The sequence below is a fragment of the Periplaneta americana genome, chromosome 1, assembly GCF_040183065.1.
Source record: "Periplaneta americana isolate PAMFEO1 chromosome 1, P.americana_PAMFEO1_priV1, whole genome shotgun sequence".
NCBI classification, from domain to species: Eukaryota; Metazoa; Arthropoda; class Insecta; order Blattodea; family Blattidae; genus Periplaneta; species Periplaneta americana.
The window spans coordinates 97,286,532-98,439,964 of record NC_091117.1 but is presented as its reverse complement, the minus strand read 5'-3'; the positions used below and the strand labels follow the sequence as shown (position 1 = coordinate 98,439,964).

The 1,153,433-nt window shown below is 35.7% G+C and overlaps 4 protein-coding genes, 3 long non-coding RNA genes and 1 pseudogene across 21 annotated transcripts; 3 read left to right on the top strand and 5 right to left on the bottom strand.

Annotated features, from left to right (window-relative positions):
- Positions 1–172,751: 172,751 nt before the first annotated feature.
- LOC138703009 (tetratricopeptide repeat protein 7B-like) lies at positions 172,752–220,014 on the bottom strand (annotated as a pseudogene).
- Positions 220,015–226,982: 6,968 nt separating this feature from the next.
- Positions 226,983–255,242, top strand: LOC138698615 (uncharacterized). The gene is made up of 2 exons (XR_011331913.1): positions 226,983–228,569; positions 254,966–255,242. It is a non-coding gene; the product is annotated as an uncharacterized lncRNA (long non-coding RNA).
- LOC138698611 (uncharacterized) lies at positions 238,963–240,987 on the top strand. The gene is made up of 2 exons (XR_011331910.1): positions 238,963–239,539; positions 240,629–240,987. It is a non-coding gene; the product is annotated as an uncharacterized lncRNA (long non-coding RNA).
- Positions 241,972–251,898, bottom strand: LOC138698601 (uncharacterized). Of its 4 annotated transcripts, XR_011331906.1 has the most exons (5): positions 244,223–251,898; positions 243,969–244,027; positions 243,751–243,820; positions 242,953–243,014; positions 241,972–242,850 (listed from the first exon to the last, which is right to left on the bottom strand). It is a non-coding gene; the product is annotated as an uncharacterized lncRNA (long non-coding RNA). The 4 variants fall into 4 exon arrangements; XR_011331907.1 differs by having other exon boundaries at positions 241,972–242,381; positions 242,723–243,820; XR_011331908.1 differs by having other exon boundaries at positions 241,972–243,820; positions 244,223–244,403; positions 245,273–251,898.
- LOC138698568 (uncharacterized) lies at positions 252,381–354,874 on the bottom strand. 5 transcript variants are annotated; one of them, XM_069824604.1, is made up of 9 exons: positions 354,719–354,874; positions 353,775–354,014; positions 352,502–352,607; positions 333,722–333,822; positions 315,633–316,869; positions 309,023–309,286; positions 301,481–301,592; positions 299,536–299,638; positions 252,381–253,959 (listed from the first exon to the last, which is right to left on the bottom strand). In XM_069824604.1, exons 2-9 carry the CDS (start codon positions 353,983–353,985, stop codon positions 253,925–253,927), a joined length of 2,169 nt encoding a protein of 722 aa, XP_069680705.1. In that variant the 5' UTR covers positions 353,986–354,014; positions 354,719–354,874; the 3' UTR covers positions 252,381–253,924. The 5 variants fall into 5 exon arrangements, with proteins under 5 accessions (XP_069680705.1, XP_069680687.1, XP_069680696.1 ...); XM_069824586.1 differs by lacking the exon at positions 252,381–253,959 and adding an exon at positions 285,316–285,922; XM_069824595.1 differs by lacking the exons at positions 252,381–253,959; positions 354,719–354,874 and adding exons at positions 285,316–285,922; positions 354,565–354,711.
- On the top strand, positions 277,636–281,106 carry LOC138698596 (uncharacterized). Its single transcript, XM_069824631.1, has 2 exons — positions 277,636–277,842; positions 278,269–281,106. The coding sequence occupies exon 2, from the start codon at positions 279,202–279,204 to the stop codon at positions 280,264–280,266; it is 1,065 nt and encodes a 354-aa protein (XP_069680732.1). The 5' UTR covers positions 277,636–277,842; positions 278,269–279,201; the 3' UTR covers positions 280,267–281,106.
- A 2,147-nt stretch (positions 354,875–357,021) lies between the features above and the next one.
- On the bottom strand, positions 357,022–512,349 carry Cdk12 (Cyclin-dependent kinase 12). 7 transcript variants are annotated; one of them, XM_069824567.1, is made up of 14 exons: positions 512,047–512,349; positions 509,398–511,333; positions 449,355–450,715; positions 441,252–441,536; positions 440,971–441,134; positions 440,362–440,558; positions 437,606–437,810; positions 431,728–431,996; positions 423,257–423,436; positions 420,571–420,612; positions 407,268–407,721; positions 402,982–403,129; positions 397,861–398,082; positions 357,022–357,582 (listed from the first exon to the last, which is right to left on the bottom strand). In XM_069824567.1, exons 2-14 carry the CDS (start codon positions 511,323–511,325, stop codon positions 357,578–357,580), a joined length of 5,460 nt encoding a protein of 1,819 aa, XP_069680668.1. In that variant the 5' UTR covers positions 511,326–511,333; positions 512,047–512,349; the 3' UTR covers positions 357,022–357,577. The 7 variants fall into 7 exon arrangements, with proteins under 7 accessions (XP_069680668.1, XP_069680647.1, XP_069680630.1 ...); XM_069824546.1 differs by having other exon boundaries at positions 393,788–398,082; positions 509,398–511,330; XM_069824529.1 differs by having other exon boundaries at positions 393,788–398,082; positions 512,047–512,348.
- Positions 512,350–537,233: 24,884 nt separating this feature from the next.
- Positions 537,234–1,079,306, bottom strand: Frl (formin-like protein). Of its 2 annotated transcripts, none has more exons than XM_069824507.1 (19): positions 1,078,955–1,079,306; positions 823,245–823,328; positions 629,402–629,488; positions 614,817–614,896; positions 614,387–614,556; positions 610,119–610,291; positions 604,955–605,031; positions 604,317–604,488; positions 597,446–597,589; positions 595,999–596,115; positions 594,247–594,490; positions 590,532–590,806; positions 583,914–584,124; positions 579,429–579,556; positions 575,594–575,758; positions 563,578–563,857; positions 557,520–557,809; positions 556,670–556,786; positions 537,234–538,739 (listed from the first exon to the last, which is right to left on the bottom strand). In XM_069824507.1, exons 1-19 carry the CDS (start codon positions 1,079,123–1,079,125, stop codon positions 538,527–538,529), a joined length of 3,198 nt encoding a protein of 1,065 aa, XP_069680608.1. In that variant the 5' UTR covers positions 1,079,126–1,079,306; the 3' UTR covers positions 537,234–538,526. The 2 variants fall into 2 exon arrangements, with proteins under 2 accessions (XP_069680608.1, XP_069680617.1); XM_069824516.1 differs by lacking the exon at positions 537,234–538,739 and adding an exon at positions 544,362–544,469 and having other exon boundaries at positions 1,078,955–1,079,271.
- Between the last annotated feature and the right edge of the window lie 74,127 nt (positions 1,079,307–1,153,433).

Here is a 1,153,433-nt window from a genome sequence, read left to right as displayed (position 1 = left end):
TACTACTACTACTACTTACGTACCTACTACTTACCTGCTACTACTACTAATACTACTTACCTACTACTTACCTGCTAATACTACTACTTCTAATACTACTACTTACATGTTACTACTAATACTACTACTTCCTTACCTAATACTTACCTGCTGCTACTACTATTAATACTACTTACTTACCTACTACTTACCTGTTAGTACTACTACTACTACTTACTTCCCGACTACTTACCTGCTACTACTACTATTATTCACTTACCTACTACTTACCTGCTACTAATACTACTAATACTTATACTACTTACTTACCTACTACTTACCAGCTACTACTGCAACTACTACTACTTACTTACCCACTACTTACCTGCTACTACTACTACTACTTACTTACCTACTACTTACCTGCTACTACTACTTAACTACTACTTACCTGCTACTACTACTACTTCTACTTACTTACCTACTATTACACCTGCTGCTACTACTGCTACTACTACTACTACTACTACTACTACTACTTACTTACCTACTACTTACCTGCTGCTATTACTACTACTATTTAATTACCTACTTCTTACCTGCTGCTGCTACTACAACTACTACTACTACTACTTATTTACCTACTACTTAAATGCTGCTACTACTACTAATAATTACTTACCTACTACTTACCTGCTGCTACTATTACTACTACTACTACTACTACTTACTAACCTGCTACTTACCTACTGCTACTACTACTACTTACTTACCTGCTACTTACCTCCTGCTACTACTATGTCTACTACTACTTACTTACCTGCTACTTACCTGCTGCTGCTGCTACTACTACTACTTTCTTACCTGCTACTTACCTGCTGCTACCAATACTACTTACTTACCGGCTACTTACCTGCTGCTACTACTACTACTACTACTTACTCACCTGCTACTTACCTGCTGCTACTACTACTACTACTACTACTACTACTACTTACTCACCTGCTACTTACCTGCTACTACTACTACTACTACTTACTCACCTGCTACTTATATGCTGCTGCTACTACTACTACTACTTACTCTCCTGCTACTTACCTGCTGCTACTACTACTCCTACTACTTCCTCACCTGCTACTTACCTGCTGCTACTACTACTACTACATACCTACTACTACTACTTACCTACTTCTACTACTACTACATACCTACTACTACTACTTACCTACTTCTACTACTACTTACTTACCTACTACTACTACTACTTACCTACGACTACTACTACTTACTTACCTACTACTTAACTACTACTACTACTACTTACCTACTACTACTACTACTACTTACCTACTACTTACCTGCTACTACTACTACTATAGTACTACTACTAATACTAAATTACTACTTACTTGCTTCTACTACTACTTACTTACCTACTACTTACCTGCTACTACTACTACTACTACTACTACTTACCTACTACTTACCTGCTTCTAGTACTAGTACTACTACTACTACTACCTACTTACCTGCTACTACTACTACTACTACCACTACTTACTTACCAACTACTTACCTGCTACTACTACTACTACTACTACTTACTTACCTACTACATACCTGCTACTACTACTACTTACTTACCTACTACTTACTTGCTACTACTGCTACTACTACTACTTACTTACCTACTGCTTACCTCCTACTACTAATAATACTACTTACCTACTACTTACCTGCTAATACTACTACTACTACTACTTACCTGCTACTACTAATACTACTACTTACTTACCTACTACTTACCTGCTGCTGCTACTACAACTACTACTATTACTACTACTACTTACTTACCTACTACTTAACTGCTGCTACTACTACTACTACTAATACTTACTTACCTACTACTTACCTGCTGCTACTACTACTACTGCTTACTAACCTGCTACTTACCTGCTGCTACTACTACTACTACATACCTACTACTACTACTTACCTACTTCTACTACTACTTACTTACCTACTACTACTAGTTACCTACGACTACTACTACTTACTTACCTACTACTTAACTACTACTACTACAACTACTACTACTACTTACCTACTACTACTACTACTACTTTCCTATTACTTACCTGTTACTACTACTACTACTACTTACTTACCTACTACTTACCTGCTACTACTACTACTATTAGTCACTTACCAACTACTTACCTGCTACTACTACTAATATTTCTACTACATACTTACCTACTACTTACCAGCTACTACTGCAACTACTACTTACTTACCCAATACTTACCTTCTACTACTTCTACTACTACTTACTTACGTACTACTTACCTGCTACTTCTACTACTACTTACCTACTACAACTACTTACTTACATACTATTACACCTGCTGTTACTACTGCTACTACTACTATTACTACTACTACTACTACTACTACTTACTTACCTACTACTTACCTGCTGCTATTACTACTACTACTTAATTACATACTACTTACCTGCTGCTGCTACTACAACTACTACTATTACTACTACTACTTACTTACCTACTACTTAATTGCTGCTACTACAACTACTACTAATACTTACTTACCTACTACTTACCTGCTGCTACTACTACTTACCTACTACTACTACTTACCTATTTCTACTACTACATACTTACCTACTAATACTAATACTACTACTTACCTACGACTACTACTACTTGCCCACTACTACTACCTACTTACCTACTACTTAACTACTACTACTACTACTACTACTACTACTTACATACTACTACTACTACTACTTACCTACTACTTACCTGCTACCACTACTACTATAGTACTACTACTTATATTAACTTACTACTTACTTGCTACTACTACTACTTACCTACTACTTACCTGCTACTACTACTACTACTACTACTACTACTACTTACCTACTACTTACCCGCTACTACTACTACTACTACTACTACCTACTTACCTGATTCTACTACTACTACTACCACTACTTACTTACCTACTACTTACCTGCTACTACTACTACTACTACTACTACTACTACTACTTACTTTCCTACTACTTACCTGCTACTTCTGCTACTACTACTACTTACATACCTACTACTTACCTGCTACTACTAATAATACTACTTACCTACTACTTACCTGCTAATACTACTACTACTACTACTACTTACCTGCTACTACTAATACTAATACTTACTTACCTACTACTTACCTGCTGCTACTACTACTACTTACTTACCGACTACTTACCTGCTACTACTACTACTATAACTCACTTACCTACTACTTACCTGCTACTACTACTAATACTTCTACTACTTACTTACCTACTACTTACCAGCTACTACTGCAACTACTACTTACTTACCCACTACTTACCTGCTGCTATTACTACTACTACTTAATTACCTACTACTTACCTGCTGCTACTATAACTACTGCTACTACTACTTACTTACCTACTACTTAACTGCTGCTACTACTACTAATACTTACTTACCTACTACTTACCTGCTGCTACTACTACTACTACTACTTACTATTCTGCTACCTACCTGCTGCTACTACTACTACTTACTTACCTGCTTCTTACCTCCTGCTACTACTACAACTACTACTACTTACTTACCTGCTACTTAACTGCTGCTGCTACTACTACTACTTACTTACCTGCTGCTTACCTGCTGCTACCACTACTACTTACTTACCTGCTACTTACCTGCTGCTACTACTACTACTTACTCGCCTACTACTTACCTGCTCCCACTACTACTACTTACCCACATGCTACTTACCTGCTGCTGCTACTACTACTACTTACTCACCTGCTACTTACCTGCTGCTACTACTACTACTACTTACTCACCTGCTACTTACTTGCTGCTGCTGCTACTACTACTACTACTTACTAACCTGCTACTTACCTGCTGCTACTACTACTACTACTACTTCCTCACCTGCTACATACCTGGTGCTACTACTACTACTTACTCACCTGCTACTTACCTGCTGCTACTATTACTACGTACTCACCTGCTACTTATCTGCTACTACTACTTCCTCACCTGCTACTTACCTGCTGCTACTACTACTGCTTACTCTCCTGCTACTTACCTGCTGCTACTACTACTACGTACTCACCTGCTACTACTACTACTACTACTACTACTACTACTATTTACTCACCTGCTACTTACCTGCTGCTACTACTACTACTACTACTACTTACTCACCTGCTACTTACCTGCAGCTAATACTATTACAACTACTTACTCATCTGCTGATACTACTACAACTACTACTACTACTACTACTACTAATACTACTACTATTTACTCAGCTGCTACTTACTTGCTGCTGCTACTACTACTTACTCACCTGCTACTTACCTGCTGCTACTACTACTACTTACTCACCTGCTACTTACCTGCTGCTACTACTACTACTACTACTTACTTACTTACCTGCTACTTACCTGCTGCTACTACTACTGCTACTACTACTAATTACTTACCTGCTACATGCTTGCTGCTACTACTACTACTTACTTACCTACTACTTACCTACTACTACTTAATTACCTACTACTTACCTGCTACTACTACTACTTACTTACCTACTACTTACCTGCTACTACAACTACTTACCTGCTACTACTACTACTACTACTTACTTACCTACTACTTACCTGCTACTACTACAACTACTACTACTACTACTACTACTTACTTACCTAATACTTACCTGCTGCTACTACTACTACTACTACTACTTACTTACTTACTACTTACCTGCTACTACTACTACCTACTTACCTACTACTTACCTGCTACTACTACTACTACTATTACTACTTACCTGCTGCTACTACTACTACTACGTACTCTCCTGCTGCTTACCTGCTGCTGCTACTACTACAACTACTTACTCACCTACTACTTACATACTACTACTACTACCACTACTACTACTTACTCACCTGTTACTTGCCTGCTGCTACTACTACAACTACCTACTCACCTGCTACTTACATGCTGCTACTACTACTACTACTACTTACTCACCCGCTACTTACCTGCTGTTACTACTACTACTACTACTACTATTACTTACTTACCTACTACTTACCTCCTACTACTACTTACCTACTACTTACCTGCTACTACTACTACTACTACTACTTACCTACTATTACACCTGCTGCTACTACTGCTACTACTACTACTACTACTTACCTACTACTTACCTGCTACTACTACTACTACTACTACTTACTTACCTACTACATAACTGCTACTACAGCTACTACTACTAATATTACTTACTTACCTACTACTTACCTGCTACTACTACTACTACTACTACTTACGTACCTACTACTTACCTGCTACTACTACTAATACTACTTACCTGCTAATACTACTACTTCTAATACTACTACTTACATGTTACTACTAATACTACTACTTCCTTACCTAATACTTACCTGCTGCTACTACTATTAATACTAATTACTTACCTACTACTTACCTGTTAGTACTACTACTACTACTTACTTCCCGACTACTTACCTGCTACTACTACTATTACTCACTTACCTACTACTTACCTGCTACTACTACTAATACTTCTACTACTTACTTACCTACTACTTACCAGCTACTACTGCAACTACTATTTACTTACCCACTACTTACCTGCTACTACTACTACTACTTACTTACCTACTACTTACCTGCTACTACTACTTAACTACTACTTACCTGCTACTACTACTACTTCTAATTACTTACCTACTATTACACCTGCTGCTACTACTGCTACTACTACTACTACTACTTACTTACCTACTACTTACCTGCTGCTATTACTACTACTACTTAATTACCTACTACTTACCTGCTGCTGCTTCTACAACTACTACTACTACTACTTATTTACCTACTACTTAACTGCTGCTACTACTACTAATAATTACTTACCTACTACTTACCTGCTGCTACTATTACTACTACTGCTACTACTTACTAACCTGCTACTTACCTGCTCCTACTACTACTACTTACTTACCTGCTACTTACCTCCTGCTACTACTATATCTACTACTACTTACTTACCTGCTACTTACCTGCTGCTACTACTACTACTACTTACTCACCTGCTACTTACCTGCTGCTACTACTACTACTACTACTACTACTACTTACTCACCTGCTACTTACCTGCTGCTACTATTACTACTACTACTTACCCACCTGCTACTTACCTGCTGCTACTACTTCTACTAATACTACTACTTACTCACCTGCTACCTACCTGCTGCTACTACTACTACTACTTACTCACCTGCTACTTACCTGCTACTACTACTACTACTACTTACTCACCTGCTACTTACCTGCTGCTACTACTACTCCTACTACTTCCTCACCTGCTACTTACCTGCTGCTATTACTACTACTACTACTACTTACTAACCTGCTACTTACCTGCTACTACTACTACTTACCTACTACTACTACTTGCCTACTTATACTACTACTTACTTACCTACTACTACTACTTACCTACGACTACTACTACTTACCCACTACTACTACTTACTTACCTACTACTTAACTACTACTACTACTACTACTACTACTTACCTACTACTACTAGTACTACCTACTTACCTGCTACTACTACTACCACTACTTACTTACCTACTGCTTACCTGCTACTACTACAATTACTACTAGTACTACTTACTTACCTACTACATATCTGCTACTACTACTATTACTTACTTTCCTACTACTTACCTGCTACTAGTACTACTACTACTTACTTACCTGCTGCTACTTCTGCTACTACTTACTTCCCTGCTGCTACTACTGCTACTGCTACTACTACTTACTTACCTACTACTTAACTGCTACTACTACTAATACTACTTACCTACTACTTACCTGCTAATACTACTACTACTACTACTTACTTTCCTGCAACTACTAATACTACAACTTACTTACCTACTACTTACCTGCTGCTGCTACTACTACTACTATTTACTTACCTACTACTTACCTGTTACTACTACTACTACTTACTTACCTACTACTTACCTGCTACTACTACTACTCTTAGTCACTTACCTACTACTTACCTGCTACTACTACTAATACTTCTACTACTTACTTACCTACTACTTACCAGCTACTACTGCAACTACTACTTACTTACACACTACTTTACCTTCTACAACTACTACTACTACTACTACTACTACTACTACCTACTTACCTACTACTTACCTGCTACTTCTACTACTACTTACCTACTACAACTACTTACTTACCTACTATTACACCTGCTGCTACTACTGCTACTGCTACTATTACTAATACTACTACTACTTACTTACCTACTACTTACCTGCTGCTATTACTACTACTACTTATTTACCTACTACTTACCTGCTGCTGCTACTACAACTACTACTATTACTACTACTACTTACTTACCTACTACTTAACTGCTGCTATTACTACTACTACTAATACTTACTTACCTACTACTTACCTGCTGCTACTACTACTTCTACTACTACTACTTACTAACCTGTTACTTACCTGCTGCTACTACTACTACTTACCTACTACTACTACTTACCTACTTCTACTACTATTTAGTTACCTACTACTAATACTACTAGTACTTACCTACGACTACTACTACTTACCTACTACTTAACTACTACTACTACTACTTACATACCTACTACTACTACTACTACTTACCTACTACTTACCTGCTACTACTACTACTATAGTACTACTACTAATACTAACTTACTACTTACTTGCTACTACTACTACTTACTTACCTACTACTTACCTGCTACTACTACTACTACTACTTACCTACTACTTACCTGCTTCTACTACTACTACTACTACTACCTACTTACCTGCTACTACTACTACTGCCACTACTTACTTACCAGCTACTTACCTGCTACTACTACTACTACTTCTACTTACTAACCTGCTACTTACCTGCTGCTACTACTACTACTACATACCTACTACTACTACTTACCTACTTCTACTACTACTTACTTACCTACTACTACTACTACTACTACTACTACTACTACTTACCTACGACTACTACTACTTACTTACATACTACTTAACTACTACTACTACTAATACTACTTACCTACTACTACTACAACTACTACTACTTACCTACTACTTACCTGTTACTATTACTACTACTACTACTACTACTACTACTACTATTTACTTACCTACTACTTACCTGCTACTACTACTACTATTAGTCACTTACCTACTACTTACCTGCTACTACTACTAATATTTCTACTACTTTCTTACCTACTACTTACCAGCTACTACTGCAACTACTACTTACTTACCCACTACTTAACTTCTTCTACTACTACTACTACTTATTTACGTACTACTTACCTCCTACTTCTACTACTACTTACCTACTACAACTACTTACTTACCTACTATTACACCTGCTGCTACTACTGCTACTACTACTATTACTACTACTACTACTTACCTACTACTTACCTGCTGCTATTACTACAACTACTTAATTACCTACTACTTACCTGCTGCTGCTACTACAACTACTACTATTACTACTACTACTTACTTACCTACTACTTAACTGCTGCTACTACAACTACTACTAATACTTACTTACCTACTACTTACCTGCTGCTACTACTACTACTACTACTACTTACTAACCTGCTACTTAACTGCTGCTACTACTACTTACCTACTACTTACCTGTTACTACTACTACTACTACTACTACTACTACTACTACTACTACTACTTACTTACCTACTACTTACCTGCTACTACTACTACTATTAGTCACCTACTACTTACCTCCTACTACTACTAATATTGCTACTATTTTCTTACCTACTACTTACCAGCTACTACTGCAACTACTACTTACTTACCCACTACTTACCTTCTACTACTACTACTACTACTTAATTACGTACTACTTACCTGCTACTTCTACTACTACTTACGTGCTACAACTACTTACTTACCTACTATTACACCTGCTGCTACTACTACTACTATTACTACTACTACTACTACTACTACTTACTTACCTACTACTTACCTGCTGCTATTACTACTACTACTTAATTACCTACTACTTACCTGCTGCTGCTGCTACTACAACTACTACTATTACTACCACTAATTACTTACCTACTACTTACCTGCTACTACTACTACTACTTACTTAACTACTACATACCTGCTACTACTACTACTACTACTACTACTTACTTACCTACTACTTACCTGCTACTACTGCTACTACTACTACTTACATACCTACTACTTAACTACTACTTACCTGCTACTACTAATAATACTACTTACCTACTACTTACCTGCTAATACTACTACTACTACTACTACTACTACTTGCCTGCTACTACTAATACTACTACTTACTTACCTACTACTTACCTGCTGCTGCTACTACTTCTACTACTACTTACTTACCGACTACTTACCTGCTACTACTACTACTATTACTCACTTACCTACTACTTACCTGCTAATACTACTAATACTTCTACTACTTACTTACCTACTACTTACCAGCTACTACTGCAACTACTACTTACTTACCCACTACTTACCTGCTGCTATTACTACTACTACTTAATTAACTACCACTTACCTGCAGCTGCTACTACAACTACTACTACTACTACTTACTTACCTACTACTTAACTGCTGCTACTACTACTAATACTTACTTACCTACTACTTACCCGCTACTACTACTACTACTACTAATACTACTACTTACTATTCTGCTACTTACCTGCTGCTACTACTACTACTTACTTACCTGCTACTTACCTCCTGCTACTACTACAACTACTACTACTTACTTACCTGCTACTTAACTGCTGCTGCTACTACTACTACTTACTTACATGCTGCTACCACTACTACTTACTTACCTGCTACTTACCTGCTGCTACTACTACTACTTACTCGCCTGCTACTTACCTGCTGCTACTACTACTACTACTTACCCACCTGCTACTTACCTGCTGCTGCTACTACTACTACTTACTCACCTGCTACTTACCTGCTGCTACTACTACTACTACTTACTCACCTGCTACTTACCTGCTGCTGCTACTACTACTACTTACTAACCTGCTACTTACCTGCTGCTACTACTACTACTACTACTTCGTCACCTGCTACATACCTGGTGCTACTACTACTACTTACTCACCTGCTACTTACCTGCTGCTACTATTACTACGTACTCACCTGCTACTTATCTGCTACTACTACTACTTCCTCACCTGCTACTTACCTGCTGCTACTACTACTGCTTACTCTCCTGCTACTTACCTGCTGCTACTACTACTACGTACTCACCTGCTACTACTACTACTACTACTACTATTTACTCACCTGCTACTTACCTGCTGCTACTACTACTACTACTACTACTTACTCACCTGCTACTTACCTGCAGCTAATACTACTACTACTACTTACTCACCTGCTGATACTACTACAACTACTACTACTACTACTACTACTACTACTACTATTTACTCAGCTGCTACTTACTTGCTGCTGCTACTACAACTTACTCACCTGCTACTTACCTGCTGCTACTACTACTACTTACTCACCTGCTACTTACCTGCTGCTGCTACTACTACTACTACTACTACTTACTTACTTACCTGCTACTTACCTGCTGCTACTACTACTGCTACTACTACTACTTACTTACCTGCTACATGCTTGCTGCTACTACTACTACTTACCTACTACTTACCTACTACTACTTAATTACCTACTACTTACTTGCTACTACTACTACTTACTTACCTACTACTTACCTGCTACTACTACTACTACTACTTACTTACCTACTACTTACCTGCTACTACTACAACTACTACTACTACTTCTACTACTACTACTTACTTACCTAATACTTACCTGCTACTACTACTACTACTACTTACTTACTTACTACTTACCTGCTACTACTACTACTTACTTACCTACTACTTACCTGCTACTACTACTACTACTACTACTACTACTACTACTACTACTTACCTGCTGCTACTACTACTACTACGTACTCACCTGCTACTTACCTGCTGCTGCTACTACTACAACTACTTACTCACCTACTACTTACCTACTACTACTACTACCACTACTACTACTTACTCACCTGCTACTTGCCTGCTGCTACTACTACAACTACCTACTCATCTGCTACTTACATGCTGCTACTACTACTACTACTTACTCACCCGCTACTTACCTGCTGTTACTACTACTACTACTACTACTACTACTACTTACTAACCTACTACTTACTTCCTACTACTACTTACCTACTACTTACCTGCTACTACTACTACTACTTACTTACCTACTATTACACCTGCTGCTACTACTACTACTACTACTTACCTACTACTTACCTGCTACTACTACTACTACTTACTTACCTACTACATAACTGCTACTACAACTACTACTGCTACTACTACTTACTTACCTACTACTTACCTGCTACTACTACTACTACTACTACTAACGTACCTACTACTTACCTGCTACTACTACTAATACTACTTACCTACTACTTACCTGCTATTACTACTACTTCTAATACTACTACTTACATGTTACTATTAATACTACTACTTCCTTACCTAATACTTACCTGCTGCTACTACTATTAATACTACTTACTTACCTACTACTTACCTGTTAGTACTACTACTACTACTTACTTCCCGACTACTTACCTGCTACTACTACTATTACTCACTTACCTACTACTTACCTGCTACTACTTCTAATACTTCTACTACCTACTTACCTACTACTTACCACCTACTACTGCAACTACTACTTACTTACCCACTACTTACCTGCTACTACTACTACTACTTACTTACCTACTACTTACCTGCTACTACTACTTAACTACTACTTACCTGCTACTACTACTACTTCTACTTACTTACCTACTATTACACCTGCTGCTACTACTGCTACTACTACTACTACTACTACTACTACTACTTACCTACTACTTACCTGCTGCTATTACTACTACTACTTAATTACCTACTACTTACCTGCTGCTGCTACTACAACTACTAATACTACTACTTATTTACCTACTACTTAACTGCTGCTACTACTACTAATACTTACTTACCTACTACTTACCTGCTGCTACTATTACTACTACTACTACTACTACTTACTAACCTGCTACTTACCTGCTGCTACTACTAATACTTACTTACCTGCTACTTACCTCCTGCTACTACTATATCTACTACTAATTACTTACCTGCTACTTACCTGCTGCTGCTCCTACTACTACTTACTTACCTGCTACTTACCTGCTGCTACCACTACTACTTACTTACCGGCTACTTACCTGCTGCTACTACTACTACTACTACTTACTCACCTGCTACTTACCTGCTGCTACTACTACCACTACTACTACTGCTACTTACTCACCTGCTACTTACCTGCTGCTACTATTACTACTACTACTTACCCACCTGCTACTTACCTGCTGCTACTACTTCTACTACTACTACTACTTACTCACCTGCTACTTACCTGCTGCTACTACTACTACTACTTACTCACCTGCTACTTACCTGCTGCTGCTATTACTACTACTACTACTTACTCACCTGCTACATACCTGCTGCTACTACTACTCCTACTACTTCCTCACCTGCTACTTATCTGCTGCTATTACTACTACTACTACTACTACTTACTAACCTGCTACTTACCTGCTACTACTACTACTTACCTACTACTACTACTTACCTACTTATACTACTACTTACTTACCTACTACTACTACTTACCTACGACTACTACTACTTACCCACTACTACTACTTACTTACCTACTACTTAACTACTACTACTAATACTACTTACCTACTACTTACCTGCTACTACTACTACTACCTACTTACCTGCTACTACTACTACCACTACTTACTTACCTACTGCTTACCTGCTACTACTACTACTACTACTTACTTACCTACTACATATCTGCTACTTCTACTATTACTTACTTACCTACTACTTACCTCCTACTTGTACTACTACTACTTACTTACCTGCTGCTACTTCTGCTACTACTTGCTTACCTGCTGCTACTACTGCTACTACTACTACTTACTTACCTACTACTTAACTGCTACTACTGCTAATACTACTTACCTACTACTTACCTGCTAATACTACTACTACTACTACTACTACTATTTACTTTCCTGCTACTACTAATACTACTACTTACTTACCTACTACTTACCTGCTGCTGCTACTACTACTACTACTACTTACTTACCTACTACTTACCTGTTACTACTACTACTACTTACTTACCTACTACTTACCTGCTACTACTACTACTATTAGACACTTACCTACTACTTACCTGCTACTACTACTAATACTTCTACTACTTACTTACCTACTACTTACCAGCTACTACTGCAACTACTACTTACTTACCCACTACTTACCTTCTACTACTACTACTACTACTACTACTACTACTACTATTACCTACTTACCTACTACTTACCTGCTACTTCTACTACTACTTACCTACTATTACACCTGCTGCTACTACTGCTACTGCTACTATTACTACTACTACTTACTTACCTACTACTTACCAGCTGCTATTACTACTACTACTTAATTACCTACTACTTACCTGCTGCTGCTACTACTACTACTAATACTTACTTACCTACTACTTACCTGCTGCTTCTACTACTTCTACTACTACTACTACTTACTTACCTGCTACTTACCTGCTGCTACTACTACTACTACATACCTACTACTACTACTTACCTACTACTACTATTACTACTACTACTTACTTACCTACTACTTAACTGCTGCTACTACTACTACTACTAATACTTACTTACCTACTACTTACCTGCTGCTTCTACTACTTCTACTACTACTACTACTTACTTACCTGCTACTTACCTGCTGCTACTACTACTACTACATACCTACTACTACTACTTACCTACTACTACTATTACTTACTTACCTACTACTACTACTACTACTACTACTTACCTACGACTACTACTACTTACTTACCTACTACTTAACTACTACTACTACTTACCTACTACTACTACTACTTACCTACTACTTACCTGCTACTACTACTACTATAGTACTACTACTAATACTAACTTACTACTTACTTGCTACTACTACTACTTTCTTACCTACTACTTACCTGCTACTACTACTACTACTACTACTACTTACCTACTACTTACCTGCTTCTACTACTACTACTACTACTACTAACTACTTACCTGCTACTACTACTACTACCACTACTTACTTACCAACTACTTACCTGCTACTACTACTACTACTACTACTTACTTACCTACTACATACCTGCTACTACTACTACTACTTACTTACCTACTACTTACCTGCTACTACTGCTACTACTACTACTTACTTACCTACTATTTACCTACTACTTACCTCCTACTACTAATAACACTACTTACCTGCTAATACTACTACTACTACTACTACTTACCTGCTACTACTAATACTACTACTTACTTACCTACTACTTACCTGCTGCTACTACTAGTACTACTACTACTTACTTACTTACCTACTACTTACCTGTTACTACTACTACTACTACTTACTTCCCGACTACTTACCTGCTGCTACTACTACTATTACTCACTTACCTACTACTTACCTGCTACTACTACTAATACTTCTACTACTTACTTACCTACTACTTACCAGCTACTACTGCAACTACTACTTACTTACTTACTACTTACCTGCTACTACTTCTACTACTACTACTTACTTACCTACTACTTACCTGCTACTACTACTACTACTATTTACTTACTAACCTATTACTTACCTGTTACTACTACTACTACTACTTACTTACCGACTACTTACTTGCTACTACTACTACTATTACTCACTTACTACTTACCTGCTACTACTACTAATACTTCTACTACTTACTTACCTACTACTTACCAGCTACTACTGCAACTACTACTTACTTACCCACTACTTACCTGCTGCTATTACTACTACTACTTAATTACCTACTACTTACCTGCTGCTGCTACTACAACTACTACTACTACTACTTACTTACCTACTACTTAACTGCTGCTACTACTACTAATACTTACTTACCTACTACTTACCTGCTGCTACTACTACTACTACTACTACTACATACTATTCTGCTACTTACCTGCTGCTACTACTACTACTTACTTACCTGCTACTTACCTCCTTCTACTACTACAACTACTACTACTTACTTACCTGCTACTTACCTGCTTCTGCTACTACTACTACTTACTTACCTGCTACTTACATGCTGCTACCACTACTACTTACTTACCTGCTACTTACCTGCTGCTACTGCTACTACTACTTACTCGCCTGCTACTTACCTGCTGCTACTACTACTACTTACCCACCTGCTACTTACCTGCTGCTACTACTACTACTACTACTACTACTACTACTTACTCACCTGCTACTTACCTGCTGCTACTACTACTACTACTTACTCACCTGCTACTTACCTGCTGCTGCTGCTGCTACTACTACTACTACTACTACTACTACTTACTAACCTGCTACTTACCTGCTGCTTCTACTACTACTACTACTTCCTCACCTGCTACATACCTGGTGCTACTACTACTACTTACTCACCTGCTACTTACCTGCTGCTTTTACTACTACGTACTCACCTGCTACTTACCTGCTACTACTACTACTACTTCCTCACCTGCTACTTACCTGCTGCTACTACTACTACTTACTCTCCTGCTACTTACCTGCTGCTACTACTACTACGTACTCACCTGTTACTACTACTACTACTACTACTACTACTACTAATATTTACTCACCTGCTACTTACCTGCTGCTACTACTACTACTACTACTTACTCACCTGCTACTTACCTGCTGCTAATACTACTACTACTACTTACTCACCTGCTACTTACCTGCTGATACTACTACAACTACTACTACTACTACTACTACTACTACTACTACTACTACTACTTACTCAGCTGCTACTTACCTGCTGCTGCTACTACTACTTACTCACCTGCTACTTACCTGCTGCTACTACTACTACTTACTCATCTGCTACTTACCTGCTGCTGCTACTACTACTACTACTACTACTTACTTACTCACCTGCTACTTACCTGCTGCTACTACTACTACTACTTACTCACCTGTTACTTACCTGCTGCTGCTGCTACTACTACTACTACTACTACTACTACTTACTCACCTGCTACTTACCTGCAGCTAATACTACTACTACTACTTACTCATCTGCTGATACTACTACAACTACTACTACTACTGCTACTACTACTACTTATTTACCTACTACTTAACTGCTGCTACTACTACTAATAATTACTTACCTACTACTTACCTGCTGCTACTATTACTACTACTACTACTACTACTTACTAACCTGCTACTTACCTACTGCTACTAGTACTACATACTTACCTACTACATAACTGCTACTACAGCTACTACTACTACTACTACTTACTTACCTACTACTTACCTGCTACTACTACTACTACTACTACTACTTACGTACCTACTACTTACCTGCTACTACTACTAATACTACTTACCTACTACTTACCTGCTAATACTACTACTTCTAATACTACTACTTACATGTTACTACTAATACTACTACTTCCTTACCTAATACTTACCTGCTGCTACTACTATTAATACTACTTACTTACCTACTACTTACCTGTTAGTACTACTACTACTACTTACTTCCCGACTACTTACCTGCTACTACTACTATTACTCACTTACCTACTACTTACCTGCTACTACTACTACTAATACTTCTACTACTTACTTACCTACTATTTACCAGCTACTACTGCAACTACTACTTACTTACCCACTACTTACATGCTACTACTACTACTACTTACTTACCTACTACTTACCTGCTACTACTACTTAACTACTACTTACCTGCTACTACTACTACTTCTACTTACTTACCTACTATTACACCTGCTGCTACTACTGCTACTACTACTACTACTACTACTTACTTACCTACTACTTACCTGCTGCTATTACTACTACTATTTAATTACCTACTTCTTACCTGCTGCTGCTACTACAACTACTACTACTACTACTACTTATTTACCTACTACTTAACTGCTGCTACTACTACTAATAATTACTTACCTACTTCTTACCTGCTGCTACTATTACTACTACTACTACTACTACTACTACTACTTACTAACCTGCTACTTATCTACTGCTACTACTACTACTTACTTACCTGCTACTTACCTCCTGCTACTACTATATCTACTACTACTTACTTACCTGCTACTTACCTGCTGCTGCTACTACTACTACTTACTTACCTGCTACTTACCTGCTGCTACCACTACTACTTACTTACCGGCTACTTACCTGCTGCTACTACTACTACTACTACTTACTCACCTGCTACTTACCAGCTGCTACTACTACTACTACTACTACTACTACTTACTCACCTGCTACTTACCTGCTGCTACTATTACTACTACTACTTACCCACCTGCTACGTACCTGCTGCTACTACTACTCCTACTACTTCCTCACCTGCTACTTACCTGCTGCTATTACTACTAATACTACTACTTACTAACCTGCTACTTACCTGCTACTACTACTACTTACCTACTACTACTACTTACCTACTTATACTACTACTTACTTACCTACTACTACTACTTACCTACGACTACTACTACTTACCCACTACTACTACTTACTTACCTACTACTTAACTACTACTACTTACCTACTACATACCTGCTACTACTACTACTACAACCTACTTACCTGCTACTACTACTACCACTACTTACTTACCTACTGCTTACCTGCTACTACTACTATTACTACTACTACTACTTACTTACCTACTACATATCTGCTACTACTACTATTACTTACTTACCTACTACTTACCTGCTACTAGTACTACTACTACTTACTTACCTTCTGCTACTTCTGCTACTACTTACTTACCTGCTGCTACTACTGCTACTACTACTACTACTTACTTACATACTACTTAACTGCTACTACTACTAACACTACTTACCTACTACTTACCTGCTAATACTACTACTACTACTACTACTTACTTTCCTGCTACTACTAATACTACTACTTACTTACCTACTACTTACCTGCTGCTGCTACTACTACTACTACTTACTTACCTACTACTTACCTGTTACTACTACTAATACTTACTTACCTACTACTTACCTGCTACTACTACTACTATTAGTCACTTACCTACTACTTACCTGCTACTACTACTAATACTTCTACTACTTACTTACCTACTACTTACCAGCTACTACTGCAACTACTACTTACTTACACACTACTTTACCTTCTACTACTACTACTACTACTACTACTACTACTACCTACTACTTACCTGCTACTTCTACTACTACTTACCTACTACAACTACTTACTTACCTACTATTACACCTGCTGCTACTACTGCTACTGCTACTATTACTACTACTACTACTACTACTTACTTACCTACTACTTACCTGCTGCTATTACTACTACTACTTATTTACCTACTACTTACCTGCTGCTGCTACTACAACTACTACTATTACTACTACTACTTACTTACCTACTACTTAACTGCTGCTACTACTACTACTACTAATACTTACTTACCTACTACTTACCTGCTGCTACTACTACTTCTACTACTACTACTTACTAACCTGCTACTTACCTGCTGCTACTACTACTACTACATACCTACTACTACTACTTACCTACTTCTACTACTACTTCCTTACCTACTACTACTACTAATACTACTACTTACCTACGACTACTACTACATACCTACTACTTAACTACTACTACTACTAATTACCTACTACTACTACTACTACTTACCTACTACTTACCTGCTACTACTACTACTATAGTACTACTACTAATACTAACTTACTACTTACTTGCTACTACTACTACTTACTTACCTACTACATACCTGCTACTACTACTACTACTACTACTACTTACCTGCTTCTACTACTACTACTACTACTACCTACTTACCTGCTACTACTACTACTACCACTACTTACTTACCAACTACTTACCTGCTACTACTACTTACTAACCTGCTACTTACCTGCTGCTACTACTACTACTACATACCTACTACTACTACTTACCTACTTCTACTACTACTTACTTACCTACTACTACTACTACTACTTACCTACGACTACTACTACTTACTTACCTACTACTTAACTACTACTACTACTACTACTTACCTACTACTACTACTACTACTTACCTACTACTTACCTGTTACTACTACTACTACTACAACTACTACTTACTTACCTACTACTTACCTGCTACTACTACCACTATTAGACACTTACCTACTACTTACCTGCTACTACTACTAATATTTCTACTACTTTCTTACCTACTACTTACCAGCTACTACTGCAACTACTACTTACTTACGTACTACTTACCTGCTACTTCTACTACTACTTACCTACTACAACTACTTACTTACCTACTATTACACCTGCTGCTACTACTGCTACTACTACTATTACTACTACTACTACTACTGCTACTTACTTACCTACTACTTACCTGCTGCTATTACTACTACTACTTAATTACCTACTACTTACCTGCTGCTGCTACTACAACTACTACTATTACTACTACTACTTACTTACCTACTACTTAACTGCTGCTACTACAACTACTACTAATGCTTACTTACCTACAACTTACCTGCTGCTACTACTACTACTACTACTACATACTAACCTGCTACTTAACTGCTGCTACTACTACTTACCTACTACTACTACTTACCTACTTCTACTACTACATACTTACCTACTACTACTAATACTACTACTTACCTACGACGACTACTACTACTTACCCACTACTACTACCTACTTACCTACTACTTAACTACTACTACTACTACTACTTACCTACTACTACCACTACTACTACTTACCTACTACTTACCTGCTACTACTACTACTATAGTACTACTACTTATACTAACTTACTACTTACTTGCTACTACTACTACTTACTTACCTACTACCTACCTGCTACTACTACTACTACTTACCTACTACTTACCCGCTACTACTACTACTACTACCTACTTACCTGCTACTACTACTACTACTACCACTACTTACTTACCTACTACTTACCTGCTACTACTACTACTACTTACTTACCTACTACATACCTGCTACTATTACTACTACTACTACTACTACTACTACTTACTTACCTACTACTTACCTGCTACTACTGCTACTACTACTAATTACATACCTACTACTTACCTACTACTTACCTGCTACTACTAATAATACTACTTACCTACTACTTACCTGCTAATAATACTACTACTACTACTACTTACCTGCTACTACTAATACTACTACTTACTTACCTACTACTTACCTGCTGCTACTACTACTACTTACTTACCGACTACTTACCTGCTACTACTACTACTATTACTCACTTACCTGCTACTACTACTAATACTTCTACTACTTACTTACCTACTACTTACCAGCTACTAATGCAACTACTACTTACTTACCCACTACTTACCTGCTGCTATTACTACTACTATTTAATTTCCTACCACTTACCTGCAGCTGCTACTACAACTACTACTAGTTACTTACCTACTACTTAACTATTGCTACTACTACTAATACTTACTTACCTACTACTTACCTGCTACTACTACTACTACTACTTACTATTCTGCTACTTACCTGCTGCTACTACTACTACTTACTTACCTGCTACTTACCTCCTGCTACTACTACAACTACTACTACTTACTTACCTGCTACTTAACTGCTGCTGCTACTACTACTACTTACTTACCTGCTGCTTACCTGCTGCGACCACTACTACTTACTTACCAGCTACTTACCTGCTGCTACTACTACTACTTACTCGCCTGCTACTTACCTGCTGCTACTACTACTACTTACCCACCTGCTACTTACCTGCTGCTGCTACTACTACTACTACTTACTCACCTGCTACTTACCTGCTGCTACTACTACTACTACTTACTCTCCTGCTACTTACCTGCTGCTGCTACTACTACTACTACTTACTAACCTGCTACTTACCTGCTGCTACTACTACTACTACTACTACTACTACTTCCTCACCTGCTACATACCTGGTGCTACTACTACTACTTACTCACCTGCTACTTACCTGCTGCTACTATTACTACGTACTCACCTGCTACTTATCTGCTACTACTACTACTTCCTCACCTGCTACTTACCTGCTGCTACTACTACTGCTTACTCTCCTGCTACTTACCTGCTGCTACTACTACTACGTACTCACCTGCTACTACTACTACTACTACTACTACTACTATTTACTCACCTGCTACTTACCTGCTGCTACTATTACTACTACTACTATTTACTCACCTGCTACTTACCTGCAGCTAATACTTACTCACCTGCTGATACTACTACAACTACTACTACTACTACTACTACTACTATTTACTCAGCTGCTACTTACTTGCTGCTGCTACTACTACTTACTCACCTGCTACTTACCTGCTGCTACTACTACTACTTACTCACCTGCTACTTACCTGCTGCTGCTACTACTACTACTACTACTTACTTACTTACCTGCTACTTACCTGCTGCTACTACTACTGCTACTACTACTACTTACTTACCTGCTACATGCTTGCTGCTACTACTACTACTTACTTACCGACTACTTACCTACTACTACTTAATTACCTACTACTTACCTGCTACTACTACTACTTACTTACCTACTACATACCTGCTACTACTACTACTTACCTGCTACTACTACTACTACTACTTACTTTCCTACTACTTACCTGCTACTACTACAACTACTACTACTACTACTACTACTACTTACTTACCTAATACATACCTGCTACTACTACTACTACTACTACTTACTTACTTACTACTTACCTGCTACTACTACTACTTACTTACCTACTACTTACCTGCTACTACTACTACTACTACTACTTACCTGCTGCTACTACTACTACTACGTACTCACCTGCTACTTACCTGCTGCTGCTACTACTACAACTACTTACTCACCTACTACTTACCTACTACTACTACTACCACTACTACCACTTACTCACCTGCTACTTGCCTGCTGCTACTACTACAACTACCTACTCACCTGCTACTTACATGCTGCTACTACTACTACTACTACTACTACTTACTCACCCGCTACTTACCTGCTGTTACTACTACTACTACTAATACTACTGCTTACTTACCTACTACTTACCTCCTACTACTACTTACCTACTACTTACCTGCTACTACTACTACTACTTACATACCTACTATTACACCTGCTGCTCCTACTGCTACTACTACTGCTACTACTACTACTACTACTACTACTACTTACCTGCTACTACTACTACTACTACTTACCTACTACTTACCTGCTACTACTACTAATACTACTAACCTACTACTTACCTGCTAATACTACTACTTCTAATACTACTACTTACATGTTACTACTAATACTACTACTTCCTTACCTAATACTTACCTGCTGCTACTACTACTGCTTACTCTCCTGCTACTTACCTGCTGCTACTACTACTACGTACTCACATGCTACTACTACTACTAATACTATTTACTCACCTGCTACTTACCTGCTGCTACTACTACTACTACTACTACTTACTCACCTGCTACTTACCTGCAGCTAATACTACTACTACTACTTACTCATCTGCTGATACTACTACAACTACTACTACTACTACTACTACTACTACTATTTACTCAGCTGCTACTTACTTGCTGCTGCTACTACTACTTACTCACCTGCTACTAACCTGCTGCTACTACTACTACTTACTCACCTGCTACTTACCTGCTGCTGCTACTACTACTACTACTACTTACTTACTTACCTGCTACTTACCTGCTGCTACTACTACTGCTACTACTACTAATTACTTACCTGCTACATGCTTGCTGCTACTACTACTACTTTCTTACCTACTACTTACCTACTACTACTTAATTACCTACTACTTACCTGCTACTACTACTACTTACTTACCTACTACTTACCTGCTACTACTACTACTTACCTGCTACTACTACAACTACTACTACTACTACTACTACTACTTACTTACCTAATACTTACCTGCTGCTACTAGTACTACTACTACTACTTACTTACTTACTACTTATCTGCTACTACTACTACTTACTTACCTACTACTTACCTGCTACTACTACTACTACTACTATTACTACTTACCTGCTGCTACTACTACTACTACGTACTCACCTGCTACTTACCTGCTGCTGCTACTACTACAACTACTTACTCACCTACTACTTATCTACTACTACTACTACCACTACTACTACTTACTCACCTGTTACTTGCCTGCTGCTACTACTACAACTACCTACTCACCTGCTACTTACATGCTGCTACTACTACTACTACTACTACTTACTCACCCGCTACTTACCTGCTCTTACTACTACTACTACTACTACTACTACTACTTCTTACTTACCTACTACTTACCTCCTACTACTACTTACCTACTACTTACCTGCTACTACTACTACTACTAATACTTACCTACTATTACACCTGCTGCTACTACTGCTACTACTACTACTACTTACCTACTACTTACCTGCTACTACTACTACTACTACTACTACTACTACTACTACTTACATACCTACTACATAACTGCTACTACAGCTACTACTACTACTACTACTTACTTACCTACTACTTACCTGCTACTACTACTACTACTACAACTACTTACGTACCTACTACTTTACTGCTACTACTACTAATACTACTTACCTACTACTTACCTGCTAATACTACTACTTCTAATACTACTACTTACATGTTACTACTAATACTACTACTTCCTTACCTAATACTTACCTGCTGCTACTACTATTAATACTACTTACTTACCTACTACTTACCAGTTAGTACTACTACTACTACTTACTTCCCGACTACTTACCTGCTACTACTACTATTACTCACTTACCTACTCCTTACCTGCTACTACTACTAATACTTCTACTACTTACTTACCTACTACTTACCAGCTACTACTGCAACTACTACTTACTTACCCACTACTTACCTGCTACTACTACTACTACTTACTTACCTACTACTTACCTGCTACTACTACTTAACTACTACTTACCTGCTACTACTACTACTTCTAATTACTTACCTACTATTACACCTGCTGCTACTACTGCTACTACTACTACTACTACTTACTTACCTACTACTTACCTGCTGCTATTACTACTACTACTTAATTACCTACTACTTACCTGCTGCTGCTACTACAACTACTACTACTACTACTACTTATTTACCTACTACTTAACTGCTGCTACTACTACTAATAATTACTTACCTACTACTTACCTGCTGCTACTATTACTACTACTACTACTTACTAACCTGCTACTTACCTGCTGCTACTACTACTACTTACTTACCTGCTACTTACTTCCTGCTACTACTATATCCACTACTACTTACTTACCTGCTACTTACCTGCTGCTGCTACTACTACTACTTAATTACCTGCTACTTACCTGCTGCTACTACTACTACCACTACTACTACTTACTCACCTGCTACTTACCTGCTGCTACTATTACTACTACTACTTACCCACCTGCTACTTACCTGCTGCTACTACTTCTACTACTACTACTACTTACTCACCTGCTACTTACCTGCTGCTACTACTACTACTACTTACTCACCTGCTACTTACCTGCTGCTGCTACTACTACTACTACTACTTACTCAACTGTTACTTACCTGCTGCTACTACTACTCCTACTACTTCCTCACCTGCTACTTACCTGCTGCTATTACTACTACTACTACTACTTACTAACCTGCTACTTACCTGCTACTACTACTACTTACCTACTACTACTACTTGCCTACTTATACTACTACTTACTTACCTACTACTACTACTTACCTACGACTACTACTACTTACCTACGACTACTACTACTTACCCACTACTACTACTTACTTACCTACTACTTAACTACTACTACTACTACTACTTACCTACTACTTACCTGCTACTACTAGTACTACCTACTTACCTGCTACTACTACTACCACTACTTACTTACCTACTGCTTACCTGCTACTACTACAATTACTACTAGTACTACTTACTTACCTACTACATATCTGCTACTACTACTATTACTTACTTTCCTACTACTTACCTGCTACTAGTACTACTACTACTTACTTACCTGCTGCTACTTCTGCTACTACTTACTTACCTGCTGCTACTACTGCTACTACTACTACTACTTACTTACCTACTACTTAACTGCTACTACTACTAATACTACTTACCTTCTACTTACCTGCTAAAACTACTACTACTACTACTACTTACATTCCCGCTGCTACTAATACTACTACTTACTTACCTACTACTTACCTGCTGCTGCTACTACTACTACTACTTACTTACCTACTACTTACCTGTTACTACTACTACTACTTACCTACTACTTACATGCTACTACTACTACTATTAGTCACTTACCTACTACTTACCTGCTACTACTACTAATACTTCTACTACTTACTTACCTACTACTTACCAGCTACTGCTGCAACTACTACTTACTTACACACTACTTTACCTTCTACTACTACTACTACTACTACTACTACTACCTACTTACCTACTACTTACCTGCTACTTCTACTACTACTTACCTACTACAACTACTTACTTACCTACTATTACACCTGCTGCTACTACTGCTACTGCTACTATTACTACTACTACTACTACTACTTACTTACCTACTACTTACCTGCTGCTATTACCACTACTACTTATTTACCTACTACTTACCTGCTGCTACTACAACTACTACTATTACTACTACTACTTACTTACCTACTACTTAACTGCTGCTATTACTACTACTACTAATACTTACTTTCCTACTACTTACTTGCTGCTACTACTACTTCTACTACTACTACTTACTAACCTGCTACTTACCTGCTGCTACTACTACTACTACATACCTACTACTACTACTTACCTACTTCTAATACTACTTACTTACCTACTACTACTACTACTACTTACCTACGACTACTACTACTTACCTACTACTTAACTACAACTACTACTACTTACCTACCTACTACTACTACTACTACTTACCTAATACTTACCTGCTACTACTACTACTATAGTACTACTACTAATACTAACTTACTACTTACTTGCTACTACTACTACTTACTTACCTACTACTTACGTGCTACTACTACTACTACTACTACTACTTACCTACTACTTACCTGCTTCTACTACTACTACTACTACTACTACTACTACTACTACTACTACTACTACTACTACCTACTTACCTGCTACTACTACTACTGCCACTACTTACTTACCAACTACTTACCTGCTACTACTACTACTACTACTACTTACTAACCTGCTACTTACCTGCTGCTACCACTACTACTACATACCTACTACTACTACTTACCTACTTCTACTACTACTTACTTACCTACTACTACTACTACTACTACTACTACTTACCTACGACTACTACTACTACTTACTTACCTACTACTTAACTACTACTACTACTAATACTACTTACCTACTACTACTACTACTACTACTACTACTTACCTACTACTTACCTGTTACTACTACTACTACTACTACTACTTACTTACCTACTACTTACCTGCTACTACTACTACTATTAGTCACTTACCTACTACTTACCTGCTACTACTACTAATATTTCTACTACTTTCTTACCTACTACTTACCAGCTACTACTGCAACTACTACTTACTAACCCACTATTTAACTTCTACTACTACTACTACTACTACTACTTACTTACGTACTACTTACCTGCTACTTCTACTACTACTTACCTACTACAACTACTTACTTAACTACTATTACACCTGCTGCTACTACTGCTACTACTACTATTACTACTACTACTACTACTTACCTACTACTTACCTGCTGCTATTACTACAACTACTTAATTACCTACTACTTACCTGCTGCTGCTACTACAACTACTACTATTACTACTACTACTTACTTACCTACTACTTAACTGCTACTACAACTACTACTAATACTTACTTACCTACTACTTACCTGCTGCTACTACTACTACTACTACTACTTACTAACCTGCTACTTAACTGCTGCTACTACTACTTACCTACTACTACTACTTACCTACTACTTACCTGTTACTACTACTACTACTACTACTTACTTACCTACTACTGACCTGCTACTACTACTACTATTAGTCACATACCTACTACTTACCTGCTACTACTACTAATATTGCTACTACTTTCTTACCTACTACTTACCAGCTACTACTGCAACTACTACTTACTTACCCACTACTTACCTTCTACTACTACTACTACTACTTACTTACGTACTACTTACCTGCTACTTCTACTACTACTTACCTACTACAACTACTTACTTACCTACTATTACACCTGCTGCTACTACTACTACTATTACTACTACTACTACTACTACTTACTTACCTACTACTTACCTGCTGCTATTACTACTACTACTTAATTACCTACTACTTACCTGCTGCTGCTACTACAACTACTACTATTACTACTACTATTTACTTACCTACTACTTAACTGCTGCTACTACAACTACTACTAATACTTACTTACCTACTACTTACCTGCTGCTACTACTACTACTACTACTACTTACTAACCTGCTACTTAACTGCTGCTACTACTACTTACCTCCTACTACTACTTACCTACTTCTACTACTACATACTTACCTACTACTACTAATACTACTACTTACCTACGACTAATACTACTTACCCACTACTACTACCTACTTACCTACTACTTAACTACTACTACTACTACTACTACTTACCTACTACTACTACTACTACTACTTACCTACTTCTTACCTGCTACTACTACTACTACTACTACAGTACTACCACTTATACTAACTTACTACTTACTTGCTACTACTACTATTTACTTACCTACTACTTACCTGCTACTACTACTACTACTACTACTACTACTACTACTTACCTACTACTTACCCGCTACTACTACTACTACTACTACTACTACCTACTTACCTGCTACTACTACTACTACTACCACTAATTACTTACCTACTACTTACCTGCTACTACTACTACTACTACTTACTTACCTACTACATACCTGCTACTACTACTACTACTACTACTACTATTTACTTACCTACTACTTACCTGCTACTACTGCTACTACTACTACTTACATACCTACTACTTAACTACTACTTACCTGCTACTACTAATAATACTACTTACCTACTACTTACCTGCTAATACTACTACTACTACTACTACTTACCTGCTACTACTAATACTACTACTTAATTACCTACTACTTACCTGCTGCTACTACTACTACTTACTTACCGACTACTTACCTGCTACTACTACTACTATTACTCACTTACCTACTACTTACCTGCTACTACTACTAATACTTCTACTACTTACTTACCTACTACTTACCAGCTACTACTGCAACTACTACTTACTTTCCCACTACTTACCTGCTGCTATTACTACTACTACTTAATTACCTACCACTTACCTGCAGCTGCTACTACAACTACTACTACTACTACTTACTTACCTACTACTTAACTGCTGCTACTACTACTAATACTTACTTACCTACTACTTACCTGCTACTACTACTACTACTACTACTAATACTACTACTTACTATTCTGCTACTTACCTGCTGCTACTACTACTACTTACTTACCTGCTACTTACCTCCTGCTGCTACTACAACTACTACTACTTACTTACCTGCTACTTAACTGCTGCTGCTACTACTACTACTACTTACTTACCTGCTGCTTACCTGCTGCTACCACTACTACTTACTTACCTGCTACTTACCTGCTGCTACTACTACTACTTACTCGCCTGCTACTTAACTGCTGCTACCACTACTACTTACCCACCTGCTACTTACCTGCTGCTGCTACTACTACTACTACTTACTCACCTGCTACTTACCAGCTGCTACTACTACTTACTAACCTGCTACTTACATGCTGCTGCTACTACTACTACTACTTACTAACCTGCTACTTACCTGCTACTACTACTACTACTACTTCCTCACCTGCTACATACCTGGTGCTACTACTACTACTTACTCACCTGCTACTTACCTGCTGCTACTATTACTACGTACTCACCTGCTACTTATCTGCTACTACTACTACTTCCTCACCTGCTACTTACCTGCTGCTACTACTACTGCTTACTCTCCTGCTACTTACCTGCTGCTACTACTACTACGTACTCACCTGCTACTACTACTACTAATACTACTACTATTTACTCACCTGCTACTTACCTGCTGCTACTACTACTACTACTACTACTTACTCACCTGCTACTTACCTGCAGCTAATACTACTACTACTACTTACTCACCTGCTGATACTACTACAACTACTACTACTACTACTACTTCTACTACTACTACTATTTACTCAGCTGCTACTTACTTGCTGCTGCTACTACTACTTACTCACCTGCTACTTACCTGCTGCTACTACTACTACTCACTCACCTGCTACACACCTGCTGCTGCTACTACTACTACTACTACTTACTTACTTACCTGCTACTTACCTGCTGCTACTACTACTGCTACTACTACTACTTACTTACCTGCTACATGCTTGCTGCTACTACTACTACTTACCTACTACTTACCTACTACTACTTAATTACCTACTACTTACCTGCTACTACTACTACTTACTTACCTACTACTTACCTGCTACTACTACTACTTACCTGCTACTGCTACTACTACTTACTTACCTACTACTTACCTGCTACTACTACAACAACTACTACTACTACTACTACTACTTACTTACCTAATACTTACCTGCTACTACTACTACTACTACTTACTTACTTACTACTTACCTGCTACTACTACTACTTACTTACCTACTACTTAAATGCTACAACTACTAATACTACTACTACTACTACTACTACTTACCTGCTACTACTACTACTACTACGTACTCACCTGCTACTTACCTGCTGCTGCTACTACTACAACTACTTACTCACCTACTACTTACCTACTACTACTACTACTACCACTACTACTACTTACTCACCTGCTACTTGCCTGCTGCTACTACTACAACTACCTACTCACCTGCTACTTACATGCTGCTACTACTACTACTACTACTTACTCACCCGCTACTTACCTGCTGTTACTACTACTACTACTACTACTACTACTACTACTACTACTACTTACGTACCTACTACTTACCTCCTACTACTACTTACCTACTACTTACCTGCTACTACTACTACTACTTACTTACTTACTATTACACCTGCTGCTACTACTGCTACTACTACTACTACTACTACTTACCTACTACTTACCTGCTACTACTACTACTACTACTTACTTACCTACTACATAACTGCTACTACAACTACTACTGCTACTACTACTTACTTACCTACTACTTACCTGCTACTACTACTACTACTACTACTTACGTACCTACTACTTACCTGCTACTACTACTAATACTACTTACCTACTACTTACCTGCTATTACTACTACTTCTAATACTACTACTTACATGTTACTACTAATACTACTACTTCCTTACCTAATACTTACCTGCTGCTACTGCTATTAATACTACTTACTTACCTACTACTTACCTGTTAGTACTACTACTACTACTTACTTCCCGACTACTTACCTGCTACTACTACTATTACTCACTTACCTACTACTTACCTGCTACTACTACTAATACTTCTACTACCTACTTACCTACTACTTACCACCTACTACTGTAACTACTACTTACTTACCCACTACTTACCTGCTACTACTACTTAACTACTACTAACCTGCTACTACTACTACTTCTACTTACTTACCTACTATTACACCTGCTGCTACTACTGCTACTGCTACTACTACTACTACTACTACTACTACTTACCTACTACTTACCTCCTGCTATTACTACTACTACTTAATTACCTACTACTTACCTGCTGCTGCTACTACAACTACTACTACTACTACTTATTTACCTACTACTTAACTGCTGCTACTACTACTAATACTTACTTACCTACTACTTACCTGCTGCTACTATTACTACTACTACTACTACTACTACTACTACTTACTAACCTGCTACTTACCTGCTGCTACTACTACTACTTACTTACCTGCTACTTACCTCCTGCTACTACTATATCTACTACTACTTACTTACCTGCTACTTACCTGCTGCTGCTACTACTACTACTACTACTACTACTTCTTACTTACCTACTACTTACCTCCTACTACTACTTACCTACTACTTACCTGCTACTACTACTACTACTAATACTTACCTACTATTACACCTGCTGCTACTACTGCTACTACTACTACTACTACTACTTACCTACTACTTACCTGCTACTACTACTACTACTACTACTACTACTTACATACCTACTACATAACTGCTACTACAGCTACTACTACTACTACTACTTACTTACCTACTACTTACCTGCTACTACTACTACTACTACAACTACTTACGTACCTACTACTTTACTGCTACTACTACTAATACTACTTACCTACTACTTACCTGCTAATACTACTACTTCTAATACTACTACTTACATGTTACTACTAATACTACTACTTCCTTACCTAATACTTACCTGCTGCTACTACTATTAATACTACTTACTTACCTACTACTTACCTGTTAGTACTACTACTACTACTTACTTCCCGACTACTTACCTGCTACTACTACTATTACTCACTGACCTACTCCTTACCTGCTACTACTACTAATACTTCTACTACTTACTTACCTACTACTTACCAGCTACTACTGCAACTACTACTTACTTACCCACTACTTACCTGCTACTACTACTACTACTTACTTACCTACTACTTACCTGCTACTACTACTTAACTACTACTTACCTGCTACTACTACTACTTCTAATTACTTACCTACTATTACACCTGCTGCTACTACTGCTACTACTACTACTACTACTACTACTTACTTACCTACTACTTACCTGCTGCTATTACTACTACTACTTAATTACCTACTACTTACCTGCTGCTGCTACTACAACTACTACTACTACTACTTATTTACCTACTACTTAACTGCTGCTACTACTACTAATAATTACTTACCTACTACTTACCTGCTGCTACTATTACTACTACTACTACTACTTACTAACCTGCTACTTACCTGCTGCTACTACTACTACTTACTTACCTGCTACTTACTTCCTGCTACTACTATATCCACTACTACTTACTTACCTGCTACTTACCTGCTGCTGCTACTACTACTACTTAATTACCTGCTACTTACCTGCTGCTACTACTACTACCACTACTACTACTTACTCACCTGCTACTTACCTGCTGCTACTATTACTACTACTACTTACCCACCTGCTACTTACCTGCTGCTACTACTTCTACTACTACTACTACTTACTCACCTGCTACTTACCTGCTGCTACTACTACTACTACTTACTCACCTGCTACTTACCTGCTGCTGCTACTACTACTACTACTACTTACTCAACTGTTACTTACCTGCTGCTACTACTACTCCTACTACTTCCTCACCTGCTACTTACCTGCTGCTATTACTACTACTACTACTACTTACTAACCTGCTACTTACCTGCTACTACTACTACTTACCTACTACTACTACTTGCCTACTTATACTACTACTTACTTACCTACTACTACTACTTACCTACGACTACTACTACTTACCCACTACTACTACTTACTTACCTACTACTTAACTACTACTACTACTACTACTTACCTACTACTTACCTGCTACTACTAGTACTACCTACTTACCTGCTACTACTACTACCACTACTTACTTACCTACTGCTTACCTGCTACTACTACAATTACTACTAGTACTACTTACTTACCTACTACATATCTGCTACTACTACTATTACTTACTTTCCTACTACTTACCTGCTACTAGTACTACTACTACTTACTTACCTGCTGCTACTTCTGCTACTACTTACTTACCTGCTGCTACTACTGCTACTACTACTACTACTTACTTACCTACTACTTAACTGCTACTACTACTAATACTACTTACCTTCTACTTACCTGCTAAAACTACTACTACTACTACAACTTACATTCCCGCTGCTACTAATACTACTACTTACTTACCTACTACTTACCTGCTGCTGCTACTACTACTACTACTTACTTAGCTACTACTTACCTGTTACTACTACTACTACTTACTTACCTACTACTTACATGCTACTACTACTACTATTAGTCACTTACCTACTACTTACCTGCTACTACTACTAATACTTCTACTACTTACTTACCTACTACTTACCAGCTACTGCTGCAACTACTACTTACTTACACACTACTTTACCTTCTACTACTACTACTACTACTACTACTACTACCTACTTACCTACTACTTACCTGCTACTTCTACTACTACTTACCTACTACAACTACTTACTTACCTACTATTACACCTGCTGCTACTATTGCTACTGCTACTATGACTACTACTACTACTACTACTACTTACTTACCTACTACTTACCTGCTGCTATTACCACTACTACTTATTTACCTACTACTTACCTGCTGCTACTACAACTACTACTATTACTACTACTACTTACTTACCTACTACTTAACTGCTGCTATTACTACTACTACTAATACTTACTTTCCTACTACTTACTTGCTGCTACTACTACTTCTACTACTACTACTTACTAACCTGCTACTTACCTGCTGCTACTACTACTACTACATACCTACTACTACTACTTACCTACTTCTAATACTACTTACTTACCTACTACTACTACTACTACTTACCTACGACTACTACTACTTACCTACTACTTAACTACAACTACTACTACTTACCTACCTACTACTACTACTACTACTTACCTAATACTTACCTGCTACTACTACTACTATAGTACTACTACTAATACTAACTTACTACTTACTTGCTACTACTACTACTTACTTACCTACTACTTACGTGCTACTACTACTACTACTACTACTTACCTACTACTTACCTGCTTCTACTACTACTACTACTACTACTACTACTACTACTACCTACTTACCTGCTACTACTACTACTGCCACTACTTACTTACCAACTACTTACCTGCTACTACTACTACTACTACTACTACTACTACTTACTAACCTGCTACTTACCTGCTGCTACCACTACTACTACATACCTACTACTACTACTTACCTACTTCTACTACTACTTACTTACCTACTACTACTACTACTACTACTACTACTTACCTACGACTACTACTACTACTTACTTACCTACTACTTAACTACTACTACTACTAATACTACTTACCTACTACTACTACTACTACTACTACTTACCTACTACTTACCTGTTACTACTACTACTACTACTACTACTTACTTACCTACTACTTACCTGCTACTACTACTACTATTAGTCACTTACCTACTACTTACCTGCTACTACTACTAATATTTCTACTACTTTCTTACCTACTACTTACCAGCTACTACTGCAACTACTACTTACTAACCCACTATTTAACTTCTACTACTACTACTACTACTACTTACTTACGTACTACTTACCTGCTACTTCTACTACTACTTACCTACTACAACTACTTACTTAACTACTATTACACCTGCTGCTACTACTGCTACTACTACTATTACTACTACTACTACTACTTACCTACTACTTACCTGCTGCTATTACTACAACTACTTAATTACCTACTACTTACCTGCTGCTGCTACTACAACTACTACTATTACTACTACTACTTACTTACCTACTACTTAACTGCTACTACAACTACTACTAATACTTACTTACCTACTACTTACCTGCTGCTACTACTACTACTACTACTACTTACTAACCTGCTACTTAACTGCTGCTACTACTACTTACCTACTACTACTACTTACCTACTACTTACCTGTTACTACTACTACTACTACTACTTACTTACCTACTACTGACCTGCTACTACTACTACTATTAGTCACATACCTACTACTTACCTGCTACTACTACTAATATTGCTACTACTTTCTTACCTACTACTTACCAGCTACTACTGCAACTACTACTTACTTACCCACTACTTACCTTCTACTACTACTACTACTACTTACTTACGTACTACTTACCTGCTACTTCTACTACTACTTACCTACTACAACTACTTACTTACCTACTATTACACCTGCTGCTACTACTACTACTATTACTACTACTACTACTACTACTTACTTACCTACTACTTACCTGCTGCTATTACTACTACTACTTAATTACCTACTACTTACCTGCTGCTGCTACTACAACTACTACTATTACTACTACTATTTACTTACCTACTACTTAACTGCTGCTACTACAACTACTAATACTTACTTACCTACTACTTACCTGCTGCTACTACTACTACTACTACTACTTACTAACCTGCTACTTAACTGCTGCTACTACTACTTACCTCCTACTACTACTTACCTACTTCTACTACTACATACTTACCTACTACTACTAATACTACTACTTACCTACGACTAATACTACTTACCCACTACTACTACCTACTTACCTACTACTTAACTACTACTACTACTACTACTACTTACCTACTACTACTACTACTACTACTACTACTACTACTTACCTACTTCTTACCTGCTACTACTACTACTACTACTACAGTACTACCACTTATACTAACTTACTACTTACTTGCTACTACTACTATTTACTTACCTACTACTTACCTGCTACTACTACTACTACTACTACTACTACTTACCTACTACTTACCCGCTACTACTACTACTACTACTACTACCTACTTACCTGCTACTACTACTACTACTACCACTAATTACTTACCTACTACTTACCTGCTACTACTACTACTACTACTTACTTACCTACTACATACCTGCTACTACTACTACTACTACTACTACTATTTACTTACCTACTACTTACCTGCTACTACTGCTACTACTACTACTTACATACCTACTACTTAACTACTACTTACCTGCTACTACTAATAATACTACTTACCTACTACTTACCTGCTAATACTACTACTACTACTACTACTTACCTGCTACTACTAATACTACTACTTAATTACCTACTACTTACCTGCTGCTACTACTACTACTTACTTACCGACTACTTACCTGCTACTACTACTACTATTACTCACTTACCTACTACTTACCTGCTACTACTACTAATACTTCTACTACTTACTTACCTACTACTTACCAGCTACTACTGCAACTACTACTTACTTTCCCACTACTTACCTGCTGCTATTACTACTACTACTTAATTACCTACCACTTACCTGCAGCTGCTACTACAACTACTACTACTACTACTTACTTACCTACTACTTAACTGCTGCTACTACTACTAATACTTACTTACCTACTACTTACCTGCTACTACTACTACTACTACTACTAATACTACTACTTACTATTCTGCTACTTACCTGCTGCTACTACTACTACTTACTTACCTGCTACTTACCTCCTGCTGCTACTACAACTACTACTACTTACTTACCTGCTACTTAACTGCTGCTGCTACTACTACTACTACTTACTTACCTGCTGCTTACCTGCTGCTACCACTACTACTTACTTACCTGCTACTTACCTGCTGCTACTACTACTACTTACTCGCCTGCTACTTAACTGCTGCTACCACTACTACTTACCCACCTGCTACTTACCTGCTGCTGCTACTACTACTACTACTTACTCACCTGCTACTTACCTGCTGCTACTACTACTTACTAACCTGCTACTTACATGCTGCTGCTACTACTACTACTACTTACTAACCTGCTACTTACCTGCTACTACTACTACTACTACTACTTCCTCACCTGCTACATACCTGGTGCTACTACTACTACTTACTCACCTGCTACTTACCTGCTGCTACTATTACTACGTACTCACCTGCTACTTATCTGCTACTACTACTACTTCCTCACCTGCTACTTACCTGCTGCTACTACTACTGCTTACTCTCCTGCTACTTACCTGCTGCTACTACTACTACGTACTCACCTGCTACTACTACTACTAATACTACTACTATTTACTCACCTGCTACTTACCTGCTGCTACTACTACTACTACTACTACTTACTCACCTGCTACTTACCTGCAGCTAATACTACTACTACTACTTACTCACCTGCTGATACTACTACAACTACTACTACTACTACTACTTCTACTACTACTACTATTTACTCAGCTGCTACTTACTTGCTGCTGCTACTACTACTTACTCACCTGCTACTTACCTGCTGCTACTACTACTACTCACTCACCTGCTACACACCTGCTGCTGCTACTACTACTACTACTACTTACTTACTTACCTGCTACTTACCTGCTGCTACTACTACTGCTACTACTACTACTTACTTACCTGCTACATGCTTGCTGCTACTACTACTACTTACCTACTACTTACCTACTACTACTTAATTACCTACTACTTACCTGCTACTACTACTACTTACTTACCTACTACTTACCTGCTACTACTACTACTTACCTGCTACTGCTACTACTACTTACTTACCTACTACTTACCTGCTACTACTACAACAACTACTACTACTACTACTACTACTTACTTACCTAATACTTACCTGCTACTACTACTACTACTACTTACTTACTTACTACTTACCTGCTACTACTACTACTTACTTACCTACTACTTAAATGCTACAACTACTAATACTACTACTACTACTACTACTTACCTGCTGCTACTACTACTACTACGTACTCACCTGCTACTTACCTGCTGCTGCTACTACTACAACTACTTACTCACCTACTACTTACCCACTACTACTACTACTACCACTACTACTACTTACTCACCTGCTACTTGCCTGCTGCTACTACTACAACTACCTACTCACCTGCTACTTACATGCTGCTACTACTACTACTACTACTTACTCACCCGCTACTTACCTGCTGTTACTACTACTACTACTACTACTACTACTACTACTTACTTACCTACTACTTACCTCCTACTATTACTTACCTACTACTTACCTGCTACTACTACTACTACTTACTTACTTACTATTACACCTGCTGCTACTACTGCTACTACTACTACTACTACTACTTACCTACTACTTACCTGCTACTACTACTACTACTACTTACTTACCTACTACATAACTGCTACTACAACTACTACTGCTACTACTACTTACTTACCTACTACTTACCTGCTACTACTACTACTACTACTACTTACGTACCTACTACTTACCTGCTACTACTACTAATACTACTTACCTACTACTTACCTGCTATTACTACTACTTCTAATACTACTACTTACATGTTACTACTAATACTACTACTTCCTTACCTAATACTTACCTGCTGCTACTGCTATTAATACTACTTACTTACCTACTACTTACCTGTTAGTACTACTACTACTACTTACTTCCCGACTACTTACCTGCTACTACTACTATTACTCACTTACCTACTACTTACCTGCTACTACTACTAATACTTCTACTACCTACTTACCTACTACTTACCACCTACTACTGTAACTACTACTTACTTACCCACTACTTACCTGCTACTACTACTTAACTACTACTTACCTGCTACTACTACTACTTCTACTTACTTACCTACTATTACACCTGCTGCTACTACTGCTACTGCTACTACTACTACTACTACTACTACTACTACTTACCTACTACTTACCTCCTGCTATTACTACTACTACTTAATTACCTACTACTTACCTGCTGCTGCTACTACAACTACTACTACTACTACTTATTTACCTACTACTTAACTGCTGCTACTACTACTAATACTTACTTACCTACTACTTACCTGCTGCTACTATTACTACTACTACTACTACTACTACTACTTACTAACCTGCTACTTACCTGCTGCTACTACTACTACTTACTTACCTGCTACTTACCTCCTGCTACTACTATATCTACTACTACTTACTTACCTGCTACTTACCTGCTGCTGCTACTACTACTACTTACTTACCTGCTACTTACCTGCTGCTACCACTACTACTTACTTACCGGCTACTTACCTGCTGCTACTACTACTACTACTTACTCACCTGCTACTTACCTGCTGCTACTACTACCACTACTACTACTACTACTTACTCACCTGCTACTTACCTGCTGCTACTATTACTACTACTACTTACCCACCTGCTACTTACCTGCTGCTACTACTTCTACTACTACTACTTACTCACCTGCTATTTACCTGCTGCTACTACTACTACTACTTATTCACCTGCTACTTACCTGCTGCTGCTATTACTACTACTACTACTACTTACTCACCTGCTACTTACCTGCTGCTACTACTACTCCTACTACTTCCTCACCTGCTACTTACCTGCTGCTATTACTACTACTACTACTACTTACTAACCTGCTACTTACATGCTACTACCACTACTTACCTACTACTACTACTTACCTACTTATACTACTACTTACTTACCTACTACTACTACTTACCTACCACTACTACTACTTACCCACTACTACTACTTACTTACCTACTACTTAACTAATACTACTAATACTACTTACCTACTACTTACCTGCTACTACTACTACCTACTTACCTGCTACTACTACTACCACTACTTACTTACCTACTGCTTACCTGCTACTACTACTACTACTACTTACTTACCTACTACATATCTGCTACTACTACTATTACTTACTTACCTACTACTTACCTGCTACTAGTACTACTACTACTTACTTACCTGCTGCTACTTCTGCTACTACTTACTTACCTGCTGCTACTACTGCTACTACTACTACTTACTTACCTACTACTTAACTGCGACTACTACTAATACTACTTACCTACTACTTACCTGCTAATACTACTACTACTACTACTACTACTACTACTTACTTTCCTGCTACTACTAATACTACTACTTACTTACCTACTACTTACCTGCTGCTGCTACTACTACTACTACTACTTACTTACCTACTACTTACCTGTTACTACTACTACTACTTACTTACCTACTACTTACCTGCTACTACTACTACTATTAGTCACTTACCTACTACTTACCTGCTACTACTACTAATACTTCTACTACTTACTTACCTACTACTTACCAGCTACTACTGCAACTACTACTTACTTACCCACTACTTACCTTCTACTACTACTACTACTACTACTACTACTACTATTACCTACTTACCTACTACTTACCTGCTACTTCTACTACTACTTACCTACTACAACTATTTACTTACCTACTATTACACCTGCTGCTACTACTGCTACTGCTACTATTACTACTACTACTACTACTACTTACTTACCTACTACTTACCTGCTGCTATTACTACTACTACTTAATTACCTACTACTTACCTGCTGCTGCTACTACAACTACTACTATTACTACTACTACTTACTTACCTACTACTTAACTGCTGCTACTACTACTACTACTAATACTTACTTACCTAGTACTTACCTGCTGCTACTACTACTTCTACTACTACTATTACTTACTAACCTGCTACTTACCTGCTGCTACTACTACTACTACATACCTACTACTACTACTTACCTACTACTACTATTACTTACTTACCTACTACTACTACTACTACTACTACTTACCTACGACTACTACTACTTACTTACCTACTACTTAACTACTACTACTACTTACCTACTACTACTACTACTACATACCTACTACTTACCTGCTACTACTACTACTATAGTACTACTACTAATACTAACTTACTACTTACTTGCTACTACTACTACTTTCTTACCTACTACTTACCTGCTACTACTGCTACTACTACTACTACTTACCTACTACTTACCTGCTTCTACTACTACTACTACTACTACTACCTACTTACCTGCTACTACTACTACTACCACTACTTACTTACCAACTACTTACCTGCTACTACTACTACTACTACTACTACTTACTTACCTACTACATACCTGCTACTACTACTACTACTTACTTACCTACTACTTACCTGCTACTACTGCTACTACTACTACTTACTTACCTACTACTTACCTACTACTTACCTCCTACTACTAATAACACTACTTACCTACTACTTACCTGCTAATACTACTACTACTACTACTACTTACCTGCTACTACTAATACTACTACTTACTTACCTACTACTTACCTGCTGCTACTGCTAGTACTACTACTACTTACTTACTTACCTACTACTTACCTGTTACTACTACTACTACTACTTACTTACCGACTACTTACCTGCTGCTACTACTACTATTACTCACTTACCTACTACTTACCTGCTACTACTACTAATACTTCTACTACTTACTTACCTACTACTTACCAGCTACTACTGCAACTACTACTTACTTACTACTTACCTGCTACTACTTCTACTACTACTACTTACTTACCTACTACTTACCTGCTACTACTACTACTACTATTTACTTACTTACCTATTACTTACCTGTTACTACTACTACTACTTACTTACCGACTACTTACTTGCTACTACTACTACTATTACTCACTTACTACTTACCTGCTACTACTACTAATACTTCTACTACTTACTTACCTACTACTTACCAGCTACTACTGCAACTACTACTTACTTACCCACTACTTACCTGCTGCTATTACTACTACTACTTAATTACCTACTACTTACCTGCTGCTGCTACTACAACTACTACTACTACTACTTACTTACCTACTACTTAACTGCTGCTACTACTACTAATACTTACTTACCTACTACTTACCTGCTGCTACTACTACTACTACTACTACTACTACTACTACTACATACTATTCTCCTACTTACCTGCTGCTACTACTACTACTTACTTACCTGCTACTTACCTCCTGCTACTACTACAACTACTACTACTTACTTACCTGCTACTTACCTGCTGCTGCTACTACTACTACTTACTTACCTGCTACTTACCTGCTGCTACCACTACTACTTACTTACCTGCTACTTACCTGCTGCTACTGCTACTACTACTTACTCGCCTGCTACTTACCTGCTGCTACTACTACTACTTACCCACCTGCTACTTACCTGCTGCTACTACTACTACTACTACTACTACTACTACTTACTCACCTGCTACTTACCTGCTGCTACTACTACTACTACTTACTCACCTGCTACTTACCTGCTGCTGCTGCTGCTACTACTACTACTACTACTACTACTTACTAACCTGCTACTTACCTGCTGCTACTACTACTACTACTACTTCCTCACCTGCTACATACCTGGTGCTACTACTACTACTTACTCACCTGCTACTTACCTGCTGCTTTTACTACAACGTACTCACCTGCTACTTACCTGCTACTACTACTACTACTTCCTCACCTGCTACTTACCTGCTGCTACTACTACTACTTACTCTCCTGCTACTTACCTTCTGCTACTACTACTACGTACTCACCTGCTACTACTACTACTACTACAACTACTACTACTAATATTTACTCACCTGCTACTTACCTGCTGCTACTACTACTACTACTACTACTTACTCACCTGCTACTTACCTGCTGCTAATACTACTACTACTACTTACTCACCTGCTACTTACCTGCTGATACTACTACAACTACTACTACTACTACTACTACTACTTACTCAGCTGCTACTTACCTGCTGCTGCTACTACTACTTACTCACCTGCTACTTACCTGCTGCTACTACTACTACTTACTCATCTGCTACTTACCTGCTGCTGCTACTACTACTACTACTTACTTACTCACCTGCTACTTACCTGCTGCTACTACGACTACTACTTACTCAGCTGTTACTTACCTGCTGCTGCTGCTGCTACTACTACTACTACTACTTACTCACCTGCTACTTACCTGCAGCTAATACTACTACTACTACTTACTCATCTGCTGATACTACTACAACTACTACTACTACTGCTTCTACTACTACTTATTTACCTACTACTTAACTGCTGCTACTACTACTAATAATTACTTACCTACTACTTACCTGCTGCTACTATTACTACTACTACTACTACTATTTACTAACCTGCTACTTACCTACTGCTACTACTACTACTTACTTACCTACTACATAACTGCTACTACAGCTACTACTACTACTACTACTTACTTACCTACTACTTACCTGCTACTACTACTACTACTACTACTTACGTACCTACTACTTACCTGCTACTACTACTAATACTACTTACCTACTACTTACCTGCTAATACTACTACTTCTAATACTACTACTTACATGTTACTACTAATACTACTACTTCCTTACCTAATACTTACCTGCTGCTACTACTATTAATACTACTTACTTACCTACTACTTACCTGTTAGTACTACTACTACTACTTACTTCCCGACTACTTACCTGCTACTACTACTATTACTCACTTACCTACTACTTACCTGCTACTACTACTACTACTAATACTTCTACTACTTACTTACCTACTACTTACCAGCTACTACTGCAACTACTACTTACTTACCCACTACTTACCTGCTACTACTACTACTACTTACTTACCTACTACTTACCTGCTACTACTACTTAACTACTACTTACCTGCTACTACTACTACTTCTACTTACTTACCTACTATTACACCTGCTGCTACTACTGCTACTACTACTACTACTACTACTACTACTTACTTACCTACTACTTACCTGCTGCTATTACTACTACTATTTAATTACCTACTTCTTACCTGCTGCTGCTACTACAACTACTACTACTACTTATTTACCTACTACTTAACTGCTGCTACTACTACTAATAATTACTTACCTACTACTTACCTGCTGCTACTATTACTACTACTACTACTACTACTTACTAACCTGCTACTTACCTACTGCTACTACTAAAACTTACTTACCTGCTACTTACCTCCTGCTACTACTATATCTACTACTACTTACTTACCTGCTACTTACCTGCTGCTGCTACTACTACTACTTACTTACCTGCTACTTACCTGCTGCTACCACTACTACTTACTTACCGGCTACTTACCTGCTGCTACTACTACTACTACTTACTCACCTGCTACTTACCTGCTGCTACTACTACCACTACTACTACTACTACTTACTCACCTGCTACTTACCTGCTGCTTATATTACTACTACTACTTACCCACCTGCTACTTACCTGCTGCTACTACTTCTACTACTACTACTACTTACTCACCTGCTACTTACCTGCTGCTACTACTACTACTACTTACTCACCTGCTACTTACCTGCTGCTGCTATTACTACTACTACTACTACTTACTCACATGCTACTTACCTGCTGTTACCACTACTCATACTACTTCCTCACCTGCTACTTACCTGCTGCTATTACTACTAATTCTACTACTTACTAACCTGCTACTTACCTGCTACTACTACTACTAACCTACTACTACTACTTACCTACTTATACTACTACTTACTTACCTACTACTACTACTTACCTACGACTACTACTACTTACCCACTACTACTACTTACTTACCTACTACTTAACTACTACTACTACTTACCTACTACTTACCTGCTACTACTACTACTACCTACTTACCTGCTACTACTACTACCACTACTTACTTACCTACTGCTTACCTGCTACTACTACTATTACTACTACTACTACTTACTTACCTACTACATATCTGCTACTACTACTATTACTTACTTACCTACTACTTACCTGCTACTAGTACTACTACTACTTACTTACCTGCTGCTACTTCTGCTACTACTTACTTACCTGTTGCTACTACTGCTACTACTACTACTACTTACTTACATACTACTTAACTGCTACTACTACTAATACTACTTACCTACTACTTACCTGCTAATACTACTACTACTACTACTTACTTTCCTGCTACTACTAATACTACTACTTACTTACCTACTACTTACCTGCTGCTGCTACTACTACTACTACTTACTTACCTACTACTTACCTGTTATTACTACTACTACTTACTTACCTACTACTTACCTGCTACTACTACTACTATTAGTCACTTACCTACTACTTACCTGCTACTACTACTAATACTTCTACTACTTACTTACCTACTACTTACCAGCTACTACTGCAACTACTACTTACTTACACACTACTTTACCTTCTACTACTACTACTACTACTACTACTACTACTACCTACTTACCTACTACTTACCTGCTACTTCTACTACTACTTACCTACTACAACTACTTACTTACCTACTATTACACCTGCTGCTACTACTGCTACTGCTACTATTACTACTACTACTACTACTTACTTACCTACTACTTACCTGCTGCTATTACTACTACTACTTATTTACCTACTACTTACCTGCTGCTGCTACTACAACTACTACTATTACTACTACTACTTACTTACCTACTACTTAACTGCTGCTACTACTACTACTACTAATACTTACTTACCTACTACTTACCAGCTGCTACTACTACTTCTACTACTACTACTTACTAACCTGCTACTTACCTACTGCTACTACTACTACTACATACCTACTACTACTACTTACCTACTTCTACTACTACTTCCTTACCTACTACTACTACTACTACTACTTACCTACGACTACTACTACTTACCTACTAATTAACTACTACTACTACTACTTACCTACTACTACTACTACTACTTACCTGCTACTACTACTACTATAGTACTACTACTAATACTAACTTACTACTTACTTGCTACTACTACTACTTACTTACCTACTACTTACCTGCTACTACTACTACTACTACTACTACTACTACTACTACTTACCTACTACTTACCTGCTTCTACTACTACTACTACTACCTACTTACCTGCTACTACTACTACTACCACTACTTACTTACCAACTACTTACCTGCTACTAATACTACTACTTACTAACCTGCTACTTACCTGCTGCTACTACTACTACTACATACCTACTACTACTACTTACCTACTTCTACTACTACTTACTTACCTACTACTACTACTACTACTTACCTACGACTACTACTACTTACTTACCTACTACTTAACTACTACTACTACTACTTACCTACTACTACTACTACTACTACTACTTACCTACTACTTACCTGTTACTACTACTACTACTACTACAACTACTACTTACTTACCTACTACTTACCTGCTACTACTACTACTATTAGTCACTTACCTACTACTTACCTGCTACTACTACTAATATTTCTACTACTTTCTTACCTACTACTTACCAGCTACTACTGCAACTACTACTTACTTACGTACTACTTACCTGCTACTTCTACTACTACTTACCTACTACAACTACTTACTTACCTACTATTACACCTGCTGCTACTACTGCTACTACTACTATTACTACTACTACTACTACTACTGCTACTTACTTACCTTCTACTTACCTGCTGCTATTACTACTACTACTTAATTACCTACTACTTACCTGCTGCTGCTACTACAACTACTACTATTACTACTACTACTTACTTACCTACTACTTAACAGCTGCTACTACAACTACTACTAATGCTTACTTACCTACAACTTACCTGCTGCTACTACTACTACTACTACATACTAACCTGCTACTTAACTGCTGCTACTACTACTTACCTACTACTACTACTTACCTACTTCTACTACTACATACTTACCTACTACTACTAATACTACTACTTACCTACGACGACTACTACTACTTACCCACTACTTCTACCTACTTACCTACTACTTAACTACTACTACTACTACTACTTACCTACTACTACCACTACTACTACTTACCTACTACTTACCTGCTACTACTAATACTATAGTACTACTACTTATACTAACTTACTACTTACTTGCTACTACTACTACTTACTTACCTACTACTTACCTGCTACTACTACTACTACTACTACTACTACTTACCTACTACTTACCCGCTACTACTACTACTACCTACTTACCTGCTACTACTACTACTACTACCACTACTTACTTACCTACTACTTACCTGCTACTACTACTACTACTACTTACTTACCTACTACATACCTGCTACTACTACTACTACTACTACTACTACTACTACTACTACTACTACTACTACTACTTACTTACCTACTACTTACCTGCTACTACTGCTACTACTACTAATTACATACCTACTACTTACCTACTACTTACCTGCTACAACTAATAATACTACTTACCTACTACTTACCTGCTAATACTACTACTACTACTACTACTTACCTGCTACTACTAATACTACTACTTACTTACCTACTACTTACCTGCTGCTACTACTACTACTTACTTACCGACTACTTACCTGCTACTACTACTACTATTACTCACTTACCTACTACTTACCAGCTACTACTACTAATACTTCTACTACTTACTTACCTACTACTTACCAGCTACTACTGCAACTACTACTTACTTACCCACTACTTACCTGCTGCTATTACTACTACTACTTAATTACCTACCACTTACCTGCAGCTGCTACTACAACTACTACTACTACTACTTACTTACCTACTACTTAACTGCTGCTACTACTACTAATACTTACTTACCTACTACTTACCTGCTACTACTACTACTACTACTTACTATTCTGCTACTTACCTGCTGCTACTACTACTACTTACTTACCTGCTACTTACCTCCTGCTACTACTACAACTACTACTACTTATTTACCTGCTACTTAACTGCTGCTGCTACTACTACTACTTACCTGCTGCTACCACTACTACTTACTTACCTGCTACTTACCTGCTGCTACTACTACTACTTACTCGCCTGCTACTTACCTGCTGCTACTACTACTACTTACCCACCTGCTACTTACCTGCTGCTGCTACTACTACTACTACTTACTCACCTGCTACTTACCTGCTGCTACTACTACTACTACTTACTCACCTGCTACTTACCTGCTGCTGCTACTACTACTACTACTTACTAACCTGCTACTTACCTGCTGCTACTAGTACTACTACTACTTCCTCACCTGCTACATACCTGGTGCTACTACTACTACTTACTCACCTGCTACTTACCTGCTGCTACTATTACTACGTACTCACCAGCTACTTATCTGCTACTACTACTACTACTTCCTCACCTGCTACTTACCTGCTGCTACTACTACTGCTTACTCTCCTGCTACTTACCTGCTGCTACTACTACTACGTACTCACCTGCTACTACTACTACTACTACTACTATTTACTCACCTGCTACTTACCTGCTGCTACTACTACTACTACTACTTACTCACCTGCTACTTACCTGCAGCTAATACTACTACTACTACTTACTCACCTGCTGATACTACTACAACTACTACTACTACTACTACTACTATTTACTCAGCTGCTACTTACTTGCTGCTGCTACTACTACTTACTCACCTGCTACTTACCTGCTGCTACTACTACTACTTACTCACCTGCTACTTACCTGCTGCTGCTACTACTACTACTACTACTTACTTACTTACCTGCTACTTACCTGCTGCTACTACTACTGCTACTACTACTACTTACTTACCTGCTACATGCTTGCTGCTACTACTACTACTTACCTACTACTTACCTACTACTACTTAATTACCTACTACTTACCTGCTACTACTACTACTTACTTACCTACTACTTACCTGCTACTACTACTACTTACCTGCTACTACTACTACTACTACTTACTTACCTACTACTTACCTGCTACTACTACAACTATTACTACTACTACTACTACTACTACTACTACTACTACTTACTTACCTAATACTTACCTGCTACTACTACTACTACTACTACTACTTACTTACTTACTACTTACCTGCTACTACTACTACTTACTTACCTACTACTTACTGCTACTACTACTACTTACCTGCTGCTACTACTACTACTACGTACTCACCTGCTACTTACCTACTACTACTACTACCACTACTACTACTTACTCACCTACTACTTGCCTGCTGCTACTACTACAACTACCTACTCACCTGCTACTTACATGCTGCTACTACTACTACTACTACTACTACTTACTCACCCGCTACTTACCTGCTGTTACTACTACTACTACTACTACTACTTACTTACCTACTACTTACCTCCTACTACTACTTACCTACTACTTACCTGCTACTACTACTACTACTTACTTACCTACTATTACACCTGCTGCTACTACTGCTACTACTACTACTACTACTACTACTTACCTGCTACTACTACTACTACTACTACTTACTTACCTACTACATAACTGCTACTACAACTACTACTGCTACTACTACTTACTTACCTACTACTTACCTGCTACTACTACTACTACTACTACTTACGTACCTACTACTTACCTGCTACTACTACTAATACTACTTACCTACTACTTACCTGCTATTACTACTACTTCTAATACTACTACTTACATGTTACTACTAATACTACTACTTCCTTACCTAATACTTACCTGCTGCTACTACTATTAATACTACTTACTTACCTACACTTACCTGTTAGTACTACTACTACTACTTACTTCCCGACTACTTACCTGCTACTACTACTATTACTCACTTACCTACTACTTACCTGCTACTACTACTAATACTTCTACTACCTACTTACCTACTTCTTACCACCTACTACTGCAACTACTACTTACTTACCCACTACTTACCTGCTACTACTACTACTACTTACTTACCTACTACTTACCTGCTACTACTACTTAACTACTACTTACCTGCTACTACTACTACTTCTACTTACTTACCTACTATTACACCTGCTGCTACTACTGCTACTACTACTACTACTACTATTACTACTACTACTACTTACCTACTACTTACCTGCTGCTATTGCTACTACTACTTAATTACCTACTACTTACCTGCTGCTGCTGCTACAACTACTAATACTACTACTTATTTACCTACTACTTAACTGCTGCTACTACTACTAATACTTACTTACCTACTACTTACCTGCTGCTACTATTACTACTACTACTACTACTTACTAACCTGCTACTTACCTGCTGCTACTACTACTACTTACTTACCTGCTACTTACCTCCTGCTACTACTATATCTACTACTACTTACTTACCTGCTACTTACCTGCTGCTGCTACTACTACTACTTACTTACCTGCTACTTACCTGCTGCTACCACTAGTACTTACTTACCGGCTACTTACCTGCTGCTACTACTACTACTACTTACTCACCTGCTACTTACCTGCTGCTACTACTACCACTACTACTACTACTACTTACTCACCTGCTACTTACCTGCTGCTACTATTACTACTACTACTTACCCACCTGCTACTTACCTGCTGCTACTACTTCTACTACTACTACTTACTCACCTGCTACTTACCTGCTGCTACTACTACTACTACTTACTCACCTTCTACTTACCTGCTGCTGCTATTACTACTACTACTACTTACTCACCTGCTACTTACCTGCTGCTACTACTACTCCTACTACTTCCTCACCTGCTACTTACCTGCTGCTATTACTACTACTACTACAACTACTTACTAACCTGCTACTTACCTGCTACTACTACTACTTACCTACTACTACTTACCTACTTATACTACTACTTACTTACCTACTACTACTACTTACCTACGACTACTACTACTTACCCACTACTACTACTTACTTACCTACTACTTAACTACTACTACTAATACTACTTACCTACTACTTACCTGCTACTACTACTACTACCTACTTACCTGCTACTACTACTACCACTAATTACTTACCTACTGCTTACCTGCTACTACTACTACTACTACTTACTTACCTACTACATATCTGCTACTACTACTATTACTTACTTACCTACTACTTACCTGCTACTAGTACTACTACTACTTACTTACCTGCTACTTACCTGCTGCTACTACTACTACTACTACTTCCTCACCTGCTACATACCTGGTGCTACTACTACTACTTACTCACCTGCTACTTACCTGCTGCTACTATTACTACGTACTCACCTGCTACTTATCTGCTACTACTACTACTACTTCCTCACCTGCTACTTACCTGCTGCTACTACTACTGCTTACTCTCCTGCTACTTACCTGCTGCTACTACTACTACGTACTCACCTGCTACTACTACTACTACTACTACTATTTACTCACCTGCTACTTACCTGCTGCTACTACTACTACTACTACTTACTCACCTGCTACTTACCTGCAGCTAATACTACTACTACTACTTACTCACCTGCTGATACTACTACAACTACTACTACTACTACTACTACTACTATTTACTCAGCTGCTACTTACTTGCTGCTGCTACTACTACTTACTCACCTGCTACTTACCTGCTGCTACTACTACTACTTACTCACCTGCTACTTACCTGCTGCTGCTACTACTACTACTACTACTTACTTACTTACCTGCTACTTACCTGCTGCTACTACTACTGCTACTACTACTACTTACTTACCTGCTACATGCTTGCTGCTACTACTACTACTTACCTACTACTTACCTACTACTACTTAATTACCTACTACTTACCTGCTACTACTACTACTTACTTACCTACTACTTACCTGCTACTACTACTACTTACCTGCTACTACTACTACTACTACTTACTTACCTACTACTTACCTGCTACTACTACAACTATTACTACTACTACTACTACTACTACTACTACTTACTTACCTAATACTTACCTGCTACTACTACTACTACTACTACTTACTTACTTACTACTTACCTGCTACTACTACTACTTACTTACCTACTACTTACTGCTACTACTACTACTTACCTGCTGCTACTACTACTACTACGTACTCACCTGCTACTTACCTACTACTACTACTACCACTACTACTACTTACTCACCTACTACTTGCCTGCTGCTACTACTACAACTACCTACTCACCTGCTACTTACATGCTGCTACTACTACTACTACTACTACTACTTACTCACCCGCTACTTACCTGCTGTTACTACTACTACTACTACTACTACTTACTTACCTACTACTTACCTCCTACTACTACTTACCTACTACTTACCTGCTACTACTACTACTACTTACTTACCTACTATTACACCTGCTGCTACTACTGCTACTACTACTACTACTACTACTTACCTGCTACTACTACTACTACTACTACTACTTACTTACCTACTACATAACTGCTACTACAACTACTACTGCTACTACTACTCACTTACCTACTACATAACTGCTACTACAACTACTACTGCTACTACTACTTACTTACCTACTACTTACCTGCTACTACTACTACTAATACTACTTACGTACCTACTACTTACCTGCTACTACTACTAATACTACTTACCTACTACTTACCTGCTATTACTACTACTTCTAATACTACTACTTACATGTTACTACTAATACTACTACTTCCTTACCTAATACTTACCTGCTGCTACTACTATTAATACTACTTACTTACCTACACTTACCTGTTAGTACTACTACTACTACTTACTTCCCGACTACTTACCTGCTACTACTACTATTACTCACTTACCTACTACTTACCTGCTACTACTACTAATACTTCTACTACCTACTTACCTACTTCTTACCACCTACTACTGCAACTACTACTTACTTACCCACTACTTACCTGCTACTACTACTACTACTTACTTACCTACTACTTATCTGCTACTACTACTTAACTACTACTTACCTGCTACTACTACTACTTCTACTTACTTACCTACTATTACACCTGCTGCTACTACTGCTACTACTACTACTACTATTACTACTACTACTACTTACCTACTACTTACCTGCTGCTATTGCTACTACTACTTAATTACCTACTACTTACCTGCTGCTGCTGCTACAACTACTAATACTACTACTTATTTACCTACTACTTAACTGCTGCTACTACTACTAATACTTACTTACCTACTACTTACCTGCTGCTACTATTACTACTACTACTACTACTTACTAACCTGCTACTTACCTGCTGCTACTACTACTACTTACTTACCTGCTACTTACCTCCTGCTACTACTATATCTACTACTACTTACTTACCTGCTACTTACCTGCTGCTGCTACTACTACTACTTACTTACCTGCTACTTACCTGCTGCTACCACTAGTACTTACTTACCGGCTACTTACCTGCTGCTACTACTACTACTACTTACTCACCTGCTACTTACCTGCTGCTACTACTACCACTACTACTACTACTACTTACTCACCTGCTACTTACCTGCTGCTACTATTACTACTACTACTTACCCACCTGCTACTTACCTGCTGCTACTACTTCTACTACTACTACTTACTCACCTGCTACTTACCTGCTGCTACTACTACTACTACTTACTCACCTGCTACTTACCTGCTGCTGCTATTACTACTACTACTACTTACTCACCTGCTACTTACCTGCTGCTACTACTACTCCTACTACTTCCTCACCTGCTACTTACCTGCTGCTATTACTACTACTACTACAACTACTTACTAACCTGCTACTTACCTGCTACTACTACTACTTACCTACTACTACTTACCTACTTATACTACTACTTACTTACCTACTACTACTACTTACCTACGACTACTACTACTTACCCACTACTACTACTTACTTACCTACTACTTAACTACTACTACTAATACTACTTACCTACTACTTACCTGCTACTACTACTACTACCTACTTACCTGCTACTACTACTACCACTAATTACTTACCTACTGCTTACCTGCTACTACTACTACTACTACTTACTTACCTACTACATATCTGCTACTACTACTATTACTTACTTACCTACTACTTACCTGCTACTAGTACTACTACTACTTACTTACCTGCTGCTACTTCTGCTACTACTTACTTACCTGCTGCTACTACTGCTACTACTACTACTTACTTACCTACTACTTAACTGCTACTACTACTAATACTACTTACCTACTACTTACCTGCTAATACTACTACTACAACTACTACTTACTTTCCTGCTACTACTAATACTACTACTTACTTACCTACTACTTACCTGCTGCTGCTACTACTACTACTTACTTACCTACTACTTACCTGTTACTACTACTACTACTTTCTTACCTACTACTTACCTGCTACTACTACTACTACTACTCTTAGTCACTTACCTACTACTTACCTGCTACTACTACTAATACTTCTACTACTTACTTACCTACTACTTACCAGCTACTACTGCAACTACTACTTACTTACCCACTACTTACCTTCTACTACTACTACTACTACTACTACTACTATTACCTACTACTTACCTGCTACTTCTACTACTACTTACCTACTACAACTACTTACTTACCTACTATTACACCTGCTGCTACTACTGCTACTGCTACTATTACTACTACTACTACTACTTACTTACCTACTACTTACCTGCTGCTATTACTACTACTACTTAATTACCTACTACTTACCTGCTGCTGCTACTACAACTACTACTATTACTACTACTACTTACTTACCTACTACTTAACTGCTGCTACTACTACTACTAATACTTACTTACCTACTACATACCTGCTGCTACTACTACTTCTACTACTACTACTTACTAACCTGCTACATACCTGCTGCTACTACTACTACTACATACCTACTACTACTACTTACCTACTTCTACTATTACTTACTTACCTACTACTACTACTACTACTACTACTTACCTACGACTACTACTACTTACTTACCTACTACTTAACTACTACTACTACTTACTTACCTACTACTACTACTACTACTACTTACCTACTACTTACCTGCTACTACTACTACTATAGTACTACTACTAATACTAACTTACTACTTACTTGCTACTACTACTAATTTCTTACCTACTACTTACCTGCTACTACTACTACTACTACTACTACTTACCTACTACTTACCTGCTTCTACTACTACTACTACTACTACCTACTTACCTGCTACTACTACTACTACCACTACTTACTTACCAACTACTTACCTGCTACTACTACTACTACTACTACTACTTACTTACCTACTACATACCTGCTACTACTACTACTACTTACTTACCTACTACTTACCTGCTACTACTGCTACTACTACTACTTACTTACCTACTACTTACCTACTACTTACCTCCTACTACTAATAATACTACTTACCTGCTAATACTACTACTACTACTTACCTGCTACTACTAATACTATTACTTACTTACCTACTACTTACCTGCTGCTGCTACTAGTACTACTACTACTTACTTACTTACCTACTACTTACCTGTTACTACTACTACTACTACTTACTTACCGACTACTTACCTGCTGCTACTACTACTATTACTCACTTACCTACTACTTACCTGCTACTACTACTAATACTTCTACTATTTACTTACCTACTACTTACCAGCTACTACTGCAACTACTACTTACTTACTTACTACTTACCTGCTACTACTTCTACTACTACTACTTACTTACCTACTACTTACATGCTACTACTACTACTACTATTTACTTACTTACCTATTACTTACCTGTTACTACTACTACTACTTACTTACCGACTACTTACTTGCTACTACTACTACTATTACTCACTTACTACTTACCTGCTACTACTACTAATACTTCTACTACTTACTTACCTACTACTTACCAGCTACTACTGCAACTACTACTTACTTACCCACTACTTACCTGCTGCTATTACTACTACTACTTAATTACCTACTACTTACCTGCTGCTGCTACTACAACTACTACTACTACTACTTAATTACCTACTACTTAACTGCTGCTACTACTACTAATACTTACTTACCTACTACTTACCTGCTGCTACTACTACTACTACTACTACTACTACTACTACTACTACATACTATTCTGCTACTTACCTGCTGCTACTACTACTACTTACTTACCTGCTACTTACCTCCTGCTACTACTGCAACTACTACTACTTACTTACCTGCTACTTACCTGCTGCTGCTACTACTACTACTTACTTACCTGCTACTTACCTGCTGCTACCACGACTACTTACTTACCTGCTACTTACCTGCTGCTACTGCTACTACTACTTACTCGCCTGCTACTTACCTGCTGCTACTACTACTACTTACTCACCTGCTACTTACCTGCTGCTACTACTACTACTACTACTACTTACTCACCTGCTACTTACCTGCTGCTACTACTACTACTACTTACTCACCTGCTACTTACCTGCTGCTGCTGCTGCTACTACTACTACTACTACTACTACTACTACTTACTAACCTGCTACTTACCTGCTGCTACTACTACTACTACTACTTCCTCACCTGCTACATACCTGGTGCTACTACTACTACTTACTCACCAGCTACTTACCTGCTGCTTTTACTACTACGTACTCACCTGCTACTTACCTCCTACTACTACTACTACTTCCTCACCTGCTACTTACCTGCTGCTACTACTACTACTTACTCTCCTGCTACTTACCTGCTGCTACTACTACTACGTACTCACCTGCTACTACTACTACTACTACTACTACTAATATTTACTCACCTGCTACTTACCTGCTGCTACTACTACTACTACTACTTACTCACCTGCTACTTACCTGCTGCTAATACTACTACTACTACTTACTCACCTGCTACTTACCTGCTGATACTACTACAACTACTACTACTACTACTACTACTACTACTACTCACTCAGCTGCTACTTACCTGCTGCTGCTACTACTACTTACTCACCTGCTACTTACCTGCTGCTACTACTACTACTTACTCATCTGCTACTTACCTGCTGCTGCTACTACTACTACTACTACTACTACTACTAACTTACTCACCTGCTACTTACCTGCTGCTACTACTACTACTACTTACTCACCTGCTACTTACCTGCTGCTGCTGCTGCTACTACTACTACTACTACTACTACTACTTACTCACCTGCTACTTACCTGCAGCTAATACTACTACTACTACTTACTCATCTGCTGATACTACTACAACTACTACTACTGCTACTACTACTACTTATTTACCTACTACTTAACTGCTGCTACTACTACTAATAATTACTTACCTACTACTTACCTCCTGCTACTATTACTACTACTACTACTACTACTTACTAACCTGCTACTTACCTACTGCTACTACTACTACTTACTTACCTACTACGTAACTGCTACTACAGCTACTACTACTACTACTACTTACTTACCTACTACTTACCTGCTACTACTACTACTACTACTACTACTTACGTACCTACTACTTACCTGCTACTACTACTAATACTACTTACCTACTACTTACCTGCTAATACTACTACTTCTAATACTACTACTTACATGTTACTACTAATACTACTACTTCCTTACCTAATACTTACCTGCTGCTACTACTATTAATACTACTTACTTACCTACTACTTACCTGTTAGTACTACTACTACTACTTACTTCCCGACTACTTACCTGCTACTACTAATATTTCTCACTTACCTACTACTTACCTGCTACTACTACTACTAATACGTCTACTACTTACTTACCTACTACTTACCAGCTACTACTGCAACTACTACTTACTTACCCACTACTTACCTGCTACTACTACTACTTACTTACCTACTACTTACCTGCTACTACTACTTAACTACTACTTACCTGCTACTACTACTACTTCTACTTACTTACCTACTATTACACCTACTGCTACTACTGCTACTACTACTACTACTACTACTACTTACTTACCTACTACTTACCTGCTGCTATTACTACTACTATTTAATTACCTACTTCTTACCTGCTGCTGCTACTACAACTACTACTACTACTACTTATTTACCTACTACTTAACTGCTGCTACTACTACTAATAATTAATTACCTACTACTTACCTGCTGCTACTATTACTACTACTACTACTACTGCTTACTAACCTGCTACTTACCTACTGCTACTACTACTACTTACTTACCTGCTACTTACCTCCTGCTACTACTATATCTACTACTACTTACTTACCTGCTACTTACCTGCTGCTGCTACTACTACTACTTACTTACCTGCTGCTACCACTACTACTTACTTACCGGCTACTTACCTGCTGCTACTACTACTACTACTACTTACTCACCTGCTACTTACCTGCTGCTACTACTACTACTAATACTTACTCACCTGCTACTTACCTGCTGCTACTATTACTACTACTACTTACCCACCTGCTACGTACCTGCTGCTACTACTTCTACTACTACTACTACTTACTCACCTGCTACTTACCTGCTACTACTACTACTACTACTTACTCACCTGCTACTTACCTGCTGCTGCTACTACTACTACTACTACTACTTACTCACCTGCTACTTACCTGCTGTTACTACTACTCCTACTACTTCCTCACGTGCTACTTACCTGCTGCTATTACTACTAATACTACTACTTACTAACCTGCTACTTACCTGCTACTACTACTACTTACCTACTACTACTACTTACCTACTTATACTACTACTTACTTACCTACTACTAATACTTACCTACGACTACTACTACTTACCCACTACTACTACTTACTTACCTACTACTTAACTACTACTACTACTACTACTTACCTACTACTTACCTGCTACTACTACTACTTCCTACTTACCTACTACTTACCTGCTACTACTACTACTACCTACTTACCTGCTACTACTACTACCACTACTTACTTACCTACTACTTACCTGCTACTACTACTATTACTACTACTACTACTTACTTACCTACTACATATCTGCTACTACTATTCCTTACTTACCTACTACTTACCTGCTACTAGTACTACTACTACTTACTTACTTGCTGCTACTTCTGCTACTATTTACTTACCTGCTGCTACTACTGCTACTACTAATACTACTTACTTACATACTACTTAACTGCTGCTACTACTAATACTACTTACCTACTACTTACCTGCTAATACTACTACTACTACTACTTACTTTCCTGCTACTACTAATACTACTACTTACTTACCTACTACTTACCTGCTGCTGCTACTACTACTACTACTTACTTACCTACTACTTACCTGTTACTACTACTACTACTTACTTACCTACTACTTACCTGCTACTACTACTACTATTAGTCACTTACCTACTACTTACCTGCTACTACTACTAATACTTCTACTACTTACTTACCTACTACTTACCAGCTACTACTGCAACTACTACTTACTTACACACTACTTTACCTTCTACTACTACTACTACTACTACTACTACCTACTTACCTACTACTTACCTGCTACTTCTACTACTACTTACCTACTACAACTACTTACTTACCTACTTATACACCTGCTGCTACTACTGCTACTGCTACTATTACTACTACTACTAATTACTTACCTACTACTTACCTGCTGCTATTACTACTACTACTTATTTACCTACTACTTACCTGCTGCTGCTACTACAACTACTACTATTACTACTACTACTTACCTACTACTTAACTGCTGCTACTACCACTACTACTAATACTTACTTACCTACTACTTACCTGCTGCTACTACTACTTCTACTACTACTACTTACTAACCTCCTTCTTACCAGCTGTTACTACTACTACTACATACCTACTACTACTACTTACCTACTTCTACTACTACTTCCTTACCTACTACTACTACTACTACTACTTACCTGCGACTACTACTACTTACCTACTACTTAACTACTACTACTACTACTTAACTACTACTACTACTACTACTTACCTACTACTTAACTGCTACTACTACTACTATAGTACTACTACTAATACTAACATACTACTTACTTGCTACTACTACTACTTACTTACCTACTACTTACCTGCTACTACTACTACTACTTACCTACTACTTACCTGCTTCTACTACTACTACTACCTACTTACCTGCACTACTACTACTACCACTACTTACTTACCAACTACTTACCTGCTACTACTACTACTACTTACTAACCTGCTACTTACCTGCTGCTACTACTACTACTACATACCTACTACTACTACTTACCTACTTCTACTACTACTTACTTACCTACTACTACTACTACTACTTACCTACGACTACTACTACTTACTTACCTACTACTTAACTACTACTACTACTACTACTTACCTACTACTACTACTACTACTTACCTACTACTTACCTGTTACTACTACTACTACTACTACTACTACTACTACTACTACTTACTTACCTACTACTTACCTGCTACTACTACTACTATTAGTCACTTACCTACTACTTACCTGCTACTACTACTAATATTTCTACTACTTTCTTACCTACTACTTACCAGCTACTACTGCAACTACTCCTTACTTACGTACTACTTACCTGCTACTTCTACTACTACTTACCTACTACAACTACTTACTTATCTACTATTACACCTGCTGCTACTACTGCTACTACTACTATTACTACTACTACTACTACTGCTACTTACTTACCTACTACTTACCTGCTGCTATTACTACTACTACTTAATTACCTACAATTTACCTGCTGCTGCTACTACAACTACTACTATTACTACTACTACTTACTTACCTACTACTTAACTGCTGCTACTACAACTACTACTAATACTTACTTACCTACTACTTACCTACTGCTACTACTACTACTACTACTTACTAACCTGCTACTTAACTGCTGCTACTACTACTTACCTACTACTACTACTTACCTACTTCTACTACTACATACTTACCTACTACTACTAATACTACTACTTACCTACGACGACTACTACTACTTACCCACTACTACTACCTACTTACCTACTACTTAACTACTACTACTACTACTACTTACCTACTACTACCACTACTACTACTTACCTACTACTTACCTGCTACTACTACTACTATAGTACTACTACTTATACTAACTTACTACTTACTTGCTACTACTACTACTTACTTACCTACTACTTACCTGCTACTACTACTACTACTACTACTACTACTACTACTTACCTACTACTTACCCGCTACTACTACTACTACTACTACCTACTTACCTGCTACTACTACTACTACTACCACTACTTACTTACCTACTACTTACCTGCTACTACTACTACTACTACTTACTTACCTACTACATACCTGCTACTACTACTACTACTACTACTACTACTACTACTACTACTTACTTACCTACTACTTACCTGCTACTACTGCTACTACTACTAATTACATACCTACTACTTACCTACTACTTACCTGCTACTACTAATAATACTACTTACCTACTACTTACCTGCTAATACTACTACTACTACTACTTACCAGCTACTACTAATACTACTACTTACTTACCTACTACTTACCTGCTGCTACTACTACTAATTACTTATCGACTACTTACCTGCTACTACTACTACTATTACTCACTTACATACTACTTACCTGCTACTACTACTAATACTTCTACTACTTACTTACCTACTACTTACCAGCTACTACTGCAACTACTACTTACTTACCCACTACTTACCTGCTGCTATTACTACTACTATTTATTTACCTACCACTTACCTGCAGCTGCTACTACAACTACTACTACTTACTTACCTACTACTTAACTGCTGCTACTACTACTAATACTTACTTACCTACTACTTACCTGCTACTACTACTACTACTACTACTTACTTACCTGCTACTTACCTCCTGCTACTACTACAACTACTACTACTTACTTACCTGCTACTTAACTGCTGCTGCTGCTACTACTACTACTTACTTACCTGCTGCTTACCTGCTGCTACCACTACTACTTACTTACCTGCAACTTACCTGCTGCTACTACTACTACTTACTCGCCTGCTACTTACCTGCTGCTACTACTACTACTTACCCACCTGCTACTTACCTGCTGCTGCTACTACTACTACTAATTACTCACCTGCTACTTACCTGCTGCTACTACTACTACTACTTACTCACCTGCTACTTACCTGCTGCTGCTACTACTACTACTACTTACTAACCTGCTACTTACCTGCTGCTACTACTACTACTACTACTTCCTCACCTGCTACATACCTGGTGCTACTACTACAACTTACTCACCTGCTACTTACCTGCTGCTACTATTACTACGTACTCACCTGCTACTTATCTGCTACTACTACTACTTCCTCACCTGCTACTTACCTGCTCCTACTACTACTGCTTACTCTCCTGCTACTTACCTGCTGCTACTACTATTACGTACTCACCTGCTACTACTACTACTACTACTACTACTATTTACTCACCTGCTACTTACCTGCTGCTACTACTACTACTACTACTACTACTACTATTTACTCACCTGCTACTTACCTGCAGCTAATACTACTACTACTACTTACTCACCTGCTGATACTACTACAACTACTACTACTACTACTACTACTACTACTATTTACTAAGCTGCTACTTACTTGCTGCTGCTACTACTACTTACTCACCTGCTACTTACCTGCTGCTACTACTACTACTTACTCACCTGCTACTTACCTGCTGCTGCTACTACTACTACTACTACTACTACTGCTTACTTACTTACCTGCTACTTACCTGCTGCTACTACTACTGCTACTACTACTACTTACTTACCTGCTACATGCTTGCTGCTACTACTACTACTTACTTACCTACTACTTACCTACTACTACTTAATTACCTACTACTTACCTGCTACTACTACTACTTACTTACCTACTACTTACCTGCTACAACTACTACATACCTGCTACTACTACTACTACTACTTACTTACCTACTACTTACCTGCTACTACTACAACTACCACTACTACTACTACTACTACTTACCTAATACTTACCTGCTACTACTACTACTACTGCTACTACTACTTACTTACTTACTACTTACCTGCTACTACTACTACTTACTTACCTACTACTTACCTGCTACTACTACTACTACTACCACTACTTACCTGCTGCTACTACTACTACTACGTACTCACCGGCTACTTACCTGCTGCTGCTACTACTACAACTACTTACTCACCTACTACTCACCTACTACTACTACTACCACTACTACTACTTACTCACCTGCTACTTGCCTGCTGCTACTACTACAACTACCTACTCACCTGCTACTTACATGCTGCTACTACTACTACTACTACTTACTCACCCGCTACTTACCTGCTGTTACTACTACTACTACTACTACTACTACTTACTTACCTACTACTTACCTCGTACTACTACTTACCTACTACTTACCTGCTACTACTACTACTACTTACATACCTACTATTACACCTGCTGCTACTACTGCTACTACTACTACTACTACTACTTACCTACTACTTACCTGCTACTACTACTACTACTACTTTCTTACCTACTACATAACTGCTACTACAACTACTACTACTACTACTACTACTTACTTACCTACTACTTACCTGCTACTACTACTACTACTACTACTACTTACGTACCTACTACTTACCTGCTACTACTACTAATACTACTTACCTACTACTTACCTGCTAATACTACTACTTCTAATACTACTACTTACATGTTACTACTAATACTACTACTTCCTTACCTAATACTTACCTGCTGCTACTACTATTAATACTACTTACTTACCTACTACTTACCTGTTAGTACTACTACTACTACTTACTTCCCGACTACTTACCTGCTACTACTACTATTACTAACTTACCTACTACTTACCTGCTACTACTACTAATACTTCTACTACTTACTTACCTACTACTTACCAGCTACTACTGCAACTACTACTTACTTACCCACTACTTACCTGCTACTACTACTACTACTTACTTACTTACCTACTACTTACCTGCTACTACTACTTAACTACTACTTACCTGCTACTACTACTACCTCTACTTACTTACCTACTATTACACCTGCTGCTACTACTGCTACTACTACTACTACTACTACTACTACTACTACTACTACTACTACTACTACCTTACCTACTACTTACCTGCTGCTATTACTACTACTACGTAATTACCTACTACTTACCTGCTGCTGCTACTACAACTGCTACTACTACTACTTATTTACCTACTACTTAACTGCCGCTAATACTACTAATACTTACTTACCTACTACTTACCTGCTGCTACTATTACTACTACTACTATTACTACTTACTAACCTGCTACTTACCTGCTGCTACTACTACTACTTACTTACCTGCTACTTACCTCCTGCTACTACTATATCTACTACTACTTACTTACCTGCTACTTACCTGCTGCTGCTACTACTACTACTTACTTACCTGCTACTTACCTGCTGCTACCACTACTACTTACTTACCGGCTACTTACCTGCTGCTACTACTACTACTACTACTTACTCACCTGCTACTTACCTGCTGCTACTACTACTACTACTACTACTACTACTACTTACTCACCTGCTACTTACCAGCTGCTACTATTACTACTACTACTTACCCACCTGCTACTTACCTGCTGCTACTACTTCTACTACTACTACTACTTACTCACCTGCTACTTACCTGCTGCTACTACTACTACTACTTACTCACCTGCTACTTACCTGCTGCTGCTATTACTACTACTACTACTTACTCACCTGCTACTTACCTGCTGCTACTACTACTCCTACTACTTCCTCACCTGCTACTTACCTGCTGCTATTACTACTACTACTACTACTTACTAACCTGCTACTTACCTGCTACTACTACTACTTACCTACTACTACTACTTACCTACTTATACTACTACTTACTTACCTACTACTACTACTTACCTACGACTACTACTACTTACCCACTACTACTACTTACTTACCTACTACTTAACTACTACTACTAATACTACTTACCTACTACATACCTGCTACTACTACTACTACCTACTTACCTGCTACTACTACTACCACTACTTACTTACCTACTGCTTACCTGCTACTACTACTACTACTACTACTTACTTACCTACTACATATCTGCTACTACTACTATTACTTACCTACTACTTACCTGCTACTATTACTACTACTACTTCCTTACCTGCTGCTACTTCTGCTACTACTTACTTACCTACTGCTACTACTACTACTTACTTACCTACTACTTAACTGCTACTACTACTAATACTACTTACCTACTACTTACCTGCTAATACTACTACCACTACTACTTACTTTCCTGCTACTACTAATACTACTACTTACTTACCTACTACTTACCTTCTGCTGCTACTACTACTACTACTACTTACTTACCTACTACTTACCTGTTACTACTACTACTTACCTACTACTTACCTGCTACTACTACTACTATTAGTCACTTACCTACTACTTACCTGCTACTACTACTAATACTTCTACTACTTACTTACCTACTACTTACCAGCTACTACTGCAACTACTACTTACTTACCCACTACTTACCTTCTACTACTACTACTACTACTACTACTACCTACTTACCTACTACTTACCTACTACAACTACTTACTTACCTACTATTACACCTGCTGCTACTACTGCTACTGCTACTATTACTACTACTACTACTACTTACTTACCTACTACTTACCTGCTGCTATTACTACTACTACTTAATTACCTACTACTTACCTGCTACTGCTACTACAACTACTACTATTACTAGTACTACTTACTTACCTACTACTTATCTGCTGCTACTACTACTACTACTAATACTTACTTACCTACTACTTACCTGCTGCTACTACTACTTCTACTACTACTACTTACTAACCTGCTACTTACCTGCTGCTACTACTACTACATACCTACTACTACTACTTACCTACTTCTACTACTACTTACTTACCTACTACTACTACTACTACTTATCTACGACTACTACTACTTACTTACCTACTACTTAACTACTACTACTACTACTACTACTACTACTACTACTACTACTACTACTACTTACCTACTACTTACCTGCTACTACTACTACTATAGTACTACTACTAATACTAACTTACTACTTACTTGCTACTACTACTACTTACTTACCTACTACTTACCTGCTACTACTACTACTACTACTACTACTTACCTACTACTTACCTGCTTCTAGTACTAGTACTACTACTACTACTACCTACTTACCTGCTACTACTACTACTACCACTACTTACTTACCAACTACTTACCTGCTACTACTACTACTACTACTACTGCTTACTTACCTACTACATACCTGCTACTACTACTACTACTTACTTACCTACTACTTAGCTGCTACTACTGCTACTACTACTACTTACTTACCTACTACTTACCTACTACTTACCTCCTACTACTAATAATACTACTTACCTACTACTTACCTGCTAATACTACTACTACTACTACTACTACTTACCTGCTACTACTAATACTACTACTTACTTACCTACTACTTACCTGCTGCTACTACTAGTACTACTACTACTTACTTACCTACTACTTACCTGTTACTACTACTACTACTACTTACTTACCGACTACTTACCTGCTACTACTACTACTATTACTCACTTACCTACTACTTACCTGCTACTACTACTAATACTTCTACTACTTACTTACCTACTACTTTCCAGCTACTACTGCAACTACTACTTACTTACCCACTACTTACCTGCTACTACTACTACTACTACTACTTACTTACCTACTACTTGCCTGCTACTACTATTACTACTATTTACTTACTTACCTATTACTTACCTGTTACTACTACTACTACTTACTTACCGACTACTTACTTGCTACTACTACTACTATTACTCACTTACTTACTACTTACCTGCTACTACTACTAATACTTCTACTACTTACTTACCTACTACTTACCAGCTACTACTGCAACTACTACTTACTTACCCACTACTTACCTGCTGCTATTACTACTACTTAATTACCTACTACTTACCTGCTGCTGCTACTACAACTACTACTACTACTACTACTTACTTACCTACTACTTAACTGCTGCTACTACTACTAATACTTACTTACCTACTACTTACCTGCAGCTACTACTACTACTACTACATACTATTCTGCTACTTACCTGCTGCTACTACTACTACTTACTTACCTGCTACTTACCTCCTGCTACTACTACAACTACTACTACTTACTTACCTGCTACTTACCTGCTGCTGATACTACTACTACTTACTTACCTGCTACTTACCTGCTGCTACCACTACTACTTACTTACCTGCTACTTACCTGCTGCTACTGCTACTACTACTTACTCACCTGCTACTTACCTGCTGCTACTACTACTACTTACCCACCTGCTACTTACCTGCTGCTACTACTACTACTACTACTTACTCACCTGCTACTTACCTGCTGCTACTACTACTACTACTTACTCACCTGCTACTTACCTGCTGCTGCTGCTGCTACTACTACTACTACTTACTGACCTGCTACTTAGCTGCTGCTACTACTACTACTACTACTTCCTCACCTGCTACATACCTGGTGCTACTACTACTACTTACTCACCTGCTACTTACCTGCTGCTTTTACTACTACGTACTCACCTGCTACTTACCTGCTACTACTACTACTACTTCCTCACCTGCTACTTACCTGCTGCTACTACTACTACTTACTCTCCTGCTACTTACCTGCTGCTACTACTACTACGTACTCACCTGCTACTACTACTACTACTACTACTATTTACTCACCTGCTACTTACCTGCTGCTACTACTACTACTACTACTACTACTACTTACTCACCTGTTACTTACCTGCTGCTAATACTACTACTACTACTTACTCACCTGCTACTTACCTGCTGATACTACTACAACAACTACTACTACTACTACTACTACTACTTACTCAGCTGCTACTTACATGCTGCTGCTACTACTACTTACTCACCTGCTACTTACCTGCTGCTACTACTACTACTTACTCATCTGCTACTTACCTGCTGCTGCTACTACTACTACTACTACTACTTACTTACTTACTTACCTGCTACTTACTTGCTGCTACTACTACTGCTACTACTACTACTTACTTACCTGCTACATACTTGCTGCTACTACTACTACTTACTTACCTACTACTTACCTACTACTACTTACTTACCTACTACTTACCTGCTACTACTACTACTTACTTACCTACTACTTACCTGCTACTACTACTACTTACCTGCTGCTACTACTACTACTACTACTACTTACATACCTACTACTTACCTGCTACTACTACAACTACTACTACTACTACTACTACTTACTTACCTAATACTTACCTGCTACTACTACTACTACTACTACTTACTTACTTACTACTTACCTGCTTCTACTACTACTACTTACTTACCTACTACTTATCTGCTACTACTACTACTACTTCTACTTACCTGCTGCTACTACTACTACTACGTACTCTCCTGCTACTTACCTGCTGCTGCTACTACTACAACTACTTACTCACCTACTTCTTACCTGCTACTACTACTACCACTACTACTACTTACTCACCTGCTACTTGCCTGCTGCTACTACTACTACTACCTACTCACCTGCTACTTACTTGCTGCTACTACTACTACTACTACTTACTCACCCGCTACTTACCTGCTGTTACTACTACTACTACTACTACTACTACTACTTACTCACCTGCTACTTACCAGCTGCTGCTACTACTACTACTACTACTACTACTTACTCACATGATACTTACCTGCAGCTATTACTACTACTACTTACTCACCTGCTGCTGCTACTACTACTACTACTTACTCACCGGCTACTTACCTGCTACTACTACTGCTGCTACTACTTACTCACCTGGTACTTACCTGCTGCTACTACTACTACTACTACTACTACTACTATTACTACTTACTCACCTGCTACTTACCTGCTGCTACTACTACTACTACTACTTACTCACCTCTACTTACCTTCTGCTACTACTACTTACTCACCTGCTGCTACTACTACTACTATTACTACTACTTACACACCTGCTACTTACCTGCTGCTACTACTACTAGTACTACTTACTCACCTGCTACTTACCTGCTGCTACTACTACTACTTACCTGCTACTTACCTGCTGCTACTACTACTACTGCTACTGCTACTACTACTAATACTACTACTTAGTCACCTGCTACTTACCTGCTGCTGCTGCTACTACTACTACTACTACTACTACTTACTCACTTGCTACTTACCTGCTGCTACTACTACTACTACTACTACTACTACTACTACTACTACTACTTACTTACCTGCTACTACTACTGCTACTGATACTACTACTTACTCACCTGCTACTAACCTGCTGCTGCTACTACTACTACTTACTTACCTGCTACTTACCTGCTTCTACTACTACTACTACTACTACTACTACTACTTACCTGCTACTTACCTGCTGCTACTACTACTTACTTACCTGCTGTTGCTGCTACTACTACTACTACTACTACTACTACTACTAGTACTACTACTACTGTTGTTACTGCTGCCACTGTACCACTACTACAAATTGTTGCTGTTTTGTATTGGCTTTTACAATGAAACGATTTAGGAGCTATAATAATGAGATAGTTCACTATTTTCTATTTCTCAAAATAAAATAATTTTTATTAAAATAATACATTTTCCTGTACTCATCTTAAATTTTAAGTGTGGTGTGATTTCCGAAAAAGTCTGCACAGCTACTCACCAATTTATATCTACCTACGCCTAAAAAGACGACGAAGCCCACTAAATGCATGTCTTAAAAAGGACCAGCAGCCAATGTTCTTTCCTCTTTCTTCATCTTCTTCTGCTGGTAGGTGCTCCAATGATGGTGCTGGCATGTGAGCTGGCATGGGAGCTGGTATGGGACCAGGCATGTGACCTGGCATGTGATCTTGCATGTGATCTGGCATGTAACCTTGCATGTGATCTTGCATGTGATATGCCATGTGACCTGTCATGTTACCTTGCATGTGAACTGGCATGTGACCTTTCATATGATGTGGCATGTGAACATGCATGTGACCTTGCATGTGATCTGGCATGTGACCTTGCATGTGATGCCATGTGACCTGGCATGTGATCTGGCATGTGAACTGGCATGTGACCTTGCATATGATCTGGCATGTGAACATGCATGTGACCTGGCATGTGATCTGGCATGTGACCTTGCATGTGATATGCCATGTGACCTTGCATTTGACCTTGCATGTGATCTGGCATGTAAACGTGCATGTGACCTGGCATATGACCTTGCATGTGATCTGGCATGTGATCTTGCATGTGAGCTGGGATGGTACCTTGCATGTGAACTAGCATTGGATCTGGCATGCGAACTGTCATGTGACCTGCCCTATGAGCTATGTGAACTAGAATGTGAGCTAGAATGTTAACTGGCATGTGATCTGCTATGTGAAGTAGAATGTCAGCTGGCATTCGAGATAGTATTGATCTAGTATGTGATCTGGCATGTGACCTGGAATGGCATCTGGCTTATGAGCTAGCATGTGATGTAGCATGTGAGCTTGAATGTGACCTGGCATGGTATCCACGTAATCTTCAAAGACCTCATCTATGGCATGCGTGAAATCTGCAAGAAGCAAAACAAACTTGATCGTTAAGCATGTGTCATTGCATTCACTGGCTTTCAGTGAATGGTATATTAATAGGGCGAGGATTCGTATCCAACTGTATATTTTTACTCTCCATTGCAAGCCATACAAAATAATTTTGTATGTTTTGAGCGACTGTAATGACGAATATTCAAAATTAATTGTACATATTTTTGCATATTTCAGGCGTTCTTGTATATATAGACTATTGAACATGCAATGTAACCTACCTATTTTTTAGTATTTTGTGGAATAAAGTCTAAAATTAGTATATTTTGTAAAAGCAATAATATTTGGAATTGTTTGTCAACACATAATATTTCTCCCGTAACTGTACTCGATGGCGGGAAATTCTTTGCATATACAGTGTGGGTGTGGTAAAACCAAAACAACCACACTATGCTTTTGTTCCATTATGTAACTGCACAACAAGAAGCATTCCCAAACACCTCTACCTACCTGACTTCATCATCATCATCATCCATACAAGTAGTCTATTAGGTCATGTGGCCTATTACGATCTCCTAATAAAGAGGAATTTTCACTCCAGCACTTTCTGGGACGTTCCAGATATCTCTTCCCATGACATTGAAAGTGAAGTATAGCTTTTGATATTCTGTGGGATCTCATACATCGCAAATAGCTCATCCAGTTGTTCTGATATTTCTGTATGAAATTTAATACTGATTCCAGACCGAGTTCTTCTATTACTTCGTCGTTGTGTTTATGGTCCCATTTTGCATATCATGCTGTTCTTCACATAAATCTCATTTCATTACTGTTATTCTGCTTTCATTCACACGCCTCAATGTCCATGCCTCACTACCATAACAGAGTACAAGGTTTGTTAAAGACGTACTCTAGTGCTTTTCTGTACCAAGGAAGGTTTCATTACCCTGTTCATTATTCCCATAGTTTTGGAGTATTTTACAATTTTGCTCAAATCCAAATCATTATTAAATACTAATTTGTAGGCAAGCTATGTAAAATCAAAAACTCATTCTAAAATTTTGCCATCTAAACATATTTTACGATTAACATTTTATTTCCATTTAATTTTAAGCAATAATATTTAAATTATAACTGAGTATTGTAAATAATTTTCTGTGGGTGCTATTAAACTAGGTTATCTGTAAAACCAATGAACCTATTTTTAAATTTCTGTTTTTCTGCAACTGACTATGTCGCACTTGTCTCTATTCCTGAAGAATTTCATTCTTGTGCCTTATAAACAGAAGAAGGGAGAGCCCGCAATCCTATTTTAATCCTGTGTTAATTTCGAGCCATTCTAAGGTCCTATTACTAATTTTAACTGAAATTAAATTTGTCCTACGTAACTTAAAAATCTCATAACCAACTTTCTCTGTTTTGCTTATTCTCAGTTGGAGATTTTTTTGTGAAGTTTATTTATACACATTTAACATCTGAGGTCATATTACGTGTGTAGGATCTTTGGATATATTAGTAGGTCGTGGACTTTTGTTCTGACTCTGTTTTTATTGTTGTGTCTTATAGATGGCTTATGTTCATGTAACTGATTTAGATTTTGTTTTAATGTTTATGATATTGGTGATTAAGGTGGTCATGAATCATGGTATGTAAATTTCCAATTCGGATGTATCTTCATGACTGAGGGAAACCATGAAAAACCTCAATCAGATTGGCTGACCAAGTGGTTTGAACCCGAGACCTTCCAAATACGATTCTCAAACACTACCGTTTGAGCCAAATCACTCGGTTTTCTTTATTGCTTATCAATTTCTTGTAATTTTATTGTTTGATAGTTGCAATTATAATTATAAATGTTACACTTTATAACAATAAACTTTACACTACAGTAGACTACTAAGACATGCTGTGTTGTGCAGTGTTGTTCAATTGTGCAATTAAAAGTTCTTCGGAGAAAATTTTATCACTAACCCTTTCATCCAGTATTCACACGGTGTAAACCATGCGAAAATTTCGGGGTAATGTACTGGAATGTGACGCTTTTTAGATTGTAATAATAATAATAATGAGGGTCTGTAAAGGTGTCGCCTTTAAATGCAATGAAAGTGTTTGGGGGCCAAAGAAGTAGAACTCTATGCCCGAGTTACCTCCCATACCTAGCGGGAAAAAAGTAACTAGGATATTGCAAATAGACATAATAATTAAATAACATTATTTCATGATATGAATACGTCACTTGAGGTTGTTCCACGTTAATTTATCTACATAGGCTTATTTCTAAATAATGTCAGCCCTTCTCTCTTCCTGCATTGCATTGTGGCCTGATTGTATAAAATTCCTGATAATAAATATCTATTATGATAACTTGAAATTACAATATTAAAACTTTCGCTTATGGACATGCTTGTTCAGCAGCTTCGTAGTTAACGTTGAAATCTCTGGTCGTAAGCTTAAGACATCGCAACTCCAGTAATCGCACATGCAGATCCGTTGATATATCCAGTAGTGTCATTCAAATTTTTTAACAACCTGTTCTCTCCGCTAATGACAGCAAATTTAAAAATATTAAATGATGTAATAATAAGCAGCTACAAATAAAGAAAATTGGAATTCAACAGCTGGAATAAAGACAGCTCTTTTTGCAGATGACATGGACATCTTCCCCACAAATAGTCAAATCCAAAACTTCAATGGAAAAGGCTCTGATCCTATTAGAAAAGTGGACTGACAACAATTTGATGGCCATAAATACTGATAAAACAATGTTTCAAATATTTAGCTTGAAGAAAAAAATCCCAAAACTAAATCTACAGTTCAAGAAAACAAATCTGAGACAAACATATGAAACGAAATATTTAGGGACAATTTTTGATTCAAAATTATCTTAGAGAAATCATATTGAAGCAGTAGTAAACAAATCTACAAAAAGACTTCCAATTTTAAAGAGATTAGCTGGAGCAAAGTAGGGTAGTAATCGACAGACTTTGAACATCACGTACAAAACATTCATCAAGCCAATACTTCTCTACAATGCGGAGGTATTAATTACAGCAAATAATTTCAACCTGAATCGACTAGAAGTATGCCAAAATCAGGCCCTGCGACTAATAACTGGTGCAGCAAAATCAACCCCAATCACGGCAATGCAAGCCCTAACCCAGAACCCTCCAATATATCTCACTCTAGAGGAGCAGGCACTAACACATCATGAAAAAATGCTACGGTTAACAACAACAAAATGGGAAAAAAAGACTGTTACAACCAAGTTGAAAACACAAACAAGTTTCCTGTCCAAAGTCACGGAAATAAAAACAGAATTGAATCTCCCTAAATCTAAAGAAAACATTTTAAGCAGAGAAAACCCTCTAACCTTCGAACCAATTAACATTCAACTAGATTTAGAAGAACCAGTTACAAAATCTGAAACTTCCAAACCTGTACTAAAAGCACTAGCATTGGAAGCTGTGAACAATAGATACCCACCAGAAGAATGGTTACACATCTACACAGATGGGTCTACTATCGATAACAACTCCGGATCAGGAATTACGTGTGCGTTATTCTCATTTTATCAACCAGCAGGATATCATGCAACAAATTTTGATGCGGAAATAATGGCTATTCATATCTCACTCCAACATCTACTGTACAGAATACATAAATTTCAAAATGCTGTCATTCTCTCTGATTCTAAAGCAGCATTATATGCAATAAATTCATATAAAATGATGTCAATCCAAATTAAAGAATGTCACAAAATGATCCAACAACTTCAAAAACTACAGAAAAGAATTCAATTGCAATGGATACCTGCACATTGCGAAATTGCTGGAAATGAAACTGCTGACTTTCTTACCAAAAAAGGATCAAATTTAATTCAGAATACAAATGGACCGTTTTTGCAAAAGTCGATAGATGCAGAAATCAAGATTTTATAGAAATTACATTTTTTAATTTAAACATACAAATATTTGTTTTATAATAACAATTTTCACAGGAAGCATTCTTTGTTCTGAGACAATGAATGTAGGTTTGAAAAATAGCACTTTTTTTATTACTTGTCAGTTTTAGGCGCAAAAAAATAAGAATTTTTGCAAAAGTCGATAGATGCTATCTATCTTCCTATGAATCTCATTAAAAAACAATAAAATTGAAGAAAATTATTGGTGTCAACACAAAATTACAATTTTATCACAGAAGTCTGTTGGGACACATCTCCTAGAACTGTTGTGTACAAGTTCTTTGCCTCACCTGTTACTTAGAAATACTGCATGAGTTTCTTAACGTCATTCTTTTTTACTTTTGACACCATGTTGACTTCTGGAAGAGCACGGGAGTTTAACACGCTACCGGATGTTTTATTTTTTGATTTAGCAACCACACTGTCACACGCTGTATATATGTGTTCTTCACTGTAACAGAAACATCGCGATGTTTTCCCAAAGTTTTACTGTAAGTGATCACTCGCTGCGGAGCCATCTTAAATGTCAGTGTCAATCTTAACACCTTTTGAGCACTCGATTTTAAGGCCATGATTTTCCAGTCCTTGTTGATATTCTTGACTGTGCCATGATTTTATAGCATCTTGTGGTAGTCATTGGGGTCAATATGTCTTCCATTCTCCTATAGTCTTTTTCTATTCTTCCGAAAACACGATCTGGAGCCATATAGCTATGACGGTGTATCAGAAAGAAAGAAGAATGCAAGTAAAAATATTGTTTTGCTCAAAAAAGCCATGAGAGTTGCCATCACAATGCTATTCTTGTTCTGACTGGCACAAGAATAAGAAAACAGAAGGTGGAAGGGACATTAGTTGCGGATTTTTTTCTAGATTAAATAAAAATTCTAGCAATGCAGATGCTACTTAGTTACATCCCCTTGATGACTGGGTCTCCAACCAAGAGTATAGAATGAACAATCCTTAATTTCTTGTGTTTTTGAATCTACCACAACACAGAGGTTGTAGAGTCATACTTGTCTTACGTAGAACACTTCGCCCATCGATAATTTCGGCAAAGGTTGATTTTGTTGCAAGTCGAAACATATCTTTATTACTTCTGGATTATCATAAATTTCATAAATTTGTGAAACTTGTCTCCACGGAGTTTTTGTAGTCTATATTGGGTCCTGATTTCATTTTTTTACCAAATCTGTCTCTGCCTTTATTTTGGAATAGGCCTATCTTGCAGGTTGAGCAGGAATCAGTACGGGGAGTTTTAAATGACAGGTTGAAATAACTGTAAAATATATGTTTATATTTCGAGAGTGAGTAAGTCTCAAGTAGTCCGAAGTTTTTTTCTTTTTTTTTTCACAGAAATTTGTCCACGTTTTTTAATAGAGAGATCTGGAGGCAGATATCTCCTACTAGATTTTCCCCCAGTATAGTGGCCCTCTCTGCATTTATACATCTTTATGTCATTTTAACTGTTATTGTAAGATTCTCATGCTACTTACTTGCAGTACTTCCTCCTCTATTTTCCCTTGGTGACTGTCCTGTAGAGTAGAATCTATTTTGCCAGAAGAGACAATCGGTCCTTTGAGAAACTAGTTATGCCTTGGAAGCTTGACGCACAACAGAGATTATCTGTCCTTCTGTTTTCCTGAAAATGTATTTAATTGATACACTTTGTTTTCTTTTCGAAGACTCGGTATTCACAACCCAATGCTTTGGTGATATAATGGTCATGAACTTAATAAGTAATTTGTCTTGATTTATTTTGCATAAAATCTTAAATTTATCGTGAAATACACTAATGTCATCAAAGATTAACTCTGTCACTTTACACTGCATACTTCCTTTAGTTTCTGGATTGGAGGAAGAATTTGTAAGTCCATGAGAGCATTTTATATTCGGTTCGTGCTCCTTTGTTTTACGCTTCCCTGTACGAGGATTATTTAGTTCTGGATTTCCTACCACCCACTACTTTTTTAATCATAATCATTTCATCTCCTGGATCCATTATTCACACACAGAAACTATCTAGAATATCACAACATTGGAAAACGCTCTTACTTAAAACTTGTCTGAAGTCACTCGTGAATGAATACTGTTTTGAAAAGTATTTCACTTCATATTCGCCACGTTACTGTCAAGGTGAGTGGGAGAAAGAGATAGATAGTTTTCGCCTCAGTAATTTACAGTTATGCGAGTAATCCTAAACAGTGAAGCAGGGAAAGGATTTATATGTAAATACATATTTACTTATAAAGCTAATATAATTTATATTTTGCATTATCTTTATGTTTCACAATGTGTAGGGTTGAAAAATCCTACTTTTATTTTCCATATTTTTCCATATTTTAGAGTTTAGTACATATTTTCGTTAATTTCCATATATTTTCCATATTTCATATAAAACAGTCCATATTATATTAGGTTTAACAATAAAACAAAACAAAATTCCATTAACTTTTAAAAATACATTTCAACAATAGAGATTTAAACACATGTTCAGTAATCCCTTTAACATCAGAGTTATTTGAAAATTAGCAGTCCTATCAACAATGGGAAAGTAAGTTACAAAACTGTATTAATTTAATTTAAAATTTTTAACAGACTTCAGTTGTGCAGCTCAACAGTTAAATGCCAGTCAGAGTACACATAGGTTCAGTTTTGTAAATCATACTATAAAGACGGTAAATATGCCAAAAGTACGTCATTCAGTCAATTTAAAATCAAAACTAACAAGTTACATTTCAGAATTTAAAGAAGATGGTTTATCAACTGACAATAAAATATTATTTTGTAATTTGTGTCAGTGTGCAGTATCATCTACACAAAAGTTCCTGGTGCAACAACACATTACAACTAGTAAACATCAGGCCAACAAACAACTAAATTCCAAGCAGAGACAATTGTTTTTAACACAACCAACAACATCGAATGTAAGATCTGAGTTTAACATCGACCTGTGCCGTTCTCTCATCTCTGCTGATATTCCTCTCTACAAACTAAAGAATAAGGTCTTCAGGGAATTCCTTGAAAAATATACTCAACATACAATCCCGGATGAGTCAACACTTAGGAAGACGTATGCTCCATCCATCTACGATGAGACAATACAGAAGATAAGAGATGAAATTAAAGATAGTTCAATTTGGGTTTCCATTGATGAGACTCCCGACAAAGAAGGTAGACTTGTTGGTAATGTAGTTATCGGTTTGTTAAGTGAACAATATTCTGAACGAATTCTTTTACATTGTGATGTTCTAGAAAAGTGCAATAACAAAACTATAGTTAAACTGTTCAACGAAGCTATGGGTATCCTGTGGCCAAAGGGTATTATGTACGATAATGTGTTATTCTTTATTAGCGATGCTGCCCCTTATATGGTCAAAGCTGGACAAGCATTATCTGTTGTATATCCTAAATTGACTCATTTTACTTGTGTGGCGCATGCATTTCATCGTGTGGCAGAAGTGGTCAGAGACAATTTCCCTAAAGTAGATTTGTTGATTTCATCAGTGAAAAAAGTATTTCTCAAAGCTCCCAGTAGAGTTAACGTGTTGAAAGAACTGTACCCTGAAATTCCATTGCCACCAAAGCCAATTTTAACTAGATGGGGTACATGGCTAGAAGCAGTTGAATATTATGCCGAACATATAGACTCTATTAACAATGTTCTCCTTGCATTGGACTCTGAAGATGCAGTCTCAATTGATACTGCGAAAACAGTTACCTGTGACATAAGTGTGAAGAATGACTTAGCTCACATTCAGCATACATTTTCATGCATCATAAAAACGCTCAAAAGTCTCCAAAATAGGCACCTTTCACTATCTGAAAGTTTTGAAATTATAAATAGTACTGTGGAACAACTGAATCGTGGTAGAGGTAAAGTTGCAGATGCAGTAAGAGCTAAGGTGGACACTGTACTTTCAAAAAACCCTGGATATGAAGAACTACAAAAGGTTGTTGCTGTGATGAGTGGTGAATCAACAGTGAAGATTAACTTGGACTTATCCCCAGCAGACATTGTGAAATTGAATTATGTACCAGTTACTTCTTGTGACGTCGAACGCTCTTTTAGTCAGTATAAATCTATCCTCAGAGACAATAGAAGAAGATTCACTTTTCAGCACTTGAAAGAAATGTTTGTAACCTATTGTTATGGTAACAGACAATAAAAATTGTGTTTTGTTGAAACTACATTGGAAGATAAGGTACGTCCATTATATTTTTTGTTTAGTTTGATTAAAATGTACCAATATTTAACGTACATAGTCATTTTTTTATAATTTTAAGTCCATATTTAATTCCATATTTTGGTAAAAATCCATATTTAATTCCATATTTTGGTAAAAATAACTACATATATATTTACATATTTCATATATTTTTAGTCCATATAAATCCGTTCCCTGCAGTGAAGCTTTAACTTGGGGAGGAAGGGAGATCAAATAGTTTCCGTCTCAGCGATTTACCGCTAGGCAACAAAATAACATTCCAATTTTGCCGGCAAACCTAATAAAATTAAATTGTCTGAAATAGTATGCTGAAAACTATTTTATTTAACCTTGCACATATTTCAATTAAGGACTCGAGCATCTATTAAGTTTTGCTTTAACTAAGTGACAGCATCTATCGAGTTTTGAAAAAACCTGGAAGGTTTGGTAGTCTCTACACACGGTATGAATCAAGTTTTGCTAAATCTGAGTTCATAGGTCGATTCTGGAGCTAGAAAACATACGATATCCATATATAACTCATTTTCGAAAATTTCTGCATCTATCGACTTTTGCAAAAACGCTCCTCAAATACAAACCTACCTTTTACATCCATCAAAAGACTAATTAAAAATAAATATAAAATCAAGCAAAACCAAGCACTATGTACCAAAGCCAAAGATAAAAAATGGAGCATTTTAATTAAAAAAACAGAAATTATTCCAGAAATCCCACGTAAATCTGCAGTAGCAAAATTCAGACTGCTTACAGAACACGATTATTTGGCCAAACACTTGAATAAAATAGGAATTTACACAAATCCAAATTGCCCTCTATGCAACAAAGAAGAAGAAATGACTGAAGATCATCTACAAACCTGTGAAGTTCTACCTGATGGATCCACCACAGAGAAATATTGGAGAGCAAGAACGCTAATGGCTTCGTTGCCAAAGCCCGGCATTAGATAACAACAACAACAACAACATGTTCTTTCATAACAAAATTATATGCATAATTTAAAATGCAGACTCGTGTCACGAAGAAGAGAAGTAGATTTCTGACATTTCATCTGTTTGCTCAGCGGCGGGGGTTGCCTCACTATAGAAACATGATATCACATACGGTATCTTACCTATATCAGTAACGGCTGGTGACCGAAATCCTCGGCGAGGGCTGTAGTAAGTAGTTTAAGCAGGCTACTTTCCATACAAAATGTTTATTATTGATGATACTTTATTATGATCGACATTATTACTATATTATTATTATTATTATTATTATCATCATCATCATCATCATTAATGAAAAATAATAATATGTCAATCTTCATCTTCAAATAAGTTGCTGTGCTATGAGTTGATTTCAGTAGGCTTAACTATTTAATTTTTATAAAGTAACGAATATTATGCCCAACTAAAGAAGCATTTGTTGAAATTCCCCTGGAAATATTTTTCAGATCGCTGAAGTTTCAGTAGACACACTGGTCTCTCTCTCTCTCTCTCTCTCTCTTTTTTTTTTACGGCAACAAGCACGACCAACAGAAAAGTTTATTTCGCACCACATTACCAAAGACTCATTTATGTAACTCAAACCAGGATGTATTGAAAGCTCGCGTTTTAAGATTATCTTCCTGAAAAAATGTCAGTGATGGCGTAGGTCTGTCTTAATTTAAAACTTTCCTTTTTTCAATATTATTTCTTATCGATAACGATACTCTAACAATGAATTTATTACAATTATCATCATTATTTCTCGCATTTCTTTCGATTTATATTTTCCCGAAACACATAACCACACTGGACCACACGACGATTCACCATTGGTAAGGCCTCCCCACACCAACGCAAATTAAGTTTCATGCTGCTCTGAAACATTCAATTAACACATTCTAATTTGAAACTTACAGCATATATAAAATATGATTTGAACCTGGATTAAGTTGAACGATCCTTTGATTTTTCACAGTAATATAAAGCTTCAAAATGCAGGTTTCTCAAAACTTTAAATTTTGTGTTGTTTCCCTTTCAAGCTGGGCCATCTATATTGCAGGGTATTCCTGTTCTGACTGCCTGCACACAACGATTTAATATGATATGATTTTGTTTACTGTAATATTAAAAAGCTGGAGAATTTCGTGTTAAAATGTTAAATTAATGTTCTTCCTTTCTGTCAAGAACCTAATTTGTTTTAACTTCAAACATTTAAGAACAGGTTCTATGAATTGCGACAAATCCAACAAGTGAATCGGGCGACTGGTGTGAACTGGCTGAATGACACCACTGGATAAATGCTCTATTCGCTACCAATAAGAATTCAAGTCTCCTGAACTTGTTCACAGAGTCCTTGGCAGTGGCAGCTCGTGAACTTGTGAATTGGGGGAGCTGCAGTAGATTTTGGTACATACAAATTTTACTTCTTGATATCATTACTAATAAGTATAGGACAAAAATAAATGCACTACATATCGAAAAATCAAAACTTCCTGACTTAGTTGGGAGATGTCTGTGGCATCATTTGCCATAATCGCTAAAAAAAAAAACTAATACCATCGATTTCAGTCTGAATTTCAGATCGGCAGACACTCAGCATGCAATCTACCAGTTCATTCTGAATTGTTTTAGAACTACCTTAAACAGTGGCATGTTCCAAATGATTTTTGAGAGGCTCGTTTAGATTACTAACGAACTGCAGCAACCCACGAAATACACCAGGGTTCTTCGAATTGTTTTTTCATCATGTCCCCTTAGGGGAAGTTCATATTGGCCACAAAATCAATATTTTTAAAATAATTTCACGATTTTTTCTCATTTCTTGATTATGTTTGAGAATGTTTGTTCTGTTCGCTTCACTTAGTTGCTCAGCAATGTTAGTTTTGCGTAACACTGCCAATGAAACAACATTTTTCAGGTGAGACAGCGAAGATTCGTGCTTTTTAATTTGTAGGGGCAAATGTCCTAAATCTGTCACACCACTCCTAGTCTATGCAGTATCACCACCGAAAAGGAGGCAAGGAAAACAAAATACAGAATTTTTTTGTTCACATCCACGTAACCACAAATGCTTAGCGCAAATTTCATTGTTATACTTCCTTGCATAGTGTATATGCACTATTTCGGGTGGATGAAGCTTGAGTAAGATTTAAGTCTGGTAACGAACGACCATTTAATTTTACTTCATTACATCAATCTTCTCCGCAAGGGAAAGTTGAGAAAAATAAAATTAATATTCTGTAATTCACACACACTCATGCTTGCACATTTGCACTGGTTAAGTTACAATACTAAGACGTCACACCAAAGCAATGTTCTAAAAGTGGAAAAGAAGTCTCTTTCGTATTTTACGTGCTATATTAAAAGGATTCTACTCGTGCAATCATTTTGAATTAAGGCAAATATTAGGTTCTGCTGGAGGCTGGATATATACGTAATAATAAGGCAAAAGAGAATAGTAATTTCGTTATATTAACTCGATAAGATGCTACAACAGTAAGTATGTGAAGAGAAAATAAAAATTTTGTCATTAAGTTTCAAGGGAATAGGAGAATCCATTTGACGTAGCATTACAATAGCGGTGTGGGAGTGGTGGAAAGATCTCCCCTTGTGGCCTGGCTCTGCAAGCCACTGCAGTGAAATATGGGTTTTAAACAGTTTCCCTCTGCTTCCCTTCATCTCTCTATCCCCTGACCATGCAAGACACACTCTCTATGAGCTGCCCACCCTGCAGATCCCAGGACGACTTTGAATGCAGTGTCAATTCCAATACAGTCGACGTGCAAAAAGATTATGCATAAGATAATAGTACATATTCTCGGCCAGATGAAATATAAAGCCATTTACCAATAAAAGCTGTAACAATTCTTCTACAAATTAAAATAAATATTATTTTTATTTTCCTGTCAAAGCAGGGAGTGCTGCAGCTCTTATGGACGGGCCGCCCCTGGTCCTTGGATATCCAGAGTACCGGAATCCTTTGCGCTGGAAATGCCGACAAATCAGCCATTTTTATTACAGCGCACGCTATTTGCCATATACATTTGTATAGGAAATTAATGTAGCCTAAATCAGAATCAAATATTTTTAATTTTAACAGCCATGGACATTGGCCTAAATTGAGTTTTACTTTTAATATTCCAATCCCAAGCATGTTGAAATAACAATGGCGGTCGATTAGCTGATTGTGCTACTCTGGGATTCTGTTTGTGCATAGCTGAAAGCACCTCTACTTTAAGATGTAAACAGTTACTTACCTTCGTAGGTAGAGTATTGGAAGAAAAAAAGATAATTCTCCAGTATCTGCAGAATCTGCCTCCCCTCCTCGCAGACCTTCTTCTCCCACTCGGGTACTGGCTACTGGGTTCAAAGAAGTAGTCGCTGCTCGAGGTCTGAGTGGCAGCGTGTACCTTCATCGGCTTTCTCGGTTTGCCAGTTGTATCATGTCGACCTAAAAGGTAGTGTAATTCTGTATTAAAATCTTTATAATACACTGATTGCTGACTATGAAGAGGATAATTGGTGCTGTCCAGCCAAATGGTGAATACTAATTGAAAATGTTTTGTTTTAAAACAATATGCAATCGTAATATTCTTCGCTTTAGGGTGCCGTGCAGTTATTAAGTAATATAGATATTTTGTATAGACATTTATTTGCTAAATGATTTACATAATATTTAATGTATACTGTAATATTTGTTAGATAGGCTTTACATAAGTTACAATGAACTTTAATCACGTTTTAAAATCTTGTCAAATCTTTAGCAATTTGAAATAGTTAAAAAAAATATTTATTTTTCAATTTTGGTCAATCATTAACACGTTTTCTTGTAGAGTGTTGAATTAGAAGAAACATTTGATCACCACAAGCAGCTTAAGTCTTATTATTTATTGTTTTAAACCATGAATTTAAATACAGAAATTGCTCATTTTTCCTTCTTTTCCTGCACTCATATTATATTATATTATATTATATTATATTATATTATATTATATTATATTATATTATATTATATTATATTATATTATATTATATCATATTATATATTATTTTATTTATATTATGTTACATTACATTATATTATATATTATATTATATGAGCCGTTCAAAGCAGAAGTGGTGTAAGCCAAAAATGGGTAATGAGGATTAAAGTAAACATTTTGTAAAATACAGCGCCAAGTAGCAATTAATATTCAATTTATTTAAACTATTAGTAGTCAGTGGATAGCACGAAGTATATATTAATTGCTACTTCGAGCTGTATTGTACAGAATTTTTACTTTAAACCTCGTCACTCAATTTTGACTTACACCACTTCTGCTTTGAACGGCTCATAGGCTAAGTTATAATATAATATAATATTATATAATATTATATTATATTATATTATATTATATTATATTATATTATATTATATTATATTATATTATATTATTTTATATTATATTATATTATATTATATTATATTATATAAACTAGTCCACTCCTGAATGACTAAGACTCGTGCTCAGGAGGGGATTTGAATACAAACAAAATAAAACTGACAGTGAATAAATTATAAATAAAAAAGTGTTAAATATCTTCACTTACTTACGGCTTTTGAGGAACCCAGAGGTTCATTGTCACCCTGACATAAGCCCGTCATCAGTCCCTATGCTGTGCAAGATTAACTCAGTTCCTACCATCAAATCCATTTTAATATTATCCTCCCATCTATGTCTCGGCTCATATTAACTTGTATTCATTTGTAATTTACTAACATTAAAATACATAAATAAATTTAATTGACTTACAAATTAGTGCATTGTGGCGGACGGTATATATTTTTTTTAATTATTTATAATTAGGGCCCGGAAGTTGATGACCTAAAAATCACAGGAAAATGGCTTATAAAATGGCCTGAAATTTGTGAAAATAGAACATCAAAATTTAGGAAAGTGACGAATATTTTAATAACAACAATAATAATAATGATAATCATAATGATTCGTAGAATCTCATGTTTGAAGGATCGCCGGTTGTCTTGAAAGACATTTCTGTATATTGAAACATTCTTTTCTACTTCAACTGACGTCATGGGCACATACTTGAAGTGATCAAAGTGTTTTCTCCTTGCAGAGCTTTCTCGACTTAAGACATTGACTGGTACCCAATGTTGTTTCCCAGTACGTTCTTTCATTTTGTCTCTAACTTGTTTTCCAATTTTTCCTACTCACTGTTGCAAAGCTTCTTCGAAGTTTGTAATCTTTTTGACACCGAATGAATGCTCTTATCTCTTTTCTCTAGCCATGTTATTGTTGTTGCTAAAACTGAAAAGTTGCCATTGATAAATGACAAAAATCCCTAACTTCCCTTAATTTGAGGATTAGTCAGCAAGCTTTGAGAAACTGCTATAGAACAACACCTTCTCTATCAATACTGTCTTCACTTGTAAGATACAATATGCTGACTGCGAGCACTGCGTCTGTAGTATTTATACTGTTGCATTGAATGGGGGCAATCACGTTACACAGACCTGTAGTTAAGGTTGTTGCAATCATAAGGCAAAATTCCTGCATGATGCAATTTGCTGTAGGCTCTGGAATGTATAATATGATTACACCTAGAAAAAGTCCGTTAAAAAAAGAAATGGGCAATAAATTTGCGAACCTTGACAAAATTTTTGAGTAAGCTGGGCTGAAAACATGGTTTGGAAGTAGTGATCTAGGCCGTGCTTTACATCACTAAAAGGTAAACGAAACGCGAGAACGCTCCTGTTTTTAATTAAGTAAATTCTAAATTGATCTTGTCCCTTCATCGAAAATGTTTGGGAAAGCTCAGCTTACCGTGCCTACCCTGAAGCTTCGCCATTGAATGCAACAAAAAGTAGAACATTTCCTAAAAAAAAAAAATGACCAGTAAACAATAAAAGACCAAAAAATGCAAATAAACGCAAGTAAATGTAGAGTATATTGGTTCGTGTTGACGTGAAACGAGTTTATTTTGTATGCTACATTGTCTGTGATGTCTAAGAATAAAATATATTTCATAACTCCGAGCCCTATTCATCACTCATCAATTCACTACTATTTTCCCACCTCACTCTTGATATTCCCATCACATCTGATTCCTCTCATTGTTTCCTTCAAGTTTTCCAACTTACCTGGTACAGGTGGAGTCTTCACATACCACGTTGCAGTCGGTCTTCTTGTCGATCTTCTTGTCCATCTTCTTTTCTTCTCTCCGTTGGATTTCGACATGACATGTCCTTCCCCAGTATCCCCCACCCGGACATCCGATTGGGGGGATAGTTTATGTCCGGAATTTTTTACCAGGGAAAGACTCATCATGGCATTTTTATCATATCATAAATTATCTTCTTGGGATATATATATGCGGTAGCCTCCCACCGCTTTCCGCACATCACTCTCTCTTTCGCATCTTAAGAGATCCCAGGGGGCCCCAGCGTGGAGGTGAGGAGAGTGGATTTGACTAATTAGGCCCTCCGGACTTCACCGAAATTCACCACAAGGGATAAATATCAGTTCCATCAGGGTTTTTGACCCGATCAGAGACCAGGAAATCCCAATTAGCCTTTGCCCCCCTTATTGAGTTTAAAGCGTTATAAACATCATCCATGTGAAAGGATAAACTAAGATACTTATCGAACATGACATCAAGAAAGTTAATCTTCCAGGATTTAAGATTAAAGTTACGTCACTGAAATACTAGATATGTAAAATTAACATTATTACAAGAAATAAATATTAAATCTCAAATCTCTCCGCAGTGCATATGAAGAGAAGGCATATGTCACTGTTGTTAGGGATTCGTCTGTCGGATAGGGGCGTTAAGCTTGACGGCCCACTTAGTGTTATTCGACAGGAGTAAGCTACGTGCCAGCACCGGGATTCTCCTTCTCTCTTTCTCATCTTCATCATCATCACTCATTCCATATATTATACTTACACATACACTCACCCTAGTACAAGACATAACTCTCCACAGATACACATCATGTACAGCGTGACCCGCCGAAGTGGTGTGCAACTAGAAAAGGGGCACAGTTCTGCCATCTATCCGCAATATGCGAAACCCGAATCACGTAAAGTGAAGTGGGTAGACATTAAATACATACATACTAAGAAATAAACGTGAAGTTCTGTCTACATTAATAAATAAGATTACTATAATGGTCGACCTGCGTGGCGCAGACGGTATAGCGCTGGCCTTCTGTGCCCGAGGTTGCGGGTTCGATCCTGGCCCAGGTCGATGGCATTTAAGTGTGCTTAAATGCGACAGGCTCATGTCAGTAAATTTACTGGCATGTAAAAGAACTCCTGCGGGGCATAATTCCGGCACACCGGCGATGCTGATATAACCTCTGCAGGTGCGAGCGTCATTAAATAAAACATAATTTATTTGTTATTAGAACGACACCATTTTTAAGTTCACAAATACTATTAATTAATTTTTAGTTTGCTCATTACCTAGATGCGAAGCAGATATAAGATGAAGTCAAATTTCTATCAAGATTAAGCAAAGTAACACTTCAATATTATTCATTTATGCAGTGATAAGAGAAGTTATGAAACAAATACAAAGGAAAAATCGTGAACTGAATATAATTGATCAAAGTAATAACTATAGGATTGATATAATTCTGAAAAAAAAAAGTTTTAACTTCAATTATTATATTCGTGTGGAGTGAGGGGCACACAGGTATGCATGAGATAATTTTTATTGTGCTATCTAAACCCCTTGAGTCTTGGTGTTGCCTAAACCCCAAAAGACACAAAACCCTATAAGGAAGAACATACTGTTTTATCGTCGTTGAAATCGACATGTTTTCACACATTTGAACATAGAAGCTATCAAAAAATCTCTACAAACTAATTTCAAGAATTAAGAAGAATTGCCCGTTCAACACGTTATGAACATGCAATAATTTAACGTGTATATTTCTCAAAGCAAAAGCCTTACATTTCTAGAGGTAAATAATCTTAAACCCTCAGTTTCCTGCTACTGCAATGCGGACCAGGAATATTTCTTGAGTAATAGTTCATGCTAATTCAATCATTTGACCTAATAAAGAAGATGAAAGTCGCAAGGCCTTACCTTGTTGGCGAAACGTTTAGTCCACCATCATTAATTCCATTGTCTGTTATCCTGATGTTCGACAGGGTTAGTTAAAGGGTCTCACGCCATGGGCTGCATGTCATTGTCGGCCTTCCCACAGCATGGGCTCCTGTTGTTCCTAGAAAATTTCAGAAATGTGAATAATAAATGGTAAAATTTTAATCGACGATGGTAAAGTTTTAAAAGCTATAAATGCCGTAATTTGTCTCACTTTAGAACAAAAATAAAGTGATGTGTCCCATGATTTAGATTGGCGCAATTACATTAGTCTTATTCCCAAATGAGAGGATTCTATGAAAGATTTAGAGTTCACTTTGTCTGAAAATGTTCTCTGTCGCAAGCAGATCTCTCTGTAAACCTACAATACTGCAAGTAACTTCGATAATAATCGAATCAGTGAATTACTTGAAAATTCCTGGAATTGTTTCGAAAGTTCTGAAAGACTTGTAAAAGCTGCCTAAAATTTTTAATTTAATTTAATACAGCTAGTGACAACCAGTATAGATGGACTAGGGAAAGAGACTCATGTGCTGGGATGTGATTTGATTACACTCTGGCTGATTGATTATAATTATGTGCTTAGCCTATATTTTATTTCCACGCTCTCGGAGGGTGTGCCGAAAATGCAGTACAGACAGTGCAACTTTCCGCATTCGAACGTGGAAAGATAAAATGTATCCACTTTTTTTTTCTTTCCGGCAGCTTGTAAGTCTGTTATTTAACGAGGTCACTCAGCGTCGACTGAATTGTTGGAATGGAGGTGATATTAAGGCAAAATGAATCCATGGTGAGCTACGGGATTATGTAACCCAAACAATTGATCAGACCAAGTGGGCTGGAAGTAGTTATGAGATTCAATATATTTCAATTTCTGTCAATGTTGAGACCGCTTCGATAATAAAAGCGCCAAAAAGGAAAGATGAGTTCATGTCAATTTAGCCGTTATTAATTGAGGGATCTATGATTAGTTCGTGGCCACCTGTAAGACCTCTGATATTGTGAGTTCGTAACGTTGGTTAAAAATTATAGACATTTCGAAGCAATTGTTCATTCGTACAATATATTTCTATTAAATTAGAGACAGATGAAGATTTTCGTAACAGGGTCATTCCATGTCAAAGGACCCTGAATGCAAAAAAATTAAAATATTTCAAAGTAATTGTAATATTCATATTTCTAGAGTAGATGAACCTTTATACCAGATAAACAGTTAATTTCATGAAAATATTAAATTATTTAATGTCTATGCATATTTGACTTTAGTATTAATAGTACTACTGACAAAAGGAAAAATACACCTCATATGTTTCCTGCTTTGATCATCTTTGCTTGTCTTCTGATTTGTTGTTGCGTGAGAAACTTGCTGTGTAGATGTTCCACAATCTACTGTGAAATTTTGAAGCAAATCAGATGAGTTTTTCAAGTACATGGGACTAAATCAAAATACAGTATTAAGATCATATGTCACACCCGCAACACAAAACATGATTTTATTTATGCCCATAAGAAAGTAATTAACTTAGCAAAGTGAAACTTTCAGAAAGTGAGGTTATCCACAAGATCTAAATTTTAACATATAACAACTTTTTTTGTAGCATACTATTTTGCTCTCAAAATTGCGTTGCGTGTGTGACATTAGCCTCATATTATCAAATGTCACACCCGCAACGCAAAACATGAAAAAACAGGGAAAGATAAAAACAAGCTCTTCAAACTGATAAAATAAGTTAAAGCTAAAGCGCAAGCAAGATAGAATAAGACAGAGGCGGCATAGAGAAAAACTAAAGTGAGTACCTGAGATAAGTAGCCTAATGCATCTCCAACAAGGGGTTCATATAGGAGCAACAGATCACTAGGGAAAGCAGTTTCTGAAGTGAACAGAAGTTTACCAAACAGCCTAAGGAAAAGGAAAGCAGTGGTATCGAAATTTATATTTGAGGAATTGCCGAAATTTGGAAAAAGACAATCTGCTACAAAAATTAAAAAAAGAAGATACCGTAAAAGATTGAATGATGAAACAAAAGATAACATGGTGCAGTTTTATCTCCGTGATGACATAAGCAGGACTGAGCTAGGTAAAAAAGACAAAGTCACCATCAAGAATGTTCAAACCGACAAGAAAGAAGTGGTACAGAAACGAACTATGATGATGACCATTGCTGAAGCCTATAAAGAGTTTGTGAAGGAATATCCTGATTGTGTGATAAAGAAATTCAATTTTTTCGAGCTTCGCCCACCATTTGTATTTCCCGTTTCCTCTATGGCCCATAACATTACCATGGGAACATGCAGTTTTTGGTGGAAAGTGTAGGAAAGAAACTGATGTAGCTATTTCCACGTACTAAACAAGATTTATTAGCCATCCTTGTATGTGACATTGAACACTTTGAATGATGTCAGATACATGTGAGAAATGCAAGTCGGCCTGCAATTCTGTTCAAAATATCATTAGTGATGAAGAAACAGTTAATAATGAAATGAAATGGCCTCAGTGCAAAGACGTGGAAGGACAACCTCAAATTGTCCTGGAAACTGGAACTGTATCTATGTGAAGCAAAAACAAATGCAGTTGAACAGCATTCAAGCTCCATAGTTACGTGAAAAGAAAACAGTCCAAACACTCTGGAGAGGTGAAGAAAAAATTTCTAATGCATGATGCAGTCATCCAAATTGATTTTGCAGAAAACTACATATCTTTGAGCCAAGATGAAATTCAAAGTGCTGACTGGAGTCAGTGACAAACCACTATTTTCACGGCTGCTGTTTGGTTGAAATGTGGGAAGAATTATAATTATGTCATTATAAGTGATGACTTGTCACACAGCAAATATTCTATTTGGGTATTCCTTAAAACCCTTCTCTAAGACTTGAAACTCAAAAACAAGTTCCGAATATTCAACATGTGAAGATATTCTCTGGTGGCTGTGCTGCACAGTTCAAGAATTGCTTCGCAGTGTTGAACCTCACACATATTCAGTCTGACTTCAATATTTCTGCAGACTGGAATTTTTTTGCCACTTCCCATGGCAAAGGAGCAGTTGATAATGTTGGGAGAACTTTGAAAAGAACTGTTTGGCAAATGGTGAAATCACGCCAAGTGATTATAAATTCGCCTTATGAATTCTATGAATGTACCAAACATAGTGTAAAAGATGTAACAACACTATTTACTCTGCAGAAGAAGTGAATTCATTATCATCATTCCTGGATAATCATTGGAAAAATTTGTAGCCAATTCGAAGCCTGCATAAAGTTTACTTTGTGTCTCCTATTAAAGAAGGTGTGGTGAAGGTTTCTGTAAGCTCTCAACAAACAGAATTAGCAACAGTCTAATTATTACATCTTGAAGAGGAAGAAGAAGAAGAAGAAGTCTAGATCTTCATGCAACAACAAGGACAATACCAAAATTGAGCCAGGGGACTTTGTACTTGTATTTTTAAATGCAACAGGAAAGTCTAACAGGAAACAAGACATCGTCTTTGCTATTTTTTAAGTTGGCTGTTTAATGACGCTGTATCAACTACTAGGTTATTTAGCGTCGATGAGATTGGTGATAGCGAGATGATATTTGGCGAGAAGAAGCCGAGGATTTGCCATAGATTACCTTGTATTCACATTACGATTGGGGAAAACCTCGGAAAAAACCCAACCAGGTAATCAGCCCAAGTGGGGATCGAACCCGCGCCCGAACGCAACTTCAGACCGTAGGCAGGCGCCTTAACCGACTGAGCCATGCTGGTAGCCTTTCTTTGCTATTGTGATAGAGTATGAGGACGAGACTAATCAAATTTTGTTCAAGTATATGCATCCCAGTGGAAAGTGTTGGTTGAAGCCAGTAAATGAGGACAAATCTTGGGAGGACTTCTCAGTGATCCTGAAGAAAGTGAAACCTCCTAATTTGCTTAATAACAGGGGTCAATTTGCCTTTATGTGACTATGCTTGCATTTTAGCCTACATGAATGTTTGTAAAAAATTTGAAATTTGTATGTTTTTTTTTTAATTAATTTCAATAGCAGTGGTATTTTTTTTGTTTCCTTTGTAAATAAAAAATATCTATGTTACATTGCCGCTGGTAAAAATATGGAAACTTAATATGTCTTCAAGTATCACACACGCAACGGTCACACACGCAACATTTTCAAACTAGAATTTACGTGGAATGTTAATGTTCCTCAGCAACTTCTATTATACCATCTCAAAAGTATACATTTTATTTATATCACCAACAAGTTACAATCATATTCATAATCCAAGAGAACAGAATTGTAATAAAATCTTCAATTGCATGAGAAGGAGTTGTATCATTTTGTCACACACGCGACAAAGATTGATATTTTATTTTTGTTAAGTGTATTCTTCTTAACCAACTCAAAACTTCATAACTGAATTAAGTAATTGATGGTTAATATAATATATAAAAATAAAAATGTTAGCTCTTAAAACATTTTGTGCGAGATCGTGCATATTTGCTTGGTTTCCGCACAAAACCAATCCGCGGAAAGTGTAAAATTCCACATTCAGTATTCCCAACCTAACACACATAACAATTTCCCTCTTCTTACCCCTTAAGTGACATATTGATTTTACTGCTTTAGGCTTTTAACATATTATTTTTAGAGACATTCAATATACTAATAATTATAAATTGGAAACTTACCACTGCAATTTCACCTAAATTGCACTGTTAATTATTGTTCTTAAATATTTGCAAAAATTAAGTAAACTCTAAATCATTACATAACCTTACCGTTTGTTTTAAGTTCGCATTTATAGACTGGGGGAAAGAAAAAGACAGACGTATATCACGGCCTGCTGGAGTATAGTAAATACAGAAAACATTTTAAAGCAACAATGTTGAAGATAGATATTTTTGTTTTTCAAATTTGCCGTCATTGAACAGAAACCAAGATGGAGATTTCATTGCAACTAATTAGAAATGCCTCTTTCAGATATGTAATAAACGATCTTCGCACAAAATAATGTACGATACACGAGCGGTATGTTTTCTTTCAATTCTCGGAAATTAAAAAAGCTCAACTACGTTTCGCTTTTTCAAACTTTTCCTCGAACATGAAAACTTCAACATACTGCTCTTGTAACGCATATTACTATAATCTACAGTGTCTTTTGTAAGTGAATCTGCTGTTAAAATGTCACACACGCAACCATGGAATGACCCAACAGTTACTTGAATTTGAATTAGATTTAATAACAAGTACGAGTATGAACATATTGTAATACATTATGCCAGTCTTTCTCAAACTTTTTTCCATTTCGGATCACTTTTAACGTATTGTACAAACTTGGAATTCTTGTAGTCCATTTTTATTATTATTATTATTATTATTATTATTATTATTATTATTATTATTATTATTATTATTATTATTATTATTATTATTGTAGCACGTATGGGCGAATCCAGAAATGCATATAGAGTGTTAGTTGGGAGGCCAGAGGGGAAAAGACCTTTGGGGAGGCCGAGACGTAGATGGGAAGATAATATTAAAATGGATTTGAGGGAGGTGGGATATGATGATAGAGACTGGATTAATCTTGCTCAGGATAGGGACCAATGACGGGCTTATGTGAGGGCGGCAATGAACCTCTGGGTTCCTTAAAAGTCAGTAAGTAAGTATTATTATTATTATTATTATTATTATTTTTATTATTATTATTATTATTATTATTATTATTCATTTAATGAAGTGGGTGTAACTGTAGAATTGAAACTATGTTAATAATGCACATACACTCTCAAAAACTTGCATTTTCAAGTCGGTTTAAAGTGCACGTTCGCTATAATCAGTAGGCCTACTATGAACTTGTATAAGATCTTTAAAAGAGTAAAGAAATAATAACTTAATAAAAAATAATCGTTAGTATACAAATGTTAATATATTTTAATAGTATTTAACAATAATTCACACACGTAATTATATAAAATCTAGTACTTAATTATTGTTCTGTTGAGTGGAATGAATATGTTACTTTTTAAAGGCATAATTATCTGGTTTTAGGGCGGAAAGCTGTAGACTATTTCTGTGATTTGTTTTCATGGATAAATACACAGAGAATTCAGATACGAAGTGATAAATATTACATTTCTTTTTAGATGTTCAATAGTAATAATTATGAAATATAATAATGATTAACATTTTGGGGTTGGGCGCAGAAATTTGTTACCACTATTTTACACTAAACCTTGTTTTTAAATTAAAACTAGTACTGTCTGACATGTTTTTATTGATTCGTATTTTCGTGACTTCATATACCTACATTTTGCAGTTATCTCCAAATCTTAAATACTATTTAAATAGTCTACAATCACAGAATTCCAAACTTTCAGAAATGCTGCATTATACGATTTATTTTGTTTATGTTTATTGATAAGAAAGGATGGTCATAAAGTAAAGTAATGTATTAAAACCATAAAACTTCCTTGTCCTCAGTATTTTTTAAATTTGTGTCGTGCGATCGGTAGTGTTTTTAAATGTGCTGTCCAGTCGAGGCTTAATTATCAGCCCCCAATATATACATTTATTCTTAGAATCGCTATTGACACTATGAAACGTAAATGTTTCTATTCCCTACTTATTGTTGCAGTTTTCAAGCAAGAATCATAATAAAACTTGGAAATCTTACCTCAGTGGGAAAGATTCATCCTGGTTATCCCATGGGACTCGAACTGAGCTCCTCAATACACATACTGTACATAAAACGCTATCTTTGCTTGTTTTAATTGAAATAAAGAATCATAATGGCGGTCCAATATGTCATTTGCTTTGTTGAAGATGGCATTGTTACGTGTTGAGCAATGAATTCCATACAGAATGAAAAAATGGAACTAGAATCGATAAGTAGAAGCACTGCCTGCTGGAACGTATCTCATGGCACATCTTACGATGAGATCTAGCAGACAGTAGCAGAAGCTTTACAAAAGAAAATTGATAATATACTACTTGGTTTGAGAACTTTCGACTTGATTTTAAATGTAGTCGACTGGCCACAAGGGAATTTAAATATTGTCGTTTTTATCTTTTATATTTAAAACGATTATTTTGAAGTTTTTGAAGAAATTGATATAACGTACATTTTATGATGCAGTTATGTTATTCCTGTTAGTTGATTTTTATCAACAGTAATCTCACTAGACGTTTTGATTTATCTAGAGAAAATCAAAACTCGAGTGGGATTTAATTGACTATTACACGATTAGAAGAAAGTATATAAAGATTAGAAGTAACGAAGTACTCCAATACAATAAAATATTAATTGACTTACGAAAATACAACTGTCTTCAAATGTATTATTGTACCATCTCAACATTACAAATATTACGCTAGATGCATGCTAGATGGCAGTAGTGAGCAATGCCTTCTCGTCGAAAAGTTCTCTATTATACACGATGGCAATGTTACTACTTACTAGTCAAGAAGGCTTTGTTGATTCAGTTTCATGTTTATTAAAATGCAACATTCCACGTCAATTATCCGAACCCCAGTAATCAACGTCACTTGACAGATGATTTTCAATAAATCTTAATATTAAACAATCTCTGATACGTGACTATCCATAATATCATATAGCAGAAGCTATAACATAACCTAACTAATATACACAAGTGTTAAAAAAGTTTTAATTAACGACGATGACATAAAAAATAAACGTGAATAATTTTAAAAGGTATAATTATTGAATGTACAATTTTCAAATTTGAATGTGGTTGGTGGTTCAATTGATGTTATATTGGACGTGTGCGTAATAGAAGTGGAACTCGTTGATTTAGGCCTACATGGTGTATTCAACTTATTCAGGATTTCCGAATGAATAATTTTGAAAGGAATAATTATTGAATGTACAATTTTCAAATTTGAATGTGGTTGGTGGTTCAATTGATGTTATATTGGACGTGTGCGTAATAGAAGTGGAACTCGTTGATTTAGGCCCACATGGTGTATTCAACTTATTCAGGATTTCCGAATGGTGCTCTTCATTTATTTGTAAATCGGATTTCAGAAGATGCATAGGTATGATCAGTGATTTTGATTAATTCTTGTTCTTGAATGCCAATGCGAGTCATATTTGAAACTGCTGTGCATCGACTGGAGTGGTTTGTAATTATATATATATATATATATTTTTTTTTTTTTTTTTTGACGTCCAGACCAGCGCAGTTTCAAATGTTGGCAAACAAAGAAACAAATGCTAGGGACGCGATAAAATTAAACAAATGCTGGGGACGCGATAAAATTGTGCGATAAGCAGCCATGATTGGTTGAAATACGTCCTTTCGTACCGTTTTATTGGTCAAAAGTAGTATGACGTAGTAAGAGTGTAATAGTCAGTATAAAAACCATGCATTATATTCCGAGAATATTAATTTCAAACCTCTTTTTCTTAGAGATCTTTTCCTCTTCTTTTATTAATTTTGTAGCTGAAACTTTATACTATGTAGGCTGAGTTTTCAGAATAGTTAGGAGATGAACCTTAATGTTACGACTGTGCATTTAAGAAAATATAATTCTTCTCATGTGTTCATTTGTGTATTTGGTTTTTAAAAAGCACATTTCTTCCATTTTCTCTGGAACAAGTGAAAGCAGACAGTTGAAATTTCACAGTTTTTTTATAATAGCCTACTACATTATGTTAATCATGTGGTAATTAACGTACTAATTGAAAATGTAGACTAGAAACTTCTGCAAGAATCAAAACTTTTTCAAGTAATAATAATACAATAGAAATAGGTTAATTCGACATTGGATAATTAGAATAAACTATTTCCCTAGTAATTACTTTTAAAACTAATGTTGATAATTAATATTGCATTCCAATTTTCGAAGCTTAATTTTAGAAAATTTGTTAATTTAAACGAAAATAGTGTCCATTCTGGAATCCTACAGGATGTTGATGAAATGCCATTATTTTTTTCTATCTATCTATAAGACGTTCTAGTTTATTACAGTAATTCATTTCATTTTATAATAAAACAAAATAATGTAATTTTTATGTTATAGTAACTAAAAGCACCCAACTTTGCTCGAATTATCCTTTCTGCTTCTATTTTTAATTAAACTGGTTGTTAGACTTTTCAGAAATTTCGGAAACTCGACTATAGACAACCAAAACGAATTTTTTTACTAAGCTTTTCTCGTCCATAAAGATGAATCTTTACATAGCGTCATTTAGGTACATTAACTAATAAACTTCTTAGCCAAATGTCTGCCAGGATTAACTCAATTTAAAACAGTTGTAGATCATGCACCGAAAAGAAAACATTTCATTGTGTTCCTTACGTTCATTTACTTACCTACTTACCTACCTATTTACCTACCTACCTATCTATTTACTACATTGGCAACATGATTACACAGATAGAATTTCGCAATAACACATTTTTAGGCATGAACAACAATATTTTGAGAGACATACATTTTAGAATTAATGCAGTGTTATTTTCAGTGGCTTATGTATGTTCACATACTACATTAGAAGCATGACAAAAGTATCATTGAATTGCTTTTCGATGTTCGTTAAATTCTTTGTTTTCCCCTCTATTGTATAAATATATACATATAAAAGTTTAGGTGTGCTCACTCGAAAGCAATTACTGAATTGGTCTTTTTGAGAAACCCCTTAAGTTACGAAATATAAGCAAGGTTTATTTTTAACAAAATAATCTGTCTTCAATGAAGGTGACCATAAAGATCCAGAATAAAAGCATTACAAGAATTATTAAAAAGACAAATACAGGAATTGTTAAGTAAAAAAAAAAAATCCAGAGAAATGCAAAACCAATAGAACCATTAATGGCCAAAATATAAATGGTAATGTAATATTTGAATTGAATCCTTAAGAATATTCAATAAAATGTTTTTCGCCCTTTAAAATTGTCCCTCTTCGGTCGTGCTCGAACCTGCGAGTCTGGGATCCAATGGCTACAGTATAACGACCTTGCGAACTTGTGTCCACGAAGTGGTGGGCTACATAGCAGCAAATACTCTCTAACATGTTAGACAGTATTTGATAGCAGTATACTCGGCTGTCTGATCTGGAACTGTGATTCAGCGGCAAGAATGTAGTCTAGTGCCGGACCGAAGACGAGGACAAGGAGTCCTCCACCTCTAGCAGTTTAGTGGACAGCACGAACAATTTCATGCCACGATGCGACGCCATTCTTGAAAAACACGTCTCTTGATCCGTTAGAATTCCTAAGTCGTTCCGGATGGCACGTTCCGTGGAAAATCTCTGCAGGGAGTGGAGCATGACAGTCCATTTCGCAAGACGAATAGCTTATCTGTTCACAAACAATAGTCGTAAGCGCCGATCAACATGGACAGGCCTACTGTTTGAATCTTAGTTTATGATGTATAACTACAACGTCTTTGGTTTATTGCTGTATGACGAACTCATCTTTCCGACGACTTGGGAAGTCGATGTCAGTCATTTGCTTAACACGAGTCTTTAGTCAAGTGTGAACTTCCATCACATTAGAATTCTTCTACCATGATTCAATTGACAGTATGTTCACTAAAGTCTAGCAGACAGGGGTTCAATCCTCATCAGGGAGTGGCTCTATTTGTGAATGTTTAATGTAAGTTTAAAATTATTATTATTATTATTATTATTATTATTATTATTATTATTATTATTATTATTATTATTAGCGGGCGGATGTTGATGAAAAGTCATCTTATTTTCACATTAGGACGATGCCTATTAATAGAGAAATCCTTACTATGTTAATATCAACGTAAAAAAGTAATTTCTTATATTACTTTTTTTTTTTACTTTTTTTAACTAACAGGTCATTTTTATATTTTTTCGGCATTTTTTGGTCATTTTTAATACTTTGAAGAACTTTGAGATAATTTGGAATGCATTTTACTTTCTTCTTTACCAATAGGTCTGTTATATCATTTTCTAATCAAATAGATCAGTAGCAATTACCTACTGAATAAGTGAACAACAATGGAGTTTGAGTTTTATAGTTTGGAACAGACTCTAAAGTCCATCCCTCATTCCAATGAAGGCTTCACCTCACACAACGGAAGTAATATCAAATGCTTGATAGCAGCTTAGTTTAAGTGAGGACTTTGACCGCTACTGTTCTTTTGTCGAGGGTGTCTTAGAATTTATGTTTGGAACAGGGGAAACTTTCACCATGTCCTGAACAAGACGTTGTGTCCTCAACATGGTTTGGAAGGGATGTCTACTGTAGTAGACGGTATTTTTAAAACAAAGATTGCAAGAATGCACGCTGCGCCATAATTTGTTTCGTCATTCACACTCCCTCATCTGGAATATCTGGTAACAAAAGTGAAGTGCGGAAGGAGGAGACAGAATGAAGGCACTGACATGGACCACCCCTGATTGAAACACAGTGTAAACCCTCATTAAAATCTATAGTTTTCCCTTGAAACCTTCATTTTGTTGCATGTTCTTTTCCTTTATCTTAGCCAAATTGCAGGAAGTTGCCTCCTCTCTCCGAGATTTTCAGGACAGTCATTGAAACAAGGTGACTAATTTTTAAGAAGTTGTGGTGCGAGTACGGTGAATAATATTTAAATGTCATTTTCTTTTAATTTTATGTCATTTTTCCATTAGTTGAAGGCAGTGGCGGCTCGTACCTGAAAATAATAGCGTACTAAAAATATTTTTAGACTCTCCTAATTTTTGAAGGTGAAATCCATCCGTCGACATTTTGAATCGACTTAGAATTGCCTCTAAACACTATGTTATTTTCAATGTATTCTCTCACTACACACTCCACGCTGCTTATCAGATTAGTAAGACCTATGAACACACCGGGATTATCTGACCTTTCCGTCTCATCGTGGCCACGTAACGCTAGTTCAAATTTCCCACAAAATTTAATACAATCAATTATTTTCGATAAAATATATCGATTTTTTCGACTTTCTCATGTCTCTGTGCTGATTCTTCATAAGCTCAATATTTGCGGTGCCAATCGTACAAAGATCAAACGAGTTTATGTTTCCCACTGTGTGAATGTTTCTTTATATATTCATTCAGAGACCAAGATCTTTGATACCTGTCGTAGACATGAATCACCGCTATTAAATAGGAGGCAAGGGAAGCAGAACAGAGCATTTTCGTATTTCGCATCCACATATCCAGTCACTGTTGTCATAAATTGTTCTGTTACATTTCCTAGTGTACACATCCTTCAAGGTACGGTCACACATCGCTACTTTTGCAGCGCTACTTTTATACTGCAGCTGCAAAAGTTGCGTGTCGTGTTCACACGTAAGCCAAAAGTAGCGTGCCCCTCTTGCCCTGTTCACACGTCGCTACTTTTAAGTTGCGCGCAGCATGGAAAAGTAGCGGGCAGCAGGGTCGGCAGTCGCTACTTTTCGGGTTGCACCATTGTTCACACGTCGCAGTACAAGAGTTGCGCAGTTTTTTGTACTGCAGCACTGCAAAAGTAGCGACGTGTGACCGTACCTTTACTTTCTGCACAATATTGGTGTTGGCCGCCTAGATTTTTTATTCTAATTTAATCTTCTATGGCTGCTTGGAGAAAGCAGTTTTGAGTAATGAATTGAATGAGTTCATCGTGATATAACTACAGTATATTTTTGAAACTGTTTATAATTCCAATACTAAAACCTGTCTCTGGATTAACATACACATTAAACTTACATTATATATTTGAATTACACTAGGCACAAAATATAGACAGACGCACAGCAGAATATACATTTAAAATGACCACAGTCAGAGCCTTCCTTAGTTACAAGCCGGAGCCATACGTCGGCAATACTGTAATTAACTGTCACCCGGCGGCTGACCGTACAGTACACGTGTTTGTGCTAATGCCGATTTTCAATGTAAATTAATGTTACAATATAAGTGTGTGTCGATGGAATTATGTTTGCGGTCGTACCAAACGTTAATTGTTGATGTATTATAAACTATATGCGTGTTGGTGATAAAAACAAGACAATAAATGAAAATAAAATGGTTGCAGTCTTTGGGAATTTTTACGGTTATGGATGACAGAGTAATTGACTATTCTATTAAATATTGTATAACCACATTTTTATATTCTTATTTGTGGTTTGTGTGTATCAGAATTCTAGTCAAATTGTTGGGTCTCGCCTGCTAAATCAATAAAGTTACGCCGTTGGTTTTCAAAGTCATTGTAAACAGCTGTTTTGTGATCCCATAAATGTTTGAAGTTTTGTTGAAGATTCGGAATGCCTGCTATACGTCAGAACTATCTATAATTTGTAGATCCATATAATCACTTTGTTGGTTTGGTCAATGTTACTTATGTCCCGCCCACAATAGAGACATAGGCCAATTTTACACATATTTAGTATAACTTGTTGCTTCTTTGACAGGTTAGGTTTGGTTAGTTTAGGTTTTTGTTATAGCCTACCATGCATATACGATTATAGCGCAACATTGGCAGTGATAAAAGTGAAATATCGTTCAGTGGACGTTGGATACTCTACATTCACCCACTTGGTATTTACAGGATTTAAAGTCCACTGAGTTTACGCTAATTGATACATACATGTACTTAATAGATAATGTTGCGTTTTGTTACGTATTATGTTGAAGGGATGTGTTTTCATTTTTTCATAGATTGTTTTACTTGGCTTAACTGTATTTACATCCTCATACTTTTATTATAATAGGAATGTCAATAGTTTCCTCTGTTTACATTTTATTTTAGGCCTATTTGCATAATTCACATTCTTAGCTTGTTTTCTGTAGTTATATTTATTTAAAATTATATTTTAAAAAGTTTATAACAAATAATTTAGAATAACAGTATTGTTATGGTGACCGGCCAGGTTCAAACTAAAACTGGCTTCCTGGATATCTGAAATATTTATAGAAAAGCACGACATAATCACATGAAATTAAAATGCATATGATATCGTACACCTTTCGTGTCAGAGGTGAAACAACATTAAGCGGCAAAACATTGTCAATTTACTAGCCACATAATGGTTAATTGATTGTAATAGGGTATTGCGAAAGTACGTCATTATTTTATTTATTTTTGGTACAAGTAACATTTCTTTAAGTATTTATTTATTTTCCCTTGTACCATCAATAAAAAAAACTATGTTTTTATTTTTTTTTTTTTTAATTATAAGTGTAGTTGCTACGACACATAGGCACACAGCACTTTCTAGGCATCTGAAATATTTGTAGAAAAACACGATAGATAATCGCATAAGATAATATTAAATATATATCCTAAACCTTTCACAGATGAAACACCATTAAGTCGCAAAACATTGTCAATTTGCTAGCCACAAATTTGTTAACTGAATGGAACTTAAGAATACTGCGTAGGAACTTACGTCTTTATTGCATTATTGATTTTATTATTTTCGGTGCAAGGAATATCTTTTTTATTTATTTATTTACCTTCGTACTATCAATAAAAACATGTTTTTTGTAATTATTTTAAGTGGCAGCCTTTGTATGTAAGTACCCTACTTACGCCGTATTCTGAAGTATAGCTAATTGATTGCAATAAAACACTATTTTCGAACCCGTAATAATTTACATCACTACTCTGAGTCTTGATCTTACCTTTGTGCATGAAGTAATATTGAAAAAATACGCGTTACGTATTACGAAAGCAATGAGCAAACACAATATCACTCTAAAATCTCCCGCCTCCACTCTGCGTTGCCAAACCTACCCATGCCCCGGCTTGTAACTAAAGAAGGCTCTGCCACAGTACAAAAGATAATGAATCCCATAAACCTGCACACATTGTTTTGAAAGTGGAAAATAATCCCTATTTTCACGGACTCCCGCGAAAAGGCATGCCAACATAGACCCATAACACGTAGATAATAAACTCAAAACTATCTGCTGATATTATATAAAAGTAAACGTGTTTACACGAATGTTCAAAAATGTATTTCAATATGATTATATTTATGAAAAACACAAAAAGCAAAAATAAGCTACATATATAAAACGTATTGCCCTTTATTTCAAAGTTAAATCTTTAGCGGTGTCTAGGCAGCACTGTTCCGTCGACTGCAACGAACCAAAGAATATAGAAGGGAAGAAAGAAAGTTTCACCACAACAAAGTGAAGAAGAGCGTACCGCGCTGCACAATACTGGGTGTTCATTTCAAAGTGTGTTATGACGTCACTGTTGTGAGTCAGCAATTTGAAGCGAGTTACAGCTTATATGTCAGAGAAGCTGCCTATTAATCAAGGCGTTCAATCTGAACTTCAGAACGTGTACGGTATAACTTGAATGTCGTAGCAACAGATGGCGGTCTGTAAAGTCTGTGTGCTACCATAACCTCTTTCGAACTGTGTTTTGCGCGGGCAAGTCGTACGCAGGGTATTTGTTATCATCGATTGCGTACGGCAACATTCCACAACACAAATCAAATGCTCCGTGTCCATGTTGACCGTCCAAGTTAATGTCAACAAATACGTAAGTAATCGTCTTAACCCTCTCCCCATATCCCGACAGTAAGAAAAAAAACTCACTTCAATACGTGTTTCCAAACAGTTCACATTCTTGCCACTACTGGCGTTACCGTACGTATCGGTAAGTAATCTTCAGAATGAACGCCGTACTTGCTAGGCAACTTCTCTCGCATTTAGGTAATACGCCTTTGCGGAAGTGTAGGAAGATTGAATTCTCTAGGCTCATCGGATAGCCACATGACGACATACAGCGAGCCATGACACATTTTGAACTGAACACCCAGTAGTGAGCGCGGTGTGTGAAAAAGCTATAGACTTACTAATTAACCGCTAGACCGCTCACTGGCGCTAGTGTAATGTTCCCAAATTGAACAGTCTACGAACGGCCATTTGTTTGGTAGAGCTGAATAAGTATGGTTCTTTCGTGTGCTGCTTTTTATTGCACCAATGCACACGGATGTAATGATACAGAAGGAAGGAATATTATATTTCACTGGTTAGTTAATCCTTAATTTCTACGACGATTTTTTCTCTATATTATGCTACAGAAGACTAACTATTGTACTTGCCATGTGACTCTTTATGATTCAAGTTTCCTCTGAGTAAAGATTCCCTTAACCGAAAGTGGATAGGTGCAATCCGCAGAGAGAATTTCTACCCTACATTGAATCATTCAGTGTGTTCAACTTATTTCGAAGATAGTAATTACCTTTCAAACTACGTTGTTATACACTGTTATTGTCCTTCATTCACTCCATATCATTCATTTTCTTCAAAAAGCTGTTGTTTCAGTGCATACATGAATAATAAAATTATTCACCGAACATAAACATACAGAAACTGCATAAATTATAAAAATATATATTTTTAATAGGCCTATAACTGATTCAAAGTAATTCCTGTCTTAGTTACGGATTAATGAAACATTTTCTTATGCTATTGCTGCTACTGCTATTACTACTACTACTACTACTACTACTACTACTACTACTACTACTACTACTACTACTACTACTACTATTCCTGCTACTGTTGCTACTACTTTTTTCACTTCTTACAGCAGTTTAACCTACAGATTGAATTAAAAAGTTGACATATTAATTCTTTTATTAACCGTGGTGATGAATGTTCACATTCAGAGTTCCTATGAAAATGATGCAAGTCTGAACACAGTACCTATATCTGACAGTCAGGGTTGTCGGATATCCCAATTTAGGCGGGATTTAGTGAACTATGTTTAAACATGGATTCATCGTCAGATAGTGAAACTGTTGCAGTACCGGTTCCAAAATTAATTTATTAGCAAATTGTTCAAACATAGGCTATTCGCGGTTAGTAAAAGAAAAAATTATTGTAGTGTTCACTGTACTGTGTGTCCTTCGTATTTTAGTGTTTCTCACGGAGGCGAATAGGCCTATTACAATAAATAGCACGTGAACACTGTCTTAGGTTAACTTCTGATATCCCAACTTCCCTCGCAGAAAACCTAGCAACTCTGCTGACAGTAGAGACAGGGTATTAAAGGTATCGCAAAGGAAGTATTGTTCCTTTAAACAAAAACTTTCAGCTTTCGGATACGCAATACAACACGTATTCAAATAGTGATTTCGAAATCCCGCGCACTTTCTACCTAACAAATGGCGGCTTTCTGCTGCTTCAATTTGGGAACATATTTCTCACTTCTCCGCTACGGCGTAGTAGGGGCTCGGAAAAAGCAGAACAAAATATCAAGGAGGGGCGAGGTGATGTTCTGTTCTGCGCATGAGCAGACACTGCTAGCCGGGCTAAATTGCGAATTAGCACGAGAGTAAGGATGGATTCCATTGAGTCTATAGCACCAAATTATCGAAAATACTGAACTATTGTAAGTAGAATTTGTATTAAAAGGTAAAAGGTAAAGGTATCCCCGTAATATGCCATGAAGGCACTTGGGGGGCATGGAGGTAGAGCCCCATGCTTTCCATGACCTCGGCACTAGAATGAGGTGGTGTGGTCGGCACCACGCTCTGACCGCCTTTTACCCCCGGGAAGGACCCGGTACTCAATTTATAGGAGGCTGAGTGAACCTGGGAGCCTTTCTGAAAGTTTGGCAACGAGAAAAAATCCTGTTACCACCTGGGATCGAACTCCGGACCTTCCAGTCCGTAGCCAGCTGCTCTACCAACTTAGCTACCCGGCCGCCAGAATTTGTATTATGTGCGTTTTTTTAACAATATTATTTCGACGATAATTTTATGGCGTGCTACAGCACGTTAGCACGTAGGGAGCAGCCGCCACTGGTTGAAGGGCATTTTAATTATCATTTTATGTAAATTTTGAGGTCATCAACATCCGCTCCCTAATTATTATTATTATTATTATTATTATTATTATTATTATTATTATTACGCCGAGCAACGTCCTTTCGTTGCTTTGAATGCGGGACTAATGAAAATTTGAAGAAAACAATAATAAAGTAATTCTTAAACAAGCACTTGTGGCTTAAAGAATCCTTCTGCAGTTTTCGCTTTTAAGTGACAAAGCTATTCAGTACGTTCTAGTTTTTCAAGTGGATCCGAACGATATGAACCGCGCTGATAGTAGATTCAACAATATTTTGACGAGAAAATCTCACAATACAAGTAACCTAAAAAAACAGGTTTTAATTCAATTCTAATGCTGTTTGTAGTTCTTTAATCCCCCCCAACTTTTAAAGTTCAATCGAGTTTTGTATATGGAAGCTCTAAAATATCTGTGGAACATGAGAGAATATTTTCGAAGATCATAAAATTCAGTATTTATATCGAGAAACAATGCAGTTAAATTTACAAACAACCGCATCATCAAAGAGATGTCATAAAATGTCGCTGCACAAACAGTATAGGCTTTCCAATTCTGTTAGGCCAGTGGTCGTCAGCACTCGCTGAAATGAGTAGAGTGCATGGAGGGTAAGGAACTCTGCTCCGTCGTGCACAGGGGATAGAGAGACAGCATACCCGCCAGCAGCCACGAATGCACGCTAGGGCAGTGTCTGTCAGCGGGTAAGAGACGCTAGCCCGAGAGTGCAGTGTTTTGATGATCGCTGTGTTAGGCTATGCGCTATGGCTATAGGTTGACGCATTAACGTAATTTAATCAAGTAATTGTCTTGGAAGAGGGCAACTCAATGCAGATATTGCAAATCTCATATTATGTGGGGTTGGAGCAGTGCTAATCTGATATTGTAAGAAAGTAATGCAACTTGACATAACTGGATTACAAAATCATATTAACAATGTGTGAAAGAACAACCTTCCTGATTCGTTTTCTTTATATCGTCTGTTTAGAAGCAAAACACATTAAGTCAATAATATAACTTCTGAGAAAAAGGCATATACAGAGCGATTTATATAGAACTGACACATTTCTTTCTTTAATTATTCCGTTGGAAATTCATTCAATGACCCAATTTTAGCACCAAATTAAGCAGAATGTTCTGGAGTTTCGATTCCTTGTCACTAGATGCGCAGATGTTTATGTTTTATTCCTATTGTTGGCAGCTGTTTTCGACATTTTGTGTCAACGTGAAAATGCAGTACATATTAAATCAACGACTATTCCTTGTGAAGCAATACTGGATTACGAATTCAATTACAGCTTCTCAAAGGGCATACCAGAGAGAATTTGGTGTTCGCAATCCTCCCAAAAGAAACACAATACTGGGACTGGTAAACAAATTGGAAACAACTGGATCTCTGGTGAGTGAAAAGGGCTAATTTTTTTAACCAGACTGTGAAAACTGCAGAGTACCGGCTGATGTAGACGATGTAGAGATGAGTCAAGGATATTTTCAGCAAGATGGCGCTACATGCCATACATCAAATGAATCCATGGAACTAGTTGCAAGTTTCTTTGACGACCGAATAATTTCCAGGAACCTGTGGCCACCGAGATCTCCGGATTTGACAACGCCGGACTTCTTTCTATGGGGTTACTTAAAAGACAGGGTTTACGCCACACGTCCCCAGACACTGGACGATCTGAAGCACAACATCACACAGGAGATTCAAGCTATTGACAACAGAGTCCTCCTACGAGTGGCCAGTAACATGGAACGACGTGTTGAGTTGTGCCTTATGCAGGATGGAGGACATTTTCAACATTTGCTATAGAGGTAAATAATCTCCCAAAATTCCTCTACATTTTAGGTATAATAAGTTGTCGCTAGCACAATTCGTTTTGAAACAATTAATGAAAGAAATGTGTCAGTTCTATATAAATCACTCTGTATAATGTACATAATGCAGTCTATGTGTATAAACTTAGAATTGAACAATCATATACACATAAAGAGAACAACTTACTAAAAATAATATTTTGAGAACTCAGTTTTTCCAAGAATATTCAAACGCCGTTTCTCAAAATTAATTAATATTTTTTACTTAAATTGTTTTGCTTGTAAACCGACATTATCAAAGATTTATCCTAAATTACCATAGATTAAAAGAAATGCATGAATATTAAACAAGAGAATCATTTCATATTAGTTTCACACTTACCGGTATTTGCATGATGTCAAATTACAAAATACTTTCAATGAATTGAGGCAACATAGCCTTATTGATCCTAAATCTTTAGGTTTAAACCCTGATATATATATATATAATAAGTGTTTTAGATTATTGGAAACTGTTTTTTTTTTCTCTGAAAAATGCTGCAAACCATCAGGTGTTCCCGAATCTGAAGACTGTTTTCTGTCTGCCATCGTCAAATGCATCAGTAGAGAGTTTTTAGCCAGCTAAAGCTAATAAAACTCGTCACAGAAATCAGCTAAAAACAGACACGATTAATGAAATTATGCGTACCAAAAATGGTATTCGAGACTGTGTTGAATTTGAACCCTCAAAAAATTGTTGGCGCTTATCCCATCAGATTCCGGCCACTTAGTCACTCGTAATGAATGCACCTCTGTACATAGTGCGTTGGACATTATGCCAATGTCACATATTCTGTGACACAGTACTTGAGGGTAGACCACCAAAGGGAAACTGAGAGGTAAAACTTAACTGAGATGGATTCGATCAGGCATCGGAACTAGAATCCGGTGTGACTTAGTAGATAAAGCTTCAGCATGTAGAACTGAAAACGCAGATTCGAGTCCCGGTGCCGGAGAGAATTTTTCTCTGTTCTATCCATCCTTTATCATATGGTAACGCAGAATTTCTGCACAGAAATATCATACGTACTTCGGTACATCAAAATAATATTCTTTATGACGCTTTAACATTCACAGTATCTATTTCCATTAAAGATTTCTTTGCATTAGATGTAAACTCAAAATAACATTATTACGAATACATATCCTATAACTCAATCTTCATTCAAATTATTATCTTTGAAGGAATTAAAAATAAATTAATTTAGAAAAGAAATTAAGTTTACAGTGTTCTTAAATAATGTGTTAAGTATTACGATAGTACAGTAATTTGATCGAAACCTATGTGATGAGACGTTTTTGTTTACATTCTCCTCTCGCAAGTGTTGGAGTTACACTCATCCCCACTGCGGAGCAATGACCTCAAGGAGCGTTGAAACACGTTATGTTTCGTACTCCCAAAACTACTGAAGTATCAAGAAAATTATCTGTCAAAACTGGTTGGCATGACTTGATCTATTATCTCTGTGAATATTGTAATAGGTTGCCTACGTATCTAGTTCCTTCTCATACATAGCACACAATTATTCTCCTTCTAAGGAGAGCATGTAGAAATTATCATGAAACATTAATTTACCAAAATTTTATTTAAAGAGCTTTTAGTTACTTAGTCAAATAAATCGCTTATTTAAGAAAGGCCCTTTGTCCACAAAATAGGCATTTTCATTTTATTGTATGAATGAAGTCCTTATACCAAGGCGCTTCATATAGGCAAGAAAGACCACATGTCCAACTCATTGTGTGTGTAATATGGAGTTGTGTAATAAGTGTTTATTTACGAATGGCCCTATGTCCTGGAGTAAAGATCTTTCATAAATAAACTTGGGTTGATAATGGTTGGTGAACGGAAACTGAAAGCATGTAAGAAAGCAATCATGAGTCTGTTAGCTGTTGGTAAGGAGGTTACAAAAGCCCATTTATTGGATAAATCCCCAAAGGACAACAGAGGCAAACAACAGAACCAGAAGACTATTCCAATCACTACAGTGATGCAAGTAAAAAATCACATTGCAAGTTTGCCCTTGAAAACAAGTCATTATTCTTCCAAGAAAGTATACTACCTTGATGCACAGTTACACATTTAAAAAATGTATACTCATTTTAAGGAGAAATATCCAGATTGTTCTTTTTTTAGTAGGTTATTTCACGACGCTTTATCAACTTCTGAGGTTATCTAGCGTCTGAATGAGATGAAGGTGAGAATGCCAGTGAAATGAGTCCGGGATTCAGCACCTAAAGTTACACAGCATTTGCTCATATTTGGGTTGAGGGAAAACCCCGGAAAAATCTCAACCAGGTAACTTGCACCAACCGGGAATCGAACCCGGGTCACCTGGTTTCGCGGCCAGACGCACTAACCGTTAGTCCACAGGTGTGGACTCCAGATTGTTCTGTAAAATATAGTTTTTACTATATCATTTTTAAAGAGCATTTTGACTACAGGTTTGGTAGACCGCAGATAGATAGATACATGCTGTGAATGCGAGAAGCTTCAGGTCCGTGTTAAAAATCCTACTCTTAATGAAACTGCTAAGAGAGAGGCAGAAACTCAACTAATTGTTCACAAAAGGAGGAGCAATAAATTTTATTCATCACTGAAGCAAATGCAGGAATACTGCAAAGATAAAGACAATGTTTTATGTTTAACTCTTGATTAAATGAAGAATATATATCGGCCTCATATTCCAATCCAGCAGGTGTTTTACTTAAGGCCGCCGACACTGAATGTATTTTCTATTCACAATATTAAGTCTGATGAGGCCTACTTTTTGTATATCATGAAGGGATTGCAAGGAACTGGAGTAGTGGTATGTGCTCTTTCTTGCTCACATATAAGAGGGAGAGGTGTCAAGCAACATCGATGAATTGTATATTTACAGTGATAACGCAGCAGGGCAAAACAAAAATCATTTCATTATTTGCTTCTTGATGGCACTTGTGGATACGGGTCACTTTTCAAGAGTTGTGTACAGACTACCAATACGTGGACATTCATACCTGCCAAATAACAGGGATTTTGGCACGGTGAAGCGCAGCCTAAACAAAGTGGATATACATTATACAGGCAGAGATGTGATAGAAATTTTTGCAAGTGCAAGTCACAAATTTCGTGTTAGGCTTGTTAGAACTGAAGACATCTTGGACTTCCAACCTCGTACTCCACTATGTTTAAGAAATCTCCTGTATCAGAAGAAAGCCAAGTTCACAGATTGAAGAATTCTAAGAAAGGAAAGAGAAAAGTCTTTGCAATATCAACATACCACGAGTTCATCTGGACAAAGAAAGAAATAGATACATAGAGACATTACCTTACATTGGAGAATTACAAACCAAGTACTTTCTATTTGCATTTGGAGCAGAAATAGCTTTGCCAAACCAAAAGGCGTACACTGATTGTCAACCAATTACAGAGGACAAAGTTCGTGACCTGAAATCGCATTTACCCGACATTCCCGAAGACAAAAGTGAACTGTTCCGCACTCTCACATCTTCATGGCAAAAAAAAAAAAAAAAAAAAAAAAAAGCAAAGTTAGAGGCAAGTGCAAGCAACACAGAAGGGAAAGAGTAAAAAAATAAGGAAACACAGGCCTACATCTCATGTTTACTGCTTATTTTTGTAATAAATGTTTCATTGAAGAATGGAAAAAATGTGTTTATTTAAGAAAGGCCCTTTGTCCAGCCTTTTCAAAAAGCTGTATGCTTGACAATTTTAATGATAGTAACTGAAAATTTTCTTAACATGTTCCCTTTATTTTGTAGTATAATATATCATGTTTTGAGATTTTTTAAATATTTAGTATTTACAATAAACAGTTTTTTTTAATTTCCCTCAAAAATATGTTTTTGGACAACAGGCCTTTCATAAATAAGCGATTCATAATATTTAAAAAGAAAGTACGTACTATTTCACACATTCTTATTTATTTAACCGCAATTTTCTGCCAAAAGCAATGTTTGTAGGAAAGCCTGTAGCATTTCCCACGTATCAGGCCAATTAACTCTGAGCACCAAATAGAGGCATCAGCACTGCTACTATCCGTGTGAAAGTCTCTTGTCCGTACCACGAAACTTTGAGGAAATGCATTAGGTTTCATGAACATCACATTCGTGTATATTTCATAACGTGAAAACTAGGAAACTTGGGAAGTTTACATACAATTGCCAACGGAGGGACTGTGAGCGTCTCCTGTACAACAACTCAGTGGAGCGCACGGTGAATGAAATAACGAAACAGGTTTTTGATTCATTCATAAAACATCAGAGTGGACGCAAAACTGAACGGCACGCAGCATGCAGTTTGATAACCACAACAAATCTGTCACTCGGTAAATAATTTGTATATATTAAAGTAAAAGCTGCTGCCAAGAAGTCAAAAGGGGATAGCAATGGCCAAGGAAGCTTTTAATAGAAAAAAGAGCATCTTCTGCGGACCTCTGGAAAACGAACTAAGGAAGAGACCAGTGAAATGCTTTGTGTGTAGTGTAGCATTGTATGAGCACAGAAACATAGACGTTACGACGACGTGAAGAGAAGGGAATAGAAGCATTTGAAATGTAGGTATGGAAAAGAATGGAACATTGAAGTGGGCAGACAGAATAAGAAATGAAGCTGTGTTGGAAAGAGTGGGTGAAGAAAGAATGATGCTGAAACTGATCAGGAAGAGGAAAAGCACTTGGTTGGGTCACTTGCTAAGAAGAAACTGACTACTGAAGGATGCACTGGAAGGAATGGTAAGCGGGAAAAGAGTTCGGAGCAAAAGAAGATATCAGATGATTAAGATATATGGACATATGTGGAAACAAAGAGAAGGCAGAAAATAGAAAAGGTTAGAGAAAGCTGAGTCTGCAGCGAAAGACCTGTCCTTGGACAGAACACTATGAATGAATGAATGAATGAATGAATGAATGAATGAATGAATGAATGAAAGTACAATTTGAATATCGTAATTTTGTGATAGGCTATATTGTTGTAGTCATATCTTGTCCCCAAGGTATTACATTTGCCATCTTCAAAATAGTGTAAAATCTTCAATGCTTTGTGTAACGTAACACAATGTAGACCTTACTGATGAGCCCTACACCTCTTAGCTGAGAAAAATAATTATCTCCACCTCGTACAAGTGCACTTAAATATTTACTGGATGTACCTGCTCTACAAACCCACATATTTAAATCAATTTTTTAAATTTTTAGTAGGTTATTTTACGACGTTTTATCGACCTTTTAGGTTATTTAACGTCTGAATGAGATGAAAGTGATGATGCCGGTGAAATGAGTTCGGGGTCCAGCACCGATAGTTACCCAGCATTTGCTGATATTGAGTTGAGGGAAAAAACCTCAACCAGGTAACTTGTCCCGACCGAGAATCGAACCCGGGCCACCTAGTTTCGCGGCCAGACGCGCTAACCGTTACTCCACAGGTGTGGACATATGGTCTTATATCGTTATATGGACACTAACACCGTTTATGAAAGAAATATCCTGTAAATTATGTTTTTACACGATAGTGTGTTTTTTCGTCGTTTCTGCAAACGGCCGCACTTTCTTTTTATGAGAAGTTTTTCATTATTTCTACCTAATTTTCTTCTAATTTCATTCAAAATTCCCCTTTTAGTCATCTATAATCTCTCCAACAAAACAACACTCTTTCTGAAAATGATTAATGTAACCAAAACCGCTTCCATTTTACCTACACTTTGAAAAGCTAAAAACCCAACAAAACAATTTTACAATTCTTGAACCAGGTGAAAACCACGTAGATAAAGTGCAATTGTTTTGTGTAGGATTTCTTTTCAAGTACCGAAAGTCAAGAGTTGGTTTGTTTCTTCTCCTCGAATATTGTTACACAGCATTCATCTCTTACACATCACGTGCCGCTTGAAGGTACATCTGCCTATCTGTCCGATAGGGCGGTGTAATGTAGACAAATATTCTTTTAGATATGTCAATTCTGCTTTATAGCACTAATATTATGTTAATTCAATATAGCATACTGTGCATCGGTTAGGCCAGTGTAAAACAAAAAGTACATTAGCATATTTAAAACATGATATCGTTCGTATACGGAGATTCCACTCAGATATAGAAAAATTGAACCAAGTTCAATTCTCAAAATTTCCCAATTCTATAACTTACAGAAAATCTTATTATAACCAAAATATAAACAGACTAAATTAGGATATTTTTAAACACACTTCCGTACAAATTTTTCTGTGTTTTATGAGAGGAATATTGGTATAAGATTTCTTACTGAAATGAAACAAATATAGGGCCTACAAAATATTTTAACTACTCATTGCATTATTTCTTTATTTAGGATCTTCATGAAAACTCTTCCTTAAAGGACACTAGGACTGAATTTTTGGCCAAAATAGTAAAAATAAACATTTTTTTTTCTTTTCATAAATAATTATCTTATACATTTGTTTATATCCTCTGATTGAAGTTCTGGCTGATGTGTATATCTACATATCAGGCAGTACATCTCACTTGACGATATGTGTCAGAGGAAAAATAATTGTTTGTATGCATCTGAAGTCTGACTAGTGTAATATGTAGCTAGTCGGCGATGTATGCAATGGAGGGGAAAAGTAACTGACCACCCTACCCCATTATCTCCTGGTCTAGTTGTCTCAGTGCCTTGCTGGTGTCACTTGTGAGGTTCAAATCTGTCTTCAAACAGTTGACTAAACAACAACAACATTTGTTTAACATTCTGTCCTATATTTAACCCCAACCTACAAATTTTAAAGCTCTGGCGACCATTTTTAAGATGCTACGCGCAACTCTCTTAAACCTACCACACCCAGTAAAAATTAAGTTTTCTCAAAACTACGGTTTTGGTCTACATGGAATGGCTATTATTTCAGGAGCTGCATTACTTAATGCGATCACTTATGTTGGAGGTTTCCATTTGCTCTGATTTACATGAAACTTTGCAAGAATACTCAGAATAGTCCAATACACAAAGCTGTGCATGGAATGAGTTCTTTACCGAAAACTTTTCATGACATGAATTTTTAACTTTTAAATGAATGAAATTTGTTTAAACAAAAGCCGCCCTAAATAAGGGTTCGATAGATCGGCCTACTAATCAATTCATAAAGAATAATAAGTAAACAAAACAATTTTGTGACATTTGGAAAGAAAAAGAAAAAACATTAACATAAGAAAACGTAGGAAATCATTTACAATAAAAATTTTGTTGGGTACAAATGATTACTAATTATAGCTAAGGATGATTTTAACACGTGAGATCCTATGGCATCAATCGTTGCATGAGAAATTTTATATTGTTTAAGTTGATTTAAAGTTTCACGTGGGATCGTGCCACGGGCACCGAACATGAGCCCAAAAACTGTCCAATGTGTAATGTGGTATTGTGCTCCAAGATGCTGACAACAAGGCTCATATATGACTTGTTTTTCACGACACACCTCTTGTGGCTGTTGCTCATGCATCTCAAAACGGATTGTGGGATCAAGAATGACACCCTTATCCTTCTGCCGATCAATTATGATGATATCAGCCCGTCTAGTAGAGCCATCAGAAGAGACGCAACCAACCTCCTCATAAACCTCATAGGAAGCATTCTGACGAATAGAAGCTGCGATGAGAGAACGAACCGTATTATGTCTGTTGATTCGGAGCAATTCTCCATGATGGCAGAAACCCAAGACGTGAGGAAGCGTTTCTTGCTCGTCGCATCTTCTGCAATGGGTTGAGTCAAGAGTTCTACCAGGGAGAGTACGTACAGGTATTGTATTACAGTTCATCTTAATGGCTTGCGTCCACTGACTGCTCGAAAGTCCCTTTTTGGTTGAGATCCACGAATTACCTTTCTTCCAGTGAGAATAGAAAACAACTCCCAAACCTTTACTTTTCAATTTGCTCCATTGATGAAAAGAATCTTCACGCAATGCTTTTCTTAGTTTTTGAGAAGAAATACGTTCAGAGCAATCGAAGGTAATTGGTAATTGTTTGATGCAATGTTCAATTTCGTTTGGAAGATTTCGAGTGGCTGCTACATGAGGGTTGTCAACATGTAAAAGTCTTTGACAAATATTTAAGTGCTGAAGGTAAGCTTCCCACTGGGCTTTATATACTCCTAAACCTCGCAATCTTCTTGGTGCATACAACCATAGACAAATAAATAGAAAGACCCCCAACTCAATGCATTACCTTCGACACGCTATTGACGCGACGTCGAGACACTTGGCGGCAAAACATCGGAACTACATAGCGGCAGAATGCGGAACTACATCCCTTGTTACAAGGCCCGATCGGTATTACAGGTATCCGTTATGCCAACATTAGAGCACGATCGGTACTGCAGATACCTATTATACCAACACATACTGGTATTTTTCATATCGCCAAAGGAGTGTATAATGGTTTATCAGTTTAAATAACATGTTTAACCACAATATTTATATCACATTTTTGTTTTAACATGTGAATATAAATATAATGGTTGAACATGAAACTGAAAACCATTAACACACACCGTCATTTAACCCTTTTATTAAATTAATTTATCAAATTTGACTAATAAAAGTTTTTGCATCTTCTAGATCAAATATGTAATTGAGATACAGGATGCGAATAGGATAGGATACTTCTCTCCAAAACACCTTAAGCACTATTTTTAAATAATGTTATGTATCATGTATTGGAAGATAAAAACAAAGATTGACTTTGGAATACTGATTTCGAAGTTATTATTGGTCAGTTATATAATTATAATTCGCTCTTAATTTTTTTATGTCAAACATTAGCTTGAAAATAGTCATAAGATGTTTTGCTGTGACATAGTACAACGCACGTTCATAAACATTTATAAAACACCACTTTATTTGTTTTACACCGTCAGAGCTGAACATCTATTTTTAAAAGTAACTGCCATTAGTTTAATATATGGATATTAAAAATCTAAGTAATCAATAATCACCACTGATAAATAATACAAAGAAAACTATTTGTCTACAACAGACATAAAATTAACTTAGACTTTTAATAAAAACACCATTAAGAAATACAAGTAAAAAAATTATTTTTCATTCTCTGATGTATAGTTGATTCAAAACACAGAACATATTAGAAAAAGTGCAATAAAATTTATTAGAGATAAGTCTATACTTCGCAACATTTCCTAATTTTGAGCTTTGATACTGAGTGTTTGATTTGATTGTGGCCCCATTGCTCAAAATATGTTGTTGTTGTATTCTAATGCCAGGGGTTTGACAAAGTCATTTGACCTCTTGCACTCCAATATTTTTCGAAGATATTATCATGGCCAGCCACTGAAGCACAGATTTTGAGGTGTTCCGAATCCATTTCTTGGTTTGAGTTGCACAGTGGGTAGTTAGGGGACTGATATATTCCAATTCTATGGAGGTGTTTGTTTGGCCAGACAGTCATGGCCTGTTGCCAATCTAAATGCAGCTACAGACGATTTTAGTGGTAAATCGGGAATTAACAGTGGATTATGATGCAGAGTGTTCCATTTTTTCCCTTGAGATTTGTGTTATCAAATTTTGTTTGTTGAAGTCTATGTATGTAGATTTAATAAATCTTTTCACAGAGTAATACGTAGATTTAGTAACAGGTTTGTAAGTAGCAGTGCTGCCCTTCTTTGCTAAAGCATCAGCATTCTCGTTTCCCAGGATTCCACAATGGGATGGTATCCACTGGAATACAATTCTTTTATTGAGTGATATTAATTGAGAGAGCATTTTAGTTATTTCTGCTGTTTGAGATGAAAGTATGTATTTAGAGACTATTGATAGATTAGCTGCTTTGGAGTCTGACAATATAACTGCATTCTTAAATTTATTGATGTGGCATAGAAGATTCCTGAGACTTTTACTTATTACAATGATTTCTCCGTCAAAACTTGTTGTTCCACATCCAAGAGGTCTATAAAGTGAGATGAGACAAAATATTGTACCATATTTACTCTCTTCTTAGCTGATGTTATACGACAAGCATTCCATTATAAAAAATTTAGTTGCTTCTGTACCATTAAAGTAGTCCCGCCCAGAAATCCGATTGGGGGACTATTTTGCTGCATAGAATTGGAATATATCAGTCTCCTAACTGTCCATTGTGCTACTCAAACCAAGAAATGGATTCGGAACACCTCAAAATCTGTGCTTCAGTGGCTGACCATGACAATAATTTTGAAAAATACTGGAGTGCAAGAGGTCAAATGACTTTATTGTCAAATGCCTGGCATTAGAAAACATCAACATATTTACTCTGGTCATGATAATATCTTTGAAAAATATTGGAGTGCAAGAGGTCAAATGACTTTATTGTCAAACGCCTGACATTAGAAAACAACAACATATTTACTCTCTAAAAATTCTAAATAATGCACCCAAATCTCACCAGTTGCAGAAGCTGCAGATTCGTATCGCTGCCACTGGACTCCCTCCTATGCCCTATAGATGACACAACTGAAATGCTCAATGTACTAGTAATTATTATTTGTATTTATATTACTATGTAATGTTAACTTAGGGTCTTAAAGATCGTTAGATTTATCATTGCCCTATATATTACAAAAATTATATTGCTCATAATGTAGAAGTCAAGTACTCTACTTTTTTTTTCAGATGAATGAATGAATTCCCCTTATTTTCCTTCAATTAACTGAATAAATCAACACATTAAACGAAATGTGATAACAATGATAATAATAATAATAATAATAATAATAATAATAATAATAATAATAATAATAATTCATTCTAGTACCGAGGTCATGGAAAGCATGGGGCTCTACCTCCATGCCCCCCAAATGCCTTCTTGGCATGTTACGGGGATACCTTTACCTTTTACCTTTAATAATAATAATAATAATAATAATAATAATAATAATAATAATAATAATAATAATAATAATAATAATAATAATAATGAATGAAGTCCATTACCATACACTTGTCAACAAAATTAAACACAATTTTGTTAAAAGATAAAGACAATGAATGAAGCAATTATGTTAGGTGGTGAAAAAGGTTAATGTAAGTAGGTTGGTGATGAAGTGGGTCGTAGTTCTTGAATGGGATACCAAGCATCCCTTGATGGAATGGCCCCTCTTAGTAAGTTATATCTGAAGTCACCGTTATACTGATTACTGCAAAAATGGCTTGCACATATATAGGCCCTTCTGTAAGGATGAGGATTTTCTGCCACAGCTGCCCACATGTGGTACCTGTTACAATCAGAGTTAGATACTATAGAGAGGCTGAAGACCAGAGTCCGTGGATATACAGAGTAGCGCAATCACCGAGTCGGCCGCCATTGTTAGTCCTTTTCAACACGCTAGGGATAGGAATATTTGAAGTAAAACTCAGATATTTTTAATTTGAAGGGCAAAAACGTCTAAAGGATCTTCTCACATTATAGAACATTATTGTCAGTCAACATACTAATGTATAAAAACTTCATTTGATAATTATAATAGTATAAATATACATTTAAGTGTTCAATACACTCCTTCATAAACGTCACAGTTGTAGGTATTACAGCAACAAGAACTTAATAAATTATAAGTAACAAATTAAAACAACAATGTTTCAAATAAAATAACAATAAATCTAAACATTTCCAACTACATTCCTCGTGCAAACTCTCCGGCTTCCGCATATAAGGGGACACTATACTGAAATTTCGCGAAGTTCATTAGATTTAAGAGTTCACAACAGTGAAATCCATAACTCCATACTTACGAAACTAGATTCATCAAACTTTTATCACTGATATATCTGCTTAATAGTGACAAGTGTACAAAATTGCATCCGCCTACGATACGTGGTTTGCATTTTATTAATTATTTTATTAAAATATTGAACCGCTTTATATAAAAAGTCGCTTGCACTACAATTGACATTATTCATAAGTGATTTTCACTTATATGGATCCTTACATACATGGAATCAAAGCTTACTATAAGGTTTGGCTGTAAAATTAATCAGTAAATTACTAGATTTTTTTTATTATAAAAAAATAAAAAAATTAAGAGCCATAAAATTTCCTAATAATTTACCCATTCGCTGTACAGAAAATTCCAATAGTAATGTTTGTTCCAATGTATATAAAGAATCATATAAGTGAATATCAATTAAAAATAATGTAAATTGTGACGCAAGGGACTTTTTGTATAAAGCAATACACTATATAATTGAGTTATTAATAAAGTGCAAACCACTTATCATAGAGAGAGACGAAAGTTTGTACATGTGTTATTATCAACCAGATATAGTACTGATAAACATTTTGTGAATTTAGCTTTAAAAATATGGAAATTAGTAATTTCAGTATAATGTCCCCAAGGATACACTGGCGTGAGGTCAAAAATCGTTTCTTTGTTTTTACCTTTAACAATTCATTTTTGGTCTAAAGATGCCCTCTGCCAATTTTCATGACCATACCACCGGTCTATCAGCTATTTAGGGTCACGTTTTTGAAAGGCTGCGAGCTCTGACTGTTAATTTAAATACTCCGTCCACGACCTCCACTCTGAATTCTGTGACCATTTTGGAAATTACGGTCTATTTCATACATTATTTATTATATTAGATTTCCGATTGAGCCAGTGTAGCTTCTCGACTTCTCGAAATATTTCTTCATAGAATCCAACAGGTGTTAGGCCTACTTCAAAGGCTGATTTTCTTTAAAAGATATTCAGTTGCAAAAGAGAGCACAACTCTTGTCTAAAGGAAAATTCCACTTGTTGCTAGTAGCCATAGCAACGTGTTTTCCATGCTTGGTTTTTGTTTGTGATACAAGAAATATTTACAAGTTTCTAACAGTTTTATTGTTAGTGTTATAATAGTGTCTACAGTCTATAGTGATTTGTAAATAATATTTATCTATTATAGTGTTTTCATAAGTTTACATAGTTTTTTTTAGTCACCTTTATTTACTAGTGTAGGTTAGGTGTGCACAGCATGGTAGTGTATATAAGGCTAAGTTCTGTATATAATATGCTAGGTCTATATGTTTCAAAATGCCTAGAAAATAAAAAGGACAGAGACCTGGTTCATTATTATCATCCAAAACTTTGAAGTGAATTGTCTCCACTTTAATTTACTGTAAATTTTGCATTACTAAAAATTCTACTCTTTCTACGGATTTTGTACTACGTGCATGATTTTTTGTAGAGTTTTTTTTTAAATTTGTTTATTTTATGTCGTTTTAGCTTAGGAAGTCATATCGCAAAAATACATAAACAAATCTTACAGTTTACATAGAGTTTACTGTATTACAATAATCATTAGAGGAGTTTTTGAATATGTTCTTAACAAAACTTACTATCAGGATTATACCTAACACTCATATTTTTTGTTGTTGCTGTTGCTTAGTCAAATGTCCGAAGACATGTTTGAATCTCATAAGTACCACCAATAAGGCATCATTCATGAGACAACTAGGCCAGGAGATAATGGGGTAGGGTGGCCAGTTCCTTTCTCCCTCTAATGCATACTTCACCGATTAGCTACATATTCTACTAATTAGACTTCATATGCATACAAACAATTGTTCTTCCTCTGACACATATCGTCAAGTGAGATGTACTGCCTGGTAATATATATATATATATATATGCATATCAGCCAGAATATCAATAAAAGGTATTTTAATACTATTTTTTTACGCTCGAGTTGAATTTTTTTTTCCGTTTTTATACTTTTAGTGCATTAAATATTTTTAATTATTTTTTAATACATTGAAAGGAAATTGTATAGTAAGTTTTGTTTCTGAAAGTCTGACAAGTATGTAGAAAAAATCTGGCCATAATAGCAGCAATTTTTGAAAACCTAAATTTACACAATTTAAAATTACAAATTAAAAGTACAAAATTTCAGAGATCTATCTAGAATAATTTAGAAAACTGAAATTTCACATCAGTCTGACTTTAATAGGGCTTCTAGTTTCTACGATCTCTGCATTTTCCAATCGAGCCAAACAATACAATCTTGTCTCAAGAATGAATTCAGAACTTCACATATATATTATGTCATTCTTGCAAATAGCAAATAGGATAAAATTCAGAAATGCTTGATTTGAAAGGGAGAAGACGGTAAAAATTGACACTCATCCTAATTGGTACGTGATTGTCATTTGTTTTATGTAGAAATATCATTGCTGAAAAAACTTAAATTCTAGATTAGTTTTATAAAAATATTTTGGGACCCAATTTTTGAAAAAATAAATATCAAAATACAGTCATTCATTAATCTCACAATGTATGCTCGCTTAGGTAGCGGATCGTTCCTTTTTATATTTATAGTCACTTCTTTCCTTTTTCCTTATTTCTTTCACCTTGTCACAGAGAAAACAAATGTGCGCTTTTTTCAGTTCTCTGTGAACAGTTCCGAACACAGCAGCATTGCATTTTTTCGCACTTAAATTACATTCTTTCCCTATGCAACTGTATACTGCATAGCGCGCTGGACTAACAATGGCGGATTTGTCGGCATTTGCCGGCTCAAACGATTGCGGTACTCTGGATATCCACGGACTCTGCTGAAGACCTCTGATAAGCGCTCCCTGCGGAGGCCAACAGTACTATGGATCGTTCCCTAAAAAACATGGCGGTCTATAGCACCGCCAGCCTCCGCAAGGAGTGCTTATCAAAGATACACTGCAACGAGTTTGTACATGTATTATATTCTTCAGATACATGAATATTTAACTTAAACATTTCGCTATAGGTTTTGTAAAAAGCTGATTTATAAATGAAAAAGTAATAATTAAGGCTTTAAAATTTCCAAAAATGTCTCATTCCCTCGGATTTAAATGAAATGTACCGTAAATCATAATATTCGTTGCTGGATAATTAAACCCTCTCAATACAGGTACCATTGCCGCAGAGAATTATAAGATAAGACGGACTGAGCATAAGCGAAATATCTGTATTAATAAGTTTGACCATCAAGAGTTTAGTATTTATTGTGTTTATAGGGCCTACTCCAATTTTCTTTTTATTAATGCGTAGGGCTCTTTTTGTTAACAAAGAGGAAAGTTAGCACTTGCATCACACACAATTTGTCATTATTGTTCAAAATAATGACAAATTGTGTGTGATGCAAAAGCCTCTGCCTAGTTGCGAGACACGTGTGAGAACAATGTGTGTTTCAAATTATATTAGACTACACAATGTCTCCATCACGCGACAATATATTTTTTTTTTTCAAATTATATTAGACTACATGATGTCTCCAGCACGCGAAAAGAAGTGTACCTAGCTGTGGCTCCTGTTGTTTCTGATAACAATGTTAATCGTAAGTATCTTATCGTTTTAATAAATGTGGTGAGTTATGATCATGAGCAACTTTCTATTATTGTCATTCTTTAATTATTATGTTGCATGCTAAGAGGTTATTTGTAGTTTTAATAATTGCAGTTTTCAAAAATTCTCTGTGTTAATTCCAATTTCAAATGAATTTTTCTCAATAACTTAATTACTGGATTTTTTTTTTTAATTTTCGCCACTACCTTTCCTCTATTTTACTCCTACTAGTTACATACGTCGTCTCTCTTGAAATCACCTGGTGAGCACTGAATTACATAATTTCATATTAGGCTAGAAGAGCTGTAAGGTAATTAAATTTGTGACGAAGTCAAAAAATTATTTATTTTTCTTCTGCCGATTAAATTCATCCGTCTTTAGGTGCTTTGCTTTGGTTGCATCGAGTATAGCTTGTCATTTAATATCTGGGCTATATTTAGTGAAACTAATAAAACATAGGTCTACAGCTGTCATAAAACGTAAAGTTTTGTGTGTATTTTACTTTTTACTTATTAACATAGTCTTAATATGTAGCTCAGTTCACAATAATACTAACTTCATCACAGTCATTTCCTACAACATCCGAGCCACGCCCCTTTGTTTTGACTAACCGAAACATGGCGGACCAATGTTCAATTGTCTTCAACTTTCTGAGGTCTTTGTCCTCTCTATAGTATCTAGCTCGTTGATTATACCCCTTTAACGTTGCGAATTATTTCTTGTTGCAGGAAAGCACTAGTAACTTCTCAATTAACTCGATCTGTTCAAATTTCTTCCTTAAGCAGCCATGTTCGTCCATTCCATAATTTATACAAGATTTAAACAGAATAGGAATGCCAACATCCAACAATTGATCAACTGAACAAATGAGGTTAATAGGTCATACACAGTACACTAATATGGCTACTTTGTCCTCGAATGAAAATGCAAAATAACTATATAGTAATAGTAATAATAATCCAAATATTATAAAACTGACACATTCTGTAAATAATGGATATTAATAATATCTGTTTAAAACTGTCATATTGGCAAAACTTATAACCAAAGAACTTTCGAAACCAAAGAGTTTTGTACTGCTAATTTTACAAACTCTGTGATCGAAATACAGCCAGCGCTGTCCTGACCACATGCGGCAAACTATGGAACATCTATGAGCAGCCAACATCTATCATTTGAGTTAAACCCCCCTGCATACAACATAGCATCCGGGGTGTCAGTAGGAATGTTAATTATTTCCTTAACAGCGCTGCGAATTAATTTGTCAATATCAGATAGAAAATTATTAAGCAAGAATTATTATTTGTAAGAAAATGTTTATTTTGTGAACCAATTCTCAAATTTAAAAATCCATACGCAGTTTTCTTTATCATGGATTGTAAGTCCCTCACAGAAAATGTTTAAAAGCAAAAACAATTCTGAAGCCGTCAGGTAGCCCTATATTTTGAATTTACGCATAATGTAATATTACTTACTTATTTACAAATGGCTTTTAAGGAACCCGCAGGTTCATTGCCGCCTCACTTAAGCCCGCCATCAGTCTCTATTCTGTGCAAGATTAATCCAGTCTCTATCTTCATATCTCACCTCCATCAAATCCATTTTTATATTATCCTTCCATCTACGTCTCGGCCTCCCCAAAAGTCTTATTCCCTCTGGCCTCCTAAATAACACTCTATTATGCATTTCTGGATTTGCTCATACGTGCTATATGCCCTGCCCATCTCAGACGTCTGGATTTAATACCCCTAATTATGCCAGGTAAAGAATACAATTCGTGCAATTCTATGTTGTGTAACTTTCCCCATTCTCCTGTAACTTCATCCCTCTTAGCCCCAAATATTTTCCTAAGAACCTTATTCTCAAAGACCCTTAATCTGTTCCTCTCTCAAAGTGAGAGTCCAAGTTTCACAACCACCGGTAATATAACTTTTATAAATTCTAACTTTCAGATTTTTTTAACAGCAGACTAGACAACAAAAATTTTTCTGAATGGAAAAACAAATTTTCCACTGAACTTAATGATAGCGAATTCAATTCATACGTACAAAATTTTTCGAGCTTCTTAAGAAATAGTATTAACTTTCTACCCGGGCCCAAACATCCGGCCACCAAATATTACGCTTCTAGACGGAGAAACCGTTTAGTGAAACAACAGAAAAATGACAAAAGTTCAAGTAATCCAGAGAGAGCCAATAAGAGAGATCGCGATAGGAAAAAAACGCAATACAATTATGAACCTACGCAGTATCTTTTCTACAATCAGAGGAGGAAAGCGATCAGAAGAGTACTTGAAACAAAAAATGAATCGTGTTCAATTAACAATAATGATATTCATACTTTTTTCACAAAGACTTTTTCTTCTCCTAATACTGCTGAAAGAGACGAGTACCCATCCAAAATTAGTGAAGCAGCTCGTCTTGAATTCGACGATACATTTTTAACTGAAATTTCTATAGATGAGATTATTCAAGCTACACATCGCATAGCTGTTGACACTAGTCCCGGACCAGATCGCGTCATTGTTAGAGCTATCAGAGATGACATGGTTAGTGAAGTGATCTCAATAATCGCAACACGAATGCTAAAAACGAGTTTTGTACCTGAATGCTTGAAGAAAGCACGGTCAATTTTATTGTTTAAAGGTGGCGAAAACAAGGATCTTTCCAACTGGCGTCCTATCACCATCTGTTCGGTTATCGAAGTCATCGAACGTGTTTTAGATTCACGACTTCGAATGTATGTTGAACTTAATGAAAATCAACGAGGATTCGTCAGTTTACCAGATACGCTAATAAACACCTCCATACTCAATTCCGCTCTAAGATCTGCTAAAACAAAAAAAGATGACGTAACAGTTGTACTATTAGACATAAGAAAAGCCTTTGACAACGTAGGTCATATTCACCTTAATAAAACCCTACGAGCTGAAGGAATTCCTTCTAGATTAACCGATTTAATCATGATTTTGCAATCCAGTAATATCACTCAAATTGAAACCCCTCATGGCAAGACGAAAGCAGTCTCATTTTTACGAGGCGTCATGCAGGGGTCACCGTTATTGCCAATATTATATAATATCGCAACTAACCATATCCTCGACGAATTAACTGAAGATAACATTTGTAAACATTATGGCAAAACACTGAGCCCAGACCTGCCACCTCTTACAGTTTTGGGTTATGCCGACGACACCGCAATCATTGGCAAAAGTAGAGAAGCAGCTATAGAATTAACACGCATAGCTATGCAGAAATTTAATGAGATAGGCCTCGAAGTAAACCCAAGAAAATGTGTTGGCATTCGTATTGAGAAAGGGGAACTTGTAGAAGAACCCTTGGATCTAGATGTTAATTGTCGGATAAGAGTATTGAAACACGGAGAATCAATTAAGTATCTCGGCGTCACGTTTAATGATTCCCTAAATTTTGACTCTAAAGGTACAATTCAGAATCTACACAAAAAACTCGATTTACTGGCTTCTACACCCTTATTGAAATGTGAACAAAAATTTCTGGTTTTAAACACATCTATTTGTACATCGTTGATTTATCCCTTCCAGACCGCCGAGCCGAACAAAATCCCAATTAAGTTTCTTCAAGACAGTGATAAACTTATCAGAAGTGCCCTCAAACAAATTCTACAGCTCCCAACGGACACGCCAGACCATATGATTTATTCAGATATGAAGTGTAAAGGTCTTGGTCTCTTCAAAGCAGAGTGGGAAGCCCATCTTCAGCACGCCAATACTTGTCGCGTCCTCGCACTGTCAGCCAATCCCTACGTCACAGCCACTCGAGATCTCTTTACTGAAAGCACCGAATGCGTCAAATCTTTGCAGTTAACCGAGACATCCGACGTAATTAAAGACCCAAGAACCAGTTTGCATGACGCTCGACGTATGAGGAAAAAACTGCGAGAAAAGGAATTAGAGGAGTGGGCTAAGCTACCTCAGAAAGGTCTTGGCGAGTTTACTCCGGCGAATTCCTGGATACGACATCGTGAAGGCCTAACCTCTAGCGAGTGGCGTGAAGCTATTAAAATGACTGCACACGTATCTTCCGTACGTTCCCTTCCGGGCAGGACTCGGAACAACATCCTCTGTCGGCGATGCCACAGAGAGCCAGAAACACTTGCACATGTCCTGGGCTCTTGTCCGCACGGTGAAGTACTCCGTAACTCACGACACCATAGAATTCGTTCGATGATCGCCGAACAGTTTAGATCAATAAATTTTCAAGTGTTCGAAGAAGTTCACGGACTGGCAGACAATGGCAGTACAAGAAGAATAGACATGATTGCCATCCCGCCAAATAACAACAATGGCTACATCATCGATCCCACCGTTAGATTTGAAAAACAAAAGAGCCAACCTGAAGATGTAAATAGGGAAAAAAACGACATCTATGTACGTACCGTTCCATATTTCATGGACAAATACGGTCTACAACAAATTGAAGTAATAGGCCTTATAGTTGGAGCGCGCGGAATTATTCCCGGTTTCCTCTTCCAGACCTGGCAATGTTTCGGCCTACAGAGGAAGGCAATTGATGACATCGTTCTTGCAGCTCTGAGAGGATCAATATTTATACTCCGCAATCATCTCTACGGTCAACAATGATCTTCAACTAATTAATTAGTAGCTACTTATTTATTCAGTCATTTCTTGTCATTGTTGTAAGACTCCCTTCAACTTAAACATATGTATATTATTTATACTTCCAACTGCCTATTGCTCAATATGCTCTGTCTCTGTGGCAGCCTGTTAATACAGGGAGCTGTTATCTTTTAGATAAATAAAAAAAACAGACATTTCCCATATTTATTCTGGGTTTTATTTCCTCCCGAGTATCATTTATATTTGTTACTGTTGCTCCAAGATATTTGAATTTTTCTACCCCCAATTTTTATATTTCCATTTCGTACATAATCATATACTTTGTTTTTTTTTCTGGATTTACTTACAAACCTATCTCTTTACTTTCTCAAGTAAAATTTCCGTGTTTTCCCTAATAGTTTCTGCATTTTCTCCTAACATATTCACGTCATCCGCATAGACAAGAAGCTGATGTATCCCGTTCAATTCCAAACCCTCTCTGTTATCCTGAACTTTTGTAATGGCATATTCTAGAGCGAAGTTGAAAAGTAAAGGTGAAAGTGCTTTAGCCCGCAGTGAATTGGAAATGCATCGGACAGAAGCTGGCCTATACGGACTCTGCCGTAAGTTTCACTGCGGCGCATTTTAATTAATCGAACTAGCTTCTTGGCAATACCAAATTCAATAAGAATATCATATAAAACTTCTCTCTTAACCGAGTCATATTTAATATTAATTCAATATTATTAAAATAAATTAAAATTAATGTCTATGGGCCATATTCATAGACATTCTTAGCGCGGACTTCCGGTGGATGATCAGCGAACTAACGTTTTTCGTATTCATAAACCAGTGTTAGCAATATGATATGATATGATATATGACATGATATGATATGATATGATATGATATGATATGATATGATATGATATGATATGATATGATATGATATGATATGATATGATATGATATGATATGATATGAATCCTGTACAAGTAATCAGTCGATAGTCGGGGCTAGTTTAGCACGTTCGTAGCGCGGGCTAGCGAAATGTCTATGCACAGCACCCTTAGTAACTAATGAATAAAACTTGATGAAATTTGGTACTGTTATTTAAATGTACAGACGCAACAAACCCACCAAATTTGAAATAAATTAATAAAAAACATTAAAGCTTCAAAATTCAGTCCCAGTGTCCCTCAAACCTCCGTAATACTGCAGTGCCTCTGAACAAAAACTCCAATTTTATTTTGACTGCATGAAATCATGTAAAATAGCGCAAGATTTTAACGTTGAGGCTGATAAATAGAAAACAGATTTTTGAATAGATATGTGTCATCCTAATATCGCATTGGCGCACAATTACACAGCCCCCCCCCCAAATAATCGATTCGTGGTGCGAGCAGCTGCAGTGCCGCGATAACTCGAGACTGCAGCACTGCAGCGGAATAAAGCCAGTCTTGTGCAGTCGTCGACCGCCCGCCTCCCCCTTTCCTTCGCCGCGTTGCGAAGTTGTAAGGAATGTCGACACAAATGTATTTTCCACCCGAGAGTGCACGTCGTTGCACTACCGTCAATGTAAAACAGCATTACACGGTTTAAATGTAAACTAGTGGCTTGTGCAGCAAATGCTGCTGCAAACTAAGTTCGTGAGACGTTCAAATAAAATTTTTTCAGATTTATTTTCAGTGAAGAATACTTGACATTTTGAAAGTTATTTGCTTCCGTAATAGTGAAACATTCTCCCTCTGAATGTTTTTTTATACCAAATACTTTTTCTTGAACTTATCCGTCTTCAGTTCTTGAGTTTCAATGCGAAATCGCAAGTAACAATGTCAGGACGATCAGAGAGTTTTTCATGTGGGAGTAATGAAGTAGCTAATTCAGGTCATTGCGGATTGTAGGTGAAACTTAAGAAAATGTAAGGTTTGTCATGCTTTGAACAAAAGACTTAGCATCTTGGTATAGTTGCTGCATGTTTCGTGAACTACCCTGAAATGTAGAGGGCAGAATCACTTTTTCCCACTAAGAGATCTTGCTGAGGTGATCAAGAGACTACAAAATCTTGTAGGCCTCTTATTTTATCAGTAAGTAATACCTCTTGGTCTTTTCTTAGGAATTGTAATTTTTGCGCTTCCTGATCTACCAAATACTGCTGGATTAATTTGTATAACAATGAATGTTATCCCGTATAGTTTCTGTAATATAGGCTGTTGTGAGGAATCTATTGCTGAAATGCAGAAAATGAGGCGAATGATATATCAGAATTGTAGAATCTTATATGCGCCCTAAATAAAATCGTCCATCGTAAATCGTTAGCAGTTTCAGTGTTTCATTCGTTGCTGGTTGCGGGAAATAAACTTACTCATCACAGTAGCAAGAAGTGAAATGGCATTCTATTTTCCCTGCAACAAAATATGCTTGGCAGCGGTCACAAATCTAATCTATTAAACCAAAGAAATATTAAATTAATTTTTATGCAGTTTAAAGATGCAGCTAAAATAGGAAGCATGACTCAATTACTACCAAGGAAAATTAGAGAATCAGACATCATAATTATACATATCTATACCATACTGCCATTAAATACTGTATATGAAAAAGACCCACACTACTTGATTAATAAATATAAAAGTATTTCATTTTTAATAATAATATAGTTACCTTACGTAAGTTTTATAGTTTTCAGTACCGTAATTTCACACAACTATGGTCCAATATCTCATCACTTTTTAGATTTCTCAATGTAATTTACAAAATAAAACTATTAGAAGAATTTTTTTTTTGTTGATATCAACTTTAGAAAGGTCAGGAATTAATATCAAACACTTTTGTTATTCGAAATGTAGTTGGTATATGGAACATCTTTTCATAAACTGTGGACTATAGTTGTGTTATGAAGTCACAACTATAGTCCATTGAATATATCCTAATATAAATCGCTCATGGACTACAGTTGAGAGGATGTTTTGCAATTGTGTCATACAGCAGTCAATAATTTTTAATATAAAATACAGATTTTGCAGAAGACAGTGAGAAAAATTATTTATTTCTTAATTTTAACATAACTGCTGTTTCTTTAAGAAAAATACAATGGAATATCCATCTTCACTTTCACGGTAGAACTCTCTACTGCCTTCCCCTTGCAATAACCTTTGTTTCTGCTTGAGCAAATTGCAATTTTGGAGGTAGATGGTAATGAAAAATTTTCAATATCTTCTGCTGAAATACTTTTACCTGACTCAACATCAAGTTTCTTCTTTCTCCTCTTTATGGATGATCCTTGTTCTATTGCTTGATTCGTTGTCATTTCTATATATTTTATGAATTGTCTGAAACAGCACTTCCTTCTGGGTTTCTCACGTTAGGATCAGAACATGATGGCACATTTTCTAGAACTTCAACTGCACAAAGAGGAAAGATTCCAACGTTCCTGAATCAAACTTGCAAATTTGCTTGCGATATCAGAATACAGTAACTTTATTCCAGAGCTTATTTAACAATGGAGGAAATACATTTTTGGAATCTGTTGGCATGCTTCTTCCATCTGGTGTCCCTTTTCATCAAGTATTTGCCGCCAATGGTATTTCAATTTCGAAAACCAGTTCTGTTTAGTGGTTGCATCAGATCGGTCACATTTGGAGACTGCAAAACCTGTGATAATTCATTCTTGTGACGTTCTGAAAAGCATTTTGCCCAACGTCTTCCAGGTAGATTCTTAGTGAATGCTGGTACTTTGCGGTCTTGGCTATCCAAGTACATTTTCACATTACACCTGAAGTAGAATAAAGTTATCAGAAATCCAAGATTGGACATGGATATAGCATGTTCGACGAATGCACGAATGCTTTTTTTTCTGAAGACAAGAAGAACCATTGTCAATCAGGTGATTTTAGTTTATTTTCATACAGTGCTCTCGATTTAGGTATTATAGAACTACAAGGTATTTTGTACTTTTCTGCGGCTTCCCGCTGCGTCAGTACCTTGTTGGTGATATCTTTTATACAAAGATCCATATTTCTGTCATCATATGGCTTATAGGAACTTCCTGCCAAATTTCTACGAAAAATTTTATTAGGTGGCACCACAAAAAGCTATAAAAACATTCTGTAATGTGAGAACCGAAACCAGAAGTCGGGACACAACTATGGTCCACAAAAATGATAGGACCATAGTTGAACTCCAAGTACTATTTTTTATTATTCTTCCAATAAATATGAAAATACATATGCAACTGTAAAAATATTCATTAAATGTATGTAAATACTAAATTACCTGTCATATAGACCATCAAGAACACAGAAATTCTTGTTGTGGTAACTGATGGCAGAGAAAGTTTCCAGTGGACGAGGTAACATGCAAAACCTAACTCCAATTGACAGTTGACTAGCGACGAAACATGGCAGACAGGATGAGTTTCATAACCCTCACAATATTACTATATCTATGCTCTATGCTTTAGTATTTAAATAATCACTAACTGTCACTAGGAACCGAGATATCACTGTTTTCGTGAGCGCGTGTGTTTGGACCATAGTTGTGGCTTAGGACCATAGTTGTGTGAAATTACGGTAACTGTATATACCCGTTACTCTGTAAATTATAAAAATGAAGATCTAATATAAAATATTCTCTCTGCGTCTACTTACTTAAAGCCCCAAAAGGTTTCACTTTCATATCATCAGTATATCATTATGTGTTGCATTAACTATAATATTTCATTTTAATGGTAATAATGTCATAAAACATTCTTAAGTTTTGTAGTTCTTAATATCCAATACACAGCTGTACTCAGAAAACTACAGACCAGAGAATCAGACCTGTAAATTATTTTTTATTGGTTATCAAAAAATTACACAAATGAAGATCGACATATTGAATTATGATGTGAAAGAATCTGAGCCATCTGAACTCTAACTATGTCAGCAATCCTGTAGGTCATGGCCTCCGTGTAATAGTCTATTGTTTATTGTAGTGTGTGTTTTGTTTTATTCTGATATGCAATTAATTAGTTCTCAAAACTGACGAAAGATGGATTTTGGAAAATAGGAAAATGATGTAGGAAAATTGAAATTTCACTGAAAACTACTATTTTTTCTGAAAAACTTTGGGTTCCAAGCTTCAAAATGAGGGGTCATTTATTAAAATCCGTTCAGCCGTTTTCCCGTAATTTTCATTACCAGTTAAAATTATAGGCCTATATACAGATATATCATCTCCCTGTGCCTGATTGTTATACTACAATTGAAATGTTCTTCCTCAATTCAATTTACCTTCCCAGTCAACATCCTGTAATCCTCTCGCTTCCATTACGCCAATAAACACTCTTTAGTCAAAGCTTGATTAACTTTGTGGTTCCGATAGCTTAAATAATTTTATGCTCGACCATGCCGAAATGTAGTAATTATACACCTGGTAGCAGACCTTTAATGCATGTCATTAAAGTACACCTACTCATTAAAGGTCAGGTCTTTCAGACAATGACGACTCAGGTTACAACTGTTCAGCCAATGACAGGTCAGCTTTCTACCATTATAAAACCGCAAGTATCGATTATTCTCGGATATGCAATCGAAAGAGAATTAGCGAAAAGTCACGGAGGCTGGAAATCCAATACCGTCGCAGAAGGTTATGTTCTGTTACTATAATAATTAGCGTTAATTGTAAATAATATTCAAATAAACTCAATTTGTCATCTCGTTTTTCAATGTCGAATTCAATAATCAAGGTTATAATATTATAATATTATCAAGTTTAACAGGATTACATAAAGGTCAATGACATTATTATTCCTTGGAAAAAATCAATACTTTCGCGTCTGCGCACATCTCACAATTCACGACCTAGAACAAGGTCACTTCCGATCTTGTCAGATACAAATAAAATGTATACATCTGAATACCGGTAATTTCAAGTTAGAAATATGGTCGAGCATAAAAAGTCGTATGAAACTCGCCTATAATGGTAATTAAGAAGCTCGTATGAAAATTATGAAACTCGCTTGCGCTCGTTACATAAATATCCATACTCGATTCTTAATTACTATCATTATAGGCTCGTTGCATAATGTACTATTACTTACAAGTTTTTATTTCCTTCATAACTTATGTTTAATACAAATTTATATTTGAACTAACGTTTTCACTGATGTGATTATTATCAGGTCCTAACAGGGACGTACGCAAAGAGTGGAGGGGGTTCGAACTCCCTTTAAACTAAAAAAAAAGACATATTTAGATTTGAGTATTTTTAAATCCATAATCGTTTTCCCTCTAATTTTTCATGTCAGAGTAACAAAAACTACATCGACATAAGGTATACTCCTCCTACCCCTCCTTCAATAAAATCCCTGTGCTTGATGTTGCGGCACGTTCAAATTATAACATTGCTATCTTTATTATACCACCTACTACCGACCTTGTAATAAAATGAATCTGACACAATATGAAATTTAACTTGTTAAACATACTGAAAAGATTGTTTTGACAGTTCTGCAGTGCAGATGTTAAATATTGTGCATTGTCGACTTTAAAATCATTTTCAGAGCAGTATTCATCCGTTCGTTACTTATTGTGAAAAGTTCGTTTAACATTTTGTGCATTTGACAGTTCATATTTTTAATATAAACTTCTTATCTAAGTATAATAATGACAAGTATTTTTTATTATACAACATTAAACAGAAGTTAAAATTTGTTAACAATTGAATGACTATGAAAAAATCACGTTACAGAGATTTTATACAGATATCCATGAATATGTTCTATTAGAACAGTACAATATTAATAAAAATACCGTAACATAACAATAATAATAATAATAATAATAATAACAATAACAATACACAAAATATAAAATACCGATGAAGAAAAATAAAAAAGGTAAACTTTCGAATTCTAAATGAGGCAGTACAGTAAGTGGACAGCTTCAAATACTTGGAGTGTACTATAAGCAGTAACATGAGCTGCTGCCACGAGGTCAAAAGAAGGATAATAATGGCTAAGGAAGCTTTTAATAGAAAAAGGAGCATCTTCTGCGGATCTCTGGAAAAATAACTAAGAAAGAGACTAGTGAAGTGCTTTATATGGAATATGGCATTGTACGAGGCAGAAACATGGATATTACGACGAAGTGAAGGGAAGTGAATAGAAGCATTTCAAATGTGGATATGGAGAAGAATGGAGCGTGTGAAATGAACAAACAGAATAAGAAATGAAGTTGTGTTGGAAAGAGTGGAGGAAGAAAGAATGATACTGAAACTGATCAGGAAGAGAAAAAGGAACTGGTTGGGTCACTGGCTGAGAACAAACTGTCTGCTGAAGGATGTACTGGAAGGAATAATGAACGGGAGAAGAGTTCGGGGCAGAAGAAGATATCAGATGATAGACGACATTAAGATATATGGACCATGCGGAGACTAAGAGTATGGCATAAAATAGGAAAGATTGGAGGAAGCTGGGTTTACAGTGAAAGATTTTCCCTTGGACAGAACAATGAATGAATGAATGAATGAATGAATGAATGGAGTCATAGTTTGATGACATTGTGGTTCCGATAACTTAAATAATCTTACTTACAAGTTTTTATTTCCGTCAATAACTCATGTTTAATGCAATTTTATATCATTTGAACTAACGTCTTCACTTATGTCGAGCATCATCAGGTCCTAACACGGCCGTACGTAAGAGGGGGTTACGGGATTTTAACCCCCCCCTTGAACTTAAAAAATTGCATATTTAGATTTGAGTATTTTTTGTATCCATAATCGTTTTCTTATGTCTAATTTTTCACTGCCAGAGTAACAAAATCTACATCGACATACGACATAGCCCTCCTAACCCTTGTTCAATATAATCCCTGTGCTTGATGCTGTGGCACGTACGAATTATAATAATGCTATCTTTATTATAAAAAGACCTACAGCCTAATAAAATAAAGCCAACACAATATGAAATCTAACTTCCTGTGAAACATATTGAAAAGCTTGTTTTGTCAGTTTTACAGTGCAGATGTTAAATATTGTGCATTGCCGATTTTAAATTAATCTTAAGAGTGGTATTCACCTGTTCGTTAGTTAGAGTTCTGACTTTATTGTGAAACATTCGTTTAACGTTTTGTGCATTTGACAGTTCATATCTTTAATATAAACTTTTTATGTAAGTGTAATAATAACACAAGTATTTTTTATTGTACAAAATTAAACAGAAGTTAAGATTTGTTAAAAATTAGATAACTGTGAAAAAATTACGATTCATGATTTTATAAGGATATTTAAGAATATGTTCTATTAAAATAATACAATATTAATAAATAAATACCTTACTTATGGCTTTTAAGGAACCCGGAGGTTCATTGCCGCCTTCACATAAGTCCGCCATCGATCCTTATCCTGAGCAAGATTAATCCAGTCTCTACCATCATATCCCACCTCCCTCAAATTCATCCCGTCTACGTCTCGGCCTCCCCAAAGGCCTTATTCCCTCCGGTTTCCCAACTAACACACTATATGCATTTCTGGATTCGGCCATAAGTGCTACATAATAAAAATAAATAATACTGTAACATAATAATAATAATAATAATAATAATAATAATAATAATAATAATAATAATAATAATACACAAAATTTAAAATAACGATAATGCAAATTATAAACAATTTTCATAATGACCGTTATAAACATCTGTTGGTGACAAATCGTTGCCTTGGAATAAGATAGTCACAACTCAAAAATCACCATTTTTTATTTTCCCATAATTTTAATTTTATGTGGAAAACCGTCACAAATTAAATTCTTTTACTTTCTGAAAAAATAAAATAATTACACTCTAATAAAATTAAAGCTTTGCCTTTAATTCACCTAAAATGATCTCCCAATTACTGGGGAAAGACCGTCATAATACGAGTATAAAAGGGTCTTATAAAAGAGATTTATTATTATCATAACACTCAGAGATTAAAGTCTAACGTAGCACATAGTATCTCCATTTTCCACATAAAACAGTTTTGTAGTAGGTTAATTTTCGGATTCGTATCAGGGTTTATGTAACGTCGAATTTTTTTAATGTTTCTCCTGAAAAGAATTTTAATAGTTTGTTACTAGATGTGAATTTAGTCAGTTTGTAAAATATTTTTGGTCCAGGAAAAATATACATATTTTTATGAATATGCAACAACGGCTGACTTAATGGCTTATGTAACGAGTACCGGGTATTAGGAAACTACCGAAATTAGTAATAAATATACATATTGTTATTTTAATTTCAATCCCATATCCCAAAGAAAACACAGCCACACAGTCAGTTCATTATTAAGCTTGCATATTCTTAATGTCCAGCTTACATAAGGAAGAATCAAGAGATGAGAAAATAAAAAGGGAGAATTTTTACATAGAAAATATTTTGAGCTTTTTAGTTATATATTTATATAGGCCTACATAATTTTAAAATCAATATTAGGCCTACATAAAAATCCGGACTCTACTCGTAAGTAATATTAATCTTTAAGTTTGTATTCAAACTGAAGGATTATGTTTCATTCTTTCACCAACTGGTATCTGCATTCAAAACAATAAGAGCCCTCCACTGCTACTGCAGTTAATATTAGTACGCAACAGCCCATCAGAACTTACACATTTCATTATAAAATGGACCTTTACCGATCGACAAACAAGAAAATACATTCAAATATGTTATAGGCCTATTATCACCTGTCCTACAACATACAATAGTCAAGTGTCTCGGTCCCAACGTATATTTTCTGCACAGTAACAAAAAATCCCCCTGCTATTTATCCTCTAACCTAGATAGGAAATTAATTAACGGCATCGTTAGTATTCTGCGTGTAAAACCCGGACCTACATCTCTGGAGATTGCCTGCCTGGTCATTCATCCCACAACAGTCTGTCTTATGTCTCATTCAGTGTTCGCTTAGCACTAGTATTCATCCCCTTTTCAAGCTCTTCTTTATTCTGTAAAAGGTGCAGTTAGTAAGTACCTTGTTCTTATTTTGTGTTTGCATTACTTACAGCAGCGGTGGCGAAAATGTAATCGTGCGCCGAGCCACTGTGTAACCTGCAACGTGGAGGGATGCGGACACCCGAAGGGGAAGTGAAGCAACTAACAATAAATGAACAATATCACAATCTAAAATTAACTGTCTTCAGAATGTCTCCGCGACAAAGTTTCAAAATGAGGAATTATGTCACTTACTGTCAGTCGTAGTTGATCACGAAGGTATTTGTCTGTCAGTCGTGATCTAAATTTGGTTTTTACTATTTTAATTGTTGAAAATAATTTTTCACAAACATAGTTGTAGCCAACATGGCTTCAACAGAGCAAGCGAAAGAACGAAGCTTCGGATATTTATTTTTTGGCAAAGATTTGAAAGTTCAACATTTGTCAAGTCCTTACATCTAGCTTTCATTTGACATCACATAGAAATCAGTGAGTTCAAATTGAAGAGCTAACCGCATTATTCGAACATCTGCTGAAAAAGGGTCGACGTACAGAGATGATGATGATGATGATGATGATGATGATGATGATGATGATGATGATAACAACAACAACAATAACACTTAACTTTTTAATGTTTCATCAGTAACATGTAGTATAATGCCGTTTTATGTTATACAACCGTTTTCCTCGTAATAATTGTGAACAAATCATACATTCTCATCATATTGACAGCAAAAAATGCGTCCTCCCATCCTACTTGGAACTTTCGTACATGGTTTCGAGAGAGACATATGCCACTCGCAGATCAGAGACAAATACAAACGGAACGGAGTTTGACTCCAGTGAGTGAGAGGGTGGGGGTTGGCGGAGGTTAGAAGCGAAATGCACAGCTATCACTGCGAGCCACAATGTCTCGCGAGTCACGTTCTCGCCACGGCTGATTTAGGCTACAGAATGTACGTAAAATTCCTGTAAGAAGGGAAGAGATACAGATATAGCGTATCTTTTCATGAATTTCAGTGTGACAAAAAGTTTGAAATATAAATGCTTGCAACCTATTTCCAAGCAAATTAAGTACAAAGAATTCAGCTTGGCTCCCAGCCGAGAATACGCTCATCAGACATGTTTCCACGGCCGGCGTAGATTGCGTCATTATCAATCCCTAACCTTCCGCTCATTTTAATTCATATGCCTATCACTTCGATTAATTATAGCATGCGCACAGTTACTGTATATTTTTATTTCATAACCTGTGTTACAGGAGTTGTATCCGTCTGCATTCACATATTCCCGACAACCTTCGATGAAATTGATATTCACACGCAAAATTTCTACGTACATGGGTCATTCGAAAATTAATGGCAACACTTGAATTAAAGTAAAAAAATATACATTTTCGAATAGTCACGCTGTTGCAGTGCTCAGAAGTAATCTTCTCCAACATCAAGAACCCACCGCCATACGCCAGGAAAACGACGGATGCTTAGAGCATTACTGATAACAAATTAAACTCATTACAAATATCTTACAAATATCTTAACAGATGCATTATAGGGGCCAATCTCCTTATTGGTTGAATGGTATGAATGCTACTATCGATAAGTATTGTTGTTATAATCGACATAAAATATGTTGCCAACTTCTAAATTAACAGTCAGTTTTATATTGTTGACTTGTAGCCTACGTCAAAATGGAAATAACGGCAGTAATAGTAAAATATATTTTCCCTGGACCAAAAATATAATACAAACTGACTAAAATCGCATCAGTAGTAACAAACTGTTAAAATTTTTATTTAATTTTTTAATTTGGTAGCATTTAATGCTTATCGAATATCGAATGCTAAAAACGCTAATCGAACCATTACTTACGCTGACCTTTTTTTTTTTGCGTATAATGTGTGATGGGTGGCCCCTATAATGCATCTGTTCCTATCTTATAAATGAGATTATTTTCTTCAAACTCACAGATAACACACATCAAATGCTCTCCTTTCTCATTGCTATCAGCTTACGTTATTTAGCGTTGATAGGGCCACAAACACATTATTGCCACTAATTATATCAGGAAGCGAAACTTAGTGCCCGATGGAAAAGAGGCGAGTGGTTTTAGGTTAGCTATGTTCTAAAGTCCCTCTACTGTGTACAAAGAAGGCGGCGTGGGTCGTGCCCCGTTGAACTACTGTGCCTTAGTTGTTCGCTATTTACTTGCTTTATGTTGCAGTCTACGAGTAACTTTTTTAAATTCGTTATTTTACGACGCTTTATCAATTGCGACGAGTAACTTACATCATAGGCTAGAGACCACAGAATTCCGTATTAATTTAGAAAAAAAATCGTGATAAAAATATTATATTTTGCGTTTTATTTCTAATTAGTTGTAAGATATAATCGCAATAATTTCGTATAAAGGGAAAGAGATTGCTTACGTGAAAAAATAACCCTTTATTACGCATTAGGCGTCAAAATAATGATAAAAAAAGGTTTCATACATCAATTGATTGAACAGATGCACAAGGAACCCAGACACGTTTCAACACAGCGATGTAAATTCAGAGTAATTCAACATGAGAGCTCGTAATGCCTCAATCACGTCAACTGTAACATTAGAAGTATTGGATGATTGTTTCAAAACTATTTCTTTCAAAGCAATCAGTACTTTTTATATCCTTGAAGTAACTCGTTGTTTTAACCCTTTCTGTGAGTGCATTAACATTATTAGCATTTATCTGTACAATATTTGCTGTGTTGAATAAGTCATTTAAATTTACAAACAAAAAAAATGAATAATGTAACTCATATTTTTCAATTTTCTGAAGCACATGTTTAAATAATTATTATATTTCAGTCTTTAAGTCCAAGCTGAAATGGTTAATTAATTTGTCTACCGACTCCCCTACATTATTAGAAATTACGATATTCAATCTACACTTCATGTCATTATGCAGAAATCTGTTGTCTCTGCCTATCCCTCTTCACAGCTGAACATGACTACTTTTACGCTCATGTAAACTAACCCGTATCTATAGTCAAGGAACAGTTAACCTGTTTCATCGGGCAACAAGTTTCGCTCCCTGATAATTATACTAACAAATTCAATTTTGATGTAGGACTGAAAAAAATATTCTGATTTTTGTTCATTAAATTATTACCAGACTTCGGTCCTGGGCACAGAAAAGCATGAAGTCAGAACACACGAACTATAGTGTTGTGTTGGTCGAGTGGCGTGGGTGATGGAGCGCGCCGTTACTTCGTGTCTCAACATGTAAACAGTCAGTCACATTACGGCACAAAATATATTTCACTCTGTACAGATGCAGTATATAGAGTAAATTCCTAGTATAGACAATAAATGTTTGCCATTAAAGTATTAACGTGAGTTGTAACCTTCAATCAGATGTCTCTCTAAGCCAAAGCCTGTTACAGGCACTGCAGCCAAGCAGCAATAGGCCTACACACAACGGTAATGCACATTACGGACCCACCTGTGCTGTTACAGTCGGGTGACTGCACTCGGGTCATGACGTCATTTATACTCCGTGTACTCTAAACCTCATACTGGTTACTCTGTGTACCTAGGCCGAAGCCTGATTATTACATTCGTTATAGTGTACTGTAGAGCGTTCACTTACATAATGTAGGTCGACAGGGCGGCGCGCGACTAGCACGAAGACCATACAACACGCGGCAATCCGTCTCCAGCACGATCGGCAGTTCAGTTCAGTCTTCCTGTAGGAGAGGTTGTATTGAGGTTAGATTGCGTATTATTATTCTTAGTTTTCCAACTGCTTCAAATATCATATTTTCTTCTCGTGTTTAGAAAAACAGCAAATTTTCCATTAGAACTTCGAAAATATGTAACAGGTGTGCTTCCAGACGGGGAACTAATTACACTGAACAACAAGAATTTTGCTCCGACTTAAAACAATATGTCCCTTATGGTTTGATGTGCGCTGAATCCGAAAATGCATGTCTTTTCTTCGTATCACGTAAGGATTTTAAGATATACTATGATTTCATTTTTCGATAAGCGTTCCCCCAGGAAACATCTAGCGCAGGTTGGGGTTGTAAACCGAAACAAAAGCAAATGCATTTTATGAGTTTATGACCTATTTACGATTTATTATGGTTTTTGGCGTGTTCTTTTGTACTTCTAATAAATAAACAGATATTGATCCCTTCTATTCAGTAAAATTCATAACACTTCTAAGTGTGGTGTACGCAATGAACACACATGGGTGTGGTTTTCAATATTTAAAAGAAATGTTTACCAGTTTGAGTGAAGGGAAATTAAAAGAGGGCATTTTCATCCGTCCACAAATTGACAAAATTATGGCTGACTGTTTGAGAAGAAACTTTCCGTTACAGAAAAAAAAATGGCATGACGCGCTTTCAAAGATGTTTGTTCAAATTTCCTTGGAAATTCTAGGGCAGACTATATCGAACTTGTGCAAACCATGCAAGTGCATATGACAAAACGGGGTGTAAGATTTCTCTCAAAATACACTGTTTACATTCTCATTTGGATTTCTTTCCTCCTAAACTTGGAACGGTAAACAATGAGCATAGGGAAAGATTTCACCAAGAAATATCTGAAAGGAAAAACATCATCCAGCATGCTTGCAGACTACTGTCGATTCCTTGTAAAAGACAGCCCGAATCTAGTTATAAACTGAAGTCATCCAGAAAATCCTTTTAAAACCTAAGTTCAAATTCTGAGATTTTTCTCATTGTACGTATAAATATTGTTGTGTTTTTTGTGTTTTAAACTATGTAACATCATTTTTGTATTCAGTACACATTTTTCAAATATTGTGAGGCATTTTGAATCCCTAGTGTGCTGTAGTTTTATCAGTAGCAGTGGGGGGGAAAAAAAAAAAAGATTTTTCATAAAAAATTCAGATTTAGGGCATAGATATTAAGTAATATTCACCTATTTTTATTTCGGAGCAAGACAAAAAGTAAAAATTTGTTGTTCAGTGTTATTAATGTCTTTAAAGAGGTTCTTTGTCCTGCTGTCCATAGGATCGGCTTCAGACACGTGCGGAGTCTCATATTATTAGCATGTATTGTAGTGCATGGCAAAGTCGTCCGAACAACAGGTGGCCTTGCCTCACGTTACAAGCGTGCAACAGTGTCCGGAAACTCCAATAATGCAACGTTTATACAAGAGACGCCGAAACATTCGCTACAGCTACTAAATACATAAAAAAAGTTAGGGAATTGCCCGTATTGGAAGCTCCAGGAATCGTGTAAGGTGCACAGTTACGGACAACAATAAAGCAGTGGTTTTATTGAGGTCTACAGTCGATTGTTTAACGACGCTGCTATCAATTACAAGGCTATCTACATAGAGACGGCGGAATTTGTGATAGTGGGAAAGTAGTGGGTTAGCCTATATCTTTTGACCATCACTTGAAAGACACATATTGCAGGCCTCTCTGGTCGTGTGGTCAACACGGTGCAGATCCATCTCAGGGCACTACATGACATGGGACAAACACCCAGTCCCGTGGCAGAAAATACATCTCTCCCATTGCCCATGCTGGAATGGAACCACGAACCGCTTGATTGGAAAGTGAATAAGCTAGCCATATAGCCACAGCGACGGACTGGGTCTAATTCACATCTATAAATTGAACAAAACAGCTGTCTAAGTCAGTGGCGGCTCCTACCCAAACAAGGAGGTGAAGGGCTAAATGGGGTTATTATAGCATGATAATAGAGTTTAAAAATACACTCCAATAAAAATTGGACATGCAAGACTCACCTATTTCTTGTATATTAAGTCAATCCTACGGTTCTTGAGAGCAGCAAACCTATCCGTGATGTCTTCATAAAATGGCTGCTCTTTCATCAGTTCACACAAAAGTTCTTTCTGAATAGGAATATTTGCCAATGCTGTGAGTCTTTCTTGTGAAATTGTATTCCTCCTAAAAGACTATTTAAACACGAAAAGCTTCTTTCCACAGATGCACTTGTAGATGGAATTGTTAAAACTAAGGCAAATAATTTGTATGATTCCTCAAATACATCCTTATTTTCTTGGCACAATTTGAAACACTCCGCGGTAGATAACGACCTATTCACCTCATCTGCATACAGTAGCCGCAGTTCGTTCTTCAAACGGTCAATTTTGTTGAATATCAATGGATAGCAGTGTTGTAAATTTTCAAGTGCTGTAGAAGGGAAATCTTTAGCATACTTATCAAATTTTGAAGTATCCACAAGGCCGAGAAATAGCAAATTATCACAGTCTTGAAACCTCACTTTCATTTCCATTGAAATAGTATCCAAAATCTCGAAAAACAAAATTCTGAAATTTCGAAAAATCTCATCCTCTGTCATGGTACTGTACTCTCTTCTCCGAGTTAGGCTGATCATTCCTTTAACTTTCTCAAATAATTCCGAGAAATATTGGTCATTTCTTTTATTGTTTATTACAGCACAAGTACTTTTTATCTTGGATATGCAGTATGTAATGTCCAGCGATTTTTTCTGTAGAACATCAAATAGAACATCGGTCAATGAAAAAATATCATTGAATACTACAGCCAGAAAAGTAAATTCAAAACTATTCATATCGCTCAGAAACCCCTTACTAAGTTGAATAGATTTCTTGTCAGACAGTTTGTCATTCATAATTAGCTCAAAAGCTTGTTTCAAGTTTTCCCAGTCCTCTACAATTACATTGAGTAATTTTGAATTAGAACACCAGCGAGTTTCTGCTAAGGTTGGTATACGTCTAGCTGAGAGTGAATCTATTGCGTGTGTTCTTTTTGATGAATGGTGGAAAAATGACGGAATCCCACTGATACTCGCAAAAAATATGCGACATTTAGAATTGCATTCTAAACTCTGTTGCAACACCAAGTTTAACCGATGGGCTAAACAATGCACGAAAACAGATTGAGGTGCTTTGTCCTTAACTTTCTTCTGGAGACCGTTCAAGTGACCCGCCATTACGCTTGCTCCGTCATAGCACTGTGCTACCAATTTGTTCTCATAACCAAATTCTGATAAAACCCCATCCAAAAGGCTGAACAATGCTTCAGAGGATCTATCAGCACTAACATTATGAAACCCCAGGAAACGTTCAACAATAATTCCTTCAGAATTTACATATCTTATTATCATAGAACACTGTGATGTCTGAGTAATGTCTGTGCTATCATCAACTTCAATAGCAAAAAAAGTTGTGTTATGAATCTCATTTTTCACATGGTCATTGATGTAGTCAGATATACAGTCTAGCATTTCATTTTGTATGGTCTTAGAATCACCGGTGAACACATTGCTAATTTTAGAGTAGTGGTTTTGAATTTCCAGCGGACTCCTAGATATTAATAATGCAAGTAGTTCCTTGAAATTGCCTCGATTTATTGAAGAAACACTTTCATCGTGACCCCTAAATCCAAGTTCTTGTTTGCTTAAATATAGCACTGAATCAATTATGAGTTGGAAAAAAATCCTATTGAAGCGAACATTTTCATTGAAATGGACAAGATGTAACCTTGCATTTTCCCGAATGACGTCAGCAATTGTATTCCTATTCTTCAGGAAAGTGTTGAGTTGCAATTTGCATTTCAGATGTTGGGCAGAATCTTTGTGTTTGTTTAGAGCCCGCGTTATGTTCTTAAAATCTGAAAATCCTTCTTTATTCCAAACATTGTGATTATTGCTAAAAAGCAAACAGGGCCAACAAAATAATTTCCCTAAATAGGGGCTACTGCATAGCCATGGAAATTCAGAAAACCAAGAATTTTTTAAGTTAACATTATAAGATTTACCGTTTTTTTCCTTTTTTACACTAATACTTAATGCTGTGGTAGGTCGTCCTGATGTCAAAATGTCTTTTTTGTCTTCGTCTTTCCATCTGGAAAACGGTGTCTCAAGTAACGCACATACAGTATCACTAACTGGATTCATTATCACAGACACACACTTAACAAACTTTCACTTAAAACTAACACCCGCACAAGGAAAAAGGCAGAGCCATACTGTGTGTGTGGGTGGAGGCGTCAAGGCGAGGAGCGAACAATATTGAGAGGGTGGCCTTTGCTAAAAACTGGTTCGGAAGTCCACAGCACTGATGCGGGGATGCTTAGTTGTTGAAAACATCCCTTCACACGGGTAGTAAAATCACAGTTTTCTGAGAGAACTTGACGTCACGTTGTCATGGTAACCAGCTGTTAGGGGAACGACGTGGTTTGGAGGACACGTTCTGTTCATGTCCACTGACAGGTATACTGCTAGAGAGAAAGAGCATGATGAACCCTCGCTCGCTCTTTGTCTTCTTCCCTTCACTCGGTAAGTCGAGTCTCGCTAAAGAGTGTCACAAAATACAGTTGACATACATTGCAACAGTATTATAAACAAGTATACTGAGACTTAGGAATGAAATATTACATTTGCGATTCGTTAATGTATCTTATAGCATTTAATTTTAAATTTTAGGTGAAGGGCCCCTTCACTCCCTTCACTCGGCGAGCCGCGCCTGGTCTAAGTTATACATTATCATTTTATAAACCAAGGCGTGTAACTTACTTTTCGTAGAAACCGGCAGAAGTTTCATGAGAAATTAAAGCAACAAATCTTTCTTTGACACTTTTACAGACTTAGGACTGATGGTATAAGTTCTGTAAACAACCACATCAGTACTGTGCGACCAAGCGTTCAACAGTATCGGTAAAATACTGAACTAAACGTCTTACGTCATTCTTGGCAATCAAAGAGCTCATATATCAGACCTGCCAACCTTCGAGACATGAAATGCTGGAGATGGGAATTTAGTGGGGTAGGCCTATAATAATAATAATAATAATAATAATAATAATAATAATAATAATAATAATAATAATAACAATAATAATAATCCGTGGTGCTACAGCCCGTGAAGGACCTAGACCGACCAGCCGGCTGCTGGCTTCACGCCCACATGACGAATCAGAGGTGGACGATCATCCAACAAGAATGGAGCTATCGTGTGGTTAGCACGATGATCCCCCCAGCCGTTATAGCTGGTATTCGCAACCGGATTTCGCTACCTATCTTAGCTCCCCAAGTGCATCACGATTCTGGGTGGGCACCGGTCCCATACACTGGCCGAAATTTCATGAGAAAATTTCTTCTCCCATGAGGACTCCAACCAGCGCGCATTCCGTAACGAGAGTCCTAGGCGGGATGCCTCAGAGTCCGTGGATAACCAGAGTACCGCAATCGTTTGAGCCGGCAAATGCCGACAAATCCGCCATTGTTAGTCCAGCGCGCGCTATGCAGTGTACAGTTGTATAGGGAAGGAATGTAATTTAAGTGCGAAAAATGCAGTGCTGCTGTGTTCAGAACTGTTCACAGAGAACTGAAAAAAGCGCACATTTGTTTTCTCTGTGACAAGGTGAAAGAAATAAGGAAAAAGGAAAAAAGTGACTATAAATATAAAAAGGAACGATCCGCTACCTAAGCGAGCATACATTGTGAGATTAATGAATGACTGTATTTATATATATATTTTTTTTTCAAAATTTGGGCCCCAAAATATTTTTATAAAACTAATCTACAATTTAAGTTGTTTCAGCATTGATATTTCTACATAAAACAAATGGAAATCACGTACCAATTAGGATGAGTGTCAAATTTTTACCATCTTCTCCCTTTCAAATCAAGCATTTCTGAATTTATTCCTATTTGCTATTTGCAAGAATGACATAATATATTTGTGAAGTTCTGAATTCATTCTTGAGACAAGATTGTATTGTTTGGCTCGATTGGAAGATACAAAGTCCGTAGAAACTAGAAACCCTATTAAGGTTAGACCGATATGAAATTTCAATTTTCTAAACTATTTTAGATAGATCTATGAAATTTTGTAGGTAGGCCGACTTTTAATTTGTAATTTTAAATTGTGTAAATTTAGGTTTTAAAAAATTGCTACTATTTTGGCCAGAATTTTTGTATACATACGTGTCAGATTTTCAGAAACGAAACTTACTATACAATTTTCCTCTTTATTTTACTAAAAAAATAATTAAAAATATTTCATGCACTAAAAGTGTAAAAACAGAAAAAATTCAACTCGTACGTAAAAAAACTAATATTAAAACATACCTCTTCTGGCTGATAAGCATAATAATCAGGCAGTACATCTCACTTGACGATATGTGTCAGAAGAAGGACAATTGTTTGTAAGCATCTGAAGTCTGATTAGTGGAATATGTAGCTAATCGGCGAAGTATACATTGGAGGGAGAAAGAAACTGGCCACCCTACCCCATTATCTCCTGGGATAGTTGTCTCATGAGTGATGCCTTATTGGTGGTACTTATGAGGTTCAAACCTGTCTTCGGAGAGTTGACTAAACAACAAAAAAAGAGCTTTAGGTATAATACTGATAGTAAGTTTTGGTAAGGACATATTCAAAAACCTCTACAAAAAATCATGCATGTAGTACAGAATCTGTAGAAAGAGTAGAATTTTTAGCATTGCAAAATTTACAGAAAATTAAAGTGGAGAAAATTGACTTCAAAGTTTGGGATAATAATAATGAACCAGGTCTGTCTTTTTTTATTTTCTAGGCATTTTGAAACATATAAAACAAGCATATTATATACAGAACTTATCCTTATATACACTACCATGCTGTTCACACCTAACCTACACTAGTAAATAAATATGACTAAAAATTATGTAATCTTATGAAAACACTATAATAGATAAATGTTATTTACAAATCACTATGGATTGTAGACACTGTTATAACACTAACAATAAAACTGTTAGAAACTTGCAAATATTTCTTGTATCACAAACAAAAACCAAGCATGGAAAACACGTTGTTATGGCTACTAGCAACAAGTGGAATTTTCCTTTAGACAAGAGTTGTGCTCTCCTTTATAACTGAATATCTTTTAAAGGAAAGCACCCTTTGAAGTAGGTCTAACATGTGTTGAATTCTATGAAGAAGAAGTCGAGAAGCTACACTGGCTCAATCGGAAATCTAATATAAATAATGTATGAAATATCGCGTAATTTCCAAAATGGTCGTAGAATTCAGAATGGAGGTCGTGGACGGAGAATTTAAATTAACAGTCAGAGCCCGCAGCCTTTTAAAAATGTGACCCTAAACAGCTGATAGATCAGTCATATGGTCATGAAAATTGGCAGAGGGCATCTTTAGACCATAAATGAATTTTTAAAGATAAAAACAAAGAAACTATTTTTTTTTATCAAAAATGACAATCTCACATCAGTGTATCCTTGGGGACATTATACTGAAATTACTAACTTCCATATTTTTAAAGCTAAACTCATAAAATGTTTATCACTAGTATATCTGGTTGATAATAACACATGTACAAAATTTCGTCTCTCTCTCTATGATAAGTGATTTGCATTTTATTAATAAATTATAAAGTGTATTGCTTAATGAAAAAAGTCCCTTGCTTCACAATTTACATTATTTTTAATTGATATTCACTTATATGATTCTTTATATACATTGGAACAAGCATTACTATTGGAATTTTCTGTACAGCGAATGGGTAAATTACTAGGAATTTTTATGGCCATTAATTTTTTTTTTATTTTTTTTTATAATAAAAAAATTCTAGTAATTTATTGATTAATTTTACAGTAAAACCTTATAGTAAGCTTTGATTCCATGTATGTAAGGAGCCATATAAGTGAAAATCACTTAAGAATAACGTCAATTGTAGTGCAAGCGACTTTTTATATAGCTAAAGAGGTTCAATATTTTAATAAAATAATTAATAAAATGCAAACCACGTATCATAGGCGGATGCAATTTTGTACACTTGTCACTATTAAGCAGATATATCAGTGATCATAATAATTTGGTGAATCTAGCTTCGCAAGTGTGGTAGTTATTGATTTCACTGTTGTGAACTCTTAGAACTAATGAACTTCGAGAAATTTCAGTATAATGTCCCCTTATATGCGGAAGTCGGAGAGTTTGCACGAGGAATGCAGTTGGAATTATTTTCTTTATTTGCAAGATTGTTGTTTTCATTTGTTACTTGTAATTTATTAAGTTCATGTTACTGTAATACCTATAACTGTGACGTTTATGAAGGAGTGTATTGAACACTTAAATGTATATTTATGCTGTAATAATTATTACCGGTAAATAAAGTTTTTATACATTAGTATGTTGACTAACAATAATGTTCTAAAATGTAAGAAGATCCTTTAGTAGTTTTTGCCCTTCAAATTAAAAATATCTGAGATTTACTTTAAATATTCCTATCCCACGCGTGCTGAAAAGGAATAACAATGGCGACCGACTCGGTGATTGCGCTACTCTGGTATATCCACGGACTCTGGGATGCCTTAGACCGCGACGCCACGGCGCGGGACGGGGTAGACCTATACTTAATAATAATAATTACAAATGACTTTTAAGAAAACCGCAGGTTCATTGCCGCCCTCACATAAGCCCGCCATCGGTCCCTAACCTGTGCAAGATTAATCCAGTCTCTATCATCATATCTCACCTCCCTCAAATCCATTTTAATATTATCTTCCATCTACGTCTCGACTTCCCCAAAGGTCTATTTCCCTCCGGCCTTCCAACTAACACTCTAATAATAATAATAATAATAATAATAATAATAATAATAATAATAATAATAATAATAATAATAATAATAATAATAATAATACTGAAACGAAAACATAACATTAAACAATTAAATACGGAAGTTATGCGATCGTTTTTAAATCTAGGAGATTATCGTGTCACTGCGGAAGAGAGGAAGTCGTGAGTTAATGGCGAGTGACTTCAAATTTTGCATGAAAATTGGTAGGTCTGCAATTTAATCACAAACTGATGACAAAAATCCTACAGCAGCAACCTGATTCCGATACGACTGGTCCCTTGGCCGCATTGTATATTGGCGTGGTTGAAAATTGTGTCGCCTTTGCTACTAACAACTCGTGAGGGATCAAGAGCCACTAGCTAACTGCTGGCTTCACATCCAATGCCTCAGCAGAGGTTAACGATCATCTAACCAGTACGAGGGTAGCGTGTGGTTGGCACGATCATCTCCCCTAGCTGTTACGTCTGGATTTCGCTACCGATCTTACTCCCCAAACTCATTACGATGCTGGATATTCATCGGTGACGTACTGGCAGAAATTTCAAGAGAAGATTTCTTCCCCTATGAGGACTCGAACCAGAGTCCTTTCTGTATCGCTAGCCCAAGGCATGACGCTTTGAACCACACACTTGTATTTGCTCTGAAGTTTAAAGTTGTATGTTATATTTTTAATTAATCTGAATCGTAACTTTAACAAACAGCTGTGTCTCCTTTATATACAGTATCTTGTCGTGGATGCGAATATTGTTCCACCGTCTCGTATTTTTTGGCTTGTTTTATGTGAAGCTAGCTTTACGAATTCATATGGGTTATTTAGTTAGTTTTGCACTGCTGCCATTTCGTAGGCTACATTGATTCTCCCGCCAGTTAGGGCATTTTTTCTTATCTTACTTGAAGATGTGCTGATACTTCTCATTTTTATATACTCATAAACTTGACATTCTGTTATAATTTAGATAAATTGGAAGATATGTGGATGGAAGTGATAAAAACTAGCACTGAATGTAGCATGGAAATCTTCATAGGTATTTGTCGTCCTCGGATCCATGTCCTCTTCAGTGGATGGGAAAGCTCTGTGTTCGTCGATGTAGCTATTAGTCCACTAACACTACGGTAAATAAGCACAGAACTCAATTCCAGTATGATTTGATTTAAGGAGTTAAGTACAGCTTAAAGGAGTAAAATTTTGGAAATATTCAACTTTTTTTTCCTCCATTAATGTATCTTGTACAATAATGAAAATTAGTATGTGTAAAACACTGTCCTTCTGCTATATGATAAACATGTTTTTACGATTTAAAAAAGCTATATATATATATATATATATATATATATATATATATATATATATATACATATATTTTTTTTTTCAAAAAGTATCCAACATTCTCTGATGAAATTTGTTGTGTGTATTTATGCATGTCATATCTACACTATGATGCGAAATAACTTCTCTCCCTTTGATAGATTGTCTGATAAAAATAAATTCATTTTAAAAAATAGTCAAATATCTAACACAAAATAAAAAAAAATATTGTTTATTAAGGAATGTAGTTGAAAGAGCATGGTATTGTAAACATGAGTTTCAGCAATAAAATAAAAAAGAGAGAATATGAAAAAGTTAACAAGTTTATGAGTTATGAGGGAAACGCTACATCACTGCACAGTGAACTTTGAATTTTGAAAAAGCATATAAATATTTGTTTTTTAATCGTAAAAATATTTTCTTCATATAGCAGAAGGGCAGTGTTTTACACATATCAATTTTCATTATTGTACAAGATACAGTAATGGAGGGGTGAATGTAGAGTATCCAACGCCCACTGAACGAATATTTCACTTTTATCACTGCCAATGTTGCGCTATAATCGTATATGCAAGGTAGGCTATAACAAAAACCTAAACTAACCAAACCTAACCTGTCAAAGAAGCAACAAGTTATACTAAATATGTGTAAAATTGACCTATGTCTCTATAGTGGGCGGACATAAGTAACATTGACCAGTGTTTGTTATATTCGTTATGCTCATGCTGAGATAGATCCTTAATTAGTGGTGTAGATTTCATTTGTTAATCTCTTTAAGTAGCCTACTGGTTCTATCCTTTCGACAAAAAAAAAAAAAAAAAAAACAATACAGAACCCCCCCGATTTTATCCTCAAAAATTAAAACACATAGGACAAATGAGCCGAAAGTTTTAAAATTTCGAAATAAGTTCGCAAATACAAAAAATTCACAAAAAAATTTAACGTTTTCCACTCATTTTTTCGAAATGTTTTAATTTTACGGCAAAAACCAGGAATTTTTTTTTTTTTTTTTTTTTTTTTTTTTTTTTTTTTTTTTTTTTTTTTTTTTTTTTTAAGGACAGAACCAGTAGGCCTACTTATAGCCATTTACCCAGATTTTCGATCTGTCTTTAAACTTGAGCCACAATTTTCACATACGTACCTATTTATCACACAATACACCGTTACGAAACAAAAACCCACGCAACTCTTCTTCATCCTTACATAAAAAGGTAAAAGGTAAAGGTATCCCGTAACATGCCATGAAGGCACTTGGGGGGCATGGAGGTAGAGCCCTATGCTTTCCATGACCTCGGCACTAGAATGAGGTGGTGTGGTCGGCACCACGCTCTGGCCGCCTTTTACCCCCGGGAAAGACCCGGTACTCAATTTTATAGGAGGCTGAGTGAACCTCGGGACCGTTCTGAAAGTTTGGCAACGAGAAAAAATCCTGTCGCCACCTGGGATCGAACTCCGGACCTTCCAGTCCGTAGCCAGCTGCTCTACCAACTGAGCTACCCGGCCGCCTCTTCATCCTTACATAACCATATAAATTCCGTAGCACGTATACTGCAATCTACACACAAATCACCATCACGAGATATATACTGTAAGTACACGCTCCTTCATACTGTCCTCCTTCAATCGCCAGAACTAATGTCAATGTGACAGAAACAAAAGGAAAACAACGAATATCGAATTAATGATATGTCATCAAATATCGACTTTATACACGTCTAGCTCGCGACAGAATCTTGCGCGGATTTGTTAATAAAAACCTGAACTAACCAAACCTAACTTTCGTATATGCAAGATGTGTACCGGTAACCACAGCACGAAGGAAACTGCTTGATTTGATCTGGAATGTAGGTACACGCGAAAATAAACTCACTTAATAAACATCACGCCACCCCGACACTCCATGACAGGTCAGCGCTTGCGCCACAATGAAACGGTTCCTGTCCTCTTATAAACATAAACAAAATGATGAAGGCTGGATAGAACAGAGAAAAATTCTCTTCGGCACCGGGACTCGAATCCGGGTTTTCAGCCCTACATGCTGACGCTTTATCCACTAAGCCACACCGGATTCCAGTTCCGATGCCGGATCGAATCCCCTTAGCTGAGAGGTAGAACTTAAACTGAGGGGATTCGATCCGACATCGGAACTGGAATCCGGTGTGGCTTAGTGGATAAAACTATGAATACTGCGGGCCAATTTAAAAAAAAATGTTCTTTTGGTGGGCCGCAAACATCCTCCAATAATAAATAATTTACATAATTGTCTTACTAATTAGTGATTGCTGTAATTTATAGTAAGTAATAATACAAGTCTGTTCAAAATATTCTTTTAAATTTTAAGTTTGAAACTTTACTATCGGGCCGCAGCAAACATAGTGGCGGGCCGCGGATTGTGCACCGTTGGGATAAAGCGTCAGCACGTAGAGTTGAAAACCTGGGTTCGAGTCCTGGTGCCGGTGAGAAGTTTTTCTCTGTTCTATCCATCCTTCATTATATAGTAACACAAAATTCCTGCACGGAAAATATCATATGTATTTCGGTACATCATAATATAAACAAAATGGCTGACCACCACTTCCAATCGGCCGATATCCGAAGTACGTAAATAGGCTATATTAAATCTAAACTACAATTGTTTTCCGCTCACTTTTTCTAAGCGTTTCCACATTGAAATAATAATAACAAACTTTTAAAACATTAAATTCATAAAAAACCAAAACCAGTACTTATAAATAATTACCATTATTTTTTTCTGAAATTTAGGTTTTTCTTCTAATCGTAAACATTTAGGGCCTACTTGAATTGTTAATATTCCTAATGATGTTTCTATTATAGGCCTACCTCATTAGGCATCAAAGTAAAATATAAAGTTCCAATATCCTTAATGGTTTGTTGAAAATATTCATCATTGTATAGTCTTATATATAGGCCTACAGATCTGGTATGTTTACTTATTTCATTAGCTATGACTTTAAGTATATCGATGGTGTTGAACAGCAACCTCGTACCTATGTCAAAAATATTAACGAAATAAGACTCACTTAATTCCAATCATAGAAATTTTATCGAATCTTCTGCAAACACATTTTAAATCAAGGCACAGATATAAACTTCACAAGGAGAGATTTAAATATCCATTTATGTCAGACAATTTTGTTAGTTTTAAAGATATTCAATTAATGTTGTTTCACTAGCCTGTAAAATTGAATTTTTTGATCAGCATTATCGATATGGAATACCTATTTGAAGAAATGTACTTACGTACTGATCAGCTGATTTATGCTGCGTCGTGTATGCTGCCTCAAAGTACACTGTCACCGGCTGTTTACAATTTTTCTTCAAATGATACTATATATCGTAATGGTGAACTGGTGGTGGTTTCTTTAATAAAACAGTCATATCTGCTCGTTCTCGAAATTAATAATATGAATTTAATATTTTTGTTTGTACAGAAAACACGCATAAATAATATGCAGTACTGAAAAAAACTGACAGCCGCTGCATAAACCGTTTCGATTTTATAAAAATGTATGCTATTTTTATATAGGGCCTACATGATGCTTCCGAAAACCAATGCCAAAGATTAATAGAATAACTACGCATCAATAACATTGCAATTAGAGCTGTGCATACAGCAACATTCAGCCTGGCTGACCTGCTTGGACTGGTGAACAGGCAAGAGCGTATTTAACCCAACAGCAGAAGCAAGTTTGTGTGTTGTGTTGTGAGTCGGGTTCCACGTGAGCTTGCTTCTAGGATGGCAGGCTCTTATCATGCCTCTTCTGTTTTGTTTTACGTGTAGTTAGCTTTTGCAGTCAGTACTGGATTCAATAAATACCTATAAAAGTTGTGTCTAAAATAACTATTAACTTTTTATTTTATTGTTAATTTCAAAGTTTATTTCTCGTAAAACTTCAATTATTGAAATAGGTCTAAATAAATGCTGTTTTAAGGAGAAAAAATCCAATAGGGCCTGTCCTAACTTTAAGAATCCTTGCCCTTCCACAGTAGAAAATGGTCTCAAGCCTTTCGCGCACATTTCCACACACCTTTCCACTAAAAAATCTTTATCAGTTTTCAAAATATTTTACCCATCTTGAACATTTCTTTCCACTTTACATGTGACGCGACATGCCTGAGGTACCCGTTTTCACTTTTAAAATCTTTCCATACGTAATTTATTTTGCAGCACTCTCTGGTATTAGCGTTTCTTTTTCATTTATGCAAGAGAATTTTTTCCAGGCTTCAGATCCATTCCTATTTCCATCAAGCAAAACATAGTCTCCGCACCTTAACTTGTCTTGGACTTGTTGAGAATCCATAGCGTACAGTTAAACTCACACAGGCTTCGTAACAACCCATTGGGCTCGCTTGGGTCATACTATGCTTGGTATGAGAAGGAGCGGGTACTGCCAGGCAAGCTTGCGCTCGGCCTGCTACTTACATGTCCAAGAGCGGAATATCTGACGTATTCTGAATGACACCGGGCAGGCAGGCTTGTAAGGGGAAACGTACAGCTCTATTTTTTTTTTATAATTGCGATCATCAGCATTGAGCTGTATACCTAGGCCTACACATGTAGTCTATACATTTGAAATTGACATTTTGAATTAGGCCTATACTTCGCTATTTTTAGAAAAAAAAAAAAAAAAGAAGAGTTTATAAATAACTAGTATTGTAAATAATGTTGGACATAAAATATTGATTATAGCCTATAGGAATATAGGATTCTATATTTCTAATTTTTAAGGTACCGTACCGGTAATATTTTAAATCTTAAACATTGGTTCAATGGCGGAATGTTAAGAAAGGCTGAATCCTCTATCTCAAAAAGCATATTTCAACAAGAACTTGGCTCACGAGGTAAAAACAAAGCTTCAATATATAAGGCTATCAAGTGCAAAACTCGCCTTATCCAAAATAAAAAAGAAAATGAGTTACATATGGGATGTTGTACTTCTTACAGCTCTCTATATACTGATATAGTCGGTTTGTGCAAATCTTGTGTAATTCCTCTTTCATAGAGCTCAGAAAACTATTATCAAATGCAAAACTGTCCATATCCATAACGGTTTTTCCTGTTTTCTGACAAATCACTTTACCTAGATAAGGTGAGTTTTGCATTTGATAGCCTCATATAGTAGTTACAATCATTATAGTAGACGACAATGATGATAATTATTATGGTGATGCTTTTGTACAGCACGTAATTATCATAGCAGAGAATGCACCATTCACACAATGTTGAATAAAATCTTATAATTTCTACGATTTCTTAGTCATGAAAGCGTAACAACATTAACAAAACCTGAATGAGTTTGTCGAAGTTTGATTTAAAATGTCAATTTCAATAACGTTTTATACTATAAAATTTGTAGAGTATTTTGAGTGTACGTATTACTTCTATATACTGTAGTTCTCAAATGTCGCCTGTTTTGTTATCTGAAGCTATTAATTATTTGGAAATAGGGGGGGGGGGGGGGGAACCACACAAATTTTACGAAATACGGGCTACTGAATACAAGAGTTGTCGTCTCGGAAAACAAATTGTCTATCATTTACATACATGAAATATTTTATTATTATTTTTATCATCATTCTCATAATCATCTTCAAGAGAGAGGATGAGCACATAGGAATAGAGAAAGGAATTGACTGGATCACTGGCTGAGAAGAAACTGCCTACTGAGAGATGCACTGGAAGGAATGGTGAACGGAAGTAAAATTCGGGACAGAAGATATAACATGATCGACAACATTAGGATATATGGATCATAAGAAGAAGGAAGAAAATATGAGATTGAAGAATGCTGGGTTTGCAGTGTAAAACCTGCCCTTCGGCAGAAAAGCATGAATGAATTAATGAACTCCATTATCGCTCGTTACGAAGATGTCGTGGCTAATAGACCTATTTCTCAGTTAAATGGGTCACATTGTATAAACACGCGAAAAAGTTTAAATAATATTATACAGTATGTTATTGCTTACCTAATGCTGAGTGCTGGATGTTTTTCTGTGTAGTTTCCAGCGATGCTGGGATGATTGAGGCTCATACCCAGGATGTGATGCATGTCGCAGTAATCCGCTACACTATACTCCTCACGATGAACTCACATTCATAACCACAAATGCTTTAATACTAGGCCTGTTACCAGTTTGGTAATGTTTTCAACACAAGCATATTCTTCATGTCTTGTTTCACTCCAGTAAAACACATACCGGTACTTCACTCTTTCCTTCCGCTATGCCGAGGCTTAAGTGTGCGGGCCACCGACTGTCTCCTTGTTTATGTAACTCCTATACATCACTGCCAACAACCTGAAATAAACTTTGCAGTGCAGCAGTATTTAGAATGATATTTAAACCGAAACTAGATTTAGATATGTCTTCTCTGACAGCCTACAGGCGAAATTGCGAGTTAAAGGCTGCTTCTTGGAAAGGCATTTTACACTTACTTGGTAAACTTATGTAGGTTTACCAATAAAACAATTTTATTAAATACATATCTTCTATGACCGATATTTCATTGTACGGTAACTATATTCTAATGAGCATATTACATTAAATGTGAATTTAAGCTGAGAGAGTACTTATAATGTTTTAGTCGCTGTAGCTACATTTCATAGCAGAATGTAGAGTGTGTTTGACATGTGATATTTTCATTAAATAATCAAAATAATTCTCCACACGATCATCTTTTGAGTTCCATAAGGAGAAGAAGCCACAAAATACTCACAAAACTTTTTTTTTACATAGAAGAATTTTTTTTAGTTGGTTATTTAACGATGCTAAAGGAGTATTTTTTGCGGACCTCTGGAAAAAGAACTAAGAGACTATGGAGTGCTTTGTGTGGAGTGTAGCATTGTATGGGGAAGAAACCTGGATATTACGACGAAGTGAAGAGAAGCACTTGTAATTTGGATATGGAGAAGAACGAACATATGAAATGAACAGAGAGAATAAGAAATGAAGCTGTGTTGGAAAAAATGGATGAAGAAAAATGATACTGAAACTGATCAGGAAGAGAAAAAGAAATTGGCTGGGTCACTGGCTGAGAAGAAACTGTCTACTGAAGGATGCGCTGGAAGCAATGGCGAATGGGAGAAGAGTTCGGGGCAAAAGAAGATATCAGATGATAGACGACATTAAGCTATATGTCCACACCTGTGGAGTAACAACTAGAGAGTCTGGCCGCGAAACCAAGTCGTCCGGGTTCGATTCCCGGTCGGGGCAAGTTACCTGGTTGAGGTTTATTCTGGGATTTTCCCTCAACCCCATATATTTGAGCAAATGCTGGGTAACTTTCGGTGCTGCACCCCGGACTCATTTCACTGGCATTATCACCTTTATCTCATTCAGACACTAAATAACCTAAGATGTTAATAAAGCGTCCTAAAAACCTACTAAAAAAATTCTTCCACTTCGTCCTCTGCTAATCCACTGTGACATATAAACTTGTACTAGCATTAAGTCCATTTTCTTCCCTTGTAGCCTCACCATTATCACCCGGTCATCTACATAATGCACTGGTATCACTTTACCTTTTATACGTGGTTACTCACCAACTCACCACTATTTTCCCACCTCACTTCTGATATTCCCATCACATCCACATTTTTCTTCTCATTTCTTCCTTCAAGTTTTCCAACTTACTTGCTTGCAGAAGAGTCCTTACATTCCATGTTCCAATCCTCAATCTTCTTTGTTCTCTCTGTTGAGTTGCTTCATAATGTATCCTTCTCCAGCATCCCCCTCCCGGACATCCGAATGGGGGGGTAGTTTACGTCTGGAATCTTTTACCATGGAAAGACTCATCGTGTCATGTTTGCAGTTTTTCTTGGGAAAGATAAATGCGGTAGCCTCCCATTGCTTTCCGCACACCACTCTCTCTTTCGCATCTTAAAAAGATCCCAGGGGGCCCCAGCGTGGAGGTGAGGAGAGTGGATTTGACTAATTTGGCCCTCCGGACTTCACCGATATTCGCCACAAGGGTTAAATATCAGTTCCATCAGGGTTTTTGACCCGATCAGAGACTGGGAAATCCCAATTAGCCTTTGCCCCCCAAAGAACATAGAAGTAAATTTAATGTTGAGCTAATCTTTCAACTTTGGTACCTAGAATTGAACCCGACTCCTTAATTCACTACATCATGCAAATATATTTTATAAGTAGAGAATGTTTATGGGCCAAAATTATGGAAAACAATTCTAGGGTTCCGCCATAATGAAGTATGAGCTTTAAGAGATCCGTGACACTCAAAGGCTGGGAATCACTGCTCTAGGGTAAGCAGTAATAATGTCCGAATGTTTTCATAACTTGCAGCATTTACATTGCTGTTCAGTTTTACAAGGGGACCAAGCCCATACCATGAGAAACAGCTCCATACTGTAACGCTACCTCTTCCAAATTTCACTGTTGGCACAATACAGACTGGCAGGCGTCATTCCCTTGGCATTATGCTAACTCGTCACTGAACATCATAGATTTCCAATGTTCCACTGTTCAATGACAGTGCTCTTTACACCACTTCAGGTGACGATTAGCATTCATGGGGGAAATGTTTGGTTTAGGGCAGCTGCTCAACCATGATAGCACTTTTTCTTCAACTCACAACGAATCGTCACAGTGCTAACTTCACTGCTGATAGCATGGTTGAATTCTTGGATGATTGTTTCAGCAGGAAACCGATTATTTTTATACATTGCTCTCTTCAAAGATCGACTATCCCTTTCTAACAATAATATGTGGCCTATCTAGTTGTCGCGAACGTTCTTACCAGAACTAGTTCCACATCCCCCTATGAATACTCAGCTTATAATAATAATAATAATAATAATAATAATAATAATAATAATAATAATACACAAAATGTTAAATACCGATAATGTAAATTGTAAACAACTTTGACAAAATTCTCCATACACCACTGTTAAAGGTTAACATTGGAGACTTGGTACTCTTAATACTGTTTTATAGGCCTATTCCGCGAATGTTGTTTTAATAAAAGTTGTTTGTTTTTTAAAGCTATTTGAAACAGTAAAAAAAAGTAAATCCATGGCGCTACAAGGGCCAAGACTGACCAGCCGGCTGCTGACCTCACGTCCACATGCCGAAGCAGATGTGGACGATCATCCAACCAGTATGGAGATATTGTGTGTTTAGCACGATGACCCCCCCCCAGCCATTATAGCTGGTTTGCGAAACCCAATTTTCGCTACCTATCGTAGCTCCCCAAGTGTATCACAATGCTGAGTGGACACCGGTCCCATACACTGTCCGAAATTTCATGAGAAAATTTCTTCCCCCCCCCCCCGGGGGACTCGAACCAGCACGCATTCCGTAACACGAGTCCTAGGCAGGATGTTTTAGACCACGATGTCAAGGCGCGGGACATTTGAAAGGGACGCTTTAATGAGCTCGTGTCCATCCTTATGCATCCTCTCGCTCTACACAAATATTGAAAGGGCAGATAAAAACTGTTCCATAACACTTCCGACCAGGGCTCGAAATGTACAGGAACAGCATTTTGGTTCATGAACCCTTGTTCCATCTCATAAGAAATGGCCATGATCTGTTCTGGTTCATTTTAATTAAATAGTATATTTAAATACATTTTTCTATTAAATATGAATTAAATTGTTACAAATACTGACAATGGCACAGTCGGTACTGTTTTACTGTGTTAAAGCATTTGTAATAAGCTTTCAATAATTTACAATAAATGGAGAAATCATTGCAATAAGTGAAAGTCTCAGGAATCTTCTATGCCACATCAATAAATTTCAGAATGCAGTTATTGATATTGATATTGATATTGATATTGATATATATTTCTCAAAAAAAATCAACGGTCCTGCTGGCCCTTCACATTTCGGAATGCAGTTATATTGTCAGACTCCAAAGCAGCTATTCTATCAATAGTCTCTAAACACACACCTTCATCTCAAACAGCAGAAATAACTAAAATGCTCTCTCAATTAATATCACTCAATAAAAGAATTGTATTCCAGTGGATTCCATCCCATTGTGAATCCTGGGAAACGAGAATGCGGATGCATTAGCAAAGAAGGGCAGCACTGCTACTTACCTGTTACTAACTCTACTGATTACTCTGTGAAAAGATTTATTAAATCTACATACTTAGACTTCAACAAACAAAATTTGATAACACAATCTCAAGAGAAAGAATGGAACTCTCTGCATCATAATCCACAGTTAATTCCGATTTACCACGAAAATCGTCTGTAGCTGCATTTAGATTGGCAACAGGTCATGATTGTTTGGCCAAACACCTGCATAGAATTGGAATATATCAGTCCCCTAACTGCCCATTGTGCAACTGAAACCAAGAAATGGATTTGGAACATCTCAAAATCTGTGCTTCAGTGGATGACCATTATAATATCTTTGAAAAATATTGGAGTGGAAGAGGTCAAATGACTTTATTGTCAAACGCCTGGCATTAGACAACAACAACATAATTTATAATACTCTAGCATGTCTTTAGTATGTTTGATTCTGCATTGAGTATCGTTGAGGTTCTGAACAATGGCATGGCATTAAGAACCAGAACTCAGCAACACTTTATCATTCCATATCGAGCTAATAATCAGATATCATGTGTCACTGCTAGGCAGGAAGTTCAGTTTCTAATTGTTTAAGGGGACCGAGAACCTTCCATTTCAACACATGTTAAATTAATGATATTTACTGTACCTTTTCTCTAAAACTGTTGGGAGTAGAACAATGAAACTTTTACAACTTATTTCTAACACGCTTATAAGTAATCTGATGGAAGGGGTTTCAAAAATAATAGTATTTTATAAATTTATTAATTTTTTTTCTGAATATGTATATTTTTACCTAATTTTTTATATGTTTTTCAAGAAAAAATCTGCTTTAAAAACCCCTGTGTCAATTTACGCTACAATACCAACTAAATACACACAGAAAATTTGAAATAAATCTAACCACTAGAAGCTGAGATATGGTACACTTTATAGAGAAAAATAATAACTTACAGAAAATGGCTACCAAAGTTGTCAGGATACCCCAGCTGCATAATCCTCATCTTAGATAAAAATGTTTTAAATATATTTCCATAATAATAATGTGCATAAATGATATACCGTTGGCAAGAGGATTTTTCAGAGAATATAAATCAATAAAAAAAATTGAAATTTTAAGGATATTACAGGAACCTGGTCCCCTTAAATTGTGACCTAAACACTCATTTCAAAGACTTTGCGGGAAAAAAAGGTTCCAGTTATAAGTGTTGGGCCAGAAATAATTTTATTCTCTTTCAATAGTAATAATTAATAATCAGAGAGTGGATTTTCGGTCCCGATACTGAATGTTAGGTGTACATCAGTTGCAGGGAGGTCATCAACTCATTGCTACACTCCCTCCAGTCCACACCTGTGGAGTAACGGTCAGTGCGTCTGGCTGCGGAACCAGGTGGCCCGGGTTCGAATCCCGGTCGGGGTAAGTTACCTGGTTGAGGTTTTTTCCGGGGTTTTCCCTCAACCCAATACGAGCAAATGCTGGGCAACTTTCGGTGCTGGACCCCAGACTCATTTCACCGGCATTATCACCTTCATATCATTCAGACGCTAAATAACCTAGATGATACAGCGTCATAAAATAACCCCAAAAAAAAAACACTTCCTCCATACGCCAAGTGACGTGACATCTTGTAGTTGTATAGGGATCCAAAATTCGCTGTCTGGTAATAATATACACGTCGAAGTAAATTCTCAAGGATGTGTGCGTTTTATTCGATTTTTTTTTTTTTCGACTGAATGAAGTGACCACCATTTGTGGCTTCCATCTGTGTAAATATGAAAATTTCCGCAGGCATGTGTCCGAAATTTTCATATTAATTGATGTGCATAGAAGTATTCGCGCAGGAGCACGAGTTGAAGATAGCCAACTCATTTTTCAGGAAATGCGCTCTATCCATGTGGACCCGGCAGGCTCAAAATGGGAAAATGAGAAACGAGATCGATTTCATCCTAAGGAACAGCCTCAGAGATATATGAGACATGCAGGTGGGGTCATATTAAATCAATTGTTTATGAAACACCCATCAACACAGCAGAAGAATTAGTTACTAGAATTATTATTGCTTTTGACGATCTTTGTAACCGACCACAGATATTTTTAAGGATTCGTCATTCAATCATATGGCGCTATATTTTGTGTGTCAACAATGGCGGTCGCAATTTTGAACAGTTCCTATAGTTTGTCAATACCACTTTCTTAATATCTGGTATTAGATTAAAAAAAGTTACTGTGCAACCATAGAAAGTAAATAAAGTTGAAATTCTTACATTTTTTTCCTTCATACCACTATCACTTGAAAACTAAGCATTTCCGGGCATTACTTTATTAAGAAAAAAACTGTTTAATTTCATGATCTCTATCATATCAGAAAATTAGGTATAGTTATTCAGTCGCATCCCGTATATTTCATGGTAATTCTCGGTGTCATCTCAGTGGTCATTAATCCCGTTGTTGTCATCAACACCACTATGTCCACGAAAAGAACAGGGCGTTCCAGTTCGTGAAAATTAACATTTAGAGCCCTGCTTCCAATCCAACTCATTACCACTTTAATTATTACATTTCATTCATAAAACCACCTAGATAAGAAATAAAAATAAAAAAGAAAAGCTAGAACTTAATGAAAATTTAAGTACACAATTATTTCGCGTTAAATAAAAACATAATTAAATTATTTTATTTTTAAATTAATCTGTGTATATTTCAAACCAAAACAATAGTTTTGCCTCAAATACAAATGTATATAAATTATTAAGTCTCTTAAATCTTTCTAGTACAATATTTTCTGATATTTATAAACATAAATACCATTTGAAAAAATAATCCAACTTTCTTTATGTAATGGGATGCGCAAGAGAAAGTAAAGCTGATGCTCGAATCAATATATTTATTATATGATAAATTATTAAACATAAACAGAGAAAGAATTCTCCGTTCATTTGTGCTAAAACTGCTCACAGTAAACCTTCACTCAACATTTTAAATATAAAGTTAGTACATAAATTGTCTTTTGAATGACCTGAATATGCCTTAAGCTTCTAACGTTAAAATATTTCTCAAACTTAAACAACGTCTAAACTGTCCACATGCCAACAGCAACTGGCATATTTCTCTTTCATCTTCATAAAAGTAAATGTAATGTACAGTATGGTATATACGAGTATGAAGACATCTTGTGCAAGTATCGGAATCAGATAAATCAGACTGATCTGTGAATATGCAACTCATATGTCAAGATGTTAGCATGTTAAGTGAAAGAAAGGTTTATACATTAAAAAAATACAATATACAGAATGGTTCACTTAAAATTGTGGTCAATGGTCTACTTTCCACATGGGTCAATATTGTAAGATACTGTTTCTAAACACATTTAAACATTAGAAGAGTCATGTAAAGTGACAACTTACGAACCTATAATTAACCGAGAAAACATTACGACAAAAAAAGACATATTTTAGATGAAACATACAAGTTTTTCTTCCAGATAAGTTTATAAATAAGAGAGAATGTTTGTAATAACATACCCGTATATTTCACTTTGTCAATCCAAAGTTCTAGAGATTATTTGTGGTGTTTTATGCAAACACAGCACCAATAAAAATACAACTACAACACTAAGGTTTCTACAATGTATTTTTTAAAGATTACGCAGTAACTGGTTGGCAATTCAAACATAAAATATGCACACATTTTTTTTTTAGTTTCATGGCAAACATAATTCAGAGGGTAAAAAAAATCTTTAGTTACTTAACCAGAAACACACAAATCTAAATAGAAATATGAACTATATAAATTTAAACCACTATTAATTATTACAATAATATTTTTAGAAAAAAAATATTCCTGTTATGTACATGTTCATATACATAAGCGTTAATATCTGCAAGTGAGTGGGTCCACACATTTTCAATTTTCCCTTGAAATTTTGTATGTTCCATATATACAGAGTGATTCAAAAGTCCGGCGACATAGACAATTTCCATTATTAGACTAGACGGCATTTCGGAAGGCGGTAGGCTACTATATGCACTGTAGCATTTCTAGTATGTGACTTCACAAGCTTGTACCATAGAACCAATCGAAATCAGTCTATAACAAGTACTCGAGTTTCTTTGTTCACATGTGAGCATTTCAATATATTGAATAAGTAAAACTAACAGAGAGAGAGAGAAAGAGAGAGAGAGAGAGAGTGTGTGTGTCTATGTCTGTGTGTGTGTTTTTTTTTTAACAGTATATATTTCAACATGCCCCATTACATAGGTAATATCACATGTTTTGACATTTCTAGATAATTACATTTTTAAGATTGCAAATTTGCCAGTTGCGTAATCAATAAATATCTGTGTGATAAGATTTACGATGAGAATAAATTATAGTTAAGTACCATTCCAAATTCTGAATTCTTGCACCTTCCTACTTACAAGCTGTGTGTGTGTGTGTGTGTGTGTGTGTGCGTTGGTGCGTGCGTGTGTGTGTGATAAATAAATGGAAGACGAGACTATAAAAGGACAAGGACTGCACAGACAGGCGCGGAAATAGTGTTTAAGGTGTATAATTATTTTAAAAACGTTAACAAGCAGAATGTTGCCAGCCATCTTGATGCAGATAGCGAAAATTGGAAAAAGGGGAAAGTTGTCGGAAATATGTAGTTTTGAATCTAACATGCTTGAATTTTCAATGTAGAATGCACCATTGAGATTGTACACTAGTACGAGCTTCAATGAGAACAGAAAATCCCCTGTTGCACATGCTTCGTTCTTAAAGTGGGCATTTATATTATCAGAATTACTATAGTGTACTGGGTAAACTACGAAATGTTGACAATAATTAACGGTGTTGCCAATACAAGTTCAGGGAAAACTGCCAGGCAAGAATGAAATTTCCCTGAATCCTTATGCTATCAATGTAAAAAAATATTTCTTTGCATTGTGAGAAGTTAAATAATGCCTAATCTCTGCATTTTTCTCCATTAAGTAATATGCATCTAAAATCCACTAAAACTAGCGGAAAAGCCACTAATTTGGCAGCATTGGCATTGGCGGGTGTGCCATGCTAGTGTACAGCCCCAACCGTTTATTCTATGTTGAAAATTCAATCACATTAGACTGAAAAGTACATAGTTCCAACTATTTTTTCATCTTTCATTTTGTGCTACCTCCACTAGCAACAAAATTTGTCTATGTCGCCAGATTTTTAATCACCCTGTATATATATGAAGAGTACACGGGAAAAAGTCACAATTCTCATAAAGGTGATATCATCATCTAATTCAGTATATTACTGCAAACTTCAGTGTTTTTTCCTCGTCAAAACTGGTAAAGGAGAATAAATTACCATGCATACAGTCATCCTTTCCTACTTTTTCATTAGGAACAGCAATAAATTTTGCTGTAATATATTGAATTAGAAGATGACATCATCCTTAAAAGAAATGTAATTTTGATTGCTTTCCCCCTATACTCTTCATAAATATATATACATATATTGTAAATATTTCCTCGGTTAGTTAAGAATTAATATGCCTCATTTGGTATACTTTAACTGGCCAAACACTAGTAAATAGTATTAATTCTATTAATCATTTTTGCCGAATCACATACTGGTATAACTCTTCTGATGACTAACATTCGCAAAATCTCAAGCATCCAGTTTGTGGCAAGGCCCGGTGTTTGGGGATTCACAGTAATTGATTATGAGCCTTCAATCACAACTGCCAGTGTAGTTCACTGACTGTTTCCAGCTAAGGTAGTGGTCTTATTTTGAGCAAAATGGCTCCAAGAAAGTGCTACAATTGTGAAAAAAGTAACGAGACCTAGAAGTTACTTCTTTAGAAATGTAATTATATACCGTTAGTGATTTTGAGACAAGTAGACGAATTGGGGATTTCCAGTGCACATAAAATTCCATGCATAATGATTACAAGAATCAATTAAGAAAATAATACAGAAATTGAATAAATCAGCAGTGCCTGGAACAATAAAATTATTGTACTATTGAAAGCTCGTGATGGCATTATGGCGATATTACTTTTAATTGGCTAAGTGAACAACAGGATTTAGCGGCAATCATATTCATTTTCTGAACAACTTTCCCTCATATGCATATGTGATATTCCTACAACTACATATTTTCCGAATTATTGCAAATAGAATGGCTACATCTGTTGATATAAGTGACTGTTCTCAATCATACTTATTCTATGTTAGTCTTTTTCTAGCAGTTGCTATAATGTAAACCTTTCATTTGGTTACCAGTACGAGCTTTGTTTCCATATGTGATTGCAACATTCTGCAGCATGTTATAAGCTCACTGCCCTTGTCATGTAGCCATCTAAAAACTTATCAGCTGTTAATTTCAGTGTCAAAGACAGTAAACAAACATGATATCCTATCGAAATACGCAATTCAGTATTTATTGAACTTTACAGCATTTATGTTGAACGAACAAATTAACTTAAATCAATGTGGTAGTGGTGGTATTTCCTGTATAGCCTACATAATTTTATTCAATGTTGTAACCTTAAGGTAAGCAAGCCCTCCCTATACCGCCTATGTTAAATTTTAAAATTTCAGGTGCACTTTATTCTGGATGTATCCGAGGTACAAACTCCAAATTTTCAGGGATTATTTAATATACATTTATCTTTAATAATACGAACTAGTTTTGATCAAATATTATTAGTTTTTTAATTATTCATTTTTTTTCTAAATGTTTACTTTTGTGTTTAAAATTTGTAATTCAAAATTTGAAAACTCAGGTTCTAAGTAATTTACAAAAATTTCCTTTCATATTATTATTAGTTATGGTCTTCCTAATGTCCAGTCCAAATTTCATGCATTTATCTTTAATGGTGTTGATGTAACGTGCACCAACAAAAAATGTACAATTGAGAAAAATGGAGTTAAAGTTTTGGCAAATATTCTCATACTTAAGTGCACTGCTAGGACATTCCAGCACCATAATCTGGATCTTCTGTGTCCTCATGGCTTCTCTTCTTATTCCTCTTCAATTTTCGTCCTTTTTTTTTGCCATTTCCTCCATTACCATTTCTGCTTTTTTGATGCGAAGAGAGTCTAATTCCTTCAAGATGTTAAGGTATTGAAGCCTGGTTCAATCCCCAACTTTTGTAAGACTTCCACTCTTCCAATATTTCCATCATTGGATGATATGATGGCATCTCTTAGTCCTAATCTAAGTGTATTGACACTACCAAAGACTGTTTTGGGGATCCTGCATCACAGAACACGGTTAAATGCTTCGTTTGTATTTTGAAACTTGCTGTGCAAACATTTTTTAGCAACTCTGAATGGTACAAGTCTCTATATATTGGTTTTATGGCAAGCATAACAGATTCTGGTAAACCATGGTGTTTATAATGAGGTACATTTCTATTATATTGGCACCACGAATTGTCACCTTTAGGACACAGGTCATGTTGGGGATGATCGTCAGTGGAGAGTTCGTGAAAATATGTAGCCCATACTGCACTCCTCATATCCTGTAGACTATACCCTGGTAGAGGGGTAGAGAAGGCCTAAGGGCCTTATCTCTACCAGGTTAAATAAATACTAATAAATATGCAAATTATTTCTTAGGGCTTGATCATAGTAATTTTGTAATTTATCTATCATCCCATCTGTAAGTCTCTTTGATCCCCCAACACCTTTGCCATCTGAAAGTTTCTTCCCCACTAAATCTTTCTTGAGTTTGCGAAGCCTGGAACCCATGCGCTTTTGTACATGTCCAATGCACTCCAGTTTCTCCACATTACAATCATCCCTAATTATATGGTTTACTTTCCACAACTTTTACAAAACCATTACTGTCTCCATCACCTAAGTACTCTTTTTTATTTTACACCATGAGTCTGGTTGGAACGTTGAAAAATACATACAGCTCCCTTTGCCTCCATACCACCACTGCTTCCATCAAAATTCTTTACACAACCTTCATGAGTCCCTAACTTTTTGCATGTATAACAATATTTTGATAGCAATTCTGAATCTAAAACTTTGCCTGTATCAACTAAAGTAGCTACCACAACTCATGGTTTGACGTGTGGCATCTCTTATGCCATGTCCCATCTATTGCAACTGGAATCTTATCATCACTGTCATTGCATTGCACTGCTTCCTTACATGCTTCTAACATACTATCTTTGAGACACTATCAGCTGATTCCTGAATATGTCCAATCACCTTATGAAATTTTGAATGAGACTTCGACATTCATCATGACACACAATCTACCAGCATAACCTTTTCCAATACAGCATGGCCCATATATGAATCTTGTATTCACTTCATATCCACTAGTGGTAACTTTTGATGTTTGAAAAGTGCCTTCCTTTCTGCACACTCCACACACTATTACTAATGGTTTGGCAAGTCCTTTTCGTTTCTTTATGTCTTCTTGAATTGACAGAAAGTCACATTCACAGTATTTACATTTTGTTTGTTGAGATAATGCTTTTGACATCACTTCCAAATCCACTAGTACACAAATAGATTTTAACATGTTATTTTCACAAATATTTGACTGTTGCATTTCACACATCTCATCAAATAGTTCTATGGAAGATGAAAGTTTCTTCTTCTATGAACTAGGAGGTGTAACACACTTACCAGCACTGGTAGTTGTTACATTTGCTTCACAGGGTGTTCGGTCAAACCTCTTCTGCACTAAATACATTACCGGTACTAACTTTTCCATTACTAATTAAATCACTAGTAACTTCCTTCTTTCTTGTATACGTGTTCCCAGTAAACTTTCTCTTTCCAAACTTCTTATTTCTTCCCATTATTTACCTTCACAAATACCAGTGGAGTATACTGGTTAAAGGGTTTGGGCTACCGCTGACCCTATTATTACACAAAATATATCTAACAATTACTTTAATTTTAATTACTATGGTAAAACTAATAATACAAAATTATTACATTATGTTATATTATAAACTTTTTCTTTTGTAATTTCCTTGGGCTACCGCCGGTAGCCCGCAAAATACGCCCCTGACAAATACAAAATAACAAATATTTACGTTTACCTCGCTTCCCGTTCCCTTGGAAACCAAACCATAGATGATGATGACCAAAGAGAAAGTTGACAGAGGCATCAACAGAAAATATGAAATTTCTCGCAAAAAACAAGAGTTAGTTCATAAAAATATCTTCAACGGTTTAGGAACTATATCGAAAAACATTCATGTCTGCAAAAGTGGGCGTGGTCAGAAAAGACATGCAATCAATTATATGCTCATTAAACATCCACTTTTGGTCCGAATAGATTATAAACCGCATATTCGCATTCAGAACACTTCAAACAACAATAAACACCAGAAATCCAAAAATCCATATTTTGAACCATAAACAAAGGCTTGCTTACCTTAAAGATATATGCTTAGTTTATAATATATATATAGTCTATATATATTATATGGTTAGGTTTTATTTTCGGAACAATTTGTCAATATAACAATGGTTTAATTGATTAGACTAATCTGCTTTTAATAAATGTTGCAGTTCTATGGATTGAATTAACAATAATAATCAAAGCTTCACTATATTGCCCAAAGAGGAAATATCTGAGTTCACAACATTAAGCCAACAACTCTTTGTACTTTATTTAATTAGAAATGTTTCCTTGCATACAACAAAATAAATACAGTATACCGTGGACTGTGTTCTGTGTCTGTCACCAGACTCAAAGCCAATGAGAGGTGCGAAACAGATCTGTAACAAAAGCTGTTTGATCACACATGTATAATAATCTATAGCACCTTTAGTTTCATTCAAGCACTTCAAGTTGGAATGCGGCTTTTGGGAAGTAGTTAAAAATGTTCACATATTTATAAACAAGCACAAAATAATTGGACATTAAAGTCTCTGAAGAAATCTGTTAATTTTCTTTCCCTTCTTTCAATGTTGCACGGAAATACTAAAAGATCAGTGCAAATGACAGAAATCCTGTTCTCAATAGGGCCACACATTTCAGATACAATTTATGCCTTCGGCAAAATTGCATGTGTAGTGATATAATATTGTGTCCCACATATCAGATTGAATCATAATTACTGTAACTTAAAATGGAGTTCATTTGATCGCAGTTTATACAAATTAAAATGGGAAAACAATTGTAATATTATATATATATATATATATATATAGTTTCAAAGTTAATTCTAAGTTAGATGTTCTTAAAGTGTACACTTCAGAAACAGTGTTCAATAACTTAACATCCTCATTTGTTATAAAACATCTAAAGTCAGAAAGTCATTATGGACGACTGTGAAACTACAGGGCAATCAGCTGGGATTGGGTCTGTGGCACAGCATTTTTGCTCTTGTTACACTGTGCTATTGTCTTCCACAATTCGAAAGACACCTGATACTATGAAGGCGGTTTGAACAACAATTTTCTGGTGTTGATGACCTAAGTCATGCAACTGTTCACTATTTAATAGACAAATTTCGGAGAAACTGAAAATTTTATAGAAAAAAAAAATCCATCCATAATATTGAGTGCTTACCGAGGAAACTCTGGATGACAATGCATTTTGATTAAAAGATCTCTTAGGTAGCTGGCTGAACATACAGGAATTTCCTACAGTTCAGTTCAAAAAGGAACAAAATTATTGAAACTAAAACTCTCTGAAGTTAAAGTGATCCAAGAATTAATACCAGGTGATCCTGTTTCTAAGCGCAGGTTTCGTGAGTGGATTTTGACCTATGTTTATGACGGAGAGAGAGATTCTTCCCCTATTTTCTTTTCAGACAAGTCTGGTTCCACCTGCGTGAATATATAAATTCACAAAACAACCACTATTGTAGCATAGAAAAACCACACCTACCCATTAACGGCCTCTTCACGACCAGAAAATCAGTGTCTGATGTGCTGTTAGTGGCAAATGAATTATAGGGCCAGTTTTTTCAAGCAAATGCTGATAGGTACGTTAGTTTGATTTTGTAACCCTCTTTTCCAATCAAATGACTAAAAGGAAGTGTAATTTCGCTTCTTTCAATAGGATTCTGCAACAGAACATGTCACTAATATTTCTTTACAAGCAATTCTTGATGTGAATAATTTCGAAGGAAAAATTGTTCCGGGGCCGGGTTTCGAACCCGGGACCTTTGGTTAAATGTACCAACACTCTACCAACTGACCTACCCGGGAACTCTACCCGACACCGATCCAATTTTTCCCTCTATATCCACAGCCCTCAAAGTAGGCTGACAACCGTCAAGCAACCAACATTGAGTGCACACTAACTCTGTGTGACTTAAATTGTGGTTTTCTGTTAACGAACAGTGACGTGTATTATGCAAATCAAGCTTTCAAGTATGTACAGTTGGTAGAGCGTTGGTACGTTTAACCAAAGGTCCCAGGTTCGATACCCAGCCCCAGAACAATTTTTCCTTCGAAATTATTCAAATCAACCTCAGTTGGTAGACCGTTGGTACGTTTAACCAAAGGTCCCGGGTTCGATACCCGGCCCCGGAACAATTTTTCCTTCGAAATTATTCAAATCAACTTTACAGGGAGTTATACTTGAAAGCTTGATTTGCAATTCTTGATGTGTTTGAAGACAGAGTGATTACCATTAATGTGTGGCCTTCACGATTCCCTAATCTTACACTCTGTGACTATTATCTCTGGGATACACTGAAGGAAAGAGTGTACAAAACAAACATATTTGCCTTAGACAAACTGGAGAATATTAGACAGGAAAGAGCCACCATATCACGATATGAACTCCAACGAGTGATGGATAAGTGAAGGGGTGTGAATGATATAGTCATAAACCACACAGACAAAATTTTACAGGACAGCATGTTAAAAGTTTAGAGTCCAATGTTATCAAATGCGATACCATAATTTCTTCGGCATATACTTACGTCATTTGTTCAGTAATTTTATAACATTTTACTAGTAGCTTCCGCATATGTGTAAGAAATGAACTCGCACAAAAAGCTATTTTTGTTAAAAGTGTGACTTTGGACTAACTCATTCTCACCCCTTCAATTTCTTAAGCAGATATCAAAAATATAAACAGAAAAGAAAGGAAGGAAATTTCAACATCTTCTTGGATAAATGAAGTGAGTAAAACACTTTTTCACTGTGAATAGCCATGATGGATGGCTAGTGGCATGAGTCCGCATGCCAAGAGCAAAAATGGCATGTTGTGGAACCTGCCCCAGCTGAACACCCAGTATGTGATATCCCCTGTATATTTTATTAGTTAATACATTCTTGCAAAACATGCACTGACCTCACTTCATCCTATTTCTTAAATTAAGGCTGTTTATATGGTATTTGAAAATTGCATATCTACAATGAATAACAAATATTTTATTTCTTACTAAAACAATATTGTAAACACAACAAAAATTATATGCATAATACAATAAACAGTGCTACTGACCATTACAACATGTACATAGTTTTATTCGCAATATCTACAATAGGGAACAGATGTTACTAGAAATGCCAGGCACAGACGTTATTTCTATTGTTCTTCAGCTTTGTTCACACTTTCCACTTTTAGGTTTGCTCTTTTTGTAGTACGAGTCACATAAGCCTAGTAAGATCATAACATTATCCCTAGAATTAAAAAAGCTAATGAACAATAAAAAATTCAAGACTTAGGCCTCTTCAACAAACTGTTATTGAAGTATTGTCTGGCAGTTGTCGCCCTATGTAATCAGTATACTACCGATTGTATAGGAATGAATGTTTTATTGCTGGAGACAATTGCAACATGTGAATGTAAGTCAATGTTAAATTCTAATCTATAGTATGTCTAACGACACTAATTTTCACAAATTCCTTGAAGAACTCCAAAAATGTTCAATGTTATAATTCAAAGGTGGTTAAAAAAAATAAGGGTAAATTTTTTCTTTTCTCAAGATGGGTAAATTCATCTGATGATAAAACGCAGAATGGGATTTATTTATACCATGAAGAAGATGACAGTGTTTGTCCTTTAAATCTATCTATCACTGACAGACTTTCCTTTCGATCCTGTAGTTCTTGTCATACTTCTGCAATTCCTTTTGACCTTCCTTGGCTTCACATTCTTTAACCACAACAGAATGTTGTTTCTCTTCATTTAATCTTCTAAGGATGAAACTATTACATTAACACTATTTTTCACAGACAGTGTATATTACCAATCTGTTGTACAGATGAATAAACACTGCATTCTGCGTTAGTTTCACTGTCTTTAAAGAAGGGACATTGTCCTTACTTTCTCGTTTAAGCCTCGTGTATCCTAATGAAACAACAGAAATGTTCCTATAAATAATTTTCAGACTGATAAGAAAAATGAAAAATTATGCTGTCGTTATTAAAAAGCCCTAATTTTTGGTGTAAAAATAATTATAAACTGGCGTAATTACACTTTAAAAACTTGACAATGAATTTAATACAAGTTGAAATGTGTCTGTAGTTAGTCACAGTGGAACTTAGTAACAGAAGAAGAAAAAGGAGGAAAAAAATTCACATTCATGATAAAGAACTTCGTGTTTGTCTTGTAAGGTTGCGGTAGATTACCACAGAATACAAAATGGCAGTGTAGAATAGACAGTTTTCCTAACAGCATTCATAGAATATAATGCTACTTTAGATTCACAAAGTTTCTGCTACTTGAATGCACAACAGGTGGTGTTATCTATCAATGCTATTAAAAATAACGATATAATAAGCAGATTCTATAACATATGGCTTCGTGGTCTAGTGATCAGCATTCTTGACTATAAATCATGAGGTTCAGGGTTCAATCCTCATCCTGAGCACGGAGATTCGTCCTTAAAGAGACTATTTAACACTTTCACTAGAAAAATAGTTTTCTGGAACTCTTAAAGTTCCAAAAGTTATGTGAGAGATTGTTCATTAAAAGCACATTAGTGCTCCCTTATTAGAAATAGCTGTAATTAGAAATGAGATAAAAACATTAAGGATTTAAAATTATAGAAACGAAGTTTTTATGTAATTTTTCTTGTTACAGTGGGTTTGGTTTATTTTCAGTCTCAGCCAAATCATTTGATTTAATGTTCACTATAATTTACTTATATTTTTTAAGTAATAACGTAAGTTTAACTTTCTTTTGTATGCTTACGTCATTCTGTCAAATTGATAATTACAGGTAGAAAAGTGTCTGTAATCTGCGATTATTTAAGAGAAGTAACAAATTCTTTTCACGCATCTGGAACAACTTCTAGCTAAATACCCATTTCATATCTTACACATGTCTCTAATTAGTATTCACACCAATTGAGGAGTTTATTTTCAAAACGATCCTTTTCCATTCCCATAACTTTGTGGGACTCTCCCTTTGAGAGAGGAAAAGAGATTAAGGGTGTTTGAGAATAAGGTTCTTAGGAAAATATTTGGGGCTTAGAGGGATGAAGTTACAGGAGAATGGAGAAAGTTACACAACGCAGAACTGCAAGCATTGTATTCTTCACCTGACATAATTAGGAACATTAAATCCACACATTTGTGATGGGCAGGGCATGTAGCACGTATGGGCGAATCCAGAAATGCATATAGAGTGTTAGTGGGAGGCCGGAGGGAAAAAAACCTTTGGGGAGGCCGAGACGTAGATGGGAGGATAATTTTAAAATGGATTTGAGGGAGGTGGGATATGATGGTAGAGACTGGATTATTCTTGCTCAGGATAGGGATCAATGGCGGGCTTATGTGAGGGCGGCAATGAACCTCCGGGTTCCTTAAAAGCCAGTAAGTAAGTAAGTATAACTTTATGGGAAATCACGAAAAACGTTTTTAGATCTAAAATTTCTTACTGGCTAGGAAAGAGACATTATAAACCATTTAGAATCAAATGGGAGCAGGAGACTTTTCGATTCCAAAACTGGAACTAATATTTTGTCGCAAATTCTGCTGTTAACAAGAGTCAGTTTGATTTCAATACCGGTACTCACTTTTAACACAAAATTTTTGTGTCCTGAAGTCAAATCACGACAATTGTACGTAATAGAGTTATAATTGAAGAATGCATGGACACAGGAAGCTCATTTTCGTTATCAGGTGGACAAGTGACGTTCTGAAAATGAGCACCTCAATTATAACACTCATAACCAGCTGAGTGCTCTATTTGAGTATTCAACAAAGGCATTTCGTTGGTTTTTATATAATGCTAGAAATTGGAGTGCCACGGCTGATGGTCATGACAAAGCAAACATTTTTCAGGTCAGATTCTCTGAGTTCTGCCCGAACAGGACAGTGATACAGAACATGTTTTGCTGTTTCGCTTTATAACTTATACCTACAGCAGTCCGCATTATCAGCTAAATCCATTCTGTGCAAGTGCTTCTTTAAGGTACAATGGTCCATAAAAACTCGTACAATAAGTTGTTAATTTTTATGCGATAAATGTAGGGAATATTTGGCTGTCCTTGGTGAGGTGTTATTACACTGGCCTTCCTTGTCAACAGCTGTACCCAACACAGTAATTTTTATGCAAGTAATGTTGGTTAGCATAATGTATATTGTCAGAGAGATAAAGACTGCAGGTTCTGGCCCCCAGAAAGTGTGTTCTGTGATCATTTTAGCAGTCTCATATGCTTTTTTCATTGCTCTTACATCATGTTCTTCAATCCATGTGAGATGACTTATCTCTTCGAGATTTATGTAACAGTGTTGTACAATTTCTGAGGTAATTTGAACAAGAGAAAATATTTACGTAGATAAGATATAGTGCATTATAATATTTATAATTTCATAAGAAATTGATTTCATTTCTAAAACAGATAATCTCCTGTTCTCTAACCTGTATTATTATCATTATGTATTAATAGGAACCTGAAAATTTCGCATTTGTGAAATCAGCGAATTTTTAAATTGTGGGATATAAAGTATTTTTCTTCGTCTGTCAGGTGATTTAATTTAGCATGATTTTCTATCTGAATTGAAAATGCGAATTTCCTATCAAATTGCGAAATCACGACAAAAATGCTATTTAAAATAGCAATTTATCATAAAAATGCTATTTAATAGCGATTTATCAGAAAAGTGCATTTTATAATATATACACTAACAGTCAAAAGTTTTCGAGCACCTATCACAACTATGGATTTGTGGTTAAAACAAGGATTTCCTATTGAATATTCTATCATATCATAATGCTAGAGAGAGAGAAAATATTTATTTTGTTGGTATATTTAGTTTTTCCGATGTGTTTGTACATTGAAATAAAGTATATAGTTGTTTTCATAGCTGATCGAAAACTTCTGACCGGTGAGCGACTTTAATTTATATATATTGATAATGAAGGACAGATGATTGATACACATATCGTAATATCGATTATCAAGTTCTATATTCGATACGGGCTTGGCTAAAATGCGTCGCGCCAGTTTACTCAGCCATTTGCTTTTGAGATCACAGCAGAGTTGGATAGTTATTCTAGTTATGTTGGCATAGTTGGTTGAATTTGTGAGACACGTGCTCCTTCGTAAAATGGGTGAACAACTATAACTGCTCATGAAAGAGTATTCCATTCAGGGACTCTATGCTTCAGACGCTAAAACATTTTTTGTAAATTCTCCAATAGCTATATTGGAAAATGAAGCATTTTCAGAATATCGTTTGCGAGTACTGTGGACACCAACAAACAATGTTGACAGTGAACGTGTTTTATCACAGTATGGTGCTGTTGTTTCAGACAGACAATGTAATTTGAAGGAGGAAAACGTTGAACTGTTCACAATGTTATCTTTTGAGAAATGAAAGGTAGAAAGCACAAAATTTCCTTCGGAAAGAAGTAGATGATAATTTTGAGAGAAATAGATGCTAATTTTGATGAAAATAGATGCTAAAAATTGAGGTCCCTATGTATTAAAATATGACATGTTTGCCAGAAATCAATGTCAGTTTCTTCTCACTCGAAGGGAAGTTTACATTGTTGTTGTTGTTGATGTTGTCTAGTGCCTTGCATTTGGCAATGAAGCCATTAGCAGTCGTGCTTTCCAATACTTTTGAACTGTAGTTTCTTCTGATCTTAATGCTTCACAGGTCTTCAAGTGGTCTTCATTCATTTCTGCTGGATCGTTACACAGGACACATACGGGTGAAGCTGAGATACCTATTCTGTAGAGATGACTTGCTAGACAGTCATGATTTGTCAATAGTCTGAAGGCTGCAACTGCTGTTTTCCTTGGTCTCTGGGGGATTATATCTGGGTTGGAAAGTAGTGTAATCCATTTTTTGTCTTTAGCATTTGATTCTATTTCTTGTAGGTATGAATGAGAAAATTTTGTAGTGATCAAGCGTTTTATTGAGGAATATGAGAAATTAAATTTAGACTTTTGTTTTATTGTTGTGCCTTTCTTGGCAAGTGTGTCTGCAGTTTCACTCCCCATGACTCCACAGTGTGCTGGAATCCATTGGAGATGGACAATCTTATTAACTTTTTGGAGTTGTGTTAACATTTTGTAGCATTCTCTTATTTTTGTTGACTTCTTTGTAGCATTTGAACATATTCCCTGAATTACAGCTTTAGAATCTGAAAGAATTACTGTCTTGTTATATTTATTTAAGGGAAGATTTAATAATAATTGTCGGAGAGCAATGTGTATAGCCTCTATTTCACCATCATAATTTGTTGTGTCTCTGCCAACAGAATGATAAAAGGAAAAATGGGTACATGTAACTCCAGCTCCAGTAAGGTTTTCTGTGGTTGATCCATCAGTATATATGTGTAGCCATTCTTCTGTAGGGTATCTAGTATTGATCGTTTCCAGTGCTAGAAGCTTTTGTATTTCTTTTGGTGTGTCTGATTTACTTATTTCCTCCATTAATTCTAAACTGAAGGTAGGTTGCAATAATTCCAATGGATTTTCTCTTATAAATAAATTTTCTCTGGTGTTAGGAATGTTCAATTTGGATTTAATCTGTGTTACCTTTTCTAGGAAACTACTATGAGTTTTAAGGATTGAAGAAGGGAAGTTCTCTTCTGTCCATCTAGAGTTTGGCAGTCGTAACATTTTCTCATGTTGGAGCAGTGCTTGTTCTTCTATTTTTGTTGTTATTGATGGGATCCATGTTAAGGCAAGCATGGCATCAACAGGTGTGGATTTAACTGCTCCAGTGATTAGGCGAAGAGCCTGATTTTGTATTTGTTCAAGTTTATTGATGTTAGCATGTGCTGCTGTTATTAAAGCTTCAGAACAGTACAAGAGGTTTGGTTTAATATACATTTTGTATGTTGTATTAAGGACTCCCCTTGACCAGCCCCATTTAGCACCAGCTAATCTTTTCAGGATTTGCAGTTTCTTGTCAACCTTTTCTGAGATGTTTGTTATATGTTTTTTCCAACTAAGTTTTCTGTCGAAAGTGATGCCCAAGTATTTGGCATCATCAACTGCTCTGAGTGGTTTATCATTATAATATATGTTAATATTCACTGGTTTATATTTTAGTGTAAATAATTCATAAGTTGTTTTTTCTACATTAATAGTCATGAGGTTTTTGGAGCTCCATTCATGTACTTTGTTTAGGGCTATTTCTATTCTGTCTTTAATTAATTTAGTTTTTTTTGGAGAGCCTGGAGTCAAAATGACTACGTCATCAGCAAATAAAGCAATTTTGGTTTCTGAAGTTTGTATTATTGATGGAAGGTCGTTTACATAAATATTAAAGAGCGTTGTGCTCAGAACAGCACCTTGTGGAAGTCCTCGGTGTGTTTGTTTATATTTGGAATTGTATGTATTATATTTTGTATTACTATTAAGTAGGTTGTAGTATTCTAGGAACCAGTTAAGTCTAGATGCTACCATTCTTTCCATCACTTTTGCAATAACGCTGGTTAAAGATATTGATCTGAAGCTATTAATATTGTTTGAAGGTTTATTTTTCTTTAAAATCGGGATGATAATGGCTTTTTTCCAGTCGGATGGTACAGTCATTTTCCAACATGTGTTATACAGTTTAAGTAGATTTCTTTTCCTTTCCTTCCAAGGTGTTTAATAAACTCTGGGTGGATCTTGTCAGGTCCTGGAGATTTTTTGTTCTGTAATTGATCTATTGCTAGATCCAGTTCTGTGTCGTTAAAATCTTGAATGAAAATATAATTTTGTATATCTTTTGGTTTATTAGTTTCTCTGATAGTTTTTTGGATAGTTTTATCGTCTTTCTTGTATGCTTGGGGTATTCTTTGAGACTGAGCATAAAATTTGTTAAGGGATTCTGCTATTTCCCTATCTGTAGTTAAGCTTTTGTTATTATATTGTAATGGTTCTGTTGTATTTTTTGATAATTTTGTTTTATTAAGAAATTTGTAGATTTTATTTCCAACTTTCCTATAGTCCATATGTTCTACAAAATTTGTGAAACTGGTCTTCTTTGCTGTAATTAATTCTTTCTTAAAAGCGGCTGCTTTTCTTCTCCAGTTTTGTACATCTTCTGGACACTTGGTTCTTTCGGCTTTGACTCTTGCTATATTTCTTTCGTGTTTTAACTTAGATAAAGACGGAGACCAAAAGTAGCTATATTTCTTTAACTTTCTTTTGGGAATATGTTTTTTGGCTGCTGTCAATAATATTTCACAAATTTTTTTTATTCATTTCATCTGTTGACTTGAACTCTGATTCTAGCAGTATATTACACCTCCCTTCTATCTCATTTTGGAAATTGGACCAATCTGCTTTTTTAAAATTCCAAGAAGTTTTTATTTTTGGTTTATTACTTACATTGTACAATGCAGAGATTTTGTTGCTTGTAAAAATTTTAACAGAACCAATGACACAGTTAATTTCATAATAATAAATAAACTACCTTACTTACAAATGGCTTTTAAGGAACCCGAAGGTTCATTGCCGCCCTCACATGAGCCCACCAGCGGTCCCTATCCTGTGCAAGATTAATCCAGTCTCTATCATCATACCCCACCTCCCTCAAATCCATTTTAATATTATCCTCCCATCTACGTCTCGGCCTCCCTAAAGGTCTTTTTCCCTCCGGTCTCCCAACTAACACTCTATATGCATTTCTGGATTCGCCCATACGTGCTACATGCCCTGCCCATCTCAAACGTCTGGATTTAATGTTCCTAATTATGTCAGGTGAAGAATACAATGCGTGCAGTTCTGTGTTGTGTAACTTTCTCCATTCTCCTGTAACTTCATCCCGCTTAGCCCCAAATATTTTCCTTAGCACCTTATTCTCAAACACCCTGAACCTATGTTCCTCTCTCAGAGTGAGAGTCCAAGTTTCACAACCATACAGAAGAACCGGTAATATAACTGTTTTATAAATTCTAACTTTCAGATTTTTGGACAGCAGACTGGATGATAAGAGCTTCTCAACCGAATAATAACACGCATTTCCCATATTTATTCTGCGTTTAATTTCCTCCCAAGTGTCATTTATATTTGTTACTGTTGCTCCAAGATATTTGAATTTTTCCACCTCTTCGAAGGATAAATCTCCAATTTTTATATTTCCATTTCGTACAATATTCTGGTCACGAGACATAATCATATACTTTGTCTTTTCGGGATTTACTTCCAAACCGATCGCTCTACTTGCTTCAAGTAAAATTTCCGTGTTTTCCCTAATCGTTTGTGTATTTTCTCCTAACATATTCACGTCATCCGCATAGACAAGAAGCTGATGTAACAAGTTCAATTCCAAACCCTGCCTGTTATCCTGAACTTTCCTAATGGCATATTCTAGAGCGAAGTTAAAAAGTAAAGGTGATAGTGCATCTCCCTGCTTTAGCCCGCAGTGAATTGGAAAATCATCAGATAGAAACTGACCTATACGGACTCTGCTGTATGTTTCACTGAGACACATTTTAATTAATCGAACTAGTTTCTTGGGAATACCAAATTCAATAAGAATATCATATAATACTTCCCTCTTAACGGAGTCATAAGCCTTTTTGAAATCTATGAATAACTGATGTACTGTACCCTTATACTCCCATTTTTTCTCCATTATCTGTCGAATACAAAAAATCTGATCAATAGTCGATCTATTACGCCGAAAACCGCACTGATGAAATAAGCTACCACGTAGGCAAAAATGTTATCAATTTAAAGATGTGAACAATGCAATATATTATAATCAATAAAAAAACATAAGACCAGACTCCAAAATTTAATGTTCATTCATAATGATTTTTCAGTAGAATTACATATGTGCTTTAATCAAAATATGTAGTTTTGTCTTCTTTTGCTGGTTGTGTAAATAAGTTTCCAAGTGTTTCACAAATATCAATTCTCATAGACTTCGTTCCAGTAATTATATTCTGGAGATACGAATTTTAGATCTATTGAAATTCAACATATCCGAGATACATTGACTTACATTCCAATAATGCAGATTGTGTACAAGATTGCAACCCCAGCTACGTATGTTACAACTATTTGCAAAATATAAAATATGTAATAAACCTAAACAAAATGTAACATTCTACTCAGTCGAAGGTCAAGGGAATAGAAGAAAATGGGAGTATAGGATTTGATATTTCTACTTCCAGTGCTGTTGCCATACAGTCACTTGCAGTGTCAAATTCACCTAAAGACTCCAATACCTTTCCTAAATTGTACCTGAAAAGAAAAAAAAGATTAGTTCAATTACAGATGCAATATTATCAAAAGAAGTTTTTTTTTTTTTTTCAATATGATTAAAGTAGTAAATTCAACAATATGGAACTTCACATCTTGTCTGAATACCAAAATTTGTTCCTGCAAGTGTACAAGTTTGCATAGTATTTTGTGTTACAAGTGTTATTTTAAATCTAAAGTTCACAATTTCTCTACATACTATTACTAATCCCACCATCAGCAATGCCTTGTTAGTCTCCATCTTATGATTCCATCACTGAAGACATTACAGCTAAACATGTACAAGAATCTCAACTGAGACTTAAGATAAAACTCGTAAGAGAATTACAGTACTGGTCCTGTATTCTAATGATCAGATTTTAATACAAGATAACGCAAATCAATTAATAAGACATTCAAGTAAAGTTAAAAAATAACTTCAATCAATATATGAAACGTGCATTTCCAAAACGTTGTAAGTGCCAATTTGTAAAGTTTACAGTAGGAACAAAAATAGTTTCATACAGTACATACAATGTTGTGACTTGCGCACCCTGAAAGTACACTACTTTATTACTTTGAGCAGCACTTTCTTCATAACCTTTTGTAATATTTTCAAACATGGCACCTACAACTGAGATATGTGAAAAAATAAATTTTTCCCAGTATCGGCACTTGCAACATTATGGAAATGCACACTTCATATGACATTAGAACAAGATCTCATGTAGAATATTATTTTAGGCAACGAAATAACATATCTGCAAGAGGAGACTATGAATATAAACTCAAAAACTGTAATAAAATCTGGTGTACATTGAGAAACACAAACAGTGTTTTATAAAACTTCACATTGAAGCCAAAAGGCTGTTAAACTTCTCAGCAACAAATATAAGATCGTCGTATTCCAAATAATTTCCTCATATCTAGTACAAATTGTATTAGCTAGATGAAAGAAATAGAACTTCTTCAGCCAACCAAAACGTTAGATATAACACACAAACATGCTTTTTTATGTTAAAACCAACCCAAACAAAATTTACAATACTACACTACTACAACAACAAATACAAGAGAAAACTGAGGAAAATATCTAATAAAGCTAGGAAAAATATGAAAACTAACCAAGAAATGAAGGCACAACATACTTCAGGTTATCTATATGGCACAATTGTCCTTCTGCCTACCTACTCAAAGCCTTTGTAAAGAACTTTGTAGTCTTATTAACAATCAACACAAAAATAAAGAAAAGCATACACATCCTTACACACACCCTAGTGATTCTCAACAGGGAGGCCATGGCCCCCTAGGGATTCGAAAAGTAGTTAATGGGGGGGGGGGCACAAACAAATGAATAATAACAATAATCTCTCCATTATAGGACTTTCTATAGTGCTGTAGTTATATCCTCAACCAAACAAAAAAATTATCATATTGTTCATTTAATTTTTTCTTCCATTGTTCCCTAACTAATGTATCTGGATCTTGCAGTCCTTTCAGTTGCATATTTCTAATAATAACAGTAATTTTTAAATGTTGTTCTATGGAAATTTAAACATCACACTTTGAGTTAAATAAAATAATAATAAAATAAATTGTTTTATTTTTAAATTGATACCAAATTTCATATTACGGTATTCTATATTCTACTCTACACCTTAGGCCAGAGGGGTCACACTAAGGTAATGTGACAAAAAGGGGGAGGGCCTAATCATCAAAGAGGCTGACAATTACTGCACTAATATATGTCTCATGTGTTTTTCCGTGAAACAGAATAACATATACTTTGCTTGTAAGCTCTTGCTTCACACTGCTATGCAATGATGCTGGGACTAGTCAGTGACGTACAAAAGACAAGCAGTACTCACCAAGTTTGATGGGAAGCAGGATCTATTCTAGCAGCATCTCGTAATGTTTTCTCTGCTAGTCTCTGACTGCCCAAGTAGTGATAAATTAGTCCCTGTGGACACAAAATAAGATGTTGGTTGTTAGTTGGTAATAATGTCTGATTCACTTGCATTCTTATGTGTGCCCAGCAGTGAGAAGAATTCTATTTCTGAAATAAGAACAAGTGAAGAACAGATTTTATACTTTAGAGTGACAGGATAACAAGAATAATGACCAACTAATGCTAGGTTTACACGGCGACAGTTTAGAGCGAGAGAAGATCTAAAGTACCAGGAGCGCTCTCTAAAGGAGTGTTTACACGGTGACAGAATATAGCTTCTCTAAACCCATTAGCGAGCTCTCATGAGATTTATATAACTCTCAACTCTAATGTTACTCTCCGGACCGTTTACATGGTGCAGACAGTTTAGAGTGGGAGAAAGTGTTACGAGCATATAGAAAAGAACAGGCTGGTCAGTGCGTTTACAACTATGGCAGAAACACAACGTTTTTCTGCCGCTGTAGTGTGCAGTTCTTCTGAATTGAAGAAGGCATAGGGGAAATAGATCTACGTGGGAAAAACCCTGGATATCTCGCCGGAACACGCATGGAGCTTACACATCGGACCTGTAATTGGCAAAAAAGACACAACTATGAGGATTGTCATTAATATAAAGGAAAGGCTGTTGGTCACATTACGCTTCCTAGCAACAGGTTTATACCCTAAACACATTATTTTATTGTTCTTAACAGAATAAATTATGAATAATAATAATGATAATAATAATAATAATAATAATAATAATAATAATAATAAATAAATAAACATATGAAAATGGTAGACTACATTGCTCATGTAAAATGTATTAAGTTTCTTTCATTATGTTCGAAAAGGTATGGTGTATGAACTGAACAACAGGAAGGTAGTGCCTGAGTTTATAATATGTAATATCTTTTCATATCAAAAATGACAACCATTTATTTTAATATAATTGATACATAGAAGTTTTGAACTTACGTCTACTGACCATAAAATATTGTACGAAGCATTTAGTACGCAACGATGAGTCCTTTAAATGCCACAAATGTCAATGTCAATAAGTGTTCTGCTACAAATATCTAGAACCGAACAGCGCTCTGAGCGGCGGAATTGCGTCTCTACATTTACACGGCGAGAGTTTAGAGAAGAGAGGGCTAGAGATTATAGCTAAGTATAGCTCGTACGGAACCTGGTGAAACTTGGAGGGAGAGAACAGTATTGTGGTGTGGGATCGACTACCGGCCAATGTTATGTGACGAGATGCAAGCGAGACTGAACAAGCGTTACCCCCTCCACTCTTAACCGACCGTAGAACTGGTTTCTCCATCAAGGTCAAGCTTCACCAGGTTTCGTTCAAGCTATATCACCGTGTAAACAGTTTTGAGAGTAAGTATCTCGTTGACTCTAATTAGATATTAGAGAGACTAAATAGAGCGGCCTTGAAAACTGCTCTCGCCATGTAAACACTCTGGGCAAAGACCTCGCATATGCTCTCAACTCTCATTATAGCTACTCTAAATTATTCAACTCAGTTGAACTTTTTCATAAACTCTCGCGACAGAAGCAGTATAAATGACGGCCAAAAACAATGGAGTGTCGAAGACACGAAGACTGATTGAAGCTTATGAATTGGAAAGTTGTTTGTGGAATGTGTTTAACAAGAATTACAAGAATAAGGACCTTGAGAAATCAGGCATTGTCAAAATTAGCTGAGACTGTTGAGGCGTCTGAATTTGGCTTTTAGTTTTGTTAATTTATTGTAATTTGGCCGTAATTTTACCAAGGCCCATTGTTTTAGTTGTTAATTTGTGGGTTTTATTCTTGCTTATTTATTTTCTGGAGGAGGTACAGTGAAAGGTCCATAACCTCCAGTAAGTGCGAACTGTAATAATAATAATAATAATAATAATAATAATAATAATAATAATAATAATAATAATAATAACAATAATAATATCACTAATTATTATTATTATTATTATTATTATTATTATTATTATTATCATCACTATTATGTTATTATTATCGCTATTGTTTATTATTATTATTATTATTATTACTGTGCAATTATCACCATTCACTTGATGTGGAATATTTTCTATATTCCTTTAATACTATTGATAATGCATTATATTAATAATAATAACGCTCACCTACTGTTCTCCAACTAGGAGATCAACCATGAAAGGAAAGTGCTTACTATTGCGTCATCTATCGGAGCGAAGTAGATAGATAATATTACCGTTATAACGTCAGTTTAAAAACCATGTGCTCTCCTGCATATGTCATTTCCTGTATGGAGAGATTAAAAGACAGGAGATTAACAGTGATCTAATTTTGTAACTAAGGTAGTATCAATATGTGTGTATCAATGTTATTGTTTGTGCTGTGAGAGCTAGCCAATACAGATATGAGTACCCACGTGTGTGACCTTATGACATCTTATGACATCAACATTCATTCATAGCATTACCCCGCTTCGTCTCAGTCCCCAAAGACTTTCTCGTGGTTGGAGTACAGTAGTACATTACAAAACAGGTACAGTGGGGTCTGTACCGGTATCTGTTAACAAGAATATAGTCATAATTTAACAAAACGAAATAGGCACAACTATTACACTGTATTAGTAGAACCATTATAAACACAATATAATGAAAGAAGATGAACAATGTTATCTGAAAAATTATTGTTTTTTTTTTTTTCTTTGAACACTCGGTCTCTTTTGAGGAGTTTAAACGCAATCAGGCATTTTCATCGCAAATTCTGCACACTTTTTTTTCAACATTGGAGGTAAATTGGACTTTGGCCCTTGTAGCAAGAATATTTTTTTTCCTCTTTAATTTTGGGGAGCACAAAGCATATCTTCTTCTTCTTTTTCTTCTTCTCAAGAACTACTTCTTCAGCTGCATCCGTTGCCTTTCTTTCATCAGGAAGCCTGAAAATTGTCTTTATACAGGGTTCCTACAAAAGACCTTTCAGGTTTCGAACACATGTAATTTACGTGCTATGAATCTGAGGTGCATGAAAATAGTACCAATGGAAAGAGAAACTCCAAACGTTTAGTTTCTTGACTTAAAGATGTTCAATGTGTCCCCCCTCCTTCGTAACACGGCACACATCAAGCCTATAGTCAAGTTCCACGTACAGTAGTACATTACAATCCACGAGGATTTTCCGATCTTCAGATTCTGAGGTTATGTCTGTTCACCTTACCAGAAAGTTGAAAAGTGACGTCGTCAGAAAACACCACGGAACGAATAAATTCATCATCGTTTTCAATTAAAGTCTACATACTTGTGCAAAAATTTCTTCGTAGCACTTTGTCCTCTGGTATTAGGGCTTGCAGCAACTGTAGTAGGTATGGATGGAGTCGCAACCCCTTGCGAAGAATCGTGCCTTTAAATCTGTGTACCATTTACGGATTTTAGGCCCACTGGGTGAATCTGCACCAAACTTTGTTCGGTAATACTTTTGCACATTAATAACTGACTGGTTCACATGAAAATTAAGCTCTTCTGTCGTCTATAGCAGCCATTTCGCCTCAACAATAAACAAATTTGTTTATATGCACTATTATGAGGCGTGTTATCAAGTAGGGAAACAATGTTAACACAACTAAACTTTTTGAGTTTCTCTTACCATTGGTACTATTTTCATGCATGTCTGATTCATAGAATGTAAATTACATGTGTGCCGACTTGAGCTATAATTTGCACATTTTTGATCAAGAGTATCAACTCCGTCCTTCGTGCAATTATAGTATAATATACGAATAAATAAATAATGACTCACCCAACAATATTAGTAACGCAAGTGCTATGCGCGGTCAGGTTACACAACTGCTGACACACTGCTCAGAAGTTAGATGGGTGATGATGTCATAAAAACGCACTGACCATAGGCTGGTCAGTGCGTTTTTATGACATCATCACCCATCTAACTTCTTCTCTAAATGCTCTCTCTCAACTCTTTCTCTCACTCTAAACTGTCTGCACCATGTAAACGGTCCGGAGAGTAACTTAGAGTTTAGAATTATATAAATCTCGTGAGAGCTCGCTAATGGGTTTAGAGAAGCTATATTCTGTCACCGTGTAAACACTCCATTAGAGAGCTTTCATGATTCTTCAGAACTTCGCTCTGAACTGTTGCCATGCAAACGTAGCATGATTATTACTTAGACCTGTATTTCAAGAGTTATGCGCAAGCTTGTATAATCTCGTACGCAACAGTCGCAAGAGTTAATGAAAAAGTTCAACTTAGCTGAATAATTTAGAGTAGCTATAATGAGAGCTGACAGTATATGCGAGTTCTCTGTTCAGGGTGTTTACATGGCGAGAGCAGTTTTCAAGGCCGCTCTATTTAGACTCTATTTAGATATTAGAGTCAACGAGATACCTACTCTCACAACCGTTTACACGGTGATACTCAGCTATAATCTCTAGCTCTCTTCTCTAAACTGTCGCCGTGTAAACGTAGCATTAGGTTAATTTTTATAGGGAAACAGCAGATATCAATTTTCTGTACTCCTTTTGTTTAGATATATAATTATTTCAATCAGTCTTCTTACCATATCCAGGAGGATGATGATAATGTAAAGTCCAATGTATTCCACTGTAGCCTTCAGTTAGGGTTTCTTCTCACAAATGAAATGTACTTTGATCAGATTCATTATAGATACCTGTTGCCACGAGGAACAAACTGTGTGTCGTATTCACACTCTTACTGCACGACTAACTTTTTTATACACTAGTCATACATTTTCTTTTAATTTAATGCTTATATGTTTTCCGATTTTTTTTATTGTGTACATTTTATTCAATTGTCGGTTTCTGGTTCAATTATGTGAATCATACTTTCTTGTAACTTAATACCAATATGTATTCCAATGTGTATACTTTTATTTTTATTGTGTACATTTTATTGAATTATTGGCTTCTGATTTTATTATGTGATTTGTATTTGATTCTAACAACATTAATATGTATTCCACTGTGTTTATTTTTATTTTATTAGGTAAATTTTTATTTAACTACTTTTTTTATTTCATTATGTAAATCGTATCTGTATGTAATTACCTAAATCCGATATAGTTGTATGTTCAACTTTGTAAGCAAGTTTTAATCCTGGTTGAGTGTAAGAGAAGGCACTACAGCATAAACTTTGCCAGGTTAAATAAAGCCATTATTATTATTATTATTATTATTATTATTATTATTATTATTATTACTATTATTATTACAGTACCTTGTTTAAAATTTAATAGGCCTATGTGAAACATTTAACATATTCACTTTTAACAGTTTCAGAGTGTGTTAATAGTCTTCTAAATTATGTGGAAAAATAGCATTTTAGTTACATGATATTGTTGCGCTTCATTTTGTACTTGTACTCATTGTACATACAACAGAGAGAGTGGTAAGTATAACACGGACTGATGTAATAGCTAAATTATTTTGAGAAGCATGCGCAAGAAATTACTACTGGAGTATCTCGTAAAAAATTCCCTGCAACATGTGCTTTTCAATCATAAATTCCATCATGACCGCGATGGGAATCGAACCCAAGTCACCTGGATGAAAGATCAATGCACTACAGCCAAGCCACAGATGTGGCATTGTTTGGCAAGAGCCTCGACTGATGTTGACAACATGTTGCTTCCAGTTTAATTGTTTCAAAGTTTGAAAACAAGTACATGCGTTCACATGACATCAAGAATTCAAAGGAAGAAAATCCATATATCTCTTATAGTTCAAATAAATTCAGATAAAGTTCAAGTTTCAGTTACACCAACGTAACATATGTATATCTAAACTCAGACTTTGTTTCTGATAGGCAGAAGTCTTATTTATAAATAGAACATATGGTTGGTTCCTCATGCTTGACGTAATTATTTTGTTCAGTAGTTTGTGGAGTGTCCTGAACAATAAGACCAGTGAATAAAACAGACTAAAATATATTATGTAACCAATCAAAATTCCAAGAGTGAATCTTCAACAATAATTCATGTTCATTTCAGTCTGTAATTCTCACTAATTATGAATGGTGCAACACTATTTGGAAGAGGAGTGTACGAGGTACAATATATATTACATACCAGATGTTGAAGGCTCTTTATATGTGTTGGATTAATAGCAACAGCATTCTGGAAACACAACTTTGTTTCTGTAAATTCTTGTTTGTATTCGTGGACTAACTCTCTTTATAAACAAAATAACAAAATGAGATTCATCAACTGTATACAAATAACTTGCAAAACAGAAATTCGACAACTTCCAGCAGAATAATAATATTTTAAAAACTTAATTTTTGACTTGCACTCACCATGTACAGTTTCCCTGGAAAAGGATGAGACGATTGAATATTCCTAAGTCTCAGATGTAAGACACTGCGCATGATCGGAGACCAGAGCACTGATACACAAGATAACGAATACTTAGTTACTTAAATTCAGGCTATTTGGTTTGTTATTAGCATCGTTCCGAAATTCACTTCAAAAACTGCAAAAAATATGATATTACGTAAATAAAAGATAAATATATGCATAAATCGTGTAGTTAAATCGACAATGGACCTTCATGACTAGATCGACACTCCGCACAGAAAGGAAAGCTTTCATGTCGTTTCAATAGCTCAGACGGTAAGACTTCCGCGTGTTGTGTAGAAGAGTGCGAGTTCGATTCTTAGTCTACACAACGATTTTTTTTGTCTAAATAACGTTGAAATAGCTAAGTAACGTTAAAATAGAGTTTTACAAAGTCCTGATATTAAGTGTTAATGATCGCAAACAATACAAAATTACAAGTTATAATATTATAAACGTTAATCTAATGAATGCATTTATACACACACTATACATTGTAAATGCATATATATTAAAAACTAACAATTAAAATGAAATTAAAAAATATATATATATATAATAATAGACAAACTTTTACAAAGGTTTAGAGTCCTTAGGCTATGTCATTTGTTGAGTAATTATTACAATATTTTATTAATAGCTTTCCCATATGTGTAAGAAATGCACTCGCACAAAACAATTTTTGTTAAAAGTATGGCTTTGGATTATTTCATTCTCACAGCTTCAGTTAATTTTAACTATTTTATCTACGTGTTTACAATAGTGTTTAATTTAATGTGCATTCAATTTTATTCATGTTATGATTGAATAAAAAAGCACTGTTGCAGGTATTGACTAATTACATAATATATTAATACTAATTATTAAATGCATCTGTTAAGTAACCAATTGCAGTATCTTTTGCAAAATCTTGAATGTTTAAGTTGTCAATAATATTTCTGTACTATATACTATAATACGTTAAAAGAATTTGCAATAGATTTGGGATCCTCTACTTTATAATCATTGGTTTTAATGAAAAAATATTTTCTTTCTTAGGATATCTACAAGTTTAAATTTAATAATATTCCGAATAGGTTTAATTGCATTATCTGAATTTTGTACTTTTCTATTCAAATATATTCTATTTCCCTCTTTCACAATTTTTGATAAATTACACTGTACTTCTTGCAGTATTTAAGAACATGAGGATCATTACATTGCAACTCATTACATATAGATTCTTCTTTTTAATACATGAGATTTTTAAGTCCCCGATAAATTACACTGTACTTCTTGCAGTATTTAAGAACATGAGGATCATTACATTGCAACTCATTACATATAGATTCTTCTTTTTAATACATGAGATTTTTAAGTCCCTGCGTTATCTACATGTTTTTACTTTTGAATTTTTTTCACAACATTGAGTGGAGAACATCAACTGAAGTGATTATGAAATTAAGTGAAAAATTCAATATATTTACTCTTAATATCAGTAGTACCAGTATCATAATATATGTTTTTCCAAGATTCATTTTGTAGACATAAATGTAAATAATCATTAGATACAGCATTTACGATCCTTTCTTAGTTTTTAAATTAATATTTTGAAATTGTTCAGTGACATTGGAAACACTTAGGATTTGTTTATCATGTTCAGACAAGCCATTGTTTATAGGTTCTGTCGAATAGGAATTCAGTCTAATTCTATGTACAAAACATTTATCAATGGCTATGCTACTTCAGCTTAGATTTAATTTGATTAGTTTCGCAACAATTGGACTTCCTGTTATATCCTGTTATTTAGATATTTAATTTAGGGTTGATTTATTAACTCTTACTATTCAAGATGCCTCTTATTTCAATAATTCTATATCACGTTAGTCATTGTCTACACTAAAGTATTATCGTCATCCCTCATTTCTCATCGTAATGGCGAACCGACGTGACATGAGACAGCGAGTTATAGCTCTAGTTGAGGCTGGATATGGGGCTAGATCTGCTGGCCGTTTGGTCGGTGTTCCTGGAAGTACAGCCGCGAGGTGGATTCATCATTACCAAAATTCGGGGGGGGGGGGGTCGAAAGTCGCCCTATTTCTGGGCGTCCGCGGGTTTCTTCATTGGAAGAGGATGCTCTCTTACTCGAGACAGTTCGACAGGACCCCTTTCTGACTGCTAACGAAATAAGAGCAGCATCTAACTTTCCCGGCTCTTCACAGACTGTGATCAGCAGGTTGAGGAACCGCGGTATTAGGAGCCGGAGGGCTGCGCAAATGGAAATATTGGGGGAAGCACAAGCTGTCGACCGTCTTGCCTTTGCTACCAATCGAGTGGATTTCGATTGGAGAAATGTAATTTTCTCCGACGAAACAACCATCTTGAGTGATTACGAAGGTCCTATCCGTGTCTATCGTGAGGATGGTCTCCGACATGACCAGCGCTATGTGTACCGACATGAAAGATCGGTGCGCTTTAGCATATCGTGTTGGGGGTGGATGTCTTACGATGGACCTGGCGTTATAGAACGCATCGATGGCCGGTTTAATGCGGGAACTTACGAGCACATTCTGGAAACTATATTCCTTCCCTCAGCCCGACAACGTTTTCCCGAAGGAACATTGCTGTTCCAGCAGGATAACCATCCCGTGCACTATGCTGCAAGCATTCAAAGATGGTTTCAAAGGAGACCCGAAATCGAAATCATTAATTGGCCTCCGAAGTCACCTGATTTGAATGTCATCGAAAATTTATGGGCGGAATTGAAAAAGAGAAAGATAGCCACCTATGCCCACCGACATACTCGAAATTGAGACGAATTGTGGGATCAAGTTGTTGACACCTGGGAAGATCTCGCCGGGGATCAGAACTTATTCCACAATCTCGTGACATCCATGCCGGATCGACTTAGAGCTGTAATAGAAGCTGATGGCATGTGGACAAGATTTTAAGTTAACAGGTCTCTTTTTGTTTCTTATGATTTTTGTTTGAGGAAGAATACTTTTAACTTCCAAGTAAGATTTATTTTTTTGACGAGGTTCAGCCCACTTGTAGGACCCAGAAATTGGACATAAATTATTCCATATTTTTCGACAAATTAGACAGTCGAGGAACTCTGAACAAATTAATTACACCTCAATAAAAAAAAGTTTTACCCGGAATCGAACACGAGACGTTTCGGTTATACAGTAGAACCGACACGCTACTATATGAGCTACCGAGACAAGACAGTGACAGCAGCAGTCCAGAATGTAGATCCCTTAGCAGGCATTTACCATTCGGTACAGTGAAGCAATGATATTTTGTGACTCGAGCTATGTTGTGAAATCCTGGCCTTAAATGGCTGTCTTCTTCGTGATCCTTATTCTGGTCCTTGTCCTTGTTGTGGTCCTTGTAACAATTCTTGTACTATTTGTCATGGTATGTATCGTTACGTCGATATCGAGTGAACCGCGCTGTAGAACTTTAACTTCCGACGACCAAGAATTGTCTCATTCTTTTTAAGGGTAACTGTACATTATACGATGTGAAAGTGGAAAAATAGAAGTGGCTTCTTGAATACAAGCTGCAGCAGCAGAGACCTGCTCCAAGGACAGATAGATCTCCGCCAAGAGCAGCCAGATTTGTAACTGAAGTAACCAGGCACATTGTGGACCAGGACGAGGGGTGAAGGAACTGAGTGACGACGCTACTTCCGACAATGCTTGTTCTACACGTGATGCTGCCAAGGAATGCGCGTGTAAGGAACCTAGACAATCACAAGTAAAAGTAGACTAAGAGGTAACATAATACGTTGTAATAAAATATATAACATAATTTAATGTAATGTGTGTGTGTGAGAGATAGACAGAGTATGTGTGTGTGTGTGTGAGAGAGAGAGAGAGAGAGAGAGAGAGAGACAGAGAGACAGGGGGAAGGAGAGGAGAGAGGGAGAGAATGTGTGTATGTGTGTGCACATATGTGTGTGTGCGTGTGTACATGTATGTCTCATTGGTAGAAATTCATGACAGATAATAACCTGCTGTATATCCTGAAACAATGAAGTAGCAGACATTTCACTAATCTATACGAATTAATTAATTTTGAACTGATGTAGCTGTAATAAAATTTTTTAAATTTATATATCTTCTCACCATTCGTGAGCTGCCACAAGGGACAAAGAGTACTTAACCATAGAAATTTTTACAAGTTCATGAAAAACCATTAATTTTGTTTTAACAATGAAATTCTTACAAGTACATAGCTGCAAATAATTTTTTTTGAGATTAGTGGAAATATACCTATTTTTAGAGAGATAAGTGTTACAAAAAAGTAAAGAATGCTACTGAACTTAGTTTGATTTCGAATATAGGTGATTCTTCAGGAGAGCAATTGATACTTTCAATGCAGCTAAGGTTACAATCGGAATAATAGATGTAGGTATTCCAAGCCTGTTAAACACATCTTTCATGAAGAGAGTAGCGGTACCTCTTGCTCCAACAAGAAGTTCGATTACTTCAAGCTCTTTTAGCTGGTATTTTTTGAGGTAATAGGGAATGGTAGGATTGTAGATATTCTTTTTTTCATTATCCACTCCTGCTGGCTGTTCCTCATCTGTTTCGAAACGCGCAGTGGGATCAATTATGTATCCAGATCTTGTAGATTCCTTGTAAGCTATTATATCTATACTCCGTGTACTGCCAGTGACGGAGAGACCATGTACTTCTTCAAAGGTGTTGTAATCGGCATCTTTAAGGGCAGTGGCTGTAATTGACGTACTTGATGGTGTCTAGCATTTCGCAGAGCTCTGCCGTGCGGACAGGATCCCAAGACGTGTGCAAGAGTTTCAATTTCGTTGTGGCAATGCCTACAATGGTTGTCCTGAGATCTTCCCGGCACAGCACATACTGCAGCAACATTTCCAACCATTTTAATGCCATCGCGCCATTCGCTGTTGGAGAGTCCTTCGTGTTTACAAATCCATTTGTTGGCACCAGGATATTGTTTAAATAAAACTACGCCTTTCCCTTTCTGTGGATGACTACATCAAATATCAAATTCTCTGTTCCTCAGAAGGTTACGAATCTTTGTAACATTTAAGAAATGTTCATTCTTATGAAATAAGGCATCTACTGGAACAATGTTCAGAGATTGGGCACATCTAATGCGCTCCTCATGAACCTGATGTGTTTGTATGATGTATGGGTTTTGAGATTTGTGTAAACATCGAAGGGCATTAATTTGTTGTAGCAGTGCTTCTCATTTTGTTCGAAAAATTCCTAGTCCTTTGTACTTCCTGGGACTATAAATCATTGCATCAGGAATGTCTGTAGGCAGATTCAGTACCTCTTTCAGTGCACTTTTTATTAATTTGTCGGCGTCATCCAAGAACTTTTTTGGTATAAGTTCAGAAGGGATGCTTTGAAATTGATACATTAAGGAAGGGCAGATGGAGGTATTTAGAACACAATATTTCTGGTCTGCATGAAGAAAAGGTGACGAGGTAAGAGTTTCAAGTTTATTATTTAGATCTTTCAATGTTGACTGGGGATTGAAATCTATTGAGTCAGAGAAGTTTACTCCCAGATAGCGAATAGAGTCATTTGTACCAATAGATTTAATTTCAAAATCAGGATATATATTGAGATTGTGTCCGACAAGCTTACCTTTGGAGATATTTATAATTACGAATTTATTAGGATTTAATTTTAGCCCAATGTCTGTAAATCTTTGATAAGCCATTCTTGTCAGTTCAATAGTGGAAACTTCGTCTTTACCAGTAATTACGGTATCATCGGCAAAGCCGAGAACAGTTAAAGGAGGCAGTCTTGGTACAAGTTCAAATCCAAAAGTTGATGTTATTGTCTGCTCGCATAACTCATTTAAAATATGATCTGTTGCTAAATTATATAAAGCTGGCGACAGAGGAGATCCTTGCATGACTCCTTTCTTTAGAACAATTGGTTTAGTTTTTGTGTGATCTAATTCAATTCGTGTTGTGTTTACCTCCTGTAGAGCTATCACAAGTTGGGTAAGTTGTGTTGGGGCAGGAGAACTTTCCAAAGTAGCTCTTATGTGGTCATGGCCAACACTATCAAAAGCTTTCGTGATGTCCAGAAAGACAATTGTTACGTCAGTCTTTTTTGTTTTAGCACCATGAAGAACTGATCGGAGAATTGAAGTATTTATTAGCGTCCCTGGTGTTTTAGAAAAACCAGTTTGGTAGTCATTAAATGATATGAAATTTCGCAATCTCTTGTCCAAAATGCGATCGATTACCCTACGAAGTACAGAAGTGATGGTTATTGGACGCCAGTTAGATATGTCTTGACTATCCCCTGTCTTGGGAACCAAAACTGTCCTTGCTTTTTGGAGGCTAGGGGGAACTATTCCTGACTGGAGCATTCGTGTTGCAATTAGGCTTATGACTTCATTTGCTAGAATATCTTTGATTGCTCGTACGAGAACATGGTCCGGTCCAGGGGAGGTATCAACTGCCATACCGCTAATGACTGAAGCAACTTCATTCGGAGTTACTAGTGGATCAAATGTTTCTTCATTCATAATCTTTTCCATTTCTGACGCATATGTCGGATAATCAGGTCGGACATTATTGTTGGGAAAGGAGAATATATTTGAAAAGTGGTCAGAAACGGTTGTAGGGTCAATATTACAGGATTTATTGTTATGTCCCAAGACAGACCTCACTGCTTTCCTTCGTTGGTTGTAATATTGATATTGTATCAATTTGTAATGATATTTACCTCGTCTCTTCTCCCTCTCCCTCCGAGTCAATCTCTCAAGATTAGTGGACGTTGCATAGCTTTTACTAATACCAGAATTTTTCTTTTGTCTCCTAGCCTCTACGTATTTCCGGGCAGGATGTTTTGGACCTGGCAGAAGTTCAATGGAATCTGCTAAGAATGATGTGAAATCACTTACTGCTTTGAAAAATTTCCCCTCCTCCAGCTCTTGTTTGAATTTTTCAGTCCAGGATTTCAATTCGGTTTTGTATTGGTTAACAGTGGACCCATTGACTGCATTTGGCTCATCATTTGAACTTAATTGTGTGTTCACTATTGGTTTATTATCCCTATTTCTGTTCACTATTAATTTCCTTTGTATATCAGGATGGGATCTGCTAATATGAATTCTAACTCCACGATCACCTGCAAATATTTTTCCACAGTATGGGCATACTGATTGTATAGGTTCGACAGTATTACAAATTAAAGAAATGTCAGTCATAATTTAACACCTTGAAGACTTTTTTTCTAAAATAGACACCCGTGAAATAATCTTCTGTTAAGTTGTTAAATTTTGTAGGAGTTAGATTCACTGTTTTGCTTGTACTTACTTGGCTTATGTATTAAAATTTGTCCAGTTATTGTTTACTGATGTTATGGCCTTAGAAACCAAGTAAATAACTCTTGTCATGCACTATATTTCAAACCAGAAAATATATTACTCGATATAGACATTAATCCACTTCACTAACACTTAGGCATGCGCATGTGGAAATTTAAAGCATTTTAAACCACAGTTAGACTTAGTATGATGATATTTTCCTTCACTTAATATTAATATATCAGCAGAGCAAATTTAGTTTGTTTGCAGCTGTTTCATGGCCTCCTATATTATATTATAGAAATTGTCGTAAGATTTCTTTTATAAATGAAATTGAAGTTCTTTTATCATACAACAATCAGCAAGACAATAATGCTGTTCCTTCACCAACTAGCATTTAGGGCAAATTTAACTAATATATTGGGTGTTTCAGTCTAACAAAGACAGTGTGAGGGATTTCCCAGTACCAGTTGGTTCCTAGCACTTGAAGGTCAAACTATAACACACACATGCAGATGTTCTCAGTCGTCAGTTTGAGTCATTCAGCTGTTGTAATATGGCGTGTGTTTTCAGAATACAGTATTCCTTTAAAAATGTTTAACATGCTAAGTTTAGGTTTTCTTTAGAACACAATGTGTTCATATGTGATTCTTACATGTCTGTTCATCAAGTTCAAAGACTAGCTGCAGAAATATTTCCTGATTGATGGTACCAGTTCGTGAAACAATCCATAAATTGGTACGTCAATTTTGAGAAACTAAGTATTACAGATAAAAAAATACAGAAAGGAAAAAAAGAGTTCTGATGGAAGAAACGTTGGATGACGATTACTGCTTGGAAAATTTCCCTAAAATATCCATTAGAAGCAAGAACTCCTCATTCTTCCGCGGATGTAACTTCAAAGTTGTTGAAAATCAAACCACACAAAATTATCTGTGTCACGACCTACAGCTAGGCAATCCTGTCAAATGGCGTACATTTTGTACATGGGTTGTGAATAATGCGCATTATGAAAAAATAAACATCTTATTTTTCTCTCCAAAGGCTTGGTTTGATCTCTATGGCTACATAAATCCATAAAATTATTGTTACTGGTCCACTGGAAAACCAGACATCATTGACGATGTTACCCTGTGTATGAGAAAGTTGGAGTATGAAGTGTCAAAAGGGGACAAATAATTATCACACTAATTTTGTTTTTCAAGAGACAGTTAATGCTGATAGGTGAATCTGATTTTAACCTGTTTTCTCAAGAGTTAACGAAGATGGAATGAAATTAAGCATTCTTTCAATGATTCCACCACTGCTCATAAAGTGTACATTTACCTACAAGAAATTAATCAAGTATTCCAGGACAGAATAATTTTTTAATTGTTTACTTTACGATGCTTCATCAACTGTGATGGTTATCTAGCATCCAAGTGAAATGAAGGTGATAATTTCAGCGAAATAAGTCCAGGATCCAGCACTGAAAGTTACCCAGCATTTACTCTTCATGAGTTGAGGGAAAATCCCGAAAAAATCTCAACTAGGTAACGATGAAAGAGTAATGGAATAGAGAAAAATTCTCTCCGGCACCGGGATTTGAACCTGGGTTTTCAGCTCTACGTGCTGATGCTTTATCCACTAAGCCATACTGGATACCCATCCCGGTGTCAGACAGAATCGTCTCAGTTTAAGTTCCAACTCTTGGGTTCCCTCTAGTGGCCGCCCTCTGCACTACGTCATAGATGTCTATGAACGTAGGACTGAAGTCCACACATGTGCTGAGGTGCACTCGTTATGAGACGATTCTGTCCGACACCAGGATGGGTATCCAGTGTGGCTTAGTGGATAAAGCATCAGCACATAGAGCTGAAAACCCGGGTTCAAATCCTGGTGCCGGTGAGAATTTTTCTCTGTTCCATTACTCTTTCATTGTATGATGAAGCAGAATATCTGCATGGAAATATCATATGTACTTCGGTACATTAAAATAATATATATAAACTAGGTAACTTGTCCCAATCAGGATTTGAATACGGTCCTGCTTGTTACATGGTTAGACATGCTAATCGTTACTCTACAGCAGTGGTCTATCATTAATATTAAACTGTGGCCCCCTCAATCCCCTGACCTGGGCCCCTGCAAATTTTATCTTTGAGGTTCAATGAAAGATATAGTGTACAGAACAAACCCACGCACCTCAGAAGATCTCAAGCATAACATCCATCAGAATATTGCCTCTTACTTCTCGGTGGGAACTTGAGCAAGTGATGAAGAATAAGACAGCAGGTGCCAAAAATGTATAGACAAGATTGGCAAGCAGTTTCAGCATGTTCTTCGTTAAAATGGTTGAGTGCATAGCATATTACCAGCTTTAACTCAGCACTCTACGTGGCCAATAGGTGTAAGCATACCAAACCTGCTGCATGGGCAGACCACATTAGACTGAGATGCACTGTATTTCACAAGTGTTTAGAATTTACACATGGATGTGCAATGTTATGGTACAGAAAAGGATTACAACCTCTACAAAGTTGAAGTGTGTTCAATATCTCCCTATAAAAAGGTCTGGAATCATGCATAATGAATACTGAGTTTACAACATATAAGCCATCCTTGCTTACATACATTTTCCCACAGAAATACCTAATACATTTGATTTCCTTATTCAGTCGGAACAATAAAACATACCAATACAAACTCTAAACAAATGTAAGCAAAATAAGTGTTATATACTCAAAGGATTTTGTCAGTGGTTGGGTGCCATAGTCATAGGTCTCAATCCCTACATACTTCTAGAGCATGGTATGATATCTTGTATTAATAATCAATGATGCCATATTACGAGGACTATCAATACGTGGCCACTTAAAAGTGTTCCAAGTTTCAAATGTCAACACTGCCTTGGTACTGGAAGGACTAGAGAAATAAGAAATAGATGGCTTATATACAAGTAAATTTGGTAATCACTTCAGTGGTTTTCAAACTATTTTAGTTAACCCTCACAATAATAAACAAATCCTGTATATTTTATGGTTGTTATATGACAAACAAGAATATTATGAGTCACTAAAAGGTATTAACATAATGTGTCAAAACAGAATTATAGCAAAAGTAATGATAGAAAAATTTTAATTTTTTTAATGAATGAAGCCCAAATGTTACCTTATACAGCATGAATGATTAAATGCACTCAATGATTTATATTATTTAACCCTTAAATACATTTTTTATTTCATTTCAAATCTATCTTCAGCTCAAGTCAATGATCAAATGTGAGGATCGATGGGATGGTGATGGAAACGCAAATATTCCTAGACAACCTTCCCAACACTTTCTTTGTCCACTAAAAACATCCCTGGAACTTGCTGGGATTTGAATCTGGAGCTCTGGTAGACAATGTTGACACTACCCATCTGTTAATAGTCTGCCTGTTTTACAGCATAAACAAAGTAAATTTTATACTGGGCTAAAATATGTACCGGTATGTAAAGATTTATAAATGGAAAACAGAAGACATGTAGAATACAACCAGGGGTATATTCAGGCCTGACGACAACAGAGTACTATTTTTCGAGGTAGAGTGGTGCCAGGGCACTTTTATGATTTTCATGTTATCGTAAAATTTTACATTTATAAAAATTCGTATTTTATTTACATTTACACAATTTTATAATGAGGTCTACTCCACAGACCCAACAACCTCTACATCTAGATTCGAACTCATGTATTTTCATCTGACATTCCATAAATATTCCTGCAGAAATAATAATAATAATAATAATAATGATGATGATGATGATGATGATGAAAACGATGGCAAAGATAACTACTACTGGTATTACTGAAATCCCAGAGCCAGGGCATTTTTTTTGTTCAGAAATACATCACTGAATACAGCCATTGTAAAGTGACTAGAGATATAATCATTCTGTTGTTGTACTTAAACAAAGGACATACTGTAAATGGCATACAATATTTCATATTCGCTATATACCAACTTAGGTAATTTGGACATTTTTACCATATCCATTCTAATCTAAAAAGTTATAAAAATATAACTAATTAAGCTATCCATTTCTACATACAATACACAGTTTTTTTCTAAACCATTATTAAAGACAAGATTTAGTGTCATTTGTGATAGCCAGAGGTTTGAAGTTTCGCAATTTTATTTTTGCTTAACAGACAATTTGATTGTCGTTTGTGTTGTTGGTAACTGCTTACAACATGTTTCATTTTGCTTATTTTTGCTCCTAGTCTTTTTCTTAAATTTTTATGTCTTAATTTGCCACTTTAAATTAAGTTTCTGTAAATGTATAAATAAATAAGCAGATAATATGACAAAAAATTAAATGTTAAATTACGAGAAATATTAGACAAATGAAACAATCATTAGGTCATTTGATAACATCTACAAATGACCAAGGAAAACAATTCTCCATCCTTACAGAATCCCAAGCTGCTAAATCCTTTAGGGCTGAAGTGCTCAGAGCTGAACTAACCCACATTACTTATATGCTATTCTCTTTTCTTAACTTCATTCCAAGAATTTCATAAAAACCATTTGTTATCGAACATAAGTACAGTATGTACCTTTCAACATCCTGCATTGCTTCAAAGTTTGAAAACCACTGACTAAGGAATATGAGGGAAATACTGTAAGTACAAAACTGTTGGATTTAATTAAGCCAAGGGTGAATTCCCAAGCAAACAAAGTCACTCTTTGTTGCACCATCACTGAAGCCACTAGTACCTGTTATTGCGTAGTTTTGTGCTTGATGGACACTCAAGGTTGATGAACACTTTCTAAGGTTACTGATGCTAGTACCTATTAATAAAAATGCGTAATAAAATATGTGACTACCACATTATGTACATGTCAATTCTATGTCTTCAACATAAGACTCTTTACTAAGAAAGATTTGAATGAACTGTTTTGTTGCTTGCTACATTGTTATTTTAAATGCAGTCTCTGCAGTCAAATTGGCTCTGTAGGTTGTTAAACTAGATTGGAAAAAGGTTAAACTACATCTGACGGCAGGATTTTTTCATCTCACTGTAACAGTTAGAGTGGCTAGCCCCTTATAAAACAGAAATACCGTCTTTCATAAGGGTAAATGGTGGTCACAGATGGGCATATACTGTAATTTCCCAGGTACAGAAAGCAGGCAATTTTATCTCTGTATCTTCTGTGTCAACCTTTACCCCCCGAAAAACTTTTCTTAAGTAGGGACTTATTTAAATTGCGGTATACCTTGCGTTTTTTTTAAAAAAACGTAAGTAGGTCAACTGACTGCAAAATGGTGGACAATGTAACCTTAAAATAACCGAACATGTTAAATAATTTCGACTTCCGTGATAATGACACAGAATTATTATTACTAGATGATTTTAACAATAATAAACAATGCAAAAGACCAAAACATACATTCTGCCATGATGGATCGTGCAGCAAACTCGTAAAACGATGTTTTGATTTGCTGCACGCTTGCTACAGTGCTGCTGCAGCGACGGTGAAGCAAATGTAATAAAAGAACGGTCTTGCTGCAGCACTTTACGTCTTGCTTTAAAAAAGAAAAACGCATGGATACTGAAATCCCAGCTTTACATGCCTTTATTTAAGCATCAAGCATTCAGAATTTTGGTCGGTTTCATAAAGATGTGGTAAATTTTACTTTAACATTAATTTCAGTAGCATTTTTATTGTACTGAATTAAGAAACAAATACATTTGATGCACAATTTTGTTATAACACTGGAATAGTATTGTACATGAACCTAGTTTTATTTATATTAGTACTGAAAGATAAGGTTAATCATAATTTACAAATTTAATAAAATGCACAAATTCGACATTCCATTATAAATAAACTCATGTAATATGAATTTGTAAAACGAAAGAAAAAGTTTATTTATGTTCCTATACAATTCGAACAAGCAAAAAACAGAACAGTGTGGAAGCATTTTGTGAAATCAACATGCTCCATAATGTCCTTTGATTGACTGACTGATTGACACAATTCCATGTTACAAATTAAGGTAAACATACAACTAAGTAATAAAATGAAAGAAGCTGTAAGTATAGTTTACAGCAGCAATCAAAGAAAGAGTTTTTCTAATAAGAGTTTAAAAACTATTTTATATGTATGTCGAGGAGTGACTGTACATTTTACCAGTAATGAATAAATCTTCATAATAAACCCCATATGGAGGTGTTTAAATATTCATCTTTAACATGGAGTTAATTTCACAAACCAGAATAAACAATTTACCAAATACCGTATTGGTCCGAATATAAGCCGCACTTTTTATTCAAATTTCAAACTCGAAAAGTTGGGGTGCGGCTTATTTGCGCGGCCGATAAATTTAAACTTGAAATGTAGCGCATGTTGCTACCGGTAATTTTATCATTTTGAAATGGAGCAACAATGCCACGCGCTCGTGTTTGAAATTGTCAGCAGTCGTATGGTATATGACGCAACAATGTACCAGTCTTCATATTACAGTGATCGTACTGTAATATGATTAAAACAGTTTGTACGTAGCTACGGGTTCAGCCATGAGCGGAAACGTAGAAAGAAAAGCTTCAACAAGCTTGGGAATTCGGCGCAGTTATGACGCTAGTTTCAAACTTGCAGTTATTCGTCATGCTAGGAGTACGTCTAATAGAAAAGCCGGCAAAAAGTTTAGTGTGGATGAGTCTAATGTGCGGCGCTGGATCGCCTCGGAGGATAAACTGAAAAATGCCAATAGAACCAGAAAATCTTTCAGAGGACCCAAGGCTGGGAAATACCCTGAACTAGAACGTAGGGTCCTTTCCTTTGTACAAGACAAAAGGAAAGAAGGGATGCCTATCTCTCGACAAGTAATCCAGGTAAAATCGTTGGAAATAGCGAAGACCCTAAACATTCCACAGATAGAATTCCATGGGAGTATAGGTTGGTGCCGCAGGTTTATGCGTAGAAGTGGCTTTGTTCTCCGACGAAGCACTTCATTAGCACAGAGACTGCCAGAGGATTTTACTGAGAAACTCATCAACTTCCAGAGGCACGTCATTGAATTGCGTCAGCGCCACTCTTACCCATTACACCAGATCGGCAATGCCGACGAGACGCCCGTATTTTGGGACATGCCAAGCAATATGACAGTTGACAATAAAGGGGCGAAAAGCATATCATTGAGAACAACTGGAAATGAAAAACAAAGAATCACTGTGATGCTGGCGGTTATGGCAGATGGAGGAAAACTGCCTCCGTACGTTATTCTGAAGCGTAAAACTATGCCCAAGGAGAATTTACCTAAGGGATTAGTGATTCGTTGCCAAGAGAAAGGATGGATGACAACCGAACTAATGGTGGACTGGCTAGCTACGGTTTGGAATCGCAGACCAGGTGCGCTGCTCTGTAAGAGGGCTATGTTAGTATTGGATGCCTTTAAAGGTCACCTCACACCCGAAGTAAAGAAGAAAATTACTGCATTGAAGACAGACCTAGTCGTCATACCAGGAGGTATGACATCAAAATTGCAGGTGCTTGATGTCGTCGTGAACAAGCCTTTTAAAGACCATCTCCGAAAACAGTATTCGGATTGGCTTCTAGAAGGGGGTCATGCATTCACTCCATCTGGGAAGATCAAGAAGCCATCTGTCAGCCTTATGTGTGAGTGGATTCTCTCTTCATGGCACACGATATCACCAGATTCAATCATCAAAGGCTTGAAGAAATGCTGCGTGTCTAATGCTCTGGATGGCAGTGAGGACGACGTACTTTGGGCGGAGAGTGATGAACAAAGTGACAGTGATGAAACAAATACCGGTACTGGTAGTAGTGAAGTCAGCAGTGACATTGGAGAAGACGGTGATTAGTTGTACCGGTATTTTTGGTGATTTACCCACATAATACTGTAATTGAAGAAAAAGTGTTTAAATAGTGTAAACAGTTTTGTAATTGGATAATGTGACAGGTAAATTTCACTGCACTCAATTTCCCTTTTTTTCTCATTCTGCACTCAAGTTTTCTTTTTTTTTTTCTCTCCTTTCCCCCTAAAATTAAGGGTGCGGCTTATACTCGGGTGCGGCTTACACTCGGGCCAATACGGTATATGCAAATCAAAATACACTGACTGGCAAAAAAAAAAAAACTGATCACTTGAAAAAAAATACTAAAAGTCAAGTTTAAATGTAAATTATGAAGTGATTCCAGAAATAACATAACTGTAATCGTACTCAATCTAAAGATTACACTTTTATGAACTTGTGACACGTAAATTCACACTTTTCACACCAATTTTGAGTCAATGATCGTCATATGTTCATAAATCTACACTTTTGTTGAAATTTTGTAAAATTGTTTACTTAACTTTCAGCTGAATATTTGTCCACTAAACTTCACTAAAGATGATGTTGATGCACAAAACTTAAATTCACACTAACAATAACTGAAACAAACACTCAGTATCTGGTGTGTCCCCCTCTGGCCCTAATTACAGCCACCATTCTCTCAGGCATGGTTTCGATTAAGGTTATGATGTCTCTCTGGTCGATATTGTTCCATTCCTCTTGGAGTGCCGCCTGCAAATCACCTAAGGTCTCCGGAACAGGATTACGATCTCGGATACGTCTACCCAACTTATCCCAGAGATGTTCTATAGGGTTTAGGTCAGGACTCCGAGCTGGCCAGTTGAGACGAACAATCTCCAGTGCATCATGATACTGTGATACGCAGCGCGCTGCATGTGGACGAGCATTGTCATGCATTAATATGAAATTATCTCCAATAAATGGAGCAAAGGGCACGACGTGATCGACGAGAATCTCGTTGATGTAGCGGTGAGCGTTGAGACTACCATTCTCGACAATCACCAATTCCGTTCGGGCCTCCATGGAGATGCCGCCCCACACCATCACAGAACCTCCACCGAATGGCGTCCTTGCAGACAATGTGCACTCTGCATACCACTCTCCAGTTCGTCTCCAGACTCTTTCTCTACCATTTGGGGATTTCAGGGAGAACCTGGACTCATCAGAGAACAGCACACTGCTCCACTGCTGCACAGTCCATTGGGCATGCTGACGAGCGAACTGAAGACGGTCGGCTCGGTGCTGTCTGGTCAGATCTGGTCCCGTAGCAGGTCATCGTGATAGAAGATTTTGTTCTCCAAAGCGTCGTCGAACAGTCCTCTCGCTCACATTAACACCTCGCACATGTTGTAGTCGATTCCGAGCTTCAACTGCTGTGGTATGGCGGTTTCTTAGAACCTGGCTGACGAGAAATCGGTAATCTTGGGCTGAAGTCTTCTTTTTTCTGCCAGATCCAGGTTTTCTGGAGTAACTCTGTGTTTCCAGGAATCGTTTCACAGCCTCTTGCACTGTGGTGTATGGTGCGCCTATGGTAGCAGCGGTGTAACGGAGGCTGCATCCGTCATCAATGAGAGCGACAGCTCTGGCAACGTCTTGGGGTGACAGAGGCATTGTCTGAACTAAACTTACTGACGAAATGGCAAACAAACCATTTTCGACAGTTGTTATTGATTTTCAGAAAGGAAAGGAAGCAATAAAGCAATAAAACCTCTTCAATTGTTTATGATGACCTACCTCACATGTTCAGCACAGAAACACACTCCTTCGTTGTTAGACAATAAACCGAAGATTATTTGGTGTGAAAGGCGTGAATTTACATGCTAAAAGTTCATAAAAGTGTATTTTTTAAATTTAGTACGATAACAATTATGTTATTTCTGAGATCACTTCATAATTTACATTTAAACTTGACTTTTAGTATTTTTTTCAAGTGATCAGTTTTTTTTTTGCCAGTCAGTGTAATCAGCTATTTTGTGAAAACATAAATAAACTATTTTAGTCTTTTATTTCAATCAAAATTTAATTAAGAAAACATAGTCATTACTACATTTAGGTTATGTTCTGGTTAAGTTTTACTATAAATAATGTGTTTTGTGTGAACAACATAACAGTTAACCTCAAACATAATTCAGAGTAACTGTCGAAAAAGGGATAAATTAATATATAGAGTGTTTAGGCTAAAGGGTATACAAAAATAACAGTGTATAATGCAAGGATTAAATTTTGTAAAGTAAAGCACAATCAATAGAAAACCTCTTTCAGATTTGTCAATCACATTTGCAAGATCATTGTTGCATCACCTGCCGTGCAAGTGCAGTAACAGAATGAGGATAAGTTATGAATCAGTCATTACCTTGTCAATGAAGATCTGGATGCCACAGTATAAAGTGCAGTGCATACTGATATTCATCAATATGGTGAATCATCTAAGCCCCAAAATCAGCTCTTTTGTGGCAATCGTATGGTTTAACATGATGAAGAAATTAGAGTTTGTAAGCACTCAAACGAAAATGTTTGTGAAGAATGTCACGAACTTCTTGAACGAGACACTTACAATTCCCTATGGATTCTACTGAATGACTAACACACCTATCCACAGTCTCTTGTAGAGTTCTCACTCATACATAGATTTGCGTGATCCACATTCCATTCCTTTCGTGCATGCCATATGTAACTGATTAAATTTTGCAAACAAGAGTAGACACTGCACTGTGCACTGTGGCATCCACATCTCAACTCACAAGGAAACGACTGATGCATAATTTGTTCTCATTCTGTTTCTATACTTGCGCAGCAGGTGATGTAACAATGACCTTACAAATGTGACAGAACAAATCTCGGAGAAATTTTTTATTGATTGCACTTTACGTTACAAAATTATAATGTATAATTTTCGCATTATACACTATTATTTTTGCATACCTTTAGCCTGGACAGTATGTACAATAACCTGGAACATAATGTAACGAACATACAACATGCAAAGCAAAAAAATCCCATTATATTATGTCCTGATCTTGCAATGAAAACAAATTGAGTTACTTGAATAAGAAACATACATTAAAAAGCTAATAATAATAATAATAATAATAATAATAATAATAATAATAATAATAATAATAATAATAATAATAATAATAATAATAATAACACCACGCTTGTTTAATCTTATTCATATAACATATCAAATAATACGTACTGGAGTCTTTGTCAGACATTTCGGAAGTGTATAGCTGAAATACACTTCTAGTGTCACTTCTTTTTTCAGACTGGTCTGGAAGCTCGATGTTTGTCTGATCCTCATACAAAGTCTTCCATAGAGCCAACATATGCTTTGCGGTAAATAGTGCTGACTGCAAAGAAAATTAAAACACAACATTACAATAATATTCTCAGCTAATTACGAGGCACATCCAGAAAGTAAGTTTCCCTAGTTTAAAAAAAAAAAGAACACACACTTTCAGGAAAACATTTATTGGCAACAGGTACAGCAATCTTTCAGCTATTTTTCAAAATAGCCACCATCAGAATTGAGACACTTGTCGTATCATGGGATCAACTTTTGTATCCCTCTGTCGTAGAACTCTGCCGCCTGTGAATGGAAGCAGCATGTGACAGACGTCTTCAGCTCTTCATTGTTGCCAAAACGCTCACCGGAGGACAAGAATTTCTTGAGGTGCAAGAAAACGTGAAAATCCCTTGGAGCAAGATCAGGACTGTAGGGTGGATGATCAAACAACTCCCAGCCAAATTCCGTCAAAACAGCTGCTGTGCGCCAAGCCGTATGTGGACGAGCATTGTCATGGAGGAGCACAACACCTGCAGTAAACATTCCACGCCTCTTGTTTTGAATGGCATGTCGCAATTTTCGCAATGTTTCACAGTAATGGTCAGCGTTCACTGTTTCTCCTGTTAGAAGGAAGTCAATGAGTAGAATGCCCATCCTGTCCCAGAACACCGTGCACATCACTTTCCATACCGACAGCGTCTGTTTGAATTTCGTCCTGACTGGAGATCCACTATGCCGCCAATGCATTGACTGCTGCTTGGTTTCCGGGGTGAAGTGCGAAATCCAAGTCTCATCGCCCATGACGATCCTGTCGAGGAACTCGTCGTCGTCATCGTGATACTGTTGCAGAAATGTCAGTGCTGCTCCTAAACGTTGCATTTTGTGTTCGGGTGTCAGGTTTTTCGGCACCCACCTGGCACACACTTTTTTGAACAGCAGGTGCTTAGTGACAATCTCATGCAACAAGTATCGCGATATCTGCGGAAAATGGCTGCTCAGCTCCGTAATCGTGAAGCGACGGTTCTCCATGATGCACTGCCGCACCAGCTCAACACGATCATCATTGATGAGGGACGGTCGCCCACTGCGCTCTTCATCATGGACACTTTGACGACCTTCGGAAAACTGCCTACACCAGCGACGCACCATCTACTCACTAATGATGTTCGGCCCATAGACCTGACAGAGCTGCCGATGAATTTCAATTGGCGCAATGCTTTGTGCATTAAAGAACTTTATCACCGACCGAACCTTGCAGGCGGCGGGAGAAGGAATAAGAGCTTCCATTTCGGACACTGCTGCCACACTACTGGCACCAGGCGGGACCAGTCCGGCTGGCATATGATTGGTATGTCATAGATCTGTTACGCATGCGCAATTGACACGGATAATTACGTTTACTTTCAAGGGGAAAAAATCGGGAAACTTACTTTCTGGATGCGCCTCGTATATGAATGCAATATCGTCCTAAGGATTAAAAATTGACGAATATCACACTGTTTATTTTTTACGAAGTCATCTGAACTCCACAAATACTTTTTTTTCTGGAGGTTTGCTGTTTTAATTTTAGTTACTGAAATTCTGTGACATATTTGTTCTCCACATACTTTTCAATTAAAATGGACCATTTAAAATGTTTATAGTGTCGAAAAATTTTCTTTGTGCAAGTGGAAATGAAAAAAAAAAAAGTATTATAAAAAAATCTAATTTTCCCAGTAGATGGTAAGTAATAGAGTACTCTGGATTTAAAATTTGAATACAGGACAAACGAATTAGTAAGAATCACCTACTCTCATATTGGGGCAAGACAAAAAAAAAAACAAAAACAAATTTGTTGTTCAATAATTATCTAAAGAAAGTAATTTTCATAACTGTACTATCAATGCAGTTAACACTTTAACAAAATGTCAGCTGTTCACAACTGTCATTGTCACCATCACCGTCATGCCACACCAGTCACCACCACTGTCCCCATTGTTGTCACTAACCATCACAAACACTATTATTATCATCTTCATCTCAGAGGGCGTGCCATTAGCTGAATAGCTAGAGCATTGGCTTTCCATGCTGATAACCTGCATTCAAACCATGGTGGGTCCAACTCGAATTTGTGGTGAACAAAGACAGTGTGTGGTGGTAGGTTTTCGCAGAGTACACCTTACCCCTATCAGCATTCCACCATTGCTCTATTAATCATCATAATCATCATAACAAGGGTAACATCTTTGTGGCAACTGAAAGAACTATAAGCTTCGGTGCATCGCCCAGTAGATGGGGATGCTTTGGTGAATGACGGAAGTCAAGTGCCCGCCGTTAAAAAAAATTTCATATCAGAGTCACTGCCTTGCAGCTTAATAAACGATCCTTTTAATAACTTCATCACAACCTACGTCACTGGTAACACCTTTAAGGACACTTGGTAGAGTTTGCCAGCTGTTCTGTATGCTTTACCTTATCTCAAAAGAAATGGAATTTTTTTCCAGAACTATAAGGGACTTCTATTGTTTAGTCAACTGTTCGAAGACAGGTTGGAACCTCATAAATGACAACAATAAGGCATCACTCATGAGGCAACTAAACTAGAGACAGAGAACAAAATTCTCACCAATCATAAAGAGAACTTGCTGACTTGATTGATATTCACAATAAGTAACTAGAGTTATTTTATTTCAGTTGACAATAATTAAACACTGGAGTGAAAATTTGTTTTTTTTTCTGATATCATTTTCTGGAACTATTTGTTAGAACTTAATGAAAATTTTTATTAACATTGCTTGTTTGTAGTTTAGCAATGGAGGTGAAAGCTTTTTGATATAAAGTCTTAATTATCTGTTATAATTTATTAACTAAAAACAATAATTAAGGCTTTATGTCAAAAAAGCTTGCACCTCCAATGTCAAATTATTAGTAAACAATGTGTGTAGTAGAATTTTCATTAAGTTCTGGCAAATAGTTTCTGAGAAAATAGTACCAGACGAAAAAAAAAGTTTTCACTCATTCCAGTGTTTAATTATTATAATAATTACTTAGTTACTTATTGTGGGTAACAATCAATTCAGAAGGGATTCTTTTCTGATTGGTCAAAATGTTGTTGGTCATCTGTTACAGTTCTAGAGAAAATTCAATTTTTTTTTGTAGTAAGGTAAAGTATACTGAACGATGGCAATCTCTACCGAGTGTCCTTAAGTTATTGAATTTACGAAAAAATGATGATAGTTCACACTTATCACAAACATACCAAACTGTTGTAAATTACCTCAGAAATATATACAGAGGAAATATCAACGGTAAAACACTCGGAACCAAACAAACGAATTATGGGATGAATGGCTATATTGAACTACATACTCTTAATACTCATCAGCTCATCACAAGAGAGTGAAAAATGACAGTAACCTCTCTGTTACTCATTGTGAACTGATTGTTTTTCCTACATCATGATCAAATACAAACCCTTTTTTGTATGAAGTTGTACAGTCACCTTCAAAATTCTTCAATAAAATTATTTAAAATGATGCATAGTGAGTACGGTATATTTTTTCATAAGCCCACTTACGTAACAGACGTAATCAGCATACATAGGGCACATGGACATATTTCTTAATACTGTGATGTTACCATCAGTTACTGGCCTACGGGAGAGATACATCTAAGGTACCTAATTCGATGCTTCCTTATTTTATGTTTACAGAAATCTCATCGGAGCAAGTAAGAGATTTTTAACAACACTAACCTCTCCACCTATGCTGTGCAACTCAAGATGAGCCTTTACATACAGCAAATTAAGATTGTCTGGGTATTATTCTAGTGCAGCTTCCACCAACTGTAGAGCTTCAGCATGTTTTTTCTGAGCCGAAAGGAGAAGAATCAAGAGGTGTAAAGATGGCACGTGTTCTGCTTGCAGATTGAGCGCCATTTTCACGTGACTCATAGCCTCTCCTACTTGACATCCATATTCAAACTGCAGAGCTAGATAATATTCTGCTAGGTGATCATTGGGATCGGTCTATTGAGCCCTATGAACAACAAGCTAGTATAAATCCAAAGCTTTACTCATGAAGAAAAGTACAAATTACTAGAAATGGGATATCAGAATTTTTCAATACCGGTACTTATAAAACAAACAGGGAAATAAAATGGAACTGATGGTGTGTTTAGCCTTTAGAGCATGTTAGTTCCCAAGGGCCCATTGTCATTTATATTATCAAAAACTTGCAAACTTGTAGAAAATATATTAGTAAACACTAATAACTAATAATATTAGTTTCAATTATGTAATAAGAGCTTGTAAAATTCACTAATAATATTAGTATCTTTACTAATAATTTATAAGTTTTCTTCTTAGTATTTTTAACTTGGTTATTTAACAACACTGTATCAATTACTAGGTTATTTAGCATAAGATGGGACTGGTGACAGCAAGAAGGTATTTGGCAAGATGAGGCCAAGGATTTGCCATAGATTACCTGACATTCGCCTTACGGTGGGGGAAACCTCGGAAAACACAAAACCAGATAATCAGCCCAAGCAGGGATCGAACTCGTACCTGAGCACAACTCCAGATCAACAGGCAAGCACCTTAGCCGACTGAGCTATGCCGGTAGCTTTCTTCTTAGTATTATGCAACAGAAATATTCTACAAATTACAAATCATAAGTAAATTTGCTAATATTATTAATTCGTAAATTATTATGCAACAGGGCCCTGGTTGAGGTTTTTTCCGGGGTTTTCCCTCAACCCATTAAGAGCAAATGCTGGGTAACTTTCGGTGCTGGACCCTAGATTCATTTCACTGGCATTATCACCTTCATATCATTCAGACATTAGATAACCATAGATGCTGATAAATCATCCTAAAATAAACAACACAAAAAAACTGACCGTCACTGATTAGTGCAGTGTGCTTTCAAGAGTCATGAACAAAGTGAGGGTATTGCCTAGTATTATGAACTCCGTACTGACCACATCATCAATTTATTTTGGTTAAAAGAGATTTTACTGTATATAAATGAAGGCATAGGATTCAACATACGAAACTAAAAAAAAGTTCTCTTCTCCAGGATAGTGGGAAGTGATAATAGTATAAACTACGTAAGAAAATGAAAACTTATTCCAAAATTGTAATAACACTCACCTTCCTGAGAAATGGACACAATCTAACAACACTACAGTATTTCAAGGAGGACACATTACAAAGAACATTCTCTTCCAGAAACCACCTTAAATGTCTCAAATGGGAACAGTTGTTAATTCCTCACATAATAAATACTCCACATCTTTACTTACTTGTGAAACGCATCAAACGCACTATTCATTAAATGCTGTTTCTCCTGTTTGAGGTGGTTTGCAGCTACTTGCAAATTGTAGCCAATCCCAAGATACAGATGACATCTTGATAACAAGCTTTGAGGGCTTGATATCTCTCGATTTGATGCCTTATTACTCCACTCAAGCCCCTCTGCAACCTGTTCAGAGCAAAACAAGTGTTGTTATAATTTGTGATTCCAAATAAAAGAGAAACTGAAGTACTGATATAGGCCTACTTATATTTATAGATTTCCGTAGTTATTTGCTCCATGGAATGGAGTTGGTTTCCTGAGTAAGATGCAGTAGTTCCCCATTGCTAGTGCACTGGTGACAAGTATAAATGTGAATTATAGAGAAAAGACGGAATTGTGGCATGGGAAGTAAAAGTGCTCTGAGAAAATTTTTTATTTATCACAAATTTCAATTATGCCACCTGCCAGAATCTTAACTCAAGTTTGCAGAGTAGAAAGCCAATGCAATTGCTGTTGGTCTAATTGTGTGTCTACTGCTGAGTTATTGAAAAAAGAAATCATTCGAAATCTGAATGAAGCCTTCGTAAACTGTGATAAAGTTCTTAATCATTACATCATATAGGACACAGAAATTTCTCAGTTCTGTCAAAATTAATTCCACTTTTAAGAACAACTAGATGACTCAAGGTGCATCACACATCGGCATTGACACTGTCCTTCATCACACAGTAAGTTCCTCAACACCATCCTAATAGCAGGAACCACACTGGTGTATGTAGCTTAAGCAGTAGTGCATTTGCCTGCTGATCCAGAGTTCCACTCGGGCATGGGTTCAATTCCTGCTTGGGCTGATTACTTCCTTGGGTTTTTTCCGAGGTTTTCCCCAATCATAAGCCAAATTTCAGGAAATCTATGGCGAATCCTGAGTCTCATCTCTCCAAATACCATCTCGTTATCACAAATTCCAACAATAATAAATGACCCAGTAGTTTATACATCATCGTTAAATAACGAAGTAAGAAGATCCCAATAGCAGGTATTGATTGTTCATTTCTGTGTCTGTAATAATCGATAGCAACAAACTATGGCATAACCTAATAAGTTGAGATTAGTGTATAATGGCAGTTACTGTGAAATGTCACTGTAGGACAAGACTAATCAGTATAGAACAGTAGTTCCTAAACTTTTTTAATCACATATCACTTGGCAACCAATTTTCATGTTGACAAAATGTTTACAGTTGCCGTTATTTCATATTTTTATGTTGTAACTGTAAATAAGCTGACCCATATTGGCATTAAAAAGCATCCTTAAATAGCACATACCCAAGATGGATGGAAACCAATGGTAGCAGATGACTACAGACATGTTTGGATTTATGCTTACACTAACTAAACTATCTATTAAAATGCAAGAAACTACACAGCGTATATACAGAATGTTTCTAGTTTAATATTTCAGGAGTGTACTCACTGATTATTTCAACATTATTATTATTATTATTATTATTATTATTAACAATCGGATTGACCAGATGTGCTGTAGGTTATATCGTCGTTGTTCCTGCAATAACTCCTATGTGCAAAATATAAAATTGTTCAGTAGGAAGAAAAACACATTTTATTCATTCTTTGGCAGCAGTACATAGGAGACTGTGAATTCTTAAATTTTCGAAAGAAAGAAATTATAATTACATATAAGAGATTTTATTATTTGCTGCATCACTATTTAAGTTATTTAATAAAGATAGCTACACATCAGTCAACAATAAATGCTGCCAGTCACTCAAATGGTTTTAGTCTGAAACAAAAATTGGAGGGAATATTTTATATTATATGGTGGTTACTTTAAAACGATTTCCTGAAAAAGGGCCCATAGACGTATAGGCCCATCTTCCAGAAAGCTCCTCAATTATAGGATTAACCCATTTTAACCTACTGTTGCCATATGATAATGCAGTGCAGGAAGCAATATAACTTGCTTCACACGTGTCCTTAAATTATAAAACTGGATTTTTTTTTTTTGTGAATCCAAGCTACGTGATTTGTTCTTTCTTATTACATTATGAAATCACAACTTTATTATACCAGTTGGGCAAGCGTAGCTGTGCGATTTAGATGTTGCTTTCTCAGCAGCAATTTTGAAGAGCAACAAGTAAGATAATTTATTTGTTACTTTGATTAACTTGATTGTAATGTTTGTTCTGGTATTTGACTTATTGTTCATTGAGTATTCGTGTACATCAAGCACACATTTACAACCCATAACATTGTTGTGGATATAATACTTTGTTTCTTACGTTACCATATGGTAACGCTAGGCTATTATGTTGTCACTCATTCTTTGTGCCCTCTTGCTACTAACAGTATGATGGAGGAGTTACAAGAAAGTATAAGTAACAAAATGAATGTTACAGATACTTGTGACTGTATAAATTTTTTATTAGTGTTCTTTAAATATTTTAAAGGCCTGATATGGCCTTAACTTCGCCAGAATAAATAAATAAATAAATTATTATTATTATTATTATTATTATTATTATTATTAAGTAGGCCTACACATTGTAAGTCTCCATGATGGTCAGCACAACACACAACAACTGCTCAGACAACACTTTCCATAGGCTATGGTTTGCAGAATTGCCCAGTATTAGTATTAATTAATCATATTGTAAATTTGTGTATGTTACACTATTTAACATGAATACTGGAATAATCTTACTCTCGCCTTTCTGTATGTGTTGTGCACACCAGAAAAAGCAGTTAAAATTACAGGACTGATCCATTAAAGTTACATGAAAATGCTAAGCAAACTGAACAGGTGCTACAAGAGTGAAGAGCCCGTCTCAACAAAATTGTAATAAAAAAGAAACACTACGCATTCTCATATGTACTTATTCTTCTCGAAATTCTTTCATGGAGCAAGTCTTGGTTGGAGTCCACCTGTATGTAGACAACAATTTCGTATGACTGTCCACAAGTAGCATATATACAGGAGCTCTTGTTACTGCACATGCACAGTGTGTTGTAAGCGGAACTTACACAATAAGAGAGCTCCAAATGTTTTTTCCGTATCTGTACATACTCATAGATCTGTGGTTGATATTTTTGTATGCGGCTTTTAACAACTGGTGTTGCCCAAACCCCAAAAGACACAAAACCCTATATGGAAGAACATACTGTTTTATCATCATTAAAAATAACTAATTAATTTTATTGTACAAATTGACTTTACACAAATTCACTCTTAATAATTCGAAGGGAAATTTCTTACACAACAAGCAATGCACCATTTGCTTTATATAAATACATATTTTCATTTTTAACCCATATAACTTAACAAATATTTTTTTTATTTTTCCAGTGACTTTCAAAAACATTTTCTTTTTATAATAGTTTTTGCAGTGTAATAGTGAACTTCTCTTTTAGTAGGGATTACATGATACACTTTTTTTTCGTCATCATTTCAGTTGCACACAATGCACACGCATTGTCTACCGATCTTCGTGTTCAGTCAACAGCATGAGTCTCCTCTACCAACGTCACAAGAAATAATCAATCCCACTCTCACTTCTCCGATCTTCACTTGTCATCGTACGTTTCCAGAGTGTTAGCCAAGTGCTCGTTGTCTCGCGGCTTCTTGAGCTGCTTCTTGCTCTGGTTCGGTTTCTTATGCTTGTGGAGTGTTGCCTTCTTGGGTCCATGATCTTCCATGGAGCGGATTCCCTGTTTCTCCAGATATTCCTCTATCTTCAGGTTATCCGTGCTCTCAACTACCACAGAACGCCAGAGTTTCTGGAACTCATCGTCCACAGGCAGAGCTGCTGTCTTGTTTGTGAAGAACACAATCTTCTTCTTGTCAATCTGTCGCGAGATGTATAATGATCTCATTCTACAGAGGCTTGAGGGTTTTATTACAATGTGGCAAAGATTCCTGAACGTCTTCCAACAGAATTCATTCGTCGTTAAAATCTACATATTTCCACACATTCGAGCATGCAAGCTACTATCAAAAAATCTGTACAAACTAATTTCAATAATTAAGGAGAATTACTTGTTCAAGACATTATGAAAATGTATTAATTTAACATGAATATTTCTCAAAGCAAAAGCCTTATATTTCTAGAGGTAAATAGTATTAAACCCTCAGTTTCTTGCTCCTGCATTGCGGACCAGTAATATTGCTGGAGTAAAAGTTCATCCTAATTCAATTATTTGACCTAATAAAGAAGATGAATGCTGGAGAAACATTTACATATAGCTTTTTATATAGGCCTACAGCCATAATAAAAAATAAATTGGCTCAATTCTATGAACATAAAATTACAGAAGAACAAAATGGCTTTCGATGAGGTCGCTCTTGTTGCGATTGTTACTTCACTATGAAAATTTTAATAGAAAAAGAACAGAGAATTCAATATTGAAACACACTTAGCATTCATTGATTTCATTAAAGCATTTGACAAAGTAAACAGAAACATTCTTATCGAAATTCTATGTTACAATAATATACCAAATCAAATTATCTCCAGTATCTACAACTTATATAACCAGAATGAAATTACCATACAAACTGAACATGAAACATCTAACTGGGTTCCAATAAATCAAGGTGTTAGACAAGGATGTGGACTCTCACCACTTTTGTTTCTCATATATATGAACCACATCCTCAAAATTTGGAGGCAAGGCCATCATGCCAGAATACAAATCAACCGAAACACTTGTCTCGACACTCTGCTGTTTGCTGACAATCAGGTTATCATTGTAACATCAGAAGATGAACTGCAACGAGCGAGCCATCCACAACTTACAAATAAATGCTTCAAAATTTAATATGGAAATATCAACGGAAAAAACCAAAAACATGGCCTTTATAGGAAAAGATCCATTTCCATCCAAAATCATTATAAATGGCACATTAATAGAACATGTGAATTCATTCAACTATTTATCTTATAATCTATCATACATCACTGATGATGATATAGACAACAAAATCTCAAAATTTTTAAAAATTGCTGGAACCATCAACAGTGTACTCAAACCTTCCCAAGTACAAAGACACAGAAGGCTGAAAATCTACAAAACTCTCGCACGACCAGTTTTGGTTTATGGCAGTGAAGCATGGTCACTAAGAAAATGCGAAGAAAGACGGCTAACAACTGTCAAAATGAGATTCATGCGAAAAACTGCTGGATACTCCCTTCTCAACCATTATCGGAACATAGATATTCTGAAGGAATTAAAAATTTACTCTATTGTCCATTATCTGCAGCAATACAGGCTTCAGTGGCAGACACTTGTCAAGAGGATGGATCCCTCTAGATGGCCCAGGCAGATTTATCGTATGGCCCAAGAGGTCGAAGAAATTTTGGAAGACCTAGAAAATGCTGGCAAGAGACCGTAACAGATCCACTGGGGTCTAACACTTGAAGGCTGATGATGATGATGATGAAAGCCACAAGGTCTTACCTTGTTGGCAAAACGTTTAGACAACCATCATTACTTCCACTGGGTAGGGGAGACTCGCCTTGGTTGTCACAGGAGTAGGTTGTCACAATGTTAGTTTTCGTGTCAACAGATGGCAGGAGATGTTCTTTACAGTGAACGATTGGTTGCAGTCATTGTGTTAGCTGTTTCCCTAGAGTTGCAGCGTTGTGAATGTTCGGATCTGTCTTCTGTGTTATATCATCCAAAACTTGCTGTGGTGAGTAAATTTGTATACCGCCATATGTTTTTTTCTGATGGTTAGTTATTGCTACTTATTATTTCGTTCTGTCCAAGGTAAATGGCAAGCCCTTGGGTATTTTTCACTATATTTGCGAAGACTCTTTTGTTACAAGTTACAGCCATGACTGCTTTCTTATGTCAATGGTCGACCGGGGTTGGTAGTCACAGAGGAGCGGGATTGGTTGTCACACAACCTACCCCAATGATGATTTTATTTTGTTTCCTTCTTTTCCTTAGATAATTGTACAAGTTCAGACATGAAAGACTGATAGGGGACAAAAGTCCACCGGATGTGATGCTCAAAGCAGTTAGAGCTATAAAAATAGAAAACTGTTCTATTCGACAAGCTGCTATAGATTTTGACGTAAATTACCGCACATTAACTCGGTAGTGCCAGAAAATTTCAGAAGGAGATTACTTGAATGTACGAAAAATTTAACCTTCAATTCCTGTAGGTTATAATAGAAACAGGCAGGTTTTGAATGACGCTCAGGAGGAGTTGGTGGAATATATTCTGCGAGCTTCAGACATTTACTTTGGTCTCTGTCCCAAAGGAATTATAAAATTAGCTTACAATTTAGCTTGTAGCAATGGAATTGAAATGCTCGAGTCAGAGACACAAATAAAATAGCAAGGGAGTATTGGTTCACTGCATTCATTAAACACCATAATCAATTCTCAATAAGGAAACCTGGCAACAAGTTTTAATAAAACAAACGTTGACTCTTTCTTTGATAATTTAGAAACAGTCACATCTCGTCACAACTTCATGCCCCATGAAATTTGGGAGATAGACAAAACAGGAGTTACAACTGTTCAAGTCCCTGATCGAGTCATTGCTAGAAAGGGCTACAAACGAGTGGGAAGCATTGTTTCAGCGGAATGTGGAAATCTGGTGACAATTGCATGCGCAGTTTCTGCCATAGGAAATCATGTGCCACCATTTTTTGTGTTTCCCCGTGTTCACTACAAGAGCTATTTCATCACATCAGCCCCTGCGGGTTCAGCTGAGACTGCTAATAGGTCAGGGTGGATGTAGGCAGAAGATTTCTTGCTGTTTCTGAAACATTTTCATAGCCATGTAAAAAGCACAATTGATAGCCCTATTTTATTATTGCTAGATAATCATGGGTCTCATCTATCTGTTGTTGGACTGGATTTCTGCAAAAAGAATGGCATAATAATGCTGTCTTTTCCACACAACTGTTCACACAAAGTTCAACCTTTCGACAGAACAATGTATGGTCCCTTCAAAAAATATGCAATTCTGCTTGTGATGCATGACTATTAAACCATCCTAATGACATCATGACCATTTATAATGTTCTGGAGGTTGTGGCCCCTTGCTTTCCCACAAACAATGATGCCACAGAATATTCGGGACAGTATATTTCTTTACAATGGAGATATATTCACTGAATTAGATTTTGTTCCATGCTTCATCACGGATAGGCCACCACCTGAAGAGGGATTAATTGATGAACCAACAGGTCCGAAAAATGAATTAATTTAAGGATCTTTCCCTGAAGAGGATAGGAGCACTGATAAAGAACCATCAGTGTCAGAAAATAAGCGTCATCAAAACCCTGAAAGTTCTCAAGTGCATGCTGCTGGTCCATCACATGCTTTCCAAGTTGTCAGCCCAGAAAATATCCGTCCTTTTCCAAAAGCAGGACCTCGAAAATCTGTTCGAAAAATCATCCGAAAACGTGAAACAGCCATTCTTACAGACACACCAGTGAAAAGGAAACTGGAATTAGAGAAGACAAGAAAAGAAGGAAAAAAGAAGAAACCAGCAATGAAAACTTGTAAAAAGAAGTTGTTTAGGGATAGTGGCGATGAAGAGACTTCTAATATCACTAACAATAAGAAAACCACGTCAGACGCACCGAAAAGAATGAAAAATAAAGCAGAACGTGAAAAGGAGCACAATGATGACAATGAATGCTTTTGTTTTGTCTGCTTGGAACCCTACTCGAACAGTATCCTCAGAGAGAAGTAGGTGCAGTGTATTGAATGTAAGGACTGGTCACATGCAGCCTGCACTTCTGGATCCTTATGTTATGTCTGCCATAATTGAATGGGAATATTGAGAAACCCCACACGTCCATAAAAGTAAAATTTTCAGGACCGACAAAAAACCACACATCTACTCTTACTTAATACTTTGAACCCGTAAAAAAATGTATGTGGTTAAGTACAATAAGTCTTAGGTTTTCAGTATATTTCATCCCTACGTGACATCTACTTTCCGAGAAAAAATATATAACAGCCGTTGGATCAGTGGCGGCTCGTGAGATTTGATGTTGGGGGTTCACATATTGAATATCGGTACTCATAAATAAGTTACGACATTAATTTATAGTATTACTGTTTTCGTGTACATGAACTCGTTCTCAGAAAAAATGAACATAAAAGCAAACTGTAAGAATCAAATACTCACCTAACCCAGTAATTCGGAAGAGGATGGTGTTGCTGTTGAACGTTTGTTGAAAATATATTGATCATTAAATTACATAAAAAGTGTTCATATAACTGTATTAAATCACTTCTATTGTATATAACTATATATTGATCACTCTCTCGTTGAAATCCACACATTCCGTAACCATGGATTTTTCAATGGATAGCATTGCTAAGGCCGTTAGACGTTCTTCCTCCATCGTATTTCGAAGAAACGTTTTCACCCGCTTTAATGTAGAAAAACATCTTTCTGCTTCCGACGTAGACATAGGCACGGTTGCTATTATTTTCAGGAGCTTCGACACTTCACTGAATGACGCTACCTCGTTATTTTCGATGAGGAATTGCAAAAGATCGACACCGGACACATTTCTGAAATCATTTCTCATGTAGATCACTTGCAACTCAGATTTCAGTTGTTATAATTTAAGAAATGGATATGTTTCTATTACAGGTTTCAGATTTACTCGGGGAACATTTTGTTATATATTTCGAGTCGAAAAGATATGCTGCCAACATGTGATTTGTAACGCAGATGTGAAATTGATTAAACCTCTAAAGATCCCCGGGTTTGATGATGATGTTTTTTCATCATGTCCTCACAGTGGTAATTCAAATTCACCACAAAAAATGAAACAATCGATAATTTTCGATAACACACACCGATTTTTTCTCACCACGTCATTATGTTTTTCACTATTTCTCCTGAACGCATTGTCGAGTTGTTCCCCAATATCCATTTTCCCAAGCATTGACAGATCCAATGTTGCATTCTTATGAACCACAGATTCTTCGTTTTTTTTTTCCGAGTCAGATGACTTAAATCCACACCCCTGTTTTAACCCAACTAGCATCACTTTCTTTAGCAAAGCGCAAACACGGGAAACAGAACAATTTGTTTGTGACATCACATCCACAGATCCAGTTATTTCTTTCATAAATTTGAGGCCTGAACACTCTACGAAATGATTTACCCCTTACATGATCGAGCCTGAGAAATTGATAAAAGTGGAAGTGGTCCTCCCAGAGCCTTTATTTCAAGTTTCTTTTCTAATAGAAGAGTTGAAAAGTTGGTTGTCTGGAGAACATTAACACTATTTTCCGCCATTACAAATCACAAGTTTAATTATAGGCCTAGTTAAAAACGTACAACGTCCTTAGGTGAAACGTATAACGCTATTTTCCACCATTACAAATCACATGTTTTATTATTGCTAGAAATACACTTTCTTACGTAAAACGTATTTACAATAATATTAGTTTCACTATTAGTATCGGTAGGTACTTATACAGAAGTCCGTGCCGCGGGAACACAATATGTTGTATAACTACTTCGCTAAAAACATTTCTTACAAATTCATGAGCTAGTCCTCCCCCACACTCATCCCTTCTAAGTGTTAACAGAAGAGAAACCTGTTCTATTTAGGCAACTTTGAAGCAAGCTGGATAGCCTCTTGCTTTAGAGAGAGAAGTGTGAATGACAGACGCAGTGGCGAAGCGTCCATAGACGCGCTGGAAGCGGCGCTTCCTCTTCTGCTCTGTAATACTGACGATTTTATTTCATTTATTTTTATTTTATGTTTTGTCCAATAACATAATTCTCTCATTGCGGAATTGCGTCTATTTCCGTTAAATATGAATTTCGTTCGCGGAATGGAATCTAGAGTGAGACCGGTAAGTTAGCCGAGTAGCCACTTTTAACCTAGCCCACACTCCACTGCCGGCGTCTCCCTGCATTTCCACTATTCGCCACTGCTAACCACCCTCACTTCTCCACTGCCCGCGTCTGACTGCTTGGAGACGCTACACAAAGCAGAGAGTCCCCATTCGCAGTGGCCAGTTCACGTGTTGGTGCTATGTAAAGTGTTATTTTTCATGGTTATTTAGATGTTTGCGTGTTGAAGTGAAGAACTTTGTATTAATATGATTTCACTAGTTCCATCCATATCGTAGTATTGACAGAAGTTCTTCTGAATTCATGTTGTGAGTGATCATAGTGTTGTTTGATATGGAGGCAGGAAGCTCAGATGTCTGCCGCGTGCTTCCAGCATGTAACAGTAACTCACTTCGCCTTCCACTCCCTGTTGTTCAGTTGACCATCTTATTGAGCAGAAGAGTTTCAGTTCATTATGTTACCAAAATAAAGTGAATATTATTCAAAGTGGTAGGCCCTTGGGTAATCTTAAGCTAGAAATTCAACAAAAAGGACGTAAAGTATTTACGCGCCACTTTAATATGAAAATGTACGATTCAACATCGTGGTTATGTGGTTGTAGTAAATTACAAAAGTTGTTTTGCTGGCCCTGTCTATTGTTTTCCAATGAGAAAAATGTTTGGTCTAATTGGTCTAAAGCAGGTTTCGATGACCTGACTAATTTTCATAAAGCTCAAAAAAGACATACGCTTTCTCAAAGTCATATACAAGCTCAAATCCAGTTAAAACAGTTCGGAAAAGTACGAATAGAATGTAGCTTGAATGAACACTTACGTTCGTCTATTGAGGCCCACAATGAAACTGTTAGAAAAAACAGGAGATTAGTTACTCATTTTATTAAAGTTGCGTGTTTCTTGGGGAAACAAGAACTAGCTTTTCGCGGCCACGATGAGTCAGCAAACTCTATAAATAGGGGAAATTATGTTGAATTATTACACGAAAGGGCAGAGATGGATCCAGAATTACAAGCTCATTTAAATAATTCAACAGTTTTTTCAGGATTGTCAAGTGATATTCAGAATGACATCATATCATCCATTTCAGAATACATGTATCGAGAAATTAAGAAAGATGTAAGTCAAGCCCCCTTTGTCGCTGTTATCTTGGATGAAACGACAGATATCAGTACAAAATCACAACTGTCGACCGTAATTCGGTATGTGAACATTGACGGTAGTATTGAGGAAAGATTTCTAGGTTTTAGGAACATAAGTGAGGACCGTTCCGCGAATGCCCTAGCTCAGCATGTTTTCAATACTTTGATTGTGAGAAAAAGTTAGTTGCTCAGACTTACGATGGAGCAGCCGTTATGGCAGGACAACACAGCGGGCTTCAAGTTCGGGTGCGCGAAAAATGTCCCCAAGCAATTTTTGTGCATTGCTACGCCCATAGATTGAACTTGGTTCTACCACAAGCTGTTAGTTACATCAAACAGTGTAAGATATTTTTCATCACTCTTACAGGTTTCGGGACATTCTTTTCCAAATCTACAAAGAGGACAGAAGCACTAGATACTGAAATAAGGAAACGATTTCCCAGTTTAGCTCCCACAAGATGGAACTATAACAGCAGGCTCCTAGAAACTGTGTATGAATACAAAATTGAATTACGCGATTTATTTATGTCCATAAATGAAAATTCCGACAAATGGGATTCTGATACAATTATTTTAGCTGCAGGCCTGCTTTCAAAATTGCAAGACTTTGATTTCAACTTCTTTCTTGTAGTATTCGCTTCAATTTTCCCCCACTCTGATGCACTCTTTCAAGTTCTTCAAAAAAAATTCTTGATATTAGTTTCTGCATAGAGAGCATTGATAACTTCATTGCTCATCTTACACGGCTCAGAGAAGATTTCGACTCTATATGGTGTAAAACTGAAATTGTCACCTCTCAGTTAGAAAGTGACTTGCTGCCCACAAACCGCACAAAGAGAGCTAGACTAGAAAATGTTTCAGGCGATGATAGGAAATCTTTATATAGAAGATTGTTTTTCGAAATAATTGATGTTATGAATGCTAACATTAACCACAGATTCAGTGACATTTCCAAGCTAAAGTTCCTCCCTCTTTTAGATGTCAGAAATTTTCACAATTTTGAAAAAAAGTTTCCCGAAGATGAACTTTCAAATCTAAAAGAGAGTTATGGTAACTTCTTTGACTTCCCTAAATTGAGAAGTGAGCTATCTGTACTATATAAAGAACCATATATGCACAAAGAGAGTATCGTTGAATTGTATAGGTACTTAATAAATTCTGATCTTACGGACGTACTCCCAGAAGTATACAGGCTTGCCAAACTCATTATAACCATCCCAGCATCTAGCGCTTCTGCTGAAAGTTCTTTTTCAACGCTGAAGCGCATAAAGACATATCTTCGAAACTCTCAAGGTCAAGATAGATTGTCGTCACTTGCTCTTCTTAGCATTGAGAAGGCTTTGCTTGCAAAACTACGGAGAATACCAACATTTAATGATGACGTCATAGATATCTTCGCCAACAAAAGTCGGAGGATTGAACTCAACTTCAAAAAATAAGGTAAGGATTTTTAGGTTTTATAAAAATGTTAACATAATTCAGAAAGCAATTAAATTTATATAATCTATGGCAAAAGTTGGAAAAGACCCTTCTATAGACGAGCTTCCCCTACTCTTGGACCTACGCCTCGCCACTGGACAGACGAGGGTACTGTGAGTGACAGAAGGACAATGTTGGAGCCACAGATTTCGTTGGCGACAACAGCGTTTTTTCTTAACACACTTTTCCTCTACTTCTTAGGGCCTGTACTACGACTCTCGGATAAAGTTCTAGAGATGGCCGATATTTCACAAACCGATATTTTGTCACAGGTATTTTTTTGTCACAGATAAACCTGTGACTGATGACGCGAAATATCTGTGACAAAATATCGCTATCGAAATCTGCTCCGTATTCAGTACTCTGTGACTGTTGCAACGTCTGCGACTGATATTTTCTCCTCTACGTCGTGGGTTTGCGCATGCGCATAATACAATAACAGCAATCGGGCGGTGGTATTTGATTATTTTTTCGTGATATTTTGTTCAATATTATTTTTTTCAAAGTGATGATGTGTTGCAAAGTTATTAGCGGCATTATAATAATATAATCATGAATCTGACATTTTGTTTTCATATTAAGTCTGAATATATGTTAATATTTTATATATTCCCCCGAGATCTTCACATTTTCATATTACTGTGAATATATATTAATGTATAAGATTTTCCACTCAATTTTTACGCAGTAACAATATTTTTTATAGTTATACTATTAATTACAAACAGAATAGTTACAGGAGCCTACATTATTTTAATAACTTTACATGTACTTCTCTCATTTATGTATGATCCAGTTTTAATGTATAGCTCTAACACGAACAGTGCAGGGTAGTATTAATTAAAATAATTAAACTTAAAATAAAATTATTTGTAATAAGTTCAGTACCGGTATGTTGTTTATGGTTATCAACTCTTAGGAAATCGCACAGTGCTTTCAAACATTGGTACTCGTGTGGGGTGTTATTTCACCCAATTAATAGGCCTAATCAATGTTCTAAACTTGATATTTAGTGATATTTATCTAGATATTGTTAAAATCATCAACTTGCAAGTAATTTTCAACTTTTAAATATAATAATATGGGGTAGTTAGCAAAAATTGTCAATTTTATAAGTTCCAAAAAGATCTGACATCTAGCAGACACTGCTCCAACAAATCGTTCTCATTGCCCTTGCACACTTTTAAAATATACCTACACTTACACATAAATGGGATAATTAATTACATTTGAAAATAAGGGGTATCAAACGTAAATCATGTTAGTTCACTCCGTGTCACTGAACATTATGCTCTTCCGAACTTTCGAAGCATTTCTCACAAGCCGACAACAGCACCTATAGAATTAAAACCGAACGAGATAAAACTTATTTAGCTAAACTAACCTTGAGGTAGTTTCCTTCGTATTCCCCTTATACACCTTGCATATACGAATATGTGACAGGTTAGGTTTGGTTAGTTTAGGCTTTGTTATGCCTTGGATATACAATCAACTGCATCTCCACAAACAATCAAATTCAACGATTTTCACTTCCCGACATCACCAAAACTACCTCAGCGCTAGTTTAACCTAAGGAACTGTCTCTCCACAAAAAAATTCCTTATAAATGATATAGTGATTACACGATTTAAATAATAATAATAATAATAATAATAATAATAATAATAATAATAATGATAATACCATTGGTTACCAATATTTTATCTTGTGTAAAATCCTGTCTGAACAACTGTCTTGTTCTGTAATTATTTTCTATTGTTTTTCCGAATATTTATGTTTCGTTAATTTTTATTCAGACTCAATATTATAATGTTAATGCACGACTTAAAATAATTTATCGATTATATTATATGCAATAAAAAGGATCAATTTTTAAAACGATTAGGATAATCACATTCCCTCAATTTCTCCGTACCCAACTACATTAAAAATTATCAACTGATTCCATATCTACAATCAACTACGATATAATCTCTTGGTATATAAGGTTAACTTTTTACATGTTACTGTTCAGTTAGATTAGTATTTATTTGTTAATGGTACATGTACATAATTTATTTGTTGGATTTTCCCATATAAACCACTGAAGTGTGGCGTGTATAGAGAAATCGTATTCACATTGCACTGCTCTTCAATATTTCCTGTTAATTTTTATCGGTGTGACAAAATATCGGTATAATTCATGCATATTGTGCTTACTTAGCGATATAAAATATCGGTGTGACAAAATCACAGATAAAAGTCACAGATATTTAATTGTCACAGTCACAGTTGTCACAGATACTTGAAAATATCGTTTAAGCTCAACTCTATTAAAAGTTCTAGTTTAAACTTATCCGGCAGATGGCATATTTATCCGGAAGTTGGGTTGTAATTGCGTACTACGACTTTTGGCCTAGATCATATATAAAACAGATTGATCAAGCTTATATTAAATTTAGACGCAACTGGAAAATAACGGACGCTATGCGTCGCTAGTGTCGAGAAATGAGCTTGCAATAACAAACACTAGATGGCAGAGTACCTGAACAGTACATAGAGTAATACGACTGTGGGATGACTTTTTTTACGTCATGCCACCTCCAAATTTCTTTCTCATTGTAATGTGAGGTTATGTTACAATAAGACTTTGATGTGTCGCTAAATTGTAGTATACAGAAGCTTGTTTTATCCAAATTCAACACACATAGATGACATTTTGGTACATGGCTGATATAATGTTGTTTGCGTTCAATATATAATCTGTCATCATTTGATGTACGAAATCTAATTGTTTTTAATTTTCAGTATACAATACCTCCCTAGCAACAATTATCACATAATACTAAAAAGATCAGATTTGTCTGCGTTTGTTGAATGCACATCATGATGCTCACGAAAAGGCACTAATTTATTTTGTGTGAACAAGATTACAATTTTTGAATATGAAGGAAAAGCAGGTATCCCTCTTCTGAAATTTATCCGAAAGGGGAAGAATTACAACTCCCTCCCCCCAAAATTGTTTCCTCTTTTTCTAGGCCTATATGTTTTCAATTTACAGGTGTATTATATGATGCGATATGGAAGCAGATAAATAAGAACTGTACGTTTCTCGTCCACATTAAATTCAACATGTTCATAACGTAGACCTGATATATTGCTTCATGTAGGCTACACAGCTGGCAGTGTTCTTTTTACGAATAAGCGGTCGTACTAATCATTTTCTTTTCATCTGAACTATTGCTAGAATATGCGTTTGTGTTTTTATTTGCTCTGTATGTTGTTAAATAACTACTGAACATCGTCTTTGGTTAACAAATTGTTCTAGTATTCGTTTTATATCAGTCTTACGGTACTGAATTATGTCCATAACGTGGGCGAGATATTATCAGGCTGGAAAATTCGCTCTGAATGCATTTTTTTACACAATTTTCTAATTTTCAGCAGATTTACGATACCCTGTGCGGTTTCTCTGCCAATGCAGAGTTAATTGCAATATACGGTAATTCTGTTATTTTCCTGACACTTTTATATCCGTTCTCAAACGTACTGATTTAGATTCTTTACCCTACTGTAGGTATTTTGCTCTCTACAAATCATCGTTAGTCAAATGAAATAGCCTATAATAGTTGTTTGCAACGAATTAGTAGACAACCTCAATCCCTCCTGACCGCCTCCCTTACGAATTTCTTTCTCACTTTAATTAAATTTACTTTATACTGGTCCTTAAATTACTGAAACTAGTGCCGAGGTAGTTACGGTGATTTCTGAAGTGAAAATCGTTCAATTTATAAGGGTGAAATCAAAAATAACTTTTGTAGCCTTTCCTTGTCCTTAATTGGAAATTTGAGTAACTTCATATGACGACAATATTTCTTCCTTCTTCTACAGTTAACATAATCGCAGATGGGCATTTCTAAATGAAGTTTGTTACACAGAAACCTTTGAGACAATATTGACACTTGAAGTTCTTTATGTAGTTCATCTATAAGAGTTAAATTAGCGCTGAGATAGTTTCCTTCATACTCAGCTTATTCACCTTACATACATGAGTCTGTAACAGGTTAGGTTTGGTCAGTGCTGTCATGGTAATTTTTTTCTTGGCCATACACCCCCACCCCTTGTTTTCTCCCTTGAAATATATTTTACTCTCCTCTCTCTATTTCTCCAATTGTCATTTAATTATTTTTTTTAATACTCATTCTAGTGCCGAGGTCATGGAAAGCATGGGGCTCTACCTCCATGTCCCCCAAGTGCCTTCATGGCATGTTACGGGGATACCTTTACCTTTTTAACTAAAGAAGAAGTAAAGAAATTGTTTTGCTTTACAATTTAATTGTACAAGTTTGATTTAAAGAATACACCATGTAGCACCACCATAGATGCACACTTATCTCGATGAATCTTGGAGTGTATATTTGCAGCACTTCTTGTTTTTCAACCATTATTTTATATAATTCTGGATTCCAGTGCTGAAGAGGTGGATAATTTTTGTTTATGAACATCAAACAAAATAGGCGGTAGGTACAGTAGGAACAGGAAGAGATGATCTAAGATCTGTATAGATCTCCACGTACAAAACTTAGGCACCCATATGCCGTATGGCTCCTTACAGACAAAATTTTCATTTCCCCATACGATTAATTAAAAAAAATTGTAGGTTCCATACGATATATAGCCTCGTGTGGCCTCCATGACAGCACTGGGGTCAGTTAGTTTAGGCATGTACACCTTGCATGTACAATCAAATGCATCTCCACAAAAAAATTCCTTATAAATTGAACGGTTTTCACTTCAGAAATCACAGGAACCGCTTCACCCAGGTAAGTAGTTAGCAGTTAATCATTTCAAAGCTCTTGTTATATTATGAAATAGCATCACACAATGCTGCCAAAATAAATGTTCCCAGTGTTAAAATTACAGAGTGTAAATTTCGCTTAGGACAGTTTTTGCTCTGGAAAATTAAAGGAAACAAACAGTATATCAAACCAGCAGCTGAGACACAAAGCACCTGAAATTCGAAAGTGGTTAAAAATTTTTATATTTCGTTCTTTCTTATTTACCAGCAACAGAAGTACCGATATCAGATTTTTTGCAGAGCTAATATCAGAGGCCCCTCCTATTAGAGAATGTTTTGAATATTATTATATTCTGGAAAACTACATTGACACATCAACCTCCCCTCCCCCCGCCTGAATTCTGGGCTGAAGCACGAATATTTCGAAATGTACAAACTACAGATGCGGCAGAATATTACCACAATGGTCTTCAGCAAGAATTTTGTAAGACATATCCAACTATCTTCATGGTCATTATATGTATTACAATAAAACATATACTACATGTGAAGTACCTACTAAAAAGGAGAGAAATAGAAATGGGAAGGACAATAAAAAAAGTGGAATGGACAAACACTAAGAAACTATTCATCTTGGATCAGTATGAACAATAGGACACTTTTTTTTGGTGTTAGTGGTATAGAATATGAAATTAAGTTGCATCAATAAGTTTTTCGAGTTTAGCATTACTTTAAGTATTTATTGTCCCCCTGTTGGAAAGATGGAATTACTTTGTTTGAAACTTGATGAAATTTTATTGTACCTTAACTCAATTTATTAAGGTACAATAAAATTCAAAATAATAACTGCAGGCCATTTTAGAATAAATCTGTTGGATGTAAATTATTTCTTAATTTATTAGGACCATAAAGGTATTGTTACAAGCGATAGATTGAATCATTTTTATCTTAATAATTTAATGTAGGATGATTATTTCGGGAATTGTTATGCTCTAAATTGTGAGGATATTTTAATACTTTTTTAAAATATAAATTTGGAATATGTTTCCAGTTAGTAAAGAGTAATTCAGAGAGACAGAGGTCTCAAGCATATTTATTGACACATGCCAGAATTATTAAATATGAAAAAAAGAATTCTTGCACTAACATACTGTTTATAAAGTAACCAAATCTTAAGAAATACAGTATATGTACTGGTATTCTATATAAAGGCATAGGAGTGAATATAAATCTGTTTTAAGGAATTCCTATTTAATATTCCTGCTATAGGAACATGATAAAATAAATACAACGCAGCATGGAAGCTAATTCAACTCTTATCGAGTATTGTTGATGAGATGTGTTATGAAGGTAGACCGAATCATTCAATATAAAAATATAAATAGGACGAATAATAATAGATTAATTTCAGTGTATGTAGTATCAAAACTGAAAGCGGTAACTAGTCTATGAATGATGTCTTAACAAGTATAAATAAAATGGACTCTTGACAAGAGACACACATTTGGCTTCAGTAATAACTAGGACTTCAAGGAATTTATGGTAGCTCATCTGTCAGGCAAAACTCTGAATAGTCAGCATTGTCGAACTATAGAAGCGCGATTAAAAAGTATTTTTTTCCCCACCCATTACATATGATTGCTTTTTTCAAGTCCCGGTAATAACATTATTAAATTAATTATCCCACATATTTGGGTGGTGCCTTTCTTTGTTTCTGACATAATTTATGAGAGTTTCTCTTTTACACTTCAATAGAGAAATACAACTTTCAGTGGACAATGAACGTGTAACTCTAATGGAACTCTAAGAACCACAGCATTAATGTTTTCTTCTTTCCTTTCATGCCCTTTAGTTTTTGTTGCAGATATTATCATGCTATTGGATAATTATACATGCACCTTTCTAATAAAATTGGCATATATTTCACTGGTCTCAGAAGTAAAATTAAATGTATAATAGCTTCTTGGTGCAAAATATTTACTGAAAATTATTGTAGGATTTGACTAGAAATGTCATTTCTCAGGCAAGGTTATTCGTGGATGACTGTATAATATACAGAAAAAATTAGTGATAAATCTTATATCACCGCCTTGCAAAACTAGCTTGACGTTATTGAAAACTGGACTACAACAAATAAAATTAAAATCAATGTGAGCAAAAGTAAATCAATATGTATCCTTCTGTAAAACACAAAATTATATTCGTCTCATATACCAATTAAATGGATCACCAGTGTCACAAGTAAACACTTAGGTACTGTATATATTTTAGTAACAAACTGGTTGAAATAAGTCACTAATATTACAAGGATAGCCTGGAAAACACTACATTTCTTTATGCGTATTCTTAAGAAAGCTAACCGAAAGTCAAAAGAATTAATGTACATAACCCATGTTCGGTCCACTGCTGTGGAGTAATGGTAGGCACATCTGACCGTGAAATGAGTGGGCCCGGGTTCAAATCCTGATTGGGGCAAGTTACCTGGTTGAGGTTTTTCCGAGGTTTTCCCCAATTGTAAGGCGAATGTCATGTAATCTATGGCGAATCCTCAACCTCATCTCGCCAAATATCATTTCACTATCATCAATTCCATCGAGGCTAAATAACCTAGTAGTTGATACAACATCGTTAAATAATCAATTTAAAAAAAGACGTCAGATAAGCAGAGGAAGTTACAAAAGCTTGTAGTGGCGAAGAATTTAAAGCGTCTGTGTTGTTAAAAAAAAAGGGAAGTACTACAAATGGCAGAAAAAGTGGATAGCTTATATTGATGTATTTGTTACGTGACATTACACAGGAGATAGCACCACATATAGTTGTAAACAACCGTGGATATTTTAAATCTGAAAGTGTACTTTAGTGTAATTTTTTTTTTATTGGGTTATTTTAAGACGCTGTATCAACATCTAAATTATTTAGCATCTGAATGATATGAATGTGAAATGAGTCCGGGGTCCAGCACCGAAAGTTATCCAGAATTTGCTCGTATTGGGTTGAGGGAAAACCCCGGAAAAAACCTCAACCAGGTAACTTGCCCCGACCGGGATTCGAACCCGGGCCACCTGGTTTCGCAGTCAGACGCGCTGACCGTTACTCCACAGGTGTGTAATCAAGTGTTGCTTTGTATAATAAGAACTGTAGACACAGTGTATACGGTAAATCTCTATATGCATTTGAAAAGATTAGTAATCAACTTGACAGAAATGTTCGTGTGTCACAATATAATTTGTAATATTTTATTTGTTAATGGCACTGTTATTTTTATTAAAGTATGCGATTTAGCAGTTACATGTACTTCACAAATGTCTCAATTGTTTAAAAAACAATTAAATGCATTTATGACATTTGGCACAATAATATGAACATTTTCCATTTTGGTAATAAATTAAGTGGCAAGAAAATGTTCATGTGTCACACCATATAATATTTAATATTTTTTACATTATTAATTATTCCTTTTCATTATGATTTTCTGTTTATATTTTGGAATGCTTACGTTAAAAAACAGTGATGTGTCTTTCATGAACTCCTAAGTATTTGATTAAGTATCCTGTGAAGATCATAGTTCGAAAATGTTACGTGTGTGGCTATGGAATGACCCATCAGTATTGTTAGTATTGTTACAAATTACAAAACCTGAAACTGTTAGAATGGGATCAGGAGTAGTGACAAAAAATGTAATGTTGTAGGCCTACATCAACATGACTATTTTAATCCAGTTTCTAATAGTTTTTAAGGTTTGAAGGCCTTTTGAGGTAAACAGTATTGAACATGTGAGGGAAGGGCTATTTCTTGGTAATGGATTAGGCCTGTATATTTTATAATATTATTAACTATATATTGTTAAAGTACCTAGTAAATATCGTAATATGTATATTATATAATACTGTAAACGAGACAATATCACAGGCTGCAAACTAGATTATTCTTGTTTTTGTATAATTATACGAACAAGTCTGAAATAAACAAGACTACATTGGTTAGGTTAGGGTAGGATTACTTATATATTGTAATCAGGCTATATGCACAAATTTTCCAATATACTACTATCATAACCGCTATACTGGAGAATTAGCACGGTCGCTTTGAACCGTGCCGTTACGTTTATCACCAAATTTAAGTAAATACACAATGTCACCAACATAAGAACATGACATTGGTGTGTGGCGTAGTTGGCGGGAGAAATTTTTTTCTCTCGCTGTCTACCTCCTTCGTTCTGAACATTATTGAGAGATAGCGCCACTGTTAGCGACAATGTGTATTTGCGTAAATATTGCGAGTAAATTATGACGAGTGCCTTAGAGGAGAGGCTCGGGACGTGATCCTTACTTGAATTTATTTTTGCGTGTACATTGCAGATTAAATGATTGAGATCCCTTCTTGCTCCGGTTACAGGCCTTGCATTTACGAAGGTTATGTTAGGTTAGATTAGCTTAGGTTAGCTTAGCTTAGGTTAGATTAGCTTTGGTTAGGTTAGGCTAGCTTTGGTTAGGTTAGGTTAGCTTTGGTTAGGTTAGGTTAGCTTTGGTTAGGTTAGCTTGATTTCATTCGTCCATGTAGTAGTTAAAATTATATAATATGACAGTTTTTGATTCGTAATATTGATAAAAAAAATAATAGGTCTATAATGAAAGGGGTGAATAATGTCATGGTCCCTAATTTTTTTTTTTTCGTAAAAGGCTAGGTATTTTTCTTTAGGCCAGAAATAAAACAGCAACGCCGTCATAATTACGTACTTTACGCTTTGGCGAACATTAACCGGAAATTTACTTTCCGTCATTTTAATGGTATTCCGTGAAACACACCTTTTTTCCTGTTAATTTCCTTGTGATAACCTAGTTTATGATCTTATTACATCTTCATTTTCTTTTAATGCATTCAAAAAACCGCCGTTGTACTACATAAAACCTTGAACTTGACTAATGGAGTGAATTATTTAAGAATATAGTCGCGAATTTGACTACCACCATTTCGATTATATTTTGTTTGATACGGCTCGGTACGGCCCGGTGACTAGTGGCCAGCGAGTAGGGTCGACTATCGATATTGGTCTGCCGTGCGTATTATCCAGTTGTTCCATCATAACTAAATAGGTAATGTTAACATTAATTTTCATAAGTTTTTGTGGTGCAAATTAAAATAATTCAAAGTAAAGTATAACTTAACTCCGACAACATTATAATTATGAACGTCAAATTCTCTTATTTTATTTATTTTTTAGTGTTTAGTCCCTTATTTCCCATTGTTCTTTGGATTTATCATTAGTGAAATATCAATTAACGGATAAATTATGTTATACACTCAGTTGATAATATAAATAATATTCACGACAAATATATAAAAACAGAAGAGATAACGAATCATAATTTAGCCCACCGATAACTTTATAACATGTTCTAAAAATTCTAGGTAGATTGGCTTTGCGCGAGACTCTGCATTGTATTCTATTCAATACAAAGGCGTACTTTATCTTATCTCTCCGCTTCGCCCACGTGACAACTATAATTAGAACTCCCTCATTCCGAACTTGCCTAGGTCATATAGGCCAATAATATTTATCCATGGTCATCAATTGTCGACAGTACATACCATTGCTTACGAGAATATCTCGTAAGCAAGAAATAATCGATTTAGATCGACCAGACCGGTTCAGAGTTCGTGTCTCGTGATGGTGTTGGTCATTGTGCCATCTGTTGACGATTATTGAACTACATCAAGCCGGCCTCGACTGCAAACCCTAAAGCCTATATAAAAGAGCTATCTGTTAGTATATATGATCTAGGCTTTTGGTTATGTGCAATCTGGAGCAAGAGGCCTTCATATATCAAGCCCTCTTGATCTGGAGGCTAAACTTCCAGATTAGCAATCCGGGAGGCAGAGTAGCAGATTGGCGTTATCCGAAGGTTGGAACTCGGTGTTGAAATCAAGATGGCTGCACGTCGTACAGCTGGTGATTTGAAGGATCAATTTAATTTTGATACTGATTCTGATGATAAGTTCTGGAGCAGATGCTTCGTTATATCAGAACAGCAAAACGAATTTGGCTGCGTCCAAATAATTTTGAAGAATGGGATGACGAGAAATTTTTTAGACAGTTTCGAATAACGAAACCTACTACATGAAATCAATTATCAACTGAAACAAGACAAATCTCGTAAGTACACAGTTAATAATAAGTTACACTATTTCTGTAGGTATTACATCAATATTTTGTATATAATAGCACTATAATAATTACTTTGAAGTACAGTAACCTGTAATACAGTAGAATTGAGGTTAGAATGTTGCTTCATGCAGGTGTTCTGTTGTCCTTACAAGGTATGAAGGTGGTTGATATAATAATATAGGGCAACCTACAATAATAACAGTTTCAAAATACTTTTATATAAAAATAATAACAGTATATAATATATCAAGGCTAAACTCCAGAACATGGATTGCACCCTTCCCCTCTCCCCCACCGCACGTACCATGCAACTAGCTACTTTCCTTGCAGACTCCTCCCTCTCTCGCGTTCTCACGCTTCATCTCGCTCCGTCCGAGACACGCGCCACCTCAAAACATCATGGCGGCCACTGACGATCTCCGTAAACATCGCGCCGATGATCCGACGTGTAGCACATGATGAAAAAAGCGGGGTATCGGGGCTGCAAGCCCCGATGATGTTCCGACGTCCCCTAGTGACTTGGGGAGGGGATGGAAGGTGCAATCCATGTTCTAAAATTTTCCCTATATCAAAATCCTTTATATGGTAAACGACCATTTCTTCACAATTGCGTTACCACTTTGCGATACAAATGTATTCACATATTTGGCTTCTAGTCAAGTCATATGTACCATAAACGAAAGAAAAATTGAGTGCCGACACCAATTTCCCAAATAAAGGTGGAAAGTTGCTGTGAAAGTGGAGTGCGGTGGAGAGGTACGGGTAGGCGGGATCGCTCTATCGAGATAGACGGGTAGGCGGCAGGGAAGGGCAACACATACATTTCATTACTATGTTTCCTTACTAATTAAAGGGAAAAGACAAGTTTTCGTAAGATCGAGTTAGTGACAGGTTAGTATGATTTGCATATATTTACAATTGTCTAAAAAAAAAAAAAAAAAAAAATGTCAAAACTACATCCAAACCTCTCTCTTACAGGCTATCCTGTAGGGAGTCCTTGCCTTCTTTTGGTAACGCTATTGTAAAGATTTACCGGTAAAGTTGTAACCAAATCTCATTGTTTATATATTTTTCCAGAAATAATGCCTTACCTCCAATGGACCAACTACTACTGGTATTGAGATTCTATGCCACTGGGAGAACATTGACAACAGTAGGAGATTTTTGTGGGGTCCACGAAGTTACAGCAGGAACTGTTGTCAATCGAGCTAGTGCTGCACTTGCTGCTTGGTTTAATTGAAGTGATGACTTTTAATGCTTCATTGGGAGTAGTTTTATTTGCTCCAGTAATTAAGTGCAAGGCTTATTTCCCCCCCTCTCCCCCAAGGGATTCTGTCTCTTTTTGATGCTGTTATGAATACTTCTGAATAGTATTTTAATACAGGTTTTATGTATATATTATAGGTCTTGATTAAAGTTTTCCTAGAACTGTTTCATTTTGTGTCTGCTAGTTGTTTAGTCAACTCTCCAAAGATAGATTGGAATACCAATAAGGCATCACTCATGAGACAACTGTCAGGAGATAATGTGGTAGGGTGGCAAGTTCCCTTCTCCTTCCTTGCATATATAGCTCACCAGTAGGAGTAGGCCTAACATATTTCACTAATCAGACTTAAGATATGCTTGCTATATACAGTATTATTATTTAACAAACTGTAACGGTTTATTGAATTTTAGACGTGACAGTTTTTCTTCATTTCCTGAAAGTTTTGGAATTGGCATTTATGTTTTGCAAGGGAGCTGTTTCATTCATGCTAGGCCTAGTGATTCATGTATGCAAACATATTCATATCGTTACTTTTTATAAATATTTTATTGCTTGGATCCCTCACAGTGATGTCTTAACAGGCTAAGATGATTCAAACACAAAGGTTTGAAAAATACATTTTAAAAATTATGACCAGGTACACTGTAGGCTATTTAAAACAATAAAAATGCACTGTATCTGCAATTCAAATTTATTTTACATAAGCAAAATATGGTAAAACAACATTTTTCAAGAGGCACATTAATTGAAGCGTCGGCTGGAACAACGTTATAAGTTATATTTGGTAAAATTTACAGGAGCTGCAAAAATGTGTATATGCGTACAACTTTGTTCTTATGAGGGTAGCAAACTTTTGAGTGGACAAATTTCACGTACTGCATTGATGGACAGTTGCAAGCCAAGGAGTATAGCAAGGTAACATGACATACAACATTATTACACGGAAACACACCGAATGAAAATTTTGTAACTTACAACTTTGTTCCAGCTGACACTTCAATTGTATTCAGGTACTCTGTGAATGCGTACTTAAAACAAGAGAGATGCACTATAGCTGCAATTAAATTTAAAATTTATTTATTTATTTTGTGTGAACAAAACACGACATTTTTAAGGAGACACAATAAGTATAATCATTTATTACATCCACTGTCTCATTATATATGCTATGGTACATGTCATATTTACAAATTAATAATATACAGGCTAATACATAAGAGTACATAGTAACTGTAATTAAACACAACACAAATACATATGCAAATACACAAAACTTGGAAAACTGTGGCAGAGCCAACTTCAGCTATAAGCCCCATTTGTTAGAGATCTGCACGGGCCATAATTCTTAGGCCCGGCCCATCTCGGCCTGATCTGAACCAGACCCGAACCCAACCAGAAACCTTAGATTAGCTAATAATTATCACCTGACTCGAACCTAATCCTGAAGACTAGCAGATAAAGCAGAGGCCAGAGACCACAGGGATCAAGAACAGCTGCAAGAGATTATCACTCCATTAGAAGGATGAGAAGAAGTAATCTCCCAGTCATCCGGGTCAAACAAATCTGGTCAACAAAATTAAACATATTTTTTGTTAAAACATAAAGAATGGGTGATTATTGTAGCATTTACTTTCTGCCACTAATTGAAGATGTCTTTGTAGATAGACCACCCATTAAAGAGGAGGAAAAAGTAATGTAAAAACTCCAAATCTTACTTTTGATATTCCAAACCCCATCTCTTTGCAAACATGAGGATATGACTTACTTTTATTTCAAATCATTCTATGTTATAATGTTAGCATCCAACTTTCAACTAATGTATTTTTTAAAGAAATCACTGTAATAGTACTGAAGTTCATGAATTTCTAACATCTCAAGTAAAATTAAGTCAACATTAAACTTACAGTTCACAGATGGAGAAAGATTTTTCAATGTGGCTAATGCATTCCTCAGAGGCTTGCTTTTTCTTTCTTTCTTTTTTTTTTTAAGCCTCCTTGGGGTGTAACTCGATCAGCTATTATCCCATTATCAGCTGAAATATTTAAGAGAGGGATATATGCTTATATTCAGATCTTTCTGAGTTTAGCCTACTCTACCTACACTGAATAAACCAGTAATTTCACTTAAAACTTACTTTCATTACACTGTGTAAATACCCGTACAGTGGAAGACCTTCATCTGCTGCACCAGCTGACTCTGTAATATTTTAAGAGTGGAATTAATTCTTAAGATATTTAATTCTGGAGAAAGATGATGTTTTATCATAAATGTGTGGACACTTCAAAGTCAGCAGCTGTAACAGTATTGTATTTTCTAACGTGCTATTAATCCAAACTCATTTTTAACAATAAGAAAGTGAAGCTGCAATAAAAAAGAGAGAGAGAAAACCAAGCAAATAGTTCTATTGTAAATAGAGTGTAGTCAGTTTCTGTTTTACCTCATGAAAAGATATTTTTCAATTTTTCTGTACACAAGAAATCATTCACAAGTTTCAAAGTGAGAATCCTCACGGTAAAATTGAAATACAACTTAACATAATGTGGCCTAATCTAATTACAAACCCATTACAGAGAAATCTCAAAATAAATTCTTCAGTTTAGTGTATTTTCTATTTTTAGGCCTACATTTATAAATTTCAAATTCCCACTCAAATCCCACATAATATTATAATACAATGATGTTTAGTTTTTATGACATCCATTTCTTGCGACCATTTCATCATTATGTACAATTTATATTTTAACATTTTTTTTTTAAACTTTTGCATCTAATTTATCTACTGCTTGCTGCAGATTTCATATAGTATGTGTGTTAGTTTTATTTTCAACATGTTGGCTGAAAATGTGTTTACATGTTACAGCTATTTCGGATTGGAAAAGTAAGCATCGTACGTAGAATGTGAAAGAACGTTTTGTAGTATAAATCAAATTACCTGGAGATATTGTTGGGATGTCCAGTTTCACTTCAAAAACTAAAGAATTGCACTGTGAACCTGAATGGTACTGTAAATAAAAAAGAAATAATAGTATTATAATGTAATACCGACATTAAATTAAATTTGTATAACAATTTTCAACAATCTAATATTTTTTTTTTTATCTCTAAAGCTCATCATCTCTTCTTCTGACTCTTAATTCCTTACACACTAACCTCATTCGTGTTATTAGCTGCACTGGTATCAGTGGAACTTGGTTTAGTTACTACTTCGGCTGTAACAAAAGTAAGTAAATAAATAAATGAGTGAATGAATAAATAAATAAAAAGAATTCAAACTTGTGTTATACAATTTCCTCTGCTTATTATGTAATAATTGTATAAATTAACATATAAGTGAACTTATGCATTGAATATGAATAAAAATCACTGAGAAATCACTCAATTGATAGGAGAATTAAATCACTTACCTTGGCTAAGTTTGGATTTGGTTTTGCTTCAGTTGGAGGGGCTCCAATTGTTTGTAGCCTGCATTGTCTCTCTGCAGCAGCAATTCTTTGTGTTCTTTTCCAAGAATTCAAATTTGCTTCTCAGCTGTTTTCAGGTCCTTGTATTTGTGCTGATGTTACTATATTCTTCCCATGCTTCATTCTATATTAGTAAAAAGGAAGTAAAACTAGGTTAATTCCATATGCAACCTACAACATTAGAAAATATACTGTATTTCTCTTTTTCCCTTATCTAAGTTTCTATACCTAAATAAGCAAGAGCTTTTACTGGACGATTGTCAGTACAATATCAAACATATGACTATACTGTACATACAAACTTTGGAAAAAACTTAATATCTTCTGTTTCTGTGTTATTTTACGAGGTGTTGAATGTGCATTACAGTGAGTGATTATAGTCGAACTGGTAGCAGCAACAGATATTGCATTTTAGTGGAAACGTCTCTCCACCTCATGCTGTTCTTTTAAAAAATAATGTTAGGCCCTATCTGTGATCGAATGGTATTATAGGCCTAATACAAAATATCCGCCCATTTACTAACAGTAAAATACGTAGGCCTAACATGCTGAAATATTGGTAATTTGCTAGGAACAGTGTACCTTGCTGTAATAATGTTGGTTAGAAATCCCAGGCCAAAAACATCATTCATTATTATCATTTATCAGTATCAGTGAACTTTTCTTTTTAAACGAGTTACTATGCCTTCGACCCATGATTTGGAGCCGTGAGTACATTATTTCTAAAAAAATTACCGAAATAGGCCCTATTCACTAATAATGTAGGCTATACAACAAACTGAAAGCACACTTAATATTAATTACAATACAAAAATAATTGCCACCTACACTTCTTGTGCAGTTACACATAAATAAAACAATGATTATGGAGAAAAACGCACTTTTGCTGGAACCCGCACCCGTCCTTTTTAGGCCTACTAATTAAAACCAAAATACTATCATATTGTAGGAATTATTACTATTCGAAAAGAAACATAACCTTTAAAATCTTACCTTTTGCTTCCATGTAAAGTTTCTTCATGCAGTATGTGTAATTTTCTGTTCTTCACTCTGTTATTTTCTTGGCTGGAGTTTCAGCATTATAGTAAATAATAACAATAATGCTTACAATAAAAACTCAAAATAAATAGTACCATATAAACACGGAACATAAACATGAAATACGCGGGGAAAGGTATACCAACGCAATAAATTTTACTACATTTTCAGTAACTTCATTGCCAACGTAATAAAAATGTTACTATATCTTCCGGATAACAATCCTGCAGTTAAAATCCGCTGGTAGTACAGAACAAAATATTTAACTTCCAGATTGCTAAACTGGAGTATACGAATCTGGAGCTTTAACAGGCGATCGTAGTACAGGCCCTTAGCGTGTTCCCACTGCCGCAGGCTGTTTTAAAAGGTCTAGCTGGTTCACGTCTGAGCATGAACCCCTAGATGCAACTATTTCGCCCGACTTTACTGGCTATAACTCACTTATGCTCTAACTAAAAGAAGCCGAACATCCAGCAGTTTCTTTCTATAGCTACTCTTAATTATGAAGAGAATGAGTGGCTTCAAGAGACAGGGGGTTCAGTGAACCTAAAGACGAGCCGCGCCTGCATTGGATATGTGTTGTTTCTCAATATTTTGAACATAAACTATATTAATTAGCAGAATACAATAAAATGTTACATCTTTATTCACAACAAATGGTTACTTTGCAAAACTGTCACAGATCATCAATATATCATTTTCATGTGTAGTATTACTGTAAACTTCAAAACAGAACAATAAAATTAAATTTTTATTCAGAAGAAATTGTTAGTTAGGATTGCAAATCTTTCACAGATCATCAATACAATAAAATATTAATTCATTTTCATGTGTAGTCAGACTTTAAGCTTCAGAATAGAACATTAAAATTATATTCTTATTCAGGAAAAAATAATTGTTACTTATTTCGAAACCTTCACAGATCATCAATATAATACAATATTAATTTATTTTTATGTATACTCAAACAATAAACGTCGGAATAGAACAATAACCAACCACCCCACACAACACAAACAAGCTGCATTCCGAACAATGGTACACAGACTACTCAACATACCAATGAACCAACAGGATTACAACGAAGAACTAAACACAATCAAATACAGTACTGTACATAGCACAAGAAAATGGATACAACCCTAACATAATAGACAACATAATACGTAAGACAAAACAAAACCACAAAAAACAGAAGAATACAACACAAACACAAGAACACAAAAAATACATCACACTAACATACGAAAACAAAAACACACATAAAAATGCTACCTCATTCAAGAAATTAAACTACAACATCGCATACAGAACAAATAACACTCTAGAAAAACATCTCAACACGCAAACAACACAAACAAACAAATACAACCACATAGACGTATACAAACTCAAATGTAACACCTGCAACAACTTCTACATAGGACAGACAGGCAGATCATTTCAAACACATTACAAAGAACACATCACAGCCTTAACAAAATTACAAAACACCTCCACATATGCAGAACACATCACAAATGCCAACCACACCTACAGAGACATCAACACAGACATGGAAATACTGCACATCCAACCAAAAAGCCAGAAACTCAACACACTAGAATAATATGAAATATACAGACCGAGCCCCTACCACGCCGTAGCAGAGAAGTGAGAAATATGTTCCCAAATTGAAGTAGCAGAAATCCGCCATTTGTTTGGTAGAAAACGCGCGAGATTTCGAAAGCGCTATTTAAATATGTGTATTGCGTATCCTAAAGCTAAATGTTTTTGTGTAAAGGAACATACTTCCTTTGCGAGATACCTTTAATACCGTGTTTCTGCTATCAGCAGAGTTGCTAGGTTTTCTGCGAGGAAAATCGAAATATAAGAAGCTAACTTAAGACATTAGTCTTATCAACATTTTACCATAAAATTTATAGCAGTTTTCTGCAAAGTAGTGTTTGTGTGCTTTTTAATGTAATAGGCCTATTCGCCTCCGTGATAAACACTAAAGTACAAAGGACACACAGTACAATGAACATTATAATTTTTTCTTTTATTAACCACGAATACATTTTAACCATTTGCTACTAAATTAACTTTGTAACCGTTACTGCAACAGTTTCACTATCTGACGATGAATCCATGTTTAAACATATTTTACTAAATTTTAAAACACAGCAATTGTTTACACGATATCAAAACGCTATCTTTTTTGCCACTCAACACACTCAAAGTACACAATATTTAATAATTGTGAGAGCAGCGACCAGGGACCAAAACGGATTAATCAACAATGTGGTAGAACTAGGAGAAATAGGTATTATTTTGCAAGTTTAGTTGCCTTAAGGCAATCAGCTGGGCTACCTCACAGAATTACTAAATATCCGTGGTAACTTCTATGTTTACAATGTTACCATTTGAATCAATATATAGGCCTAAATAAAAATATCGGATAATAGGAAATACCGACATAATTTGTTTAAATAATAATCTGTAAAATCGGGTTTTTTGTCAATCCCGACTCGCTTTAATCGGGACTCAACCAGGAAATTGGGAGAAACCCGCCTAAATTGGGATACCCGGAAAGCCTGGCTGTCAGACTTGTATCATTTTCGTAGGAACTCTGAATGTGAATATTCATAACCACGGTTAATAAAAGAATTAATGTCAACTTTTAAATTCAATTAATGTCAACTTTTAAATTCAATCTATAGGTTAAACTGCTGCATGAAGTCAAAAAGCATTATTATTATTATCATTATTATTATTATTAGTAGTAGTAGTAGTAGTAGTAGTAGTAGTAGTAGTAGTAGTAGTAGTAGTAGCAACAGCAGCAGCAGTAGTAGCATAAGATAATGTTTAATTAATTCGTAAATAAGATAAGAATTACTTTCAATCAGTTATATTAAAAAAATGTTATAACTTATACAGTTTCTGTAGCTTTAAATTCGGTCAAATTCATGTATGCACTGAAAAAAGAACTGTTTGAAGAAAATAAATGATATGGAGTAGATGGACACAATGTATATGGTAATAGCATAGTTTGAAAGGTAAAAACTATCTTCGAAATGAGTTGAAGACACTGAATGATTCATTGTAGGGTAGAAAATCTCTCTGCAGATTGCACCTATCCACTTTCGGTTAAGAGAATCGTTACTCAGAGGAAACTTGAAGCATAAAGAGTCACATGAAAAGTACAATAATTTGTCTTCTATAACATAATATGGAGAAAAAATCGTCTTGGAAATGAAGGATTAACTAATCAGTGAAATATAACATTCCTTCTTTACATCCGTGTGCATTACTGCAATTAAAAGCAGCGCACGAAAGAACTGTGCTTATTCAGCTCTAACAAACAAATGGCCGCCCGCCGGCTGTTCAATTTGGGAGCATAACACTAGCGCCAGTGAGCGGTCTAGTGGTTATTTAGAAAGTCTATGATACAGACACACGAAAACACACCCCAACGATATTCCCAACACACAACTCAATTTCAAAACACATACACTCTTTGACTCTACACTATGAACGCACCCACACTGGAAACAAGATGTGCCAAGACCAACAACGACCAGTTCCGAAGATGACCGAAAATAGGTCGAAATATGTTAACAAGGTACGTTAAAATTTAACACAAAGTTCTTATCATACATATTCCGAAGTGATAGTGTTAAAAGTTGTGTAATCAAGATGTATAATAAAATTAAAATTTTTATTCAGAACAAAGGGTAAAAGTAAAAAGTAAATCCGTGGTGCTACAGCCCATGAAGGGCCAAGACCGACCAGCCGGCTGCTGGTCTCGTTCACATGCTGAAGCAGAGGTAGACAATCATCCAACCAGAATGGAGGTATCGTGTGATTAGCATGATGATACTCCAGCCATTATAGCTGATTTGCGAAACTGGATTTTCGCTACCTATTGCAGCTCCCCAAGTGCATCACATGCTGGGTGGGCACCAGTCTCATACACTAGCTGAAATTTCATGAGAAAATTTCTTCCCCTATGAGGACTCGAACCAGCACGCATTCCACAGAATAAATCCTTCACAGATCATCGATATCATAATATTATAATATTCAATCATTTTCATATGTAGGCCTAATCATATTGTAAACTTCTTGCACCTCTTCGTTTTCTGGAAGGAATCTGTGGGACTTTTTCAGATCATCCGTCTTTTTCTTGTTGATTGGCAAACTTCCTCTATATGGTATGGTTTTAGGGCTCTGAGGACTCAATGAACGTTCTGATAATACAAAAGTATGTTCCATTATTTTGCCATTTATGTTTACTTTTGCTTTTACAACTCCGAGATTTTCAGTGGAGTAATGAAACTGACGGAATTCAGATATTGAAAATGGTTCTTACTGAGAACGTGGGGTTCTTCTCACTTGAGTTTCCAGAGACTAGGCTATGTAGGCCTATTCTTGCGATAATGGTGAGGCCACCATTCTTTAAAATCAATATTCCAGTTCTTTCTGGAACCGTAACTTCAAAAGTTATTTTTGAACTAGATTGTCCTTTTCAGTTACCTTTTTATAACGCCAAAATCATGGTAGCAGGGGAGGAAGGAATGGTCCCTTATGGGGAAGTAATGTGTGATTGTTTCAAACCTCCCCTGTGCTAGGGAAAATTGTATTTAATATACAATGTTACCAAACTATAAATAATAATTATTTTTAATTAATTTATGGTAAATCTTATGCATGTGCTGCCAATCTAAGAATCTAAAGTATTGAGAAACCCCGCAAGTCCTGAACATGTGTGATTCTTCTTCATACTGAAAATAAGTTGAACTGAATTCTGGCATAGGGTATGATGGAAGATGTAGTGTCTCTCTTCAGAATGATGCATCTTGGTGTGTAGAATACAAAATGGCATGTAACTCAATTTCGTAAAAAGTGGACATGTGGGGTTTCTCAATATTCCCATTCAATTGTGATTCAGCAGAAAGAGACATCAGTGAATAAAGCATGTGACTGAATGCAGTTTAGTAACTACAGTAATTTAATAATATTTTTTTGTTTATTTTTTCGTAATGAACATAAAAATTTTCAGTGTTAGTGGATATTGCTATTATTAATTAATATTTTTATAAAGCCACATTACAAGAACTGTTTTCTAAATTAGTTATAGCATAGGCTGCATCCTCTATTACTCATGCTCAAAGTTTATTGGTTTATTTTTTAATGCTGACAAATGTGCAAATAATTTTCTTTAAGTAGGTATAATGTTTTGTTCTTAAAAATAAATGTATGTTTGTCCAATAAAAATATAGGAAACATATGTGTTTTCCAGTGGCGGCTCGCAACCTCAAAAGTTGGTGAAGCTCTTTTATTAAGGGACATGATGTACGACTTACCTATTTTTTGTAGATTAAGTTGATTCGCCTGTCTCTACGGAATGAGAATTGTCACTGATGTCCTCATGAAATGGCTACTTCTCAATCAGATCATGTAGCAAGTCCTTGTGAATGGAGATACACGCCAATGATGCTAATCTCCCTTGTGCCATTGAATTGCGAAGATTTATCTTTACGCGGTTGAGTGCACAAAAAACACAAAACTTCGCTCCACTGCAATGCAAGAGCCTATAGGATTCTTCAATACTTCTTTATTTTCTCTTACAAGTTTTAGGTCTTGTATCAGGGGAAATGTTCTGGTACTCATGATCTGCATAGAGAAGCTCTAGTTCTGTTTTCAAACGACTTACTTTGAACATATGTGGGAAAGTCTTTTGTAGAGCGACAAGAGCATTAGAAGGAAAAATATTAGAATACTGAAGAAATTTTAAAGTATTGGCAAAAGAGCAAAACTGAAGCTGTTCAATATCTTGATATCTAGTGTTAACTTGCATAAATATGACGACAAGTAACTTATTTAAAAATAATTGTTTGTACTTCTGAAAAAGTTCACCTTCTGACAGCTTAACATATTTCCGCCCAGAAAATTCAGCCCTTTCTTTAGCCTTTTCAAAAAACTGACAAAAACTTAATCTGTTTTCACAAAATCCATCCGAGGACCATGCCGATTTTTTTATTCCAACGGAACAACTGGATAATACGCACGGCAGACCAACATCGATAGTCGACTCTACTCGCTGGCCACTAGTCACCGGGCCGTACCGAGCCGCATCAAACAAAATATAATCGAAATGGTGGTAGTCAAATTCGCGACTATATTCTTAAATAATTCACTCCATTAGTCAAGTTCAAGGTTTTATGTAGTACAACGGCGGTTTTTTGAATGCATTAAGAGAACATGAAGATGTAATAAGATAATAAACTAGGTTATCACAAGGAAATTAACAGGAAAAAAGGTGTGTTTCACAGAATACCATTAAAATGACGGAAAGTAAATTTCCGGTTAATGTTCGCCAAAGCGTAAAGTACGTAATTATGACAGCGTTGCTGTTTTATTTCTGGCCTATAGAAAAATACCTAGCCTTTTACGAAAAAAAATTTAGGGACCATGAAATTATTCACCGCTTACATTATAGGCCTATTATTTATTAACAATATTACGAATCAAAAACTGTCATATTATATAATTTTAACTACTACATGGACGAATGAAATCAAGCTAACCTAACCAAAGCTAACCTAACCTAACCAAAGCTAATCTAACCTAACCAAAGCTAACCTAACCTAAGCTAAGCTAACCTAACATAACATAACCTTCGTAAATGCAAGGCCTGTAACCGGAGCAAGAAGGGATCTCAATCATTTAATCTGCAAGTACACGCAAAAATAAATTCAAGTAAGGATCACGCTCCCACTGCAAGAGAGGTTCGCGCATGCGCTACAGCAAAACTGTTTCTGTCCCGAGCCTCTCATCTAAGGCACTCGTCATAATTTACTCGCAATATTTACGCAAATACACATTGTCGCTAACAGTGGTGCTATCTCTCAATGTTCAGAACGAAGGAGGTAGACAGAGAAAGAAAAAATTCCTCCCGCCAACTACGCCACACACCAACGTCATGTTCTTATGTTGGTGACATTGTGTATTTACTTAAATTTGGTGGTAAACGTAACGGCACGGTTCAAAGCGACCGTGCTAATTCTCCAGTATAGCGATTCCAACTAACAAACAGGACCAACAAAACAATTTTTCCAAATAAGAACTACCGCACAGCCACTGATCTTCACTGTACCACGCACTTTTAAAATGTTTGATGTAAGATCTTGCACCTTTCCTTTTCAACTTCTTTGCCGATATATTAGTAACAAGTGTTGGTTTCCCCGCTAACAATTTTTTTATTTTAGTCAGTTATTTAACGACGCTGTATCAACTGTGAGGTTATTTAGCGTCGATGAGATTGGTGATAACGAGATAGTATTTGGCGAGATGAGGCCGAGGATTCGCCACAGATTACCTGACTTTCACCTTACAGTTGGGGAAAACCTCGAAAAAACCTAACCAGGTAATCAGCCCAAGCAGGGATCGAACCCGCGCCTGAGCGCAACTTCAGACCGGCAGGCAAGCGTCTTAATCGGCTGAGCCACGCCGGTGGTTTCCCCGCTAACAATACATCTCTTCCATCACTTTCAGTCCATCGCGAAAATGGTGTCTGTAACACGCTACACACTATATCGTTTATAGGATACATTCCTCATTGTTAATAAAAATATTTGAGTCACCACTTTTAAAAATAATTATGAAACTATCACTAAAAATAAATAACTGCTTAGTTAACTTAATCTTCAAATATATCGTTTTAGCAACAAGACGTAACAGTCACTCTATGCCCGTGTCTCACAACCTGAAATGAAGAAGTGCAAAGAAGTGTGGACACTCATTGTATTCGCGTGCCGTTATTTTCCTTTCAAAAGAGCGAAGCCAGGAAGCGATAAGGGTGCTTGCAGCTACAAAGGAAATGTTTTGTCAGCGATTCACGTACCCTCGAAGACAGGCTCTATAGAAATCTTGTAAGGGTTCGTTGCCATGGTTACCCGTAAACAAATCCGCAAATTGTGAAGCTCTACCTCGGAAAGAGGGAAATAGCTGCAATCTTCACCTTTCCCCACTCTCCCTACGCCAACAGGTAGTGACAAGTTACTCTACAATAGGACTAGTGTTCCATAATGCAGAATACCTAAGTGCAGAACATATCACAACGCAGAACTTAAAAGACAAAAATTAAGCGAAATTAAATAAAATATTAAAGTATTTGTAAATAAGTGAAGTTGCACTTAGTAAACAGGTGAAGCGCCGCTTCACGAGCTTCACCCGAAAAACAGCCCCTAGTGTTTTCCTATTTCTCTTCATATAAAAACAATGGACAAGTTAACCCATAGTCTGTGACAACCAAGCCTGGACATGGGGTAGGTTGTCACATTTTCCCTACTTAATATAATTATGGCTCAGTAGCATTCCTTAAACATGATATATTCCAAATGCAATATTTGAATATTATACTTGAGGCGCAAGAGTACATATGTGTGCACAAAACATTTTGTATACATCGTTCATAAGTTCAAAAAAATTGAAATATGAAAATTGTGACAACCAAGGTGAGTCTCCCCTCTCTCATTCCATTGTCTGGTATCCTAATGTAGCCAGATGTCGACTGGGTTAGCTCCAGGATCCCACTCCATGGGCTGCATGTCATTCTCTGCGTCAATGCCTTCCCACTGCATGGGCTCCTCTTGTTCCTAGAAAATTAAAAAAAAAAATGTGCAATAATAAATTATAAAATTTTTATCGACAATGGTGAAGTTTTAATTTGGTTCACTTTAGAACAAAAATAAAGTAAGGTGTCCCATGATGTAGATTGACGCAATTACATAGTCTTATTCCTGAATGAGTGGAGTCTATGAAACAAAGGTGGAATCACACTTTTGCCACGGCATGTGTTCTCTGTGATATCATATAATTTGGAAGGCGCATGCTGTGTTGTGTGCACATCGTCATGCCATTTTACTTCACACTTACTATCAGTTCAGTCGCTATTTTATTCAGTAGCTTTTTTGTAGCAGTAATTCCAGCAGTTCTTCAGAATTTGAAGAAGACATGCGAAAATGTGACTTCGGCTATTATCATTCAGGAAAGAAAGTGCCGTAAGTGGGTGCATGACAAAAACTTGAAACAGAAGGAATATGGTGATTTATTTCATACCTTGTTTAAACAACTGGAACAGTGTTTTCATATGCATTATAAAATGAATAAAGAAGAATTTGAATTTATTCACAATAAATAATAGAGAAAATACAGAAACAGAGCACTCAATTTCGAATGGCAGTTAACACTGGAGAAAAATTAGAACAATAAGCAATTGTATAAAATCTGAAGTCTGATTAGTGTAATACAGTATGTAGCTAGTCAGTGATATATGTAATAGAGGGGGAAAGGAACTGGCACCCTATCTCATCTCCTGGCCTAGTTGCCTCGTGAGTGATGCCTTGTTGGTATCATTTGTGAGGTTCAGACCTGTCTTGGTACAGGTGATTAAACAACAACTCTTTATTTCAAATTTTAATGAAGTTTTATACTACCATACCTACGTGAAGTCGCATTCTTGAATAATGTCCATTGTTGTACAACTGAGCAAACCCTGATAATTAATAGGCAGTTTATGTTTAACGATAATGATCAATGTCTATTATTGACTCACACAATTTGTTAGTGTACCTGTACTTATGTCTTGTGCTGTTGATCTAGATCACCGGTCATCAGCACAGAGCACTCTCGGGTTAGCATCTCTTACCCGCAGATAAAACTTTGCACTGGCATGCATCTGTGGTTGCTGGCGGGTATGCTCTCTCCCTCTTCCTGCTGCACGATGGGGGATATTAAGAAGCACTGCCTACTCTTTACCCATTTCAGCGAGTGCTGACGACCACTGAATTGTAGATGATCCTGCAGTTCATAGACCGTTATCTTGTGGTGGAAATGTATAGCAATTTGATGACACAAATAAAGAACGCTATAATTGCAACTGCTGCTGTATGTTTCAATTGCCTTTTTCCTGCTTACTTACTGGCTTTTAAGGAACCCGGAGGTTCATTGCCGCCCTCACATAAGCCTGCCATTGGTCCCTATCCTGAGCAAGATTAATCCAGTCTCTACCATCATATCCCACCTCCCTCAAACCAATTTTTCCTGCACTGTCATTAAATGTTGATCATCGAGGTAGATCGCAAAATTATGATAAATGTTCAACAATACAGCTATTGTTATAGTCAATAATATTTATGGTTAATATGAATTTTTTTATGTGTGTGGTCACATCTATACTGATGTACTTACTATAATAATAATAATAATAATAATGGAAATAATGAGGTTAGTTCAGTAGATGACTTAGTTACTAATAAAGCAGAAATTGACATATAGTATTCACCGCTAATATTCAAATCTCTTGCTATCCCCCCCCCCCCCCATGTTTCGTTTCTAATGTTCAAGTCTCTGCAATTAGACTTAAAATTAAACAAGATTGTATGTTGCCTTACTTTTTCAATCATGTATTACTCCATAATGAACCTACATGTGCTCTCCACATCCACTGTTGTCCGGTGCAGCAGAAAATCTAAATGTGATGGCACGAGAGCTACACTGGAGAGGACATGGCGTGGGAACAGTGTGATTGTAAGCAATGTAATTCGATGAAGAAAATGAGAACCACAGATTGAATGCAGAAAATGACAGCTCAAGAAATCACATTCCGTGCCGTGCCATGTTAGTTGTGTTTCTACCTTAGAGTTCACTTTCTCTGACAATTTTCTCTGTCACAGGTAGATTTCTCTGTAAACCTACAATACTGCAAGAAACTTGGATAATCAAATCAGTGAATTACATGTACATTCCTGGAACTGTTTCGAAAGTTCTGATAGACTTGTAAAACCCGCTAAAATTTTCGGAACATTTGAAATTTAACTTAACACAACTAGTGATAACTAGCATAGATGGAGTAGGGAAAGGGACTCGTGTGCTGGGGATGTGAGTTTGATTACACTCCGGCTGATAGATTATATGTACATATATTTTTTCTTTCCATGCTTTTGGAGGCAGTGCCGAAAATGCAGTACTCACAGTGCAGCTTTTCACATTTGAACATGGAAAGATAAACTGTATGCACTTTTTTCTTTCTGGCAACTTGTCTGTTATTTAACGAGGTCACTCAGAGTCATCTGAATTGGTGCAATAGAAACCGAAACCGATCTAAACTCATTGTGGCTCTGAAAATATCTCTGCCGGTACCGTCAGCATTCCACAAACCTTTTGCATCCTCATTGCCCCTGATATATAAAAGCGTATTTTAAAAATATAACCCCCTCAAAGGGGCCCAGTTTAGGTTTTGATTGAACACTAAAAATTAGTATATAATACTGCAATTATTGCACTTTAAATTATATTTATATTTATACATATACAGTATATATATATATAAATTTCTACGATTTATAGACTCTTTAGTGTAACCATTTTCATAATACATTGCACCCTAATTTACGGAAAAAAGTAACTTTTAATAAATTACTAAAAATTGTGTCAGCCCGAAAAAATTAAACATGGGTTATTTAATTTAATCAATAGAATATATTAAAAAAAAATTGGAGCAAATACTAAGTTGTCATGTTCGTAGGTGTTCGATTTGACATGGAATGACTCATTTATAGATAAAAAGATTGAAAAAATTTTTATCTCAAAGAATGATGCAAGGAAAAATGTATTCAGAACTATTTGGGCATAAAACAGTATTTTTCCTTTTACCATTTCACAGGACAATGTTACTACTGTATAAACAAGTTAACAACAAAGTTAATGATGCAATATAACAATATTGACTATTCATTCCAAATAAATAACAGGTATTGAAGTAATAAATAACAGTTATATTATCTTTATTGTAAAGCTAAATCCGAATCCTAGTTTAGGTGGACTACAGAAAAGCCTAAAAAGGATAACAAAGTAAAAATAAATAGGGCTGAAAAATACTTACTGGTTTATATTATATTAATTGTACGAGGCGTGTTCTTGAAGTAAGTTCCAAAAGGGTGTAGTAAGTAAACGGGAAGATATTTACAAACCATTTTTAGTGCATTGTATTCCCCACACTTCAATTACTTCTCAACATAATCTCCACCATTATTGAGGCATTTATCAAGTCGTGGCACAAGTCTTTCTATACCCTCATTGTAGAATTCGCCCACCTGTGATGCAAACTACTCCCACACTGCTGTTTTCACTTCATCGTCGCCATCAAAACATTGACCACCGAGGAACTTATTGAGGTGCAGGAAGAGATGAAAGTCACTCGGAGCCAAATCCGGGCTGTAGGGGGATGGTCAATTTGTTTCCAGCCAAATTTCGAGATGAGATTTTGGGTGTCACGAGCTGTGTGTGGCCGAGCGTTGTCATGAAGCAACACATCTCTGTCAGTCAGCATCCTACGTCTCTTGTTCTGAATTGTGCGACGGAGCTTCTTCAAGGTCTGACAATAGGTTTCTCTATTAATGTTTTCACCCCGATGAGTAGGACTCCCTTTTCTGTTCCAAAAAACAGTGCACATGATCTTGCGTGTTGACATGGTTTGTTTGAATTTCTTTTTCCTTGGCGATGCAGTGTGCCTCCATTCCATGGACTGCTGCTTTGATTCAGGTGTCATGTGAGACACCCAAGTCTCGTCACCTGTCACGATATGGTCAAGAAACTCATCGCCTTGCTCACTGTAATGTGTGAGAAAGCTCAATGCACTGGAAGCTCATTTGGTTTTGTGTTCCTCGGTGAGCATCTTGGGTACCCATTGTTGGCACAGTTTTCGATATCATAATCGATCTGTCACAATTTTGTAGAGAACACTCCGCGACATTTGAAAATTCAAGGAAAGCGATGAAATTGTGAACCTCCTGTCCTCATGAATTTTTTCGACAGTATGCACCAAATCGTCATTGATCAAAGATGGCCGACCGGTACACTGCTCGTCATGCACAGAGACGCGGCCCTCGTTGAACTTCCTAACCCATCTCCTTACCATTCCATCACTAATGGCATCACCATACACCTCACAAAGTTGACGATGAATGTCAGCTGGTTTGATGTTTCTCGCATTCAAGAAATGGATAACAGACTGCATCTCACAGTCGGATGGGTGCTCGATCACGTTAAACATTTCAACTGATCACAACTAACCACACACACGGACTGAAGCTCTGAAACTGCATGCACAGCTTGCCTGAGGACTGAAGAAGAAAACACGCATGCGCAAAATAACGATTGCAGCAATACGACGGCTATAATTGAAAACAGATCTTACTTTAATAACACTCCTCGTATAAGCATAACGGAAGAGCAGCCATCCTCAAGGCGAAAGACAAGAAAGCAACCAGACAAGATGGAATTTGTAATGAAAATCTCAAGCACACAAAAGATCAACCTTTCTGAAACAATCTATTCAACACAGTCGATTTTAATATGTATAATAGCCTATGTCATTTTTGTGTTTTATGTTAGTTTTCCATGTATTGCAATGTGTTGTTTTTATCGTGATTGTTTTTTTATTGGGTATTTATTTATGGTTCTCACGTAAATTTATATAAAAAGTTCACAATTAATTTACTATCACACTTTGCTGGTGTCCCGATTTTGAGACCTGAAAATCTGGTCACCTTAATAAATGAAGTGAATTTAGGGAGGAGGAACTACAATCCAACACTGCGACCTTTCAAGATCTTCTGCACAAACCCTCAAATCAGGCACATTCCCAAACCCAAACAGGCTTGTTGCATACCCAGGTTTCGACCAGGCAACCCCACTTGTCCTTAGGCCAGCCGGTTTTCAGGGAATGCTATGAAATAACGAAATGTTGTAGATTTCTAATATGGAGAAACGGGAGAAAAACCCCAACTGCGACCTTGTCCATCACAATTACTGTCACTATGGACTTCCAGATTAAAAATCCTAGGCCTGACCAGGACTCAAACTCAGACTGCCTATGTAACAGGCTGAAGGTTCACTCAGTCACCACAGGGACCCACAAGCAATCATAGTTTCTATATATTTCTATATAGTTTCTCAGCCCACCTGAGTTGTGACATTGCAAATTACAGTACACATACAACATAATGGAAACAGAAAACACGATGTAAATAATCAGACGTTTCAGACTAAGCTGGAGAGGTGCTGCTAGCAGCGAAAAGTTGTATAATACATATATATGAAAAGTGAGTCACATGACGAGCTGGTGGCTACTAAAGTTGAACATGTGCTACTACACGAGCTGTTAGTCGAAGGTACACACTGCAGTGCTGAATGGCTGCTACTAGCAGCAGCTGGCAAATCAGCCTATAGGCCTATTGAAAATAATTACATCATGGAGAAAAACGTAGATAACTCTCTAATTATTAAATTATGGTTAAAAATGTTATACAGGGAAAATGTACATCTGGCAACCCTATGACTACCACCAAGATTGCTCTCAGTTTGAAACTGGAGCCAAGACTAAAACTGTAAACATTTAACAAGAGAACAAAAGAACATGTGTAGTTCTCATATTTTGTTATTACGGTACCGCTTTACAACCAACAAAGTGTTGAAGTTTATGCACAGTAACATTGGTCATTGTCAGAAAATGTAGGAATCAGTTTACAAACAAATTGTTTTCACTCGTGATTACAAATGGAAACAACACACTTATCTGTCTTGTGCATGTAAGCCAGCAATCTATGTATGTATATCAATTGGGAGGTGACGTTTTATTTTGATTAGTATTATATTGTATTTATTTATATTCTATGGTATTCATACATTGCTTCACAGCTAGAATAAAAAACATAAAAAAATCTTAATAGTACTATAAATCTTAATTGTAGTCACAGTCTAGTTGAAATATATGCAGAAGAGTTTTACAATATAGTCTATTAGTACAACACAAAGTTTTAGTATCAATATTTAATACAACACAGAAATATTCATGAAGCTTTGTTGAATGTCAAGAATTCACCTATAGAATAGAAGGCGTGAGAAATTAGGTACTTCTTTAATTTGGTCCTAAATAATCTTATGTTTTGAGTTTCATTTTTTATATCCAGGCCCAGGTATTTATGGAGATTGCAAAAATCACGACATAATAGATATACAATAGATTTTTACTAATCTTTACGAATTAAGTGATTCTGATTAGTAACATGCTGTTAAAACAATCATGACAAATTGCGAAATAAAGTTCTAATAGCAAAATATGAACATATTCGCGAATTATTAGTATTGCGTCGTTTTATAGCGAATTTCATATTCTTTTGTTCGGATTTTTTTTTTCACTTCAATTTGTTATATATCCAAGTTGGCTACATTACATATTCCATGTGTTCTGATTACGTTAGTGAACTCAAAAGACGGAGAATTTAACATTTTACTAATCATTTGAGAGTGTTAATTTGAGGGCTGCAAGTTTTTTTCGTTTTTAATGAATATGTGTTAAATATGTATTGTGGGTCCCTATCACCACGGCATGGCACGTCCTCAGGTTGCGCATAGAGGAGACGGCCTCCAGATATGGAGGGTAACTGCAAATATATTGAATAAGCAGTCGTGGACAGCCGATAAGGGGTGGTCCTCCAGCTTGGAGGTTGGGCGAAGGGCTAACAACCCATCACCATAAAAAACAGCTTGTTACGAATCCCTACAATAAGCCTCGGAATAGGACTGATTCTCTGGCACGACCACAGCAAAGGAATAAGGTTTTGAGATTTGGCACTTGGAACGTAACTAGTCTTTATAGACGAGGAGGGGTAACATTAGTAGCAAAAGAACTAGCTAGATATAGAATAGACTTCGTGGGAGTACAAGAGGTTAAGTTAGATGGGAATGGCATATCACAAATAGGAGATTACTTGTTGTACTATGGGGAAGGAAACAATAATCACCAATTAGAAACAGGATTCTTTGTTCATGAAAGAATAAAATCAGCAGTAAAAAAGGTCGAATTTATCAGTGACAGGTTATCATATTTAGTACTTAAGGGTAGATGGTGCGACATCATAGTTATAAATGCTCATGCCCCTACAGAAGAGAAAGACGACCATATAAAGGATAGCTTTGGAACATACTTTTGATCAGTTACCTAGATATCACATGAAAATTTTATTGAGGGATTTCAATGCTAAAGTAGGACAGGAGGATATTTTTAGACCAACTATTGGAAAAGAGAGCCTACACGCAACTAGTAGTGACAATGGAATTAGATTAGTCAACTCTGCCACATCGAAAAATTTAATTGTCAAAAGTACAACATTCCCCCATAACGATATACATAAATATACTTGGACTTCTCCAGATGGATTGACACACAACCAAATAGATCACATCTTGATAGATAAACGGAGACATACTAGTATAGTAGATATTCGAACTTTCAGGGGTGCAGACTGTAATTCTGACCATTATTTGGTGATTGGAGAATTAAGAGAAAGATTATCAGTAGCCAAGCGAGTAGAGCAACAAGTTAATATTACTAAATTCAATATTTTGAAATTAAAGGACGAGGAAGCTAAGCAAAATTATCAGGTCGAAATTTCGAATAGGTTTGCCACTTTAGAAAGTTCCGACGAAGTTGAGAAAGAATTAGATGTTAATAGCGTGTGGGAAAATATCAGAGATAGTATCAAAATTGCAGCTGAGCAGAGCATAGGTTATTATGAAACTAAGAAAAAGAAACCGTGGTTTGATGAAGATTGTTGCATGGTAGTAGAAAGAAGGAAACAGGCAAAATTGAAATTCTTACAGGATCCAGTTGAGGAGAAGAGAGATAATTATTTCAATGAAAGACAGGAAGCAAGTCGTACACTTAGGAATAAAAAGAGAGGTTACTTGAAGGAAAAACTGAATGAGGTAGAAACAAATAGTAAGAATAAAAACATTCGAGATTTATATAAGGGTATAAAGGAATTTAAGAACGGATATCAGCCAAGGGTAAACGTGATCAAGGATGAGAATGGTGACTTGCTTGCAGACTCTCAGTCAATCCTGAACAGATGGAAAAACTATTTTGCGCAATTACTAAATGTACATAGGCCAAATAGAAATGATCGGGACGAAATTGAAATACAAACTGCTGAGTCATTTATACCCGAACCCACGCTTTCAGAAGTCGAAATTGCGATAGAAAATCTGAAAAAGTACAAGTCTCCAGGTATCGATCAAATTCCAGCAGAATTAATACAAGAGGGTGGCAGTGCTTATCTAGCGAAATTTATAAGCTTGTACTTGCTATTTGGGAAAAGGAAATTGTACCAAAACAATGGAAGGAGTCCATAATTGTACCTATTTTTAAAAAGGGGGCCAAGACTAACTGTAGTAATTTTCGAGGAATATCACTTTTGTTGACGTCGTACAAAATTTTGTCCAATATCCTTTTGAGAAGATTAACTCCGTACTTAGATGAAATTATTGGGGATCATCAGTGCGGTTTTCGGTGTAATAGATCGACTATTGATCAGATTTTTTGTATTCGACAGATAATGGAGAAAAAATGGGAGTATAAGGGTACAGTACATCAGTTATTCATAGAGTTCAAAAAGGCATATGACTCGGTTAAAAGGGAAGTATTATATGATATTCTTATTGAATTTGGTATTCCCAAGAAACTAGTTCGATTAATTAAAATGTGTCTTAGTGAAACATACAGCAGAGTCCGTATAGGTCAGTTTCTATCTGATGCTTTTCCAATTCACTGCGGGCTAAAGCAGGGAGATGCACTATCACCTTTACTTTTTAACTTCGCTTTAGAATATGCCATTAGGAAAGTTCAGGATAACAGGCAGGGTTTGGAATTGAACGGGTTACATCAGCTTCTTGTCTATGCGGATGATGTGAATATTTAGGAGAAAATACACAAACGATTAGGGAAAACACGGAAATTTTACTTGAAGCAAGTAAAGCGATCGGTTTGGAAGTAAATCCTGAAAAGACAAAGTATATGATTATGTCTCGTGACCAGAATATTGTACGAAATGGAAATATAAAAATTGGAGATTTATTCTTCGAAGAGGTGGAAAAATTCAAATATCTTGGAGCAACAGTAACAAATATAAATGACACTCGGGAGGAAATTAAACGCAGAATAAATATGGGAAATGCGTGTTATTATTCGGTTGAGAAGCTCTTATCATCCAGTCTGCTGTCCAAAAATCTGAAAGTTAGAATTTATGAAACAGTTATATTACCGGTTGTTCTGTATGGTTGTGAAACTTGGACTCTCACTCTGAGAGAGGAACATAGGTTAAGGGTGTTTGAGAATAAGGTGCTTAGGAAAATATTTGGGGCTAAGCAGGATGAAGTTACAGGAGAATGGAGAAAGTTACACAATGCAGAACTGCACGCATTGTATTCTTCACGTGACATAATTAGGAACATTAAATCCAGACGTTTGAGATGGGCAGGGCATGTAGCACGTATGGGCGAATCCAGAAATGCATATAGAGTGTTAGTTGGGAGACCAGAGGGAAAAAGACCTTTAGGGAGGCCGAGACGTAGATGGGAGGATATTAAAATGGATTTGAGGGAGGTGGGATATGATGATAGAGACTGGATTAATCTTGCACAGGATAGGGACCGATGGCGGGCTTATGTGAGGGTAGCAATGAACCTTCGGGTTCCTTAAAAGCCATTTGTAAGTAATTAAGTAAGTATGTGTTAAATAGTCTCAATCCAACAAATATTGTCTATTGGCCATACCACATCTTTACCAGAATCCAACGAACTTTTAATGTTAATTATTGGAAAGTAATATTCATACTGCGTTAATACTTCAATTCCAAAAAATTGTATTTTCCAAAATGTCCATTAATCTCCACCAAGAGTACAAATCAATCTCCAACAATCTCCGCCAACACCAATATTAAAAACCACAAATGATAAAATTAATCTCCATAAATACCTGCCCCTGTTTATATCCATAGGGAGGTTATTAAAAATTTTTACTATCATACAACACAGTCCTTTTTAATAGCACAATAGACTTGCCGATGGAATAAGAAAGTCAATTTTTTGACATGTGTTGAATTAATTACAAAGTTTTCACGATTACATGTGAGGAAGATTATTAATGAAAAAATATAATGACAATTGTTTGCTATCACACTTTGCCATGAGTTACAAAATATCTGTAAATGTTAAACTTCGAAAATTTAATCAAAATTACCTTAATGATATATATGTAGAGATTCAAAGCATATTGTCTTGACATTATCACAGGTGTTCAACAAGAAATTACAGTACATCAAAGTGCAAAATCGAATTTTACGCACTACAATTCTTTCTCAATGAGAAAGTATTTTTTTTATTAATGTCCTCCTACTTACATCCTTCTTTTTCACAAAACCTGAATTACTGCGCCCAGTCAGTCAGTTCCAGTTAAGGATAGTGAGATAGAATTTTTACATCTTGATTACACAACTTTTAACACTGTATCACTTCGGAATATGTATTATATGACTTTCTTGTGTTAAATTCTATCGTACCTGGTTTACATGTTTCGACCTATTATTGTTCTTCTTCAGAACTGGTCCTTGCTGGTCTTGGCGCCTCTTGTTTTGTTTCCTGTGAGGTTGTGTTCGTGTATTTCAGAACACATACACTCTTTGACTCCACATTACACTACACAAACACACCCTCACAGGAAACAAAACAAGAGGTGCCAAGACCAGCAAGGACCAGTTCTGAAGAAGACCAATAATAGGTCGAAACACGTAAACCAGGTACGATAGAATTTATCACAAGAAAGTCATATAATACATATTCCGACAGAATTTTTATTGAAGGAATTTGTATGATTCCTACAGAAATAATTACTTCATTCTAAAAGTAAAAAAAGTTTAATGTCCATATCACTGAAAACTTCCAGTGTAACACAATCAAGAAGACATACAACACTCGAAACTGTACAGTTAAACATATTTATATTTAAGGCAAATTAACAATATAATAAGAATCACTAATGTTTACATGTAACAGCAAAACATTATGTAAGTAGATATGTTACTTTGATGAGGCAACTTGTAATACATTAAATCATTAAATTAAAATTGTTATAGCATGAAATCTAATGTGGAAAAATAAGGTGGCTAAAAATGCAATAAAACTTTCATTAACTTGGGCGCTAAGCACTATTTAAATCTGAAATGACTAAAAGAGGGAGAAAGTAATGATGAAATATGTACAGAAGAGGTGTAGAATGGAATTTTTCCATTGCTGCTGATGAGTAAAGGAATTCACATTTCAAATACAGGCTCTATCTTTGTCTGCAGGTGAAAAAATAAGCTGAAGAGAGTATTCAAGTGGATTTAGTTATTTGTAACAATTCCAATAAGTAGGATAACCTCCTCACACCATTTTCACCTGCAGATGAAGACAGAAATTCCGTCTATTCCTTTACTAATTACCAGAAAATGGGAAAAAATATTTATATTGCATTTATTGTACTGTACTGTATGTATTTGTTTTAAAACCACTCTTTAATGGCTTCATACTAAACAGATTGGTAGCTCAGCTAGAAGAGCAACTGGCTACATACTGGAAGATTCTCGGTTTAATTCCGGGTAGTGATGGGATTTTCTCGTTGCCAAACATTCCAGAACAGCCCTGAGAATCACTCAGCCTATCAAATTGACTACCAAGTCCTTCTCAGGGGTAAAAAGTGGTCGGAGCATGATGCCAACCACACCACCTCATTCTAGTGCCGACTTCAAGAAAGCAAGGAGCTCTACTTCCAGGTCCCTCCTCCCACCCCCAAGCATCATCATGGCGTATATAGGGTATACGTTTACCTGTCTTACTAAGCAAACTGAAAATTTTATGCAATTTTATAGTACGAAATTTTTTGTACTTGTAATTTTTTATACATTGTAGGTCTACCTATTAAATTCGAACTTACCTAATTTGGGGCACTGATAGCTCAGAATTAGCACAATTGGCGAACATGAACTCAAACTCATTGAATGTATTGTCCACTTGGAAGTGTTCTGAAATTTGCATTATATAATGCACCAGCAGTCTCTACACATCCTTATGAATGCAGCAATAATAAAAAATTGCTAGTTGTGGACACATTACTCAAATTTTGTTAGAATGGCAATGAAGAAAGATTTTACTATATTATTTAATTATGCTGTACCAACTGCACTGTTATCAAGAATTCGCCATGGGATCACCTGCCATTCACTTCATAGGTGGTCGTAAATCTCAGAATAAATAACCAGATAATCAGCCTAACAGGATTCGAATCATTGCACTTGCGCAGTCTCAGAGTAAAAGTGTAGCTTGCTACATCCGAAATATGCTGGTGACTGGGAGAAAGAAGAAAAAAGGGCCCAAAGTGGGGTTTTTTAATATGCTGAAAATATAATAAAATTATAACATGTAGATGCACTTTACTGGATGCAGTCCAGCATACCTGAGTTGTTGGCACAATTGCACCCAACTTAAAAAATGGCTGTATCTAAACCCATGTACTTTAGCTACTTGAATCTCCTAATTTATTTATACATTTTAATCCACAACGAGGTTTATTCTTGTGCAAATCACAACCATATATAATAATAATAATAATAATGGCTTTATTTAACCTGGCAGAGTTAAGGCCGTAAGGCCTTCTCTTACACTCATAGTGCTTTGTGTGTAAGCAGTACTTTGTTATGAAAAGTAGAGGTGGGGTGTGAAAACATTTTGCCATCACACTCCGGAAAAATCACTGATAAATAATAGTGATTTTGTCACTGGATGATTCTTGGCGATTGTGGGGCTCCGTTTTCTGTCTGTAGATTTCCAAATCGTCAAGAACTCAATTTCAATGCCATCTACTTATCTCTGAACAAAACACGAGGAATACCAATGTCTCAACTGGAGCCCACATATGTTTTTGTTATTCTGCAAATTGAGTTGATATAGGTGTGCCATGTTTTATATCAACAACAGTGATTAGCACAACAAGAATACTGAAAACAAAACACGCTCTGACCTCTGAGCTATGTGTGGGCGCGCATATTCGCCCAAGAATGTTTATGAATGATTAAGTGAATCATTTGCGGAAGAATATAGTGACTGCATTAGTTTCAGTATTGAAGAGTTGCCGACATTAGTTAACCTTTTGAGTAGGACGAAACTTAATTGGATCCCAGTTATGTTGTCCTTCAAGTTAATCTTCTGACATACAATTGCGTGGAGTCTGGACCTGTCACATATACATACATCAGTTGTCATCACTGTGAGTAACGTAGTGGGCAGAGATGACAATTTCTCGAAGCTGTGACTTTGGAATTGTAGTCACAGTCTAACCAGTAACAAACCTATTACAGTGGCAAAATTAAGGTCTTAAAATCATATCCCACCACTAATGGAAAGCACAAATAAAAAGATAAGATGAGACAAAATACCAAGTGGAACATACAAAATTTTATGGATAACAAAGAGCTTAGTTGGTAGTGCACTTATAAGTGAAAATGTCTGGCACGGAATTCATGTTGTGAAGTGTTTACATTTAGCAAGTAAAATAAATGTGATATACATAGTTTTCATAATCACTGAATATGATGGCACTAGATATCACAGGAACTGGTTCAAATTCATTTAGAAATATAATTATTAAAAAGTAATTATTGTACCTTGATACAGTATGTCAAAATAGTATTTACTATTAAAAAAAAACGCCTTATAAAAGTATTTTTTTAATAACACAATTTGGAAGATCATCTTGTTTTACATTGGATCATGAAATTACATCGCCAATATGTACAGTCAGTAACAAAATGAAATGATTTACAACAAGATGCCCCAAAACGAAAATACTCTTTTAGTACACAATAGGCTCAGTTCACAATGCTTAACATTTAGCATAAACTCAATGAAACTGAAGTATGTATAAATTTAACATATCTTGATCCACACATGTATAAATATTTCCAAACATCAAGATATTGCTGTGCTCTCTGTAACACTGTATGAAGATCGAACACTACCGTCTGTATTAAGATGTCCCGATTTTTTTTGTGGCAGCATCTGATCTTTGACATCATTGCAAGATCTTACGTTTTACTTCTTTACAGCAATGAGCAATTTGGTGCTTAAAATTACGAAACAGTCCAGCAAGTATGCAGAAGATTTTAGTTGCAATGCCAAAATTGTTAAATATATATAAATAATGATATACATGTATGGTGGACTTTTGTTTGTCAACAAATGGAATGCTGGGTGCTAATGCTTCACTGACAATACCATGTCAAATACAGATTCAAATGCATGAACACACATAAAAATAGCTTCAATTAACTGAAAACTTTTACACTTTGGCCTAGTTGGCCTGTAGATCAACAAAGCAATTGTTGAATGGTTATTTGTCTGTTCCTGTTCAATATCAACTTAAAGGAAGACATCTCTTTCACTAAGTATCATCTTGACTTTTTTCACTTATGCTAATTAATTTTAACTTATATGATACTTATGATTACTATATACATCAGGCACAAAACTGCCTGCAGAATTCTCAAATAAAGACTAGATGTAAGTTACACAAGTTTGTCTACATATGAAAGATAATTAATTACTTCATATTCAAGTAAATATACGAGACAAAAACTATGAACTTCACTTCTTTTTAAAAACTTCACCAAACCACAGCTTATTACAATAAAATTGTGTCAACACTGCATCAAATGTTTTTGTGTTAGTTGTATTGTTGACTTTGCATGTCCCATTTGCATAGCATAGCAGCCACTAAGATATATGTATATATACGAACAGGTTTTGAATGGAGGAAATAAATGTAATTAGTCTAGTCAATACAGGGCTTGAAATTCAGAAAAAGTTACCTCAATATCCACTAAAATAAAACTTACTTCGGTTAAGTTTAAAAGCAATTAAAAAGTATCTTCACGAAAAAAAAAAAAAAAAAATCAACAACCAAATCATTAACTAAGCGGAAAAAGAGAAATGTGTGAACCAAGACACAACCCTCCGATATAGAACTGTTTGAAAAGTATTAAGAAATATTTTGAGATCAGAGAATGTGTAAAAATTTTGCTTATGCTGACAAACAAAAACAAAGATGAATTTCTGCTTGCAAACGAATTTCCTCTTCATCCACAAACATGGCCATATGTTATTTTTTTTTTTATCTTTTATCAAACTTCTGTGACAAGGCATGTTCAGAGAACACATGACATTCAGAATATGAAAATATAGTGCTTTCAGAATAAGACAGCATATAGCCTAAGTCAATAGAGTGCAGACAGCAGGTACATGTGACAGGAAGAAAATGTCAATTGCTGCAGTGGGCAGCTCAACTAACTGACTGAAGACATTTTTATTTCAATTAAAAATTCAGTAGATCTTGGAGTCATTAACATCAGATACATAGAAATTTACTTCGTTAATGAGAAACAGTGTCTTGATTTTCCCAAAAAGTTTAATATTGTATTGAACTATCTGACACATGGAAATTCTTGCCTGAAAAACTATAAGCGAGAAGTTTACCAAATGTCTAGACTTCTTTATACAGCAATCCTCCTCAATCCATTAACACTTTGCATTCTGCGTTTGTACATGTACAATCTCATTATTATAGACCAAAATTATGCATTATTTGTCAATTATGTTGATATTTTTTAATTTTATTTAACATTAGACTTAATTTAAAATAACTTTAAAATTTTTTATATTGTAATGTTTGTTTTTCCAGAGGAAAGAGAAGATACAGTATGTTTATAAGGGCAGGCTATGAATGTGGCGATAATACAACTTAAGCATGTCTGTATAAACATAATTCAGTATTCATATTGAAATTGAAGATTATTTTCTTCTTCTCTGTTAAAATTACACTCCTCAATCTAATTTAATCCTGCAGTTCATACCTACCTACAGTTCCAGTTTTATATTCTATCACTGTGGTGGGTATAAGCCTTTCAGTGAAAGTTGTTGTACAGAAGTGAATATGAAAACCGCAATCGAATATTATTGTGTTAAAATATTGTAAGGTAAATACAGTCGAACTTCGATAGCGTGAAGTGCTTTGGGAAATGCCAGAGCCATCTACATAGAAAGCTGGAGCCTTGAGTTGGCAACACTGTAAGTAACTGTCAAGCACAGCTCTATGATACAAAAGCATGTGTTTGTGTTAATGTTGCTTTTCAATACAAATTAATGTTATAACATAACATAAGTGTGTATTGATGAAAATTATGTCCACAGTCGTAGCAAAACTTTAATTATTTATGTATTATAAACTAAGGGCGTATTGGCAATAAAAACAAGACAATGAATGAAAATAAAATGACTGCAGTCTTTGGCAATTTTTACAGTTAATGATGACAAAGTGATTGACTATCCTTCTAGATATTAAATATTTTATAAACTACATTTTTATAGTCTTACTTGTGGTTTGTCATAAATGTTGTTACAGGCAAATTGTGGGGTCTCGCCATCTATATATCAATAAAGTTACTCCCTTGATTTTCAAGTCATTGTAAACAGTTATTTTGTGATCCCATAAATGTTGCAGTTTTGTTGAAGATTCGGAATGTCTGCTATACATCAGAACCATCTATAATTTGTAGATGCACACACTCGCTCTGTTGGTTTTCAAGGTTTGTTTATTATTATTTTTTTGTATTAATTATAAACATGTTTCTTTTCACTTCATATTTACAGGATTTAACATTCACTGAATTTATGCTAATTGGCACATACTTAATAATTATGTATTTTGTTACATCTTATATTAAAGGTATGTTTCTGCATTGTTTCATGGATCTTCATACTTGGCCTACCTGTATTTACACTCTCATACTTTATTATAATATGTCCATAGTTTCCTTTGTTTATATATATACACACACACATTTTTTGCATAGTTTACATTCTTAACTTGTTTTCTGTAGTTATATTTATTTAGAAAGTTATTTTAAGTGGCACAGTCTTTGTATGTAAGTACTTATGTGGTATTCTGAAACTCAAAATACCATTTCGGATTCCGTAATAAATTACGTACATCAATACTCTGAATCTTGATCATATCCACTTACTTTTGTATAAATTAATGTCGAAAATGTACACGTGACAATGAAACCAAAGCACTATAATGTCAAACATCGTGTTGTATTTTGCCTCTGCTCAGTGTTGCCGAACATACGCATGCTCCGGCTTATAAATGAAGATGGTTCTGGAAATGCAAAATGCTTCAAGTTATCGGAATATGCCATAAAAGTCTCAGTTATCAAACTAATACAGTAGCCTAGTGAAATTAACTGCTGCTACATCCTATACCACCATTACTACTACTGTACAACTAACTACGAACTGAATTCAGTATGTAAAAGTCAGTACTTAATTTCGATTAATTTCATAATAATAAATTTAATGTTTTCGTCCAGAATAAATATGTCAGTCACCAATGGATTCCTGGTTATTGTGAACTCTGGCAATGAACAAACAGATGTCTTAGCTAAGAGGGGTGTCCTTATCAAACAGCCCCCATTGCAACCACTCATTTAAGCATTACATGAAAAATGCTCTTCAAAATAAATTCTATGAAAAACTAAACTTCTCAACACCATTGGGGAAACAAACTATTAAACACTTCCGATGGTCCTAGAAGATCAGCAGTCGCTATATTCCACTTTTCTACTGGACATGATATAATGGGCAAACACCTAAACCACATTGGGATAATTCAATCCCCAAACTGTAGGCTATGCTCTACATTCTTAACAAAGAGATGGGTCATCATCATCTGGGAAAGTGTCAAGCCCTCCACTCCTCCCCCGAAGTTAACCGTTACTGGGAAGCCAGGATGAAGATGTGTTATTTGAGTTATCTGTAAAATTTTCCTATTAATGTTTTTGTTGTTTGTAGTCAATTAATCATTAGTCATGTACTAGCTAGCCATTTGCAAAATAAATAAATGTTTTTGTGCACATTTTTATTTTCACTCCAAATGTACTGGACTAATCTAAAATGTTACGACTGTTTTCTTATTACTAGGGGGTGGATGTTGATGAAAAGTCATATTCTTATTTTTCACATTAGGATGATGGCTATTAATATAGAAATCCTTTCTATGTTAATATCAAGGAAAAATATTAATTTCTTACATTGCATTTTTTTTTACATTGTTGAACTGATCGGTCATTTTAAAATTTTTTCCACATTTTTTGGTCATTTTTAATACTTTCAAGAACTTTTAGATCATTTGGGATGCATTTTACTTTCTTCTTTAACAATAGCTCTGTTAAATCATTTTCTAACCAAATAGGTCAGTATTAATTACCTACTGAATAAGTGAATAACAGTGAAGTTTGAGTTTTATACTTTGGAACAAACTCTAAAGTCCATCCCTCATTCCAATGAAGGTTTCACCTCACACAGCAGAAGTAATATAAAATGCTTGACAACAGCTTAGTTTAAGTGAGGGCTTTGACCTCTATTGTTCCTTTGCCGGTATGAGGGTGTCTTTAGAATTTGTTTGGAAGGGAGGAAACTTTCACCATGTCCTGGACAGGATGTTGTGTCCTCAACATGGTTCGGAAGGCATGTCTACTGTAGTAGACAATATTTTTAACACAAAGATTTCAAGAATGCATGCTGCACCCACAATTTGTTTTGTCATTCACACTCCCTCATCTGGAAGCTCTGGTAACAGAAGTAAAGCGCGGAAGGAGGAGATGGAGAATGAAGGCACTGTCATGGACCACCCCTGATTGAAACACATTGTAAACCCTCATTCAAATCTATGGTTTTCCCTTAAAACCTTCATTTTTTTGCATGTTCTTTTTCTTTATCTTAGCCAAATTCCAGGAAGTTGCCTCCTCTCTCCGAGATTTGCAGGGCAGTCATTGAAACAAGAAGTTGTGATGAGAGTACGGTGAATAATATTTAAATGTCATTTTCTTTTAATTTCATGTCATTTTTCCATTAGTTTAAGGGCATTTTAATGATCATTCTAAGTAGATTTTTTAGGTCATCAATATCTGCCCCCTACTTATTACCATACTCACAGTACTACCATTGCAGGTACTAGCAACTAACCAATAGTAACCAATACTTCCCTTAAGGTTCGACAATGTACAGTAAAGCTTACATAGGTATACAGGTAAAAGCAATGAACTTGTGATCTGTTGTAGCCTATTTTTCGAAAAGTGGAACTTCAACTCTAATTTTCAAAGCAAATCATCCTAAAAGAATAATGTTCAGGCAGTGGCGGTTGCTCTTTATGTGCTGCAGCACACAGTTAATTTTCTGTCCCTAGCATAATCTTATTTATATTTTCTTTCTTTCATTTGTGTTATGCATTCCAATGCAGCAGAATCGGGAGCTGCTATTGTCTATAGCTTGTGTGTCGTCTGCAAGTCCCAGTCGGTAATGTGTGCTGACTTCCTTATCGCAGTGAACTGCAGTGAAATACAGCGAATATTACACATGCACAGAGAGCTTACATTCTCTTGTTGTATGACATAATCTATGGTTTCCCATTATAAACAGTGTGAACTGCAAGGGATAGTAGCGAATTGAAATGACTCATTCGCATTGGAATTTTATAAAATCTACAACCAATCAGGAGTGACTGTATAGATGAATTGCAATCTATAAATAACGCGGACGTCATGACATCTCTGAGAAGCAGTCGTGTACTATTTGCGAGTTTGTGTCTATTTTACAAGTCCTGATCACAGCATGTAGGGATGACTATTTTATTCTTATGCTAATTATTAAACTTTCCTGTAAAACTGAAATGTATCGTTTATAACATTTATTATTAGCTTATTTATATGTACTATATTTAATACAATTTAATTAAAAGATGCTGTACTCCTATTCTACTCCTTCAACCATCCGACAGATGGCTTGAATACACCGGAATGCTATTCGAATTAAAAATGTTGATTGCTGGTTGCTGACATGGAGGGGTTGAACTCCAAAGTAACTGACAGCAGTGTTCCCAACTGGACGGAAATTCCGTCAGTTCCATCAAAACTGACGGAATTGCAATGTACCAGACGGGAAAGGAATGGCTTTGACTGGTAACGGATTTTCTGGCAGAAATTACGATTTACATCATCTTTTGACTTTTTAAATTGTTGTCAATTTTAATTGTTTCATTTTTGAGGGAACGTACACCAACCCAGCACATAAACTGCAGAACTAGAGGCAGATGATGTGGATGAATTATTATTATTTTAATCAAGATGGTAAGAAAGTTGCGTTAATATTTGCTTTCATTTTTATATAGATATATTAACTGGGTCTTATTTTTTTTTAATTTTAACGGATTCTGACGGATTTCCAGGTGTTAAGACTGACAGGGATACAATTTATGTGTTGGGAACACTGACTGACAGATTCTGCAGTATGAACTTTATACTGTTCCACTAGTGAGTAGATCAACCAAATTTTAACAACTTTTTTTAAAGTAAATTTTTCATATTGTAGCACACTCTCATTTTCAGCCACGAGCCACCACTATGTTCAGGATATCTTAACATTCTTCTCCACTCACTGCAATGGTGGGATTCCATTATATTATCGTACTCCTACCTAATTTAATTGAAAAACAGAAGTACAGCCATTCCAAGATAAGTGAGCCTAAGTGGTAAAAATTAAATTGGTGATAATAACATTTATTTTCACAAAGAGAGTCTCTGAATAGTGTAAACTGCCAGATTCCAAAAATATATCTATTTATTTGTACTTTTACTCTCATTTCTTAAGGTCTAAAAAACATTGCAGTAATCTTGGTCTTGGAGATAAGTTTGTATCCCTATGTTATCACCACTGATATATCCAAATCAGTTTCCTTAAGGTGGTATGCTTGCTACTTCTTATTGATTAGGCACACGGTGGACACTGTGGTTTTACATTTTGTTATTTTCTGCAATTATTGTGACAATATATAAAGATAGCCATCTTCTTGTCCCGTACGTAACTACAAAAGATATAAAAGTTTGTTTTCTACGTTAATGAAAGAAGATAAGTGTACAATATTCTATAGAAGTTAGGTAAGTACTGCTCTCATAACCTCACTAATTTTAATTAGGTTTTTAATATGGTATTTTTAAAGGAAATAAGGTTCCGTATGGAACAGTTCTGTACAGGACAATTTCATACAGAACTTGAGGTTAAAGTATTGTTGATTTATTGGTATTTTATGTAGAACATTTTAATTTGTTACACAGAATATCACTTATGCCATAGAGAAAGATTCTTGGATGTTTAGTTACAGAGCTATTGTTTTGTTTTAATTTCAGAAAATGAATAATCAAAGTAAGAAGAAGAGATACTTTGAGAAGCTCAAAGCAGATCCAATACGACTAGAAGCATATCGTGAAAAGGAAAAGCGAAGACTAAAAAACATTAGAAGCAAAGAGAAAGAAGAACTTACAGGTAGACTAGATTTACAAGAAGAGAAAAGAAAACAAGAGACTTTGAGGAAAAGAGAGTATAGAAAGAAAAAGAAATTAATGGCAAGCAAAGCCACTAATTCTTTGAATGCTACTCCTGAACTTGGTACCTATAGGCGACCTCAAAGTTTGGGAAAAGCTGTAAGCAGAGTCAAAAAGTTGCTTCCTAACAGTCCCACAAAAAAAGCTTGCTGCAGTTAGGAAACTAATCCAGAATTTTCCAGAGTTGTCAGATCTTCCGAAGAAGACAAAAGAAAAAAGAAAACTTAAGCTTTCTGCTGAGGATAGGGAAAAGATTGTGGAGTTTTTTATAGGGATGATGTCAGCTACCAGGCCCCGGGACACAAAATCTGTAAGATTCTGTAAAAAAAAAAAAAAAAAAAAAAAAAAAAAAAAAAAAAAAAAGAGAGAGAACTGTATTTCAAAAAAGGTATCTTATTACGTATATCAAAGAGACTTACCAACAGTTTTTAGTGGAGACTGGTATGCACCAAGTCAAGAAAACTACATTTTATGATCTTTGTCCCAGACAAGTTTTGTTGGTTTCTGACATACCACATGTGGTTTGTGTGTGTAAATACCACTCCAATTTTGATTTCTTGCTACAAGCTCTGCAGAATAATGGAGTAACCAGAAATAACTTTTTTCCAAAGGGCAAGGACTTAATAGAACGTTCAGTTTGCAGTATTAAGAGTGAAAACTGCATGCTAGGCTCTTGTATTAAGTGCAAAGATGTTGACATCCAGTAGTTTTTGTTGGTTATGACCCTGATCAAAAAATACATTGGAAATAGTGGGTCGATGTTCAGAAACATCTGAAACAAGTTGTGTGTAGTGGACCAGTTTCGGAAGTAATTACTGAAATTAAAAAGCAACTACCCAAGTTTATGTTCCACTGTTATGTCAAGAACACACAATCAGAAGAATTTGAGTTGCAGAAAGAAAGAACACCTGAATCAGGAGTTCTGCAAATAGACTTTGCAGAGAATTACTCAATTGTATACCAGGACGAAATCCAGAGTGCTCACTGGTCACATGCACAGGTTACACTATTTACAGCATGTGCTTGGATTGGTGGAAACAAAATTTCATACACAATTGTTAGTGACGATCTTTTGCATGGAAAATTATCTGTTCGAGTTTTTTTGTATAGACCTATTACAGATTTGCTGAAGAAGTTTCCTGGCCTAAAGAAACTATCCATCTTCTCTGACGGGACCGCATCACAGTTTAAGAACAAGTTTTCCCTCTCCCTTTTGTGTTCAATGAAAACAGACTTTGAGATTGATGTGGAATGGTTATTCTTCGCAACATCACATGGCAAGGGGGCAGTTGACGTAATTGGTGGTGCATTAAAGCGCAGGGTGTGGAATGCAGTGAAATCAAGAAAACGGCAAGTCAGTAATGCATGTGAGTTTCATCAATGTGCTAAAGATGAAATCAAGGGGACAATACTTTTTTATATTCCCAAAGAAGAAGTTCTAGCATATGAAGAGCTCATGAACAAGCAATGGGAAAAAGTAGCAGCGATTCCCAAAATTCAGCGAAGTCACTATTTTTTACCTTGACTGTGAAAGCATTCTTGTTGCCACAACAGCCAGATCAGAAATGTCTAGACACAGCATCTTCAAAGAATCAACCACATTAACCACTCTAAGAAGCCTATATTACGAGGTTTACTCTGAGTCGTCACTTACAGGAAATGACTCAGAATCAGATGCTAGAGAGACAGATAAGTCTTCAGATGAATGTGAAAATATGTCTTCTCTAGAACAAAGCCAGCACAACATAAAACATCCTGTGAATCTGGAAGGTTTAAATCCTGGAAAATTCATTGAAGTTGAATTGACAAGTGATATGGGACTAAAGCACAAATATCATGCTATATGTAATGGCAAAGTTCAAAACGAAGATATTAAAGTAGGGTAAACTATATAGTCATTGGCACTCTGATAGTTACTGGCATCTTTTAATTAATTTCCTCTATAATAAGGTTTTTAAGACCAATAGAGCCATCTGAGAGCAACAGCTGCATTCAGTGATATCTCCTCTTTGAAGTAGTACCGAAATTTTCCACCAGATTTGGTTTGTTTTGTGTCATGGCTGCTTGATATCAGACGCTGTATACTGTATCAACAATTTTAGGCGTTTTCTTAAGGTAAGTGTTAAGGATTTTGTCTCTTAAAAAGCATTACTGTTTTTCTTAGGTTCATGCTGTTGTAATGAAACTTGTATAGATCCATTGCTGAAGGTTTCTTCTATTCAAATAGACGCAGTTTAAACATCCTAACCTAAACGATCACCAAATGGCAGGGTGCCAATGACTGTAAAGAAAACATGTCGGTTTCAATTATTGGCAACCTGTACCTAACTGATTCACGTTTTTATTGTGATATTTTAATGCCATGTTGTTTCTTACGTTGCTACATAACCTCAAAATAATTTCCATGTGTTTAAAATTATATTTACCAGTTATTGGCATGGGGTGCCAATATATTATGTATGTGACTATCACTACCACTGTTATAGTTATTGGCAGTGCCAAACTAATTGATTTACAGCATTATTTTCTCTCCTTTCGAAGATTCATCAGCATGAATGACGTAAAATTTGGAAGGATAAAGAAGAAGACTGGAAGTAAGAAATGTTACAATCCACAACATTTAGAGGCAGCTTTAGAGAAATTCGAGGTAGAATGCCCAAAAAACCCGCAGCAAAAAAATACAACATTCCAAGGTCTACATTACAATTTCGACTCAGTGCCAAATTTTCAAAATCTTCAATGGGACCTGCATCAGTACTCAGTGAAGATGAAGAAAGACTGTTAGTAAAGTGGATTGTTACCTGCGCCAGAAAAGGATTTCCTCAGAGGAAACTGGATGTCCAACTATCTGTTAAAGAGTTCCTAACCATGAACCAGAGAAAAACACCTTTTAAGGACAATATGCCTGGGGATGGGGGGGTTCGATCATTTCTTCGTCGCCATCGAGAGGTTTCCATCTGAACAAGTGAAAGTGTAACTTCATCCAGTGCCACCGTTTGTGAAGCAGATGTCAGAAAATGGTAAAGAATGGTTCGTCTATCTTTTAGCACATGATTAATCATTCATCATTTACCACTTGACTTATTAAATTTTCCATGTAACCTACTTACTATGTTTATCTTTTTGAAGTAGCTATGTCAGAGAAACAATATTACAACTACGTATTGACATCACTGTTCTCTCAATCCTTAAATGAATATGAGAAGTTGAGAGAAGGAAACTGTTGAAAGAGTCCGTGTATTTTATGAATTGTTTAATAATTTGTTTATTCTTTTTAATTCTAGGTTTAAGCAGGTTGAAGATATTTTGGAAGAAGGGAATTCTTTAGACATTCTTGAAGATTCAATAAGGATATTTAACGGCGATGAATCAGGGTTCCAATTATGTCCAGAAACAGGGAAAGTTTTAGCCTTCAAAGGGGACAGAAACGTATATGAAGTTGATAGAGGTCCTGCAAAACTGTCTATAACAACAATGTTCGCCATCTCTGCTTCCGGACAGATGTGTCCACCAATGATTATATGTCCTTATCAAAGAATTCCCAATGAAATCACAAAGAGAATCCCCGACGACTGGGAAGTGGAGCACAGTACATCTGGCTGGATGACAGCCGAAGTGTTTTATGAATATATAGGAAATATTTTTGCTCTTTATCTTCGCAAAAATAACACAAAAATGCCAGTAATTCTTCTTGTTGATGGCCACTGCACCCATCTAATGTTCCAACTTAGTGAGTTCTGCACTGACTTAGGTATAATTCTGATTGCTCTTTATCCCAATGCTACCAGACGTCTTCAAGACAAGGATTTTGTGCTTGTGGATTGTTTCCATGGAATCCGAACAATACTGATTACACAAAATGCCTTGGGAAAAACAGAGCCACAAACAGAGTCCAGAAACCATGGCAGTAACATATTGACATATGGTATGTTTGAAGAAATTGTAGTAAGTAAATTAATTGCAGAAATCAAAACAAAAGAAGGAGTTAATGAAGCAGAACTTGCTCTCAAAAGACTCACTGACTCTTTCCTGGGAACGGCACCACAAGATCCCACAGAAGAGATTAATGAAGAACGAACTGATACTCCAGTTACTCCTCCTAGGGTTACTGTGGAAGCTGTTCCTAGTACATGTGAAGCCATAGATGTCGACTGTGTAAATAACTCTTTTCTGGAATTAGCATCACAACATCCTGCAGATAAGATTACTGAAGAACGGACTGAGGGTGTGGCTGTTCCTCCTAAGGTTGCTGTGGAAGAAGTTCCTAGCACAAGTGTAGCCATTAATTTAGAATGTGCACCTGAGACAGTTAAGAAAATGTCTCCCCTCGGAAAAGTTTTGCAATGGTCAAATACGCCAAGAAGAAAGTTCAAGAGGAATACAGAAAGAATGCCATTTGTCATAACATGTAAAACATGGAAAGTACTTTTCGAGGAGAAGGAAAGTAAGAAAAAAGAAGAGGCACTTGCTAAAGAAGAAAGGAAAAAGATAAGAGAAGAAAGGGAATGTGCTTTAAGTGTACCAAGACTGTTAGACTGACTGACTTAGAGTGTTCACTATGTAAAAAACTTTTCATAGAAAATGTGTACCAGATGATCACAAAATACACATGTCATTACCAGAAGACGATGATTCCTATGTTTGCCACAAGTGTTTCCAGTATGCTCATAGTTCTCCTAATTGGATGGATGAGGGCTCTGAAGACACAGAATGAAAAACTTAATGAAATAAGTTAATAGATATGTTAAATGGTCTTTATATTTGCATCATGCTGTGTGTTAAAAATGTTTTTCTTTTAATAGTATCAAATGGATAGTTCCGAATATGACGCTCTTTTTGGGTGCCAATGACTGTAGAATTTGATGCCAATAGCTATATATTCAAGTGCCATTGACTGCGATTTTCAGAGTTTTCAAAACAATACATTTTTATTAATTGAATATGAATTCAATTAACTTTCAAATATGTATCACTGCATCCGTTAGACTTTCCTTTTTCCATTTCTATAATGACATTTGCCTATAAAGACATACAGATCAGTATAGTAGTGAAAGAATGATGGAAGATGTCTTAACGGTGCCAACCACTATGCAGTTCACCCTACTTTTTTTTAAACAGACAGCCAAAAATGACAAACTTTTAAAGTTAGATGAGGAGTCCTCTTCATTTGAAAGCATTATCAAAGTGTCTCAGATTAGAAGAATCCTAAATGATCCTGATATTGTTAGAAAAGGAACTGAGAGATTGTATTATAAATTTAAGTGAAGGTTCTTCTTAAATTGGAATAAACTTGCAGTTTAATGTACGGTATAATACATATCATTAACACAATTTTTTATGGTTAAGTTTAACAGAACAATTTGACTATTTTTTGACAAATTTTGCTCTAATTACATATTCTTGTTCCATAAAATGCATGTAAAATTGATAAAAATAAATATTTGTTATAGTGAGATTACATTATTACCTCCAAAAAACAAAAAACCTTTCAAAGAAGACTCCTAATTCACAAGTGTCCTGTACAGAACTACATGTCTGTCCCATACGGAACCAAGTATTTTTGGTTATTTCGTATCAGTGACATGTTTTTTTAACTAGTAACTATGTTTCTAAAATATTTCAGTGCCTACAAGTTTATGGAAAAAATTTCAGGTCCTCAGGGAGTCAGACATCACAGACTTTTGCCATCAAAGTGCTTGCTGACTCTTGAGGTGTCCAAAAAATGTCCCGTATGGAACCCCATTTTAATTAGGTATTTCTCACAAAATAAAGTTTAATAAACTATTCTGTTTACAGGGAGGGTGTCCTTCATATTTTAACAACATTATTCATTTATCACTGAGTATATTCTACCAAAGATATAAATTTTATAGACAATTATAGTTTCAAAGTTGCTGTCTAAAGTGTCCCGTACGGAATGGATAAGTAGTATTCCTGAAAAGGGGAGGCATTAAGTTCTATTCCCAGCTTACAATATAGGAGCAATGATACTGTTAACTTCTGGAGGACGTTTGTATTGAAAGGAAAGCAGTAGGGCTCATCCCTTTCGTTTTATTATACAGTATCGAACAATTTCACCATAACTTCCAGTTAGGAATAAATGTTTTACAGCTGGGGAATAAAATACTCTTCGAGATATCGAAAAATTCGAGTTGCGGAATCAATTTTACATACAAATTATATACGATGTTGCCAGGAAATTAAGATTACTCGAGATAACGAAAATTCGAGATACATAAGTTAGACTGTATTCTATGTTAGAAAAATGTGTACAGAGTGTTAAAGATACAGTGACACTGTTTTGTGTAGCCACGCAGTTTTCAGTTTCCCCATCACCAGAAGCTTATCTGCAGCCAAGCAGCCACCTGGTCTGCAGGTACTGAAACATTTAGTATAGTAATTTGTACTTACCTAACTCAAAGTAGGTGTTGAAAATGTCCCCCACCAACTGCTACACATTGCTGACACCTTCTTATGAAATTAATTACTTTAAGAAATTCTGCTTCACTGATTGACTCGATTCCAGCCATTATATAGTCTTTAAGCTCATTTATTGTATGCAGGTTTTTCGCACAAATCTTATTTTTAAGTGGCCCCCATAGATAGAAATTGCATGGTGTTAAATCTGGACTTCGTGGGGCCCCACAAATTTTTTCTCATTTAATCTCCTTCTGAAAATTCGACGCAATTCTCTCATGGATTCGACAGTATGAACAGTGGTGGGGCATCTTGGAAATATACTGAGGAATGTTCTCCATAAGTCAGTTCATCTAAAAATGGGTCAAGGATCTCATTCATGTAATGCTCGCTTGTAATTGTGATCTGAGTGAAAATAGGCCCAATATTTCTGTCACCGTTCATTGCACACGACACACCTATCTTTTCACCGTACAAAGTGTTTTGAGTACAAGACTGGGTTTCTTCTGATGTAATATCGATTATTTTGTGAGGATATGTGTTCAATTAAATGAAAATAGGTCTCATCAGAAAAAGAAATTAATGTTGGATCAATTTCCTCAGAATTTACTTTCTCTAAAACCCAACTACAAAAATGCAACGTCTTATTGGAATCTCTTTCATTTAATTTCTGAAATATCGAAATTCTGTATGGCTTTAATTTAAGCAAGTTTGTTGCTTGACAAGCGGACTCAAACTTACTTCTGTTTCCTGCGCCAAACATTTAAAGAGATTTTTGCAGGGTGTGCTTAGTCTCCATCCTATCTCGTCTAATTTTTCTCCTGTAAGAAAATGTCTCCTCCTTTGTATTTTACGATCATTTACTGAACCTGTCTCTTTGAATGTTTTGGCTAACCTTCTTATTGTAGTGGCATTAGGCATGGGTCTATTTAGAAATTTGTTACGGAAATTCTGTCATGGTCTTGCACAAGATTTTATGTACATAGTAAGCATATACACATATTCACATAATGAAAATCGCGTTGAAACAATGCCGAACACAAACACACGCAACATAACACTACTAATTCAACCTTCATGCACAAGTGCAGATGATAAACTATTAACTAACTTGCAACTGTCACTGTATGGCACGGTGTCCGTTAGCAGGAAACACACTAGCTGAGCAGGCAATACAGCAAATGAAAACACCACGGCACAACAAAACAGTATCACTAACTGAAAATTTTTAAAATACAATTAAATTTTGGAATTATACAACCTTCTCGTTTCTAGCATGCCAATATTTATTAGTGAAATGCAATTAAAGTGTTTTATCCTATAGAATTTTGTAGTGTTCTTAAAGAAATGTGTAGTTAACACTCATTATAATTTATAGAAAAGGGGCAAGAGTGTCAATGTTTACAATATCAACCAAATACTTCATAAGTTTTTGCGATATTTCTTCTTACACTCTGTATAATAATACATTGAAAAGTGAAAATAATACTATAACCTTTGCCTGTGAGCATAGAACTTTCCTTCTGGATTATATGTTGTGATGGAATTAATCACAATCTTATTGGAATAATAAATAATCCTAGTATGGTACTAATTCAGTTTAATGATAAATTCATTATACTTGTTGATGGATCAAATAGACGAAACACCATAGGCACATGAATCCTTCAAGAGACATTGTTACGGTAAGTATTATTGTTCAACATACAGAACACAACACAAAACGGTCCACGTCTAAATTTGAAAAGAAACTAAATTTATCTCTTCTTACAGAGACGGACTTCAGGGCTTATGTTATGTATTGGAGGCTGGACAATATCACTGCTCAGTCTTAAAGCAATGACAGGAAAGTCAGGTGATAAAAGAATTCCATTTTTATACACTCAACTTCTGATATTTTAGCTCTATTGAATAATGCAGGTTAAAATTCAACCCTGACTATAAATACAAGAAAGAAAGTAATACGAGATATATCACAGACTTTGCAACGACTTAACTAGACAACACTAGTTGATACAGATTAGCTTGAACTAGCTCCGCCTTCTTGTTCTAAAACTGCTTTAGTTTTATGTGCAATCAAGAAAGTTAGTTCCACAAGTGTTATGAATTATGAATTTTATAGCTCAACAAAGACTTGAAGTGAAGGATCTGCTGAAAGATGAAGAATACAAGAACATCATAAAGTTGACTTAGTATGCCAAGACAAATTGCAAGGGCCCTTCCTGAACATCTAAGTATGTGAAAGAAATTGCCCACCTACATCCAAGTACACAATATGCAATAAAATGCAATGCTTTTAAAAATGCATGGGTCTTATAATCTAACATCCATAAGCTTTATTTAAAAATCGTCCATAACTTATCATACATAAATTTATTTAATTATAAAAGATATATCACATAATAGGAAATTACAACTGTTCAACTGTCATTTCCTATTATGTGATATAATATCTTTTATAATTAAATAAATTTATGTATGATAATCTATGTATGATAAGTTATAGGAGAAGAACAGCATTAAGAGTATTCGAGAATAAGGTTCTTAAGAAAATATTTGGAGCTAAGAGGGATGAAGTTACAGGAGAAAGGGAAAAGTTACACAACACAGAACTGCATGCATTGTATTCTTCACCTAACATAATTAGGAACATTGAATCCAGATGTTTGAGATGGGCAGGGCATGTAGCACATATGGGTGAATCTAGGAACACAAAGTGTCAGTTGGAAGACCTAAGGGAAAAAGACCTTTGGGAAGGCCAATGCGAAGATGGAAGGATAATATTAAAATGGATTTGAGGGAGGTGGCAATGAACCTCTGGGTTTCTTAAAAGCCAATTGATGATAAGTTACAGACGGTTTTCAAATACACCTTGTGGATGTTATTCATTAACCTACCTGCATTATTACATTGGAAAGCCAGAGGGAAAATGATGCAAATCAACTGAACTCCAGTGGTGTTATGAATTAATGAATCATTGTATTTTTGCTATTTCATCAGAATTCTTCTGAAAGGGATGACACAACTGCTATCAATAAGACAGAAGAGACATGTAAGCTGTGAGTTTGCGAACTATATGTCAGAATTTATAAGTGCAGATATTTCATTTCATTTCATGGTCCTGTAAAACAGTCTTTATGTGACACAATCAATTATTCTTAGTCTCCTGGATAACGCCATAAAATATGTAATTAATATTGATGAAGAAAATTCATTTAAACCACTTTTAAGTGGGAACAGACTTATACAAAGTAACAACTTTCACTGTTTCGACAGTGAATCATTATTATTGTTTTCTTTTTTTCCTTGGATTAAATTTAAAAATAGTTCAACATAACACAATAGACTTTCGTTATTTCTGTTACAAAAGCTTTGTACTCCAAGATTGTACAAAGGTTCAATTATAGTACAATACATTTTTTTTTTCCCCCACTGTAACAATCTTGGCATACAATGTCATTATCTACTTCTTCACATTACCTTCAGCCCTTAATAACAATCTAAGTAAAATAATAATTCTCAAACAAATCAAGAAAAAGTGTCCTTAAACCTAAATGTTAGGTAAGTGGGAAGCTTCGACATTTATATCACATATTATGGAAATATTAATATATATAAAAATATTCTTTTGAAGCTTCACAATCAACATTGCTTTCATGAATCGTCCATTGATAAGTAATATTCTGCTTCTCCAAACAGCTACACAACTTCCAGGTTCATTATTATTTACTTCCTAATACAGACTTCTCTGTATTTGGGAAGTTCACATCCCAATAGCCTGTAACCAAACAACACAACGAAATTTTGAGAAACTTATAAAACCAATACTTACACATATCTTTCTACTCTAGTAGCCATGAAGTAAGTTAACATGTCTGAGCATGAAACGAGAGGGCCCAGAATCAAATCCTGATTGAGACAAGCCACCGGGTTAGGTTCTTTCCAGCGTTTTCCCTCAATCCTTTAAGAGCAAATGCTGGGTAATTTTCGGCACTGGACCCTGTACTCATTTCACTGGCTTTATCACCTTCATTTCACTCAGATGTTAGATAACCATCACAGTCGATAAAACATCGTAAAATAAACCAAGAAAGTTCGGGATCCCTCATTTCATACGTATTGGGACACTTTCTACTTTGTTAAGATGATAAAGATGGGGTTTATCAAAATTCAAGCTGGATTTAAAATAACTAATAAATATAAAATAACTGGTAAATATATAAATGAATAGAACAAAGTAGAATGAAACTAATACAAACTATTAACAGACTCTAAGATTAGAAAACAAAATATCTGAATTATCACAGGACAAAATAAATAATTCTGTACATTAGATCACATTTGATAGATAAACGAAGACATACTAGTATAGTAGACATTCGAACCTTCAGGGAGGCAGACTGTAATTCTGACCATTATTTGGTAATTGGAGAATTAAGAGAAAGACTATCAGTAGCAAGCGAGTAGAGCAACAAGTTAACATTAGGAGATTCATGGCCGGTTTGTCCAAGTATTGTTAGAACACTTAACGACTGTTAAACCTTCAACAGTTTGTTAAATACAGTTTTTCCATTTGTTCAACACCAGTTTGGCTTAACAGATTCTTAACCGTTTGTTAACTTTAAATGTAGGATTTCAGGCCGTTAACTCATTTAACAAACAGTTAAACATGGCGGATAACACCACAGCTATTCAGACAAAAGTTGTGAAAATAACATGTTATGTTTCTCTTTGAGGAATGTTTAGAGTAAGGGCCGGTTTCACCAAGCTTCAGTAAATCAGTCCAAATGAAACATTAGCTAGTACTGAACATTAAAATATTTACACGAGTACGTTTATATGTGCGCTGTCTCCGTAGACTTCAAGCCGATCAGCTATATGTGCCTCGTCGCGCTGGTTACGTCATGGCTCTTCGATGGAGTAGTCAGTAGCGAGTTGGCTTGCAATGTCAGGGGCCCGTGTTCGATTCTCGGGCGGTAGCTTTTTTTTTTTATTAACGTAACTAATTTTTATACCTTTCTTCATTTTTATAATTTTGTGTAGTGGAACGAATTATTTCGCAACTCTGGCTCCACTAGAATTTAAAAAAACTCTTGGGAGATCAATTTTCTTCCCGAAATAAAACAAAGATAAACAAACAAATTAAAGAAAAATAAAATAAATACACAGGTGGATCTAATACTTCATCCACATGCCACCGGCGTCTATCACTGCCTGGCATTTTCGGGGCACTGAGTCCACCAGATCGCGGAAATAGTTCTGGTCCTTAGCGAAATCTTTCCAGGTAGCCAGAACTTGATCCCAGAACTGATCTGGATTTTGAGGTGGGATATCTCGATATTTGTCAATCCTCCTCTTTTTCATGCTTTTCCGTGAACCGTCTTTGAACGTTTATGGCGGTGTGCGCAGGGTGATTATCCTGCTGGAAAATTAAATTTCCATCGGAAAGAAAACGATTATAAATTCCAAGAATCCAGCTCTTTCGCTTCTGTTTTAAAGCCAGAGCAAACATATCTTATCTCTAGCTATAATATAATTCTGATAAATGAAAGTTAATATACCAATTAAGTTTTGTTATGTTTGAATGCACATTATGAATTAATTTACTAATATTTCTTAGGTACCGGTATGTAGTTATAATAATCACTTTCATGTCTTAAAGTAAAACTCAGTTGTATGTTACCTAGTTGACTAGTTTCAGCTTTGTCTCAGCCGTTTTTATGATATTCTAACCTATGATCAGTTTCTTCTAAAATTTTGGGTACCGGTACCACGATCTTCGTGACGCGGTATCTTTTGTGAATTTTTGTGTCATTCAAATTTTCAAAATGATCGGTTTTTAAATGGTTAACATTATCTCCATTTGACTCTTAATTTTCGAGCAGTTCCAGATATAACAATTCTGCGTCGAAACGTTCTGCCATTTTATATTGCAACTAATGAATAATTAAAAATTTAAAGACGGAAATTTCTATCACTAAATTTAATGATAGTTTTACTGGTTTGTTAGGCTAAAGATGCTTGGTGAGATATAAAAATGATTTAATGAACCAGTAAATAAATTAATGAATCATTAAAACATTAATGAAGCTTTATGAAACCGGCCATAAGACTGGTAATATATAATTTAAAAGATATTTTGGAATATTAATATAGGGAAGATAATCTTTATAAGTCAACTGATTATCATACTGACGCTTATTTCGATGCTGAGCTATTATCCATTTAATATTGAGGAATTGTGCGATCTCAACGTGGCAAGAAATTGAAGTCAGATTTGAATATCCTACAAACAGAAATAGGCCACTTGTTCCAATTCACCAGCTACTATTAATTCTAGATTCTATGTTACTGGCTCTTCAACTATAGGCGATGTCAATAGTACTTCAAAATACGCAGTGAGTCAATAATAAGATGTTTCAGCAGCAATTGCTTCTTTAGGACGAAATTACATATAATTTATACATGGACCTGAATTAGAGAATTTTATATGATACGGAATTCTCCTTGGGGTTTTGTGTACAGTTGACTACACACACATTCGTGTAATTATTGTCACCTGGTGGTCATAATGCTGAGATTCGAATAATTAAAATTTGTTTGAAGAAACGTTTCGATTATCCAACTAAATTAATTTATTCTGAATTTAATGTATTTAATATTGAACAAATTTATAAGTATACGCTGTTAAAATTTTATCATAAAAATCGTAATAAGTTTGTATTACAGACACACAATTATGACAAAAGACGAAATATTAATTCAACATTAGTAGGACCTAAATGTCTCACATCTGCTGTCTAAAGCATAGCATAAATTTTGGCCCTCGGTTGTACAATGCTTTAACTAAATTACACCCAGAATTTCTAACATGTAACCCACTAACATATAACAAGAAAATTAGAAACGTATTAATATCTTCAATTTGATTAAATAAATTTATAGCCTATGTGTATGAATTAATCAACCTATATTATATTTATATTCTATAATTTTGAAATATATATTAGTCAGTGGCGGCTGGTGGTGAAAATTTATGGGTGTGCACTCTTATACAAGATTGTCTAACCTTGACATAAATACATGCATACATGTACCTCAGCATACAGATGGAGGTTCTTCGCCGCAATTATTTCCTTCCAAGTTCGTTAGTGATACTTTCAGTCCATTTAAAAATAGTTTATGAAATGTACAACTTAAGTCTATTAATTGACGTAAAACTACAATTAAAAACACAATTACAAAACGCTGAATAACATTTCAATCACATCACATTTGAATCAATTTCCTGTGAATAAAGTTCATTCTTCTGTCCTTCTGTTGTGAAAATTTATCAATTACTTTTTCGTTGAAGTTTGGGATTGATCAAACAAGTTGTTTTTAATCGACAACATCGCTAATGCAGTTAGTCTCTCTTGTGACATTGTGCTGCGGAGAAAGGTTTTAATCCTCTTTAGTGTCGAAAAACATCTCTCCGCTTCACTAGTGGTCATGGGTGTGGTAGTCAATACTTTGAGAACTTTCAGAGCTTCACTGAATATTTTCTGCAAATTATTCTGAATAATGAATTCTAGCAAATCAATAGCACAGGCTACATTCCGGAAGTCCTCACGCATGTACATGATTTCTAATTCTGTTCTCAGTTTGGAACTATCAACAAATGGATAGGCTTGACATGCTTGGAAGAGGCTTTCCTCTGGGAAATTTCTATTAAATGATACGAAATTTTCCGAAGAAAAGAGATTTGATGCCATAAGTTGGCCTGTGAAGGAGAAACGTTCTTTAGCTTGCACAGAAATAACATCACACACTTCTTTAGCTGCAACTCTTCTTGAAGCTAGAGTCTCTTGACGTTTCGTTTCGTTGAAGACGGTTCTTCTGAAATGTCGACCACTGTATTCCTAACAGATTCCACTGCAGATTTAAATTAAGAGATTGCACTGTTCACTGTAACAGTATCTATTATTCTCTTTTGGAGCTGTTGATATAAAATATCCACATGTGGCATTATGTGGTGAAAAAATTCAAGCCAGAATAAGAACACAGGCTGCTCCATTTTAAAACGCAGACCTCTTCCTTGTGTGATGGTGTTTACTTGTTTACTTGAATTTTCAATTATCTCAAGACATTCCATCAATGATTCTCTGTGTTCGTACACTGTTTCTACAGTTCTAGATTTGAAGTTCCATCTGATGTTTGAAGCTGAAGGAATTCTTCTGCCCACAACTTCATCTGAAACGTTAACTCTTTGAGGTGAGTTGGCAAAAAACTAAGGAATTTCAGTGAGATCTGCAAAAAATATACGAACTTGTGTATTTTGGCTGGTCGCTTGAGCCATTATCAGATTTAGTTTGTGACCATAACAATGTACGTAATGAGCATATGGATAAATTAGTTTCACGATCTCCTGTACACCCGAATGTGCTCCACTCATCATATTAGCTCCATCATAGCTCTGTGATATAACTTTCGTCTTGTCTGAAACCACTTCTTCTAAAGCATCTTTCACACAAGTAGCCAAAGCCTGTGCATAATGACCGCAAGGGTTTTTTAATGTCCAGAATCTTTCAACAGGCTTTCCGTTGGAGAGCAGGTAGCGAAACATTATGACCATTTGGTATTGGGACGAAACATCTGAAGTCTCATCGGATATTACGGAGAGGAAATCGGCTTGTTGTATTTCTGTTTTAATTTCATCTCGGCATAAGTCAAGCATACATTGTAAGAGGTCCTTCTGGATTTCTTTAGATGTTCCTTTAAACACTGTTGCCCTTTATATATGATCCTTTAATAGTGTATCCAATTCAGATGTGAAATCTATTAGTCCTCTGAAAATACCAGGGTTCACGGAATCTTCTGTCTCATTATGTCCTCTCAGGGCCAAGTCGAATATCCCACAAAACTTTATGCATTCAAAGATTTGTGATAGAACGTGTCGGTTCTTTGATACCTCAATGTTTTGTTGTTCTATGTTTCTCCTGAATGCACAATCAAGTTGTTGTCTGATTTCATATTTCCCTAATACCTAAAATTCTAATTCAGCATTCATATGCATTTTTGATTGCTCGTGTTTGTCCATTTTTTGTTTTAAGTGGCCTAGATCACAAAAGCCTGATTTCGTCATTAAGCACGGAAAACAATATATCCTATTGGTTAGTTGACAGCCACAAGCCCACCCATACTCGCTATACACATCCTTATGAAATTAACGGTTCCTAGCCTTTCCCTTACACATAGTCGTTTGCACTAAATTCAGATTTGGAACTGGTCTTCCTTTTTCTTTAATGGTCAATTTTTCTTCCAGCGTTAGCTGGGGAAAAATTAAGGTTTTTTAATTCTAGAACAGTATTCATTATGTTAACTTCTCAGATCTCTAACACTGATAATAACACGCACTCAAATCTATAGGCCTAACACTGATGATAATGTGCACTCAAATACCCCACAATTCTAAACAGAAACCGAGCCCCTACAGCCAAGGCTGCGCAGAAGTTTAGAGTAGGGACAAATTGAAGCTTGCGTCCGCCGCCATGCTTTGGGAGAAGCACCAGCTAGCAGACGGCTGCACTATACAATGCTGAATGTTTAATATATATGTTTGGTGTCTCGTATAAATCAATCTGAGTGGATAAATGAAAATTAACATTTAAAGCGACCGCGTTAAAGACATAATCAAGCTTAGTTACCGTTACTTTGACATGAAACGAAAGAAAACTGTAAACAATTTGATACCGTAACTAAAGATGTTGTATAGTTATTTGACAACAGAAATACAAATGCATATTGTAGTAATAATTCAGATGAAAAGAAAATTAACTATTATTAACAAAACACTGCCTCTGTAAGACATTACTTTGATGTGGACGAGAAATGAACAATTATTATTATTTATTCGCTTCCATATCACATAATAGGCCTATAGACCTACACCTGTAAAATAGAAACACGTATCTAATGTTTTAGTTTGAAATTTAAGTAGGCCTACCGTGCAATACCTTATTATCACAGCTGTAGTATGAAATAAACGTCACATGCATGAATTAGTCAATTAGTCATATATGGTAATAGAACTCAGGCCTAGTGTACAGAACATCTTGCCTATTGATTTATTATTATTATTATTATTATTGACTCCGTTAAATATTGTCTTACAACATTTTTATGTAAAGTCGTGTTGTACTGGTAACCTTAAGCTGTGTGCTAACATCTGATCTTTATGTAGTACTTTCTTTTATTTGGTTATTTAATGATGCTATATCAACTACTAGATTATTTAGCATCGATGGTATTGATGATAGCGAGATGAAATTTGGCGAGACGAGGCCAAGGATCCGCCACAGATTACCCGACATTCACCTTACGGTTGGGAATATAAGAAAAAACCCAACCAGGAAATCAGCGGGTATCGAATCCATGACTGAGCGCGACTCCAGACCGACAGTCCTTAGCCCACTGAGCTACGTCAATAGATATTGATGTACTTTTATGGTCAGTTTAACAAGTTTAAAATATGATTCTGGGGAGGAATCTGGGATCCATTTTCTAAAATATTTCCCTATAAGTGTAGAAAGATTGTACAAGTGTTCTACTTCTAGAGCATATTGTTTTCACATGATGTAAGAATGGCTGGTAATATGCCATTGAACTGTCAACATCTGTATAATCGCTCTTTCACTTAAGCGGCATATTTCTATAATCTCAGATGATGGTATGACAATACTCCCATTATTCTTTCGTTAAAAAAATAATATAGATTTTGTTTACTGCTGGTAGGCTACGTACCACAAATTGAGTATTTAGATTTATTACACCATATTTTTCTTAATGATTTAACAACTAAGCCAGCAATGAATACAATCACATTTTGACAATATTGTGTAATTGAGAATGATGTAAGAATAAGGGAATTGCAATCAATGTCTGCAGTAGAAGAGTCATATCGCCTCTGATTCTCAAAACACTGAGGATTATTATTACAGTGCGTTAGGTGTTTGGAAAATACCATTGGGTAAACATACATTTTTAACAAAAATCCCTCTCTTTGAATAATTTCAAGGGAAAAATTGTTCCGGGAACAGGAACAATTTTTCCCTTAAAATTATTCAAATCTGCTTTACAGGGAGCTTCACCTGAAAGACTAGATTTGCATCCCTCTCTTTGTAATATAATTTAAATAAATTATTTACGTATTTTCTAACGTATATAAAATAACATAAGTAAAAATATTCCATGTATTCGGTCATAGGAAATAGAAATAAACTAATAAGCCTATTTATGAGCAGTATAAGGCGTTTGTATTTAAAACAATGCTTAGTCACAATATTTAGATTTACCTCTGTAATTTTATATTATACGTTAGAAAATACGTAAATAAGTTTAGTTATAATACAGTGAAGGAGGAAATCCAGTAAGAAAACGCCTATATACTCAATTGTATTTTCTAAACTCCGAATGCTTTATAGAAACAATCATTCGTGCTCCCCAAACATGGCGTCGCGCGAACCTGCGCGAGAGGTTTCAAATTTGTACACGACACCAGCACCAATTGTGTGTCTAGATATATAACTACAATGTCTTTGACAGAAACACTCACAACCAAGATAACCAACGTCTCGTAAAAATATAAATATTTAATTTTATATTTTCTGTCATGCGTTATTCGTTTAGTACTCTAATATTAGGCAAATTTAAATTATAACCATACAGAAACTTAAAAATTGACAAACTATGAATCAATTTTAGAGTAATGAATTTGAATTTTTTTAGTATTAATGTAATATCTGTATAGTTGGCTGGACTGTGAATTTTAACTATGCTATGAAAGTCAATCTAGTTCCCGTTTTGATGAGGATAAATATTGTTGTTATATCAGCTCGGTCTTGAGTTTAAGACGGACCCTCCTCGATGTAATGTATTACTTGTATATTCACAACAATACATGTTAAATATTGCAAGCATAATCCTTCATGATATTACTCCATTATAATATGTTGTGAAGTTTTTCTAGCGACCATGACATACACATGTGAAACTCTGGACAGGCAATATTATCTAGGTGGCAGTGTTAAAAATTTCGTCTGCTAACTTGTGAGAGAGATGGCACACTAACCCGCATGCGCGCTACTATGAGCCAGGCAAAGAAGTATCTCCTATGTCGGCTATATTGGCTGTACTTTACAAATAACCTCTCTTTCCCCCCACTTCAGCCGTACAACCCATTCTCTGGCTACAGATTAGCAGCTGGCGAAAGACGAGGCCTGAGTCTCTACAGAGAGGAGAAACAAGCGCGGTACATTCAAATATGAAAACTGTGGGGTATATAGAGTATTTGCTGACGCTTTAGGATATTATAATGATGTTTTTTTATATTTTTATACAAATTAAATATTTCAACACGCTCTTGCACAAGAAAGGGTGTGCACTGTCTCCATGGCGAATACCCAGAAACCGCCACTGATATTAGTCCTACTTTTCACGTGCGATATTATTCTTCTCTAGTGTCAATATTATATTATATAATTCCATTGCCGCTGTAATTATATTTTAGTTCCTATTTTATTTTACTTATTTATATTATTATTATTTTTTATTTTAATATTATATTTGAACTGCGACCGAGCATGAGCACTGCTCATTCGGTCTCAAATTTTGTTAATACTACTGTATCTTCTTTTTTATATTGCTTGTATTATTTTATTTGTATTTCTCTTTGTTTGTTTTGTAATTATATTTCTTTATTCTGTATATTTGAATTTAAATAAATTAAATTAAATTAAATATTTAACATTATAAAATATAACCATACTTATAATAATAATTATTATTCAATAGTAGTCAATGCAACTTTCATTTATCAACTCTCTGTACTGTATGAATCATGGCTACTGTAACAGGTTACGATTTTACACATGTTTCATGACTTACTCTACAGTACAGAATTTAAATAATAATATCAGCCAATAAGAAGTTGTCTTATATATGCAAAATCATTACCAACTGCTGTTGAGTAGTTAGAATAGTATTAACGACAGTTAAAGTTAAGTGTTGGTTATTTAAAAAAAAATTATGTTGGAAAAATGGAAAACATCTTAACAAAACGTTTAAAATAAACCAGCTGTTAATTTAACATTTGTTAAGCCAAATTAAACATTACTTGGAAAAACTGGCCATCAGTATTTCGAAATTGAAGGACGAGGAAATTAAGCAACATTATCAGGCGAATTTTCAAATAGATTTCCCGCTTTAGGAAGTTCTGAAGAAGTTGAGAAAGAGTTAGATGTTAATAGCGTGTGGGGAAAATATTAGAGATAGTATCAAACTTGCAGCTGAGCAGAGAATAGGTTATTATGAAACTAAGAAAAAGAAACCGGGTTTGATGAAGGTTGTTCCATGGTAGTAGAAAGAAGGAAACAAGCAAAATTGAAATTCATATAGGATCCAGTTGAGGCGTATAGAGATAATTATTTCAATGAAAGACAGGAAGTAAGTCGTACACGTAAGAATAAAAAGAGAGATTACTCCAAGGAAAAACTGAATGAGATAGAAACAAATGGTAAGAATAAGAACATTAGAGATTTAGATAAGAGCATAAAGGAATTTAAGAATGGATATCAGGCAAGGGTAAACATGATCAAGGATGAGAATGGTGACTTGCTTGTAGACTCTCATTCAATTCTGAACAGATGGAAAAACTATTTTGGATAACTACTAAATGTACATAGCCCAAATAGAAATCAATCAATCTTCTTAATGTATTCAGCTGTTCCTGACAACATAAAGTCCACTATAGTCTACTGCAGTCTATTCAGTTTGTGTTTTCCATGCCAAATAGAAATGATCGGGATGAAATTCAGATACAAATGCTGAGCTGTTCATACCCAAACCCACACTCTCTGAAGTAGAAATTGCAATAGAAAATCTGAAAAAGTACAAGTCTCCAAGTATCAATCAAATTCCAGCAGAATTAATACAAGAGGGTGGAAGCACATTATCTAGCGAAATTTATAACCTTGTACTTACTATTTGGGGAAAAAGAAATTATACCAGAACAATGGAAGGAGTCCATAATTGTATCTATTTTTAAGAAAAGGGACAATAATAATTGTAGTAACTTTCGAGGAATATTACTATCGTTGATGTCGTAAAAATTTTTACCCAATATTCTTTTGACAAGATTAACTCCATATGTAGATGAAATTATTTAAGATCACCAGTTTCGTTATAGGCGTGTTAGATCGACTATTAATCAGATTTTTTGTATTTGACAGATACTCGAGAAAAAATGGGAGCATAACGGTATATATAGTACATCAGTTATTCATACATTTCAAAAAGGCATATGACTCTGTTAAGAGGAAAGTTTCATACAACATTCTTATAGAAGTTGGTATTCCCAAGAAACTAGTTCGATTAATTAAAATGTGTCTCAGTGAAACATACAGCAGAGTCCATATAGTCCATGGATGATTTTCCAATTCACTGCGGGCTAAAGCAAGAAGATGCACTATCACCTTTACTTTTTAACTCACTCTAGAATATGCCATTAGGAAAGTTCAGGATAATAGAGAGGGTTTGGAAATGAACGGGTTACATCAGCTTCTTCGAAGAGGTAGAAAAATTCAAATATCTTGGAGGAACAGTAACAATATAAATGACACTGGGGAGAAAACTGAACGCAGAATAAATATGAGAAATACGTGTTATTATTCAGTTGAGAAGTTTTTGTCATCTAGTCTGCTGTCAAAAAACTGAAAGTTAGAATTTGTAAAACAGTTATATTACCGATTGTCCTATATAGTTGTAAAACTTGGACTCTCACTTTGAGAGAGGAACAGGGATTAAGGGTGTTTGAGAATAAGGTTCTTAGGAAAATATTTAGGGCTAAGAGGGATGAAGTTGTCCAGCACCGTGGCGTCACGGTCTAAGGCATACCGCCTAGGACTCGCGTTACGGAATGCACGCTGGTTCGATTCCTCATGGGGGAAGAAATTTTCTCATGAAATTTCGGCCAGTGTATGGGACCGGTGTCCACCCAGCATCGTGATGCACTTGGGGAGCTACGATAGGTAGCAAAATCAGGTTGCGAATACCAGCTATAACGGCTGGGGGGATCATCGTGCTAACCACACGATACCTCCATTCTGGATGGATGATCGTCCACCTCTGCCTCGGCATGTGGGCGTGAAGCTAGCAGCCGGCTGGTCAGTCTAGGCCCTTCAAGGGCTGTAGCACCACAGATTATTATTAATATTATTATTATTATTATTAATATTATTATTATTATTATAGGGATGAAGTTACAGGATAATAGAGAAAGTTACACAACGCAGAACTGCACACATTGTATTCTTCACTTGACATAATTAGGAACATTAAATCCAGACGTTTGAGATGGGCAGGGCATGTAGCACATATGGGCGAATCCAGAAATGCATATAGAGTGTTAGTTGGGAGCTGGAGGGAAAAGAAACATTTGGGAAGGCAGAGACGTAGATGGGAGGATAATATTAAAATGGATTTGAGGGAGGTGGGATCTGATGATAAAGACTGGATTAATCTTGCACAGGATAGGGACCGATGGTGAGCTTATGTGAGGATGTGTTACTTGAAAGTCGAAAGTAAGTACATAAATCTCATTTAATTGGTGACTGACAGACAAGCAAGTGTGAGGAATATCTATAGTTTAATTCTTATTAGTCTGCTACTCAATTTCAATACATCACCTCTGACAAGATGTTAAGCTTAAAAACCAAATACGTATTATTAGAGATGAACAAACCTAACTGCCGCTCTCGCTCATTGCACTAATTGTCTTTCGAGTCTCATCTCTTAATTCTTGTGTGCTTCGAGCCTCGCTCATCATTTTCGAAATTGCATTTGGTCGACGTGGAAAGACTTCGTAACTTTGAATAGCATACATAATTGAAATAAATAACATTAGAGATGTTTAAATGATACAAAAAGACAAAAGAAAACAATATCACAGTTATCAAAATGTTCTGGTTGTATCAGAAATTATCTATGGTTATATAAATAAAACAAAATTCTCAAATAAATTTGAATTTCTAAGAAACATAAAACATAGCATTAAATAAAGCGTTTTTTTTTTTTTTTTTTTTTTTTTTTTTACTTGAGACTGTATACTAATCTCAAACACACGAAAAAAATTTCCTAATCTTTTAATAAGGGCCTACTAATTAAATGAAGATTGGAGAATGGAATACTACACTGAAAGGTAGAGATGATGTTTCAAATAGGCTACTTGGTTGTTTATACATATATAACAATTGCCAAAACAGATAAAAGTTCAGTCTGGCATAAACAACTGTGACGATTCTAGGCTGCATGAGAGTTGATCACTCCCAAAGTCCCAATGTTTTGAATGTCTGATTACAAGCAGTTAACAACAGGCAATACTGTTGTGTGGGTTTTAGGCTTTGTGGGCACTGTTAGTCTTGCATTCTCGCCCGTTGTTCATCTCTAGTGATTATAATTCAAATATGTCAGAGTTAAGCTAGCTACCCTGCTAGCTTCGACAAATTATACCAAGCGACCTTCCAGGCCAATGACTTATTTCTGATTCAGTTCCGAGCGAGCAACAGAACTGGTAAACCTTAATTTCCCCTCTATGATTACTTGTCTGATGGTGCTGCCGTCTAGTGATAAGGATGGGAAGGAGTCGCCCAGTGCAACAAGAATATTCAATCTGAAACATACCTCAACAATGAAAAAGACTAATATAATGAAAATGGCCTTTAGCTTACATGAACCAATTAAACTTTGTCACAGTTACTACATAATATGAATCACTTATTTCTACAGAATAACAGAACATAAATCATACCCATTATCGCTGCTGCCACATGGACAGATTTTATTTTGTAAGATAAATAAAATCATCATCTGTGGATAAGCCATACATTGTGCAGCAGCATAATGATCACGAAAAGCATTTAAGCACTACACAAAATGCATAAAAGAAACAGTCTCACTCTTAATTGGAAGAAGTATACCTTAAAGTAAGGGCACATTGATTGTTGAAAATGTTGGCAAAATAACGTCAAAGTGACCTATCTAATCTTCATTTTTAATTGATTATTTAATAACATTCGTCTCAAATGCGAGCTAATCTAGCTTCAGAGGATATTAGTGAGAGGAGACTAAGGATTCACTGAGAGATTGCCCAACATTCGCCTTATACTCGTAGTAAACCTTGAATGAAACCCAACCAGTTATCAGCCCAAGTGGACTTGAACCCATGCCTGAGTATAGTTTTGGATCACGAGTCCACTTTGCAATCCATAATCTGTACTGGTGGCTAAAAGCTAAATACATGTACTTGTTACAATGAAGACTAGGATATTAACATGAACAACTCCAATGTTTACTTACCTGGAGGTGTGCTGGATTGAACAGGATACTTGTCACGATGCTTTGAACACTGCTTGAGATGATGTTTCAAATCAGCAGAATCTTGGTCAGAAATAGCATAATACTGTAAGAAAATAAACAGATGATTCCTGAGTAACAGTTATGTTTGTGGTGGTGGCAGCAGTAGTAATGAATTTGGCAGTTCATAACACTATTATTTAACATCATGGGAAACATTCTCTGTTCCATGTTTAAAGTGGTTTGGCCTTGAGATGCTTCTTTGCATGCATCAATCAGTCAGGATTCTACAGTTCTGCGCAGCACTGACGTAATCAATGAAAGGATTAATTATCGTTGCACACTCAGATAAAATATTGAATTTTGGTACCGAACACCTTCATGCTATTTTTATTTCAGACAAATATTTCATGCATTTGATCAGCACACCTACAATTATTAATGTCGCTCCCTTTCTGAAAATATAACAAAAGTATAAATTAGTGCTGTTGATCGTTCAAAATATTTAATCGATTAACTATTTGAATTTAATCGATAAATCAATAGAGTAATCGAGTTTTGACTGAGTTGAAAAAATGTTTTAATATACTATAATACACAATTATTGTTAAATTTAACTCGTGTTCGTGATAAGCATAAGTATTAAATGTCGTACATCTGTATATATTGTATCATTATATTACAAAACAACTATTTTAATTACTTATTAACATATTTATTATGAGCCTTATAATTTATTGTGTCAATTTCTCCGGGAATTTTTGAGACAAACATAAATAAAAAGTATGAAGACTCACTTACTTAATACTGCTTCATCCATGATTTTAAACATGTGAGTGCATTCACATGCTCCGAATTAAGTGCCGCTCTGCGTTTAGTAACAATGTTTCTTGCATCAATAAACACGAAAAAACTTTGTTTCTGTCAAGCACTTCTCCACGATTGTTCAATTTAAATCCAAATGTTTCACCGAGTTTACCTCTCAAATTCTCATATGACAAATTCTCATACACTTTTCACAAACAACAGAAAACTGTTTTTTTTTTTCTTTATCAAACTAAACAGATAACCTTCATATACAATATACAAACTCAGTACATAAACTGCAACTGCAAAAGTACAGTGGTCGAACAGAAGACTGGCCCCTATTGTAATCGAATTACCAAATTTTAGAAAGAAAAGAAGGTAGTTACGCTCTCACTTGCACACAGTGTAAACATGGCTATTTTATAAGGAATGAGGGGAGAATCCCAGAAAAGTGTGTATTTCATATGCTAGGAAGATGAGCTGACAAGGTGGAAGTTTTCTTGGAAAAACCATAAAACTTAATAAGGGTTTCACATTGTGTTTCAACTTTCAATAGAGATAGACTAGGTCACTGTCCTCATATCTCCATCTCTTTCTGAAGTGTTTGTGCAAAGATTTTCCTTACGCTATCTGATTTACAGTTAGAAAATAACAGTACTATTGTGCATTTAAGTAAGCAATTTCCGAGAGAAAAATATTGTCGGAATTTTTGGTATGAGTCTGTATTAACAAAATAATAATTAATATCAACTACAACCGATTAATTTTAATCGACTCAGTTATTTGATTAAATATTTTTGATCGATTAATCTTACAACAGAAATTCATCGATTAATCAATTAAATCCCACAACACTAGTATAAATACATGTACAAAATAATAAGAAAAAGAAGAGTATCTTTAAGATTTGTCCTGTACTGATGTATAGATACACTCAGTGGTGTACGCAAAATTTTGTGAGAAACACATAAAGAAAGTTTTACTGTATCTAATAGAACTAATAATAATATCAGCAGTGAAACCAGTATAAAATTATTTTGGAATACCTAGTAACTGTAGCCATCTTGAGTAATGTACATTTTGTACAAAGCAGGAAGTCTATCAAGAAAACAAAACATAAATTCAGAGAAGAACAACTTACATTTTTACATTGTTCACAATCCCACCCATCAAGTTTGCGTCTTGCTTCTTTCTTTCGTAATGCATCACGTCTGTATCTATAATTTGGACTCGTTGGTATCTTCTCTGGAATTCTAAAAATGTAAATACAATATCTTTATTTTATTTTATGTTCATATGTTGTATAATTAATATGGGAAATTAATTAATACATTTTATGCTTGACCATGCCGAAATGTAGTAATTATACACCTGGTAGCAGTCCTTTAATGCATGTCATTAAAGTACACCTATTCATTAAAATTCAGGTTTTCGATTATTCTCGGATATGCAATTGAAAGGCAACTAGCAAAACGTCATGCAGGCTGGAAATCCAATACTGTCACAGAAGGTTATGTTCTGTTACTACAATAATTAGCGTTAATTGTAAATAATATTCAAATAAATTCAATTTGTCATCTCGTTTTTCAATGTCGAATTCAATTTCAAGGTTATATCAAGTTTACTCTCTAGGTTATATCAAGGTTGTCGACATTCGTTGCCCGGAAAAAATCAATACTTTCGCGTCTGCGCACATCTCACAATTTACGAGATGCACAAGGTCAGTTCGCTCCCCAGTCACATAAGAATAAAATGAATACTTATGAATAATTTCAAGTTAGAAATATGGTCGAGCATAAAAAGTCGTATGAAACTTGCCTATAATGGTAATTAAGACGCTCGTATGAAAATTATGAAACTCGCTTGCCCTCGTTTCATAAACATCCTCGCATCTTAATTACTATCATTATAGGCTCGTTGCATAATGTACTATAATATTACTTAAATATGGGAAATGCCTGTTATTATTCGGTTGAGAAGCTTTTATCATCCAGTCTGCTGTCAAAAAATCTGAAAGTTAGAATTTATAAAACAGTTATATTACCAGTTGTTCTTTATGGTTGTGAAACTTGGACTCTCACTTTGAGAGAGGAACTTAGGTTAAGGGTGTTTGAGAATAAGGTGCTTAGGAAAATATTTGGGGCTAAGAGGGATGAAGATACAGGAGAATGGAGAAAAGTTACACAACACAGAACTGCATGCATTGTATTCTTCACCTGACATAATTAGGAACATTAAATCCAGACATTTGAGATGGGCAGGGCATGTAGCACGTATGGGCGAATCCAGAAATGCATATAGAGTGTTAGTTGGAAGGCCGTAGGGAAAAAGACCTTTAGGGAGGCCGAGACCTAGATGGGAAGATATTAAAATGGATTTGAGGGAGGTGGGATATGATGATAGAGAATGGATTAATCTTGCTCAGGATAGGGACCAATGGCGGGCTTATGTGAGGGCGGCAATGAACCTCCGGGTTCCTTAAAAGCCAGTAAGTAAGTATGTTGTACAATTATAGAACAGAAATCTATATGTGACCATGCCTATGAAAAGAGATGTCAATTTGGAACTTGTAATTTACAGGAGAATGAAAAAACATGACCTTATTAGAAATATCACGTCTGGATCTTAGCATCCTCATTTAGATCATACTATCTTTGAGCTACATAACGATACAGCAATTGATGTGGTAGCGGTCTGCAATATAACGAAAATGTTATTTTTACGTTTAATATTACTTCATTTTAAAGTAATTTTCCCATAGAAGACCATTTTCATAATATCAACTTAAAATCGTAATAAAATGTTCAATTTTTTACTTACAACTTTTTATTTTATGTTCGAAATTTAATTCTGAAGTAGAACCAAACAAAAACAGAAAATTGATTTTTCCGACTTAAGAGTCAATTTCCTAGGCAGGGTCATATATTCCTTTCAATTATTTTTGTCATTTTGTTTATGATTATATCTGATTAATTGTACTTCATTATGAAAATGAAGGAAGGATATTACAAAATCTGACAGACGAACATGAACTTAAAACAAATGATCAATTACTGTGCTGTCTAACTACTGGACATTTATTACTGCTGCTTCTTCACAATCAAATTTTCGTCAAACTGAACACTTCACAAGATTTTTTAAGACCTGTCAATATTTTACGAGTTTTATTGTCAAATCACACACATTGCTTCAAAGGTCTTTGATTGTCTTTAAAGTAAATAAGAACATGTTCTAAGCAATCAAAGACTTGACAATTTTTTTAAGGAAGGATTAAAAAAATATTATGAGGCCAAGGACCATAAAAACATATGTTGCATCCTGGGCATGAAAAGTTGTTTGTGAATTATTCAATTATATGAATTAAACATATGCTTGTACACCATCAAGAAAAGTAAGGTATATGAGAAAATTGCAAGACATATCTCGAGTTACATATTGTATTTATTGAATGAAGAAAATCCTAACCTATAACCTAGGCAAATACTAATCGTAAATATTTCGTTTTAAAACAATATGCAATTATTGTTGTTATCCAATGCTCAGCTATCTTAGCAATGAGGCCATGAGCTGCCTTGCAACCCAATATTTTTCGTAGATATTACGAGTGTTAGAGAGAGACTTGTTAACCAAATGATTTCTGTCCATGGCTTCATCCCTTCCACACAATCTTATTCAGGTGTTTTGCCAGGCAGTCATGCCCGGCCAGGAGATGAAAAACTGCTACAGCAAAATTTCTTGGATTATCTGGTATGAGACTGAAGTTGAGTAAAAGTTGTTCCCACTGTATCTATAAACCTTAGTCTATACCGTGAATGCATATTTAATTTTACAGAAATGAATGGCTGGGTTGTAATATGGTACTGTAGTTGGGAACATTCTTTCTTAGCAAATTGATCTGCTGATTCATTGCCTTCAATTTCACAGTGAGCTGGAAACCATTGTAAAAACTATTTTCTTATTAAGATTATAGAGCTGTTTAATAGTGGAGCTACAATGATATCGGGGCGAATTCTCTGGGCTAGCTTCGCATGTACTGCATGTTTGAAGTTTGAATAATAAGATAATAAAAGAGAAAGTTTTGACTGCCAATATACCTATTTTATTTTAGAATAAAGATGCCAATAATCATTATACTAACATGTAAACACTATCACTAATAATTGCTGTAGTTTGAAAGCTAGCCAGTCAGTATGATGCTTGCAGAAATTCGATCATTTTCTCATGGGGATATTTGCAGCACCAAACATGTGCGCGCACATGACATCATTCTAACGCGTGCACGCACGCGCGCGCGCGCGCGCACGCACGCACGCACGCACGCACGCACACACACACACACACACACACACACACACACCCATATTGTGATCAAAACTTGCGGAACTGACTCAGCAAGCACCATGTACAGTGTGTAGCTTCGAAGTGTGTGTTGTAAGTCATGAATTGTGAAGTAAGTGCTTGATCATAAGAAGCAGGTTAATTGTGACAAGTGAAGAGTTTTGTATAATAAGTGACCTGTTACTGAAACAGTTTTCCAAGAAGAATAGGTTTAAAAAAAGTGAAGAAAGATAGACCAAGTCTCGATATATCAAATTTAACTTCCAAGTATAAAGACAAGAATGGAAAAATGTACGACATTTTAAAGTATCTCAATATGCAATATACCTTGGTTAACTGGACCTAAAAAATTAAACAAACTTTGGCCGTGTTTGTTATTTTCAACAGATAATGGAATGTGGTGTAAAAATGAGTTTGCAAATTTAAATTGTCTTGCTGTGACTAAATGTTTTGTCGCCCAGAACAGTTTTGGAAGGATAAGAATCGATCACTAGCTCAATGAGCATCAATGAATTAGTGATCAAATAAATAAAAATAAAATCCAGAAAAACAGTAATATTCTTAAACAGCTCATCGATGTGTCTTTCCTGGGAAAGTGAAATTGCCTTTTTGAGCCATAATAAGTCAGGTACTTCTCATACCAAAGAAACTACATAGAACTTCTGGAGTTAATTTATCTGTATGATAAGAGCTACTTAAAAGAATAGACACTTTTCTAGGACATCTCTTCTCTGATCCACAATGATTCGATCGCCTCCATTCTTCCACAAAATAAAGCAGAAGCTCGAGCAGACTGACTTTACAGTACTGATTTTGGAGGTAGCCTGTAGCAGATTTGATGGATACATCTCAGTGTGATATCTAGGGTGCTTCTCATTTTCAAGAGACAGGTTTGGTAACAGGAAGACCTGGCAGTGAATCAAATCCTAAGACTACTCCTCAACAGGACCATCATATCATTCAATCAAGAAGAGCCACATTTGCTACAGTCAGACATTTACAACAAGACCTTCAGAATGCCACTTGCCTTTTGGTATCAGATAAGACAATTAGAAACAGGCTCTGGAAAGACCTTCTACAGAAAATTAAGCCATCTAGCACTTACACCAACCCATTGCCGAGAAAGATTAGCATGGGTTAGACAGAGAATCGAAGAAGGTACTCTATGGGAAAATGTCCAGATACTGCTTCTTTAATGACAACAGATGTCAGAAAGTATACAGGTTTGGTGGTAATCGTATGTTGCAGCAATATGTGCAGCAAGTAGTTTCCTATGGAGGTAGAGGTGTTATGGTTTAGGGCAGGTGTGTCCTTAGGCTGGCAAACTGAACTTCATATAATCAATGCAGCAATGAGGTCAAAGGTATGCAGGGGAGATCATCAATGAATACATTTCAGACAGGCTTGATGCCATTGGTCAAGAGAATTTCGCATTTCGCATTTCTTGATAATAATGCACGTGCATAGCGAGTTGCAATACGAGTAGTCATGGAAGCTCTGGAAAATCTTTAGATCAACTCTCTTCCACTTCTATCTCGCTTCCTAGACTTAAATGCCATTGAAAAGTCTGGGATATGCTTCAAAGGCAACTTCACAACCATCTGGTTACCAGCAGAGAATATACAGAGATACTACCCATAGCATTCAATGAAATACCACAAGACGAAATTGAAAATTGCATCCAGAACATGCCAGGTAGGTGTTTAGGAAGTATTCTAGAGTGGCCATAAGTCATGTTACCCTCGCCCCCAATTTGTTATTTACAACTAACAACTAACGACTCGTATACATACACATATTTTGTTTATCCAGATGTGTGTGCACCGTCATTATCATGACATAACTGAATAAGACGCCATGTTTAACGAGAGATTTTGTGAAGAAATTGTTGTTATACAGGATGTTTCAAAAATACGGGGCATAATTTCAGGTATGTATTTCCCACATGTAGACAATCAAAATAGTTCATTACAACATGTGTCTGGAAATGCTTTATTTCCGAGTTATGGCTTTCACAACATTGAAATTCACCGGAACGTTTTTCTTTCCGCAGGTCGTTGCCGTCAAAGGAGACATTAAGAGGGCACTCTGACAGTTCATTCCGAGGCGAAGGTTGCATTTAGTGTTGTGTAGGCGTTAGACTGTGCGACATGTATTCAAATCAAGAGCTGGCAGAGATACACTTCATGTACGGTAAGGCGGACGGTAATGCTGCGCTGGCTCGTCGTTTGTACCAGGAGAGGTACCTACAGTGACAATGTCCAGATCGGAAGACATTTGTACGTCTCCATTACCATCTGTGCGAGTATGGAAAATTTAACTCTCCTGGTTTGGGAAGGGGACGACCAAGATCTACAACTCCAGAAGTACAGGAGGAGATTCTGGAGGCTGTGAACATGACACCTTCTATCAGCACATTTAAAATCATTGGTTTATTCGTTTCCAGTGCCTGATTTGGAATCCCTTCGGAATCGAATTGTGGCATGTTCTGAGGACATACGCAATACTCCTGGAGTTTGGGATCGTGTTCGCAGGTCAATGAGACATCGATGTGAGGTCTGTATTCAAGCAGGAGGTGGACATTTTGAACATCTTCTGTAATGACAACGACCTGCGGAAAGAAAAACGTTCCAGTGAATTTCAATGTTGTGAAGGCCATAACTCGGAAATGAAGCATTTCCGGACACATGTTGTAATGAACTATTTTGATTGTCTACATGTGGGAAATACATACCTGAAATTATGGCCCATATTTTTGAAACACCCTCTATTCTTCAATGCTTCTGCCACAGCAACCCGCAGTTAATTAATTGCAAAATATTAAAATATAGAAATATAAAAAAAAAAATGACTTATGGCCCTACCTGTAGACAAATTTAATAAATGAAAAAGGATGTTTTTTTTTTAATTTCAATATTTCTATTCATTTTTTATTATATACATATTATTATAAACAGAGCGATAGTGACTTAAGATAAGTTATGATATGTCTAGACTCGAATATTATGTGTCCATTTTTCTTATAATGAAACCATGTGCCACATAACGTGAGTTATGAAACTTCTTTTTCATAAATGTGTTAATAATCACATCTATCTCTTAAATTGTTTAGTCTTGTTAGTATTCATCCTTATCTTCAATCATGGTTTAAAAAAAATGCATTGTTGGTATTACACAAAAATCTATTTTGAAATCTGAAAATTTATAACGTGAGTGACGGTTCCGTGAGTTGAGCATATGTAACGTTAGTTACGATATTTAGATTAAATTTTCCTAAAATATTGCACTTAATGAGATATTATAATTCTTGAAATTAGAAAGCAAGAAACAAACTTACTTCCAATGTGTGTCAGCTGCAAAGTTTTTATGCTTGGCCTAACGTCTACCTTTATGTTTGATTGCTTTAATGTTTCGTGGCAGACACAATTTAAGTACAATGTTTAAAAGTGCTGCAACCATAAAAAAATAGGCCTAACATAAGTACATTGCATTAAGTCTACCATATTAGAAGGAAAAGCTGCTACCTTATTTTTAAGCAAGGAGGCCAGATATGATTATCAGACAGGTATCAGCTCTTCGACTTTAAAGTCTGTTTCTAAGTATTCTTTAGTGCATGGTGCATCAGCAGATACAGTTTATTTCAAGGAAGTGCGTGAATTAATGTCTACTGATAGTGAAGTATAAGCCTTTGTATCAGTCAAATACGACGACAGCATAACTGAAGTTTCAGATATGCTGTAAAGTTCTGTAGATGATGATGAAGTTAAAATAATGTCTCTCAAGAGTTCTGGCAGTTATGGATTACTTTTTAAAATCAATGAAGACATATAATGTGAAACAACCAGATTTTATGGAAGCTATCTACATCAGTTGTTGAAATGAAAGGGGACAGAACGTTTTACAAATTTGATAAGATACTTGATATCAAAGAAGTGTAACTGGGTTTATATTATATGTAACACCTCTGAATTTAATGGTCTTTCGTAATAAAGTGTTCATTTATCATTGTGTATGCAGTGAACATTTATAATGATAAGGGTGTCACACACTATGTGATAAAGTAATAAGAAAATCAAATTTTGTGACAATATTATAAAATTATGGAACTTCTCAAAATTCTCGTGAATTTCTCGTTTTTTTTTTTTTTTTTAATATAACGAACAAAAAGAAAAAGCAGAGTTGTATAAGTTTGATAAAAGAAGACTGCTGTGTTCAATTACGAGTAAACACACTGCAAAGTAGCACTCCTATATGAGTAGGAGTCACTTACCCACAAGATGTAATACCTCCTTACACTAAACAGTGAAAATCTATATCCCTTATATCTAAAAAATAATTATAATACCTGTCAAAGCTGCTGTCATTGTCTCTGACAAGTGTTCCTTCCCTTCCTTGTGTTTCTATAGGATGTTCCACCTCTTTCGAAAGTTGTTCACAGGACAATGCTTTTCCTGTTTCAAGTACTGATCTCTCTCTCATGCCATAATTACCATCTTGAAGAGTACTAGTAAACAGTGGAACGAACAATGTTTCATCTAAATCTTTCTTTCTAACAACAGGACAGATTTCCTTCTTCAGATTAGCATTCTTTGCTGCAATATCACGTTTCCTGTGGACAGTACAATCATCGAAACTGTTCAATTACTAAGTTAGTAAAAAAAAATTGTCAACATTACACTATCAGAGAGTTTGACTAAAACCAGAATAGTTTTAAAAAAATCTCTCTCTCTCTCTCTCTCTCTCAAAATCAGCTGAGGACTATGGCATGAGGCTTCAAAAACAATAAATAAAATAAAAGAGCAATTTTTCCTCTGTTCACATATGGAGCACCTGTATGGATAGATGCAATGGCACAATATAATCAAACAAAATACAAAAGGATACAAAGACTCATAAATATAAGAACAGCTAAAGCTTTTCGTACTACATCCACAGAAGCATTATGTACAATGACAGATTTAAGCCCAATAGTAGTAAAGATAGAAGCAGCTTCTCTATACAAGAAAAAAAAACAAAGAGAAATCGAAGGCTTACCACTTGACTTGCCCACAAGAAAACTGGCCCCACCCAGCGGACTTTTACTTCAATAAAGGAAGCAAAGAAATATACTGTTGAAGCATATACAGATGAAAGCAGAACAGAACAAGGGATAGGCTCTGGAATAGCAATATTCATCAACAATGAAATAGTACATCAGCGACAATATAAATTAGACAAACGTTGTTCTATCAGAGCAGCTGGCAATCCTGAAGGCACTGGAAAAAATCGAGACAATGGAACTAATATTGAACAGTCAGAAAAAAAGCAGCAATATATACAGACAGTAAAATCTCACTAGATTCACTAAGTAATACTAAAAACATAACCAATTAATGGAAGCAATTAGGGAGAAATTGAGAATACTAAGTACACAAAACTGGACAATAGATATAGGATGGGTTAAAGCTCATATAGGGATACAAGGGAACGAAATGGCCGACAAACTGGCAAAAAGGTCAACAGTACTGTCGATGACATAGCTCATCTGCCATGAACCTTGGAGAAGTTAGGGGCATTGTTTAGAGGAGTGTGAGGCTAACTTTGGAGCAAGCGGCTGGCTAACAATACTCTTGGTGTGAATACACTCTGCTTAATCCCCTTTCTATTTTCTTCAACAAAACATTTCTCTCTCTCCATTTGTACTTGGAAGACGGAGGTGAATGTTTGCTTAATAGAATTGCTGGAGTAAATATATATTCAAAGTTAAGATGTAGCAATATAACTTTCGTGTGTAGTGTTTCTGTGTGTATATCAGTGACGTGCGGTGGCCCAACAGATTACCCAAGCAGCCACATAATCAAGTTTTCTTTTCCTTCTTACTATTTATATTTGATTCAAATACTTATCTAATTATAAAAATACGTTGGTATTTGGTACCCATTTTTTTTTTACAAAATCTATAAGATTAGGCCTACTGCAACTACTGCCTAAAATTAAAAATATTATAAAAGACTATTCTAAGTACTGGTAAGTCATGACGAGCTATTCCATCTCGTTGGGGAAACATGTGGTAATAATCGTCAACCCAGAAATTCGTCAAGAAATTTTATGCGCTTTGATGATTTGGAGAAAAACGCTGCAAGCCCAGAAAGAGTAGCAAAAAATATACGACATTCAGGAATACTTGAAGCACTTTGGGACAGTGCTAAATTTAAACAGTGTGCATAACAGTGAACAAAGAGAGCTTGTGGAAAAGAGGCCTTAATATTAGCTTGAAACCATGTAATGAAGAGGCCATCACTGCACTTCCCTCTGTGCGACAAGTTTCTTACTGCAGTTTGAAAAGTCTTGAATATCTCTTAAAAATAAGATCAGAATGTGCTGCCACTGTTTTGTCCTCACATCACAGAGGGACACAAATCGCTCTACCACCCTTCCTTCAATCGTATATCGATAAACGAGAGAAAATTGTGATTTATTCGAGACGTCAGTTGTCTCATCAGCAAATATGGCAAAAAAAAAAAATCAGATTTCTGTAATTGCTGTTCAATTTCCTTATTAAGTGCACTGGCAACAAATTCAATTAAATAATTTTGAATATGATTTGATACATCTTTGAATACTGTAGATGTCTCCAAGTGATTTTTTAGAAGAGGGTCGTACTGGGCGGTGTAGTCCAAAAGTTCTAAATAATTACCGCAGTTGTTGAACATTTTCGACACACAGTTTCCTCTAAATGAAAGTTCCAGTTTTGCAAGTAAACAAACAGCGTTTATAAGCCTTTTCAGAATGTCTCTATTGCGTGTTACCTTTTCATTATGTAGAATAATACTTTGTTGTGTTTGGTCACTGCTGAGTTTCAATATGCACAGTTCCAAAAGTCGTGAGTGCATTAAAAGCACTAATATGTGCAATAGCAACATCATGATCCCATATTGCTTTAGTTAAATTGCTGTATTTAGCTTTTTTTGCTGAATTAAATTATTATTATTACCAGACATAATCAAAACTTTTTATTGCACTTATATACACGTACACAATGTAACTACAAAGTACCGGTCAAAACAAACGCGAAAGAAACAGTATGTTGTAGGCTGGTATTCATAGTCGACACTTTCGATTAAAGTGTCCTTTGGAAGACGCAAAGTATCACTTTTCCATTGCACAGTCGACACTTTGGTGCAAAGCAACACTTTGGATGAAAGTGTAGTTCCGACCACACTTTGAGCCGAAAGTGACACTTTGTAGAAAAATGGCGGACGTCTTGGAAGTTGTCGAATTATTAGAACGTGCGGAAGAGATGGCACAATTAGTGGACAATGTACAAATTAGAGATAGGCCTAAAGACAATCCTGTGGAATTTTATAATGATATAGAATTAAAAAAAAACAGTTCCGATTTGATAAAGAAACTTATTGAGATTGCTTATATTTTCGATGACTGGTTGACAAAAACGAATAATAGACGTTTGCCAGTGCCTCCAATAATACAGTTATTGACTGCATTAAAATTCTATGCTACAGATATGTATGTACCATACATTAATATATATAATATTATAGTTCAGGTATTTCTGTAGTATCATTCGTATATTTATAACCACAATTCGATAAAGTGATATGTAGGTAGATATGCCTATATAACCTATTTTTTATTACTGAAACGAATTTTTTAACTTAAATAATATTAAACTAACTTCAATCTAATGTAGGCATAACTATCTTAAATTAGCATTGGGAGACCTCACGTGCCTGCCCTTTTAAGCAGATTCCATAATTATATTGGGTTTAAAATGATTTTGATTTTTGTTGACTACCTGTATTTTGAGATAAGATTTATCTTGATGTTGATATAATCATTACTGTTTTGATACCGGTAATATATATTTTCACGCCGGTAAGCAATACATCTACTGTCTCTAGTTCATGTGCAGTCATAACCTCACCATGAAAAGAGATCTCATACTATTAGGCCTAGTTTGTTTTGCATTGTAGAAACATTTGGCATTCAAAATATTCCTGAAGAGCAGACAATAATGGAAACGAGAGAGAGAAAATAGTAGTAGTAGTAGTAGTAGTAGTAGTAGTAGTAGTAGTAATAATAATAATAACAGCAGTAGTAATGTTTATTTCATTCTTTTTTACTTCTATTCACTATTCACGAAAAAGACAAAAATGAAAATAACGGAAATAACACGATATATCAATGAAGCAGATACGTATAAAACCTAACCTAACGATATAAATTTAATTATATATATATATATAAACAAACACAAAACTTAACCTACTCAGTCCAACTTAACCTAACTATATAAGTCCAACTTAACCTAACTATATAAACTAATAGAAGATATGTAGGCTACAAAATCTAACCGAACTGTATAAATCAGTGGAACGGATACATACAAAATCTAACTTAGCGACATAAATCAATGAAAAAGATATGTACAGAACCTAATCTAACTATATAAATTAATGGATCAGTTATGTACTGTACAAAACCTAACCAAATTTCACCAGCAGTATCACTAACTATTCAATAAAATGTTATATATCTGAACTGATTGAAATAATCTAAACTATCGGCAACAAAAACTAGAAACTGAAATAAAATTACTTTAAATATATATTTTCTTTCTCGCACAATCAATTAGGCTCCCAATTCGAATCACAAGCATTGTAATATGTAGGTTATACGTCATTAATTTGTTATTGTTTGTTCACTTGTTTTGAAAGGCATTGTGGGACTTCTGTTACTAACCAAATTGAAACTCTACACTTTGCTGGCGTAAAGTGACACTTTGTGAAGTGCACTTCTTCAATCGTCTATGAATACCACTAATATGAAAGAGCCACTTTCGTCAAAAGTGTCACTTTGCAAAGTGGTGATATAAAGTGTCGACTATGAATACCAGCCTTACACTCATTCGACTTTGCGCACACAGCCAGCCCAGGCAGGCTACCGGTTGCTTGGGGGTATATGCATCTACTACAGTCTCGTGAGGCATCCCTCATTGGTTAGAAGTTATGATGACGTGGGTTGTCATGGCAACTTCCATGCTAACCTACATTCAGCACTGCTGGCACCGTGCCAGCAGTACAGCTCAGGAATGCAGTATGTGCATTGTATATGCCCCATCACGCGACTTACAATTAACACAACGTATTTAGAAATGTTTCAGGACTTTATGATTAAATAAACAGAAAGTTTAATCATGGATTTACGTAGATATCATGATTTTTATAATCAATCAGTGATGCCCAAGCCGTGCTTGGGTTGCTTGGGTGGACTGCACATCACTGGTATGTGTGTTTGTGTATGTGTGTGTGTGTGTGTGTGTATATATATATATATATATATATATATATAGTAACTTTCATAGAATAATTTCGTGCGTTTTTGTGTGTGTGTCTATATATATATAACTTTCATAGAATAATTTCGTGCATTTTTGTGTGTGTGTCTATATATATATATATATATATATATATACACACACACACACAGAAACGCACGAAATTATTCTATGAAAGTTACTATATATATATATATACACACACACACACACACACACAGAGAGAGAGAGAGAGAGACTAAGTGTTACTATATATATCTATATATATATATATATATATATATATATATATATATATACACAGAGAGAGAGAGAGAGAGAGAGAGAGAGAGAGAGACTAAGTGTATATAACTTTTTTTTTCTATGCTTTCCATAGACACTGATTACAGCACAATTGACTATCATAGGAGCTACGACATGATAAATCCTTAATAGAACAGGAAATATATAACAGAGTCTTATGTTAAAGGAACACATACACTGATCCCTTACAATTCTTTCCGAAGTTTTACTGATGTAAACATGTCACATATGTCATCAAATACGTCACTAATGACGTCAACATAGTGTTAGCAGTTTAGTGGATGAAGAGGGTGCAAAAACTCTCTAATACATCAGTAAGTCTGGATCAAAATCTATACCTAACTGAATCACGGAAAATTTAAAGAATCAACCAAGTTCAATGACAATAAAGATTACACATATAATATTTCTTTAGAACAAATAAATTACAAACATACTCGTTTTCACGTTTATGACGTGAAACATGCTAAAGGCTGGTCCACAATAAACCAGGAACAGAAATGACAATGAGAACGGAAATACTGTTAAAATACATGTATTTAAATATGAGCATTCACAATTGCCAGAGCTTGCCAGAGCCAGGAAACATGAAGGTTGGCCAAGTTTTAACTTTGCCATTCTCGTTTCCAATCACAGCCTACTAGATTCATTTTGTTGCCATCAAAAAGCTATTTGGTCGTCATATATTTTGTAGGAACTAGACCATGATATAATTTCTTCTTTATCCATTGCATGTAATTGACCCAGATATTCAGTAGAATCACTTTCAATATGTGCTATACATACGTATACTACATTATCACGTGAATTGAATTCTTAAATATTACTGGCTTTTAAGGAACCTGGAGGTTTACTGCCACACTCACATAAGCCATAAATTTTTAAGTTTGTTAACCTGTGTTCATGCTGGCTGGCTTGTACTCCCTGGTAAATTATATATAAATAATATCTGAATGCATAATATCGACTTTACATATCATTATAGGCATACATATTGATATGCATAACCATTTCCATTCTCGGTTAATGTGAATAAAAAATCTTCATGTTCACATCCTCCATTTCCCTTTCTCTTTCCCGGTTTATTAAGGACCAGTCTTACAGATCAAATTCATTAAAATGTTTTCTAATTTATCATTAATAATAAAAACACAGAACTCCGAAGAATACGAGAAAACTTAAATGTTTATTTACATATTGTATATTTTCATGATTGTAATTCATCAAAATGTTTCTACGAATTTGTAAATATATTATAAATAAGCAAGAATTGTAGAGATATATTATAAAATGTTATATGTATGTGATTGCTTACCTGGTCGCACGTGTTCTCATTCTGATGTAGCCTGAATTCCGCTGTGGTGAAGTTCTAGAATGATCATTTGGGCTTGTAAGTACAAAGTCATCATCATCATCATCATCATCACCAACAGACTCTAGTTTTAAATTCTCGTCTACAGTCTTTGCAACATGTGGCAAAAAAGAATTAACATTCTCTTTCTCCTGAATAGAATTCTGAATGGCTAACTGAAGAGACACATCTTCATCGAAGTCACAACTGATCTTGTCAGTTGAAGAGTCATCCTCGTGTACACTCTGTCTTACTCCTCCATTGAATTCTTTCAGTGTACAAAGATCTTGCTTTTTTACAAAACGAGCCAAAGATAGCGTTGTCTGCTTTAACTTGCGTTCTGACTCTCTGGAACTTGCACTTGGTGTAGGCTTCAGCTTCCAATAATCGGCCTGAACTTTTTTATTATCATCTTGCTTATCAAGAGTATGATATGAAATATTCTGCTCCTTTTTTTCATTTTCCTCTAAATTATTGTCATCCTCCACTACTCCTAGAGAATGTGACATTACTGACTGAATTTTCAACAATGACGGACTTCTAACATTCTCGCAAGCAAACATTGAACTATTGGATTTGCCACACACTACAGGAGCCTGATTTGATTTGAAACTGTCAGTTGGACTTCCTCCTGGCAATATGCTAGAGTTACAATATGTAGTCCTGTGTGGTACTTTTCTGCAACTGCCACCTAAGATAGGACTAGACATTTTAGTTCTGTTTACCTGAGAGACTTGTTTCTTTGGTGTAGATTCAGTATCATCTTTGTTTTCAATTTTAGTAGCTTTATTGCAGTCTAGCGCAATTTCTGTATTATAAAATTTAGCAGTATTCTGTGAGCATAATGTTTCAGGGATAATTTCTTTCTTTACATCTTTCTCATCTGTCAGTGCAGAATCTGGAACCAATGTTTCTCCATAGCATAAAATTTCAGCATCATTTTTTCTGTCTTTTGTCCTTAATGTCTCTGTGTTTGGTTTACTTCTCTTTCCACCAAGTGTCCTTATTTGTGGATAGTCACCTGACTCATGTCGCAGTCGTTTAGTACCATTCTTATCTTCTTGGTACTCATTTTCCGTAATAGAATTATTATCAAGTAACATCTGAGACACAAGATTATAGGCCTTAGCAACTGCTACATTTTGACCTGGTTGTGTATTTTTATCTGATTCTTGCGAGTTATTTATGTTCAATATAGACACTGAAAGAAAAAGATAACGTTAAATTTACAAAAATAAAACATTCTTTTTGAACATCCTACATTTCATGTCAAGTTAGAATATTAATTTCACTGAATTTATTTAAGGGGAGTGGGTAATGATACCTGTGCATTTAAAGAATTTCAGTACAAAAGTTTAGTTCAATATTTCTGGCAAGTGAAATAAAAATGTCCATGATTATACAATCAATCATTCTGAATTCAGTAGTATAAAAGATAAATAATTAGTTTCTATCCACGTGCAAAAGAAAGGCCTTAATTGAGAACCTATTTGCCTAATTTGCTAAATGTACCTCACTGTTTAGATGCATATTACTTGCTACAATCTTCACTCATATGCCTTGTATTTTTTTAAGTTATCAAGTAATGTATATTGTAAATTCTAAAGTAAAATTTAGTTAAATATTTTACCTTAGTTGAACAGAAACAATATTGAACTTTGGTTAACCATTTTTGTAACTTTTTCAATGCACACATATTTTTTTCCTCGTGTCATGTGTGTGTATGATATTCATAAACCCGTAGGTCTACTTTGTAGAAAACACTGTAAAATTTTCATGTAAATTGATTCAGTAGTTTCAGAGAAAAATGCACTTAAGTTTGAAAAATATCAACTTACGGAAATCTTCATAAAAAAAAAAAAAAGGCATGTATAAATTACATGTGCTGCCAAATTTAAAGAGACATTCAAAGGGCCATCTGCAGAGATACCCCCCACAACATATATATATATATATATATATCGTATTGTTTTAAAGAGGAAGTTTTGAACCTTTTTCTTCAACAAAATAAAAAATCGGATTTTTGACATCTAATCACTACCCGGTCCCCTTAAAATGTTTTAAAATATAATTAAATTTACAATTCCTTAACACATGAATTACAAAGTTTCAAACAAAATTATGTGTTTCTGACACACTCTTCCCTCACCTCTCTTCTTACTGTCTCAACCCCTTCAGACGAAATCCCTCACTCCTCTCTAACTTTTCTCCTCCGTATTTTCACCTTAATTTCATACAATTATGTTTATATCCAGCTACATGCAAGAACATTACAAAGTGCAAAATTAATTAACAAACTAATTAATTAACAAACTTATAGTTTCCTTTCTACACACATGCAAATCTCAGCTACCCAATGAGGACAAAAAGTTCTAAATATACCGAAAATTTAAAAAATGATTTAAAAAGTGATCAATTCATGATTAAGTGTAGTTACAACTTGAAGTGACCAAAAAACTTAAATAAACAAGATTCTGGAGAAAAAAACTGAAGTTGCATAACATGAAGCATTACATATGGACAGTATAAAAATAATGCAATAATTCACACGAATACGAATAAAGAGAAAGGAAAACTATAGTTCAATGCCATGTGTAACTATATCAGAAAAGAAACATTAGCACCCCCAGGCATCAGGCTACCTGAAGTTACAAAAAGATATTATGTTCTGAATCCTCAGCCTGTGCACTGTATCTTTGTGTGGAAGAGAATAGATATGGTTTGAAATTTGGTAACCAGTCAAGAGCACTTAGATGAGCACTCTAGCCAAGGAGAAAGAAATAGCTGGAGTGCTTGAAAGAAGAAAGAATATTTATTCCATCACTGTTTCCTGTAACAACTTGATGGTGAGTGTAGCCACAGGCTACCACAGCACACCTCACAGTATGGGTCAATATAGAAGATGAAGAGGGCAGTGCTGCTACCACAAACCTGAAAAATCAGTAACAGAAAATGACTTGTTCCTGATACCAGATACTTCAACTTAAAATAATAACTGACGTACATGTGATGAAATCTTTGAACAAAAGAATTTTGGAATCAATGCCGGTGTAACACAAACTTGGTTTCTTTTATCATTAAATATTTCAAATGGTGGAGGTGAAATGTCACTGAAAAATCGAATAGGGTGAGGAGTATGACAAGGATGACATTTATACCTGCCTTCTTCAACATCTACTAGGAGAATTTAGTGAAGAACTATTTTCAGAATATGGGAGGAGTAACAGGAGTAGGAAGAATAATAAAGTGCATAAGATTTCCTGATGTTATGGCATTATTAGCGCAAGAGAAGATGATATTACGAGATTTGCTACTGGAGCTAAATGACAGCTGTGAACAATATGGGATGAAGATAAATGCAAACAAGATGAAGACCATGGTTATCGGAAGAAAAATAAAAAAGATAAACGTGCAAATTAGAAATGAAGCAGGAGCAAGAGGACAGCTGCAAATACTTGGGGTGTACTATAAGTAGTAACATGAGCTGCTGTCATGAAGTCAAAAGGAGGATAGTAATTGCAAAGAAAGCTTTTGATAGAAAAATAAGTATCTTCTGCAGATCTCTGGAGAAAGAATTAAGGAAGAGACTAATGTAGTGCTTTGTGTGGAGTGTGGCACTGTATGGGGTAGAAACATTAGCATCACAGGTCTGCATCAGACATTTTAGCTCAAGTGCCAAGTTGTTGTTGTTTGTTGTTTTCTAATGCCAGGCGTTTGACAATAAAATCATTTGACCTCTTGCACTCCAATATTTTTCAAAGATATTATCATGGCCAGCCACTGAAGCACAGATTTTGAGGTGTTCCGAATCCATTTCTTGGTTTGAGTTGCACAACGGGCAGTTAGGGGACTGATATATTCCAATTCTATGCAGGTGTTTGGCCAAACAATCATGGCCTGTTGCCAATCTAAATGCAGCTACAGACGATTTTCGTGGTAAATCGAGAATTAACTGTGGATTATGATACAGAGAGTTCCATTTTTTCCCTTGGGATTGTGTTATCAAATTTTGTTTGTTGAAGTCTAAGTATGTAGATTTAATAAATCTTTTCACAGAGTAATATGTAGATTTAGTAACAGGTCTGTAAGTAGCAGTGCTGCCCTTCTTTGCTAAAGCATCCGCATTCTCGTTTCCCAGGATTCCACAATGGGATGGTATCCATTGGAATACAATTCTTTCATTGAGTGACATTAATTGAGAGAGCATTTTAGTTATTTCTGCTGTTTGAGATGAAGGTGTGTGTTTAGAGACTATTGATAGAATAGCTGCTTTGGAGTCTGACAATATAACTGCATTCTTAAATTTATTGATGTGGCATAGAAGATTCCTGAGACTTTCACTTATTGCAATGATTTCTCCATCAAAACTTGTTGTTCCATATCCAAGAGATCTATAAAGTGAGAAGAGACAGCATGTAACACCTGCACCGGCACCTTGTTCTCTGGAGATCAAGGATCCATCGGTGTATAAATGAAGCCAGTTTAGTGGAGGGTACCTAATATTAATTGCCTCTAAAGACAAATGTTTCATTATTTCAGTGTTTACTTCTGATTTCAGTATTTCTTCTGTTAAATTTAGATTATATTCTACATTTAATAGAGTTAAAGGGTTTGGTTTAATTTGTAAGTTTTCTTTTAAATTCGGGATATTGATTTTCTGTTTTTTTCTTGAACAATGGATATGAAACTTTTTTGAGTTTTCATTCTACAGAGAGGACTGTATGAATGCCAATTGTTTTCTGGTAATCTGATAAGTTTTTCATATTGAATCAATGCTTTTTCTTCTATTGTCATTTTGATTCTGTTAATATTAGTGAGGAATCTCTCTATTGTTGTTGTTTTGATTCCACCAGTAATGAGTCTGAGAGCTTGGTTTTGAACATATTCTATTTCGTTTATGAAAGGTGAAGTAATTAAAATTTCTCCGCAGTACATTGGAAAAATGATCATGGACCTCCTAAATACTACAACCGCAGAACTTGTCTACAGAAAAGAAGATCCCCCTACTTTCATTGCATTATTCTGGATCTGGTACAAATCCAGACTTATTACTAGTAACATCAGATATCCATCACGAAACCAAGAAAAAAAATTGAAGACCCTGGATCTGGCCATAGAGTCAAGCGTCAAGTAGTTCATAGCATAATCCGATAGGTAGTGCACATGCATGGTGGGTAAAAGCCTCGCGAATGATAAATCCTTGAACAGTATAAGTCGAGCGTTAGGCATTCATTCTTGTTACTGGCAAGTAGTACACTATCAAAAATGGAGCACGAGCTAAAAGATATGGTGAAGTTTTTATTTTGTTCATAGCGTAGAGAAGAAATTTAACATTTAAGTGTACAGTGATGAACTGTGTACTAATATCATAGATGTTTATGAAATCAAAACTTGTAGTGTTTAACTAATCTCTCCGTAGTACTACCACAACACTTGCTTTAAAATGTAATATAAATGTTATAGGTACATGTTCCCCCCCCCCCCCCCACAGGAATGATTTTGTTTTTGCCACATATGATAGATGTTATTGAATGTAAATGTAATTATTATAAATGGAGAACACAATCATCATAATGCAAAAACAGTATCAAGTTTTCTAGTAGTAATAATAATAATAATAATAATAATAATAATAATAATTACAATTAGTGTTTCAGTTGTACAGCATGATTATTCGTTTTATTATATTGTGGCGCCAGTCTGGAATGTTCTGGTTGCATTAGGAGTGTGCGCGCGCATCTAGTGAGAGGGAAGGCGAAAGGAAACGGAAACTCGAGCTTCGACAGGAGCTGTAGCGCGGTACGGAGTGAGGGGAGAAGGCTACGATGACAGAGCAGAGAGAACAAGGGAAACATCTAGATGCAGATTGTGCTCGAAAATCCACAAAACCACGCGAATCGAAGATTCCAGAATACGTGGTGTAGTAATAAAAGCGCGAGTTACCGACAGAGAGTGAGTCTTGAGTTTTGTCTTGGACAGCAGCGAGCGATGCTGCAAGGGAAACCTGAGTTCGACGTGCAGTGGACCGCATCTGGGGGGACCTGAGTTCGACGTGCAGTGGACTGCAACTGGGGAGACCTGAGTTCGACGTGCAGTGGACTGCAGCTGGGGAACCTGAGATCGACGTGCAGTGGACCGCAGCTGGAGGGACCTGAGTTCGATGTGCAGTGCACTTGAACACAGTGAGCTAGAAGAACTAGTTAAGGCAAGCGAACTGTGAACTGAGAACTGACAGTTTTGTTCTGCACATTGTGTATTGTGAACATTAATTGAAATTAGGAGTACATTGTTGATCTTCTCAATAATACACGTTGTGCATTGTCATTGTCGTCGTGTGGAGTGCAATAATGACTATTGTGTTGCTGTGTTGAGTGAAATACCCATTGTTGTTGGGTGAATTAGTAGAAATAAAAGTCGCATTGTTATCGGGTGCGTGATGGTTAAAGTAGAATAAAAGTCACAATATTTTGTGTTGTTATCTCTGTACTAATATTGCTATTAATCTACTGCTATATCAATAATATTTTGTAAAACATTTCTACATTGTTGCATTATATTGGCGGAACACTATGTATGGACCTATCATATATTTGTGGTAAATCAAATACTGAAAATTATTAATTAACAATAATAATTGTATATCTAAGTCTTTTTCATACTATTTTATTTATAACTCCATGTTACTGTTGTTTTGGTACATTCCATTAGACGTTCGTCATTTTTTTTTATTTTATTTTATTGGGTTATTTTACGACACTGTATCAACATCTCAGGTTATTTAGCATCTGAATGAAATGAAGGTGATGATGCCGGTGAAATGAGTCCGGGGTCCAGCACCGAAAGTTACCCAGCAACATTTGTCATAAACGCAGAAAATAAAGCTTATTTTTTACAGTGTCAGATGTCTGTGTGTCTTATCTGTCGCCTTCCATACAATATAAGACATGTCGATGCGATGACCTTGTACTATCCCTGTGTTTCCTACAAGTGTATCACAACACATGTTATCTCATTTGAGGCAGCGACATTCGACTGAGTTCAAGCAAGAGATTTAACTCCAATGCAGCACTCTGATGAGCATTACGACGAAGTGAAGAGAAATGACTGGAAGTATTTGAATTGAGGATATGGAGAAGAATGGGGTATGTGAAATGTACAGACAAAATAAGAAATTAAGCTGTGCTACAAAGAATGTGTGAAGAAAGAATAATGCTGAAACTGATCAGGAAGAGAAAAAGAAATTGGCTGGATCAATGGCTAATAAACTGCCTATTGAGGGATGCATTAGAAGGAATAGTGAACAGGAGAAAAGTTCAGGGCAGAAGAAGATATCAGATGACAGACAACATTGTAAGATATAGACTATGCGGACATTAAGAAGGAAACAGAAATTGGGAAAGATTGAAGAAAGCTGGATTTGCAGTGAAGGACCTGCTCTTGGATAGAAAACTATCAATGAATGAATGAATGATATAATATGTACTTACGTTCTCAAACATTACTGTTTAGCTGTTCAAGTATTACTATCCTTTATTGACCAAATATTTTGAGGGCTAGTTAGCATGAATAGTCTATTAATTTCGCTGAAGTTTAATTAAATTTTGTCATAAGATTTAATATTCTACCACATTATTATATTCAGTAACTAAATAAGCTTCTTTTCACGAATGGCTGAAGTCTATTGGTGTTGATATCTTTTGTCGTTCTCCATTGCTAACACTTTCAGGAAGCACCTAAAACGTTACCCACACCAAAGTTCACTAAGTGTGACATCATCACTTTTCCACTTCACTGATCAGAAGGCTTCGAGCTAATGATCCCTGCTTATGACAATAAGTTCAACTCTTCAAACTAGTGGAACCACATTTACATACATGCAAAACAGATCACCACAGCAATACTTACAACAATCATCATCCCACGTCGTAACAACCTATCCAAGGACACAATACAGGAAATTTTAGAATTTTAAATTAAGGAACATTAATTATATAGTGTCACTGAAATGTGTCCTAAAGTGTCAGTGAATTGAGTCGAAGTGCCACTACAGTGAGTGAGATGAGAGTAAAGTGAAAGACTATTGAAACTTATGTAGGGCCTATACATATGTAGGTTGTACTGTAAAATTAGGTACTTTATTTATGTGTTATTATTAATTGTAATTATTGTGTTAAATTGTATTGTGCATATAATTGTACTGTCTATTGTAAATTTTATTGTGTATTGTTTATGATTTTATTGTGTATTGTTTATCATTTTATTTTGTATTGTTTATATTGTGTATACCACTGCCACCAGGTGCTTGCCCACTTGCAGTGTAAATAAATACATACATACAATTATATTATGTAGGACCTCTATTATATATCCTATAGCCTGCATGTTATGAGAAAGAACCTCACAGTGAAGATCTTGTCGAAATTTTAACAGTTAAAACAATTTAATTTAAGGAGCATTTTTCACACAGAAAAGCTACAACCACAACTGCCATGCAGAGCTGCATTATAGTACACTACTTCAGAACTTACAGAAAAAGACAGGAAAGAAAAATGGATTTCTCTTCCATTAATGTAGTAATGACAATTAGATGCCAATGGGCTAATTTTCTGGTATGGCTTTCAGTACAAAATATATCAGAATAAGTACCATACCATGCAAATGTTGTTCTTTGCAATTATGCAATGGCTCATGTGATAGAGACCACATAAACTGTTACATTGATCCAGTTTTACTCCCGGGACTGAGATGTACACTTTAAGCTTTTTCTTCTCATCAAATATTCTCACATATATCCCTGTTATGTCAGTCTCGTCCTAGCATATAGCTGACTATCTCTAAATCATGTTACACACTCAAATAGTTCATGCCAAATCTCAACCGCCTTTTTTTTCTAAATAGAGTCATTGATATAATAAAACAAATATCTGGTAAAGTCTAGATATGTATAATGACTTCAGCTGTTATTGCACACAATCACCTGCAGGGCTTCTTTCAGGGTATTAACCCCTTGACTGAGTCAATTAACCCTTACCCAGAAAAAACCATTTACAATTTAAGTATTTTTATTTTAATTTTGCACCAATAAAAATGTAAATTTTCTTTTAACACAACAATAACAAGAATGAGTAACAATGGAAAATTACTCCTTTTAGACCAGCCCTTCCCAATAGGAGGCCAGATGGATACTTGTGCTGACCTGCCATCAAAACAGTAGAATAAAAAAACAATGAATATAATCAATAAAATACTCGTAATACCAGTTTTTCTTTCTTTTAAATTTGTCACTTTAATAAAAGTGTTGGTAGTTTGTGTCATGCCCACCAGGTGCAGTGTGATCGGTGCAATCAATCAATTCCTTGATGCATTCATAAATAGTCGTATTCTACTGATTTTCTTGTGCATCACTTATTTGTGGGACAGAGGAAGCAGAAACTATGTCATTGTTGTATGGTTGCATGTGTTGCATTGTATGAATGCTGATAATTTGTGGTTCTTTAATCTTGTTAATCAGTAGTGTAAGAGGGTGCTTTTGTCTGTCTATTCACTGAAGATGAACTGAACATTATGTCATCGAGTAAGAAGAGAAAAGTTCATGCAAAAAACCGTCAGTTCAAAGTAAAATGGACTGACGAATTTTGTTTTACTATAAAGTGTTCAAGTAAGCCCATGTGCTTAATTTGCAACGAAATAATACCAGTTATTAAGTCGTGCAACTTGAAAAGACATTATGAAACAAAACACAAAGATTTCCACAGTAAATTTCGACCTGGGTCTTCATTAAGGCAAAGTAAAATTGACACTATGCAATAGCGTACATCCAAGCAAGTTCAATGTTGCTCAAGAAAAGCTACATTTAAGCTTCTTTTAGAGTTTCTATACCAGAAGATGATGTCTTTCAGTCATGCTGTGTTTGTTAAAGACTGCATGATTGAAACAGTGAAGGTTATGGAAAGTGAAGGAATGGCAAACAAATACAACAAAATAGTGAAGAAATGGCAAACAAATACAACAAAATTACACTCTCCAATGACACTGCTGTCCATCAATGCCAAGAATTTTCAATAACGTTAGTGAAACTTGTCAGTGAACTTTCACATTCATTGTTTTTCTTTAACTGCTGATGAGTCAACTGATATAACAGATATGGCACAACTGCTAGATTTTTAATGGAAAGAGATTTGTGGAAGAATAATTGAGACTTGTATAGTTTCAAGGAACAACAGGGAAAATCAAGTTTAATAAGATTTCAGAACTTCTTAAGTCAACAGATCTTGGCACTGAAAATAATGTGTCACCTGTTACTGATGGAGCACCTGCTATGTCAAGTTTAGTTGGGAAAATTAAAAAAATTAACAATTGCATCATTCCTTATCATTGCATTATCCATAGCACTATAATAAGTGGAAAACTGAGTACGATCTTGCTTAATGAAATCACGAAGCTGGTCAACTTTCCTTTCTCAGATCAAGATTACCCTGACACATACAAACTTCAAACAATTTCTTAAAAAACTCAATCCTGAATTTTCTGATGTGACCCTTTATAATAATGTGAGAGGGGAAATTGCCTTATTTTTTCAGTTGCAGGATGCAGCTGAAATGAAGGACTACTTTTAAATATTTTACAAGATCCACAACTTTCAATGATTGCTTTCCTGATTGACATTTTGTCTTATCTCTATGAACTGAATCTCAACTTACAAGGAAAAGATAAAACATTGTGCGAACTATCAGAATCTATCCGAAGTTTTAAGAAACATATTGAATTTTTAATTCAGGATGGTAGTCTTGATTTTTTCGAAACACTTAAAGCTCTAATAGAAGCGGAGAAATTCACTTTCGACAGAAACTCAAATTACCTCAGAGGTGAGTTTCTCTCAAGGTTTAAGAAAATTAAAGAGAAAAAAATTAGTTTTTCAATTCGTTCAGAAGTCTTTGATTTCAGACATTTCTCTAGATCTCATGCATGAACTCAAAGATTGGTCTGTCATTGACGAAGTATAGTTCAAATTAGAAATGTGCGACTTCCTTGTTAGGTTGTCAATGAATTTTGTAAGTCCAGTGACTATAAAAACTTCTGGATTCTACATAGTAACACAAATGGGTTTCCAGTTATCCCGAAAATTGCAATAAAAATTCTCCCAATGTATGGATCAAGCTGCATCTGCAAGAGCATTTTCACTGTAATGACTTTCATCAAGTTCAAGAATAAAAGTTTTTTGAGGGATGATAACCTTGAAAACCTATTGCACATTTCTCTCACCAGTTACAAGCCTAAATATGAGGAGCTTATGAAGAAGAGGACCTGCCACTTTTCACACTAAGTCACTGTGTCAAGATTCTTTTAATTTCTTGTGTATCCATAAAATTTATTAATTTGATTTTATCATTAACCAAAGTTTTATTGTGTAATAAATATGGATATTGCATAATGAAATTAAGACTGATATTTCTAATCGTTATTGGGTTCAGAAAATTAGTTAGAGCACTTTCAGAATAAGAAGGCACATTAGGCGGAGCTAGTTCAGGCCGGTCTATGTCGACTAGGCAATGTTAGTGAGGCGGTGTTGCCCAGTTAAATCGTCGTGAAGTCTCGCTGAAGCGTCACGTATTAATTTCTTTCTTGCGCGCACAATATTTATACCCAGGATTGTATTTTAGGCTGTGTCATTTGATAGAGCTACGAAATCTGAATCTGACTGTACAAGAACGGAATTCGTACGTCACCTGGTTCGCATGCTATCGCTTAAACTGGATTGCATGTTATCGCTTTAAGACTAAACACTGATTATATCCACGTCATAACACCATATGCTGTGAAGTCTCTCGCTGTAAACAGAGATAGATTTGGTTTCTTTTCAAATTCAGACGTGGACTGTTTTCTGTGTGTACTGAATAGCCTTTATTGAACAATAATAATTACGTACAGTAGCAATGTCTCTTGAAAAGAGATCTAGTGATTCTACATTCACAGGCAAAGGTAGGCTATGGTAAGATATTCACTTTTCATTGTAATATTACACACCGCAAAAAGTATGAGGTAATTGGTTGATATTGTAAAGATCAACACCCTCCTCTCTTTTTCAATTATAATTATAAGAAAGAGAATTAACATGCCCCCTTAAGAACAACGGACCTTTTTAAGATGAAACAATAATTAATTACGTTTTCAGTGGCATAACAACGGGGGTGGTGAGAGGGTAAGATTTACCCCCAAGTCGACCTGGTTGGCGAGTTGGTATAGCGCTGGCCTTCTATGCCCAAGGTTGCGGGCTCGATCCCAGACCAGGTCGATGGCATTTAAGTGTGCTTAAATGCGACAGGCTCATGTCAGTAGATTTGCTGGCATGTAAAAGAACTCCTGCAGGACAAAATTCCGGAACATCTGGCGACACTGATATAACCTCTGCAGTTGCGAGAGTCGTTAAATAAAACATAACATTTTTTTACCCCCAAAAACTTAGAGGTGTAAATAGTATAATTTTTACACTCCTAAAATATTAGAGAGCTTTATAGTATAGTTTTTACCTTTTGAAGTTGATAATTTTAAATTTATTTTAATGACATAGAAGAACTTCAAAGTCATTTTACTATAGTAACAAAGATAACAAAATTCGAACTATTGCATTGAGACAATGACACAAAGTTAATGTTCTTTTTTGTCTGTTCAAAACATCACAACAATGAATTGGACGGAGTTACGCAATAAGTGACAGACACCTGTTTTCGAGATAATGACCATTGAAATAAATCTGGTTATTTATTAAACATTTTACACAAGAACTATTGTAACATTTATACTATTTAAAAAATAGCATAAATAATAATAAGAAAAGGCTAACCAATTTTTAATATCAGACGAGCAGTAGAGTTTTTATAGGTGCTAGGTTTTGATTTTTTTATTTATCGATCGAAGTATAATTAACATTAAGCTGTTGTTATGAAGAAGTCTGTTGCTAATTTATTTGAAGATCACAATTAAAAAAAAAAAAAGACAAATGGAAGAGAACGGTAAGAACATACAGTAATATATTTACTGTATATAGGCTATGTAATCTTCACTTTGTTCTTATCAGAAGTGGGCATTTTGTAATTGATTACATGATTTCAGTCACAATTACTAAAGCTATTATTTATCAGATGTGCGAAGGAAGTAAAAATATGAGTTTTAACATCATGTTTTAAATTTATTTTCTTTTATTGTTTACTATAAACTTTATACAAATATAGCACTGTTAATCCCCATCACAATGATGGTGAGAATTGTCATGAAAATTGCACATAACAAAATTCTTACCTCTCCCCCCAAACAAATTACGTTGTTGCGCCACTGCACATTTCACTTATAAAATATAGGCCTATATGTCATGCTAGGATCGAGGAGATTTTATAATTCCAAAATTCAATTTGCATTTTAAAAACTTTGAGTTACGGTACATCTACTATATTCTATACAGTGCACACTTTTACTTAATAGGCTATAGAATGTTTACCGTCAACATTTCCAATATGATATTATTGGGTTGCTGTTTTACATACACTTGTTTACATACTGTGTTATACTTTCACTTGTAGGCTTATAATGTCATAGACCACAGTGATAAAATATAGAACCCTGGACCTCTAGGTAGGTGTAAACTAAAAATTAAATTAAATTAAACTAGATAGGTATGCTTAATTTTAACAGAGACGAGGAAAAGAATAATCATTTTCAATACGAGTAATAAATTACGTATTTAAAGGTATGCTTAACATTGTACGATGCATAGTCCACCCTTACAAAAAATACGCTTGCTGTAACGTTCTGTTTCCTCCGGAGAAATGAAGAGTAATAAATTCATGATTGCTGTGCAAGGAAGTTTGCACATTTGAATGCACTTTCTCGCTTACAGTTTTTCAGGCGAGAATATCCACATGCCAGATAGTGCAATACAACCTTCAATTTTTTAAAATTGCGACTGAATAATGAAAATTGGGATAAAAATGACTTTAGTAAGAGTATTTAAACATAAGACACAATGATAGAAGCAAGATGCTCGCTGCGCTAGCGGATATTTTCCGTCCGTCACACATATCTGCTGACTCTGTCTTTCACGTCTCACACAACATGTGCCAACGCTGTACTGTATTGGCTTAGGCCATATGCCTTCTTATTCTGAAACCGCTTTAATCATAACAGTCATTAAACCTTGGCCTCTGTGAACCTCATGTAATTATAAAATTAATATAAGTGATTGTTTGGAAAATTTAGTTGAGAAGGGGTGCTCTAGACAGTTAAATTTATTCAGTTAAACACTGCACATTGATGTCAGTTTAAAAATACCAGTAGGCAGTTATAAGGTGACACTGCGATTATATCCATGTCTGATGACTATATTGTGGAATAATTAAAAATACTAGTAGGCAGTTGAGTGTGATTGTGTCTGTGTCTAGTGACTGCATTGTGGAACAATTACAAATATAAGTGATAAGCATAAGGGAGGAACATTATCATCTTATCTCATAAAAAAGCAAAACCTATATCATCTGATAACTCAAAAATGTGCCTGTCAGTATTCCTCCTGATTACCCTGGGAACTATGAAAATAAACTGTTGTAACTCTTCCCAACATGCCAAATACTTCCACAATATGACAGATGAAGACATTTTCATCATTCAGGCAACAGCAATCTTCTTGATTGAAAATTTCTTCCTCGTTACTCAGACAAGTGAGGTGTGTGAAAGAGAAAAGTACCCTTACCTGCACAAGACTGAAAGTAAGCTAGAAATTTCCAGTAAAATTTTATCAGCATCCAATAAAGTTTTATTGGCAACAATACGAAGCTGTCATCTTGAAAATCTTAACCCTCAAAAAGGGTCACTCTTCAGTAAGGCATAAAATGGCTGCTCTTTATTCAAATACAAAACTTTCTTGCCTCCGAAATGAAAACACTGCATGCTTGCTGTATATGAATTTAAGCAATAGAGTTTTTTCAGGGATGATACTCTTGTTGCTCCATACAGCTAAAACAGCAAACTCAGGATACATTTCTTTCTTCAATTCAAAACTCTTAATAAATTTTTTCTCCAATATCTGTCGAATACAAAAAAATCTGTAAGGTTTTGTAACAAGCTGTTTTTTACAGTGATGGGTTGTTAGTCCTTCGCCCAACCTCCAAGCTGGAGGACCATCCCTTATCAGCTGTCCATAATTGCTTATTCAATATATTCGCAGCTACCCTCCATATCTGGAGGCTGCCTCCTCTATCCGTAACCTGAGGACACGCCATGCTGTGGTTATAGAGACCCACAATACATGGAGATTGTTCTAATACAAACAATAATATGGGTGATGTAGTATTTTATACGTTTCTTAGTTTTGCTTTAATTTTTTAGCTGTTAATGATAAATTTATTAAACTTGTTGATGAATTTTAATTTATTTGGATCTGTTCGACCTTTAAAATCTTACATGATCTATTTATTGTTTTGTTTTTTTTAAGGATTTATTTTTATTCTTAAAGCACAGAAGTAAAACAAAGTAAACTGTCAATATGGCTTGTAAATCACATACAGTATAATTGCCAACTCTGATATTTCTAAGCAGTTATTGTTTAAATGAATGATATAAACTATTGTACTAAATGACTAAGATTTCAGTCCTCTATTCTTATAGGTGTGAAGCTTAATATGTCATTAATTATAATGTAAAATATATTTTATTGGTTCTATTCTCAATTGACTCCAATGGGAGCCAACTAAAAGTTCAAGGATATAAAATGTTCACTTTGTTGGAAGCAGATCTGGTCATCCCCAAAACCTTGCCTTTTAGTCCACAATATTTTCAGAAACTTAATAGTATTTAATTATGGATTGAAGAGATTTGTGGAAAGAAATTAACTTTACATTTTTACTAATTAATTAATTTCGAGATAATAAAATAATGCATTCACAAATATGTGATGTTCATGACAGTGAACTAATCTTCTGTGGCAACAAGAATGGAAATGATGCGTGTACACAAGCAAACATACCTGTAAGCGCTGGATGCCCCAATTAAATATGTTAAGAGCTGTGAAACTAATGACCTTTAACATAAGAGTAGGATTTTAGGGATATTCTTTTATTAGAGATAACACAGAGTTGCATGACTTCACCTCAATAACATCTGAGGTATTTAACTTACTTCTTCAGCTGTTACCAGAATCGAAGTGTCATGCAATGTCTAACGAAAATCGATTACTACTATTTGTAATAAATATGAAAATGGGTTTCTCCTATCCAGCTTCGAGAATACTCGGTATGCATCAAATTATGGTGTCCCGTATATTTGTAAAAACACTGACGAAACTAGTGTTAAGAACAAACAAAATTATATTCTGGTAAAGTAAACAAAATGTTCAAGAAACTATGCCAGCTGCTTTAAAAATAAATCCATACTGCAGAATCATAATTTTATTGACTGTACTAAGGTTAAAGTAGAACAGCCATCTAGAATATTGCAGATGAGGATGAAATTTTTAATCGCTGTCACTCAAAAGGTGGAATGATCAGTTTTAAATCCAATTTTATTGTTATGGTGGCAGAGCTAGTGATACATTCATAACAAATGATAGTGGTCTGCTGATGTTACTGAGCATGGAGATGAAGTTATGGCTGATAGATTTCCGGGAATAAAAACAAATCTTTCCAGCAGTGGTGTTGTGTAACATCTCATTCTTACATGAAGGAAAATTAACAGCTGATGAAATTGAAACAACAAACTGTGTAGAAAATTTAATAATTCATGAGTAAAGACGTGTTCAAAGGATGAAAATATATTATATTTTAAATAAATTACCAATTAAATTTCTTCACTATGTTGATGACATCATTCACAAGAGTTTTGTTTTAACAAACTTACAGCCTTCCATAATACAATGAAATACGTTGTAATAATGTGTTAGTAATAATACCACATCAGCTATCATAAAAATTGCGTATAAACATTCTTCCATATTATGCCCAAATTAACAAGGAAAATTACTTTCTTGTGAAAATTTCAATATTTATGTCTAACAATGTTTTGACACGTAATAATAAAAATGGAAGTTCGGTCAATGAGTATACAGTCTTAATTGCTGGTCCCTCCAATCCCGGCAGGAGACTGACATAGAAATATTTCGACCTCGATCAAAATAAATAAAATAAAACTGTCTTGGAATTCGGAATTTTTCAAGGTTTTCAATTTGCGGCCGTAATTGGTTTAATTACATTGTTTACTTCCATAAGAATACTACGTAAATGAAGATCACTGCAATGATAATGATACTAATTATTATAATAGTGATGATGATGATAATACTATTACTATCTATGTAAACGTCTGTCTAATTACTTCTGCCATAATTAAATATGTTCACATATTGTCCACTAACACAAAGATTATTCCCCCTTTCAAGTGAGCCTTTTTAATAAATTGCTATAGGCTCTATTTATTGACTGAAAGCTGCATTCAATGATAACATCGCACATTTCTTCAGTTTTAATTATCAAAACATATAAACACCAAATGAAACAAGCCGTAGTCTCCTATAAACACTTAAAAATATTGTCACTGCAAGGCGCCACTAGTAGTGCATGTATGGTGCTTACATCCTTAATAAGAGACACTGATGACAGGAATGTTGATAATAAAAATAGGAAAAGCTTATAATACAACGAAAATGATTGAAGTTTGGCATGGACTATATATATGCTTATTCTCTGGTACTGTACTTAACCAAAGCAATTACTTGTCATTTCAATTTTCTTATTTTTATAACATTTACAATTTCATCATCATGAGTTGAAGCCAAAACTCGAACGAAAACTATGTTTCATACACAAAATCAGTTACAATTAATATGTTGTCTTAGATCTTAGAATATAACAACATTTTATATGATATGGCGAATGTTTAATAAAATGCAATAGAAAATGTATCATAATTAACTACGATACAAATGGCTGCAACCAACTAAATATGTAATAATAAATTATATATTGATCTACACACTGCATATGCTCAAGTCTTTTGATGTAAAATAATCTTACCAATTGATTTAATTCGTTGCTCGTTATGTTCCAGCTTCTTCTTCTGGATTGTAAGTTCCTTTTCCAATTCTGGGCATCTTCTACAGGGAATTAGATTCTTACTGTAAATTAAAAATGAAACTTTAATTATACCTAGTCCTTAGTGACTGTCAAGTGTAATAAGTATAGTCAATTATATTATTTAGCTTTTATTGTGGACTCATCACTATAAAATAATGCCTCTATGTTTTAAATCACATTATATATATATATATATATATATATATATATACAGGGTGATTCACGAGAATTTACCATCCCTTACGGAGCTTATTTCTGAAGACATTCTGAGCAAAAAATGTCATATAAACATTTGTCCTACTCTCAATATTTTCAGAATTACACTAATTTGAAGTTTTTTTGTAAAATGCCATTATTCTTGAGTTTTAAGAGTAAAAGAATATTACAGATAAAGAATGAACTATTCATGAGTATCATTTCTTTAATTAGCTAGTATTCTGAAGCTAAAAATGTGTTGTGAATTAAATAGTTGCTTCGTTCAGATTTTTAATTACAAAATTACATTTTCTTACGCATTTATCACAACAATTGTTACAAATCACGTCACTCTTGTAAATTCTTTAAGAGTGTACATTAGGATGCATAATTAAACTGTAAAGAATCAAGTTCTTAAAGTCGTATGGTTTGTAACAATTTTTGTGGTGTGTAAGAATGATGTCATTTTTAGTTAAAAATTGAAAAAATTAAATCTGTACAAAGCAATTAACACATTTTTAGTCTCAGAATACTAGCCAATTAAAGAAATTATACTTCTGATTAGTTCAAGTTCATTCTCTATTTGTGATATTTTTTTACCCGTAAAACTAAAGAAAAAAGATATTTTACTAACAACTTCAAATTAATGTAATGTTGAAAATATTGTGATTAGGACAAATGTTTATATATGACTTCTTTGCTCAGAATGTCTTCGGAAATAAGCTCCGTAAGTGATGGTAAATCCTCGTGATTCACACTGTATATATATATATATATATATATATATATATATATATATATATATATATATATATTAGGATGCCATTCAAAAAATAAATGTTTTGTTCTCACCACCTTATTTTGTTCATTTTTGTGTAAAACTAATTATCATTGCCATATTTCAAAATTTACAAGTAGCTCAAGAGCCTTGCATTTCCCTCTATTACGGCTGTTATTTTGTTTCTATTTTTCAAGTAAACACGAAATCTCCACCACGTAAGGACAGTTTAAAGAAACATTGTGACATAGTTGGTAGGTGGAGCTAGTGAATCTATAATTGAAAACAAGTTACCCTCAAACCGTGAAGTTTTAATTTTTTTTTCTTACACCTCCACGAAGAGTGAAATACTCGAGATACTGCTACAAAGATTTCTTGAAAAGTTCAAACTTTCTGGGAGAAAGTGCGAATTCCAACCAGAAGAGAGTATCATGTCATAAATAAAATCAAAGACTTGCATTTCTCAGTAGACATGCTTGTAAAAGAATACTTTTAGGGGCGGGGTTATGTAACTTCTTGGTGTTCCGAAACTTTCAAATGGGACTGGAATATCACAAGCAAACATTGCATTTCAACCAATACAGGATTGGAATTTGGCTAAAAGAGTTCTGTTCATGTCATCTGACACTACAGCAAGTAATACAGGTTTGAAAGGTGGACCTTGTATTTTGCTCTAGCAGGAACTAAAATAAGCCATGTGGGTTTGGCTTCGCCACACTGATGAGAGATACAAGTGGGCCAAACATCCAGCTCTTTCAGAGATTTGCTCATTCTTGGTGTAAGTATGATATACATATATATAAGTCTGGTATAGTTGGTTAAGCTATTTCTACTCGATTAACATCAATTAAAAGGAATTTGATTTGTTTCATTCATAGTTGGCTTTCAAAACAGCATTCTAGGGATGACTATGAAGAACTATTGCAACTCTCACTGCTCTTTCTTGGAGAAAAACCTTCACCGAAAAAGTCTTATATCATGCAAGTGTTTTGCATAGAGATAGGTGGATGACAAAGCTGTTATACTGCTTGAAGATACATTTATTTCCATCATAGTTTCACATAACAGTTTGAAAACTATTCTAATTCGTGAGTTCAGTCTGTTTATGGTACAATTGTATGTACATGGACCACAACTTTGCGATTTTTGCGTGGTTGTGTTGTTGGTGGAACTGACCACTCACAGACTTCTTTTTTTGTGGTCGCTTGAAGTCCATATCGACCACACACAACCACACTAGAAGCTGTGTCGCACTGTGAGTTGCACTCGACCACCAACAGCAACAAGTCTGTGGTTGTTCTGTGGGTGATACTGATCACTCACGACCACAGATGTCGACAATGACTTCAGTCTGTGGTCCGTGTGAGTTACCATCATCTGTTTCCATACTATTTCCTGACCGCTCACAAGTGGATCACCGTTTTGTGGTTATGCTGTGGTCTGTGTGAGTTGAGTCTTACTTGACTGTTCCGTTCCATCTCATATCTACAATAGACTGATTTCGAGATAAACACATTATGTAGCTGTGAATGGTTCTCATTTTGAGCATCTGTGGTAAAGTTCGGTTAGTCATAGTGTTTTGTTTACTTTTATGGCCTACTCAACATGATTTTACATATTTATTTGCCTGACGTTTGAAGTTCACAAAACAAGTTTAATAAATAATTAAAAGACATGAAATGAGTAAATAGGTAAAATTTCTACACATTCATGCGTAAAATTTAATGGAGATTCTACACGTTCCTGGGTAAAATTTCATGGAGATTTGGAATCTGTAAATTTTAATATAGGGTTCTATTTTAAAAAAATAATGTTTACTGTTACATACTGTACGCCTGAATAACTCTTTTCGAACACTGGTATCATATTCCATGGTTGATCTCCAACAGCTTTTTTTATAAAACTTGATTTTATTTTATTTTATTTTTTTGTAAAATTAAAATTTAAGAAGTTATTAGCAATATTCCGTATTTATTGTTCATTTAGTATATATAAGCAAACAGGTTCGCAATACACGAGAATCTTCCTGTGTCCTAATTGTTCTTCTCCACACTTCTTTATTTTCTCAATCTCCTTCTTCGAACTAACCCTTTCTCTTACATATCTTTACTAATTTCATCCATCAATTGTAACCTGTAGGCCTAGTCTTCCCATCTTCCACCTTCCTGTAAGTACCTATTCCAATATATCTTGCTAGTCTGTTGTTTCCAATCCTTCAAACAATTTACCAATTTAATTGTTTCAGACCTGTCTTCGGACAGTTGACTAAACACAACAAAGTAGTTTAATTAACTACAAGACTCTGATAATCCATCCTCCTAATTTCATTTATTTTATCCAATTTTCAACGTCATGCAGACCTTCTGAGGTATCCACAATTCTGTCCATAAGCAATCACAGTCCTAACTAATGACATATACATTTACTTTTTGCTTTAGAAGTATGTTTATCCAAAGGGTAAGATTTCATTTAATCTTTTTATTATTGACCTTCCTTTCGCTAGCCTTTCTTTAATTTCTGTTTCAAGCAGACCATCTTTTGTAAATTTTTTATTCCTACATAGCTGTATTTCAATTCCTCACATCCTTGATTCAATTCTTCAGTTTCTTCTAAAATTAGGTAATTTAATTATCAATTCCCATGTAATTAGTTTTACTGTATTTATTTTTAGTTCTTAGTACTATGCTCTTCTTTCAATTTTCTCATCACCGTAATATGTTAAATCGCTATACCTATTACTAACTGATTGTCTGCTTAAAATAACTTATACAAAGCATTTTTCTAATCATCATACCCACAATGCTACACTTCCTCTTCCACATTTCCATACTTACTTACTTACAAATGGCTTTTAAGAAACCCGAAGGTTCATTGCCGCCCTCATATAAGCCCGCCACATTTTCATATCTTTCTTACTATAAATTTTGAATGAAGTTGGTGAAAATCAACCTTGATATAAGCCTTTAGCTCTTTAATGACGAGAAAGTCATCACTTAATCTCGTTCCTATTTTAATTTTAGCTGTAGAACTATGGTATAATTTCTGAAAATTTTTAACGATTTATTTACTGTAGTATTACCTAGAATTTGCCATTGTGGTGTGCAATAAATAATAAATATCATCATCATCATCATCATCATCATCATCATCATATGCACTACAGCCCTGTTCGGGCCTCGGCCTCCTTAAGGATTTTCCTCCACGACTCCCTATTCCTTGCCACCATCCACCAGCTCTTGACCTCAAGCTTCCTCACATCTTCAATTATTCCATCCATCCACCGTAATTTGGGTCTCCCAACACTTCTTCCTTCCGGTTTATACTCCATGACTCACTTAGGGATTTCACTATTATCCATTCTGTATACATGTCCAGCCCAACGCAATTGTGCGACTTTTATGGCTGTAACAATGTCTGGTTACCCATAAAGTTGGTACAACTCATGATTGTACCTACTTCTCTATTCTCCCCCTTCATTTATGGGTCCATATATTTTGCGCACTATCTTTCTTTCAAACGAGCCCAATTTAAATAATAAATGTGGAGTTTAATTTTGTGCAACTTTTGTCAATTACTGTATTTACCTAATCCAAAAATATTATCAATAGCTGACTTTCCAACACTGAATCCTGTCTCTTCTTCATTTTTAATATATTTGCGTTTTTCTTCCAGAGAATTTATGAATAATTTCCCAAATATCCTACTAAATGTATTAACAGTAATTCCTTGAATTTGAGATAAGACGCATCACACTTTTTAGATCTCGTATAACAGAACTGCGCAAAATAACATATAAATGATTCTAGGAGGCACCATATTTTTGGAGGGAAACAGTATTTTGTCAGGTGAGAGGTGTTATTAAGGGATCATCTATGCTGGGAACAGAAAAACAATGTAATGTACAATAGTGGCAAAAAAAAACCGGACCGACCCTTGTAGCTGATTTCAGAGCCTTGTTCACTCCACAGCATGATAGACTGGTAACTAAGACTTTCATGGTTCGAATCCTGCCTGGGAAGGAAACTTTTTTTGTTCCTTATTCAAATTTATTCCCAATACTTTTCGGTTGTAACGATATTTTACTACTTAATTAACTTATTATTCCCAGAACATGAATTTTACCAGCAATCGAAAAGTATTGGGAATAAATTTGAATAAGGGACAAAAAAAAAGTTTCCTTCCCAGGCAGGATTCGAACCACTAAAGTCTTAGTTACCAGTCTATTGTGCTCTGGAGTGAACAAGGCTCTGAAATCAGCTACAAGGGTCAGTCCAGTTTTTTTTTTGCCACTACTGTACATTACATGTTTTTCCAGGGAATGTCTCAATTTTCCCAAGTATGTAATGATTTGGGGGAGGACATTGATGAAAAGTCATCTTCTTATTTTTCACATTAGGACGATATCTATTAATATAGAAATCCTTTCTGTGTTAATATCAACGTAAAAAAGTAATTTCTTATATTGCATTTTTTGAACTAATAGGTCATTTTTATATTTTTTTTTTCGGCATTTTTGGTCATTTTTTAATACTCTGAAGATATTTTAGATCATTTGGAATGCATTTTACTTTCTTCTTTACCGATAGGTCTGTTAAATCATTTTCTAACCAAATAGGTCAGTAGTAATTACCTACCGAATAAGTGAATAACAGTGAAGTTTGAGTTTTATAGTTTGAAACAGACTCTAAAGTCCATCCCTCATTCCTTGATAGCAGCTCAGTTTAAGTGAGGACTTTGACCGCTACTGTTCTTTTGTTGGTACGAGGGTGTCTTTAGAATTTATGTTTGGAAGGGAGGAAACTTTCACCATGTCCTGGACAGGACGTTGTGTCCTCAACATGGTTCGGAAGGGATGTCTACTGTAGTAGACAGTATTTTTAACACAAAGATTGCAAGAATGCACGCTGCGCCCACACAATTTGTTTTGTCATTCACACTCCCTCATCTGGAAGATCTGGTAACAAAAGTGAAGAGCGGAAGCAGGAGAAGATGAAGAATGAAGGCACTAACATGGACCACCTCCGATTGAAACACATTGTAAACCCTCATTCAAATCTATAGTTTTCCCTCAAAATCTCCATTTTGTTGCATGTTCTTTTCCTTTATCTTAGCTAAATTCCACGAAGTTGTCTTCTCTCTCCGAGATTTGCAGGGCAGTCATTGAAACAAGGTGACTAATTTTTAAGAAGTTGTGGTGCGAGTACGGTGAATAATATTTAAATGTCATTTTCTTTTAATTTCATGTCATTTTTCCTTTAGTTCAAGGACATTTTAATGATCATTTTCAGTAGATTTTTAGGTCATCAACATCCGTCCCCTAGTAATGATATATCTGAATGTGTATGTTTTTTTTTTTATCATTACTTAATTTTCTTTTAATTCTTCGTGTTTCTTTACTTTTGTATTTCACAAATACAGATTTATATGGTATTACAAGCTTCTCCCCAATTTTTATTTATTTCCTGCAGTACTTTCCTGAATATTCTTGTATTTTATTTTATAACTTATATTTTCAATACTTAACCACTTAAACATTTTTAATATTTATCTCCCTCTACATATATGTGAATTTTCTACAACAGTTAGTCTCTCACATCTTAACTTCCACAGAGATCTATTTTCCCAGACCTCTCATTTGCATGGCTTTTCTCATTTTCTGTTTCCATTCTCCTCTTGGTAGGTCTATCTTTCTAAGTTGTTGGGCATCTACTTTTTTTCTGTAATCTCTTGTTGGACATTCTTCCCATATGTCTACACAATTTCAACCATTTTACTTCACTAAATCTATTTTCATCCTTCCTCTTTATTTTCTTATTTGACACCCTAACTAGTCTTGTAATGCTACATCATCTTATCTAATACTCTCAACTTGCATTGCTCTCATCATGTCTTTGCTTCTCTTATTCAACTCTCATACTTCAGCTTTGTAGGCACTTATTCTTTCAATGATGTTTGTTCCTATTATTTGCACTGTACTAATTTTTCTATTTGTTTATCCTAATGGAATAGCCTAATTTAATTTTCTCTAGAGAGATCTGAAACCAATTTCATTTCTCTTAATGCTTCTTTTGCTGCTTCATATAGACTTTCCATATTAAGTACTGTTCTTCTACAGCATTTAAATTGGTCTGGAATAATTGTTCAAGTCGTTTCTGATATAATAGTAAATTGTGTAGGCCAATTTTTATCTTGCAAGGATAGTAAATTATAACTGGGAATTTTTAATTCCGTTCCTTCTGAATTACCGAATTTTTCTACCAGTAAGTACCTTCAAAAAGGAAAAAAATTATTTTACTATTTACTTGATAATGATCACTTTCACAATCATATATTTTGCTAATTATAGTATATAATGCAATTTCAGATAATTCTACAAGACACTACAAAGTTAGAAAGTAAAGGTGATAGTGCATTTCCCTTACTTTAGCCCACAGTGATTTGGAAACGCATCTGACAGAAACTGACCTATACAAACTCTGCTGTAAGTTTCACTCAGACACATTTTAATTAACTGAACTAGTTTCTTAGGAATACCAAATTCAATAAGAATATATCATAAAACTTCTCTCTTAACCGAGTCATATGCCTTTTTGAAATCTATGAATAACTGATGCACTGTACCCTTAATACTCCCATTTTTTCTCCATTATCTGTCAAATACAAAATATCTGATCAATATTTGATCTATTACGCCTAAAACCACACTGATGATCCCTAATAATTTCATCTACATATGGAGTTAATCTTCTCAAAATAATATCGGATAAAATTTTGTACGACGTCAACAAAAGTGGTGTTTTAATACTGTAATAATTATATTGTCTTTGTATGTTAAATTTTTTAATTAATTACGACTGTCAAGGAGCGATATTATATATCGGATTTATAAAATAAAACTATCTGCTCTTCAATAAAGGTAACCACAAGGATCCAGAACTTGTGTGGGGTTGCTAGTCCCCCATTGAGCGCTCCCCAGGTGGCAGATAGGGGAATGCCTCCCAGATATGGGTGGTACCGGGGAAATGAAATACCCCGGGCAGACCAAAACTAGCAAGGAAGGAAGAGGATGCCCAATGGCTTCGGTGGCGGATGAAGAGTTTATCTCTCAACGGTGAAGAAGGCAGATGGGACAACCTCCAGTTAGGGAGCTGTTGCCTTGCAGGATGGGAGTTGGGTCTCCAAAGGCTAGGGGAAGAAAACCTCGAGTACAAATTACCTGGTCCTCCAGGATGGGGGTTGGACGAAGGGCCGACAACCCTTCCCTGTCAAACCATTATGTTGCGAATCCTCAACAAGTGAAAGCCGGATGGATATTTGGAAGATGGATAGGCAAAAGCAAAAAGGATTTATGAGTTGGCACGTGGAACATACTTAGTTTATATAGACCTGGCGCTATTAGAGTGTTGGAAAATCAACTAATGAATTACAAAACAGATATAGTGGCAGTACAAGAGATAAGATGGGTGTGGGAAGGAATAACAGAGAGAAAGGATTTTAATATATATTATAGCTGCCATCCCACAGATCATATTTTTGGAACTGGGTTCATAGTGAGTAAATGAATAAAAAATATGATTATAGATTTTAAAGCCGTAAACTATCGTTTGGCATATTTGAGAGTAAGAGGCAGGTTTAATAATATAAATATGATTTGTGCACATGCCCCTACTGGAGTTGCAAGTGAAGAGGAAAAAGAGGAGTTCTATGATCAGTTAGAACAAGATGAAGTGCCCGAAACATGATGTTAAAATAATTTTAGGGGACATGAATGCAAAGATTGGCAGGAAAAATATCTACAAACCAATAATTGGAGCATGTAGTCTACATGAGGAAACAAATAATAATGGACTAAGATTAATCCAATTAACAGCAGCGCAAAATATGGTTGTAGGTACAACACTTTTCCCAAAGAAAAACATACATAAAACAACATGGGTATCCCCTGATGGAAGAACATGCAATCAAATCGATCATATAATGATAGAGGCAAGGCACAAAACAAAACTAATTAATGCAAGAACATACTGTGGGGCAAATGTGGACTCGGATCACCATCTCGTAATTGCCATTATAAGAGCATGATATAACAGACCTAAAATTAACAAACAACAAGCCCAGCGAATTGGAAAATACAATATAGATCAACTAAAACAACGCCAAATAAATGAGTAATAAATGAGAGTAAGAGGCAGGTTTAATAATATAAATATGATTTGTGCACATGCCCCTACTGGAGTTGCAAGTGAAGAGGAAAAAGAGGAGTTCTATGATCAGTTAGAACAAGATGAAGTGCCCGAAACATGATGTTAAAATAATTTTAGGGGACATGAATGCAAAGATTGGCAGGAAAAATATCTACAAACCAATAATTGGAGCATGTAGTCTACATGAGGAAACAAATAATAATGGACTAAGATTAATCCAATTAACAGCAGCGCAAAATATGGTTGTAGGTACAACACTTTTCCCAAAGAAAAACATACATAAAACAACATGGGTATCCCCTGATGGAAGAACATGCAATCAAATCGATCATATAATGATAGAGGCAAGGCACAAAACAAAACTAATTAATGCAAGAACATACTGTGGGGCAAATGTGGACTCGGATCACCATCTCGTAATTGCCATTATAAGAGCATGATATAACAGACCTAAAATTAACAAACAACAAGCCCAGCGAATTGGAAAATACAATATAGATCAACTAAAACAACGCCAAATAAATGAGGATTTTCGAAAAGAACTAGAAAACAGAATGCAACAACTAGAACTTAATGGGAAAGAAGAGTGAGAGAGAAATAGTCAAGAATGTTGGGAGGAGATAGGAAGAAACATGAGAGAGACTGCAGAGAATATACTAGGGATCCAAAGGAATAATAAGCAAAACTCGGAGTGGTTTGATGAAGAGTGTAAGTAGGTCACAGACGAAAAAAATGAAGCGTATAAAATCATGATCCAAGGGCCGAGAACAAGGGGGAAGGAAAATGGATGTAAGGAAAAAAGGAGGATAGAGAAACAAACACACAAAAGAAAAAAAGGGAATGGATAATAAAGCAAACGAAAGAATTAATTGAGAATTCAGAGCAATTTAAGGTGAAAGAGTTTTATAGAAACATTTAAAGATCAAAAAAATGTCTTTAATCCAAAAGTAGTGAGTTGCAGAGATGATAAAGGTAATATAATCTCTAATACACAAGATATTTTGTCTTGCTGGACAAGACATTTTAAGACTATTTTATCAGAAAAGCAGGAAGAAGAAGGGAGGTTTGTGTTGGGGTTATAAGGGGGAGGAGGAACCCCCAGATATTATAGAAATAGAATTGGCTATTAACGAAATGAAAAACAACAGGGCAGCTGGGACCGATGGCTTACAGGTGGAACTCTTCAAATGTAGCGGGATAATATTCTTGCAAACGATGAAGGAGATGATGAGTATAATATAGAGAACCAAAAACAATACCAATGGCTTGGAGCGAGGGAGCGATATGCCCAGTATATAAGAAGGGTGATAGGCTTATGTGTGCTAATTACAGAGGTATAACTCTCTTAAATATTGCATACAAGATTTTTGCGAAAATTATAAACAATAGATTGAAGTCCTATGTTGAGGAAAACATTGGAATGTACCAGTGTGGGTTCATGTCTGGGAAATCAACAATAAGGCAGTTACTGGAAAAGTGTAAAGAGTATAACATAGGACTACACTTTTTGTTCCTGGACTTTAAAGCAGCTTATGATAGTATTAATAGAAACGAATTGTTTAAGGCATTGCTCGAATTTCAAGTTCCAGAGAAATTGATAAGATTAATAATAGCAACAATGGAGAGTAACAAATGTAGAGTCAAAGTAAATGCAGAATTGTCGGAAGCATTTGAAATAAGTAAGGGATTAAGGCAAGGAGATCCTTTAGCTTGCCCGTTGTTTAACACCACCCTAGAGAAGGTAATAAGGGTAGCTGGAGTACAAACAACGAACACTATTTTTTATAGAACATCCCAGACCTTGGCATTTGCTGACGAAGTAGTTATCATTATGAGAAACATCAAAAGCCTGAGTAACGAATGTGAGAGAGTGAATGAAAAAGCTGGACAAATGGGATTAGCTATCAATCAAGAGAAAACAAAACATGTTTAGTGGGTATTCTAGAATATCAATCCAAATGAGCTTAAGATACAGGAATTTACATTTACAAGTCTTTTAAATATTTGGGATCAGTAATAACAGAAAACAATACCATGGATAGTGAAATAGGAGCTAGATTAATAGCAGCCAATAAGAGCTATTTTGGATTAGCAAATACATTAAAAGCAAAGTATGTTCCTTGTACGATTAAAACTAAAATTTATAAAACAATGATAAGACTGGTGTTGATTTATGGAGCGGAGACTTGGACCCTGACAAAAAGAGAGGAAAATTCTCTGGGAACTTTCGAAAGAAAGATCTTAAGAAGAACATATGGAGCGATTAAAGAGGGAGGAATATGGAGAAGGTTTAACTGGGAATTATATCAGTTATATGAAGAACCAGCTATAGTGGCGATTATAAAAGCAGAAAGGATAAGATGGTTTGGTCATCTCATGAGAATGAGTGAAGACGAAATAGTAAAAATGCTGCTTTTTAATGAAACTGGAGGGATAAGGAAAAAGGGAGACCTAAGCTCAGATGGTTTGATAGCGTGACAGATGACTTGGTGGCATTGGGAGTGACAAATTGGAGGAGGAAGGCATAGGAAAGACAAACATGGAAGAGAATTGTTGAGGACGCCAAGGCCCATGTGTGGCTGTAGTGCGGAGATGATGATGACAAGGATCCAGAAAACAAATACATATATAAAAGTTTACAATGAAAATACATACAATAAATTTCAAAAGAAAATTAACATGAAAGTGAAATTATATTACTTGAAATACAGATGAAATTGCAAAATTTGAATTCAATCCTTTAGAATTTCCCTAAGGATTTTCTCAACATTGTAAAATGTGGATCCCTTTGATTTTAAAAGGTTGTAGGTATATCTGGAGATGGTACCACGAGCCCCAAACAGAAGTCCGTGTACTGACCAATGATAATTAGCCATGATGTTATACTGCTTGCTAAAATAAGGAATGCAAGGTTCATAGATCAGTCTCATTTCAACATCAGTAAGTTTTGGCTGTTGTGCATCTCTTTCAAACCTGATAGTCGGGTCTAGTATTGTTCTAGTTCTAGTATTGAGAAAGAACTTCATGCTTGCAATATTACAGTATAACAAAATTTCTCCCAAGAGCATAGCATTCTTTAACTACAACCAATGTAGAAATGTTGTCCAGTGAATACAGCAATAATGTATGTTTAGTCAGCAGTCTGAGACTGGTTGAAACCTCGTGACACCAATAAGGCATCATTCATGAGACAACTAAGCCAGAAGATAATGGGGCAGATTGACCAATTCCTTTCCTCCTCCATTGCATACATTGCTGATTAGTAACTTACTTCACTAATCACAGCAACATTACATTAAAATATTAAAACTTCTGAAAACGAAAATGGCACTGTATTGTTGGCGACTGGTAAATCCGGCCCTGTAACGAATTTCACCCACTCCACTTCTAACAGTCCGCACACTGTCAACAAACACGTGACAAACAGAGGTAGAGGGTAGAGAAGATACTGCCCTGCACTGCTACTATTGATAAAGAAAACATATTAGTCACCGGTGAATCATAATGATGTTGCTTCAATTATATTAGCCTCAGAAACTGTTTTAGCTGTATTTGATAACAGCCATCCCATTAACTGAACACATTAACCTGTTCAAATATTTTATTTACTATTACAGATTACTTGCTTATTTTCTGTTACGAAAAAAGGGCGCTGTTTAAAAAAAAACAGCACTATATGAATTGTTGGATACACTTAGATAAATCACACGAGAAATGCCAAAATTCAAACATTAACCAAAATGACATATTACAAGAAAGGAATGAATTCACATTGCATATTTCTGACAACAAAATCAGAAGAAAATAAGATTGAAAAGATTTCTAAGACCCTTGGTAAATTACTACGTACATTAGTTCACCGAAATTAACTATTTCATCAAACATTTGTGACGGATGGTAATTAAAACATTATTGGAAACTTAGGACTGCAGTGTCCTAAATGTAATATATCAAATAGCAAATACACATTAAAGTGATCTGAGGGTATTCTGAAAATGACTATAACTACATCTAAATAGTAAATAGTAGTTCGCTATATATAGTTTAATTAGTAATGGGAAAACGTTATGTCAATCCAGTCGCAGTCCTTTCAACAGCTGTAAATGAATTAACATATTTCTTTAATAAATTGCGAGTTAATCACACTCATCAGTAATTTCAAAATTGTTTCGATGAGCTAACTGCAAATTAAGAGAAAGTGCCAACCAGCACTTTGCTGTAAAAATAGAATAAACTAATACTTTTAAGAAGTCGCGTTGTGAAAGTAGCTAGCAATAAATTTTCACAAGAAAGAAGTGTAGGGTCTGCAGTTACGACAACGTGTGCTTCCCAACTAGGCAGTCCATGGTTCCATTCCTGATGTGGGGTGAAATTTATCTCTATGCCGCAGGACTCGGTAGGTCTTGCACTTGTCCTGTAACGTCTCCACGATGGTCCTGTATTATGAGAGATATGTCGTCCCCTACATCTCGTTGGCTTGTTGAGTTGGTAAAGGCGGAGATAAAACAAGACAAAGAAAGAAATTATGTACAAAGATCTCCCGAAGGATAGCGAGACTCCCTCAAATCATTAAGAAATGGACAAAGGGCTAAAGTAACGAAGAAGTTCATTATGCGTCATCATCAGTAATTATCAAATCAGGCTTGGCATTGAAATCAGGTCCCCGCTTTCAAACTAGGCAGAGGGAGTCGGATGTTAACACCGAATGAGTAAGTACAAGACAACATTTATTATAACTAAAAACTTCAAACAATTATAAAGAAGAACACACTAACTAAACTAAATTGTTGTAACAAAAACTAAAGAGCCAGTAATATATTACAGAACGCGAAAGCGAAAGATCACCAGACCAGACTTTTCATTACGTACAACACACAGGCACGCAAGACTGAGGACCTGACCACCTGACAACCATAAACTGACTGACAAACTCTTGCTACTGAAGCATGTGGTGGGTGGGGAGCAGTTTTCACCCCTAACTTCTTCAAATTCTAGGGTCGGATTTACCAGTCACTAACAGTAGGTACATAATCACAACAATTTTCAATGAAGCAATAGAAAGACTCTATACCCATGTATTACTTGTAAAACCTTCTTGTTCTTCATTCCCAGTTTACGAAGTAGACTATACTGTTATTCCAATTTCAGAGGTCACTCAACTTATATGTCATCTACCAAACTTCCATTTTCCTTTTGGTTTACAAGTTGAAATTTCTTTCGATAATTTTTCTGCATTCATACTTCATATTCTTTCTAGTTTTCTTTATCCTCATTGATTTTATTAACTAAAGAAAACTGTTACATTTAATATTTGATTCCATTTTTTATTTTAACTAGTTAATCATCGCAGTGGCTCAGTGTTAGAGTACTTACTGGGCTTATAAGCCAGATGATCCAATATGATTTTATAACTTGTGTTGGGTAAGCCTGTAACCCAGTCATCACAGGATTTTCTCCTGGCACACCTAGTCTGGTTCCCTCGTGACATCCCAACTTATTTTCAATTGTCATCATTCAGTACGAGTGTAATGTGGACCCACCATCTGTGATGCACTCTGGATAGTCTATGACGAACTAAATGGTCTACACTTTTTGGCATTAGTGACATCTATGAGTTTGCTCAAAGTTGGGACGAATTATTACAGGTTAAGGGTCCTGTCATTGGGGACGAGGGGAAATTATCTAGTTTGAAGCATCCTTTCACTGACCTAAGAAATTTCATTTTAGCTGTTTGAATCTTACAAATATTTTTTTCTATTTCAGTGCCCAGATTTCTGATCTGATATGCACATATAGATAAACTAGCCATACCTGTGCTAGAAATAAATATTGACTTAAATCTAAATATAGTTTTGTAGCTACTTGGTGAATAATAGCTTTTTGTATGTTGTAAGTTGTTTGCTCCTAAATCATTTTGAAAGTTGCATTTAAAACTATGAATTTAACTGTTATTATCATGTAATACTTTATGGAATTGTTCACTTAATTCTACTTTTAAGATTGATAATATATTAGATCTAATAGACAATTGTCAGCATCTGAAATGAATTATACTTAGGTTCTTATTCTCAGCTGGAAGAAAATTTCCAATTAAATGATAAGCCTATGCTTGAACTTTAAATGATTATGTAGAATTGATTTTATGTATTTCTTTTGCATCAAACGATGCCACTTGGAATAAGGTGTTGTAGTGTCTTATATTATTTAAAAAGTGTGTTGATAACGAATATACTACGATAAATAAGGTTTTAATTACTTCTGGAGGCTCTTCAATCTCAGGAGGAACAACTTTTACAACAGCACAACATAATCCGTTTGGTTCATTACCCTATTTTTTTGCATTGCAATTATTGCATAGTTTATTCATTTGATCTATTTTAACACAATTCAAATGAGCAGTTAATATTTGGATTATAAAATAATGGAATGCTAAGCTAACGTACTATTACTGCATACTAAATCAATACACTCTCGTTATTCGTTAATTCTCTGAGATGAAAATGAATGTGGTACATACTCTCATCTTTATGACAAAACTCTTAAAAATACTACAATGTTCTGTGGACAAAAAGAAACTAAGAAGTGTATAAAATTAGAGTATTTTATGTGGACCAAATAAAATTTAAATAATCAAGTAGGCCTAATATAATATTGCGACAGGATATCAAGTTTTCTGAGCGTAAGAATCTATTTTAAACTTACCTGTTCTCGATTCATTCAGGAGTTACCGTAATAGCATATAGCATTATGTCCATCTAAAGACCACACTTTCAAATGGTGAAATAATAATTATACAAATCAGTTAAGTAGCTTCTGAGATTACTTCACACAAACACACAAACATTCTCTGTATGTTAATATTGATAAACATTTATATATTCCCATCATACAATTATATCCCTATAAAACTGTGTTAAATGAATAGTTCTGTTTGTTGTTGTGCAAGGCCCCTTATTGACGAAGTCATTTGTTTTCATTTCATTATAGCCTATTAGTCTGAGATGGCGATGATAAAATGCATTGTTATTTTAAAACTCGTGTATCTCGTTAAATATCAGTCTTATCAAAATTTTGCATAGAATAAAACTTATCGAAAATCATTTTTAAAGAAACTTTTGTTATGTAATATTTTTCATAAAAATCAATAACATTGCATAACAAATTTAATTTTTTTTTTTGTGCTGGTCATGTGATATATGTTTTCTGTATAATTTGAGCCTCCTGAATACGAATATGACAATAAAAACAATTGTTGGTTACGGTTTTTGAGAAATTTTCGAATTTATATCTATTCAAGTACTGCTTTACTGTATATAATGACAATAAGTTTAAATATTCACTGTTCAAAAGATTACAGCTTTCTTTTTCAGGTACACCACGAGCTAAAGTCCAACAACAGTCTGCTAACATACTGGTATTCCACTGCCCTTGGTATCATCTTTTTCCCATAGTTCAAATTTCTTGCTGAAAGTGCTCACCATGCTCATCACTGAAATCGCCACAATTCTCGGGGAAAAAGTCAAGGTGGGAGTGCATTTTCAGGGACATGTTACAACCCATAGTCTCATATGCCAACAGTAAATTTTGCACTAGTTCTTCATAGTTCTCACTTCTATGGTTACTCAGAAAATTTAATACAACCTCCTTGAATGGAATCCAGGCGGCTCTCTCTTTTCCTTCCCACAAAGATTCGAAATGATTGTTCTTCATTATTTCTCTAATTTGTGGTCCACTGAAAACTTCCTATTTTATTTTTGAGTCACTAATAGCAGGAAATTTTTCCTGGATATGTTTAAATGTTTCAGTTTTATGATTCATACCCGTAACAAAATTCTTTGTTAAACCTAATTTAATGTGTAAAGGGGGTAAAATTACTTTACTTTGAGGTACAAGGGGTTGATGTATAATATTTTTCTTCCCTGGTTCCAGTGACTGTCATTTTATTCTATAATGCTTATCTCGAGTGCGAAAGTCCCATTTGCACAGAAAGCAACAACATTTTGTGTAGCCTAATTGCATTCCAAGAAGCAATGCTACACCTTCAAATCCGCACATATAAACCATTCGTACTTTGAATATTATCATTAAAGCACACTTCAAAGAAATACATGTCTTACACAAAATACTAACACCACGGAAATCTCCTGGTAAACTCAAATGATTTCATATGGCGAACCTGTTTCTCCTCCTCCAAATGGAACCAAAAAGGGCAATAAAACAATTTCCACTTCTAGAAGTCGTTTTGACAGAGTGGTTTACTGAAAAATATAAACTACAGTAATGTACGATGAAAGAGTAATGGAACAGAGAAAAATTCTCTCCGCCACCGGGATTTGAACCCAGGTTTTCAGCTCTACATGCTGATGCTTTATCCACTAAGCCACACTGATACCCATCCCGGTGTCGGACAGAATCATCTCAGTTTAAGTTCCAATTCTTGGGTTCCCTCTAGTGGCCGCCCTCTGCACTACGTCATAGATGTCTATGAACGTAGGACTCAAGTCCACACACACGTGCTGAGGTGCACTCGTTATGAGTGACTAGTTGGCCGGGATCCGACGGAATAAGCGCCATCTTAAATCACGAAGTGATTTAAGCATATCATATATATTATTTTAATGTACCGAAGTACATATGATATTTCCATGCAGATATTCTGCTTCATCATACGATGAAAGAGTAATGGAACGGAGAAAAATTCTCTCCGGCACCGGGATTTGAACCCGGGTTTTCAGCTCTACGTGCTGTGTGTGGTCTTGAGTCCTATGTTCATAGACATCTATGACGTAGTGCAGAGGGCGGCCACTAGAGGGAACCCAAGAGTTGGAACTTAAACTGAGACGATTCTGTCCGACACCAGGATGGGTATCCAGTGTGACTTAGTGGATAAAGCATCAGCACATAGAGCTGAAAACCCGGGTTCAAATCCCAGTGCCAGAGAGAATTTTTCTCCGTTCCATTACTCTTTCATCGTATGATGACGCAGAATATCTGCATGGAAATATCATATGTACTTCAGTATATTAATATAATATATATGATATGCGTAAATCACGTTAAGATGGCACTTATTCCGTCGGATCCCGGCCAACTAGTCACTCATAACGAGTGCACCTCAGCACATGTGTGTGGACTTGAGTCCTACGTTCATAGACATCTATGACGTAGTGCAGAGGGCGGCCACTAGAGGGAACTCAAGAGTTGGAACTTAACTGAGACGATTCTGTCTGACACCGGGATTGGTATCCGGTGTGGCTTAGTGGATAAAGCATCAGCACGTAGAGCTGAAAACCCGGGTTCAAATCCTGGTGCCGGAGAGAATTTTTCTCCGTTCCATTACTCTTTCATCGTATGATGACGCAGAATATCTGCATGGAAATATCATATGTACTTCGGTACATTAAAATAGGCTATATAGCCTATGTTGACACCAATTATTTTTGAAAAAGCGAAAATTACCAGAAAAATGTTGGTTACAGATTTATTATGTAGGCCTATAGATTGTAACTACTACAATTAACTAGTATCCAAATTGCTACTTACCTTCTAACGTCCTCTTTCATGCGACACAAATCTTCCTTAGTTGATTCCAAATCATGTTTCATCGTCTGATATGCTGATTCAGTTTCATTATGTTTTTTCTTAAGATCTGTTGAAACAAATTCGAAATTCCAAATTTAATTTGTCGTCAAATGTTATTTCATACATTCCACCCCCTCCCAAAAGAAAGGTCGCTCTCTCTAACCTACCACTTATTCTACACTCTTAATCACTTTTTTATTCCAGTCTTGTTTCTTCAGGTTACATGAAGGAATAGCGACCTTTCATTAGGAATTACCTTCTTATTTATCTTTGCAGAGACAATTAATTGTCAGAATTTAGAAACTACAATGCGTTATCATAATGCAAGTCTCCAGTCAGCATTAACAGATCTAGACTACAAAAAAAAACACGAGTTGTTTTTAAAGAAAGAAATAGAATGCCAAAAATAACTTTCAGTCTATGACCAGACAGTTCTACCATCCGAGGCAACAATGTATCATGGTCTAACCAAATTATTACAACTAACCAGAACTAACCTTTTTTGAGTTTTTATGTTTCATAGATGTCACTAGCATATCGGTAATTTGCGGTTAAGTTCATATTATATAGTTAAGAGAGGAAGAATGCTAGTTACTACTAATTTTTACAAAATAACTTGACCCAGGTTTTAGGAGACAGGGCCGCAATGTATTTCAATTAATCTATTAAATTTATAAATAGGTTATATTCAAACTGAACATAGGCCTACATTAATTTAACATCAATTATAGACCACTATGCAAATTACAAACGCTTATCTGATAGCTTGGAGGGAAGAGTGGGGGGTTTACCTCAGACTATTCGAATACAGCCTATTACACTTGCCCACAAATCATTCGACACATGTCTTGCTTGATATTACAGATAAAAAGAGTTCGGGGAACTCCAGTGTTCAGGCATGCCATAATGAATTTATTTTCGATCCAAGTACTTACAGTATGTACTATTCCACAAACAATGCTAACATCGTTACCAACCTCAGTGTCCAGTTATGTTGGTCTACTAATCCCTACACGAATACTAGGAGATGCATGGGTAGTAGATATTGTTCACTGATCATAATAATTCAATACACATTTCAAGAATCTAATTTTCGCTATTTCAATAAACTCTTCAGTTGGTGTAACTGAAACACAGTAGACAGGTCTGAAGCTAACTGGAGATTTCACAATAATGCATAACTCTGTTAAATATATACTGCGAAAAATAGATATACCAAAATCGTGATACTTACTTTTGAAGACATTAAATACAGTTTCTAGAAGCAATACAATTCCCTGTAGCTCCAAATCTTCATTTGATTTACTTAAAAGCTCGAGATTTAATACAAATGCCCAAAGGCCTCTTAATGTGTCATCGCTCCATTTAGGGAACTGGTATTCTTCATTTCTACTGGCAGACGTACAATGGATGTCACTATCCAAGGATATTAACGACACTGCCATAATAATAATTGCTGATGCATTCTATGTCCCTGCAAATTCATTAAGAGCATAATTTTACCAGTTTGGCGATATCACATTACCTTCTATTCTTTAATTTCAAAATTTCATGCGATGAAAATAACCCAGGAATGCAAGGTTTTCACGAAGTACAGATTGAGGTTATGTTTGCTACTTAGTAATTATATAAAACAATCTTCGAACTACAGAGGAGTCTGTAAGATGATATGATCACTGGAGTCATGATTGTATAATGACTTGAAATGAAAGTACCAGAGAAAAATAACCCCAAAGTAACGTTGCCTACCATTCTCACCAAAACTTACCGAAGAAAATCATGGGCTATTTTCTAAGTAACTATTTATTATATTCCCGAAGGAAGAGCGGGCTCTTTACGATAATACAATATCCTTGGGAATATAGTGGACCTACTTTTGAAACTTGCAATTTGTTAATTCAGAAACATTGAAAACATGAACGTGACTCTGTAATAACAGGTTGTAGGCCTATATCCTGAGTTATACAATTCCTCAAATTAAATTTTATAAAGATATGAGTTATTAATGGACCTAGAAAACTTACACAATATTTCTCTTCCTACATCAGCACAAAAAATTGAATAAATACACCACTTTTAGCCGAATGCATAATAGTAAATCCATTAAGGTGATGCAAAGAATACGAAAATTTCTAAGAATATGATATCAGAGTTTGGAATAAATTCTTAACAACTTACACTAAAACACTTATAAAGTAATTTTATGTTTTTTGAAATGGTAAAGCACAACAAAAGTTTGTGATCTGTAATAGCAATAATAATAAAGCTTCAAAATAAATATTCCCTCTATTTTTGTCAATACTGTTCTTAATCTCGTTATTTGCGAGATACCAACCTGGTGGTGGAGTTAATAACTATTAACGCACCAAATTTAAAATAAATATAGAAATATTCTAACGAAGAAAACAGAATTATATTTTCGAGTATTATGTACAGGTAAATATAATAATCTAGAATTTATATTAGTTTATCACTCATGAAAAATACATTCGTAAACTATTATCGTCTACGACTTCTGAAACGGAAACACATTTTTCAACGGTGTATTAAAATATCATCGATAATGTCCACGATTTTGCTAAACAATTTTTTCACAATCACATATTATGTTCACATCCGGTATTGTGCTGACTCCAAGTCCGTCTAATGTCGAAGTTAAAAAAATAAGCATAGCCTAGGTAAAATCCGAAAAGGATTTTCAAAACCATCGATGGGTCATACAATAACAAGCACATAATATACGCAACATGTTAGCTGTTAAACCAATAATCCCTTATGAATCATGAATAGACCATAACCATTTCTTCATTACACATTCGGGACAATGTCAATAACGTCAATTTTATACAGCAGACTCCCGATAATTCGAGGTAATTAATGCACGAACTTCCGCAAAATACCTATTGAAAATCGCGAATTATACCCGCAATATGTTTTTATTATTAATTAAAGTCTAGTAAAAATTACTCCAACAGGTTTAATTATTAAAATACACTTCAAAATCAACTGCTAAATGTGAAATACGTAGTGCAAAACGTTTTGAAACATATTATACAATAGCTACTGCAGTGAAATACAATCTTAACAAAATAATCCGTCTTCTTTATTTCTTAGAGGACTGTTAATTATTGTTTATAATTTTAGATTGCAAATTTCTGAAGAAAACAATATCTGTAAACGAAAAGTCATCACAGTTCTCCACATACGTGTGTCTGAAGCGATACTAACTTGGGTGTGTGCAACGTTCGCAAGTTCCTGGCTTCATCCTCGCACTCTTCATCTACGCCATCCTTTCAACTACTAGCGCTCAAATCTCCTATGTTATCGTCCTCTTGTCTGAATGCTTAATCTTCCTTATTAACTTCTAAACATTTGAGAAGAGGAAGAGAGCGTAAATCGAGTAAAAACGAAAATGACAACGTTAATTCGATCCCCTCCCAGAGAGAAGAGAAAGAGAATTACCCGCAAAGCGAACTAACTGCACGCGGATTATCGGGAATTGACTGCGGGTTCATATAATAATAATAATAATAATAATAATAATAATAATAATATACATAAAAACACCTCCTGTAAAATTACGAAACTAAAGGAAACCGAGTCATTAAGACTCGTTTCCCAGTAATCGCATAATGAATCAATAGTTTAGTTCTGGGTACACCCGGTTATGTAGGCACTAGAACTTTTATAAATTGTTACTATTAATTCTCACGTCTTGGAAAATTCAAAACAACGCCACGTTATAATGTAAGGACGGCGAAGACGATAATTTAAAACTTCCACATACTGCATATCAATTACCATTAAGTGCTGCTTTTACAGAGAATTCTTTCCAATTATTATATTGCACTAATTATTTTTGCTCTGCAGAACAAAGGGTCCAATACAAAACTCATCTTAATTACAGAATAAAATACGTCTACTTTCACGTTCTGGATGTATTAAAACTACCAAAACAGCCAGTACAGATGTATTACAGTGGCAGGAATAACAACAAGGGATTTGGAGTTTGGTTATGAATTTGTATATTTGATATGGTTTGCGATTTCTGAAGAAAGAAAGAAAGAAAGAAAGAAAGAAAAACAGAAAAAAGGAAACCCTTAAGCTAACAATGTCGGCTAGAAATGATCAACGGACGTTGGAGTTCATTTTCCTTCGTTTACCTACGTTACGGAGTTGACTCAAAATTCTATAGTGAGTTTATACGATCTTTACCAGCAGAAGCATCTTCCTGCACATACCTTTAACAATTTACATTAATATGTCCAACGGCCATAATGTGTTGTAGATACCAGAAATATTTATTACAGATCAATCTTTGCACTTTAATGAGTCCTTTACAATACCCTGTTTAAGTTAAGCCCTACTGTATAAACATGATATACTCGTATAAGATATGGATAGCAAGGAGACAGAATTCGGGGTAGGCTATACATGCACTTAGGAATAAATGTAATTCCTTAATAATATGAAGCCTACTATTTAAACTGTACCCACTGATTTTATTAACAACCACTGAGGGTGTCAAAATGACACACTACAGGTTGACTATAGAAATTTCTTAGAATAATGACAACCATATTCATATGCAAAAGAACAAATGCTTAAATGCGTTTGCAATGTCATAACATAATAAAAATAAGGTTCAAGCCTGAATTCTTTGTATATTTGGCTCCAAGGTAATTATTTAAAGAAAAAGTGGATGTAATTACGACATTCACAATTTCTTTGAAAGCAGTAGGATACACATGGCGCTTTTCTTTCCCACCATTCACACATCTTGCGCCTATACATTCTTGATTAACAATGTAACATATTAATCGTCATATTTTTTAGCATCTAATGTCAATTCAAACATAGAACTGAATTGCTAAATAATCTATACAAAAAAATTGATTTGAAAGCGAATTTAATTCTTGTACGTATGTTCGTACCCATTTGTGGTGTTTCCGCGAACATTTGCAGTTTGGTTGCTTCCAAAACTTTGGCAAGATTACTTGGGTTGTTTATTTTAAATCATACGTTGCACAAACATCTTCACCCTGAAAAAAAAGAGAAGATCAACGATATATCACAAACGTAAAGTGCACCACGTCACATAATACTGTATATAACAAGACTACAAGTGACTGACTGGTCTTAAGAATATATCTCACAGAAGGAAATACAATATCAGCATTTAAAATAAATTTATTTTTAAAATTAACATTTAGATACTGAAATATTTCATTATTTGTACAACTCAGTACTTCTTAATTATATTTTAAATGCAAATATAGGCTATTAAGTGTCTCACAACACACTAGACTGAATACCAAAGGATTTAAAAACTGTATTCCAAAAATTATCATGCAAAATTGAGTATGTACGAATATATTTGAACATTATGTAAACTTTCTTTCTCTAAATAAAATATAGAAATCATATGTTTCACGATTACAATAAAAGCAAACGGTAAATTTTACGTGATTGGAATTGCATCGACATTTGTAATTATTTACACTAAAAATTGTCATTAATATCTCCTAAGAATTTGAAAACTATGGGTTTGTCTTGTTTATCTGATCATGAACATTTAATTGTAAGGTTTATGTAAATAATTTTTTGGCCGATCGAGTTTTTAACCACTTTACCGATGTTCTTGATAGGCCTTGTAAGTGAAACTTACAGCACATGTGCGGTAATTACATAACAAATGAATAACACCTATCGACCGCTATCGACAAATACGTATAAAAACAAATGAATGACACCTATCGACGGTAACAAACTAAAATGATGAATAATGATGTATTTCTTTATTAAGATCGGCCAAAATAGTATGCAATACATGTGTTAAGTGTTACAGAAACTCGGAAATTGAAAAGAGACTTCGTCTCGTCTTTTCAAACTTTTCCTCGTTTCTGTAAATCTCACTTACCACACTTATATCGCAATATACTATAATTATTTACATATAAACCTTTTAATATGCGTTACTATTTTAGTCCGTTCTATGTACGCACAACCCTTGATGGCACTCACGTAAAGAAGAACTTTATGACTGTGAGAAAGAGCATTTCATAAGATAAAAGGGACAGAGATATGATACAACAGGATGGATACAGCTTTGAACAATCAAGAACGAAGCCGTTGGATTTTTTATATCTGCTACCAGAGTATCACAGCAATGTACGAGGTACAGTAATTCCAATCAACGCATCCTCGATCTCTGCGTTAAATCGAGATGAAAGCTCTTGTACCAAGGGCTGAACGTATCCATATCATTCATTTAAAATTTGAGTAGTAGCAAAGAAAACGAAATTTATTTCATAACTCATTGTCGCAATTACGTGATAAGATATGTACTTCATTCAAGACCCCGAGCAGCCATTCTGGCGAAATCCCGAAGCTATGTCTTGACTTGAGGTGGTCTAGACCAGTTGTCGGCATTTCGTGATTCGCGAATCAACCCCTTAATATACAAGTAGGTCGGAGGGTAAGGCATGGTCTCCCTCCTCTTAGCCATCACTTGCTCATTCAACGTTAAGCAGTCTTCCCTCCTACCTTCCCCTTTACTGTGTATTGTAGACTGCATTTTATATTACGTAATCTTTGGCGACCACTGGTCTAGATCTTTGGCCCATCACACAAGCGGTCCTGGTTCTCTCGGTTTCTCATATTAGGCATCAACATCATTCCGTCCAACGTCTGCTCGAAATCTCGACACTCTACAAACTTTAGTGTAGTCAGTTGATGTAGGCTAGGAATACTCAAAGATGTGCGTAGAAGTTCTCTTAGATGAAGCTGGGTTCATTTCCTTCTCTTTAAAATAAACAGAGTATCATTTGATATCTTTTTTTTTTTTTTTTTCAGGCGATCTTTCACTTTGCACACAACTGATTTTTGTGGAACTTAGAAGTTCCCTCAAAACATTAGGTATATGAAGCGCATAACGTTATCATATACATGCGAGCAGAAACGTATAATAAATACGTAACATTTAACAAGACATTCAGGGCTCTGGAAGGTAGACTGATACCATTTAAACCATTTTAAAAAATATTGAACGTGCGAGAACTTGGTTTGGACGGTTAAAAGTGACGTCAGGATCATTTATTTCTTTATTTACTTATTACGCTTTCAATAACTAGATTAAAAGTAAATACCGTATTTGCTCGCGTAATTTGCGCACTTTTTAATTAACTTTGGCCACTGAAAAATTGGGGTGCGTAAAATATGCGGATTTTTCAAATATGAGGTTCTGTTCTGAGTTATCTCAATTAGTAGTATATGTATAGGTAAGTACAGTACGGTAATTAAGAATACAGTAATTTTGTCATCTTTTATAATTTTATAGCATAACACTGTAGATAATCCTAAATTATACAAATAATAATCATACACTAATAATTCTATAAACAATAATTATTACCGGTATACAAATAAAACAATACAATTACTAATTTTCTATATCGGTAACTTGTCTCTACCACGGACAAGCATTGTTAAAGTAGCGGGACTATGGGGTTTCTTTCTGAAGCAGGTACTTCAGTTGCTGGTGAATGACCTACGATGGACTGTAGGGAAGGAAAATCCCTACTACACTGAAAAAAATATGTACGTAATCAATACTACATTGAAAAAAATATGTATGTAATCCCTACTACATTGAAAAAAAATATGTACGTAAAATGTGTGCGCAAAATACATGGAGCAAAAATAAAGTTCAAAATAATCCCTTAAAAATTAGGGTGCGCAAATTACGCGAGCAAATACGGTAAATAACATAAAATATAAGAATCGATAGTGGCCTTTTAAACGCAGAATAAATATGGGAAATGCCTGTTATTATTCTGTAGAGAAGCTTTTTATCTATCATCCAGTCTGCTCTCGAAAAAGCTGAAAATTATAATTTATAAAAGTTATATTATCGGTTCTGTATGGTTGTGAAACTTGGACTCTCACTTTGGGAGAGGAATAGAGGTTAAGGGTGTCCGAGAATAAGGTGCTTAGGAACATATTTGGGGCTACGAGAGATGAAGTTACAGGAGAATAGAGAAAGTTACACAACACAGAACTTCACGCATTGTATTTTTCACCTAACATATTTAGGAATATTAAATCCAGACGTTTGAAACGGACAGAGCATGTAGCACGTATGGGTGAATCTAGGTAAGGTGACATTACGGTGGTTTATCTATTGCCTTCCGCAATAAGGAAATGAAGGACATCATAGAACACCCAGTCCCGTGGACAAAATATATATTCCTCCATTTCCCACGCCGGGAATCGAACCACGGACTGCTGGGGCGGAAGTGCACACGCTATCCACAGAGCCACGACAGACGTTTCAAGTATAATGTGCTCTTTTTCCGATGGCAATATTATTTTGAAAAAGGAGATGAAAGGGAGGAAACGAACTTCCTGTCTTATAGTCTACCAGGTTATTCAATATATTCAATATAATGTATGTGGAATGGGAAATAAGATGCACAGGACTTCTGTTTAAGTTACAAAGTCATATTCTTTCCAGCGTCTTTTTCTTTCTGCAATGAACTATTACATAAATGCAGAATACATCTTACAAGCAAAAAATTGGCCTTTTGATAAACATTCTCTACTATGGTAAGCCCAGTTCATGCGATATTTGGAAGTAGTTACGCTTTGCCATAACAAAAACTTATTCCGTAAACTTATTTTGTTTAAACATGTTTCAGTTTACACTGCAGATGTCACGAATTTCTATATATTAGAATAAGTTTCTTAACATGGCTACTTCCGGAAGGAAAGTAATGCAGTGGGTCCTGTGCTGCAGGTCTGCGATAAGTAATATAACCCTGTCCCTGACAGAGGGCTTCAGGCAAAAATTGTAGGTCACTTCTCGCCCACGTGGAATTTCGACGTCAAATAACTTCTGCAGTTCAAAGCAGAGTTAAATAAATGCTACTACTGCTACTACTATTACTAAGTAGTCGACAATATTTGCAATTGAAAATAAGTTCCACAACATGGATTCAGTTATATCAAGAGTATATATGGCACTACAGTCCGACTAAAAACTTTGCCTTCCAAATTTTTTCTACTTATCCTACAGTCTGACTAAAAACTTTGCCTTCCAAATTTTGTTCTACTTATCCTATCATCTTATCGTTTCATAGAGTTAAAATCTGCAAAGTAGTGTCAAATAAATAGTGCAATTATGAGCTTTAAGAAATAACTATGATTTTATGGAAATTCAGCTAAAGAGGTGGTGGAAGTGATGCTTACTTATTATGAAGTAACTATTACTTCCAGAGCGTCTGCAAAAATATGCTAAAACCAACTTGACAGGACGAAAAAAAGTATTAAAACATATTTTTGAACGACAATCAATGTTTCTTTGTTCTAATAAAGATATATCGATCTTTTCAAACTCCAAGAGTACCATTAAGCATCCACTACAAGTCACTCTGCCGTTCAGGACTTACAACCAAAGAATAATATGTTGTGTTCATTATCTTAAAAGATAAAGTACATTTTTTATGTAAGCGATACCCCTATAATATAAAAATAAACTTAAGTTGAATTCAATTTTAATACAATGCTATAAAATGATTAATATAAATTTGTAATTCAGTGAAAGCCTGGGAACTTCACAGGAATAAAAGTAATCAATAAAATGTCAGACACGCAAGTATATTACAGAACTTCGTAGGCTATGAGACACTACTCAGAAATAATTATTCGTACCTAGTGGAAATGTATTTTCCGGTCTAAACACTTTTTACTCATAGTTCAACATAACGACCTTTAGGGAGGCCGAGACGTAGATGGGAGGATAATATTAAAATGGATTTGAGGGAGGTTGGGTATGATGATAGAGACTGGATTAATCTTGCACAGGATAGGGACCGCTGGCGGGCTTATGTGAGGGCGGCAATGAACCTTCGGGTTCCTTAAAAGCCATTTGTAAGTAAGTAAGTAAGTAAGTTCAACATAACGTTCCACCTAGAAGTGAAACAGACTTCACTACCTGATTAAACTACGGTCTTTAGTTTCAATAAGAATCCAAAATTAATCGCTCAATTAAAACACGCGGTTTAGTAACAACCACAATCGGTTACAGTGAGAGTTACAAAGGTCACTATTCAACAAGATGTAATCAACTGCTTTAAACGAATATTAGACTAAATAGTTTTTTTTATTTGCATCGATTGCTTTCTTACTAGCCCCGACTGAATATACACAAATACTAGTTGCCTAAAAACTGACGAACTGAACTTCGTACTTCGATCAAACATTGAAATACTTCACCACCCACTTCTTAAATAAAGAAAGGAAACTGGTTTTCACTGTAGCACAAAGCATTTTTATTGTGAAGCATTTAGTGAGAAAGAAATGTCAGAAGAAACTGAAGCGACGTTTTAATCGAGAGTATCCGGAAACACGAGTTCCTTCACAATCGTATGCTTATAAACTTCCTCGTAAGTATAGTTCTACGAAATGTGTAATTGAAAAAGGACTAGTAAACCCAACAAAAATTGGATCAGACAGTATTGGAGAGACAACCTCAAACTGCATGCGTGAATACGTTGCTGAAAGAATTGTTGTTAATGTAAACGTCTGCAGTGACAAGCAACATCTCTTCTTTCCTGATACCCTAAAAACCTGGTATATCTTAGCTGCGTTGGGACTCCTAGGTGTAGCCATCTTGTATGTATTAAGAGTAACCATCGTGCTCTTTCGTTCGCTACCCGTTACTCATATGTCAGCTTCCATTTGCACTATATATACCTTGACATTGTGAAATTTCTTGCTTCACTCGCGAATTTTATCCAGTTTAACTTTTCGAGTGCTGATTGTTGCTCAATTGAAATTGTAGTCTGATTCGTTAAGAATCGTTTGACATCATAACGAACGTTCTATCGCTTCGCATTCTCAAGTTACACGCCTCGGCGGCCGCCAATTCTACCGCCCCCTCTCGTGTGTCGCTAGATGACGTCACCTGCTCCAACTCGAGACCACGCTGGATACATTGCTCTTACTTCAATGGAATATTTCGAGTAATTTAGAAATAATAGGCGCGACAAAACTCGCCAATAAGTATGTCGGTCGACTTTCTGGGATGGCATCCTAGTACTGGAGCAAACTTACTTACAGACGTACTCACGTCAAAACTTAGAAACTGAAGTGTTAATGACATTCTAGTGCGCTTGGAATTGAGTCCCAAAATATTTAAGACATTTATCCCAAGAAACCAGTTCTGTTCAAAGGCCTAGCGTTATGCTTCATTTATTTAATTTAATACAATATTCTAAATTTATTTTATTTTATAGAATATTCTATATTTTATATGGAACGAGCAATGGCAAAACAGGACAGCTGACGGCGGACTTTACTTGTCGTTGTATCTTTCTGCAGGATCTACAAAAATAGATCATTCTAATCATTGTAAACAAACGAGAAGGCCTAGAGCTAATTCAGATAAAAGCGCCGCCCCCACATCACCATAATAATAATAATAATAATAATAATAATAATAATAATAATAATAATAATAATAATAATAATAATAATCTACCTTCAATATTGAATTCTCTGGTATTCGTGACAAATTTGAATCGCACTATAAACAGCGTGAATCTTTGGTTATATAGTTATACAATATGACCGATTAGGCCAACAAAGGCAATAAAAGGCACGAAGAATAAGCAGTTCCTTTGAAAGATACATTTTCATATATCTGTCGTGGATCAAACTTGGGTCCGCTTGTGCACTAAGGAGAATGCTAGTAAAATGGAATTTAGTAATACAACCTATTAGAACCTGAACATATTTGTCTCAAAATTACACTCAACGTTATTTATATTAATGATAACCGATAGTTGTTTAAATGAAATATTCAATAGATATTCAACCTCATATCGGCTTCGTAAACATTGCAACCATCTTATTAAATGTGCAAACGTAGTGTACATATGCTCAGTCCCGAGAACCGATAACTCTGTATGCAAGAGTGAATGAAATCGATCATGACCTGTTTCTAAGTGCCACATAATATTTTGTCGTGGTCTGAGGGAAGCCTTCCCGTCGAACCACGGAGTTCAGATTGCGAAACGTAATATTCAGTTCGCTCATACACTCGTGAATAAATCTCATTGCGATGCTCCGAGTTCAAAAGTTGAACATCACGCTGCTAATCTATATTAATTACACACTTAGATGAAAACATGTAAACGTCTTATAACAAATTTCTCATATTACATTGGAATGAAATTCGAGTATCTTTATCATACGTCGAAAGAACGTAGGCGCAGAAAGAAGTTTGTGAACGAAGTGCGCATTCATATTATCACACTGTAGATAAAGCACACAAACGCGAACTTATTACGACGACAACGTCATGTACGTCTTCAAATGACTGGCGGGATAACACGTTCCACAACACTGTAATGGATGCCGTTTCGTTATTATACAGTTGAAGATGTTGCGTAATTTAAGATACGCGGGTTTGTTGACTAGTACTGCCTAAGCTCCAGTAGATGCCACTGACTTTTCTCGCTTCATTCGATCAGTTAGCTCGTAACTCGCATATAACTCGATCCAACACATTACCGCCTTAAAACATGGCGTATAAATATTTGCACTAGGAGTTTCGAGTTTCAGTACTGGCATGTCACTATGCAACAGAAATGTTTGTAAATATACACATATATATTACACCCACTTCAGATCTTTTATTTCACGATTATGACAAATTATTATAATTTGCTAGTTGTGACAGTTCCTCTTTATTTTTTTCCTCACACCTAACAATAGCACATACTGTAACACTGAAAAAAAAAGTCTCGAGATTTGACGGAAATAAAATTAAAAAAAAATTGGATTCTTTTACAACGTCTATAGATTAAGACCATAGATTCTAAATATTTCGTAGTACTCCTTGCTTACTGTCGTGGACATTCCACCCATTTTAAATTCGATAAAATATAATGAAGATATGAAAGGTTGGCAGTGAGACTGAAAGGATAAAATACAGAGCCTATCACACCGTAATTATAACTTTTCCTTGTGTCTATTGCAAGGACCTGAGGAAATATGTGGGAGAAACAAAATTTACGCAAGCTTGCACTTCCCACAAGTTAATACCGATAGTGTCATTAGAATAAACAAATTCACTCTCTTATAAAATATTTGTCTTATAGAGCAGTATCCCAGAATACATTTCAAAATTCTGCATGTAGGTCAAAGTTACAGCACAAACGTGGACATTTTATTGTATTAAACAAAATTCCAACATTTTAAGTCTTGTGCATAAAATAATGACAACCTTGCTTATAAGTAAAACCTATGCTCTAAAAATTATTTTTTTTTCCTACTTAAAATATTGAACACACAATTCTTTGTCTGGAAGAATGAACCTTGCATTCTCCTTCACTGTAGCAAATTTCTGAAATAAAATTTTTTGACTTACGAAAAAAAAACCAGCTGTAGAAAATACTGTAGACTACATCATTCCATGACATATGCTTTCAATATTATTTACTTTATGAGGTTATGAAATGGTAGAATTAATATTATTTGTTCAAAAAGTGTTATGCATGAGAAAGTGATGGACATAATTATACATCATCAATTCTGAATTAGCCAAATGCCAACTCGTAAAATATTGGAGTCAACTGACCTTGGTATCTGAAGTATCTTTAATGAAATTTAATAAAGCCTGTACAACTGCTTTTCTAATTTTTAAACATTACAGAAATAATCAATTTAGTACATCGCATTTATAAATAATCATTGACGAATTTACAATTTTTTTTAATTCTTATTACGAATATAAATTTTAAAATAAATATTTGTGTTCCTTATGATTAGGGGGCAGATTTTAGCATATTTGCATGTTTTATTTCTTAGCTGTGAATCATATACTACCATTAAATAAATGTATTTCAAGTTATTTGCAATCAAAGATTAAGATTTTATTGTGCACAAGGAGTTAATACAAATTTCAACTTTTAGCGCATATAAAAGCATATCCGGTACTTGAACTAAGGGGAGGTGAACACAGGAAGGTCATGAATGAAAGCTTATGCTCTTTTTGCATAAACTGGCTTAAATTAATCCTTATGTCAAACACTATAAATGCTACAAATTTCAAATCAATATCTTTAAAAATGAGTAAAGTGCATCTACATGATTTAACTTTTCTTTCTATTTCAAGCATTCAAGCAATGCATGAAATGCATTCAATTGTGCATGCCTTTTTTCCACTAAAAATGATAGCGCATGTAGCAATTGAAAGCTACCCATTGCTGGTGGGCATCTTATGCATTATTTCGTTCAACAATAGCATGTAGTGAGCAGCTGACTGTTCTAGGTGGCCGTAGTAAACTGAAAATTGTTTTGTGATGGTGAACCTTCTAAGTTGAAAATGGCAGCAAGAACGATTCACTTTATTGAAGATTATCGCAAATACGAGTGCCTATGAAATGTTCAACCATAGTTTTGAGAATAAAGTAGGCATAAGTATTGAATTGATATATAATGTATGTGAAGATGACATTCAACACAGCACACCATGTAGACACAAAATCTCAATGCATCTTAATTGAACATGCGTTTTCAATTTGATTCTTTCAATATTCTCCCCAGATTGCATGCGTAACAGCATGGACAATTGAAACATGTAGATGCATCTTAATTTATATTTATTGACAACACTGCTGGTGATACTGACACTATTATTTACTTCAGGAAGTCATTGTTGGCTATGATCTTGCTTCTATATTCATATCAGTAACATTAGTACTTAATTTTAAGAGAATAAAGTACAATGGAAGAAGGTAATACAGTAATAAACTAATAATATTTTGAGGGTAAGAAAGGAAGAAAGAGAGCGAGGAAAGAGGAGCAGTCTAAATTAATAGTGAAAGGATGATGTTGACAGTTACAAGATTGATGTTTTATGTATTAAAATATTGCACAATGAATAGTATTTGATATTAAAATAGCAATATTATCTCTTTTCAAACAGTAAATTTTACAAAAACTAAAATAAAACAAAGACCCATATAGAAATGACACGACTTTTCTGCAAGAGCATAAGTAAAGGATTTTATTTCGTATTATTATTCAGCAAGAAATATAGATATTTCGGTTCTGTGAGTAAAGTTGTTAGGAAAAAATGATAAATTTCAACATTAAAATTATTTTTTATTATTATATAATATTCTTCTTACAAGTGACAATAACAAAACTCTAATAGCTTGTTTCTCTAAACCAGTGGTTCTCAAACTTTTTGAAGGTGCAACCTACTTCGGAACAAGACTTTCGTTTGTGATCTCCTCCTCCCCATTACCGCAGCTACTGGTTCTTAACTGAATCCAAAAAATACAAATCTCTCTAAAATCGCGAACAAATATCATTTTACTCAAATCATCTGAAGTACGATTTTAATCAACAGCATTTTGAGTATTTTCCAGAATAAACTCAAATAATTACAACAGTCACAGATGGATACTGAATCCGTTGCTTTAACCTACTGATGAAATGTTGAATTTTGACCTTTTTTTCGCAGATCATAGTTAACATTTGCAACCTCGTATTTATGCAAAATAAGTTTCTCGTCTGTGATTGTCATCAAAACAAACGCCAGAAATCTCCTTGAACTTGAAAATGATATCACTATGTGTGTATCAAATACTTAGTTTGAGAGACTACTTTTCGAAACCCTACCCCATTATCTCCTTGCTTAGTCGCCTCATAAGTAATGCCTTATTGGTATCACTTATGAAGTTGACACTGTCTTCGGACAGTTGACTAAACAGCAATTTTCTGAAAAAACAAGCAATAATAATTATTTTTTTAACTTTAGAACTACATACTGAAAAACATTCCCTTGGTCACAACCCCCACTTTGGGAACCACTGCTCTAAACCTACTTTTCTGTCTCAAGCTCTTTTTGCATTCACCTCATTAAAAATACGAAAAATCGGAAAAATGAAGTACAGATGAAATGCAGACATTGAAACACATGCAGTTATATTTTATTCACTGCAATCTGACAACATGCAGACAGTGTACTGTTATTGGCAAATCATTGTGGGAAATTCTTGATAATCAACAAAACACTCCATAATTAAATGCGTTGTTGATCCTGTGATGAAAAGAGCTTCACGTCATTTAAAAAGACTCTTGTAGACCAATGTTCTACAACCTTTTTCTACACATAGCACACCATAGACAGGCCTAGACTCAACATGGCACACTAAAATGTTAATCCCCTCAAAAACATATGATGTGACTCTCTTAATATAATTATGTAATATAATCAAATTTATTATTATTATTATTATTATTATTATATCATTATTACTATTATTATTATCATTATTATAAAACAGAAATCGATTCTTGTATTTATTATAATTTATGAACTTTAATTCACTGTAGAAAATACACATTTACATTACTAATATTAAAGTAAATAAATCTATCATATCTTCAATGTGATACTTGGGCCTGCTAGTTGCTGATCCGTGGCGGAATCATCGATAGTGCAAGCTTTATTTTTTCTTCGATAGATTTGAGTCTTTGCCTCTTTGACGTTTTAATTTCAGTTAATGTCGAGAAGCCCAGTTCACAATTATATGTAGTTGAAAATAGCAATAACATATTAACTGCCATCTCGGAGATAGCCGGGTATTCACTCCTTAATAACAACCAAAATGTTTCCAAAGGCACTCTGAGAAGTTTTAATTTCAATTTTCTGTCTTCTTTTAAATCTGTCAGTTCTTCTTGTATGCGTATATTATTCAGAAAATGTTTTGAATCCACAATGAATGGATCACGAACCCAGTCGAAATCTTGAACACACTCTCCAAAATAATTCTTGAATGTCTGCTGCAAGATTACTAAATGTTCTACCTTGCATTTTTTGTTAAACTCATTCAAATGTACGAAAATATTAGAATGATATGCCAAGGGTTAGATACCCATTCATCATCTGCAAATAAATCCGTGTACTCATGACCCTCAATAACTTAGTTAAAAATTCAAGTATCTCCTCTTTCAGTTCAAACATTTGTGCTAACACTTTACCTCACGATAACCATTGCACTTCTGTATGTAACAGGAGTGTAGTGTGCTCTGATCCCATTTCCTGACACAAAATGGAAAAATCCGTGTATTTATGGGCCGCGATTTGATGAAGTTCACGACTTTCACTATTTCATCCATCACAATTTTTAAAGGAGATGGTAAACACTTAGCAACAATAGCTTCGCAGTGAATGGGACAGTGGTTGCTCCGTATGTTAGGATTTACTTCACGTACTTCAGCCACAAATCCTTTCACTCGGCCTGTCATAGAAGCGGCTGCATCTGTACAAAACACTAATGCAATCCTCCCATCTGAATTCATTATGGACCATATATTCATTAGTTGTACAAAATATTTCTTCATCAGTTGCTCGCTCGGGCAGTTCTTTGCAAAAAAAAAAAAATAAATAAATAAATAAATTACTTGCAATTACATCCCCATCAATGTACCGAATGTGGGAAAGAAGTTATGGTGTGACCGCTAATATCAGTGGACTTGTCGATCTGAAGTGAGACTGCTCTTTATTTTCTACTTCATAATGTCTTCGGTGGCTGATTGTGTCAGGAGAGAGAGAAATTTTGAAATTTCACTAGCAGCTTTTGAACCCAGGATTATTTTTACAGTTTCTGTACAGGCAGGCATTAACAACATTTCAGTTATTGTGTGTGTTTTTTTGGCCTTTACGATATGTTCAGCTATCTTATAGCTTGCTTTCTGTACTTTTTGCAAAATATGTACTGACGTCATCATGAGCATCACTTGTTTTTTAATCGACGAAAGGAATGTTTTGTTAACGAATGTCGTTTCAATTTACTGAGAACCATGGCAGCATTACTGAGTTTTCACTACACAACACATTTGGGGATTGAGCATGTTTTGTCACCACACCAAGAAAACCCGTAAGATAAATAATTATCACTATATTTCCAGTCATTTGTTATCTTGTGAAAACAAATGCATTTGTAACTAGCTTGCCCAAGTCGAAGCGTAGCAAGAGAGGGAAGCTTCTCAGTCCAGTTTTTCCTTCCTCTCATGCGCAGGTAGGTTTCACGAGATACCGAATGGCCTATATGCAAAATATATATGAAAACAATTTTATTTCAATTTCAACTTAATTTTAATCAATTTTATTAATTTCTTACAATAATAGGTAAAAGTTCGCATCACACCTTTCACCTTGTGGAGGCACACTGGTTGCGGAACACTGTTGTAAACAATAGAAGAGACTTGTTGCCTGACAATTTAGAAAAATGTGTTTTATTCAATTTTAACAATGCATATTTTGTTAGTTTTAATACATATATCCTTTAAGTGCATTAGTGTATGCATATTTTTCCATTTTTAGTGCATATGAATCTGCCCCCTACTTATGACCAAGATAGAGATTTTATGTTAAATTAGATACTTTAAACCATGTCTCTAGCACAAATAATGAAAAATAAGAGGGGGATAGTGAAAAAATGCTGTAGAAAATTATGTTTAACATTTCCTGAATTTTATTTAATAAAAAGATTTGAAACATCCACAAACATTGTCGCTTACCAATTCTTTCTTTTATGTTCAATGATTTTCAACTCTCACTTATAGTAGTCCCCAGAAAATTCCAATTAGTACAATAACTAAACATGGCAATACAGTTACTTCTGTAAGTGTGCAATTCGTGGTGTCATTTTATAATCATCAATAACTTCAAGACATTAGTCTCAAAGTATGGCATGTTCCATCTCCAAGATTTTTTTGCCATTTTATTTACAGACAAATTACTATACATCACTTCTAACGAATTATTAACGCTAAAAAAAAGTGCTTAATTTAAATGCAATGTGTTCAAAGCAAAATACACTGCTCAAAACAATTAGAGAAACACTAAGATTTATTTAAATATTTTTTCACTGGATAAAGGTACAGACATGAAATTAATAAAGTATATTATTTATGGTTATTTATGGCCACATTTATCTCCATGTCAATAAAAACAAATGAATAATGTCAACAAACAACTTTTTAAAACATTGCACTATATAAGAAATTGAATCTCGTCCTTACTTATCAAACTTAAACACCCGTTATAAAGGTCTAGTATCATGTATGGCCTCTACAACATTCGATGACAGTTTGGCACCTTTGTGGCATGGTCCCTATGAGATTCTGTATTTCCTCTTGGGGAATATTCTCCCATTCCTTCTTTAGAGCATCTCCAAGTTCCTTCAGGGTTTGTCGAGCTTAATGTCGGTTCCTGACTTTCGTATCCAGAAGATTCCACAAGTGTTCAATAGAGTTGAGATCTGGTCTGATTGCTGGACACTCCATTACCTCAATTTCATTCTCCCTTAGGAAATCCCTGGTGACAGCCGCAGAATGTGCCCTGGCATTATCCTGAACAAACAGAAATCCAGGGCCTACTCCAATGGCAGCAGGTACTAGACACTCTTCTAGAACGTCCTCGATGTACCGGACAGTATTTAGTCGCTGGGGAACAATTACGATGTCCATGCGATTGTTGTACATAATTCTGGCCCATACCATTATGGAACTTCCACCGAATCTATCCGTTTCCTGTACAACTCTTACAGAAAATCTTTCTCCTGGCCGTCCCCACACCCTTAAACGACCATCACAACGTGTAAGACGATACCTGGAACCGTCCGAGAAGAGCACAGACTGCCACTGGTTCGGGTTCCAATCCGCATGGTTTTCAGCAAACGCAAGTCTTGTTGCCTGATGCTCATTTGTCAAATGCTGTTTTTAACAGGCCTTTATGGACGAATATTCTTTTTCCTTAATATGTTTCTTACCGTTTGGTCTGAAACCTGGATTCCGGAAACCATATAGAGGTCATTCTGCAGGTCTCTTGCAGTTTTTGTACTCTGTCGAAGAGCAGCTAGGACAATGTATCTGTCGTCCTGGGGGCTTGTTTTACATTTACAGTCCTGGCCAGGTCTTCTACAATACTGACCTGTCTCTCTGTGCCTATTGCGTAACTTGGACACTACGGAAGGAGAAACCTCAAGCTCTCTAGCCACTTGTCTCAGTGATTGTCCTTGTCGTAAAAGAAGTAGAGCATGATACACTTCCAACTCATTTAAATGCCTCATTTTGTCAGAGACTTTAATGAACAAGGCAGTAATCAGCATTCGTCACTATAGCAACATCAGAAAGCTTATCAATTAGAAGTTGTCGGTGCCTTCCGTAATCAAAGATTTCTCCATATTTGTTATTTTAGGTAATTACTCTGTATTTAGGCCATGGATTTTTAAAATTTGTATCCCTAGATTAAATTAATGTTCCAATTTACATATTGTCCAATTTTCAGCACCACAGCTTTAAAAAACATAACTTATTCAATTTATTACAAGTGTTTCTCTAATTGTTTTGAGCAGTGTATCAAACTGGTTTACATGCAAGCCATCTAAATCTGATAAAACAAACCTCAACTATCTTATTCAAAATCTAAATCACTTCTCGTACAGAAAGTTATGCTGTAATTTATTGTCTATACAGAACTTCTGCCAAATTTAAGAATAGGTTTTGAATTATTGCACATTGTACAATTAGTCCCCTGTTAGCATAGGCGGAGTTATGGGGGGCAGTCCCCCCCCCCCAAACTTGGCCGAACTCTTTTTTTTTTTTTTTCTATTAACATTATAAAATATTGAATTCAAAAGATTTTTCTTGCTTTTGTTTATGATTAAGTTTCTATGATTAAATTGACGAATTAATGTCTTCAGATCATGTGCGTGGACTATAATATTTATTTTAAATTTCTGAATGTTTAAGAATTTCTATACCTCATTTAAGGAATGGAAGCACTGTAATGTTTTTTTTTTTGTAACACCTGTACTAATGTGTTAGAACTCTGCAGGTGTTCAAGCAGCCACTTGGAGAAATATGAGTAACATACTGCACAACAATGCAGAAAAAAGAAAAGTGATCCTGGTATAATGTGTAAACTTAAAGACGAGAATAAGTAAAATAATAATTAGAATTTACATTTGATATGACATCTTGCTTTTTTAAATAAACAGATAAAGTAAATGTAAAATTGGTCCACCGCTGTGGCGTGATGGTTAGTACGTCTGGCCATGAAACGAGCGGGCCCAGGTTCAAATCCTCGTAGGGACAAGTTACTTGGTTGAAAGTTTTCCGAGGTTTTTCCTCAACAATTTGAAGCAGAATTGCTGGGTAATTTTCAGTTTGGACCTCGGACTCATTTCACCATCATTAGTTGACATATCATCCATACAATAGCCCGGGTTAAGTTCACAGTGCGGCATGCTGTATTTGCACCCAGTCATTCACAGAATAGGAGTGGTAAGCGCAATAAGTCTCAGGCTGCAGTGCAAGCCTTCGGGTCCTTCCTCCGTACAAAAGGGGGGGGGGGGGAAAGTAAAATTGTCTATATATTTTGTTACAGTTTTACTTTATTCTACAATACCTTTATTAAATTATCAATTCAGATATACTGTACCAAGGTTAAGCTATAATGGGGGAGGAGATAAATGATGTCCCCCATAATCTCATTATACTGGGATTCTATGGTTTTACTTTGCCTCCCCCAAGTTAACGGTTCTCTCTCCGCCTATGCCTGTTAGTTAAAAAATGTTGTGTTTTATTTAACGACACTTGCAACTGCCGAGGTTATATCAGCGTCACCGGATGCCGGAATTTTGTCCTACAGGAGTTCTTTTACATACCAGTAAATCTACTGACATGAGCCTGCAGCATTTAAGTACACTTAAATGTCGACCTGGCCCAGGATTGAACTGCAACCTCGGGTATAGATGGCCAGCGCTATACCAACTGTGCCAACCAGGCCAACTCTGTTGGTATACACTATACATGAAACAAGTATAATTTTCAATCTAAACTAACCAGTGAAAGTAATGAACAGTTTAATGTAAATTATTTCACAGTTAGTGAGTTACTTTGTTTTTAACTAAATATAAATTCAGTACAGTTAAAAAAATGGGCACCAATATTTTAATAGTTTTGCATCAATTCTTCATACGATAAACATCATCTACATGTGTACTGATATTGTCCTCTTCTCTCTCCCTGATTGTAATCCACAAATTTATATTTTAAAGACTATACATTATAAAAAAAAGTCTAAACTCTGTTAGCATGGTAATAAAATAAATGGAGAAAGCCTTGCAGTATATATTTTGGCCATATTTTTTAGTTTCCCTATGCAAAGTGAGCTAACAAAAGATGACTGCTGTGTCCTGTTTGCATAATTTAAATACCTAAATGCAATTACTATAAAGAAATTACAAATTGTTTATACTATTTATATGCAATAAATATATTTCAAGGAACTAATTATTGGCCTTTTCAACAATCAATTTAAAAAGTGATCACCATTTAGCTATTAAGAAGTTTATTCTCATATTTAGATGCAGCCTTATATGAAAATCAAGAAAGAAGAAATCAATTTGTGCAAAAAATGTGAAAACTAAAGCTCTGGTGAGCAAAGAAGCAACTTGGTAACAGTTCTGTACCGTATATTTTTGAACTCCCATCCACTCCCCAGATCCCTCACCCAATGGGAACTGGATGTCACTTGTCTTTCTGGTGCCACACAGAAAGTGGACACAATGTTGTTACATAGCTATATTCTCTAACTTTCCTTCTGCGCTTATCTGCCTGCTTATCCATCTACCTGCCATTCAGATGACTGTCTGCCATCAGGATGAGGCAAAGAGGAGTGCTGTTACCGTACTTGCAATATAGAATTCTGGCCCTGTATTTTCCATGTATTTTACTAAAGACGTCAAGTCGAATCTTTATACGCAACCACTGTAGCAATAGTCATTTTCACAGATGAAAGAGAGAAATAATGCAAGTTTCTAAAGATGGAGCATATATTCACAGTTTTTATCTTTCCTACCTACTGAGGCAAACATTTGGAAGAAGTGTAACTTTGTATGTAAAACAAAACTACCTTGAAATATGTGATTTAGGTGAGATATTTCAATAATTCGTAACTGTAAAGACGATAGGGCATCAAACAGTGGGTTGTTTCGACACCTGCAATCCAATCTGATATTTTGTCTCCCCAATATTAACTAAATAATAATTAACATTAATCACAAAATGCTCAATAAACTCTTATATTTTTCAATACACATTTCTACATGACATTATTAATTTACTCATACAAAATGAGATTGAATATGAAAATGTTTTGTACGAATAATGTGTTGTTTGCAGTTGAAGTATATTGTAATTTAATGCTTGCACTCCAATAAGATCAATTAAAGTATCAATATGCAAATTTTTTTACTTCAGTATTACATTCAATGCCATTGTTATTTTAAAAAAATAAATCAACATTAAATTGCTGCTCAACATAGCTATCATTTATTATGCTTGAGATACTAATAACAAGAGATTCAATGCATTACAAAACACATAGTAAAAAAAAAAAAATTCAAGTCCTAGTACAAAGCAGCATAGCATAATTAATAAATAGAAACTCACTACGAAGTTTTAAATATTCATTTCACGTAACTATGTGAGAAAGTCATTCAATAAAAACATAAGTACTGTACTTTTGTTTTCTTTCTAAAAATGAAAGTTAAGATGGTTTGGTCATATGAAGAAGATGATAAAAGACAAATTGTCGAACAACGTGTATGAATGAATTCCAACAGGGAAAAAGGAAGATGGAAAGACCAAAAGTGCCGTGGATACAAGGAATAACTGAATCACAATATTGAGGAACCCCACATGTCCATTTTTTTTTTTTTTTTTTTACGAAATTGAGATATATAATATGATTTCATATTTTAAACATGTAGACTCCTGATATTATGAAGAGAAACCCCACATATTCCCATCAACGTTCATTTTCGCTAAAGTGTTAGGAAAAAAATAATTTGAGCACAAATCTAGGACCTGAGATATTTTTTGTATCTCCTGAAAAGTTTCGTTTTCTAGACATGTGGGGTTTCTCAATATTCCGGTTCAATTAGAACAATTAGAGAAAGGGGAGTGGAAGATGGGGTATGTGATAATAGAGAAGAATTGAGAAAGGCTATAGAATCCTGAAAACGAGTATAGGAAGATGTCTTAGGACATTGTAAAACATTTTTTCTGCATTTCTTGGTAAAGTGTATCAACTGTTGACTTCTGAATCACACAGCAATAAAACTGTCATGTAGATTTTGCTATCTTGTCGCATCATCAGCTTCCTTAATGCTATAAGTATTGCAGACAAGCATATTGATCACACTTCCTACTCCTATTTGCTATGACATAATGCTGACGGCTACAATCTCTCTAAATGACATCCAAGTTCAAGGTAGCATTCGTATTGCTCAGCTATGCTGAATTTATTATAGTAAAGCAAGAATTGTTGCTAATGCGGATTTTTTTTCTGGGAAGTATTAATTAAAATTAACAAAATAATTCTAGAATAAAAATTCTGAGTGATATAACATATATGAAATAATTTTTATATGATTCTTTTATTTTTTCGTATCTTTTTTTAACCAATTATTTAACAACATGGTATTCGCCCCATGGTTACCTAGCATCAAGTACATCAGAGATAGGAAAATGGTATTTTGGCGACAGGAGTTTTGAGGATTCTCCATGGATTATTTTATTTTTTTCACATTATCTCATTTCAGATCAGTTAATTAATGACACCTGTATGGGCTGCGCGATTATCTAGCATCAATGGAACTGGTGATGGCAAGGTAGTATTTTAGCGACATGAGTGAGAATTTGCCATTGGGAAAAAACTAAGAAAAAAAACCTAATCAAGTAGGCCTAATACAGTACACCCAAACAGATTCGAACCTACATGTGACCAAAGCCTCTGAGAATGAGTCCAGCTCACAAGCTTCTAGACCATGCTGGTGGCCTTTTTATTAGTATCTGTGGCAGCAATATTAGCATGTTCAGCTATGTAATTACTGAATTGTGTTGAATATACTTTCGGACTTTTTACATTATTCATACTGTAATATTTTCAGTCGAAATTCAACACCCCATTTATTTCACTTTATTACACATATTAAATTACAAGTAATATCTATATAAAATACTGTAGCACATTTTTAATTGGTTATAAGTAGGGACCTGAATTTTTAGCATCTATTTCTCTTTTACTATTTTCTATTTTACTTGAAGCAAGTAAAGAAATAGGTTTGGAAGTAAATCCCGAAAAGACAAAGTATATGATTATGTCTCGTGACCAGAATATTGTACGAAATGGAAATATAAAAATTGGAAATTTATCCTTTGAAGAGGTGGAAAAATTCAAATACCTGGGAGCAACAGTAACAAATATAAATGATACTCGGGAAGAAATTAAACACAGAATAAGTATGGGAAACGCCTGTTATTATTCAGTTGAGAAGCTTTTATCATCCAGTCTGTTGTCAAAAAATCTGAAAGTTAGAATTTATAAAACAGTTATATTACCAGTTGTTCTTTATGGTTGTGAAACTTGGACTCTCACTTTGAGAGAGGAACATAGGTTAAGGGTGTTTGAGTATAAGGTGCTTAGGAAAATATTTGGAGCTAAGAGGGATGAAGTTACAGGAGAATGGAGAAAGTTACACAACACAGAACTGCACGCATTGTATTCTTCACCTGACATAATTAAGAACATTAAATCCAGACGTTTGAGATGGGCAGGGCATGTAGCATGTATGGGCAAATCCAGAAATGCATATAGAGTGTTAGTTGGGAGGCTGGAGGGAAAAAGACCTTTGGGGAGGCCGAGACGTCGATGGGAAGATATTATTAAAATGGATTTGAGGGAAGTGAGATATGATGGAGACTGGATTGATCTTGCTCAGGATAGGGACCAATGGCGGCCTTATGTGAGGGCAGCAATGAACCTTTGGGTTCCTTAAAAGCCAGTAAGTAAATAAGTAAGTATTACTCTGAAATTAGCATCTACTTATTTCCACAGGAAATTTTGTGCATTCTACCTTACATTTTCCAAAAGATAACATTGTGAACAGTTCAGCATTTTTCTCCTCCAAATTACAGCGTATGTCTGAAACAACAGCAACATATACTGTGATAAAACACGTTCATTGTCAACATTGTTTGTTGGTGTTCATAATATTCGCAAACAACATTTTGAAAATGCTTTATTCTTCAATGCGGCAATTGCAGAATTTACAAAAAACTGTCTTAGCGTCTGAAGCATAGTCCATGAATGGTATACTGCTGGGCTCTTTCATGAGCAGTTGTAGTTGTTCACCCCATTTTACAAAGAAGCACGTGTCTCACAAATTCAATGAACTCTACCAATATAACTAGAATAACTACCCAACTCTACTGTGATCTAAAAAGCAAATGGCCGAGTAAGCCGATGTGACGCATTTTAGCCAGCCCATATCGAATATAGGACTTTATAAATTAGGATATGTATATCAATCATCTGACCTTCATTATCAATATATGAAATTTATCGAATCAAGCGGACAATAATTAACAAATAATTAATTGACAGTTTTAAAAGGTGCCTTTAATTATTGTGTACATATATATAATACACTTTTTGCTTCAAAAAATAGCATTTTACTAATAAATCGTTATTAAATATAATTTTTCTCGTGATTTCGCGATTTGATAGGAAATTTGAATTTTTTTGTATTTTCAATTCTGATAGAAAATCATACTAAATCACCTTTCTACCTCACAATTTAAAAATTCACGGATTTCGCAAATGGGAAATTTTCAGGTTTCTAGTTATAAAACAACCAGAAGATCTGAATTAATGTATTTTTGTGACAGATGTAAGTTCACATATGCTGTATTATTTGATCATTGTGTATTAGAAAATTCTTAAAAGTTCCGAATTATTATGCATGTAAGTGCTTGGAGAGAAGTTGAATCAAGATTTTGTTCGTGTGTCCCACTTTTACACCTTCTTTTCAACATATGTATATGAATACAATTGTCAGAGAATTCAGAAATACACTACATGGTCAAATACCCATAAACCGAAATTTATCTTTAGTCATTTTAATTTTCTGAGATGATTTGGCATTATAAGCTATCTCAGAAAATTATTTACGAAAATCATTATATAATTTGAAATGAATAGCTGAGAAATATTCAATGAAAATATCATCTGAAAAAAAAAAAAAAAAAAAAAACTAAAATAATGGCTTTCTGTGAACCGAGGTATCAAGCAAAGTTTCTATAGATAATAAAATTTTAGAAAGAATAAATCAATTTAATTCAGATTATCATTTTTAACAAAATTAGATGTTTTAGACAAGATTGCAAACTTTAATAAATGTGGACATAATATACAGCATAATGAATCCTTCATTGGTTCAAAGAAATACTCCCACATTGGCACAACCTGTTCTCTGCTATGGGAGTAAAGCATGGACCCTATGAAAAAGTAATGAAAGCAGAATAACAAAAAGTGAGATGAGGTTTATGTGCCGAACAGTAGACTATACCAAGTGGGTCCACATAAGAAATGATAAAAACCTTAGAAAGCTGCAAATGGTGCCCATAATATATTACATCTATCAACATGTGAACAGCATGTCCAGATCCAGGAGCCCTATGGCAATTTTAAATTACCAACCAAACGATTATTGGGTCACTTTAGCGAAATGGCGCTGGGGAGGACACGTGGTATGAATGCATCCTACCAGATGGGCACACACGGCAACACTGTGGGATCCAAGAATTGGCTGGAGAAACCGGAGATGACCGAGAACCAGATGGGGGGATGAGTTCAAGTTGCAGCTAGGAGGACTGTGGACCAGAATAGGACGCCAAAGAACACGGTGGAAGGACTCAGTCAACCAACTTTGAGCGGGGGCAACAACCAGTGCTAGTGAAATTGTGGACAAAGAACTAGGAATGTAAATAGACCATCAGGTCGGCTCTTCTGATGGTCAAGACTTGAACCACCCCTGCCCAAGCAGGAGGCCTTGCCCCACTGGGGATTTACAGCTTTTATTATTATTATTATTATTATTATTATTATTATTATTATTATTATTAGAAATAGACGGATGGATAATTTTTTGCAGACTATAACAGTTCTTTCAGGACTATAAATCGGCCTGGGTAGCATAGTCAGTATACAACTGGCCTTTTGTGCTCGAGGTTGTAGGTATGATCCCGGCCCAGGTCGATGGCACTTAAGTGTGCTTAAATGCGACAGGCTCATGTCAGTAGATTTACTAGCATGTAAAAGAACTCCTATGGGACAAAATTCCGGCACACCGATGAAGCTGATATAACCTCGGGAGTTGCAAGCATCATTAAATAAACCGTAATTTAAAATTTTTCTGGACTACAACATGAAAGAAAGAAGATGATGATACATATAGATAAAGCAGTGTTTCTCAACCAGTGGTACGTGTAGTCCTGGGAATACTTGGAGAGGACTGAAGGAGTACATTTTTTTTCCTACGATATTGATAACATCTGGTTTTGCATTTTGAATGCTGAACCCGGAATGAGTGCTTGCACTTAGAGTAGGCTCATTGTGCACTCTGTATACTATATATGCAATAAATGTCCGTTCTACAGGTAGTCTGAGTGATATTCGACTATCTATTGCTGACAGTTGAGCAACCCCACCTCAACCCTCAAAGAGCCAAGTTTCATCCTCAGACAAGAACCTAATAAGCCCAAGCCTTTCCTGTAACAGCACCAGAAACCCATATTACTCTAAAACCTTACCTCAGCTTATTTTTAACTATTATTTATTATTTATTTATTTAACCTGGTAGAGATAAGGCCATCAGGCCTTCTCTTCCCCTCTACCATGGGATTACAACTGCAATATTAAGAATACAATTACAATTATAATTAAATTTACAAATATAATAATAATCAAAGTACTAAAAGATTAACTGATTAATAAAAGCTAGACAGGTTATAGTAAAAGTTAAGAAGAGAGGAACATTTTTTTTTATTAATTAAGTAAAAATTAAACCTACTCTATGCAGTAAGAAAATGCTTAATAAGTTTGCTTTTGAATGCTACTAAATTCCGATAGTCTCTGATGTCACTGGGTAGCGAGATTGTGTATGATGATGAAAACGATGATGTCTTATGTGTTGGTATGGCTACTATGCGGCTATTTTGCGTGCATGTGAAGAGATTATGATATAATGACAGGTAACTGAAACGGGAGGCAAGGTAAGTAGGTGTAGAGGTGTTAAGGATTGGAAAAGGAGAACAAGAGAATGAAAATTTCTACGTTTGTTAAGCCGTAGCCAGTTTAGAGTTTGGAAGGATGGGGTAATGTGGTCAGTGCAACGGACATCGCAGACGAAGTGAACACAAGAATTATGAACACGTAATTTTTGCGACTGGTTGACATTGAGGTCAGTCAGTAGAAAATCACAATAATCGAAGTGGGGCATTACTAGTGTTTCCACTAGCATTTTCTTGAATGATAGCAGGAGGAATTTTCGAATGCTGTTTAAGGAATGTAGTATGGAGAGCACTTTTTTGGTAATATGGGTTATTTGGTTATTCCAGTTTAAATGCATATCAAAGTAAACTCCAAGGTTTTTAACACAGGAAGCAAAAGGGGTTATTGTGTCGTTTAACTTGACTGGAAGAACAGGAGTAATGTTGCATAATAGACGTTGATGTCCCACTAGGATTGCTTGTGATTTTCTTGCATTGAGAGTCAAACCAAACTTTCTGGTCCATGCAAATATAGATTCAAGGTCCTCATTAAGATTATGTATTGCGTCATTGAATGAGTCAGGGGTTGTATGGATATAGATTTGTAAATCGTCTGTGTAAAGGTGATGCTTACAGGCTGTAGAGTCGGGGTGATGTCATTTACGTAAATAGTGAATAGTAGTGGTGATGGAACAGATCCTTGTGGGATTCCAGAATCAACGATTTGCCATGAGGAAGTTCGACTTCCAATGCAAACACACTGCTGACGTTCGCTGAGATAAGAGGAGAACCAAGAAACTATGCTTTCTGATAGTTGGAGTGATCGTAATTTTCTCGCCAGTAAGTCGATATTTACAGTGTCAAATGCTTTACTGAAGTCTAGTAGTGTCAGTATTGTAATTTTACGTTCATCCATAGCTTTTCGGATGTCTTCCGTTACTTCCAACAGTGCAGTCGCTGTACTGTGTCGAGTCCTGAAACCTGACTGATGTATATCCAAGAGTTCATATCTGTTTAGGTAGTCAATGAGTTGTCTGTGTACTATCCTCTCTAATGCCTTCGATAAGGTAGGTAGAATACTAATAGGTCGATAGTCATTTGGGGTAGTCGGCGTTTTAACTTTGGGTATAGGGCACACAAAGGCATTTTTCCAAGCTTTAGGAAAAATGGATGTCGTCAGCGAAGCGTTGAAAATGTGTGCCAGCGTTGGTAAGATTACGTCAATAAGTTTGTTTATCATTGCGATACTAATGTCGTCAGAACCTGTCGCTTTGGATTTGTTGCATTTAAGAGCTTTCTTCACGTCAATAGGTGTAATGTATCAAAAGTAAAATCTGTCTCTGAGTGGGTCAACTACCTGAGGTTCTCCCATTGTCTGTCGCTGTGTGTTATGGTCAGTATTGTTAATTGGCAGAGTAGTGAAGTGTTCACTGAGGCGTTCTAATAAGATGCTGATTTGTTGTGTCTGTCCTTTTGTATTTCCAAATCCCATTGAGTTCATATTTTTCCACATGTCCCTAGTGTTTACATTTGACTCAATTAATCCGTGCATATATTTCAGTTTGGTATTTCGTATTTCTTGATTCGTCATATTTCTCAGTCGTTTGTAATTTCGTAGGTTGTCATCAGTTTTAACCCGTCTATATTTTCTGTAAGCGGCATCCCTGTCAGTCATCAGGTCTTTTATCTTAATTGTCATCCATGGTGCTGGGCACCTTTTAACACGTTCAGTTTTCCATGGAGCGTGTTTGTCGTACAGTGACACAATAAGTCCATTAAGAATGTCCACTTTGTCATCCACTGAGCATGCAGTCCAGATCGTGTGCCAGGGTAGTTGTAGATGGTAGACAAATTGAGTGTCTTGGTAGAATAAAAGGAGGAAACAGGCATACCTTAAGAAAAGTCTCTGAAATGTCTGTTCTGCCCACCACAAATTCCATCACGATTTAACTGGAGATCGAATCTGGGCTGCCTAAAACCTCATCTCCACTGATAAACATTTAACAACAATGTTGGCATTTTCCAGCAGCAATGGAAAACACGTCAAGTCAATTCACTTGCTCATGCAACGTCGGTATAGTTTGGCAAAGTTCGTACAGTTTCCATAGCAACAACTAACTTCTAATTTTGTGGCACATATCTTGATCATTTTTATACGATCCTTGATCCTTGGTGTTGGCTGTATGTTGTTCAAAGTAATGGAGTGGACGAAAGAAAATGCGTCGGAATAAAACTGAATAATGCACTGATGCAAAGACCTTGTTAGTGGGATGTGTCTGCAAAAGAATATAAAGACAAAACAAAGAAGGCCGACAGTTTTAGAGAACTGGAATTATTATTTAACTGTTCTCGAGAATACAATAGAGAGTTTTTGCACCCTCGTACATTAAACATTAATGTTATGTTGACCTCAGTAATGGTCGTATTTGGTGACTTATGTTAACGTTTGTAAAACTTCGGAAAGAATATGATTTTACCTGCTCCTTTAACATTTATCATGTCATAGGTCCTATGACAGTCAGCCAATTGCGCTGTAATTTTTTTTTGAGATGAAATGGCTGCTCTTAATTGTAGATGAAATGGCTGCTCTTAATTGTGTCTTTCTTTGATATAACAGGAAGTATTTTTTGCAGCACTATATTAAAATCATGTTCTGACATTCTCGGAAAGTATTTGAATTCAAACCGATCTTCAACTTTAAGCTCGTTAAGAATGTCTTCTGCATTGTGTCTTTTACTAAGATATTGCCGCACCTACATTTTTATTTTCTTCAAGGTCTTGTAATAAGCAACAGAGGCAATTACAAAAGTCAAATCATCATCTGAGTCCATTGCCCAAGTTTGAAAATAAGACACTACCTATGTTAAAATCTCATAGACTGTTTATGGTGGACTATGCAAAGAAAGTCAAGTTTAACATGTTTAACAGTGTGGACAAAGTGTTAAATTAAATTAATATTAACATGTTCAATCAACATAGTGGGATGTTAACAGTTTAACATTTAACTTGTTAAATGTGTATCAGTGGAGACGACACTTTAGTGGAAGACCAATATGCTAGCACCAAGTCACAAACGTGGTCATATTGCTAATATAATATACTCATTAAGGATTAAGACTGTGTTGCTAATGCATCTTTACTCTATATGTTAAAATATTTTTGATAGTCCAGTTTTTCATATCTAATTGAAATGAAAAGTAAGACATGAAACAGTTTAAACACAGAAAATGATTTAGTTATTTCTGTAAGTACAGTTAAGAGTGGATCACATCACTTCAAGAATATTTTCTCTATTAAGTAAACTTTTTTTTTTTTACATAACTTTACGTTTTCTTAAGGTCTGACTCTGTACAGTCAGTGTTCTAGCAAGGTTCTAAATTTAATTTTATGTAGATTTTAAATAACAATAATTTATTAATGAAACACTTTTCCTGTATTTTTAATAACACAATCTGGTTTGCTGTACGCATCTATGAAGCTCTCTAGGGTAGTTCCACAGTGCTTTTCCACAACTGCATAAAACCAGCCATAGTTCATCATCTATTGGAGACATTTTCATGCAGTTTTTTCGAGCATATTGCAGAGTCTATTTTTTACTGCAATATGGTTCTATTATTTTTCACCTTTTCAAAAACAGAAATAAAAGAGTGACGTCATGTGAATGTCACCCTACTAGGGCATTTAAATACCGCTTCAGGGCTTACCACTGGGACTTTTAAATATCAGATTGAGAGGTTAATAAATAAAATAAATTTGTGAACTTCACGTTAATTAATGTGTTGGTATTCAATGAGTTTTGTATTACTAAAAAAAATAATACGATGTTGGTGATTATGAAATAGTAAGTTCCATAATAGTTGTTCATATTAAATTTAGTTTGTTATAATTATATATACTAGAGGGAATGTTACTTAAAATATTGAAAACCTATGGGGGGGGGGGGGGGGCACATCTACAGAAAATGTTGAGAAATACTGACATATAGCACCTGCACTATTCCACAAGTACAGAAAATAACTCTGTAATTAATTATAGATCTGTAAAAATTATAGTTATTTCTCAAACTAAACTGAAATAAGCAGTGACCTCTAAAACGACACATAATTCCTCATTATGCATTTTAAGCAGAAAGTGTTTTGTGTAATCATGCAAGTGAATACACCAATTTCGAAGGTAAATAAGGAGGCAGTTTTAAGTGAAGGTTATTTTGCATTTAAAATCATGTGTTCTTTGTTGAACTGTATCAGACAAGATTTCTGTAATGCAAGGGCTAACAGCAATGTATAAATTAACACTTTTCGTATAATCATTCTTTAAATTATCTGTTATGAATACTGTATATTAATAATTATTTATTGACATTTTAATAGTAATAATAGTTATTATTATAAACAGGTTTACAATGTAATATCACATCTTCCTGTGACCAATGTTTTACATTCTTATTTTTTCTCCAATTCTCTCTATATTCCCAATTTCGTTCTTGTAGTCCTTTTTCTGCCAACGCTTTATTTATGTCTTGCAACCAGGTGTTTTGCGGTCTATCTCTGCCTCTCCTTTCCTCTGGAATCCAATCTAAAACTCTTCTTGGTAGCCTTTCATCATCCATTCGCTTTACATGTCCATACCATTCTAACAGTCTATATTTTACGAATGCCTGGCCAATCGACGTAAAAGATCCATTTCTAAGGCTAATAATTTGACTGGAAATTTTTATTTAGCTTCCATGTTTCCGCTCCATATATTGTCAAACTTTGGACTATAGACAAATAAATAAATATTTTTGTTTCCTTAAAAATAGGCTTGTTCCATAATATTCCGTTTAACATTGCTGTTGCTGATCTTCCTTTATTTATCCTATGTTTAATATCATAATCCTGTGTAACATTTTTATTAATTTTGACTCTTAAATATTCAAATTCAATGCACCTTTTAATGATGCCTATGCCATCTTGAAAATCAAATCTCTTGTATTTTCACTGCATCCCATATAAAATATATTTTCAAAATTTATTTTTAATCCCCATTTGTCATACTCTTCAATCAATTTTTTAAACACATTCTGCATCATCATATTCTTGTGCTATTATTACTTGGTCATTCGCAAACAGGAGTGTGTATATGTTTTCTTCATCAATAGGACAATCCATTCCAGAACATTTTCTCTTCCAGATTTCTAGAGACTTTTGCAAATATATGTTTTGAATAACATGGGAGACACACTACATCCTTCCCACAGACCTTTTGTGTAGTAGTAGTAGTAGTAGTAGTAGTAATAGTAGTAGTAGTAGTAGTAGTAATAATAATAATAATAATAATAATAATAATAATAATAATATATCAAATAACATTGCTATTTTTCATGAAATGTGAGTATTGGCAGACAACAGCACATTAAAGAAATGAGAATACTGTATACCAACTTAATAAATTTTGTGAGCATGTATGTAATATCTCCTAAACGGCTTCAAACACTATGCTGCTTCTCAGTCTATCTTCTACACAGCAATGGTTGCATTGTCTTTTTATTAAATTACGTTGGTCATTTCAAATCTTAAAATTTTTGTTTAAACAAGTTTCTCATTGGAGGCATTACATAAACACAATCGTTTTTGGAAAATCGACAGTTTGTACTGTTTTCTCTGTCATTTTATTTTGTGGAGCACACAAAGGAAAAAATAAAACTGTCAGGAGTCGACTTTGTATAAATTATTTTGTGCCATTTCTTTAAAATGAAGACTTAATACGTTTTTAATAAAACTAATTACATTTAATGTGTACAATTTCCAGAATAAATGACACAAAGAAATCGAAAAAAAAAAAAAAAGAAGAAATTCACAAAAGAGTTCAAAAGAAATTGTTATACACAGACAGACAACTAACAGATGACATGCAAAAATATTTTTGTGAGGAATGCTGAGAACTTATTTGTGAGAAATCTCGAAATTAACCTTTGGAAGCATCATTTTTTCATTATACAAACTATAAGTAGGGAGGGGAGGGATGAAGAAGCTCTTAATCCATTAGTTTGTCTTTTCAACAAGTGTGACCAATTCTTTGTTTAAAATCATTATTACACTTCTCATAAAATAAGTAAATAATAAATAATTCAAATAAAATATTCTGAGATTTAAAAAAATTAAAACTAAATGAAGTCTTAAAGTAGGAGTTTACTTCTGTGAGAGAATTTTTTCATTTTGAATGTATTTCCATATCTTTAAGATTATTCACAATGCTGTAATATACTTCTCTAAAATTCATATAATTTGGATTTAGTAATGTTCTATAAAATATGTTCCAGATGTAAACGCATGACTTCAACACTTTTCTTGTTAATAATGAAATTATCATTAAGATATCCTTGCAATCTAAAACCTAAGAAAGTAACAAATAATTTTATATTCAATGTACATTTGTAAAAAAAAAAAAAAAAAAAAAAAAAAGTGGCCACACTCGTGAACAGCGAATATTTTCTAAGTCCACTTCGGGTCACGGCAATGTTACACGATGCATGTGCTTGTAGAAGCAGTTCCGGAACTATGGAAGGATTCCATATCTGCGTTTCGTAGACTAGTGGTAGAGTGTTTGCTTAATGATTCGAAGGTTGTGGCTTCGGACTTTCTTCAAGTTTTCATTTTATTTTTTAATCGTTCTTCAGCGATATAAATAATATTCAAATCAGTGGCGTATACTGGTTTCAGGGTCTGGGCTACCACTGACCCTATTATTACACAAAATATATTTTAAAATCCCTATAATAAAATTCCTTACCTATTTATATGTGAATTCCAGACGTCTTGATTGGGACGAAAATACTTTGATGACTTCGTCATTGAAATTACAGTTGGGCCGCTTGTGAAGTTTCTGTAGAAATGACTTTTCAATGGACATCAGTGCCAAGCCGGATAAACGTTCTTGTGTATGAGTTGATCTACAGTAGGATTTTATTCTCTTCAACCCAGAAAATGTTCTTTGTACCGATGCTGACGTAGCTGGTATTGTCACAATTAATGTTGCCAATTTAAGGACTTCAGGAATAACTTGGTTCAGCTGGTTTTCATATATGGCAGATAATATTTCATGGATAGGTTTGTTCGAAAAATCAAAGACTTCTGCTGAATATATTACACTTAATTCATTTTTCAAACGTACTTGATCAAAGTGACTGTTATAGGACTGAAATAATTTGTTTAGTGCCTCATTCGGGAAGTTTTCTCTATAAGCAGAAAATTTTTGAGAATCTAGAAGATGTGTGAACTGAAGCTTTCCATAATCAGAAAATCTGTCAGTAATTTCCATGTGCATACGATCTAGTATGCTGTAGTACAGCTGCCTATATTTCAATTCATCATCTCCTTTTCTTCGCTTTAATGGTGGTTCCATTGTATTGTCTGAAGAATTTTCATTTTCCATATTACTCCATATGGATGGAAACCCACTACGTCTGAACTCGGATATAGTATTTTTTAACTTTGATACCTCTTGCAAGCAGTATGCTATGTCTAGACTTTTTGTCTGAAGAATATTGTAGAGCACATCTGTATGTGCGAACACTCTAGCATAGACTTCAAGAAGAAATATATTCTGAAACTGTGTGAAAAAAATACAAATATCCTTGAGCCTGCACAATTACATCATCATCATCCCAGTTTTCTTCAGTCATTACAAATGATATTTTCAAAGAAAGCAGTCAGTTGTTCTCTGTATTCCTTTACTGTATTTACAAGCCGAGATGTAAAATTCCATCTAGTTGGTGCTACTTTTGGGAGTTTCTTTTTCATAAATTCCTTGAGTTTTTCTGATCTTTTAGGAGATGATGAGAAAAATGCAGCTAAACCAGACAGTGTTTTGAAAAAAATGCGGCATTCTGGAATGGTTGAAATAGTTTGTTGCAAAACTAAATTGAGAACATGGCTGTAACAATGGACAAATAGTGCTTGAGGATACTTTCCTTGAAATTTTGTTTTTAAGCCATTAATATTTCCCGCCATAACTGAAGCACCATCGTATGTCTGTGCAATTAACTTATTGCCGACATTGTATTCTGCTATAACACCTTCCACATGCTGAAACAAAGCAGCAGCAGTTTTGCCCGAACTGACATTTGTGAATCCTATAAACCGTTCTTGAACATTGGCAGTACTGTCGATGTATCTTAAAACAGTGGACAGTTGACTCTGATTAGAGCAGTCACTTGTTTCATCAACAACAATGGCCACAAAAGGTGCTTCTTCTATTTCAGATTTTATGTTCTTTATCATAACCCCACTTATAGCAAATATTAAGTCATTCTGAATTGCGGGAGAAGTACCACGGAATACTGTTGAACTCTCAAGATGATTGGCCAGTAAATGGTCAAATTCACTTAAGGAACTTAAATATTCAATATAATTTCCTCTATTGTCTGATTCCACACTCTCATTATGACCTCGAAAAGCCAATTCTTGTTTTCCTAGAAAGCAGACTGCGTTAATAAGACGCAGTAAAATCTCCCGATTTTTTTCATAAGAGCATTGTGTTGGTTGATGTGTAGAGCTTTTTGCTTATCAGCTGTAAATCAATTCTTGTCTTCCCAAAGTTTGCAAAGTTCGTGTTACTATAAATATGAGCTTTTGATTTGTCGTGTTTTAGGACTGCCGTTTGAAGGGAGTTCATATTAGAAAACCCCTCTTTTGACCACACATTAGTTTCGCGGCTAAATAACAAACATGGCCAGCAAAATAGTTTAGACAGTTTAGAACTACCACACAACCAATTCCACTTACCATATGATGTTGAAGTGAAATGGCGTGTGTACTCACGCTAAATAACAAACATGGCCAGCAAAATAGTTTAGACAGTTTAGAACTACCACACAACCAATTCCACTTACCATATGATGTTGAAGTGAAATGGCGTGTGTACTCACGCTGTTTTTCTTTTACGTCCATGGACAAATTTAACTCAGGAGTTGGTCTTTCCATTTTCACAATTTCAACTTTCTCGTTGTATGTATGACGGTTAAAAGGCACTTTTAATAAACCTTCTATTACACAGTCATTTTCAACACAAATCTCTCCAGAAACTTGTTCTGCCATATTTTTCACAATATCACTTAATTGGGAAATTAAAAACTTAATTCAAAATTAATATAACTCTTAGACACTCGAACAAATTAAAAATTTAAAATACTGCACTGCAAGAACACAATCACATTCATGAGCTAGCGTACTAAGCGTATTGTTGCTTCGCGCCTGCGAAAAAACCGATCACGAGAGCGGCAACTCACCCGGCCTACACCACACGATGGAAACAGAAAGGAGCGGGGGATGGGCAGTTGTGCGACAGGACAGCGTGAGCGGAACGGTCACAGGCTACCCCTCGTAGCAGCGGTTTCTCCAGTGATGCCGCCTTGACAACTTGTTTCTTTTCGAGAGCAGAGAGCGCATATAAATCTAACAATTACTTTAATTTTAATTACTGTGGTAAAACTAATATGGTAATATAAAATTATTACATTATGTTATATTATAAACTTTTTCTTTTGTAATTTCCTTGGGCTACTGCCGGTAGCCCCGGTAATCCGCAAAATACGCCCCTGATTCAAATTATCATTTATATTTTGTTATCGTTCCTTTAGCGATATAAATAATATTCAAGTTATAACTGTTTGTATTCTGTTATCGTTCTTTAGAGACATAAATAATATTCAAGCTATCATTTGTATTCTGTTATCGTTCTTTAACGATATGAATAATATTCACGTTTTTTTTATATTCTGTTATCTTTCTTTAGCGATATAAATAATATTCAAGTTATTTATATTCTGTTATTGTTCTATCACGATATAAATAATCTGTATTTTATGTAATTAATTATTGTAATACAAATAACCATTTTCATTTGTGAAATAGGTAATTTTATTTAAATAATTAAATATATATTATAATATAAAATCTTATATTAATTAAACAAACCGATATTTATCATTTACATTCTGTTATCGTTCTTCAGTGATACTGCATAAATAATATTCAAGTTATAATTTATATTCAATTATCGTTCTTTAGCGATATAAATAACATAAATTTAATATTAGGTTTGGAACAATACAGTTGCATAATACTGGTGTTAGTTTTTCTTTCTATATTATTACATTATACTATCTTGAACCAGAATAAAATGAAAAGGAGCGACAAGGAATTGAATCTGAGACGTTGACATCTAAATTCTGACGTTCTTCTGCTGAGCTACGAAGGCACAAGTGTGGAAACATTTTCGGAAAAATTGGCCCAATCCCCCGCCAAGATTTTTTGATGATTTGTAGAAGCTAGTCCAGGATAGGGAGGCAAAGGCTAATTGGGATTTCCCGGTCTCTTATCGGGTCAAACATCCTGACAGAACTAATATTTAACCCTTGAGGTTAATTTCGGTGAAGTCCGGAGGACCCAATTAGTCAAATCCACTCTCCTCATCTCCACGCTTGGGCCCCCTGCGATCTAATAAGATGCGAAAGAGACAGTGGTGTGCGGAAAGCAACGGGAAGTTACCGGATTTATCCTTCCCAAGAGAAACTGCAAACATGAGCAAAGGAAGCTTTTAATAGAAAAAGGAGCATCTTCTGCAGACTTTTGGAGAAAGAACTAAGGAAGAGACTAGTGAAGTGCTTTGTGTGGAGTGTGGCATTGTATGGCGAAGAAACATGGACATTACGACGAAATGAAGAGAAACGAATAGAAGCATTTGAAATGTGGATGTGGAGAAGAACAGAGCATGTGAAGTGGACAGACAGAATAAGAAATGAAGTTGTGTTGAAAAAAGTGGAGAAGAAAGAATGATGCTGAATGTGATTAGAAAGAGAAAAAGGAAATGGTTGGGTCTCTGGTTGAGAAGAATAATAGACGACATTATGATATGTTGGTCATATGCAGAGACTAAGAGGAAGGCAGAAAATAGAAAAGATTGAAGAATGTTGGGTTTGCAATGAAAGACCTGCCCATGGGCAGAACACTTATGTATGTATGTTTAGAATGCCTGGAATGTCGTGTCTAAGAACAGTAGGTATTCGCAAAGACTAGTCGATTTTATGCCCACTCGACTGCAAGATGTGATCGAGATAATGGGAAAATAGACTAAATATTGATTTGCACTTTTTGTTTTGTTTTTCGAATGCTTAATTGTCTGAATGTTCTAAGGAAGACGCTAGTAAGTTTGTTTTGTTTATGCCACGAAAGATATTTTTGTTGAGAATAAAATCTTTTTTCTTTCCATTTGCAGCCACGATGTCATAATGATAAAGTCATGGATAATACATTAATGAACTTGATGTTAATTACTAAAATAATCGTAAAAGAGAAAGGAGCAATTATGTATGTTTTGTCTCTCTCTCTTAAAAACAAAACAAAAAGAACATAAAAAGCACAGGGGTGTATTCGAATGCAGGACCTCATGAATAAGAGGCAGGAATGCTCCCATTACGCTATCAAGCAACACACAAAATACTTTAATTATAACTGTAGATATCAGGCAACGTGGTTCAACAACATGTAACATCGCCTGTCTCCGAATTGTAGCGAAGATACCCGAAGGGAACTTTGCTTCAAGAGAGCGGCCACTTTTTCTTTTGATAACTGTGCATAGTCCATTACTTACAAAGAGGAAGAGAGGACTGTGAAGAATATCAAACCTAGTTTCAGTAGACTTTATCTGGTTTATTGGGAGTATGTATGCTTACAATGAAATCCACAAATCAAACTCTAAAGAATTCTTTTTTCTGTCGAAATTCGCTACAAGAAGCAGGATATAATATATCTCTTAGAACTGGAAACCCCCCCCCACCCCCAACCCAAAGAAGTTTTACATCTAATTTAAATTACGCAAGCAATATGTGTAACCTCTAAATGTTCATAATTTTATTATCTTATGACCTTCAACCTGTAAATCAAAGTACAAGTTCTATCTCAGAAATAGCGAAGCATACTACCAACAATGCCATGAAGATCTATCAACAGTATGTTATTTATTTCTAATTATGTAAAGCTTTAAAAATATGTACTGTACCTCAGCTCTTGTTCCATTGCGCTGGAGAATGAAGTGAAGAGAGTCACATTATCAGTAACTTGCATAACACATTTTAAGGTAGCATGTATCCTATCTAATTGGATGCAATTCTCCCGGTTCCTTATAGTAAAAATATAATAAAATATCGAAAGCATTCATTTTAATGCATTGAAATGGAAATATTGTATATTTTAATTAGAAACAGAGAGTGAAAGAACATCCAAGAAGATAAATACTGTCTGGATGTTGGTGAATAATAATAATAAAAAAAATATTTTCACAATGTAACATAATAATCATTTTCAACTCCGATTAAGTGCTGCTTCATTTTATTTCAACCATATTCACTGTCAGTCAACATCCTAACCAGCAACATGATGAGTCATAACGACCATCCCACTTTCACACAGCACTGACCAGATAATTTCAATTGGACTTGTAGAGGAATGTGTTGTATCTTCTCATACCAATATCTATACCACCATTCACTTTCTTAAGTAAATTCATTTACATAATCACAAGATCATTTCACTGTCATGTCTACGAAACAGTCCCATCACCATCACTGCATATAACTCACAGAAAACATCAATTTTATTTTATGTCTGTTTCTGAAGATCATTAATTACAAAGCTTCAAGGCAAAATTATCATGCCTTGCACCATGTGAGAAAAAAATATGATTATGCATTAGATCCAAGTTGTGGATTTGTGGCACAAGGCACAATACTGTATTCAAATCATTCACTTTCTGAAAACATTTACCAGCAATTCCTGTCGATTTACTGTACCATTAGATAAATAGTAAAATTAATATTATAGCAACAGACCTTGGTATGAAAGAATGATCCCACTATGTACACTGAAAACAACACTGAGACTACAAAGTCCTATTCAAGATATAAAGAACTAAAAAGACAAATTCTGGAGAAAGTAACTGTGACAGTTCAGTCTCAATATAAGGCAATTTTATTAAGGTAATAAATACAAGCTTTTTAAATTATTGGTAATCAGCTTATATCTTTAGCTCTGCCACACTGGTCATTAATATACACAACCGACTAGTTTGAAAAAGTGGTGGTTTTATAAAAGTCATTTCAAGTGCAATAGTTTCTGAAGTTAATTTTAATAACTGAGAAAGTAGTTATTCAACTTCACTGCCTAACGTTTAAGGTAGTTGAAGGAGAAAAAGAGAAAGTTAGTCTATTTTTCACAGCTGCTCTCTCCATCCAAAACGTGTACACATTATTAAATGCATAATTTTCAAAACAAGAAGGGGCAATCCTTGTCAAATAAAATCTAGGAATTGATTTATTCAATTCATCTCAAATTATTTGCCATAAATCTGACAATGCCATTTCCTATTCACTTTTAAGAGCTGGAAGAGCAAAAACATCTATTAAATTAAGATTAAAGTATGCATGTTTAGAAAACAGTATAATGCTGGCAACATGAAGTATTACTATATTTATTTTTATATGTGTGTATGTATATATATTTTTTTACTAATGGTGAGTACTTGACTGTTAGTAAATTATTATATTTATTTGAACGCAAATTTTATTCCAAATTTCTGGATTTGAATAAATTTTAAATTTTTCCAGAGTAATAATTTAAAACAGAAATAAAGTGCAACACTTACTCTGTCATTAACATAGGAAATACAGGTACATTTTCCTTTAACCAATACAATAAACAATTTATTTGGAATACTGTGAAGGTGAAAGTTATGACGAGGCTAAGAAAACAATAATGACTTGTTGAATACCTTTCAACGCCTGTATTCAAATACTACAACACAATGATAAAATTTTTCATGGTTACGTTCTCTTCAATTTTATGACAAGAAAACTCCAGTCCTTTACAATTTCAAAAATTCACCTCAATCAAACATATACAATGCAATTATAGCAATTTGATAGAACAGAAGTTAGCAGGAGGTAAAAGAGTTATTTGCATTAAATCAATTTTGTGCTACTTCTTGCAATGGCCCTGTGTATTTCATGCTTATTTAGAATTCAAAGTTTGAGTAACATAACCTGTGGTTGTCATATCACTACAAAGTAAAATATACGCTCAGGAGCAACATAGGTTTGATTTGGCAGGTAATGGTGTGCATTCCTTACCTATCATCATTATGATTGTAAGGTCTGGCCGGATGTAGGTCACAGTGATAAGGCAATAGGAAGTGTAAGATTCCATTCAGTTTGAGCTTTCCACAAGGACTGTAGCACATATCAAAACATGTACATAAATAAGCAATAAAAATCCAGTACACAAAATACTGGACGAGAAACAGTTAAACTAATAATGCATGAACTTATATTAATTTATTTCAGAATGTAAGGTCATGTTACACTTACAAAATTAGTGACAGGTGGGATGTAAATTAAAAGTAATCAGCTTTTACTCTTCAAATACGTCTCTTTTCTGACATGTTAGAATTTGTAATATTCCAATATTTTCTCCAAAGAAACAGTAAGATAACTAAATTAGAAGTAAACATAGGAAACGTAATAAATACACACAAAGGTATTACAATAAATAAATGTCACAGAAAGAAGACTTAAGATTGTATATTTTGTACTTGTACATTGGTTCTAGAATTACTAGTCACATGCCACAAAAATAATCTTTGCAGAGACTGGTCTGAAAATCAGAATATTAAGAAAATTAGAATCAGTAAACAAACTAAATATAACTAAATGAACTTTAAGTTTGAGTTAATATATGATTTGAAACAGTATGACTTGCAATACACAAAAGGACATCCTGATTTCTCATATAATACTTGAAGATAGAAATTAATCTAGCAACAAATTTTGACATATGATAGAGTCCTTATGGTGCAAAACATACTTCATCACTTACAAACATACTGACAGTAATAATATTACATTAATTACCATGGTCCAATTAACAGAGGCATTCTAAGAATAAAAACAAATTCAGTTAGTATTTACCAGAGTTTACCATCTTTAAACTTGAGCTGAAATACGTTGCAACTTTCCAATCCAAAATTATCATCACATTTACACAAATGTGCATTCGTAAAATGTACAATTTGAACTGCAATTAATTATGAACATTATTATTATTATTATTATCCAACAACTATACACAATACCTTTTATTTCTTTTTTTTTCTGATCTTCTTGTATCAATCTTCATATGACGAGAATCAAATCAAAGTACTTGTACATATTAAAAAAAATATATATATATATATACGGGACTGACCACTGCTATTCCATTTTCGGAATGGATTTTGCTGATGACTATGTGGCCTGCTGGGTAATCCATTTACCACCATAAAACTGCTGGTAAAATGTATAGTTAAGGAGGGGGAAAAATCATATTTCTAAGATATGACACATTTAATGATACCCAACATTTTATCATCTGAAATAAATTGTTATCTATATACAATTCAATATTTGGTAATAATTAGGAATTTGTTTGTCCATATTTCACTGATATACACAAAACCTGAGGACACCATGTCTTCAACTGTTGTTTAACAAAAATTACATTGTTTCAGTCATAATAACTCATTTCATGTCCAATATGCTATTTCACCACTTCACTATCTATTTGTAGAATGTCCTTGAGCATTCCAAGGTTTGTACTTTCCACCCCCTCGTATCCCACCCCAAGGATTTGTTGGCCTATGCTGAATGGGAGGTGGAGGGCGTGTGAACATAGGAGGAACTGTCTCTACAATACGAGAAGGTAAGGCTGGAGGCATATTTGAATGAACATTATGTGGATTTGGAAGTAAAGGTTGTCTAGGTACTGGACTCCATCCTCTACCACGTCCTCGCGGAAATATTCCAGTCACTACAGCTGGTGGATAGGCACCCCTATCAACTGGTACAGGTGGACTATGTGAAACATTTTCACCAGGATTACTACCGTCCCCAACATCTACCTTAGGTTCCATTGTGTTGTAAGTTGTTGCAATGGGAAGTCCCTCAGGGACAGTATCTGCAGATTTGTTCTCACTTTTAACATCACCACTGTAACATGACTGAAGGAGAGGAGTGCGAGTTTGTGGAGGAGCTAGTACTGTACCTGAATCCTTGACTTGTGGCTTCATGAGTATGCCAGCAGCACCCGAGAGACCATGTCGAGAAAATAAAGCTGCTAAGGTTGATCGCACACCATCTGTTGCCAGAGGTGTTGATTCCTTGCTAACTCCAACTCCCTTATTGTTGCTTACTGCATTGTCACCTGCATATTCCATGTAAGGATCAAATGTGTCCAACTTGTGACCCCGACTCCATGAACTACCACCTGTTAAGATATATAAATGTATTATCTAATCATCACACATCATGGACAAAATAAAAACTGTATCACTAGTAACTTAAACAGCAGATCATATTCCATGTCATTGAGAACATGACAATAATGAAGCAGTGAAATAACAATAACATGTAACAGAGAAAAAACTGACTGAAAGCTGCTTTGTGTGTAATTTTCAAGACTAAATCAGACATAAAACAAGCTTCTTTGATATTTGCTACTGGACCCGAAGTTTTTGAATTCAAACCTGGTTACGACAATGGACTTTTAGAAGCGATAGAAATCTTTGCCATGACTTCCCTTGTGAAATCTAAGAGTCCCAAGTCATATATTTGCGACAACCTGTCCATGAGCAAGAAGGCTGCTCCAGGCAAAAGTCAGCAACCATTCCTTGTCCACTTCAGAACTCGATGTTGGGCTTAGCATAATGGACCCATATGGGATGCTTACATTCGTAAGTGTGTGTGGGTTACACCCAAATCCTTTTGTAAGAAGATGTCATTTAAAAAGATCTAGGGCAAAACAGTCAGACTGCAGTGCTAGTAAAATAAAATTTTACGGAACAATGACGAACGTAATGTGAGAAAATGGATTCTGAAAAGTACTTGCTATAAGTTTATAATACACAAGCAAATAAAATATGTTAAAGAAAATATGATAAATTCTTAATTAAGAATATAATGTTCAACAATATACATATAATAATGAAAAGCATCATATAATAACTTTTAAGATGGGAGCTTCTGTGCAATTTTAAACAGATACATTGTACTTTAACTGAATATTTCTGAATTAATTACAGACATGTAACATGTTAACATCCTTGCAAACTTAAACACGATCTACATATTCTTATAACATATGTTAAAACATCAACAATGCAGTATTCAATCCAACAGAAATGTTAAAAGTTTATTCTGAAAATAAAGAGTATAATACCGGATACACTGTTAAATTAGAAGCAGAGAGACCTTTCAAATCTAGTCAATTTACAAAATACTTCAGAATATCCTATAAAAATTAATTTGCATGATCAATGAATCCTCAACAAGTGTAATATTGTTATATTACTCTTAAATACCGAATTATAAGATTCTGCTACATTTATAGTAACTGTGCTTACAGACTTCGAGTTTCCAAGGACAGTATAGTCAGTCCTAGATTCGTAACTCCGACGAAATATAAATTTTAAGCCTGTCATTCTCCGGTTCCGACATTTCTCGTGACCAAGGAAGACAGTGTTCCCAATACGTACAGACTGAATGAAAACTGTCGCGCACTTGCTGGCCCATTTTGTGCAGCAGAATAAAAACTAATTCAAATGTGTAAGCACGCCTATAAATCATTTTAACATGACTTAGATCACATACTTCGTTAATGTACACAGCTATCATAGATCACAAAAAAAAAAAACTAATGTGAATGCATATGTAAATCATTTTGCACATATTTCATTAATGTACACAGCTAAATAATTATAAGAGAATAAAAACTAATGCAAACACGTATGTAAATCATATATACAGTATATTACCACAGACTATGGGAATAGCATTAACATTATAATAAAAGTGTATCAAATGAAACAGACTCAACTTTGCTTACATTCTGTTAATACTCAAGTGAAAAGATGGCACACTTCTCGTAAATGTCGATTTCTTTGGCCTCATCACTGAAATCATTAGAATCACTGGTGTTGTTATCCAAGGAAATAATTAACTGTTCCATAAATGTTTCCACTATACTGTCAGGTTCCTTTGCTTGCTACAGAACTTTCCAAGTATGAGCAACAACACTTTTCCACTTATTCACTGACATCTGTTCGATTCCTTGCTGCACTAGGTGTTCGACATCAGTGAGGCGAAAAGTTGTGTTATTTTCTTCAACATAACCTTTCACTTGTGCCCAAGTGAGTTCAATGGAATTGAAGGGCAGTGATAAGGTGGGAGTCTAATAACAGTGTGACTGTGAGCAGTAGCGATAGAGTCTATTTCATAAGTGCAGAATCGTGGTTTATACAATTTTACACTCTGCATCGGCTCTGCTTTCGTCATGTCTGAGATACCTTTGGTACATCATTTTCCACCAACCATTTCAGAATGATGTCTTTGTTTAATTTGCACAGAGTGGTAAGGAGTGCTGTCCATAACAATTACAGAATTGGCATTTATGTTCGGCAGCAGAGTACTTTTAAATCAGTTCCTGTAAGTCTTTCTATTCATTTCCTCGTGATAATCACTAGTGCTCTTTGATCTGGAAAGAACCATTGCCCTAGAACAAATCCATGCTCACCACCTGCATGAAGCAGAATAAATCTACTTTCCTTCCCAATGGACACTTTAAATGTCCCTGTTACAGTTTCGTCTGTCCAAGCCAGTGATTTTCTGTGACCGGCATTTACCCATGTTTCACCTAACCACACCACTTTTTCCCACTGATGTTCAGAATCTCCCTAAAAAATCTGCCATGCCATCACAGCTCGCTTCCCTGAAAATTTCTTATACCTAAAACCAAGTTGTTTTAGCACTACACTTAAGCTGGTTTTCAAATAAGCTCACTTCTTTCAAAGAAACGAGGAGCTTCTCATGAATGGGAAATTCCTTCCTCATATAATACTGGTGAATATCCTGCCTTAGTGCGTCCTTCTGAAATGTATCGAGTGATGTCTTGGAGCTGGATCATGGTCTTTGCTTTCCAGGAGTATGTAGCATTTCAGACAGCGTATTAAAATCCAATGAACACTTTTCTTTTGTCACACTTATAACGTTTGTTTTTTCCACCTTTAAAGCATCACAAACTCTATCTACCACTTTCGTAACAGGAGAAGAGACCCTCCATTGTCTTGCTCTTTTTCAAAATATTCACGCAACCTGTATATAAATTCACAACTTTTCAATTCTGATGAACCACTGGCCATATTACTGTATCAATAATAAGGCTTACAGACACCGTAAATCTCTCAAGCACTTCACCTGTACTAACACAAAGAACTGACGCCTCATTCGCCACTTGCTTCACATAAAGAAAGAAGTGACAGCATTGCACTAAATGCATCAGATGCTCATAGCTGGTTGGTTCTAGCAGACAACTTTAACCTCTGGTCCCCACCTCTCTCCCAGCATTGCAAACTGCGATTGAATTATTCTTTGCATATCAGAACTCAAGTCTTGTAGCAGCAAACTACAGTAGAATTAAAAACATTACATTAAATCGATCAGAGTGTTTTAAGATTAAAATTTAGCAGAATAGTTTCAATCACAGTAGAATTTCGAGGTTCTGTTCACAACTTCAAAATACCACAGGTTGGCAATGCTGGTCTATTTTTCTCTCTCGTTTTCACTTCTCTTTCCACGCAAAACATAAGAGTTGGAGATTGACTGGCTGTAGTTTAAGTACCGAATTTATACACCTATGAAGCATGCATATTTATATTACTATGGTCACAAAATTGAAGATATTCGATAAATAATCCTTAGAATTAACCGACACATCCAGATATCTTACATTCCAGAAGAATTCTGATAATGCTTCAGAGTATCATGACCACAAATACATGAGTCACAAATAAACAATGAGAAAATAAGCAAAAGCATTCATGGGACCTCAAAGATATGTCATATTTTGAAATCTGGTAATCATACTTCCCTAACTGATTATCACCACCTGTATATTACCATGTTGTCAATTGTAAAATTCTGCTGGTCTGGCAGAACTAAATTCCATTTTTGATATGGGGCATCTGCAAAGTAGAATTAATTATCTCTGAGGATAGGACGATACATGACAATGTCAGCTAGCAGAGGAATTTTCACACTTCGTAATTTTTATTCAGTATAGGGTACACTAGTGGAGTTAAGACAGTAAGTAGAAAAAAACTATATGAGAACGAAACAATGGATGTTGAGAATTACGTTTACAACCTTCATTGGACAATTATTACAAAATTCATTCACATGCAGCTTTACTACTTCTTTCACAAAGAAAACTGTACTTTTAACTTTTTAATCTGAAAAATCTATCGAAAGAAAACTGTACTTTTAATTTAATCTGAAAAATCATCACATTTGAACCAGCAGAACTCGAATCCAGAGGAAAACATGATAAAAACTAGTCCACCAACGATTTCTATACCACGTGGAGAAAGATAAAAGACGAACATCTCACTATGTGACAAATATTTTATGTCACCTAGATACCCATGCTACATTTATACATAAGAAGGTTCAGTACAGGTAGCCATTAATATCAAGGAAGGGAGGAGCTTCAATTCGCCTATTATCATTGTTGCCTTTCTTCTAATATGTGTACAAATCAAGATATATTTCCTTTGATCATCTTAGTTTTTATTTCTTACATTTTAGCATTAGATACTACCATAGCACTTAGATTCATTACATTACCTTAGATAATTCCTGTATCCAGTATTAGTAAGAGATCAATGAACATAGGTCCTTTCTTGTAAATAAAAATTAACTTATAAATTAAGGGTTTTACGCCAGATATGACTATCCCACAATATCACAAAAATTAAGTATAGTATATTATTTTAATCACATCTTATCTTAATCTAATTTGTGGTAAGCATGAATAATTGTTTCCTTAACTGCTGAAGGCTGCAAATGTGACATTACGTTTGACAGCATATGGATTTAATTATTTGCAGTTGAACTTAAACCTTGAATATCTTCGAAACTATTTAATGTGGATTAATCATGTCTGGTTTGAAACCATATATAAACTAAACAATTCATATTGTCCAGTTACTTCATTAACTCAAATTAGTTCGAATAAAGTACATGGATAAATAAGAAGGTACCATGATTACTCCTAAGAGAAATATACTGTATTTCAGATTCATAAATGTGACAAAAAGACACCACAACTTACCTTCTGGATTGAACACAAGCTGTTTGGGATCTAATTTCTGTTGGTATGATGTGCCTGAAGATGTACTGTTATATTTGTTAACTGCTGAAGCTGCTTGTCTTAATTCTGTATGCAAGCTTTCAATCAGCTGATGAGTATGAGGATCCGCCTATGGACAAACAGTCAATTTGTTACTTGTGCTAATATAGATCATTAAATAAGTATATAATAAATTTCAATCTTAAGACATATCAACTTGCAAATGTTTATTTGCTATTTAATAACAACACATGAACGTTTTCGCCGTTTAGGGCATCTTCAGATATAACAAAAAACATGTAATCTGGACCTATAATAGTAAATTATGCAAATGACAAGGAGTAGAGAACAATATATGTAATACATGAGATTCATGAGCTTTATGTAAAATATGACATAATACAGGATGAATATTGAGATGATCTTTGGATTTTAAAATTAAACTGGACGAACATTTTTACATATAGCTCATGTTACAATTAAATATACAATAATTAAATTTGTCAATGATGTTAAAATTTAAAATTTATAATGATGGTAATAAAATGTTTTAGAGTAGTCATAGCTGAGAATTGTCGTAAGTTACAAGATAGTTTGCGTAGCTGATGTTCGTGTGTTTTGTAATTGTTTCATCTGAAAATTGAGATGGAGAAATAATAATACAAAATATAAACGAGTTATTATATAGAGACGCAGATAATTATATTATAAAAGTACTTACTAAAAAACTTACTAACATAAACAACACTAGTTCATTAATGAACGTTTTTTAGTAAGTACTTTTATAATATAATTATCTGCGTCTCTATATAATAACTCGTTTATATTTTGTATTATTATTTCTCCATCTCAATTTTCAGATGAAACAATTACAAAACACACGAACATCAGCTACGCAAACTATCTTGTAACTTACGACAATTCTCAGCTATGACTACTCTAAAACATTTTATTACCATCATTATAAATTTTAAATTTTAACATCATTCACAAATTTAATTATTGTATATTTAATTGTAACATGAGCTATATGTAAAAATGTTCGTCCAGTTTAATTTTAAAATCCAAAGATCATCTCAATATTCATCCTGTATTATGTCATATTTTACATAAAGCTCATGAATCTCATGTATTACATATATTGTTCTCTACTCCTTGTCATTTGCATAATTTACTATTATAGGTCCAGATTACATGTTTTTTGTTATATCTGAAGATGCCCTAAACGGCGAAAACGTTCATATGTTGTTATTAAATAGCAAATAAACATTTGCAAGTTGATATGTCTTAAGATTGAAATTTATTATATACTTATTTAATAATTTACCAGGCATATTGATATATAAAATGAATTGTAAAAAAAAAATATTAATAAAGATCAACTTATGCAGTTTCTCTGGAATATCAAAAAAAATATAATAAATAAATAAATAAGAATATAACTCATTGTTCTACTAACCAACTTATATTAAATCCATTTAAATTAACCTTTTGATTCATAGCGTCAACTTTATTTGACAGTTAACTGTATCATTGAAAAAATTAAAAGTCGATTAAAAAATTAAAAAATTTAGTAGTTGCACATACACATCAAAATTGGATCTTACAGCATTTAAATCCAGTCAGCTACATACAGTATCACGCAGGTATTCAAATTCCGGTGCCAAGAAGTTAAGTGAGAAGTACGCAATTGGCTAAAAGTTTTAAATTGTATTTTATATAATATGATCTACTTCATAATTCAACAAAAAGATGTTTGTACATTTTCAAAAATATTATGATACATGCACCAATGACAGTACAAAGGGCATCAACTAGTAGCACATGAAAGTACTAATGACCTCTTGTGGTATTTAATTAAAACAACATTATTTCAGTTACATCGTACTTCAATTAAGTAAAAAACATGTTCACGGTGTTTTTTCGTCATACAGTATATACTTTATGAATAGTTTTATCAGTAAATTTTGGGCCGGAAGTGTCTGAGTTCAAACTGATAGCAGACGAGATTTCAGAGTCCATTTCAAAATATCCAGTATTTTTTCACAATCTTAACAGTGAGAACAGAAAGGGGCAGAAGATAAAAATCGTATTTTTTATTCAGCTACATGCACTCTTCGAAAGAAAACCAACACAACTATGAACAAAGGTCATCTACCAGAGAGATATGACTGCAATATTAACATATTTCGTTTAACATCTTCAAGTAGTGTAGTTTTTCAAGTAAAGCTCAACTCTTTTCATTTAGATTCCTCCTGAATAAATTGACTCCTAAATATTGAATGTGTACAAAAATCTTTTCAATAATTTAGAGAAAAATGGCTGTACACCCTTTTACATGGAAATTGGTCACTGTTCAGAAACAAAGTCCCACCTCAGAATAGTTCGGGAATCACCGTCTACTCTGTGTTCACACATATGCGTTTTGCATAGAGAGATTCGAACAGCAGACCAAAGTCCAAATGAAAAAAAAAATAGCTGTAATTCTAAGTCTAGCATTCATAGCGTATATGTCATTTTATGACACAAATATGTCGCAGCTACAACTTGACTTCATTCTCAATACTTAATTTTTTCCCCATGCGAATCACATATTAACCTGAATGACATTTAAGACAAATTCATACTACAGGAAAGTGACCATTTTCTGTGTCAAAGGGTGTACATAAACAATATTTCTTTAAACATCTTTAAACAGTTCATCGCCTGTATTATGTATAATGCAACAGTAAAGAAAATATTACATTAATATGTTACAACACTTATAACAATGTAATTAGGTAATAAAAATAAACTAACATATTTTCTGAAGACAAGAATTTGTTTTTTTTTCCTTCTCTTTTTAAAAGTAATATTAATAATAATGAAGAAAGCCAACACTACAAATAACCCTGTCATGAAAAAGATGTAGGGATACAGCATCCATGTTATCACTGAAAGGGCTGCTTCCACACTTAAATCATTCAAATACATAGAAATATGTATTTCTACACCAATATTATGTTGTGATTGTTATTGTTCAGTGCTGTTGTGAAATTGTAAGAAAAAAATATTCAATACTGAAGCATGTGAAATGTACAGACAAAATAAGGAATGAAGTTGTGCTAGAAAGAGTGGCTGAAGAAAGAATAATGCTGAAACTGATCAGGAAGAGAAAAAGAAATTGCCTGGGTCACTGGCTAAGATGAAACTACCTACTGAAGGATCCACTGGAAGGAATAGTGAATGGGTGGAAAGTTAGAGCAAAAGAAGAAATCAGATGACAGACAACATTAAGATACTGTTGTCGCACCATGAGATTTTAGAGAAATATTCTAGGAGAAGCAGAGGAAGCCATGGAATACTACGATTAACTATACTATGTGATGTGCCATGGCTCCCACCACCCCAGTCTAGAACACTTTTCTGTCATCTCGTGGCATGATAACTGTATATGGATTGTATGTGAAAACTAAGAGGAAGGTGGAAAATGGGGAAGATTGGAGAATGCTAATTTTTGCAGTAAAAGACCTGCTCTTAGGCAGAAAACTAGGAATGAATGAAAATTATTATTATTATTATTATTATTATTATTATTATTATTATTATTATTACTGTTGCTGTCCTTTTGAATGCAATTCCTCAAAAACCTGGACGTCACGCTAAGCAACTGACAAGATGAAGATAAAATGCAGATGATTTCACATTAATTCATTCCTGATAAATAATGTTAATGTTATGTTTTATTTAACGACGCTCGCAACTGCAGAGGTTATATCAGCATCGCCGGCTGTGCCGGAATTTTGTCCCACAGGAGTTCTTTTACATGCCAGTAAATCTACTGACATGAGCCTGTCGCATTTAAGCACACTTAAATGCCATCGACCTGGCCAGAGATCGAACCCGCAACCTTGGGCATAGAAGGCCAGCGCTATACCAACTCGTCAACCAGGTCGACTGATAAATAATATCAAGTTGTTGTTAATCTATCTGTTTACCCACCTATGTCTCATGTCTCTCATAAATGGATACTGCAGAGCTCTTAACAATTGACTGCAATTATGTTTCATCTGACAGTAAAGAAATGGCATTCAATCTGACTCAGAAAAATTTAAAGAAAAAAGTTTTCATACGGAATATTTCATCAACATAGAAATAACTACATATGCGACAATTCAACCTTCTCAATTTTCCCTGTTCTTTTTATTACCTTTATTAAAATGTTATTTTACTGTTATACAGTAGTAGTGTCATAAAAACTGTTAAAAATGGATTAATTTAAAACTTACCTCCTTCTCATTACGAAGCGCCAAGAGTTGTTCAGCTCTAATTGGCAAGTTATTTACAAGTGAATGAGACAGCACAGAAAGCTGTCTCTGTAAAGACATGGATTCTCCACCACCACCTGTCACCATCGAATCATCTGCTGATGGTGGTGTATGAGAACCATCTGCATGATTGGATGACGATGAGGTGTTCAATGTGTGTGCACCTCCACTAATTCGAGAAACTGGATTGCTAGGTGGAGTCAAAGATGATTCACATGTGCCAATTCTGGGAATTGGCCTTCCTACTAATCCTCCAGGAGGGGGAGAAGATGGCTGACCTCCAGGAGAAGGCCCCAGGATTCCACCACTTCCAGCAGCAGCAATTGCTGCTGCATAAATAGCTTGGTTGTAAGAATCTTCATTGGCACCACGAGAAGAAAATCCAGCTGCTTCTTTCTTAAGTGCCTTTGAAGAGCTGTAAGGAAACATTACTTATTAATACAGCTATACCCATAGTTTAAATAGTTACTCTGTCCGTATAGACACTACAGAATTTAACTACTATACCTTTTTGACAATAAATCTGTAGTTCGATTTTAACACGTTAATTCCAAAGTTATCTAACAACATCCTGAAAGTTTTTTTTTTTTTTAATTCTGCATGTAAGAAATCTTTTTGGAAAATGTTCAAAACTTGTAATGTTTTACTGCAATAGATGTCAACTGCATAGACGTCCTAAATTCCTTTTTGATAGATAAACAAAACAAAGTTAAACAAGTTCCGAGAAATGTCCTAATTAAATAATGACAACCATACTATTTTTGTAATTAATGTAAGATTAATGTTGATAGTCTGGTTATTTGAAAGATCAGATTTAAATGAAGCAACTTGTGACAGGTTTTCCAATTACATTTCAACAGAAAACACCCATGAGACATATTCTTTCCACAGAAATTTCAGTATCAAAATCAAATGTCAGATACCTTTAATACGCTTTGGTACAAATAACTTTCTTCCTTACATGTTTTAGTCTCGTTGAAGGCTTCTGTTTGAATTCCGAAAAACTTTCTGCAAGTTCATTGTGTTCAATCATGCACCCACATTGCCATTAATCTTTCCTCATTTAAGAAGGGCTATAAATAGCCATAGTGTTTTCTGTAAATAACTAAATGGATTCCTTTGCAGTATGGCATATAGGCCTATTAGTCATGTGGAGAATAAGATGTGATTTCAGAGATTCCATTATTACAATACACAGTATAACAATATATGTAATATCCAGTACATTTTTCCAGTTTATGGCAGACTGTTTGTCAGATCACTTCCACTCTGCACTGCCATCATCTCTTGGTGGGCGAGGACATGTGCTTGGCTGTTTTGATAAACACATAGGAGTAAATACCTTATTTCTAGTTCCACTGTGGTTGAGTGTAGTTAATTTTTATCGCTTATTGTGGAAATATTAAACAAATATATACATTTCTTGCATTGGAAGGGTATTTAACTTGCTGTTATTTACCCCGACTATGAGCATGCTCATAGATGTTGCTAGTGCCAAGAACAGTAGACCATTTAGCTCGACAGAGTCTATTCAGAATGCACCAAAGGTGGCAGATCTACATTAAACTTATAATGAAAAATGATGGAGAATTATTGGGATGCCACATAGTAACTGTAATATCTATATAAAACCCGTGTTGCTTGGCCCACAGGCTTGTTCAATACAAGTTATAAATTCAGAGTAGTTCGGGATTAGAACTCAGGTCCCTTGGCTTAAAAACCCAGTGCACTAGATTTGAGCCAGCATGGCAGTATAGTCAACAAATATTCATTGAGCAAATATATAAATGTGTACAATATGTACATGAAAAATATATGTGGCCAAACAAGATAAAAATTTAGACAAATTTCCTGACAGATCAATTCTATGTAGAAATACAATATTAAATTTAATTGGTAGATTTAATGAAACAGTTCTTTGAATGACTGAAAAATCACATAAAACTGCTCTGCGTTTACTATCAAAATTTGATGAAATTTGGAAAATTCTCGAAAGCCCCTGAGATGTGTTTCACAGGAAACGAATTTCTAACACATATACTAGTCAGGGAACAAAACTATTGACATTTTAAAGTTCTACAGAATTCCAGAAGTTTAGAAATTACAACCCCAAGATTACAATTTTTGTAATTTGAATGTCAAGAAAAGTAAATAACGAAGAATTTCAGCCCATATCCATTTTCTTTTCTGATAAGATTTGAATTCATCTGAATGGACACATAACAGATAGGCCTACTACTCAGCACAGGAGCCAACAACAATTGTGATTGAGACACCACTGTATGATGCAGAAATAGGGGTATCGTGTGCCATCAGTGCCTATAGAAATACTGGACTGCTCTTTCATGAAGAAACAATCAACTGTGTGCGGTACCAAAGACACATTTGGAATCCTTTTTAACTTCACAGCTCATAATGCTAATGTACTCATGAACAATTTGCGCCAGATATTTGGAAGCAGAATATTTAGTGTAAATTTGTAAGCTCCTCATTCCCCAGAACTCACATCTTGTTATTTGTATTACTGGGGAATGTTAAAAGCCATAGTATATACAAGGAATCTCCATATGCTTAAAGAAAATAAAATAAAAGAAATTAGGCCCATTAGTGCAGAGGAACAGTTTTGTGTGCAAGACAATTTCTTGAGAAGATGTGAGATATGGAGATATGTGCCATAAAAAATGGGCATCACTTTCAGCAGCTACTGGGAGGAAGGGTGAATACCTAATGTTCTTACATATACCCAAGTTTTAATTCAGTGAAAGATCGAAGAGATAGTGGCAGTACACAACAGTGAAGACTGAAGCAATGATTGGCAAGCAGCTGATGCACATCCAGTCATAGACTAGTGAAAGACACTGTTTAACAATAGTTATAACAATGTATGAACAAATATAAAAAATGTTACCATGGAAAATAATATTCAATGGAATAATTTGGTCGAGATAGAAACTGAGTCAATGCTTAACTACCTAACATTCGAATTATATGTATATAAAGTCTGTTCAATGAAAGAATAAAGTGTGTAAGCACATGCATGAAATCTTGAGATCTATGATTTGGCTCGTTTGTTGCCATGTGAACAGATCTATTGATACTGGTGTTCTATAGTTTACATCACTATTCTTGCGTGCACGCACACAAACATATGCGTGTAGAGATAACCCAATAATATTCATGAAGTACATATAAATAGTTCTGTTTGAGAACGACTTCAAACCAACCAAAATGAAAAAGATAATAATGGTTTTCTAACAAAACAAAACAAAACAAAACTGCAAATGTTGCTGCAGAATTTTATAATATATAGCCATTTAAGTAATGACTGAAGTAGATTGTCCTTATTATGTCGAACTGGGTAAAAATTACACTGTACTAGAGAAAAGAAAACGACTCAGAATACCGTGTAAACAGGTATGTTGTTATTGCTTTATTGAATTATTTTTGGTCCAGGGGACATATCTTTTTTATGTACTTATTTATCTACCCTTGTGGTATCAATAGAAAACATGTGTTTTAATTATTTTTAATTTGCACAGTCTTTGTACATAAGTATTTGTGTGGCATTCTGAAGTATAGCGAAGAGAAGGAGCATTTGGAGTAATGGTACTCTGAAAATTGTTAAAACTTGGAACCTATAACGTAATTTTCACATCACATTCTATTATGACACTAGTTTTTGTCACTTACATCAGTATTTACTAAGAATATATGCACATTAATTGAAGTGTGTTGCATAAAATGAAATTCATGCACTTTACTAACAAATAATGTGCTATATGCTATTATTAATTTAATAATAATCTTAGCATAAAACAAGTAAAACATGAAGGATCTTTAGATACATCTATTTCATGCCAAAACTCAATGTTAATATTAAAAATACGAGTATATCTTCGCCATGTGATACTGTGACATTTTTTAAATGTATTCGAATAATATTACCATATATTCTATTCACTGAAATTCCTCTTCAATTCTGTAGAATTTATATGTATATAAATTATACCAGAAAAGCTATCTAAAATGAAAATAATTTCCCTAAGTAAGATTAACAGATCAACATAGAAAAAGCATTCTATCAATACAAGTCAAAATAAGCCACCAGTATTGAAGACACAAACACAAAACCCCACTTCCAACATGACAAAACACAAACATATACAAAATCCCACATTATAAGTGAAATGCACATTCACATAATTTCCCTTTAAACTTTAAAATTAAGGAAACTCAAATATACACATGCAATTTATAAACATTTCTCCCATAAAATTTATAAGATCATTTGCTGATACTGATCGGAGAGAAAAAGAAATTGACTGGGCCACTGGCTAAGAAGAAACTGCCTACGAAGGATGTGCTGGAAGGAATGATGAATTGGAGAAAAGTTTGGGGCAGAAGAAGATATTAGATGACAGACAAGATTAAAATATAATGTAGATCATATGTGGAGATCACTTATTGGAATGAATTCATTCGGTGAATTCGGATTTTTATTCTTTGCACTATTTTAAATGGAGCATCGCCCACTTGACAGTACCACCTCTGTCCGCATGACCGGATTCCATCCAAATTCTGACCAGAAAATTCTAAATGGATTTCCGTGCGGGTCATAATGAAAATACACAAGGTCATGACAATTATATCAATTGCAAAGCCTCCAACTGTGGTAATACTGAAGAAATTAAATGGATTACGCAAAACTTATTTTGTTAGTCCTAGGGTATGAAGAATTTTACAATTTATAAAATTGGGATTACAGCAATGTAATATGCAAAAAGGACATACGGATGAGACTGGGAAAATAATGAATGAACCAGGTATGTTCTTTACAGTTTATTTAAGTTACAGAGCTCTTCATATTATTTCCAGGTTCAGTCCAAACATTACAATTAAATAATAAGCTCTAGAGGTAAATAACACTATTTGATTGTAAATTCGGAAATGCGGACAAGTAAGCGATACTACAATAAAAATCCAAATGCACTGAACAAATTTTTTCTGGTAAGTGCCTATCTTAAGAGGAAGACAGAAAATAGGGAAAACTGAAAAATGCTTGGTTTGCAGTGAAAGACCTGCTCTTGGACAGAAAACTATGAATGAATTTACAATTTACACATCTGCATGAGAGTAAATGGGACACAATAATAAAATAGACTAAATTAAACAAGACAAGCATGAAATGAAGAAATATCCTACTAACATAATAAAATACATAAATTTCCTAAAATTAGTACGAGTTTGTATTATCTAAATTACAAACCAAACAGCTGCAATCAAGACATTCCAATACTAAATGTTAACAAAGTGATAAACATTAAAATTAATTTACATACACAAATTGAGACAAACAATTACATACAGGACGAAAATGTCCTATACTATTAATTCAAAATTAATTTGATAATGGTGATATATTATAGATTGAAATTAGCAATAAACCCAGGAGCCAACTTGAGTATTGCAACATACATACTATAACGATTATTGAAATTAAATTAAGAACCCAAGTCAGCATACAGAAATTCCTTCCACTACTTTATCTAACATGTTGCATTAATGAGAATGTCACGTAACTCAACATTTTTATATTATGAAAAATCAGTTATCACACATGATGTAATTAAGGTCTATAATATATGAAGTTGGTGATGATAGCTGCTGTTTTAATAAGTAGACATTGAATAATGAAATTACTAAAAAACCCACTTAAAAAAATGTTTCAAACAAAAGTTGCCCAATTTGTTGAGGTGAACCATAATATCAACAAAAACGTCCATCATTCCATTCAAAATATCAGAGCTGTCTCCCCCCCCCCCCCTCCACCAGGACCATGAGTGGGGCCCAACAGAATGAACTCAATGACACAATCTGAAAGGTTCCATCCTCTAAAGAGATTTGGAAAAATCAGCATTTAGTCTTATTGATCCATTTAAGAGAAACTAACTTCTAACACTTCATGTGGGTCACCTTATATATAAACATTGCAATATAAACTTAAAATGATCTGTAACAGTTTAGTGTAATTATTTTAATATTTATTGTATATGTTATTTTCAACCATAAACCATTTATACAGCATGTTCACTTCGACTTCTGGCCAGGAACATGCATGCCTGCAAGGTCAGCGTAGACTGTGTCATTATCCATCCATAACCTCCCACATATTTTACTCATGGGTCACTCCATTGTTACGGATGTAACAAATATTTAGTTATATTAACTAAAACTTAAGAAATAGATGGAAGAAGAAGAAGAGGAAGAAGAAGAAGCTTTGAAAATCAACGGAATTAAAAGTAACAGTGCCTTTTTCTTTCTCCTGCAAAATCTTTGTAAAAACACATAGCAGATTTTGGAGGCACAGTGACGAAATGTTATTTGCACCCTAAAAATAGAGTATACAGGAATAATCCTTCACTCTATAGACGAAGTCAAGAGACAATACGGAGTATAAGAATAAAAATTGCAAGCAGTAAGAAAAACAGAACTTCTGCATGTGAATAACAATTTCATAAAAGATGTCCGAAATCTGTGAATGCAGATGAACAATTTCTATAACACAGGTTAGTATTCACTATGAAATAAAAATATGTGTGTATGCTATTATAAGTCAAAGTTATATGAGTAAAAAGTATACGTGATTATAGGTCACTAATGACACAGTACGCTGGCCATGTCTTGCTACACATGTTCCCAGCTGAAAGTCGAGCTGAATGCTATGTGCAAGTTATCTGATAGCGCATTTATTTATACTTGCATTATAACAAACCCAAAAGTTTCACAACTGACTTGTAAATGTAATGTCTTCTAATTTTTGTACATTCATTTAATTTGTTTCTGAATTTGTATATTCAAGGTTAGGAGGCTAGTAACAACTTGATCCTACCATGGACAGGAAGGTGTTTATACTGAATAAAGTCGATATTGCAGCAGCTTCTCAAAGTACCCATTATTCTGCTCTCAAATAACCAATTCTCAATTATCGTATTCTCATTAGATCATTTTCAGTGATCTAATGACTACTGCTGGACCCAAGATACACGGATTTGATCCCAGCCCAGAGTGATGTGTTTTTAAATGGATAAAGTTCCAAGAGTAATTTCTATCAGTTGATGAAGTGAAGTCATGAATACCACATAGCAGATTTACTAGATGTAAAGGATTTAACTGTTCATGTATATATACTATTGTTTGTGAAAAGTGCAACACCCAGAAAAAATGGCCCGAACGACTCCAAACTCAGGAGATGTGTAGAACAATGTACCACCAATAATTGATTACGTTTCCAGAGAGATTGTGTACACATAGGCCCAACAGTGACGTCTCTTGGTCACCAGCAAGGTCAGTATTACGCTTTGCTCAGACAGTGCAGAGCTTCCAAACGAAGTGGAAATGTGCAGGTATGCCTTGTCGACGTGGAAAGGTGCAATATCAGCACGTGAGTGAGTTCAAACGGGGCAGAATGGCTGATCTCAGGGAAGCAGGTTGTCATAGCTAGTGGATATAAGAGGGTCTTAAGCAGAGACAAGCGGGTACTGGACCACCTAATGTGACCACAGCACAAGATGACTGCCATCTTGTCCGCATGACCGTGAAGGACCGTACAGCTTCATCCAAAGTGTAGAGTCGATGTTGGGAGTACTGCAATGGGTGTGGACCTGTCTGTATCAACGGTTCATTGCCATCTTTTGAAGGCTGGACTAGTGGCTCACATGCCGTTGCATCGGCTTCCATTGTCCAGAAACCACCAATGCCTCACACTGCAATGGGCACGTGAACTGGCATGCTGAGTGGCAAAATGTAGTGTTTTTGAACGAGTACCACTTCAACTTGTCCTACAATGATGGCTGCATATGTGTTAGATGCTACCGTGGTGAACGCAATTGAGAGCCTGCACTGTTGAGCGGCATAGCGGACAAATGCCTAGTGTGATGGTTTGGGCACCATTGGATACAATATGCGATCTTGCCTCCTATGTATTCAGGGCAATCTCAACAGCAACTGCTACATCAGGAAGGTTGAGTCCGAGGTACTGCCCCTCCTTCAGGCAACTCCACATGCCATATTTCAGCAGGACGATGCCCGGTCACATGTGGCGAGGATTGTGCAAGCCTTCTTCGAAGAACAATGAGTATCACTGCTTCCCTGGCCTGCACATTCGACAGACATGTCACCCATCGAACATGTCTGGGATATGGTAGGTCAACAACTTGTTCGTCATGGTCCTCCAGCACCCACTCTTGACGCTTTGTGGACTCGCATACAAACTGCGTAGAGATTCCCCAGAAACATGTCCAGGCCCCTTTTGATTCCATGACAATGCTTAGAGGCTCTGATTGCAGTGCATGGAGGCTTCACACCATACTGAAATCTCACGGTCACAGATCAGGTACAGTTCTGTAATTTTAATCATTTGTGTACTGTTGTGTACCTAATCTGTGGTATCAATTTCATTTCAGTCACACGTATCCTTCTTGGTGTTGGAATTTCCACAAACATTAGTGTATATTCAGGCTGCCATTACTCCACTCTCCTACTCCTGACAACAGATGTAATTTGCTAATGATTAAGGAGACTTCTAGTGAAAGAGCGGAAACATCTCAATTCATAAGCTCACTGATCGAGAGCTATCTATTTATAATAACTATAGATATACCGACACAAGGTCTTAATTAAACCAAAAACAACTGAGAAGAGACAATGACTTAGTTGTAAAGTGCCTGACATATAAAATCAACCAACCATTACCTCAATAATCTACACAAGTACCCAGTTTTCCTGTACAATGTCATATGGATGGTTGGTTGCTAATACCACCAGTTATAAAACTAACGAAAATCTTCCTATACTTTCATTTTGTCTGACAGTTGGAATAAATTCCATTTCTGAAGTCAAGTCAAGACATCCGTGAAGCGAAATTATCTCCAATTACAGGACTAATAGGATGATAGGGGAGAAGGATTATAACTAGCAGAATTGAATTTTGATATTAACGAGAAATGGGCAGGAATCAAGTACTTGAAGCCTCTAAACTTGAAGCTCTAATTGTGATCACACAAAGCCTCCAAAGTTGAAACCATGTTCCACATGTAAAAAATGTGTGCTGAATTAAGATTTTTTTTTTTATCTTTTTTGCAAACCACTTCTACATTAATGTTTTGAAAACCTTGTTCCTTAAGTTCAGTAACAAGTTTCTGAAATAATACCCTTTTGTTTCTTTATTGGAGTATTTCTTGTGCAGAATATTCGGTTCTGTAGAAGTTCGTACCTCCATTGCACTTCTAAAAATTTTACAATATTTCTTTATTTATTATAGGAATTATAGAAAAGTACACCTTCTGAACATAAATATAAATGAACAATTTAACCTATAATTATTGATATTTACATGAGCAGTAGTTATAAAATAGGAATATAGGTCACAACTCACTAACAATAGAAATGTGGCCTATAATGAATCAGTATTGACAAAAAAAAGTTAGGAATTTAATAAATCGATAATAAATTGTAGAATCAAAACAAGGGAAAAATGGTTTAATTCAGGGAAAAATAAAACAATGTGCTACGATATGAGTTACATAATTTTTTTTTATATAAATTTGGCTTCTGAATAGCTTAGCGGAAAGTAAATCAGTTTCCACACTCTGTAAACTGAAGATGCATAACATTTTGATTTGTAATTCTCCCGAAAAGCTACACCAAAGAAGGCATAATTTTCTTTGTTACACTGGTTCCTGTGATATGCATATAGTGACAAACACGTGATTTTAGTTTGCAGCCACAAATGCTTTCAACATAAAATCCCCCCACTTGTTGTTACTTAACCAACATAACACGTGAGAGGTCCAGGACGAATTACTAGGAAAATTATCACTTTCCCTAGTATTGCATCTTGTACCTCTCGAGTGTTATATTAGTAACAAGTAGAGGGGGGAGCTACAAAAGTGCATTAGAATATACAGTTAAGTGTCAAACGATTTTTATGTTGAAAGTATTTGTGGCTGTGAACTAAAACAACGTGTTTGTCACTATATATCTCACAGAAGCTAATGAAACAAAAGAAAATTATACCTTCTTTAGTGTAGTTTTCTGAAAAAATATCTACATTTTAATTATGAGTTCATATGAAATATGTTTCACGATCTTGGAATATTAAAGAGAAAATTTCCTCTAGATTCGTGCCTGTCAAACTCGTGAACCGAAAGTGCGAAGAGTTGCTTGTGTACCTGTACGCAGAGGTGATGGCAGTTCGTACATCTTGCCATTAGTTACTTTGTGTTGTTTATCCTGGATGGCTGTCTTAACTGTGCAGTGACGTTTAGATATGATGGCATATAATGTGTATTTCAATCACGAGTGAGAAGACCAGTATTTCTGTGCATTACATAATGGAAAAGAGCAGTGTTTGATTTGCAACATGGAATTAGAGTGCGTAACATAATATTAAGCGACATTTTACTCATTCGCATGCAGAAGCCTACAGACTTGATAAATTATCAGGAACGTCCGAGAGAAAGCCAATGACGTATATAAGTCAAAATTTGAGAATAATCCTTCATCTTATGCTACAAAAGCCATGGTTCATGCGAGTTATAAGATATGTAAACTTATTGCATCTTCGTCTCAACCATTCACTAAGGGAGAATTTGTTAGAGATTGTATATTAGCAGCAGTGGAAGAAATCTGTTCTGAACTGATATCCACAGTCATATCTATAAAGTTGTCTCGCAACACTGTTGCACAACGAATACTTGAAATGGGCGACAATTTGGAATAACAAGTGTCAGGTAAAGTTAAGGATTTTATTTCCTATTCTTTAGTCCTACACGAGAATACTGATAGGAGAGCTACAGCACAACTAGCGATATTTATAATATAAGGGGTGTGGACATTTATTTTAATGTTTTTGATGGTCTCCTCAATATTGTTTCAAAGATTGCACATGTGGAGAAAATAATTTTTATGCTATAATGACAATAATGGCTAAATTTAATATTGGCATACTATTTTAATGTTTACTAAAACATTATTGTAAACTAATAAGTATATAAACCTACTTTGTAATTTCAATTGTGTTCCAAAGTGGCAGCATAGCAGTAATTTCTATTATATACAATTTACGGACCAATAAGCCTACTGAGAAAGACGAGGATGATAAAGTTGTTACAGTAATAAGTATATACCAAAACAGGACGGAAAGTATATGCACAGTACCAGCCGCCACTGTTACTAGTACAACAGCTCTGTTTATGTTCACACGCTCAGCCCTACCTTTTACCTACATCTACACTGAGTCTATGCAAGGGATATAAAGCAGTCAGGAGGCATGCATCATATCTAAACGAAACTGCACAGTTAACACAGCCGTTCAGGGTAAACAGCACAGAATAACTAATGCTGAGATGTACAAACTGCCTTCACCACTGCGCACAGGTACACAAGCAACTCTTCACACTTTCGGTGCATGAGTCTGACAGGCATGCTCTAGATATATTTGGAGGGCTATAAAATGGAATCAGTTTGAGTATTTTAGCAGAATCAATATTAATTGTTAATAATTTTCTTAGAAATAATATCGAATATGGTAAGTGATTCTTCTGTCATTGAGCATATGCAAAACCAAAATCGATCTCAATAATCTAGTTGGGAACTAGAATGGACAAGATATTTTGAATGTTTTATAATAATAGGAACCTAAGGATTTTATTCTGAATCAACTGAATTGAATAAACGTTTTTGCAGCGAGGATTTTAATTATTGCAACATATTCCAACTTGCTTCTAACCAGGTGATTATAAAGTAGATTTAACCTAAAAATAGATATATATTATTTTAATGTACCGAAGTACATATGATATTTCCATGCAGATATTCTGCGTCATCATACGATGAAAGAGTAATGGAACGGAGAAAAATTCTCTCCGGCGCCGGGATTTGAACCCGGGTTTTCAGCTCTACGTGCTGATGCTTTATCCACTAAGCCACACCAGATACCCATCCCGGCGTAGGACAGAATTGTCTCAGATTAAGTTCCAACTCTTGGGTTCCCTCTAGTGGCCCCCCTCTGCACAACGTCATAAATGTCTATGAACGCAGGACTGAAGTCCACACATGTGCTGAGGTGCACTCGTGAGTGACTAGTTGGCCGGGATCCGACGGAATAAGCACCGTCTTAAATCACGACATCTATGACATAGTGCAGAGGGCGGCCACTAGAGGGAAGCCAAGAGTTGGAACTTAATCTGAGACAATTCTGTCCGACGCGGGGTGGGTATCCGGTATGGCTTAGTGGATAAAGCATCAGCACGTAGAGCTGAAAACCTGGGTTCAAATCCCGGCGTCGGAGAGAATTTTTCTCCGTTCCATTACTCTTTCATCCTAAAAATAGATGGTTGCGTGAATAATTTCGAATTACAAATCCTAGTAGTGGATTCAAGTTGATGTGATGGGAAAGTGGACATAAAAGTTGATGAGTCAGCAACTCACATTCTGCTTGACTGTCAAGTCACAACTCGTCTGAATCAGGCTTTAAGGATCTAAATTTGCTTCCATTCCAAAAGAAGAAGCATGTTAATAGGTTTCATCGCCCTTAAAAATGCATTACCATCAATCAGATATTAATTTGTAAACCCAGAATCTAACAAGTATGGTAAATATTCTATCAATTCTATCACTGATAATGATTGAGCAGCACAACATATCCTCTGGCATGTAAAAGCGTCATATTTAACAAGTTACTTATGTTCAATACACATAGTTAAAACAGACAATAAATATAATCGTAAATATTTTGATAGTATGTGCTCACTTTTCACAACTAACTACACTACTAAAAAAATGTATCACTTTCAATAATAAAGCAGAGTATCACAAGTCTCACGGGTAAGTTACAAGTTACTGTTAGGTTGTAATAGTTACGTATATATGCCAGTACAAAAGTGGTAAGAAGTACTACAGGAAATGAGAAATTTAAACGAAACTAAGAGCTATTTGGAAAGTGATATAGACAAATTAAATTTAATATACTGTCTCTTTATAAAGTATTTTCTTTTCAAAAACCTGTATATGTAACATATGCCTACTACTATTTTACTTCGTACATTTACTGACGTAACAAACCAGTAGGCAAACCACCTGATAGGTAATAATGAAAAACCCACACATAATAGATTCAAAAAACCCTACACCACTTCCAAGGCAATGTCCCCAACGTCACAATTTTGCTATTGCTTTTTTAAATAAAGAATTCTGCAACAATTACCTTTCAGACAAGGCCTGCTTCTTAGGAGTGCAGTGGGGAGATCTGCAAGCAATTAGCCAACAGATTCTCAGTTTGTCAGTGACAAATAATTACAAAAACTAAAGAGAGAAAAATTAGAACTGAAAGAAATATTGTCCAAATAAAAGTTAACATTAAACTCAATGTGTCCACCAAGGAAAATGAAAGAGAGGAAAATCAGTCTCTACAAAAGTATTTCAGAGATGGTACAATTATAAACTAAATTAAACTGTATGAAATTGTAGTGATATGTTAATTACACTTGTCATTTCTATCATAAAATCATAACATATTGCTAAATGTTTTGGGATATAGTGTCGAAAAAATAATAAAAACATAAAATTGTATGTATATGTGCATATGCGTGTGTGTACCTGTATGTGTCTGAAATAGGTCACATATCGGTCAGCATAATATGTGAATGACGTATACATTACAGTAACTGTTATTCTTGCACAATATGACGCAAGTCAAGTGCCCACCATTAGTACAAAAAGGGGAGGGGGGAAACACATTCACACTTTATTATAACAATACATATATATTATTGCTCCAAAAATCCATATCGTGAATTGACACACAGAGGGGTAAGTATTTTACCATGGGAGAAAAACAATAATAGAGTAAGGTTGTGCAATCTATCAGACTCAAATAATAATGACTACATTCTATTTCCTTTCAGTTTCTAAACATATTGCAAATGTGTTTTCTTATTTACGAGAATCTATCTTCTATCAATACCCTATATATTTCGAACCTACACTTACAACATAGTGTACATTTCGTACATATGATGTTTAAGCTATTTTTGTAAAAACTTATTTGCTGACAAGAATTTTATTCCTGACATGTACAAAAACTTCTAAATATAAACAAGTTAATGACAATAAGTAGCCTAAGATATGAATGGAAGGGAGATGTTCATCACTTCTAACAAAAGTCAGTATGAACTTAAAGAATTTATGCTCTATTACAGCTTAATTGCATTTTTCCTACATCAGTAACATTTGTCTTCTGCAATTTCACTGAAGGTTTGGTTCACATTTTCTATGAATTAGGCATGTTCTAAATTTTCTCTCATCTCAGAAGCATAGACGACAATATTATTTAATCAATGATAATTTAGCCACATGGTTGTACTAGAATGCAGCAAACAACTGTTTCGAAGTGTATTAAACTCTTTCCTTTCCCACTTATGTACTTACTTATGGCTTTTAAGGAACCCGGAGGTTCAGTGCCACCTTCACATAAGCCCATCACCAGTCCCTATCCTGAGCAATATTAATCCAGTCTCTACCATCATATCCCACCTCCCTCAAATCCATTTTTATATTATCTTTCCATCTACATCTCGGCCTCCCCAAAGGTCTTATTCTCTCCAGCCTTCCAACTAACACTCTATATGCATTTCTGAATTCGCCCATACATGCTATATGCCCTGCCCATCTCAAACGTCTGGATTTAATATTGCTAATTATGTCAGGTGAAGAATACAATGTGTGCAGTTCTATGTTGTGTAACTTCCTCCATTCTCCTGTAACTTCATCTTAGCCCCAAATATTTTTCTAAGTATCTACCTTATTCTCGCACACACTTAACCTCTGTTCGTTTTCCAAAGTGAGAGTTCAAGTTTCACAACCATACAGAACAACCGGTAATACAACTGTTTTATAAATTCTAACTTTCAGGTTTTCTGAGAGCAGACTGGATGACAAAAGCTTCTCAACCAAATAATAACATGCATTTCCCATTATTCTGCATTTAATTTCCTCCTGAGTGTCATTTCTATTTGTTACTGTTGCTGTTGTTATCTGAACTTTTCCACCTTTTCAAACGATTTCTAATTTTTATATTTTTCATTTCGTACTATGTTCTGGTCACGAGACATAATCATATACTTTGTCTTTTCGGGATTTACTTTCACCTATCTCTTTACTTGCTTTAAGTAAAATTCCCGTGTTTTCCCTAATAGTTTGTGGATTTTCTTCTAACATATTAATCCCCTTTCACTTTTATAAATTATGGATACTTAATATTGTTTTATCATCAGTGAATCCAGCAACTTTTCCTGAACACAATTATTTAACATTATGTTTTGTGCCAAGAAATCTCTTATAAAAATGTTTGTCCTGATTTTCCTCTCTGTTCATTCTAGATTTCCTATGAAAGGAATAATTAATACTTAAATTACGTGAAAATCAACCACATAAACATATGTGTCTCCTCTATCCTTTATATTTATGCTTCACATGAGTTTGAAGTGCGAAAGAGGAAGACAATGTATCTCTACATAAATTGAACACAATTCCGTTTGCTCCCATCAATCTTACAATAGTTTTACCAATTACAATTTGAAATGAAAAAAAAAAAAAAAAAAAAAAAAAAACTGTAAATGTTTTCAAAAATGTATAATGGCTCTTAAAGCAATCGTACTATTAATATATTTGCCGACAATGGAATTATTTTAATTATTAAACATTGCAACACTGTATTCTGCACTGAACAATATTTGTAGAATTTGTTAACTTATACTAATTTCCCTAACAATGATTCTGCTATATTAAATTTGTATAATCACATTTTCGTCTTTTTAAGAACATATATCAATAATCAAGTGGATGATTAATTTGAAATGAAAATAAAGATATAAATTGATCACTGCACTCACCCTCCCATATCCATTCCTTCATCAAATGCTTTGTTCGAAGCTGATTTGTCTTTGAGCAATGTAGGTTTACCAGGAGGAAGGTTCTGAAGAGATTCTTGTTGTTCTTTTAACTGCCGACGGCGCTTCTTACTCCATAATTCATGACAATCTTGCCATGTTGGCAGTTCTGGTGGAGGCATTCTACAAAAAAAAAAATCATGGTCAAATAACAAAAGTGTCACGAAGTTATCCCACACTTTCTCATAACATGTTTCTTAAGAATTTAGTTCATCATGTGATGCTGTGAATTATATTACTGTTATAAATTATATCATTTCTAATAATAATAATAATAATAATAATAATAATAATAATAAGAAGAAGAATAAAGTCTAAAAGTAAAGATATTTTGAGCAAAAAATGTCATATAAACAAGGGTCCTATTCTCAATATTTTCAGAGTTGCACTAATTTGAAAAAAAAAAAAATAACTTTTTTCTTTAGTTTTAAGGGTAAAAGAATATTACAATTAGAGAATGAACTATTCAGAAGTATAACTTCTTTAATTGGTTAGTATTCTGAAGCTAAAAATGTATAGTTAATTCCATAGTAGCTTCATACATAAATTTCTTTCAATTTTTAACTACAAAATTACATTTTTTACGCACTTACCACAAGAATTGTTACAAATCACGTTATTCTTGCAAACTCTTGCAAAATTGAATTGTAAAGAATCAAGTTGCTAAAAGTCGTGTGAAAAGTTTCTGGAAGGATATTAAATATTACAAATAGTGAACTCAGTGATTTTGTATGTTAGTTTAAAATAGCAAACATACGTGTAAAAATATTGTAAATAGTATATTCACTGTTTGTGAAAATGTCAATTAAAATATTGTAAATAGTAAAGTCAGTGTTCATGGAAGTGCTAGTTAAAATATTGTAAATAGTAATCTCAGTGTTTGTGAAAGTGCTGGTGTTAGTAATACGTGGACAGTGTATAAAAGGACCAAAGAACAAAGTGATGAGACTATTAAAGTTAAACAGGGTTAATAACAGTTCCACAACAGTATCTACAACTTGCCTGGATTGGTTCACCAAGCGAGTACTCACAAACCACCCTGTAAAGCGGGTCCTATCCCCAGCACAGGAGGCCTTTGCCCAACATGGGATACCATGGCTATATCATTCATTTATTCATTCCGAGCTATTCATCACCGTCTGCTAGCTGGTCCATGACAACAGCAGTGTAATTCCAATATTTCACAATTGGGGTCGACAACGACCTGATGAAATTGTTGACAGGGAAGAAGAGATTTTAAATTTGGTCCAGGAAAGCCTGGGCTGGAGCAGTTGTTTGATTTTGCAATATGTAGCCTTTGTTTACATCTCACGCTGGATGAGTTCAATGACTCCATGTGGAATTTTGGGCACTGCGACGTTGCTAGAGAGTTTAAACTTTCGACACAATTATTCAATTAACATACACTTAATCTCAAGACGTGTAATAGATTTTTTTGTTTATTTTCATGTAATGTGTAGGGTTATATCACTTCCACCCTGTATGTATATCTTACAATCTAAGATAAATTTTGTTCTTGAATGATTATTCAAAATACATATATAAATGAATTAATTAATATACATTCAAATAAGGTGACCTTTTATTTTCTGGAATGCATCATAATGCGTGTGTTCGTTTCATTTGTAATGTCCACTACTACGATCACATTTCGCCTTCTTTCGATAAATTATTGTGGCTCAGGTTAAATGAGAGGAGAAAGTTACATTCCCTTTCTCTCTTATACCGAATTTTGCATACCTCTACTCCCTCTTACTTATCTGTCCAATTCCACAGTCTTTCTCAGTATCATAACTTAAATATTCAGTCACAATATGACAGCACGCTAGAAATACCACTGCACACATCATCTCTTTATTCTTCATCTTTCATTGTTGCTACTTCTCGTCACTGGAATTCTCTGCCGCCTGAAGTCAAGGGCTGCCGAACTTTAATTTCCTTTAAATGTAAATTAGAAAAGTATCTTATGATAAGTTGCCAGACCTAACGTGTTGCAAATGTGTTCCACTGTATTTAGGGCTATTATTATTATTTTTTTCTTATTTTTATTATCTAAATCGTGTTTATTTATCACTTAACGCCAATATGTATCCCACTGTGTTGTTTTTCTTTATTATTAATCTATTTTTTTTTTTGTGTACATTTTATTCAATTGTCGGCTTCTGATTTAATTATGTAAGTCCTACTTAATTGTAATCTAATATTAATATATATACTAATGTGTTTATTTTTATTTTTACTGTGTACATTTTTCTTTTTTATTGAATTATGGCTTCTGTTTTTATGTGATTCGCATTTGATTCTAACAAATTAATATGTATTTCACTATGTTTATTTTTATTTTATGAGGTAAATTTTATGTAACTACCTCTTTTGATCTCATTATGTAATCAGTATATAATTACTTAATTCTGATCAAGTTTTATGTTCAAATGTGTAAGCAAGTTTTAATCCTGGTTGAGTGTAAGAGAAGGCCTTAAGGCCTTAACTCTGCTAGGTTAAATAAAGCCATTATTATTATTATATGTAATTACTTAATTCTGATCAAGTTTTATGTTCAAATGTGTAAGCAAGTTTTAATCCTGGTTGAGTGTAAGAGAAGGCCTTAAGGCCTTAACTCTGCCAGGTTAAATAAAGCCATTATTATTATTATTATTATTATTATTATTATATATATATATATATATATATATATATATATATATATATATATATATATATAAAAGAGGCACAATATAATCTCAAAGGAACTCTCAAAGGAGTCTTGCACCGCAGATCTTACATTTTATTTATTATTGGAATTGTGACTTACATGCATGAGACTTGTTTTAGAGTAGGCCTATGAATCATTTAAATATTATATATATCTTAATAATTTATCTTCATGGTTCATTCTCAAGCTTCTGTTATGGATGCATTGAAGTTATTGTCACAATTTTTTAACAAATATAAATTATAATTGACTTCATTTATACATGTAACAGTTCAGTTCAAGTATATACATGTACAGTAAACTCTGGATTTAGTGAGCTCGGTTGTAATACACATTTGGCTACAGTGAACTTAAATTATTGGGTCCTGATCCACATACATTACAAATATACACTAAAATATTCGCTTTTAGTGAACTCTCAATCTCGGTTTTAATGAATCTAAGAAGTATAATCACCAAGAAAAAGTGTAATTGTAACATCACAAAAATACTTTCAAATAACACTATCCCCATAAGACTGGAGATACAAATTCTATATGTGAGTTACTTTAGAGTTGGGAGGAGTGTTGAGATGAGGGACAACAGGTAACTATCTGTATTGTACTTGTCAGTTTAATTAATAGATTTAAATTGCTAACATATAACTGCAGCTAGCCGATTAATTCAGTTGCTAATGGAAAATAAAATAAAATGATCTCTTTTACATTTATTTCTTATTAAAAGATTCTACAACTTCAATTCCATTTTAGATATTCTATTGTGTCTGTTACCACTATCCTCAATAATTCAGGTTAAGAGAATGCATTTTGGTTATAGTTTACTTAGCATACAGTGAACATTATGAGAAGCTCATTTCCAAAATGTACTGACTCCAAAAAATTCGAAAATGATATAACAGATGGCATCATTTCTCAGAACCACACTCTATAATGTGGTGAAAGAAAAAGTTGCTAAAAGTTACCATATTCACGTTAAATTATATCTTGAAATCTAGCCTTCATGGCATTAAGTATCCAATCCTAGCTGATTTCTCTGCCAAAAGATACCACATTTGTTCAGTCAATTATCTGCTTTTAAAGTCACATGATGTATGATAGCAGTTGGTGTAGGACAGGATAGCCATTTACAAAGCTAATTCTTCGACATGATGTTGTAAATGTAAAAAGTAGCAATAAATGGATTCGGATCTATCTGATGAATTCAGAAAATAGTAGATCAAGAAAGAAAGCATTTGAAGCCAAATAGGTGGAAGAGAAAATGTTACAAAAATGAAAAAATATAGTCAAAAATCCAATGTTCAACCAAATGAAACTTGCTTATATGACAATGCTTTTTGTAATGCCAGTAGTTTGACAGTGACTGCAAACAGCTATGATCTAATGCAGAACCAACAATTACCCAAAACAAGTACTAAACTGACATATTGCTCTATGCAGATATGGTATTATATTTTTGGAATAATGACTGTTAGGAATAGTAAAAAATATTTCCTCAAATATCACTCATTTTTATCGATGATCAGGCAACCAAGGCATAGAGGTCAGACTGAAATAAGTTAATGTCTTTGGGATTTTTTCTAAGATTTTGTAACCATTGTGTAATACCGTAATATTGATACAATTCATTATTCTCTGACAGCTATTCATCACAAAATAAGAACTACTGCAATCGTTTTATGTTCTGTACAAATGCATTGGTTTAAGAGTGGAATGATTCTTCCAGGTAAAAGGGAACTCATACATGCCAGCAGATAAGCCTTTTGCACAGTCAAGAAAAACTACCTATGGAAAAAAAAAATTGTCTTAACTGTTGATTTTCAGTGGGTAAATATAAATGATAATGAAATAATAGATGAGGATGTTACAATAGAGATGTAAACATAACTTGAGAATATAGTAGAACCTACGTATAATTCAGTTAATAACGGTTCAACTCGAAAAGCAGATATCATTATTATAAACCAAAAAAAAATCGTGGACTCATTCTCGATCCCACAGTCTGTTTTGAAAACAGCGAGGAACAACCTAGAGAAGTCTGCAAAGAAAAACAGGCAATTTATCTGCCATGCTGCAGCGATTTGGGGACCAAATATAACATCAAGACATGGGACGTTATAGGAATTATGATTGGGGCTAGAGGCACAATCCCACGGGAGTCCTTAGAAGTCTACCAAAAATTAAAAGTTCCTGACAGAACTCTGGACATGATATCCTCCACTGCACTGAAGTCATCGATTAGCATAATTAATCATCACTTATGTTCTTTATAAAATGTAATTTGTCTTGTAGCCTAAATCGTTTGTTGTATTTCCAATAAATGTCTCAATAATAGCCTCCCTAACTAGGGTTTCTATTAAAGAAAAAATTGAATTAAATATAAATATTCATTTAGAATTGATTAGGAGGCTGATTATTAAACCCTGGTTAGGACAGCTATCAACTATCTTATAATTTATTCAGACCATAATTCTTGGCAAAGACCCAGTAAAGTATTAAACAAGTCAGTTATATATTTGAGAGTAATCCTAGATGTCCAACTGATTTTTAAAATTCTCATAGACCATTGTACCAAAAATACAACTGCTGCCTTTTGGTTTGTGGACTAGTCTTTGGAAATACTTGGGGACCACAACCATATGTCCTTCATTGCATTTATTGTGTTGTTATATGCTCTATTATTATTATAATATAAAACAATTGTATGATTGTCCCACATCTTGATTTCTTAGGTAAAGACCTTATTGAATCATGTACGTGGCTTGTGTGTCTAGACATTATAACAGTCACGAGAACAAAACAGACCAGGGCACTCAAAGAGACGAGTTCGTAGATACAGTAGCGTGCAAATTAATCCGAAAATGACATATTTTTACATTTTCTGTCATTGTTGGCCTCACAGCTGCTCATACCGCTTTAATTGGCATCTGTAGTACGTGTAATTCCATTGTTGAAGGTCTGTCGTTATTTTTTTTATAATATGTGACATTTTGCCAGTGGCGTATACTGGTTAAAGGGTTTGGGCTACCGCTAACCCTATTATTACACAAAATATATCTAACAATTACTTTAATTTTAATTACTATGGTAAAACTAATAATACAAAATTATTACATTATGTTATATTATAAACTTTTTCTTTTGTAATTTCCTTGGGCTACCGCCGGTAGCCCGCAAAATTCGCCCCTGCATTTTGCCTGTCGTTTTGTACTTATAAGCATTTCAGTTGTGTTGAAGACTTAATACTGCAATCCTGTATACATTCTGTCGTCTTCACAAATGGATACAACTCCACGAAAACGGTCTAAAATTATAACATTAGCAGAGCATTCTTCTATGACACAGAGGCAAATTGTGCAGAATGTCACATCGGTTTGGCTACTGTTAATTCGATCATAAAACGATACAGGGAGACTGGATCCATCACACCCAGAAAAAAGGAAACTGTGGCCGGAAAAGGAAGACTTCACCTGCAGATGATCGTTTAATTGTCAGGAAAAGTAAATTAAATCCTAGACTAACTGCTGTCAACTTAACCCACGAGTTAATGGCTACCACTGGGGCGAATATTCACGTCACAACAGTGCGGCGTAGGCTTTTGGAAGCTGGACGAAGGGCTCGTAAGCCTATTAAGAAGCAACTACTAACCCCTGTTATGTGCAAAAAACGCTTAATATGGGAAAAATTACATCAACACTGGACAGTGAATAACTGGAAGACTGTACTTTTTTCCGATGAGTCTCATTTCGAAGTCCACGGCCACCGTGTTTCTTACGTACGGAAAGGATCCGAAAAAGTAACAGCAGCTCATCTCCAACAAGCACCCAAATGCCCCCCTAAAGTAATGATTTGGGGTTGTTTTACACATGAAGGGTCTGGAGCATTAATACCTATCAAGGGAATGATGAATTCTGACAAATATATTCACTTATTGGAAACCAGAATCGTACCCCAGCTGCAAAAATCATTTCCGGATGGCAGAGGTATGTTCCAACAAGACCTGGCACCATGCCATACATCTCGAAAAACTACTAAATTCTTCAACAAGAAGAATCTTCAGGTACTCCCCTGGCCAGGCAACTCACCCAACATCAACCCCATTGAGAACTTGTGGTCAATTTGCAAAAGAAGAATGCAAAAAATGGATTGTTCTACAAAGGAGATGATGATTTCTGCCCTCATTGGTGTATGGTTTCGCAATGAAGAAATGAAGAATATTTGTGGGAAATTAGTGGAATCCATGCCAAATCGTCTCAGAGCTGTTATTAGGAACAAGGGAGGCCACATAGACTACTGAGGTATGTCTTAGATCCTTTTTTATCCCATGAGTGTTTTTGCATAAGTAATTACATTGTTCGGATTAATTTGCACGCTACTGTACATAGTTTGAAATGATTCAAAATTGACAAATACAAGTAGAGTTGCCAGATTTGTTTTAGGAAGATTTTCACAAAAAGTATGGTAGACGTATGAGAACTTCCCAGGGATTTAGTATAATATAACACAATTGATTGTTTAAAGTATAAGGTCATTACTATTCTTAACAAGCCACTAGGTCTAGGTTTTTTTTTTTTTGCAACAATGTCTTTAAAAATTCAAACACATGTAGCATTATAAAAATAAATCTCTGCATAAAAGCCTAATAGACTTCATGTTGATAATAATTACATTACTGAGAAAAAATGTAGATAACCTCCAATTACAGGAAACGTATATTAAGGTAAAAAAAAAATAAATAAATAACATGGGGAAAAAGGTACGATCTGGCAACCTTAAATACGTGAAGAATCTCACACCTCTGCGTGAGAAACCAAATAAAAATAACCTGGCAGTAAAATTTACTATAATCAAGAGCTATAGCATTTCGTTAAGAACTGAGTACAGTACTTAACATGTCCTTCACAAGGTGTTAATTCAGTATTGTGAAAGATTGAAGATGTGATCAGTGAAAAACTTTCATGTACCATTAATTCATGGGGTATGAACACTTTCTTTCAGTGTTCAGATGCCATATACTAAGATACAACTATCTCAGGTGAAACTGGTGAAGATTATGTGATGGATATTAACCCTAAACCAATTTTTTACTGCATACAGTGTTAATTTTTTTCATTACAAAATAAATCAAGACAAATGAAGTCATCAAAGAGTGCCAAACCATCACGAAAACAGCGACAATCATCCATCAACAATACATATTTTACATTTACATCTAATAGTCAATTTCCTTTTCTACAAAAATCTATCCAAATTCGTTAATCACTATATTTTAAAGATAAACTCTTAGCTACCAATAATGCTTGTACTGATATGTGATTACATTTGTGTTAAAAATGTTCATATCTTAATTATTTTTTATAAACATAAACATAGGTTATCAAGTTTCGTTATTTAGTCTTTCAGTGTACAGTTATAGCAACAACTGAAGACCTCCCTCAAAGAAGGTTGTATATCAACGGCTTTTGCATATGATATACAACGTTCTTTGAGGGAGCTCTTCAACTGTCAAATTGCTGGTAATCAAGAGGTAGAAAAAATCCATACATACACACTTTTCAGAGCATGAATTCTTGAGCACAGTTGATTTCAGAGCACCTTCTGCAGTAATTCTCTTTTTGGAATATAATTCTAACATTTTGCCCAAAAAATAATGTTATTGTTACTATTTATTATTATTATTATTATTATTATTATTATACACTTACTTTTCTGGGCATATATTCTTGAGCCAAGCTGATTTCAGAGCATCTTCTGCAGTAATTCTTTTTTCTGGATCTAATTCCAACATTTTGTCCAACAAATCTAATGCAGTTGAAGGCATGAATGAAAATTCATCCCTCAGTCGTCGGCGATGAGGTTTCTTAGGCTTCAATGTGTGCCACAATGGCAACTTGATTACAGATGGCCATACTGCTGGTGTTGGTGTGCCACACAAATTTGAAATAATTTCCAACTGCATCAACTCAACATTGCCCTACAACAAAACACACAATGTTAAGCCATACTTTTCATTACTATAATATATTAGATTTAGGCATATTACATCCAGAACAAGGCTGAAGAGACCTAGTTTCAGCTACGATTTTGATATATTATTTAATGTAAGAATTTCCTGTAATTTGCATATGGGTAGTAATAACTTCCAATGTATCTGAATAATACTGGAAGTAATAAAAACATTTCTGTGCAGACAATTCAGAAAAATGCATTACAAATGTTATCAATACCCCACTAATTTCTAAGGATATTTAAGAAAAGACTAAATTATTTATCAATCTTACACATGAACAGCATTTTGATACATTAAAAAAGTACATAACTTCATATCTTCGTTTATTTTTCACAGAAATTACTGTCACTTGAGAGTGTTTTCCCCTTCCAATGCATAGTGGTACAAATCACGAATCTAGCTGGACAAAAATAATTTTGATCAACCTTGAAGATACAAGTAAAAATGATTCATATTACTCTAAACATATCGCCCTATCATGATTCAGTCTTTAAAAAAGAGTACTCTAAAATAATACTGTGTGGCAGAGCCTCAAAGTCAAATGTTTAAATGCTGACTTCACATCTGGGGTGAGACTGTTATTGTTATTGTAAGATTAATTAGTTGTTGCAAGGAAGTGTGAACAAGAGGAAGCTCCTAATCCTACTAGATTTTAAAGATAAAAGTACCTTATGTGTAACTTTTTGTATAATAATGCATATACTGAGAGCTGTGTGTCTGTGATACTAACTGGAATTTGTTAGTGGGAAAATTCAATTATTATATTTATTCTAGAACTTTAAACAGAGTTTAAAAAATATATATATATATCCGAACATATCGATAAAAATTTTGCACATTGTAGAAAAATGTATGAGCTATAAGAGGCCTTAAATCGCAAAGTGCGCCTCTTACACCTTTTTTAAGATATTTGTCATTTCTTCCAAAGCTATTAACAAAAGAAAAATCCTGCAACCAGGATTTGCCTTATTCGAAAAGAAAATCTCGGTATGCCAATTTAAAGACATTGAATAAATTAAACAATTGAACTTAATTTATAATAATTTTATCCGTCAATCTCACAGAATTAGTCTTGAAATAAAGTTAAATTTCTTACGTTAAATTTGTTTGCTTAACAAGATGGATTTGAATGTTTTCATAACAGATACTAAACAATTATTATTATTTACTATTATATAAAAAATTTAGTAAGGTCCTTCACTTTTTATTTTTATAGAAAACATGATGTCTCAAACAGGAGTCGAATTACTAATGGTGATTCATATGTAAGTCTTCCAGAAGAAAAGATTTACAGGAATTATTTATGTAAATATGTGAAGGATAAATTAGAATATTACAAAACTGTAATTACTGGCCAGTATATCTCACTTGACAATATGTCTTAGAGGAAAAACAATTGTTTGTATGCATCTGAAGTCTGATTGATGTAATATGTAGCTAATCGGCAATGTATGCAATGGAGGAGGAAAGGAACTGGCCACCCTACCCCATTATCTCATGGCCTAGTTGCCTCATGAGTGATGTCTTGTTGGTGTCATTTGTGAGGTCCAGTCCTGTCTTCGGACAGTTGACTAAACAACACAACAACAAACAGGACTGTAGTGATACTATTGCAAGAAAAACTACGAAAACAGAGATCTGAGTTTCAGATATTTTGGAACCAATGTGGTAAAAAATGTAACAGATTTGTGCTAAATACTGAAAATGTTTCAATTCAGAAATACATTTCCAGGAGATTATTACGTTCACATAGTACCGGTACCACACAGCATACTCCTATTGCATTATCTGTTTGAAGACCAAGAAAATAATTTTCGGAAGGCAGTTTAAAAACAAGGTGTAGATTAAGTACAGTCACTGGTGAAGGAGAGATCAAAACAAGTGCGCCTTGCAGGCCAGCTCTCATTAAGGAGTATAGGCATGCAGCATCTGTTAGAAAAAAACAGAAGAGATATCATTCCGAAAAGGGCCACAAAATATAAAAAAGCCCATTTTTCACCATGTTTGGCACCAATACCATATATCCCTGAAGTACTGTCATTTTCTTAGAATATAAACTTACTAAACAGCAATACATTAATATCTGAAAATCTGTTATATAGAAGCCAAGTTATTAACTTTGTCCAAATGTATCCCTCTGTAAAGGGACAGTTTCTCTTACACAAACGTAATAAAGGTTTTGTATACAAGACAGATATGCTACATGTAACTACAGTATGTACAAAGTTCCATGAAAATCTGTTACATAGGAGAAAAGTTATTAATTTTATCTAAATTCATCCCTTATAATGGGATAGTTTCTTTTACACAAATGTAATGAGAGTTTGTATACAAAACAAATGTGTTACCTGTAAGTACTTTATAAAGTTTTATGAAAAATCTGTTAAATAGGAGAAGTTATTAATTTTGTCCCCTAGACTTGCGTTATGGACCACTGTGCAATGGAAGGTACATGATTCGTCACCAAAGCACCCCCTCTAAGAGTGACGCACTGTAACTGTATATATCTCTCTTACTTATTTTAGTCTGAATGTAATACAAACTAAGTGATGAATCTGTACTGAATATTTACTTACTTTTGGCAAGTAAGGAAAACAACATTGATTTAACTAGACAAATTTTTGGCACTTATGGAAATATTTAAAGTAAATGTTCAATATTACTTCAGAATCAAAATACAAAATGAGTTCAAGTTATCCAAGTACCAGAACTATTTCAATTAAACAAGTCAAACATTAAAAAAATTTTTTGACAAAAATGTAGGAATAGGGAAACACACATTAAAAGTACAGATAATAAGAATTTCCTTTGTTTGAAGCTCATAAACCAAATTTTTTATGTTTGAAAGTGTGATCCTTCCAAATTAGACACATAAGAAATTTTAAGAGACTAAAAAGAGCATGAACTGGTGAATGTCCTCATCTCTCAGCAGAGCCCTAAATTAAATGAGCAGACATAGAATGAAGATTAGGATAGATTCAAATAATTTATCTGTCAATAAATAGTATGTATATTTTCTACAATTAGACATCATTATCATACAACATCTTGAAAATAAATTGTATGAGAATAAACGGAGCTGAAAATGCATGCACTCACAAATCAGCACGGGATTCTCAACTTGATCTTCCTGTGTGCATCAAGAAAATTTTCATTGAAAAGAAAATTCTCTCAAAATTCACAGGGTACATAATGTAACAGGTAACGTAATTTTAACGTAAACAGAAAGTGTACATTTTTTTTTTAGAAAATATACATCAGTTTCAGCATAAGTCAATTAATTGAAGGCTAAGAGGGGGAAAAACGCTACATGTCCACTTTCGGTGTAAAAGAAGCTGATGGTGACATCTAGTGGCTTAGTCTGAACACTATCACATGCCTAAAACACGAAACAGGTAAATGATCTGAGTTATATGAAAAGCCATTATGAAAGTTGGCTGCTACAGAGAAAATAATGCTTATGTCCATGTAAACTGGGGATTATCTCAGCACCAAAGACATGTTGACATGAATTGTTCTTCCTGCTTTGTCTTATGCCAAAACACAATTATGCAACTCTATTATAACGTAATGAAAAGGTAAAATACTCATTATTCATGTTCTTCATAATATTGATCTACATAACTGTTTTTTGAACCATTTTAATGCGACAGTCCCCATACTTTACCACGTGGCACTTACAAGGAGTGCTGAATAAGCACTTATCACCATCTATGTTTGCAAATGAACAGAGTTTCCATTGTTTCTGTGAGGATCAAAATTAGAATGGCTTAGAATTAGTTAATATTATTATTTGAATTTAAACAATGCCAGTAGAACCTCAGTACAGCAATTTTCTGGTGACTAGGAAAATTGTATTCTTATATCAGGGTTATTGTTTTAATGAGGGATTATGAAATTTTGCCCATATGTTCTGAAAGAGAATATAGCAGAAATAAGTAAAAAACTTTACACACTATGAAATAACATTTACTCACCATTTGATTAACCTACATGACATACAAATTCATTTAATATTCAGGCCTTTTTTTTTTACTTTGTATATTTCAGTTTTGAGATTTTGTTTAGCAACAAATGTGTTTCTTATTGTTTTGAGCACAGTCAGATGGTGAGGCAGTATATAGGGACATTAAACCATTTCAAGGTAGCAGTGTCAACATCATCTGCTGCCGCAGTTTTTAAACCACTTATGTTCAGAATTAATTTTACTATTTGCAACACTGTTCTCTATTTCTTTATGAGTGTTGCAGGTGTTGACTGTGCAAATCCATACTTTTTGGCCACTTCAATCTGCTTCAGTCTCCTACCTAAATCACTAAATGCAACTAAATTAGTCACCAAACTTATTTGTTTTCGTGTTACACCTGGCATCATTAACAAGTAACACTCGAATGTGAAACACCCCAGGCTGTCAAGAAAACAGTGGCAGTAACAATAAAGGAAATCCTAGTAAGGGTCACGCGTAGCAGGTACAGTTCTATTGCAACACTCTCCTTGCACCGAATGCCGAGATCTGTCAACAAAAGTATGAAAGGGGGTTGTCGAAAAAACGGGAAAAATCGTTAAGAGAATGATACCAAGATAAAAGTGAAAGACTGAACATGAAAACCAAGTAAATTAATAAATGATTATAATGTTTTATCATTGCATTGGGATTTCTACAGTGGACTATAGTGGACTTTATGTTGTCAGCAAAGAGCTGAATACATTAAAAAGATTGACTGATTGATAGGGATTTTTCCAGAATTTGACCATTGGTGTAATGATAGATAAAACATATTGAAAATATAGGAACTATGCCGGGATCAATCAAATTTATCATTGCAGCAGGGTTTATCATTATATCAGTTTTTGTTGTACAGAGGTTCGACTGTATACAATATGTAACTTAATATTCTGGACACAATTATTACAGGATGGATTCAGACTTATAAATAATAAAATTAATTCAAACACAAGTATGCAAGCTTTGTTTCCGAACTATTGTTCATTTTGTTGTATTCAATTAATTATTTTCACAAACCGAACAAGTCTAATTAATTCTATTCAACTGATCAATTTATGTGGGAACACAGTATTTCCACCATAATGTCATAGCAGAGGCATATAATACTGAGGTAATTTTAAAAAATCTGTGACAGAAGTTCGAAAAAAACTCAGTATTTGTAGGCTGCTATTGTAATTAAAATCTTAGAAGTAAAAAATACGTAATGGATCCTACTGTTTTCATTGTGCTTTTCACAATTTCTATTGTGCTTAAATTCTCCAAGAAACTGTTTAATATGTTGCAAGGACGAAAATCTGGAATATTTTATTTTAGAAAGTGAACAATGCAATTTCATTTATTGATTCACTTGTCATTCAGATACCTTTCACGAAGTTTATAAGAAAATGTATTTGTAAAGAATTAATTCTATCAACCATGCAAGTTTGTAATGCCAATATGTCAACTGCCTGCATGCACGCACGCACACACACAATATGCACATGCATCTGGATGATCACACACAAATGTAAAGCAATTAAAGCAATGAAAAGAATTAATAATACCTTGCAAATATGACAATACTAACCCGGAACAGTGGTTTCTTCCAAAAGAGTTCCCCAAGAATGCATCCACAACTCCAAACATCAATTGCTGGTCCATATCTCTCTTCACCAAGTAGTAGTTCAGGAGGTCGATACCATAACGTTATTACCTTATTTGTGTATGGCCGTTGACGATCTTCTGCACTATATAAACGGGCCAGGCCAAAATCTGCTAACTTAACCTCACCCCTAAAACAATACAGGATAAAAAATAACCTTCGTCAACATAATGGTGGCAATTTGACATTCATCAATTATTACACCAGAATATTGAAAAAGTATATTGCTTAAACAATAAAAGATCTTTCTCATTTCATTAACAAATAAAGTGTCTACCACTGTGGAGTAACAGTTAACATGAGTGGGCCCAGGTTCAAATCCTGGTTGGGACAAGTTACCTGATTGAGGTTTTTTTCCAGTGTTTTCCCTCATCCTATTAAGAGCAAATGCTGGGTACTTTCGGCACTGGACCCTGGACTCATTTCGCTGGCATTATCACCTTCATATTATCCAGCTGCTACATAACCACAGCAGTTGATAAAGCGTTGTAAAATAACCCACTAAAAATAACGTAGGCCTAAATCTTTTTTTTTTAATTGGTTATTTAGTGATGCTCTATAAACTGTACAGTTATCTAAGATCAGTGAAACTGACCATAGTAAGATGATATTTTGGCAACATGATTTCAAGGGTTCACCATGGGATTCCTAACATTTGCCATATAGTAGAGAAAAATCTTTAAAAACATCCCAACCAGATAATCAGTGCATGTCAGATTAAAACGCACATCCGAACTCAAGTTCTCTAGATCAGTGGTTCCCAAACTTTCTGAAGGCGTGACCCACTTTTCGCTGAATTATTTTTGCAATCTCTCACTATGGTACTGAAAAATACAAATCCCTGTAAAATCGAAAACAACTATAATACCAGTGTTTACCATCTAAAGAACAACCAAAACACAAGCACGTAGCACAACAATGACACGAAGTATTACGTAACATCATTCATACTACTGCCTCTCATCCCACATGCAAGTCCAGAAGTTGGCTTGGCGAGGTTCAAAGGTTTTCATATGACAAAAATACATCAGAGTCACTTTATATGTGAATCGATGTATAAATATTCTACTGACATTTTAAAACAATATGATATGACATCCCAAGATACTAAAAATATTTGTTTAAATATCTTAAAGAAATCCATAGGCATTTTACATAATCATTTATATAATGTTTAATCTTTTAAACTTTCTAAATTGCATATTGTACTATGATTGCTATTCATTGTATTGATTTTTCTCTCTATTCCATATATACATTTTTTAAATTGTTTTCCGGACCTATATGGTCACCTGTTATGACAGGCGGATTTTATTATTAGTTTTATTATTATTTATTAAAGATAAGTAAGAAACAAAGAATGATAGTGTAAATTATAAATAAATTTATTTCAACAATTAAATTGTTTTTCACTGTTTTTCCTTGTTTTTCCTGGGGGTTCTCTGACCCACTGAATGCATAGGATGCACTGCCACTGCTATACTACCATGTTCAATATGTGTTGTACATTGAAAACATGTGTTAAATCCAAATTCCCACATATACACCAGGGACAGAACATCTAGAACCTTGGAGACCGTTACTTTTAAGCGGTCCGACAACCCCCTCCTCCGCACTAGTAAGTACAGTACTATTCAGCTGCAAAACATTTTCTGAACAGAAGTTATTATATTGTGAGAGCGCAGCTGGATCAGTGAAAGTAAGTGGTCAACATTTTCAGTTTGTAGTGCAATGAACAATTCTGCTGTGTGAGGGTTCTTCTGTAGTGATGTCACTGAAGCCTCTAGTTGTTCTGTTCGCGGTGTAACAATTTCCTGCTTATAGCATGTTTTTCGTCGAGTCCTTAAAGGAGCATTATACTGATATTTTACTGTATATTTTATAAAAAAAATAGCATATGTTTCCCTATTTTTCCAGTCAGTATACTATTAAAAGGAAACTGATTTTATCTTAAATTGATGTCGTTATCAGAGACAATTCAAGAATAGTACCTTTGCCAAAGCTGAAAGTTAGAATTTATAAAACAATTATATTACCGGTTCTTCTGTATGGTTGTGAAACTTGGAGAGAGGAACAGAGGTTAAGGGTATTTGAGAATAAGGTGCTTAGGAAAATATTTGGAGCTAAGAGGGATGACGTTACAGGAGAATGGAGAAAGTTACATAACAAAGAACTGCATGCATTTTATTCTTCATCTGACATAATTAGAACCTTGAATCCATACCTTTGAGATGGGCATGGCATGTAGCAAGTATGGGCGAGTCCAGAAATCCATATAGTGTTAGTTGGGAGACCGAAGGGAATAAGATCTTTGGGGAGGCCGAGACGTAGATCGGAGGATAATATTAAAATGGATTTGAGGGAGGTGGGATATGTTGGATAGGACCATGACAGGCTTATGTGAGGACGGCAATGAACCTCCGGGTTCTTTAAAAGCCATAAGTAAGTACCTTTGTCACAATTATCAATCTGATACGGAGAATTTAACACGAGAACTTCCTTTACAATATCATTCTAAACATAGAAATTTGAAAAGTTTATAGAAGTTGCGATATTTTATATTATTTGACAAGTAATAATAAAGCATTTCAACAGCTGTGACTTCAATGTATTAAAAGAGACTTGCTAATGACATGGTTGACAGGTGGTGGTGACAGCAGTGACAGTGATAATGACAATACCTGTTATTCATAAGGATGTTACTGCATTTTATATCACGGTGAAGGAAGTTCTTCTTATGACAATAGTTAAGTCCATCAAGAAGCTGTCGCATTATTGATGCATTATGAGCTTCGTTGAAATCAACCATTCCAGATTCCAGAAGACCCATTAAATCGTGGTCCATATATTCAAACACCAAATAGAAAGAACCTTTGTCCTGAAACACAGATATGCAAAGATGCTATTTTTATGTACTATGAAGACACGAACAATTCACTGAATTTGAGTAAAACTGCAATTTCAGCATGAACATCAGATTCGAAGTATATAACATAATTTTAATGTGATTAGGTCTTTATCAATTATCTCAACATATACTGAACTACTATGATAGAAGTAAGACTGTATTTTAAAAGTAAATATGAAATGATTCTTCAAATTAAGAAAATTTCTCTTAGTAGCATTAATTCAACCAGATATATTTGCTTTCGGCATTACACTATATAGCTTGAGTAATCCTTTTTTTCAGACTGAAAGTATTTAAATATACATCACATAAAATAGCTTCTTAGAATTTAAGGAAAATTTCTTATGAACAAATTATTTAGTACAGGAGGACAAATCCTTACCTTTCGAAAATCTAAAGCGTCTTGTTTGTCTGTAACTATTTCTCTCAGATTAACAATATTCTTATGATTCAGTTGTCGTAAGATCTTTATCTCCCTTACTGCTGTAATAGGAAATCCCTCCTTTTCATTTTCCAGCCTTACTTTCTTTAATGCTACCAGTTCACCTGTTAAAGACAAAACGAAATCTTCTTAAAACACTTCTATGGAAATTTAGTATATCAATCTTATTACAATTAAATCAATTTTAATATGTAACTTTCAAATGTAAAGCATTACTCTACCTGATCTTTTATCCTTTGCTTTGTAAACTTGCCCATAGGTTCCTTCTCCAATCTGGGCGATAACCTCAAAGACCTCCACACACCTTTCACCCCAGTCTCGACCTCCTGTTGCTTGTATACTGTTCTTGGAACCACGGCGACGATGTAGAATCTTAGGCCTCTTGAGCTTTGGACGTGGCATAACTTTGTTGCTCGACTTTGGTGGTTTCTCAGGTACAACAACTGGCGGAGGTGGTGTCAGGATTGTGTCTTCATCTGCACTTAGTTCTTCAGAACCAGGAACAACTGAGTACACATTTTAACAAACCTTACACAACTATTTAAATAATCACTATTATTACAAAACCTTTTTTATGTCTAATGACAGTGCCCTTAACTTGTCATTATTCACCCCAACTCTATAAGTGGCTCATAGATGTCACTAAGTGTCAAGAAGCACAGACCACTTAGTTCGTCAGAATGCACCACAGGCAATGGGTCCACATTGCATTCATAATGAATGATAATGGTAGAGAAATGTTGGGATGTCACAGAGCCAGAGTACCAGAAAAAAAAAATCTGTGTTGCCTGGACCACGAGCTTGCTCAATGCAAGTTATAAATTCGGGGTAGAGAGGGATTTGAATTTGGGCCCCTTGGCTTATAAGCTTAGTGCTCTAACACTGTTCCACTGTGGTGATCATGCATGTATAGAATCCTACAATATTACTTTGCAGTGGGAAAGGAAATGACTATGAGAAAGAGGAGTGTAAAAAAGTAACACAAATTTATAGAGCTGTCGATTTAATCAAATAATCGAACCGATTAACCAATTAATTTTAAAATCCTATTAACCAATCAAATGTGTTTTAATCGATTAATCAAAGCGATTAAAGTCTTTCATTCGGTGAAAGAAACATAACTGCCTTGTAACGTCTGCATAGCACAAAGCCTGTATATCATTAGGTGCAGTAAAAGCATAAGCTATGACTGACAGGTAATTAGTGTAAACTGATGTTCTTGTCATCTTCCTTTAGAATCCTAGAAGCAATAATATTTTAAGTACAACTGATAGTTTTTTCTTTAAAAACCCGGCTTCGGCGAACATTTACTTTCACAAACTATGGAAAGGATGCGAGCCATATATTCTATTACAATGGGTTTATCACGTACGACACAAATTACAGTCTCTGTCATTGCTGAGAAAGCATTAGCTTGGCAGGGAGGCAGCACTCACCAATTGCATAGTTGGAGCCTCCTTTGTTTCTCGTAACAAGATTGGTATTGCAGAAGCCTCAGCTGTAAACAGTGAGCATTATTCAGCCTTGTTCAGTTTAGTCTGCTGTGTAATTGAGTACACATTTGTTCATTCTTATTGTGTGTAGTTTCGTTCACTATGTTATACACTAGGGAGCTATGAGTGTTTATTGTATTAAACTATGCAAGAACTGAATCGTATGTGGAATGTCGGCTTGCTTTCATACAGAAATTTCCCAATGTACGTGTTCCCAATAAATTGACGATATACAAATTACCAAAAAATTTAGAGACTGGATCTGTGTTAAACATGAAATATACTAGAACATCAAGCATTCTAACTGAGGAAAAATTAGACTAGATAGGAGTGGCCATAGAAAGAAGTGCGAGAAATCGTTGCCTCATTTAGCAATTCAGATTGGTGTGCCAGTAGCATCTGCTCACAGAGCTGTGCACAAACTCAAATTAAAGCCTTATAAAATAACTGTAGTGTACAGACTGACAAATTTGGATACTATTGCTCGACGTCGATATTACAACTGGCTACTGCAGTCTGTGCATGATGGGGAGGTTGATCCTGGAATGCTTTTTTTTTCCCAATGATGCTTGGCTCCATTTATCAGATTACGTGAATTCACAAAACAATAGATATTGGAGTTCCGAAAATCCGCATCAGTTACATAAACAGCCTCTCCATGATATGAAAACAAGAGTGTGGTGTGCAATTAGTGCAACGCGAATTATTGGACCATTTTTTTTTTTCCACGAAATCATAAATTCTGATAGGTATGTGAACAATATACTGCACCCTTTCTCCAGAGAACTAACACCTAGCAGAAGGACCCATAGTTATTTCATGCAAGACAATGCAATAGCACACACTGCCAATAAGTCTACAGAAGAATTGCGAGGTATTTTTGATGATAGGATACTTGACTGGCCTCCTCGCTCCCCAGATCTAAATCCATGTGATTTCTATATTTGAGGAATGTTAAAAGAAAAGGTGTACCCAAACAATCCCCATACACTCGAAGAATTAGAAGAAAGTATTCGGCTTGTGATTTTAACAATTTTGGCAGCCGAAATTCGTCAAGTCTTTAATAACATGTTCAAGAGGTATCAGGCTTCTCTAGAAGCAGAAGAACGTCATTTTGAGAACCTTCTGTAAGTAAAGGTAAGTTTAATTTAGTCACATTACTTCTTAGTTTACGCACAACTCAGGGGAGACAAGCCAATCCATGACGAGGCAACTGTACTAAGCGTATGCGATAGACATGCTGTGGGAGATGTGGGCAGGCGATTGCATCATACATGATAAACCCTGTACTTGCGGACATGTTGTCCTTTGTCAAAATAACCACCTGAAGATAGCTGTAAGTTTGGAACTGGAAGAGGATTAATGATCCAAATAATGGTATTTCTTGAAATTGAATACTTCTCTGTCATCTACATGTACCAGACTTTGTGCATAAATTGTTCATGAAAATGTTAAGGGGCTAGGTACAGCTTACAGTAGTAAAATTTTTGGAAATATTCAACATTTTTTTTTCCTCCATTACTGTATCTTGTACAATAATGGAAACTGGCATGTGTAAAACACTGTCCTTCTGCTATATGAAAAAAATATTTTTACGATTTAAAAAAAAATTATTTATACTATTTTTTTTAAATTCAAAATGGTGGCAGTTTACTCTGCAGTGATGAAGTGTTTCCCTCATAACTCATAAACTTGTTAACTTTTTCAAGTTCTCTCTTTTTTATTTTATTACTGAAACTCATGTTTCCAATATCATGCTCTTTGAACTACATTTCTTAATAAATAATATATATTTTTTTATTTTGTGTTAGAAGACAATACTGATATTTGACCATTTCCTAAAATGAATTTATTTTTTATCAGACAATCTATCAAAGGTAGAGAAGTGATCCTGCATCATATTGTAGCTATGACATGCATAAATATAAACAACAAATTTCATCACAGAATGTTAGATAACTTTTTAGTTATGTGGGAAATGCCTCATCACTGCACAGTGAACTAAATTAAAAAAAAAACGTAAATATTCTTTTTAATTGTAAAACTATTTTTTTTCGTATAGCAGAAGGGCAGTGTTTTACACATACAGTGAAACCTCCCCTTATGGTCACCCCCAAAATACGGACACTCCTCATATACGGACAGATTTTTATGTCCCAACTGAAATAATATATAAATTTAACTCTCGTTTATGGACACTCTCAGACACGGACATGGACAGCTGTTTCACAGTCCTAAAGCTTGCTTTACCTCCTGACTGCGGACAGAACTTGGTTTTCAAGACCTAATGTGTTACAAAAATGGAAAATTTAGTACAGAAATTCCTTAACATGAAAGAAGACAATAATGGTCTCGAAAGCTACCACTAGTCCAACTGGCTACCCCTTGTTAGTTGGAAGCGGGTAGATAACCAAAGTCATAAAATTTAACCTGTCTGATGGGTCCAAGGTTTCCGTGATCGTGAAATTGTATTCAACACATGATAGGGTTAGGATTATTCTCTTCACTTCAATCAGTTGTTCATAAGATCAGGTGCCATGGCACCTGAACGTAAAGGTTAAGTTGAAAACTGTAAATTACAGTACTGCAAAACTGTAGACCAAGAATAAAACTGAATGACACAGTACTGTATTTTCTTTTTTCGGTCTTATCTACTGTAGTTCAAAGTTGCAAATAATTTACTGCAGTATACTGTATTTAGAATTAAACTACAGTAATACATTTCATTTAAAGCGTCAAGGGATACATAATGCATATTATAAATTTACTGTTAGATTGGGGAGCCTTCCTCCCAATAAAGGACACCTCCCAGATACGGACAGATTGTTACGTCCCTTTGATGTCCGTAAATGAAAGGTTTCACTGTACTAATTTTCATTATTGTACAAGATACAGTAATGAAGGAAAAAAAATGTTGAATATTTCCAAAATTTTACTGCTGTAAGCTGTACCTAACCCGGTTAAGTTCAACTTTCGGTCACTCTAAATTATCAGTTTACTTTCAAAGACTGTAGGATATGTGACTATTGAATATTCAGAAGTCAGTATACTCAGTGTTTTTGTGAATTTAAGTTATGAATATGGCTTAACAGTTGCGTGGAAAACTTGGTGAAAATTTTGGATTTAAATTAAATGATCGTAGAAAAAATAGGCCTAATGGGGAAAAAAAAAAAAGGAATAAATACCTATCCAATGAGAGAGGTGTAAGAGGCAACCCTGTTTACAGGGGGTAAATTCGTAAGCAGGGTTGATAGAACTCTATAGCTATGGCAGGCAACCATCTAGAAGAAGAAACTCCAAAATAAAACTCTGATTCTCTCAGTTTAGAGGTTATGTGACTGGGCTGGTAAGTCATCCATGTAAGAAATTAATTATTCAGCAGTTTCAAATGTAGGAAGAACTAGAAAAAGATGGCAATGAAACCGTAACAGGCTGAGGAGCCTAATACTTCACAGGAGAATGATGATGATGACTAGAAAAGTGGTGGACAGAAAAGCAAGATTTTGTACAAAATGCGAAAAAATCGTTCAGTTACACTGGAACAAAAGTAGTCCCCAATATCTTTTTAAACATGTTTATCTTTTCAAACATGGATCTACTAACATTGCCACTTCCAGTTAATGAACCTTCGGGTTCCTTAAAAGCCATTTGTAAGTAAGTTTATGCTCAAACTCTCAAACACTGAAAATCTATTAAAATTTTATTACCTGGTCAGTGAATCAATTAAAGGCATTCAGTTAACTGATCAAAATTTTTAATCATTCAACAGCTCTACAAATTTATATTATAAATGGATATGCTCAAAGATAGTTCATTTTCTTTAATATGAGTAAAACTAGAAAGACTCGTTTCTTCTCAAAGATTTTGTACTCATATTACATCACTGGCGAAATGAGTAACAAAATTAGTCCTGTTAATTTAATTGCTTGAGCAAAGAGCCTCTTGAACACAAGAAGGAAACTCTGATGTAAACATCAAATATAATCCAAGTTCATAATCAATTACTGGTACTATATATGTTTTAAGATACAATACAAGGTACATAAATGTATGTCATATTTAACAACTTTGTCTGCAAAAATTGAAATTATAGTATTAAAAGTTTTGAATATTTTCATTTAATTTTTGAGTTTTGAACTAATCTTTACTTCACAAGAAAATATTGTCGCTATGCCTCCAAAATCTATGTGTTTTTAAAAAGATTTTCCAGGAGAAAGAGAAAAGCATTACCACTTTTAACTCCGTTGATTTTCAAAGCTACTTTCGGTATAATTTCAATCATTACAAGAGAAATATTTTCTTACCATTCAAACAAAATTTATATTACTCAAAATCTGCGACAATTTTGAGAAGTATTTTTATTCTACTTGGTGGAAATCCTCTAACTTCTAAGCAAATAAAATTATGATATATTAGTCTGGGCTTGTATTAATTTGTTACTGCAATTGATATTAATTAGTAACTGCAATGGCACAGAAGAGGCGGAGTTATTCATCCTTGTGACATAACGAGTAGTGAGGCACGCTGCATCAGCCATGTGTGAAACATTCTAGTTTAAATTTAGAAGTGCAAGTGGAGTGGATGGTGCAGCTTAGAACATCAGTTTTAGTGAAGAATTAAACAATATTTTTTATGCACTTCAGTAATCCGGCACCGTCGTTCATATGGCATTGGCACCACTCTATGCAAGCAATTACTGTGAATCTGAACTAACTCGCAATAACTGAATTAACAATAATTTGTCAGTACAACTCAGATGAGACGCAGATAATGAAAAAGGATATGAACCGTAAATTTATCATTAAATAGTCAGCTGAAAAGCACAGAAGTTTGGGAACCAAGTTCAGAATCAGACTTCAAGTTGAGAGTTCTGTCAATTTTTTTAATCTATCTTAAAAATGACAGATATAAAGAATTAAATACAAGAAAAATGTTTTTTCATACAATCAATAAGATAAAAACATTAGAAAAGGCACTCCACAGTAATGAAGGTTGGTACAGTAAACTACATTGTGGAAAGTTGTGTTGCTACATCAAGATCACTTTGGCAACTGTCGCCCATGTCACAGCCACAGATTATGCTTGCTATAAACTTCAGGTCTACATGAATTCTCATAGTAAGTATATATGAACATTGGAAAATACCACACACTCAAAAAAACACAAGTTACAACAAAAAATATGGGATGATAGTAATATTATTATTATTTTCCAATGGCGAGAATTGACGATATAGTCATTTTCTCTCTAGCTTTCCAGTACAAGATAACAAGGTCCTCAATCTGCTGTGCAGTTGGATTTAAGGCTGAATATTGTGAATGAGAAATACTAGCCTTTTGTTTTCACCACTACGGCTAATGCAGATGTGAGCAGGGTAGAAATATGGTTTCCTTTCATTGCTCAATTTAATGAAAGTGACAAAGGAACTGATGAGCTCATGTCGAAACCTCCACTCAAACTGTATACTGTTAGAGCTGTCACAAAGAAGTGACTTCTGATGTCTCCAGTGAAATACGCGGAAGTACAGGGCCAGAATGCAGTGTTGTAGCTGACATGCATTCCCTTTCCCTCTCCCAGAGGCAGACAGTAGGAGGGTACACTTATTAAGCAAGAAGTGTTTACATTAAAATGACAACTGAATTAAAGATCTAAGTGGCAACACCATGTTCACTTGTCTTGTGGCACTGGAAATGTGAGTGACGAATTCTGTTTCTACTGGCTGTTCTGTTGCAAGACAGTACTAGGTAGACAGGAATTCAAAAAGAGACACTGCACAACTTTCAGAAGTCGGCTCTTTGCTTGTGACAACTTTAGGTTTCCACAGCACATAGATGAATATAAAAAATTAGCTGCCCATATTAACATTAAGGTTGTAAAATTAAAGCTTGAACAAAAGATTATCGAAAAATTGACTAGCTCATTCAATTACCAAAACATGCGAAACAAGTAAGGTCATCTCACATGTTACATGAGCACTGTAGGCATTCATTCATGAAGAACAGCAACTCAACTGCTCTCTTCAAGCAAGCGCCATTCATTCCTAAAGCAACATTTAGAGTTGGTTTTCACATTCTTCCGGTTAGCCTCCTCCTCCTCCTAATGGCCTACACTGGAGGATGAATTCATCTGTTGCTTAGTAGTCCAATAAACTCTTTCAGTGAGTATGGGCAGATAATTTATTTATGTATTTGTTGCGATAATCTGTGTATGCAGTTTAAGGGACAGTTCTGCAATGATATTAACTGTTCATTTGTGAGAATCGAAAAGCATTCTTTCAACAGTGTGATGCCATTTCCTATGCATCTAACACAATTGTGATGTGTAATACAACTTAACATGAACTTTGTCTTTTACAATCCAACACCCTACCACTTCTTTTGAGATTCAAATGTTTGTCAACACAACCAAAAACAAATGTTAATCTAACAAATGCGACATAAACTTTACAAACTCGTGGTCCAGAGGAACTTAAATAACAACAGTTTGTCCAACAGTTTATTTTCTCAGTCCCTCATTCACTCCTTCTCTGACCTCGAAAGAAAGTGGTGCCAGCTAACTACCTTTTACTTCGTGGGAACCCTGCTTTTTAATCTGCTGCACTTGAATATTTTCAATGCATTACGGATATTAAAAATACAAATATCCATACAACATGTTACTGAAAAAAATACACTTTTCATCATTTAGTGAGAAGTTTAAACTTTCATCTCAAGAGGAAAGGTTTTCTAACGAAACTGTATTTGCATAATTTCTATATTTCAAATGACAGAGGGAAGAAATAAAAATAACTAGCTTAATAAATAAATATTGATACAAAAATGGTTCAATTACCTGGTGGCATCGGTAGATCTTTGATCCCTTTCCTTGGTGGAGTTTTGCGTTTGTTGATAACAGGCTCAGGACTGGGTGAGCGACTTGGTGGAGAATCAATACTTTCAAAGTCACTCTGTCGAATCCCAGGAGGCATTGGCAATTTTGTTAAGCTCTTAGGTTTCAATACTGGAGGTGCAGTTTCAACAGCTGATTTATTGACCCCAGCTTCAATGTTCACTGGTTTTGACACAACTGGAATGGTTTCACTTGGCAATGTTTTCACCACTGGAGGTTCAGGATCAATTTGTACCACCACTTCAGGAGCACTATTTGACAAGGAGGCTTCGTTTGAGTTTTCATGAACAGGAGAAATGTCCATACTGTTATCAGGTATGGTAATTATAGTTTTAGGTGAAGAAACTTTCAAATTTGTCTGTTGCTCTGGTCCAGTTGACATAGTTTCATTATCTGTATTTGGCAATGACGTTGCAGGGGTCTGATAATTGGTAGGTGGAGGTACTGTAACTTGAGCTGTCATAGCAGCAGAAGATCCTGGCAATGTGACTCCTGCAGTGGTTGGAGGAGCCTGTTGCAAACCAGGTGGAACTTGAGAGTTTGGCACCATTATTGTTGGAGGAGGGTAAAACATACTACTATCAGGTGTTGGCACTGATACATAAGCAGACTGTGGTGGTTGTATAGCATCACTGCAGGGTATTGGAATATTGTTCACTTCAGAAGGTGTTATATACGTCGTTTGGTCAATGTCTATTGATACAGTCTGTGAAGGTTCTACATTTATCACCTCTTTTACAGGAGTACTTTCTTCTGGTTCACTGTCTTTATTTTCTTTCTTCTTTTCTTTAATGGCAGCTAACCGCTTCATAGCCAATTCTCTCATGTTTTTGTCTTTTACTAATTCAGCAAACAAACTTGTCTCACTCATTTTAGCAAGTCCATAGTCTTTGACTTTCGGGGTATGTGAAGATGATGATGAAAAGGGGCTTCGTGGAGAATGAGGACTTCTAGCAGGACTCCTTGAACGTAATCTAGAATGTTTGTTGGGTGGAGTTCGTGGACTACGAGACCTTGGGGGCTTTGGCGTTCGTGAACGTTGCCTAGATGATGGACTGCGAGATCGAGGCCTAAGGAGAGGACTACGAGACCGAACACGTTTCGTGAGTTTGGGACGACTGTGACTACGACTTCTAATGCGTGATGACAGACCACGCATTATGGTATAGCTTGGTGACCGGCTCCAACGTCTACTATTGCGAGACATGTGTGGCGATCGCGAACGTGATCTAGATGGTCGACGCCAGCGCTGAGCACTACGACTTCGTGAACGGGTTACAGACCGTGGCTCTATGCGTCGTATTCTGAAACATTAATTTAAACATTTTTCTTTTGAATCATCATAAACACAATGATACAAAGCATTTAATATTAATGAAAATGACAGAACTCAATAAGATAGCACAGAGTATTTTCACCAGACAGCAGATTTTCGGTCCCAACACAGTGACAAGACTTCAAGTCCCTTGGTGTACTGAGAGGGGATAGCAATGAGTTCAATTACCTCCCAGCAACTGACGTACACATAATATTAAGTATTGGGACCGAAAATCCACTGTTTGATTATCACATAATTATGTTCACAGCTGCAATTAGCATACTCCTCAATTTCTAGTTAAGCTGAGTGGACGAATTGTGTACAGTATGTTTAAAGCTGTAAATATAAAGAAATAGCTAGGTAATATCATTGTCTGTATTTTATAGAGAGTTCAACAAAAAATGTATACACTCTTTGTGAGACTGTATCGGGATACTGATATTGTCAATTGATTTGAATTACGAGTATGACACAGTATGATATTTCGCTAAACAGATGTCGGTAGTTTCAACATGAAAGTGAGAAAACAAAATGGCTGGAGCATGCTTGACGTTCGAGCAGCGAAAATGCATTCTGAAGTGGTTTATGAGATTTGATAATGCCGTTGAAGTGTAGCATCAGTGGAGGCAGGAGTATGAAACAGAACCCCAAACTCCCCTAACAAACGCATTATTGACAAGTTTGAGGTGCATGGAACGATTTGTGATATTCACAAAGGAAGATCAGGAAGACTAATTACAGCTACAAGCCCTGCTTCATCGGCTCCCATGTTGGAAAGGTTTGTTACTTCTCCACAGAAGTCTGCTACGCAATGTGCACGTGAAGTGGCGATTAGCAGTACAAGTGTACGACGAATTCTGAAAGCTGCTGAGTGGAAAGTTTACATCCCACAATTACTGCACGCGATTAATGATGACGATCCTGATCGTCGAATCCAATTTGCAAATGATATCAGCAAATGGTAACTGAAGACGAACAATTTGTGACAAAGATAGTATGGTCTGATGAGGCCCAGTTTAAACTTAAATGGAACAATGAATCAGCATAACTGCATCTACTAGACACCAGAAAATCCGCATATTCATGTGGATAAGGCGGTCAATCTACCAGAGGTTCATGTGTGGTGTGGACTATCATCTAGGGGCTTAGTAGGACCCTTTTTCTTTGATGGTTCTGTCACTGGAGAAGTGTACCTCGAAATGTTATATACATCGATTTTATCAGATTTATGTGCGCTTTATGAAGCTGATGATGTCTTCTACCAACAGGACAGGGCACTACCACCTAGCCATAAAAGCTTTCCTGGATGACAATCTGCAGGGACATTGAATTAGACGAAGAGAACCCATTGAGTTCCCCCCACGATCGCCAGATCTAACCCCTATGGATTTTTACTTGTGGGGAACTGCGAAAGATCAAGTCTATCGACGTAAGCCACGCACACTGGAGGACCTTCGCCAGAAGATTACAGCGGCATGTGCAGCAATCTCAATTGAAACAATGACCGATGTAGCTGCAACTGTGTTGTGTGTCTGGCTGCCAACAGCGAACATTTTGAACATCTAAAGTAACCACGTGCTTAACTGAAGACAGTACTACATGTGTGATCAGTATTTAAATTTAAAACAAGCACATAATGAATAGCTTTCCTTCCTTAAAGAGTGTATAAATTTTTTTGGCGGACTCTGTATATTCTGTACATATAGAGTGAAACCGCTGTACAAGTATTTGGACACCTCTGTATGTTAGATACTTCATTATATTCGACATATTTTCTTGGAACAAGACAAATTTCTATGTTTTTGCATGTCCAATATATCCTCTATTTGAATACCTGCCAATCCTGGAAGCTGGATACTCCTTATAGTTCTATCTTCGACAATTCTCTTGATCTATTATGTATTTCTGCTACCTGTTTAGATTTGAGTTTCATTAAACCCTTGTGTTTTACAAGGACCACTAGCAGAGTGGAATAATAGGGGGTCTTCCTTGTACAGTAGAGCAACTGTGAACTTCTTTCTACATTCCTGGAATTACTCACTTTGTCCTTTTTTGTAACTGTACTGTGGTTAAATTTGAGTATGGAGTGAAGGGGCATTATTTTTCATAACAGTAAACTTTATTATGCGAAATTATTTTAGTAGGCCTGCAGTGTAGAATCATTCTTTGTTGAGGTGTTTACCTGTGAGAGTCAGTTTGTGCAATTTGTATAGTGCCTCAATATGAGTAAGTGTAAGTTGGTGGAATTAACCACTGAAAGGAAGACAGAAGTTAATCGTTTGCGTTATGGTGTTATTTGTAGGAAAATTGCAGAAGAGTTTGGAATTTCTAAATCAAGTGTTTCAATATTAGAACCAATAAATAGAACCTCAATATTAGGCCTACTGTAAATGCATGAGAACAAAATTGCAGTGGGGAAAGAAAAAGAGTCGCCATAACTATTAATGACGATTGGTTATTAATGGAGAAAAATTCGCTCAGGCACCAGGTATCACCCGGGTCCCCAGTTCTACACACTGGGTTCTCTAACCACTGAATTACACCAAGGCTCAATCTACAGTACCGGATCTGTAGGACCAAAAAATTAATCTTTATGTATTAATGATTAACTAAATGACAAAGTGTTTGAATACTGTAGTTCCTTAACATTATGCACAGTAATTTCCATTCCATTTTTTTTATTGAACCATATGTGTCCAGGATAGAGAGGTTCACTGTATATACTGTACATAAGGGGGAAAAGACTAACTGTAGTAACTTTTGAGGAACATCACTTTTATTGACATCATACAAAATTTTGTCCAATGCTCTTTTGAGAAGATTAACTCCTTATGTATATGAAATTAATTGGGGATCTTCAATGTTGTTTTAGACGTAATAGATCGACTACAGAGCAGATTTTTTGTATTCGACAGATATTGGAGAAAAAAATGGGAGTATAAGTGCACAGTACATCAATTATTCAGAGATTTAAAAAATACATATGACTTGGTTAAGAGAGAAGTTTTATATAATATTCTTATCGAATTTTCCAATTCACTGTGCACTAATCACCTTTACTTTTTAATTTTGCTCTAGAATATGTCATTAGGAAAAGAGAGAGAGGGTTTGCAATTCAAGGGGTTACAACAGCTGTTTGTTTATGTCGATGATGTGAACAAACGACTAAAGAAAACACGGGAATTTTACTTGAAGCAAGTAAGGAGGTAGGTTTGGAAGTAAACCCCGAAAAAATAAAGTATATGATTATGTCTCGTGGCCAGAACATAGTACGAAATGGAAATATAAGAATTGCAAACTTATTCTTTGAAAAGGTGGAACAATTCAAGTACCTTGGAGCAACAGTAACAAATGAAGAGTACAGGAGAAAAACCTGATAAACCACGTTTTACTGTTTTTACAAGAGAGCAGGGTAAAAGTAAAACACATTGTATTCTATTGTCTTTGGGTTATCACTCTTCAAATTTCTTTGGACTGATGAGGTTGTTATTCTGTACAGTTAAACTATACAAATCTACACTACGTGAGCTATTACATGACATCTGAAACAGAAAATACATAATTCTGAACTTAACAAGTTTTTCCCCCATGCTCTTCAAATATAAATGACACTCGAGAAGAAATTAAATCCAGAATAAATGTGGGCAATGCCTGTTATTATTCAGTTGAAAAGTTTTTGTCATCCAATCTGCTCTCGAAAAAGCTGAAAGTTAGCATTTATGGTTGTTCTGTATGGTTGTGAAACTTGGACTCTCACTTTGAGAGAGGAATAGAGGTTAAGAGCATTCGAGAATAAGGTTTTTAAAAAAATATTTGGGGCTAAAGCCTCGCTTTCCTCCAGTCTGAATGTAGAACTTAATTGGACTGAACATTTTTATGTCGAGGGCACGTGGTCATGAACGAGAATAAGGTTTTTAAAAAAATATTTGGGGCTAAAGCCTCGCTTTCCTCCAGTCTGAATGTAGAACTTAATTGGACTGAACATTTTTATGTCGAGGGCACGTGGTCATGAACAAGTCCATTACTTCTTATGACAGTGCTTTCCTCTAGACTAGAATTTAACTGAACTAAGGGAATCTGAACGTAACTTATACCTGAATCTATACTTTTTCAGTTTGTCACTAGAATTATAAGTTTTCCATCAGAAATCTAGGCGAGAAAAATTACCAAGGCAGTAGTTTTTTTTTCTGTTCAGTTCTCAATTTCAGTGTGATTGTTCCCATGTGGTAAGGTTATAAGACATAATAGTTTTTACAGAAGTTTTTTTTTTTCAACAATATGAGTGGAAAACGAACATTTTCGTGTACTGAATAAGAAAGAATAATCGATTTTGTATGCCAAAACAAACTTTTATATGATGTTGAAGACAAAGAATATAGAAATATGAAGAAGAAACGTTATTGGAAGGAGCTTGGTGAGAAATTAAAATGATCAGCTAAATAAGATTCACATTTTCAAAATTAACTTGATTTTAATAATTATGTTGACTCTCCCTGACAAAGAGTTGATTTTTGAACAAGTGCAATATGGTAGCTCGACCAAATGGCTGGTATAACTGTAGGCCTGCTGACTGAAGTCAACATAACCCTATCAGTGAAAAGTATTTTTATTATTGCTTGTTATCTTTTTAGGTATCATGTTATTGCTATACCACCAAACAAACCCTATCTCACGCGTGTTATAATTTAAAATAACAATAACTACATAAGCTTCTTCTGAACCACAATTAGCAAACATAGGATGTACTTCAGAATGACGTTCATGATCTGTATTATCTTGTCCATCAAAAAGAACGACAAAGTATCCAAGTCTAGCTCAATTTCTTCATTTTCATGCATCCTTGTCAAACACTATTCAGTCATCAGCACAAATATGAATTGTACAAATCAGTTTTAAGTTTTCTAGGAAAGCATAACTGAAAACTGAACTTGGAATACCTTAACACATCAGCTCAGTTTTAAGTTCTAGTTCAGTCTGATATTGGAGAAAGCGAAGCTTAAGAGGGATAAAGTTACAGGAGAATGGAGAAAGTTACACAATGCAGAACTGCACGCATTTTTTTTTTCACCTAACATAATTAGGAACATTAAATCCAAAGGTTTGAGATGGACATGGCAAATGTAGCACTTATGGGTGAATCCAGAAATGCATAGAGTGTTAGTTGTAAGACCTGAGGGGAAAGAGACCTTTGGGAGGCAGACACATAGATGGGAGGATAATAATATTAAAATGGATTTGAGGGAAGTAGGATATGATGCTAGAGACTGGATTAATCTTCCTCAGGATAGGGACCAATGGCAGGCTTATGTGAGGGTGGCAATGGACCTATGAACCTGCAGGTTTCTTACAACCATTTATATATATATATATATATATAAAAACCATTTATATATATATATATATATATATAAATGGTTGTAAGACACACACACACACACATACCTATAAGCATAAATATACACATAAGCAGATGCATATTACTATTTGGTGTAATATGGAATTCAATAAAGATAAGCATATACACATATGCTAGTTATGGAAGATACAGTATAAGGAGCTTTTTCTATTCTTCTTCTAAAATACACGCATGTCTACCGAAACAGCAAAATAAAACTTTTATTACTTTTTTATTACAACTTAATAATAATTACTAATACACACAATGAAAAAGACATTAATCACCTGATCCTCATTTTAACGGATGCATAGCCAACTTCTCTCCAAACCTTCTAGACCAGTGGTTCCCAAAGTGTGATCCGCGGGGATCCGCCAACACTTATCAGGGGATCTGCAGCGGTTGGCAATATGCATTTTAGAATAAATAACTTATCATACTAGGCCTACCATTTTTATCCAAGTGATTGTACAGCACTGTATACGACTGTTTTTGTGAAACGTAGCTTCTTGTTTTCAATATTTGTCCTCATATCACGAAATAGATACTCGCTCACAACACCATATCACACTCTCCATTCCTAAACACAGAACATCCTTCTACTCTTCATCTTTCACGGTCTCTGCAGCTCATCTCTGGAACTCTTTACCACAACATGTCAGAGACTGTCGGACATTGTCTAGTTTCAAAAATAAATTAAAATTGCACTTTTTCAATTCACATTCCTTTCAGTTAACAGCCCTTTTCTCTGCAATAGTTTTGTAAAAATGTAGGCTATATATTTCTTTCCTTTCTTTCCCCTTTTTTTCTCTTTATCAGCCGATGAATTTATTATCATAGCCTTTTTATTGTGAATTTTATTTAATATTCGTATTTCTTTTCTTTTTTATTATTATTTTATTACATTCCATTTTGTTATATTCTACCTTACATTTTCCATATTAACCATTTGTACTAAATTAGTTACTTTTACTATCTCCCAATGTATTTTACTTTCTTTTTTCTATTATATATTATTTTCATGTTATTTAGTGTCAATTTTATTATGCTATTATTATTATTATTATTATTATTATTATTATTATTATTATTATTATTATTATTATTATTATTATTTTGTAATATGTTAGTATTCTGTTCTTTAACTTTTTGTTAAATTTTAACTGCTTGTATACTTTGTGACCTGGTAGAGTGTAAGAGAAGGCCCTATGGCCTTAACTCTGCCAGTATAAATAAAGAATAATAATTATTATTATTATTATATCGGCAAAGGTAGACGATCAGATCTTACCCTTGCGTAAGCTGGCCTTAGAGGTGCATAAAAAGTGCAACTTTCTTTTTTCAATTAAGGTAGTCAATTCTATTGAAAATTTTTGTCTGATTGGCGAGGGTGGCGAGTTATTAGTTAGTTCTTATCTGCTTGGTGTGTGTGTGTGAATGTTTCAGTTTTTTCTCTCTGGATCAACAGTGTAAGAATAAATTTTTGTAAATGTGCTCAAAGACTTATGTCTTAATTGTCAAATAAATTTGACAGACAATGTTATCTAGTCAGCAACAAATTTTGACACGTAATTTTAAAAAGAAACGAATTTCGTCCATTGTGCATGCGTTCTGCTTCTGCTACTTTTATTGTGAAGTCCGTTTTTATTCATTCAGTGTGAGGTGTTCATGTTAAACTGCGTGTAAATAACCACATGTGTTTGATTCCGAACATAATATTAATTTAATATTATGAATAACTTTAATTTTCATATTATACAGTGTTGTCTCTGTGGATCGGTGGTTAATAAAGACAATAGAAATGACAGTTCTACAAATTCAGAAACCAGTCGATTACCTTGTCATGTTATCACACCCCAGTGCTGCTGATTTAAAAACAGGTGAATCAACCAAAAAACGAAAATATGATTGGATCTTGAATTTATGTGGACAGGCAATAAAATTGTTCTGGACGCCCTTTGTGTGCTAAGTAACAGTTTATTGCCTGCGAAACTCCATAGACATTTGGAAACAAACCACCCCGAATGTAAGAACAAGAACATACATTTTTTTCAACGTTAACTTGAAAGGTTAAAACAATGTCAGAATACATTGGTGAAAAGTGCGAAAACCGACAATGAGGTATCATACCGGGTGAGTTGTGAGGCGAGGAAAGAACACCATTCTTCACATTAGCAATTTGAAGGTATTTTTTTTATAATTATGCATGTAAATACAGAAAAAAATACACGCAGTTTATAAATACTACTGCATGTTTATGAACTCATGGTTATACATGGTAATTAATGTAGTTGTGGACATATTGTCGATGTTAAAACATACAGATTATAAATGGAGACATATTAAATTTATATCTATTTTAATCTAGCGATTAACTCAATTTAATTTAATATGAGAATCCGTGAATCTTTTTTCAAGCCGAAAGGGATCAGCAATAAAAAAAGTTTCAGAACCACTGTTCTAGACTATATTAGACTTGTATATGTGGGGATCAGAAGCAAAGGAGTACAAGTGATGTTAAAAAAAAAATGATTTAAATGCATCCAGGGAAAGCTAAAGCATAAACTTTTATTGGCAAAGGGCTATATTATCTTTTAAAGACATCACACATTAAAATTTAAAATTAAAACTTCACCGAATTTACGAAAGATTAAACATTTTCAATAATTTCTCAAAAGTAACTAAAGTGCACTTATATTCCCTTGCTTTTGACCCCCTCATATGTAATCGCTAACTACTGACGACCGCAGCTCAAGCAGCGGCACCAAGATTAAATAAGTGAAGTGGAATAATATGCGTAATTTTGTTATCCACTATCATCTAAGTGCTACTTTCGTTACCAGTGGACACACTATGTACAGTACACAAATCACAAGCCAACACTTGTAGGTCGTAATTGACATTAGTGAGGCTAGTGGAAGTTTATGCTAAGATTTACAATAAGCACTTTGAAAGAAAGCATGGCAATGATCAAGGACAGACATTGATAGTATAACATTCTGACTAAAAACATCAGTCAATTTGAATATATGTAATTTAGTCATCTTTATTGTTAATTCTTTGAGAGTTGTTTTCAAATAGGGTAGAAACTAGCAGTACCATGCCCCACTTTTCTAGTTCGGTTTTAAAAATACACATTCTTCCACCACTCAACTGGTGATTTGTGTATAGTATATATTTCTGAAATCTCTTAACAATTCTAATTTCCCATATTATACCCAGGGCACAAGAATAACAATGGGCCAAATACTTTGAATTAATTACTTTACTACTCCTCTTTCTGCAATCCTACAAGAGACTTTTGATTACACATTCGAATAAGGCTAATAAGAAATTTAAAAATGGAAATATATTTTCTACTTCCTCACATCCTACTTCCATCTGCGATATTTTTTTCTTTTTACTCTCAGTATTCTTAAAATAATTTCATAATTTGCATTTTATCATAATATAGACTTACTTATGAAGCTCAGTGTGTGTAACAGTAATTTCTAACGAACATTCAAGAGGATACAAAATTACCGGAAATATTAATTATTTTCAATATTTTGATCTACAATATTTCTTGTACTGATATTGTAGGGTTGGCAGATGCCCCACTATGGCAAGGACAGTGCTATTTTCTGGAAATTTTAGTGTCCCGCTCATGGGATGTAGAATGTCCCGCTTTTTAAGATGTTACCATTCCTAAGCAGAATTGAAATAAGAGCACCACGTGAAACAAATGCACCATGATGCACCGTGTTTAAACTTGAGGGGTGTGGAGACTTAAGAGAATACCCTCCTACCACTTTATGTTTGCATTTTGATATTGATAAGTTAAAGTTAATGTAAATGTTAATTAACAAAAATGTATTCTTTTTTTTACAAAACTGTCAAACTAAACGACACATATAAAAAGTGTAATGATAAATATTCATTAAAATGTTGAAGAAATAATTATTTAATTATCCTATACATATATAGGCTACATTGTATTAGTATTCATTTATTATTAAGAAGTCACTTGTAAGTCAACTGCAGTAAAATCCATCTTTGATATTTTTAAAATCTGGCAACCCAAGTCAAATGAGTGTGTGTATAAACATTCTTCTACTGAAAAAAAGGCAAATTCAAGATTTCAAAATAGTAAATTATACTTTAGTAAATCTAATAAGTGAGATGCAGCTACTATATGAACGAACATACTCGGATGACAAACAGATGGTATGTTGTTTTTATTGAAAGTGCTTTATAGTAATAAATTTGAATATTTTAAATGTAACAATGATGTAAGTCCAATTGGGTCAAGTATAAGCCAATATTTCCAGTTTAACATTATCAGAATTTTTGCTTTATAAATCTAAGAGATATGATTTATTACCCAGATCACTGTATGTGGTATCAATATTTTCCCAGTTATTGGGGAAAACTTATTGCAAAAATAAACACATTCATCATTTTGAAAAATGTATTGTGTCTTTTACGTGTTAAATTTTATGTTACCTTGTTAACATGTTTCAGCCTGCTATTGGCGCCTTTTGTTTTGTTTTCTGCGGGGGTGTGTTTGTGTAATGTAAGTGGAGTCAAAGAGTGTGTGTGTTCTGAAATTGAGTTGTGTGTTGAGAATTTCATTTGGATGTGTTTTTGTGTATATATTTCGTATTGTTCTAGTATGTTTAGTTTCTGTCTTTTTGGTTGGATGTGTAGAATTTCCATGTCTGTGTTGATGTCTCTGTATGTGTGGTTAGCATTTGTGACGTGTTCTGCATATGTGGAAATGTTTTGTAATTTTGTCATGACTGTGATGTGTTCTTTGTAACGTGTTTGAAATGATCTGTCTGTCTGTCCTATGTAGGAGTTGTTGCAGGTGTTACATTTGAGTTTGTATACGCCCGTGTGGTTGTTTTTGTTTGTTTGTGTTGTGTGTTCAGATGTTTTTGTTGAGTATTATTTGTTCTGTATGCGATGTTGTAATTTAATTTCTTGAATAAAGTTGCAATCTTGTGCGTGTTTTTGTTTTCGTATATTAGTGTGATGAATTTTTTGTGTTCTTGTGTGTGTGTTGTACACGACTCAATTTCAGAACACACACACTCTTTGACTCCACATTACACTACATAAACACATCCCCCACCCCATGAAACAAAACAAAAGGCGCCAAGACCAGCAACAACCAGTTCTGATGATGGCCAATAGCAAGCCAAACCATGTTAACAAGGTAACATAAAATTTAACACGTGAAAGACACATAATACGTTTTCCAAAGTGGTATAGTGTTAAAAGTTGTGTAATCAAGATGTACATTCATCATGTTAATATGTTTCTGTAGGAATTAAACAACTTTCAGTAATTTTGAAGATACAAACTTTTTCACAAAGGACACCATAGCATCTGAAAAATATAATGACTTTCATTTTTGTTTCTTTTTGCAAAGAGGCAATAATTGATAATGTGTTATTATGTAAAAGGGACTTTTATGCTGACAAATGGCACATTTATGTTCAGAAATGTTAGTTTTCACAGTCAGATAAAAAACCTCAAAATATAAAAAAAAAAAAAAAAAAAAAAAAAGTCAGTAACAGAAAGTGCACACAATTATTACACTAGTCAGAAGACCAGTAAGTTATATTAATTTTATTATGTGGAAAATGAAGTGTTGTGAAAAAGTCAAAATGATACAAATATGGACATAAAGACAAAACTGCAAAATCTGTCCCATTAAAAAATTCTTCTCCTCCTCCTTCCATATATTAGGCCTAATGGCCTGTTACAGACTCATTTCACCATCAGGTATCCCTAAGATTTTTTTCTTTATGAATAGTAATTAGCATTTGACACGGTAATCTTAAAAAAGTCGTTCTACAGATACAAGATTTCCATTTGGCTCTAAAACTCCGATTTTTTCTAAAGCTGGATCAATTGGATCACTGAAAAATTCATAGAATTGGACTCAATGAAATAAAGATGCCATTACAGGCTTTTAGAGTCTACAGCTTGAAGGAGAGAAAAGATAAATGGATCACACTTGCTACAGTTATTCAGGTTGCACCCCCTCCTCACCATGAAAAAATTGGAATAAGTGTATACCATTTAATTTCCCTATTTCGTGTGCTGCCAAAAATTATAGGGCACTGATTTTTTAAATTATAGTTCTTTGTGTCCTAAGAATCCAAAGTTTATGTGACAAACTTGAAAATATCCAAACATTAACATGTAGTAATAATGCACAGAATCACTATTTTTCAGTCATAGATAATAATTAGAAGTATGTGCTATATTTTCCCACTGATTACGATATTCCATCTGAATCTGAAACAACATTTTATATCAGATGTCACACTAACTCCAATGTCACACTTACTCCCCTCCCCTCACTTTACTTTTTATCTACAAGAGATTAATAAAGGAAACACAATTTATTACAGGATTATACCAAAGAAATATAAAAAATTACGAATAACATTAAGAAAAAAGTTATAGTCACTAATTATACTTTAGACATGCTGGATATGTTATCCAAAATTAGTTTACATTAAGATCTAACAGAACCCATCAGTACTTCCAAATAAAACAGTATGTATAAAAAATCATTTTGCAAACTAGTTCCTCCCAAAACACATTTCCCAAAGTATGAACTGTCATATATACTTTAAACATGCAGTCATTTTAACATTAATGTGTATTAACACGTTCACTTACATAGACTAAAAAATTAATAATTTCCATTGTCAGACCAGTAATTATTTGCTGGTAATTAAAAAGTCGTAACAGTTATATATCATTTAGTCGCTACACTATAACCATTCTTCACTTCAACTGAGCACAATTGCACAACATAATACAGTTAAACATTTATAATTGTATGCTTACTTTATTTTCCAATAATTGTATATCGAAGTTACATAGAAACAAATAGTTTTGACACATTCCTCTCCTGGACTCCCGTCATTAAATCTTCATTTCTCAAACATTTTTACAAGTTTAAGCATTTCATAATTCAAACTACGTTTTATAATAGAGTAACTGAATATTCAAACAGATTACATTGCTCTGTGCAAGAAAACAGTAATCCTATGAACTCTGTGAATTTAATTTTATTTAAATTTATTGTTTTTTCGGAACATCTTTATTTAGTTTTGAAATGCAGGTTGGGTTTCTTTACTTTTTGTTAAAGGATTGCAATTTCATCCCAGATACTTACGTAATAAGAAACACGGACCAATTATAATTGCATATTAGTCATCATTTACTCAGTTCCATCTTACCATTACAGCAGTACAGTAATTATTTTCCATATTGCAACATGGATAAATTATTACAAAAATGAAATGTAAAATCGACGAAGAAGTGAATATGGCAAGGTTTCTGTTCCAATGGGATGTTGGTACAAATAGTGTTAAACTATCTGTGAACAAGTCTAAACTCCCTAAAAGTGTGAAAGTGGGGACATGTGAAAAATAGGTATTACAATGAATCGTACATAAAATATGAATTGGTTTCAAATCTGTGTGATCCTATTCCTCTTTGCATGATTTGCAAGCAAACTCTTGAACAACTCTATGAAACTATCCCTGCTTCATTGACCAAATTTGTAAGGACAAGCAAGCTGAATTTTTCGAACACAAAGCAGAAAATTTAAGTAGAATTTTGAATGTAATACAGTAGAACCTCAATTATCCATCTCTTGATTAACCAATCATCAGATTACCCGACAGTCTTTCTACGTTTTCCTCCCTAATTAATCATGAAAACCCTGCTAAAATTTGATCTGTATGTAAAGCCATAAGTATAAAAATGACAATAGTGGAGGGGAAGAAGAGTGAGTGTCTTAACCACGTGTTATATCATAATATGCATTTGAATCAGTAGAGTTCCTCATCAAGCTTTTGGAGCAAGAAGAAGACACTTCATCCCTGGACGTTGTTTTACTTCTGAGAATTAGAATGAAGATCAGAAAAAAATTGCTGGTAGTAAAGGTCAGAAAAAAGTGACAGACTTCTTTAATCCTCCAGTAGTCATGTGCTCAAATGTAATGTTAGTGGTCACGTGGATCACAGTTGTGATCCTTATTCTAAGTTAGCCTATGTTTTTTACATATAATTATATAATTTCATTTTTTAACTTTTCTGATTACACATTAACAGAGTCTTAATTATACTCGTGTTTTCAAAACTCACAAAAAAATTGTTTCTCCAATTATATATATATATATATATATATATATATATATATTGTAACTAGGGCCTGGAAGTTCATACCCTAAAAAACTATAAAATATGAATGCAAATATGCTATTAAAAAGTTCAAAGTATGCCAATAAATATGCACTATTAAATTAAAAGAGTTAATGTCCCTTGGCAGTAGACAAGACGAGTTAGTATTAATAATAATAAACTTACATTATTCCTTAGAGGTTGAAGCAGAAGTGGTCCTGCTGCCAATGTTGACTGATGAATTGCAGTTCACAATCATCACTTTGCACAAATTTTCAACTGAAAAACTTCGTCTGTTGTCTCGCAAAACACTTTTGTAACGTGAAAAAGTCTCTCCACATCACAAGATGTTATTGGGGCATATTTAAATGATGTTAACTGCTCCACAGAGAGAGGCAAGTCTCTTGGTGTGACAGACGGTATTCCTTCGAGAATGTCTTGAATATCGCAGATCTGTTTATAACCAGGATTTTTTTTAATTACATAATTCACTTTCTCTTTCACTTTTTATCCTATACTACCAGGAACAGAACTTAGATTGCATTTTTTTTTTTCAAAAACAGTAAGTGATTCATTTAAGGTAGATCCCACAGCTTCCAGTTATGTTATGGCTGTTGATAAGAAAGAAAAATGGGCAGATATGAAAACAAGATTCTCTTCTAACCGAGTGCCTGACAGAACATTATGCACTGTTTCTATTGATGTAGCATCATTCCAGTCCAATGAATTAATAACCTTTTTGACTATTTCTATGTGCTGAGCACAATACAAAGCTGCATCCAGCCATGTTCCCCATTGAGTTAACACTGGCATGGAAGGAAGTGGGATATTAGGTGCTGTTGATCTAAACAACTTGACTCTTGAAAGAGATCTAACAAAAATTCTCTTTGTAGAGCCACAAATTTATCTACCAATTCGAAAGAATTACGTATTGTCTCAGCAATGCGTTGAAGAGCATGTGCCACACAAGTTATATGAATTAAGTTAGGAAAAATATACCTTTCAGTGTTTGTCCTGATTTTACCATATAAGTACCTGCATCAGTTACAAATAAAAGTAGCCGGTCGTATTTGAGTCCAGATGGATTACATTTATATTTATTATTGGATTATTATTTGAAATTTTATTATGAAAGTGGATTTAGATGACCATAATAATTTCAAGGAGTCCATCACACACTAGGTCACAGTTACATTGTTGGTGGCCAGCAATTCACACACATTAAGAAGATAAAGTATCGTCTTTTGTTCCTTATTAAAGGCAACATCACACGCAACGTTACTGCCAATATGATCCAGATGAAAAAAAAAAAATAAAACCATGAAACTCAGTAAAATATGCCATATAGGCACTAAAATATTGAAATATGATGCATTTATAAAAATCACGAAAATATGCAGTTATATGCACCATAAAATCATGTTCAAATAACTGAAAATTCTGTAATTCGTGCACATAATATATAAGCATACATTTTTAACCCCTAAGAAAAAAAATGCAAATCCATGAACTTCCGGGCCCTAATTATAACAAATGCTGTAAAAACATAAATTTAGAGACTGAGAACATTTGTGCGGAGCACAGTCGTGACCCAAGAACGCACCAAGAAAACACTTCCTTAACACTCATTAGTTACAGTGACTAGCTGAGAGGATAGACAAGTATACACACGAAAGATACCCAGATGACAGATACAATAAGTGCTGCCATCTCGGATCACCAATCATAAATAAAGTACTGGATCACTATTGTGATCCACACAACCACTGAGGATTAAAATAACATAAAAATAAGGTAAGAACAAGCTGAATGGATTATCTATCTTTTTCAATGAACAGTTCCTTCTCTACTCTTCGAGGTTCTTTCTTACTTACTTACTTATGGCTTTTAAAGAACCTGAAGGTTCATTGTCGCCCTCACATAAGCCCACCATCAGTCCCTATCCTGAGCAAGATTAATCCAGTCCCTACCATTATATCCCACCTTCCTCACATCCATTTTAATATTATCCTCTCATCTACATCTCGGCCTCCCCAAAGGTTTCTTTCCCCTCAGGTCTTCCAACTAACACTATATACACATTTCTGGATTCATCCATATGTGCTACATGCCCTGCCCATCTCAAATGTCTGGATTTAATATTCCTAATACAGTCAACTTCGGTTATAGTGAACCTCTGCGGACCAGCATATTTCGTTCATTATATCTGAGGTTCACTAAAACCGAAGTGTGTTTTTATACTACTAACGTTGCTATATATACAATATTAATGTCCATTTGGGACAGACCACGTTCAATATCAGTAATAATGTTCACTTTATCTTCCAACTTAAACACTTTATGCTTCGACATCCTGATATTCATAGTTCGATACTTGAATCTAATCTGACCATGAAGGTAGTAGGCACTGACCAATTTCACACCTCTTCCCACTAGTGGTATGCTACTGTGTATTCGGTCTTGGAATTTCCATGAGTTCACTTTTACAAAGATGCAGGAGGAAGGGTTGAGGATCATTATACTGTAATCCTTTTTGTATTTACCCTTTGGTCATCACTCTACTCCCTTTTACACTTTCTCTTCCTATTCTTCGAATAACCTCTTTTAAAGAAGTCAGAACTAATCCTTCCTTTCTCCCTCACTGCGTACACTATTCTCTTTAACATGTTTCAAGTTGTCTAGGAAGATGAACAAATCCTTTGTCTTTCAATGCACATAACGAGTAGAAGGTATGAGATTTTGTTCTCACCATATTCTTGGAAGTTTATAGGAGCAAGAGATTCCTAAATTACCATTTTGGCCATTTTAAAATTACATTTTCTTGGGGAAGTTCTAGTTTTAGTTTCACTATAAACGGAAAAATTAATGTACTTTATAATGTACGCGGGTCAGGACCAACGATTTAGGTTCACTAAAGCCGAATGTTCATTATAACCAAGTTGACTATATCCAGAGCTGACTGTATATTATGATAGGTGAAACATACAATGTGTTCAGTTCTGCACTGTGTAATTATTTTCAGTATCCTGTCACTTCATCTTTCTTAGCCCCAAACATGTTCCTAAGCACCTTATTCTCGAATACCCTTAAAGTTAGAATAAATTCAAGGGAAAAATTGTTCCGGGACCGGGTATCGATCCCGGGACCTTTGGCTTAGTGTACCAATGCTCTACCGACTGAGCTACCCAGGAACTTTACCCGACACCGTCTCAGTCTCTGTGCGACTTGAAATTGTGGTTTTCTGTTAACGTACCTACAGTAATGTATTATATTATGCAAATCTAGCAAATCAGGTAAAGCTCCCCGCGAAACAGACTGTGCACTTGATGTAGGTTTCTGGCATCTTGTCAGCCCACTCGAGTTATGTGGTTAAAAAGGGAAAGATTGAGACGGTGTAGGGTGAAGTTCCTGGGTAGCTCAGTTGGTAGAATGTTGATGTGCTAAGCCAAAGGTCCCGGGATTGATATGCGGCCCCGAAACAATTTTTCCCTCAAATTTATTCATCTGCTTCACAGGGAGCTTTATCTGAAAGCTAGATCTGCACCCTTAATCTTTGTTTCTCTCTCAAAGTGAGAGTCCAAGTTTCACAAGCATACAGAACAACTGGTAATATAATTGTTTTATAAATTCTAACTTTCAGTTTTTTTGAAAGCATACTAGATGATAAAAACTTATTAATCGAATAATAGCAGGCATTTCCAATATTTACTCTGTGTTTAATTTCCTCTCGAGTGTCACTTATATTTGTTACCGTTGCTTCAAGGTATTTGAATTTTTACCACCTTTTCAAAGGATAAATTTCCAATTTTTATATTTCCATTTCATAGTATGTTCTACTATGTATAATTTTACACTCATTATCAAAGGTGGCATTAGAGACATTGCATGCAATATTAACACTAGACGCAAAAAATGAATCATTTTATATTGCAATAGTCTCTCATCATGCCTGGTGCTTTGACTGAAGAACGTGAAATGTTAAACAAAATATTTGCAAAAGTGGTAAAAATGATTCCTAGTTACAAAACAGTTTAAGTCACAGAATTCATGACATGGCACACAATGATGTTAAGCAAACTGCAGAAAACATTAAAATGGACAAAAGATTTATAATTCAATCTGATGAATCAGTGGATGTTTCTGATGAAGCTAAGCTCCTTAAACATATTCGATGTTTATGTTAAGAAAGGCGCAATCACTGGTCAAATTTTCGAATGTAAACTATTACCAGAATATTCGAAAATACAGGATTTTTTTAATCTTTCACAATTTCATAAGATTAGAATTAAATTTTCAATGAGAACAATGTATTCACGGATGGAGCTGCTTCATTGACAGTCCAAAAAGTGATCTTACTGCTCGTATTCACGACATTAATCCCAATACCTTAAGGTAGAGGTTCCCAAGCAGTGTGTCGCGAAATTTTGGAACTGAAAAATAAATGTTATGCCATCCAGAAAGTCTCATTACAATGTATTTTGTATTTTTTTTTTTTTTTTTTTTTTTTTTTTTTTTTTTTTTTTACAACGAAGTCTTTGATATGGCACATTTTATTTTGAGACAGACTTTACCAATGAAACGTGAAACAGCTGCAACAATGCTCAGTTTCATTTTTCTTCCTGGTGATAATTGGAATGAAAGTAAACACCTGCAACAAAGCTTAGTAATTCGTTTACTCTCCTCACTTAGTAATAATCAGAGTCTAGAATCGTTAGAACAGATAGTGCGATTATTTTATCAAAAGTGCTTTATTTAGATTTTTATGGACAAATTTTTAATTTAGAAAAAACAATCTGAATTAAGTTCTGGGTTAGATAACAGCAGTGCTAATTCAAATAATGTGAGCGAAAGTTCCCTTCAGGGTTTGCAAAAACGTAGCCTACTGCGTTTCATAAATATTATCGTGATGCATACTTGCAATATGGTTTTACGTGGCGTGGAGATTAATATAAACAAAATCCCGAGTGTCTTACATGTGGAAATGTTTTGTCAATGCAGTCTATAGTGCCGAATGAACTAAAAATACATTTAGAACTGTCGTTTTCAAGTCATACTTCTGTGAATCAGCATTTTCTACCATGAAAATAGTGAACTTTAAACAAAGTAACAGACTGTTGCATCTTTAAGATGATTTACGTGTTGGCCTGTCAATCATTAAGGCCACGTATAGAGAAACTCTATGCAACCCACCAAGCGCAGACTTCACATTAATTTAAATAGGTGCATTTCCAAAAACGATAATAAAAATATTTTATCGGACATACAGCATAGACAGGTTGAGATTTTTGACACACACCTTTGTTTTTTTTTTCTAATACCACTAAAGTTGTTGCTTTTTTTTTTAAATAGAAATTTCGATTGCGTGTTAACATTAACCTATTTACAATACTGGATGTCCGACACTAGACAGAAATTGTTATAAGCGTTCTTTTCTAACGGAATGCTCTGGAACACCATTCTGGTACCTTTTTGTTACATTTTTCATCATGGAACCGAAATATCTGTCAATAGCTGTGTTTTTAATATTATTTTTCTTTGAATTCTGCTTAGACCTCGAAAGTCTTAGTTGGACGAAAAGGAGGTTGAAATTCCTGTGCAGTGAACAGTAACCATCTCCCCGTCCACTATAAAATATTCTACACAGAGTTCCACCACCTTTTTCTCCACAAGAAAAGCAATGGTTGTTGTTATTATTATATCACTATTTTTAATAAAAACAAATAAGTGTGTCGCAATATCATGTGTGTTCAGTAAAGTGTGTCGTCAGTCAAAAAAGGTTGGGAACCACTGCCTTATGGCAACACTACATCAAAAGCACACAAAGTTTGGTTGGGTAAAAATATGTTCTGATGTACATGAAATACTCTATTTTCTGTAAAGAAATGATTGTGTAATTGTCTTTGATTCTTCCGTGCTTAATCTTTTTTGTTGAAAATTATCCGGAAAAGAATGAACCAAAATGTTACTAAAGATCTAACAGAGTTCTTTCTCGTTTGGTATATCTAAATTCTGTTTCAGTTTTATGATATCTCAATAGAAACCACTTTCGGTTTTAAAATATGTATAGTCATGATACTTGTTCAATTTACAAGAATTGGGGAATGTGTTTGAAAACTCTGTTCTTCAAGATCTAAAATAATTACTGGTTTATTGGAGGTCATAATTTGCTAGACTAATGCTACTGGTGTAGACCCAATGTACACCCTTTGACATGGAAAATGGTCATTCTCCTGTAGCATAAACTTGTCTAAATGTCGTTCAGGTTGATGCGAAATTCACATGAGGAAATATTAAGCATTGAGGTCCAAGGATAAAGTCAAGTTGTAGCAGCAATATATCTGCATGTCACGAAATGATATATTAGGTGGCCATACATACACATTATTTCCTCTGTAAAATCGTGGCGCGTTGGAACAGCACAATTGGCATGCATAACAGAACAGAGTGTGGAAAAAAACTGCCTTTGCCCATACACAGTAAATAAGTCACCAAGGGATTTAGTATGTGATAGTGAGGCACATTCCATTTTATGAGTGTATGATCAAAAACTAGCATTTGATGTGTCATCTGGAATGGTACGTTGTCCTCTACAAATTTTCTACGTGATTTTGTCTTTCCTTCAATGACTCCAGTATTTTGTATCATTAGAGGCGAAGCCAGAATGTTGAAATGTAGCGATATGGATTGGAGAAAGGAAAAAAGGGTAATGCTAGTGCTGATATTGGAACTTTATTTATCTATTCGTCTATTCATTCATATATTTAATCTGGCAGAATTATGGCTATAGGGCCTTCTCTTCCATTCTATTAGATAACACATATGAAGGGTAAGGAGAAAAAAACAGGTAAGTCAATTTTTTTCGAAACAGAGTAGTAGTGTCATTCGAATCATGATGAAGAGAGGTTTCTATTAGAGGTATGAAATGGGGAAAGAAGCAGTTTGGTCAAGAGTTATTTGCTTCCAAAATGTTGATGTACTGGGGAAAAAACCAAGTAAGTCAGCTGATTTACTGCTATCATTAGACTGCACAAAATAATTTGTAGCACTCTGAGAAATCTTGTTATAATTACCTCATCAATTTCAGTTATTTGGGAGGAAATATTTCAATTCTCAAAGAAGTATCTTGCAATAGTGCCATTATTAGTGTTTCCAATCCCTTGTTTTGATTTATCTATCACGAAGTTCAGTTCATCTTTAGACTTCTTTTGCAAATCTTTTTTTTTTCCCCATTACAATATGTTTTTCTTCTTTCTTTTTTTCAGTGCAGCTTGTATGAGTATGCTAACTCAAGCAGGCACTCTACAAATTTAATCCACCCATATAAATGGAAAGCCTAAATATGATAAGGTGATGATAACATTACATCTCGCACTATTTTTTAAGTTTATACTTGACTGGAAGCATCCACATCTCCAATGACAAGGAAACAACCAATCATAACCTGTTCTCATTCTGTTCCTGCGCTTGCATGGCAGGTGACGCAACAATGATCTTGCAAGTATGACAGATTGACAGAGCAGAACTCAGATTTTTTATCGATTGCATTTTATGTCACAAAATTATAATGTATAATTCTTTGCATTATACACCGTTATTTATTTTATACTTTGTGTGGAGTGTGGCATTGTATGGGGCAGAAACATGGACATTACGACGAAGTGAAGAGAAACAAATAGAAACATTTGAAATGTGGATATGGAGAAGAATAGAGCATGCGAAATGGACAGACAGAATAAGAAATGAAGTTCTGTTGGAAAGAATGGGTGAGAAAGAATAATCTTGAAACTAATCAGAAAGAGAAAAAGGAATTGGTTGGGTCACTAGCTGAGAAGAAATTTCCTAATGAAGGATGCACTGGAAGGAATGGTGAATGGGAGAAGAGTTCGGAGCAGAAGAAGATATCAGATGATAGATGACATTAAGATAATATGTGGATCATATGTGGAGACTAAGAGGAAGGCATAAAATAGGAAAGATTGGAGAATGCTGGGTTTACAGTGAAAGACCTGCCCATGTGTAGAATATGTATGTATGTATGTATGTATCTATGTACAGTATGTATGTATTTATGTATACCTTTTGGCCGGACATTCTGTATACTAAGAGTTTATCATAAAAAATTAAAACGATGATTATAATTATTTTATTATAAATATAATTGTGATAAAATCTCCGTAAGAAGTTCTATTAGTTGACATAGTTTGGCTCTTGTCTCTTTCAAACGACTTACCTGGTTTTTTTCCTGTGGGTAGTCTTAACAGTTTTCTGGCTTTCCTTCAATGTTGATGAAGTTTCAGATCAGGCTTTATTTCATGTATTATATTTGAATCTTCATTTATTCAATGTATATTTTTTTTTCACTGTTAATTTACTTGTCAAGTATGGTTTTTAAAAAACATAATTTCGTTTTTCTCGATTGTGAAGAAAATTGACTTACGTGGTTTTTTCCCCTTGTCCTTCATATAAATACGACAAATACAAATAGTGGCATTAAATAATGCAAGTTACTTGAAAGTCCAATACAGGATCAATAGAGAATTAATACAAGAAAAAGAAGAGAGAGAAATGAGAAACAGCGGTAGTGATGATGATGATGATGATGATGATGATGATGATTATAAATACGTTACACCTTAAGAGTAAAACTGACAATATGTTTTAATATGATGGGTTAAGGCGAAGTTGTGCAACTCGACAAGCAAGCAAGTCTATGAAATAGAATGTAATTTTTTTATTTATAATATGTAGGTCACTTGATTTCCAAACGTTAAATTTTATTCAAATTCAAATGTATTCAAAATTATAATTTAAATAGTATGATTCAAACTACAGTTACCTGAAATGAGTATAAGCTCGTGCTTTGGTACAGTCCAGTATACTCCTAAATGTTTTACTGTTTTGCTGTATGTAACTGAGGTGTTACTGTATTTATTTTCGTGTTCGATTTAGTGGTCAGATCTATTTTATTTAACACTCGTCCTGTTATTTCAGCTTGAGATTTATCTAGATTTATCAAATTTTTGCACCCATTAAGCTATTGGTCCTAGATCTTCATTAATTCTGGTCACAGTAATAGAAAAAAATCGACGTTTATGGCAGAAGAATTGCTAGCTGAAAGAGATCAGTATTGTCACATGTCTCTATACTGGGAAAAATAAGAAGAAATAATCCGGAGGATTTTAAGAATTACTTAAAGATGAATGGCGAGGCCTTTGACAAACTTCTGAATTTAATGTAACCCCATCTTGCGAAACAAGATACTTCAATGAGACATTTCTACGGAAGAATGGCTTATGTTACTCTCAGTTTTCTCACCATTGGATGTAATTAGAAAAGATCTGAAGTTTTGGACAGGAATAAAATTTCTGTTCAGGCTCTGGGATGCATTGAAATCTACAAAGCTGTGTATAAAGTTTTAAAGGAGTATTTAAAGATAAGTAGACCCTAAATGTTTTCATTCCTTAAAGGAGTACCTTATCTGGAATCAATACAAAAGAGGAGAAAATGCCACTAAAAATCAATACTTCATAATTAAAATATAGCTAAGTGTAGCTAAATGAAAACAAGTTGATTAATTGATTGTTCATTTTGTTAATGCATTAATATTCAACACAACATAATCATTATACTAATAATGTTGAACTATGTAATCTTTCGATTTCAGCTTCCATAAAGCCGGGTAAGACCTACAATCTAAAAAAATCGAATCGAAAATGCTCTAATTAGCATGATGAATTTTGGCCATCACTTCTTCAACTTCATAAAACACAAACAACACTTCGCATGTGGTGTGGCGCGGCATGTGGATACTGATGTGCACAGTGCACATGCAACTCCAGAGAATAAAGTGTCAAAATATCCTCAGAGTTCTACCATGATGTGTGGTGATACAAACTAACAGACACTATGTATTTTCCGCATGATTCGAGGCACACCACGATTTTACGAAGGAAAGACCATCTATTCCCTATGAAGCCTTTATAGCTTAGCGATAGAGCTCTTTCTTTCTTCTTGTTACGAATACTGAACTTCAAATCTCTATATGTAAAACACACGAATGTAAACTCAGCGCACATGATGATTCTCGTACTATTCCAAGGTGGAACTTACAAGGGATGTGCATGACCTCGGACACTCAGAACCGCACAAAAATGTGCTTAGAATATAAATTGCTCATCCCAAAAACAGTGGTATGAGTCATTCTCATGCAAAACTGCACATCTTGAATGATCACCTATTCAAGGTCTAAGAGAGAAACTTCGCTAACGTGAAGAAACAAAATATCGAAATAATAGGACCAAAAACACACACATATTTCAATGTCGTGACTATATTGCTATATTTCCCCCTGCTTAAACTGAGCAACAAACTTTTTCTACTGACCTGATAGTATTGCACAGCTATTCAGTTTTCAAAGTGCAGGTGTGAGATTTCAATGAAATGGTCAAAGCAAAGCACATCTGACTACAGCCACTTTTTCACATTCAACATCACTTTTGCATTCAAGCAGTCCAATATCAAATGCCACACTAATTACATTTTCAAATGATGATATTGGTATATCAATGTTACAACCTGCCTTTTGCCAAGCATACTGTAACATAGGGTTGTACTTCAGTGCAGAAAGTTCATTGTATAGCACAGAGTGAAGTCTGATGATGAAATGATGAGCATGTAACTTTACTTGTGGTTTTTCACATTGTAGTCTTACAAAATCAATGATCCTTCTCATGCAGAGCTTATATTGCCTAAAGAAGTACACATCAAGAGGTTGGCAATATTTTGTCTTTCTTTGATGGCAATATCTTGAGCGTAACATCCTTGTTCGGGAAACTTTCATATAACAAAGTATGATCTTTATGGTCTGATCAGGAATCACACAGCAATAGGCTCTTCTCATCGTCATGTACATGCTCACCAAGGACTGTAGTTAGAAAACTTTTCAAATGTTTTTTCGTCATTTTTCCACTTTTGCTTGCCTCCACATGAATGTTTCGTGGACATGTTGCTTCAAGTTTCTTTGAATCATTTGGTCCAAAAGTGCCTTGTGTCTCTTGGAAACAGTTATAGAGCTTGTTAGCTAAGCTGCCACTCATTGATATAACCACATCAATTGTATAGCTGTGTGTAGAGCTATGCACAGACTGTAACACACCAGCTGTAGTTTTCTCTCCTCTGTGAAATACTGTTGACAATGAAGACATTTCATAACTAAATTGACTCTGATCACTGTTCCAAACATTTTCTTTGTCCACACTCCCGTGTGTTACATATTTATCCACTTCCTCCACAAATCCTTGTGCCTTCTGACAAATACTATGATCTTCTTGTATGTCCTTATGTGTGATGAAGATAATAATATGCCTGGAAGAATGCCATATTCAGCCTTAAGTTTGTTGATAAATGTAATTAAAACTGTAAAATTGTCCAGGCCAACCACTTTAGAAGCTTCTAGTGCCCACATTTGCAGATGCCAATAGTGAACTCCAGATCCATAAGCTCTTGACCTACCAAATTGTGACATTACATACTCTTTTAAAGTTTGTAATTGTGACAGCCTGTTTCCCTTGAAGTGAGCTCGACCTCGCCTTTTGCTAGTCACATAATCTAATATTAACTTGCAATTTGATTTACTTTGATGCACTTATAGCACTTCATAAGTTTGCTACAGGAGTTGAAGCCACGATTGTAATAGTCTTCAGAAATATTCTCCAGTATGTTGTCATCAATATCTTGTAATACACTGGGCCTCGACATTTTGGGTGGAGATGGTTCGTACTCTAACTTGAAGGTTCCTGTTGCTCTGGAGATGAAAGTCTTATATTGCTGAAAGAACCAATTTCTGGCATGGGCTCCTCCTGTCCTTCAAAATCACTATACCTATCCAGCATATCTTCATGCATTTGTGTGTCATTCCCATTGTATTTGTGTATTATTATGCGCTATATAACATATTCGGGAACTCCATATCCTCAACTCCAATTATGTTTCGATATTCAGCACGTGACTGTGCTAAATGTCTCAGAGACTTGTGTAGGCTACACTCTAAATACATCCAGTTTTTCCTCCATAAGAACATGGCGCTTTTGTCGTCTTTTTCTGTCATTTACAGAACCTGTTTTATTGAATCTATTAATATTATTTTTCTAGAGGGTACTGGCCTGTCAGAAAATTTACGTCTGAATTTTCGTCTCATTGAACCACACGATTTTCTATTCTTTATGTACGTGTTGTATATGTAAATGCATTTCCTTAATGAATCTCTCTTTACCATGACGAAATAATCTGTTCTCCATCTCAGCTAAGCGAATACTGCCAGAGGCCACGTTACAGATAAACTGTTTTATTTATAGACGTTGTAGTGTTGATATGAATGGGAATGGTCTTGACTAGCTGTGTCAGCATATATGTTATGTTAGTGGCAGAAGAGCAGCCTTCCACCAGGCACGCGGCAGGTCAATCATCACGGGCATGATGGTGAAGATGCACTATATTTTGCTATCTTGAGTTGATTAATCTTTTAACTGTTGAAAATGATTAAGACGGCATAGGATTTTTCAAATGTAAAACATGTTTTATACACAAAGCTGCCATTTGGGTATTGTAAAAATTAGGGAAATTCCCAATTTTTTTTAAAGAAAAATTCCAGAAAATGGCATTTTAGACATTTTTTAATTTATTGCGCTGTTTATTAAACTAAATAAGGTTATTCATAAAATTAATATCCTACTAACTGAAAAAAAAAATCATGAAACTTAAAACTGAGTTCATAAAAAATAAAACCTTCAAATTTACCTTAGATTGATTGCTCATATTTCTCTGAAGATCTAGCATCTATTAACCATGAGAAATCATTTTTACAAAATTATAAAAAATAGAGAGAGTCCAATTTTGAATTGGCACAAACTTTTAATTCTGATTTCATTAAAACAGTGGAGGATCTGTTCCTGCTGTTTGACCATTCATGGTACATTGTGTGTATCAGATGGATATTCCGTGTGTGGGCAAAAGACAATTATACACATCTTCCCATCTTTTTAAATGAACATGTGTTTTTTTTTTAATGGAGGATCCCTAAATGTTTAGACAACACAATTAAAACACCAATTACTTTGGATTTACTATTTATTACTTCGACCACACAACAGAAAACATGTCCAAAGAAATCTCTAATCGATTAATGAAAGCAAACAGAGCATATTTTGGCATGCTCTATCCAGGAAAGTAAAAATTATTCTTTACAAAACATTAGTGAGACCAGTTTTGACATATGCGGCAGAAACGTGGTCAATCTCCAAAAACAATGAAAAAAGACTGGAGATTTTCGAAAGAAAGATTCTGCAAAGGATCTATGGCCCAACATTTGAGGAAGGTCTCTGGAGGAGATGTAACTATGAATTATATAGACTTCTAGGAGAGCCAAATATAATCAATACAGTTAAAACAAGCAGACTGAGGTGGGCAGGACATGTGATACGCATTGACCTAAGTGAACCTTGTAAAAAAATTGTAATAACAAATCCGGGAGGTCAGAGAAGACGAGGTCGACAGCACTTGCGGTGGATTGATGGAGTGGAAGAGGATGCCAGAAAGTTGGAGCGCAAGAATTGGAAAGCTGCTACACAAGATAGAGACGGATGGTGAAAATTACTAAGGGAGGCCCAGGCCCACCAAGGGCTGTGGCGCTGATGATGATGATGACACAACAGAAACACAAAGACACATTTCCAATTAAAATGAATATCCAGATTTCTGCTTTCTTATGATGTCACCATCGAGTATCGATTAGTGAGTGAGTGAATGAGTGATCATGATCGAGAGATTACTTGTACAGAGCAATCTAAAAGTTGCGCACATCTTAATAATATGTTCAAATACAGAGTGATTCACGAGGAAAGGTAAAAAATTTAGGATGTGAATTCTGAAGTCATTCTGAGTCAAAAAGTTCATATGAATATAAGTCCATTTTCGAACGGTTACGGAGATATGGCTCTTCGATTTCACAAAAAGTTCTGAGATTCCATTGTACTAACTCGCATTTAGAGACATAACGGACAAATTTTAAGTACTTATGTATACATACCTAATATTCTAGACGTCGGGGTCGATGTTTTCGCACATTTTCAAAGGTACCTCCTTCTGCTTCAATGCACTGTTGCACTCGGGTGTGAATCGCGCTCATCGCTCGGGAGAGTTGCACGTAACTGTTCTTTATGCTGCATCCAAAGAATGGTCGATTAGCGTCTCTCATTTCCCCGTTCCTTTGCTATACCAAGTCTTTCATCCAACCCCATAGACAGTAAGTACTCTTCGATATGGTACCCTTCTGTTCGGAAAGCATCGTTCATATTCAGCGACGGCACACAAGGAACTTCAATCACACAAACCATAAACATACACAATATCGACGTATTCTGTAGTCGACAATTTATAAGGCACATCTTGAAAAACACAACACTCCTGATAACTGTACCTGTATAACTACTGTACTGTAGGTAGCTGACTGGACTGCTGTGAATTGATAGTGTAGGCTATTTGTGTTATCTGCGGGTTCTGTGTCATTACATCAGACAAGGGCAGGCGATTGGACATTTGTAATGCCCCACCACCCAGTTTCTTTCTCTTATCTACATCACTCACAATGCAGATTCCAATGTTACGTCATTCATTGCGATCTTGACCTTGTCTACGTCTTGTCTCACGTCAGCAGCATATGGTAACATCTGATTCACATTGGGGTGAGACTTTTACCAAAAAAATGCATCTAGCTCCACCATCATTCGAAAATGGACCTATGCTCATATGAACTTTTTCACTCAAAATGGCCTAAGATATCATATCCTAAATTTTTTTACCTTTCCTCGTGAATCACCCTGTATATTTATAAAGATGAATTTATTACGTTTACTTACATCAGTTTTCACATGAGTTACATCATTTTTCACAACATATGCTGAAAATGGCAGCTCCGTTCAGTAATGCACGTATGAACTCTTTTTACCATGTTTGCAGCCACTTTTTTGAGCATGTGTACACTGATGTTAATCCCTGTTGTTATGTTCCTCTTTAGTTCCTCCATACTGTGCGGCCTGTTTCTGTTTTGTCTATTCATGTAGCCACTAAGATGAAACCACGTCTCATCTGTGAAGAATATATGGTCAAGCTCTGCAATTCCATGGTTCTCAACCAATGACCACAACCATATACAGTACACTACGCACTTTTGTTTATCCAGTTCCTTCAATTCCTGAACACTGCGCACATAAGCATGAAAATGTAACCACTGCATCACTCTCTGAGCACTTCCATATGAAATCTGAGAGTGAGCTGAGAGTCTCCACAAGCTTTTTGAAGGCAAACACTTCATCACATTTCTCACCTCAGCCAGTTTAGAAGTTAAAACGGCTGGTCTTGTCTGTAACTGATCCACATTCCCTAAAACGGGCGATTAATCTCATTATGGTCGAATAGTTAGGCACTGTCACATCCAGATAATTCCTACGAAATTCGCCTACAACACGTGCATAAGAACGACTGCAAAAATAATGTTCAACAATGAAAACTCGTTGCTCTTAGAAAACCGACATCTTTCCCAAGCAATAAACAAAGGACTATTGCAAGCGTCAGTGAATACACACAAATCACAATGATGTCTAGGTTTGTTGCTGTTAATACCCATGATACTATCTAGCGGTAGCTGATAGCACTTTCTAACTGCATTACTCAATATAGATACTATAATTTTAATGTGCACGACTTTTGGATCGCTTTGTATCATAGAAAAGGCTGTCTAATTTGTATGTGTTTTTCGTGCACTCATCAATCAAAACATTTCATGTAATAGAAGAGGTGTTTGGTGGTTTAATGACTCCTTAGTAAAACAGAAAAATTGGCACCATGTGGTGTATTTTTCAACTTTCATTTTATAGCTCAGTTTTTCATTTTGAAATTTTAAGCTAAAATTATTTTCAGTGGATTTCTTACAAATTTAATGAAACATGCTTTAACCAATAGACCTATATGTAGATACCAGCATTCAAATTATTTGCTCTGTACTGCCTAAAAAATTCCTTATTAATAATAGCCTAATATTTGTTTGGAAAAAGTAAAAAAGTTTGGCTTCATAAAGTCAGGAGCATCACTGTAAATTCATACACTGCAAATTTTATAACGACCTGAATAGAAGACAAACATGATTTTATATTGTAACAATTACGATAAAATAAAACAACCAGGAAACAAGAGAAATAACTGGTATGAAATGTCTTAAAAAGAAACACATTTTAAACATATAGGCTATTCGTTTCAAACATTGTGTTTAAAACTTGTTTTAATCAACAGATATTCTTTCAACCAATTTTGAACATGTTGTTTAAAACTTTTGTCGTTTTAAATATACCAACCCTGACTGCAGGTAAAGAATCCACTGATTTATGTTCGCTGTGAGGCTACTAATCCTACACATCTGAAGTACAGACATTTCACAGGTTGACAACAATCTCTCTAAGACATTGTCAGATGTCGCCTAATGCGCAACCTTCTTTAATAGTTAGAGAGGAGAGAAAGCATTTCTTAGAGAGACCCGTCTGTGACCACTTCCCAAACCTTCCACTACATTATAGTATGTTGAACTGGACAAGTAAAGGAATCAACAATCTGTAATGAAGTGTAGGTGCTGTAGTTTCCTCAAAACGTACCAAATTAAACAATGAGTACAGATGTATATCATGTGTGACAAAAAAAAAACACTTCGGTTAACTAGGGTCTCTGTAGACCAAAGTTCGGATAAACGAGGTTCTACAGTATACTGGGACCACCAAGATTTGAGTTCTGTTTAAGATGAAAGAATAGAGGCTTCCAATTTTCTAAAATGAATTGACTTCTGTGAATTCTAAATGACTATGTCATATCATCAGTCAAAGAATGTTGTTCTTGTAAATCACTAATGTAGCATTAAATATGAGGATGATCCCAGAAATAATACACACTGTACATGCGCTCCTGTTTCCATGAAGACGCGTGGTTGTTATGTATTGTGTCACTAAAATGAGTCATCTAAACAAGTCTGTGCAAGTTCCACTCAATTGCTTATAAATTTCTTTATCTACAAGTTACTGAAATTGACGATGAAAATCGGTTATCACGTTACTATCTTAGATCAAAGTTCTTTCATTAAAATTGAAACTTTCCATGGATGTACACCAACAGAAATTCTGCTTAGAGAAGTGTGTTGTGACTCAACACTGAACCATAGCACCATTTCATGATCTCAACATTTTCGTGAAGGTCGTATTGCTATAGACGACAATCAACATCCCCGAAGACCAAGATCATCTTCGGACTTTACTGCAGAAGTCATTGTTGTTAATGTTCTGGAAAAAGACAGATGGATGACTTAAGAAGACAGCCCATTAATGTGGTATATCCAAATCACCGGTACATCAGATTTTAACAGAGCATTTGCAAGTGAAAAAAAGTCTCTGCTCGATGGTTTCCCCATAAGCTATCTGATGAACAAAAGGCAAGGAGAAAAGGAACTGCAAGTCTGTTACTCTAGCACTTTCAGCAAGAAGGAAAACAATTTTAAGATGCATTGTTGCTATAGATGAAACATGGATTCGTGGCTTCGAACCTGAATTAAAGTCACAATCAGCTCAATGGAAACATCAGTTTAATCGTTGGCAACAGTCAAAAGTCAAGCAAATGATCATTATGGCATATGTTACTGCTACTGATCATGTTCCTGTTGGCACATCAGTCACTGCAAATTACCACTCAGCCTTCTTACGTAAGAAATTACGTCCAAAAATTCGCCAGAATCAACCACAGCTATTGGAGTCTGGAGTCCTGCTTCTCCATAATGAAAGACCACATATCTGCGAGCCAGTGAGGCATGCAATGACCAATTACAATTGGAAAACACTCTGTCACCTACACTATAGTCCGGACATGAGTCCACCCGATTATGACCTTTTCCCCAAACTGAAAAATCCACTTCAGTATCAGTGTTTTGCAATGTTAAATGATATGAACACAGCTGAGACCAGATACATCTTAAGTTAGAATTAAATGGCATTCAACAGCTACCACAACATTTGGAAGCAATCATTAAACTGCAAAGGAATTATTTTGAACAATGTTGATGTAAGTAGATTGAAAAAATAAAATTATGGCAAATAAGTAACTCTTCTAGGATCATCTTTGTAATATGCTTAACTCAGTTCCCTGGATAGAATGTAACACATATAAAATCGTATGATTGAAGACTTCCATTTTCATGGGGAAAAATATTTGGGTTTTCTTACCAAATATAAAGCTTACAGACATAATGAAATTTAAGGTCCTCCACTCAGAAATTCTGTATCTTCATCACTTTTTTTATGCAGAACAGTTGCCAAATTACGACATTTCATTGTAGATACTCTCATATATAAACATATATATCAACACTAAGACGACAAACTATTTATCATTATAAGGGGAACATTCACTCAAATGACAATTACATTTTTTCTCAAACAGTAAAGGAACTCTAATGATGTAAAATACTAAACACAGTAAAACCAAATTACACGAGGGCTCAGTGAAAAAGTGGTATATGTGACAGTAGTACAATTCTTGGAAAACTGTGTAACTTGTACCATTTTGTTCTCTTCCCATGAAGTGAAGTTCTATTACAGGTGAACACATACCCACTAGATTTCACTGTTAGCATAAGATAACACCTGGACAATTTTTCCTCTAAAACAGTGGTCGTTAGCACTCGCTGAAATAGGTAATGGGTAACCAATGCGTCATAATATGCCCCATCATGCAGCAGGAAGAGGAAGTAGCATACCCGCCAGCAGCCACAGATGCACCATAGTGCAGTCTCTTATCCGCATGTAAGAGACGGCTAGCCTGAGGGTGCACTGTGCTGATGGCCACTGCTCTAAAAGATACCGATTTCAGATACGAGTTCCTGCACTTATTTCGTTTTTCTCAAAAAATCATTTGTACCACTTTTCCACTGAGCCCCTCTAATACTCTAAAAGTTACAGAGTCACTGGGAATGAAAGCTGTGGTCTATCTTTTTATTTAGTGCTTGCTTGCTTATCATAGTCCCGATAGGAAGCCTCAGTACCTCAGTGCATAAGTGAGGCTTGTAGTTTAGTTTATTTAGTTTTTTTTTTTTTCCTTCCTTTCTTGTCAGTATTCTCGGTTAATATTTATAAATTTTTGTATCAATGTTTCTCGTGTATTTAAAACAAAAGATGAAAAGAGGTATTCCTTCTTTCTTAAACGCAGTGCTTTAATGTGAGTGATAGATACCAATTCAACAATTTTTTACAATCAACCAACTAACTTTTACTGACTCCAGTAAATGGTAATCAGTTTTACGTGATGACACATCAATTTTCATTGACTACTGGTAAATGATAATCAATTTTACTTGATAACATCAGTTTTCAATTTCATGACAAACCAAACTCAGAAGTAGCAGTTCTTTTATAACATACCTACTTCTCTGAAAAGAGGAAACAATGAGTGCTGATTGGTTGGAATTTCAATAACATGTTTCTGCCCTACATAAGACAAACGTATATTTGAATGATAATGTTGAGGCGTATCTCTTAAAGTAAGGTACCTATTGCATTATAAAGAAAAGCACTGTTCCTGTATTACTTTATTACATAGAGAAACATGCCCATCATAATTATTATAATTTTGGAATAATGTGGCAAGTAAGTAAAAAATGCGAGCATAAACTTGACTGCCATTCAAGTTTGTGATACAAAAATGCATGTCCTCTCTTTGTAAGCTATTATTACACGCCTTGAGGAGAAAAACGTTGACAACTTTTATTCTCATTGCAAGTGAACTGGTTACAGATACTCAATATATATGCAAGTAACACAAGATTTTCTCTATTATCATGCCCACAAAATTCAGAGGAGGCCAGGTAGCTAGTTGGTAGAGCAACTGGTTACTGAATGGAAGGTCCAAGGTTCGATCCCAGGTGGCGACAGTATTTTCTCATTGCCAAAACTCAGAATGATCACGAGGGTCACTCAGCCGGTTCTCTATCTAAATGAGTATTGATTGGGTATTTCCCAGTGTAAAAGGTGGTCAGAGTATGGTGCCAACCATACCATCTAATTCTAGTGCTGCGGTCAAGAAAGCATGAAGCTCTACCTCCATGCCCTCAATATGCCTTCCTGGCATGTACAGGTTACCTTTATCTTTACCAGTGACGTGCAGTGGCCCAACAGATTACCCAAGCAGTCACGCAGTCAAGTTTTCTTTTCCTTCTTACTATTTATATTTGATTAAAATACTTATAATATTACTAATTCGAATCTCTACTTGATTACTTTAAAAATATATGGTTTCACAAAAACATCTCTTACATTAAAGAATTCCAACAACAACACAACAGATATTATTACTTATGATGAATTCCTTGAACTATATAAACATTTAAAAAACGGGAAAGCCCCAGGCGAAGATAATTTAAATTTCGAGCTTTTTAAATACGCTGGAGAAGAATTTACCTATAGATTTTTATATTTCTTATACAATATATGGGCAGGATCAAAACCCCCAGAAAGTTGGCAAAAAGCCATTGTAGTACCCATTTATAAGAAAGGAAACAAAAAACTATGTCAAAATTACAGGGGTATAAGTCTTCTCAATTCTGGATATAAGATCTATACAGCCATAATCAAAAATAAACTCTCACATCTTTACGAAGACAAAATCACTGAAGAACAGAATGGATTCTGAAAAGGAAGATCATGTTGTGACAGCTATTTCACCATGAAGATTTTAATTGAAAAGCACGGAGAATTTAATATTCCAACCCACTTAGCTGTTATTGATTTCATAAAAGCTTTTGATAGAGTTGATAGAAATAAACTTTTAGAGATTTTACGCTATGAAAATGTACCAAACCAAATCATTCTCTCCATTTATAATTTATATCAACAAAATGAAATTGCCATAAGAACTGAACGCGGCACTACTAGCTGGACTTCCATCAACCAAGGTGTTAGACAAGGGTGCGGTCTTTCCCCTCTGTTGTTTATTATATATATGAACCATATTTTATACATCTGGAGACAAAGTCATCATGCTGGAATTCAAATTAATCGAAACACAGTTCTCGATACACTAATGTTTGCTGACGATCAGGTTATTATCGCTAAAACAGAGGATGCTTTACAAAGAGCCATTTATAATTTGCAAATAATCGCCTCAGATTTCAATATGGAAATCTCAAAAGAGAAAACAAAAGTCATGGCATTTTCGGGAGAGAACCCAATTCCAAGTAAGATCATGATAAATAATACTTTAATTGAACATGTTAATTCATTTAACTATTTAGGTTATAACCTCTCTTACATCACTGATGAAGATATGTCAAACAAAATATCTAAATTTATAAAAATCGCTGGCGTAATTAACGCCGCCTTCAAATCCTCCCATGTTCAGAAACATACAAGGCTAAAGGTATATAAAACACTAGCTCGACCGGTCCTCACAGTAGCGAGGCATGGACAATCAGAAAAGCTGATGAGCAAAGGCTGACGACAGCTGAAATGAGGTTCATGAGACGAACAGCGGGATGCTCTTTGCTGGAACACCGTAAAAATGTGGACATATTGCAGGAACTAAAAATGGATCCTATAGTTAATTTTGTTCAACAATATCGACTTCAGTGGAAAAAACATGTCGAAAGGATGGATCGCACTAGATGGCCTAAACAGATTCTTACTTATGTACCAAGAGGAAAGAGGAAATTGGGAAGACCACGAAAGCGCTGGCATGAGACCGTAACAGATCCTGTAGGGTCTAATACGTGAAGGATATGATGATAATATTATTAATTATAAAAATACATTGGTATTTGGTACCAATTTTTTTTTTTTTACAAAATCTATAAGATTAGGCCTACTGAAACTACTGCGTAAAATTAAAAATACTATTATAAAAGATTACTCTAAGTATTAGTAAGTCGTGACGAGTTATTCCATCTTGTTGGGGAAACATGTGGTAATCGTCGACCCAGAAATTTATCAAGAAATTTTGTGCGCTTTGATGATTTGGAAAAAAAAAACGCTGCAAGCCCAGAAAGAGTAGTAAAAAATATACGGCATTCAGGAATACTTGAAGCACTTTGGGACAGTGCTAAATTTAAACAGTGTGCATAGCAGTGAACAAAGCTTGTGGGAAAGGCGCCTTAATATTAGCTTGACACCATGTGATGAAGAGGCCATCACTGCACTTCAATCGCAGCTGTGTGTGACAAGTTTCTTACTGCAGTTTGAAAAGTCTTGAATATCTCTTAAAAATAAGATCAAAATGTGCTGCCGCTGTTTTGTCCTCGCATCACGGAGGCACACAAACCGCTCTACCACCTTCCTTCAATCGTATATCGATAAATGAGAGAAAACTGTGATTTATTCGAGACGTCAATTGTCTCATCGGCAAAAAAAAAAAAAAAAAAAAAAAAAAAAAAAAAAAAAAAAAAAAAAAAAACAGATTTCTGTAATTGCTGTTTACTTTCCTTATTAAGTGCACTGGCAACAGATTCAATTAAATCATTTTGAAAATGATTTGATACATCTTTGAATACTGTAGATGTCTCCAAATGATTTTTTAGAAGAGGGTCGTACTGGGCGGTGTAGTTCAAAAGTTCTAAATAATTACTGCGGTTGTTGGACATTTTCGATTTACCGTTTCGTCTAAATGAAAGTTCCAGTTTTGCAAGTAAACAAATGGCGTTTATAAGCATTTTCAGAATGTCTCTATTGCGTGTTACCTTTCTATTATGTAGAAAAATACTTTGTTGTGTTTGTCACTTAGCTCAGTTTCAATATGCACAGTTCCAAAAGTCGCGAGTATGTTAGAAGCACGAATATGTGCAATAGCAACATCATGATCCCGTATTGCTTTAGTTAAATTACTGTATTTAGCTTTTGTTGTTGAATTAAATTATTATTGTCACCAGACATAATCAAAACTTTTTATTGCACTTATATACATGTACAGAATGTAACTACAAAGTACTGGTATAAACAAACGCGAGAGAAACAGTACGTTTTACACTTATTCGACTTCGTGCAGGCTACAGGCTGCTTGGGATATATACATTTACTGCAGTCTCATGAGGTGTCCCTCATTGGTTAAAAGTTATGATGACGTGGGTTGTCATGGCAACTTCCATGCTAACCTGCATTCAGCACTGCTGGCACCAAGAGGACCATAGCTCAGGACCGCAGTATGTGCATTGTATATGCCCCATCACCCGACTTACAATTAACAAAATGTATTTAGAAATGTTTAAGGACTTTATGATTAAATAAACAGAAAGTTTAAACATGGATTTACATAGATATCGTGATTCAAATAATCAATCAGTGCTGCCCAAGCCGTGCTTGGGTTGCTTGGGTGGACTGAACGTCACTGACCTTTACCTTCTACAAAATTCAGACATCTTGCAGAGCTTTTAAAACCAACTTTTAACCACTGAAATGCAAACACAGTGTTATTTAACTCTCAAATGCTAACCCAGCATTAAAAATTACAATGTCCACCAAGTTCGAATCTTTAGTTAACTATTATAGCGGGTCTGTGCTGACTCAATACTAATCAAAGTTACAGCATAAATGAAAGTCCCAACACCAAATCAAAATGACTTCGTTGGATTATTATCTGAGTTTTAATGATCACAAAATTTTCATCAGAAAGTCATCCAGACACAGAAAATCCAGGTGATTCTGGTAGCAATTATAAATAAAACGTCTAAATTGCTACTCAGGTGTCAAAAGACGTTGAATATAAATCTTCATCTAAAGACCAGTAAAACTTGCATATTTTACAGGTCATTCGGAAATTAAAGGATATGAGAGAGTAGACGCACTGGCAAGAAAATGAGCAGTATCCCCATTTGTTGGACTAGAATCAACCCTTGGAATATCCTTATGAACAGTAAAGTAGAAGATAATAAACAAACATCTAAGTCCACTGAAAAAATGTTACTGAATCACATCAGGCACAAAAATTAATTAAATTAAATGGCAGAATGTTAGATTGGGAAATAAGCTCGTATCTTTCAACATGAATCAGCCTTATTGCTGTTATTATGCTGGTTGTTGGATCTGGGGCTTGCAAGTTCTAATCAACCCAGATGGGGGTGCTAGCTTTTAAAGGGTACTAATTTCATTGTTTGGATAAATTTCAGAACCTTCCTTTCCTTCTTATTTCAAAATTCCAAACTTGCACACACAAAATAAATTTTTTGGCACTGAAAAGTTCCTTTTCGTAAGCATGATGATGCGCATTTGACAAACACAGACAAATCTGCTCTTTTAGTATTTTAAGATGATTGTTGTCAGTGAGGTATCCGTATACTGAAATTTTCCCCATTGTTCCTACTTCTGTGAAGAGGAAATGTCCTTTAGTAGCTTTGGGGATTTCAATAAATAGGTGTGAAATTCTTTACATGTAAAATGCTTCAAATATATTGTACTGTTACAATACCCTTACTGCTTCTACTGACTGTCTGTTCCTTTCATCTGACCATTGGGTATTGATTAGTGAAAATACCCTTTCAACATAGACATTATGTGCAATTATTGAAAAAAGAGTTGACATATATATAGAAAAGTTTGGAAACTACTTAACATTTACAGCCTATTCAAAAAATGTACTCCACTGAAAATCTATTGTTTCCAAGAAAAATCTTCATCTTGCTTTGAAACAAATTCTTTTAGAGCACAGAATTCATAACATCCATATTTTTCACATACCGACAGAAACACTTACTTCTGACCTCAGATTTTATCTTATATAAGCTCTACTGTATTTCAATATTTGGTACATTATGTTGTTGAAAGGCAAAGCCGGACATTTTGGCTTTATCGTAAAAAGCCAGCCAGACGCTCACGAAATACTAAAAAAGCAGGACATGTCCGGCAAAATCCGGATGTCTGGTCATCCTAGTCAAAGAGGACATGGAGACGCATAAATCTGTGTTGAGCAAATGGTGCACAGATCCAATGAATACATAATTTATTCATGTAAATAGTCCACTATACTATGATAAACTTTCACTTTATATATATATATATATATATATATATATATATATATATATATATATATATATATAGCCAAATATAACAAAGGGGTACGGAGACTTCGACTTCTCAGACAGTCTGTATATAGCCTAATGGTATTCTGCACAGGAATAATGAGATCACGCAATTTTTTGTAGAATGGGTCGAAAAAGGTTGTTTTTACAATTTGTACTTAAAGGAAATTGCCATGTGGTTGCATCTAGCAGGAGTTGTTATAATTTTTGTGTTGAGTCTAGCACAGCCGTAAATAAAGCTTGCCGTCGCTTGGGATGTTCATGTCGAGAGGCACACTCTCTCACAGAAGACCTATGCCAAGCTATTTAAAAGTAATAACAATGAAAATTGATACCAAAATAGGTATCATATCTTAATATAAAAATCATTCTTTCTTGATGTGTAGTGTACCTGAAATCGTATTATGCACAATTTTACTAAACATTTCATTTTTGTCATATATTTATTCGACAACAATGGATCTTTAATCAAATTTTCAATGCCAATAAGAAGTTTGAGTAGTAATGATCATCCGAACGAACTCTCTTTGCGGGAAGTTAATATGAGTTGTGTGGTATGATATTTTTCAAACTTTATTTGAACAGTCTATAATTTAATTCTGTTCGTATAGGGTACTTTTTTTTTTTGTGTTGTGATCAAGTTATTTTAAGTGAGACCGGTTAAAAAGTGTAGTTACCCCAAGATGAAACCATTTAAAGTACAAACATCTAACTGGTACACAAAAAAAAAAACAAAGAAGCGGGAGTTAGAAAAAGCAACAAACAAATTAGTGAAAATAAGTTTTTTTTTTCCTCCTAGTGCTAGCTCAACAGTTGCAGATGATACTCCCTCTGATATTATAGTGTCACAAGTGATTACACTTATGAAGTGAATAGTGATATTATATAAATTGATGTCGTAGTGACAGCAATTCTAAAAGCTAAAAAGAAGATTGTGATAAAATAACCACAAATATAACTAGGCCTGTCAATACTGGAGAGAGCAAAACTCGTCTTCAGGTAGGATGAAAGGGGTGTGAGATTGGAGATCGTTAACCGAAAGTATGGTGCCACACGAAACTAGTTACAGTTGAAAGCATGTGTTGTTTTTAACTTGTGCCACGAAGCCTTTCAGAGAATGACACAAATCACGTTGAAACTAGTCAGCCAGGTAATTTACCATAATATTAACACAGTAAAGCAGTTACTACTAGTTCAATAACGTTAATCAGGGATTTATTTTTAGTAAACATGTTAAAATATTAGTTGTTATTCAACATTGTTTTCCATAGATCATTAAAATGTACAGTTACCCTTAAAAGGAATGAGACGACTCTTGATCGTCGGAAGTTAAAGTTCTACAGCGCGGTTCACTTGATATCGACGTAACGATACGTACCATGACAAATAAAACAAGAATTGTTACAAAGACCACAACAAGGACAAGGACCAGAATAAGGATCATGAAGAAGACAGCCATTTAAGGCCACGATTTCACAACATAGCTTGGGTCACAAAATATCATTGCTTATCTGTACCGAATGGCAAATGCCTGCTATGGGATCTACATTCTAGACTGCTGCTGTCATGTCTTGTCTCGGTAGTTCATATAGTAGCGTGTCAGTTCCACTGCTTAACCGAAACCCGAAACGTTTCGTGTTCGATCCCAGGTAAAACTTTTTTTTTATTGAGGTGTAATTAATTTCTTCAAAGTTCTTCGACTGTCTAATTTGTCGAAAAATATAAATAATTTATGCCCAATTTCTGGATCTTACAAGTGGGCTGAACCTCGTCAAAAAAAATAAATCTTACTTGGAAGTTAAAAGTATTCTTCCTCAAACAAAAATTATAAGAAACAAAAAGAGACCTGTTAACTTAAAATCTTGTCCACATGCCATCAGCATTGAACAGATCTGTGCTTATGCATTGGACGACAAAACCAAACATCGAAAGTTCGAATCTTGCCGAGGAATGTAACTTCTTGCTTTTTATAATGTAAATCAGACTTCTAACTACAATCATTCATATTTCGTAATATTTATTAATATTTATAGCCAACATTGAATTTGTAAAGAAAAGACTTTAGAAATCTCATATGGAATTTGTGATCTGTAGTGACATAAACATAGATTATCTCTCGGAACTTCTCCGTAAAAGTAAATTAAATTCACTCCTTGAAACTAGAAACCTTAGTCGTAGGGTCATTTTCCTACCAGCATACAAGCTGAAGTAGGACAGCCATTGATAAAGGTTTTGTACACAGAATTAGACTGAATTCCTATTCGACAGAACCTATAATCAATGGCTTGTATGAACATGATAAACAAATCCTGTTTCCAATGTTACTGAACAATTTCAAAATATTAATTTAAAAACTAAAAAAGGGTCGTAAATGCTATATCTAGTGATTATTTACATTTATGTCTACAAAATGAATCTTGGAAAAATGTATATGTTACTGGTACTACTGATATTAAGAGTAAATGTATTGTATATTTTTCACTTAATTTCAGAATCACTTCAGTGGATGTTCTCCACTCAATGTTGTGAAAAAGTTCAAAAGTAAAAACATGTAGATATCGCAGGGACTTAAAAATCTCATGTATTAAAAAGAAGAATCTATATGACATTGTAATGAGTCACAATGTAATGATCCTCATGTTCTTAAATACTACAAGACATACACTGTAATATATAAAAAATTATGAAAGAGGGAAATAGAACACATTTGAATAGAAAAGTACAAAATTCAGATAATGCAATTAAAGCTATTTGGAATATTATTAAATTTAAACTTGTAGATATCCTAAGAAAGAAAATATTTTCTCATTAAAACCAGTGATTATAAAGTAGAGCATCCCAAATCTATTGCAAGTTCTTTTAACGTCTTATAGTATATAGTACAGAAGTATTATTGACAACTTAAGCATTCAAGATTTTGCAAAAGATACTGCAATTAGTTACTTAACAGATGCATTTAATAATTAGTATTAATATAAATGTAATTAGTCAATAACTGTAACAGTGCTTTTTCATTCAATCATAACATGAATGAAATTGAATGCACATTAAATTAAACACTATTGCAAACACGTAGATAAAATAGTTAAAATCAACTGAAGGGGTGAGAATGAAATAACCCAAAGCCACACTTTTAACAAAAATTGTTTTGTGCGAGTGCATTTATTACACATATGGGAAAGCTACTAATAAAATATTTTAATAATTACTCAACAAATGACATAGCCTAAGGACTCTAAACCTTTGTAAAAGTTTGTCTGTGTGGCTTAGGAATATTTTTTAATTTAATTTTAATTGTTAGTTTTTAATATATATGCATTTACATTGTGTGTGTGTGTGTGTGTGTGTGTGTGTGTGTGTGTGTGTGTGTGTGTGTGTATATATATATATATATATATATATATATATATACAGTGAAACCTGTCTAAAGCGGCCATCTGAAGTTACCTTGTAAAATGGCCGTTTTATCAGGTGGCCGCTTGATTAAGTTTGAGTTTTTTTAATGAAAATACTGAATTTCATTGACTTTTTAGTACTGTGCGCGTACAACAATCGTGCATATTAATGTCAGCCTCTTCCAATTCTTGCAACCAGCCCTTTCAAAACTCGCTTGCGGTACCTCAGTTTAAATGTCTGGATAATACCTTGATGAAGGGGCTGGAAGTGTGATGTATTTTTGGGAGGAAACACCAATTTTACGGATCACATTGCGATTTTGTCATTTAATCTTGGAATTGAAATCGCATAGCTAATTCTCAAACAATGATGATGTCATCCAAGCTTTAATGTTGGCAGTCAACTTCACCCCCAATATGCCAATGTCAACATTTTTCTAACATCTCAGTTTCAATATTTTCCTATCATTAAGAGTGCTTCTTTTTCTCCTGCAGCATTACAACAAAAGAGCAGGGTTATTCTGTCTTTTGCCAACTTCCCTTCTTTACACTCTTTTTCTTAAAACTTAAAGTTTTATTAGGGAGGGCCCTGAAAAAAAAGCCTGTTTCGTCAACATTGTAAATGTCTCTGAATTCAAATTCCGCAAGAATTGAAGGCAGTCTATTTTTTCCATTCTTCAATAACATTGGTTGCAATGTCACCTCCTTCACCAGACACAGAACGAAATGCAATGTTATGCAGTTTTCTAAAGCACTCTACTCTAACCTCCCATTACTAGCAATAAAATTGCTTATATTGAGTTCTTTGGCAATTTCAAGAGCTTTCTCTTGAATCATAGGCCCACTTCTGGCAATTTCTGTGCCCTCGCACACTTGAACCATTCATAAACGAAAACATTCACATTACTAAACACAGATTCTCTCTTCTTTTTTGGCATATTTTTCTCCAATTCTTTTAATATTTCATATTTATTCTTAATTATACCGTTTATTTGTGTCCTTCTACATTTGAATATTTCTGCAATTTTTCTCGCAGATGTTCCCTTCTCACTTTCGTCAATCATTTTTCGTCTCACCTCTAAACTTAACACCACTCTAAATTTATTGTTAGACATGATTTCTCTCTCAAACTAACTTCACAGATCTGAATCAACTGAATGAATAGAAGAAAAATTCGTAAAAGCTGGTCCAAATAGAGAAAGGTAGAAAGAGGAGAAAAAAATAAAAAAATTCGAATGGTTAACTACTGACCTAAAACATACCGTGACATTTTCGATAGAAAACATCCGTGTTTCAATCCTTTAAAAACGAGTAAGAATTTATATCTGTGCAGGGTCGGAGTGGAAAGTGACAAAAGAGTCATAAAAGAGTAAACAACTAATCCCAAGATGGAGGGTGTACTGTTGTACACTTAGGTAGTGTCCTCGTGATATTGCTTCCTGTCCTCTAACCATCGAAAAAATAGGTCAGACAGTTTCCGTGAAAAGATTTCTTGTTGGACAGTGGCTGTTATAGTCAGGTTCCAATCCAAATAGACCCCGGCCGCTGGCCGGTGTATGAGGTCGCCACTAAATAAAGAGAGAATTTGTATTGTTCTTATGGAAAATCCAATTGGTTCCAGTGAAAATTGGCCTTTTAGCCAGGTGGCCGTTTAAATGAAGTGACCGCAAAGGCAGGTTTCACTGTATATATATATATATATATAGGCTATAAATGCATTCATTAGATTAATGTTTATAATATTATAACTTGTAATTTTGTATTGTCTGTGATCATTAACAGTTAATCTGAGGACTTTGTAAAACTCTATTTCAACGTTATTTTGACAAAAAAAATCGTTGATGTAAACTAAGAATCGAACTCACTCTCTTCTACACAACACGCAGAAGTCTCAGCGTCTGAGCTATTGCAATGACACGAAAGCTTTTCTTTCTGTGCGGAGTGTCAATCTAGTCATGACGGTCCATTGTCGATTTAACTACACGATTTATGTATATATTTATCTTTTACTTACGCAATATTATCATATCGTTTGCAGTTTTTGAAGTGAATTTCGGAACGATGCTAGTAACAAACCAAATAGCCTGAATCTAAGTAACTAAATATTCGTTATCTTGTGTATCAGTGCTCTGGTCTCTGAAATTGTACATAAAATTAAGATATTACAGTATTAAAACATTTATGTAGTTAAAATTTGTGTTGTCTAGACATGTTTCAGGACATTGTCATCCTATCCTCAGTAGCTATAAAGCCTGGCTGATCTGGCTTTATAACTACTGAGGATAGGACAGCAATGTCCTGAAACATGTCTAGACAACGCGAATTTTAACTAGTCCTGAAACATGTCTAGAAAACACGAATTTTAACTAGTCCTGAAATATGTCTAGACAACACGAATTTTAACTACATAAGTGTTTTAATATTGCAATATCTTAATTTTATGTACATTTAAATTTATTTTTAGTTGGTTATTTAACGATGCCTTACCAATTACTTGATTATTTAGCACCAATGGATAAGTGGAAGCGAGATGGATTTTGTGAGATGATGCTGAGGATTCACCACAGATTGCCTGACAATCGTCTTATGGTTAGAGAAAACCTCGGGGAAAAAACTAATCAGCCCAATTGGGAATCGAATCTATGCCAGAGCGCAACCCCGAATAGGCAGGCAAGCGATCTAATTTTATTTAAGTCGTCCATTCCACTGAGTACAGTAGACATTTTCACATGAAAATCTCAGTAGTCATCACCCAGTAGTTTATGTGGTAGAGCATAATTGCTTTTATTTGAGTAACTCTCTCAAACATTGCAGTGCAATTATGTAATGGAGAACTGCTACTTTCAGACATGAACTCTGTTCAACTGTGCAAAGTTCTATGTAGCTATAGTACCAATTTCGGTCCCATACATACATACATACATACATACATACATACATACATACATATTGAACCTCAAATCATGCATATTTAGAAGTACGCATGAATTATGTAAACTAATTTCCTTTAATAACATACGTTTGACCAAAAGAAAAAGAAGGAAAGTTTCCATAACTTCTGAAGTGTTCTTCAAATTAAACCATTCCAATTAACAGAAGTTACTGGCACATAAATACATGCAAGCATGAGCATTCATGCACGCACTTAAAGTATCTATTGGAAAGGAGAAGTCACCAACTAGAAATGCAATACAGTTAAATGCAATATATACTGAATCACAGGATTTGTAGAGTAGATTCCAATATACCAAGAGGAAAGAGGAAATTGGGAAGACCACGCAAGCGCTGGCATGAGACCGTAACAGATCCTGTAGGGTCTAATACGTGAAGGATATGATGATGATGATTCCAATATACATAGGGTAAGGGTGGAAGTGATGTAACTGTGCAGATTGAAGGGAGCAACAGAATACATTAAAGTAAATTTTTAAAAATGTATGCGTTTTGTAATTAAGTGCATGGTTAACTAAAAAAAAAATTATTAGACTGAACATCTGCGTAATTTGGCAACAGTGTACCACTGGTTCACCTATGAAAACACATACACTTGGGCAGCATTCCATTCCTTAGTCATTGCAGACTTCCTAATGGCAGGAAATAATGATATTGTGTTAAACTTTTTACACGAGTTGAGATTTGTTAGGCTATCACTGAATTGCGTACACTTTCATTTAATAACTATTAAAATAATTCTATATTATACAGTGAAACCCTGATAAGATGCACTCATTTATTAAGCTATCCTCTGTAAAAGGCAATTTTTATCTGGTCCCTGGGCATCTCCTGTATAAAGCCTTTATAAAATACTCTGTTTATTGTGCTCAGATACCCACATAAGACACAATTGGCATTCTCAAACTTTCTAGTCATGCAAGCCCTCAAACCATAATAATAATAATAATAATAATAATAATAATAATAATAATAATAATAATATTTATTCAACAGTCACGAAGATTGATTGAACCTCAAAAGTGACACCAAGTGGTGCTTATGACGCACAAACTAAGCCAGGAGATAATGGGGTAGGGTGGACAATCCTTTCCCTCTTCATTGCATACATCACTGATTAGTAACATATTTCACTAATCAGAATTCAGATGTATACGAACAATTGTTCTTCCTCTGACACATTGTCAAGTGATATAGATAATAGATGTACATATCACTCAGAACCTCAATCAGAGGTAAATAATGGGAATAATAAATTAGTACTTTGCTACCTCTCTGCAAAATCTTAATAACAACAGCAATAAAAACTTACTTGAGTGCCTATTCCTAACTGTTTAGTTGCCTTGATAGTGACGTGTTGGCCATTTGTTGGAAAGCATGAAAATTCATTGAGCTGAAAATTCAGCGATTGCACTATTTCCCAGATAATAATTATTTCTAGAAGAGATGGGTACTCAATCCATTTTATGAAAAAGCTGTTGTAGCTGAAAAGTTACCAGAGGAGACCTACAATTAACTCATCGAACTATCAGCTGACGAAACATTATAACTACAATTTACACTCGAAAATTTAAGTTAAGTTCTGACATGGCTGTCAAACAAGTCGACTAAACAGAAGTTGTGTTTTTCTAATGTGGATCCACATGGATACGGACAAGCTTTTAAGTGAAAAAGAGAGACATACATTACATGTTTAAAAAAATTATATTTTCGACGTAGTTTTTAATAAATGTGTTTCTAATGTGTATACATTTTTCCTCATAAAATGTGTCTCACTCCCTTCTTTCCATTTCGCAACACCCTTGATATGGCACCAAGACCTCTCTAGGGTTGCGATCTCCAGTTTGTTAACTTTGAGCATTTCGTGTCAGTAAACAATAGAATAGTGACTTCAAAACATCATGCTGCAGTTAAGAAAGAAGGGGATGAAGAAAAGGAAACGGATGATGAACCAGTTTGCATATTAAAAGAAGCCCTCACAGCAACAAGGGTAATAAGACAACCAATGTGTCTTCTGTCCAAATTTCGCATTGTATAAATTTACACATGAATTTTGTAAAAAAAATGTGATTGTTAACATATGAGGAAAACATCCATGCATGACTTTTCGAAAGAAATAAGTGAACAACTATTAGTGGTACTATACAATGTATCATCTCTTTGAACTGCATGTATGTATCTACAATAGTTGACTATTTCAATACAAATGCTAACATATACGTGAAAATAAGGAACAGTGTCTCCCATCTGATATGCAATCCTGCAGAACACGCGGTTTTCATGTGGTCGCTTAGAGAAGATGTTTATCTTTAACAGGGTTTTACTGTATATTGTTTTAGGTTTCTTCCAGGTACTAATTCTGACACAGTACTTAGTAACAGTAATGTTGTTTCCCCAAAATACCAAATGATTGATTTTTTAAGCTAAACATTGTCTATCCCCCTGCATCTTCTCCTTAATGGAGTAAATGTGACAGTAAATTAAAGTAGTAAATAAAGAATGAGTTGTAACAAAACCGTATTGCTAGAGACAAAGTTTAACTCCATAATTCTCCCTAATTACTTTCACCGACAAAGTTAAAAACTCATTAAAAATACATGCTTCAGACATGAAAACTTTGTAGCAAAAATAAAAAAGCACTTTCAGAAATTTGAGTTACCATAGAACCAAGCATATCGAACTTTATAGATAAAATTTCTAAATATGTAAACAATATGGTAGGCCTATGCAGAGGGATCTTATTATTATATCAGAACAATGCACATCATTTAGAGGTTATATCTGTTATATCAGTCCATAACATAAGAGACATCCACTAATGTAGCTAATGAAACTAATCTAGTCTTGTTTTTTCTAATCAAGTTGCTTTATCTGGTAAAATTTTAATTGAAAACAGTTTTCCATGTGGAAATTTTTATAATCTATAAAAATGTTAAGACATATTGGTATGTTTCATGTCAAACATTATATGGAAAGTTCACAACAAAGTTCACATATCTTCCACTGAATGATACTGACCTATATTACTATGCCAATGTATACTTATTTGTAATAAATTGTTGCTTGGCTGTAAGGTCATGATTCCTTTTTGTATTATGTTCCAGGAAAGGACCTATATATGACATACAATGAAGTGGAATTTAGTGAGTTAACAACACTACATTGCTTCTGCATCGGCTGAGGCCAAAAGCACTTTAGATGAAGCACTGCATAGCAAGGTTTTGTATTCGAAAATCTTAGTTCAGTGTAATTTATTACTCCTTGTTTGTACACATGTACAAACCATTTTCTTTTGTTATAGTGCAAAATTTAAGATGTGCGAAAAATGGCAATTGTAATGATTAGAGCCGGGATGTTTTAGCAAAATGTCTTTTATTGATATACATATGTCGAAGTTACATAGTTTTAAGTACATTTCGAGGTATTTAGGAGTGACAGGGCCAATTTTTCTTTGCCTATTTAAGCTCTTGTTAGCTATTTAAGAATAAATACCTTTTCTTTCTTTCTTTCTTTCTTTTTTTTTTTTTTTTTTTTTTTTTTTTAATTTGCATTGAGAGTTTTTTCATTTATTTGCTATTTTAGTGCGAGTTCAATGCTGATTAATCCACAGTTCTAACTTTTACAGAACTTATTTTATTATACAAACTAAATTACCAGTACACTTAAAATCTTATCCCACCACTCAAATACCATTAACGAAAAGTGCAAACTATACTGTTTCTAAATACTTGCTTACACAGAATAAAACAAAATGCTAAATAATGAAAGGTAATGCTACAGTTGTAGATATAAGTCCACCTACACTAGCTTTATTCAGACATGCTTCAGTTACATCAGCTGATGTAGAACGAATTTTTTGTAATGAAAACTGTTCTACTGGCAGAACTTAACATCAGAAAATCTAAACATTTACCTTGTACTACAGTATGGTGCAACCAATAACAATGAGTGTTGCATGAATATCATACAAATCAAGTGACAAAATATATTATGCCTTTTCCTAAATTTAATGTTTTTAATTGCCTTTTTTCCTCTGCCTTTTTGTGACTATTCTAAATTTACAGTGTCTTTTTTCATGATTTTTAATTGTCATGCTTTGCCTGCCAAGTATTACAAATGCCTAAACATCCAGGCTCTAGTAATGATGGATATGAAATAAGGTGTCAATTTGTCCCTAATTTTCACTGGAAAATCCCCAAAATTAACTACAGACTGTTTCCAATTTGTTAAAAATAATTTAATTTAAAACTTGTATAGTCTATGTTTCAATATAGGCTAAGTACTAATTGTAAATAATTGGCAATAATGAACACGTTCAAAGACAGCTAGTTCTACAGAACTAACTTTCAATGGCCCGGGTTCGATTCCCGATCGGGGCAAGTTACCTGGTTGAGGTTTTTTCCGGGGTTTTCCCTCAACCCAATATGAGCAAATGCTGGGTAACTTTCGGTGGTGGACCCCGGACTGATTTCACCGGCATCATCACCTTCATCTCATTCAGACGCTAAATAACCTAGATGTTGATATAGCGTCGTAAAATAACCTACTTAAAAAAAAAAAAACTAACTTTCAATCAATGCTGTCGGTATGATTTGATTAATAACTCCTTGCACCACACTTCGACCCATGCAATTGGGTGATATAAATTTAAATTTCATTTTATTTATAAATGTTACATTAACGTCTAAAGAATAAATTACATTATAACCCCATTAATATGCTCATCAAGGGACTGTGGCCTTAAAGCGTTATACGTGGGACAATGCTATAGATGGGAAATGATTTATGAAATGGGGAAAACAATTTAGGCACCACTTCATAGGAAATATATTATATTGTTGTTTGCTGTGTGTTTGTACTGCTATTGTGAACAATAACATTTTCTACGTGGTTCAAGTAACTACAGATAATGTCACTTGATGCACCGCAAGGAGCAACACTAATGTAATTTTTCACTTATAAACAGAGATTTTTGCTTTGCCATTTTGCACTATCAAAGTTATTACATGCTCCTTAGAATTCAAAGGATGACTAAATTTTACATAAATGTATTGAGAGGGAGACTTTTGAGTTTTAAAATCTTTTCATCAAAGGAAAGTACTGGTAAATACAACTTGCAGCAGTGCTGCCTTTAAGTTTTTTCAGGTAAAAGGTGAAAGGTGAAATTTCTTTCTTGTACTCATGGAGCAATGATCTTCAGTACTGTCACAGCAACTTATTTCTTCACCATGCTTTTAAAACATAGGCCTCGCAATTTATACAGAATTTTTTACTCACCTCCAATCCGAAGAAAGTGTTACAGGCAGGATTTGGAAGCATTATAAGAGGGTAAAATTATACAGAATTATATATGAAATGCCCACGGTCCATATGAAAAGACTTAATGAACGGGATAGCGTTATAAGTAGGAGCATGTTAACGAGGTTTTACTTTATTTGATTTTCTGATTATGAGTCGGTGACAAATCTCATGTTCTATCAATATTGTACAATCAAAATTAATTTGGTCTCTCCATCACTGAAATATGTTTTTGAAAAAGCAAGAATAGTTTTGAAGAATCATAGCAAGTTAAAATTACATTACTGCACCTTGACTTACAAATTAACTTAGAGACATTGAATAAAAATGAGGGTATAAGGAACCTGGAGACGGTGTCTGTTAGAGAAAATTTTGAAAAAGCAAATTGATCTGGTATCCACAGAACACCTAATTTAAATGTCAATCTCAACGAAATTTGTTCATGAATGTACTTACTTACATAGTTATCTGCCACAAAAAGAAAGTGAATGGTTCAGTTCTAACTCTCCCACTAAGAAATAGTCTGAAGCTTATGTAAAAAGATAAAGGTAAAAAGGTATCCCCGTAACATGCCATGAAGGCACTTGGGGGGCATGGAGGTAGAGCCCCATGCTTTCTATGACCTCGGCACTAGAATGAGGTGGTGTGGTCGGCACCACGCTCTGACCGCCTTTTACCCCCAGGAAAGACCCGGTACTCAAATTTATAGGAGGCTGAGTGAACCTCGGGGCCGTTCTGAAAGTTTGGCAACGAGAAAAAATCCTGTCACCACCTGGGATCGAACCCCGGACCTTTCAGTCCGTAGCCAGCTGCTCTACCAACTGAGCTACCGGCCTTATGTAAATCTGAAAGAAAATAAATTGTCACATGACAACATGAAGAAGATTGTTGAATGTCTATTATGCTTATCTGGCAGCAATGCATCAATTGAAAGAATGGTTTCCCCATGAATTAAATACTGTTTGAAAAAAAGTATAAGTTTACTGTGGTAGCAACAGGCCTACAAGCCAAGTTAGCAGTAAAAGCAAATACTAACTTGTGAAGTACAATATTTTAGTGAACTTGCATCAAATCCTGGGGTACTGAAATAAATACCATCCTGTACCAATAACAATTATAAAGGCTACTGTAATATAAGGTATTTCTTATGTAATACCATTATGCTAATACTGGTATAAACAAATGCAAAAAGAATTTCAACATCCATCAAATTATGTTCTCCATTTTGTGTTAATAGTTCATTCTATATCATTTTAACTATTTACCATCATTTCTCACCAGAACTATTGTAACCAGTTGTCAATAAAACTACTGAGATACTGCTGATCCAAAGTACATGAAGGAAACATCAACTTTCTGTTAGGTAGGCATCTGGAAGTTCAGTACTTTACAATATATTTTGGGATTATTAAATCTGCCTTTGCACTCTACGTAATCTGGTGCATAATCTCACCATTTTGGTCCTGCTTAAACAATAGGTCTACCTACACAAAACTGAAAAATGTTACACCGTACACTGCCGACCAAAAGATTTCAGACACTTTGGTTTTTATTAATTCTAATTTATATTGTAAGAGAGTAATGAAATTGGAAGAAATAGCAAAATGTTCCTTGCAGAACCCTGTTCTAATCCAAAGCCTTCACTGTTCTACGGTACCATCCCATCTCAACCATAGTTTGCTCCAGGTGCAGTTAATCATGCTTATCAATTGGTGAGTTTCAAACCCACTTCATAACATTGATTAGAAGTTAATCCTTCAAGATTGAACTACAATCACCCACAAGCCGTCCATATATAGCCACAAGTGGACAACCAAGGCCTGGCCAGCTCCTTTGGTATTTGTTTTTACTCAGATGCTTCACAGACTGTAAACTTAGGCTACTTATAGGATCCTTGGGCAGTAAAAATTGCACAATTGGTGCATATTTGTCAATGTATATACAGCATTTTTCCGTTATAAAATAATTCAATTCATATTTTTCTCTTCGAAATGAGAGTTTTAAAATGTCTTTATCATATAACCAAATGTGACTCAGTAGTAATCCGAATATGACCAAGAACCCATAAAAGTGATTTGCTTTTGGACCATAGTGTTAAAGTTAAGCCATCTGGACGTTTGCCATCGGAACGATTTATGCCATTGGGTTCTAGAATGGTAGGAAAACCAGCGGAAATTAGGGCCTTTTTAATGATGTCGCTAATCATGACGTGTCTGGAAAATCGTCCAGAATTTTTTAGGCAACTTAATCCATGGAGGCCAGAAGAATCCGACATCTGCACCACAAAGACATTTGTGTGGAAAACAAATTTTAACACCAAGCCTTAAGGCAATAGCAATCTTAAAGGGTGTATTATCCATTAAGGTGTCGATGTTGAAAGCAGGTAAGGCTTGAAGCCAGCATCCTGATTCTTTTTCTCGTAAAGCAAGAAAACGGGCTGTCAAAATCTAAGGAGAAAGATGCAAAAAGGCTGTAAAAATTTTTGGAAACAAGAACAAGATCTCAGCATTTTTTTTTATAAATTATATGTTTTAAATAAATATCTGTAATTAATTTTGTAGAAATTTCCTTGACATAGCTATTTATATCCACACCTAATATTATGATATTTATGAAAATAGATAATTATAACTGAAAATGTATTGTGTAATTCAGAATAAGATTCTCACTAGGCCTAGGTTGTAAGTCCAGCAACAATCATAAGAAAAGCATTCGAGTGAAAATGTATCAACAATTCCTCTTGAACAAGTATCGATATTTATAACTGTGAAAAGCAGGTAATTCTTTATTACAAAGAGTGACTCATGCTCATCTTGCTTCGATTTTAAATGATTTGTGACAACAAACGAGGATCCCATCCTAAAACATTTGTTAAGTTCTACTTTTTCCCAATCTCTTGAATTTCAAATTAGGCCTAGTCTTGTTACAAGAACAATAGGAGTTTTGTCAGGATCCGTCTGTGCTTATTTATTTAACAAATATTAGTAGTTTACAATATTTGTCACATTTCAAACTTTCAAACTTGTTACAAGAGTTTTTAGGCTTTCAAGTGATTAGAATTAGGCTTTTAGGTAATCCACTGTGTCCTAGAACTTGACATTTCCAACATTTCGAAACTACATACAGGTTCCATCATCAGGATAAGACCAGAGAACAAGGGCGGCTTTCGAAGAGGGGCTGCGGAGCTGCAGCACCCCCAGACATTTGTGACTATTGTCTCATTTTATGTTGTGAAATACATTTATTACAAAGTCTCCATTTAGCGGCTCGAATTTTTTTAAATCTCGCTCCATTGACGTGCACGCAATCGTTAGTGAAGTCACTTCCTCCTCTGGTGCTGCCAGAGCGAAGCCAGAGACAAGGACTATGGGTGAAGCCACTTCCTCCCCTGGAGCTGCCAGTCTCTTCTCTGATGCTTTGCGCGTTAGTTTTACCCCTCCCCCTGCTGCCCCTGGCTGTGAATCCAGAGTCACCAGGCGCTGCAAAATTTGCAGCAGCTTGTCAGTAGCGCGCAGTTTTAAATACATTTTCTTTAATGTTGTGAGTGTAAGAAGTGTAACAATGTTTAATTCTGTACAATATTTACAGTCTGTTCACTTCAGAACCTTAACAGTTCAGGAGAAATGTGAAATTAAGTGCCAATCAGTTAATCTCATAACGGAAAGAGCCGCTAAACAAAATAGAAAGGTTGGCATATTTTTTGCTGATTTATCCAGTATCCCTGCTTTCTTCTCTTGATCTCCACTCAGTCTGTATTAGATTAATGTGTTTTAAAGACAATTCCATCAGCTGGGGCAACAAGATGGAGTTTTAAAATAAGAACAGTAAATGTTGTTCATGAGAAGAAGGAGCCATTGCTAGAATGTTTTCAAACCATAATGGAATCCGAAACATCTAACAACATCACAATAAATGAGGCAAGCGCCCTGGTGCGTGCTCTTGAAGATCCTGAATTCAATTTCTGGCTCAGATTTTTTTATTTATTGATGTATTATGTAGATATATTATAAAACCAACTACAACATCGCCAGTTAGATATTTTTAAGGTCCAAATCTGCATATAAAAAATTGAATTGTGGTTTATTTAACGACACTCGCAACTGCAGCGTCGCTGGTGTCCCGGAATCTTGTCTCGCAGGATTCTTTGAAATGTCAGTAAATCTACTGACATGAGCCTTTCTCATTTAAACACACTTAAATGCCATTGACCTGGGCCGGGATCGAACCCACAGCGACTATGCTACCGAGGCCAACTCCGCATATCAAGCTTTGCTAATGCCATACTGATAATACGGAACAGTGAACAGTTGAGCAGCGAGATCTGTGAAAATGAAAACTCTAAAAAGCGTCGTAAGGTCGAAGGGATTCAGACAAGGGTTGCGGCAACTAAGGAAGTGTGTGACCTCATTATCACACAAGCTAACACCCGATTCCAATTCATAGATCATCTGATATTATCTTCTCTTCTGTGTCAAGAAAAATTTGAATGCTACAAAAGCTCATTCCCTGAAAATGACCTAAATGTATGTGTGAAGCTTTTCTTAATGTTCGATAAAGACAAACTAAAAACGGAACTCACTGTGTTGTATCAGAGACAAGAATTCAGAAATATCAGTGGCGCAGTCATGCTCTTGCAGTTTCTTCTATCTGAGAACTTGCAGGCCTCATTTTCAGAAGTTGTGAAACTACTACGCATAGCTATCACCATACCAATGACAATTTCCGAACCAGAACGTTGCTTTTCGTGTTTGAAAAGAGTGAAATCCTATCTTAGAAATACGATGAGAGAAGAGAGACTGACCGCATTAGCTATGTTTTCCATTGTAAAGACTATGTTAAACGACATAGCGGATTTTAATAAGATGATTCAAAAGTCCGCAACCTACAAGACAAGGTGCATGGAACTAATCTTTAAATAAGATAATTTGCATGGTTTATTTTTATATGCAGCCCCCCTGAATTCAGTACCCACGAGCCGCCACTGCCAGAGAAGTAGTCTATTTTGTTGGCTCGTTACACCAGGCTAATCCAGATGACTGAGGTAATCTAACTTACATGCATATAATAATAATAATAATAATAATAATAATAATAATAATAATAATACAATTTACACTGAGATGGATAATCAAACTGCTGAAAGTGTTCATCATTATTCTTTATACATAGAGGTCACAAAGTGGACGTACCCCCCCCCCCCCCATGTATTATGAGACATTACAATGGTTATGGTTGATTGATTGATATGAACATGTATCTGATAGTTAAACTATCCAGGACATCGGTATGAAGACCTTCATTTTCATAGCACAGCTGAATTTTGAGCCATGTCCTGGGAGATGTTTTGCAGGGACAATCAAAGGTCACTTCATTGAAGGCATCTTCCACAGCTGCTCGTAATTGTGTCGTTGTGTTATAGTGGTGATTTCGCACTTTGTCCTTGATGAACACCCAGAGAGCATTATCAATGTGTTGTGAGATCAGGACTTCGTGGAGGCCTGGCAAAAGGAGCTTGATCATCTGCAAATCCTCTTCCAATCCACTGGTTGGGAAAGGCTGTATTCAGGTATCGGCGCACTTGCAATGCAAAGTGTTGCGAATACACATTTTTCCCACCCCAACACTGTTGCTTACATTGGCAGTTCCACACGAAAGCAGTCACGAAATTTCATCTTCACTGTTTTCACGGTGTCACCGGTATGCCATCTTTCATGAAGCCAAACTGTGTCACTAATCTTTGTTCGATGATAAACAGACTCTAGTCAGCCATGTTTGTTTATAACTGCACAGTTACTATGGCAGCATGGTACCAACATAAACAAGGGGGTAGCAACATTCACAAAGTAAGTGAAATAAGAATACATGGGGGTACACCCACTTTGTGACTTCACAGTACATTTTAAAAAATGTTTGGTCACCTGATTTGCATATTTGTGTACAACTAATCCATAGTGGACTGGATAGCTGTCCTGTTTCCAAATGAGTTGGTGTCTCAGGTTTTCAAAAACTGGATTATTGTTTCGATCAATAATCATGTCATGCAACATATACCTATAATTTTCAGCTTTCACAGTATTGTCAAAAAATACAGGCCAATCACATTAGCACTGCATATGCCTGCCAAGATTGAGAAACCAGGAACATTCAATTCAGCTTGAATTACTGCATGAGTATTCTGGACAGATCAGTACATGCAATTTTCCATTTATCCTTCCGCTTAACTTGAAAGTTGCCTGATCAGGCCATATAAAAGCATATTTTGCATAGCAGGGTAGCAACTTAAAGCTTAGAAATTTGTCAGCATATTAATTTGCATAGCGACTTATGCTGCACACTATTATTATTATTATTATTATTATGTTCTACATTATTACTACAGTGCAATGAATTACTGTTTTTATTTGGGTTATTTTATAATGCTTTAACAACTGCTATGGTTATTTAGCATTTGAGTGAAATGATGAAGGGATAGTGCCAGCGAAATGAGTCCAGAGTCCAGCACTGAAAGTTACCCACCAATTGCTCTCAATGAATTGAGGGAAAACACCGAAAAAAAACCTCAACCAGGTAACTTGTCCAACCAGTATTTGGGCCCAGGACTGCTTGTTGCACAGTCAGACATGCTAACCATTACTCCACAATGGTGGACTGCATTATTGTTACACTACATTTCACTAACCTATTATTTATACATTTAAAATGTTCTAGTTGGGGCATACTATATAGTTTGGACCAATAACTTTTTTCACAAAATGGAAACTTTATTCTCTCCCTCTCCAACTCTGTCCCTATAACCATCAGGCATTAATGCAATGAGATTCTGATGCATAATGAAACAGCAATTTGTTGTTTACCTACCTTTTTCCCAAATCTCTTTTACGATTTTCTGAGAAAACCCCTCAAAGTCATGGCTAGCATCATTGTTGGAAAGAATATGAATGACAATTTACCTAATTGGCCATCTCTCGATACAACAAAGGGGTTGTTTTTTTGTGGTATGAAGTTACAGGACAATGACTCACTGATCGACATTACCAGTAATTCTCAGAACAAACAATAATGATACGATGTACAAAAATATAATGGGTACAATGGACATAATAGCTGAGCAACTCGAGTATTTTCTAAGACAAAAAATGCCATACTGCGCATGCTCTGAGCAGGAAGTTTTGGTTCATGTAATGACGAGATATTCGCTTCGTTTTTCTGTTTAATTAAATATTACACAATTTATCTATGCTGGAAAGGAATTAAAATTATAGCCTCTTATAAACTGTGCTACAGATCTTGAAACATTTTCACCCACTCAAAATTATCTCTCTCACTGTACATAACTTTTTAATCTTTCTTCCGCATAATACAAGTAGTTTATGGTAAAGTCCTAGATAATTTTCCAAAACCACACTAAAGAAGACACTTCTCCCTTTCCCCTCTACCAAATACCAATATAACACATGAGAGGTCCAGAACGAATGCACCAAAGGAAGAGGCACATATCTCTCCCTCTCTCTCTCTCCCCCTCTCTCTTACCTCTTACTTGTTACCAGTACAACTTGCAAGAGGACCAGGATGCAATACTAGGGAAATGGACCTCTTGCGAGTTGTATTGGTAACAAACCTAGTATTGCATCCTGGTTCTCTTGTCAGTTGTACTGGTAACAAGTAAGGAGAGAGAGAGAGAGAGAGAGAGAGAGAGATGTGCCTCCTCCTTTGGTGCAGTTCTTCTCGAGAATTATCAAGTCCTAAACTACTGCTTTCTGAGCAGATTCTGCAATAGATATACAGAATAGACTATTTATACCAGTAACTTCATGCTTATTCTATTTGCTGGGATTAGATAATTTTTTCACATTGTCCAGATTCTGTCTTTATTCACGTACCGCCTTGCACAAGTTTTACTGTAGTTAAGCTATATAAAATGCAAAAGAAGATCATCGAAAATAAATTCCCGTAAGCGATGAAATCAATGTGCAGTTTCACAACACAAAACCATCTATCAGAAATCATGTGCAAAGTGATAGACATTTTAACGACAGATCTTTTTAAAAAATACAAAAGAAATGAAGGTAAAATCCCCCTCTGGTACAAATAATTATGGCTGTTGGCAAAACGCAAGTGTTTTTCCCTGGACCAATAATACAACACCAAAGCAGTTTGCCAGCAGCCATAACTATTTGTAGCCTGCTAAAGTACGATTTTACCTAAATGAGTTAGTTCACGTAGTTTAAAGATATAGACCAACTCCATTACACCTGTTTCCAAACAACATTCCTCCCAAATAAGTGCATTACTTACCTCACTGGAGAGCGGCTTCTTGAACGACTGCTCCTACGTATTCGACTGGATTTATGGCCTCTGTCACGTTCCCTCTCTCGTTCTCTCTCTCGTTCACGTTCCCTTTCTCTTTCTCGTTCACGTTCCCTCTCTCTTTCTCTCTCCCGTTCTCTGTCTCGTTCCTTATCTCTTCTGTGACTTCTCAATCTGTCCTTTTCACTTCTGCTGCTCTTCCTTCTTTTACGGGACGGTGAATTAGCACTGCGTCTAGATGATACGTGGACTGGAGATGGATGACGAGGAAGAGGAGATCTGGGACCTGGTGAAATAGGTGGAGGTTTCCACCGCAACATATCATCTTCCTCCAAAATGCCATGGGATCGCATTGGGATAGGGCTAAATGTTGGTGTTCGTCTTGGAGGTAAACTAGGAGATCTCCTATCTGTAGGGCTAGCAGAACACCTTCCACTATACCTCGCCTCCACAGCAGCCAGCTTCGATGAGTTCAACTTCTCGTATGCTTTTGGGGGTAATGGTGGAGTATGGGGAGATGACACTGGAGTACTACCACCCCTTGTCCTTGAAGACCTAATCGGAACAGGAACCAATGGAGTTCTTGCTCGGGGAGAAACACTTTCTTCTGGTTCAGAAGATTCAATATCCATATCACTTGTTTCACGCGGTGGCGTAACTCTTTCACTAATGAATGGCAAAGAGTCTGGAGAAGTCACTGTGTTATTTTTTATATTTTCACGAGGAGAAGCAGATTGTGGTGTGGTGGATGGTAACGCTATTTCATCAGGAGAAGTGGGACGATGCCATGCATCAAGATGACTACCATCCACCAGTTCTTCTCCTGATGCAACTAAACTCGCATCGTCTTCCTCAGATTGAGTTAAACCACCAGCATTGTCATCTCCCAAACCACCCGGAGAAGAACTTCTTGAATGATGTCTAGATTTCTTTTTTCTCCGTCTGCTACTACTTGGACTTCTACTTGACCTGTGAGGTGGTTTAATCTTTCTCTCTCGGTCACGTTTATGTTTCTTTTCCTTTTTCTTCATTGAGCTGGATCGGTGTCGACTGCCAGAAGTGTGGCCATCCTTCATTTTTCTATAAATGTCCAGAGCTACAGGTGAAATGCTTCTGTCACCATGATGTTTTTCGGGGGAAGGTGAACGATCATGATGTTTTCTATGCCTCAGTTCACTACCTCGCGAAGTAACCGATGAAATTGACGTTCTCCGTTCCTTACGTTTACCACTTTTTGGCACAGAAACTGGTGGAGTAGGCGATCGAATTATTAACGATGGAGACACAGCATGCCGTCCACTGTGACCCCGTCTGCTTTCACTGCTTCTTGGCGGAGGGGAAGACACGACACGAGAATGCGACGAAAGTGATTTCCTGTCACTATGATGTCTGTACCCTTTTCCTCTATCGACATCAGAGTCCACTAATTTACTACTAGCACCACTTTGTGACACTCTACCATGTTTATGTTGACTCCGACTGCTAGAGCCATGATGGAGTCCTGAATGGGGAGAAGCTGGGCTCACTTCACCTTCACTTAAACTAATTCGTGTACTCTCATCACTCTGAATCTCACCTGCTTCCGGACCAGAGAGATCCTCGGAACTCACATCAGAATATTCGACTAAAGGCTTTATCACTGACGATGCTACGGAAACAACTGGATTGTCTGCACCACTGGAACTGCATTCTCTCGACCTCCGCTTTTTCCTACTTTTTTTATTAATCCCTGATGTTCTGCCATGATTTCCACTATGGTGTCTACTATGTCTATTTCTACCAGATTCCAAATCCATACTTGACTGAACACCACCATCTAGGTCACTTCCTGATGCATCCGATCTCTGAGTGTTGCTTGATCGACGACGATGTTCACTGATCCTTCCATTACGCTCCACATCACGGCCACTTGGCATATCACCTACTGAAAAATATAGGTGCTGGGTTGTTTGGAAAAATAACTCCACAAAGTGAAAAACACAGTCATGCATCACTGCTAACAAACACATGTACAGATGAGTATAAAGTATATTACTGCATAGCTACCCGATTGCCTATCAATTCTATATTTAAATATACACAATAACTCCCTAAATACACCAAGTCACTACTAATTTTCCTTATTTGAAATACAACTTCTGTAGTACTGACTATTGAAAGAGAAGTCATTACCGGTACTTTATGCCAATGTGCTAACTGCAATCACCTTCGTTCACGAGTAAATTTTGACCCTTTACATGATAAATATAGAATAACTATATATATATATATATATATATATATATATATATGCATTTCATCTCCCAATGCACTTCTAAGTTACAACGCACATAAAAGCCATAACCTAACTTATGTTTCATAATAGTATTGTTACATTACCTTCAAACTATTACTTCACACTTAAATTACGCGTACTTATGGATTTCTTGAACAGTTTTCACTTCACTTTGAACGTACATACACAAACACAATAACATCACATACTTTCCAAATTATCACTGCCACTACCCGTCCGCCATTTTGCTTCCCTGCCGTTCGTTTATAGGCATAAAAAGCTATTTTAGAAATTGCGAACACTCACAGCACAAAATAATAATCCATGCAAATATAACATATGCTTTATCAAAATGTACTCACCAAAATGATGGGTACTTGTATTCAGCCAGAAAATAAATAATCGAACGTCCTTCGTGGAGGACTTCCGAAATATATGCTAGTCTTCATTCCAATCTAATAGTTGTATTCTGTATCAGGTTCTTTATTGTGTTTTAAAGAAATAAAAGCTGCTCGGGTATTGTAGAATGGTATTTTAATAGTTCTTTACTTCGATGTAAGAGATTTCATTGGATTTAAGCGGATATATTTCCGTTCATTTCTACAACATTACTAGTGGAAAATTAGGCTTCGACCATTTGGTGACGTCTCTAGTGTTGCCAATAGACATCGAATAAGCTTGGTCATTCCAGGTTTATACACGAGAACAAACAAACGTTAAAACAATAAGTCTTAAATATGATGTTTAAATTTTAATCTTTAGATTAAAAATAAATACTTTATAAGGAGTGCCCATGACATTCTTTGTGATAAATTAACTTTTCCATAAATCTGAAGTTGAACAACCTGTTTAACACATCATACCATAGATAATATTATTCCAGCGATGGTGAGAAATTGCACCTTTCATGAAGTTTGATTCATTTCCAAGATTCAATGAATTTGTCTGATGTTAGATTTCGCGGATCACGTCTACTTATCCTATTAAAGGCGTTATTTAAAATATAGTCATGTTATATCATCATAATTAATTCCAAAAAGTATCTCCTCTCGAGCTTACAAATTTTCTCACTTGATGATAGCTCTGAGCGGGTGATTCAAACTATTGCATTTCCTTCCAATTTCGCAATGCTTGTAAAATAAAAACATAACAGGACATTTGAGATCGCACCCCCAGAAGAAAACTGTCATAACGAATATTCTAAATACAGTAACTTCACTATTTTTCATCAAAATATTAGAGGATTAAATAAAAAAACATGAATTTCTTCTTTAGCATCTCAAAATTATAACCCTCAGATATTATGTAAACATCATATGAAACAACAGAAAATATTACAACTGTCTTTATATGGATATTTATTAGGTTCTCATCTCTATAGACATGTCTTCAAAAAGGGGGTGCGTGTATTTTTATCAGAGAGTATCTATTTAGTAAAATTGATATATTTGATTTTTATCTTGAACAAGATATTAAAATCTGTGGAATACAAGTTCGTCGTGAGATGTCAAATTTAATTATCTTATGTGTTTATAGAACGCCAATCGGAGATTATAAAAAAAATTATAACTAACTTAGATTCATTATTGAAAACGCTTCACTAACTGCCCACCGAATTTGTTATTTGTGGTGACATAAAAATAATTATCTATCAGAAAGTTTATGTAAAAGCAAACTGAATTGCTTTCTTGAAACTTATAATCTTAATTATACATCAAGTTTCCCAACCAGAATATAAACTGGAAGTAGTACAGTCATAATTATTTAAACAAAAAAACACGTCAATTTAGATGTTGAGGGGGAAGTCTGAAACCAAGCTTAATTCCATTTTAGATTTCACCTTCCATCCCCTAGCCAACCCCACTTTAAAATTTCAAGTGACACCCCTATATTTTTATACTTAAATATGAAAGAGCATTCAATTTGTTTATACACCTCATTCATTTATTTCACATTTTTTGCTTGACAACCTGACAAGTATTCATTTTGCATTAAATCAAATGTTCAAAATGTGCTCTATTGTTGGTTAAACAGTAATACGGTATATTTTGGAACTCCTCGTGAACATTTTGGTATGTGTCCTTACTAATCCGATTACATTCTTGGGTTATTCTATTGTTCAGGTCTTGAATATTCTCAGGCAGAGGAGTATGAGCAACTGATTTCAAATGACCCCATAGGAAGAAGTCAAGTGGGGTCAGGTCTGGAAATGTCGCCAGCCATTTTCTACAGCATCTCTTCTACGGGTACCAATCCATTTCCTAGGAAATCTTCTATCCAGCCATTGTCGCACAGGTACTGCAAACTGTGGGGGAGCTCCATCTTGTTGAAAATGCAAATTTTGTTCGTCCAACAACAGGTTATTACAAAAAAGGAATCTATATTTAACGAGTAGATGATTCTTAACTACTGTAAGAATTACTGTAAAATTTTGTCAAACGTTGTAAAAGATGAAAAGAGAATGTATCCGAATGAAAGAATACAAAATTCAGATAATAATATTAAAAGTATTTGGGATATTATTAAAAATGAAACTATTCGATATTCAAAGAATGGAAATATTACTTATATTAAAATCAATTATTGTAAATTAAAGAACCCAAAATCAATTGTGAATCATTTTAACGATTTCTATATAAATATTATTGAGAACTTAAACATTCAAGATTGTGCAGAATATGCTGCAATTCCCAATTGGTCACTTCACAGCTGCATTTAACACTGAATTTCTAGGTCTCAAATTTATTCCCACTATCACAGCAGAAATCATACCCTCTGGATATGATGAAATCCCAAGTAAAGTTCGGAAAGCATGTTCTGAAATGATATCCCTTCTGTTAAGCAGTTTATGCAATTTGTCAATGCAATGTGGCAATTTTTCAGAAATATTGAAATATTCAATGGGTAATTCCATGCAAAACAGTATGACGAAAAACATTCATATCTCCAAATTTGTTAAAAATTGTACATTCAACTATTTATGTCGTATATATTAATCATGTACAAAATTATGTTTGTGACAGCTACCGTTTAAGTAACGGGCAGTTAAAATATTTTTATTTGAGCACATAGCTCTGTTTTAAATTTGCTTTCTGACCATAAGAATAATTATAAAAAATTTCTTTAAGATAGCGTTAGATAGCTTACAAAATAGGTTATTAAGATACTATAGTTCAATGCAGCTCTGAAAACTGTGTTTGAAAAATTCAAAAACATATTTTAAAAAACGCCATTGCATAAAATCGAATATTTCAATTCGCATGAAAAAAATAAATGACAATTTACTGAGCATTTTCATTAGGTTGTCAAATTTTCATAATGGGATCTTCAAAAATAAGGAAGTAATAAATTAAAACAACTCGCCGTGTAAAGGGTGATCTATGCCGCTGCGCCATGTGCCATCACTACTGCTGGTCACTGCGAGAAGCGTTTCCGCATTGATGACCGGTGTGCGTCACACGTCTGATTTCAACTAGTTTTGGTACTTCTGATGAATCAGAATAGGGTTTTATTGTTAACTTTCCATTAACTGGAACCACACAGTGAACACTTCTTGTTCCAGGAACAGTCTTAAGGCCAGCAAATCTTTGAGGATTTAGATTTTGTAACTACTTCTTCAGGTTTTTCAATGGATGTGAAAGACACAATAATTCCCTGTATATTGCATTTTGACCAATCATACAGTCCTTTAGGAGATGAAATTAGAGTTCCTGGCTTTTGCAGCGATTCGCTTGATTGTACCCCTTACACTGTCACTGGGCCCTTTACCGTGACTAGTTCCAAAGAAATGCCACTCTGCAGGTATTTGAAAATCATGTTCATGATTGAGTAGATTAACGGATTTTTTTCGTTCTTGTATTCGCTAGCTGCTCCATCACTGAAATCATATATTTTAGGTATTTCGGTATGTGTTTGTTTCAGATGTTCTATCATTTTCCTTTAAAAAACATGAACTGTTGCACTATCGTGAAGTAAGCATTCCGAAATTACTGAAAAACAAAGGTTCTCTAAATTACCACCAACTGAATTTCTGTAATGTACTGTGAATGGGTGTATTGTTGCTTAAGAAGTACTCCACTGATGACCTTGTGTAGCATCCTGAATAATGAAACTGTAATTCTCTGAAAAATCACCAATGATAATGAACTCACCGGGCTTTATTTCATTTTTCAGCTACTTTAAATAATTTGCTTGGGACTTTGCAAAGAAGTTATATACAGTATCTTGAATTTTTTAAGCCAACCAATGAAGTTATTAATGAAATTTACACAATCACTTTTCACTAAAATCATATTGGCCCTGTCAGTTGTCGTCCATTCCTTGTATTAAATTTCTACTAAATTTCTCTGTAACAATGACGTGAATATTTCTGATAGATTTCTCATAGATACATTTATAGTTCCTTACGTTCAGGAGCGTATGCTTCTTCACTCGTTGAATTTCCCGCCTCTGTTTGTAAACATTCTTTTTCGTTTGTTGATTTGTTGACCTTACTTTCAGTCCCAGCAACTTCACTAATTATTTCAATTTTTGAAATCTTATGGAAAAATGCGTTCTCAAATAGCATCACCTACCACAAAATGCGGGATCTTTTTACACATGCTAATTGTCACTTTTCTTTTACAGACTTGTGATGAATGTTTTTAAAGTCCGAAAGTGTTGCAACACCACAGATGACGCCAACTTTTCGTCTTTAATTTAGGCATATTGAACACTTTCAACTTACAATGACAGAACAGATCAAAATCGCCATCTAAACTGAAGGGATAAAGTTATGTACAATAACAGAACAGAACAAAATCAGCCTCTAAACTGAAGGGGAAAAGTTGCGCTGAGATTTTAACAGAAAACAAAAAACAAACTCTCACGTGAAATCTATTAGCGTACAGTTGAGCGGATGTCGCAACATCTAGCATTTGCCATATCGATCGCTAAGCGCGCCTGTAGATGTCTGGTATGAGCACGTGACATAATACACTGCACGTGACTTTGATCCTTAATGGCAACATTTGCAATTCTAGTTTATTTAATATTTCCCAAAGTATTAGAGATCCCATCATAAAATTTTTGTAATAGATTAAGAAATTGTTTATCTCACTGTAAAAAATAGAGCATGGTAAAAAAAAATATTCGATTTTAAAATATTAACATTTCTTTCTTTTACTGTAAGTTTAAATACATGCTGGAAGTAAAAATCCATAATAACTCAGAAGTAAGTTTAAATATATAGAGTTATCATTGTATTGGCAAAATTTTTACGTTGATACAATGAAGCATGTCATTTTAATAATATTTTTAACAATAGTCTACATATCAACTCCCCGAATATTTCACTCTTCATTACTTTTCAACCATTGGTGAGATGAAGTTGATATTAGACCATTTAACTATTTATTATTATGACATTCATTTACTAGAATATTGAAAAATCCAGAACTTGACGTTACAAATTTTAAAATGTTGTATGGAATGACCCCAATAGTAAAACCAATATATAAAGGGGAGATAAATGTACTGTTGCTAATTATAGAACCATATCATTATTAACAACATTCTCAAAAGTGTTTGAGAAAGTTATGTATAGTAGATTATATCATCATTATCTGGAGTTCAACAATATATTAGTTTTAGAGCAGTTTGGATTTAGAAAACAAAAATCGACAGAGAATGCTGCTTTAGGTTGGTGGATGATGTACTAAATTCTTTAAATTTGAAATTATTGGTGGGATTTTTTTGTGACTTGGCTGAAGCATTTCATTGTGGTCAAAATATATTAGTAAAAAAATTAAAGTTTTATGGTACCGGTACTAAAGATGAGATGTTAGGTTGATTTACATCTTACTTATCAACCAGAAAACAAAAAGTAGAAATAAATATACTAAATAGTCACAAATTTATTTATTCAGAATTTAGAAATATTAAACATGGAGTTCCCCATGGGTAAATTTTAGGTCCATTGTTGTTTATAGTTTATAAATGATTTAGCCTTAACCATAAACAATTTATCCCATGTAATTTTATTTGCAGATGATACAAGTGTGATTATTTCAAGCAAATAATATGATAATTTTATAAACACTTCTAAGACAGTGTTGAATCTAATGAATGAATGATTCCATGCAAATAAACTAGCACTTAATGTTGATAAAACCAGTGTAATCAAAAATACACACAATACCTGCTCAGGTTTCCTACAGTATTGGATTAAATGGAACTCATCTCAAAGAATCTATAAGCACAAAGTTTCTTGATTTAGAGTTAGATAATCACTTGAACTTGAAAACACGCATATAATGTATTACTCTTAAATTGAGCTCTGCCTGTTATGCATTAAGATCCTTACCTTCTATTGGTGATATAAACATACTTTCATTCTGAAATGAAATATGGATTAATATTTTGGGGGCAACTCGTCTGAAGTTAAACACATTTTTGTTTTACAAAAGAAAGCTATAAGAATAATAGCTGATGTGCATAAAAGGACATCATGTAAAAGTATTGATCTTACCTTGTGAGTACATTCTTTCCCTAATTACGTTTTATATTAAAAAACCGAGATATATTTAGTACTAATCAAGACATTCAATAATTTTAATACAAAACATAAATCAGATCTTCATCTACACCCTATTAATCTAAGCTGTTATAAAAAAGGAGTTCACTATTCATGTATTACAGTCTTCAATGCACTACCTAATTTTCTTAAAAACAGTATTAACCAAATTTCTACATACTCATACCTTCTACTTAACTGATGAATTGTATATGCTTGTAAATTGAATTAATCTGTTTACTATGTATTGTATAATTTTGTATAGCGTAACTAATTAATTGTACAGACGTGGACAAATTATTAGCAAAATGTACGATTTTTGTGACATATTTTTATAAAATTTGACTTTTCAATTTAGACTACTGTTGACATTTTTATGATTATAATACTCACAAATATGTAAAAATGTCAACTGCAGTCAAAATTGAAAAGTCAAATTTTGTAAAATTATACAATAAAAATCGTCAGTTTTGCTAATAATTTGTCCATGTTTGTTTATTCTGTAAATTGAATAGTAGTCTGTATAATTCAACTGATGAATTGTATATATTGTAAATTGAATAGCAGTCTGTACAGATCAACTGATGATTTATAAATTGCTTATAAATTGAATTAATCTACTTGATAAATGAATTGTACAAATTTGAATAGATTAACGAAAGTATGCCTGTAAATTGAATTAACCTGTTTACTTTATATTGTATATTTTTGTATAGTCTGGCTGATGAATTGTATATGCTGTAAATGGAATTGATGAATTGTTTATGTTTATAAATTTAATTAATCTACTTGATATGCTTGTATATTCAATTAATTGTTTACTATGCATTGTATATTTTTGTGTAGTTTGCCTGATGAATTGTATATGCTGTAAATAGAATAATCTGTATAGCTCAACTGATGAATTGTTTATGCTTCTAATTTAAATAATTTGCATGATATGTATTATCAATTTTTGTATATCTCAACTGATTGAATTGTTTACGATTTTAAATTGAATTAACTTACTTGCTATGTATTATATTTTATAATAAAACTGATGAATAATTGTTTAGTTTTGTAAATTTAATAATCTGATTACTATGTACCAGTACTGTTTATTTTTTGTAGAGCCACCGATGTAGCTCAGTCAGGAGACTCACTGGCCTGCTGATCTGGAGCTGCGCTTGGGCATGGGTTTGGTCTCCGTTTGGTCTGATTGCCTGCCTGTTTTTTTTTTTCCCGAGGTTTTCCCCAAACATGGAGCAGATGCTGAATGGTCTATGGCTAGTCCTTGGTCTCACCTCACTTCATCTCACCAAAAAATTGTAATCTTGTAAAATTTTGACTTGTTCCACATCTTAAAGCTTCAATGCTAATGTAAGATCTATGAAATACAATAAATGAAATGAAATGAAAACGAAAAACTAAAAAATACCAACTTTTTAGGTGAGCGCTTTAAAGGTTTAAAAACTGCTTATCAAATCAGAGAATGTGATTTGATAATATTTTTTATCCCTTGCGAAAGAATATGAATTTCTTCATGACTTATAAGATTTTTACTAGAAATAATGTTTTAAAGTATTGAAAATTGCATTTTCTGAACTTATAACAGTTTCATACTGGAACAAAAAACAATAATTACCTAATTACCTAACAATTCAATACTTAACGACAGTTTTCTACTGAGTTCTAGTGAATTATTATATCTATATTACTTTTTTCTTGTTGGATTTATCGAAAAAACACCCAATGTTGTTAATATACAAAGACACTAAAGATGATAAATTATATAAATTTAAGAGGTTATTAATACAAGCAGGTTTATCACCAAAGAAAAGAAAGTATTCTTAACAAAGCACACTTTTTGACAAAATTAAATACACACACTCAAAGTGTCTACTGTATACGAAAAATTCCAACAGGCTTATCTTGAAGCAACAATGAAGCATCCTACTCCGAATCACAACCAGATGTGTGTGCATCATTTGCTTCTGGCACATTTTTATTTATTTATTTACTTACTTATTTGTTTGTTTATTTACCCTGGTAGAGATAAGGCCATTAGGCCTTCTCTTCCTCTCTATCAGATTACAACCACAATATGAAGAATACAATTAAAATTAATATTACGTTTATAATTATAATTACAATAAAAATTAAAGTACGAAAAGATTACCCGACTAATTTTAAAAGGCTAGACAATTTATTGTTGTCGCACTCCACCCTACTCACCAGATCTCGCACCCCCAGACTTCTTTCTTTTCCAAAGCTCAAAACTCACTTGGCTGCGAGGAAATTTTCGTCAAATGAAGAGGTTATCGCAGCAGCATTTCAGCACTGGTGGACCAAGTATGTGAATGTCAGGGGGGATTATGTTGAGAAATAAAGATTGTTTCAGAATAATCTTAGTTTAATTTCTGTGTCAGGCTATGAACTTTTCAAACAACCCTCGTACAATCTAAGATCCTTCGAGGATGAGAGTAGGCCTACATTTCAAACTACACAAGAGAGAGACGCAAGTTATTTTTAGATACATGCACAGCAAATGTGTATCCTTCAGAACATAATGAAAAAAATATTTAAAATGAAGCCATACAGTTGCAATATGAGTACTGTAGTGCATTCACTGTAAGTAAGCACAGACTCACATTGACAAATATCATGACAGATTTACTGACACTGTAAGTGTGAAACAAAATTAAATCACGTATTTAAGTCAGAAGCTCGATCATTAGGTTTAATTAAGGTATAATAAATAGAAAGTATTCTATAGTTGATACATATTTATTACAACTAGGATAAAAGGCAGTCTGTACAACATTACAAATTTAGGCAGGAGAATACAAATGGGATATCTCACTTCAATTTTTGCAAAAGTATCTAATTCAACATATGCATTTTACATATCCAGTTATTTTATAATAAAAATATATATTAACATTGTGATAAAAATGTGCTCAAGAGTTATGTACACTTTTTAACAAACTTTTAATTATAAGTGTTCTTACACATTGGCCTTGTCATAAGAAAACTAAAACTAGTAATTCCAAGAAATGATTGTAGTAATTTAATATACAATATGTACACACACAAAAAGAAAATACAACATTTAAAAAACTGGGATGTTCTTTGTATATCACAAACATGTACCACACATTAAAACACTAGCCTACTGCTACAGATAGGTTTCATGTGTGGAATAATTTTAAATGCAAATAATGTGTTTAAGAAAACTCTTCAAACATACTAAATCATATGTCTGTCTGTGAAAATGCATTAATATTTTATGAATACATGTCAGTGTTCAGCTCAAGGGAGACACTTCTGCTATTTCTCTTAAATACCATATTTACTTACAAAATTAACATTTACATAAATTCCTTTGTACCGGTATTTATTTTGAATCAATTAATTATTCCGACGGAACGTATTGTGTGTATGCATTTATGAAAAATTAGGCCTTGTAATATGTATTAGTATTTGAGCATTTATTATTATTATTATTATTATTATAGATAATGTTTTAAAAAAATATGGGACACACACACAGTTTTCCACTAATTACCTAATTCAGTTTAATGTCAGATGATCAGATAAAGAAAATGAAACTTGGTATAAAAGGGGATCATAAACGAGACACATTTTGTAGGGCCTATACATGTAACAATTTTGTAGTATATAATAATTATTGTAAAGTTGTGAACAAATAAGACTGTATCCGATAAACTTACTAGCAATAAGAGGTATAAATATTTTTTAATCTAATAATGCTAGAATAATGGTACTTTCGTTGTTTTGTCACAGACCTCTCCAACTTAATTACTGACATAACTGCTATGAACAGTACACACTGATGTGCGTATGTGTGGCACATGACTAAACATATGGACGGAAATGCTATCTTGGATAGATGATGCCAATGCTTTTATCAATCATGTTGTAATCTCTGATGAAGCTACTTTTTACACTTATTACAGACTTCTCCAAGTTTTACTAACCAGAAAATAATTGCTAAGTACAGTACATACTGGTGTGCACATGTAGCACATGACCTAACATATGGACGGAAATGCTATTTTGGATTGATGATGACAAAACATTTCTCAATCGTGATGCATTCTCTCATGAAGCTACTTTTCATACTTATTGTAAAGTGAACCCTACTAAAACATATCCATGCATCCGCTGGCTGCTTACACTGCCTGCTCATACGTCCATTCTATTCTGAAATAACGTATTTTCTAATTCTAACAGGAGGTGGCAGTACTCAATATACCCTGTTCATCTGTATGTCTGCTTCAAACTATACAGAGTGAACCGTAAGTAACGTCATTAATTTCAGAGGGTTATTCTTTGAGAAATTTCAAGCAAGAAAGTTTAATACAATTTTGCTTGTTTTTGCTTCCGTTTCGAGAGAGAAAAAATGTTTTATATGAAACATTTCAGGGTGTGTTTTGGGAAAGCCATCCAATATGCTCAGTCAATTTAAGAGAGCAGTGCATTATGATAATAGATAATTGAAAGAATTTTAGTTTTGTCAATTAAATGTGCAAAAATTTGATCTGAACAAATGTAACTTTTCGTTCTGTAAAGGAATTTTACTAAGTTCGGATCAAATTTCTGCATATTAAAGGATAAAACTAAAATTCTTTCAATCATTTATTATTAACTGAGCATACTGGGAATTAAATGCATAACTTTTCCAAAACACTGTATGAAATGTTTCATATAAAACTATTTTTATCTCGAAAAGGAAGCAAAAACAAGCAAAATGGTATTAAACTTTTTTGTTTGAAATATCTCAAAGAATAATGCCCTGAAATTAATGACATTACGTACAGTTCACCCTATATATTAGGAATTAAATGCATGACTTTCCCAAAACACGTATGAAATGTTTCATATAAAACTATTTTTATCTCGAAAAGAAAGCAAAAACAAGCAAAATAGTATTGAACTATTTTGTTTGAACTATCTCAAATAACGCCCTGAAATTAATAACATTACTTACAGTTCACACTATATATTGGGAATTAAATGCATGACTTTCCCAAAATACGTATGAAATGTTTCATATAAAACATTTTCTCTCCCTCGAAACGGAAGCAAAAACAAGCAAAATGGTATGAACTTTTTTGTTCGAAATATCTCAAAGAATAATGCCCTGAAATTAATGACATTACTTACAGTTCACCATACATCATATACATGACAATACATTTCTCAATCGTTTTGCATTCTCTGATGAAGCTACTTTTCACACTTGGCTGCAAAAGGGTATTTGTAGAATACGAGGGGGGGGGGGAGCCATTAATCCTTCCCATTGAAGGTTTTAAGGAACCAACCTGGACAAATACCCAATGTCCCATCCCTACCTTCCCGTGGTGCAGCTATTAGTAAGTATGATTTTACGAGCTGAACTAAAGGGAGGGGCTACTCATCAATTAGCACTGGTCAGCTTGATGTGTTAATGACCGAATTTGGTATAATTTTTCTCTATTTAATACCTAATTCCCTCTTTACCCTTTCCTATTCAGTCCTCTGACTGAACTCTTACTTTCTTCGACCCCGATGGTATTAGAGCATTCGAGGTCTAGGGGTTCATTTCACTTTCCTTCCTACCCTTTCTACTTTTCTGTTCCTAGTGCTGACCTGCTATGGCACTAAAATCGTCCTCCATTGGCTTAAGGAGGGAAAACTGGTGATCAACAAGATCTCACAACTAAATCTAGTAGACCCTTCGACCAACAGCAGGTGGGTCCTCCAGACATTCTGGGGTTTGTGTGTGGATGAAGTAACCACCAAAACATTAAAATATAGTGTTCACTTAAATCGGCTACAATTTGTCATTTCAGATTCGGAACACCTTAAATTCTGTGCTTCAGTGGCTGACCATGACAATATCTTTGAAAAATAATGGAGTGCAAGAGGTCAAATGACTTTATTGTCAAACCCCTGCATTAGAAAACAACAACAACACTTCTTGTAAAGTGAACCATCCACAGCCTGCTAAAACACATCCATGCATCTGCTAGCATGCATATATGTATAACATTATTCCACCTACTTTGTATTAGTGTGACATACTGAAATGTATTATGAATAATACTCATCAGAAACTTATGTCAGAAACTCTTCTGAATAAATTCGTGAAATCTCTATTTAATGTAGGAAAGTTCCACACAGAAAAAGTTTTCTGGTTTTTCTTATTCGGTGAAACCTCTTTCATGGCAAGTACTGAAGCTGTAAGTTCCTGGAGCACTAGTTCACTGGATGACACGCAAGACTATTTCCTTTTTCTATTGAATTGCTTAGCTGCTAAAATCTCTATCTGAAAAGTTCATATATATAATTTTTTTTTTTTTGTGAATCACCAAAAACTGGTAGCATATGAATAGATCATGGTCTTCTGAAGTTCTTTTAAGAACAAAAATAATTCATTAACCTTACAAGTTCCATTACATGTCCTACTAGTAGTTAATTTTCAATTTTAATTTGAAAACTGGCTTTAACTGTCACATAGGGGCTTTTTTAACTCAGCAACTCATTAGCTTTCATATTTTAAATTTTGTTCATCCACGTCTAGTTGTATTTCCCCTTGTTTCAAGAGCAAAGAATGTAATGGATTAACAAAGCTACCAAAGTCGCAAAACAAAGTAGTATCAAAGTCTAGTATATACAGTCACGAAGCTCAATATGTAGGGAATATGCATCCATAGATAGTTGCTAACTTCTAGGATTGCTACTATTGTCTCATCACTGACAATGCGAAATAGTACCGGCACAGTCTATTGTTCATAGTACCCTCAACAACTTAAGCTTCGTGTATATACTAGACCGTGGTAGTATTTTAATCACAAAATATATACATAAAGTATAAGACAAAAAAATCTACAAGCGACTTCAAGGGCCATTAGGAGCTGCCATCTAGCGGAAATTTTTTCCTATTCATGTTACATGTTTGATCATTGAATGAGCAGGCAGTATAAGCAGCTATCGGATGTGTTCAAGCAGTCAATGAAACCACAATAACTGTAGAATTTGGGGAAGTGAAAATCCACATTTGGTAATGAAACATGAGCGTGATAGCCAAAAACTGAATGTTTGGTGCGCGTTGACCTCAGAGTCCATGATCTGGCTGTTCTTCTTTGCAAAAATCACAGTCACAGGGGCATTGTACCTAAACATGCTTCAATCTCTCATATATCAGAAGGATACATTTTTTAATTAACATGGGGCCCTACCACATTACGCCAATCCAGGCAAAGCTTACCTAAATGAAGAGTCCAGAAAGGTGGATTGAGAGAGAGAGTACTGCCTTGATATTTGTTGGGTCACCTGTGAGTTCTATTGAAATTTAAGGGAATTATCCTAACAGAAAATCAAGAGCCTGTTATTCTAGCATTATTAAGTTAAGAAATATTTATAGTTATTATTGGTATTAACTCTATCGAACATAGTATATCCTATAAACTTACAAGTTATTGTACATTTTTAATATAGTCCTAACGTATATGACACAATATCAACATTACTGTACATTTCTTCCAGTTTTTAGTTCTTTCAAAATACACTCATCAAACTTAATAAACGAAGTGTTTTGAAAGTGTATCTTGACCACAATCATTGCCTTATCTCAGTGATAAACACAAGATTGTGTGAATGGAAAATTTTCTCCTGTAAGCCTGGTCTGTTCCTGAAATTACCATCACAAATTCAACCAATAGCCAGCAGTATGTTTTTGTAGCAGATGTCTTTTTTCTAGATGACATTAAAACATTTTATTAATTTCAGCAAACAATTAATATAAATCAATATATTTAATACTTTGCTATCAACATCACTGTTGATCTGCTTAACATTTCAGCCCATGGTAGCAAAACTTTCAACTTAATCAAGTAAAACACACTGACTGACTTGAAATGGAACCCAATTTGTTAAAGTACGGTATTATCATAGTGGTGTTTAAAAATTCTTTGCTATACAAGACACCATCATGTTTAGTTCTGAAATAATTTATGTGATGTTAACTTTTCATATTTATAATTATCTATAAATATAAACCCTGATTTTTCTGTAATTTCAGTAGTCTAAATATTTCTATTTTGCGTTTTTGGTATTGTGAGAATATTTACACTCAAAGCAAAATGCAGCCACACCAAGACCAAAGGAGTAATTAAAATTGAGCTTGTAGCATTAACACTTCACTAGGCAAGAAGAAGAAGAAGAAGAAGAAGAAGAAGAAGAAGAAGAAGAAGAAAGAAAGAAAGAAAGAAAAAATGGGGGGGGGGAGTGGAGACAACTCCATAAAAGATTGTAATTTATTGGTTGATGAATCAAATTCTGATAATGTAATTATTTATCTGTCACATGGCTATTTAAATATTCCAGCTTAACTTTTCTTCTATTCGATACTATTCAGTGGTGATATTCAGCCGGTTCGGATGAATCGGTTGTTAAATTATTTCTAGGTAATATTTGCTATTCCCATGTACTTATATCGTATATGTTTAACAAAGGTACACATGAGAGAACTGGTTGTGAAACTTCTTTAATATCACCACTGTTCAATTCGGTATCTAAAATTAAAAATGTATTACATGTAACAATAATTCAAATCTACATCTGTCTAACTATGAATCTTATGCATTATATTATAATTTAGGCCAAATGTATATCAATCGCGACTATAACTGTAAAACAGCATATATACATTATAAATACAAAGTTCGTAATGACTACTAAAGACTCATCTTTCGACTCATATTACTAATACTTTAGCAGCTGTACTCTTGGTTACATTATTAAATTAATATTTAAATTTTCTGTCGGAAATTCATGAGCTTTACACTGTTATATGCATATCTAAATTACTTTCATGAGAACTGAAACTCTACTATGTAAGAATTTATTTTTCATACGGAAAATGACGAAATATAAACGAAATTCACTTGAACTTAAGTTCCATGAGAAACTTGTCAGTGATTTTCTTCATGTCTCTAATGCTAATAGGATATCAAAATACATGCATAGCTTACATTTTTATTATTCATGACGTTTAAGTTCGAAAAATTTAAAGAAAATTTAATTCCTCACCCTGCATATGATTTCTGGTGAGTCAATCCATATGTTCAAAAACAATATGGTTAATTCTTTTAGTCAATGGCTGCGTTCAGCCAGGACAGCACTAATTCAGCTATTCATTTTTGCTGAGTTACAGCAGCTGTGAGTTGCTGAACGACCAGTTGCAAAATGTCCGCTGTGTTTACAAAGAAAGACGCCATTGTTCCGTCTACTTTGGAATATAAGACACCATTGGTTGTTGCCTACCCCCTCCACTTTCGCTGGCTTGCAGCAGACTTGCAGCGAAAAAAAATTTTCCTATGAAAAATGGCGTCCGCTATTTCAGCACTGTCGGTCAGCAAGGTGTTCAATGCTGTAGCTATTTCAGCACTGTCCTGACTGAATGCAGCCAATGCTGCTAAGTGGTTAGGAATTTCATGCATATGAATGCTGATTGCCAATTTATAATTGTCGAACAGTCTCTAAAAAAAATTAACCTTTGTTACAGTAGCGGTACCTATATGATTTTAATGTAGCTTTTATGTTATATAATGTTATTGATTATAATTTATGAATTCACCATTAAAAGCATCATTTATAAATTCTGAGATTCTATTCAGAACTGTTATATATTTTATTTAAAGATTCATTTGACAATAACAAATGTGTTATTCCTTCTGTGTTTTCCCAACTAAAGTGGGTATATTCTCTATGCACACCATATAGCAGAAGAAAGAAATGAAACCTACAACTGAAGATGATTATCTAAAAATCTGTGAAAAATAAATTTACACAAATACTATATTACAGTAAATGAACTAAATACTTTGAAGTATGAGTATCAGTTGATGGCTATAATGATAAAATATTACGATACCTTTCAAGAACAGAATATTTACATTTAACATCCCAAAATACTTTATATAAAAAAAAATTAGAGCCATTTGATGGATGGAAAAATAGTTTACATGAACACATCTGATATTATATTTATTTAAATGTTAATAAACGTGTTTTCCCTAATAGTGTTTGTAATAATAAAAATTATTCCCTGTAGGGTTTTATGTTCTTACAGATTCATATTATTCACAATCTAAAATCACATGTAAAGAATATTTATTGGAAATTACATGCTCTTCAGAGTCTCTGTTGTATTTCAAAACATACAAGAACTATATCAGCCTGAGCAGATAAGTTGTAAACATTTTGTGCGAGAGTATAGATATTAACTACAACATCCAAAGATGCTATGTATGCATGTTTTTTTGTGGACTTTAAAATTGAATACAATGGAATTAATTAATAATACCATTCCATTGATAAATATGAAGCCATATTTCCATAAAATATATACATACTTATACAAAATACACTATATTATGTTCTGAATGCTTCTTTGACTTAGTACACTTCAAATTTTATACAGTTATATTTACACACTCCTAATAGACTGTTCTTTTATGTAAAAAAGACTGTGGAAACTGTGTAAGTAAATATGGTACTAAATGTCTGTTCATACATCATATTTTTCCTTTGTAATATGGAGTATATGAAACGTAAGTGGGTCTATATTCATTTCAGAAATAGACTCACAGAAATTATATAACAAAACTATTAACAGTACTGAAAGACTGATTAATTTTTTTAATAAAAGTGTACTGGTAGTGTACGAATCTGGCTTTAATGAAATTGTTATATATTTATATGTGCACATGCAATAATGTACGATATTGTATATAATCAGAATGATGAATTAGATCTCATTCATATTTAATATTTTCGTCACCAATAAAAGATACAACAATGGGAATTGACAAGTAAAGATTGATATTCGTATAAAAAATAAATTCTCGTTGAAAAGTAGTAGTGTTGTAACTTTCCAATGGTGATGATTTTAGCTTAATGCCATTTTCATTCTGGCCTTCCAATAGAGTCACTGTATTTTCTTGATGATGTTTTGAGAATTGCTGGCAGTGCAGTAAGTGATCTTGGTTCATTGTTGAGGACAGGTTGTTGCACAGTTCACACTTTTCACTTTAGTTAAGAGTTATCTGGTGGAGATACAAGATGCATCTCATTGAAAAGAATTTTTTAATTTTTTTATTTAATGGCAGACACTTGACTTACGTCATTCAGCCAAGCGTCCCTTTCTAGTGGGCAAAGAGCCAAAGCTGTAGTTCTTCTAGCCGCCATTAGGCATTGCCCTTGATGTACTAAGGGAAGTGAACTACATAGTACAGTACAATGATGATTAATGGAGGAATGGTGGAATGCCATCAGAGAAAATCTACCACCAAGCACCATTTTTGTCTACCACAAATTCCAGTTGGACCCACCAGAATTCGAACTCGTGTTACCAGCATGGAAATCTGACACACTAGCTGTTGAGTTAACAGTGCACCCATTGAAAAGTAAAATAGTTAATTTAAATTTAAAAACACATTCTGAAACCAAGAATATTATTTCCGCTCTTTGTATTACAATGTGACATTACATTATACAGTATCTTAAGGTTAGTAAGTAATAACTTAGAAAAACATAATAAGCAGTCACTTCTCACAATCACTAAATTTTATGAAAAAATATTAACAATTTACGGAATAGTAATGTTTAAATATTATACAGTATATGAGTAGTGTACATTTTTTTTTTCTTAATATTGTTGAGTTCAAAAACATATTTTATTTGCTATCCACACGGAAAGGCAGAAGTCAGGTTACATAGAAAAATAGCCAAGTGGGAAGAGCAATTGTTTGTATGCACCTCAAGTCTGTAGCTAATCGGCGATGTATGCCATGGAGGGGGAAAGGAATTGGCCATCCTACCTCCTTATCTCTTGGTCTAGTTGCCTCATAAGTGGTGTCTTTTGGTATCACTTGTCAGATTGAGACCTGTCTTCGGACAGTTGACTAAATAACAACAGATATCTTTGAAAAATATTGGAGTGCAAGAGGTCAAATGACTTTATTGTCAAACGCCTGAGATTAGAAAACAACAACAATAACAATAGAGAGACAGAAGTCAGGTTACATAGAAAAATAGCCAAGTGGGTGACATGATTCAAGGAGACTGGTTCTGTGCACAAAAGACTGTGTTCTGAAGATCATGAAGAGTCACAGATGAAGGGGCACCAACCACGGTCCTAGTTGCATTCAGCAAGAGCTCTCAGAAAAAGCTCTGGCTGGAGTACATCAGACAAAGAAGTGTGCTCCGAATTTTGCACGCATATGGGGAACAACAGTCATTTGGCCTTTTTTCATCGAAGGTAATCTCTTTGCAGAAAGGTACAAGCAAATGTTTGAAGAGAATGTTTTCCCGAGCATCCTAAATGAACAAGGAATTTTCCTGACATGTTTCAACAAGATGGTGACCCACACCATTACGGTCACCAAGTTTGTTCATAGTTAGACGAACAGTTTCCCGGAAAGAAGATGGGTAATCGAGGTCCTATTGAATGGCCACCATGGTTGCTAGATCAACATAACACCCCTGGATTTTTACTTGTGGGGACACTTAAAGGCCATTGTCTATGTCGAAAAAATTTACAGCATGGACCATATCAAAGAAAAGATCACAAAAGCCACTTCACAGAACACTCCCATCACACAAGTTTTACGCAACTGACACCAGCAAATTGGGGCATGCAATCAAGCAGATGGTTCTTATATTGAACATGTGCTGTAACCGTTCCTATGTGACCTGACTTCTGTTTCAAGCTGTGCATTCCTAATGATCAATTCTTATGTACTTTGATTGTAGTACATTAATTCTCGTTAAATGTATGGTAATTTGTGCCAAACAATTATTTAACATTTTTTTAATAATCTGTACATGAAAAACTTAGAATCTATAGAAATGACAATGATATTACAGTAGAACCTCGATTATTCATCCCTCAATTAACCAATATACGGATTATCTGTTGCCAAAAAGAGTGCAATTTTTAAAGTGCTGTACAGTAATTACTACAGCTCTGCAGTATATATTGACTACATCCCAACTCTGGATACTAGCAACAGGCATGATCAAAATACCCCTCATTTCTCATGAAAAACAAGAACTGAAAAGACTACAGTGGACTTTATGTTGTCAATAAACAGCTGGATACATTAAGAAGATTGATTGATTGACTGATTAAATGTCACCAAAGTTATGTCTATTAAAATTGATAGTATGGATTATTAGTATTTTTATTAATCGTTAACTGAGGTTTTACTATACTATTATGGTGTAACTACTACAGTGCATACATTTTATCTTTCCACGCTTGCATATGGATAGCTAAGTTGTGCAGTGTCACTTCCGTGATAAAAATGTATGCACTATAGTTGAGGAATATTAAGCTCAGAGTGAAATTCCAACTTTGCGACAAAAAAAAAAATAAATAAAAAAAAAAAAGAATAAAATAATAATAATAATAATAATAATAATAATAATACTGAATAATATTGATTGATAAGATGATAACAGAAATTTCGTATGGAAAGGAGCATCTAATAGTATTAGTTTTACCATAAGTGATGCTACCATTTAAATGGTGTTTCCTCCTATATGGCAGGATCACTCACTTATACTAAACATTTCCACCAGCTTTTGAAGTTACTGCAAACTCAAGGGACAATAATAATGACTCTTAACAGGAAGTGTTTTATGTAGTTAAAGATGAACAGGCTATGTATATGTAAAATACCTATGAACCGACTACTTCTAACTGAAGTTGCAAAAAGAACATTAATACAATGAAATAAGAAATTGGTGAAAAGAACAAAAGAAAGCAAAAAGTAGATACTACAAAAAGAAGAAAAGAAAGATATTTTATTCAACAAAAGCAAACTGAAACAGATGAAATGAACTGGTACCAACATATCAATCATATGGGTACTGAACTAATATTCAATATAATAATACACTTCAAACCAACAAAATTATTTTGAGATGACAGATGCCTATGGAGGAAGAGGAGGAGAAAAAGAAGAAGACGAAGATGATGATGATGATGATGATGATGATGATGGAGGAGATGGATATGCTTGTTTTTTGTCCTTGTCCCCACTGCTACAAAATGAGTACGTCTAAATCAAATTATCATTCTATTCAATGTTGTCACAATATCAAAATCTGTATTTTTGTTTTGGGAAGGGGAAGAGAGATTAACCCATATTTCAATCATTTGCGTGTATCAGATAAGTTGATAAGTTTCAGTGTTAATGTAGAATACCAGAAATGTGACCTCTATTGAATGGTTTATTTTCTATGTTTTTATTTGTCATTATAAGTGGCTGAAATTTTGCACTTAAAGTTTGACTGCAGTTAAATTTACGTTTATGTTTAAGTTTGCAGTGTGTGAGTAGGTTACTCTATAACGAGTGCAAGGAATGAATGTATTTATTATTTATTCAACATCGTTCAAAGTTGAATTTCTTAAATGTAATTATATCAAAGTTATTTTTGACAAAAATAATAAAAACATTGGAAGGAGTCCACGAGGTTACTTTTATGCTTTGTGATTGTGGAAATATGGCTTTCTTGTGGTTAAAATAAAATTGCTGTTGCCCAATGTTCAGCTGTTTGGCAATAAACTATATGCTTTCTGGAACATCTTTATTGGTTGTTGGACATCACACACAGCCATTGATTTCCGTCCGTGATTTCATCCTTTTTACACAGAACACAACATGAAGAATGAAGACTGCCAATCTGAAGTAGTATTTTTCCCCAGTCAATCATGTCGAAATGCTAATATAGCTCAATTCCTTGTTCTTCTGGAAAGCACAGACCATTCTTAGTGAGTCGTGAGGCTGGTTTTTTTTTTTATGGGGAGCACATTGGGTTTTCCTGATTGTTATTTCCTCTGAGCCCAGCACAGGACACAATGCATGGATTTTCCTTGTTAACTGTACTCAACAAGACTTACAAATTCTGAAAAATGGAACCAATATGATAATTCTAAACACAAGTTAAAAACCCAGAAAAGTATTATACAAAAAGTCCTAAAATTGAAAGAAACTCTAGGTATAGCTAAATAAAAAGAGAATTTACTGCCTATTAAGAGCCGACTGATCACGCAGAAATAGAGTAAAACCTAAACTTAAACAAAATTTTCGACAAGAAAGATATTTCTCTCCAAGAAGCAAAACTCCTCGCATTAGGACTCTACATACAATATATCCATTAAGTAATTGGATCTTTATATACACAAATGGCTCTCTCATGGATCCTGAGGAAGGAACCAGAGCAGGTGATACTTGTGAATTCTTTTCCTTCCATAAGAAAGTGGGGAAAATTACCATTAATTTTGATGGAAAAGTTGAAGCTATTTAGGGCTGATATATCCCTTCAAAATGTATTTGTTTGGATTCATCACTGTAAGAACATAGTCATATTATGTGATTCTAGAGTCACAATACAATCAATGGTATCAACAAATCAACCTATAATGAAAAAAAAAAAATAAAAGAAATCCATTCCATGATTAAACAAATCCAAAGTTTAAATAAAATTGCAGTTATTCAGTGGATTCTTGCACATTGTGGTATAGTAAATAGAAGTGAGAGAGCCGACATTCTAGCAAAGAAAAGCACTAAAATTAAACAAGAACAAAATTATAATTTTTCATATTACATATTCCATAAAAAAGTTATTAAAAATAAAATTAAAATAATTACAATGTCCAAAATTTAAATGTTACAGAAAATTCTCATTGGAAAAATCTACTAGAAAATCCTCATTTCATTCCTGACCTACCATGTAAATCTACTGTGGCCCTGTTCAGGCTCCCTACTGGTCATGACTGTCTGGGTAGAATTCACATAGACTTGACATCCTGTCTACTCCAACCTGTTTATTGTGTTCTCAAGAAGAAATGGATAGGAACCACTTAACACACTACGAAGCACTTCAACAAAATGAAAGTCTTACATCTAAATACTGGGAAGCAAGAGAGAAAATAACTCTATTGTTAAATCAAGAGCGTTAGATACCTATCTACCTCGTTAATTGTTTGCACCAACACAATTCTGCTGTCACTTTGCACTGTCTATCTCCATTACTGAGTTGTCTGAACTGTACTGAGAAATATATATTTTCAACCATAGTGAGATACACAGTATAACAATGCATTATCCTCGTTGAAACATATCTACTGAAAAAGTCGTACTAATTGCGCTTCGAGCAATGTTTCTTACCGAGAATGGAGCCTGTTTCTCATCACTTATTTAACACATTATTTCAATGGTTGTACAGCCTCTGAAAAATGCCGCCTCTTACTTCTTTTTCAATAGATGTGTTTTAATAAGGAAAATGCGTTGTTGCACTGTTTATCTACGGTTGAAAATAAGTCTTTCTCAATACAGTTCAAACAACTTACTAGTGGAGACTGACAATGTAAAGTGCTAGCAAAGCTGTCTTCGTGCAAACAATTAACCAGAAAAACCCACCCAAACATTGTGTTCTGTGTCAGGAAACAACTAACTGGGAAAACCCAATGCACAAGCATCCTCGTGAATCTATTAAATTATAGTAACTTAGATTTGACTAGCTCTGTAGTTCAGATACTGACAAGATATTTCCGTAATTTTCTTTTTGTCCATTCTTCCATTCTATCCTTAAAATTTGTCCCCTGAACTGTGACTGATTCTTAACTTCGCACTTATGAAGAGGAAAAATAAAGTAATGTATCTGATTTGCAATGAAAGATACCTTTTTAAAGAAAGGAAAGTCATTTCAGTGAAATAAGTATATATACACTGCGGAGCAAAAAAAGCGTAACAGTTACAATATTTTAAATATGTTACAAAATTGTCATGATTAGATGTAACAGTAATTGTTATTTCGTTTTGGTCCTAGAACATGGTTAAAAACATTTTGGAATAAGAATATGATAAAATAGGGACCATTCCATATGGTTTTTCGTACTCCTAATCTCACAAACAACACGTTTTGCAGTTTTATGATGCTACCTCATTTAAGTGTTACAACCATCATACAGATGTTTCACAGATTTGGTAATTTTTGTACAGATTTTCCAAACTTCTTGTTCAGTATTTAAAAAAGTTCTGTGAAGGAAAGTTTAACTCAAGATGGCTTTGAGTCCAGAAGATGCTGCAAGAGCAGTTGCATTAACACTTACATGAAACCATTTTGCTTCAGAGACACTGTTTATATTTTTCAGTTCCCCCACTATGAACAGTCACAAAATCAATACTTAGTTTCATTCCATCACGTCCAATTTTTTATAAATATAAGTTCTTCAAAGTTCCTGAAAATGTCTACTTATTGAAATTATTTACTATATATCATTACATCATTAAATTATTATCATTATGTTAAAACCAGTAATTTATACATAACTGAATCATAAAAATGTTGTAAAAACATACAATTAACTTGTTATAAACAAAGTAACTCTCTCTATTCCCCCCCCCCCCCCCCCCTACACAATTTGTTAAGAAACGTGAAAAAAATAAACTTGTACTTCATTTCTGCATTTATTTGTATGGCTTTTCCTTGGAGCTGGTAGGTATAAATGTCAAATTTGTATTTCTTTTGTGAAAAGAAAGTTTCTTAAGAGGTACAATAATGTTACTTCATATTGAAGTGTACTGCCAAATAATATAATTCTAAAAATAGATAATAAATCCAAAATATAAAGAAATATGAACTTCATTACACTTTTTAAAAATTTTCATTTAAATTTTGAAATTTTACGTTTTTATTTAAAAAGTACAGAAAACCGGAAGTGATATAGAAAATCTGAGTACAGATTCTGATAGATTTAGGGCACTTCAATTAACTAAAACCAATCATATAGGCCTAAGTTAAAACGTCGTGTTAAAAAAAAAAAACAGAACTTCGCCAATTTTTACTTTTATTCTCCCCCCCCCCCCCCCTTAAAATATTTCAGAAAAAACCCAAGGTGATGCAGGAAATATGAATACAGATTCGGATTCAGGGCAGTTCAATTAACAAAGAATAGCCATTTTTTACTCATGAACTAGAAAACAAAATTTAAAATGCATACCAGTGTAATCGATGATGGATGCAGCTTCTGTTATGTTGTGAATGTGCAAGGAATGCCACCCACAAATGTTCTTCAAGCTGTAAGACATCAAGAAAATAACATCTTTCACAGGGGGTCAATCCAAGGTTAACATTGGTCAGAGATGACAGCTTTTTAATTCTGTAGGTGATGAGATACACCATGCTAGAGCAGTACAGAGGCAAGAAATTGCCTGAAACAGGTGCATAATGTCAATATCAGCGAGTGGACATCAAGAAAAAGATTTAAGGAAGCAGACCTGATGTCAAGAACTCTGAGTGGCCCACAGTTGACACACTGGCATCAGACAGTCTGTTCACAGTTTGCTCAACAATATATGAATTGGATGGGTTAAATGATCCCAAAAGTGGCCATTGGAAAACAATAACACATGAATTGGACTGTGGAGCAATGTTCTCTTCAATGATGAATCAGGTTCACAGCCTCAAGTTTCCAGACGGAAGGGAAAGAGTGTGGAGAAGTCCTGGGGAATGTTACGCCCCCTGTACCTTGCCAGAGCCTATGGAGGAGGTTCCATCACTATATGGGGGGCATCAGCTCTGAAACTCACATCGAGTTTGTGTTCAATGAAAATGAAGCACTGAATGTGCATCATTATATCGCAACTGTACTTCTTAAACATGTCATTCCTTTTGCCCCTCATGTCAGTGAGAACTTCGTTTTGATGCAAGACAACAACAGACCTCAGACTGTGTGTCACAGTTCCTACAAGAGACGTAATTCATCACTCTGGATTGGCCAGCATGAAGTCCTGACCATTATCGCATCGAGAATGTGTGGAACATGTTCAGACATCAAATCTCTTGATGAGTTCTTCACACCTGGCTGAGATTCAGGCAGCTCTTAATGAAGAATGGGATGCAATTTCACAAAATGACATCCACATCCTAATTGCCAGGATACTGAATAGGATGCGAACTGTTGTGGATTTTAAGGATGGTAATACATGTTACTGAGAGTCCAGAGTTATGTTAAGATGGTTCTGTGTTTATTTAGTGGTAAGGGGTATGTCAAGATAGTGTCGTAGAAAATGAATTCAAGTAGCATCAAAAATGCACGACTTCTATTCATTCAATTTTAGTATTAATTTTATTTGTTAAAATGGTGCTATTGTATAAATAAAGCTGTAGTAAGTAATGCTTTAAAATATTATGAGAATAAATTTCATGCACAACAGCGTTTCTGTTAATTAAACATGCATTTATAAAAAAATCTAAGTGTCACACTTTTTCAACTCGTCCATGTAGTGTAACATACTGGTAGCTATTCGTAAATTAAATTAGTACAATGATATGAATAGTATAACTTGGGAAATATATGTGAAATCTAGGTATTGTTCATCGAGATGTGCAACCAAATGTATATTCCTAACAAAATTTAGTACAGTATATAGAAATTGTACCCAAGTCAAAAAGAATGACAGCACCGTGTATCAAATTCATTCTTACATGCACATATCAATCTGTTTATTAAAACCAACTTACATACAAATGCTGGATAATTTGACTAGTTTACCTATAAAATTGTAATGTCACATTTAATAAGGAATCAGAACGCAATTAATAAAACTCCTTCCCTTCAAATAGAAAAATCACACATATTTACAACTGTTAACTTTGAAAAAATCATAAAAATTTAAAGGAATGATTATAAAATCACATTAATATCTCCATCCTACAAAGAATCAGTAGATATAAAAAGTAGAAATTACTCAGTCTGGGCAGATACTTACATGTAACAAGTCTGTTTTCAATTACACAGATAGTAATACAAATTTAATCAATATAGAATGTCTCCCTTTCGTCTCCAACTTGCATCGCACATTAATTTTGTGAAAAAAATAAACGAACTCACACATATTCAAGATATATAAAACATGAAGTCTTAATATTCATAATTTAGTACATTACCAATCACAATGCTGTTTCAAACAGCATCTGGTATGAAAAACTTTCATATCTAACACATCAAAGTCGCAAGAGCACCTTATGTAGCTTCACCACAGAGAAGCAGAAGTAAGAAGTAAAGAACATACATAATTAACATGGCAGGTATAAAAATGCAAGTGGAATGAGCACTAATGAACTTATCACTTTAAATAACGTTTATTCCTGCATCTTCAGATTGGAATGCTACCATATATATGTATAAAATCAGATCTGGCTTGTTTAGCCACAAACTTTCACTCAGAATTCTAATTCTTCCATTGTGCGGGAGAGGCGATTGTTGTCAATTCGGCGTCTCTGACTGCGACGAACAGCATCTGCTCGCCTATAGGGCTCACTTTTCAGACCCAATAGAATGTCCTCCAAAGCTCCGTTGTATACTTCATCCTGCTGCAAGAGTTTCTTTTCTTGCACTAACCGAGTTTTGCACTTCAGTTCATTGATCACTGCCTCCTGAAATTATAAGACAATTTAAAAGAAACCAATAATAAATGGCATATATCTCTCAAGAAAGAACTTAAGTCTCTATATAACTTTTTAGGTTTTCACAATAATTGTGATCAAAAATAGGTGTTTGGGCATTCCACCGTGTACTGGAACATGGCATTTCCAATGTTTCAGAACTACATATAGATTCCATCGTTAGAGCAGATAAGACCAGGGATGAGGAGGTGCTTACTCTGTTGGGCCCCTTATGCCAGGCTATTCCATGACTGAGCTCAGTTGTTGGAAATGTCAAGTTACAGGACATGGTGGAATACCCAAAAACCTAATTCTGAACTTATGTCTCGTTCTATTCTTAATTTCCTAAGTATAGCTCATAGAAAGAAGAGTAAAATATAATTTTTATGAGGTACAAAAATTTAACTAATTCTGAATTGTTAAGCAGAAAATATCACAGTACGGGAACGATCAAAACGAATTATTAAACTTCATAACTGCTTCTCTCCAAATTATAGTCTAGGTACTAACAAAAATGACTATAATGATACTGCATTCCATGTTACCACACTAATTACTCAAGTACTACAAATAAATTATTACACGCCACTATCATGACAAGAGCAAAAGTATTATATACCATACACAAATAACACAGAAAGACCTTCAACTCAATATATACTTTCGAAAGGCTATTGACGCGCTGTTAAATCTAAGCCAATTGTGGCAAAAATCGGAACTACATCTCATGTTACAGAGTCCAATCGGTATTACAGGTATAGAAAATAATATTATTACTAGTACTTTTCATATTACTTCCCCAAAGGAGAGTAATAGTTTATCAGTTTAAATTAAATGTTCAACCACAATATACATACCATATATGGTTTTTGGTTTGATATATGGCTATGGATATAATGGTTGAACATTAAATTGAAAGCCATTAACAACACATTTCCTCTTCTACCCAATCTGTTTACATCACGGATTATGTCTTTAATATTTAAATGTAAGGGATGTAACAGGTTTGCAACATCTATTCACTGATCAACTCAACAAAGACGATTTCATAATTGAATAATAATACTAAAATAAAAGAACTGACAAATCCTATAAATAATGTCTGTTTTAAATTGTCTGATTGGCAAAACTTATAACCAATTTCTTCCCATCATTCCCATCGAAACACAGCTACCACACTCTGACCCAATGCGGCAAACTAAGGAACTTCTATGAGGATCAACTTCTATCATGAGAGTTAAAACTCCCTTGGTATATAATTCATTTGAAAGGAAGGAAAATTCGATGATAAAAGCATGCTATCAAATGAGATTATGTTTAAGATATACACAGTAGCTATAATATTTCATAAAGACATATTAAACAACTGAAGTAATTTCAATTAATATACACAACTTCATCAGGCAGTACATCTCACTTGATGATATGTGTCAGAGGAAGAACAATTGTTGCAAATATCTCAAGTCTGATTAGTGAACTATGTTACTAGTCAGTGATGTATGCAATGGAGGGGAGAAGGAACTGACCACCCTATCCCATTATCTCCTGTATAGGAAAATTAGAATAGAAATAATGACAGAATTTCACTTTTAAAGGACAGACTAACTAGAATAGATTAAGATCCTTTAATGAGTGATTTAGGGGTGAAAATATACTTTTCCCAATTTCATAGATAAGTTAACATAATTTTAAATGAATATTGTCCATTAAATTTATCAAACACTTTAAGAAATAAGAATAAAAATTACTGCTACACACCACATCTTAAATCCTTAAAATCTAGTATTTAACGATATTTTACCATAAATATAAGAAAGCTAATAGATTAGAGGACAGGATAATTTATAATAACTTAATAAATTAATTACCGTAAAATGGAGTGAATAGGGATGCAGGGGATGAATAGGGACGAAGTTTTATTATTTTTTATTTCTTTGTGTCAAAGAGTAAATATAATAATAAAAGTTTTTATTTGTTCACTCATTGTCTTTATGAATGAAAACATAAACACTCTTATTATTATATTTAGAAAGGGTTAATGAATTCAATTATCTTGGTTTCAAGCTTTCCTTTCTACCTCATCTAGATATCTCACAAAAAATTTTTAAATTCAATAAATCTGCAGACATTATCAACAGTAAAATGAAACTTCTTTAGTCCAGAAACATACCCACACTCGTCTGTACAAGACCTTAGCAAGATCTGTCCTTTGTTACAGCAATGAAGCTTGGACCTTACGAAAAATGATGAAAACAGAATTACTGCCAGTGACATGAAGTTTATGCGCCGAACAGCAGGATACACTAAATGGAATCATAAAAGAAATGAAGATGTCCTACAAGAACTGGAAATGGAATGTGTACTGTAGTATATTCATCAATATCAAGACAACTGGCTTCACCATGTCAAGTGTATGCCTAGAACAAGGATTCCTCAAGCAATTTTGAACCACAGAACAACAGGGAAAGGATCACTGGGTCGCCCTGTGAAGAGATGGCGGGAAAACTTTTGTAGACCGGAACAGTCCTTCTAGGACTATCACCTGTTAGGAAGATGATGATGATGATGATGATGATGATGATATTAATCTTTGACATAAATAAATAAAAAAATAATAAAACTTCAATCCTAGTCACCCCATTTTACAGTATATAATACTGAGATTAAGAAAAAGAAATAACAGCTACAAATATATTGAAAAATGGTGAAAAACTGCAAAGCAGTATGGAAAATTATTAAAAGTGAACATAAAAATGAACACACCCCACCTCCAATCACAACCAATACATTTAAATATTATTTATTTTCATTAATATTTCGAACTTAAAGGTGGTGTTAAGGATTACAACTTACTTACAAATGGCTTTTAAGGAACCCAGAGGTTCATTGCCGCCCTCCCATAAGCCTGTCATTGGTCTCTATTCTGAACAAGATTAATCCAGTCCCTACCATCATATCGCACCTCCCTCAAATCTATTTAAATATTATTCTCCCATCTAGTCTTGGCCTCCCCAAAGGTCTTTTCCCCTCAGGTCTTCCAACTAACACTCTATATGCATTTCTAGATTCACCCATATGTGCTATATGCCCTGCCCATATCAAACTCTGGATTTAATCGTGTTAAGAATTTCCCAGGGGGAGGGGGGAAGCGACAAATTAATTAAGTGGAAATATGTCTCTTCTTTATGACTCAAAGACATTGTTAATGAACAACTCACATAGTGAATATTATTGTGGGTTCTCTAACTATGTATATTGTTAATGCAGTAATTAATCCTATTATTTAATGTCTGAGCAAGGAGTTTTCACTTACAACTAATAAAGACAATTCTAATACACAAAAGAGAAGATAAAGCTCTTGGTTCTAGTTACAGGTTCACAACACCATTTTTTTTTTTTCAAAATAGAAAAAGTCCAAAATGAGGTTCTTTGTGAATGTCTGCATGCATAGTGGGAACCACTTCCAAAATGTGTTGTGATAGTAGTTGTTGAACATGTATCACAGCCATCCCTTGATTATGTGCATCAAGTTTAGTACTAAAGTTTTTATGCAGACATTTTGCATGTTGAAGCATGTATATATTATTTGGGTTTTTCTGTATTTTGAATTCACACCAATTTACTGATGCTAGATTTGCATGAATATAAGTCGCATTTAAAAAGCACTATTGAATTCCTTAGAAGGTAGACACTGGAAAATTATATAAAAATATAACTAAAACATGCTTATATGCGACAGAATTTTCTGGGTACATAGGCTATTCAATAATGAATATTTTTTTCTTTACTCACACAGCTTTTAACTTAGAATTTAAATGTTGTATTGTGTCCCAACAAGAATGTTGGATTTAATAATATGAATAAATGCAACAAAACAGATAATACTGTCGTCAACCCAACAAACAATATATTGTTGGGGAATTGCGCCACTGTCTTGTTGAATTGGTGGCACTGTTATCTGCATTTATTCACATTATTAAATCTGGCATCCTTGTTGGTATATCCTATTACGTAATAATGATATCATTTAGTTTATTTACGATTTTAAACGGTGACAGAGTTGAGAAATGGTTTAGATTCGCCTATGGCACAATAGAGTTCAAGTGTGAAGAACAATATAGAGCTCTAAAATGTTGCCGTCTCTTAAAAAATCATGTGCTGAGACGTATGAAATGTTGTTGGGAACCTGTTCTACAATATAGTACTTCGTAGATGGTACAAAATGTTCAAAGATGTAAGGAAATTATCATCAGAAGATACTAGCACTGGGGCTGCAACCACATTGGGTCAGAGTGTGATAGCTGTGATGTAAACATTAACACTGCTGCTGCTGTGAGGGAAAGGAGACCAATAATATTAAGAAAGCTGTCAGAAACCCCGAACATTTTATTAGGTGTCCCATATACATGGGTAACAGAAAAACTACACAATGCACATGTTAGTGCAAGAGATTGCTTACTCCCAAACAATAGGACGTCTGCATACAAGTATGTGTTGCGCTTGAAGGAAGTTAGAGGAATAAGGTCAGGGTTTCTTTCGAATATCGTAACTTGAGATTAGACTTGGCTGCATCATGTTGACTCTGTGAGCAAGTTATAAAGCTCAGTGTGGAATTCTCCATCATCATTACGACCAAAGAAAGCCGAAGTGCATCTGTAGAAAAGGTCATAGGCAGTCATAGGCATCTTATTTTCTGACATTCAAGAAATGGTTTATCCACATGTATTAGCTCACGCAACTGTGACAGAACAACATTACAAAAGTACAATGAAGACCCTGAACAATCATGTGAAGTGAAAGTTATATCTCAATGCAATAGGGTGGATGCTGCAGCAAGATAATGCACAGCTACGCATTGCAAATGCAGCCATGTTGTATCTCACCAAAACAAACACAAAATGTGTCCCTGATACTCCCTTCAGTCCGAACTTAGCACCATGTTTGTTTATCCCAAAGTTGAAGAAACACCTTCGTGGAATGCATTTTTAGTCTTCAGAACAATTGGTGAAAATGCAGAGGTCATACTAAAGGACCTGTCGAAATATGGTTTCCATCAAGTCTTTAAAGACTGGCAAGATCACTGGGACAAGTGCATTGCAACCAATGAGGGCTACTTTGAGAAAGTGCATCAAAATTTGGTGGATAAATAAAAGATCTGATGTCACAAAAAAAATCATGGTCATTCATTAACGAACAGCCCTGACATAAAATGTGAAAAAGAAAACCAGGAACCTAAGCAAATACCTATTAAATGAAGAAAAATCTTTAATAATGAATGTAAGTTTGTAACAGAAGAAGCAAGAAGATTATACCTTACTTGCATTATATAGCCTAATACTAGGCTATTACAAATACATCCCAACCACCTAATGTGATAAAAATTAAAGTAAAAGAATTATTACTGTAAGCTGTCAGCAATGCCACAACAACATAACCACAGCAAAATTTAATAGCAAATACAGAAAAATGTTTTGGTGCAGCACAAAGCCTCAAAGTTCAATCAATTGTGTAATGGTGCACAAAACTAATTTATCAGTGAACACATGCTATCCGAGATAAATATTTTAAATGTGAGCCATCTTTCACCATTAAGTATGCTTTTTTCTGCAACTTAAACAACTTACTAGTTTTTCAATCAGCTTTCCAAGTCGGTTATGACAGTGCTGTTAACAGATTCTGCTTGTTGTTACGGCATTGACTATGCTGAATACGTTGATAGGACTTCACAAAAAAAAAAATCAGTAATATAAAAATAAAAACATCCCCATTAACAAACACAATAAAAAGCAAAGCTTTGTTAAAAGAAGTTTTGTAGAAATGGAACTATGCAGCCAAGTGAATTAAAAAGATGTTCAAGAATAATCACTTAGGGGTACTACATATAAATGCATAACTGAATTATTAAAAAACACTAGGTGAATCTGAATTTCAAGTATACCGTGTTTATCCAGAAATCTTAAAAATTAAAGAATTATGCAAAATTAATATCTTTATAAACAGTGTTTCAAGAGGAATGCATAATTACAATAAAAATTGAACGAGAGGATTTTGGATAAAATGTATGTACACAGCTTTCAAATTCTCCAGACAAATTAAATCCTGGAACTTCTCAGAGACCACATCAAATTGATAAAAATTGGAATCAATATTAAGGTACTGTACATTTCTCAGTATATCTTCTCCTTCCAAAATATGAGTCCAATAATCATGTTTGTATGTCACAAATAACACTAGGCTACTTTCTTTATGCAACATATAGATTAAACTTCAACATCTCTTGCAGATTTTGTCTATTTCATTAACAGTTGTGGTTGTAAACATAATCACCAAGATAATATCACGCTTCATCATGGAAGAAAATTAAAATGCTATTACCTAAATCACTTATAAAAATTCATTTTTCATTCACAAAGAACATTGATGAAAGTTTCTCAAAGAAAAATTCGTTGTTCCAGACCATAAATTATTTTCACAATAAAACTGACCCTATTAATCTTTGGTTTCATTTTGAATAACCACTGACCCTACCTGCACCTAAAGTTAGACCGCAGCTGATAACAGCAAAATGACAAAAGGAAAAGCTTAATTTGGATGCACATTTTTATAAGCCCAATGACAAGCTCAAAGTGACAGTAATTCAATACCATATTTTTGTAAATGAAATTTTTGCCAACATACAGGTTTACCGATATTTCTTGATAATTGCAGTATTAGAACTAATATACATAAAGAATAAAAATTAGTTACAACACAGAAACTACCTGTACTGAATGCATTATATTGTTGTTGTTGTTCTTTTCTAATGCCAGGCGTTTGACAATAAAGTCATTTGACCTCTTGCACTCCAATATTTTTCAAAGATATTATCATGGCCAGCCACTGAAGCACAGATTTTGAGGTGTTCCGAAACCATTTCTTGGTTTGAGTTGCACAATGGGCAGTTAGGGGACTGATATATTCCAATTCTATGCAGGTGTTTGGCCAAACAATCATGGCCTGTTGCCAATCTAAATGCAGCTACAGACGATTTTCGTGGTAAATCGGGAATTAACTGTGGATTTTGATGCAGAGAGTTCCATTTTTTCCCTTGGGATTGTGTTATCAAATTTTGTTTGTTGAAGTCTAAGTATGTAGATTTAATAAATCTTTTCACAAAGTAATACGTAGATTTAGTAACAGGTCTGTAAGTAGCAGTGCTGCCCTTCTTTGCTGAAGCATCCGCATTCTCCTTTCCCAGATTCCACAATGGGATGGTATCCATTGGAATACAATTCTTTTATTGAGTGATATTAATTGAGAGAGCATTTTAGTTATTTCTGCTGTTTGAGATGAAGGTGTGTGTTTAGAGACTATTGATAGAATAGCTGCTTTGGAGTCTGACGATATAACTGCATTTTTAAATTTATTGATGTGGCATAGAAGATTCCTGAGACTTTCACTTATTGCAATGATTTCTCCATCAAAACTTGTTGTTCCATATCCAAGAGATCTATAAAGTGAGAAGAGACAGCATGTAACACCTGTACCGGCACCTTGTTCTCTGGAGATCAAGGATCGTCAGTGTATAAATGAAGCCAGTTTTGTGGAGGGTACCTAATATTAATTGTCTCTAAAGACAATTGTTTTAGTATTCTAGTGTTTACTTCTGATTTTAGTATTTCTTCTGTTAAATTTAGATTATATTCTATATTTAATAGAGTTAAAGGGTTTGGTTTAATTTGTAGGTCTTCTTTTAAATTCGGGATATTGATTTTCTGTTTTAATTCTTGAACAACGGATATGAAATTTTTTTGAGTTTTCAATCTACAGAGAGGACTGTATGAATGCCAATTGTTTCCTGGTAATCTAATAAGTTTTTCATATTGAATCAGTGCTTTTTCTTCTATTGTCATTTTGATGCATTATATTATGGATTGTGGTGTAGGCATACACAAATTCATCAGATCCAATTGATATGAATTCCAGATTTTTCTTCCAATGTAAAGTTACAAAAAATTCTATCCTGTGTCTTAGTTTAACAGATATTTTAGAAGAGAGGCAATAGATAATATTTTAAGTTAAAAATACATAACTGAATACATTCAATTGACATTTATATTCCATATATATTTTCGCATCTACAACTTAATCTGAAAACAGTTTTACTGGTACATACTTGATTTATTCGCCACATAATATTAAACTTAAAAAAGTTTTTATCAGAAAAATTGTATGAAGGGCCTGAAAATAATTAAAATTTATTTCAAAATAATAGATTAATTCTCTCCTGTGATGTGATTCTACATACCAAAATTATTTTGCTTAAAAAATATAAAAATATATAACCAGATTCACCTAGTGTATGTTAACCACTACAACAAAATGCAATAAAAATAAAGAACCAGATTCACCTAGTGTATGTCAATCACTACAACAAAATGCATACATTTCAAGCATAATTCCATCCATCAGTAAATAATAAAAATCAAGTCATGCACACAGACTATAAGAATTATCTAAGAATAATATATTAAATCTCAGTACAATTCAAAAACATTATATAAATGCAAAAATAATGATTAGCTATATACAGATATATAGCTATATGTACAGAAGTATGTAAAAAGGATTTTTTAAATAAGAAATAATATAAGGAGAAGTAGAAAATATGATCACTACATGTTTTCTGTGCTTTTAGTTCTTAGAAATTAAAAACAACAAAGTGAAGATTGCTACATAATTTACAAATCAGCACCTAAACATTTAAAAAATGCAGAAAAAATACCACACTGTTAAAAATTAATGAATACTTTTTTAATACTCATGAAATAAACAGAACTATTTAAAATCTCAAACTGAGTCTTTGTTCATTAATAATGCTGTAACAACGTGTTGTTTTGTACAATAACATACAGGAAATCTGGATACAGGAGTGCACAGAGGCAAAATTATTTACATCCTAAAAATGGAAATATTTTAAAGTAAGTAATCTCTGAGGAATATATAGGCCTATCTTAGTGAAACATGGTGTATTTGTATGGCCTGTGTAATATTTTCCCTAATTCACCCAAATACTTTACATCAGAGAATAGAGATGATTTTCTACAAGAAATTTAGTGCTCATGATCATATTTGTGTAACTGAACAAAATGCCAAGGCTCGAACTCTTTTTAATAATACTGTAGCAAAAGATCATAAAAAAACCTGATTCACAATCTGGGTAGACTATGACATGAACTTGTTTCTACAAGAGCAAAAAGCACTTTGCAACTATGAATATTCAAAAATAATTATAAAGATACGTTAATGTTATATTTTTTTAGTACATGATCAGTAATAACTGAGAAAAGAATAATGGAATACACCACATATCAAAAAGATGGACCCAATTTCAAAGCAATCACGAGTCATCTGTGAATGGCATGCATATCACTTGAAATGGCACATCATAGAGTTTGTAATGACCAATGCTAGATGTCTCTCCCAACGCAACAATAGGTGAATAGTTGAATGCAACAATAGCCGCTAAATTTACAGAATGCAGTTATACAGGAATTTTCATTCAAGTGAGACTAAATGCTTTCAGTACGTAAAAGTAAACGTGTTCTGTGCTATTTCTGCAAGAAAGGTTTACGACCCTTTCTTTTTCGAGGAAAGCACAGTTAATGGGCAAACCTATCTCGAAATGCTGCAAAACTAGCTTTTCCCTCAACTACATGAAGACTCCAATGACTTCATTTTCCAGCAAGATGGTACACCACCACATTGGCACTGGCAGGTTCGACAGTTTCTAAATGACACACTGACTCAACGTTGGATAGGTCACATGGAGTCCGAAGACTTAACACTATACTCTTGGCCTCCAAGGTCCCTAGACATTACACCATGTGACTTCTTCTTGTGCGGTTATGTCAAAGACTGTGTCTTTTTGCCGTTATTACCAATTAATATGGATGATCTCAGAAACAGAATCATAGTGGCAGTGAATTTAGTGGAAGAAGACAATCTGAGAACAATTTGGGACAAATTCAGCTATCAGCTTGATGTTGTCTGTGCAGCAAGTGGAGGACACATAGAGTACTTATAACGTGGTGAGTAAAACTTGGTGATACACTGAACTATCTGCAATTTGTTGTGTAATTATAACATATTGCATTGTGAGATACAGGTTTTTGAAATTGGGTCCATCTTTTTGATACATGGTGTATTTTATTATGCAGACGTAATTATATTTTGCACAGCAAAAAACTTGTACCGTATATTACATAAAACACAAAAATATATTAAAAGAGTCAGTCATACCTCATTAAAAATTACAATGACTAAAGGCTTTTTTCTTACTTAGTAAAACAATTAATTACACTTTAAATTATATAAATATAACGTAGTTTTGCATTAAATATGAAAACGCAATATTTTATTTACATTACAGTATATAAAAAAAATTATCTTTATGTATCAATTGATTCCATAGAAAAACAAGTTTTATAAATATCTATGCACAGAATAGTGTTTGTAGTATCTTGGAAAGAAGGAATTTATTTCAGTAAAGAATTTCATGTACTTAGGCTGTTCAATAATGAATGATCACTTGCACAGTTTTGAATTTAAAATTTAAATTCTGTGTTCAATATTGCCAACATGATTCTTTAAAACCTATAAAGTACTGCAGAAGCTATTCAACTGTCACGAAAAAACCATCACATCTAGCAGAAGAACCGCTGACTTGATAACACTGTTTATATAACGCCTCATCTATTTGGTCTATTGCATAACTAACAATGATATCGTTCAGTTTATTTCTGGATTTAATCTGTGCATTAAAATCTCCCGAGGTTTTAATCTCTTTATACGAGGGGGGTGAAACTGGGAGAGGAGTTTCCAGTAGCAAGACTGTGCAGTCCATTGCTTTGTCTGCCATTTTTTTAAATTACTAGCCTAGGTGAACAATCACACTTTCTCCTTCTCTTTGCTATCGTATTATTAAGTGAACTGAAAGATCAGTATTTCATTGACATTTGGTCTCAACCTACTCATTTCTGCCTGCAATTTTAATGGTCAGTGCTGATTTATCAATGGGAAAGTACGAGGGTAAGCTGAAAAGTAATGCCTCCTATTTTTTTTTGTCGCTGTGAATATAGTTAAAAATATTAGTGATAATACATTGTATTCAGTGAACTTTCTGCTTTCAGTGACGCAAGTTTCGTATCTCTGCCAGTAGAGAGCTCTGAATTATAGCCTGAAACATGGTGACGTGTACCAGCACTATGTCGGTGTGTCTGAAGCAGCATGCTGTGATCGAATTTTCAACAGCAGAAAATGTGCCCCCGATAGATATTCATCAGAGATTAAAGGCTGTTTATCGTGATCAATGTGTCGACATCAGTACTAAGTGACATTGATCTGCTGGTGCTTGTAATGAACCACAGCCTCACTTCTGTCTGCACTGCATCATCAGAATCAAAGAGATGTCCTCTCAGGTGTTCTTTAAGTTCTGGGAACAGACGAAAATCTAATGGCGCCAGGTCGGGCTATACGGAGGATGATCAACAACAGCGAAACCAAGACGCTGAATGTATTCTACTGTCATTGCTCTGGTGTGCGGGTGAGTGTTGTCATGCTGTAGGAGGGGCTGCTCCATATCTGGACGAACCCTTTGAATTCGTGCTTTCAGTTTCTTTAGGGTTTCACAATACCTTACAGAATTAATGGCAGTGTCTTTAGGCATGAATTTCATATGCACCATACCTTGAATATCCCAAAATCTGTGAGCATGAGTTTGCCTGCAGATGGCACAGTCTTGACCTTTTTGGGTGCAGATGATCCTTTGTGGTGGAACAGCATTGATGACCTCTTGTTTTCGAGATCGAAGTGGTGTACCCAGCTTTCGTCATCTGTGACAATGTTCTTTAAGAATTCGCCTTCCCGTTCATAGCACAGAAGCAATTGTTGGCAAATGTCCAGTCTCTTCTGTTTCAAGTGAGAAAGGAGCATTCAAGGCACTCATTGTGCGCAAATTTTCCGGAATCGCAGTTCTGCAATTATCACCTGCACATGCTCCCTTGATATGCCACACTGGATTGATACGTGTTCCTGCATTATGCGATGATTTGCTGTAATGAGTTCATTGACACGATTCCGATGAGCATCATTAGTTGCAGTACGTGGTCTTCCACTGTGTCCTGTCACACAAGTTGAGAGTTGTACCAGGTTAATTACGAGCACGAGCAGACCAACGCTGCACAGTAATGATGTCGACACTTTAATCACAATAAACAGCCTTCAATCTCCGATGAATGTCTATCGGGGGCACATTTTCTGCTGTTAAAAACTCAACACAGCACGCTGCTTCAGATGCACCGACATAGTGCTGGTACACGCTGCCATGTTTCAGGCTATAACTCAGAGCTCTCTACTGGCAGAGATACGAAACTTAAGTCACTGAAAGCAGAAAGTTCACTGAGTACAATGTACTATCACTAATATTTTTAACTATATTCACAGCGGAAAAAAAAAAAAAAAGGGGCATTACTTTTTCAGCATGCTCTCGTATACTAATATCCCTGATGGAAGTAAGTTACTCTGAGCTGCGAATGCCTATACTTCTCCCTGACTAAACAGATCAGTCCTTGTCCTCTTCATGAGTGCTACATAGTCGTAAATATAGATTTACCATCAGTGTATGTTTCAGTGGTTTAGTAGCATTGGTGTTAGGTATTTAGAACACAGTACATAAAAAAAGAAATCATTTATAAAGGATGGGATTACAGTTAACGTGCATCAGCACATAATTCAGGCAGTTTGGAAGGGGGGGGGGAGAAAGTGTGACAAAATTTTTTAAAATAAAATGTATGGAATATAGGGCAAAAACTGAAAACGAAAAACGAACCTGGAAACAGATGAACACTTGGCAAAAATACTCGCAAGCAGCAATCAAAGATGTAATAACAATGTATAGACTCAACACACACCATGAAGAAGAACTGAAACTTAATAAATCATGGTAACCAACCTTAAGATATACACACATAAAACATCATCCACAACAACCTAATGCCACTTCCCCGAACGAGAACATTAGATCACCGAGCACACTGACAACAGTAAACAGTACCCATTCTATAAATTCAGTCGCAGAATCAGTTGCCCCTGGTATGCCAAGATCACATGTACCTTGCCACTGAAGATGTCTGCTGCAGCAGTAAACGAAACGTCTGGTAGTAACACGACATCTCAGCCAGAAAACTTCTTGTTCCAATCATGCTGGCCATGAAAGCCTACATATACATCGTGATTGTTTGGGAGCCCACCTCCACAAAATTAACATCAACAATTCATTCACATGCACCATCTGTAAATACACGACCTTCATCATGAACGCAGACCATCTACTTAAATGCAATGCAACAGAACAGAAGAAGAGAACTGAAACCAATTTACTGCAATCTACTGGGATAATAGAAAGAATGGCATCTGATAGATGGCATTGGAATACTTTTTTAACAGATGCAGCAAAGTAAATGGCGTATTTTAACTGAATAAAGGCTTGAAGATATTAGTAAAGTTGCTAATGCTGAGATAATATTAGGACTAATATTTTTTATGACACAATAAAACATTTGGGATAATCTTACTTTAATAAATTAGCAGATAACGAAATATTTTACAGTCATCTTCAACAGGGCAATGCAACTATACAGACTCCTGGATATCCCATGCAAGAATACGTGTTTTCTGAACGAATAATTCATAATTTGTGGTGGTCACTATAGTCCCCATTCTTAAGAGTTGTGTGATTTTTATCTTTGATGAGATCATGAAAACAAGATCTATGCACGAAATCCTTGCGTCCTGCACAATATAAGAAATGTATCTTACAAATAATGAAACTAACTACACGTGATGAGTTGAAACATGTCTCAGAGCTGATTCAAGAAATGTGAGGTAAGCATTCGACAATAGTATCGATTATTTTATTTAATTAAGCAGAGATTAGTCAGTGTTGAAATTCAATGTGGACAAGACATGGCCAACAAATTTTGCCTTGAGCCTTCTATCCATATACAACATGGGACTCTCGGCTTTACTTTCCAGCCAGAGGAAACCATGCTAAGAGTTTTATCGTCCTTGGGCAAGTATGAATCTACGAACTTCAGATCCTACAGTTAGCATAATTACTGCTATAAGATCGAGGATGACTCGATTCGACAAAATAGCAGAAATGTTTACTAATAATGGTGGGTTTGAAATAAAGAAGATTTCTCTGGCAATTGGAACCTTTCAACAACTTATTTTCTTATTAGAAGCTGAGCACTAACTTACCAGGATCATTAAAGAATCATACCCAATAATAGTGCAACAAATTGTCAATGGAATCATCGAATCAATACTATCTAACAAATTGTTGTCATTCAAGTTTCGGGTTGTAAGTAAAGCATTTATATCTTCTGTCCATAGCACTGGCCTTTTGTGCTTGAGGTTGCGGGTTCGATCCCGGCCCAAATAAATGACATTTAAGTGTGCTTAAATGCGACAGGCTCATGTTAGTAGATTTACTGGCATGTAAAAGAACTCCTGTGGGACAAAATTTTGACACACTGGCGACGCTGATATAACCTCTGCAGTTACGAGCGTCCTTAAATAAACCATAATTTAAATTTTTCTTCTGTCCAAGATTTATCTTTCTACATTATTTACAATATATCTTGTAACTTAACTGTTATACTTTTGCACAATATACCAGTAGGTATTATCCAACCTCTTCAACCCTCCCCCACCCCTCTGCTTTCAGAATATTAATACCGAACAAGTGAGACATTTATAATGTACAGCTAAACTCCCCAATACTGAAAATAAAAGTGTCAGAAGATATGGAGACCATACAAAACAACAGTAACATTTGAAAACTTTCCTAATTTCATGTTGTATGATTTATCCGATAAGCAAGTTGTAATACAATGTTAAAATTGAAATATTTTAATAGTGAAAATCTTAGTGTAAGGTTACAACATTTTCAAGTAAATGAATAACTGCATTTGACCACACAATACGTCAAGACAACCCCAGTGTTCCACAAATTGATGGATAATTGCAGCAGAAAAACAAATTTTAAATGTTAGTAATAAGTGTGTGTTTTTAATTTTTAATCATTAATTATCTACAAACAGATTGTTTTATATGTGACATGAAATCACCAGGGTACACATTATATGTTTCATTCACATAGTTCATGTGCACCTATTTGAACATGTAATTAGGCAAATTTTCATACATTTGAAAATGGCACATTAGTGCCGAAAACGTTTATGTTATAATTAATCATATAATACTAGATAAGTATAGACGGTATATTTCAATTTTAACATTGTATTTGAAAACTTGCTTAACATACATGCAAGAGAGATTGTACTATTGACACAGAGGTTATGCATTTGGCAAAAAAGAGAAGAAAAAAACAAAAAGAGAAGGAAGAAGAAGAAGAGCCCCCTCACATTACTAAATAAATAAACATGTTTTCTCATCTTAAATATAAACAACTAAACTTACGAGATTAAGTTATGGTTTAAAATTGTACACTGAAGACAAAACTTTTCACAATGAATTTAGTATATTCAAGAGGTTTTGATGTTAATGCAAAATGCATGGTAATTAAATACTGTTCTCCTGACCTTATACAGAATCGTCCACACCTGTGGAGTAACGGTCAGCGCATCTGGCCGCAAAACCAGGTGGCCCGGGTTCGAATCCCAGTCGGGGCAAGTTATCTGGTTGAGGTTTTTTCTGGGGTTTTCCCTCAACCCAATACGAGCAAATGCTGGGTAACTTTCGGTGCTGGACGTCGGACTCACTTCACCGGCATTATCATCTTCATATCATTCAGACGCTAAATAACTTAGATGTTGATACAGCGTCGTAAAATAACCCAATAAAAAAAATATACAGAATCTCATACGAGAAGGAAGGGGAAGTGGTTGATAAGTTTTCAGTGCATCACCGATGGCAATGAATTTCATAACCAACAGTAGAGTATTTTCAACGTTATTTCCTTAGGGCTGCAATATTTAAAAGTTGAAAATCTGGGACACTTGACTTTCATCATTGAAATGTGCAAAATGAAAAGGGGCAAAAATATATTAACTTCCTTGCATTAGATGGTGTAGTAAATACAGAATCCAAAACTTTAAGTCAATCAAAGTAGTTAATCAAAAAAGGGTTATAGGCTCACATTATTGAGGTGTTCCTGCTCTGTTTTCATTACCCTAGTCTGCACATGGAAGCATTTCCATTACTCATGAATTTGTCGAAGTAATTTTTTGTCTTTAAGTATTTTCTGGTGAAATTGTACACATGATAAATCGAGAAAAAAAAATGGGTTCCAAATAACACACAACCTCCAATGGTGTAAATGTCCAGTTCATTCCTTTGCAGGTCCACAATGAGTTCATAATTGAAAACACATGCTTCACTGAGGCATTGGTTTCTGGGATAGTAAAGGTGAATTCTACCACCAACAAAAATGTAGAAACGTCATTGAGTCTTTTGTTACTCACATACCAATATGGTCCTAGTTGAATCATGAACTTAAATCTAATATTGTGTATATTTATCACGTTTTCCATTTTAATTAACCATTTTTTGCTGCTGTATCCCTAAATTGAAGAGAAAAATTGTGTGAAAAGAAATGCCAATTTTCTTCTTCTTTTTCTTGTTCATTGAAAACCGGACATTTATATATTTCAAGAATTATTTTTGGGATGCCAGGATGCAGATCTCGACTGCAGTATGGTCCTGAAAAATCCAGGATGTATCGCAACAATATATTTTCCTATCTATTGTTGACAGAAATGTTCAAATATGTAGCTAGGCCTATATTCCTAAAGCACTGAATGTTTAACACACTGGCAAAGGTGGCAAAGGTAAAGTAAATTGTAAATTATGTTCTACATAACAATGCTCGCAACTGCCGAGGTTATATTAGCATCACCAGTGAGCTGGAATTTTGTTACGCAGGAGTTCTTTTACATGTCAATAAATCTACTGATATGAGCCGGAATCAAACCTGCAACCTCGGGAGCAGAAGGCCAGCACTCTACCGACTGCACCACCCAGCCAATGTAAAGGTATTTACCTTGAGATTGCCAGTGTTGTCAAAGAAATTACATAAGTTTTTTTTTTTTTTGGGGGGGGGGGGGAAGGGAGATGTGTTACTATGGATTAAACACGTGTTCACCACTTGGACCCTGAGACAAAAGATCATCAAAATATTGGAAGCATCCTTTTTCTCCTATACCAAAACAGTTTCGAGCTCAGAAATCAGCGAAGTTCTGGCTTCAGTTTTTTCTGATGTGAAAGGAATTATCATGGTTGTTTTCGTAGAATATGGTGTCACTATCAATACTGAATATCATTCTTATATTCTAAGATGGCTGTAGGAACAAATAAAACTACAGAGGCGAGGAAAGCTGAAAAGAGGAGTCATCCTTCAACAGAATGTTTGCAATGCATATGACATCGTGAAACTAGGTTTGAACTGATGTGTCATCCACCATATTCATCCAGTTTGGCTCCTTCACATACTTTTAAGTTTCAAACCTCAAACAAGAGTTAAAAGGAAGAAAAGTAAACAGCAATAACAATGTGAATGAGAATTTCAGTCAAGAACTTCGAAACTTTTTTTTAAGGGAATAAAAACCTTCTGAATCATGTCAATAAGAGTATTGAGTTAAAGGATCATTATGGTGAAAAATCATTAGGTTTCAATCAAATCCTATAATTTTTCCTGTAATAGACTAACAGTTTATCAAACCCACTTGTTGGAGGGAAGTGGGATATAAAGGGAGGGACACAAGCTATTCAATTCTGAAGAAGCAAGTTCTGCAGTTACTCATCTTGTGTGTCAAAGCAAAACCTCCATAAAGTTCTCTAAATTCATTCCCACTTACTTGTTGCTTCTTTTGATTCAGCTTATTGCGCTTCATCACCTCTTCATTAGGCTTATTAAGTGCTTCCAAAGCAGCCTGCTCCAGTCTTCTTCGCTGTTCATTTTCTTGATCTGAAAGCTGCACACAAATATTGTCTATCTAAGTAACACTAAGTAACAAGTATGTTATTTATGAAAGTTTGTTCCTAGTGAATAATTGGATGGTTGGTCAGGAAGAAGGTTGCAACTGGCAAATGTTTGCTTATTTCGTAAATCAAGATCAGTAGTTTAAGAAGAAATTATTTTGTTATTATTACTTAGCCTTAGTGGAATATAACACTAGGGTGAAGTAAGTGTAATAAAATCCTCTGGTGATAAAATATTGATGTCAATATGTAGAGGGGTTCACAAACAAACTTCTTCCATGCTCAACTCTACAAAACAAATTACGATCAGAACCTTGTTTTGGCCAATCATTCAATTATATTATTTATTTACCTATAAAATATGAAGGGCAAGGAGAAAAAACAAGGATTGTCCATGTTTAGCGATTTTATGGTGTATAGCTCATTCTATTGGCGGCAACCAGAACTACAGAACTGTCCAATCACAAAGGGTTTAAATGAGGAAATATCTGTATAAGCTAATGTTTAACATTTGGTACATTGGTTAAAAATCACGAATGTCACAGGTATTAAAACTTGATTTAATACTGCTCTGTGACATTCTCTGTTTTTTTCCTCCTTACCCTCAATATATTTTTAATTTTGGAATAGCAGTGCATTATGAACCACAATGAATATTGGTTTGGACAATGAAGGGAGGAAATTATATGAAATGTAGTCAGAATAATTATTTATAAAACTACTTACTTTAAAGGCACGGGTAAAGCGAACCAGCAGTGAGAAGAATGTATTGGCATCAGCAGTACGTGGGGACTCGCCAAAATATTCTACACATTCCCGGAAAGCATCTTGAGCACTACGACCATCAGCCTTTAATCTTCTCAATTTCTCTTCAGAATTCGCTAGAAAGTCTCTCAGTACGACACTCTGACCACTACCACGTTCCTTCCCAGTTCCTCTCAATTCTGCTTCTTTGCGCACTAAATCCATACCCTTCTCCAATTCATGGACATCTGTCACGATGTTCTCCAGTGATACTACAAACACAACACAAATTTCATTTTACTGGATCACCATGTGATACTACCAAGCAGTCAATATGGAATTTATTCCGAATTATAGTTTCAATTAAATACAACATGTACAGAGGATGGACAGGCCTAATGGCATGATACCCGAATAGTTTTTACACTACAAACCTGAAGAAAAAAGAAGTCTGGAATGAATATAAATGGGTCACTGAGACTGTAACAGACCATGAAATTAGAATAGCAAAAGAAATGTTAAGTACGCATAAAAAAATCCGATCCTCTCCACAGCTACTTTGTCCATTATAAAACCACAGGCTCTGCCAAAAATTGAATTCCAAGTATCTATGTCTGAACTGTTAATTGCAGCCATGTCAACGAGTGGCACAACTGAATCACTTCTACTTGGATTTTCAACTTACATCACTACCCCCTAAGTGGCAAGTACACAAGAAACTCACCCTTTCACACAGTTATTCCTCATTGCGACGAATTTGTATAGCTATGGCTGCTACTACAGCACAAAGACGTTTCCCTCCAGAATAGGGGGGAAAAAAAAAAAATTATTTCACCTAATGAAAAGCACGCTGATTAATGTCAGTGTTTATTGGGTTACATATCCCATTTTAATATTAAATATGTAAAATAGTATTTATTTAAACCAACGGCAGATACACTGATTAACAAAATCTTGTCCCATAAGGCTCATCATTTTAACTCAGGTTCCCAATATCTCTGCTCTTCTGTAGGGCTTTGCAGGGCTCAGCATGCCTGAAGGTAGTGTTTGTCCATGCACAACATGCAGGATGGTGATGGCACTATTCCAAAGCGGTAGAGGTGTTTCCCCAGGCAGTCATGCCTGGTGCTGAGGTGGAATGTTGATACTGTTGTTTTCCTTGGCCTATCTGGAATGTTATTGAGGGCGGTTTTCCAGTATTTCTGTTTAATTCTGTCTTCCAGTTCCTGATTTGTGGTATGTCTGATTGTGTGTTTGACTAGTAATTTTTAAGATCGATATGATTAAGCTTTCGTAGAAGTACATAGAGAGGCATCTTTCTTGGCTAGTTGGTCTGCCGTTTCATTTCCAATGATCTGACAATGACCTGAAATTCATTGTAGTGCTAGAGATTTTCCATGTGATGTTAGGTGCTGAATGGACTGTTGGCAGATGTAAATTTCTTTGGATGCAGAAAGGGTTGTTATTGTTTAGTCAACTGTCCAAAGACAGATACCAATAAGGCACCACTTATGAGGCAACTAAGGTAGGAGGTAATGGGGTAGGGTGGCCAGTTTCTTTGCCCCTCCATTGCTTACATCGCCGATTAGTTTCATGTTACACAACAATTGTTCTTTCTCTTACACATATCGTCAAGTGAGATGTACTGCCTAATAATAGATAGATATATCAGCCAGAACCTCAATCAGAGACAACAGGAAGGAATGCGTTGGCAATTGACTGGATTGCAGCCTTCGAGTCAGAGAGTATTATGACATTTTCAAATTTTTCTACGTGGAGGCTGAGTTGGGTTAAGGCTGTTTTGATCGCCTCAATCTCTCCACCATATCCTACAAGATGTTGTTCAACTGGCATGTAGAAAGAGAAGAGCGTGCAGTATATGACAGCTCCTACATTTATGTGATTTTCCATTTTAGATCCATCGGTATAGATGTGGAGCCATTTCTCTTCTGGGTACTGACTGTGAATAGCTTCCAGAGAAAGTTGTCTAAGGGCACTTGTATCTACCTGGTTTTGGTTATGGGGTTTTCAAGTTCCACAGAGTAGTTTATTTTAGTTGTATTCACTGGGTTTTCCTGTTGTAGAGGTTGGTGGTTGTTATTTAGAGAATATTGTGTTTTTAAGGTCCTGGCCATCTGGATGAAACCTTGTTGTGTTTTTAGATTTCTTTCTGTATCAGTGTATGTCGACCAGGAGCTGTTCATTGTTCTTATGAGTTTTCCTCAGAGTAAAATAGTTTTTTCTTCTATCAGTTTCTTAATCGGTTGGATTTCTGTGTAGGCAAGCATAGCATCGATTGGGGTTGTCTTGACACCCCTGTGATGAGATGGAGAGCTTTATTTTGTAGAGTTTCAAGTTTGAATAGCATGTTGTCTGAAGCACTTATTAGCAGTTCACAACAGTACAGGAGGTTCGGCATCATGTGTATTTTGAATGTAGGTGTTAATGTTTTAAGATTAGGCTTGGATGCTTGGGACATAATATTCTCTATCTGGGACCTGCAAGTAAGTATGTTATCAAGAAGTAAAATAGTATTGACAGTAGTTCTTTCCGGAATTTATAAAACATATTTAACATATTTTATATGATTATATACATATATATATATATATATATATATATATATATATATATATATATATATATTTGAATATACAGCATATTGTACTTTTATACTTTTTTATCATTATACACTTTTAGGCTTGCTACGAGTATGATGTTTAGAGAATTTAAAAAATAAATTTTTGTCAATGCAAGGACAAAATAAAATGTCATGGAGTTCCAAAGATTCATGTTGAATCTTTCGTAGATCAAAGATTGTCTTGATAATATAGTCTGGGCAAGATATCTTCTACCTATGAAAATAGAAAAATATTCTGGAATTTTTCTGAGAGTAACTTTGTTAAAGAATGCTTGGTAACAGCTGTTGAAGAAATTTGCCCTAATGACACCTTCAGACATACCACTTTGTCACGCAATACAGTGGTCAGCAGAATTACAGATTTAGTTAAAGATAATGAGAATCAACTGATGGAAATACTGGAAAAATTAAAGAGTTTTTCACTGGCTCTCAATATAAGTAATGATGCCAGAGATATGGCACAATTAGTAATTTTCATCAGAATTTATTCTGAATTCAACATTTTTTAAGAATTGTTGGGTTGGGTTCCAATGCATGGGACTACTTGTGGAAAATACGTTTTTTAAGCAGTTAAAAAAGCTGCAACAAAATTTAAATTAGCATGAAAGAACATTTTTTCTATGGAAATAGATGGAACCACAGCAATGAACTGGTTCCAAAAACGGTTTTGTTGGTTTTTTAAAACAGTTTCTTGTTATAAAAGTGCCAAATTTAGATTATATCCCACAGTACACAGTACCTAACAATGTTTGAATTCCATCAGTGGTACAAGGGCGAGTAGTCACTTGTTCTGTACTGAGTACCTGTACGTAATCTGACCTGCCACATAAGCAATGTGAGTGGCATGAGAGACAGAGCTTCCCTCCATTCACTTTCCTTCTTGACATAGCTCATTAACTGGATAATCATTTTCATTCATTCATTCATTCATAGTGTTCTGCCCAAGGGCAAGTCTTTCACTGCAAACCCAGCTTTCTCCAATTTTCCTATTTTCTGCCTTCCTCTTTGTCTCCTCATATGATCCATATATCTTAATGTCGTCTATCATCTGATATCTTATTCTGTCCCAAACTCTTCTCCCGTTCACCATTTCTTCCAGTGCATCCTTCAGGAGACAAGTTTCTTCTCAGCCAGTGATCCAACCAATTCCTTTTCCTCTTCCTGATCATTTGATCAGTTTCAGCATCATTCTTTCTTCACCCACTCTTTATAGGGCATTAAAAGGAAATAAAATCGATTAACACTACACTGATTACTGGTAATGTAGATTATTCAAACTGCCTTACCTGAAAAAGACATAGGATATGGCACTTTTTCACTCAAAACTCATTGTCATTCTCCACACATTAGTTACAGTTCTTACTTTAAAGTGCACAGATATACTATACCTAGGGGTGTGATTTTTTTGGTTATTAACGATATGCGCGAAGCGTGTTAGAAACTTAATTTTATGCATGGGAAATGCAAATCCCTTAATAAAAGTAAAAAAATTAAATGAAATACTCAATACTCACATATTCGCGAAATTGATAGAAATCCACGAAATTACTTCATAATCACGATATTTTCAACAAAAAACAGGTTTCATTGAGAATTTGTACAGAAAACGACTCTTTCTTCCAAATAAAAAGTAATCAATCAATCAATAAATCTTCTTAATGTATCCAGCTGTTTGCTGACAACATAAAATCTACTATTAGTCTACTCTTGTCTATTCAGTTGTTGTTTTTCATGAGAAATGAGGGGTATTTTGATCGGTGTTCATTATAGATGCCTGTTGCTAGTAGCCAGAGTTGGGGTGTAGTCAATATATGCTGCAGGACTGTGTCTTCTGCAACTGATACTGATGATTTTAATTTACTTCTTTTGTGGTTTAGGGATAGACAGTATAGAAGAATGTGTTCCAGATCTTCATCATGATTATTACACCGCAGACAAGTAGGATTATCAGAAATGTGAAGTCTGTGTGGGTACAATTGTGTGGCAGTGTGACCTGTTCTGGCTCTTGTTAAAAATGTTTGAACATGTCTGGGCAAGTTTTTGTACATTTTCAGGTCATTTGGTTTCTTTTGTACAGACTAAAATTTTTCCTTTGTCAGAAGAGAGCCAACTGTTGATCCATAGGTTTGTAAAATGAGACTTTACTGAAGCAAAAGCACTGGATAGAGATATCACTTGAAGAGGTCTTGGTTGCAAATATGTTGTCTGTTTTGCAATATTATCAACTTTCTCGTTTCCACATATACCTTAATGACTAGGTATCCATTGAAATGTTATTTCTTTTTGGAGTTTTTTTAGTTTACTTTGTTGTTTCTGAATTGGAATAATTCTAGGTGCATATAGGTTTGGTACATATTTAATTATATTAAATATAACCCCCTTGGAGTCGGTAAGTATGCAAACAGATTTTTCAGAAATTTGAGTAACACACTGAAGAGCAGCATCAATTCAGTGTCAAGACTAGAGGAGGATGAACATGGTATGAAATAACTTTGATATTTCGAAATATAATAAATAGTAATTATAATATAATAAAAGTAACATTTTCTTTGTTATAAAACATACATGAACATTTCTACTTATTTGATCATTCAGTATTACATGTGTACGGCATCTAGCAATAATGCATGCATAGTCTCAGGAACTACTTCCAGGAAGCAGTGCAAGCAACAGTCATTTCTCCTTCCCGCAATAACTGCCTTTGTGTAATCAAGAAAGCAGTGCCATCACCCCTTCAAAGTTGAATGAAATTGAATTATGAATTTAATTTTGTTAAAGATGCAAGCAATTTTTGTTAGTTTGAATGGGACTGTTTCAATAGTGATTTTAAAAAGTGTTATTCCATTATTTTTTAAGTTTTAGGGTGAGATATATGCACGAAATTGCTTGTTTTTTTATTAAATATTCACCGAAATCAAACCATTTTAATCACCGAAATCAGGGTAAAATAATCACCATAAAATCATACTCTTAACTATACCTAATTTAATTTATTGTCTTTTGAGGGAATGTACTTAATTTTGTGCTTCTTCTAGATAGTATTGGTATTACAATCCCTCTCAAGTAGACACTTGATAAATAATTCACAATTTTTTGCCAGTTTCAAAAGTATCATCCTCAGCAATAACAAAAAATTAACTGCAATTATGCTCATCTTATTTTCTGAAGAAAAAGAAATTAGAGATGCGAATATTAATCTGAAAAAGCCTATTGTATTCGAGTTCTGCTTTGGCAAAAACAGTATCTTAGGCCATTGACGAAACTCTCGTAATTTTAAGATGCATTTTAAAAGTAAGATGTGTATTTACGCATTGGAAAATAGTAGTGTAATGAACTGCTTACTATTAAATTTCAATGCATGAAACATGCAAGTATAAGACGCATGATGAAATCACTTACCTATTGCAGCTTTATCAATATACATGAGTTCAGAGTCAAAGTTTAGAAGGTCTGGAAATTTATGCCTCACAGTATCAACAATGTAGTGAAGAAGGCACATTCTTTTATCTGTGGATTTAGTGTCCAGCAATGTATCCAGACTCTGCAGCTTGAAACCATAAGCTGGCCCACGTTTACTGCTGTTCAGATAATTACCAAATGCTAGAATTATCTCAAGTACTCGACGGAGCTTTTTAGAACTCTTCACTGAGCTAGATGCAGATATGATTGCATGAATTTGCTGAAAATAAGGGAACAACAGTTTAGTTAAAGTAAGTGACAAAATACAGAAAGTATACATATTTCAAATAATGTTATTTATCATCATCATCATCATCATCATCACCACCACCACCACCATCGTCATTGTCATGGTCATCATCATTATCATCATCTTCAAATAGAACTGCACGCCAAAGATAACACCAGTTTGATTTTATAAGCACCTGTATTACGCTATTTCCTTCTTGCTGTATATATGCTACAAATTATACATTTTTAAACAAAATTAAAATCAATAAATCATCTACAAAACTAAAGATACATGCATGAAGGAAATTAAGTTACATAGATCATCTTCCTGATGATAAAGATGTCACAGATTTATGGGAATAAAGTTTAGGAAACCAAGCCACACAGTGCCATTCACAGAACCGAAAAATGTTCGAATTTCGAGCTGCCAATATATTGTGAGACTTCTTTCAACTCAACTTCATTGTTAACTGAGCGAGTTGGCTCACATGGTAACGTTTGAGACTCGCATTTGGGACGTTCTGGGTTCAAACCCGATGGCTGGCCAATCTGACTAGGATTTTTCATGGTTTCCCTCAGTCACAAAGGCAAATGTCAGATTGGAAATTTACATACCATGATTCATCACCACCTCAATCACCAATACCAGACGACAATAGAAACAGGAACACAACAATAGTAAAAACGACCTGGATGTACCCAATGATACTAAACATGCAATATGATCACAGATGTTAAAGCATGTATAAAAAACCTTCATTGTCTCTTCACTGCTAGTTAACATCATGAGGAACCTGCTTCTTATTACAATTGTTGGGCCTCCTTTGATCAACTTCAACAATGACAAGTATGTTAAATCTTGGTTGCTAAAAGGCTACAACAGACATCACAAGGAAAAAGTGTAACAGGAAAGGAGAAAATATCGAAGAAATTGCTTTGCTGTGAAAAATCTTTTAGTACTTTGGGAACCAGTGTATAATTTAGTAAATGCCTTTGTTCCAAACCAATTTATTATTTTGTTATCCCAAATTGAGTCACTTTATAACAGTGTCCGCATTACGAAACAGAATGACATCAGGGCAATCATTGACTATGTGGGCAGCAAGCTATCAGTAGGTATACTGGTGTAGCAGTGGGGATGTAATTGCAGTTGTGATTTGTTCCGTGGCGGCTCATGTGATGAAGTCCAATACTACTGTAGAAGAAGAATGGCAGAAGCAGCTACAACCAGTACAGACAGGCCATCAACACCAACGTTTTTTTTGCAAGTGTAGGAAGAACTATTTCTATGTACTGATTATGGTGGAATGACAAAGTGCTTAATTTGTTGTAAAGTGCTTCAGCAAGTAAAAAAGTATAATTTACAATGCCATTATTCAACATGCCATGCTAGTGATTACGACAGATATAAAGGAGAGGACCAAGTACAACTTGTAGTAGAACAATTAAAAAATAATTTAAGTGAAATGGACGAGCATTCTGTCAGTGAATCAGCGGTGCACTTGAGCTTCAATCTTTTTCTACAGATTGCAAACAAATTGCATCCATATGTAATATATATCTGATGTCAACATTTACATCCATGTAATGTGGACTTCAGAATTTTGTATCCAGTGCCACAATTACATTCATTACCTTTAGATTCATACCTCTTACTTATATTACCTCATTATTGTATCCTCCTCTTTCCCTTACACTCATTCACTATTTACTATAAACTCTTACCAAATCTAAAGTGATCAGTATTCCCACCTTTAAAACTTAATTTAATTTAGATAATTCAAAATTGACACTTTTACAACTCCTTTCTTGATTTCCAGTTCACTTATATCGCACACACTCTGCTTCTAATAATACTTGTTGCTAATCCTTACTACGTCATTATCCAATTGGATCGTTATTATGTCTATTTCTTAAGTGTATTACATTTTCTATCTCACTTATTTTTTACATGCTATACTTCACTATCCTGGGTAGCTTCCTCCACCATCCTCCTCGCCTAATTTAATTACCTCTATCTTCTCACTTTTCTTCCTACTTAACTTCTCAAATGTATTATCTAATCTGCTTACTATATCCTCAATCATCACGGGACCAGACACATTCACTCACCCAATTCTGTCATCTTCTCTTCACTTCTCTCCATTTCAGCACTTGCATTCACAGAAATACTTACACTTCTCTCGCCACTGACCTTCCTTGCCACTAAGCGAATTAAATCACTTCTCGAATCACTTGAATTTTTACTCGTGTCACTAAACATCATTGCACTTGTGGTACTTAAACTGCTCTTATCTGATTCTTCACATATGTTTCCTTTTTCTGTATTCTCGATCTCAGCATTTCCTGGTTCTGTCTTGCTTCCTCCGGCACAAAATGCTTATTTTGAAATTCAGCAAATTCTCCATCACCTATACGTACCTGGTCAATGATCTTGTTATGATTCACCACGACTGCTGATTGAACAGACTGTCCATCACCTGTCTCGTATATTTTGTCCCAGTTCGAATTTCGATCTTCTCTTATCCTCTGTTTAGTTGGGCTGGTTGGTATTAATCTATGCCAGTGATTTTCTTCATTTTCCATACTATCCAGTTTGTGCGATATCTGCAGTTGCTTCATTTTATTTCCCTGTTGACCATTCTTCTTCCTCAAGATTGTAATTTCATCAGTTTTTCCTTACAGTGTAGTACCTTGCGACCTCGTATACATTTCTTCAGATCTCCTTGGCTCTTTTTCATATTGATGTTCTCACTTCTTCATACTTAATCCAAATATTGGGTGATTTTCATTTGCCTTACAGAATTCTACGTCATAGTATTTTCCATTGACTTTTAATTTATCTTCATATAACTTTACAAAGTGTCTATTTGCTCTTGCCGCCTTCATGAAAGGAGTAGTAGCTTTCTTTTACATCTGATCTCGTAGTTCAGGTCTTTTTCCACCCTCATTCCCATTTCTCGCACTCAGCGTAAGTTCCTTAATATTTTTTTTCTGGTTATTATGTTTGAGACTCTTATCACAATAGGCCTGTTGCATCCTAATCCAATTCTACAAGTCTCTTCGATGCCTTCTGCTCTTATCTTCAATTTCAAGATCTTGTAGCATACTTTGCATACTGCCTCCCCAGTTTCTATTGCGAATTCACGTCCCTTTTCCTCTTCTCCGAAGAATAACAATGTCCTTTTTCTTAGACTTATTTCGTACTGCTTAATTTTCCTCTTCATTTGTTCTATTCTGCTCTTATCTTCAATTTCAAGATCTTGTAGCATACTTTGCATACTGCCTCCCCAGTTTCTATTGCGAATTCACGTCCCTTTTCCTCTTCTCCGAAGAATAACAATGTCCTTTTTCTTAGACTTATTTCGTACTGCTTAATTTTCCTCTTCATTTGTTCTATTTCTTGTCTCAGCAATTCAATCTTCTCACTGTGTCCCTGCATATTTATCTTAACTCTTTCAATATCCTGTCTATTGTCACTTGATTCATTATTATTTGTTCTTTTTTCATTATTTAGATCTCCTATATTCCGATCTACTAAATCTTTCGCTCCTGCTAATTTCCTGCTGTACACTCTTATACATTTTCACTTCCTTGGATTTAATCTCCTTCCGTAACTTTTCCTGAGGCAATGCCTCTCTACTTGCAACATCAGAGTCGCGCTCAACTCGCGTCCGTTCACTATCAAAGCTTATTGACAACTGAAATTGCGTCCATATAGTGACGGGCAATTTATCAAAGAGTGTTTAATTATAACAGCTGCAGAATGTGAGGCAGTCAGTTTGTCTCCAAGTACACTGCTAGAAATTACAGACTTACAGTGTGATAGTGAGCTGAAGGTAAAATATATCAGTAAGAAAAGTCTGTGTGATTTTTATCCACATTTTTCATAAGTCAGATTTTCCAAGCTTCATGAGCATGCTTTCCGTATATTGTGAATGTTCAGATCAATATACATATGCAAACAGTTATTTTCGTTAATGAAAATAACTAAATTTCATCACATGTAATTCATCTGACTAAAATCTACAAAGTTTCCCCAGTTCGTGCACTGCTCAGATCATAGTGTATAATATTGGGCAATTAGTACACAAGAAAGGGGCAGAAAAATCCCGTAAAAAGAGCAATACAGGAGATCAATAAATATTTTCACTAATGGTTAATTAATTCAATTGAGTCCATTTCATTCTAAGTACTATGTAAATATCATTTGATGGAAGACGGAGTACAATTCACTGTAACAGAGTTCAATAGTATCAGTAGAGAAATGGACCTTCAGTTCTAAGGTTTTGAAATGAAACACACGTGTATAAATACATTAACTGCAGTTAAGTTATATTTTATTTTATAACAACAAAATGAAAGAGAAAAGTAGAAATTTAAATGCAGTATCCATACTTATTCAGCTTTCATTTCATCCCTAACCTATCAATTAGTTTCATACACGTAAATACCAGTATTAGGCATTCACATTACTTTAAGTTTCTTTTAAACATGAGAAAGAATTATCATGAAAAGAAGCTGCCACTGCAAACTTCCGACAGTCTTTTTCGTCAGAGCTCTGCCCATTGAAGCAAAAAAAGAGGCAGGACAAGCTGAGGTGACATCACAGGGCATTGAGTTGATGATCACTGATTTATAACAACATGGATTAAATTTGTTTTTACTTTGAAAGGTGCATTAAGTTGTGAAAATGATTGAGGGTTCATTTTAAGTGATTTTTTCTGAATTCTGTTTAGGCCTTGAATTCCCAGTGCAATGGGCAGTGATCATCTTCCTATCCACTCCAATAAATTTTACAAGAGTTCCACAACTCCCCCCCCCCCCTCCAGATAAAATTATCTTTTGTGATTCTAACTTTTTTTTGAAAATAAGAACAGACAGCCATTATTTATTTTGCCCAATTCATATGCTGAAGCAGTCGTCTATTACTCTATTGTGTCTCTGTTGTGTATCAGTGGTGAAGCTCTTAAGAGGCTTTTGAGGCTTATCTTACCCAAAAACACTTGGTTTCACTCCGGTCCTTCCATATATTAAATACATTGTTGGCAGTAATTCCAGGATAGATATTTCAGTGCGAGAGACTTGTGGCAGAAGCTTCATAGCGATATGCGATAGCCTCGCTCACAGGCAGCGGCACTCGCAAGCTTGACGAAAGGCCAGAGAGAAGGGGCTATCGATTCACTACGACCCCAGATCACACATATAACAGATTGCTCATCCCTATGTTAAAATCGGTAGCACTTTGAAAAGAACAACCGCCACCCGTCTGCCATAAACGAACATGAAATGGCAGTATAGTCACTAATATAATTCAAATGGAAGTTATGACGTTACTCCTTATGTAACAACTAGACGGCAGCATAGTAAACCTGACAAAAGTTGTTACCATCAAAGCCTATAAGGCCGAGCAACCTGGGTATATATGATCTAGCTATGACTCAGTAGCAGGAAGCGTGGTTAGTCTCAATGATGGTGTTATGTGAAGTATGCTGCATTGTTGGATGTTAGTTTAATCAAAAGTGCATGCTTGTGTGTGTTACATACTAATTTTGTGTAAAATAGCCCATACTGAGAGAACATTGATGTAATTATTTACAGAATTGAAAGAGAAACACTTTTTTCCAAGTTGGGCGTATGAAACAAAATGTGCTTACAAAGATAGGAGATTGACACTACATTTACATATTAAAATAGCGGATGGAGGAAGACAAAATGTAAATTTTTAATTTTCAAGGTATAAGAAATATCCTTGACTAACAGGGTGCTCTGAGACAAATAAGTTATATTGTTATGCCTGTATTTTATTTGGGGGTGAAAATGAGTACTGGTAGTCATCTTTTTGTGGGGTCTGTGTCACAAACAATTTCGGATAGAGAAGCCAAAAAACATCTGCTCTATAAAAAGATATAAGGTAAGCAGATATTTTCAGCCTACCCAGTATTTAAAGAAGGTTACAAACACTGTATTTTACAAACAGGAATAGGCTACGAGCCAGCACTGGGTTTCCCCTTCTCCCTTCCTCATCATCATCACTCATTCCCGACCTATACTTAACACATACACTCACCCTAGTACATGACATAACTCTTCACATCACGTACAGCAGGACCCGCCGAAGTGGTGTACAGATAGAAAAATGGGTCACAATTCTGCCATCTATCTGCAGCATGCAGAACCCCAATCACCCAAGTGAAGTGGGGGGAAAAAAAAACACACACACACACACACACACACACACACACACACACACACACACACACACACACACACACACACACACACACACACACACACACACACACACACACACACACACACACACACACACACACACACACACACACACACACACACACACACACACACACACACACACACACACACACACACACACACACACACACACACACACACACACACACACACACACACACACACACACACACACACACACACACACACACACACACACACACACACACACACACACACACACACACACACACACACACACACACACACACACACACACACACACACACACACACACACACACACACACACACACACACACACACACACACACACACACACACACACACACACACACACACACACACACACACACACACACACACACACACACACACACACACACACACACACACACACACACACACACACACACACACACACACACACACACACACACACACACACACACACACACACACACACACACACACACACACACACACACACACACACACACACACACACACACACACACACACACACACACACACACACACACACACACACACACACACACACACACACACACACACACACACACACACACACACACACACACACACACACACACACACACACACACACACACACACACACACACACACACACACACACACACACACACACACACACACACACACACACACACACACACACACACACACACACACACACACACACACACACACACACACACACACACACACACACACACACACACACACACACACACACACACACACACACACACACACACACACACACACACACACACACACACACACACACACACACACACACACACACACACACACACACACACACACACACACACACACACACACACACACACACACACACACACACACACACACACACACACACACACACACACACACACACACACACACACACACACACACACACACACACACACACACACACACACACACACACACACACACACACACACACACACACACACACACACACACACACACACACACACACACACACACACACACACACACACACACACACACACACACACACACACACACACACACACACACACACACACACACACACACACACACACACACACACACACACACACACACACACACACACACACACACACACACACACACACACACACACACACACACACACACACACACACACACACACACACACACACACACACACACACACACACACACACACACACACACACACACACACACACACACACACACACACACACACACACACACACACACACACACACACACACACACACACACACACACACACACACACACACACACACACACACACACACACACACACACACACACACACACACACACACACACACACACACACACACACACACACACCCCCCCCCCCTTCTCTAACTATAATGCTTTTCACATGACTTAGTTCATACATCTCATCTTCTTCGTAGCTACAATATTTTGTCTTGGTGCATATAAATATTTAACAGGATCAAAATCGACGAAGGGCATGAATTTAAAAAAAAAAATTGCTGATTTATTTCCAATGACATTTTAAATTTAATATTCCAATATATCAGCATTCAACTCTTCCAGAAAAGGTCCTTTTTTAAAACAGTTTTGTAACTGTATGCAAGTCACACTTCAGTTACATATTCTTTTCTTTACCCTTTTCTCCTTTCGGCATTTTTCAAACTTTGAGTACACTCAATTTGAAAGCTATTCCAGATAGAAACTTAATTGTTGTACCACACATTACCATTGTGACGCCCTTTGCATTAAATGCAGAATTATGAGAATTGGAAAAATAAATCTGGCAGAAAAAAGTCTTAATTATAAAAAATGATGTAAAATGTTGGACATTTAGGGAAAAAAATCAGGGAGAAAGCATCAAGACAGTAAATGTTTTAATGGACAGAGAAATCATTGAACAACAATCTGCAAAAGTTTCAGCTCTGTATCTTCAATTGTTCAGGAGCTGAGTGTATTGAAACATTGAAAATTTAACATTGTCAAGATAGGGGGAATCCGGGCCCTTTAACTTACTTACTGGCTTTTAAGGAACCCGGAGGTTCATTGTCGCCCTCACATAAGCCCGCCATTGGTTTCTATCCTGAGCAAGATTAATCCACTCTCTATTATCATATCCCACCTCCCTCAAATCCATTTTAATATTATCTTCCCATCTATATCTCGGCCTCCCCAAAGGTCTTTTCTCCTCCGGCCTCCCAACCAACACTATATGCATTTTTGGATTTGCCCATACGTGCTACATGCCCTGCCCATCTCAAATGTCTGGAGTTAATGTTCCTAATTATGTCAGGTGAAGAATGCAATTAGTGCAGTTCTATATTGTGTAACTTTCTCCATTCTCCTTGTAACTTCATCCATCTTAGCCCCAAATATTTTCCTAAGCACCTTATTCTCAAACACTCTTAACCTATGTTCCTCTCTCAAAGTGAGAGTCCAAGTTTCACAACCATAAAGAACAACCGATAATATAACTGTTTTATAAATTCTAACTTTCAGATTTTTTGCCAGCAGACTGGATGATAAAAGCTTCTCAACCGAATAATAACAGGCATTTCCCAAATTGATCCTGTGTTTAATTTCCTCCCGAGTATCATTTATATTTGCTACTGTTGCCCCCAAGTATTTGAATTTTTCCACCTCTTCAAAGGATAAATTTCCAATTTTTATACTTCTATTTCGTACAATATTCTGGTCACGAGACTTAATCATATACTTTGTCTTTTCGGGATTTACTTCCAAACATATCTCTTTACTTGCTTCAAGTAAAATTCCCGTATTTTCCCTAATCATTTGTGGATTTTCTCCTAACATATTCACGTCATCCGCATAGACAAGTAGCTGATGTAACCCGTTCAATTCCAAACCCTCTCTGTTATCCTGGACTTTCCTAATGGCATATTCTAGAGCAAAGTTACGAAGTAATGGTGATAGTGCATCTCTCTGCTTTAGCCCACAGTTAATTGGAAACGTATGTGATAGAAACTGACCTACACGAACTCTGCTGTATGTTTCACTGAGGTACATTTTAATTAATCAAATTAGTTTCTTGGGAATACCAAATTCAATAAGAACATCATATAAAACTTCTCTCTTAACCGAGTCATATGCCTTTTTGAAATCTATGAATAACTGATGCACTGTACCCTTATATTCCCATTTTTTCTCCATTATCTGTCTAATAAAAAATATCTGATCAATAGTTGATCTATTACGCCTAAAACCACATTGATGATCCCCAATAATTTCATCTACATAATATGAAGTTAATCTTCTCAAAAGAATATTGGACAAAATTTTGTACGACGTCAACAAAAGTGATATTCCTCGAAAGTTACTATAGTTAGTCTTGTCCCCCTTCTTAAAGATAAGTACGATTATGGACTCCTTCCATTGTTCTGGTATAATTTCCTTTTCCCAAATAGCAAGTACAAGCTTATAAATTTCTTGTATTAATTCTGCTGGAATTTGATCGATACCTGGAAAGTTATAATTTTTCAGATTTTCTATCGCAATTTCGACTTCAGAAAGTGTGGGGTCGGGTATAAATGGCTCAACAGTTTGTATTTCAATTTCGTCCTGATCATTTCTATTTGGCCTATGCATATTTAGTAGTTGCCCAAAATAGTTTTTCCATCTGTTCAATATTGAATGAGAGTCTGCAAGCAAGTCACCATTCTCATCCTTGATCACGTTTACCCTTGCCTGATATCCATTCTTAAATTCCTTTATGCCCTTATATAAATCTTTAATTTGGTCCCTTTAACTTACCATATCTAACAGCATCTGAGTGATAACGTTACAGCTATGCAACATTGTTTAAGCATGAATGGTTCGTATTATTCTGAGTTGCTAAAATGCTGTGACCTCCATAAACTAAATCACATGGAAAGTGGTATAGTGCAAGTGTACAGTCATAAGCATTGTACTGACAAGTAAAGTCACAGAAAGAAAAATCCACACTCTAGCAATGAGCTGCCAGAGGACTGTGCTTTTAGATATAGTATATTTTAATAATGGATCAATAATGTATCATTGGTATAACCTATATATATTAAGATCACATAACACCACCTTATGTCCAAAAATAAATAAATCTGCCTTTTTTACTTCCTATTCGTGCAAATTGTTAAAATTAATATTTCAGGTTCTCCTTTTTGTAAGAAGTTTATATTCTATACTGTTTTTTTTTTACACGAAAATAATATTAAATTATTAATAATTTCAAATGAAAACGTAATACTTATGGTCCAATGTCATATATCATCTGTAAGAATTACAAGACATACAGAAGTGGAGTTATTTGCACCTAACAACAGAGAGTTCTTCTTCCTTAAGATTAATGCAGAAATTCTTTGTCTTAAATCTGTATATCTTCAATTGCACTCACTGTGCAAGCTTAAGATTTTTTTTATTATTATTTTCTCACTATGCTTCAGATTTCTTTTTATTATTTTCTCACTATGAAGATATAACTTTTTAATGCTAAAAAACAAAGATTTCGAGATTTTAACAGAGACATTTTTTTCAGCATTCTTGTTACTGGAAAAGAAGTTTGGAGCATGCAGTTTATAAACGCACACAGATTTCTTCCGAACTACTAGATGGATTTTGTTCACATTCAGAATTTACGAGCTGAATGACAAAACACTTCAAATATGCTCACTTTAACTGAAAAACTTTTAGCCTACGTATTTGTTTAGAAAAATAACACGAATTGGAGATTTACTAAAAATTGACTCTAATGACTTTTTTTTTCCTTTTGTTACGTAAATTAAAGTGCCACATGAAAGAGTATAAAATACAATTATCTTCAAAAAATGTCCATTTCAAGAAAATTTTATATTATTTGCCGAAAATTACTTGATTCAAACATTTTTGGGCTTAAAAATTTTACCGAATTACTTTGGAAAATTAACGTAATCTTAATAATTTCGATGATAAGGGCATTTATTCTCATGTCTGTAAATAATTTAAAGAGCAAGAAGTTCTACTTATGCCTTAAAAACCCTAATACTTGTGTCATTATTAGTTAAAAAGGATCTATAGGATATGACCCAGACATGGTGTTAATAACTCAAAGAAAATTTCTTCTGGTTGTTCTAACACACCACAACATTATTCCATTAGACCCAAAAAAATGTCAGTACCAAATCCACTCTTGGCAGCTGTAATGTAGTTTTAGTGATGGGATGATAGCATAGCTAAAATAAAAGAGCAGTGAAATTATAATGGCAGAGAAAAGAAATCTCCATCACAGTCAATTTGTCCATTATAAAAGTTAATAGTAAAATATTAGCCCTGACATCATGCAGTGAGTGAATTACATTTGTATGTTAAATTGCGATGATACTCACTGGTGTTATAAGATGAAGGTTATCAAAGAAATTGCCAATGTAGCTCATAATGCTAAGTTTAGCTGATATTCGTTCAACCTTTCCTAACTGCATCAGGAACTTGTCTTCTTCCGTCAATAAATTCACATTTTTCTTTGAAGCTACATATTCCCTGTAGGCCTTAGTCTGCAATGGAAAATTATACATTACCAAAGAATCTACTATTACAGGAAAGACAGGCAGAAAATTTTCTACCAACACTCCCCAATATGCCTATGTCTAATTTTAAAACAATACATCAGAAAGTAATTTATAAGAAGTTATATTGTATGTATTATAGGTCATGGGAACAATTTATTTTCTTACTTCTTAATTGAGAGAACATGCTTTTGGAGTCACCAATATTGATGGTACTATTTCCAGAGACACATTAATGCTGTAAAACATAGTATAGCAAAGCCAAATTATACAACATTCAAAGGTTACTGATTTAATGACAGCAAGAGTAGTGGTTTGCAGCCTCTTTAATTAATGTAATTACTTTGTTCCAGTTTCTGTAAACTAGTCGCAACAGGTCAGAGTCCAAGTAAGAGATTGGTAATGGAGAGGTTCCAAGATCAAGATCTGTTCAAGTTATCTTTATATAATGTTATTCTATGAATACAATTATCGCTGTACTTTATGTATGTTTAAAATAACAGAGCAATACAGGTATTACTTCTTTCGTTAATGGTGTCCCTTAATACATCATGTACTATTTCAACATTACTTGCTTATCAGAAATGACTGAACTTTCACAGACTCCTTGTAAATAGTCATCACAACTATGTGAAAATGATTACAAATCCATTTTTGTTTTTATGATAAGACTAACTGGAAAGTAATCACTATTTAATAACCATATTTCTATGAGCAGGGAAAATGCTTGACTTTTGATTGGTTGAAGGTTCCATACCACACTCCTTCCATTCATGACAGAAATGTATCTTTGAATAGTAACACATACAAGAATAATGTTGAGATAGTATCACATTAAGGGGTAGGTTGAAGACTGAAATGTCCAAAACTGATAGGTTATCATTTATATGTTTTTATCTTGAAAACTACTCAAACAATAATAACCATAATTTCGAAATATCTGTATATATGTGTCTTGCATATGCCACATGAATTTCATTCTGATTGGATGAATTGTTTAAATATATTGATGAGTTCTTTGAAATTATGTTTTATTTTTTTTTTTGTTAACTCAAACATTGGTTTTTAATGTACCTTTTCTCAAAAACCACCATAGGCAGAAATGTGAATATTTTTTTTTTACACATGTTAGGAGCCATATTTTACAATCTGAAGAATAGAGAATCTCATAGCTTCATTACGATCAAAGTAAAACAAGAATATTTGTAATGATCAACATTTTCAATAAAGAAAAAAAAAGCGTGTATGAACGAATTATGTGACTTATAAATACGACTGCTCGTTATTTGGTGTAATGCAGTATGAGCATCAGTGCAAGATTTGAACCAAATTGGACTTGTAGTTTCTGAGAAAAAGGCCACTGAAGATTGCAAAATGTCATTTTGAGAAAAACAGCGATACAGATAAATTTTATTATTAGTGCTATGTAGTTACGGCATAGTGCGTCCTCAGGTTCTGGATATGGAAGGTAGCTGCGAATATATTGAATAAGCAGTCACAGACAGCCGATGAGGGGTGGTCTTCCAGCTTGCGAGTTGGGCGAAGGGCTAATAACTCATTACCGTAAAAAAACAGCTTGTTACTAAACCTCAAAATAAGCCTCGGGATGGGACTGACTCTCTGACACAACCACAGCAAAGGAATAAGGTTACGAGATTTGGTACTTGGAATGTTACAAGCCTATACAGAACGGGGGGGGGGGGGGTAACATTAGTAGCAAAAGAACTAGCTAGATATAGAATAGACTTTGTGGGACTACAGGAGGTTAGGTTAGATGGGAAGAGCATATTACAAATAGGAGATTACTTGTTGTATTATGGGAAAGGAAACAATAATCATCAATTAGAAACAGGATTCTTTATCCATAAAAGAATAAAATCAGCAGTAAAAAAGGTCGAATTTATCAGTGACAGGTTATCGTATTTAATACTTAAGGGTAGATGGTGCAATATTGTAGTTATAAATGCTCATGTCCCCACAGAAGAAAAAGACGACAATATGAAGGATAGCTTCTATGAGGAATTGGAACACACTTTTGATCAGTTATCTAGATATCACATGAAAATTTTATTGGGGGATTTCAATATTAAAGTACGACAGGAGGATATTTTTAAACTGACTACTGGAAAAGAGAGCTTACACATAACTAGTAATGATAATGTAGTTAGGTTAGTCAGCTCTACCACATCAAAAAATTTAATTGTCAAAATTAAGGTTTGAAATTAAATGGGTTACATCAGTGCTTGTCTATGTGGATGACGTGAATATGTTAGGGAAAACATGGAAATTTTACTTGAAGCAAGTAAAGGGATAGGTTTGGAAGTAAATCCCGAAAAGACAAAGTATATGATTATATCTCGTGACCAGAATATTGTACGAAATGGAAACATAAAAATGGAGATTTATCCTTCAAAGAGGTTGAAAAATTCAAATCTCTTGGAGCAACAGTAACAAATATAAATGACACTCGGAAGGAAATTAAAAGCAGGATAAATATGGGAAATGCATGTTATTATTCGGTTGAGAAGCTTTAGTCATCCAGTCTGGTCTCAAAAAACATTGAAAGTTACCATTTATAAAACAGTTATAATACTGGTGGTTCTGTATGGTTGTGAAACTTGGACTCTCATTTTAAGAGAGGAACAGAGGTATGGGTGTTTGAGAAAAAGGTGCTTAGGAAAATATTTGGGGTTAAGACGGATAGTTACAGGAGAATGGAGAAAGTTACACAACATAGAACTGCACGCGTTGTATGCTTCACCTGACATAATTAGGAACATTAAATCCAGACTTTTAGATGGGCAGGTCATGTAGCATGTATGGGCGAATCCAGAAATGCATATAGAGTGTTAGTTGAGAGGCCAGAGGGAAAAAGACCTTTGGAGAGGCTGAGACGTAGATGGGAGGATAATATTAAAATGGATTTGCGAGATATGATGATAGAGACTGGATTAATCTTGTTCAGGATAGGACCAATGGCGGGCTTATGTGAGGGTGGCAATGAACCTCTGGGTTCCTTAAAAGCAGTAAGTAAGTAAAGTAAGTAAGTAAATAAGTGCTATGTAGTCTACCTTGCTTCGAAATATACCATGTAAAGGGTGAAAATGATAATTTTAATAAAAAATATCTCCCTCTCCCTATCTCTCTTCCCCCCCTCCCCCTCCTCCCCTCTCTCTCTCTCAGAAAAGTGGCAAATTTAATTGAATTGAAAGTGAAAAATGTCATTTTTCGTCATGTCAGTCTTCAAACTTCCCTTAAGAAGCAATACTTCTCTTTCTCTATTATTTTAAACATTTAAATCATAGTGCTAATAAATATAAAATAACATTGCACAAAAACAAAAGAAAGTAAAGGAAAAAAGGATGAACATAATGGTCTTGTTCGCGAGACACCTCTAACCCTTCACCATCAGTTTCGTGACTAGGCTCTGAGTTACCATGGCTAACTAGCAAAAGAAGAGAGAAGGTTAAGCACATTAACTAAAGAAGTGGCACATTGTGAATTTCACTGCCAGTAACTCAGCAACCATTGAGTGTTGTATAATATGATTTCATTAGACATACAATATACATAAATTAGTTCGTCAAAATCTTTCACTGAATAAAAAATAATAAAAAAAAATGGAAGAACAGTGTAAAATAGCAGTTCTGGGCTTTACCTCTTGGTCGGTAGGTACCATTCTTTGTAGAATTTCCACATTTTCCAGGGATAGCAGCTTCAGATCCAGTGAATTTATTGCAGCAATCACCTTCTCTGGAGGCATCTCCATTTTACGCCTTGATATTGCTGTATTTAAGATTTTGAAGTAAAGTACATTTATTTACTACAGGAGTTTTAAAACTAAAATACATACTAGCTCAAAAATTAAATAGGCAACTGCTTTCCAAAAAAACACAGATAAGTTAAGTTATATAGGTAATAGCTAAATGGCTTTGGCTTGGCAGTAGTGATTCTTGCATACGCCAAGTTACATAAATAAATAATGCATACCAAATCACATATTACTGGGATATCACTGTCACGTAAGTTATTTTAATTTATTCTAATAAGGAAACACAAACAATACAGAGTTGCTTTAATTATATGGGTGTCTCAGGAAGAATGTAAAGTACTTCAGGACAATGTAGTTTGGGTTAATCTACAATGATTTAACCTGATATACCTACGTCCTAAATGTAACGGTTGGGAAGTTGGACGAACTTTTAAATGGAGAGATGCATTATAAACATATTTCTACGTTTTGGAACATTGTGATACGATGCATTATTGAAATGCTGCATCTTGTGTTGTTCCAATAAGTTTATTTTACAATTAAAATAAAATAATTACACAAGACAAATTATTACTAAGTTGCCCTTCTTATGAATTCCATGAATTGTAAATTCATCTGCTACCAGTACCTGTTCTCTTTCCGACATGAATGAAACACTTGGTAGCTTGCCAGTTTCGGAAAGCACGGGAAAACACACAGTTAGATGGAACCCCTTGATTGGGAAAACGTCGCAATGTCTGTATACCTCAACATCAGCCAATGTATCGTCATCACAAAATTCATAAACAAAAAGCATGTCTGCATATTCACTATGCAAATACACGAATTAAATGTCAAGTGAAAATGTATTCAATTGCGTGTTTTGTGCTGGCATTGTGGTGCTCAGTGTGCAAAAGATCTGGTGTAACACATCAAGTATAGTACATGGAAACGCAAAACGTTCCAGTATTTCTCCCCTTAATTTCTTCCCAACTGTTAGATTCGGTCATAGGTTTATCAGGTTAAATTGATATAAGTTAACCCAAAACTACATTATCGGTATATGAAAGGAATATGGGAAAAATTGTTACGTTAAAATAATGTTCAGTCATATAAAAGAGAACTTGTACAATAATGTGATAAAGTAAAAGCTTCTTTAAGGTACTTCTACTCTCATATTCTTCACATTTACAGTAATGGAAAATAATTATGAGGCCTGGATACAGAAGAAAATTACATACTGGGTGCACACACTCACATGTGTGCACAGACACAGACACACAAACCTGCGTGCACACACACACATACTAAACAAAAACTGAATACTATTCTTCACAAAGATCAAAATATCACTGTACAGACATCTATCTATTACAGTATAGATATCCAGTCTCCAGGCTCTGATGTTTCGCGAGTAAGGAAAGTGTAAAGGAGAGAGACCAACCTGCCAACCTGTTGCATTGTTGAACTTGTGAACAGAATCTCGAAATTCAACTGTGAATGAAACTATTCTGCTACATTTTAACCTTAAGGGGATTATTCCTGTGTTCGTCCATGGTCTGGAATTTAGGTTAAGTTTAGATTTAAGACCTCTCCTGGCACTACATTATCATAATCATCCTATCACATCATCGGGGTAATGTAACTCTGCCTTCCAGGCGCCCCCAACCTCAGAAGTGGGTTACAATTAAGCCACAGCCAGGAGAGAAGACCAGAAATGTCGAAAAGACAACCTGGTGGCATTGGACAAAAAAACATTTTAACCTTAAAACATTCTGGTTCGGTTTCATATAATATTTTTAATTACTATAGTTTGCTGTTACAAGACTGAAGTTCTGGTATTCACAGAAGAATTCAGTCACAGTTTGCAATGCTGGGAGAAATGTGTATATCGGAGGTGAAAAATGTCTGCTAGAACCAACCACAGGTCCTGTCACAATGCATGTCTGCTGAATTTAGGGAGATGTTGCTACGCTGTCATTTCTCTTTTGCGTGATACACATGGCAGATATGGTGTTAGTTCTTTGTGTTAGTATAGGTGAAGTTGGTTTGTTGTTTTGTGCTTAAATGATTTACAATAATATGTGTAAGGCTTACTATTGCTATAGTAATATGGCCAGTTCATCAGAATCGAGAAAGAAAAAAATTGACTCTTACAAGAGCCAAAGCCGCGCATTTATATACAAGTTGTGTGAATATTTTGAGAAGGAGTGAGACAATGGAGGACCTTATCTCCTTGTTACAAAAGTCGTAGACAGAGTTCGTGATGCTTTGAACGTGGGAAGAACAACTGTTAAAAATATGACAAAAAAATTTTCAGTTGATCTGAATACACTGTCTGAAGTGCCACATATTCCTGGGAAGTAAAGACCATGACCAAGTAAATTAGTCTGTTTCATTTGATACACTTTCATTACAACATTAATGTTATTCCCATAGTCTGTGATAATGTACTCTTATACTGTATATACAACCTCTGATTGTGGTTCTGGCTGGTCACACTTGATGATGTGTATCAGAAAAAGAACTATTGTTTGTATACATCTGAAGTCTGATTAATGTAGCATGTTGCTAGTCAGCGATGTATGCAATGGAGGGGGGGGGAAAGGAACTGGCCATCCTACCCCATTATCTCCTGACTTAGTTGCCTGATTAGTAATACCTACTGGAGTTACTTATGAGGTTCAAATCTGTCTTTGGACAGTTAACTAAATAACTGCATATATACGTATTTAGGTGTGTACATTAACAAAGGATATGTATGATCTGCATATGTGTAAAATTATTTATATATTATGTGTTCACATTAGTTATCATTACACAACAAAGAATTGACCAGAGAGTGAGCAACAGTTTTTATTTCATTTCTAGTGTATCGGCAACACTGTCTCTCTCTGTCCTGAGGACCATCAGGACCGGAGACTGGATGGTTGTACTATAACTTCAGAAATTATGTAACATATGCCATGCACTAATTATAGCCATCATGATGGTAAATATGGAAAATATAGAGGTCATACAAGGGTGGATCCAAAAGTAACCGGAACCGAATTGTTGCACATGCATGCTTTGTAGTTATGAGTTGTGCTGTTAGGTGGTGTTAGTTTGGGGTCTCCCGAGCTGGTGTCAGTCTGAGTTAAGTGGTTTTTTTGTGGTGCTGTGTTGTTTGCATTCCTGTTTCAACCGTTTGGCGATTAGTGAGATGGCCGACCAAAAGGTACAAAGAGTGTGTGTGAAATTTTGTTTTCTGTTAGGGAAAACTGCAGCCGAGACCGTTGGGATCCTTCGGCAAGCCTTTAATGATGATACTTTGGGAAAATCACAGGTCTACAAGTGGTAACATGTCAACTGAAGACATGCCACGCCCCGGTCATCCTTCGACAGGAAGAAATGACGAAAACATTCCCAAAATCAAATGTGCAATTGATGAAGATCTTCGAAAGGCCATTGACGAAGTTTCTGAGGAAATGAACCTGTCATGGAGCACAGTCCAGTGACTTTAACCGAAGATTTGCACATGAGACGGGTGTCTGCAAAATTTCTTCCTCGCTTGCTTGCTTGCAGATGACCAAAGAGAAAACTGCGTGAGAGTTTGTCGCAACTTGAAGAGTGAAGTTTCAGAACGATCCAAATTTTCTTAAAAGAATTGTGACTGGGGATGAGTCTTGGTGCTATGGGTACGATCCAGAACCAAAGCAAGCATCAAGTCAGTGGAAAACTCCAAATTCACCACGACCCAAGAAAGCACGTCAAGTGCGATCCAATGTGAAAACAATGTTGATTTGTTTTTTTGATGTGAATGGCATTGTCCACGAAGAGTTTGTTCTACCAGGACAAACAGTGAACCAACATTTCTATTTGGATGTGTTACAAAGATTACGAGAGAGTATGCGACGAAAACGACCTGAAATGTGGAGAAATAGGAACTGGTTGCTTTACTACGACAATGCTCCAGCCCACACAGCTCTGACAGTCCGACAGTTTTGACAAACAACAACATGGTGCTTATGCCTCATCCACCCTACTCACCCGATCTGGCTCCGTTAGACTTTTTTTTTTGTTTCCACGGATGAAGAAATGTCTGAAAGGAAAGTGATTCAGTGATGTGGATGACGTCAAAGAAAACACGCTAACGGCTTTGAACAGTATCCTGCCTCAAGAGTTCCAGCACTGTTTTCAGCAGTGGCAAAAGTGTTGGGACAAGTGGATTAATGCACATGGACAATACTTTGAAGGGGACTAAAGTACTGTGAATGTAGAGTTCAATAAAAATGCAAAAACAAAAAAAACGTTCCGGTTATTTTTGGGTCCCTCCTCGTATACTTGCATTTATGTAATGACAGGACCAAGGAAATATATTTACATTATGTTTCATTAAGAAAAAATTCTTACCTATATTCCTGAGACGTGTATGTTCCAGTAAAGAAACATTTTCTGTACGTTTGAATCGTTTGCTGGGAAAACTGGATAAGCCATCAACATCTGTATCTCCGTTTGTTAAGGCTCCACCAACACCAATCTTGAATCTTTCTTCAAAGTCACTGAAGTCTATCACACTGTGCAGCTTATCATCATCCAGCTCATTGAATATTGTACCTCGTACCTAGTGGAGCAAATATTCATTAGTAAATAACAACAACAATAACAACAATTGTATTTATGTATTATGAAAATTAATGTGCTAGCCAACAGCAATTTACTGTTGTGCAAGTTGGAAGATTTAATATGTCTTGAGACAGGGGAAAGAGATTTATAATTTCTGTTGTAGAAAAGTTTGTTTGTTCTCATACCTCTCATATGAACATGAAAGCTAAGGTTGTAAGATTCACAGATTATATAACCTTTAAGGGCCTTTAATAAAAATAGGGAATCAATATCTTGACCTTTGGAATATAATATGTGACAACTGAAATAATCACAATTTTTGCTATAATTATCGTTATGTTCGAATGTATGAGGTGTGTTCTTAAAGTAAGTTCCGTTTTCAATCATAGCCATTGCATCACTGCAATCGTTATTTTGCGCATGCGTGTTTTCTTCTTCAGTCCTCAGGCAAGCAGTTTCAGAGCTTCAGTCCGTGTGTGTGGTTAGTTGTGATCAACTGAAATGTTAAAAAGTGATCGAGCACCCCGCCGACTGTGAGATGCAGTCTGTTATCCATTTCTTGAATGCGAGAAACATCAAACCAACTGACATTCATCGTCAACTTTGTGAGGTGTATGGTGATGATGCCATTAGTGATGGAATGGTCAGGAGATGGGTTAGGAAGTTCAACGAGGGCCGCGTCTCTGTGCATGATGAGCAGCATACTGGTCGGCCATCTTTGATCAATGACGATTTGGTGCGTGCTGTCGATGAAAAAATTCATGAGGACAGGAAGTTCACAATTTCTTCACTTCCCTTGAATTTTCCACAAATGTCGCGGAGTATTCTCTACAAAATTGTGACAGATCGATTACGATATCGAAAATTGTGCTTACGATGGGTACCCAAGATGCTCACCGAGGAACACAAAACCAAACAAGCTTCCAGTGCACTGAGCTTTCTCACACGTTACAGTGAGCAAGGCGATGAGTTTCTTGATCATATCGTGACAGGTGACGAGACTTGGGTGTCTCACATGACACCTGAATCAAAGCAGCAGTCCATGGAATGGAGGCACACTACATCGCCAAGGAAAAGGAAATTCAAACAAACCATGTCAACAAGCAAGATCATGTGCACTGTTTTTTGGGACAGAAAAGGAGTCCTACTCATCGAATTCTTGCCTCGGGTGAAAACATTAATAGAGAAACCTATTGTCAGACCTTGAAGAAGCTCCGTTGCGCAATTCAGAACAAGAGACGTGGGATGCTGACCAACGGAGTTGTGTTGCTTTATGACAATGCTCGGCCACACACAGTTCGTGACACCCAAAATCTCATCTCGAAATTTGGCTGGGAACAAATTGACCATCCCCCCTACAGCCCGGATTTGGCTCCGAGTGACTTTCATCTCTTCCTGCACCTCAAGAAGTTCCTTGGTGGTCAACGTTTTGATGGCGACGATGAAGTGAAAACAGCAATGCAGGAGTGGTTCGCATCATTGGCGGGTGAATTCTACAATGAGGGGATAGAAAGACTTGTGCCACGACTCGATAAATGCCTCAATAATGGTCGAGATCATGTTGAGAAGTAATTGAAAGTGTGGGGAATACAATGCTACAAAAATGGCTTGTAAATATCTTCCCGTTTACTTACTACACCCTTTTGGAACTTACTTTAAGAACACGCCAAACATAACAATATGAATTTTCGTTGTATACTTTGTGATTTAGCTGAATCAGTTGTAACAGATTTTCAAACTACAGAGGCACATTTAAGTTCCGATCTCACTAACGTAAAGTGCAGCAGCAGTGGTGGCTGCGGCAGTGGCAGCAGTAGTAATAATAATAATCACCTGATCATCTTCCATTTTAGGCCTCGTGGCCATTTTGATCTCAAATATAAGGTTTTTAATTATTTATTACTGAATCCATTTTCAGATGCTATTTCGAGGATTTTCTTACACTCAGTGTTATAATTTTTGAGGGTAAGAGGTGTATTTATGAGTCTGTCTATTAAATAATTGAACATACTAGTACTAAGATTTGTGAATATGGGTGGTTAGATGGTATGTGTAGGTTATGATTAGATGCTATTGGTTTTCCATAAATATTTCACTTCAAGTTTGTATTTCGCATTATTAAAGTGAGATAAAGAAAATTTATTGATCTGTTTTTTCCCCGTTTCATGTGTGAACCTCATGTTGTTATGTATCTTATTGAATCTGTCTTAATACACAAAAGAAAAAAGTAAAATGAAAACAATAGCCACTAACACATTAAAACCTTACACAGAAAATAGAAACAAAAAATCTTGACATACAATAACATATAAAAAAATAATTTCTAAGAAACTAAGCATTTAGAACCAATATCAAATTAAACATTATAATAAGCAATAGATTACAGAACATCGACAAACACTCTGACAGCAGCATTTATATGTTAAACTGTAAAACTTGTAATCATAAATATGTAGGCCAAACGAAATTTCAAAACTAGATTCAATGAACACAAAGCTGACTTTCGTAACAACAGACAAAAATCAAAATTTGCCACACATCTCATAAATAACCATGAGTTCACTGATATCACTACTACTAATTCCACAATTTGTGACATCTGGCTGATATCTACGGCTGACCACTAGGATCCAGAATACAAAGCAGAGGTTAAATTAAAAATAAGATACAATATAATTTGCGGAGAGAATACGGAACAATGAAAGTCTTAAAAGTTATTAACAATAGCACTAACATAAATGTGGCCGAGGAGTTTTACATAGCAAAAATGTATCACAGAGAAAAAACTTAATAAACAAACAGATTTATAACTTACGAAACCTGCTATTTAATAATAATAATAATAATAATAATAATAATAATAATGATAATAATAATAATAATAATAATAATAATAATAATAATAATGATGATAATCCATAATGCTACAGCCCGTGAAGGGCCTAGATCGACCAGCCGGCTGCTGGCCTCACACCCACATGCCGAAGCAGAGGTGGACGATCATCCAACCAGAATGGAGGTATCGTCTGGTTAGCACGATGATCCCCCAGCCGTTATAGTTGGCATTTGCAATCGGATTCCGCTACCTATTGTAGCTCTCCAAATGTATCATGATGCTGGGTTGGCACTGGTCCCATACACTGACCGAAATTTCATGAGAAAATTTCTTCCCCTATGAGGACTTGAACCAGTGTGCATTCAGTAATGCGAGTCCTAGGCAGGATGCCTTAGACCACGACGCCACAGCACGGGACACCTGCTATATAACTTACATAAAATATAGTCCCTCCCACATGTCAACATAACCTTCGAGGGTTTGTTGTAACATCATCATATTGTAAGTCATAATTGTTATGCTGTGTCTGACATGATAGTATCATGGGAAATACTACTGACTTGTAAGTACACCATTTTATTTCGATTTACTGAACCCTATAAATCAGCATAAATTCCAATATCTTAATTTCTTACATGAAACAATTAATTTATATTACAAAAAGATACCATTTTCCGAGATGCTCTTCATGACAGCCACCTGTAACAACTATGGCAGTCACTTCTGATGTACATGTTCAGCATAATTTAGTCAGTAACATTATGTAACTATCATTAATATTACGTAGCTAATCAGCAATGTACATAATGAAGGGCGGGGGGGGGGGGGAAGGAACTGACTACCGTGCCCCATTATCTCCTGGCCTAGTTGCCTCATAAGTGGTGCCATGTTGTAATTACTTGTGAGGTTCAGACCTGTCTTCGGACAATTGACTAAACAACAATAACAACAACAACATCATGTAATATTCCCGAACTTGGCATTTCAATTTATTGTTCAAATGACATAATTGTGATCAAGGTTTTCCAGGTTGTGATGTCATGGTCTACTGTTGTTGTTTCTATCAGACATTTTGTCTGTCCTTCATCACATATACACAGGCTGTGAAAGGTTACATGCTAAAATTGACATATAATTGTCTTCAATCTTGTTTTCACCAATGTACATTTGCCAAACAGTTAAAATGTGTGATTTAAGACACAACTTCACATGTGAAGTGTACAAAACCACATTTTAACATTCTTTGTCTTCAATTATTTAGCATCCTTTTAACATTTCCAGGTATAATTGATACATAATGTTTTGACAAACTTGTATTTTAACTTATGAACACCACATTACACAATCTAAGCTAAAGACATAAGGTGCAATTTTCGTGTCATGTATACAATCTAATCTCATGTCATCTGCCAGCATGTTCACCCAAACACAGGACCTGATTAATGCTCGACATCAAGAGAAAACATTTGTCGGAACCTAAAGTACAATAAAACCTTTATGACTGATAAGCTATTGGCGGATTTTCATTAAACAACAGATTATTTTTAAACGTCTGGAGGACAAAGCTTAATAAAGATGACATGTCCCCCCAAAAACCAGATGCCTGATCATCTGCTTGTTATTTGTTCTAAGTTGTAAATGGCATACTGGAGTTATCTTCTATTTTGGTAATAAGAATTTGGTCATCAGCAAGGCTTTTATATACCATAAATCATGATACAGAACCACTAGTTTTAATTCCCTTTCGAAGCCCTTATACTAAACATTTTTATTGCCATTAAAATAAATGTACACCACAAGGCCAAGTTTGTATTCTTCAATTTAAGATTATGAACCAGAATAGTGGATTCTCAACTCTACAAAGAACGATAATTTTCCAAACAAAGTGAACCCCATTTTCTTTTTCGAATAAAGATTGGCGACTTACTTTTATTTACTAGCACTCATGGAAGATAAACTATCAGTCGCTTTGTTTTCAGTGAAAGTGATCAAAGATCAAATTGTGAATGAAAAATGTGCATCACTGGTGTAACATCTTTAAAACTCTGTCCTATCTTTCTAAGATTAACCCAGTTAGTCATAAAGAGTTACTTTCTTAAAAATATCGACAGTGATATCTCTACTTCTTTTCTACTCTGCTAGCTCATCAACTTATACTTTATATACTGTCCTCCACTAGTGTTTTCTGTCTTGTACTGAAATAACAATTTCTTATTCCACTATTTCCTGGTTTGTCTTCTACTTCCACTAATACACGCCTATGCATCTTCTATGTAAGAATATATTTAACTATTCTAGCTTTCTTCTTGTATCATCATGTGTACTGCAATTCTCACTAAGTGACTTCTCAAAAAGAGAAACATTCAGCAAAGTTCATGATGACAAATTTCAGTTACTGGTTTCTAATTATTCTGAAGATGACACTAGTAAGAAGTTCGAAATATTCAAGATACAGTATCAATATTAGCAATATCAAACTAACAGTGAAATACAAGACTTTATGACATTTTAGGGTGCGGGTTTGCTGAATGGCTAATAGTACAGGTCACTGGCTGTGTATCATTTCTCCTTTGTGTACGGAGTTGTTGAAAAGAAACTGTATTGTGTTTATAGTGAGCAGAGGGTTAGGGTTAGAATCATGGTTACGTACACCACTGAGCAGACAGTCTTTATTGTAGAAACTTACCTGTTAGAGAAGAAGTTTTACAATAGATGTTTACGAAAATTTCGTATATGTTTTCCTGATGCTGTGAGGCTATCAAAGCTGCATGTGCTCGATTGGTTTAAAAAATGCCGTGAAATGGGTTCAGTCTTAAAATAAGAAGAAGCATTACGCAAAGAGAACCCTTACAGAAGAGGCACTTCAAGATATGCGAGCAAGAATAGAATTAAGTCCCGGTAAGTCTTCTCGCCATCTGGCTCCGGAATGTGGCATTTTGCAAAGCTCAGTAATAAGAGGGCTTAAAGTGCTCAATTTTTTTCCCTACAAAATCGTGGTGTAGCATAAGTTAAACGACACGAATCCTATTGGCCATCTTAATTTCTGTCGCTGGATGTTGCAATCCATACGTGATGGAGATGTGGACCCTTCTCTTCTAATCATTAGTCACGAAGCATGGATTTACCTGAGTGGATATGTGAATTCCCAAAATACATGTTACTGGGAAATTGACAATTCATGTGTAGTGCATGAAGTTCCTCTTCATGATCTGAAGCTGGGTGAGTGGTGTGGAATTAAAATATTTGGATCTATTTTTTTTTTATGAAACAGTAAATTCAGAATGGTATGTGAATAATATCTTGCATCCTTTCTTTAACATGCTAACTGAGGAAGAGAGAGAATTTGGTTATTTCCAGCAGGATGGTACAACAGCGCATACACAATCATATAAGACATACAGTTTCTCCAGATACTAGTCAAAGTTGAATTTTGCTAAGGTTGCTATATTTTATAGCATTCGTATTTGTATTCATATGATAGGAAACCTTCCTCTTGTCATAATGTACGTCTTTTTATATTGTATCTTACAAAAAGAAAAAAAATATATATAATTTATTCACTATCGCACCTGGTTGGGCTTCAGTGCTATCCAGTTGAGCGTGGGAAGCTTATATTTGGTCTGTACTTTCCTCTTGATGGTCATTGCCCCATCTGGAGCCTGCATCATACCAGCTGGAGGAGGTGGTGCAGGTGCTTGTATACCACGTGGTGAAGAGGAAGACGGGAGTGGTGGACAAGGTGGTGGAGGTGGTGGTGTAGGTGCTGGAGGTGGAATTGGTATCACTGGAGGAGGTGGAGGTATGGGAACAGAAGAATTTGTACTATCGCCACCAGAACCACTTCCTATGTGAAGAGAAAAAACGTGTGAAATATGTGTACATATTTAAATAACAATCCACATTTAAAGACACCAACAATATGGAAAACATGTGTAACTAACTTGCATAGATTTTCAGATAAGAAGTTCAAAATATGTGGCAATGATACCAAAAAATAATCTTCTGGGTCTTGATTTAAGGTGAATTCAGATTATGACAGGAAATGAAAAAACTAAACACTTTTTACGTGAATTACTTCTAAGACAACTTTTAATTCGAGAAATCATACAAACAGTTCATTTTACGAGGAATGCTTGTATTAAGGGCCAAGTGGCAGAAAAATTGTGTGCTGCACCTTGGTCACAATGTGTCCTCCTGTACAAAGTCCCGGGTTCCAACATATCTTGATTCAATTGAGTTTGAAGTTTGCTGTGGTGTACACGTATTTTGTGAGATGATGATGTATACTATTGAAGAACAAATTTATCTAGTGGAGTGTTACGTAAAGATAAATAATTATAGTAAATGCATTTGCAGATTGCGCAAATTTCCCACTTCAACTATTCCTACACAGTCTTGCATTTTGAAGTTAATAAAAAAGTGGTGTACAACAGGTTCAGTTTGTGACAAACTTAGTGAGTGTAAACAACATGTTTTAACTGCAGAAAACTTGGAGATATTAAAGTGGAACTAGAATTAAGTTTAAAGAAATCTCTTCGTCGCTTAGCTCAAGGAACAAACATATTCTGCGGATCAGCTCACAAAGCAACCAAGATAATTAAATTTCGACCATTTAAAGAAAGATTTGTGCAAGAAATTAACCAAACAGATTTTGTTCTGAAATTGGTTTCTTGAAAATATTTACAATGAACATCTTGATCCATAGCTAATGTTTATGACTGATGAGGCATTGTTTTAGCTCAATGACCATGTCAGTTCTCAATATGTGCGATACTGAAGTAATGAAAAGTTGCATATTGTACAGCAAGTCCCGTTGCACAGTGTTAAAGTAGAGGTTGGTGTGTGGTTAGTGCAAGATGAATAATCGAACCAATAGTTTATAACACAACTGTGAATACAGACGTGTATGTGAATACAATAGTGCCTCCATTTTTCAGCTAGATTATAAACGAAGAAAAACAATACAGTTATTTTCAACAGGACAATGCTACCCCACATACTGACGAATGTTCAATGGACACCATAAAGAAAGTTTTCGAAGACCGGATAATAAGCAGAAGTTTGTGACCCATAGATCCCCTGATCTCTGTTACTGTGATTTTTATCTTTGAGGAAACTTAAAGTGTAAAGTGTATAAAAATAAATCCTCATACTTTAGAACAAGTGAAGGACGCAATACGATAGGAAGTGACAAAAATTACTCAAACTGAACTGCAGGATGTGTCACATAATCTGTTTAAGAGATGTAGTACGTGTCTCACTGCAGAAGGAGGTCATTTTCAGCAGTATCTGAAATAATTGGCAAGTACGAAATATTTCGTATTTGAAATCTAGCAGCAGCAACACGTAGTGCCGCTAGGCTCAGCATTCCTCGTAAAATGAACTATCTATATGATATAAAAGAATTAATATTTTGGAAACTCTTTGAAGTAATGGTCAGCATGTCTACTCTTCATTCTTGATTACACTCATTTAATACTTATATCAGAACTGATGACCTTATCTCACCAGGTTAAATAATTAAATACTAAATAAATGTACCACGAAAGAATTGTTAAGTTATTTAAATAAACAATTACTGTGTTAATTCTAGAAGATAATGCACACCACATCGAAACATAGTTTAATATTAACACAGTGCAGTAGTTGTTTATTTAAATAACTTAACAGTTCTTTAGTGAGAAATTCATTTTATTATTATATCTATTGGAACTGTGATATGGGAGATTGATGGGCAGGAAAGCAGAATTTTCCAATTCATCTCACCCACTTTTTTTGGTTCAATCATGTCATTTGCCGAACAGCAAAATGACAGCAATGTTCACATGTTACTACAGTCCGTTCGTAACTCGGCTAGACCGTTCCGCGGCAGCCTTGGACTGGGTGAAGATTGGTGCGCCTGCTGCCAGAGTAGCGCTGTAGCTGCTGCTCACGTGCCAGTCAGTCGAGTTGGATCTGTCGTGAGGGAAAGACGTCTGTGCGCGTGTTGTGAGTAAAATTCTGTTGTCACGTGGTGATAAAGCATCTATTAATAATTGCTGAGTATACTTTAGAACAACGTATTTTTCTCTATGATGCGTATGAGAAATACTCTTCTGCAAGAAGGTGTCGAAGAGAATTTGAACATCGGTTTGCAGGTGTTCGAATTCCTAGCAGATCAACTATTCATGACCTTGTCAATAAAGTCAGACGTACAGGATTTTTTTTAAACAAGAAACGTGTTCAACAACGCCGTATACTAACAGAAGAGAAGCTTGATGAAGTAGGGGCCCGGTTAGAGCACTCACCCTGCAAATCACTGCGACATTTAGCACAAGAGGTTAAAATTTCCAAGACGTCAGCTTTTGTGGCAACGAAACTTCTGAAACTTAAGCCGTACAGGGTAGTTCATGCTTTACAACCACAAGATCCTGTAAGTAGGGTTAATTATTGCAATTGGTTTGTGCAGTCCGTTCATAATGGCGACATGGACCCACTTTTAACATTCTTCACTGATGAAGCGTGGTTTCATCTTCACGGTCACGTTTGTACTCAGAACAATAGATACTGGACTACTGAAAATCCCCATATTATTCATGAAGTTCCTCACCATGCTGCAAAGGTTGGGGTCTGGTGTGCAGTGAGTGCAAGTAGAATTATCGGTCCCATATTTTTCGACACAACAATTGATTCACACGTTTATGTACAGTAACTTCAATTTTAAATAATTTTTTTCCATAACTAACAAGAAATGAACGATTGAGTGGCTGGTTTCAGAAGGATTAAGCTGCAGCGCACACCACTGCGAATTCTATGCATGAATTGCGAAGTGTGTTTGGTGACAGAATAATCAGTCGAGGATTGTGGCCACCTCATCCCCTGACCTATCTCCATGCAATTTTTATTTATGGGAAACGTTAAAGAATAAATTGTATGCATCAAATCCGCACATGTTACAAGAATTGAAGGACAACATCACGAGAGAAATACAGGCAATCAGTCAACATGAACTTTTTTTGCGAGTGAACCAGAATTGTTTTCGGAGATATAGGAAATGTGTTCGAGTTGAAGGTCATCACTTTCAACATCTGTTGTGATGCAGGTAAGCCTATGTTAATAGAGTAATTAGTGTTCTGTACCCTGACTTGCCGGTTGTTTACATGTAACTCTGGTGGTAGGTGTGCCAAGCTTCATCCAGTCCAAGGCTGCCACGGAACGGTCCGGCCGAGCTACGAACGCACTGTATAACGAAAAGAACAGAACAGATGCCAAAAAATTATATGTGGCATTTACCCACAAACCTACCTCTCGGTAATGTCCGAGTGAGAGTCTCGAGTTCCATTATTTTGTTCTCCAGCATGGACTGCCGGTTTTGAGACTCCTGTTGCTGCTGCATCACTGCTCGCCGCAATGTGTTCACTTCCTCATCCACCTGTCTTCGGCATTCAAGCAATTCGTCTCTTTCTGCCCTCACTGCTCCCAGTTCTGTCTCTAATTCTGCTAACTTTGCTAATGATTCTCGTTCTAGTTCAGCTAATCGGTCATGAGCCTGCATCAAATTTTAATATTCATATTATGTCTTTCACACAAAATTAATATATATTATATTACTCCACAACTCAAAATACTATGACTTCCAGATCTCACCTGCACAAACTGTGGAAATTGCATAATGATCAGTTTTAATTATACTTTTTTAAATATGAATTGTAATTAGTACATAAATATATGACAAGTTTTACGAGAACCCAAATGAACTGTTGGACGTGACAAAACTTGACGATTCCTGTCATATTCAGAGAAGTCACGGTTCAAGATTTGTTTCTGACAGCTAATTTTTTTTTAAGTGTCTATCTCCTATGGAGATAATCTATGAATTCAGTATCAGTAGAGGTTACAACATGAATTTTAACAATTACATTGAATCTGGAATGAAGATGTCAGCTAAAAACCAAATTATTTACGGTATAACACTAAATACTAAGATACGAATGTTTGTGAGCTATTTGAAACTGAAAACACTCATACATATACCGGTAAGTACGGTCCGGAAGTTTATGGAAAATCATATTTATAATAATGCATTCTTTTACATGTTAATGTTAGAATGTGTAGAAGTCTTGATGAGTAGAGCACGAAACCAATGATTTCATTTTCAATATTGGTGTATATTTTCTTAATTTCGTCATAATGCATAATATTTTATTGATATTAGAATATTAATTCATTCTTTATTAATTTGCCACCATTTTGACAGTATATTTCTCCTCAAATTTTTAATATTATGCATATCTATGATTATTCTCTCATTTGAAGTATATTATGTAAATATTTTCAAAACCTTTTTACAGTGCGTATCTTTGTTTATTCAAATATTCAGAGGAAGATATTCATGACTACATAAAACAATATTAATTTACACAGTGGCGTATACTGGTTAAAGGGTTTGGGCTACCGCTGACCCTATTATTACACAAAATATATCTAACAATTACTTTAATTTTAATTACTATGGTAAAACTAATAATACAAAATTATTACATTATGTTATATTATAAACTTTTTCTTTTGTAATTTCCTTGGGCTACCGCCGGTAGCCCCGGTAGCCCGCAAAATACGCCCCTGAATTTACATTCATATAGCCAATCCTATTTAATAATGAATGGTCTTCTCTAACATTAGCTTCTCATGTTGGTTCATGCAGTACAACTGGCAACTTTCAGACGTGTCCTTGACTGGGTTTGACTGACCGTGGTCAGCGAATCACCCAATTGGTAACTAACTCACATTTAAGTTTCCAGTAACAAATTAATTCTTGTCGCAGGGTCCTTACGAAAAAAAATTGACACTGTGACAGCAAACTGAATGTGTTGGCGCTATGCCTCCAGTTAACGCAAGTTAAGTAGGTAAGAGGAAAAGTTAGAGTGGTTCTGAGGATGGTGTGTGAAGCACTGAAACAGCTGTAAGCCGGACAAATCTTACATAATTAACACTAGTAAGTCCACTAGTTAATCAATTAATTATATTTCTTCACCACAGACTATATTATTAACTCACATGTCCGAGCTCATCCTCCAGTTCAGCAACTTTCTCCAATGCAGCAGTCTTCGTCTCACTGTCTTCCATAAGAGCAGCAACATCAAACACATTGTCCAAGTATGCAGATATTTGCACCTGAATAACGCAAACACTATTTGTGAAAAATAATGTGATAGTCATTAACATAAAGGAAGTGAAAATTCAACTTGTACTTCTCTTGGTTGGAAAGACAGGAATATTTTTCTTTATTCTACAATGATTCTCCACAAATTAAAACAAATAAAACAAAATAATTAGGAGTCATTTTTAATAACAAATTTTGACTGAACAGTCACGTCAAAGATGTTGGTGAGAAAGCAACAAATACAATTCCCAAATTTGTTGCTAAATGGAGGGAAACTGATAAATTAAAAAAAGTGTTTAGAGAACAACATTTTAATATGCATTATAAAGCACTCAGTTGCTATATTAAGAAATCATTTATATTATATTCGAGATTCTTATGCGAAACTTGAGGAGAAATTTATTATGCATTTCATAATTTGTATTTATCAAAATCAAACTTCGTGAATTATTCCATGTCCCATATTTTTATATAAATTAAAAATTGTGAGTTATTCTGTGTCTTAATGGCAAGCTTGATTTTGACTAGATCAAACAAATATACAAATAAATAAAATTCTGAGCCACTGCCTTTGTAATGTATGTACCAGACAGCTTTGATAGAGCTCAATGATTTATATCACTGGTAGTTATTGTATGGTATATATCGACTGGAGATCTCAAAGTGATTATTTTCAATATTACTCGAATGTTAAAATGGCTTCAGATTACAGTTTAGAATGCCATAATTCTGCATGTTTTTTCTTACTTTTTTTTCCTCACATAAAATACGCACTCTGAATTCGGAGGAGAAGAATGAAAGAGGGGTAGGTATGGGACTACCCTTTGTAACGTCTGCTTTGTAAAACAGTAATTCCATCACTCCTAGGTTGGGGATTGAATTTGGCCCATCTCAATGGACGACAAGAGCCCTAGCTGGCCTAGTACTGAACCACAGAAGCAGCTAAAGTTTGTGTTACAAAGAGGCCTGGATCTTCTGAACAGAGTGGCTATATTGTATGGAGAAAGTCTTCTAACAGTTTCATTACAATTAATACTGTAATTCAGTATTAGTACCGGTAGTACAAAATTAGAAATATCTAATTGTCTTTTATTAGAGGTCCGGCAATTCATGGACACTAAAACTGCTCCAAAGATATCTGCATTTTATAATCGGGACAAGATAAACTCGTTCAATATACAAAAATAAGATGTTAGGAAAGAAGTTAATTTGGCAAGGATTTTAAGGGAAAGCGGTTTACAAAATTTAAATTATGCCTCTTATTGCCATCACTTTAGTTGTTTACAAATATTATTGTGTTATTTCAAAACTGCTCACTCTCTTTCTGCCTAGAAACATTACCTGAAGTTCTTCACTTTCTGTATGTCTCAGTTTCTCGAGATAGTCATCAAGTCCAAGCTTTGTGAATTCATACTGGAGATGAACACGAAAGTTCATATCTTCCACTGAATGCACCACAATGTTTACAAACTGCATACAAGCCACCTGCAGAAAAAATATTAGCATTTCATTCAATAATGTTCATGTTACGTAAATCTATTTAAACATTTGAAAATTTACAATTACACTCATCTACTAGAGAAATTAAAACAGAATGCAGTACGCCATTCTTTAGTACCTCTATGGAGACCATATATTAAAGCAAGTTGTTGTTGCTGTCTGTTCAACTTCTCAATCTTTAATGGCTATTATATTAACAATAAGCAGAATTATTGCAGTAATCTATGACCTTATATCAACAAGTGTAAGTGAAGACAGATACTAGGCATTTGTCACATAACCTATAAAACACAGCTTCAACAAAGTTAAAATTTACAGTACCACTTTTTCCAAGAGTGAATTTATTCAACAAGTTTATGTACAATAAGTACATCTCAAAATACACTACGAGAACACAGTTTCCTGCAATAATTTAATGATGCTAAATGTAATAAGATAATGCTGACCAAAAAACCGCTGTCAACAGGCGAATGAAAGTCAAAAATGAAGAAAACTACAGATTTTATAAGCTTCCGAAAATGTCGGCATTTCAGCAAGACAGCACACAACATTCTACGAAATTTTCATGAATTTTGTGTTCTTCATAAACTACACTGACCAAAAGATTTGTTCCGAAATTGAATCTCTATACATTTCGTCTCACAATTTTTCAACAACTATTTTGTAAGTAAACAATTACTTAAAAAATGTGTGATTAAATATTTAAACAGAAAAATCACGTATGTAAAAATTTGTATGCAATGATGCGATGTAAAAGCAGCTAATATTTTAAACAAATAGAACACACTGAGGCACACATTATAGTCCCCTAAGTAATAATATCCAACTTAGATTTATTACTGAAAAGACTGTGTGTTCTGCGGCGACATAAACATAAATTCTTTCTCAGAAACTTTTCGTAAAAGTAAATTAAACTACCTTCTTGAAACTTGTAATCTTAGACATATAGGAAGTTTCCCAACCAGAATACAAGTTAAAATAGTACAGCCATTGATATATTTTATATACAGAGTAAACTATAAGAATGTCATTAATTTCAGAGGGTTATGCTTTGAGATATTTTAAACAAGGGAGTTTCATACAATTTTGCTCGTTTTTGTTCCCTTTTCGAGATAAAAATTGTTTTATATGAAACATTTCATATTTTGGGAAAGTCATTGATTTAATTCCCAATATATTCAGTCAATTTAAGAGAGCAATGTATTATGACAACAAATGATTGAAAGAATTTTAGTTTTTTTTTTTTAATGTGCAGAACAAATGTAACTTTTCGTTCTCTAAAGGAACTTTAAATGTTAAATTTCTTCAGATCAAATTTTTGCACACTTGAAGGACAAAACTAAAATTCTTTCAATTATTTATTATCATAGAACACTGCTCTCATAAATTGATTGAGAATATTGTGAATTCAGTCAATGGCTTCTCCAAAACATGCTATGAAATGTTTAATATAAAAAATTTTTATCACGAAAAGGAAGCAAAATTGTATTAAACATTTTGTTTGAAATATCTCAAAGAATAACCTCAATAAATTAATGACATTACTTATGGTTCACTCTGTATATAAAAGTGGACTGAATTTTATTTGACACAACCTTTAATCAATGGTCTGTCTCATCATGATACACAAATCGTAAATGTCTTATAATGTTACTAAAAACATAAAAAGAATTAATTCAGAAACTTAGAAAAACTTGTAAACGATGAATATATCAATAATTTCAATTCAATTTCGCAAAAAGAATCATGGAAAACTGTATACAGTGCCACCTAATGTTAATAGTACATTGAATGTATTTTAGCAACATTTAGGAATTACTTCAATCAGGACGAATAGAAGAAAAAGTGTACGCACGTCTATGCTTTCCCATTGTCAGTGGCGGACCTGACAACCAGTGGCGCTTCAATCTCTAGGCTCCATCTGTTGTCTGAAGTCAGACACCTCGAAAATATATTTCTCGTACGTTTAATGATGAAAGTTGCTAGGGATTGTTAATATGCTTTGTTGTTGAGAGTTATGTAGATGTCTTCAATTTGTTGTGCTTTGAATTAACCAGTGACAAAAGAATATTGTGTGGTGGTTTACAAAATAATTACAAAAATTCCGTACTATTTTGTTCCGGGTTATAGATCAGAATACAGTAGAAATAGTGTAACAAGACATTTCTTTTCATCTCCCAAAGAAAAGATGTTTGGAAAGTGGGCCAGAGCGATTCTGCAGAAAGATAGGCAGCTTACGGTAAATAACCGATCAGACTGTTTTAATATAAAACGTCATATCATAAGACAGAAATACCGCGAGTGCGGTAGACATTGCTAGAAACTCTGAAACGAAAAGTGATGATGAACTACTCACATCGTTTATGAACCAAATTCGAACATTAGCGCGAAATGTGGAATTACTCAACAAGACAATTAAGAAGTCTGTAGAAACTTGTATAAAAGAAAAAAAATGTTATTCATGAAAAAATACATGGTCAATACTGGGAAAGTGCTGTGCTCAAGTTGGTGAATACCACACCTGCTGCGTTGATTGACAGATGTTTAGTGTATTATGTAGCTGGTTATGTCGTAAATCATTCCTTTAAATTTATGTGTGTACCCTCTGTGCCCTTAGACAGGAATGTAATAGGTCTAAACATTGTGCAGCTCTCACCCAAATCAAAGACTACGGATCAGGTAGGAATGTCAGTTTTTTAACTCATCCCTCCCAAGCTGTGTATGATGTACTTATTCAAATAGAATTGAAAATTAAAGAAAAGATCAGCTCAGCAATTGCAATGTGGGATGACATCTATCTTGACACTCTTTCGAGCCAGTCTTCGGGAGCAGGTTGTTGCAGAGAACACATCATCGATATTATTCCTAAATTAGTCTACCACTATTTAAAGTGCCGATTCTTCTTCAGGACAAAGTAAATCCGAAGATTTTTACAAGCTCGTAAATCCGTCAAGTCATCTCACAAACTCTCAAAGGTTGCAGGCAACTAATGGGTGAGTAATTTAATTCATTTATAGGCACGTAAAATATCATTCAACTCTTTATTTACTAGCATTTCGTAGGTATTTCTGTCCCTGAATTCGCAACTTGTTACGAAAAGATTATTTAAATATTGAACTTCTAATTGCTTTCACAATGTTTCAGATCCCATTGTATTTTCTGTTAAGAACGTTCATAATAGTAATACCTCATAGAAGACTATTAATTATGAATAAGGGACTATAAAGGTATTTCTTAAGTTACGAATAGTTACGAAGAAATTTGCTTTTAAAAAGTACTACATTCAGCATAACAAGTATTGTGAATTCCTTCCAAGTCGGTGCTTAGCAGTAAGAGCGCCGCGTTGCGGCAGATCCGTGTAAACTCATTGAGTGTGTACACTATTACTTCTATTCGTCCTGCTTCAATAGATATTTACCAACCAAAATTGTGAACAAATCCGAAAGTAATAACGTGAAATAACAGGATATTAAAAACTCGTGTACCGTATCTACAAAAAAGAATCTATATTTAATGGGTAAGAACAGTAATAATTCTCATATTGTAACTACTGTTAAGAACCACTGTAAAATTTTATGGAAAGTTATGAAAAAAAAGGCAAAAGGGATTCATTTGAAATACAAAATTCACATTAAACTCTATTTGGGATATTATTAAAAATGAAACTGGTAGATATCAAATGACTGAAAATATTTTTCATTTCATTTTATGTATTATATTTCAGCAAGATGTGGAAAAATTCAACAATAATTGTTATGCAGTTTTTTTGACGAGATGATGTGAGGCCGAGGATTCTCCATAAAATACCTGACATATGCCTTATGGTTGGGGAAAACCTCGGAAAAAAACCCCAACCAGGTAAAGCAAGTCTGCCGACTGAGTTACATCAGTGGCTCTACAAAAAATATACAACACATAGCAAGCAGATTAATTCAAACGACAAACATAAACAATTCATCAGCTGAGTAGAAGGTATGAGTATATAGAAACTGGTTAATTCTGTTCTGAACTTCTCTCTTTAAGAGAATTAGGCAGTGCATTGAAGTCTGTAATACATACAATAACAGCTTAGACTAACAGGGTGTAGATGGAGATCTTTTATTAAATCAATGATCATTAAGTAGGCGATCGACAACTTAAATATTAAAGATTGTGTAGAAGATGCTAGAGCAGGCACATTCAATACATAGTTCACTAGTCTCAAATTTATTCCTACTACAGAAGCAGAAATTACGTATTCGTAATAAAATATAAAAAAATCCTCTAGAATTACGAAATACCAAGTAAAGTTTGGAAAGGCTGTTCTGATACAACTTCTCGTCCTTTAAGCTGTCTGTGTAATTTGTCAATGCATTATAGTATTTTCCAAGGATAACTCAAATACTAAATAGTGAAACTAATGTACAAAAAAAGTGGATGAATCTACTATTGGTAACTGCAAATTGATATCACTATTAACAACATCTTAAAAGTGTTTGAGAAAGTTACACAGGGTGATGCGCGAAATTCTGCCCCGGTTTATGAAGGTGATTCCTGAGGTTATTAGGAACAAAAACTGTAAATAAATTAATGGAATCACATTCATAATTACGGAGTTATGGTAATTTGAAAACAGCAGAAAAGAACCTTCATTTCAGGATTTCACTAACAAAAATGCAAGAAATAATTAAAATACAAACAACTGATTGTTTGTGTATCAGTCTCTTTCATTTAGAGTGGATTTAAATCACATTTTCGAAAATGTTTTCCTGAATCTCAAGGCAACGGCCTGCACGATTGTGAACCACATGTGTAGCATTTCACATCTTCACACATTTGTTCTTTATTGTCACAACATCCAGAATTCGTTGAAGCAATTCTTCGCGTGTTTGTACCTTAACCTCATGCACGATGTTTTTCATCCACCTCCAGATGCAGTAATCTAAGTTAAGACAACAAACATGTCTAGTGCTCCATTCACTATGATGCATTTCGAAAATGTGTTTTGTTCCAAATAACTTCAGGAATCACCTTCATAAACCAGGGAAGAACTTGTGAGCCACTCTGTATATAATATATTACATTATTATTTGCAATCCAACAAAATATTAATTTTAGATCAATTTGGATTTAGAAAACAAAAATCAACAGAGACTGCAATTTTTAGGTTGGTGGATACCAGTAAGTACTGAATTCTTTAAATTTCAAATTACATATTAGAGGAATACTTTGTGATTTGGCTATAAACATTTGAATGTGTACACCACAGTATAATGATAAACAAAAGTTTTATAGTAGGTATTAAAAATGAATTCTTGGATTGATTTACATCTTACTTATAAAAAGGAAACAAAAAGTACAAATAAATATATCAAATAGAGTCCACACCTGTGGAGTAACGGTTAGCGCATCTAACTGTGAAACCAGGTGGCCTGGGTTCGATGCCTGGTCAGGGCAAGTTACCTGGTTGAGGTTTTTTCCGGGGTTTTCTCTCAACCCAATACGAGCAAATGCTGGGTAATTTTCGGTGTTGGATCCCAGACTCATTTCACTGGCATTATCAACATCTCATTCAGACGCTAAATAGCCTAAGCTGTTGATAAAGCGTCATAAAATAACCTACTAAAATAAATAAAAAAAACATATATCAAATAGACATATGCTACTCACTCAGAATTTACGAATATTGAACCTGGAGCTCTCCAAGAATCAATTATTTTAGATCCATTTTGGTTTATATTTTATATTAATGAATTAGCATCAATCATAAATAATTTATCTCGGGTAATTTTACTTGCAGTTATGATCATTAACTTCTACTGGCGATACAAAGACTCTACGCCATACTTTGCATACTTTAAGTCTATAATTCTCAGCTAACACATCTGAATCTGAACATATAATATATTACTCCTAAACTGAGTATTGCCTGTTGCTTGTTGTTGTTTAGTCAACTGTCCGAAGACAGCTTTGAACCTCACAAGTGACACAATAAGGCATCACTCATGAGGCAACTAAGCTAGGAGATAATGGGTTAGGGTGGCCAGATCCTTTTCCCCTTCATTGCATACGTCGCTGACTAGTGACATATTACACTAGTTATACTTCAGATTCTGGCTGTTATGCATTAATATCCTTATCTCATAATGGCGATATAAACACCCTTAAAATGGTATACTTTCATTCTATAATGAAACATGAATTAATATTCCGGATCTACTCAGCTCAATCTAAACGTATTTTTGCTTTACAAATACAAAAGACTGAATAATGACAGATGTGCATGAAAGAACATCATGTGAAAAGATTTACAAAATTTAGAAATAACCTTATCTTGATACTTTCTTTCCATGTTAAAAATCAGGATATTTTTAGTAGACCTACTAATCAGTACATTCTTAACTTTAATACGAGATTACAAATGAGATCTTCAGCCACCATCTGTTGGGCTAAGATATTATAGAAATGGAGTTTACTATTAACGCATTGCATAATTATCTTAGCTTTGAAGAACCAAGGGGAAAAGTTTAGAACAGAATCAACAAAATTTCTCCACATTCAGACCTTCCACTGAAATAATGAACTGTTTATGGTTGTAAATTGAATGAATCTACTTACTATGTGTTAAATGTATACTTTCTTACTTGTTTCACATTTAAAATAAATTAATGTAATGAAAATTAAACACTTATTTATTACAATGATGTTAAATTTTTATACAAAATATAATTACCATAAACTCTATATGGAAGACTTGATAATTGATGAAATATTCCATAAGGGTGTGGAAGCGACGGGTTTCATGACACACTTCCTTGAAGTTGTCAAAAGCTGATAGGATAATCTCATGACCGCCTTTGACTAGACAAATTGCTGCAAGAAGCTCCAGAACCAATGCTTTTGTTCTGCAAATAAATTACATTTTTTCTAGAATACGTTATGCTTAAAAAATAAATATCTTCCTGCATCCAACTCCAAGAAAGACAAAATTTCTAGAATACGTTATGCTTAAAAAATAAATATCTTCCTGCATCCAACTCCAAGAAAGACAAAACAATATTACAAATACATGCTTCAGACAAAATACGTTTATTGAAGGTGCTAATTTATTTATTAAGTGGAAATTGAAAATCTACATTTGTAATTGATTAGTTTCAGATTAATTTACTTCATAGTTTGATATTTATTATTGTGATAACTCAATATTTCCACATTCCAGTAAGGATAATGGCTTTAGACAATTTTAGTTGAAAGGAACTTTCTTTATAATTATAAGATTTTTATATAATAGCACTAGAATAAAAAATCACATCTCTATTTAATTAAGACCGAAAAGACATAAAGCTATTTTAAATTAAATACGACACATACCTTAAACTTTTGTGCATAAGACTTAAGGCAATGCAGTTTATTGCTTCTCTATGCTGAATTACCATATTGAAACCATACTGTAATCAGAAAGAAAAAACATTAAATTCGAAAAAGGTATTTGAGGAGCAGCAGCAGCGGGGGGAAGAAATGGAGTGAGGTTGTGGGAGTGGCGGTGAGGTTGTGGCAGTGGCAGTGGCACTGGTGGTGGTGGTGGTATGGATGGTACGATGTGGATTGTGAGTGGAACAAGGGCATGCACATTTAGACCACTCATATGGCACCACTGGTTTATCTTCAAACTGAGACATGGGAGAGAAATGAACGGTAAATTTTGCCTGAAGTCCTCTATTAAGGACAAGACTCCCAGCTTTACATCCTTTCCAAAGACCCTGCTATGAATTTTCATTGCCTTTAAGAATGCTTTGTCCTCAGCTGGGTTTGAATCCACAAATCTCGAATTCAGTGGCAAGAATGGTAACCATTTGACTACCGAGGATGACTGGTGGTGGCGGTGGTGGTGGTAGTCATAATTGAGGAGCGTTTTTCCAAAACTCAACAACTTCAAAATTTTGAAAAATGAGTTATATACAGTTTCGTATAGTTTAAATGTACACGAATCGATTGCGCTACACAGAATTAGTCAAATCTCAACATTTTACACATTAATAAGGCATTAAATGTTGAGGGTTTTTGCAAAACTCAACATCTTGTGACAGCGAGTTTTTTCAAAACTCAACTTTATTTTAAAACAGTGTTTCCACTGGTTACAATGAAAAAAAGTAGAAAAAGGATTTGTATTTCTTTTTCCTTGAAATTGTATTACGGTATTAAGTTTTAAAGATTGGTTACAATGCTCAGCTGAAATATCTCTCACTTGCCTTTATTATTTCCACTGTTGTCTCTGAACATTCTGGACTGCAATACTATTTGTCTGCTCATTTTAGTACAGAAGCAGTACTGCAAGATAGTAGTAGTGAGTATTTGTCTCCTATTCAAGAAATAGAACGTGGTCAAAAAGAAAAGGCGAAATGAGGGAAATAATTCAAGCAAGAATAAGAGTCTAAAATATACTCAGGAAGCAGCAGGTGAGCCAGATATAGACTGCGCAAATCAAGCTTTCAGGTATTACTCCCTGTAAAGTTTATTTGAATAATTTAAAAGGAAAAACTGTTCCGAAATTATTCAGATATAGATTGTTTTCATGGTTTAGTGAGAGCAGAAGGCATAAAGGAAGTAAATGAGAAGCAGCAAATCTAACCAGAAATGATATGCTGGAATTCCATTCAAAGCTGTATGATAATGGTAAGGGCAAAATAGCACAGAAATTGTTTTTGAAATTCATTCATGTAAACAACCCAGAGAAACAAAACTGATGATAAACAGGCTAAGTATGGCAGAGATATTTCACTAAGTTATTTTGTACCAAAGGAGAATGGGGAAGAAGTCCAAGTGTGTGCACTCACATTTAGATAAATTACAGGAATGTCAGGCGACATGTTGAGACGAATAGGTAAAAAGAATCTAAGAGGTAAAATGCTAAAAGAAAATAGACGTGGAAGGAGGATTAATGAGCGGGATGAAGAAATGACAAGTGCTATAACTATCGATGTAGAGAGAGCCATTATGATAGTATGAAATGCTCTAGATCATACTTGCCTCCATAACTATGTATGAAGGAACTTTGGGAGAAATTCTGTCAATGTCGTATGGAAAACGGGTTTCTAAGATGCTCTCTATCCAAATATAAGTCCATTTTTACAAGTGCTTCAATCTGGGTTTTGTAAATCTGCGCTCCGACACTTGTTGTAATTGTGCATGGCTTCTTGTTAAAATAAGAAATTTTTATGACCTAAATGAAAAAAATTACCTGAGAACTGACTACCAGATTACACAAAAAGATGGCTGAAAAATTTTTTGAAACTCTCAAGATCAAAGAAAATAACACTATCACCGTGTGCTTTGACTGTCAACAGAATTAGCCTCTACCGAAATTATCAGTGGGGGATATATTTTACTCCCGCCAAGTCTGGCTTTATAATTCTGTTATGGAAGTCAATGAAGGAGGTGATATCCACCATTACACATGGCTTGAAACATAAATGCCACGAGATGCTAATGAAGTTTCTTCTGCAGTTCTGGACTTTATTAAGAAACCAGAAGAGAAACTGGAAAAATGTAGTGTGAAATATACATTGAGGCTTTTTTCAGATCATGGGTATCACAAAACAAAAATTCAGTAATGATGAGTATGCTATTGAGATTTTGTGAGTCTTCCAAGGTATTCACTAAAATAAAACATTACTTTCCTGTTAGAGGGCACAGCTTCCTGCCACCCAATAGGGTACTTGGTATCATTGAGAAGAACAGAAGAAATCACAGTACCATCGGAGTACCATGAAGTATTGAATCAACAGGGACGGTGCATGGTTCTGAGTAAAGATTGGGAAGTTTATGATCAAAAATCCAAGTGCAAATAAAATTCTTAAACGGAAGCTGCCATTTAAGATGACAGAAGTGAAGCAAATCACATATGAGAAGAATGGGAGATGGAGGAGTCGACTGTAAAGTAAAGAATGTCTACTGTTGAAGTACTAAAAAGTGGCATCAGTAATTTCAAAGATATGGACAAATCTCTTCCAGTCAAACCTAAAAATCACGTGAATAAGAAGAATAGGGATGATGTGAAAAAACTAATGAAATATTTCGATACATCAACCGAAGAAGCAAAAACATTCTACTCACAGGTATTACAAGATTTCCTGGAATCGAACCAAGAAAACAATGAAGCAGAATACCCAGAAGAACCTTTTTATTAATGGGATGTCTTGTGTTCTCAATAAAACAGAAGAAAAATAATTTATTTAAAAAATTAGGTATATTTTTTCATAAAGTTGTATATTTCAATTTGAAGATTTCAGTTTTGATAAAAACTCACCAAATTCAATGCTATTTTCTGAGCTCTTGAACTAAGTAGTTAATATAGGATGTAATTGTCATAATTCAACTTGGAATATTTAAATCATGCGCATCTTTTAATTTTTGTTTAAATGTTAAGGAAAGAATATAAACAATAAAATGTGTTTCCGGAAAACGCTCCTTAGCAGTAGCAGTAGTAGTAGTAGTAGTAGTAGTCAAAGAATGATTGTTTTTTATTTACACATTTATTTTCATCAAACACCAGTAAATAATCAATGTACTTAAGTGAAAAATTCACATCATACTTGGAAGAAAAAATATACGTATTTATAGGTACAATATCATCAATCTCCAATATCATCAATCTCAAAGGTATAAAATATAAAACTGCTGGGCAGAATGTAATATTTTTTTTTTTAATTCATATAATAATTTTGCTATCATAAAACAACAGATAATGTGACAAATTATTAAATATAGTAAGCAAAATTCATTAATATGAAAATAATGTTTTAAAAGCATAAGCGACAGGAAAATGTATACATCAGGCATGTCAAAAATCAGACACTGAAAGTGCAGTGTATGTGTGCGGAACTCCGGTCTGTCCAGATTGCGTCATTCACGTGTTGCTCTTAGCGGGAGGGATGTATAAGAATCTATTCTGCGCTTCTAATGTTCAATTAAATTGACATTTGGACATTATAAACATACTTAGCAGAAAGACAATTATTGTCAGTGTCTATATTTGACAATAATTGTAACACAAGAAACAATAGACTTACTCAGTTACAATTCACAATGCAGTCGTTTGTAAAGAATAATTTCTTTACATGATTTGTATACAGTATTTGAAGAAAATATAAATATTGCAGTAATATCGAAACAACAAAAAACGAACACAATATTTCATTTTACATAGTAGGTACTGATTATTTCAATGTAATACTCTTTTATTGTTCCTCAAGCATTATTGGGACCATTGGTGCACAAATGCTAAGAAAGAAAATATTTTACTCCCAATTACATGCAGTAGGACATTGTGAGGCTTTTACACTGGAATCATTTCCTTGCTGTATATTAATATAAATTCACATTATTATTAATAAATTGGATAAATTAAGCTTGAATTTAAATTTATATATAGTTTATTTGGAAAACGTTGAGAGCAAGTATTAGCAAGTTGGGAGCATTACTGAAGTGAGTTAAAAGAGTACTTCACAAGCTGTGAAGAGAGGACATTTTCTTTATGTCAGGTTTAAAGATTTATTAACGTAAGTATATTAAGATAATATAGTAACGTGAGGTGGAAAATCCGACATTATGTATTATTTTTCCAGAAAATTTTTCCGCCTTACAAATAGTTGCTTTCTTCCTTCCCTTACAACCTCAAGATTCTCGCATGTATTCCTCACTATATTCTCAACACTTATCAGCTTATCAAATAAAAGTTGTAAGTCGTCTAACCATTCATGGCTGTGTTAGTACAGACTCCAAAACATCATTTTCATGTTTGTCTTGCCGTGAGAGTACTAATTAAGAAATAAGAGCAGGCGAATATCATATTTTGAGAACTTTACTAATATGATTTAAATTCTCACATCACTATTAGGTCCACATGATATGATGAAAGCATTTCATTTTAAAATAATTACTATTGGCTGAGGAAAACATCATAACAGTTATGTTATATGATTCGTGATTTCTCTTCTTCGTTATATCTGTGGACTCCTCACTTTATTTTCCATAAAGCATTCACAATCACAGCTCAATGAGCACCCGTACTGATCTATGTTACTGAAACAAAAGCTGATCTGCTACTATAGGTAATGTACAGCCCTGTCGTGTTCCCCTCCAAGCCGATTCGCTCCCTCTAGGTAAGGGAATAGGAACTGCACGTTGCACAGAGACCAGTGCACAATGTGCAGGGTTTTGACATGCCTGGTATACATTATGTAAATAAAACAATATTATTCAGAAACTCACAAACACCAATGTCAAATATTTTGAAGACCAAATTTTCCTGTTACCCTATTTTTTTTTATTATTAAATACAGTAATTTGTTACTGGTGTTAGTTAATTCCGCTGATCTCTGTATCATGTACATTACATTTTCGTAGCATTTTAAATTCCTTATACACACTCTCTCTCTCTCTCTTTCATAAAGAATTTAATAATATAATCATGCAAAACAAATTTTGAGTTAAATGAATTAAGTTAATAAAATTATTATTGGAGCATGGCAAATACCTTGTTATTCATAATGGCACGCAGGCACATGATGCAGACATGAATGTCATCCTTAGCTTCACCCATGTTGAGCTTGGCGACATGTCGTGAACGTCTCCTAACACCTGGACTGTCAAGCATGTCTAACGCTGGACGAAGGTAACCATTATTATGACCTGGACTGCTTATAGAAGCTGAAACATTTGTGAAGTGTTCTATTACTCCAAATAATATATTAAAATAGCATATTACAGCAAAACATAAATTCATCTAGAAAGATCTGATCAAGCATTTTAATTTAACAACTTCATAAATGAATGAATTTGAACTGAATCATTAGAACAATCATAACTACTACTGAATCCAAGAAAAGAAATCAGGAAAGAAGCAGCAAGACATAAATCAAAATCTGATTTATTTGTTTCCATAATAAAATTACTGTGATTTCATGTGGAATCAGATATTAACCTGATCATAAAGAAATATGTGCAAGTGCTATAAGGTTCAGTATTTATTTTTTACTCAATCCTTTCTTGCTTCTTGTGCATGCTACAGCATGTTCGCAACATGGAATCATTAATACTAACAATGATAAAAGCTTGGGTAATTTTAAAGATATGGTGGAAATTATGACACCATTAGCGACAAGCTATTATGTTGTAAATTGGTGTATTATCAATGAATTATCGATAGGTGGAATCATGTGGATCGTAGTAATTTTGACATTTGAAACTTTCCGACATTTGGAAGTTTGTTGGTTTAGAGTTGGACATAGCATGTGATTGACATTACTTGGTTCAGTTTAGCTCATAATTTGAGGAGTGTGGAGAGTATTTTACCTTTTGAGGGCTTTTAGTTTATGGTGCAAAATGTAAGGTGAAGATTGCAAATGATCTGAGAAAAGTAATTATTCCTACGGATTTATTTATTTATTTGGTAAGAGGACATCTAGTATGAAAAATGCATGCTTTGATTGTTGAATGTTTCCTGTTCAACAGAATATTGCATCAATTTATGCATAGGTGCATGGTTTAGATGTCCATCGGAAGTGCATGTTGATTAAAATATCAATATCATACAGTTTGTGATTATGTCTATCATTTTGAATTTTGCTCTGGCTCATAATTTTTCTTAATTTCTTGTGTCTGGCTCGTAATTTTTCTTAATTTCTTGTGTATCTTTTTAACTTTTGTTTTGTGTAAAATAGATGCTCGTGACTTCATTGTTGAAATCGTAAATATTTTTGTAGCCTATAAGGTGGTCATATTGAAGTTGCCATTTTCATAAGAAATTTTATGAAACCTACACGATCCTTTTGTGATGTATGATTTTTTATTTTGTGGTATATGATGTTTGGAAATTTTGTTGGTGTAGTAAATATTTGGTAACATTTTCTATTTTATATCCTGTGCATTTCATAAAATTTATTACGAAAATGGAGACTATATTTAATCCAATATAGCTGCCGTATTACATTTGTAACCTCATCAATGACATCACGGCCCATCCACTGTATCTTCAAAATTACCAAGACAGGAATCTAAATATTCCTAAATGGGTGATCCACAATTATGTCCCTATTTTTATTTCAATGCTGTTCTGTCAGTAATGATATAACATCAATAATTTTACTGTTATATTATACTCTGTTCTATGCCATTACACAATTGTTACATAATGTTTATCTGTTGTAGGTCTAACCACGAATTAAGTGAAGATGGCACTTAGACTAAACATTTCTGATCGTGCTTGGATTGCAGCTAGAATGGAAGTGTGGCAATCACCTGTAATGGTGCAGAGATGGTGGAGACAGGAGAGAGGGAGACACGCAACTCTGGATGTGAAAATAATAGAGAGACTGCATGTGAAATTAATGCATACAGGTTTGGTTACTCAACAGAAGGGTGCTGGACCCCCAAAAAGAGTTGTCACTGAAAGGCTAAAGCTAACACTGCTGTGGCATTTGCGCAAAGTCCCAAGAAGTTCCTCAGAGAATATCAAAAGGAATCTGGTTTGTCATATGGTTTGATCCAACAGAAAACTGACGACCTAGGAAACTACAAACTTTGTCCAAGCATTGTCACTGGAGGACTGTGACATTAGGATGGAGTTTGTTGAATCCATGGTAGCATGGATGGAAGAGGAACCAGGTATCTTGAGTAACATTCTGTGGTCAGACAAAGCCGTGTTCCATGTGGATGGGTTCGTAGATCGCCATAACTAACATTACTGAGCCCCTAGTACAGAGAATCCTAATGCTACAATCGAAAAATTGCAGTCTCGTCCTTCAGTGACTGTGTATTCGAGATGATACTCTTCTTGGTCCATACATTCTTCGTGAAACAATGAATTTGGTGAGGTACGTGCACATGCTAGAACATTTTGTTCATCCCATTGTCACAACCTGGGATAATGTGAACAATGTGCACTTTATGCAAGATGGCGCGCCTATCCATTATGCATTGATTTCACGAGAATGGCTTGGCAATGCTTTTCCAGGCCGCGTCATCAGACATCATGGAAATATTGAGTGACCATCAATAAACTCAGACTTAACCCAATTGGGTTTCTTCCTCTGGAGATCATTGAAAGAGAAAGTGTATGCCAGAAAACCGCGTGATTTGGACACTTCTGAAGCAGTGAGTATGGAGTAGTGTGTGCGTGTGCCAAGAGATATATTGCAACAAGTTGTCGGGGATATTGGCCATCAGCTGCAATGGTGTTACTAATGCTGGTGCCTAGATTGAAATATGAAATGCCAAGAATCATAGTACATTATACAACTGAAACCAACCGTGTAACTTCATTAATGACAGATGTATAGTGTAAAGAAAATAGGGACATAATTGTGGATCACTCTGTATTAACACTCATCTTGGATCAAAGCAACTGCTCAACATGCTACCCTTTCACACACTTAAGTATTCTCATTATTTTAAGAAGTTTCTATTTACCCTCCTCCTAAGCTCTTGCAATGAAATATTTGCAATACCTACCCTTGTATTATATTTTTAATTTCCCTGTTGTGTAAGAATTATGTGATTTTTTTAGGATACTCTCTAGTTTAGCACCAATGTCACTAAAATTTTCTTTGGCCAATGTCTTTTACCATGACGTATTTCTGTCCTATGTACTTCTATTTTCTCTAATTAAACAATTTTTTCAACTTCTTTAAAGGTTTCTCTATGAGGAGCACGATCACCTAGTTACTTTTCTTACTTCTCTTACAGATTCTGTGAATCATATAAATTCCCTCATGTCCAATACTATATTTCAGACTTGCCATCATTAATAAAAAATGAATACAAGTGTAAACAGGAGACTGCAACTTGTGAAAGTAGACAATGAAACAGAAGGTAGAGAGGATGACGAGAGCCACTAGAATAAATGCTAACTCTTTGCTAGCACTTTAAATAAACTCATTATGAGTGTGAATATGTGTAAGTGTATTTGTGTGTAAGTGCGAGCTTGTGTATGCATATGTGTGTTTTATAACCCTTTCAAGTTTTATCCTTAGCTATTTTATTAGGTTTTGGAGGTTTTTTTCAATCTGGTATTTGACGAACAGATGGCAGGACCACTGCATTAAATTTTGTATCCAGGAAATTTATTCCTCTGTATTATCCGCAAATGATTACCTTTTTATAGTAATACAAATAATATTTCTGAAGATTTGCTTATACATTTCTTCTTCTTCTTCTTCTTCTTCTTCTTGCCAGCAATATGAGGATGAGTCCATTTGTTGCCTAGCAGTCCAACAGAATGCGTTGATGTTTCCTGTTTCTTGTCTTTTTTTTTTTTTTACCAAGACCGGAACAGACTAGCAGATGGTTGTTGTCCATATTGCCACCTTTGTAGAGGTGAGCAGCTAGACATGTTCGGTGGCTGATCTGAAAGTAGCAGTAGCTTTTTTTCTTGGTTGGTTTTTGTATTTTTCCAACGTTCATTAATGGCTTTTTCACGATTTTCCTTGTGTTTGGTTTTGGAGATTCGTGTTGCACTGTGTGCAGCTGTTCTTTTAACTAAGTGCTGAATGGTTTTTTTTGTCAAGTTCTCTAATTTGCCGTTGTAGTTTGATTCCCTTCCTCGCAAGTAGATCAGCTGTTTCGTTTTCTACTATTCCTACATGTGATGATATCCACTGGAATATTGTATATCATATAATTAAGCACATCAATTCTGGCATGTTGGTGTTTTTCTCATTTTCAATTTAACATTAACTTTTATTACTTACATAAATGTATGACAATCTAACACATTCCATAGCAGCTAATATAATAATTATGTACCTGGCCCGGAGGAACCTCCTGCTGTTGTATTGCCAGCCAAGCGCTCTTCTGATGAGTTACGTGATTCTGATATCCTCTGTTCGTGCCTCATCATAACCAGTCGGAAGCTCAGGTATTCAATGAGGTGATCCAAACCCTGATTCTGATCATCCAGGAACTCACGCACCCACCTAAAAAAAGTAAGTGTCTATGAGTGAATACTCAATGTTCATGAAATTAATGGGTTCGATCATATGAAGTTTCTGGATGAAATAATTTCAAAAAGATGACATTAAGTACTTGTTAACAGTGAAACACATTAGTTTCACTTTAATTGGTTGTTTTCTTATTGTACTGAAAGGCAAAATGCTAATTCTTCAATCCAGGTTAGCAACAGAAAATGCATATATTACCACAAACGTAAAAAACATAATTATAAAATATAACTTACTCTATGTGGTTAGTTCTCAGCGAGATCTCTAAGTCTCTCAGGACTTGTGTAGATGTTGCATCACCAACCATTTTTCTTTTCTATAAAAAGAAACAACATTCAATTACCAATACTTACAATAGAAAACATTTTCAAAATTAAAGGGGGAAAGGAGAAATTACAATTAAAAAAATGTTAGTTATAACAGGGGCATTCCATGGTAAAGTAAACCTACAACGTCAAAAATAAATATCTCATCTGGTATATTTTTCTTTATACTCTAGCAAAAGAATGCATAACAGTTTATCCCTTTCGTTGTTTAAGAAGTGAATTTACAGTGTTACGAACTTTAGACTGATTTATATTTCAGTGTTGAGGAAAATCCGTTAGGGATGTGGCAAAGAAAATGTACGAAAGAAAAAACAAAAAAGAAATTTATTGAGAGGAAAACATCAGTAACACCTATTGGACGTCTTCATTGGGTAATATTACATTTATGGTTAGCAACCATGATCAATATGTTTGAAATGACTACTTCATGTGACACTGTTTACTAGTGTGATGTCACATCCTGAACATTTTAATTTTTCAAGTGAGTCTACTTCTTGTATTTGTATGGATAGAGTGTTGATGATTTATTTCCTCTGACTTCATTTGATGGTAACTATTTATATATAAAAAGTACTTGAATGTATACAGATATTATTCTTCTGTACAATTTTAATACATTTGTTGGGAATGTGAGAGTTTTGTTGGCGATGTGATAACAATTTATTATTACATTTAATATGAATGCTTATCACTTTAGTATGACATGCAATTTCAGAAATTTTAATGTGATTTATAATGCCCGCAACATCAGGAAAAAAAAAACATATGGCAAAAATGGAGGAAGAAGATTGAATAAAATCCAGATTTAAGAGAAGTGTTCTTAAACAAGGTGAAAATTAAAAAAAGAAAAGTAAGAAAAAAGAAAGCTGCAACTCGGAACACTCAGGACAAGAAAATTGTAAGAAAAGCATCTGCAGAAAGGAATAAAAAGCAAAGGGAAAGGTTTTATTTGTTTAGTGTGTCACAAGAAAAAAAAAAACTGTAAGAAATGCTGTTACATTTGCTGAATTTTCTTAAAATTATCAAAACTAACTAACAGGAACAGTGATAACAGAAATCACTGTCCATCTGGATGACAGATGAGAAAATATTTGGAGCATCCCAGAGATCGTTTAGTCCACCATGTGAAGCTAAAGAAATGTATTGCAGTTTCTGTAGCAGATCATTCACCATATTCTGGAGAACATGTTTAATTTACCAAGTTTAACCTTTCTCAGATTAAGTTATATTGAGGAAAAATGACATTTTTTACCATAATATATTGATTGGTTAATTGAAAGAGTTTCAAAGTAAAGTGTTTTTTATTATCTTTGGGAATTAAGTTAAATTATATTTGAATCACTATAAAGGCTTACATTTTGTTATGGAGCAACAGGACTTAATAAGAAGAATAAAGAAGTGTATGTAGTATTTGTGGACCTAGAAATGGCTTTTGACAGAGTGGATTGGAATAAACTGATGGGGATCCTGAAGAAAATAGGTGTGGATTGGAAAGAGAGAAGACTGTTCAGTAATCTTTATATGAAACGAGTCAAAATCAGGATAGGAGAAGAAATGTCAGAAGAAAGTGAAATAGGGAGAGGAGTACGTCAAGGATGCCCTTTATCACCTAACCTGTTCAACATCTACTTGGAGGATTTAGTAAAGAACTGTTTCAGGACATGGGAGGAGTGATAGTAGAAGGAAGAATAATAAAGTGCATAATATTTACTGATGATATGGCATTGTTAGCAGAAGAGGAGATGATACTGAGGGATATGCTACTGAAGCTAAATGACAGCTGTGAGCAGTGTGGGATGAAGATAAATGCAAATAAGACGAAGACCATGGAGATAGGAAGAAAAAATACAGAAGATAAATTTGCGAATTCTAAATGAGGCAATAGAGCAAGTGGACAGCTTCAAATACTTGGGGTGTACTATAAGCAATAATACGAGTTGCTGTCAGGAAGTCAAATGGAGGATAGCAATGACAAAGGAAACTTTTAATAGAAAAAAGAGCATCTTCTGCGGACTTCTGTAAAAAGACCTAAGAAAGAGACTAGTGAAATGCTTTGTATGGAGTGTGGCATTGTATGGGGCATTACAACGAAGTGAATAAAAGCATTTGAAATGTGGATATGGGGAAGGATGGAACGTGTGAAATGGACAGACAGAATAAGAAATGAAGATGTGTTGAATAGAATGGGTGAAGAAAGAATGATGCTGAAACTAACAAGAGGAAAAGGAATTGGTTGGGTTCATTGGGTGAGAAAAAACTGCCTACTGAAGGACGCACTGAAAGGAATGGTGAACGGGAGAGGAGTTCGGGCCAAAAAAGATATCAGATGATAGACGACATTAAGATATATGGATCAAATGAGGAGACAAAGAGGAAGGCAGAAAATAGGAAAGACTGGAGAAAGCTGGGTTTGCAGTGAAAGATCTGCCCTTGGGCAGAACACAATGAATGAATGAATGGTTAAGTGTAAAAGGTTCAAAGTTATACTTATAAACCCGTATATCTGGTATTCTGGCATAGTCAAATATATTCTTCTTTATAAACATATAGTATGCAACACACATATAATTAATTGGTTGTGATAAAAATGTAAAAAAAAACTATTAAGGACAAACAGTCACGTCCCTAACAGCAACATTTTAAGATTTGCCTGAATTCAGCAGCGCCACAGTACACAACAGTAGTTGGTATTGATATTTCACTATACAAATAAGCTTTTTCCCTTCATTACATTCAGAGGAATTCAAATGAATGTACAGTATAACATTCAAAGCAGTTTTTCTGAGTCACATCCGTAATACGTAGTATTTTTAGTTGTATACACAGTGGAATTAAGTGCAACCACAACCAATGTTGCCATTAAAAACTACATCACTTATACAAGGGACGTGAGTATAGATTGATTTTATGTCTGTTCAGTGCTTCGAAAAATAATGTTGAATATTCCAAATGTCACGTTCCTAACATATTGAATACCATGGAATCCCCAAACAGTAATATTGTCCTGTATTAGTTAAACTGATTTTGATTTTAACATGCAGAGTCAAACCACCTTTATCCTCCCTTCCCCCTATCTGCGGAAAACATTTTTCTGTCGTAAATATCTACGAATTGAACACTTACAAGAGCTAATGTGCCATCAGGAAAGAAAAAAAAAACATACTGCATCCGACTTTACGTCCGAGGTTCTACTTGACAGATTTGTGTCTAAATATTCATGGATCGAATTCAGAAAATTACAGACTGCCATCACATTTAATAGTGCAGACATCTGCTACCAAATTTACAGTTTTGAGTTTACTTTGTACTTCAAACTACGATTTCGACGGGTTCTATCAAAACCATATAATTGATGATTCACAACTCGTGTGAGACATGCTTGACAGTCGGCATATAGAATGTGTGGGTTTGGTAGTGGTAACTTCCAGAGACAAACTCAAAGATGCAACAGATGTAAGATATTATTATATAAGTAAAACAATTTTTTTTTTTCATTTATAGAAAGGGGAAAGAACTCGCTCGTCACATTTTGGAATTCCAGTCGAAATCATAGGTGCCGACTACGGGTATGCTCGGTCGCTCAAGCAAACCCCAAAATTTGGGTGGGTATGCACAGCATACCTCATTGAAAATTGTAGTATTATTTTTTCTTTACATTACTATTCTGTAAAAAGAATATATGCACGTTTTCATCGTACCCAACCAGAAGGTTTGCTTCTTGACCGTAATTAAAATCGATTCACTCATCGCATTGATGGGCGGCTGGTTTTTGTAATACACCGCTGTAAAAAGGTTATCTTAAAACAAACGGCTAATTGAATTCGTAGGAATTAAAATCCACGTTGACATATAAGTGAAGTGACCGTTTTCTAAATAGTCCGAATATTAAGGGAATGCCGCTTGTTAAGTCAATAATGTAACTGAAGGCGGTAACCTTTAATTATTGTATTAAATAACTAGAAATGAAGCCGGTTGGGTACGATACGATGAAAACGTTTATACTACGAATTTAATTAGCGGTTTCTTTTAGGATAACCTTTTGACACAACCGCATACGTTACCAGTGAGCCGACATACCTGCTGCGAAGAGTGCCCCATCCCTCCTAGCAAGGCTATCTCCAGATAGCCTTGCTCCTAGCTAAAACATTTAGTAAATGGACAGTACTCATAACAACTTGAAGTTCTTTGTACTGTAATATTGGCAGCTCTGCAACAATCACGAAACGCAACAGCCAGCGAGAGATTATTTCTTGTGAAATCATGTTGGATATAGTGTAACTTATACTGAATTTGAATTTCCAGACTTCAACGATTGAACGAAGTATGTCAGAAGTCAGAACGTGTAGACCGCTAGACGTTAGTTTGTGTCCTGCTTGACCTGTGTCACTTATGCTTGAAATTATATTATGTCTTGGTGTCAAAATGGTTAAAATGGATAAGTATATAGTGAAATACAAAAGGACTTCGACTAATAATCGTGATGGTGATAGTGATATCGAATCGACAGCGTGTAGCAGTAAAAGTGATCCATCTTTGGCAGCTTGTGACAATGAAATCCCTGTTACTATTTCTGGTAATTCCACGAAAAATGATACCGGTACTGAAAGTGGCAGCCGCAGAGGCAGGACTTTTCAAAAACATTGGGTAAAAACAGTAAATTCAGTATGACGAAAAATATGACAGAGTTTATTGTTTTTTGTGTAGGTCTATGTGTGAAAACAAGAGATTGCCTCCAAAAACTGTTACTGCGAACAAGGATTCCTGTGATGCATTCCTTAAATACGGCTTTAAGAACTGGTCCGTTGCTCTAAAACGATTCAAATCTCATGAAAAAATAATTTGCATATGTGTTCAGTTAATACAAATAATTCTATGAAAAAAGGAGTAAATATTCTGTCATTAATTAGTTATTCTAAAGCAAAAGAAATGCAGGCCGCTACTGTTTAAGGAAAATTTTTACTTCAATATTGTTCTTGGTTTGCCAAGGATTGGCCTTACGTAGTCATGTTGATGAGTCTTCTAATTTTGTCAATCTTCTGAAATTACATTCCGAGAATGTACCCGAACTGAAACTATGGCTTAATCAGACTAGTTACAGGTGGATGTCTCATGACATAATTAATGAAATTATAACATTGATAAGCATATCTGTTCAGAGAATTTTGATTCAACAAATAAAAGAATAAATATGATATATATGCATTAATGTTGGACGAGACATCCGATATATCAATTAGAGAGCAGATGTCTGTCTGTTTTCGTACTGTTGACCAAAATTGTGCAGCTCATGAGTTGTTTTGTGGGTTTTATGAGCTCCCATTAACTGATTCAGATACCCTGTTTAAATCTGTGAAGGATATATTATTAAGATATTCTATTTCTGTGAACACGTGGGCAATGCTATAACGGCGCAAAATACGTTAGCGGTTGTCTGCAAGGATTACAGTCACGGATAAAAGAAATTGAACCCAGGGCTATTTACATTCACTGCTTGGCTCATTCCCTAAATTTAGTTGTTCAAGACTCATTTAATAACATTCCAGTATTAAGAGATATTCTGTCAATTCTCAAAGATTTGATTTCATTTATTCGTGGTTCATCCAAGAGACTAGGAAAATTCGGAAATCTTAAACAATTGCTTTCAGATTCTCATGACATTGAAGCAAGTCAAGGTTTAAGACCGTTCTGTCCAACGAGATGGTGCATGCGTGTTGTGTCTCTGTTGTGCATAGATAATAATAAAATTATGAAGTTCTTTTGCAATTTCTTAATGATACGCAAGATGAAAGAAATGATGCTGGTGCAAAAGCTGAAGGATTTCTAAAATGTCTGCAAAAATTTGAAACTCTGTTTCATATCCAGATGCTAATTTTTGTATTCCAAAGAATATAAAAACTTAATGCAGTACTTCAAAAAGTTTCATTGAATTTCCGTCTTGCTCGTAATTCTGTAGATGCTGTTTTGTCTTCAATAGAAGGAGCCAAAAATACAGATACATGTTTTATCACTTTGGGAACATGCTAAAGAAAAGTGTGATGCATTGCAATTAAGTCTCACCACTGTTTCACGTCCTAGAAAATTGCCATTAAAATTAGGAGGTGGTGACAAGCATAATTCATCAGATATTCAAGAAAAGTTGCAAATTTTATATTTTGAGGTAGCGGATCAAACAGTAAGCATCTTTAAAAGCAGATTTTCGCCCGAAACAATGTCACACCTTGTCAAAATAGAACAGTTTTTATTAGGCAAAGAAGATAGTAGTTACGTTACTTCTTTTTACGGTGACAATTTCGATTGTGTAAGACTGACTCTTCATAGAGATATTTTGTTAGATGTGGTAAAACAACATAATGTTACTAGATAACTTTGAAAGTGTAGTGCAATACTTGAGTAGGGCAGAGGATGACAAGTGTGTAGCTCTGAAGAACATGATACCAGAATATATCAAATTATTGCAACTTCTTTTAACGATACCTATATCCACGTGTACTGCAGAACGTTCGTTTTCTGCACTTAGAAGGCTGAAAACTTACACCAGAGCCACCATGAACCAAGACCGGTTAAATCATGTAGCATTATTGAACATCCATTCCAATCTTGCAAGGGAACTGAACCTAGAACCTCTAATCAACGAATTCATCAGCAAAACAACTGTCAGGAGGAGCATGTTCCAGTCTCTTCCTATTTAGGTGAGTGATCATGTATTTTAAGTTAATTTTGTAGCATTTATATTTACTATAATTATATAGGGGGTAATTATGAGTTTTAAAGTGTAACATGATGAGCATACCCCAAGATTTCCAAAGTCGGCGCCTATGGTCGAAATAATGATGGCAAAGAAAGTTTAGAAAACAAGGCTACATAGTGATTTCAGGTAACATTTTTCCTTGTTTCCAACATAATGGAAATCACACGAGTACCGACAGAGAGGTATTATACATCGAAATGGTTCCGTTTAGTTAACGGAGAGGTTGTCATCTGCTGAATGATTGATAACTTCCTTAGAACTTCTTCCCTTACGTCAGTTTGCATAAAACAGATTGTTTCTTTACAGCACTCTGAAGAAACTTTGTCGCTGTATTATCCAAATCCCATTTCATTATCCTATATACAATATAACCTACACAGAAAGGGTAAATATAATAGCCAAGTGTTATTGTCAAGAGAAAATCTTACTACAGAAAGCATTGCGGGCTACAATCTTATAGACAGCAGCTCAGACAAAATCTCCAACTTTCGGAAGAGATTTCATCATGTTTACAGATTCAAGAAAACTACCCCAGAAATGTAGCCCTTTCATAAATAAATACTTACGTTATTATTGCAATATTGGTACTAAAATGCTACCAGTTTACAATATCTTAACTACATTCCAAACGCCAGATAAAACAGTATCAAATTTCAGACGCCCTTCGGAATAGATTACATGATGATATTATGGCAGAATACTAATTGACGAGGAATCCTAAACAATCCGAAGGAAACTAACCCAAAGCTGACATTTTGCATGTGTATAAAAGCCTACAAACATTATGCATGTTTCAGTTTTATTTTAATGGATGATGATGATGATGATGATGATGACGATGACTACGACAGCGGCGGCAGAGGTGATGATATCAGACAGTGAATGAAAGAGAAAAACTGGTGGAACTGTGACAGTAAAAACGGGCATGTCCTGAGAAAATCTTCCTTCACACTACCTTTGCACACCACAAATCCACTTGCACTGGCCGCGATATAAATCAGTCAGTGAAATGTCGATTTTCTAGCTGTTTCGGCTAGTTCACAATAAATCTCACAAAATCTATCGGAAATCAAACCAAAGTCCCCTTGGTGAGAGCCTATCAACCACGCTATGGTTGAGCGATCAGACAGAAATGAGGGTCGTATTAATTCACTGAAAATATATGGCTGCAAGAACTGGGAAAATATGAATAAAATGAATCAGTGTTTGTAAACGGAAAATAAATTATTTCATAATAAAAACCACTAAGGTCTTTGGGAGGAAGGTAACATTACAAATTAAACACTTGAACTACCCGACAATTGCTTGGAAGTGCTCGAGAAGACCCTTCTCCATTTGGAGAGAAAGATAATGAAGCATGGCACATCGTTATTGATGTCACATCTGTGACTTGTCTCTCAACTAGAATGTGGACCAAAGTCAACGACCCTACTGTAGCAATAAAAGGGGGACGAAACACGCAGACGATTCCGGCAGGGGTTGTAATAGCGCTGGACAACAAGAACTTTCGATGCACATGAAAAAATAAATGCTCCACACCATTTTGTCCCAGAAAATGAATTATCAACTGGGTGAAAAACAATAACGTGCATGTACATCTGCAAAAAACATGAAGACAAACAGCATCCCCCAAACTGTTTTTAGACAGGCACTATGATCAATTTCGAAGTTAAAGGACATGATACGTACTTAAAAACGTATTGGCACTTTGGCAGTACCTAATATTCAAATACAATAATACTGCATCTTGTTTTTAAACACAGCTTCTAGGCACAGTTATGAGACGTTTGAGACAATGCAGTGAAACAATATTGTAATAACAGTACAATAATTTTAAGTATATAATAACTGTCCAATAATTGTTCACAAACTGTATTATCAAGGTACATTTACTGTAGTTATTTAACAACTCTAATTTTTTCTTATTGTTTATTTTTAGTTGGTTATTTAACGACGCTGTATCAACTACGAGGTAATTTAGCGTCGATGAGATTGGTGATAGTGAGATGGTATTTGGCCGAGGATTCGCCATAGATTACCTGGCATTTACCTTACGGTTGGGGAAAACCTCGGAAAAAAACTCAACCAGGTAATCAGCCCGAGTGGGAATCGAACCCGCGCCCGAGAGCAACTTCAGAACGGCAGGCAAGCGCCTTAACCGACTGAGCCACGCCGGTGGCCATGTCTCTAAATGAAGGGTTTCAAACTAGACATGAGTATTCAAGGTATAATTTCAACTGCGTACATTTAAGTCCATATGCTGTCAAATTTAATCTCACAATTTCAGCCTTCAGCAGTTAAGGAAACAGTCACTGATGTTGACTACAAGCTAGAATAAGATAAGAAGGTGTGATTAAGGTAAGAAACTTAATTTTTGTGATATTGTGGGATAGTCTCGTCTGGGGCTTGGAACCCTTCAAATTACAGAGGTTGTTCATAGATGTCGAGATGCTATGAGGATAATGAAAAAACAACTGAATTAAAAATCGAAATACTCGCAGGAGTTCTGGTCCATACCTGACCTCCACATCTCACCTGATTTATCGGGGATGAGACCCCAGTCATAGGGTTGCCAGGTTATGTTTTTTCCGTATCTTACTCTTTTTCTTTCTTTTGCCTTAAAACCGTTTTCGTAATTTGAGAAATATTTGCGTTTTTTCCTCGCAATTTAATTATTTTCAACATGAAGTCTATTAGGCGTATATGCAGACATTTATTTTTAGAATGTTCTGTGTTGGCACTATTTAAAGAAATTGATTAAAGAAACTACACCTAATGGCTTGTCTCTGAAGTTGTTATATTGGAATCTAAGCAAGATTTCGAAATATCGCGAAGTTAACTGGCTTTCTGTTCAGTAGGCTATACCAGGCTCTATCTTTCTCTTTAATGAAGTTTAGGTGGTCAGATGTAAGAAACAAGTGATCTGTGGACTTGATAAAGAGTGAACTACAAGTATTTCTCAATTTCAGTTAGTCATGCAAAGAATTTATCTTGGCGAATAAAAATAATACAACATTACTTCAAGCTGGTAAATCATGTTAAATATGAATGATGTTAGCAATGCTTCTTGTTTTCTAAATATGAATAAGAAATGCAACTGTGTTGGAAAGGGTGGTTGAAGAAAGAATAATGCTGAAAGTAATCAGGAAGAGAAAAAGGAATTGGTTGGGTCACTGGCTGAGAAGAAACTGCCTACTGAAGGATGCACTGGAAGGAATGGTGAACGGGAGAAGAGTTCGGGGTAGAAGATATCAGATGATAGACGACATTCAGATATATGGATCACATGAGGAAACGAAGAGGAAGGCAGAAAATAGGAAAGATTGGAGAAAGCTGGGTTTGCAGTGAAAGATCTGCCCTTGGGTAGAACAATAGATGAATGAATGACACAAACAAACACACTCACACACGAGGGTCATTTCATAAGTCATGGCAACTATGTTATATCTTCCGAATAACCGAAAATGTGGCTAGTTCAGTATATAGGTCTACGTTAGAAAACCTGTTGTACACTGTACGGGATGCCACTGCCAGATTGCATCTGTGTGGATTGGTGGCTAGTTTACAGCACACGCAAAAGTTAGTATGCTAGATGCTGTGCTCCAAGATAAATGTAAGTAAAGTTGAACAGCGACCATACGTGAAAATTTCAATTCTTCGTGACAGAAATGCTCGTCAGTGTCATTCTGAGCTACGAGCCACACTATCAGTGGCCAATCCTACAGATCATTTCTGATGTATGTACCATCTGCGTCGCACATACAATTCAGAGGACACGTGGACAATGCCATAATCCTCCATGATAACCCAACAGTCCACACTGCAGCTCCTGTCAGAAATCTTTTGCAGCGGTGGGGCTGGGAGATTTTGGAACATCCTCCCTACTCGCCTTATCTCAGTCCTCGAGAATTTGATCTCATTACGCAGTTGAAAAAGCCGCTGCGTGAGACGCGGTTTGCAAACAGGGAGGATATCTTAAGAACGTTCAACGAGAGGTGGTACACATAGACGAATCACACATACCCGATGGTATTCAACCCTGCATCATAGTTGACAAAGATGTTGGGAAGCCTTGGGCGCTTTGGGGATTATTTTTAAGGGTGTTAGCTGTGAGTAATGTACTTTGTTTCCTTTTATGCATAATAAAACAATAATTTCTATTTACGCATCTTTCAATTTCCCTTACCCATTGCCTCCTGTACCCGGACCCAATTTGGTAATAGCACTGCGAAGCACATTCCAGTGACCTTCAATCGCATATAGTGAATTTCTATTCTGCAGCTTTATTGGCTGATATAATATAATTGCCACGACTTATGAAATGACTCTCGCCGAGTGTTGTCACGGACGCCATACTGGGCCATACGCCGTATGGGAACCTACAATCTTTTAATGAATCACATGGGAGGGGTGAATTTTGCTCATTTGGAGCCATACATCGTAGAGGTGCCTAAGTTTTGTACACGGTGGTCTATATTTTCTACATAGAAATCTGTACTGATCTTAGATCATATCTTGCTGTTCCTAATATATCCTTTTTGATGTTCATAAACATTAAATGGTCCACCCGTACAGCGCTGGGATCCAGAATCAAAATTATATAAAGAAATGGTAGAAAAAACTGAAGTGCTGCAGATACACGCTTCAGGATTCATCAAGACTACTGTGACAGCTTCATCAAATCTTTTTTAAGCAAAACTCTTTTTTTACTTCTTCTCTAATATTAAAAGAGACAATGAACGACAGTTGGAAAGATAGGAGAGTAAAATATATTTCAAGGGACAAAAATAAGGGGTTGGGAGTAAGGTCAAGAAAAAAATTACCACAACAGCACTGTGTAGGCCTAACATATAAGTTCTGTAAATGTATTTCATAATGTTAAATGTCTATCAATATAAGCTACTAAATACCTGAGAAGTTTACATGTATCTTCCTTATTTTTTGTTGAAATGTTCCGTTTTTTTCCTAAATCAAATCTGGCAACCATACCCAATCTCCTTAATAAGAAACCGATCCACCGCTGCTGAGTAACGGTTAGCATGTCTGACTGTGAAACGAGCGGGCCAGGGTTGAAATCCTAGTTGAACCAAGTTATCTGGTTGAGGTTTTTTCCGGGATTTTTCCCTCAACCCTTTAAGAGAAAATGTTGCTTAACTTTCGGCGTTGGACCCTGGACTCATTTCGCTGGCATACCCATCTTCATTTCACTCAGACGCTACATAATCATCGCAGTTAATAAAGCGTCGTAAAATAAGCCAATAAAAATAAAGAAACGGTGAGCTGAATGAGCTAGGTCTGAAGCACATTCGCATTCATAAGATCTGTCGCTAAGGAAGATACTAGTGAAATGCTTTGTATGGAGTGTGACATATGGGGCAGAAACATGGACATTATGACGAAGCGGATAGAAGCATGTGAAATGTGGACATAGAGAAGAATAGAACATGTGAAGTGGACAGACAGAATAAAAGAAATGAAGCTGTATATTGGAAAGAGTGGGTGAAGAAAGAATGATGCTGAAACTGATCAGGAAGAGGAAAATGAATTGGTTGGGTCGCTGGTTGAGAAGAAACTGCCTACTCAACGATGCACTGAAAGGAACGGTGAACGGGAAAACAGTTCGGGGTAGAAGAAGATATCTTATGATAGAGATATTAAGATATATGGCTCATATGAGGAGACAAAGGGGAAGACAGAAAATAGAAAAGATTGAAGAAAGCTGGGTTTGCAGTGGAAGACCTGCCCTTGGGCAGAACAATGAATGAATGAAGGAATACATGAATGAATGTCGCTAATGTGAAACTGGTGATCACAGCAATAAGGGCGTCATACAAGTATTTACATTTGAATCACTTTTATACTTTTATTAACGAACCTCGGTTCCATTTCCGATAGGGAAACGAATATTTTATCTGCATCCTTTACAGATTAGGTGTGTGTGTGTGTGTGTATATATTTCTTTATGCTTGTTCTGTGCTGTCGTGAAGCTCTCTGAACACTGCAAAAGAGACTTGTAATTTGTCATTTTTAAGTTTTAAGATTCTCCTCTTTCTCCCAAAAAGAAAGAAAGAAAGAAAAAAAAAACTCATATTCTGAGGAAAATTTGAGACAATACAAATCAGACTTTCCTTAACAAAATTTGACTTTATTAAAATTATTATTATTCAATTTGGTTTTAGAGTGTATTACAATATGGAAATAAAACGCGCAGAGGTAATTTAATATGAAATCAGAGCATCTATTCAGTATTTAGTTGAAATTTCTATAGCATAAATAACTTTACCTGAAAATTTGACTATTGACTGTGCAACAATTAAAATATATTTTAACTAATACTTCTGATATACCGGGTGTGTACTGTACAAGGATTAGTATCATTAGTATTATTTAATTAAGCTGTTGTTGAGTGTGAGTAGAATTACTGTTGTATGTTTCAGATAACATGATGGTGAAAAAATAAATAAATAAGTAAACAAATAAACAGATAAATAAGTAAATAAATAGTACTACTTCTTGCATTCAAAATAGGGCGTAACGTTTTACAAACTCTGTATAAAAAAAAGTAAAACGGTAAATTTTGTTGTGTGTGCGTGTAAACTTAAGAACTTAAATCACAAATATAGTAATAATAATTGTAACAGTAACGAGAAATGGACGATAAACTTTCTCGGGGCATTTTTTTTTTATTTTTATTTTAGCTTGCTATTTAACGACGCTGTATCAACTACTAGGTTATTTAGCGTCGATGAGATTGGTGATAGCGAGATGATATTTGGCGAGATGAGGCCGAGGATTCGCCATAGATTACCTTGCAATCACATTACGGCTTGGGAAAAGCTCGGAAAAAACCCAACCAGGTAATCAGCCCATGCGGGGATCGAACCCGCGTCCGAACGCAACTTCAGACCGGCAGGCTAGCGCCTTAACCGACTGAGCCACGCCGGTGGTTTTCTCGATGCAATAATAATAATAATAATAATAATAATAATAATAATAATAATAATAATAATAATAATAATAATCCTATATAAGGTAGGCGCTCACTTCGTTGCGTTCAGATTTTTATTATACTATCGCTCACTTGTCCGCATTTCCTAATTAGTTGTAATTTATCACTAGAGCGCACTGGAAATAAAATAGCTCTGTAATTTAAATAAATTATAAAGGACATACTTGGATAATTTTGCATTTTCCCAATCTCATCCCGTATGTTCTTTCTCCATATTACATTGCTATAATTCTAATTTCTTAAGTTATAAAGCTCTTCATACTGTTGAACTTAATAAAATAAGCTTCGCGTCATCCATTTCATTATACTTTCAATATTACCGCGATTGGAGGCCTTGCAATCGATATATTATTTGTCATGACATTTTTTATTTCGATCTTGGACCGTACGGAAATCCGTTTGGAATTCTCTGGCCAGAATTCTGAACGGAATCCGGTCATGCGAACAGAGGCGATACGACGAAATGGGCGATACTCCATTTAAAATAATGCAAAGACTACAACTCAAGACGCGCCGTACGGATCCGTTCCGGTAAGTGAGCGCCTACCTTAAGAATATTCAAGTAGTTAAAATAATATTTTCATTTTCATTACGACTTTCTATTTATTTCATTTCATTCGTGGAACAGTCTGAAAACGCAACTCGTGATTTTGTATTCCCTAAATAAATTCCTTCGCGACTGTTTCGTTCAGGAATCTAATTTCAAAATCACACGTTACGTTAATATAGATTACTCACCCTCGAACTTCTTGAGGCCTTCGGATCCAGGTAAGTCCTCAGCTTGGTGAGGTAATGTGCGGGAGGGTCTTTGGCATGGACTCGTTCCTGCAACAAAGATATAAACAGTGACAACATATACAATATGCAATATAATTTTAAATAAAAGAAATTCTGGTAGACGAATCGTAAACGGAAACAGTTACAAAAAAAAACCTGAAAATGAGACTAATGAAAAAATACTAACACTGGGACGGTTAGTTAAAGAATTCTATGAGTGCAGAAGTTAAAAATGTAATAATGCACTGTATTCAGTCGAATCACCAATATATAAATTACACTTTGAAATTATCTAGAAATTTAAAGGTGTGGTATTACATGTCGTAGATATACCTATTGTATCATAAAATTATTCATGATATAATTTTAATGAACACGTACAACAGGAAAACTGTCCCACGATCACTAACAGCAACAATTTATAACTTCGATTATGAGGGTCATACTGAAAGTCATGAGAACCCATTTTTATAAATCTTAATTTTTATTTTTTTGACAAACAAGGTAATCATCTTAATCTACAGATTTTTCTTTCCCGTCGTTCTGAAAGTTTGAAAATTCCCTTGCTGTAGAAGTCCGTTTCATCTTCCTGAAGACATTGACGCACTGCTTTCCGGATGTCCTCCAGCGTCTCGTAGCGTTGGCCTCGCAGCTGCTCCTTTAAAGAACCAAAAAGATGGTAGTCGGTGGGTTCCAAGTCGGGACTGTAGGGAGAATGCGGTAGAGTTTCCCACCCAAATGTTCTGATTTTCTCCACGGTGACACGCTCAGTGTGAGGCCACGCGTTATTGTGTTGCAGGATGATCTTTCCAGGGCGTTTCTCGCGCAATGCACAACGGAGCTTCAAAACTGTCTGAATGTAGCCTGTCCAGGTTCAATAAATTCAACCAAAATGCACCCCAGAACTCAACTCTTTCCTTGTTGCGTTCCGTGGAGGCAGGTCGAGATTGTTCTGAAAAGAAACCTTCCGTACCATAAGAAATACTCTGTATGATGAAAGTAATATTAAAACCCTTTGCTGAGGCACGTGAATGTGAGGTCAGCAGTTGGCTGGTCGGCCTTGGCCCTTTAAGGAATGTCGCGCCCACGATCATTAATAAAAAAAAAACTGCTTTTCTTTCTTTCTTTTTTTTTTTTTTTTTTTTTTTTTGCCGAATTAGGAAATGAAAATTTATTATGATAAGATAGTAGAAATCAATTGGTAACGTAATTTAGAAATACAAAAATAAATAAATAAAAGGGGTCTGAATATTTAAATGTCTTGGAACTGACATTAATAAAACTGGAATGATATATAGTGAAATAAATAACAGAATTAAAAAAAAAAAGCAAAATTGCAGTAAGGACGTTAAAACAGTGTATGGTGGGACAAAAGTTTAACCAAAAATACTAAAAGAAGATATACAAAGTCATTGTTGAAAATATTTTGTGCGATATCGTGCGTATTTGCTTGTTTTCCGCACAGAACCAATACGCGGTAAGTGTGAAATACCACTTCAGTATTCCCAACCTAACACACATAACAATTTCCCTCTTCTTACCGCTTAAGCGCGACATTCATTTTACTGCTTTAGGCTTTTAACATATTATTTTTAGAGACGTTTAACATAGTAATAATTATAAATTGGAAACTTACCACTGCAATTTCACCTAAATTGCAATGTTAATTATTGTTTTTAAATATTTGCAAAAATTAAGTAAAGTCTACTACTCCATGAAACTTATTGCATTCCTGATAAAAGTAACATTAAGGAAGCCATGAAAAAATCAACAAGATTCCAGATGCCGATGTTATTACTGCAATATGTTATATAAATAATATTGTTAAAATATTAAAATGAAAAATAAACCTTGCCGTTTGTTTTAAGTTCGCATTTATAGACTGGGGGAAAAAAAAGACAGACGTATATCACGGCCTGCTGGAGTATAGTAAACACAGAAAACATTTTATAGCAACAATGTTGAAGAAAGATATTTTGGTGTTCCGAAGTTGCCGTCATTAAACAGAAACCAACATGGAGATTTCATTGCAACTAATTAGAAATTCGTCTTTCAGGTATGTAATAAACGATCTTCGCACAAAATAATGTACGATACACGAGCGGTATGTTTGTCTTCATGTTCTCGGAGATTAAAAAAGCGAACGGAAATTAAAAAAGCTCAACTACGTTTCGCTTTTTTAATCTTTTCCTCGACCATGAAAACGTCAACCTACCGCTCTTGTAACGTATATTTCTATTAATTTATGGGAATGAGGTTTGGACAGTTACCGAAAAATTGGGAAAAAAGTTAGTTACAATGGATTGTATCAGGCGAAGTATGAGGAAAACTAGAGTAGGTAAGTTGAGGAATGAATTCATTAGAAATGAAATGGATGCTGTGGAGACTGTTATTGACAGAATTGAAGAAAGATCGCTTATATGGTATTGACACCTGAAAAAGAATGAGTGGAAAAAGGTGGCCTAAAATAATGTAAGAGTGGAAACTAGTTAAAAAAAAAGAAGAGGAGGAATAAGAAAAACGTAGCTACAACAAATAATGAATGGAATTGAAAATAGGCAGCTTAAGGATGTTGATTATGGAGATAGAGGCGAATGGCGAATGGGTATGAGGAGACGACGTCAGTCGTAAATACCTCAGAAGAACAAGAAATGAAAATCTCGCGTGATATAATAAGGTTATTTCGCGAACAGAAGAATATAATAGCGACGGTTCAGAGCAATACTATCGTCATAACCAGATAGCGGATTTTCGGTCCCGATTCTGGATGTTAGGCGTACGTCAGTTGCAGGGAGGTCATTGAACTCATTGCTACGCTCTCTCCGTACACCAAGGGACGTGACGTCTTGTTGCTGTGTAGGATCGGAAAATCCGCTGTTTGGTAATATAGTTACTACCCGACAAAGCGAACTTGCAACGCGGAAAATATACGCAAAACGCTGCGACGTCATCGTATCGTAACATAATTAGTCACCTCGTCGACTGCAGCGCCCTGACCTACAAGACCAAGTCGGAAGCTCGCCTAGTATTTCTCTTAGTTGTCGATATAGTTTGTACATTTTGACAGGAAATTTACGAAAATCCAAATGATTGCGTAAAATGTCTAAACTCGAATCAATAAAATGAAATATAACATGAAGGCCTACTTTCTTTAACACTATGTATTTTAGTTGATGTTCATGTTTATCCTAAATATATAGATATGTAAAGTACTGAAGACTATTGAATTATCGCATTATCGTGAAGTCTAAACAGTCACAAGATTTTTTTTTCTCGTGAATATATTCTAGAGATGTTGGTTGGGAAAGAAGTCATTAAACATATTCCATGAAGGGAACAGCGAAGTTACTTGTCAGATAAGCGGCGTTCACAACGTATATTGAAGAATAAACCGTACAAAATCACGGCGCGAAACAATTGGACTTTCACTACGTGAATATAAACAGTTTTTCTTTTTGAAAGAATGAAAGTAGAAAATATGCATCATCATGTAAACGTGCTGTGTTTTCCAATACAAAGCTAAATGCGGCGGTGTCAGTAAGATGCAGTGAATAGTACATACAAAACTCGGATTGACTTTTCAACTAATACTAGATTAAAACACAGTACACACTCAACGCACATACAAAACATATTCAAGCCGCTTTCCACTTAGTATGCGCCCAATGTCTTCTTTCATATGGACTTAAAATAAAGAAATATACAGTTTAATATATCAAGTTTAACACATACAAGAATATAAGAACAAAATAAAAATCTGTCTTAAAAATGTTGTAATCATCAATATTTTACTGCATTAACGAAAAAGTTGTGGTACTGTACGGTTAGTGTGACAGCTTCACTAATAATTTATTATAAAGCACCGATTTAGTAAATAAATCGTAATTCCGTTATCCATCTATAAATAGTAAGTCCAATTCATTTATACACAGGATGTTTCAGAATTTAACGTCAAATGAACAGGACAATATCCTTAAAGCTAAACAAACATAAGTGAACATATGAACATTCTCTTTTATTATTTTTTCATAAAGGAATTGGTTGGGTCATTGGCTGAGAAGAAACTGCCTACTGAATGATACACTGGAAGGAATGGTGAACGGGAGAAGAGTTCGGGGTAGAAGATATCAGATCATAGACGACATTAAGATATATGGATCATACGAGGAAACAAACAGGAAGGCAGAAAATAGGAAATATTAGAGAAAGCTGGGTTTGCAGTGAAAGATCTGCCCTTGAGCAGAACACTAAAATAATGAAATATTCGCAATTTGTGATTAGGTAGTATAGGAAGACGTTAATGTTCAGAGAAGTTGTTTAAAATGCCCACCTTAAACCTCGTAACAAAGCATTGTACGCTGATACATCGACTACCGCATACTCTAAAAAATCCCCTGTGTATGGCTAATATAGAACTGTATTTAATCCTAGTTTTAGGATTAGATAAACTTGGCGTTGTAATGATGTGTCATTACCGTCATCAATCGACTTACTGTGATATGTTAAATTTACAAAGCTCAATCGTGCGAGGACACCATTATATTGGAACCAAAACTCCTTCCGGATGTTGAAGGAGACAACCTTTAGTAGCCGAAGTAGATTTTCAATAAGAAATTGAGGATAATCATCCAGTTAACCGAGCGGTAAGAATAAATGTGGTTCACCACCACCCCCGGCGCGGTCACCACCACCACCATCGCCGTTGTCGTCTTTGGTAAAGCACAGCCTAATCACAAACATATGAACAGAAAAATAAGGATTGGCAACAATGCGCTCTCGGCATCACTGCGACTGGGTATTTCCCAACAAAGTGTACAGGGCGTGGATAGTCAGCTGCATTAATTTAACGCTTGGACTTGGATTAATAATAAATTCTAAGAAACGTAATCTGCTGTTCACACAATACACCCCATATAAGTGAATAGCTGGTGTGAAGAATATTTATTCTTGCATCGTGGCGGATGCTGAACGAAGGTTCATGAGATACAGCGTCTGACAGTACTCCAATTCTGGTAAAGTATTACGTTCCTTGGTCGTCCTCTAAAAGAGTTTGTAGTTCAAAGAAACGTATTCTTGGACAGTTCCCAACCGCCGGGGCGCGAACCAACTTTAGGGCCATAAAATCGTAATAAACGCTTAAAATTTTGCCTATTATATCAATATCACCACTACCATCATCATCATCATTATTATCAGAACAAGTATAAGGGCTACAGTCTGTTACGGTCTCAGTGAATCATTCACGATCCACTTTTTTTTTATAGACGGCCCAAACATCTCTTCCCTTGGAAACGGTATTGAAGCATGGCTTTTGGAAGTCTATTACGATTCATTCGTTAGACATGGTTTTTCCACTGCAGCTTGTTTATGAAGTATGAGAATGACTGTGATTGAAGTTCTTGCATGATATCCTCATTTCTTTTGCAGTCCAAGCGAGTACATCCTAGTGTAGGTCTCATAAATTTCATTCCACAGGCTGTTATTCTGCTAATATCAGTACTTCTCATTGTCCATGCTTTACTTCCGTAACATAGTACAGGTGTAGCTCAGATGTTATGCAAATGTATTCTTGTGTGTCGCTGTACTAGGGAAGGCTTCATAATTTGTTGACTGTCCCCATTGTTTGACTGTATTTGCGAATTTTAGAAGTTACATCTGTTTCATAAAAAATATTAAATCACGAGTGTAGCCAAGATATGTAAACTCTTTTACTCTTTCTATTTGTGTGTTGTTTAAGCAAATTTTGCTTGCGACCGGCTATTTCCCACGAAATGCCATTGACTTTCGTTTTTTCAGTATTGATTTCCATGTCGTATTTATATTTTGCGCTGAACATATTTAGATTTTACACTGAATATTGAAGCTCATCTTCATTATATGCAATGAGGGCTAAATCATCAGCAAAGAGTAGACTATCAATTTGTAAATTTCGATTGATAGAAATTAAATCATGACGCGTCTGTTTTTAATCTTTAATGATTCTGTTCACACAATAAAAGCCTATAATGAGAAGTAACGGAGAGAGGACACAGCCTTCACTTATTATTAAATGCATTTATTCCAAACCTGTGTTGTTCTCGACTATTATAACTACTACTACTGTACAGCAAACTTCATTGATTCAGAACAAAATAAAGACAGTAAATAAATTAATGTTAGGTCGAGTGGTATACCTATCATGCCGTTATGAGCAATATGCCAAACTGAGTGACATGCTAGATACCTGCTTCTTCCTTTACAACTTTTTTCGGCACTTCTCTTGAACGCTGGGGTAGAATCGTGTTCGATTTCCGCTGTCACTCCGATAGTGGCGCCAGAAAGAACGAGACTGTTAAGCACTACTGTAATATTTAATGGTGTTTTTTTTTTCATAAGAAAACATGAAAATGCGTGAATGCTATATAAAAGTATATACAGTTAGTTTTTATAATGCAAGATGTGGTATACTGATTGCTGTACTGACAACACGAAACAAAATAGCATGCGTGTTTCTGAATTTCCAAATCAAACACAAGTAATTAAGTTTTAACCAATAGATCCCTACCTTAAAAAGCAAAGACTAGACTGCAAACAATGTAAAGTTCTTTGCACTGACGAAGCCAATTGTATGGCTGGGAAGCATTCTAGTAAAACGAGAAGTAATACTGATATGGTGTCATTCATAGGGGACATTTGGCAGTCTAAGATGTTCTAACCCTGTCAACAAAAATGGTGAACTTTATTAAAACACCGCTATAAATACGAGAATGTTCTCAATTTCTTTTAAAGAAATAGGTCAGATTATAATACATAGTGACAGTAATACTAATCATAAATTTAAGGCTACGACATTCTTTTAATTTTTCTGAATTTCAAAGTACCTATGTCATATTAGTGTTTAATCAGCAGAGATGTTATTTATGTAATAGAAATATTTTAATTAAAGTTCAAAATTCACGAATAACTCGAAAACCTTAAGCAATAGGAATATTTTGAAAATAAAGTTCAAATCAGCGCGATGATTTCTATGAGAATTTGCAGTTCTAACGGACAAAAGTTTAAACTCCCGGCATATGGATGTCCTCCAGGTAAAAACGCTACTTTGTTTAACTCGCCGAAACTCGAAAACCAGTAAATATTTTGAGTTGCAGCCACTTTTAAAAGTAATTTCCATTCTTTTTAAACATTTCTCTCGCTTTGACCCTCCATCTAAAGCGAAAAATATTGTCGCTTACCAACTTTTGAGGATGTCAATGCTTGATTTTAATGGACCACTTGGAAGTTTGTATTTTTTCTCACTTTCCAAACAAAAAGATACTGATTTCGATTTCTTTCTATGCTTTCCTTAGATATTTATCTATGAATCTTAAAAATTACAGCGCGATTGATTGACTATCATAAGAGCTACGACGTGATAATGTTTAACGGTGCGGTAAAGATCGCTCTAGTCTGCTTGCTGAGAACGCCAACAAAGAATCAAAGTCTAGGAATTACGTCACGAGCTCCTTCTCCGTGATAGGTTGGCTTGGGGGCAGGCTATGTATAGTACAACATAATTACACCTGTACATACATAATCGTAGTACCTCATTTATCTATATTTTTGCTGTATTGTAGTTTGAAGTCAAGTCACTGCAGCTATCTACGAACGGTCTATGTTACTTCTACAATGTGCTTTGAATGGTTGTATCGTGGACCATAGTTGTGTTCCAGGAAAATAGTTACGAGAAATGACGGTACTCATATTGAAATTGAAGATTAATCTTTTCTTCTCTGTTAAAATGAAGCATATTTAATTATTTCATTTATTCCTCTACTTTATACCCACCTAGACGGCCAAGGTTCTATATTATATCACTGTGGTCTGTGACAATATAAGCCTATGAGTGAAAGTACAATGCAAATGAGTGAATATTCATTCGTTCATTTATTTTATTCCATAGATCTTACATGAGCAATGAAGCTTTAAGATGTGGAACAAGTCAAAATTTTACAACATTACAATTACAATTTTTACAAATTTTTATAGTTTTACAATTCAGTAATTTTCTACAATTTTTACAATGTTGTGCAATTTTTTACAATATTTTGGAGAGATGTAGTGAGATGAGGTGAGGTCCGAGGATTTGCCAAAATATTACCCGGCATTTGCCTTTTGGTTGGGGGAAAACCTCGGAAAAAACCCAACCAGGTAATCGAATCAAAGGGGTTGATACCAAGGACTCGCCATAGACCATCCGGCTTCAGTCCCACCTCGGAAGAAACCAAAGACCAAAGGGGGATCCAACCCAAGCCCGAACGCAGCTCCGGATCAGCAGCCCAGCGAGTCTGCCGACTGAGCTACATCGATGGCTCTACTAAAAGTATACAATACATAGCCAATCAGATTATTAAATTTACAAACGCAAACGATCATTCATCAGTTGAGCTATATGTATAATACAAAACAAGCAAGTTAATTAAATTTAAGGCATAAACAATTCAACCAGATGTGATATACAGAAATTGATAATACATATCATGCAAACTACTTGAAATTACAAACACAAACAATTTATCAATAGAGCTATATAGATTACTATTCAATTTAAAGCATATACAATTCATCGGCCAAAACTATACAAATATATACAATACAAAGTAGCATACTTTCATTAAGCTATACAAATTTGTGCAATTAATATCAAGTAGATTAATTCAATTTATAATCATAAACGATTCATCAGTTGAGCTATACAGACTACTATACAATTTACAGCATATACAATTCATCAATTGAGCTATACAGACTACCATTCAATTTACAGTAGGTCTATATACAATTCATCAGTAGAGCTACACAGACTAGTAATCATTTTAAAAGCATATACAATTCATCAGCCAAACTATACAAACATATACTGTACAATCAAATTAGTTCAATTTACAAACTTAATTTCGTTACAAAATTGTACAATTCATATGAAGTAGATTAATTCAATCTATAAGCTTAAACAATTCATCAGTTGACCTACAGTATACAGTACACTATTCAATTTATGTGAAGGTCCACCATAACTGTGAATTGTAAAGTTGAATGACAAATAAATATCAATATCAATATCAATATCAATAACACTATTCAATTTACAGCACATACAATTCATCAGTTATGCTAAACAAAAATATACAATGCATAGTAAACCGATTAAGTCAATATAAAAACATATTTTAGTTGAGCTATAAAATTGCACATGTCATTTAAGTAGAATAATTCAATTCACAAGCATAAACAATTCATCAGTTGTGTAGAAGGTATGAGTATGTAGAAATTTGGTTAATTCTTTTCTGAACATTTTCTGGTGGTTCTTCAAATCTTTAAGGTAATTAGGCAGTGCACTGAAGACTGTTATACATGAATAGCGAACTCCTTTTTTAAAACAGCTTAGACTAACAGAGGGTAGATGAAGATATGATTTATGTCTTGTATTAAAATTATGAATGTCTTGATTAGTACTGAATTTATCTTGGTTCTTAATATACAGCATCATTAGGGAAAGAATGTATTCACAAGGTAAAGTCAAGATTTCTAAGTTTCGGAAAATATTTTTACATGATGTCCTTTTATGCACACCGGCCATTATTCTTATATATATGAAAACCGAAACTCAATAATATCGTATTGCAACACTGAAGGTAAACATTGTATATTAGAAAAAAGCGAAAACTGTACAGAATGTTATATAACACAAAGTTTTTACCGAAATTATGTTGGAGAGCATGTAGGTCCGTGACCCATTTCTTTTAGGGCTCATTCCGACATTTGTCTTAGCGCTTTAGGAAAACCACAGGCAGGATGAGTTGTTTCGATTTTGAAGATTCGAACATAAATATGCCCCTGTCGACCCTGAGGACATAATATGAGAAAGGATTGTTATCGGCGAGTATTCTAACGAAGATTTTCTTTTATGTGGGCACTATCTTATCTTCTATAGAAAAACACAGTCTAAATTATTGTTTCCGCAATGTGATGGAGAGAATGAAGAAGGCATGTAATAGAATGCTATGAGGGAAAATTGTCCGGTGTATAATGAACGGCCACCGGCTTAGCTCAGGCAGTAGAAGATTTTTCCTGCTGATCTGAAGCTGCACTCGGGCGTGGGTTCGATTCTAGCTTGGGTTGATTATCTGGTTGGGTTTTCTCCAAGGTTTTTCTTCTATCTGTGAGGCGAATGTCAGGTAATTCATAACGAATCCTCGGCCTCAGCTCTATATCGCCAATTTCATCGACGTAGTAGTTGGCACTGTGTCGATAAATAACCGACTAGTAATTTTACTATCAACGTAGCAGGAAGAAGTAAATTTCAATACAATTTGTAGACCTATACAAACTTGAAGCTATAATGATGAGAGATTTTTTTAATCCGTTAGTAAGTCAGTTTAGGTCTTACAAGCAAACGTTCTGATGGGGGCAGATAAAAAAATTAAATTTTTTTCTTCACCATGTTAATAATGTCAAAAGAGGTGCTTATTCAAATTTTGGCCACTCGACCGCTATTACTAGGGCCGTAAAAAATAAGTTCGCCAGGGGCCGTTAAGAGAAAAAAAAACAAGTTCATTGGAAAAAAGTTATTGGAACAGACGCAGCAATTGTTGAGCTATTTTTCAACATACTTTCCATCGGAATTGAAACATTTCTCATTTCATGGGATCGACAGAGAGAGGAGCAGACACAGTAAAACGATGGTTCCGATCTGAGGAGGCTGACTTCTACGACACAAAAATTGATCCCATGGCGCGACAAATGTCTTAATTTCAGTGGAGGATATGTTGACAAATAGAGCAACAATTGCTGTATCTGTTTCAATAAATATTTCCATGCAATTGTGCTTTTTTCTATAAACGGCCCCAGAGAAAATCACTTTCTGGACGGCCTCGTAATTGCGGTCGAGTGGCCAAAATTTGTATAAGCATTTCTTTTGGCATTATTAACATGGTGGAAGAAAAAAATAACTTTTTTATCTGCCCCCATCAGAACGTTTGCTTGTTATTGGTACTTGACAAAAATAGTTAATCCAGAAGCAGTTTTAAATAATTTTGAAAATTGCTTTAATTATTTTTCACGGGGTCAATGTTAAGAAATGCTGTATTACTGGAGAATATATTTTATGAAATATGATGTGATTATTTAAAAGTGCAAAAATATGCATTTACATGCAGAACAAAATTCATTTAAAATACTATATAATACTAGAAAATGTGTGATTTACATAGACTTTTAAGCGCTTTCACGTATGAAATATGTGCATGAAAATTCATGAATTTCCTAACTCGAGCGATAAAACAATTACGTCTACCTATTCATTTTTTAAACACGACATTGACTCAATAATCAAGTAAAATTTTCTATAAAACGCTTCCTGTTAGATGTATAAAAACGATATCGCTGAAGCACACGAACATGACATATTGAGTAAAACTGAACAACAAATTCTTACGGTTTGAGCTTGGTCACGATTCACGTTATAGTGACAAAATGCAATGAATGGCGGCTAAATTACTAGGTGCACGACTGTCTACCTACCACGACCATAAAGTAATGTATAAGTTCGTACAGACACTAATAATATAGTTGGGGCAAGGTAGACGACCGAACCTATAGGTCTGTCACATGGTGGAGAGCAACTTGTAACCGTATAGACTGCATCGAAGAACTGCTTCACGTCTATGGAGGTCAACGGGCAATACACCCACAACGTGGGCATGACATCATCGCAACCACTGCACACCGACATATACATACAATGGAAACACCAGTGATGGGCAACTTCGGCTCCATGTTGACCGTATTTATTCCTATTAATATAGAATTATTTAACCTACACCTACATTGATATTGTGACGAAACAAATGTGACACATGAGCGTCTGTTTCAGTCTGTATCTAACAAAACCAGACAGTTTCAAAACCAAAGATTCCAGGTGAGCAAGTTATGTAGCACGCATAGTAAGGCACGAAAGTTTACCAAATAAGGGTCATTCATTTATGAAGTATTGGTAGCGATCTATGGTACCAAACCGTGAAGCCATGTTTGAGAAACTGTGGTTGGTGTGTAATGCCAGCGGTTATGAAATGGACTACGGACAGTATTAGACTGATCAGTGTAACTTTACTATGTATGCCCACAATTAAGTATTATGCGTAAATATAATTGAATCACTAAATATGAAATGGGAATAAGTGATAGTTTTGGCAAAAATGAGTTAAGACTGTAGTCATACTAATTTAGATATCCTCTTTCATTCGGCATGAAAAAGAAACAGGTCCCGCATCTTTTTTTTTTTTTTTTGACAACTGTACATGTGGCAACAAAAACCATGTTCTCGCTTTCTTAACAGATTATTTCTCATTCCCACTTCCGTAAAACGGTTCTGGTTATATGTTAGTAGCTAGTCTCTACCAACACGTGTGATGCTGTAATGTGCGCTAAAAATGCTGCGAGTTTGTGAATTTCTTTGTAATTGTTAATTTGTGCAATTATCCACCAATGAATGGAAGTGAAAACATATTTGGACAATTTAGGAACTCAGTTTACAAGAACAGATTATTGCTATACGAAAGAGAAGGCCAGCCCTAATACTACCTGGTGTTACATGTATGCATGTAGGCTAATTTGTAGCATGTTTCTCTCAAGAGGGTGTCATTTTGCGCTGTTAACTTCTTTCCTCCTCTTAAGAAATATGCAGGAGCCGCCACTGGGCTCATCAGTTGCTGTTCATTGCTTTTGTGCTTGGGAGTGAAAAGTTAAAGTATTAATTTATAATTCGTACTAGATTGAGGTATTATTAATAGTTACTTTGTTAAAATAATTAATGGCCATTAATTTTCAAACGCTTAATTCAACTAATATTTTCGGCCTGACCGCATGAGTGATAAACCTGGTTACTGGAATGCTCATCCGAGTGATGTTTACCATAATCAACATCCGCAGTCAAGGTCACATTGCTTCCGCTGGTCTTCTGAGTAAGTTTTTTTTTAATTGGTTATTTTACGACCATATATCAAGCTCGTTCCACGGTCAGGCATGCTAACCGTTATTCATCTGAGTAAATCCTTATTATCCTAGCGATGCCGTATGGCATCACCTACTGAAAGAGATAATAATGCTAAGCTGTCTGCCCCGTAATTTCTGCAATTTTAAGTGTGCAGCTTAATAGTCTGATTGTTGATTGTTGTAATACAACAGGTTTCCATAATATAGCACACTCGTATTTCAAGTGATACAATTCAATATTACATAATTGTGGAGTGATCTGTGCGACGCAAGAAATGGCTGTGCGATTTTCGTAAATAATTAACTATACAGCAATTAAATTTATTTTTATAATTTTATGATTTTTATAAGACTGTTAGCCTATAATGTTGCAATCAATATGCGACTAATGAAAACACTACTTCTTTTTATTTATGGAAGCAGCATTGAAGTAAATCTGCGTGATGCTGTTTGGCACCTCTAGGCTTAATGTTAGCACTTGGTGTTGTTCAAAATAGTAATCATATAAAGGGATAAAGCAGGCTCGTTTGCAAAGTTATAGCAATATTTCTATTTTTCTGTCGTTTGGCCCTAACTGGCGGCCCTTTATGTGTTTTAGGGGAATAACTCTTGAAGCTCTTCGTATTTTGATGAAAATGAAAGTGATATTCAACAAATATATGGAAATTCCAGGTGCAGCCGTTAAAACATATGAAGATTCAGCTGATGAGGATGAGGGTGGTTTACTTGATTGTAAGTAGAAAACATTATACTCATCCATATGCACTTTCCAAAATCAATCCAGATTCTCAAGCAAGTTATGAAGAAATGAGAGTATTCACTGGTGTACTAATCCCGAGTGGATATACTATTACCTGGGAAACGCAGATACTGGGATTTCTCTACAGACAACAGAAATTAAATGGTAGTAAAAAGTATAAAGACGAAATGTGGAAATTAAAAACTCTTAATGGATGTCATAAAACTCAAATTTTCAGGGAGAATTAAATGGTTGTAAACAGTATGAAGACAAAATGTGTAAATTGAAACTCCTAATGTATATAATGAAACTCAAGTTTCCAGAGAATTTCCGGGAAAAAAAAATGGTGATGACCATTGTTTTCTTGAAATATTGGTGCAGCAATCCGCATTGCATGGATTTTACTGAGGAATTCAAGCTTACAACTAAAACTGCTACAGTTTAGGAGAGATATCATTCAGACATATCTGGTCAGGTACGGAACTCAACCAAAAGATCTGGATGATCACCAGGGGCTCTCTGCACAGGAACAAACTTAAGGGTGTCATACAACATCAGATATGATAGGCTGGATCATTTTGTCGCCCCAACCAATTATAAGAAGAAGCGCCGTTGTGCATATGAAAGTTTCAAAAGCAAGACTAGGTTCCAATGCTAGAAATGTGATGATGGACTATATATTGAGTGCTTTGTCCAGTTCAATTCAAAATGAAAATAGTATTCATTTCATGTTTTGTTAATTTTTTCTTCAGTTACTTTATATTGAATTGTATTATTTTCATTTTCTAACAAAAACTACATGTAGGGATATAATGCTAACATAAGAACCTAGCGATGTCATTTTTTCAAAGTGTGCCATGTTTAGTCGAAATGGCATTTCTCATGTTATTAAGAACAAGTATAGTTGAATAAAGCAAAGATCTTAAAAATGTTTAATAAAAATTAATTCAGGCTTTGCAGGGTTAACAATATGTTAAGCCTACTCCTCTAAGTCCTTTGTCGCTATCCATAATAGGTAAAAAAAATGGTATTCTGCGCTGAGGAATGACAATCCTACATAGTGGATGCACAATATCGGTATACGTGAGTTTAAAAGACAGTCTGGTTTTAATCTACGACAGCGTTTTTTTAACAAATTCTAAAGACGCACAAAACTATCGAACTACGCCATACTCGAAAAAATACGAACATAGTATCTGTCATGCACGACGATAATGTACTTACTTACTGGCTTTTAAGGAACCCGGAGGTTCATTGCCGCCCTCACATAAGCTCGCCATCGGTCCCTATCCTGAGCAAAATCAATTCATTCTCTATCATGATATCCCACCTTCCCTTAAATCCATTTTAATATTATACGACGATAATGTATAGTATGAAAATTATTTATTTATTTAACTGGCTGGAAAGTATGTTATAATTACGTATAATATTATGAAAATGAAAACCTTTATTTAACATGTTGGATATTATTATTTTATTAACAGAGTGGATAGCATAAGTTGTACTCAGTGGCGTGTGGTGATAAATAATCCTGGTGGTGCACAAATATTTATTATGATTATGATTATCATATTATTATTATTATTATTATTATTATTATTGGTACAAAGTACTACATAACTATTAACATGTGTTACGTAGGTATAGATTTACATAATTTTGTTAGTCAAGAAATTGCAGTTAATCAGTTGCCTATGTAGGTCCATTAATAGCAAAGCAAAGTGTTCAATTTCTATTGCAGCACACCGTAAATAATATTGTAAGTTTTTATACTGAACAACAATATAATTTTATTATTTCAACAATTACTCTTCACTTTCTACAATTTATTTCTGCTCCCGTCAACAATGGGATTTGCTCTCCACACAGTAACACAGTATTCGTTATTGCACTCCACAGACGACAATGACAATTTACTTGGATTATTGAGAACAACAATGAACTGTTAATTTTACTAATGTTCACAAAGCACTATTTACAAATCGGAACTGTCAGTTCTCAGTTCACAATTCTTCTAGCTCAGTCACTCGAGTTCACAGTATCTCGAACCCCAGACCTTAGAAACAGTCCACTGAACTTCGAACTCAGGTCCCTCCAACTGCGGTCCACTGCACTTGAACTCAGGTCCCTCCAACTGCGGTCCACTGCACTCGAACTCAGGTCTTCGGATGCTCACACAGTTGCGGACACACACTCAAGTCGAACTCCGGTACACAAGACTGGCTTGCTGTCCACTCACTGTAACAACACTGACTTACTGACTGACTGACTGTTCAAGTTCATTCGCGTGCCGTAATTTATACCCACAGCGACGTAGACGAGAAAGTTCGAGTTCTGGATATTTCCACTTCGACGGACTTCTGGACGATTCTGTTCGGGAGGGTCCGTCCCCCCCTTCACTCCGCACGTAGCAGTTTGCTTCCTTATCTTCTCGGCAAGCAGCAGATGCGCGCGCAACCTCCCCTCGCCGCGTCGCCGTAGTACACCGCCCCTCTGCCCTCTCAGCATGCAAACGCTCCCCGTACGTTCGCTACACCTAAGCGACCAACGTTTCGTCTGCCGCGCGCCCTGTCGGACACGCGTTCGAACCCCGGTGCAGCTGTCACAATATTGTTTTCGCTATATTGCGTTTTATAACACAATTCACACGTTCACAAGCATTCGATACGTCTGTCGTGTCATCAGCCTTAACTGCTAAAAAGTCAGCAGCTTTCTTTATTTCTCTGAAATCTCGTCATGGCATACATCAAAATGGCTTGAAGGACTTCGTTCTGTATAGTGTTTGATGTGCTCTTAAACACTGTTCCTCTTTCCAAATGTTCCTTAAGAGTGAGTCTAATTCAGAACTGAAATTGATGAGGCCAAGAAAAATATTATCGTTTAAAGACGAGTTTCCGTCTTCGTGACCTCTTAAAGCCAACTCAAAAGCTCCACAAAACCGCACGCGCATATCTGTTCTTGGTAACTTTATTATTGTGAAGTGCAACAATCCAATTGAATCCAATTGTGTCTGTATGTTTGTTTGGCCCAACACTGCTAATTTAACATTATTGTTGATGTGTGCAGCTGAAGAATCGTGTTTTTTAATTTTTTTCATTCATGTGCTTCAAATCAATTATATCTGCAGAACGATAATCAAAATTATTTAGTTACTACGCACAGTCCTAAATTCAAACAGAAAAATAAATAAAATTCATAAAACGTACTTGTTTTTGTCAATAAATGTTCGCCGTCGAACAATAGGCCATTTAACATTTATGATGGAACGAGCTTGAGAACACATCTGAAAGTGCTCCTAACCCCTCCTACGCACACTGTACTGCCTCCCTACCATGCTCCAAAGCCTGCCAGTGAAGCAGTACTACTGCGCATGCTCGAATGGAACAGTGTGCCGCAAGTGTCGAGCGGTAAACGTAAGTCCCAGGCGTCAACAAGACCAGTACACGTGCAGCGTTATTTTTACATAGTATTATAATAAAGAATTATGTCGCTCACATAGTCTACTGCAGTTCATTGATATAAATTTAAAAACACGTGTTATTTGAAGAGGTGATGCACTGCTCCTGTGCTCCTTAAGATAAATCGCCACTGGTTGTAATTAGAGCTCTATATAGACAGAGTACCGCAACTGTCTTCCCTACCGCTTGCCGACAATGCGGCGCTCTGATTGGTTCACGTGACCTCGAGCGCTTCTCTGAACCCAAAGCCCGCTAGTAGCAGCATAAGAAAACCATTTAATTCGGTTAAATACCAATTTTCTTCTTAGTTTAAAGGCAGTAAAATGCCACAATGTTGTGCATATGGATGTTACACAAGGCAAGAGAAAGATGTACATCTTTATCGGATACCTCAAGGGCAGAGAGATAAGAAAAGAAGAAAAATTTGGGTGGCAAGGATAAACTGCGTGTCCATTTAGAAAGTAAATTATCATACTAAGTACGAATTATATAAGAAAAAGGTAATATAAAATGGACAGGCTTACATTGGAAATTTCGGCTTCCCCTTCAAAATTTTCTAGAGCTCCTTCAGGGGAGCAGCGTAACCCGGAGTGAGACTAGTGGCCAACAGGCTTGGAGCTAACATATTTAGTTTTGTACAGCCCCCAACCCCTTGCAAGGACGCGTTTTGCGTACCTTTTAAATTTTCCTCCCAATTCTCCTTCGATTTTTTCGATTTGGAGCTCTGTACTGCTGTATACTAATATTTCTATAATTTCAGCAATTGCATGCACAGCTATGAAAATACAGTAATACTTTATAATTTCTATCATGGAGGAAGTTGCTGTTACCTCGTCTGACAAATTTCTCTGAAGTTGGGGAAAATTGAACAAAGTTGAATTCTCTGTCTGGTGCAACATCCAGGCGATGACGGTATTCTGATTTTTTTCTTTGTCACCTATATTGTTTTTATTAGCCACCGATCCATAGAAATGGCACTGTACGAAAATTAATAAACTTAATATTTCGTAAGTTTATTATGCTAGAAACTGTAGCCACACAGTTTTTCACACACACGTTACACAGATTTTTAACACAAACACATGGATGAATATTAATAAATAATAATGACATTTTTGTCATTAAACCCTATGCGCTTTTCCCTACAAAAGGATCCACTTCCACTGTTCGAAAAACGTATACTTAACATTTCGCACTAACTAATGTAGAACAGTCGAGAGTGACTATCAGACTGAAGCTGTCAGACAAAAAAACTGACGTTTAAAGTCAAAGTAGTACTGGAGAAGGATATTAGAAAGCTGAAGGACAAAAAAATTCTATATTTTGAAAGGAAAATTGACACATGTAAGATTCTTGAAAATAGGCCTAAAACCTTACACGTGCACTTAGAATTGGGAGAGAAATAAAACCCATAAAAACGAGACATGACGGTCTCACAAGTTCAATGAAAAGAAGGAAAAATGGCAAACCTTGCCCTTCAACATTTCTGAAAAGTAGAGACTTTCATTCTATAAAAAAAAAAAGGAGTTACCCATTTTTAAAGTTATTGTTTTAGTAACGTGGTAAGTGGGTTGGGTGACACTTTCAATGTTTCGTTTTAGAAATTCGGTGTCCATCATTCTTCCACCGTGGCTGTTTGAGGATCACTAGAAGAAAAAAAAAAACATTATTTGAGCTCTAAAAATTAGTTTCCTTTTAACATCTCTCTTTAGTTACTGCTTACGGAAGGTCAATATTTTTCTTCCCCTTTTATGACTGTCTTTCCGAATACTGTATTCAATAAAACTCTTCCCCTTTTACGGTCATGTATGCTACATAGCGAAGAGGAGATTTTCAATGTAAAGTTACAACACATTATTGACCAGTATAACTAAAAACTATCCTCTAAATAAGTCTCCGAACATATTACAGATATTCCTAAATGAAATGAAACAAAATATTATTTTGTTATTAATTAAAGGGCATGTTAAATCGAGAAGTAGTGCAAAGTGTGGTAGTAGAAGTTTGGAATGAGAGAGGCAGTTCTAACTTTGAAGTAATTTAGATCCCATTATAAAGATTACAAGTTAAAATTGACAATATGGATGGAAGAACTCCCTAAGTCAGGTTACGTACTTATTTCAGATAATTACTGCAGAATATGATTCTCTGGTGCCTGTAGAATGTAACAATAGTTCGAACTACGTCATAAATCTTGATATTACACTATTTTATTAAAAACAAGCATCTGAAACTGGAATAAGGACGTAACTCAAGAAAATGAGAAACCATAGGCCTAATAATAAAATTAGGTTACTAAACCATCTTTCACTATTGCTACTTCTCGTCACAGGAATTCTCTGCCACCTGAAGCCAAGAGCTGCCGAACTTTATTTTCTTTTAAATGGAAATTAGAAAAATATCTTATGATGAGTTGCCAGACCTAACGCGTTGCAAATATTTAATGCAATGTATTCCACTGTATTTATTTTTATTTTTTTGTTTCTTATTTTTATTGTGTAATCATGTAAATCGTGTTTATTTATCACTTAACACCAATATGTATCCCACTGTGTTGTTTTATATTATTTATTATTATTAGTCTATTTTTATTGTGTACATTTTATTCAATAGTCGGTTTCTGCTTTAATTGTGTGAATCTTACTTACTTGTAATCTAATACTAATATGTATTTCAATGTGTTTATTTTTATTTTTACTGTGTACATTTTTTATTGAGTTCTGTTTTTGTGTGCTTAGTATTTGATTGTAACAACATTAATATGTATTCCACTATGTTTATTTTTATTTTATGAGGTAAATTTTTATGTAACTACCACTTTTGATTTCATTGTGTACCTAAATCGTATCAGTATGTAATTACTTAATTCCGATCCAGTTGTTGTTCAACTATGTAAGGAAGTTTCAATCCTGGTTGAGTGTAAGAGAAGGCCTTATGGCCTTAACTCTGCCAGGTAAAATAAAGCCATTATTATTATTATTATTATTATTATTATTATTAAACCATTAAAAAATTGAGTAAAGTGTAATTTCACCTACGAACTATTGTAAAGATTAATTTATGAAAGTATGAGAATTTTAACTAATTTTTTTATTGGTGCATTTTTTTACTAATTTTCTCATAACTGCATTTTTAGCTACATACTTCTTCCATCAGTCACGACAATTTAAGGTTGCCTTACAAACATATTTCAGGCAACGCATTTTACTGAGAGTGACCGAAAATGGCCATGATTATAATAATTTTATATTCGAGTATTTGCTTCAAATAATTTTATTTCAATGTTCTAATTTATTTATCTATAAGTTTGTGTTTGCTTTAAAAACAAATGCACTAAAATTACTAAAATATTGAACTTTTATTGCAAACAAATACGAAAGTAAAGAGTTCCACTGAAACTGAATAGGCCAGTCACCTTATTTCATGTATTCTGTTCGATATCGTATGTAAGTAACTGCCATCAAAATACATAATAAACTTCTTAAAATTCTACTTGTAAAACAAGAGTGTTATGGTCTGCCTGAGTTTCCTAGCTCAAAACATATCATGGAATAATACTTGCAGCACGCCTACATTATATATTTGCTCTCCCGTCTTGCCAGAGCTGATACATAAAATAATATGTATTTGCAACGCTTCTAATTGAGATATTACATTTAAAAGTTCATAGTGTCATGCGTGAGACATTTAGCTACATGTTAGTATATTTACAATTATTATCAGTGCCCTAGGATGGAATCTGCAGCATAAAAACAGAGAGAGCGCGTCAATTTCCCTATTCCAGTAATGTTAACAGAGCGAGCGCTTGGGTCCACCGTCGACCTTTGCGGTACTCTGTCTATATAGAGCTCTAGTTGTAATTACGTATGGTATGAAAATGAAATATTTCTTTTCTATTTATTAACAGTTAGTGTAGTGTAAGTTTATTATGTGTATTATAGAACTGAAATAACCATATTTATTCTCAGGTTGGATATTGCAAGCCACAACGAATTATGTGTAGTACGATAATGAAATCATATATTTTATTTATTAGCAGGTTGGATATTATAAGTTATAATATAAAGATGTGTAGTATGAAAATGACTTATGGACTTGCACAATTTCTTTTATGTTAAATGTTCATGTTATAACACTTTCATCATACATATAGCCACACATCTATTGTTACCGAGCAACTGTGATTTATTTGAATATTATGTCAAGAATGCAATTATAGCTACTTTCTGTAGGTAATTGATATAGTAAAAACTGTCATTTATTTTTAAAACAAAATGTGATTTACCTGTATGTACGTATATTTCCGGCGATGTTTAATGATAATTTTGTGATAAAAATTACCTCTCCTTACATTTTTATAGAACGCCACAAGATTTGTTCTAAAATCCTACGCAGCTAGAAACATGAAGCGATGGAAGGGGATGGTAGGAGACGCCAGCGAGCTTGAAGGGGCAGATTCGAGTGAGCTGGATAGATTTATAACACTTCAGATTTAAATGTTCACTAATGAACTCTGGCTTGCCCGATTGGCCTACCTGGCAAATATATTTTTTTCGTCTCAACCAGTTGAATGAGAGCTTCCAGGGTAAAATAATTACATTATTCTTGGTGCAGTACAAAATCACAGTTATAAAAAAACTAGGGTTCGTCATAAAAGAAATAGATTGGGTTCGTCATAAAAGAAATAGATTGTAGAAACACGAGCTCTTTACCATTGTTAGATACTTTCTTAAGGGAAAATAATTTTCTTCTTAATAGAAAACTGGCGGAGAATATAAAGAAGTACTGTCAGGCTCCTTAATCATAGATTCCAAGATACATTTTCTTGAAAATTTGACTTCAGAATTTTGGATTAGTGACCCAATTTCTATTGACGACACTTTGCCACAATCCGTAACCACTTCTGAAAAAGCTCTCTTGTGATGGGTGGCTGGGGCAAGTGATAAAGAGGATGGATTTAATATAGGCTACCTTTGGTTGACATGAGGAAATGAATATCCTCTCATCTCAGAAAAACGTGTACAGTCGGAAGCAGCGATTTTGGCAGGTGACCTCGATGACATTTCCAGTAGGCGAGCCAATATTGTTTATGTGAGCTGCATGAATGACTGGCGATAACGTTCAGAGTCTTTGTTTATATTTTTCATACCCGCAGCTTATATCATTATGAAACACACACGGTACAGTCCGATTCAAAGAATACCTTAAATACATGTAAATGACTTTCGTTCGCAATAATTTTACAACCTACGCCTCCTACATTTTCTAAATTAAAAGGAAAAAAAAAAGCATTGTGTGTATAAAATCCTACTTTTACCAGATCAATATACAAGATTTGTCCAGTAATAATGTAGGGATCTTCTACTGGTCGTGCGCCAATTCATGTTAGTAAAATTACGATTCTTCTTATTGATCAAATTATTAATTTGGTTAATTGGGTAAAATTACATGCCGCGGAAGTTATATTTATATAAAGGTATAATAAATAGGATTGCAATGGATATTGCAAGGGCGATAATTTCTTAACATACACATTGTGAATAAAACAGAGAAGAAAGCATTTTAAAATATTCAAAAATCATATAAAATATCGGACAAACCAATTTGCCCTCCACAAATTGCACCAATTGAAAAATATAATTACCATTCATATTAAATATTTTATGGATTCTAAAAAGTTGTTTGTTAATCTAGAGGTATTGGCTGATGACTATACTAAATTCCAACACAAAATTCATTCAGGATATGTAGAAATTACACTTCAGGATTTTACTAAGTGTATACTATCAAAATGTGCTACATTACACACTTAACCCTTAAATTGGCAAACTTCATTTCTCACACTAGTTTATTAAACCGTGTTGGACTGTAAAGAAAACAACTATCGCAATGTCCATGTTTTATATGTTGTGCAATATTATAGTACTGTGAAATTTTTATTTTCCTACCAATTTTTTTCTATTGTTCTATTAAAATTATAGCATATATCCTATTAACGTGTTGTATCTTATAGGATACATTGCCAATTTAAGGGTTAATACTGTACATGTGTTAACTGTGTTTATGTCTATCTGCGTTATCCGATTTTTATTTATTTTTTTAAATATAATTCATAGTACTGAAACTGCCATATTGAATTCGCACAAATTGTATTATTCGTAATTTTCGTCCCGAAAACTCCTAAGATATCTAATTTAATTTTTCACCCATTTTGTCCCACTCCACCACTTTAGGGACAAAGTCGGACCAAATAATACCTTATTCGTATTCTGTGATCGCAAAGATCCCCAGATATCGATTTTCGTCGAGATCGAATGACATGAGATTTCTCACTCCCTTCTGCCTTTTCACCAGTATTTTATGAGATGGTATTTAAAGAATCTAAGAATGTTTAACCAAAATTGTAAAGAGTAACCTTCATTTTAAATTTTACGTCTCTAGTGAAATATATTTTAGTGAATTTTTAAAACCGTCAACTTCTTTCTCTCTCCTCTCTGCTCCGTTAGGACGTGAAAAAAAAAAAAAAACTCAAAAGTTATTTGAAGGGACTATATGAAATTGAATTTTTTACTTTCCTTATACATTTTAGAAACAATTCTGAGAGATGAGATGAATAGTCTAACTCAATTTTATGAGCGAGTCTTAGTTTTAAATTTAAAGGCTGGTTAAAAAAAATAATCGGTGTAATTATTTTGATCATTACTGCCTCCCATTTTCCAACTTTTAATGTTCGTATTTCGTAAAATTCAGTCTTATCTATTAACTAAGGATTAACAAAAACCTACGTATAGAGTTTAAGGATATTTAAGTTGATGAATGAGTCAAGTCAGTCTGTTGATTACAGAATAGTGTTTTTTTTATTATATAGATTGTCTTTATACTTTATAGTGACGAGGAAAAGACTATGCAGCGGCAACTGGAATTATCTCGAAAAATGTGTGCCGGAAACTGGTCCCTTTTTATATACGTACATGCACACATAGACTAGTGTAGTTCTATAGTTTAGCTATATGTGCATAGTTTTTAGAAGTGACTGTCCATCTAAGTCCACTCGGATCTCGGGCCTCTATGTTTACTCTTAGGTCCTACCCATTCCAGGTTCAGTTTGCTTGCTGCAGAGATATCAGCCGACCTTGCATCGGTCAGATTAAAAAAAATTCATCTGACAAACTCGCTGGCTCCTACTATACCATTTTTATGGTGTTTACAACTATTTTAGGGAATATGGGGTTTCTTCTCTAATTTATTTACAAAATAAGTACAGAAATAAGTTCAATGTTGAACCTGATTTAAGACTCAAATTAACTCAATTGAAACCTGACATAAAAAAGTTGTGTTTGTTGAACATAGACAGCCTTCACACTGAAAATGTAAGCGTTTATTTATTTCAGTTACAGATTCTAGCATCAGCAGGAATTATTATGTATTTATGATGTAATTTTTTAGTGTCAGTATTTAATTATATTTACTATAATGTAACAAATAGGACTACACCTATATGCATTTTTTGTATATTTTATGGAACACTGCATTTAATAAATTCAAAGAGGAAATTTTTCTTAATTAAACACGCCTAAAGAAAGCAATTATTGGTAGTGGAGCATAGAAAAACTAATTATGACACATGACGTTTTCCCATATTGGTTAGTGGTATAGCTAATGATCTAAATTAAAAATAGTGGTACGTCCTTGAGAAAGGTTGAGAACCACTAAGTTATTATCGTCTCACTCAAACGGTTAACATCGGCAATCCTTTGTAACTCAAGTGATTACTTTACTTGTGTGTTTCTTACTCGCTGTTATACAAACCGTGTCTTCATCAGTGGAGGAAGAGGTCGAGGTCACCAATCAGGTCTTATCTTCATCTTAGAAGCGTGCCGCATAGGCCTATCGGGTGACATAAAATAAACAAAACAATCATCTTGTGTTGCAAGGCAGATCTGCAAGTGTTTGCGGTACAGCAAACATTTATAACTCTCTGACTTGCCGACGTTAATCATTTGAGTGAGACGATAATAGACATAATACACCCACAGTCTAGTATATGCCTTTCTTGCACTCCTTGGAAATGAAATCTGAGGTTGTTGGTTTCGTTATCTTAAGCACACACTCCGTTAACTAATAATAATTATTAAGAGCGGATTCCTATGTAATTAAATATTTTTCTTGCTTGTGGTAAAACACAATAATTAACAAAGTTAAAAATTCCGAATGTCAAGTTTCAAGTTTAAAACCAGAATTTTATTTCACATAAAACACATATTTTCACAAAAAAAATATGTAAATACATATTTTCAGAAAATCTATTATAAACACATAAATCTTGGAGTTTTTTTACTTAAATAATTTTTTACAAGCACTTTTAAATATTTTAAAACTAAATCAATTATATCACTCAGAAATACGTTATCTTTTTAAGAATTCTTGGTTGCTTCGTGTTTCTATGGGCTGTGTGGTGTATCCGTGATCCATTTTTGTAACAGTATCGCCTCAAGTTCTGAGAACTGCTAGGTACCATATCAGTGTATTATATGAGAATAAATTAACATGGACAAGAAGGAGAGACTTTGCAACACATAATTAGGATTATGTATGACTTGAAGCTTTCCCGGCGTTTGATATAGAATAATTCTTCTCGGGTTCTCAGCCAGGTGAGTTGGAGATTAGATTCCAAGCTTTCGACGGCTAGCTCTGCCATCTTCTTCAGGGAACTCACCTGGCTGAGAACCCGAGAAGAGTTTTTACATAATTAGGATTGTTTATTGTTGCTGAAGATGATTTAATTCCGCGCTTTGTTTGGGAAATACAACAGATAAGAGCTCGGGTATAAACATTATTTCATTTAAACAAATCTCTCGCCTCTCGTTCATGTCTATGAAGTGAGGAAATACATCTTGTTGTGATTCCCCGTTATCGGACCATAAGCATAACCTGCGTAGTGTAGACGTGGTGGTGTCGCTATAGGAAGCTTTTCTCCGACATTGTCAGTCAGTAGCTAGAAACATTTTTTTACGTTAAGACGTGTGTATATTAGCCTCTTAAGATGCCTAAAATCAAATCGAGTTTAAGATCGCGTCTACAGTAATATGTAGATGAATTTAAAAACATTTTTACTACCGACGAAAAAGTGTCATTTTGCCAACCATGTGGTAAATCAGTAAGTGCTGATCAGAGCTGTCAGGTAACCCAACATTTGTCTGGAAACAAGCGCATTGACGCTGCTTCACGTGTGCATTCACGGCAAAACAGTGTATATAAAAAAATGTGTAAAGTTGCTCAAGTATTGGAGGGTTTGCCTGTAGGTGAAATTGACGGTGTATGTGTGACATTCCTTTCTTTAAATATGCACGTCTCACGTCCTGTGATGTGGAAAGATCGTTTTCACAATATAAATCGTTGTTCAGGGATAATGGGCATGCATTTGTGATGGAGAATTTGGAAATGTCCTTTGTTGTTCACTGCAATTCTCGCACAACTACTAGCAACTGATACTCAAGTGTGATTGGTGAGTACCTAGTAACATTTTTTTTTTCAAGCTAAGTAAGGTGTTTTTGTCATATTAAAAAAAAATATATATTTTTTTTTTAGCAAATATTTTCGTACTTTTTAGCACATAAAAAATAAATATATTAAAATTTTTAGCACATAAAAATCCGCTCCCTAATAATTATATATCTAGAGTAGTTGATTACTGACAAAGACTTTTACATACGACATTAGCTATCTACAGTATATCATACTGATGGCGAGAGTTTCGTCAAACTGCTTGTACTACCTTGCTCTTTAAATTGCGAGTACTATTTCATGGTAACAATAATACAGCTGTCACCCCTAAGCGCTCAAACTCTGAACCCCTTAACGCAGGGGTTCCCAACCGTTGTGTCGCGCAGCCCCATGAAGTGTGTCGCGAAATTTTGAAATTGAAAAATAAATTTTATGCTATTCAGAAATCTCTTTACAACGCATTTTTTTATTTATAAAGAAGTCTTTGATAATATGGTATATTTTTTTTGAGACAGACTTTACCAATGAAACGTGAACACCTGCAACAATGCTCAGTTTAATTTTTCTGTCTGGCAATAATTCAAATGAAAGTGAACATTGCAACAATGCTTAGTAATTCGTTTACTCTTCCCACTTAGTAATTAAGGGTGCTATTCATAGACATTTCGCTAGCCCGGGCTACGAGCGTGCTAAACAGGATTCATATCATATCATATCGCTGACACTGGTTTATGAATACGAAAAACGTTAGTTCGCTGATCATCCACCGAAAGCCCACGCTAAGAATGTCTATGAATACGGCCCAAAAAGTTTAGAATCGTCAGAACATATTGGTCAGTTTCAGTACATACGTGTGAGCAGGTTATAATGCGACTTTTTTTTTTTTATAGAAGTGCTTTATTTAGATTTTATCATGGAGAAATTTTTAATTCGAAAAAGACAATCTGAATCAAGTTCTGCGGTAGATGACAGCAGTGCTAATTCAAATAATGTGAGCGAAAATTCCCTTTAGAGTTCACAAAAAACGTACTGACGTTTCGTAAATATAGGGATCAAAATTTGCAATATGGTTTTACATGGCGTGGCGATGAATATAAACAATATCCCGAGTGTCTTATATGCGAAAATGTTTTGTCAAATCAGTCGATGGTGCCGAATAAACTAAAAAAAATATTTATAACTGCCGTTTTCAACGTCATAATTGTGTGAATCAGCATTTTCTACCATGAAAATGGTGAAATCTAAACAAAGGAAGATTGCTGCATCTTGAAGATGATTTACGTGTTGGCCTGTCAACCAGCATAGATAGGTTGGGATTTTCGACACATACCTTTGTTTTTTCTAATGCCACTCAAGTTGCTGCTTGCTTTTTTAGAATTTGCGATTGTATGTTAACATCGACCTATCTACAACACTGGATGTCCGACACTACAAAGAAGTTATCAGTGCTTCTTCTCTGGTGGAACGCGCACGACAGTAATCATCTCCCCATCCGCTATAAAATATTCTACACAGAGTTCCACCACCTTTTTCTATAGAAAAGCACTGGTTGTTATTATATTATTATTAATAAAAATAAATAAGTGTGTCGCGATATAGTGAGCGTTCAGTAAAGTGTGTCGTCAGTCAAAAAAGGTTGGGAACCATTGCCTTAATGAATAAATTCTTCTCTTTGTGTTTTATACAGCGCAGCGTTCTGTCCACTTGACTTCTTGCTCGGTATGTCCAACCACGTTTCTCTGTCCACGCGCCGTTGTCGCTGTCGGTCGTTAATCAAGGGTTCACTTCGCACACATGCTGTCGGATACACGGAGACAAAACAGGAAGCTGAGATTGCATGTATGAGTTCGAGAATGAAACAAAGTTGCTTTAAACGGAACTTTAACCAGGGGAGGGGCGGGGGGTAGTACACTTTTCGCTAGTAGACTATAATTTTACTATATTTCAGCATTTCCCCCACCCCCACCAGAATCTATAGGTCCTCTGGAAACAAAAATTGGCATGCTTAATAATAAACACTATCTGTACATCAATAAATAATTTTAATGCTTTTGAAAACCCAATAACTTAGTTTTTTTAACTAATAAAAAAATTGATAATTTTGTTCAGCCGGGCAGCATTTGCATGATAAATTACTCAAATATTTTAATTTTCATGTAATTTTTCTTTTGATCTATTTTTAATAAACTTGCCTACAACATACAGTAAAATCTCCAACATCTTAGTTTTAAAAATAGTTTTAATTTTATTTTATTTTAAACTAATTTCTTTTCAAAAAGATTTGATTAATATTATTTAAAAAAAATAAATTATACATCGATGACCTAGATCTAATACCGCGTATGTGATTTTTTTTTTTTTTTCAAATTTCAGGAGACATATTATTGATTATTGTGCTTTTCAGTGGTTCAAATAGATAGGATGTATAAAAAACAAATAGTTTTATGTTTCTACTGAAATTAAAAAAAAAATCACATACGTGGTATTAGATCTAGGCCATCGACATGCTTTACATGCATGCAAAGTTTTATTAAGATATCTTAAGTAGGCTATTACCTTTTGGGTCATCATGTAAACACTGCTCAGCTGAAAAAAAAATCTCAAAATTTTTCATAATTAAAAATATAACTATTGGGTTTTCAAAAACATTAAAATTATTTATTGATGTATAGACAATGTAGGCCTATATTAAGCATGCCAATTTTTGTTTACAGAGGACCTATAAATTCTCCCTTTCTCCCCTCCCCCCATATGGTACGGAGGAGGGATGCGAAGGCTTACAATGCAGCCTAAGGCTTATTTTGCTTACCACTTCTATTCTGTAAATGACTGGGTAGCCGAACGGCCGCGCTCTTGTACAAATACAGTACGCCGCACCATGAACTTAACTCGGGCTACGGCATTGATGGTGATGGTGGTGATGATATGATGATGATGATGATGATATGTGAATTAATGACAGCGAAATGAGTCCGAAGTCCAATGTTACCCAGCAATTCTACTTTAATTGGTTGAGGAAAAACCCTGGAAAAAACAACACCAACCAGGTAACTTGTCCCAACCATGATTTGAACCCGGGCCCGCTCGTTTCACGGTCAGACATGCTAACCGTTACTCCAAGCGGTCGACTACCTGCCCCCTTAATTTTCTGTTGGCAAAATTGGCCATTTTTCGATTCAATTCGCCGATACTGCAAAAGTAATATTTCTTTTAGAACGCAGACTGCCCATGACGAAGATACGACGAGAACAGAACAATGACAGGATAAGAAAGACAGGGGATATCGAACTACTAAAAGGAAACCTAGCCCATAGTCGGTTTATACACCATATATCCCGTAGATATGCCGAAGATCGAATGCTTGCACACCCGAGTTCCATATCGAGGACATCATGCCAGAAGGACGTATAAAAATTGCATGTTTATATTATATCCATTTAAATATAGAATGATTTTTCCCATCCTCGTCTACATAACAAGGAGCTTTCTTTGATTCTTTCTCATGTCCACTATAATTCTCAAACGATCGTTTTGAAACATGAATAGGTTTCATTAACATATTTCAATAACCCATCATTTGTTTATACGCCCCTCTGGTATGATACCCTCGATATGTTACGTATGTACAAGCAGAGGGAGACAAATATTTCCATTAAATTATGCAATATTATCGAGATTATGGATTAATAAGCATAGATGAAACAAACAAACATGGATTTAACTCATCTCATGCCATGGGGAACATGCTTATGGGTTATCTTTATTCAATAAAATTTCATCTATATTGCAAATAATATTGTATTTTGGCTACGGATTAGAAGGTTCTGGGTTCAATCCCGGGGGATGACGGGGCTATAACGACCCTGAGATTCACTCAGCCTCCTTTCAAAGTAAGTAGCCTATTGGGTCTTTCCCGGGAATAAAAGGCAGTCAGAGCGTGGTGTCAGCCACACCACTTCATTCCAGTCCCGAGGTAAGTAAAGTTCTCTGTCTTCATGACATATATCGTTCCCTGCAAGGCAGATTATCGCAAGCTCCATTTTGCACCAACTTTATACGGCAGAGGCAGTTACGATACTTATCCAACAAGATGTTGAATACATTAGTCAAAGTTTAAACCAACTTATCAGAGGAAAACAATTGCGGAGGCTCACAGAACTTTTACGGTCAATGCACAGTGCTGAGCAATTTATTCTAAGGACCGTAACTCATTTTCGGTCAAAATGGCGCTTACGACACTTTGCCTTGCAGCGGACGAATTATAGGGATAATTTACTTTTATCTGTTTTTGGATGTTACTTTTATCATAGCACATCGGTATCTATGTACAGGCACGGTCACCTATTATGTATGCATTTCGAACTGGCGGATCAAGGTCACGTACAAAAGTGCAAACCATGCACGAGTCACTGAAGTGAAAACTGTAAACTGACGCACTGGTAATTCCGGCTGTTTCAGCTGACTTTAGTTGAGAGAATGGTCCAGGACTGGGGTAAGCATACTTGGCAAATGCAGTACATTGCTTGACCTTGAGCCGCCAGTTCGAAACGGACGGATAATTGTAGTTGGCCGTGGTCAGTGCTGAATTCAAAGGATGGTTCGGGGAAAATATCCCCCTTCCCCAGATTCCACGAGATTTCAGACCTTTTGAATTAAAATATAATTTACACAATATTATATTTCACTTTGGTATGACGTTTCAGTAACTAAAATAAATTCTGCTACTGGTATATAGATTTTCAAGTATTTTTTTCCTTGAAGGTGTTTTTTTTATATAGGGGATTTTAGGAGAGGCTAGTTGGCGACACAATTCGCATAGGTACTGGAAGTAGCTGCGTCTGCCAACCGATCTTGATTGGTTGAAATTTAAATCGTCTGAACTTTCAGTGTTACAGTTAAGAAGTGGCGTGTGCTATGTTTTTGTTGGAGTAGATCCTGCTATGTTTTTATTGACGAACATTCAGCGTTAGTTTTGTTTAGCAAATATAATAATTTTGTTTAATAAAATAGTTATAGTATATACAGTGATTAAAAATATTTCTGTGTATGATAGCAAAATAAGCACACATTTTCTTAAAAAGAAAATACTCATTGACGAGTTAAAGGAAAGTGCATTCGTTTAAAGAAGAAAATTCTCAATTTTATTGGCTTTAAGTGAAAGCGAAATCTGTGAATCGGTAATTCCAACTTTCATCTGGTGCAGTTAGTGGTGAGTCAATGAATAAAATGGTTGGACGCGAAATCAAATATAAAAAACGAGAGGAAACTAAGTATTTTTTTTGTATTTTCGATCGTCCTCAGGATGGTGCATTCTGTAAACCGTGTGAAATGGATTTAAAATGACCCTGAAGCTCTTAAAAAAAACAGATGGGTGGGGTATTCATATCAGTGCCCTTTAAACGTTTTAGAAAAGCTACTGGAAGACACATTTTTTTTCTAATTTAATCCGTAACTACTACTTGTACTAAATTACCTATTCACAGTCACCATGTTTTACATAGCAATATTAACATTTTAAATTAATGCCTATATTAACATTTAGCAGCATTTAAAACAAATATAAACAAATGAAAGTTCTATTTCTTTAACTGACCTCGTTTTTTATATGTTACCTTCTACACATTCTCTATTGTTAGGTTAAGACTCAATTAGGCTATAGTTTCTTTTGCTGAAGGTCATCTCACCTCCCCCGGTTAGTATAAATCCCCACCGGAGGAAAAGGTCTGAATTCAACACTGACTCACATTATGCTCGCTTTCTGGTTGCATTGTTAAGTCATGGCGAGAGTTCATTATAATGTTCGTAACTAATGCGACAGTTGAAAAATGATTCATGACGTAGCAATTCGATCATCACTACGTGTAAATTAATTAATAGTAATTACTTTCATAAAAGAGGATGCTTCCCGAGATGTTTAGCTTGGTACTATGTACTTATTTACAAATGTCTGCATTTTACAGACTTACCACAATCAGCTGCCACAGGTAGATCGAAGGGTATTGCGAGTTATATCAGTTAACGAGGTAATCTCAAAGATGTGATAAAAATAAGAAAATGTATTTGTAACTAAATTCTCGCGTACTTCTATGTGCAGGTGACGAAAGCGATACAAAGTAACTTACTGTATGTTTTTGTACACTGGAACAAAAATTACACAAGACTCCTTCGGGTGCAGATTTTCAGAAAGAACAGATGTCATAGTAAATTTATTCAAGGGATGAACAAAATGGACATAATCAAAATATGAAGAACCGGAAATATTCACTAAGTCTGACTCAAAAAAAATCTACTATAATAAATAATATCATACGTTGTACTGTCACACTAATTAAAAGGAATGTTTCATGTGATTAAATTTTTAGGTGTTACCACATTTTGTTTTCATTTCTATCAAGATATATAAACATTGCAGATCTCGATATATTATTCAGATATATCACATTGGAATCATTTTAGACGGAAAATAAATTCCATGCATACTTCGACATTATCAAGGTTATCAAATTATCGTTACAAACGAAAACTCTTTCTCTTCACCAGTTTTACCTCCCTTTGCAAGACCAATACTTTTTCTTCTCCTAGCATGTTGTGAAAGCGTGTTCGGTGTAAGGAGGTAAAAAATTCGCTTTCATTTACGTTTATACTCTTATTTCGAACTATGCTACGAGAGATTCGTGATCAAAATATAATAGTATGTCCCATAACGTGTACTACTTACTATTCGGTGTAAAATAAACTATGGTATGAAATGATAGAAATGGAAACTATAAAATTAATGCGTAGAGTTGTAAAATAATAAGCCTAACAGGACTTTGCTCTCAGGCTTCTCCCAGATCTTAGCACACAGTGAAATGTGACAGAACTCCGGTTCTATAGGGGGATAGGCTACAATGAATACAATATAACGTCCGTGAAAATGTTTCCAATGACAGGCACAGAGATAAATATACCTTCGCCTAAATACAACCATATTATTAGGTAAATAACTGTAATGGATATGACAATGAAAATGAACGAAGGAAACCAACAATTCAAAATACAAAAACCTGACGTTTGATATGCAAGCATACCTGCAGACTATAGACACATACCGGGCTTTCATTTCAGAACTTTCCAGTGTAAATAACTATTGATTTCAATTCAATTTAATTTAAAGAAAAAACACGCAAATTTAGGTATTGAGGGGACGTTTAAAAAAGTGTTAATTGCATTTTAGATTTCACCCCCTTAACTCCCCTTTGAAAATTCAAACGACAGCTCTGTACACTCTGATTGAGGTTCTGGCTGATATGTATGTACATCTATGTATTATCAGGCAGTACATCTATTTCACTTGACGATATGTAACTTATCAAAGGAAGAACAATCGGCGACGTATGCAGTGGAGGGGGAAAGAAACTGGCCATCTTATCCCATTATCTTCTGGTCTAGTTGCTTCATAAATGGTGCCTTGTTAGTATTACTTGTGAGGTTCAGACAGGTCTTCGGACAGTTGACTAAACAACAACCCCGATACAATTTGGAAAAGTACTCAATTATACAGCTCATTGGTTTCACATCTTTTGTCTTCTATCGTAGCCTGGCAACTGGATTGTTGTTACTGTAGATTAGAGCTGAAGAGAAATCTACAAATAATATTGTTGATTGCAACTTATTAATTGGATTGTTGTCATTGTTGATTAGAGCTGAAGAGATTAAATCTACAAAGACTATTGATTACAGGTTATTTCAGGTAGTAACACAAACTAATACTAAAGGAACGCACAGGTGAAATTACTAAATCTTACAGTTTTCATTTTTTTTCTCAAATACCAAGGACACTAGAATAAAATTATCTGACACGTTTCCTTATTAGCCTAAGATGAAATAAATGGCAGGAATTTTTTTCAACGTGATTTTCTTTAATTTTCGACGTGTGGAACCATTTATATATTAATTTAATTAATTTATATATAAATGGTTCCACACGTCGAAAATTAAAGAAAATCACGTTGAAAAAAATTCCTGCCCTTTATTGCATCTTAATAAGGAAACGTGTCACATAATTTTATTCTGGTGTCCTTGGTCTTTGAGAAAAAAAAATGAAAACTGTAAGATTTAGTAATTTCACCTGTGCGTTCCCTTAAGGATTGATATGGCTGTGTATTATAAACCTATTCTTATAAAATTCAGAACAGGATAAACAGAGGATTACTGTGGTTGAGGTTCTGGCTAATATGTACATCTATTATTATCAGACAGTACATCTCAATTAACGATATGCGTCAGAGGAAGAACAATTATTTGTATACATCTGAAGTCCGATAGTGTAATATGTTACTATAGTCAGCGATATATGCAATGGAGGGGGTAAGGAACTAGCCACTCTATCCCATTATCTCCTAGCTTAATTGCCTCATATGTGATACCTTGGTACCACTTGAGAGGTTCAGACCTGTCTTCGAACAGTTGACTAAACAAGCAATAGAGGATAATAAAAGCCGAAATTAGGATTTATGTTATTTATGTATGGTTTTGCTACCATGACAATGCTATTTAGAGGATTTCCGAAATAGGTTGTATTACTGTCAGCTAACAATGGAGTACATTTTGAATATCTAATTTTAGGAAACTATCCAAAACTGTGCTTCGATCCTACAATTGAGGCTAGGATTCAGGAGGAATGAAACTCAACTACTTTTGTTTCCTAATGTAATATAGGCAACTGATTTCTTTATATTCGTCTTTGCTGTAGAGATCTATGCGCGTAATTTGAGAACATTTCAACATGAGATCAAAAAGCTCCGTTGTAACAGTTATTGAAATACTAAGCATAAAACGGTTATTCTTTCAATAACAGGATAGGTAATCATGTTACATAATATATATTCAAAATACCGGAAATTCTTCTCGTTCAACAGGTGTGGGTGTGTGTGGGGGGGGACAGGATGCGTAGCTAAATTAATATTCTACTAACATTGCCCATCAAGTCAATATTCATCTCGTATCTCAGACACCCCTCTGGTCTCTTCTTCGACAATTACGACAGGCATATGGATATCAAAATACAATATAAAGTCGTTGTTAGAATCTCTGAAGTTACGACTGGCGCCGATATAAACGTTCGAAAAGCCATTCCTAATTAACAAGGCGCCGGTGGATCAGACAGAGCAATGCCTTTGGATGAAGGTACTTTACAACATTTATGCAATGCCATTATCGGCTTACCACCCCAGGGGCTATATTTAACTGCAACGCCTTACAGGTGAGAAGTACCTGAGCTACTGCATTATGAATATTTATGAACAATGCATCGATGTAGTTTCGCATCACGCAGAATATAACACGTTTACGTAATCAAAATCCAACGCCAGCAAGCAGAACAGCATTCCATGAAGGATTAATATGAAAATTCCATTTTTCTTTCTCTTTAACTCATTACAAACTAATTTAAACAGACTTCCATACATAGGAAATTTAATGCAGAACATATTTCATCCTTCCATTTGCCTTTAATTATTTCTCTCTGAAAAAAGCAACATAACACAAAACATATTCATGCTGGGAACCCTCTATATCCCTTTTCATGTACTAGAAGTGAATTGCTTAAGCATGGGTTGAAGGACACGCAACTTCAGTAACTGATGGTGTCTCAGTATTCTTATGTATAACAGAAAAACCATCAATAACAGTAAATAGGTATATCTTTTTCAATTTTAAGAGTGTATATTTTTATTTTTAGTGCATAATTCGTGATTTTAAGTGCATACCCTACGTGCATGCATATTTTGCAGTACTTTAGTGCATATGAATCCGGCCCCTACTGATAAGCATTCAAACCATCATTCAACATCACAATTATTATCGCGTCCACGCGGTTTCAAAACCATGGCTGAATGATCGGTTATTTAATTTGTAAAAACACAAATTCAGTTCAAAACACTTTCAGTCTGCACCCACGCATGCACGCACGCACACACACTAGAGTTGCCAACCCTCCAGTATTTCAGGATATCTCCCATATTTAGCTCTAATTTTTTAAGTCTCATGGCTCCCGTAATTTCTTTTCGAGCGTTTTCATCTCTAATTTCTGCATAATGTAAAACTATTCATTTCAGACATTTAATTTTGCCGTGAATGAAGATGATTTATAACTGATGAATTTTGTTGTTCCAGAGATGCATTAAAATGTGAAATCTCAATCGAAGATAGCCTAATGCTTGCCAGAAATGGGTGCTCACTAGTTTAAAATCGAACAATGATGTTACTAATTTGGAAAAACTGGCGAGTTTTGTTCTAAGAATACCAGATATTATAATGCTCAGACAGAGAGAGTATTTTTCCTCATGAACAGTAAGTAGACAGATGTTCAAAACAGGAGCACAGCACATCTAATCAAGTCAGAACTACAAGTTGCAGTCAACTACTTATGGAGGGAATTTTTACAATGTGTTAAAAAAAAAAAAAAAAAAAAAAAAACTATTACACGAGACAAAAATCTGTCTCAAAATACTCTTAATTTAAGCCAAACTGTAGAATAATAAAGCTTCTTTGTTCCTTTTAAGTAACTGAACTGAATTATTTGTCAATTTACTATATAAAATTTGACAGATTTCTGAGTCCCCCGTATTTTCTTTTCAAAAAAAGGGGGTAACTCCCCCACCCAAAAAAACACACAGAGGGAGGGAGGGAGGGTGGGAGAGAGACAGAGAGATTATTTATAGGTAACATTAATATAATTAAAAATTATGTAAGTATTTCAATCATAAATAGAACAAGTAGTAGCATGCTAATTTCTCAAATACAAGATGATTAAAAACTGATGGTGCAAAAATTAAATCTGATTTATTTATGACTGAGCGAACTTAAAACAACTGTAACATGAAAAGACGCCTTAACTTCCAAGTTTTACCTATGCACTACAAAAGCTCGATTTGGTAACAAGACTGATGTCGAGACGGTACTCCAGTTCTGCCCAGACTTATACCGCATGTCCTCGGATATTGACGCTATTGGTTCTGAGATGCGTCGTCGTCTCAGGTCGTTCAGGTTCTGTAGTATGGGGGTGACAGCATGAAATCTTTGGTACACCCCACAGAAAGAAGTCGCGGATTAAGTCTGGCGATCGCGGAGGCCAGAGTGACATTGGTGAGTCATATCCTGCATGGCCTATCCAACGTTCTTTGAGGGTATTATTACGCTTCTATAAGATAAGCCATACCGTGGATTAAGGCACCTGTAGTTCTCTGTTAGCCATCTTCTTGACTTACTACGACTACATTCGTACACGTCTCGTATCCTGTTTATTGTATCTTCCGAAGTCTGTAAACCGACCGGACATTTCCTAGAACATAAACAGCCACTAGTTTCGAATTACCTTACCCAGCACGCAATGCAGTTTCTATGTGGTGCATTCTTACGAAATTCAATCCTAAAGTTTCATTGTACTGTCACAACCAAGCCTCTACAGTCTCCGCTGCGCAGAACGAGGAAACCGGACAAATTGAACGCTGCGCTTGCCGCTATATTGTTGGAGAGCAGACGCGTATTAGCAGTACGTAAATCACGAAATTTAACGCCGTAATGAACAAAAATTGAGAGATTATGACCATTTTCGACGTTTAACGTAGAATTGGGACGAAGTAAACATATTCAAATTTTCATTGATGCGTCAGAGCATTAAAGGAAAGGAAATACGTACACAGCAAGTTATAGAAAACATTATACATCCATAAATAGGCCCACACAATACAAATTACAGAATGTACAATTTTATGATAATCAGCATATTGTTAGGTTTCAGAGATTCGAAAATTATATTAACATAGCCTACATTACTTATAGATCACAAGACAGAAATATATACGCCCTGATTACACAAGTTCTTATTATAATCAAATTCTTAAGTGAAATAAATATATGATAATCAGTATAGACCTGTTGTTAAGTTTTAGAGAATTGAAAATAATATTACCAGTACTTTTAGACCACAGAACAAAGTAATCTGGCAAAATAGAATGCGCAAACTAGTCAAATTAAATTGCATTTATAAGTCATTCTTCAATTAATTAATTAATAATAAACGAATAAAGGGAATACTATCAATTATAAAAAGTACCGGTACCTAATACATTGTAAATAATAGGTAACGTGAAGACCTAAAAATTAAACTTAATCACCTGATGCACAACAAAAAACATATTTTTTATGAGTGAATTTCTTTACACACTGCATTGTTATTTTATATATATATATATATATATATATATATATATATATATATATAATCATTGCTTGCGGAGTGATGGTACATAATTTTATGCACATAATATGTAATATCAATAAGATGGCAATCCTTACTTCTGATTTACATAATAAAAACAAAACGTTATCTTTCCACTAATTGTGTTTAACATCTGATGCGTAAGTCTAAATAATTCACTCAGTGGGATTTCTCTACAGTCTGATATACCTAAGGTATTACCTATACTAACAATGAAGCATTCTTTATTGTCGTAAACTACTGATTATTTTTTAATGATATTGATATTGTAACAACAGGGATAATATATCGTATCTTTTGCAAATGGCCTGGAAAATTAAACAGGTATGGTACAGCATCATCTTTCAAAATTCTATTGCCATTACTTTCCCAAAAATCTGTAGGCCTATCTTTAAAATGAGCCGAACACAATTTTACATAATGTGAAGGCTCAAACTTATCTCTTTTAATAGCAACAAATCACTAAAGGCCGTATTCATAGATATTTTTAGCGCGGGTTTCCGGTGGATGATCAGCGTTTTTCGTATTCATAAACCAGTGTTAACGATAGGATATGATTTGAATTCTGTACAAGTAACCAGTCGATATCCGGGGCTACCTTAGTACGCTCGTAGCGGATGCTGCGAAATGTCTATGAATAGCACCCTTAGAAAGTAGCTCGGGCTTGTTCAAAGGGAACCCATAAAGATAGATTACTGCCTAATTATATACTTTTTCAACTACGGTATCTAAGATATACACATGTTACAGTTTCAATGAAGCCTCCAGAATTCAATTTTATTATTTTAAAGCTTGTGTACTTACTTGTGAAAAGAAATTCCTGATCTTCTAAGCCATGCGTTATAGCAGTTAGGCCTATACGGCGCACAGGAAAGCACCATTTTACACTATTTACAAAGCACATCACTTCAGATCAATTATAATAATATTTACAAAACATAACAAATTTCATACTATTATCACATCAATTTACATCACTTTCACAGTGTTCACAAAAAAAAAAAACACTCGAGACAAAACAAAGCATAAACATGACACTATCGTGTTTACCGCTATTTCTACCAGTAATATGGCGGCGTAAACATGCGCAGACTGGTTTCAATTTTGGACAGAACATAAGCGCTCCGTGTGAGTCTAGTATACTATCATCTTTGGTCACAACATCCCCCCGTTCGTGCGAATTCCATGATGCAAAATTCCTCTTGCTTGCTTCGATGTCACTATCTTGTGTAGCAGTACATTACGTCTCTGGTGGTGACGGCATTAACTAGCAAATAAACACACAACTTGAGATTTGTCGCTTTCACTATTTTGAATAATTATTGGTCTTCTACAATTGTTCTCACTTTCGCTAGTGGTCTTTACTTTTACACCATTCTTTTTTAATCACGGTGTATATAACGTAAGAAGTAAAGCATAACCTCTACATAAGCAATTCAGCCACTTCACTGTTACAAACCATTTCATTCATCGAGTCGTGTACACCTGTGGAGTAACGGTCAGCGCGTCTGGCCGCGAAACCAGGTGGCCCGGGTTCGATTCCCGGTCGGGGCAAGTTACCTGGTTGAGGTTTTTCCGGGGTTTTCCCTCAACCCAATATGAGCAAATGCTGGGTAACTTTCGGTGCTGGACCCCGGACTCATTTCACCGGCATTATCGCATTCAGACGCTAAATAACTTAGATGTTGATAAAGCGTCGTAAAATAAAAAATAACCTTCATCGAGTCTAGAGATGCCTCGACACTATGTATTTAGATAAAAGTAGATTTCCCGTTATACAACTTGTAATACAGTAATTTAAAAATACCTCGTCTAGCTTCAATTATCACCATGAAAGTGGTGGTGCTCGGAACAATATGTGCAATGATAATTCCTGAAATAAAACGAGTACTAGCGTAATACAGGGCAATTCGAAATGAATGAAACAAATTTATGTATTTAGTGTGAAGTAACTATTTGATAGAAGAACGTGTTACGCATCAACAAGTCGAAGTTTACAGCTTTGCTTGATGTGCATGCGCTACTTTGCGTACGCTGCGGTCAGAGCGTACAAAATGTACGGCTTTTTTTTTTTTTCATTGAAGGTACCATATGTGAGATAACATATCTTGACATGCTGTAGCATGTTCTTAATTCTGCAATTGGGACTCCATCGAATACCTGTTCCAACAAGATGGTAAATTACCCCATTAACACAATGAAATCCCGTGTCTTATATCACAGAAATTTTCAATATACTAAATACGTAAATGTGTTTCATTCATTTAGAATTGCCCTACATATGAGTAGTAGGCCTATCCTTAACGACGTTTTAACTGTACAGAAGTTGACGTTCTATATGGGTGAGTACTGGCCGATAATTTACCTTGAGTTCTCTATCGGGGAAAGGGTTCTTTTATGTGGTGCAAATATCCTAGCTTCATTTTCCTTCCGGGGAAGGATTTTATCGCCCTCTGCCGGTTTGCAACCGCAAAAGTATTGTTGGAAAATAATTACATTTTTTTTTTATATTTATTGCAACAAATCAAAACAGCAATCCCAATAGCAATGGGCTAGAGTAGTCTTAAATTTACACCAATATTGGATCAATAAATAATTGGTGCCCATCATATTAAAATAATTTCAAAACTCCTCGCTATTATCACTGTCCATCCCAGAACTGTTGTTCTCTAAATTTAGAACTCTATACGGATAAAATGAAGCATAGTTTGTTCAGTATTTTCTAGTGCAGTTTCACAGAGAGGAATTTGCCGACTGACCTCTCTATCGTCTCCTAATAATCGCTGTCATAAATAAATATCCTCTTTACTGCGACAGAAATATTGTCTTCGCCTGTTAATGACCAATGACAATCCTCGTTTAGAAAAATTGACTCCTCTTTTCAACTCCACGTGGAAGGAGTGTTGCCACATCGTCTCCGAATTCCAAAAATCCCGTCAGTGTTCGAAGGTCGCTAGGAATGTGGCAACCCTGCAGATATCAACGGGGATTTTATTTGTTAACTGTGCGTTAAAGAGGTGTTCAAAGAATTCACCGAAGTGCACTTGAGAAAACTAAACTAACTGTAACACACGGGAGCGTTTGTCAATAACTGACATTCAGACGGAACGAGAGGAAGTTTCATGTACACGGGCCATTAAACTGTAGGGAAAGTCGTAGTGTGGGGTGTTCTGCACTACCAGAAATCTGCCTGTTCTTTCCAAAGGCGTTATATAGTAGGTTCTTTCAGCCCCTACTTGAAGTGATCATGTTGTTTATGATCATGAAGTACCGATAGAGAACTAGCTTAGACAACATAGAGGAAATAGTTCACTGATTAAACTATACGCGGGCGCACGCTTATACACATACATATGTAAACTAGGAATAATGCGTAGTATTTCAAGTTAGTGAAAAAAATTGTGACATATGTCTTCTAAGTGAAAATTCAAATTCATTTTCCGTTTGGTGATTTAAAACAGTTCTGTGGCTCTAAATTCATATCTCATATTTAAATACAAAACTTAATATATTGTTTATAATTTTGTCAATTAGAAAGAAGTTTATAGATTTGAAGTAGTCACAAATGCTTGCAAAGATGTATTTTACTAACGGTTTTACATTTTAAAACGAAGGAATTCGTGAGTTAAGACATTGCGCCATAAAATACAGGGTGTTTAAAAAATACGGGGCATAATTTCAGGTATGTATTTCCCACATGTAGACAATCAAAATAGTTCATTACAACATGTGTCCGGAAATGCTTCATTTCCGAGTTATGGCCTTCACAACATTGAAATTCACCGGAACGTTTTTCTTTCCGCAGGTCGTTGTCATTACAGAAGATGTCCAAAAGTCCACCTCCTGCTTGAATACAGACCTCACATCGATGTCTCATTGACCTGCGAACACGATCCCAAACTCCAGGAGTATTGCGTATGTCCTCAGAACATGCCACAATTCGATTCCGAAGGGATTCCAAATCAGGCACCGGAGACGAATAAACCAATGATTTTAAATGGCCCCACAAGTAGAAATCGAGAGGGTTCAGATCAGGTGAGCGTGGAGGCCAAGCAATTGGGCCACCTCTACCTATCCATCGATCAGGAAACCTTCGATCCAAGTACCGGCGAGCCGTAGGCCTACGACTGAAGTGTGCAGGAGCGCCATCATGCAAGAAGTGAATGTGTTGACGATTGATCAGTGGAGTGTCTTCTAAAACATGAGGTATGGTGTTTTCCAGGAAGTTTGTGTACGCCTGCCCCGTAAGTCTGTTTACAAGTACATGGGGTCCAACTAATCGATCACCAATGATACCGGCCCACATGTTGAGGGAGAACCGCACCTGGTGATGAGATGGAACAGTTGCACGTGGGTTTTCATACGCCCATACATGCTGATTGTGGAAATTTGTTATGCCATCTCGTGTGAACTGTGCTTCATCTGTAAATAATACTAAGGCAGGAAAGTTCGGATTTACACCACATTTCTGCAAGAACCACTGACAGAACCTAACTCGTGCAGAGTAATCTGCTGGTGACAGGGCCTGTACACGTTTCAAATGATAAGGATACAATTGATACTCTTTCAACAGTCTCCAGACAGTTGTATGAGGAACATTGACTTGCAACGCTACCCGGTTCGTGTGCTGATAGAAGGAGTCATGTTCACAGCCTCCAGAATCTCCTCCTGTACTTCTGGAGTTGTAGATCTTGGTCGTCCCCTTCCCAAACCAGGAGCGTTAAATTTTCCATACTCGCACAGACGGTAATGGATACGTACAAATGTGTTCCGATCTGGACATTGTCGCTGTGGGTACCTCTCCTGGTACAAACGACGAGCCAGCACAGCATTGCCGTCCGCCTTACCGTACATGAAGTGTATCTCTGCCAGCTCTTGATTTCAATACATGTCGCACAGTCTAACGCTTACACAACACTGAATGTAACCTTCGCCTCGGAATGAACAGCCAGAGTGCCCTCTTAATGTCTCCTTTGACGGCAACGACCTGCGGAAAGAAAAACGTTCCGGTGAATTTCAATGTTGTGAAGGCCATAACTCGGAAATAAAGCATTTCCGGACACATGTTGTAATGAACTATTTTGATTGTCTACATGTGGGAAATACATAGACCCTACCTGAAATTATGCCCCGTATTTTTAAACACCCTGTATACCTATTTAAGCCTATTATTAATTTTTTAGCTATCAAATCACAAACCAAGTACCGGTACTCATATTTGGATTAAATGATACATCATTCACAGCCACCCAAACGCATGTAGTTAACATTTGCATTAAGCTCTTTGAACATCTTTCTGACTGCGTATAAAACGCTTGTTTGTATGAAACCAAGAGAATCCGTTTTTAACATGTGCAGAGCATAAGGTCATCACACAGTGACGTCATGCAGTCTTGTTACTTTTTATGCACTTCGAAATAAAAATGAGGCAAAAAAGACCATACTTACAAAAGAACAAGCCCATCCTTTCAGCTTTGCAGATCTCTCTTGAAAGGAGTTGGCAGACGCAACCCAATAAGTGCCACTGGTGCTTTAAGAACAGCTGGATTCAAAGAGGGAAATTCTGAACATGAGGTCAGAGAGGCGTGCGTTAATACTTGAATATTGTGTATCTCACATTGAAATCATTACCTTAAATAAGCATTAACGTCCTAAAAAAGACAAGCGTTATAAATACTTACTTTAAACATGGGGGAATCGTAAAAAAATAGGATAAAATAAGACAATAAAGTATTAGCCTTTTCGGTAGCGATTTGTTTGGGGAAAAAAACTTATAATAATAATTAGTACAAAAATATTTCAAGAATTAAAACACTACAAAATAAATCTATACTAATAATAAATCTGTAAGCGAAATTTTTCTGGTAATTTTCGCTTTTCTAAAAATAATTGGTGTTAACATGTATAATTAATCATCCTGAAACCGAAAATCGCTTTTTTGAAATTTTTGTTTGTCTGTCTGTCTGTCTCGATGTTTGTTACTTTTTCACGCGATAATGGCTGAACCGATTTATATGAACATTGGAATATAAATTAAGTTCGTTGTAACTTATATTTTAGGCTACATGGCATTCAAAAATGTTATTTAAAAGGGAGTTATAAGGGGGCTTGAATTAAATACATCGAAATATCTTTCTTACTATTGATTTTCGTGAAAAATGTTACATAACAAAAGTTTCTTTAAAAATGATTTCCGATAAGTTTTATTCTAAGCAAAAGTTTGATAGGACTGACATTTAATGAGATAAATGAGTTTTAAAATTAAAATAACGATGCCACCTATTGGCCTGTAATGAAATGGAAACAAATGACTTCATCTATAAGGGGCCTTGGACAACAACAATCGAAAGCTATTAAACATAGCCTACAGAGAATGTTTCTGTGTTTGTATGAAGTAATATCGAAAGCTAATTATATACAAGACTTTTAAAATAACAATATAATACATTTTCACCGCCACCTCAGATTATAGCGTTGCTGTTCCTGCAATAACTCCTATGTGCAAAATATAAAATTTTTGAGTAGGAAGAAAAAACACATTTATTAATTCCATGGCAATGGTACATAGGAGATCCTGAACTCTTACATTTTCGAAAGAAAGAAATATAATTATATCATATCACTATTTAAGTTATTTGAAGGGTTCAGAACCATAGTGGGCCAAGCGCCATTTACTGAAGACGTAAAAAACAAGGGTGAAAATTAAGTTATTACCATAATTCAATGGAAACATATAGTAAGTAATATAAAGTATATACATTAAAACTAAATGATATGTCAATCTTCATTAAACTATGGTTGCATGTAATAACAATTAAGAAACATGTTAAAGGAATTGTCATTGCACCAAATAAATGGTCTCTGGATCAAAATGATCGCATTTTAATTTTTTAAATACAATTTAAATTAAGTAACATAGTAAACGATTTATCCTTCTATTAAACACGACTGCTCCCTGGATCAAATGTCCTGTTTTAATTTTAATTACTTCATATTTATTTCTAACGGGTGCAGCGGAGCGCACGGGTACGGCTAGTAAATAAATAAATACACGATTTGCTACAATATTATAATTGAAGACTGGACGTAAGTGCCAAAGAGACAAACCGTAGAAAACAGAACTTTCTTGTGAAGCTAATATTGTAATATCATACGTTTTGCACGTATATAGGAGATGCTAGGGCGTAAATAAAACTACAACGAGGCATTTTTTTGTGGATTGTGCCAGGGATACAGACTCTTAAAAAACTAATATTCAGCGATATAGGCACTTAAGCCTTTTTCATGGCCAGTTTTCAATTTACGAATTACTTAACACGTAAATAGAATGTCAAAGAACAGATTACCGAAGTCATTGAAAAACTACACTTCACAAGGCAAAACCGATCCGACAGATATTTAATAAGAGAGTTCAGTGCAGAGTTTCGTGTTTTTCCATCTTCACAGGAAGTTTTCTCGATTGGTATTTGCTTTGGGTCGAAATAAATCCAACAGCACTGAACTTTTAACATAGGACTGGATTATGACAGTAAAAGCGGCGATGACATCTTCTGTAAATTTAACATATCGTCTAACTGTACCTATATTTAAATTATAACATTTTAAGGGAATTTACATCAAACCACTTACACAAGTTGGTGGTACAAGCTAGCGTCGTGCATTACAGGCGCTATGTTCGGTTCAAGTTTGCTCGAGTATGGTGAATTTCGATATTCGCCTATGTTTGCTCTGCTGAATGCGGCCTGTCGTGTTTTTCGGCCTTGTTATGATATTATTCGCTATCCTCCACTTCCACCCCTTCATGTTTCAACAGCTGAAGAATTTTAGCACATATCTTGCGATCAGTTTTTCATGTGAAATAAAACGAATTTTGTAATGTCTTAATTGCCTCTCTCATGTTCGAATATTGCAGGACACTAGTACAGACGTCTGGAAAATTACTATCATTATAAAGTATTTTTTTGTAACATGCGGTACCTCTTTCCAGAAGATTTCAATCAACTTATATGCCTGTAAGGTGAGTCATCTTCACCTTTCTTGCTGAAAATAGACAATTCTGCATTTCATTAGGTCATTAAGACAGTTTCTCCGTTTTAAAAATGCTGTCGAAGGAAGCACCTGTAATCGGTCAATTTGTAATGGATCATTTTAATTATGTATTATGCTTTTTCCTTTAATTAAGTATATGCTACTGCTGAAAGTACAAGCACTTCACAATTCAATAGTACTCAAACTACTGGCCTAGTTGTGGCCTGTATTTTTAGACACTTCTCCAGCATATCGATGGCTAAGAAGTGATACCTCGTATCTGCAAAAATGATCATTTAGTATAACTACATTATTTTGAATAACTACGTTATTATCATGTTTACAAAATTGCACAGTTAAATAACTAATGTTTTGTCCTCGAATAGAAAATTTGTCAATGCAGAAACGTACATAAAAAGTTAGTCTATTTTGAGAGAAATTATTTTTTAAAACAGTCTTATGATTCATCTGCAAATTCACAGATACGAGGTATCACTTATTAGCCATTGATATTGCACCTTATAAAGCGTACAGTGTCGACCCCAATGGGATTGCAAGTTGCAGTAATTTGATCTTAAATACTGTACATCCGAAGCTTCTAGAATAGTGAAGAACGGCGTAGAACCAATAATGCAGAAATTTGTGGGAGAGTTTATGGTTCTGACATTAAAATATGCGCATTAATATAATACTCAGTCCCACAGTGCAGTCTTTCTCAATGATTTCTAAACAAACAGCCTGCATCGTTCCTCTTATAATGTCGAACTGGTTTCTATTTTTGAATATTCGGCCACTTCACAATTATTACGGCAGCTGATTTTATCTTTCACTGTCACACTTTACGTTCATAATACATGCTGCTCACTTTTATCCCCACTACTGTACATCCTGTAGATTATGACCTTGCAGCTCTTTTAGTTAAAAAAATTTTGTGCGGTAATTTCAATGCATGATGCGGATATATGCAAATGCGTTCGTGTAACATGTGTACTCCATATTATGACGAATAAACTACAGACGAAAATGCACGCAACAAACATAACGTATAACATTACGACTGTCAGAACATATGTAGTCAATTCGTATCACCTTTCAAAGTCTAAATAAAAAGGACATACGGCATTCGGATTTCGGATGGAAACAGTAAAACATTTGGTATACATTCCTTAATAAACTCACAGTATGGTACATATTTTATTGCAAACAAATAAAAAGTGTAACTATATAGAAAAAAAAAGAAGTCAGAGGATCTGTCCCTGATCAGTGCGAGAACGTTCACGAATCTTTAGATTCCAAATATAAAAGTTATTAAGTAATTAATTTATATTGCAACGGATTACATCGTCGAACATTGGTCCTCTTCGCTCTTTCCTCTCCTCTTTTTGCATGAGTGAAATCATGATACCTTATCATCACATCATGGTATTTTCTTCTCATTGATGTATTCAGACTGAGCACCATCTTCTAATAATAATAATAATAATAATAATAATAATAATAATAATAATAATAATAATAATAATAATAATAATAATAATAATAACATACACGATTTATCAATCTTCCTTGTCATTAGTCATACTTCATTACCCCCTTTAATTTCCTCCCTTCGGACTGTTCCTCTCCCACTGCAATAGGACATTTTTCTCAAAAATTACACATACCGGCTACACTAAAACATAATGTTTAAAGTCATCCTGGGTGGCACAGACGATATAGCGCTAGCAGTCACTAGATTTAGTGGCATGTAGAAAGAACTCCTGCGGGACCAAATTCCGGCACACCGGCGACGCTGATATAACCTCGGCAGTTGCGAGCGTCGTTACATAAAACATAATTATAAAATAATGTTTAAAGAATAAAAAGTGGAAGCAAGGACGAACAAACCTTATGCTCAAAAACTACACATACCGGCAACACTAAATCATAATGCTTAATGAATTTTAAGAGCGGAAGCAAGGAAGAACAAACCTTCCTATCTGTCACACCATGTGAACTGCGACCGAACACGAGCGCTGCTCATTCGGTCCTTAAATTTGTGTTAATATTATTGTATCCTCTTTTTATTGATTGTATTATTTTATTTCTATTTCTATTGTTGTAATTATATTCTTTATTCTGTATATTTAAATAAATTAAACAATAAAATAATAAATTAAATTAAATAATGTGAAACAAAAGTTATACAAATATTAACCTCAATGAGATACGTAAGGTACATATTATGCATGTAACCGCACAGGAACAGTTATCTTAAGTTTGACTGAGGGATTTACCTTTCTGATTGCAGATCCCAATATAACAACCATGGAATTAAGACTGGCAGGTAATAGCATATTAGGCTACTTGAACAAAGGTGTCATACTGCCACTTTTTTTCCCACAACAAACCTCTCACAATTTTCTGATCGTCGAACTCTCGTAAAAATGCCGAATTGTGATTGGATAGCGGTACACAAGAGTGAATGATGTTCCCACAGAAAGGAAGGTTGACGTAAGCCCTTAAGGAGAGCAGAGCGCATTCCAACTGCATACAATGTTATACTATCTGTGGTGTTATGACAGAAGCTGATGTATACAATTTTGGCAAAAATATTTTGTCTAGAAATGTTGAAAATAATGCTTATAACGTTATGGCAAAACATGGTATGTCTACTCTCATTAGTAGCTAATACTAATAAAAAATATTATTCTAATGCATCCCTGATATTTCCTGACAGAATCAATTTTAAAACTGCTCTCCTGTAAAATAAGGAAAATGTACATTCAGTTTATGCCATAACACAACAGATATTACTCTTCAGAGTGATTTTTTAAAAATTAATCTTAATTTCTTTCTAGCGTGTTCTCTTCCCAGAGATAATCATATCGTTACAATCTCAATCTACATTCATGCGTAGTAAATATATTAATCCAATTAACTAATTAATACGTTTGAAAAGCTTAAAATTCACCCTTAATAAATATGTAACCATCGACAGAGATGTGACATTTCTGAGCACGACAGGAAGCCCATGACAATAAAGACAGAATAATACAACTACTACTAATACTAATATAATCTAGGGAGCCCATGACAATAAAGACAGAATAATACGACTACCACTAACACTAATATAATCTTTTTTCTTCCTATCACAAGCCTAGTGGCTTGTTACGTTCTCACTCCATCGTTTCAGCGGACGGCCCGAAGGACGGTAATTTAATGCTTGGCATGGTATCCTTGTTCTAGGCATTCTGGTTTCCATTTCTGTCTTTCAAAATATTGAAATTTTTATTCTTGTCTAGTCTAGTATAACCATCACTAATATAATGATGATGATGATGATGATAATAATAATAATAATAATAATAATAATAATAATAATAATAATAATAATAATAATAACAAACTACACACAATCTCTTTCGCCTTAAAGTTCAAAAGACAACTACTATCCTTAAATTAGTTTGTACATTGCACTTCTGGCTATCCAGGGTTACAGAACATACCTTGAAAGAACTCGTGGTGTTCCTTCTTCCGTCATATTGACAAGGGAACTCTTAAAGAGCTTATGGAGAAACCTCCACTCAAACTGCGTACACAGATTTCCAAAGCAGATAAAAAAAATATAAAACTTTAGCTCCCATATTAGAGAACTGAAGCTGGAATAAAATGTCGATAAACTGACTAATCCGCAGCCTTAACTACTCACCTATCTTGTAGCTGTCGCAGCGTATTAGTCTACAACGTTCCTTCGCTTGTCACGTTATTCACGTAAGAAGTACAGCAAATTAATCTATCCAAGTATAAGCTGCTGTTTCTTTGCAATATTGCAAGTAAATTTTCATTCATAGTATGGACATATATATATATACACACACACACATTACACACACACACACTGCTTAAAACAATTAGAGGATCACAGTATCTTTCATATTTCATTTTCTCGCTGCTTTCTTTCCTTTATTTTATCTCTTAATTTTTCTTCTTCCTTTTTCTTTGCTACTACCTTCAGTGTATTAATTTTTATCTAATATTATTCATTGCATCGGTTCTTATATCTTCTGAATTTTTTACATGATCCCTTAATTTTTTGAGCAGTGTATTGTCTCTGTTATGGAGATGTGTATAAGCTGTTTAAGGGTAGGTTTCGAAATGAACTCATTAATAGCCTAGTATCTTTATGAGTGTAAATGTCCATAAAAGATTTTATTTAACTTAACCTTCAATTTCCACACTGTGAAATGGTAGGCATATCATAAAACCTTGAGCTGAATGCTACAACAAGCAGGGGAAACATTACTGAGAATGACGTCATCACCCACATCAGGCGGATGACCTATCGTACGGTATAAAACATCTGAGAGCGAATTTTAAATGTGTCATACTTTACGTACCCAGTTACCTTGAATTAATGAATGGGTTAACTAATTAGTAGCTTAAGTCACGTTCAAATGTTTCAGTTGGTCGTTTTACTCACCTCACACGATAGCTGTGTAGTAAATGCACGAAGTCTAAGTGAAATACAAAGGAAGTGCTATTATTTTCTCTCCATTAATACGGTGTTCCATATTGGGAATATCTATGGCATTACAATCTATATGTTTATTTATCATCATCATCATCATCATCATCATCATGACAGGTATTAGGCCTAGTGGCTTGTTACGGTTTTGTTTTCTGTTCATCTCTTTTGAAGTCTGACAAAGGATATTTTTGCTCTCGGTGGATAATTAAAATTACCTTTGGAAACCTGTTGTTGCTCATTCTGTTGATATGATTTCTTTTTTTCAGTTTTCTTGATATTACCAAATGTATTCTGTCACTGTATTCCATCTATGTGTTTATTTAGGAATGAAAATCAGAAACTGTAATTTTAAACAGAAAACTACATTAAGAAGTGTTTCTTTCTTCGTCAATTCTGATATTCGACACAAATTAGGACACGTGCGCCATTACCATATAAATTTTACTTAATTTATGTTACTTTTTCAAACACTCAAAACTTGTACACACACAAAAAAAAATCCTCATTATATCCACATATTCAATTTTACAAATGAATGAATACCGGTAACTGAATTGTAGAAATATAATTAACAGTTAAAAATTCTTAATCATCTTTCTGTGGCCAAATTTTTCTTCTCCATTCTGCTCTATCTTCTCAGTCTCCTCCTGTCATCCTTTACGTTGCATAGTTTTACGAATCTCCTCCATCCATGTAGTCCGTGGCCTTCTTCTCTTCCTCCCATGCCTGTAGGGATCGAATCCAACAGTCCTGGCAGTCAGTCCTCCTCCATCCTCCGAACATGGCCGTACCAGGTTAACTGTTTGTTAAGAATGTAGTCAACTACAGAATTTAGACATTCCATTTTCTCCTTATTTCTTCATTTAGTACTTTATCCAATTTTGAACATCGAGCAAAGCTTCTGAGAAAATCCATTTCTGTGGATTCTAATTTAGATTTAAATTTTGAATTTAATACCTACACTTCTGCTCCTTCGATTAAATCCACTATGTATTTTAATTATTCTCGGAATCAGGGGACAGAAGTTACACACTATGATCTTAAAGTTTGCTGTATAAGTATTTACTGACCCTCTTGGGATGGAGTCATGAAATGCAAATACTCCAGGTAGATTTGGAGCACCGGAGGGAGACACCAGATTCGGCTGACAAATCGGGACTCGCTTTAGAATTCCCCAACATCATTTATCAATCTATGGTTGTGATCATGTGGAGTAATATATCCCAGACATCACTATTAATCTACCATGTAAATAAGTTTATATAAAGTAGAACTGTGTTATCTAACTGTCCACAGCTACATGTGACCCTAAAAATCATCACGAAGGTTTGACCTTTGAGGTCATGTCAGTCTCAATTAACAAAGTTATTGTTTCACTGTTTATCGGAAATCCTGTCTGGACACGCACGTGCTCTAGCTTGATAATAAAGGCCAGCTTATCAGCGAGCTTTACTAGTAGAAGAGATACATCCCTTCTACTAGTAAAGCTCGCGCAAGGAACGATTACCGAAAAACAGTGGTGGCGTTACTGTCTGTTTTGACGTGTGTATGTAGGCACGCCGAGGGAGCGAGAGGTACGGGCAGATGGAAGTACTGCTTCTTCCAAGAAGATGAACAGATGGGATCATCGTCTGTGGAAATGAAGAGTGTAGCAAGAGAAAATTCGAAGCGAATTAAACGCGCAAGATTATGTTTACGAATAAAATAATGATACTCTGCGAGGGGAACGCTCCTGCTTACACGATAAATGCACTTGGAACAAGACATGTATTCACATGCAGTGGAACTAAAAATAAAACCTTAATGCAACTATCACAATGTAAGACTGATTCTATCGATGTCGTTTCTCTTCCGACTGTACTCTTGAATATCATTTCAAGTTATCTCGTGACCTTTCCGCTCTTCCTTATCGAATTGTTTCGTTCGCATTCCTATTGTCGGTAATCCCTGCTTGCGAGACCTTAGACTGTCTTCGTAATTGTTGTACTTTACAATTAATTATATTACTATTCATTAAATAAACTCAGTTTCGCTTTAACACACGGATAAACCCAGTGGCTGCCTGGGGCCTCGGGGTTATGAGGGAGCGATGATGATGATGATGATGATGATGATAATAATAATAATAATAATAATAATAATAATAATGCATATAGGATCAAATCAAGTATTAATTTTTGGAGTAAAACTTTATTCATTAAACAATACTGGTAATGTTTCTTGATGCCTCTCTGTACTCCCTGCTTCGATATTGTAGGCCTACTAGCATCTCAGCTCTCTCTCTCTCTCTCTCTCTCTCTGATTTTCTCACACTCATAATCAGTATTATTATTATTATTATCATTATTATTATTATTATTATTATTATTATTATTATTATTATTATTATATTCTCTATTCTCGTCTTACTTAAGGCACAGCCTGTTGGCAACCACTAGTTTAGATTAATGAGTGTGACGCGGGATTTTAAATTACACCCTCAGTGTTCCATATGTTTAAAAAGGTTGAAAAACAAACATTAGTTTACAGACTAATATTTAAGGAAAGGGTGTTAATAATTGTGTGACTGTGAGTGAGATTCGTCCCTTCGTTTAACATCAAAGAGGTGAGTTATTATTATTATTATTATTATTATTATTATTATTATTATTATTATTATTATTATTTTACTCAAGGAGCCCAGTTATTACGGCTCATACCATCTTGATTCGTCCCTGAATAAACAACTACTTTATCTTCAAGATTCTGCTCTTTGTACTTTCAAATCAAGGTGTGACAGCTTATACATTCTCGAACTTCAAAGAAGCATGACGATATAAAGTAAAGTGACTGACACTCGCTTACACGATAATCTTTATAGCCAGAAACATGTGCCTGAATGGCCATCTCCATATGATACAACCGAAAGTCGTACGCCATCTAGTGCGTTAGTACAGGACTCCTATGAATTTCCAACAATGCAATAAGGATTCTACAGGAATCGAACCTACGATACAGCGTTAAAGCTGTTCCCTAGCCTCTCGACTAAAATCACTAACGCGATTCAATTTTAAAAGAGTTTTCAAATAGATGCAAATACACCAATGATGCACACACAGCTATTCTGGACGCAATAAGCACATGTACAGTACATTTGCCTGTAATTCCGAAGCACCTCTTCTGCCCCAATACGGTTCCCTCTGTATCAAAAGGCAAGGGCAGAGTTTGTCACGAAATTCATTATCAAAGCAACAAGGCCTTCGTTATCCTCTCATTTGGAAAGTGAAGGGTGCGAAACTCTAGAAACAAACCAAGAAGAGAACACGTGCCTGGATGCCACACCTACTGTTATATTATCGCTTTTCCTACACATGCAAGCGACCACTCCCCTTTTCACATACACGTAACTCGATACTATTAATAGTGCAAAAGGAGCAGCGAGATGCACTCTGAATCCACTGTTGCGTAGTATATCGCAAGACGCATCAATGAAGACATAGCTATTGACATTTTAATTTTAGACCTGCCTTGTAAATTAACGAACTTTACAGAAGGTAGTCTGAATTTCGAGTTTCGAATAACAATTATTATTTTCGTCACTAAGTGCAATTCAGTGAATCGGCGTAGACCTACAGTAGGTATCAGTTGTAGCCTACTGTCATATTGTAATAATAACTTTTCATTAATATTTTCTCCACATTAAGCAATAATAAATCACAAAGTTTCTGAAAAAAAAAAAAAACAAACATTAAGCAATTACTTTATTTACTTATTTATAATTTTATTGTATTGATATAATTATCACCCATCTCTTATCTGATTGATCGAGGAACTAATTGCTGCTCAAATAGCTACATTTAGCTTACAGCACTGGTCTTGAGGACCACTTAATAGCACTGCGGATTTCCTTTCCATACGTCAGTATTTTCGCGGACCCCTTCAGAGTCGTCAACAGAATGATTGGTAGGTTAAATTTTGGAGTTAATATTAAGTGAATATGAGTAGTTATATCTGTTATATTTTCAAAAACTGAATCAATATTAACGATACATTTGAATTACAACGTAATTAATATAATATTGTCCTGAAAAAAAGTAGATGGCCTTCATTAATATGTTACAGCAGAGTTGATATTAAAAATATACCACAAAACAATTCTTTACTTTCAATACATTCTTTGTATAATGTTCTTGCATTGAAAAAGAAATTAATTATTTGCAAGTTTCCCTACTTCACTGAGAATTATGGAACTTTTTTGTGCTTAAATTACTTTATATTTAGGATCAATAACTCAACAAGCTCGTCTTCCTCCTCTTTGGTGAGAATGTGAGTATCCATTATGATAAAAGGGAATTTGAATCCACATATTGTTAGAATTAGGAACCGAAAAATGTCAGAGTTCATCTTCATCCGTATTCTGACGACGATTAAGTCAACGACCCATTATAGACAAAACTTATTTTGTTTGTGGTTATTGTGTTTTAACTCACAGTCTCACACTGTTTAATAACTTGAATAATACACAAAGGCTGTCAACAATAATTAATCGGACGAATTTATAAGTTGTACTGTACAGTCATAGAAAAAAGGTTTTGTCGCACAGATTCTAAGTCCCAGAAAGGAGGCAGTGCGCATGATCAAACATACAACAAAACAAAACTAATTTTATTACCTCAACTAGTCGTTCTCTTGTGAACCAGGTCGCTCGTTCTCTGAACATGAGCACTGCCTCCTTTGTGAGATTTATAAAGTATCTGTGCGACAAAACTTTTTTCTAAGACTGTATGTACAGAAAACGGCCAATGTCACACAAAAAAATCCTTCTTACAGTCTTACACTGTTTAATAACACACTAAGGCTGTCGACAACAAATTTTTATTGAACTAATTTATATTTTGTACCAACGAAGGCCAATGCACTTCTGACTTTATTGCCACATAAAAAATGAAAAACCTTCTGAAGAAAAAAATGTCCCTACCCGGAATATTTGCGGACTCCAAGAATGAGCTCCGAGGACCTCCTGTGGTCTGCGGACCCCAATTTGAGAACCACTGGCCTACACAATAATAATTTTTGCATTACACAATTATACGAAAACTATACACGCATAATTCAAAACGGACAAGGATTTAAAAATTAATTTCATGTGGAAATTAACTACATGAAACATTTTCACAGACAATCAGACCACATTCAATACAAAATAGAACTTCGAACTTGGTATGAGTATTCGTTGTAAAAATAAAATGAAGGGTCCACACAAATAACGAGGATGGGAAATCACAAACCACACATCATATTAATGTCCTCTTTAGACAACAAAAACTAATTATTTTAAACTGATACGCATACATCAGCCCTATGCGGAGCAAATAGTGTTGTAACAATTTTACATCAGTAGAGTCCTCAGAAAATTATATTCGTTCGCGCTTATTCTCTAATCAGTATTAATGCTACAGCAAAGCAAACGTGACAATGGCGTTGTTCCGAGTCAGTATTGATTGACACAGCTATCAAACGCTACAAAACTTGACTTCCTTTTGATAAGATGATGGTAATGAGAATATTGAATAAGCAATACATGTACAGCGGAATAGTTCCCTTCTTACATCACTAACTACCACCTACAATACTATTCTACTGTCTATCGAGATAATGATTATGCAATTAACTCAGGGCCGAAGGAAAGTTAATAGTTTAAAATTCTGAAGGTGTGAATTCGAATTTCATCTGCGCTGATTATTTGGTTGGGTTCCTATTGCTATTCAGAGGATCACAATAACAATTCAGAAATTTACAAATTAACATAATAAACTGTCCCACTGTTGGCAGGCACAACCACATGTTTAGTGTGTGTAATTTTCGACGATTATACAGAGTGAAACGGAAGTAATGTCATTAATTTAGGTTGTGTTATTGAAGTGAAATTGGGAGAGGAGTACGTCAAGGATGTCCTTTAGCACTACTCTCTTCAACATCTACTTGGAGGATTTAGTGAAGAACTGTTTTCAGAACATGGGAGGAGTGATAGTAGAAGGAAGAAGAATTAATTGCGTGAGATTTGTTGACGATATGACGTTGTTAACAGAAGGGGAGATGATACTAAACGATATGCTGTGAGAAGTATGGGATGAAGATAAATGCAAATAAGACAAATACCATGGTCATAGGAAGAAAAATAAAGAAGGTAAACTTGCGAATTCTAATGAGACAGCAGAGCAAGTGGACAGCTTCAAATACTTGGGATGTATATAAGCAGTAACATGAGCTGCAGCCAAGAAGTCAAAGGAGGATAGCAATGGCAAAGGGAGCTTTTAATAGAAAAATGAGAATCTTCTGCGGACCTCTGGAAAAAGAACTAAGGAAGAGACTAGTGAAGTGCTTGTATGGAGTGTGCCACTATATGGGGCAGAAATATGGACATTACGACGAAGTAAAGAGAAACGAATATAAGCATTTGAAATGTGGATATGGAGACGAATAGAACGTGTGAAGTGGACAGACAGAATAAGAAATGAAGCTGTGTTGGAAAGAGTGGGTGAAGAAAGGATGATGATGAAACTAATCAGGAAAAGGACTTGGTTTGGTCACTGGCTGAGAAGAAACTGCCTACTGAAGGATGCACTGGAAGGAATGGTGAACGGGAGAAAAGTTCGGGGCAGAAGAAGATATCAGATAGACGACATTAACATATATGGATCATATGAGTAGACCAAAAGGCAGAAAATAGGAAAGATTGGAGAAAGCTGGGTCTGTAGTGAAAGACCTGCTCTTGGGCAGAACACTGAATGAATGAATTCTTTCAGATATTTCAAAGAAACAGTTCAATATAATTTAGCTCGTTTCTGCTTCCTTCTCGAGATAAAATTCCTTTATATGAAACATTTCATAGCTTGTTTTGGGAAAGCTCAATTCCCAATATGGTCAGTCGATTTAAGAGAGCAGTGTATTATGGCAATAAATGATTGCAAGAATTTTGTTTTCTTCAAATGTGCAGAAATTTGATCGGAAAAAATGTAACTTCGTTCTGCAAAGGAATTTTACAGTGTTACATTTGTTCGGATCAAATTTCTGCACATTTAAAGGGTAAAACTAAAATTATTTCATAATTTATTATCATAATGCACTGCTCTCTCAAACTGACTGAGCATATTGGGAATTCAATCAATGGTTTTCCCGAAACACGCTATGAAATGTTTCATACAAAAGAATTTTTATCTCGAGAAGGAAGCAAAAACGAGCAAAATATTATACTTTTTTGTTTGAAATATCTTGAAGAATAACTCCGTGAACTTAATTAATTATTACTTACGGTTCATCCTGTATAAGTTAACCACGATTAAAATCGACTGCCACAGTGACTCTGTGGCTCAGCTTTGGGCATATAAGCCAGGGGGTCCAGATTCAAATCCCGCACCACCCTGAATTTATAACCTGTATTGAGCAAGCCCGCAGTCCAGGCAAACAAGAGTTTTCTTCAGATATTTTGGTTCCCAACAATTCTTCTCCATCACCACCATCCATTAAGAGTGTAATGTAGATCCACCGCCTGTGATGCACTCTGGATAGTCTCTAACGAACTAAGTGGTATACACTTCTCGGCACTAGCGACATCTATGAGCACACTCGTAGAGTCGGGGCGAATAAAGGCAAGTTAAGGACCCTGTCATTTGGAGGGGGGGATGAGCGATTAAAATCTCAATGGCTTAATAATTTCTGATACAAGTGACTATTTGTATACATTTCCAAACCAATAATGTCATTTCAATTTCAGATTTACATTCGTGTCAGTCAATTATCATTGTTACAAGATGTGTCAATACATTTCTGACAGCTGAGGGAGGAAGATGAAATGTGAGATACAGTAAGCCAGCGGTCGTCAGCACAGAGCACCCTGGGGCTAGCGTCGCTTACCCGCGGAGAACACAGTGCACCATGGTGCACTCGTAGCTACTAGCGGGTATGCTCTCTACCTCTTCCTGCTGCACGACCACTGCAGTAAGCCTAATGTATTTATTATACGTTTACATCTTGTCATAAATTGGCCTTGAAGGTACACATTAATAGAACGGGACAATATCGCTCAAAAACTAGAAAAAAAAAAAAAATACATCGTAAAAGGAGGAAGGTGGGCGGAACGCGATAGTGTAACCCGAAAGCAAAGTAGAACGAGAGATCTGAGAACCTTACAATCTTCTTAGTCTACAGACTTTACTCAAAATTTCCAATTCTCTTTTCTTCTTACTCCCATGTGAGCCGCTAAGAAAGCATTACCCTAGTAAGGCGCTCACTGCTCCGTCAATGCAGAGTAATCTAGTTACATTTGAAGAATGAACATTCTGAACTCCTCTTTCAAGTAGCCTACTGAATGTTCCCTTCAGACAATATGAACTCAATGAGGCAATTCAAGCTCTATTGTGAAAATTTTATACTATCAGGATCCACCCTTGCTCACTACTTTGAAAGGATAAAATGCACTAAGAGAGAATGTACAATATGAAGGTAGAAAAATAATTTAGCGATAGCATTATATTCTGTAATGCAGTCGTCGTCAGCATTCGCTGAAATGGGTAGAGTGCATGGAGGGTAAGGAACTGTGCTCCGTCGTGCACAACGGATAGAGAAACAGCATACCTGCCAGCGGCAACGACTGCACGCTAGGGCAGTGTCTTGTCCGCGAGTAAAAGACGCTAGCCCAAACGTGCAGTGTTTTGATGACCGCAGCTGTAATGCATTCAAAAGTTAAGATATGTTTTAGCGGCTGCGTTCGTGAAGTCGGGATCACTCAATCTAATTCGTTGGGACCAGTGGTTCTAAACCCGCTTAGGAAACGGATTCTGCCCAGTCAGTGTCAACATAAATTTCTGTACTGTGTTAACTAATGATCCGGCGTCTCGTTGATTATTGATCGGGGCGTTAATTCCGTATGTATTGTAAGTTCAAATCGTCCGAAAGAACGGACATCAATGTTTCGGAAAAAGAAATTGTAAACCTGTAATTATAAATTAAATAAAGATAATTGAAGTCATGACTAAACAAAAAAAAACTGCAAATATTATATAGGTTCATAACAGCGGATATCGTGATTACATCATGTAATCGCAGACATTCAAATGAGTAAGAAGAGTTTGCTGTACATAGCTGTCTTATTCACGTAATACTGACGGTACCATGTCGCTCTCCAAATCCTCTGTTCCTACAAACAGGAAGAGAAGGTTTCGTACAGATTGGGAAGAGGAATTTTTTCTGTTGTTCTCTTGAAGAAAAAGTAATATGTTTGCTTTGCTCAACGGTTCAATTAGGAGTTGGCTATATAGAAGCAACATCAAAAGGGTTTACAATTATCACGCTGAATACACAGGCGTAACAGGTATTATTATTATTATTATTATTATTATTATTATTATTATTATTATTATTATTATTATTATTAATCAATAAGCGTTATAATTATTCTGTATTTTTTTAGATTCCTTCCCATGAAGGATAAAGTTACTAACAAGGAAGGCTCACAAAGTGATGATTTTCATAATGATACGGTCCCCCATACGTTCCATTTGAAATAAGAAACCTTCCTATAAATTTCTACATCCCGAGAAAGCCTAGTTTTCGAGATATGATTCTCTCAAATTCTTCAATCCAGAGCTATAACAGCTAATGCAAACAGTGCTATGTGGTAGACATATCAGGCAATAAATCTCATCTAGCTACAATACTGAACTGTCGAAATCTCCTTAAATAATATAAGTTATGAAAATGACATACCAGGTACATAATATTAATGAAATTGACTAGAGCAGCGGTTCCCAAACTTTTTCAGCAACGGAGCCCTTTTTGAAGAAAAAGTTTCTCGTGGAGCCCCAAGAAATGTTTACTTTTTAGTTTTATCTGTCTACGTTCTATGAAGCATATTTCACACGATACATAAACGGAAGTATGAATATGTATGTATGTATGTATGTATGTATGTATGTATGTATGTATGTATGTATATATATATATATATATATATATATATATAAAGGAAACAATAGTAAAAAAGTACTGGATTTAATTTATTTAAATCTACAAAATGATATTAACAAGTAGTTAAGATATTTAAAAAATGTTACAATATTACATGTACAGCTGTCAAAAAAAAAAGTGGCCGCACTCGTGAACAGCGAATATTTTCAAAGTCCACTTCGGGTCGCCGATGTTACACGATGCATGTGCTTGTACAAGCAGTTCCGGAACTATGGAAGTGTTCCATATCTGCTCCTCGCAGACCAGCAGTAGAGTGCTTGTTTAATGATTCAAAGGTTGTGGGTTCGCGCCTTCTTCAAGTTTTCATTTTATTTTTTAATCGTTCTTTAGCGATGTAAATGATATTCAAATTATCATTTATATCCAGTTATCGTTCTTGATGGATATCACGTTATTTATATTTTGTTATCGTTCTTTAGGGATATGAATAAAATTCAAGTCATCATTTGTATTCTGTTATCGTTTTATAACGATATGAATAATAATAATAATAATAATAATAATAATAATAATAATAATAATTATTATTATTATTATTATTATTGTATCTCCAGTGGGGGTTAGCCCTATTTTACATATGTATGTTAGGGCTATAGTTTTATACACAAAACAGATAAGCATAAAGAGAAATGGAAAAGAAAATTAAATTAGCTTACGCGATGTAAACAAAACATAAACAATCCGTAAATTAGGCATTGCGATTGCAAAACAAATATCAGTTATCAATTTGAAACATACAAAAACATTAACAACACACATACGTAACACTTCTATAACACAAATATGCAGCTTTCCATACCATACATCATAAATTAATACACAATAGTCACACAAACACAATCAAACTATAATTACGACATTGCGACGACATCAAGCATCCCATAACTGACTCACATACATAACAAATCAAGCATCCGTTGCAACACATACACTTCAACATAGTAACCACACTTTTAAAAGTTACAAATTTGGCTCCAAGAAGAATAAATAGGACACTGTTACTAATTACTATTCTTCTACAATTTCTTAAATACATCTGTAATAAATCTGTGAAATTCCGATATGAATAATATTCACGTTTTTTATATTGTTATCGTTCTTTAGCGATATAAATAATATTCAAGTTATCATTTACCCTATATTCTGTTTTCCTTCATTAGCATTATAAAATAATATTCAAGTTATTTATATTGTTATTGTTCTTTCGCAATATAAATAATCTGTATTTTATGTAGGTAATTATTATAACACAAATAAACATCTTTCTTTGTAAAATAGGTTACTTTATTTAGATAATTAAACACGTATTATATAATATCTTATATTAATTAAACAAACCGATATTTATCATTTATATTGTGTTATCGTTCTTTAGTCATACTGTATAAATAATATTAAAGTTATTTATATTGTAACCGTTCTTTAGCGATATAAATAACATACATTTAATATTAGGTTTGGAAAAATCCAGTTGCATAATACTGCTATTAGTTTTTCTTTTTGTATTATTACATTATACTATCTTGAACCACAATAAAATGAAAAGGAGTAACGAGGAATTGAACCTGAGACGTTGACATCTAAATTCCGACGTTCGTCCGCTGAGCTACGAGGGCAAAAGTGTGGAAACATTTTCGGAAAAATTGGCTCAATCACACTCTAAGATTTTCTGACGATTCGTAGAAGCTAGTCCAGGATGCGGGGGCCAAAGGCTAATTGAGATTTCCCGATCTCTGATAGGGTCAAACATCCTGATAGAATTAATATTTAACCCTTGCCGTGACTGTCGGTGAAGTCCGGAGGGCCCAATTAGTCAAATCCACTCTCCTCATCTCCACGCTTGGGCCCCCTGGAATTTAATAAGATGCGAAAGAGATAGTGGTGTGCGGAAAGCAACGGGATGTTACCGCATTTAGGCCTATCCTTCCCAAGAAAAACTGCAAACATGAACAAAGGAAACTTTAAATAGAAGAAGAAGGAGGATCTTCTGCGGACCTCTGGAAAAAGAACTAAGGAAGAGACTAGTGAAGTGCTTTGTGTGGAGTGTGGCATTGTATGGGGAAGGAACATGGACATTACAACGAAATGAAGAGAAACGAATTGAAGCATTTGAAATGTGGATGTGGAGAAGATCGGTGCGTGTGAAGTGGACAGATAGAATAAGAAATAAAATTGTGTTTGAAAAAGTGAGTGAAGAAAGAATGATGCTGAAACTGATTAGAAAGATAAAAAGTAACTGGTTGGGTCTCTGGTTGAAAAGAATAATAAACGACATTAGGAAATGTGGATCATATGCGGAGACTAAGAGGAAGGCAGAAAATAGGAAAGATTGGAGATTGCTGGGTTTGCAATGAAAGACCTGCCCATGGGCAGAACACTATGTATGTATGTATGTATGTATGTATGTATGTATGTTCAGAATGCCTGGAATATCGTGTCTAAGAACAGTCGCTATTTGCAAAGACTAGTCGATTCCATGCCCACTCGACTGCAAGATGATCGAGATAAGAGGAAGATAGACTAAATATTGAATTGTGGCTTTTTGTTTTGTTTTTTGAACGCTTAATTGTTTGAATGTTTTAAGGCCGACGCCAATAAATTTGTTTTGTTTATGCCACGAAAGATATTTTTATTGAGAATAAAATCTTTTTTCTTTCCATTTGCAGCCACAATATCATAATGATAAAGTCATGGCATAATATATTAATGAACCTGATGTTAATTACTAAAATAATCGTAAAAGAAAAAGGAGCCATTATGTATAGTTTGTCTCTCTCAAAAACAGAACAAAAAAGAACATAAAAAGCACGTGGTTGTAGTCGAACGCAGGACCTCATGAATAAGAGGCCTGAACGCTACCATTATGCTATCGATAACACACAGAATACTTCAATTATAACTGTAGATATCAGGCAACGTGGTCCAACAACATGTAACATCGCCTGTCTCCGAATTGTAGCGAAGATACCCGAAGGGAACTTTGTTCCAGGAGAGCGGCCACTTTTTCTTTTGACAGCTGTACACCCTAAGTTAATGTGAAGAATGTGCCTGTTTCTTGCGACAGTGTTTGTCAATGTCAGGTGTCATAGAAGTCAGTTAAAGACGTATATCGTCTTCTGTGTCCAAACAAGTTCGATATTTTGTTTTTGTAGCCGTGTACCTCGAAAAGGTCGTTTCACTGAGGTACACAGTAGGCTACCAAAAGGCAGTGAGAGAAATTTAGCTTTTGAAGATAACATCAAAAGATCCTCCCCTAACTTAGCCCAAAATTTGGGAAATGGTTTAGTTTTAAATTATGCCTGACAGTGGCTGTTCGAAACCATGCTGCTGGTTTTGACATCACTGGAAATGGATCTACAATCCACTCATATTTCTTTAGAATCGATTCCTGAGTGTCCCTTGGAAAGTATGAATTCATATTTTAAAGCAAATTGTCAAGGTGTTCTTTCATTATTGCTATGAATGAGACATTCAATTGTTTATGTTTTTTTTTCTTCTATAAAGTTTGAAGTCAATTAGAAACGTAAGATCCTTATTGTCGACGCTTTCTATGTTGAACGTTATCTTTTTCTTCAGTGCGACAATTTCGTCATCAGCGTCTTCCGTTTACCTTGTATGTGTGTGCTGAATTCATTTTTGAAAAAGTCTGCCAAGTAACATAATTTGTACAACCATTCCGGATCATTCAAATAATCTGCTAGCAAACTGTTCTGGTAATTCAAAAGTGAAGAAACTTCCGTTCGAAGTTCATGTAATCGGGACAACGCTTTACCGCGCGACAACCATCGCACTTCTGGGTGTAATATTACTAACAATGACTTGTGTATGCTACCCATATCTTCGCACAGGATTTTAAGTAGTCTACACTGCGAAGGTTGTGCCTTAACAAAGTTGATAATTTTGACGGCGTTGTCTAGTACCTGCTTTAATAAGCTGGCATTTTTTCGTTGCGAGGGCGTGTTGGTGTAGTAGGTACACAGTGACTACTTGTTCAGTTCTTGATCCTTGCAACAGCGCCAGCAAGGCCATGGTAGGTCCTTACCATGGCCTTTGCGCCATTTGTGCACACGTCAATGCAATTGTCCCACGGTATCGAGTTTTCAATGAAGAAGAAAAACAATTCAGTACCGCTTGTAGAGGATGGCAATGGCTGCAGAACAAAATATTTCATGAAAGAACCTGAAAATTCATACCGCACGAACATCATTAACATAGCTAATCCGGCAAAGGCCGTGGATTTGTCAAGTTGTAACGAAAATTTCGTTTAACTGATACGGAAAATCATGATATTTTTTACGTCTTTTCATATATTCTGGATTCCATTATGCATAGTGTTATTTGATAAGGGTACACTGGAAATCAAGTTTGCAGTTTTCTCGTTCACCATGCACTTCACTACCTTCACTAATAGTGGTTTCATAAGAGTTTCAGCAAGGGTGAGGTTTACCAGCAAGAGCCTGGTCATGACTAACCAAGTACGACGTTTTCAGTGCTTTCTCGTTGTTTGTTTTTACACGAGGTAAAATTTCGTCTGAACTGCATGGAGTTCGTCACTTTTTCTTTCGAAGTAGTCTGCAGTTTTATTTGTGAATTTTTGAATTGAGAAATGCCGTCTAAGTTTGGCAGGGAACATAGAACTATTGGGAAAAACTTTGTTACATAATATCACACATGTGGACGTTCATCAGCAAACTCACTGAATCCTATGTCCAAATATAAATCACAATATTTTCGTTTGTTACTTTCAATACCTCTACACTAGGCATCGTAGACTCTGAGACAGGATCATGTTCAACATATTCGCACTATCTTCTTTGAAAGTAAAGTTATAGCTGTTGTTATCACCCTTTGACTGAGCACTGGTTGATGGCTAATGACTCTTAGGTCTTAGGGAGCCCGTCTTAAGCCACAGTTCCGGTTCACGAAAGTTTAGCTAATACATCTGCTATCAAATTAACATGTAGGTATACAGTATTTATATTTTTTGAGGTAACGTAACAGTCAATAGATTGTATATTCCACGTACCACGAATAACAAACGCTGCCTGCCCAGTATATAAAAAATAAAATAAATTTCGAGAATCACTAAGTACTTGGCAAGCAAAAAAGATCGAGATAGTTCCAGTGACGAGTAGATCTAATATTAATGCTTCCATGTAGCAAGAAGAACGCAAACTACTTTCTCAGAAAATATTTTTCGCTTGATGGAAGTAGTTTCCGTTTCCCCAGGTAGAGACTAGATGGAATTAGCAATTTTTGTCATCTTCATAATTTCCGAGGACGGAGCCCCTGAGAATCATTCGCGGAGCCCTAAGGGCTCCGCGGAGCACACTTTGGGAACCGCTGGACTAGAGAATAGTCTATGAAGAAACGATAAGGAAATGTAAGCATACCGGAAATTACTCACCGTACTGATCACTGTAGTGGAAATCGTTGTAAAAATTCTCAGAACACAGTGGAACTTTGCACAACGAACATTTCAGAAAAACAAGTTTCTCGCAGTCAGCTTTAGAGCGGTTCCATACATCAACATGAAAACAAAATTCTATAGAAGTGATGAGTTTATCAGGTTTGTTGTTAAGGTACCAGGCTTTACATCAAACATATTTAAACACATTCACATATCTAGGAAATGAAAACTGATTATGTGTCAAAGACTGCAATTTTATCACATTATCTCTCTGATGCAATATAATATTCGTGCCAAGTAACAAAACACTATCAGAGAACTTCCGAATGAAATTTTTTCCAAGGCCTAGAGCCATAACGTCAATACGCTGAACAAACGGAGCTTTGTGCTTTGGAATTGTTAACACTTCCACCATTTTATCTTCTGGAGTTATTCTTTCTATAGCCTATCTCTCTATCTGGTCCACGAGTCTACCAAAAGAATGCTATTATTAAGTTGAAACCGCTTGAAGAAGTAAGTTTTCATAAGCTTTACCGATTTTGAGGGCAATGCATAAACATTTTCTTCTTCACGATGGCAATGGAGATACGAAACCATATGAGTGCCAATCAATTATTTTGAAAAATCATATCTCGAAGACTAGGCTTTCTCTGGATATAAAAATTTATAGAAAGATTTCTTATTTCGCTTCCAGATTAAAATGTCCATTTCAAAAAGTCCACGTAAATAAAAGTCCACAACAAAAATGTCCATAAATAAAAGTCCACAACAGAAATACCCATAATTGAAATGTCCACATATAAAAGTCCACAACTGAAATGTCCATAAATAAAGATCCACAACATAAATGTCTACAACTAAAATGTCCATATAAAAGTCCATAATCTGAAATGTTAATGAGACACAAAGTGCGCATGCAGAAATGTCCACTGCAAATATTAGTTCAAAGTTGTTGCTTAGCAAGACATTTCAAAATCTACAAGTTGATATTTTAATAAGGCAAAGCTGTTACTTAGCAATCCATTAAAAGTTTTCAGTATGGCTGAAGTAATACTATCACAGTAAAAGAAAAATATATTAGTGAACAATAGTTATATATAGGCCTAACACTTCCATTCTAAACGCAAAAATGGGGAAAAACTGTATTGGAGGTATGCAGACAGGCAAATGTGCAAGGCAAGAGGCGTGACAAATACTGCTCTGGAACACATAGTTATTCTTCTTAAGGATGAAAATTCTCAGCACCTACATGAGGCATACTGAAGAAATAGAAGATCTGAAAATGCACAGGGAATTTGTTGAAGAACCACAAAACAGACAAATTTTAATAGAATGTAATTTTGTATATTTTCTGGACATTTAAATGATGGATATTAAATAATGGTGAACATTTATTTCATATGGAGATGATGGCAAAGTGGACATTATAGTTTATGGACTTTTTCGTTGTGGACATTTCATATAGACGTCATGACAATGTGAACATTATAGTTTATGGACTTTTGTGCTGTGGACATTTTGCAATGGACATTTTAACTGCTAACCCTTATTTCAAATGGAACGTGTGGGAGGAAAGATCGTTGTAAAAATCCATTATCACTTGATGAACCTTCCTTGTAAGATATCTCAATTTTAAGCTTTTCAGTCTTTAGATGGGAGTAACGATTATCAGTTATTTACTAGTTATTCATTCAATATTATAGAAAAACTGAATAAATATTATGTGTTATTGTAGTAATGGAACGAACTAGTAAACTCCAGGAACTGAAAAAAGCCTTAAATCTTCGCCACGAAGAGAAAGACTACATAAATAAATATAAGGCGGACAGTTATCTAGTAACGTGGGAAATAGCTCGTGTCTTAAGCCTTTTAATGGAATATAGATTTTATAAAAAGGATAATTACTAAAGTGAGTGATGCAATTTGTCCAAAAGAAGTTCTTAATTAAAAAAACTCCACTTCTTCATCAATTCAAGAAAAGAATTAGGGAGATTTCTGATATTATTCATGAGGAAGATTAAAAAAAAAACAAGAAAATTAGTAGGCTATATTATTCACTGGTTCTTGATGACAGTAGTGATATTACTGATACAACACAGCTTGCGATTTTTATCCGCGGAGTTGATGAAGAACTTAATGTTAGTGCATGAACCACCACTAGCCATAGTTTTCATGACAAGTCCGTCTCCTTACTTCATACGTTGTCCTTCGCATGTAACAATTGCCGTTCAAGTTTTGGTCACCGCTGACATACTATTAGAAACTTAAAAAGTCCCTCTCCTTTCTAGTTTCAATATCTAGCATGTTCAAGAGGTGTATATTTGGAAGTTGGGACAATGAACTATACATACACAACCTCGGGCAGTACAACTCTCCAGTCTGCAGACAGCAGCCTTGTCCTGCACACATCTGTACTTCCAGGCGATACAGCTCGATCTAATGCTCCAAACCACATCCGTCGTGTAAATCCATTTTATCGGCGAATTTGTTACCCACTCCTACTTCTATCCCCTGCGCATGTTGGGTAACAAACGATTGTGACTTCCTATTTTTTAAACACTGTAAAATATTTTTCGTCGCCGTAATTTTTAATGAACTCTAATCATTATTTTCATCGTCAGTCTTCTAGGAAAATGAATATACTAAACGTTCGACTTAATAAGATTGTTGACATGTGTTGAATGCAAAGTAAGGCTGCGGTTTAAGAAGAAGAAGAAGAAGAAGAAGATGATAATAATAATAATAATAATAATAATAACAATAACAGGGGCGGCTTTTGGGGTAGTGCCAGTGTGCCATGGCACCGCCAATGAAAGAAACAAAAAATAATATCCTAAAAAGCAGTTGTAATAGTTTATTTCTACACATTTTATTCGTATATTTCATCTGAACGAGCGCGCGCACAGATCGAGACGCACTCTTGCAGCGTTTTTCCGAACGTTGGAGCCACTTTGCTGAGGCACTACCTGTACAAAAGGAAAATCGAAAAATCGAAAGAGAATTGGGAGGACAAATTTAAAAGGTACGCAAAACGCGTCCTTGCAAGGGGTTGGGGGCTGTACAAAACTAAATATGTGAGCTCCAAGCCTGTTGGCCACTAGTCTCACTCCAGGTTATGTTGCTCCACTGAAGGAGCTCTAGAAAATTTCGAAGGGGATGCCGAAATTGGACGTAACCTCTTAGGTACCACATACGCGAGGGGGACGGAGATTTGATCAAGTGATCACGGGACGGGGCGAGGAGGAGTTGGCTGTTGTTTGCCGTTAGGATGGCAAGACGCTGTCATCTGTTGTTCGATGACAAGGCATGTGAAGGCCGTCGGAAGAGGCGCCGTGAATTCTAAATCTGCAATTTGAGAGGTCCCTGTCCTTTCAAATTGCGACTAATTGAGTGACCTCGTACATTTAATAGACAATTTAGAGGTTCTGAACTAGGGCATACGTCGTTTACAAGAAAAGGGGAATATACACGTATATGGGGATGGGCATATAGGTCCGTGGCCCATTTCTTATAGGGCTCATCCCGACATTTGTCTTACGCCTTAGGAAAACCACGGAATACTTTAGGCAGGATGAATTGTCTCAAATAAGAGACTAGCCAATTTGGCTATTATGTAGGAGGTGATTGTTGTCATGAGCCTTGTTGAATCGTCTCAATTTAGAGACCAGCCTTTTGGCTTTATGGTGGCTCAATTACGAAGAGAGGGGAGAGATGTAATTATTAATTATTTTAGAGTAATTAGGGAGATTCATGGGGAGATGAGTGCAGGTCCGTGGCCCATTTCTTTTAGGGCAGTTGTCTCAATTTCAGAGACTAGCCAGTTGGCTCTTAGGTAGGATGACTCTATGAATCGATGGATATATACTAGCCCATTGGCTCTATGATAGTTCCATCGATCAACAAATGTAGATATTGTTAGGGAGGGAATTTGTTTAGCCCAGTTAAGACAAGGTCATTTTAAAGCGGTTGCACTATCCAAGGAGTCTCATGGAGTTGAGTCGTGGCTACCAAAACCTGGGAGTAACGCCAACCTCCCTGTCCTCCTGTCTCAAGATTATAGCTAATGGACCTGTCTGGTGCCTACGCCGTAACCTAGGATCATACTGGCCGAGGCCAGATATGAGCGGGTTGGGGTTAGCACGAGCTTCCGCATACAGGTTCCTATTGTACAAAAGGCTACTGATTCTAGTTTATATACGTTTCTCATGGGCGACTTTGAGCCGAATTCAATTTGACTCATTAGTTAATATTCCGCCCGCTAGAGCACAGTAATGAAGAAATTTCGCTAGATGGCAGGGTTGTTGGAGATGTTAGGAAGGGAACCATCAACCGCTGACTTGCAAGAAAACACAAGTTAAAGTTCCGCGCCAAATGTTAATGTAATGTTGCCAATTCAAAACTAATGCACATAACTTGGATTTGAATGTGTAAAGTATTATCCATTTAACTATATTGAATGCAGAGATAGTCATGGTTCTTTTTAGGAAGATAAATATTTTTTTTCATATTATGTAACACTGTTTGTTAATGTTGTGTAATATTTGTTTTATTTTGCGGCAACTAAATATGACTACACTGTTGCTATAGTATTGATGCTTTTGTTAACGATACATGAGATCTATGCAGGACATGAACATCTGTTATTCAGGCCGCTGCCTTGGATTCATCGGCCTGTTAAATAAAGTGCAAATGTGTTCGTTTATTATCTATATCACTGTTTATCTAGTGTGTTTTTGCCAGTAATTTTATTAGTTATAAAATTTATTTGTATTTGACTAACAATACTGTGAAAGTTTTGCATTATCTGTAAATTTCGTTATTAGTTTCTGAAATGTTATTGTAACTGTTACTAGATGCATTATTAACTTACACCTGGTAAAATAGCTGGTTTAATTAATATGTTTTATTTAACATAATGTAAACGTGAGTTGCGATTATCATTTTCACTAGGGTAATTTGCGTAAAACCTTTTTTCATTTTTGGCACCATCACCAGAAAGCCTCACCGGCCGCCACTGAATAATAATAATAGTAGTAATAATAATAATAATAATAATAATAATAATAATCCGTGGCGCTACAGCCCTTTAAGGGCCCACACCGACCAGACGACTGCTGGCCTCAAGTCCACATGCCAAAGCACAGGCGGACGATCATCCGTGTGGTATCGTGTGGTTAGTACGGCAATTCCCCCAAATCGTTACAGTTTAAGATAACGTAGGACAAACACAAGAGAAGAAACATACATTCGATTCGTAAGTAAAGGAGAATGTCACCTGATTTATACATAGAATCGAACTCAGTTCGATAGCTTAGAAAGCAGAAAACACTATTACGTCTGCAACAGCAAAAACTACAACATGAAGAATGACGCACTGACAGAAATTCTAACAAATTTGTGATGCCAAAACAGAGGTGGACGGTCATCCAACCAGACCGGAGGTATCGTGTGGTTAGCACAGTAATCCCCCCAATCGTTACGGTTTAAGATAACGTAGGGCAAACACGGGAGAAGTGATATGCATTCGATTCGTATGGAAAAGAGAATGATATCACCTGATATATACACAGAATCGAACTCAGTCCGATAGCTTAGAAAGCAAAAAGCACCATTACGTCTGCCACAGCAAGAACTACAACGTGAAGAATGACGCATGGACAGAAATTCGAACAAATTTGTGACTGAAGAATTCTCTTAAATACAATACTTGTTAACATTACAATATCAAACAAAAGTTTATTCGGACGTAACAAAAATTAATCCATATTAAACGAGTAGTTACATTAACTGGCCTTATGTAACAGGCCCTGTGCGAATTCGCATGGCAACGGCTGATACTGCGACTTACAAACATAAAATTTCGAGATTTCAATCTTGAAACAGAGGAATAACCAGATACTAACTATATGAGAGTCGCTGTTTAAATTAAATATCCAACATACATACAAGTTAATATAAACAGCTTTACACTTTTGGTCACATATATTTCAAAAGCTAGAATAATGTCACAATCATTTATTTCAAAGTAACTAAATATATTTAGGTTGTTATTGTTTCAAATTGGTTTATTTTACTACACTTCATCAGCTGTGATGGTTGTCTACAGTCTAAGCGAAATAAAGGTGACCATTTCGTTTATATGACGTCATTCCATTTTCGACCAATGAAGTGTAATGCAATTTTGAATTTCAACCAATCACAGTCACACTTTGCGATAATTTTTGCAGCTAGATTTATGGCTATCAATTTATCGCATGGTCGTTCTTTTGTTTAGTCGTTGTCGCCAACTGTTTCCCCGTAGATTGATGATCATGAATATATTAAGATGCAACTACAAGGTTAAACGTTTCTTTCAACTTTTAAGCAAATAATGCTAGATTGATATTTAATATTAATTAATATATTTACGCAATGAAGACGACATTCAAAACGGCGCACCATGTAGACACAAAATCTTCATGCATCTTAATTGAACGTACCTTTTATACTTGATTCTTTCAATATTCTTCCCAGATTGCACGGATACGCGATTGGAATATTGAACTGTATAGATGCAGCTTACACACTACAGCGAAAATGCGTTTGTCGAGCTATAAAAAATGCTTTCCTGTAGCACGAATAACGGTCGAAATAAGGCACAGCTGACATTGGTCCTGCTCTCACAGGTAACTTAACCTATAATTGTAGCCTATAAAATTCGTATTTTGTGAATGAAATTAAACATATGTTCAAATTTATGTAAGATCATCGCATATCAAACACAAATACCTTGTACAGTAATATATACAAGGTCTTTGATCAAACTGTCTTCCGTATGGCATAATAAAATTCGTGTTTTAATTATTATCTATACAGATATGGCTTCACTGTGTAGCAACATGTCTCGCTGTAAATACATAGGCTTTATTAATCAGGTTACTGTAATTATATTATAAGATTTTAAATTATGTTATGATTTCAGCAGATAATGAAAATGTATTTATGTTATAATAATAGCCTAAGAGAAGATTGCTGTACATGTAATTAACATTGTAAAACCTGTATTTCGCTTTTCCCAATTAGCATTACTGAATAATAACATCAAATTTCTTTATTGCAGTACTCGATATTCATCTATTTCAACTTCGCAATGTCTGAATAGGTTAAGTATTCGTAAATATACAATTATTAACATTGTGTGATCGAATTTTAGGGATATATATTTACATTTTTATTTTATTCACGAAATAGTCCTAATAAATGTCACTCGAGGTCTGAGATTTATCTGGGAAATCTCAGACCTCTCAGATTTCCCAGATAAATCTCAGACCTTTCGTGACATTACTACAGATAATACCAGTGAAATGAGTCCAGGGCCCAGCGCCGAAAGTTACTCAGAATTTGCTCTTAATGGTTGCAGGAAAACCTCGGAAAAACTAGTGAACAGGTAACTTGTCTCAATTAGGAATTGAACCCGGATCGCTCGTTTCACATACTAACAGTTACTCAACAGCGATGGACTTAAGGTTGTTATTCTAAGGATGAAACTTTACATTATTAGGAAGTATAACACACAAGTATTTGTGGATAATATATCATAACGACTTCGAAGCTATAGACACCAGTAAATTGTTTCAGTTAGTTTTTCTTCAAATTGTATTATCAATCCTTATGATGAAATCATTGTATGTAGTATGTGTGTGGGAGGGAGTATTTGTGAGTGTGTGTATTTATGTATTCACGTATGCATGTCCAAAATGTATGCATGCATGTATACTTATGTGTTCCCTAAACGTATTCTTAAGTTGCATTTTTCGATTCACCATCAAAGGTTGAAGAAACGTCACTGCCTTAATCGCAATCTGGCCGCTGCTCTGAAGACGTTTATTTCGATACTTTTGAAATGTCAAATTACTTTTTTCTGTTTCTTACTTTCCTGTTCGTAATTTTACAATAACCCCACTGCATCATTAGGCCTATCTCTGAATGATACTTTGCAATTATTACAATACACCGTAAGGCAACTTACTTAAATGAAATTTCACCCTGGTAAATACATTTATTTTCAACTTAAATGATATAGAACTTGTACTACAGGAGAGATTTCATCAAGAATAAATAAATTTATTGTCACTTTTGCACATTATTGATTGACTACAATATATTGTGTAAGGTCAGTCTCCACATATGTAGAGCGATTGTCGTATTCGAAACGAATTTCAAAATACAAAGTGTTGTACTGCACCAATTGTGCTAAAATCGAATATTTTCTTGAAAATACAAACCAGCAGATCACCAACAAGTTTTGAAACTGTTGCCACAAGCTTCTGAGGATCCAAAATAAGCTGAGAAGTCCATCTATGAGTATTTTCTTTCACACCTGCAAAACTTAGGTACGCTCCTAGAAGAAAACAAAGCTCCACGAGGCAGGCAGGTGATACTGATATCCGTTCAATCGAGGTAAAGTGTGAGCTATACCAAGATGTAGTACCAGTACCTCAAGAACAGCCAAGTGGAGGTGACAAAACGTTCAAGAGAAAGAACGTCACTAAGCTTCACGAACCTAGTTTCTTAAAAAAAAAAAAAAAACCTCTTAATGACCGGTACTGACGATGACATTGATAAGCCATAAGATATGATGAAAGGAACGGAATTAAAAGCAAGGAGAAATGAAGGTACCGGTATGAACTACAACTTCAACAACATTACACTTAATCAAAAGGACTTCATAATATACAGGATGAATGGTAACCTCTGCATGAGGACAGATATGAAAAAATATCTAAATAAATTTTTTCTCTAACATGTACCGTTTTAAACGAAACACAAGTTTCTTCTATGAAGCATTTGGCAACATCACGGCTGTCGCAATAACTCTAAGAAAGCGCGGCCTGCACTCCTTACCTTCCCCTCCCCTATGCTGTACTCAGTTGGTAGTACGCGACGTGCGCTGCGTTGCAAAATTTACTTAAACGATTTTCACTACTATTCAATTTAAATTCATGGCTAAACGGTTTAATTCGCAAAAGAATATTCAAGACAAGACAAGATTATTTTTACCGATCTGCTTGTATAGCAATTAGCCATTTCTCTCGGGCTATTACCACAATAGAGCGCTGCAAACATTGGGCAAAGACTATTTTTTTCCTGCTTAATGGTGCTTTATCGAAGGAAAAGTGTAATAAAAGTTTTGTTATATTTAACATGTAGAATCATCTCTTAAATTTTGGTGCAGAGGTTACCATTACCCTTTATAGTCAAGTTTACCATTGACAATGATAACCGCATAAAACATTTATGTTGGTCAGATATTCAACGTCGTAAAGAAAGAATTATACGAAGTCAACTTTTTGGGGGAAGAAAGAAGCGAATGAAGGAATTTAATTTGCTTTGCCAGAGGTAAAGCTGTCAAAAAAAAAAAAAAAAAAAAAGTGGCCGCACTCGTGAATAGCGAATATTTTCTAAGTCCACTTCGGATCACGGTGATGTTACATGATGCAACGCACTTATAGAAACAGTTTCGGAACTATGGAGTTATTCGATATCTGCGTCTCATAAAGCAGCGGTAGAGAGCTCGCTTAAAGATTCGGAGATTGTGAGTTCGAATCTTGTTCAAGTTATCATTTTATTTTGTTGTCGTTCGTTAGCGATATAAATAATATTCAAGTTATAATTTGTGTTCTGTTATCGTTCTTTAGTGATATAAATAATATTCAAGTTAATAAAGTCATGGCATGATACATTCATGAACCTGATGTTAATTACTAAAATAGTCATATAAGAAACAGAAGCAATTATATTTTTTCTTTATTTTAAAAACAAAAAACATAAAAAGCACTAGGTTGTATTTAAACGTTACCATTACGCTACATTAGTCGTCATCGTCGTCTTTCTAACAAGTATTAGGCCGAGTGGCCTGTTACGGTCTCAAAATAGAATTTTCAGTCCATCTCTTCTTCGGACGACCTAGAGATCTTTTGCCATGCGGATGGTAATGAAACAGTGCTTTTGGAATTCTGCATCGATCCATTCGTTCGAGATGACCCTTCCACTGAAGTTGATATTTGCTGATGAACTGCATAATGGGTTCTATTTGAAGTTCTTGCAGTATGTCCTCATTTCGCTACAATAGTAAGACGGAGAATACTTTAATTGTAGATATCAGGCAACGTGGTCCAAAAACACGTAACATCGTCTGTCTCCGAATTGTAGCGGAGATACCCGAAGGGAACTTCGTTTCTAGAGAGCGGCCACTTTTTCTTTTGACAGTTGTATTAAATGGACAGTATTTAAAACATTACTACAACACACATAATGTATATACTGAACTGTATTATCGTTCGCAGAGGAAAGGACTATATTCAGAGACTTCCAATAGATTTTGTAAAAGTGTTTTGAAGTTTCAGTTGTACCAAATTCATTTCATTCAGAATGTTTATATTCTAAGTATTGTTTCCTTTTTAATTGTAGTTGCATAAACTTGTGATGTAATGTTTCTGTATTCTTAGACTTTTACTTCTATAAGAAAAATATGAGGCACATTTTATTCACAGATACATTTGTTCAAAATTCCTTAAATGTATGCTGTCCTTAGATTTTATATGTTTATAGTCATAGTTTCAGCTTGAAGCCAATAACACTGATTTTAAAGTTTTTTTTTTTTGGGGGGGGGGGCTCACATCACCCTACAAATAAGAGAAAGTCCGTTTACTGTACAAAGTTTGGATGTCCGACTTCACCCGGAATAGGTAGATGAAGTAGGACACCATATTTTAATACTACTTAAAAAAAAGTTTAAATTAAAGAATTTCCTACAGTAGAAGAATACCATGGAAGCGAAAGCTGAGATTGTTTATATCCTAAATTTTGAAGTTCTGAATCAAATTACATAACTATTTAAATAAAAACATGTAAAATTCTCCGCCTTCACCCAGAATTGCAGTACTATTTTTTTTCAACATACCTATGTAACTTATGCAACAACTACATAAACGTAAATTATTATGATAGGCACTTCTTGGATCTTTTTACAAGTTCACACACGATGTTCAGATTGAGTACATTTTACTGCACAAACACAATATTCTGAGGAGTGGCTTTCGTATAACCATACTAAGTAATTTTCAGTATAGAACATGTCGTGTGAGCAATACTTTAATGACTACAGTAGTGAGAAAAATAAACAAAAGACAAGAAATTACAGCTCTCTTCTTTAAAAATTATACACATTCCATTACCGAATATGCAAAAGGTCGATACAGAACAAGTTTCAACTTTTATATTTAAATATATACCAAATGTCGAATCTTCGCATTACAGAAAAACAACCGAACAGCGACACATTTCAGTTCATTAATGGAAGTTATTCTATTCTACGTCCCATGTTTATATTATTTATGTACTGAGGGAGGTAAGTAGTTTTTACTAGTCGAGTACGAATTTGCGTCCGAGCGATAGCGAGGGCTGCAATTAAGTACTCCGAGATTAGTAAAAACTACTTAAGTCACGAATTGCATATAATGTTTATTTCAATCCTACATTTTACGTATTAAAAACATATTTATTCATTTTACATTATTTACTACCAGAACTGTTCGGAGGAGCGCTGACGTTTGAGTATTATTTTGTTTGTTATTAAGCGATTGTTGAACGAAAATTATTTCCACTTACATTCCTAAAGAAGTAATGCGACTTACATCCCGTCCCCAATAGCAACCAACAATTTCACAGTGGGGGGCAAAGAATAATTGGGATTTCCCGGTCTCTGATCGGGTCAAAAACCCTGATAAAGCTGATATTTAACCCTTGCGGTGAATTTCGGTGAAGTCAGGACGGCCAAATTAGTCAAATCCAATCTCCTCACCACCACGCTGGGGCTCCTGGGATCTTTTAAGATGCGAAAGAGAGAGTGGTGTGTGGAAAGCAACGGGAAGCTATCGCATTACCTTTCCCAAGAAAAACTGCAAACATGGCATGAAGTGAGGATAGAAGAAGAAAGTTAAATAAAGGGAAGAGTACGTCAAGGATGCTTTTTATCACTTACACTGTTCAACATCTACTTGGAGGATTTAGTAAAGAACTGTTTTCAGAACATGGGGGGAGTAACAGCAGGAAGAAGAAGAAGAACAACAATAAGGTGCATAAGATTTGTTGATGATATGGAATTGTTTGCAGAAGAGGAGACGATACTAATAGATATACTACTGGAGGTAAATGACAGCTGTGAGCAGTATGGGTTGAAGATAAATGCAAACAAGACAAAGACCATGGTCCTAGGAAGAAAAATAAAGAAGATAAATTTGCGAATTCTAAATGAAGCAGTAGAGCAAGTGGACAGCTTCAAATAATTGGGGTGTACTATAAACAGTAACATAAGCTGCTGCCAGGAAGTCAAAAGGAGGATAGCAATGGCAAAGGATGCTTTTATCAGGGAAAGGAGCATCTTCTGCGGACCTCTGGAAAAAGAACTACGGAAGAGGCTAATGAAATGCTTCGTGTGGAGTATGACATTGTATAGGGCAGAAACATAAACATTGCGACGAAGTGAAGAGATATGAATAGAAGCATTTGAAATGTTGATATAGAGAAGAACGGAACGTGTGAAATGGACAGACAGAATAACAAATGAAACTTTGTTGAAAAGAGTGGGTGAAGAAAGAATGCTGAAATTGATCAGGAATAGAAAAATGAATTGGCTGGGTCACTGGCACTGGCTGAGAAGAAACTGCCTACTGAAGGATTCAATGGAAGGAATGGTGAATAGGAGTTCGGGGCAGAAGAAGTATGTCAGATGATAGACATTAAGATATATGGATCATGTGCGGAGACTAAGAGGAAATCAGAAAATAGGAAAGATTGAAGAATGCTGGATTTGCAGTGAAAGACCTGCCCTTGGACAGAACACTATGAACGAATGAATGAATGAATGATCACGGTAAAATCATTTACTTCCCGGGAGTGGAAAAAATAATTTATTTCAATATTACGTACCTTTCTATTTGGAATGTTATGTTTTATTTAACGACGCTCGCAACTGCAGAGGTTATAATATCAGCGTCGCCGAATGTGCCGGAATTTTGTCCCGCAGGAGTTCTTTTACATGCCAGTAAATCTACTGACATGACCCTGTCGCATATAAGCACACTTAAATGCCATCGACCTGGCCCGGGATCGAACCTGCAACCTTGGGCATAGAAGGCCAGCGCTATACCAACTCGCCAACCAGGTCGACTTCTATTTGGAAATAGCATTTCATTTGAAAGAGGTTTTTAAATAAAATTCTGCACGACTACGTTCTGCAATAGGGTAAAGGCTGGTAATATTATGATACAGATAATACAATATAATATTTGTTTTATTCAATCTTATGACAAATCAATTATTAAAACAATGACATATATTTCATAACATGTAGTCATTGAGTTTTATACAAAGTAAGTTACGAACGTTTTCGCCCATTCAGGCATCTTCAGGTTCAGTGTACAATATCTCATTATTAATCTGTATGATAATTACAATGATAGTCGATGAGATGGACTGTTTAAAATTGATCGTGGTATATAAAATGTACAAACATATGCATAATTAAAATGTAATCTTGTTACAAGGTCATAAAATTGTGAAAATTGTGAACACGTACTGTTTTACTTTTTAAACTTAATAATACTCAGTGTAGATCTTGTTTTGTAGATTCCATTAAAATGATGAATTGTATCTGAAATATATTTATTACAATTTTACTGAGCCAGAGAGGGACCAGTCTTGTGCAGAAACTTGTTCACGGACATTCCCTTAATACGTTGAGGGAAAAGCCCGATCTTTTTCTCTCTCTCTCTCAATAAAATTGTAACAAATTCTCTATAAGAATTATCACAATATTACCAACCTTTACCCTATATTTCATTCCAAGTGATTCTCTTAGCCTTTTATGTATATTGTATATAAAACTATAATCCGCGATAATTTTGAAGGGAAATATGAGTATTAGTATAGTATTATTTATGGTACGAGAATGTGAATGTTATTATCTGAGGGGTTATAAAGCACGGATCATCCATAGTGCTATTCCTCCAGCTAGGTGCATTCTTAATCCACAACAAATGACTGCACCAAGATTCACTCGTGCCCGAACCAGCTTCCTCTGCAATGCAATGGTAATGTTATGGAGATTTTTACGGAATGATGTAGATAACATGGTGAAACGGGAACAGTCCCAAATGGGAAATTGTCGGCCACAAGTGTCACTACTAATTTCTAGATTAAAAAAAAAAAAGAGATCTCACAAAGATTCGAACCCAGACCTCAGTCATATTAGAGCGAGTAATATACAGCAAATAAGAATGTTACGTTCAAAAATGAACACGAACATCAGTCCTTACAATCTCCTATAACAGTTTCCATCAGTGTACATACATAAAGACCCTCTTTCTATGCTTCGCTTTCCGTGATCTTTGAAAGAAGCTTGGCGGAACAGTTGTTTAATTTTAATTACGCTAATTGGTAGCTGTTAGAACTCCTCCTCTCATGTATACAATGACTTAGAACACACTAAAGCTTATCACAGCATTTTGCTTTCATTACTAAGAATTAAACAACTATTTTTATATCAAAAGAGAAATCTGCAAACATGCCTTTCAAGCTTATGAAGGTCAAATTACTAGATCATTTCATTAGTATTTTCCCACTAAGTCGGTCTGTAACGTATTAGTTTAACAACTATAATATGATGAACTGATGACAATTACAAATCTTTCAAAACTTCAACATATCAGAATACTGCATAATTATTTTGAATTGTTAATGCAGAAAGCAGTTAGGAACTGTTGTTTCGATAATTTCAGAGCAATATCTCATCAATTATTTCTATCACTGAAGTATACCTTAATTGTGAGGAAGTCAGATGAGATAGAGCCTGGATTTGATATGGTCATCAAAATCAGTACAACACTATTCTAAGGACAAAATATTTAATAAGTAGATTAAACGTTGCTTTCTGTACCGATGATGATGATGATGATGATGATGATGATGATGATGATGATGATGATGATGATGATGATGATGAATTAAGAATAAATTGGCCGAAAATAGCATACAGAACACAACAAATTTTCAAAGAAAAAATTGCATCAAAAGACGATAAGATTTGAGACCTGCAGTGACTAGCCTTTGGAAATACACAACGAGAAGAAACAAATTTATGAACCAACATCTGACTTCTTCAATAATTATCATCATCTGGAGACAATTGAAATTATGTACCTATTCATTGGAAGCCGGGGAACTACAGTATAACAAAATATATACATGGCTTTCATTTCAAAACTTCCCAGTCTAAATAATTAATTATTTAAACTGAATTAAATTTAAACAAAAAAGCAAAGGGCAAGTCTTAAACCAGGCTTAATTGCATTTTAGATTTCATCCCCCATCCCCAGCCACCCTACTCTGAAATTCCAAATGGCACCCCTATATGTTTATTCTTAAATATCAAGGAACATTCAATTGTTTATACACCTCATTAATTTGTTTTCGTATCTTTTGTTTTCTATCATTTCGTTTTTGTTCCCTTTCCGAGATAAAAATTGCTTTGTATGAAACATTTCATAGCGTGTTTTGGGAAAGCCATTGATTTATTTCCCAATATGCTCAGTCAATTTAAGAGAGCAGATTATCCGCTCCTCAACAAGAAATCATCTCTAAAGGTACAAAATTGCATACTACTTTACACATCTCTATTACGACCTCTACTGCTTTATGCCTGTCCTGTCTGGGGAGGAGCTGCAATAAGTGAAATTAAACACATCCAGTCATTTCAAAATAAAGTCCTACGAATTTCACTCAATTCTCCTTGGTTTGTCCGTAACAGCCAACTACACAGAAAAACTGGTATTGACACAATCAAACAGTTTATTCATTCACAAGCTAAGAAGTTCTATGACAACCTAGAAAATGTTCCAGGCGCCGTCCATTACTCTCTCGGAAAGAAGTCCACATTTCCCACCAGAATCAAGAGGCGACTTCCAATGGACCTCATATTATAATCAAAATTTATTTTATCATCACACCAACCTATGTAAACAATTATTTATTAACAATTATTTTTGTTCATTGAGGAGCCCAATCTAGGCTGCCCTCAATTCAGTGTCATATATTGTATTTATAATTTTTAGAAATGATCTGTATAGCGCTAAATGCGCTGATCGATCAATAAATTGTTTAAAAAAAAAAAAGAGAGAGAGCAGATTATTATGACAATAAACAATTGAAATAATTTTAGGTTTGTCCTTTAAATGTGCAGAAATTTGATCCAAACAAATGTTAACAATGTAAAATTCCTTTGCAAAACGGAAAGTTACATTTGTTCAGATCATATTTATGCACATTTGAAGAACAATACTAAAATTCTTTCAATCATTCATTATCATCATACAATGGTCTTTTAAATTGATTGAGCACATTGAAAATTCGATCAATGGCTTTCCTAAAACACGTTATGAAATGTTTCATATAAAAAATTTACCTTGGAAATGAAGCAAAAACGAGCAAAATGGTACGTAATAAACTTTTTTTTGTTTGAAACATACCTATCAAAGAATAACTCCCCCTGAAATCGAATCGTTTGTTTCAGAAACAACACTTCTCCACTGTTTGACGGTATATGAGTTGTTAGCACAATCGCAATTACCGACTGAAATGCTACAGTTTTGTGCAGAAACAACACTTCCATCACATAACTGCTGCTTGCAAACTTAGTCGAAAGTTTCCGTTTTGTGCAGTAACAACACTTATCCTGGAGAGGTGCTGTTTCTGTTCTCCACAAGGAGCGCTGCTAGTTTCCTCCAATAGTACTATTCCAACATGGCGTCTAGTAGTGATGAGGGAGCTGTTTTGTCCGTAGTGAAAAAACGAAAAAGAGAGGATTTAAAAGTGTTGAATACAAACGAGAACATGTGAAAAGAGGAAGAGTAAAGGGTTTAGAACATATCAACTATGCTTCTAAGGTGGTCGCAAAGAAGAAAATTGGAAATGATTGCAAGTGAGTATGCCACAGTATTAATGTTTACCTGTTCAATAGCGTTGCCGTTGTTATGAAAACCATACTTTGCAATGTAACATGATTCATAATATGTTAAATCCATATTTACTCCTGTTATACTTTTCGTCACATAACATAATCTCTCTTTCCTTCAGGTGTAAATTGAAGTGCTTTGGAAGATTATTGGAGGATCGAGAAGAAATATTTACAAACTTTTATGCCAAAGAAACTAAAGACGAACAGGATTCGCAAGCATTAGTGGAAGTAGTGCAAGTTAAAAGGAGACGTCCTCAGGGAGATGAACCAAAGAAGCCACGTTCGCGTAATTTCAAGTATTATGTGACATGTAGTTCTGGACGACAACAAGTGTGTGCCAAAGCATTTCTAAACTTGCATGGTGTGACAAAGGTTCGCATTCTCGTCTAACATCTTTGTTACTGCTTGAAAGATCTCCAAAGGATTTGAGGGGTAAAAACACTTCTGGAAATGCAACTTCTGGGGAAGTGTGTATATTAGTGGAAGATCACATACGCTCATATCCAACCAAAAAAATCTCACTACTCATCAAGAGAAATACAATATTTGAGCGAGAGGTTAAATATCACATTAATGCATGCCTCCTTTATGGAGAAGTATCCTGACCAACAGGTATCCTACTGGTTATACCGCAAAATTTTTAAGGAGCGATTCAGTCTATCATTTGGGAGGCCACAAATTGATACCTGCTGTACATGCGAACAACTATCGGTAAGGATGAAAAGTCCATCGCTGAATGATAACGCCAAACGTGTTGCAGGAGCAGAGTTTATTGTCCATAAAAGAAGAGCCAAAAAGTTCACCAAAAAAATGGAATATTGTTCTAATCTCTGCAAAGAAGACAATGAAACTGATTCAATATGTATAGATTATATGCAGAATTTGCATCTGCCAGAGATACCTGTGCAGGAAGCATTCTATCTCAGGCAACTTAATGTTAATGTATTTAATATACATAACTTGAGGGATAACACAGCAAAATTGTACATATATCACGAGGGACTGGCTAAAAAAGGTCCAGATGAAGTCTGTTCATTTATCTTAGATTACATAAGCAACGAGTTACCAAACACAACAAAGTACCTACACATCTTCTCTGATAGCTGCCCAGGTCAGAATAGGAATAACACAGTTGTTCGATTTCTCCAAACTCTTGTTACTACTGGCAGATTAAAAAAATATACCATTATTTTCCGATTCGTGGGCATTCCTTCATGCACTGTGATCGAGATTTTGGTGTTATAAAGAGGAAGATTCGCACATCAGACAGAATCTATTCAATAAAAGAATACATAGAGTTAATAGTTGCATCAAATAAGAACAACAGATTCTCTGTTCAAATGGTACAAACTGCAGACATTTTGAACTTTAACCATTGGTGGAAGGCCTATTTCAAGAAGTCTGTTCTCTCCATTGAGTCCATGGGAAGAGGAGTGAAAAGAGATCAGAAAGTAACGTTTCATGTGAATGACTTTATGGAGTTCCAATATGAAGTGGATCATATCTCAGAAAGGAACTTTATTGATGGACTGACCGTTCATACTTTCAAGTTGTTCCTTTCTAGAAGTGTGCTTCCTATGCTGCCCAGTGTTCCTGCTTATCCACATGGTTATGTGGCTTTAAATGAAAAGAAATTATCAGACATTAAGAAATTGGAACCATACATTCCAACAGAATATCATGATTTTTATAATAAACTATATACTTGGCCAACGACATCAACTGATGACTAATCATGGTGATGCAAGAAAACATGCCAAGGAAGAGTAATGTTGTGTGTATGCTTTGATGCTATCATGAATTTATTATTGACATAATTAAAAATGTCCTGTTTGACAGAAACTTAGTGAACTTCTCTTTCTTTGCAAGTAATATTTTCTGCATTTTAAGTTGTGATTATTAGGCAGGTTATGCTGTGAAGTTTGAATGAATGGGTTTAAAGCATGTTCTCTAACTTATATTAGCATTTCTATATTAATTTAAGATTATTAACATTAAGAATCTACTTGTTGTTCTTGTTATTCCTACTGTTTGTAGGAATCTCCTCCAAATTAAATAAATTCTGTAGATGTGGGTATTGAACTCATTCAAATAAGCAAGATGTCAGGATGTTTGTATTTAGTAAATGATCAAATGAAAAAAATACCACAAGTGTGAACAATAAAATATGCCTTGCAGAACGTTTTTTCAATTTCCTGAAAAATGTTACTGGAGGGAGAAGTGCTGTTTCTGAAACATTAATTACTTTACTTACGATTACCCTGTATATTTGCACTGTTTCTTCAGAAAATGTACAGAGCTTAACTCTATAACAATTTCATACACAAATTATCCCTTAATTCACATGAACGACGATATAACAATAATTACAGATGTTATTACTTAACGTTAAATTGTAGATCAATGGTAAGGAAGTTTTATCTCGTAATGAATATACGATACATGTAAATTATTTATTTATTCACGCTTTCATTCAATCGCGCAAATATGACGCCACATTCGAAATACTAAAGCGTCAGGGTAACTTCGGAGTTTTTCCCTGATGTCTTGCTTCATGCAGCATCCATCCCAGGAGTCCTTCGTAAGTTGTTCTCTTGGGAAACATGGTAAGGTGTAAGCGTTTGCCGCTACTACGCCGATAAGGACTATTTTAAATCATGGATAAATAATGGAATGATTGCAAGGGAAAAGGAGTACCCGAGAAAACGTGCATCAATACCGTCCTTATCGACCAAAAATTTAACTTGAATTCGTCGGAATTTGTACTTGGATTTCAGGCATGAAAATCCCTGATAATGTATTTCGACTAACAGTGTGAGCTTAGACAAAACTTTATTCACTATTATGTATGAAACATCGATACTGTAAAATGATCATACCAAAAAGTAATACCACGAACTATCTGCATTGCTGTAGGGCACTAGTGTAACAAAATGTACTGGAAAGAAGTGTGGAGCAAACGCTGAGTTGTTATCCAGAATAACGAATTAGTACTCTTTCGTGACAGAGATAAGTGAAGGTGTGTGCACTGTACTGCATCTAGGTTCATTTTATAGCGTTATAACTAGAGTCCTGCATTTGGTTACTATGAATACAACTTAAATGTACATCGATCATACTAGCTACGCTTGGTACCGAGAGCAAGTTGCGAGTCAACATTCTTCCCGCACTCTCCGGTACTGTGTTTTCACATCTGTTTATTCGTGTAACTTGTGTAAGTCCGTGAACAACAGGACTAGTACTTATGTACAAAACACTACTTGGATTTAATAACAAAAATAACGAAGTATTTATTTAAAGGCAACTTATATGCAATAAAAGATAATTTTTACTAGGGAACGACAAACCTAAAAAAAATTCATAAGCCACCACATTTTATTCAACATGCAATGACAAAACTATTCGAGCTAATATAGAAATAAATTCGCCGAAATATATTAAACATTATTAAATATCTATGCAATGCTAACACACGTTCTCAGAGACGCTCTGAAGCTATGTAGGACAATATCTTCAGATGCGCAACAAATGTAACGATATTAATTTAAAAAACACATTTGAATTTCTTCCTACAAGCGCTTTTAACATTATGTATTAGTCATAGTGACATATAATAAATCGAAGACTTACAAAATTGTAAACTCAATAAACAATTCTGGTGTCACATAAAATGTTGTAGTCGCCCTAGTTACCTAGAGCCCGGAATTTGTCTACTCCTGATTTTTACAATAAGTAAAACGCATCTAGATACCTTAGACCTAATTAAAGTTTGGAGTTAACAACTGAAAACATATAAATGTCGCACAAACTTAAAATAGGCTATAATAAATATTATGAGTGCGTGCTTTACGAGTCTTTACACATTACAATCAATGACTGCAAACATTTACAGTGTTTCAAATAAAACATTTTTCCTTCTAAGTCATAAAATATATTTTCTTCTTTCCTAATGGTGTGCTCACTATCAAATTCTATTGAAGCACTCATTTTCTACAGCCTAGCTTTGTTTTGTTTTCATATGTTCACTGAACAGCAGACCTGAACTAAGTAGCGTTGATTGCCGTCAAGCTATATTGCATGCATACCTACACTCTCGCGTGTTTCTTGGAGGCTTCAGGTAAACAAACTCTAATTATAACTTACATTACGGTATCTTAAGGTCCGACTTCAGAAAAATTTCTAAAATGGTATCATCATCATCTTCTTCTTCTTCTTCTTCTTCTTCATAATCACCATCCTTTCCAGTCTTCAGTTTGGTGGTCTGTTATGGTATGTCTCCTTTTTTTTTCTTTTGGTCTTCCAAGCGATCCTTTTCCTCTAGATGAGCACAGAGACACCGCAGAGAAATCACAGAATAATCACAAATAAATAATGGAAAACCATACAGTCCCGTAGACGGAATACACATTTCTTTCACTGTCTACGCAGGAATCGAACCACGGACCGCTTGAATGGGCAGCGCGCAAGCTATTTCATAACCACCGCGGCGGACGAATTATTTATTATTTTACAATGTCTAAATTTGTCTTCTGATTTAATAATGTGTAGTAGGTATTAGTGCAGTTGTCCCAAGAAAATATGGCTGGACTCTTGCTCGGGTCAAAATCAATGTTTTAGAGCGCGGTTCACTCATCGTTTCAAAGGAAAATGGGTATGCGATCTCCTATTCGATGATCGAGGGTGAACTGAATGTTCTCCCTTAGATCTTTTCCAAGCCGTCTGTGATCTATTGGATAGACCTCTGGTCTGATATGCTGGAGTAGTTGTTTAATCAACTGTCCGAAGACAGGTCTGAACCTCACAAGTGATACTAAGAAGCCACCACATATGAGTCACTAGGCTACGACATAATGGGGTAGGGTGGCCAGTTTCTTTCCCCCTCCATTGCATATATCGCCGATTAGCTACATATTACACTAATCAGACTTCAGATGCAAACAAACAATTGTTTTTCTCTGAGACGTATCGTCAAGTGAGATATACTACCTGATAATAATAGATGTACGTATCAGCAAGAACCTCAATCAGAGGTAATATGCTAAAGATTGGCGGTTTAATGCCGGCTGGAAAAGTTCTTTACTGTATAATTTTTCATTCCCTGTGATTCATCGCTCATAAGTATATATAGCACTTTCGTTATAAGGCACGCTATGGACACAATACAACTAAAAATGATACTTCTCTCAAAATCCTTTTAGAAAAGACTACGAAGATATTACACTTTCATGTTTAACCCATGATCACATATATCAGACTGACCTTTCCCTCGTTAGGCCTATAAAATGGCAACATATAAAAGAGAAAGGATCTCCACTGTCGAAAATGAACTTTTGGTAACGACCGCTAGATGAAGCATAGCTGCAAGCTCCATGGCGTAACATTGTACTTATTATACCATGTTAGCTATACGAATTACATTCTCATTGTATCGTAAGGAAAAACGATATTTGAGCGCGCCAACACTACATTCCCTTACTCAAATTACATAAAGAAAATTATTACATTATTATCGCATATAGCATTAGGGTTAAAAATATCGCATAACTCGATCATTTATCGCATGGTTGGCAGAGCTTCTGCCGTGTCCAGATCCAATGCCGTTCAGCCAGATCACGTCATATGTTGTCGGTCTGTGGAACTACTCATGTTGTAAAAAATCCTATATCGTGGCCAATCTGGGGTTTAGCTCACTGTCTTGATTCATCTCTCAAAAGGGCCCTATTTAGTATCCGTCCACTCTATATAGAATTTACGAAAACAACCAGCTGTCGCGTAAGCCTATTTATGAACGTGTTCTTTCCGCAATGTCTCACTTACCAACTATAACTTGCCTGTACCATTTGAAGTAATCAAGTCCTCAACTAAAATTTTACAGGAGAATGAAGAACTGTTTTTCGTCATCATTAATTGCGGGTTTACGTGGTATTGAAATTTTACTTTTGCGTGATTAATATTAGAACATTGTTTACGAGACTTTGCAGGTATATGCGCATCACTTAGATGAATTCAACGATACCAAAAACTCAATTTCGACAATTTTGAGACTTGCGAGTATTTGCACTTTAAGCGACGTTATGTTACTACGTACAGAACACTGCAAGTATCTGAAGGTGTCCAAATGTTCTATTGCCTAACTTTTAATTCGTACGTTTACCTTCTCCAGTTTCTTCCGATAACTATGGTCTTCGTCTTGTTTGCATTTAACTTCATCCCATACTGCTCACAGCTGTCACTTGGCTCTAGTAGCATATCCCGTACTATCATCTCTTCTTCTGCTAAGAACGCCATACCCTTGTATCCCTCTCCCTATTCCACTTCCCTGTGACATTTCCTCTCCTATCCTGACTTCGATTTTTAATCTGTAATTACGAGTCAAATAATCCTATCACTGGTCATCCACTCCATTTGTGGAGTATGTTCATAGTCTTCACGAGAGCGAAGATAGAAAGGGTCAAAGAGTCCAGGGTCAAGGACTCAATCCCTTATACTGTATTTCTACTTTCTATAGTGTATAGGTGTCGAGAATTTAATGCATTTAATAATTTAATTATTTCGACGTAGAATGAATTTTGCTACAATTCAATTTTCTAGTCTCATAAATTATCTTCAAAAGATTTCCTTCTGACGAGACTACAAACATGTCCGGGAAAAGTGCCACACCCATATGGGCGGTCTAAGTTAATCTTTTAATAAGCTGGCGGAAAACGAAGTCGGCAGGTATACGACTGCACAGGGAGGGAATGATCAGAAACTGATATCGTAATGACGCCAGGCGGTGTCGGGGATACGGAGAAGAGTTGCCAGAAACAATGCAGCACACCGCAGTAATATAGGGGAAAGGTCCCTATATTGAACCGTGCCTTAAATTGAAACACTCGATTCTTTCCCAAACTGTCCGACAGACTTCACCATAATCGGAGCAATGGTTTCAGCTGTAAGAAGTGTTGTGTGTTTATGGTGCTTCTGATATAATATTTGACTCTCCTAGCTAAGCTTGTACAACAAATTAGGTAAGATTGTAATAATCTTAATCTATTGCATGTTGTGACGTAGTTACATAGCAACAATATCCATGCGTAAACTCTTTCAAGCAACACGTTTCTGTGTTTCACGATTACTAAAGAATGTAAAATGGCATTGCCCGTAATTTGAACCACCGTTTGAACCCTATATTGAACTGGTCCAATTTAAGAAACCTTGTTATGTTTTAGGAGCTTCCAACTGTGAATATCTCGCGCAAATAGATATACCTTATAAGTGGTGAAAGAGGCACCAACAACCTATGTGTGTTGCATGAGTGCAACAGGAACGTATGTTCCTCCCATGTTGATCTTCAAAAGGCTGAGATTTAAGGATGAACTGAACAGCGGTGCACCACCGGGTGCAATATGCACATGTTCTGAAAGTGGATGGATTACTAGCGAGTTATTTCTTAAGTGGTTTCAACATTTCATCGCCATTGTGAAGAACAGCATTAATAATAAAGTGTTACTTATCCTTGATGGCCATTCCACTTAAACCAAAAATGTAGAAGCTATCATTCTTGCTCGGGAAAATGGTATTGTAATGCTTTATTTGCTCGCACATGCAACGTACAACCTTCAACCATGTGACGTGTCTTTCTTCAAGCTTCGAAGTAACCCGTCTCGAAATATAACTCAGTTTCAGGTGTCAGCTTTAATAGGAGAAGCTTATGGTAAAGCTGCTACAGTGGTAAATGCAACGAGTGGATTTGCGAAAACTGGAATTGGGCCTCTCGACAGAAACGTATTCCAGGACAGCGACTTCGCTCCTGCTGCCGTCAACCATACAATGACCTTAACACAAGTGTTCCAAACTCACCTTCACAAAATCCAATTCCCTCTTTTCAATCTAGTAGACCTAACACTTCTGAATACATTTCTGCGTTCAATTCTCACTGTCCAGAAAAATCTCCAAACATAACTAGGCGTAGGCCTAACACTGTTGTTGAATTTTCTCCTATTCCTGAACTTACCAGATCAAGGAAACAAAAAAGCCACGTCAGTTGCAATTGTCATAAGCAGTCCATACAGGAATGAGTTTCAGGAAAAGCAAAGCAAGAAAATAGCAGGTAGGCATACATCGACACCAAGAAATAAACCGTTAAAGAGAAAGGTCCAATATGGTCAACCAGAAAATGAAGACAAGAAAAATTGTGAATTGTCAGAAATGATGGATATGATCCAGTGCATGAAATGTAGGATATGGCTTCACCAAAAATGTTCAAACGTTAGTGCTAAACAGAAAGTATTTTACTGTGAAGACTGTGGATAATGGACTCTTTTATAAAACAATGAAAACCCTATATTTGTAATTCATGTTCTAAAAACAAGGTGTTTTTTATTATTATATAAAAACTCCAGTTTTCAAGGAAATTGACATAATAATCACAAACTTCTTTTGTACTTTTGTTGCTAATTAAATAATTGCTTTAAGTATAGGACAAAATATTTATATTTTCTGTTAATAAAAATATTTCTGAATTTAAAATGATGTGGTCCATTTTAAGATAAAGGTGGTCCAATTTAAAGACCATGTTCCTAATTTGGACCATTTCGCACCTTCCCAGTTTTAATTTTTTATTTAAATAATGACAATATTAATTAGCAATTGTGTTCAGGCTATGTATAGCCAAAGAGTCTGCAAATGTAATGCATATTTTCCTGATAAATTTGATTTGAGATTATTGCCACAATTTAGTGTTAAAGGCTAAGTGGTTCAATATAGGGGCCTTTCCCCTACCCAAGAGTTTCCTATTATAGCTACAGCGGAGAAAATGAAGTTGAAATAAATTGCACTTGAGCACGCAGGACGAACCTACATCCTCCTGATGAGAATGAAGTACAATCTAGATAGTTTTCTGAAAATTCTAAGAGTTTTCGAATGAAAACCGTGCACACAATTTATTTCCTTTTACTGAAATTAAAAGGGTAAGTGGGCGGGCGAGATGTTGGATATCATAGCTAACTTATTAAAAATCTTCTTCTTCTCCTCCTCCTCCTCTGCCAACAACTTTCACATATCTAGTTTTCAAGAGAGATTTTTTCATCTTACTTCGGTCCGCCGACAATTTTTAAGGTTACAAAATAGCTGTCTTGTTGTGGTCTGCCGTGAAAGAGAGAATATTTCTATTGACCACAATGTCTGTCTTTCTGCAGTCATGTATAGTATATATCAAGGATAGCTTCGTTGGATTGTTTTAATAGGATCATACCGGTATTAACTTCTAATTGAGTTTCAGTGACTCTCAATATCTTTGAATTCTTTAGGTTCACAAACATTCTTAGTCTGTCATCATTCACCAGTAATAATAATTTGTATTAATTTATTTTATTTCATAATATTTTCAAGATAACCATACATACACTCACTATATTGCACTCTATTACATAACACAGACACATACATAAATAAATCGCGGGTTCGATCCCGGGCCAGGTCGATGACATTTAAGTGTGCTTAAATGCGACAGGCTCATGTCCGTAGATTTACTGGCATGTAAAAGAACTCCTGCGGGACAAAATTCCGGCACACCGGCAACGCTGATATAACATCGGCAGTTGGAGCGTCGTTAAATAAAACAACATTTATTTACATACATACATACTTTCGGCTCCACAAGTAAAGAAACCTGGCCCACACCACTTCTACATAGATGACAGTGATTGACAGGCCAGTTAGGAGAAGTTGTCTTGCTAAAACTATCAGCTGTTGCCACATTTGCTCTTGGCTGTACTCTTTAAATGTATTTTGTTTTGCAACTGGTTGGATTCTTTTCGTTGTGCCGGTGCTCTCTATTTACGAACAAATTAAATCAGTTGCATAATAATAATATTATTATTATTATTATTATTACTACTAATACTACAACAGGTCATTACCGATCATCGAAAGGTTAGCATGCCTGCCATTAGATTAAGTAAAGTAAGCAATATCTGTTATTATGCCATAGTGCATTGAAATATTTATATTTAGTGTACTGTATATGCTAGGCCTAACTAATTTAGTAACCAAGATTAGGTTCTATTATAAGTTACTTGCTACACAAAAATAACACTGAAAACTGTGATAAGGTGCATTGTCACATACTATTACAGAGGGGTCCTGTAGCATTTTCAGGACACTATTTCGAGTCACTCTTCGAAAACTGCAGAGTTCTTTGTGTCATAATAATCTGCAGGTGCATCTGGCATTTTCTTGTGATTAACAGTTACAGCACCATCTATGAAACCGAAACGCCCTCTACAGTGCACAATAACAATTCTGTCATCCTTTGCACCTGATATCGGTACCACACAGTTTTCGGAGTCGTCTGTTCAGTTCATTATGACTGTCGTACCAGGTTTCGTCTAAATACAAATCATTGTAGCCTTGTAAACGCAACTCTTACCTGTTCGAGATACGAGTATCTCCAGGCAATGATGTTACTGGCTTCAGCTCTAGTGGGTTTTCTTTACACTGTCTTATGTAAAAACCCAATACTTCTGTGTAATCTACGAACAGTACTTTTCCCGTAAGGAAATTCGTAGTCAGTGCCACTAGTTTTCTCGCGCATAGCATGCGTTACGGACTCTACTGTCGATGACATTCCGCTCTTGTACGGTAGTACTCGTACACTGTTTGTCGCACAAGTTCTTGTGTAAAATCATCGATTTTTCAAAAGGATGGCTTCCCTTTCTTTCCTTTTTTTTCCGGAGTGTGATACATAGATGGATCTTCAACATTTTATATTCTCTTTATATTGCTTAAACCTATCGCCTCTTTCACCAATTGATTAATTTTCCTTCTTTTCATAACTACACCATTTTGAATTATTCTTATAATAAAGTTGGCTCTACTGCAGTATTTGTCCCGCTATGCTGTAACCAAAGAGTTTGTAATACTTACTAGAGACACATACCCGTGAGTGGCAGGCAAGAAAAATGTCACAAATTGAATCGACTAGCATCCGCCATTAAAGGGAGTGTTTGCGGCGCGAAATTCGAAAACAGTACCACAATACATTGATGTAGCCTGGTGATAGACACTGTTTTAAACATCTTTTACAAAGGATGAGTCGTGATGAAATAAACATGAATGGCAGAGGAGCGCTATATTTATTAAAGTATTATAATGATTCATCTTTGGCGATATTCTAAAAAATAAATTAAATCGCCATATACTGTACGCTCTGGATAAGTATGTGAAATATTGAATAATGGCAATGTCAACATTAATTTTCAATATTACTTTATTGTTTTAAGGACATAATAATGGATATTTACTGTAATATTTAAAATGATCTATATTTGTCCTTTCATGCAAAGGAAGAGGAAGGTATATGGTGCTTAGAAAATATTTAGTGGTGAAATGTGAGATCATAAAAATTCTGGAAACTGATTTAAAATATAATGAGAATAAATGTTACCATAAAACAATCTATTCATTGTGTAGTTGATGATTACCAAGTTAGAGGTCAGTACAGACTTTTTAATACAATTAGTAGCGGTAATAGTAGGCCTAGGAGTAGTGGTAATAGTAGGCCTAGTAGTAGTGGTAATAATAGGCCTAGTAGTAGTGGTAATAATAGACCTAGTAGTAGTGGTAATAATAGGACTTGTAGTAGTGGTAATAGGCCTAGTAGTAATGGTAATAGGGCTAGTTTTGGTAGTATTAGTAGGCCTAGTAGTAGTGATAATAGTAGGCCTGGTAGTAGTAGTGGTAATAGGCCTAGTAGTAATGGTAATAGAAGAGCTAATTTTGGTAGTATTAGTAGGCGTAGTAGTAGTGTTAATAGTAGGCCTAGTAGTAGTGGTAATAGTAGACCTAGTAGTAGTGATAATAATAGGTCTAGCAGTAGCAGTAATAATAGACCTAGTAGTGGTGGTAATAATAGGCCTAGTAGTAGTGGTAATAGTAGGCGTAGTAGTAATGGTAATAGTAGGCCTATAAGTAGTGGTAATAGTAGGCCTATTAGTAGTGGTAATAGTAGGCCTAGTAGTAGTGGTAATAGTAGGTCTTGTAGTAGTGGTGGTAGTAGTAGTAGGCCTAGTAGTAGTGGCAATAGTAGGCCTAGTAGTAGTGGTAATAGTAAACCTAGTAGTAGTGGTAATAATAGACCTAGTAGTAGTGGTAATAATAGACCTAGTAGTAGTGGTAATAGTAGGCCTAGTATTAGTGGTAGTAGTAGGCTTAATTTTTGTGGTAATAATAGGCCTAGTAGTAGTGGTAATAATAGGCCTAGTTGTAGTGGTAATAGTAGGCCTAGTTTTGGTGGTATTAGTAGGCCTAGTAGTAGTGAGACCTAGTCAGTGGGAATGGTAATAATAGAACTAGTAGTAGTGGTAATAGTAGGCCTAGTAGTAGCGGTAATAGTAGACCTAGTAGTAGTGGTAATAATAGGCCTAGTAGCAGTGGTAATAGTAGGCCTAGTATTAGTGGAAGTAGTAGGCTTAATTTTTGTGGTAATAGTAGGCCTAGTAGTAGTGGTAATAATAGGCCTAGTTGTAGTGGTAATAGTAGGCCTAGTTTTGGTGGTATTAGTAGGCCTAGTAGTAGTGAGACCTAGTCAGTGGGAGTGGTAATAATAGAACTAGTAGTAGTGGTAATAGTAGGCCTAGTAGTAGTGGTAATAGTAGACCGAGTAGCAGTGGTAATAATAGGCCTAGTAGTAGTGGTAATAGTAGACCTAGTAGCAGTGGTAATAATAGGCCTAGTAGTAGTGGTAATAATAGGCCTAGTTGTAGTGGTAATAGTAGGCCTAGTTTTGGTGGTATTAGTAGGCCTAGTAGTAGTGAGACCTAGTCAGTGGGAGTGGTAATAATAGAACTAGTAGTAGTGGTAATAGTAGACCGAGAAGCAGTGGTAATAATAGGCCTAGTAGTAGTGGTAATAATAGGCCTAGTTGTAGTGGTAATAGTAGGCCTAGTTTTGGTGGTATTAGCAGGCCTAGTAGTAGTGGTAATAGTAGACCTAGTAGCAGTGGTAATAATAGGCCTAGTAGTAGTGGTAATAATAGGCCTAGTTGTAGTGGTAATAGTAGGCCTAGTTTTGGTGGTATTAGTAGGCCTAGTAGTAGTGAGACCTAGTCAGTGGGAGTGGTAATAATAGAACTAGTAGTAGTGGTAATAGTAGACCGAGTAGCAGTGGTAATAATAGGCCTAGTAGTAGTGGTAATAGTAGACCTAATAGCAGTGGTAATAATAAGCCTAGTAGTAGTGGTAATAGTAGACCGAGTAGCAGTGGTAATAGTAGGCCTAGTAGTAGTGGTAATAATAGGCCTAGTTGTAGTGGTAATAGTAGGCCTAGTTTTGGTGGTATTAGTAGGCCTAGTAGTAGTGAGATCTAGTCAGTGGGAGTGGTAAGAATAGAACTAGTAGCAGTGGTAATAGTAGGCCTAGTAGTAGTGGTAATAATAGACCGAGTAGCAGTGGTAATAATAGGCCTAGTAGTAGTGGTAATAGTAGACCGAGTAGCAGTGGTAATAGTAGGCCTAGTAGTAGTGGTAATAGTAGACCGAGTAGCAGTGGTAATAATAGGCCTAGTAGTAGTGGTAATAGTAGACCGAGTAGCAGTGGTAATAATAGGCCTACTAGTAGTGGTAATAGTAGACCGAGTAGCAGTGGTAATAATAGGCCTAGTAGTAGTGGTAATAGTAGACCGAGTAGCAGTGGTAATAATAGGCCTAGTAGTAGTGGTAATAGTAGACCGAGTAGCAGTGGTAATAATAGGCCTAGTAGTAGTGGTAATAGTAGACCGAGTAGCAGTGGTAATAATAGGCCTAGTAGTAGTGGTAATAGTAGACCGAGTAGCAGTGGTAATAGTAGGCCTAGTAGTAGTGCTAATAGTAGACCTAGTAGTAGTGGTAATAATAGGCCTAGTAGTAGTGGTAATAGTAGACCGAGTAGCAGTGGTAATAATAGGCCTAGTAGTAGTGGTAATAATAGGCCTAGTTGTAGTGGTAATAGTAGGCCTAGTTTTGGTGGTATTAGTAGGCCTAGTAGTAGTGAGACCTAGTCAGTGGGAGTGGTAATAATAGAACTAGTAGTAGTGGTAATAGTAGGCCCAGTAGTAGTGATAATAATAGAACTAGTAGTAGTGGTAATAGTAGGCCTAGTAGTAGTGGTAATAGTAGACCGAGTAGCAGTGGTAATAATAGGCCTAGCTAGGCCATCAGCTATATTTTCACTAATTTCTTTGCATTTAATACAACCAGAAACTAGAAGTACATGCTGTACAAAACGGAAATTATATGATTAATTAATTTATTGTGAAACAAAACAGTTTTAGACAGATATAGTCTGCGGATTTTCTTATGCACTCTGCTATTATAATCCACTGTAATGTGATGGCACCTAACCCTTACATACATTGTTGAAATCAACCTTATAAACCTGATTAATGTGTTTCTGGAAAAACTTTATCCAAGAAATATTCCGACATTCTGTAAACACATTCAAAGAAGGAACTGCATTTGGAACATTCTTTCAAATATTAAGATATGCATGCTTTCCTGGGCATCCTACAATAGTAGCTATGTTCGAACAATTATTTGCGGCGCAATATTTCACCATTTTCTTATTATTTCCCTTCAAGTGTACTTATATTTATCCGTACTCCTCAATAAGCATGAACTGCTTGCACTCCCGCCGAAGCATCAACAAAGAGTTTGTAATATATAACTAGAGACACCAACGGCGCTAGTTTCGCGTACAAAATTGAACCGCTGTTCGGCCGCCATTAAAGGGAGTTGATGCTTCGGCGGGAGTGCAAGCAGTTCATGCTTATTGAGGAGTACGGATAAATATAAGTACACTTGAAGGGAAATAATAAGAAAATGGTGAAATATTGCGCCGCAAATGATTGTTCGAACATAGCTACTATTGTAGGATGCCCAGGAAAGCATGCATATCTTAATATTTGAAAGAATGTTCCAAATGCAGTTCCTCCTTTTAATATGTTTACAGAATGTCGGAATATTTCTTGGATAAAGTTTTTTCCAGAAACACATTAATCAGGTTTATAAGGTTGATTTCAACAATGTATGTAAGGGTTAGGTGCCATCACATTACAGTGGATTATAGTAGCAGAGTGCATAAGAAAATCCGCAGACTATATCTGTCTAAAACTGTTTTGTTTCACAATAAATGAATTAATCATGTAATTTCCGTTTTGTACAGCATGTACTTCTAGTTTTTGGTTGTATTAAATGCAAAGAAATTAGTGAAAATATAGCTGATGGCCTAGCTAGGCCTATTATTACCACTGCTACTAGGTCTACTATGACCACTAATATTAGGCCTACTATTACCACTACTACTAGGTCTATTATTACCACTGCCACTGACTAGGTCTCACTACTACTAGGCCTACTAATACCACCAAAACTAGGCCTACTATTACCACTACTACTAGGCCTACTATTACCACAAAAACTAAGCCTACTACTACCACCACTAATACTGGGCCTACTATTACCACTACTACTAGGCCTATTATTACCACCACTACTAGGTCTATTATTACCACTACTACTAGGCCTATTATTACCACAAAACTAGGCCTACTACCACTAATACTAGGCCTATTATTACCACTACTACTAGGCCTACTATTGCCACTACTACTAAGCCTACTATTGCCACAAAAACTAGACCTACTACTACCACTACTACTACACCTGCTATTACCACTACTACTAGGCCTACTATTACCATTACTAATAGGCCTACTATTACAACTACTACTAGGCCTATTAATACTACGAAAACTAGCCCTCCTATTATCATTACTACTAGGTCTATTACCACTACTACAAGGCCTATTATTACCACTACTACTAGGTCTATTATTACCACTACTACTAGGCCTACTATTACCACTACTACTACTAGGCCTACTATTACCACTACTACTACTAGACCTACTATTACCACTACTACTAGGCCTACTATTACCACAAAAACTAAGCCTACTACTACCACTAATACTGGGCCTACTATTACCACTACTACTAGGTATATTATTACCTCTACTACTAGGTCTATTATTACCACTACTACTAGGCCTATTATTACCACTACTACTAGGTCTATTATTACCACTACTACTAGGCCTATTATTACCACTACTACTAGGCCTATTATTACCACTACTACTAGGTCTATTATTACCGCTACTACTAGGCCTACTATTACCACTACTACTAGGTCTATTATTACCACTACTACTAGGCCTATTATTACCACTACTACTAGGCCTATTATTACCACTACTACTAGCTCTATTATTACCACTACTACTAGGCCTATTATTACCACTACTACTAGGTCTATTGTTACCACTACTACTAGGTCTATTGTTACCACTACTACTAGGTCTATTATTACCACTACTACTAGGCCTACTATTGCCACAAAAACTAAGCCTACTACTACCACTAATACTGGGCCTACTATTACCACTACTACTAGGCCTATTATTACCACTACTACTAGGTCTATTATTACCACTACTACTAGGCCTATTATTACCACAAAACTAGGCCTACTACCACTAATACTAGGCCTATTATTACCACTACTACTAGGTCTACTATTACCACTACTACTAGGCCTACTATTGCCACTACTACTAAGCCTACTATTGCAACAAAAATCTAGACCTACTACTACCACTACTACTACACCTGCTATTACCACTACTACTAGGCCTACTATTACCATTACTAATAGGCCTACTATTACCATTACTAATAGGCCTACTATTACAACTACTACTAGGCCTATTAATACTACCAAAACTAGCCCTCCTATTATCATTACTACTAGGTCTATTACCACTACTACAAGGCCTATTATTACCACTACTACTAGGTCTATTATTACCACTACTACTAGGCCTACTATTACCACTACTCCTAAGCTACTATTACCGCTACTAATTGTGTTAAAAAGTCTGTACTGACCTCTAACTTGGTGGTCATCAACTACACAACAAATAGATTGTTTTATGATAAAATTTATTCTCATTATATTTCAAATCAGTTTCCAGAATTTTTATGATCTCATATTTCACCACTAGATATTTTCTAAGCACCATATACCTTCCTCTTCCTTTGCATGAAAGGACTTAAATATAGATCATTTTAAATATTACAGTAAATATCCATTATTATGTCCTTAAAACAATACTAGTAATACTGAAAATTAATGTTGACATTGCCATTATTCAATATTTCACATACTTATCCCGAGTGTGTATGGTGAATTAATTTATTTTTTTAGAATATCGCCAAAAATGAATCATTATAATACTTTAATAAATATAGCGCTCCTCTGCCATTCATGTTTATTTCATCACGACTCATCCTTTGTAAAAGATGTTTAAAACAGTGTCTATCACCAGGCTACATCAATGTTTGTGGTACTGTTTTCGAATTTCGCACCGCAAACACTCCCTTTAATGGCGGATGCTAGCCGATTCAATTTGTGACATTTTTCTTGCCTGCCACTCACGGGTATGTGTCTCTAGTAAGTATTACAAACTCTTTGATTACAAACTCTTTGGCTGTAACATTTGAAGGAGTGCCAACATATTTCTAGCGCTTTATGCGCTACCAACCTTAACTCATCTGCCTCCACTGTAACGAAAATTGTTACTTATGCCAATCTTCCTCTCGATAAAAACCAAATGCAGGTCGAGCTGAGAGTACAAGACGCGCAAAGAGTGTAAAATACTGTTGTCTTATTACAAAGATTATGTTTGTAGTAGGTAGGAACGGTTCATCTATGGAACCGCCAACATAGGAACCAATTAAGGCCGAATTCGAGCCCCGAAAATATATAATTCATCATTATAGGTATTAAAAATTACAGGAAAAGTCCAAAAACATGTACACGCAATGCTCCACTTCCGCGAAATTACAGCCGGTAGTCTGGATTCAATGACGGCATTATATCCTGGGTTTGAGCTCCGAAAATTTATAATTCTGTATTAGAGACATAAAAAATTGCAAGAAAAATCTAAAAACTTGTATAGACAATGCACATCTTCCGCCAAATTACAGTCTCTTGTTTGGACAAAGTGACGGCAATATTTTCTGAGTTCGAATACCGAAAGTGTAGGCTATAATTGTTTATTAGAGGCATAAAAATTTCCAGGAAAAATCTACAAATTTGTATACACACTGCTCGACTTCCGCCAAATTACAGTCTGTAGTTTGGACACAGTGACGGCATTATTTCCTGGGTTTGAGCCCCGTAAACTTATAATTCTTCATTAAAGACATAAAAATTGCAGGAAAATTTTAAAACTTGTATACACAATGCACATCTTCCGCCAAATTACAGCCTGTAGTTTCAACCCAACGACGGTATTATTCTCTGAGTTCGAGCCTCGAAAATTTATAATTTTTTATTAAAGGAATAAAACATTTCAGGAAAAACTAAAAACTTGTATACACAATGCAAATCTTCCGCCACATTACAGTCTGTAGTTTTAACCCAATGACGGGTCCTGAGTTCGAGCCCTGAAAATGTATAATTGCTTATTGTAGGAATAAAGAATTGCAGGAAAAACCTAAACTTGTATACATAATGAACCCCCTCCGTTAAATATCGGACTGTAGTTTGAACCTAGTGAGCGTGTTATCTCCTTAGTTCGAGCCCCTTAAAATTAAAATTCATTAATGTGGGTATGAAGGATTTGCTGGAAAATCTAAATCTAAAAAAAACCTTACATATTGAACCCCTTCCACTAAATTTCAGTCATCACTGTCTTCTCAGTCATTGTTTTATTCTCAGTCTCCTCTTTCCTTAATGAACTGAACTTTGAGACGAGAGAGAGTGGATAGAGGGAAGGCAAAGGGCAGAGAAGGCACAAAAGTGACAGAGTGAACTGAATGTACAGAGAGTGGACTAAAATACAGAGAGTGGACTGTGAGTAGGCCTACAGAGAGTGGAATGAAAGGACAGGCAGTGGACTGAGAGGAGACTGAGAGAATAGATGGAGCACTGTGGGGATAGCGAGTGAACTAAAAGAATAGAGAGTGACCAGAGAGTGAATTGAGAGAAGAGAGAGCGGACAGAGAGGATAGTTGACTGAGAGAACAGAGAGTGTACTGAGAGCACAGAGTGTGGACTCAGAGGACAGAGTGAAGACAGAGAGTGGACTGAGAAGGCAAAGAGTGGACTGATAGGACAGAGAGTGACTGAGACAACAGGGAAGGGACAGAGAGTAGACTGAGGTGACAGAGAGGAGACACAGTGTGGATCGAGAGGACAGAGAGTACAGAATATGGACTCAGGTGACAGAGAGGACAGAGTGGGGTGAAAAACTGAGAGTGGATTGAGTGTACAGAGAGTGAACTGAGAGGATAGAGAGTGTACTGAGAGTGACCTGGGGAAACTGCGATTCAGAATTCTTTCCTCTCAGTTCTCTCTGTGCTCACTCACTGTAATTTCAGTACTCTCTCTTTGATATCGATCCACTCTGTTTCCTTTCCCTGTTCTACTACCTCAGTCCTCTCTCTCTCTCTCCTCTCAGTCCAATCTGCGTCTTCTCAGTTCACTCTTTTTCTCCTCAGCCCACTCCATCCTCTCAGTTTTCTTCGTATCACTTTTCGTCCTTTCAATCCACACAATGTACTCTCAATTCACTCTCTGTAATCTCTGCCCCTTCTCTGTCCTCTCAGTCCACTCTCTGTTCTCTCAATATACTCAACATTCTCTGTGTCCACTCTCTTTTCTCTCAGTTCACTCGCTGTTCTCTTAGCTCATTCCCACTCCTCTTGCTCATTCCCTATCCTCTCAGTCCACTCCCTATCCTCTCAGGCTACATACTGTTGTCTGAGTCCTCTCCCTGTCGTCTCAGTCCACTCTGTCCCTTCATTCCATTCTCTGCCCCTCAGTTTACTCTCTGTACTCTCAATTCACTCTCTGTAATCTCTGTCCACTTTCTGTCCTCTCAGTCCATTTCCTTTCCTCTCAGTCTACTCTCTGTTCCCTCCGTCCACTCTCTGGTCTCTCAGTCTACTCACCATCCTCGCTCTCCACCTTCTTGCCACTCAGTTCAGTATCTGTTCTCTTAGCTTACTCCATATCCCTCAGTGCTCTATCTATACTCCCAGGCTCCTCTCTGTCCTCTCAGTCCACTCTCTGTACTCTCAGTTCACTCTCTGTACTTTCAGTTCACTCTCTGTACTCTAATTCCAGTCTCTGTTCTCTCAGTCCTTGCAAAAGTTTCTACAGCTATAGGACATTTGTCACAGCGTTGTATCAACATGCCAACAACACCTAAAGGAACGGAAAGGGTTAAGCACGGAATTTATACGATTTCGCGTTTTCCTAACTATATAAGTGCAATTGACTGAACACATGTGAAAATACAATCACCAGTGGAGGAGATGCAGAAATCTTCAGAAATCGCAAGGAATTTTTTTCAATTAATGTGCAAATTGTCTGATTCTTCCTTGTTGATTCGAGACATTGTAGCTAGGTGGCCAGGCTCATCTGATGACTCACATATTTTTAATTCTTCAAGAATTAAGAGGTGATTTGAAGATGGAGAATTTGGTGCAGCCATTCTAGTTGGAGATAGTGGATATGCTGTACAAAATTCTCATTACACCACTGACAATTACACACACGCCAGAGAAACAACTTTTTCAGGAGGCCATCATAAGGACTAGAAGTCAAGTAGAGAGGAGCTATGGGGTATAGAAAAGATTTCCTGTTTTAGCTACTGGAATCAGACTAAAATTGGACAGAATTCAAAGTGTAATTGTGGCAACAGCTATTTTACACAATATAGCTTGCAATGAGAATGAAAATATACCTCCTGTTACTGATGACCAGCTGAATGCCATTAACGCTGTGCATAACTTCCCTCAAGCAGCTAACAATCACCCAAATGTAGCAGAAAATAATGTCAGGCGAAACCATCTTATCCATCAGTACTTCCATGATTTGTTGGTGAACCAGTGAACGAAGAGATTAAATTAACATAAAATAAGTTTCATTCACTGCAGTATATGTAACATTGTTTATTATTCATGTTAAACTTGCATATTTTCAAAAGTATTATAACTTTACTTCACTGGAAATTAAGCAGTACCCTGTACCAGTAACTTGCACCATAAATTATTAAGCCTAAAATTGTAATTTTTTTTTAAATCTGACATATTATCTTGTGTGGTGTAGCTTTAGATGCAACACAACCGCCATAATATAGAATCTAACGATGACATGACTTAACTGTAACTGTGTTGTATAAAATATTACTACTGATACACAAATATTTTAACACATTATAGTGTAGTCACAATTTATGTAAAAATCCCACTTTATTTTAATTACGCAGTGATGTTACAAGTTGAAATAAATCTGCATTTGTATCAAAATTATATTAATGTCGGATTTCAATGAAAGAAAGTAACTAATTACTTGAAATATGCAGTATGTTTATTTTATAACATATAAGAAATTAGCTGGAGGGAATATACTGTCACATTATGTTCATGTCTATTAAAATAATTAGAAATGAAACTAACAATTGATTTATGAACATTTTGATGTCATGTTATAATTAGGCCTAGCCTACTGTTTTTTTCTCATGTATTATTACTATATTATAAATAAGCCATATATAAATTATGTGATAGGTGATAACATGCAATAAATTTCGTTTTTCAATTGGAATTAAGTTAAACTACCTACTGATTAACTTGTTATTCAATTATTTAAGAAGCTACATAAATTTAAATATCTTCTGTTTTAAGTAGCATGATAACCTGATGTGATATGTTGAATATGGTATTATTAATACAGTGAATGATATAAACCGAATGACATTATGAAAATATCAAAATGACATCATAACATATTACAACCACTACAAAACTGAAGTTATCAGTATATAAGTTACCTAATGTGATTTAATATGTTAGATTAAATTTTTTAATTTAAATAAAAAAGAACATATAGACTTGAACAAAATAAACACCATAACTACTTCAAAATCTTGTGATTTCAGTTAGCTGTTTGTTTTAAGGTCCAATTCCCTATTCCTAACATCAAGTTCAAGAATTCTTCTTTTCATCTCATGATCAAACTCCTTATTTTTTTTATATGAAGTTCTGTGAGTTTCATCTTCACTCTATATTCTTCTTTCATATTTAAGTTACCGGTACTTTAAATTCATGCTCCATCCTTTGGAACTGAATTTGATCTTCTGTTGCTTGTTTTTGTAACTGCAGAACTTGTTTTTCTTGCCATAATGCCATAAGTTTCTTTCCTGTCAATGAACTGTCTAGTGATGGTCTTTTCTACTTTACTAGGAGTGGAGTGGAAGTAGATTTCCTCAGGTCCCGAATACTCAATTGACTGCTACATGGAATGGCTTCTACTTCATTAATTTGTATATTATCCTGAGATACTATTGGTATATATCTTCAATTACCTGATCAGTGGGATTTGAATCGTCACCTGCGACAAATGCTTGGGATTCAGAAGCTACAGACTTGTACAGATTCACAGATGAAAAGGGAATTACATTGGAATTTTGAATTGATTGGATTTGAGGAGGAAATTGTGCTTTTCCAATGTTTGCAGATGGATGCTCCACAGATGCGAGTAGTGATGACTGGCCAGGACAATCTGAGTCACATACAGATGGTAGCCCCTCAAGTTGTAATGTGCCAATAATCTCTTTTATTTTAATATAAGTTATTATTAAGTTCGGTTGATTCGGACCTCCACCTGCACCTGATGTGTATTTTTTTATCTTCGGAAAATCTCCTTTTACAGGTCTTTTTGAGGTTTTCATACTTCCCCCTTTAATCTCTTACCAGTACTACAGTTCCACTAATTTCATTGAAACTTCTGCTAGCTCTTGCCAAGCTTTTTCTTTGTCTTTTAAAGATACACTATCAGTTTTCTTACACTCTAATATATCTTTCTTTGTACTAAGTAAAGAGAGCAGTAAATCAATTTCTACTGGACTAAAATTCTTACTTTCTTCCCTGAATTCTCCATGTCTAAACACAGGACCTTACAGAGTACGTTAATCAGCTTATGATAATCTGATCAAAATTCATAATGGATGATGAAGCAATCATACAGTGCAACCAACCATTTACTGAAATAAAAATAATACAAGAGGATGACACCTATTATGAATATTTAGGCCCTGGGTTTAGGTCACTGCAAAACAGGACAGAGCAAATGTTGGCACCCTAACCTCTTTCTTTAACTTAATCCCTTCCATTACCAAACAAAAATTTGAAACAATAATTGTGCCAATTCACCAAACAAAAAGCTGTTTTTATTACATTATTTATAAATATTCATTTTTATTGAGCACGTATTTAACAATTATTTCAACATCCTACTTTAAAATACTTTCTCTTGCTCCCTTGCTCTGGGTATTTGCCCATTCTAGCCAATTATAAATTAGGGCCTGTGAATATTGCATAAATAGATAAGGTCACATACTACAATGTTAAAAATAAAAGCTATTTCCCTTAGAATTATCAAGATCCTGGGTACATCAGTTAGGCCTAATTTAGTGGGTTACCGAACACGTTGAAAAGCTGGAAGTTGTCTTCTTGAAATTAATTAAGATCGTGATTTTCGGAGGGAAAGGAATAAACTAAAGGAAATTAATTTTTATATTAAAATGGATCCACACATGCCACCAGATAATGCACATTAACACAAGACACAAATTATTGTACGATCTTGCCTATCAGAGAAAAGTGGAATCGAGAACGCTTTCCAATAAATTCAAGAAAACAGCTGATTAAATGATACACAACACTTCACATGGGTATAAATGTTTTATTTATTTGTGAAACTAGTAGATGCATTCCTTCTTTATCCGCGTTGATTTGATTATAGCATTAATTCTCTGTAAACAACTGACATCGTGATCTGTGGCTGACATATTGAAAATCTGACGCGCCATCAGTAATCTTGGCTCCGATTGGCTAGTTATTCAGTGTAGCCAACACATGAGAAGCCATGGGCATCTAGTGCCAACATTAATTTAAACGGGTGGGCTGTCAGATATTTATGGAGAAAATGGAAGCATGTTTAAACTGAATAGTAAAGTTGAACGGGTTTAATTTATCCCAAGTTTAACTATCTTTGGAGAAAACGGCCCTAAACGATGCAATATAACTGCCGCCATTTGTTATGTTGAGTCTCAGTTATTGTGAAATGTACCTGCTAAAACGGTTTAAGTACATGTTACTGTTGGAGCACCAGCTTTATATATGGTGTGGTAGCTCCTTTACTTGTCTGTGTCTTGCGCATCATTGGACTTTGAAAATTTTTTTGCGGGACACTAACTGCAGTTTCTCCTAAAGTTCTTAACATTTTGTAATGTAAGTACACTTTGTTTTCGTGACTTCATCTCCTTTCCTATTGACGATTTATTACAATTCTTACGCTTAGTCGGTGTCATTTCAGAAGACGGCCCTGGTTGTGGCTGTGGAGGCACTTCACTATTATTATAGTTTATCCACGGCCAAAAGAAATTAAACATTGTAAATTCACTATCATACTGCTGAGAACCACAACGCGCCGTTACTAAGACACAACTGAAACACCGTAATGCACTGGCAGGGATATTCTTTCAAAAATGGAAAATTCACAACACAGCATTCTCGGCGGTCTCCTAGCGGTTCTTTGTCCACGGTTTCACTAATTGGGGGAGCGTGTCAGTCAGATTTATGGCTTCCTGAACCCAACCCTGCAACGAAGGTTCTTTACTTGTGAAACCGAGAGTACATACATACATACATACATACATACATACATACATACATACATACATACATACATACATACATACAGTGGGTGGACAACAAAATAGGGATTTCTTATTCTAATCTTATTTTATAATTTTTCAAGAGCATTATACACCTATACCTGGTAATGTTTATCTTGTCTCAGTAGCAATAAAACCAAGTCCCTTCAAATGAGGGTGGAGATTATAGGAGGGTTGTAAGTTTTCAGAATTCCTTTCAAAATCTTGTTATTGTACAGGCTGCCGAAACTCAGTTTCTTGAAAGACAAGCTCAGTGACGGAACTACACAGTACGAAGAGAGATATTTTGTTATTTTATTTTGCGCTACAGAATGTATCAACTAGTCCCTTCCACCACTAGATGGATGGACGGCACCGCTCCACTCCCCGATCGCCATAACAACACAGACGAAGTAAGACATATCTCCTTTCTCTCTCTTTTCACAGTGAGACAAGATACATCACACAGGCTTTGGTGTATCTATTTATGTGAAAATGAATATAAAAACTCACTGTTAACTCTCTAGTATCTCTTAGCGCTTTCTGGTTGAGCTCACATGTGGCGTTGTCAACAATGTGACGTTGAAACAGTTCAGGTTTCCCCCCAGTGACAGTCTTGATATAATTGGATTTTATTTGAAGACCCGGAACACTCACAATCATATAAGTTTCCAGACTCCATCCACACACCCCGGAACTTTTCTTTCAAGGAAAATTCCCCAAGAGGCTATCCCTGGAATTGAACCCAGAACATCCAGAGCTTGCAGCCAGCATGCTGACCACCAGACCACAGAGGGAGTCATAAAATTAATATGAAACACCTCTTTTGACATGATTGTGATGGTAATTTAGTTATTTAGCACTAGAGAGATTTGAGGTTTGACGTATGAAAATACGAAAATACTAAATTATTCATTTAAATAAAGTCATTAAATCTAACATTTTTAAAAACTCCTAATTTGTCACACACACATTCTCTCTCTCTCTCTCTCTCTCTCCCTCACACACACACACACACACACAGACACACAGACACACACACACACACACGGACACGGACAGACACACACATATTTGAAAAGTATGGGCTGATCGAAATTGCTTCACGTATGCGTAGTCTATTTTAAGTAAATCATTAGAAGTCATCCGTCACTTTTTGTGCTTGTGTGATTGTCGTCGTTAAATACTCGTTGAAAATATGCAATAAAATGGAGAATCCCTCCAGCTTTGAAGCTCCGTGCTACGATTCTCGTCCTTCATGCAATATCATGCATGACTAATGACGCCAGCTATGTTGGGTTTCCGTGCGTAATGTAATGAGCCAGTTGCGGATTTTTAGGCACTAGAAGCAGTTGAAATAAGTAGGCTAAATAGGGATTCAAAATTCTAACATAGCCATTTAAAAAGGCACTAAAAGGTAAAGGTAAAGGTATCCCCGCAACATGCCATGAAGGCACTTGGGGGGCATGGAGGTAGAGCCCCATGCTTTCCATGACCTCGGCACTAGAATGAGGTGGTGTGGTCGGCACCACGCTCTGACCGCCTTTTACCCCCGGGAAGGACCCGGTACTCAATTTTATAGGAGGCTGAGTGAACCTCGGGGCCGTTCTGAAAGTTTGGCAACGAGAAAAAATCCTGTCACCACCTGGGATCGAACCCCGGACCTTCCAGTCCGTAGCCAGCTGCTCTACCAACTGAGCTACCCGGCCGCCATTTAAAAAGGCACTAACTATTTCTAATTCTTAATGGCTAACACGACCACAGCTTAGCATTATACACTAGTTTCTATAGGAATGTCATTATGGCAGTGAATAACTATATATTTCTTCAATGTTGTAATATGAACTGATGTCTGTAAGAATGTTCTTAAATTGGGAGAAACATGAAGTGATGAGGCAATACTTCGGGATCCAATGTCAGCTGGGGAAATTCACCGAACTAGGGGTATATTGCACTCAAATAATTTTTTCTTAATGTGGACTCGCTGAGGATAATCTCGTTGGTGTATTTGTGTAGAAAGTTCCTGAGGTACACATTATCTAGCTTCATCCATGGAATGTATGTTTCACAATAGTTCTGCACAAATCCTCATAGAATTCCCTTTTGTCACTGTTGGGCAATTCGGACAAGAAAGGCTGTACGCAGTGCTGATCTGTTTACTTTTCATTAAATAAATGTTGGCACCCTTGTGCTGGTCAATATGATATTTCTTCTCGCATTTAACCTAAACATAACATAGAACATTAATTAATTTAAATTGTCATGCATAACACAAACGAAGTGAAAATGTAACGAACACAGGAAAGATATACTGAGTTTTCTTACTTTTCTGCAGCATGCTTGGCACAAGTCCCCACACTGCCAGCTGCGCAGAAGATACGACTGGACCCAAATTGAAGCGATCGCTCGCCGCCATCTTGAGGCGGACGTAAAGCAATGCTGATAGAAAGCAATCGTATAATAAACTAAGATTTATTACTATACAACATAAAAACAACCAAACATGAGCCTAAGAGTAACAAGAATAAAGGCAAATATAAATAGTGAAACGTAATTACCTGCATTCTTGTGGTATAACATCAAATAATCACAGATATTAATCCTGCAACTGTCAGTCAATAATCTTCGTCGTCTTTGTGACTTGGGGGTATTTATATTTACATAATTAATCATATCCGTAGGATGGGCTTCCTGAAATATATTTCAATAACCGAGTGAGAACATTAACTTAATCTTGCACATCGTGTGCATCTTGCAGTCGTGAAAAATAGCGGACGAAAAGTAATGCTGATAGAACGCAACTGCAAAAGACACTAAGATTTATTACTACACTATAAAAAACAACCAAATATAAGCTAAAAGAGTACCAAGGATAAAAACAAATATAAACAGTGAAACGTAATCACCTGCATTCCTGTAGTAGTCTACAACAGCAAATAATGGAAGAAGCTGGAACTGTCAGTCAGTACCGGTAATCGTCAATAAATATTAAGCTGTTATGCTAAAATTGTCAATTAAAAATTCTTGCCTTCGTGATTAGGCCTATTCATATTTACACAATTCATCAAATCTGTACCGATGAAGTTCCTGAAATATTTAATTAATCGAGTTAGGACATTAACTTAATCTCGCACACTGTGTGCATTTTGCTTAGACCTAATAATAAATATTTCAATAAACAAGGAAATGCATCAACTGTTATTATTAAATCGAATATGTGCAAGAATGTTAAACTATTGTCACTAGGCCATATCTAGATAGTATGAAAATACTTAACCAGATTTATTTTGCACTCACTTATTGATTCATAAATAAAATTGTCTAGCTATCTTCTTGTGCAAAGCAATACTGGTGGTGAATTGATGGTATAAATTTATCGCGTTTTACAGCAGATAACCATTTACTGAGAAGCTCAGGCTTTTGCAATAGAAACCTAAAAAGAAAGTTTGCGCTTACTCCTATAAAACATTCTCTTCTATTAACACAATAAATATGTACTAATGTTCTCAGTCATTTTACAATATCCTAATACAATATATGTAACTAACTTACTTGTGAAAAGAAATTTCCGAATCCTTCTTACGTTGATTCGTACAGTTGTATGCAGCACAACTATACACCATGATTCCACTTGCGGAATTTATATAGGAGTACGATGAAAATAAATGATAAAAGAACACTCTTTGTACAGTTGTATGCAGCACAAGAGCAGACGATGGTTTCACTCATAACATGATTAAAATACTATATAAACACTATATGTATGGGCCTCAATATGTAGCAAAATATTAGGCCTACACTGTGATTTCACGTATATCACAGGAGAACGATTCATTTAAACTATATAAACACTATATACACACTATTGATTACATTAATACGCACTTATTCCTAACACATTCAATAATACTGAATAACCTTCTATGTTATTTCAAATTAAGCGGAATTGTGATGTAAACATATTGTAATCACATGGCTCTCTGCCCCAAGATGGCTATGCGCGAAAGTGTTCAATTTTTGGTCGAGGAACAGCGCTCGTAGTGAGTCTAGGTTAAACTATAAAATGTCTTTGGCTTGGCAAATATATAACTTTTCCATCTAATGAGAAGTTACGATTACTATCGATCTATTGTTTCAGAATATATGCTCTTGATGACTCTACTTTCGCATATCTCACGGTATATTTCGTGTATTACAGCAGAAAACTCAACTCCATACTAATCTCACAAAACGGATACATAGTTTAAAATAATTACCCTAGTAAACTACCACCAATGATTCACGCGGCTTTCGAAATACATTTTTTTTAATTAGTTGATTTTAAATTACTCGATTTCTCCGCGCTCTGGTGGTAGTAAAACGTAACACACAAAATTGTCGAATAGTTGTATGTTATCAGTGTCCTCCGCTGCATAAAAAAGAAACAAATTGCAGATTCAAAAATATCGATACAATGGTCAATAAATTCATGTATAATATAAAATACGGATATTTAGGCAACTTTTTGGCGTTTATAAGCGAATAGGTATTTACTAGTGAAATAGGCAATTATAGGAACTATAAAATTCGCATATAATACTCACAATGCCTAAAAATGGACATGTAACCTAAAAGCTTGCTTCTTCAGGTTAAGGACTAAAACAGGCATATACGCATAAATCCGCAGCTTACTAATGAGCGAAGGAAAGATCGAATGTGAGTGAACGGTAATTAACGAATGGTTAGCTTGTGAAACACGTGGGCACAAAAAATGGTGAAAACTGATGCATTGTAAACACATATTATACCAATTTCATATATAGGAAATAGCATTGTATGAAATTGTCACATATATCAGCACCATAAAATCTGTGCAAAATGGCTACTGAAGATATTGATGGACACTGAATTTAACATACATCAGAGCAAAGCTACAAATAATTTTTGTTCAGCGCCACGAAAATTCCTTAACACACAGTCAGTCACTGGCGACGAGATGTTAGATTACATACACAAATGAAGTTAAGTATCTTGCCGGATGATTTCTTGCGTCGAGAAATCACAAAGTATGCTGAAACTTTCTGAGTCATCCACAGAAAACTGCGGCGGCAGACAATCAAAGACAAAACTACTGTCATTCTCGTGCACTGTAAATACACGCCCTTACATAGCACAATGCACTCAGCTGCATCGACGTTTGATATGGAACATGTGCGACCAACTATCGAATAACTCCAAGTTATCCAGGTGATTACTACTTCTTCCTATACTTACACCTTTCACGAACAAGTTACAAAAATTCGTGAATGAAGGGGCTCTAACATCAATGGTACTCGTATAAACAATTGGAATCTTCATTGACGGCAAGTTTATTTGATGATTCAAAATTCATACCACACCACGACATATTATAACTAAATTTCATGATTACATTTGCCTAGACAAATCATGGTTGTAAGGCACAGATGTAACAAAACTTTTTGCCGCTTCTTACTATGATTAATGGCTTACTGACGGTCACTTTACAAAATCTCACGTCTATATAGCCTATACAATGTTATACCGGTACTTACATAATTCTACTGAGTAAAATATGTGTACATAGTCATATTCTCATTAACTACGGGAGCTAGTGTGATGAAGTTGTGATCGATTTTGCTAAAGCTTTCGATGTAGTGCCTCACGAAAAACTCTTAAAGAATTAAGCAGGCTTCCAATAGATAATCGACTAGTAAGATAGGTATATAAATTCTTAGAAAACAGGACCTAAAAGGTCAGACTAGGGAAAGAAATGTCGGAACTAAGAAATGTAACTTCAGGAGTTAATAATCGTTATTGTAATTTCAATTGTATTCTTGATATTGTAGTTTTAATCCCCTGATAGAGGGGAAGAGAAGGCCTGATGACCTCATCTCTACCAGATTAAATGGGAAATACATAAGGATGGAAAGAAAAAAGAAAGAAAGAAAAAATAAATAAAAAATTGCCGATAACTAAATATGTAACTGAGTAATAAATAAGTAAATCAATGAAGGAATAAATTAATATCGTATCAGTAGACCTACCCATTTTACAAACTGCCAGCGATGTTACTTCTGGTTACGCTACGCTTGAATGCGAGAGACTGTCAAACTTGCAACAGGTTTCCAGAGCCCGCCCACCAAGTGCGTGGGCAACCGTGCAAAATGCCCGCAGTAAGCACGTCTGATCTATATCTACGGAAGAACAAAACGTACTTTAGATCACATTAAAAACATCCACTCCTCTAGAAAACATTGGACAATTCTGCACTATGATTTTTCCCGGTTATTAAAAAATTAGGTGAAAAGGCATTATAACTTTAGTTATCTCTTCTCCCACATAATTTTCGTGAATAAACACTTCTCATGTTTTGCTAAGTATTAATCATGAAGAACAAGAATAGAAATCGGCTCAATGTTGATCCAAAATTATGACAAAAAGTAGAAAATATTGAATCGAACGTGAATTTGTGTGGGAAAAAAAGAGGCGTAATTTCTCCCATTAAATAATTTATTACACTCAATAGATGCTGAACATTTAATATTTTTTCACTTGTAATAAAAGTATTCTCATTTAAAGATTCGATTTCTCTTAATCAGGGCTACACCATATTTTCTATAAATAAACTACTCATAAACTACTATCATATAGCTATAATTACTTTAAAAAACGTGGTTTCTCGGCTTCAATTTTGAAAAAAAAAAAAAAAAAACGAGAGGTCCGCAGTCCTTAACTAATTGGAAAAAACTGGAATATACAATTTGCCCTACTCACTAACTGCCAAGCAATTGCATCTAAATATATGAAAAATAATAGAAAAATAATTAAAAAAAAGTTATATCGGTGGCATGTACATGCAATTATATTTCAATCAATTATGTAAAATAAAACAAAAAAATGTATACAGTACTTCACTTTAAAAAAATTCAAAATAACACATTTATTCGCAGACATGCAATTCTACGAATGCAGTACCACAGCTGATTCCGTCAATAGACTGAAATGAGCTGTGATGTTCGTCCGTTTCTCTAGGCTGGCCTGGCTTGGCTTTACGAGATCTGGACAGGGACGAGTCGCACACTTTGCCACGTGCGCCCTACATATGCGAACATTGTTCAATTCCGACAGATGGTCTGGATGGCATTCGTGAATTTGAAGTTAACAGGTTGCCATCCTACCTCAGCCCCTGAAAGAGGTCCCATTTAGCGGACGGGTAGCCTGATAAGCCCCAGGAGTACGCCCCAAGCCCTTCCTGTTCAGCCAACGTTGGTAATTGGGCCATGCAACCTCAGCCCCTGATGAAGCCAGGTCCCATCCACCTTGATGAACTCCAGAGATTGGGAGCATCAAGCCCTTCCTAAATCAACTTCGGAAACCCGTACTACCCCCCAAGACTTCACCACAGCTTATTTTTACTATTGCAGATGATAGTTGAAATAAGGTGGAGGTGGAAAGTGTTGGTGGAATGATTGAGGGAAATTAGAGTAGTACCCTGAGAAAAACTCTGGAAAGTCTGCTTTGTCCACCATAAATTCTATAACGACCTGGCCGGGGATCGACCTGGGCCGCCTGGATGGAAGACCAGCGAACTAACAATTTTTATGCTGAAACCAAAGTTTAATTCAGGGATGTAAGTGGGAGAGGCTATTTGTAGCGAAGTGATGAGCTGAACAGTAATGAATGGATTGGTTTTATTATGTCCATATTACCCAAATTCAATGAACACTACAGTATGTTTTAAATCTGAAACCCTGTGACATGACACTGGTAGTTCATACCAGTGGCGGTTCCTCCATGAAATAAAGGGAACAAGCTGTTCCCTTCCTTCCTCCCGCCTTTAAGCTGCGTCTACACGGTTGAATTTTCCATGCATATACGCATGCATCTGGGAAGAATATTGAAAGAATCAACTTTAAAACGAACGTTCAATTAAGATGCATGAAGGATTTGTGTCTATACGGTGAGCCGTTTTGAACGTCATCTTCACTACGTATAAATATTAATTAATATTAATTATCAATCTCGCACACATTGCTTGAATGCTTAAAACTGAAAGAAAAGTTGAACCGCGTAGATGCACCTTAACAGACATGTTCTAACCTTCAGAATCTAAGTTTGTAGTTTTCGAAAAACGAAAAAAAGCTCTAGCTAACAGGCTTACTGCAGTAAAATGAAAACGACTCGATCCCTTTTCGTCTCCTGTGCTTGAAGTGGTGAGTGGGAAGCGCAATAAAAGGGATGTTTCTTCCGAAGCAGGACCCATAGGACACGAACTTACCCGAGTATCGCTGGAAGCTGCAAATTACTTCTTCTCTTGAGTATTGAGAAGTGTGGAATATAGGATGAACAGTAAGTAATGTCATTTATTCTAGTAGATTATTCTTTTAGCAAAGAGTAACAAAAAATCAAATAGGTACAGATCTCGTATTTTATCTCTGCCTCTGTGCAATGACACATTTTCGGTGGGGAGGCAAACAGATGGGAGAAAGTTTTAATGCTTTTCAATACGCTGGCGCCCACGTTGTAAGATTTAAGCCACTTGAAATTTGACGTCAACTGACCGGCAGAGATATAATACGAGATCTGTACCATTTCGCTGTACTTTGAATAGTTTTCCAGAAAAATGTGCATTTTAAAAGGCATGAATTGTGCGATCGTACAACGCTGTTGATAGGAGGGAATGCACTGCAGGTTGTTGTGTTGCTCTGAACAACCCCCTCACCTGACTTGTTTTGAATAGGGGAGTGAGAGGTCGCTGTCATGTACTGTACATTGTTTTTAAAATCGTAAGAAGAAATACAGATGATATACTATTTAATGTTTGTATTTAAACCGTGTTAGAGAATGGAGAATATTCATTTCATGTTACTGAACAATTTAAAATTTACTGGGCTAGGTACTTAATTCTAATTAAATGTTCAGAAAACAGACAATAAGATACGACTATTGCAAATTAAATTTAAAAGATTAAGAAATATTTCCACTTCCATTTCAATCGAATGTTACAGAGAATGTAAACAATAATGATATTATTTAATGTTATAAAAACAAAATTTTAGAGCATTTGAAACTCCACAGGAAAAACAGAAAATACGATATACTTATTATACATTAAACGCACGAAATTAAAAATATTACCTTTAAACTCTTCGATTTAATTTTAATCAATCATTCAATGAACACAGGCAATAAGAAAAACTTATTTCACGTTATACATATCAACTCAAATTTAAGAAAACTTAGTTTGTTGTACGACTACGTCATACTGCAAACACTTTCTTCAACCAATAGGAAATGGTTCCCTCCCACTTTAATTTTTAAAATAGTAACTGGTAATTTTACACACAAAAATCAAGTTTCTTTAAACTCAATTATTTGCGTTATGTTTACATATACGGTTTACGTTTCTCGTTGCCTCCTTTACCCCTCTCACAAACGCATACACGAGCGTCAAGGTACTTAGGCTTAGTATCTGCCTCTCTCACAGGCAATAAATAACGTTTACAGCGTTGCACAGTGGGGTATTTGCATCAAAAAGTTGGCCAAAAGTCGATATTGTCAGTGTTGTCCTACCGCTGAAATTCTTGCCGCCTGAAAGAAGTAAATAGTGGGGGAGCAATAAAATAAAAGTTTGTGTTTCATCTACTTGATCATGTGGTCGTCAGCTCAGTCCAAAGTTGAGTGTTTGTGACACTACACATGTATCGTCTTGGCGCTCTGCGCAAGTTCACAAGTTCATTATTGTTTTTCTACGTTTCAAAGATACAATATGTCCTGTTACAAGATGGATCCTTCTCAGCAAGGTATATACTTCACTTTTGAGCGATTTTTATGCTTATATAAAGTATTTTTAAGACGTTATTGCGGTTAGAAAACCATCTATATTTCAGTATTTTTTTCACGAACGTAAATTTTCGTTTAATGATTTAGTCCACTTCAGGGTGAGTCCCGATGCTGCTTCTTGTATTATTACAAAGACTAGATCTCTGGGTATGTAATAGAAAATAAATTGACTGCGACTTCGTGCGAATTTTATATTTTTATACATTTTTGTTACGAACACTAATTTTCAATTTTTTAATCTGCTACAAATAAATATATTTTTTTTTCTTTTACTAGGGCCATCTACAATGAAATTTTGTTAAGGAAACAGTTATATGATATCATGCAAGCAAAAAAACTGTGATATCAAGGAAAAATTGGAATATCTAGAAAAAATCGTGTTAATGCAAGAGAATTGTTCAGAGGAACAAGTTAACGCTTTTAAATATACATTTTCGTATGTGAAAGTAGAGTTAAAAAATGAGATGGTTGAATGCACACAGAAAAGATTTATTCAGAAAAAAGAATGAAAGCTGACTTCAAGGGACCTTGGAGTTAGGTCTACCAAAAGCAAGACAACGGCTACGACGTGATCGAGACGGCCCACAAAATTCTTTCAGCGACTCTAGTGAACGAAGTAAAAGAAGGAAGACACAAGGACTTAGATAAATAGTAAGCCTCTGGAAAACCCCACGCACAAAAAGTTAAGGAAATTACTAAATCTCCTAAGTGAGCCACAAAATACAGTAAGGCGTACTCCAGCATTTCACAAGAAAAAAGAGGCCAGTTTTATCTCCACAAGCTCTTTCAATGTTTGTGGAAGCTGGTAATTTACTTTGTCACCTTCTATTTATGTGCCTTATTGTTCCTTCATTATCTGTTCTACTATTAAATAATACACATTAACTGTAATTTTAGAAGTTGTATCAAGTGGACATAAAGTTGATATTTAGAAATTCGCTGCTTACGCCACGGATATAGCAAATCTATATGTTAAGCTGTAATCGTGGCATCCAATGATTCCCACAATGCATAAGATTTCAATTCACGGCCCAGCTATAATTGAAAATGCTCATTTAAGAATTGGGCAACTGTCAGAGGAAGCAGCAGCTGAAGCTAGGAATAAGCACTTCCGTTCCTACCGCCAGAATTATGATAGAAAGTGACCTAAATATAATTAACAGGCTGCTGCTTAGCCTAGATCCTCTGCTCACTAGCATGATATTAACCTGAGGAAGAGAACGAAACCATTTTAAAATAAAACACAGAAATTCTACTACTTTGTGATTTCAGCTGCTCAAAATGAAGAAAGTAACTGCAAGTGAAGCTGAAGAGTCTTCTGATGAGAAATCATGGGAATAATCTCATTGGTACAGTATCTGATAAAATGAAAGTGAGCTAAATAACTTTAAAATATATATTCATGACATGAAAACTACCTACGTATTTTTATATTAATATCTTAAATACTTGCATAATTACATACATTATATAATCAGTGTTAACTTATTTGCAAATTATATTAGCATATTAATTATACAGGATGGGTCAGAAGGAAAAGTATATGGTGTGAGGGGTGATAATATTGGTGATTCTGAAAAAAGAGTTTCTACGAGCAATTGACCTGTTCTTAACATAATCTGACATAGCCTACAGTTGTTTGAAAATCACGGACGTCAGTCTCATGTCCTTCATTAGCACTCATATCCGGACCCAACAAAAACGACATTAGGTTGTAGTAAAGGTTGTAGTAAGACCAATGAAACGTATCCTGGACGTTGGATCGGTCACAGTAGAGTCATTTATTGACCACCGAGGTCACCCGACATTACTACATTGGGTTATTCTTTTTGTGATTGTGATCTGTTTGTATAGGGAATCACATTAGTCGGAATATAACCTCGACGTTTCTGCGACTTAAGTAATAAATAAAGAATTGGGATAAAACAACGAAATACATTTTGTATTTATCTACAAGTGCCATAATCCCCTTATTACATCATAATTTAATATATTATCCCAATGAAATGTGATTGGAACACTATAATAATTTTGGCCAACTTTTTAGTGCAAATACCCCACTGTGCGTTGTTAGAGTGCATTACAATGTAAAATTCCTTTACAGAACGAAAAATTACATTTGTTCGGATCAATTTTCTGCACATTTAAAGGACAAAACTAAAATTATTTCAATCATTTATTGTATCGTAATACATAGCTCTCTTAAAGTGACTGAACACATTGAAAATTAAATCAATAGCTTACCCAAAACACGCTATAAAATGTTTCATGTAAAATAATTTTTTATCTCGAAAAGGAAGCAAGAACGAGCAAAATTGTATGAAAATTTATTTGAAATATTTCAAAGAATAACTCTCTGAAATTCATTACGGTCTTCAACCTTTTTCAACCCGCGACCCACTTGAACAATGATTTTTTTTCTCTGCGACCCATCAAACCCATTTACAAACAAAAATTAAAATAAATTAAAAAATACATTCAAAGAAAGCCAATTATTTTAAATATATAGACATATCTTAAAAGTTAATTACACACCTGTGTTTGGCCTGGTCACAGAGAGATCTCACTTCGGTAGAAGCTGACGCAAACTCATGCGCAACTTCTCATCCACTTGAAGTCTATTCCTTGATTTTGTTCTTTGTTCAAAATATATTTTTTTTCCGCACAAGTACGTGGTTGGGAATATTAATAAACTTGAAATTACTTGATCTGAAAGTTTTGTAATCACTACTTCAATTTGATTTAGACCAAAATATTTCCAATGATGTTTCATGGAAAAATTATTTTAGTCCACTGTCTCATAAAAGCACGATCAATTGGTCTTCCAGTTCATTATTAAGGAACACATTACTCATATCTACAGAAAATAGATTTTCCAATTCACTCGCGACCATTTCTAGTGTTTGTTGGAAAATACGAGTGAAATGTTTTTTGTAATTGTTCCAAGTGATTTTCAGCTACATTTGTAATGTCTTCCAAATAAACTAATATCTTCTTCTAGAAATTCACTCTGTGAACCTAGTTGTTATAAGGCTAAGCTTTTTCTTAAATGATGCAATCTTTTTCACATGATCAAAAACAAAAAAGTCGTCACTTTGCATCGATAAATTTAACTAATTAAGTAATATAAATATACCAAATAACACAAATACGCTGAAGATATTTTCGCGTAGAAAGTCACCGAATTTTGGAATGCATTAGAAGCAAAGCTTTATGCAAGGGATTTAATGTACTGCCTTGATATAGGCCTAATTAACAACTTTAACAACTTAAGTAAAAACTTCATTAAGTTTTTTCAAGCCACTGCCTCACGATATAAAATGTAATTGTCCATATTATGTTTGGAATAACTTCCCTAAATAATCTAATCATTCTTCGAGATGTGACCTGCTATAAAATACATGAGAGAAAATAAGATAGTAAATGAGACAGCATGCAGATTTCTCATAATACATTAGCAACAGAAGCCTCCCTCCTAAAGCTATGATGCATCCCGGATGTTATATGTATCTCGTGTATTGTTTTCTATTTATAGTTCACGCATCACTATAGTATAACAAGTAATCGGGTAAGTCACGTCATCGACGATACTGTACTTATCATATTCACGAGAGTATAGATCGTTCGAGTAATAATCCACATCGATTTCTTTATAAACATTAGAATTAAATAAACTCCTGATGTATTGATAATAAATAAAAAAATACATAATAGTTAACTTTTTAATACTAAATTTATTCATGCGCCAATTATCAGCAATATTTTAGACTATGTTAGTTAATAATAAAGTACTTTAAGTTAGATCAGTTTGTAATTTCTGTCTCCCACTCACTTTCGCACTGAAGACAAGCACATTAACCTTAGCATAATCAAAGTTATAGTATGGATAATGATACGAAAATAATTTGCTAAAAATTCGCTTACGCATTTGTATAATTGAACGTTATTCATTACAATAGTATTTTCGATGCTGATTTCAAATTTTGCACCTGTACATATTTCTGGTCCTTCCACATACCTTATTTACTTACAAATGGCTTTTAAGGAACCCGAACGTTCATTGGCGCCCTCACAAAAAACCCGCCATCGGTCCCCATCCTGTGCAAGATTAATCCACTCTCTATCATCATATCCCACCTCCCTCAAATCCATTTTACTATTATTCTCCCATCTACGTCTCGGCCTCCCCAAAGGTTTATTTCCACACACCAGAATAAATAAATAAATAAATAAATAAATAAATAAATAAATAAATACTTTTCAAATAAGTTACGTTGATATGTTAAATTCTTCTATATTTTACTCATCGTCCCTTCTTTTGTAATTTTTCAGGGTAATGTATGCAGAATTCGCGGTCTAGTTTTTTATTTTTACCATTTTTTTCTCAATTACGAAACCTATTTTCGCGGACAAACACTACCTCCCTTTCCAACATTTCAGACGAGTCTTTCCGAACCAGTTTTAATAGAACTGTAGTACAACCTGATTAATTCGGACTTACGGGGGAAAAATCAAGTCTGAATTAATGAAATTTCGAACTATAGACAATTTAGTGAACAGGATTATTTCGACAATTGAAAAAATAATGATATTGTATATTTGTTTAATTACTAACTTAGTATTCAATCATTCTATTTTACAAATATATGGAACACAGAACATTAATAAAAAACCACGAGTTTGAAATTCTTTAGTCCAAGTCAATTAACTTACAGTAAAGAAGTAGGCCTACATATTATAACTAGCTTTTACAAACATACGGAGCGAAAAAAAAAAACATTAATTACAAAAAAGAATGAATTTGGAATTATTTAGTCCAAGTCAATTTTCAAATTGTGCTTTACAGAAATAAGCAAGTTTTTGCGTCTGTTTGTCCAGCTATTCTTTATGCACATTATGAAGCATTTATTTCAGGGCAAGATGGAATTCCTGATAGTTCGGATTACAATCCATAAATTTATTTAATGTACCTAAATGTACCTTTTTTTAATTTCGTCACCGCAGGCTTATTGTACCTAGACCCACAACTCTATTGAACACGCGCACACACTGCAGGACTCCCCCATTTACAGGGTCAGGGTACCCGGGGGCCGCACGCACGCACACGCACGCACGCACACGCACGCACGCGCACACACACACACACACTTGGACAATGGACAGACAACCAGTCCCCGTGAGGAGGTCAGAATTAAATCCCCCTGACTTCACGACCGGGAATCGAACCCGGGCCACCTTGATCAGGAGTCTAGCACGCTACCTCAAGACCAAGGAGGCGGATAATTTGAAATTTTCAATACATTTTTCACTCTTTTTATATTCACTTCTACCTTCAATGTGAGGAATATTAATTTCTTGAGTAAATAAAAGAGTTGTCTGAATTATCGCGGAATTAGCGAGGTGTTACTGTACTTAGATTTACTCAAATCTCGTCGAAATCTCGCATAATCAGAAATTGAACGGTATGACATTTTTTTGTTTTCAAAGCTCTAAAATTTACCTCAGAACTCTGTATGTATGTGTGCGTATGTATGTATGTATGTATGTATGTATGTATGTATGTATGTATGTATGTATGTATGTATGTATGTATGTGTGTATGTGTGTATGTGTGTATGTGTGTATGTGTGTATGTATGTATGTATGTATGTATGTATGTATGTACGAGTAATTCACTCGAACGAGTCTAATTTAAATGCGAAAGTACTGAATAGTTACGGTTTCGAAGAAAAAATTTCAATTGCCTTCATCCAAAATCAACCCATTTCTTTTTGTGAACGATTAAAAAAAAAAAAAAAAGGCAGCAAATGGTGGTGGAAATAAATTGGTCTAATTTAATATATTATGATTCAGTAAAATTGCAGTTTGAAAACGAGTGCAATAATTAGAGAAGGAACGTGAGTTTAAGAACAGTGGGTAAAGGAATTATGAACTAGCTTCTTAATATACAAGATAACAAATAAGATGGATTAATTAATTTGAAACGAATGCAAGTTTAAGAATAGTGAATTATGAACTGGCTGTTGGTAATGAAAGACAATAAATAAGAAACAAGCAGCTTGATGCACTGTCTTTTGTACGTAACAGCATTATGACTCATTCAGTATAAACGAAAGGGAAATCATTCCCAGTCTGGTAGGTCAGATGGAGAAAGTCGTCTTCACAGTCTGGTGACGGTAAATCGCAGATAGGCACGATCACGATGAGTAAGAATAGCGTCAGCGTTTTGTGAACTGCAAACGTGACTTTGGGTATAGAGTTTTTATACAAAACCAAAAGCTTATTTCTACTAGTCTATATTATATCATATAATTTCGACCCGGCTCAACTTGCATCATTGTGGAAGCTATGATTTCCTTTAAGGAATAACGTCAGACTTAATTGATTTCTCCGAGAAAATAATTAAGCTTCCCTTGAAGATAAACTGCTGCATCAAGAGTAGCAGAGAGAGGTTATGACTTAATATGTTCTAATCTGTAAGGATCCCAACATGCAGCACCATATTCCATTACTGAACGAACTAGTGACTTACATGCAATCCCTTTGGATTTATCAGAGCCTTTTCTTGGTACCCTCATCACAAAGTGTATCGCTCTCCATGCCTTTCCTGCTGTGTCAGTAAGTATTCCCCCCAGCCGAGATTGCTGCTAAAAGTTATTCCTAGGTATTTACATTTGTTAACTTCGGGCATGGTTTCATCCCCTAACATATACGATACGATTATTTTATTTATTTTTTCTTGTAAAACTGACGACTTTGCTCTTTAGAGAATTTATTTTCATTTTGTTGGTCATTGCCCAATCGTTTATTCTATTGAGGTCATTCTGAAGAAGAGTAGTATTTTCGTAACTTTTTATTTCCCTGTATACGATACAATCATCCGAGAATAAGCGAACCCTGGATAAAATGGTAACTGTCAGATCATTTACAAAAGCCAGGAATAGAAGGGGCCCCAAGACACTCCCTTGTGAGACTCCGGAAGTGATTTCTATTGGGCTCGATAATTCCTTCCTCACCCGTACTCTCTGAATGTAACAAGTTAAAAATTCCTTGATCCACTGCAATACTCTGAAGTCAATCCCCGTTGATTGTAGTTTAATCAACAATATGTCGTGTGGGACTACATCGAATGCGCGTAAAAAGTCAATACTCACTGCATCTACTTGGCTATTTGAATCTACTCCGTCTGCTAAATCCTGACATACAGTTACTAATTGACTCTCACATGAGTAGCCCCCCCCCCCAAATCCATGCTGACAATTATGTAACCAATTTGAATCATTCCCATGCTGCCTTAGATATGCTGAAATCAAATATTTCATCTGTTTGCAAACCATAGAAGTTAGGCTGACTGGTCTCTAATTTTTTGTCTCTGAGCGAGACTCTGACTTAGGCCTATAAATTGGTACCACTATTGCATCTTTCCAATCTCGCTGGACAATACCATCGTTTATCGATATTTCAAATATACGTACTAGATAATCCTCTGATTGAGGTTCTGGCTGATATGTACCTTTATTATCAGGCAGTACATCTCATTTGACGATATGTGTCGGAGGAAGAACAATTTGTTTGTATGCTTCTGAAATCTGATTAGTGTAACATGTAGCTAATCGGCGATGTATGCAATGGAGGGGGGAAAGGAACTGCACTTTCAGTCGATAGTCATCTATTTCGACATTGTTTAAACAGTTTCCGCTTATTTTTTCACAGTCGAAAACGCTGGGGGGGGGGGATTCCCCCAGTGTAGCATCTATGTCTGCTTTAATTTCTGTTGGACTCATTCCCTTTTTAAAGAAATATTTAATTACAGCACGAAGCTCGATATTTTATACTTTTGCCAATCTGTTCGGCGCACTAACTTAAAAATTAAACTTCGCAAAATGTAGTCAACAGAACATTATGATTTATCGTGCCTGAACTAATGTAAAATGGTTGCTAACAATGGCGGCATTGTTGACACGTTTTCAATGTCATGTATGAGTCAGGTCATGAACTATTCAAACGCACCTCGTATGTTCTCGCACACGTGAAAAAAAAATTAAATGTGCTAATATTTAAACTGCAAATGCAGAAAAAGTTGCAGCTCTAGTTTGATGTAAATTTTACAGCCTTGTAAAGGATTATTTAAGAATATTATAATATGCGAAACATAAAAAGAAACACAGATTGTCCTTTACTCATGGTTACATATTTTTTTAATTTGCATGTATGGGTACGAATGCACACATCTCAAAAACAAATTACGTTAAAAAGCTGACAGTCTGTTAAGACTTTTAGAACTCAAGTACGTTAAAAGTAGAATGTTTAATATATTTACGAAAGTATTTACAGGATTTTACAGAAATTAAAATCAATTTTAATTAGACATTTTAATAATTAAGTAACTCATATCCAGGGAACGGATTTATATGGACTAAAAATATATGAAATATGTAAATATATATGTAGTTATTTTTACCAAAATATGGAATTAAATATGGATTTTTACCAAAATATGGAATTAAATATGGACTTAAAATTATAAAAAAATGACTATGTACGTTAAATATTGGTACATTTTAATCAAACTAAACAAAAAATATAATGGACGTACCTTATCTTCCAATGTAGTTTCAACAAAACACAATTTTTATTGTCTGTTACCATAACAATAGGTTACAAACATTTCTTTCAAGTGCTGAAAAGTGAATCTTCTTCTATTGTCTCTGAGGATAGATTTATACTGACTAAAAGAGCGTTCGACGTCACAAGAAGTAACTGGTACATAATTCAATTTCACAATGTCTGCTGGGGATAAGTCCAAGTTAATCTTCACTGTTGATTCACCACTCATCACAGCAACAACCTTTTGTAGTTCTTCATATCCAGGGTTTTTTGAAAGTACAGTGTCCACCTTAGCTCTTACTGCATCTGCAACTTTACCTCTACCACGATTCAGTTGTTCCACAGTACTATTTATAATTTCAAAACTTTCAGATAGTGAAAGGTGCCTATTTTGGAGACTTTTGAGCGTTTTTATGATGCATGAAAATGTATGCTGAATGTGAGCTAAGTCATTCTTCACACTTATGTCACAGGTAACTGTTTTCGCAGTATCAATTGAGACTGCATCTTCAGAGTCCAATGCAAGGAGAACATTGTTAATAGAGTCTATATGTTCGGCATAATATTCAACTGCTTCTAGCCATGTACCCCATCTACTTAAAATTGGCTTTGGTGGCAATGGAATTTCAGGGTACATTTCTTTCAACACGTTAACTCTACTGGGAGCTTTGAGAAATACTTTTTTCACTGATGAAATCAACAAATCTACTTTAGGGAAATTGTCTCTGACCACTTCTGCCACACGATGAAATGCATGCGCCACACAAGTAAAATGAGTCAATTTAGGATATACAACAGATAATGCTTGTCCAGCTTTGACCATATAAGGGGCAGCATCGCTAATAAAGAATAACACATTATCGTACATAATACCCTTTGGCCACAGGATACCCATAGCTTCGTTGAACAGTTTAACTATAGTTTTGTTATTGCACTTTTCTAGAACATCACAATGTAAAAGAATTCGTTCAGAATATTGTTCACTTAACAAACCGATAACTACATTACCAACAAGTCTACCTTCTTTGTCGGGAGTCTCATCAATGGAAACCCAAATTGAACTATCTTTAATTTCATCTCTTATCTTCTGTATTGTCTCATCGTAGATGGATGGAGCATACGTCTTCCTAAGTGTTGACTCATCCGGGATTGTATGTTGAGTATATTTTTCAAGGAATTCCCTGAAGACCTTATTCTTTAGTTTGTAGAGAGGAATATCAGCAGAGATGAGAGAACGGCACAGGTCGATGTTAAACTCAGATCTTACATTCGATGTTGTTGGTTGTGTTAAAAACAATTGTCTCTGCTTGGAATTTAGTTGTTTGTTGGCCTGATGTTTACTAGTTGTAATGTGTTGTTGCACCAGGAACTTTTGTGTAGATGATACTGCACACTGACACAAATTACAAAATAATATTTTATTGTCAGTTGATAAACCATCTTCTTTAAATTCTGAAATGTAACTTGTTAGTTTTGATTTTAAATTGACTGAATGACGTACTTTTGGCATATTTACCGTCTTTATAGTATGATTTACAAAACTGAACCTATGTGTACTCTGACTGGCATTTAACTGTTGAGCTGCACAACTGAAGTCTGTTAAAAATTTTAAATTAAATTAATACAGTTTTGTAACTTACTTTCCCATTGTTGATAGGACTGCTAATTTTCAAATAACTCTGATGTTAAAGGGATTACTGAACATGTGTTTAAATCTCTATTGTTGAAATGTATTTTTAAAAGTTAATGGAATTTTGTTTTGTTTTATTGTTAAACCTAATATAATATGGACTGTTTTATATGAAATATGGAAAATATATGGAAATTAACGAAAATATGTACTAAACTCTAAAATATGGAAAAATATGGAAAATAAAAGTAGGATTTTTCAACCCTACACATTGTGAAACATAAAGATAATGCAAAATATAAATTATATTAGCTTTATAAGTAAATATGTATTTACATATAAATCCTTTCCCTGCTAACTAAACTGGTCTTTCCTTCGCCGTCTTAGTAACATAAACAATGACTTTATTCACAGCAGTGAACTAAAAGTTTTTAATTCACTTGTGAATTATTTTTATAATCACACTTTCCTTGACATGCAACAACAAAATTCATATATTCATTCATTTATAACTTCACAATGAACACATTACAAAGAAAAGGTGTACAATTTAAAATTACATTTAGATACCAATAATTAAATTTAGATACTAGTAACGGATAAAATATTACACAGCACACGAGAATAAACACACGGATAAAATATAATTTTACTGTCTTATACTATAAATTACTATTTCAAAATCACTGCTCAAAGGAAAAATAATATAATTATCTAGTTTACAAATTTCTCACCTGTGAAAAAAAAAAAATATCGAGCTACTAACAATAAGCACTCATAATAATAATAATAATAATAATAATAATAATAATAATAATAATAATAATAATAATATTATTATTATTATTATTATTATAGGCCTACAGACTGCAGAAAAAACTATACACGTATTTTTTTTTTATTTAGGAGATGACAGATGGGACCAAAAGAGGTATGTTGTGGTAGGAAACCTTTTAAGGACGTTTGATATTTGTAAGTAAAATCGAAGGTATGGAAGTTCATGAAAACTCAACACAATATTGTTCGAAATATGAAACCTTCACTTCACAGTGTAGACAATCCAACCGAATTTCCGAAAATAAAATGCATATCTTATTGGAGACGGTAGGTACTCGCTTACGAATAGGAATAATTAGGCCCTAAACGCCCACATTCGTCTTACTTCCGATAAATTCTAAGTGCAAAAAATTGCGGCGTATTTATCCTGCGACCCAGATAACGGATGGTTGTTATATGATAGCTTACTGATAAAGAATTATCGTTTCTGTGTGGCCAGCCTTATGTCAGTAAATGTATGCCTAATTGCCATGCACTTGGGAAAAGCTTCTGTTAAGGAAAAAATTACAGACGCGCGAGCAAGTACACACACACTATAACTATACTATAATCTGAGCAGAATTCTATTTTCTACGAGTCACTATAACACCTCAAACTTCGATGGCGTTTCTCAGAAAAGCTGCACATTCTATGAGATTTGTGGTGGATATAGTTTCCTCAGAGTTACTACGAGTAGTTCTCTATTATTCTCATTACATTCTAGCTTCTAGGCTAAACCTGCAGAACTGTAGCTCCCATCCAATTTATTTCTACTCGTAATTTCAATATTAAACCACATTTCAACAAAGTCCATATTAAGAATTATGGAATGCACAAACTTTCGGGTAAGTTCATTATTACGAACTGTATATTGATTATTTATTTATATACTGTTAAATTAAGGACGTCACTCGTTGTGTTCATTTTGAATTGAAATCAATAGTGACTCTCAAGGTTTATTACTTAAATGCTATAAATTTATGTTTTCGTAGGTGCTGATAGAGGAAAGTTTTCGAAAATCTAAAGCAGGTTAGATGCAAAGAAATCTCTAAGAAACTACCGACAGGAAATCTAGCATAATTGTAAACCTTGAAACGAGATAACGCATTATAAATACAATGAATTTATTACAATCCTTTTTGAAAATTACATTCCGAAACTGACGGACCTTTGCATGGTCAGAGAATGTAAACAACTCTACGCGGAAGTCGATCATCCCCAATAGAAGTGGAGTGAGGTTGACGTCATATTTCCCCTACTTACGGGTTCTGGAGGCCTATTCTAGGGGTATATCACTTTATCATGTTACTAGTTGTCAGTCTGTATTTTAAAAAGAACGTCAAGTAACTACGTATAAAGATAACTCAATATTATTTTTCCGGCTACGCAAATATCTGACACAAAAATGTGTTAGAATGAAATCAATGGTACAGTTACCAATCCACATTTCTGCAGTAAGATGTTTAAGAGCGAGGTAAATTGGGTATCGAAATACTGCGAAAACATCATGTTGGCTATGACTACTGTTCCATCAGAAACCTATGCCACGTGTCTAGAACAGACCGATAGCCGCATTAAACGAGTCTCACGCTTCATTTGAAAGAAAAATAGAAAATCTTCCTGGAAGCAATTGAGTTTTCACTGTATATGATTTAGGCCCTACGCCTACAGAATGAGACAATCTGAGAGAAACGGCAATCACTTAATGCATACTGGTACAGACCCAGAAACAAAACTCAGATGGCCCAGTCAACCGAAAGTCGTTAAAAATAAGTGACACCTTTACACAGGCATCTTTAGAGAGGGAGAACGGCAAGATATAAATCACATTATTTTCTTAAATTCTTACACAACAAGCGATATTTAAACGTTTATTAAGAATATTGAATATGAAATCCAGTCCAATAATATACTGTAGAAGGAACCAAGACATTACAAAATTCGTCTTATTCCATATGAAAAACTAATATCAAGATAGGTGTTAAAATCCTTAAGGGGACACTCCACTAAAAATGACAACTTTTACCTCTAAACATTTTTTTCAACCAAATTTTGAGAGCACGTTTACTATACGAAGGACTAACAAAATCCAAATTTTGAACTTCCAAATCTTGATGGCTTTTGGTGTTTTTTATTCTTTTATTAGATTTTTTAAATTTAAATTTAAATATACAGAAGAATATAATTACAAACAAACAAGAGAAATAGAAATAAAATAATACAAACAATATAAAAAAAGGAGATACAGTAGTATTAACAAAATTTGAGACCGAATGAGCAGCGCTCGTGTTCGGTCGCAGCTCAGATATAATATTAATAGGCCTATAAGAGAATATAAAATAAAATAAAATAGGAAATAGAATAAAAATTACAGTTACAGAAATTATATAATACAATATTAATATAAGAGAAATATAGAAAATAAAATATAATAATAATAATAATAATAATAATAAATAAGTAAAATAAATAAAATAGGAACTAAAATTTAAATTACAGCGGCAATAGAATTGTATAATATAATATAATATAATATAATATAATATTAACACTAGAGAAGAATAATATCGCACATGAAAATTAGAACTATATATATATATATATATATATATATTTCAAAATGCATTTTACATTACATTATAGACAGTGTAAAAACGGTTGAAACCGTACTATTAATTATTCTTTTATTCTTTTTAGAAGTATTTTCAAACCCAATATTTTAGTAAAAGATCACAATTTTTAAGCTGACCTTTTTATTATATTCACAAGATATAGAGAAACATTTCTATCCATTCATTTTATGAAATATCTCATTTATTCAGTTTCAATTTTTTTTTAAATTTTGAAAATGTTATTTTTTTCTATAATTCATGAAAAAGTATTAATAAAATAAACTAGCAGCATTTCTTACAAAAAATGCATAGCAACATGCAGCTACTTCATAAATACCTGCAGTAAAAATTTCACCCAGATTTATTAATACTTCCTATAAGAAAGTTGATATTTAATCAAGAAAAATAAACTTAAATGGATTTGAAAGTAAAATGAATATTTATGTAATACATACCTATTAAAATTCTCCTCCGCTACATTCATCTAATAACATCAGGGAGCCAACTTTAGAACAAAAAGTTACTAGACTTGTAATCAGAAAATTGTAAAAAAGAATCTTTGACGAAAAAATAATTTTGGCATCTTTTAAATGCGATGCCCCCTTACAGCCTTAATTTAAAAAAAAATTAAACATATTTGTAATCAGAATTGAACTAAGTCCATTTGGGGTACGATAATATATACTCTAAAGAAGTAAAATAGCCAATAAAATTTTTTTGGAAAATTTCCATGATTTCCCCTTAAGCTGTTAAAACATGAAGGGATGGGAGTGGAGGACAGTGATGGACAGTGATAACAAGGTGGAAAGAACACTACAGACATCTTTGCAGAGCGAACATCGGCGAATATCGAATCTCACCACTCGACAAACTTGAACAGAACATAGCGCATGTAATGCATGAAACTAATCTGAACCATAATGGAAACTCAGTTAACGACACCTTACACTGCCTATTCACAATACTCTTCCTATACTGAAATAATCTGGTTCAAATTATTACAGCTTATAAAAGTATATTTCGTGGTAGAAAGATGTATAGTATTAAATTTCACTCGTTGTAGTCTGATCTCCATTACCGTAATTTTTTATTTATTGTAATTCAGACGAGCAGATCACTTGGATTTGCCTACACGCGAGAAGAACTGACCTATCGCTCCCAAAAAAAGGTAAAATATATGCGACATATGTATTAGACTCCAACGTGTACATTATAATGATAGGGAATTGGATGTACAGTAGAGCGTCTCGTTTTGGCACAGTGAAAACGTAAACAAGGCGCAGGTAACGTGTGGGGGAGGTCGAGCCGTATGATGAACACGAGGGACGCACAAGGTTTTAGTTACAACATTTATGCAGGAGCATTAATTGAAATTATATTTTCCAAAAACACATAAAACCAAAGAACACAAACTGCGTAACGTCATCATATATACACTTTAACAAACAAGCAATTGTAACTTTGAAATAATTCAATATAACAAATCAAGTTTTGCTACTTGTATGATGTTGCTTTCAAGCAGTATTTTTTACGGACCTGAATTTCATTCTCTGTATGACTAACATAATATCACGGTCTACTGTGGCCGAATTACCAAAACTACAGTATATTGGTCTGAAGTGACAACACTATTTCTTAAACATAATTATCCCTTCTCAAAGATCAATTTATTCAGGTACAGTACCCTTCTCAAAGTTCAATTTATTCAGGTACCGTACCTGAATAAATTGGCCTTTGAGAAGGGATAATTATGTTTAGGAAATAATGTTTTCACTTCAGACATATATACTGTAGTTTCGTTAATTCGACCACAGAAGACGGTGATATAGTCATACAGACAATGAAATTCATGACCGTAAAAATGCTGCTTGAAACCAACATGATACAGGGTGCTAAAAAAAAGTATCCAATATTTTAGTAGATGTTAGTATGCATCAAAACAAGAAAAACATATCTAATAAACATGGGTCCTACAACACATACTTTCTGAGATCTCAACACTTGTTCATAGGAGGTGCTCAATGCGACGTCCATTCATGGCAATGCATTTCTCTGCCCTTCGACATAAGGAATCACGCACTCTTTGAAATTGACCTCGTTCTACTTGATAAAGTCTAGGGGATTTAGATTTGAGGAACGAGTAGGCCAAGGTGTGGGGCCTCCACAATCAATCCAGCGGTCATGAGATGTAAGCGTCAGGTATTCACACTTACTGCGGAAAAATGTGATTGTGTGCCTGTTGAGTAAGGGTACGTACACGTTGGAACGACGATAAACGATAAAAGAAGCACCGATGCTATATCAGAGAGAATTGAACCATGCATTGTCATTGAGGTGTGCATATTGGAGTAACGATAAAAGCGAAGATACACGATAAAAGCGACGAAAAAGAAAAGTACCATTTTCTTCGCTCTTGTCGTTCATATGATCTCTGATTAAGATAATATTACTCTGTATAATGACAGGTGGTTATCAATATATCCGAATATTTATCGACATTATTATTTCGGAATATTAAATTAATTATTGTAGATATTGGAAAATTGATCAGTTGTGTATTTATTCGTGATACATTATGTGGTCACAAGAACCAATCACAGCACAACGAATTTATACTACCTTTGGGATGAGAAACGGGTTCACTTTTGTACGTACTTAAGTTATATTAAACTTGAACCTAGCAGCTGATATTTCCTATATATCTTCTTTCATTAAGTGGATGTATAGAATATCTTCTAATGATAAATCAAAATGTTCGCTTTCCGCGTCCTCGTTGCTCCGATATGAACACTTGATTCTTTGATAATACCAAAGCGTCGCTAGGTCATTTCTTTCATCGTTTATCGTTGCTCCAACGTGAACCTACCCTTACTCGGTTCTATCGGTTTATGTGCTTGGCAGCGGAGCACCGAAGTTAAGGCTGGTTCACAATAAACCGGGAACAAAAACGACAACGAGAACGAGAACGGAAATATTGTTAAAATAAATGCATTTAAATGTATTCACAATTAACTACTGTGAATGCTCACATTCAAATACATTCAATTTAACTTTATTTCCGTTCTCGTTTTTGTTCTCGTTTCCGTTTCCGGTTTATTGTGAACCAGCCTTTACTCGGTTAACCGTAGCCGTTATCGGTCAGTTCAAACGTTCAAACAGAGTCCACGTGTTTTACTTAATTCTAGCAGACAACAACGTAGGTACTGTCGTATTTAAATATTTTCTGCTGCAGGACAAATTATTTCCTTATTCCCAAGGCGGAACTGAAAGGCCTGTAGTATTGAAGAGGAGTTCATCGTATTACATAACCTGTCAAGTGGGCCTAATGAACACTGACAGTATGAAAATAATAATAATAATAATAATAATAATAATAATAATAATAATAATAATAATAATAAAGTCTAGGATAACAGAGAAAGTATCGAATTGAACGGGTTACACCAGGTCCTTGTTTATGCGGATGACGTGACTATATTAGGAGAAAATCCACAAAAAATTAGGGAAAATACGGGAATTTTACTTGAAGCAAGTAAAGAGATAGGTGTGAAAGTAAATCCCGAAAAGAGAAAGTATATGATTATGTCTCGTCACCAGAATATTGTACGAAATGGAAATATAAAAGTTCGAAATTTACCCTTTGAGGAGCTGGAAAAATTCAATATCTTGGAGCAACAGTAACAAATATAAATGACACTCGGGAGGAAATTAAACACAGAATAAATATGGGAAATGCCTATTTTTATTCGGTTGAGAAGCTGTTATCATCCAGTCCGCTCTCAGAAAAGCTGAAAGTTAGAATTTATACAACAATTATACTCGTATTACCGGTTCTTCTATATGGTTGTGAAACTTGGACTCTCACTTTGAGAGAGGAACAGAGGTTAAGGGTGTTTGAGAATAAAATGCTTAGGGAAATATTTGGGGCTAAGAGGGATGAAGTTACAGGAGAATGGAGAAAGTTACATAACGCAGAACTGCATGCATTTTATTCTTCACCTGACATAATTAGGAACATTAAATCCAGACGTTTGAGATAGGCAGGGCATGTAGCACGTATGAACGAATTCAGAAATGCATATGGAGTGTTAGTTGAGAGGCCGGAGGAAATAAGACCTTTAGGAAGGCCGAGACGTAAATGGGAGGATAATATTGAAATGTATTTGAGGGAGATGGGATATGATTATAGAGACTGGATTAACCTTGCTCAGGATAGGGACTGATGGCAGGTTTATGCGAGGACGGCAATGAACTTCCGGGTTTCTTAAAAGCCATAAGGTTTAAGATTCCATGTTTTATTAGTTATTTTATCCACTTTCCGCAATAGTAAATAATTCTGTGTGTTATTTTTAAGTGTTTTAAGCAGCGCTTCATGGAGCCCGTTTCTTTCTACAGGGACATCATTTTATTTTTACTTCAATTTTTATTGTACCTGAGTTTTGAATGTACTTCACTCCCACCCCTTCTACTAATGAAGTTCCAGCTGTCCTCTACACACAGATCCAAGACTGCATATAGTAAACAGCACTGAGTTAGTGAGTATAGTACGTTCCAGAAATATGTTCGCGTTTTCCAGTGACAAAAGAGCTTTCAATATTGAATCATATATTCGCACAGGTACTGTCCGTTTGTCTACGTCGCATCCCGATTTCCTCCACCTGCTTCTGTTCGCCCCTCTGTAAAAGCAGGGCTGTCTTAGCTACTTTCTGAAAACATTAATTTCTGTTAGGAATTGGACGTTTACGTAATATTATACAACTGTTTAAAATAACTTAAATAAAAGGGCCTCGTTAAGTAATTAACTGTCACATAATTTCCCTCCTTTCTACGATCCTGGGGCATAACCACTTGGACGGACATTAGATACCATGTCTGAGTAATTTTATCTGTGCGGGTCGGGCAGAAGTGAAAATTGAATTTACAGTACGTAAGGTACTCTTTTATAGACTAGGTACAAAACTATTTCAACATGAGTTACTAGTACGAAGGACGAAACTGGCAATTGGAATTAGATGCAATAGTCTATAGTGCGATAATATGCACAAAAGAACTGAAGCCTGTATCGAAATGAACGGCCACCATTTTCAAAAATGTGTTTAAATACCCATATTATAATTATTTTTCAATTTAACTTCATTCTCTATATTGTACGCTGTGCTGATAGACAGTATAATCTACACTGCATAATGAATACGTTCGCATGGCTAACTCAGTTCGTGAGTAAAAACACTTATTCTTAATACAGTACTGTATTAAGATTAAACAAAATCCTAATGAAAATTATCGAACTCAAAATTGCGATATTTCCTAGTTTACGTAAATGGATGAACTACTTTTCTTCCCTCCTAAATCTAGTAGATTGATTTGTTTGTGTTTTACGCCAGTATCATCGAACTACAGTCGTGGAAGGGGGGTAGCAATCTGTGTTTCCGGTTCTCTAAAGGTATAGCCAGGTTAATATTAAAAATGTTAGTAAAAATAAAATGATGTCCCTGTATCTTCCTTTTTACTTAGCTGCAGCGTTTAACGTTTACCTCACATGTTAATTTATTAGCTGTTAGTATTATAAATTATTTTATCAATTTTATTTCGTCTGTCATATAATAACAACACTGAAAGTTAAATAGGCCTTTCATACAAAATAACTCCGCAAATAGTTGTAATCACGCAAATGAAATTTGCAACCGCCATTTTGCAATGATAAGAAGCACTTTTTTCTCGTCAATTGGCAAAGCAAAAGCGCTTTACTACAACGCTTTTAAAAGACGCTTGGTTTCACTTTCAAAGTACGTTCTAAAATCGACTCAATCTATCTAAATTTTAAATCTGCCGCTACAAATTTGTACTCTGTTCAACCGAGTAATGACGTTACAGTAACTGCTACGAACCGAACCGCTCCGTCCCCAGCCCTAATCTGTAGTCTTTACTGACATGGCACATACTCCAGCAAGGTAGGCAATACGTTAATAAGAAAGTCCTGATAACGAGCCCCAGTTAATCTCTGTGATAGCATGTAGTAGATTTTTTTAGTAGATTATACTGGTCAACAATGAAAATGTTTCTTGCTAAAAAAAATAGCTAATTCTGATGTATTTCCACCTGCTGAATTAAAAATCACCATAAAAATTACAGATTAGCTCTTCCTTTGGAGATAAAGTGACATTTCATTTTTTAGAGTCAACATTTTCAGTTTGGAGGAAATTTGGGGAAAATTTTGTTTTGGGAGTTGGCACATCTGTCAAATAACAAAACACAAATGTTCTTCAGCTGTTTGTAAGTTACAAACATATATATTGTTGCTGTCACTGTGAATTTCATATTGTTTCTGCTGTAAGTAATGCAGAATTTCTGGTTTGTAAGTGTTTTTAAAGCGTAAAATTTGTAAAAATGCCACGAAAATTGTGTGTTTGAAGTAGAAAATGAAGACAGTGTGGAACAAGAAGAAGAACCCAACAAGCCTTCCACATCCCAGGACTTTTATTTTGAGGAAAAAAGATGATAAACCGCACAGAATGAGTGAAGCGGAATTGAGTGATCTCATTAGAGACCTTGACCTGTCAAAGGAGAAGACAGAAATTCTAGGGTCTAGACTACAGCAATGGAATCTTCTCGAACGTGATGTCAGGATCTCACAGTACAGACAACGTCACAGGGATCTGCTTTTTTTTTTTTTTTTTTTTTTTTTTTTTTTTTTTTTTTTTGAAGAAAAACAATCTTGTTTTCTGCGACATTAATGGCTTAATGAAATGTTTGAATTTGAACCATGATCCAACTGAATAGAGACTATTCACAATTCACAGACTCCTCCAAGATTAGTTTGAAAGCTGTATTACTTCACAATGGCAACCGTCTTCCTTCTATTCCTGTTGGTCATGGAGTTCACATGAAGGAGACTTATGCAAATATGACAGTTCTCTTCGAATCAATCGAATATCATGAACACAAGTGGAAAATCTGTGGTGATCTAAACCTCATTGCTGTACTCTTAGGGATGCAACTGGGGTACACAAAATATTGCTGCTTTTTATGTATGTCGGACAGCAGGAATAGGAAATCACATTATATTCAAGCAGACTGGCCTGCAAGAAATCGTAACCCTAGCGAGAAAAATGTTGTTGCCGAGCCTATCGTGGAAAAAAAAGATGTTCTTCTTCCACCCCTGCATATTAAGCTGGGTTTGATAAAATATTTTGTCATAGGTATGAACCAAGAAGGACAGGCCTTTAAGTAAGTAAGAGAGAAATTTCCGAAATTAAGTGATGGCAAAGTCAAGGAAGGTATTTTTGTCGGGCCACAAATTCGAGAACTTTTAAAGGAGCCTGCATTTCACCAAGTTTTGGCGGGGAAAGGAAAAGAAGTTTGGGAAGCCTTCAAGGGAGTTATTCATGGATTTTTAGGCAACAAAAGAGATGATAACTACACTCAGTTGGTGACAGTGCTCCTGCAAAAATACCATCAACTCGGATGAAAAATGTCCCTTGAAATCCATTTTCTCCACTCCCACCTAGACGTTTTCCTCCTTTCAGTGATGAACACGGAGGAAGGTTCCATCACGATATTTCTGTTATGGAACAAAGATATCAGAGCCGCTGTAATGAAACAATGCTTGCGGATTACTGCTGTCTTTGCGTAGGGATGCTCCGGAACTCACTTAAAAGAGGCAAGCTAAAAGACGATCTAATGAAGCCAAACATGATTCTCTTCAGACCCAACCATCTGCCAGGTGTTCTTCCATAAATTTAGAACTCTTAGAATGTAACTGGCATTTAAAAAAATTAAATGCACTTTCAATGTTGTTGGCATATGTAATTAAAATGTATCGTTTTCTCTTAATCCGTTAAACTGAAATACTTCCACCTATTGTGTATCACAGAAACTTGAGCTAAGAAAAAATTTTCATTGTCATATTCGTTTTTCTCAACCCAAAATTAGTATGAATTGACTCATGAATTGCAAGAAACATTCAAAAAAATTTTTTTGTTGGCCAGTGTTATTTTACGACGCTGTATCAACATCTCAGGTTATTTAGCGTCTGAATGAAATGAAGGTGATAATGCCGGTGAAATGAGTCCGAGGTCCAGCACCGAAAGTTACCTAGCATTTGCTCATATTCGGTTGAGGGAAAACCCCAGAAAAAATCTCAACCAGGTAACTTGTCCCGACCGGGATTCGAACCCGGGCCACCTGGTTTCAAGGCTAGACGGGCTAACCATTACTCTACAGGTGCGGACGGTAGCACGTATGGCCCTTAATCTATCGCCAATAACGCCTGCCCGTAAGTTGATTCAGAATCTGTGCTGATGCCTTAATTCTTCAAGTGCATGGGAATTTTCATCAGCCCACACATCTGATTACGAAAATTTACAACACCATCTCTGCTGAACCCTGCTCATATCCGCAATCAAAATTTTCTTTCAGTATTCCTTGCGACATATCAGTATTCCATGCCAGGAGTGTCAACTACGATATGATTATCTGGTAGCCTGCTGTATTGGAGGACAGAAAAATGCATTGCCATAAATGGACGACACATTGAGCACGTCTTACGAACAAGTGTTCAGATTTCAGAAAGTATCTGTTGTAGGACCTATGTTTATCAGACTTTTTTTCTTGTTCTGATGCATATTATCATCTCCTAAAATATTGGATACCTTTTTTTAAAACTCTGTATAAGTAGCAAAATTTGATTTGTTATATTGAATTATTTCAACGTTACAATTCGTTTTTGAAAAATATAATTTCAATTAATACTCCGCCATAAATGTTGTAACTAAACACTTGTGCATCCCTCTTGTTTATCGTACGTCTCGTCCTCACGCCACACGTTACCTGCGCCTTGTTTACGTTTTCAATGTGCCTAAACGAGACGTTCGACTGTACTAAACTGTAATAGATGTGGCTTGTGTTCAGATAATTAATGACAAAATTTTACTGTTATTATGTTTAAAGCAGAGCAATGTACAATATAGATAAAAAAATCAAGAAGAAATAGGCGAAATAGGTAATACAGTCTTTGCGTTTTGAAGATTGGCTCATGAATATCTTGAGTTTATTGCATATCTCGCAAATATGAAGCAACTTTCTGTGGATACTGTCCTGAACAGACTATTAAAAACTTCTTTACGAACTGACCAAAGTTGCCTATGTAATTTGCCTTCACCTGAAAGCCAATTTTATGTACTTTTTTGGATCAATAAAAGGAGACGCTTTTACTGTACACTGAGAATAACAACGCTGCGTTATATACGAGTATATCGCTGAGTTAATTTAAAAATATTCCGCTAGCGGTTTACTAAAACGAGACTCTAATTAAACTCCACTTAATAACAGGCGGAGGACAGAAGCCGGGAGAAACCGTAATCAAATTCCCTTAGGGTTTTAAACACAAGATGCCACTGGATGACCAACTCATCCTCATAGAAGTTCTTCAAATAAACTACCATATTTTTAGATGGTCCTGTAATGTTTATTTAATACATGTAGGTACATATTATGGTATTTGCATATAGAAGTGCATATCATAACGTGTATGAAAGCCACAAAGGTGCAGCTTGCAACAGTTTCAAACATTAGTGACCTCAATAGCACACACGAAGTCGTTAATCACAACCTGCTCCTAGAAGCTATGACATATCTGTTGAATGAATCATGGTTTGCCCCAGGCTCTTTTGTAGTTTCTACCTACTATTTAATAGCAGAAGCCAATTCGTGCTGATTCACACGCAAAATATCCGCATACGGTAGACAGCAATACACTATGACGTAAAACAATAGTTCAGAATTTACAATAAACCCATAAGTTGCAAGCCTAAGACAAATTATGTTCTCTCTGTTATTAACAGCGAAGAAATTTTTTTTAGTAACATCTGTCTGTGAGTTTATCAACAATTGTAGAGCATAGTCATCGCTCTAATACCTTATTTCCCCCACGATATAAACAAAGACCAATCAATAAATTAATCAATCACAATTTGTATTTGATTTGTTTTCATACGAATCATATAATAATAGTTGATATTTAAGATGGCGTAAGATTTGGCTAATTCAATATCCATTAACAAAACACACCTTTACAAATGAAACTACGCGGGATACATTAGAACTTCGAGTTCCGATCACTATACAGGGTGTTTAAAAAATACGGGGCATAATTTCAGGTATGTATTTCCCACATGTAGACAATCAAAATAGTTCATTACAACATGTGTCCGGAAATGCTTCATTTCCGAGTTATGGCCTTCACAACATTGAAATTCACCGGAACGTTTTTCTTTCCGCAGGTCGTTGTCATTACAGAAGATGTTCAAAATGTCCACTTCTGCTTGAATACAGACCTCACATCGATGTCTCATTGACCTGCGAACACGATCCCAAACTCCAGGAGTATTGCGTATGTCCTCAGAACATGCCACAATTCGATTCCGAAGGGATTCCAAATCAGGCACCGGAGACGAATAAACCAATGATTTTAAATGGCCCCACAAGTAGAAATCGAGAGGGTTCAGATCAGGTGAGCGTGGAGGCCAAGCAATTGGGCCACCTCTACCTATCCGTCGATCAGGAAACCTTCGATCCAAGTACCGGCAAGCCGTACGACTGAAGTGTGCAGGAGCGCCATCATGCAAGAAGTGAATGTGTTGATGATTGATCAGTGGAGTGTCTTCCAAAACATGAGGTATGGTGTTTTCCAGGAAGTTTGTGTACGTCTGCCCCGTAAGTCTGATTTGAATACATGTCGCACAGTCTAACGCCTACACAACACTGAAAGTAACCTTCGCCTCGGAATGAACTGTCAGAGTGCCCTCTTAATGTCTCCTTTGACGGCAACGACCTGCGGAAAGAAAAACGTTCCGGTGAATTTCAATGTTGTGAAGGCCATAACTCGGAAATAAAGCATTTCCGGACACATGTTGTAATGAACTATTTTGATTGTCTACATGTGGGAAATACATACCTGAAATTATGCCCCGTATTTTTTAAACACCCTATATTGCGAAGACGATTTAAGCGCAACACACTGGATACACCTAATGATAGATGTCTGCCTAACAACGAGGATGGAAAAGTAGTGTGTTCTGTATTGTAGCTGATAGAGCATTTGATTTGTCTAAACATATATTACATCCATTTGCTAAAGATAAAAATATATCTCTTAATTATCATAAAATAATTTCAATTACAGTTAGACGAAAGCACGTCGAATGATGGAATGCTGGCCTACATTTTTTAAACTTTATAAGCACCAAAAGCAAATTTTAGATCGAGCTCTTGTAAACATCTACTGTCGGTGACTCAGGAGAAGACGAGAGCGGACTGAGGAGGAAGGGATGTGAACAGATAACGCACGACAACACGTGCAATATTTGTACTGCAGTAAGCGGAAACATTAGGTCTCCTTCTGTTCAACTTAGCTTTAATTTCTATACGCATTGTTATTCATGTTTCCTCCACGAGTAATAACCTGGCTACTGGGATACTTATCTGAGCGATGTTTACAATAATCAACAGCGATAATCAAGAAGGTTTCTTTCCGCTCGTCTTCTCCTGAGTAACGGACAGTAGTATCGGTATTGTGACAAAACTGTTATGATATGTTCTGTACTGCCCGTACGTCGTAAACATGGTACAACACATTCAAGCACTGGTTACGAGTTCAACTCGAAAGTGTATAGCGCAGAACTATTATTCTTGCAAATGTCAGTAACTATTTGGAACTTACCTTACATCATCTCAAGAATATTTTTCGTGACAATATGACTAATTGTAGCTGTATATTTCAATATGATGTAGTTCATGTACAGCTGTCAAAAAAAAAAATGGCCGCACTCGTGAACAGCGAATATTTTCAAAGTCCACTTCGGGTCGCGGCGATGTTACACGATGCATGAGCTTGTACAAGTAGTTACGGAACTATGAAAGTGTTCCATATCTGAGCCTCGTAAACCAGCGGTAGAGTGCTTGTTTAATGATTCAAAGGTTGTTGGTTCGGGCCTTGTTCAAGTTTTCATTTTATTTTTTAATCGTTCTTTAGCGATGTAAATGATATTCAAATTATCATTTATATTCAGTTATCGTTCTTTATGGATATCACGTTATTTATATTTTGTTATCGTTCTTTAGAGATATGAATAAAATTCATTTGTATTCTGTTATCGTTTTATAACGATATTAATAATAATAATTATTATTGTATCTCCAATGGGGGTTAGTCCTATTTTACATACGTACTGTTAGGGCTATAGTTTTATACACAAAAAAGATAAGCATAAAGAGAAATGTAAAAGAAAATTAAATTAGCTTACGCAATGTAAATAAAACATAAACAATCCGTAAATTAGGCATTGCGATTGCAAAACAAATATCAGGTATCAATTTGAAACATAGAAAAACATTAACAACACACATACGTAACACTTCTATAACACAAATACGCAGATTTCCGTACCATACATCATAAATTAATACACAATAGTCATAAAAACACAATCAAACTATAATTACGACATTGCGACGACATCAAGTATCCCATAACTGACTCACATACATAGCAAATCAAGCATCCGTTACAACACATACACTTCAACATAGTAACCACACTTTTAAAAGTTGCAAATTTGGCTCCAAAAAGAATAAATAGGACACTGTTACCAATTACTATTCTTCTACAATTTGTTAAATACATCTGTAATAAATCTGTGAAATTCCGATATGAATAATATTCACGTTTTTTATATTCTGTTATCGTTCTTTAGCGATATAAATAATATTCAAGTTATCATTTACCCTATATTCTGTTTTCCTTCATTAGCATTATAAAATAATATTCAAGTTATTTATATTGTTATTGTTCTTTCGCAATATAAATAATCTGTATTTTATGTAAGTAATTATTATAACACAAATAACCAGCTTCCTTTGTAAAATAGGTTATTTTATTTAGATAATCGAATACGTATTATATAATATCTTATATTAATTAAACAAAACGATATTTATCATTTATATTCTGTTATCGTTCTTTAGTGATACTGTATAAATAATATTAAAGTTATTTTTATTGTAATCGTTCTTTAGCGATATAAATAACATAAATTTAATATTAGGTTTGGAAAAATCCAGTTGCATAATACTGCTATTAGTTTTTCTTTTTGTATTATTACATTATACTATCTTGAACCACAATAAAATGAAAAGGAGTAACGAGGAATTGAACCTGAGACGTTGACATCTAAATTCCGACGTTCGTCCGCTGAGCTATGAGGGCAAAAGTGTGGAAACATTTTCGGAAAAAATGGCCCAATCACACTCTAAGATTTTCTGATGATTCGTAGAAGCTAGTCCAGGATGCGGGGGGCAAAGGCTAATTGGGATTTCCCGGTCTCTGATCGGGTCAAACATCCTGATAGAACTAATATTTAACCCTTGCCGTGACTTTCGGTGAAGTCCGGAGGGCCCAATTAGTCAAATCCACTCTCCTCATCTCCACGCTTGGGCCCCCTGGAATCTAATAAGATGCGAAAGAGATAGTGGTGTGCGGAAAGCAACGGGATGTTACCGCTTTTAGGTCTATCCTTCCCAATAAAAACTGCAAACATGAACAAAGGAAGCTTTTAATAGACGAAGAAGGATCTTCTGCGGACCTCTGGAAAAAGAACTAAGGAAGAGACTAGTGAAGTGCTTTGTGTGGAGTGTGGCATTGTATGGGGAAGGAACATGGACATTACGACGAAATGAAGAGAAACGAATTGAAGCATTTGAAATGTGGATGTGGAGAAGAACGGTGCGTGTGAAGTGGACAGACAGAATAAGAAGTAAAATTGTGTTTGAAAAAGTGAGTGAAGAAAGAATGATGCTGAAACTGATTAGAAAGATAAAAAGTAACTGGTTGGGTCTCTGGTTGAAAAGAATAATAGACGACATTAGGAAATGTGGATCATATGCGGAGACTAAGAGGAAGGCAGAAAATAGGAAAGATTGGAGATTGCTGGGTTTGCAATGAAAGACCTGCCCATGGGCAGAACACTTATGTATGTATGTATGTATGTTCAGAATGCCTGGAATATCGTGTCTAAGAACAGTCGCTATTTGCAAAGACTAGTCGATTCCATGCCCACTCGACTGCAAGATGATCGAGATAAGAGGAAGATAGACTAAATATTGAATTGTGGCTTTTTGTTTTGTTTTTTGAACGCTTAATTGTTTGAATGTTTTAAGGCCGACGCCAGTAAATTTGTTTTGTTTATGCCACGAAAGATATTTTTATTGAGAATAAAATCTTTTTTCTTTCCATTTGCAGCCACAATATCATAATGATAAAGTCATGGCATAATATATTAATGAACCTGATGTTAATTACTAAAATAATCGTAAAAGAGAAAGGAGCCATTATGTATAGTTTGTCTCTCTCAAAAACAGAACAAAAAAGAACATAAAAAGCACGAGGTTGTAGTCGAACGCAGGACCTCAGGAATAAGAGACCGGAACGCTACCATTACGCTATCGAATAACACACAGAATACTTCAATTATAACTGTAGATATCAGGCAACGTGGTCTAACAACATGTAACATCGCCTGTCTCCGAATTGTAGCGAAGATACCCAAAGGGTACTTTGTTTCAGGAGAGCGGCCACTTTTTCTTTTGACAACTGTACATTTATGAAAACAGAAAATGACCGATCTGAATAATGAGATTGGTAGCTATGAAGTATGGTTATCACAAAAAAAAAAAAAACTTCATTTCTTCACGTTACCACAGTATTGCCCTGGACATTTTCTACTCGTTAAAACTCGCTTTTATGATAATAGTACGTCATAGCTATCTATATATCAATATTCAGTCAGACCATATACCAGAACTGTACACAGTGGCAAGCAAAGTATGTAAAATATGTAACCATGCAAGTATCTCAAAGGAATATTAATGACGTAATACCCGTTTGTGCTTTCTGTTTCTATATCAATCTTTCTTACAGTTGTTCAGACACTTCCTGCCAAAATCTTTTCTGCACAGTAATGTCACAGTACTTCTTCAACGCCTTTCTATACAGAGTGTAAGTGCCGTCCTTTTTACAGTCGCCGGGGACGGTCTACAGCAGTGGTCGTCAGCACTCGCTGAAATGGGTGAAGGGTAAGCGGAGCCGTCCCGGAAGAGATAGAGAGTATACCCGCTTGCAGCTACGAGTGAACCATAGTGCAGTGTGTTCCCCGCGGGTAAGAGACTGTAGTCCCAGGGTGCTCTGCGCTGATGACCGCTGGTCTACAAGATCAAAAAATGTTCATACAGAATAGAATCAAAACTTCATAGTTTTCCCAGAAAAAATTTCTTTCCTTATTTTATTTGCGTTATACTGCTTATATCGTTAGTAAAATTACGAAAACAATTACATCAGCAGGTATATCTAGCAAAGAGTTAATATTAATTCAAATAAATATTTGTGTCTTCTATTACGTTTTCGTGAAATTAAATAATAATACATGCTTAAATTTGTTAATATTCTGGCGTGAGAGACGTGGCAACATGTTCAGCAGGATTCAATCAGCTGACGTACAGCTCAGCTGAGTTCAAGCTCCCTGTCCATCTGGTCTCCTGCCGAGCGGATGGCAGTTCGATAAACAACTTACAATATCATTCACAGTTCAGGAATATCATATGTTAATCTATGGACAAAGTCGTCGTAATTCAAGTGCGGCAAGAAGGATGTACCGTCAACGTCTTCCTCAAAGAAGGTTACCTAATCGGCGAACTTTTGTAGCAGTTTCTCAACGATTATTAGGAACTGGGAGTCTCTTTCCCTGTTTCGAAAATCACACAACCAGAAATTTCTTTTAAAATGATACTGCTTTACGGAAGCGGGAGAGATTAAAATTTTGTATTAGAAAAAAGTTCGTGTGATGTTATGCAGTAAACCATTATTGTTTCTTTTTTAGACGTACAATTAAAAAATATTCTATTAATGAGATTGAAAGTGTGTATTTGCTGCTCGTTTTCTGTAAACAACAGTTGTCCTGGTCCGCCCCTGCATTAGAAGAGAGCATCTGTTTTGTACCAGTTTGTCTGTACCCGCTTGAGCTGTACTATGTACTTGTAAACCTCCTCCTCCCCATCCCCATTGTAAACTTTAATAATTAGTTAAATATTGCAATTAGAAAAAAATTGTAAGGACATTTTTTTCTTCCTTTTGACATGAATAATCATCAGTTAAAATAATGGCACTTATACCCCTTACACCCTGTATAATCGTGTCTTACTCTTAGTTGAAGATTGTCAATCAATAAATCCGTCTGCCAACATTCTTGTCCCAACTGTATACAGGCGATGATGGACACCTTTTGTAAACACAAGTTTACTCCTGCCGAAAAATGCGTTTTGACCAATGTCGGTGAATGTTTGTCATCTGTGTGCAAGCGTTCATAAGAGATAATAGGCACAGTGGCTGTAGTCTGTAAAGTTTTTCTAGCTATCTACTGTTGGAACTAAAAAGTCGCCTTGCTATCACGTCGCTATGTGCGCGCACTTCCGTGAAATCGCAAGGGACTTCGTAGTAGTGATTCGTATATTTCCATTTCGTCCTGCGGATTATTATGTAATCAACTTGGCCCACGGAAAAGTTTTGTAGCTGAAAAAGAATTCAACTCGTCCTCTCATTAAGGAACGTGGGTTGCTGATATTTACTATATATGTCGATACAAGGAACGTGATTTGATGATGTAGATGGCGTTTCCAAAACAAAATCAAATATTTTAGAATTAATTAAAGCTTTAAAGGAAGATGCTGACTATTATACAGTCTTTAAACACAGAGTTGATATGAGCATTTCATCCAAGAAAAGGCATAAGAGGTACCTTAATTTAGATTAGAGAATCGCACGTTGCGTTCAAAATAAATGAACAAAACTGTTCTGTTGCAGATTGCCTGCATCAACTAAAACATGTATCATAAAAAAAAATAAACTGAAACATGTTGCATCATTTTAGTAGCATACTCAATGTTAAATGCTTATTTCATTTTAATAATTTAAATAATTTTGACAATTCGGAAGTTTCGCTTTGTATATTTAATGGCAAAACAGCAATAACAATTTTTTAACAACACCAGTAGTTTTGAAGATCACTGCAGGCCTAAGTTTGAAAAAAATGGGAAGGAACTTTGTTTATATTGCTATTTTGTAAGTCAGTAATTACACTTCCTAATACTGGTCTGACGTCTACTGCTAAAATTTGTATGAACTGGACAAGTTGAGTACATACAGAGAGGGTAGTTTCTGTAGGTAGGATGAGTTGAGAGCATTTTCAGGTACAAATCCTCCGTGAGCGAGTTAAGACAGAAAGAAGTGGTAACAATCCTAGTGAGTCAACTGTTACGTGACAAAAAAAAAAAAAAAAAAACTCCAGTGCGTGAACCCTCCAACATACCATAACCGAAAAAAAGAATGTGCCAAAGATGAAATCCCGTCAGTGGTGACACATGCATGCATGCACAAGCAGTCCGTCAAGTGTGTAAACACCATAACGTTATTCTTTCTCCAAAACTGAATGAAAAATCCTCTTGCCAACATTTGGGTCCAAATCTTGCTTTTCCGAAAAGCTGACAATTAATTCTGAGAGATTAGAGCATGTGCGAAACTCACCTCAGGTGAATGTCTTCTGTGCGATTTCGAAAGAGAAGGTGTATGGACCATTTTTCTTTGTATAGCCCACCGTCACTGGGATGATTTACTTGGACATGTTACAAAATTGGCTGATGCCTCAGCTTAATGAAGACAGCAATGATTGCATCTTTCGGCAAGATGGATGTCCATGTCAATGTCACAGTAATGTGCGAGAGTATCTCAATCAAAATTGTCAACAGAGATGGATCGGATGCACAGGACGAGAAGATGACACGTTAATGAAGTTGCCACCACGATCATCGGATTTAACTCCGTGTGACTTTTTCTTGTGGGGATTTGTAAATGATATTGTCTATCTGCCTCCGCTAATCTCCAGGAACTAGGTCACCGGATTACAGCTGCCGTGGTTCTGGGCAACCGTGACATGCTGGAGCGTGTATGGGACGAGGTGGATTACTACATGGATGTATGCCGTATTAGCAAAGGTGGACACATTGAGCATCTGTGAAGTATGTAACAAAATTTGGAGAGTTTCTCTTTATTTTAGTGTAAAATAATTTGTTATCCAGTGTAATTTAGTAGTTACGAATATTTTAAATGTTTCACGGACTTATGAATTGCCCTGTATTTGCTTTCACTACTCTTCAAATAAAGCCAAATAACATAAGATACAAACTTATTAAATTATTTATTTCAAGGCTAAATAATATGAGAGAACTACTATTCTTTTGTAACAGAAAGATTAAAGCAATATTGCAATTTTATAGACAAGGAAGTAAATTTATACTACAATGATTCTATTTCAAGCAATTAGACGGGAGGAAATGTGATGACTTCGTGCTTGAAATCCCATGTCCGAACCTAAGGGTCGATATCTCGAGATAATTTGTAATTTAAATAATCTTATTTAGACAGCCACATTCCGGGACACACTAGAAGAGAACATGAACACTTCCACCTTTCCAGTTCATATCTTTTGATAAATTCATAATTCCACGGCTCAAAACTTTTTAGATAAATAAATGAAGTCTAGATGATAAATATTACATACTTCTATCGCTTTCTATCTAATCTTAAAATGCAGAAGCTTGTTACTGAATTTAACAAACTTATTGACATTCGTGTGCATAAATCGCAGACGTAACTGCTATAAAACTACGTATTAATATTCAGTGAAATTGATAAGAAATGTAACGCATTACATTAAGTAAAAAAAAATCCACACAAATCTATATACAAATAAATGTTATGGTGTAAAACCATTTACAGAAATAGCTGGAGATGTTACTGGCTAATGAAGCTACCAGTGCAAAACGCATCGCAGCTTTACAGCGTATTACTTTATATGCGAAACAATTTTATAGGCCTACTAGCATAATAAAACTTCTAAGAAGAGGGAAGGCTTTGTTCACAAATAATTTTAGCCGCAATAGCCTGGAAATATTTCTGCAAGATAACCACAATAGGGTTCCGTTGGCTTCACTGAGTTTACAATCATGTGCAGGCTTTGTCTTCTATGGCAGTGAACCCTTTTTCCTCAGAAAAGAAAGCTCTGCAAGGTCCGTGCGGTAGGCCTATCCAAATCACCTTCAATACAATTATATTGCAATATGAACTATTTCGCTTTAAAACTAAATGGTGTCACTTATGAGGTTCAAACCTGTCTTCGGACAGTTGACTGAACAACAACTAGTAGAAATAGGCGCGCCTAAATTCAATGAAATTATGTTTCACTGTAATAGCAGCTTCTATTTTATCTATGTTCAAACGCTTTTACTCTTTTGGCGGAAACGTACGAGTATATTATATGACAAAAGTTAAGTTCGAAACAGTTTATTATTACATTCTCCTTATCGCTATTAACGATTAAGTCATTTTACCAGTGTCGTATACACATACATCAGGACTTTCATTTAATGCGACACTTCCTGCAAGCTGAATTAGCAGCTTCTAACCAAGCTAAGAATTCGGTGATTTACAGCCCTCTTCAAAGATTTGCTGACCTAAATTGTTTGAATAGATTCGAACAATATACTTTCGATGATATTTTTAAACGTTCATTTATGATAATATCTGAGGAACTTTAAGAACATGCAAATTCTGTAACTCCGATGATCAGTCAACTTATTGATGATATCGTCATCCGAATTAAATACACGTGTTCTCACAGAATAGTGGTGTTTCATTGTGTAGAGCCATTATTTTTCGGTGAAAAAATGGAATGAAAACACAGATTCATCACTCATCTGTACAAGTTTATTTGTATGTCCAACTGGCTGCGCTGCCATCGTTGTTCCTCATTATTTGACGTGAAATTTGGAAATGACTACTAGGAAAAAACGTTTTGCGTTCTGAGATTTGAGGTTTTAAATCCACCACAATAGTGCAACGTAAATTCCGTTAACGTTTACAGAAGGATGCACCACATGAAAACAATATTTCAAGGTAGTATAGCCAGTTTATGAAAACGGAATGCCTGTGAGACTTTTCAACGGAGCCTTAAGAAGTTACTGGCCAGAGGTAGCAGAAATTTGGAGATACCAAAAATGACATTATGAAACCGTTCAAGTTACGATTGCTGCAAGCGAAAGACAGGACATGCAGAAGAAGATGGTTTTTCCTCGAAAGTCTCATTTTCAGCGACAACGCTACTTTCCATCTGAGTGGAAAATTAAGAGGCACAACGTCCATATCTAGAGAACAGAGCTTCCAGACGAAGCGATCGAGTATAAGTGTGACACCCCGAAGATCAACATCCTTTTGTGATGTCTTACACGGTTTCTCGCACCACGAGCCATTCTTCTTCTTTTTTTTCACGCACGCACGCACGCACGCACACACACATACACACACACTCACACACACACCACACAGAGTCCGCCAAGGAACGAAAATTATTTATTATGTGTTTGTTTTACATTTAAATACTGATCACACATGTAGTACTGTCTTCAGTTAAGCACATGTTCACTTTAGATGTTCAAAATGTTTGCCGTTGGCGGCCAGACACATAACGCAACGACGAGCGGTCGCCGCAGCTACGTTTGTCAATGTTTTAATGGAGATCGCTGCACATGCCACTGTAATCTCCTGGCGAAGGTCCTCCCTCCACCGTACACGGCTTACGTCGATAGACTTAATCTTTCACAGTTCCCCAAAAGTAAAAATCCATAGGGGTTAGATTTGGCACCGTGGGGGAACTCAATGGGCTTTCAGAATTCGTCGTAGTAATCCCCACTTCACGTGCACATTGCGTAGCAGACTTCTGTGAAGTAACAAACCTTTTCAACACGAGAGGCGACGAAGCAGGACTTGTAGCTGTACGCGGTCTTCCCTATCTTTCTTTGTGAATATCACAAATCATTCCATGCGCCTCAAACTTGTCAATAATGCGTTTAATTGTTAGGCGGGTTGGGGGTTCTGTTTCGTACTCTCGCCTCCACTGACGCTGCACTTCAACGGCATTATCAAACCTCATAAACCACTTCAGAATGCATTTTCGCTGCTCGAACGTCAAGCGCGCGCTAGGCATTTTGTTTTCTTACTATCGTAATGAAAGTACCGACATCTGTTGAGCGAAAGATCATACTACAATATACTCGTAATTCAAAACAACTGACAATATCAATATCCCGATACAGTCTGACAAGTAGTGTACACATTTTTTGGCGCACTCTGTGTGTGTGTGTGTGTGTGTGTATGTATGTATGTATGTATGTATGTATGTATGTATGTATGTATGTATGTATGTATGTATGTATGTATGTATGTATGTATACACAGTGACTTGTGCCATCTACTTGAATATGTTAGGGCAGCGTTTCTCAAACTTTTTTGAAATGGGACTACTTTTTAAAGCTAGAACAGTTCCGCGGACCACCTTACTCTTGTTCCCTTCGAAAGCAAATTTATCATTTTTGTAGCATATTTTAATACCAGTAGGCCTATATTTATATTTTGAAACAGAATTATGATTCGGTACTTTGGTCCTCTGTTATGAATTAGGATGATCCCTGGCTGGGTTACAGGCGCGGCACCAGATGTGCAGGGAAAAGATGACGGGAAATACCACGTTCATAGTGATTTAAATCCCTCTTTTGTTACTGAGAGTAGAGCGTGAAGTCGGTAGACGGGTAGCGTAATCAATTTCATAAAATATCAGTACTGGGAGAAGAGAAAAAGTTAAATTCGATTGCCATGTGTCATTTCCAAACTCTGAGATTATCTATATATATATATATATATATATATATATATATATATATATATATAATTTGAACTGGTAATGGAAATTACGGGAAAACGGCTGAACGGATTTTAATAAATGGCCCCTCATTTTGAAGCTTGGAACCTAAAGTTTTTCGGAAAAGTAGTAGTTTTCAGTGAAATGGTAATTTTCCTATTTTCCAAAATCCATCTGTTGTCAGTTTTGAGAACTAATTTTATTGAATCACGGCCGACTTGATTGAATTTCAGAACAAAACACACACTACAATAAACAATAGGCTATTACACGAAGGCCATGACCTACAGATTGCCGACATATTTAGAGCTCAATTCAATTTGTTATTAAAAACTGATTCTGCAGTGTATAATTTTCTGAGTACAGCTGTGTATTGGATATTCAAATCTACGAAACTTGAGGTGGTTTGATGACATTATTACCATTAGAAATTAAATATTATTATAGTTAATATCATGATGCATCTATTTTTCATTAATTGTACATAATATTGATGCTATATTGATGACATGAAAGTGAAACGTTTTGTGGTTATGTAAGTAAATGTAGAGAATATCTTAATTTAGATCTTCATTTCTATAATTTACTGAGTGGCTGCTATATATAACTACAAAACTTAAGTAAGATAATAATATTGTTATTAAAACTCAAATATTTTTATATTTATTAACCCAGTGGGGTTGGGTCTTTTTCATATACTTAATGGCGGTGTAGTGTAGATATTGATATGTGTCATTGTCTTCAGTATTGGTTCGAGAGAGCGCAAAAATTACAGTTCCTAAGGAAAGATCAAAAGATATTACTTACTGATAAAATAAGAGGCCTAGAAAATTTTGTAGTCTCCAGATCATTTCAGCAAGATCTCTTAGTAGGATAAAATGATTTTACGCTCTACATTTCAAGTTCTACATGCAGCAGCTATACGAAAATGCTATTGTTGGAAAGCTTAGCAAACCTGACATTTTTTTAACTTTCACCTACAATCCACAATGACCTGAAATAGCTACTACTATCGTCCTGACATTGATACTTGCGTTTTCGCGTTGAAACTCAAAAACTGAAGTTGGATAGGTTCAAGGAAAAGTATTTGGCCTAAAAAAATCCATTCAGAGGGAGTACGTTTCATTATTATGGAAGCAAATAACTATCAAAAAGACAAGTATTCTTCATTGAAAATAAATCTGAAAAATTTTTATTTGAACGTCTAACGAACTTAGTTTGCAGCAGTATTTGCTGCACAAGCCACTAGTGAGCTATAATGCGAAACGCAGTTCGTATGAATTTCATTTTTTCTTCTGTCTTTTTTGAAGGACCACAAGGGCAAACCTCGAGGACCACAGGTGGTCCGCGGAGCATAGTTTGAGAAACGCTGTGTTAGGGGAACGGTTATTTCCACAATTGAGTAGTTGATTATAACGACTAACGGCCATAGGAGTGCGATACTTTATACTTCACAAAACCACACAAAAATAAATCTAGTGGGATCATATTCGGCGATGGTGGCGAGGGCCGATCTTAGGAGATGCGGCGCCCAATTAGAAACATTATTTGGGAGCCCACGTTCACAGAGAAGATGTGCAGAGCCTATGCAGTAAATAAAATGTATTATAGAAAGATCTCTATTATATAATTAAAATAAAAAAACTACTTATTTAGAAAGTGTATGTGCTTTAATGACAAGTAAGCGCACAAATAAAAACAAAAAATAATATGTTGATTAATAGATAGTCTAAATAGTTAGGAAATCGCCTGTTTTAATGTCTGAGAAATGACTTAATTAAAATTTTGCATTTATTTATCATCAAAATATAGAAAAACTAAGAACAGCAGTATTAGGAAATAATTTACATTTTTATTTATAAGTATAAATTCTAAATATCACTTAAAATCAATATATAATAAAAAAGACATATTACTATCACTGACTTTAATGTGGAAAGTTGTCTTCCTGGCATTTTTCCCTGCTAAGTAATTTTTAGGATTATGTCATAAGTTTAAATTCATGCTAATTCCACATTCAATCAACATAATTACAAATTACGCAAATGTTTTTTCTACACTGGTCAGTTTAAGAATATAAAAACTCCTTTCCCTTAATGCCACAGTCGCTGGGAGTGTCAGGAAAATTCGAAGGCTAATAAATAAATTTGGAAATGCAATATATCTATTGTTGCAAACAAGAAACTCAAGCATTTTCATGGGGTTTTTAATCTCAGATGGCAGAATTGGTTTCTGTGCCCCAATTTCTTCACGAAGCGTGTAACCATCTGTATCAGCCACTTTTATCTTATTCACTTGTTATTTTTCCTGTTCTAGCTTGGTATCTATCAGTGTCACTTCACGATATGCTGCACATTTTCTTATAGTATTCTTAGATGTGGGGCCCCCTTAAACGCAGCGCCGGATTGGAATAAATCGGTTCAATCGGCTTAAAGCTGGCCCTGATGGTGGTGCGCCTCTCCCGATTCAACGGGCAGAAAACGTTTCATCAAGAAAGGAGCACACATGGATATATTTTTCTACGACTATACTGAAATGAAGTTATTATGCAATGATCATTTGTATCATTTCGATACAGATTCCTTATTTCAATAAATATCATTGATTTCGAGATGTTAAATGCTTTAATCAAACTGCAGAAGTGTAGTAAACTCAATTAAAATGGTAACTACAAAACTACACATTTCCTGCTTGAATCAGACATTATTCAATAATTTTTATATTTCAGTTAACGTTAAAACTTACAAAAAGGAGCTGTGATTTCATTTATTTTCGTACCTATAGGAACTCCAAATAAGAATAAAATTATTTTATCCATGACCATAACAAAAAACGTGCGTTTACTAAATACTTTTGCGTTTGTAAAGTAGGCTTTTATTCAACATTACTTTATTCCACTAATGAAATAAACTTTGTGCGAGATCGTGCGAATTTGCTTGGTTTCCGCACAAAACCAATCCGCGGAAAGTCTAAAATTCCACATTCAGTATTCCCAACCTAACACACATAACAATTTCCCTCTTCATACCGCTTAAGTGACAAATTGATTTTACTGCTTTAGGCTTTTAACATATTATTTTTAGAGACGTTCAATATAGTAATAATTATAAATTGGAAACTTACCACTGCAATTTCACCTAAATTGCACTGTTAATTATTGTTTTTAAATATTTGCAAAAATTAAGTAAACCCTACAACTCCACTAAAGTTACTGCATTCGTGATGCATGTAACATTAAGGAAGCCGTTTGTTTTAAGTTCGCATTTATAGACTGGGGGAAAAAAAAAAGACAGACGTAGGGGAGACCTGTCTATAGTGGTCCCCCGGGGTAAAGTGGTACCCTCTACTTATCTCTCCAGTTGGTGCTGCCATCTCCGTTTAGAGTTCCGTAGTACTTCCTTCTCCATCCAGCCATTACGTACGTGTCTGCTGAAGCGTTTGGACGTGTTAAACGATAAGATACAGAGAAAATTCCATTTTTTGAAGATATGATGTAAGGTAAGCTTCCTGTTTCATAGCACTGTACGTTCTGTCATTAGGAGAGTTACTATATAAAGTTATTGCTTAAGTAAGACCCAGTTTTATACTACATATTTCAATGTTTATCGAAACTATACAAGATGGTATCCGTCCGTAGCCATTACTTTGTTTAAAATAGAGCGGTCGGGGTAACGTGGTCCCCATTTTTTCTAGGGGACCATTTTGCCCCAGAAATTGTTAAATTCGTGACTATTTCTTTGTTGTTGCAGAATACAGATAAAATGTCTAGAAATCGACCCCGCAAAACTTCCCAATAGAGCTGGAGTCCAACATAAATGAGCGAGGCTATGAGGTGTGTTAGGAAGGGTGAAATGGGCTGCAAAAAAGCCAGCAAATTATTCGGAATTCCAAGAATGACTCTTAAGAGAAGAGTAATGAACTCGAACCAAGACACGGTTTTAGGTCAGTAAACTTTTGGAGAGGCTTATCTACGAGCAGCAACACCTACAAATGCAATAAATGGCTTCAAAAAATGAGGATTATATCCTCTTGATCAAGATGTTTTTGATGATACGTATTTCGCTCCATCGTTGCCTACTGACAGGCCTCTCAATCATGTAGAATCTTCTAACGATTCAGAAACCTTGCCTGTTGACTCAGTTCCATCCACATCATCAGATACGCCTAATGATGGTTCCATTATCATTCTTCCTGCAGCAATTTCTCCCCAGCCTAGTTCATCCTTCACAGTAAATCTGGAAGATATCAGTTCTCCACCCAAATCCACTATTGCCCGTTCCCAAAAGAGAAAAACAGGTTCAGCTGAAATCCTGACCAGTAGTCCGTATAAAAATCAATTGGCTCAAGAGAGAGAGGACAAAGAAGCCAAAGATAAAACTAAGAACAACAAACAGTCCACAATAAAGGGAGTGCGGAGAAATATTATGAAAAATAATCACATCGAAACTAAGAAACAGCAACAGAAAACAACGAAGGTCGTTCTTCGTGAAGAAACAAGCAGCGAGGAAGGAAGTGATAATGATGATGCGGAGTGCATTTTCTTTAAGGATACATAGGCTATCTCAGGTCAACCGGAGGTGAAGGATGGATACGTTGTTCATCATGCTTAGAATGGGCTCACGAGGAATGTGCTGTGTTTGAAGATGCTGGCAGCGACGATTTCAAATGTGATTTCTGTGTAAATAAACTTAAAAAATAAAAAAAACTATTATCTCGCACAAAGACTAGCTTGTGTTTAGAAATGTTTACAATAACTTCTTTATTATCCTAATTGTACTTTCAATGCTATGTTATTTTTTTTTAAACTAACACAGGTTTTGTGTATGAATGTTGACAGCGTTCCTTTTTCCATTGTGCTATGTTCTACTTTCACTACTATATTTTGTTTTTTTCTTTTTGCAATGTGAATTAATGGTGCACTATTCGATAAAAACGCTTAATATAGATTTTTTGTCGAAAAAATTCATAATATAACTGTAATCATTCATTTAGAAGTATCTTTATTTTTGGGGGACCACATTACCCAGGGCCTGGGGTAAAGTGGTCAATGTGCAGACAAACAAAAAATTCTTGATTGCATAAAAAATTGAATTAGTAAACAATTCGTAATGATTGCATTAAAAAGGGGAAGGAAACGTCTTTTTAGTAGCAAAGATTGTGAGAGGAAAACAAAGCTAATTTACGTTCTGTAGCTTATTTTCTCTTGCCCCAGTCTCCCCTACATCACGGCCTGCTGGAGTATAGTAAACACAGAAAACATTTTAAAGCAACAATGTTGAAGATAGATATTTTGCAAATTTGCCGTCATTGAACAGAAACCAAGATGGAGATTTCATTGCAACTAATTAGAAATTCCTCTTTCAGGTATGTAATAAACGATCTTCGCACAAAATAATGTACGATACACGAGCAGTATGTTTTCTTTCAATTCTCGGAAATTAAAAAAGCTCAACTACGTTTCGCTTTTTCAAACTTTTCCTCGAATGTGAAAACTTCAACATACCGCTCTTGTAACGCATATTACTATTACCTCACAGTTCATTAGTATTTTCCTAGTACCCGAGACCGCACATATATCTCTTTTCCATTCAACTATTACTGAAGAAGTTAATATATTAGTTACTAGATGTCACTACCTATACTTCTTTATTACCATTTATTTTATCTCCGTACACTCAATCTTCTCCTCCTTTATCCACTACTACTACTACTACGTGGTAATTTGTGCACTGCATTCATATCTAATATGTATTTTTTTATTTTGTAATAATTTACCTTTTGGGAAGCGAGGAGACTCGAACCAGCGAAGTTGGATTTATTGGATTTAATAACAACACGCCTTAGTCAACTGAACTAAGCAGACACGATGATTAATTACGTTTTAATATTCCTCTTAAGTTTACAAAAGGAAAATGTGAAATTATTTTAATCACATTAGTCCCGTGAACACTTCTAAATAATCCTTGAAACTTATAAAAGGTGAAAATATATGTTTAAAATGAAAAAAAAAATATATATATATATATATATATATTAAAATTATATAATTATAATTTGATATTTATCCAACGCCTCAGATATCATTTTTCACTATTCATGGCATCCTACTGACCGCCACGTTCCGCGCGGACCTACTCGAATCGACGGCATTTCGGATAGCGGTCGGCTGCTATATGCGCCGTAGCATTTCTGGTATGTAACGTCACAAGCTTGTACAGTAGAACCAATCGGAATCAATCTGTAACAAGTGCTTCCCGAGTTCGTTTGTTGACGTGTGAGTGTTTCAATACATTGAACAAGTAAAACTAACATTTACTGTGTGTGTAAGATACATAAATGGAAGGAGAGACTGTAAAAAGACAAGTATTGTATAGGCAGACGTGGAAAATCGGGGATACAATTTATTTGTTGGCAACACTGCTGTGAAGACCATTACACCGAACATGCTCGATCGGGTATGGCAAGAATTTGACTACTCCTTAGATGAGTGTCGGGTGATCCGAGATGCGCATATTGAGAGATTCTGAGTGATGTAGGCTACACCAAACTTTCAAAATTACACTTTTGATTGAGTCATCAATTTATAATTTTGAAAATACAGAAAATACACGACTTTGAAACTTCAACATTCTTTTGTGAACACCATGACTATACAAGATACAAAGTCATTCTTACATTTTACTTCAATTAAACGACACTTTTAAAATTGAACCGAAATCCGAATTTTTATCTGAATACAGCTATGTGAGAGAAGAAACCATTAATGCACATTTCATTTCTACGTTAGCTAATATCCTTAGTGATGCATTATTTATCTACATTCATTCATTTCCGCCTTTAAATCTGTTTACTTGAGTTACATGCCCTTCAACTTTGCACTGATCATAATTCTTACTACTATTTACGATATAAAGTTTCTATATTAATCACTTTTAATGGTTTAACGTTCTGTGATAAACATTCTGCCGGAAATTTTCTTCCAAATACAGATATGCTTTCTACATCAATTAGAAACAACGTTCGAGTCAAGGACATCGGCTCTACGATTGACACCAGGGGCCTATTCCACAAAGGTATGGTGTTGTACATTACGAGTACAAATTATTTATTAAAGATGTTGTAAAGTATGGATTTGTATCTTTCTGTTCCACGAAAGAATTTAAGTGTGTTGTACATTACCAATGAATCGCCACCAGTGACATATCAATAAACATACTACGTCTTAATATGAAGCAGCTGGTTATCTTCGTATTTCATCAATCGAATTAGGTTAAGCCTTGTTAGTTTTCCATATTAGCCAACAGATACCACTAATAATGATCTTCACCCCCAAACTTAATTGTTACGAAATTACAAACAAAGCAAAATTATTGAAATGGTGTCAAAGGAGATGAAATGTTTCTTTTGAAGGAAATAGAAGCAAGAAAAAAATATTCCACAGCACATATTTATCAAAATATATCTTAATATTATGAAATAAATATATTTAAATCGCATTAGTACATGTATGTATTAATTTCCTTTCAATGGTAGATAATACTTGACAATTGGCAAGTAACAAAGGAAACACAATCATGAAACTTCATTGGTAATTTGGAAGTATGGAGTGGTAAAGTACTACTGCAGATAAGTCTTTTGTGGAACAGAAACTCTAGTATTTTTATTATTTCCTAGAGAACTTACTTGTAATGTACAACACCATACCTTTGTGGAATAGGCCCCAGGTTCGACAATGAATATGATTTTTCTATACGTGTATAAGTTCCATCGAACTAGTCCACGCAATTGTTACCAAGTAAATTTTCTTGTAACACAAATATAAAAAAAATCATGTTCCAAGAAAGCTCCTTTACACTTGCGTTTTGTAGCTCCATGCCGATTAATTAACAGTTACGTTTGCGTTGTTCTGTTTGGCAAAAGTATCAGCATTGTACTTCAAGATTATACACATTTTCCTACAAACAGCAAAAGGACGATGATACTTTTAACTGTTGTTTCGTATTATATTTGGCCCAGTAAGCAGCAGACAAAAATAAAGGTGAAGTTAATGGGATTTGCTGCGTGTTCACGGAAAAAATCAACGTCTCTATTTTTTTAACGAATGATGCAATATCAAAGACTTTTCATAAAATCTTATATACAGATGTGTTAGAACACTATATATGCTATAAAAGCAAAGTATTTATGGCAAGACATCAATCATACAGACTACATCAAGCACACTGCTTAGTCGTCATATCAGAAACATCCACAAAACACGTATCTCGAATTGCTAAAACGTCACTTGCAACTACTGTCTAACAACAAATATTTTTTTCTACGATAGTGCGTGAAGTGCAATTTCACGTACTGTTAGCAGTGTCTCAAGTGAGCCTTTTCAACACCAGTGTGCGTGAAATGAGTTTCTGACATCTACACTACTACCCACTTCACGAACTTGTATCATAAAGAATTTCTGACCTCTAATCACTACCCAGTCTCCTTAAGGGGGTTGGTGCACATTCCACAAATATTTGTGTATGGATACATAATATATTACTTTTTACCCAGATTGTTGAAAAATTATTCCATAACTGTGAGAATAAAATTTAATGAAACTGAAAACACATATTACCGGTTGTTCTGTATGGTTGTGAAACTTGGACTCTCACTTTGAGAGAGGAACATAGATTAAGGGTGTTTGAGAATAAGGTTCTTAGGAAAATATTTGGGGCTAAGAGGAATGAAGTTACAGGAGAACGGAGAAAGTTACACAACGCAGAACTGCACGCACTGTATTCTTCACCTGACATAATTAGGAACATTAAATCCAGACGTTTGAGATGGGTAGGGCATGTAGCACGTATGGTCGAATCCAGAAATGCATATAGAGCGTTAGTTGGGAGGCCTGAGGGAAAAAGACCTTTGGGGAGGCCGAGACGTAGATGGGAGAATAATATTAAAATGGATTTGAGGGAGGTGGGATATGATGATAGAGATTGGAATCTTGCACAGCATAGGAACCGATGGCGGGCTTATGTGAGGGCAGCAATGAACATATGGGTTCCTTAAAAGCCATTTGTGAGTAAGAAACTGAAAACACAAATTCAAGTTTCAAGGCAATTCAATATTTTTACACCGAAACTGGCATTTCTTTGAGTGATGTGTATATTACAAATGCAGTGGAAATTTTAAAATGTGTCGCAAATCAGGGAACTATAGTTTATAAGCCATCAAGAACATGATATAATTTTCAATTAAACATTAAATTTTGCACTTTGTCATTTTAATAAAGCAAGTCATTTCATTCATTTTGTGGCTGAATGTGGGTTATTCCCTAAAATAACATTCCTTGTAGATTTGAAGTAATTTTTGCTTTAAGTAATTTTTTTATATTCATCATATTAATAAATTATTGTAATTTAAAACTTCGTCTTCGATGGCCGCCATGTTACCTTTTGTATTATAGTTTGAGATATTGTAGTTGGTTTTGAGATCTACAACATAACAGATTTTTTTTTTTTTTGAGGGGGGAGATTTGTTCGCTTGTTCCTTGGGTGAGATATAGAAGGGGCCGAGCTCATATTCAATAATTTGTATAATTTCATTCTGAATGCCATGGTTAAGAAACAAGTTTGTATGTACTATATATTCATGAATAACAAATATTACACACGTTTTCTTCTTCTCAAGAGGCAGGCAAGACATGTCATAAAAGCATCCCCAAGGACTAAAGCAATTAAAGGGGAGTGAATTATGTAAATCGAAGTACGAGTGAATTATGTAGAGCTCCATTATGCCTTTCCCTTTTATTACTCACTGGGACAGCTATTCATTAGTCAAAATACGAGTTCAAGAGGGAGAACAAGTTTAATTAATGTGCTAAATGAGGGTTGACACAGAGTAGTTTCAGTTCTCAACAACATTAGGCCTATAAGGACTGGCAGTTTAAAATTGTCACAAACAATAAGCTATATGTTATGTATTTTTAAAATAAATGCCATACCAACAGTAAAGAACAGAGCGGATAAAAACAACAGATTTCCAGATCAGCAATACAGTCTGCTTCATCTCTGAAGTTTTTCATCAGATTTCTCAACCGCGGTTCCGCAGAGAGATCATGATTGAATAAAAGGCAAATATCGTTCTTTTTTTACTTCGAGTCGACGCGCCGTTTGATAAAGAGCGCAGAGACAAGCAGTCTTCTGTAACTTTGTAAAAAGATAAAGGTATTCATTTCAGACGCCATAGAGTTAGAGTTCGATGTTTTCATAAATTCGGCACTAGAATGAGGTGGTGTTGTCTGCACCACATTCTAACTGCCTTTTATCCCCGGAATGATCTAGTTAGTAGTACCGGTATTCAATTAGACAGGATCCAGGGGCCCTTGTGGAAGATCTGACAATGAGAAAAATCCCGCCATCACTCGGGATTGAACCCGGGATTTTCCGCATTATAAAACTATATCATGTATTTTAATCCATACTACTTTGATTTAAGGTTTTTTCTCGTATCTCTACCATATAACATGCCAATCAATTCTCACGATATACATAGCATGACTGAAAATCAATTTACTAAGGGATATGCTACTAGAGCTACATGACAGCTCCGAGTAGTATGGGATAAAGATAAATGCAAACAAGATGAAGACCATGGTTATTGGAAGAAAAGTAGAGAAGGTAAACGTGCGAATTCGAAATTAAGCAGTAGAATAAGTGGACAGCTTCAAATACTTGGGCAGTACTACAAACAGTAACATGAGTTGCTGCCAGGAAGTCAAATGGAGGATAGTAATGACAAAGGAAACTTTTATTAGAAAAGGAGCGTCTTCTGCGGACCTCTGGACAAAAGAACTGAAGAGACTAGTGAAGTGCTTTGAGTGGAGTGTGACACTGTATCGGGCAGAAACATTGACATTACGATGAAGTAAAGAGAAGCGATTGGAAGCATTTTAAATGTGAATATGGAAAAGGATGGAGCGTGTGAAATGGACAGACAAAATAAGAAATGAAGCTGTGCTAGAAAGAGTCAAGAAAGAATAATGTTCAAAATAATCAGGAAGAGAAAACGAAATTGTCTGGGTCAATGGCCGAGAAGAAACTGCCTACTGAAGGATACACTGAAAGGAACGATGAACGGGAGAAAAGTTCGGGGCAGAAGAAGATATCACAGCGTCGTTAAAAAAAAAAGATCAAATGATAGATGACATTAAGATACGAATATATAGATCATATACGGAGACTAAGAGGAAGGAAGAAAAGAGGAAGACTGGAGTATGCTGGGTTTGTAGGAAGACCTGCTCTTGGACAGTGGGGACATAATGAACTATTAGCGTTTAGGAGCGTTATACGAAGTAAATAGTTCGTTACAATAATGGAATGACTTATTTCATCATATGAACATTTTAAACGAGGTAGACCTTCGTTCATTTAATCTGTTTGTAAATAAAATCAGTTCTCTTTTCCAATGCTGTAAAGTGATCTATGGCAATTTCATTTAATTTCGTTTGATCAAGAGCTGTTTTTCTATAGAACAACACTGCACAAACACAGTCGTTGTTTTATTCAATCAAAATTAGAGCAGTGCTATTCTGATTTTCCCTGTGTTTACCGAAATGGTCACTATGGTCTGCAAGAGTTTGATGGGCCCATTTCATCTTATTATTTTCATAAATACAATTTGGCGAAGTTGCATCTGATGCTTTTGAAAATTCTGCTAGGCTGTTACAACACACTCAGTTCATGGCGTAATTCCTAAAAGTTCAGTTTAAACATATCAACAACTGTTTTGTATTTCTTTCTTGATAAAAAAAATGAGCATTTGCCTGTTCTGTCTTCACAGTTGGTGAAGACAGCTCTTCATACGTCTGCGCATATTTCTTTTTTTTTTTTAATTCATAATGTTAGCTTTGTTATTGTTTTATTTTACATTCTATGAACATATTAAATCCAATCATTTCTATATTCTTGTATTTTAGCATTTAAATAAATGTTACGGGGATATCTTTACCTTTTACATTTAATTAATTTCTTATTTCTTCATTTATTATTGGACCTCTTTTCGTGTATTCCTTTTTCCTACGTTGAAAATTCATTCCCGTTTCGTAGCTATTTACTTTCAGAGAAAACAATGCCTACTGCAGAAATTCCCACAGTTGCAGTTGACAACGCTTTCAAAAGAAATTATTAAGGAAAGACATTATAAATATTCTATTATAATTTATATTGACCTTAATCTTTGCTTTTAAAGTATGGAATGAAATTTTAATTCCAAGATGCTCCAATGAAACTTCCGTCAGGCCTGTGTGTCACAAGAGAAGGTATTATATCATGGGTGTCCAAACGTCTATAGAACCAGGAGATATTGCACGTCAAGTATGCTCTGTTAAGGTCAATAACTTTTCATATAAAATAGGAAAAACGACCTTAAAGAATATGCGCTGCGGGATGCTTACGCCAGGGGTTAACTTTCCATATAAAATAGGAAAAGCGACCTTAAAGAATATGCGCTGCGGGATACTTACGCCAGGGATTATCTCGTACGAGTTACAATTGGACATCATTGTATTACATAGTAGGCCAAAGTTTAAAGTTATTTCCATGTTGTATGATATAATTTTATTTCCAGTAGCCACTTCCGAAAACAAAACGTTGTCTTCTTCTTCTTCTTCTTCTTCTTCTTCTTCTTCTTCTTCTTCTTCTCCTCATCCTCTTTCTATCTCTATTACGGAGGAGAGACCCTAACTCTAGCACTGCATCTTCTAGTGGGCTTATTGTACCTTATCGGTCCTATCGTACGAATAATGTTTAATGCTATCTTTTATGTAACGACGCTCGCAACTGTAGAGGTTATATCAGCGTCGCCGGATGTGCCGGAATTTTGTCCCGCCGGAGTTCTTTCACATGACAGTAAATCTACTGACATGAGCCTGAAGCATTTAAGCACACTTAAGTACCATCGACCTGGCCCGGAATCGAACCCTCAACCTTTGGCATAGAAGGCCAGCGCTATACCAACTCGCCAACCAGGTCGACTCGTACGAATATTTTTAAACACAAAACGGTTGCGGTCTTGCAGATACCGTGCCACTCTCCGGTGCAATTTGTCGATTGAGTCTGCACGTCTTTACGGTTCCGATGGAGTCTCACTGTAATGCCCTTCAACACCCTCAAAAGCGCCTCAGAGTAATTCCATCTCCATCCAGTCACAATATTATATTACGTTGATATCGTTTTTGTTAATGCTAGTGTAATCATGATGTTATGTTTTATTTAACGACGCTCACAACTGCAGAGGTTATATCAGCGTCGCCGGATGTGCCGGAATTTTGTCCCGCAGGAATGTAATCATGATGATGAATACTAAAATGCAGTGTGGAGATGGAAGAACCCCCTTTGATTTGATTACCAGGTTGGGTTTTTCCGAGGTTTCCCCCACCGAAAAGGCAAATGCCGGGTAATATTTTGGCGAATCCTCGGACCTCATTTCATCTCACTACATCTCGCCAAAATGTAAAAAAATTGTACAACATTGTAAAAATTGTAGAAAATTACTAAATTGTAAAACTATAAAAATTTGTAAAAATTGTAATTGTAATATTGTAAAATGTTGACATGTTCCACATCTTAAAGCTTCATTGCTCATGTAAGATCTATGGAATAAAATGAATGAATGAATGAATGAATGAATGAATGAATGAATGAATGAATGAATGAATGAATGGAGAAAAATCCTAATGAATCTTGGCTTTCATAATACGACTCCGCCATAACTAGTATTCAAATCAGAGTTCGCAGTCATCGCATGTCAGTTTATTTCTTAATAAATCTAGCATAGAAGAGGAAATGTATGCATTTTATTTTCGAAACTGGAAAATATGCATGAAAGCGTTTCCCATTAAAATTTTATATAATAATGAAACCAAATCAATGCAAGTAAAATTGTCGACCGGAGTATAATTTTCAAAGGATAACATTTCTGCACTAGTTTCAGAATGCTATTAGCAACATAAAATTCACATAAAAGTAACGAACCACAGTAAAAAAACAGTATTTTTTTAGGATTCTCTTTAAGGTAACATAATGTATATAGCCTACATATGTTTAATTACAAACAGCCATATATCGATATCACTCTCGACCGAGATTTGGGAGGGGAGCACAATTTACGAATAGGTATTATAAACAGCTAAGATACTTATAAATTCAATTACAGACAGGCGAATATGTCTTAAACCCCTAAAACAAATAACAAAACAAAGTCACCAGTTTAATGGACTTCTTTTTATATATGCATATAGCAGCAAGGCATGCGTTTCAAATACAAGGTCGTAGGGAACTTTCACTGCACACGCACATATAAAAAAAAACTCATTCCTTGTCATACTGCCTTGTCACGACGATGGATTGTATACAAGTGATTATCCTGTTATTCAAGTCGGACGTAATGTACAGGAAGAAACAACATATTCGTCTGGCATAAATGAGGCTAACTATGACTGGGTTAGTAATGACTTGACATGGATATGAACACGTCACGAGTAGTTACACTACATAGTATGTCTGCTGTATCATATTGTCTGGTTGTAAATATTTTTAATGTTAGAAGTTTATATAAATAGTCTGATATATGACAGAGATTGTGTATATTTGTCACTAGTGCAAGTTGTGCATAAAATAAACACACGTCTTCATGAATAGTGGATTTACTTTTTCATCTTGGTCCTAATGCTGAATATGACCGCTTCGTTGTTCAAGAAGCAACAAACTTTCTTCTGTATTATAGACAAGGTTCTCCAGAAATGTGGTGAACTGTTACTTGCGAAATTAAATCTGTGAACTCAACAGCAGTAGGAAGGTTAAATTACACCTATGTACGTACATACGTACCTACCTACCTACCTACATAGTGTCATGGCAAGGAAAAATTTGAACAATTGAAAGATAACTAAATCTCATTGTTTTACAAAAACAAATATATGTGGAATAAACTCAAATTATTAATAAAGTTACATGCCATTTCCTCCTATCTGAAAACAGACTCCATTTTATTCTGAAGATCTAAACGTTGGATCTAAATTTAAGTCAAATTTAAAAGATAGAAAACAATTTAGCAGTACAAACACAAGCTCTTCAAATGTGGTATGATTAATTCATTCAATGTGTTCTGCCCAAGGGTAGGTCTTTCACTGCAACCCAGCATTCTCCAGTCCTATTTTCTGCCTTCCTCTTAATTTCCGCATATGATCCATATATCTTAATGTCGTCTATCATCATCTTCTGCCCCGTACTCTTCTCCCGTTCCTTTTCCTCTTCCTGATTAGTTTCAGCATCATTCTTTCTTTACCCACTCTTTCCAACACAGCTTAGATTCTTATTTTGTCTGTTCATTTCACACGTTCCATTCTTCTCCATATTGTTGGTTCTTAAATAAACACGTAATAGCTACACAATAAATTTCAAACCCATTACGATTTGAAATCAGTCAAAATTAAAAGCTTTTTTTGTACTGGGACACAAGTATTCTTGCAATGAAAGCCCGAAGTAGCCATTATATGAATCTATTACACTAGTCTACAAATTTTAACTTTGAAAATTGTGCCGAAATGAAACATTGTTACTATCCACATATTTGCCATGCTGAATCCAAAAATGGAACCCATTTTTCAGCAGCAACCTCAGATTTCCAGTTATTACCCTTATTACACTTCTGAAAAGTTCGATACTAACTAAGCAGTTCCACATTTTTAATATCTAATGCAGAATGCACAAACATAGTCTTCCACTATTATAGTGGTGTTAGTACTAAAAATAAAGTATCCTTCATTTTATAATGATGTAAATAGCTATTTACATTTACGTAGTGGAAGGCAGGCATTGCTTTAAAACACTTTTTTGTGTATGTTGTAGTATTCTCTCTTTGTATGAACCAGCAGTAATCACTCATCATAGATTGATCCCATCTCCCTTTATAACGCTGTTCCATCTGTAAAATGTCTCGATGAAAGCGTTCCCTTTGTTTGTCACGCACTGCACCCAAGTTTTTAGGAAAGAAATCTAAATGAGAATGTAGGAAGTGAATTTGACAGACATCCTGTATCCAAAATTCTTATGATTTTGAAAAAAGATTCTGAACTAGTTCATGATTTTCTTCCTTCTTGTTGCCGAGGGACCCATTCACAACACTTTTAAATGACTCCCATGCTGCACGTTCGTTTGGAGTTAATTTTTTTCTAAAAAAATTGGTCACCCATCACTTTTTTAATCTGAGATCCAATGAATATTCCTTCTTTTAATTTTGTATCAGTCAAACTAGGGAATATTCTTCTTAGATATTTCAAACCTTCGCCTGTTGTGTCCATACCTTTCATAAAGTTCTTCATGAGCCCTAATTTAATATGTAAAGGATGGAGATATATTTTTTGTGGGTCACTGAAGGTTTATATTTTACATTATGTTTTCCAGGAGTGAAATCTTCTCTTCTTGGCCATTCCTTGACTCTATAGTGATGTTGAGTATCTCGGCTGTCCCAAAGGCACAGGAAAAAGGATATTTAGTGAATCCACTCTGCATTCCATGTAGAAGACTTTAAGATCCCGCAAATATGCCAACAATGGTTTTCATATTTTAATGGCTTCAAGAATACGACACATGTTTTTGTATGTTTCTTTCATTGCTGCGCTGTGTGCTACATTTATGGAGGGAAGTTTATTGCAATTGTGTAACAAAATGGCTTTCAGACTAATTTTAGAAGCATCTATAAATAAGCGCCGCTCTTCAGCATTATGTGTAATACCTAGTTTTAATCAGTCCATTTACATCGCTGCATGCACAAACTCCAGAACCTTTAACTATGAAAAATGGTAATAGATCCTTATTTATGTTTCTAAATACGAAACATTAGCATCTTTATCCAGCACCTTCCATTCCTGAAGACGAGATCCTAGAAGCTCAGTCAGCTGTTTAGTTAAGTACAAATCAAGTATACCAATCATTGAGTTCCACCTATGTTATTAAATGTGGCTTTTCTTCTCTCTATTCATCTGGGATGTAGACGTCATCTCTTTGTGTAGAGGGCTGCACATCATCAGATGATGTTATGTCAGATTCTGATTCTTCTTGGTATGTAGAAGGTGGAATGGGAACAGGTAAATTTTCTCCGTGAGGTATTGGTCTTATAGCTGACGGGAGATTACGATACTGAATGAGTCTCTTATTTTTTTTAAGAAAATCCAGTAACATTGATTAAGCAGAAATGACAATCATCTTAGTGGGTTTTTTGCTCACACCATACCATTGGTTCGGAAAGTTTTTAAAACTACGCCTTTGCTTCTTCATTTCATTTCACACAGAACAGCTCACACTACTAACAAAACCTCTACACTCGAACTAAACAAAGTACAGACTGTCTCTGTTTTCTTTACCAGGTACCCTATAAGTCTATCTTATCTTTCAAGTATCAACAAACCATGATTCAGATGTGTCAAGTGAAGAGGGACTTGGCATAATGGATAGAAACCAAAGAAGCGCTGCTACATATATACTAGGTATTGAAAAATGTGTATAAATTCTATATTTACAACATTAAATTATTGAAATTTATTTCATGTGTACCTTGTTAAATGGGAATACGTGTGCATATATCAAAATTAAACGTAAGCACCTGTGGCTTCCACCAATTTCCTCAAGCGGCCGGTAATGGAATCCACAGTCTTCTGGAGGAAGTTGCATGGGGCATTGGTGATAATGCCCCGAATCCGTGATTCCAATTCTTTATCGTCTCTGGACGGATTGTGGCATTCCTTCCTTTCTCCATATGGCACCATCTCGAACGAAAACAACGGAAATCCACACTTCATAGCGAGCAGCAATCTGCGCTCTCTCGCGAACACATAGGTGATCGACCATCTTTGCTATTGTTGCGCGAACTGCCCCTCACGGCCATCATCTATACTATGGACGAACAAAAGTTCAAATTCTATTTAATGATTTATATATACACACAATTTTCATTATGGTTCCATCGATATTAAAAATTCTAAAGCCAATTAATAATACCTAGTTACTTCCCGCCCGCATTGTATTTATGGCTATTCATTGTTGCAGTGCTCAGAAACCTGACGTGATGGGAAAAATCTGATTACATATTCGTAATCAGCGCATCAGACTTGGTAATAATCAGCATTCTGTTTGTCGGCACAAAAATGTTGTATACTAGTGTTATTATGTGACATTTGCATATGTACACCATCATACCAATCCATGTGAAATAGAATACGCTCTCTATGCATATTAGACTACCGAAAAGGTACCGATGCAATGGAGAAACGCGAGAGAGCTTTATGTTGTTTCGAATATAATTTCAATATGAAATAAACCATGTTTTTGTTGTTTGGTCAACTGTCCGAGGACAGGTTTGAACCTCACAAGTGATACCAACAAGGCATCATTTATGAGGCAACTAGGCCAGGAGATAATGGAGTAGGGTGGCCAGTTCCTTTCTCCGTCCATTGCATACATCCCCGATGAGCTACATATTACACTAATCAGACTTCAGATGCAAAGAAACAATTGTTTTTCTCTGACACATATCGTCAAGTGAGATTTACTGCCTGATAACAGTACCTATCAGCAAGAACCTCAATCGTAGGTAATATGCTAAAGATTGGCGGTTTAATGCCGGCTGGAAATATTCTTTATTGTATAATTTTTCATTCCCTGTGACATCGTTTATAAGCTTATATATCACTTTCGTCATATGGCACGCTATGGACACAATACAACTATAGTCAGATTTCAGATGCATGCATAAACCATGCTGGACTCAAAATTCCTTGGCAGTTCCTGAAGCTACTAAGAGTACGAACTTGGGTACCAGAGGGCGATGAGAGTTCATAATTTAATTGCAAATGGAAATAGTACAGAATTACAAGATTATTCATAAGTAATAGTAAATATTTTAGGGGATGGTAATATGGACTAAAAAAGTTCATGTAAATATGTGTCCAATTTTCAATAGGTGTGGAAGATAGTTGTTTGAATGTTACTCATAACAAACTTTACAAGTTGCAAGAAGGGAGGACAAATGACTTAATGATTATTTATTGCTATTTTTTACATAGTGTCAATACATTTCAACAGATGCATTTTTCCCCTCTGCTGACAATAGTAAGTGTTGTTCTTCTGAGGTCGTCTTGTTCTTTTACAGGGGCAGGGCTATTCATAATGCGAGCGACCAATTCGACCCTTGTGTTTGCTTTGTTTTTGTACACTTCGCTTTTCACCCATCCTAAAACGACTATCGACAGGAGTAACGTCTGGGGACTTTGGTGGCCAACGCAGTTGACCACTGCGGCCAATCCATCGTTCTGAGAATGTAAGATTTAGACGATGTGTTTACAGGGATTCCGCCATGCTGGAATAACACACACATCCTTATAGCAAGGGAACTACAAACAGCAAACGGCCGTTTCTCTACAATCATTATGAACAGTGAGTGCTGTCCTCAGACGATCTCAAAAGAGTGAAAAGTTACTAGTATTGTTTTGTACATAATCAATAGCATAGTTGCTGCTTACCATTTGTAAAGCACATTATGCGTAACACTCAAACAGCCGTATCTCCACATTCATTGAAAATTTGACATATGTTTATATTGACTTTTTTACCCAAAATAATCCATACTACCACCCCAAAAAATATTTACTATTCCTTCTGAATCACCCTGTATCTACAAGTAAACGTACATAACCCCTTCAATATTCTGAGGAATTGGTAATAACGATATGGTGTTTGGCGAGATGAGGGCGAGAATTCGCTATGTGGTTACTGACATTCGCCTTACAATTTGGGAAACCTCGGAAAAACCCAACTAAGTAATCAGCCCAAGCACGAATCGAACCTACATCCAAGACAGTCTCCAATACTCATATCTTAATGTAGGTATCGATAGTGGCCAAAATGGCACCGGTGGCGATCCAAGCATGATTAACACGTGGTTTTGTTATGATGTTTTCTTGTGTTAATTACGTCGTGAAATAAGCCGTTCGTGTTGTGTACCGGGTTGTAATTCTAATAGTGGATCTGTCTCTCATATTTCAGCGTTTAAGTTCCCGAAAAAAATATAAATTTACTAAGCGGCAAATGGTTTAGGTGCATAATCGTGACAATTTCCAAGTTAAGGAAATTATAGTTTGTTGTTGCTTAGTCAACTGTCCGAAGACAGGTCTGAACCTCACAAATGATACCAACAAGACACCACTTATGAGATAATGTGGTAGGGTGACCAGTTCCTATCCTCCTAAAATGTCAGTGTTACACATGAAACATTTTGAACCTAGATTAGTTATTAGGAAAAATATTTTTCCTATCGTTAATGGTGATGCTTTTCGTATTCCTCGGGAAATTTCAAATCTTACCAATGACGCCTAAAGAACCGTATTTCCTAACCAACATTCATACCATACTGTCAGTCATTCTAGCTGCCAGAAAGAATCCACATCAACGGAAAGGGGAACAGATGGAGAGAAGAATTTTTCACGGAATGGTGTAAATGGGACATTGTTAGCACTTTTGATCAGTTTCAAAGTGATGTTCAGGAAAGAAGTGTGGTTTCATTCATGACTGTTGTTTAAGGTGATTATGTTATTGCCTTGAATATGAAAGATAACAGTGTAGAAGAAATTCCATCATTAACAACTGTACAAAAGTGTTGAACGGAGGAAAAACATTCCAAACAAATTATCGAGAAAAGTGAAAAGAAGTCATGAAGAGTTAAGCTTAAGTCTAAAAGTGACAAAACATACAGACTTGAAATTCAGGACGAATTAGGCTAAGGACCCTAGGTTGTCAACATTAAAAATATAAAATATAAGCTGAAGTAGTAGTAGTGGTGGTCTAGGTGGTCGCGGTGGTGGTAGCAGTAGTGTAGTAGTGGTGGTGGTGGTGGTGGTGGTAGGTCTAATATTGGCTGACCTTGTTTAATTGTGTTCTCCTTTTGTATGCCCAACAGCTATTAGTGAACGTCTGCATTTACTGCAGTAACTTATACGGAGTTCAGGGTATGATATTCAACTTACTGAAAACTTTTTCAGGCTGAGTTTGCACTGTCAAGTTCATAACTTTATAGCAATCTGTTTCTACTCGTACCGTACTTATTTTGTTGTCTCGTCTTTGAAATTGAACCTCACATTGCTCATAAATTAACGCTGGACGTTTATTTAAGACACAATTTAGTAATTCAATTTAATAAATACGAGAAATATAACTATTTTGACATAAGGGTATCGCGGAATCGTCTATATATAAGGAAATGTTTGGACCGCAGAGGCGGCCATCTTTGTTTCTGTATTAAGATCCGAGTATTGGAGACGGTCTTGCTACTCCCAGCGCAGCTGTTTAACAGTAGGCAAACGCGACCAGCACCTCGCGCCGGTGGCTACAAAGTCAAAACCAATATTTTGACGCCGAGTTAATTAAAGCAAGGGAGTAAGTAAGCAACAATGAATTATTAATCTACTCTACGTGAACATAAGTACTTAGCTTGTTTAACTTCAGATTAATAAACTTTCAATTTTTTATAGGCGTAAGCCAGACCATTCCAACACAGCGTTTGAGGGCTAGGGGGCCCGGATGCTGCCCTATGTCTGCCCAGGGCGGACACCCCCTCCTCTCTGTGGCTGAAGCTGTTGGTGGTGTACGAATGCATGCGAACATCAACTCTTCTCGTCTGTTCGATGATAGTCTGCAGGCAATGCTGGATTATGCGTTCCATCAGGCATTCATTCATCCACATGGTGTACTACAGTTTGTGCTTAACTGTTTTGAATAAGAATGAAGACAAGTGCGACAACAGTCGGTTCAGGATTTAATCCCTCTTGGGAGGGCTTGTATCTCGTCTAATCTGACGACAACAATGTTCAATGTTTAATATGCCATATTAATGTAGAGCTGTCAAAAGAAAAAGTGGCCGCACTCGTGAACAGCGAATATTTTCTAAGTCCACTTCGGATAACGGTGATGTTACATGATGCTTGCGCTTATAGAAGCAGTTTCGGAACTAACATGTTTAAGTAGGAGGCATTCATATCTGCGTCTCGTAGAGCAGCGGTAATGTGTTCGCTTAATGATTCGTAGGTTGTGAGTTCGAGCCTTGTGCAAGTTATCATTTTATTTTGTTATCGTTCTTTAGCGATGTAAGTAATATTAAAGTTATCATTTATATTCTGTTATCGTGATACCAAGAAGGCACCACTTATGAGGCAACTAGGTCAGGAGATAATGGGGTCGGGTGGTCGTGTGACTTCAAAATTCCTCTTTCATTTCAGTTAATAAACTATCTAAGAGTGGTGTAATGTAAAAATTACAACAAATACATACTGAAACTTTACTATAAAATGAAAGATCAAAGTTATAATATAACTAACAGGCTTGATCAATTTCGTTCATCGTACGTATCATTTAGGCCTATACACTTTGTATGCTAGAGCCTAACTATTCAGATCGAAACATAAACCAAAGGATAAATATTGGAAAATGCGATTTTGAAGCCCTCCTCTAGCTACATCATTTCATTAATGTGAATACGAAATGTCCTGTTCTGGTAATCTGAATTACGAAATATCCTCTTCATTACGTCGAAACACATAATGCGCCCTCCCCTATTGTTGTCCACTGATTGGAATGGTCAGAGAATGAGGACATCCCCTCCAGGAAGCCTGTCCTATATTACCCAACATATGTATAATATGACCTGGCATTTGAAAGGACTATCTGTTTAATTAAACGAACTGTAATGGACATTTTCCACATAAAACTGTAGCAATGTATCACGTCTGCAAAAACATGTCAAGATTGAATACAACACAGACTTAGTAATAGTGGTCCACATATAGCCCACCGGCAGCTATTTTTGTGAGAACATTCTTTTGTTAATCTTCACTTTCTTTAAATCATAATGTTTTGTATCAGAATCAACGACATTTTACTACAGAAACCTTGATGACGTATTTTTTTATTGTTCTTCCTTAGTGCAGACAATGAACAAAGTCCAATTAAGCCGTTTGTGGCGCACAGCTGCCAAGTGCGTGAATGATTCATTTGAGGAAAACATTGGCCTAGTTGTGAGAACAGAGGATCTTCTCTCCGCTGCTTCCAACAGAATCATAAAAGCGGCAATTCTAATAGTAATTTCTTAAGTATTCGTATCACGACTACATAACCTTATCCTATTTCTTTACAGCCATTAAAATTTTCCACTATCACGCTATCTAAAATATTCAGAGATATACACAATCTTAAATGTATGATTTTAACGAAGTACCCATGTATTATCTTGATTTAAAAGAAGTGTTAAATTCGAATAGGAATTTACAGAGAATATAGACAAGGAGAAATGTTCTCTTTCCTTCACGAAGACGAATATTATACATTTTTTATAATTACAAGTTAGCCTATATTGTATTAAATTATAATATAATGTCAGGTTTCATTCCCAGTAAAGTTATTAGAAAGTACCAGGTTTGAAAGCTTCCGTCTACCTTCCGTTAAGGAGAGAAAAAGAAAAACCATCCTTAGAGTTGTTACAAATGTCTAAATACATTTCACAGAACGAAACCTGAGAGCAGAAAATCAGACTAAATAGAAAATCGTAATAAGACATTGAAGAATGATGTACGTACAGTAACATACAATCTTAGACCGGAAAAAAGAAATGCAAAATGATGTGAAATTCTACATCAAATAAAGATAAGATATGTCAATGGCACATAATTTCACACAATCCTTGTACCCTAGCTAATAAATTATTACTGTACGCAACCTTGTGTTGAATTGAGAGTCAACCACTGTAAGACACATTTTTTCTTTACAAATTCCTCATCATTTTAAAACACTTGCATGGAAACGATAATCTCTCTTTAAAGAAATAAACAGTGTAAGGGTTCTCTATTTATACTGGGTGTTCATTTCAAAGTGTGTCATGACGTCATTGTTGTGAGTCAGCGATTTGAAGCGAGTTTCAGCTTTTATGTCAGAGAAGTTGCCTATTAATCAAGGCGTTCAATCTGAACTTGAGAACGTGTACGGTATAACTTGAATGTCGTAGCAACAGATGGCGGTCTGTAAAGTCTGTGTGCTACCATAACCTCTTTCGAACTGTGTTTTGCGCGGGCAAGTCGTACGCAGGGTATTTGTTATCATCGATTGCGTACGGCAACATTCCACAACACAAATCAAATGCTCCGTGTCCATGTTGACCGTCCAAGTTAATGTCAACAAATACGTAAGTAATCGTCTTAACCCTCTCCACATATCCCGACAGTTAGAAAAAAAACTCACTTCAGTACGTGTTTCCAAACAGTTCACATTCTTGCCACTACTGGCGTTACCGTACGTATCGGTAAGTAATCTTCAGAATGAAAGCCGTACTTGCTAGGCAACTTATCTCGCATTTAGTTAATACGCCTCTGCGGAAGTGTAGGAAGATTGAATTCTCTAGGCTCATCGGATAGCCACATGACATACAGCGAGCCATGACACATTTTGAACTGAACACCCAGTATAACTACCCTGTGATGAGAACAGTATCTCGAACTTGATACTTACGGTACTAAAAATAACAGTAAATAAAAGAAGTCCGAAGTCTATTGTATCGAAAAGATAGTTACACAAATTATATTCTACTGTGTTACATTCTACATACAGAGTGAACCGTGAATAATGTCATTAATTTCAGGGGGTTATTCTTTGAGATATTTCAAACAAACAACTTTAATACAATTTCCCTAGTTTTTGCTTACATTCCGAGACAAGAATGAAACAGTTTTATATGAAACATTTCATAGCGTGTTTTGGGAAAGCCATTGCTTTAAATCCCAATATGCTCTGTCAATTTGAGAGCAGTGTATTACAATAATAAGCTTAAATGTTTGAAATAATTTTAGTTTTGTCCTTTATATATATATATATATATATATATATATATGCAGAAATTTGATCTAAACAAATGTAACATTTTAAAATTCCTTTTCAGAACGAAAAGTTACATTGTTAGCAGAAGAGGAGACAACACTAAGGGGTTTGCTACTGGAACTAAATGACAGCTGTTAGCTGTATCAAATGAAGATAAATGCAAACAAGACGAAGACCATGGTTATCGAAAGAAACCTTAAGAAGGTAAACTTGCGAATTCGAAATGAGACCGTGGAACAAGTGGACAGCTTCAAATACTTGGGATGTACTATAAGCAGTAACATGAGCTGCTGCCATGAAGTCAAAAGAAGTATACCAATGGCAAAGGAAGTTTTTAGAAAAAGGAGTGTGGCATTGTATGGGCCAGAAACGTGAGACATTACGACAAAGTGAAGAGAAACGACTAGAAGCATTTGAAATGTATGTATGTATGTATGTATGTATTTATTCACACTGCAATGGGTATATACCCGGTGGCAGTGGTAACTAATTACACTCAATAATGACAATAATAAACTTATTAATTAAAAATACAATTAATGATAATACTAATAATTAATACTAATAATAATAATAATAACAATAATAATAACAACAACAACAGGGAATATACTAAATTAAATGAAACGATCACTTAAAATAACATTTGAAATATTCTAATTTGTATCTTAAAACTAAGATCGAACTAAAACCCACGAGTATATGTTCATATCTGCACAAGTACCTTTCAACATTACACTCATTTCGCTGTCAACTCACTCACTGCACTGGAACTACGACACATTTCACTGATTCTATCCTGATTTCACTAACACTTCAAAAACATTTCACTGTTCAAATACTTTGCACTGCCACTATAACCTATACAGCTTCACTGACAGGAACACGTTTCACTTACACAGCACACTTCACTGACACGACATACTTCTTCACTGATACAACACACTTCACTGACACAACATAATTCTTCACTGATACAACACTTCAATAACAACATATCATTTACACCCTTTAAGTACTGTGTATAATTACCGTCTATTAGTAAGGTCCTTAAGCCTATTTTTAAATACATTTTTGGTTGTTGGTAAAGCCTTTAGTAAGTCTGCAGGTAAAGCATTCCAGTCCCTGATAGTACGATTGAGAAAAGAAAACTTTCCAGTGTCCGTCCTCTGCCTTCTTTCCCTCAATTTATATGAGTGGTCGTTCCTTGAAGAGTAATTTGGCGGCTGCAACCTATTTTTTATTTCTTTCCAGGCAGGCTCACCTCTGTATGTTTTGAACAGTGCGCATAATCGAATTCGCGTTCTCCTGTCCGTGAGTGTGTCCCATTTTAATGGTGAATTTTTCCAACAACACTTAAGAGCCCGTTTTTGAATCTTTTCCAGTGTCTTAATATGTTCTAATCTGTAAGGATCCCAACATGCAGCACCATATTCCATTACTGGACGTACTAGTGATTTATATGCAATCTCTTTGGATTTATCAGAACCTTTTCTTAGTACCCTCATCACAAAGTGTAACGCTCTCCATGCTTTTCCCGCTGTGTCTGTAACGTGTTCCCCCCAGCCGAGATCGCTGCTAAATGTTATTCCGAGGTATTTACATTTGTTAACTTCCGGAATGGTTTCACCCCCTAACGTATACGATGCGACTATTTTATTTCTTTTCCTTGTAAAGCTGATGGCTTTGCTCTTTAGAGAATTTATTTTCATTTTGTTGGCTATTGCCCAATCATTTATTCTATTGAGGTCATTCTGGAGAAGAGTAGTATCTTCATGACTTTTTATTTCCCTGTATATCATACAATCATCCGCGAATAAGCGAACCCTAGATAAGATATTAACTGGCAGATCATTTACAAAAGCCAAGAATAGAAGAGGCCCCAAGACACTCCCCTGCGGGACCCCGGAAGTAATTTCAATTGGGTTTGATAATTCCTCCCCTACCCGTACTCTCTGAGTGCGACAAGTTAAAAATTCCTTGATCCACTGGAGCACTCTGAAGTCAATCCCCGTTGATTGTAGTTTAACCAACAATATATCGTGTGGGACTACATCGAATGCACGTGAAAAGTCAATAATCACTGCATCTACTTGGCTATTGGAATCTATTCCGTCTTCTAAATCCTGACATACCGTTACTAATTGACTCTCACATGAATAGCCCCCCCGAAATCCATGCTGACAGTTATGTAACCAATTTGAGTCATCCCAATGCTGCCTTAGATAAGCTGAAATCAAGTGTTCCATCTGTTTGCAAACCACAGAGGTAAGGCTGACCGGTCTGTAATTTTTTGTATCAGAGCGAGACCCTGACTTATAAATTGGAACCACTATTGCATCTTTCCAATCTCGCGGGATAGTACCATTGTTAATTGATATTTCAAATATACGCACTAGATAGGGAATCATGGCTTCCCCTCCCAATTTTAGTACGTCTCCGGCGATACCATCAGGTCCTACTGATTTATGAGTTTTCAATTTAGAGATCCTTCTCCTTATGTCCCTAGGCTTGATAGAAAACTGACCCGTATTTTCCACAGAAGCTAAGTGTGGTACTATTGTCCTCATCCCAAAAACAGTGGCATAATAGGAATTTGATTTTTCTGCTTTTTCGCTGTCCTGTACGATAAATTGATTGCGGTCATTTTTTAGGGGGAGGCTCGAATAATTTTCCTTGCGTCGTCTCTTCACATATTTATAAAATTCCCCCCACCCGTTTTGTTCACCTTTGAAAAGTTTGTTTAGGTAATTTTCCTGCGCTATCTTCTTCGCATTAAGCAGTTCTTTCGATAGTTGTGTGAATTTTGTTTGTTTTGCAAGGCTTTCCTTGCGCTGTCTGTAGGATTTCCTTAGTTTTCTTTTCAGTTTCCGTATGTATTTATTATAATATTCCGGATCGGGATTGTTTGATAAGCGTTTAACCGGGATAAATTTCTGCATTCCTGTTAATATAATCTGCTTGAACTCCGCCCAGCATTCTTCTACACTACTGCCCTTTACTACCCATGATGAGTACTTTTCTCTAAGATAATTTTGGAAGCCTTCTCTGTCCGCTTTGTTATATTGCAAGATATTTTTGTTCTTTTTACCGCTTTGCTTGTACTTAGCATTCCATAATATTTCAAGAATTACCGCGTCGTGGTCACTAATACCTGGAATCACTTCAATACCTGCGACTATTTCTGAGGGTCTTAAAAGAAATATGTCTAGTAACGAATCTCCCCTTGTCGCCCTGTCTGTTACTTGAATTAAGTTATGTTTCCAGATGAGTGCGTTTACTAATGACTGGGCTTGACTCATCCCTCCCTCTATTGTACCCTGCCAGTTTACCTGAGGCAAGTTTAGGTCCCCTGCAACGATAACATACTGCCCGCGGATTTTTCTATTTTCCAACATATCTCTTATTTTATACAGTACGTTCAAGCCTTCTTTCGGGGCCCTGTATAAACCGATGATGTGTAATATGTTTCGCGAATAACCTCTATGTCTACACCCAACATTTCGAACTCCGAGTCCTTAAAATTTTCAGCGCTTTGCAGGCACTCTTTTACACATATAAAAACCCCTCCCCCTGTTCCTACACGGTCGCGTCTGTATGTTACATAGTCGTTTCTAAATACTTCTGAGTCTGCTACTTCGCTGGAAAGCCATGATTCCGTTCCTATTATGACGTCAGGATTATGCGAATCTACTAGGTTCCAGAATTCAATTGATTTATTATAAATACTTCTACAATTCACCTGCAGCACCACTAAAGACTTACCATTACATGACATAATATTGGTGATCCCTGTTGTTTCCGCTGTGGCCGCCGCTACCGCCTCCGTCTCTCCCATCGCCGTCGCCGTCGCCGCTTCCTCCGCCGTTGTAATAGTACTCGTACATACTATTTGCCGCCGTCATTCCCGGTCGTTGCTTCTCTCCGTTGACGCCGCCCTCGAGAACAGCGCTCCTAGTCCCGTCGCTCCTCGTCGATTTAGATGAACTCCATCACGTCCCAGGTCCCCGTCACCGATCCACGAATTTGGGTCCACGAATGTTGCTCCCGTTCTATCTGCCACCCAGTCGAATGCCTCATTGAGTCGCCCAATCCGAGTCCAGTGAAAATCTCGTCGCCGCACTATCCCGCTGATAATTATCTTCGCTTGGGGGTACAGCTCCTTCGTTCTTACCGCCAAGTCGTACATATCTCCCATAACGTACTCGAATCGTCGCCTCAGGTCATTGGTCCCCACATGTAATATTACAGTTTTTATGTCCCGTTTCTCCTGTTGCTCCAATTTGAGTTTCACTTCGTCGACTCGTATCCCCGGGTAGCACAGCACTTCGAGGTCCTTATTTTCCTGTCCCACATGTCGCACCATGGAATCTCCTATCACCAATATCTGCTTCTCCTCGCTCGCCTCCCCGTGTTGTTCCTCGCGTAGCCGCCTGTTCTCAGCTTCCATCTCTCTCAGTCGTTCTTCCGTCTGTTGCAGCTTTTCTTTCAGTTCCGCCACCTCTTTCTTCAGCGACTCAATTTCTGTGTCCGTGGTCTCAACAGCTATGTCCCTCATACATTCCCTACACCGCCAGTTCTCCTCAATATGCTGGTCCCTCTTGAGTTTTTGGCAGCTGAAGTGAAACCACGTCGAACAGGTGATGCACAGAAGGCCAGTCCTCAAATTGTTTTTGCAGACTCCGCACTTCACAGATTCCACAGGTCCTGGGTTCAGTTCCACTCCTCCAATCACCAACAGCATGGCTAGTATCAGGATCACAAAGCTGCTCAGGGTCGGTTCCGCACTCCTCTGGCCTGAAGCTGCCGGGATCCACTTCACCGCCCGCGCCGCCCAGGTACCAATCCTCGCCCGGTACGTTGCTAGTTCACAAGCCATTCTACCTGCTCTGTAAGACAACCTTTCTCGACGACTACCTGCTCACGAATGATGTGGATGTAGAGAACAATGAAGCGTGTGAAATGGAGAGTCAGAGTAAGAAATGAGCTGTGTTAAAAAGAATGGGTGAAGAACGAATGACGCTGAAAATTATCAGAAAGAGAAAAACAAAATTGGCTGGGTGATTGGCTAAGAAGAAACTGCCTACTGATGGATGCACTGGAAGAAATGGTGAACGGAAAAAAAGTTCGAGGCAGAAGAGAGATCAGATGATACAGAACATTAAGATAGGCATGGCTGGATCATATGCGGAGACTAAAAGAAAGGCAGAAAATATGTAAGAATGGAGAATGCTGGGTTTGCAGTGAAAGGCTTGCCCTTGGATAGAAAACACTGAATGAATGAATATATTATATATTATATTATCATTTCTTTTAGTGTCCTGCCTAAGGGCAGATCTTTCACTGTTAATCTAGCTTTCTCCAGTCCTTCATATTTTCTGCCTTCCAACTTGTTTCCTCGTAAGATCCCATATATCTTAATGTCGTCTATCATCTGATATCTTCTTCAAAACCGAACTCTTCTCTCGTTCACCAATGCTTCCAGTGCATCCTTCAGAAGGCAGTTCCTTCTCATTCAGTGACCTAAACAATTTTTTTTTTTCATCAGTTCCAGCATCATTCTTTCTTCATCCACTCTTTCCAACACAGATTCATTTCTTATTCTGTCTATCCACTTCACATATTCCATTCTTCTCCATATTCACATTTCAAATGTTTCTATTCACTTCACTTCGTCATAATGTCCATGTTTCTGCCCCATACAATGCCACACTCCATACAAAGCACTTCACTAGTCTCTTCCTTAGTTATTTTTCCAGAGGTCCGCAAAAGATGCTCCTTTTTCTATTAAAAGCTTCTTTGCCATTGCTATCCTCCTTTCGACTTCCTGGCAGCAACTCATGTTACTGCTTATAGTACATCACAAGTATTTGAAGTTGTACACTTGCTCTACTGCCTCATTTAGAATTCGCAAGTTTTATCTGCTGTATCGCTGAGTCGCATATCGTTCGGAGATGGTGATTTCTCGGAGCTGTGATATTGGAACTATAGTCACAGTCGGAACCAGCAACAAACCTGTCACAGCTACAAAATCACAGGTCTTGAAATCACACCCTACCACTAATCCAATGCAGTGTAGGGGAGGGTAGGCCTATATATTTGGACCGACACTGAGGACAAGCTCCCATTGCAGACTCCTCAGTCGTGCTGTCAGCTCGGCACAGGCCACCGCTCAGACAACACTGGACAGTACATACAAGTGACAAACACCCATCTTCTGCATGGAAGATAAGTCTCTTCCATTGTCCACACCGGGAATCGAACCACAGAAGCTAGTACGCTAACCACAGAGCCAAAGCGGCGGACAACGCTCTATTCTCTAACCAAAAACTTTTGTGGATAGTGTTCTAAGTTCGATGCTTGAAAGCAATTCTTAATCAACACATCAAACATTGAAGTCCAACAATGTGACTGTGAAAATGCAAATAAGTTGAATACACAGTATAGTTCAACATACAAATTTACCGTCATGTTAAGTATTTTGGCAATCAGTCATGAACACATCACAAAGATTCAACATCTACCTACGAACAGAACTTCTATTCCCGAATAATTCACATAATTTTAATTACTCTCATTTATACTTCGGTCCTGTCCAGGAACTTTTTTTACTTTCTCTTTCATGTTCTTCCAATGAACGTTGCAAAACCAAAATTAAATATAACCTTGATTCAGTAACACAAACAATGCTCAACAAAGAATGCAATCTGTCAAGGTCATCGTTGCGTAATTTTCTCACAGCATTCATTTCTTGTCCTCAAATTGTGAGTAATGGATACGACCTCTAGAAATAGACTGGCAAGGAAGGGACGTTGTTCGAGACTAATTTTTTTTTTTTTACCACGGAGCATTTTTCAGGAATGGAAAAGACGACAATGAAATAAATAATTAATAACACAAATAGGACAGAAATTGCTTTCATATTCCATTCACCTGCCTTCGGAAAAGAAAATTAACACAATTCGTACACATTTTCCACCACGAAGTCTGAATAGTTTTCCTCAGAATATGAATGACACGTCTGTTTCTAAAATCACATCCGTAACACAGTACGAGAAGATTTTAGCTTGCTATACTGTATATTACCGCTAGTACGTAACAGGTATGTACGAACACATACCGGTACCCACACATTAATTACACAGGCCTGCAAAATTAAGGGTCATAAAAACTTTTCTAAAAATATATGCTACATTATGGTTTCTTGGGATGCTGAATCCAAATCTGAACTCAGATTTTCTCTATCACGTACCATTTTTCTGCAACATGCATTGGCACCTTTAGCAATGTGAATGTAGCGTTACTGAATTTAATATGGAAAAGTGATGAAGTGAAACAAGTCCTGTGGCAAATATTAAAGGTATATTTTACAAAAACTATTAGATTGTCACATTGATAACTCACATTTAGTCAAATGCTTTATACTACCTTTTTCTCTGCATGGTGATTTTGCGTTTGTTGCTTTTCCCCTTGTGTGAGGTTCAAGAGTTATTATTTGTAGCCAGTGTTTTTGTTCCCATTGACTGCTTCTTGCTCTGCTGTCCCATTCACAGAGAAAATATGGAAACTTAATATACCCAGTCTGCTGACAAAGAAGCATGCACACTCTCTCAGGTCTCAACAGATCATCCAGTTATTATCTTTATATTTTATCTTTGTAAGTATCAGTTCAAGATTCTCGTAAGTTTCTTTACGGTGTACCGACTGACCAACAGATAACAAAGCATACTACTTTGTTGACATTATGCAAAAGCACTGGTCACTACTTTCAGACTTCTTTTGGAGGAATTGATTAAAGTCTCCATTGATCCACTTCGTACTGAACATTAAACTTCTGTATAAAACCAAGAATATCACTGCAGTAAACTAAGGCACCCTCTTATGAAGAGTAGGGCATAAATTCCTCTTCTCTATTCCTGTACCGATGACGAAATGTTCCTGGAGTCAGCAAATTTATTTATTTTAATCTGGAGTGTAAGAGCTCAGCTTTTTCCTTGGATCATCCTAAATCTCTTACTAAATCACTGAGTTCAAACTGGTAAATTCTTCAGGACTTCCACTCTCTACATTGCACAATCTTCTAGATTATGTTTCTGACCCTCAACTGGTTAGTACAAAATTTTACGTTAGAGCACTAGGTTATGGATGCAGAAAGTATATTAATAACATAGAACATAAAATATAGTTTTGTGTAAAAATGGTGCGTAATGTGTCATTTTCATGTCATTTCTGGCTTCAGCACATATATATATATATATATATATATATATATATATATATATATAGGAGAGGTAATTCCCTCCCCCCCCCCTCCATCGCAGGCCTGTGTTATTTAAGCAACTATTCAGATGAATTTTAAATAGTGCACATTCTGCTACACTGTTGTGAATTTTGGAATATACAAAGAATTCGAACTATGGAAGTAATGTCTACGATCTGTAAAGAAATGTACACAAATAGAGACAAAAAGGCTCCTACTCGAGAAGAGTTGGCCATATTTCTACATACAACAATAATTATTAACAGCCACAACTGGAAATATCACTTGAAAACAATGCATTCACTTTAAAACAACAATATCAATCTAACAGCAAAAACAGTCAAATGAGAAAATTATGCACATAAATACTAAGTTGAGAGGCATCAACCTTGAAATATAAGGCCGGGTGCACACAGAATCAGACGCGGAGCGGCGCGGCGCGACGTAACATTTTGTCTGATTTTTCATTGTGGATTATTTTGCGACGCTTTATCAAGTGGTTATCTACCGTCTGAATGATATGAAGGTGATAATGCCAGCGAAATTAGTCCAGGGTCCAGTTACTCAGCATTTGCTCTTAATGGGTTGTGGGAAAACTCCGGAAAAAAACATCAACCAGGTAACTTGTGCCAACCAGGATTTTAACCCGGACCCGCTCGTTTCACGGTCAGGCAGGATAACCGTTATTTCAAAGCGGTGGACTTTTGCCTGATGGTACTTGAGTCCCACTGATTTCTTATTATGGGATGCACACAGAATCAGACACGAGGGGACACGGGGAGACAACATTGGATGACTGCTTGAACTGGTCGCAAGCAGACGATCAGATGACTGCAGCGTACTGTACATGCGTGAGCAGCCACATCCACGATTGCACGCTTCCACAATCTACAGATACTATTGCTGTGTAGTGCACATTATTCATAATGGAGCCCGATGCGGATAAATTAGTTGTTTTAGTACAGGAGAGATACGTTCTGCATAATCTCATTTTGAAACAATACCACGACAATAATGCGGTTTCTAAAATATGGGAGGGAATTTCAATGAGATGAAAGAACAAGGTGAATAATAATAATAATAATAATAATAATAATAATAATAATAATAATAATAATAATAATAATAATAATTTGTAGGTCTGCTTTTCTGCTCTATACTAATCTCTCGTTGATTTAATATATTTTTCATTATTGTGGCTCGTGAAGTAGTCATAAACATACAAAATTACGTTTGTTCAGTAGTAGTAGCATTTAATTTTAAGACGCTTTCAATTGTATAGATTTTTGGACATAGAAAATAATAAACACATACAATAGAATTTCTGATATTGACAGTCCTGCACTGACGCCATTTTCTATACTAAGGCAGTTTTCTAAACCCACATAGCCAGCAGATCAGTTGTAGCGAGTAGACAGTGTTAAGCTGTCGCGAGACGTTGAGAGAGACAAGCAAAATGTTGCGTCGCGAAGAGTCGTGCCGCGCCACGTTTGATTCTGTGTGCACCCGGCATAAGAGATGAATTAGTAATTTCTTAAACTTGTAAACATTAATGAACACGTCTTATTCTATTTAACAATAATCTACATGAAACTAAAGTATAAAAAAAACATGTAGACCCTACTGCTAATATTACTTTCAATACGTATAACTGCATTTAAAGATCCTAATTACTGATTGACACAAATTCCTGACGCGTTAGCAAAGCAAGTTGGCATTTGAATTTGTAATTCATTATGCTTTGCGTCATTGAGTGAGCTCATACTATAATTGCTGCTATGCCAGCTGTTTTATATATCATGTGTACATAATTTAAAACACATGGTAACTCTTCTGGAGTAGCTACTTCAGAAAACATTTAATGAAATTGCATATTCACCCATTCAATCATACCCTTATAAATCCTTTCATGCTGTAACGGCACTCCAAATATTTTGAATTAGATTCTAGAAGTAAGTCATGTAAAATTCGATTTCTATATATATTTTTGTCCCTCTAGGTAAAATTATAGTAGTGACAAAAGAAGATACACTCATACAATTCCAAAATTATTTGACTCTCAAGTTCTTCACCGCCGCCGCCGCCGCCGCCACCGCCACCGCCACCGCCACCACCAAATCATGATCATAATAACGGTCTCGCAACCATCATATCTTATGGACTTTGAATAATTACTTATGAATTCGAATGCACTTTAAAAGAAAATAGATAATGGAATAATTTTAATTGTGGTGGTATTTTCATACACCGTTTGTTCATATTCAAAACTTCCCACTTTAGATCATTTAAGATGTGAAGAGGATACGATTTTAAGGAAAAACACGTCGATTCAGTTTCGAAGGTGAAGTTCAAAATCACTGCTGATTGAATTTTCTGTTACATCCTCTTACCCTCACCCCATTTTTGAATTTCAAATTGCATCCCTTATCTTCAGACACTTCATTTTAAAGGGGGTGATAAAACCTAGCCGTCAAAAACATATCATTTAATGAATTAAAGCAGGAATTTCCAACTGGATGCTCTGTGATTTCATAGCGAGCTTCTGTCGTTCTCCGTAGCAATCCAGGTAAATAATACGCCAGGCTCTATCGAAGCAGTGGCGTATGGCAAATCAGTTTTAGAGTTTACAGTACATAACAATATATTAGTATATTAGGAATGAGGTAGGTACATGCTTAAATAATTCTGGTATCTTTCCGACACTAAGTTCAGGTGGACTTATTTTTAGACTACATAAACCATAGTTCTGGGCGGCTGGCCTTTAATTAAAACCTCTTTGTATCAAGTCAAGGTAAATGCAGTTCATTTAGTAGGTAGGCACCTCTTTGTATCAAGTCAAGGTAAATGCAGTTCATTTAGTAGGTAGGCATCTTTTACTTATGTAGAAAGTCATCTGATATAACCTAGATAGTAGAACTACAAGTCTTTAAATCATTTTATGTCTTATTTTCTAGGTTGAAAATATTAAATGGAAATGCAAGTAGTTATACCAACTCTTAAATTTCCCCAAAGTGTTCCAAAATAACTATTTATGTTGGAAGTGAAGTTGATTTATCAGCTCACAATCCTAGGAAAGAAAAATTAAGGTGGAGTTCAAGGAAAAAAAAACATATACAAAGTAAAGTATCCTCATTATCATCTGTAGAGAAAATAGTCGTGATTTTCAGCTTCTGATAAGTTTTTAACTAACGCAAAGATTTAGCACATTGTGAAAATTCAAGTGGATTTATGGGATCTTAGCAAGAAAGGAATCTGATACCTAAAAGAAGTCCTAATGTTTGTAAGTTTGTATAGCCGCCTTGAAGGGTTTATTCGCCATCTTAAGGAACCATCTATGTCAAACTGTAACTTAATTAACAAGTCAGTGTATTTGAATGTTAAGAATGTTTTTTTCTACATTTTTATCTTTAATGTTTAATATGTCATTGCAATCGCTTGTTAAATTCAATATCATACTTCATATTATAATTGATCAGTATACTTTGTCTTACGGCAGATCATGGAATGCATGGTAAGTTTGTAAAAGGAAACAACAGTACTACAAATATTGTCTACAACAACGTGCTTAAGACAAATGACAGAAAATCGGCAGTACTCTCCTGGCCCAAATGAATTTATATTTTCCAGTCTAAAGTCAGAAATGAGCAATTTAAGTGAGAAAGGGAAATATTGTCTTAATTGCAGATGAAATGTCACTTTTTTACTCCATATCGATTGACGAAATAGTAGAATTACGTAATACAGGTACTGTACAATGAAGTGTGTAAATCTATGTTTACGTTTAATATCAGCTGGTATGTTTACATATTATTTGTTGTTCCTTCATAAATAAATGGGAATTTAAAAAATAAGACGAAAGGCATAGTTCATTTAAGTATGGTATTCCTTGAGTACCGTATATATGTAAATTATAATTAGTATCATTATTATTATTATTATTATTATTATTATTATTACTGTATTTTTCTGTTATGTATAATAGCCCAAGTCTAATTATGTACCTGATATTATTTCATTTTTGTATTTCTTTGTATTACTGGTATGTACAACAGACCTAATTAATTATATTGAATCTTGATTGATACTTATTTTTTTGTATTATCCTCACCCTTGTTTATACTTATGTGTGTTCGGTAAACACAAATACACTGTAATAGGTAGCCTATTTTATTATTTTTGTCTATTTATCTATTTTTACAATAGGAATTTCTTTTTTTTGCTAGTGTCTTGTTTTATTAGTCATAGTAGACACCAACCTCATGGAATTTAACGGGTACCGTAAGTTGCATTTGATGAATAAATTAATTTAAAATTATTCCAAAAAAAACTTTTTTTGCATAATACTTCCTTGACAGTGAACAGACTTCGATTCGTTTATTTGGTTTCAACACGATGGCCAGCGCTGCGTCTTGGCTTCATAATGATTAAAGAAACCGACATCTACTTTTGTGTTTGTATTACTTATTCTCTATACTGCACACACTATTATACATTATAAATTATGTATTTGAACTAGTAGCTGTGACAATGCACAATCCGCCACAGCTCCGAGCTCGGTTCCATTTCTCCGGGCCCCTTCTCCACGAGGAAAAGAGTGCTTCAACGTCATAACTTCGCCAGTTGGAAAGACTGAATTAAAGTTTAGTTGATATTAAACTGCACTATGAAGATACTGTGTTATTACTGTGTGTACTAGATAACAGAGATGATGTTAGCTTGGTATAACTGGAGTTCCTGTTGTGGAATTGTCTGGCGTTTTTTTTTTTTTTTTTTTTTTTTTTGCTAAATTCATTTATGCACGGTTTAACAAAAAAAAAATCTTAGATCATATCGTGTGCGTAGGATCTTTGGGTAGGCCTATTTATCAACATGCTGTGCACTATTGTTGTGATTCTGTTTCTATTGTCATTTATATAAATGGCCATACGGTACATTTATTTTCAACCCTTGTAATAGTATTATCAGAAACAGTATGTGTTCGATATAAGTGTACTGAAAATCAATTTTGAATGATCTAAATCAAGTTGTTAAGTTTTTAGAGGTGAGAATTTTTGAATCATCTAAATCAAGTTGTTAGGTTTTTTTTTTAAGATGGAAATAATGATCAATTTAAATGGGGTCTAAAGTCAATTTATAAGAGCGTCTATATAAGGTACATCTGTAATGAACGTAACTGTCGCACCGGATATAAAAATTGTGAGGTCCACATTACATGGATGTAAATGTTGGCAATCAAATACAATACAATACAACCCTTGTAATCGTATTATTGTTATTCATTAAAATATACGTTGGCAGACGCACAGGGTTTATTACCCCATTTAAATGTGTCCGAAGATAGAGGATGGAAGTCTAAATTCAAAAGTAGAGATGGGGGTGAAGTTGTGGAATAGAAAATTCTATCAACAGTGATTCTGAACTTCCTCCTCGAAAACTGAATCGGCATGTTTTTCCTCAAAATCGCGTCCCCTGAAAATCTAAAATTATTCAAGTTGTCAAGATTTGAAATAAATAGCCTATATATATATATATATATATATATATATATATATATATATATATATATAAAGACTAAAGAAAGTTAGTTTGCCTCTTCCTATCTGAAGTTGTACTTCTAATATTCTTTCATTCCAATATGTATAATTGTTTATTTTGTTTTTTATTGATGTATGAATCCAAATCATTACTCCGGCCTGTGCTCTTGTCTTCTTATTAACACCATTATATATGATACTGCTTGTTTGAGGCTTGAAAGTAATGTAATTTTCCCTAAGATAGGTTACTAGCCTTATCGTTAGGTAGTCCAGTAGTGGGGCTGCCACTTTTAGCCTCTGGACAGTATAAACCTAGAGGACATCGTCGACCAGGAAGACCTTTAAGAAGACTGCTAGATGGGGCCGAAACAGGTCTACAGAGGCCTAATTCGTGAAGGATGATGATGATGATATATATATATATATATATATATATATATATATATATATATGCATGCATGGTTGACCATTAGGTTAGATTTAAAATTTAACAATATGTTTTTAGTTGTTTTCACAATAAAATTTGCAAAACTGACTTCAATCATGCAGTAACATAACGTCAGTAAAATTATTAGGCCTAACTTCGAAACTTCTTCGTGACTGAAGACTTTCTGTTATACATGCACGCGCGCACACGCACACACACACATACACACATAAACACAATCACGTAATAATGTAATATGAGAATTGTTTCACAGAACATAAAAACATATTTACTGTCCTCATTCTTATTCTACTGTATAGGCTACCCGCTTCAACTTCGAGAAGAGATATTTCGGAAAGACTTCAATCTAATATCGAACTGAAGAAAGAAAAAAATAAGTTAAATATAGGTATTCATTGCAAGTCTCAATGCAGAGGCTTAAATTTTACCATGAGGCAATGCTATAACCACTTACTTGATCACAGATAATGTCCCACTTTTTCTCGTCATCGTATTGCTTAAGAAGTTTCGCTTTGTCTGGAGGAAGATCCATGGACGCCTGAAACAAACATTAAGAATTAAAATCACGATTCACATCCAGTATAATTATTATTGTAATTCAAGTATTTTTCCCAACAGAAATACTGTCATGACATCCATTCAGTTAAAAATTATTAATTTAATAATACGTGCTTAAATATCCACTCACTACCTTCATTTGAAAGTAAAGGCAGGCCTCCAAATCATATTAAAATGGTTAATTAAACACGATTTAATGTTACAATAATTTTCTTCTAACAAATGTCTCTTATCATGGCAGCAGAATGTTAAATCAGTAGAAATCACATTCTAGAAAGAGGGCAGGCCTGGCCATATTCCTGTTGCCAGCAACATGTCTAGTTTTTAAATTTGTTTTTACTAACTTTTATCATTCTAGAACGTCAATTATTACATGCAATAAAGCTGAAACTGTGCCACAAACACCGCTCTTGGACAATTATTCTATTATATTTAATACATAATAAGGTAACTTATGAAGAAATTCTCTGCATTAATTTGTCATTTCTAAGCATTAAATTGATTTGCATTGAGTGCGATAGATTTTATTCAAGGATGAAAACCCTCTCTTCAATACAGAAGTAAAGCATAATATCCTGTGCGGTAAATACGTACGCAAAAGAACCTAGTTCCAGAATGAGAAGATTCCAGGAAAATTTACTGAGTGCTTCGTTCGCGTTAAAATTAAATTCTGCCAGCTATCCTCCTCCACTACCACCTAAAATAATGAATTCAGCCTCGTATATGATATCCAACTTATAATTTAAATTCAACACTGCTATACTAGCAAAATCCAGGAGTACTTGATGATGACCATAGTTGATGGCTCTGGAAATTACTCCTAAATAAACAATCAAGCCTTAAAGCAATGAGGAAGTAATGTATTCAAATTGAAATGTGTATACAAACTGTCCCACAAATATTTTGTCCCTAATACAACTTTGGAACTCTGAACAGCTGTCCTCTGTCAACAAGAATTTCAATCAATGCATTATCTCTATTGAAGAATAAACATACAAGACCCCTATTAAGTTCATAGCCCTGAACAGCTTAAGTTCCAATGGAAAGGTTAAAAGCTTTTTTTTTTAAGGGCTACAAAGCAAATATAATAAACTATTTTCTAGCTAATTTTATCTATAGCCAGGCCTGCAGAACTCGCAAGTAGGGGAACTATGACGTCAGCCTCACGCCACTTCTATTGGGGATGATCGACTTCCGCCCCGAGAATGATGCAGCGGAGCGTAACTAGAACGGTTTGACCGCACAGGCAGAAAAGGTGGGTGGGGTAAGAAAGGGGAGGAAAGCAGTCGCTCTCAAGAGCTACAGTTCTGCAGGCCTATGTTCTATACGTTGCACCGCGGTGGTGAACTACGACAACCTTCATTATTTTCATTTTCTCACGGCACACCAGCAATTATTTAGTGTTCCGTGGCACATCGGTTGAAAATGGCAAGAGTTATATTGTTTTTTTTATCGATAGAGGGGCCAGACAATTAAAATGTATATATTTGACAATAATTGACGCGGTTTAAAATTTACGTCCTGACGAAAGTGTAGTGTTTCACTAAGCACTCCATGTTTCATGTTTTTTGTGTGTTCGTTGAAAGTTTACATAAACTCCATTTTTTCTGCAAGGCAGGTGCTTTTGATCCTCGATCTCAAGTGTCTTAAAGCGCCTAAACTGTAGATCATTTTTGCCATCTTCCATATTGCTCGCTGTGCACTGTAGGAAACTGATGTATGTGAAAACAGGACGGTGATAAATTATGAAATTTTGGCAGAAGAAATGGGGATACGCTACGAAAGTCTGAGTATAGTACATGTATTTATTCACAATTACGGGATTTGAATTTGAATCTGATAATTGAATAGCTGGCGCTCTAACCAGTCGGTTAACAACGTTAATAATTATAGCTTTGATCATTTACATATTATCAGATTGGCCACTTCCATGTTAAGATTTGGCAACATATAAAAGAAAAGAGCCACTAGGATTAACACTGTCAAAAATGATTTTTTTGGTAATGACCGCTAGATGGAAGTACTGCCGCAAGCCATTACTCCATGGAATTCCATCAGGATTATAACGTGACTTCTTTTGCAGTCGCTAGATGGCAACATAGTGAAATTGATCAAAATTGTCTTGAAAGTGCATTAGACTCATCAATCTGTTATATGTGATCAGGGATTACAGCTAGAAGACTGTACACTTGTTACGTAATATCGCATTCTTGATGCGTGTTTAATCCATCTCATGCCATACACAAGTAGGCCTACGGGAAGCTGAACAAGTGCATGTGATAAATCAAACTTATATTCTGCAATTTTTTTTCTGACAGTATCTTCATCATTCGACTTGGGGTAAATGAAGCACGACGAACAGGATTTTATTGGGGCTACGGAAGTTGTTTGCAGTAAATGTCCCATACTTTCTTCCGAGATAGAGGACATCCGGTTTTTTCGAGGCATAATACAGATCTGTATCGAACTTCATAAACATTTATTATTGTAGGTAATTTAACAGAGAGTTTTATCATATCCTCGTTAGTGATGGTTGTATGTTGTCATTAGATCTATCATCTATGTCAAGTGAGAAAGATACAGGACCATCTCATTTCTTTCTCTCGCTTTAAAACTGGGCATGTGTTCCTTGTTTTGTTTTCTTATGAACAGTGATCTCGCTTTATGTCAATCGCTTAACCTGAGAGAAAATGTCTACGTTCTGACATCAATCTAGCTTTCGCGCTGTCTTCAATTAAATATCCGAGAGTGCAGAGTATCTTTCTTAATGTAGTTATAATCGAAGTAAGTAAATTTGCTTACAAGAAGATTCTTCTATCTAGTGCTATTATTTCGGAAGTTAACAACAGAAACAAATCAAAATAGACATGATGGACAACACAATGGTTTTTAAAACATGAAACATTTTGTTACACAATTCTTGCCGTATGTCATGCCGTTTATAAGAAGACAGAATGCTGTAATGAGGAAAATAAGTCTTTATGAAAGACTATCAAACATTGAGGTTTTTGACAATTGGTAGAAGTTTTGAAAATACTATATGAAATCTTCATTGATGTTGCCTTAATTTCCCTCAATTTCTTTACTACAATGCATGGCGCGATCCGCATTTGGATGAACTTCTTTTAGAAATTGATTTTTATAGACTCCGTTTTTCTCATTCAGGTCACTATATTCTTTACCGTCTCAAATATCTTGCAATGTTCTATACAGTTTTAAGAATTCACTCATAAATTAAAATGTATAAATGCGTGAATCCTCAGAAGAATCATCCATTATCTATCTGCGGAGTGGTCTGTGTCGCCATATTCAAACTTGCACGGGTTTTTCTGCGTTCATTCGTCACCAGACTTCGTACAAACCAACACAGACAATACCCAATTTTTCCGTCGGGGATTCATTTACATACGACTACCTTCCAGTTTGTCTGTACACCGTCTGTGGAGATTTGGCTTGGATTTACAAGGAATGGACCTGGGACCAGTAGCGGCCGGTGATCGAAATCCTCGGTGAGGCCAGATGCAACTAGTTGAAGTGCCTGCGATAGAAAATGTTTATTTATGATATTAATTATTGTTATATTATTAATATCATGATTACTGTATTATTATTATTATTATTAGTATTATTATTATTATTAGTCTATTATTATTAGCCTACTATTGATGAAAAATAATGTCACTCACCAAATAAGCTGTTATGCTGTGAGTTTCAGTGATTGCTTCAGTGTAATGAAGCAACCCATATTATGTGTTGAAAATCCCCTCCTTTCTGTTCTTTTTATTTTTTTCCCTTGACAGCAACGAACAAGGCCAACACAGAAGTTTATTTTACACCACATTACCACTTAACCATTTATGTTGCCCATACCAGGATGCAATAGAAACTCGCGTTTTAAGATTATCTGTCAGAAAAATTGTTAGCGATGTCGTAGGTATCTCGGAAGACTCTCTCTTTATTTAAAACTTCCTTTCTTTCAATATTATTTCTTCTTGAAAAAAGGACACTCTAACAATGAATTAACTACACCAGCATTATTTCTCGCATTTATTTCTGTTTATATTTTCTCGAAATACATAACAACATTGGCCCAGATTCACTACTGTACTACGAAGTACAATAGTGCAACACCCTCGCTTAAGTCATAAACTGAGACATAAGGGGAGGGAATAGTGTAGGTCTCTGCCTGCCAAAGAGCTGGAATTTGTGTTATTTATGGCCTATTTAGAAAGACAAGTCACCACTGATATTCCCACCCCACTCTACCCTTGAGGCCGGCCCATGGATGGGAGATGTGAAACCTGACCAGGTCACGAGGCCAGACGAATTGTGCCTCGGCTACAACGTTTTAAGCGCAAGCTCAAACCCCGCGAAAATACAGGAAATTCAGAAGACAGACCCGGCACGAACGATTCTGGCCTCAGGAACAGATTTTACTGCAAAACAGGTCTATATACACCACAACCAGACCCGGCACGAGCGATTCTGGCCTCAGGAGTAAATTTTACTGCAAAACAGATCTATATACATCACAAAGTTTTAAAATTCTTCTACAGCGATGCTTCATTCAAATAACTAATACATTATATAAAAACAAAATTTGATTTCTGTTAAGCCAAGTGACTGAGGCCCTGCCTCACTTGCCTCAGTCAATCAGCCACCACTGCCTGGGACGAGTCCGTACACTGAGGCACGCTTTGGCCCTTGTGCGCCCTATATACCTATGCGATGACTGTCCGAAGTCCGACAGGTGGCCTGGGTGTCATTTGTGTACTCGACGCTGACAGGTGAGCCATCCTGCCTCAACTCCTGATAGAGCCAGGTCCCATTGGCAGACAAGTAACCTGGTAAGGCACAGAGACTCAGAGTCCCAAGTCCTTTCCACATCAACACCGGAAACCCGTAGGCCTAGTACCCCCAAGACTTCACTCCAGCCTATTTTTACCATTTCAGACGATACATGAATGGAGAGTGTTGGTGGAATGATAGAGGGAAACGAGAGTACTAAGGAACCCTCTACAACGTTTGTTTTGTCCACCACAAATTCCATCACGATCTGGTTGGGGATCGAATATAGACCGCCTGGATGGTAGACCAGCGCGCTAGCACTTGAGCCACAAAGCGGCCAAATCGGTGTATACATCAGGGCCATTCAATAAGTTTCCGGACTGCCATGAATGTAGGCAACACATAGGACATAGGGAACGGAGAAGTTATCTAAAACCAGGGAAACGCCTGGAACCTATTCTAAATGCATCACTTGAAAGACAGAGAAGAAGGTTAGCCATAAGGCGTAAATGGAGATATTCCAGGAATAATCGCTATAGGTCCTTGACATGTTTGCACAAAATCACGTGTAGAAGCTCAGGTCTAAAAGACAATCTGATGCTGTTCGATAGAATGACTCAACAGGCATGGAAGCAATGATGTTCAGTGACACGCGCATGTATGTTTAACGGTACAATAAACACTAGTGCAGTTCGGAAATATATTGATTGCATCTTGTGTATGTGCATGTAAAGACTTCTTAATCCTTACAAGAGTGAGGACGAACAATGTGCCTAAACTCTGATACAAATATTGATGAAAATACTTTCGTGTTAAACTTGTTAAAATATCAAAGTCCAAATAGAAAATACGTATATAATGTAAAAGCATTACTTTACGTCAACCCTCGTATTCTTCACAATTCATTCGTTATTCCCGCCCATACCTATTGCATTCCATTCGTGTATATATCAGGGGCTTTTTATACCCCTGTTGCGATTTACCATTAGTGCAAGCAGAGAGAATTAGATCTCGCATTTGAGGACATACGGCAGCATTCCTACGATACGATGCCAACACGACATCGGAACTTTCTTAAGACAATACGGGTCATGACATTGACAATGGGTAAACAGCAGCCCATGGTAGAATTTTATTCGAGTCTGCCGCCGTGACTTCAAGATTAAGACAATATTTTTATACAAATATCTAAATTCAACTTTTGTCAATATATCACAAGTTAGTCAAAGTGCTGCTATGTTACGTACAAGTTCAAGCATAAGAAGTCTGGACATAGTTCAGTTACAATGATAACGAACGCAGTGAACTACGTCCTATGTCCGTGCTCTGTTTAATTAACCATTCTAATAAACTCAGTACTTTAGTGATCGAAATATGAGATTATGAAGAGTCACAAGATCAATAGGTTGTTGTAAATATTTAACTAGGAAGGCTAAGAAAAATTACAATACGCCAAGAAAAATAGTAAAAGGAGAAATTCAGGGCAATTCTAAATGAATGAAGCAACTTCACATAGGCGTGTTTAGAAGAAACTAGATAGATGTAGATGAACGTACTAGGCATCGACGGATAGCAAAACTTTTTAAAGTTTACATCTGTAATTGATATCTTTGAGTATGTCCGAGATTCACTGAAGATTTAATGTCTTTCTCGCCATGTCACAGAACAAAATCTAAGGTCCATTTTTGTTCGTTGAAGGCACCCTATGTGGAACAACTTATCTTTACATGTTGCAGTAGCTCCTAATCCCGTAATTAGAGGAGGACTCCAACAAGATGATGCACCACCTCAATATCACAATAAATTTCGGCGTTATCTAAAAGAACATCAGCCATACGGCTCGATCGACCGTCCTGCTCCCAATGGTCTAAACACTTCGCAATTGGCCGCCCAGATCACCTGACGTTACTCTGTGATTTTCTTTTCTGTGAGGGATATGTGACGAATGCTGTTTATGTGCTATCTCTGCCACAAAAATCTGCCAAAATTATAGCACCGTATTCATATAATTAACAACATCTATTATGTGGGCATACTGGCCTGTGTATGGAGGAACTCGACTGTCGTCTGGATAAACGAGGATAAGTTTCTCTAGGGCCGTTTACAGAAAGGAAAAACATAATTTCATGAAAAAGTTTATTCAACAGATAGAATTGTTGACTATTTTTCAACATATTTCCCACCGAAATTGAGACATTTGTCATGCCGTGAGATCAAGTTTTGTATTCCTGTGTCGTAGAAGTCTGCCGCCTGGAAACGGAACTAGTGTGTGACGGTCATCTGCACCTCTCTGTTGATTACATGGTATGATAAATTCAATTCCTGTGGAGAATATGTTTAAAAATAACTTAAAAATTGCTGTATCTGTTCCAATAAATATTTCCATGAAATTGTGTTTACTTTCTGTAAAAGGTACCACAGAAACTTACTTTCTGGACGCGCCTCGCACATTTGCCGCGTGACATGTCTTTGCCACATTGAATGTTTGTGATGTAAGTAAAACTTTGAGACTTTTGCTATACATCGATATTTTCCACTTCTATTATAAATACTGTAGTTTCTTTATACTAAACACGTAAGATTGTTTTACTCACGTAGAATTGCCTTATCTAAAGGGCTGCCATAAGAAGACATTTTATTGGAGGACATGAAATCTACAATGAGATGACATTGCTGAAGAACACGATATTTTTTAGAAATTGACCTGCACAAAATTAAAGAAAAAAATGCCTCAAATTAGTTTTCTCACTAGTTGTTGGTTCAATATTACGTATCTCTACTTATCTCTGGAAACCACTCTGTGCAGAAGAGTTTGAAAAGATGCATTTCTGTGTAGTAACAAGTAACTGTATAACTGTTCACAGGACAAGTGCTTGAATTTATATTGCACCATGACGATACCTCCGACTGTCTCTGTTAATATGCAATTTCTCTCCAACTCTTTTTGGTTAACTGCCTAAAATTCTACATTTAAAGTTAACGAACAGTTAACAATCTGTTATGCTCAAATAGTGTTGAAGACGTGAAAAACTATATTCAACAAATTGTTTAGAGTTTAAAAGCCGTTTAATGTACCAAAAATACTTGGAGACACCTGTCATTAGAAAAACTATATCAACAAATAGTCTCATTCCTGTATAAAAAGAAAGGTCTTATGGTAGAATTACCTTCCACAATATTGCGACAAGTCAATCTTTGCAAGATTACTTTCTACTACACGTCCATTCTGTGCAATAGTACTCTGGAAGGAGACGAACGTAAGGAAGAAAAACTCGCAGATAAATCACATAACAATAGCTATCCAGCACACGGGTTATGAAAGGCCTTGAGGTGCTCTGTTAATGTTAGTAGTCGGCCCCTATACATCGCTCTGAAAGTAAGGCAAAGAGAAATCCTTGCCTCCGTCAAGGATCAAACCGAGACATTTTAATCAAGAACCAGTCCTTCTATCAACTGAGGTATCTCTCATCAGATCCCGCTGAGAGATTAAAAATTCGTACTTCCCCCCCCCACCTCCTACTCTTCTTCATCGCGTAAACTTAAGGGGGAGGTACACCATTGGCCTGCAAAAAGTTAGTGGAATTCAATTTTGTTTTATATCTCAGCTACTATAAAAACTAAATGAATAAACTTTTCATGCTTAATGTACATACATCCACTTTATAAACACACATTCAGAATATTACAATAGCTAATAATTACCTGTAAAAATGATAGGCCTATCAAAATTGGATATTTTTTACAACCATAAAACATTTACATAATAAAATATATAATTAATTAAATATCTACATAATTACTTTACTGGAATGTTTTAAAGACCTACATCAACAACATAGTCTGGGATCTTTTATCTCTACCTTCAGGAAATAATTTTTTTCATAATTGTTATCTTCAATGTTAAATTTTCTAAAATTTTTAATCAGTAAAAACATATTTCCTAAAGGAATACGTAAAAGATTTTAGACTATGTTGTTGATGTAGGTCTTTAAAACATTTCAGTAAAAGAATCATGCAAATATTTAATTAAATGTATATTTTATTATGCAAATGCTTTCCGGTTGTGAAAAAATATGCAAATTGATATTATTTTACAGGTAATTATCAGCTATTTTGATATTCTGAATAGTATTTCATAAAGTGTAATGTATGTGTATTAAGCATGAAAAATTTTTGTTCATTTAGCTTTTATAGTAGCTGAGATATTTAAAAAAATGAATTTCACTAAATTTTTGCAGGCCAATAGCGTACCTCCATCCTTAAACATGCAATTAAACGAAGTAATAAGGCCTATAGTTTTAAATAATTCTGTATCCAGTGTAGGCCCCATATCTCAAGCATACAAAGGTTGAGGGGCAGTTTTGATGCTATGTAAAGATCTTAGTGAATAAGAATTCCTTCCAAATTATGAACAATTTCTCGTTATCACCAAGCTCCATTATATATATCCGCCACAAAAAAAGAAAAAGTCCAGACATTGACGGATTTTAAATGCTTCAAATAGTGAAAAAGATTAAGTATCCACGAATGACTGAATTTCTACTAGATTTAAGAAGTATGTAAACATATTGCGATATACATAAAGGAAGTAGTTTTGACACCCCTGTCTGAGATAATCATAATTCCCCCCGCAGTGAGCTGTAGATTAAGACTGTTGGGAGGGATGTTGCTTGTCGCCCTGTCATGTGATATAATTAATCTGTGAAACCCACTGCTGGGTGAGATACACAAGTACTGTTCTATAGGTCTTGGAACTATGACTATGAATAGGGAAAGTTTTTTTTTTTTTTTTTTTTTTTTTTGGTAATAACGATACGCGAGAAAATTTCCACAAAAACTACATTCTTTGTTAAAGTTACCTTTCTAGATATCTAAAAATACCAAATATAAGCAAAACAAACTTGCAAAATAATGCGAAATTTGAATCATTGTGCGAAATAAATTATCAAATATGCACCAAAATTTTATTCAATATTGCTCTAAAACATGTTTGTGACTCTTCAGTTAATTTATTAATCGCCAATATTTCTGTACGGTTATTGTATACTTTCACCATCACTATGGCTATCGAAAAAATATCGATTTTTGTAGCAGACTGCAGTAAAAATTGAAGAATGTATGCTATTTTGATGTGAACAGGTTTTGGGGGAACTAGTAGAGAACCACAGTGAATTTGGTGTGAATTGTTTGCAGGCAGTGTGGTTCCTACGTCTGATGTGGACAGTCAGAAAGAGGCTTTTCTGCGTATACAAAATACTCGCCGACTCGCACAAATCTCGTACGGACAATGTAGAAACCATCGTTAGTTTGTATTTTGATGATACTGATACGCGTAATGAACAAACAAAAGAAAAAATAACAAAGTTTTATACCAAGCATAATATATTCAATTCACGACTTATTTCACGAAATACGGAATTGACCATTTTTTTTTCACGAAATACTCACCGAAATAGTGGGAAGTATAACCACGGGCGACTTGATGTTCCCTTCGCTTTTTTGTATACGGCCCTGACAATAGTAATATTTTCCTGAAATTGGATAATTTCTCAATTCCACCACGAGGCGCTGTCTGCCCAGCTCTGGTGTCCACAGAAGAAACACTCGATATGAATTAAAATAAATGATTAAAGAGTAATAATAACACTTAGGCCTATAAATAATAAATAAAAAAATAATAAGTATTATGTTTAGTTCTGTTAATTATGATAAAAGCGTAAGTTTAAAAGCAGGGAAGGTAACACACAGTAACCTGTTTAGTTTAAGTAACATGATGACAGAGGCGTAATTTTGTAGTTCATTCGCTGAGTAGCACCCCTAGACTAAACTGTGATGTTTCAAAGTAATCACTTGGGTAATTATTTACCATAACTTGTACCGAGTTTTATAATTTCACTCACTGCACTGATACATTCCACTTGATATTGCAGATTCAAGAATCATAGTTTCAAGATTTTGCGATTCAGTGGATTATAAGCCGCATTCTTCGAAGGAACAAGCTTTTCAGTTAAAGCTGCTGCAATGTTACCTAGAAGTGGCCTAACAAATTTCACAGTAACGATATTAGCAAGTAGATTTGCTGTCTTCATCACAAATTGGCATTGCAAGAGAGGGCATCTACACAGTAACGGCTCAATTTCTGAACACAAATTTTCTAATATAATCTTGTTTGGTATTCTCTTTCGATGATTAAGCAGCTGATCTAGAGTCAATTTTGCATTAATACTGCCATCATCGGCCTCTTTCCATACATTTTCCTGTTCTTTATGAAACGGATCTCTTTCAATTAGTTGGAGTTTTTCCGATTGTTTTCGTTATCTCATCTTGCTTCTATTGCAACATCTGATTAAGTTGTGTAATTTTCACATGCAATCTGTTAATTATTTCTTTTTAGCTCCACAAAGTTGACAACGTCTGTTTGCGTCGCTTTATGGTAATTTTCAACTGGCAAGAAGGGAATATCATTAACTGATTCTGAGCCACTCGGTACATCTTGTTCAAATAGTGAAAAATCAATATTACGAAAAAATTTGCGTTTCTTGGGTGGAGGGAAATCAGTTTTAGTAACTGTTCATCATGGTCTTCTGATATCTGTCACTTTATACCTAGGATAATGAGGGAATATTGTTGGTACAGCATTTGGTTTTAATAGTCTAAATTTCCCATAATTAGAATAATCTTCTTCCCTGAAATGTAAACTACAAACGACTGAAGATAAGGAGTTGCTTTAGGAACAAAGTCTCGGCGTGAAATCACTTTAAGCCATTTTCGCATCTTTCCCTTACTTACTTACTTACTTACGGCTTTTAAGGAACACGGAGGTTCATTGCCGCCCTCACTAAAGCCCACCATTGGTCCCTATCCTGTGTAAGATTAATCCAGTCCCTATCATCATATCCCACCTCCCTCAAATCCATTTTAATATTATCCTCCCATCTACGTCTCGGCCTCCCCAAAAGTCTTATTTCCTCTGGCCTCACAACTAACACTCTATATGCATATCTGAATTCGCCCATACATACTACATGCCCTGTCCATGTCAAACGTCTGGATTTAGTGTTCCTAATTATGTCAGGTAAAGAATACAATGCGTGCAGTTCTGCGTTATGTAACTTCCTCCATTCTCCTCTAATTCCATTGCTCTTAGCCCCAAATATTTTCCTAAGAACCCTATTCTCAAACACCCTTAACATAATCCCTTTTCCTCTCTCAAAATGAGAGTTCAAGTTTCACAACCATACAGAACAATCGGTAATATAACTATTTTCATAGATTCTAACTTTCCGATTTTTTTGACGGCAGACTAGATGACAAAAGCTTCTCAACCGAATAATAAGAGGCATTCCCATATTTATTCTGCGTTTAGTATTCTCCCGAGTGTCATTTATATTTGTCACTGTTGCTCCAAGATATTTGAATTTTTATCCACACCTGTGGAGTAACGGTTAGCGCGTCTAGCCGCGAAACCAGGTGGCCCGGGTTCGATTCCCGGTCGGGACAAGTTACGTGGTTGAGGTTTTGTTCCGGGGTTTTCCCTCAATCTAATATGAGCAAATGCTGGGTAATTTTCGGTGTTGGACCTTGGACTCACTTCACCGGCATTATCACCTTCATCTCATTCAGACGATAAATAGGCTACGATGTTGATAAAGCGTCGTAAAATAACCTACCAAAATAAAATAAAACATTTGAATTTTTCCACCTCTTCGAAGGGTACAACTCCAATTTTTATATATCCATTTCGTACAATATTATGGTTACGAAATATAATCATATTTCCCTGTCATTCGGAAATTCGTGGAATGATATTGCTCCTCCACTCTTTTTTTTCTATTCGAAGTACACAAGAGTACACAACAATACGTAATTTTGAATCAGTAGAAAGAAGCACAATATTACTAATTATAATCGTACAAGAAACCATACACACATTCCTCAGTGAACCTTGGGAGTCAGTGCCATCTGGCGGGAATTTCATATTTTCTCGATTACAGCTTTAACACAGGGATCAAAATGAATTGTCAAGGCCGGTAAAGGAGAAGCGAAGCGAGCATCAAGTCGGCCGTGGTATAACATCAAAATCATCTATTTTATTTCACCAAAACATAGATTCCTAAATATGAGTTCTTTACAACACGAGGAAAATAAGATTTCTTTCATATTACTTTTCTGAAAATACTTACACAATAAGGTCGTGTCTCTAAGCTCAAGTCCATACTACACACTAGTGGCTAGCAACTAGGTGACTTGTAAACTACACACTAGGGAGCTTTGGAAATGTATGCTTGAAACATGGCCTTCTTCATTATTTTTCTAAAAACCATGACATCACGGTGCAGCACTAAATTAAGAAAACAGTGTCCTAATGCAGTTTCATTACGAATTATGTAGAAAAGATAAGGGCTTAATATATTACAATAATGTTTAAAACATTGTACAGAAGGTACTAACAATGCCAGTGTTCAAAGTTAACGTGTTATTCTACATTATATTTACATTATTTCACTTCCAAAGCATTTTCAGATTTCATAACCCCCAATTGTTAATGAGGTATCCATGTTTGTTTAGTATACAAGTCAACAATCAAGCAAGCATTTTCGTTTACTAGCTACTACGGACTTGATTGCTATGCACTATGTAGCTTTGGATCATAACTTCTGACATCACATCCGGCTATTTAGTCAACAATCTAGTTCACTTTAGTTGAAAATGTAGCTTTGAGACACGGCCTTAGTGTCACGGAAGCATGCTAAAAGTGAGAGCTCTGTGAAAATGCACACAAAACCTCTACACAGAAAATGTTTCAATATCACATTTATATAATTATATCTAGGGATATAGACGTCAAATTAGCCAAACATTTCAACAACTTTTAGGTACAATAAAATCAACATTACTCAGGAAAGTCAGACCAGAGATAATTTTGAAATGTTATAAAACAATGGCAGTCCCAACTTTATTATATGGATCAGAAACATGGGCCTTAACATCAAATCATCTCCGAAGAATAGAAGCGGCTGAGATGAGACTGCTAAGACCCCTAACCGCTTTTTGATCATAAACGGAGTTTTGACATCAGAGAGAAATTACGCATCACAGCCATTACTGAAACCATAAAAGTTTACCGGGATAACTGGTATGGACACATTTCACGGATGTCCAATGATAGACTACCTCAAAGATTGTTTGCTTACAGACCTGACGGGAAGAAAGATCTTAGAAGGCCGAAAAAGCAATGGAAAGACCAGCTCACCTGAGGCTGAACAAGCCAGAAGGCCTAATCCTTGACATGATATGATGATGATATCTAGTATTATGTACTAGTCTATTGAGGTCGGCCTCTTGATGGCTCTTTGTTACATGCTTGGTAGAATATAATTTTTCCATCTTCGAAAAGTTCGAAAATTCTTGAAGCCTCTGCCTAATAAGGCTTGCTTTGGAACTCGCTACTTTTGGCATTGCCACCACTGCATTGACATGAAAACTGAACTAATTTTTTCATCCTTTCAGCCTAAAAACAATGTTACGTTTTGAAAATCAATATGTGGTGTCATCCGAGTCATTACAAATAACGAATAATACGCCATAGGAAAGTTTTCATACTGTGATGCCTTCGAAATAGGTTATAGCCTCACTATAGTTCATTAGGAAAAAATTAATAAACAACGATGATCGTTAAAAAAGAAACTTAGCTCTTCAATTGTAGATTGAAGAGTTTGATCCCAAAACGCGTTCAGTCCAATTTTATGGCTAGTTTTGGTGTATGTACTGAGCGAGTTTTCAAGTGACATGCATATTAACACAAACTTTTGAACAAGAATTAGCGTTGTTTTGGAAGAAAACAAGCTTCAGATATAACAGAGGTCTCAAACATAATCATATAATATACCGTATGTAAAAATAATTAAAAAAAATGGCCAGATAGATTCAGTGAGTTTTGGAATCACACTTTCCAATTAAAAACATGCAATCTCTAGATGCATATAGGCCCAATAGGCATAATAATAATAATAATAATAATAATAATAATAATAATAATAATAATAATAATAATGGCTTTATTTAACCTTGCAGAGTTAAGGATGTAAGGCCTTCTCTTACACTCAACCAGGATTAAAACTTGCTTACATAGTTGAACAAGTGGATCGGAATTATGTAATTACATACTGATACGATTTAGGTACATTCATTTTGTAACATTATATGCATATTCTTCTAAAATAATATTTATGCACTATACTGTTATTTGAGACAAAGAGGAAGGCAGAAAATAGGAAAGATTGGAGAGAAAACTAGGTTTGCAGTGAAAGACCTGCCCTTGGGCACAACATTAAATGATTGAATGAATGAATACTGTTATTTAACCCTCATTATTTCTTACGCAAGAATATTGTGACGACAGGCCGAATATCCTTTTCGTTCCTGGCCGCCTCGGGGAACTTCGTGCGCGTCCGGCAGAAGAGAGGGGGCGCGAGGACACGGCGCGGCACGTTGTGAAGGGTGAGGGGAAGAAAACCGACTGCGACGGACGTAAAGGAAGACAGGCCGGCGCGGCGCGAAGCAAGAGGAGGAAGCTGGAAGTTTCGAAAAGTTACGCGAGCCGGTTGTTGTAACGAAACGTCTAGAAATCGAAAAGACGAGAACGTGTAATTTAGTAATAAATACAGGAAGCGAGGAGAAGCGAGTTTAGTTTTTGGACCAGGGGGATGCAGCAAGGATTTGATGAGTTACAACTTGAAATTGAGAGACATCTACCGATGTTTGTAAGCAAAAAGTCCTCGTTCCTTCAATAATTCATCAATAGATGGCAAACAAATCGACAAATCGAATTCTGCGTCGATGTTTTGCGTATGTGTTTTCATTCCTATTTCAACGTGGTTTGGGTAATATTACTCAGAAGTTTTGTACTACACGTGTTTTCTTCTATTGAGGTAAGATGATATTTACGTACTTATTTTGCATATGGAAATGTATTATCTGAGATTATAAATGAAACATAATGAGCACTTATTTTGTTTTTTTTATGTATTTATGTATTCGTGTCTTTTGTTAACGTGTATTACATGTGTTCACCTATGCTATTCTGGGAAGGAGGTGATATTTATTTACTTATTATTTTACAAATGATGATTTAATTGCTGAAATTATAAATATAAGTGAATAATAATAATAATAATAATAATAATAATAATAATAATTATTATTATTATTATTATTATTATTGTGATGTAGTTTTAACACATTGTGATTGAAGTTACTGTGAAGTGACATGATTGATACCTTTCAAGCAAACAATGCAAGAATTAAATACATAATATGTTTAATTAATTGATTAACATAATATGTATTTATTATTTAATTACTTATTAGGGATGTAAGTAAAATCACTGTAGTGTTGTTTATCATTCCAGCATGTCCCAGAAAACCAGGGTAAAAACTTGCTGTGTGCCTGGTTGTCTGGGGTCAAATAGAAGGGATCCGGACTTATCATTTTTCCACTTCCCGAAAACTGTTGAGAGGTAAGTAATATTGTTTACTTAATCTATATTTGTACCTACAGAGAGTAATACAACAATGTTTTTTTTTAGGCGAGTCCTTTTTTGTATGCTAAAACCTAACCTAACATTTAAGCACGTGATTAGCTGTGCAATATTGCAATAGCCAAACATATTTTATGATAATAATAATAATAATAATATTAATAGTAGTTGCCCAGATCAGCTACACCAAATAAAGTGCAATCTTCTATTGCTTCACAGGTTTCTGTGAGATTTATACAGTATAATGTAAAACACGTGGTTTTAGTTTGCAGCCACAAATACTTTCAGCATAAAAATCGTTTAATGCTTACCTGTACGGTATATTCTAATACATTGTTATAGCCCGTCTCTCCACTTCTTACCAGTATAACACTAGAGAGTTTAAGGACGCAATACTAGAGAAATAGAGAATTTCCCTAGTAACATAATTAAGTCTGGCCTCTCACATGTTATGTTGGTAATACATTAGTAACATTGTAACAAATACGGGAGGAGCTACAACAATACATAAGTATAAAGAGATGTCATAGGATTTTTATTTTGAAATTATTTGTGAGTGGAAAGTAAAAACACATGTTTATGACTATATAAATCATACAGAATCCAGTGAAACAAGAGGAAACTGTGTCTCTTTTGGTGTAGCTTTTCAGGAAAAATACCATATTTAATATAAAAAAGGATCAAAAGAAAAGGTTCTTATTTAGTACTGTCACTAGACAACCCTACTTGAAATGAAAGTATCTGAGAATGCGCAACAGTCATTTTGCATTTGCATGTACAAACTTGGACTACTCCCGTTTCACAAATTGTTGTTGAAAACAAAGCCGGTATTGTCAAAAATGCCTAGAAATTCTACAAAGTAACTTCCTAATTGCATATTTTGCTAGTAACATAATCATAGACCTAGAAAGAAAGAGAGTCGATCTGTATGATACACGAACTTAGAGTTTCGAACAGTATCATAAAATTCGTAGTTCTTAAATGCCCCAGAATATATATATATATATATATATATATATATATATATATATATATATATAGACCCAAGGTTGTATGATACTAGAGTAGGCCTATTCTATTTACTGGTAATTCTAATTAATATTTCTACATTTTACAGGGCTGTACATTGGGCAGAAAGTATAGGTGTACCCTATACTGAACATACTGCTAGGACACTGTTCAACAGAGTAGTATGCAGTCGTCACTTTTCAGAGACTGATTTTAAAACAAAAGAGAGAAAAGGTCTCAACTGGTCGGCATTTCCATCTTTGGATGAATCAATCACAAGCACACATTCAGACTCACAACCGAATTACCCTTCATCCGTACAACTTTCTTATCCTTCATCCATTCTGTCAACTATACGACTTTTACCAGAAAATGAACCTACCCAATTGTCTCCTCAAAAAGACTTCAAATTCGTACAACCCTCAAAAACCTATCAAAGAAAATCCACAGGCCTGTGTCCCTCCTCCTTTGCCAAAGAACACATTCCAGTCCCACCAACAGCAGACAACACATTTTCAATGACAGAACACTCTTCTCCCATTGACTCTGTTAATGAAAATGCTTGTGGTGGAGAACATGAGAGCTTCAGCGTTCCATGCTCTACCCCAAAACGCAGAGTGAGACGCTCTCTTATAAAAGATATTAATTTGGCAAAGGTTAAAGATTTGACACCGAGGAAAAGAAAATTATATACTAAAATTCGGAACAGTGAGAGCGAGCTTTGCAGGTTGCGAAGGAAGTTGAAACAAACAAAGGTGAAAGAGGCTTCTGATCACTCCGATCTCTCTGATCTGAGTCGATTGGTGAAGTCTCTTTCATCTTTAACTCAGGATGCTAGGAGATTATTAGCCGGCATCATTCGCAACTCAAAATACAAAGCCATGGGCAGAAGATGGACTCGAGATGAGAAGGTGGTGTCTCTGTCCCTTTATGAAAGGAGTCCCAAGTCCTATGCCTTCCTTCGCTCCCTCTACCCTCTCCCATCCAAACGATCCTTGCAGTATGTCCTCAATGCTGTTCACTTTGGGACTGGTATTAATGCGAATGTGTTTAAAGCCCTCAAAGACACTGTGCAGAAAATGTCTGATGAAGATCGCGTATGTTCTCTCTTGTTTGACGAAATGTCAATCAGGGAGAACTTGCATTATAATCAGAAATTGGACCGCATCGATGGCTTTGAGGATCATGGATTCGGGGTAAGGACTAACTTGCGTGCTAACCATGCCCTTGTTTTCATGGTCCGGGGTCTACGAAAAAAGTGGAAGCAACCAGTAGCTTACTACTTGAATCGTGGAAGCACTAGCTCAGAGTTCCTTAGGAAATTCTTGTTCGAAGTTCTTGGTGCCTGTCAGGATGCTGGCCTGAAGGTTGTTGCTACTGTGTGTGACATGGGATCCAACAATATCAAGACAATGAGAATGCTGGGTGTTTCTGAAGAGAAACCATTCTTCATTTTCAACGAACAAGAAATTGCAGTATTGTACGACCCTCCCCACCTCCTAAAATGCACCCGAAACCTCTTCAGAAAGTACCATGTGAAGAATGTGTGCTGTGTTATTGATGACAATGGTGAAATGGGTGTTGGTACAGCTAAGTGGGATGACATAGTGAAGCTGTATGAACATGACAAAAGATGTGTATACCGCCTGCTTCCCCGAGTAACAGACAGCCATATGAACACTGCGGGGCAGAGTTCTATGAAGGTCAACTTGGCTGCTCAACTCATGAGCAGCTCTGTAGCAGCAGGCATTAATCTGCTTATGGTTGCTGGTAAGTAAAAGTATATATGTGTGGTTTGCATACTCTTATTCTGTACTACTATAATACTTGTTTACGGTTGTATTAGTATTAGGGGTGGATTATTTTGCTGCTCCTTTAACAAAAAGGCGAATACCATATTACTGTTTTCATTTAGCATGTCATTGTTTCAGTTTGTTTTCTAGTGAAATTACAGAAGTAAGTCATAAATAAACATTCTTCGACAAAAATATCTCATTACCTCACAATGAACATCGTACTTTGCTGAGAAAAATGCGTTTAAAAATAGTTTATAATCTTGAACACTTGCATAATATACGAATTTAAACTATTTTTACTTACAAATGGCTTTTAAGGAACCTGCTGGTTCATTGCCGCTCTCACGTAAGCCCAAGATTAATCCAGTCTCTATCATCATGCCCCACCTCCCTCAAATCCATTTTAATATTATCCTCCCATCCACATCCCGGCCTCCGCAAAGGTCTTTTTCCCTTCGACCTCCCAACTAACACTATATGCATTTCTGGATTCGCTCATACATGCTACATGCCCTGCCCATCTCAAACGTCTGGATTTAATGTTCCTAATTATGTCAGGTGAAGAATACAATGCGTGCAGGTCTGCGTTGTGTAACTTTCTCCATTCTCCTGTAACTTCATCCCTCTTAGCCCCAAATATTTTCCTAAGAACACAATTATTACGTTGCTAAATATTCACCAAAATTATTCTAGAATTTCATTTAGGTTTGAACCTATTTCATGAGTGATAAAATTTGGAAACATTGGTACCAGTAATGTTTCAGCAAGGCCTTGGAAAATTTATCGGTTTAAAAGAATTTCTAACACCAAACTAGTAATGTAAATGTAATGAAGTGCCATTAATTAGAATCCATAAGATTTTGACTTCACTTCAATATTATGGTAGTTAGTGATAAAAAATGTTAGTTGTAGATTCCACATGCTCATGACTGCCCTTAAACAGTGTGGAGAAATGTTGCAACTTGCTTTGTCTTTGATTTTGAACTATGGCTACCATATTAATAGTTTTCGTTGTTCTCTGTTATGACCAGTTGCCTAAAGTGTGGTTATATGAGAGTAAATTAATTTGAATAGAGAGAGAAGAAATTTGCTGCTTTAGGTTATGGCCCTTGTTGGCTATTTTTAGATCTACCCTTGATTGGCATATACTTACAGTATAACCCAACTTCACAATTTATGCTCTTCATGTTTAATGTTTCAGGACTCCTGGAAGATAGGTCGATATACACATCTGCTTTTGTCACTGAGGTTGATACCCTGTTCGATAGTTTCAATGGTGTCACAGTATATCCTCAACATGGTAAGGATCTGCGCTGTAGACTTAGCAGTACCAGCAAACATTTAGAATATTGGAAAAAGGCTGCTCCTATGGTCAGAAACTGGGAATTTTTCAACGAGGAAACCAAACGCCGCATCTCTCCACCACCTTCTCAAGATGGCTGGATCACTAGCATAAATGGTATCCAGCATGTTTGGAAGAGGGTGAGTGAGAAGGAGAAGTTTGAGTATCTCGAGACTCGAAGTCTGAATCAGGATCCTCTAGAAAAAACATTTGGGGCTATTCGCTTGCACTGCGGTGCCAATGATAACCCAACTGTGGGACAGTTTGTAAATGCCCTAAAGACTGTTATCATCAATGGACTTGCAATTAGAGGCCTTCATGGCAGTAATTGTGAGCAGGATGATGATAGCACTCTTTTGGACAATTTAAACTCCTTTCTGAGTGAACCTGATGCTTCAGTCCCTGATCCATATAGAAGTCAGGACATTGAGACAGCCACCTTCGAAATTCCTGATTATGTCATTCACAATATACAGCAGGAGGTAGATGCTTCTGTAGAGAATAATAATGTGGGAATTTTTCCGGTGTCGTATGTCAGTGGCTTCATTGCCAAGAAGCTCCTTGGTTGGGAATGTGATGCATGCAAGCATTGTCTTGTATCTGAGGAGTTGTTACCATGTCATACATCCATTTTTTTAAAGAACACAGAGCTGGACAACAGTCTCTCGTCTACCCTTCTGTTAAGCTGGTAAAGACTGTTGGATTTTGTGCAGTTCTTTTAAAGAATTGGATGAAAGATCATGCTTACTCAGATAGGATTGAAAGATGTATCACATCTGTTATCAGGGAGGCTACTGACTTTGAATGGATCAGGACCACTGGTTGTTCTCTTCACTACGAACAAATAGTCAATGGCATTGTGACAGGAGTCACAAAAATATCTATTCGTTGGTTGTGCAAGAAAACAAACCAGTCTATGGCTAAAGTAGGGCAGATGTCGAAGAAAAAAGTCCAGAATCTGCAGCATAGGTAGATATGAAAGTAATACCACTTCATTTGTCATGTCAGGAGTTGCCTAAACTTTAAATGAACAGCATGCCCATTAACCGTGTAATCAGCTGCAGGTCCTTAGTGCCAAAGCTAGGTTTCCTCAGGGTTGTTCGATTTCCTTGTCATCATTCCACTATTGCTTATCATCGTTAGTTAATTGGATGTAAGTGAATGTGAAGATTAGTTTGTGGATAAGTTCTGATTAACCTGTGCAGTTGAGTCTGTGAGAAACTAAAGTCAACAATGAATTGAGTCATAAGAGATGGCCATAAGTAATAGTTGTGAGTATAAACGCAAATGCTTGATGGCACCAGTGTTACAACAATCAACATAGGGCCTAGGAATCCGTTGTGGTGTGAATGAAGATTTACACTTACTTCGGCCCTAAGAGGCATGGTCACTGGTCCTGCACGAGTGAAGGTTCGTGCTAACTTCGGGCGCCAGGTGGCCTTTGGCCCAACATGGGAACCTTGCTGCCAATCTTTCTCTACCACTCCACACCAATATCTTTCGACTATGCTGTATGGCCATCCATATGACATCTTATACAATTGGGCAAAAAGAGCAGTGTTGCTTCTCTGAGAGAAGTCTTCAAAGATTGAATTTACAACTTTTGCTTTATAGTATCACGTCCACACCGTACTCCTTAGTTTGGCAAAACTTGAAAGTTTAGATAAGTGGTATTATTTTCGTACAGGCCTTCATTCCAGTTGAGATCAGTTCACACAGCTCTGAATTGTGTTAGAATTGAATAGTCGCCCAGAATTAGGTTGTAATCAGGACATATGAAATTCTTAAAAATATGAAGAAAACCCCATTGTACTGTACATACTTTTAATTTTTGAAAGCAAGGTTGACAATCAGACATGACATCTGTGCTGATTTTAATACGAGTACAAGCATTACACATAGCACATCATTAACAACCATTATTCACGAAAAAGTCAACTTATGAGAAATGAGGGTTACAACGTTATTCTGGGTGACTATTTAATTTACTGACATACTGTTAGCAGTATTTTTTGTATGAATCTTGGTATAGGACATTTACTTTCTGCCTGTAAGTTAAATAACTTACCTCAAAACTTATTTGTATGTTGAGAATCACATATATTTAACTTTATTAAAAACCCATTGAGTGATTAAATATGTAAATAGATTTGATACCTTTCTTTATATGTTTTAAAAAAATAGCGCACTAGATTTCACAATTTCATTAAACAGCACTTCTATGCTGTTACTGCTGTATATATAGTATCTGTGTTACTTCACTGCTTTTACTGTAGAACTTCTGTTATGTATAATTTTCATCATATTTCTATTTTTCTTCATTTAATCTACATATATTTTGTGAAGTAATAAGTATAACAGTATGTGTATGTATTTTGTCTTAATTGTACAACATGCCATATCATTTTCCTTAATATAAGGGTGGATTGGAAAGTAACTCACAATAATTAAAGAAAAAAGTTTAATAGGTAAACGAAAATAAAAAATGCACAAATGAACTCACATCTTTTAGCTACTTTTCTACATAAGCGCCAATTTTCTCAACATATTTCTCCCATCGTGGTACCAGTTTCAGTATACTCTGTTCATATAAGTCCATTATGTTGGAGTATAGCCATCTGCGGACAGTTAATTGCACTTCTGCATCGGTTGCAAAGCGATGCCCAGCCAGGAATTTCTTCATGGGACGAAACAGATGAAAGTCCAATGGTACAAAGCCTGAACTGTATGGTGGATGCTGGAGCATCTCCCAACCAAATATGTTGATTTTCTCAAGAACAGAAGCCACAACATGGGGGCAAGCATTGTCATGAAGTTTTACATCGTCAGCATTAATATTACAGCGTTTGCCATGAAGGGAATGACGCTACTTTACAGCATTTGTATGTAGCCAGCATTCACAGTGGTCCTGTGTTTAGCAACACCATGTATATCCCAGAACATTGTCACAAGCACTTTCTTAGCAGATTGCATACTTTGAATTTTTTCATTACTGGGGAAGCAGCATGTTTCCACTCCATAGAGGCCTGCTTTGTTTCAGGCGTATAATGGTATGCCCACCAGTGACAATTCCTTTCAGAAAGTCATGCCGTTCTGAAGCATAACACCTTACGTAGTCCAAGCATGTTATCATTCGCTGGCCCTTGTTCTTTGGCACCCAGCGGGCACTAACTTTATGAAATTTCAATGGTCATGCACAACATCATACACCGCACCACATGAAATGTTGAACTGCTGAGAAAAGGTTCGCAGTTGGATCTGCTGGTCATTCAAAATTGACGCCTCAATGCCTGTGACATTTCACTGGGTTGCAGCTGTTCCCGGCCACACAGAATGTGGCGAATCACACAGGTTCTCGCGGCCGTCTATGAAGAATAAGCACTACCTGGAGATGTTGCTAAGGTCCATACAGTCTTCCCTGTATATGCCACACATGTCCCTTTGAATTTCACTCCTTTTAGCCAATATAAATCGCACAACACTTTGCTGCTCTTCACAAGTTGACGACATGCGCGCCATCTTTGTTGCGTAGTTCATGCTTCTCTTGCTAGAACTGCACATGCAAAGAAATTGTGTCTGTAGCGAAAACTTCAAACAATATCTCGGTGAAATGTGAACATCCCAGCTGGAATACCAATGCAGAAAAAATTATTGTGCGTTGGTTTCCACTCTACCTCGTATATATAAATACCAATTCATACATAGGTAAATCAATTATCTAGCAATGTAATCCCTAATTGATCTGTGTAATCGACAATGTACTGCGTATTTCTGATATTAATAGAAGTATGTAAATGTAAAAGAATCACTACGGAGACTCACAGAGTGTGCCCCTGTTAGTGCATGAATAAAGTGGCTTTTAAAAGTCAGACGAATGCATAATAATAGTAATAATGATCACTGAGAGTTGTTCCTTATTATTTTGATAATTTAGTAATAATACCTGTACAATATATTTTGTGTTCTTTGTGCTTCTTCCACATTCTTTTATGTTACTTTACAAATAAATATTTCTGGAACACTATTGTGTCTATTGTATTCATTTGTAACTACGCTTGCTCTGCTCGATACATATTGTGCTGTAGAGGAGGAGGCGGTTGTGTGTAATATGAGGATAGTATGGATGTGTGGAGGGAGATGAGTGAAATTTTGGTTAGGTTTCGAGAAAACTGCAACTTGCAGAATTAAAATTATCCATGACTTTTCATTTTTATGTGGGGCAAGTTTATAACCATCATCTTTCTCAAAATTCATGGTTTAGTTTAGTTTCACAATTACAAACAGATTTTTGTGATGGTAGTCATTCCCGCATTTTACTTTTATTCCATTTCCTGATTCAAATAATATAAGCTTCAACAGATTTCATGCTAAAAAGTTGACATTTTTACAGCATATTCTGACAAGTATGGTTAACAAAACTGCTGAGACTTTTTTGGGTAAAGTAAATATTTTCAAAATTAATATGTGAAATATTTAGTCAGACACAAAAATTGAATTAAAGATTTTTAACTCTCTGCATTCGAAATTCAAATTATGGATCTGCTGTTAAATTATATGCATCATAGACATATGCATGTCCATTTTTTGTCAGACCAGTAACATATTTTGTGGGAATAGATATGTTTTAAAATAGGTGAAAATAAAATAATAATAAACTCTAAAGTTTTCACCTGGTACTGCTGGAACTTACGGACATTAATACTAATAACAAGAGGTTCCTGAATACAGAAATTAAGTCGCTAGCTTAAAAAATGTAGAAGGAAATTTAAATCCCTAAAAGTTCCCTTTCCATTCCTTCCCAAACTGAAATACCAAGCTGAGAACTATTGATTGTTGTTACAGGCAGGTGGGCTGGGAAAGGAGGATAAAATTATAATCAAAATGCAATATAAATAGTTCTGTACATTGTAGTGATTTTTTTTTTCAAATAGACCTCCGCCTTTTACAAGATATATATGCAATATTGTATATTATACAATAAAAAAAAAATAAAATTTGCATTCAAACATTTCCACCAAAAGTGAAATGTTTTAAAAGAAATAATTCATTCTGTACTATTAAATAGAATGGCTTGGTATAGTAGTGAACGTAGTTACCGACATAGCAGTAGAGGTGGGTGGTAAAAATGCTGTTACCGTTTTGTTTACAAAAGACTACAGATGGCTCTACGGTCGTCCTGGCAGCCTATGTTGGCATTGTTTTAGCATTGAGCTGCACATCTATCTGTTATTTGTCTATGTTTTGGACAGCAAGCCAGTCAGTCTTGTGTAGCAGCAGTGAAGCCAGCTTCGAGACCGGTGTTCGACTTGAGTGTGTCCGCAACTGTGGGAGCGTCCTGGCGAGTGCGGAGTATCGGGAGTCTTTGATTCGACGTGCAGTGGACCGCAGTTGGGGGACATGAGTTCGAAGTTCAGTGGACTGTCTCTGGAAGTCTTGGGTTCAATATACTGTGAACTTGAGTGAATGAGCTAGAAGAACTAGCCAAGGCAAACGAACTGTGAACTGAGAACTGACAGTTTTGTTTGTAAATAGTGCTTTGTCAACATTAGTTGAGATTAGGAGTACATTGTTGTTCTCAATAGTCCAAGTGAATTGCCATTGTCGTCTGTGGAGTGCAATAACGAATACTGTGTTGCTGTGTGGAGTGGAAATTCCATTGCTGACGGGAGTGTTTAAATTCAATTATAGAAAGTGATTATTCTTGTTGTAAATAAAAGTTACATTATTATTTGAATTAAAAGTCACAATATAAAGAAGACAAATAGTTGGTCAATTCCCGGAAATCATCATTCCACGTTACTTTTGCCCAAAAACTAAATAAAAATCGGCGTCCCTTTTAGAGAAACATAATTTCGGATTTATGGGTCACTTTGTATTATATACAAACAATTTCTCCTCTATACTGCCACTATTAAGCGGCATGGGGGGAGGGGGGGAGGAAGAAAGAATTGTATCAATAGAATCAGATTTGTCAAAATCTCGAAATCTGGTTTTGTAATCCATTTCCTTTACAGTGAGAAAATAATATCTGAATTTTCTAAGAGATCTACACAAAAACAGTTCTCAATAGACACGGAAAGTACAAATGCGATGGTTCTATGCAACTCTACAGCTTCAATAGTTGCCCTGCACTGAAACTCAAGATGTAGGCTATTAGCCCAGATCACATAATATATAACAGATTGGCCATCCCCATGTTAAAATCGGTAATATGTGGAAGAGAACAATCACCAGGATCGCCACAGTCGATTAAGACTGACCGCTAGATGGAAGTACCGTTGCTCCATGCAATTCAAATGAGAGTTATAACGTGACTACTTATGCAGTAGCTAGATGGCAGCATAGTGAAATTGATAAAAGTTGTTGCCGTCAAAGCCTATAAGGCTAAGCGATCTGTTAATATGTGATGTAGGCTATTAGTAAACACACAATATTCATTTGCATGACAGTTTCCGTTATCTGAAAATGTACTATCAATGCTCATGGGAAAGACGAGATGAAATTGATGGAAATCATTCTGCTTGGGCAGCTAAGACGAGAAAGGAAAACTGAAAATCTTGGGACAGAAATAGTCTAGTCTATAATATGTAACTAACTTAGTTAAGGGCATATACTCATACAATGGCAGTTAATTACATTTCCGAAAATGAGTACAGGATATACAAGGACGGTTAGTAGCGTTTGAGACCGTCAAAGGGCGGCTTCTTACTGTGAGAGTTCAGGCATAATCGCGGAGTGAAATAGACAAGAGAGGTGCTAAGTCACGCCAGTCAGTTCCGTCTAGAGTCTGTTAGTGAATTGACGTGTTACTCAGGTCTATGTTAAAATTGTTATCATTTTCCATGAGTTTCATTATTCATTGTTAGTTATGCCACGACATAGTCTAGATCTAGAACAAGAGTTTTTATGTACCCGTATTATACTTTGGACCTATGTAGCAACAAACTCGTGCAAAATAGTGGTAAGAAGATTGAAAAGACAGAAGCCTATCTTGGCAATCCTATTCCAAGTAGGTAAACTGTTCAACTCGTCAAAAAGTTACAACAAAGAGGAGCTCTCAACGACAAAAAAACTCTCTTTTAAGTTTATTTTCGACGCTTTATCAACTGTTATAGTAACCTAAATGAAATGAAAATGATAATGTCAACGAAATGAGTCCAGAATCCAGCGCCGAAGGTTACCCAGCATTTGCTCTTAATGCGTTGACGGAAAACCTAGGAGACATCCTCAACCATGTAACTTACCCCTCCAGGATCTGAATCCGGACTCGCTCGTTTCATGGTCAGACATGCTAACCGTTACTCCATAGCGGTGGACAAAAAGTCCTGTTGCCAGGTGGAAGAAAAATCAGATGAGTAGGTGAACAACTGGAACATACTCCCTCCCCCATCCAAAAAAAAAGCCTCTCTCCATCGGCTTGCTTAAATTAAAGTCCTATAAAAATTATAGTAGTCCACAAATTGCTAATGCGCCATCATGCGAGTTAAGTCAAATAACCCACGTAATGACTGTCTATTCTCTTTTTAAAAAAAGTTAGACTCACAAAATAATTTTTTTCTGCGAAAACCCTGACATTTACAGAAAAACATTGACTTTTTTTCTTCAGATATTTATACTATACCATCCGTTTTTTTTGGGCAGTTTATATCGTTGACATCCTGTAGCCTACATACAAATCCATAGAATAAATGGTATAATTTTATACATTAGAATCAAACCAAAAAGCACTCAAGTAATATGCAGTAAGTGGGATTTATAACAATATTATATGCATATGCATACAGCATGTAATATACATATGGTATCTATACGTACTTTAAACGTATAGATACCATATGTATATTACATGCTGTATGCATATAATACGTGCAAATATCAAGAGGGATATGAGTAAGTACATAACAATGTATGTGCCAAGTAAAGAAAATGTATAAGCTATATTTGATTTTATTTCCATAGTTCTGGCAACAACGCAAGCTCTAGAAAGTGGGAGCGAGGAGGCAAAAGAACGTGCCAAGAACCGTTCACATAAATCACGATGCAGTGTGATTGGCATGGTCGGGAATTGGATCATATCATGACTCCACTGGCACATGTAGACTATACAGCACGGCAGAGTTCGTTGGTACATAAAATACTGCGGATTTCCAGAGGAGAAAAAATCTCTTAATGCAAATGCAAACATTACTCTAATATTACTCTATATCGAAGGCGAACTGGAACAATGATGTACTGATAAACTAATTTGTTTGTCGGTTATTAAAATTTAACGATGTTGTATCAACTGCTAGGTTGTAGAAATTATTAATGATACCGACATGGTATTTGGCAAAATTAAGCAGAATATTCACTATGAGATTACCTGACATTCATCTTGCAGGTGGGGAGAATGTTGGAAAAAATTCTTCTATCAGGCAAACGTCCCAAGCGGGAATCGAACCCACTTAATGTAGTGGCATATAGCATATTTTAACAGTGGAATTCAGTGTACTTCTTTATTTTCATATAATAGGCAATCAACAAAAGGGGAGATGTGTGGAACTGTGTAAGTACAGTATTATTGAAGTTAAAAAGTAAATATCACCAAAAAGTATTTGATAATGCATTATATAACAATAAGCAATGATACTCTGAAATCCGTTTATACCCAATGATTCCAATGAATTATACATTTAACAGCTCTATAACTTTTCTCTGGGGAATGCTTACAATTTGAGGCTTATCAGTAGGTAAAAAAGAGCTATTTATGTATCAAGTACGCAAAATAAGGCTTTAGCGAACGAAATCAGTGTTTTTGGAATCCAAAATACGGGATGAATCCGCTAAAGGTTTTGCATACGTGGTACATACAATAGTTTTTAGTAAAAGCCCTCTAAATTAGAATAAAATAAAACATAGTAAAGGAATAAATATAAATGTGTATAGTGAGGGTCACATAGGAACAGTTCCTAAAGAGCAAATATTGCGTCTTGTCACTGTTGCCAACTGGTACCAGATATCACACGATCCTACGTACTAAATGACTTATTTACTCACCGTACTTTATATATTGGAAGGTTATTCTAAATAATTCAATAATTTGTAACATATTTTCGTAGGCAAACTATACGGGAATGGGATCAACATATCAAGTATTTTGTCTGGCAATACGAAACTCATTGGTTTGACTAAACAATTGACTCACGAGACCTAACCTAAAAATTTATTTTGTTTGACCACATGAAATTATTAGTACTAACGCCTAAAACTTACCTGACTATAGTCTTGAATTATAACCACAACGCGACACATGAAATAACTATTATGTATTAATATTAATACTGATATTAATTAATTATTAGTATGTTAAAATGTAATTAGCTTCCAGTAACAGGCTCAGAAATGTAGTACAATTTTAATTTCATGGAACTCCAGTACCAACAAAATATATTGCCGAAATTTGTTTCAGCTGCCAACATATCAGTTACAACATCACTAACATTTGTAGTATTTGTCAGTATCGAAATTCGAAACGAAGTTGACAAAAGAAAATTCAACCTGCAAACTAGAAAATCACCACAATCCACTAGCACTATGTAGTAATGGGGGAAAAATGGTTAGGTTTCACCCTTAGGGTTGACCCGGAGTATATAAGTATAAAAGGCATACTCTGTCAATTTGTCATATTCTCACCGCCGTCTGATAAACATAAGGAAACAATGCTGACACATTGAAACCCTGTTTTTAGTGCCCTACGCCGCTAAAGTTCAATTTTTCGGACTGATAACAGTCCGAAAAGTAACTACTTTAACGAGCATGTACTAAAGAAAATAGTTATATAAACTGTGAATTTTAGCAGAACTAAAAAAAGAATGACATCCGAGACAAACTACATAGAAATGTTAAAAGTCAAGTTTTCTAAACAGTGATTAATTATCGTCCTATTTTCTTCTGCATTGCAATATTCTGTAACTCTTTAATGAAATAATGAGTCTAGTATCAAAATCGGACATACGCCATTTTTATCGAAATTTAGTTATAGCATTTTTCGCGCTTTTTGCAAGTTTACGGTCAGTTTATTTCAGAATCTGTCATTTACTTTTTTTGTGAACCTTAAAGTTTGTTGTTACTTTCATAATCTAACACCTGCATACATAGTTTGTTTCAAATGCTGACATGATCATTTCAGCCAATTAGATTGCTGGAAATGACTTAAAACTGTCATGGCGACCAGATAATGTTTACATTCTGACATTTTTGACAAGTTTGGATATTTCAATGATTACGTCCCCTTTTACTTCGACATTTTATTGAAATAAGTTGGAGAGTACGCCTGAAGTGACTACAAACGTAAATTTAATCCTAAACAATGGAAACGTGCTAAATAAAAACTATCTGAAATAAAAATTTCACCAATATTAAAATAGGAGTCAAATTAAACACAGAGAAACCTCCGAAAGTTCAGAAGTTACTAAGTGAACTCTTCAGAAGTAAGTGGAAGGAAACCCCCTGTCTTCAGTTGTATAGTACTGTAATCCAGAGTTCTGATAAAAATGTAGACATTCCTTTTTAGTGGATTATTTTGCGACGCTTTACCAACTGCTGTGGTTATCTAGCGTCTGAATGATATGAAGGTGCTAATGCCGGCGAAATGAGTTCAGGGTCCAGCGCCGAAGCATTTGCTCTCAATAGGTTGAATGAAAACCCCGAAAAAACCTTAACTAGGTAACTTTTCCCAATCAGGATTTGAACCCGGGCCCACTCGTTCACGGTCAGGCACGCTGTTACTCTACAACGGTGGACCTGTAGACATTCATAATGAATGTGATTACCAAAGCTCGGAACTTGGGGACTTGTGTCTTTACACGTGGTTAAGCGACCGGACTCCAATATCAACAAACTCCCGCTTCCAGCACGGAGGTACTGTCAGGTCTGATGGAAGATCATATTGATAGTATTACGGTAGGTTGAAACACATAATTTTTAGCATATAATATATAATAAAAATAAACATGAGAAATATATCAACTTTACTGTTCTCCTCTGTACATTTTATTACAGTGTATTCGAATATTTCCGAACCCATAACTTCTTCATATGATATGAAACGAGAAAAATTTATTTCCACATCATATGAAGTGACGAGAGCAAACTTAAAACACTGAATGTTTTCACTGTCACTGTTTTCTGGTCGATTTTCAGCACTTGCTAGCTGATCTCGTATCTGAGAAAAATAAGTAGGCCTATATCCTAAATTTTTCTCGAAAATAATTTTCAATTTGTGTGTCACTATTAGGGCAGGCTCCTCTACGACTTGATCCATGGCTATGAACAGATTTTCCACTAATTTAAGGGACTGCAATGTCTTTCAATGAATGCCTCTAATTTATGTGTTGCACAACTTACAAAATATAAACTCTCCATTCGAAAACAAATAAGGTGTCTCCTCCGAATTCCTCGACGAATTCTGTACCTAAAGTTTAAAAAATGTATTTTTAAACATCTATAATACCCATTCGAGTAACACGTATTTTCTAATTCTTCAAACAGACCGTTTTCCTGTAATTCTCTGAATGTCATTGGCTTCGAAATGACACAGTTTCCCCATCCATCTTCCTGTTATTCGATGTGACCACTTTCTTATACACACGACTGTCCTTGAGCACTTGCAGCGTGAGTTTTGTGTACATCGTACCTTAACCTTACTCATGCACACGACACACAAGTCCCCAAGTTCCGAGCTTTGGTGATTACTTTGAAGACTTTTTAAATGAACCACAAGTTATCTGTGTATAATTGTAGTAAAATAAGAACTAAAAAGTGAAAGTAATATGATAATTAATAGAAATAACGTACTAATTTTAATTTTTCTCAATTTTACAGTTAAATATTAATTTTACAATAAAATCATAACTTCCACAGGACTTTCTCTCATTATCCTGACTCAGGGTTGTGTGTTTCAAAAACGGACACTTGTATCTTTGTTTGTTTGTAAAACGGACAGAAGTCAATCTTGGTATCGAAAGTGGACAATGTCATTTTAAGTATGATTTAAAGTGCTTTAAACTAATAATTGTAAGTGAAGGCCTGAATTATTTTGTTAATAATGAAGTTACCAATATGACATACGAAAATTTTCATACCTTAGAATAGAAGTTAACATAATTAAACAAAAATATGGCTCTAATGGCAAATAATAAAAATGGCTCATGTCCATCTTTAATAGTAGGCTCCTCTAAATATTCTGGAATTTTATCTTTGCGATCCTTGTACATATCAAATTGTAAAAAGTCGGTGATGCCAAAAATACATATTTTCCTCGTATCTTGTTTCCATTTTTGTGGCATAAAATTGTATATAATTCTAGAATAACGAAAGAAATAGAGGAAAATTAAGGATATAATAAAAATACAACAAAAATTTAAAATAAAGATACTAGATTCTCAATTATCGGGCCTGTACTTTTTATCACTTCTACTGTAATAGTTTTCTGAGAAACCTGCGCCAATGCCATGTGTTATACAGTTATACTGTATTGACTTATACACGTATACACGCATCCGTCATGTGTGGAACGTCATAGTTTCGGTTCACAATGCAAGTGGAGTGATTGGTTCATTACATTTAATAACTTTGTAACCACTCCCAGTAATCCGACACCCTCGCTAATCTGGCAACTTCTGTACAAGGAATGGCCGGATTAGCATGAATCTACTGTAATGCAGAAAGTATAAAGAAAGAAAATAGAAAATAAAGAAGACAGGAATATTTATTTATTTATTTATTTATTATTGTCTTCAACAACTATAATAGCTATGGTGTACTACCACATTTCTGTAGAAGAAAGGAATATAACATGTCCAAATAAAAAGATGAAGGTACGAAATCAACGTATCAGTTCAGTGCATATAGAAAATCAGCAGATTTTTCGTGTCACCATTCATTGTATATAACACTTAAGCGGTCCTAGATATTTTATCGAGTATGTATTGTATAATAGTGTTAGTTATTTTATGTATTGTTTCTCTAAACTCGTATGCTCACATAGGTTTATTTTATTTCACTGGCATGTATATACATACAAATTGCTACAATGTCTTCAACTAAAACCCTAATGTACCTTCGGGTGAAACAGGGTTTCCCATGTTCGATATACAATGATAATAAAGAGAGAAAAGGAAAGATAAGTTGCTGATAAGATTCTAAAGAAATACAAATACAAAATCAATGACAGACGAAAAAAGAATAATGAATAAAGACAAAGAAGAATAAAATGTAAAAATAAAGGGGCCAATAAAAAAACAGTCAGAAACGAAAGACTGGCTAATAAAAGAGATGCAGAAGGAAAATATAATGAATTTATTTATTGATTACTGCATTAAAAAATTGGAAGGAAATCGCCCTGGTGTTCTTCGCACACTTCGGGCAACCATAAATTGCGGGTAATGAACTCCAGGAAAGGAAATCGCTAACACACCATTATCTTTCCGCAGAGTCAACTGTGGTGTGATAGTCACGAGTGAGTCAGAGAATTCACACTTGCAAGAAGATAAAGCCCAACGAATTTATTCGCATATGAATTCAACGACACGTTCGCACGATCTCTCTGATGGCATGCCGACAGCTGAATTTCTGATAGGGATCGTAAAATTGTCATATCACTGTCTATATCCTGCGCATGACCGTAAGTAATAAAACTTTTATCCTTCAGACTACCGAGTAGCTAGCGGCCTTTAACGAAAGTAACAGTAAATCATAAGATGGGCAACCACTTTCCTTTAACTAACAAGATATTACTGTAATTTAACTGCAACAATGTCCATTATTTATCTAATTACTTGTTAACTTCTCTGAGACATCTGTGTAATAAATACTCTGTGAATGTAATATTTTCGTCGTTAACTGTTTTGTTAGATTGTTAAAGTCACATTTTGCTCTCGGCATTTTTTGTATTGTATGGCAATCTACAGTGGCAGAAAACTGTAAAAATGAAAACAAAAATAGTGTGTCTCATGTCAGAAGTTTCAATGGTCGAGGCATTTAAACGATTCATCTGCATATAATAGTTTATTTACTTACATACTTGTTGTGAAAAATAACTCTCGTGCAGGCGCAAAGAAAAAAAAAAACTCAAATTTGCGCTATACTAATGTACGAGAGTGATTCCAAATGCTCTCTAACAATAATACTGAAAAGCTTCCCCGTTTAGCATTGACTGTGCTGGTATCTAGCGGCTTGGATTGTTTATACACTCCTTGCGGCGTGATGGGTTATGTGATTAAAAACGGAGAGGTGTGCATTTGATGCTAATAAGAAAATGCAAATTAATAGTGTTATTTAGAGTCACAAGGTTCACAACATTTTAAATTAATAAAAAGTTACAAAGTTATTGGGATAGGAATGAAATGAAACAATTCCAGTATTTTAAAATGTAATTATGAAGTAGTTGTGCATGACTTCGAAACTTTCATGCATTGCGTATTTCGTTCCTTGGCTAATGGTTATCCATTTTATTTTTGATATAACAATTTATTAGCACATTGAAATATTTGTCAGTGAAGATACTGGCACAGTTGCTGCTTTAGGGATAAAGCCTGTATCTTGTATTTTATCTTTTACGTCAATCAGATGTGATTTTAAAATCTCTGCAGGCATTGTATCTTTGATATAAAATAACATACGTAGTTTGCTTTAAAATTTTGCACATTCCTCGCATAATGAAAACCATTGCTTGGTTTGCAAATGGTACTTCTGAAACTTTTACGTCATTTCATTTCCCCCCCCCCCGTTTCATTTATTATATTCCACAGATCTTACATTAGCACTGAAGCTTTAAGATGTGGAATAAGTCAAAATTTTAGAAGATTACAATTACAATTTTACATTTTTTTTTTTTACAATTTTACAATTTTTTGGCGAGATGTAGTGAGATGAGGTGAGGCCGAGGATTCGCCAAAAGATTACCTGACATTTGCATTATTGTTGGGGAAAACCTCGAAAAAAAAATCAACCAGGTAATCAGACCAAACGGGGGTGAAGTGAAGTGAGGCCGAGTGAGGAAGTTTGTTGATTAGGCCTGTCTATACCTAATTCAATGATTCCCTCAAAGTATCTGTTTTAGCATTATGAGTTATGTTTTCCTTCAAAGATATCTTATCTTCAACAATAATAGTTACAACCTTTTCATTCAATGTTACAATATTGGATTTTATTTTTAATAATTAATTGTGGAACGGTGCGATTTATACCGGGGCCTATATCAAATTCATGAAGTCAATTTTTGAGAGAGCTAACTTTTGGTAAACATAATTTTCTTCTTAGAAATCTTTAGTCTTCTTAGAAATGGAATGTTGCGGCAAAACTTCTATCGTAACTGGAATATCGTTTCCCCATTTCCTTCTTTTTAAGCACACATGTGACTAATGAATTCATCTTGAACTATTTTAATTAAATCGACATTTGAACTTGCTGTGTTCAGAGTTGTAATTTCCGCTTGAGCAAGTTTTTATCTTTTAGGATTCCTTGCATCGTAAAAAATGATCTTAATGTAGTGAAATATTAATAATGCCTTTAAAGCATAGGACTAGGCACATTATGTCCGAATAACTACCTCAATCACTTATTATGAAAAAACACGAGACCTTCACAAAATCAACAATTCACATTTTTATGTTACGCATCCCAAGACACACTATTTGGATAAAAAAGTAAAGACTTTCAATTTTTTACACGGAGAAACTCTAAAGAAATTGTGTTTTATATGAACAATGTAAAGTAGATTTTTGCAGTTCAGTAACTGTTTCAGTTAACGTAGGGAATGTCATTGCTAAGGCACTATCTAATTACACGATGGAGGAGTATCGTCTTTCGTTTCTAATATCAGATTTTAGGAGGTTATTTTACGACGCTTTATCATCTTAGGTTATTTAGCGTCTGAATGAGATGAAGGTGATAATGCCGGTGAAATGAGTCCGGGGTCCAGCACCGAGGGAAAACCCCGGAAAACACCTCAACCAAGTAATTTGTCCCGACCGGGAATCGAACCCGGGCCACCTGGTTCCGTGGCCAGACGCGCTAACCTGATATCAGAAAACTCGCAGCTTCCTTGATACAAGATCTTATACGTTTAATTGGGACCTTCGCGGTTATTTCATTGTGCTTTGATTTTGACTCATTTTTAGGAAGGAGCTGTTAAATTCAGTGAAGTGATAATTTTTATCTTCAGTCTGTTATTAAAAACAGAGTATTAAAAATTAACAGTCCTACGACTGATTTGAAACTTCGGTATAATTTTTCAATTTATTACACTCTAGTTTTACTTATTTCTAATGTTTCGAATTATGATTATTGAAGTCCGATAATCAAAAGTGATCTGAATATATTCTGTGATTTTCGTACAGATATTCTGTCCCACTAGTTTTAAACGTTTCGTCTAGAACTGTTGACAGCGTTTTTAGTTCATGCTCTCATTTTGCTTATGATATTATTTGTGTTTTGTTTTTAAAAGAATTTTAGGTAAGGACGCAAATAGCGATAGTAGCTGGCGCGCCCTATTAAACCTCACTAACTAACGTCTGCCTGCGTTTATTTACCTATTATGAGTATGACAGACCTAAAAGACAAAAAAAGGAAAAGCAAATAACTGTAGTACCGATAGTAGAAGCAGTAGTAATAATAAAATAATAATAATAATAATAATAATAATAATAATAAATCATTATCATCATCATCATCATCTTGTAACAGAAAAGTAATATTCTACTGGTGTTTACATGACTACTACCAATCTCTATCATTTGGAAATCTGAAGAAAGATCTCGCATATTTTGCTAGGCGTTGTTTTTACATTTTTCCACATTTAACTGACATTGTGTACAATTATAATGAGACTAATCCTTACGACATCATGTGTTTGTTGAAGAACAAAGCTCATATCACAATTCAACGAGCTATTCGTCACGTCATCCTCGCTGCCTACAATCCCTGACGCTAGATAGGACTGTTGAGTCATTCACCACTTTTACCGTTAACTTTCCGGTATTATCATTGTAGAGTATTTGGTGATTCAAAAGTAAGGTAACAAGAGCTCTCACAGGTGACATATTCCTCCTCAAATTTTCCGCCAGGGTCGCAACAGCAGACCACAGCGTCATCACGCAGCCATTAAATGTCGCATATGTTGCGTCAGACCTTCGCAACATCAGTTGTAACTGATGACTGGGCATACGGAAACATGGAAGTGCGTAGTGTGATCCGGTGTTTGCGTCTGAAGGGCATCTCACCAGCAAGAATTCGTAAACTTGTTGAGGTATACGGTGCGAAACGACGCTTCCGGTGGGAGGTACAAGACCACAATCCCTACAGCCACGACGCACAGGTGATTTTCATGTCTTCGGACCGTTGAAGAAGCACCTGAGCGGTAAGCGATTCAACACCGATATGGCCGTTCAACAAGCCGTCAGGATGTTCAGGGACTTCATGCAGATTTTTTTCTATGCGTTGGTCTTCCGTTAGAACAAGTGTTTGGACAAACATAGTGACTACCCAGTATTGCCATAAGTTCTGTCCAATCCTGAGAAGAGATATGTCTTAAAATAAAATGCACAAATATCTAACTTATACCGGGTGTTTCAGACCATCAGTATCATCCTTTTTTCTCGAAAACTATGTGATATTGGTTGTTCATAAAAAAATTTGATAACCAAAACCTATGTAAAGAATCGATTGGTGGTAGTACCATTTTCCGTAACAAACCGGAAGTACGGGTACCTGTGGTCAACTTCGAAATTTCAAATTAGAATATGAGTCACTGACGGTACCAATGGAAACTACTTTTAAAAATAAACAACTTTTACTGATTTTTTTAACTTTTATTGTTTACTCAAAAAGCACAAAATTGGTATCTTTTGAGAAATGCTGTATGTTGCTTATGTACGTACACTCTTCATAGTAAATGTACAAAATGTACGCCACCCTGTGCTAAACAATACGATCACCTAACATCCGTGATTGCACTTCAGCACAGTTGAGACCCCCCCCCCCCCCAGGCTTATCTAATTCTTTGTTTCATATCTTTTCTAGTTGTTGGACGCACCTGGTAGAACATGTCTTTAATTCTCACCCATAAGAAGGCTTGCCCGTGACTCAGGATTGGACCATAATACAGTGCTTAGAATTCTGAAAGACAACAAATTTCATTCATACTATACCATATTCATCTCCATCAGGAACTTGGGGGACATTACTTCCAGACTCGTGTTGATTTCTGCAACTGGTTTCTGAACACGGATCGTGATTTCGAGCTCAGAATTCTGTGGACTGATGAGGCAAATTTCAAAAGTAATATCAGAATCTACAATGTCCATTACTGGTCTCGGGTTAATCCACATTGGCTACGTGAAGTGGATTACCAGCACGTGTTGAGCCTCAACAGATGGTGTGGCCTCCCCGTACACGGTCATAGGACCATTTTTTTAGGAGAACTTGAATGCATTGAGAATGCATGAGAAATGCATTGCCATAAATGGACGTCACATTGAGCACCACCTATTAACAAGTGTTCAGATCACAGAAAGTAAGTGCTGTAGGATCCATGTTTATTAGACATTGCTTTCTTGTTTTGATGCATACTATCACCTCCTAAAATATTTGATACTTTTTAAACGCCCTGTATATTTATATGTGACTTTAAACGTTATTCAGCTGCTGTTTTAAATTATGCAGTTCTAGACATAGCATTTAGTCCACTTTCACCTACCCCCACTTTTACAGGAATAAACTGAAGACCTACCATCACAAGAAATCTTAATAACAATTTAGACATATACAATTATAAACTGTGTTGCACGTGCAGAGACTCGGTAAAAAAAAGGACAAGCAATTGATTGGTTTTCAAATTCAAAATAAAGTGAACCCCTACTATTGCTGTGACGTTACTGTGATGCAATGCGCTTATTGATATATACGTTAAGGTATTTATTTTACCCATACAATTTAATGGCATGGGAAGTGAATTAGATTTTTAATGTCATTACTATCGTTACTTTGATGTAATTGCTATAGCCTAAGTTTATGTATTGTGTGACATTAACCTTAGGCTTACGCCCAAAAAGTTACAATAATTACGACTTATCAAAAATTTCAAGTGTGCAGGTAGGAACGTTTATTCGACCGAGATGCTGAGATTGAACACATTCCACGGAGGAACAAAGAGGGAGAACTTCACAATAGGGGAATCCGTCGCAGCGATGGGGAGAATCTCAAAAATACGGATTGCTTGGTCATGCTTTGCACAAGAGAATCGATATTCTGGTTCGCGCAGAACGTGTGGATTTGTGAAAGAAGAAAAACCATAGGTTCTCAAATGGGAGTAACAATTTTCTTGTTTTATGTGATATCACAGTTAATAGCATATTCTGGTAAAATATATATATATATATATATATATATATATATATATATATATATATATTAGTGCTAATTCAATGTAGTCCACAACTGTAGAGTAACGGCTAGCGCGTCTGGCCACGAAACCAGGTGGCCCGTGTTCGATTTCCGGTCGGGGCAAGTTATCTGGTTGAGGTTTTTTTCCGGGGTTTTCCCTCAACCCAATATCAGCAAATGCTGGGTAACTATCGGTGCTGGACCCCGGACTCATTTCACCGGCATTACCACCATCATATTCAGACGCTAAATAACCTAAGACGTTGATAAAGCGTCGTAAAATAACCTAGTAAAATTTAAAAAAAAATCAATGTAGTAATATGTGCTTCAAATGTGTCGCATCTTGTAAGGTACGAAATCTTCATAGTTTCATGGAATCATGAGTCATCATTCAACACATAAGTAAATAAACGGAGTCACACTTTTTCCTTATACAGTTTACGCAATGACTGATAACGTGATAAGGGATATTTATGGAAACGTGTGAAAATGAACTGTGAGCGATCACCATCTGACATCTCTTTCTCTTCAAAAATTGTTGCCCACGATATAATTATTGTTATTACCATGCTATCCATTGAATTCGAGGTTCGTGTGTTGAAACGGATTAAAATCCATCAAGAAATGTTTTAATGGGCGATCAAATCTTGAAAGGAAAGCTGTGAGTCTCGGATCATAGATTTACGGTATGTAAATGAACCTGTCCCTAAGAGAACCCCAAACAAAATTTGTCGATCATTCTTTGCTCACGCCCAATTTCGATGCTGAATAACCTTCGCAGTTGAAGGCGTTGTTCAATAAACCAAATCTTGGCAAATTCGTAAGATCGTATCACTACGTACAATTACGCCAATAGAATCAATGAGGCTCAAAGACGGCTAAAAATCGTTTAGATAAGAGACAAGTCATCTGACCTTGACAGGATCTGAGCGTTCCCGACTAAATTCCCGAATTCTTTTTCCTCCGAACCCAAAATTTCGAAGGCCTATTTTGCGGAATAGACTTTTCCTCTAATCGATTATCGTTATCCTGAACATTCCTGAATCTGTTATCCCGATTCCAATTTATATCTTTTATTACAAAACAGGTGCCAGTATGTAAATTTCTGTAACAGTATAATACTCGTACATTAACAAGTCTTAATGTTGCTACATATTTCAGAAAATCAACATTTCAAAATCTACAAGTAAACGTGGCACGATACTAAAAGCTGAAATGGACAAAGGACCTAGAATTATAACGTACGGAAAAAGAATCACTCAGTTATTATTCAATGGTTCCATTTAATATAAAAGTACAAGGTGTCTCAAATAAACGGGCCTTTTTAATTTGCTAACAAAATTGTTTCTTTTGACGTTGCTAACAATTTTTGACCGTCATTTGTTTAGCAATTCTATGTCATTTGCAAAAACAAGGTTTACCTATCATGTGTTTAACAATACTACGCCAGAAACATGGATCGAGGGAATGAATCTCAACGAGCAATAGCTGTTAAATCTTTTTATAAAAATGATGATAGTGCGATCGCTACTCGAAGGGAATGTCGGCATTCAGCAAGAATTTCTATGCAAGCAGTGTGCCAAATTTTCCACAACCGCCTCATCTCCAAAAATGGTGACAGTGACTGGTCCCCCAGTTCCCTGACCTAACTGCGTGTGATTATTTCTCGTGGGGGCACCTGAAGCCGAAGTGTATGCAAGCCGGCCACACACTATTGAAGAGCTCAAGAATAACATCCGTGTGGAAATCGAATCCATCCCTAATGCGATGTTGGAACGTGTCATGATTGATCTCCATCTCAGGCTCTCTGAGTGTGAACATCGTCAAGGTCGTCACCTGCCGGATATAATTCTCAACTTGAATGTGGTGTTTTATACAAATAACAATATGTAATGTTACAATTCTTGTATTTTCTGGCTCATTATGCAATATATTTATTTTGTTGTATTGAGACAAGTCCGTTTATTTGAGACATCTTGTAGAAATTGTACAGCAGGAAAAACTTACTGGGATTGCAAGAAACTGTGACAAAGTGTAATGCAAGAGCCATTACGGTAAGCCAAGGTACAAGAGTAAGAGTTATTAAAGGGGATGTGAACTGTCCACATTCTCATGCACCCAACAGAGAAGAGACTGATGCCGAAAATGTATATGCAAAACAGAAACGCATGGCAGACGAATTTTGTGAACTAATCACTGGCCAAATTTTGAGAAATGATTGACACGAAATTCTGCTACCGAAATGTGAACATTGGGGGGGGGGGGAGGGAACTACAAGGACGCAAAGACGAAAACATCTACCAGTTATCCAGCATCTCTAACAAAATTCCAGGACATCTCAGAGATTTAAAAAACTTACAAGCCGATAGCTACCTTATATTTGATAGTCATGATGAAAGTGGAGAGACTGAAAATCGGATACCTAATCGTGTTCGGAAAACGTCAAAATTTAGAAATATGAGTAGGCCTATTATTCAAAAGTCACTTCTGGTTTCTCGATAGAACGTTCAAGGTGAGACTCATACAATTATTTACAATAATGAGCTTTTTTTCTGGTTTTTTGTTTCGGAAAATTTGGTTTCGGCCAAAGTCATTTGAGAAATTGAATTCCGGAGGGATCTTTCGGGGGAATAGGTATTTCGGAAAATGCATTCGGGAAAATATCCGGAATCGGGACTGAGCTTTAAAAGAAAATCTCCTACATTCAAAATGACCCCTTCGTGCTATTTCGACGATATGTCAAAAGCTTCTACACCTTAGATACAATATTATATAGGGTGAACTATAAGTAGTGTCATTAAGTTCAGAGGGTTATTCTTTGAGATATTTCAAACATAAAAGTTTAATGCAATTTTGCTCTTTCTTGTTTTCTTTCCGAGATAAAAATTGTTTTATGTGAAACATTTCATTGCGTGTTTTGGGAAAGTCATTGCATTAATTTCCAATATTATCGGTACATTTAACAGAGCAGTGCATTATGACATAAGAATAACCGATTGGAAGAAATTTAGTTTTGTCCTTTAAACGTGCAGAAACTTGATCCGAACAAATGTGACTTTTCATTATGCAAATAAATTTTAAAATATTACATTTGTTCGCGCAAATTTCTGTACATTTAAAGGACAGAACTAAAATTCTTACAATCATTTATTATCATACTACATTGTTCTCTTAAGGGGAGTCTGTACTGCCTATCCCAGCAATGTAAATTTCATCTAATTTAGGTGCACTTTTCTCAGGACTTGCATAAGATACATATTTGAAATTTTTTGGGGTTATTCTTCAAGTATTATTGTATGTAACAGGCTAAAATTACGGTCTTTATCTTTTATTACTCTGCTTTACATTGCTGGGATGGCAGTACAGACTCCCCTTAAATTGATTGAGTATAATGGGAATTAAGTCAATGGTTTTCCCAAAATATGCTATGAAAAGTTTCACATTAAACAATTTTTTACTCGAAAAGGAAACACAAACGAGATAAATTGTACTAAACATTTTTGTTTGAAATGTTTCAAGCAATAATTTCTTTAAATTAATGACCTTACTTATGGTTCAACCTGTATACATCATGGATATATATTTTTATTCTTGTCTACGATTCTTCTTCAGTTCTCATCATTTTCATCAATATACATGTATGCATTCATTACGTTCACAGATCTGTTGCGATTTTTTTTTTATTTTACTGCTGTCGTCACTTCTTCCTCAAGATGCCCAAGTTTTATTACAGTCCATAAAATGTATGTACTGTAATCATTGTTACCGTATTTAGCAATTTATAAATGTCCTCTTTTCCGGGGAAGGTGTCATCCTCTATGACAAGGATCAACCAGTAACAACAGAAAGTTTTCTTGAATCTTTGATCGATGCGGTAAAAGAGGGAAAATAAAACTAGAAAATACACGAGTGTACGTCCTTGACTTATTTTAACAATTATGTGGAGTTGTTTACCTAAAAGTCAGCTGTCTCACTTAAGGAACTTAGTTAATGTCACCAGAAGAATGGCCGAAAAATGATCGTAATAATAGTAAACGGAAGGATGGAAACAGCCAGTAAAGCACAGTAATCCACCACTGCACACACAGATATTATGCAATGTGTTAAGTATGGAATATTGCTATAAACTCTTTATATATTTTATGAAAAAATACCAAAAAAAAATGGCACCGTCAATCGCCATAACTGTCGGTATTGGTCTCCTCACAGCCCTCATTGGATGACAGAAGCACATACACAATATCCACAAAAAGTCAACATCTGGGCATGTTTAGTGGGAAGCAGCAAAATTAGTCCATTTTTCATAGACGGAAATTTGAACTTTGATAAGTATCAACAGCTTCTGCATGATATTATACCAGCTTTCAGACAGTTGTTTCCTGGTGTGTGTCAAGGGAACACGTCGAATGATCAGCTACATCACCTGATCTCAACCCATTGGATTTCTTCCTGTGGGGTTTCTTCAAGTCCAGGGTATATCATGATAGACCGAACAGTATTGAAGACCTGAAATTAAGGATTAGTAATGAAGTAATGAGATGGAACTGATCACTCCTGAAAATGTGAGAAAGTCAATGGACTGCTTTCGCGATAGACTGGGACATTGTTTGAGCTGTGAATGGTTCTCATTTTTAACATTTGTTATAATTTTAAACATTCTGAAACAGTTATGTTATTGTTTTGTTTGTTTCATTGCCTACTCTATTGTGAATACACACATTTGAAAGAACCAGAACATTTACAAGACAGTATTCATCATTTATGCCGAGTCAAACTTCTATTTGTATGTAAAATTGAATGGAGATTTCAAATATGTAAAATTTAATATAGCGTGCCATATAAAGTGTTATTCTTTTCCCACACCATATACCCTAATAAAGCAGCAGATGTGAAACATTTAGGTTCAACTAATTTAAGAATTTCATTTCGTCTTGTATTATGATCATGTGGCTGAGCTACAAATTTCATTCTATTTTTATGATAGAATTTCATTAAAGAGTATTTATAAATTTGGTCACATGAATCAGTACTTTTGTCAGACCACAGTCACAAGTTTTAGTTAGATATCTCCAACAACTTTTGTTTTTGGTATTTTTTCATAAAATGAATATATAACGAGTTATTAGCAATATCCCATACTTAACTAACGCACTGTACATCGCATCATTCCACAACAGCTGCTGTCCAGTCTTAAGAGCTAAGGAACGAAAGAAATATCGCCAAGCCCATTGTCAACCGAAGATGAGCCGAACCTAGAATTTAGAAATGCGAAATATATGCCTGTGGATAATAGGTGCGTGGCCCATTTCTTTTAGGGTTCATACCGATATAGGCCTATGCCTTAACGCCTTAGGAAAACCACGAGAAAACCATAGACAGGATGAGTGGTCCTAATTTAGGAGTCGAGTCAATTGGCTGATTTAGAGTGATTCTAATAAAATTCCCTTCAGCTGAGAGAGAACACTAATATTATTATGTCGGTGGGGAACTATCATCTTCCTCTTCATTTAAACCCTGCGGTGGCTGAGTATTCAGACTCTCAGCCTGTAACGCAGGCGGTCTAAGTTCGAGTATCGGCCCGGGGAGTCTGGGATTTAGTTTTCAAAATCATAACTTTACACCTTACCACATAGTATTCAGTTTCTATCAGAACGCTTTACAAGTTAACAGTCTTTTGTAGTAGACTGTATGTGTATACGTTCTCAGTGTGTTGTATATTCCCTTGTAAACTTCAACCTGTGTTTAATAACAATGGACATGCCTTAAAGTTCTAGGAAATATCAAAATACCTAGGTCATTTCCAGCTCTACTCTAAGAGTGACGACTCTAAACAAATGACCGAAAAAGAAGAAAAGACTACTCCCTGAAAGGTGGCTCGCGGGGCATCGGACCAGGCCTATTTATTGTTTCTTAACATTTTGGCTTTTGTGAAAAGATTTTTTATATCGAGTAGAAACCACAAACCTCGTGGTTCATAGGTTTTCAAGTGCTAGCAGCTTTTTAGTTCGTTATTTAACAATGATGTATCTACTACTAGGCCTAATAGATTATTCAGCGTCAATGGAATTTATGATAGCGAGATATTTGACGATATGAGACCGAGGATTCGTCATAGGATACCTAACATTCGTCTTACGGTTTGGTAAAATATCCTTGGAAAAAACTCAGGTAATCTGCCCAAGCGGGAATCAAACTCATGCCCGAGCGCGGCTCAGGCTATAGGCCATTCGTTATCTCGTGAAACCAAATGCATTCATGCGCCGTACTTCATAGTAAGAACTTGTGGAACTAGTTAGCTGCTAGTCGAAGAACAGCGAGGGAGGGAAGCTTCCCAGTTCACATTTTCCTTTCCCTCACGCGCAGGTAGGTTTCACGAGATACCGAATGTCCTATAGCAGTTTTAAAGAAGTGGAACCTGAAGGGGCATTAGCCTATATGGCAAAAAAAAACGGAATTTCCACCAATATTCGTGTGAATAAAAAAAATGTGTGATGAGTTAGAGAGGAAACTTTTTCAGCAGAAATCGGTTTTCACATCAAGTGATGCTGGATTAAGAATTGTGCGATGTGTAAACGATTTAAGTTTATAAGGATATATAAATTATTTAAGGACCATAAAATCTATCTTTCACAAGATTTTTGTGCTCATTCTTTCCGAAAAATGAATAATTTTTTCCTATTACTATTTTCTGTAAGTAATGGCAAATTTCCAGGCATTTAACCTTTATTTATTAAATTTTGTGTACTTATAAATTTTATTTTTCTTTTCGTAACGATAAAAGTAGATTTAAGGCATGATCTGGTCCTTGATAGAGTTCTCTATATTAAATTTGGCCCTTAGAGGTATTACGTTTTCCAACCCTGATCTACACCATTCCGTCAAAATTCCATAACATTTCCCGAACGTCGGCTGGTCAAGGGACGAGTGGGGTTGCCCGCTCGAAACCAGAGTACGCAGCGTAACTTAGCCCAGTAGATCCTCAGAAGTTCAAATTAGTGAGGATAAGAAAAGGAATGAGGATGGGAGAGATTTCTCGTTATAATCAAACTCTCGAGCATCGTAATCCAAGGCTTGTACCAAGATGGTTTCCTAAGTATGAGGATCACGCCATCCACATCTTCCTGCCGACTTGTCTCCTCTGTTGCCAACATCTCACTGACCGTGCTGCTGTATATTATACAACCTCCTGGATAATTTAGTGTTTGCATTCCTTCCCGAAGCCTGGTTGCCTTCACTATGACTGAAGTCTAGTTTTTAAAGTAATCGGGAACGGGATATCAACTAGCCCAAGTAACTTGTCTTCCTACTTTACATTTTCGTTAAAGCAGACGTTCAAATGCAAGTAGACACATACGGAAAATAAGGGGCGCTCAAATATATATTACCGACTATCAAAATGTATCACTGGAGGCGTGCTCAGTTTCTTGCGTGTGAAATAATTGTTTCCCATTGTAAAATATCAGTTCAAAACTAGTAATAAAATGGATAATCTCGCCAACTGAGAGGAACGTGCTGTAATTTCCTTCCTCTATGCAAAATAGAATATAAATGTCCACGATGAAGAAGGAAGCGATCAGCTGTCTGTCAATGATCATCATCTTGTGAGACGTGTAAACACAAACATTTGGAAAAATCGGCACTTTACAATTTCAGAATAGACAACAAAGTTTTAACAAATTGCACGTGCTGTAGTACCATAAAATTTGTACAAGTTGAATACCAAAGATAGTCTGTTAACATCTGGTAAAGTGGTCTTGCACCAGTGGCGGTTCCTCGGGAGAGGGAAGGGAGGAACGTTCTCCTCACATTTTTCGTCTTTTGAAAGTAAATACCAAATAAAATATGTGCCTTGAAATTCGAGGAAGATTCGATAATTTTTAAGTTCACAGCTATCAGAACACCTCGGTTGATCGAGTTTTAAATGACGCGCGCTCATGTGCTGCTAGAAAAATGTGAGAAAGATGCGAGCTTGTTTGTCTCAGTGTCCATGGATATCCAGAGCACCGCAATCGTTTGAGCCGGCAAATGCCGACAAATCCGCCATTGTTAGTCCAGCGCGCGCTATGCAGTATACAGTTGTATAGGGAAAGAATGTAATTTAAATGCGAAAAAATGCAGTGTTGCTGTGTTCAGAACTGTTCACAGAGCACTGAAAAAAGCATACATTTTTTCTCTATGACAAGGTGAAAGAAATAAGGGAAAAGGAAAGAAGTGACTATAAATATAAAAAGGAACGATCCGCTACCTAAGCGAGCATACAGTGTCAGATGAATGAATGACTGTATTTTGATATTTGTTTTTTTTTTTTGTTTTTTTTTTTTTTTCAAAATTTGGGCCCCAAAATATTTTTATAAAAATAATCTATAATTTAAGTTGCTTCAGCAATGATATTTCTATATAAAACAAATGAAAATCATGTACCAATTAGGATCAGTGTCACATTTTTACAATCTTCTTCCTTTCAAATCAAGAATTTCTGAATTTAATCCTATTTGTTATTTGCAAGAATGACAATATATTTGTGAAGTTCTGAATTCATTCTTGAGACAAGATTGTATTGTTTGGCTCGATTGGAAAATACAAAGACCGGAGAAACTAGAAACCCTATTAATGTTAGACTGATGTGAAATTTCAATTTTCTAAATTATTCTTAGGTAGATCTATGAAATTTTGTACCTTTAATTTGTAATTTTAAATTGTGTAAAATTAGGTTTTCAAAAATTGCTACTATTTTGGCCAGAATTTTTGTCTACATACGTGTCAGACCTTCAGAAACGAAACTTACTATACAATTTTCCTCTTTATTTTACTATATATATATATATATATATATATATATATATATATATATATATATATATATATATATATATTTAATGCACTAAAAGTATAAAAACAGTAAAATTCAACTCGAGCGTAAAAAATTAATATTAAAAAATACCTCTTCCGGTTGATATCCATATATATATATATAATCAGGCAGTACATCTCACTTGACGATATGTGTCAGAGGAAGGACAATAATTGTTTGTAAGCATCTGAAGTCTGATTAGTGGAATATGTAGCTAATCGGCGAAGTATGCATTGGAGGGGGAAAGAAACTTGCCACCCTACCCCATTATCTCCTGGCCTAGTTGTCTCATGAGTGATGCCTTATTGGTGGTACTTATGAGGTTCAAACCTGTCTTCGGACAGTTGACTAAACAAAAACAACAAAAAAAAAAGTGTTAGGTATAATACTGATAGTAAGTTTTGTTAAGAACATATTCAAAAACCTCTACAAAAAATCATACATGTAGTACAGGATCAGTAGAAAGAGTAGCATTTTTAGCAATGCGAAATTTACAAAATATTAAAGTGGAGAAAATTGACTTCAAAAGTTTGGGATAATAATAATGAACCAGGTCTCTGTAGTTTTTATTTTCTAGGCATTTTGAAACATATAGAACTAGCAATGTTATATACAGAACTTATCCTTATATAACTTACACTACCACGCTGTGCACACCTAACCTACACTAGTAAATAAAGATGACTAAAAAATTATGTAATCTTATGAAAACACTATAATAGATAAATATTATTTACAAATCACTATGGGCTGTAGACACTATTATAACACTAACAATAAAACTGTTAGAAACTTGCAAATATTTCTTATATCACAAACAAAAAACAAACATGGAAAACACGTTGTTATGGCTACTAGCAACAAGTGGAATTTTCCTTTAGATAAGAGTTGTGCTCTCCTTTGTAACTGAATATCTTTTAAAGGAAAGCAGCCTTTGAAGTAGGTCTAACACCTGTTGGATTCTATGAAGAAATATTTCGAGAAGTCGAGAAGCTACACTGGCTCAATCGGAAATCTAATATAATAAATAATGTATGAAATATAGCGTAATTTCCAAAATGGTCGCAGAATTCAGAGTGGAGGTCGTGGACGGAGAATTTAAATTAACAGTCAGAGCCCGCAGCCTTTTAAAAATGTGACCCTAAACAGCTGATATACCGGTCGTATGGTCATGAAAATTGGCAGAGGGCATCTTTAGAGCATAAATGAATTTTTAAAGATAAAAACAAAGAAACGATTTTTTTTACCAAAAATGACAAAATCTCACATCAGTGTGTCCTTGGGGACATTATATTGAAATTACTAACTTCCATATTTTTAAGCTAAACTCACAAAATGTTTATCACTAGTATATCTGATTGATAATAACACATGTACAAAATTTCGTCTCTCTCTATGATAAGTGGCTTGCATTTTATCAGTAACTTAATTATATATTGTACTGCTTAATGCAAAAAGTCCCTTGCGTCACAATTTACATTATTTTCCATTGATATTCACTTATAACATTCTTTATATACATGGAACAAACATTAGGCCTACTATTGGAATTTTCTGTTCTGCGAATGGGTAAATTACTAGGAATTTTTATGACTATTAACTTTTTTATTTTTTTAAATAAAAAATTCTAGTAATTTACTCATTAATTTTACAGCAAAACCTTATAGTAAGCTTTGATTCCATGTATGTAAGGAGCCATATAAGTGAAAATCACTTAATAATGTCAATTGTAGTGGAAGCGACTTTTTATATAAAGCGGTTCAATATTTTAATAAAATAATAAAATGCAAACCACATATCATAGGCGCATGCAATTTTGTACACTTGTCACTATTAAGCAGATATACCAGTGATCAAAATTTGGTGACTCTAGCTTCGTAAGTATGGCAGTTATTGATTTCACTGTTGTGAACTCTTAAAACTAATGAACGAGAAATTTCAGTATAGTGTCGCCTTATATGCGGAAGTACTGTAGGAGAGTTTGCACGAGGAATGCAGTTGTAAATGTTTAGATTTATTGTTATTTTATTTGCAACATTGTTTTTTCATTTGTTACTTGTAATTTATTAAGTTCATGCTGCTGTAATACCTATAACTGTGACGTTTATGAAGGAGTGTGTTGAACATTTAAATGTATATTTATGCTGTAATAATTATTAAATAAAGTTTTTATACATTAGTATGTTGACTGACAATAATGTTCTAAAATGTAAGAAGATCCTTTAGACGTTTTTGCCCTTCAAATTAAAAATATCTGAGTTTTACTTTAAATATTCCTATCCCTAGCGTGTTTAAAAGGAATAACAATGGCGGCCGACTGGGTGATTGCGCTACTCTGGTATATCCACGGACTCTGCAGCAAGCTTGTTACCGCTGCCATCTAACGATGTTGCATTCAGACTATAACACATCTAGGAGGAGTCACAATAAAAACAGTTTTAACGCAAAGCTATGAAAGACACCATATAAACTTTTTTAAGCTTATAAATCAAAATATATTTTTCATTGCACTTTGTATATACTATTCATGGTGTGAAAGTTTCGAGGATATCTGAAAGTTGAAGTTGGGTTTATATAAAACAAAGAGGAAGTAGTTCTACATTAGTATCGCAGATCTTTTTGGCCCCTGAAATTCACTTCCATTCACTTTCTACCAGACAGGCCAACAGCCAAGTTGTCAGTTCTGTACAAATATATTAGAAATTGAAAATATTTCAAACTACATTATTTTCAACATAAAAAAAATAATCGGCCACCGGCAGCTTTGAACAATAATGGTAGTATGATTTTATAAGAACTGATATTCTTCAAAAGCAAATGTACATGTGGCAACACAGATTACGTGGGTGGGTGCAGTGTTCTCGCTTTCCTAACAGATTATTTCCCATTCCTATTTCCGTAAAATGGTTCCGGTTATGTGTTAGTAGCTAGTCTCTTCCAACACGTGTAATGCTGCAGTGTGCGCGAAAAATGCTGCGAGGTTGTGAATTTCCTTGTAATTATTAATTCGTGCAATGATTCAACAATGATTGGAAGTGAAAACATATTATATTTTGGACAATTTAGGAAACTCAGTTTACAAAAACAAATTATTGATATACAAAAGGGAAGGCCAATCCCAACACTACCTGGTCTTACATACATACCGGTACATGTAGGCCAATTTTTTAGCATGTTTCATTCAAGAAGGTGTCATTTTAAGCTGTTAAATTCTTTCCTCCTCTTAAGAAATATGCAGGAGCCGCCACTGTCTTGCACGTTAATGCACATCCTCACGCCGCAAAACGCACTCTTGAGTTGCTTCGATATTTTAAGTAGAGCTTGTTGGACCACTCCAACGTACAAACTCGATTCGCTCCCAAAAATTACAACCGCTCTCAAGATCCAACAGCAAGCTCATAGCGTAGCTCATCATTAACGATTGGCCGCACGGTTTTTTGCTGAAGACATTCAAAAGGTGGTACACGCTATGACAAATATCTTGTCATGGTGATTACACAGAGAAGTAGGTCTAAATAATCGTTGTAACTAATGCTTAAATATTTATAATGAAACATTGTTTTTAACTTTGTTTAATGGTCTATTGGCCCTTGTTTTCGGAATGGCCATCATAACTTGATTAGTTGAGGAAAATAGTGCACAACTAGTCACATATTCTTAAATTCGTCCCCTTTCCAATTAATGTGACTCTTTGACCCTTTAACAAGTAGATACATCGAAGTTCCTCTTCCTTAAACTATGCAAAACAGTAACAGTTTCATAATGCATTAAAACTAATACATTAGGAAACAAATTAACTGAATTTTTAAAAATGTGAAAATTAGGGATCTCTTGCCTTGTAAGAACCGCAAAGACCATCCATAACGCAGGATATGAATCATCATCGTTTAGCTGTGGAAACCAGTTAATAACTCTCGCAGCATATTGCTGACAGAAGTGAGTGAAACTTGAGAGCAATAACCATTGGGAAGAGAGGAAAGCGTAAGGATGAAAGTGATTAATACGAGACACACCCACTCGATATCTATGCTACTTTGTGGGAACGTGCAATAGAGAATAACAGAGTAGAGTCTTTGAAGATAATTCCTTGAGCACATTCATGCTAACTCAAAATTTTTAATTGTTTAGTTATGACCATAGGTGTGAACAGTCTTTTAGTGCACCAGATAAAACACTGATGTATGTGTGTTCCAACTTTTATATCAAAATAAATAATAAAGTCTTTTTTTTTTTTTTTTGCCTATACTGTTCTTGCTTCAAACGTTTCTTCATTTTCTGAGAAATAACATTTTTGAGTTTCTGCACTGGACGAGCAAACTTAAGATCCAATAATATTAACAAGTGTGTATTTAACAAAGAATTAATTTATAATCATTTAAGAATAATAGCTTCAAATTCGTCACTATTATTATGGTAATATCATTCTTCTAACTAGTGATCGCTTTTAGACCACGCTTAAACAAACAATACAGCAACAAACTTATTTTTGGGTGAGTCCTCTATTTCATATGCATTAATGTTACTTTCATTGTAGTATGTACGTCCCTGTAATCGAAAATCCACGTTGCAGAGACAAAAGTATCCCCCATTTCAATATCAATGCATGTGATATATAGTGAAAACAAATTTTAACACGACTATAAATAATATAATTTCTTAGTCTCTGATGATCAAAATACGCAAAGCAGATTGCGTCAACACTATGCTGAAGTATGTCTATATATATAATTTATTTCAAGAAATAGTCTGCCCAGGCATCCTGGGTTGCCAAAAACACAGAATAACACACATATAAGAATAGTAATGATTACAGTAAGATAGATGAGCCGAATTTAAATGTGAACTAGGAGCTTAAGTTTAAGAAATAAGAAATTTGTACATATATTTGTAACAATCACACACTAACGAATAGAAAAGGGGGGGGGGGTATTATGATATTCCGTATAAATGATTTTTCAGAATTGCCACAGACCCTTTAATGGTTGAAGTAATTATTTTTGGAATGATGTCATGGATTCCAAATGTTTTGATAGTGTTTACAGTTGATCGTGGGATGGTGCCCCTCGCTCCGATCATTAAACCATGTACTTACCAGGTGCCTTCCATCTGATAGCGACCCTGATATAACCTCTGCAGTTGCGAGCGTCGTTAAATAAAACATAACATTTAACATTTTCCATCTGATATTTTTCTCGAAAATACGGAATAGTAGGCTCATAAATTTGTTGTTTTTCTTTGTTGACCTCGGATGGTTGGGTCTGGCTCATCTCAAATCTAACAGTTGGGTCCAGTATAAAGCCTTTACTATTAGTCTTGTCTAGAGCCACGATGTCCGCTCTTCTAATTCCGCCGCCTTCAGACGCAACGCAGTGCACCTCTTCATGGACCTCGAAGGATTTGTTTCTAAGGGCTTGTGCTATTAGTTTTCGGATGTTATGATGGCGTGAATTTCTCAGGAGTTCTCCATGCTGACAGGAACCTAGGACGTGTGCTAAGGTTTCAATCTCGTTGCAGTATCTGCAACGGAAACCGTCCAAGGATCTCCCATGAAGACTTCTCACTGGTGCTACGTTAGCATTCATCTTAATTGCGTCCCGCCATTCAGAGGAAGATAGACCCTCCTTAGAAAAAATCCATTTATTTCCGGGAGTATATTCTTGAAATAAAATAACACCTTTTCCTTTATGTGGAAGCGCACACCATTTGTCGTACTCTTGTTTCCTAAGATTTTGTCGTAGTTTATGGACATTGATGTTACTTATATCCAGATCTTCAGGTGGAATTTTTAACTTCCTGGAACATACTTTCTTTTCTGCTGCTATGTTCCTTGTAGAAACGACAAGAGGATTCGAGGTTGCAAATATTGAGATGCTGTAAATATGCTTCCCATTGAGCTTTGAAAAGGCTGAGACCCTTATATTTACGTTCGGTGTACAACATCGCGTCGGGCGTGTCTCCTGGCAAACATAAAATTTCCTTCACCGAACTTTTAATTAACTTATCCACATCTTCGAGAAACCGGTCAGAAAGCTGGTGAAGGGGAGCATTTTGAAGAGGATAAATAAGTATAGGCCAAATATACATATTTAAAACATTGAGTTTTTGTTCTGGTTTCAGAAGATAAGTAGATGTTAAAGCTTGGATCTTATTATTTAAATTATTGAATACTTTGGCAATGTCAAACTTAATTTCATCAGAAAAATTAATCCCAAGGTATTTGATTCGTTCATCTCCATCAATACTATTAACAATTGATCCTCCAAGATTCAATGTCGTACTACTTAATTTTCCTTTCTCGATAACGATGGTTTGAGTTTTAGATTCATTTAGACTTAATCCGATCTGCTGTAATGACCGTTTTGTCATGGTAAATATTTCAGATGCAGCAATTGTACTTTTAGCAACAAGTGCAATATCATCCGCAAATCCTAATGTTACTACATTATTTAGATCCGATACAAGGTCATATCCAAATTCTTCAGCCACACTAGGCTCGGATAATTCATCAAAAATGTGGTCTATGCTGAGATTAAAAAGCATTGGGGAAAGAGGAGCGCCTTGCATAACCCCTTGTTTAAACGGTATGGGTTTTGTTTTATGGATTCCAACCTCTATCTGGGTTTCATTTCCACACTGTAAATTTATAATTAAATCCTGTAATTTTTGGGGAAGGGCAGAATTGTGAATGACAGATTCCAAATGCCGATGTCCAACAGTATCATAAGCTTTATGCACATCAAGAAACAAGATGGTGACATCTTCTTTTTCGATTTTGGCCTTACGAAGAACTGAATTTAATATAGAGGCATTAATCTGTGCACCAGCAGTAGATACAAATCCTCGTTGGTTTTCATTAAATTCTACGTATTGTTGCATTCTTGAACAAAGACACCTCTCCAAAACTCTTCCAATTACTGAACAAATGGTTATAGGTCGATAATTATTTGGGTCCTTTTTTTCTCCACCTTTATATATAAGAACAGTTCTAGCTTTCCGAAAAAAATTAGGTACCCAATTGTGTGATAACATTTTAGTTCCTATTAATGCTAAAATTACTGCAACTTTTTCACATTTAATAGTTCGCATCAATATTTTATCTGGTCCTGCAGAAGTGTCAATCGAAATACCTTGCATAGCTTTAAGAATTTCTTCCTTACTAACAGTATCCAGAAATTTGTTGTTAATATCATCTTTGTCAACTTTAGTAATATGGTTCGGATAATTATCCAAGTGATGGTGGTTTACATTATTAAATTTATTATTAAACGTAGTTTCAATCTCATTTACCGGAATACTTAAAGGACATTTCTTTGGTTCAAATATTCGACGAACTGCTTTCTTTCTTTGGTTATAATATAGGAGTTGTGTCACCTGGTAATTGTATTTTTCTAGTCTGACTTGCTTTTCTCGTTTGGATTTCCTTTGCGGATTTGTGGTTTCAGTATAGTGTCTATTATTATTTTTGAAGTCACCACGTCTGCGTGCTAGATAATACCGCGTGGCGGGGTGTTTGGGGCCTGGGAGAAAATGATGAGCAGTACCAAGAAAATCTTTGAAATCTTCCGTATATTTTTGAAAGTTTTCCTCGTCCATATTACTCTGAAAAATTTGAATCCACTCATCCAAATTTTGTTGAAACCCATGAACATCATTTTTGTCTGAAACATTCTCACTCTCGAGATTAGGGAGTGGTATCTCCGGTATATCAAGGGAAACATTCTGATTATTAGAATTATAACTAGAACATAGATTAGTACGAAATTCTTCCGGATGAGCTTTAGCAATATGCTGCTTAACACCTTTGAAAAATTTATTACAATGAGGACAGATGTTAAGTGCAGTTGACCGTATACCATGAGCCACTTTCATGTGCTTATGAATACCCCTTTTATCATACAACTTTTTGCAATAAATACATCCAATTTTATTTTGTCGTAATGATGAATCATTATCATCAGGTTGATTAGTAGCACTAATATGTGTAGAAATATCGTAAGGATTTTCTGCTGCTGCTGGGGTAATATTCAGCGAAGAATCTTCTGATGTGTGACATCTCGAAATGTGGGTATTGATGCCTCGATGAGTAAAAGATTTATCACATAAAGTACAAGTGACAGAAGAAGTGTTAATAAAATCAAATGGAGTAGACAGAGGGATGTTGGTTGACATCACTGATAAATTAAACTAAAACGCGTAAATAAACTACACAAAAACGAAATAAAACGAATTAATGTTTGTAAGCACTGTTGCTATGTAAAATCAACAAGCCTATAAAGTCACTAGAAAACACACTGAATTTCTTGAAGATTCACATGATGAAAACTTTCCTAATATACACATGAACAAACGAAATAAGAAAGTCTTCGGATAATCAAGAATTAATCCAGTTAAGGATATTAATCACATAATAAACGTTTCAAATGAAAGAGCACACATTGATCAAACCATGGCCTTCCAAGTTACTTATTTATTATTGGGTTATTTTACGACGCTGTATCAATGAATGAAATGAGTGATAATGCCAGTGAAATGAGTCCAGGGTCCAGCACCGAAAGTTAACCAGCAGTTTCTCGTATTGGGTTGAGGGAAAACCCCAGAAAAACCTCAACCAGGTAACTTGTCCCGACCAGGATTCGAACCCGGGCCACCTGGTTTCGCGGCCAGACGCGCTGATCGTTACTCCACAGGTGTGGACTATGTATGTATGTATGTATGTATGTATGTATGTATGTATGTATGTATGTATGTATGTATGTATGTATGTATCGTGTGCATGTATGGAGACGGCGGAAGAACGTCTATCTGCATGTTAAGCGTAGAATCACCTCCATCACGCGTACAATCCCCACGAAGGAAAGAACAGTTGTCCTATGGGCGGCTTTTTTGCTCCGGAAACAAAGCAGACAGTTTCATAACAGTTACCACATACACACGGCTCCTCGTACACCAGGCTGCTACTCAGGCGGCTTCTGATCGTCTACGGATATTAGCGGGGAACCGCCCCAATATCAGAAATACCAATTTATTCGCCATCAGTTGTCGCCCATCTTACGTCTCCGTTCGGCCATAGACACTGTTGTGAACTATGCACTGAGAAAGTAACTGGATGGCCTCCTCCACTCGGTATCACCGAAGCTTGTATACCTTACCATGAAACTGTATTCTTTTATTAATTTAAATTATACGGAATGAAAAGCAGAGTGAACTGGAGTGTATCTGTGAATGAAACTTGTGCTATTAGAAATGGGATAATTCCGAGAATAAAACTTATCCTCAAACTTATCCACAAATATCACTCCACCCAAAAACGGAGATCTAATCCGAGGTCAGGGAATAAACTGGCTTTTGGAGAGTCGGTGTTCGTAATAGTAATATCTTTCCTTTATTATCATCATAATCATTATCAGGAATGATTGGACCTCATCATCAAGAACGAATGTACGGGCTATAATTAGAGCTAGGAAGTTCGTACCAAAACTGTTAAGTTGTGTGAGTTTGGACTATATCTCTACCGAGTGAAAAGTAATACATCTATCGGTGTCGGTGAACCAGAACGACAAACATACACAGCCGGGTGATAACCAAACATGTGCTTCAGTCATGAACAGCCTTAGAATAAGAAAATAATATAAAAAAACAATAATTATTTGTAATTATAAAGTTCGTAACTCCCAATCTAAATTAATTTACCCATACATATAAAAATAACATACAAAGTATACAATTATGGTTCTGGCCTCATTATAACAAATAACAACGAACATTTTCATTTTATCAAAAGAAATACTCCTTTTAGGTTCAGAAAAAAGAAAAACCAATATCTGCACTCTGAAAATATTCGTTCCACATCACAAGACGTTACTGAAGAAAATCTTAAATATGATACAGTATATCTTGCTACCATCAGGTGAACAACTACTTTGTGAATCTAATAGTGTATCTCGTATGTGGGACATGACATAATATTAAATCCATAATTGTTTTCAAGAAAATTTTTCGTTTCTATTGTAATTATAGCTAGGAAGTTCGTATCGTAATTCTGATGTTGAACTTGGATTGTAACGCAACTGAATGCATAGCAGCACGAGACGTCAACATTTAACGAACAATAATCCTGTTTGCATAATTATTTCATAACAGATGAGTTTACTGTTTTGGAATCATGCATAATAATATTATATTATGCATTACGTAAATAATACAATAGACTAATAACAGAATAGTTCACTTTGTTCATAATTTAAACTATTAATATGAATTAATATTCAAACTATTCACGAATGCCACTATGCGTTGTTTGTGAACATACTGTGCATCATCTGTAGCGAGCGACAGCAGAGCGAGGGTGATATACATACTTCTCGCTGTATTCAACTGAAATCTACTATTTGGTACTGTTTTGGCTATAATCTAATACAATTTATTCACGGTGCTCTACCCTCCACCACCAGAATTACAGTAAGTCTCAGCGAACGTTTTCCGGTATTTCTGCCGGCCGATCAGCGGCCAAGTTCCCCCTCCTCGTTACCGACACTGTATTAGCAACAATCTGGCGACATTAACCGTCTTTCGGTGACAATTTATTTTAACTTTTCTATTACTTAAGTAGGGATTTAGCGAATAATTCAGCATCCTTTGGCGACAAAAATAAAACTTCCTTTATTGATAATTAGAAATCTAGCGAGTTACAGGAGAATGGAGAAAGTTACACAACACAGAACTGCACGCATTGTATTCTCCACCTGACATAATTAGGAACATTAAATCCAGACGTTTGAGATGGGCAGAGCATGTAGCACGTATGGGCGAATCCAGAAATGCATATAGAGTGTTAGTTGGGAGGCCGGAGGGAAAAAGACCTTTAGGGAGGCCGAGACGTAGATGGGAAGATAATATTAAAATGGATTTGAGGGAGGTGGGATATGATGATAGAGACTGGATTAATCTTGCTCAGGATAGGGACCAATGGCGGGCTTATGTGAGGGCGGCAATGAACCTCCGGGTGCCTTAAAAGCCAGTAAGTAAGTAAGCGACTTTTGAACTTCTGTTTGTTGACTTTCCGTACACTTTGGTTGGCAACTCTGTATGGCAGACTGATCGCTCCACGTGTTAGCCGAGCAGTGCAGCGAGTCTGCGAAAAAATAAGTTCAGTTTACTCTCATAAGTTGTGTTGTGTTGTGTTCTGCAATGGTTACAAAGTCTATTAAGTGCACATTTTGAAAATGTACGGATACGGAAATAAAATTTGGAGCTCCCTTATTGTATGTTTGGCGGCCGGGTAGCTCAGTTGGTAGAGCAGCTGGCTACGGACTGGAAGGTCCGGGGTTCGATCCCAGGTGGTGACAGGATTTTTTCTCGTTACCAAACTTCCAGAACGGCCCCGAGGTTTACTCAGTCTCCTATAAAATTGAGTACCGGGTCTTTCCCGGGGGTAAAACGCGGTCAGAGCGTGGTGCCGACCACACCACCTCATTCTAGTGCCGAGGTCATGGAAAGCATGGGGCTCTACCTCCATGCCCCCCAAGTGCCTTCATGGCATGTTACGGGGATATCTTTACCTTTATTGTATGTTTCGCGTAGGTACAACACACTGCGCATATAAAGTAAACAAGACCCCTGTATGTACGCTACTTGTAGACAATCGTGTGAAATTGTTGCCTACATACAGGTGAACTCCCATCTAGACTCGCTCCAAATTTTAAATCCCTATAGACAATATATGGAGAAAAGCAATCGTGTAGCAGAACAAGGTAAAGCGTAGACGTAAATTTTTCTGCCGCTCACTTCCGTGCAGAAAAAGAATACTAAATTTAGCGAGTAGATTTACTGTAATGAAACAGGTTCTGTGAATGACCAGGAAAGTCAACGGTAGCTACGGATGAAGTAGGAGTTGATTTGGAACGTAGTCCTTAAGACGATGTGAATCACGTATCATAAAGATAGACAACATTTCCAGCTGCTACTGCAAGAAGACTGAGTAGGCCTACCGAATGTTCATTAATACAACATGGTACGTGAATTTTAATCCTGAAAAGTGCCGTGAATTCGCGGATGCAAACCGGCTGTAGCGTGGGGGACCTGACGCTGGTAGGCGACGGAAACACCGGGAACGTTCGCCGGGACTCACTGTACATATTCATGATATTGACGCTGATAGTTCCATATTCTCTCAACAAGATGAAACATTTCTATTCTGGTTCTTACCTCTGTGTTGGAAATTCTATCCCATATACGCTTTCCAGCTACAGCTCCAAAGAATCTTATCTCCGCTACTTCAACTCACTGTCAACGCGTTTTTTAATGGACGTTGTTTTAATGTTTATTACGAAGTATTTACTTTCAGCATTTGTCTATGCACTCATGATAAACAGCTGTGTTTACAGCTCCACTTAACATAAATATGTTGGTCTATAGCGGTCTCTATAGACAATCCTTACCGCGCGACTGGGCAAGGAGCTCCTGCGCGCATTTGACGTGTGCGAAATCGAGACTTGTTCGCATTCTTCTCTGCATTGAGAACCACATGCAAAAGAATACATGTATAAGCTCGTACAGTTCCGCAAAAGTGCTTGGCGAATGCAACATGTCTTTATGTGACTGGACTGCATTCAAATTAGTTGCAGTTCCAGCCATGCTGCGTGTGCAAAGTAATTATAGCTATTTTGTACTGTCATGTCGCTGCTGCTATTAAAATTAATGTTAACAGTAGCTAACAGTATAGTGAGAAAAAGTAATTCTTCGCACTATGGGAATGAACACAAACGTCACCACGGCCATATACCTTAAATTAGTAAGCCTACGTGAGAAATATCTACGTTATATGCATATCAAAGCTAATTTCGGACCCACGCAGTCTGATTTTTCACTACAAACTTGGGATTCTAATTGGGGGGGGGGGAATATAGATACAAGATGTTCCATTTATCTTGACCACCCTAAATAACTTTGTACGCAAGCATCAAATGAAAAACTTTTTCATACAAAAGGTATACAACTGAAAGGGTGAAATAATACTAATGGAGAAGCAACCTTGTAGTGCTATTTATTGAGATACGAGTACCAACTTTGTTTTTTTAAAAGGCACTATGTATTTATTATTCAGTATTCAATTAAGCTCAAGACATGTCAAACAGAGTCGTGCATAACCGGTTACGAAAGATAGAAAAGACATATTGCTACTGAACGCCTGGACTATAGACAGTATGAGAAGCTCTTGCGTCTCGCGGAGTGGTCCAATGTTCGGTTTAAGGAATGTCCGAGTCTCACTCGGGTGGACTGCTCTGGATCATGAAAGACAGATAGTCTAATATTGGGCCATCCAGGAGTTGGAAGAATCGTTGCAAGAACTCGATTATCATCGTGTACTTTTCAATTGATATTTCCTCCTCTCTCCCCATTCATTCATTCATTCATTCATTCATTCATTCATTCATTCATTCATTCATTCATTCATTCAGTAATCCAGTCGTCCTCAGTGCATTTACCGTGTATAAAATCACTAAAGGGATATATCAACACATACAAAGAATGTTGTGTTCATCTATTAATCTAATAGTTACACTAATGTCCCAAACATTATGTGAACCTACATCTCGCATAAACATTCCTCAATAGCTGAAAGTTTCACCATTGTCTCCATGAGCTACGCTCTATGATTAACTTGTATGCAATTTTTATACTACTGAAAATGGTATAAGGTACGTACATCTTTCAACTTGTAACATAATAAATAACGATGCTGATCAAAATCCTAATATAGTTCATGGCAGTAACAGTAACAGTAAAACAATATCTCCATGCCTTCACTGTGGAAAGCACTATATTAGAATTAAAATCCATATTAGCAAAGCACATCCACAAGCTCACAGACAAAATCTTGCAGACCGACAGCCGTTCACACAACTAACATTAGCACAGGGAAATCCATCAGCTTCCGATTCACACCAAACGGATGACAACAATGCTTCACAAAATACTTATCTTCAGAATCAAACGCATAGTCCCTTAGATACGTACACAGAAAGCCTAAATTTTTGGAATAAATACTTTCTTCAAGATTTAAGTGATGATTTTGATACAGCCGTAGAAAACTTTGCAAAGTCCTTATCTGAATCTATCTATCTGCTACCTGGTCTGAAGCACCCCGCCCGCAACCAAGTATTTTGAAGCTAGGAAAGCTAAAAGAAATGTTAAGGTACAGAGATCTAACCAGGAACGTTCTAATCCTCAGCGAGTGTATGTACGAAGAAATTCAGTTCCTATACTACAATCAACGAAGGAAGGCTATTCGTAAAATCTTAACCGATGACTCGATAGCTTGTAAATGCAACACAAAGGACGTCGATGTGCATTTCAGATCTGTCTTTTCAACTCCAAATGATTGTACACGTGAAAAATTTGAGTCTAAACTTACAGATGTCCAGCAATTAGAACAAAATTAAACATTCGAGGATCGTATAACTAAACAGGAAATCGTATAATGGAAGAGTATGCACAATCCAAGAACTTAAAACAATATCACGTTCAAATCAAAGTTACCCTTTTTTTAGCGAACTGAAAACTAGAGATACAATTAGTGATAACAGAATTGGTTTCACTTTTCTAAACCTCATACCTTCTGAAATAACTAAACTTTTAAAAGGCAGCAACGGACACACTTCGTGACGTTATGCTAAGAGTATAGTTCTGCACATACAGCAAGGATTGATTGCAATGTGTCTGTACTAAAAGCATGCATTAAACAAAACAACATCAGTACAGCACGTTTCACTTCTCGGTGTACTAGTGTCTCCTGATGAAGTCTGCTGTACGTCTTCAGTGTCAAAAGGTAAATACTGTAGTAAAATTTTGTTTACGGGCGAAGCATCCTCCACAAATCATGTTAATGTGAATTTGAGGAACATGCATTACTGGTTCGTGCAAAATCCCCATTGGTTTCGCCAGGTTGCTCATCAACGGCAGTGGAGTATCCATGTTTGGTGCCGTATCATTGGCAACCGTATTGTAGGCACCTATTTTTTTTTTTTACCAGAGATCATTAAACGAATAGCAATACTCATCATTTCTTCAAGACACTCTGAATAGCAATACTCATCATTTCTTCAAGACACTCTAAGACATTCTAATGGAAGACGTAGGATTGGAAACTGATATATCAATGTGGTTTCAGCATGGTGAGTGTCCCGCACACTTTGTACGTTAGAAGAGAAGTAGTAGATGCAAAGTTTCCAAATCGGTGGATAGGACGGAGTGGTCCTGTGAGATGGCCAGCTCGGTCTCGCAACTTGACGCCATTAGACTTCTTTTTCTGGGGCGCTGTGAAAGATAGAGTGTGTCAGTAAGTCTCAACGACACTAGAGAATAAGCAACAGCGTATTATTGATGCGTGTGCGGCAATATCTGCAGAAACACTACTATCTGTGCAACGCTCTCTTGTTCACTGTCTCCATTGATGCAAACGGTGGTAACTTTGAACATCTGCTAAAGTGACACAGTTTCATCAGAAAAGACATTGCTGATTATTTGTGAGTGCGTTTTCCGTGCTGGATGTAATTTAGAAACGTGAAGTTTCTTTGAGCTATAGGCCACTAGTATTTTGTTTAGGAAAGTAAAACCACTTCCGTTAACAGTAATTGTACCTATAGTTTTCAGTTCGATAGAAAAAACATACATGTTCCATTTAAAAAGATAACTTTGAGTTGAAAGTGATATTGTTTCAAGTTTTTGGATTGTGCATACTATCTCATTGTGTGAGAGGCTCACGTGGGTACATGCCTGCGCAAGTAGATTTTTCACATTTTGTTTCATTTCGAAAATATTTGAGGTCGCAGAGTTAGGTGAGACACCCTGTATATAGACGCGCTAACCGTTACTCCACAGGTGTGGAATATATATATATATATATATATATATATATATATATATATATATATATATACACACACAGCTATAGGCCCCGAAAACTGGATGAACTTCAGGAAAATATCAGGAGAGAATGTGCACAAATAACACCTGCAGTGTTACGTAATGTGCGGAGCAGTTACCTCAACCATGTATGGATGTGCCGTCAATAAAATGACCACCAATTTGAACACTTACTCCATTAGTGTGCATGTGGAACAATTACACAGGTCGTGAAAGTTCAAGTGCTAAAATGTTTCCGTTTGCCATTGTGACTCTCAACTTACTCACCTGTCTACACAAAAAACACAATTTATTAATTACAGCGGGCGACCCAAATCACATTTCTAATTTAAGTTTCGTACCCTCCAGAGATGTGGCACCTAAGTTTTCCTAACCAAACTGATACTTTACTTGAAACGCGAACATGTTTGTTGCAATTTCCTAAAAATGGCTTTTACGATTGTCTTTAAATTTAGCACATGAACTACACGTATCAATATCTAAAACATTTACTTGAAACTATTTTTTGTACTTCACTAATAACGGAGATGTCCTATGTCGCGCGTCATTTGAATCATCCTGTATATATAATGGAAGAGAAATTATTCTGCAGATTGAAAGGGACGATAGGGTACACTTAAATGAATAGAAAACCTATATTACGTTTTGTAAGTAAATACACGCTTAATTAGAAAATTAAGTTAAAAGTTTCAGCAGTCTGGCAACATCGCAGCTAACAACTCCTCTATCTTCTTGTAATACAGATGTAAGAGGTCAACGAACTCAAGTCCGTCTCCCTAGGTGAACTAATCCCACCTCCCTCTTTGGCTATGACATTTAAATCTGCTCGCATTGTTCCGAGGCATGAAATTAGTGGTTTTAAAATCAAATTTATACGAAAAAATCCACGCTATTGAAATACGCCAGAGGGACAAATGATTCATTAGATTTTTTATCCATATGGATGAAAATCACGATCCTACCCGCAATAGTTACCGATTAAGAGGATGTTAAACAGTTGGTAAAAAAAAGAACTTTTTTTTAGAAAACTATAAACTTTTTTGTTACACGCAACATGAGCTATTCGCTGTGAAAATCTGCAAAGTTATTCCACTTCCACTCTGTATAATTTATTGTACACGAGATGTGTCAAATTTATGTCCTTGATAGAGGGTTCCAGGCAAAATTTACCTGCCATTTTCGTCCACGTTGAATTCCGAGGCTGATTAACCTTTGCAATTGATACTACTTCCAAACAAACTTTCTTTTCCGAAACCATATCAAAACTTTTCTTTTTCTTATTTTTTGTACACATCATTTTAGAAATTGTGAACGAGTTGTGGTATGAAGTAGATGTTTAAATTTTGATAAACTCACGCAAGTTCTAATACAATTCCATTTCAAAACTATAAGAGTGACTTACAAACGCATTATTTAAAACTTTCGTGCATTCTAGACGACAAGAAGTCTGTTCTCCAATTCCAAGAAGTTGACGTATTCAATTACAACCGCAACTTGTGAAAAAGGATGTTGGCGCACCTAACCTGCCAGTTCCCATTCGGAAATAAAACCGCTACGAATCTGTCGAACTGTAAAAAGAAATGACATACTGAGGATCTGTTGCAAGTGACGATTTTCCGGTTGAATGATTCAGTGCTTGGAATACAAAGCCGATCTCCATTCCACAGAAAACACAAGGTGGAGTGCATTTCTAAAAGTGATTAACAATAGGGACAGTTCAAGTGAAAGCAATCTTATTTCTTACACATTATGACCGTAGACTCAAGGAATTCTAATTATACTTTACTTGCAGGGTAAAACGTGCAAACCATTAACTCCACTTTTCATGGAATTTTATTACACAAACGATGACATAAAGAGAGACTACACAGGTAGCTGAATGACGATTTCATGGTAAAATAAACACACGCAGTTTCAATAAAAATTAAATTAAAAAAATAAGTCTACCATTGATTAAAACCTCCAGTTTGCTAAACTCGACTAACCAGAATGATTGTTGATTCTTCATTGCATTACCTTGTAGTGGAAGAAAGTTCTTCCAAGAGCACATCCCAAACAAACAATGATATTTCAGATGGGATATTTCGACTTGGAAACCGAACCTCGAATGTCTTCAATAAGAGCTTGTGGCCCGTTCACACATTACACGGGATTTTCTCGAAAAGGGCACTTATTCGAATCGTTTTCGTGCGGACAGCAGGGTACACACGGGTCGATTGCATAATGAAATTTAAATTATGCACGGAAAAAAATCGAACCTTGTGTACATTGCGCCCGCAAAAAACCACGTCCGCTTTCGAAAAATTTCCGTACCGTGTGAACGGAGCCTAAGACGTTACCTCGGAGCAATGGAGTTAAACCGTTGTTTGAATGACTGACGTCCGAATCTACATTTTCTAACTATACTGTATGTTAAATATAAAATTCTGGAACATACAAAATTATATTCTTTAAAAATTATGTCGTAATGATTTTAAATTAGAATATGTAAGTTTTTATTTTATTTTATTGGGTTATTTTACGAAGCTGTATCAACATCTGAGGTTATTTAGCGTCTGAATGAAATGAAGGTGATAATGCCGGTGAAATGAGTCCAGGATCCAGCACCGAAAGTTACCCAGCATTTACTCGTATTGGGTTGAGGGAAAACCCCAGAAAAAACCTCAACCAGGTAACTTGCCCCGACCGGGATTCGAACCTGGGCCACCTGGTTTCCCGGCCAGACGCGCATACTCCACAGGTATGGACACAATATGTAAGTAAATGAATATATTTTGCCTATTTCTTTTCCCTCTTTCTATGAAAAAAATTATTAATTACATTTGCTCCCTATACGGGTCAGGTTTCATTGCATTAAAGTTATTATTTAGCGGCTGATTGAAGAAAAATCGCATAATTTCAACTTATGAAATTTGCCAACGGTATCTACGTTTGTGTAGCACCTGATCACATATCACAGATTAATCAGCCTAATACATTTTCAAGATAACTTTAATTTTCATATGCTTTCATCTAGCGACTGCAAAAGAAGTCGCGTTATAATCCTGATGGAATTGCATGGAGTAATAGCTTGCAGTTGTACTTCCAGCTAGCGGTAGTTACCAAAAAAAATTCATTTTCGGCAGTGGAGTTCCTAGTGGTTGTTCTTTTTTGCATGTTACCATTTTTTTAACATGGGAATGATCAATCTGAGTTATACGTAATCAGGGGTGTAACATAAGCGGTAAGATTATGTGTAGACCTAGTATAAAGAAGTAGCCTATAAAGAGCACTGTTACACAAGATGTTAGGAAAGTAAATTCAATACTTTGACAGGTGATGCATAAAATCAACACGAATTGAGTATTCCTGTGACACACTATTTTTTCTCTAATGGTTTGTCCAGCAATTAGCAGCAGTAGACTACATCCAGCTAACGTTTTTCTCGAATGAATAGATCTAAAACGGCTGCAAGATGAGACTGTCCGCAAAAGAGAATAGTACCTTCTGTCTCTGAAGATCTGCAACAGATCAGTCGTCCTCAGTACATTTACCACGTATAAAATCACTAACGGGATATACGAAAACATACAAAGAATTTTGTGTTCCTCTATTATTCTAATAGTTACACTAATTTCCCAAACATTATGTAAACCTACATCTCGTATAAACATTCCTCAATGGCTGAAAGTCTCACCATGGACTATCTTAAAACGACTTTCGTTCCATACTGCGAAAATGGAGTAGATAAAATTCAGTGCCGTGATGGATATTCATTACTAATATATAAAAAGTAATTTAAAATTTACATATTTAAGTAAATTTGATGCATATCATCATTCATATCTTACTTTGTGTTGCATAAAAAGCCGAATTCTAGTTTATGTATCACGAAAACGGTATGAAACATAGAAACTTAATTTTGATCATGGTGATAATTGTTAACACAATGCATGTCAGCTCTACTACGATTAGATTTTCCAAGAAAAATGAGATCATCAAATGAACGCTAATATCTGGCATAAAATGAAGTGGTCTGTTGCAATACGCTAATTGACTTGTTATTGACCTTTGTGAGTAATGACAAGCCTTTCTGGTTGAGGCTAGAAAGACAATGCTTATTTACTTTTAATTCATTGCTGCCAGCATAAGGGGGTAGTTTTTTTATCCTCTGAATATCACGCGTTCTTGCAATTCACACAAATATAATGAAACCCATTTATAATTTGAGAGTGCGGCATTCCAGATACTTGCGACGAAACTTACGAGTGCACTTCTGAACACGTATTACAAAGTTTTTATTCTGCAAATAAGTCTCCATTAGAAAAATTATCTACCTAATACAGTACTGAACCACTGCGTTCGAATGGCAGACATTACTGTGCTCTTTATAAACTTGTCCATCTGTATTATATCACCACATCTTCCCAGAACTAAGTATTTTCGATATAAAAAGGCAATACCAGAAGTAATGCACACTGCGCATGCGCTCCCATATCCGTGGATATGAGTGATTGTTATTCGTTGCGTTAATAGGAAGAATTCGGAACGATTCTGTGCAAGTTCAATTAAATTGCTTAAAAACTTTTTTGTGTATAAGTGATTGAAATGGACGACGAAAGTCAGTCAGATCACGTCACTGTCTCAGATCAAAGGTCATTAACTGAAATAGAAACTTTACGTGGATGTATGCCGCCAGAAATTTATGAACTGCTTCGAGAGAAGTGTGTGGTGACTCTACAGCAGACCGTAGTACCATTACCCCGATGATCTCCACGCGTCTGTTAAGGTCATAGTGTAACAGAAGACAACCAACGCACTGGAAGACAAAACCAACACCGGACTTCACTACAAAGGTAATTGTTGCCAATGTTTTGGAAGAAGACAGACGGATGTCATGTGCAGACATAACCCGCAGGAAGTTGGGCCCAAAAGTTCACCGGAACCGACTACAGCTATTGGAGTCTGGTGTTCTGCTTCTCTACAATAATGCAAGACCGCAAATCGCCGACCCAGTGAATGCCATATGACCGACTACAAAGTGGGAAACACTCCCTCAGCCAGTCTACAGTCCGGACATGAATCCACCTGACTATGATCTTTCTCAAAAAATGAAAAATCCACTTCGGGGTCAACTCTTTGCAATGTTAAATGACCTGGACACAGCTGTGACCCAACGCATACGAGACCTAAACTTCAAAGGAGAATTAAGTGGAATCCAAAAGCCACCACAACGTTGGGAAGCAATTATAATTCATAACATCATAACACTTCAAGAGCACTATTTTGAACGACCCTGATGCAAGTGGATTGAAAAAATATAATGCATGCCAATGAATTAAGTTGGTGCATTACTTCTGATATCACCCTCGTATTTCATTCGAAACCCCCAATCTCATTTCTTAGTTACAACACATGGCTCAATTAGCGGCTTCTGTAGTTGCCATCCGTTCAACAATATTACCAACTTGTTCTGTAGGCCTACATGTTATTGGTACTCGTCACTTAGTTCTTCTCTTAAAATTTGATTAGGCCTAAATAATGTTAATTATATTCGTCTTATCCTATCGTCCCTTATTCGTCAAAGATTCACAGCCAAACAATAACAAACGTTAATCCAAGCCAATGTACCGGTACTGAAATTTATGTTATAATATTACACAGAACACTGAAAGGTAAATTATTTTCCTTTCCTTATTGGGTAATTAACTAAGTTCCAATGCATATTAAATGTTCTAACATGAAAATCAACAAATACTGGATAATATGTGGCAACAAAAATAATAAGTCTAGGCAAAACTGTCAACTCCTTTCCATTAATAACGAGAAAGTGAAGATAAAGTGTTAATGACTATCAAAGATACTCGAACTCTATGGGAAACAAAATGAGAATATGCAACGAGTAACAGCAGACTTTAGTTTCAGAGAAGACAGCAAGGATATGCATATAAACATTAAGCTCAACAAGAAATGTTTCTTACAATGAGAAAGACACACTATGTAGAGGAATGAAGAGAATTTAGTTTGCAAACATTCCTTGTGCTTTTTTTTTTTCAGAGTATAAACAACATTTACTACCGTTTGTTTCGAGTGGGATTCACTGTATGATTACCTCCAGTGGAAAGCAACACAATATAATAAATAATAAAGTTCTTCATCCTTACTTGACGACAGATTTGTCTTAGCAAGCAAAATTTATGCAACAAAGCATCGACCACACACTTCCTGTTCTACATGACGGTACATTCCCTCCTAGAAATGATATACAAATCAGTCAGCTTGAAAGCGGTTATCCTGTTCCTAGCAGAATCCCGCAGACCCACCCAATGCTTGCTAAGGAAACAAACGCATAAGCATTACAAACAGACTCAGTCAAGACATAAATCAAACAGCCGCTACAGTATTATCAATCATAAAATCGTGTATCATCATCCTGCTACGCGCTTTTCTACGAAAATATGTGTCATAGGAAGAAACCACAAAACAAGGTACAGTTTACTACAACCAACAGCAAACTGAACATATCGCTGTCGACGTCGCTGACATTCTTAAAGCGAAATGTGAAAGTGATTTACAGTATTCCGCTCTGAAGATCTTTCTTGATCTATCAAATTCGTTCTTTCTGTATGAAATTTCGATCATATTTGACAACTTCATATTAGACAGGTCTACTGCATTCCACCCAATAAATTCTATAGAGTGCTAAAAATACAGCCGAAAGACTTAATGAGGTTTTACAAATGAAGAATGTAACAAACGTTTTGTTAGGCGCATATCCAGTACCGTTTTAATGCTCTCGACTATGTACTTCGGAATAATTCACGGAAGGCGTGATAAATCAATCACACTTGACTACTGACTGTAATCTTAGTTAAATTCACTGACAGCAATGAAAGTGCAATTTACACCTCTTTTGAATGTAGACTAACGATTACTTCAATGTCAGTTTGTTTGTTTGTGATGCTAGAGCGCTCGTCTTCCGTCCAGTGCCGGTTTCGATCCCGGTCACGTCAAGATGAAATTTATGGTAGGCAAAGCAGACATTACATATAATTCTTCTCGGAGTATTTCCAACAATACTCTCCATCTCCCATTTCATCAATCATCATCAATAGTTCAAAATAACTTTACCTAATGCTACGTTTACACGGCGACAGTTTAGAGAAGAGAGCTAGAGATTATAGCGGACTATCACCGTGTAAACGGTTGTGAGAGCAGGTATCTCGTTGACTCTAATATCTAAATAGAGAGTCTAAACAGAGCGGCCTTGAAAACTGCTCTCGCCGTGTAACACCCTGAACAGAGAACTCGCATATACTGTCAGCTCTCATTATAGCTACTCTAAATTAGTCAGCTAAGTTGAACTTTTTCATTAACTCTCGCGACTGTTGCGTACGAGATATACAAGCTTGCGCATAACTCTTGAAATACAGGTCTAAGTAATAATCATGCTACGTTTGCACGGCGACAGTTCAGAGCGGAGTTCTGAAGAATCATGAAAGCTCTCTAACGGAGTGTTTACACGGTGACAGAATATAGCTTCTCTAAACCCATTAGCGAGCTCTCATGAGATTTATATAATTCTAAACTCTAAGTTACTCTCCGGACCGTTTACATGGTGCAGACAGTTTAGAGTGAGAGAAAATGTTGAGAGAGAGCATTTAGAGAATAGGCTGGTCAGTGCGTTTTTATGACATCACCCATCTTACTTCTGAGCAGTGTGTCAGCAGTTGTGTAACCTGACCGCGCATAGCACTTGCGTTACTAATATTGTTGGGTGAGTCATTATTTATTTATTCGTATAGAATACTATAATTGCACGAAGGATAGTCTTGATCAAAAATGTGCAAATTATAGCTCAAGTCGGCACACATATAATTTACATTCTATGAATCAGAGATGCATGAAAATAGTACCAATGGTAAGAGAAACTCAAAAAGTTTAGTTGTGTTAACATTGTTTCCCTACTTGATAACACGCCTCATAATAGTGCATATAAACAAATTTGTTCATTGTTGAGGCGAAATGGCTGCTATAGACGACAGAAGAGCTTAATTTTCATGTGAACCAGTCGGTTATTAACGTGCAAAAGCATTACCGAACAAAGTTTGGTGCAGATCCACCCAGTGGGCCTAAAATCCGTAAATGGTACACAGATTTAAAGGCAAGATCCTTCGCAAGCGGTTGCGACTCCATCCATACCTACTACAGTTGCTGCAAGCTCTAATACCAGAGGACAAAGTGCTACGAAGAAATTTTTGCACAAGTATGTAGACTTTAATTGAAAACGATGATGAATTTATTTGTTCCGTAGTGTTTTCTGACGACGTCACTTTTCAACTTTCTGGTAAGGTTAACAGACATAACCTCGGAATCTGAAGGTCGGAAAATCCGCGTACCTACGTGGAACTTGACTATATGCTTGATGTGTGCCGTGTTACTAAGGGGGGGGGGGAGGCACATTGAACATCTTTAAGTCAAGAAACTAAACGTTTGGAGTTTCTCTTTCCATTGGTACTATTTTCATGCATCTCAGATTCATAGCACGTAAATTACATGTGTTCTAAACCGGAAAGGTCTTTTGTAGGAACCCAGTATAAAGACAATTTTCAGGTTTCCTGATGAAAGAAAGGCAACGGATGCAGCTGAAAAAGTAGTTCTTGAGAAGAAGAAAAAGAAGTGCTTTGTGCCCCCCAAAATTAAAGAGGAAAAAATATTCTTGCTACAAGGGCCAAAGTCCAAAATACCTCCAGTGTTAAAAAAAAGTGTGCAGAATTTGCGATGAAAATGACTGATTGCGTTTAAGCTCCTCAAAAGAGACCGAGTGTTCAAAGAAAGAAAAAAAAATGTACATAACATTGTTCATCTTCTTTCATTATATTGTGTTTATAATGGTTCTACTAATACAGTGTAATAGTTGTGCCTATTTCGTTTTGTTAAATTATTCTTGTTAACAGATACCGGTACAGACCCCACTGTACCAGTTATGTGATTTGTTTGTAATGTACTAGGTGAGCGTTATTATTATTAATATGATGCATTATCAGTAGTATTAAAGGAATATAGAAAATATTCCACATCAAGTGAATGGTGATAATTGCACAGTGATGATGATAATAATAATAATAATAATAATAATAATAATAATAATAATAATAATAATAATAATAATAATAAAACAATAGTGATAATAACATAATACTGATAACAATAATAATAACAATAATAATAATAATAATAATAATAAAATATTATTATTATAATTATTATTATTGTTCGCACTTACTGGAGGTTATGGACCTTTCGCTGTACCTCCTCCAGCAAATAAATAAGCAAGAATAAAACCCACAAATTAACAACTAAAACAATGGACCTTGCTAAAATTACGGCCAAATTACAATTAATTAACAAAACTAAAAGCCAAATTCAGACGCCTCAACAGTCTCAGCTAATTTTGACAATGCCTGATTTCTCAAGGTCCTTACTCTTGTAATTCTTGTTAAACACATTCCACAAACAACTTTCCAATTCATATGCTTCAATCAATCTTCGTATCTTCGACACTCTATTGTTTTTGGGCGTCATTTATACTGCTTCTGTCGCGAGAGTTTATGAAAAAGTTCAACTGAGTTGAATGATTTAGAGTAGCTATAATGAGAGTTGAGAGCATATGCGAGTTCTTTGTCCAGAGTGTTTACACGGCGAGAGCAGTTTTCAAGGCCGCTCTATTTAGTCTCTCTAATATCTAATTAGTGTCAACGAGATACCTACTCTCAAAACCGTTTACACGGTGTTATAGCTCGATAGGAACCTGGTGAAGCTTGACCTTGATGAAGAAACCAGTTCTACGGGCGGTTAAGAGTGGAGGGGGTAACGCTTGTTCAGTCTCGCTTGCATCTCGTCACATAACATCGATCGGTAGTCGATCCCACACCACAATACCGTTCTCTCCATCCAAGTTTCACCAGGTTCCGTACGAGGTATACTCATAATCTCTAGCCCTCTCTTCTCTAAACTCTCGCCGTGTAAATGTAGAGACGCAATTCCGCCGCTCAGAGCGCTGTTCGGTTCTAGATATTTGTAGCAGAACACTTATTGACATTGACATTTGGGGCATTTAAAGGACTCATTTTTGCGTATTAAATGCTTCGTACAATATTTTATGGTCAATAGACGTAAGTTCAAAACTTCTACGTATCAATTATATTAAAATAAATGGTTGTCATTTTTTATATGAAAATATATTACATATTATACACTCAGGCACTACCTTCCTGTTGTTCAATTCATACACCATATCTTTTCGAACATACTTACTTACTTACTTACTTACTGGTTTTTAAGGAACCCGGAGGTTCATTGCCGCCCTCACATAAGCCCGCCAATGGTCCCTATCCTGAGCAAGATTAATCCATTCTCTAACATCATAGCCCACCTCCCTCAAATCCACTTTAATATTATCTTCCCATCTACGCCTCGGCCTCCCTAAAGGTCTTTTTCCCTCCGGCCTCCCAACTAACATTTTATATGCATTTCTGTATTCGCCCATACGTGCTACATGCCCTGCCCATCTCAAACATCTGGATTTAATGTTCCTAATTATGTCAGGTGAAGAATACAATGCGTGCAGTTCTGTTTTGTGTAACTTTCTCCATTCTCGTGTAACTTCATCCCTCTTAGCCCCAAATACTTTCCTAAGCACCTTATTCTCGAACACCCTTAACCTATGTTCCTCTCTCAGAGTGAGAGTCCAAGATTCATAACCATACAGAACAACCGGTAATATAACTGTTTTATAAATTCTAACTTTCAGATTTTTCGACAGCAGACTGGATGATAAAAGTTTCTCAACCGAATAATAACAGGCATTTCCCATATTTATTCTGTGTTTAATTTCCTCCCGAGTATCATTTATATTTGTACTGTTGCTCCCAGATATTTGAACTTCTCCACCTCTTCAAAAGATAAATTTCCAATTTTTATATTTCCATTTCGTACAATATTCTGGTCACAAGACATAATCATATCCTTTGTCTTTTCGGGATTTACTTCCAAACCTATCTCTTTACTTGCTTCAAGTAAAATTTCCGTGTTTTCCCTAATCGTTTGTGGATTTTCTCCTAACATATTCAAGCCAAGCAGCTAATGTAACCCGTTCAATTCCAAACTCTCTCTGTTATCCTGGACTTTCCTAATGGCATACTCTAGACTTCTAGAGCAAAGTTAAAAAGTAAAGGTGATAGTGCATCTCCTTGCTTTAGCTCACAGTGAATTGGAAACGCTTCTGACAGAAACTGATCTATACGAACTCTGCTGTACGTTTCACTGAGACACATTGTAATTAATCGAACTAGTTCAGTACCAAATTCAATAAGAATATCATATAAAACTTCTCTCTTAACCGAGTCATATGCCTTTTTGAAATCTATGAATAACTGATGCACTGTACCCTTATACTCCCATTTTTTTCTCTATTATCTGTCGAATACAAAATATCTGGTCAATAGTTGATCTATTACGCCTAAAACCACATTGATGATCCCCAATAATTTCATCTACATGTGGAGTGAATCTTCTCAAAAGAATAATGGAAAAAATTTTGTACGACGTCAACAAAAGTGATATTCCTCGAAAGGTACTACAGCTCGAAAAAAAATCGAAAAATCGAAGGAGAATTGGGAGGAAAATTTTATAAGGTACGCAAAACGCGTCCTTGCAAGGGGTTGGGGGCTGTACAAAACTAAATATGTGAGCTCCAAGCCTGTTGGCCACTAGTCTCACTCCGGGTTAAGCTGCTCCTCTGAAGGAGCTCTAGAAAATTTTGAAGGGGAAGCCGAAATTGGACGTAACCTCTTAGGTACCACATACGCGAGGGAGGCTGAGATTGATCAAGTGATCACGGAACGGGGCGAGGAGGAGTTGGCTGGTGTTTGCCGTTAGAATGGCAAGACGCCGTCATCTGTTGTTCGATGACAAAGCATGTGAAGGCCGTCGGAAGAAGCGCCGAGTAATCTAATCTGCAATTTGAGAGGTCCCTGTCCTTTCAATTTGCGACTTATTGAGTGACCTCGTATATTTAATAGACTACTTATATTATCTGAACTAGGGCATACATCGTTTATAATAAGGGTGGAATATATATGGGGAAGGGCATATAGGTCCGTGGCCCATTTCTTATAGGGCTCATCCCGACATTTGTCTTACGCCTGAGGAAAACCACGGAATACCTTACGCAGGATGAGTTGTCTCATATAAGAGACTAGCCAATTTGGCTATTATGTAGGAGGTGATTGTTGTCCTGAGCCTTGTTGAATCGTCTCAATTTTGAGACAAGCCATTTGGCTATATGATGGCTCAATTACGAAGAGGGGGGAGAGATGTAATTAGTTAATTAATTTATGGTAATTAGGGAGATTAATGGGGATATGAGTGCAGGTCCGTGGCCCATTTCTTTTAGGGCTCATCCCGACATTTGTCTTAGCGCCTTAGGAAAACCACGGAAAAACCTTAGGCAGGATGAGTTGTCTCAATATCAGAGACTAGCCAGTTGGCTCTTAGGTTGAATGACTCTATGAATCGATGGATATATACTAGCCAATTGGCTCTATGATACTTCCATCGATCAACAAAAATAGATATTGTTAGGGAGGGATTTTATTAGCCCAGTTAAGACAAGGTCATTTTAAAGCGGTTGCACTATCCAAGGAGTCTCATGGAGTTGAGTCGTGGCTACCAAAACCTGGGAGTAACGCCCGCCTCCCTGTCCTCCTGTCTCAATAGTAGAGCTAATGGACCTGTCTGGTGTCTACGCCGTAACCTAGGATCATACTGGCCGAGGCCAGATATGAGCGGGTTGGGGTTAGCACGAGCTTCCGCATACAGGTTCCTAGCCAGTCGAGCAATGAACTCGTCTATGGTTGGCAACTCTAGTTCATCATGGAACTTTCTTCTCGAGGCGACTCGGGGGAGATGGGTAATGAGTCGAATCACCTGGTTTTGGACAACTTGGAGTTTACGGAGATGGGACACTGCCGCAAACCCCCATGCGGGTGCGGCATAGGTAATGACAGAGCGAATGAGGGCCTTATACATGGTAAGTCCTACCCTCAGGTTGTCAGGAGTTAAGGCCGCCAGAATGGGATAGTGTCTAACTATCAGCCCGTTGGCCTTACGAAGAAGGGGTTGGATGTGATCTCTGAAGTTGAGATGAGAGTCCATAATGATCCCTAAATATTTAATTTGGTTCATCCACGGCATTTCTCGTCCGAAAAGTGTGGGTGGTGGTGGTATGTCTTCGAGCCTCACTCTTAGTGAAAAGAGTATGGCCTGACATTTCTCTACATTGACCTTGATTCTCCAGTCGTGGAACCACGGCTGGAGATGATCTAAGATCGACTGCAATCTACGGGACGCTAATCTATAGGTTTTGCCCATCGCCAAGAGGGCAGTGTCGTCTGCATAGATATACAGATGACTACTTCTGCCGTGGATATAGCGAAACGGGAGGTCATTAATGAATATATTGAAAAGTATGGGCCCGATAATGGAACCCTGTGAGACTCCTGCGTGAATTTCACGGGGGGTGGAGAAACTAGTGCCTACACGTGTTTTGAATGTACGGCCTCGGAGGTAGTTAGAAATGAGGCGTATCATTCCATCTGGGACTCCCATGCCCAGTAACTTAACGAGGAGTCCCTCATGCCAAACCTTGTCGAATGCTCGCTCGATGTCCAGGTAAGCTGCAGCTACTACACGCTTCGTGCTCATAGCCCAGGTAATGTCCTCCGTCATGCGGAGTGCCTGGAGTGTAGTGGAACGACCAGGGTGGAAACCGAACTGCTCGTTCCTGATTTGGGGCAACACTACTTCAGTGAGGCGTCTATGTATGACCAGCTCCGCCAGTTTGCTGAGACAACTGAGGAGACTAATAGGCCTATAGTTGCTTGGATTCGTCTTATCCTTTCCGGGCTTTGGAAAGAGAACTACGTGAGCCTCTTTCCAGGGAATGGGATAGGTACCGGAAGCCAATATGTTATTAATTATCTCTGCTATGCGCTTCATAGCTGACCTTGGGAGATGCTGCAATATAATTCCTTGGATACCGTCGGCTCCTGCGGCCTTATGAGGGCCGAGGCGACGAATGAAATGGGCGACCTCGTGGGTGTTCGTAGGTCGTATCCCATTTTCCGGCTCCCTGCTAAGGAGGTCTCGAACCGATTCCTCAACAGCTCTGATATGGGGCAAGTTTAAATTTTGTTCCACGGGTTGAAAAGTGGTCTCTAGAACGTCTGCCAGTGCGGTAGCCTTCTCCTCAGGAGTAAAGGCCGTGACATCTGGACCGACTACTAATGGGTGAATAGATTGAGACGGATTGGACAGAGCTCGAGATACACGGCAGACATCTGACATGTTTCTGCTGTCCATCGTCTCAACCTTGGATTTCCAAGCATCCACGACCGTTTCGTGGACCGCCTCACTGATCCGCCTGCGCAAGCGGTTCATTTCTATTCTGTGTTGATCTAACCTAGTACGCTTCCACAATGTTCTTGCTCTATTGCGGGCGATCTTTAGGTCTCTAATATAGGCTGGGAGCTGCATCCGTCCCGGTTGTGAAGACCGTTTCGGTATTGCAGCAACCATTGCCTTCTTTATGCACTCCGTCAGGTCACTAACTGACCTATCTATCCCTGCCAGAGTGACTTCAGGGGGGAGTGGTGGAAGCGTAGCCGCTACTTGGTCTTGGAAGAACACCCAGTCTGCCGCCTTGTAGTTGAATTTCTCAGCGGTTGGGGAGAGTTCAACTGGGTGCATGATCTCCATTATCACCGGTAGGTGGTCGGACGGAAGATCATCCAGGGTTGTTAGTCTCGCTCTAGTTGTGAGACCATTCACCAGAGCGATGTCTAATATGTCAGGATGTTGATTTGCAGCAGCGTACGTGTGTGGGTTCCCTAGGGGCCATCACGACGTATCCGTTTCCTGTAGAATTAAGAAAAAGCCTATCGCCCTGCCGATTGGGGCGTTGACAGTTCCAGCTAGCGTGCTTCGCATTGAGGTCGCCGGCGACTACGAATCTATCGGATAGACTTGTCACTATATCTAAATCGCGTTCAATTAATGCGCCCGGAGGACTGTAGGCAGCCATAAGCAGAAAGGGGAGTCTGCCTATGTAGGCTCTAATAGCCACTGCCTCTAATGCCGCTAGCTGGGGAAGGAGATACTCACAGTGCGCGATCGAAGAACGAACGAACACCGCTACACCTCCGCCTCTTCTACCCGCTCTATCTTGTCTATAGACTTTAAACCCCGCGCATCTTAAATTTACTTGGGGTGTCAGGAACGTTTCTGTTATAAATGCTACGTCTATATTATTAGCGTCTAGGAAGGCCCTGAACTCATGTCTATCATGTCTAAGGCCCCTGGCGTTCCATATACACATCCTAGCAACTCCGTCACTTCGTCTGGCCATTGAGAGAAACGAGGGAGGTTAGGAGCTTAAATATCTCCGGGAGGGCAGACATAGGATTCTCCATAAGGAGAACTATCACTCTAGTTAATCCGTCTAGGATTGGGGCGAGCGGGAGGTTAGGGTTTGCTAATTGCAACGCCTCGGCAAAGTGCTGGACTTGGTCCAAGGTTGGCCTTTGGAGGTGCTTGCAATAGCTTCCTGCTGGGCCGGTGGGACAGGGGCGGAGATGGGCTCTACCGTGGTAGCCTTGGTGGCTTTTCTGCTGCCCCTGTTGCGCTTAGGGCGCTGAGAAAGGGGTCCTACTTTATTGGCAGCAGTTTGGGGGGCTGTCGCTGCCACGGTGGACCACAGAGGCGCGGGAACGGGCACATCCAGAAGCGAAGGGATGTCCGCCTGCTGCTGCTGCTGCGTTTGCTGCTGCTGTTGGCGGACCGGCCCGAGTTCCGTGCGTCGCTCCGCACGAGGCCCCTGCACAGGGGCGCGAGCCTGTGGCTGCGGCTGCTGTTCTCGGATCAGCTGCTGCTGCCTCGCAGCTCGCTCCACCCGCTGCTGCCGGAGCCACTCGTATTGGAGCGTTCGCTGTTCCTGGAGCTCTGCCCTCCTCCGTCGGGCAGCCCTGCTCGTTCCTTCCGTGGCATCTCTAACCTGTAGTGCTACGGGACAGCCTCCGTAATTGGCGGTGTGAGCGCCACTACAGAGTGCGCATGTAGCGGGGACATCGTGCGGCTTGCGACAATCTTTAGTCCTATGGGGGCGGGCGCAAGCTCGACACATAGGCTGCGCTTTGCAGCTAGCCTGCGTGTGGTAGTACCACTGGCAGTTGCTGCACTGAGGCGTGCGCTTGCTGGGGACGTAGTCCTCAACTGTAACCCTCATCAGGCAGCACTGCCGCAAGGCTTTCATCCTATCCCGGGTTTCGGGGGAATTCTCCACATCGACAATGACCATTGGGAGTTTGGCCTTTGTCCTTGATGAGTGCATCCTCGTCACTCGCCGGACGATTATGCTTTGGAATTCCAGGTCGCCCTGGATGTCCTCCTCATCTGTGTGAATATCTATTCCTCTTAGAACGAATCGCAGAGGCTTGTCGTTCTTGGGGCGCAGCAAGTTGTACGCTACTCCCCGTTCGGTCAGGAACCTGCAAAGATTTGCGTAGTCCCATTCGCAAACAGTTTTCACGGCCGTCCCGCCGCGCGCCCTGTACGAGCATAAGCCCAACGGCTCGTATTCGGCCTTGAACTCTAAGTTCAGTCGGCCCAGCGAGCCAGTGAAGGCTATCGTAATAATAACGGGTGGGATATCACCACGTCGCCTAGTGAGAGCAGTCTCAACATCATCTTCCTCGTCCTCACTCTCCGACACGTGAGTACGAGCTGGGGAAGGGTGGCGGGGAACATCCTAATCTACCTCAGGGGCCTCAGGTTCGGCTGGGGGGTGCTGCCTCCTCGGTCACGACTTCAAGAGTCGCCGCCTCTAATTGCTCCAAGGTAGAGAGAGCCGATCTCTCTTCCTTCGTGAGCTCACTAAAGGTAGAAATGCCGCCCTGCTCAGTCTTAGCTGAGCCCTTCTTCTTCTTTTTGGCCTTAATGACCTGAAGTGCGCCGGACCCAGATGGAATCGGCGGCACTTCATCAGCTAAGACTGTAACACCACGGCTATTCAGTCCGCTAGGACCTGGCAAGTCAATACGTGTCACCTCTGTGACCTTGGGAGCTACTTTGGGAGGGGTGGGCTTTCGTGGGAGTTCTGAAGGGACTGGGATGGTGGTAGGGGGACGAAGCTCAAGGATCTCCGCAACGGGGACCGGGAGAGGCGGCGTCCGTATAGGACCAGCCGATCGCAGGTTCCGACGCCTGGGCGGAGGAGTAATCTGCGCGGGACGCGACACGCGCAAGTAGGAGGTGGTGGGCCCTGTCTGGCTAGTGCAAACTAGCAACCGCTTTACGCCACCTGCAGTAGGTTGGCTCGTGGCCTTGTTGCTCTTAACTGGAGCCATTCGAATTAGATATTCGATCCTGTCAGGGGGGGGGACCTAAGCGGCACTCTGTCCGCAGTGCAAGAACCTGCTAGACCCCTTTCCCACTAAGGGTGGAAGCCCAGCAGTTACGCCCGACCGGTCGCCGAAGCCTAGCCCGGTTAGCCGATCGCAACAAGCGTTGCGGAGCCCGCCGGGGACCGTCGGTTTGGTTCGCTTATTTCGTTGGCCCTAATAAGGGCCGGACGAAAATTTGCGTAGCCCTCAGAAGGGCCGGGCAATAGTAGAAGAGTGGAGGGCGGAAAGCAAATTAGCCCGAAGGTCTTGCCTTTGGGCAGTCACTCCGGCACGAAGGCACAGAGTCTCTCCCTAGCAGGAAGCCTGCCTAGGGGCCGAGGACGGCTAGGGGTCTCCTCGAGAGAGGACCCAATCCCCGACCGGGATCCGCCTAGCCTAGGAAAGTTAGTGCGCACAGCCCTCCGTAGGCTGCGCGGCTTTCTTCGCGCTGAGCGCCGGTGCGGCAATGGAACCAATAGGCTGCTCTTTAAGAAGTGCCGATTACGTAGGTGTCCGCCGCCTGGCCGACAGAAGTACGATACTCGGCGCCTCAAGCCTCCCTGGCCGAGAGCTGCTTGGCTGCTGCGCTCGCTTGCTGCTGTAGCACTGAAGAATCTGGTTGGTTGTCCGCGGTAACTGCTTTCGCCGATGCGCCAACAGAAGGCCTCAGGACGTCTTGCTCCTTTCACGTCCAAGAAAGAAGTCCCTCCAACTACAGCTCGTCTTGTCCCTCTTCTTAAAGATAGGTACGATTATGGACTCCTTCCATTGTTTTGGTACAATTTCCTTTTCCCAAATAGCAAGTAGAAGCTCATAAATTTCGTTAGATAATGCGCTTCCACCCTCTTGTACTCTGCTGGAATTTGATCGATACCTGGAGTCTTATAATTTTTCAGATTATCTATCGCAATTTCGACTTCAGAAAGTGTGGGTTCGGGTATAAATGGCTCAGCAGTTTGTATTTCAATTTCGTCCCGATCATTTCTATTTGGCCTATGTATATTTAGTAGTTGTCCAAAATAGTTTTTCCATCTGTTCAGGATTGAATGAGCGTCTGCAAGCAAGTCACCATTCTCATCCTTGATCACGTTTACCCTTGCCTTATATCCATTCTTGCCCTTATATAAATCTCGAATGTTTTTATTCTTACTATTTGTTTCTACCTCATTCAGTTTTTCCTTCAAGTATTCTCTCTTTTTATTCCTAAGTGTACGATTTGCTTCCCGTCTTATATTGAAATAATTATGTCTATTCACCTGAACTGGATCCTGTAAGAATTTCAATTTTGCCTGTTTCCTCCTTTCTACTACCATGCAACAATCTTCAACAAACCACGGTTTCTTTTTCTTAGTTTCATAATAACCTATGCCCTGTTCAGATGCAATTTTGATATTATCTCGGATATTTTCTCACATGCTATTCACATCTAACTCTTCCTCAACATCGTCGGAACTTGCTAATATGGCAAACCTATTTGAAATTTCGACCTGATAATGTTGCTTAGTTTTCTCGTCCTTTAATTTCGGAATATTGAATCTTCTAATATTAACTTGTTGGTCTACTCGCTTGGCTACTGATAGTCTTTCTCTTAGTTCTCCAATTACCAAATAATGGTCAGAATTACAGTCTGCCCCCCTGAAAGTTCGAATGTCTACTATACTAGTATGTCTTGTTTTATCTATCAAGATGACGTGATCTATTTGGTTATGTGTCAATCCATCTGGAAAAGTCCAAGTATATTTATTATATCCTTATGGGGGAATGTTGTACTTTTAACAATTAAATTTTTTGATGTGGCAAAGGTGACTAACCTAACTCCATTGTCATTACTAGATATGTGTAGGCTCTCTTTTCCAATAGTCGGTTTAAAAATATCCTCCCGTCCTACTTTAGCATTGAAATCTCCCAATAAAATTTTCATGTGATATCTAGGTAACTGATCAAAAGTCTGTTCCAATTCCTCATAGAAGCTATCATTTATATGGTCGTCTTTCTCTTCTGTAGGGGCATGAGCATTTATAACTACGATATCGCACCATCTACCTTTAAGTACTAAATATGATAACCTATGACTGATAAATTCGACCTTTTTACTGCTGATTTTATTCTCTTATGAATAAAGTATCCTGTTCCTAATTGGTGATTATCGTTTCCTTCCCCATAATACAACAAATAATCTCCTATTTGTGTTATGCCATTCTCTTCTAACCTAACCTCCTGTACTCCCACAAAGTCTGTTCTATATCTAGCTAGTTCTACATTTTCGAACATAATGAAAGAATCTTAATACATTTTACATGAGCAATGTAGTCTACCATTTTCATATGTTTATATATTATTATTATTATTATTATTATTATTATTATTATTAATCATAATTTATTCTGTTAAGAACAATAAAATAATGTGTTTAGGGTATAAACCTGTTGCTAGGAAGCGTAATGTGACCAACAGCCTTTCCTTTATACTGTACTAATGGAAATCCTCATTTGTCTTTTTTGCCAATTACAGGTCCGATGTGTAAGCTCCATGCGTATTCCGGCGAGATATCCAGGGGTTTTCCCACGTAGATCTATTTCTCCTCTGCCTTCTTCAATTCAGAAGAATTGCACACTACAGCGGCCGAAAAACGTTGTGTTTCTGCCATAGTTGTAAACGCACTGACCAGCCTGTTCTTTTCTTTATGCTCGTAACACTTTCTCTCACTCTAAACTGTCTGCACCATGTAAACGGTCCGGAGAGTAACATTAGAGTTTAGAGTTATATAAATCTCATGAGAGCTCGCTAATGGGTATAGAGAAGCTATGTTCTGTCACCGTGTAAACACTCCCTTAGAGAGCTCTCCTGATACTTCAGATCTTCTCTCGCTCTAAACTGTCGCCGTGTAAACCTAGGATTAGTCCTGAAGCCTTATGAGTATTTTTTTCGTATCAATGAAGCTTGTGTTAACAGTAATGGCTGCATCTACAAGAATTATAGAATTTATTACCATAGTTAGGAAGTTCGTACCAAAACAGTAGAGTACAGAGAGGAGTAACAGATGTCATTCGCGCCTCGCCGTGGTCCCGCTTGCTACAGATAATACGCAGTTCACATGACCAACGCATAGTATCGTTCTGTGGTGCTTTGTTGAGTTGTGAATAGTTTGAAGAATATTGTTAATTTATATGAATATTTCAGGTTCTGAGCAAGTGAGCTATTCTGTTATTACTGTATTATTTACGTAATGTTAATACTATGCATGATTCCAAAAAAAAAGTAAACTCATCTGTTATGAAATAATTGTGCAAACAGAAGTGTGTAACAGGTTTATTTTTTTCTGGATTATTCTTCGTTAAATGTTGACGCCTCGTGCTGCTATGCATTCAGATGCGTTACAGTCCAAGTTCAATATCGGAATTACGATACGAACTTCCTAGCTGTCGTTACAATAGAAATGAAAAATTTTCTTGAAAAATTATTGATTTAACCCTTTGATGCACCATTTGGGAGGGAAATAAAAAACTGTGTTTGCAATGAAATTAATCTTTTATTTGTCTATTTTTGACACAGAAAATGGGTGGTTTCATGGTAAAACCACTATGCAATACTGCAGAACACAATGCCTTCAGACTTATTGTGAATGATACAAAAGGAAACAGTTTCTGGTCTCATTAAAGCAAAGTGCCACTCCACAAGTGTGGCAGGCCCATTTACTCCCGTGGGGTTGAACTTCAGTGCTACAATAAGCACAGCGTCTTGAAGATCGACACACAGGCATATGTGCCACCTTGTCGAATCTTTTCTCATATGGGACCGTTGGCTTGAGGTGGTGCACAGATTTTAGTACTGTCTTTCTCCTTCTAGGTTTTGGAATATTAGCTGGGACAGACCATCAACAACTGCCAACCTGAAATTCTTCAGAGTCAGTTCTCCACCTTCATCTCTCAATGAATATACCAAGAAGGCATTAGTCACAGTGACATCAAGAAAATACCAAAAAATACGGTGCCACTATCTTCTGCATTTTCTATCAATCTCGCACAAGGACTTCAACATATCAGCTTTGTCAACATAACCCATATGTTTGTTGTAGTCCTTCAGGAATTGTGGACTAGCAATTTCAGTGGTTGTTCCATTCTTCTCTTTCCTTGAAACAGTGGCGACAATAGATGGATCGTGGTAATTAGAATGGAAAAGAATGGATCTTCTATCCTTCCACTTGAGCTAGGACATTCCAGCATATGACGTACGGCTATCACTCTCACCATGTTTGAGGTCGCGATCTCTTCTTTCGTTGTGTGGTAAACCAATACTCCCATGTCTAACTGTACCACATGCATAAATATTTTGCTGCCTTAGAGATCATCAGATTCAAACTTGTGAAAAAATTGTCAAAAACACTTTGTGATTGTCACCAACCATCTCTTCCTTGTAGCCATGATGAATAAGCTGACACGAAAATGGAACATTTTGTTGGATATGGTAAGCATAACTACCCTGTTTGCATGGTGGTTACGTTTTGAAACCACCACATTATTTCTATATTGATGCCATGTGTCGAAGAAATTACAATCTTGTTGCTGAAATATGTTCTGAAAGACCAAAAGACAAATAATACTAAATAGAAACTTACGTAACTGTGACATTTTAGCTCATACAACTGAAATAAAAACACGTAGCGAGTCTTCCACACCTCAACTATACACAACAACATCGGCCATCTTAATGAACAGGCTCAGCAACCTAAATATAGGGAAAATAAAATTATTCTACGTACTTATTACGTACTGTAACCACTGTGCTTCAAAGGTTAATATTATGTGCCACATACGAGAGACACTATTAGACTTACAAAGTAGTTATTCACCTGATGCTAGTAAGAAATAATGTATCACATTTCAGATTTGCTCCAGTAACATCTTGTGACGTAGAACGAATATTTTCAGAATACAATTGTTTTTTTTTTTTCTTTCTGAAGATAAAAAGAGTATTTCTTTTGACACAATGAAAATGTTCGTTGTTATTTGTTATAATGAGGCTAGAATCATAATTGTAGGCACAAACTTTGTATGTTATTTTCATGTGTATGGGTAAATTGTATTAGATTGGGAGTTACGAAGTTTATAATTACAAATTATTGGTCTTTATTTAATTTGTTTATTATTTTCTTGTTTGGTTATCACCCGGCTGTACATGTTTGTCGTTCTGATTCACCAATATTGAGAGCTGTGCTACTACCTTTCATTCGGTAGAGATATAGTCCAAGCTCACACAACTTAATAGCTTTCGTACCAACTTCCTAGCTCTGTTTATTATTATTCCAAACTCGTTACTTCTTAAGGGACGTTTTATTTATTTCTTTTTAATATTAATAACTATGAAAGAACACATCTAAATAATATTTCTTTATCGCTTCACATTCGGAAATGTTTGCAAATATTAATTTACTAGTTCATTTGGGTGTAATTATCGGGCAAGATTTAACAGCACGATTCTGTGAGTCACAAATGGCTTTTAAGGAACCCGCAGGTTCATTGCCGCCCTCACATAAGCCCGCCATCGGTCCCTATCCTGTGCAAGATTAATCCACTCTCTATCATCATATCCTACCTCCCTCAAATCCATTTTAATATTATCCTCCCATCTACGTCTCGGCTTCCCAACTAACACTCTATATGCATTTCTGGATTCGCCCATACGTGCTACATGCCCTGACCATCTTAAACGTCTGGATTTAATTTTCTTAATTATGTCCGGAGAAGAAAACAATGCGTGCAGTTCTATGAGTCACACTGCTGTGAAATATAACACATTTATTTTATATTTCGTCGCTTAGGGTCGAATTCATAGTCGTCACTTATAAAATGAGGAAACACTTCAGTAATAAGCGTTTCCTTATCACTTATTTCAGATCGTATTGCAGAGACGCTACTCATTCATATGCCCTGAGCATTCCCTTGACAGCGAAAGAAATATGGCAACATGGCTAGACGTGAGCGCTTTCCTACATTCAATTCTTTTCCAGCGCCTTCAAATTGTTAGATCGGCATTATTGTCATCTCTATTTCAATTAATCAACTTATATTTGCCTTCACCAATTAACTATCTTTTTTATTTAATATATCACATCACATTATATTGTACATGTTTATTGTATTCAGGACCCTTGTGGTCACTCAAATTCTTTGAGCTGATGTCTATAAATTTAGAAATTTATTATTATTATTATTATTATTATTATTATTATTATTATTATTATTATAGAGCTAAAAATTATACAAGATGTCCAGAAAGCATTTTACAGAAAAGAAAGAAGTGAGCTAAGATAACTAGTTATGAAATATGGAGATATAGTATAAAAAAAATTGTTCTCTCCAGAAGAAGAAATTGACATGGAATAAAATTGCAGTTGGGTTTAATGCAAACTCCGGAAATATTCCTGTAAGTAAATCATTTTAATTTATTTTTCAGTTATTTTTATGCTAAACAAAGTGGAAATGATATAATTACGCAAATTTTAACAGCTTATTCCTTGGGTAGAATACAAACAAAAATGCAAATAACACTTTGTTGGGACGTGTATACTTTTCGAAAAAAAAAAATGCCGCTTAAATCTACCTGAAATGCTGCTGTATCATAAAATCTCAAAGCAACCAGTATTTTCAGCAGTGGCGAAATCGGTAAACCTCATGGTTGTATTGTGAATTGAAATGAGAGACACCAGAATATTCACAACAGTGTTCTTGTCGAAACGGTATCTCCTCTTAAACTGTTGATCATTACACATCTCTAAAGGGTTTTCCATATCTCTGATATATCTTTTGTTTTGCCGAAACATATTTTCATTTTTATTTTCATTATAGGACTCAATAAATTCATCAAAATCATAATCATCATCCATTGTATATCGAATCAGCTGATTATAATGCATATGAAGAAACACTTGAGTAAGCTGACAAGCTACCTTATTTGAATAAGTGTTCACTTAAGTGGGATTTATGAATTGGAAATGATTATAAGCAACTGCTTAAGGGTTTCCTTACGATGAGTGTTGACTATGAATTCGGCCCTTAGAGTGTAAACCTGCTAACCACCAAAAATAAAATTTTACAAAGTAACCAAAAAAGCACTTGTACCTGTACTTTGGATTTGATCCTAAAGTTTCAGAGTTAATTTAAACTTAGTTTTCTGCATCCCTTTTAAAATTTTCTTTTTGGCGGTTAGCAGGTTTACGCTCTAAGCCGACGATTTGTTTTATCAGTATTTTTTTCTGATCTGTATTGAAAAAAACTCGGCATAAAATTTACCTCATTAACATTGTGGTCGTCTTAAAACAAAATAGTCGTAAATACGGTGAACATAGACACTGGGATTGATTTCGTAAACATGCTGTCATTCATATTATAGCAGGTTTATTACCGTTCAATAACTTCAAAGTGATCATATTTTTTGTGGATATTATAATCGTTTCAATTAATTCGCAACGACGATATTATCTCCGAAACGGTTCACTACCAACATTAAATATTAAATGTATTATAAAAATAGTAAATTTAATACTTACAATGGCTAGATAGTAATATACACATTATTAAAATCGAGTGTTTTCGTATTCGTTTTTTTTTTTTTTTTTTTTTTTTTTTCAATTTAGCAAAACATTCAAGACCGGTGATTGAAGTGTTTGTATTATTAATTCGGACAGTTCTACTTCATAAACACTGCAACAAAAATGAATGTGTTGAGTAATTGCCACGATAAAATAAAAAATTTTTGGTCTGAAGTTTCTTAGCACTGGTTTCCAGATTACAGTCATGTAAAAATGTTTACATAAATTTGTTTCCTCACTAAACTTTCGGTAAAATTAGGTTTCCCTACTCCCTACTGTACTATACATCCTCACACTACCACAGCTTAAGTGAACGGATATTTCTGAGCTCTTCGCCAGATTTTCGCCATATGAAATTATAGCCGTTTTATCAGCAGTTTTCCCGAAATTCCAAATCCTTTTCTAAGTAATAATAATGATAATAATAATAATAATAATAATAATTATTATTATTATTATTATTACTTACTGGCTTTTAAGGAACCCGGAGGTTCACTGCCACCCTCACATAAGTCCGCCATTGGTCCCTATCCTCAGCAAGATTAATCCAGTCTCTATCATCATATTCCATCTCCATCAAATCTATTTTTATTATTATTATTATTATTATTATTATTATTATTGTTGTATTTCATTGCCAATATTAGAAATTTATGTAATAATGTTTGTTTCATATGAAACTGAATTTGATATTAATCATGAATTAAACAATTCCATAAAGGTTACTGGTGTCATTAACAAGTGTTTAAATCAAAACAAACTTTAAGTAAAATGCGGTTAAGACTCTACTCTTCCGACTCTACTCTATGGTTGTGAGAACTGGACAATCAAGGCAAATAATAAATCAAGAATAACTGCGACGGAAATTACATATTTGGGAAGAACAGCAAGTTATACATGGAACGACTACAAAACAAATAGACATTTTGGAAGAATGACATTAGCCTTTGAAGAAATTTTGAATAAGTCAAAATAGATACATGTCAACAGGATGCCCCGCAACAGACATCCTAGATTACTAAAAAAATTACACCCCTGCGAGTAGCTACAAGAAACACTGGAAGACCACAGAAGAAACTTCTCGACCTCTAATATAAGACCGGAACGGGTCAATCTGTGGCCTAACTCCTTGGAAGTTACATCATGATGATGATGATGATTATGATGATGATGATGAGGAGGAGGAGAAAGAGGAGAGTGATAATAATGACGATGATCAACATTCGCCATTGAATTGAAAGAATTCACCGCTATGGAGAAACGGTTAGCATACCTGAGCGTTAAACGAGCGGCCCGGGTTCAAATCCTGGTTGGGACAAGTTTCTAGTTGAGGTTTTTCCAGAGTTTTCTCTCAACCCATTAGGAGCAAATGCAGGGTAACTTTCGGCGCTGGACCTTGGATTTATTTCGCTGGCATAATCACCATCTCATTGACGCTAGATAACCGTAGTAGTTGATGAAGCGTCGTAAAATAACCAATTACAAAAAAATTCAAAGACTACTAACATGTAGGTACAATACTGCGCTGCATACCTCTCATTGTAGATGTATTTGCGAGACAACTATGTGGTATTGTTTGTATGATAGGCCTACATTATCCTAACACACTATCAGTGACACAGACCACAATAAGAAGAAATGAATGAGTCTGATTATAAGGAAAGCAATCTCCACCTCTAGCAGAGAGGAAACACCTTCACCTGTACTGTGTTTATAATTCAATGAATGCACTTTAGCACTGTACTGTATATGGTGTGTCTATAGAACAGGAAGTCTTTGCAGAGCTGAAATAGTCTCTAAACAGAGCTGAACTCACAATCTTACACGTTTCAACTTGACGTTTGCCTTGAGGCTTCCCGAAATACATCAACTGGAGAACGCTCCAGAATCAACAAAGAGCCAGTTTATAATATGTTCCTTCCAGGCCATGTATGAACATAGTGTCAGGGCATCAATTCATTCAGCTACTTCACTGGGCACACGCCATTTACGGTAGCGTTTTCAAATACTTGCTGTTGTTCTACTTGTTCCAAACTACTCCTCAACGAACCTCCCTAGTAATGCCAAGGTCGGCTTAGAGACGAAACATTTACAAATATGTATAATGCAGATCTGCATTTAGCCTACTTACAGTAGTTTTTAGTCATGAAGTAAACAAAATCCAAAACTAAAGTAAATGCAGCTTTAAACAAAAACAAATGGTGTTACTTATCGAACATGCACTCCTAGAACTTTCCTTATACTACAGTGTGAAATAATCCAAAGCCACACTTTTAACAAAAAGTGTTTTGTGCGAGTGCATTTCTTACACATATGGGAAAGCTACTAATAAAATATTGTAATAATTACTCAGCAAATGACATAGCCTAGGACTCTAAACCTTTGTAAAAGTTTGTCTGTGTGGCTTAGGAATACTTTTAAATTTCATTTTAATTGTTTGTTATTAATATATATGCATTTACATTGTATATGTGTGTATGTAAATGCATTCACTAGATTAACGTTTATAATATTATAACTTGTAATTTTGTATTGTCTGTGATCAGTTTTAGTTTCAGGACTTTGTAAAACTCTATTTTAACGTTACTTAACTATTTCAACATTATTTAGACAAAAAAAAATCGTTGACGTAGACTAAGAATCGAACTCGCTCTCTTCTACACAACAGGCGGAAGTCTTAGTGTCTGAGCTATTGAAACGACACGAAAGCTTTCCTTTCTGTGCGGAGTGTCGATCTAGTCATGAAGGTACATTGTCGATTTTACTACACGATTTACGTATATATTTATATTTTATTTACGTAATATTATCATATGTTTTGCAGTATTTGAAGTGAATTTCGGAACGATGGTAGTAACAAACCAAATAGCCTGCATTTAAGTAACTCAATATTCGTTATCTTGTGTATCAGTGCTCTGGTCTCCGATCATGCGCAGTGTCTTACATCTGAGACTTGGGAATATTCAATCGCCTCATCCTTTTCCAGGGAAACTGTACATTAATTCTTTTGACTTTCGGTTAGCTTTCTTAAGAATACGCATAAAGAAATGTAGTGCTTTCCAGGCTATCCTTGTAATATTAGTGACTTATTTCAACCAGTTTGTTACTAAAATATATACAGTACCTAAGTGTTTACTTGTGGCACTGGTGATCCATTTAATTGGTATGTGAGACCAATTTAATTTTGTGTTTTACAGAAGGATACATATTGATTTACTTTTGCTCACATTGATTTTAGTTTTATTTGTTGTAGTCCAGTTTTCAATAACGTCAAGCTAGTTTTGCAAGGTGGTGATATAAGATTTATCACTAATTTTTTCTATATATCATACAGTCATCCACGAATAACCTTGCCCGAGAAGTGGCATTTCTATTCAAATCCTACAATAATTTTCAGTAAATATTTTTCACCGAGAAGCTATTATACATTTAATTTTACTTCTGAGACCAGTGAAATATATGCCAATTTTATTAGAAAGGTGCATGTATAATTATCCAATAGCATGATGTTATCTGCAACAAAAACTAAAGGGCAAGAAAGAAAAGAAGAAAACATTAATGCTGTGGTTCTTAGAGTTCCATTAGAGTTACACGTTTATTGTCCACGGAAAGTTGTATTTCTCTATTGAAGTGTAAAAGAGAAACTCTCATAAATTATGTCAGAAACAAAGAAAGGCACCACCCAAATATGTGGGATAATTAATTTAATAATGTTATTACCGGGACTTGAAAAAAGCAATCATATGTAATGGGTGGGGAAAAAAATACTTTTTAATCGCGCTTCTATAGTTTGACAATGCTGACTATTCAGAGTTTTGCCTGACAGGTGAGCTACCATAAATTCCTTGAAGTCCTAGTTATTACTGAAGCCAAATGTGTGTCTCTTGTCAAGAGTCCATTTTATTTATACTTGTTAAGACATCATTCATAGACTAGTTACCGCTTTCAGTTTTGATACTAAATACATTGAAATTAATCTATTATTATTCGTCCTATTTATACATTTATATTGAATGATTCGGTCTACCTTCATAACACATCTCATCAACAATACTCGATAAAGAGTTGAATTAGCTTCCATGCTGCGTTGTATTTATTTTGTCATGTTCCTATAGCAGGAATATTAAATAGGAATTCCTTAAAACAGATTTATATTCACTCCTATGCCTTTATATAGAATGCCAGTATATATACTGTTTTTCTTAAGATTTGGTTACTTTATAAACAGTATGTTAGTGCAAGAACTCTTTTTTTCATATTTAATAATTCTGGCATGTGTCAATAAATATGCTTGAGACCTCTGTCTCTCTGAATTACTCTTTACTAACTGGAAACATATTCCAAATTTATATTTTAAGAAAGTATTAAAATATCCTCACAATTTAGAGCATAACAATTCCCGAAATAATCATCCTACATTAAATTATTACGATAAAAATGATTCAATCTATCGCTTGTAAAAATACCTTTATGGTCCTAATAAATTAAGAAATAATTTACATCCAACAGATTTATTTTAAAATGACCTGCAGTTATTATTTTGAATTTTATTGCACCTTAATAAATTGAGTTAAGGTACAATAAAATTTCATCAAGTTTCAAACAAAGTAATTCCATCTTTCCAACAGGGGGACAATAAATACTTAAAGTAATGCTAAACTCGAAAAACTTATTGATGCAACTTAATTTCATATTCTATACCACTGACACCAAAAAAAAAAGTGTCCTATTGTTCATACTGATTCAAGATGAATAGTTTCTTAGTGTTTGTCCATTCCACTTTTTTATTGTCCTTCCCATTTCTATTTCTCTCATTTTTAGTAGGTACTTCACATGTAGTATATGTTTTACTTTAATACATATAATGACCATGAAGATATTTGGATATGTCTTACAAAATTCTTGCTGAAGACCACTGTGGTAACATTCTGCCGCATCTGTAGTTTGTACATTTTGAAATTTTCGTGCTTCAGCTCAGAATTCAGGCGGGGGGAGGGGAGGTTGATGTGCCAATGTAGTTTTCCAGAATATAATAATATTCAAAACATTCTCTAATAGGAGGGGCCTCTGATATTAGCTCTGCAAAAAAACTGATACTGGTACTTCTGTTGCTGGTAAATAAGAAAGAACGAAATATAAACATTTTTAACCACTTTCGAATTTCAGGTGCTTTGTGTCTCAGCTGCTGGTTTGATATACTGTTTGTTTCCTTTAATTTTCCAGAGCAAAAACTGTCCTAAGCGAAATTTACACTCTGTAATTTTAACACTGGGAACATTTATTTTGGTAGCATTGTGTGATGCTATTTCATAATATAACAAGAGCTTTGAAATGATTAACTGCTAACTACTACCTGGGTGAAAATAGCACTGAAGCGGTTCCTGTGATTTCTGAAGAGAAAACCGTTCAATTTATAAGGAATTTTTTGTGGAGATGCAGTTGATTGTATATGCAAGGTGTAAAAGTGCCTAAACTAACTGACCCCAGTGCTGTCATGGAGGCCACACGAAGCCATATATCGTATGGAACCTACAATTTTTTTTAATTAATCGTATGGGGAAATGAAAATTTTGTCTGTAAGGAGCCATACGGCATATGGGTGCCTAAGTTTTGTACGTGGAGATCTATACAGATCTTAGATCATATCTTGCTGTTCCTACTGTACCTACCGGTATTTTGTTTGATGTTCATAAACAAAAAATTATCCACCTCTTTTCAGCACTGGAATCCAGAATTATATAAAATAATGGTTAAAAAACGAGAAGTGCTGCAAATATACACTCCAGGATTCATCGAGACAAGTGTGCATCAATGGTGGTGCTACATGGCGTATTCTTTAAATCAAACTTGTACAATTAAATTGTAAAGCAAAACAATTTTACTTCTTCTTTAATATTAAAAAAAAAAATAATTAAATGACAATTGGAGAGATAGAGAGAGGAGAGTAAAATATATTTCAAGGGAGAAAACAAGGGGTGGGGTGCATGGCCAAGAAAAAAAATTACCATGACAGCACTGACCAAACCTAACCTGTTACAGACTCATGTATGCAAGGTGAAGAAGCTGAGTATGAAGGAAACTACCTCAGCGCTAATCAAGATTTTCAGGTATAACTCCCTGCAAAGTTGATTTGAATAATTTCTAGGGAAAAATTGTTCCGGGGCCGGGCATCGAACCTGGGACCTTTGGTTTAACGTACCAACGCTCTACCAACTGAGCTACCCGGGAACTCTACCCGGCACCGATATATTTCAAGGGAGAAAACAAGGGGTGGGGTGCATGGCATGGTGCAGCGCTAGTTTAACTCTTATAGATGAACTATACATATATATATATATATATATATATATATATATATATATATATATATATATATATATATATATATATATATAAAGAACTTCAAGTGTCAATATTGTCTCAAAGGTTTCTGTGTAACAAACTTCATTTAGAAATGTCCATCTGCGATTATGTTAACTGCAGAAGAAGGAAGAAATATTGTCGTAATATGAAGTTACTCAAATTTTCAATTAAGGACAAGGAAAGGCTACAAAAATTATTTTTGATTTCACCCTTATAAATTGAACGATTTTCACTTCAGAAATCACCGTAACTACCTCAGCACTAGTTTATGTAATTTAAGGACTAGTATAAATGAAATTTGATTAAAGTGAGAAAGAAATTCGTAAGGGAGGCGATCAGGAGGGATTGAGGTTGTCTACTAATTCGTTACAAACAACTATTATAGACTATTTCATTTGACTAACGATGATTTGTAGAGAGCAAAATACCTACAGTAGGGTAAAGAATCTAAATCAGTACGTTTATGAGAACGGATATAAAAGTGTCAGGAAAATAACAGAATTACCGTATATTGCAATTAACTCTGCATTGGCAGAGAAACCGCACAGGGTATCGTAAATCTGCTGAAAATTAGAAAATTGTGTAAAAAAATGCATTCAGAGCGAATTTTCCAGCCTGATATCATCTCGCCCACGTTATGGACATAATTCAATACCGTAAGACTGATATGAAACGAATACTAGAACAATTTGTTAACCAAAGACGATGTTCAGTAGTTATTTAACAACATAGAGTAAATAAAAACACAAACGCATATTCTAGCAATAGTTCAGATGAAAAGAAAATGATTAGTACGACCGCTTATTCGTAAAAATAACACTGCCAGCTGTGTAGCCTACATGAAGCAATATATCAGGCCTACGTTATGAACACGTTGAATTTAATGTGGACGAGAAACGTACAGTTATTATTTATCTGCTTCCATATCGCATCATATAATACACCTGTAAAATGAAAACATGTAGGCCTAGCAAAGAGGAAACATGTTTGGGGGGGAGGGAGTTGTAATTCTTCCCCTATCGGATAAATTTCAGAAGAGGAATACCTGCTTTTCCTTCATATTAAAAAATTGTAATCTTGTGCACACAAAATAAATTAGTGCCTTTTCGTCAGCATTCATTCATTCATTCATTTATTTTATTCCATAAATCTTACATGAGCAATGAAGCTTTAAGATGTGGAACATGTCAACATTTTGCAATATTACAATTACAATTTTTACAAATTTTTATAGTTTTACAATTTAGTAATTTTCTACAATTTTTACAATTTTGTACAATTTTTTTACATTTTGGCGAGATGTAGTGAGATGAGATGAGGTCCGAGGATTCGCCAAAATATTACCCGGCATCATGATGTGCATTCAACAAACGCAGACAAATCTGCTCTTTTTAGTATTTTGTGTTAATTGTTGCTAGTGAGGTATTGTATACTGAAAATTAAAAACAATTAGATATCGTACATCAAATGATGACAGATTATATATTGAACGCAAACAACATTATATCAGCCATGTACCGAAATGTCATCTATGTGTGTTGATGAATTTGGGTAAAACAAGCTTCTGTATGCTACGATTTAGCAACACATCAAAGTAACATAACCTCACATTACAATGAAAAAGAAATTCGGAGGTGGCATGACGTAAAAAAGTCATCCCACAGTCGTATTACTCTATGTACTTTTCAGGTACTCTGCCATCTAGTATTGGTTATTGCAAGCTCATTTCTCGACACTAGCGACGCATAGTGTCCGTTATTTTCCAGTTGCGTCCAAATTTAATATAAGCTTGGCTGATCTGTTTTATATATGATCTAGGTTAATACTATCCAATCCAAAGTTAAATATTTGTAATCGTTCTATTACTAATTTCTTTATCAATGTCGAAAGTCGCTCGGAAATAAAATGAATTCTATATATTGTAGCAATAAAATTAACTAAGCATATAAAAATGATTTAGATTACAAATATACATACACTTGCTATATTTACATTTCAAAAGAAGTCTATGTGACCAAAAATACTACGGAAAAAACTTGTACAGTTACAATTTACCTGCGGTAAGAGTGGACCGCCTCTGTCACACTGACGCATAAATTGATCACAGTCACAGGCAACACAGACAAGAGGCTCTCATTAGGACCAACAGTTCAGCTGCTGTTAAGCAAACCGTGCCAGCGAGTCACGTGTCGGAATGTTTATATTGTTAAACTGTATCTATACCTTCTCCATGTCTCTGTCTCCCCAATACAGTGGACACAAACAATACGGCAACCAATGTAATCCAATGGCCAATGACTTCTGTCAACAACAGACATTTGAGCACGACCAAATTCCTTGACATTAAAAACACTCAAAACTACATTTCCTAATAAAGAGGTTCTTTGTTATACTGTATTTAACAGTCATTCATCTGCTCCGTCGATTTATGCTTATAATGTACACCAAAAAGTTTGCACACAAGTTTTCAATATAGCATTAGCCGTTCGTCGTATACGTAACTAGCTAAGAAACTCGCCTTTAACATTGTATTGTAGCACGAGTCGTGGATTTGGACGCCTGAAAGCATGACATCCTGTCCGCTCTAAATGTGATGTCCTGTGTCTCATGTGAAGGTTATGTTGTGCCAACCCCACGTCTCGGGAGTCAGATGAAAAAGTGAGCTTTAAAATAAATTCTACGAACGTGTGACTGGATGTGGTACTTATTTAATGACGCTTTGAACTCCAGAGGTTACTCAGCGTTGAAACTCAACGTAGGCGAGAAATGGCCAACAAATTTTGCCCGCAGTCTTTTATCGGGATACAATTACTTGACGTGCCGAAAATCCGCGACAAAAACTTTACATGTAGGTCTACTTCTCTCCCAGAATGCTAAGAATTGTATCGCTCTACACCGAGTTTGAACCAGAGAACCTCGCATCCAACGGCTACCAGGGGTTTAAGAATCCTCGAAGAAGAACTAACGATGAGTTTATAACAGTTGATTACTAGGTCTACATGTTCAAATAGGACGGAAATGGGGGAAAAAATAAGAAAATGTCTGCTGACGAGACACGAATTATTCTCACAGTTTACAACGAAGGAAAATCAATATTTCGATATTGCATAAATCGTTGGAAGAATTCGATCTACTGTACAAAACATAATACATATATTAAAAGGTAAATAACTGCTAAGAGCTAATAAATAACCAAAGAATTGGACCGCCAATGAAACTCTTTCAAAGAGAAGAAGTATCAGTATGTAATAAACATCATAATTAAGAAAAATTCTAAACAAATTCATTTGAAATAGTAGCTGAGCTAGAATATTTTAATAATCCAGTTTCTTCACTAACAATAAAACGAGTCCATTGTGTTCGGAATCGACCTAGTATGACAAAGAATACGCACTTAACGATTAAAATGTTGCAATTTGCAAAACAGTATGTAGAAGAACAGAAGATGATACTAAGGGATATGCTGCTGGAGCTGACAGCTGTGAGCAGTATGGGATGAAGATATGCAAGCAAGATCATGGTTATCGCAAGAAAATTAAAGAAGGCAAACGTTCGAATTGAAATGAGGCAGTAGAACGAGTGGACAACTTCAAATACTTAATAAGTACTATAGTCCGTAAGTACTGTAGTAACATAAGCTGCTGCCAAGAAATCAAAAGGACGATAGTAATGAAGCTTGTAACAAGAAAAGGAACATCTGCGGACGTCCGGAAAAATAACTAAGAAAGAGACCAGTGAAGTGCTTCGTGTGGAGTGTTGCATTGTATGGGGCAGAAACATGGACATTACCACTAAGTGAAGAGAAACGACTGGAAGCATTTGAAATGTGAATATGGAGAAGAATGAAGCATGAGAAATGGACAAACAGAATAAGAAATGAAGCTATGCTACAAAGAACTGGTAAAGACTGAATAATGCTGAAACTACAATCTCTAACAAACATTAATACCTTTCTTGATAAGGATCGCTTTCCCCGGAGAATAAAAATTTACACTTTCCTTAGTTCATTACGTTAAGTGTACGATGCCACATATTCTCGGAATTGTTGACGAAAGTCGTAAAAACTTTGAGGCATCCCGCACTGAAGTTGTCACAGCATACAACTAGAAGGCCATTTTGAAGATGGGATTGTATGGATCTCCAGTGTGGCTGGTTGCTAAGGCAACAGCTCTCGTGTGGGATGGTACCCGTATTTGAAAGCCTCATAATGAAGGAAGGGTGGATGTCGAGCAGAAAAGGGTAGAAACGTGTCTTGTGTGGAAGACAAGTCTAAGGTTATGGGATCACTGCGAGTTTCTGGCCTGAACAATCGGCAGCATTCAGTGGTCTGTTCTTGGTCGTTCTGCTCCCACTGGTATCATGATGATGATTGAGACAGACACTTTTTAAAAAGACATTCAATATTTTCACTACCACAATTCTTCGTTTCTTTCTATCAATAGGTAAATTCTCTCACTAAACATGTTTCAATTAAATACTTATTTAAGAATGGCACAAAATACCTATATTATCATACGCAGATTTCAGCATTACTGTATGCAACAAAATTCAGACGTATAATAGCCAATATAGAAAACTTGTACTTAATAGAAGTGATGTTATTAAAACAGTTACTCGTACACTTCACTATGTTCAAATCATCTTTCTATCAGCACTGTACAACAGTTTGCCTTATATGTTTTTATTTCAGGTAACTTCCCGGTAGCCACCAGCGTAGCTCAGTCGGCGCTCGGGTGTGGGTTCGATTCCCGCTGATTACCTTGTTGAGTTTTTCCGAGGTTTTCGTCAATCGTAAGGCGAATATCAGGTAATCTATGGCGAATTCTCGGCCTCATCTCATTAAATACCATGTCACTATCAACAATCCCATCGATGCTAAATAATTTCGAAGTTGATACAGCGTCGTTAAAAAAACAAGTAAAAAAACTTCCCGGTCCAACTACGTACTTGTCTCAATGTCACATTCATGCTTGACGAGTGTTGACACTTATATGGACTAAGAACCCTAAAACACAAATGCAAATATGCACTTAAAGTCTCGAAATATGTACTTATATAATTATATACTAAAAGCTGAAGAGCTTCAATCATCTTAATAACATGAAACATGTGATTACAAAGTTTTTTTTTTTAAGATAGGCCTATGCAGTTCCGATACAAATATGCAAATGCATACTTATTTTCAGTCATTCTTGAGTAATGTTGCTTTAACATTTCCTAAAAACATGGCATAAATATTTTGTTTCAAATCTGCGATTTACATTTTGTAATTTAACTTCTGATAAGAAAAACCAATAAAATTGTGAAAGGTATAAATATCACAATAAAGTGCTATTCAAGAACTCTTAACAACACTTTTTCAACCACAGGACAACGAATAATGAATAAACGTCAACAGCATGATGTCCAAACATTAAATCTCACGGGCCGATTTTTTCTTTTTTTAATTACGGCACAAACTGTTACGCTCAACTATGTAGCCTGCTATAATTTATACAAGGAACGCTTGTCAGAATACCCGACAATAGTGTCCATGTATGACAGGAATTCCTAACCGCACTTGTGTACTTGATATTCTGAAAGTAGCGTCCTCAGCATGTATAAACACAAAGTGATCATTAATAGAAATGAACTGTGCAGACAGCAGTAACAAGAACGGAGGTAGTCTTGCACAAGCGCCGACTTTTGAAATATTGAGAGGGAGGAAGGACTTTGCACAAAATTGTGAGAAAACTTTAATTGCTGTTTCTCAAAAATTGTCTTACATATTTTTCAGAAAACATCGTCTGAACCAATTTATCACTGTTTCCGTTTACCACAATTTTATTTTTGACAGTTTTATTTATTAAAAATTTATCCATTATCAACAGTTACATCGCAATCACTAAACACTTAATCCGTGACGACGGTTATCACAAAAACGATCACTGAAACTGAATATTTATAACGGTTACTTTTAAATTTCGTAAGAAAAACCAGGAAATATGCATGCAATTATGCAGTAAAAAATACATGAGGTTTACTTATGGCAATAATAATATGATATATGAAAATTATGTGAAATAATAAGTCAACAAGTCATCATTTTTATTAAATATATTTGTTTCTTTTTCTTTAAACATACCCTAGTAAGTACTAATTGTACATACATATTTGAATTCATACCATTTTAATTTTTTTTTTTTTTTTTACTTTCTTCACCTTTCTGCAGGAAATGTTTAACTTCATTTTTTTTTTCCTATAATAATATGTTGCAGGTTGCATTGGCGCTCTTCCACTAAGACGCAAGATGCACACTGAGAAGAAAAAATAATTGCAACGAAATTTTTTACCAAATAGGCGATCACTTAAAAGTTCCATGTTAAATAATGTAGGTAGGACATGCTTTCTTTTAATTAGGCAAAAAACGTTATGCTGTTTGCACACCAATAATATAAATAGGATATCGCGTAAATACTTGCCACTCCCAAAATTCCGTAATGAAACAGGTGGCAGTTCAACTTGTAAGCTGGTTCTTCGCTTGGTTGTGCAGTAAATTCGTCGGCAGTTATAAATAAATTTTCACTTGTTGAAATGAAAATTTACAATCCACGTGACTTCATTACAGCAGGTGTTTAAATACATTTAGTTTTTGTTCTTAGAAATATGAGTGCACTAGCAGTATCCATTTCCGCAGCAATTTCATTACCTCAACAATACGTGATTTCATTGTCACCAGAGTTTGAATACATTCGTTTTGGTTCTAAATCAGAACGGACTGTCGGGAAGTAGCCATTGTCGTCGCAGCCATTTCATGACCTCAATATTGGTTTTATATTTCTTGAAAATTATTCTTATTTTTATCACAGAGAAAACTGCGATATTAGATAATAAATCGGTCTATAACCACTTAAATGTGTAAAATAAAAATTTATATGCATTTAAAGGGAAACCCTTGGAAATATACATTTATGCAAAATAAAGCTGGCTTCATTTAAACATAAACACCGTGAGTAAAAATCATGATCGACAAATAATATCCACTTTTAATTTTCCAGCAAATCAAATCAGTAAAAACATGCAACTGCATGAAGTTGCGCGGTCTACTCATGACCATTACTGTTCGATCACAATAGTTGAACATTTTCAACTGAACTGAAAAAATGTGAATCACAGACAAAGAAGTGAAGTCACTGCTGCATCATGTGTGGGGGATTCTCCGATCTCAAATGCAGGAAAAATAAAAGGGAGGGGACATTGTGAGTTGCGTCACTTAAGATGTTCACTGCGACAGCTCGCCTCGCTATGGATTTGAAATAACCAATTTCGGCTTATGTTCATCCTTCAAACAAATTAATAATTTTTTTAGCATGAGAAATCTCTATTCGATTTGGGCCCTTCTATTAATTTTATAGGAAGAGTGACACTCCTGGCTCTGTAAGTTGAGGGGGCAGAATATGTTTTTCTCTCCTCCTCGAAGTCTGCGTCTATGTAGTCTCAATTTATAACGACACGAAGTAATCCATCACCACTATAACCTTCAAAATAATTATCTCATTGAATTTTATTATTTTTCTTCCTTACAATTTCTAATCGTTCTATTAAAAACAATAAAAATGCAACACCAAGTAACATCAAGAGGTAGACTACTTTTTACTTCTGAAGTCAATTATTGTCTACGATACCAGTGACTACCACGCGACGTGGCTACGTCATCTACACTAGTGTTCTGCAATGTTCGAACATGAGAGAGGCAATCAAGACATTACAAACTTCGTTTTACTTCATACGAAAAACTAATTGGAAGATGTGCTAAATCCTTAAGTGGTTAAAACATGAACAGCGAATATTTTTATCACAAGATGGAACAAACACGACAGGCTTCCTACTGCAGAGTGTATAACGAACTTTACCATACTCGACAAACTTGGACCGAGCAAAGCGCCTGTAATGCACGACGCTAATCCATACATACTATAGTTGTTCACTCTGTCGAGCTCCTCGACTCTGTTCCTCCATGTTCATGCATTCACACTCCTTGAGGTACTTACCAACACACACTTTTTATTTTTTCTTTGTTCTCTTTCTAACTGAATATAAAATCCGTATCAAGCAACCTACTTCATGAATTTTCTGTTTCCTTTCTCGAGCGCTTCCAAATTCACAAGTTCTGCTTGATCAAGGGCCTTTCTCGCCATTTTGTTTCAAGATATATGTACGTAGTTCCTTGAAGGAAGAGTAATGAGTTTCTTGTTTTCTCGAATTAAGGAAATGTCTTAGTACATTTTTTTTTAAGTTTAAAGACCATATTGTCAAGTTCCCACTTATTTCATCATAATGAAGAAATACGTCTACATATTGTGAAGTTTCTTTGTTTGTTATGAGAATATAAGCCGGTGAAACAAACTCTTTTCCTTAATGTTGACCTTCATAGTCGCTATAATATCGTCGCCTGAATGCAAGAACTAGGTAACTCGAAATTTGCGTTTTTTAGTTACCTCTTTTATAGCATAGCAAAAATCGCACAAAATGTAATCCAGGATCTAGGTAACTGATCGAACGATACCAGCGACATCTATTTTCCAATATAACAAATAGGTAAAAGAAAACGAGACATATTTCTTAGTGCAATAAATAAGTAAATAGGCGATGTCACAAAATATGAAAAATCAAGTTACCTAGTTCTTGCATTCAGGCGACGATATGGCGTGCTTCAATAATTTCAAGTGCCATTTTTACAAGTGTTAACGATAATGCACAAAGGAACCTTCTTCGTGATAATGGTAGATGAAGTGTGAGTTTTTACTTTCGTCAGACCTTCGCAAAAAGAACTAAGGAAGAGACTAGTGAAGTTATTTGTGTGGCGTGGGATTGTATGGGGCAGAAACGTGGACATTACGACGAAGTGAAAAGAAATGATTGGAAGCATTTTGAAATGTGGATATGGAGAAGAATGGAGAGTGTGAAATGGACAGACAGAATAAGAAATCAACCTGTGCTAGAAAGAGTGAGTGAAGAAAGAATAATGCTAAAATGATTAGGAAGAGAAAAAGAAACTGGATGGGTCACTGGCTGAGAAGAAACTGCCTACCGAAGAATTCACTGGAAGGAATTGTGAACGGAAGAAAAGTTCGAGGCAGAAGTATCAGATGAAAGAAAACTGTAAGAAATACAGTAGGCTATGGATCTATGTGGAGACTAAGAGGAAGGCGAAAAATAGGAAATACTGGAGAATGCTAGGTTTGCAGTGAAATACCTGCTCTTGGACGGAAAATGAATGAATGAATGAATGAATGAATGAATGAATGAATGAATGAATGAAAAGACTCGAGTTTCAGGAGAAAAGTTTAATCACATGAGGAGTGCTAAATAATAAAATATCTTCCAAATATGCAGTATTTCGTACGGCATCAACGGCATTCAGAAGTGAAAATGAAACAATTATAATTGCACCAGAAAAATTTACATCAGAGAGGAATTGCGGATTTTATCATATGAGACAAAACTAATGAATACCGGCCATAATGGCACACCTGAAACTAAAGAATATTGCCTGTCCCAAGAATAAAAACAAATTTTTTACAAGAATAACAACGGCTCTTGATAAGATTACGAAGTTTTTGTTTTTCTCTTCAGGAAGTGCAAGAAAGGGACGTACTGGTGAATAAATGTTGACACATCTGGCATTATAATTATCAGGGAACGGATTTATATGGACTAAAAATATATGAAATATGTAAATATATATGTAGTTATTTTTACCAAAATATGGAATTAAATATGGATTTTTACCAAAATATGGAATTAAATATGGACTTAAAATTATGAAAAAATGACTACGTACGTTAAATATTGGTACATTTTAATCAAACTAAACAAAAAATATAATGGACGTACCTTATCTTCCAATGTAGTTTCAACAAAACACAATTTTTATTGTCTGTTACCATAACAATAGGTTACAAACATTTCTTTCAAGTGCTGAAAAGTGAATCTTCTTCTATTGTCTCTGAGGATAGATTTATACTGACTAAAAGAGCGTTCGACGTCACAAGAAGTAACTGGTACATAATTCAATTTCACAATGTCTGCTGGGGATAAGTCCAAGTTAATCTTCACTGTTGATTCACCACTCATCACAGCAACAACCTTTTGTAGTTCTTCATATCCAGGGTTTTTTGAAAGTACAGTGTCCACCTTAGCTCTTACTGCATCTGCAACTTTACCTCTACCACGATTCAGTTGTTCCACAGTACTATTTATAATTTCAAAACTTTCAGATAGTGAAAGGTGCCTATTTTGGAGACTTTTGAGCGTTTTTATGATGCATGAAAATGTATGCTGAATGTGAGCTAAGTCATTCTTCACACTTATGTCACAGGTAACTGTTTTCGCAGTATCAATTGAGACTGCATCTTCAGAGTCCAATGCAAGGAGAACATTGTTAATAGAGTCTATATGTTCGGCATAATATTCAACTGCTTCTAGCCATGTACCCCATCTAGTTAAAATTGGCTTTGGTGGCAATGGAATTTCAGGGTACATTTCTTTCAACACGTTAACTCTACTGGGAGCTTTGAGAAATACTTTTTTCACTGATGAAATCAACAAATCTACTTTAGGGAAATTGTCTCTGACCACTTCTGCCACACGATGAAATGCATGCGCCACACAAGTAAAATGAGTCAATTTAGGATATACAACAGATAATGCTTGTCCAGCTTTGACCATATAAGGGGCAGCATCGCTAATAAAGAATAACACATTATCGTACATAATACCCTTTGGCCACAGGATACCCATAGCTTCGTTGAACAGTTTAACTATAGTTTTGTTATTGCACTTTTCTAGAACATCACAATGTAAAAGAATTCGTTCAGAATATTGTTCACTTAACAAACCGATAACTACATTACCAACAAGTCTACCTTCTTTGTCGGGAGTCTCATCAATGGAAACCCAAATTGAACTATCTTTAATTTCATCTCTTATCTTCTGTATTGTCTCATCGTAGATGGATGGAGCATACGTCTTCCTAAGTGTTGACTCATCCGGGATTGTATGTTGAGTATATTTTTCAAGGAATTCCCTGAAGACCTTATTCTTTAGTTTGTAGAGAGGAATATCAGCAGAGATGAGAGAACGGCACAGGTCGATGTTAAACTCAGATCTTACATTCGATGTTGTTGGTTGTGTTAAAAACAATTGTCTCTGCTTGGAATTTAGTTGTTTGTTGGCCTGATGTTTACTAGTTGTAATGTGTTGTTGCACCAGGAACTTTTGTGTAGATGATACTGCACACTGACACAAATTACAAAATAATATTTTATTGTCAGTTGATAAACCATCTTCTTTAAATTCTGAAATGTAACTTGTTAGTTTTGATTTTAAATTGACTGAATGACGTACTTTTGGCATATTTACCGTCTTTATAGTATGATTTACAAAACTGAACCTATGTGTACTCTGACTGGCATTTAACTGTTGAGCTGCACAACTGAAGTCTGTTAAAAATTTTAAATTAAATTAATACAGTTTTGTAACTTACTTTCCCATTGTTGATAGGACTGCTAATTTTCAAATAACTCTGATGTTAAAGGGATTACTGAACATGTGTTTAAATCTCTATTGTTGAAATGTATTTTTAAAAGTTAATGGAATTTTGTTTTGTTTTATTGTTAAACCTAATATAATATGGACTGTTTTATATGAAATATGGAAAATATATGGAAATTAACGAAAATATGTACTAAACTCTAAAATATGGAAAAATATGGAAAATAAAAGTAGGATTTTTCAACCCTACACATTGTGAAACATAAAGATAATGCAAAATATAAATTATATTAGCTTTATAAGTAAATATGTATTTACATATAAATCCTTTCCCTGATAATTATGTAGGTTATTTTATTCGTCTATAGACCTATCCCATTCTTCCTTCAAATCATATGCTTGCCACATAGGGTAAACACTATGAGTATAAGACCTTTGCACGTGCCTACCCAATTCTTGACGATATTAATAGCTAAACACCGATGTTATAATAAAGTTAGATTTGTTTACTCTGAACGAAGTTCCTTATTTCTGGCGCAGAGAAGAAGTTTTAACAGCATTTATAGCCTTTAAGAATTAAAGGCTATGAATATGCTGAAAGATAAGCCCATAGATTTGGTGACGATGAAATGGTCTGAGATCAACAATATTATTCCTTCAGATGATGATGACAATGTCGATAATTCCTGTACATAAAAAATATTATCTTCTACACTGGTCAAAAAAAGTTAAGCATAATTAGGCATATAACGGTTTTTATTAATTAAAATAAAATAGATAAATTATAATTGGGTTTCTTGGTTCCACAGAATAAACTTAAAAGTAGAAATACACTATTTGTTAACAATGGACTCAATATGAAATGAAAAAGTTGCATTGTTTGGAAACAACGGAAAAGTTAAGGGAAGTTGAAATTCGTACATCATCAAAGAAAAGGAAATGGTGCTTTCAGTGCCCTGTTTAATAACGTGTTGGTCCTCCACGAACCCTGAGGCACTCTTGTATGTGACGGGGCATACTCAGTACCAACGCATCTAAGCTCTCCTGAGGCAAATTGATCCATTCTTCCAAGGCAGCATTCCTGAGTTCTTGAATCGTTAATGGGTGATGTGGACGATTGGAAATGGCTCTCCTGAGAAAGCTCCATGCATGCTCTATGCAGTTCATATCCAGTGAGCATGCTGGCCAATCCATTCTTAGGATCCCATGCTCTACCAGATACCGCTGCACACTATGAGCACGATGAGGCCGAGCATTATCGTCCTGTAGAGTGAACCCTTCTCCTAAAGTCTCTGCAAAACCACTTACTATGGGTTGGAGGATGTTGTTCTCATACACGGCAGCAGTCATGTTTTCCTCTATTGAAACCAGTGGTGTGCGGTGGCCAAACATGACACCTGCCCAAAACAAGATTGAACCACCAAACTGTTGGTGACGTTCCACGGTCATTGAGGGATGATTTCGTTCCCCTGTTCGTCTCCATACGCGAATAGAGTTATTGTCAGGGTGTAGGCCCATTCTCACTTCGTCTGAGAATAAATTTCTGGTCCATGGTCTCGAGTCCAATCCTCATGTGCTCTAGCCCATCATGCACGAGCACCCCTGTGATGTGGACGGAGTGCTGGAGTCTTGAGTGGTCTTCGAACATACAACCCTATGTCATGAGGTCTATTGCGCACAGTTTGGCTACTTACAACAACACCAGTGGCTTCGCGCAGGTCATGGCGCAGAGTTGTAGCTGAGGCTATAGGGTTCATACGTGCAGATAACCTTACATACCGGTCCTGACCTGGTGTTGTTTTGCGTGGACGGCCCTCGCGAGGTCGATCTGCTATTGACTAGGTTTCCTGGAACTTTCTCCACAGTCTGGAGACAATACTCTGATTCACATGAAGGATGTTAGCAACATCAACTTGTCTCATGTTTTGTTCCATCAAAGTGATGATTTTGATGCGGTCTGCCATTGTAAGGGTGTTCCGAGCCATTGTACTGCACTATGAAGCACTATGAAGCAAAACGACACTGACTGAACTTCGCTCGAATTACAGACTGTGTTTACTGCACTATGAAGCACTATGAAGCAAAACGACACTGATTGAACTTTGCTCGAATTACAGGCTTTGTTTACTAGCCGTGATTTGGACGTTACCTAGTGATGCAGAATAAAACAAATGAAAGAATTTGAATTAGTAAACATAATACGTGCCACATAAAACCAAAAGAAACATAAATATCAGGTATTATAGGGTAAACTGGAAATATGCTTAACTTTTTTTGACCAGTGTATTATGTCTCACAGTCTGGAACTATAAACTTAAAACACAATTATATTTATTATGAAGTACCGGTATTTAAAGACGAATTTATTTATGTTACCACAATGTATCCATCATACAAAACAGAAACGATATATATAGGCTATCGGCTGTATCTTATATCTTGCCCCTAGTCGTCGGGTTGTAAGCAACACAGCATTTTATGGAGTGACAACAACGGAGTGTCTTTCATAATAGGGAGCGATTCCCTGCAAGCATAAATAGTAATAATCTGCATGAGACGACATAATTATGTATCTCGTGATCACGGAGAATAAAGCGCTATGTCCCTATCCGACCAGTTTGGGTTCCAATCCCACAGCAGGCGAATTATAATGCCAGGCTGAGGAATATAATAAAGAGTGATACTGACAAGACGTACTGTACAGTGCATAGCGTGTTTATAGTGTCAATAAAATTAACTATATCTCAAAACATTCCCTGAAAGAGGACTGTTGCCTATTTATGAAATTTTATGTTTCATACGTGTAGTCCGCCGAGTTAGCGCGTCTTCCAGACTACCCGGTCCGGGTTCGATTCCCGGCGGGGTTAGAAAGTTTCATGTAAAATTTCTACCTTGGGATTAGGAGAGATTGCGGTGCACAACTTCTAATCACTGAATTGTGCACCAATATAGCTGAGTTAAATCCCAAATCTCTCCGCATTGAGTATGAAGAGAAGGCATATGTCACTGTTGATAGTGATTCGTCCGTCGGATGGTGAAGTTGATGCTATTCGACAGGAGTAGGATACGTGCCGGCATCGGGTTTCCCCTTCTCCCTTCCTCACCATCATCCTCACCCATTCCCTACATTAAACCACAGTCTAGTATATACAGTCGCGAAGCTCAATAAGTTAGTAAATATGCAAACATTAGATAGTTGCTCACCACTAGGATCGCTAATATTGCCTCATTACAGGCAATGCAAAATAGAACCGTCACAGTCTCTGCCATCTATCCGCAGTATGCGGGACCCAAATCACGCAAGTGAAGTGGGTAGGCATTAGACACACACACACACAACACACGTTTCATACGTGTTGTACTCGCATTGAAGAGGATAGGGAATAAAGATGTTCGAGTTGTTTGAACTTGTTGATAAATACTTTTGTATTACACTTTATTTCATGCAATACTTGTGTTTGCAGTTTGTAAATTACATAATGTATATTGTACGGTAGGTAATTGTATCTTAATTTGTTTTTATTTCAAAAAAAATTTCTCTTACAACCATCTCTACTCGAATAAATTAAATTAATCTTACTCATATCTATTTGCATTATTATTTTAATCTGCTTCTGGGTATTATTCGCAATAGTTATTTCTGGTAATTTCTACTGTAAACAAATAAAGCGTCGCCTTTACGTATTACCCACATTCTGCTCGTAACACGCACGCTGACTCGAGAAGGACAAAATCGCATTTACGGCATTTCCTCTGAAAGTGTGGAACTACAGAATGAGTCAAAAGTCAGGAACTACTGAACTAATGTAAGTTTCAGGTGCTGAAATGGTGCTAACCAAAGACGAGAGTGTTAAAGTGATACTGCTGGCTGGCAGACGCAGTGCAAGAGATGTTAAAGAATTCAACAGTACATAGCCTACCCCGATAGACATCCAATCACGCATACCGCAGTCGTGAAGTTACACACGCACAGTGTCTAATTTGTGCGAATTAGTTGGACAAAAATCAATTTTCAACTTTCTGATTTCAGCACAAATGAGTATTAATTTGTAGTTCTGACCATACTGAGAATGTTGAGGTGTATCCCTTTTACAACTGTGTCAGCTATTTGTTATTTCTAGGTTATTTGTTGTTGTTTAGCCAACTGTCCGAAGACAGGTCTGAACCTCACAAGAGATACCAAGAAGGCACCACTTATGAGGCAACTAGGCCAGGAGATAATGGCCAGTTCCTTTCCCCCTCCAGTGCATACATCGTCAACTAGCTACATATTACACTAGTCAGACTTCAGATGCACACAAACAATTTATTGTTCTTCCTTGACACATACCGTCAAGTTATATGTGCTGTTTGATAATAGATGTACATATCAGCCCTGATCATTATATAAAAGACTGTTTAGCTTTATAGGCTTTGACGGCAACAACTTTTATCAAGTTTACTATACTGCCATCTAGCGGCAGTAGGAGAAGTCTCGTCATAACTCCCATATAAATTGCATGGAGCAACTGTACTTTCATCTAGCGTTCGCTTCCAGTCGACAGTGGCGATCCTGGTGGTTGTTCTCTTCCACATGCTACCGTTTTTAACATTGCGATGATCAATCTGTTACATACGTGATCAGGGATATCAGCCAGAACCTCAATCAGAGGATAACTTCTAGGTTAGTACGAGTATAAACCATGTCTTATCGCTACGACCCTCCGCTCAGCGTTGCCAACTGGACGGAGATGAAAAAATAATGGCTTTGACGGGTGACGGATTTTCTGGAGGAATTTACGATTTACAATGTCTTTTGACTTTTTTAGCTGCTGTCATTTTAATTGTTTAATTTTTAGGGGATTTTATTTTTTCTTTGAACAGCCCTGCCTGTGCCGTACCATGTTGAAGAATCCCCTGATTCAGATTTTCGCGTAATCAAGTCAAAGGTTGACGAATTATTATTTTAATAAAAATTGGTAAGTTGTGTTAAAATTTGCTTTTTATTTGTATATAGATACGCTGAGTGGACCCTTTTTTTATTTTGACGGATTCTGACGGATTTCCAGGTGTTACACCAGGGCTGGGCACCAAGAGCGTATTCTACTCTCTCACGGGAAGCCGTATGACTTTTATTCAACCCCTTTCCTCCCCGTCGAACACCGCGCAGCGTTAATTCCGTCACGGATGAATATTAAGCGTCCCCGTTTAGAGATTGGATTCGCTCCCGGTGCCCAGCCCTGTGTTAGACTGACGGGGATACAATTTGTGTGTTGTTAACACTGCTCCGCTACGAGTTCAGTCTTCGTGCAAAGCGCTGTCTGTAAAAACGTTTAAGTGGTGGTTATTGTGTAGTGTATTTGGTTCCCTGCGATGTAATCTGTTAATTCATATATGCTGTTTATGATAACATATTTCTTTCTTCCCTTAATTTTATTGTATATCACAAAAAGTTTTTATAACGACTGAAAATATACATTTTAAAATTAATTTTCAAGTCTTAACGAAGCTTATAGTATAGAGACTCACACGGACTCTCAATGAAACTTTAACCATTATATTCCATGTTATTTTCTGTAACGGAATCGGTTTTCTCTTTTTGCGAAAACGTATTAAAATGTTCTAAATTAATAATTTTTTTGTGCTTTGCACCGCGCTCAACTCCGCTGAGAATTTGGTTTTATTGTTGTGCGCTTTCTGTAATAATGTTTCTGTGGGTATTATTCCTTGCTATATATGGCTTATTGTCATGAAATTTATTAATCCAGGTACGTATTACATTATTTAGAATAAAACACAAATTTGTATTCTTTTTCATTTTTATCCTGTATCACAAGCGAATTTTGTTAACAATTACATACATGAATTTGCAATATAATTTTCAAGTTTTAACGAGAAATACGATAAATAAACTGACACAGACTCAATAACAGAATTTAAGTACTTTATTAAGTGTTTTTGTGATGATTTATTCCCTTACGCAAACATGCACAATTAACTTGAACTAATCATTTTCAGTCGCGCGATGCTCCGTGATCTGACAACTGTTCGGTGTTTTGTTGAGGAGTAAGAAAGAGACGCGCAATGTTGAAGTGTTTGTTTAATCATGCAATACTGTATTAGGTTTCGAAATTGTCCACATGAAATCGAACTCAAAATTAAATCTTGCATAGAAACTGTTCAATAGGATATCAGGCGCCACAGTATTAACTGTTTCAATTCTAGCTGAAAGAAAATCGATTTTCGGGATACAATTATCTCAGACGAAAGCTGAAGTTTTTAATAAAAACGATAAAGTATCACACCACCTTTCATATGACATCTGGGATCAATCTGTGGACCCAGCGGAAGTATAAAATTTGTTATACTTTATGATATGACATTGCGCTGCCAGTCAATTTTATTGTGTTTTAGATGAAACAGTGTAATGTATGGTTTAATAATATATGTTTAATATATTACACTTTCCTGAGGCTTAAATATTATTTAGAAATATAAGTTCTTCTTTTGGACTTAGCCTACAAAAAAAAAAAAAAATCTCAAATTTCCCTCTCTGAATTCTATAGGCTTATAGGCTATACCTACATATTTATAAATATATAAATATATATAATATATTTTATATTTTAGGTATATTCGAATTCTAACCCTATGAAAAATTCTGAAGTGCGGAAAAGTGCGGAACTTAGATTTTAATTTTTTTTTTTTTTTAATCCCGTCTTTCGGTTTAAACGTCTGGCGAAATGTTTCGAAATCAGATCACGTTATGGAGATGGTGTCATTTGAACTTTCTGCTTACGACTTGAAGTCTGTACACAAAAAATATATGCTACTTGTAACTCCTGTACGAAGCTGCATATAAAGTAAATCTGTTATATACGAGAGATGTTATTAATTTTCTTTAAAACCATCCTCTATAAAGGGGTAGTTCCTCTTACACAAAGGTAATCAGAGTTTGAGCACAAAAAATATGTTACCTGTAACTCTCGTACAGTAGTTGTAAAAAAAAAAACCGGACCGACCCTTGTAGCTGATACAAAAGAATCCTGTGCTGTGTATTGTGTCAAACTGTGGTAATATCAATATGGATAGTGAAGCCAGAGGTATATACTGCTATTTAATGTAAAAATACGCAGTTAACTTTGCCGAATGGAGGTAGAAATGTAATATTGATGCCACATGAAAATAAAACTCTCAAAGTTTTTTCGTCTGTAAGTTTGAGGCACTGAAGGAATCAAAAGACGGTAAGAATCGAACAAATGCAATAAATTTCATTGTTACAATTAATTATACAAGATGGATGTGTTTTGTGACTAGCAAAATTTGAATCTGTGACTCTGAAATCAGCTACAAGGGTGGGTCCGGTTTTTTTTTTTTTTGCCACTACTGTACAAAGTTTTATGAATATCTGTTAGACAAGGGAGAAGTTATAAATTTTGTCTAAAATCACCATCTATAAAGGGGTAGTTTCTCTTATACAGGGACATCATTTTATTTTTACTTAAATTTTTATTGTACCTGAGCTTTTGAATGTACTCCACTCCTACCCCCTCTACTAGTAAACTTACAACCGTCCTCCACACGTAACTAAGACAGCGTATACAGTGAAAGTCGCCTTACGGTCATAATAAACAATACTGAGTTAGTGAGTATAGTACGTTACAGAAAATATTTTCACGTTTTCCAGTGACGAAAGAGCTTTCAATATTGAATCATTTTCGCACAGGTACTGTCGTCCGTTTGCCTACGTCGCATCCCGGTTTTCCCCACTGTAAAGGCTAGTGGCCAGTGGGTGAGCTGTCTTAGCTCTTTTCTGAAAACATTAATTTCTGTTAGGAATTGGATGTGTATGTAATATTATACAACTGTTTAAAATAACTTAAATAAAAGGGCCTCGTTAAGTAATTGTCACGAGATTTCCCCAGTTTCTAAAACTCTGCGACAAAACCACTTAGACGGACACTAGATAGCATGTCTGAGTAATTTTATCTTTTCGGATCGGGCAGAAGTTTAGATTGAATTTACAGTATGTAAGGTACTGGTAATTGGAATTAGGCACAATAGTCTACTCATATAGTGCGATAATATGCACAAAAGAACTGAAGCCTGTATCGAAATGAACGGCCACCATTTTCAAAAACGTGTTTAAATATCCATATTATGATTACTTTTCAATTTAACTTCATCCTCCATATTATACTGTAGACAGTATAATATACATGCATAATGAAACGTCTGAATGGGTAGCTAAGTTCCTGAGTAAAAACACTTATTGACAATACTGTATTTTGATTAAACAAAAACCTAATGAAGATTATCAAACTCAAAATCGCGATATTTCCCAGTTTACGTAAGTGGATGAACTACTTTTCTTCCCTCCTATACCTAGTAAAGTGATCTGTTTGTATTTTACGCCATCGAACTCCAGTCGTGAAAGGGGATAGCAAACGGTGTTTCCGGCTCTCAACCGTTAATCCAAAAGTATAGCCAGGTTAATATTAAAAATGTTAGTAAAAATAAAATGATGTCCCTGTACATACATAAAGTTTGCACATGAAAAATATAAGCTACCTGTAACTCCTGTACAAAGTTTCATAAAAATACGTTGGACAGGAGAGAAGTTGTTAATTTTGTCCAGTTACGTAGATTAGCGTTTTTACAGATTGTGCAACGCTTCAAGGATACTGACAGTGTGCATGATCGACCTCGATCAGGCAGACACCGAACAGCAACCAACGAGGACATGTCAACTGCAATTTCGGATGCTGTCTCTAAAAATCCAATAACGATAGATCTATCTTTAGCAAGGTTTTCTCATTTGACTTCTTCCTCTAGGATTACAGAGAAGAGCCTTTTTGTAACCAGCTGACGTTCATCCTTACAAGATGTTCGTTCTACCTTTTTTGATAATGGTGTATTTTGTCCTCTATATTTTGTATCTTCAGTTCTTTACGTGTATTTACATTTTCATTTTGTTCATTATATTACATTCTTTAGCTCATCCAAATACAAAGAACTTAATTTCCGCAGCATGTACCCTACTTATTTCTTATGTTTCCAATATCCACGTAAGAGAATGGGTATCGCCAGTGTTTTACATAGTTTTAATTTAATTTTTTTGTTCTTTCTAGTGTTCCGATTATTTCACACAAAGTATGCACTTTTTATAATTTTATATTGCTATCCTTATCCTTTTCGTAACTTTGGCTACATCGCGTCCTAAGTACTGAAAATATGACTCTTGAATGGGTTATTTATGAAAGGGCCTAAGTCTTGAATACTAAACTGTTAGCAATTTAAGAAAAAAACTGCTTACAGGCCGAAATTTTTTAATTAAGGCTCAAATAAAAATTGTATCATAAATTCTACTAAGCATTAGAGTGTGAAACTTAGTCCTCTTCATATCTAAATCGATGTATCTAAGTTACACACAAAAAGCAGTTATTACATTACAAACTCATTTTCACAAAATTAGCGACTTCGGCCCTTTCATAAAGAACCGATTCACTTGTTCTATTTAGATTTAACGGGGAACTTTCCTCTCAATGTCATCACTTTTGTTTTCTGGAGCGATATTTTGTAATGGTATTTTTCAGAGTATATTATCAGAAAAATGAATACCGTTTGGTTAATATGAGTACCTCTAATTTCACAATTCAAACCGACGAATTTCCTGCAATTAGTTTCGGACTCAGTGGTAGTATAAGACCATTTGTCTACCTACACTATAAGCAGAAGTATAAATTCATTGTATCAAGATTCGATTGTCGAAAAGAGGCAGATTTATAATATTCCTCTCATAGACTGTTAGTGTCGTGAATTGTCTCGTATTGTTCTACGATTCCTCAAGGTAGCCTTGCACCATCATGACCACAGGATCAATCTCTAGTGTTGGTCCAAAATTTCTAAAGTGAGAACACAACGGGCCAAAGAGTAGTGTTGATAATGATGATGACGGTGATTAAGATTAATTATATATTGTAGTATCGGCAAAGCAGAGTTCAAAAACTCAGTTTCTTTAATTATGACGCGAATAATATTAATGTGTATAACCTAATTTCTTGAACTATCATTTAAAATATATAGGTCCACACAAATGAAGTCATTGTTGTAACTTACAGGTGTAAATGTGTACTTCTCTATTAAATTTGTATAAATCTTTATCACGCTCTTGTTATTAGTTTTCGATAAGGCTTATACGTGTAATATTAATTTTCTTTTATACTTCCTTACTTATGGTTTTTAAGGAACCCGGAGGTTCATTGCCGCCCTCACATAAGTCCGTTATCGGTCCCTATCCTGAGCAAGATTAATCCAGTCCCTACCGTCATATCCCACCTCTCTCAAATCCATTTTAATATTATCCTCCCATCTACGTCTCGGCTTCCCCAAAGGTCTTATTCTCTCCGTCCTCCCAACTAACACTCTATATGCATTTTTGGATTCGCCCATACGTGCTACATGCCCTCCCTATCTCAAACGTCTGGATTTTTTATAATCTCAAACGTCTGGATTTTTTTATACAATCACACAAATTGTTAAAGTAAGTATACTTTGTCCTCATGGCAATCCTCTAAGGAGAAAAGTTTCTAATAAAAATACATGCAAAGAGACACTTCCTTTCCTGAATTGCGTACAAAAAAAGACATTCTTTATAATCTTGAAAATATGTAAGCTACTTTTCTTCATTTATATATTGTACGGATAAAGTAATGGTATAAATTCTGCATAGTTTTACATAAACTATGCTAGACATACATTGTACTATGTTCAGCATTTATATCACAAAACCAAAATACATTAGTAGTTTATAATGCAATTTTAGACAAATTTCTTTCTTTTCCAATTCAGTAATACTGACATTCACTAATGTTTTCGTGGAAATTCATCAATGCAACTATTGCCCGGTAATCATTTAAGGAAGTATTACTTTAATAGTTTCCTACCAGAAGAGGGCAGAAGCTTAAGACTAAAATCGAAACAAAAATAGAAATAATTTTGTATGTAAGGATTAATTTATCTTGGGACATGGGTTTTTTCTTCATATGAGCTATTCTTAATATGAGCTACATCATTTAATTCGTTATTTTATTCTACATAATACAAAAAATTGGGGAAAAAATAATCCGACTGAATTTGGAGTGGATCGCCACTATGCTAAAAGCTGTAGACACAATGGCAACTGAGCATCTGAATGTTTAAGACCATGACAGCGTTAGGTCTAACCTACCAATCTATGTTTATTGCTGGATACAACCTTACTGAATTCCCATCACTATGATGCAATGTTTTTCATGTAATAAATTAAATTTAAAATGCTGAACAATTTTGCAAAACAAATTTAATGCAGTAAAAGCACGGCCGCAATAAACGAGAAAAATTTTCAGTTTCCATAACATATTGTACTTGCTGATCTCCGAAAGACATATACTGTATTACTTCCAGTAATTAAAAAATGCGTGTTGAAGAAACAGCAATTTCGCTAAGCTGTGTAAGAATTAAAAAAAAAAAAAAATAAGGTTACTGACTGGTCATAAAAAAGATAATATTGAAGTGCCTATAAATGGGTCGTACTAGATCATCTTGACCTTTTAACAGTCCAGATAAGAGTCAACTTATGAAGGAACAGTCAACGAAGTCAGATCAGTTTCGGATAGTTATAACATTGCAGTTTTAATTGCTAAGACGCCTCATGGCTCATACGAAGAAGTGATACAAATTTTCTGGATGTCATAACCAAAGCTCGGATCTTGGGGACTTGTGTGTCGTGTGCTTGAGTAAGGTTACAGGCATAACGTACACAAAGCTCACGCTGCAAGTGCTCAGGGACAGTCGTTTGTACTAAGAAAGTGGTCACATCGAATGGCAAGAAGACGAACGAATAAACTGTGTCACGTCGAAGCCAATGACATTAAGAGAATTACAGGTAAACGGTCTGTTTGAGGAATTAGAAAATACGTGTTATTCGAATGGGTGTTATGGAAGTTTGAAAATGCATTTCTTAAATTTTAGGTACAGAATTTCGTGGAGGAATTCTGAGGAGATACATTATTTTCTTCTAATGCAGAGTTTATATCTTGTAAGTTGTACCACACATAAACTAGAGCTGGAAACGGGCATTCATTGAAAGACATTGCAGTCCTTTAAATTGATGGAGAATTTGTCCATAGCCATGGATCAAGTCGTAGAGGGACCTTCCCTAGTAGTGATACACTAATTGAAAACTATTTGCGAGAAAAATTTAGGATATACTTATCTTTCTCAGATACGAGATCTGCTGAAAATCGAACAGGAAACAGTGACAGTGAAATATTCAGTATTTTATTTAGGCCCAAGACTTTATAATACAATTTCAAACCATTTTCCAAATTTGAAATTTTTTAAAATTGAAACTTTTAAAAAAGAATTTTGTAAAATTATCCATGATATGTAATAGTAACAAATGTACTCTTTTACCTTTTATTTCTATCGACTATATTCATGTTTTTATTGAATATCACTGGCTTCTGTCGGATTGTCAATTTATATTAAATGTGTATTTTTCTCTCGTTTTCCCTTTCTTCTTTATTCTTGCTCTTGTGTTGTACTTATTGGTTTGGATTAAGTTAATTACTGTATTTAGTAAACTGTCCTTGTAAATTTTATGTTATATTATTCACTAAGACCACACCGTACACGAGCCTGACTCTTACGGTAGTGGCTAGAAACATTTTTATTTTATAAATGCAATTTGTACTCACTAGGTAGCTAGTTAAAGTAAATAAAATAAAAAAATTAAAGTTTGCTCCCGTCACTTCATGTGACGTGGAAATAAGTTTCCTTCGTTTCAAATCATGTTTAACTAACAGACGAAGAATTTATGGGTTCGAAAATCTTCGAATGCATGTAGTCATACACTGTAATGAAATCTACACAGCAGAACTGTAAATTTGATATATTTTGCATGTTTATTTATATATATGCTATAAAATTAGATGTTTCAACCTATCATAATATTATCATTATGTTGTTCCAGCCAGGAACCACTTTTATAGCAGACCTGACAGTACCTCCGTGCTGGAAGCGGAAGTTTGTTGACATTGAAGTCCGGTCGCTTAGCCACGTTCAAAGACACAAGTCCCCAACTTCCGAGCTTTGGTCATAACAGTTAAAGAAAGAGTGCTGATCGTTTAGAGTCAACCGTGTAAAGTTTTGCACAGTTTTGTCCATAGCCATTTCTCGTAATAATTTATTTCCATACTCCATCTGGTTTTTAAATACCGTCTTCGTCCAGACACATCTCGTTTTCTTTTTCTTATACTATGATGTATACGCAAAAAAGCTGCCGCAGCAGCTGCGACTCGTGTCTGTGATGCCATTTTAGCTTCTGAGCAAATCGGACCCCATTTTCCTCGTGAAGCAGCCTCACGATGATTTGTCATAAGCCCGAGGCGGCTGCCGTGCGCGAAGCGAAAGGACCGAGTCTGCGGCGCGACGCTGCTCGAACCGGTCTGGACCCGCCTATTTAAGTGCTTATTACGTATCTCAATTTGCCAGTATAAATTGATAGAATGAGTTTTATAGAAGCATAATAATAATAATAATAATAATAATAATAATAATAATAATAATAATAATAATAATAATAATAGTAATAATAATAAACTTACTATTTACAGTATATCAGTTCATTTGTTAGGGTGAAATGAACATAATTATTTTCAAGCGGCCTTGCTGTTTGTAAAGTTCTTAGTGCGAACTGAACATATGCTTACCTTACAGTGATGAAAAGATGCTATTTTCATTATAGTAAGTCTTATTCTTTGCGCAAAGCATACAGGAAATTGAGTTAAAGATATGAGCAACCAATCCCAACTATAACAGTTCCCCAAGTAGAATAAACTTATCTTATCGTAATGCTATAATGTAATATTGAAAACTGTCAGAAAACCCTCATTACTTCGCACGTGAAATAATGGTATCTTAGTTGCCATTATTTCATCCTGTGAAGTAATTTGTTGATTAGAAACAAATATTTCATTTATACCCAATACTTAAATCAAAACTGTCATTAGAAAGAAGACTTCTTGTTTATAAAGTTATATACTGAAACCAAGCTGTCAGCATATACTCATTTCATTCATACCCAATACTTAAATCAAAACTGTCATTAGAAATACTTGTTTATAAAGTTATATTGAAACCAAGCATATACAGTAGAACTTGGTTATAGCGACCTCGTTTTGTGCAACACCTCGCCTATAACGTCAAATATTCTGTCGTCCCAACTAATTCTCCATAAGACATATGCTTTTCTACCTTGCTTAATACGACAAACGTATATGCGTCTACCTCGCATATAACTTCATTTTTGCTGAAATCTGGCAAATCCTTTACTGTTCCCTTCTATCATAGACCTCTGGAATGCAGGCAGATTCCCCATCCCATTGTAACCTGCCCGAATTCATGCGGTATTAATGGTACCTGCATGCGGTCAGTTTCGACAGGAAGTTTTCACTAAAGCCCGGTTCAGACGGTGCGTGTTTCTGTGATGGATTCCAAGGTGGCTGCGCGGATGGGTAGCCTGCGTGCTCACTTGCCGGAAGTAATGCGCTCTGGTGGCTCCGTGGATGGCTAGCTTGCTGGATTTCGAGGGTAGGTTCCTTGCAACGAGTTCTATCTCGTTGGTTCCTTGCTATTTTTCGTGATGGTTTGCAGGCTGGAACCAAAGATGATCATATAATATCACCTCTGAAACCATGTCGCCATGTTCGTTGTTTTCCAACTAAACCTGTTTTTTTCTATATTCTTTAGTTTCTAAGAAACAACAATTAAATATCGGACTTTAGCTGTTGTGCACTTATGGCTTAATTACTTTATTACGACATTTACTACTGTTAATGTAGGACTTTAGTTGTTTTCCACTCACGGTTTAGTTTCTTTTTGACCATGAGTGTTGGCAACAGACGAAACAGCAAATGATTTTCCAATTTGAACTGTGAAAAGAGCCAGGTCCGTGTGAACAACTACCATCGCCGTTGGCAACACGGGAGCCAGCAAGTGACCACGCAGGGCAGCCATCAGCGCAGCCACCTTGGAATCCATCACAGAAACTTGCACCGTCTGAACCAGGCTTAAGTGCACGCATTTTAACGCAGTATGGCCACTAAAAGAAGTGAGTGACACTTTAGAAGCCATTAGAATTATGAACATTTCTATGAAGCTAGAGGAGGGAGTATGAAGCTAGGAGAAGGAGCAGTGAAATTGCAACTGAAATAATGAACATAGAAATTAATTTAGAAAGTGTATATTGGGAAAGTAGGAGATAACAGAGTACGAGTAAAATGGCTGATTACTTCACTCCTCAGTAAATAAGTTTGGTGGGTAATGAACAAACTATTTTAATACAGAATACTGTATTTATAATTGTACATGTATTTTATTGTGTTCATGGCATGCTTAAAAGTGAATACATAAATCTAAAATAAGCCTAATTATGTTCATTATTTTTCATTTTCCACCTCACTAGACTGATAATATGAATCTCGGTTACTACGACACTCGTTTATAACAACATAATTTTCAAGGTCCCTTGGATGTCGTTATAACCAAGTTCTACTGTACTCGTATTTCATTTATATCCAATACCGGTACTTATTTTCTAATAACACTTTTGATTTAAACTTCTTGTTCATAAAATTATATTGAAATAAATCTGGTCATGGCATTCATCTATGGGGAACCGCTAGCAACTCAAATATTGAAATAGCCTATTGTGGAGGTACTCGTATCAATCTAAAACTTTCCGTTCCATTGTCACTGCTCCATGGTATGTCATTCATTATGACCTAAACACATTTCAACTGTGAAAGAAGAAATCTCTAAGTTCAGTACAGAATACCTTCACCAGTTAAATCAACATCCCAATCATTATACATTAAATCTGATGGGTAATAGTAAAAAAAAAAAATATATGAAAACTTAAAGAGGATCAATCCTCAATACCTTCCATTCATTTTCACCATATCTATTTGAAACAATGTTATTTTTCTTACGGAGTGTTGTTATGGGATAACATTTCCACTCACGTCATTATAGTCTTTCATCATTTACTTATTGTCTATTCTAGATAGATTGTAAATTTGGCATAAGTGTTAAATAAAACAAAATATATTCAATTGATATGTTAGCAACAAAGGAATTTTTACATCATGCAGGACTTCAAACAATTTCATTGTGACTATACTCCTTTTCTTGCGATTAAGTCCATGGAGGTTAAAAATCGCCCACAACACGAGCCATTCGCGCTTAAGCAACGTTGCTTAGTTGTAACTTCAAGAATCAGTCTCTGTTAGTTATGGTAAGTTAAATGTTACGTACATGCAAAGTAAATCCGTGGCGCTATAGTCCACGAAGGGACAAGACCGACCAGCCGGCTCCTGACCTCACATCCATATGTCGAAGCAGAGGTGGACGATCATCAAACCAAATGTTTCATGCGCCCAGACAAAATATTGTAGCCATGAAGAAAATGGAACGTATGAATTAAGTTGCGTGAAGAGCATTATAACTAATATTACGAGTACATATAAGAAGGAAAACGATTACAATAATTACAAGAATAAGATAAAACGTTGTATATTACAAGTGGCTAAAAGTTCATTATGTGTTCGTAAGAAATTATGACACTCATGCTATGCATTCTTGTCAAACATCTCAGTCACAAATAATGGGCAATTTTAGCCACTAATAATAATAATAATAATAATAATAATAATAATAATATTAATAATATCGTGTGGTTATCACGATAAGCCCTCCAGCCTCATAGCTGGGTTTCGTAATCGGATTTCGCTACCTATCGCAGCTCCCCAAGTGCATCACGATGCTGGGTGCGCACCAGTCCCATAAACTGGCCGAAATTTCACAAGAAAATTTCTTCCCCCATGAGGACTCGAACCAGCGCGTATTCCGTAACGCGAATCTTAGGCAGGATGCCTTAGGCCACGACGCCACGGCGCAGGACAATAAGATAAATAACAATTATTTATTAACGTAAACATAGAGCTAATGATGAAATTTAAATACTAAGAACTCAAACAAAGCCTGCTGGATAAGGTTGTGTGTGTGTGTGTGTGTGTGTGTGTGTGTGTGTGTGTGTGTGTGTGTGTGTGTGTGTGTGTGTGTTGGAAGAGATCTCTCTCTCTCTCTGTGAGGAGGGATTCAAAGGCTTTGCACCGCAGTCTGAGGCTTTATTGTGCTTACCCCATGGATAGGTAACTCGTACTCACAAAGTGCTAAAAAAAACTTGAAAGAGAGAAAGACAGACGGAGCCAGCCGCAGCAGTTACAAGTTGTTTGTAGTTTCGTTGCAAAAGCAGTTCACTGTTACGGTGCGCTCTGGCGGCTCATGCAGGTGGTCGTGATATCCACTCCACGATTTCAATTTCAGAATGACGCATGGTACAATAATTATGATAATTTTAGACAAACTGTACCTATACACATAACAAAATTATATTATTTCCTAGCTTTGTAAATTAGTTTAGTACTGGAAACGCAAACTGAATACAACCTTTTCAAGATATAACAAACATAGCTGCAACACTTATAATAATAATAATAATAATAATAATAATAATAATAATAATAATAATAATATTATTATTATTATTATTACACCATTTGTTAATATTTCTTATTTGAAACCTAGAACGCGAGAATTTACAAATCTTTATATAGGCCTATTAAAGAGTACCGGTATTCCTCTGTTTTCAGAAAGGTAATACAGTAGTCTGTTTTCGCAAACAATCACAAATTCAAGGAAGTAATTTTTACATGCAAATCAAGATTTCAAGTATAACTCCCTGTACATGGCACGGCAGATGAAATAAACTTACTTCTGAACTCTTTCTGTACATTGAGAGCTTTTACACTTCTTTCTTGTATTAAACTCTGCCTCAGGCACATACAGTATATATGTAAGCAAAGAGTATATTTGGAATTTCTAACTTAGGTAGCATTACGAACAGTTCGATTCCTGATTTCACTGGAATCTGAGTGGCGTGCTGTTACTTACCAGAGAATTCTGCTGTAGATCTTGAAGTAGGGGTCTTATATTTTATAACATTTTCTTGTCACTCTTCAAGATAGTTTACAGTCAAACAAAGTGAAGTTGTCTATGTTCTACATGATACTGCAACATTTCATATTTATCCATAAATGCTCTTAGTTTGCCGATCATAATGTCATGCAATTCTGTAACTCGCACGCACAACGTGATAGCGATATTTGATATCAGTCTCACCTTGTTAATATCCCATTTTTACCTTAAGCTGTTCTAAAGCAGATCTACACAGTATTGCTTTACTAAAACCTTCACTGTGTTTATTTGAAACATAAAAGTCATGCGTAAGGAAGTGTAATAGAACATAATACAAGCTTTATCTCCCTTCTTAATGAAAAGAAATCTCTCTCTTTCGACTCATCACTAAAGGGAAATGATCTGGGGATTATATTGTTTTTTCACTTAAAACGAGCCGCCACTGACTGTAGACGCAAGCTTGCTTGCGTCTTGTAAGAACCGCATACAGACACTACAGCTAGTACCGATTCCGTTCTACTTGCACTGAGGGTGTGTTGACACTCTGAGAGCACGAGTTGCCCACCCATGTGCTTCTCAGTCCTGTATTGTAAATGATATTTGTCGGCAAACTGTCAAGCTCTTGTATGTAGAAACAATAGCACGCTGCATCGTGAATTTAACCCAGACCATGGTAATGAATGATGGCAATGACACGTGAAGAAATGATTAAGAAATGAGTCCGATTTCCAAAGCCGAAATTTATCAAATTGATTCTCGGAAAACGACCCCAACTAGGTAACTTGTCCTAACCAGAATTTGAATCTGGGTCCTCGTTTCACAGTTAGACATGCTAACCGTTAATTGATAGCGGTCGACGCGAAGAGACGTTACTTTACATGACAATGTGTCTTTCCTAAAAAAAAACAAACACAATACGTATACGACGACAATCTTGACAACACCGTTAACATTCTTTGTGAAACATCTTACTAATGTGTGAATCGCACTTTCGATCACATAATATTCTTCATAATTTTCCTCAGAATATACAAGAAAATGACGAAATAAAGAATTAATATTACTACAGACATCAGCAGTTCTAATCACCACCACGAAACGCATCCTAACATCACACCAGCAATAATTATAAATATTAATTTATCTCATCGTTTGTGCACTTAAATGTGTATGTGTTTGAGAGAGAGAGAGAGAGAGAGAGAGAGAGAGAGAGAGAGAGAGAGAGAAACTTCATCCCTTTATCCATTGGACCAAATTCATGAGTGTTTTTCATGGATAGTGTAACGTTGTGTCTGCATCATTCATCAATTTATTACATGAGCACATCACAATAACACTACGATACAAGGTCTTCACAAATAGACGCAACACTTAAAACTACTATAATATACTACTACATTACATATTGCATCGATAATAAATTATTGTATTGCGCAACTTCTAAAGGCTACAAATTTCGAGTGTAACAATGGCTGCATCTAGGGTCATATTCATTAAACGAGGCGTTCTCAACCTGGTGCTCTTAATGACATTTGATGCTCTCTTCATGCGAAGAAAAAAGTGCTCGCGAGCACCAACGTTCCTGAGTTGTACTAGCCGGAACAAATCGTGTTCCTATCCATCCATTATAATAGTATGTTATAGACCTGATAGGTCTTCTCGTATTCCATAGTGTATAATCACTTTCAATTCAGTGTGAATTTGATAAGAAAAGTCAAGCTCATTCAAGAGAATAATATGGCTGCTCGTGCTGAAGTTCAGTTGATAGATTTCCAATCCTCTTGTGCACTGAAATATTTCTTTGAGGAGAAATTCATAGCATTTGGCGGGCAGAAGATACAAAAAGACTCACAATACTGATGAGTGTTTTTTTTTTTTTTCAAATGTCTGGCTATGTTCGGGACAACCTACCTAGGATAAAAAAAAAAGGCTCACTTATGAAATATCTCAAGAACAAAACATGATCACGATTAATGAAATATCTCAAGAACAAAACACGATCACGATTAACTAATGGATATCTGCAAGACTGTTTACATGTAGGTAAAGCGACCTTTCCTTGGCCATCACTGAAACTCTGGGAACATTCAAGTTCAAGGATATCATTATTCTTGTGTTTTAAAATTTATTTATTTGTGTATTCATATAGATTTATTAAACCAATTCGATTTCATAGTGCTCGCTTACTTAGTATTACATAAATATCGGCGGTGCTCACAATGTTGAAAAGGTTGAGAACCCCTGAATTAAACAGGACAACAAAAAATAAACATAATGGATTATACGATTCTGAACCCGTACGAAATCTGCATCCTCAAAGTGTCTTGTATGGTGCGCCATGTCTTCTGTCGGTATTATTGGACCTATCTTCTTCGATAACAGAGTGAAAACTGAACATTATCTTCAGAACCTGCAAGAAGATTTGGTTCCAACTCTTCAAGACAAAAAGCTAAACATGGATGAAGCATACTTCCAACAAGATGGTGCAAGATTGCACACAGCAAATGCAGTCCTTGATTGCCTGGATGAGCATTTCCATGGTAGAGTAATCTCTTATCGGTATCAAGAACGATTTCTTTGTCTTGGATGGACTTGGCCTCCCTATTCACCGGACTTAATTCCTTGTGATTTTCATTTATGGGGATTTCTAAATTTCCTAGTCAACCAGAGCAACACTCACAGGACTGAGAAATTGAAAGTTAACATTCGAACTGCTGTACAGGGAATTCGTGATGAAACTCTCGAAGAAATAGCGCGTTTTCATCAAGACGATTGAATAAGGTAATGACTTCAAGAGAGTCTCATAATGAAAATATTTTTACATAGCATCATATTTCCAGCTTTCAGGGATACTTTAATACCAAAATCACCGATGCATCTAATATAACAGTTCAAATATAACCATTTTAAAAAGTGTTACATATTTCTGTGAAGACCTATACGTTCATGTATTTCATTTAATGCATAATAGTGAATGGAGGAATTGATGGAATAATGGCACAAAACATGGAGTACTTACAGGAAACATGCTTCAGTATGGTATTTTGTCTACAAGGAATACCAACTGGACTCACCCAATTTTGACTCTACTCTCCAAAGTCGAAATTGGAAGCCTTTTTTTAACAGCCATATCTTTCATTAACGGTTTGGGCGCCACCAAATGGTACGAAGTCAATTTTTAGAACACCACCGTGATCAGGTACTTGCAGTAGTTATGCTGGATCCCGTAAGAAGTTTCAGAAAATCAGTTTACTTATAAGCCAGTGGCGGCTGATTGAGGCAAGTGAGGCCGGGCCTCAGTCACTTGGCTTAACTGAAATCAAATTTTGTTTTTATGTAATGTATTAGTTATTTGAATGAAGCACATATCGCTGTAGAAGCATTTGAAAACTTTGTGATGTATATAGACCTGTTTTGTAGTAAATTTTGTTCCTCAGGCCAGGATCGCTCGTGCCGGGTCTGGGTTGTGATGTATATAGACCTGTTTTGCAGTAAAATTTGTTCATGAGGCAAGGATCGCTCGTGCCGGGTCTGGCTTGTGATGTATATAGACCTGTTTTGCAGTAAAATTTATTCATGAGGCCAGGATCGCTCGTGCCGGGTCTGCTTCTGAATTTTCGTGTGTCTTCGCGGACTTTTGAGGTTGCGCTTAAAACATTGTAACTGAGGCACAATTCGTCTGGCCTGGTCAGGTTTCATTCCTCTCAACCATGGGCCGGCCTCAAGGGTAGAGTGGGGTGAGAATAGGGTGACTTGTCTTCCTAAATAGGCCATAAATAACAAACATTCCAGCTCTTTGGCAGGCAGAGACCCGCACTATTCTCTCCTCTTATATCTTAGTTTAGACTTAGGTGAGGATGTTGTGCTATTGTACTTCGTGTAGTGAATCTGGGCCAATGTTGTTATGTATTTCGGGAAAATATAAACAGAAGCAAATGCCAGAAATAATGCTGGTGTAGTTAATTCATTGTTAGAGTGTCCTTTTTCGAGAAGAAATAAAATTGAAAGAAAGGAAGTTTTAAATAAAGAGAGAGCCGACCGAGATACCTACGACATCGTTGACAATTTTTCTGACAGATAATCTTAAAACGCGAGTTTCTATTGCATCCTGGTATGAGCAACATAAATGGTTAAGTGGTAATGTGGTGCAAAATAAACTTCTTTGTTGGCCTTGTTTGTTGCTGACAAAGGAAAAAATAAAAAGAAAAGAAAGAAAGGGAAATTTCAACACATAATATGGGTTGCTTCATCACACTGAAACTCGCAGCATAACAGCTTATTTGGTGAGTGAAATTATTATTTTTATTACTAGTAATAGTAATAGACTAATATTAATAATAATAATACTACTACAGTAATAATTATATTAATAATATAATAATAATAATTAATATCATAAATAAACATTTTCTATCGGAGGCACTTAAACTAGTTGCATCTGGCCTCACCGGGGATTTCGATCACCGGCCGCTACTGTTATAAGCAGACTGCGATCTAGGGTCACCGATTCGAGAGATTGAAGTTTGGAACGCACGTCATGATCCATGGGGTAAGATGGCACTGTGAGAGTACAGTTGGTTGGTTTCGTAAGAAATTACATTAACGCCTTTCTCATTCTGTTTGGCGTGGGTCCTTGCAATCACCATACGTACTTGAAATCCTGCGAGTAAACAAGTATATTTTATTTATTTTCATTTATTTATTTATTTGATTATTTATACATGCATATTTATGTTAGTCTGAATTTCGCTATTTTATAATTCACACAATTGAGGAACATGCAGTGTAATAGTAAAAGATAAGATAAAGATAGCCTATTGTGTCCCATGAAGGGCAAAGGCCTCCTTAAATAAGGGAAAGCTCTACTTGCCTAACGTGGTACATGGAAAATATTTAATTCTACAGTCAAAACTACCCTTCAATATCAAAATCAGACATAGAACATCAAAAAGAATTTCATCGAGATTTGTGTATAATGTTGGTACATGTCAACAACCCTTTCAACAATATTTCAAAGCGTTTCTTGAAAGAAGTTATTCTGAGTGAAAGTAGGAGATACTTTTCTCTTGATACGTTGCGAATGTACTACCTTGTAATTCGATTAGTTGAACTGTGAAGAAATGTATTTCATGTATGTGCTGTATATTTTTTCTTTTCTTCTCACACACAAATTATTATTTTATATTGTTAAAACTTGTACAGTATAATGTAAATTTAACATGTAATGTTAGGCAATTATTTCTGTACTAGAGATGCACTGTATATATTATATTTGTAAACGTGAACATTTATTTTGTGTCGTACTGTGACAATGTTTACATGTTGAGCCACGGAGTAACTGCATTTTCAATCTCCCATTCCCCTCGATCTACACAATAGTGGTCCGTGCGTTCATTAACTTAATGCGTTTCGGTACCCTGGGCCGCAGTCTGCTTAGAAGTCTGTGTAAAGTATCCTAGTAACTACTGTTTGAGACTTGTAATGAGACTGCGGTCACGGGACAGATAGTTTTACAATTTTTGTTCCAACGTAAGTAAGAAACTGCAGAATTTTTGAATGGAACTGAGTGTGATTTAAGAAACATCGGTGTCAGAAGATGGAGGAAAGAAGCTCAGGGTGGGAAGACCTGGAATGACCCTGTAAGGCAGTGAAGATTCTACAAGAACTGTAGCCTACATTATAATGTTACGAAACAGAGTTCTTCTGAGACTCATTTGCCGCAACGCACACGCAGCTGTGAAGGTGAGACCTAGCATCCAGCATCCACTTTGTGAGTTCAACTTGCCGAGCTACACAATGGCACAGTCTGCTCCAATTCATGACCCATATGTTTACGCCAGGGGTAGTCAAACTGTCACTGTCTACAGACCATCAATATGCAGAGAGGTGTTATGTCGTGTATCCGCCAGTGTTCTTACACAGCCTTTTCCGAATCCTACATACATTACCTTCATACATATACTGTTCATACATTAGTACATAACATACACAGACGAAAGGATTGATTTTGAAATTGGTACACAAAATTAAATAACTACTTCCAGCATTTAATCCCTGCGGTGGCTGAGTATTTAGACCTTCAGACTGTCACGAAGGCGGTCTGGGTCCGAGTTTCGGTTAGGCCTGGAATTTTTCATTGAAAAATCCATAGTGACACATGTGGCGGAAAAGGTCGCAGTTGGAGTTTTCCTCGGGGTTCTCCCGTTTTCCCAAATGAGACGTCTACATTATTCCGTCAACATTTCTCCATTTCGTGATCATTGCCTAGCATTCCCCGAACGCCGGCTGGCGATGCACGGAGGGAGCTGGCCTAGGGACGTGGGGGAGTTGCCTAATGCAACAATCAAGCTTATGCTATGTTTGTTCGTTCCAATTAGGATCTATGTACTAATCAGCTGTTCTTTTGATGTAATAAAAAACTCATAATACTTCAATAAATTCATGAGGAATCTATACAAGTCTGATTTCTTTACTCGAAGTACAGCAGTTATTTAAGGCCACTACATTAAAAAGATAGAAAACTAACACGAATCTTCTCAATTTATGTAGCGATAATATAAGAATGACAGGAAAAAGCAAAGTACTGTAACACCTAATTCTTAGCCGCTAAGCAACTCATATTTTACTAATACCAAGCAAGACCGTCTCCAATGCACAACCATAATACAGAAACAAAGATGGCTGCCGCTGTGGTCCAACCATTTCCATATAATAGACTGTTCTGCCATATCCTTATGTTAAAATAGTTACATTTTTTTCGTATTTATTAAGTTCAATTACTAAATTGCGTCTTAAATACACGTCCAGCATTTATTTATGAGGAAAAAAACTTAAAATTGTGGTTTATTTAACGACGCTCGCAACTACAGAGGTTATGTCAGCGTCGCCGGTATGCCGGAATTTTGTCCCGCAGGAGTTCTTTTACATTAAACTTTTCTTAATGAAACAAGTGAATCTCAATTAAAAAAAAATATATATTGTGACTGTAAAATTTTATTAGTTGACAAAGTAAAGCTAAATAAAATGATAAAAAATTCTATTAAGTATACAATCTCAAATCTACGTAAGTATAATGCTACGTATTCAAACCCTACGTACAGTAGAGGACGCAAGACCTATCCTGTGATCTTACCATGCACTTGGGCTGTATCACAAATGGGTATGGAGGCGGAAGGTAAGTTTTAGTCTGAGAGAGATGAATTTTCATGTCTGTAGATTCGTATAATATTAACGATCATGAAATAAACTCTCTTTCCGATAGCTTATTCTTTCCCTTCTTGCACAGCTCACATGCCAGGTTTCACCTCCTCATCTATACAATCGAACAGAACCTACTTACAGTACTGCTCTATTCCAACGGCACACTTACTATCAAAGTAACTTATACTAAAGACTACATGACTGTAATATCTAATGCCTCACCTGTAAATAATAATAATAATAATAATAATAATAATAATAATAATAATAATAATAATAATAATAATAATAACTCACTGCATGTCAAAGATTCTACTACTAAGTCCCGAGCCTACGCACACTTAGCGGCAAAAATAATGGCCGACTCTTGGTCGATAGAAATGCTAAGTTCTATCGCGGTGGTTCACTCGTGTAAACGTAACCCACTGCAAGGCATTGCTGTGGTGTGTCTTCATTGAAAGTCGTCCGTCTATAATGCAGTAAACCTTACGAGCAGTGTGTGGCCTAGTGGTAAGAAGTCTGTCATCCCTACCAGAGGTTGTGAGTTCGCCTGCCGTTACGGTAATTTTTTTTTTATTTTAACTTTTACTTAATTTATTAATTTAAATCTGAAATGGCATTTGTTAACAAACTTCGTTATGCCTGCCTTGTAAAAATATTATTGCCCATCACCTTCGGGCTATTAATAGGTGAGACCTGGCCTGTATAAACAAAAATACTTGTTTCACATCCTAAAAAACCGGACGCATATCAAACACAAATAAATAAATTAACAAAAACAAACAATTTTTTAATATATTAACAAAACAAGGCCTGTGCTGGGGACTAGTATCTCGTTCACAAACCACCTGCGTCAAAAACTGCCCTCATTCTGCTCGGCATGGAGTCCACAAGATTATGGAACAGGTCTAAATTCTTGGCCATCTCCTCCCACGCATCTAGAACTCTGTCCCACAATTCCTCAGGTGTCCGAACGGGTGGTTGTTCTGCCCAATTAGAGCGTAGGATCCTTTTGACTGCAGCCCACAAATTTTTAATCGGATTCATATCTGGTGAATCTGGAGACCAGTCGACTGGGTCGACATCACGCCTCCTCGTAAACCATCTTTGAATCCGGTTGGCGGTGTGTATCGGATGATTATCCTGCTGGAAGAAAAGTGTTCCTTCTGGATATCGTTTTCGGGCGGAAGGAATCATCACATTTGCCAAAATGTGTTCGTAGACTTCTGGCGTAAACCGCTCGTGGATGCGTTCCAGAAGTCCTGGCTCATCGTATAACACGCGACCCCAACACGCAACCCGACTTGTTAATAATTCGTCTCACGAAGCGTTCATCGTATCGGTGGCCATTTTTACAATAAATTAGGGCAGTAATATCGTTTTTATTGGAGACAAATATTACCTCGTCAGAGAAAATGGCATTTCTCCAATCGAAGTCCTGTCGGAGAGTAGCATACGCAGAATAACCTATGCGAACCAGGGCAATGAGTTATTGTTTCTGTGCCATCTTCAAGCGTAGTGACGAGACAGAACGTTGTATTAACAGATAGCAGTATTGCTTGAAAGAGAGAGGAAGGTTTATTATTTATTAGAGTTTAGGCATATTCTAAGAGATATCACCACATAATTATAGCTTTGCGAGACACATATGATGGCAAATTTGTAATAAACAAAGAAGATTGGGGGAGATTCGAACCTTGAGCTACTACTACCAATTTGTTTAATAGACCAATGCCGTAACGACGTACGCTACTGTGACTGTTAATACCTTTTCGGCATAATACGTGGTTTTCCTGTTCATATTCGCTCCCGTTGATTTTGTATTTATCAATTTTATTATTATTTCACTCTTCAAGGGCCTGATGCATCTAGAATCAACCCGCCATTCGATTTTATTAGATATTTTACACTCTTAAACAAAATACAGCAAATTTAAATGGTTTAATTATGTGTTACCTGGTGAACTATGGCTTTGACGAGACGAGCATGCGCAATGTTATGTCTCTGGAAATTGTCGGCCGGCCCATTCTTTTTGCCGCTAAATGTACATTATGTAGGATCTACGTCAGTCGCGGTGTCTGTTTCCACAATCAGTGGACTGCACCATGACTATCGTGCAGGTAAGGGAGACAAGGATATTAAAACACTTGAATGTAACTTGCGACACATGTCTTCTACATATAGCTTATTCATATAATGTGTAATATATATATATATATATATATATATATATATATATACATAAACTCACTTCACTTCATTACAATGGCGACATCTGAAGTCATCACCATCGATAACATTAAAATACTTCACAGCGTACCAAACAAGCTTTCCTAGAAATTCGAAAAATATATATGGGCGTTCAGAAAGAATAATACCCATGAAAAAATGTTTAAAGATTTGATTGTATATGCATTGTTTTCATTTTCAAAACCCTCCTGTAAAACGCTTCCTATACAGCAAGCGAAAGGAAAATAATATTATTACCCAATCATTTTGTTTGAGGAACGGTAATCGCTTGTACTACACAGCGAGCCTCTATTACTGTCGGTGACTCAGGAGAAGACGAGAGCGGACTGAGGGGAAAGGGATGTGAACAGATAACGTACGACAACACGTCAATATTTGTAATGTAGTAAGCGGAAACATTAGATCTCCTTCTGTTCAACTTTGCTTTAATTTCTATACGCATTGTTACTCATGTTTCCTGCACGAGTAATAACCTGGATACTGGGATGCTTATCTGAGCGATATTTATAATACTCAACAGAGATAGTCAGGAAGGTCACATACTTGCCCCTCGTCTTCTCCTGAGTAACGGACAGTATAGTCGGAGGCACCGATTTTGGCAGATGACCTCGATGACATTTCCAGTAGGCGAGCGAATATTTTTTGTGTAAGCTGCGAGAATGAGATGCGATAACATTCAGAGTCGTTCATATTTTCATAACAGCAGCTCATATCAATTATCCTTATTATGAAACACACCACGGTACAGTCCTACTCAAAGAATACCTTTAATAAATGTAAATGACTTCCGTTCGCAATGATTTTACAATACGTCGCCTACATTTTCTAAATTAAATTAATTCTTAATTAAAAGGAAAATCCTACCCTTACCAGATCAATATACAAGATTTGTCCAGTAATAATCTAGGGATCGTCTACTGGTGGTGCGACAATTCAAGTTAATAAAATTACGATTCTTCTTAATAATCAAAATATAGTTTGGTTAATTGGGTAAAATTGCATGCTGCGGAAGTTAGATTTATATAAGAGTATAATAAATAGGATTGTAATGGATAATACAAGGGCAATAATTTCTTCACACGCACATTGTGAATAGAACAGAGAAGAAAGCATTTTAAAATATTCGAAATCGTACAAAATATCGGAGAAACCAATTTTCCCTGCACAAATTGCACCAGTTGAAAAATATAATTACCATTCACAATAAATACTGTATTTTATGGATTCTAAAAAGTTGTTTATTAATCTAGAGGTATTGGCTGATGACTATATTAAATTCCAGCACAACATTCATTCAGAATATGTAGAAATTACATTTTGGATTTTACTAAATGTATAGGCCTACTATCAAAAGGTATTACATACCCCCTTAAATACTGTACATGTGTTACCTGTGCGATATCCGATGTTTAATTTTTTAAAATATAATTCATAGTACTGAAACTGCCATATTGAATTCGCACAAATTGTATTATTCGTAATTTTTGTCTCGAAAACCCCTAAGATATCTAATTTAATTTTTCACCCATGTTTGTCCCACTCCACCACTTTAGAGACAAAGTCGGACTAAATAGTACCTTATTCGTATTCTGTGATCGCAAAGATCCCCAGATATCGACTTTCATCGAGATCGGATGACATGAGATTTCTCACTCCCTTCTGCCTTTTCATCAGTACCTTAGGATATGGTATTTAAAAAATCTAAGAATGTTTAACCAATATTGTAGAGAGTAACCTTCACTTTAAATTTTACGTCTCTAGTTAAATAAAGTTTAGTGAATTTTTAAAATCGTCGACTTCTTTCTCTCTCCTCTCTGCTCGGAAGTAAAAAAAAAAAAAAATTATTTCAAGGGAGTAGCCTACATGAAATTGAATTTTTTTTACTTTCCTTATACATTTTAGAAACACTTCTGAGAGATGAGATGAATAGTTTAACCCAATTTTATGAGTGAATCTTTGTTTTAAATTTAAAGGCTGCACGTCTGCTGGTTAAACAAAATAAATCGGTATAATTATTTTGATAATTACTGCCTCCCATTTTCCATCCCTTAATGTTCGTATTTCGTAAAACTCAGTCTTATCTATTGACTAAGGATTAACATATTTCCATATACATATATATTTCCATATACAGGGTGTTTCAAAAATACGGGGCATAATTTCAGGTATGTATTTCCCACATGTAGACAATCAAAATAGTTCATTACAACATGTGTCCGGAAATGCTTTATTTCCGAGTTATGGCCTTCACAACATTGAAATTCACCGGAACGTTTTTCTTTCCGCAGGTCGTTGCCGTCAAAGGAGACATTAAGAGGGCACTCTGACAGTTCATTCCGAGGCGAAGGTTACATTCAGTGTTGTGTAGGCGTTAGACTGTGCGACATGTATTGAAATCAAGAGCTGGCAGAGATACACTTCATGTACGGTAAGGCGGACGGCAATGCTGTGCTGGCTCGTCGTTTGTACCAGGAGAGGTACCCACAGCGACAATGTCCAGATCGGAACACATTTGTACGTCTCCATTACCGTCTGTGCGAGTATGGAAAATTTAACTCTCCTGGTTTGGGAAGGGGACGACCAAGATCTACAACTCCAGAAGTACAGGAGGAGATTCTGGAGGATGTGAACATGACTCCTTCTATCAGCACACGAAGGGTAGCGTTGCAAGTCAGTGTTCCTCATACGACTGTCTGGAGACTGTTGAAAGAGTATCAATTGTATCCTTACCATTTGCAACGTGTACAGGCCCTGTCACTAGCAGATTACCCTGCACGAGTTAGGTTCTGTCAGTGGTTCTTGCAGCAGTGTGGTGTAAAACCGAACTTTCCTGCCTTAGTATTATTTACAGATGAAGCACAGTTCACACGAGATGGCATAACAAATTTCCACAATCAGCATGTATGGGCGTATGAAAACCCACGTGCAACTGTTCCATCTCATCACCAGGTGCGGTTCTCCCTCAACATGTGGGCCGGTATCATTGGTGATCGATTAGTTGGACCCCATGTACTTGTAAACAGACTTACGGGGCAGGCGTACACAAACTTCCTGGAAAACACCATACCTCATGTTTTAGAAGACACTCCACTGATCAATCGTCAACACATTCACTTCTTGCATGATGGCGCTCCTGCACACTTCAGTCGTAGGCCTACGGCTCGCCGGTACTTGGATCGAAGGTTTCCTGATCGATGGATAGGTAGAGGTGGCCCAATTGCTTGGCCTCCACGCTCACCTGATCTGAACCCTCTCGATTTCTACTTGTGGGGCCATTTAAAATCATTGGTTTATTCGTCTCCGGTGCCTGATTTGGAATCCCTTCGGAATCGAATTGTGGCATGTTCTGAGGACATACGCAATACTCCTGGAGTTTGGGATCTTGTTCGCAGGTCAATGAGACATCGATGTGAGGTCTGTATTCAAGCAGGAGGTGGACATTTTGAACATCTTCTGTAATGACAACGACCTGCGGAAAGAAAAACGTTCCGGTGAATTTCAATGTTGTGAAGGCCATAACTCGGAAATGAAGCATTTCCGGACACATGTTGTAATGAACTATTTTGATTGTCTACATGTGGGAAATACATACCTGAAATTATGCCCCGTATTTTTTAAACACCCTGTATATAACAGATTATATTTCCATTTCGTACAATATTCTGGTCACGAGACATAATCATATACTTTGTCTTTTCGGAATTTACTACCAAACCTATCGCTTTATTTGCTTCAAGTAAAATTTCCGTGTTTTCCCTAATCGTTTGTGGAGTTTTTCCTAACATATTCACGTCAACCGCATAGACAAAAAGCTGATGTAATCTGTTCAATTCCAAACCCTCTCTGTTAACCTGAACTTTCCTAATGACATATTCTAGAGCGAAGTTAAAAAGTAAAGGTGATAGTGCATCTCCTTGCTTTAGCCCGCAGTGTATTGGAAAAGCATCAGATAGAAACTGGCCTATACGGACTCTGCTGTAAGTTTCATTGAGACACATTTTAATTAATCGAACAAGTTTCTTGGGAATACCAAAGACACATATAGACTACTGTAATATTTGTTTAGTTTTTGGAGGTGACTGTCCAGAGTGCACAAATACTCGGGCGTGCATGTTTACTCTTATGTCCTACCCATTCCACTGCGACAGAGATAACAGCCGATCTTGCAGCGGTGAGAACTCGCTCTCCAGTTCACATTAAGAAAATCCATCTGCCAAAATCCCTGGCGCGACTTATACCTCACTTGTGCAGTACGATAGCTCTCTTATTATAGCTGTAGACAATGTCTTTCTCTCTCGCACAGAATAACAACATAAGATCGCAACGTCGCCGTTTACATTCCACATAATTGCAAAAAGTTCACATAATAAGTATAATTTGTAAATGAAACAAAGTCAAGTAGGCCTATATACTGTATGTGGATATCAACAATTTTACTGTTTATTCTTGGAGAGTGTCCAGTCCACATATTGCTACGTTCTGTGTATGATACATGACTAAGGAGCGGATTCGTATGTAATTAAATATTATTTTTGCGTGTGATAAAACACAATTAACAAAGTAAAAAATTCCGAACATGAAGTTTCAAGTTTAAAACCTGAATTTTATTTCACAAAAAACACATATTTCCAAAAAAAAAATTATGTAAATAGATATTTTCAGGAAATCTATTATAAACACATAAATCTTGGAGTTTTTTTACTTAAATAATTTTTTTACAAGAACTTTTAAACATTTTAAAACTAAATCAATTATGTCACTCAGAAGTAGGTTATCTTTTTAAGAATTCTTGGTTGCTTCGTGTTTCTAACTGCTGTGTGGTGTATCCGTGATACATTTTTGTAATAGTTTCGTCTCAAGTTCTGAGAACTGCTAGGTAGCATATCAGTGTTATTATTAGAGAATAAATTAACATGGACAAGGAGGAGAGATCTTGCAAAACATAATTAGGAATGTTTATTGTTACCGAAGATGATTTCATTCCACGCTTTGTTTGTGAAACACAACAGATAAGAGCTCGGGTACGAACATTATTTAATTTAAACAAATCTCTCGCTCATGTCTATCAAGTAAAGCAATACGTATTGTTGTGATTCCCTGTTACCGGGCTTCGTCAGTCGATATCCTTCAAGATATACTGAAAGATGGTTGTTTAAAAAACGATTTGGCTTTCCTATTAGCAAATCTAAGCTTTCTGTGAGACACCATAAAAAAACTCGAAACATCCAAAAACCTGTTGTCTGAAACAAGGAGGTGCGTGCCGTGAAAATTAAACTAGACTCGCTACCAGGTTCAGAAGTACAAGTACTAAGGGACAAATTCCAGAATGTGTTTGAGAAAAACAGTGGATATAAAAAAATGTGTAAAGTTGCTCGAGTACTGGAGGGTGTGCCTGTAGGTGAAATTGACGGTGTTTGTGTTTGTGACATTCCTCTCTTTAAATATGCACATCTGACGTCCTGTGATGTGGAAAGATCGTTTTCACAGTATAAGTCGTCGTTCAGGGATAATCGGCATGCATTTGTGATGGAGAATTTGAAGATGACCTTCGTTGTTCACTGCAATTCTCGGCCAACTACTAGCACTCAAATGTGGTGGGTGAGTACCTAGTAACATTTTTTTTTTCCAAGCTAAGTAAGATATTTTTGTCATATTTAAAATAAATATATATTTTTTATTTTTAGCAAATATTTTCGTACTTTTTAGTACATAAAAATAAATATATTTAAAATTTTTAGCACATAAAAATCCGTTCCCTATACATGACTAACATCATCAGTATATCAACTGACAGGAAAATGTGTCCCGAAATCATTTGCAAGTCAATAAGAAGCTCGAATGCGGTATCCGTACATGTATTATGTACAGTATTTATTAACTATATACTTCTCAAGGTTTCAGTAGTATTGTGCGTTAAATAAATAGTGCTGCATTAGAAATCAGGCACCACACAAGATTACAAAACATCTAAATTCGCCGTTCTCAGACAAATGCTTCATTAAAATCATCAGCTGCCTGTATGCAAGATGTGGATTGATAAAACAAGTGTCCACATTCATTACTTCTAGGTTCCAATTAAAAAGGAAAGAAAAAAATTGAGTGCCTTCATTAAGCAAGTTCAAAACACTTGAAATGAACAATTTTAAATGGGATCAAAGTTCAACAACATTGTAAAAATCTTGGCACACACATATCCTCAAAACAAGCTTCTTGTTACAAAGATGATACAGGATACAAGCATGTAAATGGACACATCTCGGGCAATTTCTAAGAAGTTCACATATTGCTGAAGTCATTACAAGGGACATCGTAAACTTTTACAATACAGAACAAGTTTCTAAGAGCAGGATTACACTAGCAGTAGTCCTAAGTTGCTGGTATAATTGCATTCCTCTACGATGACCTATCGAAGGAAAGCCTTGAAGGATAATATCAGTGAACCGAATAATCAAAGCTAATATTGCGATCACTTTTAATGTCCTTCATTGAAAAAAAATGCGTTGTTATCTTAAGTAATTCCAGAGTCACTATGCCCACACTTATCTAATCATTTTATTTTTTGTATTTAGTTACTATGCAGATCACAGCCTGCGAAAAATCTTAGCGTTAAGTCTTTCACTGAACTTACACACTTAACAAGTTACATCATTTCACTTCGGTACATCACAATAATATCATTTTAGTTTATGGCCATTAAGTCCGTAGTTGCCGCACAACTTCCACACAACTTTAAAGTTGTGCGCGTTAAATGTTGTGCCGCTTGACAAAACTAACAAGCAAACATTCTAATGGGGGCAGATAAAAAAAATAATTTTTTTTCTTCCATCATGTTAATAATGTCAAAAGAAGTACGTATACAAATTTTGGCCACTCGACCGCAATTTTGAGGCCGTCCAGAAAGTGATTTTCCCTGGGACCGTTAACAGAAAAATTGCACAATTGCATGGGAAGATTTATTGAAACAGATGCAGCAATTGTTCCGCTATTTGTCAACATATTCCTCACTGGAATTGAGACATTTGTCAAACCATGGGGTCAATTTCTGTATCCTTGCGTCCTAGAATTCAGCCGCCTGGGATCGGAACCAGCGTTGACAGCCATCTGTAGGCTACCTCTCTGCCGATCCCATGATGTGACAAATATCTCAATTCCTGTATGGAATATGTTGAAATATGGCTCAACAATTGCTGAGTCTTTTCAATAATTTGTTTCAATGAAATATTGTTTTCTTTGTGTTAACGGCCCCTGACGAACTCATTTTTACGCCCCTCGTAATTGCGATAGAGTGGCCAAAAATTGTATATGCACTTCTTTTGACATTATTAACATGGTGAAAGAAAAAAAATTAACTTTTTTTTTTATCTGCCCCCATCAGAATGTTTGCTTGTAAGACGTAGGCCTACTCTAGTGGAATTAAAACAAATGACTTGTGACATGTGAAGGCGCCAACGGTTTCCATGGCAACATCTCTTCCCTCTCCCCTTCACCTACATCGCTAAAAATGTTATATTTAATTTGCACTATACCTTGAAGACATTAATTTCTGCTACGAGTAGTCAGAAACGACACTCACCTGAAAGAGTAAAAAGATCAATATTAGTGTGGTTTATTTTATAGCAACATAATAAAATATTGAAGTGAACACATAAACAGATATAACAAGTTGAAATACAAATCCTAACAATGCCCAAGACAATTATTATAGCTACAGTGCGCTGCATAGGAAACTTACAGGCATTATAACCGGCCGTAACGTGCGTTTAATGGGGAGATCCGAACATTCTCTCGTGCGGAGAAAAACGAAAAGTCATTGAATGGCGGTGATTAAAGCCTACAGTCCTGTAAAAATAACGCACCCGTAAATGGTAATAACAGTGGCGGTTCGTACCTAAAATGACAAGGGGTTCACTAATTTTATATTACATTATTTTCCAACAATTTAAACAATATTTAATTTCTAGAAAATTAAAAAAGACTACAGTTTTTTAAAGTAGATAATTGTTTTAAAATGAACCTGATAATGATGATCAATTATCTTTTAAAGAATATAGCGACTTTTCCTTACGTTATCATTCTGACTTTCAATATTTTGCCTGTAAGCTAAGCTAAGCTGTTGCCTAATTTCTGTTCTTCCAAGGACTGATAAATCTAGGCAAGCATTTTTATGAGCAATAGATTCCTCATGTTTCTTAATTTTCTGTGTCAAATGACTTAAACCTGACACACCAGTGCATGTCCAGCTTGCATCTTTAGCCGTAATAAATAGCAGGCACGGGAAACAAAATAATTTATTTGTAGATTCACAACCGCAAATCCAGCTGTTTCTTTCACATTTTTTTTTTACATTGAAAGCCATGCAAAATGTCTTACCTCGGCTTGTTTGTGCTTACTTTAAATCGAGTTGAGGTAACGGCCTTATCAAGCTTCTTTATTTTACACTTATCTTCCAAGATTAAAACTGAAAAATTTGTTTGTAAAAGATATTGAATACTCTTCAATTTCTTTGGAAACGAACACTGGTCACACCAACACAAGAATATATTAAGACTAAAAGACTAGGAAAGACTAAATGGACATTTAAAGGATTGTAAGAAACCACTAATAATACAACAATCAATAACACACGTACACGTGCTAAAAGCGTGATCTCAGCTATAGATGGAGCTAACTTCCGGTTTGCACCACGAAGTATCCCACGTATCAGCTCTCATGATCACGTGACTACAGCTGCGCTGGTCCAAACACCAGCGCAATCACACGTTTGCCATACAGCATTTCCCCTTGCCTCTCCCCCCTGCACGCAAGTCCAGAAGCTGGTTTGGCGAGGTTCAGAGGAGAAATTGAACCCCGAAAGCTTACAAGCATGTAGGTATTCGATCTCTGCGTTTCAAAGGTTTTCATACGACAAAAATACATCAGAGCCGCAAGTAGACTTTTTATTTAAAAATTAAATTGTTTTTCCTGGGGGTTCTTGAACCATTGGACGCAAAGGACGCACCGCCACTGATTGTGAGTAATAAGAAAACGTTGTATTGATCTTTCCCACTTTTTATCAAAGCATTCAAAGCATATGTTGCAAATGATGTCCAACTTTCTAGATGCAAGAACCACATCGGAGAAACTTGTACGAGTAAATATTCGGGCAAGAATACAGATAAGTCACGCCGATTACCACAAGAATGCGACATGTCACAAAGATCAGCATTTGGAGGATTGAAAATGCTGCACCTCTATCATTACAGAGTGGCAGTGGTTCATTGATTACATCTAAGGGACCCAACTACTCACATGATTTTTTGTGGATATTGCAATCTGTTCATGACGGTACTGTTGATCCATCTCAATTAATAATGACGGACGAAGCTTGGTTTCATTTAAGCGGTTATGTCCACTCTCAGAAGACAGGGCACTGGACACCGAAAATCCTAATTTAGTGCATGAAGTTTGTCTTCACGATCAGGAAGTGGGTTTTACTGCACGCAGGGTGAGCGACTACATTTTCTTTTACAATATAGTTAACCCATGGCCTTCTATGCCCAAGGTTGCGGGTTCGATCCCGGGCCAGGTCGATGGCATTTAAGTGTGCTTAAATGTGACAGGCTCATGTCAGTAGATTTACTGGCATGTAAAAGAACTCCTGCGGGACAAAATTCCGGCACATCCGGCGACGCTGATATAACCTCTGCAGTTGCGAGCGTCGTTAAATAAAACATAACATTTAGTTAACCCACAACGTTAAGTGCGACATAATATTGCTGCTTTTTTCCGTATTGACTGAAGATTAAAAACAATATGTTTACTTCCAGCTGGATAACTACACTGTACATACAGCAGCTATTATCGTTAGTAACATTAAAAAGTGATGATCGCTTAAATAGTTGCGGACGTTCGTTAGCTTGTTTCCCGGATTTAAATGTTTGTGATTTTGATCTGCGGGGGAAATGAAAAAGTGTATGTACACAATCCACACACTCTTGAAGAGCTGGAGAATGAAATCAGATTAGTGCTGAGTGAAATATTACAAACAGAGAGTTGCAGATGTTTCAGAATTTTCCACACCGATATGATTTTTGCATACAGAAAGGTGGACATTTTCAATATATGTTTTGATAAACGGTAAGATCAACATAAAGTTGTCTTATTACCTCTTACCAGCGCATTATTTGTACGGGCCTATAAGCCTATATCACCGCCGGTTCGTTTTCCTTCCGTGCGAGAGAGCGGTCGGATCTCACCACTAAACACGCACGATATGACCAGTTACAATGCCGGTAAGTTGTATAATAATATCCCGCGCACTGTATATACATAACACACACAGGAACACATATACTACTTATTACCATGAAAACTCTAAGGATATTGAGCAACACAAATTCGCTAAGATTTTTATTGTATTTCTAAGAATTATCAAGAGAGATGAGAATTATATGCAAATGCGTGCTTGTATGTTAACAGCATATCTTAATACAACTTTTTAATTCTATTACAAGTTTCATGTTTAATTCGACTGAGACATGGTGGTTGTTAGTGCATATAGCAGCCTATGTGCATATTTTGTACGTTGGTGTACATACGACGTTAAAGAGTGTAATTTCTTGTATATGTAATTTCTGTAGTGAATGCTTTCTACGCCTAATGGAGTTTTTAAAAGCATTTTGTGGCCACAGTGCGGGAGTAAGAAGGGATGACTACTTCCGACATTGACATAGTTCTTTATATTATTAATATCATCCTTTCAAGCACCATAAATAAGCTGAAGAAACAGAGCTTGGACCTGAGCGAAGGATAGAAGGCACTGGATGCTGGCATCAAATGTGTCCAGCGGCAATGTAGGAGATGTATAACAGAAAATGGCAAACGTCCTGGCAAAAAGTGAGAAATTACAGAAGCTAAGAGAACCTAGCGAAGTGCTAGAAGTGTATGATGGTGATGATGATGATGATGATGATGATGATGATGATGATGATATCGTGGGCATTAATTTCAGTATCTGTCTCTCCCGAACTTCAAGTGATATGGATAAAAGTTCATGAATGCGCAAATTAAGGGTTTAGGTACAGCTTACAGCAGTAAAATTTTTAGAAATATTAAACATTCTTTTCCTCCATTGCTGTATCTTGTACAATAATGAAAATGGGTACGTGCAAAACACTGTCCTTCTGCTATATGAAAAAAAAAAATTACAATTTAAAAAATTATTTATATTCTTTTTTCAAAATTCAAAATGACGGCAGTTTGCTGAGCAGTGATTAAGCGTTTTCCTCGTAACTTTTTCATGTTCTCCCTCTTTTATTTTATTGCTGAAACTCATGTTTACAATACCATCATGCTCTTTTAACTACATTCCTTAATAAATAATATTTTTTATTATTTTGTGTTAGGAGAAAATATTGATATTTGACCATTTTGAAATGAATTTATTTTTTATCAGACAATCTATCAAAGGTACAGAAGTGATCCTGCATTATATTGTAGATATGACATGCATAAATACATACAACAAATTTCATCACAGAATGTTGGATACTTTCTGAGTTATGTAGGAAACGCTTCATCATTGCACAGTGAACTATATTTTGAGGGGGAAAAAAAAGTAAGTAAGTTTTTTTAATCGTAAAAATATTTTTTTTTTCATATAGCACAAGGACAGTGTTTTATACATACTAATTTTCATTATTGTACAAGATACAGTAACGGAGGAAATTTTTTTTGAATATTTCCAAATTTTACTCCCGTAAGCTGTACCTAACCCCTTAAGTTTTTACTGGCAATATACGGAATGAATCGTAAGTAATGTCATTAATATCAATGACATATTCATTGAGATATTTCAAACAAAAAATGTTTAATGTAATTTTGCTCGCTTTTGCTTCCTTTTCGGAAAACCATTGATTTAATTCCCAATATGCTCAGTCAATTTCAGAGAACAGTGTATTATGATAAATTATAGAAAGAATTTTAGTTTTACCCTTTAAATGTTCAGAAATTTGATCTGAACGAATGCAAATTTTTTTTAGAACGAAAAGTTTTCGGATGAAATTTCTGCATATTATAAGGACGAAACTAAAATTCTTAATCGTTAAAGAAGTCAGGTATGACCAAGTCCAAGTCCATCTAGGAAATCAGATTTCAATATTTTTTCCCATTATCATACTTACAAGAAAACTATTAAGTAGAGCTCATGTTGAAACAGTTCCTCCAACAAATGCGGCATGATGTACAAAATATGTATCACTACATTATAAGTAATACCAATGTTCTACGTTTTTAATTCGTTATACTCATATCAAGGTCCTTCCACGATTTTTTCAAAGGATACAAGAGTCTTTTGTGTACATCAATGATGCCGGTTACCGAAAATATAGAGGTTGTCAAATAAAATTAATTTTTCTGCTAACAATTTCAACATAAGCTTACTTTAATATTACGTAACATGCAACAGTTCTGCGTAACGCACTGAAGTGTTATGTATATGTAATACATATAGATTCACGTAATGCAATTCTTTCGAGTGCACTTAAATTCACGGCCTCAGGATTCTCAAAAGCTCTCAGTGCAATACCGTATTTCCATTTCCTCATTAAGTGAGTAGAACTCGAGTTATAACCGCAAATTCAGTAATCCGTCCTTCAGGTAATATGGTTAAGATTACTTATCTGTTTACCTATGTTATCTATATCTCCAAGACCAGTGATTCTCAACCGGGGGCAGCGATCCTTTGGGGATCAGAGGTCACTTAATGGGGGCTGCGAACAGCAGCAGCATAATTTTTAAAGGTTAGGCTATACTATGAAAATTTAAACATCAAGATATATTACGTTAAATAAAAACACAATTACATTATTTTCTTTTTAAATTCATATTACGTATTTACATACAGTGATTCCCCTCCCCTATTGCACAACAAAGACGGTATGTTTCTGTTAAAGCAGAATGAAGGAGGGAATGAAAAATAATTTGCCTGATTTTTGTTCATTGTTGAAATAAAAATGTGAACAGCTGCAGCTAGAGAAGACATTGGTGGCAGATAAATCATAGTGACTGTAATAAATCACTCTCATTTTTGTCAGAGATAAGAAACTGTCATTTACATACCTGCGACTGAAGACGCGAAATATGTGACAAAATATCACTCTCGATCTCTACTTTAAGTGGTACCAAAGAGTACTGAATATTCAACACTCTTTAACTAAGTGAAATTTCTATTTCAAACAATATTGCGTGCGACTCGCGACAGGATCATCTTGGCTGTTCCTGGCGCGAGCCCTTCTACAATATTAAGCAGTATTCTTACGACTTTGACTTCACTATTTCACTTCCTCCTTCCTACCTACCTACCTACCTAATGTACAACTTACAATAAAAGGGATTAATTTTAACACCAAGGAAAGTAATCACATAACCTCAATTTCTCGATAACAAGCTCAATTTCATAATAATTATCAACTGATTCAGTACCTACAATATAAAGTCGTGGTATACAAGACCTCACCTTTGGGATCCCATACTTCAATTGCTAGGTAATTTATTGTTAAAGGTACGAATATAATTATTTATTTGCTAGACTTTTCAATATAAATCATCGACCTGTCGCATGTAGATACTATTTGAAAAGATTATAAATAAAAGTATTCATTATTTATCGTAGAGATTAGAGGAACCATAGTCACATTTCATTGTTCTTGGACATTTCATCTGTATTTTTTTATCGGTGTGACAAAATCACCGATGAACATCACATATGTTTATATGTCACAGTCACAGTTGTCACAGATACTTGAAAAATATCGTTTAAGCACATCTCTAGCTGCAGCGTTCCGTAGACAATACATACTAACGCTCGATTTTTTCTCTCAATGTTCGATTGTCGTTTAAGTTCATACTATATGGTTTGAAATGGATTAAAAGGAATAAGAGGTTTATGATCATCAGCCTAGGGGGGCCACACTAAAAGCAATGTGAAGAAAAAAAGGTGCTTCATCAATAAAATGGTTAAGAAACATTATGTATATCTAGTATTTTGTATCCTCCACTAGGCCCACCCGAGAGGCCTGCGTGCGTGGACAGTCCCAGTCCGTGTCCTCCTCCCCTGAAAGGGGACTATTAGATAGATCCTCCACTAGACATTGAGGAAAGGTCACTTCTTATGAATCACGTAATAACTTCTTGCACGTCAAGAAGAATTTATGCAAAAATATTAATCTTCCCGTCCTGGCTTATTATTCTGTCTTGTTACATCCCTAACGCAAAACTGCTAATACCATCGTATAAAGCAGCTTTACGACTCACGTCGGGATTTTGAAATCGATAAAGCATATTACAACTTCAAGCAACTAAAACAATAACAAAACGTAAGCCTGTGCTATAAATTTTACGCATAAATCAGGAAACACGGCACATAAAGTATTACCTTGAAAAAGAATCGACTCTCAGAAGAGCGTGAGGGGCTCGTTTCAAGTCACCATCATGCCTCAAAGCATATGAATGTGTTTCCATACGCAGTTGCAACTCTTCATTCTCAGTATAGGTGTGTCACTTTCAAAGAACTCTTCGAGACGAATAATTGCTATGATGTAAAAGCTAAACATTGTCATAATTTGTGTGACTAAAAATTTAACTTTCATTATGCACTACATAAGGTGTTAAATGACAACAAAAAAATTCAAACATTAAAACTGAACAGTTAAAGTCCGTCAAAATACATTGAATAATTTCACACAAGAATTAAATTTATACAGTGTTTTCCCAAAATGTCTGAGTCAAGCTTACTCAAAACAATTATGGTTTATTTAACGACGCTCGCAACTGCCGAGGTTATATCAACGTCGCCGGTGTGCCGGAATTTTGTCCCGCAGGAGTTCTTTTACATGCCTGTAAATCTACTGACATGAGCCTGTCGCATTTAAGCACATTTAAATACCTTACCTGGGCCGGAATCGAACCCGCAATCTCGAGCACAGAAGGCCAGCGCTATACAGACTACGCTACCCAGGCCGACAGCTTACTTAATTTATTTTTATTTTAGTAGGTTATTTTACGACGCTTTATCAACTTCTTAGGTTATTTAGCGTCTGAATGTGATGAAGGTGATAATGCCGGTGAAATGAGTCCGGGGTCCAGCACCGCAAGTTACCCAGCATTTGTTCATATTGGGTTGAAGGAAAGCCCCGGAAAAAACCTCAATCAGGTAACTTTCCCCGACCAGGAATCGAACCCGGGCCACCTGGTTTCACGACCAGACGCGCTAACCGTTACTCCACAGGTGTAGACTACTCAATTGAGGTTACGATACTTCCAACCGAAATTTTATATTCTACTTCGTAAGTTTTTGTTACTTATAATAAAAGAAACGTAACAATCGAAAACGTACGTCCTAATCTCTGCTATTATCAGGTAGGCTAAGTTAAATGTTAATGGACATTACCGGAGATCCAAGAATACGGCTCGGAAGGTCGTGACTCGTGACAAAATCTTAATTCGGTCAACAGTAGACCTGCTTAGTATTAATATTTAGTTACTAAGCTTAAGTTTTAATGTTATACTTAAATCTTCCTGTTATATAAATATAATTAATATTATTTATTTATTTGCAACTTAAGATATACTTATAATTACGGCTATAAATATCTCGTGGACTACAGTGAGCTAAATCGACGTTTCATTGATTATGCACAATGGATCTCATTTAAATTACAAATTTAATTATGGTAACTAAGCAATTACATAAATTTCAAGATGGAACAAAAAAAGGAAGAATTTAAAAAAAATCAATAATAACACCAACCATTTTAAAAACTAAATTATGTAGCATTTAAAGACTTAGGTAAGCTTAGTTATTAGGAGAACAGCGACATACGATTTGGTTACAATTCCAGATCACAAATGTAACAGATTGCTCTGCCTTATAGGCTTTGACGGCAACCACTTTTATCAATTTCACTATGCTGCCATTTAGCTACTGCACAAGAAGTCACGTTATAACTCTCATTTGGATTGTATGGAGCAACTGTACTTCCATATAGCGGTCGTTCTCAATCGACGGTGGCGATCCTGGTAGTTTTTAACATGGGGATGGTCAATCTGTTATATATTATGTGATCGAGGTACAGAAAGTCGTCCAACAATGAAAACTCTACCTTTGCCAAATGTTCTTTCTCTGGAACTCTCCACAATGATTATATTCAATAAAGTAAAAAAATGCGCATATTCAATAAAAATGTAAATCAGTAGTACTGTACGCATGTGAAACCTGAACTTTAAATGTGAGCCAGATCTCAATGGAATTGAAGTATGCATTAATCGCGGCTTAAGAAATACAGTATAATGCAAAGTCTACTGGCCAAATTTCATTACTAACAAGGAACTATATTTATTATCAGAACAGACACTGTTGTGAGTTTCAACCCATCCCGATACAGAATTTCCATTATATAATAATAATAATAATAATAATAATAATAATAATAATAATAATAATACCATAATTAATAATTATTGTTTCGGTTTCGCCGATTTCTTTGAAGGGTTTCCTCCACCATGTGTTCATAAATCTTCAGCCAAATTAAGACGTTTTGAAATTATTTGTCGTTGTATTATACGTGATAGGGTCATTATTAGGAATATTAGTAGTAGTTTGATAGTTTGGAAGCCCTGATGCTGTCGCTCGGAAGAAGGCAAAGTCTGTGTAGTGTCTGGCATATATGCCAAAGAAAAATTCGCATAAATGTAATCAAAACGTTCTGTTATTACTATTATTATTATTATTATTATTATTATTATTATTATTATTATTATTATTATCGTAACTTTCACGGATCCCTGATTTCACGTGCTTCAATAGATCTACCGTTGGTCAAGTTCAGTGTAACTTAGTATATTGATTACTCTCCTGGCTATAATGTTAAAGAGTCTTATGTTGTTTTGCTAAAAAGCATCTTCGAATAACGATGCATTATCACAAATGTGTTACTGACGTTCAGGCTTTTAAGTGCTTCCTGAAAAGTATGTGGAATTACACTTGTTGCTTATATGATTATTGGAAAGATTTACACACCAATTACCAACCGAGGTCATGCACACTTAATTTGAATTGCTACACGAGTAAGTTATACTTTGATTTTGTTCGTGTATGCAGACGGAAAATTTGCAGTTTGGCAATATTCAGAAGCATCTTTAGTTAGGGGAGAGTTGGGTAATATCGGACAGTGAGTTTTTTTCATCTACCACCAGGTGATAGTACCTGAATGACATGGTTTCGTTTCTGTGATGTCGCATACAGAAACGTAACCATGTCACTCAGGTACTATCATCTGGTGGTAGATGAAAGAAACTCACTCTCCGATACTACCCACTCTCCCCTAATTCTCTCCAGAACTACGTGTATCTAGTCTGTTACACCCAATAGTCCTCTATGCATATACTTACATTCCAGTATACATATGCGGAATGAATGTTCTGAATTGCATTATGATAATAAACATTTTTAGTTAACAGTAAACATTTTAGGGCGATATTCTAGTCCGAAATTTTCCCTACATTATTATGCCTCAATCAATTTTGGTCGGAGTATGATGTTCTGCATAAATCACTGTTTTCCATCTGCCATAACGTATTTCCTGCAACTTTTGGTTGGTAACACATGATCGAGAATAATAGAAATAAGATCTTCTGTCTCAGGAAACAGTCCACCGTTTGCTAACTACGCGTTCTATATGCATCGTGATCGACGAGTTTGCCATGAATGGCTTTTATGTGTTCCAAATTAAAGCTTAGTAACTTAATATTATTATAACATTCTCTAGTGTAGTTCTAACTCATTTTTCTTGAAGTGAAATAAATCGTAACGCATTTTTTGTTGTTTATTTTTATCTCTTCCTATCCTTGATAAAGCGAGTCTTTCGTACTGATTTTACATGAAAGATTTTTGTATTGGTGAGAGTATGTATTGCTTCAACTAATAATAAAAAAACCCAAAAAGAAGAAGAAGAAGTGCACGTGTTGAAGGCTTTCATTGTATCCTAAAATATAACCTTTTCATGATTAACTCCTCTTCGTTAAGTTCAATTTGTAACATACTTTGTACAATGAGCTGCAAAAGAAATGCCGATACGAAATTATATCGTTTTCCGAGGACTTTACCAAACATGGCGAGGTGGAAAGCTATTTTCCTGAGATTAGTTTCTTTACCGTAATGTTATTTAACTATTTTGTGGGTCTACCGCTTTGGATTAACAGTTCGTAAGTCTGGCCGTGAAACGAGCGGGCCCGGGTTCAAATCCTGATTGGGACAAGATAACTAGTTGGGGTTTTCCTTAAACAAGTGAAGCAGAATTGCTGGGTAACTTTCGGCGTTGGACCTCGGATTAATTTTTCCATCATTAATTTACATATCATCATCCATACCATAGTCCGGGTTAAGTTCACGGCTCGGCCGTTCTGCTACAAGTATCATTCACAGAACAGGAGTTGTAAGCACAATAAGCCTCAGGCTGCAGTGTAAACCTTCGAGTTTCTCCTCCATGACAAGACGAAGAAAAACTATTTTGTGGAACGCAAAATGCATTTAGAATCTGTATATATGCAAACAGATTATATCAATAAATAGGATATAAGGTGAAATTTATTTCGAAAATGCTTCCTTCACGATTATTATTTCAATATGCTGAAGTTTAACAAGGAATAAAACCGAAACGTTTAATGCAAATAAACAGAGAAATGATTTACGACATATATGAAGCATCAAATAAAGTTATGAATTCGGAACTGTTTACAATAACGCAAAAACAAAGCTCTGCCTCCTTGGTATAAATATGTTTCAACAAACTTTTAGTACATTTAAACAGCAATGAAAATGGGATTTTTTCCCCATTTGATAACCCTGAAATTTGGGCTTCGAACTTCGACGTAGGCCTATCATATCGTGGAAAGGAGGGGGAAGGTTAGCGTTCTTAAAGGTCAATTTGCTTGTCTTTAAAAAATGACACTGCAGAAGAGATCACCAGTTCGATAAATATCTGTAATTCCCTAATGCAAAATCCTTAGCCATAAAATGTATCTGAAGTCAAGTACGAACATACATGAAAGGTTTATACACAGAACGAAAGATTTCATAGACATAAATGGCTATGAAACGTAAGCACACCTCATAAATATCTACAATGAATATTCTACATACCTGAGACGGTAACGCAGTATGAACTACACCTTCGGGAATGCTTATACAGTATCATTCCGAGAGCCACCCCGACTTCGATTTAGTATTCAGACTGTAATAAGCTTAGTTTCTGTTTAGGCTGATTTTATTGCCACGTCTTCGAGTAAAGGTGAGAAAAGCCATCATAAAGGTATTTAGTTGTGCTGCTATGAAGTTAAACAATAAAGAATGCAAATACATTATACAAGCGTCTTTAACATTACAAGGACGAACGTTTTTCTTCTGTATGTTCAGTACTTTAACAACTGGAGTTATTTATAGTCTGAAAGACAGTACATGCATTGATATGTCTTGTCCATAGAAAGATACGGAATGATGCTGTAACTGTGTATTAAAATGGATTGGTACATATTTTTGACAGTTCTTTGACTTCTTTACATCAAAGACTCTGTTCACAATGCCAATATCAGAACAGAGGAAAAAACAGAAGTACGTCTATTCGTTACAAGTCTCTCTCTCATTGCCGGTTTATCTACTGTAAATACTGTAGAAATATAGAGATGAGCAACCTTAATATAAGAATCCAAATAAACAAAATATCAATTAAATGCGGTATGAAAATCGTCCATCCCTGCTTCGGCATGCGGGCGGGAGGCCAGCAGTCCGCTGCGCTGGTCGGTCTGGGTCCTTAAAGGGCTGTAGCGTCAAGAATTATTATTATTATTACTATTATAAAAACCTCTTCAAATTAAAATAATGAAGATTCTAGATCGTAATAGATGGATAAATAAACGAGCGAATGTGATACTTTTGGGAAACACATTTACAGATTAAACAAATTATAGCCTCCCGTTGTGTATTTCAAACATGTGCATCGTGTTATACATTTGGAAACAAACAAAAATCTCCATGAACTAAATGTATATACAGCCTAATTACAGAGATCTGACAGAGAGAAGGTATCAACCAATGGCGGCTGGTGCTTCAAAATTTTGTTCGTTTACTTTCTTACTACAAAATATATAGCCTATTATACTACAGTCGTAAAAATTTGCGAAAACTCACCTATTTATTTCCACAATGTTTTCCCAGAAGAATCTCTTCGTAGTGTCATTAAAGCGTATCCGTTCATAAATGAAAGGAATATTCGCACTGAACTTTCAGTTATTTATGGCATTGACGAGTTCAGAGATATTTCAGGCTGTGTGTCTCTAATGGAATTTTGCAGATACAACAATTTATGTTCAACTTTCGGCAAGTGTACAAAATTACTAGAAATTTTACTAACAATCCCTATGGCGATTTCAGAGGCTGAAAGGTGTTTTCCTACTCTCCTCCGAACAAAACACAAGGAAAACAGGACAAAGATTTTCTTATTTCACAGCCACATAACCACTGAAACTTCTCATATGCGTCAGAATTGAATTTTCTGTTAAACGACCTGGTTTTGACAATTAATATTTTGAGGAGAAAAATTCGCTCCGGCGCCGGGGATCGAACCCGGGTCCTTGGTTCTACGTACTAAGCGCTCTAACCACTGAGCTACGCCGAATTCAATCCACAGCACCGGACCGAACCCCTCCTCCTTCTTTGTTTCCCATTGTGGCCTGACTCCAAGTTAGGCATACATGTTGACGTATATGTCCAATGTCAATTGTCATTATACTAGGAGCGCACTCAGCTGAGTGACTTTTTTGGCCAGGATTCCGCAGTTACGTGCACAGTAATCTGTACAAATATATGCACTGCAGCTATGAGAATATTATAGATTTATTAATTTGTCCTACAGAATAATATCTGTAATATTGACAATTAATATTTGAGGAGAAAAATTTTTCTCCTCAAAATATTAATTGTCAATACCACTGATATTATTCTGTAGGACAAATTAATAAATCTATAATAGACTTGGTTTTGGTTTTCACGCACTGCGAAATTTCAAGGTTCTGAGTCGACCTACCAAGTAATCTCACACTTCTCTTCTAAGCTACACGATGAAAATGGATGTTCTATTAAAGATTGAATTGTATTAATCTTAACGAGGGTCTATTTAATATAGTAGAATAACACAAAGAACACAATTTATTAAACAGCTCCTTAAGCGCCACCACGTGCTCTCAACCAACTCGACTCAACTCTCAAGTACCTGCAGTGAAACGGAAAGCAAAAACACCAATAAAATACAAGCTCACCCTCTATTCTAAAAAAAACTTGTTTTCGCGCCTAACTGCAGTCGCAGGGTGGGCATGTTCAGTCCCCGACTCATTCATTGTCACTCATCAGTAGCTCTGCGAGCTACTGCCATCTGTTTCCATTTTCAAAGCTCGTTTACTTCCCTGTTCGTTTATCAACAACTTAAAATCCACGCTGGACAACGCCCCTCTCATCCCCTCGCCCCGAAGAGATACCCAAGATCAAGCCAGTCTCCATAAGAAGTACGGTCGTTCACTTTGGCAGTCAACGATGAGACTCCTACAAACGACTATAGTTGGATGAGAAACTTACTACAGATGATCATACCAATCGTGTACTTACTTGTTAGGCCACAATAATTTAACTTGTATTTTAAACCAAAATATTCGTAATTATTTTTAGGTGTAGCGCTAACTTGCTACAACCTTAAGGAGCCGCGCCTGGTATCAACGAAAGATGTTCCTAATCACGCAAACGTTTGTTTATTGTCGCAATCTGTTGCATCATAGTAGTGTTCAGAATGTCCACCATTACAATTGTAGCATAGGCATGCCCGTATCTACCATGAACTTTGATTCTGGAAGAAAAGAGAGTCACGAGTCCCAGCACATACCTCCACAATTTATTTCCCCAAGTGCTCTCGGGTGAGATGTCTTCCAGTATAGCCTACATCAAACTCTTTAAATGACCAGAGAGCCAAAAATCGTAAGTAATGAGATCGGGTGATCTTGCTGGCCACGGAAGAGATTCATTCCTCTCAATTCATCGTCCTGGAAATTTCATGTCTAAAATGTTTGGAATAATGTGCAGCGTACGTACGCACATGAATTCAATCATGCATTTCCGAAATAAGACTCATGTCAGTACGTTCCCCCATTAGAATTCTCGTCGTCTCCCATTGTGAAAAACTGTAGCTAAACCGTTTAGACCATTAATTCATATGACATTTTTTGTTTGTTTACGGGTGTATTAACATTACACACATATTTAAGGGACATAATAACAGGATATGCTGTATATAATTATGGATATACTGTACACAAAACGGCGAATAAATGAGACAGATTTCTTTTCCAAGTATGGTTTTAATTTTGACTGTTGAAAATATGAGAAATCTTCTCCCTCAACCCATTAAATACAAAATTACCAGTGACCTGCGTCGCATCTATTCTTTTATTTTAAACAAAAAACAGTAGCTGTTTACTGTTGTCATAAAACCAAAACGAAGCAATAAGCTAACATTACTTTCCGTGTAAAAATAGAAAACAATACTAATGCAACATGCTTGTTTCCACTGTAACGTACGATAGAAATTAAACATGAATGATTATTTGTTTTATTGTTGCAATGTTTCTCAAATACGTATTGATCTGACATTTAAAAATAATATAGATTATATTTATAGGCGTTTAAGTATGGTAAAAGAGCGGAATTTTTTATGCCAAGACGGGACTTCTTACACACTTCGGAGGGAATCTAGATTCAAAAGGTCTGACAACACTGATAGTGCAACCAAATCTTGACACAAAGAGAAATCGCAAGTTTGCGCACCCAATATCGTCTATTTTCATAAACCGAAATTGGACTTTTGCATTAACCATCGCTGCTGAGGACGACTGTACCACAGTCTGTCTTCTTACCCCTCACTCCTACCGGCTTGTTTTATGTCCCCATGGTTTTCTGAGCACAATGTACTGTATATCGCTCAGCTGTGCTATGGCCTGTCACTGTTCGTAGGGATGTACACATGTGGTCCAAGTATGGTGCCGGGCGAGCAGTATTCTACTGCTAAACACATGTTGTGATTGATACGTGCACCGAGAGAATTGTTCTACAGTTGTAAATACTGTGTAAAAATATGTGATTTTACTGCAGTCTAACAAGGGAAGAATAATTTAAATAAGTATAAACTCGGAGATTCATATACAAATTAAACAATATGAAAAACTACTATGGAGGTATAAACTTATGTTTTTTTTCGGTACCAACACAACATTCACTACACAGCTTAACATTGAATTCCATCCTACATACTGTACATCGTGTATATATTCTCTGTGGCACAAATTAAAAATCATCACGGTATTCATTTTTGACCTCCGTTCTTCCTTAATAAATAATTCAACCCAATTTTTTTATGATGGTGTACGAGGGGCAACGATCCCTCAATGTAACAATCATATTTGTAAGAATTTCCTTGCCGCACATCCATTTCAAAAATAGGCATTTTTTCACCAACTGATACCCAGTTTTATCAAAACTGAATTTTACATATTTTCTTTAAAAATTTGCAATACAGAATCGAATGAACTAAAGAAAGTGAGAAGGCAATGTTACATCATAATGAAGGATTTACATTCTCTCTTCATGCACACCGAAGTCCTGACTTTGTAATTTCGAAGTGAAATTACGCTTGCATAAGAAGGAAACCATTACTAGGAACAATACAACGCCACCAAATAAATTAATAGTGTAACACAATTTACAAGACAAAAGAACACGAAAATGATCATAATCATCCAATATCTCAAACCGTAGTTGACAATAATTCATGTCTGCAAACCCCATACATTATGGTTTATGCTCGGGAAAAGTTATGCTCTAATTCTATTTAATTATTATTGTCTCAGATTACGTGAAATTAATGCGCCACACCCGCAAACAGCTTACAAAATTATGTGTATTGAAGAGCCATGTGCTATGACATCACCTTCACTCGAAACATGCTAATAATAAACAATCATTTCAATTAGAAGAACGTATAACCAGGTGGGCTGGGGTTACGACCTTTGCGTTCATCCTCGGTAAGAAGACCATATTTGACACAATCGTATGTGAGCATCACACGTGTTATAAAAATACTCTACGAAAGACAAGACTTTAGACATGTTTAAAGATCTCACCTCACGTTCCTTCTTTAGTAACATGCCACGCACACAACAATATGTGAATGTGTGGGCGATGTTATGTATATCACACTCCCTAAATAACATAATATGAAGGTCTAGTTCCTTTCGGAATTTATAAATGCTAAAGCAACAAATTTTATATGCAACAAGTTAAACTGTGATAGTACCACCTGGGGGGGGGGGGGGGAACTGGCAATAAGAACTGGGAAATTATCTTTGTATGGATATCTGCAAGCCACATGTTATATTATAAAGTGCCACACAAGACGCGGATATCAGCCATTCTCCTTAACCTCAGCCACCTCCTCTTTATTTTATTTTCCGCGCAAATATATCAATAAAGATATTACTGTAATGAATAATCTAGCAATTTACGTATAATGATATCTCGTAAATGAATATGGCATGAATTTGGGTGTGTGCACATAAGTACATAACACACAAATGTACCCCTGTGGTGGTAGTCAGGCCATCCTGCCACGCAGGCGGACTGGATTCGAGTCCCGGTATACTTCTGCGTGTCAAAGAATCAAAATAGGTGTTGATATAAAATTGGGTCATTTCCTCCAGCTGAATCAAAGAAGGATGTATTTAGAATTCTATTAGTTAATAATAGTAATTGCTTCAGGCCTGGAATTTTTCATTGAAAAATCCATATTGATACTTGTGGTGGACAAGGTTGCAATTGGGGTTTCTCTCAAGGTTCTCTCATTTCCCCATAATATGCATCTACATCATTTCGTCAACATTCCATAGCATTTCCCCGATTGTCAGCTGGCGACAAACGAAGAGAGCTGGCCTAGGAACGGGGGGTTGCCTCTCGAAACCTGAGTAAGCAGTGAACCTTAGTGTAGTCAGCCGGTGTGGGTTTGGAAATGCGTCTGGCTTGAGAGTTATTAAAAGGTCGCAGTGCTGGGTCGTAGTCCCTCTCCCAAAATTCCATTCTATTATACATACATACATACAAACAAATATTTTACATTAGGCCTATATACAGGTACCTACATAAGATACATGCATTACACGTAGGCCTACACACAAACATTCATACATGTAGTTCTATCAAATATTCCTGAGCACTGGAGCTGCGCTGAATGGAAATTAATGAGGAGAACCAGTTGACATCATGCAGGAGTGCTAGACAAAAACACGTGGTGGCAGACTGACGCACACTGTATACAGCTGTAGTCAGAAAATGTTATATTTCCGTTCTTGCCATTGTGCATTCTGTGTACAGTGCACTTGTCCACACGCAGACGCGCACACAACGTAACGTAAGTGTATTAACAGAGCGTTCATTAACAACGCCGCAATATTTTACTGAATAACTGGGTTGAGAGATAGTGATTCCCGAACCGGGGTTCACGAAATCTTCCAAGGAGTCCGCCAAAATATTTTCCTAATGGCGGATTTTCATATTATTATTCATTCATTGTGTTTTACCCAAAGGCAGGTCTTTCACTGCAAACCCAGTATTTTCCAATCTACCCTCTTTTCTGCCTCCCTCTTAGTCTCCACATACCATCTCCGTATCTTAATGTTGTCTTACCATCCTAGAGTTCTGCCCCGAACTTTTCTCCTGTTCATCATTTCTTCCAGTGCATCCTTCAGTAGACAGTTTCTTCACAGTCAATTTCTTTTTCTCTTCCTGATCAGTTTCAGCACTATTCTTTCCTCATCCTTTCTTATTCTGTCTGTCCATTTTTCTCCATATTCAAATTTCAAATGCTTCTATTATCTGTGCAATTTCGAACTGGCGACTCAAGGTCAAGCAATGGACTGCACTTGCCACGTATGCTTACCCCAATCCTGGACCATTCTCCTCAACTGAAGTCAGCTGTGACAGCCGGAATTACTAGTGCTTCAGGTCACAGCTTCCAGTTCAGTGACTCGTGCGTAGTTTGTACTTTTGTACGTGATCTTGATCCGCCAGTTCGAAATGCACAGATAATAGTCGCTTCTCTTCACTTCTTCATAATGTCCATATTTCTGCCCCACGCAATGCCGCACACCACACAACGCATTTCACTAGTCTCTTCCTTAGTTATTTTCCAGAGGTCCGTAGAAGATGCTCCTTTTTCTATTAAATGCTTTCTTTGCTATTGCTATCCTCCTTTTGATTTCCTTTTTATTTCTTATAGCACATCCCAAATATTTGAAGATGTCCACTTGTTCCAATGCCTCCTTTCGAATTCGCACATTTACTTTCTTATTTTTCTTCCGATAACCATAGTATTCGTCTTGTTAGCAATTGAAGAGTCCACTGCAAGAATGATAGATGTCACTTTCTTGTCGAAAATGAACCAAGACTGTCAATGCATAGCTTAAGACATATAGAATGTACATAGAGAGTTATATGGCATTAACACTGATAGTCGTGTTCAGTAATGATCGGAAAATCACAGTTAAGCTTTGAGCGTTAAGCATTTCAAACTTTCAATTTCTTCTCCTGCAAAATGTATTCTAAATGACATCCATCATTCTTGCAGTGGACTCTTCATTTATCTTCATCCCATACAGCTCAAAGCTGCACCCGTCCTTACACTGGCCGAAATTGCATGAGAAAATTCCTCCCCCATGAGGATTCGAACCAGTGCTCCTTTCGTAACGCCAGTCAAGGCATGATGTCTTACACCACGTCGCTGCGGCGCGGGACACAGACTATGTTTAATATAGTAGTTGTTTAATATGGATATCAGTTGTGGTAAATGCATATTAGGGTGGCCCTTACTTTTCAACATTCGAAATGCTTTGCTCCCAACCTCTAACCTTGTTCCAATGTACAAAATAGAGTTCCTTGCAAAATTTCATCTCAAGCGAACTATTTTAACGCGATCCCCAAAGAGCTTGAAATTTCAAATTTCTCTGAAAAATTGAAATTTTTTATTTAAAACTTTTGCATAATTTTATTTTATTTTAATTTCTTTATTTACTAGATGACAAAATATTTAGCAAAATTCAATCATTATACATTAAATACAATCTAGGTCTCCTTGAATGAGATAAAATCTCGTGCTGAAGGGGGATTCTATACATAATATTGTTGAAGATAATATTAAAGTCTAAATATGGAGCAAAAATTGAAAGCAAAGAAAAACATAAAATTACATTAAAATAACCTAATGACACAAATTATAACAGTAAGAATAAAAATGTAACATAATGCAGATTTTAATCCTTCATTAGACCAGTTTTGGACATTTCTTTCGATGTTCATTAACAATCTGCAAAATGTATTGCTTTACTGTTTCACCCTTTGACAGAATGTTCTGCTATTCTTCAAATAAGCTTCACTCGTCTCTCAGCCACGTCGTTGACAACTACAATACTTTTCAATTTTTCCAACCCATGTTGGAAGTTGATATTATCTTTCCATGTTGATGGGCAGTCTTTTAGGAAACTTGTATTTATTGAAAATCGTGAGGAAAGCTTCTTCGATTCAGAGGAAATAAAATCATAGAAGTGCTTTTCTTTTACGGAATTCAGGTCTCCATTACTAAGTACGTATCTTTTTACTTGATTTTCTGTATCACTGTCTTCTGAAGTCATGATTTATTTACCATTTTTTCTTAATGTATACTAGAATTTCATCATAAAAAAATGCAAATGATGCACTTTCTGGAGATACGTGGTTTCTAAATGTTTGTACTGCAGCGCTAATAATTTCTGGATATACTTCTTCATACTGTATTAATTTCAGTAAAAAAAAAAAATTACAATCAAGATAAGGAGCTTTCACAGCCAGTGGTGCTAGGAACCAGGCTCGTAAATAGTCTGATGAGAAAAACGCATAATCTTCTGATAGAGTCTTTCTCTCTTCTTGTAAGTTTAAACTGATCTTGAAATAAATAAATTTTTAATGCATAAATATCCTTTGACATCCACCGGGCATGGCTCATAGCTTCAGAAACGCGAAATGACACCCCTTTAAGGGGAGTACCACCAAGAAAAATCATGGTCAATTCTAATAATTAGCGGTAATCATCTCTAACTTGTGTCTGACTTAACTGTACTTTAAGAAATTCTAGCATATTGTCACAGGGATCTTCAGGGATATCTTCTATTCTAGTCCGGTATTTCTTAATGTCCATCGTCGACCAAGTTTCTCGAAATCTTTTAAACAAGTTCATATCTGGGCCGGATGTTGGACCCATTACTGCATCAAAACCACTTCGTAAGACTAATTCTAAGATGTGATGTCGTCATGGAAGGTAAAGTAAATCACGATCAAACTTTTTCTCAATATTCGTACAGACACCACAGAGGGCCTGCACTTTTTCTTGTATGCTTGTATGTAACGGCAAACTGACGAAATAAGTGTAACATATAGCTAATTTCAGCACACATTTCTTAGCAGATTCAGTACACATTCCTCCTACAATAATACTAATAATAATAATAATAATAATAATAATAATAATAATAATAATTAGATAGTTACAAAAAATTGTACAGAAAATTAAAAAATCTGAAACTTTATAGCCTTTGCGGTCGTTTTAAAATTATGTGATTGAGATGAAATTTTGCAGATTAATTTTTAGTGAGTTGGAACAAATTTTGGGGTTGGGAGATGAAAGACAACTTCAGAAAATCATATACAACTAAGTGCATATTTAATTTAAAGTAATAAAAGTCGTGAACTATTTTTTAATATTTAGTGCGCCGACCAATACACTGTTGTTGCAAACATTTACATAATTATGTCCTGTATTTATACCAATTGCAAGAATGTGTCATTCATGAGGTCACGGTGGATACAAATGAAGAAAATAGTTTCTTAGATCATCATTGTGTGTGGGCTGACAAGTCTTGGGTGGGCTATATACCTGTGACCATAGTCACAGATTTTGAATTAACAAAGGTTGTTCAAAAGTTCGTGACCAAAAAAAGGACCATCGTATTCAAACCAGAATACATCTCTTCTGGGAACTGGTATTCGTATAAATAAAGTATAAGCTCACTTGAACAATAGAAACTATTTCTTGCACAATTTTCCAGTTTGGCAATTCACTGACTGAAATGACTAAACTATTTCCAACTAAAGATTGAAGTAGACGTAAACAAAACCGAAATGTATTACTCCGCAATCGCCAGCTAGCTACCAAAGCAGCCACCAGGGCGCATTATTTTCAGCAAGTGAGCACGCAGGGCAGCCACCGTCTGATATATTGCAGACAACATTTAAACACATTCATTGAACTAACCCGTAAAATGCTCACAGAGGGTTAATATTTATTATTTCTCTACTGGGAATAGTGGATTTTCTTTTTCTGTAGATTCGTGATTAAATGTTATTCTTTGAAGAGTGGAGAATTTCTTTAATTCTACAGAAATTTATTTGAGGTTGGCAACACTGAATCTCGCACTGTGTTATACCAGCTGTGCTGATGTGCTCTGTGAAGCTGCAAGTCACCTTGGGAGGGATTTAATGCCTATTACGCATGCGCGTTGTCATAATACACGTTACAATGATTTAACATGCAATGTCTGAAACTACTAATATAAACATGTCGTTTAAATCGTAAGAAAGTGTTCTTATAAGCATGTTTAATTCACTCGTATTCCATGTATATTATACATTTTATTATTTTAGAAGGAACTATTTTAATGTGAGGAAGATGACAAGCATAAGTTTGGAGGCGTTGTGCGTCCAATATCCAATGAGGAACCATTATGCCACGTGCATTTATTTACATTTACTTCAATCTTTAGCTGGAAGGAGAGTAGATGCGAAGTAGCGTATTGGCTTTCTTTTCCATAGCGGCACATTTTGCCGGAATTTTTAGTGCTTTATCCCCAGCCCAGGACAGATGTTGAGATAATTCTTAAAATAGACACGATTGAGTTCATTCAAGTCTCTTTCACCAATAGCTCAGGAAGATGGTAAACGTTAGTAAATGAAAAGTGAATTGATTTTATGGATATTTTCTGCTTTCTCCTGCATTTGTGCTCATTATGTATTGCGTTTACAGTGAGTGAGAAATAAGGTTGTAATTGGCAATGCGCGGACGAACTTATATTGCGTGGAAGCTCGGCGTTATCTTGCTCAATCGCGATTCACGACGTGACGTAAGGGGATCATAAATTTGTTATTGAGAAAGATAACGCCGAGTCTCCACACATGAGTTCGCCCACCTCAATGTCAATCACAACTTTATTTACCACAGTTGTATTGAAGGGTTCAGAGCCATAGTGGGCCAAGCGCCATTTTTTAAAAACGGAGAAAGCAAGGGCTAAAGTTAAGTGAATACAATAGTTTAATGAATATTGACATATAATTTAGCTTTAATGTATATACTTTATATTACTTGTTATACGTTTCCATAGAATTATGGTAATAACTTCACTTTAACCCTTGTTTTCTACGGTTTTAGTAAATGGCGCTTGCCCGCTATGGTTCTGAACCCTTCTATTGTGGTTTTACGGAATGTTTGTCAGTGTCAGGGGGATACACGGGAGCGGCGTTGTGTTACAAGCCTGAAAATCATGGGTTCGATTTCCGATGGAGTCATTGTGGTTTTTTTGTGCTATTGATGTAATTATTCTGGCAGGACCATGACTCAGAAGTTTGCTCTGCAAAAATTAGTGCCAGGAGTCCTCGAGGGTAAAGTTTGTAGCACTTAGGAGTGACACCCCCACTGCAACTATTGCTGATTATCTATACAATACAAGCCTTAACCTCCCTCTGCACTTCCATGATCTAAATTAGGGATACCTTTACTTTGATAGTCAGTAAAATTTAATTACAATTCGGGTTGATGTTCAAGGTTCTCCGTGCCGCAACTGAATACTGGATTTTAAACCTTTTCTGTCGGAGATAAATAAAACACGCATTACTTGCGGAAACAACGTTGTATTTTATACGGCGTGTGTCTTATTCTATGACAACTTAATTCATATCGAATGGTAACGTTTGACAATGAACTGCTAATGTCATGTCACTATTCCGTCGAATTATCTGGACACTAGAGGAAGAAATAACGAAGACCGAGTGTAGTTTTCGACAATTAAAGAAATGCATTGGTTCGTGTGCCACTTTCTGTACATAAACCATAAAGCAGTACATAAGCAGTAAACAGCTAATTACTGATAGACTCACAATATGCCATTCAGCTAATATCAAAGGCAGTTAAGACCTCTCCACATTCTTTCGCTAATTTTATTCAGTAGTTTAATATTCAAGAGTAGTTCTCTTCTCTTCCTCCCCCCCCTCTTAATTTCTGAGAGACATAAGCCTTTGCTTGCATAAAGAAACAAACCAGCTTCCGGACTTAATGTAAGTCAAGTTTACACTTAATTCTTTTTTTGTGTCTTCTAGACACTTTCTGATTTTTTATTCCTCTTAAACTTCACCTTATACTTCCCTTTTTTTTGTTTTCATTTTCATTCCACAGTCTTCCTGATTAAGGAATGCTTGTAATAAGAGTAATGTTTATCTTCAAGGTGTACACGAAGATTAGTTATGAGTCTGTGTTTAGAAAGTATTTCAAGTTCAAAGGAAATATATTTTTATTCAAGTTGTTGGGATTTCCTCTGTTTACTTTTTTACATTCTGTGCTGACGGTATTGTTTACTTCTGAAACAGATAGGAAATGTACACACCTCGCAGTATATCTTGAGCGCTGGGTGACGCCAATGGACGTTAGAAAATTAAGAATGGGCTTTCGTATACGGCGAACTACAAACATTCATCATATACCTCGTGATGGGATTATAGTAATGGTAAGACAAATGCCGGACGAGTTCTGTGCGGTTCTGCACATGACACCTTGATTCAAGCAGCATGCTAGGAAGCATTGGCAGATAGGCTTACACGATATTTCCCGGTCCCTTATTATATCATGTCGTAGCTTCTATGATAGTCAATCGCGCTGTAATTTTTTTTAATTGATAGCTCAATCTCTAAGTAAAGCATAGAAAAAATTCGAAATGAAAATATTATTTTGAAAAGCGAGATAAAAAAAAACTAACTCAGATGTGATCTGTTCAGAATAGACATTTACACCTTCAAAAGTTGGCAAGCGGGAAACATTCTTATTTTTCACTTTAGATGGGGGTCAAAGCAAAAAAACAAACATTCGAGAAAATGAAAATTACTTTTAAAAGTGATCGCTACTCAAAATATTTACTGGCTTCCCAGTCACGGCGTGTTAAACAATGTATATAACGCAGATAAATCTGGCTTCAATAAAAAAACATTCCGGCAGAACACTTGCTAGCCGTGGTAAGAGGATGGTTCGTGGTGTTGCCCAATCACAAAGTGCACAGGCATATTCGTTTACATTTTTATGCCGACTGTACCATGCACGGGACGTTTCCTTCCCTGTCTCTTTATAGTGCTGCAGGAATCAACGTCACCAAGCCAATGTGTCCAGCAGAGTGCGCTCAAAGCTGATAATTAAATTTTGCGATGGTCGAAATCTCGAAAAATGACAAGCTAACTTTTCAATGCATTTATTAAGTTGGCACTTTTGCCTCACATTGGTACCGCGAACTGCTTGTTACTCGATTCCTGGGGGCCTCACAGAGATAAGAATTTAGTACGTGAAATATTGTCATTTAATAATTTGGAACCTGAAAAATTAAGAGTGCATATAATTTCTGCAAAAGCAACCTGCGAACTGCAACCAAAATATTTTCAACGTATGTCACTGATCTACAATCAAGAATGTCCGCTGCGCTTCCGTTTGTCTCATAGATATGGATGAAAATTGGCAGATTTAACTAGTACGAACGAAACATTTGAAAATAGCACTGACCATTTTATTAGAAGTGCAAATGGTACATGTGAATTTCATATGAAAGAAAGTGAATGTCCTCAACTCTCTTTGGTAAAGTGTAGTTGGTGCAAGAAACTTTTGTTTCTCGAACATTTTTTTTTTTTGTTAACTATCATTATCATTCACAGAAGAATGAAGGTAAATAAGCAGGAACTGTGACATTATTGGTAAGTACGTGTTTGATTTTATGTTTGTTTCCAAAATTTCATACGCATTCATTGTAATGTGTTTAAAATTCCCGATCAATCGCCCACACGCTCACAATATAATAACAGTAGGCTATGTAAAATTAGCAGTTTAATACGTCCCAGAATTATATTTCCAAAAATCATGTATATATTGTTCAGACTTTTGCTTGAAGTAGACTTGTGTTTCCTTATTGTGTTTAATGTATGTAACCTGTCCTTGCTATGTTTAGGAAGTGCACTGCTTGCCGTCGCTGCTCGCTATCTACGCTGCATCAGACAACAAAACATACACATGTTAATAGAGATGGCCGATATTTCACAAACCGATATTTTGTCACAGGTATTTTTGTCACAGATAAACCTGTGACTGATGACGCGAAATATGTGACAAAATATCGCTATCGAAATCTGCTCCATATTCAGTACTTTGTGACTGATATTTTCTCCTCTACGTCGTGGGTTTGCGCATGCGCATGATACAATAACAGCAATCGGGCGGTGATATTTGATTATTTTTTCGTGATATTTTGTTCAATATTATTTTTTGCAAAGTGATGATTTGTTGCAAAGTTATTAGCGGCATTATAATAGGCCTAATAAAGGGTGGCACACGAAATGTCATACCATTTAATTATCACATTAAAATTTTAATATTGTAGTTTCGATGTTTCTAACTGCGCTAGTGGATGCCGAAATTCATGCAAAATCTGATAAGTAGCATCACAATTCGGATGTAACCATAGCTACGAGCACAAACTTCAATTTTTGAAATGGCGGACAACGGGTGAACACAAGGTGAAAGTTGTTCTGTGTTGTGAATAAACAAAACGTTCGATTCTGGGCGAGGGAACCTCCTTGCATTCTGCATGAAAAAGAAATGTTTGGGGCAAAAGTTTCTCTATGGGCCGCAATTTCGAGCCACGGAATCATCGGTCCAATTTTCTTCGATGAAACTGTCAACCAAGTTCGATACAAAACCATGTTGGAAAGCAGTTTTATCCCCCATCTCATGGCAAAAGGTCTCACTATGGAAACACAGTGGTTCATGCAGGATGGAGCCCGTCCACACACTACAAACACCGTTCTGGATTACCTGCACGAGATGTTTGATCTTCGTGTGATGTCACATCGGTTTCCTGAACGACATGGGTGCGGCAAAATATAGCCGCCTTATAGCCCGGACATTAATCCGTGACAGTTCTTTTTATGGGGATTCCAAAAAACAGAAAGTCTTCCAAAGGAGGCCAGAAAATGTGGTGCAGCTCAGAGCCCTTCTAGTGGAATTGTCCCGTGCGCTATCTGAAGACTTGCGTCGAAAAGTGGTGACGAATGTAAGGTTTCGTTTGAAAGAGGTTGTGAGGCAAAACGGCGGTCATATGGATTCTGTATAATTTTGTAAAGCTTTAATGCAAATCAATACGTGTTACGTACAAAATAAATGGTATGACATTTCGTGTGCCAACCTGGGTAAATCATGTTAATTCACTCTGTATCACTGAACGTTATGCTCTTCCGGACTTTCGAAGCATTTCTCACAACCCGACAACAGTAGGTATCTATAGTATTAAAACCGAACGAGGAAAAACTGGCTAATATGGTGGGCAACTTATTTGGCTAAACTAACCTTGAGGTAGTTTCCTTCATATTCCCATTATAAACCTTGCATATACGACTCTGTGACAGGTGAGGTTTAGTTAGTTTAAGTTTTTATTATGCCTAGACATACGAGTATACTATCAACGACTAAACTAGCGTTGAGGTAGTTCCCTTCGTACTCCGTGTAGGCACTTTGCATATACGAATTCTGTGACGGGTTAGGTTTGGTTAGTTTAGGCTTTGTTATGCCTTGCATATACGATCAACTGCATCTCCACAAAAAATCAAATTCAACGATTTTCACTTACGAAATCATCGAAACTACTTCAGCGCTAATTTAACCCGATCAACTGCATCTCCACAAAAAATTCCTTATAAATGCAACGATTTTCATGTCCGAAATCGCCGAAACTACTTCAGCGATAGTTTCACCATCTTATTAGCCTATAAATGATGTAGTGATTAAACGATTTAAAAAATAACATCATTGGTTACCAGTAATTTATCTTGTATAAAATCCTGTCTGAACAACTGTTTTGTTTTGTAATTATTTTCCAATGTTTTTCCGAATACTTATGTTTCGTTAATTTTTATTCTATGACTCAATATTATAATGTTAACGCAAGACTTAAAATAATTTATCTATTATATTATATACAATAAAAAGGATCAATTTTTAAAACGATTAGGATAATCACATAACCTCAATTTCTCCATACCCAACTACATTTAAAAATTATTAACTGATTCAATATCTACAATATAACCTCTTGGTACACGAGATTAACTTTTGACATGTTACTGTTCTGTTAGGTAAGTATTTATTTGTTAATGGTACATGTACATAATTCATTTGTTGAATTTTTCCATATAAATCACTAATGTGTGGCGTGTATAGAGAAATCGTATTCACATTTCACTGCTCTTCAATATTTCCTGTTAATTTTTATCGGTGTGTCAAAATATCGGTGTAATTCATGCATATTGTGCTTACTTATCGATATAAAATATCGGTGTGATAAAATCACCCATAAAAGTCACAGATATTTAATTGTCACAGATACTTGAAAATATCGTTTAAGTTCATCTCTAGATATGTATTCAATCCTCGCGCCTACCAGGTCAAACGTAATCCCAATGGATGGCGGAGACCCCCACCCCCGCCTAATTAACTCTCTCTAGCTGGTTCATATGTGCATCGCAGGATGTACTATTAGAGATTTCAACATATTTCAGGATGCTCTTTCGAACGGTGTATAAATTGTTTGGAAGTTTTTTCTTAACATTGATGTTCCCTTGTTAGTTTCCTTTACCTCCAAAAACTTTCATTCATTCATTCATTCATTCATTCATAGTGTTCTGCCCAAGGGCAGGTCTTTCACTCCAAACCCAGCTTTCTGCAATCTTTCCTTTTTTCTAGCGTCCTCTTTGTCTCCGCATACGATCCATATATCTTAATGTCGTCTATCATCTAATATCTTTTTCTGCCTTGAACTCTTCTCCCGTTCACCATTCCTTCCAGTGCATCATTCAGTAGGCAGTTTCTTCTCAACCAGTGATCCAGCCAATTCCTTTTGCTCTTTCTGATCAGTTTCAGCATCATTCTTCTTCACCCACTCTTTCCAACACAGCTTCATTTCTTATTCTGTCTGTCCACTTCACAAGTTCCATTCTTTTCCATATCCACATTTCAAATGCTTCTATTCTTTCCTCTTCACTTCGTCGTAATGTCCATGTTTCTGCCCCCATACAATGCTACACTCCACACAAAGCACTTCACTAGTCTCTTCCTTAGTTATTTCTCCAGAGGTCCGCAGAAGATGCTTCTTTTCCTATTAAAAGCTTCCTTTGCCATTGCTATTCTCCTTTTGACTTCCTGGCAGCAGCTCATATTACTGCTTATAGTACACCCCAAGTATTTGAAGCTGCCCACTTGCTCTACTGCCTCATTTAGAATACTTCATTCATGCTATTGTAATTTGTTAAGTACGACGTTCAAAGTAACGTTGATTTATTATTATTATTATTATTATTATTATTATTATTATATTTTTAGTTCATGTCCCAACTTTAATTTTAATAATTTTTCTCAACTTTCACTGCCGGAAGTACAGCATTATTAACTTTTTTAGTAAGTAAATGGATTTTACTGTGGCAACGTTGGTTGCTACTGACGACGGGACGTAAGTCACATTACTTTTCTAGAAAATAGGAAGTGAAAATATGTTTCGTTCAACAGTATCATAGCAACAATCGAAACAGCCTAATACTCAAAAGTCGATCGACCCCAACAGTTCTAATACTAAATTATGTAAAATGTAGAAATACTGTTTTATTGCGTAAAATGTGGGAGTAAAAAGAAACAGTATATTCAATTCGTGAGCTAAATAGAATTTACTAGTCTCGCACCACTTAATTGCAGTCCTCGCTATCGCTCGGGCGCAAAATCGTCCTCCGCTAGTAATAACTACTTACCTCCCTTGATACATAAAAAACTATTAATATATCAACGATGCTAATTACAAATATATTTTTATTTATTATTATAATCAGAGGCAGGTATTTATGGAGATTAATTTTATAATTTGTGTTTTTTAATATTGATGTCGGCGGAGATTGTTGAAGATTTATTTGTACTCTTGGCGGAGATTAATGGAAATTTTGGAAAATACAATTATTTTGAAACTGGAGTATTAACTCAGTATGAATATTACTTTCCAAACTATTAACATTAAAGGTTCGTTGGATTCTGGTAAAGGTACGGTATGGCAATATTTGTTGGATTGAGACTGTATTTAATACACATTGATTAAATCGAAAAAAAAAACTTGCAGCCCTCAAATTAACACTTTCAAATTATTAATGAAATGTTGAATTCTCAATCTTTTAGTTCACTAATGTAATCAGAACACTTGGAATACCATGTAATGTTGCCTACTTGGATATAGTATAACAAATTAAATTGAAAAAAAAAAAATAAATAAATCCGAAAAAAAAAACTCAGAATATGAAATTCGCTATAAAACGACGCAATACTAATAATTCACGAATGTGTTCATATTTCGCTATTAGAACTCTATTTCGCGATTTGTCACGATTGGTTTATCCGCATATAATCAGAATCATTTAATTCGTAAAGATTAGTAAAAATCGATTATATATCTATTATGTCGTGATTTTCGCTATCTCCTTAAATATCCGACCCTGATTATGATATATAATATAAAAAAACAAAGAAAAACAATAATCAAAATTATAAATTGTTTTATTTAACGACGTTCGCAACTGCCGAGGTTATATCAGCGTCGCCGGTGTGCCAGAATTTTGTCCCGCAGGAGTTCTTTTACATACTACTAAATCTAGTGATATGAGCCTGTCGAATTTAAGCACACTTAAATGCCATCACCTGGGCCGGGATCGAACCCTCAACCTCGAGCACAGAAGGTCAGCGCTATACCGACTGCGTCATCCAGCGTGACAATAATTAAAATGAAGTTGGAATGCAATCCAATCATATTTCGTACAATATTTCAAAGTCAATTAATTTTGATCCTGCAGCTCTCGAAATACGATATAAAATTTTACTGGAATTTTTATGAAGGATAGTGTATCCTATCAGATTTCTGGCATATCACGAATAAATTAATAGCCTATGATTATGGTAGGTATCACGCAATACTAAGAAAAAAATAAGAACAGCAACAATAATTGTTAACAAATGAGTTACGATTACAACACTAATGTCGTGGCGTGCAAGTCAAGATTAGTCAGTAAATTTTGAAATTTATGATAAATTATGATTTTGTAAATTATGTTGAACACGCTGTTGATGAGTTACTAGCAATCACATTTCTCTCGATCACTAGGAAATTGTGAAGTCATTCTAATACAAATTGTAAACCTATTTCCCTTTACTAATAATTTATGAGTAGATACCAAATTGTAAATACTTTCATGCCTTGTACAATAGACATTTTACGCTAGTTCATGCATTTAGACAAGAGTCATGTAAACAAATCTGCAGTAGCATGGGCGGGAATATAACATCAGTTAACATAAATTTAATATGTAGTGTCAACCAGTACCACATTACAACAGTCGTTACTATAAAGTCGTATGATATTTGAAAAGAAAACAAACAAACAAATTCCATAACACTGTAGTTAAATTTCATCACGAAATGAATGAAATCCTGTGGAACACTTTATGCCTCTGCACTCATAAATCCTTGCAGAAGTATCAGAGAAGAACTTCAATAGTGAGAATTTCACAAAGAGAAAGCCATACAGACTCCCTTCATGTGGGAAGATGGATACCCCTTATTAAGCTTGTAGAAATGTAGAGGGTTGGGCTCTCCCAGAGAAGTCTGTTGCTACTGCATGATAGGGGAGAGACGGGGATACATCATACAAAACCGAAGCATCGTGTCGCATCGTGTACTGCCTGGGCTCTCGATGGGTGATGACCGAGTTGTGCACGGTGATTACTCGCTTCATTCAAATCTCTCTCGTGTTAAATTACCTGAGCAAATCTCACTTAACAGCCACCCACATGCTTTTCCCACTTTCACTGAAACAAAACACCTAACTCAACAGATTAAACACACATAACAGAACGAGCCTAAACAAAGAAACTACACCAAGCTTCAACAGCTTAAGGAATAATATGATCAGTCCGCACAAAAATGTCATGTGGGCACTCCTAACAAAGCCCTATCTCGTAAAGAATAAATGTAGCCACGTCTGTGGCCCAAGCGCAAGCGCGCTGGTCTTCCATCCAGGCGGCTCAGGTGCGATGCCTGACCTGATTGTGGTGGACAAAGCAGACATTGGAGAGGGTTTTCTCGGGATAATCCCGTTCCCCTCTACCATTCCATCAACACTCCCCATCTTCATCTCATTTCATCTATCATGTGCGATTGTCAAAAATAGGCTGGAGTGAAGTACTGAGGGTAGTACGGGTTTACGATTCTGACACAGAAATGGGTTGGGACTCCAGACCCTTGGCGTTATCACTCAGGATGAGACCTGGCTGTCAGGGCTGAGGCAGGATGACACATCTGTCAGCATAGGATTCACGAATGTCAGCCAGGCCACGTGTCAGACTTGATCAATCATCACACATATATGGCCAAAGCAAGCCTAAGGTCAAGGACCCGGAAGCCAACAAGTGTGTTACCGCTTCAAATTACAAAGTCGTAGCCTTCCTTGTTTCCTTTTTCTAGGTTTATTGTTATCATAATTAATAATAATAATAATAATAATAATAATAATAATAATAATAATGTGAGGAGTAGTTTCAACGAATAGCGCGGAATGATCACTGATCACACCTGCAAGAACACACTGCTTAATTCGAAACCAACGGTTGACAGGGAACACTGACATTGCATGTGAATAGGGCTCGGAAAACGTAGCAGTAAAGAGGTAGGTAGTCCAGTCCCTTCTTTACTACCTAAATCATAGCACTCTCTATCCCCCAGCAGAAGAGCCAGTCTGATTAAAAGAACAGGAGAGATAAGATGAAAAAACTGAAAACTTACGTGCTAACCAGAGAGTTGTTTGAAATCAAGATGCCGAAACAGAAATCAAGTCTTCCATATGCATCCTAACGATATATTTCAGAATATGGTAAACACGTGCTTCCTAATATGGTAACGACCTTTTGTGTAAACTGTGCAACAAAGTTTTCTTCGCAAAATGTTAAGATACATGCGAAGAGAATCGTGCTGGTAAAACCAAAGATAAAAGTTGCAATAGGCGTCCCTTGGGCAATCTAGTGATTTTTCATTTTATGAATACATGTTATAAATAAATTAAGAGATCAGGAAATCTTAACTTCTGTAAATAAAAATAAGGATCCTGCTGGAATCACGTTACCTCCAATGTAATGGCAGGTGCAATTAATAGGGCTAAAATAAACCTATCTTGTAGCGTGTGAACCACTAGATTCTCTTAATTACACATTTCTGCAAACAAGGTCTTTCAAAGAGCTTAAAATACATTTTGGTCATCAGATGTACAACATCGTTGTTACCGACGCTAAAAACTTATTTTATAAAGCGCCAAACTACAGAGTGAACCGTAAGTAATGTCATTAGTTTCTGGAGGAAGGATTTTTTTTTCAAACAAAAAAGTTTAATATAATTTTACTCGTTTTTGCTTCTACGAGATAAAAATTGTTTTATATAAAACATTTCATGGCGTGTTTTGGGAAAACCATTGATTTAATTTTCAATATGCTCAGTCAATTTACGACAGCAGTGTATTATGATAATAAATAAATGAAAGAATTTTAGTTATCTTCTTTAAATGTGCAGAGATTTGATCAGAACAAATGTAACTTTTCGTACTGCAAAAGAATTTTACAATGTTACATTTGTTCGGTTCAAAGTTTTGCATATTTAAATTTAAATATTTAAACTAAAATTCTTTCAATAATTATTGATTATCATAATACACTGCTCTCTTAAATTGACTGAGCATATTGGGAATTAAACTAATGGCTTTCCCAAAACACGCTATGAAATATTTCATATTATAAAACAATTTTTAGTTCTTTTTTTCTTAATGATTATTTTATTTGTTATTTGTTCGCAGTAATAAGTTTTGTAAATTTATGAGAATTTGATTTGGTAATTTTGATTTATTATTAGTAAAATTTGTGCTCTCCTAGAGTAGGGATGTCGAACAGCACTCTCAAACTGTGAATATTGTTTGTTACCATAGCTGAGCTGAATCGACAGCCAGTAAGGTTAATCTGAGCTCGCTGTAGCAGTGTTCTCTGTACGCAGTGTTTATCAACTCTGGCGGCTGGTATGGATGTGGAACGACCATTCAATAGTGAGTGGATAGATAAACATTTCTTTATCTTAAAGGACGGAAAAGGCGCATTGCTTAATATGTAGAAAAGAACTTGGATACCTACGCCATTATAATATTAAAAGGCATTTGAATTCAACACATGCTGAAGCTTATGGACCAGAAAAGTTATCCGGTTCCGCTCGTGAAAAGGCTGTAGAGGAATTAAAATCAAGACTGAATTCAGAAAACCTTCCATCATCATCGGGTGTCAGTAGAACAAGGTTGGTTCGTGCCAGCTACAAAATTTGTGAAATTATTGCAATTATTCAAAGCTATTTACTGACGGAGAATTTGTGAAAGACTGTCTCATACCTGTTGCAAAAGAGATGTCCGGAATACGTTAATGATTATACATCTATAACTTTGTATCGTAATATTGTTGCAGAGCACATATCAGAAATGGGAGGTAACTTGGAGGGACAGCTGATAGCAAGAATGAAAACTTTTACTTGTTACTCACTAGCTCTTGATGAAAGTAGGCTACCGACCGCAAAGATACGGCGCAGCTAACTATATTCATAAGGAGTGTCGATTCAGATTTCAAGATCTTGTAATGTCATTTCACTAAGGGACTGAACTCGAGGAGAAGATATTTGTCGAATCTGTAACAAAAACTATGAACAAATTTCAAGTCACGCTAAAAGCAATTAATTTTATACATCAAAACAGTTTACGTTTCTGAACTTGAAGTTGCACTGCTACACAATATACGCACAAAGTTGATATTTTAAACATGTTATTAACAACATTATTATTATGATTTATTTCAGTCACTAACAAACAACATTCATGGAATGACCCAGTAGATAAAACGCTATTATTATTATTATTATTATTATTACTATTATTATTATTATTATTATTATTACTATTATTATTATCATCATCATCGTCCATCTTCATGTAGCCCTACATTCTTTGTTCATCAGAGTTCATCAAGTGCAAATCTAAAATGAGCTCCTAAATAATTAGTCAGATATACTGTACAGAAGTTATCAAAGTATCACCCGCCGTATTACTAGTTTCGCTTTTGTTTACGATCATTCGCCCAGTCTGCCTACTATCTGTGTTCCGCCTACTATCAACCGCTGCACGGTACAGCTCATGCATTTTGTCAAGACACTCGCGATGTGCAGTAAGGGAATGTTTCTGTAGAGAGGGTAGGAGTAGAAGGGAAGGTCGGGCGTGTGTCTACCGAGTTCAAGGCAAAAACTAACCCATTCCCCTATAATTCGTAAGTAGACTCATCCGATCTCGTGCGCAGCTCTGTAGGAAGAGTGGGGGATGTCTTGACAAAATGCATGAGCTGTAAGGGAGGAGTGAAGACTCTTCAGTTCACAGCTTGAGAGCGCTGTTCGACATCACTGTCCTAGATGAAGCAAAAACGAGCAAAATTGTATTAATTTTTTGTTTGTTTGAAATATCTCGAAGAATAACCCCCTGAAATTAATGACATTACTTACGGTTCACTCTATATTTTAAAATCATATTCCCAAAAGTAATACACATACAGATGTTGCGTTATACCTCTGCAAGTGACTGACCATTGAGTGGCTTATCTTGGTCGTAGACGTCAGAGTACTAACAAGCAAAACAAAATATATCTGGTTGCCTTCATTCCAATAATGCTCAGGGACCTGTTTCACAATGTTTACAATCTTTGTAAATTCTAAACTTTGCTTGTAGGCTAAATTGTAAACTTCTGTTTCACAATCTTTGTTTGTAATGTTGAACTTTACAAGCATTCTGTTTCACAATGAAGAGTAATTTTACAGACGTGTAAACTTTACTTGTAAAATTAGCACATTTTCTACAATACCTCTGAGATGTGTAAAGTTTGATATTGCAACAAATTATGAATAAATACAATAAAGAAATATTTATTAAATTAATTTTTGAGTAACTGGATAATATTAAGAATTAAACTAATGCAGGCTCAGACGAAGATACTGAATTTAGGCCTAATCAAACGAAGATGTAACGTAAAATTCTCCGGCCAACTATTAACAGGCCTAACACGTTCGTATCACTGTATGAATTTAATGAAAAATTTCGAATGAGTCCCGCGCTATATTTCAGAATACCGCGTATGTATTTATATACGAAGACTGTATTTAATAAATACTCTCACTTAAAAAATAAGTTCCCTGCACCAAAAATAAATAATTCAATAATGCAATAACGACACTACTTACGCGGTATTCTGAAGTCGTTTTGAGTCCCGTTTCGCTGGAATCTCTCCTACAAGATATGGGACAGCATATCCAACATCCAAAAGGGAAAAGTGATGCCCTAACCTCAAAGTGAGAACTGCACTGTTTTGCATTGGATGCGTACTAGCTGTCAGTTCCGTGCGTTACCAGATAACCACGGAATTTCTAAGATATCAGTGTGCAAAAGTGCCCAGAGGGTAGTTGATGTTATTAAAAGAGTTAAATTCGGGGCAGGTTTTTGATCATCGAAATGTTATTTACTATAGCACAGAATTTTTATGCTGATGCTGGGATCACTAATGCTTGGAAGGTTATGGATGCAACATTAATAAATACTGATGGATCAACACAAAAAATGAACCTGATTTTGTGGTTAGATATTGTAATTATTTTATCAATTGCATATTTGTACGTGGACAAAATCTGTTATTTACTTATTTGACTGAATTTGGTACTAACTTTGGTCATTTAAGTAATAGACGTATTGGTATACTCGACCAATCACATCACATGAAACTCCATTGTCGCCAATATATAAAAATCTAAATACTTTTAATTTTCTTTAACAATACTTTATATTTTCTGTTGGTAAAATATGAATCAGCAAACTTATAATAATCTGTTTTAGTACAAAATATAAACATATGTATCGATAAGAGTAAAAATACGACTTAGCTCTGCTCCTTAGCGATTTTTGTAAACTGTCGTTGGCGATATTGTGTAACCAATAATGCGTATTTGTAAATTTCTTTAGCTGATTTTGTAAAGTTCGTCAAACTTTACAAATTAATAAGATTGTGAAACACAATTTACACGCATTTCTAATCTTTTACTTGTTATTTGTAAATTAATTTGTAAGTTGTAAGGATTGTGAAACGGGCCCCTGGTCACTGCTTGCCTGAGTATAAGGAGAAAGTTTAGACATACTTTTCCTTACAGATTAGTACAACCTTACGTTATCTCTTTTTCCCTCTCACCGTTAATTATGACGTTGCACAGAGGCAGAGATATAATAAAAGACCATAACATGCCTCGTAAAAGCATGCCGCAGGTTGAACAAGTGAGGGCAGAATTTCCAGATAGTAATAGATTCATTTATTTTGTCTGGAAATTCTGCCCTTACTTGTTCAATCTATGACATGTTTGTTATGGTATTTTATTATAGCTCTGTCTCATTGCAAATCACACTCTGCGAAGATTCTCCTGCGAATAGTCAATAGGCGTTTATAGTCTACGGTGGAAAGACAGTTGGAAGAAGAGCAGTTTTTCTTCAGGAAGGAAAAAGGTACGAGAGATACAATTGGATTGCTATGAAGAATCGGCGAAAGATATCTAGAGAAGAATAAAGAAGTGTATGTAGTATTCGTAGACCCAAAAAAGGCTTTTGACAAAGTGGACTGGAATAAACTGATGAGAACCCTAAAGAAAATTGGTGTGGATTGGAAAGAGAGAAGGCTGTTCAGTAATATTTATATGAAACAAGTCGAAGTCAGGATTGGAGAAAAAATGTCAGAAGGAAGTAAAATAGGGACAGGAGTACGTCAAGGATGCCCTTTATTACCTACTCTATTCAACATCTACTTCCAGGATTTAATGAAGAACTGTTTTTAGAACATGGGAGGAGTGATAGTAGGAGGAAGAAGAATCAAGCGTATAAAATTTGCTGATGATATGGCGTTGTTAGCAGAAGAGGAGATGTTACTAAGGGATATGCTACTGGAGCTAAATGACAGCTGTGAGCTGTATGGGATGAAGATAAATGCAAACAAGACGAAGACCATGGTCAAAGGAAGAAAAATAAAAAGGTAACATTGCGAATTCTAAATGACGCAGTAGAAAAAGTAGACAGCTTCAAATACTTGGAGTGTACTAAAATCAGGGTTGGGCGAGTAAATTACCTGTACGTATTTTACGTGTAATTTACATGTAAAATACGTAATGTAGGAAACTGCTTTATACACGTAGTAATAAACCAACATTTATTGATTTTGGCAATCTAAACATCAATTACTTCATTCCTTTTAAGTCCTGATAACAAATATATGTTGCAGCAGAAAAAAAAAATATTTTTTTTTTTTTGTGATTTTATACTGTAGTTTTACATTATAACATTTGTTCATACTTACTTTCATTCACACTAATACTTAGAAAAATAGCAATGCTTTGCTTACTTTCGTTTGTTTGTTGGAAAACCCCACAACATCCCAATTTATATTTTGAGGGACTTTATATACAGGGTGTTTCCGGGCTAGTGTTACGAACTTTCAGGGATGATGGGGAAGGACACATGTATCAATTTGAGATAAGGAACCCTGGTCCGAAAATGATAGAGTCGAAAGTTATAAGCAAAACTAGTTGTGTGGAAATGGAATTGTAATTTCGCACCACGTGCCCTCCTTCCCTTAACTTCTGGAACAGTCGTGGAAAGATGGTATGGGTCGAATGTCTCCTACGTGGGTACTTGTAAGGATACAATGTGTGAGCTTGTCTACTGTTCCCATTGGCTCATCCGTATTCGAAAATCATGTCTGCATATTTCGCTCTCGTGTACTCCTCCATTTCACTAGGACTGATCGACTGGACACTGCAACTTGTACACATACACTGCTGTCTACAGACGTGCATATCAGGACCGACCATGTCCGTTACACATTACGCCATTTGCATTGCTCTAGTGCAGTTCCTGTCCCCACCCCTCAAGCAGCGCACTGAATGGAATACTGTAAGTAGACAACGCAAACAACGTCAGATGAATACAGTATGGGTAAGATGTAGGCCTACAGATAAATACACATAAATAAGTTGTACAGAGGAATAAAATTATTTCATTTCTACACAACTATTTTTGCTTGCAACTTTCGATTCAGTAATTTCCGGACCAGGGTTCCTTATCTCAAATTGATACATATGCCCTTCTCCATCATCCCTGGAAGTTTGTAACATTAGCCCGGAAAAACCCTACATATTATAAAACACAACTAATAGTGAATACACCTAACATTAGCAACTAATATCATTTGTTAAATACATTTTCACAATTGAAATAAAATTAATGAAACTAAACAGTTTTTATTGATTTCCCGAAAGTTTAGTTTTTGTTACTTGTGAGGTTTTGAAAAACCGATTCTAGAGATAAAGGACTTTGATATTATAACAGTTTAAGGTAAATATTGATTTGAACATAATAACTCATTAAATGTAATAATTTTCCAAATTTTATGTAGTAAATGACTAATCATCAAAGAGTTTGGAAGCATGGCTGAATATACATTTTGTATGTCAGAACATTAATGAACTTGGAGTCAGGCCACAAAGGGAAACACTGAAGGAGGAGGGTTTTGTTCGGTGCTGTGGATTAGGTTCGGCGTAGCTCAGTGGTCAGAGCGCTTGGTACGTAGAACCAAGGACCCGGGTTCGATCCCCGGCGCCGAATCGAATTTTTCTTCTCAAATATTAATTATTTTTTTCTATCTTCGCTTCCATTGGCATTACTATCTTCATTGGTCGTAGGCCATGTGTACAGTTCTGTGTAGAAACCTTTCACTTCATCCGGTATGAATTGCAAAATCTTCTTAAGGTCTCCATTTTTTTAACATTAATTGGTAGCCTCCAGTTATACGCTAGGTTTGTTGGCAGTCCAAACGGTAAATTTTCATCACAAATTGAACGAAGAAAGACTAAAAATAAAAGTTCTTGGAGGTTTTTTAAGTATTTTACATTTATTATGTTAATTACGCATTATTTACGCGTATTCTACTGTAATGTAAATAACCTTTTTTACGCGTAAAGTCCCAACCCCGAGTAAAATTAATAACATGAGCTGCTGCCATGAAATAAAGAGGATAGCAATGGAAAAGGAAGTTTTTAATAGAAAAAGGAGCATCTTCTGCGGACAGCTGAGACTAGTGAAATGCTTTATGTGGAGTGTGGCATTGTATGTAGGCAGAAACATGGACATTATGACGAAGTGAACAGAAGCAAATAAAAGCATCTGAAATATGGATATGGATAAGAATGGAACGTGTTAAGTGGGCAGACGGAATAAGAAATGAAACTGTGTTGGAAAGAGTGAGTGAAGATAGAATGATGTTGAAATTGATCAGGAAAAGGCAAACTAATTGGTTGGGCCACTGGCTGAGGGTACACTGCCTACTGAAGGATACACTGGAAGGAATTATGAACGGGAGAAGAGTTCGGGAGAGAAGAAGATACCACATGATAAACGACATTAAGATATATGGAGCATATGAGGATTCAAAGAGGAAGGCAGAAAATAGGAAAGATTGGAGAAAGCTGGGTTTGCAGTGAAAGACCTACCCTTGACAGAACACTATGAGTGAATGAATAGATTCATATCAAACGTGGGGGGAGGGAATATTAAAGCTTCTGTATACGTTTGTATAAATTTTGTAACTATATCCTACAATGCCAGTACATCATGTCCAGTAATCACTAGACGGGAATCTTGGTTATACTGTTATAAGCTTGTAAAATATAAAGGTTAAGTTTTATGCAAACTGCAACTGCAGAGGTTATATCAGCGTCGCCGGTGTGTCGAAATTTTGTTCCGCAGTGAATCTACTGATTTGAACCTGTCGCATTTAAACACACTTCAATGCCATCGACCTGAGCCGGGATCGAATCCGCAACCTCGAGCACAGAAGGCCAGCGCTATACCTACTACGCTACCCAGATCGACTAAGTTTTATGCATAAATATTTTCCATTTTTAGTTTAATTATAAATTTTTGAAACTAATCTAAATTCTGTTTAAACAGTAGGCCTACTGAATTATAAACTTTAGTGAGACTGCGGAGAAAGTAAAAGTTTTTTTTTTATTTACAACAGTTGTAAATTTTCCTATTTCATTACAATGAGATTATTACTCTTTATGAAAGTATTATTAACTTTAGCATGGGCAAAATTATTACATAGCTTTTTATTTACAAATGTCCATATTTTATTACCAACTTTTGGTGAAATTAAACAACTTGAGCTGGACAGAAGAGGACTAGATTAGGTTTTATTTATCGACGTATCCACTTCGATTTCATGATCGATTTCCAAATAATTTGAAATGATAATTTCCTATTCCGAACAAACCTGCTCCACAAATACAGTTTGGTATTAGGAAACATTTTTATTATGGCATAATGATTTACACAGCATACAGTGAAATATGTGGTCATTTAGCGTTCAAAATACCACTGTTACATAATAGTCGTACGTACATGTTCCGAAATATCACTGTGCACTTGTGTAGTATATACCCATAGCTATATGGTGCTGTTATTTCGGAACTGTTATTTGGAACCTAGTACTGTCAAGAAACTGGAACAGTTGGAATTGTTATGAGAAACTTTTCCCATCTCTAACATAGAGCCTTATTGTCGACAGTTACGTCACGAAAAGGGAGACGCCAATGCCATGTTTCAGAACTCAAAGAGCCGGAATGAATCATTTCGTCTACAAAGCGAGTAAGCACATTACGTAACCACCACCTTCTGCTCATGAGTCATTAGCCATTATACAATGAGGTGAATTCTTAAATTGAAATAATTTCATGATAAAATTTTTGTGTTAAAATTTTTACATAAAATCAAAGGTGTAATCATGATCTTAAATCGATCCATGATGTCATTCGCACTGCACAGTCATTTATTAGTGTATATGAAATTTAACGGAATATTTTGCACTTCTGAAGGGCATATTTGTATGCATATTTAGTATTTTTTGGACATGAACTTTCGGGCCCTAGTTATGAGCATCACGAAATCGCTGGAGGTGTGGCTTGTAGCGCTATCTTGCTGGAAGTAGCCCTCCATCATGTCAACTCGATGTCGTCAATATGTTCCGCGAATTCTGTGAAGAGCGACCGTAAACCTCAGTGTTCACAGTCTCATGGAAGAAAATGGTGCCAATGATTCTTAAGGCAGACACAGCACACCAGACCACCTTTTTAGAATGTAATGGTGTTAGGTGTTCGTCAGCCTAGTGTCTGCTGTTTTGAGAATTGACAGTCCGTCGGGTGAAATCATTCTTCATCCGAAAACCATATTATGGAGAGAATTTCGGAATTTGGCGTAAGAATAGCCTGGAATCATCGGCAATATCGCACTCTCTCTTCCTCGTTTGGTTCCTTCAATTCTTGCACTGTTATGACAGTAAGCCTGATTTCTTTATTGCCCTCTGGAATGGTCTATATAAGTAGCTAGTCTCCTGGCTTAATGGGCGTTAATGATTTCAGTGATGAAGGGATTAAATGTTGTCAAACATCACCTATACGATTTTGAGGCACTGCAGACCTGTTTACCACTGTCGCCGGGAATGATCCGGATTGTTTCCAGCTTTCTTACTAGCAACAGAGTTGTTTGCTTGTTTGGAACATCACGCACACCGAACTCTCATTCACATCTTTCCGACTCCCCACGAGTCGAATTTTCCAGCAGAAGCTGTAGTACGCAATTCTACTAATTCCCAAATAAACATTACCGGTAGTGGTTATCTATGGCCAAAAGGAAAATCATAATTATTTAAGTAGAAGTTATAATTAAGTTATTTAATTTTTTTCACTTATCTTTACACGATCCTGAACTTTTCTTATTAAATAATAAGCCTTGAGTTGTAATTTGCAATTCTTCTTATGGATAATTTTCAGAAAAGAAAGGTATGCTTTCGATTCCACACGAAAGCAAGATATTTCTTCCTTAACTACTAACTTCCTCGGCGCTTCAGAGACTCGCTTAACTCTATACAGTGCTCTCATTTTACGAGGAACCCCGGCTTACACTTTCCTACGTGTCGTGCTTGCACCCGCGGGGAGCGTATTCCATTATTATTATTATTATTATTATTATTATTATTATTATTATTAATTCGTGGCCCTACAGCCCGTGAAGGGCCCAGACCGACCAGCAGGCTGCTGGTCTCACGTCCACATGCCGAAGCAGAGGTGGACGATCGTCCAACCAGAATGGAGGTATCATGTGGTTAGCACGATGATCCCCCAAGGCGTTATAGCTAGCTTTCACAACCGGATTTCGCTACTTATTCGCAGCTCCCCAAGTGCTGTGTGCGCACCAGTCCCATACACGGACCGAAATTTCATGAGAAAATTTCTTCTCCCAAGAGGACTCGAACGAGCGCGCATTCCGTAACATGAGTCCTAGGCAGGATGCCTTAGACCACGACGCTACGGCGCGGGACAGCGTGTTCCGTTACTGCCGGCAAATCAATATATTTAGCAACTACAGAAAAACTGACTTTCCACGCTGCGGTCGGGAGAGCAGCAAGTCGGCCGGCGGTGGAATGATGTGAAGCTACCTCGTAAAATAAGTACCTGAGTTTTCTTCCGGGAGTAAATATGGCCGAGATGTCAATAACCATTCAGATCGTTCTCGCGTAGGGAAAACACTTCCTTGTTACCACGCGTCATCTTGCTATGTGCAGGTGCAACTTACTCATATCTTGAATATTGTATTCAAGCAGTAGCATTAATCGCTACAAATTCAGCGGACTCGGATGCGACCCTCATCCTGAAACTGAATAGGTGTTAGAGCAGACAGAGAATTCAGATATGACTTCGCAAAAAAAGGAGATTTGAAACGCGGTCATAACATAATCAAACGTCATTCTACACAAAAGCGTACCTTTCAGCAGATAATCATTTCAAATAAAAGTACTAACAAAAAATCTGAAATTAATTTTCTATTACTCCTCCTTTGAACTACAGAGTGAATCAAAAGTCTGGAATCATATAAATATCTTCCATAGGCGTACGTTTGATTTTCGATTATTATAGGTGTTACCAATATTTGTAAGACCAAATGCTCTACCAGTGACACATTCGATTTTAGTCCTCAGCTATCTCAAAAGCCGCCAATTTGGCTGCGATTTTAAAATTTAAATGGAAAGGGGGTCATGTAGGTATTCAAAATCATGTGATATTTTCTTAAAAAAAACCAATGATGCAATCTGTTTTAAGGTATCTCTAATCGTTTTCAAGTTATTTAAAGATAACTGTGATAATGACATAAACATTAGTTACTGCATCTACAGATATTTTGTAACATGGTACAGTACTAAGGAGGCTTTGGAAAAGGTTTGTTTATGCAATTCTGGTAATTAACTTTTCTGTTTTACTGTTTGGTTAACCTGCGACAGTTTCAATGCAGTAACAATGGTGCAATCTGTTTTGAAATATCTCTAATCGTTTTCAATTCATTAAATAACTGTTACAATGACACCAAAAAAAAATCTACAAAATGTGCTCAATATGTTGTCCATTTTCGACGATGCACATTTGTAGACGGATTTTTCAGTCAAAGAGAATATTTTGTAGCATTTCCGGGGTGACTCTAGGCACAGGCTTTAATGATACGGTTCTTTAAATGTTCCACATTCTCAATTTTCTCTTCATATACCAAGCTCTTTATGTAACCCAAAAGAAAAAATCAAGGGGTGTTAATCTGGAGACCATTCTACTTGTCGACCTGGTTGGCAAGTTGGTATAGCGCTGGCCTTCTATGCCCAAGGTTGTGTGTTCGATCCCGGGCCAGGTCGATGGCATTTAATGCCCACGTGCATCAACGTCGGTTAGTGTAACCACCACTTAAAATTGTCATCTAACCTCTGGTTACAGTGGATCGACCTCGGTTACGACTTAAATAGGAGGTTAACCACAGTAATCTATAACCGGCCATTTTCGAGCGGTTGAAGGAGATAACCAGTGATTAGTAGAGCAAGTAAAGCAAAATGGCGGCCAGAGCCACAGATGTTTACTTCGAAGACGATTATTATTGTACAGTACTTGAATTACTTGGATAGAGCGTGGGCGTGAAGTTTCTTTAGTGGAAAGAGAGAATCTTTACGAGGAATTAGGTGACAGAAAATTTCAGGAGGGATTTTGTTTATCAAAATCTACAAATGGCTCACTTGCAACAACTCAAAAACAGTCATATTTCTTCTGTTGATCAGCTCCTTATGTTAAGATTCTATGTAACTGTTATTTTCTGTATTTTAAGAGGGAATACTTGAATATCTCTTTCTCTGTCACTGGCTGAACAAAGAGAGGTTATGGATGGATCTTAGGATAATGAACAGTAACCTGGTGTAAATGGGATCTTGGGTCGTACACACATTTCTACTAATCCTCTGCATCCTTTTCCTTTATGGATATTCCTTCTTTATTATATAATATATTTAAATCTATTAAGTAAGTCTATCGATACTTAACCTCACATTGGGATATAATCATTTTTGCATTCAATTTTCTATTTTGTACGATTTTAACCTAACAGCAATGAAAAACAAAGAAATGCAACTCGCAAATATAACAGCGCCCAAAGGCAAACAAATGCAACGCGAAAATGTAGGACATGTTCACTTCGATGTAGAACGGAGTGAGCGCAGTCGTTTTTAGATGTTGACTATTATCTTTGCTGTGGTATGAATGCTTTCCTTTAGTCATTTTGTAGAAACAGTGTACCATCATAGACTTTGCTCTGGTTAAATGAAGTGTCAGCTAACTATGTTTAAGTAATCGGTGATTATGAATGGTGCACAGAAATTACATTTTAACCACGGTTACTGTTTAACCGTCGTTTCGTAATCTATGATTACTGCGTTTTTAACCGATGTTGATGCACTTCGCCATAAGTGTGCTTAAATGCGACAGGCTCATGTCAGTAGATTTACTGGCATGTAAAAGAACTCCTGAGGGACAAAATTCTGGCACATCCGGCGACGCTGATATAACCTCTGCAGTTGCGAGCGTCGTTAAATAAAACATAACATTTCAACCATTCTACTGGTCCACGTCGACCAATCCAATGTCCAGGGAACTGTTCGTCCAGATAGTTTCGAATAGCAAGACCACAGTGGTATGGAGTGCTATCTTGTTGAAAAATGTGAATTTACCTCCTTCGTTTAGTAAATCAGGAAAGATGTTTTCTTACAACATGTTCAAATAAGTAATGGCACTCAGGTTCTTAAAATACGGCCCAGTTATGTGGTTCCAGACTTTTGATTCGCCTTGTACAATATGAATGGTTGCATTGTTTCTTTATTATTTATAAAATAAATAATAAAATGTTTAGTGGTATGAACAGAAGATGCACAGACGTAACGGATTCATATATCAAAAATGAATTTACTGGTATCGATACTTTAAATGTAGGCCTGAACTCATTTAACATAACCAAAACAGAAGCCGAAATTGTAATTAAAAAAGGTAGGAGATTCAGTGAGCCAAAATTGCGATAGAGAATTTCAAAAAGTACAGGTCTCCAGGTATCGATTAAATTCCAACAGAATTAATACAAGAGGGTGGAAACGCATTACTTAGTAAAATTTGTACGTTTTTTAAGTGGGCTATTTTACGACGCTCTATCAACATCTCAGGTTATTTAGCGTCTGAATGAAATGAAGGTGATGATGCCGATGAAAGGAGTCCTGAGTTCAACACCGATAGTTACCCAACATTTGTTCATATTGGGTTGAGGGAATACCACGGAAGAAACCTCAAACAAGTAACTTGCCCAGACCGGGTATCGATTAAATTCCAACAGAATTAATACAAGAGGGTGGAAACGCATTACTTAGTGAAATTTGTACGTTTTTTAAGTGGGCTATTTTACGACGCTCTATCAACATCTCAGGTTATTTAGCGTCTGAATGAAATGAAGGTGATGATGCCGATGAAAGGAGTCCTGAGTTCAACACCGATAGTTACCCAACATTTGTTCATATTGGGTTGAGGGAATACCACGGAAGAAACCTCAAACAAGTAACTTGCCCAGACCGGGATTCCAACCCGGGCCACCTGGTTCACAGATATGAACTTATAAGCTTGTACGTGCTATTTGGGAAAAGAAAATTGTATCTGAACAATGGAAGCAGTCCATAATTGTACCTATCTTTAAGAAGGGGAAAAGACTAACTGTAGTAACTTGCGAGGAATAGACTATCACTTTTATTGAAGTCATATAAAATTTTGTCCATTATTCTTTTCAGAAAATTAACTCTATAAGCAAATGAAATTATTGGGGATCATTAACATGGTTTTAGGCATGATAGATTGACTATTGATCAGATTTTTTCGTTCCGGCAGATATTGGAGGAAAATGGGAGTATAATGGCACAATACATCAGTTATTCATAGATTTCAAAAAGGCATATGACTCGGTTAAGAGAGAGGTTTTATATAATATTCTTATTGAATTTGGTATTCCCAAGAAGCTAGTTTGATTATTAAAATGTGTCTGAGTGAAACGTACAGCACAGCCCGTGAAAGCCAGTTTCTGTCTGAAACTTTTCCAATTCACTGCGGGCTAAAGCAAGGAGATGGACTATCACCTTTACTTTTTAACTCTGCTCTAGAATAAGCCATTAAGAAAGCTCGGGAAAACAGGGAGGTTAGGAATTGAACGGGTTTCATCAGGTTATTGTTTACGCGGATGATGTGAATATGTTAAGAGAAAATTCAAATACGATTAGGGAAAACACGGGAATTTTACTTGAAGCAAGTAAGGATATATGTTTGGAAGTAAATTCCGAAAAATCGAAATATCTGGTTATGTCTCGTGACCAGAACATAGTACGAAATGAAAATATAATAACTGGAAACTTATTCTTTGAAACGGTACCTTGGAGTAACAGTAACAACTGAGGGGCTTAGAACAAAAAGCAAGTCAGTGACGGAAACCTAGTTTTGAGGAAATTACAGTTAAAGTTCTACATCAATGAAATATTATACACTAGTTTTTGTGAAATGATGCCCATATAGCAGCACTGCACAGTGTGATCACTTACCTGATTTTATCCCAAATAAACATCCTTTTGGGCTATCACAACACGCACTTCTCATTTTTTTTAATGATGACACTTGCCTGCTTTTTGTTCTAAGCTCCTCAAATATAAATGACACTCGAGGGGAAATTAAACTCAGAATAAACATGGGAAATGATTTTTATTATTCGGTTGCGAAGTTTTTGTCATCCAGTCTACCCTAAAAAAAGCTGAAATTATAACTTATAAAACACGTACTGTATATTACCGGTTGTTCAGTATGGTTGAGAAACTTGGATTCTCAATTTGAGGGAGGGACAGAGGTTAAGGGTATTCAAGAATAAAGTGCTTAGGAAAATATTTGAGACAAAGAGGGATGAAGTTACAGGAGAATGAATGGAGAAAGTTACACAACGCAGAACTGCACGCATTGTATTCTTCACCTAACACAATTAGGAACATTAAATTCAGACGTTTGACATGAGCAGAGCATGTAGCACGTATGGGTGAATCAGAAAGCATATAGTGTTGGGAGATCTGAGGGAAAAATACTTTTGGGGAGGTCGAGACATAGATGGGGGGTAATATTAAAATGGATTTGAGGGAGATTGGATATGATGGTTATGGTTGTTGTTGTTGTTGTTTATTCAACTGTCCGAAGACAGGTTTGAACCTCGTGACACCAATAAGGCATCATTCATGAGGCAATTCGGCCAGGAGATAATGGGGTAGGATGGCCAGTTCTTTTCCCCCTCCATTGCATACAATCGCCGATTAGTTACATATTCCACTAATCAGTCTTCAGAAGCATACAAACAATTGTTCTTCCTCGGACACATATCGTCAAATGAGATGTACTGCCTGATAATAGATTTAAGCCTTGGTTTTTCTGAACCGACGCATGCGACGTGCGAGATGCGAAGCCCGCCTCGCATCTCGCACGTCGCATGCGTCGGTTCACAAAAATCAAGGCTGTACATATGAGCCAGAACATCAATCAGAGATGAAATATGATGAGAGAGACTGGATTAAACTTGTTCAGGATAGAGAGCGATGGCGGGCTTATGTGAGGGCGGCAATGAACCTCCGGGTTCCTTAAAATTCATTTGTAAATAAGTAATGACATTCGGTGGTTAGTTACAGCATAAACTAGGCCTATATAAATAACTCTTCAGTGTGAGTAAAATGTTAATAATGATAGTAATTAAGAAGAGATATTCCACGATAAACATATTAAACTACTGTGGCCCATAATTTAAATTAAATATTTTTGCATCGTCCGTTCCCAATTGTATATATTCCGTAACAAAGCCAATGTAACGTAAGATACAAATTGTCCATATTTATTTTGAGGTTAGAGTATGGAAATCCATTAAATGTTTATGAACGTACTTTTACATTGGAATCAATAAGTCAATAAGCCTATGTATTGTGGGTTCCTAACACCACGGCATGGCGCGTTCTCAAGTTGCGGATCGAGGAGACTGCCTCCAGATATGGAGGGTAGCTGTGAATATATTGAATAAGCAGTCACGGACAGCCGATGAGGGGTGGTCCTCCAGCTTGGGGGTTGCGCGAAGGGTTAACAAACCATCACCGTAAAAAGCTTGTTACGAAACCTTCAAATAAGCCTCGGAATGGGACTGGTTCTCTGGCACGACCACAGCAAAGGAATAAGGCTCTGAGATTTGGTACTTGGAATGTTACAAGTCTATATAGAACAGGAGGGGTAAAATTAGTAGGAAAAGAACTAGCTAGATATAGAAGACTTTGTGGGAGTACAGGAGGTTAGGTTAGATAGGAACGGCATAACACAAATAGGAGATTACTTGTTGTATTATGGGGAAAGAAATGATAATCACCAATTAGGAGCAGGATTTTTTTATTCATAGAAGAATAAAATCAGCAGTAAAAAAGGTCGAATTTATCAGTGATAGGTTATCGTATTTAGCACTTAAGGGTAGATGGTGCTATATCGTAGTTATAAATGCTCACGCCCCTACAGAAGAGAAAGACGACCATATAAAGGAGAGCTTCTATGAGGAATTGGAACAGACTTTTGATCAGTTACCTAGATATCACATGAAAATTTTATTGGGAGATTTCAATGCTAAAGTAGGACGGGAGGATATTTTTAAACCGACTATTGGAAAAGAGATCCTACACGTAATCAGTAATGATAATGGAGTTAGGTTAGTCAACTTTGACACATCAAAAAATTTAATTGTTAAAAGTACAACAATCCCCCATAAGGATATACATAAATATACTTGGACTTCTCCAGATGGATTGACACACAACCAGAAAGATCACATCTTGATAGATAAAACAAGACATAATAGTATAGTAGACATTCGAACTTCAGGAGGAGAGACTGTAATTCTGACCATTATTTGATAATTGGAGAACTAAGAGAAGGACTATCAGTAGCCAAGCGAGTAGAGCAACAAGTTAATATTAGAAGATTCAATATTCCGTAATTAAAGGACGAGGAAACTAAGCAACATTATCAGGTCGAAATTTCAAATAGGTTTGCCGTATTAGCAAGTTCCGACGAAGTTGAGGAAGAATCAGATGTTAATAGCGTGTGGGAAAATATCCGAGATAATATCAAAATTGCAGCTGAGCAGAGCATAGGTTATCATAAAACTAAGAATAAGAAACCGTGGTTTGATGAAGATTGTTGCATGGCAGTAGAATGAAGGAAACAGGCATAATTGAAATTCTTACAGGATCCAGTTGAGGCGAATAGAGATAATTATTTCAATAAAAGACTGGAAGCAAATCGTACACTTAGGAATAGAAAGAGAGGTCACTTGAAGGAAAAACTGAATGAGGTAGAAACAAATAGTAAAAATAAAAACATTAAAGATTTATATTAGGGCATAAAGGAATTTAAAAATGGATATAAGGCAAGGGTAAAAGTGATTAAGGATGAGAATGGTGACTTGCTTGCAGACGCTCATTCAATCCTGAACAAATGGAAAAACTATTTTGGACAACTACTAAATATACATAGGCCAAATAGAAATGATCGGGACGAAATTTAAATACAAACTGCTGAGTCATTTATACCCGAACCCACACTTTCTGAAGTCGAAATTGCGATAGAAAATCTGAAAAAGTACAAGTCTCCAAGTATCGATCAAATTCCAGCAGAGTACAAGAGGGTGGAAGCGCATTATCTAACGAAATTTACAAGCTTGTACTTGCTATTTGGGAAAAGGAAATTGTACCAGACAATGGAAGGAGTCCATAATCGTACTTATCTTTAAGAAGGGGGACAAGTAACTTTCGAGGAATATCACTTATGTTGACGTCGTACAAAATTTTGTCCAACATTCTTTAGAGGAGATTAACTCCATATGTAGATTATGGCTGGGGACGGAGCGGTTCGGAGCAGTTACTGTGACGTCATTACTCGGTTGAACCGAGTACAGTACCGAGTACAAATTTGTTGCGGCAGATTTAAAATTTAGATAGATTGAGTCGATATCAGAACGTGCTTTGAAAGTGAAACCGAGCGTGTTTTAAAAGCGTTGTAGTAAAACGCTTTCGCTTTGCCAAATGACGAGAAAAAAGTGCTTCTCTTCATTGCAAAATGGCGGTTGCAAATTTCATTTGCGTAATTACAACTAATTATTTGCGGAGTTATTTTGTATGAAAGGCTATTTAACTTTCAGTGTTGTTATATATGACAGACGAAATAAAATTGATAAAATAATTTATAATACTAACAGCTAATAAATTAACATGTGATGTAAACGTTAAACGCTGCAGTTAATTAAAAAAAGAAGATAGAAATGGACTCCATGAAGCGCTGCCTAAAACACTTAAAAATAACACACAGAAAACGTGGAATCTTAAACTGTAGAACATGTTTATTTATTTTATAACATTACTAGCTTCAATACAACCATGTTCTCTTTGGTGAATAGTAATATTATTGATAAATTGAAGTAATTAGGTAACATAATTCGTAGAAATAAATACAAATAAAATTATGACTGATGAGGTAACACAAATCCAATAAACACAAATAGAAGAAAAATATAATGCACTTCTTTTTTTAACATATTTTAATATTAATCAAACACTAATATGATGATCATGATGATGATGATGATGATGATGATAATAATAATAATAATAATAATAATAATAATAATTATTATTATTATTATTATTATTATTATTATTATTATTATTATTATTATTATGTATAGTAATATGTTCAGACTGTCGATGTTCATTAGGTCCACTTGACAGAATAGGATGAACACCTCTTCAATATTAGAGGCCTTGGGGATAAGGAAATAATTTGTCCTGCAGCAGAAAATATTTAAATACAACAATATCTACGTTGTTGTCTGCTAGAATTAAGTAAAACACGCGAACTCTGTTTGGATGTTTGCACTGACCGGTAACTGCTACGGTTAACCGAGTAACTTCGGTGCTCCGCTGCCAAGCACATAAACCGATAAAACCAAGTAACTCAACAGTTCTACTCGCTCCGTCCCCAGTTCTAATGTAGATGATATTATTGGGGATCGCCAATGTGGTTTTAGGCGTAATCAACTATTGATCAGATATTTTGTATTCGACAGATAATGGAGAAAAAAATTGGAGTATAAGGGTACAGTGCATCAGTTATTCATAGATTTCAAAAAGGCATATGACTCTGTTAAGAGAAAAGTTTTATAATTATGATATTCTTATTGAATTTGATATTCCTAAGAAACTAGTTCGATTAATTAAAATGTGTCTCAGTGAAACGTACAGCAGAGTCCGTATAGGTCAGTTTCTGTCAGATACGTTTCCAATTCATTGTGGGCTAAAGGAAGGAGATGCACTATCACCTTTACTTTTTAATTTTGCTCTAGAGTATGCCATTAGGAAAGTCCAGGATAACCGAGAGAGTTTGGAATTGAACGGGTTACATCAGCTGCTTGGCTATGCGGATGACGTGAATATGTTAGGAGAAAATCCACAAACGATTAGAGAAAATACGGGAATATTACTTGAAGCAAGTAAAGAAATAGGTTTGGAAGTAAATGCCGAAAAGGCAAAGTATATGATTATGTCTCGTGACGAGAATATTGTGCGAAATGGAAATATAAAAATTGGAAATTTATCCTTTGAAGAGGTGGAAAAATTCAAATACCTGGGAGCAACAGTAACAAATATAAATGATAGTCGAGAGGAAATTAAACACAGAATAAATATGGGAAATGTCTGTTATTATTCGGTTGAGAAGCTTTTATCATCCACTATGTTGTTAAAAATCTGAAAGTTAGAATTTATAAAACAGTTATATTACCGGTTGTTCTTTATGGTTGTGAAACTTGGACTCTCACTTTGAGAGAGGAACATAGGTTAAGGATCTTTGAGAATAAGGTGCTTAGGAAAATATTTGGGGCTAAGAGGGATGAAGTTACAGGAGAAGGAGAAAGTTACACAAAACAGAACTGCATGCATTGTTTTCTTCACCTGACATAATTAGGAACATTAAATCCAGACGTTTGAGATGGGCAGGGCATGTAGCACGTATGGGCGAATCCAGAAATATATATAGAGTGTTAGTTGGGAGACCGGAGGGAAAAAGACCTTTGGGGAGGCCGAGACGCAGATGGGAAGATAATATTAAAATGGATTTGAGGGAGGTGGGATGTGATGATAAAGACTGGATTAATCTTGCTCAGGATAGGGACCAATGGCGGGCTTATGTGAGGGCGGCAATGAACCTCCGGGTTCCTTAAAAGCAAGTAAGTAAGTATGTAATTTTCAATCTTATTATTTATATTTGTGAGTTGAGAATGGTGGGTCATCTTAACAATCGAGAAGAAACAGATCAAGTAATTTTGTTTAAGCACACTATATTTCTCCAAGAACAAGGCTAAGGAAAACTTAATGACTTCTCTTACTGCTTCTTCAACTATTTATTCCACACCTTTGGAGTAACGGTTACCGCGTCTGGCCGCGAAACCAGGTGGCCCGGGTTGGAATCCCTGTCGGAGCAAGTTACCTGGTTGAAGTTTTTTCCGAGGTTTTCCCTAAACCCAATTTGAGCAAATGCTGGGTAACTTTCGGTGCTGGACTCCGGACTCATTTCACCGGCATTATCACCTTCAACTGATTCAGACGCTAAATAACCTAAGATGTTGATCCAGCGTCGTGAAATAACCTACTTCTCCTCCTCCCATATGTAGGGAAAGCTTTTGACATAGTTTTGAAACCAATTACTTATGTTTCAGTTAACTTGCATTACTAATTTTTATGTCAAACAGGAGCTTACCATTTAATACAAGAAATATGCTGTAATGTAAATGAATGATAAATATTTCCTTAAGTTGGAGCAATAATTAGCTAGGCTTCTGAGGAAACACATGTGACGTGTAAAGGAGGTATACATATATTGAGTGTTGGTTAAAAATTACGTAGAAATAAGATATGAAACTGCAAAGAATGCCAAAACGTGTCTTCCTTAGTTGGTATTACTACTTTGAACCAAAGGAGTGAAATAATTTTTATTGACTCCTTAAATAAATATTTACTATGTATTATAAGATAGACTTAATGATAATTATCATTAATCAATATAGTATTTTAATTATTTTAATAATTTGAAAAGGAAAGTACAATATTATCATTTAACAAAACATATGTTCAATACTTTTCTGAACAATAAATTTCACTGCATTCATAAAACAGACTTTGGCACATTTGCATGACGAAGTGAGCAGACAAGTCTCGCTTTTTTAAGTCTACAACTCTACGTCGTCTAAATTCTGCATGAAGTTCAAGTCGGCCTCTCACTTTACTGTTAAATGTTACATAAATTTCTTACTGAGTATGGTATGAACGATTACCCGCAACAAATTACGGAACGGTTTTATTTTATTGCGTCCTTAGGCTGTTCTAAACGAGGATTTCCTGCAGATAATCACGTTATGGAAGTATGCTATTTCCTCTAATTCAGAACACTGGAAATGGCTTGCCCAGTTACACCATCTGAATTATTGGGTGTAAAATTGTAATGGATGGTTCGTCCCTTGTTATCTGGTCCACACCCGACTGCTCTAGTGTAATTCTGTTAATGGAAAATCGTCCAGAACTTCCTGAGATACGGATATTAAGCAAGGAAACCTTGTTACATCGTTCAAGAAGATTCCCAACATAGACGTGACTAAATGAAACAAATTACCTTGGAAGTGATATGGATTTCGTTGTGTTGTCCTCAATGACACACGTGAATGCAAGCACACTTTTTATATACGGTGAAGTATTAAAACTAATAAAATATGTATTTTTATTAAATAGTGACAGAATATCAATGAACCACCACGGAAAATATGCTTTTAGATCTAGACAGTGTTGTATTTACAATAAGACATTTCGGTAGGTTGAGTAGGTGATTTGGTTGCTAACGCTTTAAAGGTAACGCGGTCATTTAGACACTATCGACTTGGCCATCGAATCCCAAAAGATTAGCATTAGCCCTAGACGAAATGTTTTATTTTATATTAATAGGTTATTTTACGACGCATTATCAACATCTTAGGTTATTTAGCGTCTTAATGAGATGGTGATAATGCCGGTGAAAGGAGTCCGGGGTATAGCACCGAAAGTTACCCAACATTTGCTCATTAGACGAAATGTCTATTGTACTGAGCCATTCTGGTCATTTTATTGTGATTTAACCTCTGCTATTTATAGAAATGAGACTTAATCCAATATTTTGTGCTTTTACAAGATAACGACAGAAGGAAAGTGACGTGGGATCAAAACGACGACAAACGTCCGATTAGAGACAACATGGAACACCACACAATCTACAGCAGACCCAACCTAAGCAAGATTATAATCCGAGTCCCACGCAAAATCATGATTACATTTCGTTAACAGCTCTGAGTAACATTTTCTTTTATAATATGGAATATATAGCTAGGCCTATACAGGAAATATATAAAGAACCACAGATTCCTACTGAAATGGTTTCCTGTTGAACTTCGAAGCCCAAACCCTCAGTTTGAGAACAAACTTCCTGTATGAACCCGCCCACGAAGCAACAGGAGGGTTATCCCACTGTGAGGTGTGGTGATATTGTCCTTCCGGTCATTCAACCGGATCTACCTACTCATCCATTATCAACTGTCACACACCTCGGATTTGCTGATCCGTATCCCCAACAGCGAATTCCCATCGAGTATCTCCCGCATGGAACGATATGAAAAGGCTCATACACAACAAATAAGAATTCAAATTCTTCATTTATATATTTGCTTTAAACTACAGAATTAGTTAAGAAAAAATTAAATGATGCTCATGCAATAATGAGGAATTGAAAATTGTAAAGGAAATCGAAATATTCTGACGAAAGCTGCTCCGAAACCGTTTATAACAAAAATCACAGAACCTATTACATTCTTAAGAGAACTGGGTAAAATATATATATATAGTATACCTACATACAGTATCTACAAAACAACTCTCATCGTATTTAAACAAAATCCTCTTTAACAGCTACTGTATATCCGTTATAAGGATCGTGAAACGCTGTTAAAGTTGCATCACTATGATAATTGAGACGTGTGCCTGGAGAGTAAAAGTATATAATACTAACCTATTCGTATTTTACGTGTTACGTAAAATGTCTCTGGGATCTACAGAAATAACATTTACGAGTGTAAAGGTATACTGATGTCACAAATTGGAAATTCCATCATTATTTCCATGTTGTTCAATGAAAGAAATAAAACTGCAACTGTTCTACCGTTCTTCCATTCACGTCCGCCTGGCGCAACTCCGTCTTAAGTTTCCCGGCTTCATACGTAAGATCCGCTGCTATATTCGGCATTTCCATCAGGAAACGTACACAATGCTTCCGCCGTCTGCCATCTTGAAACTATTAAACTTCGTAAGTAATTTGTAAGAAACAAAGAATACTGGTTATTGTCAGCCACAATAATCATTCCATTACAACTACGTACGAGAGAAATTTGTATAACAATGAAGCATCTGAAGTTGCAAACAAGAATTCGTGCACCAAAGTCTGAACTCTCTTCTATAAGGAAATCAGGATACACAAGAAGCAAACAAAATACACTCGTACGTAGATTGATACAGAAAACTAGTTAGAGAAAAATTATGCTCCCAGTTTCAAAGGACACAAAAGCACAGAACACTTCTGAGCAGAACAAATGTTATCGCAGTGTTGCCAGATCTGAAGAGGCAACATAATAGTAAAATTGTGCTTTGCTTCCCAAACTACAGTATTTATGCAAATGTTATGTTTTATTTAACGACGATAGCAACTGCAGAGGTTATATCAGCATCGCCGGATGTGCCGGAATTTTGTCCCGCAGGAGTTCTTTTACATGCCAGTAAATCTACTGACATGAGCCTGTCACATTTAAGCACACTTAAATGCAATCAACCTGGCCCGGGATCGAACCCGCAACCTTGGGCATAGAAGGCCAGCGCTATACCAACTCGCCAGCCAAGTCGACGTATTTATGCAAAACCTATTGCACATTTGAATACAATATAAATACTGTAAGCACACACATATACATAAATATGCTCACGTACGAGACCTTTAGGGGTCGTATTCATAGACATTTTTAGCGCGGGCTTCCGGTGGATGAGCAGTGTTTTTCGTATTCATAAACCAGTGTTAGCGATAGGATATGATTTGAATTCTGTACTAGTAACCAGTGGATAGCCGGGGCTAGCTTAGTACGCTCGTAGCGCGTGCTGCGAAATGTCTATGAATAGCACTCTTAGGATTTAGAATAACACATCCTTACATAATCACTTAGTCATAAACACCTGGGGAATTCAAACATATATTAAATGAAATTTTAAATCAGTTATTTTAAGAATTATCAAACATCTATTAACAAAACTCACCGAAGTATAATTAAGTACGAAAAAAACGGGGCCTCTAACTTGGCAATCTTGGTAGACACAAGTGACTCGGCAGCTAATTCAAACTGTAATGACAAGAATTCCGCTCCCCAGAAGTTGCGACAATCTTCTATTGTTACGCCATTTTTTTAATTTATTGGTAAAAAAAAATAAGACTTTGTTTTCGTTTAATGGACATATAGTACACAGGCTTACTACCTTGAAGTAATTATAATATATATTTTCTCCGTTATTAAATTGATTTACATAATTATCATTCTTTTAATTGAATAGTGGCACAAAGAAGTGTTTAGATTGAATAGTAACATTGTCATCCAAGTGTAACCTTAATATTTATACATGCAGTGGAGCTTAATACCTACTTATATGTAATTTATTAATCTAAGCCTGACCGTAATATCCATTGTTGCACACGTGTTTCTTTTCCCATTTCTAATATGAAGAAGTTTTTTATGCCATAATGCTGATTGTAAAAGTGAAATATTATATTATCTGTAATTTAGAAATATTCATTGCAGTCAAAACTATTGTATGTTTTGCATACCTACAATTGTGGTACATTGTACCAATGACAAAACTATCGTATGAATGCCACAACTATTATACGAGGGTTATATTGAAAGTCATGAGCAATCCATTATCATAAATCTTAATTTTTATTTTTTTGACAAACCAGGTACATCATCTTAATCTACAGACTTTTCTGTCACTTTTGAACATAGTCTCCATTTCTTTGCACACATTTTCCCCGCCATCCCTTGCTGTAGAAGTCCGTTTCCTCTTCCCGAAGACAATGACCACTGCTTTCTGAATGTCCTCCAGCGTCTCGTAGAGTTGGTCTCGCAGCTGCTCCTTTAGAGAACCGAAAAGATTGTAGTCGGAGGGTATCAAGTCGGGACTGTAGGGATATTGCGGAAGATTTTCCCATCCAAATGTTCTGATTTTTTCCACGGTGACACGATCAGTGTGAGGCCACTCGTTATCGTGTTGCAGGATGATCTTCTTTCCAGGGCGTTTCTCACGCAATGCACGATGGAGCTTCAAAACTGTCTGAATATAGCGGACAGCATTTATGGTCTGTCCAGGTTCAAGAAAATCAACCAAAATGCATCCCAGAACTCAACTCTTTCCTTGTTGGGTTTCGTGGAGGCAGTTCGAGGGCGACCGCTACGAGGCTCATCTTGGATGCTAGTGTTTCCATCTTCGAAATGTTTCACCCATCTCCTAACACTGCTAGCGCCCATGCACACATCTGCGTACGCACGCTGAAGTCTGAGGTGAATTTCAGCAACATATTTTTCTTCTTTAACAAGGAATTTAATGACAGCACGCTGTCGATACGAACAATCGTTGTCGACCATTTTGCAAACATTGCCTGTGGTCACATGATAGGGGTTAATGACGTCACACTATGTCAATACATAGTGTAAAATCTGTAGATTATGATCATATAATCGTTTTTGTTACATTGTTGAAATTGAAATTACAGCAATGTCTTGCTCATGACTTTCAGTACGACCCTCTGTAAGTCTTGGAACACTTCGGCCAATTGTCATGCACAGTTCTTTTAACTGTTATTTTTGGAATGCTTTCCACATGTTCCCTCCAACTATTTAATAGTAATTTATTGTCCACGTGATGTTCCACTTATAATTCTGACATCTTCATTTCTGTTCCAATCCATCAACTTGAAATCGGTTACAATTTTTAAATACCGAAAAGTGGGGAAACTACAGTGTTCAAAAAGTCATGGAACCATACAGAAGAGGAGCACATGTAAAGAACACTGAAAAGCCATGGGGTACACGTTACAGCAGTGTATATTCACTGGTCGCAGTGCATCCGTTCCAGCAATTATGCCCGGACGCAGAAAACCACCTCAGAAGAGTACGGATAATTGGATAGGCTCTTCAAATTTTGTACACTCAAAGGTCGCATTCATAACAAATTTTCTGCGAAAAAAAGATTCTAAATCGACCTGTAAGACAGTTAAATAGTATTTGGGATATTAGTAGTCGTTTGCTACTGTCTTCGCGCTACGAGTTGGCGCGTGGAGTGGATAGGCAGGACGGGGGAACTTTACGCTACACTCTGACCTGAAAACTTCGGTCTACTTGGCTATAAGGGAAGGAAGTCAGACATATAAGATCCCGCATCTTCAGTGTTGTTGTCGCTATTACTATCATCACATTTTTTTTTTTAAATTGTTGGACTATCATCTGTCCATGATAATCAACTGCTGCTCTTCCCGCCTTGTATATTAACTCGCATCTCTCGGCAAAGCAAAGAGCTCCATCCGGATGGACAACAATGAGTCTGTTGGACTCATTTACAGTAGTAAAAATTCCCGTAACATTTTTAACCTGTCAGTACTTGGCAAACGTTAAATTGGTGTCTATCCGTATCTCGTCCATGTACAAAATCGGTTTACCCTCTTCCCTAACCTTTTCTATTTTCTGTAGATATCTTCACCTCCAATTTACAGTGTTTTCCCCTTCAATTAAACATATTCTTCTCAATGTACACTTCTTCCACCCGAAACTCCTTTTCCTTCAGTATTCGTCTTAATGTTGCCTTCCATTTGAAATAAATTCTCTCTTGTAATACGGGAAAAAGTTTCTTGCAGCTTGGTACTACCCTCTTTTTACTTGACTGTTTAACGACACTATATAAACTGCTAGGTTATTTAGCGTCGATAGAATTGGTGATGGCGAGATGGTATTTGGCGAAAGAGGCCGAGGATTTGCCATTGATTATCTGACATTTGCCTTCCTGTTGGGAAAAACCTCGGAAAACCCCAACCAGCTAGTCAGCCGCAGCGGGAATCGAACCCACACCCGAGCGCAACTCTGGATCAGCAGGCAAATGCACTATCTCCTGAGCTGCGCCGGTGGCCATCTTTCTTGTTTATCAACCTCCGGTCAAAGTCATCTACATTTGCGTTTCGGTAATATGGACGTTTCTGTCCCCATCCCCCAAGTGTCGACAACGCACTTTCTTCTGAGCAGTCTTTCATTTCAGTGATACGCTGTATCGTTCTGGTGGCTAGATTACAGTACTTTTCTGCCTTTGCTGTTGAATTCTTTAGAGGAATGCAAAGGCATTGTTGTTCTTTCACAGAATTATTTTACATTTGCAATAATATTTCTTTCTTTGCTATAGATTGTCAATCCTTGTTTCCTCTTTGTCGACATATTTACCATTAATAAATCAAAAACTGCTAGCTATAAGCCTAAACTAAAAGTATACAATAACATAAATTCCATTAACTGTATTATTATCAAGATTATTAAGACTAAAAGCAAACGATAACTTAAGCAATGCAAAGACTTGCGGTATATTGAAAACAATCGTCCTGCTGAAACTAATATAACAACACAATAAATCCCACTATTATTCCACAAGTCGCAAACACTCTCAGACACGTGTAGTAGATGTTTGTGAAACAGGAATATTCTTGTGAACACCGCAGTGCGCATGCGCGTCGGTTTCCCCTCCGCCCCGTCTAAATACTTCAGGCGACTTCTCCTGACGTGACAACAGTAGTTTGGAAGCCCTGATGCTGTCGCTCGGAAGAAGGCAAAGTCTGTGTAGTACCTGTGTCGCGAGGCAATGACGGGTTAAGTACTGAGTCTAACATTGATTACAACAGTGTACTGTAGCTGTAGAGTTACAGGTTTAATTTGAGAGAAATTGAATACCATACTACTCTGTTCGCGTTATGGAATCTTTCACAATATACACAAGCAATTACTAACTTGAAAATTTGCGTTGTGCAGTACTTAAAATAATTTTGAGGTTTGAAGATAACTTCACATAGCTAAATGTACTGAAAACTACATTAGATTCTTTAAAGGTGTTTATTTTATTTATATCATTATTAAACTTATTTTACGTTGAGCAGAAGAGACATAATATGAAAAATATAACACACAGTAATTGTTGAATAATAGCATAATAAAATTGATGGTACTACAAATTTATCATGTAACATAATTTCTCCTGAATTTCATACTATCCTACAGTATGTTCTTAAGGGCAATAGTTCAAATCACTGATTCTGAACATAAAAAGTCAGTCCACTAAACATATTAAGGATTAAAAATATACTATGTACGGTATGTAAAATGCAGAAACAACAGTTTTATTTGCTGTGCGTGGTACAATAACAATTTGTGCTTTCATCACTGCATGAACTTCATAGTTTTTTTTCCGTTTATGTTCAGTAAGACTGTAGTGTATATAGACAACCAGAAGGGGTGGAAGGACAGAATAAGAGAAATAAAGAAGTGTTCTAAGAAAGACGAACCTGTGTCGGTGGGTTTTATATTATATTTGTGTAAAATATACTGTTATAGGTTTAATTTGTGAGACCATTAAACATACCTTACCAATTTAATGCAGATACTATGAGTTTGTTTAATTCCATGAAATCAATTCATATACTGTTCGTAATGATTGGCCCTTTATTTAACTCTACGTTTACAGACGTAGAGTTGCAGCCTTGTTTCTCTTTTGTCTCTGCCACACGCTACACTCAAAAGGCTCTGCAACTACTAGATTCACATAGATTCACTGGGATATTTGCAACATCGTTTTAGTATCATGCATATTATTTTCGCAACTTTTTTTGGCACATCAGTGTTCAAAACTGGAAGATCCTACGCAAACTGTCAGTGTTGAACATTCCCTTGTAAGAGAACCCAAGATTTTAAAAATTATCTACATCAATGGAATCGAATGTGCGCTTTTTCTTTTTAACGAGAAGGGTGAAATGTTAGAAAATATTTTCGCTTAAAAAGTTGTCGAAACTAAAGTTTGTACAACCCCAACCAATATCTATTTTCACACATTATTTTTGTCGTATCCATTTATTATTACGCATGATCAACACAAGGGTAAGTAATAAGCACATTAATTATATTTAGGCTACTATTTTGATTAAGGGAGTCTCTGAAATATACCAATTCAGCACCCCGTCTTTTATATTGCTCTTTCAACAGCCTCATTTATAATGGACTATAAAACCAGTCGTCCAATGCTATTTCCCCTTTCAAATTATAACTGTGAACATTTATTACGAGGTTAGTATAAAATTGCAGTTTCTATATCAAAATCGCTATGAAAATCAAATTGGGATTAAACGATTATAAATCTTTTCCGCCTGCATACGGGTTATTAGTTGTATTCACTAGACCCGAAATCAATTTCTCCCTATAAAGCGGTGGAATATAACGCTGTGGATATGAAAACAGACTCAACAGCCCAAGTTAACATTAGGCCTACCATCTGTGCTACATGGAAAGGGCACGCTGTCAACTTGAAAGCTTCCCTATCGGAATTTTTAAAAGATAATCCAGATAAAAAAAAAACATCGAAGCTTTTACCCAATTTTTATACACATATATATAATAAATTCTTAATTTTTCATCTAAATTCAAAGAAGAGGAAAGTGTAACTGAGAGGAAAAAAAGGAACACACTTCATAAGTATACTACAAAGAAAGCCAATTTCTACAGAGTCGAGGGAATTGCCAGAAGGGCGTATCAACAAAACTGCAAGTTTACTGTACAGCCAAATAAATATGAAATTATGTTTCCTGTCCTTCTCTACATAACAAGGTAAGTGCGTAAGAATAATGCAATTTTGTAGTTAAAAATTGAAACGAAAAAAGTCTGCACGAAGCAACCAAGGAATTCACAATACATTTTTAGCTTAAGAATATTAGCCAGTTACAGAAATGATACTTCTGAATACCGGTAGTTTATTCTCTATTTGTAATATTCTTTATTTTACAAACAATTTCATATTAGTGTAATTCTGAAAATATTGAAAATAAGACCCATGTTTATGTGACTTTTTTGCTCAAAATATCTTTTGAAATAAGCTCCATAAGTGGTGGTAAGTCCTCCTGAATCACCCTGCATATGAGCAAATAAAACATGGGTTATCATTTCGACATTTCCATTAAATATGAACATTTAATTAAAACGTTTTAAGACTTTTTTTAAATACGAGGCAATGACATTTTTCTTACCAGATAGCACCGTTATAATGTTTTTAACAGGGCTTCTCAAATTACCTGACGAAGTTAAGAAGCCTAAATCTCATTAATTAAAAAAATATATATTCATACTCAAATTATGGACACACAAGTTCCAATACATATAATAATAATAATAATAATAATAATAATAATAATAATAATAATAATAATAATTATTATTATTATTATAATAATAATAATATCATTATAAGTTGATTTTTAACTAATTTCGCTCTCCGCTTCGCGAGATAATGAGATCCTCGAGGTATTTACTGCTGTATTTTGTCTACGATTCTTAACGATACGAGTTTATCCTATTCAAGTAAATATGGCCATCATTTTACAGTAACAGTATCCTACAGTTTTATATTAGTGAAATGACTTCATTTTTCATCGAACTTGTCGGTGCTAAAATAATGACAGATAATAATCTACGCAAAATCCGAGTATTTAATGCTTAGTTGCCTCATAAGTGATGCATTACTGGTCAAGAGGTTTCAATCTGTCTTCGGACAGTTGACTAAACAACAATGCAGTTTTAAATATAGCTCATTATAATTTCGACCATAACGCTTGACAGAGAACAGTATACAAACAATGCGACGACGTGGTTTATGTCACGACTAAAGCCCAGCATTAACACTGCGAGGAAGCCAGTGTCAAATGTGCTTGTCCACATTATTAATTGATCGATTGACTGATTTTACGAGAGCTGGATCCGGAAAGGATCCTTGCACTTCGGCCGTTTGGGCCCTACATGCGAGGATGGGCCGGATAGCATTCGTGAATGCGACGCTGATGGATAGGCGAGCCATCCTTCCTGGGTCCTGCACCTAAGATTCCATCCAGGGTTGGCCGCGTATATTTTACGTTACATATAAAACTATATTTTACACGATTTTCTACGCGGCGTAAGAAATTATTTTCATGAAAGTAAATTAATAAGTTACATAGTACTCTTTCATACTATGTGCTTGAAAACACAGAGTTGTTGAGTTTTTAATTATCGATTCACAAAATATTTTCCACTTTTGTGAGAATTAAACCAAGTTCACCATATTTGCTATGCAAAGGTCTTCCTACTCACATCACGTCTTCTACTTTTGTTGTTAATATTTTTTTCTCTTGTACATAGTAATTTAATTTCTAGGCATATTTTAAGGAATAACATTTTAAGATAAAAAAATACATATTTACAAAATCACAGTTCAAAATATAATTACAACAGTCTGGAAGACTGGCAAATCAGTGAAAGAAATTATCACTCTAGTTCCTTTTAACAGATGATTAGAAGGCTGTGACTAAGCTTGTAATGCCCCACCACATGCCAAACAATGAAATTTGGCTACTACTGAAATAGAAGAAACAATTAAGGACACAATAGACATTGAAAGATTGATGCCACGATCATCTGGCAGAGGACAAATGGGTGGAAAAAAGTAAATAAAAAATGCACATGACAATGAAGCAAAAATACTTTACAATAAGAATGGTTAAATCGAAACGTCTGGAAAAAACGGTAAGCAAGAAACGAGACGCCAGTTATAAAAGTAAATAAAAAAAATGTATTATACAGTACGTACAAAATTTCTTTAATTTTCACAAACCAAACACTTCAACATGAATATTCTTAATTCCAATTAGGACTTCTTCACATTTCCTTCTAGTACTAAATCTCGAGAACATGCATAGTAGGTTATTTACATTGCGATGCTTGATTTTATGCAGATTTGTAAGCCACTTTTATTGCAACTCCATTACGAGTTTTCCAACCATTACTGTAAGGTAATTTGTAACCACATTCATGCTATTCTAAAAATAATATGATTAGGCAGCATAGTAAAACATAGCCATCTTAAGTGGAGACTGGGTACTTATGTCTGAAGCCACAGCGGAAGCTGAGACATACACAAACTCTTTTTACATCTTTCCCTTCTCAAGTCAGTCCTGGTTTCTCGTCGGAGGAACTTCTCTTAACATCCATAGCAAAAAGATCTTCCTTTTTTCCATAAGCTTAAGTCTCACAGACAAAACACTGCATTAATATATTTGCTCCCATGGAACATTTGATCTGGCTTTTCTAACGCAAGTGCTGATCACTACTGTCACTTTCTTTCTTTACTCGAGTTATCACCTTGTTTATATATATATATATATATATATATATATATATATATATATATTCCATCAGTCACACGCGAGAATAGACTATGTTTTATTAAAACAAAGAAAATTTAGTTCCGAAGAGTCGACAAATAGCAGGACTTCTTTCCTTATAGAGGTGCTATAATATGTGTATTTTCCGTTTTGACAAAAAAATAGCAGGAGTCTCGCATCAGCCCACAAAGGATCAACGTCGACCAGTCCACTGCTGGTCTCACGTCCAAATGCCTCAGCAGAGGTGAACGATTACCCAACCAGTACGCCATCAGCACGATTCCCCCCAGTCGTCACAGCTGGCTTTCAAAACCGATTTCGCTATGTATTCACTTGTATTCACTATGCTTCCCAAATTCACCACGATGCTGGGAGGACACCGGTCCCATAGACTGACCGAAATTTCATGAGAAAATTCCTTCCTTCATCATGATTCTAACCAGCTTTCATTCCGTTATGTCCCTAAGACATAAAGCTTCAGACCACGTGACTACGGTAAGGAGCGAAATAAAATACAGAAGAAAATATAAATTAGTTACAAATCGCTGCAATTAAAACATTAATAACATAAGAGAAAGTAAATCCTAACTCGAGAATTGCATTGCATTAATATCTATTGAATTAAGCCTAAATTCGTTCAAATTATTATTAGTATTATTATTATTATTATTATTATTACTATTATTATTATTATTATTATTATTATTATTATTCAAGCAGTACTGTTTCTAGTTACTGATCAAGGGACATGAGTTCATGTGTCAACAGAACTGGTTGGCGGAGTTGGTATAGCGCTGGCCTTCTATGCCTGAGGTTGCGGGTTCGATCCCGGGCCAGGTCGATGACATTTAAGTGTGCATGAATGCGACAGGCTCATGTCAGTAGATTTACTGGCATGTAAAACAACTCTTGCGGGACAAAATTCTGGCACACAGGCAACGCTGATATAACCTCGGCAGTTGCGAGCATTGTTAAATAAAACGTAACATTTAAACAGAAAAAGTGAATTTATCTATCGATCGCTTTATCAATTGCGAGTATCTAGCATCGATGGAATTGTTCATGGCAAAATAGTATGTAGCTAGATGCATCCGAAGGAATATCTAATAAGACTGCTGGTGAAGATCTCAAAAAAAGAAACAACAAATTAATTTAGTCCAAACAGGATGCGAGCCCACACCTGATCGTATTCTCATATTACGATACCAACTCGTTATCAACTGAATTTCGCCGGTGGCCAGAAAAGTTTAGATCTCCCCCATAGAGACTGCGTGTATGCCGCTTATCTTGTGTTTCTTTTGTGTTGTCTTCGGCTGTGAACTTGCGTCATGTTGACCACAAGCCGCTATACATGCTAGTTCAAAATACTCACAAGAGAGGTCGAAGCGAAACTAATGTCCAATCTGAGGAGGAGAGTAAGAAGGAGAAAGCGACTGTTATTTCAATTAAATATTCTCTTTATCGTTATGGTCTTCAGGGACAAGTAATTTTCATAATGTGGCCTATAGGCCAGCGATGAATATTCAAGCCCGGACGGGTTGAAGCATGCGACGGGCAGATCGCACTCGCCTGAGTAAACTTTCTTCCCCTACAAGAACGCACCGAAAGAAGAGTAGCTGTGCAAAGATTGTCCCAACGTCCATACATACGTAAAGTAGAGCAGCGATATATACAAGGAGACATACAGTCTTTAATATGTGGAAAACATTGCATTATTTAGAAATGAAGTATTCAGGGACACAAAATGGAAATGCTTCAACACAAATTAAAGCTTCTCTGTCGCCCCCATCTCGCAAATACTGGAAAGTTACACCTAAAATTAATTGATCTTTTACATACTGCACTGCTGAAATGTACACTCTTGTCAAATGTCATTACGGTTGCAAATAAATTTCCATCTCATATTTTTAAATTAAGCAGAGCAGCTCTCAAATTTTACACCTTTAGTTGGTTAATTTTAAATCCGAATTTTTTTATTGTACAATCTCTTTGTAACTGTTACATTTTAACTGACCTTGTCTATACATTTTGTTTAGACATGTAATTTAAACTATTAAAGTGGCCGCTCTCTAGTTACAGAATTCCCTTCGGGTCTCCGCTACAATTCGGAGACAGGCGATGTTTCATGTTGTTCAACCACGATGCCTGCTATATATATATATATATATATATATATATATATACAGTTATAATGAAAGCATGCTACGTGTTACACTTGTAGCGTAATGGCAGCTTTCTGCGCTGATATTCGTGAGGTCGTGCGTTCGAACACCACAGAGTGCTTTTTGTTTTTTAGAGAAAAAATATAATTGCTGCTGTCTCTTTTATGACTACTTTAGTAGGCCTAATTAACATCAGGTTCATGAATGTATTACGCCATGACTTCATCATTATTTATTATGACATTATGGCTGCAAATGGAAAGAAAAAATTGATACTCAACAAAAATATCGTTCGTGGCATAAATAAAACAAGCATACTGGCGTCTGCCTTAGAAAATTCAAACAATTAAAAGTTAAAAAACCAAACCAAAAGACACGATTCAATATTTAGTCCATCTTCCTCCATTCTCGATCACATTTCGCAGTCGAGTGGACAAGTCCTGGACGAGCTTCCACAAATCATCAGGAAGTCTTGGAAGAGGACTGAGCCAATTTTTCCCTATATTATTATGCTTCTTTACTTGTGCCCCTGTGGCTCAGTTGGAAGAACGTCTGAATTTAGATGTCAACGTCCTCAGACTCAAATCCTCATCGTTCCTTTTCATTTTATTGTGTTACAGGATAGTACAGGGACATCATTTTATTTTTACTTCAATTTTTATTGTATCTGAGTTTCTGAATGTACTTCACTCCCACCCCTTCTACTAATGAAGTTCAACCGTCATCCAAACAGATCCAAGACCGCATATATAGTCATGGTAGCCTTACGGACATAGTAAAGAGTACGTTCCAAAAATATGTTCGCATTTTCCAGTGACGAAAGAGCTTTCAATATTGAATCATTTTCACACAGGTTACTGTCGTCCATTTACCTACGTCGTATCCCGGTTTCCCCCACCAGCTTTTATTCGCCAGTTAGTGGCTGGGCTGTCTTAGCTCTTTTCTGAGAACATTAATTTCTGTTAGGAATTGGACGTCTACGTAATATTATACAACTGTTTAAAATAACTTAAATAAAATGGCTTCGTTAAGTAATTAACTGTCACGTGATTTCCTCCCTTTCTACGACCCTACGACATAATCACTTGGACGGACAGTAGATAGTATGTCTGAGTAATTTTATCTTTTCGGATAGGGCAGAAGTGAAGATTGAATTTATAGTACGTAAGGTACTCTTTTATAGAGTAGGTACAGAATTATTTCAACATGAGTTACTAGTACGAAGAATGAAACTGGTAATTGGGATTAGGTACAATAGTCTATAGTGCGATAATATGCACATTAAAAATGAACGGCCACCATTTTAAAAAAATGTTTTTAAATATCCATATTATGATTATTTTTCAATTTAACTTCATTCTCTATATTGTAAGCTAATGTGCTGTAGACAGTATAATATACACTGCATAATGAATACGTTCACATGGATAGCTCAGTTCGTGAGTAAAGACACTTATTGTTAATACTGTACTGTATTTTGATTAAACAAAAACCTAATGAAAACGATCAAATTCAAAAGCGCAATATTTCCTAGTTTACGTAAATGGATGAACTACTTTTCTTCCCTCCTATACCTAATAAAGTGATTTGTTTGTATATTACGCCAGTATCATCGAACTCCAGTCGTGGAAGGGGGTAGCAAACGGCATTGATCCAGAGGTATAGGCAAGTTGATATTAAAAATTTTAGTAAAAATAAAATGATATCCCTGTATAATGTAATAATATAAGAAGAAAAACCAACACTAGTATTATGCAACTGTATTTCTTCAAATCAAACATTAAATATACATTATTTATATCGTTAAAGAACATAACAGATATAGATGATAACTTGAATATCATTTATATCGCTAAAGAACGATAACAGAATATAAATGGTAACTTGAATATTATATATTTCGCTAAAGAACGATAACAGATATAAATGATAACTTTAATATTATTTATATCGCCAATAACGATAAGAGAATATAAAGGGTAACTTTAATATTATTTATATCGATAAAGAACGATAACAGAATGTAAATAGTACACTGAATATTATTTATATCGCTAAAGAACGATAGTAGAATACAAATGATAACTTGAATTTATTTATATCGCAAAAGAACAATAACGTAATACAACTGAATCAATATGAATTTAAAAATGACAAAAATAGTGATGAATCAGTAATAAACGTAGAAAGTGTTACTTCTATTAACAAACAATTAAGTATTAGGCCTATGTTTGAAAATTTTCCCTCCATTAATGATACAAAGAAATCTACCGACTTCATGTTAACGAAGTTTGACTCTTTATTAAGGGCAATAAATAATGTAACAAACCTCCTACACCTATATTAAATATTAAATTACATAACTCTGATTGTTGCCTTATACAATGTACATGTCCGATTATTAAGGAGTCCTTTGAAGTTAGATATTTAGGCATAATTTTCGACAATAATTTAAAATCGAACGAACACCCACTAATTACCTTTGTAATAAATTACGTAAAATAATATATTATTTTGTTTTATTGAGGAATTACTTGTCAATATGTTTACGCACAATATACATAACTTTATTTCAATCGCTAATTATACAGGGTGTTTCAAAAATACGGGGCATAATTTCAAGTATGTATTTCCCACATGTAGACAATCAAAATAGTTCATTACAACATGTGTCCGGAAATGCTTTATTTCCGAGTTATGGCCTTCACAACATTGAAATTCACCGGAACGTTTTTCTTTCCGCAGGTCGTTGCCGTCAAAGGAGACATTAAGAGGGCACTCTGACAGTTCATTCCGAGGCGAAGGTTACATTCAGTGTTGTGTAGGCGTTAGACTGTGCGACATGTATTCAAATCAAGAGCTGGCAGAGATACACTTCATGTATGGTAAGGCGGACGGCAATGCTGCGCTGGCTCGTCGTTTGTACCAGGAGAGGTACCCACAGCGACAATGTCCAGATCGGAACACATTTGTACGTATCCATTACCGTCTGTGCGAGTATGGAAAATTTAACTCTCCTGGTTTGGGAAGGGGACGACCAAGATCTACAACTCCAGAAGTACAGGAGATTCTGGAGGCTGTGAACAGGACTCCTTCTATCAGCACACGACGGTAGCGTTGCAAGTCAATGTTCCTCATACGACTGTCTGGAGACTGTTGAAAGAGTATCAATTGTATCCTTACCATTTGCAACGTGTACAGGCCCTGTCACTAGCAGATTACCCTGCACGAGTTAGGTTCTGTCAGTGGTTCTTGCAGCAGTGTGGTGTAAATCCGAACTTTCCTGCCTTAGTATTATTTACAGATGAAGCACAGTTCACACGAGATGGCATAACAAATTTCCACAATCAGCATGTATGGGCGTATGAAAACCCACGTGCAACTGTTCCATCTCATCACCAGGTGCGGTTCTCCCTCAACATGTGGGCTGGTATCATTGGTGATCGATTAGTTGGACCCCACGTACTTGTAAACAGACTTACGGTGCAGGCGTACACAAACTTCCTGGAAAACACCATACCTCATGTTTTAGAAGACACTCCACTGATCACTCGTCAACACATTGACTTCTTGCATGATGGAGCTCCTGCACACTTCAGTCGTAGGACTATGGCTCGCCGGTACTTGGATCGAAGGTTTCCTGATCGATGGATAGGTAGAGGTGGCCCAATTGCTTGGCCTCCACGCTCACCTGATCTGAACCCTCTCGATTTCTACTTGTGGGGCCATTTAAAATCATTGGTTTATTCGTCTCCGGTGCCTGATTTGGAATCCCTTCGGAATCGAATTGTGGCATGTTCTGAGGACATACGCAATACTCCTGGAGTTTGGGATCGTGTTCGCAGGTCAATGAGACATCGATGTGAGGTCTGTATTCAAGCAGGAGGTGGACATTTTGAACATCTTCTGTAATGACTACGACCTGCGGAAAGAAAAACGTTCCGGTGAATTTCAATGTTGTGAAGGCCATAACTCGGAAATGAAGCATTTCCGGACACATGTTGTAATGAACTATTTTGATTGTCTACATGTGGGAAATACATACCTGAAATTATGCCCCGTATTTTTTAAACACCCTGAATATGGAATTATAAGATGGCGTAACTTATTTAAATTAATTTTAATTCACTTTATTGATTACAGAAGAAAATAATTAAAATATTGCTTCATAAATCTACTGATTTTCCATCTCAAAAAACTATTTTTAAACTTTAATGTTCTTAAAATCAGACAAATTTATTATATTGTATAAATAAAATTCATCATAAAAATCGAAATAATGTTGTATTGTATTCTCATAGTTATGAAACAAAAGGTATGAATTCTTTAAGATTATTTGAACCAAAATACAACACTGTTACAGTATTTAATCACAGTAGTAATTTAGGACCCAGAATATATAACAAATTTATATTTGAATATCCTAATCTCGTCAATTCTAGTAGTTCTAGTATTAATGTAAAAAAGTTAGGTATGGATTTTATAAATAATGAACAATTGTAAATTTAAATTTATATATTCTTATTTTGTAGTAGACATAATACAAATTGTATTATATACTTCTTAATTTAAATTCAGGAATCCACCCCAGAGCATGAGTTTTATTCTTTCAGGGGTGAGTTAAAGTTTTATCTGTTTATATTATATTTTGTTACAATTATTATCAAAATAAATAAATAACTTGAATATTATTTATAACGCAAAAGAACTATAACAGAATATAAATGATAACTTGAATATTATTTATAACGCAAAAGAACTATAGCAGAATATAAATGATAACTTGAATATTATTAATATCGCTAAAGAACGATAGGAGAATCAAATGATAACTTTAATATTATTTATATCGCTAAAGAATGGTAACGAAATAGAATGACAACTTCAACAAGGCTCGAACTCACAACCTGCGAATCCTTGGGTGCACTCTATCACTACTCTACTCGAATGACTCTATAGTTCCGAAACTGCTTGTACAAGCTCGAGCATCGTGTAACATCACCGGGACTCGAAGTGAACTTAGAAAATATTCATGTTCACGAGTGCGGCCACTTTTTTTTTATAGCAGTACGTATAATGACAAGGACTTCTTTAGCTTTTACAATTCCTTAAACTATGAATTGTGTCGAAGGAATCGTAAATTTACAGCGAAAATGGGTATATTACGATTTTCACCAGCACATATGTACCGGTAGGTTTTCATGAACCTAACAGACCCAAGATTAAAGGTGAAGCTATTCGATCATATTGTTAGATTTGCTTCTTTAAAGAAAATTTTTCGAGACGTAATAAGGGTAGTGTGACGCAGAAATCAAAGAGAGTCTGGCGAAATGTTATTTTAAAAGGTTTATTTTCGCATAAGAGTTAACAGTCTCTGTGGCGTCGGGTTTATAATAATAATAATAATAATAATAATAATAATAATAATAATAGTAATAAATATATAGCCTATGTATATTGTTATAGTTACCATTATTATTTTTATATATAATTGTTACTGTTACTAATTTAATATCAAGTTCCTTTATTATATTTCTATTTATTGTTGTTCAATAATATTAATGAATGATAATTTATTTCTTATGTTATGAGGCAACCATAACTTTACCGCTTTCAGATTCCTGGTCCTGTCATATTTTGGAAGTGTTGACTATCGAAGAGGCCTAACAATAATATTATAATTTTTGATTTTGTATTGTCTGTGACCTTTAACACTAATCGTAAACAAGTCTCATTGTGTTCGCGATCGGCCACTTAATCCCAGAACTTTGTAAAACTCAGTTTTAAAGTTATTAAGGAAATAAAAAAACACACGATAGTGCTCGAGCCTACTCCCTTTCGCATGACACAAAGAATCTTTAGCTGACTGAGCTATTGAGACGCGCTAGGAGGTCTCTCTTTGCCGGGGCATGTCGATCTCACCATGAAGCCCAAATTTTGATGTTACTGCACGATTTTTATATTTATTTATTTTTATAAGACATTTACATTTTTATTTTTTGCAGTTTTGAAGTGAGTTTAGGAACTAGTTCCAACAACAAACCAAAATGACTGAATTTAAATAACTGAATTATCTTGTTATCTTGTGTATCTAAGCTCCGAGCTTCCGATCATGCGCAGTCTCTTGTATCTGGTACTCGAGAATATTCCATCGTCTCATTCCTTTTTTTGGGGAACTGTACTAAAATCAAATTTTGTATTTATGATATAAAGTAATGTCCATGGTGATAAGACGTCCTCAAAACCGCAGCATACCCAGGCCTACATAGTAATACAGTATTCAGAACGCTTCCACATCCAAGTGCCGTATTCATAGACATTCTTAGCGCGGGCTTTCGGTGGATGATCAGCGAACTAACGTTTTTCGTATTCATAAACCAGTGTCAGCGATATGATATGATATGAATCCTGTTTAGCACGCTCGTAGCCCGGGCTAGCGAAATGTCTATTAATAGCACCCTAAATGTTTAACTTCAATGTAATTCTCCCCCTCCCCCTTCCATCTCTCTTCAAAAATCTATTCCATGACAAGTTTTAATATCACGTTAAGGTTTAACGATCGACGAACTCTACCTTCAGCACCAGGTATCATGACAACTCAGTCATAAAAATGAGGCTGCTCATGAAAGTTTGCCTTGCTCATATAATATTTACGGGGGGAATCCGGTCAGCGCGTCTGGCCGCGATACCAGGTGGCCCGGGTTCGAATCCCGTTCGGGGTAAATTACCTGCTTGAGGTTTTTTCCGGGGTTTTCCCTCAACCCAATACGAGCAAATGCTGGATAACTTTCGGTGCTGGACCCCGGACTCATTTCACCGGCATTATCACCATTTCATTCAGACGCTAAATAACCTGAGATGTTGATACAGCGTCGTAAAATAACCCAATAAAATAAAACAAAAAACGGGGGAGTCGTTCTCGTCTCAAAGCTTTACAGCATGATATACTGCCATGAAAGGACACTGGCGCTAATGTTGTAATTGAGTTACTGCCAAGATTATTGCACGATAGTGTTTACATGTAAGAAAAAATAACAAAATACAGACCCATATTCACATATTAAATCATTTCAAACGCTATGTTCAGGTTATAAGTATTTGTATGAGACATATCCTTAAGTCTAATGGCCAAATATATGATTATTCTTACTACAGAGAGTTCACTTACATAATGTAGGTCGACAGAGCGGCGCGCGATCGGTACGAAGGTCATGCAACACGCGGCAAACCGTTTCTCGCACAGTCGGCAGTCCAGTTCAGTCTCTCTGTAGGAGTGGTTGTATATCTAGCTACATTACGTGTTATTCTTCTGATTGTGTTAGTGAAGTGTTTAGATTTAGAAGTGCTTGTGTTGAAGTTCGTTTGCGTGTTATTCTTCTGTGTTCGTAAAGTGTTATATTAGCTTGCTCACATAGCACCACAGATATTTACATTAGAGCAAAGGATTTTCATGGTAGAGACTTATCTGCTAAAGCGTGCTTGAGGAAAGGAAAGACGATTTAGTAAAAAAAATTTCCCAATGCTATCGTCCCATATAGCAACAGCACCAAAAGACCACTCTTAAATCTGAATCTAAACACTTCACTAACACAATCAGAACAATAACACGCAATATGTCAATATAACCACTCCTACAGAGAGACTGAACTGGACTGCCCAGCGTGCGGGAGACGGTTTGCCGCGTGTTCAATGGTCTTCGTGCCGGTCGCGCGCCGCTCGGTCGACCTACATTACCTTAGCGAAAGATTTGTAGGTAGGGAAACTGTTGCTTCTGACATCGACCATCAGAACGGCTGGCAGATGGCACTGGCATAATGACGTCACTTATTTCATTTCATGGAAGAAATAGTGATGGAATTAAGGCAGAATAAATTTAATATATTTATTTTATTCTGGTAGAGTTAAGGCCATGAGGCCTTCTGTTCCACACTACCAGAAGTAAAATATACAATGAAACAATAGCAAAAGTATGATATTAATGGTAATACTTACATATAAAAATCACTGCCATGCACATTAACGGTTACATACAGATTGTTTAAAAAAAGTGTCGCATATTTTTACAGAAGGTAGCATAGGTCGAAACTATAAAAAGTTCCTATAAACATGTGTCCGAAACAAATATCTGTTGAGATATGGACCATTCTATATTGCGGCCTATGATCGTCATTCGTTTAAAAACGCAAACCAATAATGCGTGTTTTAAGCGTGGATAGCATCCCTCAATAAAAGTAAACAGAGAATGTAGTATTAAACAAAGGTCCAGGATACTACGGAGTCTATCATTTTATTTGTGTTAATATGTACGTACAGTATTCAGTGGTGTATGCTGTCTCTCTGTTTATGTACGACGGGACACCACCCATTTTCTATGCCTCGTGCGACAATACCTAAACCGAAGGTTTAATAGGCGATGGATTAGTCGACGAGGTCCAATAGCATAGCCTCCCCGATCACCTGACCTACATCTTTTGGATTTCTGACTATGGGACATTTAAAGACATTGGTGTATGCCACACCCATCGACAATGTACAAACATTAAAGAAGCGTACATTCAATGCATGTACGCAAATCCGAAAACAGTCAGGTGTGGTCGCAAGAGTTCGTGATTCACTGAGAAAGACTGAAGCAATTGTAACAATGCGTGGTAACCACATAGAGCACCTTCTGTAGTGTCTACGTAATAGACAGTTGGATATCGTAGGTCGCAATACAGCATGGCCCATATTTCAACAGATATTTGTTTCCAGACACATGTTTATAGGAACTTTTTTCTACCTTCGACCAATGCTACCTCCTGTAAAAATATGCGAAACCTTTTAAACACCCTGAATAATGGAATGTTGACTAAACATGATAGATAATTAAGTAATATACCATTTATATCCTAATTCTACTTTATAATAGGCCTAAATCATGATTTAAACAAACATACAGAATAACCTATAAAATCATTTAACACTCACAAATCAATTTCATGTTAAAGTATGTAATTCTTAATTTAAATTGATTAACCGTTCTGCAGTACCTAACATAACAAGGTAAGGAGTTCCATAGGGGACAAATTGACACGGTGAAAGAGGATGTATAAAAAGAGGTACGGTGATGAGTGGATAATAAAACCTGATGATTCTGGAACTTGTAAGATATTCAAAGCGAGTTCGCTGATATTTTGGAGTAGAAATGAGTAATATTCTAAACAGAACAGATAAAGAATGTGGTGTTCTTCGTTCCTTCAAGCGAACTCATGAAAGAACTTCAAATGATAGCGTTATACTGTATGGTCAAATCTACGAGTATTACAGATGAAGTGGACACACACATTATGAACACGTTGTAGTCTTTCAGTTAAATTGACTCATATTTGTCAACAGAGAATCGCAATAATCAAAATGGGACATCATTAGCGATTGAACAATGTTTCTTTTCATGGAAAAGATGGAAACAATTTCGCAAATGATTTAGAGAGTGGAGCAATGAAAATACTTTCTTACAGATGTGACTTATTTGACTATTCCAATTTAGATCTCTGTCCATTAATAATAATTCAAGAGTTTTTACAGTGTCGCTATACTTAATAAACGACCCATTTATTGACAGTCTTGGTATGGTTTTGTAGTTTATTATACTGAGCAAGCGCTGTTCCATTACAACTATCTGCGATTTTCCTGGGTTTAATCTCAATCCAAACTTTCGAGCCCATAGATATATAGAGCTTAACTCTTCAGTCATTGTGGTCACTGCGTCAGTTAGTTCATCAGGACGAAAGTGTATATAGATATGTAAATCGTTCAGCAAACAAGTGGTATCTGTAATGTTGTATGATGTTTGTCACGTCGTTAATATAATTATATCATAAATAGTAGAGGACCTAGCACCGACCCTTGGGGAACTCCAGACTTCGTAATGCGCCATTCAGAAGACAGATCACCAACTACTTTACACTGCTAGCGGTTACGAAGGTATGATTGAAACCAAGCGACAGCATTATCAGATAGATTCAAGTTTTTCAATTTACATTAAAGGAGGTCAATATTAACAGTACCAAAGGCCTTTCTTAAGTCAAGTGGGCCTAAAGTCAATAAAGTCAGTTTACTTACTGTCATCCGTAGCTTCATGTATGCTGTATCTTCATTGACTCTTAATAGCTCAATTGTGGTGCTCTGGTCGGTCCTAAATCCTGATTGGTAATCGTTGAGTAAGGCGTTGTGGTTTCAGTATGTTGTCGGTTGTATACAATTATGTCTCAGTACTTTTGATAATGCCGGTAGGATGCTAATAGGTTTATTGTCATCCGGAGAAGATGGAGTTTTATTTTTGGGGAGAGGACGGATAAGGATTTTTTTTTTCCAGATACTTGGAAAATTTGCAGTAATAAGTGAAGCATCAGTGTTAATGTGTCAGTGTAGGCAGTATTATGTCAGATATCATACACAGTAATTTAATATTTATTTTATCTACTCCCTAAACTTGAGTAATTATAGATTTGAGTGCTCTTTCCACGTACAAGTCGCCCTGGATGGCAGAGTTGGTATAGCGCTGGCCTTCTGTACTCGAGGTTGCAGGTTCGATCCCGGCCCGGGTCGATGGCATTTAAGTGTGCTTAATCATGTCACTAGATTTGGTGGCATGTAAAAGAACTCCTGCAGGACAAAATTCCGGTACACCGGCGACGCTGATAAAACCTCTGCAGTTGCGAGCGTCGTTAAATAAACAATAATAAAATTTTTCCACGTACAATTCTGTGACTTATGAGAACTGAAACTTCTCATAAGTCAGTAGTGGGGTATTTCGTAGCTCTTAATAGTCACCTTTTTTCTGTTTCATCCAAATTATGTGTCTGTTCAGATGCAAATTGGTCATTGAGTATTTTAACGGGGATCCTATTGTTGTCTGCTTTACATATGGTGTTTCCTACACCTAGGTTGCGGATATTTTTCCACAGTCCGGTAAGGGAAGGTTATGAAAATATTTTACTTCTGCATTCCAAATGGTCCGAGTAGTCTTATTACGTAATAGTTTATATTGGTTATACAGAAGGTCGCTTTTGTCACGTGTATATGATCGGTAAGCCGCATCTCTCCTTGCCATCAGCTTACGTGTACATCATCCATCATCTAAGGCGCGGAAGGTTTCTTGGTGCGTTTCCTTATTAGTGGTGCGTGCTAGTCATATATTGTCTAAGAATGTATTCGTTAAGCTGGGCAATTTTTTCGTCAATAGATTACGATGTCCAAATATTATGGCAGGGAATTTGTACAATGTCGTTTGGTCAATTCGTTTCAAGTCCTGATACGATATAAATTTCGGCCTAGATTTTGAGCAATTAATAGCATAGGCTAGGTACAGGATTCATGGGATGATATACCAGAAGCCGAGCATTGCCCGTGAGCTCTTTCTCGATTGTTGGTAGTAATAATGTCAATCAGTGTTTCAGAATGCTGGGTATGATGGGGAGGTTGAAGGAGAAGGATTTGCACATCAATCGTCTGGAACATAGTCTTTAGTTGTTTTGTATGTACTGAGTCTATAAGCCTAATAAATAGGAATATCTACAGAAAAACTGCCACGCACTCGCGAAATGAACGCGGTGTCTGGCTTAGAAAGCCGACATTCGGCTAACGATGTGCCAAACAGGCAACAAGAGTATTTCGTAACGAGCAATGTATTAAGAGAATGTGGACAATATTATTAAAATCAATCACTTTATCTGATTACATGGACACAACTTTGAATAGATTATTTCGACCAATGATTCTATCACAATGATGAAAATGAAGATGGTAAAGAAAATATTCATTATTTCTTACATATACTGTATGTTCAACAAATAACATTCTGGTGCTGTTTTTACTGTACAGACCCAGAAACAAAAATTTGGGTTTGCAACAAAAGTCGTGAATAATTAATTTGTTCATTCTTATTAAGACGTGTAATACAAAAGGACGGCCCCAAAAGTTTTTCATTCTAAGGCTAAAGTAATATACACAGAAAGAAAGTCGGTGAATTCATTCATGGACCACGCTGAACAAGGGTTTGGCGTACAATCAAATACAAAATAAAAAAAACATGTAAATTACATTGTTTTTGACACGATTCTGAGAAATATCTGTTCAAATATGATTTCACATCTTGTGATTCTTGCACACTCGCTTACAAACTGACAGAATGTACCAAAGATTCGAAGCCTGCAACAAGAATAATTGACTGTTGTTATGTCTGTATATGTGAACCCTCGTTACAATAACCCGACCCTCTTCGAAATACGTCTACAGGCAATGATGGCTCCGTTATATTAAAGCGGATGCAGTAACTACAGAGAGTAATCATGAATACGTATAAGGGGGAGGGAGAACTTTGCCTTCAATGAGATCGTGTTGAAGCAATAAAGCCTGGCGAGTCGAACTGTATAATACAGCTCAACAGTGATATATAGTGCATCAAATCAATTTTGAATTATGTTCCCGATAGAACTTCTTAAAATTGCTTATCTTCTTTTAATGTTAACAATTACAGCTAGACTAAAATTATTGCATGTGCTCGAATCGCTGGGAAGAAAAATTAACGTTTTCCAAAAGGAGTTAAGCGCTGTATGTAACTGTTTGTTTATTTAGTCAACTATCCGAAGACAAGTCCGAACCTCACAAATGATATCAACATGGCGTCACTTATGAGGCAACACGTATAAAATTAACTGAAACAAAATTGTTTCCTACTCTCTAGCAATGTCCTACGAGTACATAGGCTATACCTACGAAAAATGTTGTATAATCTATTTAAAATGTATTTTCGTTCTATTTTGGCAGTAACTTCTTTATCACAAGAGCCTCCTGCCAATGTTACAATTCTCAAACTTAGAATAACATTATAACGGAATGTAATCTTCTTGCAAAGTGGTTCGTTATTCGGGGGAGGGTGGAATGCTTACATAACATGGCGACAGAACTACAAAGGTCGTTTACATACAAACTGCCTCAGTAATTTATACTCATCGATCGAAATCCAAAATTAGTCCAGGTTCAACATGTCCCATGTAAATGCAAAACAAACAGTTTGTATCTAAAAGTAAAAGATATTTAATACGCAAAACAGCATTTTTCATAAAAGTAATTTAACATGCATTAGATAGACAACTTTTGATAAAAGACAAAGTTTAGAGGAAAATTTTGTACAGCATTTTATACTCTAGGAACGTACAAGGACAACATTTTTTCCAGAAGATTCTACATTATTGTAAGCCTACATTAAAAAGAAAGCAATGGATTTAAATTATATAATCTCTCCAAACCCTATCTTTCACTCTCTTTCGTCTCTAAGAATTTTGAAGTTCTGTCGGTGCAGCCAGCATTCACCTTTTAATGTACTGAACCACTTATGCTATTACTGCACTAACGAAAATTGTGACAGGTCGAAACGACATTCCTTTCAAATTAATAGAGCGTTCATGACTTCGTGATCAAACAAGAGACTTCTGGTATAATTTCCTCTGTGTGGAAATGCACCAAAATATATCGTTTATCATCCACGTTCTGAAAAAGAATTTTAAAAATCTATCTTAACCTAGAAATGGAATGAAGATGAACTATACGAACTCCCCTCTGAATACGATAACAGAAACACGTGTTCTCCAATAACAAAGAATATTCTAATTTTAGCCTGTGTTCTTACAGACGCATTTCCTGTAATGTTTACAGTTAAATAAGGAACCATCAAGCTTGTATCTAACTGCTAAGTCAGAATCCTTTCTACAATAAAGAACAGCAGCAGATAAAAAAAAATTACAAGTTTTGGTTCATAATATGATTATGGCTTGATATATTTTACCGTGATTGAAACTTCTGAGTTTCTAAAGATAGATTAGTATATTTCGTATCATTTCTTTCAATTAGTGGATTATCAATTCTTAGTGCAGCCTCGATGTTACATGGAAACTATGGCCGGCGGCGACGTGTATGTTTTTTCATTCATTGGTAAAGTCATGCTTTGTCTTATAATGGATACCAAGCAAGGTGCTACCGGCATGTCACGCGAGTCTTACAAAGTGTCTCTCTAGCAGATAAAATTCAAATTTCCTGAAGAGGAAATAGTAAAAACCGTCTAGAATAAAATGTCCAAGAAAGAAAGCAAGCAAACACTCAATTCAGGAATGATGTCGGCCTAATGGCAATATAGTAAAGAGTGAATTAGGTTAATCCAAATCTAATAATTTCGAGAAAATTTAGTCCACGACCATTTCGTTTATTACATATCTTACAAGAAACGCGGATGGTCTCGATTTTCTTCCACAAGACAACTCTCAACTGAACTATGGCTGGGCTTCACTGTTGTCACTCAACAAAAATTCCACAGATATTATAGTATATATATATACATATATAGGGTGAACAATAAGAATGGAATATTGCTAATAACTTCTTTAAATTTTAATTTTACAAAAAAAAAGTTTTATACAAACGCTGTTGGAGATAAATCATACAATATACCAGTGTTCGAAGAAAGTTAGTTATTCAGGTATCCAGAATGCGACAGTAAACGTTATTTTTTAAAATGGCACCCTATATTAAAATTTACATCTTTCGAATCTCTGTTAAATTTTACGAATGAATATGTATAAATTTTACCCATTCACCCGTTTCTTGTCTTAACTATTTATTAAATTTGTTTCGTGGACTTTTTTAACACTGGTATGACTTAGCTCCAACAGTTTTTGTATAAAACATTTCACTAATAATAATCGTGCGCACGCATAATCTCTTGTCATAAAAATAGCAACAAGTTCCGCTCACTGACCCATATTCTATACACAGTAATTCCGTTGTTTAAAATTTATGTCAATCTGAAAGAAGTTTCCGCAGAAATCAATGGAAAGAAATTGCAAAATGGCATAATAAATTTCAGCAACAATTTACTACAGATAATTATGTTCAATGGTTTCACTAATAGCGATCACATAATAATAATAATAATAATAATAATAATAATAATAATAATAATAATAATAATAATAATAATAATAATAATAATAATATCAGAAGTAGCAGCATTAACAGAAAATGCTGAAATGGCTAGCTCATCAAGACCTAGTTGGGATACTTCATCAATACAATACACTCATTACGGCTCTCCATGATGGTGGTGATGACGACAATGATGATGAACATAAAATGATAGACTGCAAATGAATTGAAGTGATATGAAATCTGGCAACAATAGCAAAACAATAAAAATTTTCCGTTGAAATTATCCAAATCAGCTTCATAGGGAGCTATACCTGAAAGCTAGATTTGCATAATATACGTCACTGTTCGTTAACAGAAAATCACAACTCAAGTCACACCGAGTTCGTGTGCACTCAATGTTGGATGTTTGACTGTTTGTCAGCCCACTTTGATATATGTGGATATAAAGGAGAAAAATTGAGTCGGTGTCTGGTAGAGTTCCTGGATAGCTCAGTCCGTAGAGAATTGATGCGCTAGCCAAAGGTCCCGGCTTCGATACCCGGCCCCGGAACAATTTTTCCCTTGAAATTATTCAAATCAGCTTCACAGGGAGTTATGTCTGAAAGCTAGATTTGCAACGGAGAAAATCGTTCCGCAGCCCACCATTAACTCTAATTCAAGAGAGTAATTTTTATACAACCATTTTAAAGTATGCAGATTATTCGCAGTTGATAAATATATGAAATAATGATAATAAAGTAATGGCGAAATTACAATGTAAAGAGAAATCTAAGTACATACAATAGGTAAAAGTTATTCCCTCAACTGCTCTGTATGATCAAATCTTCCATATTTAATATAGAATCAAATAAAATTTGTTAACTGACTTAGCAGAATAAACTTCTGAGCTCATACTATAATATGAAAACTTACACAAAACAATTTTTGAGAGGAAATTAGCTATGTGAGAAATGACTGCATGTAAACCATCAATCATCTTTTGAATCAAATTCAAATTATGTTCCGCTGAGGTTTCCACAGCATCAAGCATAATCGTGTAGTACTGTAGGTTATTTTACGACGCTTTATCAACATTTTAGGTTATTTAGCGTCTGAATAAGGTGAAGGTGATAATGCCGATGAAATGAGTCCGGGGTCCAGCACTTAAAGTTACCCAGCATTTGCTCATAGGCCTATTGGGTTGAGGGAAAACCCCGGAAGAAACCTCAACCAGGTAACTTGTCCTGACCGGGAATCGAACCCGGGCCACCTGGTTTCGCGGCCAGATGCGCTAAACGTTATTCCATAGGTGTGGACCTGTATGAACGAAGAACCAAGAAGTGTTAATTCAGAACTATAAACTATTTTAATTCCTAGATCTGAAATCTTCAATAATTTTCTGGAAATCATCAAGTACTAAATTCGGTTCATCTCCTGAGTTCCATCATCTAAGTAGAAGAGATTAAGCGCACTCCTTAACCGAGAAATGATAGGACGTATTACAAGGCTAAAGAGCATAGGTCCAGTAGAGTCACCTTGTTTCGCTCCTTTCTGAGACGAGATTGTTTCGGAATTTGAAAAAAAAAAAAAAAAAAAAGATTTGATGGAGTTCTGTATACCCGTCAAACAAAAGCATGTAAGTTCGGAATCTTAAATAAAACGGGAAAGAATGTACCCACAAAATAAGGTCAAGCTTTCTAAATTTTGGATAATTATCCTTTTACATGACGTCCTTTTATGCACACCTGTCATCCTTACAGCTTTCTTTTGTAAAACGAAAATATGTTTATCCTCAAATAGTTAGTCCAGATTATTAATTCATGGGCCTATGTCAACTCATATAGAATGGAAGTATGCACAGTATTCCATTTAAAGGTGATAACAGAATATACAGAATGTTTCAAAAGTGATGGTCCATAATTTACAGATTTAAAGTAAAAACTAACCCAAACAAAAAAGCTCCAATACATATTGGTCCGAAAATTAACCGTTGTCGAGATAATGCACATTTTCTGTCTGTTGAGATTCCTCGGTGACTAAGAGCAGACTAACTGAATTTTACCTAGAGCGGGTGTTCAAAATGCTGTCCAGGCGTCTGAACACAACGTCGTGCTCTTCTCTGTAGTGAGCTGTGAATCCTTTCAGGCAGTCCTGGATCATTCCTTATTTGCTGAAATCCGAAACCGCAATTCCTGAAGTGTGTTGACCTCAGAAGCGCAAACCAGACTTTTTAATATGACCACAGACACAGGAATCTAGTCAGATTTAAATCCAGTGACCTATGAGACCACGGTAAAAGCTCTTCCGACTAAAGGGAATATCGTATGAACGGTTAATCTGCAGATCAATGTTTAATGGCGCTTTTTTGCTTCTTTCAGTTTGTACTTCTCATCTGTAAATTATTTACAAACACTTTTGAAACATGTTGTATTGTAGGCCTATGTGCATTCCAGAGAATTATAATTAATTTCAAACCAAAACACTTTGTGCTCATAGATTCTCTGAGATCAACTCAATACGAGTAATTTAATATTGTAGGAAAACTGGGCAATATTAAAATACTACATTTGATTACTGGTTGTATCAACATTAAAAGCTAGTTTATTTGTATCACGCCAGATCAACACATTAACAGCTAGTTTATTTGCATTAAGCCAATTATATATTTAACTTCAACGCAATTTTTATTCGGTTATTTAATGACGCTACATAAACTACTAAATTATTTGACGTCGATGGAATGGTGATAGCGAGTGATAATTAGCGAAATGAAACCGGAGTATTCACCATGGAATTACCTGTCATTCGCCTAACAGTTTCAGAAAACCTCGGAAAAACCAAACCAGGTAATTAGTCCAAGTGGCAATATAACCCACGCCCTAGCGTAGCTCTGGATCAGCAGGCGATCGTGCTACCACCTGAACTATATCGGTAGCCAACATTCTGTCGGAAGTGTTTATGAAATGATGATGTTAATGTTATGTTTTATTTAACGACGCTCGCAACTGCAGAGGTTATATCAGCGTCGTCGATGTGCCGGAATTTTGTCCCGCAGGAGTTCTTTTACATACCAGTAAATCTACTGACACGAGCCTGTCGCATGTAAGCACTTAAATGCCATCGACCTGGCCCGGGATCGAACCCGCAACCTTGGCCATAGAAGGCCAGCGCTATACCAACTCGCCAACCAGGTCGACTTATGAAACGATCACATCGTTTACTTTAGATAATCAGACTTGTATCACCTACAAATAAGATTACAGAAATAAATTATGTATGGTTGATGAATAACAAACTCCAAGATGCAGTCATTAATGGTATATGGAAATAAGATTATGGTTCCTTATTCTTAAATACTCCAGCCACTTTGTCCGAAATCGTGCCATGAGAAATTATCATTGCTCAATACGAACTGTAAGAGTAGCGTGTAGCTACCCCACTGTAGTAGAACTCTCCTGGATATCAGTAGCTAGTTATAAAAGAATCTTATTGGGGTAAAAATCTGGTCCAGTGACAATCCATTGAGTTCAAATTACATAAAAGAGAATGTCTCATTATTACAAGTCATACTTAGCACAGTTTTTGTTCATCATAATAAATAATTAAGTCACATATAAAAATAATGCGAGTCTTAGCCAGTAGCTATTAAAAGATGCAAATCCTTAAGTTACATTCGATCACATTTTCAAGAAGAAATTTTAAACCAGACCATATAAAAGTACAGAATCCTTGAAGCCTTCTCTCACGCTCATCAGACTTGAATCATCTGAGCTTTTTGGGAGGGAGGATTATTGGAAGACCACGGTCGGTCCATCAAATTGAACTTTTTTACATGTTCTTGAAGGCCTCATCCAAAAACTTGAACGCGTGAGCGATTAACATTTATGTCGAAATGAGTTGTGAAAACAGTTTCAAGCGCCCCTTCTAAGTAAGTAAATACTCATAAATAAAAACTAGGAAATTCGAAGGATTTATTTTATCATATAATACAGAAATATACGAGTAATTCCCTCTGCGATGCCAATTTCTTGGATACTCGTATTTGCAGCGAGCCGCGAAGAAAGGATCTTACGGTTCGATTGAACATAACAGGGGCGTTTATTCCGTGACCTCAAGGGAAGAGGAAAAGGAATTGGTTGGGTCACTGGCTGAGAAGAAACTGCCTTCTGTAGGATGCACAAGAAGGAATGGTGAACGGGAGGAGAGTTTGGGACAGAAGAAGATATCAGATGATAGACGACATTAAGATATATGGATCATATGCGCAGACAAAGAGGAAAGCAGAAAATAGGAAAGATTGAAGAAAGCTGGGTTTGCAGTGAAAGATCTGCCCTTGGGCAGAACAATGAATGAATGAATGAATGAATGAGCGAGCGAGGTGCAGACGGCACTGGTTCCGAACCCAGGCGGCAGATTTGTACGACACAGAGATAAAGTAGCCTCGTTTAATTATTAGGCAGCGGCATTCCTTTTAAGATTTGTAGGTCTTTATTGCATGCACAGATAATAAAATGAAAATGCGACGTTGTCACGTCTTGTTTGTTGCTGCTATATATTAATATAACATGGAACAAGACACACTGCTAAAATTTGCAACTCTGGTTTATATATACACTCCGCGTGGAGTATTAGAGCGGCCTTCAAAAGACTTGACGACAATGGTCAGCGCGACATAATTAAAATTATTGAAACTACAAAGCTTCCGTCCATACACTCCGCGTGGAGTATTAGAGCGGCCTTCAAAAGACTTGACGACAATGGACAGCGCGACATAATTAAAATTATTGAAACTACAAAGCTTCCGTCCTCTTTGACACCGCTAGCCTACTAATTGAACGTGGCTACTTTAGAAAAGTTGATCCCACAGTGTGACAAATGTCTCAATTCCGGTGGGGAATATATTGAAAAAGAGTCCAACAATAATGCTGCATCTATTTCAATAAATCTTTCCATGAAATAATAATGGTTTTAACTAACCTGGCAAACTTATAGCCGTAAGACCTTCTCTTACATTCAACCAGGAGTAAACCTTGTTTAGACTACATAGTTAAACATACAACTTAAACAACCAGCGATTTTTTTCTTGCGGAACGCGCCGGAACGGCGCACATACAGAGTTCCGCCACCTTTTTCTCAGAAGAAAAGCGCTGCATACAACTACATCCAATTTAAGAGATGGTAGAAGATAGATTTCCAATTGGAACCGAACGCACGTTGACTCAATTTGTAACTAAAGCAAATGTAAATGCAGTGTAGTAGAACATTCAAACTTGTTTTAACTCCTTATTGCGAAAAACATATTTCAATCACTTTATAAATTTAGAATTAAGAGATAAAAAAATCCAATGCAAAGGTTATACAACGTTGTAACAACTGAACGAACATCCGCCTCCATTATTACAAAATGCATCGTTGCACAACATGTCAGAAAAGACGAGTAATCCAGTTGTAACGCGTTTACTTTCAACTCTAATTACAGCAAACAACAATGGACGGAATCCTGAACTCACGGAATAATGCGCACTACAATTTACGGGGATGAGAGGGGGACAAGTAGTTTTTACTTTGTGTGAGTTCGTGACTAAATCGTATGCAATATCTCTTAGTATTTGGACAACTGTTTCCCAATAGAAGCAGAACAAGTTTACAGCTTAACATTTCCTGATTGTGGATACTATTCAATGCAACAATGTTTCGTAATTAGTGTCATCGGAATAACCACGTCAAAAACTTTCTCCTTATTTGTAATACTCAAATGTGTGGGTGCAAGGATTAGTGGTCGGTCTGCATGTAAGCATATACAATTTTTGTTAATGTTTGTTTGTTTGTTTCTCCGTCATTAACAAATAATAACCATAACAGAGAATTCTGTAGGACCAAAAAATTAATTGTAAAAGTAAACACGGTGGTGATGTAACTTATTGTAATGGTCATATAGTGAATGTATTTATAATGGTGGTATTGTGACTTGTAATGGTGATATGGTGATACTGCAATGTTGTTTTGCTGCACGATAACGCTCCGCCACACACTGCTCGGCGCACAACAAATCTTCTGCAGGAGTTCCGCAGAGAGGTGTTTCAACATCCACCCTGCAGCACGGATCTCGCTCGCTCTTTTCTTACACCTCAAGAAATAACTGTCCGGTCAGCATTTTCAGTGACACAGTTGGAGGAAGAGCAGTTTGGCTTCAGGAACGGAAAAAGGTACCATCGGAGACTCCATCATTCGACACGTAGGGAATCTACAACCGGAGCTGGCGACAGAGTGTTACCCTGGGATTAGAGTGAATGAAATGAAAAGCGTGATCGAAAATCAGGAACGAGGGGACCCGAAAAACATCGTCCTTCACGTAGGAACAAACGATTTGCGAAGAGGTGTTGATTATATCATGGCAGATGTATATGACTTGGTGATGGAAACGAAGAAGAAATATCCGGCAGCTGGGATTGTCATCAGTGGAATCGTCAGACGGAGGGATGTGAACTGGAGAAAAGTGGGTCGTGTGAATAAAGCTTTCGAGTGGGTAGCGGAGTGTCTTGGTGCGCGTTTCGTCGATCCAAATTCCTGGATAGACGACAGATGCTTCGGACGAGACGGAATCCACCTAAATCGGAGGGGAGCTGCAGACATGGGATCCCTCTTCGCGCGGGTAGTTACTACAACATGGCGCGGCGGGATCGAGGATCCATCAGCTGGCAGCGGCACCGAAGGACCATCAGCCGACGGCGGGGGCGTGGGACTACCGGCGGTCAGCGGGGGTGCGGTCGAAGACCTATCCGCGGGCGGCGTAGACCTGCAGTGACGGCGAGGTGCCACGGGGATTCAGAATGTTCAAGTAAGGACAGGCCTACTAAGACTACTGCAGGTTAATTGCCGAAGTATTAGAAATAAACTTATTCCGTTTTGGAACTTGGTCGATGTTTATAATCCAGATGTAATAATTGGGACGGAATCATGGCTTAGGGAAGACATAAATGACTCGGAAATTTTTAGATCGGATTATAGAGTCTTCAGAAAGGATAGAAGTGAAAAGGGAGGGGGAGTTTTCGTTTGTACTAAGATAGAAATAAGTAGCAATCTTCTGTGGATACATGAGGAAGTTGAAATATTGAATGTTCAGATAAGAAATGGGCTGGAAACCTTAGATGTAATAGCATGTTACAGACCACCCAGTGAATTAAACAATTTAACTTTGCACAAACTAAATGAATATCTTAATACAGTATCAGAAGACCGAAACGTAGTAATTGCTGGGGATCTAAACCTCCCGAAAATTAACTGGAACGGGATTTCAGGTACAAATTCAGATGCACAGACCCTTGTTAATGAATTGATCTGGCGTAAAGATTTCACGCAGGTAGTAAATGGTCCGACGCGTGACAATGCCCTCTTAGATGTTTACCTACTAAGACCTGTCTCTCTCTTTGTCAACTCTGAAAGTCTTCATAAAATAAGTGATCACAATAGCGTCTTATTAGAAATCTTATGGGAAAACACAGTAAATCCGAGGTCAAGTCCAGTGTCTGTCTGGAATTTTAACAAAACCGATGTCCATGAATTACAAACGTTTCTACGACAAAAGCATGATGACTTTCTAAGGACTGAAGGAAATATGGAAAATGTATGGCATAAATTTAAGTGTATAATTTTCGAGGCATTAGTAAAATGTGTACCTTCTAAAATAATTAAGAAAAATCCGGACCCAGAATATTACACTAATTATATTCGCTACTTAAAGAAAAAGACAAGGCGCGCATTTAGCAAACGTAAACGGAGCCATGAGCATTGGGAAAAATATGTTGAATTAATTAAGAAACTTGAGTGTGAAAAAAGGTTAGCTCAGGAAAATTTTCTAAAAACTATTTTAAAAGAAGATGAAAGTAACAATTGGAGACAGTTTTATAATTATGTACGCAGGAGAAAAGGGAAAAATGAAGGAGTAGTGCTTTTACGAAATCAGAACGGAGAAAGTATAACTGATGACAAAGAAAAGGCCGACTTATTAAATTCCTATTTCATTTCGGTTTTCAATAATAATAATAATAATAATAATAATAATAATAATAATAATAATAATAATAATAATCCCGCTGATAGGAGTGGTTGTGTCACAGAATGTGAACCAAATTCGACTTTCAAAATAACTTCCAAAGGGGTTAGAGAGAGAATAACGAAATTAAAAAATCGGAAGTCTCGAGGACCAGATAGTATTGCTACAGAGATTCTTAAATTAGGTTCCGAGGCCATAATTCCATACTTAATGCATATATTTCATGTTTCCATAAACAATGCAGCTATTCCATGTGACTGGAAATCAGCTATAGTGGTACCCATACATAAAGGTGGAAATAAATTAGATGTCGGAAACTACAGACCGATTAGCCTTACATCTGTCGTATGTAAAGTCATGGAGCATTTGATATCGGATTATATTCGTCATGTTCTAAATGCGAAAGACTGGTTTTACAACCGCCAGCATGGTTTTAGGGAAGGCTTCTCATGTGATAGTCAAATTACGTCGCTGGTTCAGGATCTAGCTGAAGAGGTAGATAGAGGCGGAAGAATCGATGCAGTTGTGATTGACTTTTCGAAAGCATTTGATTTGGTGCCACATGACATATTAATAGATAAGTTAAGTAGGCTAGGAATAGATAAAAGAGTGGTGCTATGGATCCAAGAATTCTTAAAAGGTAGAACCCAGAGAGTTAGAGTAGGTCATGAAATATCGGAAATTGGAAATATAAGTTCAGGGGTGCCACAGGGCAGCGTTCTGGGTCCATTACTCTTTATAATATACGTAAATGACCTATGCCAGGATATTACATCAAATGTGAGGCTATTTGCAGACGACTGCATTATCTATAGAAAGATTAGAAATAATTCAGATGTAGATGCTATTCAAACAGACTTGAATAAAATTTACAACTGGGCGTTAAAGCATAGGATGAAAATAAATGGTTCTAAAAGTAAATCTATAACATTTTGTAAAACCCGAGAGGAAACTACTCTTAATTACGAATTCAGTGGTGTTGTAATTCCGCAAGAACAATGTTGTAAATACCTAGGAGTGTATTTAAACTCCAAACTTTCTTGGGGAGAGCATGTTGATAATGTTACAGGCAAAGCATGGAGGGCACTTCACTTTATTATGAGAATCTTGAGAAAGGCTAGCCCCAAATCGAGGGAAATAGCATATCTAACATTAGTGCGACCGTTAATGGAATACGAAACTACATGTTGGGATCCCTATAGAATATATCAGATAAATTCCTTAGAAAGAATCCAGTATAGGGCAGCTAAATTTGTTAAAGGTAAAAGAGAAGATGGGAACGATACGATAAAAGAACTTAAATGGGAAACTTTGGAAAACAGACGTAGGAAAACTAGAATAACATCATTGTATAGAGCACATCTAGGTCAGAAAGCATGGGTAGACATAACGGCTCGGTTAGAAAAGCCAACGTACTATGGTAGGAACGATCATGATTTTAAAATCAAATGTAGGAAACAGAAAACGGATGTAGGTAAATTCTCATTTTTAAATAGAACTATAAATGATTGGAATGACCTACCTGCAGCGGTCTTTGAGGGCTGTCCTTCCTTAAGGAGATTCAAGAATAATTTAAAGAGTTGTGTATAAAGTGAAAATTAAAATTAAGGTGACATTCAACATTTAATTTTTTAAGGTGGCATGTATTTATCTAGCCTGACGAGTTTACTTCCTTGGTTTGAATTGTAAATTATTTAAAAATAGCGTGTAAGAGGGCCTTAGACTAGAAATGTTTAGTTTAAATGTAGTTCTGTTTATAAGTACAGTATGCATAAGAATGCAATTATTTGACTTATTTGAACTGTTGTATCAGTGAAGCGAGGTGAGTCAGTGAAGTTATGGTTTTACAGTGCAGTGAACAGTTCCGATCAGTGATAATTTATAGCGTCAATGAAATGTGTTCTATAGTGTCAGTGAAATGTGTTACAGAGTGTCAGTGAAATGTGTGCTAAAGTGTCAGTGAAATGCGTCATAGTGCCACTACAGGGAATGAGATGAGAGTAAAGTGAAAGACTATTGAAAATTATGTAGGACCTATACATAATCATGTAGGTTGTGTTGTAAAATTAGGTGTTTTATTTTATGTTTTATTATTATTGTGTTAAATTGTATTGTGTATTCTTATTGTATTGTGTATAAAATTGTATATGTGTTGTAAATTTTATTATGTATTGTAAATTTTATTGTGTATTGCTTATCATTTTAACTGTGTATTGTTAATATTGTATATACCACTGCCACCGGGTGCTTGCCCACTTGCAGTGTAAATAAATACATACATATGCAATTGGACTGCTACGAACGATCGGCGAAAGATGCCTAGAGAAGAATAAAGAAGTGTATATAGCATTTGTGGACCTAGCTGTGTGTAGCTTTTGACAGAGTGGTGGAATGAATTGATGAGGATTCTAAAGAAAATAAGTGTGGATTGGAAAGAGAGAAGGCTGTTCAGTAATATTTATAATATTTATATGAAACGAGTCAGTCAGGATAAGAAAAGAAATGTCAGAAGGAAGTGAAATTGGGAGATGTATGTCACGGATGGCCTTTATCACCTGCCCTGTTCAATATCTACTTGAAGGAATTATTGAAGAACTGTATTCAGAATATGGGAGGAGTGATAGTAGGAGAAAGAAGAATAAAGTGTATAGTACATAGTTAGCAGAAGAAGAGGTGATACCAAGGAGTATGGGATATGCTGCTGGAATTAAATGACAGCTGTGGGCAGTATGGAATGAAGATAAATGCAAATAAGACGAAGGCCCTGGTCATAGGGAGAAAAATAAAGACGGTAAACTTGCGAATTCTAAATGCGGCAGTAGAGCAAGTGAACAGCTTCAAATACTTACGGTGTATCTCCGTATCTACAGGGCCGAGGTTGATCCCTAGAGACATGAAAGATCATTTTTCATGGTAATAATTTTCAGAACTGCTTGCATTGTTTTCTTCACCTGACATAATTAGGAACATTAAATCCAGACGTATGAGATGGGCAGGGCATGTAGCACGTATGGGCGAATCCAGAAATGCATATAGAGTGTTAGTTGGGAGACCAGAGGGAAAAAAAAGACCTTTGGGGAGGTCGAGACGTAGATGGGAGGATAATATTAAAATGGATTTGAGGTAGTTAGATATGGTGATAGAGACTGGATTAATCTTGCACAAGATAGGGACCGATGGCGGACTTATGTGAGGACGGCAATGAACCTGCGAGTTCCTTAAAAGCCATTTGTAAGTAAGTAATAATTTTCAGAACGGCTTTTGCACATACTCAGCCTCCTGTGACATAGATCAGTAATTTCCATCTTTACAGGAGGTATAAAGAGTATGAAAAGGACCTCTTCTTCACTGTACCATTTGAGTCTTCATAGCCTACCACTTAGTTTTCATTTTAACACTTGAAAGTGTTATTATAGCTATATTCATAATAAATATGAAGAAATGAACATGAAAATAGAAGCTAAAATATCTCTTACTATTGGAAGCGAAATATTAAGTCTAAGATATGAGGCGATGAAGTCGATGTGTTGAATTGCTGTTATCCAGCAAGCTGATGGTTAAAGGTTTTGACGATTGTTTAATCGCTGTTGACAGGAGTTAATGTACGAAGAGATTTCTTCTCTAGTGTAAGTCTAGGTGTAACGTGAAGTTAGATACAAACTATGGTTGGCTAAACTGAGGATGGATTTTGATTCAAATATCAATGTTGGAGCTGCTGGCAGAGCCCCACAACTGCATTCCATACGTCCAAATTGGTCTGATGACTAATTTATATATTTGGATTTTATTTTCAAGAAAGAGTGGAGAGTGTTCAAAGGCCAATTAAGTTGCAATAATTTGAATTTGGCTTCCTATCTTTTAGTTATAATTATGTTGTTTCCAAGTCAGATAGTCATCTAAATGTAGTCTTAGGTACTTCACGAGTGTTTTATGGTAGTTCTTCATTTAACTTAACCTTACGGCATTTTTCGGTACGTAGCGTAAATATGTTGACATTTAAGACAGTTTACCTGAACACGCCATTTCTGTAGCCAATGTTGTAAATAGTCAAGATGAGGCTGTAATGAGGCAAGTATAGCAGTGTCATCAGCAAAAGTAGCAATAGTGGTGTTATCTATCACTGGCATATTATATGTAAAAAGTAGAAAGAGAACAGATACATTACCTTGAGAAACACCTGAGCTAATGTGATTAAGGGTTAAAGTTCATCTTTTATACTTCACTTGGAAGTAGCGGTCACTGAGATAAGATTTAAGTAGAAGACAAAAGAGATGATGAAGCAGCAATTTGATTTTACGAGTATATAGAGAACCATCATGCCAGACTTTATCAAAAACTTGTTTTACATCAATTAAAGCAGCTGAGCAATAGTGTCGTGATTCAAAGTCTTGTGAGATGATGTTGACTATATGATGAGTTTGTTCCATTGTTGAATGACCTTCACGGAAACCGAACTGAAGTCCGAAATTATTTCATTTACTATTGGCTTCAGGCGTTGCAGTAGCAATTTGATAGAACAGGTAAAAACAACTACTGGACGATAAAAAATGGATCAGTAAGTGACCTTCCTGGTTTAAATATGGTAATTAATTACGCTATTTTCCACTGACTTGGAAAACGACTACAATTCAGAATAGTATTAAAGATACAAGTAATAAATGCATACTCTTTTCTGGGTAGTTCTTGCAGCACTTTACCTGTGATTACGTTATACCCAGAACTTTTAATTTGGTTAGTATGATTCTTGATAGTAAGATGGTGATGAAGATTTGATAGGATATAAAAGTTGGAATGGAGTGTCCAAATACTGTATTATTTCTTCTTCAGTTGTACTTCTTTGTTCTATGGGCTTAAAGGCAGTAAATAAATATTCTGCAAAACTTTCGGATTTTTCTTTAGCACTTCTCTCTCATGTATCATCTCTTTTTCGAGTTGAGGAATGTGAGGATGAAGTCTTTTTAACCTCCTTGTTGCTTTCCGAAGACTTTCAGAAACAGAGGTTTTTTTTTCAACGTTTCCATCAACTTCGGATTCACAATTCCACTGGGTTACACCTAAAACAAACAGGTAGCTAAATCTCACTATAATCTACTGTACTTACATTTCTGGATCTCAAACATTGATATTACAGTATTTACGATAACTTATGATATAATGAGCTTGTTTAGTAAAATATTACAGAACATTATTAAACAAACATTATAGGTTGGAAAATAAGCAATAAGTTACCTTATAAAAGCTAATTTTATGACGAATGACTTAAGATGAAGTATCTGTGAATGTTATTAGAAAATTGTTCTTCAGAGAGCAGGAGTTAGTGAGGTTAAAGATACGTGTACATACATATACAAGACTATATTATGTACTCCGCACGTTCTTTGTGATCAGCGTTTTCTATAAAAGATTTCATAGAAAGTTTGGAAATTATGTGACTAGCACTGCATTGTTAATTTTAAACTTTCTAATATAGATTGGTGAGAATAAAGAACTTTACCCCTTTTTCATAGCAATTCTGTACTTCATTAATGTTTACGTAACTATGCAGGAGCTGCAGGACAAGGTAAATGCCGGCAAACTATTTGTTTACTGTCATGAATGGTAAATAGGCTTGTAAAGTGTCAACCAAATACTGTATGCGATTTAACAAAATTCTCTATAATCCTATGTTCAAATACTTATACATTTGGCTCCCAAAAATGCAACAAAAACTTTTATTCCAGATAATATGGAAACAGAGAATGCTGAAAAACTCGCACCGTCTTCAATCATACGCGTAAAAATGGCAGATCTCAACACTGCTAAGCATAGGCGAAGATACGGGACGAAGGAGAGAGGGAAATGCCCCTCAAGTCAAAGTGATATGAGTCATTCCACGTCAAATCGCACAGCAATAAAACACGACCTTCTCGTAAATGGTCGAATTTTTTTTCATGAATTCCAGACATCAAATAAGGAGAGCCGTATTCTTTTATTTTCACAATTATTAATTATTTGTGTAGTTATGACTATATGAAATTACGCAAATTATGCGCGCACTGTTACATAAACTCACTTGGAACTCTGTGTCTACAAATAATTGAGATTTGCGGCTTGGCGCATTTGAAAGACTAAATACAACACTTTTTATTACTTTAGGCTTATCACAAATAAATAAAAAATTTGGCCTAATTTTTTAATCATTTATTTTTCAAAGCAAAATCACTGTATTATATAGCCAAGTTAAAAATCTGAAAAAATATAGACTTATTCCCTAATGTATTATCTGTAAAGTACTGCATTTAGAAATGTGGCATCTGCACACATACATTTGTAACAATTTATTTTCCGGAGGCATGCACGCGCTCGCGATCCCCAGCTAATGAACTGCTTGTGGCCGTGGGCTAGAAGGCTGCCCACGGAAAGTTTTACGAAATCCCCCGTTGCATATATATAACTGATATCACCACACTACAAAAAATGCATTCATTCATCAAATGATTAATACTTTAAGGAACAGTAAATATCTTGTCTAAAGTGATTTTATTATTGTCAGCTCAGCTGAGAGGGGGAGCCCTTCACAATGCTGAATGTTTATACTGTAATATAGCCAAGTGTTCAGTCAGAATTTGAATTTCATGGAGTGATGTGACTTCTATACAATATTAGTGACAGCAAAGATGGCGTAATATATAACAAGTGCTTAAATCCATTTGACCTTCCTAATCACGCTTTTAAAAAGAAAAGTACACTAAGACGCGTAAGTCGCGATTTATTGATAAAGCTCAATTTAAAGGAGTCTTTGAATGTGCGAATATGTGATTCTTTTCGTAAAAAATCTATCAGCTTCCGGATAGGTCAGGTGAAATTATATGTGAAGCCGGTAGTTCTTGTGATATTAATAAACATGAATCAAATAAAAGTGCGGACAGAGAAAGTGATTATCCCAGTTCTTCTTCTAGCAGTTATATGGATACAGCGCTAGAAATCAGTAATATTGAGGAATTAAACAAGAGTTTGATGTCAATAGAATCCCTTATCAAGAAAAGAAAACTACAACAAAAACGATACCCCCGTGAAAAGTTTCAAAAAGTAAAAGGCTCCCTAGCAAGTAAAATTTTTCATGTAGAAGATGCATCGTCATCCCTTCAAAAGTCGGCCAAATTTTATTTTTGAAGGAATGCAAATAAAATGTACAACCTGAAAATTACATAGTTATTGCAGACTTTTCTGAAAATTATTAATTTGTAATACAAGATTCAGTACAAGGTGTGCATTGCAACAAATGCCAAGCCACAATACATCCTTTTGTAGTATATTTCAAAGAAGATACAGAAATTCGTCACAAAAGAATTGTTGTCATCTCAGAAAGCATGAAACATGACACCGATTCCTTTCACTTTTTTCAATCCGAAGCAATCAATTTCTTAAACCAGAATTCAACGATATGAAAAAAATAATCTACTTTTCCGATGGATCAAGTTCACAATACAAAAACAAAAAGAATTTTAAAAATAATTGCTTACATGAAGACGATTATGGAATTAGCGCCGAATGACACTTCTTTGTAACGTCGCATGGTAAAGGTCCATGTGATGGCATTGGAGGAACTGTTAAAGACTTGCCACGAAAGCCAACCTATACAAGATCCTATAACAACGCCAAAGAAAAAAAAAAACTGTTTGATTGGTCACAAAAAAACATTTCTAACGTGTAATTTATATTTTGTCCATTGAATAAGCACAAAAAACACACTGAAAATTTGCAGGCCATATTCCACAATCTAAAACCAATAACTGGTACATTAAAATTACATTCTTTTACTCCGTTGTCAGAAACTGAAGATTTAGTAAAACAGTTTTCTTTCGAGAAAGAAGGTAGGCGAATGAAAATTTAAAGTGTAGTGTGAATGAAAACAAACGTTTAAAAAGCATAAAGTACAAATATTTGAAGATATCATAACAAGTAAATTAGCAGTGTTTCCTCGAGTGACTTGATCCGTAATGGATGTAATGTTGCAACGTTCACTAGGTCATCCAGCGCCGATAAACCTCCCAGCGCGCTTCAACGCTTCCCGTCCACTGCTGCTGCACCGACCGTTACACATTGTTTCGTAAGTAATTAAATTTCCATTAAGCTATTGGAGATCCCATTGCGATTTTTTCTGGAATTAAGAATACTTCAGTGCACCTAGTATGCATTTTTTTTAGATTTTTAATGTGGCTATTTCACATTGATATCTAACTTTTAAAAATTGAATCATAAAAAAAATATTTGTAATAGTTATACTAAAATTAGTTAGTAAATATTTAACAAAAGACAGTACTTTAAGCTTTTAAATGCATTTAAAAAAAATTAACATCAATATTCTCATAAATATGACGCTTTAAATGTTGCACTGTGCGGCATTTTTAACGAATTTTAACATGCAATATTTTAAAAACATGTGGACTTAGGAGGAAATAAAAACACACTTGTTGGTTTATTAGACCCATAGAGTTGGTAAAAAAAAATATAAACGCAATCAGAAATATGAAGGTCAAAAATTTGTATAAATTTGTGCGATTTGACGTGGAATTACTCATATAGGCTACTGTCTCTCTCTCTAGAATTAGATATGAAGAAAAAGCGTAATCCTGAGGAATTACAGTATAATAGAATTATTTGCAAATTTTATTAATATACAAATTAACGTTTATATAGCTTCAATGCTCATTCATTCATTCAGAGTTATCTGTCAGAGGGCAGGTCTTTCACTGCAAACCAGCATTCCCCAATCTTTCCTATTTTCTGTCTTCCTCTTACTCACCGCATAAGATTCATATACGAGTATCTTAATGTTGTATATCATCTAATATCTTCTGCCCCGAACTTTTCTCTCGTTCACCATTCCTTCCAGTGCATCCTTCAGTACGCAGTTTCTTCTCGGCCACTAACCCAGTCGATTTCTTTTTCTTTCAGCATTATTCTTTCTTCACTCACTCTTTCTAATACAGCTTCAGTTCTTGTTCCGTCTGTCCATTTCACACGCACCATTCTTCCTCATATCCACATATAAAAAATGTTACGATTCTAAATACAGGCATTCATTACGCAATTTATCTTTTTATAGTATGAGTAAGAAAGAATTGGAACAAGCCTGGAACATTTTCTAGAGACAGTTTATTCAGTTCACTCCATGTGGAAATGAGTTCGCGAGATATCCGTTACCTTTTTAAAAGTGCAGAACAAATTGGAAGTAAACGTATTAATAATAATGAAGAAACTGCTAATACTACGGACATTAGTATCTGCTATTATTATGACCATACAAGTGCTGACAAATGATGCATCCTACAGAATCAATGATGGTACAACTCTCTAGTTCACACAAAGATCTTGGGATCTTCTTAACAAAATTCGAAAATATTTGCATAATTAAGAAGCTGGGTGCAATAACAGCGCGAAAATGTTAGGAACAAAATCTTTCCATTTGGCAATAATTAATCTTAAGTTAAGGGATTATATAGCGTGTAAGGGGTACAAGTGCCATTATTTTAAATGATGATTATTCATGTCATAAGGAAGAAAACATGTCCTTATATTTTTTTCTAATTGCAATATTTAATTAATTATTAAAAGTTTACAATATTAGACGTTTTTCAACGTTTCTAGATGGAGAGGAGGGGGTTTAGAAGTATACAGTACAGCTCAAGCGGGTAGGAGGGGGTTTAGAAGTACACAGTACAGTTCAAGCGGGTACAGATATACCGGTACAAAACATATGCTCTGTTCTAATGCAGGAGCGAACCATGACATTACTGTTGTTTACATAAAACGAGCAGCAAATACAAAATTTCAATCTCATTAATAGAACATTATGGTACATTTACATTTTATGTAACAATATTGCTTCATTTTTTAATTGTAGGTCTAAAAAATAAACAATAATGGTTTTCTGCACAAAATCACACGAACTTTTTTTTCTAATGCAACATTTTAATCTCTTCCGTTTCCGTAAAGCAGTATCATTTTTAAACAAATTTCTGGTTGTGTGATTTTCGAAACGGGGCAAGAGACTTCTAGTTTCTAATCGTCGTTGAGAAACTACTACAAAAGTTCCCCAATTAGGTAACCTTCTTTGAGGAAAACGTTGACGGAGTCCACACTTGTGGAGTAACGGCTAGCGCGTCTGGCCACGAAGCCAGATAGCTCGGGTTCGAATCCCGGTTGGGACAAGTTACCTGGTTGAGATTTTTTCCGGGGTTTTCCCTCAACCCAATATGAGCAAATGCTGGGTAACTATCAGTGCTGGTCCCCGGACTCATTTCACCGGCATTATCACCTTCACTTCATTCAGACGCTAAATAACCTGAGATGTTGGTACAGCGTCGTAAAATAACCCACTAAAAACACGTTGACGGTACATCTTTCTTGCCTCACTTGAATTACGACGACTTTCTCCATAAATTAATAATATATGATATTCTTAAACTGTAAGTGACATTTTCAGTTGTTTATCGAATACCCTGTACTGAACTGCCATTCGCTAGGCAGAAGAGCTATGGACAGTCAGCTTGAACTCTGTGTGGAGTACTGCCTGCTGAACGTTGCCATGTCTCTCATGCCAGAATATTAACAATTTATGTATGCATTTTCATTTAATTTCACGAAAACGTAATAGAACATACAAATACTTGTTTAAAATAATATTAATTCTTTGCTAGATATGTCTACTGATGTAACTGTTTTCGTAATTTTACTAACGATATAAGCAGTATAACGCAAATAAAATAAGAAAAGAAATATATTTTTTTTGGGAAAACTATCGAGTTTTGACCGTATGTTGTATGGCCATTTTTGATCCTGTAGACCGTCCCCGACGACTGTGAAAAGGACGGCACTTATACCTCTTACTCCCTGTATATTAATAAAATTCATGACTTCACAATATTTTGATATTGTAATAATAATACAGGGACATCATTTTATTTTTACTAACATTTTTAACATTAACCTGCTATACCTCTATTAACGATTGAAACAGGAAACACCGTTTGCTACCCCTTCCACGACTGGAGTTCGATGATACCGGCGTAAAATACAAATCACTTTACTAGGTATAGGAGGGAAGAAAAGTAGTTCATCCATTTATGTAAACTAGGAAATACCGCAATTTTGAGTTTGATAATTTTCATTAGGTTTTTGTTTAATCAAAATACAGTACTGTATTAACACTTAGTGTTTTTACTCACGAATTGAGCTATCCATTCGGACGTATTAATTATGCAGTGTATATTGTACTGTTACAGCATATTAGCGTACAATATAGAGAATGAAGTTAAATTGAAAAATAATCATAATATGGATATTTAAACACATTTTTGAAAATGGTGGCCATTCATTTCGATACAGGCTTCAGTTCTTTTGTGCATATTATCGCACTATAGATTATTGTACCTAATTCCAATTACCAGTTTCGTCCTTCGTACGAGTAACTCATGTTGAAATAATTCCGTACCTACTCTATAAAAGAATACCTTACGTACTGTAAATTCAATCTTCACTTCTGCCCGATCCGAAAAGATAAAAATTACTCAGAAATGCTATCTACTGTCCGTTCAAGTGGTTTTGTGGCAGGGTCGTAGAAAGGGGGGGGGAAATCACGTGACAGTTAATTACTTAACGAGGCCCTTTTATTTAAGTTATTTTAAACGCTTGTGTAATATTACGTAGCCGTCCAATTCCTAACAGAAATTAATGTTTTCAGAAAAGAGCTAAGATAGCCCAGCTACTAGACTTAACAGAGGGGCGAACAGAAGCAGATGGGGGAAACCGGGATGCGACGTAGGCAAACGGACGACAGTACCTGTACGAAAATATGATTCAATATTGAAAGCTCTTTCGTCACTGGAAAACGCTAACATATTTCTGGAACGTACTATATTCGCTAACTCAGTACTGCTTACGCGCCCTCGGCTCTGTGTCGTGAACGGTTGGAAGTTTACTAGTCGAAGGGGTGGGAGTGAAGTACATTCAAAAACTCAGATACAATAAAAATTGAAGTAAAAATAAAATGATGTCCCTGTATAAAAGAACGTATTACACATTAGTTTAAAAATTCTAATGCTGTTATTGCACAGAAATACAATGCACTAAAAATGGTGTCACCTTGCACTTCGAAGCAACAACAGCGTTATGCATACCAAGATTTACAGACGTGTCTTGCTTTCCATTTAGGGAAAATACAGAAAACTGATAATTCGGGACATAATAATACACACTTGAAGTAGACATATTTAAGATCAGCTATCTTAGCACTAACTATATCTTCTTTAAGAGCGTGGACAAATTCGTATGCTCATGATCAGATACCGTAGTTTCCCCTAACTATGGTCCATATTTGCCATATTTTTCTTTGTATATTCAGTACTATTCATCCAGATTAAGTGAAATTTTGGCTTGGACTCTTGTAAGTGTATATTAAATAAATATTGACATATGTGTTTGAAATTATTTAATTACAAGTGTTAAAAAAATAATAAACATTGGTACATAGTTGTATTCTGAGTTGCCCAACTATGGTCCACTCCTATATTCATGCTTGAAAGCATGAATGGACTATAGCTGGAGCTGTAATTATTCATAAATCAATATAATGAGTTTCTAATTTAAGGGTAGAAACATAATCTAGCACAGAAATATTAAAAATAAATGAAAAGTACATGGATTCTTTTTATTAGTACACATTACATAAACACTCAATAAACAAGTGAAATCTGAAAGTCATTTTTCTGCAATAATGAACAACTACTCACACCAGAAAAAAAAAAAAAAAAAAAAAAAACCCGAGCCAACTAAAGTTTCTCAATTTTTTATGAGGTGAGAATCAGAAAATCCTTTATGAAAAATGAAGAAAACATTGCTTCCCAGAAAAAAAAAAAAACATCATTTGCGCTATTATTTTCAATGCCAAACAATGGATATAATTAAAAGGTGTAAAAACTTACAAATTATATCAATTTTCTTCCAAATGTTCAACTGATTTTGTGGCCACCCAGATGTTGGTAATAGCGGGTATTACCTCCCCGTGACTGTATGACTGTTACCATTCGCCGATTCAACCCTTCGATCAGATTCTGGATGGCAGTCTGGTCGATTCTATTCCATGCTTCACTTAGAACATTTCGGAGCTGCTGTAAGTTGCTGTGAGGAGTTAGGCGACTTTTAACTTGCTTCCCTAGCATTCCCCACACATGTTCAATAGGGTTTATATCAGGACTTCTTGCTGGCCATGCCATCCTATTCAATCCAACGTCGTGAAGGAACTCATCCATGATTCTTGTAGTATGAGGGCGTGCATTGTGATGCATTAACAGGAACGTTTCACCAATAAGTGGGGCATATGGTACCATATGTTAAATTAGACCTTCTTCGATGTATATTGGAGCAGTCAAAGCACCTCCATTAATGAAAACAAGTTCTGTGTGAGCTTCGTACGAAATGCCACCCCACACCATTACTGATCCATCTTGGAAACTGACACGTGAACTGAAGGAACATGAAAAACGCTCTCCTTCTCTTCTCCACACTCTTTCACGTCCATCTGTAAACTAAATCTCGATTTATCTGTGAAGAGCATTCGTCGCCACTCCTCCAGGTTCCAATTAGCATGATTGTGAGCAAAACGTAATCGTTCAACATGATGTTGCTGGAGCAATTCTGGGCCTTTAGTTGGTCTTCTGGAATCAGCCCACATTCATCCAGACGTCCTCTTACACTTCTCTCACTCACGTTAACTTATCTTATTTTCTGGAAGGCTCTTCTGGTCTCAATAGCTGTGGAATGGCGATTTCTTAATGTGATTAGGACAATAAAATGGTAGTCACGAGCCGAAGTTACTCGTTTTCTCCCTGAACCGGGTCTCCTGGAATAACCTCCTGTCTCTCTAAAGCGATGGTACACTCATTGTACAGTCGATCGAGGAATAATCCCAAGAACTGCAGCCACATAACGCTGACTATTCCCACCTTCTATCAATGCAACCACTTCTGCTGAATCGGTAGGACTTAGTGACATTTGTATACAATGAAGTACTCCAATACTGCCTCAAAAGAGCTTACCAGTCTGTAGACATCTTCAGCTTAGCTCGAAATGAGTCCGAGAAGTTTACACACAATATTACAAGAAGAACGAATCTTCTTTTCAGATCATTGTTGGCTATTACGTATTCAGTATTACAGTATTACGTATCACAAAATAAATTAATAACTAGATGAACCTCAGCACACCTACAATTATTTTAAAAATCCTACAATTTTCAAAAAATTTTTAAGAAAATATAGTTGGCCCTTTTTTTTTTTTTTTTTTTTTTGCAGGTGAGTGTATATCAAAGAACAAAAGTACGGTATCAAAATAAACTAACACATTCCTAGCAAAATATTATGCAAATAAATTTACTGATAATGTTTACTTATCGTACTGAGAACTACACTCATTAGGCTTATTTCGATCCTTTGAATCTCCACTTCCATAATTCAACCAATTCAATTTCATCGCTCTCATAGTCACTCACAGGGACGGTTGTTTTCCTTCTACCCTGAAGTTTTCGTTTTACCGGACCATCATTCGTGCTAGTACCATTGATGCTGGAACAGCCTGTTTCTTTGTTTACTTGACTATAATGTTAAATGATGTTTTAGAATATACTGAGATACCATATTTGCGGAAGTAAATAATCACATTGATCACATTTTATTAAAACAAATATTTCAAAATGAAATAAAACTATGGTCCACGAAAAATTGTGGTACATAGTTGAGGACTGACTTCTAGCCTTGAGGTTAAACATTTTTTCACGCAGAGTCCTTAACCTCTGCCAGTGTAATTATTACGTGAAAGTAAACACTATATAGCCAGGTTTAATTGTACAGAGAATCATATATCTATAACATACCAGTTCTACAGAGGAGCTTAATAAAACAGACAATCACAAACTGAATGATTTCGTGTCTTCACATATTCAATAGAACGATGCATGCTGACCTTGTTAAGCACCCATATCATTGCCACGTGTAATGGTAGATAGAAGCATCTATGGGGAATATAATTCCATCACAGTGGCGCCTTAAATGGTAAACACCGAACTCTTGGGGGACTAAGTAATACATAATGCGTTTTGGACCATAGTTGGGTGCCTGGACCATAGTTATGGGAAATTACGGTACGTATTTATGAAGTACCTTATTAAATATCAACCTACTGTACCCCACCCACAAGGAAACAGTTTTATCTCCGCCTATGCTGCTAAGTGGTATGTCCTCTTCTTTCAGTAACAACTTTTGCCAGATACGTTTAACATAGGCTTAAGGAACTGCTTAATGTAAGTAATTCAACTCAAAAGTCTCTAACATAGTCTTCTTACTGGAAAGAGGAAGAAAAATTACAAATGTTTCACAGAAGAAGGGTAATAATTGTCTTCCTACCTTGCTTAACCGAGGCTACAATGTTTACGTTACGCAATACTAACATACTGACATAATAGTGTTTTCCCATTCCCAGGACATTAAGTTAGTATAATAACAACAAATGGAACCTCGCCATTCTTTTGTAAGGTAATGAATTAACATTTCTGTATGCTTTCTTACGTTTTTGTTCGTTTACAAGACTCGAAGTGACAGCACATCCGTCTAGAAATTCAGAAGACCCGGGTACGATTACCGGCAGAGACGCAGACTGCGTGTTTCTGTACTATATCGTTTTATAATCGGTGGCCATACACCATGCTGACCATATGATCGGGAAATCCCTTTTCTCGCAAAACTGAGTACGGAACTATAGAAGGGTCTCAATTCTTGTAGATTATTAATATTATTATTATTATTATTATTATTATTATTATTATTATTATTATTATTATTATTACTGTGCAAACATTTTGTAGGCCTATAACTTACCTTTGGTTCAGTGGTACACAAACACGAGTAATCAGTCTTACTTTTGTAGGTCTAATAAGAGCCAATGAATTAATGATGTTTAATGTCATGATTTCGTTTTGCTGTTGTATTAAAAAATGTATTGAATTAAATGTTGAAACAGTCTCCGTTGTAAATCATATTACATTTGGCGACGAGGATTAATTTGATATATTCTTATGACTGTAAATAGAAGGGACAAAAATAACCTTGGATTTATTGGTATCTTGAAGGAATTTTCTCCTAAGACTGATGATTGGAAAATATTGTATTTAAGGCACGTATATTAATTTTTTTCGAAGCTACATATTACACTAATCAAACTTCAGATGTATACAAACAATTGCTTTTCCTCTGATAAGTTACACATAGTCAAGTGAAATGTACTGATTGATAGATAGATCTACAGTACATATCAGCCAGAACCTCAATCAGAGGTAACAACATTACTAATGATGCTAAAATGAGAACATTAGTCTACTATTAAGTCCATTATCCAAGAAAGGTTACAGATTAATATCAAATTTAACAGTACCGGACAGTCCAGAATGTAAACCTTACGACGAACTTAATTATTACATTTTTTGACAAACATTTTACTCCAAGGGAATCAGTGTTTTCGGCTCGTTTTAAATTTCGGAATGCACTTAGGGGGGAAAAAGCAATCATAGTAGAAATGTTGGGTTCACTGCGATTTACAGTTTCTATTCCCGAATTAAATAAAATTTGAATTTGACATATCAATCAGTTAAGACAAAGAGTTTCCTCAGAGAATTCATGTTGAGAATAAAACTGTAACGGATTTATTTGTATGAAAATGTAAATACAATACTTTGTTTTATAAAAGGGGGAGATAATGTAATATATGTAGGAGGTAATGCAATGATGTTTAATGTCGTCATGGTTTCGTTTTGTTGTTGTATTCAAATGTACTGAATTAAATGGTTGAAACGGTCTCCGTTGTAAGTATATTACACTATAGTCATGAAAATTGAATTTATAGCGTACTTTTTTTTTTTTTTTTTTTTTTTTTTTTTTTTTTTTTTTTTTTTTAGAAAACCACACCTGATGCTATCGAACCACGGACCGCTTTCCACCTAGCCAAGGCGGCGGATATTTTATCTTAATACCTAAACAAATTAATGACGGTCGTTTACTAAGAGATGGCAAGCTAAAACAGGAAAGATTTCCAACTCCTGACGTAGGCCTAGTGGTGATGCTGATGGATGGAGGCAGGGAGAAAAAATAAAACTGAAGAGAGCAACAAAAGAAAAGTATGAAAATATTCCTACCGGCTTACTATAAAGATGGCCGTGATGCAAAATGTATTATTTAAATTCAAAATTGGGTATTCCTATTCTAGATTCAAATGACAAGCGCATCATATAAATACTCGTACTAACAACAATTTTGATTCCATTCGCAATTCCCACAAACTCGTGTTGTGCCTAATCGATATTCAACGTTTTCATAAGCAACACAATGCACTTTCAGAAATAATTAATAGTTCCTATAAAAACCGGAGAAACCAAATTTACACCAGTAATACTCAGCACACTCTGGGATCGATATGTTTACAGTCTGCTACATGTGCAACTCCATAAGAACGAAAAACATTCTGTGTAGGTCTACGTAGATCTGTACCAGAGATACTCAATCTTTTTGGTAAGGTGGGCAGGGATAATTTCGGTATAAAAACAGCTTTGTTTAAGTTTAGAGATCCATAGCCTGTTCCCATGATAAAATTTCCCAGTCCGTATTTTATATTAGCACTGTGACCTTCTAAAATGATTCTATTGCATTTTAAAGTATGTTGGCCTCTTCTTATAATAATACCAGGCAGGCAATACTGTTAAGTTTAACTATACCCAATTTACCCCATGCATTGGGAAAATTTGGGTATAGGCCTTATGTATATTATTGAAGTAAAACATGCTTTAATGTCCTTATAAAATAAATTTATCGCAACAATAGGTTAGTGTATGTATTCTAGAATACAATGTATAGATTACGTAGACATTTAAAACTTTTAATTAGGTCCAACATGGTAAAAAAAAAAGTTAACCAATACTTAAGTTGTTGATTAGACGTATTTTGTACATTTAAAATATCTCCCATTTAAGATCAGGGCAAGTAAAACACTTCCTACATTTATTTGTCTTACATCAATTCATAATTTGTGTATGTGGCATGATCTGGAATGAAAAACTAGGTTCTATGGTACTTCATATTAATTTCTCGATTTCTGACCTGACAGAAATCTGTGACATAAGCGAATTTTGTCATTAATTTCACCAACAAAAGTTATTGTTCTCATAGCAAGTTAAGAAAAACAAGAGATTCAGACAGCAGAGTCACAGTTCAATGTGTTTGAAGTAAGAACAAAGCTAGCATGCATATCAATGTATTTCAATGTTTAAGCATGTCACAGTAGCCTGTGAACAGTCGGTGACGATTGCAGAACAATGACGAAGTACTAAGAACAAAGAAAGAACTAGGCCTAATGCTAATTTTCTAGGGAAAAAAACTTATTTTATTTTCCTATTTAAATGATAGCCTATCTTTTTGTTTCCATTCTCTTGAGTTTGCAAATATACTGTAACTAGTTCTACAGCACCTTTGTCCAAGGCAATTTTCAGATAATCTTTCGGGAATCGAACCTATTAATGTTAGTTGTGCAGTAGCCTATGTATGAATATATTCTTGCTCTTCTTAGAGTAAATCTACACAATGTTAACCTTTGAAATAGGCTAATGCCATAAAAATTAACTTTTGCAGAATAAAATATCCGTATGTTATTATTTTAAAAAGTGAACGTCATGACAGGAAAAGTACAAAAAAAAAAAAAACGAATCGTGACCGTTTTTGCCCAATTCTTCAAATTCATGATAACTCTTAAACTATAAGAAACAAACTTCCCTGTTTTATATGTACCATGTAGGCCCTATTGTAAAACAAGTTTATTTCTATCCTAAGTATATTTTTCTATCTTATCTTTGTTACTATATCAACATGACCCGTACTAATTATACTACTACTAATAAGTTAATATTAATCCATCACCAATCTCAACATCGTCTCTTTTTTCAATCAGTTATTACTAGTACTATTATTACTATATTTTTACTATAACTATATACTATACTATAACTTTTTTACTACAACTTTATTATTATCATCTTTATGTGACCTTTTTTCTTAAATTTTTTGTCTACAAAATATGTATATTTATGTCTGTTTCTATCTACGCTTCTTAAGAATGTGATCTTAGTGCAATCATTTTAAATTTTATTTTAGAAACAGTAGAGATTTCTATTTTTGTGAATTACCGGTATGTATAATCTGTGTAATCAGAATCTTAAATTTTAATTCAGAAAAAAAAGGTGTATTTGTGAACAATGTAAAATTATTATATGTCATTTTCAAGTCTTTCTATCAAAACGGAACTGTCCCGGAACACGAGCTTTGCTCTTTTGGGGTACTTTCATGTAGTGCTTTTTATATATATGTTATAAATAAATAAATCTAAACATAGTACATACCGGTAGATCTGCATCTCCAACTTGCGAGTATGCCAGTAGAATTGTCGTTAAGTAATATTACAAAAATAAAAATCCACATACGTTGCATAAATGTCATTCATATATTACTGCCATAACAAAAGACGGATTTTATAAAAGAAAAAAATATATTCGCATCTCATAAAAATAAACATTCTACGATGACCGTAAGAACATCTTTCTCAGAGTCGAAGTTGGGACCAAATAGGTAACTACTATACGCAAGAACCCCCTCTCGGTAATGTTGCCGATCAGGTACAAATACTATTCCACACGCAGAACTGCTTCTTGCTTCCTCTATGATTCTGCACTTACGGGGGCATTAATAAAATTTAAGAGCCATGAAAACGCAAATTATTTTATGAGTTATGATTGTAATACTGATTCCACAATGTCATGTTTTACTATTAAATGCAAGACTGGCATACCTAACATGCTAGGAATTTTTACTAGCAACTCATTTTTGTAACTGGGTTTACTTGATGAAACGTGAGAAATACTGTTTCGTGAGATAGGCCTATGTATTCTTTTATGACGCCCATTTATAATCGTACGTCACTACACGAATTTTTTCACCACAACTTAACCTAACACTACCGTCCTAACTCTGCCAATACTCATAACTATTCACGAGTATTAAAAGTTAAACAATTTCATTTACAAATGTTATGTTTTATTTAACGACGCTCACAACTGCAGAGGTTATATCAGGGTCGCCGGATGTGCCGGAATTTTGTCCCGCAGGAGTTCTTTTACATGCCAGTAAATCTACTATCATGAACCTGGGCATAGAAGGCCTGCGCTATACCAACTCGCCAACCGGGTCGACTTCATTTACAATCTCAAATCATTGGTTATTTCATTTAATTTTGGAAAACTGGAACATCCAAGCGTCCCGGCCGAACCTGGTGGAACAGAGGGACGTGACTCTGAAAACCGGAACTGTCCCGGCCAAATCGGGACGTCTGGTCACCTTATCTTAGATAACAGGTCATGGATCGATTTTCAACATTTATAGTAGGTAATAGCATTATGTTCCTATGATGGCATATGATGATAGGGGCGCGCTTCTGTTCGGAAGCGCACCCTATAATTATGTTCCTTAATACCCAAATTCAAGTTCGGATAATTTAAATATGCACTTTTATTACCGGTATATCAATCGTTTTCAATCGCTGTTCTCGATAAGTTAATATACGAAAGGAAAACGCCAAAGCACCTTCATAAATACATCATACCAACAAGACAGGGGAATCCCAAGACGGTACCATATAACACAACCTATCATGAAGTAAACTTTGAAATGTCAAAACTAATAACAAGGATTATTTATTGGCTTCTATTTAATCTAGCGTAATAGTTCTCAAACTTCATTCAGAAATATGACAATGAAAATATAACAATATGCAAATAATTTTGTACAAGCCTGTCTTTTTCTCTATATCTGCATAAGTTTATAATTATGCCCCGAAATAGAGTTTAACGAAAGCGGTTCCATTTGACAACCGAAACTATATGTAACAAAACAAGTTCGAAGTGCCACTGCAACATGTCAAGTGTTAATTAAAATTAATCTAAATATTACAAACTCCAATAAATATTTTCTATAGCGATAGTGCAATTGTGATTACAGAGCTGACCCAATGGAGTGACGACAGAGATGAGATTTATAATGGTAACCTCAAAAGTAATCAACCACAACAATCAAGAGACAATGAGAATATATTCTTTGAACGGCGCTCTTTCAAAACAAATACTGAAACTACACGAACTTAAAAAATATGTCATATAGTGAAATATATCAAATCACATATCTTAATCACCATCTCATTACTTAATTTACAAAGTTGCAAATTAACAATTCATAATTAGAGCGCTATGAAGTGACACATGCTACCAAAATCTCTAGCGCTAGACAACCACGCGTTGTTTGTGTACATGCAATTTGTCTTATCATATACAATAAAGTACTTTAAACTTATATTAATTCATGCTCACCAAAACTTTCGTAAACCTTCTTTCCAGCTCATTTGCATCGGGCATCGGCTGTTTCGTACGAATGCTGGACCGAACATTGTTTGCCTTCGCAGTAGTACCCTCCAAAGAGGGAGACTCACTTTTCGTACTATGTGAACTACCCATTGTTTCCACAAATAACACAATGCACATAAAAATTATATTCACTGCACACTATTACACAAACCAGCAACAGGTTCCTCGCCCTCCATCATGTACATACACCGTCACTTTATCACCATCTTTTTCAAACTCCCACAGGGCACATATTCCAAATGATCACAAACGCATGCGTACTCCACGCCTCTGCGTATCGATATAAAACGTGAAACAACATTCGGTCGACTAAGCGAAGAGACGCGATACGAGTTCTTGCAACATCGCGATTCTTTTGCCATCTTGAGATAGTAACTAATATTAACAATATTTATACGTTGTAAAAATGTGTTTGACAAGACTGAAACAAATAATGTAATATTCTAACTTAAGTTATTTTATTAAATTTTCATTCGTAACAATTGTTTAATTAAAAGTAAAGAGATACAGATTTGAGAAACAGACTTAAGCATTAACCTGCCATCTGTGAACAAATAATTTACCGTTTCACGTATAATACAGAATACATGCGTCATCTGTCAAAATAATGTAGAACCATTGGAGCTTGGTACAGTAACGAGAAAACTAAAAATAGGGATAATCGAAAACACGTAATTTAAATGGTAATTGCGCTTTTATTTAGAAAACATACATAATCTAAGGGAAGGGTCCATACAGCTTAAAAAATCTGAAATACTAGTTTCCGTTTTTCTGTCATTTTATAGTGCCTATCACAAAAGATTTACTTACCGGTAATCCTCAAATTCGTAAAGTACCGGTATCCAATAGGATATAACAGGTTATAGACCATAATTTTAATAGAAAAAAAAAAAAAAAAAAAAAAAAAAAAAAAAAAGGTAGGAAAATTAAAATTTCATAGTACTATAATATTGTACAACATAAAATATGGACATTGCGGTAGTTGTTTTCTTTACAGTCCGACACGGTTTAATAAACTAATGTGAGAAATGAAGTTTTGCTAATTTAAGGGTTAAGTAAATAAATGAGGATTTGGTCATACGCGTAATCGCTTTATGTGCGATATGATTATGCAGCTATTCTTGTTCCTCCTACTATCACTATTCCTTTCCTTTTTCGGTCCTTTTACCATTTTCCTATTTCGTTATATTTATTTTTTATTTTATTGGGTTATTTTACGACGCTGTATCAACATCTAGGTTATTTAGCATCTGAATGAAATGAAGGTGATAATGCCGGTGAAATGAGTCCGGGGTCCAGCACCGAAAGTTACCCAGCATTTGCTCGTATTGGGTTGAGGGAAAATCCCGGAAAAAACCTCAACCAGGTAACTTGCCCCAACCGGGATTCGAACCCGGGTCACCTGGTTTCGCGGCCAGACGCGCTGACCGTTAGTCCACAGGTGTGGACTATATTTATTCATATTACCTATATATATATATATATATATATATATATATATATATATATATATATATATATATACTAGCCGTACCCGTGCGCTCCGCTGCACCCGTTAGAAATAAATATAAAGTAATTACATAATTAAAATAGGACGTTTGATCCAGGAAACATTCGTGTTTGATAGAAGGATAAATCGTTTAATATGTTACTTAATTTAAATTGTATTTAAAATATTAAAATGTGATCATTTTGATCCAGAGACCACTCATTTGGTGCAATGACAATTCCTTTAACATTTTATTAATTGTTATTACCAATTATTTTTGGAAAAGCGAAAATTAACAGAAAAATTTTGGCTACAGATTTATTATTATGTTTATATTATATTATATTATATTATATTACGTAAAAAGTGTGTTGATAACGGATGTACTCGAATTAGAAAGTTTTTAATTTGTTATGGGAGCTCTTGAATCTCAGGAGGAACAGCTTTTACAACAGCGCAACATAATCTGCTTGGGTCATTATCCAATTTTTTTGCATTGCATTTATTGCATATATATTTTATGTATTTTAACACGATTCAATTGAGCATAGTTAAAATTTGAATTATAAAATAATGGATTGCTAAGCTAACGTACTATTACTGCATACTAAATCAATACACTCTCGTTGTTCGTTAATTCTCTGAGATAAAAATGAATATGTTCATAAACATTATTTTAAGAAATACAGGAAATGAATATACAGAATAACCTATCAAATTTTCTGTGCATAAGAACCTATTTTAATCTTACCTGTCCTCAATTCACTCACAAGTTACTGTAATAACATTATAGCATTATGTCCATCCAGAGAAAATACACTTTCCAATGATGAAATAATAATTAATTATACATTTTTTTTTTAAATTTTAGTTGGTTATTTAACGACGCTGTATCAACTACTAGGTTATTTAGCGTCGATGAGATCGGTGAAACCGAGATGATATTTGGCGAAATGAGGCCGAGGATTCGCCATAGATTACCTTGCATTCACATTACGGTTGGTTGGGGAAAACCTCGGAAAAAACCCAACCAGGTAATCAGCCCAAGCGGGGATCGAACCTGCGCCCGAACGCAACTTCAGACCGGCAGGCAAGCGCCTTAACCGACAATTCGGTTAATTTAGCTTCCTATATTACTTCGTACAAACACAGAAACATTCTCTGTAGGCTATCTTTCATAGCTTTCGATTGTTGTGTCCAAGGCCCTTATAGACGAAGTCATTTGTTTTTTATTTCAATACACCACCTTAGATGGCAGTTATTTTAATTTTAAAACTGATTTACCTCATTAAATATCAGTCCTATCAAAATTTTTCAAAGAATAAAACTTATCAGAAATCATTTTTAAAGAAACTTTTGTTATGTAACATTTTTCACAAAAATCAATAATAAGCGAGATATTTCGATTTATTTAATTCAGGCCCCCTTATAACCTCCCTTTTAAATAATGTATTTTGAATGCCATATAGCCTAAAATCTAAGTTACAACGAACTTAATTTATATTCCAATTTTCATCGAAATCCGTTCAGACATTATCGCGTGAAAAGGTAACAAACATACAGATAGACAGACAGACATACAAACAAAAATTAAAAAAAAAAAAAAAAAGCGATTTTCGGTTTCAGGATGGTTAATTATACATGTTAACACCAATTATTTTTAGAAAATCGAAAATTACCAGAAAAATTTTGGCTACAGATTTATTATTAGTATATATATATATATATATATATATATATATATATATATATATATATATATATATATAGTAGTAGTTCGAGGTGTTATGCTGGCTTCAGAAATTTTCAGGCGCTTGAGAGCAGTTTTCTTCTCCTCTTCAAGACTCCTGACAAGAAGGAGATGATCATCACTGACTTGTGAGAGTCGCTTACAGATGTTAAAATGCTGAATATTAGCTTCCCATTTAGCCTTAATATGTCCTAGGCCACGTACTTTTTTAGAAGAATATAGCATGTCATTAGGTGTAGGCCTATCATCAGGACGACATATAATTTCTTTGACAGCACTTCTAATTACTTTATCTAGATCTTTAAGGAAGCTGTCAGGGAGCTAATCAAGTGGAGCACATTGCAAAGGATAGATGAGCCCAGGCCATATATATTCATTCACAATCTTCAATTTCTGATCAGGCTTCAGTTTGTGTAAGATTGTTAAGATCGCGTGTTAAATTTATTACAATTTTCTTTTTATCTAAGTATATTTTGTCGCGAAAATCAACTCCCAAATATCGAATTGTTTCAGATTTATCATCAGTACTATGTATACCTGATCCATGAAATGAAATGAGGGCTCATTTAGTTAAAATACCTCTTTCGAGAATTATACACTTGCTTTTAATAGTGTTAATTTCAAGACCTAGTTCATCTATTTACTTTCAGCCATATCAATGAGAGCTGTTGCTGACTTTCCAACTTTTCCAACGAGAGCCAAATCATCAGCAAATGCGAAAGCACTTAGGTTTTGAAAATCATTGGAAAGTGTAAAACCATATTGTTTGCTAATTTCATGATCTGTTAAATTTTCAAGAACGCAATTCAGTGCCAAATTGAAAATTATTGGAGACAATGGAGATCCTTGAGCAACACCTCGTTTTACGCTTATTGGCTTGGTTTTTGTGTGGTTAGTTTCTATTTGAATTGTATTATTAGTTAATAAGGAACCAATAAGTCTGAACAGGTTTTGTGGAACGCCAGATGATTTAAGGCCTCTAAGAATATGTTTATGGCCAACAGAATCAAAGGCTTTAGACACGTCCAGAAACACGACACAACAGTCCTTCTTATTAAGCTTAGATGACTGAAGACAGCCATTTATTAAAGATGCATTGATATGAGTTCCAGGTAGGCTACATTAATAAAACCTCTCTGATGAGCATTTAATACAATATAAGATCGAAGCTTAATGTCAAGAGCTCTTTCAATGACTCTTCGAATGACGGAGTAAATAGTAATTGGCCTCCAATGTTTTAAATCGTTCACATCATCTCCTTTATGTATTAAAATTGTATGCGCTAATTTCATGAATTTTGGAACATGATTAAAATGAAGCATAGTGTTTGCAAGCAGTGTAAGAAATTTGGTAGCTTTGAGATGCCTTAAAACGCGTACTGTTATTCTATCTGGTCCAGGAGAAGTGTCAACTTTAATACCAAATAACGCTTTATGAATATCACCCTCAGTAATCACTGTATCTTCAGAAAATTGTATAGAATCTTCATCCTCATCAAAAAGAGGGAAGCTATTATTTATAGTACTAAAAACATGTTCAAAATGTTGCTATCAGACGTCTCGAGATTTTACACGTAGCTTTGTGATTTAAATTATGTAAAACTTTTCTTGCTAATTTACGTCTTTGATTGTAAAATTGATACTGGGTTAGTTCACACTCATATTTTTTCCCATTTTCCATTCGCTGCCTCTTAGATTTCTTTTGTGGATTGGATGTTGTTTTATAATTATATTTACTGTTAATTTTACTTACTTTACGAGCTTGATAATGCTTCACAGCTGGGTGTTGGGATCCTGGCAATTCAGTCATTTGCTGTGTGAAAAAAATGCCTAACATCTTCCATTAGAGCTTCAAAATCTTCACTCGTTCCTACAGACTGGATGTGGCATAGCTTTTCTTCCCATTCTTTCATTGGATGAAAACTTATATGATCACTTTGTGTATTTTCTGTGTAAGAAATTACATCTTCACTCTGTTGGAAAACTTGAACAGGATCCTGATTGTTAACTACTACAGAATTTCGATTTGTTGTTTCGAGGGGTTTTTGAAAACTCTGTTGATATGTAGCTGAGGTGTCAGTAATGTTTTTGTTGGGTAAAATATTGCTTGAAAATAAATATTAATACACCTACAAATGAGATTATAGATCCAATAGATGATACTACATTTCAGGCTGTATAGGCATCTGGATAATCAGAATATTAAAATATGATGAATGAGAAAATGCTGTAGTACCCCTATGTGCCAGTTTTTTTCTTCTCTCTTCTGGATGGGCTTTACCCATATGTATATTTATTCCTGCATTGGATTTACATAATTTTCTGCAAATTAGACAACGTGCTGTTCCTTCATTTGTGTTATCTTGTGACATTTTATAAGGTAATTATATATCAAACAAAATATTCTTGTTTCACTATTGTGACTGATGCATTTCAACATTTAAATTTATAAAAGACACAGTTCGATAATAATATGTGTAATAAAGTTGCAATTTATAGAACCAAAGTTGGCTTTATTCGACACATAAATCTAGCTACCTGGTTACATAAACAAATACCTTGGATACATAAACAAAACATAACAGAAGAATCGATCATTATGGATATGGTCGGTTTAACCATAAAACTCATTACATTCTCCCCCACATCAGTATTGAATATAGTCCAGTAAGTAACTCGGGGGTTTCACTACTCTGCCAGAACGAGATACCAATATATTGTTCTCGTTTGACTTAGTCTCGCCATTTCTTCCATAAGACTCATTAAAATTGGAATCACTCCTTTCTGTTATTCTCGGGCTTTGTGAAGGATTAGAAATAGCTTTATTCTGGTTGTCATCATTTTCGAAGTCTTCCATTTGAATTCCATCACGCTCCTCAAAAATAGACATCTGTTCTTTCGGAGCAAGTTGTCGATTCGATAGCGTCATCTCTCTTCCATTAGATGTTCGGACATAAGAATAGATAGGGTTTGCCTCTATCAACTGAACTTCTTCAACTAATGGATCGAACTTGCTAGCACGAACGTTTCTTCTCATGAATACAGTTCCCAGTGTTGTCAACCATGTCGGTAGCATAGATCCATTTGCAGAGCGTCTGGAGTGTGAGAACATACGTTCATGTGGTGTTGTGTTACTTGCTGTACATAACAGAGATCGAATAGCATTTAAGGATTCCTGAAGCACAGTCTCCCATTGTATAACTGGAAGACCTCGAGATTTTAAGGTCAGTTCTATAGTCTTCCAAATTATTCCGTTATATCTCTCAATTTGTCTGTTCCCTTGGAGATTATATGCTGTAGTGCGGCTAGTTGCTATTCCTTGTGAACAAAGATACTGTTTAAGTTGCTGCGACATAAAAGCAGAGTCTCGATCAGAATGGATAAATGACGGACTCTCAAAAATCGAGAATAAAGTTGATAATCTGTGTATGACCGTCGAAGTTGAAACATCACTGCAAGGGAATGCAAATGGAAATCTGGAATACCGGTACTCGTCGACAATTGTGAGTAAGTATACATTGCTGAATGAATTAAATGGCGTGAGACGAACTCGATAGCTCAGTGGTAGAGCGCCTGACCGGAGACCAGGAAGTCGCAGGTTCGATTCCCGCTCGAGGTTGTGGAATTTTTCTTTCATACCATGGCATGATTGTGACTATAATAGTATTTAATTCATTAATATGTCACATCAACGGACGTATATACGTCACCCAAACATCGTAAGATGAAGATTACATTTGTATACATTGCTAGTTTTTGAAGGTATTGGCCCTTTAAAATCTATATTCAGATGCTCGAAAAGTGATGTTGCTTTAATTAGTCGATCTTCTCCTTTGTAGAAATGAGGTTTAATTTCTGCACACACTGGACATGATGCAGTCATCTTCTTGACATCTTCTAAGGAATACAGGAAATTACCACAACGAATAAAATGTGCCATTCGCACTACACCAGGATGGCAGAGAGACTGGTGAAGCTGATAAAGAGTAGGAATTCTAGCAGATGAGGATGAGCAGACTCTGGATAATGTATCAGCTACTGTGTTATCCTTTCCAGGACGATAGACAATATCAAATTTTATAACATGATAATTCTAATCTCCAGCGTTCAATCTTCTCATTTTTTATTTTTCCATGTTTATACAATTAAACATGAAAGATACTGACTTTTGATCGGTTAACAGACTACATTTTTAGACACTGTGAATATCTTTCCATGATGTGTAAGTGTTTTAACCTACAAAAGGGAGGTTAGGAAAAAAATACATCTTTAGACACTCTATATATGCGTTTTTATGACGTGTAAGTGTTTTAATGTACTTTCATAACTTCTGCACATTTGCTCAGCCCCTGTATAAGTTTTCTGCCTTAATATAGAAAAAATTATTATTGTAAACTCACTTATATTGTACAAAAGGAAGATATTTTCGTGAAATTATGAAAATCGATGCCATATCTCTAAAAACAATTTCACACATGGGAAATTGATGTTTTCTTGTGTTTTGCAACATACTGAATTAGAAACAGCAAAAAAATTAACTTAAACAAAATCATTGTTACACAGTGTAATCAATGGTGCTTAATTATTACATTTTATTTTTATAACAATATTCATATTTAATTAATTATATTTATTTACTATTAATTTCCGGATCCTCGTGGTCATCCTTAATTAAGGCTGGACGAGTTATTTCTCTCTCTCTCTCTATATATATATATATATATATATATACTCTATTTCCTCCTACACTATTATTAGAAAGAAACTGTATTATAGACTCAAGGCTGGTTTAGTTATAAAGTTCTCTTATGAAAATTTTACTTAACATATAGCCTACACTGCGGTACAAAAAAAGTGGAACGCTAGATAAAAAGTTATTTTGTGATTAAATACTAGGGCATTAAAGTCTTCTCTGTTGAACTTTGAAGTAGTTTTATGGTTTTATGATGCGGCTGGGATATTTTGAAAGAAAAAGTTAATGTAAAAGCCACCCTAATAATCATTTTCAGGTCCTTAACGCATCAGGACTTTATTTTGAGAGCAGTTAATAAAAGTAAAGCAATTTGGGATGTGGTAGAAAGGGAAACCAGAAAAAAATCAGATACCAGTACAGCAAAAGTTAATATTGAATTATTAAATAATGGTAGTTTAATTAAGAGTCCATATAATTTAGCTGAAGCATTTAATAACTACTTTGCAAATGTTACACAAACTTTAGGAACTGCACCAACAAGGAATCCACAGCCAAACTTTCAACATACAGGGAACAAAAGTACAATTTTTTTTAAAACAGTAACCACAAAAGAAATTCACAAAATAATGGGAAACTTAAAACATAGCCTAGCATCTGGAACTGAAGAAATCCCAGATGCAGTAATAAATAGCCTACTTGTACTCACTTCCAGCACTGCCAATGGCAGACATCTGTAATTTATCTTTAGTTACTGGTAAATTTCCTGAGATCTTTAAAGTATCGGTACCGGTAGCAAAAGTTTGCCCAAATTTTAAGAAGTGAAATAAACAAAACATTGAGAACTATAGGTCTATATCCCTATTATCTGGGTTCTCGAAAGTCCTTGAAAAGGTTATGAACAACAGATTAGTCTCATTCCTAGAATATAATACTGCCAAATTCAAATGCTATAATATCGTTTATGGAATCAATCCTCAATGCTAAAGATAATAAAGAACAAAGCATTGGACTTTTTCTGCACGTTAGCAAAGCATTTGACATGGTTTTATTTATTTATTTTAGTAGGTTATTTTATGACGCTTTATCAACAGCTTAGGTTATTTAGCGTCTGAATGAGATGGTGATAATGCCAGTGAAATGAGTCCGGGGTCCAACACCGAAAGTTACCCAGCATTTGTTCATATTGGGTTGAGGGAAAACTCCAGAAGAAACCTCAACCAGGTAACTTGCCCCGACCGGGAATCGAACCCGGGCCACCTGGTTTCATGGCTAGACGTGCTAACCATTACTCCACAGGTGTGGACTTTGACATGGTTAATCACGAATTTCTAATCTGGAAATTACATCAATTTGGCAAAAGAGGATTAGTAGGGAACTGGTTCGTATTGTATTTAAGTATTAGGGAACAGGTTGTACAAATTGGCTGAGTAAAATCAAAATCCGTTCCTATGCCCCATGGTTCCCTCAAGGTTCAATTCTTGGTCTAATCTTATTTCTTCTATATATATAAATGATCTCCTGTTAAATATAACTGAAGGAAAAACTGTCTTATTTGCAGATGACACAAACATAATAAACACTGAGTGATAATAAGAAAGAGAACTTGCAAATAAAAATTAATGCAACATCAACAAAATTAGAACAATGGCTAGCAAATAATAAGCTTAAATTAAACGTAAATAAAACTGTCTATATATCATTTAATCAATAACCATCTGACCAGATTCACATATTACTTAATAATACTATAATTAAGGAAGTAGAATGCACTAAATTTTTAGGTATATGGATAGATTCCAGTTTGACATGGGAAAAGCATATACAAAATCTGAGAAGCTGAGTCGCTTTTGTTATGCTTTTCGAGTCTTTGCGAAGATATCACCCATGGAACTTTTAATATCAGTCTATTTGGATATGTTCATTCACTATTATCATATGGCATTATTACTTGGGGATCTTCACCAAAAGTGACACAAGTCCTCAAATTGCAGAAAAGAATACTTAAAATCATTAAACAAGTTTCTATTCGGACTGAAAGTATAACAATTTTCAGAGAACTAAAAATCTTACTTGTACCCTGCGAATATATTTTAGAAATAGTGTGCTTTATTCATCAAAACATAGATTCCTTTAAAACAAATTCAACCTATCATGAGTATAACACCAGAACATCCAAAAACATACATTTGAATTACCACAGGCTTACCAGAAGTCTTAACAGCATATCACATAGAGGCAGCAATTTATATGATAAACTTCCATAAAAAAAATCAAAGAACTTAACATAAGAAAATTAAGAAAAGAGGTAAAGAATATTTTATTAACACATATGCCATTTTGCACAAATGAATATCTGAATTTAAAATTTTAGTACTAGTTAACATTCTTTCCATGATACTGCTCTTGATTTTATGTTCCAGGGAAAATTAAATAGACAAGAGACTGGATGGAACAGTGGAGACTGAAGATCGAGCTTATTTATTTATTTATTTATTTATTTATTTATTTATTTATTTATTCTGGTGTAGTTAAGGCCATCAGGCCTTCTCTTCCACAACACCAGGAATACAAATACAATAACAGAAATAAAAAGGAAAAAAAAAAAAAACACTATAAACGAAGTAAAGTCACACAAAAATATACACAGGTTGCAGTCACACAAACTTTAAATGAGTGATTAAGTATAATTAATTGTATCCTAATTAACTAACATAAACAAGAAACTTGCGATTTTAATCTGGAGTAAAAAAAAAACACAAATCAACACTTCTAGCAATATCTAAAAAGCATTAAACAAGACAAAATTTTCCAATTTAATTTTGAATTGTGATAAAGTCCGGCAGTCCCTGACATCATTAGGTAGCGAATTACAGAGACGAGGTATTTCTACAGCGTAGGAGGATGAGTATAGAGACGTTCTATGATGAGGGATAGAAAGAAGTGCTTGATGTCGGTTTCGAAGAGTTGTAAGAAATTGAAAGCGCGATAAGAGATAATTCGGAGTAGAAGTATGCATGATTCTAAATAGAAGAGACAGTGAATGTATTGTTCTTCGTTCCTTCAGACGCACCCATGAAAGTAACTGGAGGGAAGGTGTGATATGGTCAAATTTACGAGTATTGCAGATGAATCGTATGCACACATTATGAACACGTTGTAGTCTCTCAGCTAAGAGTGAACTTACATTAGTTAGTAAGGAATCGCAATAATCAAAATGGGGCATTACAAGCGTCTGAATAAGATTCTTTTTTAGACTAAGTGGTAGAAATTCTTTCATATGAAACAAAGAGTGAAGTTGAGAAAATAGTTTTTTGCAAGTGTGTGTTACTTGGGTGTTCCAATTTAGATCGCTATCCATAAAAATGCCAAGATTTTTAACTGTTTCACTGTATTTAACAATAATCCCATTCAATGTTATATGTGGTATAGTACCACTATCAAGAGTACTTCGTAGACGATTATGTCCCATTACGATTGCTTGCGATTTCTCTGGATTTAACCTTAATCCAAATTTGTGTGACCACAGTGAAATCGAATTTAAGTCTTCATTTATTTTAGTTACTGCGTCACTAGTCTCATCAGGGTGGAAATGCAAATAAATTTGCAAGTCGTCAGCATACATATGGTATTTGCAGTGTTTTATCATTTTAGTCACGTCATTAATATAAATCATGAAGAGTAAAGGTCCGAGAACTGATCCTTGTTGAATTCCAGATTTCACGACACACCATCTTGAAGAATAATCGCATGCAATGACACATTGTTGACGTTCGCGAAGGTAGGATTCAAACCAAGTAACAGAGCTTTCTGAAAGATTCAGAAGTCCTAATTTATATAATAGAAGGTCCGTGTCAACTGTATCAAATGCCTTACTGAAGTCAAGTAATGTCAGTAATGTTAATTTACGTTCATCTGTGGCTTCACGTATATCCTCATTCACTTTTAGTAGTGCTGTAGTCGTACTATGTCCATTTCTGAACCCGGATTGGTATTCGTCCAGTAAGGCATGTTCGGTTAGATAGTTCATTAGTTGTTTGTGAACAATACGTTCCAGAGCTTTTGATAGGGCAGGTAGGATACTAATTGGACGGAAATCATTTGCACATAATGGGGTTTTGATTTTAGGGATCGGACGGATAAAGGCTTTCTTCCAGAGGTTCGGGTAGGTAGAAGTTATGAGTGAGGCGGTGAATATATGTGTTAATGTCGGCAGTGTTATGTCCAATAGTTTCTTCAATAATGTTATACTAATATTATCCACACCTTCAGCTTTAGAAGTAATACGTTTTATTGCCGCTCTCACTTCAGTTTCTGTGACATAAGTGAAGAAAAATATTTCTCTATCCGGAATTGGAGTCATTTGTAATTCGTTAACTGTCTGCTGTTTGTCGACCGTATCCAAGGTTATTGACTGTACAGTTGCAAAATGGTCATTTAGTTCGTCAAGAGAAACTGGCACGCTTTCTACCTGAGTCCTGGGATTTCCTAAGCCAATTGTCCGCAAGTTTCTCCACAGTTTGGAAGGGTCAGCTCCCCCCTTCAAGATGTTATGAAAATGTCTCAGTTTTGCGTTTCTAATGGCTTGAGTAGTTCTGTTACGTAGGAGTTTATAATAATTATAAGAGATTTCTGTCTTGTCATGTTTAAACGTTTTGTATGCAGCGTTTCTGTCTGTAATCATACTACGTATGTCAGCAGTCATCCATGGTGCTGGTGTCCTTTTTACGCGTTTAGATTTGATAGGAGCATGCTTGTTATATAAATTTATAATGTACTCATTTAGTTTAACAACTTTCTCGTCAACAGTATGTAAGGTCCATATTGAGTCCCAGGGAATCTTCATTGCGTCTTCAAGTAGTTGGGTTTCATCAACACGTTTCAAGTCACGGTACCTTATGAATTTAGGCGTGGGCTTGGGACACTTCAAGGAATATACTAGATAAATAATATCATGGTACGAAATTCCCGAAGCCGCACATTGTCCATGTTTTTGTACTTTGTCTGCATTCTTCGTAATAATTAAGTCTAATAAGGATTCGGAAGATTGGGTATGGTGGGTTGGTTCAAGGGGAAGGACTGCTAGATCAAGAGCCTGGAACATGGTCAATAGATGTCTAGTGTAGTTCGAATCAGAGGCCAACAAATTCGTGTTAAGATCACCCATTATTAAGACGTGTTCATAATCTGTGATGAATTCCAACAACGATCTCTCGATCTCTGCAATATCGTTAATCTTTGGGGGTTGGTAAATTACACAAATAAGGCATTTCTGAAAGCTTGTCAAGACTTCTACAAATAGCATTTCAGGTTTTCCGGCATACTCGCCAGGAGATGCGTGTATTATTCTGGGATTGAGATCTGATCTGACATATGCAGCAACGCCACTTCCTTGTTTATTTAAACGATCATTTCTCAATAGCGTATAACCATCTAGGTGTAATGTCGCTGAGGATAATGTAGGTTTGAGCCAAGATTCAGAGATGAGAAGAGCATGCAAATTCTGATTCGAGAATATGGATTGAATTTCGTCAAAGTGTGCAACCAAACTCTGAGCGTTAATATGGGCTACGTGAAGGGATGAAGAGTTCTTGGAAAATGCTGTTGTTAAAATGTTGAGCGCTTCAGGGTGAGAGAGAGGGTTCTGGTCAGCAGGTATAGAGGAATGGTGTGAGTGAAGGTCATTGTAAAATGTTCTGTCAGAGACAACCGGATTATTGCTGTCAAAAATCAGGGTATCCAACTTAAAAAAAAATGTTATATAAAAATATGAAGTTGCTATAAGTAAAGATTTCCTATTAATTAATAACTTAGCTAACTTAGCTAATATAAACCCAGTTGAAAAGCTAGTAGATCTAACCTAGACTAAGAATTAAAAAGTATAATTAAACAATAATAATAATACTAATAATAATAATAATAATAATAATAATAATAATAATAATAATAATAATAATAATATAGTCTTGGGAAACTAACACTAAAGAAAATTAAAAAAAAGCTTAAAAGCTTAGCCTATATATTTAAGAAGGTTTTTTTTTTTGCATGTCATTTAGTATTAATTTGTTAAGCTTATTTAGAATTAAGTTTATTTGTATTATACATGTATGTTATGTTATTTTTCTTGTGTACTGACGACGCTATGAATGCTTGTAATTCTATCAGTTAATAAAGATCTAATCTAATCTAATTACCAATACCACACACACATCTGTGGCAAGCTTTGTTAACAAATCTGTTTGGGGATGACTTGTACTTTTGAAGTTAACCGACGAAGAGACGTGTTTTGTTCACTGTTTGACGCAGTTACGAAGAAGTTTTCATATGATCAACATGATGTTAAGTACAGAAGCCTGCAAGAGCTGTTGAATTGATTGAAGATGGAAGGTCTTACTGCTATGTTGTGGAAAGACTTGGAGTATCAGTTGGAAGCGTTCAGAGGTGTGACACGCTTTAGAGAAACAAATTCGTACAGCAGAAGGCCAGGATCAGGTCGTAGCAGAGCCACAATCGAGAGGGATGACCGCTTTATAAGGCTTCAAGTATTGCGGGATCGGCATACAACTGCTGCCCAGGTCCAAAATCGACTCCATCAAGACTGTCAATTGGAAGTGAGTATGTGGAAGTTGGGAGACGTCTCCAGAATCGACCCAGCAGTCAAGAAGACCTGCCACAGGACCCCTGTTGACTCGGAAGCATCGTGCTGCAAGATTTGAATTTGCTCATCAACATACCAACTGGATGTTAGAGCAGTGGTCTAATTTCTGCTTTACAGATAAGTCTAGGTTGGCTCTAAGTTCTCTAGATGGACGGTAGTGTGTGTGGAGAAGGCCAGGAAAGCCCTATTCTCCTTGTACCTTCTCTCCTAGAGTCCTTTCCAAGGAGGGTCCATCATGGTCTGGGGCAGAATCTGTATGCAAGAAAAGATGGACCTGTTGTTCATTGAGCATGGTGCTCTCAATGCCGATCACTATGTGGAGGAAACTCTTACGAACCATGTTGTACCTTTTACACCTTTCATTTGGGACAAACTTCATTCTAACGCAGGATAATGCCTGTCCCATGTAGCACAATGTGTCATCAACTTTCTCCAAGAGGTGGAGATTGAAAGAATGAAACGGAATCAGGTGCCTACACCAGAAATGCTATTCAGAGCATGCCTGAGAGAATTGAAGCTGTAATTGCAGCTAGAGGAGGGAGTATGCAGCGGTTGGTCTAGTGAAGTGAAAAATGTGTTAAAACGTGGTAAAAAGACATTTGAACAGTGGCGGCTAATTAACTGAGGCAAATGAGGCCGGGCCTCAGTCACTTGGCTTAACTGAACTCAAATTTTGTGATTTTATATACTAGCCTATATTAGTTATTTGAATTAAACATGTAGCGTTGTAGAAGTATTTGAAAACTTTGTGATGTATTTAGACTGTTTTGCAGTAAAATTTATTACTGAGGCCTGATACCTTCTGGCCGGGTCTGGCTTCTGCATTTCGTATGTTTTCGCCACTTTTGAAGTTGCACTTGAAAAGCTGTAAATGAGACACAATTTTTCTGGCCTCGTGGTCTGGTCAGTTTCAACTTCTTCCATCCTATGGCCGGTCTCAAGGAAGGGAGGAGGGTGAGAATAGCAGTGGTGACTCGTCTTTCCAAAAGCCATAAACAAAACAAAAATTCTCGCTGTCTAGCAGGCACGAGCCCTTATATCTCAGTTTATTACTTATGAGAGGGTATCGTACTATTGTACTTCGTAGTACAATAGTGGAGGTCCAGTGTTATGTGTTTCGGGAAAACAGAAACAGATGCGAGAAATAAGATGATACAATTAATTCATTGTTAAAATATCCTTTCTCGAGAATAATAATCAAAGAAGGAAAGTTTTAAATAAAGGGGTACATATGTGATCACTAACAATTTTTGAGAAAGACAATGTTAAAACGCGAGCTTTCAATGCATCTTCATATGGACATCTTCGTTATGTGGTGCGAAATAAACTTTTCTGTTGGCCGTGCTTATTGCTTTCGGCGGGGGGGGGGGGGGGAAGGGGGGAGAGCAGTGAGTCTACCCAGGATTTCAGCGACCTGAAAAATATTTCCAGGGGAATTTAAACACATATTTCTTCAGTTGAGTTCAATATGCATCATCATAAATAAAACCGTCACTGAATAAACTCACAATATAGTAATTTATTTGGTGAGGGACATTTTTCGTTAATAATAATAATAATAATAATAATAATAATAATAATAATAATAATAATAATAATAATAATGCAGTAATCTTTATATTAGTAATTAATAACAATGGGCCTTAATTACGCGTAATATCATGAATAATAAACATTTTGTATGGGAGGTATTCTATTTAAACTAGTTACATCAAGCCCCACCGAGGATTTCAGTCATTGGCTGGTACTGCATTTGAAACGTTTATTCGTTTAATAATGCTGGTTCATTTTATGTAGTGCAGTGCAATGCAGTCTTAAAACTGAAAAAGTGTAACATTGTTTTTGTTCTTACTTTTTCGTTCTAATAGGTCGAAATTAATGTTAATAGCCCTAAAAAAATTGTACAATTTTTTAATTTACCAAACCAGGCTCATAAAGTGGTAAAGTCTTGTTACAATAGTCTTTCTTCAATGAATATCGTACTTTTTGTAGTGTTCCATTTTTTAAAATCTCAGTGTATGTATTATATTGAACCTATTTTTTTCGTTTCTCTTTTGTTTCTTTTTTTTTTTTCCCCGAGAGCGTGCATTTTTTTTTCAAATTCTTCATGGATTTCGATATGGTGCACCATTATGTTATTAGTTCATGTGTTATTGGTTTACAGAATCTCTTCGCACAAATTCGAAGAAGTTGATGTACGGTACATGAAATTTGTTGTAGATATGCTTCTTCACATATCACAAGACCACCAGTTAGATTACTACATACTATCAAAAATAGCCATTTTTGGCGTTCTATACATTCTGAAGTCACATTATAGTCAACAATTCTTTTAATGAAAGAATCTGTGCTATTTTGAAGTCGATTGTAAAATTTCCTTATAATTTAGATAAGAACTTCATGTATACTGGTATCACTAAATATTGAACAGGATTCATCATTTGTTTGAGAACTGAGATGCCAGGGTTGTCTAACTTGATTTGAATAAGTGCTTTTAGGCAGAAGGGGGAAAATCTCTATCATTTACATTTGCATTATATTGTCAGCTCTCAGTATGAGAATATATGTTTCTGCCCTTAGCGTAAGCCAGGAATTTTTCAAATTTTCTATAATTGGCTGGATGAGATTGTTTACAATTAGCGTAAGTTGGTGGTTCAGCAGGTTTCTTTTGACATTCCTTAGAACTATGATTTTGCTCACACTTTACACATTTTGCTGAGACAAAGCAGCCTGCTGCTTTATGGCCAGAGCCCTGGCAATGGTAGCACTGCTGAGGCCTCCCCTGACTTACATATTCTGAGAAAGAAACTTTTAGATTGTACAAACCTGTGAGTTTTCTTATTTCTGGTGCATTATGAACACCATACACTGTTATCACCCAAAGCGGTACCATCTTCCATTCCTTTGTACCAGTGTCATCATTTTCCTTTTCTTCTTAATTGTCGGACACTTTCAATAGAATACTTCATCTCTAGCAGTTGTCTTTCAATATCCTCTTTAGGCGTATCTACTGGCAGACCCCTCATTACCACTTTAATGAGTAGGGGAGACCCGGGCAAAGAGAATAATGCATATTTCTTAGAAACGCCAACAGGTAGCGCTTTCTGCTATGTTGGGGAAGAATCCCAACCAGATTTTGCTGCTGGAACTGACTTGTCATTCTAGCTAGTGAGAGAAGAAGTCAGCGTGTGTTTGAAGAAAATTGACTGTTTTCTTAAAATATTTCAAGGTAAGAGAAACAAATGTACAACACACAATACTGCAGAAACTTTTTGTTATGTGATAGTAATATATAGGCGATACGATTACTTCTAAAGTGCCATACTTACGAAGAAATTTATTGACGTTTATATTTGTATAACCTTAAATGAAAAGCGAAGTGGCGTCAGCGGGCAAAGTGGATAACTTATCCGCTTTGCCCTGCCACCTTTATTTGACTATATAAGTGTTAGCTGTATTTTTGTATGTATTTGTCTATTGTAATAAAGCGTGTTAGATCATTTTACATAGTGGAGGCATGAAGTCACACTAATTAAATTATAAATCAGTAACACTGATCTTAATTTTTACTTGAAAAGGTCGTGATGTGTTTTCAGATGGTTTAAGTTTTCAAGAGGAAGATGGAACAAGCCAAATGGTCTGAAGAAGCCATGAAGAAAGCACTCGAAGAAATAAAATCTTCCAATCATTGGTTCTGCTATCTGGCCATACAACCATAACGTGTTTATACATCTTGATTACACAACTTTTAACACTGTATCACTTCGGAATAAGTATGATAAGTCTTTCTTGTGTCCACATCTGTGGAGTAACGGTCAGCGCGTCTGGCTGCGAAACCAGGTGGCCCGGATTCGATTCCCGGTCGGGGCAAGTTACTTGGTTGAGGTTTTTTCCGGGGTTTTCCCTCAACCCAATATGAGCAAATGCTGGGTAACTTTCGGTGCTGGACCCCGGACTCATTTCACCGGCATTATCACCTTCATCTCATTCAGACGCTAAATAACCTAAGCTGTTTATAAAGCGTCGTAAAATAACCTACTAAAATAAAAAAAAAGTCTTTCTTGTGTTAAATTTTAATGTACCTTGTTAACATGTTTCGACCTATTTTGGGTCATCTTCAGAACTGGTCGTTGTTGGTGTTGGCGCCTCTTGTTTCCTGTGTGGGTGCGTTCGTAATGTAGTCAAAGAGTGTATGTGTTACTACGAACGCACCCACACAGGAAACAAGAGGCGCGAACACCAACAACGACCAGTTCTGAAGATGACCCAAAATAGGTCGAAACATGTTAACAAGGTACGTTAAAATTTAACACAAGAAAGACTTATCATACATATTCCGAACATAACGTGTTTGTTGATGAAGATTTTGTTCCAGATGAACTTACAGATTGCCTACTTGAGATAGAAATCAGCGAAACAACAGCTGGCTCAGATTTAACAAATTCTGCAGTGACAGCTTCTTCAGCAGCTGAAGAAACAGTTAATGCTCACTCAGAATCAACCACCTCTGTGATGTCGTTATCTTCAGAGATTGAAGGAATATTCAATACATCAATTACATTCAGATTTTCAGTTCCGGTTACACCAAAACCCTCAACATCGTCAACAAGAGAATCCAAGTCAGTTCTTTTGATTTAGACCAGTGCCAGAAGTGGATGCTCGAAAGATACGAGTTCAACGAAGAAAATGTCAGTGCTCTGAATTTCTTACATCTATACCGATTAAAAACGTTGAAAGAGAAATAACTTATGGGCAGGAGCAAAAGCAGAAGAAATCCAAGTCTTCAGTGCTAGTGAAACGTTGACTTGTTCAAATTTGTATTTTGTACTAATCTAACGTGCTGTAATGGGCTGTAAATAGCATATCCTATCATCTAATATAACTCATTAACATCGTGTTTATGTGTTGATTTAATTTTATTATCAGTCAATAAAAATTAAATAGAAATATGAAAATGTTATAGGGATATTCACTTTGCCCGGGTGATGTGAGAAAGAAAATATAGTTAATTATTATTTGCTTTGCCCGGGTACACGGGCAAAGCGAATAATTAACTATATTTTCTTTCTCAAATCATATCACTGTCCGTAGGTACGAGAAACGAATTGCTGTTTTTTATATATGTGGACAACATGTGTCACAACCAATGTCATGAAGATTTTATTTCGGGAGCACCAAAATATAGCCTGTGGCATTGTTTGTTCTTAGCTTATCCACTTTGCCCGGGTTTCCCTGATTCCATTTGCTGATACTGTACATAAGGCAATATTTTTTTTTTTCATCATCATAAGTAATTGCTTGGATTTTGAGTCCCTTGGGACAGTACTGACACACAGGCATTGCTTAAATAATTCACATACCGGTAATCGAAAATATTGGAATTTTGCAATTAGATTAATGGGTTTGGGTTTCTTCTGTTTACTTGGGAAAGTGCCAGGTGTCATAATAGGAACTGAAGGTGTAATTTGCTGCTATTAAGTTGTACTACGTTGTACACTCATTGTTTTAATTTCTGTGAATGGTTTAAATCTGTTTGTAATGCTTATAAATGGCGTCTCAGGGAAGAACACTCGAGAAATCTTTGCTGTATGTTTCTTATTTGCTTTCTAAAATTCTTTTTCGTAGGTCTTTTTCTGCATTGACTAAGGAATTCATGTATCAGTCATTCTAAATTCATGTTATCTTCATGAGAATAATCGTCTACAAACTCCATGGAAGTTGTCTCATTATTCAAATCAGTAATTATTTGAAATAAATAAATACCAACACGAAAATGAAACACTCAATTTAATTAACAGATATTATTTAACGTTTCTAAACACAAGAAATTCAAACATAAACAACTTTATATTCATTCATTTAGTGTTCTGCCCAAGGGCAGGTCTTTCACTGCAAACCCAGTTTTCTCCAATTTTTCCTATTTTCTGCTTTTCTCTTAGTTCCCTCATATGATCCATATACAGCGCTATCCAAAAGTCGCGCACATTAAAATTATAGTGTCTATATTGAGTAGTGCCATTGGAAAGTGTTATCGGCTACCACTAGATAGCATCATGGGTATTAACAGCAACAAAACTAGACGTCATTGTGATGTGTATGTATACACTGGCGCTTTTAGTAGTCCTTTGTTTATTGCTCAGCACACATGTCGTTTTCCCAAGAGCAACGAGTTTTCATTGTTGAACATTATTTTTCCAGTCGTTCTTATGCACGTGTTGTAGACGAATTTCGTAGGAATTATCCGGATGTGACAGTGCCTAACAATTCGGCCAGTGTTGTATACATAGACATCATTACACAGTTCATTGCGCTTCTTGACAATGATGAACGTGATTGTTGGTCCCAGCAGGACAGTGCCACATATCATACATCTAATGAAACCATGCAGTTTTTGTGCGAGTTTTCTAGTGAGCATATCATTTCTCAAGGATTATGGCTCCCACGTTCCCCCGATTTCTTCCTGTGGGGTTATCTTAAAGGAAGGGTATACAAAAACAGGCCGCATACTCTGGAGGAACTAAAGAGGAACATAACAACGGAGATTAACATCAGTGTACGCATGCTCAAGAAAGTGGCCGCAAACATGGTAAAAAGAATTCGTACATGCATTACTGAACGAGGCTGCTACTTTCAGCATATTTTGTTGTGAAAAATGATGTAACTCATGTGAAAACTGATGTAAGTAAACGTAATAAATTCATCTTTATAAACATATGTGAACATATTAATAAGATGTGTGCTACTTTTGGATCGCTCTGTATCTTAATGTCGTCTATGATCTTATATATTTGTCCAGTTTAAACGTCTTCGAGCCAAAGCTCATCGTACTGTGTGCGATGAAAACGTCCTGGACAAACTACGTCAGTTCATTGAAAAAGAACGTCCCACCTAACATCGTATGGGACAAAGTCTGTCGAATAATGGGGAAACGTAGTTCTGTAATTCTGGGCCTTCTGAACAATGGAGTAACGACCCCCAGTCCCATAAAAATTGCTGAAATATTTGTTACCACTTTTGCACAAATAAGCAGCTCAAGGAATTATGACCCGGAATTTCTGAAAATCAAAGATGCTGCAGAAAAACGAAACCTAAATTTTAAATCTGATAACACTGAAGACTACAATGCACCATTCACAACCGAGGAGCTGGAGGCGGCACTAGACACAACCCCTGACACCACCTCTGGCCCTGACAACATCCATAACCGCATGCTTCACCATCTTCCTCCAGCTGGAAAATCCTTTCTTCTGTCAATATACAACAGAATCTGGACTGAGGGTGTATTTCCATCTGCTTGGTGTTCCGCCATTGTAATCCCAGTCCAGAAACCGGGAAAGGATCCTTCTTTACCTGGGAGCTATAGGCCAATTTGTCTCACCAGCTGCGTATGTAAGGTTATAGAAAAGATGATAAGTAAACACCTGATGTGGGTACTCGAATCGGAAAACCGATTATCTAATATCCAATGTGGTTTTCGTAGGCACAGATCCACTGCAGACCATCTTGTTCGGCTTGAGACCGCCATTAGAGATGCTTTCCTCAAGAAGGAGCATCTTGTGGCGGTCTTCTTTGATCTAGAAAAGGCTTACGATACCACATGGCAGTATGGAATTCTGCAAACTCTGCATGATTGGGGACTTCGTGGCAGTCTCCCAACGTTTATTGCTAAGTTCATGGCAGAGCAGTATTTCAGAGTTCGAGTAGGCACCACATTTTCTAACGAACATCTCCAAGAAAATGGTGTTCGACAGGGGTATGTATTAAACGTTCTTCTTTTCTGCACCCACTGTGTGGGTGATCGAGTATCCTCTCTGTTCTACGTTGACTTCAGTTTATATTACAGCTCCCGATATCTTCCATCCATCGGTCGACAGTTGCAACTGGTCATCAATGTGCTATCAGAATGGGCTGTTCGCAATGGCTTTAAATTCTCCACTCTAAAAACGCAGTGTGTCCACTTCTATAACCATCGTGGACTACATCCACATCCTGAACTACGTCTTAAATGGAGTGGAGTTGCAATATACAGACACTGCGAGATTTTTGGGCCTTATCTTTGATTATAAATTAACGTGAGAGGCGCATATATGTGACTTAAAAAGGCGTTGTGAAAAATCGTTAAATATTTTACTCCTTTTGTCAGGGGTTCACTGGGATGCAGACCACATAGTGCTTTTACGTCTTTATCGTGCTCTTATCTGGTCAAAGCTGGATTATGGCTCAGCAAATAAATCGAAGTTACGTCTCTTAGACACTATCCATCATCATAGATACGATTTGCTACAGGGGCCTTCTGAACGAGTTGGATAGAGAGCCTGTATTGCGAAGCGAGAGAACCATCACTGTATTGGCGACATAATGTCCTGTTGTGCTGAAATGCGGTTAAGCTCTGCTCACAGCCCGAGCACAATTCTTACGACTCCTTTTACCATCTGTCTCTTTACGGCCGATACAGTGAAAATCCACGGAGACTTCGTCCAGCAGGTGTGCGGTTTCGTGAACTGCTCTCTGAGCTCGACATCTGCCTGCCAGCAGTTCGCACACTGGAATATACGACCACTCCTCCGTGGATTATGCGACGTCCCATGTTTGATGTAAGTCTGAGCCAAAGTTTCAAGAATTTTACACCAGCAGACTTCGTTTTAGTGAACTTTTATCACAGTTTCCAAATTATTCATCAGTTTTTACTCACGGATCCCGAGTAAATGATTGTGTTGGTTGTTCCTTTGTTGCAAATGGACAGACATTTAAATATAAATTGAGCCAGTACACTAATGTTTTTGCCGCAGAACTATATGCTTTTTATAGAGCTTTATTGTTTTTAATTAGACAACCCCGGGGCAAATTCCTTATCTGCTCCGACTCTTTAAGCACCATTTGAATTCTGATGATCCGCTTGTGTTGAGAACCCAGGAACTTTTCCACACTCTCCTAACCTCTGATTATGAAATGGAGTAGTGTGGACTCCGGGTCATGTTGGCATTCCTGGTAACGAGGGAGTGGATGCTGCAGCAAGGACCGGTGCTATGAATGGGTCTGAGGTGTATTGGCGTGAGAGGTGGCAAGATATTCAAAATTATTTGAAACATATAATATGGTGGCAATGGGAAGGAGAATGGTCTGCACAAGAGGGAAATAAATTACGAAGAATAAAGAATACTGTTCGAGTTTGGGATTTGTCCACAAGAGCGTCATGACACGAAGAAGTTTTACTCATCCAGTTGAGGATTGGCCACTGTCATCTGACACATGGCCATCTCCTACGTGGCGAGCCTCAGCCGGAGTGTGATATATGCCATGTTCCTCTTATGGTGGAACATTTTTATCACATTGTAGAAAATATGACCATGTCCCTCTCTACGTGGCGCTCTTGGAAATGATTTTAATTGTACAAATGCAGTTGTGAGATTTTTATCGAATACAGGACTTGGCAGGGTGATTTAGTTTTTTAATGACTCGTTTTTACCTATCCTCCAGACCCTTTACATCCGAGCATTTTATAAATGCGCCAGATAATTTATTTCAGATGACATTTGTTTTATTATTTTATTGTTTCTTTTTAAATACTGGCTAGGATCTGAGAACTGCTCACTGTTATGTTTTTTATGTATCACCTTGTTGAAACTGCATTTGTGAACCTCGTTTTAACCATGACAACGCTTTTCAGTTCTTTTAAGCATTCTGGTTATTGTATTGTGTTTCTGTTTTGTGAAGGATTTTAGATAAGGGCGCAAATAGCCACAGTAGCTGACGCGCCCTTTTTTAAACCCCACAAACTAACTCTTATATATTCTTCTACCCCAAACTCTTCTCCTGTTCACCATTTCTTCCAGTGCATCCTTCAGTAGGCAGTTTCTTCTTAGCCAGTGACCCAACCAATTCATTTTCCTCTTCCTGATCAGTTTCAGCATCATTCTTTCTTCACCCACTCTTTCCAACACAGCATCATTTCTTATTCTGTCTGTCCATTTCACACGTTCCATTCTTCTCCATATCCAGATTTCAAATGCTTCTATTCGCTTCTCTTCATGTCGTCGTAATGTCCACGTTTCTGTCCCATACAATCCCACACTCCATATAAAGCACTTCAATAATCTCTTCCTTAGTTATTTTTCCAGAGGTCCACAGAAAATGCTCCTTTTTCTATTAAAAGCTTCCTTGGCCATTGCTATCCTTCTTTTGACTTCCTGGCAGTAGCTCCTGTTACTGCTTGTAGTACACCCCAAGTATTTGAAGCTGTCCACTTGCTCTACTGCCTCATTTAGAATTCGCAAGTTTATCTTAAGTATTTTTCTTCCTATGACCATGCTCTTCGTCTTATTTGCATTTATTTTCATCCCACACTGCTCACAGCTGTCATTTAGCTCCAGTAGGATATCCTTTAGTATCATTTCCTCTTCTGCTAACAACGCTGTATCATCAGCAAATCTTATGCACTTTATTCTTCTTCCTCCTACTATCACTCTTCCCATGTTCTGAAAATAGTTCTTTACTAAATTCTCCAAGTAGATGTTGAACAGGGTAGGTGATAAAGGGCATCCTTGATATACTCCTCCCAAAATTTCACTTCCTTTTGACACTTCTTATTAAATTTTCTCTAATAGAAAGCAATTTCCACACTTTATCATGTGTTGTCAACCTACCTACCTCCAGATTCCTAACCAGAATACAGAACCCTGGACCTCTAGTTAGTATAAGCTAGAGGATTAAAATAAATTAGATAAACTTATTTAACAAAGGGAAGGAAAGTAATCTACAGTTTCAATATCAGTACTGAATTATGTATGAACAGATATGCCTATTGTATTATCTCCACATTCGTATCTCCACCCTTACAAATATACTGTGTCTTCTCTTTCCATTGGAGAAATAAGTAGTAATACATTCAAGATTGCTGTACAAGTCTGGGCATTTTGAGTAAATTTTCTCGCATACAGTTTTTCAGGCGAGAATTTTCACATGTCATATAGTGCAATGTAGTATTCAACATTTTTTTATTATTAATTTAAGACATTCTTCCTCTGTCATGAACAAAGTAAATTTCGCATAATAAGGTGCATCAATTTTCCATGCGCATACGCATGAAATCTGGGAGAATATTGAAAGAATAAAGTAGAAAACGAATGTTCAATTAAGATGCATGCGGAATTTTTGTCTACTAAAGGTGCATCTATAGGATTCAACTTTTCTTTCAACTTTTACGCATTCAAGCAAAGCATGCAAGAGTGAATGAAATGCATTCAATTGTGCTTGCTTTTTCCATTAAAAATGAGTGCGCATGCAGCAATTAAAAGCTACCCATCGCCAGTGGGTACCTTGTGCGTATTTCGTTCAACAACAGCATGTGGCGAGCAGCTGATTATTCTAGGTGGCCTTGAATAAACTGAAAATTGTTTTGTTTGGTGATGGTGGACATTTTAAGCTGAAAATGGATGAGAGGATGATCGAGGCTGTGAGATGATTAATTACGCATGCACAGACATCTCATGCACTGCCAGCACTATCCTTAGCTGGATTTATGTACGTGTCCAATATTCTTTTGAGAAGATTAACTCTTTATGTAGATGAAATTATTGGGGATCATAAGTGTAGTTTTAGGCATTCCAGAAAATCGAACAAAATATTTCATTGACATGTTGCAATGCAGTAAATATTAGCATTATATTCTGAATTCTTATTATTTGGGCAATATAAAATCATGATTGACCACCTCTGTGGTGTAGGGGTCAGCATCCTGGTCTCTTACGCAGAGGGCCTGGGTTCGATTCCCGGTCGGGTTGAATTTCCTGGTTGAGGTTTTTCAGGGTTTTCCTCAACCATAAGGCAAATGCAGGAAATTCGGGCCACAACATCCCTGAAAATCACCGGCCTCATTCATCATCGAAATCATATTCATAACAAATCAGTAAAATATACACAGTCGCCATCTAGTTCACAATAATAGAACCAGTCTCAACAATAGTACACAGGCCTTCGGATTTCAACCAAAGATTAACTCTCGATATGACCAAAGATGTTAAAGCAAGTATAAATAACAGCGAAGGGAAAAAAAATCATGATAATGGTTTAATAAGTTTAAAAATGAAAACGTTGGGAAAAAGAGCAAGTCATTCCTGCATTTTTTTTTGTTATTTCTATTGTTTGTAACTATTTCAGACTATTTAAATATTCCAGACGACTTAAATTACATATTATATTATTCTCTAGTCATGTGTCAATATTGGTCAGTATGCTGGAGATGATGTACATAATAAATTCTTATTTTATAAATACCGTATATAAAATAAACAGAGATCCATAGTAGTTACGTGACAATAACTGTCCATAGTACTCAAGCACAGGGTGCGAATTAAGATTTCTGATGGGGAGGGGGATAGAATTCTAGATAGAGAATACCATACATAAAATATATTGTCCTCATTCGATACAGCTCAATGCTTGGTCGCATTGAGTTGCTTATCTTGTATCTTGATCAAAATAATAATTACATCCATGAGCAGGCTTAAGATAAGATGTGTAATTCCTAAGTTATTGATTGTCGTCAGCTTGCCGGTGTTGATAATACATCAATATTATTACCCTCAAACTGTTTATTTTCTGTGCTTACTTTATACTTAATAAAGTATACTCGTATTAAAACAATTATATTTTGTGAGGGGGGATAGAGTTATCCCTGTCAGGGATGTTAATATGAATTTATGAGCGGGAGATAACTTTCCAACAGAGGAGAAATCCCCCCTATCCTCCAACTGTTAATTTGCACCCTGCTCAAGTGTTAAACAACACACTGAAGAATCAAGTCACTCGATCTAGCCAATCGCTGCAGTAATTGACATTATGATCCTTGTTCAGTGTATCTGTTGTCTCTGTCTTCTATGTCTCATGCACCATGTGACAACGTCGTACTGCTGCTAACACTCTATTGGCTTAGGCCAATATGCCTTCTTATTCTGAAACCGTTTTAACTCTCATGCTGAATTTCAAGATTATGTTGCTTGATATTTTTGTGTCAGCTTGCATGCTGGAACCAAAGATGATATACAGAGTGAGTCACGAGGATTTACCATCACTTACGGAGTTTATTTCCGAAGACATCCTGAGCAAAAAATGTCATATAAATATGTGTCCTAATCTCAATATTTTCAGAGTTACACTAATTTGAAGTTGTTAGTAAAATACCTTTTTTCTTTAGTTTTAAGGGTAAAAGAATATTACAGATAGATCATTATCGATTCAGAAGTATCATTTCTTTAATTGGCTAATGTTCTGAAGCTAAAAATGTGTTATGGCTTTAGGAACTTCATTCTTTACAGTTCAATTATGTATCCTAATGTACAGTCTTGAAGAATTTACAAGAGTGGCGTGATTTGTAACAATTGTATAATAAATGCGTACTGGTAAGAAAAATGTAATTTTGCAGTTAAAAAGGGAAAGAAAAAAACTCTGTACGAAGCAACTATGAATTAACGACACAATTTGAGCTTCAGAATATTTGCTAATTAAAGAAATAATACTCCTGAATAGTTCATTCTCTATTTGTAATATTCTTTTACCCTTAAAACTAAAGAATAATGGTATTTTTCAAACAACTTCAAATTAATGCAACTCTGAAAATATTGAGATTAGGACACATATCTATATAACATTTTTTGCTCAGAATGTCTTCGGAAATAAGCTTCATGACGGTAAATCCTCGTGAATCACCCTGTATATAGTATCACCACTGGAACCATGTTGCCATGTTCGTTGTTTTTCAACTAAATGTTTTTTTTCTGTATTCCTTAGTTTTTAAGAAACAGTAATTAAATATCGGACTTTAGCTATTTTACACTTCTGGTTTCATTACTTTATTACATTACTATTGTTAATGTAGGACTTTGGCTGTTTTCCACTCACGTTTAGTTTCTTTTTCATATTAGTGTTGGCAACAGATAAAGCAGAAGAGAATTTTCCAATTTGGAACTTGCGTTTGGGGAAAGGAATGAATCCTTACTGTGATTATACTGTTATAGGTATAAGAAGTCGATTTCTTTAGGTAGACCAAACCTCAAAAGCTTCTTAAGGGGGAGAGGTACACCACTGACCTGCAAAAATTTAGTGAAATTCATTTTTTTTTTATATCTCAGCCACTATAAAGCTAAATGAACAAAACTTTTCATGCTTACACTTTATAAAGCACTATTAAGGATACCAATATTAAAATAGCTATTAATTACAAAGTTGCGTATTTTTTTACAACTATAAAGCATTTACAAAAAAAATCTACATTAATTAAATACCTGCATGATTCTTTATAGAAATATTATAAAGACCTACTGTACATAAACATAGTCTAGGATTTTTTTTTACCTATTCCTTCAGGAAATATTTTCTTTTTAGAAAATTTAATATTGAAGGTAACTACGAATTTTCACACGCAAGGGTTGGCAACGCTGATTAAAGAGCAATGCCACTATATAGGATGAGTGGGTAAATCAGGAGAGACAGGAACAGTTTGGCTGTGGTGCATGCGTGGACCTCTCATGCAGTGCCAGCGTGATCCTTGCCCGATTTATCTTCACGTGCACATTCCAGATCAAATCAAGAAGTTCTCTTGGTGCTCTGTGTATACATGTTGCACATACGAAGATTAGGTTTGGTTAGTTTAGATTTTTATTAACCAAGTCCACACATGTGCATAATCTCACAGTCAAGATGATCCTGTCGCGAGCTGCACGTGATAAATCTCACCCTCGGCTCTCTTCACTGTGCATTCACGATGCTATGTGACAAGGTTAGTAGGTTAGTTGAGGGGATATCTAAGTGGCGTGAGACCGAGGATCTTAAACCATTGAAATCTTTTCACATATTCCTTGTTAGATATCCCCTCAACTAGCCCACTAACCTTGTAAAAGACTTTCAGACAGCTTCAGAGCAGACAACTCGATTTTATGCACAGATTAGCCCATGCGCAGTGAAGAGAGCTGAGGATAAGATTTATCCATTCGTCTATATAGGGCTCATTATCTGTGACGATGCTTGTAATATATAAATATATATATTTTTGCTTTTGATGATCCATTAATTGAATATTTCCAGCATTACATTATTTGGATATTCATTAGTGTGCCTTTAGTTCATTTCCTTCACTGAAAAAAGAGCAGATAAGAAATTGCACTTCAGAAGCTTACAAGCATGTAGGTATTTGATCTCTGCAGTTCATACGTTTTCATACGACAAAAATACATCAGAGCCACAAGTAAACTTATTAAAGATGAGCAAGAAACAAAGAATGATAGTGTAAATTATAAATAAATTTATTTAAATTCTGGCAATTAAATTGTTTTTCCTGGGGGTTCTCTGACCCATTGAATGCACTGCCACTAGTTTCGATACTACTATTTTTTCTACTGATGCCAGTAGAATATCGAATCCAATATACACGGTATCAACGAGCTAGAAAAAAGTTTTCTTTTCTAACTTGTTGCTCAGTATCGCTACCTAATTATATCGATAGTATCACAACGTTCCTAATTGTTTAACCTTCTTATTTTAGTGAAGAATGGATAGAATGGAGAAAAATTCTCTCTGGCACCAGGACACGAACCAGGATTTTCAGCTCTACGTGCTGCCACTTTATCCACTAAGCCACACTGGATTCAAATTCCAATACCAGACTGAACCCTTCTTTCACCTCTCTGTTCCCCTTTGGTAGCCTACCCTCATGTACTGTGACACAGAATATGTGACAGTGGTACAATGTCCAACCTATGTACAGATGTGCACTCATTACGAGTGACAAAGTGGCTGGAGTCCGACAGAACATGGCACAGCTTTGAATCACGAAGTGATTACTTACGCCTATCATATGTACTTCGGTACATCACAGTAATATTATTTTATTTTAAGCGTGTTTATGTAAATAGTGCATATAGTGATAAATTTAGAACCATAAGTGTAGGGATTAGTTACCGTATATTTGTTGTAGACTAATGTAAAAAAAACTATTTCAATCTGTCTATACGTTATAGTTACAGTTCTGTGATTAAGACAAATTTCACTCAACTTTACAAGATAAATATTGCAAATAAGTAATGGCAGTTTATCTTTTACTTTAATTATAATTTCCTCATAAAATTTGCGTGATGCACATGTACGTGTTGTGTATCTATAAAATCTGTGTGCTGTAGATGCATGTCAATCTAGTATCATGGTATGTAGGCTACTATAATAAATTTTGAAAGTTATAGTGCACACCAAATTAGTGCAGGAACCGCCACTACACACTGTGTGCTATAGCCTATTACAAAAACACAAATGTACCAAATTCTCGCCTACGATTGCTTGCTTGTTTGCTGAACAGACTCAGCAACTTGCCTACATGCAGGATTTTTTCCAATGACGTAGCTCTGGAAGAAGGCTTCAGCAGACATGTATTCTCTATCTCAAATGTCTCCAAATGTCCTACCCTACCACTCCACTTAATTTTTACAATTTTTAAACATCTTGTATATTACGTAAGCAGTGGTTGAAATTAAAAGTGGACGTAATTAATGTATGCAATCACAGAAATTAATAATAGTATTAGGCCCTACATGTTTTGAATGGGGAAAATAGTTTTTATCTCTCCCCTGAAAAATATTGTTCTGTGCACTTACGACCTTTGTGATTTGCGCTATTATTTTTCTACTGGAAGTTTAGAATAAATGGTGTAAGGCTTAAGAGAATATCCTCCATTCCACTTTTTCTGTTTTCGTTCATGCAAACATTCAAGTTAAGCTAAGCTTCCCTCTAAAACTTCTCGTGTGTTGGAAAACACAGCTGTATACAAAGGAGATTTTATTTGAATAGATAAGTAATGGTATTTAAAAAAAACAGCTGCTGTAAGATTATGGAATGAAAACTGAAAAGTAAATATATACAGTACTTGCAGGAAACTTGAGCCACACCCTTTTGTGCTCCAGAAAAACACAACATTTGGGTAAGAATGAATTTAATAAAAGAACTAGGTACAGTAACTAAACAGTGTAATTATACTTACCTGCTCTGTACAAAACACTTGTTGGCAATCATATCTTCCTTTACACAACATAAAATTAAAATTGGTTGTTTTTAATTACATAAGAACACACTCAGAGGTAGGCTGACCATATGTATTGGTTTCAAAGACCTGTCCCAGTGTCCCGGCCAGTTTGCGAATTGTCCCAGGAAAAATAATACAGGTATTAATCATGGGCATCAGGAAGGAAATAATAATAATAATAATAATAATAATAATAATAATAATAATAATAATAATAATAATAATAATAATAATAATAATAATAATAATAATAATAAGCGGCCGAGCTTGGAACTACAGTGCTATGTTGCCAATATGGACTACCATGCTGCCAGCTGATGGAAGCTAGCAATTTACGTTAAGATGGCTGAAGTTAAAACATTCATTGACATTTGACGCAAAGGTAAGAAAACAATACAAAAATCGACAGAGAATCAAACACGAAACGTACCAATGCTAACACTGTGTGCACAATAAATGTCGCCAAGAGAGCTATTAAGCACTCACAACGTGCAAACGGTAAGTTTGGCAACTCAACCGTTGTTACCATAGCAACAGGCCTACCACGCTATGTGACATTCAGTTGTTTTTCCGATCGCAACACTCCTGTCATGTCCCATCTTAAAAAAAAACAAGTACGTGGTGTGTCTAAAAAGTTCGGTGAATGATGTCATATCTGAACAGCAACTTGGCGCATGTGCTTGCTCATGTGCATAGTTCTTCAGAGACTTGGAGAGAATCGATACACAGCATGCAATGCATGTGACTGGCAGAGTAAACAGACTGCGGCAAGTTTAACGTAGTCAGTGTGAGAGGAAGTGTCACAGCGCAATGGAGCAACGTGTAAACATCAAGTTCTGCTACAAATTGGGGAAGACTGCAACGGAGACACATGGAATGTTGGTGCAGGTGTATGGGAGGGAAGCCGTGAGCAGAAAATGTGTTTACGAATGTTTTAACGCTTCCGTGAAGGGAAGGAAACAATTGAGGATGAGCCACGTTCAGGTCGGCCATCGACAAGCAGAACCCCAGAAATGATCGAGAAAGTGCGACAAATACTGGCACAAGAACGGCGACTGACTCTAAGATTGAGTGCGGAGGAAGTGGACATTAGCAAGGACACGGTGCACACCATCGTCTGCGATGATTTGGGTAAGCGGAAGATCTGCTTCCGATTTGTGCCGCACAAGCTCACAGACGAGCAGAAAGCAAAACGGATGGAAACTTCTGGTACATTTCCATGTGTGACCAGGATCCATTGCTTCTGAAAACCATCGTCATGGGAGATGAGACCTGGTGCTACCAGTTCGATCCGGAATCAAAACGGCAATCGATGTCATGGTGTTCACCGACTTCCCCGCGACCAAAAAAAAAAAAAGCCATCTGCAAAAATCCAAGGTGAAAACACTGTTGATCGCCTTCTTCGACAACAACGGCATCATCCACAAGGAATTTGTTCCTGCAGGTCAAACCATTAATGCTGCAATTTACCAGTCCGTTTTGAACCGATTGCTACAGCGTATCTGGCGGTTTCGGCCAGAGTTGCACAGGACTGGAAAATGGATGCTGCTCCATGACAATGCCCCTGCACACTGTGCGATCCGTGTGCGCCAATTCCTGGCTCAGAAGATGGTAACTGTTCTTGAACACCCTCCGTACTCCCCTGATCTGGCTCCTGGGGACTTCTTCCTGGTTCCCCGCTTGAAGGCTGCCATGAAAGGTGAACGTTTTGCGGACGTGAATGCCATCAAAGATCGTGTGACGGCCGTTCTGCGATCGATTCCACAGGAGGCCTTTGCTGATAGTTTCCAGAAGCTGTACGAACGTTGTCAAAAGTGTGTTGTAGCGGGTGGCGACTATTTTGAAGGGCAATAAAGAAAATTTGTTTGTATCTTTGTTTTGTTTGTTTTCTGATAGAATTCACCGAACTTTTCCATTCCTGGCTCAGAAAATGGTAACTGTTCTTGAACACAATCCGTACTCCCCTGATCTGGCTCCTGCGGACTTCTTCCTGTTTCCCCGCTTGAAGGCGGCTATGAAAGGTGAACGTTTTGTGGACGTGAATTCCATCAAATATCGTGTGACAGCCGTTCTGCGATCGATTCCACAGGAGGCCTTTGCTGATAGTTTCCAGAAGCTGTACGAACGTTGTCAAAAGTGTTTTGTAGCGGGTGGCGACTATTTTGAAGGGCAATAAAGAAAATTTGTTTGTATCTTTGTTTTGTTTGTTTCCTGATAGCAGTCACCGAACGTTTCCAATTCCTGGCTCAGAAGATGGTAACTGTTCTTGAAGACCTTCCATACGCCCCTGATCTGGCTCCTGCGGACTTATTCCTGTTTCCCCGCTTGAAGGCGGCCAGGTCAGGGGAGTACGGAGGATGTTCAAGAACAGTTACCATCTTCTGAGCCAAGAATTGGCGCACACGGATCGCACAGTGTGCATAGTCATCGTTATGGAGCAGCACCCATTTTCCAGTCCTGTGCAACTCTGGCCGGATACGCTGTAGCAATCGGTTCAAAACGGACTGGTAAATTGCAGCATTAATGGTTTGACCTGCAGGAACAAATTCCTTGTGGATGATGCCGTTGTTGTCGAAGAAGGCGATCAACAGTGTTTTCACCTTGGATTTTTGCAGATGGCTTTTTTTTTTTTTTGGTCGCGGGGAAGTCGGTGAACACCATGACATCGATTGCCGTTTTGATTCCGGATCGAACTGGTAGCACCAGGTCTCATCTCCCGTGATGATGGTTTTCAGAAGCAATGGATCCTGGTCACACATGGAAATGAAATCACCAGAAGTTTCCATCCGTTCTACTTTCTGCTCGTCTGTGAGCTTGTGCGGCACAAATTGGAAGCAGATCTTCCGCTTACCCAAATCATCGTGGACGATGGTGTGCACCGTGTCCTTGCTAATGTCCAATTCCTCCACACTCAATCTTAGAGTCAGTCGCCGATCTTGTGCCAGCATTTGTCGCACTTTCTCGATCATTTCTGGGGTTCTGCTTGTCGATGGCCGACCTGAACGTGGCTCATCCTCAATTGTTTCCTTCCCTTCACGGAAGCGTTTAAACCATTCGTAAACACATTTTCTGCTCACGGCTTCCCTCCCGTACACCTGCACCAACATTCCATGTGTCTCCGTTGCAGTCTTCCCCAATTTGTAGCAGAACTTGATGTTTACACGTTGCTCCATTGCGCTGTGACACTTCCTCTCACACTGACTACGTTCAATTGGTCGCAGTCTGTTTACACTGCCAGCCACATGCATTGCATGCTGTGTATCGATTCTCCCCAAGTCTCTGAAGAACCATGCGCATGTGCAAGCACATGCGCCAAGTTGCCGTTCAGATATGACACCATTCACCGAACATTTTAGACACACCACGTATACTTCTTGTATTGTAAAATTAATATTGAGCTCACCTGCACAAGACAACATAGTTGTTAAAGAAGGTTCAATCAAATGGTTTACCATAATAATAATAATAATAATAATAATAATAATAATAATAATAATAGTAATAATAATAATAACAACAACAATAATAATAATAATAATAATAATAATAATAATAATCATCATCAATCATCATACCACCAGCACTCCACAATTACCTTTCACTCTGCAAGGTCCCTAGCCAGGCAATCAGAACAAATAAAAGAATGACTGCAAAGATGAATAAATTGTATACTAGGGTGATTAAAAAAGTACGATAACAAGGGCTCTCATGGGTAACATATTTCCCCTCTTGTTCGAATTTTCCACCGGGTCCGCAGCAGCAGACTTTGACCATCAGGTGGCGCATACATTGCATCAGACCTTCCAATATCAGTTGTAAGATTGTTGTGTGCACAGAAACATGGTCAAATGTGGAAGTGCGTAGTGTAATCTGGTTTTTGCATCTGAAGGGCACCTCACCAGTAGAAATTCGTCAACTTGTTGAGATGTAAGGTACGAAATGGTGCTTCTGATGGAAGGTACTGGATTATCCTATAGCCCTGATCTGACACCGAGTGACTTCCATCTCTTCAGACCATTAAAGAAGAACCTGGGTGGTGATTCAACACTGATACAGTCATTCAGCAAGATATCATGACTTGGCTTCAGGGACTTCACGCAGATTTCTTCTATGCCGGCATCAATGCCCTGGCCTACCATTGGAATAAATGTTTGGACAACACGGTGACTATGTTGAAAAGTAATGCGTATATCAATATATTTGTCTGTGAAATAATATTTGTCCATGAGAGCTCTTATTCTTCTTCTTCTTCTTCTGGCATTACAGCTCTGGGTGAGCTTTAGCCTGCTTCACAACGCTCCTCCATTTCCCTCGGTCTAATGCAGTGTTCCTCCATCCTCTAACGTTCAGAATTCTCAAGTCTGTTTCGACTTCCAACGGTTACGTGGTCTACCTTTTAGTCGCCTTCTCGTCATGCTCGACTTATAAATGCACTTAGGCATTCGATCTTCAGCCATTCTCCCTAAATGCCCAATCCATCTAAGGCGCTGTGCTTTAGCAAAACGTACTATGTCCTCATTCTCAAGGATTTCGTTAATTTCATGGTTTGTTCTTAGAGAGCTCTTATTACCTTACTTTTTGAAGCACCCTCGTACATTGCACCTGAAAATTAGAAACTATGATTCTTTTTGCAAAAACGGGGTTCTTACATTATACCCAAATAAGACATTTTCACAAGCCTACTATTAAAAATTCAGAGACAAACTTGTCTTGTTAATCTTCACTATAACATAAAGGATAATGAAAGAATAGCCAGAATGACAGGTAAGTCTATGCTACTCACAGAATTATTATTAATCCTCATTAAAATTAAATCTTTTATTACAAGGAACAAAATAAATTTTAAAGGTCTTTGTTCAAAACACTGTACAATGCACTGAAATATATAATGAAATGTAAGATATCAGTCACACCAAACCAATTATTATTATTAGCTCACATCAAGTTCTCACTGTAAAACACAGCAGTGCTGCACAAGTTACAGATTCATCACTCAACTACTATGTATATACTATACAACTAAGCCTCAGCACACTGCGTCAGCATATTAGTACTTGCAGATCACTAGAACAAGTTGGTTGCCTTCCAACTGTAGCAAACTTTAGTGAACAGTGCTGCATCGTTTTTCTCATGATTTCATCTCTTTAACTGGCTGATCTGGCGAGTAAATTAGTTGCTTGCAGGAGTTGATAACATATGGATAGATGGAATGGTGAATGTACTCTGCGTTTTGTTGAGCATTATGGGAGACGGGAAGTAAATAATAAGAAATATAAAAACAAACAAGAAGTCCTATATGGACGGGGCAGAAGTCAATCAGTGTAAGTCATCAAATGGAGGAAAAGAGAAAATGAGGATTTTTATTAGTTTATTCCAAAATCTTATTACAATTAACTAATTGGTTATTCATGTGTGACAAACTTAATATAGAGTGATTCCATGAATATGTCAACATGAGTAGTAAAAACTGAAACTATAGTGAGGTTGTTTGTTATTTATTAAATGTGCTCTTAAAAGTCTCAACTGTCTGATTCAGGGGTGAACGCAGGATTTTTTTTCGGGGAGGGATTTGAGGAGATAGTAAAAATGGAATAATGAGAAATAATTTTATATACTCACAATTTGTTTCCGAGTCACAAACATTTACAAGTTGGCCTGAGTAGCATAGTCGGTATAGCCTTCTGTGCTCGAAGTTGCGGGTTCTATCCCAGCACAGTTCGATGGCATTTAAGTGTGCTTAAATGTGACAGGCCTCATATCGGTAAATTTATTGGCATGTAAAAGAAGTCCTGCGGGAAAAAATTCTGGCGCACCAGTGACGCTGATATAACCTCGGCAATTGCGAACGTTGTTAAATAAACCACAATTTTTTAATTTTAATATTTGCAATGACTGCAATACAAAAACAATGACAGTGATATTTACAGAAGAAGGTGACGAGGCTTCTTAGACATTTCATCCAGTACTTCATAAGCTTTTATTTCTACATTTTTATGTATATACATCAAGGCCAGTCCATTTAATCTGTCTGCTCCCATCGTTCTCCTCAAGTAAGTCTTCAAATACCGCAGTGTTGAGAACGACCGTTCTGGTGTTGCTGTAGTTACAGGCAACGTGCAGAAAAGTTTTAGCGCCTTGTGAGTGCAGGGAAAAATAATTTCATTGCACCTGTTCTAAGATCATGTAAAATCAGTAAAAATATATAGGCATTAGGTGAAGATTTTTCTGATCAAGGAAATTTCTTCTCCACATCTTCAATTCATTGAAGAAATACTCTGGTGATGCATCAACATCATTGGGCCACTGATCACTATATCCTCAACAGCAGTTTCTAAATCTTCATCTGATGCTCGCACTATGTTTTTAGGCAGCAAAGTTTGTATGGACTTTAGGATTCCCTTATAATTTAAAAACCTGTCCTTGAGCTGACTAATAAAATAGTCTAAGAAGGGAAGGAGAATTGAAAGCCTAAAATACTCTTCAGGACTCTCTGTCTTGAAGTTAGAATGCTGTGTTTGTCTCCCTGCAGTTCTTGGAATTTCCAGAGTAATTCCAGTAACTTCAGCAACACTTTTTGCCTCTAGGTTCACGGGCTGAAAATTTAAACGAAAATCTTCCAGTTCTCTTCCTAGATTCTCACATAGTTCAATGCATGTCTTAAGGTCCATCTGTTCTGATTGTAGTAGACGGCTAAACCATGTGACAGGCTAAAACATGGCTAGCTACAATCATAGACACCAAAAATGTTGGTTTCTGTATGGCTTATATTACGATGTACCGAAGTATATATGATAATATTTCAGTGCAGAAATTCTGCGTCATTACATGATGATGGAAGAGTGGAACAGAGAAAAATTCTCTCCGGCACCGGGATTTGAACTCGGGTTTTCAGCTCTATGTGCTGACGCTTTATCCACTAAGCCACACCGGATTCCCATCCCGATGTCGGATCAAATCCTCTCAGTTTAACGATGAAAGAGTAATGGAACGGAGAAAAATTCTCTCCGGCACCGGGATTTGAACCCGGGTTTTCAGCTCTACGTGCTGATGCTTTATTCACTAAGGCACACCGGATACCCATCCCGGTGTCGGACAGAATCGTCTCAGTTTAAGTTCCAACTCTTGGGTTCCCTCTAGTGGCCGCCCTCTGCACTACATCATAGATGTCTATGAACGTAGGACTGAAGTCCACACATGTGCTGAGGTGCACTCATTATGAGTGACTAGTTGGCCGGGATCCGACAGAATAAGCGCCGTCTTAAATCACGAAGTGATTTACGCATATCATATATATTATTTTAATGTACCGAAGTACATATGATATTTCCATGCAGATATTCTGCGTCATCATACGATGAAAGAGTAATGGAACGGAGAAAAATTCTCTCCGGCACCAGGATTTGAACCTGGGTTTTCAGCTCTAGTTGCTCATGCTTTATCCACTAAGCCACACCGGATACCCATCCCGGTGTCGGACAGAATCGTCTCAGTTTAAGTTCCAACTCTTGGGTTCCCTCTAGTGGCCGCCCTCTGCACTACGTCATAGATGTCTATGAACGTAGGACTGAAGTCCACACATGTGCTGAGGTGCACTCGTTATGAGTGACTAGTTGGCCGGGATCTCAGTTTAAGTTCCACTTCTTGGCTTCCCTAGTGGCCTACCCTCATGCACTGCGTCATAGAGATGTATGACAATGGCACAATGTCCATACATGTGCAGAGGTGCATATCATGATATGCGAAAAATAATCACTTTGTGACTTAAGATGGTGCTTATTCCGTCGGATCCTGGCCACTTAGTCACTCATAACGAGTTATATTATTAGTCCTCTTGCTTTGGATCTCTTGTAGTAAGTGCCAGAGGACAGTACTACTCTACTCTCCAGTGGGCAGTGGATCAGAGTCGCGAAGCAGAGGCAAGAAAAATCCCAGATATAGGGATTTCTTTCAATGCAGGGACACATATATTTAACATTTTAGCAAAGGGAATTTACGTGGAAAACCCTCTAATTCCTATGTACATTCACGAATTAAAATCAATATTATTTTTGTTTCTTGTGAGCCGTGCCTACTACCACGGCCGTTTACCTAGTACGTCACTTCATCCATCAGAACGCTCTCAGATGTCACAGAATAGATAGCGCTATCAATCCCTTCATTTGTTCTTTCCAAATAATCCTATTGGCTGGGTCATTATGTCTCACGAGGATAGAGGGGGAGAGAGTTTACCTGTTTTAACGGAGATACATGGAACATCACTTGGGTTCCGGTACGCGGCAGATATAGACAACGTGACTCGGGCTTTGTACATGCTGGAGATAGATCAGTGGAGTAGTTAAATTGAGTCGTGTATGTTTGGGATTTTAGTGGATCGTAGTTTGAAATATCGCTTGCTAGTGAAACGTCTTGGGGGCAAGTTTTAGTATTTGCATCGAGTAACATATTTGTGAGATATATGTGTTGGAGGTAAATTGTATTGGGAATTATGTAAGGAGATATGATTTGTAATGTGAGTTCATGTTCCGAGACGCTTAGAGTGATAAAGCAGCGGTTACGGTCTCACATATTGTTTTAGTTTATTCCCTGCTCCATTTGATTATTGGTTTCCTTCGCCGCTATTTTGTTATCATGTGCGTCGAGTTTAGTTGCTATTTAAATGATCCTTGAAATTGGAATTATCGTCCGTTACTTATTACGTGCATCTGTCTCCATCCCTCTCCCTCTCTCCGTTGGGTATTCATTTTGTAAAGTGCAGAGATTTGTGTTAGTGCTATTTGCACAGTTTATGTGAGCAATATGTGCAATGGGTAATGTATAGTGATCTGTCATGTAATGCCTTATGCTGAGTAGAGATTGTCTCTTATTGAGTGTACATGTATTTTTAGTTTGGTTAGTCAGACTGAGTGGTATCTATGGTCGTATGGATCATGTATTAAGTTAATGTGCTGGCTGGGTGTGGTGTTCAGATTCATACTCAGATAGTTAATACATATATATATTTAAAGAGTGGTTCATGAACATATGGTTAATAAGTTAGTCACTGATGGTCGAGAGACGGCCATATTAGATGGTTTAATCACTTATAAGTGTGTTGGCCTCAGCCTTGTGATACTTACATGATTTACATATCCTGGGGATATCATTTCAGATTAGTTTGTCCTATTTTCACTCATCTATTTCATGTTTATTGTTATTTCATTTTTCATTTATGTACATTGTTACTTATTATTGTTAATTATATTTGTTTTACAAATTCACACTATTCATTCTAAAAGTCTTCCACTGCGCACACCCAATCCTTTCAATGTGCCGTCCACCTGGCGAAAGCAGGCAATATAAGAAAGATAAAGAGGAGGAGTGGATGATCGTACCACCGCCCCTCACACTTGTTTCGTATTTTTCTCAAAATTTCGGGAGGGGATATATCCCCTTAATCCCCCCCCCTTGCGTCCGCCCCTGGTCTGATTCAATAAGAAAATTAGGAAAAGTATGTCATGAACGTACATATCATAAATAAAAACTTGTCGAATTAAATATTGTATTGAAATCGTAGTGCAACCGGAACTTTTCAAAGTGAGATTTCACTGGGTAAATATTTCATTTTATACAATTAATTTTATCCATGTCACACTTCGGTACTTCCTCAACATAAATGATGAGACAGTGTCATTTTTACATATGAGTTAAGTCATCTATAATGAGAGTTAATTATGCTCTGTAAGTCTGGTCAGTACGTAACGCTCAACATATAAATACTACCGTAAACAGCATAATAAGCAATGGATAAAGATTTCTTTCAGATTCAAAATCTACATTATAGTACAAACAAAAAAATTTTAACCATTTTTCTCTAAAGTAAGTTTTTCTGCGTACAAATGCCATGACAAAAATGTCAGTAGGTAATGGCGCGTTTTCCTCTGACTCTCCTGCTTGGTCAGTAATAAGTGAGACGTTGTTGAAGATGAATGTGCGTGTAGTTGGTGTTAAGGCTATGTCTAGCAGTGTATTAAGATTTGTTTCTGTTATGGCAAAAATCATCAACACAAATACAACGTAAATTTAGGCAATGTATAAAGGAGCAGGACCAATATGAAGAATGGAAAGAAAAAGAGAAAGTCAGAATTAGGAAGAAAAAAGCTGCACTGAGAAACAATAAAAGTGGAAGAGAACAACTTAAAGCAAAGAACAGAGAGCTTAAACGAGCTCAGAGGTTGAGAGACAAATTGAGAATAGCTGAGGAAGGTGATGATCTTGCTGACATTGCGACACCTAAAAAAGGATTTAAAAGCAGACCACATTATGGAAAATGCAGAAAACGAGTTGAAGAAGCACTGGCCAACTCTCCAACCAAACGAAAAGAACTCATTGCTAATTTAGCACAGAAGGAAAGCTTAATAATCAAGAAAACAGAGGAACATAAGTCGAAAAATCAACTACTGGACAACATTCACACAGCAATTCTCCATTTCTATAAGGGTGATACTATATCACACCAAGCTCATGAGAGAGAAGATTTGAAAAGGGTTCATATTAATGTTGAAATCCAAGAAGTCCGCATTAGATATTTATTGGTGCTAGTGAAAGAAGCACATGCACTATTTCTAGAGAACAGTGGTAATATGCGTGTGAGTTTTTCTGAATTTGCAGAACTACGTCCTGCTTATGTGCGTCTACAGAGTGATATTCCCCACAATGTATGTACCTGTATAATACATAAAACATTAAATTTCTTCTCAAAGCATTGCACAAGAAGCATGTACTGTTGAGATTGAGTTTCGCAAGTTTATAGCTCAAGTGGTGTGTGTTCAGGATAGAAGTGACTGTATGCAATTAGACTGTGAGGAGTGCCCACTGATAAGTGAAATAGACAGAATAGACGAACAGCCTAATACATCAGGTGAGTGGAATCAGTGGACAATAAGTGATGGAAGAGCTCAAATTGAGGCGAAAGACGGTTCTGTTATTGAATGCATAGAACAGTTGGATGATCATCTTCCCCATTTCCTAAACCATATGTATGTGAAAAGACAGCAGTCACAAACATGTTTAAAAGGGAGTGTGATAGTGAGATTCAAAAATAGTCCTTTGCTCTTGTTTCTGATTATCTGGCACATAAGTATGCTGTTGACATTTGCCTAAGAACAATGTTTTCAGAAATGATTAAAATTCTTCCCAACCTAAAACAAGTCAAAATTTTTTCTGATGGGGCTGCAAGCCATTTCAAAGAGAAGTTTACCTAAAGCCATATGATGGACTTGTCCAAATTATTTGAATTTCCTGCAGAATGGCACTTCTTTGAATCGTACCACAGGAAAGGGACAGTAGATGCTATTGGAGGGGATGTAAAAGGATAGTGTGGTTGGCTGCAAAATCTGGAAATACAATACAAAATTTTAAAAAATTTGTCCAAGTTGTGAGCAAGAAAAGCCAGTACATTAATATCCAGGAAGTGTTTCAAGCTTATATAGAAGCTGCAAAAAAGTTTCTGGACAAAAGGTGGGCACACATTTCATCTATACCAAGAATTCAGGAAGTTCATCATGTAAGAGTGTTAGGTTAAACACAATGGAGTATGCTGACTTTTCATGTGCTGAGTCAATAAGAAAGGTCCACAAATTTAACAGGAGAACGTAAAAAATTGTGTGAAATAGGCATGTATGTTATGTTTTGATGAGCTTCCTGCTTAATAGATTTCTGCAGTATATAATGGTGTAATGGAGGTATGTGCGTTTTTTTTTATCTCAATGACATATGGGCTCAAGGCCAAGGCCAATATATAATTTCATGTACTTAACCTACAGGTCAAGGCAGCATTGCCAAGTGACTGATAAGCTTGGATGTGTTACCAGTGTTAAAACATCTGAAGCGCAACAGATTGAAAGAGGAAAAATACCTGATTGTGAGTTGTGATTCCCATGGGCACAATTATCATCAAAATTTTCTATGCATTGGTTCTTCAAGCAATGATTTATAATTTCAATTCTATTATTTTCTGATATTAGATGTATAACACTGAATTTATAATTTACAATAATCTCTGGGTTCTATTTCATCAGAACATACATACATACATACACACACACACACACACACACACACACACACACACACACACATACATACATACATATGTGTTCTGCTCATGGGCAGGTCTTTCACTGCAAACCCAGCATTCTCCAATCTTTCCTATTCTCTGTCTTCCTCTTAGTCTCCACATATCATCCACATATCTTAATGTTGTCTATCATCTGATATCTTCCTCTGGCCCGAACTCTTCTCCCATTCACCATTCTACCAGTGCATCCTTCAGTAGACAGTTTCTTCTCAGCCAGTAACCCAACCCATTTCTTTTTCTCTTTCTGACCAGTTTCAGCATCATTCTTTCTTCACCCACTCTTTTCAACACAACTTCATTTCTTATTTTTTTCTGTCCACTTCGCATGCTCCATTCTTCTCCATATCCACATTTCAAATGCTTCTATTCGTTTCTCTTCATTTCCATGTTTCTTGTTTCTGCCCCCATACAATACCACACTCCACACAAAGCACTTCACTAGTCTCTTCCTTAGTTCTTTTTTCAGAGTTCCGCAGTTTTTCTATTAAAAGCTTCCTTTGCCATTGCTATCCTACTTTTGACATCCTGACTCTTTGTCTTGTTGGCATTTATCTTCATCCTACACTGCCCACAGTTTAGCTTCTGTAGCATATCCCTTACTATTGTCTCCTCTTTTGCTAACACCACCATATCATCAGCAAATCTTAAGCACGTTATTCTTCTTCCTCCTACTTTTACCCCTCCCATGTTCTGAAAGCAATCCTTCACCAATTTCTCCAAGTAGATGTTGAACAGGGTAGATGATAAAGGGCATCCTTATCATACTCCTCTCCCTATTTCACTTTCTTCAGACATTTCTTCTCCTATCCTGACTCTGACTCGTTGTTTCATATATACGTTACTGAACAGCCTCCTATCTTTCCAATCCACACTTATTTTCTTCAGGATGTCCATCAGTTTGTTCCAATCCACTCTGTGAAACGCCTTTTCTAGGTCCACAAATACTATATGAAATGATTAGCCTAAAAAGTCCCGTTAAGGGCAAAGGCCTCCTATAGAGGGAGAGCTCTATTTGTCTCACGCGGTGAGCTACTCCATGTAAAAGGTGTTTACATAGTTGAAATTGTTCACTTGATTCACATTCTGCATTGTTTTGATATTGTTCACTTGTTTCTGTCGCACTGGTTTTAGTCGCTGTTCACTTGTCTTCTTAGGTTTTCCCAATCTTCCCTATTTCTTGCTCTGCTTGACCAATGGCTTCCTACACGTCCACTGAAGAGGTCGGTCCAGCTTCTTCTTGGTCTTCCGTGTGATCTCTTGCCAATGCGGGGTTCCCATAGTGTGGCTTTCTGTGTCCATCTTCCGTCTCTAAGTCTTGCAACATGGCCTCCCCACTTCCATTTGGTGTTGGTGGCTTGCAGTGCTGGATCTTTAATTGCTGACATTCTTTGTAGCACTTCGTTTGGAACTCTGTCCCTCAGTGATAAGCCTAGTATCCTTCTCAGCATCTTCCTTTGGCATATTTGGAGACTGTTACAAAGTTTGGCAGTGAGAGACCATGTCTGACACCCATATAACAGTACAGGAGTTGCGCAGGTCTCCAATATTTCTATTCTGAGTTTTTTGCTGAGTGTTCTCTCCAGTATGATGAACTTGAGAGTCCAGAATGCCTTCCACGCGAGAGAAATCCTTCGTTTTATTTCCTTCTCTGTCTTCTGATGAAAGGACTACACCCCACCTTTGGCTACTAGCAACACGCATCTATAATGAACACCGATCAAAATACCCCTCAATTCTTGTGAAAAACAACTGAATAGACTACAGTGGACTATGGTAGACTTTATGTTGTTAGCAAACAGCTGGATACATTAAGAAGATTGATTGATTCTGGTGAACGGAGACTAGCTGTCCTAGGTATACGTATTCAGATACGTATCGTAGTTCTGCACCATCAATTATTATGGGTGACTCCGGCCCGTTTGACATTACTTGTGTCTTGGTCATATTCATCAGGAGGCCTGCTGATCTGCTGGCATCGCATAATTCTTTGAGCATTGACTGCAGTTCTCTGGGTGATTTGGCGAACAATACGACGTCATCAGCAAACCTTAGAATATTTAGTCTGCTGCCATTGATGTTTATTCCACAATTCCTGTTCCAGTTTAGTTTGCGAAAAATGTTTTCCAATACACTTGTGAATAATTTTGGGGAAATTGGGTCTCCTTGTCGCACTCCTCTTTTGAGCCTGAATGGTCGTCCTTCGATCTCGGTTTTCACTTTGGCACAGCTTTGATTATACAGTTTATTTAGTATCATGATGTACTTGTTACCGACTCCCTGCGTATGCAGTGCTTGCATTACACTCGAGTGTTCAACCGAGTCGAAAGCTTTGCTATAGTCTACAAAAGCCAGGTATACTGTTAAATGAAATTCTTCAGTCTTTTCCATGATCTGGCTTATGGTTTGAAGATGGTCTGCCGTGCTATACCCTGAGCAGAACCCCACTTGTTCGATAGGTTGATTTTCATCCAGGGTTTTCGTTAACCTTCTAGTAATTATTTTCGAAAACAGCTTGTATAAGTTGGACATGAGACTTATTGGTCTATAGTTGTTTAGGTCATCTTCTGTGCCTTTCTTGTGGAGGAGGATTATCGTGCTTGATTTCCACTGGTCCGGTATTTCCTCCGTGTCCAGAATTTTGTTATAGATAGTGATGATAGCCGGTATCAGATGATCTGCGGCTTGCTTCAAGAATTCATTGTGTATGCCGTCTTCGCCGGGAGTTTTCTATTCTTCAGTTTTTCTATTGCCGTCCTGACTTCGCTGGCTAATATGGGAGGGGTTGGTATCACGTATATTGTTCATTGCAGGATTCTGGAGTGAACTTGTATATAGGGATTCATAGTATTTTGTGGCTGCTTCGATGATATTATTCCTTGAGGTGATGTGGTTCCCTGACGGGTCTTTGGTTCCTAATATCCATTGTTTTCCTCCATATAACTCTCTTTTTGCCTTTCTAACTGAGTTGTAGGATTCAAGTATCTGTCACGTAGAAATACTATATACACTTCTTTATTCTTCTCTAGGTATCTTTTGCTGATTGTTCGTAGTAGTCCAGTTGCATCCCTTGTACCTTTTCCTTTTCTGAAGCCAAACTGTTCTTCCTACTGTCCTTCCATCTTAGAATATAAACGTCGATTCAGTATTCGTTTTAGAATCTTCGCCAAGTGCAATATCAGGCTGATAGTCCTAGCATATTGAATATATATTTTATATTTGTTAAAATATATTATACTAGGCATTTGCACTCAGCTATTACTTTATTTCTTTAGAAACATAGCAAAATAATAATAACCACAAGTATAAAATTCAGAGATGTCAGTACGTAATGCACTACTTTTTTCACCATAACTAATTTCATATTAAATATAAGTGAATTTGGTTTTTTCGTATATGAAAGCTAAAATCTTCTCGAACTGGATTTTTTGAAAATCATTTTGAGCTGAACTTTTAGAGAAATTTAGAAAGGAACATGGTTAAGTGTAAAACAAGTTTACATTTATGTCAGTATGTAACAAAAAATACTGCATTCAATATAGGACACAAATTTTGTTTCTGAAATGCATTTTCTAAATTAAAATAATCTCCAATAATTTCTTTTTTAAACCATGTGGTCAAATTTAATTTATTATACGTATTATATATTTTAAACAAGATTTTTTTTTGTAGAAAAATGTATTCTGAATGTCAGTATGTAGCACATGGAATCCATCTATATACTTACTTAAGTGTCAAGTAATAAATGTAAATATTACAGGAAAAAAAATCACTTATTGTTTTTGTCCACTGAACGTTTTTCAAACATCTTTCTGACAAGTCTAATTCCAGGTTTTCTAATCACAATAGTCATCGATATCATCACTGTGATCATATCTCTGTTAAGTCTCTGCAGAACTACTGGGAATGCTATCGATTTTTCAATGGTCATTTGCAATATTAAGTGATATTCCACTTGCTGTTGCACTTTTTTTAACTTATTGTATCTCTTGTTGTTCTTGATTTCGTTTTGTTAACTCATCCCATATTTTCTTTGTACTGTATTTGATATTAATATTATATATATATATATATATATCTTAGTTTGCTCTGTAATTTTAAAAGTTGGGTGAAGTGAGTAAATAAATAAAATAAATGCCAAAAAAACCTCTCAAGTAATTTGACTGTGTTAGTTGACTTGAAAATTGACTGAAATTGCAGGTTACAATGACTGCAGAAACATCTGAATCGAATACACGAGTCTAAACATCAGAGTACAAAACTTTGACTTACTTTGAATGATCACTGAAATTTTGCGTAATTTTTTCAGAAACACTAATATGTGCTGCTCTCTCCCGGTTAAAAATCGTACTACTAACTTAATTAAATATGCTTTTGAAGAAATGTGTCATAAAGAATCCCTCAAGCTCAATATCTCAGAATTGAATATTTAGTGACTTACACTGCTTGGCTTCTGAGTTGTCCATATAAGAATTCCAATGATGTGGAACTGTCTCCGGTACCTGAAGACTTGAAGAGTTATTTCCAGTTTTAGTTTTGCTGGAGGTGTCCAAATTGTTGTCTGCTTTCTTTGCATAGGTTCTTTAACTTCTCTAACAGAAAGGAAAACTGATCACCTGTCTTGCTTAAGTAATTATTGTTAACTGCAACTATCTTTCACAATTTATTAACTCCTTCAGAAGAGTATTGAGGTTCCTAGCACTTTTCTTCACTTTATTCATTCGTGCACCAAAAAATCTCTCTTATATCGGTACTTTCTCATTTCTCTCAATTTTATTATTTTCAAAATTATATTTGCTGTTGCTCCCATGAGGACAACAGACGCCATTTCAGTTTTCGTGCATGTCATCCACTTTGGACGTATACACACTTAAAAGATGCATCACTTCCAAACTTCTATTACTCAGCTTGATGTTGTTCCCTAAACAACATGTCACCTGGTGATATTGTGTACCAGTACATGAGGCTAGGCTATTATAAATTTAAACTGGTGGACAATTCAAAACACTCTATTATTATTATTATTATTATTATTATTATTATTATTATTATTATTATTATTATTATTATTGTTATTATTATCCATTTTTGAATCTTGCGTACACCACTTTTAACACTTGAATATAATTAATTGATGAACTAGTGGACTTACTCGTGTTAAATATGTAATATTTTAATGTAAATGTGTGGTCGTATTTATTTGTTTGTGTTTTTTGTGTGTTGATATGTGTATACAAACTCACATGTAATAGTTGCGAGAAGTTCTACATAGGACAGACAGGCAGATCATTCCAAACTCGCTACAAAGAACACATTAAAGCTATAACCAGAGGACACAACACATCTACATACGCCGATCACATAACCAATGCCAACCATACATACAATAACATAAATACGGACATGGAAATCCTACATACACAACCCAAGAACCAAAAACTCAACACACTAGAACAATACGAAATATACAAACACACTAAAACACACCCTGATCAAATCCTCAACACACAGATCAATTTCAGTACACACATACTATTCGACTCCACAATCCAACACATTCCAACAATAAAACACACCCTCCTAACAGGCAGAGAAGTTCGAGATGACGCCGCGATCTAGTAGGCTCTGATGATGGTGCGTGATGCACTGAAACAGCTGTAAGCCGGACGAATATTACATATTTAACACGAGTAAGTCCACTAGTTCATCAATTAGTTATTATTATCATTATCACGAGTCTGTCTACTTTAAAGTCTTCAAGTTATATGAGTTTCCTGCTAATACAGTGTACACAAAGTCTCTCCGTAGTAGTATGGTAAGTATAATAATGGACACACAATCACACACAAACAACGAATTACAAAACAGCCTAACTAGATGATATGTAGCTTTGTAGGTTCTGGATATCATGATTCACTCTGATGTCATGTCAAATTAACTTCAACGTAAATGAGTGGTGATTCCAGTTACTGATATGCAATTATGACTTCAGCGACTTCTTATTGCTCATTTTTCTTCCTATATCATTTATTACACATCAAAATTATCACTAAATTTAAGCGATACTTTTTTTTTCCTAGAATAGCTCACATATTATTATCAGTGACAAAAAAAATAGCCAATCCCAACATATTTTGCATCATATTATTATTATTATTATTATTATTATTATTATTATTATTATTATTATTATTAACCCATATGTAATTTTTTATTTCACAAAATTTTCTCTCAGTCTACATTTTACTTGTAAATGTTATAAAATAAATGTTATGTTTTATTTAATGATGCTCGCAACTGCAGAGGTTATATCAGCATTGTCGGATGTGCCGGAATTTTGTCCCGCAGGAGTTCTTTTACATGCTAGTAAGTCTACTGACATGAGCCTGTCGCATTTAAGCACACTTAAATGCCATCGATCTGGCCCGGGATCGAATCCGCAACCTTGGGCATAGAGGGCCAGTGCTATACCAACTCACCAACCAGGTCAACTTTTTACGTGTACGGTTTCTAAAAAGAAATATTACATTATGGTAAAAGGAATAAAACTTACACTCATTTGAGAAGACAGGTATCATACATACATACATGCTCTGCCCATGGGCAGGTCTTTCACTGCAAACCCAACATTCTCCAATCTTTTCTATTTTCTGCCTTCCTCTCAGTCTTCACATATGACCTACATTGTCTTAATGTTATCTATCATCTGATATGTTCTTCTGCCCCAAACTCTTCTCCCGTTCACCATTCCTTCCAATACATCCTTCAATTGGCAGTTTCTTCTCAGTGATCCAACCAATTCCTTTTTCTCTTTCTGATCAGTTTCAGCATCATTCTTTCTTCACCAACTCTTTCCAACACAACTTCATTTCTTATTCTGTCTGTTCACTTTACATGCTCCATTCTTTTCCATATCCACATTTCAAATGTTTCTATTCGTTTCTCTTTATTTCGTCGTAATGTTCATATTTCTGCCCCACACAATCCCACACTCTACACAGAGCATTTCACTAGTCTCTTCCTTAGTTCTTTTTCCAGAGGTCCGCAGAAGATGCTCCTTTTCTTTTAAAAGCTTCCTTTGCCATTGGTATCCTACTTTTGACTTCCTGCCTGCAGCTCATGTTACTGCTTATAGTACATCCCAAGTATTTGAAGCTGTTCACTTGCTCTACTACCTCATTTAGAATTTGCAAGTTTACCTTCTTTATCTTTCTTCCTATGACCATGATCTTCGTCTGTTTGCATTTATCTTCATCCCATACTGCTCACAGCTGTCATTTAGCTCCTGTAGCATATCCCTTAGTATCATCTCCTCTTCTGCTAACAAAGCTATATCAGCAAATCTCATGCACTTTATTCTTCTTCCTCCTACTTTTACCTCTCCCATGTTCTAAAAACCTCCAAGTAAATGTTGAACAGGGTAGATGATAAAGGGCATCCTTGTCATACTCCTCTCCCTATTTCACTTTCTTCAGACATTTCTTCTCCTATCCTGACTCTGACTTGTTTCATATGAAGATTACTGAACAGTCTTTCCAACCCACACTTATTTTCTTTAGGATCCCCATCAGTTTGTTCCAGTCAACTATGTGAAACGCTTTTTTTAGGTCCACAAATACTATATACACTTCTTTATTCTTCTCTAGGTATCTTTTGCTGATTATTTGTAGAAGTCCAATTGCATCTCTTGTACCTTTTCCTTTTCTGAAGCCAAGCCAAACTGCTTTTCTTCCAACTGTCCTTCCATCTTAGAATATAAACGTTGATTCAGTATTCGTAGGAGAATCTTCGCCGAGTGTGATATCAGGCTGATAGTCCTGAACTCCTTATATTTCTTGGCATTACGTTTCTTCGGTATTGGCAGCAACATCATCTCCATAAAATCTTCAGGCTATTCGCCTTTCTCATATATTTCAGTGTATAATGATAGAATTTCCTTCTTGTCTTCACTCAAGCATTTCACTAACTCAATGGGGATTTCATCAACTCCTGTTGCTTTCCCATTCTTCATTTTCCTAAGCGCTAGTTCAACTCCTTCTCTTAACCCTTTGGAGCCAAGCATCCATTATAGTGGCCAGCTAGTATTATAGTCATGACGTGATATAATATGTTATAAATTGTATATTATATATAAAATACGTTGATATTCTTTAATTTCATATAACATTAAGGACATACCAATTGATTAAAACAATACATTTTTTTTGTAATGCTTTTTTTCTTAAAAAAGGAGCAAAATCACTTCAATTGCAGTCAACTGAAACTCCATCAGCTTCCATGCATACCATTACACCGATTGTTTTACATGGGCCCTCCCCATCCTTTGCCACAGGTCCAATTGACTGCAGTGGTCGGGACATGAACCTGTTATCTAAGGCACAACATGTTGGCCGGACATATCTTATGAGCCTTAAACCGCTTAGCTAACGAACCCTACACGAATTTACCCGATTATGCAGTATACGAACCCTGGTTAAGAGTTAGACATTTGCGTGCAAGAGTGGTATAAGTCTTCTGGCTTCTAAGGGTTAAAATATAAAATCCTTTTTCATCTTCGTCTTCTGTAGCTAACTTATGGGGATGATTCCCTGTCTCATATAACTCTTCTACATATTTCGTCCATGTGTTCAAGTATTACTTGTCTGTTATTTCATTTCCTATTTCGTCTTGTATCAACTACAAGGATTTTCTGTTCTTATTTGTGAAGTCCAAACATTTAACTTTGCGGTACATTAAATTATATCTTCCTTTTCTCTCTAGATCCTCTACTTCTTTACATTTCTTTCATTCACTCTTTCTTGGCCTTATCAGTTTCTCTTCTAAGTTCGTTATTTAGTTTCTTGTAGTTTCTTCTACTTTCTTCTGTATTGATGTTTTTCCATTTTCTTCTTTCCTTCATCTTCTCCAACATTTTCCCTGTGACCCAAGGTTTCTTCGTCCTCACTCCTTCTCTGTATCCTATTGTTTCTTCTGCTGTTTTCTGTATACAGCTTTTTAGATGATTCCAGTGCTCATTATTATTCTCAGGTGTGGATTCTAATGTAGCGGCTTTCTCTTGAAAATCTGCAGCAAATTTTCTTCTTTCCTCTTCGTTCTTCAGTTTTTACATGTCAAATTTCTTCGCTACCTGTCTTCCTCTTATTTTCTTCAAACGAATATCTATTTCGCCTATCAGCAGAACATGATCGGATGCTCCTAGTATCAGTGGTTAAATACTGAATTCTTATTTCTGGTTCCGCTATTTCTTCTTCTTGGCACATTGCCATTGTTTTTCTTAGAAAAATTCTTAATTAATTACAATCTGTTGATAATGTCATCAACTGACATGTTTCTCGAGTAAAATACTTTCGATTTTCCTCCCTTAATTTTGTGATGTTATTTTCGAAAGAGATATTCCAGCGTTTGCTTCAGATCACTACTTCAAAAATAAATGTTATATTTTGTCACGTCATATTTTATAACTAAATTAATCTAATAATTGCATTCAAATAGCAAAGACACATCATGTCTGTGCCTGCCATTACCGAGTGATTCCATGAATATGTCAACTTGAGTGGTAAAAATTGAAACTATAGTGGGGTTGTTTGTTATTTATTAAATGTGTTCCTAAATGTCTCAAGTGTATTATTCAATAAGAAAATCTGGAAAAGTATGTCATGAAAGTACACTTAACGGCAAAAAGAATGGGCTGACTATTGGTCGATAAAAATGCTAAGTTCTATCACATGGTTCACTCGTATAAATGAACTGCACTTCAAGGCATTACTGGTAGTCATCCGACTACAATGTAGTCAACCTTACGAGCTGTGTGTGGCCCAGTGGTAAGATGTCTGACATCCGTACCAGAGGTTGTGAGTTCGCCTCCCGGTACAGCAAAATTATTTTGTTACTTTAGTTTTTAATCAGTTTATTAGTTTAAATGTGTCATAACATTGGCTTACAGTGTAAACCTAAAGAAAATTTTACAAGGGAAGCAAAAACTGAGTTTAAGTAACTCTGAAACTTTACGGCCAAATCCAAAGTACGGGTACAAATGACACCTGTACTTGGATTTGGTCCTAAAGTTTCAGAGTTAATTTAAACTTAGTTTTCTGCTTCCCTTGTAAAATTTTCTTATTGGCAGTTAGCAATTTTACACTCTAAGCTGACAATAAATTGCGTTATGCCTGCCTTGTAAAAATATTATTGCCCATAACCTGTGGGCTATTAATAGGCTAGACCTGGCCTCTATAAACAAAAATACTTCGTTTCACCTCCTAAAAACCGAACACATATCAAACATAAGTAAATAATTAAATAAACAAAAAAACAAACAATTTGTTAATATATTGACAAAAAAATGCCTGTGGTGGAGACTAGTATCTCGTCCACAAACCACCTGCATCAACAACTGCCCTTATTCTGCGCCGGATGGAGTCCACAAATTTATGGAACAGATCTAAATTCCTGGCCACCTCCCCCCACGCATCTAGAACTCTGTCCCACAATTCGTCAGCTGTCCAAATGGGTGGTTGTTCTGCCCAATTAGAGCACAGGATCCGTTTGACTGTAGCCCACAAATTTTCAATCGGATTCATATCTGGTGATTTTGGAGACCAGTCGATCAGGTCGGCGTCAGGCCTCCTTGTAAACCATCTTTGAATCCAGTTGGCAGTGTGTACCTGGTGATTATCCTGCTGGAAGAAAAGTGTTCCTTCTGGATATCGTTCGCGGGTGGAAGGGATCATTACATTTGCCAAAACTTGTTCATAGACTTCTCCCGTAAACTGATCGTGGATGCGTTCCAGAAGTCCTGCTCCATCGTATGACATCCACCCCGAACATGCGATGCTCACGTGATCCGACCTGTTAAGTCGTCTCACGAAGTGTTCATCATATCAGTGGCCATCCATACAATAAACTAGGGCAGGATCATTGTTGCTACTGGAGACAATTACCTCGTCGGAGAAAATGACATTTCTCCAATCAAAGTCCTGTTGGAGAGTAGCATATGCTAGACGGTCCACAGCATGCTCAATCATCAAATGTTCTCTCCTCACTAGCTCGACGACACCATATGCCATGCTCTCCAAAACGTCTCCTCACAGTGTGTGGGGAACCTGGAAAGTTGAACGCCATCTTAAGTTGAGAAGCAGTTCTAAAGGGGTGGTTCTCAACTTCTCTCAATAACATGGCGTCCTCTTCCCTTGTAGAGATGCGCGGCCGACCAGGAATGGAACAATTCACAACTTCACCATTCTCAATAAAAAATTTTGCCCACCACTTAGCAGTTGATAATGGGACTTCAATCTCTCTGGCCACCATTGACGCAAAATAACCTACGCCCAGAGTCGTGATCTCAGTGCACTATGGTGCAGACACCGTTTGCTCTCTAGCTCAGTTCTGTCCCGTAGACGCCAACTGTGCAGCAAGAGTTGAGAGGAAGGAATCAGGTGAAGACAATGGCATGCTTTCACTTGTTCAATCCTTTTAATCAATCTCTAATAATTATAATCAAAATAAATACTTTAAAACAAGAACTATACGAATATTTATTTTAAGAATAAACAAACAAACAAACAAACAAACAAACAAACAAACAAATAAATAAATAAATAAATAAATAATTTTTCAGTTTAATATAGCAAACATAATATTGCACTTTTCTATTTTGTATTAAAACACTTTTTAATTACCAAAATAGATTTTTTTTATTTTAAAGTAATTGAGAACAAACAGGTCTATGATGTATTTTCACTGTGACAAAATATTAAGCAAATCGAACTCATTACTAATTTCTAAGTCATGTCATTTCTTTTGTTAAAATCTTTTGAATAAACTAAAATTAATTATTCATTTTGTATTTGACACTATATATAACAAAATCAATGTTTATTCTTATTTATAATCATTCTTTCTCTTACAAGACTAATGTAAATATATTCTTTTTATGCTAAGCAGAAAATGATAAAAAGTTATTTTCCCTGATCATGAGCGTTGGTTTTTTCTGGATTTTTAATTAGTTTTTCCCTTTGCTATCTTGTCAATGTCAGTGTCATAGTTCGTGTACAACACAGTCGAAAGACACATTGTAAATTATGGTCAGAAATTTGGCTTTTGTGATGGAATTTAGTAAAAATAACTACCCACGCATATACATGGCCCCGAATATACATAACATTTGGGCAGAGCACCTATGTAGACGAAGTTTTTCTCGGGGGTGGAGGAAGATACATTATAAATCTCAACAAGATTATGTTTGAATTCATCTTTTAATTCATTTTGCAAATCGATTATTTCCATTTGGTATTCAACATTTACAATATTATAGTATATAGGAAATGGAATAGCAAAAATGTGAAAATGCCACTCAAGTTTTTCCATATCCTGGAATCTAGATTCAGATTCCACATAGGCCTAAAGGTCCTTAAATACTTGGGAAATTCTTCAAGTCATTGTGGTAGGACAGTTTGAAAAATCAAAGTTAACTTTAGGGCTTCCTTTTATTGTTGGAGAAAGCAATTCTTTCTTCTCCCTTATATTGCTCTTAATCATTCTCATGACAAGTGGAATAATGGCGTTGTAGGTTAAATTTCTTCTAATTATTTAATACAAGCCACAAACCAAGCATGTGAGCATTCCTTCATATTCTGTAAACAGGAATGACTTTTTCCACAAAGCTGAATTGTTTGGTGTTGTCTTTCGTGAGTTTCCTCTTTGGACATATTCCTGCAGACCAGCCATCAACTGCACTCTGAAGCGAATATGTTGGTTTCGCTCAACACACTGCACAGTATTTCCTCCTCAACCAACGACTCAATGCTCCGAACTAGTGTTCAGGCCAGTTGATGATGGCTGACCTACGCGAACCAAGAATAACTTGTTGATGGAGTTGTTGTCTCTCTGCCATCTTCAAGCGTAATGACGAGACAGAAGTATTGCTTGGAAGACAGAGGGAGGTTTATTATTTATTAGAGTTTGGGCGTATTCTAAGAGATGTCGCCACATAATTATAGCTTTGCGAGACATATATGATGGCAAATTTCTAATAAAAAAAAGAAGATTGTGGGAGATTCGAACCTTGAGCTACTACTATTAATTCGTTTAATAGACCAATGCCATAACAACTTACGCTACTTTGACTGTTAATATCGTTTACATGGTTCATATTCGCTTCGGTTGGTTTTGTATTTATCACCTGTATTATTATTTCACTCTTCAGAGGCCCGATGTATCTAGAATCAACTCTCCATTCGATTTTTTAACATACTTTAGACTCTTACATAAAATACAACAAATTTAAATGGTTTAATTATGTGTTACCTGGTGAACTACAGCTTTGACGAGACGAGCATGCGCAATGTTATGTTTCTGGAACTTATAAATTGTCGGCGGTTCATTCTTTTTGTCAGGTGTACATATCCTAAATCAAAAGTTGCGGAATTAAATATCGTATTGAGATCGTAGTACAACCAGCACTTTTCAAAGTGAGATTTCACTGGGCAAATATTTCATTTTATACGATTAATTTTTTCCATGTCACACTTTGGTATTTTCTCAACATAAAGAATGAATTAAGTCATCTATAATGACAGTTAATAATTCTCTGCAAGTCGGGTCATTTCATAATGCTCAACATGTGTAAATACTTTCGTAAACAGCATACTAAGCAAGAGAATAACAATTTATTTGAGATTTAAAATCTACATTATAGTACAAAGAAAAAAATATTTAACCATTTTTCTCTAAAATAAGATTTCCTGCATTCAAATGCAATGAAAAAAATGTCAGTTCGTAACGACGCGTTTTCCTCTGGCTCTCCTGCTTGGTCTGTAATGAGCGAGACACTGGTGAAGGTGAATGTGCGTGTAGTTGCTGTTAAGGTTAACTCTATAGCAGTGTATTAAACAAGATTTGTTTCTGTTATGGCAAAATCATCAACACAAAGACAACGTGAATTTAGGCAATATATAAAGGAGCAGGACCAATATGAAGAATGGAAAGAAAAAGAGAAAGTCAGAATGAGGAAGAAAACAGCTGCACTCAGAAACAATAAAAGTGCAAGAGAACAACTTAAAGCAAAGAATAGAGAGCTTAAACGAGCTCAGAGGTTGAGAGACAAATTGAGAATAGCTGAGGAAGGTGATGATCTTGCTGACATTGCGACACCTAAAAAAGGATTTAAAAGCAGACAACATTATGGAAAATGCAGAAAACGAGTTGAAGAAGCACTGGCCAACTCTCCAACCAAACGAAAAGAACTCATTGCTAATTTAGCACAGAAGGAAAGCTTAATAATCAAGAAAACAGAGGAACATAAGTCGAAAAATCAACTACTGGACAACATTCACACAGCAATTCTCCATTTCTATGAGGATGATACTATATCACACCAAGCTCATGAGAGAGAAGATTTGAAAAGGGTTCATATTAATGTTGAAATCCAAGAAGTCCGCATTAGATATTTATTGGTGTCAGTGAAAGAAGCACATGCACTATTTCTAGAGAACAGTGGTAATATGCGTGTGAGTTTTTCTGAATTTGCAGAACTACGTCCTGCTTATGTGCGTCTACAGAGTGATATTCCCCACAATGTATGTACCTGTATAATACATAAAAACATTAAATTTCTTCTCAAAGCATTGCACAAGAAGCATGTACTGTTGAGATTGAGTTTCGCGAGTTTATAGCTCAAGTGGTGTGTGATCAGGATAGAAGTGACTGTATGCAATTAGACTGTGAGGAGTGCCCACTGATAAGTGAAATAGACAGAATAGACGAACAGCCTAATACATCAGGTGAGTGGAATCAGTGGACAATAAGTGATGGAAGAGCCCAAATTGAGGTGAAAGACGGTTCTGTTATTGATTGCATAGAACAGTTGTGTGATCATCTACTCCAGTTCCTAAACCATATGTATGTGAAAAGACAGCAATCACAAACATTTAGTGTTTTCGAGAAAATGTTGCTAATAATGAAGCCATTATACAAATTGACTTTTCTGAAAACTATACTTGCAGGGAATAAGACGAAATACAGGCTGCCCATTGGAACAAGCATTAGATTGGAGTGCATGTAAGAAGGATAACGTGATTGGCTGCAAAATCTGGAAATACGATATAAAATTCTAAAGAATTTGTACAAGTTGTGAGCAAGAAAAGCCAGAACATTAATATCCAGTAAGTGTTTCAAGCTGATATAGAAGCTACAAAAACATTTCTGGACAAAAGATGGGCACACATTTCACCTATATCAAGAACTCAAGACTGTTAATTATGTAAGAGTGTTAGGTTTAAACACAATAGATTATGCTGCTGACCTTTCATGTGCTGAGTCAATAAGAAAGGTCCACAAATTTAACAGGATAACGTAAAAAATTGTGTGAAATAGGCATATACCGGTATTTTATTATTTGATGAGGTTCCTGCTTAATGGATTTCTGCAGTATATAATAGTGTACAGCTCATGCATTTTGTCAAGACACTCGCGATGTGCAGTACAGGAACAATGTTTCTGTTGAGGGGGTAAAAGTAGAAGGGATGGTCGGGCATGTGTCTATCGAGTTCAAGGCAAAAACTAACCCATTCCCCTATAATTCCTAAGTAGACTCATCCGATCTCGTGTGCAGCTCTGTAGAAAGAGTGGGGGTGTGTCTTGACAAAAGGCATGAGCTGTAATGGATGTGTGCATGTGTGTTGTTTTATCTCAGTGACAGATTCAAGGCGAAGATGTAGTTTCATATACTTAACCTACAGGTCAAGGCAGCATTGCATTTCTGTGACTGATAAGCTTGGACGTGTTACAACATCCAAAGCGCAACAGATTGAAGAGAAAAAATACCTGATTGTGAGCTGGGCACAATTACATCGAAATTTTCTATGCATTGATTCTTCAAGCAATTAGGCCTACTTATAATTTCAATTCTATTATTTTCTGATATTAGATATATAACATTAAATTTATAATTTACAATAATTTCATGAATAGCATATTGAATATATATTTTGTATTTTGTTAAGATACGGTATATTATACTAGGCATTTGCACTTAGCTGTTACTTTAGTTCTTTAAGAACACAGCAAGATAATAATAACCACCAGTATAAAATTCAGAGATGTCAGTATGCAACGATAATACTACTTTTTTTCACCATAACTCATTTAATAGTAAACATAAGTGAATTTGTTTCTTGTACATGAAAGCTAAAACCTTCTTCTCCAACTAGATTTTTTGAAAATCATTTTCGGCTGAACTTTTAAAGAATACAATGAGAAAAGAACTTGGCCAAGTGTAAAACGAGTTTACATTTATGTCAGTACATAACAAAAAATACTACATTCAATATAGGACACAAATTTTGTTTCTGAAATACATTTTCTAAATTAACATAACCTCCAATAGTTTCTTTTTTAAACCATGTGGTCAAATTTAAATTATTGAATGCATCATATATTTTAAACCAGATTTTTTTTTATAGAAAAATGTATTCTGAATCAGTTCATAATGCATGGAATCCATCCATTCTCGTTGTCTTCTCCATAGTTACCCAGTTCAATCATTTTTTCCTTTTTTCCCTACTCTTCTGTTGTGGTCTTCCAGGATGGTCATAACTGTCCTGACAAACATCTGTAATTTCATTCAAATCCTCAAAGAATTCATTCATCGCGTTCACAGGAGAGTCATTCATGAAAGCATGTACACCATTTATTTATTGTATAATTAAAAAAAATGTATTATTACCTCTGAGTGTGTTTCATTAGAGAACCTGCCTTCACCAAGATTATGAGATCCCTCTTCCTAGCAATACTGAATTGTTTGCCTGGTTTCCCACCATCAACCTCTCTGGCTTGGGAGGCCCTGTCAGTAGCTAAGCTGCTACCACCATCATAGTTTGGTGGATCCTAGAAACTCGCAAGCTTCACCACCAACAACAATGTCCTGCAAGTCTCAGACGGAAGATAAAAAAAAAAACAAAAAAAAAACCACAAATAGGCCTATTAACTGCTTACAGATCTCCAAATGCGAGTGCACGCACACACACACATATTGTGGGGATCTAACGAGAAAGTCTCTGCGAGGTGTATTTTTATTAGGTGCGGTGCGGGGAGGTATTGATAAATGAAGCACTGTTCTTCCTATAAATGACCAGATATAAGCTAAGATGTTGAGTTATGACCCTTATGACACTGAACAGATGACATCACTATCAGCACATGGTGTTTAATTATACTGTGGCTGAAAATATCACGTAATTTGAGACTAGCTCTGTATCGGTATGTTGTATAAGTTGAAACTGTTAGTTTATATTTTAAAAGTTGATCGAATGTTTTCATGTTGGTTAGTTACTATAATGTAGTTAGTAGTGTGTCATTAGGTCGTTTTCTGCAAACAAGAGTGGTGTTACTTTGGCTGTTGCCTGCGTGCAGAATTGGCATTACGCCACATTCCTATCAAGGCTGATCTCGTGAGCTCCCCACAGTATGTACACTTTGATGCAGTGATATTCTAATATCCCAGGACATAACATAAACTTGAGCATTAAAAAAAAGCTAAACCATGATATCAACTACACTGAACATAATTTTAAAGTTAATTATTTTTCTGCATTTCTTAAGTAATTTTTTATATTAAGTCATAAATAGGGCTGGTATCATGGTTTATTTTATTTTATATTACTTTTTGTTTGTGTTATGGTCAAGTTTATTGCTGCAACGCTTAGCAGTATAAGGGGCTAATGAAGAAGAAGAAGAAGAAGAAGAAGAAGAAGAAGAAGAAGAAGAAGAAGAAGGAGGAGGAGGAGGAGGAGGTCAAGTTTACCCCACTTTACAGTACATTTACAGTTTCCACACATAGGCTTATTTTACCCTCTTTTCCTACTTATATGACACATAATTTACAAGCACTTGCTGTTAATATGACATATGTGTGAACAAATAAAATTTATTGACAGAGAAATTTTAATTTCAATTGAAAAAAAAAGTAATCTTCATCTTACGATGTTTGGTGACATATATACGTCCATTGATGTGACATATTAATGAATTTAAATACCATTATAGTCACAATCATACCATGGTATGAAAGAAAAATTTCACAACCTCGAGTGGGAATCGAACCTGCGACTTCCTGTACTCCGGTCAGATGCTCTACCACTGAGCTATCGAGTTCGTCTCACGCCAAAGGCTTGGAATTATCCTTTCATACTGGCGACTCTGTTATAGAGTACTGTCCATAGCGTCTGATCTAGTCAGCACTGCTTATGGGTGTGAAGAAACTATACAAATGCAATCTTCATCTTACGATGTTTGGTGACGTGTATACGTCCGTTGATGTGACATATTAATGAATTTAAATACTATTATAGTCACAATCATGTTGATTCCTGCTCGAGGTTGTGAAATTTTTCTTTCATACCATGGCATGATTGTGACTATAATAGTATTTAAATTCATTAATATGTCACATCAACGGACGCATATACGTCACCAAACATCGTAAGATGAAGATTACATTTGTATACTTTCTTCACACCCATAAGCAGTGCTGACTAGATCAGACACTATGGACAGTACTCTATAACAGAGTCGCCAGTATGAAAGGATAATTCCAAGCCTTTGGCGTGAGACGAACTCGATAGCTCAGTGGTAGAGCGTCTGACCGGAGTACAGGAAGTCGTAGGTTCGATTCCCGCTCGAGGTTGTGAAATTTTTCTTTCACACCATGGCATGATTGTGACTATAATAGTATTTAAATTCATGAAAAAAAAGTACTTTCCCGTGGGGGATCTTGTAACCTCTATCGGGCACGTCTCCCGGGTGGCGGATGGGGGATCCCACCAGATATGGTGGGGTGGTCCGAATAGCTATGGTAATAAGGACCAACAAGGAGCCCAGTTTCTGGGGGCTTAAAAATGCTGGCACACCCTCTCTCCAGGGGACATAAATATGGAGGGCCCATGCCTGGGGTCATAAGGGTGAAGACTGTAATGGTCAAGACAACAAGAAGGAGCATCCCTTCATGTAGGGCAAATATACATCATGGCTGAATGGTTAAGCCATAAAACAGCAACCCAGCTTCGCAGGTTCAAGTCTCCTCGCATCCCAAAAGGTAAATTATTACAAAATTTAAAAAATATATATATATATATATATATATATATATATATATATATTAGATATGGATGCAATGCACAAGATAGAGAAAAGAGAAGGAGATTGAGTGTATGTATATTTAAGAAATCTAGTAACTAATGTATAAACTTCTTGAGTAATAGCACGGCCGACTTGATGCTCACTTCACTTCTCCTTTACCGGCCTTGACAATTCAATTTGATCCCTGTGTTAAAGCTATAATCGAGAAAATATGAAATTCCCGCCAGATGGCACTGACTCCCAAGGTTCACTGAAGAATGTGTGTATGGTTTCTTGTACGATTATAATTAGTAATATTGCGCTTCTTTCTACTGGTATGTGAGTTTATTGTGATATGACTCAAAATGACGTATTGTTGTGTACCATTGTGTACTTCGAATAGAAAAAAAGAGTGGAGGAGCAATATCATTCCACGAATTTCCGAGTGACAGGGAAAGATGATTATATTTCGTGATCAGAATATTGTACGAAATAGAAATATAAAAATTGGAGTTGTATCCTTCAAAGAGGTGGAAAAATTCAAATTTTTATTTTATTTTAGTAGGTTATTTTACGACGCTTTATCAACATCGTAGGCTATTTAGTGTCTGAATGAGATGAAGGTGATGAGTCCGGGGTCCAACACCGAAAGTTACCCAGCATTTGCTCATATTGGGTTGAGGAAAAACCTCAGAAAAAACTTGCCCCGACCGGGAATCGAACCTGGGCCCTCTGGTTTCACGGCTAGACGCGCCAACTGTTACTCCACAGGTGTGGACAAAAATTCAAATATCTTGGAGCAACAGTAACAAATATAAATGACACTCGGGAGAAAATTAAACGTAGAATAAACATGAGAAATGCCTCTTATTATTCGGTTGAGAAGCTTTTGTCATCTAGTCTGCTGTCAAAAAACTGGAAAGTTAGACTCTATAAAAACAGTTATACTGGTTGTTCTGTATGGTTATGAAACTTGGACTCTCATTTTGAGAGAGGAACAGAGATTAAGGGTGTTTGAGAATAAGGTTCTTAGAAAAATATTTAGGGCTAAGAGCGATGGAATTAGAGGAGAATGGAGGAAGTTACATAACGCAGAACTGCACGCATTGTATTCCTCACCTGACATAATCAGGAACATTAAATCCAGGCGTTTGGGATGGACAGGGCATGTAGCATGTATGGGCGAATTCAGAAATGCATATAGAGTGTTAGTTGGGAGGCCAGAGGGAATAAGATCTTTGGGGAGGCCGAGACGTAGATGGGAGGATAATATTAAAATCGATTTGAGAGAGATGGGATATGATGATAGAGAGTGGATTAATCTTGCACAGGATAGGGACCAATGGCGGGCTTATGTGAGAGCGGCAATGAACCTCCGGGTTCCTTAAAAGCCATAAGTAAGTAAGTAAGTAAGTAAGGGAAAGATGTGAAAATGCCTTAAAGTGATTTCACTCCAAGACTTTGTTCCTAAAGCAACTCCCCATCTTCAGTCGTTTGTAGTTTACATTTCAGGGAAGAAGATTATTCTAATAATGGGAAATTTAAACTATTAAAACCAAATTCTGTACCAAGAATATTCCCTCATTATCCTAGGTATAAAGTGACAGATATCAGAAGACCATGACGAACAGCTACTAAAACTGATCTCCCTCCACCCAAGAAACGCAAATCTTTTAGTAATATTGGTTTTTCACTATTTGAACAAGATGTTCCGAGAGGCTCAGCATCAGTTAATGACATTCCCTTCTTGCCAGTTGAAAATGACCATAAAGCGACGCAAACAGACGTTGTCAACTTTGTGGAGCTAAAAAGAAATAATTAACAGATTGCATGTGGAAATTACACAACTTAATCAGGTGTTACAAGAGAAGCAAGATGAGATAACGAAAACAACAGAAAAACTCCAACTAATTGAAAGAGATGCGTTACATAAAGAACTGGAAAATGTAAAGAAAGACGCTGATGAAGGCAGTATTCATGCAAAATTTATTCTAAATTAGCTGCTTAATTATTGAAAGAGAATACCAAACAAGAATATATTAGAAAATGTGTGTTCAGAAATTGAGCCCTTACTGTGTAGATGCCCTCTCTTCCAATGCCAATTTGTGATGAAGACGGCCAAAAACGACTTGCTATTATCATACTGTGAAACTTGTTAGGCCACTTCTAGATAACATTGCAGCAGCTTTAACTGAAAAGCTTGTTCCTTCGAAGAATGCATCTTATAATCCACCGAGTCGCAAAATCTTGAAACTATGATTCTTGAATCTGCAATATCAAGTGGAATGTATCAGTGCAGTGAGTGAAATTATAAAACTTAGTACAAGTTATTGTAAATAATTACCCAAGTGATTACTTTGAAACATCACAGTTTAGCCTAGGGGTGCTACTCAGCGAATGAACTACAAAATTATGCCTTTGTCATCATGTTACTTAAACTGAACAGGTTACTATGTGTTACCTTCCCTGCTTTTAAACTCACGCTTTTACCATAATTAACAGAACTAAACATAATAATACTATTATTTTCGTATTTATTATTTATAAATGTTGTTATTACTCTTTAATCATTTATTTTAATTCATATTGAGTATTTCTACTGTGGACACTACACCTTGGCAGACAGGGCCTCGTGGCGGAATTGAGAAACAAATCAATTTCAAAATAATATTACTATTGTCAAGGCCATATACAAAGAAGCGAAGGGAGCATCAAGTCGGCCGTGGTAATAGTTGAATGGAAAAGTATACGTGTGTACCCGGGTACTAGAAAAATACTAATGAACTGTGAGATAAAGTTCAAACTGTGAGGCAAAGTCTTTATCTCACTAGTGGGATAAAGTAATGTTTAATAAAAGCCTACTTTACAAACGCAAAAGTATTTAGTGTAATGAGTTTTATAGTTAAATCGACCATATCCATAATGATCGATTCTTCTGTTTTGTTTATGTATCCAAGGTATTTGTTTATGTAACCAGGTAGCTAGATTTATATGTTGAATAAAGCCAACTTTGGTTCTATAGATTGCAACTTTATTACATTTAGTAAAGGCATGTTTTTCATTATGGTCATGGAAAAAAAAATTTAATTCACTGCTGGGAGTTAAAAACTATTCACTAAACTGGAGAATTCCCACGGTATCTTTGAACCGTGCCGTTACGTTTAGCACCAAATTTAAGTAAATACACAATCTCGCCAACATAAGAACACGACGTTGGTGTGTGGCGTCGTTGGAGGGAGAAATTTGTTTATTTTCTCTCTCTATCTCCTTCGTTCTGAACATTACTGAGAGATAGCACCACTGTTAGCTACAAGGTATATTTGCGCAAATATATTGAAGGAGATTACGTGACTTATTACGTGACTTAGATGAGAGTCTCGGGACAAAACAGTTTTGCTATATTTCGTTTTTTATTAAATGTTAAGCACACGAACGCCATTTCGTAATTTTATTTAAGAAACAAGCCAAACAAATTATCTTTGCATCAAAAACGGATGCTTCCTGGACCAAATTATCGTATTTTATAATTGTTTGAATGCAACAGAAGCCAGAATCTTGCACTTGACTAATGCAGTGAATTATTTAAGAATATAGTCGCGAATTTTACTACCACCATTTCGATTGTGTTTTGTTTGGCACAGCTCGGTATGGCCCGGTGACTAGTGGCCAGCGAGTAACGTCGACTATCGACATTGCTCTGCCGTGGGTATTATCCAGTTGTTCCAAACTATTAATTCACTACTGTGAATAAGGCCATTATTTAGGTTGCTAAAGACGATGAAATAAAGACTGGTTTAGATACCAGTCATGGATAAATGTTATTTTATGAAACTAGAGCACACTGAAGTTCATAACTTAGAAGTAGGCCTATTTCATATTACACTACTGTCTGTGAAAATTGCAACACCATGAAGGAATCATGAGAACTGAATCAAATTTATTTTACATATTACTAATATTGATGTACACAAATGATTAACATTCCAGATCAATGCACATGAATACACATGAGTACATCAGTATTTTGTGAAACCCCTACGAGCTGTAATCAGAGTTGCTATATGTCGTGGCATTGAATCAAAAAGGCCTTGGATCTCTTCCTGGGAAATGGCCACAGTTCTTTGCAGCTGACTGCTGGAGGTTGTTGACAGACTACTTGTCGACCAACCATATCCCATACATGTTCAATACGCAACACGTCTGGCAAACGCAGGCCACTGAAGAAGCTGAATGTGCTGTGCATTGAAGAGGGCTTGAACATTTCTGGCAACATGTAGTCGAGCATTGTCTTGCTGGAATATAGCGTCAGGAGTGTGCTGAAGGAAGGGTATGACTTCTGCCTCTACAACGTCCTAGATGTACCTACCGGTTGCTGTTGAGTCTACCCTTAATACATAGCAGCCGAGATCGTGAATGATAACCAATGCAACCCCCCACCATCACATCTGGCATTTGGCCAGTATGACGCTGGACAATGCAGTCTGGATGATACTGCTGATATCGTCTAATGCGTATTCGACCATCATTATAGTCCACGTTGAAACGGGATTCGTCTGAAAACATCACATGTTGCTAATCTGCACTCCACTTTGTATGTTCAGCCCATTGTAGCCTAAGACGTCGATGATCTAGGGTCAAGGGAATCCATCCTCCGCCGCAAGAAAATGCGTGCAACCAGCCCTCTACGAAGCAGACGTCGTCGAACAGTGGAAGCAGACAATGCTACACCTGTTACAGTCTCCACCACTGTGTGGATACTTGTGATGAAGCTGAACGAACCATCATTACCATGCAAACAAGATGTGTCATCCCGTGGTGTCATTACAGATCGTGATCCACTGCCAGATTTTCGATGTGTCCGACTCTCTTTGGTCCACTGCTTCCACACTGGCATCAATGTAGTGGCATGATGTCCATACGAGCAGCAATATCGCTGTACGAAAATCCACTTTCACTCAGGCCAATCATTCGTTCCTGTTCAAACTCTGTTGTTTGCTTATACTGAGCTCTTTTAGCACGACGAGGCATAGTGATTCTTAGAGAAAGGTTTACTGCCTGTTGACTCTAATATACTGCTCGTCTGGCTCCACAACAGTCCTCTAATGAAGTGCCTACCACGACAGTTCAGAGGACACTGCTGGGTTCAGGGATGCAATATCATTTTGAAATTCTAATCAGTTGCTTGTCATACCCTGCGTTATATTTAGTATAATTTTCACATGCCTCCCTGCGTTCCTTCATGGAGTTGCACTTTTTACAGACAGTAGTGTACATTATGCATCTACACACACACTCGAGTGCACTCTCTTTCTCAAACCTGCACACTGGTGCATCAGTCAACAATATTAACTCTTCTAATTTAAGAAAACTTCCAAGGAATAATAGTTTGGCTCTCAGATTCATAATGTTAAAACCAGGGGAAGTGCATGATCGTAACTGGTTGCTACCTCTTACACATCTTACAGTAGCGGTCTCAAACATGAGCTAATCGGGCACACCTCGCTCCTTACTGAATAATGCTGCCTCACAAAGGCATACTATATAAACATTCGGGTATGTTCGTGCCAGTGACGTCACATACCGCGTAATATGAACTGATAGACTCGGTCAATTACAGTTACACATTGCTTTCCGTTAGCATCTGTAGAGAAATGGCTCTGTCTAAAGTGGCTAGGAAATCTGAAAACCATGCATTACGAGAAAGTTTGGAAAAATATTATTTGTTTACAGAGAGTGGAACTAATAAGGTTGAGTGCTTGATATGTAGACAGAATGTGAATTGTAAGAAACACAATGTCAGAAGGCATTACATGGTTAAACATGAATCTCAATATTCTGGCATCCAGGGAAGTGAACGTAATGGTTATAAGCCTTATGTATGTGCCTAATATGAAATATAATACGTTAATAACATGTTCGCCATGTATGAATCAAAGATGATGTGGGTGTACGTCTTATCACAGAAGCGTTGCATCAGGTTAATGGTTACATCATTCTATGATCTACGATCGGGTTCCTTCGGTTCCACAATGACTATTGCTGCTTTGCCCAGAACAGTTTTAACCTTGAGACTGCTGTCTTACAGTATCTGCGGTAAACTGAAGCAGCTTTTGCAATAAAAAGGTCTTCTTCTTCCATCTTTCCTCAAGACCGACAGGACTACCTTCCTTCCGAGTAATTCATCCCTCTCTATACTTACTGTAAGTCTGTCATCTGACATTCTAGATACATAATTGTTCCATTTTGTTCCTCGTTTTATGACTCAGTTATCTACAGCTTGAATATTACATTTTTCTTGATGGTATGACTTCTTACTCTGTCATAGACTGGTTTTCGTTACTATTTTTACCTAAGAAAGTTATTTCTCTTGAATAACTGGCATGTCTTTTAAGTGTTTAATCATGTTTCAGCTGAATATATTAATATTAGTCTCATATAACTGATTTATAAATTCCTTGTAATGTATTATATATTATGTCATTTTTTTTTTTTTTTTGTGTACTGATGATGCCATGAATGCTTGTAATTCTAACGGTTAATAAAGATCTGATCTAATCTTACTTTTGCTTCTTCTTTAAATTATTTATTTTTCCACACAATTTCATTCAAGCATCCAACTATTCTTGCAGTTCTATTTGCTTCTGTTTGTAATATTCTGGTGCTGGTTATAATTACTCCTAGGTGAACAAAAGTCATGACCTGTTCTATTACCTTTCCATGGGCTCCAAGTTTACATCGAATTCATTCTTCACTTATTATCATAAATTTTGTTTCAGATGCTGATATTTTCATGTTATAATTTGTAGATGAAAGCACAAACTTATGTAACAATCATTGTAAATGGTCCACAAGAGCAAGATGTTAATACCGCATCATCAGCATAAAAAATAATACAATTAATTGTCACGCGCACCAACAGAACTGAATGGGAAACAAAAATAAGATTAGAGCTCTAACAAGTAGTAGTATCAACATACGTACCTTTCTGTAAGAGGAGAAGAGCTGACTTACAAATTCGTACGACGTAAGGCAAGGAGTGTCTGCTCAGTCACAAAGTTTGAACACAAATGAAACATAAGGGTAGCTATAACAGCAGAACTAGCTCTAGCAAGACTTACCTTTCTGTAAGATGAAAGTAGGTGACTGCATTCTAGCGATAATATGAAGTAACAACAGCTGTAATATCTCTTTTGCAATGCAGTGACTTCAAAAACAACTTCATTTTAATCTTTAAGTGTGCAGATTGAGTCACTTCCCACAGACTGTCATGTTAAATTTACAGTCCCATAACCTTTATCCCTATGCAGCTCAGACAGAAACATTTCACCTCCTGACTCACCTTTGCCTCCTCTTTCCAAAGATATATGGAATATATGGTGTGTGCAAGCATTACGGAATAGCCTATGTAGAACTTATGCATGCATCTAGCAATTTCATCAAAAGATGTAAGGAATGCGTGAATATAGATGGACACCATACTGCGATATTACAGTAATAAATGCTCATGCCCCTACAGAAGAGAAAGACGACAATATAAAGGATAGCTTCTATGAGGAATTGGAATCAGTTATTTAAATCTCACATGAAAATTTAATTGAATTTCAATGCGAAAGTAGGATGGGAGGATATTTTTGAACAGTCTATTGGAAAAGAGAACCTACACGTAACTAATAATGATAATGGAGTTAGTTAGTCAACTTTGCCACATTAAAAAATTTAATTGTGAAAAGTACAACATTTCCGCATGAGGATATGCATAAATATACTTAGACTTCTCCAGATGGACTGACACACAACCAAACAGATCACATTTCGATAGAAAAACGAAGACATACTAGTATAATAAACATTTGATCCTTCAGAGGGCAGATTGTGATTCTGACCATAATTTGATAATTGGAGAATTAAAAGAAAGACTATCATCAATAGTAAAGAGAGTAGAGCAACAAGTCAATATTAGGAAATTCAATGTTCCGAAATTGAAAGATGAGGAAACTAAGCAACATTATCAGATCAAAATTTCAAATAGGTTTACCCCTTTGGGAAGGTCATCGACGAAGTTGAGGAGGAATTAGCTATTAATAGTGTATGCGAAAATATCAGAGATAATATCAAAATTGCAGCTGAGCAGATAATAGGCTATTATGAAACTAAGAAAACGAATCCGTGGTTTGATGAAGATTGTTGCATGGTGCAGAAAGAAGGAAACAGGCAAAATTGAAATTCTTATAGGATCCAGATGAGGCGAATCGAGATAATTTTATTATTTCAATGAAAGACAGGAAGCAAGTCGTACACTTCAGAATAAAAATAAAGATTACTTGAAGGAAAAACTGAATGAGGTAGAAACAAATAGTAAGAATAAAAACATTCGAGATTTATATAAAGGCATAAATCAATTTAAAAATGGATATCAGGCAAGGGTAAATATGATCAAGGATGAGAATGGTGACTTCCTTGCAGACTCTCATTCTATCCTGAACAGAGAGAAGAACTATTATGGGCAACTACTAAATGTACACAGGCCAAATAGAAATGATCTGGATGATATTCAAATACAAATTGCTGAGCCATTTTTACCCGAACCCACACTTTCTGCGAAATTGCGATAGAAAAGCTAAAAAGTACAAGTCTCCAGGTATCAATCAAATTCCAGCAGAATTAATACGAGAGGATGGAAATGCATTATCTAGTGAAATTTATAAGTTTATACTTGCTATTTGGAAAAAGGAAATTGTACCAGAACAATGGAAGGAGACCATAATTGTACCTATCTTTAAGAAGGGGGACAGAACTAACTGTAGCAGCTTTCGAGAAATATCACTTTTATTGACGTCATACAAAATTTTGTCCAATATTCTTTGGAGAAGCTTAACTCCTTATGTAGATTAAATTATTGGAGATCGTCAATGTGATTTTAGGCATAACAGATCGACTACCGTAAAGTGGGGTGACTTTGAACGCCGAGGTGACTTTGAACAGTAATTTAGAGCCTTTCTAAATTAAATGCTGTACCCAATTGCGAAAAATCTATTTAAGTTGTCAATAGACTAGCTCAGTTTTTTTCGCAATAAGGTACAGAATTTAATTTAGAAAGGCACTAAATTACTGTTCAAAGTCACCTCGGCGTTCAAAGTCACCCCACTTTACGGTACTGATCAGATTTTTTGTATTCGACAGATACTGGAGAAAAAATAGGAGTATAAGTGTACAGTACATGAGATATTCGTAGATTTCAAGAAGACATATGACTTGGTTAAGAGAGAAGTTTCATATAACATTCTTATTGAATTTGGTATTTCCAAGAAACTAGTTCAATTGATTAAAATATGTCTCAATTAAACAAATAGCAGAGTCCATGTAGGCCAGTTTCTGTCTGGTGCTTTTCCAATTCACAGTGGGCTAAAGCAAGGAGATGCACTATCACCTTTCCTTTTTAACTTTGCTCTAGAATATGCCATTGGGAAAGTTCAGTAAAAGAGAGAAGGTTTGGATTTGAATCGGTTACATCAGCTGCTTGTTTATGCGAATGACATGAATATGTTAGGAGAGAATCCATAAACTATTAGGGAAAACACGGGAATTTTACTTGAAGGAGATAGGTTTGGAAGTAAACCCCGAGAAAACAAAGTATATGATTATGATTATGTGTCGTGACAGAATATAGTACAAAATGGAAATATAAAAATTGGAAATTTATCCTTTGAAAAGATGGAAAAATTCAATCCATTTTGAATCTTGCATACACTACTTTTAACATTTAAATATAATTAACTGATTAACTAGCGGAGTTACTCGTGTTAATTATGTAAGTTTGTGCGGCTTACAACTGTTTCAATTAATGAAAAATTCAAGTACCTTGTAACAACAGTAACAAATATAAATCACGCTCGAGAGGAAATTGAAAGCAGAATAATTAATATGGGAAATGCCTGTTATTATTTGGTTGAGAAGTTTTTGTCATCCAGTCTGCTCTCAACAAAGCTAAAAGTTAGAATTTGTAAAACCTCTATATTAACAGTTGTTCTGTGTGGTCGTGATACCTGAACTCTCACTTTGAGAGAGGAACAGAGGTTAAGGGTGTTTGAGAATAAGGATCTTGCGAAAATATTTGGGGCTAAGAGGAATGAAGTTACAGGAGAATGGAGAAAGTTACATAACGCAGAACTGCATGCATTGTATTCTTCACCTAACATAATTAAATCCAGACATTTGAGAGGGGGCAGGGCATGTAGCACGTATGGGTGAATCCAGAAATGATTATAGAGTGTTAGTTGGAAGACTTGAGGGAAAAAAGACCTTTGGGGAGGCCAAGACGTAGATGGCACGATGATATTAAAATAGATTTGAGGAAGGTGAGATATGATGCTAGAGACTGGATTAATCTTGCTCAGGACAGAAACCAATGGTGGGCTTATGTGAGGGTGGCAATGAACCTCCGGATTTCTTAAAAGTAATTTGTAAATAAGCTTGTAAGTATATGAATAAACAGTTGTCAATAAGCATTGGTAGTGAACGGACGCAAGTTGAGCGCGGCTCTGACGTTGGAAGTAGAGAGGCATTGTCCTCAGGAAATGTTATGGAAGAAGATTCAATCCAAGAAAATGAAAATGCATAGGAGTGTTCAACAGGAAATATTAGCAGAGGCGAAAGAATTAGTAGATCGGAATATAGGATATCTAAATAATGAAGGAAGAACAAATAATAATAAATCAAGTGACTACAGACAGGAGATTAAGGGTCAAGTTAAACATAGAGGGACACAGTGAGAAGACTGAATTGCTGAGACAAGAAATAGAATAAATGAAGAGGAAAATTAAGCAGTACGAAATAAGTCTAAGAAAAAGGACATTGTTATTCTTCGAAGTAGAGGAAAAGGGACGTGAATTCGCAATAGAAACTGGGAAGGAAGTATGCAGAGTATGCTACGAGATCTTCAAACTGGAGGTAAGAGCAGAAGACATCGAGGAGACTTATAGAATCGGATTAGGATGTAAAAGGCCTATTTTGATAAGATTCTCAAATATAGTAACCAAAGAAAAAATATTAAGGAACTTACACAGAGTGTGAGGAACGGGAATGAGAGTTGAAAAAGACCTGAGCTACGAAATGAGATGTAAAAGATGCCGCCTTTCATGAAGGCGGCAGAGCGAATGGACACTTTGCAAAATTATATGAAGACAAATTAAAAATCAATGAGAAATTCTATGACGTAGAATTCTGTAAGGCAAATGAAGATCATCCAATATTTGGATTAAGTACGAAGAAGCGAGAACATTAATATGCAAAAGAGCAGAGGAGATCTGAAGACACGAGGTCACAAGGTACGAACGAACAAACTGATGGAAGTACAATCGTGAGGAAGGAGAATGGTCAAGAGAAAAATAAAATGAAGTTATCGCATAAACTGGAAAGTAGGGAAATTGACCAGCCCAACTAAACAGATGTTAAGCAAAGATCGGAATTCGAACTGGGACAAAATATACGTGACAGGTGATGGACAGTCTGCTCAATCAACAATTGTGGTGGAAAGTGACAAGATCGTTGACCAGGTA

What these genes read in the sequence shown, in the direction of transcription:
- LOC138698596 (XM_069824631.1), top strand. Translation starts at nt 279,202, where the DNA reads ATGTTCGCCATCTCTGCTTCCGGACAGATGTGTCCACCAATGATTATA.
- LOC138698568 (XM_069824586.1), bottom strand. Translation starts at nt 353,985, where the DNA reads ATGGCAGTGTCGTTAATATCCTTGGATAGTGACATCCATTGTACGTCT. An exon ending in ATGAGAACACGTGCGACCAG is followed by an intron (nt 309,287 to 315,632) that starts GTAAGCAATCAC and finishes TACTGTCCACAG; the next exon opens with GAAACGTGATATTGCAGCAA. An exon ending in ATTGTGAACAATGTAAAAAT is followed by an intron (nt 299,639 to 301,480) that starts GTAAGTTGTTCT and finishes ATTTTCTTACAG; the next exon opens with TATTATGCTATTTCTGACCA.
- Cdk12 (XM_069824546.1), bottom strand. Translation starts at nt 511,325, where the DNA reads ATGCCAAGTGGCCGTGATGTGGAGCGTAATGGAAGGATCAGTGAACAT. An exon ending in AGCAAAGGATAAAAGATCAG is followed by an intron (nt 441,135 to 441,251) that starts GTAGAGTAATGC and finishes TGTCTTTAACAG; the next exon opens with GTGAACTGGTAGCATTAAAG. An exon ending in ACGCTTTAGATTTTCGAAAG is followed by an intron (nt 440,559 to 440,970) that starts GTAAGGATTTGT and finishes TCTGTGTTTCAG; the next exon opens with GACAAAGGTTCTTTCTATTT.
- Frl (XM_069824507.1), bottom strand. Translation starts at nt 1,079,125, where the DNA reads ATGTGCATTGTGTTATTTGTGGAAACAATGGGTAGTTCACATAGTACG. An exon ending in CTGAGAACTAACCACATAGA is followed by an intron (nt 614,557 to 614,816) that starts GTAAGTTATATT and finishes TACTTTTTTTAG; the next exon opens with GTGGGTGCGTGAGTTCCTGG. An exon ending in ACCTTCATCTTATAACACCA is followed by an intron (nt 563,858 to 575,593) that starts GTGAGTATCATC and finishes CCTTATTTTCAG; the next exon opens with CAAATTCATGCAATCATATC.